Source organism: Heterodontus francisci, chromosome 6, assembly GCF_036365525.1.
Source record: "Heterodontus francisci isolate sHetFra1 chromosome 6, sHetFra1.hap1, whole genome shotgun sequence".
NCBI classification, from domain to species: domain Eukaryota; kingdom Metazoa; phylum Chordata; class Chondrichthyes; order Heterodontiformes; family Heterodontidae; genus Heterodontus; species Heterodontus francisci.
The window spans coordinates 118,271,471-119,279,006 of NC_090376.1; the positions used below are offsets into that span (position 1 = coordinate 118,271,471).

Genomic DNA, 1,007,536 nt, shown 5'->3' on the forward strand with positions numbered 1-1,007,536 from the left:
TGGGAGGGGGGAGGGAGAGAGGGAGGGAGGGGGGAGGGAGAGAGGGAGGGAGGGGGGAGGGAGAGAGGGAGGGAGGGGGGAGAGAGGGAGGGAGGGGGGAGGGAGGGAGGGAGGGGGGAGGGAGAGAGGGAGGGAGGGGGGAGGGGAGAGAGGGAGGGAGGGAGAGAGGGAGAGGTGGAGGGAGAGGTGGAGGGAGAGGTGGAGGGAAAGGTGGAGGGAAAGGTGGAGGGAAAGGTGGAGGGAGAGAGAGAGAGGGGGGGAGGGAGAGAGAGAGAGGGGGGGATGGAGAGAGAGAGAGAGGGGGAGGGAGAGAGAGAGAGGGGCGGAGGGAGAGAGAGAGAGGGGCGGAGGGAGAGAGAGAGAGGGGCGGAGGGAGAGAGAGAGAGGGGCGGAGGGAGAGAGAGAGAGGGGCGGAGGGAGAAAGAGAGAGGGGGGGAGGGAGAGAGAGAGAGGGGGGAGGGAGAGAGAGAGAGAGGGGGGAGGGAGAGAGAGAGAGGGGGGAGGGAGAGAGAGAGAGGGGGGGAGGGAGAGAGAGAGAGGGGGGGAGGGAGAGAGAGAGAGGGGGGGAGGGAGAGAGAGAGAGGGGGGGAGGGAGAGAGAGAGAGGGGGGGAGGGAGAGAGAGAGAGGGGGGGAGGGAGAGAGAGAGAGGGGGGGAGGGAGAGAGAGAGAGGGGGGGAGGGAGAGAGAGAGAGGGGGGGAGGGAGAGAGAGAGGGGGGGAGGGAGAGAGAGAGAGGGGGGAGGGAGAGAGAGAGAGGGGGGGAGGGAGAGAGAGAGAGGGGGGGAGGAGAGAGAGAGAGGGGGGGAGGGAGAGAGAGAGAGGGGGGGAGGGAGAGAGAGAGAGGGGGGGAGGGAGAGAGAGAGAGGGGGGGAGGGAGAGAGAGAGAGGGGGGGAGGGAGAGAGAGAGAGGGGGGGAGGGAGAGAGAGAGAGGGGGGGAGGGAGAGAGAGAGAGGGGGGGAGGGAGAGAGAGAGAGGGGGGGGAGGGAGAGAGAGAGAGGGGGGGAGGGAGAGAGAGAGAGGGGGGGGAGGGAGAGAGAGAGAGGGGGGGAGGGAGAGAGAGAGAGGGGGGGAGGGAGAGAAAGGGGGGGGAGGGAGAGAGAGAGGGGGGAGGGAGAGAGAGGGGGGGAGGGAGAGAGAGGGGGGGAGGGAGAGAGAGGGGGGGAGGGAGAGAGAGGGGGGGGAGGGAGAGAGGGGGGGGGGAGGGAGAGAGGGGGGGGAGGAGAGAGGGGGGGGGGAGGAGAGAGGGGGGGGAGGGAGAGAGGGGGGGGGAGGGAGAGAGAGGGGGGGAGGGAGAGAGAGGGGGGGAGGGAGAGAGAGGGGGGAGGGAGAGAGAGGGGGGAGGGAGAGAGAGGGGGGGGGAGGGAGAGAGAGGGGGGAGGGAGAGAGAGGGGGGGGAGGAGAGAGGGGGGGGGAGGGAGAGAGAGGGGGGGGGAGGAGAGAGAGGGGGGAGGGAGAGAGAGAGGGGGGGAGGGAGAGAGAGAGGGGGGGAGGGAGAGAGAGAGGGGGGGAGGGAGAGAGAGGGGGGGGAGGGAGCGAGAGGGGGGGGGAGGGAGAGAGAGGGGGGGGGGAGGGAGAGAGAGGGGGGGGAGGGAGAGAGAGGGGGGGGAGGGAGAGGGGGGGGAGGGAGAGAGAGGGGGGGGGAGGGAGAGAGGGGGGGGGAGGGAGAGAGAGGGGGGGGAGGGAGAGAGAGGGGGGGGAGGGAGAGAGAGGGGGGGAGGGAGAGAGAGGGGGGGGAGGGAGAGAGAGGGGGGGGAGGGAGAGAGAGGGGGGGGAGGGAGAGAGAGGGGGGGGGAGGGAGAGAGAGAGAGGGGGGGAGGGAGGGAGAGAGAGAGAGGGGAGAGGGAGGGAGAGAGAGGGGAGGCAGGGGGGGGAGGAGAGAGGGGGAGGCAGGGGGGGAGAGAGAGGGGGAGGCAGGGGGGGAGAGAGAGGGGGAGGCAGGGGGGGAGAGAGAGGGGAGGCAGGGGGGGAGAGAGAGGGGGAGGCAGGGAGGGAGGGAATGGGAGAGGGGAGGGAGAGGGAGGCAGAGGGATGCGGAGAGGGAGGCAGAGGGATGCGGAGAGGGAGGCAGAGGGATGCGGAGAGGGAGGCAGAGGGATGCGGAGAGGGGGGGTGGAGGCGGAGGGGGGGGGTGGAGGCGGAGGGGGGGGGTGGAGGCGAAGAGGGGGGGTGGAGGCGGAGAGGGGGGGTGGAGGCGGAGAGGGGGGGTGGAGGCGGAGAGGGGGGGAGGCGGAGGGGTGGAGAGGGAGGGGTGGAGGGAAGAGGGACGGGGGGGGAGGGAAGAGGGACGGGGGGGAGGAAGAGGGACGGGGGGGGAGGGAAGAGGGACGGAGGGAAGAGGGACGGGGGGGGGAGGGAAGAGGGACGGGGGGGGGGAAGAGGGACGGGGGGGGGGGGAAGAGGGACGGGGGGGGGGGAAGAGGGACGGGGGGGGGGAAGAGGGACGGGGGGGGGGGGGAAGAGGGACGGGGGGGGGGGGAAGAGGGACGGGGGGGGGGGGGAAGAGGGACGGGGGGGGGAAGAGGGACGGGGGAGGGGGAAGAGGGACGGGGGGGGAAAGAGGGACAGGGGGGACGAGGAAGAGGGACGGGGGACGAGGAAGAGGGACGGGGGACGAGGAAGAGGGACGGGGGACGGGGGGGAAGAGGGACGGGGGACGGGGGGGGGAAGAGGGACGGGGGACGAGGGACGGGGGACGGAAGAGGACGGGGGGGGGGAAAAGAGGGACGGGGGGGGTGGGAAAGAGGGACGGGGGGGGTGGGAAAGAGGGACGGGGGGGGTGGGAAAGAGGGACGGGGGGGGGTGGGAAAGAGGGACGGGGGGGGGTGGGAAAGAGGGACGGGGGGGGTGGGAAAGAGGGACGGGGGGGGTGGGAAAGAGGGACGGGGGGGGGTGGGAAAGAGGGACGGGGGGGGTGGGAAAGAGGGACGGGGGGGGGGGGTGGGAAAGAGGGACGGGGGGGTGGGAAAGAGGGACGGGGGGGTGGGAAAGAGGGACGGGGGGGTGGGAAAGAGGGACGGGGGGTGGGAAAGAGGGACGGGGGGGTGGGAAAGAGGGACGGGGGGGTGGGAAAGAGGGACGGGGGGGTGGGAAAGAGGGACGGGGGGGGAAAAGAGGGACGGGGGGGAAAAGAGGGACGGGGGGGGGGGGGGGGAAAGAGGGACGGGGGGGGGAAAGAGGGACGGGGGGGGGAAAGAGGGACGGGGGGGGGGAAGAGGGACGGGGGGGAAGAGGGACGGGGGGGGAAGAGGGACGGGGGGGGGAAGAGGGACGGGGGGGGGGAAGAGGGACGGGGGGGGGGGAAGAGGGACGGGGGGGGGGGAAGAGGGACGGGGGGGGGGGAAGAGGGACGGGGGGGGGGGAAGAGGGACGGGGGGGGGGGAAGAGGGACGGGGGGGGGGGAAGAGGGACGGGGGGGGGAAGAGGGACGGGGGGGGGAAGAGGGACGGGGGGGGGAAGAGGGACGGGGGGGGGGGAAGAGGGACGGGGGGGGGGGAAGAGGGACGGGGGGGGGAAGAGGGACGGGGGGGGAAGAGGGACGGGGGGGGAAGAGGGACGGGGGGGGGAAGAGGGACGGAGGGGAAGAGGGACGGAGGGGAAGAGGGACGGAGGGGGGAGAGGGGACGGAGGGGGGAGAGGGAGAGGTGGAGGGGGGAGAGGGAGAGGTGGAGGGGGGAGAGGGAGAGGTGGAGGGGGGAGAGGGAGAGGTGGAGGGGGGAGAGGGAGAGGTGGAGGGGGAGAGGGAGAGAAGGAGGGGGGAGAGGGAGAGGTGGAGGGGGGAGAGGGAGAGGTGGAGGGGGTGAGAGGGAGAGGTGGAGGGGGGAGAGGTGGAGGGGGGAGAGGAGAGGTGGAAGGGGGAGAGGGAGAGGTGGAAGGGGGAGAGGGAGAGGTGGAGGGGGGGAGAGGGAGAGGTGGAGGGGGGGAGAGGGAGAGGTGGAGGGGGGGAGAGGGAGAGGTGGAGGGGGGGAGAGGGAGAGGTGGAGGGGGGGAGAGGGAGAGGTGGAGGGGGGGAGAGGCAGAGGTGGAGGGGGGGAGAGGCAGAGGTGGAGGGGGGGAGAGGCAGAGGTGGAGGGGGGGAGAGGGAGAGGTGGAGGGGGAGAGGTGGAGTGGGGGAGAGGGAGAGGTGGAGTGGGGGAGAGAGAGATGTGGAGGGGGGGAGATGTGGAGGGGGGAGATGTGGAGGGGGGGGAGATGTGGAGGGGGGGAGATGTGGAGGGGGGGAGATGTGGAGGGGGGAGATGTGGAGGGGGGGAGATGTGGAGGGGGGGAGATGTGGAGGGGGGAGATGTGGAGGGGGGAGATGTGGAGGGGGGGAGATGTGGAGGGGGGAGATGTGGAGGGGGGAGATGTGGAGGGGGGGAGATGTGGAGGGGGGAGATGTGGAGGGGGGGAGATGTGGAGGGGGGGAGATGTGGAGGGGGGGAGATGTGGAGGGGGGGGGAGATGTGGAGGGGGGGGAGAGATGTGGAGGGGGGGAGAGATGTGGAGGGGGGAGAGGTGGAGGGGGGAGAGGTGGAGGGGGGAGAGGTGGAGGGGGGAGAGGTGGAGGGGGGGAGAGGTGGAGGGGGTTGTAGTGAATGTCTCCCAAAAACTCCAGCTCATTAAACCGGCGCCAGAGCCTCTCTAAATGTGAATGTATCCAAACCGATTTGTGAATGAGCTGCGAGTGTCTCCAAACCCGGATAAACCGGACCGGATAAATCCTCCCCCTCACCCCCCAAAGGGGAGGGCCACAGACAACGTCAGCTTCACAACCAGGGCAAAAGCCCAAAATGGAGAATAAACAGGGGGTGGGAACGGGGGCGGGGCTGGTTGTCGGGTGCCCGCCCCTCCCGGATTGACGGACCCCCCACCCAGTCAGTACCCGAGCCTCCGAAGGGGCTTAGAAGCAGCCGGATCAATCAAATTGTCGGTCCTTAAGGCGTACAGGATATTAGCATACTAGGCACGGCCTCTCCGCTACTGATTGGCGGCAGAATCGACCTATCAGAAGGAGGGCCCGAAGAACAAGGAAACAAAAGTAACAGCCAATAAGCGTGTAGTGGGGCGGGGATATGCTAATGAGGGACGGCGGCTATAAATGGCGGCTGCAGCGCGGTCGTACTAGAGGTAGATGGAGCCTCCAGCACAGCAACAACTCCAGGATTGTGGCTTCCGGGCCCAGCTACACTGTCACCCGCCCAAACAGTACGCGAGCTGCGGTTCCATTCACTGGGGCTCTTCGTCCGCACCAGCCTCAGCCAGCCCCTTTACCCGGAGCATCCTGTCGCAGCCGGCAAGTCCCGGGCCTCCCTCCCCGCCCGGTTTCGGTGGGAGAGGTTCAGCCTGACTGCCCCCCTGCCCCCACTGTTTGTGTCACTTTAAATAGGCTCCAACATGGGGGAAGCGGGGCAGAGAGAGGGGGTGGTGGTTCCAGTCTCACTAAGGCCGGCCGTGCGGTTGCAATCTGGTCCCAGCCGCTGCCACTGTAGGCAGCTGTCGGAATGCTCTCCCCTGCCCAGTGTACTTCTCAATGGCTGGCTCCTCCTGCTCTCGAAGCCTTTGGATTGAAATGCTGCTCTGGCTCTCCCTCCACTGTTGTCTGCAGGACCTTTATTCCTCTTTCTGTCAAAATGGCTGTGTTATAAAGCTGATCTTTTGTTCCGCCCCAATACTGACGCTGCAGTTCAGTTCTTTCACACACACTCTCTCTCTCTCTCTCACTAAAACAAAAATGAATGATCACCGGGCTTGCAGTGAGGAGGCAGCCCCGGCTCTTTTACCTTGGTATTTTGCATCGATTTCCCTCATCAGAGAAACGTTCCTCTGTAGATCAAAAGGCAAAGACTCGATTGAATCCAGATAGTCTTCCACATAGTTCACAACGTGTATCTGGTCTCCGTTCGCAGGACTCAGCATCTTCGAAGCTACATTTGTTAATTGTTGGGGAAAGAGGAGGAGTGGGACTTTCTCTCTCTCTCTCTGCTACACTGACACAACCGTCAGGACTGGAAAGGGTTCGAGCCTCACCTCTCCCCTTTTCTCTTTTTTTTCAAAAAAAACAATTATTAAAAAAAACACGCAACAGAGAGCGGTAGGTGAATGGGAAGCACCCCCTGGTCCAGTAGCGAGTGGGGGCGCAGGTTCTTCCCCCCCCACCCCCACTCTCTCTCTCTCTCGGCACAGTCCGATCCCAATCCTGGGGCACTTGATCCAACGTGGAAACAGCGAGCCCAGTTTGAAACACTTGGGAAACACTCGGGGCGGACCGCGCATGCGCCACCGCTCGTTTGCATAGTATTGTGGACGTCACCGGCGCTCGCGCCCACTGGAGTGCAGTCGTTCCTTCATTAACTTAGATCATTTTACCTGGATATTTCACACACAGGCTTCATAAAAAGTGCTCATAAAGTGGATTTCACTGTTGTGCTGCTGATTGTTCTTTCTCTGTATGTTCTCCCCTGACTTTCACATATATTAGTGATTGGCGTGGGGGCAGGACCAATCAGACGTTGCGCAGGGAGATATTACGGCCAATCGGCGATGACGGGAGGTGGAACCAGGCCTGGGACCACCCACTATCGGATGGTTGTCAACAGACTGCTGAACGGACCACGCATGCGTCGCCGCGGTGGCCTGTGGGGGTTGCAGTCCGTTGTCCTGCCAACGCGCCCTGGCAACCGTGACCGGAAGGACTACAGTTCCCAGGAGGCAGCGCGGAGGCCGCCTGTCAGATTTAAAATTAGCGGGCAAAAGGCGAGCGGCGTAGTTCAAAGGTCAGCGATAATAGGGCTGTACAAGTCAGGCAGTCACCTTGAGCTGAGCTTTTACCTCCGAGAGCTGGGGAGGGAGGGGGGGCATGGAGGAGAAGGGGCCGCACTGTTGCTATGCAGCCGCCAGTTGCTAGGCTGTTACAAGATTTCCCAGGCGTGAGCTGAGCGATTTCTTTCTAGCTCAGGGGCAGCCTATCCGCACTCCTCAGTCTCGTCGGCCCCCAGACTCGGTTCTGTGCCTCGGTGTCCGCCTGTTGTACAAGTGGAATGCTTTGATGGATGGCGGCTAGGAGGCGGGGAAGGGGGCGGGGCCTCCCTGCGCCCACCAGGCCCCGCCCACCCACCGCTCTTTCTGTGCGGGGCCTAGTTCACAGAGTTCGGCCTCCTGCCAAGTGGAGCCGCTCTCTCAGTTCTCGGGAAGGATGAGGGCGCTGCTGGCTTGTCGGCGCCCGCTTGGCTGGTTGAGCGGGGGAAGGTCCGGGATTCAGCGGCGGGCGGCTGTGGTGCGATGGAGTGGCGGCCCGCCGGGGCGATACGGCAGCAACTGGCAGCAACCGAGGGGCCACCCCGCCGACTTGCGGGTGTACAACAGCCTGTCGCGGAGCAAAGAGCCGCTGGTACTCGCCGAGCCGGCCACTGCCTCCTGGTACAGCGCTTCTCAGACTACTCCCACGCTCTGGGCCCCGGGGCAGACCCACGCTCTCAGCCCCGTCTCAGTGGGCAGCTCCCTCCCATCCTCTCGAGGTTCATCCCAAAATCCGGGCTGGCACTCCTAGTGCAGTACTGAGGGAGTGCTACACTGTCGAAGGTGCCGTCTTTCAGATGAGTTGTTAAACGGATGTCATTTAAAAACAGTATCTGACCATTATCACATTGCTGTTTGTGGGATCTTGCTGTGTGCAAACTTGCTGTTTTGTTTTCTATTTTACAACAGTGACCACTTCAAATATGCTTTTTTTCTGTAAAGTGCTTGGGATGCCTTGAGGTCATAAAAGTCACTGTTGTAAGAAACACAGCAATCAAGTTGTGTACAGCAAAGTCACACAAATAACAATCTGATTATTACTGGGTAATCTGTTTTTAGTGATGTTGGTTGAGGAATAAATATTGGCCAGGACACCAGGGAGAACTCCCTGCTCTTCAAAATAATGCTATAGGTTATTTTACTTCCACCTGAGTGAGCAGACAGGGCCTTAATTTTATGTCTTATCTGAAAGATGGCACTTCTGACAGTGCAGCATTCCCTCAGTACTGTATCTCAGGCAGTGCTGCGCTCACTCCCTGTATTGGGATTGTTAGCCTAGTCTTGAGTCTTTGGTGTGGGCCTTGAACCCATGACCTCCTGACTTAGTTGCGAAGGCTACCACTGAGCCATGATTGGTACCTATCATAAATGTTTTCAGTTGGTTTATATTTTTTTTATTACAATTCATTTAAACTTTTTCAGGATATCTTTTTTGAGATTGAAGCCATTAAATGATTTAGATTGGGGAAGTGGGACAAGGTAGTTTTTGTAAGCTTACAGTGTCAGCAACCAGTGCACAGTTAAGAGGAAACACTTTCTGCTTATAAGTTAAGTTGTGAAGAAGAGGGCGTTGAGTGCCAAGGTTTTTGTTGCTTTTTAGGTATCGCTTCTATTACAGAAGCAGCATAAATGGATTGTGAAAATAGAGTCACTTTCGTATTGGATATTTCTACACTTTGTGTAAGATCAAGCAACTGTCTGCTTTGTCAGTTAGTTTCTGTTTAAATTATTTTGAGTGATTAATTTAATTATTTAACAGTTTTGCCTCAAGGTCAGGGAGTTTTCCACTTGGGTTGGAATGTAGTTAAATGATGAGAGTCAGGGAGAGGAGTGTTAACACAATGTAAAAGGGGATACCTATAATATGGTTTTCTGAGGATAGCAGGCCTTTTATAAGAGCACATTTGAATAAGATTAAAATAATGAAGATGGTTGGCGCTGGGATTATATTGTATTTTGCAAGTTAGGGATAATTAAACTGTTGATACAGTCTGATAAAGCTGTTTTCCAGTCTTATTTTGTGTCTCTTTTGGCAGGTATAGCTGTGGGCCTACAGTATATGACGACGCTCATCTTGGGCATGCAAGGTAAATATGTTAAATTGCTGGTCATTGGACGACATATGATTGAAATTCAAGCATTCCACCGTCAGGGGTATAAGAACTAAGAGCAGGAGTGGGCCTTATGGCCCACCGAGCCTGCGTCACCATTCAGTAAGATCATGGCTGTACATCTACCTCAAATCCACTCACCCCCACTCCCCACCCTCAACCTACCACCCCGCTTTGAAGAATTTGCACTTTTCACATCTTCAAGTCATCACAATCAAATAATTACTTTTAATTGTTATGTAGTCAAATGTGTGTTTGTATTTTATGTGAGGAAGTTAATATGTTTATTGTCTGTAGGGAAGAGCTCCCTGATTTCAGTCCTATATTTCATCCTCTGCTATTGGGAACCTGAGCTTCCTTACCCTACCTTTTTAATACTGATTATGGGCTTGCATTTTAATGCCCAGTTTAGGCACTGACGTGTAAATCCTGTAGCTGCAGGGGCCCCTAATTTGGCAGTGTTCTGATGTGAAGCTGCATAAGCCTTTCCCAGCTGTAGCTTTAATCTTTACAATCTTGCATTATTGTTATTTACTCACCAATCAGCTATTCAGTAGCCCAGGGAGCCAAAAAGCAACTTTCTGGGAGCTTGTGGATGGGAAGATTATGAACGTCTGATTCAGTGGGTGTACAGAGGGTGTGGATTCTGGAGAGTCTAGAGATTTTTGGAATTATGGAAACAGTTGGAGTAATCGTAATTGTAAAATACACAAAAAGGAATAGAGTGACAGACGCAGGGAGGAAATGAGTAAGAGGGAGAGTAAAGTACACGAGTAAAGATGAAAGAGAGAAGACAAAGGCGAGAGCGATATGGAATAAGTAGCAGAAAGGAGAATTAACAGAAGTTCTGAGAGAAAAAAAGTGTATGTGTTGTACTGTTCCTTTGGGATAAAATAAATCGGTAAACATTTTGGGGAAATTGACTAGAAGATTTGTATTTTTTATGTATACACGGTTTTGAATTTACCAGGAGCTGCATATCCCAGACACCTTAAAAGAACAACTCAGTGTTTCAGAGCTTGACCATCACAGGCTGGAGTTGAAGGGGAGTGTGAAGCAGGGACTGTACGATCCAGTTGGGGCAGCCCTGTATCTATCTTCGAGATCCCCTCAGTAACTAATTTTAAAGGATGAATAACCAGATATTCTCCAGTCCTTCAGTACCATGTTTCCACTGCTGGGCATGAGTCTTTTTGGTTATTTCTGTTTACCACCTCCAGGGCTTGAAAATCCTGTTTGTGTCTTGGTGTCCAGAATTGGGCACTTCTGCCATTTGTGGTCTGATAATCCAAGCAACTGCAATGTGGTTTGTCATTTATAAATTAAGTACTGCCTCTGCGAGATCACTATACACAGCTTTTGTGTATATTGGGTATATTGTTTTCAGTCCAGCATGTGCCAATGTTGGTATACCAGACACACACAAAATTGCAATTACTTCATAGCATTATATAGAATATACAGCACAAAAAGGCCATTTGGCCCAACTAGTCTGTACTGGTGCTTAAAAGCCACACAGCCCTGCTCCCATTCCATCTGCCACACCTCATCTTTCTATTACTTTTTGTTTCATTTACTCATCTAGTTTCCTTTTGAAAGCATCTAGGCTATTTGCTTCAACCACTTCCTACTTCACTACTTTTGAATTCTGTACCCCTAGAAATAAATCCCAGAGCTTTGTTCGCATTTTTAATTGCTTTGCTGACCTGCAATGTTTTTAATGATTTGTTTACCTGAATGACTTTGCTTTTCTTAGAAAATGAATGAGGTAGATGTAGATGCTTCTATTTTTCTTACCAAAGTGCATCTCCTCACAATTATCTGTTAAAGTTCATTTGCCATTTAATTGCCCAATCTGCAAGTTTTCTAATGCTGCCTTGTATTTTGATCCATTCCTCCTCAGTGAATTATTTTTTCTCGTTCCAATCTTCATATTCTTGTGCTCAATATATTGAAATCAGTAACAATGAACTTTGTTGGACTGTGATAATTCTTCCTTATAAATGAGGCAATTAAAACATTTCACTGTCTCTGAGCCCAACTAATATAATTTGTTAGAATCATTTCAACAGCCATTAATTTCTCACTCATCCTCTGGTTTTCTCCCTACGTATAAAATTTCTACCTTAACTACATTAAATGATTCACAAATAAATACTCCTGTCATTACAAGCAACATATCCTCCAACTCACTGTGAACAATTCCATTGGTGTTGCACTAAATTGGTTAAAAATATAATTGTTTTACAAAAAACATTTGGAGATTTTCACAAACTGTGTGGAGTTTGCAAGTTCTCCCTGTGTCTGCGTGGGTTTCCTCCGGGTGCTCCGGTTTCCTCCCACATGCCAAAGACTTGCAGGTTGATAGGTAAATTGGCCATTAGCAATTGCCCCTAGTATAGGTAGGTGGTAGGGAAATATAGGGACAATGGGGATGTGGTAGGAATATGGAATTAGTGTAGGATTAGTATAAATGGATGGTTGCTGGTCGGCACAGACTCGGTGGGCTGAAGTGCTTGTTTCAGTGCTGTATCTCTAAACTAAACTTGTGATGCAAAACATAAATCCATTGCAAATGAGCAATGGGGTGTGAATTAATCTAGTGGAATAGGCATAACATAATCTGCAATGTTTATTAATACAGGTTTTGAAGTGTTCTGTAATGCGTGCATTAGAGCTGCATTTATGCTAGAAGTTTAATATCAGTGGGAAGCACTGACTCAAAGCTTGTGTAGTATGAATCGGGTATTAGGGCCCGAACTGACTGTGCAGAGTGAGATTCTCCTCTAGGTGGAGCCCTTAAACCAGATTCCGGCTTCATTCATGCAAACTGCTGTGGTTGTCGTGTAACTGCCCCCTATGATGCATGTGACACACTGTTAACGTGTTGCTTAGGCTAGCAGTGCAGACTGTAAGAAAGTATGACATTCTCTTGAGCTAAGTGTTTTGAGTGAAGTTTTAAGTGAAGTGATAGTCTTCAAAAAGTGGGAAAAGAATATTTTCAGATGTGCAAGTTCTGATCACATGAAAGTAACGGCAGGGGGTGGGAAAAACTCTACAGAACAATGTTCAGCCTATTTTAGGAAAAACTGGAAATACTTTATTCATAAAAATCTGTAAAAAAAAAAAAAAAATACATTACCAAACAGTTTCCAACAGCACCAAGTCAAAAAAAATACAAACAGTGCAAAGGTGATCAGTTTCCTTCAATACAATCATGAGTTGCCTCACAACCCTTCCATTTCATTTGTCATGCCGTATACATTTTACAGCAAACGAAAATTTTCCCGATACAGTTCAAGGGGTTTCCCATGGATCAAGCCCCTCAGTTCAGCTTGGTGGGGGGACCTTACACTGTGCTCTTTCCCCTTTGAGGCTTTGTTGCGGCTGCCCCAAGCTTTAGTGCGTCCCTCAGCACATAGTCCTGGACCTTGAAATGTGCCAGTCTGCAACATTTGGTCGTGGACAACTCTTTGCGCTGGAAGACCAGCAAGTTTCGGGCAGAACAAAGGACGTCTTTCACCGAATTGATGGTCCTCCAGCAGCAGTTGATGTTTGTCTCGGTGTGCGTCCCTGGGAACAGCCCGTAGAGCACAGACTCCTGTGTTACAGAGCTGCTTGGGATGAACCTCGACAAAAACCACTGCATCTCTTTCCACACCTGCTTTGCAAAGACACATTCCAGAAGGAGGTGGGCAACCGTCTGTTCCCCACCACAGCCACATCAGGGGCATTGTGCGGAGGGAGTGAGACTTCGGGCGTGAAGGAAGGATCTGACAGGGAGGGCTCTTCTCACCACCAGCCAAGCTACATCTTGGTGCTTGTTTGAAAGTTCTGGTGATGAGGCATTCCGCCAAATGACTTTGGCAGTCTGCTCGGGGAACCATCCGACAGGATCCACCATCTCATTTTCCCATAGGGCCTTGAGGACATTCCGTGCAGACCACTGCCTGATGGATCGGTGGTCAAAGGTGTTTTCCCGCAGAAACTGCTCCACGAAGGATAGGTGGTACGGCACAGCCCAACTGGATGGAGCGTTCCGCGGCAATGTGACCAGGCCCATCCTTCGCAACACCGGGGACAGTTAGAACCTCAGCACGTAGTGACACTTGGAGTTTGCGTACTGGAGGTCTACACACAGCTTGATGCAGCCGCACACGAAGGTAGTCATCAGGATGAGGGCCACGTTGGGTACATTTTTCCCACCTTTATCCAGAGGTTTGAACATCGTGTCCCTCCGGACCTGGTCCATTTTGGATCCCCAGATGAAGCGGAAAATAGCTCTGGTGACTGCCACAGCGCAGGAGTGGGGTATGGGCCAGACCTGCGCCATGTACAGCAACAAGGTGAGTGCCTCACACCTGATGACCAGGTTCTTACCCACAATGGAGAGAGAGATCGCTGCCCCCCACATGCTCAGCTTGTGTTGTTGGTCCTGACGGTGAAGGGGACAAAGGATCGGTCAGCCCAGTTCCCAAAGAACATGGCCTCACCCCGGCCCTGGTTAACTTTGGCTCCTGAGGCCAGTTCAAACTGGTCGCAGATGCTCATCAGTCTGCGAATGGACAGTGGATCCGAGCAGAAGACGGCAACGTCATCCATGTACAGGGAGACTTTGACCTGAGTGCCTCCACTGCCTGGGATTGTCAGCCCTCTTATGCTCACATCCTTCCTAATAGACTCAGCAAAGGGTTCAATACAGCAAACAAACAAGACCGGAGAGAGAGGACAGCCCTGTCTGACTCCAGATTGGATCGGGAAACTTTCCGATTCCCACCCATTGATTGAGACTGTGCTACTGATGTTTGTGTAGAGCAGTTTGATCCAATTGCAGATTCCCTCCCCAAACCCCATTTTGGAAAGCACGTCCATCATGTCGGTGTGTGATATCCTGTCAAAGGCCTTCTCCTGGTCCAGGCTGATGAGGCAGGTGTCCACCCTCCTGTCCCGTACATAGGCGATCGTATCCCTGAGTAGCGCGCGACTATCGGAGATCTTCCTGCCGGGTACAGTACAGGTCTGATCAGGGTGGATCACCAACTCCAGAGCGGACTTGACTCGACTGGCGATGACTTTGGACAGAATCTTGTAGTCAACACTAAGCAGTGAGATGGGCCGCCAATTTCTGATTTCTGTCCTCTTCCCCCTTCCGCTTGTAGATGAGGGTGATGATGCCTTTCCTCATGGATTCTGACATGCTGCCGGCCAGGAGCATACACTCGTATACTTCCAGCAGGTCCGGGCCGACCCAGTCCCACAGGGCCGAATACAACTCAACCGGTAAGCCATCGCTTCCGGGAGTCTTCCTCGTCTCGAGGGACTCGACGGCCTTTGTCAGCTTGTCCAGAGTTAGCAGCTTGTCCAGTCTCTCCCTCATGCTGTCATCTAAGACCTATGATAGATGACAGGAAGGACTGGGAGCCTCTGCTGTCTGTGGGCTTCGCGTCATACAGCCCAGCATAAAAGGATTTGCTGATCCTTAATATGTCGGACTGCGAAGACGTTACCGAGCCATCCTCTTCCTTCAGGCTGCTGATAACAAAGCTCTGTCTGTGTACCTTTTGGAAGAAGTAACGCGAGCACGTCTCATCCTGCTCAATGGAGCAGACTCTGGACCGGAAGATGATCGTGGAGGCCTCCGTGACAAAGAGCGAGGCCTGCTGGCTCTTCACCTCTTGGAGGTCCTCCTTGACCTCGACCCCCATCGACTGCAGCCGGAGCAGATTTTGCATACTTTTCTGGAGTCGGGACATTCCCCTTTGTCTCTGTCTCACCCTCTGAACACCTTTGAGGATAAAGAACCTCTTGATGTTCTCCTTGATCGCCTCCCACTAGTGAACTGGAGACTCAAAGAGAGGTTTCACGGTCCTCCAACCTTTGTAATCCCTTTTGAGTTCCTCAACGTTCTCTGGGATTAGCAGTGTAGCATTGAGCTTCCATGTCCCCCTGCCAACCCGCTGGTCGTCCTGTAAGTGACAGTCGGCCAGTAAGAGGCAGTGGTCGGAGAAGAACACCGGTTTGACGTCAGTGGATCAGACCGTGACAGCACGGGACACAAACAGGAAGTTGATCCTGGAACGGGCAGACCCGTCCGATCTTGACCATGTGTATCTATGCTGCGCTCCATCTGCAGGTTTTCTGAAGACGTCGTGCAGCTTGGCATCTTTTACTGTTTCTATTAGGAATCTGGACATAGCGTCCAGTTTGCTGTCGTCTCTGCCGGATCGTCCAGCTGCATCAAAGATGCTGTTGAAGTCACCGCCTTGGATGACAGGCCTGGACGTCGCCAGCGGGAGCTGCTGGAAGACGGTCAGCCACTCGCTGCATTGAACCGGGGTGTACACGTTGATCAACCGGAGCGGAGCATTGTTGTACATTACATCTGCTACGAGGAGACGACCGCCCACCACCTCCTTAACTTCGAAGATGGTGAAGTTACCTCCCTGCAGCAGAATACCCAGGCCGGAGGAACGGCAATCATTACCCCCTGACCAGATCGATGGCCCGTGGGACCACCATCGTGACCACTGCCTGTAGGTGCTGAGGTGTGGTATTCCACACTCCTGCAAAACAGTAGGTCGGCTTTGATCTTGACGAGATAATCCAAGGTTGAAACACATCGCATAGTGGATTTAATGCTACGCACATTGATTGAAGCAATCCTTATACCCATTTTTTAAAAGTTAGTTGTTGCTTCCCACACCATTTGTTCTTGCTAGTCCCAGTCCTTCGGGATGTTCCTGCATACCCATAGTGTACACAAGCTGTTTCACGTTCGTTGGGCTCAGAAGCCCCTCCTGGTTTTTCATGCAGGGTTTGTTCTGCTGGGGTGACATCGGCAGGGTGTTGTAGGCAGCAAGGATTGGGCTGTCCTCTGCTGTTCCCCTCTGTTCCTCCTCGAAAACGTCACCGCTTCCGGCTTCCAGGAGCTGAGGTGCGCCAGACGTGTCTTTGCTCTCGGTGTCCCGGAGCTGGGATGCGCTGGCCATGTCGTTAGGTGTGGTGCTTTGGGGTTGGGGCACGCCGGGCCCATCACAGCTTCCAGTGCCCGGAGGCTGGGGGGCTAAATCTTCCAGCTCCTTTGAGTTCTGCCGCCTCTTTTGAAGGGGCCGTCGTTCCAGCACTTCCTCGTCCAGTGAAGAGGAGCTGTTGTAGTCCGTCTCAGACGGTAACCTCCTCTTGCCACTGGTTTGGGTGGTGGCCTGTTCCACTTTTGGAGGTCTTTTCTTTGTGGTTCTCCTTTGTACCACTTGCCACTGACCTGTTTGTCCATCTACTGCCTCCTCCTCCATTGATTCTGTCTGGAGGAGGGGTTTCCAGGTGCAGGGTAGGTGCTGGGTCGCTGGTTTCAACTGCCTCCCCTTTCTTCTCCTTCTCAGGTATACTTTCCTCGCTGTGGAGAAGGTTGCTTGTCTCCTTTCCAGCACCGGACGTCTTCGTCGTACCTTCTCCCGGCCTTTCCTTGGACCTTGCCGCCTGAGCATAACTGAGGCAGCGTTTAGGGCAGGTTTTGTCGAGGTGGCCTGCCTCACTGCACAAGTTGCAACACTTAGTCTGCTTCCAGTCCTTGGTCTGATGGCCTTCCTCCTTTTAAGTTCTTGCAGACAACTGTGCTGCAGTTAGCTGCCATGTGACCAGATTTGCCACAGGTGGGGCAAACTCTGGGCTGCCCAGCGTAGACCAAGAAGCCTCGACTTCCCCCGATAGCGAAGCTGGAGGGAGGGTGGATAATGGCTCCATTCGCATCGACCTTCAAGGTCACCTTGACCTGCCGCTTGCTGGTCCAAATCCCAAAGGGGTCCTTGACTTTGCTGCTGCCGGCCACCTCGACGTACCTGGCGAGAAAGGTGAGTACATCCACCACAGGAACATGGGGGTTGTAGAGGTGAATCGTCACCACCCGGTCCTGTTGTGACGGAAGCGTGAAGTGCGGCTCCGCTGTGAGGATCGACAGTGGCGCCCGGTCCCCTTTCTCCTTGAACGCCTTCAGGAACTTGATGCATCCCGCCACATTCCTGAACGTCACGTCGAAATATCCACTGCTGGGGAAATCCTGCAGGCAGAAGATGTCCTTGGCTTGAAATCCACAGCAATCGATGAGGATTTTCTTGATGAAGAAGGTGCAATCGACCGGTGCATCTCCTTCCTTGTCCTTCACCACCACCTGAACGGTGTTCCGCACTCCCTGGCCTGAAGCTCGAAGATTGGTTATCGCCATTTTACTCAAAGCCACCCAGGATCAAAAGCCACTGATCATGGTTTCTCCTCTGCCAAGTAAGCACTGATAAGACCAGATACTACACTTGATCTTAGCCAAAAGGCCGAGAGAGAGTGAAAGATGGGTTTTGTGAAAAACTGGAAAGTTGCCAGACTCTAAGGCAAGCAAGAGACCATGGCTGCACATGTGTCATGACCAGGTGAACTTGGCCGATCTACACAAAATGCCTCAAGGTCATCCTGACTGGAACATGTCAAGTTCCTTATTAAAGGACTGTAAGTGTACACATTCCTGTTGCAGGCTAATAACGCACTGGGAAAATGCTTCCTGATATCGACCCTGATTAGCTGCATCTGTTTCCACCGTCACTGTCCAAATACACTACATCCAGTCCTCTTTTTTAAAAAAAAAAAATTAAGTCATATCACTGAGCCTATCTTCCTCTATAAAAATAATCCTAAGGTTTGGAGCTGATTCTTGTAAGTAAATGTACAGAAAAATCTAAGTTTAAGGGACATCTTTGTTCTCTTTCGCACCCTCTAGAGCCTCAATGTCAAATTCACAAATCATTAAACATAGCAATGTAAGTCAATAAGGCTATTTATATATTTTTTAAAAAGCCAACAAAGCTCTGGGGTTCATTTTTAAAGGGATAGAATTGAAAAGCAGAGAGGTTGTTAAACTTATAGAACCTTGCTTAGACTACAGCTGGAGTACTGTGCACAGTTCTGATCTCCATATTGTTAAAAGAATATAGAGGCATAGAAGGTGCAAAAAAAAGATTTACAAGAATGATACCAGAACTGAGAGGTTATAACTATGAAGAAAGACTGAACAGGCTGGGACTATTTTCTCTAGAAAAGGGAAGTCTGAGCGGCAACCTGATACAGGTCTTTAAAATTGTGAAAGGGTTCAATAGGGCGTACATAGATAAGATGTTTCCACTGGTAGGTGAGTCCAAGACAAGGGGCCATAAATATAAGACAGTCATTAATAAACCCAATAGGGAATTCAGGAGAAACGTCTTTACCCAGAAAGTGGTGAGATTATGGAACTTGCTACCACATGGAGTAGTTGAAGCGAAAAACGTAGATACATTTAAGGGGAAGCTAAACACTCCTGTCATTACAAGCAACATATCCTCCAACTCACAGCAATTCCATTGGTGGTGTACTAAATTGGTTAAAAATATAATTTTAAAAAAATTATACATTTTATATGTAGGGATAAAAGCAGAGGGATCTGGGTGTCCTAGTGAATGAATTGCAGAAGGTTAGTATGCAGGTACAGCACATAATTAGGAAAGCTAATAGAATGTTATTGTTTATCGCGAGGGGAATTGAACACAAAAGTAGGGAGGTTATGCTTCAGCTATACAGGGCATTGGTGAGACCACATCTGGAGTACTGTATGCAGTACTGGTCTCCTTATTTAAGGAAGGATGTAAGTGTGTTGGAGGCAGTACAGAGAAGGTTTTCTAGACTAATACCTGAAATGGGCGGGCTGTCTTATGAGGAAAGATTAGACAGGCTAAGCTTGTATCTGCTGGAATTTAGAAGAGTAAGAGGCGACTTGATTGAAACATATAAGATCCTGAGGGGTCTTGACAGGGTGGATGTGGAAAGGATGTTTCCTCTTGTGGGAGAATCTAGAACTAGGGGTCACTGTTTAAAAATAAGGAGTCGCCCATTTAAGACCGAGATGAGAAGAAAGTTTTTCTGAGGGTCGTGAGTCTTTGGAGCTCTCTTCCTCAAAAGGCAGTGAAAACAGAGTCTTTGAATATTTTTAAGGCAGAGATAGATAGATTCTTGATGAGCAAGGGGGTGGAAGGTTATCAGGGGTAGGTGGAAATGTGGAATAATCAGTTCAGCCGTGAATTTATTGAATGGCGGAACAGGCTTGAAGGGTCGAGTGGCCTACTCCAGCTCCTAATTCGTATGTTCGTAAGCAGAGGATAGGTGAGAAATTAACTAATGAAACAATTCTAACAAATTATGTCAGACGGATTCAGACAGTGAAGTATTTTGATTGTCAAACTTAGGAGGAAGCTTTACCACAGTTCAAAACTCATTGTTACTGATTTCAATATAGAAACTTAGATACATAAGGGAGAAAGGAATAGAAAGATATTCTGATGAGGTGAGATGAAGAGGGATGGGAGGAGGCTCGAGTAGAGCATAAACACCAGCATAGACCATTCAGAGTTATAGTTTTTGTGCTGTAAAATTGTGTGTAATATCCATGGTCCACATCTGCTTTATACAAGTATAGTGCCTCTAATCTTGTACATTATTGCCTAACAATACTTGGAATCCTATTTATTTTCTCTGTAGTTGCCTCAGCTATTTCTAACCAGTCAGTGAGTACCATTACAAGTAGCCAAGAGAGAAAGAAGTGTAATGGGCATTCATGCATGGAGCAGACTTGCCATGAGTTGCCTGGCTCTGTATGGAAAATGCAGCATTACCTCCACATTCGGTGACATCGGCCTATTCACACAATTTTTCTAAATCTGCTTTGCCACCTACTAATTTCCTTATGGTCAACTTTTACACCTTTGTATCCTGTACAAATATTACACCATTGGAGCATTTAAGATCACTAATATATTGAAAATATGTGGAGCCCTGGGGCACTGTTCACTGACTCTCAATTTCACCCCACACTGCTTTAACCAACCCTTTCAGTTCACTCCTCAATTTACCCAATATCAGCATGGCATCTCTTTTTTTTTCGAAGACCCATTTGTGGAATTACCAAGATGTTAGAAGACAAACTAGATGGACTGTTTTTTTTTTATTCTGTAATTTCTGTGTCCCCTGTGAAACCACACTTTTGCTAGATTTAAATTAGATGCCACTGCCCTGCAGGCTGCCAATGCAGTGACCATCAGTCTCCCACACAAAGTATGTTTTTGTGTGAAACCATTTTGGATCAAATGTGTCAACATTTTGCTCAACTACTCTCAGCTATGTATAGATTAGGTGGTATGCTGTTAATTCTAGGTTGAGAGTTTAGAACCATAGAAAAGTTACGGCACAGAAAGAGGCCATTCAGCCCATGTCTGCACCAGCTGGGAAAAAACTATCCGCCCAATCTAATCCCACCTTCCAGAACCTGGTCCGTAGCCTTGCAGGTTACAGCACTTCAGGTGCATGTCCAGGTACCTTTTAAATGAGTTGACGGTTTCTGCCTCCACCACCGATCAGGGCAGTGAATTCCAGACATCCACTACCCTCTGGGTGGAAAAAAGCTTTTCCTCATGTCTACCTGTGTTGTGAGGCTTGAGTTCCAGGTAATGTTTAGCACTCCATTGGATCTTGGTCTGGATTCACCCTGTGCAGAGGACCTGTTTCAAAATGCAATTTCCCATTATTTCTTTGAGGCAAAGTAATATTTCGTACTTTGATATTTGATTTCATCAAACTCCATGGGGGGTTTCCATCTTAATCAGGCAAAAAAATCTTGAGTCAGTGCTGTGTTTTCAGCTTAATAAGAACAGGAACAGGAGTATGCTGTACGGCCCCTCAAGCCTGAGCTGCCATTCAGTAAGATCATGGCGGCAATAATACATCAACTCCACTTTCCTGCCTTAACCCCATATCCCTTGATTCCCTTAGTGCCCCACCCTGTTTTCCTGTCTAGTGAAATGGAAGGAAAAATTGGAAGAGGTGTCTATCAGATGGTGCCACATTGTACTCTCGCCAACAGTTAAAATTACTCCCATCACCGAATCCAGCCATAACATGCCATGCTGAAAGGCCGATGGAGACGTGAACGTTCATTGCACTTGAAGTTACTGTAACCGACAAGGCTCCAGACTGAGAGCTCAATGTTGGGGTTAGGCTGGGTAGCTCTTTTTCTGTTGGCACAAACATGATGAGCTGAATGATCTCCTTCTGTGCAATGTACTTCTATCATTCTAATCTATCAATCTCTTTCTTGAATATACTCATCGACTGAGGATTCAAAGCGCTCTGGGGTAGCAATTTCCAAAGATTCACAACCCTCTGTGTGAAGAAATTTCTCCTCATTTCAGTTCTATATGGCAGATCCTTGTCCTGAGACTATACCCACTAGTTCTAGACTCTTCAGCCAGGGAAAACATGTTCACAACCTCTACCTCGTCAGTTCCTCTAAGAATTTTATACATTTCAATGAAATCACCTCAATCTTCTAAACTTCAGAGAATATTGACCCATTCTACTCAATCTCTTCTCGTTGGATAGCCCTCTTGTCCCAGGAATCGATCTAGTGAATCTTTATTGCACCACCCCTTGAGGCAAGTATGATCTTCTTTAGGTTAGGAGATCAAAACCATACACACTACTCCAGGTATGGTCTCAGCAAAGCCCTTTATAATTGCAGCAAGACTTCCTTACACTTGGACGCCCTGTCAGTGACTACCTTATTCTTTGAGTGTTGGGGGAGACGTTAATAGGTGATCTAATTGAGGTGTTTAAGATGATTAGAGGAGTTGATAGGGTAGATAGAGAGAAACTATCTCCTCTGGTGGGAGGAGTCCAGAACAAGGGGCCATAATGTTAAAATTAGAGCCAGATTGTTCAGAGGTGATGTCAGGAAGCATTTCTTCACACAAAGGGTAGTGGAAATCTGGAACTCTCTTCCCCCAAAAAGCTGTTGGTGGTGATGAATTGAAAATTGCAAAACTCAGACAGATTTTGTTAAGCAAGGCTCTTAAGGTTACAGAACCAAAGCAGATAGATGGAGTTAAGCTGCAGGCCAGCCATGATCTAATTGAAATAGGCTTGAAGGGCTGAACAGCCTACTCCTGTTCCAGTGCAATACTGAGGAAGTGCTGCACTGTTGGAGGTGCCATCTTTCAGATAAGACGTTAAAGCGAGGCCCATCTGCCTTCGTAGGTGGATGTAGAAGATCCTGTAGTACTATTTGAAGAAGAGTAGGGGAGGTCTCCCTGGTGAGCTGGCCAATATTTATCCATCAAGCAACATTAGTGAAAAAAATAAGATGATCTGATCATTTGTCATTGCTGTTTTTGGAAGCTTGCTGTGTGCAAATTGGCTGCTGCGTTTCCTACATTACAACAGTCGCTACACTTCAGAAATTGGCTGTTAAGCACTTTGAGAGGTCATGAGAGGTGCTATAGAAATGCAAGTCTTTTTGCAAATCTTCCTAAATTTGAATGTAGTGGCCTTCTTATGTTACATTCACTAAGAACATAAGAAATAGGAGCAGGACTAGGCCATTTGACTCCTCGAGCCTGCTTTACCATTCAATAAGATTATGGCTGATCTGTCTCAGTTGCACCTTTCTGCACTATTTCATGTCCCTTGATTCCTTTAGTATCCAAAAATCTGTCGCTCTCTGTCTTGAATTGACTCAATGACCGAGCACCTAAAGTTGCTAAAATGTTACGGGTTATTTGGTGGAGTTTGGCTGTGTTAATTTGGTAGAGAGTAAGAGAGACCCAGTTTCTGATCAGTTGGGACATATTCTGGTGACAAATGTCATTGGGCAGTTTGAGGAATGGGTGCTAGAAAAGACTATACCTAAACAAATGGCAGCAGTTAAAGTGGAATAGATATCGCCTTCTATCTAAAAACACTGTTAAAGGTTGAACTAAGTCATCTGCAGTGATGCCAGGAGCACACAACCAGAATCTGGAAACCATATGAATTGGGAACATGAAACACGAGCAGGAGAAGGAAGAACTTGCATTTATATGCTGCCTTTCATTACCACAGGACATCCTAAAGAGCCTTACAATCAATGAAGTACTTTTGAAGTGTTGTCGCTGTTAATGTACTTTTAATCTGTACAATTTAGAAGTCCTTGAGCTGCTATCTGAAAAGGAGCAGAGTGAAGTGGCAGGAGGCAAGGGGCTAACAATAGTAAAGGTGTGATGAACTTGACAGGGCAGAGAGGGTGATGGTATCTAATAACCAGATGAATGGGGCTGCTGTGAATCCAGCCTGTGATCAGATGCTGCAGATTTGCTATTTCCAACCTGATGCCTAAACGTTGAGGGATGTATGTAGAGGGAATTTGAATTGCCAACAGGCCAAAACACAAGGGAGCAAAGAATATTGGCAGAAAACAGGTACTGTCACTCTGTGAAAACACTGTTTTCTTGTGTAGATTCTGATTACGACCCAGTAAAACATGCAATTTCTGACTGTAATCTAATGCAGTCTCACTTTAAAATTGGTCTGTGTCATGACCGTTTTGAACAAGGTAAAACCCAACCATCTTCCCATTACTTTCAACAACAACACCATCACTATACTTCCTGCCATCAACTGCTCAAGCCACATCAACCCCACAATAGACGATTGTCAGAAGCTGGAAATTCTGCAGCGAGTAACTCACCTGACTCTCCAAAGCCTTAGTCCATCTACAAGTTCAAGTCAGGAGTTTGATGGAACACTTGCCATTCAGGTGGATGGGAGGACCCACGACAACACTTAAGCTCAACACCACCCAGACAGAGACTTATATCTATCCCATCCAATTCACTGTAGCTACAATGCGTACAATCTACAGGATGCACTGCAGGCAAGGTTATTTTGACATCACTTTGGTCCTTTGCAGGTTACCTAACATGAAGGCTTTTGTAAATGAGTATGGGGTTTTAGATACTAATGCATTGACCAGACCAAAGGTGTGTTTTATACCTAAAATAAAAGCAAAATACTGCAGATGCTGGAAATCTGAAATAAAAACAAGAAATGCTGGAAATACTCAGCAGGTCTGGCAGCATCTGTGGAGAGAGAAGCAGAGTTAACGTTTCAGGTCAGTGACCCTTCGCCAGAACTTCCCCTGATGAAGGGTCACTGACCTGAAACGGTAACTCTGCTGCTCTCTCCACAGAGATGCTGCCAGACCTGCTGAGTATTTCCAGCATTTCTTGTTTTTATTTGTGTTTTATACCTACTGTGTTATGATTCTTGGATTGATCTGATTCAGTGTCACTGATTCAGCTGAATTTTTTGTGGATTATATATGTATTAAGTGGAATGCTGTTAAACTTTGAACTAGGCTCTGAGGCTGTCTGCCTATCTGTGAGATGTGGTACCACACAGTGTGAACTCATCTCTCACTGCTGGCGGTGAAAAATAGGGAGTGTTTTCCTGTTATTGTAGGACCAAATAACGTGAACCTTGGAGGTGAGCTCTATCTTCAAAGCATAAAATAATGCTGCATTTCCAGTTTCAGTGACTTCCTGTGGAGCTTGTGGGACAAGCAGAACCTGGAAAAAAAACCCTCTTTAGATTCCCACTAAGGGAAACATCATGAAGGCTGCTGCCTATTGGTTATTTCAGTATGAAGCTTTTGTTATAAAAAGATGCAGATCAATCCATTGCACCTTCTTATGAGCAGATCTTCAGTAGCATTACATATGGTGCAATAAGGGCGTTAGCAACAGAGTTTAATGGGAAAAGTAACGGGACGCAAGAGTGAGTGGCTGGAAATGCTTGTATGCAGGGTTTTAATGTATTGTTCGGAACTCTCCCTTGCTTTTAGTGACAGTGAGTTGGAAAATGCAGTGTTTTATAACCAGGATGTTGTCTGCTGTGTTAAGTACAATACATTAAGACCACTGATTAACAGTACTGAATAATTCAAATAGTGTTTTCATTAAATGGATTTTTATGCTGTAAGGATTTGATTTTGTGATTGTTGTGAAAATAAATTATGTATATTTTTCTAAAAAGTTGCTTTAGGTTTTGTGGGGCTTTTTTCCAAAGAATTGGATTGAAGTGGGATATGGAACTCCTGGAATTAGTTAACTTATTAAGTAAATCAATAGTCAGGAATTAAAAGTGGCTATAAAATAAATATAAACAGGAATCATGAAATAAAGTTGACCATTGCAGATATCTGGTTGTGGTTTTTCATTTTCTTTGTGCTCTTTCCTTGGTGAACAGTGTGAAGTAGGAGGAGTCACGAGCTGATCAACAATTGGACAGGCCAATGTGAATACTCCTTCCATGGCTGCAACCATTTTCATACCAGCCAATAGAGGCTTGTCCTTCATGGTTGGAGGGTTTTATGTGCTTCCACAACTCCGTATGACGCAGTTGGGGCAGGAGGCACCCACAGGTCACGAGTGTCCTGCAGAACGTTACATGGAGCTCCAGTCTCCACTCATTGGGACTGTCTGGATCAGGGTCTTAAACCCTTCACCTTTTGACATGGTGGGGATACTACCTAATCTAAAGGCTCATTCCAGAGAATCTGGTGAAATAAAGTAAATAAACTGCCAGAGCATTGTAAATGTTTGCCAGGAGCTGTTCTACTTCAAAAAAGGTGATGGAATCTTTCATGTCCACCTTAACGGACTGTCAGGGCCTTGATGTAATGTCCATCCAAATGACAGCACCTCTGAAAGGACACTGCTCCTTCAGTACTGACCCTCCGACTGTGCAGCACTCCTTCAGTATTACCCCTTGCCCCTCGCTCAGTGCAGCACTCTGTCAGTGCCAGCCTAGATTATGTGCTTAAGTGTCCGGAGTGAGATCTGAATCTAGGGCCTCCTGATGCAGTTGGTAGAGCCACAGCTGACACACATTTACTAATTAAATAAGGAACCGTTCAATATAATAGCATCTCCAACATTTTAAGTTGAAAAAGAGTGACCATTTAATCCAATGGGTTTTTCCAACATCTGTTAAATAAATGGCGACAGCTGTTATTTTAATTAATGGGTTTCCCCCAAAACTTATTAATTAACACAAAGCAGTTTATGTCAGCCGTAAGGTTGGCCACTTAGAAGCAGTGGAAACAACCTGTGAATCAATTAATGAAATGACAAAATGAAAAATTGCCACTGGGCTCTTTTTATTGTTGAGTAAACAAAAGATCCAACTGGCTGTTTTTTCTGCAGACTGGTTATTGCAATAAAAGTGTTTTTTTACTATTCAGACAAAGTTTTAAAGAATCCTAGAATTGTACAGTTCAGAAGGAGGCCATTTGCCACATCGTGCCTGTGCTGACTCTTTGAAGGTGCTATCCAATTAATCTCGCACGCTGTGCTTTTTCCCCATAGCTCTGCAAATGTTTCCTTTTTAAAGTATTTATCCAGTTCTCTTTTGCAAGTTACTGTTGAATCTTTTTCCACCGCCCTTTTGGGCAGTGCATTCAACATTTTCATAGCTTGCTGCACTTTTAAAGAAAAACTCAGCTTCCCTCTGATTCTTTTGCCAATTATCTAGAATAATGGAATAGTTATAGCACAGATGGAGGTCATTTGGCCCATCGTATCTGTGCTGGCTCTCTGCAAGAGCAATTTAAGTATTCCCACTACCCCACCCTTTCCCTGTAGCCCTGCAATTTTTTTTTCAAGTGCTTATCCAATTCCCTTTTGAAAGCCATGATTGAAACTATCTCCACTATACTCGCAGGTAGTGCATTCCAGATCCTAACCACTCACTGTTTTTAAAAAAAAGGTTTTCTAAATGTCGTCATTCTAAATCTATGTCCTCTGGTTACCAATCCTCCTGCCACTGGAAACAGCATTTCCCAATCTTCTCTATAAAATCCATTCATAAAAAAGGAATGATATCTCGGTAGAATAGACAAATGAGAAGTTACTACAATGGGGTATGGGGGGGCGTGGGGTGGGGGGGGGGAGATGCGGGAGGGGAACTGGCGAAAAGTGTCAAAGGTTGAGGAATGATGTCCTAGGAAAACTCCTGACTCCCATGTAAACAAAATCTGAACACAAGAAGTAGGAAGTGTGTGCAAAACATAAGACTTTTAATCTGTACCAGTTGATCTCCTGTGGTGCTGCACACAAGAATCTGAGACTCGCAGAATTAGAGAATGAAGGATAATTAGATCCAGAAGAGGGTACAGAAGAGAGAGAGAGGTGTAAGATGTGTTATGGGGGAAGAGGGACTTGAGTATGTAAGAGCAAAGGCTGAGACACAATATAACTTGTGTGGGAAATTCCCCTTTCCCTCCATTCAAGCATCGAGCTTCAGTGTAGCAGCAGTTTGGGGAGGGTTACAATGATATCCCTGCAAAGGTGGATTTCCTCCTTCACAGAGAGGAGAGAGGGGGGTGGGTCAACTGCAATGCACCAGACTCAATTTCCTCACAGTGCGAGATGCTGTTGGCACGTTTTGCAGTTGTATACATTGGTATTGGATCATGGGATGCAGTCCTCACTCCAGTACGCACTCACAAATATACAGTCATGAGGGATCCACTTTTAATATATTAACATTCTTACATTGGCCGTGCACGCCATTGAAAATTGCTCTTTATAGGGTATCCCATATTCAGATGCCCACACGTACCTGTTGCATTTCCTTGTGTCACTCAGTAGTGGCACTGTGATTGGCATCTTCATGTTATTTTCTGACTTGGCGTCACATCACACTTCATCCTGGAGCCTTGTGGCTTCTCTCGCATTCCACTTGCTGGCTTCTTGTAATTCATCGTATTTCTTCAAATTTAAATTTTAATAAATTATTTGGGGGTTTTTTCCAACATTTAATTTTTGTTCCTCTTCCTCACAGCTAGCCCTACTTCCTCTGTTATCCAAGTAGTCCTTGCCCTGACCAGCCTAGCTCTGAAACATTTAGACTGAACTATTGGCAATGAATTGGACAAGAGTCCGCCAATTCAGTCATCCTGCAGCGTCGTCCTCAGCAACATCTGTGGGCTGGTGCCAAAATTTGGGAGGGCTGTCCCAGCGACAAGTCTAAACTCTGCATCTGTCACTTCTGGGACCCCCAGCTGTTTCTGCCCCACCAGCTGGCTGACCTTTGACCTGCCAATCCTCCCTAAAAATCCTTTCACCCCCACTTAGCTCCCACTTGAACCCACCAGCCTTCAAATGTGGAGAAACTCCTGCTGCATAATAATTCATTTTTATAGTTGCCACAAAAAGACCCTGTTTTCTTTCATGGCCCACAATAGTGCTGTTTTTTTTGGCCTTTTAAGAAAGCTTCCCCCGTGCACCCCCGCCCCCTGTACTATGTTTTAAATGATCATTGCACATAGACATAGGGTATTTTTCTGAAGATTTTGTTTGTTTCTGGGTATGTGCTTTCTCGCCTTATTTTGTGTTGAACTTCTCTTCCCCAAGAACTATTCTTCATTTCTCTTTTTCTTCACCTCACTTTTTTCCTCATCCACTGACTGACACATTAAGAATCCTGCTCTCCAAATCCCCAACTCTTGACTACAACCTCCCCAAATACTCATTCCGCCATTACTTCCATCACCCCCTCAACTACTCCTTCCCCTTTCAGTACTGTGTTCACACCCCTGCCACATCCACATATCTTCACCTCCCCAACCCATCTTATCCTGCTCCTGCCCATATAATCACCTAATAAACAAAATAACTTTATCCCACGATCGGACCCACAATATTCCTTGCTGCAACACATTCACTTCTTACCAATGGACAAAATCCTCAGGCTCCTCAGCAAAAGCACCATGGGGGTTACACCAGCACGTTCTAAAGTATTACATATATTTCACAGATCATTTGAACTGCCATTCTCTTCAATGCTATATTTGTCTGACTGTACTCTTGCTTTTATGATCAGGATTTGTTCTATTTGCAACATAAAAATAAACTGTTCCGTTAGTACATTCTCAGTTACTCTATATGGTGCTTTCCTTATTAAAGATCACACACAATCATGGAATTAGAGTCCGCAGTCTTCACTAATTATGCCACAGTAATCCAGGATAAAAACACAATTTGACTTACCCCAGCACTATAGAAAGCACTGTGGGAGATGCTGCTGTAATTGCATGTAATCATTAGAGTGCCTGAAATCCTCATCAAAACACTGCAAGGGAATTCATAAGACAAAGATTTTTTATTAAATATATATTTGTTTCAATTTTGAAAACTGATTGTACTTCATGACATTTCAATCATCTTCATGTGTTAGTAACAGGGGACAGGGAGGGCACAAATGTAGTAACAGCACTAGAAGAATAAAGGGGGAGGCTAGCAGGAATTTTTTCATGCAGTGAAGTATTAGGATGTGGTATCTTTTGAGTGGCTATTGGATTTGAGTCAATCATGATATTTAACAAAGAACTTCCATTCATATCGCACCTTTCACAACCCAAGGATGCCTCAAAGCGCTTTACAGCCAATTAATTATTTTTGAAGTCTAGCCACTGTTGTAGGGAAAGGTGTCAGCCAGTTTGTGCACAGCAAGATCCCATAAACAGTAATGCGATAATAGCCAGATAATCTCTCTTGCGTTTTGGTTGAGGGAGATCCCAAAGCCAGAGTGACACCTTGCACCCAGAGCTGAACCCTGGATTGTTTACCCCACATACACTGCGCATCTGTTAAAGTAGAAATATTAACAACCTGTTCACTCCTGCATTTTGTTCTGGTTTCTAGCTCCTATGTTAGATTTGACATCTTAAGAAGAATATTGACCAAGGTCTTTGGCATTGATGTCGTCATGGTGATGGTTATCACAGATATTGATGACAAAATAATTCAAAGAGCCAATGAGGTAAATGATGAGAACTGCTCTCAAGAAGCATTTAATTGAAAACCATGAAATTGAAATTTGATGGCTATTATTTTCCCGATTGCAGTTGAATATTTCACCTGTAGTACTTTCTCGCATGTATGAAGAGGATTTCAAGCAAGACATGGCATGCTTAAAGGTACAACTAATGTTTCCTTGCAAATATACGACAGAAAAGTATGTTTGTGTAGTAATTAACGTTCATAAGCACTTTTAACTTCAACTTCAATTATGTGAAGAGACTGGAGAAGCTGGATTGTTCTCCTTAGAGCAGAGAGGGTTAAGGGGAGATTTAACAGGTAGATGTTCAATATCATGAATGGTTTTGGTCGAGTAAATAAAGAGAAACTGTTTCCACTAGCAAGAGGGTCGTTAACCAGAGGACAAAGGTTTAAGATAATGGGCAAGGAACTGGAGGTGACGTGAGGAATCCTTTTTACACAGCAAGTTGTTGTGATCTGGAATGCACTGTCTGAATAGACAGTGGAAGCAGATTCAATAGTAACTTTCAAAAGGCAATTGGATAAAGTGGAAAAAAATTTCAGGACTATGGGAAAGGGCAGGAGAGTGGAACTAATTCAATAGTTATTTCAAAGAGCTGGCACAGGCACAATGGGCCAAATGGCCTCCTTTGTGCTGTATCATTCTAAAATTCTACATTACATAATTCGAATTTACATTTGGGTTTCAAAAGTTTCTTGTCTGCAGGAGTACTCACATTGAAATGATTACCTGCGATTGTATTATATCAAATACACCAACCCAGCTATGGCAATTGCATATAGGGACTGGAGGAGAGGAGTTGGGGGAGAGGGTGACCATAGAATCGTGCAGTGCAGCTGGAAGCCGTTCGGTGCCTTGAGCCTCTACTGTCATTCAGTTAGATGGTGGCTGATCTGAATCTTAACTCCATCTACCTGCCTTGGTTCTGTATCCCTTAATACCCTTATCCAACAAAAACTGAACAATTTCAATCTTGAAATTTTCAATTGACCCCAGCCTTAAAAAGCTTAGCAGATGGAACATCAACTGAAAAGGGAGGGAAACCAACCAAACCTCGGCTCAGATGGGAGCTTGCAACTGAGGAAAGATTCGTGCTGAGAGGTTTGAAGTGTTGGGTTCCAAAGAAAGAAAGAACTTGCATTTCTATAGCATATAGATGAAGGGTCACTGACCTGAAACGTTAACTCTGCTTCCCTCTCCACAGATGCTGCCAGACCTGCTGAGTATTTCCAGCATTTCTTGATTTTATTTCTGATTTCCAGCATCTGCAGTATTTTGCTTTTACATTTCTATAGCACCTTGCACAACCTCAGGACGCCCAAAATGCTTTACTTTGAAGTGTCGCCGCTGCCCTAATATAGGAAACATAGCAGCCAGTTTGTATATAGCAAGTTCTCTCAAACAGCAATGAGATAATGATCAGATAACCTGAATGCTAAATATTGGCCAGAACAGCATAAGGGACTCCATGGCTCTTTGAAATAGTGACTATGGGATAATTAACGGGCAGACGGGGCCTCGGTTTAACCCCTTTTCCGAAAGACTGCACCTCCAACAGTGCAGCACTTCCTTGGCACTGGCTCCCCAACAATGTGGCACTCCCTCTGCACTGGCCCCCACCTTCCCACCTCCCTGCTCCCTGACAGTTCACTTCCAGTACCACTTGTTGCTTTTACTAACAGCTATAGAATTCAGACTAGGCAAAGCAAAATGCTTTCACTGGACAGGGGCTGTTTTAATCCACTTGTGCTGGAAAATTTGAGATCAAAATCGAAAGTAATTGCTGATAAGTACTGTCCATAGAAATGTATGGGGGTATTCGCTACAGCTGTCTGCAGCAACTGAACTTTTACAGTCACATTTTATAGTCCTTTTTTCACCAATAAATTATTGGTTTCTTTAAAATCTTGCTTTCTCATCAAGCTTTCTACCTTGGAGTTTTTTCTTAAAGTCATAGAATCATAGAACAGTTACAGTAGAGAAGGAGGCCATTTGGCCGGCTGTGTCCTTGCTGGCTCTCTGCAAGAGCAACTAGTCTCATTCCCTGTCGCCCTGGACAAATTTTTTCCTTTCAGGTGCTTATCCAACTCCCTCTCGAAAGCCCCACTTCTGTTGGCTCTACCACACTCTCAGGCAGTGCATTCCAGAGTCTAACTGCTCGCAGCGTAAAAAAGCGTTTCCTCCTGTCATTGTTGGTTCTTTTGCCAGTTACCTTAAATTGGTGTCCTCTTTTTCTCGACCCTTCCGCCAATGGGAACAGTTTTTCTTTATCTACTCTGTCTAGACCCCTCATAATTTTGAACATTCTATCAAATTTCCTCTCAGTCTTCTCTGCTGTAAGGAGAATAAGCTCATCATCCCTGGAACCATTCTCAGGAATCTTTTCGGAACCCTCTCTAAATCCTTCACATCCTTCCGTGAATCCAGTGCCTAGAATTGAACACAATACTCCAGTTGAGGCCAAACCAATGTTTTATAAAGGTTTATCATTACTTCCTTGCTTTTGTACTCATGCCTCTACTTATGAAGCCCAGGATCCCTCCTGCCTTTTTAACCACTTTCTCAACCTGTCCTGCCACCTTCAACGATTTGTGCACATATACCCCCAGGTCTCTCTGTTCCTGCATTCCCTTTAGAATTGTCTCCTTTATTTTATATGGTCTCTCCGTGTTCTTCCTACCAAAATGTATCCCTTCAGACTTCTTTACATCTTCTGACTTCTATTCAATAGATTATTATTCATACATCAGGAAGACCTGTTTTTGTTTCAATTACTTGGACTTTTTTACTTACGGACTTTCTACTGGCGATTCGCTGACACCTGGTTCGCACTATTGCACAAAGTCTGTATCTACCTCGGAGAGCTCAAACAGTTACTTTTATTTTAAACTAAAGCTTGTCAGACTTTTAAATTCAGAGCTAATAGAAGAGGTCTTGCCATGTGCGATTGTAAAGGTTTTATAAATGGGGATTTAATGTAATATGGTCCATTTTTGTGTTTTCAGCTCCAATACCAGTAATATTTAAATACACACCCTGTGCTTCTGTCATATAGACAGGCACAGGAGAGGGCAATAATTTATTGTAAAAGACATAGAAATGGTACTGCAAAGATCTTTCTGAACCTACCCGTGCTTTAGACTATTTAAATCTCTGGAAAAGCTCATTTTAAATTTGAATACTCGATTGATATCTAACTCTTTCCCCCCCAAGTCATTTGTGAGTCAGTGTAGGAACCTGGTTTCATCAAATCCTTAACAATGTTTTCAATGTTGCTTCTGTAGGTTCTTCCACCTACGGTTTACATGCGAGTGACTGATAACATTCCCCAGATTGTGGCATTCATAGAAAGAATCATTCATAATGGCCATGCCTATTCTACTCCCACAGGTGAGTCTGTGCAGCTATAGCTGTCCCATCAGTGCGTTTCAGCTGTGCTTTTATTAATGAACGGAATTCTTAACCTAGTACAGGCAAAATATTAATTGTAGTCCATGTGTGCATACCTCCAATAAACCCACAGCCTGTCCTTAAATTAATCCTGGACCCTCTAAAGTAACTGGCAATAAATATTATTTAATATATGTATTAAAATAAAACTTTGCATGTGACACATTGGTGCATATCTGGTTGGAGTGGGGGTGGAGAAACTTGTTTCAGGTCCATTTCACCATGTCGAAAGGAGTCTGACTTGAAAATAAATACCATTTAAGACTTCTTATAAGGAGATTACTATGTTACTAAGAGAGGTGAAGCCAACTGGGTTTAATTTGTTCCAAATAATATAGTGGAAAATAGTAACAATAATCGCGCGCTCATTTTTGAGGGGAGATTTAATAGAGGTGTTCAAAATAAAGAGGGATTTTGATAGAGTAGCTAGGGAGAAAGTGTTTCCACTGGCAGAGGGTTGGTAACCAGAGGACACAGATTTAAAATAATTGACAAAAGATCCCCAGGGAGGGAATCGGAATTATGTTTTTACACAGTGAGTTATTATGATCTGGCATGTGCTGTGGAAGAAGATTCAATAGTAACTTCCAGAAAGGAATTGGATTTATACTAGAGAAAGGAAAAAAAAATTGCAGTCTATGGGGGAAAGAACAGGGGAGTGGGGCTAATTGAAAAGCTCTTTCAAAGAGCTGGCACACACATGATAGGCCAAATGGCCTCCATATGTGCAGTCATCCTGTGATTCAAGGTGGTTTTAGCAACTGTATGTGTAGCTCTGTATCATTTTGTCTTGTGTAAACGAGGTATTATTCTTATGACATAGAGAAATTCTTATCCAAGCCTGTTGTGATTTCAGAGCACAGTTTTTATTTACTGAGCAAAACATTTCCTTTTTTAAAAATTATTTCAGGAAATGTGTATTTTGACACACAATCTATTGGTGGTCAGTATGGCAAGTTCTTCGGGGTATGTGCTGGCACTGATGGAGAAACAAGTAAGTATTTACAATTGTGTTAATGATACTGTTTGAGTTTTCTATGCTTAACATCTTTCTGGTGCCCATGGGCAGAGTTTCTATGAGCAGACTGGGTCTCGAACTGGAAGCTGTGCCATTATTCCTTGCAGTGCAAGAGTCAATGTCACCCAGGTTAATGGTTGTCCCTGAATCGAAGTAATCTGCAGGATGACCCCTGTCACCTCAGAAAATGGCATAATAATACGTGGCTAAACGACTGAACAGGTTTATTTGAAATATAAGTAATCCATGGATCCACAGTAAAAGAAATCTAACGAGCACTCTGTACAACTTGACTAACTGTTTAAAAAGACAGTGTATATAACTCTTGCTGCTCCTCTGAGCATGTTTTTAGAAAGACAATCTCTAATGGTAAGGCTTATCCTGATGCTGCTATCTCCCTCCATTGTGGTAGAGGCTAGGAGACTGGAGTCTGCGAGACAGGCCCTGGATTATAAGGGTATCTCTTCCCTTGAAGGAATCTGTTTTATAAAAGTGTATCTGACCTGACACCCATTCCAGTAACCAAATTCTGTAGTCTAGGAAACCTGTTTCTTGGCCATGTTCACGCCTTCCCAGTTGGACTGGTTCTTGACAATAACAACAACAACTTACATTGATATAGTTAGTACCTTTTAACATAATGAGACATCTAAAGAGAAAATCTAAGAAATATTAGAACAGCTGACCAAAAGATTGGTCAGTGATGTAAGCTTTACAGAGCAAATTAAAGGAGGGGAGAGAGAGGTGGCCAGTTTTAGGGAGGGAATTCCAGAGCTTAGGGTCCAGGCAGCTGAAGGCTTGGCCGCCAGTGGTGGAGCAATGGAAATCAGAATGTGCAAAGGACCAGAATTGGAGGAAAGCACTAAAGGGTGGGAGTAGGCATTTGGAAGGGCTGGGGCATTGGGTTAAGATAATAAATTAGGACAGACCTCCAATTGAATAAGTTGATCAGGTCTGATTGCATGCGGCCAGCTATGTGTATTGGCCACAGACAGACTACCCTCGTTACTAGAACAAATTAAAAAGTAAAATTCTGTGGATGTTGGAAACCTGAAATAAAAACAGATACTGGAAATACTCAGCAGGCTACCCAGCATCTGTGGAGAGAGAAACAGAGTTAATGTTACAGGCTGATGATTTTTCATCAGAACAGGGATTTGGTCTCATCCACAAGTGGAAACACCTCTTCCCCTCTCCTTGCATGTGACAGGTGGGGTGGGGAGGTAAATCTCACAGGAGAAATCCCCCTGCATAATATGTTAATGTGTTGCACAGAGCAGCAAATATTCATATTCTGAAAATCTGTTGTATTATCTGTTGATCCTTTATTGCTAGGTGCTGGTGAGAAAAGGCATGTCAGAGACTTTGTCCTGTGGAAAGCAACGAAACCACAGGAGCCATCTTGGGTGTCCCCATGGGGTAAGGGCAGGCCTGGCTGGCACATTGAATGTTCAACAGTCGCAAGGTTAGTGGCTCGTGTTTCTTATTGAACCTTACCTTGACAGAAGCTGACTTAGGAGTTGCACTGCTCACAAAGCAGAAGCACATTAATGAGGACCTGTCTAACTATAGTGCTCATTTTCTGATTTGGTTGGGATTTTTAATGATCTAGTGACCATGCATCAACTGCACGGAATTTCCTGGTACTGGAATAAAAGGAGTGAAAATAGAATAACACTGTTGTCACTAAACATAGGGTTGATTTCTGGCCATAATCACCTGTGTTCATTTTCTGTCACTCAACAACAGCATTCGTGTGGCACTTTTAACATAGTAAAATGTCCCAAGACACTTCACAGGAGTGTTAGAGTCTTAGTCAGAGTCATTTATGGCATACAAGCAGGCCATTCAGTCCAAGTCCATGCCAGATCTCCATGGAGTAATCTAGTCAGTCCCACTTCCCTGCTTGATCCCCATAGCCCTGAAAGTTTATTTTCTTCAAGTGCCCATCGAATTTCCTTTTGAAGTCATTGATTGTCTCTGCTTCCACCATCTTCATGGGCAACAAGTTCCAGGTTTTACCACTCGTAAAAAAAGTTCTTCCTCATATTCCCCCTGCATCTCTTGCCCAAAACATTCAATCTGTGTCCCTTAGTCCTTGCACCATCAGTTAAAGGGAACAGTTTTTCCTTGTCTAACTTCTGCTAAGCCTGTCATAATCTTGTACAGCTCTATCAAATCTCCCCTCAATCGCCCATTGTTCCAGGGAGAACAAACCCAGCTTTTCCAACCTAACCTTGCAACTAAAATCCTCCATCCCTGGAACCATTCTGGTAAATCTCCTCTGCACCCTCTCAAAGACCTTCACGTCCTTCCTGAAGTATGATGACCAGAACTGGACGCAATATTCTAGTTAGGGCCTAACCAGAGCTTTATAAAGGTTCAGCCAAACTTTCCTGCTTTTGTACTCAATGCGTTTATTTATGAAGTCCAAGATCCCATATGCTTTGCTAACCACTCTCTCAATATGTCCTGCCACCTTCAAAGATTGATGCACATGCACCCCCAGGTGCCTCTGTTCCTGCACACTCTTCAGAATTGCGGCATTAAGTCTGTATTGTCTCACTCTATCCCTTCTGTCAAAATGCATCACCTCACACTTGTCTGTATTAAATTCCATCTGCCACTTGTCTGCCAATTCTGCAAGTCTATCTATGTCCTATTGCAGGCAGTTCATTTCATCATCACTGTTTGCCACTCCTCTAAAGTTTGGTATCATCGGCAAATTTTGAAATTCTACCCTGCATTCCAAGATCCAAGTCATTTATATATAGCAAAAAAAGCTGTGGTCCCAGCACTGACCCTTGGGGAACACAATTGTCTACCAATCCCCAGTCTGATATCAAACAAAATTTGACATCAAGCCACATAAGGAGATATTAAGACAGGGGACCAAGAGCTCAGTCAGAGAGCTAGGTTTTAATTAGCATTTTAAAGGAGTAGAGCGAGGTGGGGAGGTTTAGGGAGGGAATTCCAGAGCTTGGGACCCAGGCAGTTGAAGGAACGGCCAGGGATGCTCAAGAGGCCGGAATTGGAGGAGTGCTGAGGACTTGGAGGATTATATGACTAATGGAGGTTACAGATATGGGGGAAGTGGGTGGCAAGACCATGGAGGAAGATGAAAGCATAAAGATGAGAATTTTAAAATTGAGGGTTTGCCAGACCAGGAGTCAATATCTCATCCATTTTTAGTTATTACATAATTTATTTTTAGTTGATGCCGTGGTGGGCATTGCTCACTCGGGGCTTGTCCAAGGCCGTTTATATTGCAGTGTACAGATGCGAGTAAGAAAATAATTTTGCACTTTGCGGTGTAACAAATGGTGAGCTTAACTGTGTGGCATTTTCAGCTCCGTGTTTGGAAATAAACTGGACATCCATTCAGGTGGAATAGACCTGGCCTTTCCCCATCACGAGAATGAGATTGCTCAATGTGAGGCCTACCACCAGTGTGAGCAATGGGGCAACTACTTTTTACATTCGGGTATGTATTTGCTGGTCATTGGAGAAAAGGCAGATGGAATACAAAGTAAGACAGTAATCAATGTCTTTTTGATACTCGAGTAAAAATTTAAAAAAAAGACTTGCATTTATTTATCACTTTTCATGACCACCAGATGTCTCAAATCGCTTTACAGCCAATTAAGTACCTTTTTTTGAAATGTAGGCACTGTTGTAATGTAGGTATTGGTAGTTTTAAAAAAAAAAAGGGCATTTTTCCTATCGCACATCTGTGTGTAATTTTCAATTTTAATCATGCAATTTCTTAATGTGTCCTCCAGAGGGAAAGATTCTACACTGGGAGTATGTAATTGGAAAACATATCCATTATGTTTATAAAGGATTCACAAACTAAGACATCATCATAACCAACTGGATAACTGGATCAAAATCCCTGAGCAGTTTGAATGTTTGGGTTTTCAGTTTTTCTCCAAGTCTCTTGGTTGTAAAAGATGAAAGGCCATTTATTAATCTGGCTCATTGCAAAGCAAGCATGCAGCCTTGTGATGAGTGGAATTGTTTTATGGTTTAGTAATGAGCAGACGGAATGTAATAGACTTATCAAGCCCTGCAGCAGTGCATCGTTAAGATGGTGTTATGTTTGAGAGTGTTTCATCAAACAGCAGTGAATTGTTTGCTGGCGAAAGGATCTCTGATTTTGTTTAGATGCTTATACTGTTAACTTGTTGAGTCCCTTGATCTGAAATTGTATTTCCTGAATTTCCATGAAGAGGCTAACAATCCAAGCTTTTTAGTTTTTGATTCATGAAATTGTAATTCTTCGGGCCTAAGGTTCTTGGTGCCAGCACTTCTGCTAACTTGTTGCTCACTAGTGGAATTATAAATATGAAGCTTCAAAAAAACTTTCTTTGCTTAACCAGTTTTACACCACTACTGCCATGTAGTTGTATTTAACCTGGAAACCTAGACATTTTTAACCAATTTGTTCCTTATAACCTGGTTGAGTTTTGGCCCCTCAGGAGCTGATAACACATTGTTCCATTTCGCTGCTTTCTCTCCAAACCCTTCATTCTACTTCCAGTAATTATTCAGTACCTTTGTTAAATGTGGCCATTGATTTTGCTCTAGTCACCATTTGTGGTCACACATTCCACATCACGATAACTTTGCCTGAAAGTGTTTCTTCTGATCTTGCCCTTTTTGTATTATAGAAACATAGAAAAATAGGAGCAGGAGTAGGCCATTCGGCCTTTCGAGCCTGCTCTGCCATTCAATACGATCATGGCTGATCATCCAAACTCAGTAACCTGTTCCTGCTTTCTCCCCATATCCCTTGATCCCATTAGCCCTAAGAACTATATCTAACTCTTTCTTGAATATATTTAATGATTTGGCCTCAACTGCTTTCCGTGGTAGAGAATGATTATAATGTGATCAGGACCGAGGGGTGAGCGCGGCGGTTGTGGTGCAGTGGTGAAATTGGTCTTTGGCAGCAGCAAGAAACAGGTGATATGAAATGTGCTGTCTTGTTTACACCCCACCTGATCATCTTTTCTGTGAAAGTTGATGGTAATGAAAATTGGGTGCAGTGTAAAATGGGCAGCGAATTTGCCATCATGTGTTTCACGCTACTGCCTAAGATCAATTTCAGCCCCGCATGACTTCAGTTCCTTAACAATGGAAAGAACCCATCTTTATCTTGTTTATATTCCTTTTGTTCAGGGCATTTGCATTTGAAAGGAAGTGAAGAAAAGATGTCAAAATCATTGAAAAATTATATTACAATTAAGGTAACTATCCACTCATAATCCCATCTGTTTACCTTTTCCCATGTTTCTTTTTGTCCCTTTTTAAAAAAAAACAAAATTGCTTCCAATGAAAGCTGCCAGGTTGTCATAAAAACCTAACTGGTTCGCTAACATCTTTCAAGGAAGGCATTCTCCGCCCTTACTCAGTCAGATCTTCATCCTTTACTATATGATTGACTCATAATGGCTTCAGAGGAACTAGAGATGGACAATACAAGATGCCTGCATCCCAAGAGCAAAAATTCTTGGAGCCTTGTGTTCTCTAGTCGGATGTCCTTCAGACATTCCCCAATGGAGTTTAATTTTCAGAGCACCTGGAGAGCAAATGAAAAAGTATAAATTTGACTAGGGTCTTCTGCTCAACTGTTAACTGGATGAAGGAAACCAATATTCTTCTTACCTGGGACTGAAACATTACAGGTCAATTTGTACAGTCGGGCTGCAGTTGGAGCCTCACGAGGTGTGAATGAAGTTAGTCCTGATTCTCCAACACACTCCTGCAGCAAGCAAGGAGCGTAGCACAATTACCCCTGTTCAGCTTGATTGGCTGAAGAGCATGCAATAAGGAGAGAGCCGCCTACTATTGCTGACCGATTGAGAGAAGTAAGCAATACTATACCATGAGTAATATTAGGCTAGTAGAAGGAGAGCAGTAACAGTATCATGCTGATGCCATCAAGCTTTGAGTTCAGTCTGACCAATTTGAGAAAAAAAACTTCTTCAGTTTAACGTTGAAGAACGTAATAAATTTTCAGATGACACAAAAGTTGGAAGTATTGTGAACTGTGAGGAGGATAGTGAGAGACTTTAAGAGGACAAAGACAGGCTGGTGGAAAGAGCAGACACGTGGCAGATGAAATTTAATGCAGAGAAGTGTGAAATAGTACATTTTTGTAGGAAGAATGAGGAGAGGCAAAATAAAATAAAGGGTACACTTCTAAAGAGGGTGCAGGAGCAGAGGGATCTGGGGTATATGTACACAAATCATTGAAAGTGGTTAATAAAGAATACAGGATCCTGGGCTTTGTAATTAGAGGCATAGAGTACAAAAGGAAGGAAGTTGTGATGAAATTTTATAAAGTACTGGGTCGGCCTCAACTGGAGTATTGTGTCCAGTTCTGGGCACCACACTTTAGGAAGGATGTGAAGACTTTAGAGAGGGTGCGGTAAAGATTTAAGAGAATGGTTTCAGGGATGAAGGACTTCAGTTACATGGATAGATTGAAGAAGCTAGGATTGTTCTCCGAGAAGGGAAGGTTGAGAGGAGATTTGATAGAAGTGTTCAAAATCATGAGGGGTCTAAACAGAGTAGATAGGAACTGTTCCCATCGATGAAAGGGTAGAGAACCTGAAGACACCGATTTAAGGTGATTGACAAAAGAACCAACAGCAGCATAAGGAAAAACCTTTTTACACAAAGAGTGGTTCGGATCTGGAATGCACTGCCTGAGAGTGTGGTGGAGGTAGATTCAATTGTGGTTTTCAAAAGGGAATTGGATCAGCACCTGACAAGAAAAAATTTGCAGGGCTATGGGAAAAAGGCAGGGGAGTGGGACTAGCTGAGTTGCTCTTGCAGACAGCTGGTTTGGACATGACTGGCCGAATGGCCTCCTTCTGTGCTATAACCATTCTCTGATTCGATGATTGTTAACTTGACTTGCTGTTGCCCTGAAGGTCACAGCAGTGATAAAGGACACTAAAATTCCCAAAGATGATGATTTAGGGCATCATTGTGTAAAATAAATTCCGTGACCCTGGGTGATAATTAATCCTTGGGCTTTTAATAACTGTTCCTACAGTCAGGACTGTACAATAAGAGTTTTGCTGCTGAGAACTGACAAGTGCACTCTGTTCATCCTCCACTGGAAGGAAGGAATAGATGAGGAGAGACTAAATAGGCTAGGGTTCTTCTCTAGAAAAGAGAAGGCTGAGGGCTCACCTGATAGAGGTCTTTAAAATTATGAAGAGGTTTGACAGGGTAGACATGGAGAAGAGGAGACCAGAACTACAGATCCTAAATACAGTGAAACCTGTACTAGTGGACAGCCCAAAAAATGGACACTTGCTGACAGTCCCAAATTATTTGCATTATAATTGATTCAAACTGCCCCTTGAAACCACGGACATTCCCAAATTCCGAATTAATGACAGCCTTTGTTCCAGCAAGTCTGTTTGTAACTGAAAACGCAGGTAAGTGCAAGGTGGCAACAGGTGCAAGAAATGGCTTTTGTGGAATGAGGAGTTCTTTACCCAGCATTTACTATGGTAGGGAAGCCCTTCTATCTCTGGGATTGAATGTTCGCACAACTCTGTCCCATCAATTAAAGGGGTTCTCTGCCACTATGCGTGCTAGGTACAGAACTCCGGCTTATGTGGAATGGGGAGTTCTTTACCCAGCATTTACTATGGTAGGGAAGCCCTTCTATCTCTGGGATTGAATGTTCACACAACTCTGTCCCATCAATTAAAGGGGTTCTCTGCCACTATGCGTGCTAGGTACAGAACTCCCCATTCCACATAAGCCGGGAACTGCACCTGAGCGACTAATACTCTCACAAAATGGCATGTATTGTCATAGTGCTGCCTCTATTTTTTTTTAAATTCATTCATGGGATGTGGGCATCGCTGGCCAGGCCAGCATTTATTGCCCATCCCTAATTGCCCTTGAGAAGGTGGTGGTGAGCTGCCTTCTTGAACCGCTGCAGTCCATGTGGGGTAGGTACACCCACAGTGCTGTTAGGAAGGGAGTTCCAGGATTTTGACCCAGCAACAGTGAAGGAACGGCGATATAGTTCCAAGTCAGGATGGTGTGTGACTTGGAGGGGAACTTGCAGGTGGTGGTGTTCCCATGCATCTACTGCCCTTGTCCTTCTAGTTGGTGGAGGTCGTGGGTTTGGAAGATGCTGTCTAAGGAGTTTTGGTACGTTGCTGCAGTGCATCTTGTAGATGGTACACACTGCTGCCACTGTGCGTCGGTGGTGGAGGGAGTGAATGTTTGTGGATGGTGTGCCAATCAAGCGGGCTGCTTTGTCCTGGATGGTGTCGAGCTTCTTGAGTGTTGTTGGAGCTGCACCCATCCAGGCAAGTGGAGAGTATTCCATCAGACTCCTGACTTGTGCCTTGTAGATGGTGGACAGGCTTTGGGAGGCAAGAGGTGAGTTACTCGCCGCAGGATTCCTAGCCTCTGACCTGCTCTTGTAGCCACGGTATTTATATGGCTACTAATGTCCTATAGAGAAGGAAATCTGCTGTCCTTACCTGGTCTGGCCTACATGTGACTCCAGACCCACACCAATGTGGTTGACTCTTACATGCTCTCTGAAATGGCCTAGCAAGGCACTCAGTTGTATCTAACCGCCTCTATTCATGTGACATATCACCGAATTTAAGTTCCTGATGGAGTGGCCCCCACCCCACTCCATGATGTCACCCCAACCCTGCCACAGAGAGCTGTGACCACATGAAATGTTGTTGGAAGAGGGCTGGAGAGTTGGGAATCGTAGGTGCCGACATTCAGGAGGGGGTCTTGTATGTGGTGGTCTCAGCATTGAAGAGGATGGTGAAATCGGGGGTGGGTTGGATTCTGAAATCAGGCAGAAGAAGAGATTGAGACTGGGGAATTCGGGCTCGAGGGGAGAGATGGAGACTGGTGAATGGAGTTTCAGGGAGCAAAGTAGGAAGGGAAGGAAAGGAGATTGGGCAAAGAGGAACGAGGAATCTGGTGGTGCTCATGCATGATGTGGGAGGGGGAGAGAGGGCGGCACAGTGGCGCAGTGGTTAGCACCGCAGCCTCACAGCTCCAGCGACCCGGGTTCAATTCTGGGTACTGCCTGTGTGGAGTTTGCAAGTTCTCCCTGTGTCTGCGTGGGTTTCCTCCGGGTGCTCCGGTTTCCTCCCACAAGCCAAAAGACTTGCAGGTTGGTAGGTAAATTGGCCATTATAAATTGCCCCTAGTATAGGTAGGTGGTAGGGAAATATAGGGACAGGTGGGGATGTGGTAGGAATATGGGATTAGTGTAGGATTAGTATAAATGGGTGGTTGATGGTCAGCGCAGACTTGGTGGGCCGAAGGGCCTGTTTCAGGGCTGTATCTCTTTAAAAAAAAAAGAAAGGGCCGGTGGTGGGCACCGTCATTGCAGAGCCAGGAACTGCAGCAACTCGGTATGGGAGCAGCAGTGAGAGAGGAGCAGCCAGTTAAGTTGTAGAACCCTGGGGGGTGTTGGAGGGAGAAGGTTCTTAAACCGAGGGCTATTTGACCATGGGATCCTTCACATGTGGATATTGAGATAGAGACTAACATTTAATATGAAAGGGAAGAGGATGAATATCTGAAAAGAATATAAAAGGGTCTTTTAGGCAGGGGGGTGGGGGTGGTGGGAAGGAGGAAACGTTAAAGGAGATAGTGCAAACGCCAGAGTCTGAAAGCCGCCTGAGCTTGAAGTTCTCAGTCTCTGCAATCCCCTTGATCACAAGAGGCTATTCCTTGTTTTCGGACCCTCTCGCACAACAGCTGCTGGCGCAAAATTATGAGCAGAAATACTGCCTCACTAGGCCCAATTGTTGCATGGTAATAACATGCGTAATAGTCATGCAACCAGATGTCACATGATCACGTTGCATGGTCAGATTTCATATGGCCAGAAAATCTCACGATCAAACTTCCAGGATGCACAGTGTGGAAGTGGGCACAGGAGCAGAACTTGGCTCAGACTGCGAGCAATAGTCCTGACGCACGAGCCAAGTGCTGCAAACACAACCCGAAACACGAGCCAGGCACTCCAAACACAACCCGAAACATGAGCCAGCTACTCCAAACGCAACATGAAACACGAGCCAGCTGCTCCAAACATGAGCTGAACACTCCAAACACAACCTAAAACATGAGCCGTGCACGCCAGACACAACCCAAAATGCTCAAGTGGCTGGAAAGCATGGGAAATTGTCCAGCTATGATTGGAGAATCACATCTCGCTTCACCAGTACGTCAGGCACTGATGAGCTGCAAACAGCTCCCTACCCACCCCTACAGCACTTCAAAAATTAACAATCCTAGCACACAGAGGGAGAGGATCCCAGACAGGGGTCTGCAGCAACGTACCCTCTTTTTTTTAATAGTGTGTGGGCCCTTTAAATTTTTTTTTGCGTAGCTGTGCATGCAAGGAAATTAAAGGGGCTTACTTGTACTCAGCCTGCACAGGAACTTTTGGATTACTGTGCAGATTAAGAGGGAAAATGGTCTGCAGGACATTAGTCTTTCCGCTCCAACCAATTTGCTGGGATCTGCCAGGTACTCCACCCCCTACAACAGACACCTTGCCCTGTGCAGACTGCCAAGGTAGCAGCTCTCAGGATCACGACAGCTCTCCCTCGATGGAAAAGGGCCCTGGGATGGCAATGAAGTGGGAAACCCAACAAACAGAAAATAGAACTGAAATCACATCCTGCTGCCAGGGCTCTAGAAATAGGCACGATCCCAGGTGAGAGCGATTTTTGTTGTTGTTGTAAAAAACGAACGCTGCAGGAGGTACAGTCAATCCTGGGGTATTTGGCTCATCTAGTTCACTAATACATACAATGACATTTTTGAAAATAAAGACATTGGCGAATAAAGGACACCTGATTCAAGTCCCTTAGGTTTCCCTAGTTTACAGATGTCACTGGCTAAGGCAGTCAGTAATAAATCCAATAGGGAATTCAGTAGCCACTTCTTTACCCAGAGATTAGTTAGAATGTGGAACCCTCTACCACAAGGAGTTGTTGAGATGAATAGCATCAATGTATTTAAGGGGAAGCTAGATAAATACTTACGGGAGAAAGGAATAGAAGGATATGCTGATGAGGTGAGTGAAGTAGGGAGGGAGGAGGCTCGAGTGGAGCATAAGCACTGACACAAACCAGTTGATCTGAATGGCCTGTTCCTGTGCTGTAAATTCTGTGTAACATATCGACTTAGGAAGTCTTCCTTCAGCCGAGCTCGATTCTAGCCTTGTAGCAAAATCAATGCCTTTCCTGGCTGCAGCCTGGTACCCACACCACATGATTAGATGAATTCTTCAAAAGAGGACAGCAGTGCCTCAGAGTCACACTGTATTTATAATGCTTTCTTTCATTGCTTTGTACTTATAGTGCACAAATGAAAACATTTCAATTTCTCTGATTGTTAATCAGGATTTCTTGGAAAAATTCTCTGCAAATCAGTTTCGAATGTTTTGTCTTCTATCAAAATACAGATCAGGTATGAACTTCAGAGCTTTAAAAGTTTGAAAAAAGAGGTGATGTGTGATGGGAGGACCTTGCTGAATCTGTATTGTATTTCAATTGTAGCAGTGGAATACAGTGATACAAGCATGACAGAAGCCCGAACTCTTCTCCACTCCATTTCAGCTTTTATTAATGATGCATCAGCTTACATGAGAGGGCAATTGATCTGCCCGTCAGTCGATGAAACTTTGTTATGGGAAAGGTATGGTAGAAAAAAAGGAAGATTTGCACTTATTGAAAGCATCGTTGTCTTAATTTTACAACTCAAGGTTCAAGTGCTGTGCTGCAAGGTGGCCTCAAGTAGAAGGAAAGTCAGAACTACATTTATATAGTGCCTTTGACAACCTCAGGATGTCCGAAAGTGCTTCACAACCAATTTAGTACTTTTGAAGTGTCATCTCTGTTTTGGGATATATAGCTGCCAATTTGTGCACAGCAAGCTCCCACAAACAAAAATATTATAATGACCAGATTATCTGTTTTGGTTGAGGGATAAATATTGACCAGGACACCTGTTTGTGTTCCAGTACCAGTCATGGGATCTTTTACATCCACCTGAGAGGGAAGACTGGGTCTCAGTTTAACATCTCGTCTGAAAGACGACAACTCCGACAGTGCAACACTCCCTCAGTACTGCATTAGGAGTGTTAGCTTAGATATTGTGCTCAGGTCCCTGAAATGGGTTTATGAAACCACAACCTTATGACTCAGAGGAAAGAGTGCCAACCCATTGAGCTATGATATTAGTGTGACCTGCAAACGCTGTTGTGTGCTACTGTCACATTGAGATCCCTTAGACTTTTCTCTTTAGGAAATAGGCTCATTAAATGGCTGGAAATTTACCATGCCACTATGCTCTTATATGTTGTACCGTGTCTCACAAAGCTGACCTAATCCAGCAGGTAGAAACATTTCCTAAAAATAATCATCTTTCTGCATTGTCTGCATGCCTTATTACGGAATGATCAGCCAGGGTAAACTGGCTGGCATATGGGAAAAAAAACAAGTAGTGGTGAGGGGTTTGTCTGCGTGATCCAGAGATGCCAAGTGGGGGTGCATGTTCTCTGGGAGCACCCGCGATTTTCCATTTTAATGGAAACAAAAGCCACTGGCTGCAGTCCCCAGCTTTCCTATGAGTATTGTTCCCTGCTGGCAGTAGAAGATCACACAATTATCTCTCTGGTTTCATTCTTTAGGCCACAATCACATCAGATGCTTTCAATAACAATCATTTTATAGTGCCTTCGTTGTCATGGTTAAAAAAAAAAGATTTTTCTCTCTTTATTTTTAAAGTGTAAATTGCGTGCTCTCTGCTTATTTTTGTTTTGCATCCAGGTTAAATGCAACTAAAGTCAATGTACATGCTGCCTTCGCTGATGATTTTAACACCCCAGGGGCTACTGATTCAATTATGAACCTCATTCACCATGGCAACAGACAGCTTCAAGCAGTTACCAAGGTAACCCATTAGGATTTTACAATCCCTATGAAGGTAGTGCATTATTCAGAGTAACGGAGTAACGCCACAATGAGTGTATTAGATTTTTTGAGATCATCATTGGGTTTGTTGAAATGAGGCAGGGGTTTGTACTGTGCTTTGATGGTTAGTGTCTCAGCTCTCTTGGGAAGGAATAGAAAAGATGAGAGACTCAGGAGCTTTAAGTCTTGTTATGTGCACTAATCAGAAACAAGCATTTGTTTTTCAACTTAAGAATTCATTCAGTGTAAATTCACTAAGCTGGCATTAGGGATAGCAAGTTGCAGCATTGGTCTTTTTAAAGCTACCACACGGAGTGGTTGAGGTGAATAGCATAGATGCATTTAAAGGGAAGCCAGACAAACACATGAGGGAGAAACGAATAGAAGGAAATGCTGATAGTGAGATGAAGAAGGGTGGGAGGAGGCTGTTGTGGACCAGGAACACCAGCATTGACCATTCAGGCCGAACTGTCTCTTTCTGTGCTGTAAACTCTATGTAATTCTGTTTTGAAGCTGTGTAATGCACCTGAGGTACTACATGATGTAACCACGGCCTCTGATCACAGAGTGGCAGTTGGCAGATTCCCTGAGGTTGGTCAGTGCTGAGTGGTACTGGAGAAAGGCACCATAGAGGAGTAGGCAAAGGAAGCAGAGGTAGGGAAGTTTGCAGAGAGAGACATGCCAAAGAACTCCATCATTTTGTACAAGGTGAGTTAGCAAGAAACATTAGAGGAAGTGCGACTGCCCCTTCCCCAGGAAACTCATGGTAAATCTTCCCTCCTGGATGGAGAGGAGCTTGTCGGCAGTGTATTGAATGTGGCGACAGATTTAATTTCTCCACTAAGCCACTGTTGAGTGATGCAGGTGGCTGTACACACACTGGCTTCAAATGGGCAACAAGTTTGTTGAAGCTGTGTATTAAATACAAAGTGAAAATCAACTGATTAAATCATAGAATGAGGCAGCACGGAAGGAGGCCATTCAGCCCATTGTACCTGTGCGAACTCTCTGAAAGAGCTATCCAAATTGGTCCCCATTCCCCTATCATTTTTCCCCACCCTACCCTTTTTAAATTTTCCTTCAAATATTTATCAACACCTTTTAAAAGCTTTTCTACACTCTTTCTGGCAAGGCAGTCATGTCCGAATAACCCACTGCATTAAAAAAAAAACATGTTCTTTGTACCTTCTCCTTTGTTTTTTTGGTTGATACCCATCGTCACCAACTCACTGACCAGTGGAAAAGTTTTTTTAAAATTAATTACCTTATCAGAACCTTTCATAATTTTGAACCTCACTATTTTCGAGTGAAAAGCTCTCCAGTTTTCCCTTCACAATTTAAGCTTCCCACACCTGGGATTACTTGAATCCCTCCTGCAGCATCCCCAAGATTTTCCAACAGAAGAGCAGCCAAAACTAGACACAGTATTCTAACTATGCTTCAATCAATGATTTGTGTAGGATTATCATTACCCTAGGTTTATGCTCCTTGGCCTTAATTATAAAAGATAGGCTCCCAATAGCATTTTTGAGGGAGTGTCGCATTGTCGGAGGGGCGGCACGGAGGGAGTGTCGCATTGTCGGAGGGGCGGCACGGAGGGAGTGTCGCATTGTCGGAGGGGCGGCACGGAGGGAGTGTCGCATTGTCGGAGGGGCGGCACGGAGGGAGTGTCGCATTGTCGGAGGGGCGGCACGGAGGGAGTGTCGCATTGTCGGAGGGGCGGCACGGAGGGAGTGTCGCATTGTCGGAGGGGCGGCACGGAGGGAGTGTCGCATTGTCGGAGGGGCGGCACGGAGGGAGTGTCGCATTGTCGGAGGGGCGGCACGGAGGGAGTGTCGCATTGTCGGAGGGGCGGCACGGAGGGAGTGTCGCATTGTCGGAGGGGCGGCACGGAGGGAGTGTCGCATTGTCGGAGGGGCGGCACGGAGGGAGTGTCGCATTGTCGGAGGGGCGGCACGGAGGGAGTGTCGCATTGTCGGAGGGGCGGCACGGAGGGAGTGTCGCATTGTCGGAGGGGCGGCACGGAGGGAGTGTCGCATTGTCGGAGGGGCGGCACGGAGGGAGTGTCGCATTGTCGGAGGGGCGGCACGGAGGGAGTGTCGCATTGTCGGAGGGGCGGCACGGAGGGAGTGTCGCATTGTCGGAGGGGCGGCACGGAGGGAGTGCCGCAGTGTCGGAGGGGCGGCACGGAGGGAGTGCCGCAGTGTCGGAGGGGCGGCACGGAGGGAGTGCCGCAGTGTCGGAGGGGCGGCACGGAGGGAGTGCCGCATTGTCGGAGGGGCGGCACGGAGGGAGTGCCGGAGGGGCGGCACGGAGGGAGTGCTGCATTGTGTGAGCTGCTGTTGGTGGGATGTTAAACCGAGACAGTGTCTGCCCTCTGGTGGGCATAAAATATCCTGTTACACAATTCAATGTAGGGTGATTTTAGGATCTGAGAGGATTGGTGGTAGTTCTGAGATCAGTGAGCACTGAGATTGCACACATTATATATATTCTGTGGCTGCAGTTTGAGCAGTCCAGTGTACCTAATCAGCTATTTATTTTTATGGCAGGAAGGACACTACACCAGGAGTCCTGCTGTATTTGGGGCAATAATCTCTTACATAGAACGATTCTTGGATGTCGTTGGTATTCATCTTGGCGAAAGTCAGGTGAGTAACTGCATAGGATAAAGTCTTTCCAGTTCCCATGTGTTGCAGGGTTGACTTAGTCATTGCATAAAGTATGAGTCGATCAAGATGGTCACTCACCGAGTTCTGCATAATGGTTTACAGGAGAAGGGTACTCCAGCAACAGCTAATCCGAGATGTGCCTGTGGCAGCCTCGTTTTTCATTTCTTTGAGTTGATGAGATTTCTAAATCTCATTTACAGGTGCCTTGTATTCTGCCTATTAGTGGATTGAATCCAGTGGATCATTTTTTACCTTACTCTGTCCACTTCTTAATGTCAGTGTTCTGCACTCATCACTTTCTATTTGCTCATATGGAGGTAAATGCTGGCATGGACTGGATGGATAAAGTGACAGGGGCTCCATTTTGTAGCTTCAGTTTACAAGGTGGCTTGCTTGACTCTGGACCAACAGAAGGGAAGTGATGGAGGAATTAGCAGCGACGAATGATGAATGTTGGAGCAAGCAGTGCTTTGTACAGTTCTCTACATTACAGCAGTGACTACACTTAAAAATGACTTCATTAACTAAAGCACTTTGGGACATCTTGTGGTTGTGAAAGTTACTATAGAAATGCAAGTCTTTATTTTTGAAAACACAATAGCTGAAATTATTAAACCCGATGGGAATTTATGGTATTTTTGTTCATCCATTTGAACTCTGTAATCTTTGATAATGCAGCACTCCTTCAGTACTGCCCCTCCAACTGTGCAGCTCTCCCTCAGTACTGCCCCTCCGACTGTGCAGCTCTCCCTCAGTACTGCCCCTCCGACTGTGCAGCTCTCCCTCAGTACTGCCCCTCCGACTGTGCAGCTCTCCCTCAGTACTGCCCCTCCGACTGTGCAGCTCTCCCTCAGTACTGCCCCTCCGACTGTGCAGCTCTCCCTCAGTACTGCCCCTCCGACTGTGCAGCTCTCCCTCAGTACTGCCCCTACGACTGTGCAGCTCTCCCTCAGTACTGCCCCTCCGACTGTGCAGCTCTCCCTCAGTACTGCCCCTCCGACTGTGCAGCTCTCCCTCAGTACTGCCCCTCCGACTCTGCAGCTGTCCCTCAGTACTGCCCCTCCGACTCTGCAGCTGTCCCTCAGTACTGCCCCTCCGACTGTGCAGCTCTCCCTCAGTACTGACCCTCCGACTGAGCAGCTCTCCTTCAGTACTGCCCCTTCGACTGTGCAGCTCTCCCTCAGTACTGCGCCTCCGACTGTGCAGCTCTCCCTCAGTACTGACCCTCCGACTGTGCTGCGCTCCCTCAGTACTGACCCTCCGACTGTGCAGCGCTCCCTCAGTGCTGGCCCTCCGACAGTGCAGCACTCCCTCAGTACTGGCCCTCCGACAGTGCAGCACTCCCTCTGTACGGATCCTCCGACTGTGCAGCCTCAATGATGGGCTCAATTCCTGGAGCGAGGCTTCAACTCTCAATTTAGTCAGTTATTTGTGTTTTTGATAACCAAGCTTTAGCTAGACACATTCTGGAACAGGAATTAACTAATCGTATAATGGAATGCTACTCAAGTTATACGACATGTTTTATTTATTTAGAGATACAGCACTGCAACAGGCCCTTCGGCCCACCGAGTCTGTGCCCACCAAGAACCACCCATTTATACTAACCCTACAGTAATCCCATATTCCCTACCACCTACCTACACTAGGGGCAATTTACAATGGCCAATTTACCTATCACCTGCAAGTCTTTGGCAGTGGGAGGAAACCGGAGCACCCGGCGAAAACCCATGAGGTCACAGGGAGAACTTGCAAACTCTGCACAGGCAGTACCCAGAATCGAACCCGGGTCCCTGGAGCTGTGAGGCTGCGGTGCTAACCACTGCGCCACTGTGACACAGTACTTTCTCAGCTGAGCACCCAAAGAATCCTGGTATAATTTACAATGGTGTAATTGATGCCCTTTTTGAAAGCATCACAACACAAGGTCCAAGAGCTGTGCTGCAAGGTGGCCTCAAATAGGAGGAAAGTAAGAACTACATTTATATAGTGCCTTTCATGACTTCAGGATCCCCAAAGCGCATTACAGTCCATGAAGTGCTTTTGAAGCATAATCACAGTTGTAATGTAGGAATGATGGCAGCTACTTTGTGCACAGCAATCTCCAGCAAACCGAAGCCTGATAATGGCCACGTAATCTGTTTGACATTTTTTTAATATTCATTCATGGGAAGAGTTTCGCTGGCCAGGCCAACATTTATTACCCTTCCCTAATTGCCCTTGAGAAAGTGGTGGTGAGCTGCCTTCTTGAACCGCTGCAGTCCATGTAGGGTAGGTACACCCACAGTGCTGTTAGGAAGGGAGTTCCAGGATTTTGACCCAGCAACAGTGAAGGAATGGCGATATAGTTCCAAGTCAGGATGGTGTGTGACTTGGAGGGGAACTTGCTGGTGATGGTGTTTCCATGCATCGGCTGCCCTTGTTCTTCTAGGTGGTAGAGGTCGCAGGTTTGGAAGGTACTGTCTAAGGAGCCTTGGTGAGTTGCTGCAGTGCATCTTGTAGATGGTACACACTGCTGCCACTGTGGGTCAGTGGTGGAGGGAGTGAATGTTGAAAGTGGTGGATGGGGTGCCAATCAAGCGGGCTGCTTTGTGCTGGATGGTGTTGAGCTTCTTGAGTGGTGTTGGAGCTGCACCCATCCAGGCAAGTGGAGAGTATTCCATCACATTCCTGACTTGTGCCTTGTAGATGGTGGACAGGCTTTGGGGAGTCAGGAGGTGAGTTACTCACTGCAGGATTCCTAGCCTCTGACCTTGCCTTTGACATTGGCATAGGGATAAATATTGACCAGGACACAGGGGCGAACTCCCCTTCTCTTCAAAATAATGCCATGGGATCGTTTACGTCCACCCGAGTGGGCCTCAGTTTAACATCTAAAGGTAAGGTTTCCTATTCTACTTTGACAACAAGTCAACAGGTCATTTCTAGTTAGAAGTTCAAATCACGTCAAACATGGGCAAGGAAACCTTCTACTGATTACCACCTACCACTGCCACTCGGCTGAAAAATCAGTGCTTCTTCATGTTGACCACCTCTTAGAAGAAGCACTGACCGTGGCAAGGGCACAGAATGTACTCTGGGTGGGGGACTTCACTACACCACTAGTGACCGAGCTGGCCAAGTCCTAAAGGACACAGCTGCTAGACTGGGTCTGCGGAAGGTGGTGAGGGAACCAACAAGAGGGAAAAACCTACTTGACTTCGTCCTCACCAATCTACCTGTCACAGATGCATCTGTCCATGACAGTATTGGTAGGATTGACCACCGCACAGTCCCTGTGGAGATGAAGTCCCATCTTCACATTGAGAATACCCTCCATCGTGTGTGTGGCACTACCACCGTGCTAAATGGGATAGATTTCGAACAGATCTAGCAACTCAAAACTAGGCATCCATGAGGTGCTGTGGGCCATCAGCAGCAGTAGAATTGTATTCAACCACAATCTGTATCCTCACGGCCCAGCATATCCCCCACTCTACCATTACCATCAAGCCAGGGGACCAACCTTGCTTTAAAGAAGAGTGTAGGAGGGCATGCCAGGAGCAGCACCAGGCATACCTCAAAATGAGGTATCAGCCTGCTAATGCTACAACACAGGACTACTTGCGTGCCAAACAGCAGAAGCCGCATGCAATAGACAGAGCTGAGCGAGCCAACAACCAATGGATCAGATCTAAGCTCTGCAGTGCTGCCACATCCAGTTGTGAATGGTGGTGGATAATTAAACAACTAACAGGAGGAGGAGGCCCCACAAATATCCCCATCCTCACCGATGGGGGAGCCCAGCACATTGGTGCAAAAAACAAGGCTGAAGCATTTGCATCCATCTTCAGCCAGAAGTACTGAGTGGATGATCCATCTCTGCCTCCTCATGAGGTCCCCAGCATCACAGATGCCAGTCTTCAGCCAATCCAATTCACTCCACATGATGTCAAGAAACGGCTGAAGGCACTGGATACTGCAAAGGCTATGGGCCCTGACAACATTCGAGCAATAGTACTGACGATTTGTGCTCCAGAACTAGCCGCACCCCTAGCCAAGCTGTCCCAGTACAGCTACATCACTGGCATCTACCCAACAATGTGGAAAACTGCCCAGGTATATCTGGTGCACAAAAAGTAGGACAAATCCAACTTGGCCAATTATAGCCCCATCAATCTATTCCCGATCATCAGCAAAGTGATGGAAGGAGTTGTCGACACTGCTATCAAGCGGCACTTGCTCAGCAATAACCTGCTCAGTGACGCTCAGTTTGGGTTCCACCAGGGCCACACAGCTCCTGACTTTATTACAGCCTTGGTCTAAACATGGACAAAAGAGCTGAATTCCAGAGGTGAGGTGAGAGTGACTGCCCTTGACATCAAGGCAGCATTTGACCAAGTATGGCATCAAGGAGCCCCAGCAAAACTGGAGTCGATGGGAATCGGGGAAACCTGTCTGCTGGTGGGAGTCATACCTAGCGCAAAAGAAGGTGGTTGTGGTTGTTAGAGGTCAATCATCTCAGTCCCAGGACATTGCTGCAGGAGTTCCTCAGGGTAGTGTCCTCGGCCCAAACATCTTCAACTGCTTCACAAATGACCTTCCCTCCATCATAAGGTCAGAAGTGGGGATGTTCGCTGATGATTGCACAATGTTCAGCACCATTCACGACTCTTCAGATACTGAAGCAGTCCTGTCCATATGCAGCAAGATCTGGACAATATCCAGGCTTGGGCTGATAATTGGCAAGTAACATTTGTGCCACACAAGTGCCAGACAATGACCATCTCCAACAAGGGAGAATCAAACCATCTCCCGTTGACATTCGATGACATTACCATTGCTGAATCCCCCACTATCAACATCCTGGGGGTCACCATGGACCAGAAACTGAACTGGACCTGTCTCAAATACTGTGGCTACAAGAGCAGGTCAGAGGCTGGGAATTCTGCGAGTAACTCACCACCTGACTCACCAATGCCTGTCCACCATCTAGAAGGCACAAGTCAAGAGTGTGATGGAATACTCTCCACTTGTCTGGATGAGTGCAGCTCCAACAATACTCGAGAAGCTTGACACCATCCAGGACAAAGCAGCCCCCTTGATTGGCACCCCATCTACCACTTTCAACATTCACTCCCTCCACCACTGACACATCATGACAACAATATGTACTGTCTATAAGATGCATTGCAGCAGCTCACCAAGGCTCCTTCGATAGCACCTTCCAAACCCACGACCTCTACCACCTAGAAGCACAAGGGCAGCAGAAGCATGGGAACACCACCATCTGCAAGCTTCCCTCCAAGCCACACACCATTGTGACTTGGAACAATATCACCATAGCTCAGCACCACCACCTCAAGGACAATTAGGAATGGGCAATATTTGCTGGCATAGCCAGCAATGCCCACATCCCCCAAATGAATAAAAATGATCAGCTGGATGGTTTGGTGTTCCATTGCTCGAGGTCCTGTTGAAATACAGAGAGCTTTCAACTGGATAAACTGACTCCTGGAGCACCTGAATTGACAATTCTGACACAGAATTCTGCCAGAGGGTAGCGCAGCTGAAATATATTTTTGCAAAATATTAGTGTCAACATGTTCTATGTTGCTGGGAGTGGAGTTGAGACAAGTAGGTTAGTTTGCTTTCTCTTTTGTTGGCACAGCTGGCTGATTGCTCCGACTTTGTTCGCTGTCTTTGCACATCCTCCTCTTTGGCATTTTCCTAAACTGCTTTCTGGGCTTTTTAAACAGATATTGTCCTAAGTGTTGATTTATTGCTTTATAAATTTGATACGCGTATCATTGATCTTTGAGGCGATAGTGCAGATGATAATGGGCTTGTTTTCCAGGTTAGAAGCGGCCACACCCAGCTGATTACCTGCCTCATTTCTCTTTGTTTGTGCATTCAGACTTCACAGTGTGATGGCTGCATGCTAGATGTGCTATTTTAATGTTAATTGGTCATGGTGAATCAGAGGTTGAGCTTTTGTTGGGGGCGGGGTGATGGTGTTCGGATGTGGCGGGACGGCAGGGATGCATATGTTCGGTGACAGAACTTGTAAATGTGTCTCCGTTCCGCTTAGAGACAGTGTTGCAATTTTTGTTTGGTTCCTGAAAACGTTACTAAAATGCCCCTTATCTGCCATTGGATAAAGAAGTATTTAGCTGTTCTGCATAAATAAATCTTTGTGAAAAAACATTTTTTTGAATTCTCAGTCTAAAGGAAGTAACATCCAGTTGCTTGAATCACTCCGTTGGTCCCCGTTTGTTGGTCTGTCTCTCACAACCAGCAGTATTCTCTCAATTGAAAAATACGTTTTACATCAGTTTGTGAAGCTCATCCTCCAGCAAGTTTTCAAATCATATGGAGAAACAAACTCATGAATACTATTGTCGCTCAAGCAACAATACTCCACATTCTGCTCTGTGAAAAATAAATAAATCTTTAAACAATGATTGTTCTTGAATTCATTCAGCAAATCTAATTATTTTTTTCTTTTTTAAAATAATAGCCAAATAGTCTTCCTGGGAATATCTTCTGAAATTTATGGTCCTGTTTGCGTTTGTTATTTTGAAACTGAATAAGTGTAAAACTGTTATAGCCTGAGGAAAGACTGGTACAGAACTGAGCAATCCTATTCATGTATAATGGCAATTCTCCCAGCCTCAGACAGAATCACAGAAAGGATAGTTTTCCAAGCATTTAATCTTGCTATTCTGAAACGTGTGATTTTTAATCTCTGGTAGACTGTTAGAAATCTTACTTTGAGCCCAGGATATTTGGGTCTATGCAGTCGAAAAGGCAAACAAAGAGGAGTTTGGAAAAGAAAAATAGTTTTGAGAAATTTTTCTCTTTTGAAGTAGATCTTCATTACTTCTCATAGTTAGTGTTCTGATTTATTGCAGAGGATTTAATGCATCAGAAGCACCAGGATCATGTGCAATAAAGCGCGACGGTAGAATGTGATGAGTTCACGAATAGTCGTACTGTTTATAATTCATTGATGTTTGGTGTATTTTAATCTCCTGTAGCAGGACAATAAGTAGGGAAAAATCGGCTATTCCTGGAATACACTCAGCTCGTCCAGACTCTGATATATTCTTTCTTATTTTCCTTTCCTCTCACTTTTGTCTTTTATCTCTGGGTATGTTTCAGACACCGTTACACTCATCCTGCTGTGTAGTTCTCTGTTGCCCTTTTTGTTTTCTGCTCCCTCTGTGTGGCTGTCCTCCAATTTCCATCTGTCTTGCGGTATTTTTCTCTCTGTATGCCCTTTCCTATCCTGAGTGGTGTGAAACAGGGCTGTGTTCTCGCACCCACACTTTTTGGGATTTTCTTCTCCCTGCTGCTTTCACATGCGTTCAAATCCTCTGAAGAAGGAATTTTCCTCCACACAAGATCAGGGGGCAGGTTGTTCAACCTTGCCCGTCTAAGAGCGAAGTCCAAAGTACGGAAAGTCCTCATCAGAGAACTCCTCTTTGCTGACGATGCTGCTTTAACATCTCACACTGAAGAATGCCTGCAGAGTCTCATCGACAGGTTTGCGTCTGCCTGCAATGAATTTGGCCTAACCATCAGCCTCAAGAAAACGAACATCATGGGGCAGGATGTCAGAAATGCTCCATCCATCAATATTGGCGACCACGCTCTGGAAGTGGTTCAAGAGTTCACCTACCTAGGCTCAACTATCACCAGTAACCTGTCTCTAGATGCAGAAATCAACAAGCGCATGGGTAAGGCTTCCACTGCTATGTTCAGACTGGCCAAGAGAGTGTGGGAAAATGGCGCACTGACACAGAACACAAAAGTCCGAGTGTATCAGGCCTGTGTCCTCAGTACCTTGCCCTACGGCAGCGAGGCCTGGACAACGTATGCCAGCCAAGAGCGACGTCTCAATTCATTCCATCTTCGCTGCCTTCGGAGAATACTTGGCATCAGGTGGCAGGACTATATCTCCAACACAGAAGTCCTTGAAGCGGCCAACATCCCCAGCTTATACACACTACTGAGTCAGCGGCGCTTGAGATGGCTTGGCCATGTGAGCCGCATGGAAGATGGCAGGATCCCCAAAGACACATTGTACAGCGAGCTCGCCACTGGTATCAGACCCACCGGCCGTCCATGTCTCCGTTATAAAGACGTCTGCAAACGCGACATGAAATCGTGTGACATTGATCACAAGTCGTGGGAGTCAGTTGCCAGCATTCGCCAGAGCTGGCGGGCAGCCATAAAGACAGGGCTAAATTGTGGCGAGTCGAAGAGACTTAGTAGTTGGCAGGAAAAAAGACAGAGGCGCAAGGGGAGAGCCAACTGTGCAACAGCCCCAACAAACAAATTTCTCTGCAGCACCTGTGGAAGAGCCTGTTACTCCAGAATTGGCCTTTATAGCCACTCCAGGCGCTGCTTCACAAACCACTGACCACCTCCAGGCGTATCCATTGTCTCTCGAGATAAGGAGGCCCAAAAGAATGTCTTTCATTGTTTCTGTGCTTCTGTTACTGTTTCACCTGTACCCTTTACATTCATCAACAAACGAATAGGATACAGATTGTGGCAAACAATGTGGGGCTTTGGGCAAAGTGCATCATGAACATTGTGTGCTGTCCTGGTAACTAAGGCATTCAGATTTTGATAAAAGTGAGCAAATTGGTTATTAACCAGTAATTTTTTGTTGGGTAATGGAACCAAGGTGGGTCGATGGAGTTAAAATACAGATCAACCAGATTCAGAACCTGTCAACTTGAGCCAGTCAGTATGGTTAGCATAACAGATACAACTTCTTTGACCGTTTTCAGTGTTTATCCTATGGGTGTGTGTGTGAAGCCTCTAATGTCTAATACAACAGATGTGCACCAGATGTCTGGCTTTTTAAACTCTCTATAGCAAGGAACTTTTAAGATAAAATGGATAGATTTATTTGTACATTTAACACAGGTGAGTAAGGGCGTATTGACGTATTAAAGTACATTTGGTTCTTTAACCCTCCCCCCGCACTCAACTTTTATTCATCAATTTTGCCCTGAAGCAATGTGCTAACTTCAATAAATTTCTAGTCTTGTTGCACAAACTCCAGTCTAGGACAGGCGGGATAAACTTAATTCTGTTCACTGAAAATGTGAATGAATAATGGCTGGAGAAAGTGGCACATGTTGATGTCTTCCTGATCTTCAGCCTGCTTTGGTTTCCTTTAGTAGCATCTCTTAGTCATGTGGCATAATTATTAGGCTGCAGGGTGGAATAAAAGTGACCCCTTTAATTGTTGTCACTCTTGGACAATGCTAAAGTTTAGTTGGAGCATCAAATTAGAAGTCTTTTTAAATGTGCAGCAATCACATTCAGCAAAGCTTTGAATAATTTTTGCTCCAGCATGTTTCCAATTTATTACTGAACAATACGCACAGACATCTGTAATCTTATCAGTTAATGTTTTTATAGAAAAACTGGGGGATTAGTTGAGTGTTCCTCATTTTTCCACATATTCATTGTTACCTGAAGTCAAATAAAGTAACAGAAATTTGTCAGCTTTGAGTGCTGAACAGATTTCTAAAAGTGATTATTTTTAAATAGAAAGTTGAATTGCCTCAGTCAAGTTGAGGTCATAAATATCATTGATGGGGTAAGATAAGGAAGGTGGGAGGATGAACGTAAACACTGGCACAAACGAGTCGGGCCAAATGACATTCTATGTAACTCTCAGCCACCCCGGTCTCTCTCTCTCTCTGTGCTCCCTGTACCATCATCCTTCCACTGATCTTCTCATGCTTGCAAGTCTCCTCCTGCTTGCCTTTCTGTGTGCGGCATCTCCCTCCACTGCCCTAAACACAGGGGTGATAGTGATTTTTGGCATTCTTGCCAGAGTGCGAGAAACCACTCCACAAATGGAGCTTTAAAAAACCCACTAAATTGGTTTGCAATTTTCCTTCCAGTTTAATATTAAGTAATTGTGCATTGTGATGTTTGGAGATTTTAACTTCCTCAAATCTGTCCCTTGAAAATTGCAACCACATTGAAAGCTCATTTGGATGATACCAGGAGTAAGAGGTTGTAGTTGGGAAGAAAGTTTGGACAACTGGGGCTTTTTTCCACTGGCGAAGGGATCTAATAGAAAATTATAATAAAATATAATAGAAAATCTAAAAATTTTGAAAGGATAAATAGTGAAGGATGTTTGGTGTTTTCCACTGGTTGGTGAATCATGAACAAGGGAAACTCACTGAAGATCATCTAGATTAACAAACCGGGTAGTTAGAAGTCATATTTTCACATCAATGGTTCCTGGAACATGGAATACAAGGGGCAATTGAGAGACTGTAACATCATTTACAGGGGAATTGAGTCAGTACATTTATTTATTTAGAGATACAGCACTGAAACAGGCCCTTCGGCCCACCAAGTCTGTGCCGACCAGGAACCACCCATTTATACTAATCCTACACTATTTCCATATTCCCTACTACCTACCTACACTAGGGGCAATTTACAATGGCCAATTTACCTAACAAGTCTTTGGCTGTGGGAGGAAACCCACGCGGTCACAGGGAGAACTTGCAAACTCCACACAGGCAGTACCCAGAATCGAACCCGGGTCCCTGGAGCTGTGAGGCTGCGGTGCTAACCACTGCACCACTGTGCCACCCATATGAAAAGGAAGAATATAAAAGGATAAGGAGAGTGGTAATAGTTGACATACTGAGTTGACAGCTAGCTCCGGCATGGGCTCGTTGGGCTGAATGGCTGCCTCCTTTAGATTCTATGGCCAGTTTTTGTTTTTTTCCTTATTCCTCAATGAGCAGTCCTAGCTAATTAATCCCATGTTTATTAATGGTAGCAGTGATTAGAAGTTAAGCTAGCCATGTGTTAAGTATACAGAGCACTGGGTAACCTTGCTATTGCTTTCCCGACTCTGGCATTTTCTTTAGCATATTTATTCTTGTTCTGTTTCCAGGTACCGGCAGCAGACCGATCTTCAGCCACCCTTCGCAGTGTCACTGAGCAGCTGGTGGGTTTTCGGCAGGAAGTAAGGAAGTATGCCCTGGCAGAGAATGACCAGGAGCTGGCGTCAAGTGAAGGCAGAGCGCTGTCCAAGGAAGAGAAAGAGCAGCTGAGGGAAAGACGCAAGCGGCTGCTAAGTGAGCGGCAGCCTCTCCTGCAGGCCTGTGACTCACTTCGGCAGGATCTCAGTGCCATAGGAATAAACATAAAGGTTGGTGGGAGATGCGTGACCACAGGAGAGAAACATCCACAAAAGGACGCATACGCCAACACATTCGCTGCTCCATTGGGCCTGGGGTATATGTCCTGGTGTAACTTCTACACACAGCTGCCCCCAGCGCTTTCCACATTTGCCATCAATGACATCCCTTGAGGAGAGGATGAAACCAGAAATTAAATAACTCCCCCTAAAACTTAAGTTGATAGAATTTAACCCTTTTAGCCCCTTTTCTTTTTGAGAGCAGGTTGCATGGACTCAGCTTGTGTTCCCTAGAGTTTAGAAGATTAAGTGGTGATCTAATTTACGATGTGTTACCACATATAAATACCGTGGCTACAAGAGCAGGTCAGAGGCTAGGAATCCTGCGGTGAGTAACTCACCTCCTGACTCCCCAAAGCCTGTCCACAATCTACAAGGCACAAGTCAGGAGTGTGATGGAATACTCTCCACTTGCCTGGATGGGTGCAGCTCCAACAACACTCAAGAAGCTCGACACCATCCAGGACAAAGCAGCCCATTTGATTGGCACCCCATCTACAAACATTCACTCCCTCCACCACCACCGCACAGTGGTAGCAGTGTGTATCATCTACAAGATGCATTGCAGCAATGCACCAAGGCTCCTTAGACAGCACCTTCCAAACCCACGACCTCTACCAACTAGAAGGACGAGGGCAGCAAATGCATGGGAACACCACCACCTGCAAGTTCCCCTCCAAGTCACACACCATCCTGACTTGGGTTCCTTCACTGTCGCTGGGTCAAAATCCTGGAACTCCCTTCCTAACAGCACTGTGGGTGTACCTACCCCACATGGACTGCAGCGGTTCAAGAAGGCAGCTCACCACCACCTTCTCAAGGGCAATTAGGGATGGGCAATAAATGCTGGCCTGGCCAGCAACGCCCACATTCCATGAATGAATAAAAAAAAAGTGAGCAAGGTGTCTGGGGGTCTTTTGCTGTCTTCACCTGGTCTTATTGTAACAGAGTTAAAGTTTAAACACACTGTATTTTGAGCTCCCTTTTTCGTGAATTTGTGTTCACAGTTTCCAATTATCAGGCAAATAACTGAGCACAAACAGGCTTTCTTTGGTTTAAAGCAGAAAGAGGAAATTTATTAAACCTTAAACTTAACTCTAATACTGTTCACGCCTGCAGATATACGACGTGTTCACGCTAGCATGCACGCGCGATATAAACATGCAGGATAGGGACAGAAAAGAGTAGAAGAAGAGATAAGTAGAACAGTTTGAGGCAATATCTTGTTATTGTTTCTCGAGCTTGCTGTAGTCCTTGATTGAAGTTATATTCTTGCGTATCGTTGGGGCCCAGTAATCATCTTAAAACTTTGTTCACGTGGCAAACCTTTCTCTCGTTGAGTTTCATGTGTCTTCAATGGATCCAGTTCCCTGAGAGTGGCGCAGTGGTTAGCACCGCAGCCTCACAGCTCCAGCGACCCGGGTTCAATTCTGGGTACTGCCTGTGTGGAGTTTGCAAGTTCTCCCTGTGTCTGCGTGGGTTTTCTCCGGGTGCTCCGGTTTCCTCCCACATGCCAAAGACTTGCTGGTTGATAGGTTAATTGGCCTTTATAAATCGCCCCTCGTATAGGTATGTGGTAGGGAAATATAGGGACAGGTGGGGATGTGGTAGGAATGTGGAATTAGTGTAGGATTAGTATAAAATGGGTGGTTGATGGTCGGCACAGACTCGGTGGGCCGAAGGGCCTGTTTCAGTGCTGTATCACTAAAACTAAAAAAAACTAAAAACTAAGATAGGCAGGCAGGATATGTTCTTGCTTCAGTTCCAGGAGCACGGCATTCTGCCTGGTAATTCATTTGGGAGTACAAATTCAAAAAGCTCCCAGGGTGCTCAGCAGGTTAGTCAGTTCCTTATATGGAACAGTCTCTTCACATCCCTTGTTGGAAGCTCAAATTTCTCTGTCACAGCCAGCTAGCCATGTGACTAAAACTAGTCTGACCACTTCTGTATATTGGAGGAACACTGCTGGAACCCCATTGTTTCAACATTGTCCGTTACCATGGAAATGTCTTTCCAGTCAGAGATTGCAATTTTTAAAGTTTTAATGATCATGTGGCGAAATAATGTGAGCCTCAGTCTTGGCAGGTGGGGGTTTGCCTGATAGATGATTAAAGGAGTTGATAGGGTAGATAGAGAGAAACTATTTCCTCTGGTCAGGGGAGTCCAGAACGAGAGGGCATAAACGTAAAATTAGAGCCAGGCTGTTCATGGGTGATGACAGGAAGCACTTCTTCACACAAAGGGGAGTGGAAATCTGGAACTCTCTTCCCCGCCCCCCCACCCAAAACGATATTGAAGCTAGAGGTTAATTGAAAATGTCAAAACTGTGTTGTTAGATTTTTGTTAACCAAAAGTATTAAGGGATATGGGGCAAAGATGGAATTATGGAGTTGGGTCACAGATCAGCCATTAAGTAATTGAATGGAAGAACAGGCTCGAGGGGTTAATGGCCAGCCTCCTCCTGTTTCAGTGTTCCTGTGACAACTTGTGTTAAACAGCTCCTTAAATGAATCAAAATAACTCTAAATCCTTCACACAGGAGGAAGATGTCTGGGAAGTAAAGCCTGGCTCCCTGACCCGAACCCGACTAGACCAGACTACGTTTCGGGTACGGGTCGGGTCGAAATTCCAAGTCCAGCATTCGGGCTCAGCTTGGCTCGGGCTGGACACTGCTTCCAAGAAGTCACGGGATCAGGCTTAGCCGTGATTCCCCACAATTCCAACGGCACGAATAGCCTGCTTCCGGAATGGATGAAGCATATATGTGTCGGATCGGGTCGGGCACGAAAAAATATTAAAGGGCTCGAGCTTGGGTCGGGTTCGGGTTGACTGTGGTCGGGTCGGGCCCAGGTCGGGTTTTAAGTTTATACCCAAGCCAGGCTTTACTGGGAAGTAGAGGAGACAGACAGACAGACAAAATGATTTAAATGAGAGTTTAGTTGTGGCAACGTATGTCAGCCAAGAGCGACGTCTCAATTCATTCCATCTTCGCTGCCTCTGGAGAATCCTTGGAATCAGGTGGCAGGACCATATCTCCAACAGAAGTCCTCGAGGCGGCCAACATCCCCAGCATATACACCCTACTGAGCCAGCGGCGCTTGAGATGGCTTGGCCATGTGAGCTACATGGAAGATTGCAGGATCACCAAGGACACATTGTACAGCGACTGGTATCAGACCCACCGGCCGTCCATGTCTCCACTTTAAAGACGTCTGCAAACGCGATATGAAGTCCTGTGACATTGATCACAAGTCGCCAGAGCTGGTGGGCAGCCATAAAGGCGGGGCTGAAGTGTGGCGAGTCGAACAGACTTAGCAATTGGCAGGAAAAAGACAGAAGCGCAAGGGGAGAGCCAACTGTGTAACAGCCCTGACAACCAATTTTATCTGCAGCACCTGTGGAAGAGCCTGTCACTCTAGAATTGACCTTTATAGCCACTCCAGGTGCTGCTTCACAAACCACTGACCACCTCCAGACGCTTGCCCATTGTCTCTTGAGACAAGGAGGCCAAAGAAGAAGAAGTAGTAGTGGTTGTGCCACAGTGCAATGACATTTTACATGCAGTACAATGTACGAAGTATTCATGGTGTTCAGTAATTAACGGGTCACAGTGTCTTAATACACAATGCACAGGCACTTCCAGCAAGGGACCAACATTGTATGTTGCTCACTGTTTTCGTGTAATACCAAACTTTACATTTCTCACAACTGTTTGTCCCAGAAAGGTCCAACTATTGTAGCCTTGTACTGAACAGGCTGTGTCTGCCCTCTGCTGCCCAAAGTAGGGATTGCACCACTGCAGTGCTACATTGCAACTAGCAGCACCACTGTTCACCAGCAAAAATGTCCTTATTGAAATAGAGCTTTCTAGAGCAACATTCAGTCTTCCTTTGGGCTCCTTGGTCATGGCTGCATTAGATGCTTAGATTTATTTAACTTTAGTGTGACTGGGACTCTTTCAGAAAAGCTTTAATACTCATTGAAAATTGCATTAATTTTGAGAAGGAGATGTCTTTCCATCTTTGTCCATTGTTTCCCTTTAATAATGAAACAAAATGCAGAATACCACATAAAAAGTAATTTTCACACAGTTTGGAGAATAAGTAAATCATTTTTTAAAAGGGCTAATAGAAGCAGTTTTAAACAACTAATGACTTGTGATTGCTATCCGAAAGTTCAATCATAAAAAAAATGAGAGACTTGTATTTCTGTCGTGCCTTTCATCACCTCAGGACATCCCAAAGCACTTTGCAACCAATGAAGTACTTTTGAATTGCAGTCACTCTTGTAATGTTGAAAACGCAGCAGCCAATTTGGTGCACAGCAAGCTCCCATACATAGCAATATGATCAGATAATCTGTTTTTGTGATGTTGGTTGAGGGATAAATATTGGCCTCTTCAAAATATTGCCATGGGATCTTTTACATCTACTTGAGAGGGTAGATGGGGCCTCGGTTTAACGACTCATCCGAAAGGCAGCACCTCTGATTGTGTAGCACTCCCTCAGTACGGCACTGGAGTGTCAGCCTGGATTTTTGTGCTCCAGTCCTGGAGTGAAACTTGAATCCAGAACCTTCTGACTCAGATGAGGTGCTACCCACTGAGCAGTGGCTGATGCACAGAATCAAATTGAACATCAAAGTTTTTCTTTTATCTTGTGCAGAAGTACTTAACTTTTCAATGTCTTTTTAAGAATATGATGCTGTTAAATTTTGTGTTTAAATCTACTGTATCTGAGATATTCACTATATCTCCATGTTAAAGAATTCTGTTTTAAATTTCTAGTGTATTTCAGGCTGATGTTGGAGTGGTTACACAGATATGAAGGTAAAAGTATTAATTCAAGTTTGGCAGGGCTGAGATTTCCAGAGATTCATAACAATAGAGCGGTTTCTCTGGTGCTGATAGTCCTGGGGAGGAACCACTGCCATTTAAAGAGAATACATAACTATGAAACAAGTATCAGTAATGGAGACAATATGACATAATCAATATTGCTCATCAAAATATATATATATTTTTAAAGAACATGAGTGAAATCTGAATAGGCCGTAAAATAGGCTGCATTTTGTTGCCCGATCTATACTTCACTTGGTTCATTGGGGTAATGATGAATCAGTTACCCTTAATCACAACCAGAAACACATCTTTACTCCCTTCAAAATTACAGATATTTACAGCACAGAAACAGACTATTCAGCACAATTGGTCTGTGCAGTGTTTATGCTCCACATGAGCCTCCTCCCTCCCTCTTCATCTCACCCCATCAACATGTCCTTCTATTCCTTTCTCCCTCGTGTGTTTACCTAGCTTCCTCTTAAATGTATCTATACTATTCACCTCAACTACTCCTTGCGGTAGTGAGTTCCACGTTCATAGAGTCATTATGGCACACAAGCTATTCGGCCCAGCTTTCTGTAGAGCATTCCAGTCAGTCCCATTCCCCTGCTCTGTCCCCCATAACCCTACAAGATTATTTCCCTCATCCAATTTCCTTTTGAAATCATTGATCATCTCCACTTCAACCGCTCACATAGGCAGAGTGTTCCAGGTCATTACCACTCACTGCGTAGAAAGGTTCTTCCCCACATCCCCCCTGTATCTCCCATGGAGTATAAAAATAGGGAAGTCTTGCTACAACTGTACAGGGCGTTGGTGAGACTGCACCTGGAGTACTGTGTACAGTTTTGGTCTCCTTATTTAAGGAGGGATATACTTGCATTGGAAGCAGTTCAGATAAGTTTCACTAGGCTGATTCCTGGAATGAGGGGGTTGTCTTATGAGGAAAGGTTGGGCCCTAACTCACTGGAGTTTAGAAGAATGAGAAGTGATCTTATTGAAACATAAAAGTTTCTGAGGGGACTTGACAGGGTAGATGCTGAGAGGATGTTTCCCCTCATGGGGGAATATAGAACTTGGGGCACAGTTTTAAAAATAAGGGGTCTCCCATTTAAGATGGAGATGAAGAGGAATTTCTTTTCTGAGGTTGTTGATCTTTGGAATTCTGTTCCCCAGAGAGCAGTGGAGGCTGGGTCATTGAATATTTTCAAGGCTGAGTTGGACAGATTTTGATCTACAAGGGAGTCGAGGGTTACGTGGGGCAGGAAGGAAAGTGGAGTTAAGGCCACAATCAGATCAGCCATGACCTTATTGAATGGCGGAGCAGGCTCGAGGGGCCGAATGGCCTACTTCTCCTATTTCTTATCTTATTATCTAGTTCACCCCTCAATCTCTTTTCTCAAGAAACGAACCATAGCCTGATAGTTATGATCTCTTAGTTCTGCTATCATTCTAGTAAATCTTTTTTCACACCTCCTTCAAGTGCATCTATAACTTTTTTATCATTATGGAGACCAGAACCGTGCTCCACGTATGGTCTAACCAATGTTCTATACAAGTTTGACTGTAGAAATTAACCCCAGTTTGTTTGCTTTTTTTGTATGGCATTATTAACCTGTGTTTGTACTTTGTATGTCTGGTACACCCAGATTCCTCTGTGCCTGCACCCCATATTGACACTTACTTTCCCAGGAGTACGTGGCCTCCTTATTCTTCCTACAATGTATTACCTCACATTAATTAATTTCTACAAGGGCTTTGTTTGCTGACAGTGCAACCACTAGGTGGTGCAGTACTAGCATATGTGCAAATGCAGCCTCTTCCACTGAAAAGTTACTGTCTGTGATGTTCAGGCAGCTGCCAGGATTAAAGAAGGCACTGCTCAATTTATCACAGAAAAACAAATTCGACCCGAAAGTCCTCCCAATGGCTGCCATCGTTGCCTCCATCCCACTCCCAACAGTCCCCTGCTCCCTCCTGCCATTACGCTCCCCTTTGCCGTTCCCTCCTGCGCCCGTCTTCTCGCCGCTCGCTCATCGCTGCCTTCCCTTAGCCACTTGCTCTGGCCTTGCTGCTCTTCCCCACCCTACCACCCCCCACCCCCCCCCCCGCCGCCTCCGACCAGTCGCTCCCCACTCCTCCATTGCATCCATTGCATTTTCTTTAGCGAACTGTAACATCCAGATATCCTGCAGCTCTGCTACTAATTGTAGGTTCCACACAGCATCTTCTGTTGCTGATTAAATGTTTGCCTGTATGCTTCTGACGTTAAGTCACAAGCTGTAAAAATAACAAAGATTTACAATGAGTTTGTACTATTCAGTCCACTCATGAAAATGCCTTGAGCTAAGGGGTGATGCAAGTAGTTCCAGCCAAGTTCTCTGTTCCACTTATGATAGCAGGCTACTAACATGCACACGCCTAAACTATCGCCCCTGAAAACATCGAGTTTCAGGCTGGCTGTAACAAAATTCTCCTGTGTCAAGTTACAAATTAGAGGAACCTTACCCCCTCTGATTCACCTCGTTCACCATACATTTTTCCCTCCAGGCTGTGCTCCTCTTTCTCCTATCTTGTCTCTTTCCTCCACTACCAACTCGTACCAGCCACAAGTCTCTACTGATGATTTTTCCCATCCTCTACTAATTTCTGATGCTCCCCTTTTTAGTATTCAGCATGAATGACTGCTGCCAAAGTAGGCTTGCATCCCTTGCAAACTAGTGTGTGTCTCTATCCAATATCCAGATAAACTGTGTGAATTCCCCAGTATGCACCAAAGAGAAGGACTTGGTGGATGATGAGTCTAGGGAAGGGAGTGTAGATAGTCTGGTTCATGTCAATATCAAAAAGGAGATGGTGTTGGGCGTCTTGAAAAACTTTAAGGTAGATAAGTCCCCACGGTCTTTTGGGATCTACCCCAGAACACTGAGGGAGGCAAGGGAGGAAATTGCTGGGGCCTTAACAGAAATATTTGTATCCTCATTGGCTACAGGTGAGGTCCCAGAGGACTGGAGAATAGCCAGTGTTGTTCCTTTGTTTAAGAAGGGTAGCAAGGATAATCCAGGAAATTACAGGCTGGTGAGCCTTACGTCAGTGGTAGGGAAATTATTGGAGAGGATTCTTCGGGACAGGATTTACTCCCATTTGGAAACAAATGGACTTATTAGCGAGAGGCAGCATGGTTTTGTGAAGGGGAGGTCGTGTCTCACTAACTTGATTGAGTTTTTTGAGGAAGTGACGAAGATGATTGATGAAGGAAGGGCAGTGGATGTTGTCCACATGGACTTCAGTAAAGCCTTTGACAAGGTCCCTCATGGCAGACTGGTACAAAAGGTGAAGTCACACGGGATCAGAGGTGAGCTGGCAAGATGGATATAGAACTGGCTCGGTCATAGAAGACAGAGGGTAGCAGTGGAAGGGTGCTTTTCTGAATGGAGGGATGTGACTAGTGGTATTCTGCAGAAATCAGTGCTGGGACCTTTGCTGTTTGTAGTATATATAAATGATTTGGAGGAAAATGTAGCTGGTCTGATTAGTAAGTTTGCGGACGACACAAAGGTTGGTGGAGTTGCGGATAGTGATGAGGATTGTCAGAGGATACAGCAGGATATAGATCGGTTGGAGACATGGGTGGAGAAATGGCAGATGGAGTGTAATCCAGACAAATGTGAGGTAATGCATTTTGGAAGATCTAATACAGGTGGGAAGTATACAGTAAATGGCAGAACCCTTAGGAGTATGGACAGGCAGAGAGATCTGGGCGTACTGGTCCACAGATCACTGAAAGTGGCAACGCAAGTGGATAAGGTAGTCAAGAAGGCAGACGGCATGCTTGCCTTCATCGGTCGGGGCATAGAGTGTAAAAATTGGCAAGTCGTGTTGCAGCTGTACAGAACCTTAGTTAGACCACAGTTGGAATATTGCGCACAATTCTGGTCGCCACACTACCAAAAGGACATGGAGGCTTTGCAGAGGGTACAGAGGAGATTTACCAGGATGTTGCCTGGTCTGGAGGGCATTAGTTATGAGGAGAGGTTGGATAAACTCGGATTGTTTTCACTGGAACGACGGAGGTGGAGGAGCGACATGATAGAGGTTTACAATGTTACGAGCGGCATGGACAGAGTGGATAGTCAGAAGCTTTTTCCCATGGTGGAAGAGTCAGTTACTAGGGAACATAGGTTTAAGGTGCGAGGTGCAAAGTTTAGAGGGGATGTGCGAGGCAAGTTCTTTACACAGGTGGTGGTGAGTGTCTGGAACTTTCTGGCGGGGGAGGTGGTGGAAGCAGGTATGATAGCGATGTTTAAGAGGCATCTTGACAAATACATAAATAGGATGGGAAAAGAGGGATACGGACCGCGGAAGTGCAGTAGGTTTTAGTTTAGACAGGCATCAAGATCGGCGCAGGCTTGGAGGGCCGAATGGCCTGTTCCTGTGCTGTACTGTTCTTTGTGCGCTAGCACAGTTAGAGCAAGCTCAGGCTCTGCTCACCTCGAACTAACTCAGGTACATCATTTAACAACCTTTTGAAGATATACTGAAACCGAGCCTTTGACAGCTGCATCTCGCATAACTATATTAGATCAGCAACCATTCACAAGGCAGTTACACTGGATGTTTGTCCCCACTAATAAATGTGTCATTATGACAGTTTAAAACACATCTCAATGTGACCAAATTCAACACATTAACATCTAAAGCAGAAAGACTTCTAAGGAACTATTCATCTCGAGTGACCGTATGATGTATGTCGAAATAAAGGTGTGTCTTTGGTTCAGTGGCTCTGGTTACTCCTTTAAACAGACTCCGCCTGGCTTATTTTGCACAACAGCAACTTGCATTTATACAGCCCCTTTAATGTAGCAAAACGTGCCAAGGCACGTTGCAGGAGCACTACACAAGAACACAACAAATAGGAGCAGAAGTAGACCATGTGGTCCATAGAGCCTGCTCCGCCATTCAATACGATCATGGCTGATCTTGGGCTTCAATTCCACTTTCCTGCCCGCTCCTCATATCCCTTGATTCCCTGCGAGACCAAAAATCTATCTATCCCAGCCTTAAATGTATTCAATAATGGAGCATCCACAACCCTCTGGGGTAGGGAATTCCACAGATTCACAACCCTTTGAGTGAAGTAATTTCTCTTCATCTTAGTCCTGAATGATTGTCCCCTTATCCTGAGACTGTGTCCCCGTGTTCTCGATTTCCAAACAAAATTTGACACCCAGGTGCATAAGACCAGGTGACCAAAAGCTCGGTCAGTGAGCTAGGTTTTAAGGAGTAACTTAAGGAGAGAGAGAGGCAGAAATAGTGATATTTAGAGAGGGAATTTCAAAGCTTAGGACTCTGGCAGCTGAACATTGGAATTTGTGAGTTTGCCTGAACTGCCTAGTTGGTCATTGTGTAACCTGAGCTGTAACAAGGGGACTCCCTTGAGAGCTGAACAACCTATTGCCTCTCCTATATGAGGCCTCACTGCAGTTGTACATTTTTTAAGTAGATGCACAAATCCTGAAGTTGCTTTATTTTACAAACAGCAAGGGAATTTACAAAGGAACAGATATAATCAAATCACACCGTACTCCATTTCAAACCCATTCTTCATCAATTAGAAAAAATAGTACACCACACCACCTTTCCCAGGTCAGCATTTTGGCCAATGGTCCAAATGATACATCCTGTGCAAAGTGGTCATAAATGGTGACGTTTTCCATTGGCTGAATTGACATGCCACAGTGGGATGAAGGGTTAGACCTGGTTCCATCTACCCAGTGCAGCAGAGAATAAAGATGTGTTGGAAAAAAACTGAAGATTTCTAGTGAAGAGTTTGAAACAATGATTTTTGCAGGGTTAATTTTGCATCATTTGATGTGTTACAATTCTTCAAAATCTGTGCAAACCTATATTTTGCTTTTTATAGGATCGAGGGGCGATTTCATCGTGGGAGCAAACAGAGCAATTTACCAAAGAAAACAAACATGAAGCCTGATCATTCAACTTACAGATACCAATATTGGGATATTAGGAAACCCATTGATTAGTCATGGAGAAGTATGTTATCTTTGGGTATAATTGTTTGTCGGTATCACAAATTGAAGGAGTCCAGTATTAGCTACAGTGGAATGCTGGACTGTGAGACAGAGGAGCCAAGTTCAGAGTTCGAGTCCCAGCCTGGACTGGCGCAGCAGATCTCTCTGTGCTAGTGTCTGGCTAGACTATTAGTGATGTGCAGTGCCTGTGCTGCCTCTCCTGTGGGTCATGTCTGTCAATGTCAGTTCCTAGCAGGGAGCACATCGCTTATCAATCACCGTTACACCAAGTACAAGTGAGAAAAACTGAGACACCATTCTAGGCAAAGGATGAATTATGATCAACACGGAGTTAAAAATCATAGTAATCAAAGTGGATTGTAATTAGCTAGATAACACCTTGTTAATTGATCATGCTGTATTTTTTTCTTGTACATCAATTTAAAAAAAATGGATTCTTGGTGTATTTGACAAGTTGTGAAAAGTTTTGAAGGTGAGTTTGCATTTGCATGCAGTAACAACTCAACACATTCTCAGACTTTTCCAGATTGATCCAAAGGCTGCAATTCAAACAGGGCGGCACAGTGGCGCAGTGGTTAGCACTGCAGCCTCACAGCTCCAGGGACCCGGGTTCGATTCCGGGTACTGCCTGTGTGGAGTTTGCAAGTTCTCCCTGTGTCTGCGTGGGTTTTCTCCGGGTGCTCCGGTTTCCTCCCACAAGCCAAAAGACTTGCAGGTTGATAGGTAAATTGGCCATTATAAATTGTCACTAGTATAGGTAGGTGGTAGGGAAATGTAGGGACAGGTGGGGATGTTTGGTAGGAATATGGGATTAGTGTAGGATTAGTATAAATGGGTGGTTGATGTTCGGCACAGACTCGGTGGGCCGAAGGGCCTGTTTCAGTGCTGTATCTCTAATCTAATCTAGTTTGTTTCTGATGCGGAGGAGGGAGAACAGTGAGCATGGGGAGCCTGGGCTCAGACAGCTGAAGAACGTCACTATCTCAAAATAGCACCATCCATAAAATCCTGTGGGATACACTGACCTTTGAACTTGGTTTTCCCAAATGTGCACTGATCTTGCAAAATTCCATGATGGCTGTGCAAGTAAGTAGCACAAAGTCCAGCTCGATTGAAAACTGCTTCCAAAGAGAATTAAACTCGGGGAATTTGGTGAGTGAGGGAATCTTTCTAAAATCTATTCAAGTTTTGCATTTATCATTTAACTTAACTTGCAGTTTCTTTCACCGTGTTCGTGGTAAACAAGCTGCCTGCTGATGGCAACCCCACAGTTAATTAGGTGAGTAGTTAGAACTGGTTACCTGGTCAGCAGGGGCTGATTCAGGTCTTTGGAATTTTTGCTAGTATAAATACAGGAGGCTTTTGCTAACCCACAAAGTAAGTAGCATGGAAGTTCTACAGAGTACTGCTTCTACAGAGTACGTAACATGGGGAATTCGGAACAGTGAGGGAAGAGGAGTTGTTCCTTTATTTTACAAAGCAAAGAGTGGTCCAAGAGGGGGAGCAGGTGACAGCAAAACCCAAGATCTGAAATCTGGGGGCATTAATTAGGTGAGCAGTTAGGTGATTGGTTGCTGAGTTTTAAGGTTATTTTTTATCTAAACTAGGGCAGTAATTTAAACTGGGACTGCAAAAATATAAGTACTGTATTAAATTTATAACTTAACTAATTAATATAACCACAAATAACCTTTAAATAAAGACTAATTAAATAAAAAACGTAAGCCTAGTCTCAGATGTGGCAGAGCAGGTTGTGTGTCTGCACTGCAGAATGTGGGAGTTTGTGGACGGCGAGACTGTCCCGAGCAAACATGTCTACAGGAGATATCTCCATCTCGAAGCTCTCCAGCTCAGAGTCATTGAGCTGCAGCACAAGTTGGAGAGATTCTGATACAAGGGAGGGGGAGGAATTTCTGGACAGTTTTATCCAGAATACAGTTACACCCCAGAGGAAATCACAGGTTCAGGAAAGGAGTGTGTGACTGTGAGAGAGCCAGGTAACAGGGATTTAAGAGAGGTTGAGGAGGTGGTCCCACAGACACTGATCCTGTCCAACAGGTACGATGTACTCTTTACCAGTGAGGACAAGGAAAAAGACTGCAGGAAAGACAAGTATAATGCAGACCAAGTCACCGTGGCTCAAAAAGCTGTTCAGTTGGGAGGGGGGAAGGGGGGGGGGGGGGGAAAGAGCAGAATAGAAATGTGGTTGTAAAAGGGTACTTTATAATTAGGGGGGATAGATAGCATCCTCTGCAGCCAAGAACGAGAATCCGGAAGGATGTGTTACCTACCCTGTACCAGCGGCTGGATAGGAACTTGGGGGTAAATCCAGTTGTTGCAGTGCATGTTGAAACAAACAACATAGGTAGGAACAGGGAGGAGGTCCTGCTGAAATAGTATCAGGAGTTAGGCTCTAAATTAAAACGCAGGAGCTTGAGTGTAATACTGGATTGTTGCCTGAGCCATGTGCATTAGCATAGGAGCATACAGATCAGGAGAATTCACACATCAGTAAAGGGTTGGTGTGGGAAAAGGGGGTTCCTTTTCACGGGACATTCGCACCAGTTATGGGACAGGGAGCAGCTGATGGGAGACCACCACCTCCAGGATGGGACCCGTATCCTTATGGAAAGGGTAAACAGGGAGGTGGAAAAGCCTTTAAACTAGTAAAGAGAGGGGAGGGTTAGTGTCATTTAGGGCACAGAAGGAGGCCATTCGGCCCATCGAGTCCATGCCAGCTCTCCACTGAGTTATTTAGTCAGTCCCAATCCCTGGCTCGATCCTCATGGCCCTGCAAGTCTATTCCTCTCAGGTGGCCATCCAACTTCCTCTTGAAGTCATTGATCGCTTCCACCACCCTTGTGGGCAACGAATTCCAGGTCATTACCACCCGCTGTGTAAAAAAGTTCTTTATAATATTCCTCCTCCATCTTTTGCTCAAAACCTTCAATTTGTGTCCCTTAGTCCTTTGTACCATTTGTTAATGGGAAGTTTTTCTTTGTCTAACTTATCTAAGCCTGTCATAATCTTGTACACTTCTATCAAATCTCCCCTCAATCTCCTTTGTTCTAAGTAGAACAAACCCAGCTTTCCAACCTATCCTTGTATATAAAATCTTCCATCACTGGAATCATTCTGGTAAATCTCCTCTGCACCCTCTCAAGGACCCTCACATCCTTCCTGAGGTGTGGTGACCAGAACTAGATGCAATACTCCACTTGGGGCCCAACCAGAGCTTTATAAAGGTTCAGCATAACTTCTCTGCTTTTGTACTCAATGCCTCTATTTATGAAGGCCAAGATCCCATATGCTTTACTAACCACTCTCTCAATATGTCCTGCCACCTTCAAAGATCGCTGCATATGCATCCCCAGGTCCCTTTGTTCCTGCACACTCTTTAGAAATGTGCCATTAAGTCTGTATTGCCTCACCCTATTCCTTCTGCCAAAGTGCAGCACCTTACACTTCTCTATTAAATTCTATCTGCCATCTCTCTGCCCATTCTGCTAGCCTATCTATGTCGTGTTCTAAGCTGTTCATATCATCCTCACTGTTTGCCGCACCTCCAAGTTTGGTGTCGTCAGCAAATTTTGAGATTCTACTCTATTCCAATTCCAAGTTATTTATTTATAGCAAAAAAAGCAGTGGTTCCAGCAATGACCCTTGGGGAACACCACTGTCTACCATCCTCCAGTCTGAAAAGCAACCATTTACTACGACTCACTGTTTTCTGTCCTTAAGCCAATTTTTTTTTATCCAATTGGACACTGACCCTCCTATTCCATGAGCCTCAGTCTTGTTAACCAGCCTTTTATGTGGTACCTTATCAAATGCTTTCTTAAAATCCATATAAACAACATCCACCGCATTCCCTTCATCAACCTTCTCTGTTACTTCATCAAAAAATTCAATTTGATTAGTCAACCATGATCTGCCTTTTACAAATCCATGCTGGCGCCCCTGAATTAACTTGAACCTCTCTAAGTGTCTGTTGATTTTTATCCCTGATTATTGTTTCTAAAACCTTACCCACCACTGATAAACTAACTGGCCTGTAGTTGTTAGGACTGTCCTTACACCCTTTCTTGAATAAGGGGGTCACATTTGCCACTCTCCAATCCTCTGGCACCTCCCCCATATCCAAGGACAATGTGAAGATTTTGGCAAGCCCTTCTGCTGTTTCCATCCCCACTTTCTTTAGCAACCTGGGATACAAGCCATCCGGACGAGGTGACTTATCCATCTTAAGCATAGGCACCCTTTTTTGTACCCCACCCCCCATCTCAGTTTTTATCTTGTGCATTGCCTCTACTCTCTACAAGAAATGTAAGCAGCCTAACTGTGAACAAAACAGGGAAGGAGAGCATAGGAAAGAATAAGGGAGGGCATTGATGGCAAGAGAATAAATAGTTACAGACAGGAGTCTAAAAAGATGATTAAAAATAAAGTGAGAGGAAATCCTATTTAAAATGAGTTAAAATGTCTGTACAACAAAGCACACAGTGTCTGTAATAAAACATGGGAGCTGGTGGGAATCATGCATTAGGCAGAACCAGACTTGGTAGGGATTACAGAGACATCAGGACATGAAATTAAATATTGCAGGGTATAACACATTCAGGAAAGATAGACATGGAAAAAGACGAGATGGAGTAGCTGTACTTAGGGATTATATAATGGCAGTAGAAAAAAGGGATGCAGCTATCAGCAAGGCAAAAATAGAATCCATATGGATAGAGCTAAAGGATCAATCACGACTAATAGGTGTAGTTTACAGGCCACCGAATAGTGGAAGGGAGGTGGAGGAAGAAATATGCAAATTAGGGAATGGAGTAAAAATCATAGCATAATAATGGTGGATTTCACCTACTCTGATACTAATTGGACAGAAGAGCTAGGTAAAGGGTATAGAGCTCCTACCGTGTGCATAGGACTCCTTTCTAACTCAGTATGTAAAAAGTCCAACAAGGAAAGTTTACTAAAATAAAAGCAAAATACTGCAGATGCTGGAAATACTCAGCAGGTCTGGCAGCATCTGTGGAGAGAGAAGCAGAGTTTACGTTTCAGGTCAGTGACCCTTCATCAGAACTGGCAAATTTTAGAAATGTAAAAGGTTATAAGCACATAAAGTGGGGGTGGGGCAAGAGATAACCAAAGAGAAGGTTTTCATAGGACAAGGTCACAGAATAACTGACCAGAAGGTCGTGGAGCAAAAGCAAATGGTATGTTAATGGTGTGGATGTTAATTGACAGAAAAATGAACAGCCTGGCCCCAAGCACAAACATAAAAAAAAACTGGGTAGGCACAGGAGAAACAAACTAAAACAAAATAAGCCAATAAAAAATAACTAAAAATAGAAAGTAGTGCTTGTCATGCTCTGAAATTATTGAACTCAGTGTTCAGTTCGGCAGACTGTAGCGTGCCTAATCAATAAGTGAGATGCTGTTCCTCGAGCTTGTGTTGATGTTCACTGGAACATTACAGCAATCCCAGGACCAACATGTGGGCATGAGAGCAGGGGGGAGTGTTGAAATCGCCAGCAACTGGAAGCTTGGGGTCATGCTTTTGGACTGAGCGGAGGTGTTCCGCAAAGCGGTCACCCAATCTTCGTTTGTTCTCGCCAATGTACAGAAGACCACATTGTGAGCAGTGAATACAGTATATTACATTGAAAGAAGTACAAGTAAATCGCTGCTTCACCTGAAAGGAGTGTTTGGGGCCTTGAATAGTGAGGACAGAGGAGTTAAATGGACTGGTATTACACCTCCTGTGATTGCATGGGAAGGTGCCAATGGAAGGGCATAAGGTGGTGGGGATAATGGAGGAGTGGACCAGGGTGTCGAGGAAGGAACAATCCCTTCAGAATGCTGATGGGAGGGGAACATGTGTTTGGTAATGGCATCATGCTGGACACGGCAGAGGATGATCCTTTGGATATGGAGGCTTGGGAGGTGGAAAGTGAGGACAAGGGGAACCCTGTCGCGGTTCTGGGAGGGAGGGGAAGGGGTGAGGGTAGAGGTGTGGGAAATGGGCTGGACACAGTTCAGGGCCCTGTCAACCACAGTGGGGGGAATCCTCTGTTGAGGAAAAAGGAAGACATATAAGAAGCACTGTCGTGGAAGGTTGCATCATCAGAGCAGATGCGCGGAAACGGAGACACTGGGAGAATGGAATGGAGTCCTTACAGGAGGCAGGGTGTGAAGAAGTGTAGTCGAGGTAGCTGTGGGAGTCTTATAATGAATATTAGTAGACAGCCTATCCCCACAGATGGAGCAGAGAAGTCGAGGATGGGAAGTGTCAGAGATGGACCATGTAAAGATGAGAGAAGGGCGGAAATAGGAAGCAAAGTTGATAAAGTTTTCCAGTTCGGGGCGGGAGCAGGAAACGGCACTGATACATTGATGACTGTATCAGAAAAAGAGTTGGGAGAGGAGGCCTGAGTAGGACTGGAATTGGATCGAATAATGGAGAATGAACCACAGCAGATAAGAGTTGGGTAACATATAGGCAATAGTGACCATACTATAATATGCTTTAAGATGATAATAGAGAAAGACATACGTATCTCGAAAACCAGGTTAATAGATTGGAGAAAAGCTGATTTTGGGGGGCTGACAATAGAACTTGGGAAAATAAAATGAGCAACAATATTCACTTTGGTATTTAGCAAGGAGATAGAACATACAGACATGGCATTGAATGATGAGATGAGTAATGGGAAGTGCATTTAAAATTTTAAAAAGGGATGTATTGAATAAACAAACCAAACTCAAAGAGGATAAATCCTCTGGTCTGGATGGATTGCATCCACACATTTTAGAAGAATCTAGGGAAGAGATAGCAGAGGCATTACTACACATATTTAATAATTCATTAGAAAAAGGTTAAGTGCCAGAGGACTGGCAAATAGCTAATGTTAACTCCTATATTTAAGAAGGGGGACAGAACATACCCAGGGAACTATAGACCAGTCAGCTTAACATCATGGAGTCTTAGAGTTATAGCACAGAAACAGGCCCTTCGGCCCAATGCGTCTGCGCCGACCAAGCATCCATCCAATCTAATCCCGTTTTCCACACTTGGCCTGTAGCCTTGTAAGCTATGGCATTTCAAGTGCTCATCTAAATACTTCTTAAATGTTGTGAGGGTTCCTGCCTCTACCAATCCTTCAGGCAGTGCGTTCCAGATTCCAACTACCCTCGGTGAAAATGTTTTTCCTCAACTCCCCTCTAAACCTCCTGCTCCTTCCCTTAAATCTATGCCCCCTGGTTATTGACCCCTGCGCTAAGGGAATAAGTTTCTTCCTATCTATCCTATCAATGCCCCTCATACCTCAATCAGGTCCCCCCCCCACCCCCCTCAGCCTTCTCTGCCTCAAGGAAAACAACCCCAGCCTATCCAGTCTCTCTTCATAGCTGAAATGCTCCAGCCCAGGCAACATCCTGGTGAATCTCCTCTGCACCCTCTCCAGTGCAATCACATCCTTCCTATAGTGTGGTGCCCAGAACTGTACACAGTACTCCAGCTGTGGCTTAACTAGCGTTTTATACAGCTCCATCATAACCTCCCTGCTCTTATATTCTATGCCTCGGCTAATAAAGGTAAGTATCCCATATGCCTTCCTAACCACATTATCTATCTGCGCTGCTGCCTTCAGTGATCTATGGACAAGTACACCAAGGTCCCTCTGACCTCTACTTCCTAGGGTCCTACCATCCATTGTATATTCCCTTGCCTTGTTAGTCCTTCCAAAGTGCATCACCTCACAGTTCTCAGGATTAAATTCCATTTGCCACTGCTCTGCCCATCTTACCAGCCCATCAATATCATCCTGTAATCTAAGGCTTTCCTCCTCACTATTTACGACACCACCAATTTTCATGTCATCTGCGAACTTACTGATCGTACTTCCTATATTCATGTCTAAATTATTAATGTACACTACAAACAGCAAGGGTCCCAGGACCGATCCCTCCGGTACACCACAGGACACAGGCTTTCACTCGCCAAAACAGCCCTCGACCATCATCCTCTGCCTCCTTCCACTAAGCCAATTTTGGATCCAATTTGCCAAGGATCCTATGGGCTTTCACCTTCTTAACCAATCTCCCATGTGGGATCTTATCAAAAGCCTTACTGCAGTCCATGTAGACTACTTCAACTGCTTTACCCTCATCCACACATCTAGTCACCTCGGAAAATTCAATCAAGTTTGTTAGACACGATCTCCCCCTGACAAAGCTATGCTGACTATCCCTGATTAATCCCTGCCTCTCCAAGTGTAGATTAATCCTGTCTATCAGAATTTTTTCCAATAGTTTCCCAACCACTGATGTTAGACTCACCGGCCTGTAATTACCAGGTTTATCCCTGCTACCCTTCTTGAATAACAGTACGACATTCGTTGTCCTCCAGTCCTCTGGCACCTCTCCTGTGGCCAGAGAGGATTTGAAAATTTGTGTCAGAGCCCCTGCTATTTCCTCCCTTGCCTCACAACAGCTTGGGATACATCTCATCTGGGCCTGGGGATTTATCCACCATTAAGCCTGCTATGGCAGCGAGGCCTGGACAACGTATACCAGCCAAGAGCAACGTCTCAATTCATTCCATCTTCGCTGCCTCCGGAGAATACTTGGCATCAGGTGGCAGGACCATATCTCCAACACAGAAGTCCTTGAAGCGGCTAACATCCCCAGCTTGTACACACTACTGAGTCAGCGGCGCTTGAGATGGCTTGGCCATGTGAGCCGCATGGAAGATGGCAGGATCCCCAAAGATACATTGTACAGCGAGCTCGCCACTGGTATCAGACCCACCGGCCGTCCATGTCTCCGCTATAAAGACGTCTGCAAACGCGACATGAAATCGTGTGACATTGATCACAAGTTGTGGGAGTCAGTTGCCAGCATTCGCCAGAGCTGGCGGGCAGCCATAAAGACAGGGCTAAATTGTGGCGAGTCGAAGAGACTTAGTAGTTGGCAGGAAAAAAGACAGAGGCGCAAGGGGAGAGCCAACTGTGCAACAGCCCCGACAAACAAATTTCTCTGCAGCACCTGTGGAAGAGCCTGTCACTCCAGAATTGGCCTTTATAGCCATTCCAGGCGCTGCTTCACAAACCACTGACCACCTCCTCTCTCGAGATAAGGAGGCCCAAAAGAAAAGCCTGCTAAAACAGCTAATACTTCCTCCCTTTCAATGCTAATTTGTTCCAGTATTTCACAATCCCCCTCCCTGATCTCTACACCTACATCGTCCTTCTCCATAATGAACACAGATGAAAAGTAATTATTTAAAACCTCACCTATGTCCTCTGGCTCCACACACAGATTGCCACTTTGGTCCTTTCCCTGGTTATCCTCTTGCCCTTAATATACTTATAAAATGCCTTGGGATTTTCCTTTATCTTGTCTGCCAGTGATTTTTCATGTCCCCTTTTCACTCTAATAATTACTTTTTTAAGTATCCCCTACACTTTCTATACTCCTCTAGTACCTCTGCTGTTTTCAGTGCTCTGAATCTGCCATAAGCCTCCTTTTTTTTCCTTATCCAATCTTCTATATCCCTTGACATCCAGGGTTCTCTGGACTTGTTGGTCCTACCCTTCACCTTAACGGGTACATGTTAGCTCTGAACTCTCTCTATTTCCTTTCTGAATGACTCCCACTGCTCTGATATAGACTTTCCTACAAGAAGCTGCTCCCAGTCCACTTTGGCCAGATCCTGTTTTATCATATTGAAATTTGCCTTCCCCCAATTCTGTACTTTTATTTCCGGTCCCTCTATGTCCTTTTCCATAACTACCTTAAATCTTAGAGTTATGGTCACTGTCCCCGAAATGCTCCCCCACTGCCACTTCGACCACTTGTCCGGCTTCATTCCCTAGGATTAGGTCCAGTGCTGCCCCTTCTCTTGTAGGACTTTCTACGTACTGGCCCAAAAAGCTCTCCTGCATGCACTTTAAGAATTCTGCACCCTTTAGGCCTTTTGCACTAATACTATCCCCTCTAATATAGGGGAAGTTGAAATTCCCTACTATTATTACCCTATTATTTTTGCACCTCTCTGAGATTTGCCTGCATATCTGCTCCTCTATCTCTCCCTGACTGTTTGGAGGCCTGTAGTACACTCCCAGTCAAGTAATTGCCCCCTTTTTGTTTTTAAGTTCTACCCATATGGCCTCATTTGAGGAACCTTCTAGGATATCATCCCTCCTTACTGCAGTAATTGACTCCTTAATCTCCTCTTTTACCCCTCCCCTATCACGACTGTAGATTCTATACCCTGGGATATTGAGCTGCCAGTCCTGCCCTTCCCTCAACCATGTCTCTGTGATAGCAATAATATCATATTCCCATGTGTTAATCAATGCCCTCAATTCATCCGCCTTATTGTAAGACTCCTTGCATTCAAATAGATACTATCTAGCCTTGCATTATTCACTTGTGTCATAACAGGTCTATATTTGCTCTGCCCTCCAGACTGACTTTGGTTGTCTTCTATATTTGATTGTACATCACCCCCTACTGTACCTCCACTCTGTATCCCATCCCCCTACCAAATTAGTTTAAACACCCCACCCCCACCAACAGCACTAGCAAACCTCTCAGCAAGGATGTTGGTCCGTTCTGGTTCAGGTGCAACCCGTCCAACTTGTACAGATCCCACCTTCACCAGAAACAGACCCAGTGATCCAGGAAACTAAAGCCCTCCCTCCTGCATCATCTCTTCAGCCACGCATTCATAAACTCTCACCTCCTATTCCTATACTCACTAGCACGTGGCACTGGGAGTAACCCAGAGATTCCAACCTTTGAGGCCCTACTTTTTAATTTGCTACCAAGCTCCCTAAATTCTTTTTACAGGACCTCATCCCTCTTTCTACCTATGTCATTGGTACCAATGTGGACCACGATCTCCGGCTGTACACCCTCACCCTCCAGAATACTTTGTAGCCGCTCAGTGATATCCAGGACCTTTGCACCAGGGAGGCAACATACCATCCTGGAATCACGTCGGCGACCACAGAAACACCCATCTATTCCTCTAACCATAAAATCCCCTACCACTATTGCCCTCTTGTCCCTTTTTCTCCATCCCAGCACAGCTGAGTCCACCATGATATTCCGATTATGACTCTCGGTGCATTCTCCAGAGGAACCCTCTCCCTCATCAGTACTCAGAACTGAATATCGGTTAGAAAGTGGGATGTCCTCTGGGGACTCCTGCACTGACTACTTCATCGTCCAGCAGCCACCCAGTTTCCCCCCCGACTGTGCTCGCCTAGGCACCGGCTTGACTACCTCCTGAAACGTGCCATCCACATAGTCCTCCACCTTGTGGATGCGCCACAGTGACTCCAGCCACTGCTCGAGCTCCGAAACCCGAATCTCAAGCTTCTGCAACCGGAGACACTTTCTGCAGACATGTTCACCAAGGTCACATGGCACTTCCACGACTTCCCACATTGCACAGGAGACACATTCTGCTTGGCCGAGCTGCCCTGCCGTTACTTAAGTTATTACACTAGCAAAATTTCATTATAAAGTTATCAGCTATTTACAATCCGCTTTATACCCTGTACCTTTGAGGCTGAGAAGGCAAAAAAGAAAGAGACCAAAGAGCACCTTCCACTGCCCCCGCCCCCAGCCAGCGAAAATACCCACACAACTTACAGCCTCAGTGGTAGGAAAAATGGAATCCCTACTAAAGGAGAGAATAGAATATCTAGAAATGAAAAATATAATAATGAATAGTCAGCATGGATTTCAAAAGGGAAAGTCTTGTTTGACCAACCCAATTGAATTTTTTTGAGGAGGTAACAGAGAGAGTTGACAATGGTAATGTAGTAGATGTAATCCCTCCCTAACAGCACTGTGGGTGTATTTGTACCAGATGGACTGCAGAGGTTCAAGAAGGCAGCTCACCACCACCTTCTCAAGGGTAATTAAGGATGGGCAACAAATGCTGGCCTTGCCAGCGACACCCAGATCCCATGACAGAATACAAAAAATATTTGTATTTTCTAAAGACCATTGATAAGGTGCCACATAATAGAATAATAAATAAGGTCAGAGAATGTGGAGTCCGGGACGAGTGGCAGAATGGATTGCAAGCTGGCTTCAAGACAGAAAGCAGAGAGTGAGAGTAAAGGGTAGTTATTCAGAGTGGCAGAAGGTGGGAAGTGGTGTTCCACAAGGATCAGTGCTGGGACCACTGCTGTTCACAATTTACATTAACAATTTAGACTTTGGAATCCAAAAGAATTTTTAAATTTACAGATGACATGCAAATTGGGGGGTGGAGGGGGGGGGGGGGGGGGATAGTCAATACTGTGAAGGACTGCTACAACTTACAGGAGGACATGAATAAACTTGCAGAATGGGAAAGTAATTGATAAATGAAGTTCAATGCGGATAAATGTGAGGTAGAACATTTTGGTAGGAAGAATAGGGAGGTTACTTATTACTTAGGAGGTGTGAATCTCAGTGGGGTAGAGGAACAAAGGGATCTCATACACCGATCACTAAAAGTTACAGCACAAGTTAGCAAGACCATAACCAAGCACTAGGCTTTATTTCTATAGAGATAGGATTGTAAAGTAGGGAGGTTCTAAACCTGTATTGAACCTTGTTTAGACCACACTAAAGGCCTGCTACCCGACCCAAACCCAAAGGGACCCAGCGACGTGTCGGGTTCGGGTCAGGTTGGGCCACTCCTCCGGGTTTGGCCTTCGGGCTGGGTTGGGCTCGGGTCAGGTCGGGCTTGGGGGGAAAATGGAGGAACTCTGGTCAGGTTCGGGTCGGGTTTTTTTTGTCACTTGAGCAGGCCTTTAGATCACACTGCGTGCAGTTCTGGTCACCTAATAAAGAGGATTTAAAGGCACTGGAGAGGGTGCAAAAATGATTTAGGATGAGAGCAGCAATGCGTGGGTATATATATCAGGAAAAGATGAACAGGCTCGGTCTCTTTTCTCTTGGAACAAAGACTGATGGGTGACCTCATAGAGGTCAGTAAAATTATAAAAGGTTTTGATCGAGTGGATAGAGAGAGAATGTTTCCACTTTTGGGGAGGAGAAAAACTTGAGGCCATCACTGTAAGAGTCACCAAGAAATCCAATAGGGAATTCAGGAGAAACTTCTTTACTCAGAGAGTGGTGAGAATGTGGAACTCACTACCACAGGGAACAGTTGAGGTGAATAGAATGGATAAATTTCAGGGGAAGCCTATGAGGGAGAAGGGAATAGAGGATGAAAATGATAGACTTAGATGAGGAAAGATGGGAGGAGGCTCGAGTGGAGCATAAATGCCAGCATAGACTGGTTGGGCTGAATGACCTGTTCCTGTGCCGTATATCCTACATATGATATATGTATCATATGGGCGGCACAGTGGCGCAGTGGTTAGCACTGCAGCCTCACAGCTCCAGGGACCCGGGTTCGATTCTGGGCACTGCCTGTGTGGAGTTTGCAAGTTCTCTCTGTGTGGGTTTTCTCCGGGTGCTCTGGTTTCCTCCCACAAGCCAAAAGACTTGCAGGTTGGTAGGTAAATTGGCCATTATAAATTGTCACTAGTAGAGGTAGGTGGTAGGGAAATATAGGGACAGATGGGGATGTTTGGTAGGAATATGGGATTAGTGTAGGATTAGTATAAATGGGTGGTTGATGGTCGGCACAGACTCAGTGGGCCGAAGGGCCTGTTTCAGTGCTGTATCTCTAATCTAATCTAAACTTATGTAAGTTCGTGGAGACCAAGAAAATAATTTTTTTCTGTGTTTTAAGAGATTTATGATTATATGGAGTTGTAGCTTTGTTTGGGATGATGTTTCTAATTGTGGCATATTTTGGTGACATTCTAAAGTGATGCATCGACTGCATTCCCCCCATGGGGGTCAGATGATTCCCTACTCATGATGCCACTGTACAGTTTGCCTGCGATAACAGTTCTGATGAAAAGTCATCGACCTGAAATGTTGGCCTTGATTTTTAGCCCCTGCTGGGATCGGAGGCCACGGGCAAATCCAGCCCGTTAACTGTTTCTCTCCCCACAGATACTGTCTGACCTGCTGAGTGTTTCGAGCAATTTCTGTTTTTATTGCGAGGTGATACCTGCATTTGAAAGGCAGTTCCAGACTGAAATTAACCCTTTATTCACTCAGCAGTTTAGATGAACTTTGTGCTTTTAATTTAGCATTACTGGTGCAAATCCTTCCTTGCAAAACAGCTTAATACTGTTCCTTGGCAGTCAGCAGAATCGAAACAGCTACATTTAGCTGCATATTTCACAATCATTTCTGCTAAGCTGGACATTGAGACAAAACTGAACTTGTCCTATTGTTATTTTAAAAACTTGTAGATCTCCCATGGCAGCTTAGGACCTCGAGTATTTTCTAAATGCCGAGCAGCTTAGAAATATAGAAGAGTAGGAGTAGGCCATTCGGCCCTTCGAACCTGCTCTGCCATTCAATACCATCATTGCTGATCATCCAAACTCAGTACCCTGTTCTCGCTTTCTCCCCGTATCACTTGATCCCTTTAGCCCCAAGAACGATCTCTCTTTATATTTAATGATTTGGCCTCAACTGCTTTCTGTGGTAGAGAATTCCACAGGTTCACCACTCTCTGGGTGAAGAAATCTCTCCTCATTTCATTCCTAAATGGCTCACCCCTGGTCCTGGACTCCCCCACCATTGGGAACATCCTTCCTGCATCTCGTCTGTCCAGTCCTGTTAGAATTTTGTAGCTTTCTATGAGATCCCCTCTCATTCTTCTAAAGTCTAGCAAATACAAGCCTAATCAACCCCAATCTCTCTTCATACATCAGTCCTGCCATCCCAGAAATCAGTCTGGTGAACCTTCGCTGCACTCCCTCCATAGCAAGAACATCCTTCCTCAGATAAGGAGACCAAAACAGCACACAATACTCCAGATATGGTCTCACCAAGGCCCTGTATAATTGCAGCCAGACATCCTTGCTCCTGTACTCTAATCCTCACGCTATGAAGGCCAACATACCATTTGCCTTCTTAACTGCTTGCTGCACCTGCATGCTTACTTTCAGCAACTGGTGCACAAGGACACCCAGGTCTCACTGCACCTCCCCCTTAGGAACTATGGAGAGAGATCTCAGATCCAAGTATAGAATTCACTAAAGGCTGATGGACAGGTACAAAAAAATTAAAGTGGTGAATGGAATGTTGACCTTTATCTCAAGTGGTGATTCCAGTGCCACTAAGCCCAGGTGGTGAGCTGGGCGAAATTCTTCACATCAGCTTTGCTCAATACAGAGGACGCCGATTTGAGATAACTAGGAAAAGAACTAGGTGGGAAGAGATTTTTTTTTTTAAAAACACATGTGAGTTGTTGTGATCTGCAACACGCTGCCTGAAAGGACAGTGGAAGCAGATTCAACAGTAACTTTCAAAAGGGAATACGTGAAGGGGTGAAAATTACAGTGAAAAAGTAGAGGAGTGGGACTAATTGGATAGCTCTTCTGTGCTGTAAGATTCCAAGTGCAGGATCAGTGTTTGCAAGGTAGCTATTGTCCACAAGAGGGTTTAGGGTCACAGCAGCACAGAACTATTCCAGGACAGGAACTCCCTATACCGGACAGTACAAAACTGCTAAAAGCACAAGGTTCTGGCAGGGAAGAGAGAGAAAGCACCATCCAAGTGCCAATTCTGGTCATTCGAAAAATCCCAGTCATTAGCAGGTTTAGGTTATTTACTGGATCACTTCAAGATTGGCAATGCATTGGGGAGCTCAAACAAACCAGTTCTGCAGACACTGATGCGCAGTTAACTGGAAACAGGCAGTTAGCCAGGGGGAACTCCCCTGCTCGTCTTCAAAATAGTTTCATGGGCTCCTTTACCTGAGAGAGCAGATAGGATCTTGGTTTAATGTCTCATCTAAAAGATGGCACATCTGACACTGCAGCGCTCCCTCAGTACCGACCCTCCACCGGTGCAGCGCTCCCTCAGTACTGCACTGGGATATCAGCCTGGATTATGGGCTTGAACCCATAACCTTCTGACTCTGAAGCAACAGTGTGACCCACTGAGCCACAGCTGACTCAAAGATCTATCTATGGTTTAACTAAATGTACCTCATGCCTCCTAATCCCCACAGAGGAGTTACATCCAGGTGAACAGAAATGATCACAATTCTTGTTCTGTGAGCTGAATTTAGCATCGCATACCAATCACTGCATAGATCACAGGGTTACCAACTAAGGCACACTGTTGTCAAATTTGTAAACTGTGCTGTATAAAGCAAGGAGATTTAGATGCCATTATTGAAACAGCAACTCAGTTAATACAAAGCATGAACTTGAGCTAGTTTGTAAATTTATTTCCATCAGGGAGTGAAATTAATTTCAAACAACACTTTAGCAACTCATCCAATGTAAAGGGCTAAAGAATGATAACTTGCAGCAGTGGGGTTTATAACATTGGACTCCTCTCTCTCGTCCCCAAAATGAGCAGTGCCAACCCCAATTACATTTGTCAAAATATTTCCATTCTTTATTCGTGAGATTGGAATGATAGAAATCGGCCCATTGTGACTGTTGGTTCCAGTTCTAACTGAGCTCTCTGGCTGGACTTACACATTTTTGAAAAAAAATCAGAAATATAGCCCAGTTACTTCATGGGAATTGCCTGCAAAGAGCCAGTACAATCAGGCATTTCCCTGCCAACAGCTGATTCTCCCCATTAGCTCTCAAAGAGTTTGTTAAAAGCTGTGCTGATCTCCACTATCATGTCTGAAGTCATCATTGAACGCCGATGTTTCTGAAAAGCCTGGTGGTTGCACTGCCTTGTCAAGGCACAGGCTCCAAACGCAGCTACAAGAGTGGGGTTTAACCTGGAGGGTGAAAACAGAGAGAGTGATGAGCTACTGTGTGAAAGAGCTCAGAGACACCCACATCTTAGAACCATACAGCACAGGAGGCCATTCATCCCACTGTGCCTTTGTAAGCCCTATCCAATTAGTCCCACTCCCTGCTCTTTCCCCCAAAGCCCTGCAAATTTTCTGTTTCAATTATTTATCCAATTCCCTTTTGAAAGTTACTATTGAATCTGGTTCCACAGCCCTTTTTAGGTAGCGTGTTCCAGATCACAACTCACTGTGTTAAAAAAATTCTCATCTCCCCCTCTGGTTCTTTTACCAATTACGTTAAATTTGTGTCCTCTGGTTACTGACCCTCATAGAATCATAGAAAGTTTAAGGCACAGAAAAAGAGGCCACTTGGCCCATCGTGTCTGTGCCGGCCGAAAAACGATCCACCCATTCTAATCCCACCTTCCAGCATTTGGTCTTTAGCCCTACAGATTATGGCACTTGAGGTGCATATCTGGACTCCTTTTGAATGAGTTGAGGGTCTCTGCCTCAACTACCCTTTCCGGCAGTGAGTTCCAGACCCCCACCACCCTCTGGGTGAAAACGTTTTTCCTCATCTCCCCTCTAATTTTTCTACCAATCACTTTAAATTTATGCCCCCTCATCACCAACCTCTCTGCTAAGGTGAACAGACCCTTCACCTCCACTCTATCCAGGCCCCTCACAATTTTGTACATTTCAATCAGATCTCCCCTCAGCCTTCTCTGTTCCAAGGAGAGCAACTCCAGCCTATCCAATCTTTCCTCATAGCTGCATTTTTCCAGTCCTGGCAACATCCTCGTAAATCTCCTCTGTACCCTCTCTGGTGCAATTACATCCTTTCTGTAATGAGGTGGTGACCAGAACTGCATACAGTACTCAAGTTGTGGCCTAACCAATGAGTTATACAGTTCCAGCATAACCTCCCTGCTCTTGTATTCTATACCTCGGCTAATAAAGGAAAGGATTCCATATGCCTTCTTAACCACCTTATCTACCTGTCCTGCTACCTTCAGGGATCTGTGGACATTCACTCCAAGGTCCCTCACTTCCTCTACACTTCTCAGTATTTTACCATTAATCGTGTATTCTTTTGCCTTGTTTGACCTCAAATGCATCACCTCACACTTCTCCAGGTTGGATTCCATTTGCCACTTTTCTGCCCATCGGACCAGATCATCAATATCTTCCTGCAGCCAACAGCTATCCTCCTCGCTATCTACCACACGGCCAATCTTTGTGTCGTCTGCAAACTTCTTGATCATGCCCCCTACATTTTACGTCCAAATCGTTAATAGACACCACAAAAAGCAGGGGACCCAGTATTGAGCCCTGCGGAACGCCACTGGAAACAGCCCTCTAGTCACTAAAACAGCCGTCAACAATTACCCTTTGTTTTCTGCCACTGAGCCAATTTTGTATCCACCTTGCTGCATTTCCCTGGTACCCAGAGGATTTTTTTAAAAAAACAGTCTGCCATGTAGGACCTTGTCAAAGGTCTTGCTAAAATCCATGTGGATCACAGCAACTGCACTACCCTCATCTATCTTCCTTGTTATTTCTTCAAAAAATTCGATCAAGTTGGTCAAACAAGATCTTCCCTTAACAAATTCATGCTGACTACTCTTGATTAACATGTGCCTTTCTACGTGACACTTTATCCTGTCTCTTAGAATAGAGTCCAACAGAGGTATAACTTTAGCAATTCTCCTATCCTCCAGCACCACACCTGTATCCAGTGAGCACTGGAAAACAATGGTCAGACCCTCTGCTATTTCCTCACTTGCTTCTTTTAACAGCCTAGGATACATTTCATCTGGTCCTGGTGATTTATCAACTTTCAAGGATGCTAATCCCATTAATACTTCCCCTCTCCCTATGTTTATCACATCCAATGCTTCACACTCTTCCTCCTTAACTACAATATCTGCATCGTTCCCCTCTTTTGTGAAGACAGATGCAAAGTATTCATTAAGAACCATATCAATATCTTCCGCTCCTACACACAGGTTACCTTTTTGGTTTTTTATGGGCCCTCCTCTCTCCTTAGTTATCCTCTTACTCTTAATGTATTGATAAAACATCTTTGGGTTCACCTTGATTTTGCTTGCCAATATTCTTTCATGCCCTCTCTTTGCTTTCCTAATTTCCTTTTTGATTTCACCCCTCCATTTGCTATACTCCTCTCGGCTTTCTGTAGTATTGAGTTCTCGGTGTCGGACATCAACTTTCCTTTCCTGCCTTATCTTACCCTGTAGGCTCCTTGACATCCATGGGGCTCTAGATTTGGCCACCTCACCCTTTTTCTTTGTGGGAACATGTTTACTCTGAACCCCTTGAATCTGCCCTTTGAATGCCTCCCACTGTTCTGACACTGATTTACCTTCAAGTAGCTGTTCCCAGTCCACTTTCGCTAAATCACTCCCCAGTTTAGTAAAATTGGCCTTGCCCCAATTGAGAACTCTAACTCCTGTTCTATCTCTGTCCTTTTCCATAATTATGTTGAAACTGACTGAATTATGATCACTACCACCAAAATGCTCCCCCACTGCCACTCCTTCCACCTGCCCATCTTCATTTCCTAAAACTAAGTCTCAAACTGCACCCTCTCTTGTTGGACTTGCTACATACTGGGCAAAAACGTTCTCCTGAATGCACCTCAAGAATTCTGCTCCCTCAATTCCTTTCACACTAAAACTATCTGAGTTAATATTGGGGTAATTAAAATCCCCTACTGTTACTGCCCTATTGTTCTTGCACTTCTCAGATTTGCCTTCTATCTCCCTCTGACTGTTTGGGGGTCTATAGTCCACTCCCAGCAGTGCGATTGCATCTTTTTTGTTCCTTCGCTCAATCCATATGGCCTCATTTGATGAAACTTCCAACATATAATCCCTCCTCACAGCTGTAATAGTTTCCTTGACCAAAATTGCCACTCCCCCTCCTTTCCTATCCCCCTCCCTATTGCGTCTAAAAACCCTGTAACCAGGAACGTTGAGCTGCCATTCCTGTCCCTCCTTCAGCCATGTTTCTGTCATAGCTATGATATCATATTGCCACGTGTCTATCTGTGCCGTCAACTCATCTGCTTTATTTGCTATACTCCTTGCACTGAAATAGATCCCCTTGAGTACTGTCAAACTTTTTTTATTTTCGAACCCTCCTTTCCTCTACCAGACTCATCCATTAATTTTCCGCCTTCCATTTTCATTTCTGAATCTGTCCCAGCTGAGTCTAACCTCAGGTCCCCATCCCCCTGCCAAACTAGTTTAAACCCTCCCCAACAGCACTTGCAAAACATCCCGCAAGGAACTCAGTCCCAGCTCTGTACAGTGCAACCCGTCCGGCCCGTACAGATCCCATCTCCCCCAGAGCCAGTCCCAATGTCCCAGGAATCTAATGCCCTCCCTCCTGCACCATCTTTCCAGCCATACATTCATCTGTCATATCCTTCTATTTCTGTATTCACTTGTGCACGGCATTGGGAGTAATCCGGAGATTACTACTTTTGAGGTCTTGCTTTTTTATTTATTTTATTTAGAGATATAGCACTGAAATAGGCCCTTCAGCCCACTGAATCTGTGCCAACCAACAACCACCCATTTATACTAATCCTACATTAACCCCATCCCCACAGTTCCCCTACCACCTACCTACACTAGGGGCAATTTATAATGGCCAATTTACCTATCAACCTGTAAGTCTTTGGCTGTGGGAGGAAACAGGAGCACCCGGCGAAAACCCACACGGTCACAGGGAGAACTTGCAAACTCCACACAGGCAGTACCCAGAATTGAACATGGGTCGCTGGAGCTGTGAGGCTGCGGTGCTAACCACTGTGCTGCCCCACTGCGCTTGCTAATTTCTTACCTAGCTCCCTAAATTCTGACTGCAAGACCACATCCCTCTTTCTACCTATGTTGTTGGTTCCGATGTGGATCACGACTGCTGGCTGTTCACCCTCCCCCTTCAGGCTGCTCTGCAGCCGTTCAGTGACCTCCTTGACCCTGGCACCAAGGAGGCAACACACCATCCTGGATTCACATCTGTGGCCACAGAAACGCCTGTCTGTTCCCCTGACTATTGAATCACATTTCACTATGGCTCTTCCAGTCTTCCCTGTGCAGTTGAGCCACCCGTGGTGCCATGGACTTGGCTCTGGCTGCACTCCCCAGGTGAAGCATCACTTTCCTCAGTATTCAGAACTGAATACCTGTTGGACAGCGAGATGCACTCAGGGGTCTCCTGCACTACCTGCCTGATTCTTTCTGACTGCCTGGTGGTCACCCATTCCCTCTCTCCCTGCATACTCTTAAACTGTCCTGTTCTCCTGCCACTGGGAACAGTTTCCCTTTATTTACTCTATGAAAACCATTCATAATTTTGAACACCTATTAGGGCGGCACAGTGGCGCAGTGGTTAGCACCTCAGCCTCACAGCTCCAGCGACCCGGGTTCAATTCTGGGTACTGCCTGTGTGGAGTTTGCAAGTTCTCCCTGTGTCTGCGTGGGTTTCCTCTGGGTGCTCCGGTTTCCTCCCACATGCCAAAGACTTGCAGGTTGATAGGTAAATTGGCCATTAGCAATTGCCCCTAGTATAGGTAGGTGGTAGGGAAATATAGGGACAGGTGGGGATGTGGTAGGAATATGGAATTAGTGTAGGATTAGTATAAATGGGTGGTTGATGGTCAGCACAGACTCGGTGGGCCGAAGGGCCTGTTTCAGTGCTGTATCTCTAACCTAAACTAAGTCTTCCCCTTCACACAAATCAGTAAAGAAATAATATCCCTTAAAGCATTGCTTGTACATGTTTTGCATCCCCGATTCACGACAAACACGATTAATGAATAGTGCACCACTGCATTAAGGAGTCTGAAAATGCGCCTTCATTTCCCACACAAACTCTCTATTTCAGCCACAGAGGGGCAGTAGGAATCCAGCCAGCATGTTGCACACTGCCAGGGCAAGGGGGAGAGCAGCTCATTCAGCTTGGCCTCACAACCAGTGACAGAGGAATCGGGAGGCATCATCCCAGAGTCTCAGCTGGAAAACTGGTGCAGAGGCTGGGGCAATCCCAACAGGAGAAAGTCACGTCTGCCCAGGATATTGGGTTACAGTTAGATTCACCCTCGACTTGAAACAGACATATCCACATTCTAGAGGGATTTGTTAACTAATTGTCCTATGCATCCACAATGTTGTTCTTGTATCTTTGTAACATTGTGAAGTATTAGAAGACCGGCAAGTTGACTAATAGTTTGACAGGTTGCAGCATGAAGACTCCTTCCATGACCAAAACCATCTTTATAACCAGGTGATGGGGCTTAGTCCTATAGAGTAGGAAGATTTTATGGGCCCCACATCCTCATATAATGTTTTAGTTATTTTTTCTTCCTTTTTTTTGACATTCCTTTTTACATTTTTTACAATCTTTTTTTGCATTTATTTCATTTCATCTTAGTTTGTTCAGTTTGCTTACCCACTGTTTTTTTCAGGTTGTTTTTCTTCAGGTTTGCACTTGCTGCTGTTCTATATTCAGTATATTCACACCTAATCTGTACTAATGCTTTGTCTTTCAAAACACCATTAACATATTGTTTGCCTTTGCTCCGTGACCTTTTGGTCAGCTATGTGGCCTGGTCCAATCTGCACCTTCTCCTTTGTTATCTCTTGCCCAACCCCCACCTCACTTGTTTATAATCTGTGACTTTTCTAATATTTGTCAGTTCCGAAGAAGGGTCGCTGACCCGAAACGTTAACTCTGCTTCTCTTTCCACAGATGCTGCCAGACCTGCTGAGTGATTCCAGCATTTTTTGTTTTTGTTTCCTCATATAATGTAGTGGGTGGGCGGTGGGGGGGGGGGGGGGGGGGGGGGAAAACACCTACACCCACCAGACTCAAGTATTCCACTAAATGTCAGAGACAGAGCTCCCCTCTGCCTGGCACTTTCTGGAGCTTCAGTCTCGAGTCTCCCTAACACTGTCTCGAGTGGGTTTTGATCCCAGAGTTCAGAGTTGGAAGCGCCAGCACTATTTCAGATGAGACTCACTCCTGTGTAAACAGGTACAGGCTTGTTACCATCAGAATTAAAACAACTCCAAACAAGTTTACACTGATCAGAGACACACCATTGGCTATTCTTACCCATCTGTTTTCTCCTTTTCAGCGGCGAATGCCCAGTGGGCCAGAACCCCCAGCGATCCGGATAGCAGGTCTCCCTGACCCCCACACCTCCGACCACTGCCTTGCTGTGAGCATACCAGCACTATACGCAGAGAAACAGGTACGTTAGCAAGCAACCATAACTGTAACTGAGAACACTGAACAGATCGGATTCAATCAGGTCCCTGCTGCTCTCCTGACTGGGCCTCTTTGGATCACAATCTACAAGCAGTAAACTGAGAGACAGAGGGTAGATTACATCAATGGACACAACCACCTGCCCAGGTTCAATAGCTTACTGAAAGTGAGCAAACATCCCATCCACCCCACTCATAGCATCGCACGGTGGACCTCTCCACTGCCAGTGGGGTGCCGAGGGAGTGCGATGTCCCACTGTCCAAGGGGGCAGTGTCGAGGGTGTGGTGCCGAGGGAGTGCCGTGTCCCACTGTCCAAGGGGGCAGTGTCGAGGGAGTGGTGCCGAGGGAGTGCCGTGTCCCATTGCCCAAGGGGGCAGTGGCGAGGGAGCACCACGCCAAAGGGACAGTGTCGAGGGAGTGGTGCCGAGGGAGTCCCATGTCCCGCGGTGCCGAGGGAGCGGTGCCAAGGGTGTGCCGTGTCCCACTGCCCGATCCACTGACTGCATCCGTTACTTCCAAACACACTATAACCCAGCTGACTTGTTCACGAGACAGGAGCTCAGAGGAGTAGGGAACTGTTAGGAAATATCCACAATTAAACCCTTTATACAATTAAAAAGCCGATAACTTGGAGCTCCACGACTGTAAAAAAAAAAGTTAACATTCTCCTGTCATTTTCCAATCAGTTGGATCTCCAAGGTTATTAAACTCACTCACAAAAGGATCTGTCCTGTTCACATTCAGGATTTTGTAAAGTCTCACTGTTGCTTTCCCCCAACAACAACTTGTATTTATAATAGCATCTTTAATATCATAAAATGTCCCAAGGTGCTTCACAGGAGCTATTATGAAACAAAGTCTGACACTGAGCCACATAAGGTGACATTAATACAGGTGACAAAAGGCTTGGTCAAAGAGGTAGGTATTAAGGAGCCTCTTAAAGGAGGAAAGAGCGTTGGAGAGAAGTTCAGGGAGGCAATTCCAGAGCTTAGGGCCCAGGCAGCTGAAAGCACGAATAGTGGAGAGATTAAAATCGGGGAAGTTCAAGAGGGCAAAATCAGAGGAACTGGAGCGACATTGGGTTACTGCACAAAACAACCAACCAGCCGGGAAACCACGGAGCTGCCCAGAATGAAGGACTTCTGTAACAAAGCTTATGTCAGTCAAGCTTACCTGTGGTTCCATCCGAAATGAGATCTTTCTGTCCCTTCTGGACAATAGTGACATTCCCCAGAGCCTGGCTGAGTTGAAGCAGCATGCCTTGGTGATCATTCGTATCCAGAGAACCCTTGAGCTAAGCACAGGGAATTCATGTGACTTCCCGTCAACTCCAAATCCTTATAAAGAAGTGTGCAAAGCATCACAGAATCTGACAACACAGAAGGAGGCTATTCAGCCCATCGTGCCTGTGCTAGCTCTTTGAAAGAACTATTCAATTAGTCCCACTCCGCCTTGCTTTTTCCCCATGGTCCCACAAATATTTCCTTTAAGTATTTCTCCAATTCCCTTTTGAAAGTTACTATTGAATCTGCTTCCACCGCCCTTTCAGGCAGCACATTCCAGATCACAACAACTTGCTGTGTAAAAAAAAAATTCTCATCTCCCTCTGGAGTTTTGCCAATTTCCTTAAATCCGTGTCCACTGATTACCGACCCTCATGCCAGCGAAAACAGTTTCTCAAAGGGACCGGGGCAGTGCCAAGCAGTCTCACATGACTCATGTCCAAGCTGACTAATGCAACTGGCCAGTTCAGATCTAATATCATAACAACTCCTTTATAAGATGTCATCGCTATGCTTCATTCAACCCAATGGGCTGAGATGCCCAACAAGTTGCCACTGGATACAATTACATTTAAAGTCATCCACTACTAATCCTGCTCAAAGACTCACCACTGCATTGTAGAGTCTGGTAAACTCAACGACATTTGGTGTTAGAATGGCTTTCCTGTATCCCTGGATCACAGAGGGTTCTTGGACAATCACCCATAACCCATCCTGAAAAGGAAAAGGATACAGAAAATTAAGCAGACTAATCTAGGAGACTCAAAGTGCCCACAGCATAAGAGGAATGGATGAATAATTCATTTCCTAGCTTCTCAGAAATGAAAAAACACTATTCACCTACACACTAATCAATACGTACGATGCATGGAGACCTGATTTCTTGAATTAAATGTAATGTTTCCAGAAGGATGTGGATTCCTCACTTTTCAGAATATGCGAAGGCTCCAAACACAAAATTAAGCGCAGAATCTAGGCTGACACTCCCAGTGCAGTACCGAGGGAGCGCCTCGCCGAGGGAGCGCCGCACCGCCGGAGGGGCCGCACTGTCAGATGAGAAGTTAAACCGAGGCTTTGTCTGTCCTATCAGGCGGATGTAAAATATCACACAACGTCCATTTCAAAGAACAGCAGGGGAGTTCTCTCCAGTGTCCTGGCTAATATTTATCCCTCAACCAACATCATTACCAACTGTAAAAACAGTTCACATTACTGTTTGTGGGATCCTGCTGTGCGCAAATTGGCTGCCGTGTTTCCTAAATTGAAACAGTGACTACACTTCAAGAGTACTTCATTGGCTGTAATGCATTTGGGACTTTGAGGTCATGAAAGGTGCTGTAGAAATGCAAGTTTGTCCATCATCAGGGCTCAGTAGTGACAGATTTTACAGTTAACATAAAATCCGGAAAGGGAACTGCAACATTTAGAGAGTTTAACGTACAGTGAGATCTGTGTGAATCTGAGCAGAAAGATTTAGATTTACTCACAGCATCAATTACAATGGGCATTCCTCGCTGCTGACACTTTTCCATTATAACCTGTTGTATATATTAAAAAAAAAAAAAAAAAAAAAATCGCTTTCAGTCCCCACATCACTGCCAACAAAAGCAGAATTTAATCCTCCAACTTGTGTTTACCAGGCTAACCACATCACAGAATTTACAGCACAAAAACAGGCCATTCAGCCCATGGTCTATGTGTTTATGAGCCACGCAGGCTTCCTCTCACCCTATCAGGACATATTTCTATTCCTTTCTCCCTCCTGTTTATCCAGCTTCCCCTTAAATGTATCGATACTGTTCACCTCAACCATTCCCTGTGGTAGCGAGTTCCACATTCTCACCACTCTCTGGGTAATGAAGTTTCTCCTGAATTAATGACTACTTTATGCTTATGACATTATGCTTTTTTAATTCATGTTGAATTTTCCATGGAGCGGAAATGCCACAAACAATGAGTGTCAACACTCAGATTTGATTCACCTGAGACACTTTCCAACAGTTATGATGTTCTGTAACCGCATGGTTGTTGCAGCAGCACAGCAGATGGTGAGAGGCCAGAGGAGGCGATAAGTACAACACGAACCATGGCACATTGTGGGACTCACTCCGGCAGGGGAGGAGGCAAATAATGGTGCAACTGTTAACTGTTCATTCAACTGTTAAAGACAGGGGCCTGGATATTCTGGGACACAGGGTACAATGGTGGGGCCTGAGGGTGTCCGCATGTTAGGACTCAGCCTGATATACATGAGGCGGCCAAACTGTGGACAGCGAGAGGCAGCTTTCCTGGCGGGGAGTGTTCGATGATTGGACCCTTCTGGCACTAGCTCCAGCCCCTGGGTCAGTGAGGGACCAGGGCAGCAGGGGCAGAATAACTTATATCTCAACAAGACTGCAATACAAATGGGTTATTATAAAGTTCTGATCAGATTCTATCTGGAGTAACTGTTTTCAGTTCTGGGCACTGCACCTCAGGAAAGATGTATCTGCCTTGGAGAGGGAGCAGCACAGGTTCACCAGAGTGATCCTGAGGCTAATGGGTTAAATTGCAAGGACAGTTGCACAGACTGGGCTTGTATTCCCTCGAGTATAGAAGATTAAGGGGTGATCTAATCGAGGTGTTTAAGATGATTAAAGGAGTTGATCGGGTCGATAGAGAGAAACTATTTCCTCTGGTGGGGGGAGTCCAGAACAAGGGGGCAGAACCTTAAAATTAGAGCCAGGCCGTTCAGGGGTGATGTCAGGAAACACTTCTTCACACAAAGGCTAGTGGAAATCTGGAACTCTCTCCCCTAAAAAGCTCTTGAGGCCGGAGGTCAATTGAAAATTTCAAAACGGAAATTTGATATATTTTTGTTGGATAAGGGGGTTAAGGAACCAAGGCAGGGAGATGGAGTTAAGATACAGATCAGCCATGATCAAATTGAATGGCAGAACAGGTTTGAGGGGCTGAATGGCCTCTTCCTGTTCCTTACAGGAGGAAGCAGCAGCCGGTGGGGGTGCAGGGGGGTTAGAATGTTGGTAGGTGTGTGGGGGGGGGGGGAGGGATGGATGCTGTCAGTGTATTTGAATGTGGTGTTGTGACTCTTGCCCCTCCCAGCTCTACATTCAGGTAAGTAAACACCAAATACTGACCGTGGAGGAACTCCTGTCTGGCTGTGTAACTCGCTGCCTCAGGGTGACCCTGTCTTGCTGTGGGGCCTCAAAGAGGCGTCAGTCAGGCAGTGTGCCTGTCCCTCCCCCACCCCTACCCTGCCCACAGCCCCCCGAACCCACCCCCCCCCATCCAGACTGAAAGTTTAGCTCCCGAAACACTGGCTCTGTGAAGCCTCCCCTCTCTGTAGTGTCGGAGGAACAGACTGGCCACCTGTTTCTAACCAACCAAACCATCTCCTGATTCACGTCAGCACAGGAACTGTTGGCACAGACTTCAATTCTCACCTTTGTATTCTCCAATACTTTCTCATCTCTTCCTAAGCCCGGCCCGATGACCAGTGTATGCAGAGCAGGAAACCACTTCTCCACATCCTCCACACCACTGCAGCTGTCTCTGAGAAAACAAAAGCACATTTCCAAATCAAACACAGTATAACGTCACAGTCGAGTCACGCTTCACTCAAAAGCCATGAACTCCAGATACTGCTCAGTGTTTGGATTGATCTGTATATAGTCCAATCACTCCAGCAATCTACTTCACCCAGTTCATCACTGCTTTCAAACCAACATTTGCCAAACCCGAGCTTCTGGTTTGAGGCCTTGCAAGAGGGGAGATAAATCAGCGGTGACTCAGCAAACAACACAACCCTCCAGCCCTTCCACATCAACATCCCCGTCCCAGCCCTGGAAATGGGTCATTCGGCCCATCCAGTCCATGTTGGCATTTCCCCTCCACAAGAGCAAATAATCACTGTTACCCTGCCCGGTTCCCATTTCCCTCATCCCCCTCTCCAATCTAATCCTCAATGTTGACACCATTTCTGTCTCAAGCACCAACTCTGGCAGTGAATTCCACAACGTCCCCACTCTCCCTGTATGAAGAGGTTTCTCCTGCCCCCATCCCAAATCTCTTACACTTAATCTCCTATCAATGGCCCATCAGTCTTCACCCCTCAACTACTGGAAACAGTCACTTCTATCGACCCTGCCCCAACCTTTCATCCATCTAAACACTCTGTAATTTGGCCCTGTCATCTGCATCGTGTAGACTCGGTGCACCTTGTTCTGCCCTGTTGCACAGGGCCTAAGCTCTCAAAAGTGAACTTACAAGACAGGATGAACAATGACATTCGGGCTATAGGATTTAATAACTGGCGCAGCATCTTTAGTGCAGAACACGTGAGACAAGTCAGCACCCTAGGAAGATTAAACAGAGATTAAAAACACTCCACACACACCTTGACATCTTTGTCACATCCAAACCTACTTTATCCTGTAGGACAAGAAACCACAATCCAAACAGGTGTGGCTTACACTGGCCAGGTCACATTTATGGTCCATTCCTGGTTGCCGAGGGCACCAGGACCAACCATGTGGTGTGGGAATGGAGTCACATGCAGGTCCAGACAGGGTACAGTGGCAGCTTCCCATCCCTGACAGGCATCAGCGAACCAGATGACACGAAAATTGGTGGTGTCGTAAATAGTGAGGAGGAAAGTCTGAGATTACAGGACTATATAGATGGGCTGGTAAGATGGGCAGAGCAGTAGCAAATGGAATTTAATCCTGAAAAGTGTGAGGTGATGCATTTTGGGAGGACTAACAAGGCAAGGGAATATACAATGGATGGTATGACCCTAGGAAGTACAGAGGGACCTTGGTGAGCTTGTCCATAGATCACTGAAGGCAGCAGCACAGGTAGATATGGTGGTTAGGAAGGCATATGGGATACTTATATTCTATGCCTTGGCTAATAAAGACAAGAACAGGGAGGTTATGATGGAGCTGTAAAAAACACTAGTTGGGCCACAGCTGGAGTACTGTGTACAGTTCTGGGCACCACACTATAGGAAGGATGTGATTGCACTGGAGAGGGTGCAGAGGAGATTCACCAGGATGTTGCCTGGGCTGGAGCATTTCAGCTATGAAGAGAGACTGAAAAGGCTAGGGTTGTTTTCCTTAGAGCAGAGAAGGCCGAGGGGGAACATGATTGAGGTATACAAAATTATGAGGGTCATAGATAGGGTAGATAGGAAGAGACTTTTTCCCTTAGTGGAGGGGTCAATAACCAGGGGGCATAGATTTAAGGTGAGGGGATTTGAGGAAAAATATTTTCACCCAGAGGGTGGTTGGAATCTGGAACACACTGCCTGAAGGGGTGGTAGAGGCAGGAACCCTCACAACATTTAAGTAGTATTTAGATGAGCACTTGAAATGCCATAGCATACAAGGCTACGGGCCAAGTGCTGGAAAATGGGATTAGAATAGGTAGGTGCTTGATGGCTGGTACAGACACGATGGGCCGAAGGGCCTGTTTCTGTGCTGTATGACTCTGACAGATGGTTTTTACAACAATCCAACAATTGCTAGGCTCATCTTTCCTGTACAAATGCAAACTGTTCTCTTTCATTTGAATTCCATTATCAGCAGACGCAACACAATGCGTGAAACACAGAGTCACGGAGCAACTTAGCCGACAAAGCAATTCTCTTTACAGCTGCAACTCTGAGCACTGAATATCTGCAGCTTGCAGATCGATGCTCCTGAGAGATTTTGCATTTCAAGAGGTAAATTCGTTAAAGTCACCATGCTGTTCGATCAGTGGTCCAATGGTACTGTTGTAAACTGTCAGTATCGCTTTGCCAGGTGAATAAACCCAACAGAAACTGGGAGCAGTTTTTCAAAATAAAAATATAATTCTTCACTCTCTGGCAAGGACTTACCACCTTGAGACTTGCGATGGCCGCGAAATAGGGGGCACCTGTATATCTGTCAATTAAAAAAACGTGAAATTGGTCAGAATTTATTGAAACACAGCACCTGTGTGACTATTATTATTTCTTTGACCCACTGTGTTTTTAAAGTGAAAATACAAGTGATGAGGGTATATTGCAAGTTGATAGCGAGCTCTTTACACTGAACCCTGTCAGACCCACACAGACCAGTCTCTCCCTCAATCCACTCTTCCCCCCCCCCCCCCCCCCCCCCCCCAAATCCACGGGCCCTCGGCCCCTTCCCTCAAATCCCATGAAACTCTCCCTCCCTCAGATCCCCCCCCCACCCAGATACTGTGCCTCTTCTGAGTCACTTGAGCCATTAGCTGATGTGAAGTGCCTTGGGATGCTTTATTAGGTTAAAGATGCTATATAAATAAAAGTTGTTAGTTTAGTTTAGCGATACAGCACTGAAACAGGCCCTTCGGCCCACCGAGTCTGTGCTGACCAGCAACCATCCATTTATACTAATCCTACACGAATTCCATATTCCTACCACATCCCCACCAGTCCCTATATTTCCCTACCACCTACCTATACTAGGGGCAATTTATAATGGCCAATTTGTTGTTGTAAAAGTGCTGTGTAAATACTTTTTTTTTTTTTACACAGGCCTTACTGTTTGACAGCTTCAGCGAGTCTCGAACACAAACTGCCCGAGACATCTCCCGAAAGTGCCCTAACCTCAATTTGCCGCCATGCCTGATTTCATCAAGTGTCAATAACTTACTTTTAAACAAGCAAAATACAGAATGTGACAGTAATGGGATCTGCACTGCACTCACTCAGTACATCCGCCAATAATACCAATCTTTCCATCTTGCCCTTTATGTTTTTTCTCAGTTAAAGGAGGAACAATATTTCTGACCAGCTGCAGGTTCTTTTCCATACTTCCTGTAGGCCTGTGACTGTGAAATGTAAAGACTCTGTATAGAACTGAAACACAAGAAAAAACAAACTGTAACATAGAATCATAGAACAGTTACAGCACAGGAGGCCATTTGGCCCATTGTGTCCATGCCAGCTCTCTAACAGCAACTCACCTAGTCCCATTCCCCCGCCTTTTCCTGTAACCCTGTACATAGAGAGATACAGCACTGAAACAGGCCCTTCGGCCCACCGAGTCTGTGCTGACCAATCACCCATTTATACTCATCCTACATTAATCCCATATTCTTTACCACATCCCCACCATTCTCCTACCACCTACCTACACTAGGGGCAACTTTACAATGTCCAATTTACCTATCAACCTGCAAGTCTTTGGCTGTGGGAGGAAACCAGAGCACCCGGCGGAAACACACGCGGTTACAGGGAGAACTTGCATACTCCGCACAGGCAGTACCCAGAACCGAACCCGGGTCACTGGAGCTGTGAGGCTGTGGTGCTAACCACTGCGCCGGCAACAGTCTAATTCCCTTTTGAATGTTTCAATTGAATCTGCCTCCACCACACTCTCAGGCAGTGAATTCCAGATCCTAAACACTCACTGCATAAAATTATTTTCCTCAAGTTGCCATTGCTCCTTATTAATCATCTTAAATTGTGTCCTCTGGTCCTGGATCCTTCTGCCAATGGGAACAGTTTCTCTCTATTTACTCTGTCCAAACCACTCGTGATTTTGAACACCTCTATCAAATCTCCTCGCAATCTTCTCTTCTCCAAGGAGAACAGCTGCAACTTCTCCAATCTATCCTGGTAACTGAAGTTCCTCATCCCTGGAACCATTCCCATAAATCTTTTCTGCACCCTCTCCAATGCCTTTGCATCTTTCCTAAAATGTGCTGCCCAGAACTGGATACATTACTCCAGTTGAGGCCGAACCAGTGTTTTAAACAGTTTTATCATAACTTGCTTTTGTACTCTATGTCTCTATTAATAAAGCCCAGGATCCTGTATGCTCTATTAACCACTCTCCCAACCAGCACTCCTACCTTCAATGACTTATGCACAGAGACCCAGGTCCCTCTGCTCCTGCACCCTTGAGAACGGAACCCTTTATTTTATATTGCCTCTCCTTGTTCTTGCTAGCAAAATGTATCAATTCACACTTTTGTGCGTTAAATTTCAACTGCCATATGACTGCCCATTCCACCAGACTGTCTATGTCCTCTGAGGTTTATCACCATCCTCCTCACAGTTCACCAGATTTCCAAGTTTCTTTACAGCCACAAATTTTGAAATTGTGCAGGGATTCTAACACTGACCCCTGGGGAACCTCACGATATACCTTCCAACAGACCGATAAACAATTGTTCACAACTATGCTCTGTTTCCTGACACTCAGCCAAATTTCATAACCGAAACAATGAACATTTAAACATACTCTCATTGCTCACTGGCCTTTTCCAACAGAATTTAGAATCACTGCACTGTCGGGAGGGTCAGCACCGAGGGGGCGCCGCACTGTCGGGAGGGTCAGCACCGAGGGGGCGCCGCACTGTCGGGAGGGTCAGCACCGAGGGGGCGCCGCACTGTCGGGAGGGTCAGCACCGAGGGGGCGCCGCACTGTCGGGAGGGTCAGCACCGAGGGGGCGCCGCACTGTCGGGAGGGTCAGCACCGAGGGGGCGCCGCACTGTCGGGAGGGTCAGCACCGAGGGGGCGCCGCACTGTCGGGAGGGTCAGCACCGAGGGGGCGCCGCACTGTCGGGAGGGTCAGCACCGAGGGGGCGCCGCACTGTCGGGAGGGTCAGCACCGAGGGGGCGCCGCACTGTCGGGAGGGTCAGCACCGAGGGGGCGCCGCACTGTCGGGAGGGTCAGCACCGAGGGGGCGCCGCACTGTCGGGAGGGTCAGCACCGAGGGGGCGCCGCACTGTCGGGAGGGTCAGCACCGAGGGGGCGCCGCACTGTCGGGAGGGTCAGCACCGAGGGGGCGCCGCACTGTCGGGAGGGTCAGCACCGAGGGGGCGCCGCACTGTCGGGAGGGTCAGCACCGAGGGGGCGCCGCACTGTCGGGAGGGTCAGCACCGAGGGGGCGCCGCACTGTCGGGAGGGTCAGCACCGAGGGGGCGCCGCACTGTCGGGAGGGTCAGCACCGAGGGGGCGCCGCACTGTCGGGAGGGTCAGCACCGAGGGGGCGCCGCACTGTCGGGAGGGTCAGCACCGAGGGGGCGCCGCACTGTCGGGAGGGTCAGCACCGAGGGGGCGCCGCACTGTCGGGAGGGTCAGCACCGAGGGGGCGCCGCACTGTCGGGAGGGTCAGCACCGAGGGGGCGCCGCACTGTCGGGAGGGTCAGCACCGAGGGGGCGCCGCACTGTCGGGAGGGTCAGCACCGAGGGGGCGCCGCACTGTCGGGAGGGTCAGCACCGAGGGGGCGCCGCACTGTCGGGAGGGTCAGCACCGAGGGGGCGCCGCACTGTCGGGAGGGTCAGCACCGAGGGGGCGCCGCACTGTCGGGAGGGTCAGCACCGAGGGGGCGCCGCACTGTCGGGAGGGTCAGCACCGAGGGGGCGCCGCACGGTCGGAGGGTCAGCACCGAGGGAGTGTTGACATTCCACAATGAGTATAACCAAATCCCCTATTGTGTGACCCTGGAGCCCGGGCCTGCTCACTCTCTCCCCGGGAGTCAGTGCCTTCAATCCGTAGCAACGCAATGCGGTAAGAATGAGGCCGTTGCAAAGCAAAAGCCCTGGAACCGAGTAACCCCAACTTCCCTCGAGCCCCACTCCCAGTACCGGGTTTACCTCCGGCACGCAGCCCGGCGGCCACCAGCTGTTTACACTGATACATCCGAGCGTGGCAGCCAATCGCAGCCCGGCCCACAGCCAGCCAATCGCAGTCCGGCCCACAGCCAGCCAATCACAGCTCACCCAGCAGCCAGCCAATCACAGCCTCCTCTGCAGCCAGCCAATCACAACGAACGGAATGCCATTGCAACATTGGAGATGTGCAACCGTTGCATTTCTTTAGCGCCTGTCACAACCATGGGACGTCCCAAAGTACAGCCAATGAAGTAGTGTTTGATGTGCAGGAAACAGGTCAACCCGTATGTGTGCATAGCAAGATTCCATAGCAGCAATGTGATAATGAACAGATAATGTGTTTTAGTGAAATAAAAACAGAAAGTGCTGGAAATACTCAGCAGATCTGGCAGCATCTGTGGAGAGAGAAGCAAAGTTAAAGTTTCAGGTCAGTGACCTTTCATCAGAACTGGCAAAGATGAGAAAAGAATTAGGTTTTAAGCAAGTGAAGGGGAGAGGGGGGTGGGAGATAGAACAAAGGGGATTGTGTTTGATAGGGCAGAGGGCAGGAGAGATTAAATAACAAAGCTGTCCTGGGACAAAGGCAAAGAGAGTGTTAATGCTTGTGGTGAAAGACAAAGCATTAGTCCACAGAGAGTGTTAACAGCAGAATAATGAGCAGCTCTGAAAAGCAGGCACATGGTTAAAAAATAAAATATTAAAAAAAGGCCAGTCATGCTCTGAAGTTATTGAATTGAATGTTCAGTCTGCAAGGCTGGAGAGTGCCTGATCAAAAGATCAGGTGCTGTTCCTCGAGCTTGCGTTGATGTTCACTGGAGCAGGCCAACGACAGTAATGTGGGCATGAGAGCAGGGGGGAGTGTTGAAAAGGCAAACAATCGGAAGCTCGGGGTCATGCTTTCAGACTGAGCCGAGATATTCCGCAAAGCAGTCACCCAATCTGCGTTTGATCTCCCCAATGTAGAAGAGGCTGCACTGTGATCAGTGAATTCAGTATACTAAATTGAAAGAAATACGTAAATCGCTGCTTCACCTGAAAAGAGTAATTGGGGCCTTGGATAGTGAGGAGAGAGGAGGTTAAAGGGCAGGTATTACACCTCCTGCAATTGCATGGGAAGGTGACGTGTGAAGGAGACGAGGTGTCGGGGGTAATGGAGGAATGGACCAGGGAGTCGCGGAGGGAACGATCTCTTCAGAATGCTGACAGGGGAGGGGAGGGGAAGATGCGTTTGGTGGTGACATCATGCTAGAGGTGGCGGAAATGGCGAGGATGATCCTTTGGATATGGAGGCTGGTGGGGTGGAAAGTGAGCACAAGGGGAACCCTGTCGCGGGTCTGGGAGGGAGGAGAAGGGGTGAGGGTAGAGGTGCAGGAAACAGGTCGGACACAGTTGAGGGCCCAGTCAGCCACAGTGGGGGGGAATCCTCGGTTGAGGAAAAAGGAAGACATGTCAGAATCAACATAGGAAGATAGGAACAGGAGTAGGCCATTCCGCCCCTCGAGCCTGTCCCGCCACTCAATGAGTTCATGGCTGATCCGAGGCCCAACTCCATATACCTGCCTTTGGCCCATATCACTTAATATCTTTGCTTAACAAAAATCTATCTATCTCAGATTTAAAATTAACAACTGTTCTAGCTTCAACTGCTGTTTGTGGGAGAGAGTTCCAAACCTCTACCACCCTTTGCATGAAGAAGTGCTTCCGAACATCTCTCCTGAACGGTCTGGTCCTAATTTTTAGACTATGCCGCCTAGTTTTAGAATCTCCAACCAGTGGAAATAGTTTATCTTTATCTAGCCTGTCTTTTCCTGTTAATATCTTGGAGACTTCAATCAGATCACCCCTTAAACATCTAAATTCTAGCGAAAACAGGCCTAATTTGTGTAATCTCTCCTCGTAACTTAACCCCTGTAGTCCAGGTATCATTCTTGTAAACCTATGTTGCACTCCCCCTCCAAGGCCAATATATCCTTCCTATGGTGTGGTGCCCAGAACTGCTCACAGTACTCCAAGTGGGGTCTAACCAGGGTTTTGTATAGCTGCAGCATAACCTCTGTGTCTTTATACTCCAGTCCTCTAGAAATAAAGGCTAATATTCCATTAGCCTTTTTGATTATTTTTTGCACTTGCTCGTGGCATTTTAAAGATCTATGCACCTGAACCCCTAAGTCTCTTTGGACATCCACTGTACTCAACCTCTTCCCATTTAGAAAGTATCCTGCTCTATCCTTTTTTGGTCCAAAATGGATAACCTCACACTTGCCCGCATTGAAATCCATCGGCCACAGTTTGGCCCACTCACCTAGTCTGTCACTATCTCTTTGCAATTTTATGCTATCATCTAGACTGTCTACAATGCTGCCTAACTTTGTATCATCAGCAGATTTGGATATATGACTGACTATGCCATCATCCAAGTCGTTAATGAATAATGTGAATAATTGAGGCCCCAACACAGATCCCTGCGGAACACCACTAGTTACATCCTGCCAATCGGAGTACTTACCCATTATCCCCAGTCTCTGTCGCCTATCACTCAACCAACTTTCTAACCATGTTAATTATTTGCCCTCAACTCCATGGGTTCTACCTTAGTTAACAGTCTCTTGTGTGGGACTTTATCAAATGCCTTCTGGAAGTCCATATAAATAACATCCATAGACACTCCCCTGACCACTACCTTAGTCACCTCTTCAAAAAATTCTATGAGATTTGTCAGGCATGACCTTCCCGTCATGAATCCATACTGGCTGTCCCTGATTAACTGAAATTTTTCCAGGTGTTCAGTCACCCTATCCTTGATTATAGACTCCAGCAACTTGCCCACCACAGATGTCAGACTAACTGGTCTGTAATTTCCTTGGTTCCCCCTTTTCACCCTTCTTAAAAAGTGGAGTGGCAAGTGCAACTTTCCAATTCAGAGGGACCACTCCTGAATCTAGGGAACTCTGAAAGACTATAGTTAGGGAATCTACAATGTGCTCCCCTACTTCCTTTAACACCCTCGGATGGAAACCGAGGTCAGGTCCTGGGGATTTCTCACTCTTTAGTTCCATTAATTTCCTTGTTACTGATGTTTTACTTACGTTAATTGTATTAAGTCCCTGTCTGCTATCGGCTATTAATTTTTTTGGGACTTCCGGCAAGTTATCCTGTTTTTCAATTGTAAATACTGAAGCAAAGTAATTGTTCAACATGTCTGCCATTTCCCCATTATCAATGACAATATCTCCAGTTTCAGCTTTTAGTGGGCCCACATTGATCTTGACCACCCGCTTTCCCTTTATGTAACTAGAAAATTTCTTCTTATTGATTTTGATGTGCCTTGCAAGTTTCCTTTCATAATCTCTTATAATAGCTCTTATAAACTGCTTTGTGACCCTTTGCTGGTCTTTGTATCGATTCCATTCGGCTGGATCTGTGCTGCGTTTTGCATTTTTGTAAGCCATTTCTTTTTGTTTTATGCTACCCCTAACCTCTTTAGTTGTCCATGGCTGTTTTTTCTGTGAATTGTCCATGGCTGTTTTTTCTGTGAAGTGGAGCTTTTTCCTCTCGGGGTATATAGTCGCTGTATATTTAGTTAAATGTCTCTTTAAATATTCTCACTGTTGGGAAAGGTTGCATCACCAGAACAAATGTGTCGGAGAAACTCGGAGAATGGGATGGAGTCCTTACAGTTCTGGGCCCTCAACTATCAACGATCAGTCCACACTCAATCATCAGTAAAGTGATGGAAGGTGTCATCAACAGTGCCATCAAGCGGCACTTGGTTAGAAATAACCTGCTCAGTGACGCTCAGTTTGGGTTCCGCCAGGGCCACTCAGCTCCTGACCTCATTACAGCCTTGGTTCAAACATGGACAAAAGAGCTGAACTCAAGAGGTGAGGTGAGAGTGACTGCCCTTGTCATCAAGGCAGCATTTGACCGAGTATGGCATCAAGGAGGCCTAGGAAACCTGAAGTCAATGGGAATCGGGGGAAAACTCTCCACTGGTTGGAGTCACACCTAGCGCAAAGGAAGATGGTTGTTGGAGGTCAATCATCTCATCTCCAGGACATCAATGTAGGAGTGCCTCCGGGTAGTGTCCTAGGCCCAACCATCTTCAGCTGCTTCATCAATGACCTTCCTTCAATCATAAGGTCAGAAGTGGGGATGTTCGCTGATGATTGCACAATGTTCAGCACCATTCGCGACTCCTCAGATACTGAAGCCGTCTGTGTAGAAATGCAGCAAGACCTGGACAATATCCAGGCTTGGGCTGAAAAGTGGCAAATAACATTCGTGCCACACAAGTGCCAGGCAATGACCATCTCCAACAAGAGAAAATCTAACCATCTCCTCTTGACATTCAATGGCATTACTATCACTGAATCCCCCACTATCAACATCCTGGGGGTTACCATTGACCAGAAACTGAACTGGAGTAGCCATATAAATACCGTGGCTACAAGAGCAGGTCAGAGGCTAGGAATCCTGCGGCGAGTAACTCACCTCCTGACTCCCCAAAGCCTGTCCACCATCTACAAGCCACAAGTCAGGAGTATGATGGAATACTCTCCACTTGCCTGGATGGGTGCAGCTCTAACAACACTCAAGAAGCTTGACACCATCCAGGACAAAGCAGCCCGCTTGATTGGCACCCCATCTACAAACATTCACTCCCTCCACAACTGATGCACAGTGGCAGCAGTGTGTACCATCTACAAGATGCACTGCAGCAACGCACCAAGGCTCCTTAGACAACACCTTCCAATCCCCCGACCTCTACCAACTAGAAGGACAAGGGCAGCTGATGCATGGGAACATAACCACCTGCAAGTTTCCCTCCAAGTCACACACCATCCTGACTTGGAACTATTTTGCCATTCTTTCACTGTCGCTGGGTCAAAATCTTGGAACTCCCTTCCGAACAGAACTGTGGGTGTACCCGCACCCCAAGGACTGCAGCGGTTCAAGAAGGCAGCTCACCATCACCTTCTCTAGGGCAATTAGGGATGGGCAATAAATGCTGACCTAGCCAGTGACGCCCACATCCCTTGAATGAATAAAAAAAAATTGCAATCTATATAAATGACTGGATGAGGGCCTAAATGTGTGGTTGCTAAGTTTCCTGATGACACAAAGCTAGGTAGGAAAGTAAGTTGTGAGGAGGACATCAGGAGTCTGCAAAGGGATAGAGATAGGTTAAGTGAGTGGGCAAAAATTTGGCGATGGAGTATAATGTGGGAAAATGTGAACTTGTCCACTTTGGTAGGAAGAATAGAAAAGCAACGTATTATTTAAATGGAGAGAGATTGTTGAGCTCTGCGGTACAGAGGGATCTTGGTGTCCTCGTACATGAATCACAAAATGTTAGTATGCAGGTACAACAAGTGATTAGGAAGGCAAATGGAATGTTGTCATTTATTGAGAGGGGAATGGAATATAAAAGTAATGAAGTTTTACTACAGTTATACAGGGCGTCCTTACTTAAGAAATGATATAATTGCATTAGACGCAGTTCAGAGAAGGTTCACTCAACTGATTCCTGGGATGAAGGGGTTATTTTATGAGGAAAGGTTGGACAGGTTGGGTCTGTATCCATTGGAGTTTAGAAGAATGAGAGGTTATCTTATTGAAACATGTAAGATCTTGGGGGGACTTGACAGGGTAGATGCTGAGAGGATGTTTCCCCTTGTGTAAGACGAGAACCAGGGGACACAGTTTAAAAATAAGGGGTCTCCCATTTAAGACGGAGATGAGGAGAAATGTTTTCTCTCAGAGGGTCATTAGTCTGTGGAATTCTCTATTCCAGAGAGCAGTGGAAGCTGGCTCATTGAATATTTTTAAGGCTGAGTTAGATAGATTCTTGATTGACAAGGGAGTCAAAGGGTATAGGAGGTAGATGGGGGTATGCGGGGAACATAAAAATTGACTGTAAAAGTTTCTATAGGTATGTGAAGAGAAAAAGATTCGTAAAGACAAATGTAGGTCCCTTACAGTCAGAAACAGGGGAATTTATTATGGGGAATAAAGAAATGGCTCACCAACCACATGCATACTTTGGTTCTAGCTTCACAAAGGAGGACACAAATATCATACCAGAAATGTTGGGGAGCACAGGGTTTAGTGAGAGGGAGGAACTGAAGGAAATCAGTATTAGTAGAGAAATGGTGTTGGGGAAATTGATGGGATTGAAAGCCAATAAATCCCCAGTACCTAAGGAAGTGGCCCTAGAAATAGTGGATGCATTGGTGGTCATCTTCCAAGATTCCATAGACTCTGGAACAGTTCCTACAGATTGGAGGGTAGCTAATGTAACCCCACTATTTAAAAAGGGAGGTAGAGAGAAAACAGGGAATTATAGACCAGTCAGCCTGACGTCGGTAGTGGGGAAAATTCTATAGTCCATTATCAAAGATTTTATAGCAGAGCACTTGGAGAACAGTGGTAGAATCAGACAGAGTCAGCATGGATTTACGAAAGGGAAATCATGCTTGACAAATCTACCAGAATTCTTCGAGGATGTAACTAGTAGAGTTGATGAGGGGGAGCCAGTGGATGTGGTTTATTTGGACTTTCAGAAGGCTTTCGACAAAGTCCCACATAAAAGATTAGCATGTAAAATTGCATGGGATTGGGGGTAGTGTATTGCGATGGATAGAAAATTGGTCGGCGGACAGGAAACAAAGAGTAAGGGATAAATGGGTCTTTTTCCGAATGGCAGGCAGTGATTAGTGGGGTGCCGCAGGGATCAATGCTAGGACCCCAGCTATTCACAATTTACATTAATGATTTAGATGAGGGAACTAAATGTAATATCTCCAAATTTGTAGATGACACAAAACTGGGTGGGAGGGTGAGTTGTGAGGAGGATGCAGAGAGGCTTCAGGGTGATTTGGACAAGTTGAGTGAGTGGACAAATGCATGGCAGATGCAGTATAATGTGGATAAATGTGAACTTATCCACTTTGCTAGCAAAAACAGGAAGGCAGATTATTATCTGAACGGCTATAAACTGAGAAAGGGGAATATGCAGTGAGACCTGGGTGTTCTCGTACAACAGTCGCTGAAGGTAAGCATGCAGGTGCAACAGGTGGTAAAAAAGGCAAATGGTATGTTGGCCTTCATAGCGAGAATTCGAATACAGGAGCAGAGATGTCTTACTGCAATTATACAATACCTTGGTGAGGCCACACCTGGAATATTGTGTGCAGTTTTGGTCTCCTTATCTGAGGAAGGATGTTCTTGCTATAGAGGGAGTGCAGCGAAGGTTTACCAGACTGATTCCTGGGATGGCAGGACTGATGTATGAGGAGAGATTGAGTCGGTTAGGATTATATTCTCTGGAGTTCAAAAGAGTGAGGAGGGATCTCATAGAAACCTATAAAATTCTAACAGGACTTGACAGGGTAGATGCAGGAAGGATGTTCCTGATGGTGAGAGAGTCCAGAACCAAGGGTCATAGTCTAAGGATACGGGGTAAACCTTTCAGGACTGAGATGAGGAGAAATTTCTTCACCCAGAGAGTAGTGAGCCTGTGGAATTCGCTACCGCAGAAAACATTGAATGTTTTCAAGAAGGAGTTAGATATAGCTCTTGGGTCTAAAGGGATCAAAGGGTATGGGGTGAAAGCGGGAACAGGTTACTGAGTTGGATGATCAGCCATGATCATAATGAATGGCGGAGCAGACTCGAAGGGCCGAATGGCCTATTCCTGCTCCTATTTTCTATGTTTCTATGAAAGTAGAGCTGAGACCACAGTCAGATCAGCTATGATCTTATCAAATGGCAGAGCAGGGTTGAGGGACCGAATGGCCTACTCCTGCTCCTAATTCATATATATGCTGATGACACCCAGCTCTACCTCACTACCACCTCTCTCTGTAATGAGGTCTTTATGTTGTCTGATGCAACATAAATGAGATTCGTGGGGTCAGTTTGCTGAAGATCTCAAACAGGTTTTATTAACAGCTAAACTATTATATACAGTACAGAGCAAATTATTTTCAAAACGTTCCTCTGGGTGTTAGAGTTGCAGAGTGACTCTGGCTTTGAGTCACATGAGCTACTTAGTTCATTAGCATACTGAGATCTTAAAGGGACATCATTCTTAAAGCAACCATACAACATCCCCTTTCTTTCCAAATATAAGTCTTGTATGCTACAAGCAACAACACATAAAATTCTTCTTCTTTTTCTTTGGCCTCCTTGTCTCGAGAGACAATGGGTAAGCACCTAGAGATGGTCAGTGGTTTGTGGAGCAGCGCCTGGAGTGGCTATAAAGACCAATTCTAGAGTGACAGACTCTTCCACAGGCGCTGCAGATAAAATTGGTTGTCAGGACTGTTACACAGTTGGCTCTCCCCTTGCGCTTCTGTCCTTTTTCCTGCTAACTGCTAAGTCTCTTCGACTCACCACTCTTTAGCCCCGCCTTTATGGCTGCCCGCCAGCTCTGGCGATCACTGGCAACTGACTCTCACAACTTGTGGTCAATGTCACAGGACTTCATGTCGTGTTTGCAGATGTCTTTAAAGCGGAGACATGGACAGCCGGTGGTTCTGATACCAGTGACGAGCTCGCTGTACAATGCGTCCTTGGGGGTCCTGCCATCTTCCATGTGGCTCACATGGCCAAGCCATCCCAAGTGCCGCTGGCTCAGTAGGGTGTATATGCTGGGGATGTTGGCCACCTCGAGGACTTCTGCGTTGGAGATATGGTCCTGTCACCCAATGCCAAGGATTCTCCGGAGGCAGCGAAGATGGAATAAGTTGAGACGTCGCTCTTGGCTGACATACATTGTCCAGGCCTCGCTGCCATAGAGCAAGGTACTGAGGACATAGGCTTGAAACACTCGGACTTTGTGTTCCGTGTCAGTGTGCCATTTTCCCACATCCTCTTGGCTAGTCTGGACATAGCAGCGGACGCCTTTCCCATGCGCTTGCTGATTTCTGCATTGAGAGACAGGTTACTGGTGATAGTTGAGTCTAGGAAGGTGAAATCTTGAACCACTTCCAGAGCGTGGTCGCCGATATTGATGGATGGAACATTTCTGACGTCCTGCCCCATGATGTTGGTTTTCTTGAGGCTGATGGTTAGGCCAAATTTGTTGCAGGCAGTCGCAATCCTGTCGATGAGTCTCTGCAGACACTCTTCAGTGTGAGATGTTAATGCAGCATCGCCAGCAAAGAGGAGTTCCCTGATGAGAACTTTCCGTACTTTGGTCTTTACTCTCAGACGGGCAAGGTTGAACAACCTGCCACCTGATCTTGTGTGGAGGAAAATTCCTTCTTCTGAAGACTTGAACGCATGTGAGAGCAGCAGGGAGAAGATGATCCCAAACAGTATAGGTGCGAGAACACAGCCCTGTTTCACGCCACTCAGGATAGGAAAGGGGTCTGATGAGGCACCACTATGCTGAATTGTGCCTTTCATATTGTCATGGAATGAAGTGATGATACTTAGTAGCTTTGGTGGACATCCGATCTTTGCTAGTAGTCTGAAGAGACCATGTCTGCTGATGAGGTCAAAGGCTTTGGTGAGATCTATGAAAGCAACGTAGAGGGGCATTTGTTGTTTGCAGCATTTCTCTTGTAGCTGGCAAAGGGAGAACAGCATGTGAATGGTGGATCTCTCTGCTCGAAAGCTGAACTGTGCCTCAGGGTAGACACACTCAGCCAGCTTCTGGAGTCTGTTTAAAACGACTCAAGCGAAGACTTTCCCCACTATGCTGAGCAGGGAGATTCCACGGTAGTTGTTGCAGTCACCACGGTCACCCTTGTTTTTATAGAGGGTGATGATATTGGCATCGAGCATGTCCTGTGGTACTGCTCCCTCATGCCAGCACAGGCAAAGCAGTTCATGGAGTGCTGAGAGTATAGCAGGCTTGGCACTCTTGATTATTTCAGGGGTAATGCCATCCTTTGCAGGGGCTTTTCCACTGGCTAGACAATCAATGGCATCACTGAGTTCCGATTTTGTTGGCTGTTCGTCCAGCTCATCCATGACTGGCAGAGACTGGGCTGCATTGAGGGTGGTATTAGTGACATCATTTTCCCTGGAGTACAGTTCTAGGTAGTGCTCCACCCAACGGCCCATTTGCTTATGTTGGTCAGTGATCGTTTCCCCTGATTTAGACTTGAGTCGGGGTGGGGGGCGATCTTCTTGATGGTTGGCCCAAAAGCTCTCTTAATGCCATCATACTTTCTTCTGATGTTTCCGGTGTCGGAGGCCAGCTGAATACGACTGCATAGGTGTTGCCAGTTGTCATTTGCACAGCGCCTGGCTGTTCTTTGTGCAGCGCTTCAGGCTGCTTTAAAGAACAAAGAACAGTACAGCACAGAAACAGGCCATTCGGCCCTCCAATCCTGCACTGATCTTGATGCCTGCCTAAACTAAAACTGACTGCACTTCCGGGGACCGTATCCCTCTATTGCCATCCTATTCATGTATTTGTCAAGATGCCTCTTAAATGTCGCTATCGTACCTACTTCCACCACCTCCCCCGGCAGCAAGTTCCAGGCACTCACCACCCTCTGTGTAAAGAACCTGCCTCGTGCATCCCCTCTAAACTTTGCCCCTCGCACCTTAAACCTATGTCCCCTGGTAACTGACACTTCCACCCTGCGGATGTTAACTCGCTGGGGGCTTTCTTGTAGTTCAACAGTGCAATGCGCTTAGTGGCTATGACAGGTTCCAGCTCTTCAAAGTGAGATTGAAGCCAGTCTGCATTCTGCTTCTCACGTTTGCCATAGGTGGTCATTGCTGAGTCATAGATGGCGTCTCTGATGTGAGCCCACTTGGTCTCTGCATCCCCTGTAGGAGTGTTTTGAAGGGCTTTTTCAAGTGAATTTAGAAACCTATGTAACAGCTGTGGATAAGAAATTCTGTTAGTGTTGATGCACGGGCGGCCCTTCTGCTTGGACTGATGTAGCTTCTTTGGTTTGCGTTTAACTTTGCTGCACACCAGGGAGTGGTCGGTGTCGCAGTCCGCACTGTGGAGGCTGCGTGTGATTTGGACACTATTTATAGAGGCTCGCCTTGTGACGATGAGGTCCAGCTGGTGCCGATAACGTGATCTTGGGTGTCTCCATGAAACCTGGTGACAGGGTTTAGTATGAAAGAACGAGTTGGTGATGCAGAGGTTGTGATAGTTACACAACTCCAGCAGTCTCTGTCCATTCTCATTCATCCTTCCAATGCCATAGCGCCCAAGGCAGGAGGGCCATGTGTCATTGTCGGCCCCAACCCTGGCGTTAAAATCCCCCAGCAGGAACAAACGTTCGGTATTAGGAATGCTACTAATGATATTATGGAGGTCCTCGTAGAACTGGTCTTTAACTTCAGGTCGGGAGCAGAGTGTTGGAGCATAGATGCTGAGTAGGAGTACTGGACCAGAGGCGGTGAACAGTCGGATGGACAGTATGTGTTCCGAGCCATTTGAGGGTGACTCTATCATGCTGAGCAAAGAGTTTCTGATGGCGAAGCCCACACATAAAATTAGATAACATCAAAATTAGTTATACCGGATAGAGATTACAGGTATAAGGATAAAGATTGTGAAATTTACAAGTGCAGAGGCTTATAAGTCCATCTATCATTTCAGTGATTTGACAACTCTGGTTCCGGGCCTTTGTGTCTCATCTGTTGCTGTTATTTCTGCAGTTTCTCCCTCTCTGCATTCAGTTTCTGTTGCTCTGCCTTCAGCCTGCTAATATACTGTGTTGCTTTTCTCAGGATGACCACTGTTAAGGACTTGTCATTCTTGGAAAATTCCGGCACCTCATCTCGAAGAGCCAACAACACTGCTTCAACTCATTCCTCCTCTGCCTCTTCGGGACATTGCATGTCCTTTGTCTCTCCTCATCCTCTGCGTCTGAAGGCCTGGGGCTCAAGGTCAAGGACTTGTTGGGGGAGGAGGACTTGTCCTCATGGAAGTACCTGTCTGTTCTGGCTCATTTTGGTACTGGAGGTTCTCTAGAGAGCAGAAGTGAAGACGCGGCATAGTTGTGCTGTTGCTGGGCTTTCAGACTGCACCGTTTGATGCTGGTCAGAGTCTGTGAGTGGGTTTCGGTCCTTGGAGATTTCCCCTTGGGAATGCTCCCCACTGTCAGCTGTTACGACCAGGTGAGAAAGGGGTCTAGGGTTCCCTCTCAGCCTTCACCCGGTCTTACCGTAACAGGGTTTTATTTTAAACACACTTTTTATTTAGCTCCCCCTTAGTGAATTCTTGCTCACTAACTTCCAATTATAAGGCAAAGAAACCAGCCAAACAGGTTTTCTTAGGTTTAATGATAAAAGGTTGAACTTTATTAAACTTAAACTCTAATTTGGTTAATGCCTTGGGATACGCGACGTGCCCACACATGCAGATAGAGACAGAAAAGAACAAAAGTCATAAAGTGGAAAAGTTTGAGGCAATATCTCAAGATGGTTTCAGTTACTGTTCTTCGAACTTGCTGTAAAGTCCTTGATTGTATGTAGGTCTTGCGTTTCGTTGGGGCCCAGTATTCTTCTTAAACCTTGTTTGACGTAGGAGACTTTTCTCTCATGAAGTTCATGTATCCTCAGTGGATCCAGAGGCTTGTGAGAAAGAAATGGGAGCGAACAGGAGAGGTCTTCTCACTCCAGAAACAGTCTTTTCCTGAGTTCAAACTCTTTGTACAATTCAGAAAAACCCAGGTTACCAAGCAGGTTAGTCATGTGACTAGCTGGTCTGACCATGTCTATTTGTGGATTCTCTTGCCTGAGCCGACCCTGGAATGTCTCTTCTTATACACAATACCTGGTGCTCAATGTCCATTGTGGGTTAAACTTGAGCAGGGAATAGCCCCTTTGTCCCTCCAAGCACTGTCTGTTATAGAGCCATAGAGTTATACAGCACAGAAACAGGCCCTTCGGCCCATTGTGTCTGTGCCGGCCATCCAGCACCCAACTATTCTCATCCCATCTTCCTGCACTTGGCCCGTAGCCTTGTATGCTATGGCATTTCAAGTGCTCATCTAAATACTTCTTAAATGTTGTGAGGGTTCCTGCCTCCACATTCTCTTCAGGCAGTGCATTCCAGATTCCAACCACCCGCTGGGTGAAAATTTTTTTCCTCAAATCCCCCTAAACCTCCTGCGCCTTACCCTAAATCTCTGCCCCCTGGTTCTTGACTCCTCCGCTAAGGGAAAAAGTTTCTTCCTATCTAACCTATCAATGCCCCTCATAATCTTGTACACCTTAATCATGTCTCCCCTCAGCCTTCTCTGCTCCAAGGAAAACAACCCTAGCCTTTTCCATCTTTTCAGAGGAGTTAGGGTCCAAATCGAAAGGCAGAACCTCATGGGTAATAATCGCTGGCTTGTTACCTGAGCCACATGCCAATTGGCATAGGGTCAAGCAGATTAGAGAATTAAACGTGTGGTCAAACAGTGGTGCGGGAAGCAGGGGTTTCAATTCATGGGGCACTGAGAGCTGCTGCATCTGGTGAGAAGGAGTTTTAAGGATTAATTTCTATCTAAAGTCTAGTTTTTTCTTCAATTTAGCAGTTAACTAAATATTACTCCTTAAGTTAACAGAAGTTAAATTTAATCTAGCCTTAAAACAGGGGTATACAATCTCTGGGAGGAGCTGCAGTTAGTTACTTAGGTAGCTGGTTTAAACTGGATTTCAGAAGCTTGAATCAGTTGTATTTCAGAAAGTGTAAAATCAGGGCTTCCTCAGTGGCGCTTTATCTGCACTGAGTGCCGCTTTAAGTGCACAGAGTATAAAGTGGGAGTTTGGTGAGTTAGGGAGTTAGGTGAGGGAGGTGCTCCTTTCTTTTTCTATCTTTTTTCAGCCTCCAGTAGCTGGCTCTTATTTCAGTGCAGGGGAAGAAGCTGTTTGGTGAGTAACGGGTAAGTTATTCTACTTATTCTAATTATAATAAATAGTTTTTAAAGTTACGGTGTGACAGGTCAGCTTGGCCAAGTGGAATGTACATCCTGCGGTATGTGGGAATTCATGGACACACCATGTGGCCTCGATGAACACTTCTGCAGGAAACGTCACCGGCTGCAGAAGCTTGAGCTCCGGGTTTCGGAACTTGTACAGCGGCTGGGGTCACTGTGGTGCATCCACGAGGCAGAAGACTATGTGGTTAGCACGTTTATGGAGGTGGTCACACCACAGGTTAAGAGCATGCGGGCAGAGAGGGAATGGGTGACTGCCAGGTAGTCTAAGGAAACCAGGCAGGTACTGCAGGAGTCCCCTGAGTCTATCTTGCTTTCTCATCAGTTTTCCATTTTGGATTCTGGTGAGAGTGATGGTTCTTTGGGGGAGTGCAGCCAGAGCAAAGTCTGTGGCACCACAGGTGACTCAGCTGCACAGGAGGGGAGGAACAGGAATGGAAGAGCAATAGTGATAGGGGATTCGATAGTCAGAGGATTAGACAGGCATTTCTGTGGCAGTGAACGTGACTCCAGGATGGTGTGTTGCCTCCCAGGTGCCAGGGTCAAGGATCTCACGGAGTGGCTGCAGGACATCCTTTTGGAGGAGGGTGAACAGCCAGAGGTCGTGGTCCACATTGGTACCAATGACATCGGTAGGAAGAGGGATGAGGTCCTGAAAGCAAATTTTAGGGAGTAAGGAAATAAATTAAAAAGCAGGACCTCCAAAGCAGTAATCTCAGGATTACTCCCAATGCCACGTGCTAGTGAGCATAGGAATAGGAGGATTGATCAATTGAACACGTGGCTGGAGAATTGGTGTAGCAGGAAAGCATCAGATTTATGAGGCATTGGGACTGGTTCTGGGGAGGGTGGGACCTGTACAAGATGGACGGGCTACACCTTAACAGGACTGGAACTAATATCCTCGCAGGGAGATTTGCTAGTGCTGTTAGGGAGGGTTTAAACTAACTTGTCAGAGGGATGAGAACCTGAGGGGTAGCTCAAATTGGAAGGAAGTAAAGCTGGTAACAGGAGGTAGAAAAGTAGCAAGAGGCATTAGAAGGCAGGCGAAACAAAGGCGAGCGTCAACTACGCTTAGAAGGCAGAATAATGTCAAGAAGACAAAGTTAAGGGCACTCTACCTGAATGCACACAGTTTTCGCAACAAAGTAGATGATTTAAAGGGACAAATAGAGGTAAATGGGTATGATCAAATAGCCATTACGGAAACATGGCTACAGGGTGACCAAGACTGGGAACTGAATATTCAAGGTTATTCGACATTTAGGAAGGACAGGCAAAAAAGAAAAGGAAGTGATGTTGCACTGATAATAAGGGATGGGATCAGTTCATTAGTAAGGCAGGATCTCATATTGGAAGAACAAAATGTGGAATCTGTTTGGGTGGAGCTAAGAACCAGCAAGGGGCAGCAAACATTAGTAGAAATAAAACCAAGAAATGCTGGAAATACTCAACAGGTCTGGCAGCATCTGTGGAGAGAGAAGCAGAGTTAACGTTTCAGGTCAGTGACCCTTCATCAGAACAGGCAAATATTAGAAATGTGAAAGGTCATAAGCAAGTAAAGCGGGGGTGGGGCAAGAGATAACAAAGGACAAGGTGTAAATAGGACAAGGTCACAGAATAGCTGACCAGAAGGTCGTGGAGCAAAGGCAAACAATATGTTAATGGTGTGTTGAAAGACAAAGCATTAGTACAGATAGGGTGTTAACGGACTGAAAATTGAACAGCCGCAAGTACAAACATGAAAAAAAAGTGGGTAAGCAAACTGAACAAACTAAGATGAAATAAAATAAAATAAACACAAAAAAAAAGAAAAAAGAAAAAAGAAAAAAATAACTAAAAATAAAAGTAAAATGGGGGGCCCGTCATGCTCTGAAATTATTGAACTCAATGTTCAGTTCGGCAGGCTGTAGTGTGCCTAATCGGTAAATGAGATGCTGTTCCTCGAGCTTGAGTTGATGTTCACTGGAACACTGCAGCAAACCCAGGACAGAGATGTGAGCATGAGAGCAGGGGGGAGTGTTGAAATGACAAGCAACCAGAAGCTCGGGGTCCTGCTTGTGGACTGAGCGGAGGTGTTCCACAAAGCGGTCAACCAGTCTGCATTTGGTCTCCCCAATGTAGAGGAGACCATATTGTGAGCAGCGAATACAGTATACTACATTGAAAGAAGTACAAGTAAATTGCAGCTTCACCTGAAAGGAGTGTTTGAGGCCTTTCATATTGAGGAGAGAGGAGTTAAATGGGCAGGTATTACACCTCCTGTGATTGCAGGGGAAGGTGCCGTGGAAAGGGGATGAGGTGGTGGGGGTAATGGAGGAGTGGACCATATCAGAAGCACAGTCATGGAAGGTAGCATCATTTCTAATATTTACCAGTTCTGATGAAAGGTCACTGACCCGAAACATTAACTCTGCTTCTCTCTCCACAGATGCTGCCAGACCTGCTGAGTATTTCCAACATTTCTTGTTTTTATTTCAGATTTCCAGAATCCGTAGTATTTTGATTTTATTAAACATTAGTAGGTGTTGTTTACAGGCCACCAAACAGTCGTGTTAGTGTGGGACATGGTGTTAATCAAGAGATTAGAGAAGCATGTAGCATAATACAGTAATCATGAGTGACTTCAATCTGCATATAGACTGGGTAAACCTAATGAGCACTAATGCTGTGGAGGATGAGTTTCTGGAGTGCGTTAGGGATGGTTTTCTAGAGCAGTATGTTGAGGAACGAACTAGAATACACGCTATTTTAGACCTAGTATTATGTAATGAGAAAGGGTTAATTAATAATCTTGTTGGAAAAGAACCTTTAAGGATGGGTGGCCATAATATGATAGAATTTTACATGATGTTTGAAAGTGAGGTAATTCAATCTGAAGCCAGGGTGTTAAATTTGAACAAAGGAAATTACAAAGGCATGAGCGGCAAATTGGCTGAGGTGGTTTGGCAAATACATTAAAAAGTATGACAGTACATAGGCAAAGGATGATCTTGAAAGAGTTATTATACAGTTTACAGCAACTAATAAAGGGAGTTAAGGATTGTATAAGATTAAAAGAAAAGGCCTATAAAGTTGCCAGAAATAGCAGTAAACCTGAGGATTGGGAGGATTTTAGAATACAGCAAAGGAGGACCAAGAAACTGGTAAAGAAAGGGAGAAAAGAATCTGGATGTAAACCAGCAAAAAACATAAAAATGGACTGTTAGTATGCAAATGTTTTTTCCAGCTATGGCTGATCTGTTTAACAAGTCATTTCCTCACTCCAGCAACAGTTTAAAATCAATGTTCATATGACAAAATTAATATGCCTCATTCTTGGCAGGTGGGGACCTGCATGACACAGTCTTTGAGTCTCAGTAGTTAGACCGTCAATCTCTTCTTCTGAGTCACTGGAGTGCGAAGAGACACTGTCTATTGACAAAGAACTTACACCATCTCTTAGTGTGGCATCTCTGAGAAGAGGCTGATACTCTCCAAACTAGAACCACTGAGATCCTGGAGGAACTGTGACTCAATTCAGACATCAGGGGGCTAGACATGGTGTGCATCCTCTCTGAGATGCAGTACAGCATCGCCTTTGAAGTCTCCCATGGCGTCGAACCTGTCCGGGTACATTTGTTGTAAGTCCTGGACTGACTCAATGCGGGTACCCTTGGTCTCTTCTGCTGCAATTGGTACCTTGGTGACCTCATGGATGGTTATGATGTTGAGGTCCTTACACGCTGGTAGTCCTGCCACTGCTGGTCCACTCATGTCTACCAGGTAAAATATTTGCGGTTTCTATGCCGACTTGCCATAGCTGCATTGGCATTATCAGTGCATCACTGCACGAGATGGGTGACCCAATGTATGCACATAACTTTATAGCTGTCGGTTGTATCACTGATTTCTAACGACTCCGGTACATATCCTTCAGGATTCGGGCTGGGAGGATATTTGCACTGGCTCCCGTGTCAATTGTCAGGAAAACCCTATATGCCAAATGGGAAATATTAATTTCTTAAACTTTTTAATGAAAAAAACCCCACAAATAACTTTTTAAAAAACTAACAGCCAAGAAGGGCTGCTTCCATTTACAGCTGAAGTACCAGGAGATTGAACTGGAGACCCTCCCTATCTGTGTAACCTCCTCCGGTCCCACAGTCTCCGAGATATCTCTGCTCCTCAAATTCTGGCCTCTTGAGCATCCCTGATTTTAATTGCTCCACCACTGGCGACTGTGCCTTCAGCTGTCTGGGCTCTGAGCTCTACAATTCCCTCCCTCAACCTCTCCGCCTCTCTACTTCTCTCTCTCCTCCTTTCTCTCCTCCTTTAAAGAACAAAGAACAGTACAGCACAGGAATAGGCCATTCGGCCCTCCAAGCCTGCGCCGATCTTGATGCCTATCTAAACTAAAACCTTCTGCATTTCCGGGGACCGAATCCCTCTATTCCTGTCCTATTCATGTATTTGTCAAGATGCCTGTTAAATGTCGCTATCGTACCTGCTTCCACCACCTCCCCCGGCAGCAAGTTCCAGGCATCACCACCCTCTGTGTAAAGAACTTGCCTCGCACATCCCCTCGAAACTTTGCCCCTCGCACCTTAAACCTATGTCCCCTAATAACTGACTCTTCCACCCTGGGAAAAAGCTTCTGACTATCCAATCTGTCCATGCCACTCATAACTTTGTAAACCTCTATCATGTCGCCCCTCCACCTCCGGCGTTCCAGTGAAAACAATCTGAGTTTATCCAACCTCTCCTCATAGCTAATGCCTTCCAGACCAGGCAACATCATGGTAAACCTCTTCTGTACCCTCTCCAAAGCCTCCACGTCCTTCTGGTAGTGTGGCGACCAGAATTGCACGCAATATTCTAAGTGTGGCCTAACTAAGGTTCTGTACAGCTGCAGCCTGACTTGCCAATTTTTGTACTCTATGCCTCGTCCGATGAATGCAAGCATGCCGAATGCCTTCTTGACTACCTTATCCACCTGCGTTGCCACTTTCAGTGACCTGTGGACCTGTACGCCCAGATCTCTCTGTCTGTCAATACTCCTAAGGGTTCTGCCATTTACTGTATACTTCCCACCTGTATTAGATCTTCCAAAATGCATTACCTCACATTTGTCCGGATTAAACTCCATCTGCCATTTCTCCGCCCAAGTCTCCAACCGATCCATATCCTGCTGTATCCTCTGACAATCCTCATCACTATCGACAACTCCACCAACCTTTGTGTCGTCCGCAAACTTACTAATCAGACCAGCTACATTTTCCTCCAAATAATTTATATATACTACAAACAGCAAAGGTCCCAGCACTGATCCCTGCGGAACACCACTAGTCACAGCCCTCCATTCAGAAAAGCACCCTTCCACTGCTATCCTCTGTCTTCTATGACTGAGCCAGTTCTGTATCCATCTTGCCAGCTCACCTCTGATCCCGTGTGACTTCACCTTTTGTACCAGTCTGCCATGAGGGACCTTGTCAAAGGCTTTACTGAAGTCCATGTGGACAACATCCACTGCCCTTCCTTCATCAATCATCTTCGTCACTTCCTCAAAAAACTCGATCAAGTTAGTGAGACACGACCTTCCCTTCACAAAACCATGTTGCCTCTCGCTAATAAGTCCATTTGTTTCCAAATGGGAATAAATCCTGTCCCGAAGAATCATCTCTAATAATTTCCCTACCACTGATGTAAGGCTCACCAGCCTATAATTTCCTGGATTATCCTTGCCACCCTTCTTAAACAAAGGAACAACATTGGCTATTCGCCAGTCCTCTGGGACCTCACCTGTAGCCAATGAGGATATAAAGATTTCTGTCAAGGCCCCAGCAATTTCTTCCCTTGCCTCCCTCAGTATTCTGGGGTAGATCCCATCAGACCCTGGGGAATTATCTACCTTAATGCTTTGCAAGACACCCAACACCTCCTCCTTTTTGATAACGACATGACCCAGACTATCTACACTCCCTTCCCTCGACTCATCATCTACCAAGTCCTTCTCTTTGGTGAATACTGATGCAAAGTACTCATTTAGTACCTCGCCCATTTCCTCTGGCTCCACACATAGATTCCCTCCTCTGTCCTTGATTGGGCCAACCCTTTCCCTGGTTACCCTCTTGCTCTTTATATATGTATAAAAAGCCTTGGGATTCTCCTTAATCCTGTTTGCCAATGACTTTTCGTGACCCCTTTTAGCCCTCCTGACTCCTTGCTTAAGTTCCTTCCTACTTTCTTTATATTCCTCAAGGGCTTCGTCTGTTCCCAGCCTTCTAGCCCTTATGAATGCTTCCTTTTTCTTTTTGACTAGGCTCACAATATCCCTTGTTATCCAAGGTTCCCGAAACTTGCCAAACATATCCTTCTTCCTCACAGGAACATGCCGGTCCTGGATTCTAATCAACTGACGTTTGAAAGACTCCCACATGTCAGATGTTGATTTACCCTCAAACAGCCGCCCCCAATCTAAATTCTTCAGTTCCTGCCTAATATTGTTATAATTAGCCTTCCCCCAATTTAGCACCTTCACTTGAGGACGACTCTTATCCTTATCCACAAGTGCCTTAAAACTTACGGAATTATGGTCACTGTTCCTGAAATGCTCCCCTACTGAGACTTCAACCACTTGGCCGGGCTCATTCCCCAACACCAGGTCCAGTACGGCCCCTTCCCTAGTTGGACTATCTACATATTGTTTCAAGAAGCCCTCCTGGATGCTCTTTACAAATTCTGCCCCATCCAAGCCCCTAGCACTAAGTGAGTTCCAGTCAATATAGGGGAAGTTAAATTCTCCCACCACAACAACCCTGTTGCTTATACATCTTTCCAAAATCTGTCTACGTATCTGCTCCTCTACCTCTCGCTGGCTGTTGGGAGGCCTGTAGTAAACCCCCAACATTGTGACTGCACCCTTCCTATTCCTGAGCTCCACCCATATTGCCTTGCTGCATGACCCCTAGGACACTCCTTAATACCTCCCTCTTTCACCAAGCTTTTGGTCACCTGTCCTGATATCTAGTTATGTGGCTTGATGTCAGTTTTTGTTTGATCATGCTCCTGTGAAGCACCCTGGGATGTTTTATTGTGTTAAAGGTGCTATACAAATGCAAGTTGCTATTGTCGAAGGGAGGGAATTGCAGAGCTTCGGGCTCAGGAGTAGTTTTGGGGCAGGAGGAGATAACAGAGATAGGGAGGGGCAACGCCATGAAGGGATTTGAAAACAAAGATGAGAATTTTAAAAATTGAGACGTAATGGGTGAGAAGCACAGAATTACATGGAAAATTTCTAATTTAAGAGACTGCTTTCCAATTAAGGACGGGTAAAAGGAAAAAAGAAAAGCCAAACATTTTTGAAAGGAGGCGTAGATAACACGGAGTGACACAAACCACACAGAGTTTGCTGTGCTGGCTCAAACAAACATTCGCAGATAAGATCTCTGCTCTTTTTGTACTAAATTACACTGCAAGGAGGTCACAGTACAGTAAATCGTGGCTGAAACTAACCTGCAGACACAGTGGTGAGCAAGCAGCCATCAGAGGCACTGTCACAGTCAGCATCTACTTGATTAGGCAGACAGGTCCTCAGTGAATGAGTACTGACCCTCCGACAGTGCGGCACTCCCTCAGTACTGACCCTCCGACAGTGCAGCGCTTCCTCAGTACTGACCCTCCGACAGTGCAGCGCTTCCTCAGTACTGACCCTCCGACAGTGCAGTGCTTCCTCAGTACTGACCCTCTGACAGTGCAGCACTCCCTCAGTACTGACCCTCCGACAGTGCGGCACTCCCTCAGTACTGACCCTCCGACAGTGCGGCACTCCCTCAGTACTGACCCTCCGACAGTGCGGCACTCCCTCAGTACTGACTCTCCGACAGTGCGGCACTCCCTCAGTACTGACTCTCCGAAAGTGCAGCGCTTCCTCAGTACTGACCCTCTGACAGTGCAGCACTCCCTCAGTACTGACCCTCCGACAGTGCAGCACTCCCTCTGTACTGACCCTCCGACAGTGCAGCGCTTCCTCAGTACTGACTCTCCGACAGTGCAGCGCTTCCTCAGTACTGACCCTCCGACAGTGCAGCACTCCCTCAGTACTGACCCTCTGACAGTGCGGGACTCCCTCAGTGCAGACCGTCCGACAGTGCGGCACTCCCTCAGTACTGACCCTCCGACAGTGCAGCACTCCCTCAGTAATGACCCTTCGATAGTGCAGCACTCCCTCAGTACTGACCCTCCCGACAGTGCAGCACTCCCTCAGTACTGACCCTCCGACAGTGCGGCACTCCCTCAGTGCTGACCCTCCAACACTGCAGCACTCCCTCAGTACTCACCCTCCGACAGTGCGGCACTCCCTCAGTACTGACCCTCCGACAGTGCAGCACTCCCTCAGTACTGACCCTGTGACAGTGCGGCACTCCCTCAGTCCTGACCCTCCGACAGTGTAGCACTCCCTCAGTATTGACCCTCCGACAGTGCAGCACTCCCTCAGTACTGACCCTCCGACAGTGCAGCGCTCCCTCAGTACCTCCTGGATTTTGTGCTCATATCTCTGGAGTGGGGCTTGTACCCTCAAGCTTCTGGTTCAGAAGTGAGAGAGAGATACAGTGCTACCCACACCTTATCCACAGTTTCAGAGCAGAGTTGTGAGGGACTGTGCTTGCTTTGCTGCTGAAGATACAGAGATACCGGAGCAGGAGGTGCAGCAATGGCTGTGTGCTGGCAGCATGTCCTGGGGGGACATGCAGGGGACAGTGGAGGCCCCGACTCTCCTGGTGGAGTCCAGCAGAACACTCCCATCCCATCAACCCTTCGTTTGTTTATGTATTCATTCTCAGGATGTGAGCATCACTGCTAATTATTTATCCATCGCTAATTGCCCTTGAGCAGGTGGTGTGGAGCCACTTCTTCGACAGTGATTAAAGGTGAATATTGTTTCAGTGTGCTTTGTATGAGGAAGCAGAGATCAACCATCTTAGGAGCTTTAAAAAAGGGAAGACTTGCATTTCTATAGTGCCTTTCACAGCTTCAGGGTTTCCCAAAGTGCTTTGCAGCCAATGAAGTAATTTTGAAGTGTCTTCACTGTTGATGTACAGTATTTACAGCACAGAAACAGGCCATTCGGCCCAACTGGTCCATGCAGGTGTTTCTGTTCCACACGAGCCTCCTCCCACCCCCTCTTCCTCTCACCCAATCACCATATCCTTCTATTCCTTTCTCCCTCATGTGTTTATCCAGCTTCCCCTTAAATGTATCGATACTATTCACCTCAACCACTCCCTGTGGTAGTGAGGTTTACATGCACCACTCTCTGGGGAAAGATGTTTCTCCTGAATTCCCTATTGGATTTATTAGTGATTGTCTTATATTGATGGCACCTAGTTCTGAACTCCCCCACAAGTGGGAATGTACGACACAGAGGTAAGTTTTAAGCAGCGTCTTAAAGGAGGAAAGTGAGGCAGAAAGGTTTAAGGAGGGAATTCCGGAGCTTAGGGCCCAGGCAGCTGAAGGAACGGCCGCCAATGGTAGAGTGATTAAAATCAAGGATGCTCAAGGGGCCGGAGTTAGGGGAGTGCAGAGATCTCGGAGAGTTGTGGGGCTGGAGGAGATTACAGAGACAGGGAAGGGTGAGGCCATGGAGGGATTTGAAAACAAGGTTGAAAATTTTAAAATCATGACGTTGATAACTGGGAGCCAATGTAGGTTAGGGAACACAAGGGGAATAGGGGAACAGGACGTGGTGAGTTAAGACACAGGCAGCAGTGGTTTGGATGACTTCAAGTTTACAGAGGGTAGGATGTGCGAGACTAGCAAGAATAGTCAAGTCTAAAGGTAACAAAGGCAGGAATGAGGGTTTCAGCAGTAGATGAGCTGAGACAGGGGTGAAATCGGGCGAAGTTACTGAGTTGGAAATAACTGACCTCGATGATGGTGTAAATATGAAGTTGGAAGCTCATCTCTGGGTCAAATGTGACACCAATCTGCAAACAGACTGGCTTAATTTCAGGCTGTTGCCAAAGAGAGGGATGGAGTTGGTAGTTAGGGAATGGAGTTTGGAGCAGGGACAGAAAACAACAGCTTCGGTATTCCCAGTATTTATTTGGAGGAAATTTCTGCTCATCCAGCACTGGATGTCAGATAAACAGTTTGATAAATGAGAGAGAGCGGAGGAGTGGAGAGGTGTGGTGGTGAGGTAGAGCTGAGTGTGGTACAGCATATCTTAAAGTTCAACTCTGCCAGGAAGCTATTAGAAATGGTGTTAGAGAGTCAATAAGACAACATTGGGCTTAAACAGTTGCTGTAGGTCAGTGAGTTTGGAAAGTCTGGTGGAAACCTTTCACTCAGGGAAAGAGGAGAAGAAAGGGGTCCTGGGGGGGGGAAGAATCTCATGGGGAGAGGGTCCCGGGGTTGGAGGGGGGGGAGAATCTCGGGGGAGGGGGTCCGAGAGGGGAAAGAGTCTCGGCGGAGGGAGGGAGGGGGTCCCTGGGGGGGAGAATCTCGGGAGGAGGGAGAGTCTCGGGGAAGGGGTCCCTGGTGGGTGGCAGAGACAGAGAGGGACTGAGGCGGGGAGGGGTCCCGATCCTGATCCTGATTCCGGGAGCGGCCGCTGGAGGCGGGATGCACTGGCGGGCGGGGCGAAGAGCGGAGTCTCCGCCTGTTTCCGCTTCGGATCAGAAGGAAAGTTTTGCAAAGACTACGGAACTAGGAAAACAGCAAGATCCCAGTAAGCGGCCGGAGCCTGTCTCTCGGTACTGGCTGCAGGATGATGAAGCCCGATGTAAAGGTTGTGATTCTGGGCGATATGAATGTGGGGAAAACCTCCCTCCTGCATCGTTACACCGAGCGCCGCTTCCAGGGGACGGTGAGCACAGTCGGCGGAGCTTTCTTCCTGAAATAGTGGGGAGCGCATAGTGTGTCCATCTGGGACACAGCAGGTCAGTCCACCCCGAACCCCGAAACCAACCCCTTACCCCAACCCCTCACCCCTAACCATAGTGTGTCCATCTGAGACACAGCAGGTCAGTCCACCCCTAACCCTAACCCCAACCCCTTACCCCAACCCTAACCCCTAACTGTAGTGTGTCCATCTGGGACATAGCAAGGCAGTCCACCCCTAACCCCTAAACCTAACCGCAACCCCAAACCATAGTGCATCTATCTGGAACACAGCAGGATGGTCCACCCCTAACCCCAACCCTAACCCCTAATCACAGTGTATCCATCTGGGACACAGGTTAGTCCAGCCGTAACCCCAATCCTAACCCCACCAAGGAGTAACTGGTGCAGGAGAGTGAGGGAGCGACTGGAGCTAGAGAGAGAGTTGGGCTTTGAATAGGGGATCACAAAGAACTCGTCCTAGGGTTAGGTGGTTTACAGTCAGCTGACGTGATGAAATTAAGGTTTTTATATGGTATACGTATATTTCTTCTGAGTTTGTATCTTTTTTTGGATTAAGTTTTATCAAAACTTTCTATACAGCAGTTGTTTGGCTGCTTGCTCTGTTGGGTTGTGAGATTTGCTCAATGGGTTTCACACTCCCCTTGGTGAGTCAGCAGTTTGTCGGTTCTAAGTTTGAATGTGTAATCATCGCTGATTCTGTGTCCCAGTACTGAGGGAGTGAGTGCTGCACTGTCACAGGGTCAGTAGTGAGGGAGTGCTGCACTGTCACAGGGTCAGTAGTGAGGGAGTGCTGCACTGTCACAGGGTCAGTAGTGAGGGAGTGCTGCACTGTCACAGGGTCAGTAGTGAGGGAGTGCTGCACTGTCACAGGGTCAGTAGTGAGGGAGTGCTGCACTGTCACAGGGTCAGTAGTGAGGGAGTGCTGCACTGTCACAGGGTCAGTAGTGAGGGAGCGCTGCACTGCCGGAGGGTCAGTAGTGAGGGAGCGCTGCACTGCCGGAGGGTCAGTAGTGAGGGAGCGCTGCACTGCCGGAGGGTCAGTACTGAGGGAGCGCTGCACTGCCGGAGGGTCAGTACTGAGGGAGCGCTGCACTGCCGGAGGGTCAGTACTGAGGGAGCGCTGCACTGCCGGAGGGTCAGTACTGAGGGAGCGCTGCACTGCCGGAGGGTCAGTACTGAGGGAGCGCTGCACTGCCGGAGGGTCAGTACTGAGGGAGCGCTGCACTGTCGGAGTTTGTCTTTCAGGTGAGGTGTTAAACCGAGGCCCCAGCTTCCCTCTCAGGTGAATGTAAATGAAGAAGAGCAGGGGAGTTCTCCCTGGTGTCCGGGTTGACATTTATCCATCAACCAACATGACGAAGAAACAATAATAAAAACAGAAATGCTGGAAATACTCAGCAGGTTTGACAGCATCTGTGGAGAGAGAAACACTGTTAACGTTTCTGATGAAAGGTCACAGACCTGCATTGTTAACTCTGTTTCTTGCTGCACAGACACTGCCAGACCTGCTGAGTATTTCCAACATTTTCGGTTTTTCTTTCAGATTTCCAGTATCTGCAGTATCATCACTAAAAAACCTATCTGGTCATTATCACATTGCTGTTTGTGGGATCTTGCTGTGCGTAAATTGGCTGCCACGTTTCCTGAACTACAACAGTGACTACACTTCCAAAAATACTTCATTATCTGTGATCTGAAGCACTTCGAGATGTCCTGACGTTGTGAAAGGCTCTATATAAATGCACGTCTGTCTTTCCAACTTTTTTTCCTGAAAATTGCTGAATGAAGCACATTAGGAGTAGCAGTAGGCCACTCGGCCCTTCAAGCCTGCTCTGCCATTCCATAAGACCATGGCTGATCTACCTCAGATACACCTGCCTGCTCTATCCCCATACCCCTAGATTCCCTGAGTGTCTAAAAATCTATGAATCTCTGAACATAATTCACTGCATGCTAGGCCAGGTGCTGGAGAGTGGAATCTGCTAACGGGCATGCTTGGTTTGTAACACATTGGCATGAGCTGGAGGACTGCCACAATAATTTAAATTCACCCCTCCCTATGTGTTTCCAGTTGCCTATCCTGCATGTTTAATGGAGTGCTGTGTCCTGCATTTCATAGCTTGTGTTCTGAAGGTGAGCTAACCCTTGGTGCCTACCTACTTTGGATTGCAGGAGAACGATATGTTATTTGTTTACTCACCTTCTCCAACCCCACAATCCTCTGTGAATATTTGCTTGGCCCAGCTCAGCAAACTGTGTGTGTGATTTGTGTCCCTCCCTGTTCTTTACACCTCCTTTCAAAAATTTCTGGCTTCTCTTTTGTCCTTTTGCCCGCCCTTGATCGGAAAGGTGTCTTTTAAATCAGAATTGTTCAATGTAATTCTGTGCTTCTCACCCATTATGTCTCAAATTTAAAATTCTCATCTTTGTTTTCAAAAACACTCCATAGCTCTCACCCCTCCCTATCTCTGTATCTCCTCCAGCCCTACAACCCTTCGAGATAAAAGGAAAATATTGCAGATGCTGGAAATCTGGAATAAAAACAGAAAGTGCTGGAAATACTCAGCAGGTCAGGCATCTGTGGAGAGAGAAACAGAGTTAATGTTTCGGGTATGACCTTTTATCTATTAATCCTGAGATATCTACACGCCTCTAATTCTGGACCTGCAGATCATCCCCGATTTTCATCATTGCACTACTGGCGGCTGTGCCTTCAGCTGTCTGGGCCATAAGCTCTGGAATTCCCTCCCTAAACCTCACCGCCCCTCTCTCCTCCTGTAAGACCCTCCTTAAAATCAACCTGTTTGACTAAGCTTTTGGTCACCTCTCCTAATATCACCTTGTGTGGCTCAGTCAGATTTTGTTTGATTGCTCCTGTGAAGCATCTTGGGATGTTTTCCTGTGTTAAAGGTGCTATATAAATGCAAGGTGGTGGTGTTGTTCACAAAGCTAAAAACTCTCCCTCATCCGACTGTGGAATTCTAGACCCAAGTCAAAGGTGTGGCCATTGTAACCACCTCAAGTCTCCATCCCACAGAAACCATTAAGATGCTGACCTGAAATGTTTAAACAGAGCAGTCTTTTGTTTCAAAAACAAGAAATGCTGGATTCACTCAGCAGGTCTGGCAGCATCTGTGGAAAGAGAAGCAGAGTTAACGTTTCGGGTCAGTGACCCTTCTTCCAGCATCCGCAGTATTTTGCTTTTATTGCAGTCTTTTGTTTGTCTGGTTTCAAATAGTTGCTCTGTCCTTTTAATACACTGACCCAGCAGAGGTAAGCGCAGCAGAGCATCAAGTTACAATGAATTTACTGCACAGAAACAGTACCCCATAATTCCTTACACAATGAAAATTGATTGATTTGAAATATCCAATTGTCCCCCAACAGGCACAGGATCCTTTTGGGAGAGGGAGTTCTGGATTTCCACTGTGTGAAAAAATGCTTCCTGATTCCACTGCTGAATGGCCTATCTCCTATTTTAATGTTATGATACCTGTTTCTGGATTCCTGCACCAGTGGAAATAGTTTCTCTCTATCTACATTCCTAATCCAAAATCGAGGCTAACACTCTCATGCAGTTACTGTTTGTGGGACCTTGCTGTGCACAAGTTGGCTGTTGCATTTGCCGACACAAATAACTGCACTTCAGAAGCACTTGATTGACTGTGAAGCATTTTAGGATGCCTTGAGGAAGTGCAAGGTGCTAGAGAAATGCAAGTTCTTCTCCATTTCCCTTTTTGTGCAGTGATTACACATTCTGCTCTTGTTGGGGAATCACTGATTTCAAACATTGGCCAGACTTGATAATATAAATAACAGGGAGAGAGAACGCTTCACATTCTGCTCATACCCAGTAAAGACCTGTTATATCCAATGCTTTTACACAAATAGAAGGAGATGCTGATTGGGTGAGATGAGGCTCATGTGGAGCATAAACACCAGCATAAACCAGATGGGCCAAATGGCATGTTTCTGGGCTGTACATTCTATGTAAAAACCAAATAGCAGATTAATTTCTTGTGGGCAACACTTGGGTAAATTCCAAATCAATTCCTGTTCCATTGACCTTAAACTGCAGAATGCACGATAAAACAATGGGGATTCTGTAGAATGAATTAAAGGCTTACCCTGCGAAAGCTGTTGTAATAAACTTTCCATTTATTAGTAACAAGAATCTGTGAAGCGTGGTATTGTTCAGATACAAGTTTAGTTACAACTGCAATAATGTGTGATCTTTCTCTATAAACTTGAGGGTTTTGTAATACTTTTCGTTTTCTATTCTGAGTCATGAATAGAGCATTTCTTGCACAATATTGCAGACTGAGTTGAGGCTTCACTGTCACAGCTTGTTTTTAAATCTCTAAGGATCACAAGACCTGAGGTGGAGGGGGGGGGTGCTGATCTAGCCGAGTCTGTCAGGAGCTTGTTTCAATATCTTCATAAGGCTGCTGACTGCCATAGTCTATGTTGCTTGATCCTGTAAAGTTGAATTAGCTGTCCAGTTTGATGTCTTGTCACTAACAGAAGGTGAAAGCTGCTTTTCTGGAATTGTGGAGGAGCAGAGCGATTTCGGGTCCAAGTACAGAAATCACTAAAAGCGAGTGGACAGGTACAAAATATAATTTTAAAAACTACTGGAATGTACATCTTTATCTCAAAGTGACTGGAATACAAAGGGGTGGATGTTATGCTACAGTTATATAAAGCTCTGGTTAGAACCCATCTGGAGTAACTGGGTTCAGTTCTGGGCACTGCACCACAGGAAGGATGTATCGGCCTTGGAGGGGGTGCAGCGTAGATTCACCAGAATGATACTGGGGCTTAAAGGGTTAAATTATGAGGATCGGTTGCACAGACTCTTCCCTCGAACAATAGCAGATTAAGGGGGATCTAATCGAGGTGTTTAAGGTGATTAAAGGATTTGATAGGGTTGATAGAGAGAAACTATTTCCTCTGGTGGGGGGAGTCCAGAACAACGGGGCAGAACCTTAAAATTCTAGCCAGGCCGTTCAGGGGTGATGTCAGGAAGCACTTCTTCACACAAAGGCTAGTGGAAATCTGGAAATGTCTTCCCCAAAAAAGCTGATGAGGCTGGGGGTCAATTGAAAAACTGAGATTAATAGATTTTTGTTGAGTAAAGGGGATTAAGAGATATGGAGTTAAGATACAAATCAGCTATGATCTGATTGGAAGTTGGAACAGACTCAAGGGGGCTGAATGGCCTCCTGCTGTTCCAATGTTCCTTTTGATTAAGGAATACTGATCAGTCTAATGTACTATAAGTTTCTAGTTTCCCAGTTCAAATTGCTGTCTTGAACTTTTGTACTTGATCAAGTTTGCTTTAATTCCCCATACTCTGTTCTAGCACAGTACTTGGCACAGACTTTAATTTAAAGGTAAATCACATTGACATTTTTATTTGGATCTAGAGTTAGTTTTGATGTCTGGGCTATTCCCTGTTTCTATGGCTGAGCCCAGTAAAAGTTGGAGATATAGATGTGATCACTGAAGGGAGTAGTGGTTGTGGTTAGTTCAAAGCCTGCTGCTTTAGACAGTTTAAAAATGAACAGACATGAAGCTGATTTTTTTAGCCATTATTGGCTACAGTTTAAAAACTAAAGAAATTCAAATGCCTCTTCACTTGTATACAAAGATTTTGTTTGCATAGTTCTGAATGTCCCAGTAACACGCAAAATAAACAATATCGAGAGGCATAGAATGCAAAAGCAGTTACACTAAATCTTTATAAAACACTGATTAGGCTCCAACTGGTGTATTGTGGACAATTCTGGGTTCCACACTTTCGGAAAGACGTCGAGGCCTTGGAGAGAGTGCAGAGGAGATTTACTGGAATGGTCCCAGGGATGAGGGTCTTCAGTTATATGGAGAGACTGGAGAAGCTGGGATTGTACTACTTAGAGCAGAGAAGGTCGAGGAGATTTAATAGAGATGCTTAAAATCATGAACAGTTTTGATAGAGTAAATAAGGAGAAACTGTTTCCTCTGGCTGGAGGGTCGGTAACCAGAGGACACAGATTTAAGGTAATTGACAAAAGAACTGGTGAGGCGACATGAGGAGAATGTTTGTTTTTTACACAGTGAGTTGTTGTGATCTGGAATGCACTGCCTGAAAGGGCAGAGGAAGCAGATTCAATAGTAACTTTTCAAAGGGAATTGGATAAATATTAAAAAGGAAAATAATTGCGGGGCTATGGGGAAAGAACGGGAGCGGGACTAATTGTGCAGCTCTTTCAAAGAGCCAGCACAGGCACGATGGGCTGAATGGACTCCTGTGCTGTATGATTTGATGATTCCATGTGGTTTTGTTTCTCTCCATCTTTGGTAAGAAACTGGAACTCATCTGCAGTCAAGAGTATCTTCACATTGAAAAGCTTTTCAGTGTGATACCTAAAACTGTTAGGAGAAAATCTTTTTAAAGGTTTGTGTGAGTCACTTGGCTGTGATTGTATAGGTATCGGGGCAGGGGGAGGGATTGGTATAGCTGCTGGCTTGTGCAATCAGGGCAACCCACCTTGTAACTCCCGAAATAAAACCTGGCAACGCACAGCGGCTCAGTCTGTCCCTCTAACTGGAAAATACAGAAAATGACCTTTCAGGTTATCCTTTCCTTCATGTTTTAAGTTGGTTTCCAGGATGCTGCTATCAATGAGCTGCTGTTTAGGCTATTTTGAAAATCAGTCTTTGTTAACCCACAACAGCTCCCGCAATCCGAACTCAGAGACCAGTTTTGTGAAAGGCTCCACACTAGACTGTGTGTCAGTCTCTTCAGCACATGCCTTTCTACTGAAGAAAGTACAGCAAACTGGGCAATCTGCAGTTGTGGCCTCTTGTGGTTTGGCGGGGGGGGGGGGGATGTGTGGTTTGGCGGGGGGGGGGGAGGATGTGTGGTTTGGCGGGGGGGGGGATGTGTGGTTTGGCGGGGTGGGGGGATGTGTGGTTTGGCGGGGGGGGGGAATGTGTGGTTTGGCGGGGGGGGGGAATGTGTGGTTTGGCGGGGGGGGGGGATGTGTGGTTTGGCGGGGGGGGGGATGTGTGGTTTGGCGGGGGGGGGGATGTGTGGTTTGGCGGGGGGGGGGGAATGTGTGTTTTGGCGGGGGGGGGGGATGTGTGTTTTGGCGGGGGGGGATGTGTGGTTTGGCGGGGGGGGGATGTGTGGTTTGGGGAGGGGGGGGGGATGTGTGGTTGGGGGGGCGGTGGTGGGGAGGGTGGCTCGGTGTTGAAGTTGAATGAACACTGTAGTGAAGCACCTTGGGATGTTTTATGATGTGGAAATAAGAACATAGGAACTAAGAGCAGGAGTAGGCAATTCAGCCCCTCAAGCCTGCTCCGCCATTCAATACGATCATGGCTGATCTCATCTCGGACTCAACTCCACTTTCCTTCCCATTCTCCAAAACCCTTCAACCCATTACTAATTAAAAATCTGTCTATCTCCTCAAATTTACTCAATGTCCCGGCATCCACCGCACTCTTGGGCAGTGAATTCTACAGACTCACGACCCTGTGAGAGAAGTAATTTCTCCTCATCTTGGTTTTAAATCTGCTACCCCTTATCCTAAAACTATGACCTCTTGTTCTAGATTGCCCCACAAGCGGAAACATCCTCTCTACGTCTACTTTGTCAATCCCCTTAATCATCTTATATATCTCAATTAGATCTCCTCTCATTCTTCTAAACTCGAGAGAGTAAAGGCCTAAACTGCTCAATCTCTCTTCATTAGACAAACCCCTCATCTCTGGAATAAGTCTAGTGAACCTCCTCTGAACTGCCTCCATTGAAACTACATCCCTCCTCAAGTAAGTGGACCAAAACTGTATACAATACTCCAGGTGCGGTCTCACCAATGCCTTGTACAGTTGCAGCAACACTTCCCTACTTTTATACTCTGTTCCTTTAGCAATAAATGGCAAAATTCCATTTGCCTTCCTTTATCACCTGCAAACTAGTTTTCTGCGATTCATGCACAAGGACACCCAGATCCCTCTGCACTGAAGCACTCTGAAGTTTCTCTCCATTTAGATAATAATTTGTCTTTCTATTCTTCCGACCAAAATGGATAACCTCACACTTATCCACGTTAAACTCCATCTGCCAAATTTTGGCCCATTCACCTAACTATCCTATCCATATCCATTTGTAAATTTCTTAATTGCAACTTACTATCCCACCTGTTTTAGTGTCATCTGCAAATTTGGCTATAATACCTTCTATCCCTGCATCCAAGTCATTAATATAGATTGTAAATAGTTGGGGCCCGAGGACCGAACCCTGTGGCACCCCACTAGTTAGATCTTGCCAACCAGAAAAAGACCCATTTATCCCGAGACTCTGTTTTCTGTTGGTTAGCCAATCTTCTATCCAAGCTAATAAATTGTCCCTAACCCCATGTGATCTTACCTTGTGTATTAACCTTTTGTGCGGCACCTTATCAAATGCCTTCTGGAAGTCCAGATATACTACATCTACAGGATCCCCATTATCCACTTTACTTGTTACATCTTTGAAGAATTCTAGCAAATTAGTCAAACACGATTTACCCTTCATAAAACCATGCTGACTCTGATGGATTGCGTTTTAACTTTCTAAATGTCCTGTTATTACTTCCTTAATAATGGATTCTAACAATTTCCCAATGACAGATGTTAAACTAACTGGTCTATAGTTTCCTACTTTCTGCCTCCCTTTTTGAATAAGGGCGATAGATTAGCTTTTTTCCAATCCACTGGAACCTTTCTCGCTTCTAGGGAATTTTGGAATATTATAACCAATGGATCCACTATCTCCGCTGCCACTTCCTTTAAGACCCGACATAAGAGCAGGAGTAGGCCATTCAGCCCTCGAGCCTGCCCCGCCATTCAATAAGATCATGGCTGTTCTGTCCCAGGCCTCAACTCCTCTTTCGGGCCTGCTCCTTATAACCCTCAACTCCCCGAGATTTCAAAAATCTATCTACCTCCTCCTTAAATACATTTAGTGACCTAGCCTCCACAACTCTCTGAGGCAGAGAATTCCAGATGGGAGCAGAGGCCATTCTATAAGTGATATCTCTGGTCCCCATCCTGGAAGGATCTTGTGCTGCTTCTGTTCCGAAGAAGGGTCACTGACCTGAAACATTAACTCTGCTTCTCTTTCCACAGATGCTGCCAGGCCTGCTGAGTATTTCCAACATTTCTTGTTTTTATTTCAGATTTCCAGCATCCGCAGTATTTTGCTTTTATATTTTATTGTGCCGCTTCTGTTAGTGACGTTTTCACAAACCTACCTTCTGATCAAATTTTCAGTTTAATCCCCCCTGACCACTTTATTTTTCACTCTGCTTTTATCAACAGTGGTTTAGCTTTCTGTGGAAAGCATTTCCAACAGTTAAGATTTTTTTTAAGCTGCTTTCACTTCACAAAAACTCTTTGGCAAGTTTACTTTTATTTAAAACTTGCACTTTTCCCTATCAATGTTTGATGAAAGTCTTTTTTGGTTACTGGACCTTTCAGGCTTTCATCTGGGTGAAGTTAATGGCGCTAGCTTGCAATGTGTTCCAGCTGCAAATGATCGTTAAGATCATTGCAACTGCTCATCTTTATCCAACCTCCTGAAGAATATTGGGCTAACGCCCAAGTTCTGGGAACAAAGCAGAAGGGCCGTTGGGGGTGGGGTGGGGTAGGCTTGGCAAGAGGAGGCTGTGGGTCGGGGCTGGCCTGCACATATACCAATGAAGAGAAGTTGCAAAAGCTAACGAGAAGCTCTGAAAAAACTGCCAGTTCAGAGAGGCGCTGGCTTTGTGTCAAGTTGCACAAAGGAGAGGTTGGCTGACTTCAAATGAGCTAAAGTTAGACCCAACTGCCCAAATTCTTGCAATGCAGGAAAGTGTATTTTGCTGAGGGGGTGGATTTAGAAACACTTAATAGGAAAGTGGCAGTGGTTAGCACCGCAGCCTCACACTTCCAGTGACCCGGGTTCAATTCTGGGTACTGCCTGTGCGGAGTTTGCAAGTTCACCCTGTGACGCGTGGGTTTTCGCCAGGTGCTCCGGTTTCCTCCCACCTCCAAAGACTTGCACGTTGATAGGTAAATTGGCCGTTGTAAATTGCTACCAGTGTAGGTAGGTGGTAAAAGAATTGAGGGAAGGTGGGGATGTGGTAGGGAATATGGGATTAATGTAGGATTAGTATAAATGGGACGTTGACAGTCAGCACAGACTCGGTGGGCCGAAGGGCCTGTTTCAGTGCTGTATCTCTAAATAAATAAATAAAGCCAGCACTGACACTGAGATTTCATTTCCCACCCCAGAAATTATGTATTTTACTTAATTTGCTGCATTTGGGAGCCAGCTCTTAGTGTCAGCTTGGCCGAGTTGGTAACTTTCTCAGTCCAAAGGTCGTGGGTATCAGCGACATGTCAGAGAGTTGAGCCCATAATCCAGACTGATATTCCAGTACAGTTACCAAGGGAGTGCTTCCCTGCCGGAGGGGCAGTACCGAGGGAGCCCACCGACTCCCACAGCTACCTAGAATACATTTCCTCACACCCTGTTTCCTGTAAGGACTCCATCCCATTCTCCCAGTTTCTCCATCTCCATCCAGTTCTGATGATGCAACTTTCCACAATAGCACTTCTGACATGTCTTCCTTTCTCCTCAACCGAGGTTTCCCTCCATTGTGGTTGACAGAGCCCTCAACCATGTCCAGCCCATTTCCTGCACTCTGCCCTCACCCCTTCCCTCCCTCCCAGAACCGCGACAGGGTTCCCCTTGTCCTTGTTTTCTACCAACCAGCCTCCACATCCAAAGGATCATTCTCCACCATTTCTGCCACCTCCAGCGTGATGCCACTACCAAACACATCTTCCACTCCTTCCCCTTTCAGCATTCCAAAGTGATCATTCTCTCCGCGACATCCTGGTCCACTCCTCCATTACCCCTAACACCTCGTCCCTTTCCCACGGCACCTTCCCCTGCAATCGCAGGAGGTGTAATACCTATCCTTTTCCCTCCTCTCTCCTCACTATCCAAGGCCCCAAACACTCCTTTCAGGTGAAGCAGCGATTTGCTTGTACTTCTTCCAATGTAGTATACTGTATTCGCTGCACACAATGCGGTCTCTACATTGGGGAGAACAAACGCAGACTGGGTGACCGCTTTGCGGAACACTTCTGCTCAGTCCGCAAGCAGGACCCCGAGCTTCTGGTCGCTTGCCATTTCAACAATTCCGCCCCCCCCCCCACCCCCCACCCCCCTCCCTGCTCTCAAGCCAACATTTCTGTCTTTGGCCTGCTGCAGTGTTCCAGTGAACATCAATGCAAACTCGAGGAACAGCATCTCATTTACCGATTAGGCACTCTAGGCCTACAGGACTGAACATTCAGTTCAATAATTTCAGACCATGAACTGGCCCTTTTTTATTATTTTATTTTGTTATATAATTTTTTACCATGTGCCTGCCTTAAACTGGGTTTTTCATGTTTGTGCTTTTGGCTAGGGCTGTTCATTATTTTGTCATTTAACACCCCCTCTGCACTAATGCTTTGTCTTTCACCACATCATTAGCACACTCTCTTTGCCCCATGACCTCCTTGCTAGTTAATCTCTCCTGCCCTATCACACACCAGGGGCGGTACAGTGGCGCAGTAGTTAGCACCGCAGCCTCACAGCTCCAGGGACCCGGGTTCGATTCTGGGTACTGCCTGTGCAGAGTTTGCAAGTTCTCCCTGTGACCGCGTGGGTTTTCACCGGGTGCTCTGGTTTCCTCCCACAGCCAAAGACTTGCAGATGATAGGGAAATTGGCAGTTGTAAATTGCCCCTAGCGTAGGTAGGTGGTGGGGGATATGGGATTGCTGTAGGGTTAATATAAATGGGTGGTTGTTGGTCGGCACAGACTCGGTGGGCCGAAGGGCCTGTTTCAGTGCTGTCTCTCAAAATATATAGAATAACACCTTCCGTTTTGTTCTCTTCCCCACCACCCCTGCTTAGAACCTATTACGTTGCAGAGGGATACGGTCCCCGGAAGTGCAGAAGGTTTTAGTTTAGGCAAGCATCAAGATCGGCGCATGCTTGGAGGGCTGAATGGCCTGTTCCTGTGCTGTACTGTTCTTTGTTTTTTCTTCTATTTCTAACCTTGCCAGTTCTGATGAAGGGTCACTGACCTGAAACATAAACTCTGCTTCTCTCTCCACAGATGCTGCCAGACCTGCTGAGTATTTCCAGCACTTTCTTTCATTTGTTTTGTAGCTTGTGTAAATGACATCACTGCAACTTCCCTGTGACCCCTGTGTGCTGATTTCTTAACCACCTCTTTCCCTTTTTGTCTTGTTTCCTTTTTATAGTCCTACTTTCTGTGACCTCTGTCCATCTGGTGACACTCTTTTCTGGGTGGCCCTCAGCACCCGCCTCCTCTTGCGGGTGGCACTCTACCTGATGGTACTGCTCCCCATTTTCAGTTCCCAGTCACTTGTCCCTGTGGCCTGGAGTTAACCCTTTCCCTTCATTATGACAACATGCGACTGAAGCCGGGACTACCCTCTCACCCTCAATAAATCCTGTGCTTTTATTTCTCCCCAAGTGGCCTTTCAAAAAACACAATCCCTTCCCATAGATTTTTGGTTTCCAATTTTTTGCAACTTTATTGGTTCAATCAAATGCAAATTATCTGTCAGAGAATAATGTTTTGGGTCACAGTCTATGAGTAATTTGAGACAGCACGTGTGTTGAGTGTAGTGTTCTTGGGAGGAGCAGCTGACTTTGAGCCTATGATTCCCAGAGCGTTCCACCACTGGGGATTTTCCTCACTTCATGTCCGGGTCTGTTGGCGACTCATTGATAGAGATTGTTCGCTGTGATTGGTCAATAACTCCATTATTGTTGTATCATGTGACTACCATGATAGGAGAAGGTGAACTCGATGGGTCCTGGTCTTTTAGTGTTCAGTCATTCCTGTGTCCCTATCGATTGTACCAAGCTGTCGTGTATAAACCTTTCTCATAGCTTCTATCGTGTGAACAGACTTCGTCCCACAGAATCATGAACACTTTAGAAAGTTTGTCAAGTTTTTGAGTAAAATGAGACTTCCGCTTTCTGATAAGGAAACTTTGAATTTGGCACTAATGTGCTTTTTGTAACTTTCCTCAATTTTTTTCTGTGTGTAATTTGTACACATCAACCGGCAATGTTTCAACATCAGCATTTCAGAAAATATTTGCCTTTCCTCGCTGGGATTGAATTTTCTTCATGCGAAGCATTGGGTTGTTTTAGAACAAACTGTGTCGAAAGGGAAATGTGTGGCGTGACCCCTTAATCATTCAGGGTGTGCTTGATTGAAACCACACAGTGGAGACAGTCTCTCACCTCTCTGAGCATGTTCCTATTAATCATGTTTTAGATCATTTTTGTCCTTTTTTATTATAAGAAAGAAAATTGTTGCAGTGTGTAATTAGTTTCACTTCCAATGGAACGTGGGAACGGGAGGAGGCCATTCAGTCCCTCCAGCCTATTCCACCAATCACTTAGATCAAGGCTGATGTGTATCTTAACCTCATCTCCCCGCCTTGGTTCTGTAACCCTTAATCCCCTTACCCAACAAAAATCGATCAATCTCAGTTTTGAAATTTTCAATTGACCCTCAGCCTCAACAGCCTTTTTGGGGGAGAGAGTTCCAGATTTCCACTCCCCTTTGTGTGAAGAAGTGCTTCCCAACATCAGCCCTGAACGGCCTGGCTCTAATTTTAAGGTTCTGCCCCCTTGTTCTGGACTCCCCCCACGAGAGGAAATAGTTTCTCTCTATCGACCTTATCAACTCCTTTAATCATCTGAAACACCTCGATTAGATCACTCCTTAGTCTTCTATACTCGAGGGAATAGAAGCCTTACCTTGCCCTGTGCAGGAAAATACATTTTTATGTTTGAAACTGTGAAAGGAGTAAAGGAGATTATGATGCTGATGTAATTGTGATGCTGGGTTGGCAGTTACTAGAAGTGTTTCCTCAAGGTTGTCTGAGGATCGGCACTTGTATCTCCAAAGAGCGATGCCTGCCATGGCTGAATTGCAGAGGGGCAAGCAGCTCCTCCCCTCTGAGTGTGTGTGTCTCTGTGTCTCTTGTTATGAAAGTGCTTCCATTTTTAATATTTTTTGAGGTCTCTTGTTTTAGAATTGTGGAGATGGAGAGATGGATTCATTTGAGACTGAAGGGATTCCGTGGATGTATTCTGTTAAAAAGGTCAATAGAAGGACTTTATGACTTGAAATTTATGTTTAAAAGCAACACTTACTGGAAGTCACATGTCTTCAGCTCAGTAAACAGGTACCTTCTGTCTATGGGAGTTGTTTACAGAAAAATTACATGTCAAGATTTGTGGTGGTTAGGAGGTTTTGACTTTCTGGTTGGTGTGTGGACTGTTTTGAATGTTGTTATGACCCAAGGAGAGAGTTCTTCTTTGGCCTCCTTATCTCGAGAGACAATGGGTAAGCGCCTGGAAGTGGCCAGGCGCTGCTCCACACACCACTGGAGTGGCTATAAAGGCCAATTCCAGAGTGACAGGCTCTTCCACAGGTGCTGCAGAAAAATTTGTTTGTCGGGGCTGTTACACAGTTGGCTATCTCCTTGCGCCTCTGTCTTTTTTCCTGCCAACTGCTAAGTCTCTTCGACTCGTCACACTTTAGCCCCGCCTTTATGGCTGCCCACCAGCTCTGGCGAACGCTGGCAACTGACTCCCACGACTTGTGATCAATGTCACAGGACTTCATGTTGCGTTTGCAGACGTCTTTAAAGTGGAGACATGGACGGCCGGTGGGTCTGATACCAGTGACGAGCTCGCTGTACAATGTGTCCTTGGGGATCCTGCCATCTTCCATGCGGCTCACATAGCCAAGCCATCTCAAGCGCCGCTGACTCGGTAGTGTGTATAAGCTGGGGATGTTGGCTGTCTCGAGGACTTCTGTGTTGGAGATACGGTCCTGCCACCTGATGCCAAGTATTCTCCGGAGGCAGCGAAGACGGAATGAATTGAGACGTCGCTCTTGGCTGGCATACGTTGTCCAGGCCTCGCTGCCATAGAGCAAGGTACTGAGGACACAGGCTTGATACGGAACACAAAAGTCCGAGTGTATCAGTGCGGCATTTTCCCACACTCTCTTGGCCAGTCTGGACATAGCAGTGGAAGCCTTTCCCATGCGCTTGTTGATTTCTGCATCGAGAGACAGGTTACTGGTGATAGTTGAGCCTAGGTAGGTGAACTCTTGAACCACTTCCAGAGCGTGGTCGCCAATATTGATGGATAGAGCATTTCTGACGTCCTGCCCCATGATGTTCGTTTTCTTGAGGCTGATGGTTAGGCCAAATTCATTGCAGGCAGCCGCAAACCTGTCGATGAGACTCTGCAGGCACTCTTCAGTGTGAGATGTTAAAGCAGCATCGTCAGCAAAGAGGAGTTCCCTGACGAGGACTTTCCGTACTTTGGACTTCGCTCTTAGACGGGCAAGGATGAACAACCTGCCCCCTGATCTTGTGTGGAGGAAAATTCCTTCTTCAGAGGACTTGAACGCATGAGAAAGCAGCAGGGAGAAGAAAATCCCAAAAAGTATGGGTGCGAGAACACAGCCCTGTTTCACGCCACTCAGGATAGGAAAGGGGTCTGATGAGGCACCATTATGTTGAATTGTGCCTTTCATATTGTCATGGAATGAGGTGATACTTAGTAGCTTTGGTGGACATCCGATCTTTGCTAGTAGTCTGAAGAGACCATGTCTGCTGATGAGGTCAAAAGGCTTTGGTGAGATCTATGAAAGCAACGTAGAGGTGCATTTGTTGTTTGCAGCATTTCTCTTGTAGCTGGCAAAGGGAGAACAGCATGTCAATGGTGGATCTCTCTGCTCGAAAGCCGAACTGTGCCTCAGGGTGATGATATTGGCATCGAGCATGTCCTGAGGTACTGCTCCCTCGTCCCAGCACAGGCAAAGCAGTTCATGTAGTGCTGAGAGTATAGCAGGCTTGGCACTCTTGATAATTTCAGAAGTAATGCTGTCCTTCCCAGGGGCTTTTCCGCTGGCTAGAGAATCAATGGCATCACTGAGTTCCGATTTTGTTGGCTGTATGTCCAGCTCATCCATGACTGGTCGAGGCTGGGCTGCATTGAGGGCAGTCTCATTGACAAACATTCTCCCTGGAGTACAGTTCTAGGTAGTGCTCAACCCAGCGGTCCATTTGTTTGCGTTGGTCAGTGATTATGTCCCCTGATTTAGATTTGAAGGGGGGCGATCTTCTTGATGGTTGGCCCAAAAGCTCTCTTAATGCCATCATACATTCCTCTGATGTTTCCGATGTTTGAGGCCAGCTGAATATGACTGCATAGGTGTTGCCAGTAGTCATTTGCACAGCGCCTGGCTGTTCTTTGTGCAGTGCTTCTGGCTGCTTTAAGTGCTACGGATGTTAACTCGCTGGGGGCTTTCTTGTAGTTCAACAGTGCAATGCGCTTAGCGGCTATGACAGGTTCCAGCTCTTCATTATGAGATTGAAACCAGTCTGCATTTCTCTTCGCACGTTTGCCGTAGGTGGTCAAAGCTGACTCATAGATGGCGTCTCTGATGTGGGCCCACAGTAATGCGCTGTTAATTCAGTCCCATACTCCACAGTAGAGGTGAGCAAAGGAAACCCAGTGCGAGCCCGAATTCCGGACCCAGAAGTCCGACCCCACCCAACCCAAACCCGACGCATGTCGTCAGGACACGTCGGGGTCGGGTCGGGTGGCAGGCCTTTACATCAGTACATGGGTAAAGGCCTGCTACCCGACCTGACCCCGATGGGATCCGACAGCATGTGTCAGGTTCAGGTCGGATCGAGCTTCCGGGTCCAGCATTTGGACTTGGGTCAGGTTTCCTTTGCACACCTCTACTCCACAGGACACAGCATATCAAGAGAGTTTTCCACCTACCAAAGAATGGCCAAATTAGACACACTATTTGTCCCCCAGAATAAAACACACCAAAACCAGGTTTCTTTAAACAATAACAACATTAACTATTTATTAGAAAAGAAATAATAAGTCTTAACTACCAACAAGATAAATCTATATGTATGAAAAACTCCTTATTTCCTTAACCCTCATGCACACACACACAGATTTTTAAAAAAAATGGTTAACTGGGGAAAAAGGATTTTATGGTTTACAGCTGTTTGCTAGGAATAAAAAGGGAAAAATAAAATGATTGAGTTTATCACATTCTGGTAGGATGTTTTTGGTACGATGAGGTGTCCTAGAGTCGAATAGTCAGATGCCATTCGAAGTCTGTTTAGGCGAGGTTGTTGAACAGTCTGCGATGGGTAGGTATTTAAGGCAATTTGTCTGCAGCAGGCATCACAGAAGTCTTTCAGCCAAGGTGCAGCAACAGGTCTGTTTGGGTTTTGAAGAAGCTGTCAAGCCATAGAAGCTTTCTTGAGATTTCAGGATCTCCCAAAACACAGGAGGCAACAGGAACCACTCTTGAGGCAGAAATTCTTTAAAGACTGGAGATAATAGGAATTTGCTACCTCTGACATATAGGGGTTTCTTCTTTGAAAAGCAGTCTTCTTCTACTGAGTGAAGTAACTTTTTTTTTCCCTGGGTCTTTTTTCTCTCTCCAGGCAGTTCACAGCCACATTTCAAATACAGGATTTCTTTTCAAGAGATGCAAGTCTTCCTTTAGAGAGAGAGGTCGTTTTCTCCAGTCTCCAGGCAGGTCACAGCCAGTTTCAGCTGCCTGCTCCTTGTCCAGCACACTGGTCTTTTAAAGGGTCCAAGTGGAAAAAACCTTTGAGTGTGGTCACATGTCCAGACCCAGAGTGTGCCCTGTCACTCAAAAGCTGCTCTGAAGAAAGGTCAAGCCCCTGTGGTTTCCTTGAAATTGCTGGCTTTCCTGTCCTTGTACAAGTTCAACTTCCTTTCAAAGAACCCGTAAAGTACATCCTTTGTGATGAACTTCCTTTCAAAGCATTGCAAATTTGTTGGTTTCTTCAATGTCCACTGAACATCCTTTTTTCAGTTTTTTACAACACACAAAATTCTAAGTTTTTAATACAGAAACAAAACCTTGTGACAATGTCAGTTGGGGGTCAGCCAGCTAAGAGAAAAACACCCGGCTCATCTTTCTCCACCTCTCTGAGAAACTCTGAAAAATCCAGTGTATGATAGCTAAAACCCCTGATGCCCCATTTCTCCTGAAGCTCCTGGAAAGCCTGTCAGATTAATTTTCAACACTACCTGAAAAAAAATTGATCCCGAAAAGATCCCAGTGACCCGTCTACGTGTACGCAGACATCAGACTCTATGCCATCTAACAGAACATATCTTATCCTTTTTCTTCAAGAATTAACAAGTATTTTGGCCAAAGCATCTTTACTTTTGCTTTAACCTGTGTGTTTCTGTGTGTGTTGGGTATTTAGAAGGGAATATATATATTTACTGTCATATTTCAAACTGTGTGTTGAAGCTTTGTATCTTTATTGACTAACTTGTTTTATAATAAATTAATACTTGTTTATTAAAGAAACCTGGTTGGTGGATCTTATTCTGAAATAAAAAAAGTACAGTCTATGATTGACTGTATCGGTTACTGGGTAAACATTTAAATATATGTTGACTTGTGGGGAAGTGGAGTTAGAGAAAGACAGTGCACTCCTCCCACCTCGGTCGTAACACTCTGTGTCTGTGTGTGTGGGGGGGTGGTTTGGGGTTGGGGGGGGTCTGTGTGTGTGGGGGGGGGTGTATTTGCGGGGATGGTTTCTGTGTGTGTGTGTGTGTGTGTAGATTGGTGGCAGTATCCTCGCACTGTTGTGGTGAGCTCATGTATTTGCTGCTTGCCTCGTGCTGACTTAGACCTGTGTTAGTTGGAATGAAAAGGAAAGACTTGCATTTCTATAGCGCTTTTCACAACCTCAGGATGTCCCAAAGCACTTTACAGCCAATTAAATACTTTTTTGAAGCGTAATCTCTGTTGTAATGTAGGAAACGTGGCATCCAATTTGTACACAGCGAGATCCCACAAACAGCAATGAGATAAATGACCAGATCTCTGATGTTGTTTGAGAGGTAAATATTGGCCTGGATATCAGGGAGAAGGGGAGAACTCCTCGGCTCTTCTTCAAAATAGTGGGCATGGGATATTTTACATTCACCTGAGAGGGCAGACAGGGCCTCAGTTTAGAGTCTCAGCCGAAAGATAGATAGTTCAATTTAGTACCACCCCAGATGTATGATTAGGTTTGGGGATTCTGTGTCTGGAATGGGTTGGCTTTTCTGACGATTTGCCTTATTTTGACAGGACGGGAGCAGTTCCACGGTCTGGGCTCCATGTATTGTCGTGGAGCTGCTGCTGTTATACTCACTTACGATGTGACAAACCGTCAGAGTCTCCAGGAACTGGAAGACCGATTCCTCACACTGACCGACACAGCACAGCCTGACTGTATCTTTGCTGTCGTGGGGAATAAATCGGACTTGACTGATGACTGTGCAGAGATCGACGAAACTGAGGCAGAGGCGCTTGTTCCAGCATCTCCTGCTCCCAGAGCAAGTAAACAGGTCTTCAAAGAGGATGCGATTAACCTCTATAAGCAACTCATTAAATACAAGATGCTGGATGAAAAGGATTTCCCAGTCGCAGAGAAAATGTGTTTTGAAACCAGCGCCAAGACGGGCTACAATGTAGATCAGCTCTTTGAGACCATTTTTGAACTGGTAGTGTCTCGCATTGTGAAGAAGCCGGTCAAACCCTCAGAGACTGTGGACCTGAGGCACAGTCTGAAGTCTCATCGCACTAAATCACACTGCTGTACTTGAGAAAAATGGTTGAATGCTTTTCTGCATTAAACTTCATCTTCAAATGGAGGAGAAATCCCACTCTGCAATACAGTATAAATTCATAAAGGAGTGAGCGTGTGTGCAATTGAGATCCATCGTGAAGAACAAAGGCCCCTCGCTGATCAATGCTATGTTTCCGTTCGAGAATAAATTCAATCTGGAACTACCTTGTGTTAGAATAAACAGAATGTTACACTATCGGTTCTGCAATATGTACTTAACATTGCCCCCCTGGACAGTATTAGAACATTCAGTGCTCCGCTCATGGGCTTGTATAGCTGTGATTAAATGACCAATGACCAGTGTTAAAGGTTAATTTGACAGGTAACTGAGTAAGCTGCTTTGAACTGGTCAGGGCAGTCTTCGGGATGAGGGGAGAGATATGGATTTAATTCCCTCGCAGTGGTGCCTCAGCAGATTCTAGATTATTGGAGGAAATTCCTGCTACAAATTAATGGTTTGAAATCAGATAAAGACCAAGCTGTGATGTAATTTAATGTGACTTCCCTGACAAATTGTGATCAATGGTTTTTTTCTTAGAATTTTTAAGAATGCTACCTGTTAACAGACTTGTGAAAATTAAATTGACTTTTGAACTGTTGAATTTGTGCATGTCTGCAAATCACCATTGCTTGGGCTCCAATAGCTGGCTATAGTATAGTAAATTGTATACATTTCTTTACTGTATATAAAGCTCTGTTAATTTCAAAACCTCCAAATTTTACAGTATCTATTAACTTTTCATTTATTTCTGCCCTTTTCCTGTTGCTAAGAGTCCCAGAGATTGCTAGTGCCCAAGGAGGCCATTTGGCATGTTGTGTCTGTGCTAGCTCTTCTAAGCAGTCCAAACCTAATACATCTACCCTGCTTTCTCCTCGTAGCCAGCCCAGAATCTTCACAAGTAGCAGAGTAGTTATGTTACTAGACTAGTAGTGCAGAGGCCTGGACTACTAATTCACCACAACTTGCATTTATATAGTGCCATTAACGTAATAAATCCTACAGTGGCAGTTTGTAAATTTGAATTCAGCTAGTTCAATAAATCTGTACTAAAAAGCTAGTCTCAGTAATGGTGACCATGAACCATCAGATTGTCGTAAAAATTCATCCAGTTCACTAATGTCCCTTAGGGAAGGAAACCTGCTGTCCTTACCCAGGGCACTGTATGTGACTCCAGACCCACAGCAGTGTAGTTGACATTTAACTGCCCTCTTCAATGGTCAAGCAAAACACTCAGTTGTATCAAACTGCTACAATTAAAAAGCTGCACAGATCACCTGACATGAAGACATCCGATTCAGACATGATAAAGCAAAGTCCTCCTCACTAACATCTGGGGGAATGTGCCAAAAGTAGGAGAGCTGTCCCACAGACTAGTTCTGATATAAATTCCTATGTCCATATTTATAATGAACTGTCCATGTAAACATGTCACGCTGTAATTTCACCTTTGCCCCAGTGGTGGTGCTGCAGATGGTTATAATGGAAAAGTTGACAGGAAGGGTCTGCAGTCACAAGACTATTTATTAATAAATAAAGTGTACTAGAAACACATCAAAGACAGCATCTGGTAAAATACTTTTAATTTGGATAATTACATTGATTTGAGGTTTAATCTGCCATACATTAGAAAAGGGGATAGTATGTACAAGTAATTGCAGTTTTAACAAGTCTAGCTTCTTGTTAAGACCTCCTTGGTCCTGAGTAACGTGATTGATTCAGTTACTGTGCTGATGACCAACATTGCATTCACTCCATTCATAACATAGTTTCTCAAGTTCAGTCCCATCTCACACCCTGGTGGGTGGAAGATGATATATATAGCACCTTTGTTTATCTGTTAAACCTTTTAACTACCAGTGTTATCCATTGCTGTCTGCTGCCAAATTGACAGCAACGTCATTCATCAAATATTCATAAATTAGTGGGAAGATATGTAATAGTGAACACAAAGCAGCAAGCAAACAGCAGTATTAATGTACAAAATGCAGGTTATATGAAAGAGGAACCCTGGGAAAGAATGTGTATTTGTCTAGTACCTTTTGAATTGCCTGATCGTGCTCTATAATCGTTACTTTTGAGTGAGGTCACTGTTATTCTGTAGGCAAAGACAGCAACCAATTTGCACACAGGAAGATCCAACATTGAACCCGGTTTAATGGTATTGGTTGAGGGAGGATGTTGGCCAGCTCACTGGGGAAAACTACTCATATCTCTTTAGATAGCTCCAGGAGATCTTTTAATCACCTGCACTGACAGAAGGGGCCTCGGTTTAATATCTCATCTGAAAGATGGTGCCTCTGACTGTGTGTTGATTGGAACAAACACAATTTGACACTGACTTGATATTGGTGTGAAACTGTTTTATTAAAGCCTTTAAGTATTTGCCCTCTATATATGTTGGGCGGCGCAGTGGTTAGCACCGCAGCCTCACAGCTCCAGCGACCCGGGTTCAATTCTGGGTACTGCCTGTGCGGAGTTTGCAAGTTCTCCCTGTGACCGCATGGGTTTCCGCCGGGTGCTCCGGTTTCCTCCCACAGCCAAAGACTTGCAGGTTGATAGGTAAATTGGCCATTGTAAATTGCCTCCAGTATAGGTAGGTGGTAGGAGAATTGAGGGAAGGTGGGGATATGGTAGGGAATTTGGGATTAATGTGGGATTAGTATAAATGGTGGTTGATGGTCAGCACAGACTTGGTGGGCCAAAGGGCCTGTTTCAGTGCTGTATCGCTCTATGACTATGTTGAATCCTTGATATAATGATTCGAGCTAAAGTGTTCTTTAGTGGTCAAGCAAATCATCCCCTTTCAGGTGGTGGTACCATCATGGTGGGGGTTACAGTCTGAGCTTGTGTTCCCATTGTGGAGCCTCACCCACTGGGAGAGCATATCAAGGATTTGGGTGCACACCCCCAGTTTGCACCTCTGCTTGTTCTGGGATGGAGACCCAGGAATTCCAGGTGTGAGCTGTCTTTTATGTCCACCTGAGAGGTAGATGGGGCCTTGGTTTAACATTTCATCTGAAAGACGGCACCTCTGACAGTGTGACGCTCCCTCAGTACTGCACGAGAAGTGTCAGCCTGGATTATGTGGTCCTGTATCTGAAGTGGGACCTTCTGACAGTGGCAAGAATGCTACCAACTGAGCCATAGCTTACATTTCTGTGACCAAAGTTTAGCTGGTGAACACTGAATTGCATTACATTAGTGATGCCAGCTGATTTAGTGCTGTGCTGTGAACAGAGACAACAAGCTAAATTTAATGTGTTAATGAAGTTAAATGAGTTTGCCAGGATCTCTCTGCTGGAGTGATATATTTACGTGGCTACAGTCGGGTATTATCTGTGTTTCAAGGTAACAAGTTAGAAGACAGCTTGGATTAATAAAAATGTTGTTTCCAAGTTTTTCCTGTCCCATCAGCTTGTTGCCTTTACCTTGTGCAATCCTGAGAGGAGGGCAGTGATTTGTTGTTTATTGCAGGTGGTGTTATAAATTCTTCATGCAGACCTGGCATCGCCCAACGCGTGTCAGAAGCTGTCCTGCTTTCAGAGTGTCAGGCACTGGCTGTTCCTCGAACTGCTGGCTGGGATCGATAGTGGAAAGCCAGAAACTGTACTTGTTGGCAAAGTAATGACATGTGCCACGGGCACCATTGCATTCCACGAATGGGGTAGTGCGGAAATCCTCCAGGCAGCTCCCAGGAGAAACCAAGGACTGACCACCACCTTCACTGCCTGCAGCTGTGTGCTGTAAAGGAAAGTACAGAGTGTTCATGCATGTAAACAGACCAATACCTTCACTTAAAAAAAGCTACGTGACTTCTGTCAACTTACAGACCCTTTACGATAGGGTTTTATCATTTGTTCATGGGATGTGGGCGTCACTGGCTAGGACAGCATTTATTACCCATCCCTAATTGCTGTTGACAAGGTGGTGGTGAGCTGCCTTCCTGAACAGTGGTGCAGTGGTTAGCACTGCAGCCTTACAGCTCCAGCCACCTGGGTTCAGTTCTGGGTACTGACTGTGTGGGGTTTGCAAGTTCTCCCTGTAACCGCGTCTGTTTCCGCCGGGTGCTCCGCTTTCCTCCCACAGCCAAAGACTTGCAGGTTGATAGGTAAATTGGCCATTGTAAATTGCCCCTAGTGTAGGTAGGTGGTAGGAGAATGGTGGGAATATGGGATTAATGTAGAATTAGTATAAATGGGTGGTTGTTGGTCGGCACAGACTCGGTGGGCTGAAGGGCCTGTTTCAGTGCTGTATGACTCTATTGGACAGTCCATGTGGGGTAGGTACACCCACAGTGCTGTTAGGAATGGGGTTCCAGCATTTTGACCCAGCATCAGTGAAGGAACGGCAATATAGTTCCAAGTCAGGATGGTGTGTGACTTGGAGGGGAACTTGCAGGTGGTGGTGTTCCCATGCATCTGCTGCCCTTGTCCTTCGAGGTGGTAGAGGTTGTAGGTTTGGAAGGTGCTGTCGAAGGAGACTTGGTATGTTGCTGCAGTGCATCTTGTAGATGGTACACACTGCTGCCACTGTGCGTCGGTGGTGGAGAGAGTGTTGATCAAGCGGGCTGCTTTGTCCTGGATGGTGTCGAGCTTCTTGAGTGTCATTGGAGCTGCACCCATCCAGGCAAGTGGAGAGTATTCTATTACACTCCTGACTTGTGCCTTGTAGATGGTAGTTAGGCTTTGGGGAGTCAGGCGGTGAGTTACTCGCTGCAAAGTCCCCAGCCTCTGACCTGCTCTTGTAGCCACAGTGTTTATATGGCTACTCCAGTTCAGTTTCTGGTCAATGGTAGCACCCAGGATGTTGATAGTGAGGGATTCAGCGATGGTAATGCCATTGAATGTCAAGGTGAGATGGTTAGATTTTCTCTTGTTTGAGATGGTCATTATCTGGCACTTGTGTGGTGCGAATGTTGCTTGTATGTTGAGCAAAGCACAACCAGTGAGCATAGTGTAAACAGAATGCCAGTCCAAGCTGGCACAGAGGAGTTCATACTGTGTATGTGATCCCAGCTCAGTCTCCTACCAGGAACAGGAAGCAGAAATGGGAATTCCTCAAATTTCTGAAACAATATCTCTGTGATCAAAGCTGCAAGGTCTGAGTGAGCAAAGTAATGCACATCTGGAAAATACATCCTAGAGAACCTTGGAGAGGATGTGGAGTTTTACTAGAATGGGCCCAGGGATGAGGGATTTCAGTTATGTGGAGAGACTGGAGAAGCTGGGATTGTTCTCCTTACAGCAGAGAAGGTTAAGGGGAGATTTAATCGAGGTGTTCAAAATTGAGAGGTTTTGATAGAGTAAATAAGCAGAAAGTGTTTCCAGTGGCAGGAGGGTCGATGACCAGAGGACACAGATTTAAGATAATCAGCAAAAAAAACAGTTGGGGACAGCAGGAGAATTTTTTTTTTTACACAGTGAGTTGTTGTGATCTGGAACGCGCTGCCTGAAAGGGCGGTGGAAGCAGATTCAATAGTAACTTTCAAAAGGGAATTGGACAAATACTTGAAGGTGAAAATTTTGCATGGCTATTGGGAAAGAGCAGGGGAAGTGGGACCAAGTGGATAGATCTTTCAAAGAGCCAGCAAAGACACGATGGGCTGAATGGCCTCCTTCTGTATCATTTTATTTTTCAACAGTGCCCGTTCCATACACTATGAATGGCCTTTACTAATCTGGAGACAGACAGTGGAAGAATTATGACGTAGTGAAATTATACTATTACCATCAGGAAAGAGTAACCAATCCACAGGCTACGCCAGCCAATGGGACACATTGGGATTGTGATGTCCTGGCTGTGAACAGCGACAGCGAGAGAGGGAGCCTCACACACGGAGCAGCGGCTGATGTACGGCTCGATATCTGCATCAGCGACCGGCATCATTGGAATGGGAGCGTTGGTAGACAACCAATAAGACTTGTCATTTCTGCTTGCGTAGTAACAAACTTCATTGATGTTACAGTACACGAAGGGGATTGTACTGAAGCGCGGCATACACGATCCAGCTAAGCCTGGGGAAAAATGAAACATCTGTAAATTAGTGCACTGGGGAAATTCTGCCAGCTTATTCATCACAACCACGGCCACATTGATGACCCCCAATACCTTATTTTACCTATTTCCATTCTGACAATTGAGCTTCCAATGTAGCAGGAACATAATTGTGTTCCTTTTCCCACCCTAATAATGGATACACTTCCACATTACTGGCCTCAGGGATAACGCACCAGTCTCTGAGTCAGAGCATCGTAGGTTCAGGGCCCTTTCCAGAGACTTGAGCACACGATCCAGGCTGACACTTGCATGCAGTACTGAGGGAGTGCTGCACTGTCGGAGGGGCAGTACTGAGGGCGTGCTGCACTGTTGGAGGGCCAGTACCGAGGGAGTGCTGCAGTGTCGGAGGGCCAATACTGAGGGAGCGCTGCACTATCGGAGGGTCAGTACTGAGGGAGCGCTGCACTGTCGGAGGGTCAGTACCGAGGGAGGGCTGTAGTGTCAGAGGATCAGTACTGAGGGGACGCTGCACCGTCGGAAGGCAGTACCGAGGGAGTGCTGCACCGTTAGAGGGTCAATACCGAGGATGTGCTGCAGCTTCGGAGGGTCAGTACCGAGGGAGTGCTGCACCGTCGGAGGGCAGTACTGAGGGAGTGTTGCACTGTTGCAAGTGGCATCATTCAGATGAGACATTAACCCAAAGCCCTGTCTGTTGATTACATTATCAGTGAGAATGGTGATTAAAAATATCTACCTACCCATAGCGCAAATTAAAAAGTGCAAAAAAATCTTAAAACTATATACAGTAACTCGAATGTGATTATTTCAGTCAAGTTTCTAATCTGTAAATCCACACTAGTGAGGGTTGAGAACATGGAGGGATTTGAAAACGATGAAAATTTTTAGACGGTGGACATTTCTTTTGCATCGTACCCAGGTCCTGGTTGTGGGCTTTTTCCTGTCCTTCTACAAATAACAGACTGTATCCGTCCCAGAGCTTGTTCATTCCCAGTGGACACGGTGGGACTTCCTGCGACTGACTGTGCTTGACCAGGAGATAACCCACACTAACACTTCGCCCTGGCATTCCCGTCATCCCTTGCATACCTGTCACTCCAGGAGCACCTGCAAAACAGGATGCCAAGAATAATTTCAGGTTAATCATTTTGGTCTGGAAAAAAAAACTCTCTTCAAAAAATATTGTTGGAATTGTGACAGGATGAATGAAAAAGCATTTATGCCCCAAATCTCTCCAACAATCTTAGCAAGATACTCATCTTCTGCATTGTGATTCTCTTCTCAATCCCGCTTTAAGACTCACATTCACACACACTCGTGCAAACACACACGTGTACACGCACATGCACACAAACAAATACATGCACACAGACGTGCACACACACACTCACGTGTGTATGCTCACACACAGACATGCACACTTGCAGGCCCGCACACACACATACCCACACAAAGGGTTTATACTCTGGAACAGAGCCAAGGGAAAGGGGGAAGGGGAGGAAACGACAAAAGAAAGTCTGTGACAGGATGGAGAGCAGGAGTGATTGAATGACAAATGGGATGATTTTGCAAGGCAAAGGGCGACGGTAATGGGACACACTGACCTCTCTCTCCTCCACTGTTACAACAAAAAGCTTAAAACTTGTTCTCTGCAAAAAATTTTTGTTGTGCAAAGCCAGCTTTCTCAATGCATGGTATTTACTAGGGAACAGGTCTACCGGATTGTACCTTCCAGGCTGCCGGACTGTACCTTCCAGCCTGCTGGACTGTACCTTCCAGCCTGCCGGACCATACCTTCCAGGTTGCCGGACCGTACCTTCCGGCCTGCCGGACCGTACCTTCCAGGCAGCCAGACCGTACCTTCCGGCCTGCCGGACTGTACCTTCCAGCCTGCCGGACTGCACCTTCCAGGCTGCTGCACAACTACACACAGTTTCGTAGGAACAGTGCCAAATACCTCTCTAATTTTTTCCAGTTCTGATGAAAGGTGACCGAGCTGAAACATTCATTCTGTTTCTCTCTCCACAGCTGCTGCCAGACCTGCTGAGCATTTCCAGTATTTTCTGTCTTTATTCCAGATTTCCAGCAGCTACAGTATTTTGCTTTCGTTTTAGAGAGAATCTGAGTCTGGCTGTAGTTCAATGGGCAGTTGTGTAACTTCAGATTGAGAACGAGAACATGGGAGGGGAGGGGAGGGGAGGGGTGTGAGGGGGGATGAAAGTCACCTTGGGTGGAGTGTGAAACAGGCTGGCATTTCACTGTCACACAGGATGAATTTCAGGCCTCTCCCCTCCCCTCCCCTCCCCTCAGTATGTGGTACAGTTGAAGGTTTTTGTACCTTGAAATCCCAATGGTCCTTGTTGACCGACTGGGCCCGGTTCACCTCTGGGGCCTATTGTACCTGAGGTGCTGGTGCGACCAGGGATCCCCGGTTTACCTCGTGGGCCTTTCGGACCTGTGTAGAAAAACACAACACTCAGCACAGAATTCAAGATCTGCTCAGACCTCCGAACTGAGACACAGCAAGGCAGAAGTGGCAACAACGGACAAAACCTATTCTCACACTCTCTCCTCCAACCTGTCTAAAATTAAGCTTTGATATTTAAAGAAAGAAAGACTTGCATTTATACAGGAGAGGCTTTTACCATCTTTTGATGTTGCAAAGTGCTTTACAGCCAACGGAGCACGTTTAAAGTGCAGTCACTGTGGCAATGGACAAAACGCAGCAGCCAATTTGCACACAGCAAGCTCCCACAAACTGCCATGGGCTAATGACCATTCATTGCTCATCCATAGTTACCCCTTGAGAAGCTGGTGAACTGCTGAAGTCCGCATGCTCCCACAGTGCTGTCGGGTAATGAGCTCCACGATGGTTGCATTGTTCTGATTGTTTTGCCCAGACATATAACAGACAGGGAACTGAAAAGATGTTTGCATTCTCACCTACATCCCCAGGAATTCCCTTTGGACCCGGATCCCCTGGAAATCCACGATGTCCGGGACCTCCGGGGAGACCATGAGATCCCTGCGGAGCGAAGAATCGTTGAGGAGGAGGGGCTGGTCCCCGTGGACCTGGGAATCCAAGTAAACCTGTAATCCAATCATATCAAAGACGGATTACTCAACAAACATCTATCACATCCAATGCACACTGAGCTTCCTCCCTCCTATTCCACCTCCCTCCTAGTTGGTGCTATCTGTAAATTTGACCACAGCACTTTGAGTGCAAGTCTTTGCTATAAATCAGAAACAGCAGCAGGTCCCAACACTGAGCCACTCAGCATTTTCAGCCACTCTGATACAACTACTTGTTTTCTACCCTTTAGCCAGAGTCTTATCCACTCCCAGGGTTTTCTCTGCAGTGTCATCACTCTGACTGTAATAGCCTTTCATGTGGAACTTTATCAAATGCCTTCTGGATGTCTAGATGTCTATGTACTGTACAGCTTCCACAGCCTTTGTGGGTTGTAGCTTCCATAAGGATCTGGATCAGACAACAATTTCTGAAACCTACGGGATGCCAACTTGGGATTTGGAAGCAGGAGCTTGTTGGAGAAAGAATAGAATACAGAAATAGCCAGAGGCAATTCAGCCCCTGTTCTACCAAGAGTTGAAGTGTTGCCCAATTTAAAGGCCCGTGGCCTGAATGATTTGAGTGTGTGATACATTTTCAGGTGTAACCATTCAGCTTTGCACCCCAGGAGTTAGCCCATTGAGAAAGTAAATCGGAATTTCCTCTGGCTCTCCCAACCATTATCCTCATTAAATTGTGTACAGTATGTGCTGGAATTTCCGATACATGTCTATAATGGATAAGAAAATCAGCCAAGAGTACAAAGCAAAGAATTGCCCCTTTGATTCCATGACAGAGAGATAATTACACCAGTAGTGTCTACTGAGAGAAGGAGAGAGTGATTGATTGATCCCACACTGCTGGCGAGGGATCGCGAGAAAGAGAGAAACAGTTGAGAATTCAGTGAAGACCCTGAATTTTTCTGGCCACTCCAGTGGGTATTGCTGCAAGTTAAAGGAAATGGGACTGCTGCAATTGGAGGAAAATGCATCCTGGGTTAGGTAATTAAATGACAGTTGTAAATTCTGTCACATCTACAAAGTTACCCCAGGAATGGGACAGTTCCCTCGCATCCCTTTGAGCACCGTCTGAATTTACTTGATGCAGTGTCAGCAGAAGCTCAGTACCAGCTGTAATCAGGAGTGTGAGAGATGAACTGACTCAGTATATATCAGAAAGAGAACACAATTAACTTACCAGCTATGCCGACTGAACCTTTCACTCCAGGAGCTCCCTGATCTCCTTGTGGTCCTTTTCTCCCAGGGTAACCCATCATACCCTGCTCACCTTTTTGACCTTTCAATATATATATAAATAATAATCGGTTACAAATACTTTGAGGATAGAGTAGAACAAAGCTGAGTTAACAGATCTGAGGTATCAACACCAAATTTACTGAAAAACCAGAGGTTAAATCAATCAATTCCAGATGCCCAGTGAGAAGCCTTACGTTGAGGGAATACTGGGTTAGAAAATCAGCAAGGCCCCATCTCTGACCCCATGTTGACCCTTGAACTTGGCTCCTTTCTGGCAGAATATGGAGGTGAAATTGGATTTGGGTCGGACACAAAACAGGGGGAGTTGCATTTACAACCTATTAATCCAGACGCCCAACATTCAGGTTTATTGAAGACAATGGAACTGAATATGGAGTAGGGACGTACAACAGGCGACCAATGAGACACCAGCTGCCCGAGTCCAATAGGCCCCAGTGTCTTGCAAACACTTCATTTCCCTGTGTTTCAATAAAGACCTTAATTTAATATTTAGTTTTGTATAATTTCCCCACAAAACAGCATCAATCTATTTTGAAATTATCTGAGATATCAGACTTGCCTTTAAATCCGGGAATGCCATTGATGCCTGGAAGACCAGGAGCTCCCTTATCACCACTGATTCCCAGGGGTCCGGGGAATCCAGCTTGGCCAGCACCTCCTGTTTCACCCTTGCTTCCAGCTTGGCCCCATCTGCCAGGTGGACCTGGTTGGCCTGGATAACCTGGAAGATAGTCCAGTATAGTGATCTTCGTTGCCTTACCAGTGCAGTCATCATTCACACAAACTCTGTCAAAATGTTGTGCTTTTGAGTCACTCCAGAGTCTTGAACACACACGTTAAGCAGGCATCCTGATGCCAGTAAATGCAGACTGTCTACCCCGGCAGCTTCCCAATACATAAAGCAAGCAGATGAGGCTTCTGGACAAGTCACGGTCACTCAGTGAGACTCCCGACAAATCGTGGTCACTCAGAGAACCAACCCAACCACTGATAGTGAGATATAATGAGATATAATTTACCTTGCGGACCATTGTGTCCTCTTGGCCCAGGATCACCCACTTTTCCTGGTTTGTTTGATGGTATCACGGGTCCTGGGTCACCAGGAGTTCCAATTGCACCAATAGGACCTGGTTCACCTACAGTAAATGATAAAACGTTAGTGAGCATTTGCAGGGGTTTTAGTGAGTCTTATCTGGATATATCCAACAAGTGTCAGTTTTACACAGCATCAAACACAATTTCTGCTGAATGTAAGGTCAAAGTTACAGTGACAGAGCTAAGAATCATCAGATCATATGGCACCTAAACACATGAAGAGTTGAGCTATTTTAACCAACACTCACCTAACTCGCCCCTGGGTCCAGCATTCCCCGACAGCCCATGTTCCCCAGGTTTGGTGCTTGGTATTCCTCGCTCCCCTTTCTCACCTGGGCTACCAGGTTGACCTTGAGGACCTTCCCCACTTAAACCTGTCAGTGAAAGAACAACAATACACGTTACAATCATCGTTTGATGTTAATTGTCCTGAGCTGCTCTGTCTTCAGAGGCAGATGGACACAGGTTTAAGCTTCAGCCCATAATCTCAGGCTGACACTTCAGTGCTGTACCGAGGGAGTGCAGCATTGTTGGAGGTGATGCCAAAGCAAGGCTCTCTTTCCCATAATTGAACAGAAACAATCCCGTGGCACTTTTCATAGAATCACCTAATCATAGAGGTCCATGCACACCACATCAACCATATAACCCTCAGCAACTCTCTCTGTTACCTCATTAAAAAAAAACTCAATCAAGTTAATTAAACATTATTTGCCTTTAACAAATCTATCCTGGCTTTCCTTAATCAATCCACATTTGTCCAAATGACTGTTAATTTTGTCCCAGATTATTGTTTCTAAAAGCTTTCCTGGAACCAAAGTTAAACTGAAGAAGAAGAACAATTAGATTTTTTAGGAGGTTTCATGGGGATAAGAGGAGCAGAAATTCCCAGTCCTCCCTACATGCTGGACCCCCGGACCCCCTGCAGAACCTACCTCAAGCTAGCCCCCAACCGTGACCCCATTCCTGCTGACCGTGACTCCATTCCTGCCAACCGTGACCCCATTCCTGCCAACCGTGACTCCATTCCTGCTGACCGTGACCCCATTCCTGCTGACCGTGACCCCATTCCTGCCAACCGTGACCCCATTCCTGCTGACCGTGACCCCATTCCTGCCAACCGTGACCCCATTCCTGCCGACCGTGACCCCATTCCTGCCCACCGTGACCCCATTCCTGCCCACCGTGACCCCATTCCTGCTGACCGTGACCCCATTCCTGCCCACCGTGACCCCATTCCTGCTGACCGTGACCCCATTCCTGCCCACCGTGACCCCATTCCTGCCCACCGTGACCCCATTCCTGCTGACCATGATTTAATTCCTCGCTGGAAGCTGTCTGGCTGACATTTTTGAAGTTTTGAGCTTTGCTGGTGCTGGTGCTACGGAGCTGAATTTTGCGGCCTATGTGTTTTCAGTCCTGGCACTGAACGTCACTGGACCTTGATCTGAGCTCCCGAGGGTGGGGAGTGTAGGTTGGGGGGGTGGATGGTTAGGGTTTGGTGAAGTTCCACTCCAGGATTGTGAAGTAATCCGAATGACATAATAATCATCAACGACAACAGAGATGGGAAGTGAAAAGGCCATGGAGAGATTTGGAAACAAGGATGAGAAGTTTAAAATGGAGATGTTGCTTGACCTGGAGCCAGTGTAGGTCAGCGAGCACAGGGGTGATCGGGAGAACGGGACTTGGTGCAAGTTAAGACTTGGGCAGCTGAATCTTGGATGACCTCAAGTTTCTGGAGGGTGGAATGTGGGAGACCAGCCAGGAGTGAGTTGCAATAGTCAAGTCTAGAGGTAACAAAGGCATGAATGATACACAAATTATTTGATGTAATTAGAATTTATAAACTCGCTCCCGTCATTCGTACCGATTGAGAAACTAATCAGAGAAAAATCTGGACTGTACCTGGGGATCCTGGGAAACCTTTATTTCCTTTTAACCCATTTAAACCGGGAAGACCATCAGAACCTCGCAAACCTGTCAAAAAATTCAAAATTCAAACTTACCAACATTAAAATACAGAATCCTAAAGTTTCATTGATTTACACTGAAAATCATCTAAGTGTTAAAAATCTCCTCACGGGGGTAAGATCAATATATTGATCAGTGAAAGCAGGTTTGCTTTTGAGTGACATCCTGATCGAGAACTTACCCCCGATCAGAAAATCTTGCAGAGAGATCAATGAGTTTCAAGGAGGGATGTGCAACTTTTCGGAGATGTAGGACAGACCCCAGTGTCACAGCCAGTGTGAGTAGCAGGTGGGAGGGGATTACACAACATCCCCATTGATGAAAGCTCTGAGCCCCCCACCATTCATCAGGAAATGACCACTCCCAATGTTTAGGGGAAGGTTTGGGCCTATGATTCCCAGAGCTCTCCACCAGTTGGATTTTCCACATCTCATGTCCGGTTCTGTTGTAGAATCATTGATAGAGATTGATTGCTGTGATTGGTCAATAACTCCATTATTGATTCACGGCACTAACAGGAGGATAGAAGATGATCTCAGTGGACATTGGTCTGTTTCAGTCTCACAATTCCACTGTTCCCCACATGCTAAAATTCAGATAGCTCAAGCACAAAGCACTGGAATGCAATGTCCACAAAATACAGGCTATCCATGAATAAATAAACCAATCCAACCTCCCAGGACTCTTCTCGGAAGCAGGAACCATCAGAAACTTTAGATTCCCCTCTTTAAACCTTCGGGGTTGGGACCATTATCAAAGGCCGATTGGTGATGGGTTGAAAGATGACTAATCTGTGAGCAGCCAGTGCCCGTCCTCAAGGCCTGGGAAGTTAATAAAAGGCAGAGATGGAGTTGGAAGGAGCTGTGTGAACAGTCGGTGCAAGAGTACAAGGGGGATGTACAGCAGATGTAAAGGAGCGGGCCGGGTTGGATCTGGCCTGCGGGATGTAAGGGAACTGTCCGGGTTGGATCTGGCCTGGGGGATGTAAGGGAACTGTCTGGGTTGGATCTGGCCTGGGGGATGTAAGGGAACTGTTCGGGTTGGATCTGGCCTGGGGGATGTAAGGGAACTGTCCGGGTTGGATCTGGCCTGGGGGATGTAAGGGAACTGTCCGGGTTGGATCTGGCCTGGGGGATGTAAGGGAACTGTCCGGGTTGGATCTGGCCTGGGGGATGTAAGGGAACTGTCCGGGTTGGATCTGGCCTGGGGGATGTAAGGGAACTGTCCGGGTTGGATCTGGCCTGGGGGATGTAAGGGAACTGTCCAGGTTGGATCTGGCCTGGGGGATGTAAGGGAACTGTCCGGGTTGGATCTGGCCTGCGGGATGTAAGGGAACTGTCCGGGTTGGATCTGGCCTGGGGGATGTAAGGGAACTGTCCGGGTTGGATCTGGCCTGCGGGATGTAAGGGAACTGTCCGGGTTGGATCTGGCCTGGGGGATGTAAGGGAACTGTCCGGGTTGGATCTGGCCTGGGGGATGTAAGGGAACTGTCCGGGTTGGATCTGGCCTGGGGGATGTAAGGGAACTGTCCGGGTTGGATCTGGCCTGGGGGATGTAAGGGAACTGTCCGGGTTGGATCTGGCCTGGGGGATGTAAGGGAACTGTCCGGGTTGGATCTGGCCTGCGGGATGTAAGGGAACTGTCCGGGTTGGATCTGGCCTGGGGGATGTAAGGGAACTGTCCGGGTTGGATCTGGCCTGGGGGATGTAAGGGAACTGTCCGGGTTGGATCTGGCCTGGGGGATGTAAGGGAACTGTCCGGGTTGGATCTGGCCTGGGGGATGTAAGGGAACTGTCCGGGTTGGATCTGGCCTGGGGGATGTAAGGGAACTGTCCGGGTTGGATCTGGCCTGGGGGATGTAAGGGAACTGTCCGGGTTGGATCTGGCCTGGGGGATGTAAGGGAACTGTCCGGGTTGGATCTGGCCTGGGGGATGTAAGGGAACTGTCCGGGTTGGATCTGGCCTGCGGGATGTAAGGGAACTGTCCGGGTTGGATCTGGCCTGGGGGATGTAAGGGAACTGTCCGGGTTGGATCTGGCCTGGGGGATGTAAGGGAACTGTCCGGGTTGGATCTGGCCTGGGGGATGTAAGGGAACTGTCCGGGTTGGATCTGGCCTGCGGGATGTAAGGGAACTGTCCGGGTTGGATCTGGCCTGGGGGATGTAAGGGAACTGTCCGGGTTGGATCTGGCCTGGGGGATGTAAGGGAACTGTCCGGGTTGGATCTGGCCTGGGGGATGTAAGGGAACTGTCCGGGTTGGATCTGGCCTGCGGGATGTAAGGGAACTGTCCGGGTTGGATCTGGCCTGGGGGATGTAAGGGAACTGTCCGGGTTGGATCTGGCCTGGGGGATGTAAGGGAACTGTCCGGGTTGGATCTGGCCTGGGGGATGCTTTTTGATTTACAATAATAACTGGGATCTGTTCTCAGATGCCCCAGTCTGAAGAGCCCAGTTCAACCTCCAGGTTTCACTGCAGCAAAGGCCACAACAATAACTTGTATATACTTAGCGCCTTTAACATTGTAAAACATTCCAAAAGGTCTTCATAGGAATGACTATTAGACAAAATATGACACTGAACTACATAAGGAGATATTAGGACAGGTTAGCAAAAGCTTGGTCAAAGAGGTAGGTTTTAAGGAGTTATTTAAAGGAGGAGAGAGAGATAGAGAGACGGAGAGGTTTACAGAGGGAATTCCAGAGCTTAGGGCCTAGGCAGCTGAAGGCACGGCCGCCAATGATGGAGGGATGGAAATTGTGGATGCATAAGAGGCCGGAATTGGAGGAGCACAGAGATCTCGGAGGGTTGTAGGGCAAGTCGAGGAAACAGAGATAGAGAGGGGAGAGGCCTTGGTGGGATTTGAACTTGAGACTCGCAGGAAAGTGATACAGGAGCATTTTGATGTCATTCTAGTGCTGTTGACCTACAGCGCCTGTTTCTGACCCATGCTTTCTCCACATTCTCTGTGGGGGTAATCCCTGCAAGCACAAGGTGGGTGGTGACCTGGTGTAACGGATTCTTCATTCCCCATTTTCTGCTGCTTTGTACTTGGAAAATCAATGCAGAATAAATCAGTTTGAAACCAATCCCGAGTGAAATCAATGCAGGGACAGAGGCAGACTACAACAGCCCAGTGAAAAGCAGCTTAACTCAATTGTGGGGCTGCATTGATTTTCTGACTTTAGTGAATGGAAACTCCTGACACCAACATATTCTTGGCAATAATGGTCCAAAAATGGCCCCAGTTACACCGGGAACTCTGATCACTGCCATCCTTTAAGGAACCTTCCACTGGATAGCTGTAGTGGCCACTTGCTTTGGCTGGCCCTTGTACTATACAGATCTGGAACCTGTGACATGCCAGGACTGTGATTGCAATTCTGAGGGATAAATGAATGGACTGTGGGCCGTACATAGTCCAGTCAGAGGGTCATGGGGGGAATTTTATGCTCTCCCCTACGGCGGGTTTGGAGGTGGGGAGAGCATATAATTGGGTGGGATAGAGGCAGTGGGTGGGATAGAGGCAGTGGGTGGGATAGAGGCAGTGGGGTCCCTGCCACCTTCCCGCCTCTGCCGAAATTAAGTCTGGGGCAGGAAAGCCTGTGAACGGCCTTCCCACTCCGCTGCCAATTGAGGCCCTTAACTGGGCAATTAATACCCACCGCAATTAGCCGAGTGGTAGGTGTGCCTGTCACTGCACGGGAAGCAATGCAAGGAAAACCATTGCTTGCTGGCTCCGGTGGGGAGGGGCGGGGGGGGGGCTCCCTCGTTAAAAGGCATAGTACCTGAATGAGAGACCCAGCATCGGGATGGGGGGGTTGCCCACTGAGAGCCACCCCCTTGCTGCTGACCCCGCAAACCCCCTCCCCCGCAAACCACATCCCACGAGACCCCTCCTGCCCTGACCTACCTGAGGCCTGAGTCCAACGACACTCCTGGGCCTTGGGTAGGTGCTCCACTGCCTCTGAGGTGGCGCTGCTCAGTTAAAGAGCTACCGGCCTCTGATTGGCTGGCAGCCCTCAGAGGGCAGGACTTCTGTCATCAGGGTCCTTGATCCCATGGAAGGCTTGCTGCTGTCCAGTTAAGTGCCAAATTGCCACTGGATTCAGCAGGCCTCCCACAGATGGGGTGATGCAGGGTTCTTGGCAACGCTTTCGCTGGAGGTTGAGACCCCCATTGCCTGGATAAAATCCTGGCCACTGAGTCATTTACTGCACAGAAGGAGGCCATTTGGCCCATCGAGTCCATGCCAGCTCTCCACGGAGCTATGCTGTCAGTCCCACTCCCCGGCTCGATCCCCGTGGCCCTGCAAGTTTATTTCTTTCAAGTGCCCATCCAATTTCCTTTTGAAGTCATTGATCATCTCTGCCTCCACCACCCTCGTGGGCAGTGAGTTCCAGGTCATTACCACTCACTGTGTAAAAAAGTTCTTCCTCATATTCCCCCTGCATCTCTTACCCAAAATCTTCAATCTGTGTCCCCTAGTCCTTGTACCATTAGTTATTGGGAACAGTTTTTCTTTGTCTAACATATCTAAACCTGTCATAATCTTGTACATTTCTATCAAATCTCCCCTCAATCTCCTTTATTCTAAGGAGAACAAACCCAGTTTTTCCAACCTAACCTTGTAACTAAAATCCCCCATCCCTGGAACCATTCTGGTAAATCTCCTCTGCACCCTCTCAAGGACCTTCACATCCTTCCTGAAGAGTGGTGATCAGAACTGGATGCAATACTCCAGTTGGGGCCTAACCAGAGCTTTATAAATGTTCAGCATAACTTCCCTGCTTTTGTACTCAATGCTTCCAAGTCATTAAAAAGGAAAATGTTAAAATGATCTTTGTGGGGCCAGGAGATCAGATCAGCCATGATCTTGTTGAATGGCGGAACAGGCTCAAGGGGCCGAGTGGCCTACTCCTACTCCGAATTCGTATGTACATATGTTCGTAAGTGGGATTAGTCCATGAGCTTCACAACAACAATCTGCTTGTTCGGTACAACTCACAGTTTCACAGACTGGGCTTCTATTCCCTCAAGTATAGAAGTTTAAGGGATGATCTAATCGAGGTGTTTCAGATGATTAAAGGAGTTGATAAGGTCGATAGAGAGAAACTATTTCCTCTGGTGGGGGGAGTTCAGAACAAGGGGGCAGAACCTTAAAATTAGAGCCAGGCCGTTCAGGGGTGATGTCAGAAAGCACTTCTTCACACAAAGGGAGTGGAAATCTGGAACTCTGTCCCCAAAAAGGCTGTTGAGGCTGAGGGTCAATTGATAATTTCATAATTGAGATTGATAAATTTTTGTTGGGTGAGGGGATTAAAGGATATGGAGTAAAGGCCAGTAAATGGATTTAAGGTCTAGGCCAACCATGATCTAATAGAATGAGGGAACAGGCTGGAGGGGCTGAATGGCCTCCTCCTGTTCCTGTGTAACAGGCTGGAGGGGCTGAATGGCCTCCTCCTGTTCCTGTGTAACAGGCTGGAGGGGCTGAATGGCCTCCTCCTGTTCCTGTGACACAGGCTGGAGGGGCTGAATGGCCTCCTCCTGTTCCTGTGTGACTCGTGGTATCAGAGAGTCTGTGTGCAGGAGTGGTCAGCGGTTCTGAGTGTCCAGAGACCTCAGCAGCAGAGTTACTGCTTAACAGTAACAGTGAACCCCGTGACATTTGGCAATCCCACTGAAATTTAACCGGTTGTATAAGTTAAAGTGTAACTTTTTTACAGGATCAGAATTCCGAAGAAGGGTCACTGACCCGAAACGTGAACTCTGCTTCTCTTTCCACAGATGCTGCCAGACCTGCTGAGTGGTTCCAGCATTTCTTGTTTTTATTTCAGAATTCCTTACGCTGGCTGAGCAAAGACAGCTTGATCTGCCAATAACTGACCTGGTGAGAAACTTTCGAGAAAGATGGCCCTTGTCCAGGAATAATTTTGACTAGAACTAAAAATGCTGATTACAAATAATTCTTCAATTATAAGCGATCAGTCTGGGGGCTCGATCTTCTGATTCAGCATAGTGAGTGCAGTTTTCAAGCTTGGAACACATGGGAATATTGGAAATTGCTGCATTTGATCTGCAGTCACTCAGTTTACTCTCCAATTAAAATGAACGCAACTGACTAGATAGTGAGAAACCGTTTCCACTGGCAGGAGGGTCGGTAACCAGAGGGACACAGATTTAAGGAAATTGGCAAAAGAATCAGAGAGGGAGATGAGCAGAATTTCTTTTACACAGTGAGTTGTTGTGAACTGGAATGCGCTGCCTGAAAGGGCGGTGGAAGCAGATTCAATAGTAACTTTCAAAAGGCAAATGGATAACGAGTTGAAAAGGAAAATCTTGCAGGGTTTTGGGGAAATAGCAGAGGAGTGGGGACTAATTGGATAGCTTTTTCAAAGAGCCAGCACTGACACAACGGGCTGAATGGCCTCATTCTGTGCTGGATGAGTCTATTAGAATAATTGGATGGACTGTTAATCGAGTTTGCTGAACATTACACCTGATAATTCCCTTACCACTCCTCCCCTTTCAAGCTTTGTGTAGGGAATGCTGAATCAGAAAAGTCTACCCAGGAGCTGTTGTTTGAGCTGTTAAAACAGCAAAGAGTAAAGATAAGCATTACATCACTATCTGCCTGACTGAGCACGTATGGAGTCGGTTCTGAAAGCCAGCATGATGTCACCACTGGGATACCTCCAGGGATCTTCACAAAGTGCATGTTCTTTAAAGGAAAACGAAACTCAGCTCTGAATTTAACAACAATAACTTTGCGAGTTTGAGGGTAAATGCTGTGAAACTGTTCACTGTGTGGAGTCTTGTTGGACAGGAGCAAGAGATTGGAGAATTCTCCAGGTGAACCTGCACACTCCATTTCTGCTGCTTTTCCAGCCAATAATCTCAAAGGAAAATTGTGAGTTTTGTTTTATTCATTTCCGGGATGTGGACAACCTTTATCACCCATTCCTGATCGATTGTCTTGTTCGGCCACTTCTGGGAGCAGATAAGAGTCAAGCACATTAGTGTGGGTCTGAAGTCACATATAGAGCCAGACTGGTTAAAGACTGCAGGTTTCCCTCCCTAAAGGACATTAGTGAACCGGATGGTTTTTACGACAATCCAACAATTTCACGGTCACTTTTACTGAGACCAGCTTTTTATTTCCATAATTTTAAAAGCTGAATTAAAGTTCTAAAGCTGCCCCATTGGGGTTTGAACTCCTGTTCTCTGGATTACTGATGCAGTCACAGATACCGCTACACTGCTGTACCTGTGCTGGCTCTCTAAACTGCTCTTTTAGTATTCATTCATGGGATGTGGGCATCGCTGGCCAGGCCAGTATTTATTGCCCATCCCTAATTGCCCTTGAGAAGGTGGTGGTGAGCTGCCTTCTTGAGCTGCTGCAGTCCTTGGGATGTAGGTACACCCACAGTGCTGTTAGGAAGGGAGTTCCAGGATTTTGACCCAGCAACAGTGAAGGAATGGTGATATAGTTCCAAGTCAGGATGGTGTGTGACCTTGAGGGGAACTTGCAGGTGGTGGTGTTCCCATGCATCTGCTGCCCTTGTCTTTCTAGTTGGTAGAGGTCGTGGGTTTGGAAGGTGCTGTCGAAGGAGCCTTGGTGAGGCTGCTTCAGTATCTGAGGAGTCGTGAATGGTGCTGAACATTGTGCATTCATCAGTGAACATCCCCACTTCTGACCTAATGATTGAAGGAAGGTCATTGATGAAGCAGCTGAAGATGGTTGGGCCTAAGACACTACCCTGAGGAACTCCTGCAGTGATGTCCTGGAGCTCAGATGATTGACCTCTAACAACCACAACCATCTTCCTTTGTGCTAGGTATGACTCCAACCATCAAGTGAGTCTCTGCACTGGATCAAGATTCACCCCTGTGATTCCATTACTAATATTAGGGTAAACTTTCAGATTGTGCCTTCCCGATGCGCATTCCACACGATGGGAATAACAAACAAGAAATCGTGGCCACACTGCTCACTCCAATTCACCAAACAAACCATTAAAGCTGGATGTTGCATAATTTACTCCCACACATTCTCTTCAGCATGCTCTATATCAGGCAGCTGTGATAGTAGCCACGCCTCTGTGTACTCCTTTACCTTTATTCCCTTGATATCCGGGAAATCCCATGTACCCCGGTTGACCAGCAGGACCGTCAGGGCCTCGTGTTCCTCTGTCACCTGTTATTCCAGGAAATCCAGTGGAGCCTGTGGAAAAGAGAATCCAAAAATCACTCCCATCCTGAAAGGTGCCAGGAGCCAATGCAGGGAATTGTTCTTTGACAGAAGCACTAATGGGTGATAGCAATTCGCCCGCTGGTTTCACAGCCGGTCTGAGGTTATAGAAAGATGGAAAACCAATCGTCTTTCTCTGTGTTCCCTACATCACAACAGTGGCTACATTTCCAAAGTAATTCATGGTTCACTGGGGACACTTTGAGGCCATGAAAGACGCTATGGAAATGCAGATTCTATCTTCGCGTAAACCCTCGACCAGTACTGAACAAATTTGCTTCTTAAAATTCTGGTAATATTGGAGGATGGGGAAGTGTGGAGAGAAGGGGAGGGCGGAAGGGGGGAGGGGTGGTGGGGAGGACGGAGAGCAGGGGGAGGGGTGATGAGGAGGACAGAGAGCAGGGAGAGAGGTGATGGGGGAGGGGTGATGGGGAGGATGGAGAGCAGGGAGAGGGGTGATGGGGAGGACGGAGAGCAGGGAGAGGGGTGGTGGGGAGGACGGAGAGCAGGGAGAGGGGTGATGGGGGAGGGCTGATGAGGAGGACGGAGAGCAGGGAGAGGGGTGATGGGGAGGACGGAGAGCAGGGGGAGGGGTGATGGGGAGGACGGAGAGCAGGGAGAGGGGTGATGGGGAGGACAGAGAACAGGGGGAGGGGTGATGGGGAGGACGGAGAGCAGGGAGAGGGGTGATGGGGAGGACGGAGAGCAGGGAGAGGGGTGATGGGGAGGACAGAGAGCAGGGGGCGGTGTGATGGGGAGGACGGAGAGCAGGGGGAGGGGTGATGGGGAGGACGGAGAGCAGGGAGAGGGGTGGTGGGGAGGACGGAGAGCAGGGAGGGGGGTGATGGGGAGGACGGAGAGCAGGGGGAGGGGTGATGGGGAGGACGGAGAGCAGGGAGAGGGGTGGTGGGGAGGACGGAGAGCAGGGAGAGGGGTGATGGGGAGGACGGAGAGCAGGGGGAGGGGTGATGGGGAGGACGGAGAGCAGGGAGAGGGGTGGTGGGGAGGACGGAGAGCAGGGAGAGGGGTGATGGGGAGGATGGAGAGCAGGGGGAGGGGTGATGGGGAGGACGGAGAGCAGGGAGAGGGGTGATGGGGAGGACAGAGAGCAGGGGGAGGGGTGATGGGGAGGACGGAGAGCAGGGAGAGGGGTGATGGGGAGGATGGAGAGCAGGGAGAGGGGTGATGGGGAGGACGGAGAGCAGGGGGCGGGGTGATGGGGAGGATGGAGAGCAGGGAGAAGGGTGATGGGGAGGACGGAGAGCAGGGGGAGGGGTGATGGGGAGGACGGAGAGCAGGGGGCGGGGTGATGGGGAGGATGGAGAGCAGGGAGAGGGGTGATGGGGAGGACGGAGTGCAGGGGGAGGGGTGATGAGGAGGACGGAGAGCAGGGAGAGGGGTGATGGGGGAGGGGTGATGGGGAGGACGGAGAGCAGGGGGAGCGGTGATAGGGGAGGGGAGTGTGGAGAGCGAGGGAGGGGTGATGGTGGGGTTTGCATTGCATTTTCTGCATGTTACAGCCCCAGCCCAGAAACAGAGGTCCAATGTAATTCACTGTCTGGAAAGAGAGGAGGTGAGGCTGCTGAATGTGGAAATGTGATTCAAAGGCAGAGATAAATCAGCGACATTAATCTCTCTGCACATGGGTCAGAATATTAAAGACTGTATTCAGCGCAGAGAGAAGTCACCCTGATTCCTTCGCCATTGATGGCTTGTTAGCTGTCACTGAGATGATGGCCGAAGGGCCTGTTTCTGTGCTGTATAACTCCATGGATGTGAGCAATGGACATTGCTGATTAACTTCAGGAGGCTCCACTTCACCTAGAGAGTGACCAACACTTGGATGGAATGAAGACCCAAACTCTGGAGCCGTCAGGGGAGGCGGGTGGCGGATTGTTCTGGATGGATGAATTAAAATGAACCAAGTGGTCTTTCTCATCCCTCAGTATCTCGTGTTCTTGTAAAGACAGGTGACCGTGTTATACATGTAAGTCAAGGAGGAATAGCTAACACTAGAGTGGACAGTGGGAACCCAAGGGTTAACCCATGGAGATACAAGGTAGGGTACTTACCCTGTTGACCTGAGAGTCCAGGATCACCTGGTGCTCCTTTCATCCCCTCAATGCCGGGATCTCCTGGTTGCCCAGGTTTACCTGGTATCCCTGGAAGACCTGGTTTTCCTGTAATGTAACACACAGCGTCAATATACAACATTGCAAAAACACAGACACCGTCCGTTTCTGTTACGGCAGTGACAGGCCGCTTACCTTTGAGCCCCTGTTGACCAGTTTCACCCTTGTATCCTGATTGTCCCGGCAGGTTCATTCTTTCCCCTGGTTCCCCTGTCATTAAAGAGTGAAACCCTTTACATTCCACAGTCAAGTTACGCAGTGTAGAGAGTAACACACACTCATTACCATGCTATTACCATACTCATTAGCTTGCAACTCATCTTCAAACACTCCCCAAGTTAAGGGTCTTTTTTTTAATTTGTTCTAGGAGCAGGGCGAGGCCATTCAGCCCTTGGAGCCTGTTCTGCCATTCAATTGGATCATGACTGAACTGTATCATAACTTCAGCTGCCCACCTTGGTTCCATAACCCTAAACCCTTGACCCAACAAAAATCTAGCAAATTCAGTTTTGAAATTTTTAATTCACCCCCAGCCTCAACAGCATTTTTGTGAGGAAAGAGTTCTGAAAAGGTTATCGACCTGAAACTGTGTTTCCCTCTCCATAGACGCTGCCAGATTACTGAGAATTTCCAGCATTTTCTGTTTTTATTACAGATTTCCACTTCCCTTTGTGTGAAGAAATGCTTCCTGGCATCACCCTGAACGGCCTGGCTCTAACTTTTAGGTTCTGCCCCCTTGTTCTGGACTCCCCACACCAGAGGAGATAGTTTCTCTCTATCGACACTATCAACTCCTTTAATAATCTGAAACACCTCAATTAGATCACCCCTTAACCTCTCTCCCAACACTCAAAGAATGAGGTAGTCACAAAAAACTCACTGACTCAGGAATGTTGCCCACTTTGCTCAGGACGAACTGTTTGTGTTCTGGGGACTTGCTTTGCTTTCACTCACCTTTCAGTCCATGCAGGCCTGGGCGTCCCAAGGCTCCAGGCAGGCCAGGGTTACCTGAGACACCCTGTAAAAAAAAAACCTCACTTTAAAACAAGAGACTTGCATTTCTATAGCGCCGTTCACACCCTCAGGATGTCCCAAAACTCTTTACAGCCAATGAAGTATTTTTTGAAGTGTGGTCACTGATGTGATGTAGGAAAAGCAGCAGCCAATTTGTGCACAGCAAGATCCCATAAACAGCAATGTTTTAATGACCGATAAACAGTCGTTTGGTGCTGTAGGCCGAGGGATAAATATGAGCACAGGACACCAGGGAGAACTCCACCTGCCCCGCTCACATTTGCAGGGTGCCGTGGGTAATGTGTCCTCCAAATGCTTTTTGGTTATCCACGGCCTGTTCATTTCAAAGTGCAGTACCTGAGAGGGCAGAAAGGGCCTCGGTTTAGCATTTCATCCAACAGTGCTCCCTCAGTACTGACCATCTGACATTGCAGCACTCCCTCAGTACTGACCCTCTGACAGTGCAGCACTCCCTCAGTACTGACCCTCTGACAGTGCAGCACTCCCTCAGTACTGACCCTCCGACAGTGCAGCACTCCCTCAGTACTGACCCTCTGACAGTGCAGCACTCCCTCAGTACTGACCCTCTGACAGTGCAGCACTCCCTCAGTACTGACCCTCCGACAGTGCAGCACTCCCTCAGTACTGACCCTCTGACAGTGCAGCACTCCCTCAGTACTGACCCTCCGACAGTGTGGCACTCCCTCAGTACTGACCCTCCGACAGTGCAATGCTCCCTCAGTTCTGACCCTCCAACAGTGCGGTGCTCCCTCAGTACTGACCCTCTGACAGTGCAGCACTCCCTCAGTACTGACCCTCCGACAGTGCAGCACTCCCTCAGTACTGACCCTCCGACAGTGCAGCACCCCCGTCAGTACCCTCAGTGTCTGTCTCGATTATTGCTTTGAGTCTGTGAAGTGGAGCTTGAAGCCACAATCTGCTGATTTAGTAGTGCGTGTGCTCCCTATTCAGCTGACACTTCAGGCGAATTCAGTTTGGCGCTCACTCAGAGACTCAGTTCAGATGAAAGGCAATCATTTTCCGTCAAACCTACCTTCACGCCAGGCATCCCAGGGAAGCCACTAATGCCCAGAGGCCCAGGTGGTCCTGGCATTCCTTTGATCCCGGGCTCACCAGAGATTCCTGGCAATCCTGGTCTCCCTTTCAGTTGCCCTGGAACTCCAGGGAAACCAGACTTTCCAGGCTGACCCGGCAATCCAGGCATCCCCTTGGCCCCTGAGTAAAAAAACAACAGAAGTAAATCCAGGGGATTGCTCACACAGACAGTCCGATTCCTTTACTCTCTGATAAGAAGGACACCAATAATAACAACAACTTGCATTGATATAGCACCGTGCCTTTAATGTAGTCAAACATCCCAAGTTTCTTCACAAGAAAATCAGACAAAATTTGACACTGAGTCACATACGGAGATTTTAGGACAGTTTACCAAAATCTTGGTCAAAGAAGTCGGTTTTAAGCAGTGTCTTTAAAAGCAGGGGCAAGAGAGATAGAGAGGGAGAGAGGTTTAGGGAGGGAATGTCAGAGCTTAGGGTCCAGGCAACTGAAGGCATGGCCGCCAATGGTGCAGCGAAGGGAGTGGGAATGGACAAAAAGCCCGAGTTAGATGAGCATAGATAACTCAGAAGGTTGTGACCATGGTAGGGAGTGACAAGGCCATAGAAGGATTTGAAAACAAGTATGAGAATGTTAAATTTGAGGCTTTGCTGGTCTGGAAGCCAGCGTACATCAGGGTTAAAGGGTCAAGTTTAAGAAGGAAGCTAGGTGGGAGCCGGCCAAGGGAGCAGTGGAACAGTTGTATTTATAGGTAACAAGTGTGTGTTTGAGGGTGGGCGGGGAACCATGACGATGAATGTGTCAGGCGACCAATGGTGGGAGTGTGGGAGGGCGGGGCACCATGAGGATGGGCAAGCGAGGCAACCAATGGCGGGAGTGTGCAGGCAGACGGCTGGAGGAAAATGTGATCACAGCTCCAGTGTTTTCAGACTGGACAGTCGACAGTCTCCAGGTGTCATTCGCAGACAAGACAGAAGTAGGGAGTATAGTTAACTGAAAGTGATAGTTAAGTGGGCAGATTGATATTGGGTTAAATGGAATACCGAGAAGTGTGAGGTGACAGATTGTGGATGAACGAATGAGGATCCCAGTCAATTTCAGATATCATCAGCCCTGTGCATCCATGTGTAAGAGGAATGAGTCCATCCTGCAGTCCGAAAAGCAGGTCAGAATAATGAATCTTTCAGCACAGAAGGAGGCCATTCAGCCCATCGTGTTTGTGCTGGCTCTTTGAAAGAGCTATCCAATTAGTCCCACACCCGTGCTCTTTCCCCATAGCCTTAAAAATTTTTCCCTTTAAATATTTCTTCAATTCCCTTTTGAAAATTACTATTGAATCTGCTTCCACCGCCCTTTCAGGCAGCGCGTTCCAGATCACAACAACTCACCTGAGAAGTTGAAGAGGTTTCAGCTAAGCACCAACACAAGCTTGAAAGTGTTCTGAACAACATGGCTTAGATTTAGGATTATCCATTGCACACAAAACCAAACAACAGAATCAAATGTCATTTCTTTCCAGTTTTCACATTCCTGTCGTACAGTACCTCTGGGACCGATGAAACCAGGTTCCCCAGGATAACCATCATCTCCCTTGTCCCCTTTCACCCTCACCATCATGGCAGGCTCGATTGGTGGTGGTGGCCCAGGAGGCCCAGTTTCTCCACGGTCACCTGTGGTCATTAAAAAACATCGTCATTCTGCAATCACCTGTCATTGGCACAAAGCCTTTGCTGTGAGAGTAACATCGTGATTATGTTTCTGAAAGAGTAATCCAGAGGCCCAGACTAATGCTCTGGAGACACGGTTCAAATCCCACCACAGCAGCTGGAGGAATTTAAACTCATTAAATAAATCTGGAATAAAAAGCTAGTCTCAGTAATGGTGACCATGAAACTACCAGATTGTCATAAAAACCCATCTGGTTCACTAATGCCCTTGAGGGAAGGAAATCTGCCATCCTTACCCAGTCTGGCCTGCATGTGACTCCAGCCCACAGCAATGTGGTTGACTCTTAACTGCCCTCTGGAATGGCCGAGCAAGTTGTATCAAACTGCGATAGAAAAGTTGAAAAAGAATAAAACCAGATGGGCCATCCAGCATTGACCTAGGTACTGGAAATGACAAAGGCACAAACTGCCCTGTCGACCCTGCAATCTACTCCTCACTGACATCTGGGGGCTTGTGCCAAAATTGGGAGAACCGTCCCACAGAGTAGGCAAACAACAGCCTGACAATGTCATACTCACAGAAACGTACCGAGAGACAGTGTCCCAGATACCACCATCACCAACTCTGGGTACGTCCTGTCACACCGGCAGGACAAACCCAGCAGAGGTGATGGCTCAGTGGAATACAGTCGGGAAGGAGTGGCCCTGGGAGTCCTCAACATTGACTTCAGACCCCACAAAGTCTCATGACATCAGGTCAAACATGGATACAGAAACCTCCTGCTGATTACCATCTACTGTTCCCCCCCCCCTCAGCTGATGAGTCAGTACTCCTCCATGTTGAACACCAATTGGAAGAAGCACTGAGGGTGGCAAGGGTGCAGAATATACTCTGGGTGGGGGCCTTCAATGTCTTTCACCAAGAGTGGCTCAGTAACACCACTACTGACTAAACCCGCTGAGTCCTGAGGGACATAGCTGCCAGACTGGGTCTGCGGCAGGTGGTGAGTGAGCCAACAAAAGGGAAAAACCTACTTGATCTCGCCCTCATCAATCTACCTGTTGCAGATGCATTTGTCCATTAGAGTATTGCTAGGAGACAGTCCTTGTGGAGACGAAGTCCCATCTTGACACTGAGCACACTGAGGATCTCCATTGTGTTGTATGGCACTACCATCATGATAAATGGGATAGATTCAGAACAGATCTAGTAACTCGAAATTGGACATCCATGAGGCGTTGTGGGTCATCAGCAGCAGCAGAATTGTACTCAACCACAATCTGAAACCTCATGGCCTGGTATATCCCCCACTCTACCATTACCATCATGCCGGAGGACCAATCCTGGTTCAATGAAGAGTGCAGGAGGGCATGCCAGGAGCAACATCAGGCATACCTTAAAATGAGGTGCCAACCTGGTGAAGCTACAACACATGATTACATGCATGCTAAACAGTGGAAGAACTAAGCGATCCCACAACCAGGAGTCGGCAATGTGTCCGTACACAGACACCAGTGTCCGTGGTAAAAACCTTTGACGTCCATGACTAGTAATTTCCCATTGGCTTCTTCTTTCCAAAGAGATTGGCTTTATAACAAATTGCACTGTCTGTTTCACAGCTGAATTGGAATTTCGGAGCTCAGATTTTTATCTAACGCTCTTTAACACACCTTTCCATATTCATCGCTGACAGATGCTGTGAGTGGAACAGTGGTTTCCAAATTTTGGACACATTTGGGGTTTGCCAAAAACTTCCAATTTTTTTTTTGAAAAAGCCTGCTGGAAAACTGCGAAGCTGTCTGAAGTTTGAAAACTACTGTTTCCACTCAGCAAAGGCCAGAGAGAGAGAGAGAGGGGGCTGCAGAGTGTAGGGGTGGACAAAGAGAAAGAGAGGGAGAGGGGCAGAGAGGGGGCAGAGAGAGACAAGTTCAGAGAGAGTGAGAGGAGGACACAGGGAAGGGGGGACACAGAGAGGGAGGGGAGAGACAGACAGAGAGAGAGAGAGAGGAGGGAGAGAGAGAGTGATCAAGATCATTCCTGACAGATGGACATCTATCCGGAATACTTCACATCGTTACAAGAAGTGTGTGGGCAAACATTGACGACTTATGCAAGCAAGAAAAAAATGGCAGGGATCTCACTAAATCAGTGTCCAACACAGTGAAGAGAAAGTAAGTCAATAGTCTTCTCATGTAAAGGTTCTTCACAAAAATGCACATTTGTTGTTGTTTTGAATAACAGTAAGATAATTTTTTAATGCCTTTATCTTTCCAAAATTGTCTCACCAGCTCCCTATGTAAGACAAAAATTGTAATGTCCCCCCCCCCCCCCCACTTGTAAAGGCTGGACAACACTGCTTCAAGCCTTTAATGTTGTGTTTAAAATAATCTACCAGCTAGCTTATTTTAAAATGCAAGTTTAAAGGCTTGTTTTATGTAAACTCATTTTAAATAGCAAAAGTCACGTAGGGAACGTCCGAATTCTACCCTCTGGCACATATTAGTTTCACTTGGGACATAAGCTCAGCGACATGTTGAAAGTTGTTGGACTTTTACGACAATATAAATGTCGCAATTTCACTGCTATCCATTTGGAATCACAATGTTCCAGAATTTGTATTGAGGGCAAAACAGGCAAGAAAATCCGAGGAATTTCCAGCAATGTAAGTTCCCCATGAATACAAGAGGACAGTGTAATGGAGTTGTATGATAATGGCAAAACAGGATGCTGCTGACCCATATACAATAGTTAGTAAATACAAGATAATGGATAGCTTTAATAAACCTTAATCTATGATGAACTGTCTGCGATTCCTTAACAGAATCCATGTTGCATTTGCAGTTTTACAAACTGTCGGAGAAGACAGAGTAAAAATTTATTATGTTTCAATGACCATGTTAGAAACAGTCATTAACTGATTTTTCTCACTGAAAATTGGATTAAAGGACATGATTTACAAGTATATCAAAGATCAGTAACTGCAATGTGCATCATTTATTATCCAGTTTGAGGGCAGACAACCTGAGTAGACAATGTAATTTGAAAGTTGTCTGCATCATATAATTGCATTACATTAAAAGTGCACCTTTGCTAACAGGTAAGAGATTTGGCTTGGACATTAATTGGTTAGTCTGGAGTACAATCTTACAGATAGTGACTGAACATTTTGTAACTGAATAATAGATGCAGTAACAACCATTCAACTTTTTGCAGAAAAGCTTATTGTTAATAATGATCTTTTTCAAGATGAATCAGAATCAACAATGATAGACTGAGATATAGACATGTGAATTTAAAAGAATCACTTTATTGGAGGAACTGAACAATACTCTTTATCTGTAATTGTATTCTTCTAATTTTGTCACTAGCTTTGGTGAGTAAATTATATTTTATTCATGAGCGATGCTGTTGTTTCTGTATTTTAGAATCCAGGACCTAGTTTAACAGCCTGTCAAGATGAATAAACTAGTTTTGGCTACTTACTGTTAATCTCTCTCTCCCTTCCTGTCCCACTCTGCTTTTCTGTTTGACATGATTCTTCTGAAGTACGATCTGCTTCACCCTAGTGTCCTAGGCCCAACCAACTTCAGCTGCTTCATCAATGACCTTCCATCAATCATAAGGTCAGAAGTGGGGATGATCGCTGATGATTGCACAATTTTCAGCACCATTTGTGACTCCTCAGATACTGAAGCAGTCCGTGTAGAAATGCAGCAAGACCTGGACAATATCCAGGCTTGGGCTGATAAGTGGCAAGTAACATTCGCGCCACACAAGTGCCAGGCACTGAACATCTCCAACAAGAGAGAATCGAACCATCTACTAGATGCACTGCAGCAATGCACCAAGGCTCCTTAGACAGCACCTTCCAAACCCGCGACCTCTACCAACTAAAAGGACAAGGGCAGCAAATACATGGGAACACCACCACCTGAAGTTTAACAGGGTAGTGTCCGAGGCCCAAAGATGTTCAGCTGTTTCATCAATGACGTTCCCTCCATCATAATGTCAGAAGTGGGGATGTTCACTGATGATTGCACAGTGTTCAACACCATTCGCAACTCCTCAGATACTGAAGCAGTCTGTGCCTGTATGCAGCAAGACCTGGACAATATCCAGGCTTGGGCTGATAAGTGGCAAGTAACATTCGCACAACACAATTGCCAGGCAATGACCATCTCCAACAAGAGAAAATCTAACCATCTCCCCTTGACAGTCAATGGCATTACCATCGCTGAATCCCCCACTATCAACATCCTGGAGGTTACCATTGACCAGAAACTGAACTGGAGTAGCCATATAAATACCGTGGCTGCAAGAGCAGGTCAGAGGCTAGGAATCCTGCGTCAAGTAACTCACCTCCTGACTCCCCAAAGCCTGTCCACCATCTACAAGGCACAAGTCAGGAGTGTGATGGAATACTCTCCACTTGCCTGGATGGGTGCAGCTCCAACAACACTCAAGAAGCTCAACACCATCCAGGAGAAAGCAGCCCATTTGATTGGCACCCCATCCACAAACATTCACTCCCTCCACCAGTGACTCACAGTGGCTGCAGTGTGTACCATCTACAAGATGCACTGCAGCAACGCACCAAGGCTCCTTCGACAGCACCTTCCAAACCCATGACCTCTACCAACTAGAAGGACATGGACAGCAGATGCATGGGAACACCAACACCTGCAAGTTCCCCTCCAAGTCACACACCATCCTGATTGGAACTATATCGCCGTTCCTTCACTGTCGTTGGCTCAAAATCCTGGAACTCCCTTCCTAACTGCACTGTGGGTGTACCTACCCCACATGGACTGCAGAGGTTCAAGAAGGCAGCTTCTCAAGGGGCAGTTCGGGATGGGCAATAAATGCTGGCATAGCCAGCAACGCCCACATTCCAAGAATGAATAAAAAAAAGATGAGATGTCAATGCTTTGCATGCAGTGAATGTACAGAGTGGGAGAGTGTGGTTCAATCTGGTTCCTTTATTGTGGTGACATGATATGACTGTACAACTCATGCCACACATCAATTACATCCATGTATAACATCTGACAAATCTTTCATCCTCCCCTCTATAACCCGTCTCCGCCTCCTTTCCCACAAACTGCTTGGCCCTCCTTCCACAGACCCAGTTTAGGTCCAGTGCCTCTTCTGCCCTCTAACCCTGCTTGGCCTGATTAAAACTCTTGAAGAGATCAGTGCATCATCGAAGAAAATCTGAAACAAACTGATGTAGAAAATAATCTTGTGCGTGCTAATGATGGGAATGTTGATGCTGTGAATTGTGCACCTGCCTCTTCCCTCTGCATATGGATAACAAGTTAAAAAAGCGTGCAAAAGCCCAGAGTCGGAGATCGGAGACAGAGGCAGAGAGGAGCACGGCGGGAGTGGAGAGAGAGAGAGAGGAGCATGGCGGGAGCGGAGAGAGAGAGAGAAGCACAGCGGGAATGGAGAGAGAGAGAGAGAGAGGAGCATGGCGGGAGTGGAGAGAGAGGAGCATGGCGGGAGTGGAGAGAGAGAGAGAGGAGCATGGCGGGAGTGGAGAGAGAGGAGCATGGCGGGAGTGGAGAGAGAGAGAGAGAGGAGCATGGCGGGAGTGGAGAGAGAGAGAGCAACACGGCGGGAGCGGAGAGAGAGAGAGAAGCACAGTGGGAATGGAGAGAGAGAGAGAGGAGCATGGCGGGAGTGGAGAGAGAGAGAGAGCAACACGGCGGGAGCGGAGAGAGAGAGAGGAGCACAGTGGGAATGGAGAGAGAGAGAGAGGAGCATGTCGGGAGTAGAGAGAGAGAGAGAGAGGTGCATGGTGGGAATGGAGAGAGAGAGAGGAGCACGGCGGGAATGGAAAGAGAGAGAGAGGAGCACAGCAGGAATGGAAAGAGAGAGAGAGGAGCACAGCGGGAGCGGAGAGAGAGAGAGAAGCACAGCGGGAATGGAGAGAGAGAGAGAGAAGCACGGCGGGAATGGAGAGAGAGAGAGGAGCACGGCGGGAGTGGAGAGAGAGAGAAGCACTGCGGGAATGGAGAGAGAGGAGCACTGCAGGAATGGAAAGAGAGAGAGAGGAGCACGGCAGCAGCAGAGAGAGAGAGGGGAGCACAGCGGGAATGGAGAGAGAGGAGCACAGCGGGAATGGAAAGAGAGAGACTGGAGCACGGCGGGAGCGGAGAGAGAGAGAGAAGCACAGCGGGAATGGAGAGAGAGGAGCACAGAGAGAATGGAAGGAGAGAGAGAGGAGCACGGCGGGAATGGAGAGAGAGAGATAGAGAAGCGCGGCGGGAATGGAGAGAGAGAGAGGAGCACGGCGGGAGTAGAGAGAGAGAGAGAAGAGCACGGCGGGAGTGGAGAGAGAGAGAGGAGTACGGCGGGAGCAGAGAGAGAGAGAGGAGCACGGAGGGAGTGGAGAGAGAGAGAGGAGCACGGCAGGAGCGGAGAGAGAGAGAGGAGCACGGCAGGAGTGGAGAGAGAGAGAGGAGCATGGTGGGAATGGAGAGAGAGGCGCACGGGTGGAGCGGAGAGAGAGAGGAGCACAGCGGGAGTGGAGAGAGAGAGAGAGGAGCTCGGCTGGAGTGGAAAGAGAGAGAGAGGAGCACGTCGGGTGTGGAGAGAGAGGAACATGGCAGGAGCGGAGAGAGAGGAGCACGGCGGGAATGGAGAGAGAGAGAGGAACATGGCAGGAGCGGAGAGAGAGAGAGGAGCACGGCGGGAGTGGAGAGAGAGAGAGGAACACAGCGGGAGCGGCGAGAGAGAGAGTGGAGCACGGCGGGAGTGGAGAGAGAGAGAGTAGCACAATGGGAGTGGAGAGAGAGGAGCATGGCGGGAGCGGAGAGAGAGGGAGGAGCACGGCAGGAGCAGAGAGAGAGAGAAGAGAACGGCGGGAGTGGGGAGAGAGACAGGAGCACGGCGGCAGTGGAGAGAGAGGAGCACGGCAGGAGTTGAGAGAGAGAGAGGAGCACGGCAGGAATGGAGAGAGAGGAGCACGGCGGGAGCGGAGAGAGAGAGAGGAGCGCGGCGGGAGTGGAGTGAGAGAGAGAGAGAGGAGCACGGCGTCAGTGGTGAGAGAGAGAGGAGCACGGCGGGAGTGGAGAGAGAGAGAGGAGCACGGTGGGAATGGAGAGAGAGGAGCACGGTGGGAATGGAGAGAGAGAGAGAGGAGCACGGTGGGAGTGGAGAGAGAGCGAGGAGCACAGCGGGAGCGGAGAGAGAGAGAGAGGAGCACGGTGGGAGTGGAGAGAGAGAGAGAGGAGCACGGCGGGAGTTGAGAGAGAGAGAGGAGCACAGCGGGAGTTGAGAGAGAGAGAGGAGCACGGCGGAAATGGAGAGAGAGGAGCATGGCGGGAGCGGAGAGAGAGAGAGGAGCACGGCGGGAGCGGAGAGAGGGAGAGAGGAGCACAGCGGGAGCAGAGAGAGAGAGAGAGAGGAGCACGGCGGGTGCGGACAGAGAGAGAGGAGCACGGGTGGAGCGGAGAGAGAGAGAGGAGCACGGCAGGAGCAGAGAGAGAGAGAAGAGAACGGCGGGAGTGGGGAGAGAGACAGGAGCCCCGCGGGAGTGGAGAGAGAGAGAGGAGCACGGCAGGAGCAGAGAGAGAGAGAGAGAGGAGCACAGCGGGAGCAGAGGACCGGAGCCGGGAAAAATGGAAAAGTGCCATCAGAGTGTCGTCAGAATCGAGAGACAGAGCCAGGAAACAGAGAGCCGCCGGGTTGAGTTTACAGGTAAGCTTTTAATTTAATTTAGCCTTTGCACTTGTCCAACAGGTTTGAGGTTCTTTCAGCTTGTTTGGATGAGAGTGGGGACTGCAGGGTGGATGAGCAATCTGACCATGGTACAGGAAACCATTCATGTGGAGGGAGAAAAAAGGAATGTAGTGGTAGTAGGAGACAGTATAGTTAGGGGGATTGACACTGTTCTCTGCAGCAAAGAGTGAAAGTCCAGATGGCTTGGTTGCCTGCCCGGTGCCAGGGTTCGGGACATCTGTCCAGGGCTGGAGAGGAACTTACAGTGGGAGGGGGAGGATCCAGTCATCATGGTCCATGTAGGTACCACTAACATAGGCAGGACAAGGAAAGAGGTTCTGCAGAAACAGAAAGAAACAGAACCTCAAAGGTAATAATCTCTGGATTATTACCTGAGCCACATGCAAATTGGCTTTGGGCAAGTAAGATTAGAGAAAATTAATGCGTGACTCAAAGACTGGTGTGATAGAAATGGGTTCCGGTTTCTGGGGCACTGGCACCAGTACTGGGGAAAGTGGTGGCTATACCGTTGGGACGGTCTCCACCTGAACCGTGCTGGGGCCGGTGTTCTAGTGAGCTGCATAACTAGGGAAGTAGAGAGGCGTTTAAACTGAATAGTGGGGGCAAGGGATCAAATCTGGGAAGATATGGTAAATCAAGGAGTAGAGACAAAGCAAGAGAGAAAGGTATTAATATGGGAAATGATAGACTGTGACAGGAAAGGACAGAGTGTACAAATCTAAGAGTAAATCAACAGATAAGGCTAGAGGTTACAAAAATAATAAAAGGATAAAACTAAAGGCTCTGTCTTTGAATGCACATAGCATTTGAAACAAAACAGATGAACTGAGAGCACAAATAGAAATAAATAAGTACGATCTAATAGCTATTACAGAGACATGGCTGTAGGATCTCATAGATTGGGGCCTGAATATTGAAGGCTACATGGCATTTAGGAAGTACAGGAAGCTAGGAAAAAGTGGAGGGGTAGGTCTGTTAATTAATGATGGTATTAGCGCAATAGAGAGGGATGACCTAAGTTCAGGAGACCAGGATGTAGAATCAGTTTGGGTAGAGATGAGAAATCATAAAGGCAAGAAGTCACTTGTGGGAGTGGTGTACAGGCCCTCTAACACTAACCACACTGTAGGATGGGATATAAAGGAAGAAATAATGGCAACTTGTCAGAAAGGTACAGTGATAATTATGGGGGATTTTAACCTACATATAGACTGGAAAAATCAGATTGGCAAAGGTAGCCAAGATGAGGAGTACATAGAATGTTTTTGAGATAATTTCTTGGAACAATAAGTTCTGGATCCAACGGGAGAGCAGGCTATACCAGACCTGGTATTGAGCAACGAGATTAATTAATGACTTCATAGTTAAGGCACCCCTAGGTAGCAGCGATCATAATATGATTGAATTTTACATTCAGTTTGAGGGAGAGACGAGTGGGTCTAAGACTAGTATTTTAAACTTAAGTAAGGGCAATTATGAGGGCATGAAAGCAGAGCTAGCTAAAGTGAACTGGAAAATCAGGTTAAGGGATAGGGTCAATAGAGATGCTGTAGTAAACATTTAAGGGGATATTTCAGAATACACAGAATAGATACATTTCAATGAGAAAGAAAAATTCCAAGGGTGGGACCCGCCATCCATGGTTAACCAAAACAGTTAAAGATAGTATCAAACTTAAAGAAAAAGCCTATAATTGTGCAAAGATGGGAGGCAGGTCAGAAGATTGGACAGAATATAAAAAACAGCAAAGAATGACTAAAAGATTAATAAGGAAGGTAAAATTAGAGTATGAGAGAAAGCTAGCTAGAAATGTAAAGACAGATAGTAAGAGTTTCTATAGATATTTTAAAAAGAAGAGTTAACAAAATGAGCGTTGGTCCTGTAGAAACTGAGTCTGGGGAATTAATAATGGATAAGAAGGATATGGCAGATGGATTGAACAGATATTTTTCATCGGTCTTCACTATTGAGGATACAAGTAACTTCCCAGTATTAGCTGTAAGTCAAGAAATGGAAGGGAGGGAGGAACTCAAGAAAATTACAATCACCAGGGAAGTGGTACTGAACAAATTGTTGGAGCTGCGGGCTGACAAGTCCCGTGTCCTGATGGACTTCATCCTAGGGTGTTAAAAGAAGTGGCTAATGAGATAGTTGATGTGTTAGTTTTAATTTTCCAAAATTCCCTGGATTCAGGGAAGGTTCCGTTAGATTGGAAAATAGCGAATGTAATTCCTTTATTCAAAAAGGGAGGGAGACAGAAAGCAGGAAACTACAGGCCAGTTAGCTTAACATCTGTCTTAGGGAAAATGTTAGAAGTTATTATTAAAGACGTTATAGCAGGACATTTAGAAAAATTCAAGGTAATCAGGCAGAATCAACATGGTTTTGTGAAAGGGAAATCATGTTTAACCAATTGAGGGAGTTACATGTGCTGTGGATAAAGGGGAACCGGTGGATGTATTGTACTTAGATTTCCAGAAGGCATTTGATAAGGTGCCACATCAAAAATTATTGCAGAAAATAAAAGCTCATGGTGTAAGGGGTAACATATTGGCATGGATAGAAGATTGGCTAGCTAACAGGAAACAGAGAGTAGGCATAAATGGATCATTTTCGGGTTGGCAAGATGTAACGAGTGGTGTGCCACAGGGATCTGTGCTGGGGCCCCAACTTTGTACAATTTATATAAATGACTTAGATGAAGGGACCGAAGGTATGGTTGCTAAATTTGCTGATGACACAAAGATAGGTAGGAAAGTAACTTGTGAAGTGGACATACGGGGGCTACATAGGAATATAGATAGGTTAAGTGAGTGGGCAAAGACCTGGCAAATGGAGTATAATGTGGGAAAGTGGGAAATTGTCCACTTTGGCAGGAAGAATAAAAAGAAGCACATTATCTAAATGGTGAGAGATTGTAGAGCTCTGAGATGCAGAGGGATCTGGGTGTCCTCGTGCATGAATCGTAAAAGGTTAGTATGCAGGTACAGCACGTAATTAGGAAAGCTAATAGAATGTTATTGTTTATCACAAGGGGAATTGAATACAAAAGTAGTGAGGTTATGCTGCAGTTATACAGGGCATTGGTGAGACTACATCTGGAGTACTGTGTACAGTATTGGTCTCCTTATTTCAGGAAGGATGTAAATGCTTTGGAGGCAGTACAGAGAAGGTTTACTAGACTAATACCTGGAATGGGCAGGCTGTCTTACGAGGAAAGATTGGACAGGCTAGGATTGTATCTGCTGGAGTTTAGAAGAGTAAGAGGGGAATTGATTGAAACATATAAGATCCTGAGGGGTCTTGACAGGGTGGATGTGGAAAGGATGTTTCCCCTTGTGGGAGAATCTAGAACTAGGGGTCACTGTTTAAAAATAAGGGGTCGCCCATTTAAGACAGAGATGAGAATTTTTTTCTCTCAGATGGTCGTGAGTCTTTGGAATTCTCTTCCTCAAAAGGCGGTGGAAGCAGAGTTGTTGAATATTTTTAAGGCAGAGGTAGATAGATTCTTGATAAGTAACGTATGTTCATATGTTCGTAAGTTAAATGTCTAGTGCTTGCACTCCCAGAGTGGAGTTTCGGTCAATGGGCGTGTGGATCAGAGACCTGGAAAAACAATCAATCAATCGAAAATGGGAAGTGCCAGGAATCTGTTGGAAGTCCAGAGTCCAGGAGAGGTGTACACAAGATTACTGACTGTGAAATTATGTTGCAGAACCTCAGACACAACAGACATAAGACCCTGAAAAAATTTGCAGTGGAGAAGCTAAATAGTAATTTTCCAGACAGAGCTTTGCAACATTTTGTTTGAAAGTGACATTATGGTCACTTTGATGTAGGTAGTTTATGATCTGAATAACGGCACCTCTGTCATTGCAGCACTCCCTGAGCTGGATAGCAACCGCTGGGACACATAATACAACAGGCAAATTGGGATCCTGTTTCTTTAATGAATTTTAACTGCGGTGAGATTACTCTTTTGCCAGAAAGGAGTTACTCAAACAGCTCACACACACTAACTGTGAGGAAAGATACTGCAGGTTGACAATTACCTTTGGCACCTTTCCCTCTGGACTGGCCTCTGATCCCTGTAATTCCGGGGATTCCATTATCTCCCTTCAGGCCTATGATGCCAGGTCGACCTTGAGCCCCCTTTAGACCAGGGAATCCCGCCATTCCTGGCGAACCTTTCAAACCTAAAGGAACGAATGCAATGAACACAAATCAGTTAGAGAGCAGCGAACTTAAAACTGGTCCACAACAGACGTGCAATATCACACATCACACATGGTATAAATAGGAAACAGACAGACAGCTAATAAACTGTGCAGGTCAAAATCCAACCCAAAAGCGTTAAACCCCAGTGTGGGTCACAGAGTGGGGGTCGGGTGTTAAACCCCAGTGTGGGTCACAGAGTGGGGGTAGAGTGTTAAACCCTAGTGTGGGTCACAGAGTGGGGGTCGAGTGTTAAACCCCAGTGTGGGTCACAGAGTGGGGGTAGAGTGTTAAACCCCAGTGTGGGTCACAGAGTGGGGGTAGAGTGTTAACCCCCAGTGTGGGTCACAGAGTGGGGGTCGAGTGTTAAACCCCAGTGTGGGTCACAGAGTGGGGGTAGAGTGTTAAACACTAGTGTGGGTCACAGAGTGGGGGTAGAGTGTTAACCCCCAGTGTGGGTCACAGAGTGGGGGCAGAGTGTTAAACCCCAGTTTGGGTCACAGAGTGGGGTATAGAGTGGGGGCAGAGTGTTAAACCCCAGTTTGGGTCACAGAGTGGGGGTATAGGGTTAAACCCCAGTGTGGGTTACAGAGTGGGGTTAGAGTGTTAAACCCCAGTGTGGGTCACAGAGTGGGGGTAGAGTGTTAACCCCCAGTGTGGGTCACAGAGTGGGGGCAGAGTGTTAAACCCCAGTTTGGGTCACAGAGTGGGGTTAGAGTGTTAAACCCCAGTGTGGGTCACAGAGTGGGGGTAGAATGTTAAACCCCAGTGTGGGTCACAGAGTGGGGTTAGAGTGTCAAACCCCAGTGTGGGTCACAGAGTGGGGGTAGAATGTTAAACCCCAGTGTGGGTCACGGAGTGGGGGCAGAGAGTTAAACCCCAGTGTGGGTCACAGAGCGGGGCGTAGAGAGTTAAACCCCAGTGTGGGTCACAGAGCGGGAATAGAGGGTTAAACCCCAGTGTGGGTCACAGAGTGGGAATAGAGGGTTAAACCCCAGTGTGGGTCACGGAGTGGGGGTAGAGAGTTAGACCCCAGTGGAGGTCACAAAGCGGGAATAGAGGGTTAAACCCCAGTGTGGGTCACGGAGTGGGGGTAGAGTGTTGAACCCCAGTGTGGGTCACAGAGTGGGGGTAGACTGTTAAACCCCAGTGTGGGTCACAGAGTGGGGGTAGAATGTTAAACCCCAGTGTGGGTCACAGAGTAGGGGTATAGTGTTAAACCCCAGTGTGGGTCACAGAGTGGGGGTACAGTGTTAAACCCAAGTGTGGGTCACGGAGTGGGGGTAGAGTGTTAAACCCCAGTGTGGGTCACAGAGGAGGGGTAGAGAGTTAAACCCCAGTGTGGGTCACAGAGCGGGAATAGAGTGTTATACCCCAGTTTGGGTCACAGAGTGGAGGTAGAGTGTTATACCCCAGTTGGGGTAGAGTGTTAAACCCCAGTGTGGGTCACGGAGTGGGGGTAGAGTGTTATACCCCAGTTGGGGTAGAGTGTTAAACCCCAGTGTGGGTCACGGAGTGGGGGTAGAGTGTTATACCCCAGTTTGGGTAACAGAGTGGGGGTAGAGTGTTATATCCCAGTTTGGGTCACAGAGTGGGGGTAGAGTGTTAGACCCCAGTGGGGGTAGAGTGTTAAACCCCGGTATGAGTCACAGATGGGGGGTAGAGTGTTAAACCCCAGTGTGGGTCACAGAGTGGGGGTAGAGTGTTAGACCCCAGTGTGCGTCATGGAGTGGGTGTAGATGCTATACCCCAGTGTGGGTCACGGAGTGGGGGTAGATGTTATACCCCAGTGTGGGTCACGGAGTGGGGGTAGAGTGTTATACCCCAGTTTGGGTAACAGAGTGGGGGTAGAGTGTTATATCCCAGTTTGGGTCAGAGTGGGGGTAGAGTGTTAGACCCCAGTGGGGGTCACGGAGTCGGGGTTGAGTGTTATACCCCAGTTGGGGTAGAGTGTTAAACCCCAGTGTGGGTCACGGAGTGGGGGTAGAGTGTTATACCCCAGTTTGGGTAACAGAGTGGGGGTAGAGTGTTATATCCCAGTTTGGGTCACAGAGTGGGGGTAGAGTGTTAGACCCCAGTGGGGGTAGAGTGTTAAAGCCCGGTATGAGTCACAGAGGGGGGGTAGAGTGTTAAACCCCAGTGTGGGTCACAGAGTGGGGGTAGAGTGTTAGACCCCAGTGTGCGTCATGGAGTGGGGGTAGATGTTATACCCTAGTGTGGGTCACAGAGTGGGGGTAAAGTGTTGTACCCCAGTAGGGGTAGAGTGTTATACCCTAGCGTGGGTCTCGGAGTGGGGGTAAAGTGTTATACCCCAGTGGGGGTCACAGAGTAGGGGTAGAGTGTTATACCCCAAAAGGGGTCACAGAGTGGGGGTAGAGTGTTATACCCCAGTAGGGGTCACAGAGTGGGGGTAGAGTGTTCTACCCCAGTGTGGGTCACAGAATGGGGGTCGAGTTTTATACCCCAGTAGGGGTCACAAAATGGGGGTAGAGTGCTATACCCCAGTAGGGGTCACAGAGTGGGGTTAGAGTGTTATACCCCAGTGTGGGTCACAGAGTGGGGGTCGAGTGCTATACCCCAGTAGGGGTCACAGCAGGGTGTGTAGTATTATGGCCCCATCACCAGTCTCAGTGTTGGTGTTACTGGATGATCTATAATCAAAAATAGAGGGTTCAATACATTCATTTGCACTCTCAGCAAGCACACCTCCAATATAGATGGGATAATTTCTGAGAAAGTTACACTGCTCAATTTAAGAAAATCCTTTTTATAGGAATGCTGCTATGTGCATTTACACAGTTTAACTCATTTAAGCGCCCGTTAAATATTATTTTACCTTTTAGTCCATCGATTCCTGGCAGCCCATCCATGCCGTAGGGACCAGGGGTTCCAGGAAATCCACTATCCCCGAACGACCCTTGGATACCAGGAATCCCTGGCAAACCTTTCATTCCAGCTGGACCTGGGGGTCCTCGGTCACCACGGTCTCCTTTGTAACCCTGAGGACCTGCAACCAAACATACCTTCATCAGTAGGAGGAGCAGGAGGGAGAGGAGGTGGTGGTAGAAGAGGAGGAGGAGAAAGAGGAGGAAGGTGGAGTTAGAGGAGGATGTAGAGGAGGAGGTGGAGGTAGAGGAGGCGGGAGAGGAGGATGTGGACCTACAAGGTGCCTGGACTTATTAATGTTGAAAGATTAGGCAATTGGGCCTCTCAATACTGTGCCTGTTGAATCTTGCTTGAAGCACACGGGGCCAATGGACAAACGAAGAGGAGGCCTAGGCTGGAAATAATCGTTTCCCTTCTTATAGACCTTCTCTGACCCCATTTTCTGGACTTCAATATTTGTAAAGGAACCAAATTTGGGATGAACTTTTGCAGTCAAGACCCCTTCTGACCTCTGACCCTCAGGTAAGGCTGACCACAGTTTGACATTTCAAATTAACCCAATTTGCACAACATTGTGATAATATTACTGGACTAATCATCCAGAGACAAGAGTTCAAATCCCAGCACAGCATCTGGGGAATTTAAATTTACTTAAATAAACATGGAATAAAAAGCTCGTCTCAGTAATGGTGATCATATCCTTCACCACCACCTTTTAAAGGACAGTTAGGGATGGACAATAGTTGCTGGTGTGGCTGTGAGGTTCACATGCCGTGTAGGAGTTAAAGAAAAACTCCCTTCAGATTGACAATGTGATGGACAATCTGCTCCCCCTAGTGGGGGAGTGTGGAATGGAGCTAGAAGTAAAAAGAAGGACTTGCCTTTCTGCGGTGTCTCTGACAACCTCAGGATGTCCCAAAATGTTTTACAGACAATGAAATAATTATTGAAGTTAGTCATTGTTGTAACGTAGGAAATATGGCAGCTAATTAGCACACACAGCAAGATCCCACAAAAACCAATATGATAAAGGTCAGATAATCTGTTTTTGTGATGTTGATTGAAGGATAAATATTGGCCAGGACACCGGGGAGAACTCCCCTGCTCTTCTTTGAAATAGTGACCACGGGACCTTTTACATCCACTGGGGGCATGGGGGGCAGACAGGACCTCATTTAATCTCTCATCTGAAAGATGGCACCTCCGACAGTGCAGCACTCCCTCAGTACTGACCCTCCAACAGTGCAGCACTCCCTCAGTACTGACCCTTCGACAGTGCAGCACTCCCTCAGTACTGACCCTCCGACAGTGCAGCACTCCCTCAGTACTGACCCTCCGACAGTGCAGCACTCCCTCAGTACTGACCCTCCGACAGTGCAGCACTCCCTCAGTACTGACCCTCCGACAGTGCAGCACTCCCTCAGTACTGACCCTCCGGCAGTGCAGCGCTCCCTCAGTACTGACCCTCCGACAGTGCAGTACTCCCTCAGTACTGACCCTCTGACAGTGCAGTGCTCCCTCAGTACTGACCCTCCATCGGTGCAGCACTCCCTCAGTACTGACCCTCCAACAGTGCAGCACTCCCTCAGTACTGACCCTCCGACAGTGCAGCACTCCCTCAGTACTGACCCTCCGACAGTGCAGCACTCCCTCAGTACTGACCCTCCAACAGTGCAGCACTCCCTCAGTACTGACCCTCCGACAGTGCAGCACTCCCTCAGTACTGACCCTCCGACAGTGCAGCACTCCCTCAGTACTGACCCTCCGACAGTGCAGCACTCCCTCAGTACTGACCCTCCGGCAGTGCAGCGCTCCCTAAGTACTGACCCTCCGACAGTGCAGTGCTCCCTCAGTACTGACCCTCCATCGGTGCAGCACTCCCTCAGTACTGACCCTCTGACAGTGCAGCACTCCCTCAGTACTGACCCTCTGACAGTGCAGCACTCCCTCAGTACTGACCCTCTGACAGTGCAGTGCTCCCTCAGTACTGACCCTCTGACAGTGCAGCACCCCCTCAGTACTGACCCTCTGACAGTGCAGCACTCCCTCAGTACTGACCCTCTGATGGTGCAGTGCTCCCTCAGTACTGCCCCTCCGATAGTACAGCACTCCCTTAGTAGTGACCCTCTGACAGTGCAGCATTTCCTCAGTACTGACCCTCTGACAGTTCTGCACTGGGAGTGTTAGCCTGGATTTTGTGCTCAAGTCTCTGGAGTGGGGCTTGAACACACAACCTCTGACACCAAGGCGAGTGTGGAACCCACTGAGACCTAGTTGACACCACATTATTGTTGCCATGATTGCTGATCGATGTTCCTTGTTCACTCAACTCCCTGGGAATCGTCCTTTGCTGCCTGTCAGTCACAAACATGGCGATGATGAACGCACTGTGCTTACCTCCATGTCCTGGGAAACCAGGTATCCCTTGTAACCCTGGAAATCCAGGCTGTCCGGGACCCCCATGTGATCCCCTCGGGCCAGGGAACCCTACAATGCCAGGCGGTCCTGGCTCTCCTCGTTCACCTTTGGGAGCTGGCGTTCCCAAAATTCCATCCGCACCTGAGGAAAATAAAAGGGTTTTAATTTTTCCTGTGAGTTGAGAATGCATTTCTCTAAACAACAAAGCTGATAAGTCACGATTGGCGATGACCTCATCTGTCCAGGCCTCTCCGGTGCAATCCATTTCTTGCTAAAGAGACAAATGTTATACTCCCTGCTACGGCCTAGCTCGATCTTAGCGACTGGGTGAAGTGCTCAAACCTACAAGTGCTCCAGGCCCAGCCTCCAGCCTGACACAGTTAGCTGCTGTCATAGGGCTTATTTTCTCTGGGTGAGGGAGATATTCAGTGGGTGGACTTCCTCAGAAATTCTCCTGCTCTGTGGCTGTAACTTCAGTAAACACGAGAAGGAAAGACATTTCCCCGAGCAACCCATTGATTTCAATGGAACAGAAAACCGAGCGCAGTGCGAGACTGGCAGTTGATTTGCTTTTGAGTTGTCTTGTACTCCTGTCAAAAAACAATGTTAACCCCCATAGCTCAACTTAAAATCATAGAATTTTGCAGCATAGCAAAGGGCCATTCAACCCTTCATGCCTCTGCTTGTTCTTTAAAAAAGTTATCCAATTAGTCTCACCCCCCTCCGACCTTGAAAATTAACCCTCTTCCAATAGATGTCCAATTGCCTTTTGAATGTTTCTATGGAATCTGATTACCCCTTTCAGATCATGTGTTCCACATCTTCACAATTCTCTGTGTGAAGAAATCTCTCCTCATCTCCCCTCTGGTCCTTTCACCAGTTATTTTAAATTTGTGGCCCCTGATTATTGACCCACTTGCCAGAGGAAACAGGTTCTCTCTACAAAACGCTCCATAATTTTCAACACCTCCATTAAATTTCCACTTAACCTTCTCTGCTCCAAGGAACAATCCCAGCTTCTCCAGTCTCTCCACATAACTGAAGTCCCTCATCCCTGGGACCCTTCCAGTAAATCTCCTCCGCACCCTCTCCAAGGCCTTGACATCCTTCCTAAAGTGTGGTGCCCAGAACTTGATGAATAATTATTGTAACAGTTGCTTGCCTCTGAGTCCAGTTCTTCCTGCATCTCCTTGAGCTCCTTTGGCTCCTCGCCGTCCTGGCTGTCCTGGTTCACCTTGGTATCCTGGCAATGCACCGATGGCTTCTCCAGGCAAACCTTTTGCACCATATGGCCCTGGTCTCCCCGATAGGCCTGGAAACCCAGCGTTCCCCACCTGCCCAGGTGGGCCTGGGAGTCCTTGATCTCCACGGGGCCCAACAAAACCTACATGAGGGTCGATCACATTACAATCTTTATTTTAACTCTTTTCACTAAAAATTCAACAAAAGAAACTTGCAATTATATAGTACCTTTAACATTGTAAAACGTACCAAGCCACTTCACAAGAGTGGTAGCAGACACTGAGTCACATAAGGAGATATTCGGACAGGTGATCAAAAGCTTGGTCAAAGAGGTAGGTTTTAAAGGAGGAGAGAGAGGTGGAGAAGTCTCGGGAGGGAATTCCAGAGCTCAGGGCCCAGGCAGCTGAAGGCACGGCTGCCATGGTGGAGCGATGGAAATTGGACATGGACAAGAGATCAGAATTGGAGGAGGCAGAGAGCCTGGAGAGATGTGGGGCTGGAGGGGATTACAGAGATCGGGAGGGGAGAGGTCAGGGAGCGATTTGAAAACAAGGATGATAATTCTGAAATTTCATACAGCGAAGAACATTTTGATTAAAGCTTTTGAAATGTAGGGTCTGTTTCACCAGTTCCTATTGTGTCTTTGAGCTATTTAAAGTCCCTTGGTTATTGCAATGGGCTGAGGGAGCTGCCACCTTTATGCTTTAATAGTGTGTCGACTTCAGGGAGACTTGATTGAAGTCTTTAACATGATGAAAGGATGTGGATTGACTTTGATAGGTTAGGGTTAGGGAGAGGATGCATGGATAAGCTACCTAAGTAAAGAGATTAGGATATCTGGAGGTTTTCCTTTTGTAGAGAGTCATTGACTTCTGGGACAAGTTACCAGCTCATGTAGTGACTGAGTATTCACGACAAACAAGAGAGCTGGATGGGTTCCTAACTGAGGCTGATATTACTGCGTATAAGGGGTAGGTGGGATGCTGGGTGATTTACATCATGGTACAGTAGGATAGCAAATATCAGAGAATGATACAGCACAGGGGGCCATTCAGCCCATCATGCCTGTGCCGGCTCTTTGAAAGATCTATCCAATTAGTCCCAGTCCCCTGCTCTTTCCCCATAGCCCTGCAAATTTTCCCCCTTCAAATTTTTATCCAATTCTCTTTTATGATGCTGGACTCGTAATCCAGAATGTGAATTCAAATCTCACCTTTGCAGTAAGAGAGTTGAAATCGAGTTTAAAAAGTAATCTGTAAATATGAAGCAGATCTCAGTAAAGGTAACCATGAAACTATCATTGATTGTTGTAAAAACCCAGCTGGTTCACTAATGTCCTTTTAGGGAAGGAAACCTGCCGTCCTTACCCAGTCTGGCCAATATGTGACTCCAGTCCCACACCAACGTGGTTCTCTGACCCTCTGAAATGACCGATCAAAGCACTCAGTTGTATTAAAACTGCTACCAGTGGTTTAAGGGTAAGGTTAATACAGGTTACAGAAGCAAGGCGGCTATATGGAGCTAGGTCACAGATCAGCCATGATTGAAAAAGGGTTGAGGGCCGAATGGCCTCCTCCTGTTCTGATTCTCCAAACACATCTTTACTTTAGATACAATAGCAATGGCTTCTGGATAACCTGGTGGCCCTGGAATTCCTGGTCCTGGAGCACCGATGAAACCTTTCCTTCCTGGGAATCCTGGTCTGGATAATCCTGGGAATCCCTGCTGACCTTTGACACCTGGAATGTAACATTTTTTTTTCAAGTGAGATGACCGAATAGCTTAATGTTAATTGGTGAAAATTACAACTTATCTGTGGGATCAAGGACAGTACAATATATCTCCACAATACCTTTCTCTCCAGGCAGGCCAGGTGGTCCCCTTTGTCCTGTAGGTCCTGGGGTTCCACAAGGAACCACTGTGAAGTTGAACAAAATAACCAAAATTAACTTCCATAAATTCAATACAAATCTCAATCATCAAAACCCTGTTATAATGGAATTATAATGAATTATACTGAAATGTCTATTGAAAAACTTCATACAGCCTGCATGTGGATGTCTTTATTGCCCATCCCTAATTGCCCTTGAGAAGGTGGTGGTGAGCTGCCTCTTGAACCGCTGCAGTCCATGTGGGGTAGGCACATCTACAGTGCTGTTAGGAAGGGAGTTCTAGGATTTTGACTCAGCAACAGTGAAGGAACGACGATATAGTTCCAAGTTGGGATGGTGCGTGACTTGGATGGGAACTTGCAGGTGGTGATATTCCCATGTATCTGCTGTCCTTGTCCTTCTAGGTGGTAGAGGTTGTGGGTTTGGAAGGTGCTGTCGAAGGAACCTTGGTGAGTTGTTGCAGTGCATCTTGTAGATGGTACACACTGCTGCCACTGTGCATCGGTGGTGGAGGGAGTGAATGCTGAAGGTGGTGGATGGGGTGCTGATCAAGTTGGATGCTTTGTCCTGGATGGTGTCGAGCTTCTTGAGTGTTGTTGGAGCTGCACCCATCCAGGCAAGTGGAGAGCATTCCATCACACTGCTGACTTGTGCCTTGAAGATGATGGACAGGCTTTGGGGAGTCAGAAGGCGAGTTACGCCGCAGAATTCCCAGTCTCTGACCTGCTGTTGTAGCCATAGTATTTACATGGCTGGCTCAATTAATTTGCTGGTCAATGGTAACCTGCCATTGTCACCTGTTACAATGAAATGGTCTGTATAGACTCCTCTGGTTATAATGAAACTTTTCCGAGTAAGCCTACAAGCGAGTTCCACAGTAGAATGAACATCTGAAATGAAGTCGACAATGTACGTATGCAGGCTTCCCCTATCTGGCTCTGACCGTGAGGAGGTTAATTAATGTTAATTAATGATGGTAACGGCGCAATAGAGAGGGATGACCTAAGTTCAGGATACCAGGATGTAGAAGTGATTTGGGTAGAGATGAGAAATGATAAAGGCAAAAAGTCACTTGTGGGAGTGGTGTACAGGCTCCCTAATAGTAACCACACAGTGGGATGTAGTATAAAGGAAGAAATAATGGGTGATTGTCAGAAAGGTACAGTGATAATCATGGGGCATTTTAATCTACATATAGACTGCAAAAATCAAAGGGGCAAAGGTAGCCTAGATGAGGAGTTGATAGAATTTTTTCAGGATCGTTTCTTAGGACAGCACGTTCTGGAGTCAACCAGAGAGCAGGCTATACTAGACCTGGTATTGTGCAACGAGATAGGATTAATTGATGACCTAGGCAGGAGTGATCATAATATGATTGAATTTTACATTCAGTTTGAGGGCAAGAAGAATGGGTCCAAGACGAGTATTTTAAACTTAAATAAGGGCAATTATGAGGGCATGAAAGCAGAGCTAGCTAAAGTGAATTTGAAAATTAGGTTAAAGAATAGGTCAGTAGAGATGCAGTGGCAGACATTTAAGGGGATATTTCAGAATATAAAGAATAGATACATCCCAATGAGAAAGAGAAATTCTAAGGGGAGGACCCATCAGCCGTGGTTAACTAAAAAAGTTAAAGATAGTACCACACTTAACGAAAACGCATATAATTGTGCAAAGATGGGTGGTAGGTCAGAAGATTGGACAGAATATAAAAAACAGCAAAGACTGACTGAAAGATTGATAAGGAAGGTAAAATTAGAGTACGAGAGAAAGCTAGGTAGAAATATAAAAACAGACAGTAAGGGTTTCTATAGATATTTTAAAAAGAAAAGAGTTAACAAAGTGAGCGTTGATCCTATAGAAAGTGAGTCTGGGGAATTAATAAGGGAAAATAAGGAGATGGCAGATGAATTGAACAGATATTTTGCATCGGTCTTCACTTTGAGGATACAAGTAACATCCCACTATTAGCTGTAAGTCAGGAAATGGAAGGGAGGGAGGAACTCAAGAAAATTACAATCACCAGGGAAGTGGCACTGAACAAATTGTTGGAGCTGTGGGCTGACAAGTTCCCGGGTCCTGATGGACTTCATCCTAAGGTCCCAAAAGAAGTAGCTATTGAGATAGTTGATGTGTTGGTTTTAATTTTCCAAAATTCCCTAGATTCAGAGAAGGTTTCATTAGTGAAAAATAGCGAATGTAACTCCTTTATTCAAAAAGGGAGGGAGGCAGAAAGCAGGAAACTACAGGTCAGTTAGCTTAACATCTGTCTTAGGGAAAATGTTAGAAGCTATTATTAAAGATGTTATAGCAGGGCATTTTGAAAAAGTCAAGGTAATCAGGCACAGTCAACTTGGTTTTGTGAAAGGGAAATCATGTTTAACCAATTTATTGGAGTTCTTTGAAGAAGTAACATGTGCTGTGGATAAAGGGAAACCGGTGGATGTATCCAGAAGCATTTGATAAGGTGCCAAATCAAAGGTTATTGTGGAAAATAACAGCTCATGGTATATGGGGTAACATATTGGCATATATACGATTGGCTAGCTAACGGGAAACAGAGAGTAGGCGTAAATGGGTAATTTTCTGGTTGGCAAGATGTAACGAGTGGTGTGCCACAGGGTTCAGTGCTGGGGCCTCAACTTTGTACAATTTATATGAATGACTTGGATGAAGGGGACCGAAGGTATGTTTGCTAAATTTGCTGATGACACAAAGATAGGTAGGAAAGTAAGTTGTGAAGAGGACATAAGGGGGCTACAAAGGGATATAGATAGGTTAAGTGAGTGGGCAAAGATCTGGCAAATGGAGTATAATGTGGGAAAATGTGAAATTGTCCATTTTGGCAGGAAGAATAAAAAAGAAGCATATTATTGAAATGGTGAGAGATTGCAGAGCTGTGAGATGCAGAGGGATCTGGGTGTCCTAGTGCATGAATCGTAAAAGGTTAGTATGCAGGTACAGCACATAATTAGGAAAGCTAATAGAATGTTATCGTTTATCGTGAGGGGAATTGAATACAAAAGTAGGGAGGTTATGCTTCAGTTATACAGTGTATTGGTGAGACCACATCTGGAGTACTGTGTACAGTACTGGTCTCCTTATTTAAGGAAGGATGTAAATGCGTTGGAGGCAGTACAGAGAAGGTTTACTAGACTAATACCTGAAATGGGCTGGTTGTCTTATGAGGAAAGGTTGGAGTTTAGAAGAGTAAGAGGCGACTTGATTAAAACAAATAAGATTCTGAAGGGCCTTGACAGGGTGGATGTGGAAAGGATGTTTCCTCTTGTGGGAGAATCTAGAACTAGGGGTCATTGTTTAAAAATAAGGGGTCACCCATTAGAGACAGAGATGAGAAGAAATTTCTTCTCTCAGAGGGTCATGAGTCTTTGGAACTCTCTTCCTCAAAAGGCGGTGGAAGCAGAGTCTTTGAATATTTTAAATTCAGAGGTAGATAGATTCTTGATAAGCAAGGGGGGGGGTGGTGAAAGGTTATCAGGGGTAGGTCGGAATGTGGAGTCGAGGTTACAATCAGATCAGCCGTAATCTTATTGAATGACGGAGCAGGCTCAAGGAGCCGAGTGGCCTAATCCTGCTCCTAATTGGTATGTTCATATGAGGTGTTCGCACCTTGAGCAGGAGCTGGGAACTCCATCTATGGGCAAATAATCACTGACTGTTGTTCTGAAAGTGCTTCTATTTTTTGTTAAAAATGGATTCATTTTGGAAGGCTGAAGATTTCATAGATGCTGGACTCTGTTTTGTTGTTGAAAGTTCACTGAAAGGACACTGGAGATGTATTTGAAAACAACCTTTACTGGATATCACATGCCTTAAGATAAATATAGAACAGAAACCTTAGTGACTTGAGGGACATGTTTACAGAGAAGTGACATGTCAAGATTTATGAGGGTCAGGAGGTGGATTCGCTTCTGAGATATTGTTTTGGTTCAGTTGGGGTGTGGAAAGTGTTGAAAAGCAGTTGGTTTAGTAGCCTGCTGAAAAGAAACCCCCAAATCATCTTTCCTGCACCTCTCTAAGAGATCCTGAGCAATCCAATGCGTCAGCTCCTCTTTCTCTACCTCTTTGAAAAAACCCTGCGAATTCAGAGTAGGATAACTGAAAACCCTGATGCCACATTTCTGCTGGAAAGCCAACCAGACTATTTCTCAACATCTCCAGAATGAACTGCTTCTGAAAAGATCCCAGTGACCTGCCTCCATATACCTGGACGCCAGACAAAAAAGGTCTACTGACACCCTTCCATATCTTTTCTTTTATTTTCTTCATGAATAAGAAAGTATTTGGCCAAAGTATTCTTTTTTTGTCTTTTTTTTGTAAAAGGCCTCTGCAGAGAGAATTTCTTTATTTCTTTCAGTGTGTGTGTGAGTTTGTGTGTGGGGTATTTAAAAAGGGAACTTCATATTTCAATCTGTGTGTTAATGCTTTGCTTCATTACCAGATAAGTCTTGTTTTATAATAAACTGATAATTTTGTTGTTTAATAAAGAAACTTGGTTGGTGAATTTTATTGTGGGATAAAGAGTAGAGTATATGATTGACCGTATCAGTAACTGGGTAAACATTTAAATATATGTGTGACCTCTGGAGAAGTGGAACTAGAAAAGACAGTGCACTCCTCCCACCTCAGTCATAACACTGTGCACTTGTGATTTCCTGACCTGTCCCCAGTGGTCTAATAGTTGCCATCATGAGATCAGTCATTTAGTAAATCTCTGAGCAGTGATTTAAATACATTAGGAATGTCCTAATAACAACATTGCAATGTACTGGGAATTAAACTTGCTCTGTGTCCTAGCACCAAACTGGATTGGGCACTAATGGATTTGTCAAGTTGTAACTTTATGCCCAGATGTTTAATGAGTCTTTTCAGTTCCAGGCCAGACCCATCTCTGTTGCGACAATCACCTGTAGCCCACATCCCACAGCCCTAAACTGCAGGGAGATACACAAAAGGAGGCTAGCATTAAGGGTATCAGCAGAAAATACCCTTTTACCCAATCAGCTAAGCAAAATGATGTACTTGTCGAGTCGCAGAAATTACAGTGCAGAGGAGGTCACTCAGTCCATTTGCACCAATCTTCAACGCAAGGTGTGCAATCGAATCCCACTTTCGTCCCCTTTCCCCCATGTTTCTACATTCTCCCTTTTAAAATTCGTCTCCAATTCCACTTTCAATGATGTTCCAGTCTCTGCCTCACTATCTCCCTGTGGTTAAACATTCCCTGTTCCAATAACCCCGTGTGAAAACATCTCTTCTCACTCCTCCCTTTCATTCTCGCAGTGAGAATCTTCAGTCTGTGGGTCAACAGTCAGTGGAAACCATTTTTCACTCTCGACTCTCGGAATTTCCTTCAGACTATGCTGATCGATTTCATTATAAAGGGGAAAGGCAAACAGATGAAAGGTGGTTAACTGGAGAAGGTGGAGAAAATCCATTCTATACCTGATTGGAATTGTGTGCCGTCTTCAGCTATTGTCACGATTTCCTGTTCGTCAATGCAGTCACCTACCATTCAAACAGAAACAAGACAGACACAAATTTGGATTATATTGAATGGGAGTTAATGTGTAGTTAAAAATATTCCCTAAAGATGACCAGTTACGTGTTACCGTCACTAGGATTTATCTGGAGAAGTTACTGAAATGTTCCTCAAATGTTTTATAATCTGTTCACCATCCTCTGTTCTGCCCAAAGGGGTATTGATAAATTCACTTGCAAGTTGTGAAATTGAATTCAGTAAATCTGGTACTTTGTGATTAGGGAGTTGGTGGATTTATATCACTAGTTATATCACTAGTTATATCACTAGTTGACAGATGTCCTTCAGACAGACCGAGTCTGCCAGTCTGTTAAAGTTCCAACTCTCTGGGGGCACCTGGAGTTGGGCAACAAATGCTGGTTTTCCAATGACAGCCAATAAGCCAGGAGAAAGATGTGGGATCCAGTGTTGAACTTGAACTCAGGTAGGGCTGATTCTGCAGTCTGGTGCTTAACACCAGCTTTTGGGGGAAAGCACATCTTCTGTTTTGCAGGCCGTTGCCCTGTGATGTTCCCTCCATTAAAACTATTCGAGATGTCATCATGGGCTGTTCAACTGCATTTTCCTGGGATCAGCGATCACAGAATCATCCCTACCGTACATCAGTGATCCATAACAGGAGGCTGCAGCATGCAAATGAGTGAGAGTTACTGCCTAATGCCAACTGAAGGAAGGCATCAAGTGGGTAAGTGTGGATGAAGGAAGCGGGGATTGTGCCCCTCGGAGCAGCCCTGTGGGTGATAGAGCCTTGAGCGTGAATAGTCAACTCATTACCGTGAGGTGCCTTCTATTTAGAGGAAGGTTTCTTAACTCTACAAACTGTCTCTTAGCTAAGATGTGAGAGATGCACACTTACCCGGAGTACCAGGTGGGCCTGGAAGACCTGGAATTCCTGGAACACCATCAGGTCCTAGGTCACCAGGAAACCCAGGCCTTCCTCGGGGGCCTCGAATTCCCACCCCTGGTAGGCCTGGCCTCCCCAGGTATCCTTTACGACCTGGGATGCCTTGGATACCATTGTTGCCAGGGTAACCTTTCCGAGCGTCACCCTGAAATATAAGATATACCATGTGGTCAGACAACTGACCAGACATCTACCATTACAACAGTTCTTCAAAAACAACTAACATTTATAGAACAACTTAAACATAGTAAAACTTCCCAAGGAGCGTTATGAAACAAAATTTGACATAGAAACATAGAAAATAGGAGCAGGAGTAGGCCATTCAGCCCTTTGGGCCTGCTCCGTCATTCAAAAAAGATCATGGCTTTGAGCTGCGAAAGAGATATTAGGACAAGTGACCAAAAACTTGGTCAAAGTGGTCAGTTTTAAGGAGCATCTTAAAGGAGGTGGAGAGGTTTAGGGAGGGAATTCCAGAGCTTGGGGCCTATGCAGCTGAAGACACTGTCCCCAGTGATGGAGAGATGGAAATTGGGGATGCTGGATTTGGAGGGACATCATCAACACTGAGTTAAATAATAATATTGATCTGTGCCCTGCCACTGGACTCAGTATTGATCGCATCAGCCACTGGTGCACTGTAGCTCCAGCACGTAGAGGATGCACTGCAGCAACTCACCTCCCTCCCCTGAAACCTCAACCACTGAGAAGGGAAAAAGCATCAACATTGTGACACACAATCAGCCCCAAGTGGAGGGGCGGATAAAAGGAGAGAGGAGGCAGGAGGAAGGAAGTAAGGGGGCTGGAGAGGGGAGGGGCTGGGAGGGTTAAAACAAAGCAATAAGGGAGGGTGTCCCTGAGGCCAGGAGAACGGAGGATGACTGTGTGCTGCGGATGACCATCAAACAGCAAGGCCTGTGTCAGAGGAGTGTTGGCTGTGAGCAGGGATGTGAAGAAGGTGATTGAGGTGGGAGAGGGTGGGATAACTCAGGCAGATTCCTTTGTTGACTCATGGAATGATACAGCTCAGAAGGAGGCCATTCAGCCCATCATGCCTATGCTGGCTCTTTGAAAGAGCTATCCAATTAGTCCCACTTCCTGCTCTTTGCTTCTGCACTGCAGGTTCCTCCTGGTCCAGTATTTATCCAATTTCCTTTTGAAAGGTCCCAACTGAATCTGCTTCCACTGCACACTAATATGTGAATATTTATCAGCTGTGTAACTTGGATAATGTGACCTGTCAGATTTACAGAGGTGACTATGAACTCAACTTATCAACTTACAGGGGATCCTGGAAAGCCTTGTTTGCCTGGTTTGCCATCTTGTCCTGTAACTCCAGGTTGTCCGTGAGCTCCTGTTAGTCCCGGCTCCCCTCGTTCTCCTTTGGAACCTGAACACACAGACGTCACATTATAGGTTTGTCTTTGTTATTTTTCACCTTGTTTCAGGGAAATTGCAAATCAGCAATTCGAGTATGTAACCAATTTGTGAGTCAATATTTCTCATCCATAAAATGATTGCTCAATGACCTGGGGCCACCTAAACTCCTGGAGCTAGTAATTGGCTGAAGCTTATTTTTGTGTGTGGAGGTCACAATTCGCAAGCTCCCAGCACCATGCAGATTGAGGTGGGGACCACGCAATTTTCAAATCCCCACCTCATCTGCATGATTTCTGTGAGTGACTCCTTTGCTGCTTCTCTGTCCTCCGAGCTGCCTGCTGCCTCTGTGCTCAGCAGGAGGCCCCAGCAGTGTTGTTTGGTGATCGCGTGCTCCAGGCAGCTTGCTCTTTTAAAGGCACTTTGCCCAGTAAAGGGAGGCTGCATTTGTGAAATCATGGCTGATAGAAAATCAGTTTGAAGCATTGGCAGAATGTTTCAGCAGGTAAGGGAGAGGACTCCTTGATTTAGTGACATTGCACTGGATGCTCTTGTCACTGGACTCCAGGAGGGAGGCAATGTTTCCCCGGGTGAGAAAGAAACCTTCCAGACACAGCCCAAAGAGGGAATGGGAGCACGTCACAAAGGGGGTGAATGCCCGAAGTCTGGCATCACAGACATGCCAGCAATGCAACAAAAAATACAATGACCTCACAAGGGTGATCAAGATAAGCGAATGCACCCTCACATTACAGCTCATGTCCACCACACCAACTCTCTGCTCCATGTAACAGCCTCCCGTTAGCCACCCAGCAGCACTCAGCCCTCACACATCTACCAATGTTGCCAGCCTCACACCCACCTCTCCCTGCCTTCACACACCTCCAGCTATTCAGCACAACACCCAAGCACAGTGCCACATAATCTGACACTCTGCCCTCTCTCTTGCAGGAGAAGGTTGCCCATAACACCAGGCAGCAGACTGGAGGAGGGCACGTGACTCCAACCCATAAGCTTCCTCCTCAGCCTGTGGCATCTGGCACAGCAGAGACTGTCCAGGAGGTCGGTTCCTTCCTTGCCCTCATCCTGAGATGTGGCATCAAGTGGAGTCTGACTACAGACCTTCTCCTTTCCTCCCCATCTGCCTTTCCCTCACCCAATCCTCTCCTTCTGCTTGTATGTTTTCATATATGGGCCAGCACTTCATCTGACACTTACAGCCATCAGCTCAGACAGTGACACTGCACTCACCCTGGGGCCTAGTATAGAGTTGGGATCAGCACATGGTGAGTCACCAGGCTCGAGTAGGCTGCAGCCAGGCCAGGGGAAAAGGATGGTTTGTGTGCCAGCTCACCAGAGAGTGAGGTCACAGACGAGTTCTGCTACAGGGGACTCAGATGAGGACCTCAATGGGGCAGCATCCAGGAGAACGCTGATGGGCATACACACTGAGATGCTGGATGTATTGACTGGCCTGCCAGTCAGCCTCCTGTCACTGTCAAGGAGCATGGAGGAGTCCGGCTCCAACTTGGCAGCCTCTGCTCCATCTCCCTGTTGTGCTGCTGACCCAGAGGCACAGACACTGCTCCCCCCTACCTGTGTCTGCCTTTGTATGGACAGGTCACCTACTCCTCTGCCTACCCTGTGAGGACGCAGCAATACTCTCTGCCAAATGAAGGGACACAGCACAACTCCTCCAAGAAAATTCCAGAGTACTTCCAGAGACACTCTGCAATAGAAAACATTCCAAAAATGTAACTTACCTGCAGGCAGATGCTGGCCCTTTAAATAAGACCACTGCAGGGCCCAGCTTGCGGCTTTATGCTTCTTCTTTATGAGTAACTAACAGGCAGGCATTACTGGAACACTCATTGACCTAATTTGGGATCTCGGCATCATCGCATTTGCTGGTTGGACTGTGAGACGTCAGGATAAAGCCCAATCCACACATTCCAGAGCACACAGGGTGTGACCAGCAGCACAACGAATACACGGAGAGTGATGCTAAACGAGGCAGTTTCTCCTCCTGCCTGTGAATCACTGCACCGGATGGACTGATCAGTAGGGTTTATGAGAAAGAAGCAGATGCACTCCTTTTTAGAGAGGTGCCTCATCACTGCCCAGCCCTCCCTTCAATTCATCCCTCTCCTCACATTGATACCTTCGATTGCTATGGTACCTTCCTCACCTCCCTCTGTCATCCTCACCTCTCTCCTCTCCTCCCTCCCTCCCCATCCTCTCCTTCCTCCCTCCCCATCCCCTCCTCCCTCCGTCCCCCATTCTCTCTGCCCTCCCTCTCCTTGGCTTCAGATCTTTTACCCTACTCCTCTGTCCACCACACAATCAGTTCTTTTGCAGCATTATTGAGGCTGATGTTTGTGGATCTGCACGTTGTAAAGGCGGAGCCTCTTTGACCGCTCTGAATCCTGTACCTTTAGTGGTTATGGTGGTGATGAAGATGGAATCGCCTTTCTGTCCCTTCAAACCTTGAGCTCCAACAGCACCAGCTGCTCCCTGTGAGTGTGACATGAACAATATGTCAGTGGGTCTTGTCTGTACCTTGCTGGACATTGACTGTGTCCAGTGACAAACTTGTACATTTGATTTAAAAACATAATGCAGGTGATGTTTTAAGCACATCAGATCATTATCATCATTAACAACACAACAACAACCTGCATTTATATAGCTACTGGGTCAGAGTGCCTCAGTGGCAAGCACTTTCGTCACTGAGTCTGAAGGTTGTGGGTTCACATTCCACTCCAGAGACTTGAGCACAAAATCTAGGCTGACACTCCAGTGCATTACTGAGAGTTCGTGTGGAGGGAGCACCACACTGTCGGAGGGTCAGTACCGAGGGAGTACTGCACTGTCGTAGGGTCAGTACTGAGAGAGTGCTGCACTGTCGTAGGGTCAGTACTGAGGGAGCGCTGCACTGTCGGAGGGTCAGTACTGAGGGAACGCTGCACTGTCAGAGGGTCAGAACTGAGGGAGCGCTGCACTGTCGGAGGGTCAGTACTGAGGGAGCACTGCACCATTGGAGGGTCAGTAGTGAGGGAGTGCTGCACTGTCGTAGGATCAGTACTGAGGGAGCGCTGCACTGTCGGAGGGTCAGTTCCGAGAGAGCACTGCACTGTCGGAGGGTCAGTACTGAGGGAGTGCTGCACTGTCATAGGGTCACTACAGAGGGAGTGTTGCACCATTGGAGGGTCAGTAGTGAGGGAGCACTGCACTGTTGGAGGGTCAGTACTGAGGGAGTGCCGCACTGTCGTAGGGTCAGTACTGAGGGAGCACTGCATTGTCGGAGGGTCTGTAGTGAGGGAGCGCTGCATTGTCGGAGGGTCTGTAGTGAGGGTGCTGCCTTTGGATCAGTCGTTAAACGGAGGCCCTGTTGATCTCTCAGATGAATGTAAAATATCCCGTAGCCAGTCTTTCAATGATGTGCCAGGAGTTCTCCCCATTATCCTTGACTATATTTTTTCCTTAATCAACACAAAAACATTATCTGATTGGGCACTTTCTGCTCGGACATTGGCTGCTTTGTTTCCTGACATTACAGCAGTGGTCACTGTACAAAGCACTTTGAAGGCACTATATAAATGCAAATTCTTTTTTCAAAAAACACCACTTTAATTGCTTTTCCCAAGGTGTCTGCTTGTGTTCCATCACGATCAGGTGGTGAATATTAGGAATTGCAATGAAATTTTAAAACAGCAGACTAATGCCCTCTGAACCTCACTTCAATGGCTGAGTCACATAACGTTATACCCACAGTATTACAGGGGATAAGAGAGAAGCTATGATACTTACTGGAGTCCCAGGTGCTCCGAATGGCCCTGGCGCCCCTTCATCTCCCAGCTGACCAGTCACGCCATATTTCCCAGGATATCCTGGAATTCCTGCAGGTCCCGGAGGTCCAGCAGGAGAAGCTTCCTCCACAATACAAGCGCAATGGCCTGCATCACCTACAGGGGAGATAGAGGGAAGATAAACATCAGGAAAGAGAGGGCTATGCTTCTGAAACTGAGTTACAGCAGCTTCACTGCACGAGTGTCTATATTGGGTTCCTCGATGCACTTTCGATGCAGGAGTTCACTGTAATTTAGACAGGGGTTTAGGGGGAATTTAGGAGGCATGAGGCAGCAGCCCAGTCCTTTCCTGTCCCCTATTCACAGACGCTGTTCTTGTTGGGGCCTCGAAACTGAGCTCATCCAAAACTCTGCTGCCCGTGTCCTAACTCGCACCAAGTCCTGTTCCCCTATCACTCCTGTGCCCACTGACCAACATTGGCTCCCAGTCAAGCAATGTGTTGATTTTAAAATTCTCATCCTTGTTTTCCTATCCCACCATGGTGTAACCCTTCCCTATCTCTGTAACCTCCTCCGAGATCTCTGCACTCCAGCAATTCTGGTCTCTTGCTCATTCCCACCATTGGTGGCTGTGCCTTCAGATGCCCGGCCCTAAGCTCTGGAATTCCCTCCCTAAACCTCTCCCCCTCTCCGCCTCTCTCTCCTCCTTTAAGACGCTCCTTAAGACCTACCTGTTTGACCGAGCTTTTGGTCACCTGTCCCTAATATCTCCTTATGTGACTCGGTGTCAAATCTTTGTCTGGCTACACTCCTGTGAAACACTGTGAGACATTTTGCCATGGTAAAGGCACTATACAAATGCAAGTTGGAAACGAGCAACATTTGCCCATGTGTATCATGGTCCTATGTCATCAGGCGATTCAAATTTTGAAGTATTAATGGGCTGCGTGTTTGCCACGTACTCTCCCACATTGGTACGTGGGTATAAAGCAACCTGACCAGCCGTCCTTAAAGAGCCGCCACAGGCCACTGAAAAAAGTGGAGAGATATAATAAAGCCTTTAAACGATTTAATGCTTCCTCCTGGACCCACCAAAAACTGACCCCTTTCCCACCTGATATGCGTTACTTCCTCATTTTCTGCTCATTGATCAGCAAAGATTTTACCTCATGGAAATAGAACGGATGATGAGTGAGAGAGGAACACAGAAAATCTGGAAGAATAGTGAGAAATGGTGCTGGAGGGGGTGAGAGAAATAAAGGGTAGAGATTGACCTCTCTTGTGACGGAGGGGTTTGGGTTAGAGTGTGATGTTGTATCGAGGCGGCCTCTGTGTTTAGTGAGTCCTGTCCCAGCATTTAAATATCACAATTCCTGCCCTCTGGAGCACAAGGAATCAAGAAGCTATCAGCAACGGGAATATGATTACTAGAAGCTTTTCCAGCCCAATAACCTTTTTAGTGCCCATAAACTTATACAGATCTGATTAATCCCATGTTTGTAGGTATCTGGTTTTAATGAAATTCAATATTAAAGGGACAGTATCTTTATTAAGAAGAAATGCTTGGGTTTCTGAGGTTGGTCCAGAAGAATTCTTTGTCATTGGGATTATAAAGAGTTTTGATAGAGTAAATAGGGAGAAACCGGTTCCACTGGCAGGAGGGTCAGTAACCAGAGGACACTGATTTAATGTAATTGGTAAAATAGCCAGAGTGGAGAGATGGGGAGACTGTTTTTTACACAGTGAGTTGTTGTGATCTGGAATGCACTACCTGAAAGGGCAGTGGAAGCAGATTCAATAGTAACTTTCAGAAGGTAATTGGATAAATACTTGAAGGGGGAAAATTTGCTGGGCTTTGGGGAAACAACAGGGGAATAATTGGATAGAACTATCAAAGAGCCAGCACCGACATGGCCTCATTTTGTGCTGTAAGATTCTACAATTTTATAAATATATGGCAAAATGGTGACACGTTTTCTCACAAAGACATCCCTTTATATAAAACACTGCCTGTTTAAGATGCAGCAGATCAATGCGTGCACAATAAATGTGATCAGTGCCAGATTTAAAAAGCTGATTTGTGTCACTCACTTGCTGCTGTGTTTGTCCTGACCCCGTGTCCATCCAGACCCTGTGTCCTGTCTCTGTGTCCATCCTGGCCCCATGTCCTGATTCCACGTCTGTCCTGAACCTATGTCCGTCCGGACCCCATGTCCTGACTCTGTGTCCGTCCTGACCTTGTGTCCGACCCTGTGTCCTGGCTCCATATCCGGACTCCGTGTTTATTTGAAGCGATTTATGACTTTTAACCCCTTATAGGGACTAAACCAAATCAGGATTACATCCCCATGAATCTCCTTTAATCAAGTTCAAGCCAGACAAATTCTTATAGACACTTATTTGGGGCCAAAGAATTGTACTAGCTGCCCCTCAAAGAAAGAAAACTAACAGAGAATATTACCATCTTTTGGATAGCCTATTTTTAATAATTATGGCTAAGTCATAAATATCCCAGATATTATAAGGGTCTGGAAATCTCTCTTCAATACGTATCTCTCCCCTAAAGAGACACAGAGAGGGGGTTCTTGTAGAATGCTACATGAGATGATTTATTAACTTTTATATATTTATTAAAGAATTTAACATGTAATACTCTTTTAAATGGATAAGTATATCACAGTATCAAATATTACTGAAAGATGTAACACATAATCCTATTTCTAACATAGAATCCAAAAGTTTAACCTTGCTAATGTTTTAGCAAAATATCTTAGAATATCCATCAAAATTTAAAGCAAGCTTTTATTTTAAATTCCCTGAGTAAACCATGGGGTGAGAAGTATTGTTTGAGGAATTCAATACTTCTAATTTTTTACAACAGGTAGCCTTATGTTTATACTGTTTCCAAGGTGTCATATGACCTTTTAGCATATGGGTGTTAACTTTCTGTGTGTGTTTTACTTGTTTTCAAGATCCATATTTGGTAGTATCATTAACTGACATCTCCACTTAATGTTTTACTGGAATTCCCCTGCTCTTGAAGTTGTGAGCATTCATCTGGTCAAAATTTTTATAATTGTGTTTACTTGACTTCTTGTTCCTGTAAGTCCGTTTTATTGTTTTATTATCTATAATTGTGTTTTATAGTAGGTTGAACCCTCTTTGTGGGTTAATCTGCCTGCATTTACCAATACCATCAATTAATTAGATTTATGGCTACCTTTTACTGATGTCACACAGGATATTTCAATGTGTGTGTTTATCTTCCAAGTCCCTGGCAACAGAAATTCTATTCTAACAGGGGCCTTGAAATTTTTAACTCTACCTTCTTAAAGGGGAATGTCAATGAGTCTTGAAAACCTGACCATTTATTCAATCTTTCATTCTAAAAGGTATATATTAACTATATCTAAATGCTACTTAATTAAGCCTATTATTCCATCACAAGTCCTGACCCTGTGTCTATCTAGACCCCGTGTCCATCCGGACCCCGTGTTTGTCCTGACTCCATGTTTGTCCGGACCCTGTGTCCTGACTCCGTGTCCATCCAGACTCTGTGTTTGTCCTGGCCCCATGTCTGTCCTGACCCCTCTGTATTTAACACTGCCGCTTACCTTTGTCTCCTGTTCTCCCTCTCTGACCGGGGTATCCTCTCTGTCCCTGGTGTCCTGGCTCTCCGATAAACTCTATTCAGGTAAAAGCAGAGAACAGATTTTCATTTGAAAGAGGAATGGTTTAGTTTGTGTTTTAAAACAGTCGACAGTTTAGTGGCCGGAATGGGTAACTGACCTTTGGACGCTGCAGGTCCTGGCGGTCCAGGAGGTCCAGGTGGTCCTGATATTCCTGGAAACCCAGTGAATCCAGGCTGGAGAGCTGGCAAGCCTGGATCACCTTTATATCCTTTGGTTCCTGTGACCCCCGGTAAACCTTGTGTTCCTGGGAAGCCTGTGAGTGAGAGGTACAAAAACATTAACATTTAGGTGTTTTTACACAATTGTTTTTCACCCTTGAATTTCACTGTTTGCCCCCATTTCCACCTCCTTCTGTGACCCGAATGATGTTAACTGCTTGCTAGTTCCTCCCATATCACCCACACTTGCCATCTTCTGTATCTGGGTGTGTGAGTGTGTAAGTCTGTGCATTGTGTCTGTATCTGTGTGAGTGTGTGTGCATATCAGAGTGCAAAAAGTGAGTGTACTGATTTTGCTGTATTCTATAAGCTTCAAAAATCTTATTCAGCTTCGCCCATCCTATTTTTAATATATTTAAATTAATGGAAAGTTCAATCTTGAAGCAAAAAGAAAACCTCTATGTCACATGTTGACAGTTAGAAAAAGTTAAAAAAAATCCCACTGGTAACACTTGCATCTGTGAGAAGACAGGAGAATCAGAGCAAGAGAGATAGAGTGAGGACAGAACGAAAGAGACAGAGTGAGAGAGACAGAGAGAGAGACAGAGGAAGAGAGACAGAGTGAGAGAGACAGAGAGAAATGACAGAGAGAAAACAACAGAGCGAGAGAGAGCAAAAATGACAGAGGAAATAACAGAGTGAGACAGACAGAGCGAGAGAGACAGAGCAAGAGAGATAGAGTGAGGACAGAATGAAAGAGACAGAGCAAAAGAGACAGAGCGAGAGAGACAGAGAGAAAATGACAGAGAGAAAACAACAGAGCGAGAGAGACAGAGCGAGAGAGAGCAAAAATGACAGAGGAAATAACAGAGTGAGAGAGACAGCAAAAATGATAGAGAAAATAAGAGTGAGTGAGACAGAGCGAAAACGACAGAGCGAGAGAGACAGAGCGAGGACAGAACGAAAGAGACAGAGTGAGAGAGACAGAGTGAGAGAGACAGAGCGAGAGAGACAGCAAAAATGATAGAGAAAATAAGAGTGAGAGAGACAGAGCGAGAGAGACAGAGCGAGAGAGACAGCAAAAATGATAAGAGAAAAAAACAGAGTGAGAGAGACAGAGCGAAAACGACTGAGTAAAAATGACAGACCAAGAGAGACAGAGCGAGAATGACAGAACGAAAACAGCAGAGCGAAAACGACAGGGCAAGAGAGACAGAGCGAAAATGGGAGAACGACAGAGCGAAAATGAAAGGGCGAAAATGACAGGGAGAGAAAGACAGGGAGAGAGAGAGAGAGCAAGAGCTGCGATTGGAAGAGGCAGACAGTATGGGTGATATTTGTTTCACTGTTGTCAAATTTTTCATGAACAGTTAAAAGATAATAAAATAAAAAATAGACACTTCCTTCCTGCTCGAAGGACATTTTAATAAATAAACTAACAAGCTGACAGCAAAATGAAGTGGTGAAAATCGTTAATACTATCAGCTGACTCTGCAAATGAATGAGTAATGGAGGTAGTTTTTTTCATATGTGTGCTTGAGAACATCTCTGACCATACCTCGATATGGGGCTGTTTCACCGGGAGGACCGGGGGGACCCCGAGGGCCATAGGGACCCACATCCCCTGGGGGTCCACGATCTCCTTCCGGACCCGTACTACCCTTCGAACCTTAATATATCAAAGAAAATATATAGATTACAAAGAAAGGCGATGGGATAGACTTTACTCTTCAGCAGATGGAGGGTAATTCACCTGGATCTAAAACACCGAACAAAGACACCAATTCCCTTCCCGAGCCTGATTCTCATTCTGTTGGAATTGGAAATCAGGTCAATTGTATATATTCTGGATCAGGTAGTGAAGATGAAATTTAGCTGCTTCTCTTTGCTGAGGACCTTTGAATCGGCAGTGAATCAGCAGTGAATGGGCAGTGAATCGGCAGTGAATCAGCAGTGAATGGGCAGTGAATCGGCAGTGAATCAGCAATGAATCGGCAGCGAATCGGCAACGAATCGGCAGTGAATCAGCAGTGAATGGGCAGTGAATCGGCAGTGAATTGGCAGTGAATCAGCAGTGAATGGGCAGTGAATCGGCAGTGAATCAGCAGTGAATGGGCAGTGAATCGGCAGTGAATCAGCAGTGAATGGGCAGTGAATGGGCAGTGAATCAGCAGTGAATGGGCAGTGAATGGGCAGTGAATCAGCAATGAATCGACAGCGAATCAGCAATGAATCGGCAGTGAATCAGCAGTGAATCAGCAGTGAATGGGCAGTGAATCGGCAGTGAATCAGCAGTGAATGGGCAGTGAATCGGCAGTGAATCAGCAGTGAATGGGCAGTGAATCAGCAGTGAATGGGCAGTGAATCGGCAGTGAATCAGCAATGAATCGGCAGCGAATCAGCAGTGAATCAGCAATGAATCGGCAGCGAATCAGCAATGAATCGGCAGCGAATCAGCAGTGAATGGGCAGTGAATCAGCAATGAATCGGCAGTGAATCAGCAGTGAATGGGCAGTGAATCCGCAGTGAATCAGCAGTGAATCAGCAGTAAATCGACAGTGAATCCGCAGTGAATCGGCAGTGAATCAGCAGTAAATCGACAGTGAATCAGCAGTAAATCGACATTGGATCAGCAATGAATCGGCAGTGAATCAGCAGTGAATCGGCAGTGAATCAGCAGTAAATCGACAGTGGATCAGCAATGGATCGGCAGTGAATCAGCAGTGAATGGGCAGTGAATTGGCAGTCAATCAGCAGTGAATCAGCAATGAATCGGCAGTGAATCGGCAGTGAATCAGCAATGAATCGGCAGTGAATCAGCAGTAAATCGACAGTGGATCAGCAATGAATCGGCAGTGAATCAGCAGTGAATGGGCAGTGAATCAGCAATGAATCGACAGTGAATGGGCGGTGAATGGGCAGTGAATGGGCAGTGAATTGGCAGTGAATGGACAGTGAATCCGCAGTGAATCCACAGTGAATCGGCAGTGTTCCAATCTCCCACATTTCCAGTAATTCCAATAATCACAGTACCAAACATTTGATGCCCCCCCCACCCCCACAGCTGTGAGAGTGATGGCAACATGGGGGACCTCTATTACCAGGCACACAGCCCGTCTGCGGCCCTGGCATTGAATGCAGCCTAGAAACTGACTTTGAAGGGCAATGCCCTGCTGGCTTTAAAGGTTATTTTTGATTGACAGCTCTGTAGCCAGTTCTCCATATGGGCACAGCAGGATTTTGCCAGCTTGCTGATGGTATGAACTATCACTGGATGGAGAGGACTGTAGGAGTGTCCTTCCCAAATAAAACTGTTTCATTGAGGATATACATTGTTAAATGTAGCTCAAAGAACTGCAAACATCTTTAATTGCTTTGGGTGATTATATAGCATATTGTAATCTAGTAAATTCTGCTGTGTTAGCTATTGCTTTTGCTTAAATTACTTGTTAATAAAACTGATGAATAGATTCTAGCCTGAGATATATGATCTTCCAGTGTGATGTGTCCTTTACTTGGAGACTAGGATCACACAGGGCATCTCATACTGGTTCATCGTTCACCCCAGACATGCTGCAGAGATAATCAAGCTTCAATTCACTGGAACTAAAGGTTTCCTCTCTCCGTGAACAGCTTTTTGAAATGGGCACATTTGTAAACGAGATCAGGAAGCATTTTTCATAGAAAGGGGAGTGGAAATCTGGAACTTTCTTCCCCAAAAAGGCTATGGATGGGGGAGGCATTCAGAACTGAGATCAATAGATTTTTGTTGGGTAGGAATATCAAGGGATATGCAGCAAAGACAGGAAAATAGAGTCCAGGTGCAGATCAGCCATGATCTAATAGGATGGTAGAACAGTATTGAGGGGCTGAATGGCCTCCTCCAGCTCCTACATGCCTACATACAAGACGGGCGGCTGATTTGCTATTGCCTGGTTTGTGCTGCCTCTGGTACCCCCTGGTATTTTTAGCTCCTTTCTCTATCTGAGGGAAGTTAACGTACCTTTGGGGACCAATCCTGTATAAGTGATGGGCTGGCCAGGGAGGCCTTGGGTACCTCGGTCCCCCTGTGGAAGGAGAGCAAGACATTGGGGAAGATTGTTAGAAGAACTTCATGTTTCTCTCCATTTGTTCAACATTGTCATCACACAGGAAACAGCAACAGGAGTATGGAATTGCTATTCTTCACTCCTCAGGCAGGAGACGTCAGAGTGGATATCACTTCCTCATTATAGAACATTCTATTGAAGCCAGCAGAATGAGAATCGTCCAATTCCATAAAATGCGGTTTATCCACTCTGACAGATCACCTCCCGGGTGCTGAAAGCTAATATTTACCCTCAAGGTGTCACCTACTGTTCCAGGTGGCTCAGCAAAATATACCAAACCTTCTGTTCACAAAGAGGCAGGGTAACAGGATGAGAATTAATAGCTGCGGGTGAAGAGTCAGGCTGATGGGCTGAATGGCCTCCTTCTGTGCTGCAGTAATTGTACAATTCCCAAGGCACACTGAGCTGTGAGCTGAGTGTGGAGGAGCAGCTGCAGGTTAACTCTCTCTGTCTGCTCACTTCCTGCTCTGCACCACACAAGCTGAGGAATAGAAGCGAAGGCAGGGAGCAGGAACGAGCTTGAACCAGGGCAGTCAGCACGGGCTCCCAGAGCCAGGCCCAGGAGTGAAGGAATGGCGGTAGGATGTGCGAATGATCTCGATTCTCGAACTCTCACGCCAATCAGATGGAAGAATAGGGAAGTGTAAATACAAAATACTGATCCAGTTCAGTTATTAAGCTGAGTAAATTAACCAATCCAAGCCACTGACTTTAACTGAAACTAGCTTCGGAAGTCTATTGTCCTGGAAAAGGAGTGTTAAACAGTTGATGAAATGTCCTGAAGAACACAGCTTGTGGTAAATCAGAACAACCTCTGAAAAGAAAACCAGAGTAAATCTGGGATTGGAAAGGCTTTGAAATAATAAAACACAAGCTCAGTTGCTGTGGATGAATGGCCATGTCTCTGCTGTTTACATTTAAGAAAGTTTGGAGCCACTTGAATGTTGATGGACTGAAATCGTGAAACAAGGGGATTGGGATTTGTGGGTAGGTGCTGGAAATCAGTCTGCATTGTGCCTCTTTCCAGGTGTAAAATAAGAAGAAAACCTACCAATTTCTTGCTGCTGGGTCCTGTAGCCACAGCATCACTGCTGCCATGATGGTCCTCCCTGTTTTTAGGTCTCCCTGTTGGCTGCCCGATAGACGCGGCGGCCCAATGTAAATTTGCAAAGATGTGAGACCAGCAGCTATTTCAGGATCTTTCTGTAAAATGCGTTAAAAGCTAGGCAGAGTTGTGCCATGCAAGCTCCACTAGACTTTCCACCAGTGCTGCATAGGGTTGGCCTATATGTGTCTCCACCTCACTCCTACTTTAACTGTGAGACCAAGGACCTATTCCCCCAATCCTTGGCACCAGGATCATTTCCCGGTGCATGTTGGACACCCTAAACCAGACTGACTCTACTTCAATTGCAATGACTGCAAAGAGAGTCAGACTGGGATAGTGAGGGAGAGAAGTAGAGGGGTGGGGGGGCGGCAGAGAGAGAGAGTGATGGAGACAGAGGAGGAAAGTGAGGTAGAGGAGAAGGGGAGAGATAAAGTGAGAGGAGAAAACAGAGTCAGAAAGAGGAAAAGGAGAAAGAGGGAGAAAAAAAGAGAAAGAAAGAAATAGGCCAGGATTTTCCTGGCCCCAGGACAGCATCCTGGGAGACAGTGGGGGCAGTGGGGAGGTGCAGGGAAAATGGGGGGAGTGGAGGGAGGTGCAGGGAAAATGAGGGGAGTGGAGGGAGGGGGGAGGTGCAGGGAAAATGGGGGGAGTGGAGGGAAGTGCAGGGAAAATGGGGGGAATGGAGGGAGGTGCAGGGAAAATGGGGGGAGTGGAGGGAGGGGGGAGGTGCAGGGAAAATGGGCGAGTGGGGTGGAGTCATGTTGGGACATCTCCCTGATGTATTCCTGCAGCTGGTAACGCTTCCAGCAGTGAGTATGGATGTGGATTGGTTGCTGGCATGTGGAAGCTGCCAGCTTCATAGAGGGAGCCTCCCTGCATCAATCTGGGGGCCCATTGCGGCTAGAGGCTCCATCCCCCAATGAGCTCAAACACTCCCTCTGGAGTGCCTTCCGCTCCATTCGTGGGTCCTTCAATAATTTAAAATTATTTTGACTCCTCCGAGGCTGCCTCCATTTCGAGGCACCCTCACTTTCTCTGAGCTGCCTCAGCAGTGCCCGCCTCTGCCCATAGGAGGACTGAGGATTCAGAGCTGCTGGGCTGCTGATTGGCCCTCTGATTGGCCCTCTGATTGGGCCTCTGATTGGGCCTCTGATTGGCCATCTGATTGGGCCCCTAATTGGGCCTCCGATTGGCCCTCTGATTGGCCCTCCGATTGGCCCTCCGATTGGCCCTCCGATTGGCCCTCCGATTGGGCCTCCAATTGGGCCTCCGATTGGCCCTCTGATTGCCCCTCTAATTGGGCCTCCGATTGGGCCTCCAATTGACCCTCTGATTGGACCAGCAGCATCCACATCCCACCCGTTGTCCTTAATAGGATGGCAAGCTTGAAGGCGACCAATTAAGAGGAATCTCGCTGTGCTGGTCTGGCTCCTGGCAAGTGAGGGCTCGAGACCCCCATTTAGTCCCAACGTTGGGATCGCAAAGCCCACAGGAAAATCCTGCCCATAGAGAGAGAGGCCATAAAGGGAATGTGGACAGGCCGGTTTGTGAGCCTTGGGAAACAGTCTTGCCACAGCTAGGAAAGAAAGAAAGGACTGAAGATTGAAAGATAGAAAGACTTGCATTTATATAGCGCCTTTCACAACCTCAGGACGTTCCAAAGCATTTTACAGCTATACTTTTGAAGTGTAGTCACTGTTGCAGTATAAGAAACCGACAGTCAAAGATCCCACAAAACAACACTGAGATATGTGGCCAGGTAATGTGATTTACTGATGTTGGTGAACAGATGAACCTTGACCCTGAACAGCAAGTTTGAAATAAGCAATTTGACATTTGATGATCAGTAATGGAAACTCATGCAAATTACCTTCATTCCTGGTCGACCATCGATCCCTGGGAGACCATGGATTCCTGGGAGACCCTGAAAATGACAAAAACAGTCGCATGACTATATAGCAGGTATATGTAGAGTTTGACGAAACAGATTGATTTCCCCAAGTGTACAAATCACAGCCAGTTTAAAGTAGAGCTGCCTCATTTGTTAACTTAACATCCTCTATCCTTGAGGAGATATCCTCCATGTGCTTAGTGTAACCCGTTTCCCAGAAACTGGGTGGGGGCAGGGGCTCCCGGAGACAGAGGTTCCTGCTCCTAAGCTCTAGTTGGGCCCTACAGTAGTACTGTAATGGGTGCACCAAGTGAGTGAAGGGCTATCACCCTCCACAAAGCTGCTTGTGGGTCCGAGAGATCTAAACCCTAAGACCACCAGCATTCTTTCTTTCCACATCCTTTTGGTGATTGGTCTCCTCTATTCAGAAAGACAACAAGACAGTTGTTAGGAGCAGGAAGGGGGAATCTGGTCAAGTTTCCCTGTCAAAGGGGGAAGCAACACTGAGGTTTCAGTAGGAACCTTCCCCCTATGCTAATGAGCTGTCCAGCCACTGACCCCCACAAACTCCAATAGGGTCACCATGGAGACTACCAGTGGGTGGGGTTTGGCTTAACACTTCACAACCCATCTGCTCCAAATTATCACCTAGAGACTGGGCAGTAAGAAATTTGGAATGATAATAACACAGGCAGCAATTATATATCAGCCCTGTTGGGCTCAGTATTGTGTTCCGGGCCCATTCCTGCTACTGGTTGTGAGGCTTCCTGTCTGTTCAGTCACCCTGACGGATGAATCTTAGCTCCCGATAATCTCAACAGTCTCTTCACTGAACTTGACATCTAGGTAAGATTCTGACAATCTTTCAGACAATTACTTCAGCTTGTGCATCTGTCCCATTCCTCCACAGGAAATGATCTTCTGCCTTTGAATAGCAGTCGGAAACGCCAACATCAGACCGGGGTTTAGGTTTTTAACGATCATGTGAATTTATTGAACAAAAGATGTGCAAAATTGGGAAGTGATAGCTGGAATGAATACAGTGTTGGGGTACGTACATAGGGCAATCAATATTAAGATCAGCCAGACTATTTTCTCCTTGTACAAGACCTTGGTCAGACCTCAGTTGAAATACTGTGTCCAGTTTTGGCCTCCTCACATGGTGGGTGATATTGAGGCTTTGGAAAGGATGCAGGGGAGGGTCATTAGACTAATTCCCAGAATAAAGTATCTTGGTTATCAAGATACGGTAAAAGAATTGGGACTTTACAATTTGGTTTCGACTTAGGGGTTGATCTGATCAAGGTTTGTAAGGTAATGAAGGGAATAGACTGTGTGCCAGTTTATAATTAGTTCCAGTTAAATAGATTAGGGAAGACCAGGGGTCACAATTTTAAGTTGTCTCAGGCTAGATCTAGGTTAGATATCAGGAGGTGTTTTTTTTTTCCTCAGAGAATGGTGGTCCCTGGAACAGTCTGCCATTTCGTGCAGTGGACTCTGATTCATCGAATTCCTTCAAGTGAGAGCTGGACCTGTTTCTGCCGGGAGCAGAGATCACCTCATACAAAAGGGGTACAGCATGGAATTCAGGGCCAGAGGGATCTCCTGGAATAGTTACGATTGCCTAGATGGGTTGGAGAAAAATTGCCCAGATTTCTTCCCCCCGATGGGTTTTTTAATCTGTTTTTTCGTCACTCTCAGGTGATCACATGGTTTCAGGTAGGTGGAGAGTGTATATATTATGATACACAAAGTATGGCAATTGTGTGGGACTTGCTGGGTTGTCCAGATGCTCTGTACCTGTCCATCATCATTGTATATTTGTGATATGTAACAGGGATATAATACATATACTAAATTTAAAAATAGTCACAATCTATATTCTAAAGTATTCTTTAGTAGATAATTTTCTTATATAAATAATATTTCCTTGTAATCTTTTCTGACTGTGTGTCAATCTGTCTCTGAAAATTCCAGACAGTGACAGAGTTAAAGGAGATTCCAGTCCAAACTGAAACAAGACACAAAGGCAGACGTCACAGTGAGGAAGATGTTGGAATGATATAGAATGTGCCAGAACCCAATGGCATTTCCACCTAAATTTTATACTCACTCTGCCTCCATCAGTACCTGGGGATCCATCCAAACCACTCAAACCCTGGAATCACACAAAGGTCATTTTAAGGCAAAGATCAATAACAATTGTATAATTTTGTAGAAAGTATTCCTGTACAAGATAATGCCATACCCTCAATCCGGGAAGACCCATTATTCCCTCTTCTCCTTTCTCTCCCTTTGGGCTGGGGGCTGCCTAAACAAAACAATGATCACAAAAATAATTAGTCCATGTCACTCTGCATGAACCCTAATCTTCCTTCATTGTGAATTCCGCTTTTTAAATGTAAAAAGCCAGTGGTAGTGTTGAAAGTGCCGATCTGGAATGCACAGTATCGTGTTGAACTGAACTCAGGTCCTCGTTGTTAAAACTCACCGGTTTCCCAGGGGACCCTGTTTCTCCCTCAAATCCTTGATCTCCTCTTTCACCCTGAGCAAAGAATTAAAAATGACAAAAATTAACAATAAATGTATACCAATAAACTTCTTGCAATCACTATATATCCATGAACTGGCTTATCTCACAAGGTATTGTACGACAGGGAGTCCGGACCAAGTGCAGACCAGATGAAGTGGGGTTAGTGAATGGCAATAGCTGGACCAGGTGCTCAGATGTAGTTCATTTTAAAGTGACTCATCCCATCCTTATTTTGATGTTTCCATTCGAAAATCCTATGTCAACGTTTATAATGAATTTTTCCCGATGTAAACCTGGCACATTGTAACTGCACCTTCTTGTCAGTGGTAGCACTACAGCACCCCCACTGGCAGAATGTGCCATTACAGTGTGATGTATTTATATAGGACAACTCCATTTTAAATGTTGACATAGGATTTATAATAGAAAAATATTATAGCAAGTACATGTAGATACAAAAGTTTTATATATGAAAGATACAGACCATGAGCATATATCAATAAATATGCAGACAACAAATACATACCATAAGCATATACCAATTTAAATATAACCATGAAACAGATACCAAACATATACCAATATATTAAAAGCAAAATACTGCGGATGCTGGAAATCTGAAACAAAAACAAGAATTGCTGGAATCACTCAGCAGGTCTGGCAGCATCTGTGGAAAGAGAAGCAGAGTTAATGTTTCGGGTCAGTGACCCTTCCGAAGAAGGGTCACTGACCCGAAACGTTAACTCTGTTTCTCTTTCCACAGATGCTGCCAGACCTGCTGAGATATACCAATATATACCTGTCAACATATACTAACAAGTGTACACCAATAAGTATGAACTGGATAAGCTTATTTTAAATCCCATTTGTAGTACAAATTGTGTTTTAACATTTTGAGACATAATCATTGCAATCATTATACATCACAGAGCTTTAATTAGAAATGAAGAGATTTCACTTTAAGCACTAATTTCCAGAATCCCAACTTGTCGGGAGGTAGCATCTGGTGAACTTGGCATTGCATCCCATGTGGACTAAATATTCAGAACTATACCGGACCAAATTAAAACACACACAATGGACCAGTCAGCAATTCACCCCTCCTCAAAACCTGCCTTTATGATGAGGGATAAATATTTGCCAGGACACTGGAGAGACTTGCCTGCTCTTTGAATAGCACCATGGAATCTTTCAGATGCACCTGAGAGGGCGGAGGGGGTCTTGATTCTATGTCTCATCTGAAATATGACACCTCTGACAGTGCAGCACTCCCTCAGTACTGACCCTCCGACAGTGCAGGACTCCCTCAGTACTGCCCCTCTGACAGTGCAGCACTCCCTCAGTACTGACCCTCTGACAGTGCAGGACTCCCTCAGTACTGCCCCTCTGACAGTGCAGCACTCCCTCGGTACTGACCCTCCGACAGTGCAGCACTCCCTCAATACTGACCCTCTGACAGTGCAGCACTCCCTCAGTACTGACCCTCTGACAGTGCAGCACTCCCACAGTACTGACCCTTCGACAGTGCAGCACTCCCTCAGTACTGACCCTCTGACAGTGCAGCACTCCCACAGTACTGCCCCTCCGACAGTGCAGCACTCCCACAGTACTGACCCTTCGACAGTGCAGCACTCCTTCAGTACTGACCCTCTGACAGTGCGGCGCTCCCTCAGTACTGACCCTCCGACAGTGCGGCGCTACCTCAGTACTGCCCCTCCGACAGTGCGGCGCTCCCTCAGTACTGACCCTCCGACAGTGCAGCACTCCCTCAGTACTGACCCTCCGACAGAGCAGCACTCCCTCGGTACTGACCCTCCGACAGTGCAGCACTCCCTCAGTACTGACCCTTCGACAGTGCAGCACTCCCTCAGTACTGACCCTCCGACAGTGCAGCACTCCCTCAGTACTGACCCTCTGACAGAGCAGCACTCCCTCGGTACTGCACTGGTGTGTTACCCTATATTTTGGGGTCAGATGACTGAAGTGGATGCCTAAACCTCTGACCGAGAGACGACTGGACTTTCCCGCTGACACGAAAGGCCTTGTCCTGCCTGAAACACACTCTATGGTAACAGCAAGCTTTTCATTGGCCGTGGTAACTGCTACTTGTTCTTTAAGTGCTTCTATTGCTTTGTTCAGTGAGTTGTTCAGAAACAGTTGGGGTTTTTACCTTTTCTCCCGTCTCTCCTCCTGCTGCAGAAACCTGGCTGATGTCATCTACCGTCTGGGTTCCAGGTGGACCTGGCAAACCTGGCTCACCCTGAGGGGCAACAGTTAAAATAAACAGTTAACAAGAGGAAACGGCAGAACGCTACTGTGCTGCAATCTGCTAAACTGTCAGTATTACAGGAGTAATGACACTGGGTTTGCAGCACAGAAACTAATAAACAGTTGATACGTCTGAAACTGCTTCATATGAAAGACACATTAATTGCGGATCCTTTGTTTCTCTATTGACAAAATCATTCCTCTTCCAACGGATGTGTTTGTGGAAGAGAGAGAAAGAGAGACAGAGGAAGCACAAAGCGGGTGATAGCGAACGACACTCCCCCCAATGAACTTCGTCATTCACTTCCCTCTCTGCAATCTCTTACCGCTCTATGTCTCCATCTGAACCATCCAATCTTTTGAGTCTTGCCTCCAATGCAGTCTTTCCACATGCCTCTATCAGCCCTCCCCTCCCTCACTACTTCCCCCCACCTCACTACCTCCCTTCCCACCTTCAGCCTCCTCAGAACCAACGTCTTTGATCCTGTCTTCAATTTCTGTCCTTAGCCATTGCTTAAAGTCTGACTATTCTCACACCTGTGAAGCCATTTTTATGCTTTATTCTGTAAAAGCAGCTACAGCAGGGTCAGTCATTGTCTTTCTCTGATTTAACCTTTCCGAAAGGGAAAATGTTCCAATTTAGTGCTCCCAGCACAAGAGCTTTGAGCTAAAGGAACCTGCGATCACATTAACAGAAAACTAAGCAGATTAAATAAGACACAATGAGCTCCATCATGCCAATCCTGATGTGAGGCCATTCTGCAAACTTCTACCCCATCAAATGGACTCCACAATGCTGTTCAACAGCAACAGCCCTTTGTACAATGAACAAATCCACAAACCTTATCTCCAGTTCTCCCCTGGAAACTGATTCCATCATTACCCTGTAAATTAACCAGTAATACAGTGTTAAAGATTACGTGAAGACTTGCATTGCTATAGTGCCTTTCACAACCGCAGGATGTCCCAAAGTGCTTTACAGCTAATGCAGTATATATGAACTGCAGTCACATCTGAATATCAGAAACACAACAGCCAACTTGTGCCCTCCCACAATGATTTCAATAATGTCGGTTGAGACATAGATTTTGGCCAGGATACGGGGGAGAACTTCCTCCCATTCTTTCTCAACAAGAGACTGGGACCTTTTATATCCATCTGAGAGGGCAGACTGGGACTCCATTTCACACTTCATCTGAAAAACGGCATCACTGACAGTGCAGCACTCCCACAGTACTGACTGGGGAGTGTCAGCCTGGACTATGTGCTCAAGCCTCTGGAGTGGAACTTGAACCCAAGACGTTCTGACTCGGAGGTGTTTGTGCTGCCCACTGAGACGCGGCTGACGCACTGCAGCGTTTCATAAGACGCAGGGAAAGCACTCATTGTGATAGGGGTTTAATGTAACGTGGAGAATGCAGTGAGATATCCAAAATCTGAATGGACTCCAGCCACCGAGCAAACATATCAAAAAACACTCGGCCTACAATTCTCTGTGAATTGGCAAATTCACCTCCCTATCCTTCATTACTTAAAGTCCTCAGTTGGAATCTTGTGTCCAATTCTGGAAAGCAGACATTAGGAAGGATATCAAGGCCTTGGAGATTCACCAGGATGGCACCAGGGATGAGGGACTTCTGTTACATGGGAAAACTGGAGAAGCTGGGACTGTTCTCCTTTGAGAAGTTTAAGGGGAGATTTCATAGAAGTGTTCAAAATGGTGAGTGATTTTTGAGTAAGTAGATGGGGAAAAACTGTTCCCAGTGCAGGACAGTCAGTAATCAGAGGACACAGGTTTAAACTGATTGGCAAAAGAACCAGAGGGGGGATGAGGAGAAGAGTAGGAGAGCAGAAATCTCTTTCAAAGAGCTGGCACAGGCACGATGGGCTGAATGGCCTCCTTCTGAGCTGTAAGAATTAGGTTCAGTGTAGCAGATGGGACAGATTATTTAATTGTCATTATTTTTACTCCAATTGATGGAGAACCTCTTACCTTTGGTCCTGGAGTTCCTGGGGATCCAGGCCGGCCCTGTGGGAGAGAAGTTTCAACCATGTGAGAATTGGAACAGCAAATTAAAACAAGTAACAACCACAAAACACAACCGATTAAATCCAACAGGAAGGTTTGGCATTCCCAGTGGGATAATTCCCAATACTGATACATACTGGTGGGCCTATTACTCCCGGAGGACCCCTAGAGCCCATTTTTCCAGAGATGCCAGGTAAACCCTGCAAAAGAAAGAAAGACTTGCATTCATATAGTGCCTTTCACAACCTGAGGATGCTCCGAAGTGCTTTGTAACCTAGGAAACACAGCAACTCATTTGTGCACAGCAAGCTCCCACAAATAGCGATGTGATTATGACCAGATCATTTTTTTTAGTGATGTTGATTGAGAGATAAATATTGGCCAGGACACCAGGGAGAACTCCCCTGCTCGACTTCAAAATAGTGCCATGGGATCTTTTACATCGAGCTGAGAGGGCAGGTAGGGCCTCAGTTTAAAGCCTTATCCAAAAATGTTACCACTGCCTTGGGAGTGTCAGCCTAGAACTTTGTACTCAAGTCTCTGGGGTTGGCCTTGAACCCCATGACCTTCTGACTCAGAGGCAAGAGTGCTACCAACTGAATCACAGTTGGCACAAGAATGGAAATTTTTTTTATTGTTTCATGGGATGTGGGTGTTGCTGGCAAGGCCAGCATTTGTTGCCTAACCCCAATTATCCTTGAAAACTGAGTGCCTTGCAGGCCATTTCAGAGGGCAGTTAAGAGTCAACCACATTGCTGTGGGTCTGGAGTCACATAGAGGCCAGAACAGGTAAGGACAGCAGACTTCATTCCTTAAAGGACATTTGGTGGACCAGATGGGTTTTTATGATAATTGATGGTAGTTTCATGGCACCATTACTGAGACTAGCTTACAATGCCAATTTTTAAAAATTAATCCATTGAATTCATTAATTAATTTAATTTCAATTCCACCAGCTGCCATGGTGGGATTTGAACCCATGTCCCCAGAGCATTAGCCTGGGCCTCTAGATTGCTAGTCCAGTGACATTACCACTACACCACAGTCTCCCCAATTGCCCTTGAGATGGTGGTGGTGAGCTGCCTTCTTAAACCGCTGCAGTCCGTGTGGGGTAGGTACACCCACAGTGCTGTTAGGAAGGGAGTTCCAGGATTTTGACCCAGCAACAGTGAAGGAACGGCGATATAGTTCCAAGTCAGGATGGTGTGAGACTTGGAGGGGAACTTGCAGGTGGTGGTGTCTTTGTCCTTCTAGTTGGTAGAGGTCCTGGGTTTGGAAGGTGCTGTCAAAGGAGACTCGGTGAGTTGCTGCAGTGCATTTTGTGTAGATGGTACACACTGCTGCCACTGTGCGTCGGTGGTGGAGGGAGTGAATGTTTGTAGATGGGGTGCCAATCAAGCGGGCTGCTTTGTCCTGGATGGTGTTGAGCTTCTTGAGTGATGTTGGAGCTGCACCCATCCAGGCAAGTGGAGAGTATTCCATCACACTCCTGACGTGCCTTGTAGATGGTGGACAGGCTTTGGGGAGTCAAGAGGTGAGTTACTCACCGCAGGATTCCTAGCCTCTGACCTGCTCTTGTAGCCACGGTATTTATATGGCTACTCCAGCTCAGTTTCTGGTCAATGGTAGCCCCGAGGGTGTTGATAGTGGGGGATTCAGCGATGGTAATGTCATTGAATGTCAAGGGGAGATAGTTAGATTCTCTCTTGTTAGAAATGGTCATTGCCTGGCACTTGTGTGGTGTGAATGTTATTTCATTATTTTAGAGAAACAGAATTTTTTATCCTTGCTTATTTTATTAGATGCGTGTGTTCCCTTTTTGCTTGAGAGGAGAACTAACGATAGTGAGCATAAAATCCAAATCATCACAAATGTAACGACGATGGAGGGAATCATTGTTCAGAGGTCAGGCTTCAGGTGAGGGAACCTCTTCCACTGGGAGTTTCTACTGAAGGTTGGGATGTGAGGCCCTCACTATTTCCTGCTGATTTGATAGGATAACAGCAGGGACCTCTGTCCTCCAGCTGGTCAGATTCCCCACCTAAAGCAGGAATTCTGAAAATCCCCCTCCTACTGCCTCAAAACCCAAACACTTACTGGAAAACCAGGAACACCTGGGAGACCAGGATCGCCCTGCAAACAGAAGGAGAATGATGCACAATTAGAATACAATTATTTTCATTTCGCCCTTGCATTCTCATTCTTAGGTGGTTTTCCCCCTTTCCCTTGTTCTCCAGTGTGTCCCAGAGGAATGATGGTTCGGCTGCTTGGACTTACATCCCCATCTTCTACCCCATGAATGGGATCCCTAGGGTGATGAGGTGTATGGATGGTAAAGGCTCTTATTACTTACCCTGTACTCTGGATGAAAGAGCTGAGATCAGGTGCTCACTATTACTGTAGTATGGTGAACTGCTCACCCCACTAATCAATCAATCAATGATCTGTAGATGTCACTAGCAAGGCCAGCATTTATTGCCTATCCTTAGCTGCCCTCAGAAGGTTGTTGTGGGTCCTTCTTGAACCACGAGGCTTGCTAGGCCATTTCAGAGGGCAGTCAAGGGACTGGAGTCACACATAGGCCCAGACTGAGTAAAGACAGCAGGTTTCCTGTCCTAAGGGACATTAGTGAATCATTTGGGTTTTTACAACAATCTGACAGCATCAGGACCACTTTTACTGAGACCAGCTTTTGATTTCCAGATTTTAAAAAGGGAATTGAAATTCTCAAACTCATGTTCCGTGGATTGCTCCGCCAGTAACACAAACACTGCATCACTGCACCCACACAAACCTGCTGTAACAGATCAATGCCCTATTTTTCAGATCAGTTGCTGTCACCCTGACGCCCGTTAGTCAGGAGTAAATGGTGGGGAAATCTATCGTTAGGAAGCCTCACATACGAGCTACGTACTGTCACACTTGGAATATGTGCCATTTGTACAGTTACGTGAAACTTACCCTAAATCTCTTCCACTCAACTGTGACAAGAAAAGGCTCACCCTTCTGCCCCTTTCTTCCGGGAACTCCCTGTGTACACAGTGAAAAATTAACATGTCAGTGGATCAGAATTCACCTCCTTGTAGCCTTCCAGACTCAATACCGAGTTCATCAATTTCAGATCATAACCACTGATCCCATTATTTCAGACAGCAGCTGTTGGTAATGATTCGGCTTTTCCCATTTACACCTCCTCAAATCAGTCATTAGTTTCTTTACTTGTTCCATTATCATCCCTTTTGCCATTTAATCTCTCCTGCCCTCCACCCTGTCACAAACCTTCCCTTTGATTCTTTCCTCCCCTCCCTCCTTTCTCTGACCCTTAAAATGTTTAAAACCTGGTTTGTTACATCTCGAACTTGTTCCAGTCGAAAGGACATCGACCTGAAACATTAACTCTATTTCTCTCTCCACTGACACTGCCAGACCTGCCGAGTATTTGCAACATTTTCTGTTTTTATTTCAGATTTCCAGTATCCACAGTATTTTGCTTTTCTTTCAGAATTCGTCCTGTTATGTTTTGCATAAAAATGCAGGAAAAAAAGATTTGGGTTTTCATTTTTTGGAATGGAAAACCGTGAGAACGTGAGGATAGATTCCCCGATGCTGCAGCCCTCACAGATCTGCACTCAGTGCCACTGGAGGTCTCAGACAGAACCCTTAATATTACAGGGTTAATTCTGGGATCCATATCACCATCAAATTCGAGGAGAGAATTTCACATGATGTCTCCCACAAATATTCTTTATAAATTCTACGATAGTTTGAAACAAAAATTCTCTTCCCTTGCCCAATTTAACTCTTTAGGAGCCTGAAATATATTTGCATTTTTATTTCATTAATATTGTTATTTTGTAGGATTCTTACATTAAATATTAAAATGATACTGTCCAGGGACAGTTGACAAATGTATTAAAAAAAATATATTAGCTGGCAACGGAGGTTGGTGGGGGGTGGGGAGAAGATTCCAGATATTCAAGTGAAGGCAACACCTAGTGGTTAGAGTTTGCAACTACATCGTGACAGTTGACATTGGAAAATTGAATGGGAAATGTTGAGAGAATAGAATTTCCTCAATGTGGAGAGTTTTTTTAAGCAGTGAGTTGTTGTGATCTGGAATGCGCTGCCTGAAAGGGCGGTGGAAGCAGATTCAATAGTAACTTTCAAAAAGGAATTGGATAAATATTTGAAAAGGAAATATTCGCAGGGCTATGGGGAAATAGCAGGGGAGTGAGACAATTTGGATAGCTCTTTCAAAGAGCCAGCACAGGCACGATGGGCTGAATGGCCTACTTCTGTGCTGTATGATTCTATGATTCTTTGCGTTTATCTTACAATTAGAAAGCAAACACAATTTAAAAGTCGTAATGCAGTCAGCACGCAGGCTGTTTGACCAAGGCTGGCTTTTTCAGTTCTGATAACGTTGTCCACTCTCACCCTGCACGTGATGTATTTCAGTAACTTTTACTTACAGAGAAGCCCAACAAACCAGGGAATCCAGGTTGTCCCATTTCACCGCCATCCCCTCTTGTCCCATTGCATCCATCGAGTCCAGGAGGTCCCCTGGGACCTGGCTGTCCTGGGTGACCCTAAAACAGTGACAGTGACAACACAAGGTCATTCATCCAGCTAAGGGAAGGCAGGTCCACTGTTCCTATAGAATGATAAACTCTAGGAACTAACATCAAATCAATAAAACAACAATCTCCTTACATTAAAACTAGTTTACAGTTCATATAGAGCTCTGAGCAGACTCCACCTGGAGTCACTGTGTTCTGTTCTGGGTAACACACCTCAGGAAGGGTATATTGGCCTTGGAGAGGGTGCAGCGCAGAGTCACCAGAGTGATCCTGGGGTTAAAAGGGTTAAATTATGAGGACAGGTTGCACAGATGAGGTTTGTATTCCCTCGAATGTAGAAGATTAAGGGGTGATCTAATTGAGGGGTTCAGATGATTAAAGGAGTTGATAAGGTCGATAAAGAGAAACTATTTCCTCTGGTGGGGGGAATCCAGAACAAGGGGGCAGAACCTTAAAATTAGAGCCAGGCCGTTCAGGGCTGATGTCAGGAAACACTTCTTCACACAAAGGGGAGTAAAAATCTGGAACTCTCTCCCTTCCCAGGAATCTCTGAATCAAACAATCAGAAAGCTGCCTGTTAGGATAGAAACAGAGAAATTACCTCCTCTGGTGGGGGAATCTCGAATGATAGCAGGGTTTAAAGGGTTAAGTTGCGAGGACAGGTTGCACAGACAAAGCTTGTGTTTCTTTGAGTTTAGATGTTGAAGGAGTGATCTGATCGAGGTGTTTCAACTTATAAACAATCCCACAAGGTAATAGTCATGAGCCCCATCTGAAGAGAAGCCTCACATTCCCCTCAGACTGTACACTAACCGGTATTCCATCATTCCCTGCAAATCCGGGGACTCCCATTGGCCCCTGTGTTAAAACAGAAATGAAAACAGATCAGGTAAGAAAACACATTAGTCAAAGTTAGAAGTCACAATCCTGAGTTATCAGCGATGCAGTTTTAGAGCTGGAGTTTACAAACGGCCACTCCTGCTTCAGAACACTCTATGTGTATGTGTGCTGGGAGTTGTTGGGAATGCCAGAGACAGGCAGCAGCTGGGACAGAAGCCCGGAATGGTGCAGCTCCAGTTCTCCAACCTGCTGACCCTGCCGCCCGGCTCCATGTCGAGATCAGGGACAGTCGGACCATCGAGTTCAGGAGCAATCGATTCTGCACTAGTCACCTTGATGCCCAACTTCCTAATGCCCATTCCCAACATACAAGAGTGGTCAAGAACGTGACCCAGAGATGGGCAGAATGGCCTCACTGAGAGAGGGCAGGAGGCTGGCAAACGGAAAATGCCACCGAGGGCTAAAGACTGACACCAATCATCCTGTCACAGTTCTCCTGAAATCCCACTGTCCTTCTGATGGAAGATCCGAGGACTCATGTCCAGAGGGAGTACATTGCTGGAGAGGCAGGAATCCGCGGAGCTGGGATTTCACCTCTTTAAACAAAGTCTGTTAAATTCTGAGGTGAGGGGCTGTTGTGGAGGGCACAAAACTCCACCTGCCCCTCCTGATCACAAAGGGGTCATTTGGGAATTCCTCCCAGTCTGTCCTTAACAAGCCACAGGTAAACTACACTAGCTGGGAGCGGCCAGGAGTTGCAGTGAGGCCTCAGAGAAGGCTCCAAATCATTGACAGGTGAAGATCTTTGACCTCGGGGGGGGCGTGGGGGGTGTGAGGGTGGCAGTGCTCCTTTAACCCGAACCAGTGACCTCGGTGTGCCCCTTTAATACCATCGACCCTTGTCGTGCCTCTTTAACACAAACCATCGACACTGGTCGTGCCCCTTTAACACAAATCATCAACCCTGGTTGTGCCCCTTTATCACAAATCATCGACCCTGGTCGTGCCCCTTTAACACAACCATCGACCCTGGTCATGCCCGTTTAATACCATCGATCTTAGGCATGCCCCTTTAACACAAACCATTGACCTTGGTCATTCCTCTTTAACACAAACCATCGACCCTGGTCATGCCCCTTTAACACAAACCATCGACCCTGGTTGTGCCCCTTTAACACAAATCATCGACCCTGGTCGTGCCCCTTTAACACAAATCATTGACCCTGGTCGTGCCCTTTTAACACAAACCATTGACCGTGGGTGTGTCCCTTTAACACCATCGACCCTGGTCATGCCCCTTTAATACCATCGGCCTTAGGCATGCCCCTTTAATACCATCGACCTTAGGCATGCCCCTTTAACACAAACCATTAACCTTGGTCATTCCTCTTTAACACAAACCATCGACCCTGGTCATGCCCGTTTAATACCATCGACCCTGGTCATGCCCCTTTAACACAAACCATCGACCCTGGTTGTGCCCCTTTAACACAAATCATCGACCCTGGTCGTGCCCCTTTAACACAAATCATTGACCCTGGTCATGCCCTTTTAACACAAACCATTGACCGTGGGTGTGCCCCTTTAACACCATCGACCCTAGGCATGCCCCTTTAATACCATCGACCATAGGCATAGCCCTTTAACACAAACCATCGACCCAGATGTGCCTCTTTAACTGTTTGACAAGCTGACGAGTAAAACTCCCACCTGTGATCTGCTCCTTCCCAGAGTTGTCTCCTTTCTGCTGAACCATTTCAGCTAGAGCACAACGACAGGAATTTCAGGCTGTGCACCCGGCTCAGGATTTATGGGGTAAATGTTACGAGGTTGTGGACCATTCCGGGCTTCTCTCCCAGTTTCCGCCTATCTCCGGCATTCCCAACAACTGTCAGCACACATCCACATGGAGTGTTCTGAACCAGGAGTACCCGTTTGTAAACTCTAGCTTTAAACCTGCACTGGTCTGCATCTTCAACTTCCCAATGGTTTATTGACAAAGAAAACCCCACCTCACAAACTTTAAATATATCACACTGGAAAACTAGTGGAGGTATTTCTGGCAGTGTTAGCTCCCTAAAAAGTTCAGCAAATAAGTTATTTCTTTCAGAGAATAACATTTTGGGGCCCAGTATCTGAGCAATTGCAGACATGATGTGTTTTGAGTTTAGTGTGCTCGGGAGGAACAGGTGAGTTTGGACCCATGGTTTCCAGAGCTCTCCACCATGTGGGGTTTTGTAAAAGATGAACTCAATGGATCCTGGTCTTTTGTCACCAAAGGAAGTGATATTCCCTCTGTCCCATTCCGTGCAGCCATAGCTAAATTTCAGTACAAACCATTTCAAACCTAGAGGGTAATTTAGACTCATCATTGAACTGGATGTTGAATTAATTCCATTAATGAATGAAAATGAGGAGATGTGCATTTAGTCAATGTACTGATATCACTGGGATCTACATAGAAATGTTGGGCTGCTCCAATTCTTTTGTTTTGATCAGTGTAAATGATTGCTTTGTACGCACCTTGTCTCCGATGTGTCCAGTCAATCCAGCTGTACCTCTATCACCTTTCACTCCCTTATGCCCGGGCACTCCCCACCGCCCCTGAGGGCCAGGCGGACCCTGAGGTCCCTGAACTCCTGGGATTCCTGGCCGACCCTAGAAAGAAAATAAGTCTGTCAACTGACGGGTAACAACACAACGGTAACAATACAGGGTGACACCAGATACTGCGTCACTCCAGGTACAGGCAATTATCACATTGCTGTTTGTGGGAGCTTGCTGTGCACAAATTGCCTGCTACGTTTCATCCATTACAACAGTGACTACACTTCAAAAGTACTTCATTGGCTGTAAAGCACTGTGGAATGTCCTGAGGATCTGAATGGCACTATCGAAATACTCATTCTTTATGTACTTGGCCAGGCACTGAGCTCCTCTTCATCAGAAACATGTTGAAGTTGTGATCCCAGTATCAGGGAGCAATCCTGATTTAACAATGACACTGGAGTATCTGTCTCGGAATGACTGTCTGGGATAATGTCGAATGAACGCTCAGTGCGTTTGTGTGAGTTTACACTGCCTGATAACTGTAAACATTTTGTGCCTTTGTTAAAATATAAGGCAGAGGAACATGTTAAGTATTTGCTCATAATTATCTCCAATAAATTTTATATGAAAATATATTTCATCAGCCCAAATCTCAGTGAAATATTCAAAATCAAATGTCAGCTGGTTTGAGTTTGGGGACAAAAACCTGTCTGTTTGATTTGAAGAGAGTTTCTGGCTCTGATTCGCAGTCCCAAGTGAATCCTCCATTTCCTGTCACACTCAGTCACCCCTACATTTTACATTAAAACCAAATTCTGCTTTGCAACGAAAAATGATTTGTGAACTGAGACAGAAACGTTCTTTATTTTCAAATCCCTCCATGGCTTCGCCCCTCCCTATCTCTGCAACTTCCTCCTGCCCTACAACCCTCTGCAATCTCTGCACTCTTCCAGTTCTGGCCTCTGCAGCATCCCCGATTTTAATCACTTCATCATTGGCGGCTGTGCCTTCAGCTGCCTGGGCCCTGAGCTCTGGAATTCCCTCCCTAAACCTCTCTGCCTCTCTTTCCTCCATTAAGATGTTCCTTAAAATCAACCTCTTTGACCAAGCTTTAAGCCACCTACCCTAATATTGCCTCACATGGTTCAGTGTCACATTTTATTTTTTTTTATTTAGAGATACTGCACTGAAACAGGCCCTTCGGCCCACCGAGTCTGTGCCGACTATCAACCACCCATTTATACTAATCCTACACTAATTCCATATTCCTACCGCATCCCCACCTGTCTCTATATTTTCCCAACCACCTACCGATACTAGTGGCAATTTACAATGGCCAATTTACCTATCAACCTGCAAGTCTTTGGCATGTGGGAGGAAACCGGAGCACCCGGAGGAAACCCACGCAGACACAGGGAGAACTTGCAAACTCCACACAGGCAGTACCCAGATTTGAACCCGGGTCGCTGGAGCTGTGAGGCTGCGGTGCTAACCACTGCGCCACTGTGCCACCACTGTCAGTGCTGCACTCCCTCAGTACTGCACTGGAAGCACCAGCCTGGATTTTGTGCTGGAGTGTCTGGAGCGCGACTTGAACCCTCAACTCTTTGACTTAGTGGTGAGAGTGAGTGGTGAGCAGATTTTGTCTGATTATAGTTTAGTGTCTGGAGACTGAGAGCAAAAGAAGAAAGGAAGTTTTTAGCAAAAGGTGAAAGATTTAAGCAATTAGAAGTGAAATCTTTGAGTTCTTCATTTTGTGCTTTTGAGAAAAGATCACAGGGTGTAATTATTGGTGATTCCAGGAGGTGGCGGCAGAAACCCAGGCGTGAATTAAAGGGGCCCGTAATATATAAGAGATTGTCCAATCACAGGAAATGTTACATAGTGAAGAAAAACTTCTCTTTAGCTTTACTGATTATGTTGTTACTGGAGCCAGGGAGACAACCCGAACTTCCACTGCAATGTTACAAGCTTGGAAAGCTGGTTCAGTGGGTAGCACTCTCACCACTAAGTCTAAGAGTTGAGGGTTCAAGTCCCGCTCCAGACACTCCAGCACAAAATCCAGGCTGGTGCTTCCAGTGCAGTACTGAGGGAGTGCAACACTGACAGTGGGTCAGTACTGAGGGAGTGCTGCACTGTCGGAGGGTCAGTACTGAGGGAGTGCTGTACTGCCGGAGGGTCAGTACTGAGGGAGTGCAGCACTGACAGTGGGTCAGTACAGAGGGAGTGCCGCACTGTCGGAGGGTCAGTACTGAGGGAGTGCTGTACTGCCGGAGGGTCAGTACTGAGGGAGCGCTACACTGTCGGAGGGTCAGTACTGAGGGAGCGCTGCACTGTTGGAGGGGCAGTACTGAGGGAGTGCCGCACTGTCGGAGGGTCCGTACTGAGGGAGCGCCGCACAGTATATACCTTTCAAAATGCATTACCTCACATTTGTCCGGATTAAACTCCATCTGCCATTTCTCCACCCAACTTTCCAACCGATCTATATCCTGCTGTATCCTCTGACAATCCTCATCATTATCCGCAACTCCACCAACCTTTGTGTCGTCCGCAAACTTACTAATCAGACCAGCTACATTTTCCTCCAAATCATTTATATATACTACAAACAGCAAAGGTCCCAGCACAGATCCCTGCGGAACACCACTAGTCACATCCCTCCATTCAGAAAAACACCCATCCACTGTTACCCTCTGTCTTCTATGACCGAGCCAGTTCTGTATCCATCTTGCCAGCTCACCTCTGATCCCGTGTGACTTCACCTTTTGCACCAGTCTGCCATGCGGGACCTTGTCAAAGGCTTTACTAAAGTCCAGATAGACAACATCCACCGCACATCCCTCATCTTCATCACTTCCTCAAAAAACTCAATCAAATTAGTAAGACACGACCTCCCCTTCACAAAACCATGTTGTCTCTCGCTAATAAGTTTGTTTGTTTCCAAATGGGAGTAAATCCTGTCCCCGAAGAATCCTCTCTAATAGTTTCCCTACCACTGATGTAAGGCTCACCGGCCTATAATTTCCTGGATTATCCTTGCCACCCTTCTTAAACAAAGGAACAACATTGGCTATTCTTCAGTCCTCTGGGACCTCACCTGTAGCCAATGAGGATGCAAAGATTTCTGTCAAGGCCCCAGCAATTTCTTCCCTTGCCTCCCTCAGTATTCTGGGGTAGATCCCATCAGGCCCTGGGGACTTATCTACCTTAATGCTTTGCAAGACACCCAACACCTCCTCCTTTTTGATAATGAGATGACTGAGACTATCTACACTCCCTTCCCTCGGCTCATCATCCACCAAGTCCTTCTCTTTGGTGAATACTGATGCAAAGTACTCATTTAGTACCTCGCCCATTTCCTCTGGCTCCACACATAGATTCCCATCTCTGTCCTTGAGTGGGCCAACCCTTTCCCTGGTTACCCTCTTGCTCTTTATATATGTATAAAAAGCCTTGGGATTTTCCTTAATCCTGTTTGCCAATGACTTTTCATGACCCCTTTTAGCCCTCCTAACTCCTTGCTTAAGTTCCTTCCTACTGTCTTTATATTCCCCAAGTGCTTCATCTGTTCCTAGCCTTCCAGCCCTTACAAATGCTTCCTTTTTCTTTTTGACTAGGCTCACAATATCCCATGTTATTCAAGCTTCCCGAAACTTGCCAAACTTGTCTTTCTTCCTCACAGGAACATGCTGGTCCTGGATTCTAATCAGCTGACGTTTGAAAGACTCCCACATGTCAGATGTTGATTTACCCTCAAACAGCCGCCCCCAATCTAAATTCTTCAGTTCCAGCCTAATATTGTTATAATTAGCCTTCCCCCAATTTAGCACCTTCACCCGAGGACTACTCTTATCCTTATCCACACTTACCTTAAAACTTATGGAATTATGGTCATTGTTCCCGAAATGCTCCCCTACTGAAACTTCGACCACCTGGCCGGGCTCATTCCCCAATACCAGGTCCAGTCTGGCCCCATCCCATAGTTGGACTATCTACATATTGTTTCAAGAAGCCCTCCTGGATGCTCCTCACAAATTCTGCCCCATCCAAGCCCCTAGCACTAAGTGAGTCCCAGTCAATATTGGGGAAGTTAAAATCACCCACCACTACAACCCTGTTACCTTTACATCTTTCCAAAATCTGTCTACATATCTGCTCCTCTACCTCCCGCTGGCTGTTGGGAGGCCTGTAGAAAACCCCCAACATCGTGACTGCACCCTTCCTATTCCTGAGCTCTACCCATATTGCCTCCGAGGTGTCCTCCCGCAGTACAGCTGTGATATTCTCCTTAACCAGTAATGCAACTCCCCCACCCCTTTTACATCCCCCTCTATCCCGCCTGTCCTCCTGGCCCCAAAAGGAACCCTTCAGCCACAGCTTCCCTTGGCTTCTCCTCCCCTCCTCCAACCCTCCCACTGATCTGAGAGCCAGGGGATCGTACTCTCCGGCTGCAGGGTCTGCCACTGGTCAGGAATTATTCCAGTCATGTTCCAGTGCAGATCTGACTTATAAACAGGGAAATAAGACCTGGGAGTTAAAATCACATGCTGCGGGGGAGGGGTGAAGTTGGCTGCATGCATAATTCCCACCTGGAATTAAAATCCAGCCTGATGTGTGGAGAGATAACAAATAGTGTCTTATTGCTTTATGCATTCAGCAGAAAGGCCAAGTATATGAATCTGAAGAGAGGGGCATCACACAAGTGCAGAGTAAGAATTTTCTTTATAATTTCTGTGTCTTGTTATCATTGAACTAGATTGGGCAGAAAGGATGCTTTCCGGGTTGTAGGGGCCATGAGGTCCACTCACAGGGGTGGCCAGTGACATTGAGAGGCCGAATATCGAGAGTAAAAATCCAAAACCAAAATACAAGTAAAGCTTCCCCTGGAATGTTCACTGCTTTCGTCTCTCGGTATCCTGAATAATCTTTCCCCCACCTTTCTGGATTTGGAAGTTTTTGTTTTATCGGTGATGTAGTTGGTGGGTGAGGAGGAGATGGAATGGAAAACCTTTCTAGTTTTTCCTATAGAGAGTCTGGTTGGATATTGCAGGAGATTGATGCAGAATACAGCACATCTTACTCTTCTAGCTCAATATCCCCCAACATAAGGGCCTGGACTACATAGGATTACATTACATAGGATATACAACACAGAAACAAGCCATTCGGCCCAACCAGTCTATGCTGGCATTTATGCTCCACTCGAGCCTCCTCCCAGCTTTCCTCATCCACATCCATCATCGTAATCCTCTATTTCCTTCTTCCTCATGTGTTTATCCAGCTTCCCCTTAAATACATCGATACTATTCACCTCAACCACTCCCTGTGGTAGCGAGTTCCACATTCTCACCACTCTCTGGGGAAAGATGTTTCTCCTGGATTCCCTATTGGATTTCTTAGTGACTATATTATATTGATGACCTCTAGTTATGCTCTTACCCATAAGTGGAAACATTCTCTCTGTATGCACTCGATCAAAACCTTTCATAATTTTAAAGACCTCTATTAGGCCACCCTCAGCCTTTTTTTTCAAGAGAAAATAGACCCAACCTGTTCATCCTTTCCTGATATGTATACCCACGCATTTCTGATCTCATCCTTGTAAATCTTCTCCGCACCCTCTCCAATGCCTCTGTAGCCTTTCTATTGTATGGTGACCAGAACTGCACACAGTACTGTAAGTGTGGTCTAACCAAGGTTCGATATAGGTTTAGCACAACTTCCCTGAGCTGGGGAATTATCAATCGTTAACCAGTCTGGGTGGAATACTTTGCTGATTTGGGCAATGGACTCCTTTCACTCAGGGGCCCTGCAGACTGGCAGAGACTCGGCATGAGCCAGGAGCTGTTTCACTTTGGATACGTTCTGTCCACACCCAGTGCTGGGAGCTGCTTTTATTTTAGTCGGAGTAAAAATGTGAATGGAAGTCTGGAATAAGAAGGAAATGCTTCCCACTATTTCGGGGCAGTGGAGCAGCAGGGTGTGGGAGGAAGACTGTTCTCTGCTAAAGATTTTCACTGATGGGGCTGTCTGTACATTTCATGTGGTAATATGAACCATCTGTGCATCCAATTTAAAAAATCGCAGTGGCAGTAAGCTGCAGTGTTAACTTCAGGAAAAAAAGGATATAAATGCCAGGGATTCTAGGAGATGTTCCTTGTGCGAGTACAGTTCCCAAGACTGCATTACTATTAGCCTGTGAATTAACCAATCAATCGTGGTGAGAACTTTGGGAGAACAGAATTGTGCAGCGTAGGTGTGAAGTTAAAATTGGTGAAGAGAATTCCAGGTAAAGTGGCCTCTGCGGGATTTCTGGTAGAAACCCATCCAGTAAATGTTATAAAACCTCTATCTGGATGATTGCCAGTCCATGTTCCTTTTCCAGTCTGTTTTATTGCACACAGCTGTAAGCAGGGAAAGCAGGAGTAAATAAAGCAGCTGGAATTGGGCAGAACACAGTAAGGAGTGTTAATAAACAGAACAACTAGATTGCTGGAACTGTTCAAACCGCCCCTGCTGACACATTGGGCAAAGCACTCACTTTCGAAAGCAAAAAACATTCCAATCAAGTGGAACAAACTCTTTCCCTAATTCCTGACCTTTAAGTAAGTTGGTTTGAACTTGCTACCAGCAAGGACTGCCCCTCAAGAGACCCACACATCACAGAGATCAGCCTGTTCACTGTGCAGGTATGGTGTAGGGGGAGGGAGAGCAGATATCAGGTAAAGCTGAACAATGAGCAGTCAACACCACTCCCCCGTAACACAGTGCCCCTGAAGCCGCTCCCACTGAAGCCGCTCCCCCCGAAGCCGCTCCCCCCGAAACCACTTCCCCCAAACTAACTCCCCCCCCGAACCCACTCCCCCCGAACACACTCCCCCCAAACCCATTGCCCCTGAACACACTCCCCCTGAACCCACTCCCCCCGAACCCACTCCCCCAGAACCCACTCACCCCGAACACACTCACCCCAAACCCACTGCCCCTGAACCCACTCCCCCTGAACCCGCTCCCCCTGAACTCACTCCCCCGAAACCCACTTCCCCTGAACCCACTGCCCCAAAACCCACTTCCCCTGAACACACTCACCCCGAACACACTCACCCCAAACCCACTGCCCCTGAACCCACTCCCCCTGAACCCGCTCCCCCTGAACCCACTCCCCCGAAACCCACTTCCCCTGAACCCACTGCCCCAAAACCCACTTCCCCTGAACCCACTCACCCCGAACACACTCACCCCAAACCCACTTCCCCGAAACCCACTCCCCCTGAACCCACTGCCCCGAAACCCACTTCCCCTAAACACACTCCCCCTGAACCCGCTCCCCGAAACCCAATCCCCCGAAACCCACTCCCCCTGAACCCACTCACCCCGAACACACTCACCCCAAACCCACTTCCCCGAAACCCACTCCTCCTGAACCCACTGCCCCGAAACCCACTTCCCCTAAACACACTCCCCCTGAACCCGCTCCCCCGAACCCACTCCCCCAAACACACTCCCCCTGAACCCAATCCCCCTGAACCCAATCCCCCGGAACCCACTGCCCCTGAACCCGCTCCTCCTGAACCCACTCCCCCCGAACCCACTGCCCCTGAACCCTCTCCCCCTCAATCCACTCCACCCGAACCCACTGCCCCTGAACACGCTCCCCCGAACCCGCTCCCCCTGAACCCACTCCCCCCAAACCCACTCCCCCCAAACCCACTCCCACTGAACCCGCTCCCCCGAACTCCACTCCTCCCAAACCCACTGCCCCTGAACCCGCTCCCCCTGAACCAACTTCCCCCGAACCCACTGCCCCCAAACACACTCCCCCCGAACCCACTCCCACTGAACCCGCTCCCCCGAAACCCGCTCCCCCCGAACCTGCTCCCCCGGAACCGACTCCCCCTGAACCCACTCCCCCCAAACACACTCCCCCCGAACCCACTCCCACTGAACCCGCTCCCCCGAAACCCATTCCCCCTGAACCCACTCCCCCGGAACCCACTCCCACTGAACACGCTCCCCCATAACCCGCTCCCCCATAACCCGCTCCTCCTGAACCCGCTCCCCCTAAACCCGCTCCCCCTGAAGCAGCACCCCCTGAACCCGCTCCCCCATACCCCGCTCCTCCTGAACCCGCTTCCCCATAACCCGCTCCTCCTGAACCCACTCCCCTGGAACCCGCTACCCCTGAACCCACACCCCCCGCAACCCACTTCCCCCGAACCCGCTCCTCCCGAACCCACTCCCCCGGAACCCACTCCCCCGAACCCATTCCCCCTGAACGCGCTCCCCTTGAACCCACTCCCCCTGAACCCGCTCCCCCTGAACCCAATCCCCCGAAACCCACTCCCCCGGAACCCACTCCCCCTAAACCCACTCCACCGGAACCCACTCCCCCTGAACCCACTCCCCCTAAACCCACTCCCCCTGAACCCGCTCCCCCTGAACACACTCCCCCTGAACCCACTCCCCCTAAACCCACTCCACCGGAACCCACTCCCCCTGAACCCACCCGCCCGGAACCCACTCCCCCTGAACCCGCTCCCCCTGAACACACCCCCCCTGAACCAGCTCCCCCTGAACCCGCTCCCCTGAACCCACCCGCCCGGAACCCACTCCCCCTGAACCCGCTCCCCCTGAACACACCCCCCCTGAACCAGCTCCCCCTGAAGCCGCTCCCCCTGAACCCGCTTCCCCTGAACCCGCCCCCTTGAACCCGCTCCTCCTGAACCCGCTCCTCCTGAACCCGCTCCCCCTGAACCCGCTCCCCTGAACCCACTCCCCCGGAACCCGCACCCCCCGTAACCCACTCCCCCTGCACCCGCTCCCCGCGAACCCACTCCCCCGGACCCCACTCCCCCGGAACCCACTCCCCAGGAACCCAATCCCCCTGAACGCGCTCCCCCTAAACCCACTCCCCCGGAACCCGCTCCACATGAACCGGCTCCCCCCGAACCCACTCCCCCTGAACCCACTCCCCCTGAACCCACTCCCCCGGAACCCAATCCCCCTGAATGCACTCCCCCTGAACCCACTCCACCGGAACCCACACCCCCTGAACCCACTCCCCCTGAACCCACTCCCCCTGAACCCACTCCCCCGGAACCAACTCCCCCTGAACCTACTCCCCCTGAACCCACTCCCCCGAAACCCACCTGCCCGGAACCCACTCCCCCTGAACCCGCTCCCCCCGAACCCACTCCCCCTGAACCCGCTCCCCCTGAACCCACTCCCCCTGAACCCGCTCCCCCTGAACTCGCTCCCCCAGAACCCTCTCCCCCTGAATCCACTACCCCTGAACCTACTCCCCCTGAAATCGCTCCCCCGGAGTCCGCTCCCCCAAACCCACTCCCCCGGAATCCGCTCCCCCCAAACCCACTCCCCCGGAACCCACTCCCCCCGAACCCACTCCCCCTGAACTCGCTCCCCCTGAACCCGCTCCCCCTGAACCTTCTCCCCATGAACCCACTCCCCCTGAACCCACTCACCCTGAACCCACTCCCCCGAAACCCACTCCCCCTGAACCCACTCCCACTGAACCCACTCCCCCTGAACCCATACGCCCCAAACACACTCCCCCCAAACACACTCGCCCCGAACCCACTCCCCCTGAACCCACTCCCCCAAAACCCGCTCCCCCTGAACCCACTTCCCCCAAACCCACTGCCCCCGAACCCACTCCACCGGAACCCGCTCCCCCTGAACACACTCCCCCTGAACCCGCTCCCCCTGAACCCACTCCCCCCGAACCCGTTCCCCCCAAACCCACTGCCCCTGAACCTGCTCCCCCTGAACCCACTCCCCCCGAACCCACTCCCCCCAAACACACTCCCCCTGAACCCACTCCCCCTGAACCCACTCCCCCGAAACCCACTCCCCCGAAACCCACTCCCCCAGAACCCAGTCCACCTGAACCCACTCCCCCGGAACCGACTCCCCCTGAACCCGCTCCCCCTGAACCCGCTCCCCCTGATCCCACTCCCCCCGAACCCACTCCACTGGAACCCGCTCCCCCTGAACACACTCCCCCTGAACCCGCTCCCCCGAACCCACTCCCCCCGAACCCACTGCCCCTGAACCCGCTACCCCCAAACCCACTCTCTCTGAACCCATTCCCCCGAAACTCACTCCCCCCAAACCCACTTCCCCGAACCCACTCCCTCTGAACCCACTCCCCCGAAACCCGCTCCCCCTGAACCCACTCCCCTCAAGCTCATTCTCCCCTCTCCCTGAACCCACTCTCCCAGAGCAATCTCTCCCCTCTCCTCGGGCCCCTCACCCTGAACCCCCCTCTCCCTGAAGCCCCTCTGCCTGAGCCGCCCTCCCCAAGCCCAACTCTTCCCAAGCCTCTCCCCCTGAGCCCCTTCTCCCTCAGCTCCCTCTCCTCTCTCCCACTCCCCCTCTCCCTGAACCCATTCTCCCTGAAGTCCCTCCGCATGAGCCCCCTCTCTCCTCTCCCTCTTTTCCTGAGCCCCCCTACCGAGACCCCTCTCCCTGAGCTCCCTCTGCCCTCTCCTCCTCTCTCTTGTCCTCTCTCTCCTCTGTCCGTGACCATTCTTGCCAAGATCAGCTGGGTTATGGGGTGCAAATGCACAGTCTGGCCTAAAACTCACTGTGGTTATCCGCTCTCACTGTGGTATACACTCTCACTGTGGTATATGCTCTGACTGTGGTTATACGCTCTCACTGTGGTATATGCTCTCACCGTGGTATATGCTCTGACTATGGTTATACGCTCTCACTGTGGTATACGCTCTCAGTGTGGTATACACTCTCACTGTGGTATATGCTCTTACTGTGGTTTATGCTCTTGCTATGGTATATGCTTTATGCTTTCTCATGGGTAGACACTCTCATTCTGGTATACGCTTTCACTGTGGTATATGCTCTCAATGTGGTATACACTCTCACTGTGGTTACACTCTCACTGTGGTATATGCTCTCACTGTGGTTATACGCTCTCACTGTGGTATATGCTCTGACTGTGGTATACACTCTCACTGTGGTATATGCTCTGACTGTGGTTATACGCTCTCACTGTGGTATACGCTCTCAGTGTGGTATACACTCTCACTGTGGTATATGCTCTTACTGTGGTTTATGCTCTTGCTATGGTATATGCTTTATGCTTTCTCATGGGTAGACACTCTCATTCTGGTATACGCTTTCACTGTGGTATATGCTCTCAATGTGGTATACACTCTCACTGTGGTTACACTCTCACTGTGGTATATGCTCTGTGGTTATACGCTCTCACTGTGGTATACGCTCTCAGTGTGGTATTCACTCTCACTGTGGTATATGCTCTTACTGTGGTGTACACTCTCATTGTGGTTTATGCTCTCGCTATGGGATATGCTTTATGTTTTCTCATGGGTATACACTCTCATTCTGGTATACACTCTCACTGTGGTATATGCTCTCAATGTGGTATACGCTCTCACTGTGGTTACGCTCTCACTGTGGTATAGACTCTTACTGTGGTATATGCTCTCCCTGTGGTATACACTCTCACTGTGGTAGACGCTCTCACTGTGGTATACGCTCTGACTGTGGTATACGCTCTCACTGTGGTTTACACTCTCATTGTGGTATTTGCTCTCACTGTGGTATATGCTCACACTGTGGTATACACTCTCATTGTGGTATATGCTCTCAAGGTGGTATACGCTCTGACTGTGGCAGACATGCTCACTGTGGTATATGCTCTCCCTGTGGTATACACTCTCACTGTGGTATACGCTCCCACTGTGGTGTACACTCTCACTGTGGTATATGCTCTCACTCTGGTATATGCTCTCACTGTGGTATACGCTCTGACTGTGGTATATGCTCTCACTGTGGTATACACTCTCATTGTGGTTTCTGCTCTCACTGTGGTGTACACTCTCACTGTGGTATATGCTCTCACTCTGGTATATGCTCTCACTGTGGTATACGCTCTCACTGTGGTATACGCTCTGACTGTGGTATATGCTCTCACTGTGGTATACACTCTCATTGTGGTTTCTGCTCTCACTGTGTTGTACACTCTCACTGTGGTATATGCTCTCACTCTGGTATATGCTCTCACTGTGGTATACGCTCTGACTGTGGTATATGCTCTCACTGTGGTATACACTCTCATTGTGGTTTCTGCTCTCACTGTGGTGTACACTCTCACTGTGGTATATGCTCTCACTCTGGTATATGCTCTCACTGTGGTATACACTCTCACTGTGGTATATGCTCTCACTGTGGTATATGCTCTCACTCTGGTATATGCTCTCACTGTGGTATACGCTCTCACTCTGGTATATGCTCTAACTGTGGTATACTTTTTTTTTTATTTCCAAAATATACTTTATTCATAAAAATCTGTAAAAATTACATTGCCAAACAGTTTCCAAACAGCACGGAAAAATACAAACATTGCAAAAGAGATCAGTTTCTTTCAATAATGTCATGAGTTTCTTCCCAACCCTTCCGTTTCACAATTGTCATGTCAATTACAGTTTTACATTTACAGCAATTGAGAATATTAACGATACAGTTCGAGGGGCTTTCCATGGTTCCAGCCCCTCAGTCCAGCTTGGTGGGGGAACCTTACACTGTGGTCTTTCCCCATTGAGCCTTTGCTGCGGCTGCCCCAAGCTTCAGTGCGTCCCTCAGCACGTAGTCCTGGACCTTGGAATGTGCCAGTCTGCAACATTCGGTGGTGGACAACTCTTTGCGCTGGAAGACCAGCAAGTTTCGGGCAGACCAAAGGGCGTCTTTCACCGAATTGATAGTCCTCCAGCAGCAGTTGATGTTTGTCTCGGTGTGCGTCCCTGGGAACAGCCCGTAGAGCACAGACTCCTGTGTTACAGAGCTGCTTGGGATGAACCTTGACAAAAACCACTGCATCTCTTTCCACACCTGCTTTGCAAAGGCACATTCCAGGAGGAGGTGGGCGACCGTCTCTTCCCCACCACAGCCAACGCGGGGGCACTGTGCGGAGGGGGCGAGACTTCGGGTGTGCATGAAGGATCTGACGGGGAGGGCCCTTCTCACCACCAGCCAAGCTACGTCTTGGTGCTTGTTTGAAAGTTCTGGTGATGAGGCATTCCGCCAAATGACTTTGACGGTCTGCTCGGGGAACCATCCGACCGGATCCACCGTTTCCTTTTCCCGTAGGGCCTTGAGGACATTCCGTGCAGACCACTGCCTGATGGACCGGTGGTCAAAGGTGTTTTTCCGCAGAAACTGCTCCACGAAGGATAGGTGGTACGGCGCCGCCCAACTGCATGGTGCGTTCCTAACTGTGGTATACGCTCTCACTGTGGTATACACTCTCATTGTGGTTTATGCTCTCACTATGGGATATGCTTTATGCTTTCTCACGGGTATACACTCTCACTGTGGTGTGCACCCGGCTGTGATGATTTACGATGACTGGTTGCGAGGCAAAATTTCAGTGAACTGTGGCCAAATGGAGAACCCCTTGCTGCATTTGTCCGGATGTATCTGGAGTCAACCTGATTTATTGGTGTTTCTCCTGACATCACAGCTTGCTAATGCTTGTGAATTGCATTGCAAATACCTGATTCTAATTGGTTTTACTCATTGCTGCCGATTCTGCTGAGGTGGCAGCTCCGCATGATTGGTTGCCAGGTTCCTACATTTCACATTGCAACGCAAGGGGCTGCAAAGGGAAACTGATTCTCTTGTTTCACCCTCTCTCCCAGCTTGGCCTGACTCTCAAGCATCTGCCACTTCAGCGCACGTGAATTCAGCCACGATTTTCAAATTCAAACACTGCAGTTGAACAAAACCAAAGGAATGCTCTGGTGAGGGAAATGAATCGGGCTGAGGTTTTACACATTGAGAAACCTCCCTTTGGCTCATTGATGATGGCCAATAACACATTCCATTCATTCTGTTATTGTGAGGGATCGTATCAACTGTGCGACGTTCTTATAAGAGTCAATCACATCTCATTGGTCCACATAAAGAGACGCTCAGTATATGGAGTTCCCTATTATCTGGCAATGTTTTCTCTGGCTGCTGGTTCTGACTGGTGCTTGCTGAGTGTGATACAACAACAAAAACAACTTGCATTTATATAGTGCCTTTAATGTAACAAAACATCTCAAGGTGCTTCATAGTAGGGATTAGCAAACAATATTTGAAACCAAGCCCCATAGAGAATTATTAGGACTGGCGACCAAAAGCTTGGCTAAAGAGGTAAGTTTTAAGGAGCATCTTGAAGGAGGAGAGAGAGAGGCAGAGAGGTTTAGGGAGGGAATTACAGAGCTCAGGGCCCAGGCAGCTGAAGGCACGGCCGCCAATGGTGGAGTGATTAAAATCGGGGAAGTTCACTCATCTGTGTTTGTTGACACACACTGGCTCCCAGTTAAACAACAACTCAAATTTAAACTTATCTTTATTTTCAAATCCATACACGGCCTATCTCGATAATCTCCTCCAGTCCTATAATCCTCCGAGATCTCTGCCCGTCTCTAATTCTGGCCTTTTGCACACCCTTGTTTTTAATCGCTCCAACATTGGCGGTCATGCTGGGCCCTAAGCTCTGAATTCCCTCCCAAAACCTCTCCTCCTCTCGGCCTCTCTCTCTCCTTTAAGACACTCCTTATCACCTACCTCTTTGAACAAGCTTTTGGTCTCCTGGCTGAATATTTACTAATGTAGCTCGATGCCAAATTGTGTCTGATAACGCTCCTGTGAAGCACCTCGGGATGTTTATTACATTAAAGGCACTATATAAATGCAAGATGTTGCTGTGCAGCCGTTGCAAACACTGGCCTTACAAGTTCACACATGAGGAATGGCCATTTAGTTAACGTGCTGGGAAGCTGCAATCCAACATATGAAGAGTTTGAACGAGTACAATTGCTGGAAACAAGTATTAAATAATAAAACATCTGTCTCTGGAAATTCATCTATTTTTAAAAATGCTGCTGATCCCTTCAAACAGCTGCTAAGGAAAACTGCTGCCTTCCACACACACACAGCAGATTTAAAAATGCTGAAATTCTCCTGACACTTCCATTATTTCACTCCCTTGGAATTTTGATCGGGCTTTTTACAGAAGCACACACATTGCTGGTGTTTGCGAGCAGAGGTGAACAGTCGTGTTTTACAAATGGAAACATGTGTAATTTTACCCAACATCACAAGCACATCCAGTTACAAACTGTACTCATCGTCCAAATCTTCCACACATCTCATGCACAAATAGGGGTCTGCTCTCATGGTGTCAGAGGGTCAGTACTGAGGGAGTACTGCACTGTCAGAGGGTCAGTACTGAGGGAGTGCTGCACTGTCAGAGGGTCAGTACTGAGGGAGTGCTGCACTGTCAGAGGGTCAGTACTGAGGGAGTGCTGCACTGTCAGAGGGTCGGTACTGAGGGAGTGCTGCACTGTCGGAGGGTCGGTACTGAGGGAGTGCTGCACTGTCAGAGGCTCAGTACTGAGGGAGTGCTGCACTGTTGGAGGGTCAGTACTGAGGGAATGCTGCACTGTTGGAGGGTCAGTACTGAGGGAGTACTGCTCTGTCAGAGGCTCAGTACTGAGGGAGTGCTGCACTGTTGGAGGGGCAGTACTGAGGGAGTGTTGCACTGTCGGAGGGTCAGTACTGAGGGAGTGCTGCTCTGTCAGAGGCTCAGTATAGAGGGAGTGCTGCACTGTTGGAGGGTCAGTACTGAGGGAGTGCTGCACTGTTGGAGGGTCAGTACTGAGGGAGTGCTGCTCTGTCAGAGGCTCAGTACCGAGGGAGTGCTGCACTGTTGGAGGGTCAGTACTGAGGGAGTGCTACACTGTGGGTACTCTGTGGTTACTCTGTTGGTAAGAGTGTCGCTGCATGAGTCAGAAGATTTGTGGGTTTAGATTGCACTCCAGGCCCAGAGCACAGAATGTAGATACTCCAATGCAGTACAGAGGGAGTGCTGCAATGTTAGAGGTGCTGTCGTTTGGATGAAAAGTTAAGCCAAGACCTCTTTGGTCTGTTCCTGTGGGTATTGAAGATTCCCTGGAATGTTTTGAAGAAGATTAGAGGAGTTCTCACGGTGTTCCAGGCTAACATTCCTCCTTCAAGCAAGGCACTAAACATTGATCACTCATTGAGTCAGCTGTTGGTGGGATTTTTGCTGCCTGTAAATTGGCAGCTCTGCTTGAAGAAGAGATTTTCTCGATGTCCTGCTCAACATTCCTCGTACAACCAACACCACAAAAAAACACATCAACACATCTCATTTGCTGATTGTGGAATCTTGCTATGTACAAGTTGGCTGCTGCCTTTACCATCAGAAAACAACTCCTTGGTTGCAGAATGTTTCAGGATAAGCTGAGTAAACTAGTCTAGAGATCAGCATACGTGTAATTAACATGTAGCTGAAGATCAGCACATGTGTAATTAACATGCAGCTGGAGGTCAGCACATGTGTAATTAACATGTAGCTGGAGGTCAGCACACGTGTAATTAACGTGCAGCTGGAGGTCAGCACACGTGTAATTAACATGTAGCTGGATGTCAGCACACGTGTAATTAACATGCAGCTGGAGGTCAGCAGGCGCATAATTAACATGTAGCTGGAGGTCAGCACATGTGTAATTAATATGTAGCTGGAGGTCAGCACACATGTAATTAACGTGTAGCTGGAGGTCAGCACATGTGTTATTAACGTGCAGCTGAAGGTCGGCAAGCGTATAATTAACATGTAGTTGGAGGTCAGCACACATGTAATTAACTTGTAGCTGGGATCAGCACGCGTGTAATTAACATGTAGCTGGAGGTCAGCACACATGTAATTAACATGTTTTTGGAGATCAGCATGTATGTACTTAGTCCACCTAAGCTGTTCTACATAAGAGTTAAGTTAGAGTTAAGCCCATCTGAATTGTTTATGAGGTTAACAGAAATAAAATATTGGTACTTTACATCCCACCCACGTCATTCCTGATCGTTTCCTCTGGAATCTTTTAACAAAGGCCTTTCATTAATGACAAGCACAGTTGTCTGGGATTATTCTAGATATGTTGATCTTTACCATTCATACATTCTGCTCCCTCCCATCCTTAAAATCTTTTCCCAATGACTGCCCATTAGCTGAGAATTCTCCCTGACTTATGTCAAAAGTTTTAAACACCCACACTCTGAGAAAATCTCACATTCCAGGTCCCTAGACACATTTTTCAGAGAGACGTATTCAGAGGAGGAAAAGTACAAGTGGGTGGAGGCTGAAATTCTAATGTTCCACCAATGTCCCAGGATTTGTCCTTGGCAACACGACTGCATTTCCTCTCCCACAGTCTCAGAGAGTCTTCCCTTCGTGTCTTCCAATAGAGAAGTTTGAAAATCCCAAGCAGAAAATAAAATTCAAATCTTGAAGCATGTTTTACCACAAATTGAGCCGTAACAGAAAATAAATCGAAACATGTTCAAACTCTGGGGAGAAAAAGTCCTATTGCTAAAATATATTGCGCAAACTCACTCATCGTATGTCAATAACTTGTCTCTTAACTTGTCATGTGGAATCAGAAAGTTAAACAACAGGGGTTCTTGTGCTCGAGATTTCAGGCACAATCTGTGGATATGAGAATTCTGGAGTAAGGTTTGATGGTTTGGTGTATCTGATACGGCTAATCAAAGTTCTCACTCTATCTGAATGGTTATCAATCCAACCAATATACACAGGTGTCTAAATAGCTCCATACCCCCAAACCCAAGTCCAGGCAATAGGCAGGTTTACTGGGGTCTGACCATTCACTGTCTCAGCACCACTCACTGAGCTCTCTTCCTGAAGCCCTCCCTCCCCTATGACCTGATCGAGGCCTTTAAAATTATAAAAGGTTTTGATCGAGAGGATAAAGAGAGAATGCAAGAGCAAAACTAGAGGTCATCAATATAAGACAGTCACTAATAAATCCAATAGAGAGTTCAGGAGAAATATCTGCAGCCAGAGAGTGGTGAGAATGTGGAACTCGCTACCACAGGGAGTGGTTGAGGTGAATAGTGTCGATACATTTAAGAGGAAGGTAGAGAAACACATGAGGGAGAAAGGAATAGTGGCTTATGCTGATATGGTGAGATGAAGTAGGGCGAGAGGAGACTTGAGTGGAGCAGAAACACCAACATTCGGTTGGGCCGAATGGCCTGTTTCTATGATGGAAATGCTATGTCATTCTATCCTTCTCATTCAGGGCTTGTCAAGGATGTACAGGGCTATTAGCAAGGTAACTGATGGGAGGGGTTGAAGGGTAGGCTAGACAGGCCTTATGCTTATTGCTTCCCGAAAACATTGCTATTTTCCTATGGTTTGAGTTCCAAGAATGCAAACAGTTTCCCAGTGTGGGTCCGTGTGATTCTTTCAGGCTATTTGAAGAACGTCTTCCTCATATTGTAACACAATTTCTTTGTTTTTTCAAATGATTTGAAAACAGGCCTGTGAAAGATTTCAGAAGCAGTCCTCAAGCTAAAGTTTCCCCTTTCGGCTATTATCAGTTGCTTCATTTCTATTTTAGGGAGAGAGTCTGGTTCAATGAGAGAGGGAAAGTGAGGGGGGGGGGCGGGAATATAGAGTAGGTGCTTTCTTTAATTATTTATAGAATTTTAAAACAATAATTCTTAGTGGGCAATGGTCCTGAAGATGCATGTGACTTCTGGTGAACTCCCGCTGCAAATTCAGCTGGGGTCCAGAATGCCTGGAAAAAGGCTGAGACCTCAGTCTCCCAGGTCCTGGCTTTTGCTGGGAGTGTCTAGGGAAGTGTGGTGGTGGGTGGTTCTTGTCAAAGCCTGTTCAATCAGATCTCAATGTGATGGGTTATGGGCATGAAATGTCCTTGCAACATGACTGTCTGAGACACGTTGATCTTTCTCTCTGCCTTTTAAGTATGTTTGTGTATGGATGAAATTACACAGTATGTCCCACATCACCAATGGGCCAGTGGGGGTGGGGGGTAGTTAACACTAGAAGACACAGGTGGGTGCAATTCACTTGTAAGTTGCAGGATACCATCCCCATGCAAATTTGGACCAATGATTTATCTTTCTCAATGTAAATGTGTCATGTAAAAAAACAAGGGGCAGAATTTTATTCTGCTCTTGGAGCTGGAGCTGGGGGGGGCAAACAAGATGTCAGGAGTTGCCATTCCCAACGTTGCCTGGGCCCCCTGCCATTTTGTCTGGGTCGGGGAAGGCTGCGAGACTTACCTGTCCCGGGCCTTTCTCCTTCTTTGCTACTGCAGAGCCTCCTGCAGAACCAGCAGTCGCCACCACTCCCAGTGGCGCTGCTGATACTGCTGAGCTATTGGCCTTCGGATTGGTCAGCAGCTCTGCAGGCGGGAGATCGTCACTTAAAGGGACAGCAGCCCCGATGTCAGCCAGTTAATTGCCTCCCCGCATGCAGCAGCTTCACCACCACCTTCTCGAGGGCAATTAGGGATGGGCAAAAAATGCCAGCGACGCCCACATCCCATGAAAGATCTGACAAAGGGCCAAGGTGGGGTCTCCCCCCCCACACCTCCCAACCCACTGCCTGGACCCCCGTCACCAGAATAAAATGCAGCCCAATGAGTCAATCTGGAGCCAATCTCAGCAACTCATTGATAGGCAGCAATAACTTCTCAGACACTGTGCTCTCTTCACTGCACCACATGGTGAGGCTGCCTCATTCGAATTGCCACATTTTGCACCTGTTCTGAGTACAATGAAAGCCTCATTATGTTTACTTCTCTTTAAATACACCAGGGAACTAATGCAGCAACACTGCTCTAACTGGAGTTTATGATGATTAAAGGAGTTGATCGGGTCGATGGAGAGAAACTATTTCCTCTGGTGGGGGGAGTCCAGAACAAGGGGGCAGAACCTTAAAATTAGAGCCAGGCCGTTCAGGGGTGATGTCAGGAAGCACTTCTTCACACGAAGGGGAGTGGAAATCTGGAACTCTCTCCCCCAAAAAGGCTGTTGAGGTCGGGGGTCAACTGAAAATTTCATAACTGAGATTGATAAACTTTAAACTTTTGTTGGGTAAGGGGATTAAGAGTTACAGAACCAAGGCTGGGAGATGTAGGTAACATGCAGATCAACCATGATTTAACTGAATGGAGGAACAGGATCAAGGGGCTGAATGGTCTCCTCCTGTTCCTCTGCTCACTCCAACATTGCTCCCTCTCTGTACGCAATGAGTATTCTCCCTATCTTTAAGCTGGATTCATCACAGTCCTGCTAAGCTGCCACAGAAATCTCTTCCAGTCTATTTTGTCCTGCACTGAGGATTGGAGTTGGAACCCATGTCATTTGGGTTATTGAGAGTCCATTTGGAGTTGCTTTAGTGAGCATTAGAGATCTGCACATGCTGTCCCTGTGGACTCTGTGAAAATGTGGCAGCCATTATTCTGTCAAGGGAAACAGCCAGCAGATACTTAGCAGATATTCTCACGGAGGCAACAAACATCTCGATGTTTCAGCAACTTAATGCTCAACTCTACATCCGATTCTCCAACTGTGGCCTCACCACTGTCTCGTACAAATTACACATTGCTTTTACAAGCAGTGCTGCTGTGTACAAACCCAGAGCCCCTTTTGCTTTTTAATGGCCTTTTTCTACCTGTACTCCCACCTTTAAAAATTAATTCCCACCCCTCAGATTACCATCCTCTGTTACATTCCTAAATGTCTTTGTAAAAAAGCTTGCTGTTATAAAACAGCAGGGTAGCAATGCATGCACGTCAGCTGTAACTCGATGAGCGGTACTCTTGTCTCTTTGTCAGAAGGTTCTTGGTTCAAATCCCACTCCAGATAGTTGAGCCCATAAATCCAGGTTAACACTTCAATGCAGTACTAAGGAAGTGCTGCACTGTCAGAGGATCAGTGCTGAGGGAGTGTTGCACTGTCGGAAGGTCAGTACCGAGGGAGTGCTGCACTGTCAGAGGGTCAATACTGAGGGAGCGCTGCACTGTTGGAGGGTCAGTAGTGAGGGAGTGCTGCACTGTCAGAGGGTCAGTACTGAGGGAGTGCTGCACTGTCGGAGGGTCAGTAGTGAGGGAGCGCTGCACTGTCAGAGGGTCAGTCGTGAGGGAGTGCTGCACTGTTGGAGGGTTGGTAGTGAGGGAGCACTGCACTGTCAGAGGTGCAGTCTGTCTGATCAGCTGTCCCACTTGCTCTCTCAGGTGGACGTAGGAAATTCTACGGCACTATGTTGAAGAAGATTAGGGTGTCCTGCCCCTCACTAAGGCAGATTATTGGCTCATTGTCTAATTGATTTTTGTGGGATCTTGCTGTGTGTATAGGCTGCTGTATTTCCTGCATTACAACAGTGACTACACTTCAATAGTATTTCATTTGCTGTGAAGCACTTTGGGACATCCTGAGGTTGTGAAAGGTGCTATATAAATGGAAGTCTTTCTTCATTAAGTGGTTGGATTTACAATGAAGTCCTAGATTCCAAAACTAAATGTTAAATGGATGTGCCAATGAATGGTCTCTGTTTCATTCAGGTGCTTGTGCTGGTCCCATGTTGGATGAAGACCATCAGAGAGATTCATTATCTTTAGCAGATTGTTAATCCTTTACCATAATATTCATCCAGTGTCTCCTTGTGCAAGATAAGGTGTTGTGTCACTCTGCTAAACCCAAATTCCTGAATCAATGCCTGTTGTCTCCAGGTGAAGACTATTTCAAAACAAGCAGAAATGTAAGTGATTTAAAATCTTCCAGATGTCCAAGTCAGCTGCTGTTTCCTCTAATTCCACTGTGAGAACACAATCAACACCTCTAAGGCTGAATCATCCACAGCTGGGAACGCTGAGGGTTTGGCTCGATTGAGGATTCAAGATTACGACGGGCTATAAATAATGACAGATTGTTCTCAGCTCTCTGTGACACATCAGTGGGAGCTGGAATTCAAGATAATTCTAAAAAGTGTACTAGAGGAGGCTAGAAAAAAACTATCAGAGGGGTTTAGAATGGTGAATTCCCTTCTGCAAAGTGTTGTGAGTCAGAAAGCTGTTTGAAACAGGAAAAATATTAAACTAGACTGAGTGGAGTATTAAAGGGTGTGGGGAGTGAGGGAGAGAATGGGATTAGACTGAGTGGAGTATTAAAGGAAGTGAGGGAGAGAGTGGGATTAAACTGGGTGGAGTATTAAAGGAAGTGAGGGAGAGAGTGGGATTAGACTGGGTGGGATATTAAAGGGTGTGGGGAGTGAGGGGGAGAATGGGATTAGACTGGGTGGGATATTAAAGGGTGTGGGGAGTGAGGGGGAGAATGGGATTAGACTGGGTGGGATATTAAAGGGTGTGGGGAGTGAGGGGGAGAATGGGATTAGACTGGGTGGGATATTAAAGGGTGTGGGGAGTGAGGGGGAGAATGGGATTAGACTGGGTGGGATATTAAAGGGTGTGGGGAGTGAGGGGGAGAATGGGATTAGACTGGGTGGGATATTAAAGGGTGTGGGGAGTGAGGGGGAGAATGGGATTAGACTGAGTGGAGTATTAAAGGAAGTGATGGAGAGAGTGGGATTAGACTGGGTGGGATATTAAAGGGTGTGGGGAGTGAGGGGGAGAATGGGATTAGACTGGGTGGGATATTAAAGGGTGTGGGGAGTGAGGGGGAGAATGGGATTAGACTGAGTGGAGTATTAAAGGAAGTGAGGGAGAGAGTGGGATTAGACTGGGTGGGATATTAAAGGGTGTGGGGAGTGAGGGGGAGAATGGGATTAGACTGGGTGGGATATTAAAGGGTGTGGGGAGTGAGGGGGAGAATGGGATTAGACTGGGTGGGATATTAAAGGGTGTGGGGAGTGAGGGGGAGAATGGGATTAGACTGGGTGGGATATTAAAGGGTGTGGGGAGTGAGGGGGAGAATGGGATTAGACTGAGTGGAGTATTAAAGGAAGTGAGGGAGAGAGTGGGATTAGACTGGGTGGGATATTAAAGGGTGTGGGGAGTGAGGGGGAGAATGGGATTAGACTGGGTGGGGTATTAAAGGGTGTGGGGAGTGAGGGGGAGAATGGGATTAGACTGGGTGGGATATTAAAGGGTGTGGGGAGTGAGGGGGAGAATGGGATTAGACTGGGTGGGATATTAAAGGGTGTGGGGAGTGAGGGGGAGAATGGGATTAGACTGAGTGGAGTATTAAAGGAAGTGAGGGAGAGAGTGGGATTAGACTGGGTGGGATATTAAAGGGTGTGGGGAGTGAGGGGGAGAATGGGATTAGACTGGGTGGGATATTAAAGGGTGTGGGGAGTGAGGGGGAGAATGGGATTAGACTGAGTGGAGTATTAAAGGAAGTGAGGGAGAGAGTGGGATTAGACTGGGTGGGATATTAAAGGGTGTGGGGAGTGAGGGGGAGAATGGGATTAGACTGGGTGGGATATTAAAGGGTGTGGGGAGTGAGGGGGAGAATGGGATTAGACTGGGTGGGATATTAAAGGGTGTGGGGAGTGAGGGGGAGAATGGGATTAGACTGGGTGGGATATTAAAGGAAGTGAGGGAGAGAGTGGGATTAGACTGGGTGGGATATTAAAGGGTGTGGGGAGTGAGGGGGAGAATGGGATTAGACTGGGTGGGATATTAAAGGGTGTGGGGAGTGAGGGGGAGAATGGGATTAGACTGGGTGGGATATTAAAGGGTGTGGGGAGTGAGGGGGAGAATGGGATTAGACTGGGTGGGATATTAAAGGGTGTGGGGAGTGAGGGGGAGAATGGGATTAGACTGGGTGGGATATTAAAGGAAGTGAGGGAGAGAGTGGGATTAGACTGGGTGGGATATTAAAGGGTGTGGGGAGTGAGGGGGAGAATGGGATTAGACTGGGTGGGATATTAAAGGGTGTGGGGAGTGAGGGGGAGAATGGGATTAGACTGGGTGGGGTAATAAAGGGTGTGGGGAGTGAGGGGGAGAATGGGATTAGACTGGGTGGGATATTAAAGGGTGTGGGGAGTGAGGGGGAGAATGGGATTAGACTGGGTGGGATATTAAAGGGTGTGGGGAGTGAGGGGGAGAATGGGATTAGACTGAGTGGAGTATTAAAGGAAGTGAGGGAGAGAGTGGGATTAGACTGGGTGGGATATTAAAGGGTGTGGGGAGTGAGGGGGAGAATGGGATTAGACTGGGTGGGGTATTAAAGGGTGTGGGGAGTGAGGGGGAGAATGGGATTAGACTGGGTGGGATATTAAAGGGTGTGGGGAGTGAGGGGGAGAATGGGATTAGACTGGGTGGGATATTAAAGGGTGTGGGGAGTGAGGGGGAGAATGGGATTAGACTGAGTGGAGTATTAAAGGAAGTGAGGGAGAGAGTGGGATTAGACTGGGTGGGATATTAAAGGGTGTGGGGAGTGAGGGGGAGAATGGGATTAGACTGGGTGGGGTATTAAAGGGTGTGGGGAGTGAGGGGGAGAATGGGATTAGACTGGGTGGGATATTAAAGGGTGTGGGGAGTGAGGGGGAGAATGGGATTAGACTGGGTGGGATATTAAAGGGTGTGGGGAGTGAGGGGGAGAATGGGATTAGACTGGGTGGGGTATTAAAGGGTGTGGGGAGTGAGGGGGAGAATGGGATTAGACTGGGTGGGATATTAAAGGGTGTGGGGAGTGAGGGGGAGAATGGGATTAGACTGGGTGGGGTATTAAAGGGTGTGGGGAGTGAGGGGGAGAATGGGATTAGACCGGGTGGGATATTAAAGGGGGTGGGGAGAAAGGGGGAGAATGGGATTAGACTGAATCGGATATTAAAGGGTGTGGGGAGTGAGGGGGAGAGTGGGATTAGACTGGGTTATTTACTTGGAGAAAAATAGCACTGCAGATTTGATGGGCCGAATGGCTTATCAGTCATGGAAAGTTCTGGCATACTATGATTATGCACAGACTCCAGTTAGGGGTAGTATGGTTGAATATTTTTACTTGTTTTACTTGCATCTGTTCTTTGACTTCATGCTTCAGTGCTTATTGCATCACTGAGTCTCCTGATTGCCATGGCGATAGCCAGAATTTCAGACCGCGATCTTAAGAAATGTTTTCACTTCATATCCCAGGGAAAAAATCTGGAAATGTGTTCATTTTCCATTGTTTAAAGCTGCTAACTGCTGGGCTGGGTCTAGATAAGCTGGAATGCTTTCTGACAAAAAACTTCAAAGCACATTTGCTAAGTCCTGGTTCATTATCTCCTTTCTGAACCCAGGATTGGGTTAAATCTTCTGAGGAAAAGAGTTTTCCCGAGCAACGGTCAAGCTCAATTCTTGTTAATAATTCTGTGAAATCACTTGCCCTCTCAGTTACCATGAACAATTCTCTGCCATTATGACCCAACAACAAGCATTTATTGAAGACCTGTAAAGTTTCTCTAGGCTATAAGAGCAGGGGCGTGGGATTGATTGGAAAGCTCAACCAAAGAACCAGCACAGGCATGATGGGCCGAATGGCCTCCTTCTGCGCTGTAAGATTCTATGATTCTATAAAATAAGACACTGCACCTCAGCCATGGAGAGGGTATGGAGATTTACTAGAAAACTCCCAGGGCTGATGGACTTCAGTTATGTGGAGAGACTGCAGAAGTTGGGATTGTTCTCCTTTGGGCAGAGAAGGATCAGGGCAGATTTAATCGAGATGTTCAAAATCATGAAGGGCTTTGTTAGAGGAAATAAGGAGAAAGTGTTTCCACTGGTAGGAGCATCAGTAACCAGAGGACACAGATTTAAAGTAGTTGGCAAGGACCTGGAGGTGATGGGTGGATGCATTTTTTAACGCAGTGAGTAGTTGTGATCTGGAACATGCTGCCTGAAAGGGCGGTGGAAGCAGATTCAATAATAACTTTCAAAAGGGAATTGGATAAATACCTGAAAATTAAAAAATAAAATTATAGGGCTCTGGGGAAAGAGCAGTGGAGTGGAACTCATTTGATAGATCTTTCAAAGAGCCAGCACAGGCATGATGGGCTGGATGGACTCTTCCTGTGCTGCAAGATTCTATGAATATATGATGTTATAATACAGACTCTCACAAATCAGAAGGAGGCTTCAAGGTCCAGGTGAGTCCAATCTGCTTTTCTCTTTGTTTTTTTTTTGATGTGCAAAAATCCTGGAGAAAAATAAATTAAAATAAATTGTGCATTTTTTCATTATTTTTACACCCTTCTGTTTTACTGGTTATAAAAATATTAGAGATGGAGAATATTTGACTGACAATCAAGATCCATCCAATCAGTTAAGCAAGATTCTTCCTGCTTTCCAATTAGATGTGACAAGAAAGGACCTCGTAATGATGGACATACTGGGCAGCCAATCGTGGGAGTGTGGGGGGTGGGGCCACTGGCAGCAGGTGGTCAAGTAATGAAAACTGCAGGAATACATCAACCAGAGTTGGCAACCCCAGTGCTGGTCATGAGCTGCAATGGGAAATTTGTTCTGGGCTGGAGTCCCACTGGAGGCATCTCAACACATGATCAACCCAACAAACCCACTGCTCCATTGTAACAGGGTCAGTACTGAGGGAGTGCAGCACTGTCAGAGAGGCAGTACTGAGGGAGTGCTGCACTGTTGGAGGGTCAGTACTGAGGGAGTGTTGCACTGTCAGATAGTCAGCACTGAGGGAGCGCTGCACTGTCAAGAGGGACAGAACTGAGGGAGTGCCGCACTGTCGGAGAGTCAGTACTGAGGGAGCGCTGCACCATCAGAGGGACAGAACTGAGAGAGTGCCGCACTGTCGGAGGGTCAGTACTGAGGGAGTGCTGCATTGTCAGAAGGTCAGCACTGAGGGAATGCTGCACTGCTGGAGGGTCAGTTCTGAGAAAGTGCTGAGTGAGTGCTGCACTGTCAGAGTGTCAGTACGGCAGTAGTGCTTCACTGTCGGAGGGGCAGTACTGACTGAGTGCCACACTGTCGGAGGGTTAGTACTGAGGGAGTGCTGCACTGTCCGAGGGTCAGTACTGAGGGAGTGCTGCACTGTCGGAGGGTCAATACTGAGGGAGTGCTGTACTGTCGAAGAGGCAGTATTGAGGGAGTGCTGCACTGTCAGAGCGTCAGTACTGAGGGAGTGCTGCACTGTCAGAGGGTCAGTACTGAGGGAGAGCTGCACTGTCAGAGCGTCAGTACTGAGGGAGTGCTGCACTGTCGGGTCAGTACTGAGGGAGTGCTGCACTGTTGGAGGGTCTATACTGACGGAGTGCTGTACTGTCAGAGGGTCAGTACTGAGGGAGTGCTGCACTGTCCGAGGGTCAGTACTGAGGGAGTGCTGTACTGTCGGAGGGTCAGTATTGAGGGAGTGCTGCGCTGGCAGAGGGACAGAACTGAGGGAGTGTTGCACTGTCCGAGGGACAGAACTGAGGGAGTGCTGCACTGTCAGAGCGTCAGTACTGAGGGAGAGCTGTACTGTCAGAGGGTCAGTACTGAGGGAGTGCTGCACTGTTGGAGGGTCTATACTGACGGAGTGCTGTACTGTCAGAGGGACAGAACTGAAGGAGTGCTGCACTATCAGAGGGTCAGAACTGAGGGAGTGCTGCAAAGTCAGAGGGACAGAACTCAGGAAGTGCTGCGCTGTCAGAGGAACAGAACTGAGGGTGTGCTCCACTGTCCGAGGGACAGAACTGAGGGAGTGCTGCAAAGTCAGAGGGACAGAACTGAAGGAGTGCTGCACTATCAGAGGGTCCGTACTGAGGGTGTGCTGCACTGTCAGAGGGTCCGTACTGAGGGTGTGCTGCACTGTCAGAGGGTCCGTACTGAGGGTGTGCTGCACTGACAGAGGGTCAGTACTGAGGGAGTGCTGCACTGTCAGAGGGTCAGCACTGAGGGAGTGCTGCACTGTCAAGAGGGTCAGCACTGAGGGAGTGCTGCACTGTCAGAGGGTCAGCACTTAGGGAGTGCTGCACTGTCAGAGAGTCAGTATTGAGGGAGTGCTGCACTGTCAGAGAGTCAGTACTGAGGGAGTGCTGCACTGTCAGAATGTCAGTACTGAGGGTGTGCTGCACTGTCAGAGGGTCAGTTCTGAGGGAGTGCTGCACTGTCAGAGGGTCAGCACTGAGGGAGCGCTGCACTGTCAAGAGGGTCAGCACTGAGGGAGTGCTGCACTGTCAGAGAGTCAGTACTGAGGGAGTGCTGCACTGTCAGAGAGTCAGCACTGAGGGAGTGCTGCACTGAAAGTGGGTCAGTATTGAGGGAGTGCTGCACTGTCAGAGGGTCAGTATTGAGGGAGTGCTGCACTGTCAGATGGACAGAACTGAGGGAGTGCTGCACTGTCAGAGGGTCAGCACTGAGGGAGCGCTGCACTGTCGAGGGTCAGCACTGAGGGAGCGCTGCACTGTCAGTGGGTCAGTATTGAGGGAGTGCTGCTCTGTCAGAGGGTCAGTATTGAGGGAGTGCTGCACTGTCAGAGGGACAGAACTGAGGGAGTGCTGCAAAGTCAGAGGGACAGAACTGAAGGAGTGCTGCACTGTCAGAGGGTCAGCACTGAGGGAGTGCTGCACTGTCAGAGGGTCAGTACTGAGGGAGTGCTGCACTGTCAGAGGGTCAACACTGAGGGAGCGCTGCACTGTCAAGAGGGTCAGCACTGAGGGAGTGCTGCACTGTCAGAGCGTCAGTACTGAGGGAGTGCTGCACTGTCAGTGGGTCAGTATTGAGGGAGTGCTGCACTGTCAGAGAGTCAGTACTGAGGGAGTGCTGCACTGTCAGAATGTCAGTACTGAGGGTGTGCTGCACTGTCAGAGGGTCAGCACTGAGGGAGTGCTGCACTGTCAAGAGGGTCAGCACTGAGGGAGCACTGCACTGTCAAGAGGGTCAGCACTGAGGGAGTGCTGCACTGTCAAGAGGGTCAGCACTTAGGGAGTGCTGCACTGTCAGAGAGTCAGTACTGAGGGAGTGCTGCACTGTCAGAATGTCAGTACTGAGGGTGTGCTGCACTGTCAGAGGGTCAGCTCTGAGGGAGTGCTGCACTGTCAGAGGGTCAGCACTGAGGGAGTGCTGCACTGTCAGAGAGTCAGTACTGAGGGAGTGCTGCACTGTCAGAGAGTCAGTACTGAGGGAGTGCTGCACTGTCAGTGGGTCAGTATTGAGGGAGTGCTGCACTGTCAGAGGGTCAGTATTGAGGGAGTGCTGCACTGTCAGAGGGACAGAACTGAGGGAGTGCTGCACTGTCAGAGGGTCAGCACTGAGGGAGTGCTGCAAAGTCAGAGGGACAGAACTGAAGGAGTGCTGCACTGTCAGAGGGTCAGCACTGAGGGAGTGCTGCACTGTCAGAGGGTCAGTACAGAGGGAGTGCTGCACTGTCAGAGGGTCAGCACTGAGGGAGCGCTGCACTGTCAAGAGGGTCAGCACTGAGGGAGTGCTGCACTGTCAGAGCGTCAGCACTGAGGGAGTGCTGCACTGTCAGAGGGTCAGTACTGAGGGAGTGCTGCACTGTCAGAGGGACAGAACTGAGGGAGTGCTGCACTGTCAGAGGGTCAGTACAGAGGGAGTGCTGCACTGTCAGAGGGTCAGCACTGAGGGAGCGCTGCACTGTCAAGAGGGTCAGCACTGAGGGAGTGCTGCACTGTCAGAGCGTCAGCACTGAGGGAGTGCTGCACTGTCAGAGGGTCAGTACTGAGGGAGTGCTGCACTGTCAGAGGGACAGAACTGAGGGAGTGCTGCACTGTCAAGAGGGTCAGCACTGAGGGAGTGCTGCACTGTCAGAGGGTCAGCACTGAGGGAGTGCTGCACTGTCAGAGAGTCAGTACTGAGGGAGTGCTGCACTGTCAGAGAGTCAGTACTGAGGGAGTGCTGCACTGTCAGTGGGTCAGTATTGAATGAGTGCTGCACTGTCAGAGAATCAGTATTGAGGGAGTGCTGCACTGTCAGAGGGACAGAACTGAGGGAGTGCTGCACTGTCAGAGGGTCAGTATTGAGGGAGTGCTGCACTGTCAGAGGGACAGAACTGAGGGAGTGCTGCACTGTCAAGAGGGTCAGTACTGAGGGAGTGCTGCACTGTCAGAGAGTCAATATTGAGGGAGTGCTGCACTGTCAGAGAGTCAGTACTGAGGGAGTGCTGCACTGTCAGAGGGTCAGTATTGAGGGAGTGCTGCACTGTCAGAGAGTCAGTACTGAGGGAGTGCTGCACTGTCAGAGGTTCAGTACTGAGGGAGTGCTGCACTGTCAGAGGGTCAGTATTGAGGGAGTGCTGCACTGTCAGAGAGTCAGTACTGAGGGAGTGCTGCACTGTCAGAGAGTCAATATTGAGGGAGTGCTGCACTGTCAGAGAGTCAGTACTGAGGGAGTGCTGCACTGTCAGAGGGTCAGTATTGAGGGAGTGCTGCACTGTCAGAGAGTCAGTACTGAGGGAGTGCTGCACTGTCAGAGGGGCAGCACTGGTGTTAAACCAATATCCCGTCAGCCTCGCAGGTTTGAGTGATCTGCAATCGGAATCTCTGGACTGTTACGTAATCCCACGACCTCCTGACTGAGTGGAGAGACTGCTGCCCACTGAGGCACAGCTGACTCCTGGTGCTGTTGGTGCCACTTCCCAGGATTTCTGTGGCTCTTCTGTGGAATTTCTGGCAGAGATGTGAAAAATCGCTATGGAAATTCACCCTTTTCCTCTCCTGCTCCCCATATCCAGCATTATCTACCTGTTCCATTCTCTTCCCTGTGGGAATGCCAATGTGTTTGCTTTATGCAGAGTCTAAGGGAGATGTTTTGTCAGTCAGCACCTCTGTGTATCTGAATGCTCTCTACTGGGTATAGTTATAACCAAATGTCACTCGAGTGTGGGACTGCACTCTGCCTCCTCTGTGTCTGCATCGAGGGGTCAAAGCCAGAACAGACCGCAGCATCCTAACCCTGCCAAGTTCAATGGTTTCTTCCCTGTTCAATTGTATCTTGTGTTAGGAATGATGGGGATCACTGCTTTTCCCACAGAAAATCTACACTGCACTTGGCAAGCAGCATGGATCAGACGTATTGTCTAACATCCACTGATGTTAAACTGCCAACAGTCTGCATGGAGTTTGCAGAAATTACACACAATCACTCTAATCCAAGCAGGTGTTTTCTCTGGAAAGCCTGTGTCCCTGTAATCTGAACTGAGCCTTTTCTCTGCGAGAGAGATTTCGAACCGATTTGTTGATTTTTACAGGAATTAATTTGCTCTGTAATTCAAAACACATCAAAGGACGTTTCAATCTGCTAACTATCTCACCAGAGTGACTGTCACTTCATGCATGGAGAAGGCAGTGAATGTGGTAACTAATTGGCTGCTGGAGTTTTAACAGAACACTGGCCTTTCCAATAGAACCACACTGGGTACACAATACCCTGACATTAAAGGAGAATGCAAGCAGTTAGTCACAGTCTATCTCGACAGAGCAATAGGAAATTTAAAAGTTAAAATTCTTATCCTTATGTTACAATTACTCCATGGCCTCGCCACTCTCTATCTTTGCAACCTCCTCCAGCCCCACAACCCTCCGAGATCTCAGTGCTCCCCAGGTGAGTGTGTGCATACATGAGTGTGAATACACCAGGGGCAGGTGAGTGTGTGCGTACATGAGTGTGAATACACCAGGGGCAGGTGAGTGTGTGCGTACATGAGTGTGAATACACCAGGGGCAGGTGATTGTGTGCGTACATGAGTGTGAATACACCAGGGGCAGGTGAGTGTGTGCGTACATGAGTGTGAATACACCAGGGGCAGGTGAGTGTGTGCGTACATGAGTGTGAATACACCAGGGGCAGGTGAGTGTGTGCGTTCATGAGTGTGAATACACCAAGGGCAGGTGAGTGTGTGCGTACACAAGTGTGAATACACCAGAGGCAGGTGAGTGTCTGCATATACGAGTATGAATACACCAGAGGCAGGTGAGTGGGTGTGTAGCTGAGTGTGAATACACCAGGGGCAGCTGAGTGTGTGCATACATAATTGTGAATACACCAGGGGCAGATGAGTGTGTGTGTATACGAGTGTGAATACACCAGGGGTAGGTGACTGTGTGCGTACACAAGTGTGAATACACCAGGGGCAGCTGAGTGTGTGCATACATAATTGTGAATACACCAGGGGCAGATGAGTGTGTGTGTATATGAGTGTGAATACACCAGGGGTAGGTGACTGTGTGCGTACACAAGTGTGAATACACCAGGGGCAGGTGAATGTGTGGATACACAAGTGTGAATACACCAGGGGCAGGTGAGTGTGTGCGTACACAAGTATGAATACACAAGAGGCAGGTGAGTGTGTGTGGACACAAGTGTGAATACACCAGAGGCAGGTGAGTGTGTGTGTGTATACGAGTGTGAATACACCAGGGGTAGGTGACTGTGTGCGTACACAAGTGTGAATACACCAGGGGCACGTGAGTGTGTGCGGACACAAGTGTGAATACACCAGAGGCAGGTGAGTGTGTGCGTACACAAGTGTGAATACACCAGGGGCAGGTAAGTGTGTGCGTACACAAGTGTGAATACACCAGGGGCAGGTGAGTGTGTGCGTACACGAGTGTGAATACACCAGAGGCAGGTGAGTGGGTGTGCATACGAGTGTGAGCACTGACTTACTTTTACACTCTGACTCACAACCATATGTCGTGGGATGGCGATGGGGTTGTTTTTCCATAACACACAGGGCTCACTTTCAGCTTCAAGTGCTGGGCAGTGATCTGGTCGAATGGTTTGTCCATTTGTTACAGAAGCAGTTCCAGGGATCAAGGGATATGGGGAGAAAGCGGGAACAGGGTACTGAATTAGACGATCAACCATGATCTTTTTCGAATGGCGGAGCAGGCCCCAAGGGCTGAATGGCCTACTCCTGCTCCTATTTTCTATGTTTCTATGTTCCTGTAGTGGCCAGGGTAGAACTCCACCAGGTTAACATGTGGGCAGGGGCAGGGGTGGGGAAAATGAAAATGCCCCCATATTTCCATTGTACGTGAAAAGTTTTGCATCCAGTGTGACTGCAGCCTGCACTCCGCACCGAGATCTATCCAGTCTGATTGCACTCTGCACCGAGATCTATCCAGTCTGATTGCACTCTGCACCGAGATCTATCCAGTCTGATTGCACTCCAAATCGAGATCTATCCAGTCTGATTGCACTCCAAATCGAGATCTATCCAGTGTGATTGCACCCTGCACTCCGCACCGAGATCTATCCAGTGTGATTGCACCCTGCACTCCGCACCGAGATCTATCCAGTGTGACTGCACCCTGCACTACGCAACGAGATCTATCCAGTGTGATTGCACCCTGCACTCCGCACCGAAATATATCCAGTGTGATTGCACCCTGCACTCCGCACCGAAATCTATCCAGTGTGATTGCACCCTGCACTCTGCACCGAGATCTATCCAGTGTGACTGCACCCTGCACTCCACATCGAGATCTATCCAATGTGACTGCACCCTGCACTCCGCACCGAGATCTATCCAGTGTGATTGCACCCTGCACTCCGCACCGAAATCTATCCAGTGTGATTGCACCCTGCACTCCACATCGAGATCTATCCAATGTGACTGCACCCTGCACTCCACATCGAGATCTATCCAGTGTGATTGCACCCTACACTCTGCATCGAGGTCTATCCAGTGTGATTGCACCCTGCACTCTGCATCGAGATCTATCCAGTGTGATTGCACCCTGCACTCCGCACCGAGATCTATCCAGTGTGTTTGCACCCTGCACTCCGCACCGAGATCTATCCAGTGTGATTGCACCCTGCACTCCACATCGAGATCTATCCAGTGTGACAGCACCCTGCACTCCGCACCGAGGTCTATCCAGTGTGATTGCACCCTGCACTCCGCACCGAGGTCTATCCAGTGTGATTGCACCCTACACTCTGCATCGAGGTCTATCCAGTGTGATTGCACCCTGCACTCTGCATCGAGATCTATCCAGTGTGATTGCACCCTGCACTCTGCACTGAGATCTATCCAGTGTGATTGCACCCTGCACTCCGCATCGAAGTCTATCCAGTGTGATTGCACCCTGCACTCTGCACTGAGATCTATCCAGTGTGATTGCACCCTGCACTCCACATCGAGGTCTAACCAGTGTGACAGCACCCTGCACTCCGCATCGAAGTCTATCCAGTGTGATTGCACCCTGCACTCCGCATCGAGGTCTAACCAGTGTGACGGCACCCTGCACTCCACATCTAGGTCTATGCAGTGTGATTGCACCCTGCACTCCACATCGAGGTCTATCCAGTGTGACTGCACCCTGCACTCCGCATCGAAGTCTATCCAGTGTGACTGCACCCTACACTCCGCATTGAGGTCTATCCAGTGTGATTGCACCCTGCACTCCGCACTGAGGTCTGTCCAGTGTGATTGCACCCTGCACTCTGCATCGAGGTCTATCCAGTGTGATTGCACCCTACACTCTGCATCGAGGTCTATCCAGTGTGATTGCACCCTGCACTCCGCACCGAGGTCTATCCAGTGTGATTGCACCCTACACTCTGCATCGAGGTCTATCCAGTGTGATTGCACCCTGCACTCCGCACCGAGGTCTTTCCAGTGTGACTTCACCCTGCACTCTGCACCAAAGTCTGTCCAGTGTGATTGCACCCTACACTCTGCATCGAGGTCTATGCAGTTTGATTGCACCCTACACTCTGCATCGAGGTCTATCCAGTGTGATTGCACCCTGCACTCCGCACCGAGGTCTATCCAGTTTGATTGCACCCTACACTCTGCATCGAGGTCTATCCAGTGTGACTTCACCCTGCATTCCGCACCGAGGTCTATCCAGTGTGACTTCACCCTGCATTCCGCACCGAGGTCAATCCAGTGTGACTGCACCCTGCACTCCGCATCGAGGTCTATCCAGTGTGACTGCACCCTGCACTCTGCACCGAGGTCTATCCAGTGTGACTGCACCCTGCACTCCGAACCGAGATCTATCCAGTGTGATTGCACCCTGCACTCCACATCGAGGTCTATCCAGTGTGACTGCACCCTGCACTCCGCACCGAGATCTATCCAGTGTGATTGCACCCTGCACTCCGCATCGAAGTCTATCCAGTGTGATTGCACCCTGCACTCTGCACCGAGATCTATCCAGTGTGATTGCACCCTGCACTCCGCACCGAGATCTATCCAGTGTGATTGCACCCTGCACTCCGCACCGAGATCTATCCAGTGTGATTGCACCCTGCACTCCACATCGAGGTCTATCCAGTGTGACTGCACCCTGCATTCCCCACTGAGGTCTATCCAGTGTGATTGCACCCTGCACTCCGCAGCGAGGTCTATCCAGTGTAATTGCACCCTGCACTCAACATCAAGGTCTATCCAGTGTGACTGCACCCTGCGCTCCGCACCGAGGTCAATCCAGTGTGACTGCACCCTGCACTCCACATCGAGGTCTATCCAGTGTGACTGCACCCTGCACTCCGCATCGAGGTCTATCCAGTGTGACTTCACCCTGCAATTCCCCACTGAGGTCTATCCAGTGTGATTGCACCCTGCACTCCACATCGAGGTCCATCCAGTGTGACTGCACCCTGCACTCCGCATCGAAGTCTATCCAGTGTGACTTCACCCTGCATTCCCCACTGAGATCTATCCAGTGTGACTGCACCCTGCGCTCCGCACCGAGGTCAATCCAGTGTGACTGCACCCTGCACTCCACATCGAGGTCTATCCAGTGTGACTGCACCCTGCACTCCGCATCGAGGTCTATCCAATGTGACTTCACCCTGCAATTCCCCACTGAGGTCTATCCAGTGTGATTGCACCCTGCACTCCACATCGAGGTCCATCCAGTGTGACTGCACCCTGCACTCCGCATCGAAGTCTATCCAGTGTGACTTCACCCTGCAATTCCCCACTGAGGTCTATCCAGTGTGATTGCACCCTGCACTCCACATCGAGGTCCATCCAGTGTGACTGCACCCTGCACTCTGCATCGAGGTCTATCCAGTGTGACTGCATCTTGCACTCCGCATCGAGGTCTATCCAGTGTGATTGCATCTTGCACTCCGCATCGAGGTCTATCCAGTGTGACTGCATCTTGCACTCCGCATCGAGGTCTATCCAGTGTGACTGCACCCTGCACTCTGCATCGAGGTCTATCCAGTGTGATTGCAGCTTGCACTCCGCATCTAGGTCTATCCAGTGTGACTGCACCCTGCACTCTACAATGAGGTCTATCCAGTGTGACTGCACCCTGCACTCTGCACCGAGGTCTATCCAGTGTGATTGCACCCGGCACTCTGCATCGAGGTCTATCCAGTGTGACTGCACCTTGCACTCTGCACCGAGGTCTATCCAGTGTGATTGCATCCTGCACTCCGCACCGAAGTCTATCCAGTGTGATTGCATCCTGCACTCCGCACCGAGGTCTATCCAGTGTGACTGCACCCTGCACTCTGCATCGAGGTCTATCCAGTGTGATTGCACCCTGCATTCCACATCGAGGTCTATCCAGTGTGATTGCACCCTGCACTCTGCACCAAGGTCTATCCAGTGTGACTGCACCCTGCACTCTGCACAAAGATCTATCCAGTGTGACTTCACCCTGCACACTGCTTCGAGGTCTATGCAGTGTGATTGCATCTTGCACTCTGCATCGAGGTCTATCCAGTGTGATTGCATCTTGCACTCCGCATCGAGGTCTATCCAGTGTGACTGCACCCTGCACTCTGCATCGAGGTCTATCCAGTGTGATTGCAGCTTGCACTCCGCACCGAGGTCTATCCAGTGTGACTGCACCCTGCGCTCCGCACCGAGGTCAATCCAGTGTGACTGCACCCTGCACTCCACATCGAGGTCTATCCAGTGTGATTGCACGCTGCACTCTGCACCAAGGTCTTTCCAGTGTGACTGCACCCTGCACTCCGCACCAAGGTCTATCCAGTGTGACTTCATCCTGCACTCCGCATCGAGGTCTATCCAGTGTGACTGCACCCTGCACTCTACAACGAGGTCTATCCAGTGTGACTGCACCCTGCACTCTACAACGAGGTCTATCCAGTGTGACTGCACCCTGCACTCGGCACCGAGGTCTATCCAGTGTGATTGCACCCGGCACTCTGCATCGAGGTCTATCCAGTGTGACTGCACCTTGCACTCTGCACCGAGGTCTATCCAGTGTGATTGCATCCTGCACTCCGCACCGAAGTCTATCCAGTGTGACTGCACCCTGCACTCTGCACCAAGATCTATCCAGTGTGACTTCACCCTGCACACTGCTTCGAGGTCTATGCAGTGTGATTGCATCTTGCACTCCACACTGAGGTCTATCCAGTGTGACTGCACCCTGCACTCTGCATCGAGGACTATCCAGTGTGACTGCACCCTGCACTCCGCACCGAGGTCTATCAAGTGTGACTGCACCCTGCACCCTGCATCGAGGTCTATCCAGTGTGACTGCACCTTGCACTCCGCACCAAGGTCTATCCAGTGTGATTGCACCCGGCACTCTGCATCGAGGTCTATCCAGTGTGACTGCACCTTGCACTCCGCACCGAGGTCTATCCAGTGTGACTTCACCCTGCACTCCGCACCGAGGTCTATCCAGTGTGACTGCACCCTGCACTCTGCATCGAGGACTATCCAGTGTGATTGCACCCTGCTCTCCACACTCTTACACTTTATGTGTCACACTTCAGCGCATCCTCTGACTCATTACATACTGCATCATGGGAATTCTGTTTTTGTTCAGCATCTGTGACCTTTCATGGACTTCCTACCGAGCCCCGTCAAGTGGCACAAAACAAGTGTTTAGTGTCATCTTATTTTGCATTAAAATCCAGATATCAGACAGATTATTGATATCCATTGATTCAACTACAACTTCAAAATCGCGAACATATCCCCTTGAAAAATCAGCAACTCAGAAATACACATACACTGAAAAGATCCATGGATAAAATGCCTCTGCCCAAGGCCACTGCTTCTCAGTAACTGAATGAGTTAAATTAAAAGCAAAATACTGCGGATGCTGAAATCTGAAACAAAAACAAAAAATGCTGGAAACACTCAGCAGGTCTGGTGGCATTTGTGGAGAGAGAAATAGAGTTAATGGCCGGAATTTTCCGCTTGTCAGGCGGGAACCATCCACCAACTGAAAAGTCGGTGATGATCCCACTTCCTCCGGGTTTAGTTTAGTTTAGTTTAGAGATACAGCACTGAAACAGGCCCTTCAGCCCACCGAGTCTGTGCCGACCATCAACCACCCATTTATACTAATCCTACACTAATTCCATATTCCTACCACATCCCCACATGTCCCTATATTTCCCTACCACCTACTTACACTAGGGGCAATTGCTAATGGCCAATTAACCTATCAACCTGCAAGTCTTTGGCATGTGGGAGGAAACCGGAGCACCCGGAGGAAACCCACGCAGACACAGGGAGAACTTGCAAACTCCACACAGGCAGTACCCAGAATTGAACCCAGGTCGCTGGAGCTGTGAGGCTGTGGTGCTAACTACTGCGCCACTGTGCCGCCCCTGGGTCTGGGGATCCAGACAGGATTTTACGATCCCCACGCCCAGAATTGGTCTGAGGTGGGCAGCGCACTTCATTGAGACAGGACGTCCCGCCTAATGGAGCTGCTAGCCAATCAGCGGGCCAGTAGCTCTTAGTCCCAGCAGCACCATCGGGAGCGGTGGCCACTGCAGGGACTGCAGTCCAGCTTCATTATCACAGGGTGCCCGATCAGAAGGGCCCTCTCTATCCCAGGCTGTCAGAAGGTCGCCTACTTTTTACAGGCGACTTTTCTCGGGCCTGGGCCGCCCACTTGCCAGCGGTAAAATCCCTATGGCGGCAGGCAAAGGCCCTTAAGTGGCCGTCAATTGCCCACCTAAGTGCCTCAATTGGCCTGGGGCGGGCGTGCCGTTTCTCTCCGCTACCACACCGTGTAAAATGGCGGTGCAGGCGGGAGTGGGTTGGGAAGGGCCCCCCAAGCCTCCCGCTCCATTTTACGCCCTCCCTCGCTACCATCCTGCTCTTTGAGGTTATAAAATTCCAGCCAATGTTTCAGGTCGATGACCCTCCATCAGAATTGGGAGAAGTTAGAGATGTAAAGTTTTAAGTAGATTAAATGGGGGAGGATGAAAACAGAACAAAAGCGAAGGTCTGTCATAGGGCAGAAGATGTGAGACATTAAATGACAAGACTTGGTGGGGCAGGGCCAAAGGGAGTGGTAATGGGAGAAGAAAAGAAACAAAAGATGTGTCCAGAGGAGCTGCCAATGGCAGAATAATGAACAGCAGCTGTCCAAAAGCAAAATCAAGAGAAAAACCAGATTAAGGCCGAAAGCGGCAAAGAAAAGGAAACAGAATGGGGGCAGAGATTACGGTCTGAAATGATCGAACTCAGTGTTGAGTCCAGAAAGCTGTAAAGTGCCTAATCGAAACATGAGGGGCTGTTCCTCAAGCTTGTGATGATCTTCATTGGAACACTGCAGAGAGGTCAGTGTGAGAGCAAGGTGGAAAATTAAAATGAAAGGCGACTGGAAGCTCGGGGTCATGTGGACTGAACAGAGGTGTTCACAAAGCAGTTACCCAGTCTGCACTTAGTCTCCCCACTGTAGAGCAGACTGCATTGTGAGCAGTGATTACAGTATCATAGAGTCATAGAATTATACAGCACAGAAACAGGCCCTTCGGCCCACCATGTCTGTGCCGGCCATCAAGCCTATCTATTCTATTCCCATTTTCCAGCACTTGGTCCATAGCCTTGTATGCTATGGCGTTTCAAGTGCTCATCTAAATACTTCTTAAATGTTGTGAGGGTTCCTGCCTCTACCACCTCTTCAGGCAGTGTGTTCCAGGTTCCAAACACCCTCTGGGTGAAAAGCTTTTTCCTCAAGTCCCCTCTAAACCTCTTGCCCCTTACCTTAAATCTATGCCCTCTGGTTATTGACCCCTCCGCCAAGGGAAAAAGTTTCTTCCTATCTAATATATCAATGCCCCTCATAATTTTGTACACCTGAATCACGTCCCCCCTCAGCCTTCTCCGCTCTAAGGAAAACAACCCTAGCCTATCCAGTCTCTCTTCATAGCTGAAATGCTCCAGCCCAGGCAACGTCCTGGTGAATCTCCTCTTCACCCTTCGAATGCAATCACATCCTTCTTATAGTGTGGTGCCCAGAACTGTACACAGTATTCCAGCTGTGGCCTTACTAATGTTTTATACAGAACACTAAATTGAAAGAAGTACAGGTATATCACTGCTTCACCTGGAAGGAGTGTTTGGGGTCTTGGATAGTGAGGAGAGAGGAGTTAAAAGGGCAGATGTTGCATCTCCTGTGATAGCATAGAAAGGTGCCCTGGGAAGGGGAGGAGGTGTTGGATGTGACTGAGGAGTGGACCAGGGTGTTGCAGAGGGAACGGTCCCTTCAGAATGCTGAGAGGGAAGGAGAGGGGAAGATGTGTTTGGTGGTAGCATCATCCCGGAGGTGGCGGAAATGGCGGAGGATGATCTGTTGAATACGGAGCCTGGTGGGGCGGAAAGTGAGGACAAGGGGAACCTATCATGGTTCTGGGAGGGAGGGGAAGGGGAAGAACAGAAGTGCGGGAAATAGGTCGAACATGGTCGAGGGACCTGACAACCACAGTGGGGGAGAATCCCAAAGTTGAGGAAAAAGAAAGACATATCGGAAGTGCTAGTATGGGAGGTTGCATCATCAGAACAGATGCGATGGAGATGGCCAAACTGGGAAGATGGAAATAAGTCCTTACAGGAAGCAGGGTGTGAGGAAGTGTAGTCCACGTTGCGGTGGGAGTCAGTGGGCTTATAGTGAATATTGGTTGACAGCCTATCCCCAGAGGTGGAGACAAAGAAGTCGAGGAAGGGAAGGGAAGAGTCAGAGATGGGCCATATGAAGGTGAGAGAAGGGTGGAAATTGGAAACAAAGTCAATGAAATTTTCCAGTTCGGGACAAGAGCAGGAAGCAGCACCAATACAGTCATCAAGGTACCGGAAAAGGAGGTGAGGGAGGGGGCCTGAGTAGGACTGGAACAAGGAATGTTCGACATATCCCACATAAAGGCAGGCAAAGTTTAGTTCATGCAGGTACCCACAGCCACACTTCACAGGGGTCACACCACAGTGACATCACATCATATAGGTGTCACACCTCACAGGTGTCACACCAGAGGCATTGCACCTGACAGACAGAGCTTGGTGCATTGAACAGAACCGACCCCTGTGCCCAAATTCAGACTCTGTTTGGGACATCCACACCGTAGTGAACAGACTCCAGCTCCTGTACAGCAATGTAAGCAGTGTTCTGATTGAGTCTTTGAGAAGTGTAGCTCCCATTGCACCCGGCTGCTTCATTCCCAAATTCATAACATGAGCTTGATTTAAGACACCTGGGGTTTGCTTTCTCAGACACAGGATGCAACTTAATCCAAGTTCATTAAAGTCTTGAAATCTCGGTCATTGCCTTCAAAGTAACAAAGTTCATTGGAATTCCTTACAGACAAGCCTTTCAGTAGTGAAGTCTGATCTTGTTTACTGAGTACAATTTATTATGCTCATGCTCATGAGATCCTGCTACCATTCTGTTCATTACGATTTTTGAAACTTGTAAAAAGAAAGACTTACATTTTTATAGCGCCTCTCATGTCCTAACCTGCTTTACAACCAATAAAGTAGTTTTGAAGTGTAGTCACTGCTGTAATATAGGAAACATGGCAATTTGTGCACAGCAAGATCCCACAATGTGAACAATGTGATAATAACCAGATAATCTGTTTTTGTGATGTTGGTTGAGGGATTAATTTTGACCAGGACACCAGCGAGAACTCCCCTGCTCTTCTTCAAATAGTGGCCGTAGGATCCTCTACATTCATCTGAGAGGACAGGCGGGCCTCAGTTCAACACTCAAGATTGAATTTACCTTCTGCTCAGAAATGCACAGAATTGTGTAACACCCCACGTCAATATTGAGCCCTGGCCTGTAAGCTGTTTGTTAAATTTACATTTAGACATCAATTTTTCTTTTTAAAAAATAAAATTAAATTGAAGGGTTAGATCTTTATCAAGTGATACTGTGATTGGGGAGTCACACTCCCAGCAACTCACACCAGCGAGGAAACCCCATGATCAGCAATGGCACTGGGGGGTGGATTCACAGATCCAAGCACGCAGAGAGGATTCCTGAGAAACTGCCGAGACTCCATGTTCAGAGTAAAATCTTCCCATCATCCAGCTGGCTGGACTGCCTTTGTATGATTCCATTCTTATCCATTGAGTCAAGGCCAGAGAAGCACCTGCAATGGCTTCTCTTCCCACTCCTGTATCATTACCTCGAGTTCCCCAAGGATCTATTCTTGACTCCCTCCTATTTCTCATTTACATGCTGCCACTTGGTAACATTATTTGGAACCACAGCATCAAGTTTTACACATATGCTGATGACAGTCAGTCCTATCTCACCACCACCACCTCTCTTGACCTCTCCGCTGACTCTGATTTTTCACACTGCTTGTCTAACATCCAATACTGGATGAGCAGAAATTTCCTCCAAATAAATTTTGGGAAGACTGAAGCCATTGACTGTAGTCTCCACTATAAACCCCATTCCCTCGGCACTGATTCCATCCCTGGTGACTGTCTGAAGCTGAGTAAAGATCATGTCCAACCTTGGCATTGTATTTGACCTCAAGATAAGCTTCCGGCATATACCTGCAATTTTACTAAGACCACCTATTTCCACGTCCGTAATATCATCCAACTCCAACCTGCCTCAATTCATCTGCTGCTGAAACCCTTATCCATGCCTTTGTTACCTCTACACTTGACTGTTCCAATGTTCTCCTGGCCAACCTTCCATCTTCCACCCTGCAGAAACTTCTGCTCAACCAAAACTCTGCTGCCCTAGTCTTAACTTGCACCCAGTCTCATTCAGCCATCACCCCCTGTGCTTGCAGACCTACATTGGCTCCACTTCAACAAGCTTTAATTTTAAATTTCTCACACTTGTTTACAAATCCCTCCATGTCCTCGCCCCTCCCTATCTCTTAATTAATTGCTCCACCATTGGTGACTGTACCAGGTTTAGAGGGGAGCAATAAAGGTTCATGAGATTGATTGCTGGATGAGAAGGCTGTCCCATGAGGAGAGATTGAGTAGAATGGGTTGATATTCTCTAGGGTTTAGGAGAATGAGAGGTAATCTCATCGAAACATATAAGATTCTGAGAGTGTTTGACAGGGTAGATGCTGAGAGGATGTTTTTCCCCTGGCTGGAGAGTCTCGAACACAGGGTCCCCGTCTCTGAATGAAGGGTTGATCATTTAGGACTGAGATGAGGAGGGATTTCTTCACTCAGAGGGTTGTGAATCTTTGGAATTCTCTGCCCAGAGAGCTGTGGATGCTCAATCATCAAGTATATTCAAGGCTATGCTCGATAGATTTTTGGACTCTAAGGGAATCAAGGGATATGGGATAGGGCAGGAAAGTGGAGTTGATATAGAAGATCAGCCATGATCTTGTTGAATGATGGAGCAGGCTTGAGGGGCCGAATGGCCTACTCCTGCTCCTATTTCCTATGTTCTTATTTTTACTGAGCACTGGCCATTTGGCTATTCTGTGGATGTGAAGACATAAAGTAGCCCAGAGGCACCACAGCTTCAAGGTTTAATACACCACACTGCTGACAGGCTCGAACACACATCTCACAAACATTTCTGTGCACAGTGAGGCCTACGACAAGGGCGGTCAGCAAGGACAGGCTCTGTCTCAGAGGGGGTGGGTGAATGGACCAGGGACTTGCTCACCTCACATGGTTATTACTGGGTGGTCTCAAGACCTCAGCTATCTTTCTATACTGACACTACGGGAGAGACATGGGTCACTGTGCAGGTTGTGTACAAGAGTAAAAGCAAATGGGACTTGTTTTCAAAAGACTCATGTTCGTTTTTTTTGCAAGCTCTTTAGGTGTTCAGACCAAATATGGTATTTGGGGGAATTGAGTGTTGAAACTCTTGTTTATTTAAACAGCTCAAATTTAACTGTCCTCATAGGAACAGCAGGAGGCCATTCAGCCCCTCCAGCCTGTTCTGCCATTAAATTAGGTCATTGTTAATCTGTATCTTAACTCCATTTACTCACCTTTGCTTCATATCCCTTGGTTCCTGGCCTCACACAATCTATCTTTCTCAGTATTGAAAACTCCAACTGTGTGTGTACATGTGTGTGTGTACATGTGTGTGTGTACATGTGTGTGTGTACATGTGTGTGTGTACATGTCTGTGTACATGTCTGTGTGTATGTGTACATGTGTATGTACAAATGTGTGTATACATATGTGTGTGAACATGAGTGCACATGTGTGTATGTATGTGTCCATTTTTATGTGTATGTGTGTGTACATGTCTGTGTGTATGTGTACATGTGTGTGTGTTTCCCCTTCCCTTTGTTCTGTTCCTTTTTAAATACAGTGCACATGTAATATCCCTCGTTCTGGTGGACATTTTACACCAGAAACTCCTCCACTTTCTCCGGAACTGCTGAGTGTTTCCAGCATGTTCTGTATGCAACTTTCCATTGGTGTAGCCTGTGATGGTGTAACATTGATTTCTATAAGATTCCTGTTTGAAATATTAGTAGGAACCTGACTCTCACGAACAATCACTTGCTCATTGTGTTTGTGACAAACTACAAATGAATACATCAGTTTCATTCAGGATTAATTTAGGAGCTAAACACAGTTGCAGCTTTGCGACAGCAGCACGTAAGAGAGTCAAATAAGAATACTTTTCAACTGGGACAATTATTTCTCAGTATGTGTCTAAAGCTCAGGGCAGGAGCAGTTTGAGAGAAGCACAGGAGGTCAGTACATGTTTGAGATTTAAAACAAAGTAACTGGTATATTTCACTGAAAGACTCAGTCCAAGCTTTAATGATTTTATGGATGTATATTGACTATCTCCTTAATTCACATCACAGATGAGACGGATGGTCTTTTCTGAACTCTGTCACACAGTTCCACTCCCACCATATTCCCACATTCATCTGAGTGACCTTTAGCTGGGGTCAGTGGAAATCCCATTCAGATACAGACAAGTCAGTCCCAGGAGAGGAATTAAACTGCAAGGATGTTTAGGCTACACTAAAAGTCGTAGCATCACACCTCCAATGCTCATCTACCTCTAACTCACAGACCTGGTGCATGATACAGAAACAGCAGAACTGGAAAAACACCCACACGTTCATTGAGAATTCCATCATTGAGTGCTGGACTCTCCAGAGAGTGACACTGATCTGAAAACTCTTCGCAATATTCCCTCTTTCTCACGGGCTTTGTCCAGACACCTCACATTCTGTTCCTGTTCTCAGCTAAAGACATTCAATTCCAAATGCTTTCTATATTTAGATATACCATTGATAGACTTAATGCAAATACATTGTGTCTCCAGCCCACAGCTCTCACCTCCCATCAGGGAATTCCTCTCTCCATCCTGCACATACTCTAAAGTGAGTTTTATTTTAAATAATTTGAGTTACTAGAAGTTGCTCCCACAAGACACACTCACACTCGCACACTCACATATCACACTCGCACACTCACGCTCACACAATCACACTCGCACTCGCATGCACTCATACAAACTCATATATACACACAAACACACACATTCGCACACTGACACTCACAAACTCACACTCATACACTGACGCACTCACATTCACTCTGCCACATGCACACACACACACACACACATACTTGCACACACACACACACACACATACTTGCACACACACTCTCATGCTTGCAACTCACACTTGCAAGCACACACACTCACTCGCACATACTACACGTACACACACTTGCACACTCACACTTGCACACTTATCCTTGCACACACACTCACTCACAGACTCATACTCATGTGCATGCACACTCACATTCACACACATTCACACATACACTAGCACAAGCACACATGTTTGCTCAGACCTACACTCACACACAAATTATCACATGCATGCACACTTGCACACTCACACATGCACACACACTTACTTGCATGCACACGCACTCGCTTACACACCAATTGTATGCATGCACACTCACACACTCACAATTATGCACACACACCCGCAGACACAGACACACATGTGAACACATATGAACTCATATCTGCACATGTGCACACACACATGCAAAGACACCTCTTTTGACATGGCGATTGAATTGCTGCCAAGTTTTATAGGATTTCCTTGTTATATAAATACAGTTTCATTGTCATACAAGCCAGTCCCATCGTAGAATCATGGATCTCAGTTTTAACCCCAGTGCAGAGCTTCATATGACAGGAACACCTATTGGGAATTTGGGGGGTGGAGTCCAGAGGGAAATTGTGCGGCTGTCAACGCAGATGCAGATGACTACTCTCAGTACCTGGGATCCTGATACATCCTCCTGTCACCCAAAGTGCTAGACTGAGAGTTACCCATTTGTAAAAAGGATCCCTATACGTAATGCTCAGAGACACTGACTGAGGAACAGCCAGTAAGTGACCTGCAGTGGACTGGATGGGGGACATGTAGCTCTGATACTTCTTGGTGGCTGCTTTGATCTCACAATAAAAGGGCAATGTGGACACGATGCTCTGAAAGAAGTCTGTGAAACTGATAAACCTCTTCACTAAATCATCACTCTGCAATCCTGTGACTCTCCTGCAGAAAATCGCTTGCCTGTAAGAAGTCTGTACGTAACTGCAATAAACTGGTTACAGATTCCACTGCTGCTGCAGTCCAAACACCACCTTACACCTGCCTAACAGTTAACAGCTGATAAACACACAAACAAAATTCCCTGGGACGTCGAGCTTTCTCTGCACTTTTCAGTTTGTGATTAAAACTCAATGGAAACAGTGAGGAATAGTTCTAGGAAAAAAGTAGTTTGTTCAGAGATTGTTGGTCAGGGAATGTAACCTGGTTGCAGAGCAAGGCAGGGCCATGACCTGATATTGGTATTGAGGAAACCTGTGACCGGATTGTGGAATGCGAGTTAAAAATGCATTAATATCAGTTAACGTTCACATTTCTTCAGTGAGGTTGGAGATCACAGCAGTTGGGAGACAACCAGACACCATTACTGTAGAATTCAAAAGGCATGTAATCCCAATCAGCCAATGAGATTTACAGAAAGAAACACACAGGATTGGAAAGGTCAAGTCATTTATTATTGGCCAGTAAGATTGGCCCTTCAAGGGCCAGTGGTTAGTCGTGTAAGGACATAGTGATCCTCAACACAGCAGGTCCAAACCCAGCACAGGGCTCCTGAAAGAGCCATTAGATTTTTAGCTAAGTGAGTGACTTTCAAGACAAGGAAGCGATGTTGAAGTATCTGAAATTGGTAAGGCTATATTTGATATTCTGTGGTCAGTTTTGGTCTCCACATTGCAGGAAAACTGTAGAATCATTGGAGAGGAGGGCTGAAGTTATCAGGAATGGTTCTCCACTCTGGACAGGAGAAGAGTATGATAATGAGTATCTGGTAGAGTTTTCATGAGTATGGAGAATTGGGATCTAGGATATTTCCCCCAGGGACAGGAGGATGGGACACAGTTGAATGTCTTTTGGAAATCCAAGTATATTACATCTACTGGTTGCCCTTTATCTACCTTACTAGTCATATCCTCTAAAACTCTTGAATTTGTCAAACACGATTTCCCTTTCATAAAACCATGTTGACTTTGTCTGATCATACGATGATTTTCAAAGTGCATTGTTAAGACTTCCTTTATAATAGATTTCAGCATTTGTCCAACAGCTGACGTCAGGCTAACTGGCCTGTAGTTCCATTTCTCTCCCCCTCCTTTCTTGACTAGTGGTGTTACATCTGCTAACTTCCAATCCACTGGGACCGTTCTAGAATCTAGGGAATTTTGGAAAATCATAATCAGTGCATCCACTATCTCTTTAGCTACTAGGGGGCACAGATTGAAGGTTTTGGGCAAGAGATGCAGTGGGGTGTGAGGAAGAAGTTTTTTACGCAGCGAGTGGTAATGACCTGGAACTCACTGCCCTTGAGGGGAGTGGAAGCAAAGGCAGTCGATGATTTCAAAAGGAATTTGGATGGGCACTTGAAGGAAACAAAGTTGGAGGGCTACGGGGATTCGAGCAGGGGAGTGGGACTGAATTGATTGCTCCGTGAAGAGCCAGCACAGACTCGATGGGCTGAATGGCCTCCTTCTATGCTGTAAATGACTCTATGAATCTAAACTGGTGGATAAATGTTGAATGAAATTTAAAAAAAATTAATTCATGGGATGTGGGTGTCGCTGGCCAGGCCAGCATTTATTGCCCAACCCTAACGCCCTTGAGAAGGTGGTGGTGAGCTGCCTTCTTGAACTGCTGCAGTCCTTGTGGGGTAGGTACACCCACAGTGCTGTAAGCAAGGGAGTTCCAGGATTTTAACCCAGCGACGGTGAAGGAACAGTGATTTAGTTCCAAGTCAGGGTGGTGTATCGCTTGGAGGGAAACTTGCAGGTGGTGATGTTCCCATGTAACTGTTGCTCTTGCCCTTTGAGGTGGTAGAGGTCGTGGGTTTGGAAGGTGCTGTCTAAGGAGCCTTAGTGCATTGCTGCAGTGCATCTTGTAGATGGTACACACTGCTGCCACTGTGCGTCGGTGGTGGAGGGAGTGAATGTTTGTGGATGGGGTAACAATCAAGCGGGCTGCTTTGTCCTGGATGGTGTCGAGCTTCTTGAGTGTTGTTGGAGCTGGACCAATCCAGGCAAGTATTCCATTACACTCCTGACTTGTGCCTTGTAGATGGTGGACAGGCTTTGAGGAGTCAGGAGGTGAGTTACTTGCCGCAGGATTCCTAGCCTCTGACCTGCTCTTGTAGCCATGGTATTTATATGGCTACTCCAGTTCAATTTCTGGTTAATGGCGACCGTCAGGATGTTGATAGTGAGGGATTCAGCGATGGTAATGCCAAGGGGAGATGGTTAGATTCTCTCTTGTTGGAGATGGTCATTGCCTGGCACTTGTGTGGCGCGAATGTTACTTGCCATTTATCAGCCCAAGCCTGGATATTGTCCATACGAACATACGAATTAGGAGCAGGAGTAGGCCACTCGGCCCCTCGGGCCTGCTCCGCCATTCAATAAGATCATGGCTGAACTGATTACTCCACATTTCCACCTACCCCCGATAACCTTCCACCCCCTTGCTTATCAAGAATCTATCTACCTCTCCCTTAAAAATATTCAAAGACTCTGCTTCCACTGCCTTTTGAGGAAGAGAGTTACAAAGACTCATGACCCTCTGAGAGAAAAAAATGTCTCCTCATCTCTGTCTTAAATGGGCCAAACTGAACATCACTGAGCAGATTATTGCTGAACAAGTGCCGCTTGATGGCACTGTCGACGACACCTTCCATCACTTTACTGATGATTGAGAGTAGGCTGATGGGGCGGTAATTGGCCGGGTTGGATTTGTCTTGCTTTTTGTGTACAGGACATACCTGGACAATTTTCCACATTGTCGGGTAGATGTCAGTGTTGTAGCTGTACTGGAACAGCTTGGCTAGGGGCGGGGCAAGTTCTGGAGCACAGGTCTTCAGTACTATTGCCAGAATATTGTCAGGGCCCATAATCTTTGCAGTATCCAGTGCCTTCAGTCGTTCCTTGATATCACGCAGAGTGAATCGAATTGGCTGAAGACTGGCATCTGTGATGCTGGGGACATCAGGAGGAGGCCAAGATGGATCATCAATTCGGCACTTCTGGCTGAAGATTGTTGCAAATGCTTCAGCCTTATCTTTTGCGCTGATGTGCTGGGCTCCCCCATCATTGAGGATGGGGATATTTGTGGAGCCACCTCCATTCACGACTGGATGTGGCAGGACTGCAGAGCTTAGATCTGATCCATTGGTTGCGGGATCGCTTAGCTCTGTCTATCGCATGTTGCTTATGCTGTTTGAAATGCAAGTAGTCCTGAGTTGTAGTTTCACTAGGTTGACATTTTGAGGTATACCTGATGCTGCTCCTGAACTCTTCATTGAACCAGGGTTTGTCCCCCAGCTTGATGGTAATGGTAGAGTGGGGGATAGACCGGGCCATGAGGTTACAGATTGTGGTTGAGTATTATTCAGCTGCAGCTGATGGCCCACAGCGCCTCATGGATGCCCAGTTTTGCATTGCTAGATCTGTTCGAAATCTATCCCATTTAGCACGGTGGTAGTGCCACACAACACAATGGAGGGTATCCTCAATGTGAAGGCAGGACTTCGTCTCCACAAGGACTGTGCAGAGGTCACTACTATCAATACTGTCATCGACAGATGCATCTGCGGCAGGCAGATTGGTGAGGGCGAGGTCAAGTATATTTTTCCCTCACCACCTGCTGCAGGCCCATTCTAGCATTTATGTCCTTGATGACTTGGCCAGTAGTGGTGCTACCAAGCCAATCTTGGTGATGGACACTGAAGTCTCCACCCAAAGTAGATTCTGCACCCTTGCTACCCTCAGTGCTTTCTCCAAGTGCTGTTGAACATAGAGGAATTCTGATTCATCAGCTGAGGGGAGGGGGTGGGGGGGCGACAGTAGGTGGTAATGAGCAGGAGGTTTCCGTGTCCATGTTTGACCTGATGCCATGAGATTTCATGGGGGCCAGAGTGAATGTTGAGGACTCCCAGGGTAACTCCCTCCATACTTGATATCATTGTGCTTCCACCTCTGTCCTGCCGGTGGGACAGGGCATACACAGGGATGGTGATGGCAGTGTCTGGGACATTGCCTGTAAGGTATGATTCTGTGAATATGACTATGTCGGGCTGTTGTTTGACTAGTCAGTGGGACAGCTCTCCCAACTTTAACACCCCCAGATGTTCATCAGGAGGACTTTGCAGGGTCGACAGGGCTGGGTTTGCCAATACCTAGGTTGATACCGGGTGGTCTGTCCAATTGCATTCCTTATTGACTTTGTAGCAGTGAGATTCAACTGAGTGGATTGCTAGGCCATTTCAGAGTCTACCACATTGTCACATGTAGGCCAGACCAGGTAAGGACGGCAGATTTCCTTCTCTGAAGATGGGGTTTCAAATTCCAGATTTATTAATTGAATTCAAATTCCACCTTCTGATGAGATTTGAACCCATATCTCCAGAGCAATGCCCTAGGTCTCTGGGTTACTAGTCCAGTGACAATACCACTACACCACCGCCTCCCCGCAAATATGTGCTCCTCACAGTTAATACATTCACCCAAGTGTAGTGCTTCAATATTCCTCGACCAACCTGATAGTCCACGTAGATCATAGAGTTCCAGTGCATAAAATCATTCCTGTATTTAGAGTCATAAACCCTGACATAATTTCTCGCTGTGCTACTCTGAACCATGATGGGAATCTTTCCTAGCAGTTTGGTGTGTCTGCCAATGCTCAACTTGGCCAGCCTGGCAATGGCCTTTTAATACAGCTTCTTTGTTTAAATCAAGTACATTACTTTAGATTGAGTTATATAATGAGTGATTAAATGGCTTGATTTACAAATATTGCCACTGGATTGCATTAGTTTACTTCAAAACTGCTGCTTGTACATAGCCTGAAGAGCTGCTATGGTACTTGATGGGATCCAGTCGTATCGATGTTGCTCTTGTGACATTTATATGTTCCTAAGTTTTTTCATTTGTTTACAAACACATATTTGCATCACGTTGACTTCTCCATGTGACATCAGCAGGTGACATGATGTTCCGCCTATTGTCCTCTCTCCACACGAGGCAAATGGGCAGAAACAGGTTGGCCATTGAGTGCAGTAACTGACTATTCCCATTCCACTCCTTTCATTGAAATAAACAAGTGCAAATAAAGCCAAACTACTTTCATATATCACACGTCTTGGCAACATCACCCTGTCTTGTGGCAATCAGGGACTCATGGAATTAGTAGTCTTTGGCATAAGGAGACTGCAGGTGTTTAGAGGATGTAATTGAGTGAGATGCTCAGCCAGCGATGGTCTGCTGAGATAAACAACCTTCTCGCCCACTGCTTGTCGAAAAGCAGACAGATGTTTTTCTCAGTGAATGTGGGCCAACTAGGGAAATGGGCCTTGCAAAAACCACAATTTGTTTTATTCGTTCATGGGATGCAAGCATCACTGGCTCGGCCAGCATTTATTGCCCATCCCGAATTGCCCTTGAGAAGGTGGTGGTGAGCTGCCTTCTTGAACCGCTGCAGTCCATGTGGGGTAGCCACAGTGCTGTTAGGAAGAGAGTTCCAGGATTTTGACCCAGCGACAGTGAAGGAACGGCGATATAGTTCCAAGTCAGGATGGTGTGTGGCTTAGAGGGGAATTTGCAGGTGGTGGTGTTCCCATGCAGCTGCTGCCCTTGTCCTTACCATACCATACCATATGAGTTAGGAGCAGAAATAGGCCATTCGGCCTGTCGAGCCTGCTCCACCATTCAATATGATCATGACTCATCTGTTTCTGTCTTGAATTCCACACTCCCATCTACCCCAATAACCTTTGATTCCCTTGCCTAACAAGAATCTAACTACCTCTGCCTTAAAAATATTCAATGACCCTGCCTCCTAGGTGGTGTAGGTTGCCTGTTTGGGAGAGGCTGTGAATCTTGTAGATGGTACACACTGTGCACTGATGGTGGAGGGAGTGAATGTTTGTGGATGGGGTGCTAATCAAGCGGGCTGCTTTGTCCTGGATGGTGTCGAGCTTGAGTGTCATTGGAGCTGCACCCATCCAGGCAAGTGGAGAGTATTCCATCACACTCCTGACTTGTGCCTTGTAGATGGTGGACAGGCTTTGGGGAGTCAGGAGGTGAGTTACTCACTGCAGGATTCCCAGCCTCTGACCTGCTCTTGTAGCCACAACATTTATGTTGAGTATTTCCAGCATTTTATGATTTTATTATGGAGGAGTACTGATTCACTAGTTGAGGGAGGGTGGTAGGTGGTAATCAGCAGAAGGTTTCCTTGGCTTTTTTGACCTGATGCCATGAGACTTCATGGGGTCTGGAGTCGATGTTGAAGACTCCCAGGACCATTCCCTCCCAACTGTAAACCACTGTTCCGCCACCTCTGCTGGGTCTGTCCTGCCGGTGGGACGGCACATATCCAGGGATGGTGATGGCAGTGTCTGGGACATTGACTGTAAGGTATGATTCTGTGAGTATGACTATGTCAGACTGTTGCTTGACTAGTCTGTGGGGCAGCTCTCCCAATTTTGGAACAAGTCTCCAGATGTTAGCGAGGAGGACTTTGCAGGGTCGACTGGGCTGGGTTTGCCTTTGTTGCCTCGGGTGGTCTGTCCAGTTTTATTAGTTGTTATTGTTTTTTCTGTTGCAGTTCAATGCAACTGAGTAGCTTGCTAGGCCATTTCAGAGTCAACCACATTGTCCTACGTCTGGAGGCACATGTAGGCCAGAGTAGGTAAGGACAACAGATTTCCTTCCCTAAAGGACATTAATGAACCAGATGAGTTTTTGCAACAAAATGGTAGTTACATGGTCACCATTAGTGATATTAACTTTTTGTTTCAGATTTATTTAATTAACTGAATTCAAATTCCCCAGCTGCCACTTGAACTGATGTCTCCAGATTATTAACCAGGCCTCTAGATTACTAGTCCCATAACAAAACCACTTTCTCCCATTTCCAAATTACCTGCAGTCAGTGGCAAGAACAAGAAACTAGACCATAAAAAACAAAATGAGGACAAGAGGAGATAAAGTCTGGATTCACAAATAGAGCATCTCTTGCTGTATGATGCTAGTAGCAGCAGGTCTACTCTGTAAAGGAAATGCTGGTCACAAAATATCCCACACTAGGAAAAGAGATGGAAGCTAGCTAGAAACAGTGTGAAAGCTTCTTTAGGTATGTGAAAAGCTAAAGATTAGCAAGGATGAATGTGGGTCCATTGCAGGTGGAGACAGGAGAGTTTACGGTGGAGAACGAGGAAATGGCAGAGAGACTAAACAATTACTTAGTGTCTGTCTTCACAGAGGAAGACACAGAAAATCTCCCAGAAATACTAGGGAACAAAGGGACTTGTAAAAAAGAGGAACTGAAAGTAATTCGTAATAATAAAGAGGTAATACTCAAAAAATTAATTGGATTGAAAGTTGCTAAATCCCCAGGACCAGATGAGCTACATCCCAGAGTATTGAAGGAGGTGGCTATGGAGATTGTGGGTGCATTGATGGCTATCTTTTAAAATTTTATAGATTCTGGAAGGGTTCCTGCAGACTGGAAAGTAGCAAATGTAACCCCACTATTTAATAAGGGAGTGAGAGAGAAAATGGAGAACTACAGACCTGTTAGTTTGACGTCAATGGTAGGGAAAATGTTAGAATCTATTATAAAGGATGACATAACTAGACGCTTGGAAAATAATGATATGATTGGGCAGAGTCAACATGGATCTGTGAAAGGGAAATCATGTTTGACACACCTGTTGGAGTTTTTTGAAGATGTTACTTGTAGCATAGATAAAGGTGAACCAGTGGATGTAGTGTATTTGGATTTTAAGAAGGCTTTTGATAAGGTCCCACACAGGAGGTTAATAAACAAAATTAAAGCACCTGAGATTGGGGATAATATACTGCAATGGATTGAGAATTGGTTAACAGACAGAAAGCAGAGAGTAGGAATAAACGGGTTATTCTCGCTTTGGCAGGCTGTTACTAGTGGGATACCACAAGGATCAGTGCTTGGGCCACAGCTGTTCACAATCTATAGCAATGATTTGGATGCGGGGACCAATTGTAATATTTCCAAATTTGCTGATGACACAAAATTAGGAGGGAATGTAAGTTGTGAGGAGGATGCAAGGAGGCTTCAAGGGGACTTGGACAGGCTGAGTGAATGGGAAAGAACATGGCAGATGGAATATAATGTGAATAAGTGTGAAGTTATCCACTTCGGTAGAAAACACAGAAAGACAGAGTATTTCTTAAATGGTGAGAGATTGGGAAGTGTTGATGTCCAAAGGGACCTGGGTGTCCTTGTTCATGAGTCACTAAAAGTTAGCATGCAGGTGCAGCAAACAATTAAGAAGGCAATTGGTATGTTGGCCTTCATTGCAAGGGGTTTTGAGTACAGGAGTAAAGAAGTATTACTGCAATTGTATAAAGACTCGGTGAGATCGCACCTGGAGTATTGTGTACAGTTTTGGTCTCCTTATCTAAGGAAGGATATACTTGCCATAGAGGGAGTGCAACGGAGGTTCACCAGACTAATCCCTGGGATGGCGGGATTGTCCTATGAGGAGAGATTGCAGAAACTGGGCTTGTATTCTCCAGAGTTTCAAAGAACAAGAGGTGATCTCATTAAAACTTGCAAAATTCTTACAGGGCATGACAGGGTAGATATGGATAGGATTTTTCCTCTGGATGGTGAGTCTAGAACCAGGGGACACTGTCTCAGAATAAGGGGCGGGCCATTTAAGACTGAGATGAGGAGAAATTTCTTTACTCAGAGGGTGGCGAATCTGTGGAATTCTCTACCCCAGAGTAGAGGCCTGCTACCCGACCTGAACCTGATGAGACCCGAAGACATGTGTCGGATTTGGGTCAGGTCGGGCCCATCTTCCAGGGCCAGCTTTCGGGCTCGGGTCGGGTCGGGCCGAGTCCAGATCGAGTAGGGTCAGGTCGGGCCGGCACACACGGTAAGTGCTCTGCTGGCAAGTATTAAAAATATAAAACTTACCTGATCTGGGAGTCTGGGATGAAACTGAGTCTGCGCAGTGAGCGAGTGACGTCACTATGACGTCTCGCACTTGCGCTGCAGCTTCCTGCAGGTTCGGTGTCAGGAAGGTAAGTAAGGGATGGTCGGGTTGGGCTCGGGTCGGGTCGAATCAGGGTCGGGCTGGGGTCAGGTTGGGCTTGGGGCAAAATCGGAGGGACTCGGCCGGGTCTGGCTCGGGTCCGCTGTGGTTCGGTCAAGTTTGGGTCAGGTTCTTTTTGCCGACCTAAAGCAGGCCGCTACTGCAGAGGGCTGTGGAAGGTCAATCATTGAGCATGTTCAAGACAGAAATCGATAAGATTTCTGAATACTAACGACATCAAGGGATATGGGGATAGTGGGGAAAAATGGCGTAGAATAGATGATCAGCCATGATCTAATTGAATGGCACAGCAGGTTCGATGGGCCGAATGGTCTCCTCCTGCTCCTATTTCCTATGATCTATAGTCAGGTTAACACAGAATTCATAAATCCCACTGAGCAATTAGTCACAACCGTGGGGGTTATCATCAAATCCACTGTAGCTTCTTAAAAAAATAATTTTGAAATGGGGGAGAGTGGCTGACCGGCTGGAGACAGAACAGAATAAGGGAGAAACTGAGAGGCTAGAATAAAAATCCAGCAATCTGAGGCTGGTGCAGTGCGACAGAGTGAAATTGTGAATTGTGCATCATCTCCTGGTTTTGGCCTCTTGCATTGTTGCTAATTTGTTGCAGCAAATTCTGATGAACTGCAGCCTCAAAGCAAATACAGAGTGCGATCAAAGGAAAAGCTCCTGCATTCCACACATTTGCAGAAATGTCCACTCCATTGTGAAGCATCAGGATTGACATATTTGGGAACATCCAGTGACATTCCAGGCAGGTTTCAGGACTTTGCCCCGTATTCCTTTCCAAGGCTGAGAGATTTGGGAGTGTGTGACTGCAATGGAGCCACTGTCTCACCTGACTGTTGCTCAAATTATAAATCTTTAATGTCTAACCTGTTGTCTACCTGTGCTTGGCTGCAGGAACGTCCCTCTCACCATTAGACAGCTCTGGGTATTTCAGAAATCCAACAAATGCTGAGTTACAGTCCACTCCCTTTCATTCAAAGTTGTTTCATTTAAATTCTCTGATAAGCCACATTTATTTTGCACTGAATTCAAATCCATCAGCTCGGTTATTCACATTGCTTCATTCGGATTATTGGAGAATTCACATTTTCTCAGCATACAGTTCTCCTCATTTTCAAATCCCTCCATGGCCTCACCCCTCCCTACCCCTGTCACCTCCTCCAGCCCTACAACCCTCCGAGATCTCTATGCTTCTCCAATTCTGCCCTCTTGAGCATCCCAATTTTAATTATCCCTCCATTGGCGGCCGTGTCTGCAGCTGCCTGGGTCCTAAGCTCTGGAATTCCCTCCCTAAACCTCTCCGTCTCTCTCTCTCTCTCCTCCGTTAAGATACTCCTTAAAACCTATCTCTGGAACCACCTGTCCTAATATCTCCTTGTGTGGCTTGGCTTTAAAGCCTGTCTGATTTACGCTCCTGTGATGCACCTTGAGACATTATACAATGTTAGAAATGCTATATAAATGAAAGTTGTTGTTGTAAAAGAAAAGCTGCAGAATTATCAGAAGCAGATTGCAGTATGAGAGCAGGCTAGCTCTCGTGGTTTAAAGAGTTCCTGGGCGTTCAGTGAGGAGCAGTGGTGAATAATCTATTAGATTGGTTTCAGAGGCCCTCCAAATATTCCAGCTACTGGCAGCGTTCCACCAGTAATAATGCTGAATTCTTGAAGATAGGAGTCAGTTCGTTTGCACAGAGCAGGAGGTCAGTAGGGAATTGTTCATGTCTCTACTGCTCCATTAACAGTAGCAAGAAACTCACTGTATTTTGGAGCTGAAAAAAAAATGACCAGATAGGATTATAGAGGTTAGACACACAGAGAGGTTCATCTGTGAAGAAAGGAAGGTGTGCTACATCATCAGAGGGTCAGTACTGAGGGAGTGCTGCACTGTCAGAGGGTCAGTACTGAGGGAATGCTGCACTGTCAGAGGGTCAGCACTGAGGGAGTGCTGCACTGTCAGAGGGTCAGTACTGAGGGAGTGCTGCACTGTCAGAGGGTCAGTACTGAGGGAGTGCTGCACTGTCAGAGGGTCAGCACTGAGGGAGTGCTGCACTGTCAGAGGGTCAGTACTGAGGGAATGCTGCACTGTCAGAGGGTCAGCACTGAGGGAGTGCTGCACTGTCAGAGGGTCAGTACTGAGGGAGTGCTGCACTGTCAGAGGGTCAGCACTGAGGGAGTGCTGCACTGTCAGAGGGTCAGTACTGAGGGAATGCTGCACTGTCAGAGGGTCAGTACTGAGGGAGCCCTGCACTGTTGGAGGGGCAGTACTGAGGGAGCGCCGCACTGTCAGAAGGTCAGTACTGAGGGAGTGCTATACTGTCGGCGGGTCAGTACTGAGGGAGTGCTATACTGTCGGCGGGTCAGTACTGAGGGAGTGCTGCAGTGTCAGAGGGTCAGTATTGAGGGAGTGCTGCACTGTTGGAGGGTCAGTACTGAGGGAGTGCTGCAGTGTGAGGGGTGCTACCTCTCAGATGAGACATTAAACTGAGGCCCTGTCTTCCCTCTCAGGTGGATGTTTAAGATCCCACAGTCACTACTTTGAAGAAGAGCAGGGGAGTTCTCCCTGGTGTCCTGGCCAATATTTATCCCACAACCAATATTACAAAAACCGATTACCTGGTCATTATCACATTGCTGTTCATGGGATCTTGATGTGTGCAAATTGGCTGCAGAGTTTCCTACATTACAACAGTGACTAACTACACTTCAACAGATTTTCGTTGGCTGTAGCACTTCGGGACATCTTGAGGACGTGAAAGATGCTATAGAAATGCAAGCTCTTTCTTTCTCTGGCCTATTTTGCCTGTCTCTGTGCTACTTCTTCAAAGGAACGTGTTCTCTCTAACGCCAATGCACTACCCTTTTCCCCGTGTTTCTACATTCTCCATTTTTAAATTAGTCTCCAATTCCACTTTCAATGATGTTCCTGTCTCCGCCTCAGTATCTCCCTGTGGTTAAACATTCCCTGTTCCAATAACCCCGTGTGAAAACATCTCTTCTCACTCCTCCCTTTCATTCTCGCAGTGAGAATCTTCAGTCTGTGGCCCTCTCGTCACTGAGTCAACAACCAGTGGAAACCATTTTGCAATATTCACCTCGTAAAACTATCCTTAATCTTGGAAATCTTCATGTTAGGGGAGGAAGCCATCAGTTAAATACAACGTAACACAAAAATCACAGAGTCATACAGCACAGAAAGAGGCCATTCAGCCAATTATGCCTGTGCTGGCTCTTTGAAAGAGCTATCCAATTAGTCCCACTCCCTCTCTTTCCTACAGTCCTGCAAGTTTTTCCTATTTATCCAATTCCCTTTTGAAAGTTACTGTTGAATCTGCTTCCACCGCTCTTTCAGGCTTGAAGAGATTTCTTTGATCGCTGTGAATTAACCCCAGTGAGGCTGGACTCCATTGGACACAGAACCACTGGACTCTGTATGGCCCAGGGATAGCCTTCGTGACAGTAGGGCCTGGGGCTAGAACGCCTTCCCACTAAACCCCCGTGCCTGGAAACTCTGTTGGAGCAAATGTCGGAGCCCTCAACAACATTGTAGGAAAGGTTGGAAAGAAATGGTGCCACCCAACCAGCTACAACAGGAGGCAAAAGCAACAACAATCTTTGCTTTCACCCCAACAAACACAACTCTCTAACCTACTTTCATAACACAGAGAAGAGGGATTGTCGCCCAGCTCTCTCTCTCTGGAGCTGCCTTTTGATAAGTTCGGTTTTTATCGTGGTCTTTCTGTGTTCCTGATCAGTTTTCTTGACATTCTGCATTTTTTCTTTATATAGCTCCTCATCTGATTCTTTAACTGACTAAGTAGGTTTTGTCGCTTCTTCTTTCTCCATAATGCCATTCATAACTTTGTTAGTAAGTCAAACTGGTCCCACTTGTTTATTTTGTTCTTAATCTGATTCAGGAAGAAATTCATTTCTGCGTCTTAAAATCTATACCTTTGAAGATGTCCTGCATTTTAGAATTCAAATGCATTCTCTCTCACCCTTAAAATCAGATTTTGAATTTATTTTTAGCTTTTTAATTGGTTCCCATTTGTTTCCTACCCTCATTGTCCGGCCATTTTAGTCATCAAAACCCAAATGTTCCCTTGCTTAAGATTAGATTAGATTAGAGATACAGCACTGAAACAGGCCCTTCGGCCCACCGAGTCTGTGCCGAACATCAACCATCCATTTATACTAATCCTACACGAATCCCATATTCCTACCAACCATCCCCACCTGTCCCTATATTTCCCTACCACCTACCTATACTAGTGACAATTTATAATGGCCAATTTACCTATCAACCTGCAAGTCTTTTGGCTTGTGGGAGGAAACCGGAGCACCCGGAGAAAACCCACGCAGACACAGGGAGAACTTGCAAACTCCACACAGGCAGTACCCGGAATCGAACCCGGGTCCCTGGAGCTGTGAGGCTGCGGTGCTAACCACTGCGCCACTGTGCCGTCCACTTAAACATTACTTATTGTTCCCTCCTCACTGTCATTGTCCAAAAGTAATGTCTGCAGTGCAGAACCTCACACACCCAGTGCAGAGTCTCACAACCCAGTGAAGAAACTCACCCACCCAGTGCAGAACCTTACATACCCAGTGCAGAACCACACACACCCAGTGCAGAACCACACCCACCCAGTGCAGAACCTCATCCACTCAGTGCAGAACCTCACGCACCCAGAGCAGAACCACACACACCCAGTGCAGAACCTCACCCACCCAGTGCAGAACCACACACCCAGTGCAGAACCTCACCCACTCAGTGCAGAACCTCACCCACCCAGTGCAGAGTCACACACACCCAGTGTGTAACCTCACACACCCGGTGCGGAACCTCACATACCCAGTGCGGAACCTCACACACCCAGTGCAGAACCTCACCCACCCAGTGCAGAACCTCACACACCCTGTGCAGAGTCTCACCCACCCAGTGCAGAACCTCACACACCCAGTGCAGAACCTCACACACCCAGTGCAGAACCTCACAGACTCAGTGCAGAACCTCACCCACCCAGTGCAGAACCTCACACACCCAGTGCAGAGTCACACACACCCAGTGCAGAGTCTCACACACCCAGTGCAGAGTCTCACACACCCAGTGTAGAACTACACACACCCAGTGCAGGACCTCATACACCCAGTGCAGAGACTCTCACACCCAGTGCAGAGTCTCACACACATAGTGCAGAGTCTCACACACACAGTGCAGAACCTCACACACCCAGTGCAGAGTCTCATACACCCAGTGCAGAACCTCACGCACCCAGTGCAGAACCTCACGCACCCAGTACAGAACCTCACACTCCCAGTGCAGAACCTCACACAGCCAGTGCAGAGTTTCACACACCCAGTGTAGTGTCTCACCCCCCAGTACAGAATCTCAGCCCTCAGTGTAGAGTCACACACACCCAGTGCAGATTCTCACACACCCAATGCAGAGTCTCACACACACCGTGCAGAACCTCACACATCCAGTGCAGGACCTCACACACCCAGTGCAGAACCTCACACACACCCAGTGCAGAGTCTCACACTCCCAGTGCAGAACCACACACATCCAGTGCAGAACCTCACACACCCAGTGCAGAACCTCACACATCCAGTGCAGAACCTCACACACCCAGTGCAGAACCACACACACCCAGTGCAGAGTCTCACACACCCAGTGCAGAACCACACCCACCCAGTGCAGAACCTTACATACCCAGTGCAGAACCTCACACACCCTGTGCAGAACCACACACACCCAGTGCAGAACCTCACACACCCAGTGCAGAACCACACACACTGAGTGCGGAACCTCACCCACCCAGTGCAGAACTTCACACACCCAGTGCAGAACCACACACACCCAGTGCAGAACCTCACGCAACCAGTGCAGAACCACACACACCCAGTGCAGAACCTCACCCACCCTGTGCATAACCACACACACCCAGTGCAGGACCTCACACACCGAGTGCAGAACCACACACACCGAGTGCAGAACCTCACCCACCCAGTGCAGAACTTCACACACCCAGTGCAGAACCACACACACCCAGTGCAGAACCTCACGCACCCAGTGCAGAGTCTCACACTCGCAATGCAGAACCACACACACCCAGTGCAGAACCTCATACACCCAGTGCAGAGTCTCACACACCCAGTGCAGTCTGACACACCCAGTGCAGTTTCTCACACCCCAGTGCAGAGTCTCAGCTCCCAGTGTAGATTCACACACACCCAGTGCAGTTTCTCACACCCCAGTACAGATCCTCACACCCCAGTGCAGAGTCTCACACACCCAGTGCAGTTTCTCACACCCCAGTGCAGAGTCTCAGCTCCCAGTGTAGATTCACACACACCCAGTGCAGTTTCTCACACCCCAGTGCAGAGTCTCAGCTCCCAGTGTAGATTCACACACACCCAGTGCAGTTTCTCACACCCCAGTGCAGAGTCTCAGCTCCCAGTGTAGATTCACACACACCCAGTCCAGTGCAGTTTCTCACACCCCAGTACAGATCCTCACACCCCCAGTGCAGTTTCTCACATTCTGACAGTTGCAGAATCTCAGATGCCGACAGTGAGCACCAGAAAATCATGTCTTGTGTTACCCACTCTGATTGGACCTATTCCTGGAGATTTAAGAATGTAAGAAGTAGGATCAGGAGTAGGCCATACGGCCCCCCTGAGCCTGCTCCACCTTTCAGTGGGATCACGGATGCACTTTCCTGCCCCATCTCCGTATCCCTCAATTCCCTGAGAGTCCAAAAATCTATCGATCTCGATCTTGAACATACTCAATGACTGAGTATCCACAGCTCCCTCAGGTAGAGAATTCCAAAGAGTGAAAGACTCTGAGTGAAGAAATTTCTCCTCATGTCAGTCTGAAATGATCGACCCCCTTATCCTGAGACTGGGAACCCGTGTTCTAGCCACTCCAGCCAGGGAGAAACGGCCTCTCAGCGCCTACCCTCTGCAATCCTCTAAGAATGTTTTATGTTTCAATGAGATCACCTCTCATTGTTTAAAACTACAGACAAATATAGATATAAATAGATTTAGATAAATATGGGTCTATTCTACTTTATTCTATATTCTATATTTTAGCCAATGCACAAGGACACAGCCACTTTCATCATAAGTAGAACCTTCTCGACTTCTTTGCCTCCCACTGCAAACTAAACCATAGGATCATACAGCACAGGAGGAGGCCATTCAGCCCATCGAGTCTGTGCTGGCTCTTTGAAAGAGCTATCTAATTAGTCTCATTCCCCTTCCTCTTACCCCATTGCCCTGCTGATTTCTCCTCTTCAAGTATTTATCCAATTCTCTTTTGAATGTTACTATTGAATCTGCTTCCACCGCCCTTTCAGGCAGCACATTCCAGATCACAACAACTCACTGTGTCAAAAATTCTCCTCGCCTCTGCCCCCCCACCCCCGGGTTCTTTTGCAGATTATCTTCAATCTGTGTCCCTCTAGTTACCGACTCACTGAACTCCACTGTTGTTCAAACTGCCTGCTCCTGACTTAATTGCCTGTGATCTCTTCAATAGGGAAATAATACAAGTATTTCCAGCACTTGCTCCCACACAGTGTGAGGGAATATTTTAGGAAATCAATGATTAATATTGTACATTCCACACAGCCAACCTTTGGCTGCTTTAGGGAAGGAGGCCCCCAGACTTTCGGATGCCAGGTCCTGTATTTGACCTCTATCAACATTCTACAATGACCCAGTGATAGGGTTTTGTTTACAGACGTGACAAACTGTTTGAACAGTCATCAAAACCATTCCCACATGTGGGGGGTCGTTTTCACTTTGTGTAACAGTGTAAAATGGACGACAGTGAATCAGCAGCTCCTTTCACATCTCCACCCATTTTTATTCCCACTGAAGTCAAAGGAATTGATAATTGGGAAAGACTGAACAGGCTGGAACTCTTTACTCTAGAAAAGAGAGGACTTTAAAATCACAAAGGTGCTCAACAGGGTGGGTGTAGAGAAGACGTTTCCATTCGGGTGGGAGGAGGCTTGTGTGGAGCATAAACACCAGCATGGACCAGTCGGGCCAAACGGCCTGTTTCTACGCTACAAATTCTATGAATTAAAAATCAGGATAGATGTAAAAGGGCTGTTGATTTGCTAATGTCAGTTTTGCACAATTACACAAAGTCACAGTCTACCCTGTTGGGGTAATTTTCCTCTTCACCCTCTGCGGGTAATCTCACTGAAGGAAAGTCTGACATTGTAGAACTTGCACAAATTTCATTGCCGCTCCACCTGGCCAGTTCAGCCTCCTGGTGGTAACAATGAAAATCTGGTTTATTCTATCCCAGAAACTGAAGCGACCATGAAGACACACTTGCTTACATAGAGCGGTGAAGGCTAGGGGTTGCCAACATTCCAGGATTGTTCCAGAGCCTCCAGGAATGGACGATTAATCTTCAACACACTGCTGGGAGCATTCAGCAGGGGAAAAATCATAGGGACTAATTTTTTTGTGTTTTTATAGCTTTCTTCAAACGCTTTTTTTTATTAGATATAAAAATATTTGGGGATGTGGAAAGACATTTGACTGACGGTCAATTAGAAAATGGGTCCAACTGCTTCCCAACTGGCTGTAGGAAGGCAGGACATCTTGAGGATTAACATATTGGATGACCAATAGCAGGGATTTGGGGGAAGGGCAGGGGTTTGGGGGAAGGGCAGTTGGAGGTAGAAGGCCATGTGACTGAAAGCTCCAGGAATATGACCAGCCAGAGTTGGCAACCCTGGAAAAGCTACTTTTTTCTCAAGTAGCACTGACATAGATCAATGATTTGCGATAGACCTTCAGTCTGGATTCTGCAACATTTTCAATATAATGGTCCAGATTTTGCAGTTGTAATGATGGTGAAATTGTTAGCGTTCACCATCATTACAACTGTGAAACTGACAGCAGCTTCTGGAGTCTGCACATGCGCAGTTACGTGCGGAAATCCAGGAGTTGCTGTCAATGATTCCCTGCTTGTCCACACAAAGATAGGTCGGAAAGTAAGTTTTGAAGAGGACATAAGGAGGCTACAAAGGGATATAGATAGGTTAAGTGAGTGGGCAAAGACCTGGCAAATGGAGTATAATGTGGGAAAATGTGAAATTGTCTATTTTGGCAGGAAGAGTAAAAAAGCATATTCTCCAAATGGTGAGAGATTGTAGAGCTCTGAGATACAGAGGGATCTGGGTGTCCTAGTGCATGAATCACAAAAGGTTAGTATGCAGGTACAGCACGTAATTAGGAAAGCTAATAGAATGTTATCGTTTATCACGAGGGGAATTGAATACAAAAGTTATGCAGGGCATTGGTGAGACCACATCTGGAGTACTGTGTTCAGTACTGGTCTCCTTATTTAAGGAAGGATGTAAATGTGTTTGAAGCAGTTCAGAGAAGGTTTACTAGACTAATACCTGGAATGGGCAGGTTTTCTTATGAGGAAAGATTGAACAGGCTAAGCTTGTATCTGCTGGAGTTTAGAAAAGTAAGAGGCGACTTGATTGAAACATATAAGATCCTGAGGGATCTTGACAGGGTGGATGTGGAAAGGATGTTTCCTCTTGTGGGAGAATCTAGAACTAGGGGTCACTGTTTAAAAATAAGGGGACGCCCATTTAATACAGAGATGAGGAGAAATTATTTCTCTCAGAGGGTCGTGAGTCTTTGGAATTCTCTTCCTCAAAAGGCAGTGGAAGCCGAGTCTTTGAATATTTTTAAGGCAGAGGTAGATGGATAAGCAAGAGGGTGAAAGGTTATTGGGGGTAGGTGGGAATGTGGAGTTGAGGTTACAATCAGATCAGCCATGATCTTGTTGAATGGTGGAGCAGGCTCGAGGGGCCGAGTGGCCAACTCCTGCTCTTAATTTGTATGTTCAAATGTTCATATTTGCGCAGTTTAAGCCTGCAGTTGGAAATCTTTAGAAATGACTTGAATTTTGTGTGAACTTCCAGTTTTACACTGCCAGTCTCGCAGAGAAAACCCTTGAAAAGGTTATGCCTTAATGCATGAGCTGTGACTGGGTTTTCAACAGCGTACTAACATCATAATTACTGCGAAACAACCTCATTGGCCCTGAAAAACTAATTCTTTATTTGAGGAATGTCAAATTTTTCCATTATGATAAAAAAATTCCACGTTTTTAAAATAATATTTTTTTCAAATTTATTTCTGATATTTCAGCTTCTACCTTAATCCCATGTCTATGTCACATTCTTTATTTCACTCTCTGTAAAGTGATTAAAAAGTGAAGGATAATAAGTGCTTGTTACTTCCTCATTTGCTGTCTGTGAGAATTCTTCATTGTGGACTCTGGAGATTCCCTTGGCTTGGGAATGGAATGAAATTTACTTTGGGAAAGGGGGAATCTATGCCTCAGAGATTGCTGGATTTTTGTGGGCAGCTTTCTTCAAGGTCAGAGGCGACTTTGCTGCTGACTGCATAATTCAAGCCACAGTTTCAATCAGTGAGTATAGTTTTAACCCCTTCCTGACCATCAATCAGTCAGGTTTTTTTTTTCAAAATATACTTTGTTCATAAAAATCTGTGAAAAATACATTACCAAACAGTTTCAAACAGCACCAAGTCAAAAAATACAAACAGTGCAAGGGAGATCAGTTTCCTTCAATACAATCATGAGTTGCCTCACAACCCTTCCATTTCATTTGTCATGCCAGATACATTTTTACATTTTACAGCAAATGAAAATTTTCCCGATACAGTTCGAGGGGTTTTCCCATGGATCCAGCCCCTCAGTTCAGCTTGGTGGGGGGACCTTACACTGTGCTCTTTCCCCATTGAGCCTTTGCTGCGGCTGCCCCAAGCTTTAGTGCGTCCCTCAGCACGTAGTCCTGGACCTTGGAATGTGCCAGTCTGCAACATTCAGTCGTGGACAACTCTTTGCGTTGGAAGACCAGCAGGTTTCGGGCAGACCAAAGGGCGTCTTTCACTGAATTGATGGTCCTCCAGCAGCAGTTGATGTTTATCTCGGTGTGCGTCCCTGGGAACAGCCCGTAGAGCACAGACTCCTGTGTTACAGAGCTGCTTGGGATGAACCTCGACAAAAACTACTGCATCTCTTTCCACACCTGCTTTGCAAAGACACATTCCAGAAGGAGGGAGCAACCGTCTCTTCCCCCCCCACAGCCACCGCGGGGGCATTGTGCGGAGGGGGCGAGACTTCGGGCGTGCAGGAAGGATCCGATGGGGAGGGCTCTTCTCGCCACCAGCCAAGCTACATCTTGGTGCTTGTTTGAAAGTTCTGGTGATGAGGCATTCCGCCAAATGACTTTGACGGTCTGCTTGGGGAACCATCTGACAGGATCCACCATCTCCTTTTCCCATAGGGCCTTGAGGACATTCCGTGCAGACCACTGCCTGATGGATCAGTGGTCAAAGGTGTTTTTCCGCAGAAACTGCTCCACGAAGGATAGGTGGTACGGCACGGTCCAACTGGATGGAGCGTTCCGCGGCAATGTGACCAGGCCCATCCTTCGCAACACCGGGGACAGATAGAACCTCAGCACGTAGTGACACTTGAAGTTTGCGTACTGGAAGTCTACACACAGCTTGATGCAGCCGCACACGAAGGTAGTCATCAGAATGAGGGCCATGTTGGGTACATTTTTCCAGCCCTTATCCAGAGGTTTGAACATCGTGTCTCTCCGGACCCGGTCCATTTTGGATCCCCAGATGAAGCGGAAAAAGGCTCGGGTGACCGTCATAGCGCAGGAGTGGTGTATGGGCCAGACCTGCGCCACGTACAGCAACAACGTGAGCGCCTCGCACCTGATGACCAGGTTCTTACCCACAATGGAGAGAGATCGCCAATACAAACTGGGTGGTTTTATTTTAATAAAAAAAAGTCAACAGATGAAACTCTCCGCCGAACAGGTTCTTACCCACAATGGAGAGAGATCGCTGGTCCCATATTCTCAGCTTGTGTTGTACCTTGGCTACTCGCTCCTCCCAGGTTTTGGTGCACGCCCCGGCCCTTCCGAACCATAGATTTGCCAGGTTGATTTGTTCACTATGCAAAGTGTTGAATTACACTTGACATTCCTATATCATTGCAATGCAAAGCTGTGTGACAGACATCTCGTCACCATCACAGTGACCCAAATTCAGCCACTCCATGCGGGGTCATAGGAGGTCACATTTCCAATGCTTGCTCGGAAAGTTCAAACACGCACATTTGCATCTTACATTCCTTGCCAGCTTGTATTGGTGACAAATCAACTTGAAAGCTCAGTGGAATGAAATATGGCATGTCTGGTGTCCTTATGGGCACTGGATTCATTATTCTCCTGCTGACTGAATACTATAAACTCAATTCTGAATTACTAACAATGTAGTCTGAAGGCGCTTTGTAGAAATTACAACTGAGGCACATAAGGAGATATTAGGACAGGTGACCAAAAGCTTAGTCAAAGACGTAGGTTTTAAGGAGTGTCTTAAAGGAGCAGAAAGAGAAATAGAGAGGCGGAGAGGCTGAGGGAGGGAATTCCAGAGCTTAGCATCTGGGCAGCTGAAAGCACAGCTGCCAATGGTGGAGCGATTAAAATCGGGGGATGATCAAGAGGCCAGAATTAGAATAGTGCAGAGATCTCGGAGGGTCGTGCAGCAGGAGGAGGTTACCGAGATAGGGAGGGGTGAGGCCATGGAGGGATTTAGAAACAAGGATGAGAATTTTAAACTATCCATTAGATTGATTAACTCTCAGCTCTTTCTGGAGATAGTTTGAATGATTCTCGTGCTCAGTGAAACACTCTCACATCAACCTGTTTACTGCCTGTTTTGCTGCTTCCCAATATTTCAGTGTCAGGAAAGTTCTCTTATTCCCAATTCCCAGTGAAAGTTTGAGAAGAATTCACTGTTTGATGGGACGGTGCTCATCCTTCACAATGTAACACGACCACCCAATAATGTCAACACCACCCATCCATTTATTTTAACAAAACATTTATACTTTCTAAGCTTCGTGGCATCTGACCTTTCCCACATTTCTGTTCTCCGAGCCTTCACCATCTCAGCCCATCTCAGCAGCACTGCACCAAGTAATTAGTCAATCCAGGGAGTACCCTGCTTGGGCCCACAATCATTGAGTGGAAGCAAATGCAGCTCAGAAACACTGAGACTGAGGTATTGATTCAGAAACATACAAGTGGGATTCTAGCTTTTGTACCTAGCAGCATTGAATATAAAAGGAAGTGATTTGTGAATTACCACAGCAGAAGGACTGAACAGGGTGGTGTTTTTTACTCTGGAAAAGAGAAGACTGAGGGGTGACATGATAGAGGTCTGTAAAATTATGAAGAGGTTTGATAGGATGGACATAGAGAAGATGTTTCCACTTGTTGGGGAGACCTAGAGGCCATCAATATAAGACAGTCACTAATAAATCCAATCGGGAATTCAGGAGAAACTTCTTTCCCCAGAGAGTGGTGAGAATGTGGAACTCGTTACCACAGGGAGTGGTTGAGGTGAATAGTATCGATACATTAAAGGGGAAGTTGGATAAACACATACGGGAGTAAGGAATGGAAGGATATGTTGATAGGGTGAGATGAGTAGGGTGGGAGGAGGCTCATGTGGAGCATTCAGCTGGGCTGAGTGGCCTGTTTCTGTGCTGTAAATTTGTGTACAAAACATTTTGTGGGTCATTTTTGTCTGGTGGTTAATGTGGTGAGAGATTTGTCCACTCTTTGTTGAACCCGTCATCCCATTGGAACTAATTGAATGAGAATCAGGCAGGTTCTACAACAGACAGGAAATCCACTACACTAAGCAGTGACGATCAAAGTCACCAACTCGGACACTGTCCGAGTATTGCATGCAGTTCTGGGTACCTTGGGCCTTACCTGGTCTGGCCTACACGTGACTCCAGACGCACAGCAAAGTGGTTGACTCTTAACTGCCCTCTGAAATGGCCTAGCAAGACACCCAGTTGTATCAAATTGCTACGAAGTCTAAGAAAAGGAATGAAATTGGACGGACCACCGGCATCGACCTAGGCACTGGAAACGACAACAGCAAATCCAGCCCTGTCGACCCTGCAAAGTTTTCCTTACTAACATCTGGGAGCTTGTGCCAAAGTTGGGAGAGCTGTCCCACAGACTAGTCAAGCAACAGCCTGACATAGTCATACTCACCGAATCATACCTAACAGACAATGACCGAAACACTGACATCACCATCCCCGGGTATGTCCTGTCCCACCAGCAGGATAGATCCAGCAGAGGTGGTGGCACAGTGGTATACAGTTGGGAGGGAGTTGCCCTGGGAGTCCTCAACATCGACTCTGGACCCCATGAAGTCTCACGGCATCAGGTCAAACATGGGCAAGGAAACCTCCTGCTGATTACCACCTACCCACCCCACCGCACCCGGCCCCGGCTGATGAATCTGTACTTCTCCATGTTGAACACCAATTGAAAGAAGCATTGAGGGTGGCAATGGCACAGAATGTAGTCTAGGTGGGGGACTTCAACGTCCATCACCAGGAGTGGCTCGGTAGTAATACTGTTGGCTGAGTCCTAAAGGACATAGCTGCTAGACTGGGTCTGCGACAGGTGGTTAGGGAACCAACAAGAGGGAAAAACCTACTTGCCCTCGTCCTCATTAATTTACCTGTCACAGATGCATCTGTCCATGACAGTATTGTTAGGAGTGACCACCGCACAGTTCTTGTGGAGACGAAGTCCCGTCTTCACATTGAGGATATCCTTTGTCGTGTTGTGTGGCACCACCACCATGCTAAACGGGATAGATTTTGAACAGATCTAGCAACTCAAAACTAGGCATCCATGAGGCACTGTGGGCCATCAACAGCAACAGAATTATATTGAACCACAATCTGTAACCTCATGGCCTGACATATTACCCACGCTACCATGACCATCAAGCCGAGGGATTAACCCTGGTTCAATGAAGGGTGCAGGAGGGCATGCCAGGAGCAGCACCAGGCTTACCTAAAAATGAAGTGTCAGCCTGCTAATGCTACAACACAGGACTACCTGCATACCAAACAGCAGAAGCCACATGCAAAAGACTGAGCTAAGTGATCCCACAACCAATGGATCAGATTTAAACTCTGCAGTCCTGCCACATTCAGTTGTGAATGGTGGTGGATAATTAAATAACTAACAGGAGGTGGTGGCTCCACAAATATCCCCATCCTCAATGACGGGGGAGCCCAGCACATCAGTGCGAAAGATAAGGTTGAAGCATTTGGATCCATCTTCAGCCAAGAGTGCCGATTCATCTCGGCCTCCTCCTGTGGTCTCCAGCATCACAGATACCAGACTTCAGCTAATCCGATTCTATCCACGTGAGATCAATAAACGGCTGAAGACACTGGATACTGCAAAGGCTATGGGTCCTGACAATATTCCGGCAATAGTACTGAAGACCTGTGCTCCAGAACTTGCCGCACCCCTAGCCAAGCTGTTCCAGTACAGCTACACACTGGCATCTAACCGGCAATGTGGAAAATTGCCCAGGTATGTCCTGTGCACAAAAAGCAGGACAAATTCAACCCAGCCAATCAGTAAAGTGATGGAAGGTGTCATCGACAGTGCTATCAAGCAGCACTTGCTCAGCAATAACCTGCCCACTGGCACTCAATTTGGGTTCCACTAGGGCCACTCAGCCCCTGACTTCATTACAGTCTTGGTCCAAACATGGATAAAAGAGCTGAACTCCAGAGATGAGGTGAGAGTGACTGCCCTTGACATCAAGGCAGCACTTGACTGAGTGTGGCATCAAGGAGCCCGAGCAAAACTGAGGTCAATGGGAATCAGGGGGAAAACCCTTCGCTGGTTGGAGTCATACCTAGCACAAAGGAAGATGGTTGTGGTTGTTGACATCTCAGTCCCAGGACATCACTGCAGGAGTTCCTCAGGGTAGTGTCCTAGGCCCAACCATCTTCAGCTGCTTCATCAATGACCTTCCCTCAATCATAAGGTCAGAAGTGGGGATGTTCACTGATGATTGCACAATGTTCAGCATCATTCATGACTCCTCAGATACTGAAGCAGCACGTGTCCAGATGCAGCAAAACCTGGACAACATCCAGGCTTGGGCTGATAAGTGGCAAGTAACATTCGTGCCACGCAAGTGCCAGGCAATGACCATTTCAAACAAGGGAGAATCTAACCATCTCCCCTTGGTGTTCAATGGCATTACCATCACTGAATCCCCCACCAGCAACATCCTGGGGGTTACCATTGACCAGCAACTGAACTGGAGTAGCCACATAAATAATGTGGCTACTGGAGCAGGTCAGAGGCTAGGAATTCTGCGATGAGTAACTCACCTCCTGACTCCCCAAAGCCTGTCCACCATCTACAAGGCACAAGTCAGGAGTGTGATGGAATACTCTCCACTTGCCTGGATGGGTACAGCCCCAACAACACTCAAGAAGCTCGACACCATCCAGCACAAAGCAGCCTGTTTGACTGGCACCCCATTCACCACCTTCAACATTCTCTCCCTTCACCACTGACCCACAGTGGCAACAGTGTGTACCATCTAAAAGATGCACTGCAGCAACTCACCAAAGCTCCTTCAACAGCACCTTCCAAACCCATGACCTCTGCCACCTCGAAGGACAAGGACAGCAGATGCATGGAAACACCACCACTTGCAAGTTCCCCTCTAAGTCACACACCATCCTGACTTGGAACTATATCGCCGTTCCTTCACTGTCGCTGGGTCAAAATCCTGGAACTCCCTTCCTAAAAGCACTGTGGGTGCACCTGCATCCCAAGGACTGCAGCGGTTCAAGAAAGCAGCTCACCACCACCTTCTCAAGGGCAATTAAGAATGAGTAATAAAAGCTGGCCTGGCCAGCGGTGCTCACAGGTCATGAATGAATAATAAAACAAAGTATAGAAGGATGTTGGAGCAACGGACAGGGGACAGTGAAGCTTCACCAGAAATGGACCAGAAATGAGAGGATACAGTTATGAAGAAAGGCTCAAAAACATTGGGTCCTTTTTTTCTGGAACAGAGAACGTTAAGGGAAGTTAAGGGAAATTTAGAACATTTAGAGAGAGTTAAGAGTGAAAAATTAAGCCACCAACCAGTGGAAACCATGACGAGAGGGCCACAGACTGAAGATTCCCACTGCGAGAATGAAGCGGGGAGTGAGACGAAATGTTTTCACACGGGGTTATTGGAACAGGGAATGTTTAACCACAGGGAGATACTGAGGCAGAGACTGGAACATCATTGAAAGTGGAATTGGAGAAGAATTTGAAAAGATAGAATATAAAAGGGTATGGGGAAATAGAATTAGAGTTGACAACTCCAGTTAATGATCTAGCACTGCCTCATGCACAATGGGCTGAATGGCCTCTTCTGCACTCTAATTCCTTTGAAACTGAGGTCAATCTAAAGTTGCTGCATCCATTACAGCCTCATCGTTCCTCATTTCCTACTTCCCTGTTTGAAGACCAGGAAGGGATGAAAAGAAAATGGTACCTTAAACAAACTTAATGTTTCATGCAAATCAAAACCCACAGAGGGGGTGGGGCTGCTTTCCCAAAGTTCGAGGCGTGGGCAGTCTGTGATTCCCTGAAATTGTGCCTAGCAGGAGAGGCTCCAACCTCATACACCACAAATTCAGGAAGTGACCCAAGGGCAGTAGAAACAGGAGGAAGATTTGAGTGTTTGGGGTGTGTGACTACCTAGTGCACAGTAGCAGACCTCAATACTGTGCGCAGGAAACTGAGCAACATGTTATGATTAGCCTGTAGATCCTGGACAAGCTGAGGACTCTACGTATCCGTGTAGCTGCAGGTCCACTCTGCAGTAATGGCAGTGAAGGTCTGAGTCCCATAATCACCTCACTCACACAAATCTTGGCACCATTCTGTTGTAGTGACACAATAGGCCCATTTTATATCAAAGGGACCTATGTGACTCGAGGCATATCAAGATTATGCCAGAGAAAAGACGAAGAAAGACTTGCATTTATGTAGAAATCATAGAGAACATTGAAATTTTCAGCACAGAAGGAGGCCATTCAGCCCATTGTGTCTGTGCCGGCCAACAAGGAACCATGCAGTCTAATCCCACTTTCCAGTTCTTGGTCTGTAGCCTTGTAGGTTACTGCACTTCAAATGCATGTCCAAGTACTTCTTAGATGTTATGACTGTTTTTGCCTCTACCACTCTTTCGGTCAGTGAATTCCAGATCCCCACCACCCTCTGGGTAAAAATGATTTCCCCTCGAATCCCCTCTGAACCTCCTACCTCTTACCCTAAATCTATGCCCTCCGGTTATAATCCCCTCAACCAAGGGGAATAGTGCCTTCCTATCCACTCTATCTAGACCCCTCATAATTTTATACACTTCAATTAGGTCTCCCCTCAGCCTCCTCTGTTGCAAAGAAAACAACCCAAGTTTAACCAATCTTGCCTAAAATTCTCCAGTCCAGATAACATCCTCGTAAATCTCCTCTGCACCCTCTGTAGTGCAATCACATCTTTTCTATCGTGCAATGACCAGGATTACACACAGTACTCCAGCTGCGGTCAAAACCGTGTTTATACAGTTCCAGCATAAACCTCCCTGCTTTTATATTCTATGCCTCGGCTAATAAAGGTAAGTATCCCGTATGTTTTTTTTTATTTTTTTTTATTTCCAAAATATACTTTATTCATAAAAATCTGTAAAAATTACATTGCCAAACAGTTTCCAAACAGCACGAAAAAATACAAACATTGCAAAAGAGATCAGTTTCTTTCAATAATGTCATGAGTTTCTTCCCAACCCTTCCGTTTCACAATTGTCATGTCAATTACAGTTTTACATTTACAGCAATTGAGAATATTAACGAAACAGTTCGAGGGGCTTTCCATGGTTCCAGCCCCTCAGTCCAGCTTGGTGGGGGAACCTTACACTGTGGACTTTCCCCATTGAGCCTTTGCTGCGGCTGCCCCAAGCTTTAGTGCGTCCCTCAGCACGTAGTCCTGGACCTTGGAATGTGCCAGTCTGCAACATTCGGTGGTGGACAACTCTTTGCGCTGGAAGACCAGCAAGTTTCGGGCAGACCAAAGGGCGTCTTTCACCGAATTGATAGTCCTCCAGCAGCAGTTGATGTTTGTCTCGGTGTGCGTCCCTGGGAACAGCCCGTAGAGCACAGACTCCTGTGTTACAGAGCTGCTTGGGATGAACCTTGACAAAAACCACTGCATCTCTTTCCACACCTGCTTTGCAAAGGCACATTCCAGGAGGAGGTGGGCGACCGTCTCTTCCCCACCACAGCCAACGCGGGGGCACTGTGCGGAGGGGGCGAGACTTCGGGTGTGCATGAAGGATCTGACGGGGAGGGCCCTTCTCACCACCAGCCAAGCTACGTCTTGGTGCTTGTTTGAAAGTTCTGGTGATGAGGCATTCCGCCAAATGACTTTGACGGTCTGCTCGGGGAACCATCCGACAGGATCCACCGTTTCCTTTTCCCGTAGGGCCTTGAGGACATTCCGTGCAGACCACTGCCTGATGGACCGGTGGTCAAAGGTGTTTTTCCGCAGAAACTGCTCCACGAAGGATAGGTGGTACGGCGCCGCCCAACTGCATGGTGCGTTCCGCGGCAATGTGATCAGGCCCATCCTTCGCAACACCGGGGACAGATAGAACCTCAGCACGTAGTGACACTTGGAGTTTGCGTACTGGGGATCTACACATAGCTTGATGCAGCCGCACACGAAGGTGGTCATCAGGATGAGGGCCACGTTGGGTACATTTTTCCCGCCCATGTCCAGAGATTTGAACATCGTGTCCCTCCGGACCCGGTCCATTTTAGATCCCCAGACGAAGCGGAAAATGGCTCGGGTGACTGCCACGGCGCAGGAGTGGGGTATGGGCCTGACCTGCGCCACGTAAGTATCCCGTATGTATTCTTGACCACCTTATCTACCTGTCCAGCCACCTTCAGGGATCTGTGGACATGCATTCCAAGGTCCCTCTGTTCCTCTACACTTCTCAGTATCCGACCATTTATTCTGTATTCCCTTACCTGGTTAGCCTTCTCCAAATACATTAACTCACACTTCTCCAGATTGAACTCCATTTGACATTGTTCCACCCACCTGACCAGTTCATTGATATCTTCCTGCAGTCTACAGCTTTCTTCTTCATTATCAATCACACCCCCAATTTTAGTATCTTCTGCAAACTTCTTAAATGTACCCCCTACATTCAAGTCAAAATCATCGACGTATACCACAAAAAGCGAGGGACCTAGTACTGAGCCCTGTGGAACCCCACTGGAAACAGCCTTCCAGTCACAAAAACACCCATCCAACATTACTCTTTGCTTCCTGTCTCTGAGCCAACTTTGGATCCAACTTGCCACTTTGCCTTAGATCCCGTGGGTTTTTACTTTCATGACGGGACCTTATCAAAAACCTTGCTAAAGTCTGAATAGACTACATCAAATGCACTAAATATCGGCCCCAGGACACCAGGGAGAACTCCCCTACTCTACTGCTAAATAGTGACCTCAGTAACTTTTACCTCCACCTCAGAGAGCAAACGGGGACTTGGTCTAATGTCTAATCTGAAAGACAGCACTTCCAATAGTGCAGCACTCCCTCAGTATTGACCCTCTGACAGTGCAGCGTTCACCCTCCAACAGTGCAGCTCTCCCTCATAACTGACCCTCTGACAGTGCAGCACTTCCTCTGTACTGACCCTCCGACAGTGCAGCACTCCCTCTGTACTGACCCTCCGACAGTGCAGCACTCCCTCAGTACTGACCCTCCGACAGTGCAGACCTCCCTCAGTACTGACCCTCCGACAGTGCAGCACTCCCTCTGTACTGACCCTCCGACAGTGCAGCACTCCCTCAGTACTGACCCTCCGACAGTGCAGACCTCCCTCAGTACTGACCCTCCGACAGTGCAGCACTCCCTCTGTACTGACCCTCCGACAGTGCAGCACTCCCTCAGTACTGACCCTCCGACAGTGCAGACCTCCCTCAGTACTGACCCTCCGACAGTGCAGCACTCCCTCAGTACTGACCCTCCGACAGTGCAGCACTCCCTCAGTACTGTACTGGGAGTGTTGGCTTTGATTATGTGCTTAAGTTTCTGAAGTGGGAATTGAACCCATGACTTTCCAACTCAGAGCTGTAAGTGCAACCTACTGAGCCACAGCTGGCGTCAGGAGGAGACAAGGTCTCCTAGTTTGAGAAAAACAGCTGGGGACTGCTGTCAACTCCTCGCACCTTCCCCGAACGTCTCCATCTCTGAACACTTCTCTCCTCAATCACCCCTGACTGGTGAGCTTGTTTGCTGAACTCATTTGGCCCATTTTACTGTACTGAGGTCAGAGAGTGAAGTTACTCCAGTCCCCAGGCCTCTCTGTTGCGACCTATCGTCCCTGCGTGCTGACAGAATCACGGCCCCTGAGGAACTTTGGCCCCATTGTTTCAGTTGAATTTGGAAGATGGGAAATCAAAGTTTGAGAAAAGGAAAACAATGGTGAAACACAGCACAAGAGGAAAATCTGACTGAAAGGGAAAGAATCATAGAATAACACAATACAGAAGGCCATTCAGCCCATCATGCCTGTGCTGGCTCTTTGAAAGAGCTATCAAATCAGTCCCACTCCCCTGCTCTTTCCCCATAGACTGGCAAATTTCTCCTTTTCAAGTATTTATCGAATTCCCTTTTGAAAGTTACTATTGAATCTGCTTCCACCGCCTTTCAGGCAGCGCGTTCCAGATCACAACAACTCACTGCAGAGGAAAGTGCCCCCTCATCTCCCTCTGGTTCTTTTGCCAATTTCCTTAAATCTGGTTACCAAACATCCCACCACTGGAAACAGTTTCTCCTTATTTACGCCATCAAAACCTTTGATAATCTTGAATATCTCTATTAAATCTCCTCTCTGCCTTCTCTGACCTAAGGAGAATTTAAAGGATAAAATAAACACAAACAAGATTTTTTATTAACAAGTCACAGGATTACAGAGAGAAAACGGGGAAAAGAAGGTGAAAAGGAATAGAGTGACAGGGAGAATAATCCAACACATTGTTAAACTAACTGTGGATCGCTGAAGATTCCCCTCCCCCTCCCAGCTAGAAAAGGTCGAGGGTCACTAAGCAGGCTCATTGTATAAACAGTTCAAAGTGATTCCACTAACCAAGGTTTCTTTGATAACCTTATATGCCCTTATCAGCATGTTTCCTCTGGAGTTAGAGAGAAGGCTTCTCAATGTGAAAGGCCTCGAGATAACCTTCTTCCCAGTACCCATGGCAGTTTCTAGAAGCTCATTAACATTTACAGCTGGACATTTGGGATTCATTTTGACATGACATCTGCTTTGAATCAAATGGCAAAGCGTAAACATTGCCACCAAATTCACACTGATATTAGGCTGCTGTTAGGCTCCAACATTCAGACACCAGTTCCATAGCAGATAGATGAGGATAAAGGGTGGTGCACAAACAAGGATCATCAGCTCCAGATACTGTACGCACTCAGTATCAGAAGCCCACAGACGGCAGAGCCTCCCAGTCCTTCCTGTGATCTATCACAGAGGTCTTAGATGACAGCATGAGGGAGAGACTGGACAAGCCGCTAACTCTGGACGAGCTGACAAAGGCCGTCAAGTCCTTCGAGACGAGTAAAACTCCCGGAAGCGATGGCTTACCGGTTGATTTGTATTCGGCCCTGTGGGACTGGGTTGGCCCAGACCTGCTGGAAGTGTACGAGAGCATGCTCCTGGCCGGCAGCATGTCAGAATCCATGAGGAAAGGTATCATCACCCTCATCTACAAGCAGAAGGGGGAAAGGGCAGAAATTAGAAATTGGCGGCCCATCTCACTGCTTAGTGTTGACTGCAAGATTCTGTCCAAAGTCATCGCCAGTCGAGTCAAGTCTGCTCTGGAGTTGGTGATTCACCCTGACCAGACCTGTACTGTACCCGGCAGGAAGATCTCTGATAGTCTCATGCCACTCAGGGATATGATCGCCTATGTACGGGACAGGATGGTGGACACCTGCCTCAGCAGCCTGGACCAGGAGAAGGCTTTTGACAGGATATTGCACACCTACATGATGGACATGCTCTCCAAAATGGGGTTTAGGGAGGGAACCTGCAATTGGATCAAACTGCTCTACACAAACATCACTAGCACAGTCTCAATCAATGGATGGGAATCGGAAAGTTTCCCAATCCAATCTGGAATCAGACAGGGCTGACCTCTCTCCCCTGTCTTGTTTGTTTGCTGTATTGAACCCTTTGCTGAGTCTATTAGGAAGGATGCGGGCATAAGAGGGGTGACAATCCCAGGCAGTGGAGGCACTCAGGTTGAAACCGCCCTGTCCATGGATGACGTCGCCGTCTTCTGCTCGGACCCGCTGTCCGTTCGCAGACTGATGAGCATCTCGACCGGCTCGACCTGGCCTCGGGAGCCAAAGTTAACCATGGCAAGAGCGAGGCCATGTTCTTTGGGAACTGGGCTGACTGATCCTTTGTGCCCTTCACCGTCAGGTCAGACTACCTGCAGGTGCTGGGGATATGATTCGGAAGGGCCGGGGAGAGGGAGCGAGTAGCCAGGGTACAACAACAACACAAGCTGAGCATTGGGGCGGCACTGTGGCGCAGTGGTTAGCACCGCAGCTTCACAGCTCCAGCAATCCGGGTTCAATTCTGGGTACTGCCTGTGTGGAGTTTGCAAGTTCTCCCTGTGTCTGCGTGGGTTTCCTCCGGGTGCTCCGGTTTCCTCCCACATGCCAAAGACTTGCAGGTTGATAGGTAACTTGGCCATTAGCAATTACCCCTAGTATAGGTAGGTGGTAGGGAAATATAAGGACAGGTGGGGATGTGGTAGGAATATGGAATTAGTGTAGGATTAGTATAAATGGGTGGTTGATGGTCGGCACAGACTCGGTGGGCTGAAGGGCCTGTTTCAGTGCTGTATCTCTAAACTAAACTAAACTAAACATTTGGGAGCAGCAATCTCTCTCCATTGTGGGTAAGAACCTGGTCATCAGGTGCGAGGCACTCACGTTGTTGCTGTACATGGCGCAGGTCTGGCCCATACCCCACTCCTGCGCTGTGGCGGTCACCCGAGCCATTTTCCGCTTCATCTGGGGATCCAAAATGGACCGGGTCCGGAGAGACACGATGTTCAAACCTCTGGATAAGGGCGGGAAAAATGTACCCAACGTCGCCGTCACCTTCGTGTGCGGCTGCATCAAGCTGTGTGTAGACCTCCAGTATGCAAATACCAAATACCTACGTGCTGAGGTTCTATCTGTCCCCGGTGTTGCGAAGGATGGGCCTGGTCACGTTGCTGCAGAACGCTCCATCCAGTTGGACTGTGCCGTACCACCTATCCTTCGTGGACAGGTTTCTGCGGAAAAACACATTTGACCACCAATCCATCAGGCAGTGGTCTGCACGGAATGTCCTCAAGGCCCTATGGGAAAAGGAGATGGTGGATCCTGTTGGATGGTTCCCTGAGCAGACTGCCAAAGTCATTTGGCAGATGCCTCATCACCAGAACTTTCAAACAAGCATCAAGATGTAACTTGGCTGGTGGTGAGGAGAGCCCTCCCTGTCAGATCCTTCCTGCATGCCCGGAGTCTCACCCCCCCGCACAATGCCCTCGAGGTGGCTGTGGTGGGGAAGAGACTGTTACCCACCTCCTTCTGGAATGTGTCTTTGCAGATCAGGTGTGGAAAGGGATGCAGTGGTTTTTGTCGAGGTTCATCCCGGAAAACTCTGTAACACAGGAGTCTGTGCTCTCTGGGCTGTTCCCAGGGATGCACACCAAGATAAACATCAATTGCTGCTGGAGGACTATCAATTCGGTGAAAGACGCTTTTTGGTCTGCCCGAAACTTGCTGGTCTTCCAACGCAAAGAGTTGTCCACGACCGAGTGTTGCAGACTGGCACATTCCAAGGTCCAGGACTACGTGCTGTGGGACGGACTAAAGCTTGGGGCAGCCGCGGCAAAGGCTCAATAGGGAAAGACCACTGTGTAAGGTCCTCCCACCAAGGTGAACTGAGGGGCTGGACCCATGACAAACCCCTCGGGTTGTATCCAGAAAATATGGGTTTGCTGCAAAATGTACATGGCACGTAAAATGAAATGGAAGGGTTGTGAGGCAACTTATGATTGTATTGAAGGAAACTGATCTCCTTTGCACTTTTTGTATTGTCAACTTGGTGCTGTTTTGAACTGTTTTGTAATGTATTTTTTTTTACAGATTTTTATGGATAAAGTATATTTTGGGGGAAAAAACACATTCTTGCTCTGGGAGGAATGAGATTCATTCACATCGAGACTGAACTGTCATCAAGTTGCACCTCCATCATTGTCTTATCCCAAACCAATCCTGTCGCACGGTCTGCTTCTTTCACTCTCTGTCCTTTTCTCCCCGTATCTCTCTCCCTCTCCCTTTTTCTCCCTCTCTCCCATTTGTTTTCTCTCTATCTGACTCTATTTCTAACCCTCTTTCTCTATCTCTCCTGTCTCTGACTCTTTCTCCCTCCTCCTTTTTTAATTACCTTCTGTCTCTTTGTGACTTTATCTCTTTCAGTTTCTGGTGTCTTTATCTCTCTTTGCCCTCCCTGTTTCCTTCTCCCTCTCTGTCCCTTCCTTTTCTCTATCTCCGTATCCTCCCCTTTTCTCTATCTCCCTCTCTCTGTCACTTTTGCCATCCCTATCCCATTTTCTCTTTCTGTCTCTCTTGCCCCCTTTCTCTCTCTCTCTCTGCCTCTGTACCATTTCAAAAGAGGAAACCATCCAATTCCCTCTTAATTCCACAGGTTCTCTGTTTGCTGAGCTTTCGGGTGCTGTTATTCAGTAACTCTCTCCATTAGTGTGACTGTAACATTGTGATTGCCCCTCCCCCCTTTGCTTATGGCTCCTCATGGAGAAATTCTCATTTTCACCAGTCCATCTCTAAAACCAGTCACATCTTCAGAACGTTCTAGATACGTGAGTAACAATACTTTGAACAGATGAGGGAATGTTCCAAACTTGTGACAGAGGCTGCAAGCTTTGCTCACTGGATGGAAAATCAGAGATATCATGTACAGGATTTACTGATTGACAAAATCAGAGTCAACAATCTCTGCCAGCATTAACTCAGAGAGTCCTTAGCAGTCTAGACAGAGATCTAGAACAGTTATAGACCGAGGTCAAAGAGCATGAACGGCTGTATTTTCCTTCACTCTCTAAACGAAAGGTCCTCACTCTGGGTAACATTTACACCAACCAAGTTAATGGAAATGTTAATATCTTTGGGCTCAAAATAAAGTGAGGGTTATTTCCCATTTCGGACAAAAACCTTTGCATCAGGAGTAATATTCCCGCTTCTGAGTCAGATGAATAGAGACTTCTGTATCCTCTCTAAACAGTGACTAACATCCAATAGGAGATTCATGTTCCGATGGGTGTTGGCCTCTTTAATCTTAATTGCAGCTCTTTTAAAAGGGGCTTCTCTGAAAATCAAAGTGATGAGGAAGGCAACAGAAAATCACCTTAGCTACTCTTCCCTGGCCAGTGGTTCAAGAATCTCATGTTTGTGACTTGAATTATGGGCATGCCCTTGGGGCAGAACACAATAACAACAACTTGTACTTAAATAGCACCTCTAACGCAGTAAATCATCCCAAGGTGCTTCACAAGAGCGTTATCAAACAAAATTTGACATTGAGCCACATAAGGAGATATTAGTTCAGGTGACCAAAAACTGGGTCAAAGAGGGAGGTTTTAAGGAGTGTCTTAAAGGAGGAGAGAGCGCTGTAGAGACGGAGAGGTTTAGGGAGGGAATTTCAGAGCTTCGGGTCCATGCAGCTGAAGGCACAATGGTGGAATGATTAAAATCAGGAATGCTCAACCTAGTGGAGCACAAAGATCCTGGAATGTTGTGGGGCTGGAGGAGATTACAGAGATAGGCACAGATGGCAATTCATCTCGTGCCCCTGTCTCTATTTGTATTTACTTTAAGTGGATTAGCTTCTCATTTAAGACATTGGGGAGATGGGACATTAGATGAACATGTTGAGTGTTACTTCAAGGTCTTTGCTGCTGATGTCTTTTGTTTTATTTCTGACACCAACAATCACAAAAGGTTGGTTCAATCACAAAAGATTGGTATGCAGATACAGCAAGTGATTAGGAAGGCAAATAGAATGTTGTCATTTACTGCCAGGGGAATGGAATATAAAAGTAGGGATGTTTTTCTATAGTTGTATAGAGTATTGGTGAGATCAAATCTGGAGTACTGTGTACAGTTTTGGTCTCTTTATTTAAGAATGGATATAAATGCGTTACAGGCAGTTCAGAGAAGGTTCACTCGACTGATACCTGGGATGGCGGGGTTATTTTATGAAGAAAGGTTGGACAGGTTGGGTCTGTATCCATTGGAGTTTAGAAGAATGAGAGGTGATCTTATTGAAATATATAAGATCCTGAGGGGACTTGACAGGATGGATGCTGAGAGGATGTTTCCCCTTGTGAGAGAGACTAGAACAAGGGGTCACTGTTTAAAAAAAGGGGTCTCCCATTTAAGACAGAGATGAGGAGAATTTTTTTCTCTCAGAGGGTTGTGGGTCTGTGGAATTCTTTTCCCCAAGAGAGCAGTGGAGGCAGGGTCATTGAATATTTTTAAAGCAGAGGTAGATAAATCTTGACAATGTTATGGAAGTGCTTCCATTATTTTTAATATTTTTATTTTCGAGGACTTGTGTTAAAACTGAAAAGATTCCATGGATGTCACAGAATCACAGAATCGTTACAGTGCAGAAGGAGGCCTTTCAGCCCATCGTGTCCGCACTGGCTCTCCAAAAGAGTAATTTCCTCAGTTCCATTCCCCCGCCTTCTCCCCATAACCCTGCACATTCTTCCTTTTCATATAACTGTCTAATTCCCTTTTGAATGTTTCAATTGAACCTGCCTCCACCACGTTCTCAGGCAGCGCATTCCAGACCTTAACCACTCTCTGCATGAAAAAGCTTTTCCTCATGTCACTTTTGCTTCTCTTACCAAATACTTTAAATCTGTGCCCTCTCCTTCTCGAGCCTTTCATGAGTGGGAACAGTTTCTCTCTATCTACTCTGTCCAGACCCCTCATGGTTTTGAATACCTCGATCAAATCACCTCTGTCATGCAGGCCCCAACCTGCCAAGAATGAGGCATATTAATTTTGTCATATGAACATTGATTTTAAACATCCTGGGAAGAAGAGAAGGCCTGTTACAAGGGCTGCCAGACACTTAGCTGAAAAACATTTGCATACTAACAGACAGTGCTTGTGGAGACAAAAGGACCATTCCCTGACACATTCAACCCACAATGGATTTTGATCATCAGACGTTGAAGGTGTAAGGAAGAGCATTCCAGAGACTGCTAAGGTGATACAATCCACAAAAGCCAGGACTGGTTAAACTGGCTGATCCCATGACTAACTGGCTGGTCCAGGGTTTTTTGAACTAGCCACAGAGTTTTTGAACTCAGAAAGACTGTTCGCTCCTGGACTGTAAAGACCTCTCCTGTCTGCTCCCATCTCTTTCTCACAAGCCTCTGGACCCACTGAGGACTCATGAACTTCAAGAGAGAAAAGTCTCCCACATCGAACAAAGTTTAAAAAGAATACTGAGCCCCAACGAAAAGTAAGACCTACCTACAATCAAGAATTTTACAGCGAGCTCGAAGAACAGTAAGCAAAACCATCTTCAGATATTGCCTCAAACTTTTCCACTTTTATTTCTTCAGCTTGTTTCTGTCTCTATCTGCATGTGTGTATCGCGTATGCATGCTAGCATGGGTGTGTTGCATATCCGTAGGTGTTAACATAATTAGAGTTTAAGTTTAATAAAGTTCAACCTTTTTTCCTTAAACCTAAGAAAACCAGTTTGTGTTTCTTTGTCTTATAATAGGAAGTTAGTGAACAAGGATTCACTAAGGGGGAGCTAAAAAAACAGTGTGTTTAAAATTAAACCCTGTTACGGGATGATCAGATGAAGGCTGACAGGGAACCCTAGACCCCTTTCCCACCTGGTCGTAACACCTCTCAGCCTTCGGTTCTCCAAGGAAAATAGTCCTAACTTCTCCAATCTATCTTCATAATTGAAATTTCTCATTCCTGGAACCATTCGAGTGAATCTTTTCTGTACTCTCTCCAATGCCCTCATGTCTTTCCTAAAGTGCAGGGCCCAGAACTGGATGCAGTACTCCAGCTGAGGCTGAACTAGTGTCTTATACAAGTTCAACGAAACCTCCTTGCTCTTGTACTCCACGCCTCTAATAATAACGCCCAGGATACTGTATGCTTTATTAACTGCTCTCTCAACCTGTCCTGCCACCTTCAATGACTTATGCACATGTACACCCAGGTCCCTCTGCTCCTGCACCTCCTTTAGAATTGTACCCTTTATTCTATATTGTCTCGCCATGTTCTTCCTGCCAAAATGAATCAATTCACATTTTTCTGCATTGAACTTCATCTGCCACCTGTCTGCCCATTTCACCAACTTGTCGATGTCCTTTTGAAGTTCTACACCATCCTCCTCACAGTTCACAATGCTTCCAAGTTTTGTATCATCTGCAAACTTTGAAATTGTGCCCTGTACACCAAGGTCTAGGTCATTAATATATATCAGGAAAAACAAGGGTCCCAACACTGACCCCTGGGGAACTCCACCACAAAATTTCCTCCAGCCCGAAAAACATCCATTAACCGTACTCTTTTTCTGTCACTCAACCAATTTCATATTCATGTTGCTACCGTCCCTTTTATTCCATGAGCTACAATTTGCTCACAAGTCTGTTGTGTGGCATTGTATCAAACACCTTTTGAAAGTCCATGTACACCACATCAATAGCATTTCCCTCATCAACCCTCTCTGTTACCTACTCAAATAATTCCAGCAAGTTAGTTAAACATGATTTTCCCTCAAGAAATCCATGCTGGCTTGCCTTAATTTTTGTGCTTTGTGTTTTTTTTACCAAGTTCACTGACTGGACAAGATGTTTGAAAACCACCTGTGCTGGAGGCCCCCTGTGGTTTGGGCTCAGAAAACAGCGGAACCCTTGGTGATTTGGGGAAAAATGGTTACAGAGAAGGTGCATGTCAAGGTTTATGGAGGTCAGGAGGTCGACTCTCTCGGGTTTGGACATTGATTTCAGTTAGTTGTGGAATGAACTGTTTGAAGACAGTTGGTGTTTTCCTGTCAAGGAGAAAAGAAATCACCTGACTCACCTCCTTCTCTACCTCCTTGAAGAAATTCTGCTGAGATTTAGTGTGGGAAACAATCCCTGGTGCCATATAGCTCTTGAGGAGCTGAAAAAAAATCCTGTGATTCAAGCGTGTGCTGGCCGAAAAACCTCGATGCCACATTTCTCCTAGAAAGCCAACTACAATAATTCTCGACATCTCCAGAACGGACTGCTTCTGAAACGATCCGAGTGACCCGTCTCCATATACCCAGATGTCAGACCAAATAAAGGACTACTGACTTCCTTCCATATCTTCTTTCTTTGTCAAGAATTAGCAAGTATTGGGCCAAAGTAGTTTTTTTGTCTTTTAATTGTAACAGACCTCTGCAGAGTGAATTTCTGTATTTTTTCCAGTGTGTGTGTGAGTGTAATTGGGGAATTTTTAAAAAGGGAACTTTCATATTTTAATCGGTGTGTTAATGCTTTGCTTCGTTACTGGTTAAATCTTGTTTTATAATAAATTGATAATTTGGTTGTTTATTAAAGAAACCTGGTTGGTGTATTTTATTCTGGGATAAAAAATAGAGTCTATGATTGGCTGTATCGGTAAGCGGGTAAATATTTAAATAGATGTTGTGACCTGTGGAAAAGTGGAACTGAAAAAGACAGTGCACTCCTCCTGTCTCGGTCATTACATCTAACTGGGAGCTCGTTGTCCAGGATACCCAAAGCCGATGACGTGCAATTGTAAGTGGGGTGATACTAATTGAAAAGAGGAAAAGTAAAAAAAAAAGGTTTCGTGTGCATTAAAGTACACTACCAGAATGTCTTTGTCAGTTGTTACAACCTTTCTGGGGAAGGAGGATGTATCCCTGAGTGTTTTGAGAAACTTAACAAAGGTTAGGTTAAAGGAATTGGCAGAAAAGTTGGTGTTAGAGTAAAACCAAGAGCTAAGAAAGCAGATATAATTGCAGTAATAGCACAGCATTTGCAATTAGAAGAAGAAGGTGGCAAACCAGATGGTAGTGCAGTTGAATTAACTAAAATTCAGTTGCAGATGAGGCAGCTTGAACTTGACAAAGAAAAATAAAAAGAAATAGAATTGTAAAAACGTAAGTTTGAACAGGAAAAAGAATTCACAATCAAAAAACTTGAACTTGACAGCAGAAAGGGCAAAAGAGAGAGCATTTCAAAGAGAAAGAGAAGGAAGGGAATTCGAATTAAAAATGATGGAACTAAGACAAAGGGGTGGTCTTGACTCCAGTGAAAATTTTGGTGGGGAAAGATCTGACTCCAGCTCAGGACCCAGTGGAGAGCTGTTTAAATTTGTGCAAGCCCTCCCGAAATTTGAGGAAAAGGAGGTAGAAGCAATTTTCATTTCTTTTGAAAAGATAGCCAAACAGATGAAGTGGCTGAAGAAAAGGTGTGCACTGCTTATGCAAAGTGGGTTGTTGGGCAGAGCTCATGAAGTTTATGTCATACTTTTTGAGGAGGCTTCTGCAGATTATGAGATGACAAAAAAGCCTATTCTTGCTGCTTATGAGTTGGTCCCTGAAGCTTACAGGCAGAAATTTCAGAACCTCCGGAGACAGCCTGGGCAGAATTATATAGAATTTGAGAGGGTAAAGCAAATTAATTTTGATCATTGGATGCAGGTATTAAAGATAGAGGCCACATATGAGAACCGTAGGGAAATAATTCTCCTGGAAGAATGAAAAAATTCACGTCTTCCGTTAGTAAGAACCCATGTAGAGAACCAGAAGGTTTCAACAGTCAGACAGGCTGCAGAAATTGCTGATGATCACAAGCTCGTTTACAAGCCCAAACCCTTTGTCTGTCACCCCCACAAACCCGATCAGGATAGAAGGTGGGAGGGTGAAAGGAAGGCAAGTAACCAGGGACAAAAAGGGAGAGCTGGGAATGCCCCAGGATCTCCTCCTCATGCCATAAAGAAAGGTGCTGTTGGTGGAAGTGAGGTCCAAAAGCCTAAGTGTTACCATTGCCACAAAGTGGGTCACCTTCGTGCAGAATGCTGGAAGTTATGGGGTACACCCATGGGACTTATTGGGGTGCACAAGGCCAATGCATAGGAAGGGGCCCTGACTGAGAGTACAACAGATCAGGCTGTAACTCTTCAGCTGTAAGGCCAAATACATAAACCACTGTGAGTGTGGGGGACGTGAACAAGATACCTGAGAGTTATAGGGAATTCTTGTCAAAAGGAAAAGTAACTCCTTATCCCTCAAGTGAGGCAGGTAAACCGATAGTTATACTTAAAGATACAGGAGCCACCCAAACTGTTTTGCTGGGGAAAGGCATAACTTTTCCACCAGAGAGCGCATTGAATGCCAAGGTTTTAGTGAATGGTATTGGCGGGGAGTATATTCCCATACCTCTATATCAGGTGCATCTGGAGTGTGACCTAATGTCTGGAACAGTAACTGTAGGAGTTGTCCATAGTTTGCCTGTAGACAGGGTTGACCTACTCCTGGGGAATGATTTGGCCAAAGCGAAGGTAGTAGCTTCTCCAGTAGTCATGGGAAAACAAAGTGAAGTTAAAGAGACAGAACAGTTGCAGGAAAAGGTTCCAGGAATTTTTCCTTCATGTGTAGTGACCTGAGCAATGGCTAATCAAGTTCCATTGTCAGAGGTAAAAGTAGCACCACAGACAGATAGTCGAATAGCTGAAACTTTCTTTGGGGATTTGGATAACCCGAAGGAAATGTTCAGTAAGTCTTCTCTGATCAAGACTCAGCAAGCTGATCCAGAGTTAAATAAAGTGGCACAATCTGCTCTAACTGAAGCTGAGGCAAAGGGAGTTCCGGAAGGATACTATATTAAAAATGGGATTCTGATGAGGAAGTGGAGACCTCCTCACAGACCTGCAGACGAAGAATGGATGGTTGTTCATCAGATTGTAGTCCTGCCCAAGTATCGCTGTGAAATATTAAAGATAGCCCATGATTTTCCTATAGCGGGACATGTGAGGATCTGGAAGACCAAATTATGTATAGGTCAACATTTTTACTGGCCAGGTCTTCCCAAGGATGTGGTGCAGTTTTGTAAAACATGCCATATGTGCCAAATTGTGGGAAAACCGCAACCTGCAATAAAACAAGCACCTCTAATTCCCATGTCAGTTATTGAAGAACCATTTCGTCGGGTGTTGGTAGACTGTGTAGGACCTTTACCAAAAACAAAAGTGGGACACCAATATATACTCACCGTCGTGGATATGGCTACTCAGTTCCCAGAGGCCATTCCCTTGAGAACAATTTCTGCTAAGGTAGTGATAGAGAAGTTAACCCAGTTCTTCACTAGATATGGATTACCGATTGAGATTCAGTCGGATCAAGGTTCCAATTTTATGTCCAAACTATTCCAGGAAGTTATGAATAATTTGGGTATAACACAGTTAAAGTCTTCAGCATACCACCCACAGACAGAAGGAGCTTTCGAAAGGTACCATCAGACCCTCAAGACAATTATCAGGGCATACTGTCTTAAATATCCCCATGACTGGGATAAAGGGCTAGAATTTCTTTTGTTTGCCACTAGGGATTCACCTAATGAATCTCCCGGTTTTAGTCCTTTTGAATTAGTTTATAGACATGAGCTAAGACGTCCTCTAAAACTAAATTAAGAAAGGTTTTCAGAACAAAGGGACGAATCTTCTGTGTTAGATTATGTATCTGTGTTCTGGAAGCGACTCATGAGAGCCTGCAAAGTGACTCAGGAACACCTGAAAACAACCATGAAGAAATGGGCAGACCTGAACATTTCAACCAGGGGATGAGACGTTAGTATTACTGCCTTTACAGGGTGAACCACTGAAAGCACAGTTCAAATGGTCCATATAAAGTGGTCAAAAGAATTGGTAAAGTAAATTATGTGACTGACACCCCAGATCGCTGGATAAAGAATTGGTTGTATCATATCAATATATTGAAACAATATCATCGCCGGGAGGCGATAAGCAAGCACAGGTATGTCAGGTAGCAGGGACAATGAAGGATGAAAGGAATAGTGAGGATGAGGCAGGAGGAGGCCTGGACAATTCTCAAATTGAACCTCCTACTATCCGGTTAGCGAATACTGGATTGTTAGGGAGATTGGACACTATGCTTTCATATTTAGATGCAGAACAATGAGAAGAACTAACAAGGCGACTCATAGCATTTAAAAGAGTCTGTAGGGATGAGCCAGGATGTGCAACCTTAACTACACATGATGAGAATGTAGGGGAATCCTTTCCTATAAAACAGCATCCTTATCACATAAGTTCAGGGAAACAGGTCCAGATGAAAACAGAAATGCAATACATGTTGGAAAAATACCTTATTGAACCCAGTCAAAGCAGCTGGAGTGCCCCAGTGGTGTTAATGCCTAAACCTGATGTTTAAACTAGATTTTGCATAGGCTACAGAAAGGTTAATGCAGTAACAAAGGCAGACTCCTTGCTTGGAAGACTGTATTGACAGAGTGGGCAGTGCCACGTTTCTTACAAAAATAGATTTGTTAAAGGGATACTGGCAGGTTCCTTTAACACCCCAAACTCAAGAAATATCAGTCTTTGTTACCCAGGCAGTCTTTTCCAATGCCGAGAGATGCCATTCAGGATAAAAAATTCTCCAGCCACTTTTCAGAGACTAATGATCCAGGTGGTAGCCAGTGTTCCTATCTGTGTGGTTTACCTTGATGATGTGCTGGTATACAGTGACAATTGGACGGACCACTTGTAACAACTCAAAGCTCTGTTTAGAAAATTACAATTGGCTGATTTAGTGATAAACCTTGCCAAAATTGAATTTGCAAAAGCCAGAGTAACCTACCCCAGGCATAGAGTGGGGGAGGGACAAGTGTTGCCAAGAACAGCAAAAGTACAAGCATTGGTAGAGTTCCCTACCATTAAGACTAAGTGAGAAATCACGAGGTTTTTGGGGACGTGTGGTTTCTACCACAATTTTTGGACCAAGTTTTAGTACTAGAGCTGCTCCACTGACAGATTTGCTGCAAAAAAAGAAAACCAAGGTCGTGTGGTCAGTGTAGTGCAAGCATCTTTTAAGAGGCTGAAAGTCATTTTGATTCATGAACCAGTGCTGGCTGCTCCAAATTTCACTAAGCCCTTCAAGGTAGCAATTGATGCTAGTGACCTGGGGGTCAGTGCAGTCCTGTTACAAGACGATGAGTATCCCTCCCAATCTGTATTCATTAAACATTCCTGTAGCCTGATACATGTAGAGATTCCATTGTGTGTACTCACTCTTGCTCCTTTCTCGGGGAAACATTGGCATCCTGCACTGCAGTCTCTCCCATTACAGGGTCCAGAGTAAGATTTTCCACCCTACAGAAGAAAGAGAAAGTGAAAACAGGATGTGACTCAACAGATATTCAAGGAGTTGGTCAGTAATCTCTTCATGTTTGACATAAATTTCACATTATTCATTTGCAATTGTTTAAGGCATTTGCAAAGCACTTTGCATAAACCGGGAGAAGACGTTCTGGTACATTAAACCGGAGGCAGGACGATCACAGGCGGAGTTCAGTGTTATACGGAGTTAGGATAGAGAGAGAGAAATGTGCAGGTTGCAATACAGGCGCAAAGATGTCCAATTTCATGGGGCCAACATCCCGTGACCAAATAGAGTCAGAAATACCTCTGGTACATTTACTCTCCCATTGGAAGCCACCTCTCTAGTTAATTAACTCTCCAATCAAAGCCCATCACTGTGGTACACAGGAACAACAGGAGGACATTCAGCCCCTCCAGCCTGTTCCACCATTCAATTAGATCATGGCTGATTGCCAACTGAACTCCAGCCTTTGCTTCATATCCTTTAATCCCCATTACCCAACAAAAATCTATCGATCTCAGTTTGAAATTTTCAATTGAGCCCCAGCCTCAAAGGCTTTCTGGGGAGAGAGTTCCAGATTTCCACTCCCCTTTGTGTGAAGGAGTGTTTCCTGACATCACCCCTGCATGGCTTGGCTCTAATCCATTGCAATCGTTCCATGTTGAAGTTCGTTTGGGTGCCTTGCTTCTGAGGTTTGTGTGTGACGGTGGATCTGATTATTCGTCGTGACACATTGCTGGTCTCACAACAGCACGATACTGACAAACACATTAGGCGCAATAATTAAATCAGTCACAAGGGAGAGTGTGGAAAACAGAATGCTGCATAATGAATTCGATATGTGTAAACTAAATAATGTGACAGATGAAAACCAGAGATTGGTTGGAGTTACTGTAATGACTTAGCTGAGTGACTGAGTTTATAGAGCATTACAGATATAAGTTATTAATAAGAACAAACACGCCCTCATATGTTTGGCAATGTCCTCCCAATGGCTTGCGATTTATGTCTGCGTCACAGTGAATTGTTGGGGAACATGCAGTTTATACTAATCTGAATGAGGCTCACCATTCAATGTAAAGGAAAATCCTAAGGCATATAAGTATATTAAGGGCAGGAGGATAACCACGGGAAAGAGTAGAGCCCATTCCAGACCAAAGTGTTAATGTGTGTGTGGAGCTGGAGGACGTAGGTGACGTTTTAAATGATTACTTTTCATCTATGTTCACTATGGAGAGGGACGATGTAGGTGTAGTGATCAGGGAGGTGGATTGTGATATATTTGATCAAATTAGCATTGAAAGGGAGGAAGTATTAGCTGTTTTAGCGGGCTTAAAAGTGGATAAAGCCCCAGGCCCAGATGAGATGTATCCCAGGCTGTTATGTAATGCAAGGGAGGAGATAGCAGGGGCTCTGAAACAAATTTTCAAATCCTCTCTGGCCACAGGAGAGGTACCAGAGGACTGGAGGACAGTGAATGTGGTACCATTATTCAAGAAGGGTAGCAGGGATAAACCAGGTAATTACAGGCCTGTGAGTCTAACATCAGTGGTTGGGAGACTATTGGAAAAATTTCTGAGGGACAGGATTAATCTCCACTTGGAGAGGCAGGGATTAATCAGGGATAGTCAGCATGGCTTTGTCAGGGGGCGATCGTGTCTAACAAATTTGATTGAATTTTTCAAGGAGGTGACTATATGTGTAGATGAGGGTAAAGCAGTTGATGTAGTCTACATGGATCTCAGTAAGGCTTTTGATAAAGTCCCACATGAGAGATTGGTTAAGAAAGTAAGAGCCCATGGAATCCAGGGCAATTTGGCAAATTGGATCCAAAATTGGCTTAGTGACAGGAAGCAGAGGCTGATGGTTGAGGGTTGGAATTGCATTTGGAAGCCTGTGACCAGTGGTGTACCGCAGGGATCAGTGCTGGGACCCTTGCTGTTTGTAGTGTACATTAATGATTTAGAGATGAATATAGGAGGTATGATCAGTAAGCTTGCAGATGACATGAAAATTGGCGGTGTTGTAAATAGTGAGGAGGAAAGCCTTAGATTACAGGACGATATAGATAGGCTGGTAAAATGGGCGGAGCAGTGGCAACTGGAATTTAATCCTGAGGAGTGTGAGGTGATGCATTTTGGGAGTACTAACAAGGCAAGGGAATATATAATGGATGGTAGGACCCGAGGAAGTACAGAGGGTCAGAGGGACCTTGGTGTACTTGTCCATAGATCACTGAAGGCAGCAGCACAGGTAGATAAGGTGGTTAGAAAGGCATATGGGATGCTTGCCGTTATTAGCCGAGGCATAGAATATAAGAGCAGGGAGGTTATGATAGAGCTGTATAAAACGCTAGTTAGGCCACAGCTGGAGTATTGTGTACAGTTCTGGGCACCAAACTGTAGGAAGGATGTGATTGCACTGGAGAGGGTGCAGAGGAGATTCACCAGGATGTTGCCTGAGTTGGAGCATTTCAGCTATGAAGAAAGACTGAAAAGGCTAGGGTTGTTTTCCTTAGAGCAGAGAAGGCTGATGGGGGACCTGATTGAGGTATACAAAATTATGAGGGGCATTAATAGGTTAGATAGGAAGAAACTTTTTCCCTTAGCAGAGGTGTCAATAACCAGGGGGCATAGATTTAAGGGAAGGAGCAGAAGGTTTAGAGGGGATTTGAGGAAAACCTTTTCACCCAGAGGGTGGTTGGTATCTGGAATACACTGCCTGAAGAGGTGGTAGAGGCAGGAACCCTCACAACATTTAAGAAGCATTTAGATGAGCACTTGAAACACCATAGCTTACAAGGCTATGGGCCAAGTGCTGGAAAATGGGATTAGAATAGATGGGCGTTTGACGGTTGGTACAGACATGATAGGCAGAAGGGCCTGTTTCAGTGCTGTATAACTCTAAATGGGGCCTCGGGCCCTCCTGTTCTGGTGCCAGATTGATTCTCAGGCTCTGCTCAGGCTGCTCTACACTATCCAATTCCACCCACACTGTTCCCACTTCTGTACCCTAACCTGTGCATTTCACAAATATTGTTATGGACACATCATCAGATTCCACGGTAACTGCTTCCCCAGCAGAAGGCTCAGGGACATTGGAAATTAATCCTTTATCTCGAGAGTCGATGAAACCATTCCATTCCAGAATAAGTGTTGGATTGAGATGATTCTCTCTGACAGGCGGCACCAGTATGAACCTCAGTAAACTTGATAAAACACCTTGGAGAGACCACACTGGGGCTGTAACCAGTACCAGGAGTCACCTAGATGTACTGAATAGAGCACAAGCCACCAGATCTTACTCCATGTAAAGTAATTCATGCTAAATGGTTGTGTTCCCTCTCGCCTCAGAGTCAGAACTGATAAGATCCAGTCTCACTCCAGAGACTTCAGACAATTATGCAAACTGACACTCTCAGTGCAGTACTGAGGGAGCGCTGCACTGTCGGAGGGTCAGTACTGAGGGAGTGCTGCACTGTTGCACTGTTGAGGGGCAGTACTGAGGGAGTGCTGCATTGTCGAGGGTCAGTACTGAGGGAGTGCTGCACTGTCGGAGGGTCAGTACTGACAGAGTGCTGCACTGTCAAAGGGTCAGTACTGAGGGAGTGTTGCACTATGGGAGGGTCAGTACTGAGGGAGTGCTGCACTGTCGGAGGGTCAGTACTGTGGGAGTGCTGCACTGTCGGAGGGTCAGTACTGAGGGAGTGCTGCACTGTCGGAGGGTCAGTACTGAGGGAGTGATGCACTGTCGGAGGGTCAGTACTGAAGGAGTGCTGCAATATCGGAGGGTCAGTACTGAGGGAGTGCTGCACTGTCGGAGGGTCAGTACTGAGGGAGTGCTGCAATATTGGAGGGTCAGTACTGAGGGAGTGCTGCACTGTCGGAGGGTCAGTACTGTGGGAGTGCTGCACTGTCGGAGGGTCAGTACTGAGGGAGTGCTGCACTGTCGGAGGGTCAGTACTGAGGGAGTGATGCACTGTCGGAGGGTCAGTACTGAGGGAGTGCTGCACTGTCGGAGGGTCAGTACTGAGGGAGTGCTGCACTGTCAGAGGGTCAGTACTGAGGGAGCGCTGCACTGTCAGAGGGTCAGTACTGAGGGAGTGCTGCACTGTCGGAGGGTCAGTACTGTGGGAGTGCTGCACTGTCGGAGGGTCAGTACTGAGGGAGTGCTGCACTGTCGGAGGGTCAGTACTGAGGGAGTGCTGCACTGTCGGAGGGTCAGTACTGAGGGAGTGCTGCAATATTGGAGGGTCAGTACTGAGGGAGTGCTGCACTGTCGGAGGGTCAGTACTGAGGGAGTGCTGCACTGTCGGAGGGTCAGTATTGAGGGAGTGCTGCAATGTCAGAGTTTCAGTACTGAGGGAGTGCTGCAGTATCGGAGTGTCAGTACTAAGGGAGTGCTGCAAAGTCGGAGGGTCAGTACTGAGTGAGTGCTGCACAGTCGGAGGGTCAGTACTGAGGGAGCGCTGCACTGTCGGAGGGTCAGTACTGAGGGTGTGCTGCACTGTCGTAGGGTCAGTACTGAGGGTGTGCTGCACTGTCGGAGGGTCTGTGCTGAGGGAGTGCTGCACTGTCGGATGTGCCCTCTTCTGGGTGAGACTTTAAACTGAGGCCCTGTTTGCTCTCTCAGCTGGATGTAAAAGCTGCCACAGCCACTATTTTGAAGAGGAGTAGGGGAATTCTCTCCGGTTTCCTGAGTAATATGTATCCCTCAATCAACGTCATTAACCAATGGATGACGTGGTCATTAACGCATTTCTGTTTGTGGGAGCTTGCTGTGCACAAATTGGCTGCTGCATTACAACAGTGACTACACTTCAAAAATATTTCATTGAATGTGAAGAGCTTTCAGAGGTCCTGAGGTCGTAAAAGACGCTATTGAAATGCAAGTCTTTCTTTCATTGTTATTGTAACCTGACCAATTCTATGCTGTTACCTCGGATACAGTCCCGTGCTGCAAGATTCTCCACCAAAAGACCTAATTCATAAAATTTACTCTTTTGTTTCCAGGGGTATTAAGCAATGTTGTATCACAGCACTGAAATAATTCACCAGGCAGGGATCATTCATTCAAACACAAATAATGTTAGCCTTAGTTTTCAATTGAAAACAGACCACAAAATGACCTGCAGAACAGAGTTTAGGGCACAGCATGGTTGGATTGTGGTTGTGGGTTGTCGAACACAATTCATTCACATCGAGTGGGATAATGATACAGTGCAGCCAGTCTTTTGGGAATTAACCCCAACTTACTCAGTGAAACCACCGTCCACAGAAAAGGAAGCAGTGCAGAATGACAATGGACAAAATAACTTGATTTTCATTTGTAATCCTTTTCCTGATGTTCCAAACAAACATCAGGAAGAGTTAACCCCTGGAATCGAGAACTCCAGAAAGAGTTTTTTTTATTCATTCATGGGACGTGGGTGTTGCTGACAAGGCCAGCATTTGTTGGCCATCCCTAACTGCCCTTGACAACTGAGTGGCCATTTCAGCGTCAACAACATTGCTGTGGGTCTGGAGTCACATGTAGGCCAGACCAGGCAAGGACAGCAGATTTCCTTCTCTAAAGGGCATTAGTAAATTAGAAGGTTTTTACAACAATCGATGATATGGGTGGCACAGTGGCGCAGTGGTTAGCACCGCAGCCTCACAGCTCCAGGGACCCGGGTTCGATTCTGGGTACTCCTGTGCGGAGTTTGCAAGTTCTCCCTGTGTCTGTGTGGGTTTTCGCCGGGTGCTCTGGTTTCCTCCCACATCCAAAGACTTGCAGGTGATAGGTAAATTGGCCATTGTAAATTGCCCCTAGTGTGGGGATGTGGTAGGGAATATGGGATTACTGTAGGGTTAGTATAAATGGGTGGTTGTTGGTCGGCACAGACTCGGTGGGCTGAAGGGCCTGTTTCAGTGCTGTATCTCTAAATAAATAAAAAATAAAAAAAATAAAAATAGTTTCACGGCACCATTACTGACACAAGCTTTCAATTCCAGATTTTCATTAATTAATTGAATTTAAATTCCACCAGTTGCTGTGGTGGGATTTGAACCTGTGTCCCCAGGGCATTAGCCTGGGCCTCTGGGCCTCACTAGTCCAGTGACATTACCACTACGCCACCGTCTCCCCTTGTGAAGCCAGCAAGAGGGAACCTCAGGAAGAATCAAGTTCTACCTTCTCCTTCTTGTCCCATGTGTTCAGACTGTTTTGTGCCCATTTGTGTGGTTTGTGGGTTTCTAACACCTCCTTTAGTAGTTTAACGGGGAAAGTGCCAATTTTGCTCTGTATGTGCGGATCTCAGCTGATCTTGTGATGTTAACACATTCATTTGATGGCGTCTCATTTTTCTGTTATTTTAGTACTGGATATACAATAAGTCTTCAGGGGGAACACTCACTGCAGTGTTTCCTACATTATAAAAGCAACTACACTTCAAAAATACTTCATTGGCTATAAAGCACTTTGGGACATCCTGAGGTCATGCAAGGTGCTATAGAAATGCAAGTACTTTTTGTTTTTCTTCTTTGTAATTAAGGCAAAGCATAGCTCTGTGCCATTGTTCCTCGTGTAGTATTCCTTAACTAATGTGCCACAGGTGGGTGCCCATGCTACTCCTCGCCCCCACCCTGAGAAAGGTGAAGGAGTTGCTCCTCCAATCTTTTTCATAAGGGGACCACTTCAAAGATATTTCAGATCCTGAGGGCTCCACGTTACGATCCTCAGCCTTGAGCCCCCAGTTGAGGCCATTACTGCCAATGTGATCTGGTCTTACCCGGTGTACTATGCAGCTCTCTGTGAGGGTCAGAGGAATTGAAGGGTCCAGTGTTGGGATTCTCTGCCCCTTGTCCTGCCCCTTGCCGCCCCATCTACCCACTAGCCACTCTTGCCCAAGGCACCATGAGTACCACAGACAAGAGGCTCTGGTGCTGCAATAACAGCCAAGGCGCTCTTAAACAGAATGGAACCTCAGAAGCTGCCAGATTGTCAGACAAAAATAACTGGTTCACTGCCACCCACAGCTGCTCTGGATTTCCACTGACTGAACATTCAATTCTTTAACAGTTTGATCCTGTCAATGTGTGGTACAGTCACTAGCACTGTCCTTTTACAGCGTGTCTGAGATTAGCGTTGCAGCTGTATAAACATTGCAGACATTTGTTTTACCATCACAATGTCTGATACAGCTGAAAGTTTGTTACTACCTGAGCACTGACTCTCAAAGTCAGGGAATCTAGGTGTGGAATTCCTTTCAATACTATAGTTGGCACTGTTAGAGCAGAAACCTGTTTGTTCTGACTGAGAAAGATCCCCTTGAATTTTTTTTTAACAAATGCATCAAACTGTTACCGTTTTTTGACTGAAACATGTTTCAGAAAGAGGGGCCAAGTTACAATTTCTTGTCGGCAGCTTCATGTCTGGGCCTCTCACTCTATAGAGTCCACACAGTGAAAGAAAGACTTGCATTTCTATAGCACCTGTCGTGACCTCAGGATGTCCAAAGCACTTTAGAGCCAATGAAATACTTATGAAGTGTAGTCACTGTTGCAATGTAGGAAATGCGACAGCCAACTTGTGCACAGCAAGATCCCACAAACAGCTGTTTCCTGAGGGGAGAATTTGAGTGTAATTATTTTACCAAAAGTACTTGACTCACTGCCCCATTGCACTCATTCCATCGCAAAAAAACACAAGAAGGGCAACAATTCTAAAGCAAATTTGACTCCATCTATTTGTTGCATCAAGAGAAAGGGACAGAGAAATATTTCCAGCTGCAGTGTCAGTTTGATGGACTGACTGCACCCAGACCTGCAGACCAGAAACACAAAGAGTTTCACAATTTGCAGCCCACAGAGCTTACAACATTGACAGACTCAGGAAGTCAGTTTATCTGAAGGGATGGAAGCAGCCTGATCTCCAATCATTATGCTTTTCATCCTCAGTCCTGATTTGCTGAAATATCTTTCTTTCCATTTTTATCTTGCTGTTCTTGTATCGTTCCTCCAAATCTCATTGGCTGAATTTCAAGGAAGTCCAGACTCCAGTGAAAATGATGGAATCATTCGTACAATTGTTAAGGTGTCAGTGGGAATCTGTTTCAGCAATGAAGGTGTGTCTGGCATTGTCAACCCTCCAGGATTATCCCAGAATCTCCGAAAATGAAAGCTTAATCTCCAGGACACTGCTGCCAGCAAACCAAGGAGAAAAATCATAGGGGCACAAAAATAAATGGTGTGTTATTCTTTGAACATATTTTTTAATTAATTATAAAAATAGCAGAGATGGGGGGAAAAAAGGCTGTTTGACCAGGAGGGTGGACGGAAGCAAGAGGTCATGTGATGAAACCTCCAGGAATAAGCCCAAGCAGAGTTGGCAACTGTGGTACAGGTGTCAAGATCCTAACAGACTAAGTGTCACAGAATGCAATGCCCTCCACGGGACAGTCTTGCTCTGAATTAGGTTGAGCCCTGAATCTGGATTTAACCTGCATTTACCTGACAGGCAAAATTTCATTGGAATGATTGGGCTACAAATTGGGAGCTGTGCGCTGCAATTTGTCGATTTGCACCGGCCATGTGTTGTGTCCAATTCTGGGCACCGTACCTTAGGAAGGATGTCGAGGCCTTGGAGAGGGTGCGGAGGAGATTTACTAGAATGGTACCAGGATGAAGGAATTCAGTTATGTGGAGAGACTGGAGAAGCTGGGATTGTTCTCTTTAGAGCAGAGAAGGTTAAGAGGTGATTTAATCGAGGTGTTCAAAATGATGAAGGGTTTTGATAGCGTAGATAAGGAGAAACTGTTTCCACTGGCAGGAGGGTCGGTAATCAAAGGAGACAGATTGAATGTAATTGGCAAAACAACTGGGGATGGGGGAGATGAGGAAGTTTTATTTAATCAGTGAGTTGTTGTGATCTGGAACGTGCTGCCTGAAAGGGAAGTGGAAGCAGATTCAATAGTAACTTTCAAAAGGGAATTGGATAAATACTTGAAAAGGAAAAATTTGCAGGGCTGTGGGGAAAGAACAGGAGAATGGGACTAATTGGATAGATCTTTCAAAGAGCCAGCACAGGCACAATGGGCCGAATGGCTTCCTTTCTATTGCAAGATTTTATGAGAGTGGCACAGAATCTTTGGCGAATTTACCCTTGGCACTGCAGCATCAGTTTGAAGCAAAACCACTTCAGAGTGAGGGCGACAGCTGGAGTATAAATGTTGCTTTAGTTACTGAGTTCTTAGGTAACCCCAATCCAATCATCAGTTTCCAATATCATAGATCTTAAAATTAAACGCTTCAAACAGCAGCTGGGAAATGTTTCAGGAGAATTAAGACGATGGCTCACAGATAGTCTTTCAACACTGAGAAATTAGTTTCAGTTAATTTCATGCTCCCTTATTATACCGGTCGTGGACAGATGTGAAACTGTACACATCTGGTTGGAGTCAGACATCTGAAACAGAATCAAATTGCTTCCACGGTTATTAACTGCACCACGAGTGGAATTTCTCCTGATTTTGTGGTTGTTTTTTTACTGTCCCACTATTGCATAAATACATTCCTGATTGGAAGAAAAATAACTTTTGCAAGTGCGTTGGTTGTGAGCAGGACCGATAATATGAATTGGCAATATTTATCCCTCAATCAACATCTAAAACAGATTATCTCATGGCTGTTTGTGGGATCTTGCTGTGCACAGATTGGCTGCCATGTTTTCTGCATTACTTTTATTTAATTCATTCATGGGACATTGGTGTCGCTGGCCAGGTCAGAATTTATTACCATCCCTAATTGCCCTTGAGAAGGTGGTGGTGAGCTGCCTTCTAGAACCGCTGCAGTCCACGTGGGGTAGGTACACCCACAGTGCAGTTAGGAAGGGAGTTCCAGGATTTTGACCCAGCGACAGTGAAGGAATGATGATATAGTTCCAAATCAGGATGGTGTGTGGCTCGGAGGGGAACTTGCTCCCATGCATCTGCTGACTTTGGCCATCTAGGTGGTAGAGGTCGCAGGTTTGGAAGGTGTCTTGGTGCAGTGCAACTTGTAGATGGTACACACTGCTGCCACTGTGTGTCAGTGGTGGAGGGAGTGAATATTTGTGGATGGGGTGCCAATCAAGCGGGCTGCTTTGTCCTGGATGGTGTTGAGCTTCTTGAGTGTTGTTGGAGCTGCACCCATCCAGGCAAGTGGAGAGTATTCCATCACACTCCTGACTTGTACCTTGTAGATGGTGGACAGGCACTGGGGAGACAGGAGGTGAGTTACTCGCCTCAGTATTTATGTGGCTGGTCCAGTTCAGTTTCTGGTCAATGGTAACCCCCAGGATGTTGCTAGTGCGGGATTCAGCGATAGTAATGCCATTAGATGTCAAGGGGAGATGGTTAGATTCTCTCTTGTTGGAGATGGTCATTGCCTGGCACAAATGTATCTTGCCACTTAACAGCCCAAGTCTGGATGCTGTCCAGATCCTGCTGCATATCTACACGGACTGCTTCATTATCTGAGGAGTCATGAATGGTGCTGAACATTGTGCAATCATCCCCACTTCTGATGGAGGGAAGGTCATTGGTGAAGCAGCTGAAATTGGTTGGGCCTAGGACACTACCCTGAGGAACTCCTGCAGCTGAGATGATTGACCTCCTACAACCACCTTTCTTTGTGCGAAGTATGACTCCAACCAGTGAAGATTTCCCCTGGTTCCCATTGACTCCAGTTTTGCTAGGGACCCTTGATGCCATACTTGGTCAAATACTGCCTTGCTGTCAAGGGCAGCCACTCTCACCTCAACCTCTGAAGTTCAGCTGTTTTGCCCATGTTTGGGCCAAGGCTGTAATGAGGTCAGGAGCTGAGTGGCCCTGGCAGAACCCAAACTGGGTGTCACTGAGCAGGTTATTGTTGAGAGACTGCTGCTTGATAGCACTGTCAACAGCCCCTTCCATCACTTTGCTGATGATCGAGAGTAGACTGATGGGGCGGTAATTGGTCAGGTTGGATTTGTCCTGCGCTTTGTGTACAGGACATACCTGGGCAATTTTCCACATTGTCAGGTAGATGCCAGTGTTGTAGCTGTACTGGAACAGCTTGGCTCGGGGCGCAGCAAGTTCTCATAGAGTCATACAGCACCGAAACAGGCCCTTCGGCCCACCGCGTCCGTGCCAACCATCAACCGCCCATTTATACTAATCCTACATTAATCCCATCTTCCCTCTCACATCCCCACCTTTCCTCAATTCTCTTACCTACACTAGGAGCAATTTTTTTTTTAAACAATGGTCAATTTACCTATCAACCCACAAGTCTTTGGCATGTGGGAGGAAACCAGAGCACCCAGAGGAAACCCACATGGTCACAGGGAGAACTTGCAAACTCCACACAGGCAGTACCCAGAACCGAACCCAGGTCACTGGAGCTGTGAGGCTGCAGTGCTAACCGCTGCGCCACTGGAGCACAGATTTTCAGTACTGAAGCCGGAATATTGTCAGGGCCCAGAGCCTTTGCTTAATTGGCTGTAAAGCGCTTGGGACTTACTGAGGTTGTGAAAGGTGCTATCGAAATGCAAGTTCTCTCTTTTTAGATCTGGTAGTCTCTGTGAGGATGTTCTCCACAGATATTACTGGTAAGAGTCTCAAGTTACCAGCAAGTGATGAAAGCAGAAAGATGAAAGCCTTTTAACTGCTACATTATAGATCAAGAATGTCCAAACTGTAGCCCTAGAGATACATGTTGTTCCTCAACACAATCCTCCAATCTGAAGGAAACTCAATCCTATTTGAGTTTATAGTTATTATTATTGGTTTATACTGAACCTGGAGGTTTAGAAAGGGCTATTCTTTGTGCTGTTGCCTCACTGGAGGATCAATCCGAGATCAGAACACCAGGATCTGTGACTACCCATGGCACGAGATGTATGGGAATTCACGGAAATAGGGACTAAACTGTGACATTGATGATCTACAGTACATACCCATGTGACTCATGAACACAAAAGCATGGACTTGTTATATGGATCACCCATATGCATGCTCTATACACTACACATAGACTTGTCTGATCTCAGATGTCTTGCAATGTCCTTTAAACGAGTACAAAATCATAGGAATTTTGCTTTTTTACGTACAGAACCCAGGTGAAAGGTCAACTATGTGCAGGAGACACACCAAGTTTGGAAAGAATGAAAAGAGGAGATCTTGAGAATGTTTAAGAACTTGCTTTTTCTGTGTTGGTGTTGAGAGTTAGAATGCTACATTCCATGCATGCCAAAAGTCTCCAGATTCCTGAATCACCATACAGTTAGTAGTGAAACACTAACCATGTCTACGTTAATTAACATCGATGCAACTTCTTACTCCTAACATAGCTTGATTACGTCATAGTAAAGTCTATTACTGATGGTGTAAGGATCACGCAGACACTGAACAAAGTAAAATTCCTGCAACCAATTTGCTAACAGCCTACAGCATTTCCATGTTTAAAATGTAATTATTCTTTGAACTTCATTGCACTCATGTTAACTTGCTATCCATTGACTCCTTTCTTGTCAGGACAGTCAGTCTATTGAGTACCAAAGCTCAATGTACAAAGTGCTATTGATAACCAATAAAGACAAAATCGCACAGAACAGACCTTCAGAGCAGATTTTTCTAACTGTGACAGCCTCTTCCTTTCACAAGACAGACTCAATGAGCCTTAATTGGATTATGCTGATACATTACAAGTTTGATACCAAATCAACAGAAGGGAAGGGATTGAGGTTCCACTCCTCCAGATTTCCCCAAGAATCAGATGGTTTCAATGTGTTATTTGTAAAGTACATTGTACCATCAATTATCAATTATTATAGTTTCAAACCAGTGTAAAAAGATATGGAGGCAATGGAGAAGGTGCAAAAAAGATTGATGAGGATCATACCAGAACTGAGAGGTTATATCAGTCAGGAAGACTGAACAGGCTGGGGCTCTTTTCTCTAAAGATGACTGAGGAGGTGACCTAATAGAGGTCTTTAAAATTATGAAGGTGTTTGATCGCGTAGACAGAGAGATGTTTCCACTTGTGAGGGAGGCCAAAACTAGGAACCATAATTATAAGATAGTCACTAATAAATCCAATAGGGAATTCAGGAGAAACCTCTTTCCCCAGAGAGTGGTGAGAATGTGGAACTCGCTACCACTGGGAGTGGTTGAGGTGAATAGTATCGATACATTTAAGGGGAAGCTGGATAAACACATGAGGGAGAAAGGAATAGAATGGAGCATAATCACCAGCATAGACCAGTTGGGCCAAATGGCCTGTGCTCTATACTCTGTGTAATTCTATGTTACCCTGTTCACACCAGGACTTGCTCTGAAAAACATAAATCTGAAGAAAAGAAAGATTTTTTATATACAGATTGAACCTTATTAAATATTTATCAAAGCTTCCCGGATATCCCTTGTCTGTTCACATTGTGAATGAACAAACTCATTGTTTCTTCCTCATTAGTTAAATCCCATGGGATGAAATTGAATACAATTACCCGATATCCTACTCTCCAAGAATGTTAATGTGGGAGCAGCTGGATTGCTGTCTGAAAGAGCCAGTACAGACTCGATGGGCCAAATGGCCTCCTTCTGTATCGCACTATTCTACGATTGTATTTCAATTAAGGAACTGTTCCCCTGATTAATATTAATGAGTTAATTATACCTACTCCCATTAATGTAAGTGGCTGAAGAATTTTAATTGGCTAATTTCTACTTTAGTTTTTCACCATTCATATTGCACCATATTTCTCCCCAATCACAATTATATTTCAAAACAGAATTCAACCAATCATATTTCGCCAAAGCAAAATTCAACCAATCAGCTTCCACAATGATTAAATTCTTCACGAGAGAGCTGCTGTGACAGTTTCTCACCTCCGTCACTACCTTTCCCTAAAAATAGTCCTGGACACCCTGCAGGGTAACTCAGATTATTAACACTGCCGGATTGGCTGGGAGTTTCCTGGATTGAGGCTTGGATCTGCAGCTGCAGCCTGGGAGATCATTTCCCCCATGGCCCTGCCCCCACCCTATAATTTCACCAACTGCCGCTGCAGGGAAGCCTCCTGCTCCGTGCTGTCACTTGCCCCCGACACCACCACCACCCCTTCCCCACCAGCCCTGCCTATCTCTGTAACCTCCTCCTACAACCCTTCGACATCTTGGTCCTCTTTCAACCCTGGCCTCTTGCTCATTCTTGAGTTGCTTCATCCCAGCATTGGTGGCCGTGCCTTCAGCCAGGCCCTACACTCCAGAATTTCCTAAACCTCTCCACCACCTTCTTCTCCTTTAAGACCTTCTTTGCAGCTCACCTCTTTGACCTGGTTTTTGGTCACCCCCTCCCGACATCACCTTCTCAGTCCCAGTGGTTGTTTTTGTCTGATTGTATCTCCATGAAGTGCCCTGGATCATTTTTAAGGTGCTACAGAAATGCAAGTTCCTGTTGTTGTTCGACTCCATCTCGAACTGTTCTCCCCCTGACAGCCAGCTCATAATTCTCTGCTGTCACAGGAGACAATGTCCTTGAATGGTGCCACTAACCAGACTCACTACACCACTACAGGGCAAAATAACTTTGTAATTGCACCATCGTGAGAGGAAATCTGGCACAAGAAGTCTCACTCCACAAGCCTTCCAAACCAGTTTTGCTTCACGGTACATCCATGTCAAAGGTCAGGAGCCACATATTTCATTGATTCATTCTCACTGTCTGGTATCTATTGGACGGTATATTCTGACCATAAAAGGAGATACAAGCATAACATGGATTATTAATATTCGGGAGTTGTGTTGAACTGGGAGCCTTGCCATGGACTGGGACCAATCAGAACACAGGCACCTCCACTAAATATTTACATCTGTTGTGAATTCTTTCCTTACCGGTAGCTTTTGGGCAACAGAATGTTGGGACAGTCCAAAGTAAATACACAGACCAACATGAGCGAGCTTCTGACAGAAGGAATTATTAGCACTGGGCTCTCATTAGTCTGCGTTACTTTGAATCATTGCTGTTTTAGGAGATGTTACTGGAGAGGACCAATTGCCTGATTCAATTTGTGTACAACTGAATCCCTCTTAGTTCACAGTGGAAAAACTTACAAGGGCCACATTATTCACATTTTCATTCATTTCGCAATTAAAGATACAGAGTGTTACATCTTTTTAAAAAACAGATAATCCTCTTCGTCTTAAGACACCCCTCGTTCCTGATACAAAATCCTGTGAAAATGCTCAGTAGCCAGAATGACAGTGGAAAAAAACTCTGACACAGAAATTCTGCTGGAAAACTTTGATAAAAGTAACAGAAGGGAAGCAGTCTGAGCTGAGATTTTCCGGCCCTATGGGGACAGGTTGAGAGGTGGGAGGGACAGCAATATGGTGGGGGACAGCATTGGGAGGGGAGCTTGGCATCTTTCCGCCACCATGGCATATTGTCAGCATGTGGGCACCTCAGCGGCTCGGCCAGGCTGCTTAAGGGCCCAATTAAGGGCCACTTCCTGCCCCTGCAGTCATTTTTCCCATGTCGGGAAGGCGTTCTGCCACGTGGTGAGACTGCCAGATAAATCCTGATGGCCTCCCAGCCAGTTCCAGGCCCGGGGGGGATGGGGGGGGGGAGCGGATTCCCTCCTTTATGGTTGCTTCATGACTCACGGAGGGGCCCCTGGCGGCATCGGCTGCCCCCATGGCAACGGCCCTGCTGGTGCACCACAACCACCCCTCCTCTGATCATTGGGGCCTGCCTGACCGGCTCCAACTTCCCCACAAAAACCTACCGGCTCTTCAAAGGGTGTCTCGCCATTGAGGCGCCCTCATCCTGGAGCTGCAGCCTTCGCAGTGGTACCACTAGCAGTCGTGCTGCCAAGGCTGCTGAGCTGCCAGCCCTCTGATTGGGCCAGCGGCTCTACGGGGAGGACCACAGTCCTCAGTTGGACGTCGGCCCCGGTAGGGGCTTCTTAATTGGCTGCTGCCAGCAAGATGCTGCCCCGGGGTCCCATCACCCACTGGAGCGGGGTTGACTCCTGCTTTCAGCCCTAGCGGTGCGACTTGATCTACCACAGAAAAGTTCAGCCCCATGTGTGTGACTATATATTAAATGAAAAGATTAGTCAAGGATTATATGGAACCTTTAATAACAGATGTGGGGACCATTGCAAATGAAAATAAAGAAATGGCAGACTGGTTGAATAATTATTTTATACCAATCTTCACATTGCAGGAAGAGGGTATAGTACCTGACATTCCAAGGAAACTAATAATGAATCAAGGACTGGAATATTAACATAAGCAAGAAAACAGTATCAAACAATGGCACTAAAGACTGACAAACCCCCAGAACCTGACTGTTTCTACCTCAGGGATTTAAAGGAATTGGCTGAGGAAATTGCAGAGGCTTTAGCAAAAACGAGGGCAGCACAGTGGTGCAGTGGTTAGCACCACAGCCTCACAGCTCCAGTGACCTACAAAATGCACTGCAGCAATGCACCAAGGCTCCTTAGACAGCACCTTCCAAACCCACGACCTCTACCAACTAGAAGGACAAGGGCAGCAAATACATGGGAACACCACCACCTGCAAGTTCCCCTACAAGTCACACACCATCCTGACTTGGAACTATATCACCGTTCCTTCACTGTCGCTGGGTCAAAATCCTGGAATTCCCTTCCTAACAGCACTGTGGGTGTACCTATCCCAAATGGACTGCAGCGGTTCAAGAAGGCAGCTCACCACCACCTTCTCAAGGGCAATTAGGGATGGGCAATAAATGCTGGCCTGGCCAGCGACGCCCACATCCTATGAATGAATAATAAAAAAAAAGTACTGGGTACTGCCTGTGCGGAGTTTGCAAGTTCTCCCTGTGTCTGCGTGGGTTTCCGCCGGGTGCTCCTGTTTCCTCCCACAGCCAAAGACTTGCAGGTTGATAGGTAAATTGGCCATTGTAAATTGCCCCTAGTGTAGGTAGGTGGTAGGGAAATTGAGGGAAGGTGGGGATGTGGTAAGAATATGGGATTAATGTAGGATTAGTATAAATGGGTGGTTGATGGTTAGCACAGACTCGGTGGGCCGAAAGGCCTGTTTCAGTGCTGTATCTCTAAATAAATAAATAAAATAAAATCTTCGAAAGCCTGATTCAGGAATTCTTGCTTTCGAATGGAAAATTGCAAATGTGACTTCTTCATTTAAGCAAGGTGAGAAAGAGAAACCAGGGAATTATAGACTGCTTAGTCTGACATCTGTTGTGGGGAAGTGATTGGAATATATAATTAAAGACAGAGTGACTAAGCACTTAGAGAAATTCAAGCAGATTAGAGACAGGCAACATGGATTTGTAAAGGGTAGGCAATGCCTAATGAACTTAATGGAATTTTTGAGGAAGTAACTAAAGTAAGGGACAAGGGAATGTCTATGGAAGTAGTTTATATGAACTTCCACATTCGATCAGGATCCATATAATTAACTGTTAACTAACATTAAAGTTCATGGATTTGAAGGCAAGTGATTGACCTGGTTAGGAGATTGGTTAGTGGTAGGAGACAGAGAGTGGGGATAATGGATATGTACTCAAATCGGAAGGAAGTGACTAGTGGTGTCCCACAAAGATCAGTGTTGTGACCTCAACTAAATTTATTCATGACTTAAATAACACAATAGAGAGCCACATATCCAAGTTTACTGCAGGCACAAAGATTAATGTTTTAGTAAATAGTGTAGAAGGGGCATACAATTAAAGAAAGACATTGATAGATTAAGTGAATGGGCAAAACTATTGATTTCAATGCTTGTAAATGTAAGGTCATCTGTTTTGGACCAGAAAAGGATAGACCCAAGTATTATGCCAATTGTGGAAAGCTAGGGACATTGGAGTTGCAAAGAGGTTTAGGCATCTATGTATACAGGTAAGTAAAATGTAGATGACAAGTATAAAAAAACTAAAAGGCTAAAGAATGTTATCCTTTATAATCAGAAGGCTAGAATATAGAAAGGAGGAGGTTTTGCTACAGCTATACAAAACCCAGGTTAGACAATATCTGGAGCACTGTGTACAGTTCAGGACACCACACCTTAGAAAGGATATATTGGCCTTGGAACGAGTGCAGTGCAGATTCACCAGAATGTTACCAGGGCTCCAAGGATTAGATTGTGCGGAGAGTTTACATAAACTGGATAAGGGCGAGAAAAATGTATCCAACGTTGCCCTCATCCTGATGACCACCTTCGTGTGCGGCTGCATCAAGCTGTGCGTAGATCCCCAGTACGCAAACACCAAGTGTCACTACGTGTTGAGGTTCTATCTGTCCCCGTTGTTGCGAAGGATGGGCCTGGTCACATTGCCTCGGAACGCTCCATGCAGTTGGACCGTGCCGTACCACCTATCCTTCATGGAAAAGTTTCTGCGGAAAAACACCTTTAACCACCAATCCATCAGGCAGTGGTCTGCACGGAATATCCTCAAGGCCCTATGGGAAAAGGAGATGGTGGATCCTGTCGGATGGTTCCCCGAGCAGACTGCCAAAGTCATTTGGCAGAATGCCTCATCACCAGAACTTTCAAACAAGCACCAAGATGTAGCTTGGCTGGTGGTGAGAAGAGCCCTCCCCGTCAGATCCTTCCTGCACGCCCGGAGTCTCACCCTGTCTGCACACTGCCCTCGAGGGGGCTGTGGTGGGCAAGAGACTGTTACCCACCTCCTTCTGGAATGTGTCTTTGCAAAGCAGGTGTGGAAAGAGATGCAGTGGTTTTTGTCGAGGTTCATCCCAAGCAGCTCTGTAACACAGGAGTCTTGCTCTACGGGTTGTTCCCAGGGACGCACACCGAGATAAACATCAATTGCTGCTGGAAGACTATCAATTCGGTGAAGGACGCCCTTTGGTCTGCCTGAAACTTGCTGGTCTTCCAGCGCAAAGAGTTGTCCACGACCGAGTGTTGCAGACTGGCACATTCCAAGGCCCAGGACTACGTGCTGAGGGACGCACTAAAGCTTGGGGCAGCCGCGGCAAAGGCTCAATGGGGAAAGACCACCGTGTAAGGTCCCTCCCACCAAGGTGAACTGAGGGGCTGGAACCATGGGAAACCCCTCAGGCTGTATCCAGAAAATATGGGTTTGCTGTAAAATGTACATGGCATGTAAAATGAAATGGAAGGGTTGTGAGGCAACTCACTCCTGTGTTGAAGGAAACTGATCTCCTTTGCACTCTTTGTATTGTCAAGTTGGTGCTGTTTTGAACCGTTTTGTAATGTATTTTTTACAGATTTTTATGAATAAGGTACATTTTGGGAAAAAAAAGTTTACTTAAACTCGGATTATTTCAGTTTCTCTTGTATTTCTGCAGGAAGCCTGTTTACCTGAGAGTCAGTTTCCATTGTCCAGCCAGCCCCAGAGGACCTCAGCATTTCAAACTTATGTCAGTTGAGCTGGGAAGTTAGGTCAGATTGATGCTACCACAAGGAAACTTCAGTTAAAGTCTATTTAAAGAGAGAGGGAATGGCATCTTTGATCATTTAATGTACTGAATACAATAATGAAGTGTATGATTGTTTTATATTGTTTACTGTTCATGGGCTGGTAAGGCTTGCTCTGAATTATAGGAAATGTGAGATCCATCTACAAGAGACATTAGTGAACCCAAGAATATACCCAATGCCAAACGGTATCAGTGTTGACCAGTTTAGCAAAATCTCGAAGTCTGGAAAGCTGCAAAAATCATTCAAGCTGTTTTCTTGTGGATATGATGTGATCTGAATTGTCACAGATTTGTAATAAAGTCCCACGTCACCTCTTATTCTGTGCATTTTATTCTTTAGGGTCCCCATGTTATGCAGTTATTTGTAATTATAGGGGAGACTTTGCACTCTCTTTGCAGAGCTGCACACTCTGAGTGCATGTTGGAATATCCAAAGAGGTGGGTCATGAGCAGATCACAGCCTGCCCAATTCTCAGTTGAAATAATGAGCAGAAGATCAGATGAGTTTCAGACAGGAGCAGTATGGTCTCTGCCCAGTCTTCAGATACCTTCTGTTTCCATGTGCTGCTCGACAAGTATCCATAAGTAGGGACTAAGTGTGGAGACCAACCTACTTTATCAATCACTACACAGATTAGGAGAATTGATAAACCTGCTAGTGGATGGCTTGACAATCTTTTGTTTCTGATCACATAAGAAATAGGAGCAGGAGTAGGCCATTCAGCCCCTTGAGCCTGCTCCCCCATTCAATAAAATCATGGCTGATCTTCTACATCAACTTCGCTTTCCTGTCCTATCGCTTGATTCCCTTCGTGTCCAACAATCTACCAATCTCAGTCTTGAATATACTCAATGACTGAGCATCCACTGCTCTCTGGGGTAGAGAATTCCAAAGATTCACAACCCTCTGAGTGAATGCTGCTTCTGCAACTGAATCTCAGGATTGGTGCCTCATACATTCCATGTATCGCATTCATGTCCCGTATTCCACATTCCACATTGAGCATCTTACATTTCACAGTCTACAATCAGCTGCAGATCCCTGACTGTAAGGAGCAGTTTTCCAACGTTGCAATTGTGATGTGGGACTGGGGTACATAAGATATGAAAAATAATCTTACCTCATTTTATTCAAACAAATTAAAACAAAAAGTGCTGGCTGACTGATAAAGAATTGAATCAGTTATTTCAGGTTGTGGCTAACATTGCAGCTTTTAGAACCTGTAATTCACAATGTTCTTCGGCTAAGAGTGGGTGTTATTTATTGGAAAATGGCTGGGAGATCCAACAAGACAGATCTGGGCCCAATTAGTGTTTTATATGCACTTCTGGAAACTTTTTCTCAATCCCAATTGCAGCTTATTGCAAAATTAATATTAAGTTGCAATGATATAATTTTGATATTTATGAAATCTCCTGACATGTATCAATGAATCATAAAATGGTTACAGCATAGGAGGCCATTCAGCCCATTGTGTCCATGCTGACTCTCTACAACAGCAATTCACCTAGTCCCACTCCCCCTTTTCCTAGCATTGCTGCAAATTCTTTCTATTCAGATAATTATATCCAATTCCCTTTTGAAAGCCATGATGGATTCTGCCTCTACCACACTTTCAGGCAGTGCATTCCAGACCCTAACCACTTGCTGCGTAAAAAGGTTTTTTCCTCGTGCCGCCTCTGGTTCTTTTGCCATTCACCTTAAATTGGTGCCCTCTGGTTCTCCACCCTTCCACCAATGGGAACAGTTTCTCCACATCTACTCTGTCCAGACCCCTCTATCAAATCTCCTCCTGAGAGAAAAGAAGATTAAGAGAACAGCCTCAACTTCTCCAATCTATCCTGGTAACTGAAGTTCCTCATCCCTGCAACTATTCGCATAAATCTTTTCTGCATCCTCTCTAATGCCTTCACATCCTTCCTAAAGTGTGGTGCCCAGAATTGGATACAATACTCCAGTTGAGGCCGAGCCAGTGTTTTATTAAAGTTCCACTGTAACTTCTTTGCTTTTGTACTCTATGCCTCTATTTATGAAGCCTACGATCCCGGATGCCTTTATAACCGCTCTCTCAACCTGCCCTGCCACCTTCATATACCCCAAGGTCTCTCTGATCCTGCACCCCTTTTGGAATTGTATCCATTATTTTCTATTGTCTCTCCTCACTCTTCCTACCAAAATGTATCACTTTACACTTCTCTGCATTAAATTTCATCAGCAACATGTCTGCCCATTCCACCAGCCTATCCTGAGGTCTATCACTATCCTCCTCACAGTTCACAATACTTCCAAGTTTTGTGTCACCCCCAATTTTTGAAATTGTGCCCTGCATACCCCAAGACTTGATCATTAATATAGATCAAGAAAACCACTGCATGTTTTCCTGCAGTCCAAAGCACAACTGTTCACCACTAACTCTCTGTTTCCTGTCACTCAGCCAATTCTGTATCCTAGCTGCCACTATCCCTTTAATTCCATGGACTTCACTTTTGCCACAAGCTTGTTATGTGGCACATTATGAAACACCTTTTGGAAATTGATGTATACCACATCAACTGCAGTCCACTCATCAACCCTTTCTGTTACTTTGTCAAAACACTCAAGCAAGTTCGTTAATTTGCCCTTACAAACCTATGCTGGCTTTCCTTAATTAATCCACATTTGTCAAAGTGACTTAATTTTGTCCCGGATTATTGTTTCTAAAATCTTTCCCAGAACTAAGGTTAAACTGACTGGCCTGTAGTTTCTGGGTTTATCTCTGCATCCTTTTTTGAACTAGTAGATTGAACAATAAGATTGCATAATCTTCCAGCCAATGTAAAATGGGCCTGAGATATACTGAGGTTCATTTAAAGAATATTTGATAAGGTATACACAGGCACTTTCCAGTGTCTTTTGCAGTATATGTTGTGCTGCTCCCCTTTCCTCGCCAGATCTACTGGTGCCACAGTGGGTTCCGCTATGGGAAGTCCCCTGTGCCTTTGCATTCCAGGAGAAAGGAACCAAGGACCAATGGAAAGATTTCCGGCAGGCCATGCTGAACCCAGAGGTTCCAATTCCACTGCAGAATCGATAAACTAAGGCACATTTGTCACAGAGCTATTGCATGAGAGGGCCAAACCAGGGGATCAAAGCTTAGACCATTCTGCTTTGCTGATCAATATACAGTAAATGAATGCATTATTTAATGAATAATTATAATGTAATATTCAGTATATATGTTCTGTGCTCCCCCAATTCTGTCCTTTTACCATCGCTCCACCTTTGGCAGCTGGGCCTTCAGCTGCCTAGACCCTAAGCTCTGGAAGTCCCTCCTTAAACTTTCAAACCTCTCCTCCTCTCCACCTCTCTCCTCCCTTAAGATGCTCCTTAAAACCGACCTCTTTGACCAAGCTTTTGGTCACCTCCGATCTCCTTAAGTGGCTCAGGGTCAAATTTTGTTTGTTAACATTTCTGTGAATCAGCTATGTTAAAGAAGTTATATAAATGCAAATTGTTGTATGATGAATTAACTTGAATAACTGATATGAATATATATGAAATAAACATGTATATAAGGTGCTAAATGACACTATTTTGCTGTAATAATAATGACTATGTGGACATCACAGCCTTGTTTACCTGCATTGCTGTTGCTATAAACACTCAGTTAATATAGGGTAAAATTCCTGACTGTACAGTCCTGGGCCAGCATTTTACTGAGTTCCCAATGTCAGGCTCCATGGTGGGGGTGGTGGGGGCGGGGGGGGGGGGTGGTTAGCGGGAAGATCGTTCTGGCAGTGGCTCACCACGGAGCCGGACATCGGGGGTGCCAGGCCCGATCTTCAATAAAATCAACTACGATCCTACCTTTAGGCCACGATCTCCCGAGTGGCGGCCGGAACTCAGGCGCCTTCACTTTGCCGCCCAGGGAAAGCAGGTGCTATCGTGGTGGGGAAAGGGGGGAATTTATGATTTTTAGTGAAGTGAGGTGGGGGGCAGGGGGCTCTAATGCAAATTACTACCAGTGTAGGGGAGGGTGGGAAGGGGAGACCTCTGCACTTTGGTTTGTGGCGGGGAAGGTCAAGTGTTGAAGGTAAGTGTTTTGAGGTGGGGAGAGAGCAAATGTTGAATTTAATTGTTATTGGTGGGGGGGGGAGGGGCGATAGATTTATTGGTGGTAGATTGGGGGGGGGTAGCCTTTAAAAATGGCACCAGCGCCTGCGGACATGCGGCTAACGCCATTTTGGGCGATGGAGAGCCCGCCCGCACCACATGATTGGGGGTGGGGGGGTGGGGGACGGCAGCCTGACTGGCTCATTTATACTGGGCCACCACGCGGTAGATCAGGGCAGCATGGTGGCACGCAGTCTGCACTTGTGGGTCACCATTTCTTTCACCCGCTGCCGCTCCCGGCAGCAGCAGAATATAATTCAGTCCCTGGTGTGTAGCCTCATTTGAAAGGAGTGCATGAAGTGAGCACTGCCCTGTCAGAGGGTCAGTACTGAGGGAGTGCTGCACTGTCGGAGGGTCAGTACTGAGGGAGTGCTGCACTGTCGGAGGGTCAGTTCTGAGAGGGTGCTGCATTGTTGGAGGGTCAATACTGACAGAGTGCCGCACTGTTGGAGGGTTTGTACTGAGGGAATGCTGCACTGAGAGAGGGTCAGTACTGAGGGAATGCTGCACTGTCAGAGGGTCAGTACTGAGAGGGTGCTGCATTGTTGGAGGGTCAGTACTGAGGAAGTGCTGCACTGTCGGAGGGTCAGTACTGAGGGAATGCTGCACGGTCAGAGGGTCAGTACTGAGGGAATGCTGCACTGTCAGAGGGTCAGTACTGAGAGGGTGCTGCATTGTTGGAGGGTCAGTACTGAGGGAGTGCTGCACTGTCGGAGGGTCAGTACTGAGGGAATGCTGCACTGTCAGAGGGTCACTACTGAGGGAATGCTGCACAGTCAGAGGGTCAGTACTGAGGGGGTGCTGCACTGTTAGAGGGTCAGTACTGAGGGAGTGCTGCCCTGTCGGAGGGTCAGTACTGAGGGAGTGCTGCACTGTCGGAGGGTCAGTACTGAGGTAGTGCTGCACTGTCGGAGGGTCAGTACTGAGGTAGTGCTGCACTGTCGGACGTGCATCTTGGGCTGTGTTTATGAAGATTTCCTGATTTATGTCCCCTGTGAGTGAAATGCTGTGTTGACAATCTGAACATTTATTCTTAAACATTTCCTTTAATTAAAGCAGTTTCTGAACCGACAAGAACAACAACAACCTATATTTCTGTAGTACCTTTCATGTCATAAAATGCCCCAAGATTCTTCACAGGAGCGTTATTAAACAAAATGTGACACCGAGCCATATAAGGAGATATTCGGACAGGTGACCAAAAGCTTGGTTAAGGAGGGAGGTTTTAAGGAGCGAGTTAAAGGAGGAGAGCGAGGTGGTGAGGTTTTGAGAGGGAATTCCAGAGCTCGGGGCCCAGGCAGCTGAAGGCACGGCTGCCAATGGAAATCAGGGATGCTCAAGAAGCCAGAATTAGAGGAGCGCAGATATCTCGGAGCGTTGTGGGGCTGGAGGGAGTTACAGAGATAGAGAGGGTCGAGGCCCTGGAGAGATTTGAAAACAAGGATGAGAATTTTAAAATCAAGATGTTGCTTGACCGGGAGCTAACGTAGGTCAGCGAGCATGGGGGGATAGGGAAGCAGGGGTGTGTGTTGAGACACAGGTAGTAGAGTTTTGGATGACCTCAAGTTTACAGAGGGTAGAATGTGGGAGACCAGGCAGGAGTGTGTTGGAATAGTCAATTCTAGAGATAACGAAGGAATGAACAAGGGTTTCAGCAGCAGATGAGCTGAGACAGGGGTGAGGTTGAGTGACGTTATGGAGGTGGAAATAAAATAGGCGGCCTTAGTGATGGCGTGAATATGTGGTTGGAATCTCACCTCAAGGCCAAATGTGACACTAAGGTTGTGAACAGACTGGCTTAATCTCAGACCGTTGCCAGGGACAGGAATGGAGTCGGTAACTAGGGAATGGAGTCTGAAGCAGGGACTGAAAACAATGGCATGGAATTTAAGCAGCCCTTGACATTGTGATCCGTGACAAGTGGGGCCTGAAGGTGATTCCGGATGAGGCCCGCCACAGCTCTTGACACTAGCTGGCAGAGCCGCCACAGCCCTCGACGCTGGCAGGGCCCGGCCCGAACCTCCCAGCGGTGGCGAGGCTCCGTGCAGGACCCCCCAACCACTGATCGACGGGAACAGAATTTGAATATTTAAATCAATAAAGTTAATTAATTTAAATATACTCACCTGCAACCCTCTGGCTTCAGATCCCCATCGGGGGAATTGAGGTGCTACACTTGTGGGGAGGGGGGAGGAGGTAGTTTTATCAGTGCGGGAGGGGGGGGTGGTGGAAAGGGGGTTAGAAATGTAATTATGTAATTCTGGGGGGGGAATATCTCTTTAAATATTTAAATATCCCGGCAGGGCTGACTGCCCTTTAAAAATGGCATCAGTGCCTGTGCACAGCCAGCTGGGGGGTCAGACAGCCCCCCCTCCACGTGATTTGCGGGAGGGTGGGTGCGCACCGGCTATTTAAATGAGCCCCTGCACTTAAGATCGCGACAGCTCTTTGGCGTGCGGACCCATGATCGGTGGCAAGCTCATGGAATCCAGCCCAATGGCTTCAGTCTTCACAATATTTAATTGGAGGAAATTTCTGCTGATCCAGCACTGGATGTCGGATAAACATTCTGAATAATTTAGAGACAGTGAAGGATTGAGAGCAATGGCGGCAAGGTGGAGCTGAGTGTCGTCAGCTACGGGCAGGTTGAGAAGGATGAGGAGGGAGAGTTTACCTTTATCACTGTCACATCGGATGTTATTTGTGACTTTGATGAGGGCCGTTTCGGTCCTGCAGCAGGGGTAGAAACCTGACTGGAGGGATTCACACATGGAGTTCAGGGAAAGATGGGCACGACTTGGAAGACGACAACACACTCAAGGACTTTGGAGAGGAAAGAGAGGTTGGAGACGGGATGTTAGTTTACAAGGGCAGGAGGGAAAACAATAGTTTTTTTCTGGAGAGGGGTGATGACAGCAGATTTAAAGGAGAGAGGGACATCACCTGAAGAGAGAGAACGGTTTACAATATTGGCTAACATGGAGAGTAGGGGGGAAAGTCGGGTGATCAACAGTTTAGTGGGAATAGGATTGAGGGAACGGGAGATGGGTCTCATGGACAAGATGAACTCGGAGAGGGCATGAGGGAAGATTGGAGAGAAACTAGAGACAGATTTGAGTTCAGGCCTAGGGTGGGGGGAGGATTAGAGGAAGCTTGGGCAAAGAAGACAAATGGAAGTTTTATTACTTACAGATAGAACTGTGTCAGCCAATAGCAATAGGACGAGTAATCGCAATAATAGATACCTGCAAAATAAACAGACATGTTTAAACCTCCATTTAAAGAGAACTCACGCATCATAAAGGATTGTCACACAATATTCAACATCTTCAGTAAATGTGCAAGTCTTTTTCTTGTGGCTCTGTGGTGACAGACATCTTCTATTTCAGTAGTTTCCAGTCACCTGGAGAGGCTGCATCCAAACTCATTAAACCTTATTATCTGAAAATAGAGAACAAGAACACTCTTGGGCAGTAGAAGGAGGGTAAAATTAACTGCTGGGTACGGAGTGAGGGAGAACTAGGGAGACACAGGATAGAAATGGGAAGAGAAACATTAATATGGAGGGGGAAGGGTCAGCGGTGACGCAGGGAGTGTGGGGGAGGGATAGGAATTATTGGTGGGGGGGGAAGAATTTTTTGGTGGAGGAGTGTGTTTTGGGGGTAAGAAAGAGTGTCAGCATAACAGAAAGAATTGGAGGGTTAGAGAGTGAAAAGGGAGAAAAAAAGAAACACTTGCATTTCTATTGCGTTTTTCACGACTACCAGACCTCTCAAAGTGCTTTACAACAAATGAAGTACTTTTTGAAGGTAGTCATGTGTTGTAATGTAGGAAATGTGGCAACCAATTTGTGCACAGCAAGATCCCACAAACAGCAATTGGATAATGACCAGATACTCTGGGTGTAATTTAATTCCCCCTCGGGGGAGGGCTGGGAGGCTTGTGGTGGGGGGGGGGGTGGGCGCGTAGGGGAGGGAGTGCGGGGCAGCCGTAGCATTTGGAGGGAAGGTGGGGGCAGAGGACCCGTTGCTTTCCTGACCTCCCCCTACCCCCTGCCCCAATTAAGGCAGGGGAGGGGAATGTCAAAGATGGCCTTCCCGCTCAGGGGCCATGCTTGTCGTCACTGACATTTAACCAGCGATAGGGGGCCCTCTGCCATGTGGGAAGGCCACCCAGTAAAACCAGGTGGCCAGTGAGTGGGCTGGGGTTGAGCAGCCTTTCTGCTTGAGCAATCTGTGGCCTATGGAGGGCCCCCGGTGGTAAGGGCCTCGCTCGCTGAAAGAGCACCCACTGCCCTCCACAACAGCCATCCCTTCACCCTCCCCCATCCCCCAATCGCTGGGGCCTGCCTGACAGGTCCCGGTGAGCCAGCTGCACTCACCTGTCTCCTGGAACTTCATTCATGGCCTCTGCTCTGGACCTGCTCCTTCCTGATGGCACTGCCGGGACTGAAGAGTTGCTGGCCCTCTGATTGGCCAGGAGCTCTTGGAGGCAGGCTCTTAACCTTTAAAGGCACCGGAACCCCGACGACAGGAAGTAAACGTGCTGATGGCATTTAATCATGTCGGGGCTTCCGGCATTGGCCAGGGTGGGGTTGTCACTGGTCGGCGGACGGGGCCACCGCTGTGGCCATTAAATTCAGGGCTCTGCTTTCATGATGTTGATTGAGGGATGAATATTGACCAGGACACTGGGGAGAGCGTCCCTGCCCTTCTTCAAAACAGTGCCATGGGATCTTTTACATCCAGCTGACAGAGCAGGCGGGGCCTCAGTTTAACATCTTATGTGACAGACAGCACCTCGGACAAAGCAGGCCTCCCACAGTACTGCACTCAGAGTGTCAGCCTGGATTTTGGTGTCCAGAACCTGGAGTCAATATCATACCCAGAGAGAGGGAGAGAAGATTCTTTCAATGAGAGGGTGGGGAGTTGAATGGGGTACGGTGTGCGTGAGAGGGTGGGGAGGTGGATGGGGTACAGTGTGTGCGTGAGAGGGTGGGGAGTTGGATGGGGTACAGTGTGCGTGAGAGGGTGGGGAGTTGGACGGGGTACAGTGTGTGTGTGAGAGGGTGGGGAGTTGAATGGGGTACAGTGTGTGTCAGAGATTGTGGGGAGTTGGATGGGGTACAGTGTGTGCGTGAGAGGGTGGGGAGTTGGATGGGGTACAGTGTGTGCGTGAGAGGGTGGGGAGTTGGATGGGGTACAGTGTGTGCGTGAGAGGGTGGGGAGTTGGATGGGGTACAGTGTGTGTGAGAGAGGGTGGGCAGTTGGACGGGGTACAGTGTGTGTGAGATGGTGGGGACTTGGATGGGGTACAGTGTGTGTGAGAGAGGGTGGGGAGTTGGATGGGGTACAGTGTGTGTGAGATGGTGGGGACTTGGATGGGGTACAGTGTGTGTGAGAGAGGGTGGGGACTTGGATGGGGTACAGTGTGTGTGAGAGAGGGTGGGGAGTTGGATGGGGTACAGTGTGTGTGAGATGGTGGGGACTTGGATGGGGTACAGTGTGTGTGAGAGAGGGTGGGGAGTTGGATGGGGTACAGTGTGTGTGAGATGGTGGGACTTGGATGGGGTACTGTGTGTGTGAGATGGTGGGGACTTGGATGGGGTACAGTGTGTGTGAGAGGGTGGGGACTTGGATGGGGTACAGTGTGTGTCAGAGATTGTGGGGAGTTGGATGGGGTACAGTGTGTGTCGGAGAGGGTGGGGAGTGGGATGGGGTACAGTGTGTGTCAGAGATTGTGGGGAGTTGGATGGGGTACAGTGTGTGTATGAGAGGGTGGGGAGTTGGATGGGGTACAGTGTGTGCGTGAGAGGGTGGGGAGTTGGATGGGGTACAGTGTGTGTCGGAGAGGGTGGGGAGTTGGATGGGGTACAGTGTGTGTGAGAGAGGGTGGGGAGTTGAATGGGGTACTGTGTGTGTGAGAGGGTGTGGAGTTGAATGGGGTATAGTGTGTGTCGGAGAGGGTGGGGAGTGGGATGGGGTACAGTGTGTGTCAGAGATTGTGGGGAGTTGGATGGGGTACAGTGTGTGCGTGAGAGGGTGGGGAGTTGGATGGGGTACAGTGTGTGTGAGAGAGGGTGGGCAGTTGGACGGGGTACAGTGTGTGTGAGATGGTGGGGACTTGGATGGGGTACAGTGTGTGTGAGAGAGGGTGGGGAGTTGGATGGGGTACAGTGTGTGTGAGATGGTGGGGACTTGGATGGGGTACAGTGTGTGTGAGAGAGGGTGGGGAGTTGGATGGGGTGCAGTGTGTGTGAGATGGTGGGACTTGGATGGGGTACTGTGTGTGTGAGATGGTGGGGACTTGGATGGGGTACAGTGTGTGTGAGAGGGTGGGGACTTGGATGGGGTACAGTGTGTGTCAGAGATTGTGGGGAGTTGGATGGGGTACAGTGTGTGTCGGAGAGGGTGGGGAGTGGGATGGGGTACAGTGTGTGTCAGAGATTGTGGGGAGTTGGATGGGGTACAGTGTGTGTATGAGAGGGTGGGGAGTTGGATGGGGTACAGTGTGTGCGTGAGAGGGTGGGGAGTTGGATGGGGTACAGTGTGTGTCGGAGAGGGTGGGGAGTTGGATGGGGTACAGTGTGTGTGAGAGAGGGTGGGGAGTTGAATGGGGTACTGTGTGTGTGAGAGGGTGTGGAGTTGAATGGGGTATAGTGTGTGTCGGAGAGGGTGGGGAGTGGGATGGGGTACAGTGTGTGTCAGAGATTGTGGGCAGTTGGATGGGGTACAGTGTGTGTCAGAGATGGTGGGGAGTTGGATGGGGTATAGTGTGTGTCAGAGATGGTGGGGAGTTGGATGGGGTACAGTGTGTGTCGGAGTGGGTGGGGAGTGGGATGGGGTACAGTGTGTGTCAGAGATGGTGGGGAGTTGGATGGGGTACAGTGTGTGTCAGAGATGGTGGGGAGTTGGATGGGGTACAGTGTGTGTCAGAGATTGTGGGGAGTTGGATGGGGTACAGTGTGTGTCGGAGTGGGTGGGGAGTGGGATGGGGTATTGTGTGTGTCAGAGATGGTGGGGAGTTGGATGGGGTACAGTGTGTGTCAGAGATGGTGGGGAGTTGGATGAGGTACAGTGTGTGTCAGAGATTGTGGGGAGTTGGATGGGGTACAGTGTGTGTCAGAGATGGTGGGGAGTTGGATGGGGTACAGTGTGTGTCGGAGAGGGTGGGGAGTTGAATGGGGTATAGTGTGTGTCGGAGAGGGTGGGGAGTTGAATGGGGTATAGTGTGTGTCGGAGAGGGTGGGGAGTGGGATGGGGTACAGTGTGTGTCAGAGATGGTGGGGAGTTGGATGGGGTACAGTGTGTGTCGGAGTGGGTGGGAGTGGGATGGGGTACAGTGTGTGTCGGAGTGGGTGGGGAGTGGGATGGGGTATAGTGTGTGTGTGAGAGGGTGGGGAGTTGGATGGGGTACAGTGTGTGTGTGAGAGGGTGGGGGGTTGGATGGGATACAGTGTGTGCCGGAGTGGCTGCGGAGTGGGATGGGGTACAGTGTGTGTGTGAGAGGGTGGGGAGTTGAATGGGGTACAGTGTGCGTCGGAGAGGGTGAGGAGTTGAATGGGGTATAGTGTGTGCGTGAGAGGGTGGGGAGTTGGATGGGGTACAGTGTGTGCGTGAGAGGGTGGGGAGTTGGATGGGGTACAGTGTGTGTGAGAGAGGGTGGGCAGTTGGACGGGGTACAGTGTGTGTGAGATGGTGGGGACTTGGATGGGGTACAGTGTGTGTGAGAGAGGGTGGGGAGTTGGATGGGGTACAGTGTGTGTGAGATGGTGGGGACTTGGATGGGGTACAGTGTGTGTGAGAGAGGGTGGGGACTTGGATGGGGTACAGTGTGTGTGAGAGAGGGTGGGGAGTTGGATGGGGTACAGTGTGTGTGAGATGGTGGGGACTTGGATGGGGTACAGTGTGTGTGAGAGAGGGTGGGGAGTTGGATGGGGTACAGTGTGTTTGAGATGGTGTGGACTTGGATGGGGTACTGTGTGTGTGAGAGGGTGGGGACTTGGATGGGGTACAGTGTGTGTGAGAGGGTGGGGACTTGGATGGGGTACAGTGTGTGTGAGATGGTGGGGACTTGGATGGGGTACAGTATGTGTGAGAGGGTGGGGAGTTGGATGGGGTACAGTGTGTGAGAGAGGGTGGGGAGTGGGATGGGGTACAGTGTGTGTCGGAGAGGGTGGGGAGTTGGATGGGGTACAGTGTGTCAGAGATTGTTGGGAGTTGGATGGGGTAGAGTGCGTGTGTGAGAGGGTGGGGAGTTGTATGGGGTACAGTGTGTGCGTGAGAGGGTGGGGAGTTGGATGGGGTACAGTGTGTGTCGGAGAGGGTGGGGAGTTGGATGGGGTACAGTGTGTGTGAGAGAGGGTGGGGAGTTGGATGGGGTACTGTGTGTGTGAGAGGGTGTGGAGTTGAATGGGGTATAGTGTGTGTCGGAGAGGGTGGGGAGTGGGATGGGGTACAGTGTGTGTCAGAGATTGTGGGGAGTTGGATGGGGTACAGTGTGTGTCGGAGAGGGTGGGGAATGGGATGGGGTACAGTGTGTGTCAGAGATGGTGGGGAGTTGGATGGAGTACAGTGTGTGTCAGAGATGGTGGGGAGTTGGATGGGGTACAGTGTGTGTCAGAGATGGTGGGGAGTTGGATGGGGTACAGTGTGTGTCGGAGAGGGTGGGGAGTGGGATGGGGTACAATGTGTGTCAGAGATTGTGGGGAGTTGGATGGGGTACAGTGTGTGTATGAGAGGGTGGGGAGTTGGATGGGGTACAGTGTGTGCGTGAGAAGGTGGGGAGTTGGATGGGGTACAGTGTGTGTCGGAGAGGGTGGGGAGTTGGATGGGGTACAGTGTGTGTGAGAGAGGGTGGGGAGTTGAATGGGGTACTGTGTGTGTGAGAGGGTGTGGAGTTGGATGGGGTATAGTGTGTGTCGGAGAGGGTGGGGAGTGGGATGGGGTACAGTGTGTGTCAGAGATTGTGGATAGTTGGATGGGGTACAGTGTGTGTCAGAGATGGTGGGGAGTTGGATGGGGTATAGTGTGTGTCAGAGATGGTGGGGAGTTGGATGGGTTACAGTGTGTGTCAGAGATTGTGGGGAGTTGGATGGGGTACAGTGTGTGTCGGAGTGGGTGGGGAGTGGGATGGGGTACAGTGTGTGTCAGAGATGGTGGGGAGTTGGATGGGGTACAGTGTGTGTCAGAGATGGTGGGGAGTTGGATGGGGTACAGTGTGTGTCAGAGATTGTGGGGAGTGGGATGGGGTACAGTGTGTGTCAGAGATTGTGGGGAGTTGGATGGGGTACAGTGTGTGTCAGAGATGGTGGGGAGTTGGATGGGGTATAGTGTGTGTCAGAGATGGTGGGGAGTTGGATGGGGTACAGTGTGTGTCAGAGATTGTGGGGAGTTGGATGGGGTACAGTGTGTGTCGGAGTGGGTGGGGAGTGGGATGGGGTATAGTGTGTGTCAGAGATGGTGGGGAGTTGGATGGGGTACAGTGTGTGTCAGAGATGGTGGGGAGTTGGATGGGGTACAGTGTGTGTCAGAGATTGTGGGGAGTTGGATGGGGTACAGTGTGTGTCGGAGTGGGTGGGGAGTGGGATGGGGTATAGTGTGTGTCAGAGATGGTGGGGAGTTGGATGGGGTACAGTGTGTGTCGGAGAGGGTGGGGAGTTGAATGGGGTATAGTGTGTGTCGGAGAGGGTGGGGAGTTGAATGGGGTATAGTGTGTGTCGGAGAGGGTGGGGAGTGGGATGGGGTCCAGTGTGTGTCAGAGATGGTGGGGAGTGGGATGGGGTACAGTGTGTGTCGGAGTGGGTGGGGAGTGGAATGGGGTATAGTGTGTGTGTGAGAGGGTGGGGAGTTGGATGGGGTACAGTGTGTGTGTGAGAGGGTGGGGGGTTGGATGGGGTACAGTGTGTGTCAGAGATTGTGGGGAGTTGGATGGGGTACAGTGTGTGTCGGAGTGGGTGGGGAGTGGGATGGGGTATAGTGTGTGTCAGAGATGGTGGGGAGTTGGATGGGGTACAGTGTGTGTCAGAGATGGTGGGGAGTTGGATGGGGTACAGTGTGTGTCAGAGATTGTGGGGAGTTGGATGGGGTACAGTGTGTGTCAGAGATGGTGGGGAGTTGGATGGGGTACAGTGTGTGTCGGAGAGGGTGGGTAGTTGAATGGGGTATAGTGTGTGTCGGAGAGGGTGGGGAGTTGAATGGGGTATAGTGTGTGTCGGAGAGGGTGGGGAGTGGGATGGGGTACAGTGTGCGTCAGAGATGGTGGGGAGTTGGATGGGGTACAGTGTGTGTCGGAGTGGGTGGGAGTGGGATGGGGTACAGTGTGTGTCGGAGTGGGTGGGGAATGGAATGGGGTATAGTGTGTGTGTGAGAGGGTGGGGAGTTGGATGGGGTACAGTGTGTGTGTGAGAGGGTGGGGGGTTGGATGGGATACAGTGTGTGTCGGAGTGGGTGGGGAGTGGGATGGGGTATAGTGTGTGTCAGAGATGGTGGGGAGTTGGATGGGGTACAGTGTGTGTCGGAGAGGGTGGGGAGTTGAATGGGGTATAGTGTGTGTCGGAGAGGGTGGGGAGTTGAATGGGGTATAGTGTGTGTCGGAGAGGGTGGGGAGTGGGATGGGGTACAGTGTGTGTCAGAGATGGTGGGGAGTTGGATGGGGTACAGTGTGTGTCGGAGTGGGATGGGGTACAGTGTGTGTCGGAGTGGGTGGGGAGTGGGATGGGGTATAGTGTGTGTGTGAGAGGGTGGGGAGTTGGATGGGGTACAGTGTGTGTGTGAGAGGGTGGGGGGTTGGATGGGATACAGTGTGTGTCGGAGTGGGTGGGGAGTGGGATGGGGTATAGTGTGTGTGTGAGAGGGTGGGGGGTTGGATGGGGTACAGTGTGTGTGTGAGAGGGTGGGGAGTTGAATGGGGTACAGTGTGTGTCGGAGAGGGTGGGGAGTTGAATGGGGTATAGTGTGTGTCGGAGAGGGTGGGGAGTTGGATGGGGTACAGTGTGTGTAGGAGAGGGTGGGGAGTTGAATGGGGTATAGTGTGTGTCGGAGAGGGTTGGGAGTTGGATGGGGTGCAGTGTGTGTCGGAGAGGGTAGGGAGTTGGATGGGGTACAGTGTGTGTCGGAGTGGGTGGGGAGTTGGATGGGGTACAGTGTGTGTCGGAGAGGGTGGGGAGTTGGATGGGGTATAGTGTGTGTCGGAGTGGGTGGGGAGTGGGCTGGGGTACAGTGTGTGTCAGAGATGGTGGGGAGTTGGATGGGGTACAGTGTGTGTCGGAGAGGGTGGGGAGTTGGATGGGGTACAGTGTGTGTCAGAGATGGGGGGGAGTTGGATGGGGTACAGTGTGTGTGTGAGAGGGTGGGGAGTTGGATGGGGTACAGTGTGTGTCAGAGATGGGGGGGAGTTGGATGGGGTACAGTGTGTGTCGGAGAGGGTGGGGAGTTGGATGGGGTACAGTGTGCGTCGGAGATGGTGGGGAGTTGGATGGGGTACAGTGTGTGTCGGAGGTGGTGGGGAGTTGGATGGGGTACAGTGTGTGTCAGAGATGGGGAGGAGTTGGATGGGGTACAGTGTGTGTCGGAGAGGGTGGGGAGTTGGATGGGGTACAGTGTGCGTCGGAGATGGTGGGGAGTTGGATGGGGTACAGTGTGTGTCGGAGGTGGTGGGGAGTTGGATGGGGTACTGTGTGTGTGTGAGAGGGTGGGGTGTTGGATGGGGTACAGTGTGTGTGTGAGAGGGTGGGGATTTGGATGGGGTATAGTGTTTGTAATTCCCATCATGGTATGATTTTGTTTGTGGCTTTTTCAGGCCCTCAGACAGTTTTGCTGTTATTTCTCTTGTTTATTGTTCGTCCAGATCAGAGCAGAGATGATTGGAAAAACGTACCACATGCTTGTCCTCTGGGAAATTTTCAGTGAATTAATTTTGCTTTTGAATTTCCCTCTGCTCCGCAGCAGGATGTCCAACGTGCAGCAAGCTCGATTCCAGCTAACTCTGAAGGAAATGCTTCATTAAACCTGAGTGAAAATAAAAGCCATAGAAATGTGAATCAATCAAACAACTTTGCAAACTTGACCTGTAAGAAGTTCAAAGTCACATCACATCAAAAACTTCTGAACCCTCCCACACACATCTGTTTGATTTTTGAACCTTGGTTAGAATGAGGCAGATTGTGAGCAAAGTAAAGAAACAGTCAGGGATATCAGACGTACCTCAATATTACTGCTGCTTGCACACATTCCTGCCTTGCACACTCAGTTTTCTTGCCTTATACACTCAGTGTTCCTCCCCCTTACACACAGTGTTCCTGCTCCTTGCACACTCCGTGTTCCTGCCTTATACACTCAGTGTTCCTGCTCCTTGCACACGCAGTGTTCCTGCCTTGCACACTCAGAGTTCCTGCTCCTTACACACTCAGTGCTCCTGCCTCTCACACTCAGTGTTCCTGCTCCTTACACACTCGGTGTTCCTGCTCCTTACACACTCGGTGTTCCTGCCTCTCACACTCAGTGTTCCTGCTCCTTACACACTCAGTGGTCATGCCCTTTATATATTCAGTACCCCTGCTCCTTACACACTCAGTGTTCCTATTCCAAATACACCCCATGTTTGTGGTGTTAGAATCCTAGAATCATAGAATGGTTACAGGACAGAGGGAGGTCATGCGGCCCATCGTGTCCATACTGGCTCTCTGCAAGAACAATTCATCTAGTCCCACTCCCCCGCCTTTTCCCCATAGCCCTACAAATTTTTTCTCTTTGATAATTATCCAATTCTCTTTTGAGGATGTCACCAAGAGGCAGCACTGTCATTGAGGAAGATGAGGAAGCCAATGATAAGTTTTAAGGAACTCTGGAGGTGATAGTGCAAGATGGGATGCCATCATTAGTGATGCTGTTGTTGGCTCTGTCTGGATAGATAGGACTGTGACCCTGTGTGGGAAGTAGCTGGACAATGGGAGAGAGCACAATGGCCATGATCAAACATGCCCAACACTGCACAGTGGTCAAAGAGGACCAGAGGAGATAATGTCCAACAGTCACGCTCATAAGCAGATGTCATTCATGACTTTGGGCCCTCTTTGGCACTGTGAAATGGGTGGAAACCTGATTGGAAAGTTGTGAACTGAGAGTTATGGCACAGATAGGTTAAATATTACAGAGTTCTAACAGAAACAGTGAACAGAATCAACAATGGAAATGCAGTGGATACGATTTATATGCATTTCCAAAAAAACATTTAGAAGGTACCAGATAAGAGACGACAATAACAATGGCACATAAAATCAAAGCAATTGTGGTCATGTGGTTAGAAAGTAAAGATTAAAGGTAAAGTGTTTGTGAAAAATCTAAACAGCACCAATTAGAAACAGTCTTTAAAGTCTTCACTCAGAGAGTGGTGAGAATGTGAAACTCACTACCACAGGGAGTAGTTGAGGTGAATAGTATTGATACATTTAAGGGGAAGCTGGATAAACACATGGGGAAGAAAGGAATAGAAGGATATGGTGATGGGGTAAGACAAAGAGGGCTGGGAGGAGGCTCGTGCGGAACAGAAACACCGCACGGACCGAATGGCCTGTGTCTGTGCTGCAAAAACAATGTAATTCTATGACTCGTTAGCTCCATTTCCTCTAAACTTTGCCCATTGCCTTTGTTCAATACATTTGCATTGATGAAATGTGTTATTTGCAGAACTAGGAAAGATTGTGATCCAGAAACCAGAGCCCCATCTAAAACCATTCCACCCAAAAAACTCTTATTTCCCACATTAACATAGTCTGGTTGAAGTTACCAGAACAAAATGTTCTTTAAGTTAACATTAGCATTTACTGAGCATTCATACAGTTGTGTATAGGAAACTATTGAGGCCAGTATCCTTTTATAGGCAAACATTCTCTTCCTGTGACATCATGCTCTTATGACCCATGTGTAACATTGCAAGTTTCATAGCTTGATCAAAAACGATTTGGTTGCTTGTGATGGAAACAAACATCCATTAACTTCAAAGGCCCTTTCATCTGTTGAACTTCCAGGGCTCTTTTCTCATGCCACTAATTCAAAAACTCTGTTGAGGGCACAAAAATGAGAAGCCCCACACAAAATCCTTTCCAGTTGTATGCCTGATGGATTGAGCAAGTGACCCATACATGCCAGGACGATCCCAGGTCTGACTACCAACCCCCACCCCCCACCCCGCCACAACTCCCACAAGCCCAATCTGTACTTAGCTGACCCTAGCCAAGTTGGGGATTGATGGTCAGGAGCAGGAGAGGGAAAACAGTCAAAGATTCCACTCGTTTTCAATGTCAAATCAGTTCCAGGTTCAGGCTCAGCTGTGATGACACTCATAGTTCACCAAGACTTGGTGAAAGAGATTAGGGCCCCATTCGGGGGGTGCCCAGCACTTATAGAACTGTACCTCCAAATGGAGCCAATATCTTCCATTATGGAGGAGGTCAGGGAAGGGAGTAATTTGATATTGAAGTGAAATAGTACATTCCCTGGAAATTCCACTTGAATGTAACTGTGGTGATGAACAGCCTTGACAATCACCTCCTCCAACTATACACCAAGCTGTGACTGCAATAAAAACTCTTAAATTCAAAAGCAACAAATCAACAATGAGCAAAAATCAAACCAAATTTCCATCCATGAATGAATGCTCAGAAAGTATAATGTAACAGAAGGCCATGTGACCAATCACAAGGTAATTATGGCAGAGAAAGGCCATTCAGCCCATCTTAGTTAATCTACCCAAAACAACCCTACAGCTCCCCAGTGCCCTGTCTCTTTTTAAAAAATAATCCCATGACTCCCTTGCTTTTGTACTCTATGCCTCTGTTAATAAAGTCCTGGATTCTGTGCTTTTTTAAACACCTTCTCAATTTGTCCTGCAACCTTCAAAGAATCACAGAATTGTTACAGAACAGAAGGAGGCCATTTGGCCCATCATGTCTGCACTGGCTCTCCAAACAGCAATTCACCTACTGTCACTCCCCACCTTCTCCCCGTAGCCCTGCACATTCTTCCTTTTCAGATAACAATCCAATTTCCTCTTGAATGCCTCAATTGAATCTGCCTCCACCACACTCTCAGGCAGAGCATTCCAAATACTAACCATTCACTGCGTGAAAAGTTTTTCCTCATGTCGCTTTTGTTGCTTTTGCCAATTACCTTAAATCTGTACCCTTCTGTTTTCTATTCTTCCACCAATGGGAACAGTTTCTCTCTATCTACTCTGTCCAGACCCCTCATGATTTTGAATACCTCTATCAAACCACCTCTCAGCCTTCTCTTCTCCAAGGAAAACAGACCTAACTTCTCCCATCTATCCACATAACTAAAGTTCCTCATCTTTCTCATTAATCTTTACTGCACTCTCTCCAATGCCTTCACATCTGTCCTAAAGTGTGGCACAGAGAATTGGACACATTACTCCCGTTGAGACCAAACCAGTGTTCTCTCCAAGTTTAACATAACCTCCTTGTTCTTGTACTCTATGCCCAGGATACTGTATGCGATATTAACTGCTCTCTCAACCCGTCCTGCCATCTTCAATGATTTGTGCACATATACACCGAGGTCCCTCTGCTTCTGCACCCCCTTTAGAATTGTACCCTTTATTTTATATTGTCTCTCCATGTTCTTCCTACCAAAATGAATCACTTCACATTTCTGTGCATTAAATTTCTTCTGCCACCTGTCTATGTCCTTTTGAAGTTCTACACTATCCTCCTCACAGTTCCAAATAGTTCCCAAGTTTCGTATTATCTGCAAATTTTGAAATTGTGTCCTGTACACCAAGGTCTAGGTCATTAATATATAATCAGGAAGAGCAAGGGTCCCAACACTGACCCCTGGGGAACTCCACTACAAAACTTCCTCCAGCCCAAAAAACATCCATTAGCCACTACTCTCTGTTTCCTGTCACTCAGCCAATTTCGTATCCATGTTGCTACCATCCTTTTTATTCCATGAGCTATAACTTTGCTCACAAGTCTGTTGTATGATCCTGTATCATACATAGAACATACAGCACAGAACAGGCCCTTCGGCCCACAATGTTGTGCCGATCCTTTGTCCTCTGTCAAGGACAATTTAATCTATACCCCATCATTCTCCTTTATCCATATACCTATCCAAAAGCCTTTTGAAAGTCCCTAAAGTTTCTGACTCAACAACTTCCCCGGGCAAGGCATTCCATGCCTCGACCACTCTCTGGGTAAAGAACCTTCCCCTGACATCCCCCTTATATCTCCCACCCTTCACCTTAAATTTATGACCCCTTGTAACGCTTTGCTCCACCCGGGGAAAAAGTTTCTGACTGTCTACCCTATCTATTCCCCTGATCATAAAATCATAAAATCATAGAAAGTTTACAGCACAGAAAGAGTCCACTTGGCCAAATGCCTTTTGGACATCCATGTACACAATGCAGGTACAGCAAGCAATTAAGAAGGCAAATGATATGTTAGCCTTCATTGCAAGAGGATTTGAGTATAGGAGTAAAAATGTATTACTGCAATTATATAGAGCCTTGGTGAGACTGCACATGGAGTATTGTGTGTAGTTTTGTCCTCCTTACCTAAGGAAAGGTATACTTAGCCATCGAGGGAGTGCAACGAAGGTTCACCAGACTGATTCCTGGGATGAAGGGATTGTCCTATGAGGAAAGATTAAATAGACTGGGACTTTGTTCTCTGGAGTTTAGAAGACTATTTACATGCTGGTAGAAGATTTTTGGATTCCCTTTTATGTCGACTGCCATTCTATTCTCATACTCTCTCTTTGCCAGTCTTATTTTCCTCTTCACCTTCCCTCTCAACTTATTGCATTTGGTCTGATTCTCACTTGAAGAATTCAACTGAAGTGCATCATACACACTATTTTTGGTTTCATCCTAATCTCTATCTCCCTCATCATCCAAGGAGCCCTGTCTTGGTTCCCTTACCTTTTGCCCTTGTTGGAATGTTCCCAGACTGTACCTGAAGCACCTCTTCCTCAAAGATAACCCATTGTTCTGTCACAGTTTTTCCTGTCATTCTTTGGTTCCATTCCACCCTTGTTAGATCCCTTTGTATCACATTGAAATGAGCCCTCTTCCAATCTAGTCATTCTACCTTATATTGTTCCTTGCTTTTCTGCATTAAGAGTCCAAACCTTATGATACGATGATCACTCTTACCCAGGTGCTCCCCCACAGACACTTGCCCACCTGGCCCACCTCATTTCTGGATCCAGCAATGCCTCCTTTCGAGTTGGGCTGAGGCCATACTGATCAAGGTGGTTCTCCTAAACACATTTCAAAATTCCTCCCACTCCTGACCCTTCACTCTAAAATTGCACACCTTCCCTTTTGTTCTCTTCCCCCCCCCCCGCCCCCATCCCCACTTTACTTGCTTAAAACCTATTACATTTCTAACCTTTACTAGTTCTGATGAAAGGTCACAGACTTGAAACGTTAACTCTGTTTCTCTGTCCATAGATGCTGCCAGAACTGCTGAGTATTTCTAGCACTTTCTGTTTTTATCCCTGTGGCAGTGCAGCACTCCCTCAGTACTGACCCTCCGACAGTGCAGCACTCCCTCAGTACTGACCCTCTGACAGTGCAGCACTCCCTCACTACTGACCCTCTGACAGTAAAGCACTCCCTCAGTACTTACCCTCTGACAGTGCAGCACTCCCTCAGTACTGACCCTCTGACAGTGCAGCACTCCCTCACTACTGACCCTCTGACAGTAAAGCACTCCCTCAGTACTGACCCTCCGACAGTGCAGTGCTCTCTCAGTACTGACCCTCTGACAGTGCAGCACTCCCTCAGTACTGACCCTCTGACAGTGCAGCACTCCCTCAGTACTGACCCTCTGACAGTGCAGCGCTCCCTCAGTACTGCATTCAAGTGTTAGACTTCATTTCGGTGCTCAATCCCTGCAGTGGGACCTGAACTGAGTCTTACAACTTAAAGGCAAGTGAGCTACCAAAGGAGCCACAGATGGAACACTGAACCATATACGGTCCCGACACCAATCCCTGGGGTGTTCCACTTAACCTCTTCCCTCAATATAATTCCTGTCACAAGAACGCACTCTTTCTTTTACCCCTCAGCTAATTTGTTATCCATTCGTAAAGTTTTCCCCTGAATCCCCCAGTTTGAAGCTAATTTAGTCGCCTTTTATGTGGAACGCTATCTAATCCTTATTGAAAAGTTGATCTTTGAAATTGAAGGTCTCTCCAAAAATCCACTTGAGATGTTTTAGTTTCACCTCTATGGTTTGGAGATAGTTCAGCACAGAACCTGCAGTGTTCTTTGATCTATTGACATAATCGCTTCTTAATGTGGGACAACCTGCTACCGAACCCTTTATTTTACATAACATCAAAGACAAAATAATTCTACACTTTCATGTATTCCAGACGGTTGAGAATTCACAATTCCACTCCAGAGACATGAGCACAGAGTCCAGGCTGACCATCCAGTGCACTACTGAGGGAGTGCAGCACGATCGGAGGCGAAGTACTGAGGGAGTGCAGCACTATTGGACGGGCAGTACTGAGGGAGCTCTGAACTTTTGGAGGGTCAGTACTGAGGGAGTGCTGCACTGTCAGAGGGTCAGTACTGAGGGAGCGTTGCACTGTTGGAGGGTCAGTACTGAGGGAGTGCTGCACTGTCAGAGGGGCAGTACTGAGGGAGCTCTGCACTGTCGGAAGGTCAGTACTGAGGGAGCGCTGCACTGTCGGAGGGGCAGTACTGAGGGAGTGCTGCACTGTCGGAGGGTCAGTACTGAGGGAGTTTTTAAAATATTTGTTCACGCGATATGGGCATCGCTGGCTAGGCCATCGTTTATTGCCCATCCCTAATTGCCCTTGAGAAGGTGATGGTGAGCTGCCCTCTTGAATCGCTGCAGTCCGTGGGGTGTAAGTACACCCCAGTGCTGTTAGGGAGGGAGTTCCAGGATTTTGACCCAGCGACAGTGAAGGAACGGTGATATAGTTCCAAGTCAGGATGGTGTGTGACTTGGAGGGGAACATGCAGGTGGTAGTGTTCCGATGAATTTGCTGCCCTTGTCCTTTTAGGTGGTAGAGGTCACGGGTTTGGAAGGTGCTGTCTAAGGAGTCTTGGTGCATTGCTGCAATGCATCTTGTAGATGGTACACACTGCTGCCACTGTGCCTAGGTGGTAAAGGGAGTGAATGTTTGTGGATGGGGTGTTAATCAAAAGGGCTGTTTTGTCCTGGATGACGTCAAGCTTCTTGAGTGTTGTTGGAGCTGCACCCATCCAGGCAAGTGGAAAGTATTCCAACACACTCCTAATTTGTGCCTTGTAGATAGTGGACAGGCTTTGGGGAGTCAGGAGGTGAGTTACTCACCGCAGGATTCCTAGCCTCTGACCTGCTCTTGTAGCCACGGTATTTATATGGCTGGTCCAGTTCAGTTTCTGGTCAATGGTGACCCCCAGGATGTTGATAGTGGGGATTCTGCAATCGTACTGCCATTGAATGTCAAGGGGAGATGGATAGATTCTCTCTTGTTGGAGATGGTCATTGCCTGGCACTTGTGTGGCACAAATGTTACTTGCCACTTATCAGCCCAAGCCTCAATATTATCCAGGTCTTGCTGCATTTATACACGGACTGCTTCAGGATCTGAGGAGTCGCGAATGGTGCTGAACATTGTGCAATCATCAGCGAACATCCTCACTTCTGACCTTCTGATTGAAGAAGGTCATTGATGAAGCAGCTGAAGATGGTTGGGCCTAGGACACTACCCTGAGGAACTCAAGTAGTGATGTCCTGGGACTGAGATGATTGACGTCCAATAACCACAACCATCTTCCTTTGCACTAGGTATGACTCCAACCAGCGGAGAGCTTTCCCCCTGATTCCTATTGACTCCAGTTTTGCTAGGGCTCCTTGATGCCATACTCGGTCAAATGCTGCCTTGATGTCAAGGGCAGTCACTCTCACCTCACCTCTTGAGTTCAGCTCTTTTATCCATGTTTGAACCAAGGCTGTAATGAGCTCAGGTGCTGAGTGGCCCTGGTGGAAACCAAACTGAGCATCAGTGAGCAGGTTATTGCTAAGCAAGTGCCGCTCGATGGCACTGTTGATGACACCTTCCATCACTTTACTGATGATTGAGAGTAGGCTGATGGGGCGGTAATTGGCCGGGTTGGACTTGGCCTGCTTTTTGTGTACAGGACATACCTGGGCAATTTTCCACATTGCAGGGTAGATGCCAGTGTTGTAGCTGTACTGGAACAGCTTGGCTAGGGGCGCGGCAAGTTCTGGAGCACAGGTCTTCAGTACTATTGCCGGAATGTTGTCAGGGCCCATAGCCTTTGCAGTATCCAGTGTCTTCAGTCGTTTCTGGATATCTCACGGAGTGAATCGAATTAGCTGAAGTCTGGCATCTGTGATGCTGGGGACTTCAGGAGGAGGCCGAGATGGATCATCAACCCGGCACTTCTGGCTGAAGATTGTTGCAAATGCTTCAGCCTTATCTTTCGCACTGTGTGCTGGGCTCCCCCATCATTGAGGATGGGGATATTTGTGGAGACACCTCCTCCAGTGAGTTGTTTAATTGTCGCATTCACACTGGATGTAGCAGGACTGCAGAGCTTAGATCTGATCCATTGGGTGTGGGATTGCTTAGATCTGTCTATTGTATGCTGCTTATGCAGTTTGGCATGCAAGTAGTCCTGGGTTGTAGCTTCACCAGGTTGGCACCTCATTTTGAGGTATGCCTGTTGCTGCTCCTGGCATGCCCTCCTGCACTTTTCATTGAACCAGGGTTGGTCTCCTGGCTTGATGGTAATGGTAGGGTGGGGGATATGCCGGGCCCTGAGGTTACAGATTGTGGTTGAGTACAATTCTGCTGCTGCTGATGGCCCACAGCGCCTCATGGATGCCCAGTTTTGCATTGCCAGATCTGTGCTGCACTGTCAGAGGATCAGTACTGAGCGGGTGCTGCACTGTCAGAGCGGCAGTACTGAGGGAGTGCTGCACTGTCAGAGCGGCAGTACTGAGGGAGTGCTGCACTGTCAGAGCGGCAGTACTGAGGGAGTGCTGCACTGTCGGAGGGTCAGTACTGAGGAAGTGCTGCACTATTGGAGGGTCAGTACTGAGGGAGTGCTGTACTGTCAGACGGTCAATACTGATGGAGTGCTATACTGTTGGAGGGTCAGTACTGAGGGAGTGCTGCACTGTTGGAGGGTCAGTACTGAAGGAGTGCTGAACTGTCAGAGGGTCAGTACTGAGGGAGTGCTGCATTGTCGGAGGGTCAGTACTGAGGGAGTTCTGCACAGATGGAGGGTCAGTACTGAGGGAGTACTGCACTGATGGAGGGTCAGTACTGAGGGAGTGCTGAACTGTCAGAGGGTCAGTACTGATGGAGTTCTGCACTGATGGAGGGTCAGTACTGAGGGAGTGCTGAACTGTCAGAGGGTCAGTACTGAGGGAGTGCTGCATTGTCGGAGGGTCAGTACTGAGGGAGTTCTGCACTGATGGAGGGTCAGTACTGAGGGAGTTCTGCACTGATGGAGGGTCAGTACTGAGGTAGTGCTGTACTGTCAGAGGGTCAGTACTGAGGGAGTGCTGCACTATTGGAGGGTCAGTACTGAGGGAGTGCTGTACTGTCAGAGGGTCAGTACTGAGGGAGTGCTGCACTGTCGGATGGTCAGTACTGAGGGAGTGCTGCACTGTTCGAGGGGCAGTACCGAGGGAGTGCTGCACTGTCGAGGGAATTCCTTCAGTTCGGCAGACAAGTTGGAAGGTCATGGTGGGTTCAGGGCTTTGCTGAGGATTTGTGGATACCGTTCCTGTCGAGGATGGAGGGATGCAGAAAAGTTCGCGATTGTGGTGAAAGGTCAAGGTTGTTTTCTGGTTATAGCAGCAGAAGGAGAAAGAGAACTATTTAACATTGGATCCTTTTCCACCTCCTCACCTCTGGGGCAGATGTCCTTCGCGTGCCTAATTCTAGGAATGTTGATAGTCAAGGAGTCGGAGGGATGGTGTGGAATCCCCTCCCCCGCTATATTCACACACACACCCGCCCTCCCACACCCACAAGGCAGGAATGAGGGGGTTAAAATCCGGGTAGATAAACGTGATAATGTGCGAGCAAGTCCCTTCTTTCCAATCATTTCACCTTCCTCCAGCACAAAGCACCAAAGCTGCAAAGTTCCTTGAGATTGGCCAATGTTACATCACTGCAGGATTAACGGAAGCTCCACTTACATGGGGAACCACAGATTGCGCCAATCTGGCGGCAAAGTTACTCTGGTCATTTGGTCAGTGACCCCTCCTCTGAGGAAATTTGGGGCAATAATCTGACTGCGGAGTTAGAGGGGTAAGTTTAGAACACAGAGCTCCAGTGTGTAGTGTCGCTGGTCAGGAGCAGATCCCAGACTGGGCAATATGCAGTCACCACCTCTTCACCAACTCACACAACCATCCAGCAACACTCCGCTCAGTAACACTCCACTCAGTAACACTCCGCTCAATAACATTCCGCGAAGTAACACTCCGTTCAGTAACACTCCGCTCAGTAACACTCCACTCAGTAACACTTCACTCAATAACAATCCGCAAAGTAACACACCGCTCAACAACACTCCACTCAGGAACACTCCGCTCAGTAACACTCCGCTCAATAACATTCCATGAAGTAACACTTCACTCAATAACATTCCGCGAAGTAACACTCCGCTCAGTAACACTCCACTCAGTAACACTTCACTCAATAACAATCCGCAAAGTAACACACCGCTCAACAACACTCCACTCAGGAACACTCCGCTCAGTAACACTCCGCTCAATAACATTCCATGAAGTAACACTTCACTCAATAACATTCCGCGAAGTAACACTCCGCTCAGTAACACTCCGCTCAGTAACAGTTCCCTCAGTAACACCCCAAACAGTATCACTCTACTCAGTAACACTCCACTCAGTAACACTTCACTCAATAACATTCCGTTTAGTAACACTCCGTTCAGTAACACTCCGCTCAGTAACACTCCGCTCAGTAACAGTTCCCTCAGTAACACCCCAAACAGTATCACTCTACTCAGTAACACTCCACTCAGTAACACTCCACTCAGTAACATTCTGCTCAGTAACATTCCGCTCAGTAACACTCCGTTCAGTAACACTCCGCTCAGTAACAGTTCCCTCAGTAACACTCCAATCTGTAACACTCCGCTCCGTAACACTCTACTCAGTAACACTCCATTCAGTAACACTCCGCTCAATAACATTCCACTCAGTGACACTCCACTCAGGAACACTTCACTCAGTAACACTCCACTCAGTAACACACCGCCCTGTGACACTTCGCTCAGTAACACTCCGCTCAGTAACACTCTGCTCAGCAACACTCCGCTCAGTAACATTCCACTCAGTAACACATCGCCCTGTAACACTCTGCTCAGTAACACTCCGCTCAGTAACACACCGCTCAGTAACACTCTGCTCAACAACCCGCAGCTCGGTAACACTCCGCTCAGTAACACTACACTCAGTAACACTCCACTCAGTAACACGTCGCTCAGTAACACTACACTCAGTAACACTCCGCTCAGTAACACTCCACTCAGTAACACTCGGCTCAGTAACAATCTACTCAGCAACACTCTACTCAGTAACACTCCGCTCAGTAACACTCCACTCAGTAACACTCCACTCAGTAACAGTCCACTCAGTAACACTCCACTCAGTAACACTTCACACCGTAACACTCCGTTCAGTTACACTCCGCTCAGTAACATTTCGTTCAATAACACTCCACTCAGTGACACTCCACTTAGTAACACTCCACTCAGTAACACTTCACTCAGTAACACTCCACTCAGTAACACTCCACTCAGTTACATTCTACTCAGTAACATTCCGCTCAGTAACAGTCCGTTCAGTAACACTCCAATCTGTAACACTCCGCTCCGTAACACTCTACTCAGTAACACTCTGTTCAGTAACACTCTACTCAGTAACACTCCGTTCAGTAACACTCCGCTCAATAACATTCCACTCAGTGACACTCCACTCAGGAACACTCCACTCAGTAACACTCCGCTCAGTAACAGTTCCCTCAGTAACACTCCAATCTGTAACACTCCGCTCCGTAACACTCTACTCAGTAACACTCTGTTCAGTAACACTCTACTCAGTAACACTCCACTCAGTAACAGTCCGTTCAGTAACACTCCAATCTGTAACACTCCGCTCCGTAACACTCTACTCAGTAACACTCCGTTCAGTAACACTCTACTCAGTAACACTCCGTTCAGTAACACTCTGCTCAATAACATTCCACTCAGTGACACTTCACTCAGTAACACTCCACTCAGTAACACTCCACTCAGTAACACTCCACTCAGTAACACTTCACTCAGTAACACTCCACTCAGTAACACTCCACTCAGTAACACTCCACTCAGTAACAGTTCCCTCAGTAACACACCAATCTGTAACACTCCGCTCCGTAACACTCTACTCAGTAACACTCTGTTCAGTAACACTCTACTCAGTAACACTCCGTTCAGTAACACTCCACTCAGGAACACTTCACTCAGTAACACTCCACTCAGTAACACTTCACTCAGTAACATTCCACTCAGTAACATTCCACTCAGGAACACTTCACTCAGTAACACTCCACTCAGTAACACTCCACTCAGTAACACTTCACTCAGTAATAATCCGCTCAGTAACACTTCACTCAGTAACACTCCACTCAGTAACACTTCACTCAGTAATAATCCACTCAGGAACACTTCACTCAGTAACACTCCACTCAGTAACACTTCACTCAGTAACACTTCACTCAGTAACATTCCACTCAGGAACACTCCACTCAGTAACACACCGCTCAGTAACACTCTACGCAGCAACACTCTGCTCAGCAACACTCCGCTCAGTAACACTTCGCTCAGTAACACACCGCTCAGTAACACTCCGCTCAGCAACACTCTACACAGTAACACTCCGCTCTCTAACACTCCGCTCAGTAACACTCCGCTCAGTAACATTTCACTCAGTAACATTCTGCTCAGTAACACTCTAATCAATAACATTCCGCTCAGTAACACTCCACTCAGTAACACTCCACTCAGTAACAGTCCACTCAGTAACACTCCACTCAGTAACACTTCACACCGTAACACTCCGTTCAGTTACACTCCGCTCAGTAACATTTCGTTCAATAACACTCTTCTCAATAACACTCCACTCAGTGACACTCCACTTAGTAACACTCCACTCAGTAACACTTCACTCAATAACAATCCGCAAAGTAACACACCGCTCAACAACACTCCACTCAGGAACACTCCGCTCAGTAACACTCCGCTCAATAACATTCCATGAAGTAACACTTCACTCAATAACATTCCGCGAAGTAACACTCCGTTCAGTAACACTCCGCTCAGTAACAGTTCCCTCAGTAACACCCCAAACAGTATCACTCTACTCAGTAACACTCCACTCAGTAACACTTCACTCAATAACATTCCGTTTAGTAACACTCCGTTCAGTAACACTCCGCTCAGTAACACTCCGCTCAGTAACAGTTCCCTCAGTAACACCCCAAACAGTATCACTCTACTCAGTAACACTCCACTCAGTAACACTCCACTCAGTAACATTCTGCTCAGTAACATTCCGCTCAGTAACACTCCGTTCAGTAACACTCCACTCAGTAACACTCCGCTCAGTAATAGTTCCCTCAGTAACACTCCAATCTGTAACACTCCGCTCCGTAACACTCTACTCAGTAACACTCCATTCAGTAACACTCCGCTCAATAACATTCCACTCAGTGACACTCCACTCAGGAACACTTCACTCAGTAACACTCCACTCAGTAACACACCGCCCTGTAACACTTCGCTCAGTAACACTCCGCTCAGTAACACTCTGCTCAGCAACACTCCGCTCAGTAACATTCCACTCAGTAACACATCGCCCTGTAACACTCTGCTCAGTAACACTCCGCTCAGTAACACACCGCTCAGTAACACTCTGCTCAACAACCCTCAGCTCAGTAACACTCTGCTCAAAAACACGCCGCTCGGTAACACTCCGCTCAGTAACACTACACTCAGTAACACTCCACTCAGTAACACGTCGATCAGTAACACTACACTCAGTAACACTCCGCTCAGTAACACTCGGCTCAGTAACATTCCGCTCAGTAACACTCTACTCAATAACACTCCGCACAGTAACACTCCACTCAGTAACACTCCACTCAGTAACAGTCCACTCAGTAACACTCCACTCAGTAACACTCGGCTCAGTAACAATCTACTCAGCAACACTCTACTCAGCAACACTCTACTCAGTAACACTCCACTCAGGAACACTCCGCTCAGTAACAGTTCCCTCAGTAACACTCCAATCTGTAACACTACGCTCCATAACACCCTGCTCAGTAATATTCCGCTCAGTAACACTTCACTCAGTAACACTTCACACCGTAACACTCCGTTCAGTTACACTCCGCTCAGTAACATTTCGTTCAATAACACTCTTCTCAATAACACTCTACTCAGTGACACTCCACTTAGTAACACTCCACTCAGTAACACTTCACTCAGTAACACTCCACTCAGTAACACTCCACTCAGTTACATTCTACTCAGTAACATTCCGCTCAGTAACATTCCTTCAGTAACACTCCAATCTGTAACACTCCGCTCCGTAACACTCTACTCATTAACACTCTGTTCAGTAACACTCCACTCAGTAACACTCTGTTCAGTAACACTCTACTCAGTAACACTCCGTTCAGTAACACTCCGCTCAATAACATTCCACTCAGTGACACTCCACTCAGGAACACTCCACTCAGTAACACTCCACTCAGTAACAGTTCCCTCAGTAACACTCCAATCTGTAACACTCCGCTCCGTAACACTCTACTCAGTAACACTCTGTTCAGTAACACTCTACTCAGTAACACTCCGTTCAGTAACACTCTACTCAGTAACACTCCGTTCAGTAACACTCTGCTCAATAACATTCCACTCAGTGACACTCCACTCAGGAACACTTCACTCAGTAACACTCCACTCAGTAACACTTCACTCAGTAACACTCCACTCAGTAACACTCCACTCAGTAACACTTCACTCAGTAACACTCCACTCAGTAACACTCCACTCAGTAACACTTCACTCAGTAACACTCCACTCAGTAACACTCCACTCAGTAACACTCCGCTCATTAACACTTTACTCAGCAACACCCTGCTCAGTAATAATCCGCTCAGTAACACTTCACTCAGTAACACTCCACTCAGTTACATTCTACTCAGTAACACTCCACTCAGTAACACTCCACTCAGTAACAGTTCCCTCAGTAACACTCCAATCTGTAACACTCCGCTCCGTAACACTCTACTCAGTAACACTCTGTTCAGTAACACACTACTCAGTAACACTCCGTTCAGTAACACTCCGCTCAATAACATTCCACTCAGTGACATTCCACTCATGAACACTTCACTCAGTAACACTCCACTCAGTAACACTTCACTCAGTAACACTCCACTCAGTAACATTCCACTCAGGAACACTTCACTCAGTAACACTCCACTCAGTAACACTCCACTCAGTAACACTTCACTCAGTAATAATCCGCTCAGTAACACTTCACTCAGTAACATTCCGCACAGTAACACACCGACCTGTAACACTCCGCTCAGTAACACACCGCTCAGTAACACTTCGCTCAGTAACACACCGCTCAGTAACACTTCGCTCAGTAACACATCGCTCAGTAACACTCCGCTCAGTAACACTCTACGCAGCAACACTCTGCTCAGCAACACTCCGCTCAGTAACACTTCGCTCAGTAACACACCGCTCAGTAACACTCCGCTCAGCAACACTCTACACAGTAACACTCCGCTCTCTAACACTCCGCTCAGTAACACTCCACTCAGTAACATTTCACTCAGTAACATTCTGCTCAGTAACACTCTAATCAGTAACATTCCGCTCAGTAACATTCCGCTCAGTAACACTCCGTTCAGTAACACTCCACTCAGTAACACTCCGCTCAGTAACAGTTCCCTCAGTAACACTCCAATCTGTAACACTCCGCTCCGTAACACTCTACTCAGTAACACTCCATTCAGTAACACTCCGCTCAATAACATTCCACTCAGTGACACTCCACTCAGGAACACTTCACTCAGTAACACTCCACTTAGTAACACGTCGCTCAGTAACACTCCGCTCAGTAACATTCCACTCAGTAACACATCGCCCTGTAACACTCCGCTCAGTAACATTCCACTCAGTAACACATCGCCCTGTAACACTCTGCTCAGTAACACTCCGCTCAGTAACACACTGCTCAGTAACACTCTGCTCAACAACCCTCAGCTCAGTAACACTCTGCTCAATAACACGCCGCTCGGTAACACTCCGCTCAGTAACACTACACTCAGTAACACTCCACTCAGTAACACGTCGCTCAGTAACACTCCGCTCAGTAACATTCCACTCAGTAACACATCGCCCTGTAACACTCTGCTCAGTAACACTCCGCTCAGTAACACACCGCTCAGTAACACTCTGCTCAACAACCCGCAGCTCGGTAACACTCCGCTCAGTAACACTACACTCAGTAACACTCCACTCAGTAACACGTCGCTCAGTAACACTACACTCAGTAACACTCCGCTCAGTAACACTCGGCTCAGTAACATTCCGCTCAGTAACACTCTACTCAATAACACTCCGCACAGCAACACTCCACTCAGTAACTCTCCACTCAGTAACAGTCCACTCAGTAACACTCAACTCAGTAACACTTGGCTCAGTACCAATCTACTCAGCAACACTCTACTCAGTAACACTCCGCTCAGTAACACTCCACTCAGTAACAGTCCACTCAGTAACACTCCACTCAGTAACACTTCACACCGTAACACTCCGTTCAGTAACACTCCGCTCAGTAACATTTCGTTCAATAACACTCTTCTCAATAACACTCCACTCAGTGACACTCCACTCAGTAACACTCCACTCAGTAACACTTCACTCAGTAACACTCCACTCAGTAACACTCCACTCAGTAACACTCCGCTCATTAACACTTTACTCAGCAACACCCTGCTCAGTAATAATCCGCTCAGTAACACTTCACTCAGTAACACTCCACTCAGTTACATTCTACTCAGTAACACTCCACTCAGTAACACTCCACTCAGTAACAGTTCCCTCAGTAACACTCCAATCTGTAACACTCCGCTCCGTAACACTCTACTCAGTAACACTCTGTTCAGTAACACACTACTCAGTAACACTCCGTTCAGTAACACTCCGCTCAATAACATTCCACTCAGTGACATTCCACTCATGAACACTTCACTCAGTAACACTCCACTCAGTAACACTTCACTCAGTAACACTCCACTCAGTAACATTCCACTCAGGAACACTTCACTCAGTAACACTCCACTCAGTAACACTCCACTCAGTAACACTCCACTCAGTAACACTTCACTCAGTAATAATCCGCTCAGTAACACTTCACTCAGTAACATTCCGCACAGTAACACACCGACCTGTAACACTCCGCTCAGTAACACACCGCTCAGTAACACTTCGCTCAGTAACACACCGCTCAGTAACACTTCGCTCAGTAACACATCGCTCAGTAACACTCTACGCAGCAACACTCTGCTCAGCAACACTCCGCTCAGTAACACTTCGCTCAGTAACACACCGCTCAGTAACACTCCGCTCAGCAACACTCTACACAGTAACACTCCGCTCTCTAACACTCCGCTCAGTAACACTCCACTCAGTAACATTTCACTCAGTAACATTCTGCTCAGTAACACTCTAATCAGTAACATTCCGCTCAGTAACATTCCGCTCAGTAACACTCCGTTCAGTAACACTCCACTCAGTAACACTCCGCTCAGTAACAGTTCCCTCAGTAACACTCCAATCTGTAACACTCCGCTCCGTAACACTCTACTCAGTAACACTCCATTCAGTAACACTCCGCTCAATAACATTCCACTCAGTGACACTCCACTCAGGAACACTTCACTCAGTAACACTCCACTTAGTAACACGTCGCTCAGTAACACTCCGCTCAGTAACATTCCACTCAGTAACACATCGCCCTGTAACACTCCGCTCAGTAACATTCCACTCAGTAACACATCGCCCTGTAACACTCTGCTCAGTAACACTCCGCTCAGTAACACACTGCTCAGTAACACTCTGCTCAACAACCCTCAGCTCAGTAACACTCTGCTCAATAACACGCCGCTCGGTAACACTCCGCTCAGTAACACTACACTCAGTAACACTCCACTCAGTAACACGTCGCTCAGTAACACTCCGCTCAGTAACATTCCACTCAGTAACACATCGCCCTGTAACACTCTGCTCAGTAACACTCCGCTCAGTAACACACCGCTCAGTAACACTCTGCTCAACAACCCGCAGCTCGGTAACACTCCGCTCAGTAACACTACACTCAGTAACACTCCACTCAGTAACACGTCGCTCAGTAACACTACACTCAGTAACACTCCGCTCAGTAACACTCGGCTCAGTAACATTCCGCTCAGTAACACTCTACTCAATAACACTCCGCACAGCAACACTCCACTCAGTAACTCTCCACTCAGTAACAGTCCACTCAGTAACACTCAACTCAGTAACACTTGGCTCAGTACCAATCTACTCAGCAACACTCTACTCAGTAACACTCCGCTCAGTAACACTCCACTCAGTAACAGTCCACTCAGTAACACTCCACTCAGTAACACTTCACACCGTAACACTCCGTTCAGTAACACTCCGCTCAGTAACATTTCGTTCAATAACACTCTTCTCAATAACACTCCACTCAGTGACACTCCACTTAGTAACACTCCACTCAGTAACACTTCACTCAGTAACACTCCACTCAGTAACACTCCACTCAGTTACATTCTACTCAGTAACATTCCGCTCAGTAACAGTCCGTTCAGTAACACTCCAATCTGTAACAATCCGCTCCGTAACACTCTACTCAGTAACACTCTGTTCAGTAACACTCTACTCAGTAACACTCCGTTCAGTAACACTCTGCTCAATAACATTCCACTCAGTGACACTCCACTCAGGAACACTCCACTCAGTAACACTCCGCTCAGTAACAGTTCCCTCAGTAACATTCCGCACAGTAACACACCGACCTGTAACACTCCGCTCAGTAACACACCGCTCAGTAACACTTCGCTCAGTAACACACCGCTCAGTAACACTCCGCTCAGTAACACATCGCTCAGTAACACTCTACGCAGCAACACTCTGCTCAGCAACACTCCGCTCAGTAACACTTCGCTCAGTAACACACCGCTCAGTAACACTTCGCTCAGTAACACACCGCTCAGTAACACTCTGCTCAGTAACACACCGCTCAGTAACACTCTACGCAGCAACACTCTGCTCAGCAACACTCCGCTCAGTAACACTTCGCTCAGTAACACACCGCTCAGTAACACTCCGCTCAGCAACACTCTACACAGTAACACTCCGCTCTCTAACACTCCGCTCAGTAACACTCCGCTCAGTAACATTTCACTCAGTAACATTCTGCTCAGTAACACTCTAATCAGTAACATTCCGCTCAGTAACATTCCGCTCAGTAACACTCCGTTCAGTAACACTCCAATCTGTAACACTCCGCTCCGTAACACTCTACTCAGTAACACTCCATTCAGTAACACTCCGCTCAATAACATTCCACTCAGTGACACTCCACTCAGGAACACTTCACTCAGTAACACTCCACTCAGTAACACACTGCCCTGTAACACTTCGCTCAGTAACACTCCGCTCAGTAACACACCGCTCAGTAACACTCTGCTCAACAACCCTCAGCTCAGTAACACTCTGCTCAATAACACGCCGCTCGGTAACACTCCGCTCAGTAACACTCCACTCAGTAACACGTCGCTCAGTAACACTCCGCTCAGTAACATTCCACTCAGTAACACATCGCCCTGTAACACTCTGCTCAGTAACACTCCGCTCAGTAACACACCGCTCAGTAACACTCTGCTCAACAACCCGCAGCTCGGTAACACTCCGCTCAGTAACACTACACTCAGTAACACTCCACTCAGTAACACTTCACACCGTAACACTCCGTTCAGTAACACTCCGCTCAGTAACATTTCGTTCAATAACACTCTTCTCAATAACACTCCACTCAGTGACACTCCACTTAGTAACACTCCACTCAGTAACACTTCACTCAGTAACACTCCACTCAGTAACACTCCACTCAGTTACATTCTACTCAGTAACATTCCGCTCAGTAACAGTCCGTTCAGTAACACTCCAATCTGTAACAATCCGCTCCGTAACACTCTACTCAGTAACACTCTGTTCAGTAACACTCTACTCAGTAACACTCCGTTCAGTAACACTCTGCTCAATAACATTCCACTCAGTGACACTCCACTCAGGAACACTCCACTCAGTAACACTCCGCTCAGTAACAGTTCCCTCAGTAACATTCCGCACAGTAACACACCGACCTGTAACACTCCGCTCAGTAACACACCGCTCAGTAACACTTCGCTCAGTAACACACCGCTCAGTAACACTCCGCTCAGTAACACATCGCTCAGTAACACTCTACGCAGCAACACTCTGCTCAGCAACACTCCGCTCAGTAACACTTCGCTCAGTAACACACCGCTCAGTAACACTTCGCTCAGTAACACACCGCTCAGTAACACTCTGCTCAGTAACACACCGCTCAGTAACACTCTACGCAGCAACACTCTGCTCAGCAACACTCCGCTCAGTAACACTTCGCTCAGTAACACACCGCTCAGTAACACTCCGCTCAGCAACACTCTACACAGTAACACTCCGCTCTCTAACACTCCGCTCAGTAACACTCCGCTCAGTAACATTTCACTCAGTAACATTCTGCTCAGTAACACTCTAATCAGTAACATTCCGCTCAGTAACATTCCGCTCAGTAACACTCCGTTCAGTAACACTCCAATCTGTAACACTCCGCTCCGTAACACTCTACTCAGTAACACTCCATTCAGTAACACTCCGCTCAATAACATTCCACTCAGTGACACTCCACTCAGGAACACTTCACTCAGTAACACTCCACTCAGTAACACACTGCCCTGTAACACTTCGCTCAGTAACACTCCGCTCAGTAACACACCGCTCAGTAACACTCTGCTCAACAACCCTCAGCTCAGTAACACTCTGCTCAATAACACGCCGCTCGGTAACACTCCGCTCAGTAACACTCCACTCAGTAACACGTCGCTCAGTAACACTCCGCTCAGTAACATTCCACTCAGTAACACATCGCCCTGTAACACTCTGCTCAGTAACACTCCGCTCAGTAACACACCGCTCAGTAACACTCTGCTCAACAACCCGCAGCTCGGTAACACTCCGCTCAGTAACACTACACTCAGTAACACTCCACTCAGTAACACGTCGCTCAGTAACACTACACTCAGTAACACTCCGCTCAGTAACACTCGGCTCAATAACACTCCGCACAGCAACACTCCACTCAGTAACTCTCCACTCAGTAACAGTCCACTCAGTAACACTCAACTCAGTAACACTCGGCTCAGTACCAATCTACTCAGCAACACTCTACTCAGTAACACTCGGCTCAGTAACACTCCACTCAGTAACAGTCCACTCAGTAACACTCCACTCAGTAACACTTCACACCGTAACACTCCGTTCAGTAACACTCCGCTCAGTAACATTTCGTTCAATAACACTCTTCTCAATAACACTCCACTCAGTGACACTCCACTTAGTAACACTCCACTCAGTAACACTTCACTCAGTAACACTCCACTCAGTAACACTCCACTCAGTTACATTCTACTCAGTAACATTCCGCTCAGTAACAGTCCGTTCAGTAACACTCCAATCTGTAACAATCCGCTCCGTAACACTCTACTCAGTAACACTCTGTTCAGTAACACTCTACTCAGTAACACTCCGTTCAGTAACACTCTGCTCAATAACATTCCACTCAGTGACACTCCACTCAGGAACACTCCACTCAGTAACACTCCGCTCAGTAACAGTTCCCTCAGTAACATTCCGCACAGTAACACACCGACCTGTAACACTCCGCTCAGTAACACACCGCTCAGTAACACTTCGCTCAGTAACACACCGCTCAGTAACACTCCGCTCAGTAACACGTCGCTCAGTAACACTCTACGCAGCAACACTCTGCTCAGCAACACTCCGCTCAGTAACACTTCGCTCAGTAACACACCGCTCAGTAACACTCCGCTCAGTAACACACCGCTCAGTAACACTCTACGCAGCAACACTCTGCTCAGCAACACTCCGCTCAGTAACACTTCGCTCAGTAACACACCGCTCAGTAACACTCCGCTCAGCAACACTCTACACAGTAACACTCCGCTCTCTAACACTCCGCTCAGTAACACTCCGCTCAGTAACATTTCACTCAGTAACATTCTGCTCAGTAACACTCTAATCAGTAACATTCCGCTCAGTAACATTCCGCTCAGTAACACTCCGTTCAGTAACACTCCAATCTGTAACACTCCGCTCCGTAACACTCTACTCAGTAACACTCCATTCAGTAACACTCCGCTCAATAACATTCCACTCAGTGACACTCCACTCAGGAACACTTCACTCAGTAACACTCCACTCAGTAACACACTGCCCTGTAACACTTCGCTCAGTAACACTCCGCTCAGTAACACACCGCTCAGTAACACTCTGCTCAACAACCCTCAGCTCAGTAACACTCTGCTCAATAACACGCCGCTCGGTAACACTCCGCTCAGTAACACTCCGCTCAGTAACACGTCGCTCAGTAACACTACACTCAGTAACACTCCACTCAGTAACACGTCGCTCAGTAACACTACACTCAGTAACACTCCGCTCAGTAACACTCGGCTCAGTAACATTCCGCTCAGTAACACTCTACTCAATAACACTCCGCACAGCAACACTCCACTCAGTAACTCTCCACTCAGTAACAGTCCACTCAGTAACACTCAACTCAGTAACACTCGGCTCAGTAACAATCTACTCAGCAACACTCTACTCAGTAACACTCCGCTCAGTAACACTCCACTCAGTAACACTCCACTCAGTAACAATCCACTCAGTAACACTCCACTCAGTAACACTTCACACCGTAACACTCCGTTCAGTAACACTCCGCTCAGTAACATTTCGTTCAATAACACTCTTCTCAATAACACTCCACTCAGTGACACTCCACTTAGTAACACTCCACTCAGTAACACTTCACTCAGTAACACTCCACTCAGTAACACTCCACTCAGTTACATTCTACTCAGTAACATTCCGCTCAGTAACAGTCCGTTCAGTAACACTCCAATCTGTAACACTCCGCTCCGTAACACTCTACTCAGTAACACTCTGTTCAGTAACACTCTACTCAGTAACACTCCGTTCAGTAACACTCCGCTCAATAACATTCCACTCAGTGACACTCCACTCAGGAACACTCCACTCAGTAACACTCCGCTCAGTAACAGTTCCCTCAGTAACACTCCAATCTGTAACACTCCGCTCCGTAACACTCTACTCAGTGACACTCCGTTCAGTAACACTCTACTCAGTAACACTCCGTTCAGTAACACTCTGCTCAATAACATTCCACTCAGTGACACTCCACTCAGTAACACTTCACTCAGTAACACTCCACTCAGTAACACTTCACTCAGTAACACTCCACTCAGTAACACTTCACTCAGTAACACTCCACTCAGTAACACTCCACTCAGTAACACTCCGCTCAGTAACATTCTGCTCATTAACACTTTACTCAGCAACACTCTGCTCAGTAATAATCCGCTCAGTAACACTTCACTGAGTAACACTCCACTCAGTTACATTCTACTCAGTAACACTCCACTCAGTAACACTCCACTCAGTAACAGTTCCCTCAGTAACACTCCAATCTGTAACACTCCGCTCCGTAACACTCTACTCAGTAACACTCTGTTCAGTAACACTCCACTCAGTAACACTCTATTCAGTAACACTCCACTCAGTAACACTCTGTTCAGTAACACTCTACTCAGTAACACTCTGTTCAGTAACACTCCGCTCAATAACATTCCACTCAGTGACATTCCACTCAGGAACACTTCACTCAGTAACACTCCACTCAGTAACACTTCACTCAGTAACACTCCACTCAGTAACATTCCACTCAGGAACACTTCACTCAGTAACACCTCACTCAGTAACACTCCACTCAGTAACACTTCACTCAGTAATAATCCGCTCAGTAACACTTCACTCAGTAACATTCCGCACAGTAACACACCGACCTGTAACACTCCGCTCAGTAACACACCGCTCAGTAACACTCTACGCAGCAACACTCTGCTCAGCAACACTCCGCTCAGTAACACTTCGCTCAGTAACACACCGCTCAGTAACACACCGCTCAGCAACACTCTACACAGTAACACTCCGCTCTCTAACACTCCGCTCAGTAACACTCCGCTCAGTAACATTTCACTCAGTAACATTCTGCTCAGTAACACTCTAATCAGTAACATTCCGCTCAGTAACACTCCACTCAGTAACACGCCGCTCAGTAATACTCCACTCAGTAACACTCTACTCAGTAACATTCCGCTCAGTAACACTCTACTCAATAACACTCCGCTGAGTAACAGTCTACTCAGTAACACTCTACTCAGTAACACTCCGTTCAGTAACACTCCGCTCAATAACATTCCTCTCAGTGACACTCCACTCAGGAACACTTCACTCAGTAACACTCCACTCAGTAACACTTCACTCAGTAACACTTCACTCAGTAACATTCCACTCAGTAACACTCCACTCAGTAACACTTCACACCGGAACACTCCATTCAGTTACACTCCACTCAGTAACATTTTGTTCAATAACACTCTGCTCAATAACATTCCACTCAGTGACACTCCACTTAGTAACACTCCACTCAGTAACACTTCACTCAGTAACACTCCACTCAGTAACATTCCGATCAGTAACATTCTGCTCATTAACACATTACTCAGCAACACCCTGCTCAGTACTATATCGCTCAGTAACACTCCACTTAGTAACACTTCACTCAGTAACATTCTGTTCAGTAACACTCCACTCAGTAACACTCCACTAAGTAACACTCCACTCAGTAACACTCTGTCAGTAACATTCCATGCAGTAACACTCCGCTCAGTAACACTTCGCTCAGTAACACACCGCTCAGTAACACTCCGCTCAGCAACACTCTACACAGTAACACTCCGCTCTCTAACACTCCGCTCAGTAACACTCCGCTCAGTAACATTTCACTCAGTAACATTCTGCTCAGTAACACTCTAATCAGTAACATTCCGCTCAGTAACACTCCACTCAGTAACACTCCGCTCAGTAACACGCCGCTCAGTAATACTCCACTCAGTAACACTCTACTCAGTAACATTCCGCTCAGTAACACTCTACTCAATAACACTCCGCTGAGTAACAGTCTACTCAGTAACACTCTACTCAGTAACACTCCGTTCAGTAACACTCCGCTCAATAACATTCCTCTCAGTGACACTCCACTCAGGAACACTTCACTCAGTAACACTCCACTCAGTAACACTTCACTCAGTAACACTTCACTCAGTAACATTCCACTCAGTAACACTCCACTCAGTAACACTTCCCACCGGAACACTCCATTCAGTTACACTCCACTCAGTAACATTTTGTTCAATAACACTCTGCTCAATAACATTCCACTCAGTGACACTCCACTTAGTAACACTTCACTCAGTAACACTTCACTCAGTAACACTCCACTCAGTAACATTCCGATCAGTAACATTCTTTTCATTAACACTTTACTCAGCAACACCCTGCTCAGTACTATATCGCTCAGTAACACTCCACTTAGTAACACTTCACTCAGTAACATTCTGTTCAGTAACACTCCACTCAGTAACACTCCACTAAGTAACACTCCACTCAGTAACACTCTGTCAGTAACATTCCATGCAGTAACACTCCGCTCAGTAACACTTCGCTCAGTAACACACCGCTCAGTAACACTCCGCTCAGCAACACTCTACACAGTAACACTCCGCTCTCTAACACTCCGCTCAGTAACACTCCGCTCAGTAACATTTCACTCAGTAACATTCTGCTCAGTAACACTCTAATCAGTAACATTCCGCTCAGTAACACTCCACTCAGTAACACTCCGCTCAGTAACACGCCGCTCAGTAATACTCCACTCAGTAACACTCTACTCAGTAACATTCCGCTCAGTAACACTCTACTCAATAACACTCCGCTGAGTAACAGTCTACTCAGTAACACTCTACTCAGTAACACTCCGTTCAGTAACACTCCGCTCAATAACATTCCTCTCAGTGACACTCCACTCAGGAACACTTCACTCAGTAACACTCCACTCAGTAACACTTCACTCAGTAACACTTCACTCAGTAACATTCCACTCAGTAACACTCCACTCAGTAACACTTCCCACCGGAACACTCCATTCAGTTACACTCCACTCAGTAACATTTTGTTCAATAACACTCTGCTCAATAACATTCCACTCAGTGACACTCCACTTAGTAACACTTCACTCAGTAACACTTCACTCAGTAACACTCCACTCAGTAACATTCCGATCAGTAACATTCTTTTCATTAACACTTTACTCAGCAACACCCTGCTCAGTACTATATCGCTCAGTAACACTCCACTTAGTAACACTTCACTCAGTAACATTCTGTTCAGTAACACTCCACTCAGTAACACTCCACGAAGTAACACTCCACTCAGTAACACTCTGTCAGTAACATTCCACTCAGTAACACTCCACTCAGTAACATTTCACTCAGTAACACTCCGCTCAGTAACACACTGCTCAGCAACACTTCGCTCAGTAACACCCAGCTCAGTAACACACTGCTCAGTAACACTCCGCTCAGTAACACTCCGCTCAGTAACACACCGCTCAGTAACATTCTGCTCAGCAACACTCCGCTCAGTAACATTCCGCTCAGTAACACTCTGCTCAGTAACACTCTACTCTGTAACACTCCACTCAGTAACACTCCACTCAGCAACACGCCGTTCAGTAGAAATCCACTCAGTAACACTCCGCTCAGTAGCATTCCGCTCTGTAACAATCCGTTCAGTAACATTCCGCTTGGTAACACTCTGCTCAGTAACACTCCGTTCAGTAAAACTCCACTCAGTAACACTCTGCTCAGTAACATTCCGCTCAGTAACAATCCGTTCAGTAACATTCCGCTTGGTAACACTCTGCTCAGTAACACTCCGTTCAGTAAAACTCCACTCAGTAACACTCTGCTCAGTAACATTCCGCTCAGTAACAATCCGTTCAGTAACATTCTGCTCAGTAACACTCCACTCAGTAACATTCTGCTCAGTAACACTCCGTTCAGTAAAACTCCACTCAGTAACACTCTGCTCAGTAACATTCTGCTCAGTAACACTCCACTCAGTAACATTCTGCTCAATAACACTCCGTTCAGTAGCATTACGCTCTGTAACACTCCGTTCAGTAAAACTCCACTCAGTAACACTCTGCTCAGTAACATTCTGCTCAGTAACACTCCGTTCAGTAACATTCCACCCAGTAACACTCCACTCAGTAAGACTCCACTCAGTAACACTCCGCTCATTAACATTCCACTCAGTAATACTCCACTCAGTAACATTCCGCACATTAACACTCCATTCAGTAACACTCCACTCAGTAACACTCCAATCAGTCACACTCCACTCAGTAACACTCCGTTCAGTAACACTCCGCTCAATAACATTCCACTCAGTGACACTCCACTCAGGAACACTTCACTCAGTAACACTCCACTCAGTAACACTTCACTCAGTAACACTCCACTCAGTAACATTCCGCTCAGTAACATTCTGCTCATTAACACTTTACTCAGCAACACCCTGCTCAGTAATATTCCGCTCAGTAACACTTCACTCAGTAACATTCCGCTCAGTAACACTCCACTAAGTAACACTCCACTCAGTAAAACTCCGTTCAGTAACACTCCGCTCAATAACATTCCACTCAGTGACACTCCACTCAGGAACACTTCACTCAGTAACACTCCACTCAGTAACACTTCACTCAGTAACACTCCACTCAGTAACATTCCGCTCAGTAACATTCTGCTCATTAACACTTTACACAGCAACACCCTGCTCAGTAATATTCCGCTCAGTAACACTTCACTCAGTAACATTCTGCTCAGTAACATTCTGCTCATTAACACTTTACTCAGCAACACCCTGCTCAGTAATATTCCGCTCAGTAACACTCCACTTAGTAACACTTCACTCAGTAACATTCCGTTCAGTAACACTCCACTCAGTAACACTCCACTAAGTAACACTCCACTCAGTAACACTCTGTCAGTAACATTCCACTCAGTAACACTTCACTCAGTAACACTTCGCTCAGTAACACACCGCTCAGTAACACTCCGCTCAGTAACACTCCGCTCAGTAACACACCGCACAGTAACACTCCGCTCAGTAACATTCCGCTCAGTAACACTCCACTCAGTAACACTCCACTAAGTAACACTCCACTCAGTAACACTCTGTCAGTAACATTCCACTCAGTAACACTCCACTCAGTAACATTTCGCTCAGTAACACTCCGCTCAGTAACACACTGCTCAGCAACACTTCGCTCAGTAACACCCAGCTCAGTAACACACTGCTCAGTAACACTCCGCTCAGTAACATTCTGCTCAGCAACACTCCGCTCAGTAACATTCCGCTCAGTAACACTCTGCTCAGTAACATTCTACTCTGTAACACTCCACTCAGTAACACTCCACTCAGCAACACGCCGTTCAGTAGAGGTCCACTCAGTAACACTCCGCTCAGTAATATTCCGCTCAGTAACACTCCGCTCAGTAGCATTCCGCTCTGTAAAAATCCGTTCAGTAACATTCCGCTTGGTAACACTCTGCTCAGTAACACTCCGTTCAGTAAAACTCCACTCAGTAACACTCTGCTCAGTAACATTCCGCTCAGTAACAATCCGTTCAGTAACATTCCGCTTAGTAACACTCTGCTCAGTAACATTCTGCTCAGTAACACTCCACTCAGTAACATTCTGCTCAGTAACACTCCGTTCAGTAAAACTCCACTCAGTAACACTCTGCTCAGTAACATTCCGCTCAGTAACACACCAAATAGTAACATTCCGCTCAGTAACACTCCGCTCTGTAAAACTCCGCTAAGTAACATTCCGCTCAGTAACACTTCGCTCAGTAACACTTCGCTCAGGAACACGCTGCTCAGTAACACTTCGTTCAGTAACACTTCGCTCAGTAATTCTCCGCTCAGTAACATTCCGCTCAGTAACACGCTGCTCAGTAACACACCGCTCAGTAACACTCCGCTCAGTAACACTCCGCTCAGTAACACTTCGCTCAGTAACACACCGCTCAGTAACACTCCGCTCAGTAACATTCCGCTCAGTAACATTCCGCTCAGTAACACTCCGCTCAGTAACACTCCGCTCAGTAACACACCGCTCAGTAACACTCCGCTCAGTAACACTCCGCTCAGTAACACACCCCTCAGTAACACTCCGCTCAGTCACACTGCGCTCAGTAACATTCCGCTCAGTAACACTCCGCTCAGTAACATTCCGCTCAGTAACACTCCACTCAGTAACATTCTGCTCAGTAACACTCCGCTCAGTAACACACCGCTCAGTAACATTCTGCTCAGCAGCACTCTGCTCAGTAACATTCCATTCAGTAGCACTCTGCTCAGTAACACTCTACTCAGTAACACTCCACTCAGTAAGATTCCGCTCAGTAATACTCCACTCAGCAACACGCCGTTCAGTAGATCTCCACTCAGTAACACTCCGCTCAGTAGCATTCCGCTCTGTAACAATCCGTTCAGTAACATTCCGCTTAGTAACACTCTGCTCACTAACACTCCGTTCAGTAAAACTCCACTCAGTAACACTGTGCTCAGTAACATTCTGCTCAGTAACACTCCGCTCAGTAGCATTCCGCTCTGTAACAATCCGTTCAGTAACATTCCGCTTAGTAACACTCTGCTCACTAACACTCCGTTCAGTAAAACTCCACTCAGTAACACTGTGCTCAGTAACATTCTGCTCAGTAACACTCCGCTCAGTAGCATTCCGCACTGTAACAATCCGTTCAGTAACATTCCGCTTAGTAACACTCTGCTCAGTAACACTCCGTTCAGTAAAACTCCACTCAGTAACACACTGCTCAGTAACATTCCGCTCAGTAAAACTCCGCTCAGTAGCATTCCGCTCTATAACAATCCGTTCAGTAACATTCCGTTTAGTAACACTCTGCTCAGTAACACTCCATTCAGTAAAACTCCACTCAGTAACACTCTGCTCAGTAACATTCCGCTCAGTAACACTCCACTCAGTAAGACTCCACTCAGTAACACTCCGCTCATTAACACTCCATTCAGTAACACTCCACTCAGTAACACTCCAATCAGTAACACTCCACTCAGTAACACTCCGCTCGGTAACATTCTGCTCAGTAACATTCCGTTCGGTAAAATTCCGCTCAGTAACACTCCGCTCAGTAACACTCCGCTCTGTAACACTCCACTCAGTAACACTCCAATCAGTATCACTCTACTCAGTAACATTCCACTCAGTGACACTTCACTCAGTAACACTTCTCTCAATAACACTCCGTTCAGTAACACTCTGCTCAGTAACACTTCACTCAGTAACACCTCGTTTAGTAACACTCCACTCAGTAACATTCCAATCAGTAACACTCCACTCAGTAACACTACACTCAATAACACTCCAATCAGTAAAACTCCGCACAGTGACACTCCAATCAGTATCACTCTACTCAGTAACACTCCAGTCAGTAACACTTCTCTCAGTAACACTTCACTCAGTAACACTCCGTTCAGTAACACTCCGCTCAGTAACACCCCAAACAGTATCACTCTACTCAGTAACACTCCACTCAATAACACTCCACTCAGTAACATTCTACTCAGTAACATTCCGCTCAGTAACACCCCAAACAGTATCACTCTACTCAGTAACACTCCAGTCAGTAACACTTCTCTCAGTAACACTTCACTCAGGAACACTCCGTTCAGTAGCACTCCACTCAGTAACACTCTACTCAGTAACACTCCAATCAGTAACACTCCGCTCATTAACACGTCACTCAGTAACACTCCGTTCAGTAACACTCCGCTCAGTAACACCCCAAACAGTATCACTCTACTCAGTAACACTCTGCTCAGTAACATTCCGCTCAGTAACAATCCGTTCAGTAACATTCCGCTTAGTAACACTCTGCTCAGTAACATTCCGCTCAGTAACACACCAAACAGTAACATTCCGCTCAGTAACACTCCGCTCTGTAACACTCCGCTCAGTAACATTCCGCTCAGTAACACTCCGCTCTGTAACACTCCGCTCAGTAACATTCTGCTCAGTAACACTCCGCTCAGTAGCATTCCGCTCTGTAACAATCCGTTCAGTAACATTCCGCTTAGTAACACTTTGCTCAGTAACACTCCGTTCAGTAAAACTCCACTCAGTAACACACTGCTCAGTAACATTCCGCTCAGTAAAACTCCGCTCAGTAGCATTCCGCTCTATAACAATCCGTTCAGTAACATTCCGTTTAGTAACACTCTGCTCAGTAACACTCCATTCAGTAAAACTCCACTCAGTAACACTCTGCTCAGTAACATTCCGCTCAGTAACACTCCACTCAGTAAGACTCCACTCAGTAACACTCCGCTCATTAACACTCCATTCAGTAACACTCCACTCAGTAACACTCCAATCAGTAACACTCCACTCAGTAACACTCCGCTCGGTAACATTCTGCTCAGTAACATTCCGTTCGGTAAAATTCCACTCAGTAACACTCCGCTCAGTAACACTCCGCTCTGTAACACTCCACTCAGTAACACTCCAATCAGTATCACTCTACTCAGTAACATTCCACTCAGTGACACTTCACTCAGTAACACTTCTCTCAATAACACTCCGTTCAGTAACACTCTGCTCAGTAACACTTCACTCAGTAACACCTCATTTAGTAACACTCCACTCAGTAACATTCCAATCAGTAACACTCCACTCAGTAACACTACACTCAATAACACTCCAATCAGTAAAACTCCGCACAGTGACACTCCAATCAGTATCACTCTACTCAGTAACACTCCAGTCAGTAACACTTCTCTCAGTAACACTTCACTCAGTAACACTCCGTTCAGTAACACTCCGCTCAGTAACACCCCAAACAGTATCACTCTACTCAGTAACACTCCACTCAATAACACTCCACTCAGTAACATTCTACTCAGTAACATTCCGCTCAGTAACACTCCGTTCAGTAACACTCCACTCAGTAACACTCCGCTCAGTAACACTTCACTCAGTAACACTCCGTTCAGTAACACTCCGCTCAGTAACACCCCAAACAGTATCACTCTACTCAGTAACACTCCACTCAGTAACACTCCACTCAGTAACATTCTACTCAGCAACATTCCGCTCAGGAACACTCCGTTCAGTAGCACTCCACTCAGTAACACTCTACTCAGTAACACTCCAATCAGTAACACTCCGCTCAGTAACACGTCACTCAGTAACACTCCGTTCAGTAACACTCCGCTCAGTAACACCCCAAACAGTATCACTCTACTGAGTAACACTCTGCTCAGTAACACTCCAATCAGTATCACTCTACTCAGTAACACTCCACTCAGTAACACTCCACTCTGTAACACGTCACTCAGTAACACTCCGTTCAGTAACACTCCTCTCAGTAATAAACCAAACAGCATCATTCTACACAGTAACACTCCGCTCAATAACATTCCACTCAGTGACACTCCACTCAGGAACACTTCACTCAGTAACACTCCACTCAGTAACACTCCACTCAGTAACACTCCACTCAGTAACATTCCGCTCAGTAACATTCTGCTCATTGACACTTCACTCAGTAACTCTCCGCTCAGTAACATTCCGCTCAGTAACACTCCGCTCAGTAACACACCGCCCTGTAACACTCCGCTCAGTAACACTCCGCTCAGTAACACTCCACTCAGGAACACTCCGCTCAGTAACAGTTCCCTCAGTAACACTCCAATCTGTAACACTCCACTCAGGAACACTCCGCTCAGTAGCAGTTCCCTCATTAACACTCCAATCTGTAACACTCCGCTCCATAACACTCTACTCAGTAACACTCCGTTCAGTAACACTCTACTCAGTAACACTCCGTTCAGTAACACACCGCTCAATAACATTCCACTCAGTGACACTCCACTCAGGAACACTTCACTCAGTAACACTCCACTCAGTAACACTTCACTCAGTAACACTCCACTCAGTAACATTCCGCTCAGTAACATTCTGCTCATTAACACTTTACTCAGCAACACCCTGCTCAGTAATATTCCGCTCAGTAACACTTCACTCAGTAACATTCCGCTCAGTAACACTCCACTCAGTAACACCTCACACCGTAACACTCCATTCAGTTACACTCCACTCAGTAACATTGCGTTCAATAACACTCTGCTCAATAACATTCCACTCAGTAACACTCCACTCAGTAACATTCCACTCAGTAACATTCTGCTCATTAACACTTTACTCAGCAACACCCTGCTCAGTAATATATCGCTCAGTAACACTGCACTTAGTAACACTTCACTCAGTAACATTCTGTTCAGTAACACTCCACTAAGTAACACTCCACTCAGTAACATTCCGTTCAGTAACACTCCACTAAGTAACACTCCACTCAGTAACACTCCACTCAGTAACACTCCATTCAGTTACATTCCACTCAGTAACATTGCGTTCAATAACACTCTGCTCAATAACATTCCACTCAGTAACACTCCACTCAGTGACACTCTGCTCATTAACACTTTACTCAGCAACACCCTGCTCAGTAATATTCCGCTCAGTAACACTCCACTCAGTAACACTTCACTCAGTAACATTCCGTTCAGTAACACTCCACTAAGTAACACTCCACTCAGTAACACTCCACTCAGTAACACTCCATTCAGTTACATTCCACTCAGTAACATTGCGTTCAATAACACTCTGCTCAATAACATTCCACTCAGTAACATTCCGCTCAGTAACATTCTGCTCATTAACACTTTACTCAGCAACACCCTGCTCAGTAATATTCCGCTCAGTAACACTCCACTCAGTAACACTTCACTCAGTAACATTCCGTTCAGTAACACTCCACTAAGTAACACTCCACTCAGTAACACTCCACTCAGTAACACTCCACTCAGTAACACTTCGCAATAACATTCCACTCAGTAACACTCCACATAGTAATACTTCACTCAGTAACATTCCGTTCAGTAACACTCCACTCAGTAACACTCCACTAAGTAACACTCCACTCAGTAACACTCTGTCAGTAACATTCCACTCAGTAACATTCCACTCAGTAACATTCCGCTCAGTAACACTCCGCTCAGTAACACACTGCTCAGCAACACTTCGCTCAGTAACACCCAGCTCAGTAACACACTGCTCAGTAACACTCCGCTCAGTAACACACCGCTCAGTAACATTCTGCTCAGCAACACTCTGCTCAGTAACACTCGACTCTGTAACACTCCACTCAGTAACATTCCACTCAGTAACACTCCGTTCGGTAAGATTCCGCTCAGTAACACTCCACTCAGCAACACACCGTTCAGTAGAAGTCCACTCAGTAACACTCCGCTCAGTAACATTCCGCTCAGTAACACTGCGCTCAGTAGTATTCCGCTCTGTAACAATCCGCTCAGTAACATTCTGCAAAGGAACACTCTGCTCAGTAACATTCCGCTCAGTAACACTCTGCTCAGTAACATTCCGCTCAGTAACAATCCATTCAGTAACATTCCGCTTAGTAACACTCTGCTCAGTAACACTCCGTTCAGTAAAACTCCACTCAGCAACACTCTGCTCAGTAACATTCTGCTCAGTAACACTCCACTCAGTAACATTCTGCTCTGTAACAATCCGTTCAGTAACATTCCGCTTAGTAACACTCTGCTCACTAACACTCCGTTCAGTAAAACTCCACTCAGTAACACCCTGCTCAGTAACATTCTGCTCAGTAACACTCCGTTCAGTAACATTCCGCCCAGTAACACACCACTCAGTAACACACTGCTCAGCAACACTTCGCTCAGTAACACCCAGCTCAGTAACACACTGCTCAGTAACACTCCGCTCAGTAACACTCCGCTCAGTAACACACAGCTCAGTAACATTCTGCTCAGCAACACTCCACTCAGTAACATTCCGCTCAGTAACACTCTGCTCAGTAACACTCTACTCTGTAACACTCCGCTCAGTAACATTCCACTCAATAACACTCCGTTCAGTAAGATTCCGCTCAGTAACACTGCACTCAGCAACACGCCGTTCAGTAGAAGTCCACTCAGTAACACTCCGCTCAGTAACATTCCGCTCAGTAACATTCCACTTAGTAACACTCTGCTCAGTAACACTCCGTTCAGTAAAACGCCACTCAGTAACACTCTGCTCAGTAACATTCCGCTCAGTAACAATCCGTTCAGTAACATTCCGCTTAGTAACACTCCACTCAGTAAGACTCCACTCAGTAAAACTCCACTCAGTAACACTCTGCTCAGTAACATTCTGCTCAGTAACACTCCACTCAGTAACATTCTGCTCAGTAACACTCCACTCAGTAACATTCTGCTCTGTAACAATCCGTTCATTAACATTCCGCTTAGTAACGCTCTGCTCAGTAACACTCCGTTCAGTAAAACTCCACTCAGTAACACTCTGCTCAGTAACATTCTGCTCAGTAACACTCCGTTCAGTAACATTCCGCCCAGTAACACTCCACTCAGTAAGACTCCACTCAGTAACACTCCGCTCATTAACATTCCACTCAGCAAGACTCCACTCAGTAACACTCCGCTCATTAACACTCCATTCAGTAACACTCCACTCAATAACACTCCAATCAGTCACACTCCACTCAGTAACACTCCACTCAGTAATACTCCACTCAGTAACACTCCGTTCAGTAACACTCCGCTCAATAACATTCCACTCAGTGACACTCCACTCAGGAACACTTCACTCAGTAACACTCCACTCAGTAACACTTCACTCAGTAACACTCCACTCAGTAACATTCCGCTCAGTAACATTCTGCACATTAACACTTTACTCAGTAACATTCCGCTCAGTAGCATTCCACTCAGTAAAACTTCACACCGTAACACTCCGTTCAGTTACACTCCACTCAGTAACATTGCGTTCAATAACACTCTGCTCAATAACATTCCACTCAGTGACACTCCACTTAGTAACACTCCACTCAGTAACACTCCACTCAGTAACACTCCGCTCGGTAACATTCTGCTCAGTAACATTCCGTTCAGTAACATTCCGCTCAGTAACACTCTGCTCAGTAACCATCCAATCAGTATCACTCTACTCAGTAACATTCCACTCAGTAACACTCCACTCAGTAACACTCCGTTCAGTAACACTCCGCACAGAAACACTCCAATCAGTATCACTCTACTCAGTAACACTCCACTCAGTAACACTTCACTCAGTAACACTTCACTCAGTAACACTCCGTTCAGTAACACTCCGCTCAGTAACACCCCAAACACTATCACTCTACTCAGTAATACTCCACTCAGTAACACTCCGCTCAGTAACATTCTACTCAGTAACATTCCGTTCAGTAACACTCTGTTCAGTAACACTCCACTCAGTAACACTCCGCTCAGTAACACTTCACTCAGTAACACTCCGTTCAGTAACACTCCGCTCAGTAACACCCCAAACAGTATCACTCTACTCAGTAACTCTCCACTCAGTTACAGTCCACTCAGTTACACTCCAATCAGTAACACTCCACTCAGTAACACTCCACTCAGTAACTCTCCACTCAGTAACACCCCACTCAGTAACACTCCAATCAGTAACACTCCACTCTATAACACTCCACTCGGAACCTTCCGCTCAGTAACAGTCTACTCTGTAACACTCCACTCAGTAACATTCCACTCAGCAACAATCCGTTCAGTAAGATTCCGCTCAGTAACACTCCACTCAGCAACACGCCGTTCAGTAGAAGTCCACTCAGTAACACTCCGCTCAGTAACATTCCGCTCAGTAACACTCCGCTCAGTAGCATTCCGCTCTGTAACAATCCGTTCAGTAACATTCCGCATAGTGACACTCCGCTCATTAACACTCCATTCAGTAACACGTCACTCAGTAACACTCCGTTCAGTAACACTCCGCTCAGTAACACCCCAAACAGTATCACTCTACTGAGTAACACTCTGCACAGTAACACTCCAATCAGTATCACTCTACTCAGTAACACTCCACTCAGTAACACTCCACTCTGTAACACGTCACTCAGTAACACTCCGTTCAGTAACACTCCTCTCAGTAATAAACCAAACAGCATCATTCTACACAGTAACACTCCGCTCAATAACATTCCACTCAGTGACACTCCACTCAGGAACACTTCACTCAGTAACACTCCACTCAGTAACACTCCACTCAGTAACACTCCACTCAGTAACATTCCGCTCAGTAACATTCTGCTCATTGACACTTCACTCAGTAACTCTCCGCTCAGTAACATTCCGCTCAGTAACACTCCGCTCAGTAACACACCGCCCTGTAACACTCCGCTCAGTAACACTCCGCTCAGTAACACTCCACTCAGGAACACTCCGCTCAGTAACAGTTCCCTCAGTAACACTCCAATCTGTAACACTCCACTCAGGAACACTCCGCTCAGTAGCAGTTCCCTCATTAACACTCCAATCTGTAACACTCCGCTCCATAACACTCTACTCAGTAACACTCCGTTCAGTAACACTCTACTCAGTAACACTCCGTTCAGTAACACACCGCTCAATAACATTCCACTCAGTGACACTCCACTCAGGAACACTTCACTCAGTAACACTCCACTCAGTAACACTTCACTCAGTAACACTCCACTCAGTAACATTCCGCTCAGTAACATTCTGCTCATTAACACTTTACTCAGCAACACCCTGCTCAGTAATATTCCGCTCAGTAACACTTCACTCAGTAACATTCCGCTCAGTAACACTCCACTCAGTAACACCTCACACCGTAACACTCCATTCAGTTACACTCCACTCAGTAACATTGCGTTCAATAACACTCTGCTCAATAACATTCCACTCAGTAACATTCCACTCAGTAACATTCTGCTCATTAACACTTTACTCAGCAACACCCTGCTCAGTAATATATCGCTCAGTAACACTGCACTTAGTAACACTTCACTCAGTAACATTCCGTTCAGTAACACTCCTCTAAGTAACACTCCACTCAGTAACATTCCGTTCAGTAACACTCCACTAAGTAACACTCCACTCAGTAACACTCCACTCAGTAACACTCCATTCAGTTACATTCCACTCAGTAACATTGCGTTCAATAACACTCTGCTCAATAACATTCCACTCAGTAACACTCCACTCAGTGACACTCTGCTCATTAACACTTTACTCAGCAACACCCTGCTCAGTAATATTCCGCTCAGTAACACTCCACTCAGTAACACTTCACTCAGTAACATTCCGTTCAGTAACACTCCACTAAGTAACACTCCACTCAGTAACACTCCACTCAGTAACACTCCATTCAGTTACATTCCACTCAGTAACATTGCGTTCAATAACACTCTGCTCAATAACATTCCACTCAGTAACACTCCACTCAGTGACACTCTGCTCATTAACACTTTACTCAGCAACACCCTGCTCAGTAATATTCCGCTCAGTAACACTCCACTCAGTAACACTTCACTCAGTAACATTCCGTTCAGTAACACTCCACTAAGTAACACTCCACTCAGTAACACTCCACTCAGTAACACTCCACTCAGTAACACTTCGCAATAACATTCCACTCAGTAACACTCCACATAGTAATACTTCACTCAGTAACATTCCGTTCAGTAACACTCCACTCAGTAACACTCCACTAAGTAACACTCCACTCAGTAACACTCTGTCAGTAACATTCCACTCAGTAACATTCCACTCAGTAACATTCCGCTCAGTAACACTCCGCTCAGTAACACACTGCTCAGCAACACTTCGCTCAGTAACACCCAGCTCAGTAACACACTGCTCAGTAACACTCCGCTCAGTAACACACCGCTCAGTAACATTCTGCTCAGCAACACTCTGCTCAGTAACACTCGACTCTGTAACACTCCACTCAGTAACATTCCACTCAGTAACACTCCGTTCGGTAAGATTCCGCTCAGTAACACTCCACTCAGCAACACACCGTTCAGTAGAAGTCCACTCAGTAACACTCCGCTCAGTAACATTCCGCTCAGTAACACTGCGCTCAGTAGTATTCCGCTCTGTAACAATCCGCTCAGTAACATTCCGCTTAGTAACACTCTGCTCAGTAACACTCCGTTCAGTAAAACTCCACTCAGCAACACTCTGCTCAGTAACATTCTGCTCAGTAACACTCCACTCAGTAACATTCTGCTCTGTAACAATCCGTTCAGTAACATTCCGCTTAGTAACACTCTGCTCAGTAACACTCCGTTCAGTAAAACTCCACTCAGTAACACCCTGCTCAGTAACATTCTGCTCAGTAACACTCCGTTCAGTAACATTCCGCCCAGTAACACACCACTCAGTAACACACTGCTCAGCAACACTTCGCTCAGTAACACCCAGCTCAGTAACACACTGCTCAGTAACATTCTGCTCAGCAACACTCCACTCAGTAACATTCCGCTCAGTAACACTCTGCTCAGTAACACTCTACTCTGTAACACTCCGCTCAGTAACATTCCACTCAATAACACTCCGTTCAGTAAGATTCCGCTCAGTAACACTGCACTCAGCAACACGCCGTTCAGTAGAAGTCCACTCAGTAACACTCCGCTCAGTAACATTCCGCTCAGTAACATTCCACTTAGTAACACTCTGCTCAGTAACACTCCGTTCAGTAAAACGCCACTCAGTAACACTCTGCTCAGTAACATTCCGCTCAGTAACAATCCGTTCAGTAACATTCCGCTTAGTAACACTCCACTCAGTAAGACTCCACTCAGTAAAACTCCACTCAGTAACACTCTGCTCAGTAACATTCTGCTCAGTAACACTCCACTCAGTAACATTCTGCTCAGTAACACTCCACTCAGTAACTCTCCACTCAGTAACACCCCACTCAGTAACACTCCAATCAGTAACACTCCACTCTATAACACTCCACTCGGAACCTTCCGCTCAGTAACAGTCTACTCTGTAACACTCCACTCAGTAACATTCCACTCAGCAACAATCCGTTCAGTAAGATTCCGCTCAGTAACACTCCACTCAGCAACACGCCGTTCAGTAGAAGTCCACTCAGTAACACTCCGCTCAGTAACATTCCGCTCAGTAACACTCCGCTCAGTAGCATTCCGCTCTGTAACAATCCGTTCAGTAACATTCCGCATAGTGACACTCCGCTCATTAACACTCCATTCAGTAACACGTCACTCAGTAACACTCCGTTCAGTAACACTCCGCTCAGTAACACCCCAAACAGTATCACTCTACTGAGTAACACTCTGCTCAGTAACACTCCAATCAGTATCACTCTACTCAGTAACACTCCACTCAGTAACACTCCACTCTGTAACACGTCACTCAGTAACACTCCGTTCAGTAACACTCCTCTCAGTAATAAACCAAACAGCATCATTCTACACAGTAACACTCCGCTCAATAACATTCCACTCAGTGACACTCCACTCAGGAACACTTCACTCAGTAACACTCCACTCAGTAACACTCCACTCAGTAACACTCCACTCAGTAACATTCCGCTCAGTAACATTCTGCTCATTGACACTTCACTCAGTAACTCTCCGCTCAGTAACATTCCGCTCAGTAACACTCCGCTCAGTAACACACCGCCCTGTAACACTCCGCTCAGTAACACTCCGCTCAGTAACACTCCACTCAGGAACACTCCGCTCAGTAACAGTTCCCTCAGTAACACTCCAATCTGTAACACTCCACTCAGGAACACTCCGCTCAGTAGCAGTTCCCTCATTAACACTCCAATCTGTAACACTCCGCTCCATAACACTCTACTCAGTAACACTCCGTTCAGTAACACTCTACTCAGTAACACTCCGTTCAGTAACACACCGCTCAATAACATTCCACTCAGTGACACTCCACTCAGGAACACTTCACTCAGTAACACTCCACTCAGTAACACTTCACTCAGTAACACTCCACTCAGTAACATTCCGCTCAGTAACATTCTGCTCATTAACACTTTACTCAGCAACACCCTGCTCAGTAATATTCCGCTCAGTAACACTTCACTCAGTAACATTCCGCTCAGTAACACTCCACTCAGTAACACCTCACACCGTAACACTCCATTCAGTTACACTCCACTCAGTAACATTGCGTTCAATAACACTCTGCTCAATAACATTCCACTCAGTAACACTCCACTCAGTAACATTCCACTCAGTAACATTCTGCTCATTAACACTTTACTCAGCAACACCCTGCTCAGTAATATATCGCTCAGTAACACTGCACTTAGTAACACTTCACTCAGTAACATTCCGTTCAGTAACACTCCACTAAGTAACACTCCACTCAGTAACATTCCGTTCAGTAACACTCCACTAAGTAACACTCCACTCAGTAACACTCCACTCAGTAACACTCCATTCAGTTACATTCCACTCAGTAACATTGCGTTCAATAACACTCTGCTCAATAACATTCCACTCAGTAACACTCCACTCAGTGACACTCTGCTCATTAACACTTTACTCAGCAACACCCTGCTCAGTAATATTCCGCTCAGTAACACTCCACTCAGTAACACTTCACTCAGTAACATTCCGTTCAGTAACACTCCACTAAGTAACACTCCACTCAGTAACACTCCACTCAGTAACACTCCACTCAGTAACACTTCGCAATAACATTCCACTCAGTAACACTCCACATAGTAATACTTCACTCAGTAACATTCCGTTCAGTAACACTCCACTCAGTAACACTCCACTAAGTAACACTCCACTCAGTAACACTCTGTCAGTAACATTCCACTCAGTAACATTCCACTCAGTAACATTCCGCTCAGTAACACTCCGCTCAGTAACACACTGCTCAGCAACACTTCGCTCAGTAACACCCAGCTCAGTAACACACTGCTCAGTAACACTCCGCTCAGTAACACACCGCTCAGTAACATTCTGCTCAGCAACACTCTGCTCAGTAACACTCGACTCTGTAACACTCCACTCAGTAACATTCCACTCAGTAACACTCCGTTCGGTAGGATTCCGCTCAGTAACACTCCACTCAGCAACACACCGTTCAGTAGAAGTCCACTCAGTAACACTCCGCTCAGTAACATTCCGCTCAGTAACACTGCGCTCAGTAGTATTCCGCTCTGTAACAATCCGCTCAGTAACATTCTGCAAAGGAACACTCTGCTCAGTAACATTCCGCTCAGTAACACTCTGCTCAGTAACATTCCGCTCAGTAACAATCCATTCAGTAACATTCCGCTTAGTAACACTCTGCTCAGTAACACTCCGTTCAGTAAAACTCCACTCAGCAACACTCTGCTCAGTAACATTCTGCTCAGTAACACTCCACTCAGTAACATTCTGCTCTGTAACAATCCGTTCAGTAACATTCCGCTTAGTAACACTCTGCTCAGTAACACTCCGTTCAGTAAAACTCCACTCAGTAACACCCTGCTCAGTAACATTCTGCTCAGTAACACTCCGTTCAGTAACATTCCGCCCAGTAACACACCACTCAGTAACACACTGCTCAGCAACACTTCGCTCAGTAACACCCAGCTCAGTAACACACTGCTCAGTAACACTCCGCTCAGTAACACTCCGCTCAGTAACACACAGCTCAGTAACATTCTGCTCAGCAACACTCCACTCAGTAACATTCCGCTCAGTAACACTCTGCTCAGTAACACTCTACTCTGTAACACTCCGCTCAGTAACATTCCACTCAATAACACTCCGTTCAGTAAGATTCCGCTCAGTAACACTGCACTCAGCAACACGCCGTTCAGTAGAAGTCCACTCAGTAACACTCCGCTCAGTAACATTCCGCTCAGTAACATTCCACTTAGTAACACTCTGCTCAGTAACACTCCGTTCAGTAAAACGCCACTCAGTAACACTCTGCTCAGTAACATTCCGCTCAGTAACAATCCGTTCAGTAACATTCCGCTTAGTAACACTCCACTCAGTAAGACTCCACTCAGTAAAACTCCACTCAGTAACACTCTGCTCAGTAACATTCTGCTCAGTAACACTCCACTCAGTAACATTCTGCTCAGTAACACTCCACTCAGTAACATTCTGCTCTGTAACAATCCGTTCATTAACATTCCGCTTAGTAACGCTCTGCTCAGTAACACTCCGTTCAGTAAAACTCCACTCAGTAACACTCTGCTCAGTAACATTCTGCTCAGTAACACTCCGTTCAGTAACATTCCGCCCAGTAACACTCCACTCAGTAAGACTCCACTCAGTAACACTCCGCTCATTAACATTCCACTCAGCAAGACTCCACTCAGTAACACTCCGCTCATTAACACTCCATTCAGTAACACTCCACTCAATAACACTCCAATCAGTCACACTCCACTCAGTAACACTCCACTCAGTAATACTCCACTCAGTAACACTCCGTTCAGTAACACTCCGCTCAATAACATTCCACTCAGTGACACTCCACTCAGGAACACTTCACTCAGTAACACTCCACTCAGTAACACTTCACTCAGTAACACTCCACTCAGTAACATTCCGCTCAGTAACATTCTGCTCATTAACACTTTACTCAGTAACATTCCGCTCAGTAGCATTCCACTCAGTAAAACTTCACACCGTAACACTCCGTTCAGTTACACTCCACTCAGTAACATTGCGTTCAATAACACTCTGCTCAATAACATTCCACTCAGTGACACTCCACTTAGTAACACTCCACTCAGTAACACTCCACTCAGTAACACTCCACTCAGTAACATTCTGCTCAGTAACATTCCGTTCAGTAACATTCCGCTCAGTAACACTCTGCTCAGTAACCATCCAATCAGTATCACTCTACTCAGTAACATTCCACTCAGTAACACTCCACTCAGTAACACTCCGTTCAGTAACACTCCGCACAGAAACACTCCAATCAGTATCACTCTACTCAGTAACACTCCACTCAGTAACACTTCACTCAGTAACACTTCACTCAGTAACACTCCGTTCAGTAACACTCCGCTCAGTAACACCCCAAACACTATCACTCTACTCAGTAATACTCCACTCAGTAACACTCCGCTCAGTAACATTCTACTCAGTAACATTCCGTTCAGTAACACTCTGTTCAGTAACACTCCACTCAGTAACACTCCGCTCAGTAACACTTCACTCAGTAACACTCCGTTCAGTAACACTCCGCTCAGTAACACCCCAAACAGTATCACTCTACTCAGTAACTCTCCACTCAGTTACAGTCCACTCAGTTACACTCCAATCAGTAACACTCCACTCAGTAACACTCCACTCAGTAACTCTCCACTCAGTAACACCCCACTCAGTAACACTCCAATCAGTAACACTCCACTCTATAACACTCCACTCGGAACCTTCCGCTCAGTAACAGTCTACTCTGTAACACTCCACTCAGTAACATTCCACTCAGCAACAATCCGTTCAGTAAGATTCCGCTCAGTAACACTCCACTCAGCAACACGCCGTTCAGTAGAAGTCCACTCAGTAACACTCCGCTCAGTAACATTCCGCTCAGTAACACTCCGCTCAGTAGCATTCCGCTCTGTAACAATCCGTTCAGTAACATTCCGCATAGTGACACTCCGCTCATTAACACTCCATTCAGTAACACTCCACTCAGTAACACTCCAATCAGTCACACTCCACTCAGTAACACTCCACTCAGTAATACTCCACTCAGTAACATTTCGTTCAATAACACTCTGCTCAATAACATTCCACTCAGTAACACTTCACTCAGTAACACTCCACTCAGTAACATTCTGCTCAGTAACATTCTGCTCATTAACACTTTACTCAGCAACACCCTGCTCAGTAATATTCCGCTCAGTAACACTTCACTCAGTAACATTCCGCTCAGTAACATTCCACTCAGTAACAATCCGTTCAGTAAGATTCCGCTCAGTAACACTCCACTCAGCAACACGCCGTTCAGTAGAAGTCCACTCGATAACACTCCGCTCAGTAACATTCTGCTCAGTAGCACTCCGCTCAGTAGCATTCCGCTCTGTAACAATCCGTTCAGTAACATTCCGCTTAGTGACACTCCGCTCATTAACACTCCATTCAGTAACACTCCACTCAGTAACACTCCAATCAGTCACACTCCACTCAGTAACACTCCACTCAGTAATACTCCACTCAGTAACATTTCGTTCAATAACACTCTGCTCAATAACATTCCACTCAGTGACACTCCACTCAGGAACACTTCACTCAGGAACACTCCACTCAGTAACACTTCACTCAGTAACACTCCACTCAGTAACATTCCGCTCAGTAACATTCTGCTCATTAACACTTTACTCAGCAACACCCTGCTCAGTAATATTCCGCTCAGTAACACTTCACACCGTAACACTCCATTCAGTTACACTCCACTCAGTAACATTGCGTTCAATAACACTCTGCTCAATAACATTCCACTCAGTGACACTCCACTTAGTAACACTCCACTCAGTAACACTCCACTCAGTAACACTCCGCTCAGTAACCCTCCAATCAGTATCACTCTACTCAGTAACATTCCACTGAGTAACACTCCACTCAGTAACACTCCGTTCAGTAACACTCCGCACAGAAACACTCCAATCAGTATCACTCTACTCAGTAACACTCCACTCAGTAACACTTCACTCAGTAACACTCCGTTCAGTAACACTCCGCTCAGTAACACCCCAAACAATATCACTCTACTCAGTAACACTCCACTCAGTAACACTCCACGCAGTAACATTCTACTCAGTAACATTCCGTTCAGTAACACTCCGTTCAGTAACACTCCACTCAGTAACACTCCGCTCAGTAACACTTCACTCAGTAACACTCCGTTCAGTAACACTCCGCTCAGTAACACCCCAAACAGTATCACTCTACTCAGTAACACTCCACTCAGTAACACTCCACTCAGTAACATTCTACTCAGTAACATTCCGCTCAGGAACACTCCGTTCAGTCACACTCCACTCAGTAACACTCTACTCAGTAACACTCCAATCAGTAACACTCCGCTCAGTAACTCATCTTTCAGTAACACTCCGTTCAGTAACACTCCGCTCAGTAATACCCCAAACAGTATCACTCTACACAGTAACACTCCGCTCAATAACATTCCACTCAGTGACACTCCACTCAGGAACACTTCACTCAGTAACACTCCACTCAGTAACACGCCACTCAGTAACACTCCACTCAGTAACATTCCGCTCAGTAATATTCTGCTCATTGACACTTTACTCAGCAACACCCTGCTCAGTAATATTCCGCTCATTATCACTTCACTCAGTAACACTCCGCTCAGTAACATTCCGCTCAGTAACACTCCGCTCAGTAACACACCGCCCTGTAACACTCCGCTCAGTAACACTCCGCTCATTAACACTCCACTCAGGAACACTCCGCTCAGTAACAGATCCCTCAGTAACAATCCAATCTGTAACACTCCACTCAGGAACACTCCGCTCAGTAACAGTTCCCCCAGTAACACTCCAATCTGTAACACTACGCTCCATAACACCCTGCTCAGTAATATTCCGCTCAGTAACACTTCACTCAGTAACACTTCACACCGTAACACTCCGTTCAGTTACACTCCACTCAGTAACATTTCATTCAATAACACTCTGCTCAATAACATTCCACTCAGTGACACTCCACTTAGTAACAATCCACTCAGTAACATTCCGCTCAGTAACATTCTGCTCATTAACACTTTACTCAGCAATACCCTGCTCAGTAATATTCTGCTCAGTAACACTCCACTAAGTAACACTCCACTCAGTAACACTCTGTCAGTAACATTCCACTCAGTAACACTCCACTCATTAACACTTCACTCGGTAACATTCCGTTCAGTAACACTCCACTCAATAACACTCCACTAAGTAACACTCCACTCAGTAACACTCTGTCAGTAACACTCCACTCAGTAACACTCCGCCCAGTAACACTCCGCTCAGTAACACTCCGCTCAGTAACATTCCGCTCAGTAACATTCCGCTCAGTAACACTCCGCTCAGTAACATTCTGCTCAGCAACACTCCGCTCAGTAACACTCCGCTCAGTAACACTCTGCTCAGTAACACTTTACTCAGCAACACCCTGCTCAGTAATATTCCGCTCATTAACACTTCACTCTGTAACACTCCGCTCAGTAACATTCCGCTCAGTAACACTCCGCTCAGTAACACACCGCCCTGTAACACTCCGCTCAGTAACACTCCGCTCAGTAACACTCCACTCAGGAACACTCCGCTCAGTAACAGATCCCTCAGTAACAATCCAATCTGTAACACTCCACTCAGGAACACTCCGCTCAGTAACAGTTCCCTCAGTAACACTCCAATCTGTAACACTCCGCTCCATAACACCCCGCTCAGTAATATTCCGCTCAGTAACACTTCACTCAGTAACACTTCATACCGTAACACTCCGTTCAGTTACACTCCACTCAGTAACATTTCATTCAATAACACTCTGCTCAATAACATTCCACTCAGTGACACTCCACTTAGTAACAATCCACTCAGTAACACTTCTCTCAGTAACACTCCACTCAGTAACATTCCGCTCAGTAACATTCTGCTCATTAACACTTTACTCAGCAACACCCTGCTCAGTAATATTCTACTCAGTAACACTCCACTCAGTAACACTTCACTCAGTAACATTCTGTTCAGTAACACTCCACTCAGTAACACTCCACTAAGTAACACTCCGCTCAGTAACACTCCGCTCAGTAACATTTCGCTCAGTAACATTCCGCTCAGTAACACTCCGCTCAGTAACATTCTGCTCAGCAACACTCCGCTCAGTAACACTCCGCTCAGTAACACTCTGCTCAGTAACACTTTACTCAGCAACACCCTGCTCAGTAACATTCCGCTCAGTAACACTCTGTCAGTAACACTCCACTCAGTAACACGCTGCTCAGTAACACACCGCTCAGTAACACTCCGCTCAGTAACACCTCGCTCAGTAACATTCTGCTCAGTAACATTCCACTCAGTAACACTCCGCTCAGTAACATTCCGCTCAGTAACACTCCGCTCAGTAGCATTCCGCTCTGTAACAATCCATTCAGTAACATTCCGCTCAGTAACACTCTGCTCTGTAACACTCCATTCAGTAAAACGCCACTCAGTAACACTCTGCTCAGTAACATTCTGCTCAGTAACAATCCGTTCAGTAACATCCCGCTTAGTAACACTCTGCTCAGTAACACTCCGTTCAGCAAAACTCCACTCAGTAACACTCTGCTCAGTCACATTCTGCTCAGTAACACTCCACTCAGTAACATTCTGCTCAGTAACACTCCGTTCAGTAACATTCCACTCAGTAACACTCCGTTCAGTAAGATTCCGCTCAGTAACACTCCACTCAGCAACACACCGTTCAGTAGAAATCCACTCAGTAACACTCCGCTCAGTAACATTCCGCTCAGTAACACTCCGCTCAGTAGCATTCCGCTTTGTAACAATCCGTTCAGTAACATTCCGTTTAGTAACACTCTGCTCAGTAACACTCCGTTCAGTAAAATGCCACTCAGTAAAACTCTGCTCAGTAACATTCCGCTCAGTAACAATCCGTTCAGTAACATTCCGCTTAGTAACACTATGCTCAGTAACACTCCGTTCAGTAAAACTCCACTCAGTAACACTCTGCTCAGTAACATTCTGCTCAGTAACACTCCACTCAGTAACATTCCGCTCTGTAACAATCCGTTCAGTAACATTCCGCTTAGTAACACTCTGCTCAGTAACACTCCGTTCAGTAAAACTCCACTCAGTAACACTCTGCTCCGTATCATTCTGCTCAGTAACACTCCGTTCAGTAACATTCCGCCCAGTAACACTCCACTCAGTAAGATTCCACTCAGTAACACTCCGCTCATTAACATTCCACTCAGTAAGACTCCACTCAGTAACACTCCGCTCATTAACACTCCATTCATTAACACTCCACTCAGTAACACTCCAATCAGTCACACTCCACTCAGTAACACTCCACTCAGTAATACTCCACTCAGTAACACTCCGTTCAGGAACACTTCACTCAGTAACACTCCACTCAGTAACACTCCACTCAGTAACACTCCACTCAGTAACATTCCGCTCAGTAATATTCTGCTCATTGACACTTCACTCAGCAACACCCTGCTCAGTAATATTCCGCTCATTAACACTTTACTCAGCAACACCCTGCTCAGTAATATTCCGCTCAGTAACACTCCGCTCAGTAACACACCGCCCTGTAACACTCCGCTCAGTAACACTCCGCTCAGTAACACTCCACTCAGGAACACTCCGCTCAGTAACAGATCCCTCAGTAACAATCCAATCTGTAACACTCCACTCAGGAACACTCCGCTCAGTAACAGTTCCCTCAGTAACACTCCAATCTGTAACACTCCGCTCCATAACACCCTGCTCAGTAATATTCCGCTCAGTAACACTTCACTCAGTAACACTTCACACCGTAACACTCCGTTCAGTTACACTCCACTCAGTAACATTTCGTTCAATAACACTCTGCTCAATAACATTCCACTCAGTGACACTCCACTTAGTAACACTCCACTCAGTAACACTTCACTCAGTAACACTCCACTCAGTAACATTCCGCTCAGTAACATTCTGCTCATTAACACTTTACTCAGCAACACCCTGCTCAGTAATATTCTGCTCAGTAACACTCCACTCAGTAACACTTCACTCAGTAACATTCCGTTCAGTAACACTCCACTCAGTAACACTCCACTAAGTAACACTCCACTCAGTAACACTCTGTCAGTAACATTCCACTCAGTAACTCCACTCATTAACACTTCACTCAGTAACATTCTGTTCAGTAACACTCCACTCAGTAACACTCCACTAAGTAACACTCCACTCAGTAACACTCTGTCAGTAACACTCCACTCAGTAACACGCTGCTCAGTAACACACCGCTCAGTAACACTCCGCTCAGTAACACTCCGCTCAGTAACATTTCGCTCAGTAACATTCCGCTCAGTAACACTCTGCTCAGTAGCACTTTACTCAGCAACACCCTGCTCAGTAACATTCCGCTCAGTAACACTCTGTCAGTAACACTCCACTCAGTAACACGCTGCTCAGTAACACACCGCTCAGTAACACTCCGCTCAGTAACACTCCGCTCAGTAACATTCCGCTCAGTAACATTCCACTCAGTAACACTCCGCTCAGTAACATTCCGCTCAGTAACACTCCGCTCAGTAGCATTCCGCTCAGTAACACTCCATTCAGTAAAACTCCACTCAGTAACACTCTGCTCAGTAACATTCTGCTCAGTAACAATCCGTTCAGTAACATCCCGCTTAGTAACACTCTGCTCAGTAACACTCCGTTCAGCAAAACTCCACTCAGTAACACTCTGCTCAGTCACATTCTGCTCAGTAACACTCCACTCAGTAACATTCTGCTCAGTGACACTCCTCTCAGTAACATTCCGCTCAGTAACACTCCGCTCAGTAACATTCTGCTCAGCAACACTCCGCTCAGTAACACTCCGCTCAGTAACACTCTGCTCAGTAACACTTTACTCAGCAACACCCTGCTCAGTAACATTCCGCTCAGTAACACTCTGTCAGTAACACTCCACTCAGTAACACGCTGCTCAGTAACACACCGCTCAGTAACACTCCGCTCAGTAACACCTCGCTCAGTAACATTCTGCTCAGTAACATTCCACTCAGTAACACTCCGCTCAGTAACATTCCGCTCAGTAACACTCCGCTCAGTAGCATTCCGCTCTGTAACAATCCATTCAGTAACATTCCGCTCAGTAACACTCTGCTCTGTAACACTCCATTCAGTAAAACGCCACTCAGTAACACTCTGCTCAGTAACATTCTGCTCAGTAACAATCCGTTCAGTAACATCCCGCTTAGTAACACTCTGCTCAGTAACACTCCGTTCAGCAAAACTCCACTCAGTAACACTCTGCTCAGTCACATTCTGCTCAGTAACACTCCACTCAGTAACATTCTGCTCAGTAACACTCCGTTCAGTAACATTCCACTCAGTAACACTCCGTTCAGTAAGATTCCGCTCAGTAACACTCCACTCAGCAACACACCGTTCAGTAGAAATCCACTCAGTAACACTCCGCTCAGTAACATTCCGCTCAGTAACACTCCGCTCAGTAGCATTCCGCTTTGTAACAATCCGTTCAGTAACATTCCGTTTAGTAACACTCTGCTCAGTAACACTCCGTTCAGTAAAATGCCACTCAGTAAAACTCTGCTCAGTAACATTCCGCTCAGTAACAATCCGTTCAGTAACATTCCGCTTAGTAACACTATGCTCAGTAACACTCCGTTCAGTAAAACTCCACTCAGTAACACTCTGCTCAGTAACATTCTGCTCAGTAACACTCCACTCAGTAACATTCCGCTCTGTAACAATCCGTTCAGTAACATTCCGCTTAGTAACACTCTGCTCAGTAACACTCCGTTCAGTAAAACTCCACTCAGTAACACTCTGCTCCGTATCATTCTGCTCATTAACACTCCGTTCAGTAACATTCCGCCCAGTAACACTCCACTCAGTAAGATTCCACTCAGTAACACTCCGCTCATTAACATTCCACTCAGTAAGACTCCACTCAGTAACACTCCGCTCATTAACACTCCATTCATTAACACTCCACTCAGTAACACTCCAATCAGTCACACTCCACTCAGTAACACTCCACTCAGTAATACTCCACTCAGTAACACTCCGTTCAGGAACACTTCACTCAGTAACACTCCACTCAGTAACACTCCACTCAGTAACACTCCACTCAGTAACATTCCGCTCAGTAATATTCTGCTCATTGACACTTCACTCAGCAACACCCTGCTCAGTAATATTCCGCTCATTAACACTTTACTCAGCAACACCCTGCTCAGTAATATTCCGCTCAGTAACACTCCGCTCAGTAACACACCGCCCTGTAACACTCCGCTCAGTAACACTCCGCTCAGTAACACTCCACTCAGGAACACTCCGCTCAGTAACAGATCCCTCAGTAACAATCCAATCTGTAACACTCCACTCAGGAACACTCCGCTCAGTAACAGTTCCCTCAGTAACACTCCAATCTGTAACACTCCGCTCCATAACACCCTGCTCAGTAATATTCCGCTCAGTAACACTTCACTCAGTAACACTTCACACCGTAACACTCCGTTCAGTTACACTCCACTCAGTAACATTTCGTTCAATAACACTCTGCTCAATAACATTCCACTCAGTGACACTCCACTTAGTAACACTCCACTCAGTAACACTTCACTCAGTAACACTCCACTCAGTAACATTCCGCTCAGTAACATTCTGCTCATTAACACTTTACTCAGCAACACCCTGCTCAGTAATATTCTGCTCAGTAACACTCCACTCAGTAACACTTCACTCAGTAACATTCCGTTCAGTAACACTCCACTCAGTAACACTCCACTAAGTAACACTCCACTCAGTAACACTCTGTCAGTAACATTCCACTCAGTAACTCCACTCATTAACACTTCACTCAGTAACATTCTGTTCAGTAACACTCCACTCAGTAACACTCCACTAAGTAACACTCCACTCAGTAACACTCTGTCAGTAACACTCCACTCAGTAACACGCTGCTCAGTAACACACCGCTCAGTAACACTCCGCTCAGTAACACTCCGCTCAGTAACATTTCGCTCAGTAACATTCCGCTCAGTAACACTCTGCTCAGTAGCACTTTACTCAGCAACACCCTGCTCAGTAACATTCCGCTCAGTAACACTCTGTCAGTAACACTCCACTCAGTAACACGCTGCTCAGTAACACACCGCTCAGTAACACTCCGCTCAGTAACACTCCGCTCAGTAACATTCCGCTCAGTAACATTCCACTCAGTAACACTCCGCTCAGTAACATTCCGCTCAGTAACACTCCGCTCAGTAGCATTCCGCTCAGTAACACTCCATTCAGTAAAACTCCACTCAGTAACACTCTGCTCAGTAACATTCTGCTCAGTAACAATCCGTTCAGTAACATCCCGCTTAGTAACACTCTGCTCAGTAACACTCCGTTCAGCAAAACTCCACTCAGTAACACTCTGCTCAGTCACATTCTGCTCAGTAACACTCCACTCAGTAACATTCTGCTCAGTAACACTCCGTTCAGTAACATTCCACTCAGTAACACTCCGTTCAGTAAGATTCCGCTCAGTAACACTCCACTCAGCAACACGCCGTTCAGTAGAAATCCACTCAGTAACACTCCGCTCAGTAACATTCCGCTTAGTAACACTCCGCTCAGTAGCATTCCGCTTTGTAACAATCCGTTCAGTAACATTCCGTTTAGTAACACTCTGCTCAGTAACACTCCGTTCAGTAAAACGCCACTCAGTGACACTCTGCTCAGTAACATTCCGCTTAGTAACACTATGCTCAGTAACAATCCGTTCAGTAAAACTCCTCTCAGTAACACTCCACTCAGTAACACTCCACTCAGTAACACTCCACTCAGTAATACTCCACTCAGTAACACTCCGTTCAGTAACATTCCGCCCAGTAACACTCCACTCAGTAAGACTCCACTCAGTAACACTCCGCTCATTAACATTCCACTCAGTAAGACTCCACTCAGTAACACTCCGCTCATTAACACTCCATTCAGTAACACTCCACTCAGTAACACTCCAATCAGTCACACTCCACTCAGTAACACTCCACTCAGTAATACTCCACTCAGTAACACTCCGTTCAGTAACACTCCGCTCAATAACATTCCACTCAGTGACACTCCACTCAGGAACACTTCACTCAGTAACACTCCACTCAGTAACACTTCACTCAGTAACACTCCACTCAGTAAAATTCCGCTCAGTAACATTCTGCTCATTAACACTTTACTCAGCAACACCCTGCTCAGTAATATTCCGCTCAGTATCACTTCACTCAGTAACATTCCGCTCAGTAACATTCCACTCAGTAAAACTTCACACCGTAACACTCCAATCAGTCACACTCCACTCAGTAACACTCCACTCAGTAATACTCCACTCAGTAACACTCCGTTCAGTAACACTCCGCTCAATAACATTCCACTCAGTGACACTCCACTCAGGAACACTTCACTCAGTAACACTCCACTCAGTAACACTTCACTCAGTAACACTCCACTCAGTAACATTCCGTTCAGTAACATTCTGCTCATTAACACTTTACTCAGCAACACCCTGCTCAATAACATTCCTCTCAGTGACACTCCACTCAGTAACACGCCACTCAGTAACACTCCGCTCAGTAACATTCTGCTCAGTAACATTCCGTTCAGTAACATTCCGCTCAGTAACACTCCGCTCAGTAACCATCCAATCAGTATCACTCTACTCAGTAACATTCCACTCAGTAACACTCCACTCAGTAACACTCCGTTCAGTAACACTCCGCACAGAAACACTTCACTCAGTAACACTCCGTTCAGTAACACTCCGCTCAGTAACACCCCAAACAATATCACTCTACTCAGTAACACTCCACTCAGTAACACTCCACTCAGTAACATTCTACTCAGTAACATTCCGTTCAGTAACACTCCGTTCAGTAACACTCCACTCAGTAACACTTCACTCAGTAACACTCCGTTCAGTAACACTCCGCTCAGTAACACCCCAAACAGTATCACTCTACTCAGTAACACTCTGCTCAGTAACACTCCAATCAGTATCACTCTACTCAGTAACACTCCACTCAGTAACACTCCACTCTGTAACACGTCACTCAGTAACACTCCGTTCAGTAACACTCCGCTCAGTAATACCCCAAACAGTATCACTCTACACAGTAACACTCTGCTCAATAACATTCCACTCAGTGACACTCCACTCAGGAACACTTCACTCAGTAACACTCCACTCAGTAACACTCCACTCAGTAACACTCCACTCAGTAACATTCCGCTCAGTAATATTCTGCTCATTGACACTTCACTCAGTAACACACCACTCAGTAACACTCCGCTCAGTAACATTCTGCTCAGTAACATTCCGTTCAGTAACATTCCGCTCAGTAACACTCCGCTCAGTAACCATCCAATCAGTATCACTCTACTCAGTAACATTCCACTCAGTATCACTCTACTCAGTAACACTCCATTCAGTAACACTTCACTCAGTAACACTTCACTCAGTAACACTCCGTTCAGTAACACTCCGCTCAGTAACACCCCAAACAATATCACTCTACTCAGTAACACTCCACTCAGTAACACTCCACTCAGTAACATTCTACTCAGTAACATTCCGTTCAGTAACACTCCACTCAGTAACACTCCGCTCAGTAACACTCTACTCAGTAACACTCCAATCAGTAACACACCGCTCAGTAACACTTCACTCAGTAACACTCCGTTCAGTAACACTCCGCTCAGTAACACCCCAAACAGTATGACTCTACTCAGTAACACTCTGCTCAGTAACACTCCAATCAGTATCACTCTACTCAGTAACACTCCACTCAGTAACACTCCACTCTGTAACACGTCACTCAGTAACACTCCATTCAGTAACACTCCGCTCAGTAATACCCCAAACAGTATCACCCTACACAGTAACACTCTGCTCAATAACATTCCACTCAGTGACACTCCACTCAGGAACACTTCACTCAGTAACACTCCACTCAGTAACACTCCACTCAGTAACACTCCACTCAGTAACATTCCGCTCAGTAATATTCTGCTCATTGACACTTCACTCAGCAACACCCTGCTCAGTAATATTCCGCTCATTAACACTTCACTCAGTAACACTCCGCTCAGTAACATTCCGCTCAGTAACACTCCGCTCAGTAAACTCCATTCAGTAAAACTCCACTCAGTAACACTCTGCTCAGTAACATTCTGCTCAGTAACAATCCGTTCAGTAACATTCCGCTTAGTAACACTCTGCTCAGTAACACTCCGTTCAGCAAAACTCCACTCAGTAACACTCTGCTCAGTAACACTCCGTTCAGTAACATTCCACTCAGTAACACTCCGTTCAGTAACATTCCGCTTAGTAACACTCTGCTCAGTAACACTCCGTTCAGTAAAACTCCACTCAGTAACACTCTGCTCAGTAACATTCTGCTCAGTAACAATCCGTTCAGTAACATCCCGCTTAGTAACACTCTGCTCAGTAACACTCCGTTCAGCAAAACTCCACTCAGTAACACTCTGCTCAGTCACATTCTGCTCAGTAACACTCCACTCAGTAACATTCTGCTCAGTAACACTCCGTTCAGTAACATTCCACTCAGTAACACTCCGTTCAGTAAGATTCCGCTCAGTAACACTCCACTCAGCAACACACCGTTCAGTAGAAATCCACTCAGTAACACTCCGCTCAGTAACATTCCGCTCAGTAACACTCCGCTCAGTAGCATTCCGCTTTGTAACAATCCGTTCAGTAACATTCCGTTTAGTAACACTCTGCTCAGTAACACTCCGTTCAGTAAAATGCCACTCAGTAAAACTCTGCTCAGTAACATTCCGCTCAGTAACAATCCGTTCAGTAACATTCCGCTTAGTAACACTATGCTCAGTAACACTCCGTTCAGTAAAACTCCACTCAGTAACACTCTGCTCAGTAACATTCTGCTCAGTAACACTCCACTCAGTAACATTCCGCTCTGTAACAATCCGTTCAGTAACATTCCGCTTAGTAACACTCTGCTCAGTAACACTCCGTTCAGTAAAACTCCACTCAGTAACACTCTGCTCCGTATCATTCTGCTCAGTAACACTCCGTTCAGTAACATTCCGCCCAGTAACACTCCACTCAGTAAGATTCCACTCAGTAACACTCCGCTCATTAACATTCCACTCAGTAAGACTCCACTCAGTAACACTCCGCTCATTAACACTCCATTCATTAACACTCCACTCAGTAACACTCCAATCAGTCACACTCCACTCAGTAACACTCCACTCAGTAATACTCCACTCAGTAACACTCCGTTCAGGAACACTTCACTCAGTAACACTCCACTCAGTAACACTCCACTCAGTAACACTCCACTCAGTAACATTCCGCTCAGTAATATTCTGCTCATTGACACTTCACTCAGCAACACCCTGCTCAGTAATATTCCGCTCATTAACACTTTACTCAGCAACACCCTGCTCAGTAATATTCCGCTCAGTAACACTCCGCTCAGTAACACACCGCCCTGTAACACTCCGCTCAGTAACACTCCGCTCAGTAACACTCCACTCAGGAACACTCCGCTCAGTAACAGATCCCTCAGTAACAATCCAATCTGTAACACTCCACTCAGGAACACTCCGCTCAGTAACAGTTCCCTCAGTAACACTCCAATCTGTAACACTCCGCTCCATAACACCCTGCTCAGTAATATTCCGCTCAGTAACACTTCACTCAGTAACACTTCACACCGTAACACTCCGTTCAGTTACACTCCACTCAGTAACATTTCGTTCAATAACACTCTGCTCAATAACATTCCACTCAGTGACACTCCACTTAGTAACACTCCACTCAGTAACACTTCACTCAGTAACACTCCACTCAGTAACATTCCGCTCAGTAACATTCTGCTCATTAACACTTTACTCAGCAACACCCTGCTCAGTAATATTCTGCTCAGTAACACTCCACTCAGTAACACTTCACTCAGTAACATTCCGTTCAGTAACACTCCACTCAGTAACACTCCACTAAGTAACACTCCACTCAGTAACACTCTGTCAGTAACATTCCACTCAGTAACACTCCACTCATTAACACTTCACTCAGTAACATTCTGTTCAGTAACACTCCACTCAGTAACACTCCACTAAGTAACACTCCACTCAGTAACACTCTGTCAGTAACACTCCACTCAGTAACACGCTGCTCAGTAACACACCGCTCAGTAACACTCCGCTCAGTAACACTCCGCTCAGTAACATTTCGCTCAGTAACATTCCGCTCAGTAACACTCTGCTCAGTAGCACTTTACTCAGCAACACCCTGCTCAGTAACATTCCGCTCAGTAACACTCTGTCAGTAACACTCCACTCAGTAACACGCTGCTCAGTAACACACCGCTCAGTAACACTCCGCTCAGTAACACTCCGCTCAGTAACATTCCGCTCAGTAACATTCCACTCAGTAACACTCCGCTCAGTAACATTCCGCTCAGTAACACTCCGCTCAGTAGCATTCCGCTCAGTAACACTCCATTCAGTAAAACTCCACTCAGTAACACTCTGCTCAGTAACATTCTGCTCAGTAACAATCCGTTCAGTAACATCCCGCTTAGTAACACTCTGCTCAGTAACACTCCGTTCAGCAAAACTCCACTCAGTAACACTCTGCTCAGTCACATTCTGCTCAGTAACACTCCACTCAGTAACATTCTGCTCAGTAACACTCCGTTCAGTAACATTCCACTCAGTAACACTCCGTTCAGTAAGATTCCGCTCAGTAACACTCCACTCAGCAACACGCCGTTCAGTAGAAATCCACTCAGTAACACTCCGCTCAGTAACATTCCGCTTAGTAACACTCCGCTCAGTAGCATTCCGCTTTGTAACAATCCGTTCAGTAACATTCCGTTTAGTAACACTCTGCTCAGTAACACTCCGTTCAGTAAAACGCCACTCAGTGACACTCTGCTCAGTAACATTCCGCTCAGTAACAATCCGTTCAGTAACATTCCGCTTAGTAACACTATGCTCAGTAACAATCCGTTCAGTAAAACTCCTCTCAGTAACACTCCACTCAGTAACACTCCACTCAGTAACACTCCACTCAGTAATACTCCACTCAGTAACACTCCGTTCAGTAACATTCCGCCCAGTAACACTCCACTCAGTAAGACTCCACTCAGTAACACTCCGCTCATTAACATTCCACTCAGTAAGACTCCACTCAGTAACACTCCGCTCATTAACACTCCATTCAGTAACACTCCACTCAGTAACACTCCAATCAGTCACACTCCACTCAGTAACACTCCACTCAGTAATACTCCACTCAGTAACACTCCGTTCAGTAACACTCCGCTCAATAACATTCCACTCAGTGACACTCCACTCAGGAACACTTCACTCAGTAACACTCCACTCAGTAACACTTCACTCAGTAACACTCCACTCAGTAAAATTCCGCTCAGTAACATTCTGCTCATTAACACTTTACTCAGCAACACCCTGCTCAGTAATATTCCGCTCAGTATCACTTCACTCAGTAACATTCCGCTCAGTAACATTCCACTCAGTAAAACTTCACACCGTAACACTCCAATCAGTCACACTCCACTCAGTAACACTCCACTCAGTAATACTCCACTCAGTAACACTCCGTTCAGTAACACTCCGCTCAATAACATTCCACTCAGTGACACTCCACTCAGGAACACTTCACTCAGTAACACTCCACTCAGTAACACTTCACTCAGTAACACTCCACTCAGTAACATTCCGTTCAGTAACATTCTGCTCATTAACACTTTACTCAGCAACACCCTGCTCAATAACATTCCTCTCAGTGACACTCCACTCAGTAACACGCCACTCAGTAACACTCCGCTCAGTAACATTCTGCTCAGTAACATTCCGTTCAGTAACATTCCGCTCAGTAACACTCCGCTCAGTAACCATCCAATCAGTATCACTCTACTCAGTAACATTCCACTCAGTAACACTCCACTCAGTAACTCTCCGTTCAGTAACACTCCGCACAGAAACACTTCACTCAGTAACACTCCGTTCAGTAACACTCCGCTCAGTAACACCCCAAACAATATCACTCTACTCAGTAACACTCCACTCAGTAACACTCCACTCAGTAACATTCTACTCAGTAACATTCCGTTCAGTAACACTCCGTTCAGTAACACTCCACTCAGTAACACTTCACTCAGTAACACTCCGTTCAGTAACACTCTGCTCAGTAACACTCCAATCAGTATCACTCTACTCAGTAACACTCCACTCAGTAACACTCCACTCTGTAACACGTCACTCAGTAACACTCCGTTCAGTAACACTCCGCTCAGTAATACCCCAAACAGTATCACTCTACACAGTAACACTCTGCTCAATAACATTCCACTCAGTGACACTCCACTCAGGAACACTTCACTCAGTAACACTCCACTCAGTAACACTCCACTCAGTAACACTCCACTCAGTAACATTCCGCTCAGTAATATTCTGCTCATTGACACTTCACTCAGTAACACACCACTCAGTAACACTCCGCTCAGTAACATTCTGCTCAGTAACATTCCGTTCAGTAACATTCCGCTCAGTAACACTCCGCTCAGTAACCATCCAATCAGTATCACTCTACTCAGTAACATTCCACTCAGTATCACTCTACTCAGTAACACTCCACTCAGTAACACTTCACTCAGTAACACTTCACTCAGTAACACTCCGTTCAGTAACACTCCGCTCAGTAACACCCCAAACAATATCACTCTACTCAGTAACACTCCACTCAGTAACACTCCACTCAGTAACATTCTACTCAGTAACATTCCGTTCAGTAACACTCCACTCAGTAACACTCCGCTCAGTAACACTCTACTCAGTAACACTCCAATCAGTAACACACCGCTCAGTAACACTTCACTCAGTAACACTCCGTTCAGTAACACTCCGCTCAGTAACACCCCAAACAGTATGACTCTACTCAGTAACACTCTGCTCAGTAACACTCCAATCAGTATCACTCTACTCAGTAACACTCCACTCAGTAACACTCCACTCTGTAACACGTCACTCAGTAACACTCCGTTCAGTAACACTCCGCTCAGTAATACCCCAAACAGTATCACCCTACACAGTAACACTCTGCTCAATAACATTCCACTCAGTGACACTCCACTCAGGAACACTTCACTCAGTAACACTCCACTCAGTAACACTCCACTCAGTAACACTCCACTCAGTAACATTCCGCTCAGTAATATTCTGCTCATTGACACTTCACTCAGCAACACCCTGCTCAGTAATATTCCGCTCATTAACACTTCACTCAGTAACACTCCGCTCAGTAACATTCCGCTCAGTAACACTCCGCTCAGTAAACTCCATTCAGTAAAACTCCACTCAGTAACACTCTGCTCAGTAACATTCTGCTCAGTAACAATCCGTTCAGTAACATTCCGCTTAGTAACACTCTGCTCAGTAACACTCCGTTCAGCAAAACTCCACTCAGTAACACTCTGCTCAGTAACACTCCGTTCAGTAACATTCCACTCAGTAACACTCCGTTCAGTAACATTCCGCTTAGTAACACTCTGCTCAGTAACACTCCGTTCAGTAAAACTCCACTCAGTAACACTCCGCTCAGTAACATTCCGCTCAGTAACACTCCGCTCAGTAGCATTCCGCTCTGTAACAATCCATTCAGTAACATTCCGTTTAGTAACACTCTGCTCAGTAACACTCCGTTCAGTAAAATGCCACTCAGTAACACTCTGCTCAGTAACACTCTGCTCAGTAACATTCCGCTCAGTAACAATCCGTTCAGTAACATTCCGCTTCGTAACACTCTGCTCAGTAACATTCCGTTCAGTAAAACTCCACTCAGTAACACTCTGCTCAGTCACATTCTGCTCAGTAACACTCCACTCAGTAACATTCTGCTCAGTGACACTCCTCTCAGTAACATTCCGCTTAGTATCACACTGCTCAGTAACACTCCGTTCAGTAACACTCCACTCAGCAACACTCCGCTCAGTAATATTCCGCACAGTAACATTCCACTCAGTAACACTACACTCAGTAACATTCCACTCGGTAACACTCCACTCAGTAACACTCCACTCAGTAACATTCCGCTCAGTAACACTCCGCTCAGTAACACCCCGCTCAGTAACATTCCAAACAGTAACTCTCTGCTCTGTTACTCTCCACTGAGTAACACTCCACTCAGTAACATTCCACTCAGTAACTTTCTGGTCAGTAACATTCTGCTCAGTAACATTCCGCTCAGTAACACTCCACTCAGTAACACTCCACTCAGCAGTAGAGGCCTTAGGAACTGTCACATGTTAAGCTGGCAAAACTAAACCAGCATTTATAGTCTGTAATTTAATGTGAGAGCATCAGGAACACTCCAATCAGAAACTCTCCACTCCGTAACATTCCGCTCAGTAACCTTCCGGTCAGTAACACTCCACTCAGTAACTCTCCACTCAGTTACAGTCCACTCAGTTACACTCCAATCAGTAACACTCCACTCTGTAACACTCCACTCAGTAACTCTCCACTCAGTAACACCCCACTCAGTAACACTCCAATCAGTAACACTCCACTCAATAACACTCCACTCCGTAACATTCCGCTCAATGACACTCTGCTCAGTAACACTCCTCTCAGTAACACTCCTCTCAGTAACACTCCAATCAGTAACACTCCAGTCAGTAACACTCCAATCAGTAACACTCTGCTCAGTAACACTCCACTCAGTAACACTCCGTTCGGAACATTCCGCTCAGTATCTTTCCCGTCAGTAAAACTCCAATCAGTAACTCTCCGCTCAGTAACCTTCCGGTCAGTAACACTCCACTCAGTAACTTGCCCGTCAATAACACTTCGCACAGTAACACTCCAATCAGTAACACTCCACTCAGTAACTCTCCACTCAGTAACACTCCAATCAGTAACACTCCACTCAATAACACTCTACTCCGTAACATTCCGCTCAGTAACTTTCTGGTCAGTAACACTCCGCTCAGTAACACTCCGTTCGGAACATTCCGCTCAGTATCTTGCCCGTCAGTAACACTCCAATCAGTAACTCTCCGCTCAGTAACACTCCACTCAGTAACACTCCGCTCAGTAACACTCCAATCAGTAACACGCCTATCAGTAACTCTCGCTCAATAACACGCCACTCAGTAACACTCCACTGAGCAACACTCCGCTCAGTAACATTCCGCTCAGTAACACGCCTATCAGTAACTCTCTGCTCAGTAACACGCCACTCAGTAATACTCCACTGAGCAACACTCCGCTCAGTAACATTCCGCTCAGTAACACGTCACTCAGTAACACTCCACTGAGCAACAGTCCGTTCAGTAACATTCCGCTCAGTAATACTCTGCTCAGTTACACTCCAATCAGTAACACTCCACTCAGTAACACTCCAATCAGTAACACTCCGCTCAGTAACACTCCACTCAGTAACACTCCAGTCAGTAACACTCCGTTCAGTAACACTCCAATCAGTAACACTCCAGTCAGTAACACTCCAATCAGTAACACTCCAATCAGTAACACTCTGCTCAGTAACACTCCAGTCAGTAACACACCTCTCAGTATCACTCCACTCAGTATCACTCCGTTCAGTAACATTCCGCTCAGTAACACTCTGCTCAGTAACACACCTCTCAGTAACACTCCAGTCAGTAACACTCCACTCAGTTACACTCCAATCAGTAACACTCCAATCAGTAACACTCCACTCAGTAACACTCCAATCAGTAACACTCTGCTCAGTAAGACCCCACTCAGGAACACTCCAATCAGTAACACTCCGCTCAGTAACACTCCACTCAGTAACACTCCACTCAGTAACACTCCGCTCAGTAACATTCCACTCAGTAACATTCCACTCAGTAACACTCCACTCAGTAACACCACCCTCAGTAACATTCCACTCAGTAACACCCTGCTTAGTAACACTCCACTCAGTAACAGTCCACTCAGTAACACTCTGCTCAGCAATAGAGGCCTCAGGAAATGTCACATGTTAAGCTGGCAAAACGAAACCAGCATTTATTGTCTTAAATTTAATGTGAAAACAACAGTAGTACTCTGCTCAGTAACACTTCAATCAGTAACTCTCTGCTCTGTTACTCTCCACTAAGTAACACTCCACTCAGTAACATTCCGCTCAGTAACTTTCTGGTCAGTAACATTCCGCTCAGTAACACTCCGCTCAGTAACACTCCACTCAGTAACACTCCACTCAGCAGTAGAGGCCTTAGGAACTGTCACATGTTAAGCTGGCAAAACTAAACCAGCATTTATAGTCTGTAATTTAATGTGAGAGCATCAGGAACACTCCAATCAGAAACTCTCCACTCCGTAACATTCCGCTCAGTAACCTTCCGGTCAGAAACACTCCACTCAGTAACTCTCCGCTCAGTTACAGTCCACTCAGTTACACTCCAATCAGTAACACTCCACTCAGTAACACTCCACTCAGTTACACTCCAATCAGTAACACTCCACTCAGTAACACTCCACTCAGTAACACTCCGCTCCGTAACATTCCGCTCAGTAACTTGCCCGTCAATAACACTTCGCACAGTAACACTCCAATCAGTAACACTCCACTCAGTAACACTCCACTCAGTAACTCTCCACTCAGTAACACCCCACTCAGTAACACTCCAATCAGTAACACTCCACTCAGTAACACTCCACTCAGTAACTCTCCACTCAGTAACACTCCAATCAGTAACACTCCACTCACTAACGCTCCACTCCGTAACATTCCGCTCAGTAACTTTCTGGTCAGTAACACTCCGCTCAGTAACACTCCGTTCGGAACATTCCGCTCAGTATCTTGCCCGCCAGTAACACTCCAATCAGTAACTCTCCGCTCAGTAACACTCCACTCAGTAACACTCCGCTCAGTAACATTCCGTTCAGTAACACTCCGCTCAGTAACATTCCGTTTATTAACACTCCACTCAGTAACATTCCGCTCAGTAAAACGCCTATCAGTAACTCTCGCTCAGTAACACGCCACTCAGTAACACTCCACTGAGCAACACTCCGCTCAGTAACATTCCGCTCAGTAACACGCCTATCAGTAACTCTCTGCTCAGTAACACGCCACTCAGTAACACTCCACTGAGCAACACTCCGCTCAGTAACATTCCGCTCAGTAACACGTCACTCAGTAACACTCCACTGAGCAACAGTCCGTTCAGTAACATTCCGCTCAGTAATACTCTGCTCAGTAACACTCCTCTCAGTTACACTCCAGTCAGTAACACTCCACTCAGTAACACTCCAATCAGTAACACTCCAATCAGTAACACTCTGCTCAGTAACACTCCAGTCAGTAACACTCCTCGCAGTATCACTCCACGCAGTATCACTCTGTTCAGTAACATTCCGCTCAGTAACACTCCTCTCAGTAACACTCCAATCAGTAACACTCCAGTCAGTAACACTCCACTCAGTTACACTCCAATCAGTAACACTCCAATCAGTAACACTCAACTCAGTAACACTCCACTCAGTAACACTCCGCTCAGTAACATTCCACTGAGTAACACCACCCTCAGTAACATTCCACTCAGTAACACCCTGCTTAGTAACACTACACTCAGTAACACTCCACTCAGTAACACTCCACTCAGTAATATTCCGCTCAGTAACATTCCGCTCAGTAACACTCCACTCAGTAACACCACCCTCAGTAACATTCCACTCAGTAACACCCTGCTTAGTAACACTACACTCAGTAACACTCCACTCAGTAACACTCCACTCAGTAATATTCCGCTCAGTAACATTCCACTCAGTAACACTCTGCTCAGTAACACTCCACTCAGTAACACTCCACTAGGTAGCATTCCGCTCAGTAACATTCCGCTCAGTAACACCCCGCTCAGTAACATTCCACTCAGTAACACCACCCTCAGTATCATTCCACTCAGTAACACCCTGCTTAGTAACACTACACTCAGTAACACTCCACTCAGTAACACTCCACTCAGTAACACTCCACTCAGCAACACTCCGCTCAGTAATATTCCACACAGTAACATTCCACTCAGTAACACTCCGCTCAGTAACATTCCACTCAGTAACACTCTGCTCAGTAACACTCCACTCAGTAACACTCCACTCAGTAACATTCCACTCAGTAACACTCTGCTCAGTAACACTCCACTCAGTAACACTCCACTCAGTAACATTCCACTCAGTAACACTCCACTCAGTAACACTCCATTCAGTAACACTCCACTCAGTAACACCCCGCTCAGTAACACTCCACTCAGTAACACTCCAATCAGTAAAACTCCTATCTGTTACACTCCACTCAGTAACACACCGCTCAGTAACAATCTGCTCAGCAATAGAGGCCTCAGGAAATGTCACATGTTAAGCTGGCAAAACGAAACCAGCATTTATTGTCTTAAATTTAATGTGAAAGCAACAGTAGCACTCTGCTCAGTAACACTTCAATCAGTAACTCTCTGCTCTGTTACTCTCCACTGAGTAACACTCCACTCAGTAACATTCCGCTCAGTAACTTTCTGTACAGTAACATTCCGCTCAGTAACATTCCGCTCAGTAACACTCTGCTCAGTAACACTCCAGTCAGTAACACACCTCTCAGTATCACTCCACTCAGTAACACTCCGTTCAGCAACATTCCACTCAGTAACACTCTGCTCAGTAACACACCTCTCAGTAACACTCCACTCAGTAACACTCCGCTCAGTAACATTCCGTTCAGTAACACTCCACTCAGTAACATTCCGCTCAGTAACACGCCTATCAGTAACTCTCGCTCAGTAACACACCTCTCAGTAACACTCCACTCAGTAACACTCCGCTCAGTAACATTCCGTTCAGTAACTCTCCACTCAGTAACATTCCGCTCAGTAACACGCCTATCAGTAACATTCCGCTCAGTAACACATCACTCAGTAACACTCCACTGAGCAACAGTCCGTTCAGTAACATTCCGCTCAGTAATACTCTGCTCAGTAACACTCCAATCAGTAACACTCCAGTCAGTAACACTCCAATCAGTAACACTCCAGTCAGTAACACTCCAATCAGTAACACTCTGCTCAGTAACACTCCAGTCAGTAACACACCTCTCAGTATCACTCCACTCAGTAACACGCCGTTCAGTAACATTCCGCTCAGTAACACTCTGCTCAGTAACACGCCTCTCAGTAACACTCCTCTCAGTAACACTCCAATCAGTAACACTCCAGTCAGTAACACTCCACTCAGTTACACTCCAATCAGTAACATTCCACTCAGTAACACTCTGCTCAGTAACACTCCACTCTGTAACACTCTACTCTGTAACATTCCGCTCAGTAACACCCCGCTCAGTAACACTCCACTCAGTAACACTCCAATCAGTAAAACTCCAATCTGTAACACTCCACTCAGTAACATTCCGCTCAGTAACACTCTGCTCAGTAACACGCCTCTCAGTAACACTCCTCTCAGTAACACTCCAATCAGTAACACTCCAGTCAGTAACACTCCACTCACATACACTCCAATCAGTAACATTCCACTCAGTAACATTCCACTCAGTAACACTCCACTCAGTAACATTCCGCTCAGTAACACTCTGCTCAGTAACACGCCTCTCAGTAACACTCCTCTCAGTAACACTCCAGTCAGTAACACTCCACTCACTTACACTCCAATCAGTAACATTCCACTCAGTAACATTCCACTCAGTAACCCTCCAATCAGTAACACTCCAGTCAGTAACACTCCACTCACTTACACTCCAATCAGTAACATTCCACTCAGTAACATTCCACTCAGTAACACTCCACTCAGTAACACTCCACTCAGTAACATTCCGCTCAGTAACTTTCTGGTCAGTAACATTCCGCTCAGTAACATTCCGCTCAGTAAGACTCCACTCAGTAACACTCCACTCAGTAACACTCCAATCAGTAAAACTCCAATCAGTAACACTCCAATCAGTAACACTCTGCTCAGTAACACTACAGTCAGTAACACTCCTCTCAGTATCACTCCACTCAGTATCACTCCGTTCAGTAACATTCCGCTCAGTAACACTCCTCTCAGTAACACTCCTCTCAGTAACACTCCAATCAGTAACACTCCAGTCAGTAACACTACACTCAGTTATACTCCAATCAGTAACACTTCGCACAGCAACACTCCACTCAGTAACACTCCAATCAGTAACACTCCGCTCAGTAACACTCCACTCAGTAACACTCCACTCAGCAGTAGAGGCCTTAGGAACTGTCACATGTTAAGCTGGCAAAACTAAACCAGCATTTACAGTCTGAAATTTAATGTGAGAGCATCAGTAACACTGCAATCAGAAACTCTCCACTCCGTAACATTCCGCTCAGTAACCTTCCGGTCAGTTACACTCCAATCAGTAACACTCCACTCAGTAACACTCCACTCAGTAACTCTCCACTCAGTAACACTCCTCTCAGTGACACTCCAATCAGTAACACTCCAGTCAGTAACACCCCACTCAATAACCCTCCAATCAGTAACACTCCAATCAGTAACACTCTGCTCAGTAACACTCCAGTCAGTAACACACCTCTCAGTATCACTCCACTCAGTAACACTCCGTTCAGTAACATTCCGCTCAGTAACACTCTGCTCAGTAACACTCCACTCAGTAACACTCCGTTCAGTAACATTCCGCTCAGTAACACTCTGCTCAGTAACACGCCTCTCAGTAACACTCCACTCAGTAACACTCCGTTCAGTAACATTCCGCTCAGTAACACTCTGCTCAGTAACACTCCACTCAGTAACCCTCCAATCAGTAACACTCCAATCAGTAACACTCTGCTCAGTAACACTCCACTCAGTAACACTCCGTTCAGTAACATTCCGCTCAGTAACACTCTGCTCAGTAACACACCTCTCAGTAACACTCCTCTCAGTAACACTCCACTCAGTAACATTCCGTTCAGTAACACTCCACTCAGTAACATTCCGCTCAGTAACACGCCTATCAGTAACTCTCGCTCAGTAACACACCGCTCAGTAACATTCCGTTCAGTAATTCTCCACTCAGTAACACTCCACTCAGTAACACTCCACTCAGTAATATTCCGCTCAGTAACATTCCACTCAGTAACACTCTGCTCAGTAACACTCCACTCAGTAACACTCCACTAGGTAGCATTCCGCTCAGTAACATTCCGCTCAGTAACACCCCGCTCAGTAACATTCCACTCAGTAACACCACCCTCAGTATCATTCCACTCAGTAACACCCTGCTTAGTAACACTACACTCAGTAACACTCCACTCAGTAACACTCCACTCAGTAACACTCCACTCAGCAACACTCCGCTCAGTAATATTCCGCACAGTAACATTCCACTCAGTAACACTCCGCTCAGTAACATTCCACTCAGTAACACTCTGCTCAGTAACACTCCACTCAGTAACACTCCACTCAGTAACATTCCACTCAGTAACACTCTGCTCAGTAACACTCCACTCAGTAACACTCCACTCAGTAACATTCCACTCAGTAACACTCCACTCAGTAACACTCCATTCAGTAACACTCCACTCAGTAACACCCCGCTCAGTAACACTCCACTCAGTAACACTCCAATCAGTAAAACTCCTATCTGTTACACTCCACTCAGTAACACACCGCTCAGTAACAATCTGCTCAGCAATAGAGGCCTCAGGAAATGTCACATGTTAAGCTGGCAAAACGAAACCAGCATTTATTGTCTTAAATTTAATGTGAAAGCAACAGTAGTACTCTGCTCAGTAACACTTCAATCAGTAACTCTCTGCTCTGTTACTCTCCACTGAGTAACACTCCACTCAGTAACATTCCGCTCAGTAACTTTCTGTACAGTAACATTCCGCTCAGTAACATTCCGCTCAGTAACACTCTGCTCAGTAACACTCCAGTCAGTAACACACCTCTCAGTATCACTCCACTCAGTAACACTCCGTTCAGCAACATTCCACTCAGTAACACTCTGCTCAGTAACACACCTCTCAGTAACACTCCACTCAGTAACACTCCGCTCAGTAACATTCCGTTCAGTAACACTCCACTCAGTAACATTCCGCTCAGTAACACGCCTATCAGTAACTCTCGCTCAGTAACACACCTCTCAGTAACACTCCACTCAGTAACTCTCCGCTCAGTAACATTCCGTTCAGTAACTCTCCACTCAGTAACATTCCGCTCAGTAACACGCCTATCAGTAACATTCCGCTCAGTAACACATCACTCAGTAACACTCCACTGAGCAACAGTCCGTTCAGTAACATTCCGCTCAGTAATACTCTGCTCAGTAACACTCCAATCAGTAACACTCCAGTCAGTAACACTCCAATCAGTAACACTCCAGTCAGTAACACTCCAATCAGTAACACTCTGCTCAGTAACACTCCAGTCAGTAACACACCTCTCAGTATCACTCCACTCAGTAACACGCCGTTCAGTAACATTCCGCTCAGTAACACTCTGCTCAGTAACACGCCTCTCAGTAACACTCCTCTCAATAACACTCCAATCAGTAACACTCCAGTCAGTAACACTCCACTCAGTTACACTCCAATCAGTAACATTCCACTCAGTAACACTCTGCTCAGTAACACTCCACTCAGTAACACTCCACTCTGTAACATTCCGCTCAGTAACACCCCGCTCAGTAACACTCCACTCAGTAACACTCCAATCAGTAAAACTCCAATCTGTAACACTCCACTCAGTAACATTCCGCTCAGTAACACTCTGCTCAGTAACACGCCTCTCAGTAACACTCCTCTCAGTAACACTCCAATCAGTAACACTCCAGTCAGTAACACTCCACTCACTTACACTCCAATCAGTAACATTCCACTCAGTAACATTCCACTCAGTAACACTCCACTCAGTAACATTCCGCTCAGTAACACTCTGCTCAGTAACACGCCTCTCAGTAACACTCCTCTCAGTAACACTCCGCTCAGTAACACTCCAGTCAGTAACACTCCACTCACTTACACTCCAATCAGTAACATTCCACTCAGTAACATTCCACTCAGTAACCCTCCAATCAGTAACACTCCAGTCAGTAACACTCCATTCACTTACACTCCAATCAGTAACATTCCACTCAGTAACACTCCAATCAGTAACATTCCACTCAGTAACATTCCACTCAGTAACACTCCACTCAGTAACACTCCACTCAGTAACATTCCGCTCAGTAACTTTCTGGTCAGTAACATTCCGCTCAGTAACATTCCGCTCAGTAAGACTCCACTCAGTAACACTCCACTCAGTAACACTCCAATCAGTAAAACTCCAATCAGTAACACTCCAATCAGTAACACTCTGCTCAGTAACACTACAGTCAGTAACACTCCTCTCAGTATCACTCCACTCAGTATCACTCCGTTCAGTAACATTCCGCTCAGTAACACTCCTCTCAGTAACACTCCTCTCAGTAACACTCCAATCAGTAACACTCCAGTCAGTAACACTACACTCAGTTATACTCCAATCAGTAACACTTCGCACAGCAACACTCCACTCAGTAACACTCCAATCAGTAACACTCCGCTCAGTAACACTCCACTCAGTAACACTCCACTCAGCAGTAGAGGCCTTAGGAACTGTCACATGTTAAGCTGGCAAAACTAAACCAGCATTTACAGTCTGAAATTTAATGTGAGAGCATCAGTAACACTCCAATCAGAAACTCTCCACTCCGTAACATTCCGCTCAGTAACCTTCCGGTCAGTTACACTCCAATCAGTAACACTCCACTCAGTAACACTCCACTCAGTAACTCTCCACTCAGTAACACTCCTCTCAGTGACACTCCAATCAGTAACACTCCAGTCAGTAACACCCCACTCAGTAACCCTCCAATCAGTAACACTCCAATCAGTAACACTCTGCTCAGTAACACTCCAGTCAGTAACACACCTCTCAGTATCACTCCACTCAGTAACACTCCGTTCAGTAACATTCCGCTCAGTAACACTCTGCTCAGTAACACGCCTCTCAGTAACACTCCACTCAGTAACACTCCGTTCAGTAACATTCCGCTCAGTAACACTCTGCTCAGTAACACTCCACTCAGTAACATTCCGCTCAGTAACACGCCTATCAGTAACTCTCGCTCAGTAACACACCGCTCAGTAACATTCCGTTCAGTAATTCTCCACTCAGTAACATTCCGCTCAGTAACACTCCACTCAGTAACACTCCGTTCAGTAACATTCCGCTCAGTAACACTCTGCTCAGTAACACACCTCTCAGTAACACTCCTCTCAGTAACACTCCACTCAGTAACATTCCGTTCAGTAACACTCCACTCAGTAACATTCCGCTCAGTAACACGCCTATCAGTAACTCTCGCTCAGTAACACACCTCTCAGTAACACTCCACTCAGTAACTCTCCGCTCAGTAACATTCCGTTCAGTAACTCTCCACTCAGTAACATTCCGCTCAGTAACACGCCTATCAGTAACATTCCGCTCAGTAACACATCACTCAGTAACACTCCACTGAGCAACAGTCCGTTCAGTAACATTCCGCTCAGTAATACTCTGCTCAGTAACACTCCAATCAGTAACACTCCAGTCAGTAACACTCCAATCAGTAACACTCCAGTCAGTAACACTCCAATCAGTAACACTCTGCTCAGTAACACTCCAGTCAGTAACACACCTCTCAGTATCACTCCACTCAGTAACACGCCGTTCAGTAACATTCCGCTCAGTAACACTCTGCTCAGTAACACGCCTCTCAGTAACACTCCTCTCAGTAACACTCCAATCAGTAACACTCCAGTCAGTAACACTCCACTCAGTTACACTCCAATCAGTAACATTCCACTCAGTAACACTCTGCTCAGTAACACTCCACTCAGTAACACTCCACTCTGTAACATTCCGCTCAGTAACACCCCGCTCAGTAACACTCCACTCAGTAACACTCCAATCAGTAAAACTCCAATCTGTAACACTCCACTCAGTAACATTCCGCTCAGTAACACTCTGCTCAGTAACACGCCTCTCAGTAACACTCCTCTCAGTAACACTCCAATCAGTAACACTCCAGTCAGTAACACTCCACTCACTTACACTCCAATCAGTAACATTCCACTCAGTAACATTCCACTCAGTAACACTCCACTCAATAACATTCCGCTCAGTAACACTCTGCTCAGTAACACGCCTCTCAGTAACACTCCTCTCAGTAACACTCCGCTCAGTAACACTCCAGTCAGTAACACTCCACTCACTTACACTCCAATCAGTAACATTCCACTCAGTAACACTCCAATCAGTAACATTCCACTCAGTAACATTCCACTCAGTAACACTCCACTCAGTAACACTCCACTCAGTAACATTCCGCTCAGTAACTTTCTGGTCAGTAACATTCCGCTCAGTAACATTCCGCTCAGTAAGACTCCACTCAGTAACACTCCACTCAGTAACACTCCAATCAGTAAAACTCCAATCAGTAACACTCCAATCAGTAACACTCTGCTCAGTAACACTACAGTCAGTAACACTCCTCTCAGTATCACTCCACTCAGTATCACTCCGTTCAGTAACATTCCGCTCAGTAACACTCCTCTCAGTAACACTCCTCTCAGTAACACTCCAATCAGTAACACTCCAGTCAGTAACACTACACTCAGTTATACTCCAATCAGTAACACTTCGCACAGCAACACTCCACTCAGTAACACTCCAATCAGTAACACTCCGCTCAGTAACACTCCACTCAGTAACACTCCACTCAGCAGTAGAGGCCTTAGGAACTGTCACATGTTAAGCTGGCAAAACTAAACCAGCATTTACAGTCTGAAATTTAATGTGAGAGCATCAGTAACACTCCAATCAGAAACTCTCCACTCCGTAACATTCCGCTCAGTAACCTTCCGGTCAGTTACACTCCAATCAATAACACTCCACTCAGTAACACTCCACTCAGTAACTCTCCACTCAGTAACACTCCTCTCAGTGACACTCCAATCAGTAACACTCCAGTCAGTAACACCCCACTCAGTAACCCTCCAATCAGTAACACTCCAGTCAGTAACACACCTCTCAGTATCACTCCACTCAGTAACACTCCGTTCAGTAACATTCCGCTCAGTAACACTCTGCTCAGTAACACTCCACTCAGTAACACTCCGTTCAGTAACATTCCGCTCAGTAACACTCTGCTCAGTAACACGCCTCTCAGTAACACTCCACTCAGTAACACTCCATTCAGTAACATTCTGCTCAGTAACACTCTGCTCAGTAACACTCCACTCAGTAACCCTCCAATCAGTAACACTCCAATCAGTAACACTCTGCTCAGTAACACTCCACTCAGTAACACTCCGTTCAGTAACATTCCGCTCAGTAACACTCTGCTCAGTAACACACCTCTCAGTAACACTCCTCTCAGTAACACTCCACTCAGTAACATTCCGTTCAGTAACACTCCACTCAGTAACATTCCGCTCAGTAACACGCCTATCAGTAACTCTCGCTCAGTAACACACCGCTCAGTAACATTCCGTTCAGTAATTCTCCACTCAGTAACATTCTGCTCAGTAACACTCCACTCAGTAACACTCTGTTCAGTAACATTCCGCTCAGTAACACTCTGCTCAGTAACACTCCACTCAGTAACCCTCCAATCAGTAACACTCCAATCAGTAACACTCTGCTCAGTAACACTCCACTCAGTAACACTCCGTTCAGTAACATTCCGCTCAGTAACACTCTGCTCAGTAACACACCTCTCAGTAACACTCCTCTCAGTAACACTCCACTCAGTAACATTCCGTTCAGTAACACTCCACTCAGTAACATTCCGCTCAGTAACACGCCTATCAGTAACTCTCGCTCAGTAACACACCGCTCAGTAACATTCCGTTCAGTAATTCTCCACTCAGTAACATTCCGCTTAGTAACACATCACTCAGTAACACTCCACTGAGCAACAGTCCGTTCAGTAACATTCCGCTCAGTAATACTCTGCTCAGTAACACTCCAATCAGTAACACTCCAGTCAGTAACACTCCAATCAGTAACACTCTGCTCAGTAACACTCCAGTCAGTAACACACCTCTCAGTATCACTCCACTCAGTAACACTCCGTTCAGTAACATTCCGCTCCTTAACACTCTGCTCAGTAACACGCCTCTCAGTAACACTCCTCTCAGTAACACTTCAATCAGTAACACTCCAGTCAGTAACACTCCACTCAGTTACACTCCAATCAGTAACACTCCAATCAGTAACACTCTGCTCAGTAACACTCCAATCAGTAACATTCTTCTCAGTAACACCCCACTCAGGAACACTCCACTCAGTAACATTCTGCTCAGTAACACTCCACTCAGTAACACCACCCTCAGTAACATTCCACTCAGTAACACCCTGCTTAGTAACACTACACTCAGTAACACTCCACTCAGTAACACCACCCTCAGTAACATTCCACTCAGTAACACCCTGCTTAGTAACACTACACTCTGTAACACTCCACTCAGTAACACTCCACTCAGTAACACTCCACTCAGCAACACTCCGCACAGTAATATTCCGCTCAGTAACATTCCACTCAGTAACTCTCCGCTCAGTAACACTCCACTCAGTTACACACCGCTCAGTAACATTCCACTCAGTAACACTCTGCTCAGTAACATTCCACTCAGTAACACTCCACTCAGTAACACTCCGCTCAGTAACACCCCGCTCAGTAACATTCCACTCAGTAACACTCCACTCAGTAACACTCCGCTCAGTAACTTTCTGGTCAGTAACACTCTGCTCAGTAACACTCCACTCAGTAACACTCCGCTCAGTAACTTTCTGGTCAGTAACACTCTGCTCAGTAACACTCCACTCAGTAACACTCCGCTCAGTAACTTTCTGGTCAGTAACACTCTGCTCAGTAACACTCCACTCAGTAACACTCCGCTCAGTAATACCCCGCTCAGTAACACTCCGCTCAGTAACACCCTGCTCAGTGACATTCCCCTCAGTAACACTCCACTCAGTAACACTCCGCTCAGTAACATTCCGTTCAACAACACTACACTCAGTATCACCCCGTTCAGTAACACTCTAATCAGTAACACTCCAGTCAGTAACACTCCACTCAGTTACACTCCAATCAGTTACACCCCAATCAGTAACACCCTGCTCAGTAACACCCCACTCAGGAACACTCCAATCAGTAACACTCCGCTCAGTAACACTCCACTCAGTAACACTTCACTCAGTAACACTCCGCTCAGTAACATTCCACTCAGTAACATTCCACTCAGTAACACTCCACTCAGTAACACCACCCTCAGTAACATTCCACTCAGTAACACCCTGCTTAGTAACACTACACTCAGTAACACTCCACTCAGTAACACTCCACTCAGCAACACTCCGCTCAGTAATATTCCGCTCAGTAACATTCCACTCAGTAACACTCTGCTCAGTAACACTACACTCAGTAACACTCCACTCAGTAACATTCCGCTCAGTAACACTCCGCTCAGTAACACTCCGCTCAGTAACACTCCATTCAGTAACACTCTACTCAGTAACACCCCACTCAGTAACACTCCGCTCAGTAACACTCCGCTCAGTAACACTCCGTTCAGCAGTAGGGGCCTTAGGAACTGTCTCATGTTAAGCTGGCAAAAATAAACCAACATTTATTGTCTGAAATTTAATGTGAAAGCATCAAATTTTCAAAGGTTTAATCATGAGAGTAAAATGAGTTACTGCAGACAATTCTCATTCTCTTTTAATTATCAGGGAAAGAAAATGATCGTTACAAAGGACTTTTAAATAATCAAAGATATTGAAACACAGATTGTTGATTCGATATAAATAGAGTTATTTACCTCACCTCGGGAGGGTCCCAATCCCACGTGGGATGAGTGCAATGAAATTACCAGCCTCTGGTCACATGGTCCTCACTATCACTGCACCCAGGGAGACACAGTGCCCATTTCAGGGGGGTAAATGTCTCACAATTAGACCCAGAATATCATTGCCTGAGAGGGAAGGGCAAATGCTTACACCCCCAGGCAGTGTCCAAACCCTCTACACCCACACACAGCTCATACCCACCCCCACCCCAAGACACGCCCCACACCCACCCACACACACCCCATTCACACACTGACACACCCTCTACCCCTCCACCCACAAACCCTCTGCACACACCCACACACCCACACACAGCCCATACCCACACTGAGCCCATACACCCCATAGACACACCCATCCACATCCACGAACACATCCCCTCCACACTCCCTTCCACACACACCCTCCTCCACCCACACACACAGACACACTCCTGCGCGCTCACTGACAGGCATCTCAAACAGAGGACACCCTCCAGAGTCACAGCAACTCAATTAAGAACAGCTCAAACTATCTCCATCATTCAGCAGTCTGTGTTAGGACTCCCAGCGCTGTAACAGGGTTGATTTACTGTTTGTCCTGTGATTGGTGAATTTCTCACCAGGACCATCACTGCCCTGAGGTGTCAGCTTGTGTGTGTGTTCTATTCCGGGAGGCTACTCCACAATCACAGTGCAGTCATTATCTTTACTCAATGACTGTCAGTATGGAGTTACCTAAAGTCACTGCACCTCCCGGAGGGTCAATCTCAGCATCTGACCCTGTCCTCTGGCAGCTCCGCACACTAACACACCGAGCAACACTCACATCCTCCAGTATAACTTCACTCAGTGTCACTCACCGCTGCCTCTAAGCTCTGTGTCTGGGCCAGGAGCAGGACAGCTGGAAGTAGCCAGCAGAACATCAAGCAAAACATCGGCTCGACTCTTCCAGTGTCTGGACTTTACATTGAGACAGTGATCACAGCACCCAGGTGGAGAAGATCGCTGTAGGGAATGTTCTGCCTCTTCTGGCTCCTCCAGCAGCTTTGTTGAAGTAAAGTTACAGAGTGGAGCTGTTCCTCAGTGAGTCGGAGCAGAGATTGCCAGTGCCTGGGAAACTGCTGTCTCTTTCCAGTTTACACTCCGCCCACTCTCAGCTCCTTCCAGCAGCTCCAGCCTTAAAACACATTGCACAGGGAGAAGGGAATCAGCATTAACCCTTCGGGGACTGGCTCCATTTTCAGCACTCACTTCAAAGGTTTTTCGACACATCCTCACTGTTGAAACTGTTACATTACTAATGTCGTTGCACATACGCATTTGCCTCATCTGATACTGTGCTGCTGATAGACAAATCCATATCACTGAGATGTATATAATATATATGCTGGAAGAACCTAACCAGTGTGGAGAACTTTGGTGAGAAAGAATTTAGGAAGAATATTTCTTTTGTTGGAGGAATCAATGCTTTGTCACAGAGGGAGTTTGTATAATGATCAAACACCAGAGCCTCCAATATAAAATCAATAGTGTAACCATTTCAAACACAAGGAGTTTGCTAACTAAAACAGTGTGACTTAAAATATTCTACATTTTTCTACTTTATTTTAATCCTTCGTGAGTCTCAAGGTTTCTATAGTACATTAAAAAATCAAATTGTTATCCCCTGGGTGTTAAACCATCCAAAATACAGGTCAGCAGGGGCTCAGTGGCCAGCAATCTCACCTCGGAAGTATGAGATTGTGGGTTCCAAACCCACTCCAAAGTCTCCAGCACAAAATCCATGTTGGCATTCCCAGTGCAGTAATAAGGGAGTGCCACAGTGTCAGAGGGTCAGTACTGAGGGAGTGCTGCACTGTCGGAGGGTCAGTACTAAGGGAGTGCTGCACTGTCGGAGGGTCAGTACTGAGGGAGTGCTGCACTGTCGGAGGGTCAGTACTAAGGGAGTGCTGCACTGTCGGAGGGTCAGTCCTGAGGGAGTCCTGCACTGTCGGAGGGTCAGTACTGAAGGAGTGCTGCAGTGTCAGAAGGTCAGTACTGAGGGAGTGCTCCACTGTGAGAGGGTCAGTACTGAGGTAGAGCTGCACTGTCAGAGGGTCAGTACTGAGGGAGTGCTGTACTGTCAGAGGATCCGTACTGAGGGAGTGCTGCACTGTTGGAGGGTCAGTACTGAGGGAGTGCTGCACTGGTGGAGGGTCAGTACTGAGGGAGCGCCGCACTGTCAGAGGGTCAGTACTGAGGGAGCGCCGCACTGTCGGAGGGTCAGTACTGAGGGAGCGCCGCACTGTCGGAGGGTCAGTACTGAGGGAGTGCTGCACAGGTGGAGGTGCTGCTGTTCCGATGCGATATTAAATCGAGGGATCTTTCTCAACTCTCACATGAATGCACAAGATCCTATGGCACTATTTGAAAGGTGACTTCTCTCTGGTGTCCTACACAACATCTATCCCTCAACCAAAAATCACCAAAACAAGATTCTTTGGTCATTTTCACATTGCTGTGGGAGCTTGTCATGTACAAATTGGGTGATGTTTCCCACATTAAACAGTGACAATACTTCATTGCCTGGAAAGTGCTTTGAGGTGCCCAGTGGTCATGAAAAGTGCCATATAAATGCAAGTCATTCCTTTGTTGAAAATGGAGCCAGTCCCCGAAGGGTTAATGCTGATTCCCTTCTCCCTGTGCAATGTGTTTTAAGGCTGGAGCTGAGAGTGGGCGGAGTGTAAACTGGAAAGAGACAGCAGTTTCCCAGGCACTGGCAATCTCTGCTCCGACTCACTGAGGAACAGCTCCACTCTGTAACTTTACTTCAACAAAGCTGCTGGAGGAGCCAGAAGAGGCAGAACATTCCCTACAGCGATCTTCTCCACCTGGGTGCTGTGGTCACTATCTCAATGTAAAGTCCAGACACTGGAAGAGTCGAGCCGATGTTTTGCTTGATGTTCTGCTGGCTACTTCCAGCTGTCCTGCTCCTGGCCCAGACACAGAGCTTAGAGGCAGCGGTGAGTGACACTGAGTGAAGTTATACTGGAGGATGTGAGTGTTGCTCGGTGTGTTAGTGTGCGGAGCTGCCAGAGGACAGGGTCAGATGCTGAGATTGACCCTCCGGGAGGTGCAGTGACTTTAGGTAACTCCATACTGACAGTCATTGAGTAAAGATAATGACTGCACTGTGATTGTGGAGTAGCCTCCCGGAATAGAACACACACACAAGCTGACACCTCAGGGCAGTGATGGTCCTGGTGAGAAATTCACCAATCACAGGGCAAACAGTAAATCAACCCTGTTACAGCGCTGGGAGCCCTAACACAGACTGCTGAATGATGGAGATAGTTTGAGCTGTTCTTAATTGAGTTGCTGTGACTCTGGAGGGTGTCCTCTGTTTGAGATGCCTGTCAGTGAGCGCGCAGGAGTGTGTCTGTGTGTGTGGGTGGAGGAGGGTGTGTGTGGGGTGTGGGTGTAGGGGGGGATGTGGAGGGTGTGTGTGGGGTGTGGGTGTGGGGGGGGGGGTGTGGAGGGTGTGTGTGGGGTGTGGGTGTGGGGGGTGTGTGTGGGTGTGGGTGTGTTTGTGGGTTTGTGGGTTTGTGGGTGTGGGTGGGTATGAGGGGTGTGTGTGTGTGTGGGTGTGTGGGGGTGAAGAGGGTATGTGGGTGGAAGATGTGTCAGTGTGTGTCTGGGGTGTGTGTGGGTGGGTGTGGGGCGTGTCTTGGGGTGGGGGTGGGTATGAGCTGTGTGTGGGTGTAGAGGGTTTGGACACTGCCTGGGGGTGTAAGCATTTGCCCTTCCCTCTCAGGCAATGATATTCTGGGTCTAATTGTGAGGCATTTACCCCCCTGAAATGGGCACTGTGTCTCCCTGGGTGCAGTGATAGTGAGGGCCATGTGACCAGAGGCTGGTACTTTCATTGCACTCATCCCACGTGGGATTGGGACCCTCCCGAGGTGAGGTAAATAACCCCATGAATGGCTGGTGGAGCGAGTCTCCACTCTGTAAACACTGAAGAGAGAGCTGGGCCTGTTCCTGACTGGACAACACCAACAACAACTTGTATTTCTATAGCTCCTTTAATGTAATAAAACGTCCCAAGTTGCTTCACAGGAGCTTAGTATAGCAAAATGTGATGCTGAGCCACGTAAGGAGATATTCGGTCAGGTGACCAAAAGCTTGGTCAAAGAGGTAGGTTTTAAGGAGTGTTATAAAGGAGGAGAGAGAGGTGGAGAGGTTTAGGGGGGAATTCCAGAGCTTGGAGCCCAGGCAGCTGAAGACACGGTAGCTGATGGTAGAGTGATTAAAATCAGGAATGCTCAAGAGGCCAGAATTGGAGGAGAGCAGATATCTCGGAGGGTTGTGGGCTGGAGGAGATTACAGAGATAGGGAGAGGGGATGTGACCATGGCTGGGTTTCTGGCTGGACTTGTTCCTGCCTGAATGGGTTTATGTCTGGGGCGCTATCCTGTATGATATAAGGTGTGTAGAATGCCCGTTAAAGACAGGGATGGTCAGGGTAGATTCCATTGCCGAATGGGAATGAAAAGGAACTCTTCCCCTGATTGTCCGTGGGTTTCTATCTGGGTTTTTTGCTTCCACCTGATGGCTGATTGTCAGGATGTTTAACCACATTGCTTCAGGCACCTGTCAGGCAGCCTGGATGGGCTTTTCCTGCCTGTTATACCAGAATGTTGGTAGCTGTGCTGAATCAGGAAGCTGTGCTGAAGTCTCTGTTTATTTGACAGTCTCGTGTTCCTATCTTTCTTTATTAGTGATGATGATCTCTAGTGGGAACCCTAACAATGACTGGAGCTCTGATTTCCCTATACAGTTGGCACTCATGAGTTCTCTAAACCCCGCCAGTGCCTCTGTTGTACCCCTGACAGACCTGTTCTAGCATTCTCCTAACACTCTCTAAGATAGCTGAAGAGCTATTGGAGGACTCGGAGCAGAAAGGGGGTCCCTGGGCGTTCAGAGTGGGCCTCAATTTCCACTCGCTCCAGGATAACCCTATCCCAGGATAAAAGTGTCTCAATCTCCAGCACCAGCACAAGGGTCTGATCTCTGTTCCACAGATCCCTGCTTCACAGTGGTGGCAATCAGACACGCACTGTACGAGGAACTGCAGCAGCAAACTGGCAGTGCATCACCTGCTCACACAGCACACCGAGGCACTCCTCCTTTTCGTGCCTCCTCTGCACTCACTTTTCATTTTTGCTAAACTCATTCAGTCAATGATTTAAAAAAACACAAAAACAGTATTTGGCCTGTTAGAAGCTCCAGAATCCCCTCCCTAAACCACTCCACCTCTCTCCTGTCCGGAATCCCCTCCCTAAACCACTCCACCTCTCTCCTGTCCGGAATCCCTTCCCTAAACCACTCCACCTCTCTCCTGTCCGGAATCCCCTCCCTAAACCACTCCACCTCTCTCCTGTCCGGAATCCCCTCCCTAAACCACTCCACCTCTCTCCTGTCCGGAATCCCTTCCCTAAACCACTCCACCTCTCTCCTGTCCGGAATCCCCTCCCTAAACCACTCCACCTCTCTCCTGTCCGGAATCCCCTCCCTAAACCACTCCACCTCTCTCCTGTCCGGAATCCCCTCCCTAAACCACTCCACCTCTCTCCTGTCCGGAATCCCCTCCCTAAACCACTCCACCTCTCTCCTGTCCAGAATCCCCTCCCTAAACCACTCCACCTCTCTCCTGTCCGGAATCCCTTCCCTAAACCACTCCACCTCTCTCCTGTCCGGAATCCCCTCCCTAAACCACTCCACCTCTCTCCTGTCCGGAATCCCCTCCCTAAACCGCTCCACCTCTCTCCTGTCCGGAATCCCCTCCCTAAACCACTCCACCTCTCTCCTGTCCGGAATCCCCTCCCTAAACCACTCCACCTCTCTCCTGTCCGGAATCCCCTCCCTAAACCACTCCACCTCTCTCCTGTCCGGAATCCCCTCCCTAAACTACTCCACCTCTCTCCTGGTCTCTCCTCCCTGAAGTCACTCTTTAAAATCTACCTCTTTGAAAAAGTGTTTGATCACCTGACCCTAATATTGCCTTAAGTGGCTCGATGTCAAAATCTGTTTGATAATCGCTCCTGTGATGCAACTTGGGGCGGTTTACTATGTTAAACAGCGCTATACAAATGACATTTGTTATTGTTTTTGCCTATTATCATCATAGATGTGTTGGTGTTAGCACTGGGAGTGTGTGTGTGTGAGAGTATGTGAGCGTGTGTGAGAGTGTGTGTGTTTGAGAGTCAGTGTGTGTGTGAGAGTATGTGTGAGTGTGTGTGTGTGAGTGTGAGTGTGAGAATGAGTGTGAGTATGAGTATGAGTATGTGTGTGTGAGTGTGTGTGTAATTGTGAGTATGTGTGTGTGAGTGTGTGTGTAATTGTGAGTGTGTGTGTGTGTGTATGTGAATGTGTGAGTGTGAGTATGTGATCATGTGTGAGTGTGAGTATGTGTGTGAGTGTAAGTGTGCATGTGAGTGTGAGTGTGTGTGATTGTGAGTGTGTGAGTGTATGAGTGAGTGTGTGAGTGTGTGTGTGTGAGTATGAGTGTGTGAGTGTGTGTGAGTGTGAGTGTGTGTGTGAGTATGTGTGTGAGTGTGTGTGTGTGAGTATGTGTGTGAGTGTGTGAGTATGTGTGTGAGTGTGTGTGTGAGTATGTGTGTGTGTGTGTGAGTGTGAGTATGAGTATAAGTGTGCTTGTGAGCGTGTGTGAGTGTGAGTATGAGTGTGAGTATGCGTGTGAATGTGTGTGTGAGTGTGTGTGTGAGTATGAGTGTGAGTGTGTGTGTGAGTGTGTGTGTGTGTGTGAGTATGTGTGTGAGTATGTGTGTGAGTGTGAGTGTGTGTGTGTATGTGTGTGTGTGTGTGTGAGTGTGAGTATGTGTATAAGTGTGCTTGTGAGTGTGTGTGAGTGTGAGTATGAGTGTGTGTGAGTATGAGTGTGAGTATGCGTGTGAGTGTGTGTGTGAGTGTGTGTGTGAGTGTGTGTGTGTGAGTATGTGTATAAGTGTGCTTGTGAGTGTGTGTGAGTGTGAGTATGAGTGTGTGTGAGTATGAGTGTGAGTATGCGTGTGTGTGTGTGTGTGTGTGTGTGTGTGTGAGTGTGTGTGTGAGTGTGTGTGTGTGTGTGAGTGTGAGTATGTGTGTGAGTATGTGTGTGAGTGTGTGTGTGAGTGTGTGTGTGTGAGTGTGTGTGTGTGTGAGTGTGAGTGTGTGAGTATGTGTGTGTGAGTGTGTGTGTGTGTGTGAGTGTGTGAGTATGTGTGTGTGTGTGTGAGTATGTGTGTGAGTGTGTGTGTGTGTGTGTGTGAGTGTGAGTATGAGTATAAGTGTGCTTGTGAGTGTGAGTATGTGTGCGAGCATGTGTGAGAGTGTGTGAGTATGACTATGAGTGTGAGTACGTGTGAGTAAGTATAAGTGTGAGTGTGAGTGAGTGAGTGTGAGAATGTGTGTGAGTATGAGTGTGTGTGTGTGTGTGTGTGTGAGTGTGAGTATGTGTGTGAGTGTGTGAGTATGTGTGTGAGTGTGTGTGTGTGAGTGTGTGTGTGTGTGTGTGTGTGAGTGTGAGTATGTGTGTGAGTGTGTGAGTATGTGTGTGAGTGTGAGTGTGTGTGTGTGAGTGTGTGTGTGTGTGTGTGTGAGCGTGTGTGTGTGAGTGTGTTCAAGATGTGACTGTTGCCTGGTGCTGCATTTTGTTTGACCAATGGAATTGGATAGATTGATCTTTTGGGACAAATAACCTGTTTCTGTTTTGTACTATTCTATATAATCCTATCTGGAGCTTTGCATTGTTGGGGTCTAGTCTTTGGGATTGTAGAGCATTCACTGCCTTTGTACTTTCCATGGTTCGCATAGAGAACTCAGGGTGCGGTGATGGGAGGGCCGGGTTGGTGAGAGAGAGAGAGAAACGGAGATTGAGGGCGTGAGAGAGACAGACAGACAGACAGCGAGAGGAGCAGAGGCAGAGAAAGACAGCCAAACAGACAGAGAAAGAAGCAGAACGAGAGATAGAGACAGACAGAGAAATAGAGAGAAAAAGTGAGATATATATAGAGAGAAAGAGAGATAGAGACAGCCAGAAACAGAGAGACAGACAGACAGACATTGAGAGAGAGAGACAGAGAAACAGAGGAAAAAGATATATGTAGTAAGAAAAAGAAAGAGAGACAGACATAGAGATAGAGAGCAAAAGAGACAGAGATGCAGAAGGAAGGAGAGAGGCAAAGAGAGACAGGGACAGAGACAAAAGGAAGAGAGTGAGAATGTGAGAGACAGTCTGAGTGAGAGACAGACAGACAGAGAGTGTGAGAGAGACAGAGAGAGGGAGTGTGAGAGAGACAGAGAGAGGGAGTGTGAGAGTTCACAATGTTCATGAAAGCATTGTGTAAGGGACAAGAACAGCAATTCCAGAAACTGGAGCAGTCATTGGGCTGAGGCATTTGTTGCCAGAAATCAGCAAGGCCCCTGCTGTAGAGAAATGCTTTTATTCCTGATTAGTTATGGAACTAATTTTACAAACTGGCACCGGAGGCGGGCAGGGATCAGCGCTGGCAGCTCAGTGAGGCTGGTAGGAATGTCTGGAGGACCTCACTGAGTTACGGATCCTGACTCCCAGGGGAAAGGTTCGGTGTGGCAGTTTGCCTCAGTACCGGTCACCAATCAGGCAAATTTTACAAGTTTGCTGCTCCCATTAATCTCAGATGGAAATCATTGGAGGCCACAGGTCAGATATCAACATCTACACCCAATCTCCTGAAATGAGAGCCAAATGGGTTCACCTGAGTAATGAAACACACCCCTTAGTCTCTGCCCTGTCAGCAACAGTGACCGAATGGTGATGCTACTGGCTCCGGGTTCCAGTCCCACTGCAACAACTGAATTCAATAAATCTTGAAATAAAAGCAGAAGTTACTGGAAATGCTCAGCAGGTCTGGCAGCATCTGTGGAGAGAGAAGCAGAGTTAACGTTTCAGGTCAGTGACCCCCTTCATCAGAACTGGCAAAGGTTAGAAATGTAATGGGTTTTAAGCAAGTGAAGGGAAGGGGGTGGGAGAGAGAACAAAGGGGAAGGTGTTTGATAGGGGCAGAGGGAGATTAAATAACAAAGCTGTCCTGGGACAAAGGCAAAGCGTGTGTTAATGCTTGTGCTGAAAGAAATCAATCAATCTTGTTTGTTTGTGACTGGCACCAGAAAAGTTGCTGTTTGTTCCGACATTGCCAGGGGTTGAGCTGCACAATTGAGGATGAGATCCAGGAGTCCTCGCTATAAAGCTGCATGGTCAGATACAATGGAGAGTTCACCTGAACTCCCCCAGGCCTGTGACCAGGTACTGGGGGTCTTTATAATGCTCACAGTCTGTTGAGGACCCCTACCCCAACTCCCTGTGAGGCAGCTCCCAGCAGGTCACCCCACTTCAGAATAGCAGGGACTTAAAAACACACATCACCATGTAACAGAAAACATCGGTGTCTCTGCTCTTTCCCGTCTCTAAACCTTTGTTTGTTTGTCTCTATCTTTTTCTCTCTCTTTCACCCTCTCTCTATGTCTCTTTGCCATCTTTTTTTCTGTCTCTCTATTTCTTGCTCTGCCTCTGTTTCTCTCCCTTTCTCTCTGTCTCTATCTCTTTCTCTCTGTTTCTGTCTCTCTGTTTCTCTCCCTCTTTCTGTGTCTGCATGTGTGTCTCTCTCATTCTCTCTATCTCCATTTCTCCCTCTCTCTCTCTCTTTAAGGAATGTTAAGGGACAGTAGGAGTTAAGGTACATCAACCATGATCTTGTTGAATGCTAGAATAGGCTTGAGGGGCCAAATGGTCTATGCCTGTTCCTATTTCTTATGTTTTTTCTCTATGTCTTTTTGATTGTGTCTGAAGTTAGTTTCCATGTGTACATCGATGACACCCAGCTCTACCTCACCACCATCCCTCTCCACTCCTCCACTGTCTCGAAATTATCAAACTGTTTATCTGACAACTAGTGCTGGATGAGCAGAAATTTCCTCCAAATAAATATTGGGAAGTCTGAAACCATTGTTTTCGGTCCCTGCCCCAAACTCCACTCCCTAGTTACTGATTCCATCCCTCTCCCTGGCATCAGTCTGAGGCTGAACTAGACTGTTCACAACCTTGCTGTCATATAAGATGAGCTTCCAACCACATATCTGGATCATCACTAAGATTGCCTATTTCCACCTCCGTAACATAACCCGACTTCGCCCCTGTCTCAGCTCATCTGCTGCTGAAACCCTCGTTCATGCCTTCGTTACCTCTGGACTTGACTATTCCAACGCACTCCTGGCCAGTCTCCCACATTCTATAAACTTGAGGTCATCTAAAACTCTGTTGCCTGTGTCTTAACTCACAACAAGTCCTGTTCACCTATCACCCCTGTACTTCCTGACCTAATTGGGTCCCGGTCAAGCAATGCCTTGACTTTAAAATTCTCCTTCATCCCTGGAACCATTCTTGTGAATCTTTTCTGCACCCTCTCTAAAGCCTTCACATCCTTCCGAAAGTGTGGTGTCCAGAATTGGACACAATATTCCAGTTGAGGCAGAGCCGGTGTTGTATAGCTTTCTTGCTTTGTACTCTGTGCCTCGATTTATAAAGCCCAGGAACTCACATGCCTTTTGAACCACTTTCTCAATCTACCCTGCCACCTTCCAGTGATTTGTGTACATATACCCCCAGGTGTCTCTGTTCCTGCACCCGCTTTATTTTATATTGCCTCTCCTTGTTCTTCCTATCAAAATGTATCGTTTCACACTTCTTTGCATTCAATTTCAGCTGCTATATGTCCTCCCACAATCCTCCTCATAGTTCACAATACTTCCATGTTTTGTGCCATCTGCAAATTTTGAAATTGTGTCCTGTGCACCCAAGGCTAAGTCATTAATATCGATCAAGAAAAGCTGTGATCCTAACACCCACTGTATACCTTCCTCCTGTCTGAAAAACAACGGTTCACCACTACTCTCTGTTTCCTGTCACTCAGCCGATTTTGTATCCATGCTGCTACTGTTACTTTTATTCCATGTGTTTCAATTTTGCTGACAAGCCTGTTTGTGGCAGTTTATCAAACACTTTTGGAAGTCATAGAGTTATACAGCACGGAAACAGGCCCTTCAGCCCATCGTGTCCGTGCCGGCCATCAAGCACCTAACTTTTCTCATCCCATTTTCCAGCACTTGGCCCATAGCCTTGTATGCTATGGCGTTTCAAGTGCTCATCTAAATACTTCTTAAATGTTGTGAGAGTTCCTGCCTCTACCACCCCTTCAGGCAGTGTGTTCCAGATTTCACTATCTGAGTGAAAAAAAATTTCCTCAAATCCCCTCTAAACCTCCTGTCCCTTACCTTAAATCTATGCCCCCTTGTTATTGGCCCCTCCACTAAGGGAAAAGGTTTCTTCCTATCTAACCTATCAATGCCCCTCATAATTTTGTATACCTCAATCATGTCCCCCCTCAGCCTTCTCTGCTCTAAGGAAAACAATCCCAGCCTATCCAGTGTCTCTTCATAGCTGAAATGCTCCAGCCCAGGCAACATCCTGGTGAATCTCCTCTGCACCCTCTCCAGTGAAATCACATCCTTCCTATAGTGTGGTGCCCAGAACTGTACTCAGTACTCCAGCTGCAGCCTAACTAGTGTTTTATACAGCTCCATCATAACCTCCCTGCTCTTATATTCTATGCCTTAGCTAATGAAGGCAAGTATCCCGTATGCCTTCCTAACCACCTTATCTACCTGTGCTGCTGCCTTCAGTGATCTATGGACAAGTACACCAAGATCCCTCTGACCCTCTGTACTTCCTAGTGTCCTACCATCCATTGTATATTCCCTTGCCTTGTTAGTCCTCCCAAAATGCATCACCTCACACTTCTCAGGATTAAATTCTATTTGCCACTGCTCCGCCCATCTTACCCACCCATCTATAGCGTCCTGTAATGTAAGACTTTCCTCCTCACTATTTACAACACCACCAATTTTCATGTCATCTGTGAACTTACTGATCATACCTCCTATATTCACGTCTAAATCATTAACGTACACTACAAACAGCAAGGGTCCCAGCACCGATCCCTGTGGTACACCACTGGTCACAGGCTTCCAATCGCAAAAACAGCCCTCGACCATTACCCTCTACTTCCTGCCACTAAGCCAATTTTGGATCCAATTTGCCAAATTGCCCTGGATCCCATTGGCTGTTACCTTCTTAACCAATCTCTCATGCAGGACCTTATCAAAAGCCTTACTGAAGTCCATGTAGACTACATCTACTGCTTTACCCTCATCTACACATCTACTCACCGCCTCAAAAAATTCAATCAAGTTAGTTAGACATGATCTCCCCATGACAAAGCCATGCTGACTATTCTTGATTAATCCCTGCCTCTCCAAGTGGAGATTAATCCTGTCCCTCAGAAATTTTTCCAATAGTTTCCCAACCACTGATGTTAGACTCACCGTCCTGTAATTACCTGGTTTATCCCTGCTACCCTTCTTGAATAATGGCATCACATTCACTGTCCTCCAGTCCTCTGGCACCTCCCCCGTGGCCAGAGAGGATTTGAAAATTTGTGTCAAAGCCCCTGTTATCTCCTTCCTTGCCTCACATAACAGCCTGGGATACATCTCATCTGGGCCTGAGGATTTACCCACTTTTAAGCCTGCTAAAACAGCTAATACTTTCTCCCTTTCAATGCTAATATGTTCAAGTATATCAAAATCCCCCTCCCTGATCTCTACACCTACATCATCTTTCTCCATAGTGAACACAGATGAAAAGTAATCATTTAAAACCTCACCTATGTCCTCCGGCTCACAGATTGCCACTTTGGTCCCTAATGGGCCCTACTCTTTCCCTGGTTATCCTCTTGCTCTTAATATACTTATAAAACGCCTTAGGATTTTCCTTTATCTTGCCCACCAGTGTTTTTTCATGTCCCCTCTTTGCTCTCCTGATTACTTTTTTAAGTACCCCCCTACACTTTCTGTACTCCTCTAGTGCCTTCGCTGTTTTCAGAGCTTGGGATCTGCCATAAGCCTCCTTTTTTTTCCTTATCTAATCCTCTATATCCCTTGACATCCAGGGTTCCCTAGACTTGTTGGTCCAACCCTTCACCTTAACGGGTACATGTTGGCTCTGAGCTCTCACTATTTCCTCTTTGAATGACTCCCACTGGTCTGATGTAGACTTTTCTACAAGTAGCTGCTCTCAGTCCACTTTGACCAGATCTTGTTTTATCATATTGAAATCAGCCTTCCCCCAAATTGGTACCTTTATTTCCGGTCCATTTTTGTCCTTTTCCATAACTACTTTAAATCTTAGAGTTATGGTCACTATCCCCGAAATGCTCCCCCACTGACACTTCTACCACTTGTCCGGCTTCATTCCTTAGGATTAGGTCCAGTGCTGCCCCTTCTCTAGTCGGACTTTCTACGTACTGGCTCAAAAAGCTCTCCTGTATGCATTTTAAGAATTCTGCCCCCTTTAAGCCTTTTGCACTAAGACTATCCCAGTTGATATTGGGGAAGTTGAAATCCCCTATTATTATTACCCTAATATTTTTACACCTCTCTGAGATTTGCCTACATATCTGCTCCTCTATCTCTCTCTGACTGTTTGGGAGAGTCTAAAACTAGGGGGCCATAAATATAAGACAGTGACTAATAAATCGAATAGGGAATTCAGCAGAAACTTCTTTACCAAGAGAGTGGTTTGAATGTGGAACTCACTACCACAGGGACTGGTTGAGGTGAATAGTGTAGATACATTTAAGGGGAAGTTGAATATACAATTGAAGGAGAAAGGAACAGAAAGGATATGTTGATTGGGTGAGATGAAGAGGGGGCGGAGGAGGCTTGTGTGGAGCATTAACACTGACACAGATCCGTTGGGCCGAATGGCCTGTTTCTGTGCTGTAAAATTCTATTGCAGAATGTTTGCAGTGGGTGTGACTGCGATTAACAGCACAGAAGTCAGAGCAATGACCCAAACATCTCAAGAATTTCCAGAGAGAGAATGTTGCAGAACACATTTGTATACAAAATACTGTCAGTAATAAGTGGGTGGTTAAAGCATGGACAGATTGGCTGCTGCAGTCCCTATATTACAAGAGTGTCTACACTCCAAATCTAACACATACGAACATACGAATTGGGAGCAGGAGTAGGCCATTCGGCCCCTCAAGCCTGCTCCGCCATTCAACAAGATCATGGCTCATCTCATATTAACTTTGACTCCACATTCCCACCTACCCCCGATAACCTTCCACCCTCTTGCTTATCAAGAATGTATTTACCTCTGCCTTAAAAATATTCAAAGACTCTGCTTCCACCGCCTTTTGAGGAAGAGAATTCCAAAGACTCACAACCCTCTGAGAGAAAATATTTTTCCTCACCTCTGTCTTAAATGGGCAACAAGATTGTCCAACAAGAGGATACATCCTTTCCACCTCCACCCTGTCAAGACCCCTCAGGTTCTCACATGTTTCAATCAAGTCGCCTCTTACTCTTCTAAATTCCAGCGGATACAAGCCTAGCCTGTCCAATCTTTCCTCCTAAGTGTGAGGTTCTTGAGCAGATTGTCATAGGGAGTGAAAAGGTATTGGAGGTATTGGCAGGCTTAAAAGTGGACAAATCTCCAGGTTCGGATGATTTGTGTCCCAGGATGCTGTGGGAGGCGAGGGTGGAGATTGCAGGGGCTCTGACCCAAATTTTTAATTCCTCTCTGGCCACGGGGGAGGTGCCAGAGGACTGGAGAACAGCTAATGTGGTCCCACTATTTAAGAAAGGTTGTAGAGATAAGCCAGGGAACTACAGACCAGTGAGTCTCACGTCAGTGGTAGGGAAACTATTGGAGAAAATTCTGAAGGAGAGAATCTATCACCACTTGGAGAGGCGAAATTTGATTAGGAATAGTCAGCATGGCTTTGTCAGAGGGAGGTCATGCCCAACAAACTTGATTGAATTTTCTGAGCATGTGACCAGGTGTGTAGATGAGGGTAGTGCAGTTGATGTAGTTTACATGGATTTCAGCAAAGCCTTTGACAAGGTCCCACATGGGAGACTTATCAAGAAAGCAAATGTACATGGGATACAGGGTAACTTGATAAGGTGGATTCAAAATTGGCTTAGCTATAGGAGACAGAGAGTGATGACAGATGGCTGTTTTAGTGACTGGAAGCCAGTGTCCAGTGGCATACCACAGGGATCTGTGCTGGGTCCCCTATTGTTTGTCATTTATATAAACAACATAGATGACTATGTGGGGGGTAGGATCAGTAAGTTCGCGGATGACACAAAGATTGGCCGAGTGGTTAACAGTGAGTTTGAGTGTCTTGGGTTACAGGAAGATATAGACTGGATGGTCAAATGGGCAGAAAAGTGGCAGATGGAATTTAACCCTGAAAATTGTGAGGTGATACACTTTGGAAGGAGTAATGTGACACGGAAGTATTCAATGAATGGCCTGACACTGGGAAGTTCCGAGGAACAAAGGGACGTTGGCGTGTTTGTCCATGCATTTCTAAAGGCAGAAGGGCAGGTTAATAGGGTGGTGAAAAAGGCATATGGGACACTTGCCTTTATCAATCGAGGCATAGATTACAAAAGCAGGGAGGTCATGTTGGAGTTGTATAGAACTTTGGTAAGGCCACAGCTGGAGTACTGTGTGCAATTCTGGTCGCCACATTATAGGAAGGATGTGATTGCACTGGAAGGGGTGCAGAGGCGATTCACCGGGATGTTGCCTGGGATGGAATATTTAAGCTATGAAGAGAGGTTGGATAGGCTTGGCTTGTTTTCGCTGGAGCAGAGAAGACTGAGGGGTGACCTGATCGAGGTGTACAAGATTGAAGGGCATGGACAGGGTGGATAGGGAGCAGCTGTTCCCCTTAGTTGAAGGGTCAGTTACGAGGGGTCACAAGTTTAAGGTGAGGGGCAGGAGGCGTAAGGAGGATTTGAGGAAGAACTTTTTTACCCAGAGGGTGGTGACAGTCTGGAATGCACTGCCTGGGAGGGTGATAGAGGCAGGTTGCCTCACATCCTTTAAAAAGTACCTGGATGAGCACTTGGCACGTCATAACATTCAAGGTTATGGGCCAAGTGCTGGCAAATAGGATTAGGTAGACAGGTCAGGTGTCTTTAATGCATCGATGCAGACTCGATGGGCCGAAGGGCCTCTTCTGCACTCTATTATTCTGTGATTCTGTGAACACACACATTCCAGGTATTAGTCTAGTAAACCTTCTCTGTACTGCCTCCAACGCATTTACATCCTTCCTTAAATAAGGAGAACAGTGCTGTACACAGTACTCCAGATGTGGTCTCACCAATGCCCTGTATAACTGTACTTTTGTATTCAATTCTCCTCACGATAAATTGTTTTTTTAGTTAGTTAGTTAGTTAGAGATACAGCACTGAAACAGGCCCTTCGGCCCACCGGCCCACTGTGCCGACCATCAACCACCCATTTATACTAATCCTACACTAATTCCATATTCCTACCACATCCCCACCTGTCCCTATATTTCCCTACCACCTGCCTATACTAGGGGCAATTTATGATGGCCAATTTACCTACCAACCTGCAAGTCTTTTGGCTGTGGGAGGAAACCGGAGCACCCAGAGGAAACCCACGCAGACACAGGGAGAACTTGCAAACTCCACACAGGCAGTACCCAGAATTGAACCCGGGTCACTGGAGCTGTGAGGCTGCGGTGCTAACCACTGCGCCACTGTGCCGCCCTACTGCGCCACTGTGCCGCCCTGATAACATTCTATTAGCTTTCCTAATTATTTGCTGTACCTAAATACTAACCTTTTGTAATAAACATTCGGGCATCCACAACAGTGTGACTTCATTTCAAAAAGTTATATTTGTTCTCAGGATGTGGGTGTTGCTGGCAAGCATTTATTACCCATCCCGAGTTGCCCTTGAGAATCCCATGGGCTCCCTTCTTGAACTACCAGAAGTGGGTTTGATATAACTGTGTGTCTTGATCAGCCACTTAAGAGAGCTGTTCAGATTCAACCACGTTGCTGTGAGTTTGGAGTCACACATAGGCCCAGGTTAGGCAAAGGTGGCAGGTTTCCATCACTGAAGGACATTGGTGAACCAGTTGAGTTTTAATAACAATCTGACAGCTTCATGCTCACTTTTGCTGAGACCAGCTGTTTATTTCCAGATTTTTTTTCATGTCAAATTCTCATAGTGGGATTTCCCTCATATTGACTGGAATTTTAGTCCAGTTACATAATCACTAAACCACTGTATTCCTACACACTGCATAGACTCTCAATAGCAGCCACAATAGCTGTTTATCAGTCCAATAAACACTCAGGACTCTTGCTTTTCCTAATATATTAATGTCCTAGACTTTGGTGTACAGGGCACAATTTCAAATTTGCGGCTGATACAAAACTTGAAAGCATTGTGAACTGTGAGGAGGATAGTGTAGAACTTCAAAAGGACGTAGACAGGTTGGTGGAATGGGCGGAGAGGTAGCAGATGAAATTTAATGTAGAGAAGTGTGAAGTGATACATTTTGGTAGGATGAATGTGGAGAGACAATATAAAATAAAGGGTGCAATTCTAACAGGGGGTGCAGGAGCAGAGGGACATAGGAACATAGGAAATAGGAGCAGGGGTAGGCCATTCAGCCCCTTGGGCCTGCTCCGCCATTCAACCAAATCATGGCTGATCTTCTACCTCACCGCCATTTTCCCGCACTATCCCCATATCCCTTGATATCTTTAATATCTAGAAATCTATCGATCTCTGGCTTGAACATACTCAATAACTGAGCTTCCACAACCCTCTGGGGTAGAGAATTCCAAAGATTCACCAGCCTCTGAGTGAAGATATTCCTCCTCATCTCAGTCCTAAATGGCCTACCACTTATTCTGAGATTGTGTTCCCTGGTCTAGACCCTCAGCCAGGGGAAACATCCTTCCTGCATCTACCCTGTCGAGCCCTATAATGAGATCACCTCTCATTCTTCTAAACTCCAGAGAATACAGGCCCTGTCTCCTCAATCTCTCCTCATAGGACAATCCCACAATCCTGCCATCCCAGGGATCAGGACCTGGGTGTATATGTGCATAAATCATTGAAGGTAACAGGACAGGTTGAGAGAGCAGTTAATAAATCATACAGCACATAGGCTTCATTAATAGAGGTATAGAGTACAAGAGCAAGGTTATCATAAGGTTATATGATCATAAGATCATAAGAACTAGGAGCAGGAGTAGGCCGTCCGGCCCCTCGAGCCTGCTCCGCCATTCAATAAGATCATGGCTGATCTTTTCGTGGACTCAGATCCACTTACCCGCGCTCCCACCGTATCCCTTAATTCCTTTATTGTTCAAAAAGATATCTACCTTAGCTTTAAAGACGTTTACTGAAGAAGAGTCAACTACTTCACTGGGCAAGGAATTCCATAGATTAACAACCCTCTGGGTGAAGAAGTTCCTTCTTAATTCAGTCCTAAATCTGCTCCCTCTAATCTTGAGGCTATGCCCTCTTGTCCTAGCTTCACCTGCCAGTGGAAACATCCTCTCTACTTGTATCTTATCTATTCCCTTCATGATTTTATATGTTTCTATAAGATCCCCCCTCATTCTTCTGAACTCCAATGAATATAATCCCAATCTACTCAGTCTCTCCTCATAAACCAACCCCCTCAACTCCGGAATCAACCTAGTGAACCTCCTCTGCACCCTCTCCAGTGCCAGTATATCCTTTCTCAAGTAAGGAGACCAAAACGGAACACAGTACTCCAGGTGCGGCCTCACCAGTACCTTATACAGCTGCAACATAACCTCTCTGCTTTTAAACTCAATCCCTTTAGCAATGAAGGACAAAATTCCATTTGCCTTCCTAATTACTTGCTGTACCTGCAGACCAACCTTCTGCGATTCATGCACAAGGACACCCAGGTCCCTCTGCATAGCAGCATGCTGTAACTTTTTACCATTCAAGTAATAATCCTTTTTCCTGTTACTCCTACCGAAATGAATGACTTCACATTTATTAACATTGTATTCCATCTGCCAGACCTTTGCCCACTCACTCAATGTATCTATGTTCCTCTGCAAAGTTTCACAGTCATCTGCACACTTTGCTCTGCCACTCATCTTAGTGTCATCTGCAAACTTTGACACCCTACACGTGGTCCCCAACTCCAAATCATCTATATAAATTGTAAATAATTGCGGTCCCAACACCGATCCCTGAGGCACACCACTAGTGACTGATTGCCAACCAGAATAGCACTCATTTATCCCCACTCTCTGCTTCCTGTTAGTCAACCAATCCTCTATCCATGCTAATACTTAACCCCTAACACCATGCATCCTTATCTTATGCAGCAGCCTCTTGTGCGGCACCTTGTCGAAGGCCTTTTGGAAATCTAGGTACACCACATCCACTGGGTCCCCATTGTCCACCTTGCTCGTAATGTCATCATAGAATTCCAAAAGGTTTGTCAAGCATGATCTGCCCTTCATGAACCCATGCTGCGACTGCCCAACGGGACAATTTCTATCGAGATGCCCTGCTATTTCCTCCTTGATAATAGACTCAAGCATCTTCCCCACTACAGAGGTTAAGCTAATCGGTCTATAATTCCCCATCTTTTGTCTACCTCCCTTTTTAAACAGTGGCGTCACATCTGCTGTTTTCCAATCAACTGGGACTACCCCAGAGTCCAGCGAATTTTGGAAAATTACCATCAGTGCACCTGCTATTTCCCCCGCCATCTCTTTTAGTACCCTAGGATGCATTCCATCAGGGCCAGGAGACTTATCAATCCTTAGCTCCATTAGCTTGCCCAACACTACCCCTTCCGTAATAATGATTGTTTCCAGGTCCTCACCTACGTTCGTCTCTTTGTCAATTACTGGCATGTTATTAATGTCCTCCACTGTGAAGACCGATACAAAATACCTGTTCAATGCCTCGGCCATTTCATCATATCCCATAACTAAATTCCCCTTCTCATCCTCTAAAGGACCAATGTTTACTTTAGCCACTCTTTTTCGTTTTATATATTTATAGAAACTTTTGCTATCTGTCTTTATATTCTGTGCTAGTTTTTTCTCCTGTTCCATCTTACTTCTCTTTATAGCTCTTTTTGTAGCTTTCTGCTGACCTTTAAAGTTTTCCCAGTCTTCTAGTTTCATGCTGCTTTTAGCCACTTTGTATGCCTTCTTTTTCAATTTGATAGCCTCTCTTATTTCCTTAGACACCCATAGCAGATTACCCCTTTTCTTCCAGTCCTTCCTTTTCACTGGAATATACTTTTGCTGAGCACTTTGAAAAATTGCTTTGAAAGTCCTCCACTGCTCGTCAACTGTCCCACCGTAAAATCTTTGTTTCCAATCCACTTTAGCCAAGTCCTCCCTCATTCTATTGTAGTCCCCCTTGTTCAAGCACAGGACCCTGGTATTGGATTTTATCTTCACACTCTCCATCTGTATTCTAAATTCAACCATACTGTGATCACTCCTTCCAAGAGGATCCCTAACCATGAGGTCATTAATTATTCCTGTCTCATTACACAGTACTAGATCTAGGATAGCTTGCTCCCTTGTCGGTTCCATTACATTCTGTTCAAGAAAACTATCACGGATACACTCAACAAATTCCTCCTCAAGGCTACCCTGACTGAGCTGGTTCGACCAATCTACATGTAGATTAAAATCCCCCATGATAATTGCCGTACCATTTTTACAGGCATTATGTTAAACTTGTATAAAACACAGGTTCGGCCTCAACTGGAGTATTGTGTCCAGTTCTGGGCACCACACTTTAGGAAAGATGCGAAGGCGTGAGAGAGAGTGCAGAAAAGATTCATGAGAATGGTTCCGGGGATGAGGAACTTCAATTATGAAGATAGATTGGAGAAGTTGGGAATGTTTTTCTCAGATAAGAGAAGGCTGAGAGGAGATTTGATAGAGGTATTCAAAATGAGGGGTCTGTACAGAGTAAATAGGGAAAAACTGTTTGCACTGTTGGAAGGATCAAGAACGAGAGGGCACAGATTTAAAGTAATTGGCAAAAGAAACAATGGTGACATGAGGAAAGACGTTTTCACGTAGTGAGTTGTTAGGGTCTGGAATGCACTGCCTGAGAGTGTGGTGGAGGCAGCTTCAATCGAGGCATCCGAAAGGGAATCGGATTGTTTTTTGAAAAGGAAGAATGTGCAGGGCTACGAGAGAAGATGAGGGAATGGCACTAGTAAATTGCTCCTTTGGAGAACCAGCGCAGACAAGATGGGCCGAACGGCCTCCTTCTGTGCTGTAACAGTTCTGTGATTCTGTGATCACCAAATTCTTGTCGTATCACTTGTCATTCACTGCTTATCTGGATACACTCAGTGTCTGATAGAAATTACCCGGCTGCAGCTGATAGGGTTGAGACAGTGTAGAGCAGACTGTTCATTCACTCTAACAGGAGCTGGTGCTTCAGTTTAATGCAGAGCAGTGCAGTAATCACTGGAAAACCTTTCCTCTGACTCTTCCCTATAGCACTTGCTCATTGATGAGCAACGGAACACATGGTTTTATGAAATCAATCATCTCTTTAGATGGTTAAACGCATCTAATTCCTTATCAGAATTACGTTTAAAATGCAGAGTGGGTTGAATATATTCAGGACAATGTTCCTGAATCTTGTCCACAGGGAATGTGTATCAGGAAATCGTAGATGATTTTCCATCCATTAATTTTAACGGACTAAGATATGTGATGTCTGGACAAGATTTCTTGATACGTGCTCCTGACAGTGACGATCCATGTCTTGAACATTCCATCAAAGTATTCATCCTATTAGTGAGTCGCAAAGGATATGATTGATGGCCCATTTGAGGCTCACTTGTGACTATGTTGTTCAATGAGTTATCAGATCCACTCACATATGGGCTATAAATCAAACCTTTCCGAGTGTATCCTTCAGGTCCCTGTGACTTTTGCCTTTTATAATTTTTCTTGGAATATGAAGCCAGTTCTTTTCTTTCCAGTTCCTCAGTCCTCTGAGGTTCTACAGAACCTGGAAGGGAGGAAATGGTGCACGTTTAGTCTAGTGTGCAAAAGCTCCGATCTTCTGACAGAAACACACCAACCTTTTATTCATCATTTCCAGCAGCATTGTTAAGACTGGACTTCATTCCCAGCGAACACTCCTCCAATGCACAATCCCACACTGCCATCAAAACCATCCATAACTGTCCTCTTTCACTCTACAACAACAACTTGCATTTATATAGCACCTTTAAAGTAGTAAAATGTCTCAAGGACATATGACAAAAAGCTTGGTCAAAGAGGTAGGTTTGAAGCAGTGTCTTACAGGTGGAGAGCGAGAGGTGGAAAGATGGAAAGATTTAGGGAGGGAATTCCAGAGCTCAGGGCCCAGGCAGCTGAAGGCACAGCCGCCAATGGAAGGGTGATTAAATCAGGGATGAGAGGAGATGGAGGAAAAGTGGTAATGGCACTGTATTAGTAATCTAGAGGCCCAGGCTAATGCTCTTGGCCACAGGTTCAAATCCCACCACAGCAACTGGTGAAAGTTACAGTCAATGAATTAATAAATTAAATTAATTAATAAAATCTGGAATTGAAAGTTAGTCTCAGTAATGGTGCCATGAAACTATCATTCATTGTTGTTTTAAAAAACCCATCCGGTTCACTAATGCCCTTTAGGGAAGGAAATCTACTGTCCTTACCCAGTCTGGCCTACATGTGACTCCAGACTCACAGCAATGTGGTTGACTCTTAACTGCCCTCTGAAATGGCCTAGCAAGCCACTCAGTTGTCTGGGGCAATTTGGGATGGGCGACAAATGCTGGCCTTGCCAGCGATACCAACATCCCATGAAAGAAACCAGAGGGCAGAAATGGAGGAATGCGGATATCTCGGAGAGTTGCAGGGCTGGAGCAGATTACAGAGATAGGAAAGGAGCAGCTCATGGAGGGAAGTGAAAGGATGGTCCAGGAGCTAATGTCAGTCAGTAAGCACCGAGGCTGATGGCTTAAAGGAAATTGCAGGTTGATGATTGTGGTGTGATGCATTGTTTAGACTGATGTGTTCCCATTTATTGTACAGAGACAGTGAGTACTGTTCATTCACACACGATGGGATAACTTCAGATGCAATGAATGTTTATTTGAATTTGGATAAAGACTAAACTCAACATGGTTTTAAAAACAAGGACTAAAATCTGCAAATCAGAACCACTTCAAATAGCATTAAAAAAGCCAAAAAACTGAAGGCTTAGCCATTGACTAAATAAACAGTGATATACGTCAGTCCAGTATTAACAGTTTATAACAGCCAAGTGACGCTCACAACAGAGAACAGAGGAATAGTTTAGCAAATACTGTAAGCAGAGCCTTGAGAAACCTGCCAATGTGCTGCTTATTCTTAGTTCTAGGACTGATATTGGATGGAACTTGTCAGAATGAGAGGAATTCCATCGTGCAAACACTGGTCATTGATCACAACAAAACACTGACAATTTCCTGCCATTTATAATTTCACAGAGATTTTCCCAGTTTTATCTTCAGGCTGGGATTGCCCCTCCCCCACACTCACCAACACTCTGTGAGCTGCTGATTGATCTCAAGCATCTTCCTCCTCAAAGCCCACTCACTGCAGCTGCTCCCCATCAGCTACTCTGAGACTGTATCCATCAGAAACAATATTGTGACAGTGTACACAAAACAACAATTATTTTGCAAGCTTGATTTGTGGGTAGAACTCTCACTTCGGAGTCAGAAGGTCCAGGATTTAAGTCCCATTCCAGGGACTTCAACACAAAATGCAAGCTGACACTCCCAGTGCGGTGCTGAGGGCGTGCTGCACTGTCAGAGGATCAGTACTGAAGGAGTGCTGCACTGTCAGCGGATCAGTACTGAGGGAGTGCTGCACTGTCAGAGGGTCAGTACTGAGGGAGTGCGGCACTGTCAGATGGTCAGTTCTGAGGGAGTGCGGCACTGTCAGAGAGTCAGTACTGAGGGAGTGCTGCACTGTCAGAGGGGCAGCACTGAGGGAGTGCTGCACTGAGGAGTGCTGCACTGTCGGAGGGAAAGTACTGAGGGAGTGCTGCACTGTCGGAGGGTCAGTACTGAGTGGAGGGGCAGCTCCGTGGGAGCACTGCACTGTCAGATATGGCGTCTTTCCGATGAGACATTAAACTGAGTCTCCATCTGCCCTCTTGGGTGGATGTAATAAACATCATGGGACTATTTGGAAGAAGAGCAGGGGAATTCTCCTTAGTGTCCCGGCCAATATTTATCCTTCGACCAACATCACTAAAAGAGATTATCTGGTCATTATCACATGGCTGTGTTTGGGATCTTGATGTGTGCAAATATGCTGCCGTGATTCCTACATTACAACCGTGACTGCATTTCAAAAAATACCTCATCGGCTGTGATGCACTTTGGGATGTCCAGAGGTGGGAAAGGCACTATAGAAATGCAACTCTTTCTTGCTTCACCATTCCAGGGCAGTCAAACTTTTGAAGACTCTTTGCAATGACCATGATAGCTGCTTGATGACTTTCCCAATCCTTACAGAATTCTTGTTATTTTCCTCGTCGGCTGAGGATTTCTTGCAGTAAGCCTACACATAGGAATCAGCCTTCTGTGTTTCAGCATGACCTTCACACGCTGATATCCCTTCTTGTCTTTACTGGATTCACAGGTCTGGAATGGCTGTGCGATCCCTTTTACTGTACATCACTGTTTTCATTCTCAGAATGTGGGCTTTGCTGGCACGTATTGTCCTCTCTCCCATTGCCCTCTGAAGGTGGTGGTGAACCTTCTTGATGCAACTGAGTGTCTTGCTCATCCATTTCAGAAGCTATGCGACTGGAGTCACATATAGATCCAGACTGGGTAAAGATGCAGCTTTCCTTCCCGAAAGGGGATTAGTGAACTGGTTGTTTTTTTTTAAATAACAATCTGACACCTTCATTGTCACTTTTACTGAGACCAGCTTTCCCACAGCCTGAATTCAAATTCTTAACCTATCATGAGTGCGATTTGAACTCATGTTTTCTGGATTTTTAAACTGTTAGCAAGGCCACTAACCATTAATGAAGGACTTTTGCTGCATTCACAGTTTCTGCTGCAGAGAATTGTACACATCCGACAGCGTGTTTCAATGAGGCAGATGTCACATCCTTATTGGCCAATGAATAACAAATTGACGAGGACCTCATTTCTCTCCGAGCTTGGACCCATTACATGAGGTTCAAGGCTGCAGTAACATCAGTCATCAGTGAGAGTTTTGGAGCATACCCGGAGCAGACTGTGCATTGCTGCACACCAGAGGCAGAGCTGCCATCTCCCTGGGATTGTCTAGAACAGGGTTTGAACCCTGTACTTACTGACTCAGAGATGGGATGGTTACCACTGAGCTAAAACTTTTGTTGTAATGCGACTGCAGTCCCAATTTTTATTGTGTACCCCTGAAGCAGGTGCTGTCTGACACTAACACCCCCGGATAGAGTTCATTGCCGAGGCAACAGGCACAGTTGAAAAAAACACAATTTTATAAAGGAAAGAAAAGAGAAATAAGCAGATTTATATAGTGCCTTTCCTGATGTTCCAAAGTGCATTACAGCCAAGCAAGTACTTTTGAAATGTAGTCACTGTTGTAATGTAGGAAAATACAGCAGCCTATACGTGCACAGCAAGATCCCACAAACAGCAATGTGATCATGACCACATAATCTGTTTTTGGTAATGTTGGTTGAGGGATAAATATTGACCAGAACATCAGGCAGATAGCCGTACTCCTCTTCAAAATAGCGTCATGGTAACTTTAGCATCCACCCGAACAGGCAGACGGGGGCTCAGTTTAATGCCTCATCCAAAAGACGGCACCTCTGACAGTGTGACAATCCCTCAGTACTGCCCCTCTGACAGAGTAGAACTCCCTCAGTACTGACCCTCCGACAGTGCAGAACTCTCTCAGAACTGCCCCTCCGACAGTGCGGTGCTCCCTCAGTACTGACCCTCCGACAGTGCAGCACTCCCTCAGTACTGACCCTCCGAAGGTGCGGCACTCCCTCAGTACTGACCCTCCGACAGTGTGGCACTCCCTCAGTACTGACCCTCCGACAGTGCAGAACTCTCTCAGTACTGCCCCTGCGACAGTGCAGCACTCCCTTTGTACTGCCTCTCCGACAGTGCGGTGCTCCCTCAGTACTGACCCTCCGACAGTGCAGCACTCCCTCAGTACTGACCCTCCGAAGGTGCGGCACTCCCTCAGTACTGACCCTCCGACAGTGTGGCACTCCCTCAGTACTGACCCTCCGACAGTGCAGCACTCCCTCAGTACTGACCCTCCGAAGGTGCGGCACTCCCTCAGTACTGACCCTCCGAAGGTGCGGCACTCCCTCAGTACTGACCCTCCGACAGTGTGGCACTCCCTCAGTACTGACCCTCCGACAGTGCAGCACTCCCTCAGTACTGCCCCTCCGACAGTGCGGTGCTCCCTCAGTACTGCCCCTGCGACAGTGCAGCACTCCCTTTGTACTGACCCTCCGACAGTGTGGCACTCCCTCAGTACTGACCCTCCGACAGTGTGGCACTCCCTCAGTACTGCACTGGAGTGCCAGCATAGATTTGCAATGCACTGAGCTAAGAGTGTGAAATGTGATTTCACTCAAAGGATTGGTCGCGGTGACCATGTCTGATGCTTATGTCTAATTTGGTTTATGGATTGCAAGTTCTTGAGCTGTTTCACATTCCTGAATTTTCATGCTTCATTCAAAAAACACGAAGGTTTGACAATGGATCTTTCTTCCCCTCTGTAGCAAGCAGTGCCATCAGTTTGATCCCTCAGCTTTTATGATTAAGTGGTTTTCTGTGAACCCCGCCTGTAAGAACAGGAAGTTTTTTTTTGATATCTGATCCAAGCTTTCAAGTTTGAGGTATCACTTTGAAGAAGTTTGATTAAAACCATTTCCAAACCAATCCACTGTGAGAGCTAGGAGAATCCTGATATTGTAAAGATATGTCTGCTTTGAAGAAAGTGAAAGAGACTTCAGGAAGTCCATTTATGAATACGTTTGGGCTGAAGTCTATTACCCACCCCCCCCCACACCACCCCCCCCACCCCCCCCGCCATGTTGCCATGTCAAGCTGAGGTAAGAGGTGCAGAATCTTGGTCTCCTGGTCTACAATAAGTCCTGTATTCTCCTTCAATCCACTCCTTTCCCAAAGCCACTTTCTTCTACCTCTGCAACATTGTCTTTCCCCATCTCTCCCTTTAGTTCATGACTTCATCACCTGAAGGCTTGACTTCTCGGTGGTTAGCACCGCAGCCTCACAGCTCCAGTGACCCGGGTTCAGTTGTGGGTACTGCCTAGTGAAGTTTGCAAGTTCTCCCTGTGTCTGTGTGGGTTTCCGCCGGGTGCTCCGGTTTCCTCCCACAGCCAAAGACTTGCAGGTTGATAGGTAAATTGGCCATTATAAATTGCCCCTAGTGTAGGTAGGAGAATGGTACGGAATATGGGATTAATGTAGGAGGGGATGTGGAAGGGAATATGGGATTAATGAAGGATTAGTATAAATGGGTGGTTGATGGTCGGCACAGACTCGGTGGGCCGAAGGGCCTGTTTCAGTGCTGTATGACTGTATGACCCTCTAGTCAGACTCTCAATATCAGCTATCTGAGTGTCAATTGATCTAAATTTCTGCCAGCCTGTGCCCTGACCCACACTAAATTTCATCACCCCGTCCTCTCCAAGTTCCATCACAAAAAGTGCAACATTCCACTCATTGTATCGGGCCCAGTATCAGAGGGAGAGTCTTTGCTTCAAACACAAATAACTTGTGGGTTTTGTTAATATATGCTATATATAAGTGTTTATATATATGTATTTATACATGCTTTATATACAATGTATATACACATTGGTTGTTCCTTTTGCGTTTTGAAAGACATATATTTAAATTTTGATTGGTTCAGTCACTTAAAAAAAAATTATTTCTCTGCTTGTCTTGTTTCAATTGAATAATCGATCTGAATCCATCAGTGGGAGTTGGGCCAGAGACACTCAATGGAAAGTTTGTACAAACTATTGATTTAATGTAATATTCAGGAACCATGTTTCGGGCTTAGTTTTCACTGCAGCTTAATGCAGGAGGTGTGACTGTTATTGGATTATCTTCAAAAGAGAAATATTTAGTTAATCCCGTATTTACTGTAGATCTACAGAATGTCATTACTCTGGCCCATCACTGGTTAAATCCCTCTGTGGCCTCCACCCTCCCTATATCTGCAATCTCCTCCAGCCCCTACAACCCTCCCTATATCTGTAACCTCCTCCAGCCCCTACAACCCTCCCTATCTCTGTAACCTCCTCCAGCCCCTACAACCCTCCCTATATCTGTAACCTCCTCCAGCCCCACAACCCTCCCTATCTCTGTAACCTCCTCCAGCCCCTACAACCCTCCCTATCTCTGTAACCTCCTCCAGCCCCTACAACCCTCCCTATCTCTGTAACCTCCTCCAGCCCCACAACCCTCCCTATATCTGTAACCTCCTCCAGCCCCACAACCCTCCCTATATCTGTAACCTCCTCCAGCCCCTACAACACTCCCTATATCTGTAACCTCCTCCAGCCCCACAACCCTCCCTATATCTGTAACCTCCTCCAGCCCCTACAACCCTCCCTATCTCTGTAACCTCCTCCAGCCCCACAACCCTCCCTATATATGTAACCCCCTCCAGCCCCTACAACCCTCCCTATATCTGTAACCTCCTCCAGCCCCACAACCCTCCCTATATCTGTAACCTCCTCCAGCCCCTACAACCCTCCCTATCTCTGTAACCTCCTCCAGCCCCTACAACCCTCCCTATCTCTGTAACCTCCTCCAGCCCCACAACCCTCCCTATCTCTGTAACCTCCTACAGCCCCTACAACCCTCCCTATCTCTGTAACCTCCTCCAGCCCCTACAACCCTCCCTATCTCTGTAACCTCCTCCAGCCCCACAACCCTCCCTATCTCTGTAACCTCCTCCAGCCCCTACAACCCTCCCTATATCTGTAACCTCCTCCAGCCCCACAACCTTCCCTATCTCTGTAACCTCCTCCAGCCCCTACAACCCTCCCTATCTCTGTAACGTCCTCCAGCCCCTACAACCCTCCTTATCTCTGAAACCGCCTCCAGTCCAGATCTTGGGATGTAAGCCATGCTGGCAAGGCGACATTTGTTGCCTACCTTTAGTTGCTCTGAGAAGTTCAGGGTGCCATGTCATTAAGATTCAACCACATATTGTGAGACTGGAGTCTCAGGTTGGCCAGACAGTTCACTGCTTGATCAGCACCCCATCTACTACTTTAAACATTCACTCTCTCCACCACTGACGCACAGTGGCAGCAGTGTGTACCATCTACAAGATGCACTGCAGCAACTCACCAAGGCTCCTTCGACAGCACCCTCCAAACCCGCGACCTCTACCACCTTGAAGGACAAGGGCAGCTGATGCATGGGAACACCACCACCTGCAAGTTCCCCTCCAAGTCACACACCATCCTGACTTGGAACTATATCACCGTTCCTTCACTGTTGCTGTGTCACAATCCTGGAACTCCCTTCCTAACAGCACTGTGGGTGTACCTACCCCACATGGACTGCAGCGGTTCAAGCAAACAAATTCAACAAATTTTGCTTGGTTGATTAACCCTTAAACTACTGGTTTTAATAAATTCAATTTCACAAGCAGCCATTGTGGTATTGGAATTGAAATCGTTAGGTTATTAATCCATTGCCCCTTGGATTGTCAGACACCATAATGCACTGTCTAACGGCAATCTCTAGTTCTGACTGTGTGCAGGAGAGTGAGGGAAAAGGCGATGTTGTGAAGCAATGTGAGTGTTTGACCAATTGCAATGGTCTCATCTCTGATAAACTCAAACAATGGCTGCTTCCAGGACAGTGTGGGGGAGAGGTTGGGTATAAGACTGGATAATGATTAATCTTCTATGTAAATCTCTGGGAGCTATATTCAGGATGACGGTTGTGGGTAAACATTGAGTCTTTTACTTTGAAGCACTTTAGTCGGAGTGCTCCCTCCAGGTGTGTTTTTGGGTCATCAGTTCATACTGTTCAGCTAAAAGGAGAATGTTTAGTCTGTGTACGTGAATTGAACATTTGCTGAAAGATATTTGAGGTCAATTCCACAATGTCGTGCTGGTGCGAGACTGTGTGCCAGGAGCATTAAAAACATAACGTCCGACACATGGTGCATTTTGGTCAGTGATGTAATGACACTGGAGGGACTGACGATCCTGAGTCCTGGTAGAGGTGCCTAACTCAGTCTGTGAGTGAATAACTACAGTCAGGGTATTATTGTTGCACCATGAAACAGAAAACCCCTGAGAGGTGGTCTCTGCTGTAGAAACTCTGCTGAGGGGAGGCGGTGGTGTACTGGTATTGTCACTGGACTAGTAACCCAGAGACCCAGGTATTGCTCTGGGGACATGGGTTCGAATTCCACCACAGCAGAAGGTGGAATTTGAATTCAATTAATAAATCTGGAATTTAAAGCTAGTCTAATGATGGCCATGAAACCATTGTTGATTGTTGTAAAAACCCAACTGGTTCACTAATGTCCTTTAGGGAAGGAAATCTGCTGTCCTTACCTGGTCTGGCCTACATGTGACTCCAGATCCACAGCAATGTGGTTGACTCTTACATGCCCTCGAAAATGGCCAAGCAAGCCACTCAGTTCAAGGGCGATTAGGGATGGGCAATACATGCTGGACTGGCCTGCGACGCCCACATCCCATGAAAGAATTTTTAAAAATTGTGAGCACATCGACATAGTCATTAATCCAAAACAAGGCTTCATACTGCCTGAAGATTCCCCAGTGATTGGTAGGTTAAATGAATGGATATGATGTTGAGACGCACAGATCAGAATATACCAGGTTAAGGAGTATTCAATTTATTACATCTCATACAACGCTTGACACAAAGTACTCTTTTTGAACTGGCTGTTAATAGGCCACTTAAGGGCCTCAATTGGCCTCTGGGTGGGAAGGTCGTTGTCGGCCTATCCTACATTGTGGGATTTTTAGCACACGGAGGATAAGACGAAGAGCCTTGGTTGAACATCTCATCTGAGGAGCATCACCTCTGACACCTCCTTTAACACAGTAAAATGCCCCAAGGTGCTTCAGAGGAGCATTATCAAACAAAATTTGACACCGGGCCACATAAGGAGATATTAGAGATGATGACCAACATTAAGGAACATTTTAAAGGAAGAAAGAGAAGTAGAGAGGCAGAGAGGTTTAGGGAGGGAATTTCAGAGTTTAGGGCCCAGGCAACTGGAGGCACAGCCGCCAATGGCGAAATGATCAAAATCGGGGTTGCTCAAGAGGCCAAAATTGAAGGAATGCAGAGATCTCGGCCGGTTGTAGGACAGGAGGAGGTTCCAGAGATAGGGAAGGGTAAGGCCATGGGGGGCTTTGAAGAAAAGGATAGTAATTTTAAATTGAGGTGTTGCTTAACCAAGAGCCACTGTAGATCAGCGGGCACAGGGCTGATGGGTGAACAAGACTTGGCGCGAGTTGTTTTCCTGTGACTATGCTATGTCCTGGATGCCACAGCCATGGTGAGCATTCGGAAGGTGAGCTGCTTCCTATTGAGGCTGATATCCTGACCAGCTGTAACTCTCACTGCCTGGCAACAGGCATCCAGGAAAACCAGCTCATCACTCATTAGCTCTTGAGCTTTGTGGCTGCCTGGAGTTAGTGCTGTCAGCAGATGGTACCTCAATTCATTGCAGCCCGGGTCTCCTGATCAACGTTCTATTAGCAGAGGCAGTAACTGAAGGGTGGGCTCCCACAGATCTTTTAAAAGATTTTAAAAGCGTGGGAACCACACCTTAGGAAGGATATATTGGCCTTGGAGGGAGTGCAATGTAGGTTTACAAGAATGATACCTGGACTACAGGGGTTAAGTTACGAGGAGAGATTACACAAATTAGGCCTGTTTTCACTAGAATTTAGAATGTTAAGGTGTGATCTGATCGAAGTCTTCAAGATATTAACAGGAAAAGACAGGCTAGATAAAGATAAACTATTTCCACTGGTTGGAGATTCTAAAACTAGGCGGCATAGTCTAAAAATTAGGACCAGACCGTTCAGGAGAGATGTTAGGAAGCACTTCTTCAGGCAAAAGGGTGGTAGAGGTTTGGAACTCTCTCCCACAAACAGCAGTTGAAGCTAGAACAGTTGTTAATTTTAAATCTGAGATAGATAGATTTTTGTTAAGCAAAGATATTATGGGAGTTAGGCCACGGATCAGCCACGATCTCATTGAATGGCGGGACAGGCTCGAGGGGCTGAATGGCCTACTCCTGTTCCTATCTTCCTATGATTCTTGTGATGTAGGCCTTGAGGGCAAGGCTGGTATTTATTACCCATCCCTCGTTGCCCTGAGAAGATGGCGATGAGACTTCTTCTTAAAATATTGCAGTCTGTTTGGTGAAGGTGCTCCACAGTGGTTAATCTTTGTAACAGTTTGATACAACTGAGTGACTTGCTTGGCCACAAATTGAGCCAAACTGGGTAAGGACGGCAGGTTTCCTCCCCTAAATGGACATTCGTGAACCAGCTGGGTTTTTACAACAATCTGACCCTCATGGTCACTATTACTGAGACCAGATTTATATACTAGGACATATTGACAGAATGGCTGTTAAAAAATATGGGATCTTGGGCTTCATAAATAGAGGCATTGAGTACAAAAGCAGGGAAGTTATGCTGAACTTTATAAAGCTCTGCTTAGGCCCCAGCTAGTGTATTGTGTCCAGTTCTGGTCACCACACCTCAGGAAGGATGTGAGGGTCCTTGAGAGGGTGCAGAGGAGATTTACCAGAATGGTTCCAGGGATGAGGGATTTTAGTTACAAGGTTAGGTTGGAGAAGCTGGAGTTGTTCTACCAGGAGCAAAGGAGATTGAGGGAAGATTTGATAGAGGTGTACAAGATTATGATGGATTGAGATAAGGTTAGACCAAGAAAAAGCTGATAGTACAAGGAGTAGGGGGCACAGATTTAAGCTGCTGGGGGCAAGAGATATGGGGTGGGGGGATGTGAGGAAGAACATTTTTACACAGTGGGTGGTAATGACCTGGAACTCACTGCCCACGAGGGTAGTGGAAGTGGAGACGATCAAGATTTTGAAAGGAAATTGGATGGACACTTGAGGGAAATAAACTTGCAGAGCTACGGGGATTGATCAGGGGAGTGAGACTGACTGGATTGCTCTGCAGCGTGTCGGCACAGACCTGCTGGGCCGAATGGCCTTTCTCTATGCCCTAATAACTCTATGACTCCACATCTTCAGATCTTCTAAAAATTGAATTCAATTTCTCAAACAGCCCTTGTGTGATTTGAACTCCTATTCTCTGGATTATTTGTCCAATAATATTACCTATAACACTACCATATGCCCATCAGAAAATTCAAGCCTGTACTTTCAGCTTCACCTCAGAGAAAGGGAACATTCCAGAAACAGATTCCAATCAAATTCAAACTGAGGAAATGAGTTTAGTGATTATGTGTGAAGCTGCCAGCTGGAACTGTACTGAATACAGTGATCTGATCATTTGTATGAAATGTAAATCAGCTCGTTATGTTAATACCTGAGGCTCGTGGAATCTCCCAGCATTTCATAGCCTGGAATAGGCGACTATACTGCCGAGCTGCCTATACCATTGCTGTCTAAATAAGGAGCAAAAATACAACTAGGCTACCAATTGCATTTGCCAGAACATTCCATGGAGCTTGCTCATATTGTGATTGCATATACACAGCCTTGTTACAGCCCTGACTAGAAAAGAGCCAGCAAATTCTCAGACAATGGCTGTCGACACGACATGTTTCAGCTATTCTGTTAAGTGGGAAATGTTGTGATGATGTCAAGGGTGCCTGAGAATTTATGTTACCTTCTTATCGACACCTCCACTAAAACCATCTCAACTTTTTTTAAAATGTTTGTTTGTAGGCATCACTGACTGGGCCAACATTTATTGTCCTTGAACTGTGGGATTTTCAGAGAGCATTTAAGAGTCAATCACATTGCTGTGGGTCTGAAGTCACATGTAGCCCAGACAAGAGCAGCAGCTTTCCTTCCCTAAAGGACATTAACGAACCAGATGGGTTTTTTTAAAACAACAATCATTCATGGTTACCATTAGACTAGCCTTTAAGTCCACACTTTTTGATTAATTGAATTCAAATTTCACTATCTACTGTGGTGGGATGTGAACCCATGCCCCCAGAGCATTAGCCTGGGCTCTAAACCACTGACATTACCAGTGCACCATCACGCCAAGCGCACAGTAACTCAGGTGGGACTGAACAGGGATTGTACCATTCATCTCAAAGGGAAGCTTCCCATTAATTTGTAAATTTTGCGGCTAATTAACAGTAACCTGGTAATCTCACTGAGAAAGGTTACAGATTCATTGTTCTAATGCGTCTGGACTGATCCCCTGAGACTCAGACACAGAAAGCATCAGTGATCCATGTTTGTATTGTGTCTCTGGCAATCATATCTTTCATACTTTGCCAGTCAAGCAAACATTGATCGAACAACACAGGCTATTCCTTCACACTCTCATTTTGTCTCACACCTGTTTTATCCTGCTTTATATTTCAGAAATGGAAGAGCAGATTTTCCCCATTCCTGGACATGGGGCTATTAGATCACCTTGGCACAGGCACGTTGGGCTGAATGGCCTCCTTCTGTGCTCAGCCACTCTATGATAATAGAGAGAAATCAAACAATGACTCAATGATCCAATGCAAGTAATAGGCAACTTTGCTCCACAAATAGCACATGACGTTTTATCTATCTCTGGATATAATCAATCAGTGAGGAATAGTTGGCATTAGTTTGGTAGTAACAGCAATGTTCAGGGAAGTCTGTAACTAGAGTAGTGGACAGGGGAATGTCTATTGATGTTATTTATATGGACTTCCAGAAGGCATTTGATAAAGTCCCTCATCAAAGACTGTCAGATTACCTTGAATCCCATGGAATTGAAGGTAAATTATTGACCTGGTTAGGAAATTGGCTGAGGGACAGGAGACAGACAGTAGGTAGAATGAGCAGATACTCTAACTGGAACGATGTCCCACAAGGATCTGTGTTGGGACCTCACGTCTTCACCTTGGAGACAGCATCTGCCAGGAACTGAGTGGCTGACAATAGTCAGTTTCATTTCTCTATCTGCCGCAAATGCACAGTTGGTTTGGTTATTTCAGAGTCTTGCTAACATCAATTGTCTCATGGTGACAATTGGAAGAAGAGCAGGGGAGTTCTCCCTGGTGTCCTAGGGCTGATCTTCTTTGGCCTCCTTACCTCGAGAGACAATGGGTAAGCGCCTGGAGGTGGTCATTGGTGTGTGGAGCAGCGCCTGGAGTGGCTACAAAGGCCAATTCCAGAGTGTCAGGCTCTTCCACAGGTGCTGCAGAAAAATTTGTTTGTCGGGGCTGTTACACAGTTGGCTCTCCCCTTGCGCTTCTGTCTTTTTTCCTGCCATCTGCTAAGTCTCTTCGACTCGCCACACTTTAGCCCTGCCTTTATGGCTGCCCGCCAGCTCTGACGAACGCTGGCAACTGACTCCCACAACTTATGATCAATGTCACAGGACTTCATGTCGCGTTTGCAGACGTCTTTAAAGCGGAGACATGGACGGCCGGTGGGTCTGATACCAGTGGCGAGCTCGCTGTACAATGTGTCTTTGGGAATCCTGCCATCTTCCATGCGGCTCACATGGCCAAGCCATCTCAAGCGCCGCTGACTCAGTAGTGTGTATAAGCTGGGGATGTTGGCCGCCTCGAGGACTTCTGTGTTGGAGATATGGTCCTGCCACCTGATGCCAAGTATTCTCTGGAGGCAGCGAAGATGGAATGAATTGAGACGTTGCTCTTGGCTGACATACGTTGTCCAGGCCTCGCTGCCGTAGAGCAAGGTACTGAGGACACAGGCTTGATACACTCCGACCTTTGTGTCAGTGCGCCATTTTCTCACACTCTCTTGGCCAGTCTGGACATAGCAATGGAAGCCTTTCCCATGCGCTTGTTGATTTCTGCATCTAGAGACAGGTTACTGGTGATAGTTGAGCCTAGGTAGGTGAACTCTTGAACCACTTCCAGAGCGTGGTCGGTGATATTTATGGATGGAGCATTTCTGACGTCCTGCCCCATGGTGTTCGTTTTCTTGAGGCTGATGGTTAGGCCAATATTTATCTGATATTTATAGGCTGATATTTATCCACAAATCAATATAATTAAAACAGCTTATCTGGTCATTGATCACATGCTGTAGGAGGTGCTTTGGGATATCCTGAGGACAAGAAAGGTGCTATATAAATGAATTTTTAATTTTGTTTGTGAGGACAGGAGGGATATGAATGCTCCTGCTGGCCCCACAATAATCTTACGGCCCAAGTGTAAGCTCCTTCCACCACTGCCTCCTTCAGCCCCTCCTTTTATACACATTCTGCTCTTCAGCTGTGCTGCATTCCACCCCCAAACCCCCACCTCCATCCCATTTCAGGATTAGAGAACATGGGAAACCTTCTGTCAGTGTTTACAGTGGGGTAAATGTTGTAACCCTGTGCTCCTGGCATGGAGTTATCCCCTGGGAGCACATATTGGGAAAGAATGAACTGCATATGAATGGGTTCCCAATATGTTCTGTTAACAAAACAAGGCTATGCAGCTGGAACACACAGTAACCTTACACTGTTAACCCTCTAGTGATCAGTGGGAGTCTTCCATGTTACAAAAAAGATATAGAGGCACTGGACAAGGTGCAAAAATATTTACAAGATGATACCAGAACTGCTGAGGTTATTACTATCAGGAAAGGTTGAACAGGCTGGGGCTCTTTCCTCTAGAAAAGGCAAAGCTGAGGGGGTGATCTGAGATTTTAAGATTGTGAAATGGTTTGATAGGGTAAACAGAGAATTTTTCCACTTGTCGGGGAGTCCAAAACTAGGGGCCATAAATATAAGAGAGTCACTAATAAATCCAATAGAGAATTCATGAGAAACTTCTTTACCAGAGAGTGGGGAGAATGTGGAACTCACTACCACAGGGAGTGGTTTGTATCAATAGCACAGATATATTTAAGGGGAAGATGGATAAGTACCTGAGGGGGAAAGGAATAGAAGGATATGCTGATGAGGTGAGTTGAAGTAAGGTGGGAGGAGGCTCATGTGGAGCATAAATACCGGCATGGACCAATTGGGCTGAATGGCCTGTTTCTGTGCTGTAAATTCGAAGTAAGTCTATTGATATAGCACAACATGTGGTTTGTTGGTTCCCATTTTGTGCTCAGGAACTCCACTTAGTGTAAAGAACTTGAACGCTTCCGTCCCTGAGGCTGAATTGTGATTAATGACTTGGGCAGTAATGCTGCCGTCATGCCTTTGACAGAGAGTTCTGTGAACCTTCAGGGCCCCCTTTTGATTTTCATTAGTTGCTCCCCTGAATTTCTACCAGTCCTTCTATGGTATAATGGCCCTGATGGGAATGCAGTGCAGGATAGAGTAACGCTCTGTAGCTTTGGGATTTTAGTACCTGTCATTTTGAGTTAAGGACCAAGCTGAGGCAATGAACAGAAGGACAGAACCTTTTTTAGTCAGTAAGAATATCTGAACCGTTTGTCAATTCAGGGTGCTGCATGCCTCGCCTATTGCTGGGTAAAGGAGACAGAGCTGATGGTCAGAGTTTAAATCGGGGTTCTAACAGCCGGCACAGTGTTTTCCTTTTAATATTTGTAGTTCTGCAGGAGCAACTCTGCTATCTTTTAGAAACGTGCCTGATGTAAAAGAGTTAAATAATGCCAGGCTAGGCTGAGAGAATAAACTGGCACAGCAGAGGACGGTGAAGGGCCTCCACTGGTGAACTGTGTGCTACATTTCTTGACACATTATTGCGATTGTCTACAAAACATTTTAATACCCTTAGTGGCAGCTTGTCTTGGCTGGTCGCACTTGACCTCTGAGACGTAATGTCGTGGCTGTAAGCCCTACATGGGCTCCTGAGCTGAATTGAAGTTGATGTTCCAGTGAAGTACTGGCAGAGTGCAACACTGTTAAAGGTCCCCAACTTTCACATCATGTGTTAAAATGAGATCCTGTTTGGGTGGACAGTGACAGGTCCGACAGTGCTCGTTAAAAAAGAGTAGGCTGTTCTCCTGGTGTTTTTTTTAATTCATTCACATTATGTGAGCAATGGTTTTATTGCCCATCCCTAATTTCTCTTCAGAAGGTGGTGGTGAGCTGACTTCTTGAACCGCTGCAGTCCATGTGGGGTAGGTACACCCACAGCGCTGTTAGGAAGAGAGTTCCAGGATTGTGACCCAGCGCCAGTGAAGGAACGGTGATATAGTTCCAAGTCAGGATGGTGTGTGGCTTGGAGGAGAATTTGCAGGTGGTGGTGTTCCCATGCATCTGCTGCCCTTGTCCTTCTAGGTGGTAGAGGTCGCGGGTTTCTCAGTATCTTGGGATGGATTTTGTGGAGGAGGCAGAGCTCCCGGCACAAGGCCGAAAAAGCGGGGGCGATGCCCGCCTCGGTTTTTTTGCACACCCCGCCCCCCAACCCCGGCACGATCCTCCGTTGTTCCGGAGGCAAAGTTTCCGGCGGCGAAGTTTCCGGCGCCGGATCTCTGTCCCTTTAAAGACAGGGATCCCGCCTCCTAGAGCTGCTGGCCAATTAGAGGACCAGCCGCTCAGCAGCATCAGCAGCACCACTGGGAGTGTTGGCCATTGCCGGTACTGCAGAGATCTCGGATCTAGGCCCAGCGCTGGAACGCCGGACCACAGGTAAGTAAGGCTCAGATGGCCCACGGAGGAGGAACCCCCCAAAGCCCGCAGGCAGGGTGCCTCGTGGCGGAGGTAACCCCACCGCTGAAGAAATCCCAGCAGCCTGGGGAAGAGGTCCTTACCTGGCCATTAATATGCCACTTAAGGCCTCAATTGGCCTCTGGGTGGGAAGGCCGTCGTCGGCCTATCCTGCCCCCGGGAAGATTGCCCTGCGATGGGGCAGTGATGGGCCCACCACTCATCGCGATTCTATGGGCTCCCGCCCACCTCCGACCCTACTGCAGGGGACTCATAAAATCCAGCCCATTGTGTGCAGTATTGATTCTGCTCTGCTTAGAGTAAAATTTCCTCTTCTGCTCTCCTGACTTGGAGTTTTGTCTGTCAGGGGCACCTATCAGGGAGTCTGTGGGCTCTGCACTGGGGTGGGACTGAGGTGTGATGCAGGCCAGTAAGGAGTGCAGTCTCGGGGAAGGGGACCAGTTCATCCTGGCATCATCCAAGCTTTGCATCGGGATTGTGACCATGTAAAACCTCCCTTTGAATGCCAAACCAGGAGAAAGAGGGTTGTGTATTTCTACAGAGCCTTTCATCACCTCAGGAGCCCCAAAACACATCACAGCCGATGAACCACTTTTGAAGTGTAGTCACTATATTATTATAGGAAATGTGGCAGCCAATTTGCACACAGCAAGCTCCCATAAACAGCAATGAGATATCAACCAGATAATCTGTTTTCAAGATGTGGGTTGAGGGTAAATTTTGGCCCTGGATGGAGTTTCAGCTGGATTTGGTGCTTCAAGTGGCTGGAGTGGGGCTTAAACCCACATTCTATTGATTCAGCAGAGGAAGATGCCACCCATCGAACCACAACTGACATGGATATAGAGTTCAGCAACACATAGCAACCATCTGGGTTTGAGACTGACACTCAGCATTTCACAGGAAGAGTCAGTTATCTTTCACTGGGATTAGAAGGTTCAGTAACAACCAATGAACTGAAGGCTGTAAGAACCGATCAGACTTTACTTTCTTCAATGATTAATTATACATAGGTTGAAGCTGAGTTGTTCATTTCTGAGAGTCCTAGGGCTGAATTTTCCCCACGGAGGCGGGAATCAGAAGTCGGGACTGTTTTCGGGTCCCAACCCTGACTCTGGTGGGAAACTGATTAAAGTGAAGATTTTCACGTGGCTGAGCCATTAATTAGCATGGAGACGGGTTCCCTGTGAATTAACCATGGCGAGAACGCTCTCAAGGCTGGAGGTCCAAACAAAGGCCTTCCAAGTCTTTGGCTCTACCCCCACCCAGGCAGGAGGAGAGAGGGCATGTGGGCCTGCCAGGAGAGCTAGCACCTTGGTCTGCTGCTGAGTACCTACCACCAGGCAGTTGATCTGCACACCAACCCCACCCCGCACCTCCCCCCACCCCGGACCCAGCTCCCTGAAGCCTTCCCACCTCTGGGGGACTTTCTCAGTGGCAGGCTGGGAACAGGGTCGCTGCCTTCTCCATGGAGCAGGCAACCAATTAGGGCAATCAGGGCCCCACTCATGGGACATCTTGCAATGGCACCGATATTTGGTTGCCGTAGGAGTGGCCCCTGTTGTGTGCAGCCTCCCAGCGACAGGCCAGGAAGTCATTGGAGCCAGAGGCTCCAAACCTCAATGAAGAGCCCAGAGGAATGAAAGGCTACAACTACATCTGAAACCAATTCTGCAGAAGGGTTTCCCTTCCACGGCAATGGCCCTACCGACTTCGGGACTCTTTATTTGCTGACCTCTCATACGGAAACTGAGGGAGCCTCCATGTTGAGGTGCCCTCACTCTCGCCTGCCTGCCTCAGCAGTGTCCACCTCTCCCAGTGGGGCTATCGGCCAGACATCACTGCGGGCCTTCTGCTTCCTTGGTCTGCTCGCTGAACTTAATTCGACGGGGCTCCCGGAGGCAGCTTCATAATTGGACATCTCCGGGAAGCTGGCACTTAACGTCCAGCACTGCTACTTGTGGGATCCCGACCCAGAATTGAGGCTGATGTTGGGATCGTGACCAAACCAGGAAAATCCAGCCCTGTTGTTCTATGATCTGCTAAAGTGCAGCATTTTAAAAATGTTTCTCTATCCGCAGAGGAACTCTGGGCCATGGCCAGCTGTTGTTTCACGTCAGGAATTATTTCCTTCAAGATTGGGTCAAGACTTTTTTTTGAGATAAAAAGGATATAAATGTTTAAAGTATATATTATATAAATGTTTAAAGTATATATTATATAAATGTTTAAAGTGCCTTTCTTGAGTATTTCTGTCAGGAAAGGCTGCAGTCATCAAGGTTTGGAAAGAAAATGGTTTGGCTTTGGATTAATGACTTAATTTCTGAAAGATGACATTGACATTTTCATTCAGTCAAGCAGTGGGGCCAAAATGTGCAAAACCATATGTTACAAATCACAGGACCCTGAAGGAGGACCCATCCCGTCCCCTTTAGGATTCACATTCTGGCCAAAGATTTCTGTCTTTACCACTGCTGCTAATTTTAGTCTTTGTTTCTCCTGCAATAAAACTGGGCGACCACCTATGGTTGAAGTTATGGGAGATTCCCGTCCCATTGAGCCTTCTAATTCCTTATCTGCATGTTTCCTGAAGCCAATATTGAGAGCTGGGCTTCTCTCAGTGATCAGCTTTTATTGAATCTGTTGATCAACTTTTTCTGGCTTCTAGGTCATCATCCACTTCTGATAAGAATAGTGGATCAACATTAAGGCTGCTGATGATTCCTCTATCTTAATGGATACATTAGCCAAAAAAGAAAGAAGGAATTGCATTTATATAGCACATTTCTCAACTTCAGGATATCCCGCAACACCTTACAGCCATTGAAGTATTTTTTGAAGTGCAGCCACTGTTGTAATGTAGGAAACAGAGGAGCCAATTTGAGCACAGCAAGATCCCACAAAATGAAATGAGCTAAAGGGCAAGATAATCTGTTGCTGAAAGGATAGATTTTGGCTGGGACACTAGGGAGAACTTTCCTACTCTCCTGTTGAATTGTACAGTGGGATCTTTCCTGTTCAGCTGAGAGAGGAGACAGGACCTCGGTTTCACAGAACCAAGACTGAGTAAGAGCAGTCAACAGCAGAACAGCACATGTTCAAGCAACTGCACTTCCAGATTGTGAAGAAATCTTGCAATTGCCTTAGATTTCTAAGTTTTACATTTTTTCTCGGGATATGGGTGTCACCGGCAAGGCCAGCATTTGTTACCCATCTGTAATTACTTTGAGAAGGTAATAGTGAGCTGCCTTCTTAAACCAATATGTAATGTGGAACTGGAGTCACATATAGGCCCAGACCAGGTAAGGTTGGGTCTTAACAACAGCTTCATGCTCACTTGCTATAATTAGCTCACAAATAAGGGTTTTCATTATGTTAGTGGATGTGTAATCCAAGGTGTATGAGTTCACATCCGCCTCACGTCCATTTGAGAATTTGAATTGGGTTTTCAAAATTGGGAAATTAAAAACTGGTCTCAGTTAAAGTAGCAATGAAGCTGTTGGATGGTCATAAAAACCCATCTGATTCACTAATGTCCTTTAGAGAAGGAAATTTAGTTTAGAGATACAGCACTGAAACAGGCCCTTTGGCCCACCGAGTCTGTGCCGACCATCAACCACCCATTTATACTAATCCTACACTAATTCCATATTCTTACCACATCCCCACCTGTCCCTATATTTCCCTACCACCTACCTATACTAGGGGCAATTTATAATGGCCAATTAACCTATCAACCTGCAAGTCTTTGGCATGTGGGAGGAAACCGGAGCACCCAGAGGAAACCCACGCAGACACAGGGAGAACTTGCAAACTCCACACAGGCAGTACCCAGAATTGAACCCGGGTCGCTGGAGCTGTGAGGCTGCGGTGCTAACCACTGTGCCACTGTGCCGCCCCATCCTTACCTGGTCTGGCCGACATGTGACTCCAGACCCACAACAATGTGGTTGACTCTGAAATGGCCCAGCAAGCCACTCAGTTGTCAAGGGCAATTAGGGATGGGCAACAAATGCTGGCCTTGCCAGTGATGCCCACAACTGACGAAAGAATGAAAAAAACCAGCTAAATGACAGTTAATGTGCACCCTCCTCTCTCTCAGCACTTGATTTGCTGCTTTCGGGGTTCCAAAGGGGTGGATAATGTCAGTTATGACTTGCTGCCTCACCTTGTTGTTGTTTGGCAAGTTTCGGAAACCTTGGATAACACGGGATATTGTGAGCCTTGTCAAAAAGAAAAAGGAAGCATTCGTAAGGGCTGGAAGGCTAGAAACAGACGAATCCCTTGAGGAATATAAAGACAGTAGAAAGGAACTTAAGCAAGGAGTCAGGAGGGCTAAAAGGGGTCATGAAAAGTCATTGGCAAACAGGATTAAGGATAATCCCAAGGCTTTTTATATGTTTATAAAGAGCAAGAGGGTAACCAGGGAAAGGGTTGGCCCGCTCAAGGACAAAGAAGGGAATCTACGTGTGGAGCCAGAGGAAATGGGCAAGGTACTAAATGATTACTTTGCATCAGTATTCACCAAAGAGAAGGACTTGGTGGATGATGAGCCCAGGGAAGGGAGTGCAGATAGTCTCAGTCATCTCATTATCAAAAAGGAGGAGGTGTTGGGTGTCTTGCACAGCATTAAGGTAGATAAGTCCCCAGGGCCTGATGAAATCTACCCTAGAATACTGAGGGAGGCAAGGGAAGAAATTGCTGGGGCCTTGACAGAAATCTTTGCATCCTCATTGGCTACAGGTGATGTCCCAGAGGACTGGAGAATAGCCAATGTTGTTCATTTGTTTAAGAAGGGTAGCAAGGATAATCCAGGAAATTATAGGCCGGTGAGCCTTACATCAGTGGTAGGGAAATTATTAGAGAGGATTCTTCGGGACAGGATTTTCTCCCATTTGGAAACAAATAAACTTATTAGCGAGAGGCAGCATGGTTTTGTAAAGGGGAGGTCGTGTCTCACTAACTTGATCGAGTTTTTTGAGGAAGTGACAAAGATGATTGATGAGGGAAGGGCAGTGGATGTTATCTATATGGACTTCAGTAAAGCCTTTGACAAGATCCCGCATGGCAGTCTGGTACAAAAGGTGAAGTCACACGGGATCAAAGGTGAGCTGGCAAGATGGATACAGAACTGGCTCTGTCATAGAAGACAGAGGGTAGCAGTGGAAGGGTGCTTTTCTGAATGGAGGGATGTGACTAGTGGTGTTCCGCAGGGATCAGTGCTGGGACCTTTGCTCTTTGTAGTATATATAAATGATTTGGAGGAAAATGTAGCTGGTCTGATTAGTAAGTTTGTGGACGACACAAAGGTTGGTGGAGTTGCGGATAGTGATGAGGATTGTCAGAGGATATAGCAGGATATAGATCGGTTGGAGACTTGGGCGGAGAAATGGCAGATGGAGTTTAATCCAGACAAATGTGAGGTAATGCATTTTGGAAGATCTAATGCAGGTGTGAAGTATACAGTTAATGGCAGAACCCTTAAGAGTATTGACAGGCAGAGAGATCTGGGCGTACAGGTCCACAGGTCACTGAAAGTGGCAACGCAGGTGGATAAGGTAGTCAAGAAGGCATACGGCATGCTTGCCTTCATTGGTCGGGGCATAGAGTATAAAAATTGGCAAGTCATGCTGCAGCTGTACAGTACTTCAGTTAGGCCACACTTAGAATATTGCGTGCAATTCTGGTCGCCACACTACCAGAAGGACGTGGAGGCTTTGGAGAGGGTACAGAAGAGGTTTACCAGGATGTTGCCTTCTGGAGGGCATTAGCTATGAGGAGAGGTTGGATAAACTCGGATTATTTTCACTGGAACGACGGACGTGGAGGGGTGACATGATAGAGGTTTACAAAGTTATGAGTGGCATGGACAGAGTGGATAGTCAGAAGCTTTTTCCCAGGGTGGAAAAGTCAGTTACTAGGGTACATAGGTTTAAGGTGAGAGGGGCAAAGTTTAGAGGGGATGTGCGAGGCAAGTTCTTGACACAGAGGGTGGTGAGTGCCTGAAACTTGCTGCCGGGGGAGGTGGTGGAAGCAGGTACGATAGCGACATTTAAGAGGCATCTTGACAAATAGATGAATAGGATGGGAATAGAGGGATACGGACCCCGGAAGTGCAGAAGGTTTTAGTTTAGGCAGGCATCAAGATCGGCGCAGGCTTGGAGGGACGAATGGCCTGTTCCTGTGCTGTACTGTTCTTTGTTCTTTGTCCACAACAGCAGAACCAGAGGAAATGGCCTCCACTTGAATGGCATTGAGTTTAAAATGAATCTGTAGAAACATTGAGCCTGATTTTAACCCTGTGCAAGTGGGTGGTTATGAATGAGTTAAAATCGCAGGCAAATTATTTCAGTGAGTGAGTGGGCAATCTATGGGACAGGCTCACTAGGGCTGTGGTTCTCAATCTTTTTTTGTTGAATGGATTAATAAGCACAGACCCTCCATCTAAATTATAATACTAGATATTACTCATAATATGAAGGTGCTGCATATAAAGAATGTTCTAATAATCTTTTTAAGAAAACAGGTATTTTCTTACAGATATCAGTGAGATGGGTGTGCCTGCTTCTCACTGGACAGTATGTAGCACTTATATATTTAAACTAACCCTCCTCTCTTGAACAAGGCTGAACTCACCTGGCACCCACCACCAGCCTTGATAACTATGGGTCTGCCCAGCGATCTTCCTGCCATTCTCAGTGCTCCTCCATTGCGCTCCCATCCAAGCTGTGACCGCCAGCCCACTCTTGCGTTGCACATGTGGTAGCTGCACTCCACTCCTAGCTCCCAGCTTGCACCAAGCCCACTTCAAGCCACTGCTCAATTATTTCGTAGGCTCCCTTGGAAAGTCTGTACAGACCCCCAGGAGGCTATGGACCCCAGTTTGAGAACCAGTGCCCTTAGGAGACAGTGGGAGCGGTTATTATTGATTCATTTGATAGATTTGACAGATTTTTGTCAGATAATAATGTTTTGGGTCACAGTCTGTGAGTAATTTGAGACAGCACGTGTGCTGAGTGTAATGTTCTTGGGAGGAGCAGCTGACTTTGAGCCTATGATTCCCAGAGCGTTCTACCACTGGGGATTTTCTTCATTTCATGTCCGGGTCTGTTGGAGACTCATTGATAGAGATTGATCGCTGTGATTGGTCAATAACTCCATTATCGTTGTATCATGTGACTACCAGGATGGTGGAAGGTGAACGAAATGGACCCTGGTCTTTCTGTGTTTACCAGTTCCTATGTTCCTAACAGACCAGGGGTTCATAGTTGATCACTTATCAAAGATGCAGAGAAGTGTGCAATGACTATAGGGAAGGTAAATAGTGTTTGATGTTGTATTGCCAGAATTATTGAACTAAAGAGAACTGTGCTTAGGCTACATGAAGTGATAGTTCAGCTATACGTCTGAACTTGGACTATTGTGTCCATTAGGCCCCTACACATGGTATAAACCCTACAGAAAATGTGGAGAAGATTGGTCAGGAGGGTATTGGAGCTTAATTACCGGCTCCAAGAGTTAGGAGAAAATGAGGCTTAGAGAGGATACAATTGAGTTTTGTAAACTTTAATTCTTGGGATTAATGCCCATCCTTATTTTCTCGGAGAAGGTTTCAATGGGTTTTCTTGTTGAACTGGTAGACCACTTCAGAGTCATCCACATTGGCATGGGATTGGAGTTAAATATAGGCCTAGACCTGGTAAAGACACTAAGAAGGCCATCAGCGAAACTTTTATGACAATCCAACAGCTTCACAATCATTTTTACAGAGACCAGCCTTTTATTTTCAGTTTTGTTCAACTGAATTCAGATTCTCAAACTTCCATGGTGGGATTTGAACTCATATTTTCTGCATTACTTGTCCAATAATGTAATTACTACTCCACTGTACTCGATTGAACTGGGTCCAGTTGCATAAGTAGTCTGAGATAGATAGGGATTGTGCAACTGGAAGAAATTCCACAAGCAAAAAGTTAGTTTGGAGTCCAAGATGTGAATGTTTTCTCAAACAGTCACCAATCTCTGGACAAAACTGACAAAACATACAGCCCTTTAAAAGGGAATTTGACAAGTTCCTGAGGGGAAGAGATAATCCTACTTATCGAGGACAGACTGTAATTATGAGGAGTTATGGGTTACCCAGGTCACTTGAAGCTTGCTTGATTGCCGTCGGGACTCTGAGAGGAATTTGCCAGAGTTTTTCCTGAATTAGATGCAGGATTTGTTTTGCTGTGTTTTTTATAAACTTCTTGTGGGACACTCTGTGATGAGGGGGGTGGCTGAACTATATGGGGATGGGTGGCAGTTTTACTGTTGAATGGGGCAGGATTGATAGCCTGATGGTCCACCACCCTTGGTGCATTCACATGGTGTGCCCTTTGCCGTTTAATAGACTGACTTCTGTAAACATGAAGGAGTGAAGAAACACCCTAATGGTCACATTTATCAAGGAGTTGCTTGTTCCCACTCATTTTGAAAAGGCTTCTTTAGTTTATTCTGAACGAGAAAACATCATTGACTGGGTGGTGGAAGAAATGAAGGAAAATAACATGTTCTACTTACAAAAGGACCATTTGTTTCCTTTGAATGGAGACATCTGCAGTAGCGTTGGGACCATCACTTGATTGGAAGCCCATCAAGCAGAAAGCCCTGAGTTGGAATTTCCTATCAATAACAATAGCATGATTCAACCATTGATGATCCATAGAAACATAGAAAATAGGAGCAGGAGTAGGCCATTCGGCCCTTTGAGCCTGCTCTGCCATTCATTATGATCATGGCTGATCATCCAACTCAGTAACCTGTTCCCGCTTTCAACCCATATCCTTTGATCCCTTTAAACCCAAGAGCTATATATAACTCTTTCTTGAAAATATACAATGTTTTGGCCTCAACTGCTTTCTGTGGTAGCAAATTCCACAGGTTCATCACTCTCTGGGTGAAGAAATTTCTCCTGAATGGTTTACCCCGTATCCTTAGCCTATGACCCCTGGTTCTGGACTCCTCCACCATCGGGAACATCCTTCCTGCATCTACCCTGTCAATTCCTGTTAGAATTTTATAGTTTTCTATGAGATCCCCTCTCACTCTTCTGAACTCCAGCGAATATAATCCTAACCGACTCAATCTCTCCTCATACGTCAGTCCCGCCATCCCAGGAATCAGTCTGGTAAACCTTCACTGCACTCCCTCTACAGCAAGAACATCCTTCCTCAGATAAGGAGACCAAAACTGCACACAATATTCCAGGTGTGGCCTCATCAAGGCCCTGTATAATTGCAGCAAGACATTCCTGCTCCTGTACTTGAATCCTCTCACTATGAAGGCCAACATATCATTTGCCTTTTTTACCACCTGTTGCACCTGCATCCAGGATCCAGGACTCAATCAAAAGATATGATGGTGTTTGCTGCCAGTAACACTCTCACCTCTGGACCATGTCGGACATGAGTTCAAGCTCCAATCCAGAGACCTAACTACATAATATAGACTGGCTCATGGCTCTGTGTGGTGTCTTTCAGATGACATGTTAAACTAATCTGTCTTCTGCTCTGTCAGGTGGATGTAGAAGATCCCATGGCACTATTTTGAAGAAGAGAAGGGGAGTTCTCCCCAGTGTCCTGGTCAATGTTTATCCCTCAATCAACATCACAAGAAACAGATGATCTGGTCATTTTCTATTTGTGGGATCTTGCTGTGTTCGATCTTCTGACTGAGAGGCGAAATGTTAGCACTGAGTCACAGCTGACCCGTTAATCTGAAATATAACGGAATGCCTTGATAAAAGAAAAAAAGGAAGATGTGCATTTCTATAGTTCCCTTCACTGGTGGACGCTGAACGTCCCAAAGCGCTTTACAGCCAATGAAGTACTTTTGACGTGTAGTCACTGTTGTAATGTAGCAGCCAAGTTGTGCACAGCAAGATCCCACAAACAGCAATGTGATAATGACCAGATCATATGTTTTTAGTGATGTTGATTGAGGGATAAATATTGGTTAGGACACTGGGGGGAATTCACCTGCTCATCTTCAAAATAGTGCCATGGGATCTTTTGCACTCATCTGAGAGGGCAGATGGAGCCTCAGTTTAATGCCTCATCAAAAAAACAGCATCTCTGACAGCGTAGCACTCTATCAGTACTGAACTGGGAGTCAGCCTTGCTTTTTGTGCTCATGTCTCTGGAGTGGGGTGGGGAGGGGGATCTTGAACCTTTGAGTCGGAGATTAGGGTGCTGCACGCTGATCCAAGGCTGACACTCATGGGAGATGGGGTCCAGAAGTGTGGATTTTAATGCATTCTCTTATCTTACATTCTATGGTTTAAAAATAAGTAACAAAATATTTGTAGATTTGATCCTGAGGAGTGTAAGCTCCAGTCCCAGCTCAGACCCACTAGAGCCGCACGTCACAGAGTTCGTAGGAAGGTACACCTGGTGAGAACAGGTGTGTATAGCTGTTCAGGTGTGTATAGCTGTTCAGGTGTGTTCAGGTGTGTGCAGCTGTTCAGGTGTGTTCAGGTGTGTGCAGCTGTTCAGGTCCGTTCAGGTGTGTATAGCTGTTCAGGTGTGTGCAGCTGGTCAGGTGTGTTCAGGTGTGTGCAGCTGTTCAGGTGTATGCAGCTGTTCAGGTGTGTATAGCTGTTCAGGTGTGTATAGTTCAGGTGTGTATAGCTGTTCAGGTGTGTGCAGCTGGTCAGGTGTATGCAGCTTTTCAGGTGTGTATAACTGTTCAGGTGTGTATAGTTCAGGTGTGTATAGTTGTTCAGTGTGTTCAGGTGTGTGCATCTGTTCAGGTTGTTCAGGTATGTACAGGTGTTCAGGTGTGTACAGGTGTTCAAGTATGTACAGCTGAACAGGTGTGTACAGGTGTTCAGGTATGTACAGCTGTTCAGGCGGATGTGCACTGCACTCTGCCACGTTCTGACCAAGGGCCTCTTTAGGTTCATGGTCTGTAGGAGCAGAGGGAAGGTCCCCTCTGGGGTTGCCAAGTCTGATTTGATGTATTGATCACTCACCTCCGCCTATAACCTTCACGCCTGATCAACCACCCTTGTTTACCCCAATATTTTTATTAGTAATGAAGAAAAAAATACATTTTATCTTTTGATCACCACTGTGATTTTTCTCTTGGGCCTAGGAGATTAATTTCTAATTGCTAAAGATTAATCTCTAATTACTGGAGATTAATTTCTAATTGCTGGAGACTGCGGATAACCCTGGCCCCATTTTAAACATGTCCCAGTTCGCTCATGGCCTTTTCAGAAGACTGTCTCCGGACCTGTGGTGTGTGTTCACCATAGCAGCGGGGGGATTTCAGCCCCATTCTATTTAAGAGGGCTAAGATACTGTGAACTGCTCTGGTACAGATTCACACGCCCCTGTCTGATATACATACATTTATTGCTATTTACCCCTGTGGGTTGATATAAATTACATAGAGTGACCTCTTCCCCTGGTGCAGCTGCTGAAGATAATGAGTGTTTATGTAACATCCCTGGAACTAATACAAATGCTGGTGAGTAAACATATTGGATCTGACCCCATGGATAAGCGCACTGCATTCCCAGTCTGCAACTCGTTTCCTTGAAAATATCTTCTAAATGTATCGGGAATATTTCATCCACGCCCTATTGCAGGTGTTTGTATTAATATGAATTGTAAGTGTCAGATTGGTTTGGTAATCAGCACTCCCGCGCCTCAGAGTCAGAACAACATGGTTTCAAGCTCAGTTCCAGGATCTGAGCATATAATCCTGGCTGACGCTTCAGTGAGGTGCTGAGGCACTGTCGGAAGGTCAGTACTGAGGGAGTGCTGCACTGTCGGAAGGTCAGTACTGAGGGAGTGCTGCACTGTCAGAGGGTCAGTACTGAGGGAGTGCTGCACTGCCAGATGGTCAGTATTGAGGGAGTGCTGCACTGCCAGATGGTCAGTATTGAGGGAGTGCTGCAATGTCAGAGGGTCAGTACTGAGGCAGAGCTGCACTGTCGGAGGGTCAGTACTGAGGGAGTGCTGCACTGTCGGAGGATCAGTACTGAGGGAGTGCTGCACTATCAGAGGGTCAGTACTGAGGGAGTGCTGCACTGTCAGAGGGGCAGTACTGAGGGAGTGCTGCACTGTCAGATGGTCAGTACTGAGGGAGTGCTACACTGTCAGAGGGTCAGTACTGAGGGAGTGCTGCACTGTCAGTGGGTCAGTACTGAGGGAGTGCTGAACAGTGGGAGGGGCAGTACTGAGGAAGTGCTGAACAGTGGGAGGGGCAGTTCTGAGGAAGTACTGAACAGTGGGAGGGGCAGTACTGAAGGAGTGTGGCGCTGTCAATGGTGCCATCTTTTGGGTGAGGCATTAAGCCAAGGCCTCGCCTGCCCCCTCAGCTGTATCTGAAAGGTCCTATGACATTATTTGAAGAAGTTCAGGGAAGTTTTCCCCCGTGTCCTGGTCAATATCCTTCAAAAGACATCAGGTTATCTGGTCATTATCCCAATGCTATTTGTGGGAGCTTTGCTGTGCACAAATTGGCTGCCACTTTTCCTACATTACAACAGTGACTACACTTCCAAAGTATTTAATTGGCTGTAAGGTATTGTGAAAACTGCTGTGGAGATGGAGTCCTTTGTTTTTTGTGCTAAAATGCAAATTTTTCTGCAAAAATGCCAAACGTTCTCTATTTGGATTTGGAAAAATATTTCAGATCGAACCTCCTTGGCTGAATTCAGTTGCTGGTGCCAAATCCTTGTTATCAAGGGTTGCTGTTTATTTTCTGGATGAGCAGATAACCTTGTTATCAGGGGTTAGTCACTCAGCTTATCAAAGACCAGGCATTTACACTTCATACAGCTACATTACTGTCACCTGCAGATCACAACTCACAAACAACACGGAAGAAAATTATTCGGAAAATTACACCAGATGTAATGGTGAGTTACAATCAGACGACACATTTTTGCAATGAGTTTTCATAAATCCTAGCACTTTATCCTCATCAATTGGCAATGTTTAAAATGTTGCCTGTTTCTTTAGGTTTGGTGAGGTGGCAATATTTTCTGCTCCGTGTCTGATTTATATGCCGAGCAGTCGCTCCGACACTGGGAAACATTGCCACTTGAACCATTTGATCTTGCTGTGCAGTGTTGAAGTGCATTGGCTGTGGAGTATTTGGGGACAAACTGAGGATGTCAACGGTACTATATAAATGCAGGTCTGGGTGAAACTGGACTGTCTCTGTTTCTGTCCCTGATTTATCACCCTGACTTCACTATCTGAATTGGAAAACACCAACTACCTAGTGCGCAGGACCAGAGACTTCCCAACACAATGGACGTGAGGCTACTTATCGATAACTGCGACAGACTAATATATACTTAACTGTCTTCAGTCTAGGATGGAATATCTTCAATAATTGGCCCATTAATATTTTAATGCTTAGTCTTGCAGTACTTTAAAAAAACTTGTGTGAATGCACTTTGCTTTAAAAACCCAAAATTTAAGTATAACTCTCTGGACAAGTTTTTTTTAATTCATTCATGGGATGTGGGTGTCGCTGGCCAGGCCAGCATTTATTGTCTATCCCTAATTGCCCTTGAGAAGGTGGTGGTGAGCTGCCTTCTTGAACTGCTGCAGTCCATGGGTGCAGGTACACCGACAGTGCTATTAGGAAGGGAGTTCCAGGATTTTGACCCAGTGATAGTGAAGGAACGGCGATATAGTTCCAAGTCAGGATGGCGTGTGGCTTGGAGGGGAACTTGCAGGTGGTGGTGTTCCCATGCATTTGCTGCCCTTGCCCTTCTAGTTGGTAGAGGTCGCGGGTTTGGAAGGTGCTGCCTAAGGAGCCTTGGTGCATTGCTGCAGTGCATCTTGTAGATGGTACACACTGCTGCCACTGTGCGTCGGTGGTGCAGGGAATGAATGTTTGTTGATGGGGTGCCAATCAAGTGGGCTGCTTTGTCCTGGATGGTGTCGATCTTCTTGAGTGATGTTGGAGCTGCACCCATCCAGGCAAGTGGAGAGTATTCCATCACACTCCTCACTTGTGCCTTGTAGATGGTGGACAGGCTTTGGGGAGTCAGGAGGTGAGTTACTCGCCTCAGGATTCCTAGCCTCTGACCTGCTCTTGTAGCCACGGTATTTATATGGCTACTCCAGTTCAGTTTCTGGTCAATAGTAGCCCCCAGGATGTTGATAGTGGGGGATTCAGCGATGGTAATGCCATTGAATGTCAAGGGGAGATGGTTAGATTCTGTCTTGTTGGAGATGGTCATTGCCTGGCACTTGTGTGGCGCGAATGTTACTTGCCACTTATCAGCCCAAGCCTGGATATTGTCCAGGTCTTGCTGCATTTCTACACGGACTGCTTCAGTATCTGAGGAGTCATGAATGGTGCTGAACATTTTGCAATCATCGGTGAACATCCCCACTTCTGACCTTATGATGGAGGGAAGGTCATTGATGAAGCAGCTGAAGATGGTTGGGCCTAGGACACTACCCTGAGGAACTCCTGCAGTGATATCCTGGAGTTCAGATGATTGACTTCCAACAGCACTTTGGGTGTACCGACCCACATGGACTGCAGCAGTTCAAGAAGGCAGCTCACCACCACCTTCTCAAGGGCAATTAGGGATGGCAATAAATGCTGGCCTGGCCAGCGACGCCCACATCCCATGAATGAATTGAAAAAAAACCACAGCCATCTTCCTTTGCGCTAGGTATGACTCCAGCCAGCGGAGGGTTTTCCCCCTGATTCCCATTGACCTCAGTTTTGCTAGGGCTCCTTGATGCCATACTCGTTCAAATACTGCCTTGATGGCAAGGGCAGTCACTCTCACCTCACCTCTTGAGTTTAGCTCTTTTGTCCATGTTTGAACCAAGGCTGTAATGAGGTCAGGAGCTGAGTGGCCCTGGCGGAACCCAAACTCAGTGTCACTGAGCAGGTTATGGCTAAGCAAATGCCGTTTGATAGCACTGTTGATGACACCTTCCATCACTTTACTGATGATTGAGAGTAGACTGATGGGGCGGTAATTGGCCGGGTTGGACTTGTCCTGCTTTTTGTGTACAGGACATACCTGGGCAATTTTCCATATTGCAGGATAGATGCCAGTGTTGTAGCTGTACTGGAACAGCTTGGCTAGGGACACGGCAAGTTCTGGAGCACAGGTCTTCAATACTATTACCGGAATGTTGTCAGGGTCCATAGCCTTTGCAGTATCCAGTGCCTTCAGTCGTTTCTTGATATCACGCGGAGTGAATCGAATTGGCTAAAGTCTGGCATCTGTGATGCTGGGGACGTCAGGACGAGACCGAGACGGATCATCAATTCGGCACCTCTGGCTGAAGATTGTTGCAAATGCTTCTGCCTTATCTTTCGCACTGATGTGCTGGACTCCCCCATCATTGAGGATGGGGATATTTGTGGAGCCACCTCCTCCAGTCAATTGTTTAATTATCCACCACTATTCACGACTGGATGTGGCAGGACTGCAGAGCTTAGATCTGATCTGTTGGTTATGGGATCGCTTCGCTCTGTCTATCGCATGCTGCTTACGCAGTTTGGCATGCAGATAGTCCTGTGTTGTAGCTTCACCAGGTTGACACCTCGTTTTTAGGTAAGCCTGGTGCTGCTCCTGGCATGCCCTCCTGCACTCTTCATTGAACCAGGGTTGGTCTCCTGGCTTGATGGTAATGGTAGAGTGGGAGATATGCCGGGCCATGAGGTTACAGATTGTGGTTGAGTACAATTCTGCTGCTGCTGATGGCCCACAGCACCTCATGGATGCCCAGTTTTGCATTGCTAGATCTGTTCGAAATCTAACCCATTTAGCTCGGTGGTAGTGCCACACAATACGAAGGCAGGTATCCTCAATGTGAAGGCGGGACTTCGTCTCCACAAGGACTGTGCGGTGGTCACTCCTACCAATACAGTCATGGACAGGTGCATCTGCAGCAGGCAGATTGGTGAGGACGAGGTCAAGCATGTTTTTCCCTCTTGTTGGTTCCCTCACTACCTGCCGCATACCCAGTCTAGCAGATATGTCCTTTAGGACTTGGCCAGCTCGGTCAGTAGTGGTGCTACCAAGCCACTCTTGGTGATGGACATTGAAGTCCCCCACCCAGAGTACATTCTGTGCCCTTGCCACCCTCAGTACTTCCTCCAAATGGTGTTCAACATGGAGGAGTACTGACTCATCAGCTGAGGGAGGGTAGTAGGTGGTAATCAGCAGGAGGTTTCCTTGTCCATGTTTAACCTGATACCATGAGACTTCATGGGGTCCAGAGTCGATGTTGAGGATTCCCAGGGCAACTCCCTCCCTACTGTAGACCACTGTGCCACCACCTCTGCTGGGTCTGTCCTGCCGGTGGGACAGGACGTACCCGGGGATGGTGATGGCAGTGTCTGGGACATGGTCTGTCAGGTATGATTCCATGAGTATGACTATGTCAGGCTGTTGCTTGACTAGTCTGTGGGACAACTCTCCCAACTTTGGCACAAGCCCCCAGATGTTAGTAAGGAGGACTTTGCAGGGTCGACAGGGCTGGGTTTGCCGTTGTCGTTTCCGGTGCCTAGGTCCATGCCGGGTGGTCCGTCCGGTTTCATTCCTTTTTATTAACTTCATAGCCGTTAGGTACAACTGAGTGGTTTGCTCGGCCATTTCAGAGGGCATGTAAGAGTTAACCACATTGCTGTGGGTCTGGAGTCACATGTAGGCCAGACCAGGTAAGGACAGCAGACTTCCTTCCCGACAGGACATTCGTGAATCAGATGGATTTTTACAACAATCGACAATGTTTAATAAATACAGAAACATGAATATCGTAAAACATATCCCTCAATCTGCTCTGCAAATAAACTTTCCTCAGCTGCAAAACACATACATTGGATTAAAAAAAAGTCTTTTACATTTCCTTTTGGTGATTTGTAACTTCCCACAAGCAAAATATCACAAGACTATAGGATGTGGAGGCACGTGTTTGATTTGTTCGCTCCAGATTCCTCAGCCTGAAAGACCATCAAAAGCAACCACTGAAGGTGCTTCCCTGTCAGACCTTGGTTGCTGATGGAAAATATCTCGGGGCCATGAATTGGGTGTATTGGCCTCCATGCCTGAATTCCCAATGTGTGCTCCCATTGTGCGGGGCTCAGTACTGGGAGAACCACATTGTAAAACATTCATCCTCTTTGTCTCTGACTCTCTCAGTGGCTGAAGAAGGTGTTGGCTGGGGTTGCCAATTCTGGTTGGGTGTATTCCTGGAGGTTTCATCACATGACCTCCCAACTTGAACCGCCTCACACATTCCCGCCATTGGTCCATCCTGCAGATACACTGCCTTCCCACGACCAATTGGAAAGCAGACAGAGCCTCTGCTATCCAATTGGTTTATTCTTGACTATCAATCAAGCAGCCTTTTCTTCCCATCTCCAATATTTTTATAATTAATAAGGAAAGCGTTCAAAGAAAATGAAAAGAACACTCGATTTTTCAATGCCCCTTTGATTTTTCTCTCGGGTTTTGCTCCCAGCAGTTTCCTGGAGATTAATTTTCAATTCCTGCAGAATTTTGGACAATCCTGGAGCATTGCAGAGGGTTTGCTTTTAGATATTAGACTATATAATTTGCTTCAAGGAATTTGTGCCAGAATTGCAATGAGATTAAACTGGCTACTGCAATGTCTTGCTGGGAAATCATGTTTATGGACTTGCTGAAGGGGTTAGCGGAAGCCCACAAGATTCCAATAGGAAGCGATTCATTCCTATCGATGTAGATGGTTTGTACACGGTATACCATCAAGCAAAGGGGTGTAATTGTTTAAACAAAAGCATGTGTCAGAATGACAGTGGCAATCCTTTCATGTGACAAGTAGTCATGGGTTTCAAATCCAACCAGGAAGCAGAAATAATAATGCTGTCTGCCGTCTTAACGACCTCTTCCCACTTTTTTCTTTATCCAAAATATACTTTATTCATAAAAATCTGTAAAAAAAAAACATTACAAAACAGTTCAAAACAGCACCAAGTCGACAATACTTGGAGATCAGTTCAGTGCAAAGGAGATCAGTTTCCTTCAATACAGGAGTGAGTTGCCTCACAACCCTTCCATTTCATTTTACGTGCAATGTACATTTTGTGGCAAATCCATATTTTCTGGATACAGCCCGAGGGGTTTCCCATGGTTCCAGCCCATCAGTTCACTTTGGTGGGGGGACCTTACACTGTGGTCTTTCCCCATTGAGCCTTTGCCGCGGCTGCCCCAAGCTTTAGTGTGTCCCTCAGCACATAGTCCTGGACCTTGGAATGTGCCAGTCTGCAACACTCGGCCGTGGACAACTCTTTGCACTGGAAGACCAGCAAGTTTCAGGCAGACGAAAGAGCGTCTTTCACCGAATTGATGATCCTCCAGCGTTGATGTTTGTCTCGGTGTGCGTCCCTGGGAACAGCCCGTAGAGCACAGACTCCTGTGTTACAGAGCTGCTTGTGATGAACCTCGACAAAAACCACTGCATCTCTTTCCACACCTGCTTTGCAAAGCCACATTCCAGAAGGAGGTGGGCAACTGTCTTTTCCTCACCACAGCTACCTCGAGGGCATTGTGCGGAGGGGGTGAGACTCCGGGCATGCAGGAAGCATCTGACGGGGAGGGCCCTTCTCACCACCAGCCAAGCTACATCTTGGTGCTTGTTTGAAAACTCTGGTGATGAGGCATCTTCCAAATGACTTTGGCAGTCTGCTCGGGGAACCATCCAACAGGATCCACCATCTCCTTTTCCCATAGGGCCTTGAGGACATTTCGTGCAGACCACTGCCTGATGGATTGTTGGTCAAAGGTATTTTCCCGCAGAAACTTCCCCATTGTAATTGCCCTTGAGAAGGTGGTGGTGAGCTGCCTTCTTGAACTGCTGCAGTCCATGTGGGATAGATACACCCACAGTACTGCTAGGAAGGAAGTTCCAGGATTTTGACCCAGTGACCGTGAAGGAACAGTGATATAGTTCCAAGTCATGATTGTGTGTAGCTTGGAGGGGAACTTGCAGGTGGTGATTCATCCCGCTCAGACCCGTACTTTACCCAGCTACTCAGGGATACGAACGCCTATGTACGGGTCAGGGAGGTGGACACCTGCCTCATCAGCTTGGATCAGGAGGTGTCTTTTGACAGGATATCGTACACATACATGATGGACATGCTCTCCAAAATGGGGTTTGGGGAGGGAATCTGCAATTGGATCAAACTGCTCTACACAAACATCAGTAGCGCAGTCTCAATCAATGGGTGGGAATCAGAAAGTTTCCCGATCAAATCTGGAGTCAGACAGGGCTGTCCTCTCTCTCCGGTCTGGTTTGTTTGCTGTATCGATCCTTTTGCTCAGTCTATTAGGAAGGATGTGGGCAGAGGAGCGGTGACAATCCCAGGCAGCAGAGGCACTCAGGTTAAAACCGCCCTGTACATGGATGACGTCTCCGTCTTCTGCTCGGATCCGCTGTCCGTTCGCAGACTGATGAGCATCTGCGACCAGCTCGACCTGGCCTCGGGAGCCAAAGTTAACCACAGCAAGAGCGAGGCCATGTTCTTTGGGAACTGGGCTGACTGATCCTTTGTCCCCTTCACCGTCAGGGCATGCACCAAAACCTGGGAGGAGTGAGTAGCCAAGGTACAACACCAGCTGAGCGTGTGGGAGCAGTGTTCTCTCTCCATTGTGGGTAAGAACCTGGTCATCAGGTGCGAGGTGCTCACATTGTTGCTGTACATGGCGCAGGTCTGGCCCATACCTCACTCCTGTGGCGGTTGCCCGAACCATTTTCCGTTTTATCTGGAGATTCATTATGGACCGGGTCCGGAGGGACACAATGTTCAAACCTCTGGATAAAGGGGGGGGAGAAAGTACCCAATGTCACCCTCATCCTCATGACCACCTTTGTGTGCGGCTGCATCAAGCTGTGCGTAGATCACCAGTATTCAAACACCAAGTGTCACTACGTGCTGAGGTTCTATCTGTCCCTGGTGTTGCGAAGGATGGGCCTGGTCACATTGCCGCGGAAGGCTCCATCCAGTTGGACTGTGCTGTACCACCTATCCTTTGTGGAAAAGTTTGTGCAGAAAAACATCTTTGACCACCAATGCATCAGGCAGTGGTCTGCACGGAATGTCCTCAAGGCCCTATGGGAAAAGGAGATGGTGGATCCTGTCGGATGGTTCCCCGAGCAGACTGCCAAAGTCATTTGGCAGAGTGCCTCATCACCAGAACTTTCAAACAAGCACCAAGATGTAGCTTGGCTGGTAGTGAGAAGGGCCCTCCCCGTCAGATCCTTCCTGCATGCCCGGAGTCTCACCCCCCCGCACAATGCCCTCGAGGTGGCTGTGGTGAGGAAGAGACTGTTACCCACCTCCTTCCGGAATGTGTCTTTGCAAAGCAGGTGTGGAAAGAGATGCAGTGGTTTTTGTCGAGGTTCATCCCAAGCAGCTCTGTAACACAGGAGTCTGTGCTCTGTTCCCAGGGACGCACACCGAGACAAACATCAACGCTGGAGGATCATCAATTCGGTGAAAGACGCTCTTTCGTCTGCCTGAAACTTGCTGGTCTTCCAGTGCAAAGAGTTGTCCACGACCGAGTATTGCAGACTGGCACATTCCAAGGTCCAGGACTATGTGCTGAGGGACACACTAAAGCTTGGGGCAGCTGCGGCAAAGGCTCAATGGGGAAAGACCACTGTGTAAGGTCCTCCCGCCGTAGTGAACCGAGGGGCTGGAACCTGTGTAAAACCCCTCGGGCTGTATACACCAAAATATGGTTTTGATGTGTAATACGTTGCAGGTAAAATGGAATGGAAGGATTGTGAGGCAACTCACAAACTGATTTCTTTTGCATTTCTGGAATGTCAGCTTGGAGCTGTTTCATAATGTTTTAATAAAGTTGAGCCAGGTTACAGTTCTTAAATATATCATGGAATATTGTTTAATGGAGAAAAACAGTATGATTTTATTCAATTCTGTTGTCTCATTGCACTGATGGATGGGAAATTTTACGTTTGTTTTTATGCAAATGGTTTTTAGCAGAAACTTGAAGCCTAGCCTAGCCAGCACAATTTCAACCACATTTTGGGCGCAATTTCTGATTACACCCAAAGTGGAGAATCTACCCATCTGTGTTCCATCTTCACGAGCCCCACTTTCAGTCTGATGCTCAAAGGAGAATACAGACTATAGGATAATTCTCTATTGTTTCTCTGTCACTTAAGTTCATCATTAGCATTTCCAGTGGGTGTAAGTTTACATGGAAAATGCTCCCAGTGCAGAGTCAGCTGTGCAAGGAGCTAAGGTCAGTAAATTGACATGTGCCTGACGACCCACACAATTTCCCCTTCATTCTGTGAACTCTAAACCTGAAAGGTACACAGAGTAATGTCTTCCCCAGTTTATTGCTGTTTGTCTGAACTTTGGTAATTGTGGAGGGAGTGGCATTGGGTAAAAATGCCAAAAAACCTCCAATCAGACCATGGATCTCGCATAAGTGAATGACCATCAGGTTAATAGGTTCACCAGTGAATACCATACAAAGATTTCCACAAAACGTTACTTTGAGAATAAGAGGAGTCAGGCAGATGGAGTATAATGTGAGAAAATGTGAGGTTATGCACTTTGGTGGGAAGAATAGAAAAGCAGATTATTATTTAAATGGAGAGAGACAGCAGAATGCTGTGGTACAGACGGATCTGGGTGTCCTCATACATGAATCACAAAAAGATAGCTGGCAGATACAGCAAGTACTTAGGAAGGCAAATGGAAAGTTGGTCTTTATTGCAAGGAGGATGAAGTATAGGGAAGTCTTGCTCCAGCTGTACAGGGTGTTGGTCAGATCACACCTGGAGAGTACTGTGTACAGTTTTGGTCTCCTTACTTAAGAAGGGATATACTTGCATTGGAAGCAGTTCAGGTAAGGTTCACTAGGCTGATTCCTGAGATGAAGGGGTTGTTTTATGAGGAAAGGTTGAGCAGGTTGGGCCTATACTCATTGAAGTTTAGAAAAACGAGAGATGATCTCATTGAAACATATAAGATTCTGAGGGGGCTTGACAGAGTAGATGCTGAGAGAAGTTTCCCTTTGTGGGGGAATCTAGAACTAGGGGGCACACTTTCAAAATAAGCAGTCTCCCATTTAAGACAGAGATGAGGAGGAATTTCTTCTCTCAGAAGGTCATTAATCTTTGGAATTCTGTTTCCCAGAGAGCAGTGGAGGCTGGGTCATTGAATATATTCAAGGCTGAGTTAGACAGAATGTGACCTACAAGGGAGTCAAGGGTTATGGGGGTCAGGCAGGAAAGTGGAGTTAAGGCCACAATCAGATCAGCCATGATCTTATTGAATGGCTGAGCAGGCTCGAGGGGTCGAATGGCCTACTCCTGCTCTTATTTCTTATGTTCTTATGTTCAGGTGAAGGGCTGTGTGTGCATAGTAACGTGGGTGAATAGAGTGCTGAGTAAAAGGTCAGGGGGATTTTACACTCTGGTGCTCCCAATGGGGAGCGCTCCTTGGAGGGAGCACAGTTCTCTGGTCAGTAGATGGAGAGAAATGTTTTTCTATATCCAGGCTAGGAGTGGGTAAGACAGATGCTGGGAAAATCTCCACAGATAATGAAACAGTATTCACATCATACAGAATCATACAATGATACAGAAAAGAAGGAGGTCATCGTGCCTGTGCTGGCTCTTTGAAAGAGCTATCCCATTCATCCCACTCCCCATTGCTGGGATTTTCCTTGCAATTTTCCAAGTGAGTGTCTACATGGACAGCTCTGCAGTTTGGAATCAACCCTGGTGGGTGACAAATGGTTTAGTTTAGTTCAGTTTAGAGATACAGCACTGAAACAGGCCCTTCGGCCCACCAAGTCTGTGCCGACCATCAACCACCCATTTATACTAATCCTACACTAATTACATATTCCTACCACATCCCCACCTGTCCCTATATTTCCCTACCACCTACCTATACTAGGGGCAATTTATAATGGCCAATTTACCTGAGATGGTGAAAATTAGATTGATGAATAAATCACCCCTTACTCTGCCTCAAAAACGGAGCTTAACCCTCGTCTCTGAGAGTGAGACTGACAATCTCTCCTGAATTAGAGAGGAGTTATGGAAACAAAATATACTGGTTATGTTACAAGACGAGTAACCTAGAGGCCTGGATGAAACATCCAGAAACATGAGTACAAATCCCACCACAGCAGCTGGGGAATTTAATTAAATAAATGTGGAATAAAAAGCTAGTCTCAGTAATGGTGACCATGAAACCACCGGATTGTCATAAAAACACATCTGGTTTACTAATGCCCTTTAGGGAAGGAAATCCGCAGTCCTTATCTGGTCTGGCCTCCAGACCCACAGCAATGTGGTTGACTCTTAACTGCCCTCTGAAATGGTCGAGCAAGCCATTCAGTTGTATTAAACCTGCTCCAAGAAACCCTAAACCACAAGCTGTGTGGGGGATGGTTCAAAAAGGCAGCTTACAACCACCTTCTCAAAGGCAAGTAGGGGTGAGGAATAAACGGCAGCCTTGCCAGCGACACCCACATCTTGTGAGGATATAAAATAAGGCCGGCTTTGTCATGGGGACATAGCATTTTCCTATTTATTTCTTCTTTTCCCGTCTTTTAACCGTCGAGTAACGACAACTCCATCGCTATTTTGGGAGGAGGTGGCATACTGGTAATGTCACTGGATTAGAAATCCAGAGCCCAGGCTAATGCTCTGGGGGCATGGGTTCGAATCCCACTGCGACAAATAGTAAAGTTTGAATTCAATTAATAAATCTGGAATTAAAATCTAGTCTAATGGCAACCATGAAACCACAGTCGATTGTTGTAAAAACCCATCTGGTTCACTAATGCCCTTTAGGGAAATAAATCTGCCGTTCTTACCAGGTCTGGCCTACATGTGATTCCAGACCCACAGCAATGTGGTTGACTCTGAAATGGCCGAGCAAGACACTCAGTTCAAGGGCAATTAGGGATGGGCAATAAATGTTGGGCTTGCCAGCGACGCCCACATCCTATTAACACAAAAAATAAATTGTAGTGTTAGTCTGCTTATTTTAAATAATTCTGTTCCAATGGCAGAGTGAGGGGATCTTCTACATCCATCTGTGAAGACAGAAGAGACCTCAGTTTCATTCTCATGCAACACCTCCGACAGTGCAGCAATCCCTCAGAACCGCACCTCTGACAGTGTAGCACTCCCTCAGTACTGACCCACCAACAGTGTAGCACTCCCTCAGTACTGACCCACCAACAGTGTAGCACTCCCTCTGTACTGATCCACCAACAGTGCAGCACTCCCTCAGCACTGCACCTCCAACCGTGCAGAACTCTCTCAGTACTGACCCTGTGACAGTGCAGTGCTCCGTCAGTATTGACCCTGTGACAGTTCAGCACTCCCTCAGTACTGAACCTCCAACAGTGCAGCGCTCCCTCAGTACTGACCCTCCGACAGCACAGCAGTCCCTCAATACTGACCCTCCAACAGCGCAGCACTACCTCAGTACTGACCCTCCGACAGTGCAGCACTCCCTCAGTACTGACCCTCCAACAGTGCAGCACTCCCTCAGTACTGACCCTCCGACAGTGCAGCACTCCCTCAGTACTGACCCTCCAACAGTGCAGCACTCCCTCAGTACTGACCCTCCGACAGTGCAGCACTCCCTCAGTACTGACCCTCCGACAGCACAGCCCTCCCTCAGTACTGACCCTCCGACAGTACAGCACACCCTCAGTACTGACCCACCAATAGTGTAGCACTCCCTCAGTACTGACCCACCAACAGTGCAGCACTCCCTCAGCACTGCACCTCCAACAGTGCAGAACTCTCTCAGTACTGACCCTGTGACAGTGCAGGGCTCCCTCAGTACTGACTCTGTGACAGTGCAGTGCTCCGTCAGTATTGACCCTGTGACAGTGCAGCACTCCCTCAGTACTGACCATCCAACAGTTCAGCACTCCCTCAGTACTGACCCTCCAACAGTGCAGCGCTCCTTCAGTACTGACCCTCTGACAGCACAGCAGTCCCTCAATACTGACCCTCCAACAGCGCAGCACTCCCTCAGTACTGACCCTCCGACAGTGCAGCACTCCCTCAGTACTGACCCTCCAACAGTGCAGCACTCCCTCAGTACTGACCCTCCGACAGTGCAGCACTCCCTCAGTACTGACCCTCCGACAGTGCAGCGCTCCTTCAGTACTGACCCTCCGACAGTGCAGCACTCCCTCAGTACTGACCCTCTGCCAGTGCAGCACTCCCTCAGTACTGACCCCCTGCCAGTGCAGCACTCCCTCAGTACTGACCCTCCGACAGTGCAGCAATCCCTCAGAACCGCACCTCTGACAGTGTAGCACTCCCTCAGTACTGACCCACCAACAGTGAAGCACTCCCTCAGTACTGACCCACCAACAGTGCAGCACTCCCTCTGTACTGATCCACCAACAGTGCAGCACTCCCTCAGCACTGCACCTCCAACCGTGCAGAACTCTCTCAGTACTGACCCTGTGACAGTGCAGTGCTCCGTCAGTATTGACCCTGTGACAGTTCAGCACTCCCTCAGTACTGAACCTCCAACAGTGCAGCGCTCCCTCAGTACTGACCCTCCGACAGCACAGCAGTCCCTCAATACTGACCCTCCAACAGCGCAGCACTCGCTCAGTACTGACCCTCCGACAGTGCAGCACTCCCTCAGTACTGACCCTCCAACAGCGCAGCACTCCCTCAGTACTGACCCTCCGACAGTGCAGCACTCCCTCAGTACTGACCCTCCGACAGTACAGCACACCCTCAGTACTGACCCACCAATAGTGTAGCACTCCCTCAGTACTGACCCACCAACAGTGCAGCACTCCCTCAGCACTGCACCTCCAACAGTGCAGAACTCTCTCAGTACTGACCCTGTGACAGTGCAGGGCTCCCTCAGTACTGACCCTGTGACAGTGCAGTGCTCTGTCAGTATTGACCCTGTGACAGTGCAGCACTCCCTCAGTACTGACCCTCCAACAGTTCAGCACTCCCTCAGTACTGACCCTCCAACAGTGCAGCGCTCCTTCAGTACTGACCCTCTGACAGCACAGCAGTCCCTCAATACTGACCCTCCGACAGCGCAGCACTCCCTCAGTACTGACCCTCCGACAGTGCAGTACTCCCTCAGTACTGACCCTCCGACAGTGCAGCACTCCCTCAGTACTGACCCTCTGACAGTGCAGCGCTCCTTCAGTACTGACCCTCCGACAGTGCAGCACTCCCTCAGTACTGACCCTCTGCCAGTGCAGCACTCCCTCAGTACTGACCCCCTGCCAGTGCAGCACTCCCTCAGTACTGACCCTCCGATAGTGCAGCACTCCCTCAGTACTGACACTCTGCCAGTGCAGCACTCCCTCAGTACTGACTCTCCGACAGTGCAGCACTCCCTCAGTACTGACCCTCCGACAGTGCAGCTTGCCCTCAGCACTGACCCTCTGCCAGTGCAGCACTCCCTCAGTACTGTCCCTCCGACAGTGCAGCACTCCATCAGTACTGACCCTCCGACAGTACAGCACTCCCTCAGTACTGACCCTCCGACAGTGCAGCACTCCCTCAGTACTGACCCTCCGACAGTGCAGCATTTCATTAGTGTTGGAGTGTCAGCCTGGATTTTGTATTCGGATTTCTGAAGTCAGCCTTGAATTGACTGGAGTAAATAGGAACTATTTTTGTCCAGTGGGGGGAGTCCAGCACAAGAGGGCCTAATCTTAAAATTAGAGCCAGGCCGTTCAGGGGTGATGTCAGGAAGCACTTCTTCACACAAAGGGGAGTGGAAATCTGGAACTCTCTCCCCCAAAAAGCTGTTGAGTCCCGGGGTCAATTGAAAATATCAAAACTGCGTTTCGTAGATTTTTGTTAGGTAAATGTATTAAAGTTTACAGACTCCTTAGTTGAAATACAGATCAACCATAATGGCAGAATGGCAGAACAGGCTCGAAGGGCTGAATGGACTCCTCCTGTTCCTTTGAGAGGTGATTATGTTTGTGTGCCATGTGTGACAGTGAATTACAGGCCATTGTATGGCTGGTGGTCCCATAATTTGAGCTGTGTTTCCCACTACTTATTGAAGAAGGCTGGGTTCAGCTGTCGCTTTGTAACATGCTTCCTGTAACTTCCAAAATTGCAATTACAGCAGGAGATCTTGGAGACTTCAGCCTGCAGCTAGTTAGTGCAAGGATATAAGACAACTAAAACTCCACACTGAATCGCAGTAAGAATATTACGTTTACCATGACCTGGGAAATTCTCAACTCTGGCAGCAAACGGTGGAAAATAATTCCACGCTTGTTAAGCCTTTTTAAAGATATCCTTCACATAGCTGCAAACAGTAATTCACAACTTCCATAAATGGCTGGGCAAACAGATCACAAATGTAACTACTAGCAATAACATGGAACAAGACAGGTGAATAATGGTTAGCGCAGCACGCTGTGACTCAAAAACTGGTAAAGGCTCAAACACAAAGTATGATTTAGGTCTGAAGTCTGGTTTGGCAAGTTCCCACAGAGCTGTGTAACAACTAAGGAAATATTTCAGCAGTGAGACAGTTGCTGAGTCTAATATTCGAACATTGCAGTACATGCCGTGTAGAGCTGGCAGACTGTACGTACCCTGCTACCATCTCAGAGCAATGGGGTGCAACTGGACCTCATTTTACACATGCAGCCAGCCAGATACATTGTTCTCATCAGCCCTGGCATTCCTGTGTCCTTAGGCACCAGTTAGAGCCTGCAATGTTGTACTGCACATTTTTAGCACTGGTGTGCTCTCACCTTTTAGAAAAAGTAAGACCTGCATTTACATCGCATTTTCACCACCACAGAACGTCCCAAAGTGCTTTACGACCAATGAAATACTTCTGAAATGTAGTCACTGTTGTAATGGAAGAAACGTGGCAATCAAAATTCACACAGCAAGATCCCACAAACAGCAATATAATGACCAGATAACCTGTTTCAGTGATGTTGATTGAGGGATAAATATTGACTCCAGGAGGCTAGAGAGAACTCCCCTGCTCTTCTTCAAAATAGTGACCGCAGGATCCTTTACACCCACCTGAGAGCGCATACAGGGCCTCAGTTTAACTTCTCATCTGAAAGATGGCACCTCTGACAGTGCAGCACTCCCTCAGTATTGACCCTCCAACAGTGCACGGCTCCCTCAGCACTGACTCTCCAAAAGTGCAGCGCTCCCTCATTACTGACCCTCCGACAGTGCAGCGCTCCCTCAGTACTGACCGTCCGACAGTGCAGCACTCCCTCAGTACTGACCGTCCGACAGTGCAGCGCTCCCTCAGTACTGACCGTCCGACAGTGCAGCACTCCCTCAGTACTGACCCTCTGACAGTGTAGCGCTCCCTCAGTACTGACCCTCCGACAGTGCAGCGCTCCCTCAGTACTGACCCTCCGACAGTGCAGCACTCCCTCAGTACTGACCGTCCGACAGTGCAGCGCTCCCTCAGTACTGACCGTCCGACAGTGCAGCACTCCCTCAGTACTGACCCTCTGACAGTGTAGCGCTCCCTCAGTACTGACCCTCCGACAGTGCAGCGCTCCCTCAGTACTGACCCTCCGACAGTGCAGCGCTCCCTCAGTACTGACCGTCCGACAGTGCAGCACTCCCTCAGTACTGACGCTCTGACAGTGCAGCGCTCCCTCAGTACTGACCCTCCGACAGTGCAGCACTCCCTCAGGACTGACCCTCCCACAGTGCAGCACTCCCTCAGGACTGACCCTCCCACAGTGCAGCACTCCCTCAGTACTGACCCTCCGACAGTCCAGCGCTCCTGCAGTACTGACCCTCCGACAGTCCAGCGCTCCTGCAGTACTGACCCTCCGACAATCTAGCGCTCCCTCAGTACTGACCCTCCGACAGTGCAGCACTCCCTCAGTACTGACCCTCCCACAGTGCAGCACTCCCTCAGTACTGACCCTCCCACAGTGCAGCGCTCCTGCAGTACTGACCCTCCGACAATCCAGCGCTCCTGCAGTACTGACCCTCTGCCTGCCTGGATTTTATGCTCAGGTCTCTGGAGTGGGAATTGAACCCACACCTCTGACTTGGAGGCGAGTGTGCTGCCCATTGAACCATAGCTGACGCCACAGCTGATGCTCAGTGTGTACTTGGGCAAAGTTTGCCTCAGTTCACTATTTGTGGCAAAGTATCTCTTTTACACATGGACATAGAAACGAATGTTCCTCAATGACAGGAACACTGTTGGAAGAATTGTGTGTGGCTGTAAATAGTCCCAACCTGCAGTACTCTCGATTCTCTGGTCATTAACTGTAATGCTGCCATGGAGTCTCCGGATATTTACCCCTACTGTGTAAGTCACCTGGATGTAGGCAGCAATGCTCATTTTGTTTTATGAAATGGCAGTTTGTGGAGTGATGCTTTGTTCAAGGTGAATAAACTCCCACACAGTATTCCACAAGTTGTGGGAAATGTATAACTTGTGATTTATCTTCACCAAATCCTTTTGCTGTTAGAGTTTTCCTCGTGACCTGGCTTCACAACAAACACAGTCTCTTTGATCAGCTCAGATCACAACTGGATAAGGTAAAAATATAACATTCCTCAGCACACGGGCATCCTCCTGTTGCAGACTGCATGCGAAGCCTAAAATAAATCAACAATGGTGGAACACAGCACATCAGTGCAAAAGACAAGGCTGAAGCATTTGCATCTATCTTCAGCCAGAAGTGCCGAGTTGATGATCCATCTTGGCCCACTCCTGAGTTTCCCCAGCTTCACAGATGCCAGACTTCAGCCAATTAGATTCACTCCGCGTGATATCAAGAAACGACTGAAGGCACTGGATACTGCAAAGGCTATGGGCCCTGACAACATTCCGGCAATAGTACTGAAGACCTTTGCTCCAGAACTTGACGTGCCCTTCACCAAGCTGTTCCAGTACAGCTACAACACTGGCATCTACCCGGCAATGTGGAAAATTGCCCAGGTATGTCCTGGGACAATCCAACCCAGCCAATTACTGCCCCATCAGTCTACTCTTGGTCATCAGCAAAGTGATGGACGGTGTCATCAACAGTGTTATTCAAGCGGCACTTACTCATCAAAAACCTGCTCACTGATGCTCAGTTTCACTTCTGACAGGGCCAGTCAACTCCTGACCTCACCACAGCCTTGGTCCAAACATGGACAAAAGAACTAAATTCCAGAGGTGAGGTGAAAGTGACTGCCCTTGACATCAAGGCAGCATTTGACCAAGTATAGCATCAAAGAGCCTTAGCAAAACTGGAGTCAATGGGAATCAGGTGGAAAACTCTACGCTGGTTGGAGTCATACCTAGCACAAAGGAAGATGGCTGTGGTTGCTGGAGGCCAATCATCTCAGTCCCAGGACATCACTGCAGGAGTTCCTCACAGTAGTTTCCTAGGTCCAACCATCTTTCAGCTGCTTCATCAATGACCTTCCCTCCATCATAAGGTCAGAAGTGGGGATGTTCACTGATGATTGTATAATGTTCAGCACCATTGGTAACTCCTCAGATACTGAAGCAGTCCGTGTAGAAATGCAGAAAGACTTGGACAACATCCAGACTTGGACTGATAAGTGCCAAGTGACATTCGTGCCACACAAGTGCCAGGCAATTACCATCTTCAACAAGGGAGAATCTAACCATCTCCCCTTGCCATTCAATGACATTACCATTGCTGAATTCCCCACTATCAAAATCCTGGGGCACACCATTGACCAGAGACTGAACTGGACCAGCCACATAAATGCTGTGGCCTCAAGAGCAGGTCAGAGGTTGGGAATTCTGCAATGAATAACTGACCTCCTGACTCCCCAAAGCCTGTCCACCATCTACAAGGCACAAGGCAGAAATGTGATGGAATACTTTCCACTTGCCTGGATGGGTGAAGCTGCAACAACACTGAATTAGCTCGATGCCATCCAGGACAAAGCAGCCCACTTGACTGGCACCCCATCCACCACCCTCAATATTCACTCCCTCCACCACTGACACACAGTGGCAGCAGTGTGTACCATCTACAAGATGCACTGCAGCAACGCACCAAGGCTCCTTAGACAGCACCTTCCAAACCCACGACCTCTACCTTCTGGAAGGACAAGGGCAGCAGATGCATGGGAACACCATCACCTGCAAGTTCCCCTCCAAGTCACACACCAGCTTGACTTGGAACTATATCACCGTTCCTTCACTGTCGCTGGGTCAAAATCCTGGAACTCCCTTCCTAACAGCACTGTGGGTGTACCTACCCCACATGGACTGCAACGGTTCAAGAAGGCAGCTCACCACCACCTTCTCAAGGGCAATTAGGGATGGGCAATAAATGCTGGCCTAACCAGCGACGCCCACATCCCATGAATGAATTAAAAAAAAGATGCTGGAAATCTGAAATAGAAACATAAAAGCCTGGAAATACTCAGCAGGTTTGGCAGTGTCTGTGGAGAGAGAAACAGAGTTAACGTTTCAGGTCATTGATGAAAGGTCATCAACCTGAAATGTTGGGATGAATTTTACTGGCCCCCGGCAGGTGGGCTGGGTAGTGGGGGGCGGTGCATTAAAATCGCGGAGAGGCACGCCGGATGAGCTACCTTATATGGTCCCGCTGTTGGGGCATTTTAACTGACAGTGGTTTCGGAAATGGACAGGCTGCCCATTCCAAGGAGGTAAACAGCCAATTTCCATACTTAAAGTCGCAGTTCGGGGCCAGGTTATGGTGATGTTGGCTGTCATGAGTTTCTTTGTGTTATCTTAAGCAACACAATGAGATACGTGGATTCCAGTTCCTTGAGGATCTTAGAAGGTTTATTAACAGGTAAACTAGTACATACTATACAGAGCAAACTATATACAGAACCTTTATCCAAGGTGTTGCTGTGCAGAGTGACTATGGTTTCTAGTCACATGACCAGATCCTGGTACTTAACTCATTAGAATACTGAGTTCTTAAAGGAACATCACTCTAAAAACGATCATGCAACATCCCCTTTCTTTCCAAAGATAAGTCTCATACTCTACAAGTAAATAGATTCCCAATTAGATATCAAAATTAGCTAAACAGGGATAGAGATGATAAAATTTACAAGTATAAAGGTAAGGATTGTGAAATTTACGCGTGCAGAAGCTTAAGAATCCATGTATCGTTTCAGTGGTTTGACAACTCTTCCCGAATTTGTTACGGTTTAACCTTCTGGGGATGTGGATTTCACCCTTGGCTGATCTGTTGCTTGTTGTCCTATTGTGACTCCTGGCTGCTTCTTTGGAGCCAGATTTATTGCTTAGGCAGGCCCAGTGTCCTTTTGCTACGATCTTGAAATGCAGGACAACTTTGCAGTGAGTGGGACAAACCACACTTACCACACAGCTTGCTTGCTTTTTGTGATCTGGTTACCTTGCCGTTATTGTCGACTGTACCTCATGCTTGCAAATGCTGTTGTCCAGCTACAATGGTTTCGTAATTCCTGCCATTTTCTAGTAATGCATCAATGCTGTGACCTTTCTTTTTCCCAAGAAGTCTTTTTGAAATGCTTCAATAGGTGTTGAGACAACCAGCTCCATTGTTCACTCCAACAGCTCAGTTTCTGAAAAATTACATTTGTTGCCCTTCGTACGGCATCTACTGACGAATTGATCTATTAATACCTGTGGATGTTGCCTGTAGGACATCAATTCCAGGCGATGAATTCTAAATTCCCTCTTACCTGAAGCTGATCTTCTAGCACTTTCCATATCTTTGAAGGATCTTTCTGATCCTCTTCAGATAAGCCAGAGGTATTGATTCGATATAGCCCCTCATTTCCAACTGCTATCAGTACTTTCACAGCCTGCTTCTCTGGTTCTGCAACTGCTTGGTCCATGAAGCATAACTGCATTCTTTGTTTAAAATGTTAAAATTGGATAGGATATCAATGGCCTTCCAGTTCATGCTGGGAAATTTGATATCCATCCTTCTGCTGTTCTTTTGCTTTCTGCTCTGTATTTAACTTTGTTAAGCGCTGTGTGTGCCTTCAGCACTGCACTTATTAAGACTTCTATTTGTGGCTTAATACTTGTTTTATGAACTCTGTGCGCTGTTTCCCCTTTAAGAAATACTTTTCTTCAGGCTAGCTGATTTGACAGAGTGTGACAGGTGTTTAACAGTGTTCTCTGATTTTTCTGTTTCAGCGCTTTGCTTGTATGTGTACACAGCTGTTCGATAGGCAGTTCCAGGGCTTTTCCCCTTGCTTTTATTTGCTAGAGTTTATTTATCTTCTTCATGCTTGACTGGTTTAATGATTTTTTTCAGCTTGACTGCTTTAATGGAGACTCTGTTGTGTTTGAAGGTTTATTGCGCTTTTTTTCACTATTGGACTTCGTTTTTTTTCAGTTCGCATGCTTTTCAGAGTTTTCCCCTTTTTCTCTCTCGCTCACACTGAACCTTTAGAAAATGAATTTTTTAAAATTCTTCAAAGGCTTTATTTTTTTACCGGGACTTCTCGATCGTCAGCATAATGACTCACTCAATCGCTTGCTTTACCATGCTTCTGTTCTATGGAGCTTTTCTCAACCTTCTAAGGTATGTAGCTTTCTTTCACTCTTTTCAGGTACTTGTTTTAAAGTTTCTTCACTTGTTTGCAGTTTTACCCGTGGTCTTCAAGCTTCTATCTTGTCTTTTCACCACCGCTGTCACCATATCATGATTTTCTTTGTGTTATCTTAAGCAACACAGTAAGGTACGTGGATTCCAGTTCCTTGAAGATCTCTAGAAGGTTTATTAACAGCTAAATTAGTATATACAATACACAGCAAACTATATACAAAACCTTTATCCAGGGTGTTGCTGTGCAGAGTAATTATGCCTTCTAGTCACATGACTAGATCTGGTACTTAGTTCATTAGCATACTGAGTTCTTAAAGGGACATCACTCTTAAAGCGATCATACACCATTGGCATCCTGCCAATGGCCGATTGAACCCCCGCCGCGTGAGGACACTGCCAGCTAAATGGATGTGACCTCCCACTGGCAGCAACAAAAAGGGGGCCGTGGACAGGAAGGCAGATCCCTCGGGAAGGGAAGGCAGCCCTGCGGGAAGGCAAGGCAAATCCCACGGGAAGGGAAGGCAGGTCCCGCAGCACCAACGATTTTCCTGGAGGGGTTTCCCCTCTAGCACTCGGCCTTTTGATTATTTAAAAAAATTTCTTCACCTCCCTGCTGTAGGCCCCATCTCACTTGCCTGCCTCAGCAGCAACCATCTCTCCCGATGACGCTGCTGAGCTGCAGCCACTCTGATTGGGCCAGCAGCTCTTGAGGGCGCGCCACTGTCCGTATTAGGACGGCAGCCCTGATGGCAGCCACTTAATTGGCTGTTGCCAGCAAAATGTCACTCCAGATCCCAGCCCCGGGACCTCCTATTGTGTCAGCAAACATCCGACTTTTAACTCTATTTCTCCCTCCCCAGATGCTGCCTGGCCTGCTGAGAATCCAGATGCCTTTGATTTCTTGTAATCCCAGTCAATTCTGCCTGGAGATTTTTTTTAAGTTGGGATCTGCCAGCTGTAATTGCCTGATTTCTTTATAGAGTCATAGAGAGATACAGCACTGAAACAGGCCCTTCGGCCCACCGAGTCTGTGCTGACTATCAACCACCCATTTATACTAATCCTAGATTAATCCCATTTTCTCTCTCATATCCCCACCTTCCCTCAGTTCTCCTACCACTTACCTAAACTAGGGGCAATTTTTTTTACAATGGCTAATTTACCTATCAACCTGCAAGTCTTTGGCATGTGGGAGGAAACCGGAGCACCCGGAGGAAACCCACGCGATCACAGGGAGAACTTGCAAACTCCGCACAGGCAGTACCCAGAACTGAACCCAGGTCGCTGGAGCTGTGAGGCTAGCCACTGCGTCACTGTGCTGCATTTTAAAACTATAGTTTTTTGATTGTTGAATGCAAAGAAATCTTCACTCAGAATGTTTCCTCTCAGGCAGTATTCAATACACGATTTTCATAATTTCAACAACAACCTGTGTCTATACAGTACCTTTAACATGGTTTTAATGTCCCAAGGCTCTTTGCAGGGATGTTACGGAGCAAAATGTGCCACCGAACAAGATAGGAGATATTCAGCTTGGTCAAAGAGGTTGGGTTTAAGGAGCAGCTTAAAGGAGGAGAGAGAGGTTTAGAGAGGGAATTCCAGAGCTCAGGGCTTCGGCTGATGAAGGTACAGCCGCAAATGGTGGAGCGATTAAAATCAGGGATATGCCAGAGGCGGGAGATCAGGGGAGGAGGGAAAGGGAGAAAATACCAAAAAGAAAATTCAAAAAATTGTGCAGCACATCTGCAAGATATGTGATATTTGAATAAACAAACTTTCTTTTATATAAAATAGACCCTTTATCTTTAAGAAGGGCCTGGTTCCTTAATCCTTACTCAGATTTTCCTTTGCAGTGGAACATCTTAAATGCAAAACCCTGTCAAACTCTTCCTCCTCCCTTTTCACACTCACTCCTCTCCAAATGGCCTGAGTCCAACTGAGCAAACAAGAGCAGCTGCCGACTCTGTTCCTGACCCTTTGATACCAGCACCTCTCCATGGGCTAATTACCTTCTCAAGGGCAATTAGAGATGGGCAACAAATGCTGGCCTTGTCAGCAACGCCCACATCGCATGAAAGAATTTAAAAAATCCTCAAGCTGTGAGAGGAATGACCAGTCCCCTCCACCCCAACCTCCTCCCCTGCCCAGAAAGATTGGCCCGAGTAACCCATTGGATAATCTCCCTCCCTGTGGAGTGCGAATGTCTTCCTTCTCCTTGTGTTCTTGCAGGTTTATACTTTCATTACTCAAATGTGACATGATTGTACAAATACTGATATCTAGAACTGGGCAGCGGCTCTTGGCTTGTAGCTGAGGAACATGTGGTCTGTTGGAAAGATTTGGAGGTGTTCTTGTGGGTTGAGTGGTTAATCAGTATTTTTCAAGCTTGCGTTCCTACACCTTGTCTGCAGCAATGAGGTAGCCTCTGGTGTCAGAGCTGGGTTAATAAGTACTCTGCTTATGCCTGCAGAGAATGTCAGCCATAGCTCAGAGGGAAGCATTCTCATTTCAGAGTCAGAAAGTTCTGCCCAGAGACTTGAGCTCGCAGGTTGACACTGAGGGAGTGCTACACCGTTGGAGGAAGGGTTAGTACAGAGGGAGTGCTGCACTGTCAGAGGGAGGGTCAGTACAGAGGGAGTGCTGCACTGTCGGAGGGTCAGTACTGAGGGAGTGCTGCACTGTCAGAGGGTCAGTACAGAGGGAGTGCTGCACTGTCAGAGGGTCAGTACTGAGGGAATGCTGCACTGTCACAGTGTCAGTACAGAGGGAGTGCTGCACTGTCAGAGGGTCAGTACAGAGGGAGTGCTGCACTGTCAGAGGGGGTCATGTTTCAGATGAGATGTCAAACTGAGGCTCTGTCTGCTCTCTCAAGTGGATGTAAAAGATCCCACACCACTATTTTGAAGCAGAGCAGGGGAATTCTCCCCAATGTCCTCATAAGAATCATAGAATGGTTACAGCACAGAAGACGGCCATTCGGCCCGTTGTGTCTGTGCCGACTCTCTGCAAGAGCAACTTACATCGTCCCACTCCCCCGCCTTTTCCCCATAGCCCTGCAAATTTTTTCTCTTCAGATAATTATCCAGTTTTCTTTTGAAAGCCTCGTTTAAATCTGCCTCCACCACCCTTTCAGGCAGTGCATTCCAGATCACAACAACTCGCTGTGTAAAAATGTTTTTCCTTATGTCGCCGTTGCTTCTTTTGCCAATCACCTTAAATTGGTGTCCTCTAGTTCTGGATTCTTCTGCCAATGGAAACAGTTTTTCCCGATCTACTCTGTCCAGACCCTTCATGATTTTGAACACCTCTATCAAATCTCCTCTTAATCTTCTCTTCTTCAAGGAAAACAGCCCTAGCTTCTCCAATCTATCCTTGTAACTGAAGTTCCTCATCCCTGGAACCATTCCCATAAGTCTTTTCTGCACCCTCTCTAAAGCCTTTACATCCTTCCTGAAGTGTGGTGCCCAGAACCAGACGCAATACTGCAGTTGAAGCCGAACCTGAGTTTTGTAAAGATTCATCATAATCTCCTTGCTTTTGTACTCTATGCCCCTTCTTATAAAGCCCAGGATCCCATCTACTTTATTAACCACTTTTTCAACCTGCCCTGCCACCTTCAATGATTTGTGCTCATATACCCCCAGGTCCCTCTGCCCCTGCACCCCCTTTCAAATTGAACCCTTTAATTTATATTGCCTCTCCTCATTCTTCCTACCAAAATGTATCACTTCATACTTTCCTGCATTAAATTGCATCTGCCACGTGTCTGCCCATTCCACCAGGCTGTCTATGTCTTTAAGACTCTTACTATCCTCCTCACAGTTCACAATACTTCCAACTTTTGTGTTATCTGCAAACTTTGAAATTGTACCCTGTACACCCAAGTCTAGGTCATTAACATATATCAAGAAAAACAGGGGTCCCAGCACCGACCCCCGGGGAACCCGACTATATACCTTCCACAAGTTTGAAAAACATAGCTTTCGCAACTACTCTTTGTTTCTTGTCACTCAGCCAATTTTGTAACCATGCTGCTACTGTCCCTTTTATTCCATGGGCTCTAACTTTGCCAACAAGCCTGCTATGTGGCACGTTATCAAATACCTTTTGGAAATCCAGGTACACCTCTATCAAATCTCCTCTTAATCTTCTCTTCTCCAAGGAAAACAGCCCCAGTTTCTCCTTGTAACTGAAGTTCCTCATCCCTGGAACCATTCCATTTGGGCAGCGCAGTGGTTAGCACCGCAGTCTCACAGCTCCAGTGACCCGGGTTCAGTTCTGGGTACTGCCTCTGTGGAGTTTGCAAGTTCTCCCTGTGTCTGCGTGGATTTCTGCCGGGTGCTCCGGTTTCCTCCCACCGCCAAGGACTTGCAGGTTGATAGGTAAATTCGCCATTGTAAATTGCCCCTAGTGTAGGTAGGTGGTAGGGAATATAGGATTAGTACAAATGGATGGTTGTTGGTCAGAACAGACTTGGTGAGGCAAAGGACCTGTTTCACTGTTGTATCTCTCTATGACCATCTCGACCCTCTCTGTTACCTCATCAAAAAACTCAAGCAAGTTAGTTAAATATGATTTTCCCTTAACAAATCCATTCTGGCTTTCCTTAATTATACCGCATTTGTCCAAGTGACTATTAATTTTGACCCAAATTATCGTTCTACCAAGGTTAGACTGACTGGCCTATAGTTGCTGGGCTTATCTTTACACCCTTTTTTGAACAAGGCTGTAACATTTGTAATTCTCCAGTCCTCTGCCACCACACCTGTATCTAAAGGGGATTGGAAGATTATGGCCAGTGCCTCTGCAATTTTCACTCTTACTTCCCTCAGCATCCTTGGATGCATCTCATCCGGTCCTAGTAACTCATCAACTTTACACACAAGTAAGCCTATCTAATACCTCCTCTTTATCAATTTTTAGCTCTTCCACCTTCTTTTTCACTATGACTTGGGCAGCATCTTCTTCCTTATTTATTACTTATTTCGTACCTGAACCATGCCCTCTGCCTCCATATGTAACTCCCCTTTATGGTCCTAATCGGCCCCACTCTTCCTTTTTTCACCCTTTTACTATTTATATGCCCATAGAAGACTTTCAGATTCCCTTTTATGTTTGATGCCAGTCTCTTCTCATACTCTCTCTTCACTTCTCTTATTTGTTTTTTCACTTCTCCTTTGACCCTTCTATATTCAGCCTGGTTCTCAATTGTATTATCCAACTGTCATCTGTATATTTGTGCTTCATCCTACCCCCTATCTCTATCTCTTTTGTCATTCGGGGAGCTTTGGATCTGTTTGCCCTACCTTTGTCCCTTGTGGGAATGTACCTTGACTGTACCTGAGCTATCTCCTCTTTAAAGGCAACCCATTGTTCAGTTGCAGTTTTGACCAATATTTATGCTCCAACCTACATCACAAGAACAGATGATCTGACCATTAGCACATTGCTGTTTGCGGGATCTTGCTGTGTGCAAATTGGGACGTCCTGATGTTTTGAAAGACGCTATAGAAATACAAGATGGCTCCTGGGCTGGAAGCTCCCTAGGAAGCTCCCTTGCTGTTCAACTCTATCCATGGCCATCTGCTCCCATCCCTAACGTTTTCTCCCCCAATCTGCCCTCTTAAACTGTTTAAATTCCCCTGGCTCTTTAAATCAGTTCATTTTAGCCCTATCTAAAAGTTAACAGTTAGTTTAGTGTATGTTACCTGGGCCCACTGCCCTCCCCCAGCCACACCTGCTCTTTGTTTTCTCAATGAAATTGATCCGGATGAAACTGACGAGAACAGCTGCCGATACTTTAATCTCCGATCCTGCTGTCTTCACAGTCCAGAGTGTCTGCAGCCACGGCATGCGGTAAGTCCATTGAGGTGAAGAAGGAGCTGCGGGACCCGAGAGAAGTCCTGTGAAAAGGTGCCCCGAACACCCAAAACATCCACGAACGGCCCCCCCGGCCGCAACTTCAAAGCGCCCGCGGGAGATGGCTCGGAGAGCATCTGCAGCGCACTGTCGGCAATGCTGCATGCCTTTATTTAAACCACTGCAAAAAAAAAACCCTTAGCAAATGTAATCACCTCTAAGTCTGCCAAATGATGCTTCACCTCCCGAAGGACGTGGATGAGCTTTCCGGACGTCGATGGTGGGCACTGAGGAAATGGCTTATTACCTGCACCAGATTCCACCCCCCCCCTCCCCCCCCCTTTACCCCCCTTCCACCCCCCCCCCACCCCCGTCCCCTTCCCTGCTCCACCCTCTCAGCTCACCCCCTCACAACCCCGTCCCAGCCCGCCCCCCCCTCGCACCATCTTCACCCCGCACCCCCTTCCCCTGCACCCCCCCCCACCCCCTCCCTCTACCCCTCCCCCTTGCATCCCCTCCTCCCACCGGCACCATCCTACACCTGTGTAGGGGCCCCAACAACCCCACTGCCTTGTGGGCGTCTCGGGAGAGACCAAGGCTAAGGGAGTAAACCCTAACAGAAAATCCGGAGCGGAACCCCGTAGGCGGTCATGTGTCACCTTTGGCATGTTTCCGGCAGTTCCTGCAGCCATACTGGTGCCAAACGTCGTGTGCTGCACTCCTTTGGACCCCACCAGAAAGGCCGAGAGGGGGGTTTTGACGACTGGGCAACTCTCAACCTCCATAAATTTGCCCAGGCATGCGCCATGGAGAGGTCACTCCATAGTTGCCTCACAGCGACTGAAACAACACGGAAGGCAGCAGTTACGGGTTATAAGTCCAGATAAATTGGCGTAGAAACTGGGCGCCACGGGTTGCCTTTGTCGGTGGGAGAGGTCATTGCACCTCACTGGACAGCTACCGCCCGCCTCAAACCGGGCAGCCCCCGGTCAATAAGGTTCTGTCCTGCCACAGTCTGCCTGCTTCAATGGGTGCTTGGAGCTCAGGGTCATTGCCCGAAAGGTGGACTGATACACCGCACCAAACAACATGAAAAAAGGAAAGAAGGTACCAGCCCTTCGCTTTGCAAGCTGGAACGTCAGAACTATGTGTCCTGGCCTGTCGGAAGACCTTACACAAATCAACGATTCTCGGAAGACCGCCATCATTAACAACGAGCTCAGTAGACTCAATGCGGACATTGCAGCACTTCAGGAGACTCGCCTCCCCGCGAGTGGCTCTCTAGCAGAGCAAGACTACACCTTCTTCTGGCAGGGCAGGGATCCTGAAGAACCAAGACAGCATGGAGTGGGCTTCGCCATCAGAAACTCCTTGCTCAGCATGATAGAGCCTCCCTCAAATGGCTCGGAATGCATACTGTCCATCCGACTGCTCACCACCTCTGGTCCAGTACACCTACTCAGCATCTATGCTCCAACACTCTGTTCCGCACCTGAAGCTAAAGACCAGTTCTATGAACAACTCCATAACATCATTAGCCGCATCCCCAACACCGAACACCTATTCCTGCTGGGGGACTTTAATGCCAGGGTTGGGGCCGACCATGACTCATGGCCCTCCTGCCTTGGGCGCTATGGCGTTGGAAGGATGAATGAGAACGGGCAGAGACTGCTTGAGTTGTGTACCTATCATAACCTCTGCATCACCAACTCGTTCTTTCACACTAAACCCTGTCACCAGGTTTCATGGAGGCACCCAAGATCACGTCGTTGGCACCAGCTAGACCTCATTGTCACAAGGCGAGCCGCCTTAAACAGTGTTCAAATCACACGCAGCTTCCACAGTGCGGACTGCGACACCGACCACTCCCTGGTGTGCAGCAAGGTTAGACTCAGACCAAAGAAGTTGCATCATTCCAAGCAGAAGGGCCACCCGCGCATCAACACGAGCAGAATTTCTCACCCACAGCTGTTACAAAAATTTCTAAATTCACTTGTAACAGCCCTTCAAAACACTCCCACAGGGGATGCTGAGACCAAGTGGGCCCACATCAGAGACGCCATCTATGAGTCAGCTTTGACCACCTACGGCAAAAGTGCGAAGAGAAATGCAGACTGGTTTCAATCTCATAATGAAGAGCTGGAACCTGTCATAGCCGCTAAGCGCATTGCACTTTTGAACTACAAGAAAGCCCCCAGCGATTTAACATCCGCAGCACTTAAAGCAGCCAGAAGTACTGCACAAAGAACAGCTAGGCGTTGCGCAAACGACTACTGGCAACACCTATGCAGTCATATTCAGCTGGCCTCAGACACCGGAAACATCAGAGGAATGTATGATGGCATGAAGAGAGCTCTTGGGCCAACCATCAAGAAGATCACCCCCCTCAAATCTAAATCGGGGGACATAATCACTGACCAACGCAAACAGATGGACCGCTGGGTTGAGCACTACCTAGAACTGTACTCCAGGGAGAATGCTGTCACTGAGACTGCCCTCAATGCAGCCCAGCCTCTACCAGTCATGGATGAGCTGGACATACAGCCAACCAAATCGGAACTCAGTGATGCCATTGATTCCCTAGCCAGCGGAAAAGCCCCTGGGAAGGACAGCATTACCCCTGAAATAATCAAGAGTGCCAAGCCTGCTATACTCTCAGCACTACATGAACTGCTATGCCTGTGCTGGGACGAGGGAGCAGTACCCCAGGACATGCGCGATGCCAACATCATCACCCTCTATAAAAACAAAGGTGACCGCGGTGACTGCAACAACTACCGTGGAATCTCCCTGCTCAGCATAGTGGGGAAAGTCTTTGCTCGAGTCGCTCTGAACAGGCTCCAGAAGCTGGCCGAGCGCGTCTACCCTGAGGCACAGTGTGGCTTTCGTGCAGAGAGATCGACTATTGACATGCTGTTCTCCCTTCGTCAGATACAGGAGAAATGCCGTGAACAACAGATGCCCCTCTACATTGCTTTCATTGATCTCACCAAAGCCTTTGACCTCGTCAGCAGACGTGGTCTCTTCAGACTACTAGAAAAGATCGGATGTCCACCAAAGCTACTAAGTATCATCACCTCATTCCATGACAATATGAAAGGCACAATTCAACATGGTGGCTCCTCATCAGAGCCCTTTCCTATCCTGAGTGGTGTGAAACAGGGCTGTGTTCTCGCACCCACACTTTTTGGGATTTTCTTCTCCCTGCTGCTTTCACATGCGTTCAAATCCTCTGAAGAAGGAATTTTCCTCCACACAAGATCAGGGGGCAGGTTGTTCAACCTTGCCCGTCTAAGAGCGAAGTCCAAAGTACGGAAAGTCCTCATCAGAGAACTCCTCTTTGCTGACGATGCTGCTTTAACATCTCACACTGAAGAATGCCTGCAGAGTCTCATCGACAGGTTTGCGTCTGCCTGCAATGAATTTGGCCTAACCATCAGCCTCAAGAAAACGAACATCATGGGGCAGGATGTCAGAAATGCTCCATCCATCAATATTGGCGACCACGCTCTGGAAGTGGTTCAAGAGTTCACCTACCTAGGCTCAACTATCACCAGTAACCTGTCTCTAGATGCAGAAATCAACAAGCGCATGGGTAAGGCTTCCACTGCTATGTTCAGACTGGCCAAGAGAGTGTGGGAAAATGGCGCACTGACACGGAACACAAAAGTCCGAGTGTATCAGGCCTGTGTCCTCAGTACCTTGCTCTACGGCAGCGAGGCCTGGACAACGTATGCCAGCCAAGAGCGACGTCTCAATTCATTCCATCTTCGCTGCCTTCGGAGAATACTTGGCATCAGGTGGCAGGACTATATCTCCAACACAGAAGTCCTTGAAGCGGCCAACATCCCCAGCTTATACACACTACTGAGTCAGCGGCGCTTGAGATGGCTTGGCCATGTGAGCCGCATGGAAGATGGCAGGATCCCCAAAGACACATTGTACAGCGAGCTCGCCACTGGTATCAGACCCACCGGCCGTCCATGTCTCCGTTATAAAGACGTCTGCAAACGCGACATGAAATCGTGTGACATTGATCACAAGTCGTGGGAGTCAGTTGCCAGCATTCGCCAGAGCTGGCGGGCAGCCATAAAGACAGGGCTAAATTGTGGCGAGTCGAAGAGACTTAGTAGTTGGCAGGAAAAAAGACAGAGGCGCAAGGGGAGAGCCAACTGTGCGACAGCCCCAACAAACAAATTTCTCTGCAGCACCTGTGGAAGAGCCTGTCACTCCAGAATTGGCCTTTATAGCCACTCCAGGCGCTGCTTCACAAACCACTGACCACCTCCAGGCGCGTATCCATTGTCTCTCGAGATAAGGAGGCCCAAAAGAAAAGAATAGAAATACAAGTCTTTTTTCTTTCTAAGATAGGTTTTGCAAAGAGGTCAAAATGATCCTGTGTGATATCAGTTAACAAGCAAACAAATAACACTTTCATTAAAATTACAGACAAAGATTTTAATGCAAACTGGTCAGCACGTTCCTCACTAATATTGCACAGGATACTTTATCGTTGTTCTCAGGATGTAACATTTTCTAACATCACCCCTGTCAACTGCTGCTGCTGAAACGCTCATTACCTCTAGACTTAACTAATCCAATGCACTCCTGACTGGTCTCCCACATTCTACCCTCTGTAAACTTGAGGTCATAAAAAACTCTGATGCCGTGTCTTAACTCGTACCAAATCCCGTTCACCCTGTACTCACTGACCTACATTGACTCCCAGTCAAGCAAAATCTTCATTTTAAAATTCTCAGCCTTGTTTTCAAATCCCTCCAGGGCCTCAACCCTCCCTATCTGTGTAATCCCCTCCAGCTCTACGACCCTCCGAGATCTCTGCGCTCCTTTAATTCTGGCCTCTTGAGCATCCCCAGTTTTAATCGCTCCACCATTGGTGGCCGTGCCTTCAGCTGCCTGGGCCCTGAGCTCTGGAATTCCCTCCCGAAACCTCTCCTCCTTTCTCTCTTCCTTTAAGATGCTCCTTAAAACCTACCTCCATGACCAACCTTTTGGTCACCTGCCCTAACATCTCCTTATGTGATTTGGTGGCAAATTTTGTTTTATCATGCTCCTGTCATAGAGTCATAGAGTTATACAGCACAGAAACAGGCCCTTCGGCCCAAGTGTCTGTGCTGACCATCAAGTACCTAACTATTCTCGTCCCATTTTCCAGCACTTGGCCCGTAGCCTTGTATGCTATGGCGTTTCAAGTGCTCATCTAAATACTTCTTAAATGTTGTGAGGGTTCCTGCCTCTACCACCTCTTCAGGCAGTGTGTTCCAGATTCCAACCACCCTCTGGGTGAAAATTTTTTTCCTCAAATCCCCTCTAAACCTTCTGCCCCTTACCTTAAATCTATGCCCCCTGGTTATTGACCCCTCCGCTAAGGGAAAAAGTCTCTTCCTATCTATCCTATCAATGCCCCTCATAATTTTGTATACCTCAATCAGGTCACCCCTCAGCCTTCTCTGCTCTAAGGAAAACAACCCTAGCCTTTTCAGTCTCTCTTCATAGCTGAAATGCTCCAGCCCAGGAAACATCCTGGTGAATCTCCTCTGCACTCTCTCCAGTGCAATCACATCCTTCCTATTGTGTGGTGCCCAGAACTGTACACAGTACTCCAGCTGTGGCCTAACTAGCGTTTTATACAGCACCATTATAACCTCCCTGCTCTTATATTCTATGCCTCAGCTAATAAAGACAAGTATCCCATATGCCTTCCTAACCACCTTATCTACCTGTGCTGCTGCCTTCAGTGATCTACGGACAAGAACACCAAGGTCCTTCTGACCCTCTGTACTTCCTAGTGTCCTACCATCCATTGTATATTCCCTTGCCTTGTTAGTCCTCCCAAAATGCATCACCTCACACTTTTCAGGATTAAATTCCATTTACCACAGCTCCACCCATCTTACCAACCCATCTATATCGTCCTGTAATCTAAGGCTTTCCTCCTCACTATTTACGACACCACCAATTTTCATGTCATCTGCGAACTTACTTATCATACCTCCTATATTCACATCTAAATCATTAATATACACTGCAAACAGCAAGGGTCCCAGCACCAATCCCTGTGGTACACCACTGGTCACAGGCTTCCAGTTGCAAAAACAACCTTCAACCATCACCCTCTGTTTCCTGCCACTAAGCCAGTTTTGGATCCAATTTGCCACATTGCCCTGAATCCCATGGGCTCTTATCTTCTTAACCAATCTCCCATGCAGGACCTTATCAAAAGCCTTACTGAAGTCCATGTAGACTACATCAACTGCTTTACCCTCATTTACACATCTTGTCACCACCTCAAAAAATTCAATCAAGTTAGTTAGACACAATCTCTCCCTGCATATTCTATTATGTTAAAGGCGCTGTAAAAATATATGTTGTTGTAGGATGTGAATAATGCAGCATGCACATTCATTGTCCATCACTTGTTGCCCTGACAAGATGGTATTCATTCCTGTCTGGTGCAAAAATAAAACCGGAAAGGTGGCTCAACCGTTGCTTACAAAAGAAATTAGGGATAGTATTAGATCCAAAGAGGAGGCATATAAAATTGCCAGAAAAAACAGCAAGTCTGAGGATTGGGAGCAGTTTACAATTCAGCAAAGGAGGACAGAGAGGTTGATTAAGCGGGGGAAAATAGAGTATTAGAGTAAACTTGCGGGGAACGTAAAAACTGACTGTAAAAGCTTCTATAAATATGTGAAGAGAAAAAGATTATTGAAGACAAATGTAGGTCCCATACAGTCAGAAACAGGGGAAATTATAATGGGGAACAAAGAAATGGCAGAACAACTAAACACTTTGGTTCTGAATTCACAAAGGAGGACACAAATAACCTCCCAGAAATGTTAGGGAACCAAGGGTCTAATGAGAGGGAGGAACTGAAGGAAATCAATATTAGTAAAAAAAAAAATAGTGCTAGGAAATTAATGGGGTTAAAGGCTGACAAATCCCCAGGGCCTGATAATCTACATCCCACAGTACTAAAGGAAGTGGCCCTGGAAATAGTGGATGCATTGGTGGTCATCCTCCAAAAATCTATAGTCTCTGGAGCAGTTCCTACAGATTGGAGGGTGGAAAATGTAACCCCACTATTTAAAAAAGGAGGGAGAAAAAAGACAGGGAACTACAGACTAGAAACACTGGAAATACTCAGCAGGTCTGGCAGCATCTGTGGAGAGAGAAGCAGAGTTAACGTTTCAGGTCAGTGACCCTTCATCATGTTGGCCTTCATTGCAAGAGGATTTGAGTACAGGAGCAGGGATGTCTTACTGCAAGTATACAGGGCCTTGGTGAGACCACATCTGGAGTATTGTGTGCAGTTATCTGAGAAAGGATGTTCTTGCCATGGAAGGAGTGCAAAGAAGATTTACGAGGCTGATTCCTGAGATGGCAGGATTAACGTATGAGAAGAGATTGGATCGACTCGGCCTATATTCACTAGAGTTTAGAAGAATGAGAGGGGATCTCATAGAAACATATAAATTTCAAACAGAACTAGACAGGCTAGATGCAGGGAGGATGTTCCCGATGGCTGGGGAGTCCAGAACCAGGGGTAACAGTCTCAGGATATGGGGTATGCCATTTAGAACCGAGATGAGAAGAAATGTCTTCACTCAGAGGTTGGTGAACCTGTGGAATTCTCTACCGCAGAAGGCAGTGGAGGCCAAGTTGTTAAATATATTCAAGAAGAAGATAGATATATTTTTTAATTCCAAAGGAATCAAAGGATATGGGGAGAAAACGGGAACAGGGTACTGAATTAGACGATCAGCCATGATTTTTTTTGAATGGCGGAGAAGGCCCGAAGGGCCGAATGGCCTTCTCCTGCTCCTATTTTCTATGTTACTATGTAATGGATCTTCTGCTTGAAACACTTGAATTAACTTCAGCAGCCATTGATTAGGCTATGCAGTGTAGGACTGGAGTCAGATGTAGGCCAGGGAGTGGGGCTGTCAGGATCCCTCCTGTCAAGTATGTTAGTGAATGGTTTGGATTTTTTTTAAACCATTTTTCCTTTCTGGCGCCAGACCTGAAAATTATCAGATTTATCAAATGCATTTTCACAACTAGCCCCGGAGGGATTAGAATCCAGGACTTCAACCAGGCATAACGGTTCAATATGGCAGGTGCTGCAAGCCCACTCATTCCACACTAGAAGTGCATCACCCCTCATATTGGACCAGGTGCCTCTGTAGTCAACTGGGGCATATAGAACACTCACTATAATATTGAAATGAAGGTTCGACGTTTGTTCTAAGACTCTTTCGGGAAATTCCCTAAATCGGCACTCACTGCAGGATAAACTCCCCTCCTCCCCCTCACCCCCAAGCAAATCATTGCACTAACAGAAAACCAGGACCCTGCAGCAGCACTGTTTAAAGGGCCTATACATTTAGTGGAAGGAATTAGAAGCAAGCTTGGTTGGGAATTGGTTGGAGGGTCGGAGGCAGAGTGCAGAAAAGGGGAAAAGTTCTCTGACTAGCGGGATGTGACAAGTGGTGTTCCCCAGGGATCTGTACTGGGGTCTCAGCTTTTCACCATATATATTAATGACTTGGATGAAGGAATGGGGGTTGTATATCCAAGTTAGCAGATGACACTAAGTTAGGAGGCAGAGTAGGATGAAATATTAATAACCATTAAATGCTTAGCTTTTGTTATATACCCTCCAACAGACCCCAATCTTTACGATCAGGGAGCTAAACTTGGATTTGGGATTTCTGATTGTAATGGAAAAAGTCATAATTCTCTGTTACATGTCCGCCAAACAGTACATTGGAAATCTTGGAAAACGCCAATGGTCCAGATGTTGGAAGGTGCTTCTCCAACTCTAACCTTCGGAGAGGAAATTGCAAAATAGCTGTGTTTAGATGTGCAGGATTTAACTCCTTTAGTTAAACTGGTCACAGGAAAGAGCTGGAAATTTTGATAAGGTGTAGTGTCCCAGAGAGTGAAGATGGATCCTGGAAATCCTCAGTGTGAGGTTAAAGGTTCCTGCCACTTCAAACAACTTGGGATTCCAATCAGAGTATCCCACAGGTTGCAATCGAATCTGGAACAATGGGAGAGAATCTTCAGCCAGAATTCACAGTAAGCATCAATGAAGACTCCTTGGAGTATATCTTGGCTTTGTGCCTTGGTGTAAAAAGGTTGATATCGAGTCAGCAGCTTCTTTCATGTCTCTCCCCATTTACTAGTACACAAATAAAAAACAAGAAGTGCAAAGGAGAAGAGATGGATGAGGAGTTGCTGAGTCCTAGTGAGTCTGTAAGATTGGAAAACCTTCACCCAACAAAATGTCAGCTTCTGTATACCCAAAATAGCTGAGACGAAACTTAAAATAAAACAGGTTATTAATGCTCACTGTGACTACATTAGTTTCATCATACTTTTTAAATTCTTTGCTGAATCCAATTTGAGTGGATTGATTGATATATAAAAGATAATTTCAAACAGAACAAAGTATCCTTTAAAGTTGTCTAACAGAACCCTGTTTACTTGTTGACAGTGGACTTTCCCAAGCAATCGAGAACAGCTCTTCAAAGTGGTTATAGACTTTTTCTCACGCGGATTCACAGTTATTTTATACTTTAAGTGGTTATTTTTGTGCTAAACCTACTGATCTTATGACAGGCACAAGACTTTGAGCTGTTCATTCCTTGGACTTTGCTCAATGTTTTATTCACATCTGGTGAACGATAGTGAACCTACAGTCCAGTCCTGATGCTTTCTCTATCCTGGGAACTAGCTTTACTAAATTCTTCGACATTTGTTCATTTCCTCTTGCCAAGTTTGTAAATGAGTTGATGAATCCCGCTGGAACATTGGGAAATCATGGAGAGCCTCTTCATAGTTTTCCGATATTGTAGAATGTCTGTGATTTTCCAAAAGGTTCCAATGGATGAAAGATTACAGCTAGTGGACCTACAATCCCCTGAGAGGTATATTCTGTGGTCAGGGCATCACACTGAGAGAGCATATTCCTAAAATCCTACTTTGCCTCTGTCTTCACAAATGAAGGGGGACAATGCAGATATTGTAGTTAAGGAAGAGGGGTGTGAAGTATTAGATCTGATAAACATGGGGAGAGGGGAAGTATTAATGGGATTAGCATCCTTGAAAGTTGATAAATCACCAGGGCTGGATGAAATGCACCAGGCTGTTAAAAGAAGCAAGAGAGGAAATAGCGTAAGGTCTGACCATTATTTTCCAGTCCTCACTGGATACAGTTGTGGTGCCGGTGGATTGGAGGACTGCTAACGTTGTAATCTGTTTAAAAAGGGAGTGAGGGATAGACCGAATAATTACAAGCCAGTCAGTCTAATCCCGGTAGTGGGCAAATTATTGGAATCTATTCTGACAGACAGGATTAACTGTCACTTAGAAAGGCACAGGTTAATCAAGGATAGTGAGCATGAATTTGTTAAGGGAAGATCTTGTCTGACCAACATGATCGAATTTTTTGAAGAAGTAACAAGGAAGATAGATGAGGGTAGTGCAGTTGATGTGGTCTACATGGATTTTAGCAAGGCTTTTGACAAGGTTCCACATGGCAGACTGGTTAAAAAAAATAAAATCCCATGGGATCCAGGGAAATGCAGCAAGGTGGATACAAAATTGGCTCAGTGGCAGGAAACAAAGGGTAATTATTCATGGATGTTTTTTGTGACTGGAGGGCTGTTTCTAGTGGCATTCCACAGGGCTTAGTACTGGGTCCCCTGCTTTTGGTGGTATATATTAACGATTTGGACTTAAATGTAGGGGGCATCATCAAGAAGTTTGCAGACGACACAAAGATTGGCTGTGTGGTCGATAGTGAGGAGGATAGCTGTAGGCTGCAGGAAGATATTGATGATCTGGTCAGGTGGGCAGAAAAGTGGCAAATGGAATTCAACCTGGAGAAGTGTGAGGTGATGCATTTGGGGAGGTCAAACAAGGCAAAATAATGCACGATTATTGGGAAAATATTGAGAAGTGTAGAGGAAGTGAGGGACCTTGGAATGAATGTCCACAGATCCCTGAAGATAGCAGGACAGGTCGATATGGTGGTTAAGAAGGCACATGGAATCCTTTCCTTTATTATCCGAGGTACAGAGTATAAGAGCAGGGAGGTTATGCTGGAATTGTATAACTCATCGGTTAGGCCACAACTTGAGTACTGTGTGCAGTTCTGGTCAACTTATTACAGAAAGGATGTAATTGCACTAGAGAGGGTACAGAGGAGATTTACAATGATGTTGCCAGGACTGGAAAAATGCAGCTCTGAGGAAGGATTGGATAGGATGGGGTTGTTCTCCTTGGAACAGAGGAGGCTAAGGGGAGATTAGATTGAAATGTACAAAATTGTGAGGGGTCTGGATAGAGTGGAGGTGAAGGGTCTATTTACCTTAGCAGAGAGGTCAGTGACTAGGGGACATAGATTTAAAGTGATTGGTAGAAATATTAGAAGGGAGATGGGGAAATTTTTTTTAACTCAGAGGGTGGTGATGGTCTGGAACTCACTGCCTGAAAGGGTAGTTGAGGCAGAGACCCTCAACTCATTCAGAACGTGTCCGGATATGCACCTAAAGTGCCGTAAGCTACAGGACTGCGAAGAGGTAAAGGCCTGCTGAGGTCAGGAAAAAGAACCCGACCTGAACCTGACCGATCCACAGCAGACCCGAGCCCGACCCGGCCCGAGTCCCTCCAATTTCGCCTCGAGCCCGACCCGACACGACCCCACCCAACCCGACCATCCCTTTACTTACCTTCCCACTGGGAAGCTCCACGGAGCTGCATAGTGATGTCACTCACTCACTGCGCAGACTCAGTTTTGTCCCAGACTCTGAGCTCAGGTAAGTTTTTTAATTTCAATACTTACCAGCAGAGCACTTACCGTGTGTGTCTGACCCAACCCGACCCGGACCCAACCCGACCACGACCCGGACCCGACCCGACATGACCTGACCCGACCCAACCTGAGCACAACCCGGACCCAGCCCAACCTGACCCGGACCCGGCCCAACGCGACCCGACCCAACCTGAGCACGACCCGGACCCGACCCGACCTGACCACGACCCGGAGCCGGCCCAACCCGACACGTGCCGGACCCGGCCCAACGCGACCCGACCTGAACACGACCTGCACCCGACCCGACCCGCACCCGACCCGACCCCGCCCGACCTGAACACGACCTGCACCCGACCCGACCCGACCCCCACCCGACCTGAACACAACCTGCACCCGACCCGACCCGCACCTGACCTGAACACGACCTGCACCCGACCCAACGCGACCCGACCTGAGCATGACCCGCACCCGACCCACACCCGACCCGAACACGACCTGCACCCGACCCGACCCGACCCCCACCCGACCTGAACACAACCTGCACCCGACCCGACCCGCACCTGACCTGAACACGACCTGCACCCGACCCGGACCCGACCCAACGCGACCCGACCTGAGCATGACCCGCACCCGACCCACACCCGACCCGAACACGACCTGCACCCGACCCGACCCGCACCCGACCTGAACACGACCTGCACCCGACCCGACCCGCACCCGACCTGAGCACAACCCGCACCCGACCTGACCTGCACCCGACCTGAACACCCGACTTGAGCACGACCCGCACCTGACCCGACCTGAACACGACCTGCACCTGACCTGAGCACAACCCACACCCGACTTGAGCACGACCCGCACCCGACCCGACCTGAACACGACCTGCACCCGACCTGAGCACAACCCGCACCCGACTTGAGCACGACCCGCACCCGACCCGGACCCGACCCGACCTGGCCCAACGCGACCTGACCTGAACACGACTTGCACCCGACCCGACCCGCACCCGATCTGACCTGAGCCCGACCCGACCTGAGCCCGACCCGGACCCGGCCCGACCCGACCCAACCTGAGCTGACCCAACCCAACCCGACCTGAGCACGACCCGCACCCGACCCGGACTGACCCGGCCCGGACCCGGCCTGACCCCGACCCCGGCCCAACCCGACCCCGACCCCGGCCCGACCTGGACCCGGCCTGACCCGACCCTGGCCCGACCCGACCCAACCCGACCCGACCCCGAAAGCTGGACCCGGAGGAGGGGTCCGACCCGACCTGAACCTAACACATGTCGCCGGGTCCCGACGGGTTCCGGTCGGGTAGCAGGCCTTTATGGAAAGGTGCCAGAGGACTGGAGGACAGCGAATGTAGTACCATTATTCAAGAAGGGTAGCAGGGATAAACGAGGTAATTACAGGGGCGGCACAGTGGCGCAGTGGTTAGCACCGCAGCCTCACAGCTCCAGGGACCCGGGTTCGATTCCGGGTACTGCCTGTGTGGAGTTTGCAAGTTCTCCCTGTGTCTGCGTGGGTTTTCTCCGGGTGCTCCGGTTTCCTCCCACAAGCCAAAGACTTGCAGGTTGATAGGTAAATTGGCCATTATAAATTGTCACTAGTATCGGTAGGTGGTAGGGAAATATAGGGACAGGTGGGGATGTTTGGTAGGAATATGGGATTAGTGTAGGATTAGTATAAATGGGTGGTTGATGTTCGGCACAGGCTCGGTGGGCCGAAGGGCCTGTTTCAGTGCTGTATCTCTAATCTAATCTAATCAGGACGGTGAGTCTAACATCAGTGGTTGGGAAGCTATTGGAAAAAATGTCTGAGGGACAGGATTAATCTCCATTTGGAGAGGCAGGGATTAATCAAGGATAGTCAGCATGGCTTTATCAGGGGGAGATTGTGTCTAACTAACTTGATTGAATTTTTCGAGGAGGTGGCCAGATGTGAGGGTAAAGCAGTTGATGTAGTCTACATGGACTTCAGTAAGGCTTTTGATAAGGTCCCGCATGGGAGATTGGTCAAGAGGTAAGAGCCCACAGGATCCAGGACAATTTGGCAAATTGGATCCAAAATTGGCTTAGTGGCAGGAAACAGAGGGTGATGGTCGAGAGTTGTTATTGCGAGTGGAAGCCTGTGACCAGTGGTGTACCACAGGGTTCGGTGCTGGGACCCTTGCTGTTTGTAGTGTACGTTAATGATTTAGATGTGAATATAGGAGTGTGATCAGTAAGTTCACAGATGACATGAAAATTGGTGGTGTCGTAAATAGTGAGGAGGAAAGCCTTAGATTACAGGACGATATAGATGGGCTGGTAAGATGGGCGGAGCAGTGGCAAATGGAATTTAATCCTGAAAAGTGTGAGGTGATGTATTTTGGGAGGACTAACAAGGCAAGGGACTATACAATGGATGGTAGGACCCTAGGAAGTACAGAGGGTCAGAAGGACCGTGGTGTACTTGTCCATAGATCACTGAAGGCAGCAGCACAGGTAGATAAAATGGTTAGGAAGGCATATAGGATGCTTGCCTTTATTAGCCGAGGCATAGAATATAAGAGTAGGGAGGTTATGATGAAGCTGTATAAAATACTAGTTAGGCCACAGCTGGAGTACTGTGTACAGTTCTGGGCACCACACTATAGGAAGGATGTGATTGCACTGGAGAGGGTGCAGAGGAGATTCACCTGGATGTTTCCTGGACTGGAGCATTTCAGCTATGAAGAGAGACTGAAAAGGCTAGGGTTGTTTTTCTTAGAGCAGAGAAGGCTGAGGGGGGCACATGATTGAGGTATACAAAATTATGCGGGGCATTAATAGGTTAGATAGGAAGAAACTTTTTCCCTTAGCGGAGGGGTCAATAACCAGGGGGCATAGATTTAAGGTAAGGGGCAGAAGGTTTAGAGGGGATTTGAGGAAAAACTTTTTCACCCAGAGGGTGTATGGAATCTGGAACACACTGCCTGAAGAGGTGGTAGAAGCAGGAACCCTCACAACATTTAAGAAGTATTTAGCTGAGCACTTGAAATGCCATAGCATACAAGGTTACGGGCCAAGTGCTGGAAAATGGGAATAGAATAGATAGGTGCTGGATGGTCGGCATAGACATGATGGGCCGAAGGGCCTGTTTCTGTGCTGTCTAACTCTATGACTCTCAATGCTGGAAGGTGGGATTAGACTGGGTGGCTTGTTATTTGACTGGCACAGACACGAAGACTCTTAAAAGATCTGTGCCGTAAACATTCTGTGATTCTATGAAAATGTATCCTGTGTGATAATTCTAACATAGCAAAGCTTAACGTGGACAGCATTTTGCAAAGCTCAGGATCATATTTATTGTTTAACACCTATGGACCAGAAGTTGCAGTTTCAATATTGTATCTCATACATAAAAATAACTGGACGCCACCAAGCATCAGCTTATCTTAGTGATATTTGGGTGTGTCTCCAGTTCCTGGAGGTTGAATATCAATCAACACTGACAACTCAACTTCCCACTCCATATCTGCGCCTATTTCCACCTCCGTAACATTAGTCTAAGTAATCCTCTTAAATCACCAGACTCAGTCTGCTCCTTCAGATTTAGGCTCGGTTGCCTCAGTGGACAATCAACTGCTCACTCAGTCCCCCTCTCACAGCTGGACAACAGTTGGATTTCATCCTTGCTATCAGTGGAGCAGCTATATAAGATATTGTTGGAAAAGGCTTTTGTAGTTTCCTTTGAATTTCTTCACTTTAGCCAGTTGAATGCTGATAGTCTGCCAAGGCAGGTTTGCTTTGATCAGTGTTTGTTTGAGGATTTCTTATAGACTCAAAGGTTGTACATGAAAATAAAATATTCGGGTCAATGCTTGTTTAATTACTCAGTCAAAAAATGACTGCAAATATATACAAATAAATCATTTTTCGCTGTAAGAAATTTTGAAACATGGGTGTCTACAAGCAGAAACTTTTTTACTTGACCTCAGCAAATTAATCTTCGGCTGATGGTCCCAGTGTAGTACTGAGGGAGTGCCTCATTGTCAGAGGTGCTGCCTTTCAGATAAACGTTAAACCAAGACCCCCATTTACCTGTTCAATTGGATGTAAAAGATGCCATGTCAATCATTAGTGAGCTGTCATAATTTTCTGCTTAACATTTCCCTCAACCGATTCCATCGACATAGATTAACTACTCATCTATTAAATATAGTGGTAGGAGATGACCATTCAGCCCCTCTCAAGCCTGTCCCATCTGTATCTCAGCTCCATTTACCTGCCTTTGCTCCATATTTATGATACCCTTACCCAACAGAAATCTATTGTTGAAAATTTGAACTGTCGCCCAGCATCCTTCCAGATTTCCACTGGCCTTTGAGTGAAAAATTACTTTCTGATTTCACTCTTAAAAGATCAAACTTTAAGACTGACCCCCTGGTTCTGAACTCCCCCCACCAGAGGAAATCGTTTCTCTCTATCTACTTTATTGAATCCTTTTAACATTTTAAAAACCTGATCATATCACCCTTCTATCTTCAAAACTCAAGTGAATACAAGTTTATGTAGCCTGTCTGCAAATTTAACCCTTTTAGTCCCAGTTTCATTCTGGTGAATCTGCACTGCACCCTCTCCAAGGTCAATACATCCTTCCTGTGGTGTAGTGCCCAGAACTGAACACAGTGATTCCAGATGTGGTCTAACCAAGTCTCTGTACAACTGAAGCATAACTTCCTCCCCTTTGAATTCCAACCCCCTTGAGATCTGTGATTCATTTTGTTTATTTTGCAGTATCTTCACATTTGAATGTTTTCCCATCGTGCTTACTCATCCTTCTTTTCAGTGAGATCGTTCTTTAATTTCTAGCCTCTGAGCTGATAGTCAGTTATTTTCCCAGCTCTGTCCAATGCATTTTCTTTGGATATTTTGTCATTGTCTGTCATAGCTCCTTCATTTACTAACTACGTCTATTGGTGGTGTCCATTTTTTTCATATTGCCCAATTCCTCGTTAACACTTTATTTTTCCATGATAGGATTCAAGCACACTTGCTGAACAGTGCAATATCAAACCTTTGTAAGATAATTTCACCGTTAATTTCTGCTCTCTCATTCTCTGAGTCAGTTGCCAGCGTTCGCCAGAGCTGGCGGGCAGCCATAAAGACAGGGCTAAAATGTGGCGAGTCGAAGAGACTTAGTAGTTGGCAGGTAAAAAGACAGAGGCGCAAGGGGAGAGCCAACTGTATAACAGCCCTGACAAACAAATTTCTCTGCAGCACCTGTGGAAGAGGCTGTCACTCTAGAATTGGCCTTTATAGCCACTCCAGGCGCCGCTCCACAAACCACTGACCACCTCCAGGCGCGTATCCATTGTCTCTCGAGATAAGGAGGCCCAAAAGAAGATTTGCCTTACTCAGCAGACAGGATGGGGAACTGTACTGAACAGTTTAAGAAAGGATATTAGCCACAGGGAAAGGAGATGGTGAAGGTTCACTAGAATGAGATCAGGAATGAGATGGTTACACTGTTTGAAATTAGGGCTTGTTACTGTAATGAGAAGCTTTTTATGTTGTCTGATGCATCATAAATGAGATGCGTGGAGTTCAGTTGATTGAAGATCTCAAACAGATTTATTAAACAGCTAAACTATTACACAGTGCTGAGCTACCTATTTACAGGGCTTTCCTCTTGGTGTTACATTAGCAGAGACTGGCATGTAGTTACATGACTGCATCCTGGTACTCAGCTTATTAGCATACTAAAATCTTAAATGGACATCACTCGTATAGGCAATCACACAACTTCCCCCTTCTTTCCAAAGATAAGTCTCGTATGCTAAAAGTAAAAATGCATAAAATTAGATATCAAAATTATTTACACAAGTATAGAGATTATGAACTTTACAAATATAGAAGCTCAAAAGTCAATGTATCGTCTCAGTGGTTTGACAACACTTGTTTGGGAGTTTGTGATTTCCATGCCAACTTGCCATAGCTACATTGCATTGCTAATGTGCCACTGCATGGGATGGGTGACCCGTTGTTTGCAAATAATTTGGCAGTTGTCAGTTGTATCATTGATTTCCAGCAACTCCGTTACATATCTTTGAGGATTCGGACTGTAGGATATTTGCACTAGCTCCAGTGTCAATCTTAACCCGGAGTGTATGTTTACCAGTTTTCTTTGGGCATGTGATGTTGATAGTGGCAAAAGCTTCCAGTTGTTAGACTTCATCAACGTGATGTGTTAGGTTCAAAATGTGGAATGCCTGTTCATCTTCTGTCTGAGAATTACTTCTCTTTGAATCTTGTCTCAAGTCTGTTTTGTCATGGATTTCGTGTATCAGCTTGTGTTTATGTAGGTCTCTGGCACTTTCCTTGCTGCTGTTGGCATGTTGTCTATTGGTTTGTGTCCAACCGTGACTTCTGGCTGCGTCTTTGGAGCCAGAATTGCTGCATAGGCGGGCCCAGTGTCCTTTTGCACCGCATGCCTTGCACAGGTCATGAAATGCAGGGCAGCTTCGCTGTGAGTGGGACAGACTGCACTTAACCACACAGCTTGCTTGCTCTTTTTGACCTGTTTATGGTGCCGATACTGTTGGCTGCACCTAGTGCTTGCAGATGCTATTGTCCCGCTACAATGGCTTTGTATTTCCTGCCATCTTCTAGCAGTGCATCAATGCTGTGACCTTTCTTTTTCCCCAAGAGGTCTTTCTGAAACGCTTCAATGGGTGTCGATACAATCACTAGCTCCATTATTCAGTCTAACAGCTCAGTTTCTGAGAAGTCGCATTCATTGCCCTTACTTCGACATCTGCTGACGAACTGGTCTATTGATTCCTGTGTCTGTTGCCTGTAGGACATCAATTCTAGATGGTGAATTCGAAAATTCACTCCCAATTGGAGCTGATCTTCCAGCACTTTCCATATCTTTGCAGTGTCAGGAAAACACGATAGGCCAAATGATGTATATGAATTCATCGGTTGGAAACTTACATTAAACTTTTATTGGAAAAAATCCTACAGTTAACTTTTAAAAAACTAGCAGCCAGGATGACCACTGCAACTTGAGATTGAACTGGAGACAAAAGTCTAACAAGGAACCCAGCCAGAACAATGCTTTGGCTAACTGAGTCAATTACCCAGATCATCCTCATTAGCGGGACATTCAAAGACATCCTGAGGCATTCATAATGTAATGAGAAGCTTTAAATGTTGTCTGATGCAAAATAAATGAGATGCGTGGAGTTCAGTTGATTGAAGATCTCAGACAGGTTTATTAAACAGCTAAACTATTATACAGTGCAGAGCTAACTATTTACAGGGCTTGCCTCTAGGTGTTACAGTCACAGAAAAAGACTGGCATGTAGTCACATGACTACATCCTGGTACTCAGCTCATTAGCATACTAAGTTCTTAAAGGGACATCACTCTTAAAGGCAATCACACAACAGTTACTGGAACAGTTACTGAATGACATAGAATATACAGATCAGAGACAGGCCATTCAGCCCAACTAGCCGATGCTAATGTTTATACTCCACATGAGTCTCCTCCCATTCCATCTGCCTAATCTCTGCCTTTCAGCATATCTTTCTTTTCCCTCTTCTCTCATTTACATATCTGGTTTTGCTTTGAAAGCTATTTGCCTCAACCACTCCCTGTGGTAGTGAGTTTCACATTTTCACCACTCTCTGGGTAAAGAGTTTTCTCATGAATTCCCGATTGGATTTATTAGTGACTAATAAATCAAAGATAGTTTCTACTGATCAGTAATAAGGACAAATAGACCAAGGATCATCATTGTAAGAATGAAAAGGGAAGTGAGAAGGAATGTTTTAACACACAGGAATATTGCAACAGGGAATGATTAACCACAATCAGCCACTGAGGCAGAGACTGGAACATCATTTGAAGGGGAATTGGAGAAGTATATAAAAAGAGAGAATATAAAAGGATTGGGGAACAAGTAGTGGATGAGATTGGGACTAGTTAACACCACCGAGAACCAACAGAGACACAGGAGCGATGGCCAGAACAGCCACAGCCATCTTCCATACTGCAATTTCTATTACTAAATCAAGGTGCACATCTGCTGCCTCCCCCCCACCCTCCCCCCCCCCCACTACCCCACAAATGTTTCACTGATTTATATGCTAACATAGTAAGTGAAGAGAGAGGGTGAGTACAGTATGGGGTTAGATACAGAGTAAAGCTCCCTCTACACTGTCCCCATCAAACACTCCCAGGACAGGTACAGTATGGGGTTAGATACAGAGTAAAGCTCCCTCTACACTGTCCCCATCAAACACTCCCAGGACAGGTACAGTATGGGGTCAGATACAGAGTAAAGCTCCCTCTACACTATCCCCATCAAAAAAAAAAAAATGGGGGTTAGATACAGAGTAAAGCTCCCTCTACACTGTCCCCATCAAACACTCCCAGGACAGGTACAGTATGGGGGTTAGGTACAGAGTAAAGCTCCCTCTACACTATCCCCCATCAAACACTCCCAGAACAGGTACAGTACGGGGGTTAGATACAGAGTAAAGCCCCCTCTACACTGTCCCCATCAAACACTCCCAGGACAGGTACAGTACGGGGGTTAGATACAGAGTAAAGCTCCCTCTACACTGTCCCCCATCAAACACTCCCAGGACAGGTACAGTACGGGGGTTAGATACAGAGTAAAGCTCCCTCTACACTGTCCCCCATCAAACACTCCCAGAACAGGTACAGTACGGGGGTTAGATACAGAGTAAAGCTCCCTCTACACTGTCCCCCATCAAACACTCCCAGGACAGGTACAGTACGGGGTTAGATACAGAGTAAAGCTCCCTCTACACTGTCCCCCATCAAACACTCCCAGGACAGGTACAGTACGGAGGTTAGATACAGAGTAAAGCTCCCTCGATATTATGATGAGGCAGTGATGACCCTCCCTCTCCTTGCCGGCCTTTGCTCACCCTTGTTGCAGATGTCACAGGTGTGGTTTGGACCCTCACTGTGGACCTTCATGTGATCAGTAATGTAGGCAGCACTCAGCAAAAAAAAAGAGAAAAAAAAAAAAAATGGGGGTTAGATACAGAGTAAAGCTCCCTCTACACTGTCCCCATCAAACACACCCAGGACAGGTAAAGCATGGGGGTTAGATACAGAGTAAAGCTCCCTCTACGCTGTCCCCATCAAACACTCCCAGGGCAGGTACAGCACGGGGTTGGCTGCTGGCTAATTGGAGTATTGACTGCTGATTGCAGCAACGAGCCTCAGCTGAGAGTGCTGGTGGCAGTTGGAGGTTGCAGAGGTGGAGAGAGGAGCTGCACTGAGCAAGGGAGAGCAGCTACCAACAAGCAGTGGAAAACTCCAACAACAGTCTCCATTAAAGAGAAGAAAGGGACATTTTGTGGAAACAAGGCTTTGTCTGGAGGTGGGTGCTGAACACCAGTAATTTACTTTGGACTGTTGGGGGAGGAACAAGTGGCTGGAACAACAAGGGGTGGGGCTGCCAATTCAACAGGAATCTGTGCTGCTGCAAAAGCACACAGGAAAGCTCCCTCCCCACCCCAATTGCCAAGCCTGGGTCAGCTGAAGCTGCCCAGCTAAACAGACGGAAGGGGATAGATAGTGCCTGGGCAGCTTCAGCTGACCCAGGTGAAGACGACTCCCCCAACCAGAAGACCGGAAGACCAACTTCAAAGACTGTTTTAAGTGTACTGTGAGCACCACCTCCAGAAAGCAAGTCATCCCTTCCAGCCTGTCTTTACCTCTCCTCTCTTACCTCAGCCTCTCCACTAACCTGTTGTTTGTTTGTTTGTCTTTTCAAATTTTTCTGTGAATCTGTAATTTAGTGTGCAAGTCCACAATTTGGGGTGGGTTTAGCTCTTGGACCCATGGCAAGCCCTTCATCACCGGTGGCGGGGCCCTCTACTACCTACGCAGCTGCAGCTTCTGTGGCTGCCCACGTGGCCCCGTCACCCTTTAAATTATTGACATGCAGCCATGGGGTGAAGAGCTATCCCCACCCCAACATGTCTATTGAGGCCTGCGTTAAGGCAATGGCCGTGGTTGTCGGCCCCTCGGCCATTGTTGCGGCCTCAAAGATGTATGGGAAGGCTGTGTTCTTTTTGAAGACCGAGCGGGCGGTGTCCCTGGCCCTGAGTAAAGGGCTCACTGTGGGGGGGACCTTCCTGCCAGTGGACCCTCTGGGGGCCACTGCGCATCGGATAATGTTGTCCAACGTCCCACCCTTCATTCCCAGTGAGCTCCTCCTCCCCCACCTGCACCATCTGGGGGAGGTGAGGTCGGGGATCACCCCAGTCCGGCTTGGTCTTCGGGAGCACAGCCTCCAACATGTCTACTCCTTCCGCCGCCAGTTATTTATGCAGCTGGCGCGGGAGGAGGACACGGAGGGCCAATTTAATGTGGAGTTCCAGGGGACGGCCTACCGCGTCTTTTGGACCTCGGACGGGGCGCGGTGCCACGTCTGCAAGGGGGTGGGGCATGTTCGGAAGAACTGCCCCAACCTCCCGGCCGCCAGCTCCACCTCGGCGGCCCAGAGTGGTTCCACAGCACCTCCTCCCACTCCCCCCGCACATCCAACAGACACCGCTCAGTCGGTTCCGGAGGCTGTGGTTTTCACAGCCTCTGGCGGGGAGGGGAGCGTCCGTCCGAGCGGAAGGAAGACGCGGGGAAAAAAGAAACATCGTGAGGCGCGTCCCCTGGACACTTTGACTCAACCCGAGCCTGAGCTCAGCCCAAAGCCCATTCCCATGGAATCCACCTGTCCCAGGGCTGGGCTCAGGCCCAGGGTGACTAAAAAAGGAAAAAAGGGTGCGGAGGCGGAGGCCTCTGATGACATGGAGGTCTCTGAGTCTCCGCGCCCAAGTGCGAAAAAGAGGAGAAGGCACCCCTCCACAGAAATAACACAGGGCCCTGAGGTGCAGGGCCCATCTGTTGGAGGGGAGCTGCCTCCTGTTTCTGGTCCTCAGGTGCCCCCTACCGCCACCACCAAGGCTGCAAAGTCCGGGCAGGTGCTCCCTATTCCTCAGGATGGAGGGGAGGGGATGGCCCCGGTACGTGAGGCCCCTCCTGAAGGAGTAAGTGGGGCCCTGCTTGTGGTGGGGGAGCCTGGGGAAACCGCCCATTCCGCCACTGCTCCTGGGTCGGGTGTCCTGAATGAAGGGGAGGGCGAGGCCCCAGAGGGTCGGGCCTCCCAGCCGGAGTCCACCACCAACCAGGAGACACCCGACCCAGTTATAACTGAGAATGCTGCCCCATCTGCTGGGCCTGTGGGTGCTGGCGGAGCGGGAGATGGCCTCCTCTCGCCGCCTCCAGTCTCGGCTCCGGCTGGTTTCCCGGAGTCCGGAACTTCTGTCTCCCCTGGACCAGTCATTGGCCTGGGGATGGAGGTGGAGGGGGGTCCTGAACCGCTGGTGCCTACAGGCTCCAGTTTCACAATAGAACCCAGAGAGGACTCCTCCGCCATCGATCCTGGGGGTGGGATCGTGACGGAGGCGGGACCAGCTGGCGCGGCCGGGACGTCCGCCCCACAGTGTGTGGTGGATGTGTCGGCCGCTGGCGGTGACGACCCGGAGGAGGATGGGGATTCGGTGCGGGGCACGGAGGATGATCTTGATTCCATCGCCAGTGAGGTGGTGGAGTCCCTCGTGCCTCCCACCGAATCTCCTCTCATCCCCACGGCGGAACTCCGGGATTTCCTCGCGGCTTGCAGAGGTTGCCGCAATAAAGTTCAGCTGGCCCTCGACCGTTGGTCGAATCTGGCGCTGATCATCCAGTCCGTCCGTGCCGCCCTTAAGATAGCGGGCAAGCGCGCGGACGTGAAACTGGTTGAGAGGCGCCGTTTTAATGTGTTCCTCAATGGGTTGCTGGGGGAGTGGAGGGCCAGGTGCACTTCCACTCCCTCCTCACAGTGAGGTGTTGGTGACGGGTTTTAAGTACCTTTGACATGAAGATAACCATAGCCAGCCTCAACATCAACGGCAGCAGAGGGGCTCACCGCAGATTTCACAATCTCTCAGTCCTTAGGGAAGGGAGATACGCGGTGAGCTTTCTGCAGGAAACCCACACCGTTCCGGGAGACGAAGCCACCTGGCTCCTGGAGTGGCAGGGTGGGGTCTACATGAGTCACCTCACCCCTATTTCTAGTGGGGTGGCTATCTTGTTGGCCCCGACTTTTCAGCCGGAGATCTTGGGGGTCAAGGAGCTAGTGCCGGGCCGCTTGCTCCACCTCGCCGTTCGCCTGGGTAGCGTGCCGCTCCACTTTGTTAACGTGTACGCGCCCAGGCCCGGCGCTTTGCAAGCGCGCTTCTTTGAAGAAGTGTCCGCTCTCTTGAGCTCCATCGATAGCGGCGAGTGCATCATCCTCGGGGGGGATTTTAACTGCACCCTCGAGGTGGGGGATCGCTCCGGTCCCCAGCGCGGCCAAGCGTCGGTGGAGAAGTTGAGGGGACTGATCAGCTCCCTTAACTTGGTGGACGTCTGGCGGAATCTCCATCCCGACTCCAGCGCCTTCACGTGGAGGTCTGGAGGAGGGGGGTCGCGAATCGACCGCCTCTACATTTCGCAGGCGTACGTCTCCCGCGTCTCGGCGGCCTCCATGCGGCTGGTGCCGTGCTCGGACCACCGCCTGGTGTGGGCGGAGTTCACTCCGCTCCGCACGCGGGCGGGGTCCGCGTACTGGCACTTTAACAACCGGCTGCTGGAGGACGTGCGATTTCGGGACTCGTTCTGTCGATTCTGGGCCGACTGGAGAAGGAAGCAGGGGGGCTTCCCCTCCTTGAGGCTATGGTGGGATGTGGGCAAGACTCACATCCGCGTCTTCTGTCAGGAGTACGCGAAGGGGTCGACCAAGAGGCGGGAAGCCGAGATCGGGCGCCTTGAGAGGGAGGTGCTCGACTTGGAGTCCCGCCTCGGTCATGCCGTCGTGGACCCGGCTCTGTGGCAGGCGTACAAAGAGAAGAAGGGCGCGCTGAGGGACCTGCAGCTCATAGGGTCCCGAGGCGCGTACGTGAGGTCGCGGATCCAGATCCTGGAAGATTTGGACCGCGCCTCACCCTTCTTCTACTCGCTGGAAAAATGGCGGGGGGTCCGTAAGCAGCTCGTCGAGCTGCTGGCCGACGACGGATCCTCCATCACGGATCCGGAGGGAATGGGCCTCCTGGTCCGGACTTATTACAGTGCGTTGTTCTCTCCGGATCCGTCCAGTGAGGATGCGCGCAGAGTTTTGTGGGAGGACCTGCCGCAGGTCAGCCCGGAGGGCGCCGAAGGATTGGAGGCTCCGCTCACGTTGGCGGAGCTGACTGGCGCCCTCCACCAGCTCTCGAGGGGCAAATCCCCAGGGCTGGATGGGTTGACCGTGGAGTTCCTCAGGGCGTTCTGGGACGTCCTGGGGGACGATTACGCGCGGGTCCTAGGGGAAAGCCTGGCGACCGGGGAGATGCCCCTCTCGTGGCGCAGGGCGGTCATCGTCCTGCTGCCGAAGAGGGGCGATCTCCGCCTGCTTAAAAACTGGCGTCCGGTCTCCCTCCTCAGCACGGATTATAAGATCTTTGCCCGGGCTATGTCTACCCGCCTGGGCTCCGTGCTGGCCCACATGATCCACCCCGACCAGTCCTACACGGTCCCGGGCCGGTCCATCCAGGACAACATCCACCTGGTCCGGGACCTGATCCATCTTTCCCAGAGGACTGGTCAGTCGGTCGCCTTTCTCTCCCTCGATCAGGAGAAGGCGTTCGACAGGGTGGATCACGATTACCTTTTCGGGACTCTGCGCGCTTTCGGACTCGGGCCGCATTTCGTGGCCCGGGTCCGACTTTTATACGCCGCCGCAGAGTGTCTAGTCAAAGTTAACGGGTCCTTGACGGCGCCCCTTCGATTTGGGAGAGGAGTGCGTCAGGGGTGCCCCATGTCCGGCCAATTGTATACCATCTGCGTGGAGCCCTTCCTGTGCCTGCTTCGCAGGAGGTTGACGGGATTGGCTCTGCGCGAGCCGGCCATGCGGGTCGTCCTCTCGGCTTACGCCGACGACGTGCTCCTCGCAATCACAGATCCCGTTGACTTGCGGAGGATGCGCGACTGCCAGCAGACCTTTTCTGCCGCGTCCTCCGCGAGGATCAATTGGGAGAAATGTTCCGGACTCCTGGTTGGTCAGTGGCGGGTGGACTCCCTGCCGGAGGAGATGACACCTTTTGCGTGGAGCACCACGCACCTCCTCTATCTGGGAGTCCACCTTAGCCCCGCTGAGGAAGCCTGGCCGGCAAACTGGCAGGAGTTGGAGGCGAAAGTCACCGCTCGGCTGGGGCGCTGGACAGGACTGCTCCGAGTGCTTTCCTACAGGGGCCGAGCGTTGGTCATAAACCAACTGGTGGCCTCCATGCTGTGGTACCGGTTGGTCACTTTGGCCCCGCCCCCTGTATTTGCCACCAAGATCCAGAAGAAACTCGTCGATTTCTTCTGGGGCAAGAGGAAACACTGGGTCTCTGCCACGGTCCTGAGTCTCCCGATCGAGGAGGGCGGTCAGTCGCTGGTGTGCGTCCGCACCCAGGCTGCGACTCTCCGCCTTCGGACCCTGCAGAGATACCTGTACGTCGAGCGTCCTCCCAGATGGTGTGCGCTGGCGACGTATTTTTTCCGCCAGTGTCACTGCCTTCAAGACGACACGCAGCTCCCGGTGGAGTCCGTTAGCCGCGCCTCTCTGAGGGAGTTGCCTGTCTTTTACCGGGATCTTTTCCGAGTCTGGAACATGGTCGCCTCCAGTCAGGGCGCTCCCCCGCCGGCGGAGGAGAGCGCCTCGGCTGTCCGGGCGGCCGACTCCGGGGACGGTCCGGCGGGCGGAGGAGTAGCCGAAACCCCCGGGACGCCCCTCACTGCGGGTGGCGAGGGGGCTCGGGAGTGCGGAGCGATCCCGGCTGAGCTGACCCCCGCTCGGCCGGAACTGCTCATCGGACCCAGGCCCCGAAACCCTCCTCGGGAGCCGGTCCCGCACAACCCGAGCCGCCTCTCGGAAATGCCCTCCGTGCCATTCCAATCGGCGCGGAGGGGTTTCCTGTACGGGCTGCTCCTGCACACTCTCCACTTCCTCGCCTTCGTCAGCCGGCCGGACACGCCCTGGCGGTCCGCGTTGCCATCTGGCGGCGAGGGGAAACCCCGATGGAGGTCTCTCTACGCGGGAGTCTTCCCCCTTTACATCGGGGACCTGGGGTGGAGGGTGCTGCACAGAGCAGTCCCGTGCAATAGGCTTTTAAGTAGGTTCACGGACTCCCAGGCCAGCTGTACTTTCTGCGGCCTGGACGAGTCCGTGTTCCACATTTATATGGAGTGTGCGAGGTTGCAGCCCCTATTTGAGTATCTGAAGGGGCTGCTCCTCAAATTCTGGCTGCACTTCAGTCCCACGCTCCTGATCTTTGGGCACCCGGTGCGGAGGGGCTCGGGCCGGGAGGAGGATCTCCTCGTCGGTCTGCTCCTGGGCCTGGCCAAGGTGGCAATTCACAGGTCCAGGTTGCGGGCCGTCGGGGGTTCCGTCCTCCCCGATTGCCTGCCCCTCTTCCGCGGTTACGTTCGCGCCCGGGTGTCCCTGGAAAAGGAGCATGCGGTGTCCGCCGGTACGCTTGAGGCCTTCCGCGACCGGTGGGCACCGCAGGGACTGGAGTGCATCGTCGACGCCGAGAATGGCATTTTAATTTGAGTTTTTTTTTTTGTTTATTTATCTGTTTTAATAAAGTTATTTTAAAACTGTAAATATGTACATAAAGGGGGCCTGAGGGATAAAGGCCCCCTCGATGTGGAAAATATAAAAGGGGCCTGGGGTATAAAGGTCACCTTGAGGAAAAAAAAAAAAAAAAAAAAAAAAAAATGGGGTTGGATACAGAGTAAAGCTCCCTCTACAAAAAAAACAGGGTTAGATACAGAGTAAAGCTCCCTCTACACTGTCCCCCATCAAAAAAAATGAAAAAAAAAAACGGGGTTAGATACATGCTTATGTAGGGCATCACAGTTGACCCCGCTCTTTCCCAACAAGTGTATTGATGAGAATCGTGCACCAGCTGTTCCCAAGGTGGCTGCACCCAGCACACAGCAGTGATGGGAGTTTTACCTTAACACATTTATAACCAATGATTGGGTGAGGACTTTAGTAATTTAAAAAGAAAAACACAAGAAAAAATTAAACGGGGTTAGATACAGAAACATAGAAACATAGAAAATAGGAGCAGGAGTAGGCCATTCGGCCCTTCGTGCCTGCTCCACCTTTCTAAAAAAGATCACGGCTGATGGTCTAATTCAGTACCCTTTCTCCCCATATCCCTTGATCTCTTTAGCATTAAGAAATATTTCTATCTCCTTCTTGAATATATTTAATGATTTGGCCTCCACTGCCTTCTGTGGTAGAGAATTCCACAGGTTCACCGCCCTCTGAGTGAAGAAATTTCTCCTCATCTCGGTTCTAAATGGCATACCCCGTATCCTGAGACTGTGACCCCCCGTTCTGGACTCCCCAGCCATCGGGAACATCCTTCCTGCATCTAGCTTATCTAGTCCTGTTAGAATTTTATAGGTTTCTATGAGATCCCCTCTCATTCTTCTAAACTCTAGTGAATATAAGCCTAGTTGACCCAATCTCTCTTCATACATAAATCCTACCATCCCAGGAATCAGCCTAGTAAATCTTCTTTGCACTCCCTTCATGGCAAGAACATCCTTCCTTAGATAAGGAGACCAAAACTGCACACAATAATCCAGATGTGGTCTCACCAAGGCCCTGTATAACTGCAGTAAGACATCCTTGTTCCTGTACTCAAATCCTCTTTCAATGAAGGCCGACATACCATTCACCTTCCTAATTGCTTGCTGCACCTGAATGCTTGCTTTCAGCGACTGGTGTCCAAGGACACCCAGGTCTCGTTGCACCTCCCTCTTTCCCAATCTATCACCATTCAGATAATAATCTGCCTTTCTGTTTTTGCAACCAAAGTGGATAACCTCACATTTATCCACATTATACTGCATCTGTCATGCATTTGGCCACTCACCCAACTTGTCCAAATCACACTGGAGCCTCTTTGCATCCTCCTCACAGCTCACATTCCCCCCCAGCTTTGTGTCGTCTGCAAACTTGGAAATGTTACATTTAGTTCCCTCATCCAAGTCATTAATATATATTGTGAATAGCTGGGGCCCAAGCACCGATCCCTGCGGTACCCCACTAGTCACTGCCTGCCACCCGGAAAAAAACCTGTTTGTTCCTACTCTCTGTTTCCTGTCTGTCAACCAATTCTCAATCCATGCCAGTATATTACCCCCAATCCCATGTGCTTTAATTTTGTATGCTAACCTCTTATGTGGGACCTTATCAAAAGCCTTCTGAAAATCCAAATACACCACATCCACTGGTTCTCCCTTATTTATTCTACTGGTTACATCCTCAAAAAACTCCAGTAGATTTGCTAAGCATGATTTCCCTTTCGTAAACCCATGCTGACTTTGTCCAATCCCATTTAGGCTTTTCAGGTGTTCTGCTATCACATCCTTTATAATAGACTCTAGCATTTTCCCCACTACTGATGTAAGGCTAATTGGTCTGTAGTTCCTTGTTTTTTCTCTCCCTCCTTTTTTAAATAGTGGGGTTACATTTGCCTCCCTCCAATCTGTAGGAAGTGCTCCACAGTCTATAGAATTTTGGAAGATGACCACCAGTGCATCCATTATTTCCAGGGCCACGTCCTTTAGTACTCTGGGATGTAGATTATCAGGCCCTGGGGATTTGTCAGCCTTTAACCCCATTAATTCCCCTAGCACTATTTTTTTACGAATACTGATTTCCTTCAGTTCCTCCTTCTAATTGGGCCTTTGGTTCCCTAACATTTCTGGGAGGTTATTTGTGTCCTCCTTTGTGAAGACAAAGTAAAGCTCCCTCTACACTGTCCCCATCAAACACTCCCAGGACAGGTACAGCACGGGATTAGATACAGAGTGAAGCCCCTAACAAAAACTATAATTTTTTTTAAAAAGGGGTCAGATACAGAGTAAAGCTCCCACTACACTATCACCATCAAACACTCCCAGGACAGGTACAGCACGGGGTTAGATACACTAAGCACTTCTGAAAAGAAAACCATTGTGTATACGTGCACTTCCTGTTGTTATAGTTGTTGGCCATGCTTTTCTGTCACATTTAACATTGAAACTCCCTATGTAAATATTTAGAGTAGGAATTCTGTATGTAAACTGTCACCTGTAACAATATAGCTGCAGATTCTGACCAGGAGGTGGCATTGTGGAGCAAGTCTCTCCCAATCTTGTTACTATTTTATGTATATAAAGCTACATTTACTGCGTGTAGCTCCACAGGCAATTTACTAGTTTAGGAATATTTATTTAAGGCCTTACACTGCATCTGAGAAACACCCCAAACTTCTTCATTTAAGTTACTTTTGAAATACAATCACTGTTGTTACTCGGCTAATGCAACAGCCAATTTCTCAGTAAAATCTTACAAACAGTAAGTGACAGTCCTGTGTTCAGTTCTGGGTACCACACCTCAGGAAGGATATATTGGCCCTAGAGGGGTTTCTGGGTAACCCTTGGGGTGTGGTATGGTTCTGTGGGTCGGAAAGTGAGGAAGCCTGGGGAGACAGAGTCCCGGGGGAAGGACTCCTGTTGGTGAGAGGTTGCAGGTTTCACTGGCCGGAATGACAAATGCTGATCAGCGGAGATTAGCAACACGGCCTTAAAATTGTCACAGAGATGTCTCAACGTGGGAAAAAGAGTTGCCTGATTTTAACTCCCCTTTCTGCTCAGCTTCCCCCAGGGAGAAGGAGTTTAAAATTGCCCTTCAATTGTTTCATTCTTTATTGCCGTTCTTTGTTCCTGACTGGTAAAGTTCAGAACATTTCTCATTTTATGCTCTGCTAGGTGTCTGGGCCAGACAATATTCTCAAATTGCTTTGTTTGAACCTATTTCACACGCTAATGGTTAATTCGGCAAGGGAATGGGGCTGTATTAGAGTTGAGAGTTCCTGCTCTAACTGGGTTATAATATACAGGGGGAGGGGGGTGAGTCATTAGGGCCCCGAGATTATATTACAACTCGCTCCAGTGCCAACCAACTGTATTTTATATTATGTCCAATAATATTATTTCCAGAAGGCTAGAGCAACAAGAAAAACCAGAACAACTTTTAAAGGAACTTCCCACCATTAATTTTGTCTTCCCCAAATCCCGCTCTTTCCTCTCAGTGATTTGGGTGCTTCACAGTCTGATATTCACCAAATATCAACATTTTTACAGTGAAATAGCAGGAAGTGTAACTCTACCAAGTTCCTTGCAAAGGATCAAAGCTCAAATTGGTTCATCATTTCACATTTCTGTACTTACAAAGAGAGGTGTCACATCTAGCCTGAAGCACAGATAGTTATGTCACTGATTTTATTTTTAGACTTTGACGATCCTAATCCAGTGTCACTGACCGTACTACAAATAGTCACAGAACTGCTCTGCACAATAAAGCATTTCGGGAATGACACACAAGTTTCCCAGGCTCCCTTTTCTCCCAGCACCCATCTGAGTCACACTTCATTGTCCCATTAAGTTGCCCTGATTGCCATTACCTTATACACAGGGAAATACAATTACCATTCATTTCTAGGACAAACAGATACATGAAGTATTTCACAGGTGAGAAGCATGGAAGGTCTTCAAAGCAATCTAACACAGTGACTTGGCTACAAAGGCTGCTTTCACTCTCTAGAATTACTCCAACATAATATGGTAGAGAGGTCAGTCCTGAGTATAAATTGTTGATTTGATGCACATCCTGTGGCCACTTATGTAAAAGGACATCAGTCTTGTTAAACCAGTGGGATCTCAGCTTGGCTGTTTCTCACAGGACCAGTAAATGTTAATGCCTTTAGGGTTTTATGAGTCAGGGTGCTCTTGGGCCCTGGACACTGGGCAGATACAGTTGGCCAATTTCCACTATTGCAGCAACGGAATCTGTTTATCTGGAGAACATTCAGCATTTCATAATTTCTTTCCATTTCTCATGGTCTTTCAAAAAAATCTTTTTAAAAATTAAATGTAGTACAAGTTCAAGCAATCGGACAGAAGTTTGTAAGTTTCTATTCATTGACTCCGACAATGGAATGTTGCATGATCCTGGGAGTTGAAAGGGATTTTGAAATCTATGGAACAAGCTGCCTCTTGGTGATGGTATTGAAGAGAATGATCACATTATATGAGAAATGACATTAAAGGACTTGTTACTGAATATTGGATTATATATGAGAGGAGAGTAAAGAAAAGGGTTTTGTGTTCAGAGGACAGAGGCATCATTTGTTTGAAATTAACAGCTTAGGATAAACTTTAAGAGGCATATTGAAATGGTTGAGGAATGGAACTGATTTTCTATTGGTGGATAGAGGCACTGTGCTGGTGTCTGTCCCACTTTAATTGGGATAAGAAAATAATTGTGTCTGTTTCCTTCTTGTGTCTAATGATGCTGCTGGGAAGTGACACCAGCCAATGTGACACAGTCCTGTCACTGTCTGGCTCTGGGGATAGCATGCACTAGAACAGGAGATTGTCATCTGCTGCTTAACCAGCTATTCCCTTACTCTCAATGGTTTCTTTGACTTTTATCAGATATAGAAAAACAAGTACTGTAGTATCAAAGATTAAAGGGTGATCTAATTGAGGTGTTTAAATGATTAAAGGATTCAGTAGGGTCGATAGAGAGAAACTATTTCCTCTGGGTGGGGGGGGCGGGGATGGCTCCAGAACAAGTGGGCAGAACCTTAAAATTAGAGCCAAGCCATTCATGGGTGATGTCAGGAAACACTTCTTTACACAAAGGGGCGTGAAAATCTGGAACTCTCTCCCAGAAAGCTTGTTGAGGCTGAGGGTCAACTGAAAATGTCAAAACTGAGATTGCTAGATTTTTGTTAGGTAATGGAGTTAAGGGTTGCAGAAACAAGGCGGGTAAATGGAGTTCAGATACAGATCAGCCATGACTGAGCTGAATAGCAGAACAGGCTTGAGGGGCTGAATGGCCTCCTCCTGCTCCTATGGAACCCAAGTCATAGGAAGAGTGAACAATGGAAAAAAGCGATAAGTGGAGCACAATTCTTTACCATCTCTCTCTGTTCATCTCTCTTTTCTTCCTGAATGTCACTTCCGTTTGCCTCTTCCTAGTTTAATTAAGACTGTGTGTGGTTGATGGTTTGACAAGCGCTTATATCCTGTTATATAAATCAAGCTGGTTGTGGTCTTTTGGGCAAACATTTCCCAGTTTAGGTGCTTTTCCTTTTCTCTCTTGTTGCTTCCAAGAATGTTACTGTGTTGTCCTGCTGTGGTGTAGAATACAGATCGAAACTTTTCAGTTGTCACTTAAAAGACATCAGCTATCCCAAGCTCTCAGGATTTCAGCCCTAGGAAGAAGAACTCACAACAGCCGAGGGCCTGGGATCTGTTACAACCAATTAGAACTGGTTGTATGTGAATTTTTAGATTTACTTCTCGAACAAAAAGTAATCAGCAGCCACACAATTAGAATACGGAAAAGGGATTTTAGCAAAATCAGAAATAAAATCGGGAGGAGTTATGATACAGGTTTGTGATTCATGGGAGTTAATCCATTCTGGTTTTGAAACAAATCCCTCATTTTGCCTGAGTGTACCCCCCTCTCTTCCTGTAAACTATATCACAGGTCTGCAGTTGAACATGTCCTGCTCTTAGAGCAGTTTTGTAGATATTAGGAGGAGGATTAGGGTTTGGGTTAGGATACAGGTTTAAGGTAATTGGCAAAAAAAAATGGAAGGGGAGATGAGGAGAACTTTTTTACCCAGTGAGTTGTTGTGATCTGGAACGCGCTGCCTGAAAGGGCGGTGGAAGTAGATTCAATAGTAACTTTCAAAAGGGAATTGGATAAATACTTGAAAAAGAGAATTCTGGGTAGCTGATCTAACACAGTTTTTACACCCAAGCTCCAGACTGAATATCTCATCCAATAGACAGTCTCTCCAATAACACAACATTCCCCCAGGACTGTACAGGCACAAGTGGCAGGGTAGGTCACTTAGCTCAGTTTGCAATGGATCTTAAACCCATACCTCTCTCCCTGAGGGGTTGCAGGTGCTATGAGCTGTGCCAAACTGGTAGAGCAGGGTTGAGGGGCTGAATGGTCTTCTCCTGTTCCTATGCTTTTACATGTAAAAGTAACCACAGTGTAATTTATGTACATCAGCCAGCTAATGGGCAATGATCAATACCACAGTCATTTAAGTACCTGGCTATCAAAACATACATAAAAATACATAAAACATACAGTGTGAGTCCTGTCCAGTTATAGTCAAAGAATTCCAGCATAGAGCATCTCATTGCTTCATTGCATCCAGGAACACTCTGAATATTTTACAAGTTACTGGCTAGAAATGGTATAGTGACATCCTATTCATACTCACTGGGAGCAGGGAACAATTCCAGACCAGAGCAGACAGACCCAAGACACACCCAGCAATGAAAAAAGAAAGAACTTGCATTTATATAGCGCCTTTCATTACTCCAGGACATCCCAAAGTTCTTCACAGTTGATGAAGTACATTTGAAGTGTAATGACTGTTGTAATGTAGGAAACCTGGCAGCCAATTTGCAAACAGCAAGATCCCAAAAACAGCAATGAGTTAATGACCAGTTAATCTGTTTTTTAGTAATGTTGATTGGGGGATAAATATTGGCGAGAACACCGGGGAGAACTCCCCTCACCCCCCGGCTCTTCTTCGTAATTTTTTTTTATTTCCAAAATATACTTTATTCATAAAAATCTGTAAAAAAACATGACAAAACCGTTTCAAACAGCACCAAGGCGTGCAGGAAGGATCTGATGGGGCGGGCTCTTCTCACCACCAGCCAAGCTACATCTTGGTGCTTGTTTGAAAGTTCTGGTGATGAGGCATTCTGCCAAATGACTTTGGCGGTCTGCTCTGGGAACCATCTGACAGGATCCACCGTCTCCTTTTCCCGTAGGGCCTTGAAGACATTCCGTGCAGACCACTGCCTGATGGACCGGTGGTCAAAGGTGTTTTTCCACAGAAACTGCTCCACGAAGGATAGGTGGTACGGCACGGTCCAACTGGATGGAGCGTTCCGTGGCAATGTGACCAGGCCCATCATTCGCAACACCGGGGACAGATAGAACCTCAGCACGTAGTGACACTTGGTGTTTGCGTACTGGAGGTGTACACACAGCTTGATGCAGCTGCACATGAAGGTAGTCATCAGGATGAGGGCCATGTTGGGTACATTTTTCCCGCCTTATCCAGAGGTTTGAACATCGTGTCCCTCCGGACCTGGTCCATTTTGGATCCCCAGATGAAGCGGAAAAAGGCTCGGGTGACAGCCACAGCGCAGGAGTGGGGTATGGGCCAGAAATGCGCCACGTACAGCAACAACGTGATCGCCTCGCACCTGATGACCAGGTTCTTACCCATAATGGAGAGAGATCGCTGGTCCCACATTCTCAGCTTGTGTTGCACCTTAGCTACTCGCTCCTCCCAGGTTTTGGTGCATGCCCCGGCCCTTCCAAACCATATCCCCAGCACCTTCAGGTAGTCTGACCTGACGGTGAAGGGGACAAAGGATCGGTCAGTCCAGTTCCCAAAGAACATGGCCTCGTTCTTGCCAAGGTTAACTTTGGCTCCCGAGGCCAGTTTGAACTGGTCGCAGATGCTCATCAGTCTGCGCACAGACAGCAGTCTGAGCAGAAGACAGCGACGTCATCCATGTACAGGGAGGTTTTGACCTGAGTGCCTCCACTGTCTGGGATTGTCAGCCCTCTTGTGCTCGCATCCTTCCTAAAAGACTCAGCAATAGTGGCTGTGGGATCTATTACATCCACCAGAGAGGGCAGATGGGGCCTCGGTTTAACGTCTCATCTGAAAGACGGTCCCTCCTTTCAATAATGGTGACAGACCTCTCACACGGAGGGGGTCTTCAGACCTATGACCCCCTGGCCTTATGCTTAGAATGTGAAGTAAAATCTGAATTTGCAAGAGGGTAGAAATAAAACTAGGACAGTGATAACTATCCTTAATATGCGAAGCTGTGCCTGGGCAATGTTTGTGCTGTTCCTGGAGCTACAGCGAGCTCATCCAGTTCCACATCCTATGCCAGAAACACATCGACTGAAGTGTGTACACTACAGTTGCCAACTCTGGTTGGATGCTTTCCTGGAGATTTCATCACATGACCTTCTAACTTCGACGATACCGCCACTGGTCTCCCAACATGATCATCCTCGCGGAAGCCCTCCTGCCACAGCCAATTGGAAAGCAAACCAATTGGAAAGTTACCCAATTGGACGGTTCTTGACTGCCAGTCAAACACCCTTTTTAGTTTCTCATGCTGCTGTCATTCTGAACAGGTCCTGGGCAGAGTGTCGATACCTTAAAGCTGAAACTTCATCAGCCAATAAACAGAACAGGAAGGAGACTGACCACAGGAGCTTGAGAACAGTCACATTGCCAAGAACTTGGTTTCAGAGTTTGGTGAAACTGTTTCACATGTTTGCAGAGAGATGTAGAGGCCAATTACATCTGCAGCTTCGGCTGCCAAAAAAGAAAGCAATTATTTATATTAACTCAGGAATCAGAGGCACTGCAGTTCTCAGGCACAGTGGGCAAGAAGGCCCACTGCCACCTTGTCAAGGGCAATGAGGGATAGGAAGCCTTGCCAGTGATGCCCACACCCGGAGAGTGAATAAGAAATGAGGAACTGGAAGATAACCCACAGTGTTCACTTGGTGATGAATCAAATGAGAACAAGTGATGCACAGCAAATTGAAAACTTTTTCTCTCTGGTCTTTTCCCCAGGAGCCTCCCAGAGGTCTGTATGCCTGACAGGAGAGAGGTGCACTCCGGATCATTGACCAACCTGGGCACCCTCTCACTGATCACTCCCCAGCATGGCCTTGTGTAATAGAAATAGCAGTGTAATGACCAGTTTAAGAGGCTCTGAAGTCTTCTTTCAGTGATAGATTGAAGACTGTAAATGCCGAAGACAAGGTGTTTCATTGCAAGTTTTCCTCGGGTGCCTCTCTGTGATGGTCCAGTATGGACAGGAGGAGAGGAAGTTGAGGTGGGACACTGGAGCAACCCCTTCCCTCCTTTAATATTGGATCAGGAGCATCATTTTGGGGCTGTTTGTTAACTTCCATGTCGCACTAGGGGGTGAGGAGCTCTACCTCTAGATCCTCTTCACTGTGAAAAGAAGGAAAGACTTGCATTTATATAGTGCCTTTCACAACCTCACGCCATCCCAAAGCACTTCACAGCCAATGAAGTACTTTTGAAGTGTAGTCACTGTAGGGAATACAGCAGTCAATTTGCACACAGCAAGATCCCACAAACAGAAGTGAAATGATGACCAGATAATCTGCTTTTTAGTGATGTTCTTTTGTGTGCACCTCGGCGGGCAGACAGAGTCTCAGTTTGTCTCACCTGAAAGACAGTACCTCTGACAGTGCAGCACTCCCTCATTACTCCCTCAGAAGGACAAGCAGTGCGAGTTCTTACCAGTATCCTGGCCAATAGTAATCCCTCAATCATCATCACTAAAACAAATAATCTGATCATTATCACATTGCCATTTGTGGGAGCTTGCTGTGCACAAATTGGCTGCTGTGTTTCTCTGAAATACAACCTAATTTATGCCAATCTTTATCCTGAGATCTGATCGGGAGCCATCGTGTCCCACACTCTCCAGCATCCTAATAGCCATGGCATTTTCAGAGTATGTAGATATGGAGTTTGTGACTCATTAGAAATAATTAAATGGAGAGATAGGGAAATACACTGAGAGAGAACAGATCTTTTTCCCTATGTGAACTAGTTTACCTTACTTTGAGGAGCCGAAGCTGTTGACAGTTAACCTCAGTGATTGTTCTCCCACCAGACTGAGTCAGTGCAGTTTTTGGGTTGTGAGCTGTCGGGCCGTAGTGTTCGAGCTGTCTGTGTATCTGCTGCCCTCTAGTGCAGAGCCCAAAATACACACACAGAGGGCACGAAACAAAAGAGCAAACTGGGCAAATATTTATCCCTCAACCAACATCACTGAAAAAACTGATTATCTGACCATTATCACATTGTTGTTTGTGGGATCTTGCTGTGCACAAATTGGTTGCTGTGTTTCCTACATTACAACAGTGACGACACTTCACAAATTGCTTCATTGGCTGTGAAGCACTTTGGGACATCCTGACGTTGCAAAAGGCACGATAGAAATGCAAGTTATTCTTCTCTCTCCTCGTTTAAGCTGCTCCGTAATACTCACCTCTTTGACCTTCTTCTTCTTCTTTGGCCTCCTTGTCTCTTGAGACAATGGGTAAGCGCCTGGAGGTGGTCAGTGGTTTGTGAAGCAGCGCCTGGAGTGGCTATAAAGGCCAATTCTAGAGTGACAGACCCTTCCACAGGTGCTGCAGATAAAATTGGTTGTCGGGGCTGTTACACAGTTGGCTCTCCCCTTGCACTTCTGTCTCTTTTCCTGCCAACTGCTAAGTCTCTTCGACTCGCCACTGTTTAGCCCCACCTTTATGGCTGCCCGCCAGCTCTGGCGATCACTGGCAACTGACTCCCACGACTTGTGATCAGTGTCACAGGACTTCATGTTGCGCTTGCAGACGTCTTTAAAGCGGAGAGATGGATGGACGGTGGGTCTGATACCAGTGACAAGCTCGCTGTACAATGTGTCCTTGGGGATCCTGCCATCTTCCATGTGGCTCACCTCTTTGACCAAGCTTTTGGTTACCTCTCCTACTGCCTCCTTCTTTGAGTCATCATCCATTCCTGTGTACAACACTCCTGTGAAACACCTTATGCTGAAAAGCACATTATAAATGCGAGTTTTTGATGTCATTGGAAAGCCTCTGAGGTGAGAGGCGTGGTGAATCTCAGTCGGAGACTGATGCAGGAGCTCAGTAATCTGAATTGCAGGAAACCAGACTGAAAAATGTGGGTGAGGGGGAACTGCTTCTGTAACATTGCACACAGAGCATAACCAGTTAAACTGGATTACAATGAATGTGGTTGCAACAAAGGTCCCATTGAGAGAGATTGTGTCCTGATTCTGGCTCCATTGCCCTTCATGGGAATAACTTTATAGCAATCAGTCATCGATAATAAACAGCCATCGATAACTATCAGCCTTCAATAACGTTATTGCCTCTCTGTGTTACTCCCTGCTGAGGGAGATTTGAGACACTTGGTTGGTGTCTTCAGCAAACAGGAGCAGCATGGAAACCTATAGGACAGGAGGAGGCCATTCAGCCCATTGTGGCTATGTTGGCTCTTTGAAAGAGTTATCCAATTATTCACCAAGGGCACCAGTTTAACGCTGTTTAAAGTATTCACTAGAATTACATAATAGTGAGTATCTGTAATGATTCCGGTACAGTGTAGTGATGTTGCTGACAAACACAAGCACTTCCTTTGGTTTCGTGCCTCAATGTTTTCACCCTTGTCCTCCTCCCTCACCCTCTAACCTACTATCCCTCTGTCACTGATTCCCTTCCTTCACTCCTGGATATTCAGTATCTCCACTTGGCTCATCATTTCCTCAGTCTCCTCTGTTTCTGAATTGTCCCATTCTCATCTCATACCCATCCTCCTTCCCTCTCCTCACTCATTCGCCCCAGTTCTTTCTTTCAGTTTCCTTGCCTTTTCCTGCAAGCCTCTTCTCCCCTTTTCCTCGCTGATTCTCTCTCTCCTTTCCCATTCTTCTTCCCGACTCCCTTATTTAATCCTCTGTAATTCAGTCTACCCCACTTGTGTCCCCCATACTTTGACTCCTTGTCATTGACACATGGGGTAACTGTGAGGAATGAGACTGATGGTTTTGAGTGGGGGATGAACTGTGTCTTCCTGCTGTGTTATATTGACTCTGACGGTGGAGGCTGGGGCAAGTGTAGATAGCTGAAACAGTGGAATTATTATTCAGCTTTTTGAATTTAACTGTGGATGGGTGTGTTCCTGAGCCTTGAGAAACCCAGCAGCTAAACCCAGGTGAGCACAGTCCGATCCAGGAGGTAAGTGTCTTTCCACTTATCTGCTACCTACCTGAGTGAATGAACCTGAGCAATCCCTTCAATTAGACGCCCCTCCATCCAGACCCTACCCATCCCCCCAACCCTCACCATGTCTCCCATGACCCTCTCCATGTCCCCCAGACACTCTCCATGTCTCCCCTGACCCTCTCCATGTCTCCCCTGACCCTCTTCATGTCTCCCCTGAACCTCTCCATGTCTCCCCTGACCCTCTTCATGTCCCTCTGACCCTCTCCATGTATCCCCTGACCCTCTTCATGTCCCTCTGACCCTCTCCATGTCTCCCCTGACCCTCTCCATGTCTCCCCTGACTCTCTCCATGTCTCCCCTGACCCTCTCCATGTCTCCCCTGACCCTCTTCATGTCCCTCTGACCCTCTCCATGTCTCCCCTGACCTTCTTCATGTCCCTCTGACCCTCTCCATGTCTCCCCTGACCCTCTCCATGTCCCCCTGACCCTCTCCATGTCTCCCCCTGACTCTCTCCATGTCTCCCCTGACCCTCTTCATGTCCCCCCTGACCATCTCCATGTCCCTCTGACCCTCTTCATGTCCCTCTGACCCTCTCCATGTCTCCCCTGACCCTCTCCATGTCCCCCTGACTCTCTCCATGTCCCTCTGACCCTCTCCATGTCCCCCAGACCCTCTCCATGTCCCCCAGACCCTCTCAATGTCCCTCTGACCCTCTCCATGTCTCCCCTGACCCTCTCCATGTCCCCCTGACCCTCTCCATGTCCCCCTGACCCTCTCCATGTCCCCCTGACTCTCTCCATGTCCCCCAGACCCTCTCCATGTCCCCCAGACCCTCTCAATGTCCCTCTGACCCTCTCCATGTCTCCCCTGACCCTCTCCATGTCCCCCTGACTCTCTCCATGTCTCCCCTGACCCTCTCCATGTCTCCCCTGACCCTCTTCATGTCCCTCTGACCCTCTCCATGTCCCCCAGACCCTCTCCATGTCCCCCAGACACTCTCAATGTCCCCCTGACCCTCTCCATGTCCCCCCTGACCCCCCGACCCTCTCCATGTCCCCCCTGACACTCTCCATGTCCCCCAACCCTCTCCATGTCCCCGCCGACCCTCTCCATGTCCCCCCTGACCCTCTCCATGTCTCCCCTGACCCTCTCCATCTCCCCCTGACCATCTCCATGGCCCCCCCCCCCGACCCTCTCCATGTCCCCCGACCCTCTCCATGTTCCCCGACCCTCTCCATGTCCCCCTGACCCTCTCCATGTCCCCCGACCCTCTCCATGTCCCCCCTGACACCCCCCCTGACTCTCTCCGTCCCCCTGAACCTCTCCAACTCCCCCTGACCCTCTCCATGTCTCCCATGACCCTCTCCATTTCCCCCTCACCCTCTCCATTTCTGTCTCACCCTCTCCCTTTCTCCCTCACCCTCCCCATGTCCCCCGACCTTTTCCCTTTCTCCCTCACCCTCTCCATGTCCCCCTGTACCTGTCCATGTCCCCCTTGACCCTCTCCATGTATCTCTGACCCCCTCCATATCTCCCTGACCCTCTCCATGTCCCCCTGACCCTCTCCATGTCCCCCCTGACCCTCCCCATGTCTCCTGACCCTCTCCATGTCTCCCTCACCCTCTCCATGTCCCCCCGACCCTCTCCATGTCCCCCGACCCTCTCCATGTTCCCCGACCCTCTCCATGTCCCCCTGACCCTCTCCATGTCCCCCGACCCTCTCCATGTCCCCCCTGACACCCCCCCTGACTCTCTCCGTCCCCCTGAACCTCTCCAACTCCCCCTGACCCTCTCCATGTCTCCCATGACCCTCTCCATTTCCCCCTCACCCTCTCCATTTCTGTCTCACCCTCTCCCTTTCTCCCTCACCCTCCCCATGTCCCCCGACCTTTTCCCTTTCTCCCTCACCCTCTCCATGTCCCCCTGTACCTGTCCATGTCCCCCTTGACCCTCTCCATGTATCTCTGACCCCCTCCATATCTCCCTGACCCTCTCCATGTCCCCCTGACCCTCTCCATGTCCCCCCTGACCCTCCCCATGTCTCCTGACCCTCTCCATGTCTCCCTCACCCTCTCCATGTCCCCCTGACCCTCTCCATGTCCTCCTGACCCCCTCCATATCGCCCTGACCCTCTCCATGTCCCCCCTGACCCTCTCCATGTCTCCTGACCCTCTCCATGTCTCCCCCACCCTCTCCGTCTCCTGACCCTCTCCATGTCTCCCTCACCCTCACCATGTCCCCCTGACCCACTCCATATCCCCCTGACCCTCTCCATGTCCCCCCTGACCCTCTCCATTGTCTCCCGACCCTCACCATGTCCCCCCTGACCCTCTCCATGTCTCCCCTGACCCTCTCCATGTCCCCCTGACTCTCTCCATGTCTCCCTGACTCTCTCCATGTCCCTCTGACCCTCTCCATGTCCCCCAGACCCTCTCCATGTCCCCCAGACCCTCTCAATGTCCCCCTGACCCTCTCCATGTCCCCCCTGACCCCCCCGACCCTCTCCATGTCCCCCGACCCTCTCCATGTCCCCCCTGACCCTCTCCATGTTCCCCCTGACCCTCTCCATGTCCCCCCGACCCTCTCCATGTCTCCCCTGACCCTCTCCATCTCCCCCTGACCCTCTCCATGGCACCCCCCCCGACCCTCTCCATGGCCCCTGACCCTCTCCATGTCCCCCGACCCTCTCCATGTCCCCCCTGACCCCCCCCCCCGACTCTCTCCAAGTCCCCCTGAACCTCTCCATCTCCCCCTGACCCTCTCCATGTCTCCCATGACCCTCTCCATGTCCCCCTGACTCTCTCCATGTCTCCCCTGACCCTCTTCATGTCCCCCCTGACCCTCTCCATCTCCCCCTGACCCTCTCCATGTCTCCCATGACCCTCTCCATGTCCCCCTGACTCTCTCCATGTCTCCCCTGACCCTCTTCATGTCCCCCCTGACCCTCTCCATGTCCCCCTGACTCTCTCCATGTCTCCCCTGACCCTCTCCATGTCCCACCTGACCCTCTCCATCTCCCCCTGACCCTCTCCATGGTGTCTTCTACCTACCTCCCACCCCAGACTTCTGATCACCCCCAACCCTAATCTCAGAAGCCCAGGATTGACACCCCCCGCCCTCCACATTGACCTCTCCCTCCGGATTGACCTCCCCCGCACTTGGGTCATTGACCCACCTGATCCAGTGGCCTCTTCTGGACTGCTCCCTGTCTGACAGGACACCATGCCTGTCAATCAAGCACACACACACATGGTGGAGATAAAACTCCATAGCAGGTAGGGGAGCTCCAACATCCAGTCTCCCCACACCCCTGCACCACTGCGCCCCCATGCCACCGTGCAATCCCCCACCATGCTCCCTTGCGCTCCCCTGTGCTCCCAACAGATCAGGTCAGTTAAAATACAGCCCAGTGTGATTGTACGGTGCACAGTGGGAGGGGATGTCAAATGGTAGAATGTTCCAGCACAGAAAGAGGTCACTTGGCCCTTTGAATCTAACCTCACTTACTGGCCATGACCTTTCATATTCCTCAATTATTCTCTAATGTCCTTTTACACTAATTCATGGATTCTGTTTGTGGAAGACAATTCCACATTCTGTATCAGCCTCTGTGTAATGACATTGGTCCAACTTCTCCTTTCGTTGTTTTAATTGTCTTTAAGTTGTCTCCTCTCGTTACTGTCTCACTGATCACTGGAAATAATCTACCTCCATTTAGTTTATCAAACTTGTGAAGATATCCATTGAATCCTTAACTTCTCGGCTCCAGTGAGTAATTTAGACTCTTTTCAACAGCTGATGAGAGCTCAGGGAGATTTGTGATTCACAACTTGAGGCAGGAAGAGGAGCATGGCTTTATGGCTTTATTATTTTGCGTTTACTTTCTACCAAACATGGATTAATTTGCAGGGTTCAGCTCATTATCCATTTCCATGATGCCTCGATTTTAAAATTCTCATCCTTGTCTTCAAATCCCTCCATGGCCTCGCCCCTCCCTATCTCTGTAATCCCCTGTAGGCCCACAACCCTCCGAGATCTCTGTGCTCCTCTAATTCTGCCCTCTTTAGCATCCCCAATTTTCATCACTGCACCATTGGCGGCCATGCTTTCAGCTGCCTGGGCCCTAAAATCTGGAAATCCCTCTCTAAACCTCTCTACCTCTCTCTCTCATCCTTTAATATGCTCCTTACAACTCTTCTGTTCTGCCCTATTATCTCCTTATGTAGCTCAGTGTCATACTTCACTTTATAATGCTCCTGTGAAGTGCTTTGGGACATTTTATTACATTAAAGGTGCTATATAAGTGCAAGTTGTTGTTGTTGTTGAAGTAACTGTTATATTTCAGACTCTGCTAGGTATGGTGTCGAGATTCCATCAACCCCTCCCTGATAGGCTGGGAGCACGTGTTCCAAAATTACACTTCGCTGATCCCTAATTTTCAACACACAAACTTTACCAGGTGAAAGCTCCAGCACTGGGGGTGCACTATCTTTGCGATATGGGCTCCCTGTATTACAGAGAGTTGTGCATCATGGCTTTTGGCCCTAAGTGTTTGCGTTTTAACTCAGCAATTATTTTAGTTTCTGTTTTCTCTCTTCTCAAGCTCCACATTCGATCAACTGAACATTGATTGTTGGGAAAGTGTAGCTCTATTGAGATATTAAAGATACACACTAAAGATTTCTAACAAAAATGTTTATGCTATTTCCGGGGGATTTTTGTTACAGTTTTCCTGTTTATAAAACAATAATATTTTTGATCCATTTAGCTGGATATAAGCTGTTTTATAGCCTGTGTTACTGTGTTTGCTGAAATGAAAACAGTAGAGGTCTTAATGGAAACTTTTGGAAAGAAAGTTTTGTGGTTTTCAAATATTTGGTTCCATTCCTTTGTGATTCAGCTGAGAGAGAGAGAGCGTGAGAAGGAGACACTGAGATGCTTCATGTACTAGTTCTCTGGGAGGATCATTATATAATCTGCTCGTCAGTCAGCAGGTGGACAGTGAGAAGGGGCTATGATGGGTTTGTAGTTATGTTATGATTCTATGTTTTGGTGTTAATTCACCAGAAAACGTGAGATCCAACCATGGCAGTTTGAGAAATTGAATCCAGGTTTTAAAATAAAATCTGGAAATGAAGAAACGGACACAGTCCCACCACTTCCAATGACCCAGCTTATCCCAAAAAACCACCCTGAGCAGACAAAGAACATCCCCCTTCATCACATGCATCAATCACAAAGTTGCAGCTTAAACCTAATTAAACTCACCCACTATTTTGGGCATTTCAAGGAGAGCTTGCACTTCACGACATCCTGTCAGCTCCCGCCACCATCTAGAGTCACCCCACCCCAACCAGCCTTACCTGGTATGGCCTATATGTGACTCCAGTCCCACACCAACATGCTCATTAAAAGAATGAAAACAGAGGGAGGCAATTTATTAATAGGTAAGTGGACATGGGTTCCATAGAGAGCAAGAAGGCTCCTGGTTTGATGGAAGCTCTGTGTCGACAGGCTGAACAGTGCTGGATTCAGGACTATGATGCACCCTGCAGTCAAATATCCCACTGACACTCATAGTCAAGTCTGATAGTGGGATGATGACCACTTGGATGAGGTCCACGGAAACCCTGCGCCATCCAGGAGTCAATACCTTCCCAAGATTGGGGAAGGGAAGTCAATAAGGCAGGAAACCAAAATTCAGTTCAAATGTATGCGAGTCTCCTAATGATGGGCATGTTCTATCTCCCACAGGCATGTCATGGATGTACTTCCAGCTCCAAGTGTGACTGCAGTGGTGTGAAAGGAGAAAAGGTAGGTGCAACATTTAACCAAGCAGGTACAAGCTGATATACTGTTCTCTCAGCAGGGAAACGACTCCTTCATTATATGACATTGGACTAGATTCCTTGGGGATGGGCCCCAATAGCTCCTCCTGCAGAGTGCAGCTGCCCATAAGATGCTGTAGGTGAAACTCTAGGTCATTGTGATCCTTGCGTAGGGTAAGTTCACCAATCCCGTCTTCCCAGAGGTCCGGCACTGAAAGGCAGAGTGTGTCGATTGATGGTCTGACAGCTTTACAGCCCTTTCCACGCCCCATGCTCCCGCTGGCCTTAACTTCACTGTTTTTTCTCTCCTTCCTTACTTGAAAAGCGGTGTAACATTTGCCAACTTCCAATCTGACGGGACCATTCCCAAATCTAGGAATTTTGGAAAATCATAGCGAGTGTATCCACTATCTCCGGAGCTATCTCTAGGGTGTAGGCTATCAAAGCCCAGGGATTTATCAGATTTTAGTCCCTTAAATTTCTCCAATACTTTTTCTCTGCTGATATGAATTTCCTTCATTTCCTCGCTCTTATTAGCCCCTAGATTATTGTCTACTTCTGGCATGAAACTTGTGTCTTCTACTGTGAAGACAGACACAAAGTCTGGATTTTAAGCGGCTAGTTCAAAAGCCGCCACAATCTCACGCACGGCAGCTCATTTAAATATCCAGGGCGGCCCGCCCCCACGCCCCCAATCTCATAGAGGGGGCGGGCTCTCCGTCCCCACCAATGGCATCAGCTGCCTGTGCGCGGCGCTGGTGCCATTTTTAAAGGGCAACCTGCCAGCTTATTTAAATTTTTAAAGAAATAGCCCCTCAAAATTTAATAAATTAATTTCGAACGCCCCCTTTCCCACCCCGCCAAAATCAATGACCAGAACTATTTGCCCTTCCCCCCCCCAAAACACTTAACTTTCAAATCAGACCTTCCACCCCACCAGACTGTACCCCGTCCCACCATCCCCTACATCCATTTGACCATCTCTCCCCCACCCACACAAAATATTAACTCCTCCCCCCTCCCCGGTCGAGGAATTGAAGGCACAGGAGTGCCGGACACCATGCCGAAGTTTGTGGTGGGACCTCAAGCTTGCAAGTAAGTCCATTTAAATTTATGCACACAATTAATTTAAATATTGAAATCCACGTCCCGTCACCCAGTGGCAGCGTGGCCACCACGGAGCCTTGCCTCCGCCGGGAGGATCGGGCTGGGCCCACTCGACGACAGGCTCGGTGGCGGACCGCTGCCAGCCCCATCTTTTGCCCCTCCCCCACCCCCCCACCATGGAGCCCGACATCGCGTGCTTGGTAAAATCCAGCCCAAAATATTTGTTCAATGCCTCTGCCGTTTCCTCATTCCCCATGATAATTTCTCCGGTCTCTGCTTCTAAGGGACCAATGTTTACTTTAGCTACTCTCTTCCTTTTTATATACCTATAAAAGCTCTTACAATCTGTTTTTATATTATTGGCTAGTTTACACTCATATTCTATTTTTTCCTTTCTTATAAACTTTTTGGTGACCCTTTGCTGGTTTCGAAAACACTCCCTCTTGGGGTGGGATCTTGTCCCTTAAAGGTGGCAGCATCCCTGATGGCGGGAAGTTAATTGCTTGCCCACCATTGAATTCAGCCAGGGGTCCAATAAAGGGCCGAGGCGGGGTTGCCTACCCCTCGCCTTTGGCCTGTTGCCGGGATCCCTATCACCAAAATAAAATACAGCCCACAGTTTGTGATTTGCAATTACCTTCAACATAACTTTGACACTGTATGTGTGAGTTGCATTGCGTCTTCCTTTAATGGGAACCAGATGGAACAACTGAATTCTTTAATGTCATAAGAAATAGGAGCTGGAGTCGGTCATTCAGCCCCTCAAGCCTGCCCCACCATTCAATAAGATCATGGCTGTTCTGCCCCAGACCTCAACTCCTCTTTTGTGCCAGCTCCTCATAGTCCTCAACTCCCCGATATTTCAAAAATCTATCTACCTCCTCTTTAAATACTTTCAGTGATCTAGCCTCCACAACACTCTGGGGCAGATAATTCCAGACATTCACTACCCTCTGAGAGAAGAAATTCCTTCGTATCTCAGTTTTAAATGAGTGTCCTCTTATTCTGTAACTATGTCCCATAGTTCGAGATTCCCCCACTAGTGGAAACATCTTCTCAACATCTACCCTGTCAAACCCCCTCAGAATCTTGTACGTTTCAATAAGATCACCCCTTATTCATCTAAACTCTCATGAATAAAGGCCTAACCTGTTCAACCATTCTTGATAAATCAACCCCTTCATCCCAGGAATCAACCTAGTGAATCTCTTTTGAACTGTCTCCAATGCCACTATATCTTTTCTTAAATACGGGGACCAAAACTGTACATAGTACTCCAGGTGCAGCCTCACCAACACCCTGTACAGTTGTAACAAGACTTCCCTATTTTTAAACTCCAGCCCCCTAGCAATAAAGGCCAAAATTCCATTTGCCTTCTTAATTACTTGCTGCACCTGCATGCTAACTTTTTCTGTTTCATGCACAAGAACACTCAGATCCCTCTGTGCTGCACTTTTTTGGAGTCTCTCTCCATTTATATAATAGTCTGCCTTTTGATTCTTCCTACCAAAGTGCATGACTTCACACTTGCCTATATTAAACTCCATCTGCCAAGTTTTTGCCCACTCACTCAACCTATCTATATCCCCTTGCAGATTCCTTATGTCCTCCAGTGAGTTCTGGAATATTTCGACCAATGCCTCCACTATCTCTGCAGCCACTTCCTTTAAAACCTTTGGGTGCAGGCCAATTTCCCTTACTGTACACAGGGCATTAGTGACTACACAGGGTGACTCCATTGCTATAAAGAGTTGGGCTGGAGGTCTAATAAGATTTGCTACCTCCATCAGCATGAATCTTTACCAGTCTCTAGGGCCTGCATTACCCTCCAATGTGTACTATTTTAACATGTTCTTTAATTGATTTTGAATAAGTTTAAGAGAAATTTTATGTTGTTCCTTGAATTCTTCCAATTCCCCTTTTGCATACCATTTCCTAAAATGATTCCCATCTCCTTTAAAAATCAACATTGTCTCACTGGCATATTTCTAGGAGTTTTAAAAATCTTTTTATTTTGATTATGCAGTAAAAGTAATTCTTAACATTACTGGGAATTTCATGTCAATTTATTGTTTTTAAAAATCTAAGTTGATCTCTTGGGAGTCAGTAGCCAATGCGTGGTTAGTGGTGGAGGATAATTGGACCTGAAATAATTCAATTCCCACCGTACAGTAATTAATTCTGTCCTATAATAGCAGTATAAATTCCTATGTAACATTTATGATAGAAACAGTCTATATAAACTTGTCACGTTACACTTCAGCACCTCCACTTGGTACAGAGTGTAATTACAGTGAAACTCCATCTGCAGCGTGCGCATTTGTAAAATTTACTCAGATTTTCATCATTTGTTGTTTCACTCTAAACTCTTTGCTAGTCATTATTAGTTAATGTACGAATGTATTTATTTATTTTCAGGGTGCCGTAGGTTTACCTGGTTTTGCGGGGCCCATCGGAATGCCCGGATTCCCAGGAGTTGAAGGTCCCGCTGGTTCTGTGGGACTGAAGGTAAGTGCAGTCGGATTATCCAGAGGTTTGTTTTCAAACACTGTTTGACTGCATTTTGTAACAAAACACCTCCTTTCTATTTCAGGGTGACATTGGTGAACTGGGTCTGCCGGGGAAGAAAGGAATCCGGGTATGTATTGCTGACAATCCGTAGTCAGGTCTTGTTGCTGATTCCAGCTTTAGAATCATAGAGTTATACAGCACAGAAACAGGCCCTTCGGCCCATCGTGTCAGTGCCGGCCATCAAGCACCTAATTATTCTAATCCCGTTTTCCAGCACTTGGCTCCAGGTGTAGACAGAGCTGGGAGAAATTGCCAATCAACAGTGTTCAAAAAGGAACAAACAGTGTGAAAAGCTCTTATATGCACAAACACACATGCATGCACACAAAACACGTACCATGGTGATTCTTCCCAATCTCCTACACTGACTTTGGTAGAAAACAATTCATAGAATCATAGGGAAATGCAGCACAAAATTGAGTCTGTTCAGCCCATTGTGCCTGCTCTTTGATAAATCTATCCAATTAGTTCTACTCCCCTGCTCTTTCACCATAGCCCTGTAATTTTTTCCCCTTCATGTCGTTTTCTAATTCCCTTTTTGAAAGTTACTATTGAATCTGCTTCCACCGCCCTTTCAGGCAGCACATTCCAGATCACAACAACTCACTGTGTAAAAACATTTCTCCTCATCTCCCTTCTGGATCTTTTTCCAATTATCTTAAATCTGTGTCCCTCTGGTTACTGACCCTCCTGTCAATGGAAACAGTTTCTCCTTATTTACTCTATCAAAACCATTCATAATTTTGAACACCTCGATTAAATCTCCCCTTAACCTTCTCTGCTCTCAGGAGAACAATCCCAGCTTCTCCAGTCTCTCCACATAACTGAAATCCCTCATCCCTGGGACCATTCTAGTAAAACTCCACATCCTCTCCAAGGCCTTAACATCCTTCCTAAAGCGTGGCCCACAATTGGTCACAATACTCCAGCTGAGGCCTAACCAATGTTTAATAAATTATATCAGGCGTCTCCAGCAATTGTACAGGAGCGTTACAGATGAATGTTGAGGGAATGCCCAGTGATTCTATCCAACTGTCTTGGACAATTAAAAAGAGGACATCAGCTACAATTAAATAAATTTATAAAAAGAAAATCACTGTGATATGTGTCACTGTTGGCAGCACTTTATTAATCAGCTGTTTTATTATAATATTAAAAACACAGGGTCCAGCTGGCTCTCCAGGATTCCCAGGAACCCCAGGCCTGCCTGTAAGTATCATATCCACGGTTACTGAAATAGTCACATTGAAAACAATAAGCTGTTCTGAACAGAAAGAGATCCTTCTGACAATTCTCCTCACTTACAGGGTTTACCAGGACAGGATGGACCATCAGGCCCAGCAGGAATCCCGGGATGTAATGGTACAAAGGTAACCCCTGATATCAGGATTGGTTTAATCTGTGTTTCATGCAACGTTATAGAATGTTCCAGTACAGAACCAGACCATTCAGCCCATCTAATGTATGAAGTCTTTTCTCCACTCTCCCCCTCACTCCCCACACCCTTTAATATCCCACCCACTCTAATCCCACTCTCCCCCTCACTCCCCACCCCCTTCAATATCCCACCCAGTCTAATCCCACTCTCCCCCTCACTCCCCACACCCTTTAATATCCCACCCACTCTAGTTCCACTCCCCCCTCACTCCTCACCCCCTTCAATATCCCACCCAGTCTAATCCACTCTCCCCCTCACTCCCCACACCCTTTAATATCCCACCCACTCTAGTTCCACTGCCCCCTCACTCCCCACCCCCTTCAATATCCCACCCAGTCTAATCCCACTCTCCCCCTCACTCCCCACCCCCTTCAATATCCCACCCAGTCTAATCCCACTCTCCCCCTCACTCCCCACACCCTTTAATATCCCACCCAGTCTAATCCCACTCACCCCCTCACTTCCCACACGCTTTAATATTCCACCCAGTCTAATCCCACTCTCCCCCCTCACCCTTTAATATCCCACCCAGTCGAATCCCACTCTCCCCCTCACTCCCTGCACCCTTTAATATCCCACCTGGTCCAGTTTCTGATCAGTTTCTGCCTGTCAGGAAGAATCGATCATTCATGTTCATGCAATGTGAACCATTCTGTTTTGCTGTAGGGTGAACATGGCCCATTGGGACCCCCGGGATTGCCAGGTCTCCAAGGGTCTCCAGTGAGTATCTGTCATTTAGACATGACTTTTTCGTTTGATAATTGTGGAGCTGTGTGATTATGGAGTATTTGGATGTTATTTTCACACTGCTGTTATGTTGTTTTTCAGGGTCTACCGGGCATTCCAGGAACAAAGGTAAAAAAAAAACTACTTTTCAATTTTTGTTCAAAAGTTCAACAAAGTGAGGAAGAGTTTGAACTGCCATTGTATCCCTGATTCTCTCACTCGTGTTCCCATTGAGCACAGGCTCCGCACTGGGAGCTCAGCATCACAGAGTCAGACAGACAGGATGAGGCCAGTCAGCTCTTCGAGCCTGCTCCACCATTCAGTAAGACCATGGCTGATCTGAACTTCAATCCCATCAACCTACCTTTGCTCCATATCCCTCAATAATCTTACCCAGCAGAAGTCTATCAACCTCAGTCTTGATATCAATTCCTTATTAGCTTACAATCGATTACGACTTGATAAATGTGTGTAGTTGTTAATCCTTCTCAGCTGATGACATCTCTCACATGCTGTATTATTTCACATTTGCTCTCAGGAGTCATGTTACATAGAATTACACAGCATTTATAGCACAGAACAGGCCATTCGGCCCAACAGGTCAATGCCATCATCTATGCTCAACACGAGCCTCCTTCCACACTACTTCATCGCACCCAATCAACATATCCTTCTCTTCCTTTCTCCCTCATGTGTTTATCCAGCTTCCCCTTAAATGTATCGATACTATTCGCCTCAACCACTCCCTGTGGTAGTGAGGTTTACATGCACCACTCTCTGGGGAAAGATGTTTCTCCTGAATTAGTGACTATCTTATATTCATGGCTCCTCGTTCCTGTGTCCCCACAAGTGGAAACATCTTCTCTGCACCTAACCTATCAAAATTTTAGCTTTCACAATTTTAAAGCCCATTATCAGGTCCCCCTTCAGCCTTCTCTCTTCGAGAGAAAAGGGCTGCAGCCTGTTCGATCTTTCTTGATAATTATAACCCCTCAGCCTTGTAAATCGTTTTTGCACCTTATCCAGTCCCTTTAATCCCTTTTGTAATATGGAAGCCAGACCCTGCACAGTGCTCCAAGGGTGGTCGAATCAAGGTACTCTGTAAATTTAACATAACTTCTCTGCTTTTCAATTCTATCCATCCAGAAATGAACCCCAGTGCTTTCTTTGCTTGTTTTATGGCCCTAGTAACCTGCATCTCTAGTTTTAATGATTTCTGATATAAATGTATTTTTTGTTAGGTGGGTGCTATTGTATTTAAGTATTTCCAAACCAAGCTGTGGATAGAATAACACCGGGGCAGTTACTGTTTCCCCAAGATAGAACACACACTCGGTGTCTTGTAAGGATGCACCCATAAATTCCGAGGAGTTGGATACAGGTGAAGTTTAGGGGTGTTAAAGTGTTTTCAAGTGTACTGGAGTTAAACCAGCTCGAACCACATGGTTTACCAGCACCGAGCAATGGGAAAGTTTACCACTGGGATCACCCCACCCGTTAAAGCTTTGGCTTTTGAACCTGGTTTTCATTCATCCTTCCAGAGATAGTTCTGAGTCTTTATATCAAAACACCCCCATGTGTAGCAGCAGGGCTGGCTTGTTTCTGTAAGGGTTGCTGAAGGAATGTTGATCTCATTCTCATTCACTCCATGAAGATTTATCCACCAATTAGGCAACAGCACTAAACAGCCCTTTCCAAATCTCCAGGTTCACATAAACCCGGAAAGGACAAAGATAGGAACAGGAGTAGGCCATTCAGCCCCTCAAGACTGTCCCGCCATTCAATGAGATCATGGCTGATCTCTGACGTAACTCCCTATACAGTTCTGATATCCAAAATCCGGCTGTCCGAAAACTGGAATTGTCCGAAAACAGGGCATTTTTGAAAATTGTCAAAACCTATCTTGTAGAACTGTGCCCTCTAGAAGTGAGACAACCAAGCGGTCAAGTCAATTCATCAGTATCAGAAACTATGGTCACTTTTGCGCTCACTGAACTTACCCTAAGAGCGTTATTTAAATGTTTAAACAATCTGCAGATGATGTTTTTCTATACATTTGCAGCTAGATATGGAGTTTTTTTTTACAACAGTTTAAATTACTGAATAAAAATTCTGAACCATTGAAATTCCTTGGGTCAAGGATACTTTTTTGTGTCAATTCATTCATCAATATATTATTATTTATTCTTTTTTATGCTTTATTTCATGTACCGGTATCTCTTATTCATTGATTTTGCCCTAGGATAGGCTATGATTGTATTGTTGAAAATCCGGAATCTGGCATGGAGTCAGTCCCGAGGGTGCTGGATTTTGGATAACGGACCTGTATCCACCTTTGTACCATATCCCTTAATACCTTTTGTTATCAATTTCAGATTTAATTGGCCCAGCATCCGAATCAGCATCAAACCAGCAAATAGAATATAAGCACAAATCTGACTGAGTTGCGTGGGCTTTGTGGAGTCTACCTCAGGTCCCGGCACTGGGGGACCTTGCTGTAACCCATGAGTTGTCATTGGGAGACCTCTGGGATAGAGGTTGAATAAAACCTATACAGAGCAGAAACCTCTAGAGTTGGACTGTTTGATATTGTGTGTAATAAAGGCTGTGATTACAATCCAAACAATATAACCCTGCATTTGCATTATTACATGGAAGTCATAGAATCATACAGCACAGAAAGAGGCCATTTGGCCCATTGTGCCTCTGAAAGAGCTACCCAGTTAGTCCCACTCCCCTGCCCTTTCCCCATAGCCCTATAAACCTTTCTAGTATTTATCCAATTCCCTTTTGAAAGTTACTATTGAATCTGCTTCCACCATCATTTCAGGCAGCGCATTCCAGATCACAACAACTCACTGTGTAAAAAAAATGTTCTCCTCACCTGCCCCTCTGGATCTTTTGCCAATTACCTTCAATCTGTGTCCTCTGGTTACCGACCCTCCTGCCACTGGAAACAGTTTCTCCTTATTTACTCTATTAGATCTCCCATTAACTTTCTTGGCTCTAAGGAGAACAATCCCAGACTCTCCAGTCTCTTCACAGAACTGGAGTCCCTCATCCCTGGTATAATCCTGGTAAATCTCCTCCGCACCCTCTCTAAGGCCTTGTCCTGCAGATTTATGTTTTATGTTTACATTGAAGGAAGATGTAAGGATTTGTGTCCCACTCCCAGTAAATTAATACTTTGATGATTTTGTTTTAAAACAGGGAGACCCAGGTGAGGTCATTGGCTTCTCAGTATTGAAGGGGGAGCCAGGATACCCTGGACCACCAGGAAAAGAGGTGAGTTTTAGTTTTGGTCTCCGAGGCTTTCGAGGAACATCCACTCTACAAGCCGAGGTCTGAGGATTTTGTTCTGTTCGCTCAGTTCTAAGCCATTCCATCTCTTTTAAACGCAGGGTGTAGCAGGAATACCCGGACCCACTGGACCAATAGGCCCACCAGGCTATCCTGGCCCTTCAGTAAGTCTCTCTATTTTCAATCTCTTACTCAAAAAGGTTTCCAGTTAAAATTGTGTTTTTAGTTTCGAGTGAACATAACTTGGAGCGAGTCAGACGTCGAAGAGCTGGAACGGGTGACACAAAGAGAGAGAGAGAGAGAGAGAGTAGATATTGTCTAACCAAGGCCTCCGATTCCAAATCCTGAAATGGTGAACTGCATGTTCAGTTAACTATGGAGGTGCAGATTGGGTGACATGGCACTGCCAGTGGGGAGCCTCATCAGCCTGGAGTACATATTGACAATGTACTTTGGAAAATCAATCGTGCCCAAGCATTTTGGATTTCTGCTCCTCGCCATCGACACAGGATCTGAAAATTGCTACATGAGTAACGATTACCATTGGACATTGGGGAATGGACAGTGAAGATTTATCTGCATGTGGAAAATCTTTATCTTCAGTCAGATCCCTATTTCTCCTTTGGGTCTTCAATTACTGTCCATCATTGGCCAGCCATGAGATAGTGAAGGTAATCTGCTGTCAGCTCTCTGCCTGAGCCATGGGGGAATGGGCTGTTGAGAGATGCACAGAAGGAAGCCATTATGTCTCTTCCTCCCATTTTCCTTCCCATTTAAAGAGCAATTGCACGTCCTCAACGTGGTGTCTCCTCAAGGATAAGGAACCCACCAGATCGGAAATTATAGATGCAAATCCCTTGTCAAATATCCTCACCACCCCAGCTGTTGCAAGCCTGACAAGGAAACGCAGTAGCCAATTTTCACACAGCAAGATGGGAGGGGATGGGAACCGGAGCCACGGATCAGTGGATGGGGTAGCTGTTAAACAGGCAGAGAGTGCAGACAGTCTGTGAGGAAGGTTAGACAGTTGACAGGGCAAAGTTGCAGCCAGTATGATGGGTTAAAGTGTGTCTATTTTAACGCAAGAAGTGTCAGGAATAAGGGTGATGAACTTAGAGCATGGATCAGTACTTGGAGCTACGATGTTGTGGCCATTATGGAGACGGGGATATCACAAGGGCAGGAATGGATGTTGGATGTTCCGGGGTTTAGATGTTTCAAAAGGAATAGGGAGGGAGGTAAAAGAGGTGGGGGAGTGGCATTGCTAATCAGGGATAGTATCACAGCTGGAGAAAGGGAGGTCGTCGAGGAGGGTTTGTCTACTGAGTCATTATGGGTGGAAGTCAGAAACAGGAAAGGAGCAGTCACTTTGTTGGGAGTTTTCTCGACCCCCCAATAGCAGCAGAGACATGGAGGAACAGATTGGGAGGCAGATTTTGGAAAGGTGCAGAAGTAACAGGGTTGTTGTCATGGGTGACTTCAACTTCCTTACTATTGATTGGAACCTCCTTAGTGCAAATAGTTTGGATGGAGCAGTTTTTGTCAGGTGTGTCCAGGAAGGTTTTCTGACTTAATATGTAGATAGGCCGACTAGAGGGGAGACTATGTTGGACTTGGTGCTTGGCAATGAACCAGGCCAGGTGGCAGATCTCTCGGTGGGAGAGCATTTCGGTGATAGTGATCACAACTCCCTGACCTTTACTATAGTCATGGAGAGGGACAGGAGCAGACGGGATGGGAAAATATTTATAAAAGCAAAATACTGCGGATGCTGGAAATCTGAAATAAAAACAAGAAATGCTGGAATCACTCAGCAGGTCTGGCAGCATCTGTGGAAAGAGAAGCAGAGTTAACGTTTCGGGTCAGTGACCTTTCATCGGAACTGACAAATATTAGAAAGACCGCAATTGTTGACAACGCGATCGGTAGGTGGTGCTGTTTTGGCACATGCGCAGATACAGCATGTGCCACGAAAACGTCACAGCCTGCGACTGTAGCAGCTGCCAGGACTAAAGATGGCGCTGCTCAAAAAATCACAGAGATGAAACCTAGCAAACACGTGGCAGAATACAATGGCCGGAGCGCGGGGAGACCAGCGGTAGCGGTGCCGGGGGGGGGGTGGGGAGAAAGAGGGAGAGGAAGGGGGGGGAGGGAGAGGGAGAGGGAGGGGGGGAGAAAGAGGGAGAGGGAGGGGGGGGAGAAAGAGGGAGAGAGGGGGGAGAAAGAGGGAGGGGGGAGAAAGAGGGAGAGGGAGGGGGGGAGAGAGAGGGAGGGGGGGAGAAAGAGGGAGGGGGGGAGAAGGAGGGGGGGAGAAGGAGGGGGGGAGAAGGAGGGGGGAGAAAGAGGGAGAGGGAGGGGGGGAGAAAGAGGGAGAGGGAGGGGGGGAGGGAGGGGGGAGAAGGAGGGGGGGAGAAGGAGGGGGGGAGAAAGAGGGAGAGGGAGGGGGGGAGAGAGTGGGGGGGGGAGAAGGGGAGTGAGTGGGGGGGGAGAAGGGGAGAGAGTGGGGGGGGGAGAAGGGGAGAGAGTGGGGGGGGAAGGGGAGAGAGTGGGGGGGGGAGAAGGGGAGAGAGTGGGGGGGGAGAAGGGGAGAGAGTGGTGGGGGGGGAGAAGGGGAGAGAGTGGGGGGGGGAAGGGGAGAGAGTGGGGGGGGAGAAGGGGAGAGAGTGGGGGGGGAGAAGGGGAGAGAGTGGGGGGGGGGGAGAAGGGGAGAGAGTGGTGGGGGGGGGGAGCAGCGGAACGGAAGAGAAGTGCCTTTTTCTGTGGATGCGCCATAAACACAACAGCAAAAGACTTACTGGCCAGTCCCTGGACCCGGTGACACCAAGGTCTTCGCACGCTCGCTCCCCGCGGCTCTCTACGGCCTCTCGCTTCCGGCCCTCTCCATTCAGCCGTTCCCTCCAGCTGCGGATGCCCAATCCAGTTGCTTTCTCCCCTACCCAGTTGCTTTCTCTACTTCTCTACAGTACTTCAGGCATTGCAACTGTCTGGTCCCTGCATTTTGCATGCTCCCTCTCCCCACCCCTCCCCGCTCTCCCCAACCCTCCCCCTCTTCACCCACCCCTCCCTCTACCCCCCTACCTCCACCCCTCCACCATAGTTGAATATCTGAAGTGCAGTTGCAAAGTCGGGGAAATAGCATGCAAAACAAAACCTCAACAATTCTGGGTTTAATTATTGAAAAGTTTTATTAAGTTCATTAAGTATCCGAGGAACTGCTGTGCATGGATACATGAGTGTTGTGTCCAGCATTCCCGTTAGACAGACAAGCCGAGTCTCTGCTATGCACAGCTAAAGAGATTGTTCCTGGAGAGCCTTGTGGTGAATGAACGCTTGGCTCTCTATTCCACTACTGTATTGTCCATGTGAAGAAGGCAAAGTCACAAGAGTCTGAGCTCAGTCTATTCTTGGTGAATGTTCCCCAAGCGCATCCCAATGTGCATTCCCAATTCATCCATAAATGCAATGTTCCTTTCCACATCGTGACCAGCTCCGCAGCATGATCCAGTTGCCTTCATTGCTTGAATGCTGACCGTAAGTCTCGAGGATTGTTTTCTCGACGGCATGTTTTACATGAAAAGAAATAAAGCAAATCAGAGTCAGAGCTTGCCTCGCTCCACCCACTGAAATTACTGTTGTGCACACCTTTTTAAGTTCTGCAGTGAAGACACCAATTGATAACGTCGCCAATGAAGCACTTATTACCCACCTCAGATGCAGGAATCATCACATCCTTGCGTCATCTCCTGCACTGCCTCCTTTGCTGGAATGCCGTCCTTAAGTGTCAAGGATTGTTTTCTCAAGGGGACGTTTTACACGAAAGGAAATAATGAAAGAACATCAGTGTCAGAGCTTCCCTCCCTCCAATGAAATTACTGTTGCGCATGCTTTATGCTCTTCAGTATAGGCCAATGAATCACTTAGTACCCACCTCAGCTGTAGGAGTCAGGATGATGTAACTGCCCCTATCTCGTGATGGTTCAATGCTGCTCTCAGGGAAAACATGAATGATGTGAGGGTACTGGAAAAAGAAGCACATTTCTTTTGGACTATGAACATAAAGCAGGCCATTTAGCTCAGCTGTTCCCTGCTAGTGGTTATGCTACTCGTGCGTCTTCCCATCCATTCCCATTTAATCCTGCCTACTACTATCAGCATCATCTTCCATTTCTTTCACTCTTATCTACCTTTGCCTTAAAGCAACACTGAGGATGGAGAATGGTGTGGCTGCACTCCCACCTCACCAGTTGTGTACGCAGCAAGAGCATTCACATTTGTGCTACCACTGGACATGGCATGCTTGTTTCTTTTAGTGCTCAGTCTCTTCTTGCTGAATGTTCCCCAAGTGCTTGACCCCTTTGGATGCCTTCTCTGCTTGACAGGCAGCAGCTGGCAATTGCGGAGTCTCACAAGGCTCTGCATGGTTGTTTCAAGGGCGGATGGGGAAACATGTGGCTGTGTGTCCACGTGCACTGCTTGGATGGGTGCAGGAACAGGCGACTGTGTAACTGAACAGCACGGAGAGGGTACCGCAGGTGAGGGAAGTGGAGCTTTGAACAGGCAGGCGTATGTATGGTCCATCAGATCATTAGGCCAGGGGGTGAAACGCTCAGGATCCATGGATTGTGGCACGCGACTGATGTCCAGCGTGTGGCCACCTCCATCCGAAGGTGCTTCCGGGCAATTGTTGGGCAAATTAATTGGCTCCATCTCATCAGCCAGTCCTTGTGTTTATGGCGCATGCACAGAAAAAGGCACTCCCCTTCCGCTCCGCTGCTCCCCCCTCCCCCCCATCCCTCTCTTCCCCCCTACCTTCCCCCCTACCTTCCCCCCTACCTTCCCCCCACCTTCCCTCCTTCCTTCCCCCCACCTTCCCTCCTTCCTTCTTCCCCCCCTTCCCTCCTCCCTTCCCTCTTCCCCCCTTCTTCCCCCCCCTTCCCCTCCTTCTCCCTCCCTCTCCCCCTCTTGAAATGTATTTTCAGAGCAACTTACCTTGGAACAATCTCCTCTGTCTAATAAAAATGAAGCAAATGTCCAAAATGACTAAATAATTGAGATAAAATGCCCGACGAAACCTCTACTCCTTCCATTTTCAAAAACTCGCGCCGAAGCTTTCGGAAGATTGACGCACATGCGCACACGGGCTCCGGTCATCTGCGCATGCGCTGCGGTCCGGATCGCCAGGACCAGTTTGCGCATGCGCAAAGGCCAACCTGGCGTGTTCCCCGAGGAAGATGACGTTACGCGATGACGTCGTCTGCGCATGCGCAAACTGTTCCTGGCAATCCGGACCGCAGCGCAAGCGCAGAGGGCCCAAGACCGTGTGCGCATTTGCGCACCGCGGCGCATCCTGATGACGTAGCGTTGTCATCAATCACTTTGTATTAGAAAAGTCACAGGTTATAAGCAAGTGAGGTGGGGGTGGGGCAAGAGATAACAAAGGAGGTCTAGATTGGACCAGGCCACATAGCTGACCAAAAGGTCTCGGAGCAAAGGCAAACAATATGTTAATGGTGTGTTGAAAGACAAAGCATTAGTACAGATTAGGTGTTAGTACACTGAATATTGAACAGCAGCAAGTGCAAACCTGAAAAAAAACAGTGGGTAAGCAAACTGAACAAACAAAGATGAAATGAAATAAATGCAAAAAAAAAGATTGTAAAAAATGTAAAAAAGAATGTTAAAAAAAGGAAGAAAAAATAACTAAAAATGAAAGTAAAATGGGGGGCTGTCATGGGGGAGAGGGAATTACAATGCTATTAGGCAGGAACTGGGGAGCATAAATTGGGAACAGATGTTCTCAGGGAAATGCACAACAGAAATGTGGAGGTTGTTTAGGGAGCACTTGCTGCGACTGCTGGATAGGTTTGTCCCGATGAGGCAGGGAAGGGATGGTAGGGTGAAGGAACCTTGGATAACAAGAGATGTGGAACAACTAGTCAAGAGGAAGAAGGAAGCTTACTTAAGGTTGAGGAAGCAAGGATCAGACAGGGCTCTAGAGGGTTACAAGGTAGCCAGGAAGGAACTGAAGAATGGACTTAGAGAGCTAGAAGGGGACATGAAAAAGTCTTGGCGGGTAGGATTAAGGAAAATCCCAAGGCGTTCTACACTTATGTGAGGAACAAGAGGATGGCCAGAGTGAGGGTAGGGCCGATCAGGGATAGTGGAGGGAACTTGTGCCTGGAGTCGGAGGAGGTAGGGGAGGTCCTAAATGAATACTTTGCTTCAGTATTCACTAATGAGAGGGACCTGGTCGTTTGTGAGGACAGCGTGAAACAGGCTGATATGCTCGAACAGGTTGAGGTTAAGAGGGAGGATGTGCTGGAAATTTTGAATGAGATGAGGACAGATAAGTCCCTGGGGCCAGACGGGATATACCCAAGGATATTACGGGAAGCGAGGGAAGAGATTGCCGCGCCTTTGGCGATGATCTTTGCGTCTTCACTGTCCACTGGAGTAGTACCAGATGATTGGAGGGTGGCAAATGTTGTTCCCTTGTTCAAGAAAGGGAATAGGGATAACCCTGGGAACTATAGACCAGTCAGTCTTACGTCGGTAGTGGGCAAATTATTGGAGAGGATTCTGAGAGACAGGATTTATGATTACTTGGAAAAGCATGGTTTGATTAGAGACAGTCAGCATGGCTTTGTGAGGGGCAGGTCATGCCTCACAAACCTTATTGAATTCTTTGAAGATGTGACAAAACACATTGATGAAGGAAGAGCAGTGGATGTTGTGTATATGGATTTTAGCAAGGCGTTTGATAAGGTTCCCCATGGTAGGCTCATTCAGAAAGTAAGGAGGCATGGGATACAGGGAAAGTTGGCTGTCTGGATACAAAATTGGCTGGCCCATAGAAGTCAGAGGGTGGTAGTAGATGGAAAGTATTCAGCATGGAGCTCGGTGACCAGTGGTGTTCCACAAGGATCTGTTCTGGGACCTCTGCTCTTTGTGATTTTTATAAATGACTTGGATGAGGAAGTGGAAGGCTGGGTTAGCAAGTTTGCCGATGACACGAAGGTTGCTGGAGTTGTGGATAGTGTGGAAGGCTGTTGTAGGTTGCAACGGGACATTGACAGGATGCAGAGCTGGGCTGAGAAGTGGCAGATGGAGTTCAACCTGGAAAAGTGTGAAGTGATTCATTTTGGAAGGTCGAATTTGAATGCAGAATACAGGCTTAAAGACAGGATTCTTGGTAGTGTGGAGGAACAGAGGGATCTTGGGGTCAATGTCCATAGATCGCTCAAAGTTGCCACCCAAGTTGATAGGGTTGTTAAGAAGGCGTATGGTGTGTTGGCTTTCATTAACAGGGGGATTGAGTTTAAGAGCCGCCAGTTTATGCTGCAGCTCTATAAGGCCCTGGTTCGACATCACTTGGAATATTATGTTCAGTTCTGGTCGCCTTATTATAGGAAGGATGTGGAAGCTTTAGAGAGGGCTTAGAGGAGATTTACCAGAATGCTGCCTGGACTGGAGGGCGTGTCCTACGAAGAAAGATTATTGAGGGAGCTAGGGCTTTTCTCATTGGAGCGAAGAATGATGAGAGGTGACTTGATAGAGGGGTACAAGATGATGAGAGGCATAGATAGAGTGGGTAGTCAGAGACTTTTTCCCAGGGTGGAAAGGGCTATCACCAGGGGGCATAATTTTAGGGTGATTGGAGGAAGGTTTCGGGGAGATGTCAGAGGTAGGTTCTTTACACAGAGAGTGGTGGGTGCGTGGAATGCGCTGCCAGCGGTGGTAATAGAAGCAGATACGTTAGGGGCATTTAAGCGACTCTTGGATAGGTACATGGATGATAGAAGAATGAAGGGTAGGTAGTTACTTAGATCTTAGAGTAGGTGAAAGGTTCGGCACAACATCGTGGGCCGAAGGGCCTGTACTGTGCTGTACTGTTCTATGTTCTATGTTCTAAGATCCCACAAACAAATGTAATAAATGACCAGATAATCAGATTATTCTTTAAGTGATGTTGGTTGAGGGATAAATATTGGCCAGGACACTGGGGAGAACTCCCCTGCTCTTCAGAATAGTGCCATGGGATCTTTTACCTCCACCCCATGTCTGGTCATTCTGTGCTGCAATACATTGGACCAGCAATGGGCAATTGTCTGCTGCATTTCCTCATGCTCTTTGTAGACTTGTTCCTGATGATCTCTTTGTATTGTGCAGGTGAGTGAAAGGTATTAAACACAACCCAATGGGGCTAGGTTTTTAAGTGGGCTTTTTCCAATATTTCAAATCACAGCATTTCTGCCATCCCATAATTTTCTTTCTCAGGCCTATAATGGTTTGAGCCAAGAAACGGGGGACGTGGTGAGGTGATATCGATGCTGGTGGGGAGCCACAGAACGGGAACTTTGGGAATACTGGGAAGACCTGATGTGTGCCTGTAGTGGGTGAGGCTCTACATTAGCGCTGAGATCTCAAGAGATTAGCCCTAACACTCCAGCAATGAGGTAGAGGAGATGGTAATGATTTATTCTGCTTCACCATTGGCGGCCATGCCTTCAGCTGCCTGGGCCCTAATCTCTGGAATTCCCTCCCTAAACCTCTCCATCTCTCTCTGCTCCTTTAAAACTTACCCCTTTGACTAAGCTTTCGGTCACCTGTCCCAATATCTCCTTATGTGACTCAGTAGCAAATCCTGTTTGAAAACACTCCTGTGAAGTGCCCTGGTATGTTTTACTATGTTAAAGGGGCTATATAAATGCAAGTTGCTGTGTTAACAATCTGCTTTTATCTTGTTGTTGCAGGGTCCCCCAGGTATCCCTGGCTCTCCAGGACCAAAGGTAAATGATTCCATTCAGACACAGGATTAATTTATTGATATTGCTGAGATGATCAAAGCTCATTATTGACCAGATCAAATCATTCTTTCCTTTCTTTTGAAAACAGGGGAATATGGGAGTGCAGTTTTATGGACCAAAGGGTCAGAAGGTGAGGAGTCATAAGTCACAAATGTATTTAGATTCTCTTCGGAAGCAAGCTGATACATCCAATAAAACACAAGCAAATTCATCAACATATTGTTAAACATCTGCCAGTATTTCCTGTTCAACTTTCTGCTGTCACTTTGGAAAGGGGGAGGTACAGGGAGGGGAGAGGTGATTGGAGGAGGAGATGGACGTTTTCTCAAATTCCTGCTATGAGTTTCTGCGTCGGGAGCCGGGCTGCACGTGGATAGAATTAGCTGTTCTGATGTATGTTTTATTTGTATTTTCAAAGGGTGATCAAGGAGTTCAAGGACCCCCAGGTTTGCCTGGTCGGAGAGAGCAGAAGCAAGGCCCAGAATCAGAAATCCTCAAAGGAGAAAAGGTTTGTTTATTTAAACAAGTTGCTTTGTTGGGTCACTTTGCTGCTTTCTGTTCCAGGACGGTTAAATCCAGATCAGGAGCTGGATTTTAAGCAGCCTTCGACATCGTGATCCGTGGCTGGGTGGGGTGAGGGGGTGGAGGCCTGAAGATGGCTCCAGATGAGGACTGCCATGGATCTCGACGCTGGCAGGGCCCGGTCCAATCCTCCCGGCAACAGCGAGGCTTCGTGGCCAATCCACCACCCCACACCGCTGCATTTAAATAAACTTATCTTAGATTTTGAGGGCCCGCCACAATCTTCGGCACCACAGCTGGCACGCCCACACCTACAGATCCCCATCCGGGGAAACGAGGCACCACACTGGTGGGGAGGGGGGAGGAGGTAGGCTTGTCAGTGTGGGGGGGTGGGGGTAACGGGGTCAAATGCATGTAATGGGTGTAGGGGATGGTGGGAAGGGTTGAACTTAAACTTTGTGCAATTTGGTGGGGAAGGGGAAGGTCAGATGTAAAAGGTAAGTGTTTTGGGGGAAGGGCAAATAGTTAATGTAATTGTTATTGGGGGAGGTGGGAAAGGGGCAAAAGAAATGTATATATTTAATTTTGGTATATATTGCTTTAAATATTTAAACAAGCCGGCATTTAAAAATGGGACCAGTGCCTGCGCACAGGCAGCAGACACCATTGCTGGGGGCAGACAGCCCGTCTCCTCCATGTGATTGCAGGTGTAGGCTGCCCCAGCTATTTAAATGGGCTGCTGCGCTTAAGATTGCGGTGGTTCTTTGGCCTGCGCAGACAGGCCACCATTTTTTTTGAGTTCTCCGCCGATCTCGGCGGCGGGCTCATAGAATCCAATACCTTACCTAACTTCATATCTGGGAAGACATCAATTCATTTACAACTCAAGCTGTTTACAGGTAAAGCTTTGCAATGAGCAAATCATTACCATCGTCCACCAAGGTTGCTGGTTCCAGAGATGGAGCACTCACTCACTGAAATATCAGGCCAGAATTTACTGCAACAACAACGATGTGGTTAAGATGCTTGCTTTATTAATGTGTAAATTGTCCAGTGAGTTCAGGGGATAAAGAGACGCAGTGAGTTGTGAATTTCCAGAACTCACTGGTCGATTTATACCACTTTGCTGTTTACTTCACACAAACGGCATCTCGCCCTCAAACTCCCCGTTATGTTTAAGAATTTGCTGGATTGGCACATTCATTGCCTATTAAATTCATCGCAGAAGGTTAGGGCTGGAACTTAACAGCATGAATACCTTCCTAATGATGTGATCATTGTTAATACAATATGCTCAATAAATATCTCCGGCCCAGAAAGGGAACAATTGAAAGTGAGGAGTCTCAATCCTGCAGCTAGTAAATAGTTCCTAGACAGTGGAAAAAAATGTAATTTTTAAAATGTTTTCTTACTTTTCCTTTCTCATTTTTCTCTCTCAATCCAATCTTTCTTTCCCTCTCTTTATTTCTCTTTCTCTACCTGATTTGACTCTCATTCACCCGATTTCCTTTTCTGTCGTTCCTCAGTTTATTTCTTAATCCTTAACTCTCATTGGCTAAGGAGACAGACTGTTGGTCCCGTTCATCACTGAGTGCCCATATTCCCCATTGCACTGTCCACACCATTATCAGTTCACACTCCCAGCAAAATACAGGGAAAAACATTTTCCAACTGAAGAGTGAGAGAATGTCAAACAGGACAGGCACTGCAGCAAGATCTGGGCATTGTTTTCACAGATTAGTTTAGGATTTACTCCTTCCAGTGTAGGCTACTTGCTCGGTTTCTGCTCTTCTGGTAAGTTGAAACAGCTTGACCTGGTCGAATCCTAACAACAACAATCACATCACCTCGCAAATTTCTCTTTCCTAGTGAGAACATACTCAATATATATAGTTACTCCTCATACCCTGTTCTTCCCTGCCTAGTTGGGAAAGAGGGAATGCTGTGAGTATTTGAACTTTCTTAGCTGTCACTTACTCCCAGTTCCTGATCAGTGGAATGTTCATCTCTCTCTTGTCGTCACTCTGAATGCCCTATTCTTTTAGATACGCAAAATGTAATTCGCCAATTATTTCAGGAACGAGAAGAGACATCTTGTATTGCATAGAGGGCTGGGATTATGAGCTGGTACCTTCCAGCGAGAGGGCGCTATCACTGCAGAGAAACTCTGTCCCGTTCACCCGTCACCCTCTGTGCTCGTTGATCTACATTGGCTTCCAGTCTGGCAACACCTCCATTTGAAAATTCTCTTCCTTATTTTCAAATCCATCCATGTCCTCATCCCTCCCTATCTCTGTAACCTCCTCTATCCCTACAACCCTCTGCAATCTCTGCCCCCCACCCCTCCAATTCTGGCCGTTTGAGCATCCCTGATTTTAATCACTCCACCATTGGCGGCCGTGCCTTCAGCTGCCTGGGTCCTAAGCTCTGGAATTCCCTCCCTAAACCTCTCTACATCCCTCTCCTCCTTTAAGACACTCCTTGAAACCAAGTTTTTGGCCATCTGTCTTAAAATCACCTTATGTGACTCGGTGTCAAATGTTGTTTGATAATTGCTCCTGTGTAGAACCTTGGGATGTTTTATTACATAAAAGATGCTATATAAATATAAAATAAATATATTTTATAAGGCACAAATACTGATAACCTCCTTCTGACTGATTTACTTTCAGGGTCAAAAAGGAGACCAGGGGGAAACAGGACCAAAGGGTTTCCCGGGCAGCCCAGTAAGTATTAGGATCAGTCTGCTCGAATAATCTATTATTGTATTCAAACTCTTGTGTATATGTGTAACTCCTGCCAACAAACTTCTCATCCTGTTTTCACAATTCTTGTTCACACTTTTTTGTCAACATCTAGCATTGAAAACATCATTTTTGTATGAATTTTCTATGTAAACAGGTCTCTGTGGCATTGTGGTGCGGGCTGTGACCACTAGGTGGCGGTGTAGCTCCACCGTGTCCTAAACCACTGCATCCGCTGCCAAACTGAGAGCAATGCCAAAGGAGATGTGTTAGTAGAGAGTGAAGATTATTCAATAAGTTATCAACACTCACCCTCCCCTCTCACTTCCTAGTGTTTCCTACAGTCTGAGGAACCTGAAGAAATCCTTGCTATTAAATGTACCCTTTACACGTACAGATCTTCTGGTAATTTTGCCGACAGGTTGAGGCGGTGTTTTGCGAATTTTATGAGACAAGCTGCCAGCCCCTAACATCCTGTGGGATCTTGGAAACGTTCCGAGATGGTTGTGGATGTGGAGTTGGGCGGAGCAGTGAGAGTACAGGCTGTGGCTCTGAATTCTTTAACATTGCCAGTGCCACTGTTCAGCATAGTTTTCACCCCCCTCTCAGTTTGTGTACCGCGAGGTCAATTTTACCCTTGACCCATGAGCAGATTGCACAACTGAATAAAAGTTACTACAATTGTCCAGTCAAGAGCAAAAGAGAGAGAGATGACCGAGCTGCTTGGTGTCAGAGCTGTGTTGGAATCCGTATGAACACTGACAATATGAAAATACTGTGATACCTCATGTATCACAATGGAAACACTCCCCACCCGAATCTATGTGATCTCCTGGGTGAGGTGAAAAAACAAAAACAAAACAGATCAATTTGGGGAAAAGAAATCTTGGAAACTCCTCTCCAACCCCTTTAGGCAATTAAAACTAATCCAGGAGATTCTTCTCCCCTGAATTCCCTGGAGCACACCCCTCCTGTACAAAGTGATCTCCCCCCAGCCAGAAACAGCTCCAGCTCTCGCTTGAAGGCATCAATTAAAACACGTACGAGACAAGTGCATGTTGACCCCCGTCTTGCTAACATCCAACACTTCCCCTTAAGGAAGTATCCTGTTACTGCTCAATAGATTCCCTGAGCAAAGAGACATGACTGGATGAAACCGACCATCCCCACAGTCCAGAACCATGCTATTGATCTGCCTGCAGAATTATTTTGCCTCCATGTCTTAGCAGATGTTCAAAGACATTTGGAACAGCTTTGCAAATGAAATAAAAGCAAAATACTGCGGATGCTGGAAATCTGAAATAAAAACAAGAAATGCTGGAAATACTCAACAGGTCTGGCAGCATCTGTGGAGAGAGAAGCAGAGTTAACGTTTCAGGTCAGTGACCTTTCTTCAGAACTAGCAGATATTAGAAATGTGAAAGGTTTTAAGCAAATAAAGTGGAGGTGAGGCAAGAGATAACAAAGGAGAAGGTGTAGATAGGACAAGGTCACAGAGAATAACTGACCAGAAGGTCATGGAGCAAAGGTAAACAATATGTTAATGGTGTGTTGAAGGACAAAGCATTAGTACAGATAGGGTGTTAATGGACTGAAAACTGAACAGCCACAAGCACAAACATGAAAAAAGTGAGTAGGCAAACTGAATAAACTAAGATAAAATAAAATAAAATAAACACAGAAAAAATAAAAAATAACTAAAATAAAAATAAAATGGGGGGCCCGTCATGCTCTGAAATTATTGAACTCAATGTTCAGTCCGGCAGGCTGTCGTGTGCCTAATCGGTAAATGAGGTGCTGTTCCTCGAGCTTGCGTTGATGTTCGCTGGAACACTGCAGCAATCCCAGGACAGTGATGTGAGCATGAGAGCAGGGGGAAGTGTTGAAATGGCCAGCAACCGGAAGCTCGGGGTCCTGCTTGCGGACTGAGTGGAGATGTTCCACAAAGCGGTCACCCAGTCTGCGTTCGGTCTCCCCAATGTAGAGGAGACCACATTGTGAGCAGCGAATACAGTATACTCCTCTACATTGGGGAGACCAATTGCAGACTGGGTGACCGCTTTGCGGAACACCTCTGCTCAGTCCGCAAGCAGGACCCCGAGCTTCCGGTTGCTGGCCATTTCAACACTCCCCCCTGCTCTCATGCTCACATCTCTGTCCTGGGATTGCTGCTGTGTTCCAGTGAACATCAACGCAAGCTCGAGGAACAGCATCTCATTTACCGATTAGGCACACTGCAGCCTGCCGGACTGAACATTGAGTTCAATCATTTCAGAGCATGACGGGCCCCCCACTTTACTTTTATTTTTAGTTATTTTTTCTTTTTTATATTTGTTTTGTGTTTGTTTTATTTTATTTTATCTTAGTTTGTTCAGTTTGCCTACCCACTGTTTTGTTTCATGTTTGTACTTGTGGCTGTTCAGTTTTCAGTCCATTAACACCCTATCTGTACTAATGCTTTGTCTTTCAACACACCATTAACATATTGTTTACCTTTGCTCTGTGACCTTCTGGTCAGCTATTCTGTCTTTTCTTTTTTTCTTTTGGGCCTCCTTATCTCGAGAGACAATGGATACGCGCCTGGAGGTGGTCAGTGGTTTGTGAAGCAGCGCCTGGAGTGGCTATAAAGGCCAATTCTGGAGTGACAGGCTCTTCCACAGGTGCTGCAGAGAAATTTGTTTGTTGGGGCTGTTGCACAGTTGGCTCTCCCCTTGCGCCTCTGTCTTTTTTCCTGCCAACTACTAAGTCTCTTCGACTCGCCACAATTTAGCCCTGTCTTTATGGCTGCCCGCCAGCTCTGGCGAATGCTGGCAACTGACTCCCACGACTTGTGATCAATGTCACACGATTTCATGTCGCGTTTGCAGACGTCTTTAGAACGGAGACATGGACGGCCGGTGGGTCTGATACCAGTGGCGAGCTCGCTGTACAATGTGTCTTTGGGGATCCTGCCATCTTCCATGCGGCTCACATGGCCAAGCCATCTCAAGCGCCGCTGACTCAGTAGTGTGTATAAGCTGGGGGTGTTGGCCGCTTCAAGGACTTCTGTGTTGGAGATATAGTCCTGCCACCTGATGCCAAGTATTCTCCGAAGGCAGCGAAGATGGAATGAATTGAGACGTCGCTCTTGACTGGCATACGTTGTCCAGGCCTCGCTGCCGTAGAGCAAGGTACTGAGGACACAGGCCTGATACACTTGGACTTTTGTGTTCCGTGTCAGTGCGCCATTTTCCCACACTCTCTTGGCCAGTCTGAACATAGCAGTGGAAGCCTTACCCATGCGCTTGTTGATTTCTGCATCTAGAGACAGGTTACTGGTGATAGTTGAGCCTAGGTAGGTGAACTCTTGAACCACTTCCAGAGCGTGGTCGCCAATATTGATGGATGGAGCATTTCTGACATCCTGCCCCATGATGTTCGTTTTCTTGAGGCTGATGGTTAGGCCAAATTCATTGCAGGCAGACGCAAACCTGTCGATGAGACTCTGCAGGCATTCTTCAGTGTGAGATGTTAAAGCAGCATCGTCAGCAAAGAGGAGTTCTCTGATGAGGACTTTCCGTACTTTGGACTTCGCTCTTAGACGGGCAAGGTTGAACAACCTGCCCCCTGATCTTGTGTGGAGGAAAATTCCTTCTTCAGAGGATTTGAGCGCATGTGAAAGCAGCAGGGAGAAGAAAATCCCAAAAAGTGTGGGTGCGAGAACACAGCCCTGTTTCACACCACTCAGGATAGGAAAGGGCTCTGATGAGGAGCCACCATGTTGAATTGTGCCTTTCATATTGTCATGGAATGAGGTGATGATACTTAGTAGCTTTGGTGGACATCCGATCTTTTCTAGTAGTCTGAAGAGACCACGTCTGCTGACGAGGTCAAAGGCTTTGGTGAGATCAATGAAAGCAATGTAGAGGGGCATCTGTTGTTCACGGCATTTCTCCTGTATCTGACGAAGGGAGAACAGCATGTCAATAGTCGATCTCTCTGCACGAAAGCCACACTGTGCCTCAGGGTAGACGCGCTCGGCCAGCTTCTGGAGCCTGTTCAGAGCGACTCGAGCAAAGACTTTCCCCACTATGCTGAGCAGGGAGATTCCACGGTAGTTGTTGCAGTCACCGCGGTCACCTTTGTTTTTATAGAGGGTGATGATGTTGGCATCGCGCATGTCCTGGGGTACTGCTCCCTCGTCCCAGCACAGGCATAGCAGTTCATGTAGTGCTGAGAGTATAGCAGGCTTGGCACTCTTGATTATTTCAGGGGTAATGCTGTCCTTCCCAGGGGCTTTTCCGCTGGCTAGGGAATCAATGGCATCACTGAGTTCCGATTTGGTTGGCTGTATGTCCAGCTCATCCATGACTGGTAGAGGCTGGGCTGCATTGAGGGCAGTCTCAGTGACAGCATTCTCCCTGGAGTACAGTTCTAGGTAGTGCTCAACCCAGCGGTCCATCTGTTTGCGTTGGTCAGTGATTATGTCCCCCGATTTAGATTTGAGGGGGGTGATCTTCTTGATGGTTGGCCCAAGAGCTCTCTTCATGCCATCATACATTCCTCTGATGTTTCCGGTGTCTGAGGCCAGCTGAATATGACTGCATAGGTGTTGCCAGTAGTCGTTTGCGCAACGCCTAGCTGTTCTTTGTGCAGTACTTCTGGCTGCTTTAAGTGCTGCGGATGTTAAATCGCTGGGGGCTTTCTTGTAGTTCAAAAGTGCAATGCGCTTAGCGGCTATGACAGGTTCCAGCTCTTCATTATGAGATTGAAACCAGTCTGCATTTCTCTTCGCACTTTTGCCGTAGGTGGTCAAAGCTGACTCATAGATGGCGTCTCTGATGTGGGCCCACTTGGTCTCAGCATCCCCTGTGGGAGTGTTTTGAAGGGCTGTTACAAGTGAATTTAGAAATTTTTGTAACAGCTGTGGGTGAGAAATTCTGCTCGTGTTGATGCGCGGGTGGCCCTTCTGCTTGGAATGATGCAACTTCTTTGGTCTGAGTCTAACCTTGCTGCACACCAGGGAGTGGTCGGTGTCGCACTCCGCACTGTGGAAGCTGCGTGTGATTTGAACACTGTTTAAGGCGGCTCGCCTTGTGACAATGAGGTCTAGCTGGTGCCAACGACGTGATCTTGGGTGCCTCCATGAAACCTGTTGACAGGGTTTAGTGTGAAAGAACGAGTTGGTGATGCAGAGGTTATGATAGGTACACAACTCAAGCAGTCAAGTGACCTTGTCCTATCTACACCTTTTCGTTTGTTACCTCTTGCCCCATCCCCTGCTTTACTTGCTTAAAACCTTTCACATTTCTAATATTTGACAGTTCTGATGAAGGGTCATTGACCTGAAATGTTAACTCTGCTTCTCTCTCCACAGATGCTGCCAGACCTGTTGAGTATTTCCAGCATTTCTTGTTATTATTTGCAAATGAAATGATGATCGAGCAAATATATAATTGTCTAGATACAATTAGGGAGTGGGTGCTCCCAGCAGGACAGCTTCAGATGACAGGAGCTTGCATCAGGAATTAAGCCCAGAACAGACCTGTCTGTTACATGTGCAGTGATTTGCACTCTGACCTTGAATATGTTCTCCTGTTATTGCAAAACTTTTCATTGGGAGCCTGCACCCCATGGGGTGGGCTACACATGACAGGAGCTGTTGGATTGAGATGCTTAACCAACTATCTCAACCATTAATAAAAACAGAAAATGCCACAAACACTCAGCAGGTAAGGCAACATCTGTGGAGAGAGAAGCAGAGTTAACGTTTCTGATGAAAGGTCATTGACCTGAAACGTTAACTCTGTTTCTCTCTCCACAGACACTGCCGGACCTGCTGAGTATTTCCAGCATGTTCTGTTTTTATTTCATATTTCCATCATCTGCAGTATTTTGTTTTAGTCTGAACCATTAATCAAGCTTCTTACAAAGTCAGCAGGAAAGAATTCCCCATGCACCGTGACTGCTCAGGTGAGTTCAACGCTAACACAATTCCAGCAAGCACTAGCACTCAAAGGCAGCCAGGGGAGTGGAGAGGTGGGGGGTTGGGGGAGTGTGGGGGTGGGGGTTGGGGGAGTGTGGGGGTGGGGGGTTGGGGAAGTGTGGGGGTGGGGGGTTGAGGGAGTATGGGGGTTGGGGGAGTGGGAGCGGAGAGGTGAGGGATGGGGGAGTGTGGGGGTTAGGGGTTGGGGGAGTGGAGAGGTGGGAGTTTGGGGGAGTGTGGGGGTGGGGGAGTTGGGGGAGTGTGGGGGTGGGGGTTGGGGGATTGGGGGAGTGGGAGTGGAGAGGTGAGGGATGGGGGAGTATGGGGTTAGGGGTTCGGGGAGTGGAGAGGTGGGGGGTTGGGGGAGTGGAGAGGTGGGGGGTTGGGGGAGTGGAGTGGTGGGGGATGGGGGAGTGTGGGGGTTAGGGGTTGGGGGAGTGGAGAGGTGGGGGGTTCGGGGAGTGGAGAGGTGGAGGGTAGAGCGAGTGGGGGGGTTGGGGAAGTGTGGGGGTTGGGGGAGTGGGAGTGGAGTGGTGGGGGATGGGTGAGTGTGGGGTTGGGGGAGTGTGGGAGTGGGGGGTTGGTTGAGTGGAGAGGTGGGGGTTGGGTGAGTGTGGGGGTGGGGGGTTGGGGGAGTGTGGGAGTAAGGGGTTGGTTGAATGGAGAGGTGGGGATGGGTGAGTGTGGGAGTGGGGGGTTGGTTGAGTGGAGAGGTGGGGGATGGGGGAGTGTGGGGGTGAGGGGTTGGGGGAGTTTGGAGGTGGGGAGTGATGGGGTGGGGTCAGAAATTGGTCTCCACAGGGGTCTAGCACTATCTGATTTACATTCCCTTTGACTGAGGTTACCAGCTTGGGATCACCAAATTTGCTGTGTAATTTACAAGTCTGAAAGAATGGGTTAATTCAGTCACAGGCTGTGTGTTTGTTTTTGAAAAGTTTGGGTTGAATTGGCCAGTGCCTTGACTCAAAAAAAAAATTAATCATTCACTTTGAAATAATGTTCATCAACACCATCCCCCTGGCCTGAACTTTTATGTGAAAATGAAATTTGCCACAACAAGCCATTATTTCATGTTATGAGACGTGAACCTGGTCAATCAGCAAACACAGTGACTGAAAACAATGTAATATTTAAAACACTCTTTAAAGTGGCTTGCAAAATGAAACTGCCAGAAGGCTAGGGCGTTTATTGCGAATCTTGCTTGTCCAATTTAGAAATGTTAATGACCTTAAATGACTAATCCTATATCCACAGGGACATTCCAGTATCGGAATGAAGGGCGACAAAGGAGAGCTGGGAGAACCAGGGAAACGAGTGAGTGTGATGAATTGTGTTTATTTATTTTTTAATTCATTCACAGGATGTGGGTGCAACTGGCAAGGCCAGCATTTATTGCCCATCCCTAGTTACCTTGAGAAGGTGGTGGTGATGGTTAGATATGACTGAGTGACTTGCTAGGGCATTTCAGAGGGCAGTTAAGAGTCAACCACATTGCTGTGGGTCTGCAGTCACACGTAGGCCAGACAACACATTTCCTTCCCCGAAGTACATTAGTGAACCAGATGGGTTTTTATGTTCCCTGTGATGTATTCCCTGGGAGCTCTGCCCCACAACAAATTACATAAATAGTCCTTAGGAAAGTTGAGGGTAAGATTGACAAGTTTGTGTTCCAGGCACAGATTCAGGAGTTTGGCCATGAAGTGTGCAAAAGTGTACAGGTGCCTGAACCTGCCTCCCAATCCACAAAACCTCCCCTTTGTTAAAATGCTCCTAAAGTTCTCTCTTTGAAGACTGTTCAATTTTACAAAAGTATTTATTCCCTGTGAATTGGTGCCCAGTTTATTTTTGGTGCCGACCACATGCAGTTTGTATCTAATGCAATCCCATTAAACCAAATTTACAGGGTAAACCCGGCAAAGACGGTGATCCAGGACTCCCAGGACGTGATGTAAGTACCGTTTAACTGTATCCTGAACACGCCTCTCATCAGAAGCAATTCCGAGACTAACCAATAACATTCTACAAACTGTGTTCACTCTAACTGCACCTAATGCCTGTCCATTAAAGCCTTTTAATCTTTGTGCCAAGGGAAATGTTTGTGCTGCAGTTCTGGTTAACATGGACCTTCTCAGTGGCAGGATTTAGTGAGTCGAGACGTTTACATTGATGCCATCACCAGTTGAGTGAGGCACTCAACTCGGGGACCAAGAATGTGAAACCCTCTCTCAAGAGGCATCGCTGTAGCAGTCTTACTCTGCACTGGGCAGCACAGTGTTGGGGGCAGTTTGAGTGAGGTGTGCAGGAGCTGTACTACATCAGCAGGAAGATATGTAACATGTGCTCAAAGGCTTGCAGACTGCTCCTGACAGACACCAACTGCAAGTGATATCTTTGACTGAACTAATCAGTCAAAAGTTCAAGTTCAAGAGGGAATTAGACATCATGAGGAGGAATGGTAGGTTACTGTAGAAGGGTTGTGAATCTTTGGAATTCGTTATGCCAGGAAGCTGTGGATGCTCAATCATTGAATATATTCAAGACTGAGATCGATAGAGTTTTGGGTTCTAAGGGAATTAAGGGATATGGGGATAGTGCGGGAAGTTGGAGTGGAGGTGGACGATCAGCCATGATCTTATTGAATGGCAGAGCAAGTCTGAAGGGCCAAATAACCTGCTGCAGTTCCGATTTCTTATCTTCTACAGGTGGAGGCCTTCTTCTGGACTTTGGGATCTCTTTGGTCACAAGATCAGCTGTTTCAATTCCCAAAGATTGACTGATAACTCAGAAGCCAATGAGAGATTTATGAAACCTTTAAAAGCACTAGCTTCATAATGTTCTGACCTCTATAGATCATATTTAAAAGTTGGCCAAGAAAAAAAAATTCATTTGCTGTTTCTGGAGCTTTGCTGTGCATCAACTGTTAGTGAAAAGGGAAAAACTTATTCTTGGTTTTGTTTACATTTTAGGGTCAATCAGGTTATCCAGGAGGACCTGGGTTCCCAGGTCACGATGGTCCCAAGGTAAAGAGTTTCATTTTAATTTATTTTTCTGTCAAATATTGGTAGAATGGATGGATGGAGGGAGAGAGGGAATGGAGAGGGGTTGGAAGGCAGGGAGGGAGGAAAGGAGGGAATGTAGGGATAGATCGAGGGAGGGAGAAATGAAGGGGTGAGTGGAGGGAGGAAGGGAGGGATGGATGGAATTGAGACGTGGATGGATGGGTGGGTGGAGAGAGGGATGGAATCGAGGGGTGAGTGGGTGGAGGGAGGGAGGGATACGTAGGTCCTTTACGATGAGCATTCAATGCTGTGGAGCATGGGAGAGAATTTCCATGGCAGTTTCCCAATCTCCTGCCATAACATTGGCGTAAGGTTGGTGGAAACCCTGGGAGATTGGCACAATGGGCATTCAGTCTGGTCTCTGGTGTCTCCACTGAGGTTACAATACGAGATCAGAAGAACCCTTGCAGCAACTGTTACCACATTGTCTCCCCTACTTGTCCTTTCCTGGCCTTCGATAACTGCTGGTCCAGGACTCTGACAGTCAGTGCAAGAGGAGTCAAGGTTCTAATATTGGTCACAGACAGAGAAGATTACAACTTAAAACAACCAGTCCCTAAAATCATCTCTTTAATGTCTGTCCCAACTATAAATTAACCTGGATTCCATTGTCCTAGCTTGTGCTGCTTTGAAAGTAATGATCTGATGTTTTTCTCCAGGGAGAGAAAGGCAATCGTGGAATTGATGGTCCTCCAGGTGTTGTAAGTATCTGAAAAATGTCAAATAATGGTGATTCAAATGTGCGTTTACTGAACTTATTGGAACTTGTTATTGATTTCAGTTTGCAAAATAATACGAAGAATCATAAAAGAGAAACTTAACCTCAATTAACGATTGGGTACGGCTCAGGTGGACGTTAAACTGTTCAAAATGAGAATTCTGATACCAGCCTGCCTCCAACATGCTCACTTCTGCTTTTAATGGGGGCGGGACGCTGGGTGGGCAACCAATCAGCTCCCAGGAGGAGGGTTGTCACTTTAAATATGATAATGAGGCTGTGAGCCTCTTGGTTATTCAGCTTTTTCAATTTAACTGTGGGTGTGTTCCTGAGCTTCCAGAAACCCGGCAGATAAACCCAGGTGAGCACAGTCCGATCCAGGAGGTAAATGTCTTTCCACCTACCTGCTAGATCCCGTGAACCAGCCTGAGCAATCCCCTCAATCAGACACCCGCCGTCATCCGGACCCTACCCATACCCCCCCCAACCCTCTCCATGGGTCCTTCTACCTACATCCCCCCCTCACCTCACCCCACTGAGGTCCCTGAAACCCAACCCCTGAGTCCTCTGATTGCCACTGAGACCTCTGACCCTCCCCCACTCCAGGACCCTGGGATCAGACCCCTCTCCCCTCCCTTTCCAGAGACTGCCCTACCCCGACCCCGGATTGACGCCTTCCCCCACTTTCCCATATTGCCTCCCCCATTAATCATGCCCACAGCAGGATCGGGGTTCTCCCTCCCCGCATCCCCTCACAGATGGTCCACCGCCTCCCCCTCGGGGCGCAGACCCTACCTGTCCTGCAGCTTCCTTTGGACTTCTGTCCATCACACTTTAAGCCAAGCCTGTGAAACAGGCAGGGAATCCAGTCAGGGACATTCACACACCTGCCGTGGAGTTACCCCTGTGTTACCTGGGCAGCAATGAGTTACCTTGATAAAGATTGTCTGACCAGACACTGACTCTTCCAGTCATACTGACAGGAATCTGCCGTTCACTAAACATCAGCATTGTTTTCCAGATTATTGATATATACGGACAAGTTATTAATGGGACGCAAGGTGAGCGAGGTGAGCCAGGCCCTACGGGGCCGCAAGGTGAACGAGGCCCTTCAGGTGAGTGCGAGCGTTATTAATCGTCACATTCAACATAAATCAGTTGGAAAATTACCAACATAAATAACATATTCTGCCTTTCCTCTCCCCTCCAGGTCCCCCAGGACTTGCAGGAGTACCAGGCCCCCCAGGTAAAGGAGTGTGAAGCTTCTGTGGTGGAATAGTGTCAGGCACAGAGCTTGATTTAGACTGACCAGCAAGTAAACAAGTCTAATCAATGTAACAGAGAGGCTTTGCAGAGTCATCACGAAGATTCTGGTTTTAGAGATAAGAATAGATTTTTCAAGGCCCATCTCCCAGTGAATTGGCTCACACCTGAAGTACAGGTATACCTGAGGTTACACACCAGGAGAACAAGTATACCTGAGATTACACACCAGGAGTACAAGTATACCTGATATTGCACACTGGGAGTACAGGTATATCTGAGATAACACACCGGGAGTACAGGTATACCTGAGATTACACACCGGGAGTACAGGTATACCTGAGATTACACACCGGGAGAACAGGTATACCTGAGATTACACACCGGGAGTACAGGTATACCTGAGATAACACACCAGGAGAACAGGTATACCTGAGATTACACACCAGGAGTACAAGTATACCTGATATTGCACACTGGGAGTACAGGTATATCTGAGATAACACACCGGGAGAACAGGTATACCTGAGATTACACACCGGGAGTACAGGTATACCTGAGATTACACACCGGGAGAACAGGTATACCTGAGATTACACACCGGGAGAACAGGTATACCTGAGATTACACACCGGGAGTACAGGTATACCTGAGATTACACACCGGGAGAACAGGTATACCTGAGATTACACAAGGGAGTACAGGTATACCTGAGATTACACACCGGGAGAACAGGTATACCTGAGATTACACACCGGGAGAACAGGTATACCTGAGATTACACAAGGGAGTACAGGTATACCTGAGATTACACACCGGGAGTACAGGTATACCTGAGATTACACACCGGGAGAACAGGTATACCTGAGATTACACAAGGGAGTACAGGTATACCTGAGATTACACACCGGGAGAACAGGTATACCTGAGATTACACACCGGGAGAACAAATATACCTGAGATTACACACCGGGTGTACAGGAATACCTGAGATTACACACCTGAATCCAAAAGGGCAATGTATATCATTAGATTGCTAATTAACATTAGTTAAGTATCTGCAGCTGGGTAAGAATCCATCTGTAGTTTAATCATCAGAACCTTTTCTACAAAAGTACAATTCATCTCAAATAATTTGCAATTAAACAAAAAATATGCCAAAAATTGCAGGATCAGAATCAGGATCAGAATCAGGATTGGGTTTTTGATCAGGATCCAAATCAGAATCGGGTTCAGGATTAAGTTCAGGTTTGGAATTGGGATCAGGTTCGGGATCGGTCTCAGGATCAAAATCAGAATCAGGTCCAGGACCAGATTTGGGATTGGGATTGAGCTCAGGTTCAGGATCAGGATTAAGATCAGGTTCCAGACCGCGATGAGGTTTAGGATCAGGATTGGGATCAGGGTCAGAATCAGGATTGGGATCAGATTCAGGACCGGGATCAGATTCAGGACCAGGATTGGGATCAGGTTCAGGATCAGGATCTGTTTCAAGTTCAGGATCCTGTTCAGGATCCAGATCGGGATCAGGATTTGGATTGGGAACAGGATCAGGATCCAGATTGGGATCAGGTTGAGGATCAGGTTCAGGATCAGGACTGGGATCGGTATCAGGATTGGGCTCAATATCATGTTCAGGATCGAGAAGCTGCAGTGGAAATGCAGTGGGAAGGGGGACCAGCTTGAGTCTGGATGGGACTCAGTTCTGGAGAATGTATTTACAAGAATTGCCCGATGTTTGTTATTGATATGGTGGGCGGGAATCAAGATCACATTTTCTTCAGGATGTGTCATCCTGGGTCAGGATGAAAATATTTGTCCTTTATCCAAACCTAAAACAGGCATTATGTCCCTTTGTATATGCAAATAATAGACCGAACGTGCCCTCAAGTTCCCTCTTTGCACCTCTGACCAGTTTCTAGGCCTTCCTCCACTTACTGTTACAGATCTCTCTATCCCTGAGTGTTCTTGCAATCAAATTAATCCATTTTTTTGAACTTACAATCTAGGTTTGCCCCTGCAAGGTGAAAAGGGTCTCCCAGGGTTCACAGGTGAACGAGGCCAAAAAGGTGAGAAGGGAGATCCAGGATTATCACTGTCAGGTTCACCAGGAAGAGATGGTCCAAGAGGGTTACCGGGACCCCCTGGGCCCCCCGGACCTCAAGGTAAGTTACTGGAGCTACTGTCCTGTCTCTGTACCAACCTCTGAGGAGAGATTGCTTCATCATTCAGGAGATAAAACAAACATTTTGCCAATAAGTGCAAAGTGGGAACTGTAACAGTTACAATCCTGTGTTGGCCGAAATTAGGATGTTTCTGAAGTGAGATAAAGCAAACTATTTACCCAACAAGCCCATCCCTCTACATATCAGCCCCAAAACTATAAACACTTACTCCTACTCACAGCTACACAGCTCAGGGAGGGTTTGCAAAGCTGACACCCCCTGACCCAGTCTGTGCCTATATGTGACTCCAGTCCCTCATCAATGTGGTTGACTCTGAACTGTTCCCCAAAGTGGCTGAGCGTTTCACGCAGATCCTTCACCTCATGGCCTGCAGCAGTTCAAGAAGCTGGTTCACCATCTTCTCGAGGACAATAAATGTCTGTATTGCCCACATCTGAAATTGAATAATATACACACTTGCATTTATATAGCACCATTAATTTACAATGGCAAACATTTTAGATGTTTTCTATAATGTTATGGCATAGTCGTGAATATCTTAACAGGGAATGTCTGATAAAGTGGAGAAGTACTGAGGGAGTGCTGCACTGTCAGAGGGTCAGTACTGAGGGAGTGCTGTACGGTCAGAGGGTCAGTACTGAGGGAGTGCTGCACTGTCAGAGGGTCAGTTCTGAGGGAGTGCTGTACGGTCAGAGGGTCAGTACTGAGGGAGTGCTGCACTGTCAGAGGGTCAGTTCTGAGGGAGTGCTGTACGGTCAGAGGGTCAGTACTGAGGGAGTGCTGCACTGTTGGATGGTCAGTACTGAGGGATCGCCACTCTGTTGGATGGGCAGTACTGAGGAAGTGCTGCACTGTCAGAGGGTCAGTTCTGAGGGAGTGCTGTACGGTCAGAGGGTCAGTACTGAGGGAGTGCTGCACTGTCAGAGGGTCAGTACTGAGGGAGTGCTGCACTGTCGGAGGGTCAGTACTGAGGGAGTGCTGCACTGTCGGAAGGACAGTACTGAGGGAGTGCTGCACTGTTGGATGGTCAGTACTGAGGGAGTCCTGCACTGTCAGTGGTGTTGGAAGTGAAATTGGTCTTAGATGGTTGCGCAAATGGAACGATAGAAAGTTGTTTGAAAGTCGGGATTTATTTCTAATTGATTTATCCTGTGTTGTTTCAGAGTCTGCTCTGGATTGTCGAAGTCAGCCTGGGATGCCCGGACCGGCTGGTCCACGAGGATTCCCAGGAGAAACTGGACTGAAAGGTCAGTTGTATTTGGTTCATTCTGATTGACCAGAGGTATGGTGCATTAAACAACAGGAACACGGCAGGAAGCTGCCAGCTTTTACAGTATCTCAGCAAACATATGCGTTTGCATGCTGCCATTGTATGTAGAACCTACTTGGCTTATCTGCCTCTTGTTGAAAACTGGATCAAAGAATGATACAATACAGAAGGAGGCCATTCAACCCATCATGTCTAAGCTGGCTCTTTGAAAGAGCTATCCAATTAGTCCCACTCCCCCTCTGCCTCTTTCCCCATTGCCCTGCAACTTTTTCCTTTTCAAGTATTTATCCAATTCCCTTTTGAAAGTTACTGTTGAATCTGCTTCCACCGCACTTTCAGGCAGTGCATTCCAGATCACAACAACTCATCATCCTCCTAAAGAGGATGAGACAACATAAAACTAAAGGAAATGCATTCAAAAATGAAAAAGATAGCATAGGTTCTGGAGACTGGGAAAGATACAAAGAACGGCAAAGGGTGATAAAACAGATAGTCAGAGCTACAAAAAGTGAGTATGAAAAGAAACATGGAAGGGATATCAAAATCAACACAAAAAAATTAGAATTTCATTAGGAAAAAGCGGACCGTCAGCAGTAGAGAAAGAGGTCAGCATGAATTCTGGACAAGACTCAACAAAATTAACGTAATCATATAACAGTAATGACAATCCCCAGGACCAGATGGTTTTTATCCCAGGATTTTAAAGGAAGTGCATCAGAACATTGCAGGTACACTAAATATAGTCTTCAAAGTTCTTTGAATTCATTATTTAGATTGGAAAATTGCGCATGTCGCTCCACTAGTTAAGGAAGGTGACAGAGGGAAGCCTTGGAATTATAGACCTGTTAGCCTAACATCTGTTGAGAAATTGCTAGAGTCTACATTTAAGGATATGATGACTGAAAACATTGAAAATTTTCAGCTGGTCAGAGAGAGCCCGCATGGGTTTGTAAAGGGAAGGTGATACCTAATGAACCTGACTGAATCTTTTGAATAGAGAGATAGGATAAACTGTCATTTATAAAGGCATGGATTAATCAGGGATAGTCAACATAGATTTGTTAAGGGAAAGTCAAGTTTGACTAACTTAATTGAGTTTTTTGAGGAAGTAACAAGGAGGATTGATGAGGGTAGTGCAGTGGATGTGGTCTACATGGATTTTAGTAAGGCATTTGACAAGGTCCCACATGGCAGACTGGCCAGTAAAATGAAAGCCCATGGGATAGAGGGGAATGTGGCAGGTTGGATACAGAATTGGCTCAGGGACAGAAACAAAGGGTAGTAGTCGATGTTTTTGTGAATGGAAGGCTGTTTCCAGTGGTGTTCCACAGGGCTCAGTGTTGGGTCCCTTGCTAGTTGTGGTATATATTAATGATTTGGAGATAGATATAGGAGGCATGATTGGGAAATTTGCAGAGGACACAAAAATTGGCCGTGTAGTTGATAGTGAAAAAGATAGCCGTAGGCTCCCAGAATGATATCAATGGTTTGGTTGAGTGGGCGGAAAAGTGGCAAATGGAATTCAGTCCAGAGAAGTGCGAGGTAATGCATTTGGGGAGGGCAAATAAATCAAGGGAATATAAAATAAACGGGAGGATATAGAGAGGGGTAGAAGAAGTGAGAGACCTTGGAGAGCATGTCCACAGGTCCCTGAAGGTGGCAGGACAGGTAGATAAAGTGGTGAAGAAGGCATATGGAATGATTTCCTTTGTTGGCTGAGGTATAGAATACAAAAGCAGGGATGTAATGCTGAAACTGTATAAAACGCTGCTTAGGCCACAGCTGGAGTATTGCGTACAGTTCTGATCACCACATTACAGAAAGGACATAATTACTCTGGAGAGAATACAGAGGAGATTTAGTTTAGTTTAGAGATACAGCACTGAAACAGGCCCTTCGGCCCACCGAGTCTGTGCCGACCATCAACCACCCATTTATTCTAATCCTACACTAATCCCATATTCCTACCACATCCCCACCTGTCCCTATATTTCCCTACCACCTACCTATACTAGGGACAATTTATAATGGCCAATTTACCTACCAACCTGCAAGTCTTTTGGCTGTGGGAGGAAACCGGAGCACCCGGGGAAAACCCACGCAAACACAGGGAGAACTCCACACAGGCAGTACCCAGAATTGAACCCGGGTTGCTGGAGCTGTGAGGCTGCGATGCTAACCACTGCGCCACTGTGCCGCCAACATTTACAAGAATGTTGCCAGAGCTTGAAAGTTGCAGCTATGAGGAAAGATTGGATAGGCTAGGGTTGTTTTCCTCAGAACAGAGGAGGCTGAGTGGTGACTTAATTGAGGTGTACAAAATTATGAGGGGCCTAGATAGAGTGGACAGGAAGGATCTGTTTCGCTTAGCGGAGAAGTCAATTACCGAGGGCTCAGATTTAAGGTGATTGGTAGCAGGATTAGAGGGGACATGAGGAAAATATTTTTCACCCAGTGGGTAGTGGGTGTCTGGAACTCACTGCCTGGATCAGTGGTGGAAGCAGAAACCCTCAACTCTTTGAAAAGACACCTGGACATGCACCTGAAGTGCTGTAACCTGCAAGGCTATGGACCAGGTACTGGAAGGTGGGATTAGATTGGACGGCTAGTCTTTTCAGCTGGCGCAGACACGATGTGCTGAATGGCCTCTTTCTGTGCCGTAACTTTTCTATGGTTCGATAGTTCTAGGTGACTGAAGTAGTGGACAGGGGAATGGCTATGGATGATATTTATACGGACTTACAGAAGGCATTTAATAAAGTCCCTCATAAGGAAGTGGATGGCCTCCTCCTGTGCCGTAATGACTTTATGTAACGACCATATGATAAGAGACTGTTAAAGCTGAAGCTCAAGGAATTGAAGTAAATTATTGAGCTGGTTAGGAAATTGGCTGAGCAGGAGGTGACAGAGAGTAAGGATAATGGACAGCTACTCTAATCGACAGGATATGACTAGTGGTGTCCCACAAGGATCTGTGTTGCAGCTTCAACTATTCACTATATTTATTAATGACCTATACGATGGGATAGAAAGCCACCGATCCAAATTTGCCAATGACATAAAGATAGGCAGCATTGTAAGCAGTGCAGATGGAAGCATAAAATTACAAAGAGATATTGATGGATTAAGTGAATGGACAAAACTGTGACAAAGGGATTTCAATGTAAGTAAATGTGAGTTCATCCACCTTAAACCTAAAAAGGATTAAACAGGGTACTTTCTAAATGGGGAAAAGCTCAAAACAGTGGAGGTCCAAAGAGACTTGGGAGTTCCAGGTACACAGATCATTAAAATGTCATGAACAAGTAAAAAATAATTAGAAAGGCTAATGCAATGCTGGCCTTCATATCTACAGGACTAGAATATAAGGCGGTAGAAGTTATGCTTCAGTTATACAAAGCCCTGGTTAGATCACACCTGGAGATACTGTGAACAGTTCTGGGCACCACACCTTAGGAAGGATAGATTAGCCTCGGAGGGAGTGCAGTGTAGATTTACCAGAATGATGCCGCAGCTAAAAGGGTTAACCTATGAGGACAGGTTGCACAGACTAGGCTTGTATTCCCTCGAGTATAGAAGATTAAGGGGTGATGGAATTGACGTGTTTAAGATAATTAAAGGAGTTGATAGGGTTGATGGAGAGAAACTATTTCCTCTGGTGGGGGGAGTCCAGAACAAGGGGGCAGAACCTTAAAATTAGAGCCAAGCCGTTCAGGGGTGATGTCAGGAAGCATTTCTTCACACAAAGGGGAGTGGAAATCTGGAACTCTCTCCCCTCCACCCCACGGAAAGCTGTTGAAGCTGGGGGTCAAATGAAAATTTCAAAACTGAAATTGATGAATTTTTGTTGGGTAAGGGGATTAAGGGTTACAGAACTGAGGCAGGTAGATGGGTTAAGATACAGATCAGCCAAGAGTTAATAGAATGGTGGAACATGGATTCAGTGGGCTGAATGGCCTTCTCTGTTCCTACAAGAGCAGCAATAATCTACAGGGCCTTTAACATTCTGGATTTCCTTCCAGGTTCCAAGGGTGATACGTGTTTCCGTTGTAACTTCACTGCATTACCTGGACCACCAGGACCCCAAGGACCTCCCGGCAGAACAGGTGAGTGAACACACACAGCACAGCGCGAGCCAGTAAAACAATACTTTTCTCAGAACGATTCAAACCCCTAGCCAGAGGCAGACTGAAATGTGTTATTTTTCCAAATTCCCTCTGTCCCCGTGTTTTGCAGGTGATCCCGGAATTCCAGGGCCCAAGGGCGATCGTGGATCACCAGGAAGAGCAGGATTCCCAGGCCAACCTGTAAGTTTTCGGAACGTTGAAACAGCCACAGTAGACTTGTGTTCCTGTACAGACTGTGTCTCGATGCAGCTGAACAGCTGCCTAGTGTCAGAGCCTGTAGCAAAAAACTATTAGAATGATCAACAACTGAGGAGTTATAACTATCAGGAAAGACTGAACAGGTTGGTCAAGAAGGCTGAGGGGTGACCTGATAGAGGTCTTTAAAATAATGATGGGGTTTGATAGGGTCGACATAGAGAAGATGTTTCCACTTGGGTGGGAGGCCAGAACAAGCGGCCGGCCATCAATATAAGACAGTCACTAATAAATTAAGTAGGGAATTCAGGTGAAACTTCTTTACCCAGAGATATATTCCATGGAGAAAGAAAGACTCTACCAGAAGGATGAACCAACTAAGCAAGTCAAGGATGGTATCAAATTGAAAGAAAAGCATTGCTGCAAAGATTAGTGGCAGGCCAGAAGATTGGGGGGAATTTTAGAAATCAGCAAAGGATGACGAAAAAAAAATAAAGAGGGAGAAACTGGAGTATGAGAGAAAACTGTCAAGAAATATAAAAACAAACAGTAAAAGCTTCTACAAATATATAAAAAGGAAGAGTAGCTAAAGTCAGCATTGGTCCCTCAGAGGGTGAGACTGGGGAATTAACAATGGGAAACAAGGAAATGGCAGAGATTTTAAACAAGTATTTTGTGTCTGTCTTCACAGTAGAAAACACAAAAAGCGTCCCAAGAATAGCAGAAAATCAAGAGGCAAAAGGGAGGGAGGAACTTAAAACAATCACTATTACTAAAGAAAAGGTACTGGGAAAACTAAGGCTGACAAGTCCCCTGGACCTGATGGCCTGCACCCTAGGGTCTTAAAGGAAGTGACTGCAGAGATAGTGAATGTATTGAAATAAAAGCAAAATAGCAAAATACTGCGGATGCTGGAAATCTGAAATAAAAACAGAAAGTGCTTGAAATACTCAGCAGGTGGGCGGCACAGTGGCGCAGTGGTTAGCACTGCAGCCTCACAGCTCCAGGGACCCGGGTTCGATTCTGGGTACTGCCTGTGTGGAGTTTGCAAGTTCTCCCTGTGTCTGCGTGGGTTTCCTCCGGGTGCTCCGGTTTTCTCCCACAAGCCAAAAGACTTGCAGGTTGATAGGTAAATTGGCCATTATAAATTGTCACTAGTATAGGTAGGTGGTAGGGAAATATAGGGACAGGTGGGGATGCTTGGTAGGAATATGGGATTAGTGTAGGATTAGTATAAATGGGTGGTTGATGGTCGGCACAGACTCGGTGGGCCGAAGGGCCTGTTTCAGTGCTGTATCTCTAATCTAATCTAATCAGGTCTGGCAGCATCTGTAGAGACAGAAGCAAAGTTAACGTTTCAGGTCAGTGACCCTTCATCAGACCTTACATGGTGTTACGACCAGGTGAGAAATGTGTCTAGGGGTCTTTTGCGGTCTTTACCTGGTCTTATTAGAACAGGGTTTTATTTTTAAACACACTGTGTTTTGAGCTTTCCCCTTTTGTGAATCCTTGTTCACAACTTTTCAATTATAAGGTAAAGAAACCAACACACCAGGTTTTCTCAGGTTTAAAGGAGAAAGATGAAATTTATTAAACCTTAAACTTAAACTTAAATTCTATTACGGTTCATGCCTATGGAGTTACGATGCGCCCAATGTAACATGCACATGCGATACACACATGCAGATAGGGACAGAAAAAAGAGGAAAATATAGTAGAGAGGAGCTTGAGGCAATATCAGAAGAGTCTCTTGTTTACTGTGCTTTGAGCTCACTTGATTGTACATAGTCTTGCTGTTTGTCGGGGCCCAGTGTTCCTTTTAACCTTGCTCATGTAGGAGTCTTTTCTCTCTCTGAGGTTCACATGTTTTCACAAGATTCAGTTCTTTGGGAAAGAGATGGAGGCAGGCAGATAGGAGAGGAGGTAATTCTTTCTTCAGTTCCAGGAGCACACGGTTTTCTGAGTTCAAATTCTGTTTTTCCAATTTAAAACTCACCTAGCAGGTGGTCACGTGACTGACTGGTTTGACCAGGTCTCTTCTGTGTATTGGGGCGGGGACTGGTTCCTTTGTTTCAATACTGTCTGGTACTCTGCAAATGCCTTTCCAGTTAGGGGCTTGCAATTTTAAATTTTAATGTTCATGTGGCGAAATAATGTGTGCCTCAGTCTTGGTAGGTGAGGCCTTGCCTGACAATGGGTTCTGATGAAAGGTCACCGACCTGAAACGTTAACTCTGTTTCTCTCTCCACAGATGCTGCCAGACCTGCTGAGTATTTCCAGCACTTTCTTTTTTCATTTTATATAGTGGGTGCATTGGTTGTAATCTTCCAAAATTCTCCAGATACTGGAAAGGACTCAGCGGTTTGGAAAACCGCAAATTTAACACCTTTATTCAAGAAAGGAGGGAGACAGAAAACTGGAAACTATAGGCCTGTTAGCATAATGTCTGTCGTTGGGAAAATGCTAGAATCCGTTATTAAAGAGGTAGTAACAGGACATCTAGAAAATCACAATATAATCAGGCAGAGTCAACATGGTTTTGTGGAAGGGAAATTGTGTTGGACAAATTTATTGGAGATCTTTGAGAATGTAATGAGCAGGGTGGATAAAGGGGAACCAGTAGATGTAATGTATTGGGATTTCCAAAAGGCATTTGATAAGGTGCAACATAAAAGGTTACTACACAAGATAAGAGCTCATAGTGTTAGGGGTAATATATTAGCATGGATGGAGGACTGGCAAACTAACAGGAAACAGAGTTGGGATAAATGGGGTATTTTCAGGCAGGCAAACTGTAACTAGCAGAGTGCCACACGGATCAGTACTGGGGTCTCAACTATTTATGATCTATATTAATGACTTGCATGAAGAGACCAAGTGTATTGTAGTCAAATTTGCTGACAATACAAAGATAGATAGGAAAAAAAGTTGTGAGGAGGACATCAAGTGCCTGCAAAAGGATATAGATAGGTTCAGTAAGTGGGCAAAAATTTGGCAGATGGGGTATAATGTGGGAAAATGTGATGTTGTCCACTCTGCTGGGAAGAATAGAAAAACAGAATATTATTTAAATAGAGAGAGACTGCAGAATGCTGCAGTACAGAGGGATCTGGGTGTGAATCACAAAACGTTAGCATGCAGGTACAGCAGGTAATTAGGAAGGCAAATGAAATGTTGGCCTTTACTACAAAGATGCTGGAATATAAAAGTAGGGCAGAGCAGCCCAGCAACCAATCGCAGTCTGACTTCTGCATGAGATAGAGATATTTCTGTAGGAGGTGGCCCTCCGTGTCAGTCCATTGTAACAACCCCATTGGTCAGCATTGCCCAAGCCTGGCAGGGGTCCGAGGTAAGGTGAGAGTTCACAGCTGGCCAGTATTGACACTGGCTGTGTCAGCCCTGTGCTGCATGGTAGGTAGAGATTTGAACTCATGATCCAGGCTGACACTTCCAATTCGGTACTCAGGGAGCGCTACACTGTCGGAGGATCAGTACTGAGGGAGTGCTGCACTGTCGGAGAGTCAGTACTGAGGGAGCGCTGCACTGTCGGATGGTCAGTATTGAGGGAGTGCTGCACTGTTGGAGGATCAGTACTGAGGGAGCGCTGCATCGTCAGAGGGTCAGTACTAAGGGAGTGCTGCACTATTGGAGGGTCAGTACTGAGGGAGTGCTGCACTGTCAGAGGGTCAGTACTGAGGGAGTGCTGCTCTGTTGGATGGTCAGTACCGAGGGAGTGCTGCACTGTCGGAGGGTCAGTACTGAGGGAGCGCTACATGTCGGAGGATCAGTTTTGAGGGAGTGCTGCACTGTTGGAGAGTCAGTACTGAGGGAGCGCTGCACTGTCAGAGGGTCAGTACTGAGGGAGTGCTGCACTGTCGGAGGGTCAGTACTGAGGGAGTGCTGCACTGTCAGAGGTTCAGTACTGAGGGAGTGCCACACTGTCAGAGGGTCAGTACTGAGGGAGCGCTACACTGTCGGAGGATCAGTTCTGAGGGAGTGCTGCACTGTCAGAGAGTCAGAACTGAGGGAGCGCTGCACTGTCGGATGGTCAGTATTGAGGGAGTGCTGCACTGTTGGAGGATCAGTACTGAGGGAATGCTGCACTATTGGAGGGTCAGTACTGAGGGAGTGCTGCACTGTCAGAGGGTCAGTACTGAGGGAGTGCTGCACTGTTGGATGGTCAGTATTGAGGGAGTGCTGCACTGTCGGAGAGTCAGTACTGAGGGAGTGCTGCACTGTCAGAGGGTCAGTACTGAGGGAGTGCTGCACTGTCAGAGGGTCAGTACTGAGGGAGTGCTGCACTGTCGGAGGGTCAGTACTGAGTGAGTGCTGCACTGTCAGAGTGTCAGTACTGAGGGAGTGCTGCACTGTCGGAGGGTCAGTACTGAGGGAGTGCTGCACTGTCAGAGGGTCAGTACTGAGGGAGTGCTGCACTGTCGGAGGGGCAGTACTCAGGGAGTGCTGCACTGTCGGAGGGGCAGTACTGAGGGGGTGCTGCACTGACGGAGGGTCAGTACTGAGGGACTGCTGCACTGTCGGAGGGGCAGTACTGAGGGAGTGCTGCACTGTCGGAGGGTCAGTACTGAGCGAGTGCTGCACTGTCGGAGGGTCAGTACTGAGGGAGTGCTGCACTGTCGGATGGCCAGTATTGAGGGAGTGCTGCACTGTTGGAGGATCAGTACTGAGGGAGTGCTGCACTATTGGAGGGTCAGTACTGAGGGAGTGCTGCACTGTCAGAGGGTCAGTATTGAGGGAGTGCTGCACTGTTGGATGGTCAGTACTGAGGGAGAGCTGCACTGTCAGAGGGGCAGTACTGAGGGAGTGCTGCACTGTCAGAGGGTCAGTATTGAGTGAGTGCTGCACTGTTGGATGGTCAGTACTGAGGGAGAGCTGCACTGTCAGAGGGGCAGTACTGAGGGAGTGCTGTACCTTCGGAGGGTCAGTACTGAGGGAGTGCTGCACTGTCAGAGGGTCAGTACTGAGGGAGCGCTGCACTGTCGGATGGTCAGTATTGAGGGAGTGCTGCACTGTTGGAGGATCAGTACTGAGGGAGCGCTGCATCGTCAGAGGGTCAGTACTAAGGGAGTGCTGCACTATTGGAGGGTCAGTACTGAGGGAGTGCTGCACTGTCAGAGGGTCAGTACTGAGGGAGTGCTGCTCTGTTGGATGGTCAGTACTGAGGGAGTGCTGCACTGTCGGAGGGTCAGTACTGAGGGAGCGCTACATGTCGGAGGATCAGTTCTGAGGGAGTGCTGCACTGTTGGAGAGTCAGTACTGAGGGAGCGCTGCACTGTCAGAGCGTCAGTACTGAGGGAGTGCTGCACTGTCGGATGGTCAGTACTGAGGGAGTGCTGCACTGTCAGAGGTTCAGTACTGAGGGAGTGCCACACTGTCAGAGGGTCAGTACTGAGGGAGCGCTACACTGTCGGAGGATCAGTTCTGAGGGAGTGCTGCACTGTCAGAGAGTCAGAACTGAGGGAGCGCTGCACTGTCGGATGGTCAGTATTGAGGGAGTGCTGCACTGTTGGAGGATCAGTACTGAGGGAATGCTGCACTATTGGAGGGTCAGTACTGAGGGAGTGCTGCACTGTCAGAGGGTCAGTACTGAGGGAGTGCTGCACTGTTGGATGGTCAGTATTGAGGGAGTGCTGCACTGTCGGAGAGTCAGTACTGAGGGAGTGCTGCACTGTCAGAGGGTCAGTACTGAGGGAGTGCTGCACTGTCAGAGGGTCAGTACTGAGGGAGTGCTGCACTGTCGGAGGGTCAGTACTGAGGGAGTGCTGCACTGTCAGAGTGTCAGTACTGAGGGAGTGCTGCTCTGTTGGATGGTCAGTACTGAGGGAGTGCTGCACTGTCGGAGGGTCAGTACTGAGGGAGCGCTACATGTCGGAGGATCAGTTCTGAGGGAGTGCTGCACTGTTGGAGAGTCAGTACTGAGGGAGCGCTGCACTGTCAGAGGGTCAGTACTGAGGGTGTGCTGCACTGTCGGAGGGTCAGTACTGAGGGAGTGCTGCACTGTCAGAGGTTCAGTACTGAAGGAGTGCCACACTGTCGGAGGGGCAGTACTGAGGGAGTGCTGCACTGTGGGAGGGTCAGTACTGAGCGAGTGCTGCACTGTCGGAGGGTCAGTACTGAGGGAGTGCTGCACTGTCGGATGGCCAGTATTGAGGGAGTGCTGCACTGTTGGAGGATCAGTACTGAGGGAGTGCTGCACTATTGGAGGGTCAGTACTGAGGGAGTGCTGTACTGTCAGAGGGTCAGTATTGAGGGAGTGCTGCACTGTTGGATGGTCAGTACTGAGGGAGAGCTGCACTGTCAGAGGGGCAGTACTGAGGGAGTGCTGCACTGTCAGAGGGTCAGTATTGAGGGAGTGCTGCACTGTTGGATGGTCAGTACTGAGGGAGAGCTGCACTGTCAGAGGGGCAGTACTGAGGGAGTGCTGTACTGTCGGAGGGTCAGTACTGAGGGAGTGCTGCACTGTCAGAGGGTCAGTACTGAGGGAGTGCTGCACTGTCGGAGGGTCAGTACTGAGGGAGTTCTGCACTGTCGGAGGGTCAGTACTGAAGGAGAGCTGCACTGTCGGAGGGGCAGTATTGAGGGAGTGCTGCACTGTCGGAGATGCAGTACTGAGGGAGTGCTGCACTGTCGGAGGCTCAGTACCGAGGGAGTGCTGCACTGTCGGAGGAGCAGTACTGAAGGAGTGCTGCACTGTTGGAGGGGCAGTACTGAGGGAGTGCTGCACTGTCGGAAGTTCAGTACTGAGGGAGTGCTGCACTATCGGAGGGGCAGTACTGAGGGAGTGCTGCACTGTCGGAGGGTCATTACTGAGGGAGTGCTGCATTGTTGGAGGGTCAGTACTGAGGGAGTGCTGCAATGTCGGAAGTTCAGTACTGAGGGAGTGCTGCACGATCGGAGGGGCAGTACTGAGGGAGTGCTGCACTGTCGGAGGGTCATTACTGAGGGAGTGCTGCACTGTCGGAGGGTCAGTACTGAGGGAGTGCTGCACTGATGGAGTTGACAGGGAGTGAATGAAACATGTTGACAGATTGTTGTTTCTTTTAGGGAGCTAATGGTGTCCCAGGGCCAATGGGAATTCCCGGCCCCAAAGGTGATCCAGGTGATATCCAAACTTTACCTGGAGTGAAAGGGGATCGAGGGGAGCGTGGATTCCCAGGCGCTCCAGGTGTAACAGGTCTGGATGGATTAACTGGCAAAGATGGACCTCCAGGTTTCCCAGGCCCCAAAGGCGAGTCGGTAAGTATTGAGATATGGAACTGTTCAACAAGAGATTCAGAGTGTTCTGCTGGACTCTGATATCAGGAGGTTGTAGAATGTGGATCAGGGCACAGAGAGAGACTGACCGCAGCACAGAGAGAGACTGACTGCAGCACAGAGAGAGACTGACCGCAGCACAGAGAGAGACTGACTGCAGCACAGAGAGAGACTGACCGCAGCACAGAGAGAGACTGACCGCAGCACAGAGAGAGACTGACTGCAGCACAGAGAGAGACTGACCGCAGCACAGAGAGAGACTGACTGCAGCACAGAGAGAGACTGACTGCAGCACAGAGAGAGACTGACCACAGCACAGAGAGAGACTGACCGCAGCACAGAGAGAGACTGACCGCAGCACAGAGAGACTGACCGCAGCACAAAGAGAGACTGACCGCAGCACAGGGAGACTGACTGCAGCACAGGGAGACTGACTGCAGCACAGAGAGACTGACCGCAGCACAGAGAGACTGACCGCAGCACAGAGAGACTGACTGCAGCACAGAGAGAGACTGACCGCAGCACAGAGAGACTGACTGCAGCACAGAGAGAGACTGACTGCAGCACAGAGAGACTGACTGCAGCACAGGGAGACTGACTGCAGCACAGAGAGACTGATCGCAGCACAGAGAGAGACTGACTGCAGCACAGAGAGAGACTGACCGCAGCACAGAGAAACTGACCGCAGCACAGGGAGCCTGACCGCAGCACAGAGAGACTGACCGCAGCACAGAGAGACTGACTGCAGCACAGAGAGAGACTGACCGCAGCACAGAGAAACTGACCGCAGCACAGGGAGACTGACCGCAGCACAGAGAGACTGATCGCAGCACAGAGAGACTGACTGCAGCACAGAGAGAGACTGACCGCAGCACAGAGAAACTGACCGCAGCACAGGGAGACTGACCGCAGCACAGAGAAACTGGCCGCAGCACAGGGAGACTGACCGCAGCACAGAGAGACTGACCGCAGCACAGAGAGACTGACTGCAGCACAGAGAGAGACTGACCGCAGCACAGAGAGACTGACCGCAGCACAGAGAGACTGACTGCAGCACAGAGAGACTGACCGCAGCACAGAGAGAGACTGACCGCAGCACAGAGAGACTGACCACAGCACAGGGAGAGACTGACCGCAGCACAGAGAGAGACTGACTGCAGCACAGAGAGAGACTGACCGCTGCACAGGGAGAGACTGACCGCAGCACAGAGAGACTGACCGCAGCACAGGGAGACTGACCGCAGCACAGAGAGAGACTGACTGCAGCACAGAGAGACTGACCACAGCACAGAGAGAGACTGACTGCAGCACAGAGAGAGACTGACCGCAGCACAGGGAGAGACTGACCGCAGCACAGAGAGAGACTGACTGCAGCACAGGGAGAGACTGACCGCAGCACAGAGAGAGACTGACCGCAGCACAGAGAGACTGACCGCAGCACAGGGAGAGACTGACCGCAGCACAGAGAGACTGACCGCAGCACAGGGAGACTGACCGCAGCACAGAGAGACTGACCGCAGCACAGGGAGACTGACCGCAGCACAGAGAGAGACTGACCGCAGCACAGAGAGACTGACCGCAGCACAGAGAGAGACTGACTGCAGCACAGAGAGACTGACCGCAGCACAGGGAGACTGACTGCAGCACAGAGAGACTGACCACAGCACAGAGAGACTGACTGCAGCACAGAGAGAGAGTGACCGCAGCACAGAGAGACTGACCGCAGCACAGAGAGAGACTGACTGCAGCACAGAGAGACTGACCGCAGCACAGAGAGAGACTGACTGCAGCACAGAGAGAGACTGACCGCAGCACAGAGAGACTGACCGCAGCACACAGAGAGACTGACTGCAGCACAGAGAGACTGACCGCAGCACAGAGAGAGACTGACCGCAGCACAGAGAGACTGACCGCAGCACAGAGAGAGACTGACTGCAGCACAGGGAGACTGACCGCAGCACAGGGAGACTGACTGCAGCACAGAGAGACTGACCGCAGCACAGAGAGAGACTGACCTCAGCACAGAGAGACTGACCGCAGCACAGGGAGACTGACTGCAGCACAGAGAGAGACTGACCGCAGCACAGAGAGACTGACCGCAGCACAGGGAGACTGACTGCAGCACAGAGAGACTGACTGCAGCACAGGGAGACATAGCAAATATCAACATTGAAGGGATTATGGAACTAACATTAATTCTATCAGACAGTAGGTTGCTACAGTAATGATGTAGCATTCCCTGAATTTCCCCAGCTCTTACCTGTCATCTCTAACTGTTTAGGGAAACATTGGCTTCAAAGGTGAACCAGGTTTACCTGGACGCCCAGGTTTAACCGGACCGCCAGGAGACCGAGGACCTCCAGGACTTCCGGGAGTGGGTGAGCCAGGCTTTCTGGGTGAAAAGGGCGCCCAAGGATTTCCAGGACATCCAGGACTACCTGGTACACCAGGTAAGTTCTGGTTAAACACTCAGTCCCTCAGCCCACCTGTAGTGTATTGTGGATTCACCAAGACACTAAAGGCTGGTTTGTCCTTTACGAATCTAGTCTGTTTATGAATGGAACATCCTGCAGGGCTCACAAAGCTGAACCCTTCTATTCTCAATCTACTTTGTACTGGGAATGCATTAAATGGTTGTGGGTTTAGAAACAGAAACACATCTTGTAAAGATGAAACCAGCGGGTCAGTGGCGAACACAAATATTTTGTGACTCTCAATCAACGACTAGGGAAGCACATGATCAGCAAGAGAGTGTGAAAAGTATCCATCTGCTCATGTAGGAGTCTGTTTGAACACAAGATTAGAACGTTCCGCACTGCCCACTGGGCTGGGCATTCCACACTGCCCACTGGGCTGGGCGTTCCACACTGCCCACTGGACTGGACGTTCCACACTGCCCACTGGACTGGACGTTCCACACTGCCCACTGGACTGGAAGTTCCACACTGCCCACTGGACTGGAAGTTCCACACTGCCCACTGGACTGGATGTTTCACACTGCCCACTGGACAGGGCCCACGCTGCCCACTGGACTGGGCGTTCCACACTGCCCACTGGACTGGGCGTTCCACACTGCCCACTGGACTGGATGTTCCACACTGCCCACTGGACTGGATGTTTCACACTGCCCACTGGACTGGGCGTTCCACACTGCCCACTGGACTGGCTGTTTCACACTGCCCACTGGACTGGGCATTCCACACTGCCCACTGGACTGGGCATTCCACACTGCCCACTGGACTGGATGTTTCACACTGCCCATTGGACTGGGCATTCCACACTGCCCACTGGACTGGATGTTCCACACTGCCCACTGGACTGGGCATTCCACACTGCCCACTGGACTGGATGTTCCACACTGTCCACTGGACTGGGCATTCCACACTGCCCACTGGACTGGATGTTCCACACTGTCCACTGGACTGGATGTTCCACACTGCCCACTGGACTGGATGTTTCACACTGCCCACTGGACTGGGCGTTCCACACTGCCCACTGGACTGGATGTTTCACACTGCCCACTGGACTGGGCATTCCACACTGCCCACTGGACTGGGCATTCCACACTGCCCACTGGACTGGATGTTTCACACTGCCCACTGGACTGGATGTTCCACACTGTCAACTGGACTGGGCATTCCACACTGCCCACTGGACTGGATGTTCCACACTGTCCACTGGACTGGGCATTCCACACTGCCCACTGGAGTGGATGTTCCACACTGTCCACTGGACTGGGCATTCCACACTGCCCACTGGACTGGATGTTTCACACTGCCCACTGGACTGGATGTTTCACACTGCCCAGTGAACTGGGCGTTCCACACTGCCCACTGAACTGAATGTTCCACACTGCCCACTGGACTGGATGTTTCACACTGCCCACTGGACTGGATGTTCCACACTGCCCACTGGACTGGTTGTTTCACACTGCCCACTGGACTGGGCATTCCACACTGCCCACTGGACTGGATGTTTCACACTGCCCACTGGACTGGATGTTCCACACTGCCCACTGGACTGTTTGTTCCACACTGCCCACTGGACTGGGCATTCCACACTGCCCACTGGACTGGATGTTCCACACTGCCCACTGGACTGAGCATTCCACACTGCCCACTGGACTGGATGTTTCACACTGCCCACTGGACTGGGCATTCCACACTGCCCACTGGACTGGGCATTCCACACTGCCCACTGGACTGGATGTTCCACACTGCCCACTGGACTGGGCATTCCATACTGCCCACTGGACTGGATGTTTCACACTGCCCACTGGACTGGATGTTCCACACTACTCACTGGACTGGGCATTCCACACTGTCCACTGGACTGGGCATTCCACACTGCCCACTGGACTGGATGTTCCACACTGCCCACTAGACTGGGCATTCCACACTGCCCACTGGACTGGGCATTCCACACTGCCACTGGACTGGATGTTCCACACTACTCACTGGACTGGATGTTCCACACTACTCACTGGACTGGGCATTCCACACTACACTGGACTGGGCATTCCACGCTGCCACTGGACTGGATGTTCCACACTACTCACTGGACTAGATGTTCCACACTGCCCACTGGACTGGGCATTCCACACTGCCACTGGACTGGATGTTCCACACTACTCACTGGACTGGATGTTCCACACTGCCCACTGGACTGGGCATTCCACACTGCCACTGGACTGGGCATTCCACACTGCCCACTGGACTGGATGTTCCACACTGCCCACTGGACTGGGCATTCCACACTGCCCACTGGACTGGATGTTCCACACTACTCACTGGACTGGGCATTCCACACTACACTGGACTGGGCATTCCACGCTGCCACTGGACTGGATGTTCCACACTACTCACTGGACTAGATGTTCCACACTGCCCACTGGACTGGGCATTCCACACTGCCACTGGACTGGATGTTCCACACTACTCACTGGACTGGATGTTCCACACTGCCCACTGGACTGGGCATTCCACACTGCCACTGGACTGGGCATTCCACACTGCCCACTGGACTGGATGTTCCACACTGCCCACTGGACTGGGCATTCCACACTGCCCACTGGACTGGATGTTCCACACTACTCACTGGACTGGATGTTCCACACTGCCCACTGGACTGGGCATTCCACACTGCCACTGGACTGGGCATTCCACACTGCCCACTGGACTGGATGTTCCACACTGCCCACTGGACTGGGCATTCCACACTGCCCACTGGACTGGATGTTTCACACTGCCCACTGGACTGGATGTTCCACACTACTCACTGGACTGGGCATTCCACACTGTCCACTGGACTGGGCATTCCACACTGCCCACTGGACTGGATGTTCCACACTGCCCACTAGACTGGGCATTCCACACTGCCCACTGGACTGGGCATTCCACACTGCCACTGGACTGGATGTTCCACACTACTCACTGGACTGGATGTTCCACACTACTCACTGGACTGGGCATTCCACACTACACTGGACTGGGCATTCCACGCTGCCACTGGACTGGATGTTCCACACTACTCACTGGACTAGATGTTCCACACTGCCCACTGGACTGGGCATTCCACACTGCCACTGGACTGGATGTTCCACACTACTCACTGGACTGGATGTTCCACACTACTCACTGGACTGGATGTTCCACACTGCCCACTGGACTGGGCATTCCACACTGCCACTGGACTGGATGTTCCACACTACTCACTGGACTGGATGTTCCACACTACTCACTGGACTGGATGTTCCACACTGCCCACTGGACTGGGCATTCCACACTGCCACTGGACTGGATGTTCCACACTACTCACTGGACTGGATGTTCCACACTACTCACTGGACTGGGCATTCCACACTGCCCACTGGACTGGGCATTCCACACTGCCCACTGGACTGGGCATTTCACACCGTCCACTGGACTGGATGTTCCACACTGCCCACTGGGCTGTACATAAAGGATATTCCTAGACTTTCCTCTCTGTCTCCCTCTGTCAGGAGATTGGATGAAAGGGGTGAGGGTGATGGTATGCGTAGCATGCTTCCTGTTGGATGGGACAAGGCTTGATATTCGAACTGTTTTTTTCTCTTGTGCCTCTTTATACATTCATAAGAAAATGGAAGAGAGACAAGGACCAGATGACAATAGAATGGGAAGGGCCGATGGTTCCTGTACAGAATGTGTAGACTCTGAGATTCTGGTTACTTATGTCTCACGTTTGCAGTACAGAAAAAAAAATTAATGGCTATCACAACCCAGGAAAATAAATCGCAACCAAAAGCACACCAACTTCCGTTGACTATCTGAGTTTATAATAATCGATAGATTTTAATGAATATATTGATTGCAATCGCTACTTTTTCATAAAACTCTAATTGTTCTGTTGACTGTTTCCATGCAACAGGTCAGAAAGGTGAATCAGGAAACGCCATCAGTAAACCGGGATTCCAAGGTCTTCCTGGGCCTCAAGGGTTAAAAGGCGAGCCCGGGATTCGAGGTAAGTTCACCTGTCCATCTAGCCATCGTCAGGGAATGCAGAAAATATATTGAAAAAATTAATATTGTTAATCTTCGAAATTCTGTTATTCCTCCTCGTTAATTTTCACCATCTTGTTACTTGAGCTTTGCTGCATAAATGTTTGTTGCTTATTTGGCCAACAGGTGACGATGGACTGCCAGGTGCCCCGGGTTTGCAAGGAGCTGTCGGCCCAAAAGGTGATCCAGGTCCCACTGGCATTGGATTTCCAGGTCCAACTGGTGCTAAAGGTAAGTGGACTCACACACCAGCTGAACCATAACTGCACTGTAACCACATCAGAACCACACTCACAAAACCCACATTGTCACCGCACCATAACCGCACACACTCACACCCCCGCACCATAAACGCATTCACACCCCCGCACCGTAACCACACTCACACCCCCGCACGGTAACCGCACTCACTCCCCCGCACCATAACCGCATTCACACCCCCGCACCGTAACCGCGCTCACACCCCCGCACCATAACCGCACTCACACCCCCGCACCATAACCGCACTCACTCCCCCGCACCATAACCGCATTCACACCCCGCACCGTAACCACACTCACACCCCGCACGGTAACCGCACTCACTCCCCCGCACCATAACCGCATTCACACCCCCGCACCGTAACCACACTCACACCCCGCACGGTAACCGCACTCACTCCCCCGCACCATAACCGCATTCACACCCCCGCACCGTAACGCGCTCACACCCCCGCACCTTAACCGCACTCACACCCCCGCACCATAACCGCACTCACTCCCCCACACCATAACCGCATTCACACCCCCGCACCGTAACCGCATGCGCTCCCCCGCAAAGTAACCGCACTCACACCCCCGCACCGTAACCACACTCACACCCCCACACCATAACCGCACTCACTCCCCCACACCATAACCGCACTCACACCCCCACACCATAACCGCACTCACACCCCCGCACCGTAACCAGACTCACACCCCCGCACCATAATCGCACTCACACCCCCACACCATAACCAGACTCACACCCCCACACCATAACCGCACTCACACCCCCGCACCGTAACCAGACTCACACCCCCACACCATAACCGCACTCACACCCCCACACCATAACCGCACTCACACCCCCACACCATAACCAGACTCACACCCCCACACCATAACCGCACTCACACCCCCGCACCGTAACCAGACTCACACCCCCGCACCATAATCGCACTCACACCCCCACACCATAACCAGACTCACACCCCCACACCATAATCGCACTCACACCCCCGCACCGTAACCAGACTCACACCCCCGCACCATAATCGCACTCACACCCCCGCACCGTAACCAGACTCACACCCCCGCACCATAATCGCACTCACACCCCCACACCATAACCAGACTCACACCCCCACACCATAACCGCACTCACTCCCCCGCACCGTAACCAGACTCACACCCCCACACCATAACCGCACTCACTCCCCCGCACCGTAACCAGACTCACACCCCCGCACCATAATCGCACTCACACCCCCACACCATAACCAGACTCACACCCCCACACCATAACCGCACTCACTCCCCCACACCATAACTGCACTCACACCCCCGCACCGTAACCACACTCACACCCCCACACCATAACTGCATTCACACCCCCGCACCGTAACCAGACTCACACCCCCACACCATAATCGCACTCACTCCCCCGCACCGTAACCGCATTCACACCCCCGCACCGTAACCGCACTCACTCCCCCGCACCATAACCGCATTCACACCCCCGCACCGTAACCGCACTCACTCCCCCGCACCATAACCGCACTCACACCCCCGCACCGTAACCAGACTCACACCCCCGCACCATAATCGCACTCACACCCCCACACCATAACCAGACTCACACCCCCACACCATAACCGCATTCACACCCCCGCACCGTAACCACACTCACACCCCCACACCATAACTGCACTCACACCCCCGCACCATAACCGCATTCACACCCCCGCACCGTAACCACACTCACACCCCCACACCATAATCGCACTCACTCCCCCACACCATAACCGCATTCACACCCCCGCACCGTAACCACACTCACACCCCCACACCATAATCGCACTCACTCCCCCACACCATAACCGCATTCACACCCCCGCACCGTAACCACACTCACACCCCCACACCATAATCGCACTCACTCCCCCACACCATAATCGCACTCACTCCCCCACACCATAACCGCATTCACACCCCCGCACCGTAACCGCACTCACACCCCCGCACCGTAACCGCATTCACACCCCCGCACCGTAACCAGACTCACTCCCCCACACCATAATCGCACTCACTCCCCCACACCATAACCGCACTCACTCCCCCGCACGGTAACCACACTCACACCCCCGCACCGTAACCGCATGCGCTCCCCCGCAAAGTAACCGCACTTACACCCCCGCACCGTAACCACACTCACACCCCCACACCATAACCGCACTCACTCCCCCGCTCCATAATCGCACTCACTCCCCCGCTCCATAACCGCACTCACTCCCCCACACCATAACCGCACTCACACCCCCACACCATAATCGCACTCACTCCCCCGCTCCATAACCGCACTCACTCCCCCGCTCCATAACCGCACTCACTCCCCCGCTCCATAACCGCACTCACACCCCCACACCATAACCGCACTCACACCCCCGCACCGTAACCAGACTCACACCCCCACACCATAATCGCACTCACTCCCCCACACCATAACCAGACTCACACCCCCACACCATAATCGCACTCACTCCCCCGCTCCATAACCGCACTCACACCCCCACACCATAATCGCACTCACACCCCCGCACCGTAACCAGACTCACACCCCCACACCATAATCGCACTCACACCCCCGCACCGTAACCAGACTCACACCCCCACACCATAACCGCACTCACTCCCCCGCGCCATAACCGCATTCACACCCCCGCCCCGTAACCGCATTCACACCCCCACACCATAACCGCATTCACACCCCCGCACCGTAACCGCATTCACACCCCCACACCATAACCGCATTCACACCCCCGCACCGTAACCGCACTCACTCCCCCGCACCGTAACCACACTCACACCCCCACACCATAACCGCATTCACACCCCCGCACCGTAACCACACTCACACCCCCACACCATAACTGCACTCACACCCCCGCACCGTAACCACACTCACACCCCCGCACCGTAACTGCACTCACACCCCCGCACCGTAACCACACTCACTCCCCCACACCATAACTGCACTCACACCCCCGCACCGTAACCACACTCACACCCCCACACCATAACTGCACTCACACCCCCGCACCGTAACCACACTCACACCCCCGCACCGTAACTGCACTCACACCCCCGCACCGTAACCGCACTCACTCCCCCACACCATAACTGCACTCACACCCCCGCACCGTAACCGCACTCACTCCCCCACACCATAACTGCACTCACACCCCCGCACCGTAACCACACTCACACCCCCACACCATAACTGCACTCACACCCCCGCACCGTAACCACACTCACACCCCCGCACCGTAACTGCACTCACACCCCCGCACCGTAACCACACTCACACCCCCACACCATAACTGCACTCACACCCCCGCACCATAACCACACTCACTCCCCCACACCATAACCGCAACTCACACCCCCGCACCATAACCGCATTCACTCCCCCGCACCATAACCGCATTCACACCCCCGCACCGTAACCGCACTCACTCCCCCGCACCATAACCGCAACTCACACCCCCGCACCATAACCGCATTCACACCCCCGCACCGTAACCACACTCACTCCCCCGCACCATAACCGCACTCACTCCCCCGCACCATAACCGCATTCACACCCCCACACCATAACTGCACTCACACCCCCGCACCGTAACCACACTCACACCCCCACACCATAACTGCACTCACACCCCCGCCCCGTAACCGCATTCACACCCCCGCACCGTAACCGCACTCACTCCCCCGCACCATAACCGCACTCACTCCCCCGCACCATAACCGCATTCACACCCCCGCACCGTAACCACACTCACACCCCCACACCATAACCGCACTCACTCCCCCGCACCATAACCGCATTCACACCCCCGCACCGTAACCACACTCACACCCCCGCACCGTAACCAGACTCACACCCCCACACCATAACCACACTCACACCCCCGCACCGTAACCAGACTCACACCCCCACACCATAACCGCACTCACTCCCCCACACCATAACCGCACTCACTCCCCCACACCATAACCGCACTCACACCCCCACACCATAAGCGCACTCACACCCCCACACCATAACCGCACTCACTCCCCCACACCATAAGCGCACTCACACCCCCACACCATAAGCGCACTCACACCCCCACACCATAACCGCACTCACTCCCCCACACCATAAGCGCACTCACACCCCCACACCATAACCGCACTCACTCCCCCACACCATAACCACACTCACACCCCCACACCATAACCACACTCACTCCCCCACTCCGTAACCGCACTCACACCCCCGCACCGTAACCGCACTCACTCCCCCACACCATAACCGCACTCACACCCCCGCACCGTAACCGCACTCACTCCCCCACACAATAACCGCACTCACTCCCCCGCACCATAACCGCACTCACTCCCCCACTCCGTAACCGCACTCACACCCCCGCAACGTAACCACACTCACACCCCCTCACCATAACCGCACTCACTCCCCCGCACCGTAACCACACTCACACCCCCACACCATAACCGCTCTCACTCCCCCACACAATAACCGCACTCACACCCCCGCACCATAACCGCACTCACACCCCCGCACCATAACCGCACTCACACCCCCACACCATAACCGCACTCACTCCCCCACACCATAACCGCACTCACTCCCCCGCACCATAACCGCACTCACACCCCCACACCATAACCGCACTCACTCCCCCACACCATAACCGCACTCACACCCCCGCACCATAACCGCACTCACTCCCCCACACCATAACCGCACTCACTCCCCCACACCGTAACCGCACTCACTCCCCCGCACCATAACCGCACTCACTCCCCCACACCGAAATAGGTTTGGAATTTCAGTGAGGTTCTGGTGATTGTGCACTTGAACTTTGACAGAAACCTGGCTGAATCTCCCAGCCCACAACCAAAGAAATTATGGCAACAGCAAAAAGTTACAACACAGAAACAGACCATTCGGTCCATCCACTCTGTGTTAGAGTTTACCCTGCATATGAGCAAATAGTCCCAATCATGTTTATATCCTGTTTCCACATCCCGTCATCCTGCTCTCCGATCTAATGTTGACACAGTTTCTGCCACAACCACTAACTGGGAGTGAATCCCACATCCTCATTACTCCCTCTATTGAGGAATTTTCTCCTGCCATCTGTCCTAAACTCTTATATTTAATCCTGTATCAATGGCTCCTTGTTCTTGAACCCTCAATACTGGAAATAGTCTGTTTCTATTTACCCTTTCACAACCTTTCATCACTTCAGGCACTTGTATTGAATCAGGATGTAATCTGCGTCATGCTATCAAAAAAGACCCAACTTTTCAAGTCTTTCCTCCTATTTGTATTAGCTCACATCACACCAGTGAATCTGTACTGTTCCCTCCCTCAAGCCTCAATATACTTCCTGTAACAAGGAGCCCAATCTTCCACTGAAGACTCAGAAACAGCTACTCTGCCTGCCTCTCCGAACACTGAATGGATGGTTTGAAGGAGACAGGAAAGGCTGTAAGTCATTCACATCCATCCTTTCTATCTCACAGGTTCGCCTGGAATTCCAGGACAGCCAGGCCCTCCTGGTCTTTCAGGACGTCCAGGGAACGATGGCATCCCAGGCCAGCCAGGACCCCCAGGGTCAAAGGTCAGTGATAAACTCCGTGGACTATGCCACTTGACTCCAATACATTACTTTATTTTTTACCTTCTTTGTAATCCTTGTTGCTAATGACCTGGAATTGGGCATCCAGTGGCGTTCCCCAGGCTTCAGTGTTGGGACCACTGCTCTGCTTGATATATATTAATGACCTGGACTTGGCTATCCAGGGCCTAATTTCAATGTTCGTGGATAATACAAAACTCAGAGATGTCATAAACAATGAGGAGATAGTAATAGACTTCGTGATGGCATAGACAGTCTGGTGAAATGTGCAGACACACGGCAGATGAAATTTAATACAGAGATGTTTGAAGTGATACTTATTGCTAGGAAGAATGTGAAGAGGCATTATGAACTAAATGCTACATGATTAAAGTGGGTGCAGGAACAAATACACCCAGGGTTTCACATATACAAATCCTTGAAGGTGGAGGACCAGCTGAGAAGGCTGTTTAAAAGAGCATACAGGATCCTTGGTGTTACTAATATAGGCACCAAATACAAAAGCATGGAAGTTATTCTAAACCTTTATTAAGCACTTGTTAAACTCCAGCTGGAGTATTGTGTCCAATTCTGAGCGCCCAGCTTTAGGAAGGATATCAAGGCTTTGGAGAGGGTACGGAGGAGATTTACTAGAATGGTCCCAGGGATGAGGGACTTCAGTTATGTGGAGAGACTGGCGAAGCTGGGATTGTTCTCCTAAGAGCAGAGAAGGTTAAGGGGAGATTTATTAGAGATATTAAAAACTGTGAAGGGTTTTGAAAGAGTAAATATTCATAGAGTCATTGCAGCATAGGAGGCCTTTCAGCCCATTGAGTCCATGCCAGCTCTCCATACAGCAATCCAATCAGTCCCACTCCCTGTTCCTTTCCAGTAGTCCTGACAGTTTATTTCCTTCAAGTGCCCATCCAATTTCCTTTTAAAGTCATTTATTGTTTCTGCTTCCACCGCCCTCGTGGGCAGTGAATTCCAGGTCATTACCACTCACTGTGTAGAAAAGATCTTTCTCATATTCCCCCTGCATCTTTTGCCCAAAACCTTCAATCTGTGTCCCCTAGTCCTTGTACCATCAGCTAATGGGAGCAGCTTTTCTTTGTACACCAGTCTCCTTTGCTCCAAGGAGAACAACCCCAGCTTCTCCAATCTAACCTTGTAACTAAAATCCCTCATCACTGGAACCATTCTGATAAATCTCCTCTGCACCCTCTCAAGGACCCTCACATCCTTCCTAAAGTGTGGTGACCAGAACTGGACATAATACTCCAGTTGGGGCCTAACCAGAGCTTTATAAAGGTTCAGCATAACTTCCCTGCTTTTGTACTCTGTGCCTCTATTTATGAATCCCAAGATCCCATATGCTTTACTAACCACTCTCTCAACCTGTCCCGTCACCTTCAAAGATCAATGCACATGTACCCCCAGGTCCCTCTGTCCCTGTACATTCTTTAGAGCTGTGCCATTAAGTATATATTGCCTCTCCCTATTCCTTCTGCTACAATGCATCACCTCACACTTCTCTGTATTAAATTCTATCTGCCACTTGTCTGCCCATTCTGCTCAACTATCTCTGTCCTGTTGCATACGATTCACATCATCCTCACTGTTTGCTTCACCTCCAAGTTTGGTATAATCAGCAAATTTTGAAATTTTACTCTGTGTTCCAATATCCATGTCATTTATATATATCACAAAAGCAGTGGTCCTAGCACTGGTCCTTGGGGAACACCACTGTCTGCCATCCTCCAGTCTAAAAAGCAACCATTTACCATGACTCGCTGTTTTTTGTCCTTAAGCCAATTTTTTGTCCAAGCTGACATTGACCCTCCTATTCCATTAGCCTCAATTTTGTTAAGCAGCCTTTTATGTGGTACTTTGTCAAATGCTTTCTTAAAATCCATATAAACAACATCCACCGCATTCCCTTCATCAACCTTCTCTGTTACTTCATCAAAAAATTCAATTAGATTAGTCGAACAATATCTGCACTTCTACTAATATTTTCTCAGCTTCCTCTTCCTTAATAAACACCGATACAAAACACTCATTTAGTACTCTAGTCTTGCTTTGCACCTCTAAGCATTTTTTACCCACTTTGTCCCTAATAGGCCCCACCCCAGCTCTTACTACCTGCTTACTATTTACATGCCGGTAGAAGATTTTTAGGTTCCCTTTTATCTTAACTGTCATTCTATTCTCATACTCTCTCTTTGCCAGTCTTATTTTCCTCTTCACCTCCCCTCTAAACTTATTACATTTGGTCTGATTCTCACTTGAAGAATTCACCAGATGTGCATCATACACCCTCTTTTTTTATTTCATCAACCAAGGATCCGTGGCTTTGGTTCCCTTACCTTTCCCTCTTGTTGCAATGTACCTAGCCTGTACCAGAAACATCTCCTGCTTAAAGGTCAGCCAGTGTTCCCTTACCACTTCCATTTCCAGTGGCAGGAGGATCGGTAACTAAAGGGCACAGATTTAAGGTGATCGGCAAAGGAACAGGAGGTGACATGAGTAGAATTTTTTACACAGTGAGTTGTTGTGATCTGGAACGCGCTGCCTGAAAGGGCGGTGGAAGCAGATTCAATAGTAACTTTCAAAAGGGAAATTGGATAAATACTTGAAAAGGAAAAAGTTGCAGGGCTCTGGAGAAAGAGCAGGGGAGAATGGGACTAACTGGATAACTCTTTCAAAGAGCCATCACAGGCATGATGGGCCAAATGCCCTCCTTCTGTGCTGTATCATTCAATGATTCTAACTAACTAATTCTGTACTGAATTCAGGGACAACCAGGAGTGGGGCTCCCAGGCCCCCAAGGATTTCCAGGTGTCCCAGGAGTTGATGGAATTCCAGGAGATAAAGGTGAACCAGGACTCCCTGGCATACCTGGAGCGTCAGGCCGCCCTGGTTTACCTGGCTTCAAAGGTGATAAAGGTGAGCAAAAGGTCAACTCCAAGAATGTTTCAAAGAATAAACTTCAAATTTACCTTTAAAATGAGTGCTATAAAGGAAAGCTGACTTGTATTTCTATTGAGCATTTCATCGCCTCTGGACGTCCCACAGTGCTACACATCCAATGAGGCACTTCTTAAATTAAAAATTGTAGTCAGTGCTGTAATGGAGGGAACTGTTAGTCACAGTTAGATAACAAAGCACAGATAGATCAAGCAGACACCTCACCAGCTACCATTCTATATTATAAAATAACAACACACTGTCCACAAGTGGCAGTCGACAAATTTCCCCACTTCCCAGGTGCAAAAGTTAGCTCCCCATCAAATTCTTCTTTTAAATCATAAAGCTTGAAAAATATGTTTTGCCAACTGCCGATAGATACTTCATAATTTTTACAGTTTAGGGTTTTAGTAGTTTCCCCAGTTATTATCAGTGATTCCCAGTGGAATTCTGTTCCCTACAATCCAGTAATGTGTTCTCAGCAGAGATAACTACCCCAGGTTCCCCCACTAGCTGTGATCTTGCTCTTTGCAGCCAATGTACTGCACATTGCACTACCAAATAATTTGCATTAATACCTATTAACCAAAACCCTATGAAATCAGATCCCTATTGTGAAGGTTTTCCTGCTGCGAGCACATAGGAAGTTGTGAGCGGCCTGTCCCATGACTTTGTAATGATCTGGAACATGGCTGCAACTCCCAACAGGAGAGGCTGTGAATCAGGGGAGTGCACCTGTGGAAAATCACCCTTACTGTCCCAAGTTCTATTGAAAATGGTAGAGTAATTTGCAATTAAGTAATGATAGGAATCACAAGAGACTTGTCAAATGCTAAACTTACAATGTGTCTCAAGATAGGTGAAAGGAAAAGAGACTGTAATAGGTCAACTGGTCTATTTTAGAATCTGAAAGCAATATAACAATTTTTGATTGCTTCCTGAACATATTTCTGGGAAAGTCACTGCGTCATGTTGTGTTGTATAGTGTAACAGGTTGATCAAAGCCCATAAAGAAATCATCCATTTGATTGAGTACCAGATTTGGAAAGAATTATTAAAGTGAAACCATCTTCAGATTTTATTTTATTTCAGATTTTAATTATTGGTTAAATCTCAGCCTCTTTCAAAATGAAGTTATCAAATGAACTCAACGACCTTTACATTGTTTACTTCCTGTAAGCGCCGTGCTCTTCAGACATCACTTTTCATTGGTTGCTTCAAGGTAACATTGCAACAAATCAGAATTGAAGCAGGGAACATGCAAATTAAAAATTCAGGGACAAAAACAAGAAATGCTGGAATCGCTCAGCAGGTCTGGCAGCATCTGTGGAAAGAGAAGCAGAGTTAACGTTTCGGGTCACTGACCCTTCTTCGGAACTTCGGGTTCCGAAGAAGGGTCACTGACCCGAAACGTTAACTCTGCTTCTCTTTCCACAGATGCTGCCAGACCTGCTGAGCGATTACAGCATTTCTTGTTTTTGTTTCAGATTTCCAGCATCCGCAGTATTTTGCTTTTATTAAAAATTCAGGGAATCGTTTTGAAAAGACAATACATTTTTTTTACATGGCGTGAGAACCTTATAATAAAACTGTGGATCCTACACACATCGAGCGTTGCCCTAGGGAGGAGGGTCTGCTAACACAGGGGAAAATCTCAAATACTACTAATTACATCACTCAAGATTGGAGCTAGACAGAAAGGTTGGTGGAGTTGCGTATAAAGATGAGGATTGTCAGAGGATACAGCAGGATATAGATCGGTTGGAGACTTGGGCGGAGAAATGGCAGATGGAGTTTAATCCAGACAAATGTGAGGTAATGCATTTTGGAAGGTCTAATGCAGGTGGGAAGTATACAGTAAATGGCAGAACCCATAGGGGTATTGACAGGCAGAGAGACCTGGGCGTACAGGTCCACAGGTCACTGAAAGTGGCAACGCAGGTGGATAAGGTAGTCAAGAAGGCATAGGGCATGCTTGCCTTCATCGGTCAGGGCATAGAATATAAAAATTGGCAAGTCATGTTGCAGCTGTACAGAACCTTAGTTAGGCCACACTTAGAATATTGCGTGCAATTCTGGTCGCCATGCTACCAGAAGGACGTGGAGGCTTTGGAGAGGGTACAGAGGAGGTTTACCAGGATGTTGCCTGGTCTGGAGGGCATTAGCTATGAGGAGAGGTTGGAAAAACTCGGATTGTTTTCACTGGAACGACGGAGGTGGAGGGGCGACATGATAGAGGTTTACAAAGTTATGAGTGGCATGGACAGAGTGGATAGTCAGAAGCTTTTTCCCAGGGTGGAAGAGTCAGTTACTAGGGGACATAGGTTTAAGGTGCGAGGGGCAAAGTTTAGAGGGGATGTGCGAGGCAAGTTTTTTACACAGAGGGTGGTGAGTGCCTGGAACTTGCTGCCAGGGGAGGTGGTGGAAGCAGATACGATAGCGACGTTTAAGAGACATCTTGACAAATATATGAATAGGAAGGGAATAGAGGGATATGGGCCCCGGAAGTGCAGAAGTTGTTAGTTTCGGCAGGCATCAAGATCGGCGCAGGCTTGGAGGGCCGAATGGCCTGTTCCTGTGCTGTACTGTTCTTTGTTCTTGTTCTTTGTTCCACTATTCAATACAATCATAGCTGATATTCTGTCTCAACCCAACTCTCCCACCTGCTCTCCATATCCCTTGGTTCCCTGACTGTCTAAAAATCGTTGTTCATAAAAGTTGTTGACATGGTAGTCAATTCAAAATTTGAAAACTGAGATTGATAGATTATTGTTGGGTTAGGGGATTAGTGTTACAGAACCAAGGCAGTTAGATGGAGTTATGATTCAGATCAGCTGTGATCTAATTGCTCAAGGGGCTGAATATCATACTCATGTTCCTGTGGTGCAACGTCACTGAGCAATGAGGTGTTCAAGGCTTCATCCCTTAAAGACTTCTGATAGGCAATCGGGAAGGTGAAGGGTTAGAGTTCCAGTTCATCATTTTGCAGATTCACCGTGGATTTTTAGCAATGGGCTTGAGACAGTTCAGATACACATTTGTCTTTTTTTGTTCTTTTAGGCAGCATTGGCTCTGCCGGTCTACAGGGCCCTCCCGGACTACCTGGATCTGCAGGAATTGGGGCACCAGGACAGCCAGGCAAACCAGGGCCACAGGGCCCACCAGGCCTCCCAGGTACGTTCAATACACTTCCTGGTTGAAAAAAAGGAAGAACTTGCATTTCTATAGCGCCTTTCATGACCACGACATCTCAAAGCACTTTAAACCCAATGAGACATTTTTCAAGTGTAATCACTGTTGTAATGTAGGGAAATGCAGCAGCCAATTTGCACACAGCAAGATCCCACAAACAGCAACTCTATAATGAGCAAATGATCTGTTTTTAGCGGGTTTTTTTTATTCATTCACAGGATGTGGGCATCGCTGGCTAGGCCAGCATTTATTGCCCATCCCTAATTGCCCTTGAGAAGGTGGTGGTGAGCTGCCTTCTTGAACCGTTGCAGTCCATGTGGTGTAGGTACACCCACAGTGCTGTTGGGAAGGGAGTTCCAGGATTTTGACCCAGCAACAGTGAAGGAACGACGATATAGTTCCAAGTTAGGATGGTGTGTGGCTTGGGAACGGAATTTGAACTACTCCGCAACCCCTGCCGCCCGCAACTAGTGGTGTTCCCATTCATCTGCTGCCCTTATCCTTCCAGTTGGTCGAGGTCGCAGGTTTGGAAGGTGCTGTCTAAGGAGGCTTAGTGAATTGCTGCAGTGCATCTTGTAGATGGTACACACTGCTGCCACTTTGCGCTGGTGATGGAGGGAGTGAATGTTGAAGGTGGTGGATGGGGTGCCAATCAAGGGGGCTGCTTTGTCCTGGATGGTGTCGCACTTCTTGAGTGTTGTTGGAGCTGCACCCATCCAGGCAAGTGGAGAGTATTCCAGGCAAGTGGAGAGTATTCCATCACACTCCTGACTTGTGCCTTGTAGATGGTGGACAAGCTTTAGGGAGACAGGAGGTGAGTTACTTGCCACAGGATTCCCAGCCTCTGACTTGCTTTTGTAGCTACAGTATTTATATGTCTGGTCCAGTTCAGTTTCTGGTCACTGGTAACCCCCAGGGTTTTGATAGTGGGGAATTCAGCAATGGTAATGCCATTGAATACCTAGGGGAGATGGTTAGATTCTCTCTTTATTGAAGATGGCCTCTGCCTGCCACTTATGTGTGTGAATTTTACTTGGCACTTATCCAGGTCTTGCTGCATGCTGGTGGGTGTTGGTTGAAAGGGATAATTATTGGCCTCAGGACACCAGAGAGAATTCCCCTGTTCTTCTTCAAAACAGTGCCATGGGATCTCTTACATCCTCCTGTGGGGCAGACATGGCCTTGTTTAATGCCTTGTCCTAAAGATGGCACTTCTGACAGTGCTGCATTCCCTCAGAACTGCACGGGGAGTATCAGGGTGGATTTTGTGTTTAAGTCTCTGGAGTGAGGCTTAAACCCAGGGCCATTTGTCTTAGTGATAGTGCTACTAACTGAGCCACAGCTGACAGAGGAGAAAGCAAAGAAAGAGAGTGAGAAAAAGAAACAGAAAAATTCAAGTTGGAAAGAAGCAGATACAAAGCTAACAACTAAGGAAAAGGAATAAGGGAACCAAGTCAGGAAAATGGGATTAGAGTGAATAGGCACATTGGCACAGCCATAATGGACTTTCATTTCTATGATTTTATTTGTGACAAATTCTAACTTTATCTCTGCTAAAACAGAGATTGTTAATCAGCAATTTAATGTTTCTATATATAATAATTGTTCTTTTCATAATGCAGGATTCCAGGGAACACCAGGAGTGAAGGGTGATCCTGGTTTCCCAGGTCTGGACATCCCGGGTCCAATTGGGGAGAAGGGGAGACAGGGACCCATAGGTCAACCTGGAACCCCAGGTTTTCCAGGGCAAATTGGGCTCCCAGGAAAAGATGGCCCTCCAGGGTTACAAGGTAAGCCATTATCTGCAGAACACCTCTTTGTTCGTCACTTGTATTTGCTTGTGGAGCACTCCCAGGAAGGAATGTTTGAAATCCAAAATCATTAAAACCATGTAATCTTACAGCCCAGAGAGAAACCATTCGGTCCATTCTTCCTGTGCTGGCTCTTTGAATGAGCTATTCAATTAGCCACAGTCCCCCCTGCTCTTTCCCCATAGCCCTGCAAATTCCTCCTTTTCAAGTATTTATCCAATTCCCTTCTGAAAGTTACTATTGAATCTGCTTCCACTGCCCTTTCAGGCAGCACGTTCCCGATCACAACAACTCACTGCAAAAAAAAAATTTCTCCTCATCTCCCATGCTAGTTGTTTTTCCAATTTTCTAAAATCTGTGTCCTCTGGTTACCGACCCGCCTGCCAATAGATTTTCCCCTCTCTAAAACCCTTGATGATTTTGAACACCTCTATTAAATCTCCTCTTAACCGTCTCTGCTCTATGGAGAACAATCCCAATTTCTCCAGTATCTCTGCATAATTAAAGTTCCTCATCCTGGTATCATTCCTGGTAAACCTCCTCCACACCCTCTCCAAAGCCCTGACATCCTTCCTAAAGTGTGTTGCCCAGAATTGACCACAATTCTCCAGCTGAGGCCTAACCAGTGTTTTATAAAGGTTTAACATAAATGGCTTGCTTTTGTACTCTATGCCTCTGTTTATAAAGCCCAGGATCCTGTATGTTTTTTAACAGACTTCTCAAGTTGGTGTCCACCTCCAAAGATTTGTGTAATATGAATCCCTGGGTCTCTCTGTTCCTGTACCCTCTTTAATATTGTACCATTTAGTGTACATTGACTCTCTTTGTTCTTCTTTCCAAAATGATCAGATTTTAAATAGAGTTCTAATGCACTTATCAACCAACTGTTAACTAAAACTATTAAGTTGTGATTGGTGCGTGAGGTGGGAGAATGCCACAAAGACAAACACAGGAATCCACAACAAATCGATCTCTGCTCCTTCTGACCAAACAAGTTGGATGTTTTTGGTCATCTATCATTAGTTACAATGAACAGTGAGCGCTGTAGCAAAGGGATAAAGTTAACAAGTTCACAGTCTGCAACAGGAGTGTGAGTTTGTAAAATGAAGCATTGTACACCTTAGCGTTGATGTGATGGATTCTCGGTTTCACACTGATGTAAAATTGAGTAGTGTGAGTCTAAGATGAATCTGAAACAAAGGGAATCTTAATCCACATCAATCTGGTGTCAGATCTGGCTTTGGCTCTGAATAATACATTGTACCATTGGTGTGAAATAAGACTGCTTCATACTGACACTAAATATATCCTCAGTTGTTGCCTGCTGACTCCTGTAAATATCATCGTTTGACTTCCTGCTGATTGTAAGTTCTAAGATTCTGATCTACCTCCTGCCATTGTAGGTCCCAAAGGAGAAATGGGGGTCATGGGTACCCCTGGAAGCCAAGGTTTCCCGGGTTCCCCAGGGAATGTGGGATATCCAGGTGTAAAAGGTCAGTGCTTATATTCTATTGCAAATGGTTTTTTTTGATTGACAGCTGTGACACCCAGTATGGAAATATTTTGCATGAATTATTGCATTATTTGCATGATGTGGTATTTTGGGGGTTTTGCATATAGTTGTGTAAGTTTGTGTCTCAGGAAACACTTGATTAATAAATATTAAAAAAACTTGCATTAATATGGCACCTTTCACAACCTCAGGACATCCTAAAGCTTCATGGGGGTGGCAGGGATGAGGAGTTTTGCTGTGGTATTTTGTCACAGTATTAGTAGACACATAAATTTCCAGAAACAGAGTCAGTTGTTTTTTTTGAGTCTCCTGCAGTCTTGCAAAGCCATCCTTTAAACTTCATCCTCCCATTGCCCTAGCAGCACTGAATGCCGGGCATCAAAAAGGCCATTGCTAAGTGCCTAATGCAGCAGAAAGGACTATATAATGTCACCCTGCCCTCACTTAATATGTAGTGTAACATACTCAGCTCCTTTTGGCTAGCCTGACCACATTATCATGCTTCACATATGTCCAGCTTCACCTAACCTCTATTCTCAGGATGCGAGCATTGCTGGCCAGGCCAGTATTTGTTCCCCATCCCTAATTGCCCTTGAGAAGGTGGTGGTGAGCCGCCTTCCTGAACTGTTGCAGTCCGTGTGAGGTAGGTACACCCACAGTGCTGTTAGGAAGGGAGTTCCAGGATTTTGACCCAGCGACAGTGAAGGAACGGCAATATAGTTCCAAGTCAGGATGGTGCTTGGCTTGGAGGGGAACTTGCAGGTGGTGATATTCACATGTATCTGCTGTCCTTGGTGAGTGTCAGATGGAATCTTTTGAACTGCGTGCTACTAAAAACAGACAGAGCACAGAAAGATCCCAGGTTTAATCCATGGTCTGGGCTGAATAAAATGGTTTCAATTCAGAATAGGAGACTCTGGCCAGAATTGAAATAATGTGGATTGTGGTGTTAGCAGGATGTACCTGCCCTGCGCTCACCTAAGATTATGTTTATTGACACTCACAAATCCAGCTTCATGAAGACTGCTCATATGCATGAGGTCTCAATGAGTCACCACCCACAGGGGAGCAGGGCGAAGGAGAAAGAGCAAAACTCAAGAGAAACAAAGAACTTTTAACTGCTTTGCTGCACTTTCCAACGCAGGCACAGAAGGAACTGAGCAAGTTTTCTTGACTTCAACAATTTGTGACATATTGAAACATTTTCTCTTGTCAGGTGCACAAGGTCTGCCTGGTTTTCCAGGACCCTCTGGAGTAAAAGGTGAGAAAGGTACAAAAGGGGAAACTGGTCTTGTGGGAAAACCTGGAGAGATGGACAAAAGTGCGATGGAAAAAATGAAAGGGCAGAAAGGACAAACAGGAGATCCAGGTAAAAGAATTCATCCTTTACTTTTCATAATAGATAGTATTGTGTGTGTGTGAATCTGTACGTTTATGCATGCATGTGCAGTGTGTGTATATGTGCATATGTGTGCATGTCTGTGTGTGGCAGTGTCTGTGTGCCCGCATGCGATCCGCATGTATGTGCTTTTGTAATAAATAAATATATAAATTCATATGTATGTGCACCCTTTCTGTCCACTTCCTATTACCAAAGCTCACAATCTGTGGTCATCTTTTGACGTTAGTATTTAATATTGAACCAATCTGCGAAAACATTGAGGGGATGAAATTGGATTTTAGTGGTAACACAAAACAGGTGATAGCAAATCAGCCACCTGTTTTATACCCACCTGATTGGCTTTTCCATTGATAAATAAATTGGGAACCCTGACATGGGACACCCCGAGAAGTTGAGGATATGGTTTGTAATGGGAGCCACTTCAGATCGGAGAGTCTGCGGGGGCCAAAAACGTGCCAACTCGGACCCCATGGGACCAGGTACATTTTAGTGCTTTTCCCTTAGACTCTTCTGGCCTTGAAGCCTCTTCTCCAGCAGCAGGCTGAAAGCCCCATGGGCGATAGCCAAGCCTCCGACTGTGGTAATCCTTCTTCCACCATTTGCTGCCACAAAGCCATGCTAAATGAGTTGGCCGTTCTCCTGGGAAGCTACAGTGTGCTTCACAGCTGGCTTGCCTGCTCAGTGCCTAAGGTGGAGAGAGGAAAGGGGAGGTAGGAACATTTAAATATCAAAGCAGTTATTCAGCAGGCTCTGTGCATTTATTTTTTAGCAGGAGGAACTGGTGCCAACTTTGTAATAGCTGGCTTTTTACCGGAGGGAAAGAGAGATTCGCATTTATATAGCCCCTTTCCCTACCTTATGATTAATCTCCCAGAAAAACCCATGAGGAAAAAAATCATAGGGGCACTAAAAATGTTTCTTTTTCAATTTTCTTTGAACACTTCCATTTATTAGTTCTAACAGTTTTGGAGATGGTAAAAAGCTGGTTGACCGAGTGTGAGGATGAAGCAGAAGCGTGGAAGGTCATGTGATGAAACCTTCAGGAATACAGCCAATAGGATAAAGGGAGGAACAGCACCTAATCTTTCAATTAGGCAATTTACAGCCTCAGGACAACATCGAGTTCAACAATTTCAGACCATGAACTCTGCCTTCATTTTGTTCCCTATTTCTTTGCAGGTTTTGGTTTCACTCTCCTTTTTCTTTTGTTTTTGCTGTTCATCATTCTGCCATTCCCACCTCATCGAGACACATCTGTTTCTTTACTTGTCTCATTACCACCAACGCTTTTGTTATTTAATCCCTCCTGCCGCTCCCCCACCCTATCACAGTCTTTCCCTTTTGTTCTTCCTCCCGCCCATTTCCCTTTCACTCTCTCAAAACCTATTACATTTCTAACTTGTTCCAGTTCTGATGAAAAGTCATTGACCTGAAATGTTAACTCTGTCTCTCTCTCCGTAGCTGCTGCCAGACCTGATGAGATTTCCAACATTTTCTGTTTTTATTTAGGATAAAGGAATATAGGGACAGGACGGGCACACAGGATTAGGATGCTGGTCGTGTGGAGGATAAACAACAACACAGACTGGTTGAAATGATCTGGTTCCGTGTTGAAAGTTCTAAGCTCAAAAATACAAAAATATTATAATGAATAGTCAGCATGGGTTTCAAAAGGGAAAATCTTGCTTGACCAACCTTGCTGAATTTTTTGAAGAGGTAAAAGAGAGAGTGGACAAGAGTATTGCAGTAGATGTAATTTATCTAGATTATCAAAGCCCTTCAATAAAGTACCACATAATAGAATAATGAATAAGGTCAAAGAATGCGCAGTCAGGGGTCAAGTGGCAGAATAGATTGCCAGCTGGCTTCACGACAGAAAGCAGAGAGTGGGAGTAAAGGGTAGTTATTCAGAGTGACAGAAGGTAGGAAGTGGTGTTCCACAAGGATCAGTGCTGGGACCACTGCTGTATACAATTTACATTAACGAATTGGACTTCGGAATCAAAAACACCATTTCTAAATGCAGGCGTGGGGGTGAGGGGCTGGTGTTGTTTGTCAATACTGAGGAGGACTGCAACAAATTACAGGAGGGCATTAATAAACTTGTAGAATGGGCAACTGCATTTCAACACAAATAAATGTGAGGTAGTATATAGTTTGGTAGGGAAAATAAGGAGGTTGCATATTAGAAAATAAGAATGGGGTCAAGCATCAAAGGGATCTGGGAGTATAAATATACCAAGCACTAAAGGTTGTTCCACAGCAAAGCCATAAAAAAGGCAAACCAAGCACTCGGCTTTATTTTTTGGGAGAGAATTGTAAAGAAGTTATGCTAAAGTTGTATCAAACCTCGGCTTGACCATCCCTGGAGAACCGTGTGCAATTCTGGTCACCATATTATAAAACAAATGTAGAGGCACAGGAGAGAGTGCAAATAAGATTTACAAGGATCGCAGCAGGTGTACCCCTGCACTTCTATCAGGAGAGAATGAACAGGCTGGGTCTCTTTTCTCTTGAAAAAAGTAGACGGAGGGGTGACCTAATAGAGGTCTTTAAAATGATAAAATGTTTTGACTGAGTGAATACAGTGATAATATTTCCACTTGTGGGAAGAACATAACTAGAGGCTATCAATATAAGACAGTCACCAAGAAATCCAATAGGGAATTCAGAAGAAACCTCTTCACCCAAAGAATGGTGAACAAATGGTATGTTGGCCTTCATTGCAAGGGAATTTGAGTTCAGGAGTAAAGAAGTCTTGCTGCAATTGTATAGAGCCTTGGTGAGACTGCACCTGGAGTATTGTGTACAGTTTTGGTCTCCTTATCTGAGGAAGGATATACTTGCAGGCGCGTATCCATTGTCTTTCGAGATAAGGAGGCCAAAGAAGAAGGAGAGGGAGTGCAACGGAGGCTCACCAGATTAACCCCTGGGATGGTGGCATTGTCTTATGAGGAGAGATTGCAGAAACTGGGCCTGTATTCTCTAGAGTTTCAATGGTGAGGTGATCTCAATGAAACATTGAAACAGAGAAAAATAGGAGTAGGAGTAGACCATTCGGCCCTTCGAGCCTGCTCCGCCATTCAATACAATCATAGCTGATCATCCAAACTCAGTACCCTGTTCCCTCTTTCTCCCCATATCCCTTGATCCCATTAGCCCTAAGAACTATATCTAAATCTGTCTTGAATATATTTAATGATTTGGTCTCAACTGCTTTCTGTGGTAGAGAATTCCACAGGTTCACCACTCTCCGGGTGAAGAAATCTCTCCTCATCTCAGTCCTAAATGGCTAACCCCTTATCCTTAGACTGTGACCCGTCGTCCTGGACTCCCCCACCATCGGGAACATCCTTCCTGCATCTAGTCTGTCCAGTCCTGTTAGAATTTTGTAGGTTTCTATGAGATCCCCTCTCATTCTTCTAAACTCTAGCGAATACAAGCCTAATCGACCCAATCTCTCTTCATACATCAGTCCTGCCATCCCAGAAATCAGTCTGGTGAACCTTCGCTGCACTCCTTCCATAGCAAGAACATCCTTCCTCAGATAAGGAGATCAAAATTGCACACAATACTCCTATGTGGTCTCACCAAGGCCTTGTATAATTGCAGCAAGACATCCTTGCTCCTGTACTCGAATCCTCTCGCTATGAAGGCCAACATACCATTTGCTTCTCAACTGCCTGCTGCACCTGCATGCTTACTTTCAGCGACTGGTGCACAAGGACACCCAGGTCTCACTGCACCTCCCCCTTTCCCAATCTATCACCGTTCAGATAATAATCTGCCTTTCTGTTTTTGCCACCAAAGTCAATAACCTCACATTTATCCACATTATACTGCATCTGCCATGTATTTGCCCACTCACTCAACCTGTCCAAATCACACTGAAGCTTCTCTGCATCCTCCTCACAGCTCACACTCCCACCCAGCTTTGTGTCATCTGCAAACTTGGATATATTACATTTAATTCCCTCATCTATATCATTAATATATATTGTGAATAGCTGGGGTCCTAGCACTAATCCCTGCAGTACCCCACTAGTCACTGCCTGCCACTCGGAAAAAGACCCATTTATTCCTACTCTTTGTTTCCTGTCTGCCAACCAGTTCTCTGTCCATGTCAGTACCTTAACCCCAATCCTATGTACTTTATTTTTGCACGCTAATCTCTTATGTGGGACGTTATCAAAAGCTTTATGAAAGTCCAAATACACTACATCCACTGGTTCTCCCTTATCTATTCTGCTAGTTACATCCTCAAAAGATTCCAGTAGATTTGTCAAGCCTGATTTCCGTTTCGTAAATCCATGTTGACTTTGTCCGATCATGTCATTGTTTTCCAAGTGCTCTGCTATTACATCTTTTATAATGGACTCTAGCATTTTCCCCACTACTAATGTCAGGCTAACTGGTCTATAATTCCCTGTTTTCTCTCTACCTCTTTTTTTAAATAGTGGGGTTACATTAGCAACCCTCCAATCCGTTGGAACTGTTCCAAAGTCGATAGAATTTTGAAAATGACCAGCAATGCATCTACTATTTCTAGTAGTTCCTTAAGTACTCTGGGATATAGATTATCAGGCCCTGGGGATTTATCGGCCTTCAATCCCATCAATTTCCCTAACACCATTTCCCTACTAATACTGATTTCATACAGTTCCTCCTTCTCACTAGGCCCTATGTTCCCCAACATTTCTGGGAGGTAATTTGTGTCCTCCTTTGTGAAGACAGAACCAAAGTATGTATTTAATTGGTCTGCCATTTCTTTTCTCCCCCATTATAAATTCCCCCGTTTCTGACTGTAAGGGACTCGCATTTGTCTTCACTAATCTTTTTCTCCTCATATATCTATAGAAGCTTTTACAGTCAGTTTTTATGTTCTCTGCAAGCTTACTCTCATACTCTATTTTCCCCTTCTTAATCAATCCCTTTGTCCTCCTTTGCTGAATTCTAAACTGCTCCCAATCCTCAGGTTTGCAGCTTGTTCTGGCCATTTTATATTTCTCTTCTTTGGATCTAATACTATCCCGAATTTCTTTTGTAAGCCAACTTACAAAATTCTTACAGGGTGTGACACGGTGGATGGGGATAGGATGTTTCCTGTGGTTGGTGAGACTAGAACCAGGGACACAGTCTCAGAATAAGGGGCAGGCCATTTAGAACTGAGATGAGGAGGAATTTCTTTACTCAGAGGGCAGTTAATCTGTGGAATTCTCTACCCCAGAGAAACTCAATCATTGAGCATGTTCAAGACAGAAATCGATAGATTTCTGAAGACTAACAGCATCAAGGGATATGGGGATAGTGGGGGGAAATGGCGTAGAGGTAGATGATCAGCCATGGGCGGCACAGTGGCGCAGTAGTTAGCACCGCAGCCTCACAGCTCCAGCGACCCGGGTTCAATTCCGGATAACTGCAGCAAACTGCCTGTGTGGAGTTTGCAAGTTCTCCCTGTGTCTGCGTGGGTTTCCTCCGGGCGCTCCGGTTTCCTCCCACATGCCAAAGGCTTGCAGGTTGATAGGTAAATTGGCCATTAGAAATTGCCCCTAGTATAGGTAGGTGGTAGGGAAATATAGGGACAGGTGGGGATGTGGTAGGAATATGGGATTAGTGTAGGATTAGTATAAGTGGGTGGTTGATGGTCGGCACAGACTCAGTGGGCCGAAGGGCCTGTTTCAGTGCTGTATCTCTAAACGAAACTAAACCTGTTTTGAATGGCGGAGCAGTCTTGATGGGCTGAATGGCCTATGCCTGGTCCTATTTCCTATGATCCTATGTGGAACTCGCTACCACAGGGAGTGGTTGAGGGGAATAGTATAGATACATTTAAGGAGAGTCTAGATAAACACACGAGGGAGAAGGGAATAGAGGGTCATGCTGACGGAGTTAAATAAGGAAAGATGGGAGAAGGCCCAAGTGGAGCAAAAATGCCAGCATGGAGTGGTTGTGCCGAACAGTCTGTTTCTGTGCTGTACATTCCATGTAATTCTATGTAATCCTACACAACAGTTATAATCATAGAAATGTACTGCACAGAAGGAGGCCATTCAGCCCATCATGCCTGTGCTAGCTCTGTGAAAAAGCTATCCAAGTATTCCCTCTCAGCATCGCCTCAACGTTGTCAGGTTTATGAAATACCACCTATGGCTGAGTCCCTCTCAGCTGTTGACAGCAAGGGAATGGTAACGTCGAATCAGGTCACGCAGTAACAAGGCACTCCTCCTCAGCACAGTCTTCTCAAAGTTTGAACATTTCTCCCCAGGAAAGTCAGGCTTTCCAGGAACAAAGGGATATCAAGGCATTACAGGTGACCCAGGGATGGCAGGAAAAGATGGTGAGCCGGGATTACCAGGACAACCAGGTAAGGGACAAAACAGAGCAACAGGTGGAATGTGACAGAAATATACTCAGTAAATAGATGCTGAAATAACTGGCGAAAATACATGATTGATTCATTATTTCCCACTTCTATCTTCAACTGGTAGAACTAAATGTCAGGAATCTTGCAGTCGATGGGCCAAATGGCCTCCTTCAGTGTCGAGTTGACTCTGACACCATATTCTTTGCTTCAGAGTTCCAGCATTGGAGTTTTGAATTTTTTTAAATCAATGCTGTCGACTAGATTGTTATAATCTATCGATTGGTCAGGAGAGAATGGAGCAGAGCCATCATTGAAAGAGAGAGAGAACTTGCATTTATTTCTATAGCACCTTTCACAACTTCAATGTGCGTATAGTCAATGGAGTTACTGTTGTAATGTAGGAAATGCGGCAATTTACGCACAGCAAGCTCCCACAAACAACAATGTGCTAACAATCAGATCATCTGTTTTAGTGAGGTGGGTTGAGGGATTTATATTGTCCAGGACTCCGGGGAGAACCCACCGGCTCTTCTTCAAGTAGTGTCATGGGATCTTTATTGTCCCCTGGAGAGGGCAGATGGGGCCTCAATTTAACATCACATCTAAAAAACAGGTGAAATCCTGATGTGTCCAAAAGTAAATTAACTGAGCTAATTTAACTGATAGACACTCCAGATGTGGAGTCCTGCCTGGTGGGAGCTCTGAGAAAGAACTGCTGTCTCCCCCATGACAATTCTCCACCTGTACCTGTAAAAATGTATAGGTTGAAGATGGCGAGATAGAATATTAGTGAGATGTGACTTCCCAAACGAAAGCCTCCTTTAGCTAATCTCACCTTTCTCAAAAGCAGAAACTTTTTGTTTCCTTAAGAAAGTGGTGGTGTTTATAGGAATGTTTGTGGGGCTGTTTATAGGGGATTTGTGGGGCTGTTTGTAGGACTGTTTGTAGAGTATTTATGGAGGCAGATAATAGGGTGTTTATAGGATTGTTTATGGGGTGTTTGTAGGACTGTTTGTGGGGCTGTTTATGGGGTGTTTATGGGGCTGTTTGTCGTGTGGTGCTGCTGGGCTGCCGTATAACCATGGACAGGAGGCAGCTCAAACAGAGGGCAAACGTAAGAGAGAAAATGGGGAAAATTAATAGAGCAATAAAACTAATAGAAATGTCACTCCTGCTTCCTCTAGGGCAGGTGGGAGACCCAGGAAGACCAGGAAAACCAGGTGCTTCGGGTGTCCCAGGAGATAAAGGATCAATCGGAGAAATGGGTCTACCAGGTAACCTCGCAGGACAATGAAAACTCAATAGAGAGTGAAGCACTTGTCTTAATCATCCAGTGATTTTGCATCTGTTGCTCCATCTGTCCATTGTATCTTGCCCCAGGGCAATGAAAGAATGGACCTGCATTTCAATAGCACCTTTCACAACCTCAGGACATCCCAAAGCACATCACATGCAAAGAAGTACTTTTGTAATGTAGGAAACATGGCAAGCAATTTGCACACAGAAAGATCCCACAAACAGCAATGTGATAATGAGCAGATGCTAAGGGATAAATATTGTCCCTAGAATACCTGAGAGAACTCACCTATTCATCAAAATAGTGCCGTGGGATTTTTAAATCCATCTGAGAGGCCAGACAAATTCTTGATTTGCTGGCTCATCTGAAAGACAGCACCTCCGACAGTCCGGCACTCCCTCAGTATTGCATGTGAGTGTCAGCCTGCATTATGGGCTCAAGTCTGTGGAGTGCGGCTTGAACCCATGACCATCTGACTCAGGCGAGAGTGCTAGCACTGAGCCATGGCTTGGGCAAGTCACAACAGACTCACAGATGAGATTCTTGAATGATTACTGGGAAAGAATAGCTGGGGTGGTTTCCCATTGCCTTCTCACAGGTCCGAGAGTAAACTAGAAAGAGATGTAAAAACAGATTCTAAAAGCTTCAATCATATGTAAAAAGTAAGAGATTAGTGAGAGTAAATGTGGATCCTTTACAGGCAGAAAGAGGAGAAATTATAATGAGGAATAAGGAAATGGCAGAAACATTAAACAAGCACTCCATATCTATCTTCACAATAGAAGCCCACAAAAACATTCTGGAAATAAATGGGGAGCCAAGGCACTAGTGAAAATAAGAAACTTAAAGTAGTTAATATTAGTAAAGAAATAATACAGTAGAAATTAATGGGACTAAAAGCCGACAAATCCCCTGGACGTGACAACTTGTTATCTAAGGTTTTAAAAGAGGTGATGACAGAGATAGTGGATGCATTGGTTTTGATCTTCCAGAATTCCCTAGATTTTAGAACAGTCCCCATGGAATGCAAGGTAGCAAACATAACCCCACTATTCAAGAAAGGAGGGAGAGAGAAAACAGGGATCTCTAGGCCCTTTAGCCTGACATCAGTAGTAGGGATAAGGCTAAAATCTATTATTAGGGATGTGATAACAGGGCACTTAGGAAATCATAATTTGATTGTATAGAGTCAACACAGACTTATGAAAGGGAAATCAAATTTGACAAATCTTAGAGTTTTTTGAGGCAGTAACTTGTGGGGTGAATCAGGGGGAACCAGTGGATGTTGTTTATTTGGATTTTCAAAAAGCAATCAATCAGGTGTCGTATAAGAGGTTATTACACAAAATTAGTACTCTTGGGATTGGTGGTAATATATTAGCACAGACTAAGGATTGATTAAAGGACAGAAAACAGGAAATAGGAATAAATCGGTCATTTTTGGGTTGGCAGGATGTAACTACTGGGGTATCTGAAGAATCAGTGCTTGGGCTCCAGCTACTTACAATCAACATCATTAATTTAGATGAGGGGACCGAGTGTAATTTATCCAAATTTGCTCACATTACAAAGCTAGGTGGGAAAGTAAGCTGTGAGGACACAACAAGGCTGCAAAGTGAAATTAAGTGAATAGGAAAGAACGTTGCAGATGGAATAAAATGTGGAGAAATGTGAAAGTTATCCACTTTGGCAGGAAAAATAGAAAAGCTGAACATTTGTAAATGGCTAGAGACTGTTGGTATGCAGAGGGACCTGGGTGTCCTTTTACATGAATCACAGAAAGTTAACCTGCAGGTACAGCAAGTAATTAAGAAGGCAAATGAGCTTTTACTACAGAGGGTTGGAGTATAATAGTAAAAAAAATATTATTGCAATGGTATAAAGTCTTGGTGAGACCACCATGGAGTACAGTATACAGTTTTGATCTCCGTCGAAGGAAGGATATACTTACCCTAGAGGGAGTGCAATGAAGGTTCACCAGGCTGACTCCTGGAATGAGACAATTGTCCCATGAGGAGTACACTAGGCCTATATTCCCTGGAGTTTAGAAGAATGAGAGGTGACCTCATTGAAACATGCAAAATTCTTAAGGAGCTTGACAGTGTAGATGCTGAGGAAATGTTTACGCCTGGCTGGGGAATCTAAAACATGGCGTCTCAGTCTCAGGGGTCAGACATTTAGGATTGAGATGAGGAGGAATTTCTTCACTTAGAGGGTGGTGAATCTTTGGAATTCTCTACCCTAGAGGGCTGTGGAGGCTCAATCATTGAGTATGTTTTGTTTTATTTGTTTGTGGCATGTGGGCATTGCAGGCTATCCCTAATTGACCTTGAACTGAGCAACTTGCTAGGCCATTTCAGAGGGCATTTTAAGAGTCAACCACATTGTTGTGGGTCTGGAGTCAAATGTCTTTTGGTTTTTCCAAAATATACTTTATTCATAAAATTCTGTAAAAAATACATTACAAAACGGTTCAAAACAGCACCAACTTGACAATACAAAGAGTGCAAAGGAGATCAGTTTCCTTCAACACAGGAGTGAGTTGCCTCACAACCCTTCCATTTCATTTTACATGCCATGTACATTTTACAGCAAACCCATATTTTCTGGATACAGCCTGAGGGGTTTCCCATGGGTCCAGCCCCTCAGTTCACCTTGGTGGGAGGACCTTACACAGTGGTCTTTCCCCATTGAGCCTTTGCCCCAAGCTTTTGTGCGTCCCTCAGCACGTAGTCCTGGACCTTGGAATGTGCCAGTCTGCAACACTCGATCGTGGACAACTCTTTGCGTTGGAAGACCAGCAAGTTTTGGGTAGACCAAAGAGCGTCTTTCACCGACTTGATGATCCTCCAGCAGCAGTTGATGTTTATCTCGGTGTGCGTCCCTGGAAACAGTCCGTAGAGCACAGACTCCTGTGTTACAGAGCTCCTTGGGATGAACCTCGACAAAAACCACTGCATCTCTTTCCACACCTGCTTTGCAAAGACACATTCCAGAAGGAGGTGAGTAACAGTCTCTTCCCCACCACAGCCACCTCGAGGGCATTGTGCGGAGGAGGTGAGACTCCGGGCGTGCAGGAAGGATCTGACGGGGAGGGCCCTTCTCACCACCAGCCAAGCTATATCTTGGTGCTTGTTTGAAAGTTCTGGTGATGAGACATCTGCCAAATGACTTTGGCAGTCTGCTCGGGGAACCATCCAACAGGATCCACCATCTCCTTTTCCCGTAGGGCCTTGAGGACATTCCGTGCAGACCACTGCCTGATGGATAGGTGGTCAAAGGTATTTTTCCACAGAAACTTTTCCACGAAGGATAGGTGGTACGGCATGGTCCAACTGGATGGAGCATTCCACGGCAATGTGACCAGGCCCATCCTTCGCAACACCGGGGACAGATAGAACCTCAGCACGTAGTGACACTTGGAGTTTGCGTACTGGGGGTCTACACACAGCTTGATGCAGCTGCACACTAAGGTGGTCATCAGGATGAGGGTGACGTTGGGTACATTTTTCCCACCCTTATCCAGAGGGTTGAACATCGTGTCCCTCCGGACCTGGTCCATTTTGGATCCCCAGATGAAGCGGAAAATGGCTCGGGTGACCGCCGCAGCGCAGGAGTGGGCTATGGGCCAGACTTGCGCCATGTACAGCACAAAGTGAGTGCCTCGCACCTGATGACCAGGTTCTTACCCACAATGGAGAGAGATCGCTGCTCCCACATGCTCAGCATGTGTTATACCCTGGCTATTTGCTCCCTCCAGGTTTTGGTGCACGCCCCGGCCCTTCCGAACCATATCCCCAGCACCTTCAGGTAGTCTGACCTGACGGTGAAGGGGAGAAAGGATCGGTCAGCCCCGTTCCCATAGAACATGGCCTTGCTCTTGCCGTGGTTAACTTTGGCTCCCGAGGCCTGTTCGAACTGGTCACAGATGCTCATCAGTCTGAGAATGGACAGCGGATCCGAGCAGAAGACAGGGACGTTGTCCATGTACAGGGAGGTTTTAACCTGAGGTCTGGAGTCACATGTAGGCCAGGCCAGGTCAGGACAGCAGATTTCCTTCCCTAAAGGACATTAGTGAACCAGATGGGTTTTTACAACAATCGACAATGGTTTCATGGTCATCACTACCTGGACTGCCATGGTAGGATTCAAACCCATGTCCCCAGAGCATTAGCCTGGACTCTGCATCACTAGTCCAGTGACATTACCACTACACCACCTCTCTCCCTCTGTTCAAGACAGAGATCGATAGATGTTTGGATACTAAGGAGATTAAGGGATAGTGTGAAAAAGTGGTGTTGAGGTAGACGATCAGCCCTGATCATATTGAATGGTGCTCCTATTTCTTATGCTCTTATGCTTTTATGGCTCTATCTTCAGAGATCCTTCCACTAGGTTAAAGGTTTCGAGTCCTGACCTCCTGACCTGTCCTGCAGGTCTGCATGTTCAAATGGGCAAGATGCTGTGGCAGGAACAGGGTGTCTGAAACTCATCTCCATGGGCCATACCCTATAGTTAGCACACCCCATTAGGCTTTAATGGAACAACAAGGTGATTCATTTTGAGATCAAAGGATGCAGTTCGTGAGAGGAACATTTCAGTAACCGTTGAGCTTACAGACTCAGAATGGGTTGAAACACTGAGCCTACGATGAGAAATTCACTATGTTGACATTACCTTCTCAGGTACCACAGGGCCCCAAGGTCCCCCGGGTGAGCCAGGACACACTGGCATCCCTGGTTATACCGGACTGAGCGGTGAGAAAGGTGACAAGGGCAGCCCAGGCGTACCAGGATTTGGAGTTCCGGGTGATCCAGGTCCGAAGGTGAGTTTAGACCTTAAAGAATTGTCCAAATATCCCACTGGAAGTGTTGGGACTTCCAGCTGGATGAGTGAATAAATACCCTGCTTGACGTGCCAGTGAGCCTCACGGAGCAGGAAGATCCCACACTTGCTCAATGATCTCAATCAGTTGACTCAGATTTGTTTCAATGTCCCTGTGATAAAGAGAGAATGACCCCACCCACGGTTCCTGTTCCTGGTCATGATCCAGCTCAACATGCTCAAGTAAACTGCTTCCTCCGTAATGCCCCCCTGAGCCAAATAGCCGCTGACACTCACCCATGAAGAATGGCTATTTGGGTGAGGTGCTATAGAGCTGCAGCATTCTAACTGCCAGTGGGCAAGACTCCACACCTGGAGGACCATTTTGTAAACTCGGCTTCAGTGCAGCATTTAGCATCAGTATGTTAGAGATGCAGGGGAGGGAGTCGGTGCTGAAATTGGACTCGGCTGGTGGACACAAAACAGACAATATCAAATCATCTGCCCGTGATATCCCCATATTTGGTCCCGTTAGCTTGAGTAGACCTGAATATCAGGCGTGTGAAATAAAGGTGGCAAAATACCGGTTATGTTGTGTCCTCACCAAGTCCAATTTTACTCCTTTGATGAATTAAAGAGTTGACCATTCCCTTCAACTCCATGCACCGAGACCCCCACTGCCACCCTCCCGCACCTCCCCCCCCACCTCCCGCACCTCCCCCCCCACCTCCCGCACCTCTCCCCTACCCCTCCCGCACCTCCCCCCTCACCTCCCCACCCCCCCGCCATCAAATTACAGTGTTTCTCATTTCTCCTGGTGCTTGCTTGCTGTCCAGTGCCAATAAACTGGGGTCAATGTCCCTTCACCTGGGGTTAACAGCCTCACTGCCTCAATAATGACATCACAGTGGGTGCTGCCATTTTTAAAGGGGCCTCCCTCTGGCTCTACAAAGCACCCACCTAATTCAGACTCCTTTCCATGGTGATAGAGCCGACAAGGCTCGGCAAAGGTAAATGTCGAATTATACTTATACAAGGCCCCAAAGGAGCAGGAGTGCACCCACACAAGCATCCTGGGCTGCTGCCACACAGAGGCCCCACCTTCCGCAATTGTGACTCTCCGTGACCTCTGGTTCCGGGAATCTAGGGTGATGGGGTGCTGACCAGAGCATTCCCTGATCAGTCTCCCAAAAGTCAAAGTCAAGGGTCATAGAATCATTGAATCAGACAGCACAGAAAGAAACCATTCGGCCCATCCTGCCTGTGCTGGCTCTTTGAAAGAGCTATGCAATTAGTCTCACACTCCCCTCCTCTTTCCCCATAGCCCTGCAAAATTTTCTTTCTCAAGAATTTATCCAATTCCTTTTTGAAAGTTACTATTGAATCTGCTTCCACTGCCCTTTCAGGCAGCGCGTTCCAGATCACAAAAACTAACCCTGTAAAAAAATTCTCCTCATTTCCCCCTCTGGTTCTTTCGCCAATTATCTTAAATCGGTGTCCTCTGGTTACTGACCCTCCTGCCAGTGGAAACAGTTTCTCCTTATTTGCTCCATGAAAACTCTTCAACATTTTAAACACATTTATTAAATCTCCCCTTAACCTTCTCTGCTCTGAGGAGAACAATCCCAGCTTCTCCAGTCTCTCCACATTAACTGAAGTCTCTCATCTGTGTGCCAATGATTGCAATGACTCGATCGGAAAGTTTAGTAAATTGATGTTCCTTACACGATGCAATGGATTGGGGATACCTTGCGATGCGTGTTTGTACTGATTAGATTCTGTTGTGTGTTGATGATTTAGGGAGATCCAGGTCTGACCGGCTTTCCAGGTGACCCTGGACGAACAGGTGAGCCAGGTTTGCCAGGCATCTCAGGTTCGCTGGGGCCGAAAGGACTGAAAGGGAGCACAGGTGTGCCAGGAATTCCAGGTAAGGTCACGAGAGCATCCATGAACCTGAAGCAAATTGATTTGATTCTCTGAATGAAGAGGGGTACTGAATACATTTTTATGATCATTCTCCAGGTAACCCAGGACTTCCAGGAAATAAAGGAAACATCGGACTCCTGGGTGAACCAGGTTTCTCAGGACTCCCAGGACAACCAGGTGCTGATAAGTAGTAATAGAAACTATTCCCCCAAAAATATTGCTTCAATCTTTTTTTTAATGTTGAATTACATTTAACATGATCACAGGTTATTCTGCCCATCCAGTCCAGGTTGGTGTTTCTCCTGCAGACGAGCAGTATTTAATCACATATAACCACCCTGTTCCCATTTCCATTTTTAATTTTTTTTATCAGATGTGGGCGTCGCTGGCAAGGCCAGCATTTGTTGCCCATCACTAATTATCCTTAAGAGGGTGATGGTGAGCCATGTTCTTCAACTGCTGCAGTCCTTGGGGTGCTGCTAGGAAAGGAGTTCCAGGATTTTGACCCAGTGACAGTGAAGGAACGACGATATAGTTCCAAGTCAGGATGGTGTGTGACTTGGTGTTCCATACATCTGCTGCCCTTGTTCTTCTAGGTGGTAGAGGTTGTGGGTTTGGAAGGTGCTATCGAAGGAGCCTTGGTGAGTTGCTGCAGTGCATCTTGTAGTTGGTACATACTGCTGCCACTGTGCGTCGGTGCAGGAAGCAGTGAATTTTTAAGGTGGTGGATGGGATGCCAATCAAGCGAGTTGCTTTGGCCTGGATGGTGTCGAGCTTCTTGAGTGTTGTTAGAAATGCACTCATCCAGGCAAGTGGAGAGTATTCCATCACACTCCTGACTTGTGCCTTGTAGATGGTGGACAGGCTTTGGGGAGTCAGGAGGTGGGTTACTCGCAGCAGAATTCCCAGCCTCTGACCTGCTCTTGTAGCCACAGCATTTATGTGGCTGGTCTAGTTAAATTTCTGGTCGATGATATTTATATGGCTTGGCTCTTTATCCCTCTTTCCCTCAACCACATATCAAACCTATTTGTAAATTTTGACACAGTCTCTGTTTCAATCACTAATGAATCACTAATGACTTCCATTGCCTCACAGTCCTCGGTGAGAGAGATTTTCCTGCTCACTGTCCTAAACATCTCACACGTGACCTTATATCTATGTCCCTTCAGTTTAGACCCCCCCTCCAGCCTCTGGAAACAGTCTTTTTCTATCTGCCCTGCCCCAAATTTTTAATACTTCATTCCTACCAGCCTTGCTCCAGTTCAGAGGCTGCCTGATCTTCCAGCAGATTGTGTTCTGTTTCAGCTGAAGCTCAACAGCCCACTGAAAATGAGAACTCAAAATGTACCCAGCTTCCCAGTGAGACTACCAACTGTCTGGATTCCATTCTGGGGAGCCCCTTCTGCCCCGCCTCCCCATCCCAGCCAAAACTTAAGCTTCTCTCCTCTCCCACTGCTGATCCAGCATCACACACATCCCAAGAGCAAATCAGAAATACTTTAGGGATTGTCTGTAAAGAGATGAATTAAAACACAAACATGGATGATGTTAGAAAAAACATTAAGGGTTAATTCACCAATCCTTTGCACAAGCTATAGAGCCAGTATTGTTGTTGGTCTGTCTCTGACTCATAGTCTCTCTGAGTGTGACTTCCCCACTGGTGGTGTGCAATCAGTGCATTCGCTCTTTAATGAACCATTCAAACTCCAAACCCCTCCTACTCTGCTCTGTGGGTCACTTCTGATCAAATCTGGAACTCTGTCCCTCAAAATGCTGTTGATGTGAGGAATCAGTTGAACTTTACAAGAGATTTTTGTTGGGTAAGGCCATCAAGGGACCTGGTGAAAAGAAGGGCAAATGGAATTGAGGTACAGATCACCCATTATCTCACTGAGTGTCAGAACAGGCTCAAGGGAGTGAATGGCCTCCTCCGGCTGCTAGGTTCTTCAAATACTTTTGCAAAGTAATCTTCCTGAAAGGAAACAGACTGAAAAAGAAGATGGATATAAAAGCAAAATAATGCAGATGCTGGAAATCTGAAATAAAAACAAGAAATGCTGGAAATACTCAGCAGGTCTGGCAGCATCTGTGGAGAGAGAAGCAGAGTTAACATTTCAGGTCAGTGACCCTTCTTCAGAACTGACAAATATTCGAAATGTAGAAGGTTTTAAGCAAGTAAAGCGGGGGTGGGGCAAGACATAACAAAGGTGAAGGTGTTGATAGGACAAGGTCACAGAGAATAGCTGACCAGAAGGTCATGGAGCAAAGGCGAATGGTATTTTAATGGTGTGGTGAAAGACAAAGTGTAAGTACAGAGAGGGTGTGAATGACTGTAAAGCACAGAGCACTCCAAGCACAAACATAAAAAAAGCATTTAAAAAAACCAAGACAGTGGGTAATCACAGTGCTTACAGTCTCTGTAAGGTTGTTCAACCTTGCCCGTCTAAGAGCGAAGTCCAAAGTACAGAAAGTCCTCATCAGGGAACTCCTCTTTGCTGACGATGCTGCTTTAACATCTCACACTGAAGAGTGCCTGCAGAGTCTCATCGACAGGTTTGCGGCTGCCTGCAATGAATTTGGCCTAACCATCAGCCTGAAGAAAACGAACATCATGGGGCAGGATGTCAGAAATGCTCCATCCATCAATATTGGCGACCACGCTCTGGAAGTGGTTCAAGAGTTCACCTGCCTAGGCTCAACTATCACCAGTAACCTGTCTCTAGATGCAGAAATCAACAAGCGCATGGGAAAGGCTTCCACTGCTATGTCCAGACTGGCCAAGAGAGTGTGGGAAAATGGTGCACTGACACGGAATACAAAAGTCCGACTGTATCAAGCCTGTGTCCTCAGTACCTTGCTCTATGGCAGCGAGGCCTGGACAATGTATGTCAGCCAAGAGCGACGTCTCAATTAATTCCATCCTCGCTGCCTCCGAAGAATACTTGGCATCAGGTGGCAGGACTGTATCTCCAACACAGAAGTCCTCGAGGCAGCCAACATCCCCAGCTTATACACACTACTGAGTCAGCGGCGCTTGAGATGGCTTGGCCATGTGAGCCGCATGGAAGATGGCAGGATCCCCAAAGACACATTGTACAGCGAGCTTGCCACTGGTATCAGACCCACCGGCCGTCCATGTCTCTGCTTTAAAGACATCTGCAAATGCGACATGAGGTCCTGTGACATTGATCACAAGTCGTGGGAGTCAGTTGCCAGCGTTCGCCAGAGCTGGCGAGCAGCCATAAAGGCGGGGCTAAAGTGTGGCGAGTCGAAGAGACTTAGCAGTTGGCAGGAAAAAAGACAGAGGCGCAAGGGGAGAGCCAACTGTGTAACAGCCCCGACAAACAAATTTTTCTGCAGCACCTGTGGAAGAGCCTGTCACTCTAGAATTGGCCTTTATAGCCACTCCAGGCGCTGCTCCCCACACCACTGACCACCTCCAGGTGCTTACCCATTGTCTCTCGAGACAAGGAGGCCAAAGAAGACAGTCTCTGTACTAACACTTTCAGCACACCATTAACATACCGTTCGCCTTTGTTCCATGACCTTCTGGTCAGTTATTCTCTGTGACCCTGTCCTATCTACACCTTCACCTTTGTTATCTCTTGCCCCACCCCCGCTTTCCTTGCTTAAAATCTTTTACATTTCTAATATTTATCAGTTCTGAAGGGTATCTGACCTGAAACATTAACTCTGATTCTCTCTGCACAGATGCTGCCAGACCTGCTGAGTATTTCCAGCATTTCTTGATTTTATTTACGAAGATGGATATTGTGTGCATCGTCATATGGCCCTGACATTCCTCATGAATACATCTCACAATTGGTACTGGATCATATAGACCAGTATTGTTCCAGATTTAGTCACAGACGTGTGTTGACTTGGCTGGCCTGACCCCAGCTGCAGAGGGAGTGCCACAGAATTCCTGGGCCAGAGAGGCAGGAAAGAACAAAAATCAAGGAAGATTCCCATACCCTATCACTACCCAACAATGACTTTTTTGGGATTGCATGTATCCTTATTGGATAGCCTATCAGCACTCATGACAAGGAGTCTACAACAAGAATAATCATTGGAGATCTCTGATATTCATGAGGTCTTTCCCTAACACAAGACATGAGAATTACTGAGAAAAGGTTGGAGGAGACAAATTGAAAACTACGAATTTTTAGATCTCATATACAACTTAGCTGCATTACATTTGCCCATAGAACAACAGTGGCTGCTGCTCAGGAAGTCACTGACTGGATGTAAAGCTCTTTGTGGTGTCCTAAGAAAATGATAAGCTGCTCTATAAGTAGGAGATTTTTCTTTCATTGATCTTGTTACTTTTTTTCCACCAGGTCCTCCTGGTCCTCCAGGTACCCTGGGAGCCACTGGAGAGAAAGGTTCAAGAGGTTTTGATGGAATCCCAGGAGCGATTGGTGAAAAGGGCAATCAAGGTATGCGTATCTAGTGCGTACAGATAAACATTTGATATTATGATTCTTAGGGTCCTTCTAAAATTCGTAATATAAGGTAACAATTTGAACGACCAGTCACAAAGGTTTTGAGGGTAGGTCTGCCAGATGGAAACCAGAGAACAGCAGCAATTGTGGCCCAATTTCTCCATGCTGGGCTCGGTGCCTGAATGCCCAGTGAATCACCTCTATATTAGAAACACCAGGTTAAGTGTGGAAACATTGCAGATGATTCTAATTTGTACTCTTGCATCTAATGTCCAATCTGTGCTTTTTGCAAATTGTCTAGGCATCCCAGGAAGAGGTATCCCTGGAACTCCCGGACTTCTAGGAGCAAAAGGTAAGGTCAGCCTTTCCTAAAGAAATGTCTGTCTTTGCCTCTCTACCTCTCTCTCCTCCTTTAAGATGCTCCTTAAAAACTGCCATTGTCAATTGAAACATAATTCTCCCTCTGCCTTCTCTGTTGACATGTAAAGGTTTAATTCCCTCTGCTACTTTCAGCATACTGGTTAACACAGTCACTACCCAGAATATCTTAGCCTAATGTTTAAATCAGATAATGACTGATTAGACACAAAGAATAGTGGCAGCAGTGTGTACCATCTGCAAGATGCACTGCAGCAACTCACCAAGTCTCCTTCGACAGCACCTTCCAAACCCGCGACCTCTACCACCTAGAAGGACAAGGGCAGCAGGCACATGGGAACACCATCACCTGCAAGTTCCCCTCCAAGTCACACACCATCCTGACTTGGAACTATATCACCGTTCCTTCACTGTTGCTGGGTCAAAATCCTGGAACTCCCTTCCTAACAGCACTGTGGGTGTACCTACCCCACATGGACTGCAGTGGTTCAAGAAGGCAGCTCACCGCCACCTTCTCAAGGGCAATTAGGGATAGGCAGTAAATACTGGCCGAGTCAGCGATGCCCACATCCGATGAATGAATTAAAAAAACAAACACAAAAGGGAGTACCCAGGGTGGCTGTTGACATCACTGTGTCAGCTAATGAGTTGGAAGCATTGAGTCATAGAGAGATACAGCACTGAAACAGGCCCTTCGACCCACCAAGTCTGTGCCAACCATCAACCACCCATTTATACTAATCCTACATTAATCCCATATTCCCTACCACATCCCCACCTTCCTTCAATTCTCCTACCACCTACCTACACTAGGGGCAATTTACAATGGCCAATTTACCTATCAACCTGCAAGTCTTTGGCTGTGGGAGGAAACCAGAGCACCTGGCGAAAACCCACACGGTCACAGGGAGAACTTGCAAACTCCACATAGGCAGTACCCAGAACTGAACCTGGGTTGCTGGAGCTGTGAGTCTGTGGTGCTAACCACTGCGCCACTGAGCAGGACCTTTTTTTAAAATTCATTCCTGGGATGTGGACATTTATTGTCCATCCCAAATTTCCCTTGAGAAGGTGGTGGTGAGCTGCCTTCTTGAACCGCTGCAGTCCATGTGAGGTAGGTACACCCACAGTGCTGTTAGGAAGGAAGTTCCAGGATTGTGACCCAGTGACAGTGAAGGAACGGCGATATAGTTTCAAGTCAGGATGGTGTGTGGACTTACGGAAGGACATGTGGTAAACAGTCTATCTTACAGCAAACAAAGTCTATCCACTCAGCAATCAGGGGCTGTTTCGACAGTTTGCTACAGCAAACAGTCTATAAATTCTATTTAAAAAGAGCCTCTACAAACTACAGCAAACAGAACAATTTCTCCAGCAAAATGCAGTGAGTGGAGGATAGTTACATAATATAGAAAATGTGTCTAAGATCAATCCCAGTCACTTTAGCAGTGTGGGCTCCAGGTGTGATTGATCGGGGAATTACCCATTCTGGCTGGGGCTAATGGTGTCACTATATGCAGACGCAATTACCCCCTTACCCAAAGCCAGATTGTCGCTGCCCTTGGGGCAGAACATGACTCAGGTTGTTTCTATCCATGATAACCTGTGGAGTTGGCAGCTACATAATCTACATAGGATTGACAATGTGTTCTTTCAACAGGTCTGAAAGGTGACCCTGGTTTACCAGGATACCCAGGGTCACCTGGAGTTCCAGGTATTAAAGGAGACCAAGGGTTCCCAGGCGCCAAAGGCTACCAGGGCGTTCAAGGCCCCCCGGGCCCACCAAATGTAGCTCTGGAGGGGCCGAAAGGTGAAAAAGGAAATGTGGGCGAACTAGGCCGTCCAGGTAAGACGCCTGGACTGAAGATCGCTGTGGTGATGAATTGCTAGTCATGCTAACTTCCAGCTCCTCATAGAACATTACGGCACAGAAGGAGGCCATTCGACCCATTGTGCCTGTGCTGGCTCTTTGCAAGAGTTATCCAATTTGTTCCACTTCACTGCTCTTTCCCCATAGCCCTGGAATTATCTTCCTTTTTACATATTTATCCAATTCCTTTAAGAAAGTTACTGTTGAAATTTCTTCTGCCACCTTTTCATCAGTGACTTCCAGGGCACAACAACTCATTGTGTAAACAAGATCTCTGCACCTCCCCTCTCGATCCTCTGTCGATGATCTTAAATCTGTGTCCCTCTGGTTACCGATCCTCCGATCACTGGGAGCAATTTATCCTCGCGGTGAAGAGGTTCAGTCATATAACTGGAATGAATTATAACCATATCTATGTCTGTCGTCAGCTTGTTCAGATTGCTGTAAAAGATCCCCTAACAATGTTTGAAGAAGAGTAGTGGAGTTCTGCCTGGTCCTGGCCAATGTTCATCCAACACCATCAAAACATTAATTGGTCATTTTTCTCATTGCTGTCCATGGGATCTTCCTGTGATCAAATTGGCTGCGAGATTTCCTTTAAAAAATTTGCATTTCTGTTGCGTCTTTCATAACCACAGAATGTCCCAAAGTGCTTTGCAGCCAATGAAGTACTTGTGAAGTGTAATCACTGTTGTAATGTAGGAAATGCAGCAGCCAATTTGCACATAGCAATGGCCGATATTCGGTTTTGCAATGCTGTTTGAGGGATAAATAATGTCCAGGCCACCAGGGAGAACTCACATGCTCTTCTTTGAAATAGCGACCACGGAATCTTTTATGTCCACCTGAGAGGGCAGACGGGGCCTCGGTTTAACATCTCATCTGAAATGTGGCACCTCCGACAGTGCAGCACTCCCTCAGTATGGCACTGGAGCATCAACCTTAGATTTTTGTGCCCGGTCTTTGGAATGAGACTTGAACCCACAACCTTCTGACTCAGAGGTAAAGGAGAGTGCTATTCACAGGGCCACAGCTGACCCATGTAATTGGTCCCCTCTGAGGAAGACTTGAAGAGCGAACTAAAGAACGTGACATCATTGGATTTCACCAACATTGAAACTCAAGTCCTCCAGTTTCCCTTGGGACTCAGCCTAGCACTGACACTGGGCTTTCTGGTTACTTTCCACCCTTTCTATTGGCTGGGATGGATGTTTAAATTGGTGGTGCTGCTGCCACACCTACATCTAGAACCTTCTCTCAACTGACACAAATTTTGACACCATAGATGAGAATCTTGCAAACAATTCAAGGGTCAGAGCTTGAATATTCTTTTGCAATCTGAAAATGGTAATGGAGATTTTCAGCTGGAGAGTGACTGACGTCTGAGCACATGGAGTTTGGGGCTGCTTGGAAGGTTATTAGAAAGGATTGATGAGCATCAAAGTCATCCTGTCCACACCTTCCTTTTTACAGGGGTCCCTGGGTTGCAAGGAGAGCCTGGAGCTCCAGGACTGGATGGAACCAAAGGAGACAAGGGAGACACAGGGACAACCGGAGGCCCCGGCTTTCCAGGACCCAAGGGAGATCAAGGAATCCAAGGGTCTCCTGTAAGTTAAATTATTGTGCAGTATAATCAAAGTATTGACTGCTTTTCATTGATGCATTTAAGAGGAAGCTAGATAAACACATGATGGGAATAGAAGGACAGGGTGAGATGAAGTAGAGTGGGAGGAGACTCATGTGAAGCATAAACACCAGCATGGGCCTGTTGGGCCGAATGGCCTGTTTCTCTGCTGTACATTCTATGTAATTTTATCGATTCATTTTATCAGACAGGTAATCAGATGACCTACAAATCAAGTGCAGTGTACCCCTTGGTGAAATCCCCAATTCTGTCCCATGATGTTCTGTAACAAGAGAAAAAACCCTGAAATTATCTTCCTATCTAACTGTGAACACAATGGGGTAATGTTCACCTGCACCTGGGCTGTTAACTGGGATATTTAATCACCCACCTGGTAGAAAATCACCCCAATTAAATATAGCGAGGTAGGTTCTATAATACACTGTCAATCTGCTCGACCAATTTACTGCGTCAGTCAGTGTAGGTGACAATTGCTCTCCCGCAATGTTTTTGGTGAATGTAATTCAGGAAGCTAATTACAGGAGTGAGATGATGGGGTGATTGGCGAGCATTCGCTCTTTGTTTCATTCCAGTACGCTGGAAGGTAATGGGGAGAGTCTAGGATGACAGGGCATAACCTTAAAATTAGAGCCGGGTCATTCAGCAGAAAAGTTGAGAAACACTTCTCCACACAAAAGATGATAGAAGTGTGGAACCCTCTACCACAAAAAGCAGTAGGTGCTGGGGCTTAATTAATCATTTTGAACCTGAGATCAATAGATTTGTGCAACCAAGGGTATTAAGGGATAGGGAACCAAGGAGGGTGAATGAAGTTAGGATATAGATTAACTATGATGTTGTTGAATGGCCTCCTCCTCTTCTAATGTTCCTCGGTGCTGATGGGTCAGTTTGCTGAGTGATGCGGCTTTAATATGTTTATGCCTCAAATGTTGTCCTCAAACTAATTTTGAAGGAGAAGTCATTCCAGTTGTGATGTCAGCCCTGACTACAAAATATGAACAATCCCTGACATAGAGAACATGATCAAGTGTGGGAACAACATCACCTGCTCAATTAGGGATATGAACAATTGGAAGTTATGATACACGATGCATATAAAGAATCTGTAGGAACAGAGATTAAAACATTTGTGTGTTCAATGGTAACTGTCTCCCCGAAAGTATAGAAACTGTGTTCAGTTCTGGGCACATCAGGAAGGATATATAAGCCTTGGAGAGGGTGCAGTGCAGATTCACCAGAGTGATACCGGGGTTAAAAGGGTAAAATGAAGAGGGCAGATTGCACTGACTAGGCTTGTATTCCCTCACGTGTAGAAGATTAAGGGGTGATCGAATTGAGGTGTTTAAGATGATTAGAGGAGTTTTGATAGGGTCAATAGAGAGAAACTATTTCCTCTGGTGGGGGGAGTCCAGAACAAGGGGGCAGAACCTTAAAATTAGAGCCAGGCCGTTCAGGGGTGATGTCAGGAAGCACTTCTTCACACAAAGGGGAGTGGAAATCTGGAACTCTCTCCCCCAAAAAGACTGTGGATGCTGAGGGTCAATTGATAATTTCAAAACTGAGATTGATAAATTTTTGTTGGGTAAGGGGGTTAAGGATTACAAAACCAAGGCGGGGAAATGGAGTTAAGGTACATATCAACCACGATCTAATTTGTTGGTGGAGTAGGTTCCAGGAGCTGAATGTTCCCAGAGTTTCTACAATATAAGGTGTTAACTCTGAACAGTTTGACAAAGATGGTGGCTGATAATTTGAAGCTATAAGGCAGGTGGTGATTAATTTTGTCCAGAATGATAAACATGGATTGTTTTCCCCACAGGGCAATGCTGGTTACCCAGGTGTTCCGGGACTGAAGGGTGAACCAGGACCTCCTGGAGTTCCAGGCTTTGTTGGTTCGTTAATAAACTAATTCAACTAATAAAGCACCAGTCCAGTGCTGTTAAAGTACATATGTTACAATCAATAAAGTTGCTTTATATGAGTGAGCAGACCAACATGTTTAAACACAAATCTTTGACATTGCTACTCTGCATGGTATTCTTATAATGCATGGGATGAGAAGGAATGTAAAACTAGAATGACCTGCATTTCTATAGCACCTTTCATAATGTCAGGGCATCCCAAAGTGCTCTATAAGAGCGTACTAACTGTTGTACTGTAGGAAACATGTCAGCCAATTTGTGCACAGCAAGATCACACAAACAGCATTGTGATAATGATCAGACCATCTGTTTTTTCAGTGATGTTGATTGAGAGATAATATTGGCCAGGAGACCGGGGAGAACTCTTCTGCTCACCTTTTAAATAGTGCCAGGGGATCATTAGCCCTCTGAGAGATCAGACAGTGCCTTGGTTTAACATCTCATCAGGAAGACAGTGCAGTACTCCCTCAGCACTGCCCCTCCGACAGTACAGCACTCCATCAGTACTGACCCTCCGACAGTGCAGCACTCCCTCAGTACTGACCCTCCGACAGTACAGCGCTCCCTCTGTACTGACCCTCCGACAGTGCAGCGCTCCCTCAGTACTGACCCTCCTACAGTGCAGCACTCCCTCAGTACTGACCCTCCGACAGTGCAGCACTCCATCAGTACTGACTCTCCGACAGTGCAGCACTCCCTCAGTACTGACCCTCCGACAGTACAGCGCTCCCTCTGTACTGACCCTCCGACAGTGCAGCGCTCCCTCAGTACTGACCCTCCTACAGTGCAGCACTCCCTCAGTACTGACCCTCCGACAGTGCAGCACTCCCTCAGTACTGACCCTCCGACAGTGCAGCACTCCCTCAGTACTGACCCTCCTACAGTGCAGCACTCCCTCAGTACCGCACTGAAGTTTCAGCCTATAAATTTGTGTTCAAGTCCAGGAGCGGGACCAAAACCCACAACCTTCTGACTCAGAGATGAGAGTGTTACCCACTAAGCCACAGCTGACACTATTCCTAATGCTCTCAGATCTGTGTACTTGGGTAGATTTTGTGCTCCTATTTTGGAATTGCAGGTGCCGAGAGCACATCCTGTGATTCTCTAGTCTGCCCCAGAAGCAAGGTTCTTAGGGAGTGACCCTCAGGAAGTTCTGACTGGCCACTAATACAAACAAACAACAACAAAGAACAGTACAGCACAGGAACAGGCCATTTGGCCCTCCAAGCCTCCGCCGATCTTGATGCCTGCCTAAACTAAAACCTTCTGCACTTCTGGGGACCGTATCCCTCTATTCCCATCCTATTCTTGTATTTGTCAAGATGCCTCTTAAACGTCGCTATTGTACCTGCTTCCACCACCTCCCCCGGCAACAAGTTCCAGACTTCACCACCCTCTGTGTAAAAAACTTGCCTTGCACATCCCTTCTAAACTTTGCCCCTCTCACCTTAAACCTATGTCCCCTAGTAACTGACTCTTCCACCCTAGGAAAAAGCTTCTGACTATCCACTCTGTCCATGCCGCTCATAACTTTGTAAACCTTTATCATGTCACCCCTCCGCCTCCGTCGTTCCAGTGAAAACAATCCGAGTTTATCCAACCTCTCCTCATAGCTAATGCCCTTCAGACCAGGCAACATCCTGGTAAACCTCTTCTGTACCCTCTCCAAAGCCTCCATGTCCTTCTGGTAGTGTGGCGACCAGAATTGCACGCAATATTCTAAGTGTGGCCTAACTAAAGTTCTGTACAGCTGCAGCATGACTTGCCAATTTTTATACTCTATGCCCCGACCAATGAAGGCAAGCATGCCGTATGCCTTATTAACTACCTTATCCACCTGCGTTGCCACTTTCAGTGACCTGTGGACCTGTACGCCCAGATCTCTCTGCCTGTCAATACTCCTAAGGGTTCTGCCATTTACTGTATACTTCCCACCTGCATTAGATCTTCCAAAATACATTACCTCACATTTGTCTGGATTAAACTCCATCTGCCATTTCTCCGCCCAAGTCTCCAACCGATCCATATCCTGCTGTATCCTCTGACAATCCTCATCATTATCCACACCTCCACCAACCTTTATGTCGTCCGCAAACTTACTAATCAGACCAGCTACATTTTCCTCCAAATCATTTGGAGGTTTCATCAGATGCATTCCTGACTGTCAATGGGTGAATCACAGAATTCCCTCATTGGGAATTGGACTTTGGTCAGGCGTGGATCCTGCAGCATTGCCCTCTGACCTCCATGCCAGAATTCCCAGTCTACACCACCAGTGTGTCAAACCTGTCATAACAGGAGCAGCAACAGCTGATAGGCACCCTGCCCCCATCCTCGCTAACCTCCATTTTGTATCAAACTATTGGAGCTAATGGCTTCGCTCTTTATTCGGCACGTTTTAATCTCATCACTCTGACCATTACCATGAGAGCAGAGTTTTCTCTGGAGAGCCTTGCAGGAAGATCACACAGGCTGCATACAGGGTATGTGATGTCCCAGCCTGAGATTCCTCCCCTAAACCCACCCAGCTGCTGTTTTTCATCGAAACACTACAGAGGAAACTCTGCCCCGAAATATTTTAAAGAGCATTTGAGGGATTACAGATTTTATAATTAGTTTTGTGAATACACAGGGCTAATAGTCCAGATTTTAAACTTAAACCCAAACTGGCATTGAGTATTGTTAACGAATAATGTCCTTTAAGAGTACAATTCCAAAATGAAAGTGAGGCAACTGGCACTCCATTCAGATATAGAAGTAAAAATCCCTGATCTATAATCATTTAGTATTAAAGATATTTAGGTAACTCTGTCCAAACATGCCCATGCTTTATTAAAAGCAAAATACTGCAGATGCTGGAAATCTGAAACAGAAACAAAAAGTGCTGGAAATACTCAGCAGGTCAGGCAGCATCTGTGGAGAGAGAAGCAGAGTTTAACGTTTCAGGTCAGTGACCTTTCAGGTCAGTGACCTTTCATCAGAACTGGCAAAGGTTAGAAAATAATTAGTTTTTAAGCAAGTGAAGGGAAGTGGGGGTGGGAGAGAGAACAAAAGGGAAGATGAGTGATGATCCCTTCGGAATGCTGACAGGGGAGGGGAAGATGATGCCACCACCAAACACATCGTTCCCTCCGCAACTCCCTGATCCACACCTCCATTACCTCCACCACCTCGGCCCCTTCCCATGGCACCTTCCCCTACAATCGCAGGAGGTGTAATACCTGCCCTTTTACCACCTCTCTCCTCAATATCCAAGACCCCAAACACTCCTTTCAGGTGAAGCAGTGATTTACTTGTATTTCTTTCAATTTAATATACTGTATTCGCTGCTCACAATGCAGTTGCCTTTATATTGGGGAGACCAAACGCAGATTGGGTCACCGCTTTGCAGAACACCTCCTCTCAGCCCGAAAGCATGACTCCGAGCTTCGGTTGCTTGCCATTTCAACACCCACCCCAGTTTCATGCCAACATTTCTGTCTTTAGCTTGCTCCAGTGTTCCAGTGAACATCCGTGCAAGCTCGAGGAGCAGCACCTGATCTTTTGATCAGGCACTCTCCAGCCTTGCAGACTGAACATTCAATTCAATAACTTCAGAGCATGACTGGCCCTTTTTTAATATTTTATTTTTTAACCATGTGCCTGATTTTCAGACCTGCTCATAATTCTGCTATTAACACTCTCTGTGGACTAATGCTTTGTCTTTCACCACAAGCATTAACACTCTCTTTGCCTTTGTCCCAGGACAGCTTTGTTATTTAATCTCTCCTGCCCGCTGCCCTATCACACATCTTCCCTTTTGTTCTCTCTCCCACCCCTACCCTTCACTTGCTTAAAACCTAATTCTTTTCTAACCTTTACCAGTTCTAAAGAAGGGTCACAGACCTGAAACGTTAACTCTGCTTCTCTCTCCACAGATGCTGCCAGACCTGCTGAGTATTTCCAGCACTTTTTGTTTTTGTTATGTCCATGTTTTATGTCTGGGTCTGTTCAGTCTAATTGATAGAGATTGATCGCTATGACTAGTCAACAACTTCATAATCATTGGAACATGTGACTATCAAGGTAGCAAAAGTTGGATCCTGGTTTTTCATTGTCTAGAAATTCCTCCATTCCAAATAACCCGCTCACTAATATGGGAAAACCAATGTTCCCGCTTCCTCCTCAGATTTCCTCCCGCTGACACCAGGATCTGCTTTAGTTTCCATTCTCAGTGCACTCTTCGAATGCTAGACCGATGTATAGTTTAAAAGAGGAGTGTTACACACATCTAAACATCTATCCTGTTAGCTGTCTCTCATTTTAAATCAGTAATGAGAGCTTGGATTGCGGTTGAAAATTGGAAGGAAACATTGTGGCAGGAACTAAAGACGATGGCTTTGGTCTTTGAAATGAAGAGCAGCAAGTAGCTGAGAAAGAGGAGGGGGTCAAGGATAGATCTTGGGGGATACCAGAGGTAACAGTGTGGGGGCAGGAAGAAAAGCCATTGCAGCTGATTCTCTTACTATGATTGGATAGATAAGAATGTGTAGTGAAATGCATTGTAACACACTTTATATCCATGGTATTGTTTAAATGTTAGATTTCTTTCTAAAACGTGGACAGTTTCAGATTTGAAACCCAGTGTGTGTAATGTCATTCTCACAAATGTCTTTCTAGGAATAAAAGGTAATTCGGGAGCCCCTGGATTTCCAGGCACACAGGGTGAGAGAGGGTCACCTGGACCACCAGGTAAATACTCTTGTTCCTTTTCCATTTCGCTCTCAACACCTACTGGAGAGTCGTGATATTTTATGAATTTAAATAGAGAATCTGCTTCAGACTGTCATCCGCCAGACGTTTCACACATGATGCAATACTTTGTTAACAGGTCCACTAGGTCCTGTCGGGCCACAGGGCCCTCTGCAGATCGTGAAGGGAGATCCCGGCTTACCTGGTCGGCCGGGAGAGGACGGAGCAAAGGGATATCCAGGGTTTCCAGGCATTAAAGGTGACATCGGTAAGCAAATATCCCCGACCATATAATATGGAATTCCGGAAATAATCAGTTGCAATTTTGGTGGTGGCCCTGGTGACCCACCCCACCCCCCCACGCTCCCCCCCCCCCAGTTCAGCCCCAGGTCACAGTTCACAAGCTGCTTCATGAACTGCACATGGCTTACCATGAGCACCTGGATATTTGCTGTGTGCTCCCAATAGATGAGATTCCCTTCCGGGAGCAAAGTCCTTTGCATTGTACCATTAACAACAAATGTTCAGATTCCTCCCAGGCCTTGCCCCTCCCCTGTCTGTGTAACTTCCTCGAGTTAAAAGCTATCTGAGCACTCTGGCCTCCTGTGCATCCCCACAGTGAAGGATAACTGCAGATTAATGGGAATGTTAATTGCCATCTTAATCTATTACTCACACAGGTTCGACAGGCCCAGTTGGGGCTCCTGGTGATCAGGGGGCTCCTGGATTTGATGGGAGACCTGGACTGAAAGGAGAAGTTGGCCCGTCTGGTCCAGCAGGTCAGCATTGCTTTAGAAGTTAGTGTACAGATGGCAGCTGCTTGACCCATGGGAATATTGGTTTCTGTGGTGTCGTCAATGAGTGATACTGAATACCTTGCAATGTCCATTCAGAGTACAAGTTACGTGACTCTGGTCTCAGCTTCGATCTCATATACACTCCTGATTTTCTGGTGGTTTTAGATGAGTGACCAGAAATTCAGACCAGAGATCTGCACACATTACACTCTGTGCCCAGTTCTGCACTCTTGTCAACAAGGCATTCTGTTGGGCTTAGATATTTTCATGGTCTTAAAAAGAACTTGTTTACAGAATCTACACACAGGTCAAAAGGCTTAGCGTGGGTTGATGAAGCATGGACTAAATCCAAGGACAGTCTCTATAGATCACATTCGCTGTCTGCTCTTCTGTTAATGCCCAAGAAGAGTAGAATTGATCAGCCTTTCATCATGCTGCAAAGATGGTGCAGTCAGAAGGAGTTTTGCTTTCCTTTGGCAGCTGCGATCTAATGGAGACTGGCCTTTAAACGGGTGGGGATTCTGGGGACAAAGGCACTCAGTTCTCAGTAAACTTTATTTCTTAAAAACTAAGGACCTCAAAAGTGAACAGACTCCGTTCCAATCAAATTCTGGCAGCGATAACGTGTGAGAAAATAATTTACACTGTTGTTATTTTAACTAAATTTTAGATTTTGAATTCTTCCAGTACTGGATGAGCAGAAATTTCCTCCAACTCTCCGTTGGGAAGTCTGAAGCTATTGTCTTCGGTCCCCACCACAAACTCTGTTCCCTCACCACTGACTCCATCCCTCTCTCAACTTGCAAATGTCTAAGACTGACCTAGACTGTTTGCAAACTCACTGCCCCATTTCACCCTAAGATGAGCTTCTGATTCCAAATTGCTCCATTACTAAGACCGCTTATTTCCACCTCAGTGGCATCACCCGACTCCTCCCCATCTCAGCTCATCTGCTGCTGAAGCCCTCATTCATGCCTTTGTTACCTCTAGACTTGACTATTCCAATGCACTCCAGGCTGCTCTCCCACATTCTACCCTCTGCAAACTTGAGCTCATTCTAACTCTCCACTAAGTCTCACTCACCCTTCCTGCCTGTGTTTGCTGACTTACATTGGATCCAGGTGAAGCAACATCTCAATTTTATGTTTCTCACCCTAGTGTTGAAATCCCTCCATGACCTCCCCCTCCCTATTCCTGTGACCTCCCCCCTCCCTATTCCTGTGACCTCCTCCCTCCCTATTCCTGTGACCTCCCCCCTCCCTATTCCTGTGACCTCCGCCCTCCCTATTCCTGTGACCTCCTCCAGCCCTATTCCTGTGACCTCCTCCCTCCCTATTCCTGTGACCTCCTCCCTCCCTATTCCTGTGACCTCCCCCCTCCCTATTTCTGTGACCTCCTCCAGCCCTATTCCTGTGACCTCCTCCCTCCCTATTCCTGTGACCTCCCCCCTTCCTATTCCTGTGACCTCCCCCCTCCCTATTCCTGTGACCTCCTCCAGCCCTACAACCCTCTGCACTCTTCCAATTCTGGCCTCTTAAGCATCTCTGATTTCCATCGCTCCACCATTGGCGGCCGTGCCTTCAGCTGCCTGGGCCCTAAGCTCTGGAATTCCCTTGCTAAATCTCTACCTCTCTACATCCCTCTCCTCGTTTAAGACACTCTTTAAAACTACTGCTTTATTTTGGTCACATGACCTAACATGGCCTTTCGTGGCTCAGTGTTAAATTTTATGTGACACCCATCCTGCGAAGTGCCCTGGGATGTTTTATAATGTTAAAGGTGCTATATAAATGCAAGCTGTTGTTGTTGTGATTGTTCTAACACACACTGCGATGTTTAATTGCCTCATTTCTGTCCCTGTCTTTAAGGTCCAAGGGGATATCCAGGACCTGCAGGCCCAGAAGGGACCCCTGGTCCTCGAGGATACCCTGGTCCTGCTTCAATAGCACATGGCTTCCTCGTGACCCGACACAGCCAAACAACAGAGGTTCCGACCTGTCCTCATGGGACTTCGAAAATCTATGATGGGTTCTCACTGCTTTATGTCCAGGGCAACGAGAGAGCTCATGGCCAAGACTTGGGTGAGTGATTGAAAGGCCCGGTAATACTTTCCACCTCAGGTATATTTCCTGAACTGCAGTCCCAGGCACAGAGGCCAGGCTTTCCTCAGAGCTCCTCCTGTTATAACTTCACCGGAAATATGGTGCAAATCTTGTTGTGTGGAAATAGGGGCCCCGGCAATGGATCCTGTTTGGATCAGGGAGTAATCCTGGTGCAGCACACGCCTCATCAGGAGGCTCAACAGGAGGAACGTGGCAAACTTGCTCCTCGGCCTGATCGGTTTACTGCCAGCAAGCTGAAAGCAATGACCACTGTTCAAGGTGCAAGTGACCATTGCTGAAGATCAGTCAGCTCTGACACTGACCCAAGAGGGGAGAGTTTGAGACATTCGGGAGGGAGGGGCGAGCAGCAATTGGCAGTGGGAATTCAATATGGAGCCAGGAGGAGCAGGAATTAAAAACTTGCTTTTCTGCTGGCTGTTTCCAGCAGCCCTTTAAGAACTGCTGACTTGGCCGGCAAGCACTTGAGAAAGCTGATCTCAGAACACGTGATCATTCGCTAATGAATTTTGTAAAGGGGGCTTCAAATTGGTGTTAAAATCCCGATTTGCATAAGCAAGGGGTCTAAACCCAGGTTCAGCAGGGGCCCAGGACGTTCTGTACAGGAGTCTTTACCAACATTGCAGGTACTGCACTTCCATAGTGGGACGGCTGCCACAATTAGACCCTTTGGCACCCGTTTCATTGCCTGTAAAATGGGTGCAGCCGAATTTCCTGCCCAGGGTTTCCCCACCACTTTGTGTGGCAGAGTGGGAGAATCACTAAAGAAACATGGGGGCTGGAACACAGACGAGGAATTGGGCTTCGGGACCAGTGGCCATACACATTTCCTGCAGGGTCAGTTTACCTCTGCACACAAAACCCTGTGGCTGGAGTGGGAACTGGTAAACATCTATAGTGTAATATTTATTGCTGGTGCCCAGTCAGCCCTTCCACCCTGGACAATGCTCCGTTATTTTGATCACTGCTGAACACTCAGAGACAAGTCAGCTCGTGACCTGTGCTGCAATTCAGCTAACCTTGTCTTTTCATCATGCAGGCACAGCAGGGAGTTGCTTACGAAGATTCAGCACTATGCCCTTTCTCTTCTGTAACATCAACAATGTCTGCAACTTTGCGTCAAGAAACGACTATTCCTATTGGCTGGCCACACCCGAACCAATGCCGATGAGTATGGCTCCAGTAATTGGTCAAACTATCAAACCATTTATCAGCCGGTGAGACTGCAGATATTGTGGCACTGTGTAACTCTTTAGATGTTGAGAAAGACAGAATATCACAGTAATAAGAGGCTATAAACACAGATTTACTGAATCTGAAGGAGGCCATTCAGCCCATCGTGTCTGTGCTGGCTCTTTGAAAGAGCTATCCAATCAGTCCCCCGCACTTTCCCCATCGCCCCGCTTTCTGTTCAAGTATTTATCCAATTCCCCTTTGAAAGTTACTATTGAATCTGCTTCCACCGCCCTTTCAGGCAGCGCGTTCCAGATCACAACAACTCACTGTGTCAAAAACATTCTCCTCATCTCTCCCTCTGATACTTTTGCCAATCACCTTAAATCTGTGTCATCTGCTTATTTCATTATTACAAGTAGAATAAGGGGTTTAGTTAGCAGAAACATCTTCACACAGCTAGTTATTAAAAGTTGCAATGTTTTACTACAGTAGCTATTCACAAGGATGATACCAGAACTGAGAGGTTATAACCGTCAGGAAAGACTGAACAGACTGGGGCTCTTTATTCCAGAAAAGAGAAGACTGAGGGGTGACCTGATAGAGGTCTTTAATATTATGAAAGGGTTTGATAGGGTAGACGTAGAGAAAGTGCTTTCACTCGTGGAAGAGACCAGAGCTAGGGGGCCGTCAATATAAGGCAGTCACTAATAAATCCATTAGGCAATTCAGGAGAAACCTCTTTACCCAGAGAGTGCTGAGAATGTGGAACTCACTACCACATGGAGTGGTTGAGGTGAATAGTATCAATGCATTTAAGAGGAAGCTGGATAAACACATGAGGGAGAACGGAATAGAAGGATATGCTGATAGGATGAGAGGAAAAGGGGGAGTGGGAGGAGGCTCGTGTGAAGCAGAAACACCAGCAGAGGCCAGTTGGGCCGAATGGCCTGATTCAGTGCTGCAAATTTTAAATAATTCTACTGAGACGACAAGATGATTATACGAGTGTATACAGGAGTTTTGCAGCTTATATGCATCCGGTGTGAAACTGCTGATCTCTCAGGGATAGCTGACCACGCAGTCTGTGAATTCCTGCAACCTGGTCTCCGCTGCAAAGTTAGGATTGTGGAATCTACCCCACAACCATTGTAAGCTCGGGCACCGGCTGCTCTCCATTTTGAGTTCCTTTACATCAGTGAATGGAAATTTACAGAGCGAGCGAGCCTGAATCTCAGAAGTATGTTCCTGGTCAGACCTGACTCCTTTCCAGTACAGTAAGCTTGTAAAATCAGCTGTAGCGGTGAAAGTGTTGTTGAAGTGAGCAGTGGGCATGAGAAAGGAAAGTCTAAAGGACATGCAAAATGCACCCTCACAATTCCTGACCTTCATCGGGAGCTTATAGTCTCTCAGCGCTTGCTGCAGTCTGCGGAAAGTTCACTTTCATTCTCTTTCACATATTCATTATCCACCCCTGGTGGCCCTCAGAAGGACAACTAATGAAATTATGCTAACTATCGGAAGGCGTTTTGCAGGAGTTATGTGTGAGCGAGGCCAGGTAGTGATGACAGGTTAGTGAGCCACTAATTCTAAGGCAATCGGATTTATTTGTTTCCAGGTACTAATTCTGAGATTACCAGATTTATTGACTTCTGTCTGTTGGCCCAGTGATAACACAGTGTTGGAGCTGGAATAATATAAGAACCTGTTGACTGCTTTACAGATGCTCTGTTTGTGAAGCTCCAGCCATGGTGATTGCTGTTCATAGCCAAACAATACAAATTCCGCTGTGCCCCAGTGGTTGGCATTCCCTCTGGATCGGCTATTCCTTCATGATGGTAAGCACCCAACAACCAAACAACACAATAGAGTTTCTGCTTTGGGTACAATGGGGAAATTGTGTACAAAACGCGCACACAATACACAAGGTGGTCTAGGCTTCAAGTTTCTGCTAAAAATCATTTGCATAAAAACAAACGTAAAATTTCCCATCCATCAGTGCAATTAGACAACAGAATTGAATAAAATCGCACTGTTTTTCTCCATTAAGCAATATTTCATGATATATTTAAGAACTGTAACCTGGTGCAGCTTTATTAATACAGATGAAAATGGGGTTATCACCAAAATGAAGCATTTTCAATCAGTGTCCAGTCCTCCACTTGTGAGAAACCTGACTTAAAATATCCAAAAATAATTTAAAATATTTTACTGAACCATTTTCTCATTTTGTCGGTGTGCACTAGTCAGGTTCTTAGTGAATTAAATACTCTTGATGTGAAGAAACTTTTGAAACTTGCTGACTGGTGCCTGTGCACCTGTAAGAGAATGAGTGTAATTTAATGAGCCTTCCCAAGACAGTGTAATCAGCGGATTCTTGCAAAGTCGCTCCTGGGACGCAGCCTATTTTGTGAACGGGGCCTAGTGTGGGAGAATTGAATCTTGAACCAGCGGAAAAGATCATGGAAAATAGGAATGTGAGTGGTCTTGGGCATAACTCACTTCCATTTAAAATTCCCTGATCATTTGAACTGGTTCAGACACTGGGGAGAACTCCCCTACTTCTCTTAAAATAGTGGCTGTGAAATCTGTTACATCCACCTGAGGGGGCAACTGGCCTCTTGGTTTAGCTTCATATCCTAAAAGCAGCCCCTCCAACAGTGCAGCACTCCCTCAGTACTGACCCTCCAATAGTGCAGCACTCCCTCAGTACTGACCCAGTACTGACCCTCCAATAGTGCAGCACTCCCTCATTACTTACCCTCTGACAGTGCAGCACTCCCTCGGTACTGACCCTCCAATAGTGCAGCACTCCCTCAGTACTGACCCAGTACTGACCCTCCAATAGTGCAGCACTCCCTCAGTACTTACCCTCTGACAGTGCAGCACTCCCTCGGTACTGACCCTCCAATAGTGCAGCACTCCCTCAGTACTTACCCTCTGACAGTGCAGCACTCCATCAGTACTGACCCTCTGACAGTGCAGCACTCCCTCAGTACTGACCCTCCGACAGTGCAGCACTCCCTCAGTACTGACCCTCCGACAGTGCAGCACTCCCTCAGTACTGACCCTCCGACAGTGCAGCACTCCCTCAGTACTGACCCTCCGACAGTGCAGCGCTCCCTCAGTACTGACCCTCCGACAGTGCAGCACTCCCTCAGTACTGACCCTCTGACAGTACAGTACTCCCTCAGTACTGACCCTCCGACAGCGCAGCACTCCCTCAGTACTGACCCTCCGACAGTGCAGCACTCCCTCAGTACTGACCCTCCGACAGTGCAGCACTCCCTCAGTACTGACCCTCTGACAGTACAGTACTCCCTCAGTACTGACCCTCCGACAGCGCAGCACTCCCTCAGTACTGACCCTCCGACAGTGCAGCACTCCCTCAGTACTGACCCTCCAACAGTGCAGCACTCCCTCAGTACTGACCCTCTGACAGTACAGTACTCCCTCAGTACTCTACTGGAAGTGTCGGCCTGGATTTTTGTGCACATTTCTCTGGAGTGGGACTTGGTCCCACAACCATGTGACAGAGAGATGCGATGTCCATTAGCCGGAGCAATCCCCAGTGTGAATGTCTGTGTGTTTGTGCTCATAATCCACATGGGCTGAGTTCTCAATGTGAATGGGCCAATGACTGTGGGCTGATTATTTCCTCCTGTAACACAGGGAGTTGAGGACTGTTTCCGAGGCAGTTCCTGTGCATCCACTGGTTTTAGGTGCAAAACAAAGCTTGGCAGCAAGTTGAACATGTAAATGATGTGAAGGGTAAGATAACAAAAGCAAAAATAAAAGAGGCAAAGCTGGGGAAAGCTTGTGGGTAATGAGCTGATTATTTGTGGTGGAGTGAGTTTGGTTTGATCAGCAGAAGCATTTCATCCAATCAATTCTCTCTACGTGCAGCACACCAGTTCTGGAGCTGAGGGGTCGGGACAGGCTTTATCATCGCCCGGGTCATGCCTGGAATCATTCCGGTCTGCCCCCTTCATCGAGTGTCATGGTCGAGGAACCTGCAATTATTATGCCAACTCTTACAGCTTCTGGCTTGCAACCGTCGAGACCACCGAGATGTTCAGGTTAGTGAGGACAACTCCTGGGCACTGCAATCTCTGTGTTTCACTGACTGTCAAGAAGAGATTGCTACTTATAGTGCTAACAGACATTGGAATGTGATGTGCTATTTCCTGTAGAAGAGACATATAGAGAAAGCATCTCACCCTGCACACTAACCTGTGGTATTATTATCATTTTAGCCAATTGCCTTTACCCACATAGAGACTCAGAAACTCTTCCGAGAATTGATCGTTTTGAGTTTTTGCTGCATCTCATAATATGCCAGCATGAGCATTTAAATCTCACACTGGAGGAAAGGTATATAATTGTCTCTGTCTGCCATTTCTACAGGGCCAAGGGCCATTTACAAGCTCAGGAACATCCCAAAGCACTTTACAGCCAATGAGGAATTTTTGAAGTGTAGTCACTGTTGTAATGTAGGAAATACTGCAGCCAATTTGTGCACAGCAAGATCCCACAAACAGCAATGTGATAAACAGCCTCCAACAGTGCAGCATGCCCTCAGTATGGCACTCAGGTCCCAGAGTGCAGCTTGAACCCACAACCTCCTGACTCAAAGGCTGCCTATGACTGAACCCTGGCTGTCACTTGGGGTTGTGCTTACCGGACAGACAGCAACTTCTGGGGTGAGCTTGTTCCTAAAGTTTCCATTCTCTTCCAGAAAACCAGAATCGGAGACGCTGAAGGCAGGTGAGCTGCGAACTCGTATCAGTCGCTGCCAAGTCTGCATGAAGAAGACGTAATGTATTCTGACACTCCCAAGCTTGTCAGCTGTCTGGCAATCCTCTAATAAACTATGGTGCTATTTCTATAATAAAGCAATATGACAATATCGTGTGTACCTCACTCATCTATTGTGACAAAAGAAAAAAATGCATAGCAATAGGAATGGAGATACAAAAGAAAATGCTTTTACTGCAATAATCTGGTGCCAACTGCTCTAAGAAAAACAATATAAGCTTCTTATTATTAGCATACTAAATGGCACTTTGTTTATTAAAGCAATGCACTGAATATTAACAGAAATAAAAATACTTACAGTACAATGAAAAGATGGGAGAGAGTTAAGAGGCTGTAAACAACATCAAGGAGTTTGCAAATGATGGGAGAAACTCACAGCATGGCTAAAGGTTGGGTTATTGAGTAAACTTTGTGTGGTGGCTCTCCTGGCTGGACCCTGACCCCTTCGAAGCGCAGATTGTGGAGAGATTAGAAAACGTAATCTGCATCTAGTAATTGAAATTAGTGATCAGACAATCAGAGTTGGGGGAGCAGGTAGGGGATGGGGATTGCAGGGGGGATGGAGTTTGCAGGGGGGATGGGGTTTGAAGGGGGGGATGGGGATTGCAGGGGGGATGGGGTTTGAAGGGGGGATGGGGATTGCAGGGGGGATGGGGATTGCAGGGGGGATGGGGTTTGAAGGGGGGATGGGGATTGCAGGGGGGATGGGGATTGCAGGGGGGATGGGGTTTGAAGGGGTGATGGGGATTGCAGGGGGGATGGGGTTTGAATGGGGGATGGTGATTGCAGGGGGGATGGGGTTTGAAGGGGGGATGGGATTGCAGGGGGGATGGGGTTTGAAGGGGGGATGGGGATTGCAGGGGGGATGGGGATTGCAGGGGGGATGGGGTTTGAAGGTGGGATGGTGTTTGAAGGGGGGATGGGGTTTGAAGGGGGGATGGGGTTTGAAGGGGGAATGGGGATTGCAGGGGGAATGGGGTTTGAAGGGGTGATGGGGATTGCAGGGGGGATGGGGATTGAAGGGGGATGGGGATTGCAGGGGGGATGGAGATTGCAGGGGGGATGGGGTTTGAAGGGGGGATGGGGATTGAAGGGGGGTGGGGTTTGAAGGGGTGATGGGGATTGCAGGGGGGATGGGGATTGATAGGGGATGGGGATTGAAGGGGGTGGGGTTTGAAGGGGTGATGGGGTTTGCAGGAGGGAAGGGGATTGTAGGGGGGATGGGGTTTGAAGGGGGGATGGGGATTGAAGGGGGGTGGGGTTTGAAGGGGGGATGGGGATTGAAGGGGGGATGGGGATTGAAGGGCGGATGGGGTTTGAAGGGGATATGGAGTTTGAAGGGGGGATGGGGTTTGAAGGGGAGGTGGGGATTGAAGGGGGGTGGGGTTTGAAGGGGGGATGGGGATTGAAGGGCGGATGGGGTTTGAAGGGGATATGGAGTTTGAAGGGGGGATGGGGATTGTAGGGGAGGTGGGGATTGAAGGGGGGTGGGGTTTGAAGGGGGGATGGGGATTGAAGGGCGGATGGGGTTTGAAGGGGATATGGAGTTTGAAGGGGGGATGGGGATTGTAGGGGGGATGGGGATTGAAGGGGGGAGGGTGGGAGTGACACTTCTCTGGCTCTGATCCTCTGAGCTGCATTCCTGTCCCATGGAGCTCCCTCTCGGAGCCTCACCTCAGAAGGTGTTCCAGAAGCTGATTAATTCCCTCCCATCTATTCATCCCAACTATTTAATATATACTAAATAGTTTCTATTTAAAGTTTTGTTTGTTTCCTGACTGTGGGTGTGAGGTTGAATCAAGAAACTGTAAAGACAACAAGATCTTTAATGACATGAAGGCATTGTGGTATTTTACTGTTGTATAAACCAGGGGTTTTCTGGAAGTGGCTCAGCAGTTTATAGTTTATAAATTTATAAATCAACAGGGCTGATTTTATGAAGACCAATCCCAGTGGGGAATCTCCACGTTACGATGTTCACCTGATAAGCACACGCAGCAAATCAAGCTTCCCATTGGCAGCAAGACTTTGTAAAATCAGCCCTATTATTTAGTATATATTATTGGAAATTCTACACCAAGGTGCTATGGATTATACACTGTCATTCCAACTATCTAGCTAACATCTGTTTGGAATTATTATGTCCAATTATATCTCTACTGTCCTTCAATCTTCACTCATGGCTGCTAAGTGCCATTAAACTGCAATACTTTAAACTTTTTTTCAGGAATGTGTACTAATATATGCATGGGCTCCACAATTGCAAGTTACTGTAATCAATTGTTCACCATCAGTGTTTGGTTTGCAATCAATAATCACAAGTCGTGGTGTCCTTTCACCCTCTCTTACCCAACTGCTGCTTTCAGATATAAGCAACCATTCCAGCCTTACACACACTGAAAGGCACCAATTAGAATCATTGATTCTTTTACCAATAGATTATTTACTCTCAGAATAATAGCCATACCTGTATATTTCCACTGTGTGTGCGTGTCTGTGTGTAACTGTGTAAGTGTGTCTGCAGCTAACTTTGTGCCATATATCACACGATTTTTCAATGGGTAAATGTACAAAACCAAACGCCATTTAGGAAATCAAAGCAATTGTTTATCTGGACTGTACAGGGATTTTTCGAACACTTAGCTGACTAAATATAAACCAGAAATCATATTCACCTGGTACATTTTTCCTGCATTTTAGCTGCTGTTTACCGCTATTGTCAACTACAGCACAAGAATATTTGGTGTCTTGCATTACATAGCAAACACATTGTAAATGTGTGAGCTGATGTCCAGACAGTTATATGGCCAAACTCTCCTTGGTATAAAATACTGGAGATGGTGCATGGAGGAGGAGACACAGAAAGCAATGAAGACTGTTACCTGAAAAGTGGTGACACAGCATTAAAGGATAATTGTAGGGTTTTATGTTTCGAGTGGGGAACTTCACCCCCATTGGGGTCCATACTGGGGATTCAAAATTGCCACCCCACTATTCTCCATCTGAGTGGAGTAGGAATTGTCAAATTGAGACAACATAAACAACAATAACTTGCATTTATATAGCGCCTTTAACGTAGTAAAACATCCCAGGTGCTTCACAGGAACAAAATTTGACACCGAGCCACATAAGGAGCTGTTAGGGTCAGGTGACCAAAAGCTCGGTCAAAGAGGTAAGTTTTAAGGAGCATCATAAAGGAGGAGAGAGAGGCGGAGAGGAGGAGGGGTTTAGGGAAGGAATTCCAGAGCTTAGGGCCCAGGCAGCTAAATGTCAAGCCCTGAGTTATTGATTACAGAATGATGTGATCGCCACTCTCTTTATCATTGATGCTCTGTCTCCCTTGATCTGAGTCAGTCTGTTATTATCAGGGTTTTGTAAATTACATATTGTACACTTGAATGACTTGATTCACTGCTCACCTAAGAGGCTTTTATTATTCTGTTTTGTATTTTTATACAGTTTGTATTAAAGTTTAGTAAAATGGTTCAGTAATGGGATATGTATTATGTGGATGTTACATACTGCGATTGCTTGATATGAAACACATTGGTACCCAGATCAGTCCATGTACGACACACATCTCTGTAAGTTCAGCATTTACATGGAAAGATTAAGGCTTTTTATTTTGTGATGCAGTTAACGAAACTGATTCTCCCATTTCTCCAGACCTGTTTGTATATTATTAAGACATGAAGATTAAAATTAATAATTTTGTGTTGTAAAATAAAATGTTTCGCTCTGCTTTATTTCCAACAGAAACAGAAAGTTTTCAGTACAGAAGAAGGCCATTTGTCTGTGCTGGCTGAAAAAAGAGCCATCCAGCCTAATCCCACTTTCCAGCTCTTTGTCCATAGCCCTGTAGGTTACAGCACTTCAAGTGCATATCCAAGTGTTTTTTTTTGATGTGATGAGGGTTTCTGTCTCTACCAAAACATTTTCCCTCAAATTCCTGCTAATCTTTCCACTAATTACTTTCAATCCCTGCCCCCTGGTTATTGATCTCTCTGCTAAGGGAAATAGGTCCTTCCTATCTGGTCCTCTCATAATTTTATACATCTCAATTATATATCCCCTCAGCCTCCTCTGTTCTAAAGAAAACAACCCCAGCCTGTCCAATCTTTCCTCATAAATAAAATTCTCTATTCCTGGCAACATTCTCATCAATCTCCTCTGTCCTCTCTCAAGTGCGATCACATCCTTCCTGTAATGCAGTGATCAGAAGCTACGGCCTAACAAGTGTTTTATACAGTTCCAGCATAAACTCCCTGCTCTTATATTCTATGCCTCAGCTAATAAAGGCAAGTATCCTGTATGCCTTCTTGACCACCTTATCTACCTGTCCAGCCACTTTTATGGATCTGTGGACATGCACTCCAAGGTACCTCTGTTCCTCTACACTTCTCAGTATCCTACCATTTATTATGTATTCCCTTACCTGGTTAGCCTTCCGCAAATACATTACCTCACACTTCTCCAGATTGAACTCCATTTGACATTGTTTTACCCACCTGACCAGTTCATTGATATCTTCCTGCAGTCTACAGCTTTCTTCTTCACTATCAACCACACCCCCAATTTTAGTATCATCTTCAAACTCCTTAATCATGCCTCTACATTTAAGTCTAAAGCATTGATACATACCACAAAAGACAGGAGACCCAGTCCTGAGCCTTGTAGAACCCCACTGGAAGCAGCCTTCCAGTCACAAAAAACACCCGTTGACCATAACCCTTTGCTTCCTGACACTGAGCTAACTTAGGATCCAACTTGCCACTTTCCGTTGGATCCCATGGGCTTTTAGTTTGCTAACCAAACTGCCATCTGGGACTTTATCAAAAGCCTTGCTAAAATCCATGAAGACTACTTAAAATGCACTACTCTCATCGAACCTCCTTGTTAACTCCTCAAAAAATTCAATCAAGTTAGTCAGACGTGACCTTCCCTTAACAAATCCATGCTGACTGTCCTTGATTAATCTGTGCCTTTCTGAATGACAATCTATCCTGTCCCTCAGATTTTTTTCAATCATTTTCCCATCCTTGAAGTTAGGCTGACTGGTCTGTAATTACTCGGTCTATCACTTTCTCCCTTTTTAAACCATCGTACAACTTTAACTGTCCTTCAATCTTCTGTCACTACACATGCAGCTAGAGATGAATGAAAAATGATGGTCAGAGCCTCCTTCATTTCCTTCCTTGCTCCCCTTAGTAGGTTGGGACACATTTGATCCGAGCCTCAAGATCTATCCATTTTCAAAGATGTTAAACCCCTGAATATTTCCTCCCTCACTATGTTTATCCCAACCAATATTTCACACTGCTCCACAAGTACAATGTCTGTATCATCCCCCTCTTTTATGAAAACAGATGTGATGTATTTATTAAGAACAATGTCCACGCATTTGACGGGACTGAGGTGCCCTGCCATTCCTCTAGATATTAGATGAGCATCTAAACTTACAAGAAATAAACCTAAGACTTAAATACTTGACCTAGTTTAAGTTATAGGTAGGTTAAGTTAGATATTTCCCTGTAGCTTACCCACCCGGCTCCTCCGTGTGATCAGACGTCCTCCTCTTTCTCCATGTTTACTTTGGTGTCACGTCCTCAAATTCCTTCAGTGTCTGTTTTCTGCTGAGTCTGCTACCACCGTTTTGTCCCAATCTCCTCCATACCCTCCCGTGGTGCGCTGTATCCGTACACAGAGATCACTGAAGCTTCACCCCTAGACTGCGGGAGTGCTGCACTGTCGGACGGTCAGTACTGAGGGAGTGCTGCACTGTCGGAGGGTCAGTACTGCGGGAGTGCTGCACTGTCGGAGGGTCAGTACTAAGTGAGCACCGCACCGTCGGAGGGCCAGTACTGAGGGAATGCTGCACCATCAGAGGGTCAGTACTGAGGGAGTGCTGCACTGGCGGAGGGTCAGTACTGAGGGAGTGCTGCACTGTCGGAGGGTCAGTGCTGAGGGAGTGCTGCACCGTCAGATGTGTTGCATTTCAGATGGGGCGTTAAACCAATGCACCATCTGCTCTCTCAGGAGGCTGTAAAAGATCCATGACCACTATTGGAGGAAGAGCAGGGGAGCTCCCCCCCCAAGTCCTTTTCACTGTTTGGACTGTTGTTTACAACTAATTTGAGAACGATGTGTTGAAATGCTCATGTCCCGACTGACTGGTGCTAAAGATTGGTTGGTGAGTTCGGGAATGATTTGATGTATGTGGGGTGTAAGCAGGGTCTGGATTCAGGGTGTTCACGCTCCCTACCAGCTCCCTTCCCCCGATATCTCTCTGACGTTTTTAATCCACCTTTCTTTAACTCTCTGGATAGAAACACAGAAATAAGCGAGGTTTTTCCAGAATTGGTCTGCTCCGCAATTCGACCAGTGAAACCCATCAGTTGCACCAAAGCTTCCAAATGTTCCCTGGGATATTGCAGTAAATGGGAGAACAGGAGGAGGCCATTCAGCACCTTGAGCCTGTTCCACCATTCACTGAGATCATAGCATATCTGAACGTGAACACCTCACAATCCCTTAATACCCTTGTCTAGGAAAAAATTGCAGATTTTAAATTAAGCAAGCTAGTATCTACAGCTTTCAGTAGAAGAGCATTCCACACATGTACCACCTTTTAGATGAAGTTTCCCAATTTCTCTTCTGAACGGCCTGACTGATTTTAAGGTTATGTTCCTATGTCCTAGACTCCCTCTGAGGAAAAAGTTTCTCTCTATTTAACCTATCAATTCCTTTCAAACTCCTAAAAGCTTCAATCAGATCACCCCCTAACCTTCTATATTCCAGGGAATACAAGCCTAGTTTATGGAATCTCTCCTCATAATGCAACCCCTGGAGCCCTGCAAACATTCTGCACTACCCTCTTTCCAAAGCCATTTACAGTGTTAGATTAATGAAATGAATGATCTCTTTGAACCTTATTGTGAAATTCTTATTTGAAAAATGGACCTTTTAAAGTTGTTTTGTTTAGTCTGGAAAACTGATATCTAATCATCCCGAGAAAACAATCCTGCACACATCACCGGATGAATGTGATATTCTCAGAACTTGAGTGAGGTTCAGCCGAGTTTGGTATAGGATATGAGGCAAAGACAGAGAGACCAAGACTGCAGCAGCTGAACATAAAGGCTTCTCTTTATATTCTGTCTTAGTTTCACTTTCTCTTTGCTAACATGTAATCTACAGCAGCCTCTGGAGTACACATTGCACATTATAATTGCAATTTCAAACCACAACCACATTGCATTGTTGAGATGATTTAAACATTCATTGCTCTATAACTTACTGTCGCTTGGACAACAAGCAGACACTGACACCTGCTGGTACCAAGTAGTTTCTGCACCAACTGGTTCCATCCAATGTTACAATGAGAAAATCCCTACGATGATACAGCAAAGAAGGTCATTCGGCCCATCAACCCTGTACTGGCTGTTTGAAAGAGCTATCCAATTAGTCCCACTCACCCTCTGTTCTTTCCCTGTAAATTTTTCCTTTTCAAGTATTTCTCCAATTCCCTGTTGAAAGTTACTATTGAATCTGCTTCCACCGCCCTTTCAGGCAGCACGTTCCAGATCACAACAACTCACTGTGTAAAAAAAAAGCTCCTCATTCCCCCTCTGGCTCTTTTTCCAATTACCTTAAATCTGTGTCCTGCCACTGGAAACAGTTTCTCCTTATTTAGTCTATCAAAACCCTTCATAATTTTGAACACCTCGATTTAATCTCCCCTTAACTTTCTCTGCTCTAAGAAGAACAATCCCAGCTTCTCCAGTCCCTCCACATAACTGAAATCCCTCATCCCTGGGACCATTCTAGTAAAACTCCGCATCCTCTCCAATGCCTCAGAAAGTCACAGCACCTTGTAGAAACAGTGAAATGAAGTCAATGCTCCACTCAATATTAATTACAACCCATGTTCCGGAATGGATACCAGTTTATTGCATTTGAATTCCTTACTGTTGTAAACCCATTGCCAAAGAAGATTTTTGCATTTACGTCTCACCTACTCCATCCTCAGGGTGTTTTATTTTGGTGTCCGTTTTGCTTTGAGCCCACAATCGCTTCAGAACATGACCAGGTCATGAGGGGGCCAATGTTGTCAGACTGGATATATAAAGATCACTTGTCACTATTCAAAGGGCAGGGGAGTTCACCCACAGGCTGCTGGTGAGCATCCCATGTCAAATACAGGTTAATAAAAGCAAATTACTGCAGATGCTGGAAATCTGAAATAAAAATAGAAAATGCTGGAAATACTCAGCAGGTGTACTCAGAATGCAACAATCGAGTACAGCAGTTCAAACTAACAGCCCACTCCTTTGACAGGGTTAACAGCAACGCAATGTCAGATACTAAAACGTTTCCTCAGGAAATACACTGTATGACATAGAACCGACAACACAGAAACAGGCCATTCGGCCCAACAGGCCCATGCCGGTGTTTATGCTCCACATGAGCCTCCTCCACACCCTCTTCATCTCACCCCATCAACATATCCTTCTATTCCTTTCTCCTTCACGTGTTTATTCAGATTCCGCTTAAATGCATCTGTGTTATTCACCTCAACCACTCCCTGTGGAAGTGAGTTCCACATTCTCACCACTCTCTGGGTAAAGAAGTTTCTCCTGAATTTCCCGTTGGATTTATTTGTGACTACCTTATATTTATGGCTCCTACCTTTGGTCTCCTGCACAAATGGAAACAATGGCAAGGGTTTTCATCAAAAGGAAACTTTGCAAGTTTTAATTTTGCAATATACATCATAAAATACAATCAGGCTGGCAACGTGAACTCTTCGAAGGCTGTTTGAAAGTGACAGAAAGATTAGCATGGATTTTGTTGGAATAATCCTGAATTGAGGATTTAAAATTCCATCATGTACAAAGAACAAAGAACAGTACAGCACAGGAACAGGCAATTCGGCCCTCCAAGCCTGCGCCGATCTTGATGCCTGCCTAAACTAAAACCTTCGGCACTTCCGGTGACTGTATCCCTCTATTCCCATTCTATTCATGTATTTGTCAAGATGCCTCTTAAAATGTAATATATTTATTCACTCCACTAAACTGAATCTATTTGATCTGCCTGTCTGCTTATGTTGCTAGTGAACATTCAAACTTGTATATTTAGGCCCATGCTCCTGTACGCTGCTCATAGTGACACAACAATTCTCAGCCAGAATGCAGGTGATTGGCTAATTCTCCTGTCAATCATTCCTGGAGCCCGCACTGCTGTAAGTGACTGGGATTGATTTTAGCTCATCTTTGCATCATTGAACTATCCTCCACTCACTGCATTTTGCTGCAGTAATAATCACGCTTTTATTAGGAGAGTTTGCTGTCGTTTGCAGAGATTCTTTTTAAATAGACTCTGTAGACTGTTTGCTGTACTGTGCTGATTAAACAGTCCCTGTTTGCAGAGTAAACAGACTCCACTGTAAAAGAGACTTGTTTGCTGCCTTAAATTCCGCCCTGCCTCCAACACATTGGCTGAAACACTGGCTCTGGCTTTTAAAACAATTCTCAAATTGTCGCACCATCTGTAAAAGGAACAAGTAAAATACATCTGTGTGGAAAGTGCAATCTGCCAGACAAATGTAATTAAAGAACTTCACTGATTCCCTTGTGTAAGGATGAATGAAATGACAGCTGCAGTGAACCAGATCTCACATTCTGGTGTCCGATGGATCTCTGGATTGTTAAAGAATACAAGCAATGCTGACACACACGGCTGGTGATACAAACAGCCACTGGACAGCAAAGTGCAGCTCTTTAGTTTTGGCCTTCATATTCATATCAAACTTTTTGGTCACCCCGCATTTTTCTAGACCCTTTCACATCTTCAGGACATCCCAAACACTTTACAGCCAATGATTACTTTCGAAGTGTAAGAAATATGTGCACTGCAAGATCCCACATTAGCAATGTGAAAAGTGACGAGAGAATCTGCTTTTCTAGCGATGTTAATTGATGGATAAACACTGGTCCAGGACACGGGAGAACAACCCTGCTTCTTCAAAATAGTGGCCATGGATCTGACATGTTTATCTGAGAGGGCCCTCAGTGTAATACCTAAGACAAAGGACAGCATTTCTGACAGTGCAGCGCTCCCTCAGTACTGACCCTCCGACAGTGCAGCGCTCCCTCAGTACTGACCCTCCGACAGTGCAGCGCTCCCTCAGTACTGACCCTCCGACAGTGCAGAGCTCCCTCAGTACTGACCCTCCAACAGTGCAGCACTCCCTCAGTACTGAGCCTCCGACAGTGCAGCACTCCCTCAGTACTGACCCTCCGACAGCGCAGCACTCCCTCAGTACTGACCCTCCGACAGTGCAGCACTCCCTCAGTACTGACCCTCCGACAATGCAGCACTCCCTCAGTACTGACCCTCCGAAAGTGCAGAGCTCCCTCAATACTGACCCTCTGACAGTGCAGAGCTCCCTCAGTACTGACCCTCCGACAGTGCAGATCTCCCTCAATACTGACCCTCTGACAGTGCAGAGCTCCCTCAGTACTGACCCTCCGACAGTGCAGATCTCCCTCAGTACTGACCCTCCGACAGTGCAGAGCTCCCTCAGTACTGACCCTCCGACAGTGCAGCACTCCCTCAGTACTGACCCTCCAACAGTGCAGCACTCACTCAGTACTGACCCACCAACAGTGCAGCACTCCCTCAGTACTAACCCTCTGACAGTGCAGCACTCCCTCAGTACTGACCCTCCGACAGTGCAGCGCTCCCTCAGTACTGACCCTCCGAAAGTGCAGAGCTCCCTCAATACTGACCCTCTGACAGTGCAGAGCTCCCTCAGTACTGACCCTCCGACAGTGCAGATCTCCCTCAATACTGACCCTCTGACAGTGCAGAGCTCCCTCAGTACTGACCCTCCGACAGTGCAGATCTCCCTCAGTACTGACCCTCCGACAGTGCAGAGCTCCCTCAGTACTGACCCTCCGACAGTGCAGCACTCCCTCAGTACTGACCCTCCAACAGTGCAGCACTCACTCAGTACTGACCCTCCAACAGTGCAGCACTCCCTCAGTACTAACCCTCTGACAGTGCAGCACTCCCTCAGTACTGACCCTCCGACAGTGCAGCACTCACTCAGTACTGACCCTCCGACAGTGCAGCACTCCCTCAGTACTGACCCTCTGACAGTGCAGCGCTCCCTCAGTACTGACCCTCCAACAGTGCAGCACTCCCTCAGTACTGACCCTCTGACAGTGCAGCATTCCCTCAGTATTGATCCTCTGACAGTGCAGCACTCCCTCAGTACTGACCCTCCGACAGTGCAGCGCTCACTCAGTACTGACCCTCCAACAGTGCAGCACTCACTCAGTACTGACCCTCCAACAGTGCAGCGCTCCCTCAGTACTGACCCTCCTACAGTGCAGCGCTCCCTCAGTACTGACCCTCCGAAAGTGCAGAGCTCCCTCAGTACTGACCCTCCGACAGTGCAGCGCTCCCTCAGTACTGACCCTCCGAAAGTGCAGAGCTCCCTCAATACTGACCCTGACAGTGCAGAGCTCCCTCATTACTGACCCTCCAACAGTGCAGAGCTCCCTCAGTACTGACCCACCGACAGTGCAGAGCTCCCTCAGTACTGACCCTCCAACAGTGCAGCACTCCCTCAGTACTGACCCTCCAACAGTGCAGCACTCCCTCAGTACTGACCCTCTGACAGTGCAGCACTCCCTCAGTACTGATGCTCCGACAGTGCAGCACTCACTCAGTACTGACCCTCCAACAGTGCAGCACTCCCTCAGTACTGACCCTCTGACAGTGCAGCACTCCCTCAGTATTGATCCTCTGACAGTGCAGCACTCCCTCAGTACTGACCCTCCGACAGTGCAGCGCTCCCTCAGTACTGACCCTCCGAAAGTGCAGAGCTCCCTCAGTACTGACCCTCCGACAGTGTAGCGCTCCCTCAGTATTGATCCTCTGACAGTGCAGCACTCCCTCAGTACTGACCCTCCGACAGTGCAGCACTCACTCAGTACTGACCCTCCAACAGTGCAGCACTCACTCTGTACTGACCCTCCAACAGTGCAGCACTCCCTCAGTACTGACCCTCCGACAGTGCAGCACTCACTCAGCACTCACCCTCCAACAATGCAGCACTCCCTCAGTACTGACCCTCCGACAGTGCAGCGCTCCCTCAGTACTGACCCTCCGAAAGTGCAGAGCTCCCTCAATACTGACCCTGACAGTGCAGAGCTCCCTCATTACTGACCCTCCAACAGTGCAGAGCTCCCTCAGTACTGACCCACCGACAGTGCAGAGCTCCCTCAGTACTGACCCTCCAACAGTGCAGCACTCCCTCAGTACTGACCCTCCAACAGTGCAGCACTCCCTCAGTACTGACCCTCTGACAGTGCAGCACTCCCTCAGTACTGATGCTCCGACAGTGCAGCACTCACTCAGTACTGACCCTCCAACAGTGCAGCACTCCCTCAGTACTGACCCTCTGACAGTGCAGCACTCCCTCAGTATTCATCCTCTGACAGTGCAGCACTCCCTCAGTACTGACCCTCCGACAGTGCAGCACTCACTCTGTACTGACCCTCCAACAGTGCAGCACTCCCTCAGTACTGACCCTCCGACAGTGCAGCACTCACTCAGCACTCACCCTCCAACAATGCAGCATTCCCTCAGTACTGACCCTCTGACAGTGCAGCACTCCCTCAGTATTGATCCTCTGACAGTGCAGCACTCCCTCAGTACTGACCCTCCAACAGTGCAGCACTCGCTCAGTACTGACCCTCTGACAGTGCAGCGCTCCCTCAGTATTGACCCTCCAACAGTGCAGCACTCACTCAGCACTGACCCTCCAACAGTGCAGCACTCCCTCAGTACTGATCCTCTGATAGTACAGCACTCACTCAGCACTGACCCTCCAACAGTGCAGCACTCCCTCAGTACTGATCCTCTGATAGTGCAGCACTCCCTCAGTACTGATCCTCTGATAGTGCAGTACTCCCTCAGTACTATCGCTCTTGCCTCTGTTGCTGGGATAGATTGCGAATAAGCAGAGTACTCTATGATCCTGCCAATGGGAGCTCCGATCCCGAGCTGATGTCCTGGACGTGGCAGCTGTCCTTGTAATGTAAAACCAGAGGGAGCAGCGACTGCTCCAAAGAGTCAGGCCTGGTCACTACTGCAGTAAGAACAAAGAGAAGTTACGGGTTCCAGGCGGATTCTACAGAACCACCGCAGTGAGGCCCAGCAACTGCTCCAATATTGATGCCATTTGAACGGTTTGGCACAGTCAGGGGTCAGAGGGCCAGAAACCCTTCCCTGGTATAATCCTAAACAATGTATCAGGACATTCGGCCAATGGTCACTACTGGATGGTGGGTTTGATCTTTTGCACAGTGATCTACTGGATTATGATCTGCTGTCTGTAATCTTTTAGATTGTGATCTACTGGGTAATGAATTACTGGGATGGTCCACTGAATAGTTATCTGTGAGACGATCCACTCGGTAGCAAACTACTGCACGGCGATCTCCTGCATGGTGATCGACTAGATCGTGATCTGCTGTGTGGTGATCTATTACATTGCGATCCATTGGATCTTGTACTCTGTACTGAGCAGTAAGTTAATCATGAAAGATTTCCCTCTTAAAACTCTGATAATCTCACACATTACGCAGACAAAACCATTTTATGAACAGCACATTTCAGCATCAGTCTTAAAAACTTTGTATTTTAGCTTTTCGTTAGATGCTTTTGTTACGTGAAATATATTTCCATACATTTTAAAATGCCAGTGTTTACAGATGTACAGAATTGATATAACAAAGTATATGTACTGTATTTTGTATAACTGTATTTGAAAAGGGTTAGTATATGATCAGTATATGGAACAGTAAGACAGGCACTTTCTCAGGCCCTCACCATGAAAACCCTGCTGTTCATTGCCAGGGTCGATCTGCCCCTATTTAATCTCGGTTCCCAATTAATTGAATTGTTTTTCTCTGGTTTAAAACTGATTGCAATTGAAAGAGGAGTTCACAGGCTTTAACTGTTGCCAATGTCCCTATTACAAACACCTTGTCATCTTTGTATTTCAGTGTTTCACGAGCCTTCGCTACTGAAGTACCTTGCTTTTGCATCCCTCCCTCAAACTCCCACTCAGTGAGAGAGAACTTCAACTGTTAAAGTTACAGCAAATCAGACACATCAGCTCTTGGAATGAACAGGAAATGGTTTTGGTTGAGCAAGCACGCAGCGTGAAGGCTAAGTGCCACTTTGCTAATCTGCCTCATTCTGTCGAGGGCACGAGTGAGATCTGATATCATCGTGTTTGTAAAAAGCCTCGTCCAGATCGATGTAGTGGTTATTGATATGGACATCCATACAGCCCTGGTAGAACGCTGTCACAGGCATGGAAGTTACTGGAACATCTGTGAATAAAGCATTGATAATGTTAGGTACCTGAATATTAGCAATTGCAAAGTGACTTTACTACTACATTTTTAGACTAGGCATACGGGAGACAACAATTATTAATCACCCATATTACAGGATTATCTAACAGTGAGAGGTAGAATACATCGGATTAGCAGTGCTGGGTCTGATAAAACTTTTCTCTCTTTTCATGTCTTTATCACTAAATGATTACACAACAGTTCAATTACATCCATCCCTTACCCAACCTGTATACCCTTTCAGAAAATTGCCCACTGCCAGTACCAGTGTGTCTACTGTCTACAGCACTGCACCAGTGTGTCTACTGTCTACAGCACTGCACCAGTGTGTCTACAACCTGCAGCACTGCACCAGTGTGTCTACTGTCTACAGCACTGCACCAGTGTGTCTACAACCTGCAGCACTGCACCAGTGTGTCTACTGTCTACAGCACTGCACAGTGTGTCTACAACCTGCAGCACTGCACCAGTGTGTCTACTGTGTACATCACAGGGCCAGTGTGTCTACTGTCTACAGCACTGCACCAGTGTGTCTACAACCTGCAGCACTGCACCAATGTTTCTACTGTCTGAAGCACTGGGCCAGTGTCTCTACAACCTACAGCATTGCACCAGTGTGTCTACTGTGTACATCACAGGGCTAGTGTGTCTACTGTCTGAAGAACTGGGCCAGTGTGTCTACAATCTGCAGCATTACAGCAGTGTGTCTACTGTCTACAGCACTGGGCCAGTGTGTCTACTGTCTGTAACACTGGGCCAGTGTGTCAACAACCTGCAGCATTGCACCCGTGTGTCTACTGTCTACAGCACTGGGCCAGTGTGTCTACTGCATAGCAGTGCACCAGTGTCTCTCCTGGGCCAATGTGTCTACAACCTTGAGCATTGGGCCAGTGTGTCTATTGTTTGCAGCACTGTACCAGAATGTCTACTGTCTACAGCACTGGGCCAGTGTGTCTACAACCTGCAGCATTACAGCAGTGTGTCTACTGTCTACATCACTGGGCCAGTGTGTCTACTGTCTACATCACTGGGCCAGTGTGTCTACAACCTGCAGCATTACAGCAGTGTGTCTACTGTCTACATCACTGGGCCAGTGTGTCTACAACCTGCAGCATTACAGCAGTGTGTCTACTGTCTACATCACTGGGCCAGTGTGTCTACAACCTGCACAGCATTACAGCAGTGTGTCTACTGTCTACATCACTGGGCCAGTGTGTCTACTGTCTGCAGCACTGGGCCAGTGCGTCTACTGTCTGTGGCACTGGGCCAGTGTGTCGACAACCTGCAGCATTGCACCAGCGTGGCTACTGTCTACAGCACTGGGCCAGTGCATCTACTGCCTGCAGCACTGGGGGCCAATGTGTCTACAGCTGCAGCGCTGGGCCAGTGTGTCTACAGCTGCAGCACTGGGCCAGTGTGTCTACGGCTGCAGCACTGGGCCAGTGTGTCTACAGCTGCAGCACTGGGCCAGTGCGTCTACTACCTCCAGCACTGGGCCAGTGCATCTACTGCCTGCAGCACTGGACCAGTGCGTATACTACCTCCAGCACTGGGCCAGTGCATCTACTGCCTGCAGCACTGGACCACTGCATCTACTGCCTGCAGCACTGGACCAGTGCATCTACTGCCTGCAGCAGTGGGCCAGTGCATCTACTACTCCAGCAGTGGGCCAGTGCATCTACCACCTCCAGCAGTGGGCCAATGCATCTACTACCTCCAGCACTGGGCCAGTGCATCTACTGCTGCAGCACTGGGCCAATGCATCTACTGCCTGCAGCACTGGGCCAATGCATCTACTACCTCCAGCAGTGGGTCAGTGCATCTACTACCTCCAGCACTGGGCTAGTGCATCTACTGCCTGCAGCACTGGGCCAGTGCATCTACTGCCTGTAGCACTGGACCAGTGTGTCTACTAACTGCAGCACTGGGCCAGTGCATATACTACCTCCAGCAATGGGCCAGTGCATCTACTGCCTGCAGCACTGGGCCAGTGCATCTACTGCCTGCAGCACTGGACCAGTGTGTCTACAACCTGAAGCACTGGGCCAGTGTGCCTACAACTTGAAGCACTGCATCAGTGTGTCCCCTGTCTTGAGTACTGGGCCAGAGCATCTATTGCCTGTAGCACTAGGCCAGTGTGTCTCCTGTCTGCAGCACTGGGCCAGTGTGTCTACTGCCTGTAGCACTGCAGCAGTGTGTTTGAGAGAGAGACTACACTCCTCGAGTGTGTATCAGAAAATCGCAGACATCTTCCTGACTATTAATCGCAATGAGCTGAACGTCAGACTGGCTGTGTCACGGGAAGACAACCCCTGACCCCATGGCATGCAGAGTCCTGTACCTGTGGCGTTGAAACCCTACGAAACGGAGCGTTTTGAGTCCCGGCATTAAACTTCTCCTGAGAAAGCACCCAGTACAGACCTCACAGCCGTTAATTCCTTTTAAATGTCAGTGAAGCAGGTGATGTGCTTTGAGCCCACTGGGTGCCAGGTGGCAGAGTGAGAATCCAGTGGCAAAGTGCCATTTGGAGGCACAGACCAGGTTTAAGCATAACCACGGAGCTGCAGGAAGGAAACAGGAGTCACCATGCAGCTGGCAGGATTGGGGCTGTTGTGATAACAGGCAACCTGAGCTCTGGGGTGGGGAGTGGAGGGAGGCGAAGCTCATGTTACATCAGGCACTAACAGTTTTCCAATATAATGTCAAAGGAAGAAAATGTGACACTTGTAGGAAGCCTGGGCGATAGGCAAGATTTCTAATTACTAGCTGATCTGCAGTGGCATTGCTCACTGAGCTGGCCAAGAAACAGCATTGCATATTGGTGGAAGATTTGCAATTACAGTGTGACAGGCAAAATGTTGACATAGGATTTTTCCCATTGTAAATGTTGATATCAAAGTGTTACACAAAAGGTCATGAGACAGGAGTTAAAGGTGATGTTGGGAGGAAGTAAGCTCCATACACAGGGCTGTGAATATACTGCAGATGTACAAAATGATTTTTACCTGGAACTCCGCCCAAATAGGTCAGCCCGGATCCGTGCATATATCGGTCCAGTGTGGAGAGACGTTCTACTAGCTGTGCACTTCCCAAAAAGCTGCTGCCAATCACTCCCAAAGACTCTAAGATGATGTGGTTTTTCGTTGCAATGAACTGTATGGACAATCCGTCTCCGGCACACAGCTGTAGGCCTTCCAGTCTGTAAACTATCACATTCTCAATAGCTAGGATGATGCCCTAATGAAACACAATAACAACCTGCATTTATATAGCACCTTTAACATAGTAAAACATCCCAAGGTGCTTCACAGGAACATTGTCAAAATGTGACACTGAGCCACATAAGGAGATTTCAAGACATATTACTAAAAGCTTGGTCAACGAGGTAGGTTTTAAGAAGCACCTCAAAGGATTCTAAGTCTGTGCTAAGTTGAAAGAATGAAAGTGATTCTTTGGGTATTTCCCAGGTGCTTCAGACAGTGTTTTTTTGGGAGATAGATGATGCCAACATCCAATTGTTGGCCTCATTCCTGCTTTTCATTGCCTAATTATTCTGATGCTTGTCATATTGTGAATCCTATCTCGAGGCACTCACTTCCACTTTGAATGAGTTATACAATCATAGAATCATAGAAACTTTAAGGCACAGAAAGAGGCCACTTGGCCCATTGTGTCTGTGCTGGCTGAAAAACGATCCACCTATTCTAATCCCACCTTCCGGCATTTGGTCCGTAGCCCTGCAAATTACAGTACTTGAAATGCATGTCCAGACTCCTTTTAAATGAGTTGAGGGTCTCTGCCTCAACTATCATTTATGGCAGTGAGTTCCAGAGCTCCACCACCCTCTGGGTGAAAAAGTTTTTCCTCATCTCCTCTCTAACTTTTCTACCAATCACTTTAAATTTATGGCCCCTCGTCACCGACCTCTCTGCTAAGGTGAATAGACCCTTCACTTCCACTCTAACCAGGCCCCTCACAATTTTGTACATTTCAAACTAATCTCCCCTCAGCCTCCTCTGTTCCAAGGAGAACAACCCCAGCCTATCCAATCTTTCCTCATAGCTGTATTTTTCCAGTCCCGGCAACATCCTCGTAAATCTCCTCTGTACCCTGCCTAGTGCAATTACATCCTTTCTGTAATGAGGTGACCAGAACTGCACACAGTAATCAAGTTGTGGCCTAACCAATGAGTTATACTGTTCCAGCATAACCTCCCTGCTTTTATATTCTATACCTCAGCTAATAAAGAAAAGAATTCTGTCATGCAGACCCCCACCTGCCAAGAATGAGGCATATTAATTTTACTATATGAACATTGATTTTAAACTGTTGTTGGAGTGAAGAAATGACTTGTTTGAAGATCACCAGACACTGGGCTGGAAGGACATTTGCATACTAAGAGACACTGCTTGTGGAGACAAAGGACTATTCCCTGCTCCAATTAACCCAAATGGATTTTGATCACCAGACATTGAAGGTGTAAGGAAGCGCATTCCAGAAATTGCTAAGGTAATACAATCCACAAACCTCGCAGGAAAGACTGTTCCAAATAAGGAACTAGTCACATGACTAACCTGCTGGGTAACCTGGGGTTTTTTGAATTGTGCCACAGAGAAAGAATCTGAAGGCTGTTTGAACTGGAACCTGGATCAAGAAAGCCTCTCTCTCCTGGGTGGCTCTCTCTCACTTTCTCCCCAGGCCACCAGACCCACGGAAGACATGTAAACCTCAAGAGAGGTAAGATTACTACATCAGAACAAGTTGAAGTGTGAACTGGGCCCCAACAAATTGCAAGACTGACAGGCAACCAAAGACTCCACATTGAACTCAAAGGACTGTAACTCCCAGATATTGCCTCAAACTTTTCCCCTTTATTCCTTCTACTTTTTCTGTCTCTATCTGCGTGTGTGTTTATCGTGTTTGCATGCTAGCGTGGTCGCATCGCATATTTGTAGTAGTTAACCGGATTAGAGTTTAAGATTAATAAACTTCCACCTTTCTTGTTTAAATCTAAGGAAACCTGTTTTATTTCTTTGCCTTACAATTGGAGCAGTGAACAAGGATTCACTGAGGGGGAGCTAAAAACAGTATTTTTAAAATTAAACCCTGTTAAGTTAAACCAGGCAAAGGCTGAGAGGGAACCCCGAGACCCCTTCTCACCTGGTCGTAGCAATTCCATATGCCTTCTCAACCACCTTATCGACCTGTCTTCCTACCTTCAGGGATCTGTGGACATTCACTTCCTCTACACTTCTCAGTATTTTCCCATTAATCGTGTATTCTTTTACTGTGTTTGATCTCCCCAACTGCATCACCTCACACTTCTCCTGGTTGAATTCCATTTGCCACTTTTCTGCCCATCTGACCAGACCATCAAAATCTTCCTGCAGCCGACAGCTATCCTCCTCGCTATCTACCACACGGCCAATCTTTGTGTCGTCTGCAAACTTCCTGATCATGCCCTTTACATTTACATCCAAATTGTTAATATACACCACATAAAGCAGGGGACCCAGTACTGAGCCCTGCGGAACGCCACTGGAAACAGTCCTCCAGTTGCTAAAACACCCGTCAATAATTACCCTTTGTTTCCTGCCACTGAGCCAATTTTGTATCCACCTTGTTGCATTTCCCTGGATCCCAAGGGATTTTACTTTTTTAACCAGTCTGCCATGTGGGACCTTGTCAAAAGCCTTGCTAAAATCCATGTGCAACACATCAACTGCACTATCCTCATCTATCTGCCTGGTTGCTACTGCAAAATAATTAGATCAAGTTGGTCAAAAAAGATCTTTCCTCAACAAATCCATGCTGACTATCCTTAATTAACCTGTGCCTTTCTAAGTGACAGTTTATCCTGTCTCTCAGAATAGATGACAATAATTTTCCAACTACTGAGGTTAGACTGATTGGCCTGTAATTATTCAGTCTATCCTTCACTCCCTTTTTAAACAGCGGTATAACTTTAGCAGTTCTCCAATCCTCCGGCACCACACCTGCATCCAGTGATCACTGGAAAATAATGGTCAGACCCTCTGATATTTCCTCACTTGCTTCTTTTAACAGCCTAGTGTACATTTCATCAGGCCCTGGTGATTTATCAACTTTCAAGGATGCTAATCCCATTAATACTTCCCCTCTCCCCATGTTTATCACATCCAATACTTCACACTCTTCTGCCTTAACTACAATATCTGCATTGTCCCCCTCTTTTGTGAAGAAAGACGCAAAGTATTCATTAAGAACCACACCAATATCTTCCGCCCCTCCACATAGGTTACCTTTTTGGTCTTTTTTGGGCCCTACTCTCTCCTTAGTTATCCTCTTACTCTTAATGTATTGATAAAACATCTTTGGGTTCACCTTGATTTTGCTTGCCAATATTCTTTCATGCCCTCTCTTTGCTTTCCTAATTTCCTTTTTGATTTCACCCCTCCATTTGTTATGCTCCTCTCAGCTTTCTGTAGTATTGAGTTCTGGGTGTCGGACATCAACTTTCCTTTTCTGCCTTATCTTACCCTGTAGACTCCTTGACATCTATGGGACTCTAGATTTGGCCATCTCACCCTTTTTCTTTGTGGGAACATGTTTACTCTGAACCCCTTGAATCTCCCCTTCATTTGCCTCCCACTGTTGTGACACTGATTTACCTTCAAGTAGCTGTTTCCAGTCCATTTTCACTAAATCACTCCTGTTTAGTAAAATTAGCCCTGCCCCAATTGAGAACTCTAACTCCTGTTCTATCTCTGTCCTTTTCCATAATTATGTTAAAACTGACTGAATTATGATCACTACCACCAAAATGCTCTCCCACTGCCACTCCTTCCACCTGCCCATCTTCATTTCCTAAAACTAAGTCTAAAACTGCGCCCTCTCTTGTTGGACTTGCTACATACTGGGCAAAAACGTTCTCCTGAATGCACCTCAAGAATTCTGTTCCCTCACTTCCTTTCACATTAAAACTATCCCAGTTAATAATGGGGTAATTAAAATCCCCGACTATTACTGCCCTATTGTTCTTGCACTTCTCAGAGATTTGCCTACATATCTGCTCTTCTCTCTCCCTCTAACTGTTTGGGGGTCTATAGTACACTCCCAGCAGTGTGATTGCCCCTTTTTGTTCCTCAGCTCAATCCACATGGCCTCATTTGATAAACCTTCTAACATATCAAAGATTATCAGGGTTAGATGGGAGTGTGGAATTCGAGAACAGAAACAGATCAGCCATGATCTTATTGAATGGAGGGGCAGGCTCGACAGGCCGAATGGCCTACTTCTGCTGCTAATACGTATGGTTGTATATAATCCCTCCTCACAGCTGTAATAGTTCCCTTGACCAAAATTGCCATTCCCCTCCTTTCTTATCTCCCTCCCTATCGCATCTGAAAACACTGTAACCAGGAACGTTGAGCTACCATTCCTGTCCCTCCTTAAACCATGTTTCTGTAATAGCTATGATATCATACTGCCACGTGTCTATCTGTGCCCTCAGCTCATCTGCTTTATAGTCATATGTGCATCAGGTGTTGTCAGGTCAGGACAAGTATGGGTTAGATACAGAGTGCCCTCCTACACTGTCCCAGTGATATCCTTGAACACAAACTCAAGAAAGTCCCTCCCTGCACCAGCAAGAATGTTTCCAATTCGAAACCAGCCATCCATTTGATGACACGGCAGTGATAGCACCAACTTGGTGTCAAACGTCAACAAGGATCGTGTTTAATAAAATCAGAAAGTGCAGGAAATACTCAGCAGGTCTGGCAGCATCCGTGGAGAGAGAAACCGAGTTAACGTTTCAGTGACCTTTCATCAGAATGGATGAAGTTTGTTAGTTGGCACTACCATATCCCAAAGGCTTTGGACACAGGACCATGCTGACAGAAGGAAGAATAGCTATCCATCCTATCAGTCCAGAGAGGAACAGTGACAGTGAGCTGGCCTGGCACAGTATCCAGCTACTCTCCCACCTCCTTCTACTGTGCCAGTTTTCTTGACCTTTCTCCCCTAAAGCCCTTTGGCCTTTTCCAGGGTACAGTTCCAAAGGTCCCCTACTACCAGCTATTATTCCTGTATCGGGAATGTTTTATGAAGGCTTTTTCTCAGCATGAAACCTGGCCCACCATGAATCTGTCACTGAGCTCTGCAAAGTGCTCCACCTCCAATTTTATAAACAATCACCAGAAGCCCATAAGTTAGAAGCGCAACCCATCGGGCAAGCTGACCTCTGCTCTCTGACCTCTGCGGCCCAATTCCATCACCTCATCTCATTAGTTACCTGCGTGGCACCATTCGAATCCACGAGGGCCAGGGAGAGTGGGACATTGTTGTCTCTTATTAAAGCGAATAAGACGCCAGTGTCTGCTGAGGGGCGGATTGAAAGTTTCACATTCACTGCCCAGCTGCCATCATCATTACTCGGTCTTGTAGCTGTGTTTTTAAAAATAGTTTCCTTTTTAGTAATATACTTCCAACACATATATTCCAGAATCACTTTTTCAAAGACTATTTTGTTACAGCAACAACTCCTTGCTTTTTGATAAATGAAATCCCACACAGCCTCTCCAAAAGAAATTTATCAGTTCCACTTTGCTGAATTCCACTGCACTCTGCTCAGCATTTGCAGCTGGTGATACATCAGTATCCTGGACCTGGGAGATGCAGAAAGCATCATCCGAAAAAACCTTTTGATAAAGGGAAATTCTGTGCTAAAATAAAATTCCAAGGATCAAGTGATATTGCGCGATGGGTTGTAAACTATCTAAAGGTTTTGAATGGGTGCTTGATTGGTCCAATGACTAGTGGCATGTCCCTGGCTTCAGTCCTGGATCCTCCGCCTGTTCATTAACAATCTGCATCAGGGTACAAACAGCGTATGTGGTTATTAAACTGTGTGGCAAAGTCAGAATCTTAGAACAGGTCACATTTTTTTTTTATTCATTCATGGGATGTGGGCATTGCTGGCTAGGCCAACATTTATTGCCCATCCCTAATTGCCCTTGAGAAGGTGGCGGTGAGCTGCCTTCTTGAACCACTGCAGTCCATGTGGGGTAGGTACACCCACAGTGCTGTTAGGAAGGGAGTTCCAGGATTTTGACCCAGCAACAGTGAAGGAACGGCGATATAGTTCCAAGTCAGGATGGTGTGTGACTTGGAGGGGAACTTGCAGGTGGTGGTGCTCCCATGCATTTGCTGCCCTTGTCCTTCTAGTTGGTAGAGGTCGCGGGTTTGGAAGGTGCTGTCTAAGGAGCCTTGGTGCGTTGCTGCAGTGCATCTTGTAGATGGTACACACTGCTGCCAAAGTGTGTCAGTTGTGGAGGGAGTGAATGTTTATGGATGGGGTGCCAATCAAGCGGGCTACTTTGTCCTGGATGGTGTCGAGCTTCTTGAGTGTTGTTGGGGCTGCATCTATCCAGGCAAGTGGAGAGTATTCCATCACACTCCTGACTTGTGCCTTGTAGATGGTGGACAGGCTTTGGGGAGTCAGGAGATGAGTTACTCGCCGCAGGATTCCTAGCCTCTGACCTGCTCTTGTAGCCACGGTATTTATATGGCTACTCCAGTTCAGTTTCTGGTCAATGGCAGCCCCTAGGATGTTGATCGTGGAGGATTCAGCGATGGCAATGCCATTGAATGTCAAGGGGAGATGGTTAGATTCTCTCTTATTGGAGATGGTCATTGCCTGGCACTTGTGTGGCACGAATGTTACTTGTCTCTTATCAGCCCAAGCCTGGATATTGTCCAGGTCTTGCTGCATTTCTACACAGACTGCTTCAGTATCTGAGGAGTCGTGAACGATGCTGAACATTGTGCAATCATCCCTGAACATCCCCACTTCTGACCTGATGATTGAAGGAAGGTCATTGATGAAGCAGCTGAAGATGGTTGGGCCTAGGACACTACCCAAGACACGACACTATAACTGGAATTGGAGGGACTGAGGAAGTGAACTCAAGACTGGAAAATGTTAGGAAGAGTAAGGATAGTGACATCAAACGAGAGAGTTAGAAACCTTTCCAGTTTCATTGAGCTAAAATTAAAATATTAATGAATATCAGTGGCACGTTCACTATTCTAATACAAAGATTACTTTTGGTACTCAGTTTGCAAATACAAACAAGTCTCACTGGTAACCTTTCTCCATGGTGCTGATGCTAAGGTGCCAAGACCAACCCTCAAGCTCCCAGTCGGTGAGTGGCACACAGAGCTGACTGACCTCTTGAACTCATGAGATTTGGCCAAAGTGAAGCTTTTGCGAATGCCCTGGACAATCTGCCAGTGAGTGACAGAGCTGTCTGAAGCAGAAAGATGTGAGTCTTACCGTACTCTATGTCAAACGAAGCAAAGCCGTATCCGGGGTAGTAGGATCCACTCTCCAAATCAGAGAAACACTGCATCCTTTCGTCATGTTTGACAGTCTCACTTGCTATTGTGTCTTCACCATTCATCCAGTTCCACCCACGCATGCACGCATCCAATCGGGGGTTAATCTGCAGGAGAACCAAGCAGATATCAGGGTTAGTCGACAACTGAGAATCATAGCTGGGATCTTATTCCTTACATGGAATCTCCCTCGTTACACCAGTCACTGAAGGTAAGCATGCAGGTGCAACAAGCGGTAAAAAAGGCGAATGGTATGTTGGCCTTCATAGCGAGAGGATTCGAGTACAGGAGCAGGGATGTCTTGCCGCAATTATTCAGGGCCTTGGTGAGACCATATCTGGAGTATTGTGTGCAGATTTGGTCTCCTTATCTGAGGAAGGATGTTCTTGCTATAGAGGGAGTGCAGCGAAGGTTTACCAGACTGATTCCTGGGATGACAGGACTGACATATGAGGAGAGATTGAGTCAGTTAGGATTATATTTGCTGGAGTTCAGAAGAGTGAGGGGGGACCTCATTGAAACCTACAAAATTCTAACAGGACTTGACAGGGTAGATGCAGGTAGGATGTTCCCGATGGTGGAGGAGTCCAGAACCAAGGGCCATAGTCTAAGGACTGATATGAGGAGAAATTTCTTCACCCAGAGAGTGGTGAGCCTGCGGAATTCACTACCACAGAAAGCAGTTGAGGTCAAAACATGGTATGTTTTCAAAAAGGAGTTAGATATAGCTCTAGGGTCTAAAGGGATCAAAGGGTATGGGACAAAAGCGGGAACAGGTTACTGAGTTGGATGTTCAGCCATGATCATAATGAATGGCGAAGCAGGCTTGAAGGGCCGAATGGCCTACTCCTGCTCCTATTTTCTATGTTTCTATGTTAAATCAACAGGGAATTGCACAACAGGAAACCTTTCGGGGGAAGCTCAACTAAATGTGAAAAAGCAAACACCCCCCATGTAGGTTACATGACTCCCCCATAGAACATATGACTTCCCATAGCATATGTGACTCCCCCCACATACTCTGCAAAATGTCTGCGAAACATGGCCCGACAATTGGAATGTCAGGTTTAATGAGGAAAGTTACCAATTTAACAAGCTGTCCATCATTAAACAGGCCTCCAACAGCAATGTCTATCTGAAAATATCCCAGTGTCTCCCGGAACAGACCCGTGGGGATGTTAATATTCATCACCGCCTCTCGTGCAACTTTCACAATTAAGCTGTTTCTTGATTCTTCGACAGAAACCTGAAACAGAAAATATTTAGCACTTTCAGAAATAGCAGATTGAAACATGGTCCACAAATGGGCACAGCCCGCAGAACATGGGCACGGACCGCACAACACGGGCATGGACCGCACAACACGGGCACGGACCGCACAGCCCGAATAGCAGGGGCATGATACCACAAACAGCAATGTGATAATGATCAGAAAGTCAATTTTATTGATGTTGGTCGAGGGGAAAATATTGGTCAGGAAATCAGGGAGAACTCCCCTTCTCTTCAAAATAGTACCATGGGATCTTTTACATCCATCTGAGAGGGCAGAGATCCAAAATACAGCACAGCTGACAATACAGAACTCCCTCAGTACTGACCCTCCGACAGTGCAGCACTCCCTCAATATTGACCCTCTGACAGTGCAGCACTCCCTCAGGACTGCCCCTCCGACAGTGCAGCATTCCCTCAGTACTGACCCTCCGACAGTGCAGCACTCCATCAGTACTGACTCTCCGACAGTGCAGCGCTCCCTCAGTACTGCCTCTCTGACAGTGCAGCGTTCCCTCAGTACTGACCCTCCTCAGTGCTGCACTCCCTCAGTACTGTTCCTCCGACAGTGCAGCGCTCCCTCAGTACTGCCGCTCCGACAGCGCAGCACTCCTCTCAGTACTGACCCTCCGACAGTACAGCGCTCCCTCAGTACTCACCCTCTGACAGTGCAGCACTCCCTCAGTACTGACCCTCTGACAGTGCAGCACTCCCTCAGTACTGACCCTCTGACAGTGCAGCACTCCCTCAGTATCGACCCTCCTCAGTGCAGTGCTCCCTCAGTACTGACCCTCCTCAGTACAGTGCTCCCTCAGTACTCACCCTGACAGTGCAGCGCTCCCTCAGTACTGACCCTCTGACAGTGCAGCACTCCCTCAGTACTGACCCTCCTCAGTGCAGCGCTCCCTCAGTACTGACCCTTCGACAGTGCAGCGCTCCCTCAGTACTGACCCTCTGACAGTGCAGCACTCCCTCAGTACTGACCCTCTGACAGTGCAGCGCTCCCTCAGTACTGACCCTCCGACAGTACAGCGCTCCCTCAGTACTCACCCTCTGACAGTGCAGCGCTCCCTCAGTGCTGACCCTCTGACAGTGCAGCACTCCCTCAGTACTCACCCTCTGACAGTGCAGCACTCCCTCAGTACTGACCCTCCTCAGTGCAGCGCTCCCTCAGTACTGACCCCCAGAGAGTGCAGCACTCCCTCAGTACTGACCCTCTGACAGTGCAGCACTCCCTCAGTACTGACCCTCCTCAGTGCAGCGCTCCCTCAGTACTGACCCTCCGACAGTACAGCGCTCCCTCAGTACTCACCCTCTGACAGTGCAGCGCTCCCTCAGTACTGACTCTCCGACAGTGCAGCGCTCCCTCAGTACTGACCCTCCGACAGTACAGCGCTCCCTCAGTACTCACCCTCTGACAGTGCAGCACTCCCTCAGTACTGATCCTCCGACAGTGCAGCACTCCCTCAGTACTGCCACTCCGACAGTGCAGCACTCCCTCAGTACTGACCCTCCGACAGTGCAGCACTCCCTCAGTACTGACTCTCTGACAGTGCAGCACTCCCTCAGTACTGACCCTCCTCAGTGCAGCGCTCCCTCAGTACTCACCCTCTGACAGTGCAGCGCTCCCTCAGTACTGACTCTCCAACAGTGCAGCACTCCCTCAGTACTGTCCCTCCGACAGTGCAGCACTCCCTCAGTACTGACCCTCCGACAGTGCAGCACTCCCTCAGTACTGACCCTCCTCAGTGCAGCGCTCCCTCAGTACTCACCCTCTGACAGTGCAGCGCTCCCTCAGTACTGACCCTCCGACAGTGCGGCACTCCCTCAGTAGTGACCCCCCGACAGTGTGGCACTCCCTCAGTACTGCTTTGAACCCAAAATATTTGACTCAGAGGCGAAATGCTTACAACCGAGCCATGGCTGACACCTAACAATTAAACACAAAAGGTTTTCTTCCAGGCTTCCACTCTTTAAAAAGTTGAAGCAAAATGCTATCATGGTTGGCAACGTACCGTGTGCCATTGGCCATCGTTTAGGAATGGGCCTCCACTGGTAACTCCCGCTGTGACCTCGTTGGTGTTGCTATACTGGACCTGGAGCTTCCCATTGTGCAGGCCCAGCATGATCCAGGTGCTGTTTTGCTGGCGTCCAGCCTGGAATATTGTGCCCTCAATGTCAAACGTTCGAATGTCAAATTCCACTGAAAGGCTGTCCATTAAAAAAACAACCAATCATTCCACAAGGATTAACGCTTGCATAGACTGCTGTGTAACACTGTTACAGTTAACATCACAACTCTGGTTGGATGTATTCCCGGAAGTTGCATCACATGACTGCCTACCTCCAACCGCCCTCCCCCACACTCCTGCCATTGGTTGCCTGGCATGTCTATCCTTGTGATGCCCCGCCTTCCTTCCAGCCCATTGGAAAGCCAACATTCTTCATGACCCAATCAGATGATTCTTGACTGTCAGTCAAACAGTCTTTCCCTCCCCATCTCCAATATTTTTATAACTAGCAAGAAAGATCATGCATTTGTATAGCACCTGCAACACAGTAATGCATTCCAAGCCGTTTCACAGGGCTATCAGTCAGAAACTGACATCGAGCCACGAAAGCAGGTATTCGGACAGGTACCAAAAGCTTGGTCAAAGAGGGAGGTTTTAAGGAGCGTCTTCAAGGAGGAGAGAGAGGTGGAGAGGTTTAAGGGGGGAATTCCGGAGCTCAGGGACCAGGCAGCTGAAGGCACGGCCGCCAATGGTGGAGTGATTAAAATCGGGGATGCTCAAGAGGCCGGAATTCAATGAGCACAGAGATCTCAGAGTATCGTGGGAGATTACAGAGTTAGGGAGGAGCGAGGCCATGGAGGAATTTGAAAACTAAGATGAGAATTTTACAATTGAACCTTTGCCAGAGCAGAAGCCAATGGGAGGTCAGTGAGCACAGGGGTGAGGGGTGAACAGGACTTGGTGTGAGTTAGGACACGGGCAGCAGAGTTTTGGATGAGCACAGGTTTATTGGTTCAAGTTGAAGACTGAGATTGATAAACTTTTGTCATTAAGGATATTGAAATGGAGTTGAGGTACAGATCAGCTATGATCTAATTGAATGGTGGAACAAACGCGAGGGGCTGAATGGCCTCCTCCTGCTCCAATGCTCAAATCTTGCATTGCGTTATTTCTGGAGCAGACTGATCATTTGAAAAGATCAAAGACATAAAGTGCTACCAAATATTCTAGAGTCTTGCCCAGTGGGAACTGACCCAGGACTGACAACCGCATACAATTGAGGACCTAGAAGAACCAGCACATGCTTTGGCTACATCTCATTAGTGAGCACTCGGACTCAAGCCCATCCCTGCCCAGTGAAAGGGCAGTATTCTCACTCCATGTGCCAGGAGGGCCCCACACGGGAATTCAAAACAAACTGAAGAACAACATAGTTTAGGAAACAAAATAGTTTCATAACTATTTCAAAAGACTTATTCAACGAGTTTCGATTTTGAATAAGAAAGCAATTTATATACATTTTTCTGTTTGTAATACATTTGCATGTTCTGTTCAAACCTCACAAAACTGGGCTTAACAAATTGCAACACAATTCACTCGACTTTAATGGGAGGAAATTTAGGGGTGATGGAGCACACACCCTAATAAACAGAACAAAAGAATTTGCATTTATATCGCACCTTTCATGACCTCTGCAGTCAATAGAGTTTGGCCTATACTTTCTGTCGCAATCTCTTGGTGCCACAGACAAATTCCACTATCGCCTGCAGACAGCTTTACAATTCTCCCAACAGACACAGTAGGAACGGGCAGAGGCCATTCAGCCCCTCAAATCTGTTCTGCCATTCAGACAGATCATGGCTGGTCTGGACCTCAACTCCAGAATCCTCAATGTCTTTACCTAACAAAAATCAATTTCAGTTTTAAAAGTTGACCTTCAGCCTCAACTGCCTTTTGGGGGAGAGAGTTCCAGATTTCCACTCCCTTTGTGTGAAGAAGTGCTTCCTCACATCACCCCTGAACGGCCTGGCTCTAATTTTAAGGTTTTGCCCCCTTGTTCTGGACTCCCCCCACCAGCGAAATTTCTGATTTAACAATGTCTCACCTGGTTTTCTGTTTTCTTTTGAAGTTAAAATGCATCACAGCAGTCCCTTTGAAGAATCTTCCCAGATACAGGGAACCTTCATTTTTCACAGTGTTCAGTGAGACACAAGGCATAATAGGCTGAAACGTGGAGACACTAAACTGATGCTCTGCTTTAGAGAAAAAGTCTTACGGCAACTTTGATTAAGTAGCAAATATTTTAAACCACTTGTTTTTGTCAAAACATTACAGAATCTGTGTGTTCCAATAAATATCTCTTTACAGTTTTTGTTCCTATAATTTCAAACCCATAACACACAGCACCTACTGTTCTTTGTACCTTTACAGGCTATTTACTGTTGGATAAATATTAAGAATCTGTTTCCCCTCCATGGAGATTTAGCCCTCAAAGGAACATGTACATCAAAGGTCTCACATTCCCCTGTGAGCCTGACCTGCAGCCACAAGAACCCCCCTACTTCCACTCCCATTTGTTTGTCCAAACTACACTACCACACTGTCGAGCTTCTTGAGTGTTGTTGGAGCTGCACCCATCCAGGCAAGTGGAGAGTATTCCATCACACTCCTGACTTGTGCCTTGTAGATGGTGGACAGGCTTTGGGGGGTCAGGAGGTGAGTTACTCGCCACTAGATTCCTAGCCTCTGACCTGCTCTTGTAGCCACATTATTTATATGGCTGGTCCAGTTCAGTTTCTAGTCAATGGTAACCCCCAAGATGTTGGTTGTGGGGGATTCAGTGATGATAATGCCATTAAACATGAAGGGAGGTGCTTAGAGTCTCTCTTGTTGGAGATGGTCATTGCCTGGCACCAGTGTGGCACAAATGTTACTTGTCACTTATCAGCCCAAGCCTGAATATTGTCCAGGTCTTGCTGCATTTCTACACAGACTGCTTCCGTATCTGAGGAGTTGCAAATGGAGCTGAAGATTGCTAAAATACACTTATTAAATATCAACATAATAATGACAAAACACAGCATCAGATGGTCTCATTCACTTCTTGTTACCCTTAAGGAGACTGAGAGCAAACACAGGTGCAAGGGTCTTACTGTACATCTCTGTAAGTCTGCCGCCAGCTTTAAGTCTTGTTTTCCATCACAATAGCAGGTATATCGACCAGGAGTATTAACACAGTCTCCCGCACAGATATTGTCTTCACATTCATCTACATCTGAGCAGCAGAACAAAGATTCAATGTCATCTAAGAAATATTGCAAAATTAAAAATATACACGCAAACCTTGCGTCTCACAAATGTAAAAGACTTGCATTTCTATAGCACCATTCACAAGCACAAGACATCCCAAAGTGCTTTACAGCCAATGAAGTACTTCTGAAGTATAGTCACTGTCATAATGTAGGAAACGTAGCAGCCAATGTGTGCACAGTTAGATTCCACACAAAGCAATGTGATAAATGACCAGATAATCTGTTCTAGTGATGTTGGTTGAGGGATCTCAGCTGGTCTTCTTTGAGATAGTGCCATGGGATCTATTATGTCTACCTGACAGGGTAGATGGAGCCTTGGGTGTAACATTTCATATTAAAGACAGCACCTCTGACAGTGCAACACTCCCTCAGTACTGCACTCGGAGTGTCATTGCACTGAGGGACTTCTGCAGTGATGTCATGGGGCTGAGATGATTGGTTTCCAACAACCACAACAATCTTCCTTTATGCTAGGTATGACTCCAACCAGTGGAGAGCTCTTCTCCAGATCTGTTAGTTGTGGGATCGCTTCGTTCCATCTCTAGCTCCTCATTGAACCAGGGTTTATAACCTACTTTGGTGGTGATGGAGGAGTGAGGGAGATTTTGGGCATTGATTGCGGTTGAATACAATTCTACTGCAGTGCCTCATGGATGCCCATTTTTGAGCTGTTAGATATATATACTTAATCTATTCCACTTCACAGTAGGAGTTTCACAAGACTTGATGGGGAGTGTTCTCAGTGTGACATTTCTTACATACAAAGAGTAGTGGAAATTTGGAACTCACTCCCTCAACAGGTTTATTGAGGGGACTGAGTTGGATAGATTTCCGTTGGGTAAGGTCAGAAGATGAAATTGCAATACAAATCAGTCATGATCTAACTGGAGCAGAACAGGCTCGAGGGGCTGAATGGCCTCCTCCATTGTGTTCAATAATGGTTGCATAATCAGGTCAGGAACCATCAAAGGGGTTCTAACCCCCTCCCCTCAATTAAACCCTCCAACTGCCACAATAAAGTCTGACAAATTAATTACATTTTATGCACTTGGGTTCCCTCCAAGCAGTTCATTTGAGAGTAATTTCCACAACTTGGCAAAGCCCAAGCAGGAGAGAAGCTCTGGGGGATGTTTAAAGGGGGTGAAAGGTTATTGGGGGTAGGCAGGCATGTGGAGTTGAGGTTACAATCAGATCAGCCATGATCTTATCAAATGGCGGAGCAGGCTCGAGGGGCCGAGTGGCCTACTCCTGCTCCTAATTCATATATGCATATGGATGGAAACCCACTGGCTGTTGTACTTGTGGTCCCTAAGGTTCACTAGCTGCAAACATCACATGTAGAAATCACCCCAAAGGCCACTCTCCTTATAGAAATCATACAAAAGAGGCCATTCAGCCCATCGTGTCTGTGCCAGTCAACAAACAGCTACCCAGCTAATTCCCACCTTCTTGCACCAGGTCTACAGCCCGGCAGGTCACGGCTCTTTAAGTAGACACCCAAGTACTTTCTAAATGTGGTGAGAGTTTCTGCTTCTACCACCCTTTCAGGCAGTGAGTTCCAGGTCCCTCCCACCCTCTGGGTGAAAGAATCTTCTTATATTCTATGCCTCAGCTAATAAAGGAAAGCATGCCCATGTGTCTTCTTAACCACCTTATTAACCTGTCCTGCTTCCTTTAAGAATCTGTGGGCACACACTCCAAGGTCCCTCTATTCCTCCAAAGTACTCTGTATCCTCCCATTTACTGTCGATTCCCTTGCCTAGTTGCACCTTCCCAAATGCATTACCTCACACTTCTCCAGATTGAATTCCATTTTCCACTTTTCTGCCCAATTGACCAGACCATCTATATCATCCTGCTTTTATTAAAGCTTTCCTCTTCACTGTCAACTACACAGCCAATTTTTGAATCATTTGCAAACTTCTTAATCATCCCCCCTACATTTGAGTCAATGTCATTAATATAAACTAGAAAAAGCAAGGGACCACGTACTGAGCTCTGCAGAACCCCATTGGAAACAGTCTTCCAGTCACAACAACAATTGTCAATCCTTACCCTTTACTCCCTGACACTGAGCCAATTTTGGATCCAATTTGCCACTTTCCCTTGTATCCCAAGGGTTTTTACTTTTTTGACCAGCCTATCATGTGGGACCTTGCCAAAAGCCTTGCTAAAATCCATGTAGACCACATCCACCGCACTCCCTCATCAACCCTACTTGTCACCTCCTCAAAAAATTCCATGGAGTTAGTCAGACATGCCCTTCCCTTAACAAATCCATGCTAACCTTCTTTGATTAATCTAGGCCTTTCCAAATGAAGGTTTATACTGTCCCTCAGAATGGATATCAATAATTCGCCTAAGTAAAGCTAACTGGCCTATAATTATTCGAATTATTACTTCCTCTCTTTTTGGCAGTCCTCCAATCCTCCGACACCACTCCCGTAGCCTCTGCAATTTCCTCCCTTGTTTCTTTTAACAACCTGGGATATATTTCATCCAGGCCTCGTGATTTATCTACTTTCAAAGATGTCGAACACTTTAATACTGCCTCTCTTACAATGTTTATCCCATCCAATATTTCACACTCTTCCTTCTTAACTTCTTCTTTGGGCCTCCTTATCTCGAGAGACAATGGATATGCGCCTGGAGGTGGTCAGTGGTTTGTGAAGCAGCGCCTGGAGTGGCTATAAAGGTCAATTCTGGAGTGACAGGCTCTTCTACAGGTGCTGCAGCGAAATTTGTTTGTCGGGGCTGTTGCACAGTTGGCTCTCCCCTTGCGCCTCTGTCTTTTTTCCTGCCAACTACTAAGTCTCTTCGACTCGCCACAATTTAGCCCTGTCTTTATGGCTGCCCGCCAGCTCTGGCGAATGCTGGCAACTGACTCCCACGACTTGTGATCAATGTCACACGATTTCATGTCGCGTTTGCAGACGTCTTTATAGCGGAGACACGGACGGCCGGTGGGTCTGATACCAGTGGCGAGCTCGCTGTACAATGTATCTTTGGGGATCCTGCCATCTTCCATGCGGCTCACATGGCCAAGCCACGGCAGCGAGGCCTGGACAACGTATGCCAGCCAAGAGCGACGTCTCAATTCATTCCATCTTCGCTGCCTTCGGAGAATACTTGGCATCAGGTGGCAGGACTTCTTAACTACAACATAATCATTAACCCCCTGCTTTGTGAAGACAGCTGCAAAGTGTTCTTTAAGAATCTTACCCAATCCTCCACCTGCACACATATAGGTTACCTTTTTGGTCCCTAATAGGCCTTACTCTTTCCTTAGTTACCCTCTTGCTCTTTACATACCTATTAAACATCTTTGGATTTTACTTGCTTTCCTAATTCCCCTTTTGTTTTCACCCCGACAGTTTTCTTCCTGCTTCCTGCAGCTCTTAGTGTCTGACATAAGCTTCCCTTTTTTTGCTTTATCATACCCGCTTTGTCATCCAGGGGCTCTAGATTGGGCTGTCCCACCCTTTTACTTTGTGGGAACATGTTTACCCTGAACCCCTTGAATCTCCTTCTTGGATGCCTCCCGTGGCTCTGACACTCTGCTCTGTTTCCACTCCAAGAATCTAAAGCCCTCCCTCTTGTGCTGTCTCGCCAACCACACATTCATCCGCTCTATCTTCCTATTTCTGTACTCATTAGCACGTGGCACTGGGAGTAATCTGGAGATTACTACTTTAGAAGTCATGCTTCATAATCTCTTTCCTAACTCCTTAAAATCAGCCTGCAGGACCTCAACCCTTTTTTTGTCTATGTCACAGGTACCATTATGACCCATGACCTCTGGCTGTTCACCCTCCACCCTTCACAGTGCTCTGTAGCCGCTCGGTGATATTCTTGACCCTGGAACCAGGGAGGCAACATACCATTGTGGAATCATGTCTACTGCCACAGAAACACGTGCCCGCTCCCCGAACTATGGAATCCCCTCCAACTATCTCTCTCTTCACCCGTCCTTGGCTTCTGGCCTCTTAAGCATCCCTGATTTCCATAGTTGCCTAGACCCTAAACTCTGGAATTCCCTCCCAGAGTTTAAAAAGGGTGTGAGGGATAGGCCAAATAATTATAGTCTGATCTATCAGTCTGGGTAAATTATTAGAATCAATTCAGAGGGACAGGATAAACTGTCACTTGGAAAGGCACAGATTAATCAGGGATAGTCAGCATGGATTTGTTAAGGGAAGATCATGTTTTACTAACTTAGTTGAGTTTTTGAAGAAGTAACAAGGAGGATTGATGAGGATACTGCAGTGGATGTGGTCTACATGGATTTTAGTAAGGCATTTGACAAGATCCGACATGGCAGACTGGTCAGTAAAATGAAAACCCATGGGATACAGGGGAATGTGGCAGGTTGGATCCAGTTACAGGAAACAAAGGGTAATAGTTGACAGATGTTTTTGCGAATGAAAAGCGGTTTCCAGTGGTGTTCCACAGGGCTCAGTGTTGGGTTCCTTGCTGTTAGTGATATATATTAATGATTTGGACTTAAATATGGGAGGCATGATTGGGAAATTTGCAAATGACACAAAAATTGGCCGTGCAGTTGATAGTGAGGAGGAAAGCCCTGGACTTCAGAAAGATATCAATGGTTTGGTTGAGTGGGTGGAAAAGTGGCAAATGGAATTCAATCCGGAGAAGTGTGACGTAATGTATTTGGGGAGGGCAAATAAAGTGAGGGAATACACAATAAACGGAGGGATATTGAGAAGGATAGAAGAAGTGAGAGACCTTGGAGTGCATGTCAACAGGTCCCTGAAAGTGGCAGGACAGGTAGATAGAGTGGTGACAAAGGCATATGGAATGATTTCCTTTATTGGCTGAGGTATAGAATACAAAAGCAAGGATGTAATGCTGGAACTGTATAAAATGCTGGTTAGGCCACAGCTGGAGTATTGCGTACAGTTCTGGTCACCACATTACAAAAAGGACATAATTGCAGTGGAGAGAGTACAGAGGAGATTTACAAGAATGTTGCCAGGGCTTGAAAGTTGCAGCTATGAGGAAAGATTGGATCAGCTAAATTGTTTTCCTCAGAACAGAGGAGGCTGACGGGTGACTTAATTGAGGTGTACAAAATTATGAGGGGCCTAGATAAAGTAGACAGGAAGGACCTGTTTCCCCTCGCGGAGAGGTCAATTACCAGGGGCACAGATTTAAGGTGATTGGTAGAAGGATTAGAGGGGAGATGAGGAAAAACTTTTTCACCTAGAGGGTGGTGGGTGTCTGGAATTCACGGCCCATATCGGTGGTGGAGGCAGAAACCCTCAACTCATTGAAAAGGTACCCGGACCTGCAGCTGAAGTGCTGTAACCTGCAAGGCTACGGACCAGGTGCTGGAAGGTGGGATTAGATTGGGCGGCTAGCTTTTTCGGCCAGCGCAGGCACGATGGGCTGAATGGCCTCCTTCTGCGCTGTAATTTTTCTATGGTTCTAAACCTCTCCGTCTCTCTCTCCGCCTTTAAGATGCTCATTAAAACCGACCTCTTTGACCAAGCTTTAGGTCACCTGCCTTAATATCTCCTTTTGTGGTTCGGTGTCAATTTTTTTTTGATAATCACTCCTGTGAAGCACCTTGGGACGTTCTACTACATTAATGGTGCGATATAAATATAAGTTGTTGTTGCTGTTGGAATCCTGCCACTATCTTCATCCCCTACAATGAGAGAATCATTCCAATTGAGACCATTAAGGGTCTCCCAGGCAAAAGGATGGTCAGGTATCAGGTCCTCACGCCAGTGTAGAGATTACCTTGACAAGACTTTGATGAAAAGTTGTATTTGTATCCAAGATCACATGTGCATTTGTAAGAACCCAATGTGTTTTCACACTGCGCTGATCCACAAAGCTCAGGATCCAACGCACATTCATCAATGTCTGGAAATTAAAATTAATTTATTAGATTTACAACTTATAAAGTTATCAATTGAATTGATCTCATTTTTAAAATACATGAAACTGCTAAACTATAAGAATTGACTACGGTTAAAATACAACAGACAGTGATTCTGGTCACCTATCCTAATGTCTCAACACTCAATATCCCAAAGGCATTCCACACTTGTGACAGGTAGGCTCTCCAATAACTTAACGCTGACTGTACACCTTCCAAACACACAAACTCCACCACCTAGAAAGACAAGGGCAGCAGATGCATGGGAGCAGGTGATGTTCCATGCATCTGCTGCCCTTGTCCTTCTAGTTGGTAGAGGTTGCGGGTTTGGAAGGTGCTGTCGAAGGAGCCTTGGTGAGTTGCTGCAGTGCATCTTGTAGATGGTACACACTGCTGCCACTGTGCGTCAGTGGTGGAGGGAGTGAATGTTTGTGGATGGTGTGCCAATCAAGCGGGCTGCTTTGTCCTGGATGGTGTCGAGCTTCTTGAGTGTTGTTGGAGCTGCACCCATCCAGGCAAGTGGAGAGTATGGTAATAGCACTGTGGTAGCACCTTCACCATATGGCCTGCAGCACCATCTTCTCAAGGACAATCAGGTTTGGGCAATAACGCTGGCCTTCTAAGTGACCTCCATATCCCAGGATTGAAGGATAGAAACTCAGGCACACACCAGCTGTGATAGTTTTTGCCCTATTTTGTGTTCACTGCCCAGTTTCCCCATCCAAAAATATTCATGGATCAGAAACCACGGATGTGAACGTCCAAATTGCTGAATCAGCAATGCTGCCCCTCTTCCCCTGGAACACAAACTCGGAGGAATCTGCCCCTTAAGCTCTTGATGCCCATCTCACCTCGGCATCGTCGATTATCTGGCTGCTTGTTGTACCCATTTTTGCACATGCACTGGTAACTCCCCTTCGTGTTTGAGCAGATGTGCTCACAGCCACCATTCCTCAACTGGCACTCATTAATATCTGGAGAGTGGAGAAAGGTCACAGTGATAACTAGCAGAATCAATTGGAGTGCTGGGCTGGTATATACCCCAGTGGGAGGCAGGGGAAGGGCGAGAAGGAGAAGGGATAAGAGGGAGGGGAAGGGGGAGACGAAGGTAAAAGAGGAGTGAGGGGAGGTGGGGAAGAGGAGGGAAGGAGGAGGTAGAGGAGGAGGAAGAGGATGAAAGGGGCAGGGATAGAGGGATGGAGAGGGAGAAAAGTAGAGAGTCACAGAGCTGGATTTTAAGGTCCCCCTTGAGGTGAGGTCGAAGGCCATGGGTGGGGGGGGGGGGGGGGGGGGGAGGCCCATAGAATCGCAACGAGTGGCAGAGAGTCCTTTGCTGCTCCGTCACCAAGCGATCTTGCCGGGGGTGGGATAGGCCAATGAAGGCCTTCCTGTCTGGAGGCCAATTGAAACTCTTAAATGGCCTATTAAGAGCCACTTAAGAGCCTATTCCTGCTGCCGCAGGGATCTAACCAGCAGCGGCGGTGGCCGGGGGGAGGAGGGGTGGGGGCGTGCCTCCGCCACAAGGGGATAGCACCTTTTAAAACAAGCAGCACATCGTGCGGGCTTGGGGAAGGGAGGGCACTGGCCAGGAAACAATGCACTTCCCAGGAACCCCCTCCCCTTGGGCTTTATGACCTCCCCCCAAACCCCCTCTCTGGGGCCTTTCAGACTGGTCTGGTAACCTTGCCACATTTATGTGAGGTCTGAGGTTCCAGCGCTGGGCCTGTAATACTGGCAGTGGCCGCCGCTCTCAGTGGCGCTGCCGATGCTGTAGAGCTGCCAGCCCTGTGATTGGCCGGCAGCTCTTAGAGGCAGAATCCCCGTCTTTAAAGGGCCGGAGATCCCGGTCCGGGATGCTTAACCTGCAAAACCCAGCTTCTTGAACCCAACCTTGTAAATAAAATCCTCCATCCCTGGAGGTCTGGTAAATCTCCCCTGCAATCTCTCAAGGACCCTCACATCCGTCCTAAAGTGTGGGACCAGAACTGGATGCAATACTCATCCTCTATCCTATCCACAACCCAATCCGGTAGCCAACCTCCAGCATATCCAATATCCTATCCTATACCAATCCAGTATCCTATCCTCCAGCCTATCTTTTACCCTATCCAGTATCCTATCCTCGAACTATCCAGTATCCTATCCTCTACCTATCCAGTATTCTATCCTCTACCTATCCAGTATCCTATCCTCAACCTATCCAGTAACCTATCCTATACCTATCCAGTATCCTATCCTCTACCTATCCAGTATCCTATCCTCAACCTATCCAGTATCCTATCCTCAACCTATCCAGTATCCTATCCTCTACCTATCCAGTAACCTATCCTATACCTATCCAGTATCCTATCCTCTACCTATCCAGTATCCTATCCTCAACCTATCCAGTATCCTATCCTCAACCTATCCAGTATCCTATCCTCTACCTATCCAGTATCCTATCCTCAACCTATCCAGTATCCTATCCTCTAACTATCCAGTATCCTATCCTCTACCTATCCAGTATCCTATTCTCTACCTATCCAGTATCCTATCCAGTATCCTATCCTCTATCTATCCAGTATCCTATCCTCTACCTATCCAGTATCCTATTCTCTACCTATCCAGTATCCTATCCAGTATCCTATCCTCTACCTATCCAGTATCCTATCTTCAACCTATCCAGTATCCTATCCTCAACCTATCCAGTATCCTATCCTCCACCTATCCAGTATCCTATCCAGTATCCTATCCTCTACCTATCCAGTATCCTATCCTCTACCTATCCAGTATCCTATCCTCTACCTATCCAGTATCCTATTCTCTACCTATCCAGTATCCTATCCAGTATCCTATCCTCTACCTATCCAGTATCCTATCCTCTACCTATCCAGTATCCTATTCTCAACCTATCCAGTATCCTATCCTCGACCTATCCAGTATCCTATCCTCGACCTATCCAGTATCCTATCCTCTCCCTATCCAGTATCCTATCCTCTCCCTATCAAGTATCCTATTCTCTACCTATGCACTAGCCTATCCAGTATCCTATCCTCTACCTATCCAGTATCCTATCCTCTACCTATCCAGTATCCTATCCTCTAACTATCCAGTATCCTATCCACTAGCCTATCCAGTATCCTATCCTCAACCTATCCAGTATCCTATCCTCTACCTATCCACTAGCCTATCCAGTATCCTATCCTGAACCTATCCGCCAGCCTATCCAGTATCCTATCCTCAACCTATCCAGTATCCTACCCTCAACCTATCCAGTGTCCTATCCTCTACCTATCCAGTATCCAATCCTCAACCTATCCAGTATCCTATCCAGTATCCTATCCTCTACCTATCCAGTATCCTATCTTCAACCTATCCAGTATCCTATCCTCAACCTATCCAGTATCCTATCCTCCACCTATCCAGTATCCTATCCAGTATCCTATCCTCTACCTATCCAGTATCCTATCCTCTACCTATCCAGTATCCTATCCTCTACCTATCCAGTATCCTATTCTCTACCTATCCAGTATCCTATCCAGTATCCTATCCTCTACCTATCCAGTATCCTATCCTCTACCTATCCAGTATCCTATTCTCAACCTATCCAGTATCCTATCCTCGACCTATCCAGTATCCTATCCTCGACCTATCCAGTATCGTATCCTCTCCCTATCCAGTATCCTATCCTCTCCCTATCAAGTATCCTATTCTCTACCTATGCACTAGCCTATCCAGTATCCTATCCTCTACCTATCCAGTATCCTATCCTCTACCTATCCAGTATCCTATCCTCTAACTATCCAGTATCCTATCCACTAGCCTATCCAGTATCCTATCCTCAACCTATCCAGTATCCTATCCTCTACCTATCCACTAGCCTATCCAGTATCCTATCCTGAACCTATCCGCCAGCCTATCCAGTATCCCATCCTCAACCTATCCAGTGTCCTATCCTCTACCTATCCAGTATCCAATCCTCAACCTATCCAGTATCCTATCCGAAACCTATCCAGTATCCTATCCTCGACCTATCCAGTATCCTATCCTCTACCTATCCAGTATCCTATCCAGTATCCTATCCTCTACCTATCCAGTATCCTATCCTATACCTATCCAGTATCCTATCCTCTACCTATCCAGTATCCTATCCAGTATCCTATCCTCTACCTATCCAGTATCCTATCCTCTACCTATCCAGTATCCTATCCTCTACCTATCCAGTATCGTTTCCAGTATCCTATCCACTGCCTATCCAGCATCCTATCCAGTATCCTATCCAATATCCTATCCGATACCTATCCAGTATCCTATCCTCTACTTATCCAGTATCCTATCCTCTACCAATCCAGTATCCTATTCTCTATGTATCCAGTATCCTATCCAATATCCTATCCTATACCTATCCAGTATCCTATCCTCTACCTATCCAGTATCCTATCCTATACCTATCCAGTATACAATCCAATATCCTTTCCTATACCTATCCAGGATCCTATCCTCTACCTATCCAGTATCCTATCCTCTACCTATCCAGTATCCTATCCTCTACCTATCCAGTATCCTTTCCTCTACCTATCCAGTATCCTATCCTCGACCTATCCAGTATCCTATCCTCGACCTATCCAGTATCCTATCCACTAGCCTATCCAGTATCCTATCCAGTAGCCTATCCAGTATCCTATCCTCAACCTATCCAGTATCCCATCCTCAACCTATCCAGTATCCTATCCGCCAGCCTATCCAGTATCCTATCCTCTACCTATCCAGTATCCTATCCACTAGCCAATCCAGTATCCTCTCCTGAACCTATCCAGTATCCTATGCTCAACCTATCCAGTATCCTATCCTCTACCTATCCACTAGCCTATCCAGTATCCTATCGTCTACCTATCCAGTATCCGATCCGCCAGCCTATCCAGTATCCTATCCTCTACCTATCCACTAGCCTATCCAGTATCCTATCATCTACCTATCCAGTATCCGATCCGCCAGCCTATCCAGTATCCTATCCACGAGCCTATCCAGTATCCTACCCTCAACCTATCCAGTGTCCTATCCTCAACCTATATAGTGTCCTTTCCTCGACCTATCCAGTATCCTATCCTCAACCTATCCAGTATCCTATCCTCTAACGATCCAGTATCCTATCCAGTATCCTATCCTCTACCTATCCAGTATCCTATCCCCTACATATCCAGTATCCTATCCAGTATCCTATCCTCTACCTATCCAGTATCCTATCCAGTATCCTATCCTCAACCTATCCAGTATCCTATCCTCTAACGATCCAGTATCCTATCCAGTATCCTATCCTCTACCTATCCAGTATCCTATCCCCTACATATCCAGTATCCTATCCAGTATCCTATCCTCTACCTATCCAGTATCCTATCCAGTATCCTAACCTCTACCTATCCAGTATCCTATCCAGTATCATATCCTCTACCTATCCAGTATCCTATCCAGTATCCTATCCTCTACCTATCCAGTATCCTATCCTCAACCTATCCAGTAACCTATCCTATACCTATCCAGTATCCTATCCTCTACCTATCCAGTATCCTATCCTCAACCTATCCAGTATCCTATCCTCAACCTATCCAGTATCCTATCCTCTACCTATCCAGTAACCTATCCTATACCTATCCAGTATCCTATCCTCTACCTATCCAGTATCCTATCCTCAACCTATCCAGTATCCTATCCTCAACCTATCCAGTATCCTATCCTCTACCTATCCAGTATCCTATCCTCAACCTATCCAGTATCCTATCCTCTAACTATCCAGTATCCTATCCTCTACCTATCCAGTATCCTATTCTCTACCTATCCAGTATCCTATCCAGTATCCTATCCTCTATCTATCCAGTATCCTATCCTCTACCTATCCAGTATCCTATTCTCTACCTATCCAGTATCCTATCCAGTATCCTATCCTCTACCTATCCAGTATCCTATCTTCAACCTATCCAGTATCCTATCCTCAACCTATCCAGTATCCTATCCTCCACCTATCCAGTATCCTATCCAGTATCCTATCCTCTACCTATCCAGTATCCTATCCTCTACCTATCCAGTATCCTATCCTCTACCTATCCAGTATCCTATTCTCTACCTATCCAGTATCCTATCCAGTACCCTATCCTCTACCTATCCAGTATCCTATCCTCTACCTATCCAGTATCCTATTCTCAACCTATCCAGTATCCTATCCTCGACCTATCCAGTATCCTATCCTCGACCTATCCAGTATCCTATCCTCTCCCTATCCAGTATCCTATCCTCTCCCTATCAAGTATCCTATTCTCTACCTATGCACTAGCCTATCCAGTATCCTATCCTCTACCTATCCAGTATCCTATCCTCTACCTATCCAGTATCCTATCCTCTAACTATCCAGTATCCTATCCACTAGCCTATCCAGTATCCTATCCTCAACCTATCCAGTATCCTATCCTCTACCTATCCACTAGCCTATCCAGTATCCTATCCTGAACCTATCCGCCAGCCTATCCAGTATCCTATCCTCAACCTATCCAGTATCCTACCCTCAACCTATCCAGTGTCCTATCCTCTACCTATCCAGTATCCAATCCTCAACCTATCCAGTATCCTATCCAGTATCCTATCCTCTACCTATCCAGTATCCTATCTTCAACCTATCCAGTATCCTATCCTCAACCTATCCAGTATCCTATCCTCCACCTATCCAGTATCCTATCCAGTATCCTATCCTCTACCTATCCAGTATCCTATCCTCTACCTATCCAGTATCCTATCCTCTACCTATCCAGTATCCTATTCTCTACCTATCCAGTATCCTATCCAGTATCCTATCCTCTACCTATCCAGTATCCTATCCTCTACCTATCCAGTATCCTATTCTCAACCTATCCAGTATCCTATCCTCGACCTATCCAGTATCCTATCCTCGACCTATCCAGTATCGTATCCTCTCCCTATCCAGTATCCTATCCTCTCCCTATCAAGTATCCTATTCTCTACCTATGCACTAGCCTATCCAGTATCCTATCCTCTACCTATCCAGTATCCTATCCTCTACCTATCCAGTATCCTATCCTCTAACTATCCAGTATCCTATCCACTAGCCTATCCAGTATCCTATCCTCAACCTATCCAGTATCCTATCCTCTACCTATCCACTAGCCTATCCAGTATCCTATCCTGAACCTATCCGCCAGCCTATCCAGTATCCCATCCTCAACCTATCCAGTGTCCTATCCTCTACCTATCCAGTATCCAATCCTCAACCTATCCAGTATCCTATCCGAAACCTATCCAGTATCCTATCCTCGACCTATCCAGTATCCTATCCTCTACCTATCCAGTATCCTATCCAGTATCCTATCCTCTACCTATCCAGTATCCTATCCTATACCTATCCAGTATCCTATCCTCTACCTATCCAGTATCCTATCCAGTATCCTATCCTCTACCTATCCAGTATCCTATCCTCTACCTATCCAGTATCCTATCCTCTACCTATCCAGTATCGTTTCCAGTATCCTATCCACTGCCTATCCAGCATCCTATCCAGTATCCTATCCAATATCCTATCCGATACCTATCCAGTATCCTATCCTCTACTTATCCAGTATCCTATCCTCTACCAATCCAGTATCCTATTCTCTATGTATCCAGTATCCTATCCAATATCCTATCCTATACCTATCCAGTATCCTATCCTCTACCTATCCAGTATCCTATCCTATACCTATCCAGTATACAATCCAATATCCTTTCCTATACCTATCCAGGATCCTATCCTATACCTATCCAGTATCCTATCCTCTACCTATCCAGTATCCTATCCTCTACCTATCCAGTATCCTATCCTCTACCTATCCAGTATCCTTTCCTCTACCTATCCAGTATCCTATCCTCGACCTATCCAGTATCCTATCCTCGACCTATCCAGTATCCTATCCACTAGCCTATCCAGTATCCTATCCAGTAGCCTATCCAGTATCCTATCCTCAACCTATCCAGTATCCCATCCTCAACCTATCCAGTATCCTATCCGCCAGCCTATCCACTAGCCTATCCAGTATCCTATCCAGTATCCTATCCACTAGCCAATCCAGTATCCTCTCCTGAACCTATCCAGTATCCAATGCTCAACCTATCCAGTATCCTATCCTCTACCTATCCACTAGCCTATCCAGTATCCTATCGTCTACCTATCCAGTATCCGATCCGCCAGCCTATCCAGTATCCTATCCTCTACCTATCCACTAGCCTATCCAGTATCCTATCATCTACCTATCCAGTATCCGATCCGCCAGCCTATCCAGTATCCTATCCACGAGCCTATCCAGTATCCTACCCTCAACCTATCCAGTGTCCTATCCTCAACCTATATAGTGTCCTTTCCTCGACCTATCCAGTATCCTATCCTCAACCTATCCAGTATCCTATCCTCTAACGATCCAGTATCCTATCCAGTATCCTATCCTCTACCTATCCAGTATCCTATCCCCTACATATCCAGTATCCTATCCAGTATCCTATCCTCTACCTATCCAGTATCCTATCCAGTATCCTATCCTCAACCTATCCAGTATCCTATCCTCTAACGATCCAGTATCCTATCCAGTATCCTATCCTCTACCTATCCAGTATCCTATCCCCTACATATCCAGTATCCTATCCAGTATCCTATCCTCTACCTATCCAGTATCCTATCCAGTATCCTAACCTCTACCTATCCAGTATCCTATCCAGTATCATATCCTCTACCTATCCAGTATCCTATCCAGTATCCTATCCTCTACCTATCCAGTGTCCTATCCTCTACCTATCCAGTATCCTATCCTCAACCTATCCAGTGTCCTATCCTCTAGCCTATCCAGTATCCAATCCTCAACCTGTCCAGTATCCTATCCTCTACCTATCCACTAGCCTATCCAGTATCCTATCCTCTACCCATCCAGTATCCTATCCGCCAGCCTATCCAGTATCCTATCCTCTACCTATCCGGTATCCTATCCACTAGCCTATCCAGTATCCCTTCCTCAACCTATCCAGTGTCCTATCCTCTAGCCTATCCAGTATCCAATCCTCAACCTATCCAGTATCCTATCCTCAACCTATCCAGTGTCCTATCCTCTACCTATCCAGTATCTTATCCTCAACCTATCCAGTATCCAATCCTCAACCTATCCAGTATCCTATCCTCGACTTATCCAGTATCCTATCCTCTCCCTATCCAGTATCCTATCCTCTACCTATCCAGTATCCTATCCTATACCAATCCAGTATCCTATCCTCTACTTATCCAGTATCCTATCCTATACCTATCCAGTACCCTATCCAGTATCCTATCCTCTACCTATCCAGTATCCTATCCAGTATCCTATCCTCGACCTATCCAGTATCCTATCCTCTACCTGTCCAGTATCCTATCCAGTCTCCTATCCTCTACCTATCCAGTATCCTATCCAGTATCCTATCCTCTACCTATCCAGTGTCCTATCCTCTACCTATCCAGTATCCTCTCCTCAACCTATCCAGTATCCTATCCTCCACCTATCCAGCATCCTATTCTCGACCTATCCAGTCTCCTATCCTGTACTTATCCAGTATCCTATCCTATACCTATCCAGTATCCTATCCTATACCTATCCTGTATCCTATCCTCTACCTGTCCAGTATCCTATCTTATACCTATCCAGTATCCTATCCAGTATCCTATCCTATACCAATCCAGTATCCTATCCTCTACCTATCCAGTATCCTATCCTCGACTTATCCAGTATCCTATCCAGTATCCTATCCTCTACCTATCCAGTATCCTATCCTCTACATATCCAGTATCCTATCCAGTATCCTATCCTTGACCTATCCAGTATCCTATCCAGTATCCTATCCTCTACCTATCCAGTATCCTATCCTCTACCTATCCAGTATCCTATCCAGTATCCTATCCTCTACCTATCCAGTATCCTATCCTCTACCTATTCAGTTTCCTATCCTCTACCTATCCAGTATCCTATCCTATAGCTATCCAGTATCCTATCCAGTATCCTATCCTCTACCTATCCAGTATCCTATCCAATATCCGATCCTATACCTATCCAGTATCCTATCCTCTACCTATCCAGTATCCTATCCTCTACCTATCCAGTATCCTATCCTCTACATATCCAGTATCCTATCCAGAATCCTATCCTCTACCTATTCAGTATCCTATCCTCTACCTATCCAGTATCCTATCCTCGACATATCCAGTATCCTTTCCTCTACCTATCCAGTATCCTATCCTCTACCTATCCAGTATCCTATCCTGTACCGATCCAGTATCCTATCCTCTACCTATCCAGTATCCTATCCTCTACCTATCCAGTATCCTATCCTCTACCTATGCTGTATCCTATCGTCTACCTATCCAGTATCCTATCCTATACCTATCCAGTATCCTATCCTCTACCTATCAGGTATCCTAACCTCGACCTATCCAGTATCCTATCCTCGACCTATCCAGTATCCTATCCACTAGCCTATCCAGTATCCTATCCACTAGCCTATCCAGTATCCTATCCTCAACCTATCCAGTATCCTATCCTCTACCTATCCACTAGCCTATCCAGTATCCTATCCTGAACCTATCCAGTATCCTATCCGCCAGCCTATCCAGTATCCTATCCTCAACCTATCCAGTATCCTACCCTCAACCTATCCAGTGTCCTATCCTGAACCGATCCAGTATCCTATCCACTAGCCTATCCAGTATCCTATCCTCAAAATATCCAGAGTCCTATCCTCCAGCCTATCCAGTATCCTATCCTCAACCTATCCAGTATCCCATCCTCAACCTATCCAGTGTCCTATCCTCTACCTATCCAGTATCCAATCCTCAACCTATCCAGTATCCTATCCGAAACCTATCCAGTATCCTATCCTCGACCTATCCAGTATCCTATCCTCTACCTATCCAGTATCCTATCCAGTATCCTATCCTCTACCTATCCAGTATCCTATCCTATACCTATCCAGTATCCTATCCTCTACCTATCCAGTATCCTATCCAGTATCCTATCCTCTACCTATCCAGTATCCTATCCTCTACCTATCCAGTATCCTATCCTCTACCTATCCAGTATCGTTTCCAGTATCCTATCCACTGCCTATCCAGCATCCTATCCAGTATCCTATCCAATATCCTATCCGATACCTATCCAGTATCCTATCCTCTACTTATCCAGTATCCTATCCTCTACCAATCCAGTATCCTATTCTCTATGTATCCAGTATCCTATCCAATATCCTATCCTATACCTATCCAGTATCCTATCCTCTACTTATCCAGTATCCTATCCTATACCTATCCAGTATACAATCCAATATCCTTTCCTATACCTATCCAGGATCCTATCCTATACCTATCCAGTATCCTATCCTCTACCTATCCAGTATCCTATCCTCTACCTATCCAGTATCCTATCCTCTACCTATCCAGTATCCTTTCCTCTACCTATCCAGTATCCTATCCTCGACCTATCCAGTATCCTATCCTCGACCTATCCAGTATCCTATCCACTAGCCTATCCAGTATCCTATCCAGTAGCCTATCCAGTATCCTATCCTCAACCTATCCAGTATCCCATCCTCAACCTATCCAGTATCCTATCCGCCAGCCTATCCACTAGCCTATCCAGTATCCTATCGTCTACCTATCCAGTATCCGATCCGCCAGCCTATCCAGTATCCTATCCTCTACCTATCCACTAGCCTATCCAGTATCCTATCATCTACCTATCCAGTATCCGATCCGCCAGCCTATCCAGTATCCTATCCACGTGCCTATCCAGTATCCTACCCTCAACCTATCCAGTGTCCTATCCTCAACCTATATAGTGTCCTTTCCTCGACCTATCCAGTATCCTATCCTCAACCTATCCAGTATCCTATCCTCTAACGATCCAGTATCCTATCCAGTATCCTATCCTCTACCTATCCAGTATCCTATCCCCTACATATCCAGTATCCTATCCAGTATCCTATCCTCTACCTATCCAGTATCCTATCCAGTATCCTATCCTCAACCTATCCAGTATCCTATCCTCTAACGATCCAGTATCCTATCCAGTATCCTATCCTCTACCTATCCAGTATCCTATCCCCTACATATCCAGTATCCTATCCAGTATCCTATCCTCTACCTATCCAGTATCCTATCCAGTATCCTAACCTCTACCTATCCAGTATCCTATCCAGTATCATATCCTCTACCTATCCAGTATCCTATCCAGTATCCTATCCTCTACCTATCCAGTATCCTATCCTCAACCTATCCAGTGTCCTATCCTCTAGCCTATCCAGTATCCAATCCTCAACCTGTCCAGTATCCTATCCTCTACCTATCCACTAGCCTATCCAGTATCCTATCCTCTATCCATCCAGTATCCTATCCGCCAGCCTATCCAGTATCCTATCCTCTACCTATCCGGTATCCTATCCACTAGCCTATCCAATATCCTTTCCTCAACCTATCCAGTGTCCTATCCTCTAGCCTATCCAGTATCCAATCCTCAACCTATCCAGTATCCTATCCTCAACCTATCCAGTGTCCTATCCTCTACCTATCCAGTATCTTATCCTCAACCTATCCAGTATCCAATCCTCAACCTATCCAGTGTCCTATCCTCTACTTATCCAGTATCCTATCCTATACCTATCCAGTACCCTATCCAGTATCCTATCCTCTACCTATCCAGTATCCTATCCAGTATCCTATCCTCGACCTATCCAGTATCCTATCCTCTACCTGTCCAGTATCCTATCCAGTCTCCTATCCTCTACCTATCCAGTATCCTATCCAGTATCCTATCCTCTACCTATCCAGTGTCCTATCCTCTACCTATCCAGTATCCTCTCCTCAACCTATCCAGTATCCTATCCTCCACCTATCCAGCATCCTATTCTCGACCTATCCAGTCTCCTATCCTGTACTTATCCAGTATCCTATCCTATACCGATCCAGTATCCTATCCTATACCTATCCAGTATCCTATCCTCTACCTGTCCAGTATCCTATCTTTTACCTATCCAGTATCCTATCCAGTATCCTATCCTATACCAATCCAGTATCCTATCCTCTACCTATCCAGTATCCTATCCTCGACTTATCCAGTATCCTATCCAGTATCCTATCCTCTACCTATCCAGTATCCTATCCTCTACATATCCAGTATCCTATCCAGTATCCTATCCTTGACCTATCCAGTATCCTATCCGGTATCCTATCCTCTACCTATCCAGTATCCTATCCTCTACCTATCCAGTATCCTATCCAGTATCCTATCCTCTACCTATCCAGTATCCTATCCTCTACCTATTCAGTTTCCTATCCTCTACCTATCCAGTATCCTATCCTATAGCTATCCAGTATCCTATCCAGTATCCTATCCTCTACCTATCCAGTATCCTATCCACTATCCGATCCTATACCTATCCAGTATCCTATCCTCTACCTATCCAGTATCCTATCCTCTACCTATCCAGTATCCTATCCTCTACATATCCAGTATCCTATCCAGAATCCTATCCTCTACCTATTCAGTATCCTATCCTTTGCCTATCCAGTATCCTATCCTCTACCTATCCAGTATCCTTTCCTCTACCTATCCAGTATCCTATCCAGTATCCTATCCTCTACCTATACAGTATCCTATCCTCTACCTATCCAGTATCCTATCCTCTACCTATGCTGTATCCTATCGTCTACCTATCCAGTATCCTATCCTATACCTATCCAGTATCCTATCCTCTACCTATCAGGTATCCTAACCTCGACCTATCCAGTATCCTATCCTCGACCTATCCAGTATCCTATCCACTAGCCTATCCAGTATCCTATCCACTAGCCTATCCAGTATCCTTTCCTCAAGCTATCCAGTGTCATAGCCTCAACCTATCCAGTCTCCTATCCTCAACCTATCCAATGTCCTATCCTCAACCTATCCAGTATCCTATCCACTAGCCAATCCAGCATCCTCTCCTCAAACTATCCAGTATCCTATCCTCAACCTATCCAGTATCCTATCCTCTACCTATCCACGAGCCTATCCAGTATCCTATCGTCTACCTATCCAGTATCCGATCCACAAGCCTATCTAGTATCCTATCCTCTACCTATCCAGTATCCTATCCTCTAGCCTATCCAGTATCCTATCCTCAACCTATCCAGTATCCTATCCTCAACCTATCCAGTATCCTATCCTCAACCTAACCTATACCTATCCAGTATCCTATCCTCTACCTATCCAGTATCCTATCCAGTATCCTATCCTATACCTATCCAGTATTCTATCCAGTATCCTATCCTCTACCTATCCAGTATCCTAACCTATACCTATCCAGTATCCTATCCTCTACCTATCCAGTATCCCATCCAGTGTCCTATCCTCTACCTATCCAGTATCCAATCCAGTATCCTATCCTCTACCAACCCAGTATCCTATCCAGTATCCCATCCTCAACCTATGAAGTATCCATTCCGCTACCTATCCAGTATCCTATCCTCCACCTATCCAGTATCCTATCCTCTACCTATCCAGTATCCTATCCAGTATCCTATCCTCTACCTATCCAGTATCCTATCCAGTATCCTATCCAATACCTATCCAGTATCTTATCCTCTACCTATCCAGTATCCTATCCTCTACCTATCCAGTATCCTATCCTATAGCTTTCCAGTATCCTATCCAGTATCGTATCCTCTACCTATCCAGTATCCTATCCTATACCTGTCCAGTATCCTATCCTCTACCTATCCAGTATCCTATCCTCTAACGATCCAGTATCCTATCCAGTATCCTATCCTCTACCTATCCAGTATCCTATCCTCTACCTATCCAGTATCCTATCCTCTACCTATCCAGTATCCTATCCTCTACATATCCAGTATCCTATCCAGTATCCTATCCTCTACCTATCCAGTATCCTAACCTCTACCCATCCAGTATCCAATCCTCTACCTATCCAGTATCCTATCCAGTATCATATCCTCTATCTATCCAGTATCCTATCCAGTATCCTATCCTCTAGCCTATCCAGTATCCAATCCTCAACCTATCCAGTATCCTATCCTCAACCTGTCCAGTATCCTATCCTCTACCTATCCTCTACCCATCCAGTATCCTATCCGCCAGCCTATCCAGTATCCGATCCTCTACCTATCCAGTATCCTATCCAGTATCATATCCTCTATCTATCCAGTATCCTATCCAGTATCCTATCCTCTAGCCTATCCAGTATCCAATCCTCAACCTATCCAGTATCCTATCCTCAACCTGTCCAGTATCCTATCCTCTACCTATCCTCTACCCATCCAGTATCCTATCCTCAACCTATCCAGTGTCCTATCCTCTAGCCTATCCAGTATCCAATCCTCAACCTATCCTATACCTATCCAATATCCTATCCTCTACTTATCCAGTATCCTATCCAGTATCCTATCCTATACCTATCCAGTATCCTATCCTCTACCTATCCAGTATCCTATCCAGTATCCTATCCTCTACCTATCCAGTATCCTATCCTCGACCTATCCAGTATCCTACCCTCTACCTGTCCAGTATCCTATCCAGTCTCCTATCCTCTACCTATCCAGTATCCTATCCTATACCTATCCAGTATCCTATCCTCTACCTATCCAGTATCCTATCCTCTATCTATCCAGTATCCTATCCAGTATCCTTTCCTCTACCTATCCAGTATCCTATCCTCTAACTATCCAGTATCCTATCTAGTATCCTATCCTCTACCTATCCAGTATCCTATCCAGTATCCTATCCTCTACCTATCCAGTATCCTATCCTATACCTTTCCAGTATCCTATCCTCTGCCTATGCTGTATCCTATCCTCTACCTATCCAGTATCCTATCCTATACCTATCCAGTATCCTATCCTCTACCTATCCAGTATCCTATCCTCTACCTAGCCAGTTTCCTATCCAGTATCCTATCCTCTACCTATCCAGTATCCTATCCTCTAACTATCCAGTATCCTATCTAGAATCCTATCCTCTACCTATCCAGTATCCTATCCAGTATCCTATCCTCTACCTATCCAGTATCCTATCCTATACCTTTCCAGTATCCTATCCTCTGCCTATTCTGTATCCTATCCTCTACCTATCCAGTATCCTATCCTATACCTATCCAGTATCCTATCCTCTACCTATCCAGTATCCTATCCTATACCTATCCAGTATCCTATCCTCTACCTATCCAGTATCCTATCCTCTACCTATCCAGTATCCTATCCTATAGCTATCCAGTATCCTATCCAGTATCCTATCCTCTACCTATCCAGTATCCGATCCTATACCTATCCAGTATCCTATCCTCTACCTATCCAGTATCCTATCCTCTACCTATCCAGTATCCTATCCTCTACATATCCAGTATCCTATCCAGAATCCAATCCTCTACCTATTCAGTATCCTATCCTCTACCTATCCAGTATCCTATCCTCTACCTATCCAGTATCCTTTCCTCTACCTATCCTCTACCTATCCAGTATCCTATCCAGTATCCTATCCTCTACCTATCCAGTATCCTATCCAGTATCCTATCCTATACCGATCCAGTATCCTATCCTCTACCTATCCAGTATCCTATCCTCTACCTATGCTGTATCCTATCGTCTACCTATCCAGTATCCTATCCTATAACTGTCCAGTATCCTATCCTCAACCTATCAGATATCCTAACCTCGACCTATCCAGTATCCTATCCTCGACCTATCCAGTATCCTATCCAGTATCCTATCCTATAGCTATCCAGTATCCTATCCAGTATCCTATCCTCTACCTATCCAGTATCCTATCCACTATCCGATCCTATACCTATCCAGTATCCTATCCTCTACCTATCCAGTATCCTATCCTCTACCTATCCAGTATCCTATCCTCTACATATCCAGTATCCTATCCAGAATCCTATCCTCTACCTATTCAGTATCCTATCCTCTGCCTATCCAGTATCCTATCCTCTACCTATCCAGTATCCTTTCCTCTACCTATCCAGTATCCTATCCAGTATCCTATCCTCTACCTATCCAGTATCCTATCCTCTACCTATCCAGTATCCTATCCTCTACCTATGCTGTATCCTATCGTCTACCTATCCAGTATCCTATCCTATACCTATCCAGTATCCTATCCTCTACCTATCAGGTATCCTAACCTCGACCTATCCAGTATCCTATCCTCGACCTATCCAGTATCCTATCCACTAGCCTATCCAGTATCCTATCCACTAGCCTATCCAGTATCCTTTCCTCAAGCTATACAGTGTCATAGCCTCAACCTATCCAGTATCCTATCCTCAACCTATCCAATGTCCTATCCTCAACCTATCCAGTATCCTATCCACTAGCCAATCCAGCATCCTCTCCTCAAACTATCCAGTATCCTATCCTCAACCTATCCAGTATCCTATCCTCTACCTATCCACGAGCCTATCCAGTATCCTATCGTCTACCTATCCAGTATCCGATCCACAAGCCTATCCAGTATCCTATCCTCTACCTATCCAGTATCCTATCCTCTAGCCTATCCAGTATCCTATCCTCAACCTATCCAGTATCCTATCCTCAACCTATCCTCAACCTAACCTATACCTATCCAGTATCCTATCCTCTACCTATCCAGTATCCTATCCAGTATCCTATCCTATACCTATCCAGTATTCTATCCAGTATCCTATCCTCTACCTATCCAGTATCCTAACCTATACCTATCCAGTATCCTATCCTCTACCTATCCAGTATCCCATCCAGTGTCCTATCCTCTACCTATCCAGTATCCAATCCAGTATCCTATCCTCTACCAACCCAGTATCCTATCCAGTATCCCATCCTCAACCTATGAAGTATCCATTCCGCTACCTATCCAGTATCCTATCCTCCACCTATCCAGTATCCTATCCTCTACCTATCCAGTATCCTATCCAGTATCCTATCCTCTACCTATCCAGTATCCTATCCAGTATCCTATCCAATACCTATCCAGTATCTTATCCTCTACCTATCCAGTATCCTATCCTCTACCTATCCAGTATCCTATCCTATAGCTTTCCAGTATCCTATCCAGTATCGTATCCTCTACCTATCCAGTATCCTATCCTATACCTGTCCAGTATCCTATCCTCTACCTATCCAGTATCCTATCCTCTAACGATCCAGTATCCTATCCAGTATCCTATCCTCTACCTATCCAGTATCCTATCCTCTACCTATCCAGTATCCTATCCTCTACCTATCCAGTATCCTATCCTCTACATATCCAGTATCCTATCCAGTATCCTATCCTCTACCTATCCAGTATCCTAACCTCTACCCATCCAGTATCCGATCCTCTACCTATCCAGTATCCTATCCAGTATCATATCCTCTATCTATCCAGTATCCTATCCAGTATCCTATCCTCTAGCCTATCCAGTATCCAATCCTCAACCTATCCAGTATCCTATCCTCAACCTGTCCAGTATCCTATCCTCTACCTATCCTCTACCCATCCAGTATCCTATCCGCCAGCCTATCCAGTATCCGATCCTCAACCTATCCAGTATCCTATCCAGTATCATATCCTCTATCTATCCAGTATCCTATCCAGTATCCTATCCTCTAGCCTATCCAGTATCCAATCCTCAACCTATCCAGTATCCTATCCTCAACCTGTCCAGTATCCTATCCTCTACCTATCCTCTACCCATCCAGTATCCTATCCTCAACCTATCCAGTGTCCTATCCTCTAGCCTATCCAGTATCCAATCCTCAACCTATCCTATACCTATCCAATATCCTATCCTCTACTTATCCAGTATCCTATCCAGTATCCTATCCTATACCTATCCAGTATCCTATCCTCTACCTATCCAGTATCCTATCCAGTATCCTATCCTCTACCTATCCAGTATCCTATCCTCGACCTATCCAGTATCCTATCCTCTACCTGTCCAGTATCCTATCCAGTCTCCTATCCTCTACCTATCCAGTATCCTATCCTATACCTATCCAGTATCCTATCCTCTACCTATCCAGTATCCTATCCTCTATCTATCCAGTATCCTATCCAGTATCCTTTCCTCTACCTATCCAGTATCCTATCTAGTATCCTATCCTCTACCTATCCAGTATCCTATCCAGTATCCTATCCTCTACCTATCCAGTATCCTATCCTATACCTTTCCAGTATCCTATCCTCTGAATATGCTGTATCCTATCCTCTACCTATCCAGTATCCTATCCTATACCTATCCAGTATCCTATCCTCTACCTATCCAGTATCCTATCCAGTATCCTATCCTCTACCTAGCCAGTTTCCTATCCAGTATCCTATCCTCTACCTATCCAGTATCCTATCCTCTAACTATCCAGTATCCTATCTAGTATCCTATCCTCTACCTATCCAGTATCCTATCCAGTATCCTATCCTCTACCTATCCAGTATCCTATCCTATACCTTTCCAGTATCCTATCCTCTGCCTATGCTGTATCCTATCCTCTACCTATCCAGTATCCTATCCTATACCTATCCAGTATCCTATCCTCTACCTATCCAGTATCCTATCCTATACCTATCCAGTATCCTATCCTCTACCAATCCAGTATCCTATCCTCTACCTATCCAGTATCCTATCCTATAGCTATCCAGTATCCTATCCAGTATCCTATCCTCTACCTATCCAGTATCCTATCCAGTATCCTATCCTCTACCTATCCAGTATCCTATCCTCTACCTATCCAGTATCCTATCCTCTACATATCCAGTATCCTATCCAGAATCCTATCCTCTACCTATTCAGTATCCTATCCTCTACCTATCCAGTATCCTATCCTCTACCTATCCAGTATCCTTTCCTCTACCTATCCTCTACCTATCCAGTATCCTATCCAGTATCCTATCCTCTACCTATCCAGTATCCGATCCAGTATCCTATCCTATACCGATCCAGTATCCTATCCTCTACCTATCCAGTATCCTATCCTCTACCTATCCAGTATCCTATCCTCTACCTATGCTGTATCCTATCGTCTACCTATCCAGTATCCTATCCTATAACTGTCCAGTATGCTATCCTCAACCTATCAGATATCCTAACCTCGACCTATCCAGTATCCTATCCTCGACCTATCCAGTATCCTATCCACTAGCCTATCCAGTATCCTATCCTAGCCTATCCAGTATCCTTTCCTCAACCTATCCAGTATCATAGCCTCAACCTATCCAGTATCCTATCCTCAACCTATCCAATGTCCTATCCTCAACCTATCCAGTATCCTATCCACTAGCCAATCCAGCATCCTCTCCTCAAACTATCCAGTATCCTATCCTCAACCTATCCTGTATCCTATCCTCTACCTATCCACGAGCCTATCCAGTATCCTATCGTCTACCTATCCAGTATCCGATCCACCAGCCTATCCAGTATCCTATCCTCTACCTATCCAGTATCCTATCCTCTAGCCTATCCAGTATCCTATCCTCAACCTATCCAGTATCCTATCCTCAACCTATCCAGTATCCTATCCTCAACCTAACCTATACCTATCCAGTATCCTATCCACTAGCCTATCCAGTATCCTATCCTCTACCTATCCAGTATCCTATCCGCCAGCCTATCCAGTATCCTATCCTCTACCTATCCGGCATCCTATCCACTAGCCTATCCAGTATCCTATCCTCAACCTATCCAGTGTCCTATCCTCCAGCCTATCCAGTATCCAATCCTCAACCTATCCAGTATCCTATCCTCAACCAATCCAGTGTCCTATCCTCTAGCCTATCCAGTATCCAATCCTCAACCTATCCCGTATCCTATCCTCAACCGATCCAGTGTCCTATCCTCAACGTATCCAGTATCCAATCCTCAACCTATCCACAACCTATCCAGTATCCTATCCTCTCCCTATCCAGTATCCTATCCAGCACCCTATCCTCTACCTATCCAGTATCCTATCCAGTATCCTATACTTATCCAGTATCCTATCCTCAACCTATCCAGTATCCTATCCAGTATCCTATCCTCCACCTATCCAGTATCCTATCCAGTATCCTTTCCTATACCTATCCAGTATCCGATCCTCGACCTATGCAGTATCCTATCCAGTATCCTATTCTCTACCTATCCAGTATCCTATCCTCTACCTATGCAGTATCCTATCCAGTATCCTATTCTCTAACTGTCCAGTATCCTATCCTCTACCTATCCAGTATCCTATCCAGTATCCTATCCTCTACCTATCCAGTATCCTATTCACTAGCCTATCCAGTATCCTATGCTCAACCTATCCAGTGTCCTATCCTCTAGCCTATCCAGAATCCTATCCAGTCTCCTATCCTCTACCTATCCAGTATCCTATCCAGTATCCTATCCTCTACCTATCCAGTATCCTATCCTATACCTATCCAGTATCGTATCCTCTACCTATCCAGTATCCTATCCTCTACCTATCCAGTATCCTATCCTCTATCTATCCAGTATCCTATCCAGTATCCTTTCCTCTACCTATCCAGTATCCTATCCTCTACCTATCCAGTATCCTATCTAGTATCCTATCCTCTACCTATCCAGTATCCTATCCAGTATCCTATCCTCTACCTATCCAGTATCCTATCCTATACCTATCCGGTATCCTATCCTCTACCGATGCTGTATCCTATCCTCTACCTATCCAGTATCCTATCCTATACCCATCCAGTATCCTATCCTCTACCTATCCAGTATCCTATCCTATACCTATCCAGTATCCTATCCTCTACCTATCCAGTATCCTATCCTGTATCCTTTCCTCTACCTATCCAGTATCCTATCCTCAACCTATCCAGTATCCTATCCAGTATCCTATCCTCTACCTATCCAGTATCCTATCCAGTATCCTATCCTCTACCTATCCAGTATCCTATCCTATACCTATCCAGTATCCTATCCTCTACCTATCCAGTATCCTATCCAGTATCATATCCTCTACCTATCCAGTATCCTATCCAGTATCCTATCCTCTACCTATCCAGTATCCTATCCTCTACCAATCCAGTATCCTATCCAGTACCCTATCCTCTACCTATCCAGTATCCTATCCAGTATCCTATCCTCTACCTATCCAGTATCCTATCCTCTACCTATCCAGTATCCTATCCAGTATCCTATCCTCCACCTATCCTCTACCTATCCAGTATCCTATCCTCTACCAATCCAGTATCCTATCCACAAGCCTATTAAGTATCCTATCCTCAACCTATCCAGTATCCTATCCGCAACCTAGCCAGTGTCCTATCCTCAACCTATCCAGTATCCTATCCACTAGCCGATCCAGTATCCTCTCCTCAACCTATCCAGTATCCTATCCTCTACCTATCCACTAGTCTATCCAGTATCATATCCTCTACCTATCCGGTATCCTATCCACTAGCCTATCCAGTATCCTATCCTCAACCTATCCATTGTCCTATCCTCCAGCCTATCCAGTATCCAATCCTCAACCTATCCAGTATCCTATCCTCAACCTATCCAGTGTCCTATCCTCAAACTATCCAGTATCCTATCCTCTACCCATCCAGCATCCTATCCGCCAGCCTATCCAGTATCCTATCCTCTACCTATCCGGTATCCTATCCGCCAGCCTATCCAGTATCCGATCCTCAACCTATCCAGTGTCCTATCCTCTAGCCTATCCAGTATCCAATCCTCAACCTATCCAGTATCCTATCCTCAACCTATCCAGTGTCCTATCCTCTACCTATCCAGTATCCTATCCTCAACCTATCCAGTATCCAATCCTCAACCTATCCAGTATCCTATCCTCTACCTATCCAGTATCCTATCCTCAACCTATCCAGTATCCAATCCTCAACCTATCCTATACCTATCCTGTATCCTATCCTCTACCTGTCCAGTATCCTATCCAGTATCCTATCCTCTACCTATCCAGTATCCTATCCTCGACCTATCCAGTATCCTATCCTCTACCTATCCAGTATCCTATCCAGTATCCTATCCTCTACCTATCCAGTATCCTATCATCTACCTATCCAGTATCCTATCCTCTACCTATCCAGTATCCTATCCAGTATCCTATCCTCTACCTATCCAGTATCCTATCCTCGACCTATCCAGTATCCTATCCTCTACCTATCCAGTATCCTATCCAGAATCCTATCCTCTACCTATTCAGTATCCTTTCCTCTACCTATCCAGTATCCTTTCCTCTACCTATCATCTACCTATCCAGTATCCTATCCTCTACCTATCCAGTATCCTATCCAGTATCCTATCCTCTACCTATCCAGTATCCTATCCTATACCTATCCAGTATCCTATCCTCTACCTATCCAGTATCCTATCCTCTACCTATCCAGTATCCTATCCTCTACCTATCCAGTATCCTATCCTCTACCTATGCTGTATCCTATCGTCTACCTATCCAGTATCCTATCCTCTACCTATCCAGTATCCTATCCTCTACCCATCAGGTATCCTATCCTCCAGCTATCCAGTATCCTATCCTATACCTATCCAGTATCCTATCCTCGACCTATCCAGTATCCTATCCTCGACCTATCCAGTATCCTATCCACTAGCCTATCCAGTATCCTTTCCTCAACCTATCCAGTATCATAGCCTCAACCTATCCAGTATCCTATCCTCAACCTGTCCAATGTCCTATCCTCAACCTATCCAGTATCCTATCCACTAGCCAATCCAGCATCCTCTCCTCAAACTATCCAGTATCCTATCCTCAACCTATCCAGTATCCTATCCTCAACCTATCCAGTGTCCTATCCTCTAGCCTATCCAGTATCCTATCCTCAACCTATCCAGTATCATATCCTCTACCTATCCACTAGCCTATCCAGTATCCTATCGTCTACCTATCCGGTATCCTATCCACTAGCCTATCCAGTATCCAATCCTCAACCTATCCAGTATCCTATCCTCAAGCAATCCAGTGTCCTATCCTGTACCTATCCAGTATCCTATCCTCAACCTATCCAGTATCCTATCCTCAACCTAACCTATACTTATCCAGTATCCTATCCTCTACCTATCCAGTATCCTATCCAGTATCCTATCCTATACCTATCCAGTATCTTATCCTCTACCTATCCAGTATCCTATCCAGTATCCTATCCTCTACATATCCAGTATTCTATCCAGTATCCTATCCTCAACCTATCCAGTATCCTATCCTGTATCCTAACCTATACCTATCCAGTATCCTATCCTCTACCTATCCAGTATCCCATCCAGTATCCTATCCTCTACCTATCCAATATCCAATCCAGTATCCTATCCTCTACCAATCCAGTATCCTATCCAGTATCCTATCCTCAACCTATGAAGTATCCTTTCCGCTACCTATCCAGTATCCTATCCTCTACCTATCCAGTATCCTATCCTCTACCTATCCAGTATCCTATCCTATACCTATCCAGTATCCTATCCTCTACCTATCCAGTATCCCATCCTCTACCTATCCAGTATCCCATCCAGTATCCTATCCTCTACCTATCCAGTATCCTATCCTCTACCTATCCAGTATCCTATCCAGTATCCTATCCAATACCTATCCAGTATCGTATCCTCTACCTATCCAGTATCCTATCCTCTACCTATCCAGTATCCTATCCTATAGCTTTCCAGTATCCTATCCAGTATCGTATCCTCTACCTATCCAGTATCCTATCCTATACCTATCCAGTATCCTATCCTCTACCTATCCAGTATCCTATCCTCTAACGATCCAGTATCCTATCCTCTACCTATCCAGTATCCTATCCTCTACATATCCAGTATCCTATCCAGTATCCTATCCTCTACCTATCCAGTATCCTATCCAGTATCCTAACCTCTACCTATCCAGTATCCGATCCTCTACCTATCCAGTATCCTATCCAGTATCATATCCTCTACCTATCCAGTATCCAATCCTCTACCTGTCCAGTATCACATCCTCAACCTATCCAGTGTCCTATCCTCTAGCCTATCCAGTATCCAATCCTCAACCTATCCAGTATCCTCTCCTCAACCTGTCCAGTATCCTATCCTCTACCTATCCTCTAGCCTATCCAGTATCCTATCCTCGACCCATCCAGTATCCTATCCGCCAGCCTATCCAGTACCCTATCCTCTACCTATCCGGTATCCTATCCACTAGCCTATCCAGTATCCTATCCTCAACCTATCCAGTGTCCTATCCTCTAGCCTATCCAGTATCCAATCCTCAACCTATCCAGTATCCTATCCTCAACCTATCCAGTGTCCTATCCTCTACCTATCCAGTGTCCTATCCTCTACCTATCCAGTATCCTATCCTCAACCTATCCAGTATCCAATCCTCAACCTATCCTATACCTATCCAGTACCCTATCCTCTACTTATCCAGTATCCTATCCTATACCTATCCAGTATCCTATCCTCTACCTATCCAGTATCCTATCCAGTATCCTATCCTCTACCTATCCAGTATCCTATCCAGTATCCTATCCTCGACCTATCCAGTATCCTATCCTCTACCTGTCCAGTATCCTTTCCAGTCTCCTATCCTCTACCTATCCAGTATCCTATCCTATACCTGTCCAGTATCCTATCCTCCACCTATCCAGTATCCTATCCTCTACCTATCCAGTATCCTATCCTCTATCCATCCAGTATCCTATCCAGTATCCTTTCCTCCACCTATCCAGTATCCTATCCTCTACCTATCCAGTATCCTATCCAGTATCCTATCCTCTACCTATCCAGTATCCTATCCTCGACCTATCCAGTATCCTATCCTCTACCTGTCCAGTATCCCATCCAGTCTCCTATCCTCTACCTATCCAGTATCCTATCCAGTATCCTATCCTCTACCTATCCAGTATCCTATCCTATACCTATCCAGTATCCTATCCTCCACCTATCCAGTATCCTATCCTCTACCTATCCAGTATCCTATCCTCTATCCATCCAGTATCCTATCCAGTATCCTTTCCTCTACCTATCCAGTAGCCTTTCCTCCACCTATCCAGTATCCTATCCTCTACCTATCCAGTATCCTATCCTCTATCCATCCAGTATCCTATCCAGTATCCTTTCCTCTACCTATCCAGTATCCTCTCCTCTACCTATCCAGTGTCCTATCCAGTATCCTATCCTCTACCTATCCAGTATCCCATCCAGTATCCTATCCTCTACCTATCCAATATCCAATCCAGTATCCTATCCTCTACCAATCCAGTATCCTATCCAGTATCCTATCCTCAACCTATGAAGTATCCTTTCCGCTACCTATCCAGTATCCTATCCTCTACCTATCCAGTATCCTATCCTCTACCTATCCAGTATCCTATCCTATACCTATCCAGTATCCTATCCTCTACCTATCCAGTATCCCATCCTCTACCTATCCAGTATCCCATCCAGTATCCTATCCTCTACCTATCCAGTATCCTATCCTCTACCTATCCAGTATCCTATCCAGTATCCTATCCAATACCTATCCAGTATCTTATCCTCTACCTATCCAGTATCCTATCCTCTACCTATCCAGTATCCTATCCTATAGCTTTCCAGTATCCTATCCAGTATCGTATCCTCTACCTATCCAGTATCCTATCCTATACCTATCCAGTATCCTATCCTCTACCTATCCAGTATCCTATCCTCTAACGATCCAGTATCCTATCCTCTACATATCCAGTATCCTATCCAGTATCCTATCCTCTACCTATCCAGTATCCTATCCAGTATCCTAACCTCTACCTATCCAGTATCCGATCCTCTACCTATCCAGTATCCTATCCAGTATCATATCCTCTACCTATCCAGTATCCAATCCTCTACCTGTCCAGTATCACATCCTCAACCTATCCAGTGTCCTATCCTCTAGCCTATCCAGTATCCAATCCTCAACCTATCCAGTATCCTCTCCTCAACCTGTCCAGTATCCTATCCTCTACCTATCCTCTAGCCTATCCAGTATCCTATCCTCGACCCATCCAGTATCCTATCCGCCAGCCTATCCAGTATCCTATCCTCTACCTATCCGGTATCCTATCCACTAGCCTATCCAGTATCCTATCCTCAACCTATCCAGTGTCCTATCCTCTAGCCTATCCAGTATCCAATCCTCAACCTATCCAGTATCCTATCCTCAACCTATCCAGTGTCCTATCCTCTACCTATCCAGTGTCCTATCCTCTACCTATCCAGTATCCTATCCTCAACCTATCCAGTATCCAATCCTCAACCTATCCTATACCTATCCAGTACCCTATCCTCTACTTATCCAGTATCCTATCCAGTATCCTATCCTATACCTATCCAGTATCCTATCCTCTACCTATCCAGTATCCTATCCAGTATCCTATCCTCTACCTATCCAGTATCCTATCCAGTATCCTATCCACGACCTATCCAGTATCCTATCCTCTACCTGTCCAGTATCCTTTCCAGTCTCCTATCCTCTACCTATCCAGTATCCTATCCGCTACCTATCCAGTATCCTATCCTATACCTGTCCAGTATCCTATCCTCCACCTATCCAGTATCCTATCCTCTACCTATCCAGTATCCTATCCTCTATCCATCCAGTATCCTATCCAGTATCCTTTCCTCCACCTATCCAGTATCCTATCCTCTACCTATCCAGTATCCTATCCTCTACCTATCCAGTATCCTATCCTCGACCTATCCAGTATCCTATCCTCTACCTGTCCAGTATCCCATCCAGTCTCCTATCCTCTACCTATCCAGTATCCTATCCAGTATCCTATCCTCTACCTATCCAGTATCCTATCCTATACCTATCCAGTATCCTATCCTCCACCTATCCAGTATCCTATCCTCTACCTATCCAGTATCCTATCCTCTATCCATCCAGTATCCTTTCCTCTACCTATCCAGTAGCCTTTCCTCTACCTATCCAGTATCCTATCCTCTACCTATCCAGTATCCTATCCTCTATCCATCTAGTATCCTATCCAGTATCCTTTCCTCTACCTATCCAGTATCCTCTCCTCTACCTATCCAGTGTCCTATCCAGTATCCTATCCTCTACCTATCCAGTATCCTAACCTATACCTATCCAGTATCCTATCCTCTACCTATCCAGTATCCTATCCTCTACCTATCCAGTATCCAATCCTCTACCTATGCTGTATCCTATCCTCTACCTATCCAGTATCCTATCCAGTATCCTATCCTCTACCTATCCAGTATCCTATCCAGTATCCGATCCTATACCTATCCAGTATCCTATCCTCTACCTATCCAGTATCCTATCCTCTACCTATCCAGTATCCTATCCTCTACATATCCAGTATCCTATCCAGAATCCTATCCTCTACCTATTCAGTATCCTATCCTCTACCTATCCAGTATCCTATCCTCTACCTATCCAGTATCCTTTCCTCTACCTATCCTCTACCTATCCAGTATCCTATCCAGTATCCTATCCTCTACCTATCCAGTATCCTATCCAGTATCCTATCCTATACCGATCCAGTATCCTATCCTCTACCTATCCAGTATCCTATCCTCTACCTATCCAGTATCCTATCCTCTACCTATGCTGTATCCTATCGTCTACCTATCCAGTATCCTATCCTATACCTATCCAGTATCCTATCCTCAACCTATCAGGTATCCTAACCTCGACCTATCCAGTATCCTATCCTCGACCTATCCAGTATCCTATCCACTAGCCTATCCAGTATCCTATCCACTAGCCTATCCAGTATCCTTTCCTCAACCTATCCAGTATCATAGCCTCAACCTATCCAGTATCCTATCCTCAACCTATCCAATGTCCTATCCTCAACCTATCCAGTATCCTATCCACTAGCCAATCCAGCATCCTCTCCTCAACTATCCAGTATCCTATCCTCAACCTATCCAGTATCCTATCCTCTACCTATCCACGAGCCTATCCAGTATCCTATCGTCTACCTATCCAGTATCCGATCCACCAGCCTATCCAGTATCCTATCCTCTACCTATCCAGTATCCTATCCTCTAGCCTATCCAGTATCCTATCCTCAACCTATCCAGTATCCTATCCTCAACCTATCCAGTATCCTATCCTCAACCTAACCTGTACCTATCCAGTATCCTATCCTCTACCTATCCAGTATCCTATCCAGTATCCTATCCTATACCTATCCAGTATTCTATCCAGTATCCTATCCTCTACCTATCCAGTATCCTATCCAGTATCCTATCCTCAACCTATCCAGTATCCTATCCTCAACCTAACCTGTACCTATCCAGTATCCTATCCTCTACCTATCCAGTATCCAATCCAGTATCCTATCCTCTACCAACCCAGTATCCTATCCAGTATCCCATCCTCAACCTATGAAGTATCCATTCCGCTACCTATCCAGTATCCTATCCTCCACCTATCCAGTATCCAATCCTCTACCTATCCAGTATCCTATCCAGTATCCTATCCTCTACCTATCCAGTATCCTATCCAGTATCCTATCCAATACCTATCCAGTATCTTATCCTCTACCTATCTAGTATCCTATCCCCTACCTATCCAGTATCCTATCCTATAGCTTTCCAGTATCCTATCCAGTATCGTATCCTCTACCTATCCAGTATCCTATCCTATACCTATCCAGTATCCTATCCTCTACCTATCCAGTATCCTATCCTCTAACGATCCACTAGCCTATCCAGTATCCTATCGTCTACCTATCCGGTATCCTATCCACTAGCCTATCCAGTATCCAATCCTCAACCTATCCAGTATCCTATCCTCAAGCAATCCAGTGTCCTATCCTGTACCTATCCAGTATCCTATCCTCAACCTATCCAGTATCCTATCCTCAACCTAACCTATACCTATCCAGTATCCTATCCTCTACCTATCCAGTATCCTATCCAGTATCCTATCCTATACCTATCCAGTATCTTATCCTCTACCTATCCAGTATCCTATCCAGTATCCTATCCTCTACATATCCAGTATTCTATCCAGTATCCTATCCTCAACCTATCCAGTATCCTATCCTGTATCCTAACCTATACCTATCCAGTATCCTATCCTCTACCTATCCAGTATCCAATCCTCTACCTATGCTGTATCCTATCCTCTACCTATCCAGTATCCTATCCAGTATCCTATCCTCTACCTATCCAGTATCCTATCCAGTATCCGATCCTATACCTATCCAGTATCCTATCCTCTACCTATCCAGTATCCTATCCTCTACCTATCCAGTATCCTATCCTCTACATATCCAGTATCCTATCCAGAATCCTATCCTCTACCTATTCAGTATCCTATCCTCTACCTATCCAGTATCCTATCCTCTACCTATCCAGTATCCTTTCCTCTACCTATCCTCTACCTATCCAGTATCCTATCCAGTATCCTATCCTCTACCTATCCAGTATCCTATCCAGTATCCTATCCTATACCGATCCAGTATCCTATCCTCTACCTATCCAGTATCCTATCCTCTACCTATCCAGTATCCTATCCTCTACCTATGCTGTATCCTATCGTCTACCTATCCAGTATCCTATCCTATACCTATCCAGTATCCTATCCTCAACCTATCAGGTATCCTAACCTCGACCTATCCAGTATCCTATCCTCGACCTATCCAGTATCCTATCCACTAGCCTATCCAGTATCCTATCCACTAGCCTATCCAGTATCCTTTCCTCAACCTATCCAGTATCATAGCCTCAACCTATCCAGTATCCTATCCTCAACCTATCCAATGTCCTATCCTCAACCTATCCAGTATCCTATCCACTAGCCAATCCAGCATCCTCTCCTCAACTATCCAGTATCCTATCCTCAACCTATCCAGTATCCTATCCTCAACCTATCCAGTATCCTATCCTCTACCTATCCACGAGCCTATCCAGTATCCTATCGTCTACCTATCCAGTATCCTATCCTCTAGCCTATCCAGTATCCTATCCTCAACCTATCCAGTATCCTATCCTCAACCTATCCAGTATCCTATCCTCAACCTAACCTATACCTATCCAGTATCCTATCCTCTACCTATCCAGTATCCTATCCAGTATCCTATCCTATACCTATCCAGTATTCTATCCAGTATCCTATCCTCTACCTATCCAGTATCCTATCCAGTATCCTAACCTATACCTATCCAGTATCCTATCCTCTACCTATCCAGTCTCCCATCCAGTATCCTATCCTCTACCTATCCAGTATCCAATCCAGTATCCTATCCTCTACCAACCCAGTATCCTATCCAGTATCCCATCCTCAACCTATGAAGTATCCATTCCGCTACCTATCCAGTATCCTATCCTCCACCTATCCAGTATCCAATCCTCTACCTATCCAGTATCCTATCCAGTATCCTATCCTCTACCTATCCAGTATCCTATCCAGTATCCTATCCAATACCTATCCAGTATCTTATCCTCTACCTATCCAGTATCCTATCCCCTACCTATCCAGTATCCTATCCTATAGCTTTCCAGTATCCTATCCAGTATCGTATCCTCTACCTATCCAGTATCCTATCCTACACCTATCCAGTATCCTATCCTCTACCTATCCAGTATCCTATCCTCTAACGATCCACTAGCCTATCCAGTATCCTATCGTCTACCTATCCGGTATCCTATCCACTAGCCTATCCAGTATCCAATCCTCAACCTATCCAGTATCCTATCCTCAAGCAATCCAGTGTCCTATCCTGTACCTATCCAGTATCCTATCCTCAACCTATCCAGTATCCTATCCTCAACCTAACCTATACTTATCCAGTATCCTATCCTCTACCTATCCAGTATCCTATCCAGTATCCTATCCTATACCTATCCAGTATCTTATCCTCTACCTATCCAGTATCCTATCCTCTACATATCCAGTATTCTATCCAGTATCCTATCCTCAACCTATCCAGTATCCTATCCTGTATCCTAACCTATACCTATCCAGTATCCTATCCTCTACCTATCCAGTATCCCATCCAGTATCCTATCCTCTACCTATCCAATATCCAATCCAGTATCCTATCCTCTACCAATCCAGTATCCTATCCAGTATCCTATCCTCAACCTATGAAGTATCCTTTCCGCTACCTATCCAGTATCCTATCCTCTACCTATCCAGTATCCTATCCTCTACCTATCCAGTATCCTATCCTATACCTATCCAGTATCCTATCCTCTACCTATCCAGTATCCCATCCTCTACCTATCCAGTATCCCATCCAGTATCCTATCCTCTACCTATCCAGTATCCTATCCTCTACCTATCCAGTATCCTATCCAGTATCCTATCCAATACCTATCCAGTATCTTATCCTCTACCTATCCAGTATCCTATCCTCTACCTATCCAGTATCCTATCCTATAGCTTTCCAGTATCCTATCCAGTATCGTATCCTCTACCTATCCAGTATCCTATCCTATACCTATCCAGTATCCTATCCTCTACCTATCCAGTATCCTATCCTCTAACGATCCAGTATCCTATCCTCTTTTCTTTCTTTCTTTCTTTTGGGCCTCCTTATCTCGAGAGACAATGGATACGCGCCTGGAGGTGGTCAGTGGTTTGTGAAGCAGCGCCTGGAGTGGCTATAAAGGCCAATTCTGGAGTAACAGGCTCTTCCACAGGTGCTGCAGAGAAATTTGTTTGTTGGGGCTGTTGCACAGTTGGCTCTCCCCTTGCGCCTCTGTCTTTTTTCCTGCCAACTACTAAGTCTCTTCGACTCGCCACAATTTAGCCCTGTCTTTATGGCTGCCCGCCAGCTCTGGCGAATGCTGGCAACTGACTCCCACGACTTGTGATCAATGTCACACGATTTCATGTCGCGTTTGCAGACGTCTTTATAACGGAGACATGGACGGCCGGTGGGTCTGATACCAGTGGCGAGCTCGCTGTACAATGTGTCTTTGGGGATCCTGCCATCTTCCATGCGGCTCACATGGCCAAGCCATCTCAAGCGCCGCTGACTCAGTAGTGTGTATAAGCTGGGGATGTTGGCCGCTTCAAGGACTTCTGTGTTGGAGATATAGTCCTGCCACCTGATGCCAAGTATTCTCCGAAGGCAGCGAAGATGGAATGAATTGAGACGTCGCTCTTGGCTGGCATACGTTGTCCAGGCCTCGCTGCCGTAGAGCAAGGTGCTGAGGACACAGGCCTGATACACTCGGACTTTTGTGTTCCGTGTCAGTGCGCCATTTTCCCACACTCTCTTGGCCAGTCTGAACATAGCAGTGGAAGCCTTACCCATGCGCTTGTTGATTTCTGCATCTAGAGACAGGTTACTGGTGATAGTTGAGCCTAGGTAGGTGAACTCTTGAACCACTTCCAGAGCGTGGTCGCCAATATTGATGGATGGAGCATTTCTGACATCCTGCCCCATGATGTTCGTTTTCTTGAGGCTGATGGTTAGGCCAAATTCATTGCAGGCAGACGCAAACCTGTCGATGAGACTCTGCAGGCATTCTTCAGTGTGAGATGTTAAAGCAGCATCGTCAGCAAAGAGGAGTTCTCTGATGAGGACTTTCCGTACTTTGGACTTCGCTCTTAGACGGGCAAGGTTGAACAACCTGCCCCCTGATCTTGTGTGGAGGAAAATTCCTTCTTCAGAGGATTTGAACGCATGTGAAAGCAGCAGGGAGAAGAAAATCCCAAAAAGTGTGGGTGCGAGAACACAGCCCTGTTTCACACCACTCAGGATAGGAAAGGGCTCTGATGAGGAGCCACCATGTTGAATTGTGCCTTTCATATTGTCATGGAATGAGGTGATGATACTTAGTAGCTTTGGTGGACATCCGATCTTTTCTAGTAGTCTGAAGAGACCACGTCTGCTGACGAGGTCAAAGGCTTTGGTGAGATCAATGAAAGCAATGTAGAGGGGCATCTGTTGTTCACGGCATTTCTCCTGTATCTGACGAAGGGAGAACAGCATGTCAATAGTCGATCTCTCTGCACGAAAGCCACACTGTGCCTCAGGGTAGACGCGCTCGGCCAGCTTCTGGAGCCTGTTCAGAGCGACTCGAGCAAAGACTTTCCCCACTATGCTGAGCAGGGAGATTCCACGGTAGTTGTTACAGTCACCGCGGTCACCTTTGTTTTTATAGAGGGTGATGATGTTGGCATCGCGCATGTCCTGGGGTACTGCTCCCTCGTCCCAGCACAGGCATAGCAGTTCATGTAGTGCTGAGAGTATAGCAGGCTTGGCACTCTTGATTATTTCAGGGGTAATGCTGTCCTTCCCAGGGGCTTTTCCGCTGGCTAGGGAATCAATGGCATCACTGAGTTCCGATTTGGTTGGCTGTATGTCCAGCTCATCCATGACTGGTAGAGGCTGGGCTGCATTGAGGGCAGTCTCAGTGACAGCATTCTCCCTGGAGTACAGTTCTAGGTAGTGCTCAACCCAGCGGTCCATCTGTTTGCGTTGGTCAGTGATTATGTCCCCCGATTTAGATTTGAGGGGGGTGATCTTCTTGATGGTTGGCCCAAGAGCTCTCTTCATGCCATCATACATTCCTCTGATGTTTCCGGTGTCTGAGGCCAGCTGAATATGACTGCATAGGTGTTGCCAGTAGTCGTTTGCGCAACGCCTAGCTGTTCTTTGTGCAGTACTTCTGGCTGCTTTAAGTGCTGCGGATGTTAAATCGCTGGGGGCTTTCTTGTAGTTCAAAAGTGCAATGCGCTTAGCGGCTATGACAGGTTCCAGCTCTTCATTATGAGATTGAAACCAGTCTGCATTTCTCTTCGCACTTTTGCCGTAGGTGGTCAAAGCTGACTCATAGATGGCGTCTCTGATGTGGGCCCACTTGGTCTCAGCATCCCCTGTGGGAGTGTTTTGAAGGGCTGTTACAAGTGAATTTAGAAATTTTTGTAACAGCTGTGGGTGAGAAATTCTGCTCGTGTTGATGCGCGGGTGGCCCTTCTGCTTGGAATGATGCAACTTCTTTGGTCTGAGTCTAACCTTGCTGCACACCAGGGAGTGGTCGGTGTCGCAGTCCGCACTGTGGAAGCTGCGTGTGATTTGAACACTGTTTAAGGCGGCTCGCCTTGTGACAATGAGGTCTAGCTGGTGCCAACGACGTGATCTTGGGTGCCTCCATGAAACCTGGTGACAGGGTTTAGTGTGAAAGAACGAGTTGGTGATGCAGAGGTTATGATAGGTGCACAACTCAAGCAGTCTCTGCCCGTTCTCATTCATCCTTCCAACGCCATAGCGCCCAAGGCAGGAGGGCCATGAGTCATGGTCGGCCCCAACCCTGGCATTAAAGTCCCCCAGCAGGAATAGGTGTTCGGTGTTGGGGATGCTGCTAATGATGTTATGGAGTTGTTCATAGAACTGGTCTTTAGCTTCAGGTGCGGAACAGAGTGTTGGAGCATAGATGCTGAGTAGGTGTACTGGACCAGAGGTGGTGAGCAGTCGGATGGACAGTATGCGTTCCGAGCCATTTGAGGGAGGCTCTATCATGCTGAGCAAGGAGTTTCTGATGGCGAAGCCCACTCCATGCTGTCTTGGTTCTTCAGGATCCCTGCCCTGCCAGAAGAAGGTGTAGTCTTGCTCTGCTAGAGAGCCACTCGCGGGGAGGCGAGTCTCCTGAAGTGCTGCAATGTCCACATTGAGTCTACTGAGCTCGTTGTTAATGATGGCGGTCTTCCGAGAATCGTTGATTTGTGTAAGGTCTTCCGACAGGCCAGGACACATAGTTCTGACGTTCCAGCTTGCAAAGCGAAGGGCTGGTACCTTCTTTCCTTTTTTCATGTTGTTTGGTGCGGTGTATCAGTCCACCTTTCGGGCAATGACCCTGAGCTCCAAGCACCCATTGAAGCAGGCAGACTGTGGCAGGACAGAACCTTATTGACCGGGGGCTGCCCGGTTTGAGGCGGGCGGTAGCTGTCCAGTGAGGTGCAATGACCTCTCCCACCGACAAAGGCAACCCGTGGCGCCCAGTTTCTACGCCAATTTATCTGGACTTATAACCCGTAACTGCTGCCTTCCGTGTTGTTTCAGTCGCTGTGAGGCAACTATGGAGTGACCTCTCCATGGCGCATGCCTGGGCAAATTTATGGAGGTTGAGAGTTGCCCAGTCGTCAAAACCCCCCTCTCGGCCTTTCTGGTGGGGTCCAAAGGAGTGCAGGACACGACGTTTGGCACCAGTATGGCTGCAGGAACTGCCGGAAACATGCCAAAGGTGACACATGACCGCCTACGGGGTTCCGCTCCGGATTTTCTGTTAGGGTTTACTCCCTTAGCCTTGGTCTCTCCCGAGACGCCCACAAGGCAGTGGGGTTGTTGGGGCCCCTACACAGGTGTAGGATGGTGCCGGTGGGAGGAGGGGATGCAAGGGGGAGGGGGAGAGGGAGGGGGTGGGGGGGGGTGCAGGGGAAGGGGGTGCGGGGTGAAGATGGTGCGAGGGGGGGGGCGGGCTGGGACGGGGTTGTGAGGGGGTGAGCTGAGAGGGTGGAGCAGGGAAGGGGACGGGGGTGGGGGGGGGTGGAAGGGGGGTAAAGGGGGGGGGGAGGGGGGGGTGGAATCTGGTGCAGGTAATAAGCCATTTCCTCAGTGCCCACCATCGACGTCCGGAAAGCTCATCCACGTCCTTCGGGACGTGAAGCATCATTTGGCAGACTTAGAGGTGATTACATTTGCTAAGGTTTTTTTTTGCAGTGGTTTAAATAAAGGCATGCAGCATTGCCGACAGTGCGCTGCAGATGCTCTCCGAGCCATCTCCCGCGGGCGCTTTGAAGTTGCGGCCGGGGGGGCCGTTCGTGGATGTTTTGGGTGTTCGGGGCACCTTTTCACAGGACTTCTCTCGGGTCCCGCAGCTCCTTCTTCACCTCAATGGACTTACCGCATGCCGTGGCTGCAGACACTCTGGACTGTGAAGACAGCAGGATCGGAGATTAAAGTATCGGCAGCTGTTCTCGTCAGTTTCATCCGGATCAATTTCATTGAGAAAACAAAGAGCAGGTGTGGCTGGGGGAGGGCAGTGGGCCAAGGAAACATACACTAAACTAACTGTTAGCCTTTAGAGAGGGCTAAAATGAACTGATTTAAAGAGCCAGGGGAATTTAAACAGTTTAAGAGGGCAGATTGGGGGAGAAAACGTTAGGGATGGGAGCAGATGGCCATGGATAGAGTTGAACAGCAAGGGAGCTTCCTAGGGAGCTTCCAGCCCAGGAGCCATCTTGAAACCATCCTATCCTCTACCTATCCAGTATCCTATCTTCTATCCATCCAGTATCCTATCCAGTATCCTTTCCTCTACCTATCCAGTAGCCTTTCCTCTACCTATCCAGTATCCTATCCTCTACCTATCCAGTATCCTATCCTCTATCCATCCAGTATCCTATCCAGTATCCTTTCCTCTACCTATCCAGTATCCTCTCCTCTACCTATCCAGTGTCCTATCCAGTATCCTATCCTCTACCTATCCAGTATCCTATCCAGTATCCTATCCTCTACCTATCCAGTATCCTATCCAGTATCCTATCCTATACCGATCCAGTATCCTATCCTCTACCTATCCAGTATCCTATCCTCTAGCTATCCAGTATCCTAACCTATACCTATCCAGTATCCTATCCTCTACCTATCCAGTATCCTATCCTCTACCTATCCAGTATCCAATCCTCTACCTATGCTGTATCCTATCCTCTACCTATCCAGTATCCTATCCAGTATCCTATCCTCTACCTATCCAGTATCCTATCCAGTATCCGATCCTATACCTATCCAGTATCCTATCCTCTACCTATCCAGTATCCTATCCTCTACCTATCCAGTATCCTATCCTCTACATATCCAGTATCCTATCCAGAATCCTATCCTCTACCTATTCAGTATCCTATCCTCTACCTATCCAGTATCCTATCCTCTACCTATCCAGTATCCTTTCCTCTACCTATCCTGTATCCTATCCAGTATCCTATCCTCTACCTATCCAGTATCCTATCCAGTATCCTATCCTATACCGATCCAGTATCCTATCCTCTACCTATCCAGTATCCTATCCTCTACCTATCCAGTATCCTATCCTCTACCTATGCTGTATCCTATCGTCTACCTATCCAGTATCCTATCCTATACCTATCCAGTATCCTATCCTCAACCTATCAGGTATCCTAACCTCGACCTATCCAGTATCCTATCCTCGACCTATCCAGTATCCTATCCACTAGCCTATCCAGTATCCTATCCACTAGCCTATCCAGTATCCTTTCCTCAACCTATCCAGTATCATAGCCTCAACCTATCCAGTATCCTATCCTCAACCTATCCAATGTCCTATCCTCAACCTATCCAGTATCCTATCCACTAGCCAATCCAGCATCCTCTCCTCAACTATCCAGTATCCTATCCTCAACCTATCCAGTATCCTATCCTCTACTTATCCACGAGCCTATCCAGTATCCTATCGTCTACCTATCCAGTATCCGATCCACCAGCCTATCCAGTATCCTATCCTCTACCTATCCAGTATCCTATCCTCTAGCCTATCCAGTATCCTATCCTCAACCTATCCAGTATCCTATCCTCAACCTATCCAGTATCCTATCCTCAACCTAACCTATACCTATCCAGTATCCTATCCTCTACCTATCCAGTCTCCCATCCAGTATCCTATCCTCTACCTATCCAGTATCCAATCCAGTATCCTATCCTCTACCAACCCAGTATCCTATCCAGTATCCCATCCTCAACCTATGAAGTATCCATTCCGCTACCTATCCAGTATCCTATCCTCCACCTATCCAGTATCCTATCCTCTACCTATCCAGTATCCTATCCAGTATCCTATCCTCTACCTATCCAGTATCCTATCCAGTATCCTATCCAATACCTATCCAGTATCTTATCCTCTACCTATCCAGTATCCTATCCTCTACCTATCCAGTATCCTATCCTATAGCTTTCCAGTATCCTATCCAGTATCGTATCCTCTACCTATCCAGTATCCTATCCTATACCTATCCAGTATCCTATCCTCTAACGATCCAGTATCCTATCCTCTAACGATCCAGTATCCTATCCAGTATCCTATCCTCTACCTGTCCAGTATCCTATCCTCTACATATCCAGTATCCTATACAGTATCCTATCCTCAACCTATCCAGTATCCTAACCTCTCCCTATCCAGTATCCGATCCTCTACCTATCCAGTATCCTATCCAGTATCATATTCTCTACCTATCCAGTATCCTATCCAGTATCCTATCCTCTAGCCGTTCCAGTATCCAATCCTCAACCTATCCAGTATCCTATCCTCAACCTGTCCAGTATCCTATCCTCTACCTATCCTCTACCCATCCAGTATCCTATCCGCCAGCCTATCCAGTATCCTATCCTCTACCTATCCGGTATCCTATCCACTAGCCTATCCAGTATCCTATCCTCAACCTATCCAGTGTCCTATCCTCTAGCCTATCCAGTATCCAATCCTCAACCTATCCTATACCTATCCAATATCCTATCCTCTACTTATCCAGTATCCTATCCAGTATCCTGTCCTATACCTATCCAGTATCCTATCCTCTACCTATCCAGTATCCTATCCAGTATCCTATCCTCTACCTATCCAGTATCCTATCCAGTATCCTATCCTCGACCTATCCAGTATCCTATCCTCTACCTGTCCAGTATCCTATCCAGTCTCCTATCCTCTACCTATCCAGTATCCTATCCTATACCTATCCAGTATCCTATCCTCTACCTATCCAGTATCCTATCCTCTATCTATCCAGTATCCTATCCAGTATCCTTTCCTCTACCTATCCAGTATCCTATCCTCTACCTATCCAATATCCTATCTAGTATCCTATCCTCTACCTATCCAGTATCCTATCCAGTATCCTATCCTCTACCTATCCAGTTTCCTATCCAGTATCCTTTCCTCTACCTATCCAGTATCCTATCCTCTAACTATCCAGTATCCTATCTAGTATCCTATCCTCTACCTATCCAGTATCCTATCCAGTATCCTATCCTCTACCTATCCAGTATCCTATCCTATACCTTTCCAGTATCCTATCCTCTACCTATGCTGTATCCTATCCTCTACCTATCCAGTATCCTATCCTATACCTATCCAGTATCCTATCCTCTACCTATCCAGTATCCTATCCTATACCTATCCAGTATCCTATCCTCTACCTATCCAGTATCCTATCCTCTACCTATCCAGTATCCTATCCTGTATCCTTTCCTCTCCCTATCCAGTATCCTATCCTCTACCTATCCAGTATCCTATCCAGTATCCTATCCTCTACCTATCCAGTATCCTATCATCTACCTATCCAGTATCCATTCCTCTACCTATCCAGTATCATATCCAGTATCCTATCCTCTACCTATCCAGCATCCTATCCAGTATCATATCCTCTACCTATCCAGTATCCTATCCAGTATCCTATCCTCTACCTATCCAGTATCCTATCCTCTACCAATCCAGTATCCTATCCAGTACCCTATCCTCTACCTATCCAGTATCCTATCCTCTACCTATCCAGTATCCTATCCTCTACCTATCCAGTATCCTATCCAGTATCCTATCCTCGACCTATCCAGTATCCTATTCTCTACCTATCCAGTGTCCTATCCTCTACCTATCCAGTATCCTATCCAGTATCCTATCCTCAACCTATCCAGTATCCTATCCTCAACCTAGCCAGTGTCCTATCCTCAACCTATCCAATATCCTATCCACTAGCCGATCCAGTATCCTCTCCTCAAACTATCCAGTATCCTATCCTCTACCTATCCACTAGCCTATCCAGTATCCTATCCTCTACCTATCCAGTATCCTATCCGCCAGCCTATCCAGTATCCTATCCTCTACCTATCCGGTATCCTATCCACTAGCCTATCCAGTATCCTATCCTCAACCTATCCAGTGTCCTATCCTCCAGCCTATCCAGTATCCAATCCTCAACCTATCCAGTATCCTATCCTCAACCAATCCAGTGTCCTATCCTCTAGCCTATCCAGTATCCAATCCTCAACCTATCCAGTATCCTATCCTCAACCGATCCAGTGTCCTATCCTCAACGTATCCAGTATCCAATCCTCAACCTATCCACAACCTATCCAGTATCCTATCCTCTACCTATCCAGTATCCTATCCAGTACCCTATCCTCTACCTATCCAGTATCCTATCCAGTATCCTATACTTATCCAGTATCCTATCCTCTACCTATCCAGTATCCTATCCAGTATCCTATCCTCCACCTATCCAGTATCCTATCCAGTATCCTTTCCTATACCTATCCAGTATCCGATCCTCGACCTATGCAGTATCCTATCCAGTATCCTATTCTCTACCTATCCAGTATCTTATCCTCTACCTATGCAGTATCCTATCCAGTATCCTATTCTCTAACTATCCAGTATCCTATCCTCTACCTATCCAGTATCCTATCCAGTATCCTATCCTCCACCTATCCTCTACCTATCCAGTATCCTATCCAGTATCCTATCCTCTACCAATCCAGTAGCCTGTCCTCTACCTATCCAGTATCCTATCCACTAGCCTATCCAGTATCCTATCAAGTCTCCTATCCTCTACCTATCCAGTATCCTATCCTCTACCTATCCAGTATCCTATTCACTAGCCTATCCAGTATCCTTTGCTCAACCTATCCAGTGTCCTATCCTCTAGCCTATCCAGAATCCTATCCTCGACCTATCCTGTAGCCTATCCTCTACCTGTCCAGTATCCTATACAGTCTCCTATCCTCTACCTATCCAGTATCCTATCCAGTATCCTATCCTCTACCTATCCAGTATCCTATCCTATACCTATCCAGTATCCTATCCTCTACCTATCCAGTATCCTATCCTCTACCTATCCAGTATCCTATCCTCTATCTATCCAGTATCCTATCCAGTATCCTTTCCTCTACCTATCCAGTATCCTATCCTCTACCTATCCAGTATCCTATCTAGTATCCTATCCTCTACCTATCCAGTATCCTATCCAGTATCCTATCCTCTACCTATCCAGTATCCTATCCTATACCTATCCAGTATCCTATCCTCAACCTATCAGGTATCCTAACCTCGACCTATCCAGTATCCTATCCTCGACCTATCCAGTATCCTATCCACTAGCCTATCCAGTATCCTATCCACTAGCCTATCCAGTATCCTTTCCTCAACCTATCCAGTATCATAGCCTCAACCTATCCAGTATCCTATCCTCAACCTATCCAATGTCCTATCCTCAACCTATCCAGTATCCTATCCACTAGCCAATCCAGCATCCTCTCCTCAACTATCCAGTATCCTATCCTCAACCTATCCAGTATCCTATCCTCTACCTATCCACGAGCCTATCCAGTATCCTATCGTCTACCTATTCAGTATCCGATCCACCAGCCTATCCAGTATCCTATCCTCTACCTATCCAGTATCCTATCCTCTAGCCTATCCAGTACCCTATCCTCAACCTATCCAGTATCCTATCCTCAACCTATCCAGTATCCTATCCTCAACCTAACCTATACCTATCCAGTACCCTATCCTCTACCTATCCAGTATCCTATCCAGTATCCTATCCTATACCTATCCAGTATTCTATCCAGTATCCTATCCTCTACCTATCCAGTATCCTATCCAGTATCCTAACCTATACCTATCCAGTATCCTATCCTCTACCTATCCAGTATCCCATCCAGTATCCTATCCTCTACCAACCCAGTATCCTATCCAGTATCCCATCCTCAACCTATGAAGTATCCATTCCGCTACCTATCCAGTATCCTATCATCCACCTATCCAGTATCCTATCCTCTACCTATCCAGTATCCTATCCAGTATCCTATCCTCTACCTATCCAGTATCCTATCCAGTATCCTATCCAATACCTATCCAGTATCTTATCCTCTACCTATCCAGTTTCCTATCCTCTACCTATCCAGTATCCTATCCTATAGCTTTCCAGTATCGTATCCTCTACCTATCCAGTATCCTATCCTATACCTATCCAGTATCCTATCCTCTACCTATCCAGTATCCTATCCTCTAACGATCCAGTATCCTATCCAGTATCCTATCCTCTACCTATCCAGTATCCTATCCTCTACATATCCAGTATCCTATCCAGTATCCTATCCTCTACCTATCCAGTATCCTAACCTCTACCTATCCAGTATCCGATCCTTTACCTATCCAGTATCCTATCCAGTATCATATCCTCTACCTATCCAGTATCCTATCCAGTATCCTATCCTCTAGCCTATCCAGTATCCAATCCTCAACCTATCCAGTATCCTATCCTCAACCTGTCCAGTATCCTATCCTCTACCTATCCTCTACCCATCCAGTATCCTATCCGCCAGCCTATCCAGTATCCTATCCTCTACCTATCCGGTATCCTATCCACTAGCCTATCCAGTATCCTATCCTCAACCTATCCAGTGTCCTATCCTCTACCTATCCAGTATCCTATCCAGTATCCTATCCTCTACCTATGCTGTATCCTATCCTCTACCTATCCAGTATCCTATCCTATACCTATCCAGTATCCTATCCTCTACCTATCCAGTATCCTATCCTATACCTATCCAGTATCCTATCCTCTACCTATCCAGTATCCTATCCTCTACCTATCCAGTATCCTATCCTGTATCCTTTCCTCTCCCTATCCAGTATCCTATCCTCTACCTATCCAGTATCCTATCCAGTATCCTATCCTCTACCTATCCAGTATCCTATCATCTACCTATCCAGTATCCATTCCTCTACCTATCCAGTATCATATCCAGTATCCTATCCTCTACCTATCCAGCATCCTATCCAGTATCATATCCTCTACCTATCCAGTATCCTATCCAGTATCCTATCCTCTACCTATCCAGTATCCTATCCTCTACCAATCCAGTATCCTATCCAGTACCCTATCCTCTACCTATCCAGTATCCTATCCTCTACCTATCCAGTATCCTATCCTCTACCTATCCAGTATCCTATCCAGTATCCTATCCTCGACCTATCCAGTATCCTATTCTCTACCTATCCAGTGTCCTATCCTCTACCTATCCAGTATCCTATCCAGTATCCTATCCTCAACCTATCCAGTATCCTATCCTCAACCTAGCCAGTGTCCTATCCTCAACCTATCCAATATCCTATCCACTAGCCGATCCAGTATCCTCTCCTCAAACTATCCAGTATCCTATCCTCTACCTATCCACTAGCCTATCCAGTATCCTATCCTCTACCTATCCAGTATCCTATCCGCCAGCCTATCCAGTATCCTATCCTCTACCTATCCGGTATCCTATCCACTAGCCTATCCAGTATCCTATCCTCAACCTATCCAGTGTCCTATCCTCCAGCCTATCCAGTATCCAATCCTCAACCTATCCAGTATCCTATCCTCAACCAATCCAGTGTCCTATCCTCTAGCCTATCCAGTATCCAATCCTCAACCTATCCAGTATCCTATCCTCAACCGATCCAGTGTCCTATCCTCAACGTATCCAGTATCCAATCCTCAACCTATCCACAACCTATCCAGTATCCTATCCTCTACCTATCCAGTATCCTATCCAGTACCCTATCCTCTACCTATCCAGTATCCTATCCAGTATCCTATACTTATCCAGTATCCTATCCTCTACCTATCCAGTATCCTATCCAGTATCCTATCCTCCACCTATCCAGTATCCTATCCAGTATCCTTTCCTATACCTATCCAGTATCCGATCCTCGACCTATGCAGTATCCTATCCAGTATCCTATTCTCTACCTATCCAGTATCTTATCCTCTACCTATGCAGTATCCTATCCAGTATCCTATTCTCTAACTATCCAGTATCCTATCCTCTACCTATCCAGTATCCTATCCAGTATCCTATCCTCCACCTATCCTCTACCTATCCAGTATCCTATCCAGTATCCTATCCTCTACCAATCCAGTAGCCTGTCCTCTACCTATCCAGTATCCTATCCACTAGCCTATCCAGTATCCTATCAAGTCTCCTATCCTCTACCTATCCAGTATCCTATCCTCTACCTATCCAGTATCCTATTCACTAGCCTATCCAGTATCCTTTGCTCAACCTATCCAGTGTCCTATCCTCTAGCCTATCCAGAATCCTATCCTCGACCTATCCTGTAGCCTATCCTCTACCTGTCCAGTATCCTATACAGTCTCCTATCCTCTACCTATCCAGTATCCTATCCAGTATCCTATCCTCTACCTATCCAGTATCCTATCCTATACCTATCCAGTATCCTATCCTCTACCTATCCAGTATCCTATCCTCTACCTATCCAGTATCCTATCCTCTATCTATCCAGTATCCTATCCAGTATCCTTTCCTCTACCTATCCAGTATCCTATCCTCTACCTATCCAGTATCCTATCTAGTATCCTATCCTCTACCTATCCAGTATCCTATCCAGTATCCTATCCTCTACCTATCCAGTATCCTATCCTATACCTATCCAGTATCCTATCCTCAACCTATCAGGTATCCTAACCTCGACCTATCCAGTATCCTATCCTCGACCTATCCAGTATCCTATCCACTAGCCTATCCAGTATCCTATCCACTAGCCTATCCAGTATCCTTTCCTCAACCTATCCAGTATCATAGCCTCAACCTATCCAGTATCCTATCCTCAACCTATCCAATGTCCTATCCTCAACCTATCCAGTATCCTATCCACTAGCCAATCCAGCATCCTCTCCTCAACTATCCAGTATCCTATCCTCAACCTATCCAGTATCCTATCCTCTACCTATCCACGAGCCTATCCAGTATCCTATCGTCTACCTATTCAGTATCCGATCCACCAGCCTATCCAGTATCCTATCCTCTACCTATCCAGTATCCTATCCTCTAGCCTATCCAGTACCCTATCCTCAACCTATCCAGTATCCTATCCTCAACCTATCCAGTATCCTATCCTCAACCTAACCTATACCTATCCAGTACCCTATCCTCTACCTATCCAGTATCCTATCCAGTATCCTATCCTATACCTATCCAGTATTCTATCCAGTATCCTATCCTCTACCTATCCAGTATCCTATCCAGTATCCTAACCTATACCTATCCAGTATCCTATCCTCTACCTATCCAGTATCCCATCCAGTATCCTATCCTCTACCAACCCAGTATCCTATCCAGTATCCCATCCTCAACCTATGAAGTATCCATTCCGCTACCTATCCAGTATCCTATCATCCACCTATCCAGTATCCTATCCTCTACCTATCCAGTATCCTATCCAGTATCCTATCCTCTACCTATCCAGTATCCTATCCAGTATCCTATCCAATACCTATCCAGTATCTTATCCTCTACCTATCCAGTTTCCTATCCTCTACCTATCCAGTATCCTATCCTATAGCTTTCCAGTATCGTATCCTCTACCTATCCAGTATCCTATCCTATACCTATCCAGTATCCTATCCTCTACCTATCCAGTATCCTATCCTCTAACGATCCAGTATCCTATCCAGTATCCTATCCTCTACCTATCCAGTATCCTATCCTCTACATATCCAGTATCCTATCCAGTATCCTATCCTCTACCTATCCAGTATCCTAACCTCTACCTATCCAGTATCCGATCCTTTACCTATCCAGTATCCTATCCAGTATCATATCCTCTACCTATCCAGTATCCTATCCAGTATCCTATCCTCTAGCCTATCCAGTATCCAATCCTCAACCTATCCAGTATCCTATCCTCAACCTGTCCAGTATCCTATCCTCTACCTATCCTCTACCCATCCAGTATCCTATCCGCCAGCCTATCCAGTATCCTATCCTCTACCTATCCGGTATCCTATCCACTAGCCTATCCAGTATCCTATCCTCAACCTATCCAGTGTCCTATCCTCTACCTATCCAGTATCCTATCCAGTATCCTATCCTCTACCTATCCAGTATCCTATCCTATACCTATCCAGTATCCTATCCTCAACCTATCAGGTATCCTAACCTCGACCTATCCAGTATCCTATCCTCGACCTATCCAGTATCATATCCACTAGCCTATTCAGTATCCTATCCACTAGCCTATCCAGTATCCTTTCCTCAACCTATCCAGTATCATAGCCTCAACCTATCCAGTATCCTATCCTCAACCTATCCAATGTCCTATCCTCAACCTATCCAGTATCCTATCCACTAGCCAATCCAGCATCCTCTCCTTAACTATCCAGTATCCTATCCTCAACCTATCCAGTATCCTACCCTCTACCTATCCACGAGCCTATCCAGTATCCTATCGTCTACCTATTCAGTATCCGATCCACCAGCCTATCCAGTATCCTATCCTCTACCTATCCAGTATCCTATCCTCTAGCCTATCCAGTACCCTATCCTCAACCTATCCAGTATCCTATCCTCAACCTATCCAGTATCCTATCCTCAACCTAACCTATACCTATCCAGTACCCTATCCTCTACCTATCCAGTATCCTATCCAGTATCCTATCCTATACCTATCCAGTATTCTATCCAGTATCCTATCCTCTACCTATCCAGTATCCTATCCAGTATCCTAACCTATACCTATCCAGTATCCTATCCTCTACCTATCCAGTATCCCATCCAGTATCCTATCCTCTACCAACCCAGTATCCTATCCAGTATCCCATCCTCAACCTATGAAGTATCCATTCCGCTACCTATCCAGTATCATATCCTCCACCTATCCAGTATCCTATCCTCTACCTATCCAGTATCCTATCCAGTATCCTATCCTCTACCTATCCAGTATCCTATCCAGTATCCTATCCAATACCTATCCAGTATCATATCCTCTACCTATCCAGTATCCTATCCTCTACCTATCCAGTATCCTATCCTATAGCTTTCCAGTATCCTATCCAGTATCGTATCCTCTACCTATCCAGTATCCTATCCTATACCTATCCAGTATCCTATCCTCTACCTATCCAGTATCCTATCCTCTAACGATCCAGTATCCTATCCAGTATCCTATCCTCTACCTATCCAGTATCCTATCCTCTACATATCCAGTATCCTATCCAGTATCCTATCCTCTACCTATCCAGTATCCTAACCTCTACCTATCCAGTATCCGATCCTCTACCTATCCAGTATCCTATCCAGTATCATATCCTCTACCTATCCAGTATCCTATCCAGTATCCTATCCTGTAGCCTATCCAGTATCCTATCCTCAACCTATCCAGTATCCTATCCTCAACCTGTCCAGTATCCTATCCTCTACCTATCCTCTACCCATCCAGTATCCTATCCGCCAGCCTATCCAGTATCCTATCCTCTACCTATCCGGTATCCTATCCACTAGCCTATCCAGTATCCTATCCTCAACCTATCCAATGTCCTATCCTCAACCTATCCAGTATCCTATCCACTAGCCAATCCAGCATCCTCTCCTTAACTATCCAGTATCCTATCCTCAACCTATCCAGTATCCTATCCTCTACCTATCCACGAGCCTATCCAGTATCCTATCGTCTACCTATTCAGTATCCGATCCACCAGCCTATCCAGTATCCTATCCTCTACCTATCCAGTATCCTATCCTCTAGCCTATCCAGTACCCTATCCTCAACCTATCCAGTATCCTATCCTCAACCTATCCAGTATCCTATCCTCAACCTAACCTATACCTATCCAGTACCCTATCCTCTACCTATCCAGTATCCTATCCAGTATCCTATCCTATACCTATCCAGTATTCTATCCAGTATCCTATCCTCTACCTATCCAGTATCCTATCCAGTATCCTAACCTATACCTATCCAGTATCCTATCCTCTACCTACCTATCCAGTATCCCATCCAGTATCCTATCCTCTACCAACCCAGTATCCTATCCAGTATCCCATCCTCAACCTATGAAGTATCCATTCCGCTACCTATCCAGTATCATATCCTCCACCTATCCAGTATCCTATCCTCTACCTATCCAGTATCCTATCCAGTATCCTATCCTCTACCTATCCAGTATCCTATCCAGTATCCTATCCAATACCTATCCAGTATCATATCCTCTACCTATCCAGTATCCTATCCTCAACCTATCCAGTATCCTATCCTATAGCTTTCCAGTATCCTATCCAGTATCGTATCCTCTACCTATCCAGTATCCTATCCTATACCTATCCAGTATCCTATCCTCTACCTATCCAGTATCCTATCCTCTAACGATCCAGTATCCTATCCAGTATCCTATCCTCTACCTATCCAGTATCCTATCCTCTACATATCCAGTATCCTATCCAGTATCCTATCCTCTACCTATCCAGTATCCTAACCTCTACCTATCCAGTATCCGATCCTCTACCTATCCAGTATCCTATCCAGTATCATATCCTCTACCTATCCAGTATCCTATCCAGTATCCTATACTGTAGCCTATCCAGTATCCTATCCTCAACCTATCCAGTATCCTATCCTCAACCTGTCCAGTATCCTATCCTCTACCTATCCTCTACCCATCCAGTATCCTATCCGCCAGCCTATCCAGTATCCTATCCTCTACCTATCCGGTATCCTATCCACTAGCCTATCCAGTATCCTATCCTCAACCTATCCAGTGTCCTATCCTCTAGCCTATCCAGTATCCTATCCTCTACCTATCCAGTATCCTATCCTATACCTTTCCAGTATCCTATCCTCTACCTATGCTGTATCCTATCCTCTACCTATCCAGTATCCTATCCTATACCTATCCAGTATCCTATCCTCTACCTATCCAGTATCCTATCCTATACCTATCCAGTATCCTATCCTCTACCTATCCAGTATCCTATCCTCTACCTATCCAGTATCCTATCCTGTATCCTTTCCTCTCCCTATCCAGTATCCTATCCTCTGCCTATCCAGTATCCTATCCAGTATCCTATCCTCTACCTATCCAGTATCCTATCCAGTATCCTATCATCTACCTATCCAGTATCCTATCCTCTACCTATCCAGTATCATATCCAGTATCCTATCCTCTACCTATCCAGCATCCTATCCAGTATCATATCCTCTACCTATCCAGTATCCTATCCAGTATCCTATCCTCTACCTATCCAGTATCCTATCCTCTACATATCCAGTATCCTATCCAGTATCCTAACCTCTACCTATCCAGTATCCGATCCTCTACCTATCCAGTATCCTATCCAGTATCATATCCTCTACCTATCCAGTATCCTATCCAGTATCCTATCCTCTAGCCTATCCAGTATCCAATCCTCAACCTATCCAGTATCCTATCCTCAACCTGTCCAGTATCCTATCCTCTACCTATCCTCTACCCATCCAGTATCCTATCCGCCAGCCTATCCAGTATCCTATCCTCTACCTATCCAGTATCCTATCCACTACCCTATCCAGTATCCTATCCTCAACCTATCCAGTGTCCTATCCTCTACCTATCCAGTATCCTATCCAGTATCCGATCCTCTACCTATCCAGTATCCTATCCTATACCTATCCAGGATCCTATCCTCAACCTATCAGGTATCCTAACCTCGACCTATCCAGTATCCTATCCTCGACCTATCCAGTATCCTATCCACTAGCCTATCCAGTATCCTATCCACTAGCCTATCCAGTATCCTTTCCTCATCCTATCCAGTATCATAGCCTCAACCTATCCAGTATCCTATCCTCAACCTATCCAATGTCCTATCCTCAACCTATCCAGTATCCTATCCACTAGCCAATCCAGCATCCTCTCCTCAACTATCCAGTATCCTATCCTCAACCTATCCAGTATCCTATCCTCTACCTATCCACGAGCCTATCCAGTATCCTATCGTCTACCTATTCAGTATCCGATCCACCAGCCTATCCAGTATCCTATCCTCTACCTATCCAGTATCCTATCCTCTAGCCTATCCAGTACCCTATCCTCAACCTATCCAGTATCCTATCCTCAACCTATCCAGTATCCTATCCTCAACCTAACCTATACCTATCCAGTACCCTATCCTCTACCTATCATGTATCCTATCCAGTATCCTATCCTATACCTATCCAGTATCCTATCCTCTACCTATCCAGTATCCTAACCTATACCTATCCAGTATCCTATCCTCTACCTATCCAGTATCCCATCCAGTATCCTATCCTCTACCAACCCAGTATCCTATCCAGTATCCCATCCTCAACCTATGAAGTATCCATTCCGCTACCTATCCAGTATCCTATCCTCTACCTATCCAGTATCCTATCCAGTATCCTATCCTCTACCTATCCAGTATCCTATCCAGTATCCTATCCAATACCTATCCAGTATCTTATCCTCTACCTATCCAGTATCCTATCCTCTACCTATCCAGTATCCTATCCTATAGCTTTCCAGTATCCTATCCAGTATCGTATCCTCTACCTATCCAGTATCCTATCCTATACCTATCCAGTATCCTATCCTCTACCTATCCAGTATCCTATCCTCTAACGATCCAGTATCCTATCCAGTATCCTATCCTCTACCTATCCAGTATCCTATCCTCTACATATCCAGTATCCTATCCAGTATCCTATCCTCTACCGATCCAGTATCCTAACCTCTACTTATCCAGTATCCGATCCTCTACCTATCCAGTATCCTATCCAGTATCATATCCTCTACCTATCCAGTATCCTATCCAGTATCCTATCCTCTAGCCTATCCAGTATCCAATCCTCAACCTATCCAGTATCCTATCCTCAACCTGTCCAGTATCCTATCCTCTACCTATCCTCTACCCATCCAGTATCCTATCCGCCAGCCTATCCAGTATCCTATCCTCTACCTATCCGGTATCCTATCCACTAGCCTATCCAGTATCCTATCCTCAACCTATCCAGTGTCCTATCCTCTAGCCTATCCAGTATCCAATCCTCAACCTATCCTATACCTATCCAATATCCTATCCTCTACTTATCCAGTATCCTATCCAGTATCCTATCCTATACCTATCCAGTATCCTATCCTCTACCTATCCAGTATCCTATCCAGTATCCTATCCTCTACCTATCCAGTATCCTATCCAGTATCCTATCCTCGACCTATCCAGTATCCTATCCTCTACCTGTCCAGTATCCTATCCAGTCTCCTATCCTCTACCTATCCAGTATCCTATCCTATACCTATCCAGTATCCTATCCTCTACCTATCCAGTATCCTATCCTCTATCTATCCAGTATCCTATCCAGTATCCTTTCCTCTACCTATCCAGTATCCTATCCTCTACCTATCCAATATCCTATCTAGTATCCTATCCTCTACCTATCCAGTATCCTATCCAGTATCCTATCCTCTACCTATCCAGTATCCTTTCCTCTACCTATCCAGTATCCTATCCTCTAACTATCCAGTATCCTATCTAGTATCCTATCCTCTACCTATCCAGTATCCTATCCAGTATCCTATCCTCTACCTATCCAGTATCCTATCCCATACCTTTCCAGTATCCTATCCTCTACCTATGCTGTATCCTATCCTCTACCTATCCAGTATCCTATCCTATAACTATCCAGTATCCTATCCTCTACCTATCCAGTATCCTATCCTATACCTATCCTCTACCTATCCAGTATCCTATCCTCTACCTATCCAGTATCCTATCCTGTATCCTTTCCTCTCCCTATCCAGTATCCTATCCTCTACCTATCCAGTATCCTATCCAGTATCCTATCCTCTACCTATCCAGTATCCTATCCAGTATCCTATCATCTACCTATCCAGTATCCTATCCTCTACCTATCCAGTTTCATATCCAGTATCCTATCCTCTACCTATCCAGCATCCTATCCAGTATCATATTCTCTACCTATCCAGTATCCTATCCAGTATCCTATCCTCTACCTATCCAGTATCCTATCCTCTACCAATCCAGTATCCTATCCAGTACCCTATCCTCTACCTATCCAGTATCCTATCCAGTATCCTATCCTCTACCTATCCAGTATCCTATCCTCTACCTATCCAGTATCCTATCCAGTATCCTATCCTCTACCTATCCAGTATCCTATTCTCTACCTATCCAGTGTCCTATCCTCTACCTATCCAGTATCCTATCCAGTATCCTATCCTCCACCTATCCTCTACCTATCCAGTATCCTATCCTCTACCTATCCAGTATCCTATCCTCTACCAATCCAGTATCCTATCCTCTACCGATGCAGTATCCTATCCACTAGCCTATTAAGTATCCTATCCTCAACCTATCCAGTATCCTATCCTCAACCTAGCCAGTGTCCTATCCTCAACCTATCCAATATCCTATCCACTAGCCGATCCAGTATCCTCTCCTCAAACTATCCAGTATCCTATCCTCTACCTATCCACTAGCCTATCCAGTATCCTATCCTCTACCTATCCAGTATCCTATCCGCCAGCCTATCCAGTATCCTATCCTCTACCTATCCGGTATCCTATCCACTAGCCTATCCAGTATCCTATCCTCAACCTATCCAGTGTCCTATCCTCCAGCCTATCCAGTATCCAATCCTCAACCTATCCAGTATCCTATCCTCAACCAATCCAGTGTCCTATCCTCTAGCCTATCCAGTATCCAATCCTCAACCTATCCAGTATCCTATCCTCAACCGATCCAGTGTCCTATCCTCAACGTATCCAGTATCCAATCCTCAACCTATCCACAACCTATCCAGTATCCTATCCTCTACCTATCCAGTATCCTATCCAGTACCCTATCCTCTACCTATCCAGTATCCTATCCAGTATCCTATACTTATCCAGTATCCTATCCTCTACCTATCCAGTATCCTATCCAGTATCCTATCCTCCACCTATCCAGTATCCTATCCAGTATCCTTTCCTATACCTATCCAGTATCCGATCCTCGACCTATGCAGTATCCTATCCAGTATCCTATTCTCTACCTATCCAGTATCCTATCCTCTACCTATGCAGTATCCTATCCAGTATCCTATTCTCTAACTATCCAGTATCCTATCCTCTACCTATCCAGTATCCTATCCAGTATCCTATCCTCCACCTATCCTCTACCTATCCAGTATCCTATCCTCTACCTATCCAGTATCCTATCCTCTACCAATCCAGTAGCCTGTCCTCTACCTATCCAGTATCCTATCCACTAGCCTATCCAGTATCCTATCAAGTCTCCTATCCTCCACCTATCCAGTATCCTATCCTCTACCTATCCAGTATCCTATTCACTAGCCTATCCAGTATCCTATGCTCAACCTATCCAGTGTCCTATCCTCTAGCCTATCCAGAATCCTATCCTCGACCTATCCTGTAGCCTATCCTCTACCTGTCCAGTATCCTATCCAGTCTCCTATCCTCTACCTATCCAGTATCCTATCCTCTACCTATCCAGTATCCTATCCTATACCTATCCAGTATCCTATCCTCTACCTATCCAGTATCCTATCCTCTACCTATCCAGTATCCTATCCTCTATCTATCCAGTATCCTATCCAGTATCCTTTCCTCTACCTATCCAGTATCCTATCCTCTACCTATCCAGTATCCTATCTAGTATCCTATCCTCTACCTATCCAGTATCCTATCCAGTATCCTATCCTCTACCTATCCAGTATCCTATCCTATACCTATCCAGTATCCTATCCTCTAACTATGCTGTATCCTATCCTCTACCTATCCAGTATCCTATCCTATACCCATCCAGTATCCTATCCTCTACCTATCCAGTATCCTATCCTATACCTATCCAGTAGCCTATCCTCTACCTATCCAGTATCCTATCCTGTATCCTTTCCTCTACCTATCCAGTATCCTATCCTCTACCTATCCAGTATCCTATCCAGTATCCTATCCTCTACCTATCCAGTATCCTATCCAGTATCCTATCCTCTACCTATCCAGTATCCTATCCTATACCTATCCAGTATCCTATCCTCTACCTATCCAGTATCATATCCAGTATCCTATCCTCTACCTATCCAGTATCCTATCCAGTATCCTATCCTCCACCTATCCTCTACCTATCCAGTATCCTATCCTCTACCTATCCAGTATCCTATCCTCTACCAATCCAGTAGCCTATCCTCTACCTATCCAGTATCCTATCCACTAGCCTATCCAGTATCCTATCAAGTCTCCTATCCTCTACCTATCCAGTATCCTATCCTCTACCTATCCAGTATCCTATTCACTAGCCTATCCAGTATCCTATGCTCAACCTATCCAGTGTCCTATCCTCTAGCCTATCCAGAATCCTATCCTCGACCTATCCTGTAGCCTATCCTCTACCTGTCCAGTATCCTATCCAGTCTCCTATCCTCTACCTATTCAGTATCCTATCCAGTATCCTATCCTCTACCTATCCAGTATCCTATCCTATACCTATCCAGTATCCTATCCTCTACCTATCCAGTATCCTATCCTCTATCTATCCAGTATCCTATCCAGTATCCTTTCCTCTACCTATCCAGTATCCTATCCTCTACCTATCCAGTATCCTATCTAGTATCCTATCCTCTACCTATCCAGTATCCTATCCAGTATCCTATCCTCTACCTATCCAGTATCCTATCCTATACCTATCCAGTATCCTATCCTCTACCTATGCTGTATCCTATCCTCTACCTATCCAGTATCCTATCCTATACCCATCCAGTATCCTATCCTCTACCTATCCAGTATCCTATCCTATACCTATCCAGTAGCCTATCCTCTACCTATCCAGTATCCTATCCTGTATCCTTTCCTCTACCTATCCAGTATCCTATCCTCTACCTATCCAGTATCCTATCCAGTATCCTATCCTCTACCTATCCAGTATCCTATCCAGTATCCTATCCTCTACCTATCCAGTATCCTATCCTATACCTATCCAGTATCCTATCCTCAACCTATCCAGTATCATATCCAGTATCCTATCCTCTACCTATCCAGTATCCTATCCAGTATCATATCCTCTACCTATCCAGTATCCTATCCTCTACCTATCCAGTATCCTATCCTCTACCAATCCAGTATCCTATCCAGTACCCTATCCTCTACCTATCCAGTATCCTATCCAGTATCCTATCCTCTACCTATCCAGTATCCTATCCTCTACCTATCCAGTATCCTATCCTCTAACTATCCAGTATCCTATTCTCTACCTATCCAGTGTCCTATCCTCTACCTATCCAGTATCCTATCCTCCACCTATCCTCTACCTATCCAGTATCCTATCCTCTACCAATCCAGTATCCTATCCTCTACCAATCCAGTATCCTATCCTCTACTTATGCAGTATCCGATCCACAAGCCTATTAAGTATCCTTTCCTCAACCTATCCAGTATCCTATCCGCAACCTAGCCAGTGTCCTATCCTCAACCTATCGAGTATCCTATCCACTAGCCGATCCAGTATCCTCTCCTCAACCTATCCAGTATCCTATCTTCTACCTATCCACTAGTCTATCCAGTATCCTATCCTCTACCTATCCGGTATCCTATCCACTAGCCTATCCAGTATCCTATCCTCAACCTATCCAGTGTCCTATCCTCCAGCCTATCCAGTATCCAATCCTCAACCTATCCAGTATCCTATCCTCAACCAATCCAGTGTCCTATCCTCTAGCCTATCCAGTATCCAATCCTCAACCTATCCAGTGTCCTATCCTCAACCTATCCAGTGTCCTATCCTCAAACTATCCAGTATCCTATCCTCAACCTGTCCAGTATCCTATCCTCTACCCATCCAGTATCCTATCCGCCAGCCTATCCAGTATCCTATCCTCTACCTATCCGGTATCCTATCCGCCAGCCTATCCAGTATCCGATCCTCAACCTATCCAGTGTCCTATCCTCTAGCCTATCCAGTATCCAATCCTCAACCTATCCAGTATCCTATCCTCAACCTATCCAGTGTCCTATCCTCTACCTATCCAGTATCCTATCCTCAACCTATCCAGTATCCAATCCTCAACCTATCCAGTGTCCTATCCTCTACCTATCCAGTATCCTATCCTCAACCTATCCAGTATCCAATCCTCAACCTATCCTATACCTATCCAGTATCCTAAACTCTACTTATCCAGTATCCTACCCAGTATCCTATCCTATACCTATCCAGTATCCTATCCTCTAACTATCCAGTATCCGATCCAGTATCCTATCCTCGACCTATCCAGTATCCTATCCTCTACCTGTCCAGTATCCTATCCAGTATCCTATCCTCTACCTATCCAGTGTCCTATCCTCTTCCTATCCAGTATCCTATCCTCAACCTATCCAGTATCCTATCCTCAACCTATCCAGTATCCTATCCTCTACCTATCCAGTATCCTATCCTCTACCTATCCAGTGTCCGATCCTCTTCCTATCCAGTATCCTATCCTCAACCTATCCAGTATCCTATCCTCAACCTATCCAGTATCCTATCCTCAACCTATCCAGTATCCTATCCTCAACCTATCCAGTATCCTATCCTCTACCTATCCAGTATCCTATCCTATACCTATCCAGTATCCTATCCTATACCTATCCTGTATCCTATCCTCTACCTGTCCAGTATCCTATCCAGTATCCTATCCTATACCAATCCAGTATCCTATCCTCGACCTATCCAGTATCCTATCCAGTATCCTATCCTCGACCTATCCAGTATCCTATCCTCGACCTATCCAGTATCCTATCCTATAGCTATCCAGTATCCTATCCTCTACCTATCCAGTATCCTATCCTCGACCTATCCAGTATCCTATCCTATAGCTATCCAGTATCCTATCCTCGACCTATCCAGTATCCTATCCTATAGCTATCCAGTATCCTATCCAGTATCCTATACTCTACCTATCCAGTATCCTATCCTCGACCTATCCAGTATCCTATCCTCGACCTATCCAGTATCCTATCCTATAGCTATCCAGTATCCTATCCAGTATCCTATCCTCTACCTATCCAGTATCCTATCCTCGACCTATCCAGTATCCTATCCTCGACCTATCCAGTATCCTATCCTCTACCTATCCAGTATCCTATCCTCCACATATCCAGTATCCTATCCTATAGCTATCCAGTATCCTATCCTCTACCTATCCAGTATCCTATCCTCGACCTATCCAGTATCCTATCCTATAGCTATCCAGTATCCTATCCAGTATCCTATCGTCTACCTATCCAGTATCCTATCCTCGACCTATCCAGTATCCTATCCTATAGCTATCCAGTATCCTATCCAGGATCCTATCCTCTACCTATCCAGTATCCTATCCTCGACCTATCCAGTATCCTATCCTCTACCTATCCAGTATCCTATCCTCTACCTATCCAGTATCCTATCCTCGACCTATCCAGTATCCTATCCTATAGCTATCCAGTATCCTATCCTCTACCTATCCAGTATCCTATCCTCGACCTATCCAGAATCCTATCCTCTACCTATTCAGTATCCTATCCTCTACCTATCCGGTATCCTTTCCTCTACCTATCCTCTACCTATCCAGTATCCTATCCTCTACCTATCCAGTATCCTATCCAGTATCCTATCCTCTACCTATCCAGTATCCTATCCTATACCTATCCAGTATCCTATCCTCTACCTATCCAGTATCCTATCCTCTACCTATCCAGTATCCTATCCTCTACCTATGCTGTATCCTATCGTCTACCTATCCAGTATCCTATCCTATACCTATCCAGTATCCTATCCTCTACCCATCAGGTATCCTATCCTCCAGCTATCCAGTATCCTATCCTATACCTATCCAGTATCCTATCCTCGACCTATCCAGTATCCTATCCTCGACCTATCCAGTATCCTATCCACTAGCCTATCCAGTATCCTATCCACTAGCCTATCCAGTATCCTTTCCTCAACCTATCCAGTATCATAGCCTCAACCTATCCAGTATCCTATCCTCAACCTATCCAATGTCCTATCCTCAACCTATCCAGTATCCTATCCACTAGCCAATGCAGCATCCTCTCCTCAAACTATCCAGTATCCTATCCTCAACCTATCCAGTATCCTATCCTCAACCTATCCAGTGTCCTATCCTCTAGCCTATCCAGTATCCTATCCTCAACCTATCCAGTATCATATCCTCTACCTATCCACTAGCCTATCCAGTATCCTATCGTCTACCTATCCAGTATCCTATCCACTAGCCTATCCAGTATCCAATCCTCAACCTATCCAGTATCCTATCCTCAAGCAATCCATTGTCCTATCCTGTACCTATCCAGTATCCTATCCTCAACCTATCCAGTATCCTATCCTCAACCTAACCTATACTTATCCAGTATCCTATCCTCTACCTATCCAGTATCCTATCCAGTATCCTATCCTATACCTACCCAGTATCGTATCCTCTACCAATCCAGTATCCTATCCAGTATCCTATCCTCTACACATCCAGTATTCTATCCAGTATCCTATCCTCAACCTATCCAGTATCCTATCCTGTATCCTAACCTATACCTATCCAGTATCCTATCCTCTACCTATCCAGTATCCCATCCAGTATCCTATCCTCTACCTATCCAGTATCCAATCCAGTATCCTATCCTCTACCAATCCAGTATCCTATCCAGTATCCTATCCTCAACCTATGAAGTATCCTTTCCGCTACCTATCCAGTATCCTATCCTCTACCTATCCAGTATCCTATCCTCTACCTATCCAGTATCCTATCCTATACCTATCCAGTATCCTATCCTCTACCTATCCAGTATCCCATCCTCTACCTATCCAGTATCCCATCCAGTATCCTATCCTCTACCTATCCAGTATCCTATCCTCTACCTATCCAGTATCCTATCCAATACCTATCCAGTATCTTATCCTCTACCTATCCAGTATCCTATCCTCTACCTATCCAGTATCCTATCCTATAGCTTTCCAGTATCCTATCCAGTATCGTATCCTCTACCTATCCAGTATCCTATCCTATACCTATCCAGTATCCTATCCTCTACCTATGCAGTATCCTATCCTCTACCTATGCAGTATCCTATCCTCTAACGATCCAGTATTCTATCCTCTACATATCCAGTATCCTATCCAGTATCCTATCCTCTACCTATCCAGTATCCTATCCAGTATCCTAACCTCTACCTATCCAGTATCCGATCCTCTACCTATCCAGTATCCTATCCAGTATCATATCCTCTACCTATCCAGTATCCTATCCTCTACCTATCCAGTATCACATCCTCAACCTATCCAGTGTCCTATCCTCTAGCCTATCCAGTATCCAATCCTCAACCTATCCAGTATCCTATCCTCAACCTGTCCAGTATCCTATCCTCTACCTATCCTCTAGCCTATCCAGTATCCTATCCTCTACCCATCCAGTATCCTATCCGCCAGCCTATTCAGTATCCTATCCTCTACCTATCCGGTATCCTATCCACTAGCCTATCCAGTATCCTATCCTCAACCTATCCAGTGTCCTATCCTCTAGCCTATCCAGTATCCAATCCTCAACCTATCCAGTATCCTATCCTCAAACTATCCAGTGTCCTATCCTCTACCTATCCAGTGTCCTATCCTCTACCTATCCAGTATCCTATCCTCAACCTATCCAGTATCCAATCCACAACCTATCCTATACCTATCCAGTACCCTATCCTCTACTTATCCAGTATCCTATCCAGTATCCTATCCTATACCTATCCAGTATCCTATCCTCTACCTATCCAGTATCCTATCCAGTATCCTATCCTCTACCTATCCAGTATCCTATCCAGTATCCTATCCTCGACCTATCCAGTATCCTATCCTCTACCTGTCCAGTCTCCTTTCCAGTCTCCTATCCTCTACCTATCCAGTATCCTATCCTCTACCTATCCAGTATCCTATCCTCCACCTATCCAGTATCCTATCCTCTACCTATCCAGTATCCTATCCTCTATCCATCCAGTATCCTATCCAGTATCCTTTCCTCCACCTATCCAGTATCCTATCCTCTACCTATCCAGTATCCTATCCAGTATCCTATCCTCTACCTATCCAGTATCCTTTCCAGTATCCTATCCTCGACCTATCCAGTATCCTATCCTCTACCTGTCCAGTATCCCATCCAGTCTCCTATCCTCTACCTATCCAGTATCCTATCCAGTATCCTATCCTCTACCTATCGAGTATCCTTTCCTATACCTATCCAGTATCCTATCCTCCACCTATCCAGTATCCTATCCTCTACCTATCCAGTATCCTATCCTCTATCCATCCAGTATCCTATCCAGTATCCTTTCCTCTACCTATCCAGTAGCCTTTCCTCTACCTATCCAGTATCCTATCCTCTACCTATCCAGTATCCTATCCTCTATCCATCCAGTATCCTATCCAGTATCCTTTCCTCTACCTATCCAGTATCCTCTCCTCTACCTATCCAGTGTCCTATCCAGTATCCTATCCTCTACCTATCCAGTATCCTATCCTCTACCTATCCAGTATCCAATCCTCTACCTATGCTGTATCCTATCCTCTACCTATCCAGTATCATATCCTCTACCTATCCAGTATCCTATCCTCTACCTATCCAGTATCCTATCCTATACCTATCCAGTATCCAATCCTCTACCTATCCAGTATCCTATCCTGTATCCTTTCCTCTACCTATCCAGTATCCTATCCTCTACCTATCCAGTATCCTATCCTCTACCTATCCAGTATCCTATCCAGTATCCTATCCTCTACCTATCCAGTATCCTATCCTATACCTATCCAGTATCCTATCCAGTATCATATCCTCTACCTATCCAGTATCCTATCCTCTACCAATCCAGTATCCTATCCAGTATCCTCTTCTCTACCTATCCAGTATCCTATCCTCAACCTATCCAGTCTCCTATCCTCTAGCCTATCCAGTATCCAATCCTCAAGCTATCCAGTATCCTATCCTCTACCTATCCAGTATCCTATCCTCCACCTATGCATTATCCTATCCAGTATCCTATTCTCTACCTATCCAGTATCCTATCCTCCACCTATCCAGTATCCTATCCAGTATCCTATCATCTACCTATCCAGTATCCTATCCTCTACCAATCCAGTATCCTATCCAGTATCCTATTCTCTACCTATCCAGTATCCTATCCTCAACCTATCCAGTCTCCTATCCTCTAGCCTATCCAGTATCCAATCCTCAACCTATCCAGTATCCTATCCTCTACCTATCCAGTATCCTATCCTCTACCTATGCATTATCCTATCCAGTATCCTATTCTCTACCTATCCAGTATCCAATCCTCTACCTATCCAATATCCTTTCCTCCACCTATCCTCTACCTATCCAGTATCCTATCCTCTACCTATCCAGTATTCTATCCTCGACCTAACCAGTATCCTATCCTCGACCTATCCAGTATCCTATCCACTAGCCTATCCAGTATCCTTTCCACTAGCCTATCCAGTATCCTATCCTCAATCTATCCAGTATCCTATCCTCAACCTATCCAGTATTCTATTATCTAACTATGCAATATCCTATCCAGTATCCTATCCTATACCTATCCAGTATCCTATCCTCCACCTATCCAGTATCCTATCCTCTACCTATCCAGAATCCTATCCTCTATCCATCTAGTATCCTATCCAGTATCCTTTCCTCCACCTATCCAGTATCCTATCCTCTACCTATCCAGTATCCTATCCAGTATCCTATCCTCTACCTATCCAGTATCCTATCCAGTATCCTATCCTCGACCTATCCAGTATCCTATCCTCTACCTGTCCAGTATCCTATCCAGTCTCCTATCCTCTACCTATCCAGTATCCTATCCAGTATCCTATCCTCTACCTATCCAGTATCCTATCCTATACCTATCCAGTATCCTATCCTCCACCTATCCAGTATCCTATCCTCTATCCATCCAGTATCCTATCCAGTATCCTTTCCTCTGCCTATCCAGTAGCCTTTCCTCTACCTATCCAGTATCCTATCCTCTACCTATCCAGTATCCTATCCTCTATCCATCCAGTATCCTATCCAGTATCCTTTCCTCTACCTATCCAGTATCCTCTCCTCTACCTATCCAGTGTCCTATCCAGTATCCTATCCTCTACCTATCCAGTATGCTATCCTATACCTATCCAGTATCCTATCCTCTACCTGTCCAGTATCCTATCCAGTATCCTATCCTCTACCTATCCAGTGTCCTATCCTCTTCCTATCCAGTATCCTATCCTCAACCTATCCAGTATCCTATCCTCAACCTATCCAGTATCCTATCCTCAACCTATCCAGTATCCTATCCTCAACCTATCCAGTATCCTATCCTCTACCTATCCAGTATCCTATCCTATACCTATCCAGTATCCTATCCTATACCTATCCTGTATCCTATCCTCTACCTGTCCAGTATCCTATCCAGTATCCTATCCTATACCAATCCAGTATCCTATCCTCGACCTATCCAGTATCCTATCCAGTATCCTATCCTCGACCTATCCAGTATCCTATCCTCGACCTATCCAGTATCCTATCCTCTACCTATCCAGTATCCTATCCTCCACATATCCAGTATCCTATCCTATAGCTATCCAGTATCCTATCCTCTACCTATCCAGTATCCTATCCTCGACCTATCCAGTATCCTATCCTATAGCTATCCAGTATCCTATCCAGTCTCCTATCCTCTACCTATCCAGTATCCTATCCTCGACCTATCCAGTATCCTATCCTATAGCTATCCAGTATCCTATCCAGTATCCTATCCTCTACCTATCCAGTATCCTATCCTCGACCTATCCAGTATCCTATCCTCTACCTATCCAGTATCCTATCCTCTACCTATCCAGTATCCTATCCTCGACCTATCCAGTATCCTATCCTATAGCTATCCAGTATCCTATCCTCTACCTATCCAGTATCCTATCCTCGACCTATCCAGAATCCTATCCTCTACCTATTCAGTATCCTATCCTCTACCTATCCGGTATCCTTTCCTCTACCTATCCTCTACCTATCCAGTATCCTATCCTCTACCTATCCAGTATCCTATCCAGTATCCTATCCTCTACCTATCCAGTATCCTATCCTATACCTATCCAGTATCCTATCCTCTACCTATCCAGTATCCTATCCTCTACCTATCCAGTATCCTATCCTCTACCTATGCTGTATCCTATCGTCTACCTATCCAGTATCCTATCCTATACCTATCCAGTATCCTATCCTCTACCCATCAGGTATCCTATCCTCCAGCTATCCAGTATCCTATCCTATACCTATCCAGTATCCTATCCTCGACCTATCCAGTATCCTATCCTCGACCTATCCAGTATCCTATCCACTAGCCTATCCAGTATCCTATCCACTAGCCTATCCAGTATCCTTTCCTCAACCTATCCAGTATCATAGCCTCAACCTATCCAGTATCCTATCCTCAACCTATCCAATGTCCTATCCTCAACCTATCCAGTATCCTATCCACTAGCCAATGCAGCATCCTCTCCTCAAACTATCCAGTATCCTATCCTCAACCTATCCAGTATCCTATCCTCAACCTGTCCAGTGTCCTATCCTCTAGCCTATCCAGTATCCTATCCTCAACCTATCCAGTATCATATCCTCTACCTATCCACTAGCCTATCCAGTATCCTATCGTCTACCTATCCGGTATCCTATCCACTAGCCTATCCAGTATCCAATCCTCAACCTATCCAGTATCCTATCCTCAAGCAATCCAGTGTCCTATCCTGTACCTATCCAGTATCCTATCCTCAACCTATCCAGTATCCTATCCTCAACCTAACCTATACTTATCCAGTATCCTATCCTCTACCTATCCAGTATCCTATCCAGTATCCTATCCTATACCTACCCAGTATCGTATCCTCTACCAATCCAGTATCCTATCCAGTATCCTATCCTCTACACATCCAGTATTCTATCCAGTATCCTATCCTCAACCTATCCAGTATCCTATCCTGTATCCTAACCTATACCTATCCAGTATCCTATCCTCTACCTATCCAGTATCCCATCCAGTATCCTATCCTCTACCTATCCAGTATCCAATCAAGTATCCTATCCTCTACCAATCCAGTATCCTATCCAGTATCCTATCCTCAACCTATGAAGTATCCTTTCCGCTACCTATCCAGTATCCTATCCTCTACCTATCCAGTATCCTATCCTCTACCTATCCAGTATCCTATCCTATACCTATCCAGTATCCTATCCTATACCTATCCAGTATCCCATCCTCTACCTATCCAGTATCCCATCCAGTATCCTATCCTCTACCTATCCAGTATCCTATCCTCTACCTATCCAGTATCCTATCCAATACCTATCCAGTATCTTATCCTCTACCTATCCAGTATCCTATCCTCTACCTATCCAGTATCCTATCCTATAGCTTTCCAGTATCCTATCCAGTATCGTATCCTCTACCTATCCAGTATCCTATCCTATACCTATCCAGTATCCTATCCTCTACCTATGCAGTATCCTATCCTCTACCTATGCAGTATCCTATCCTCTAACGATCCAGTATTCTATCCTCTACATATCCAGTATCCTATCCAGTATCCTATCCTCTACCTATCCAGTATCCTATCCAGTATCCTAACCTCTACCTATCCAGTATCCGATCCTCTACCTATCCAGTATCCTATCCAGTATCATATCCTCTACCTATCCAGTATCCTATCCTCTACCTATCCAGTATCACATCCTCAACCTATCCAGTGTCCTATCCTCTAGCCTATCCAGTATCCAATCCTCAACCTATCCAGTATCCTATCCTCAACCTGTCCAGTATCCTATCCTCTACCTATCCTCTAGCCTATCCAGTATCCTATCCTCTACCCATCCAGTATCCTATCCGCCAGCCTATTCAGTATCCTATCCTCTACCTATCCGGTATCCTATCCACTAGCCTATCCAGTATCCTATCCTCAACCTATCCAGTGTCCTATCCTCTAGCCTATCCAGTATCCAATCCTCAACCTATCCAGTATCCTATCCTCAAACTATCCAGTGTCCTATCCTCTACCTATCCAGTGTCCTATCCTCTACCTATCCAGTATCCTATCCTCAACCTATCCAGTATCCAATCCTCAACCTATCCTATACCTATCCAGTACCCTATCCTCTACTTATCCAGTATCCTATCCAGTATCCTATCCTATACCTATCCAGTATCCTATCCTCTACCTATCCAGTATCCTATCCAGTATCCTATCCTCTACCTATCCAGTATCCTATCCAGTATCCTATCCTCGACCTATCCAGTATCCTATCCTCTACCTGTCCAGTATCCTTTCCAGTCTCCTATCCTCTACCTATCCAGTATCCTATCCTCTACCTATCCAGTATCCTATCCTCCACCTATCCAGTATCCTATCCTCTACCTATCCAGTATCCTATCCTCTATCCATCCAGTATCCTATCCAGTATCCTTTCCTCCACCTATCCAGTATCCTATCCTCTACCTATCCAGTATCCTATCCAGTATCCTATCCTCTACCTATCCAGTATCCTTTCCAGTATCCTATCCTCGACCTATCCAGTATCCTATCCTCTACCTGTCCAGTATCCCATCCAGTCTCCTATCCTCTACCTATCCAGTATCCTATCCAGTATCCTATCCTCTACCTATCGAGTATCCTATCCTATACCTATCCAGTATCCTATCCTCCACCTATCCAGTATCCTATCCTCTACCTATCCAGTATCCTATCCTCTATCCATCCAGTATCCTATCCAGTATCCTTTCCTCTACCTATCCAGTAGCCTTTCCTCTACCTATCCAGTATCCTATCCTCTACCTATCCAGTATCCTATCCTCTATCCATCCAGTATCCTATCCAGTATCCTTTCCTCTACCTATCCAGTATCCTCTCCTCTACCTATCCAGTGTCCTATCCAGTATCCTATCCTCTACCTATCCAGTATCCTATCCTCTACCTATCCAGTATCCAATCCTCTACCTATGCTGTATCCTATCCTCTACCTATCCAGTATCATATCCTCTACCTATCCAGTATCCTATCCTCTACCTATCCAGTATCCTATCCTATACCTATCCAGTATCCAATCCTCTACCTATCCAGTATCCTATCCTGTATCCTTTCCTCTACCTATCCAGTATCCTATCCTCTACCTATCCAGTATCCTATCCTCTACCTATCCAGTATCCTATCCAGTATCCTATCCTCTACCTATCCAGTATCCTATCCTATACCTATCCAGTATCCTATCCAGTATCATATCCTCTACCTATCCAGTATCCTATCCTCTACCAATCCAGTATCCTATCCAGTATCCTATTCTCTACCTATCCAGTATCCTATCCTCAACCTATCCAGTCTCCTATCCTCTAGCCTATCCAGTATCCAATCCTCAAGCTATCCAGTATCCTATCCTCTACCTATCCAGTATCCTATCCTCCACCTATGCATTATCCTATCCAGTATCCTATTCTCTACCTATCCAGTATCCTATCCTCCACCTATCCAGTATCCTATCCAGTATCCTATCATCTACCTATCCAGTATCCTATCCTCTACCAATCCAGTATCCTATCCAGTATCCTATTCTCTACCTATCCAGTATCCTATCCTCAACCTATCCAGTCTCTTATCCTCTAGCCTATCCAGTATCCAATCCTCAACCTATCCAGTATCCTATCCTCTACCTATCCAGTATCCTATCCTCTACCTATGCATTATCCTATCCAGTATCCTATTCTCTACCTATCCAGTATCCTATCCTCTACCTATCCAGTATCCTTTCCTCCACCTATCCTCTACCTATCCAGTATCCTATCCTCTACCTATCCAGTATTCTATCCTCGACCTAACCAGTATCCTATCCTCGACCTATCCAGTATCCTATCCACTAGCCTATCCAGTATCCTTTCCACTAGCCTATCCAGTATCCTATCCTCAATCTATCCAGTATCCTATCCTCAACCTATCCAGTATTCTATTATCTAACTATGCAATATCCTATCCAGTATCCTATCCTATACCTATCCAGTATCCTATCCTCCACCTATCCAGTATCCTATCCTCTACCTATCCAGTATCCTATCCTCTATCCATCTAGTATCCTATCCAGTATCCTTTCCTCCACCTATCCAGTATCCTATCCTCTACCTATCCAGTATCCTATCCAGTATCCTATCCTCTACCTATCCAGTATCCTATCCAGTATCCTATCCTCGACCTATCCAGTATCCTATCCTCTACCTGTCCAGTATCCTATCCAGTCTCCTATCCTCTACCTATCCAGTATCCTATCCAGTATCCTATCCTCTACCTATCCAGTATCCTATCCTATACCTATCCAGTATCCTATCCTCCACCTATCCAGTATCCTATCCTCTATCCATCCAGTATCCTATCCAGTATCCTTTCCTCTGCCTATCCAGTAGTCTTTCCTCTACCTATCCAGTATCCTATCCTCTACCTATCCAGTATCCTATCCTCTATCCATCCAGTATCCTATCCAGTATCCTTTCCTCTACCTATCCAGTATCCTCTCCTCTACCTATCCAGTGTCCTATCCAGTATCCTATCCTCTACCTATCCAGTATGCTATCCTATACCTATCCAGTATCCTATCCTCTACCTATCCAGTATCCTATCCTCTACCTATCCAGTATCCAATCCTCTACCTATGCTGTATCCTATCCTCTACCTATCCAGTATCCTATCCTCTACCTAGCCAGTATCCTATCCTCTACCTATCCAGTATCCTATCCTATACCTATCCAGTATCCAATCCTCTACCTATCCAGTATCCTATCCTGTATCCTTTCCTCTACCTATCCAGTATCCTATCCTCTACCTATCCAGTATCCTATCCTCTACCTATCCAGTATCCAATCCTCTACCTATCCAAAATCCTATCCTATACCTATCCAGTATCATATCCTCTACCTATCCAGTATCCTATCCTCTACCAATCCAGTATCCTATCCAGTATCCTATTCTCTACCTATCCAGTATCCTATCCTCAACCTATCCAGTCTCCTATCCTCTAGCCTATCCAGTATCCAATCCTCAACCTATCCAGTATCCTATCCTCTACCTATCCAGTATCCTATCCTCTACCTATCCATTATCCTATCCAGTATCATATCCTCCACCTATCCTCTACCTATCCAGTATCCTATCCTCTACCTATCCAGTATTCTATCCTCGACCTAACCAGTATCCTATCCTCGACCTATCCAGTATCCTATCCACTAGCCTATCCAGTATCCTTTCCACTAGCCTATCCAGTATCCTATCCTCAATCTATCCAGTATCCTATCCTCAACCTATCCAGTATTCTATTATCTAACGATGCAGTATCCTATCCAGTATCCTATCCTCTACCTATCCAGTATCCTATCCTATACCTATCCAGTATCCTATCCTCTACCTATCCAGTATCCTATCCTCTATCTATGCTGTATCCTATCCTCTACCTATCCAGTATCCTATCCTCTACCTATTCAGTATCCTATCCTCTGCCTATCCACTATCCTATCCTCGACCCATCCAGTATCATATCCTCGACCTATCCAGTATCCTATCCTCGACCTATCCAGTATCCTATCCACTAGCCTATCCAGTATCCTATCCACTAGCCTATCCAGTATCGTATCCTCAACCCATCCAGTATCCGATCCTCAGCCTATCCAGTATCCTATCCTCTACCTATCCAGTATCTTTTCCAGTATCCTGTCCTATACCTATCCAGTATTCTATCCTATACCTATCCAGTATCCTATCCAGAATCCTATCCTCTACCTATCCAGTATCCTATCCAGTATCCTATCCAGTATCCTATCCTATACCTATCCAGTATCATATCCAGTATCCTATCCTCAACCTATCCAGTGTCCTATTCTCTAGCCTATACAGTATCCAATCCTCAACCTATCCAGTATCCTATCCTCAACCTATCCAGTGTCCTATCCTCTACCTATCCAGTGTCCTATCCTCTACCTATCCAGTATCCTATCCTCAACCTATCCAGTATCCAATCCTCAACCTATCCTATACCTATCCAGTACCCTATCCTCTACATATCCAGTATCCTATCCTATACCTATCCAGTATCCTATCCTCTACCTATCCAGTATCCTATCCTCTACCTATCCCAGTATCCTATCCAGTATCCTATCCTCGACCTATCCAGTATCCTATCCTCTACCTGTCCAGTATCCTATCCAGTCTCCGATCCTCTACCTATCCAGTATCCTTTCCAGTATCCTATCCTCTACCTATCCAGTATCCTATCCTATACCTATCCAGTATCCTATCCTCCACCTATCCAGTATCCTATCCTCTACCTATCCAGTATCCTATCCTCTATCCATCCAGTATCCTATCCAGTATCCTTTCCTCTACCTATCCAGTATCCTATCCTCTACCTATCCAGTATCCTATCCACTATCCTATCCTCCACCTATCCAGTATCCTATCCAGTATCCTATCCTCGACCTATCCAGTATCCTATCCTCTACCTGTCCAGTATCCTATCCAGTCTCCTATCCTCTACCTATCCAGTATCCTATCCTCTACCTATCCAGTATCCTATCCTATACCTATCCAGTATCCTATCCTCCACCTATCCAGTATCCTATCCTCTACCTATCCAGTATCCTATCCTCTATCCATCCAGTATCCAATCCAGTATCCTTTCCTCTACCTATCCAGTAGCCTTTCCTCTACCTATCCAGTATCCTATCCTCTACCTTTCCAGTATCCTATCCTCTATCCATCCAGTATCCTATCCAGTATCCTTTCCTCTACCTATCCAGTATCCTCTCCTCTACCTATCCAGTGTCCTATCCAGTATCCTATCCTCTACCTATCCAGTATCCTATCCTATACCTATCCAGTATCCTATCCTCTACCTATCCAGTATCCTATCCTCTACCTATCCAGTATCCAATCCTCTACCTATGCTGTATCCTATCCTCTACCTCTCCAGTATCCTATCCTCTACCTATCCAGTATCCTATCGTCTACCTATCCAGTATCCTATCCTATACCTATCCAGTATCCAATCCTCTACCTATCCAGTATCCTATCCTGTATCCTTTCCTCTACCTATCCAGTATCCTATCCTCTACCTATCCAGTATCCTATCCTCTACCTATCCAGTATCCTATCCAGTATCCTATCCTCTACCTATCCAGTATCCTATCCTATACCGATCCAGTATCCTATCCAGTATCATATCCTCTACCTATCCAGTATCCTATCCTCAACCTATCCAGTCTCCTATCCTCTAGCCTATCCATTATCCAATCCTCAACCTATCCAGTATCCTATCCTCTACCTATCCAGTATCCTATCCTCTACCTATGCATTATCCTATCCAGTATCCTATTCTCTACCTATCCAGTATCCTATCCTCTACCTATCCAGTATCCTATCCAGTATCCTATCATCTACCTATCCAGTATCCTATCCTCTACCAATCCAGTATCCTATCAAGTATCCTATTCTCTACCTATCCAGTATCCTATCCTCAACCTATCCAGTCTCCTATCCTCTAGCCTATCCAGTATCCAATCCTCAACCTATCCAGTATCCTATTCTCTACCTATCCAGTATCCTATCCTCTACCTATCCAGTATCCTATCCAGTATCCTATCCTCCACCTATCCTCTACCTATCCAGTATCCTATCCTCTACCTATCCAGTATTCTATCCTCGACCTAACCAGTTTCCTCTCCTCGACCTATCCAGTATCCTATCCACTCGCCTATCCAGTATCCTTTCCACTAGCCTATCCAGTATCCTATCCTCAATCTATCCAGTATCCTATCCTCAACCTATCCAGTATTCTATTATCTAACTATGCAGTATCCTATCCAGTATCCTATCCTCTACCTATCCTATACCTATCCAGTATCCTATCCTCTACCTATCCAGTATCCTATCCTCTACCTATGCTGTATCCTATCCTCTACCTATCCAGTATCCTATCCTCTACCTATCCAGTATCCTATCCTCTGCCTATCCAGTATCCTATCCTCGATCTATCCAGTATCATATCCTCGACCTATCCAGTATCCTATCCTCGACCTATCCAGTATCCTATCCACTAGCCTATCCAGTATCCTATCCACTAGCCTATCCAGTATCGTATCTTCAACCCATCCAGTATCCTATCCTCAGCCTATCCAGTATCCTATCCTCTACCTATCCAGTATCCTATCCAGTATCCTGTCCTATACCTATCCAGTATCCTATCCTCTACCTATGCATTATCCTATCCAGTATCCTATCCTCTACCTATCCAGTATCCTATCCAGTATCCTATCATCTACCTATCCAGTATCCTATCCTCTACCAATCCAGTATCCTATCCAGTATCCTATTCTCTACCTATCCAGTATCCTATCCTCAACCTATCCAGTCTCCTATCCTCTAGCATATCCAGTATCCAATCCTCAACCTATCCAGTATCCTATCCTCTACCTATCCAGTATCCTATCCTCTACCTATGCATTATCCTATCCAGTATCCTATTCTCTACCTATCCAGTATCCTATCCTCTACCTATCCAGTATCCTATCCAGTATCCTATCCTCCACCTATCCTCTACCTATCCAGTATCCTATCCTCTACCTATCCAGTATTCTATCCTCGACCTAACCAGTATCCTATCCTCGACCTATCCAGTATCCTATCCACTAGCCTATCCAGTATCCTTTCCACTAGCCTATCCAGTATCCTATCCTCAATCTATCCAGTATCCTATCCTCAACCTATCCAGTATTCTATTATCTAACTATGCAGTATCCTATCCAGTATCCTATCCTCTACCTATCCAGTATCCTATCCTATACCTATCCAGTATCCTATCCTCTACCTATCCAGTATCCTATCCTCTACCTATGCTGTATCCTATCCTCTACCTATCCAGTATCCTATCCTCTACCTTTCCAGTATCCTATCCTCTGCCTATCCAGTATCCTATCCTCGATCTATCCAGTATCATATCCTCGACCTATCCAGTATCCTATCCTCGACCTATCCAGTATCCTATCCACTAGCCTATCCAGTATCCTATCCACTAGCCTATCCAGTATCGTATCCTCAACTCATCCAGTATCCTATCCTCAGCCTATCCAGTATCCTATCCTCCACCTATCCAGTATCCTATCCAGTATCCTGTCCTATACCTATCCAGTATCCTATCCTATAGCTATCCAGTATCCTATCCAGAATCCTATCCTCTACCTATCCAGTATCCTATCCAGTATCCTATCCTATACCTATCCAGTATCCTATCCTATACCTATCCAGTATCCTATCCTCTCCCTATCCAGTATCCTATCCTATACCTATCCATAATCCTATCCAGTATCCTATCTTCCACCTATCCAGCATCCTGTCCAGTATCCTATCGTATACCTATCCAGTATCCTATCCTCTACCTATCCAGTATCCTATCCTCTACCTATCCAGTATCCTATCCTATAGCTTTCCAGTATCCTATCCAGTATCCTATCCTATACCTATCCAGTATCCTATGCTATACCTATTCAGTATCCTATCCTCTACCTATCCAGTATCCTATCCTCTACCTATCCAGTATCCTATCCTCTACATTTCCAGTATCCTATCCAGTATCCTATCCAGTATCCTATCCTATACCTATTCAGTATCCTATCCTCTACCTATCCAGTATCTTATCCAGTATCGTATCCTCTACCTATCCAGTTTCCTATCCTCTACATTTCCAGTATCCTATCCAGTATCCTATCCTCTACCTATCCAGTATCCTATCCTCTACCTATCCAGTATTCTATCCTCGACCTAACCAGTATCCTATCCTCGACCTATCCAGTATCCTATCCACTAGCCTATCCAGTATCCTTTCCACTAGCCTATCCAGTATCCTATCCTCAATCTATCCAGTATCCTATCCTCAACCTATCCAGTATTCTATTATCTAACGATGCAGTATCCTATCCAGTATCCTATCCTCTACCTATCCAGTATCCTATCCTATACCTATCCAGTATCCTATCCTCTACCTATCCAGTATCCTATCCTCTATCTATGCTGTATCCTATCCTCTACCTATCCAGTATCCTATCCTCTACCTATCCAGTATCCTATCCTCTGCCTATCCACTATCCTATCCTCGACCCATCCAGTACCATATCCTCGACTTATCCAGTATCCTATCCTCGACCTATCCAGTATCCTATCCACTAGCCTATCCAGTATCCTATCCACTAGCCTATCCAGTATCGTATCCTCAACCCATCCAGTATCCGATCCTCAGCCTATCCAGTATCCTATCCTCTACCTATCCAGTATCTTTTCCAGTATCCTGTCCTATACCTATCCAGTATTCTATCCTATACCTATCCAGTATCCTATCCAGAATCCTATCCTCTACCTATCCAGTATCCTATCCAGTATCCTATCCTATACCTATCCAGTATCATATCCAGTATCCTATCCTCAACCTATCCAGTGTCCTATTCTCTAGCCTATACAGTATCCAATCCTCAACCTATCCAGTATCCTATCCTCAACCTATCCAGTGTCCTATCCTCTACCTATCCAGTGTCCTATCCTCTACCTATCCAGTATCCTATCCTCAACCTATCCAGTATCCAATCCTCAACCTATCCTATACCTATCCAGTACCCTATCCTCTACATATCCAGTATCCTATCCTATACCTATCCAGTATCCTATCCTCTACCTATCCAGTATCCTATCCTCTACCTATCCCAGTATCCTATCCAGTATCCTATCCTCGACCTATCCAGTATCCTATCCTCTACCTGTCCAGTATCCTATCCAGTCTCCGATCCTCTACCTATCCAGTATCCTTTCCAGTATCCTATCCTCTACCTATCCAGTATCCTATCCTATACCTATCCAGTATCCTATCCTCCACCTATCCAGTATCCTATCCTCTACCTATCCAGTATCCTATCCTCTATCCATCCAGTATCCTATCCAGTATCCTTTCCTCTACCTATCCAGTATCCTATCCTCTACCTATCCAGTATCCTATCCACTATCCTATCCTCCACCTATCCAGTATCCTATCCAGTATCCTATCCTCGACCTATCCAGTATCCTATCCTCTACCTGTCCAGTATCCTATCCAGTCTCCTATCCTCTACCTATCCAGTATCCTATCCTCTACCTATCCAGTATCCTATCCTATACCTATCCAGTATCCTATCCTCCACCTATCCAGTTTCCTATCCTCTACCTATCCAGTATCCTATCCTCTATCCATCCAGTATCCTATCCAGTATCCTTTCCTCTACCTATCCAGTAGCCTTTCCTCTACCTATCCAGTATCCTATCCTCTACCTTTCCAGTATCCTATCCTCTATCCATCCAGTATCCTATCCAGTATCCTTTCCTCTACCTATCCAGTATCCTCTCCTCTACCTATCCAGTGTCCTATCCAGTATCCTATCCTCTACCTATCCAGTATCCTATCCTATACCTATCCAGTATCCTATCCTCTACCTATCCAGTATCCTATCCTCTACCTATCCAGTATCCAATCCTCTACCTATGCTGTATCCTATCCTCTACCTCTCCAGTATCCTATCCTCTACCTATCCAGTATCCTATCCTATACCGATCCAGTATCCTATCCTCTACCTATCCAGTATCCTATCCTCTACCTATCCAGTATCCAATCCTCTACCTATGCTGTATCCTATCCTCTACCTCTCCAGTATCCTATCCTCAACCTATCCAGTGTCCTATCCTCTACCTATCCAGTGTCCTATCCTCTACCTATCCAGTATCCTATCCTCAACCTATCCAGTATCCAATCCTCAACCTATCCTATACCTATCCAGTACCCTATCCTCTACATATCCAGTATCCTATCCTATACCTATCCAGTATCCTATCCTCTACCTATCCAGTATCCTATCCTCTACCTATCCCAGTATCCTATCCAGTATCCTATCCTCGACCTATCCAGTATCCTATCCTCTACCTGTCCAGTATCCTATCCAGTCTCCGATCCTCTACCTATCCAGTATCCTTTCCAGTATCCTATCCTCTACCTATCCAGTATCCTATCCTATACCTATCCAGTATCCTATCCTCCACCTATCCAGTATCCTATCCTCTACCTATCCAGTATCCTATCCTCTATCCATCCAGTATCCTATCCAGTATCCTTTCCTCTACCTATCCAGTATCCTATCCTCTACCTATCCAGTATCCTATCCACTATCCTATCCTCCACCTATCCAGTATCCTATCCAGTATCCTATCCTCGACCTATCCAGTATCCTATCCTCTACCTGTCCAGTATCCTATCCAGTCTCCTATCCTCTACCTATCCAGTATCCTATCCTCTACCTATCCAGTATCCTATCCTATACCTATCCAGTATCCTATCCTCCACCTATCCAGTATCCTATCCTCTACCTATCCAGTATCCTATCCTCTATCCATCCAGTATCCTATCCAGTATCCTTTCCTCTACCTATCCAGTAGCCTTTCCTCTACCTATCCAGTATCCTATCCTCTACCTTTCCAGTATCCTATCCTCTATCCATCCAGTATCCTATCCAGTATCCTTTCCTCTACCTATCCAGTATCCTCTCCTCTACCTATCCAGTGTCCTATCCAGTATCCTATCCTCTACCTATCCAGTATCCTATCCTATACCTATCCAGTATCCTATCCTCTACCTATCCAGTATCCTATCCTCTACCTATCCAGTATCCAATCCTCTACCTATGCTGTATCCTATCCTCTACCTCTCCAGTATCCTATCCTCTACCTATCCAGTATCCTATCCTATACCTATCCAGTATCCAATCCTCTACCTATCCAGTATCCTATCCTGTATCCTTTCCTCTACCTATCCAGTATCCTATCCTCTACCTATCCAGTATCCTATCCTCTACCTATCCAGTATCCTATCCAGTATCCTATCCTCTACCTATCCAGTATCCTATCCTATACCGATCCAGTATCCTATCCAGTATCATATCCTCTACCTATCCAGTATCCTATCCTCAACCTATCCAGTCTCCTATCCTCTAGCCTATCCATTATCCAATCCTCAACCTATCCAGTATCCTATCCTCTACCTATCCAGTATCCTATCCTCTACCTATGCATTATCCTATCCAGTATCCTATTCTCTACCTATCCAGTATCCTATCCTCTACCTATCCAGTATCCTATCCAGTATCCTATCATCTACCTATCCAGTATCCTATCCTCTACCAATCCAGTATCCTATCAAGTATCCTATTCTCTACCTATCCAGTATCCTATCCTCAACCTATCCAGTCTCCTATCCTCTAGCCTATCCAGTATCCAATCCTCAACCTATCCAGTATCCTATTCTCTACCTATCCAGTATCCTATCCTCTACCTATCCAGTATCCTATCCAGTATCCTATCCTCCACCTATCCTCTACCTATCCAGTATCCTATCCTCTACCTATCCAGTATTCTATCCTCGACCTAACCAGTATCCTCTCCTCGACCTATCCAGTATCCTATCCACTCGCCTATCCAGTATCCTTTCCACTAGCCTATCCAGTATCCTATCCTCAATCTATCCAGTATCCTATCCTCAACCTATCCAGTATTCTATTATCTAACTATGCAGTATCCTATCCAGTATCCTATCCTCTACCTATCCTATACCTATCCAGTATCCTATCCTCTACCTATCCAGTATCCTATCCTCTACCTATGCTGTATCCTATCCTCTACCTATCCAGTATCCTATCCTCTACCTATCCAGTATCCTATCCTCTGCCTATCCAGTATCCTATCCTCGATCTATCCAGTATCATATCCTCGACCTATCCAGTATCCTATCCTCGACCTATCCAGTATCCTATCCACTAGCCTATCCAGTATCCTATCCACTAGCCTATCCAGTATCGTATCTTCAACCCATCCAGTATCCTATCCTCAGCCTATCCAGTATCCTATCCTCTACCTATCCAGTATCCTATCCAGTATCCTGTCCTATACCTATCCAGTATCCTATCCTCTACCTATGCATTATCCTATCCAGTATCCTATCCTCTACCTATCCAGTATCCTATCCAGTATCCTATCATCTACCTATCCAGTATCCTATCCTCTACCAATCCAGTATCCTATCCAGTATCCTATTCTCTACCTATCCAGTATCCTATCCTCAACCTATCCAGTCTCCTATCCTCTAGCATATCCAGTATCCAATCCTCAACCTATCCAGTCTCCTATCCTCTAGCATATCCAGTATCCAATCCTCAACCTATCCAGTATCCTATCCAGTATCCTATCATCTACCTATCCAGTATCCTATCCTCTACCAATCCAGTATCCTATCCAGTATCCTATTCTCTACCTATCCAGTATCCAATCCTCAACCTATCCAGTATCCTATCCTCTACCTATCCAGTATCCAATCCTCTACCTATGCTGTATCCTATCCTCTACCTCTCCAGTATCCTATCCTCTACCTATCCAGTATCCTATCCTATACCTATCCAGTATCCTATCCTCTACCTATCCAGTATCCTATCCTCTACCTATCCAGTATCCAATCCTCTACCTATGCTGTATCCTATCCTCTACCTCTCCAGTATCCTATCCTCAACCTATCCAGTGTCCTATCCTCTACCTATCCAGTGTCCTATCCTCTACCTATCCAGTATCCTATCCTCAACCTATCCAGTATCCAATCCTCAACCTATCCTATACCTATCCAGTACCCTATCCTCTACATATCCAGTATCCTATCCTATACCTATCCAGTATCCTATCCTCTACCTATCCAGTATCCTATCCTCTACCTATCCCAGTATCCTATCCAGTATCCTATCCTCGACCTATCCAGTATCCTATCTTCTACCTGTCCAGTATCCTATCCAGTCTCCGATCCTCTACCTATCCAGTATCCTTTCCAGTATCCTATCCTCTACCTATCCAGTATCCTATCCTATACCTATCCAGTATCCTATCCTCCACCTATCCAGTATCCTATCCTCTACCTATCCAGTATCCTATCCTCTATCCATCCAGTATCCTATCCAGTATCCTTTCCTCTACCTATCCAGTATCCTATCCTCTACCTATCCAGTATCCTATCCACTATCCTATCCTCCACCTATCCAGTATCCTATCCAGTATCCTATCCTCGACCTATCCAGTATCCTATCCTCTACCTGTCCAGTATCCTATCCAGTCTCCTATCCTCTACCTATCCAGTATCCTATCCTCTACCTATCCAGTATCCTATCCTATACCTATCCAGTATCCTATCCTCCACCTATCCAGTATCCTATCCTCTACCTATCCAGTATCCTATCCTCTATCCATCCAGTATCCTATCCAGTATCCTTTCCTCTACCTATCCAGTAGCCTTTCCTCTACCTATCCAGTATCCTATCCTCTACCTTTCCAGTATCCTATCCTCTATCCATCCAGTATCCTATCCAGTATCCTTTCCTCTACCTATCCAGTATCCTCTCCTCTACCTATCCAGTGTCCTATCCAGTATCCTATCCTCTACCTATCCAGTATCCTATCCTATACCTATCCAGTATCCTATCCTCTACCTATCCAGTATCCTATCCTCTACCTATCCAGTATCCAATCCTCTACCTATGCTGTATCCTATCCTCTACCTCTCCAGTATCCTATCCTCTACCTATCCAGTATCCTATCCTATACCTATCCAGTATCCAATCCTCTACCTATCCAGTATCCTATCCTGTATCCTTTCCTCTACCTATCCAGTATCCTATCCTCTACCTATCCAGTATCCTATCCTCTACCTATCCAGTATCCTATCCAGTATCCTATCCTCTACCTATCCAGTATCCTATCCTATACCGATCCAGTATCCTATCCAGTATCATATCCTCTACCTATCCAGTATCCTATCCTCAACCTATCCAGTCTCCTATCCTCTAGCCTATCCATTATCCAATCCTCAACCTATCCAGTATCCTATCCTCTACCTATCCAGTATCCTATCCTCTACCTATGCATTATCCTATCCAGTATCCTATTCTCTACCTATCCAGTATCCTATCCTCTACCTATCCAGTATCCTATCCAGTATCCTATCATCTACCTATCCAGTATCCTATCCTCTACCAATCCAGTATCCTATCAAGTATCCTATTCTCTACCTATCCAGTATCCTATCCTCAACCTATCCAGTCTCCTATCCTCTAGCCTATCCAGTATCCAATCCTCAACCTATCCAGTATCCTATTCTCTACCTATCCAGTATCCTATCCTCTACCTATCCAGTATCCTATCCAGTATCCTATCCTCCACCTATCCTCTACCTATCCAGTATCCTATCCTCTACCTATCCAGTATTCTATCCTCGACCTAACCAGTATCCTCTCCTCGACCTATCCAGTATCCTATCCACTCGCCTATCCAGTATCCTTTCCACTAGCCTATCCAGTATCCTATCCTCAATCTATCCAGTATCCTATCCTCAACCTATCCAGTATTCTATTATCTAACTATGCAGTATCCTATCCAGTATCCTATCCTCTACCTATCCTATACCTATCCAGTATCCTATCCTCTACCTATCCAGTATCCTATCCTCTACCTATGCTGTATCCTATCCTCTACCTATCCAGTATCCTATCCTCTACCTATCCAGTATCCTATCCTCTGCCTATCCAGTATCCTATCCTCGATCTATCCAGTATCATATCCTCGACCTATCCAGTATCCTATCCTCGACCTATCCAGTATCCTATCCACTAGCCTATCCAGTATCCTATCCACTAGCCTATCCAGTATCGTATCTTCAACCCATCCAGTATCCTATCCTCAGCCTATCCAGTATCCTATCCTCTACCTATCCAGTATCCTATCCAGTATCCTGTCCTATACCTATCCAGTATCCTATCCTCTACCTATGCATTATCCTATCCAGTATCCTATCCTCTACCTATCCAGTATCCTATCCAGTATCCTATCATCTACCTATCCAGTATCCTATCCTCTACCAATCCAGTATCCTATCCAGTATCCTATTCTCTACCTATCCAGTATCCTATCCTCAACCTATCCAGTCTCCTATCCTCTAGCATATCCAGTATCCAATCCTCAACCTATCCAGTCTCCTATCCTCTAGCATATCCAGTATCCAATCCTCAACCTATCCAGTATCCTATCCAGTATCCTATCATCTACCTATCCAGTATCCTATCCTCTACCAATCCAGTATCCTATCCAGTATCCTATTCTCTACCTATCCAGTATCCAATCCTCAACCTATCCAGTATCCTATCCTCTACCTATCCAGTATCCTATCCTCTACCTATGCATTATCCTATCCAGTATCCTATTCTCTACCTATCCAGTATCCTATCCTCTACCTATCCAGTATCCTATCCAGTATCCTATCCTCCACCTATCCTCTACCTATCCAGTATCCTATCCTCTACCTATCCAGTATTCTATCCTCGACCTAACCAGTATCCTATCCTCGACCTATCCAGTATCCTATCCACTAGCCTATCCAGTATCCTTTCCACTAGCCTATCCAGTATCCTATCCTCAATCTATCCAGTATCCTATCCTCAACCTATCCAGTATTCTATTATCTAACTATGCAGTATCCTATCCAGTATCCTATCCTCTACCTATCCAGTATCCTATCCTATACCTATCCAGTATCCTATCCTCTACCTATCCAGTATCCTATCCTCTACCTATGCTGTATCCTATCCTCTACCTATCCAGTATCCTATCCTCTACCTTTCCAGTATCCTATCCTCTGCCTATCCAGTATCCTATCCTCGATCTATCCAGTATCATATCCTCGACCTATCCAGTATCCTATCCTCGACCTATCCAGTATCCTATCCACTAGCCTATCCAGTATCCTATCCACTAGCCTATCCAGTATCGTATCCTCAACTCATCCAGTATCCTATCCTCAGCCTATCCAGTATCCTATCCTCCACCTATCCAGTATCCTATCCAGTATCCTGTCCTATACCTATCCAGTATCCTATCCTATAGCTATCCAGTATCCTATCCAGAATCCTATCCTCTACCTATCCAGTATCCTATCCAGTATCCTATCCTATACCTATCCAGTATCCTATCCTATACCTATCCAGTATCCTATCCTCTCCCTATCCAGTATCCTATCCTATACCTATCCATAATCCTATCCAGTATCCTATCTTCCACCTATCCAGCATCCTGTCCAGTATCCTATCGTATACCTATCCAGTATCCTATCCTCTACCTATCCAGTATCCTATCCTCTACCTATCCAGTATCCTATCCTATAGCTTTCCAGTATCCTATCCAGTATCCTATCCTATACCTATCCAGTATCCTATGCTATACCTATTCAGTATCCTATCCTCTACCTATCCAGTATCCTATCCTCTACCTATCCAGTATCCTATCCTCTACATTTCCAGTATCCTATCCAGTATCCTATCCAGTATCCTATCCTATACCTATTCAGTATCCTATCCTCTACCTATCCAGTATCTTATCCAGTATCGTATCCTCTACCTATCCAGTTTCCTATCCTCTACATTTCCAGTATCCTATCCAGTATCCTATCCTCTACCTATCCAGTATCCTATCCTCTACCTATCCAGTATCCTTTCCTCTACCTATCCAGTATCCTATCCAGTATCATATCCTCTACCTATCCAGTATCCTATCCAGTATCCTATCCTCTCCCTATCCAGTATCCTATCCTCTACCTATCCAGTATCCTATCCAGTATCCTATCCTCTACCTATCCAGTATCCTATCCAGTATCCTATCCTCTACCTATCCAGTATCCTATCCTCAACCTATGCAGTATCCTATCCAGTATTCTATCCTCTACCTATCCAGTATCCTATCCTCTACCTATCCAGTATCCTATCCAGTATCCTATTCTCTACCTATCCAGTATCCTATCATCTACCTATCCAGTATCCTATCCTCTACCTATCCAGTATCCTATCCTCTACCAATCCAGTATCCTATCCAATACCTATCCAGTATCCTATCCGATACCTATCCAGTGTCCTATCCAGTATCCTATCCTCTACATATCCAGTATCCTATCCTCTACCTATCCATTATCCTATCCTATACCTATCCAGTATCCTATCCTATACCTATCCAGTATCCAATCCAGTATTCTATCCTCTACCTATCCAATATCCTATCCTATACCTATCCAGTATCCTATCCTCTCCCTATCCAGTATCCTATCCTATACCTATCCGGTATCCTATCCTCTTCCTTTCCAGTATCCTATCCTATACCTATCCAGTATCCTATCCAGTATCCTATCCTATACCTATCCAGTATCCTATCCTATACCTATCCAGTATCCTATCCTCTCCCTATGCAATATCCTATCCTATACCTATCCAGTATCCTTTCCGCTTCCTATCCAGTATCCTATCCTATACCTATCCAGTATCCTATCCTATACCTATCCAGTATCCTATCCTATACCTATCCAGTATCCTATCCTATACCTATCCAGTATCCTATCCTCTCCCTATGCAGTATCCTATCCTATACCTATCCAGTATCCTTTCCTCTTCCTATCCAGTATCCTATCCTATACCTATCCAGTATCCTATCCTATACCTATCCAGTATCCTATCCTATACCTATCCAGTATCCTATCCAGTATCCTATCCTATACCTATCCAGTATCCTATCCTATACCTATCCAGTATCCTATCCTCTCCCTATGCAATATCCTATCCTATACCTATCCAGTATCCTTTCCTCTTCCTATCCAGTATCCTATCCTATACCTATCCAGTATCCTATCCTATACCTATCCAGTATCCTATCCTATACCTATCCAGTATCCTATCCTCTACCTATCCAGTATCCTATCCTCTACCGATCCAGTATCCTATCCTCTACCTATCCAGTATCCTATCCTCTACCTATCCAGTATCCTATCCTATACATATCCAGTATCCTATCCAGTATCCTATCCTCTACCTATCCAGTATCCTATCCACTACCTATCCAGAATCCTATCCTATACCTATCCAGTATCCTATCCTATACCTATCCAGTATCCTATCCAGTATCCTATCCTATACCTATCCAGTATCCTATCCTGTACCTATCCAGTATCCTATCCTCTACCTATCCAGTATCCTATCCTCAACCTATCCAGTATCCTATGCTCTACCTGTCCAATATCCTATCCAGTATCCGATCCTATACCTATCCAGTATCCTATCCTCTACCTATCCAGTATCCCATCCTCTACCTATCCAGTATCCTATCCTATACCTACCCAGTATCCTATCCAGTATCCTATCCGCTACCTATCCAGTATCCTATCATATACCTACCCAGTATCCTATCCAGTATCCTATCCTCAACCTATCCAGTATCCTATCCTATACCTATCCAGTATCCTATCCTCTACCTATCCAGTATCTTATCCTCAACCTATCCAGTATCCAATCCTCTACCTATCCAGTATCCTATCCTATACCTACCCAGTATCCTATCCAGTATCCTCTCCTATACCTATCCAGTATCCTCTCCTCTACCTATCAAGTATCCTATCGTCAACCTATCCAGTATCCTATCCTCTACCTATCCAGTTTCCTATCCTCAACCTATCCAGTATCCTATCCTCAACCTATCCAGTATCCTATCCTATACCTACACAGTCTCCTATCAAGTATCCTATCCTCTACCTATCCAGTATCCTATCCTCTACCTATCCAGTATCCTATCCTCAACCTATCCAGTATCCTATCCTCAACCTATCCAGTATCCTATCCTATACCTACACAGTCTCCTATCCAGTATCCTATCCTATACCTATCCAGTATCCTATCCACTAGCCTATCCAGTATCCTATCCTCAACCTATCCAGTATCCTATCCTCAACCTATCCAGTATCCTATCCTCCAGCCTATCCAATATCCCATCCTCCAGCCTATCCAATATACTATCCTCTACCCTATCCTCCAGCCTATCCAATATCCTATCCTCCAGCCTATCCAATATCCTATCCTCTACCCTATCCTCCAGCCTATCCAATATCCTATCCTCCAGCCTATCCAGTATCCTATCCTCCAGCCTATCCAGTATCCTATCCTCCAGCCTATCCAATATCCTATCCTCCAGCCTATCCAATATCCTACCCTCCAGCCTATCCAATATCCTATCCTCCAGCCTATCCAATATCATATCCTCCAGCCGATCCAGTATCCTATCCTCCAGCCTATCCAATATCCTATCCTCCAGCCTATCCTCGACCCTATCCTCCAGCCTATCCAGTATCCTATCCTCTACCCTATCCTCCAGACTATCCAATATCCTATCCTCCAGCCTATCCAGTATCCTATCCTCTACCTCTCCAGTATCCTATCCAGTATCCTATCCTATACATATCAAGTATCCTATCCAGTATCCTATCCGCTACCTATCCAGTATCCTATCCTCTACCTATCCAGTATCCTATCCTCTACCTATCCAGTCTCCTATCCTATACCTATCCAGTATCCTATTCTCTGCCTATCCAGTATCCTATCCTCTACCTATCCAGTATCCTATCCTATACCTATCAAGTATCATATCCAGTATCCTATCCTCTACCTATCAAGTATCCTATCCTCTACCTATCCAATATCCTATCCTCCAGCCTATCCAGTATCCTATCCTCTACCTATCCTGTATCCTGTCCTCCAGCCTATCCAGTATCCTATCCTCTACCTATCCAGTATCTTATCCTCTACCTATCCAGTATCCTATCCTCTACCTATCCAGTATCCTATCCTCTACCTATCCAGTATCCTATCCTATACCTATCCAGTATCCTATCCTATACCTATGCAGTGTCCTATCCTCGACCCATCCAGTATCCTATCCTCTACCTATCCTGTACCTATCCAGTATCCTATCCTATACCTATCCAGTATCGTATCCTCTACCTATCCAGTATCCTATCCTCTACCTATCCAGTATCCTATCCTCCACCTATCTAGTATCCTATCACTTGCTGTTGTTCAATATTCAGTGTATTCACACCTAATCTGTACTAATGCTTTGTCTTTCAACACACCATTAACATATTGTTTGCCTTTGCTCCGTGACCTTTTGGTCAGCTATGTGGCCTGGTCCAATCTGCACCTTCTCCTTTGTTATCTCTTGCCCCACCCCCACCTCACTTGTTTATGATCTGTGACTTTTCGAATATTTGTCAGTTCCGAAGAAGGGTCACTGACCCGAAACGTAAACTCTGCTTCTCTTTCCACAGATGCTGCCAGACCTGCTGAGTGATTCCAGCATTTCTTGTTTTTGTTTCAGATTTCCAGCATCCGCAGTATTTTGCTTTTATTCCTATCCTATACCTATCCAGTATCCTATCCAGTATCCTATCCTCTACCTATCCAGTATCCTATCCTCAACCTATCCAGTATCGTATCCTCTACCAATCCAGTGTCTTATCCTCTACCTCTCCAGTATCCTGTCCGCTACCTATCCAGTATCCTATCATATACCTACCCAGTATCCTATCCAGTATCCTATCCTCAACCTATCCAGTATCCTATCCTATACCTATCCAGTATCCTATCCTCTACCTATCCAGTATCTTATCCTCAACCTATCCAGTATCCTATCCTCTACTTATCCAGTATCCTATCCTATACCTACCCAGTATCCTATCCAGTATCCTCTCCTATACCTATCCAGTATCCTCTCCTCTACCTATCAAGTATCCTATCGTCAACCTATCCAGTATCCTATCCTCTACCTATCCAGTATCCTATCCTATACCTACCCAGTATCCTATCAAGTATCCTATCCTCTACCTATCCAGTATCCTATCCTCTACCTATCCAGTATCCTATCCTCAACCTATCCAGTATCCTATCCTCAACCTATCCAGTATCCTATCCTATACCTACACAGTCTCCTATCCAGTATCCTATCCTATACCTATCCAGTATCCTATCCACTAGCCTATCCAGTATCCTATCCTCAACCTATCCAGTATCCTATCCTCAACCTATCCAGTATCCTATCCTCCAGCCTATCCAATATCCCATCCTCCAGCCTATCCAATATACTATCCTCTACCCTATCCTCCAGCCTATCCAATATCCTATCCTCCAGCCTATCCAATATCCTATCCTCTACCCTATCCTCCAGCCTATCCAATATCCTATCCTCCAGCCTATCCAGTATCCTATCCTCCAGCCTATCCAGTATCCTATCCTCCAGCCTATCCAATATCCTATCCTCCAGCCTATCCAGTATCCTATCCTCCAGCCTATCCAATATCATATCCTCCAGCCGATCCAGTATCCTATCCTCCAGCCTATCCAATATCCTATCCTCCAGCCTATCCAATATCCTATCCTCTACCCTATCCTCCAGCCTATCCAGTATCCTATCCTCTACCCGATCCTCCAGACTATCCAATATCCTATCCTCCAGCCTATCCAGTATCCTATCCTCTACCTCTCCAGTATCCTATCCAGTATCCTATCCTATACATATCAAGTATCCTATCCAGTATCCTATCCTCTACCTATCCAGTATCCTATCCTCTACCTATCCAGTATCCTATCCTCTACCTATCCAGTCTCCTATCCTATACCTATCCAGTATCCTATTCTCTGCCTATCCAGTATCCTATCCTCTACCTATTCCGTATCCTATCCTATACCTATCCAGTATCATATCCAGTATCCTATCCTCTACCTATCAAGTATCCTGTCCTCTACCTATCCAATATCCTATCCTCCAGCCTATCCAGTATCCTATCCTCTACCTATCCTGTATCCTGTCCTCCAGCCTATCCAGTATCCTATCCTCTACCTATCCAGTATCTTATCCTCTACCTATCCAGTATCCTATCCTCTACCTATCCAGTATCCTATCCTCTACCTATCCAGTATCCTATCCTATACCTATCCAGTATCCTATCCTATACCTATGCAGTGTCCTATCCTCGACCCATCCAGTATCCTATCCTCTACCTATCCTGTACCTATCCAGTATCCTATCCTATACCTATCCAGTATCGTATCCTCTACCTATCCAGTATCCTATCCTCTACCTATCCAGTATCCTATCCTCCACCTATCTAGTATCCTATCACTTGCTGTTGTTCAATATTCAGTGTATTCACACCTAATCTGTACTAATGCTTTGTCTTTCAACACACCATTAACATATTGTTTGCCTTTGCTCCGTGACCTTTTGGTCAGCTATGTGGCCTGGTCCAATCTGCACCTTCTCCTTTGTTATCTCTTGCCCCACCCCCACCTCACTTGTTTATAATCTGTGACTTTTCGAATATTTGTCAGTTCCGAAGAAGGGTCACTGACCCGAAACGTTAACTCTGCTTCTCTTTCCACAGATGCTGCCAGACCTGCTGAGTGATTCCAGCATTTCTTGTTTTTGTTTCAGATTTCCAGCATCCGCAGTATTTTGCTTTTATTCCTATCCTATACCTATCCAGTATCCTATCCAGTATCCTATCCTCTACCTATCCAGTATCCTATCCTCAACCTATCCAGTATCGTATCCTCTACCAATCCAGTGTCCTATCCTCTACCTCTCCAGTATCCTATCCTCTACCTATCCAGTATCCTATCCTCTACCTGTCCAGTATCCTATCCTCTACCTATCCAGTATCCTATCCTCCAGCCTATCCAATATCCTATCCTCCAGCCTATCCTTCCCTACCTATCCTGTATCCTATGCTCCAGCCTATCCAATATCCTATCCTCCAGCCTATCCAATATCCTATCCTCCAGCCTATCCAGTATCCTATCCTCTACCTATCCTGTATCCTGTCCTCCAGCCTATCCAGCATCCTATCCTCAACCTATCCTGTATCCTATCCTCAACCTATCCTGTATCCTATCCCATACCTATCCAGTATCCTATCCTCTACCTATCCAGTATCCAATACTCTACCTATCCAGTATCCTATCATATACCTACCCAGTATCCTATCCAGTATCCTATCCTCAACCTATCCAGTATCCTATCCTATACCTATCCAGTATCCTATCCTCTACCTATCCAGTATCTTATCCTCAACCTATCCAGTATCCTATCCTCTACTTATCCAGTATCCTATCCTATACCTACCCAGTATCCTATCCAGTATCCTCTCCTATACCTATCCAGTATCCTCTCCTCTACCTATCAAGTATCCTATCGTCAACCTATCCAGTATCCTATCCTCTACCTATCCAGTATCCTATCCTATACCTACCCAGTATCCTATCAAGTATCCTATCCTCTACCTATCCAGTATCCTATCCTCTACCTATCCAGTATCCTATCCTCAACCTATCCAGTATCCTATCCTCAACCTATCCAGTATCCTATCCTATACCTACACAGTCTCCTATCCAGTATCCTATCCTATACCTATCCAGTATCCTATCCACTAGCCTATCCAGTATCCTATCCTCAACCTATCCAGTATCCTATCCTCAACCTATCCAGTATCCTATCCTCCAGCCTATCCAATATCCCATCCTCCAGCCTATCCAATATACTATCCTCTACCCTATCCTCCAGCCTATCCAATATCCTATCCTCCAGCCTATCCAATATCCTATCCTCTACCCTATCCTCCAGCCTATCCAATATCCTATCCTCCAGCCTATCCAATATCATATCCTCCAGCCGATCCAGTATCCTATCCTCCAGCCTATCCAATATCCTATCCTCCAGCCTATCCAATATCCTATCCTCTACCCTATCCTCCAGCCTATCCAGTATCCTATCCTCTACCCGATCCTCCAGACTATCCAATATCCTATCCTCCAGCCTATCCAGTATCCTATCCTCTACCTCTCCAGTATCCTATCCAGTATCCTATCCTATACATATCAAGTATCCTATCCAGTATCCTATCCTCTACCTATCCAGTATCCTATCCTCTACCTATCCAGTATCCTATCCTCTACCTATCCAGTCTCCTATCCTATACCTATCCAGTATCCTATTCTCTGCCTATCCAGTATCCTATCCTCTACCTATTCCGTATCCTATCCTATACCTATCCAGTATCATATCCAGTATCCTATCCTCTACCTATCAAGTATCCTGTCCTCTACCTATCCAATATCCTATCCTCCAGCCTATCCAGTATCCTATCCTCTACCTATCCTGTATCCTGTCCTCCAGCCTATCCAGTATCCTATCCTCTACCTATCCAGTATCTTATCCTCTACCTATCCAGTATCCTATCCTCTACCTATCCAGTATCCTATCCTCTACCTATCCAGTATCCTATCCTATACCTATCCAGTATCCTATCCTATACCTATGCAGTGTCCTATCCTCGACCCATCCAGTATCCTATCCTCTACCTATCCTGTACCTATCCAGTATCCTATCCTATACCTATCCAGTATCGTATCCTCTACCTATCCAGTATCCTATCCTCTACCTATCCAGTATCCTATCCTCCACCTATCTAGTATCCTATCACTTGCTGTTGTTCAATATTCAGTGTATTCACACCTAATCTGTACTAATGCTTTGTCTTTCAACACACCATTAACATATTGTTTGCCTTTGCTCCGTGACCTTTTGGTCAGCTATGTGGCCTGGTCCAATCTGCACCTTCTCCTTTGTTATCTCTTGCCCCACCCCCACCTCACTTGTTTATAATCTGTGACTTTTCGAATATTTGTCAGTTCCGAAGAAGGGTCACTGACCCGAAACGTTAACTCTGCTTCTCTTTCCACAGATGCTGCCAGACCTGCTGAGTGATTCCAGCATTTCTTGTTTTTGTTTCAGATTTCCAGCATCCGCAGTATTTTGCTTTTATTCCTATCCTATACCTATCCAGTATCCTATCCAGTATCCTATCCTCTACCTATCCAGTATCCTATCCTCAACCTATCCAGTATCGTATCCTCTACCAATCCAGTGTCCTATCCTCTACCTCTCCAGTATCCTATCCTCTACCTATCCAGTATCCTATCCTCTACCTGTCCAGTATCCTATCCTCTACCTATCCAGTATCCTATCCTCCAGCCTATCCAATATCCTATCCTCCAGCCTATCCTTCCCTACCTATCCTGTATCCTATGCTCCAGCCTATCCAATATCCTATCCTCCAGCCTATCCAGTATCCTATCCTCTACCTATCCTGTATCCTGTCCTCCAGCCTATCCAGCATCCTATCCTCAACCTATCCTGTATCCTATCCTCAACCTATCCTGTATCCTATCCCATACCTATCCAGTATCCTATCCTCTACCTATCCAGTATCCAATACTCTACCTATCCAGTATCCTATCATATACCTACCCAGTATCCTATCCAGTATCCTATCCTCAACCTATCCAGTATCCTATCCTATACCTATCCAGTATCCTATCCTCTACCTATCCAGTATCTTATCCTCAACCTATCCAGTATCCTATCCTCTACTTATCCAGTATCCTATCCTATACCTACCCAGTATCCTATCCAGTATCCTCTCCTATACCTATCCAGTATCCTCTCCTCTACCTATCAAGTATCCTATCGTCAACCTATCCAGTATCCTATCCTCTACCTATCCAGTATCCTATCCTATACCTACCCAGTATCCTATCAAGTATCCTATCCTCTACCTATCCAGTATCCTATCCTCAACCTATCCAGTATCCTATCCTCAACCTATCCAGTATCCTATCCTATACCTACACAGTCTCCTATCCAGTATCCTATCCTATACCTATCCAGTATCCTATCCACTAGCCTATCCAGTATCCTATCCTCAACCTATCCAGTATCCTATCCTCAACCTATCCAGTATCCTATCCTCCAGCCTATCCAATATCCCATCCTCCAGCCTATCCAATATACTATCCTCTACCCTATCCTCCAGCCTATCCAATATCCTATCCTCCAGCCTATCCAATATCCTATCCTCTACCCTATCCTCCAGCCTATCCAATATCCTATCCTCCAGCCTATCCAGTATCCTATCCTCCAGCCTATCCAGTATCCTATCCTCCAGCCTATCCAATATCCTATCCTCCAGCCTATCCAATATCCTACCCTCCAGCCTATCCAATATCCTATCCTCCAGCCTATCCAATATCATATCCTCCAGCCGATCCAGTATCCTATCCTCCAGCCTATCCAATATCCTATCCTCCAGCCTATCCAATATCCTATCCTCTACCCTATCCTCCAGCCTATCCAGTATCCTATCCTCTACCCGATCCTCCAGACTATCCAATATCCTATCCTCCAGCCTATCCAGTATCCTATCCTCTACCTCTCCAGTATCCTATCCAGTATCCTATCCTATACATATCAAGTATCCTATCCAGTATCCTATCCTCTACCTATCCAGTATCCTATCCTCTACCTATCCAGTATCCTATCCTCTACCTATCCAGTCTCCTATCCTATACCTATCCAGTATCCTATTCTCTGCCTATCCAGTATCCTATCCTCTACCTATTCCGTATCCTATCCTATACCTATCCAGTATCATATCCAGTATCCTATCCTCTACCTATCAAGTATCCTGTCCTCTACCTATCCAATATCCTATCCTCCAGCCTATCCAGTATCCTATCCTCTACCTATCCTGTATCCTGTCCTCCAGCCTATCCAGTATCCTATCCTCTACCTATCCAGTATCTTATCCTCTACCTATCCAGTATCCTATCCTCTACCTATCCAGTATCCTATCCTCTACCTATCCAGTATCCTATCCTATACCTATCCAGTATCCTATCCTATACCTATGCAGTGTCCTATCCTCGACCCATCCAGTATCCTATCCTCTACCTATCCTGTACCTATCCAGTATCCTATCCTATACCTATCCAGTATCGTATCCTCTACCTATCCAGTATCCTATCCTCTACCTATCCAGTATCCTATCCTCCACCTATCTAGTATCCTATCACTTGCTGTTGTTCAATATTCAGTGTATTCACACCTAATCTGTACTAATGCTTTGTCTTTCAACACACCATTAACATATTGTTTGCCTTTGCTCCGTGACCTTTTGGTCAGCTATGTGGCCTGGTCCAATCTGCACCTTCTCCTTTGTTATCTCTTGCCCCACCCCCACCTCACTTGTTTATAATCTGTGACTTTTCGAATATTTGTCAGTTCCGAAGAAGGGTCACTGACCCGAAACGTTAACTCTGCTTCTCTTTCCACAGATGCTGCCAGACCTGCTGAGTGATTCCAGCATTTCTTGTTTTTGTTTCAGATTTCCAGCATCCGCAGTATTTTGCTTTTATTCCTATCCTATACCTATCCAGTATCCTATCCAGTATCCTATCCTCTACCTATCCAGTATCCTATCCTCAACCTATCCAGTATCGTATCCTCTACCAATCCAGTGTCCTATCCTCTACCTCTCCAGTATCCTATCCTCTACCTATCCAGTATCCTATCCTCTACCTGTCCAGTATCCTATCCTCTACCTATCCAGTATCCTATCCTCCAGCCTATCCAATATCCTATCCTCCAGCCTATCCTTCCCTACCTATCCTGTATCCTATGCTCCAGCCTATCCAATATCCTATCCTCCAGCCTATCCAATATCCTATCCTCCAGCCTATCCAGTATCCTATCCTCTACCTATCCTGTATCCTGTCCTCCAGCCTATCCAGCATCCTATCCTCAACCTATCCTGTATCCTATCCTCAACCTATCCTGTATCCTATCCCATACCTATCCAGTATCCTATCCTCTACCTATCCAGTATCCAATACTCTACCTATCCAGTATCCTATCCTCTACCTATCCAGTATCCTATCCTCCAGCCTATCCAATATCCTATCCTCCAGCCTATCCTTCCCTACCTATCCTGTATCCTATCCTCCAGCCTATCCAATATCCTATCCTCCAGCCTATCCAATATCCTATCCTCCAGCCTATCCAGTATCCTATCCTCTACCTATCCTGTATCCTGTCCTCCAGCCTATCCAGCATCCTATCCTCAACCTATCCTGTATCCTATCTTCCAGTCTATCCAGTATCCTATCCTCTACCGATCCTGTATCCTATCCCCCAGCCGATCCAATATCCTATCCTCTACCTATCCTGCATCCTATCCTCCAGCCTATCCAATATCATATCCTCTACCTATCCTCCAGCCTATCCTCTACCCTATCCTCCAGCCTATTCAATATCCTATCCTCCAGCCTATCCAGTATCCTATCCTCCAGCCTATCCATTATCCTATCCTCTACCTATCCAGTATCCTATCCTCTACTATCCTCTACCTATCCAGTATCCTATCCTCTACCTATCTAGTATCCTATCCTCTACCTATCCAGTATCCTATCCTATAACTATCCAGTGTCCTATCCAGTATCCTATCCTCTACCTATCCAGTATCCTATCCTCTACCTATCCATTATCCTATCCTATACCTATCCAGTATCCTATCCTATACCTATCCAGTATCCAATCCAGTATCCTAATCTCTACCTATCCAGTATCCTATCCTATACCTATCCAGTATCCTATCCTCTCCCAATCCAGTATCCTATCCTATACCTATCCAGTATCCTATCCTCTTCCTTTCCAGTATCCTATCCTATACCTATTATGTATCCTATCCAGTATCCTATCCTATACCTATCCAGTATCCTATCCTGTACCTATCCAGTATCCTATCCTATACCTATCCAGTATGCTATCCTATACCTATCCAGTATCCTATCCTCTTCCTATCCAGTATCCTATCCTATACCTATCCAGTATCCTATCCTATACCTATCCAGTATCCTATGCAGTATCCTATCCTCCACCTATCCAGTATCCTATCCTCTACCTATCCAGTATCCTATCCTCTACCTATCCAGTATCCTATCCTCTACCTATCCAGTATCCTATTCTCTACCTATCCAATATCCTATCCTCCAGCCTATCCAGTATCCTATCCTCTACCTATCCAGTATCCTGTCCTCCAGCCTATCCAGTATCCTATCCTCTACCTATCCTGTATCCTATCCTCCAGCCTATCTAGTATCCTATCCTCTACCTATCCAGTATCTTATCCTCTACCTATCCAGTATCTTATCCTCTACCTATCCAGTATCCTATCCTATACCTATCCAGTATCCTATCCTCTACCTATCCAGTATCCTATCCTCTACCTATCCAGTATCCTATCCTGTACCTATCCAGTATCCTATCCTATACCTATCCAGTATCCTATCCTCTACCTATCCAGTATCCTATCCTCTACCTATCCAGTATCCTATCCTATACCTATCCAGTATCCTATCCTATACCTATGCGGTGTCCTATCCTCGACCCATCCAGTATCCTATCCTCTACCTATCCAGTATCCTATCCTATACATATTCAGTATCGTATCCTCGACCTATCCAGTATCCTATCCTCTACCTATCCAGTATCCTATCCTCTACCTATCCAGTATCCTATCACTTGCTGCTGTTCAATATTCAGTGTATTTTCACCCAATCTGTACTAATGCTTTGTCTTTCAACACACCATTAACATATTGTTTGCCTTTGCTCCGTGACCTTTTGGTCAGCTATGTGGCCTGGTCCAATCTGCACCTTCTCCTTTGTTATCTCTTGCCCCACCCCCACCTCACTTGTTTATAATCTGTGACTTTTCGAATATTTGTCAGTTCCGAAGAAGGGTCACTGACCCGAAACGTTAACTCTGCTTCTCTTTCCACAGATGCTGCCAGACCTGCTGAGTGATTCCAGCATTTCTTGTTTTTGTTTCAGATTTCCAGCATCCGCAGTATTTTGCTTTAATTCCTATCCTATACCTATCCAGTATCCTATCCAGTATCCTATCCAGTATCCTATCCTCTACCTATCCAGTATCCTATCCTCAACCTATCCAGTATCGTATCCTTTACCAATCCAGTGTCCTATTCTCAACCTCTCCAGTATCCTATCCTCTACCTATCCAGTATCCTATCCTATACCTATCCAGTATCCTATCCTCTCCCTGTCCAGTATCCTATCCAGTATCCTATCCTCTACCTATCCAGTATCCTATCCTATACCCATCCAGTATTCTATCCAATACCTACCCAGTATCCTATTCAGTATCCTATCCTCTACCTATCCAGTATCCTATCCAATACCTACCCAGTATCCTATCCAGTATCCTATCCTCTACCTGTCCAGTATCCTATCCAGTATCCTATCCTCTACCTGTCCAGTATCCTATCCTCTACATATCCAGTATCCTATCCTCTACCTATCCAGTATCCTATCCTATACCTATCCAGTATTCTATCCAATACCTACCCAGTATCCTATCCAGTATCCTATCCTATACCTACCCAGTATCCTATCCAGTATCCTATCCTCTACCTATCCAGTATCCTATCCTCAACCTATCCAGTATCCTATCCTCAACCTATCCAGTATCCTATCCTCTACCTATCCAGTATCCTGTCCTCAACCTATCCAGTATCCTATCCTATACCTATCCAGTATCCTATCCAGTATCCTATCCTATACCTATCCAGTATCCTATCCTATACCTATCCAGTATCCTATCCTCTCCCTATGCAGTATCCTATCCTATACCTATCCAGTATCCTATCCTCTTCCTATCCAGTATCCTATCCTCAACCTATCCAGTATCCTATCCAGTATCCTATCCTCTACCTATCCAGTATCCTATGCAGTATCCTATCCTCCACCTATCCAGTATCCTATCCTCTACCTATCCAGTATCCTATCCGCTACCTATGCAGTATCCTATCCTCTACCTATCCAGTATCCTATCCTCTACCTATCCAGTATCCTATCCTCTACCTATCCAGTATCCTATTCTCTACCTATCCAATATCCTATCCTCCAGCCTATCCAGTATCCTATCCTCTACCTATCCTGTATCCTGTCCTCCAGCCTATCCAGTATCCTATCCTCTACCTATCCAGCATCCTACCCTATGCCTATCCAGTATCCTATCCTCTACCTATCCAGTATCCTATCCTCTACCTATCCAGTATCCTATCCTCTACCTGTCCAGTATCCTATCCTCTACCTATCCAGTATCCTATCCTCCAGCCTATCCAATATCCTATCCTCCAGCCTATCCAATATCCTATCCTCCAGCCTATCCAGTATCCTATCCTCTATCTATCCTGTATCCTGTCCTCCAGCCTATCCAGCATCCTATCCTCAACCTATCCTGTATCCTATCCTCAACCTATCCTGTATCCTATCCTATACCTATCCAGTATCCTATCCTCTACGTATCCAGTATCCAATCCTCTACCTATCCAGTATCCTATCCTCTACCTATCCAGTATCCTATCCTCCAGCCTATCCAATATCCTATCCTCCAGCCTATCCTTCCCTACCTATCCTGTATCCTATCCTCCAGCCTATCAAATATCCTATCCTCCAGCCTATCCAATATCCTATCCTCCAGCCTATCCAGTATCCTATCCTCTACCTATCCTGCATCCTATCCTCCAGCCTATCCAGCATCCTATCCTCAACCTATCCTCCAGCCTATCCTCTCCCCTATCCTCCAGCCTATCCAATATCCTATCCTCCAGCCTATCCATTATCCTATCCTCTACCTATCCAGTATCCTATCCTCCACCTATCCTCTACCTATCCAGTATCCTATCCTCTACCTATCCAGTATCCTATCCTCTACCTATCCAGTATCCTATCCTATAACTATCCAGTGTCCTATCCAGTTTCCTATCCTCTACCTATCCAGTATCCTATCCTCCACCTATCCTCTACCTATCCAGTATCCTATCCTCTACCTATCCAGTATCCTATCCTCTACCTATCCAGTATCCTATCCTATAACTATCCAGTGTCCTATCCAGTTTCCTATCCTCTACCTATCCAGTATCCTATCCTCTACCTATCCATTATCCTGTCCTATACCTATCCAGTATCCTATCCTATACCTATCCAGTATCCAATCCAGTATCCTATCCTCTCCCTATCCAGTATCCTATCCTATACCTATCCAGTATCCTATCCTCTCCCAATCCAGTATCCTATCCTATACCTATCCAGTATCCTATCCTCTTCCTTTCCAGTATCCTATCCTATACCTATCCAGTATCCTATCCAGTATCCTATCCTATACCTATCCAGTATCCTATCCTATAACTATCCAGTATCCTATCCTCTCCCTATGCAGTATCCTATCCTATACCTATCCAGTATCCTATCCTCTTCCTATCCAGTATCCTATCCTATACCTATCCAGTATCCTATCCAGTATCCTATCCTATACCTATCCAGTATCCTATGCAGTATCCTATCCTCCACCTATCCAGTATCCTATCCTCTACCTATCCAGTATCCGATCCGCTACCTATGCAGTATCCTATCCTATACCTATCCAGCATCCTACCCTATGCCTATCCAGTATCCTATCCTCTACCTATCCAGTATCCTATCCTCTACCTATCCAGTATCCTATTCTCTACCTATCCAATATCCTATCCTCCAGCCATTCCAGTATCCTATCCTCTACCTATCCTGTATCCTGTCCTCCAGCCTATCCAGTATCCTATCCTCTACCTATCCTGTATCCTATCCTCCAGCCTATCTAGTATCCTATCCTCTACCTATCCAGTATCTTATCCTCTCCCTATCCAGTATCTTATCCTCTACCTATCCAGCATCCTATCCTATACCTATCCAGTATCCTATCCTCTACCTATCCAGTATCCTATCCTCTACCTATCCAGTATCCTATCCTGTACCTATCCAGTATCCTATCCTCTACCTATCCAGTATCCTATCCTCTACCTATCCAGTATCCTATCCTATACCTATCCAGTATCCTATCCAGTATCCTATCCTATACCTATGCGGTGTCCTATCCTCGACCCATCCAGTATCCTATCCTCTACCTATCCTGTACCTATCCAGTATCCTATCCTATACCTATCCAGTATCCTATCCTCCACCTATCCAGTATCCTATCCAATACCTACCCAGTATCCTATCCAGTATCCTATCCTCTACCTGTCCAGTATCCTATCCAGTATCCTATCCTCTACCTGTACAGTATCCTATCCTCTACCTATCCAGTATCCTATCCTCTACCTATCCAGTATCCTATCCTATACCTATCCAGTATTCTATCCAATACCTACCCAGTATCCTATCCAGTATCCTATCCTATACCTATCCAGTATCCTATCCTCAACCTATCCACTATCCTATCCTATACCTACCCAGTATCCTATCCAGTATCCTATCCTCTACCTATCCAGTATCCTATCCTCAACCTATCCAGTATCCTATCCTCAACCTATCCAGTATCCTATCCTCAACCTATCCAGTATCCTATCCTCTACCTATCCAGTATCCTATCCTCAACCTATCCAGTATCCTATCCTATACCTATCCAGTATCCTATCCAGTATCCTATCCTATACCTATCCAGTAACCTATCCTATACCTATCCAGTATCCTATCCTCTCCCTATGCAGTATCCTATCCTATACCTATCCAGTATCCTATCCTCTTCCTATCCAGTATCCTATCCTATACCTATCCAGTATCCTATCCAGTATCCTATCCTCTACCTATCCAGTATCCTATGCAGTATCCTATCCTCCACCTATCCAGTATCCTATCCTCTACCTATCCAGTATCCTATCCGCTACCTATGCAGTATCCTATCCTATACCTATCCAGCATCCTACCCTATGCCTATCCAGTATCCTATCCTCTCCCTATCCAGTATCCTATCCTCTACCTATCCAGTATCCTATCCTCTACCTATCCAGTATCCTATTCTCTACCTATCCAATATCCTATCCTCCAGCCTATCCAGTATCCTATCCTCTACCTATCCTGTATCTTGTCCTCCAGCCTATCCAGTATCCTATCCGCTACCTATCCTGTATCCTATCCTCCAGCCTATCTAGTATCCTATCCTCTGCCTATCCAGTATCTTATCCTCTACCTATCCAGTATCTTATCCTCTACCTGTCCAGTATCCTATCCTATACCTATCCAGTATCTTATCCTCTACCTATCCAGTATCCTATCCTCTACCTATCCAGTATCCTATACCTATCCAGTATCCTATCCTCTACCTATCCAGTATCCTATCCTCTACCTATCCAGTATCCTATCCAGTATCCTATCCTATACCTATGCGGTGTCCTATCCTCGACCGATCCACTATCCTATCCTCTACCTATCCTGTACCTATCCAGTATCCTATCCTATACCTATCCAGTATCGTATCCTCTACCTATCCAGTATCCTATCCTCTACCTATCCAGTATCCTATCCTCTACCTATCCAGTATCCTATCACTTGCTGCTGTTCAATATTCAGTGTATTCACACCCAATCTGTACTAATGCTTTGTCTTTCAACACACCATTAACATATTGTTTGCCTTTGCTCCGTGAACTTTTGGTCAGCTATGTGGCCTGGTCCAATCTGCACCTTCTCCTTTGTTATCTCTTGCCCCACCCCCACCTCACTTGTTTATAATCTGTGACTTTTCGAATATTTGTCAGTTCCGAAGAAGGGTCACTGACCCGAAACGTTAACTCTGCTTCTCTTTCCACAGATGCTGCCAGACCTGCTGAGTGATTCCAGCATTTCTTGTTTTTGTTTCAGATTTCCAGCATCCGCAGTATTTTGCTTTAATTCCTATCCTATACCTATCCAGTATCCTATCCAGTATCCTATCCTCTACCTATCCAGTATCCTATCCTCAACCTATCCAGTATCGTATCCTCTACCAATCCAGTGTCCTATCCTCAACCTCTCCAGTATCCTATCCTCTACCTATCCAGTATCCTATCCTCGACCTATCCAGTATCCTATCCTCTACCTGTCCAGTATCCTATCCAGTATCCAATCCTTAACCTGTCCAGTATCCTATCCTCTACCTATCCAGTATCCTATCCTCTACCAATCCAGTATCCTATCCTATACCTATCCAGTATTCTATCCAATACCTACCCAGTATCCTATCCAGTATCCTATCCTCTACCTATCCAGTATCCTATCACATACCTACCCAGTATCCTATCCAGTATCCTATCCAATACCTATCCAGTATCCTATCCTCAACCTATCCAGTATCCTATCACATACCTACCCAGTATCCTATCCAGTATCCTATCCTATACCTATCCAGTATCCTATCCTCAACCTATCTAGTATCCTATCACATACCTACCCAGTATCCTATCCAGTATCCTATCCTATACCTATCCAGTATCCTATCCTCAACCTATCCAGTATCCTATCCTCAACCTATCCAGTATCCTATCCTCAACCTATCCAGTATCCTATCCTCTACCTATCCAGTATCCTATCCTCAACCTATCCAGTATCCTATCCTATACATACCCAGTATCCTATCCAGTATCCTATCCTCTACCTATCCAGTATCCTATCCTCTACCTATCCAGTATCCTATCCTATACCTATCCAGTATCCTATCCTATACCTATGCGGTGTCCTATCCTCGACCCACCCAGTATCCTATCCTCTACCTATCCTGTACCTATCCAGTATCCTATCCTCTACCGATCCAGTATCCTATCACTTGCTGCTGTTCAATATTCAGTGTATTCACACCCAATCTGTACTAATGCTTTGTCTTTCAACACACCATTAACATATTGTTTGCCTTTGCTCCGTGACCTTTTGGTCAGCTATGTGGCCTGGTCCAATCTGCACCTTCTCCTTTGTTATCTCTTGCCCCACCCCCACCTCACTTGTTTATAATCTGTGACTTTTCGAATATTTGTCAGTTCCGAAGAAGGGTCACTGACCCGAAACGTTAACTCTGCTTCTCTTTCCACAGATGCTGCCAGACCTGCTGAGTGATTCCAGCATTTCTTGTTTTTGTTTCAGATTTCCAGCATCCGCAGTATTTTGCTTTAATTCCTATCCTCTCCCTATCCAGTATCCTATCCAGTATCCTATCCTCTACCTATCCAGTATCCTATCCTCAACCTATCCAGTATCGTATCCTCTACCAATCCAGTGTCCTATTCTCAACCTCTCCAGTATCCTATCCTCTACCTATCCAGTATCCTATCCTCTACCTATCCAGTATCCTATCCTCTACCTGTCCAGTATCCTATCCAGTATCCTATCCTCTACCTGTCCAGTATCCTATCCTCTACCAGTCCAGTATCCTATCCTCTACCTATCCAGTATCCTATCCTATACCTATCCAGTATTCTATCCAATACCTACCCAGTATCCTATCCAGTATCCTATCCTCTACCTATCCAGTATCCTATCCAATACCTACCCAGTATCCTATCCAGTATCCTATCCTCTACCTGTCCAGTATCCTATCCAGTATCCTATCCTCTACCTGTCCAGTATCCTATCCTCTACCTATCCAGTATCCTATCCTCTACCTATCCAGTATCCTATCCTATACCTATCCAGTATTCTATCCAATACCTACCCAGTATCCTATCCAGTATCCTATCCTATACCTATCCAGTATCCTATCCTCAACCTATCCAGTATCCTATCCTATACCTACCCAGTATCCTATCCAGTATCCTATCCTCTACCTATCCAGTATCCTATCCTCAACCTATCCAGTATCCTATCCTCAACCTATCCAGTATCCTATCCTCTACCTATCCAGTATCCTATCCTATACCTATCCAGTATCCTATCCAGTATCCTATCCTATACCTATCCAGTATCCTATCCTATACCTATCCAGTATCCTATCCTCTCCCTATGCAGTATCCTATCCTATACCTATCCAGTATCCTATCCTCTTCCTATCCAGTATCCTATCCTATACCTATCCAGTATCCTATCCAGTATCCTATCCTCTACCTATCCAGTATCCTATGCAGTATCCTATCCTCCATCTATCCAGTATCCTATCCTCTACCTATCCAGTATCCTATCCGCTACCTGCAGTATCCTATCCAATACCGATCCAGCATCCTACCCTATGCCTATCCAGTATCCTATCCTCTACCTATCCAGTATCCTATCCTCTACCTATCCAGTATCCTATTCTCTACCTATCCAATATCCTATCCTCCAGCCTATCCAGTATCCTATCCTCTACCTATCCTGTATCCTGTCCTCCAGCCTATCCAGTATCCTATCCTCTACCTATCCTGTATCCTATCCTCCAGCCTATCTAGTATCCTATCCTCTACCTATCCAGTATCTTATCCTCTACCTATCCAGTATCCTATCCTCAACCTATCCAGTATCCTATCCTATACCTACCCAGTATCCTATCCAGTATCCTATCCTCTACCTATCCAGTATCCTATCCTCTACCTATCCAGTATCCTATCCTATACCTATCCAGTATCCTATCCTATACCTATGCGGTGTCCTATCCTCGACCCATCCAGTATCCTATCCTCTACCTATCCTGTACCTATCCAGTATCCTATCGTATACCTATCCAGTATCGTATCCTCTACCTATCCAGTATTCTATCCTCTACCTATCCAGTATCCTATCCTCTACCTATCCAGTATCCTATCACTTGCTGCTGTTCAATATTCAGTGTATTCACACCCAATCTGTACTAATGCTTTGTCTTTCAACACACCATTAACATATTGTTTGCCTTTGCTCCGTGACCTTTTGGTCAGCTATGTGGCCTGGTCCAATCTGCACCTTCTCCTTTGTTATCTCTTGCCCCACCCCCACCTCACTTGTTTATAATCTGTGACTTTTCGAATATTTGTCAGTTCCGAAGAAGGGTCACTGACCCGAAACGTTAACTCTGCTTCTCTTTCCACAGATGCTGCCAGACCTGCTGAGTGATTCCAGCATTTCTTGTTTTTGTTTCAGATTTCCAGCATCCGCAGTATTTTGCTTTAATTCCTATCCTATACCTATCCAGTATCCTATCCAGTATCCTATCCTCTACCTATCCAGTATCCTATCCTCAACCTATCCAGTATCGTATCCTCTACCAATCCAGTGTCCTATTCTCAACCTCTCCAGTATCCTATCCTCTACCTATCCAGTATCCTATCCTCTACCTATCCAGTATCCTATCCTCTACCTGTCCAGTATCCTATCCAGTATCCTATCCTCTACCTGTCCAGTATCCTATCCTCTACCTATCCAGTATCCTATCCTCTACCTATCCAGTATCCTATCCTATACCTATCCAGTATTCTATCCAATACCTACCCAGTATCCTATCCAGTATCCTATCCTCTACCTATCCAGTATCCTATCCAATACCTACCCAGTATCCTATCCAGTATCCTATCCTCTACCTGTCCAGTATCCTATCCAGTATCCTATCCTCTACCTGTCCAGTATCCTATCCTCTACCTATCCAGTATCCTATCCTCTACCTATCCAGTATCCTATCCTATACCTATCCAGTATTCTATCCAATACCTACCCAGTATCCTATCCAGTATCCTATCCTATACCTATCCAGTATCCTATCCTCAACCTATCCAGTATCCTATCCTATACCTACCCAGTATCCTATCCTCTACCTATCCAGTATCCTATCCTCAACCTATCCAGTATCCTATCCTCAACCTATCCAGTATCCTATCCTCAACCTATCCAGTATCCTATCCTATACCTATCCAGTATCCTATCCAGTATCCTATCCTATACCTATCCAGTATCCTATCCTATACCTATCCAGTATCCTATCCTCTCCCTATGCAGTATCCTATCCTATACCTATCCAGTATCCTATCCTCTTCCTATCCAGTATCCTATCCTATACCTATCCAGTATCCTATCCAGTATCCTATCCTCCATCTATCCAGTATCCTATCCTCTACCTATCCAGTATCCTATCCGCTACCTGCAGTATCCTATCCTATACCTATCCAGCATCCTACCCTATGCCTATCCAGTATCCTATCCTCTACCTATCCAGTATCCTATCCTCTACCTATCCAGTATCCTATTCTCTACCTATCCAATATCCTATCCTCCAGCCTATCCAGTATCCTATCCTCTACCTATCCTGTATCCTGTCCTCCAGCCTATCCAGTATCCTATCCTCTACCTATCCTGTATCCTATCCTCCAGCCTATCTAGTATCCTATCCTCTACCTATCCAGTATCTTATCCTCTACCTATCCAGTATCTTATCCTCTACCTATCCAGTATCCTATCCTCTACCTATCCAGTATCCTATCCTCTACCTATCCAGTATCCTATCCTATACCTATCCAGTATCCTATCCAGTATCCTATCCTATACCTATGCGGTGTCCTATCCTCGACCCATCCAGTATCCTATCCTCTACCTATCCTGTACCTATCCAGTATCCTATCCTATACCTATCCAGTATCGTATCCTCTACCTATCCAGTATCCTATCCTCTACCTATCCAGTATCCTATCCTCTACCTATCCAGTATCCTATCACTTGCTGCTGTTCAATATTCAGTGTATTCACACCCAATCTGTACTAATGCTTTGTCTTTCAACACACCATTAACATATTGTTTGCCTTTGCTCCGTGACCTTTTGGTCAGCTATGTGGCCTGGTCCAATCTGCACCTTCTCCTTTGTTATCTCTTGCCCCACCCCCACCTCACTTGTTTATAATCTGTGACTTTTCGAATATTTGTCAGTTCCGAAGAAGGGTCACTGACCCGAAACGTTAACTCTGCTTCTCTTTCCACAGATGCTGCCAGACCTGCTGAGTGATTCCAGCATTTCTTGTTTTTGTTTCAGATTTCCAGCATCCGCAGTATTTTGCTTTCATTCCTATCCTATACCTATCCAGTATCCTATCCTCTACCTATCCAGTATCCTATCCTCAACCTATCCAGTATCGTATCCTCTACCAATCCAGTGTCCTATCCTCAACCTCTCCAGTATCCTATCCAGTATCCTATCCTATACCTATCCAGTATCCTATCCTCAACCTATCCAGTATCCTATCACATACCTACCCAGTATCCTATCCAGTATCCTATCCTATACCTATCCAGTATCCTATCCTCAACCTATCTAGTATCCTATCACATAACTACCCAGTATCCATTCCAGTATCCTATCCTATACCTACCCAGTATCCTATCCAGTATCCTATCCAATACCTATCCAGTATCCTATCCTCAACCTATCCAGTATCCTATCCTCAACCTATCCAGTATCCTATCCTCAACCTATCCAGTATCCTATCCTCTACCTATCCAGTATCCTATCCTCAACCTATCCAGTATCCTATCCTATACCTACCCAGTATCCTATCCAGTATCCTATCCTCTACCTATCCAGTATCCTATCCAATACCTACCCAGTATCCTATCCAGTATCCTATCCTCTACCTGTCCAGTATCCTATCCAGTATCCTATCCTCTACCTGTCCAGTATCCTATCCTCTACCTATCCAGTATCCTATTCTCTACCTATCCAGTATCCTATCCTATACCTATCCAGTATTCTATCCAATACCTACCCAGTATCCTATCCAGTATCCTATCCTATACCTATCCAGTATCCTATCCTCAACCTATCCAGTATCCTATCCTATACCTACCCAGTATCCTATCCAGTATCCTATCCTCTACCTATCCAGTATCCTATCCTCAACCTATCCAGTATCCTATCCTCAACCTATCCAGTATCCTATCCTCTACCTATCCAGTATCCTATCCTCAACCTATCCAGTATCCTATCCTATACCTATCCAGTATCCTATCCAGTATCCTATCCTATACCTATCCAGTATCCTATCCTATACCTATCCAGTATCCTATCCTCTCCCTATGCAGTATCCTATCCTATGCCTATCCAGTATCCTATCCTCTTCCTATCCAGTATCCTATCCTATACCTATCCAGTATCCTATCCAGTATCCTATCCTCTACCTATCCAGTATCCTATGCAGTATCCTATCCTCCATCTATCCAGTATCCTATCCTCTACCTATCCAGTATCCTATCCGCTACCTGCAGTATCCTATCCTATACCTATCCAGCATCCTACCCTATGCCTATCCAGTATCTTATCCTCTACCTATCCAGTATCCTATCCTCTACCTATCCAGTATCCTATTCTCTACCTATCCAATATCCTATCCTCCAGCCTATCCAGTATCCTATCCTCTACCTATCCTGTATCCTGTCCTCCAGCCTATCCAGTATCCTATCCTCTACCTATCCTGTATCCTATCCTCCAGCCTATCTAGTATCCTATCCTCTACCTATCCAGTATCTTATCCTCTACCTATCCAGTATCTTATCCTCTACCTATCCAGTATCCTATCCTATACCTATCCAGTATCCTATCCTCTACCTATCCAGTATCCTATCCTATAGCTATCCAGTATCCTATCCTCTACCTATCCAGTATCCTATCCAGTATCCTATCCTATACCTATGCGGTGTCCTATCCTCGACCCATCCAGTATCCTATCCTCTACCTATCCTGTACCTATCCAGTATCCTATCCTATACCTATCCAGTATCGTATCCTCTACCTATCCAGTATCCTATCCTCTACCTATCCAGTATCCTATCCTCTACCTATCCAGTATCCTATCACTTGCTGCTGTTCAATATTCAGTGTATTTACACCCAATCTGTACTAATGCTTTGTCTTTCAACACACCATTAACATATTGTTTGCCTTTGCTCCGTGACCTTTTGGTCAGCTATGTGGCCTGGTCAAATCTGCACCTTCTCCTTTGTTATCTCTTGCCCCACCCCCACCTCACTTGTTTATAATCTGTGACTTTTCGAATATTTGTCAGTTCTGAAGAAGGGTCACTGACCCGAAACGTTAACTCTGCTTCTCTTTCCACAGATGCTGCCAGACCTGCTGAGTGATTCCAGCATTTCTTGTTTTTGTTTCAGATTTCCAGCATCCGCAGTATTTTGCTTTAATTCCTATCCTATACCTATCCAGTATCCTATCCAGTATCCTATCCTCTACCTATCCAGTATCCTATCCTCAACCTATCCAGTATCGTATCCTCTACCAATCCAGTGTCCTATCCTCAACCTCTCCAGTATCCTATCCAGTATCCTATCCTATACCTATCCAGTATCCTATCCTCAACCTATCCAGTATCCTATCACATACCTACCCAGTATCCTATCCAGTATCCTATCCTATACCTATCCAGTATCCTATCCTCAACCTATCTAGTATCCTATCACATACCTACCCAGTATCCTATCCAGTATCCTATCCTATACCTACCCAGTATCCTATCCAGTATCCTATCCAATACCTATCCAGTATCCTATCCTCAACCTATCCAGTATCCTATCCTCAACCTATCCAGTATCCTATCCTCTACCTATCCAGTATCCTATCCTCAACCTATCCAGTATCCTATCCTATACCTACCCAGTATCCTATCCAGTATCCTATCCTCTACCTATCCAGTATCCTATCCTCTACCTATCCAGTATCCGATCCTATACCGACCCAGTAACCTATCCATTATCCTATCCTATACCTATCCAGTATCCTATCCACTAGCCTATCCAGTATCCTATCCTCAACCTATCCAGTATCCTATCCTCAACATATCCAGTATCCTATCCTCTACCCTGTCCTCTAGCCTATCCAATATCCCATCCTCCAGCCTATCCAATATCCTATCCTCTACCGTATCCTCCAGCCTATCCAATATCCTATCCTCCAGCCTATCCAATATCCTATCCTCTACCTATCCAGCATCCTATCCTCAACCTATCCAGTATCCTATCCTATACCAACCCAGTATCCTATCCTATACCTATCCAGTATCCTATCCACTAGCCTATCCAGTATCCTATCCTCAACCTATCCAGTATCCTACCCTCAACCTGTCCAATATCCTATCCTCTACCCTATCCTCCAGCCTATCCAATATCCTATCCTCCAGCCTATCCAATATCCTATCCTCTACCCTATCCTCCAGCCTATCCAATATCCTATCCTCCAGCCTATCCAGTCTCATATCCTCCAGCCTATCCAGTATCCTATCCTCCAGCCTATCCAATATCCTATCCTCCAGCCTATCCAATATCCTATCCTCTACCCTATCCTCCAGCCGATCCAATATTCTATCCTCTACCCTGTCCTCTAGCCTATCCAATATCCTACCCTCCAGCCTATCCAATATCCTATCCTCTACCCTATCCTCCAGCCTATCCAGTATCCTATCCTCCACCATATCCTCCAGCCTATCCAATATCCTATCCTCCAGCCTATCCAATATCCTATCCTCCAGCCTATCCAGTATCCTATCCTCCAGCCTATCCAGTATCCTATCCTCTACCCTATCCTGCAGCCTACCCAGTATCCTATCCTCTACCCTATACTCCAGACTATCCAATATCCTATCCTCCAGCCCATTCAGTATCCTATCGTCCAGCCTATCCAGTATCCTATCCTCTACCCTATCCTCCAGCCTATCCAATATCCTATCCTCCAGCCTATCTAGTATCCTATCCTCTACCTATCCAGTATCCTATCCTATACCTATCCAGTATCCTATCCTCTACCTATCCAGTATCCTATCCTCTACCTATCCAGTATCCTATACTATAGCTTTCCAGTATCCTATCCTCTACCTATCCAGTATCCTATCCTATACCTATCCAGTATCCTATCCTATACCTATCCAGTATCCAATCCAGTATCCTATCCTCTACCTATCCAATGTCCTATCCTCCAGCCTATCCAATATCCTATCCTCCAGCCTATCCTTCCCTACCTATCCTGTATCCTATGCTCCAGCCTATCCAATATCCTATCCTCCAGCCTATCCAGTATCCTATCCTCTACCTATCCTGTATCCTGTCCTCCAGCCTATCCAGCATCCTATCCTCTACCTATCCTGTATCCTATCCTCCAGCCTATCCAGTATCCTATCCTCTACCGATCCTGTATCCTATCCTCCCGCCTATCCAGTATCCTATCCTCTACCTATCCTGTATCCTATCCTCCAGCCTATCCTCTACCTATCCTGTATCCTATCCTCCAGCCTATCCTCTACCCTATCCTCCAGCCTATCCAATATCCTATCCTCCAGCCTATCCAGTATCCTATCCTCCAGCCTAACCATTATCCTGTCCTCTACCTATCCTGTATCCTATCCTCCTGCCTATCCTCTACCCTATCCTCCAGCCGATCCAATATCCTATCCGCCAGCCTATCCAGTATCCTATGCTCCAGCCTATCCAATATCCTATCCTCTACCTATCCTGTATCCTATCCTCCTGCCTATCCAATATCCTATCCTCCAGCCTATCCAATATCCTATCCTCTACCCTATTCTCCAGCCTATCCAATATCCTATCCTCCAGCCTATCCAGTATCCTATCCTCCAGCCTATCCAGTATCCTATCCTCTACCCTATTCTCCAGCCTATCCAATATCCTATCCTCCAGCCTATCCAGTATCCTATCCTCCAGCCTATCCAGTATCCTATCCTCTACCCTATCCTCCAGCCTATCCAGTATCCTATCTTCTAACCTATCCTCCAGCCTATCCAATATCCTATCCTCCAGCCTATGCAGTATCCTATCCTCCAGCCTATCCAATATCCTATCCTCTACCCTATCCTCCAGCCTATCCAGTATCCTATCCTCTACCCTGTCCTCCAGCCCATCCAATATCCTATCCTCCAGCCCATCCAGTATCCTATCCTCCAGCCTATCCAATATCCTATCCTCTACCCTATCCTCCAGCCGATCCAATATCCTATCCTCTACCCTATCCTCCAGCCTATCCAGTATCCTATCTTCTAACCTATCCTCCAGCCTATGCAGTATCCTATCCTCCAGCCTATCCAATATCCTATCCTCTACCCTATCCTCCAGCCTATCCAGTATCCTATCCTCTACCCTGTCCTCCAGCCCATCCAATATCCTATCCTCCAGCCTATCCAATATCCTATCCTCTACCCTGTCCTCTAGCCTATCCAATATCCTATCCTCCAGCCTATCCAATATCCTATCCTCCAGCCTATCCAGTATCCTATCCTCCAGCCTATCCAATATCCTATCCTCCAGCCTATCCAATATCCTATCCTCCAGCCTATCCAATATCCTATCCTCTCCCCTGTCCTCCAGCCTATCCAATATCCTATCCTCCAGTTTATCCAATATCCTATCCTCTACCCTATCTTCCAGCCTATCCATCATCCTATCCTCCATCCTATCCAGTATCCTATCCTCCAGCCGATCCAATATCCTATCCTCTACCCTGTCCTCTAGCCTATCCAATATCCTATCCTCCAGCCTATCCAATATCCTATCCTCTACCTTATCCTCCAGCCTATCCAATATCCTATCCTCCAGCCTATCCAATATCCTATCCTCTACCTTATCCTCCAGCCTATCCAGTATCATATCCTCCAGCCTATCCAATATCCTATCCTCCAGCCTATCCAGTATCCTATCCTCCAGTCTATCCAGTATCCTATCCTCTACCCTATCCTCCAGCCTATCCAATATCCTATCCTCCAGCCTATCCAGTATCCTATCCTCCAGCCTATCCAGTATCCTATCCTCTACCCTATCCTCCAGCCTATCCAATATCCTATCCTCCAGCCTATCCAGTATCATATCCTCCAGCCTATCCAGTATCATATCCTCCAGCCTATCCAATATTCTATCCTCTACCCTATCCTCCAGCATATCCAGTACCCTATCTTGAATCCTATCCTCCAGCCTATCCAATATCCTATCCTCTCCCCTGTCCTCCAGCCTATCCAGTATCCTATCCAGTATCCTATCCTCTACCCTGTCCTCTAGCCTATCCAATATCCTATCTTCTATCCTATCCTCCACCTATCCAGTATCCTATCCGCTACCTAAGCAGTATCCTATCCTATGCCTATCCAGTATCCTACCCTATGCCTATCAAGTATCCTATCCTCTACCTATCCAGTTTCCTATCCTCCACCTATCCAGTATCCTATCCAGTATCCTATCCTCTACCTATCCAGTATCCTGTCCTCAACCTATCCAGTATCGTATCCTCTACCAGTACAGTGTCCTATCCTCTACCTCTCCAGTATCCTATCCTCTACCTATCCAGTATCCTATCCTCAACCTATCCAGTATCCTATCCTCTACCTGTCCAGTATCCTATCCAGTATCCTATCCGATACCTATCCAGTATCCTATCCTCTACCTATCCAGTATCCTATCCTCTACCTGTCCAGTATCCTATCCAGTATCCTATCCTATACCTATCCAGTATCCTATCCTATACCTACCCAGTATCCTATCCTATACCTACCCAGTATCCTATCCAGTATCCTATCCTCTACCTATCCAGTATCCTATCATATACCTACCCAGTATCCTATCCTCAACATATCCAGTATGCTATCCTATACCTATCCAGTATCCTATCCTCAAACTATCCGGTATCCTATCCTATACCTATCCAGTATCCTATCCTCTACCTATCCAGTATCCTATCATATACCTACCCAGTATCCTATCCTCAACATATCCAGTATGCTATCCTATACCTATCCAGTATCCTAAAATCAAACTATCCGGTATCCTATCCTATACCTATCCAGTATCCTATCCTCTACCTATCCAGTATCCTATCCTCAACCTATCCAGTATCCTATCCTCTACCTATCCAGTATCCTATCCTCAACCTATCCAGTATCCTATCCTCTACCTATCCAGTATCCTATCGTCAACCTATCCAGTATCCTATCCTCTACCTATCCAGTATCGTATCCTCTACCTATCCAGTATCGTATCCTCTACCTATCCAGTATCCTATCCTCTACCTATCCAGTATCCTATCCTCCACCTATCCAGTATCCTATCACTTGCTGCTGTTCAATATTCAGTGTATTCACACTCAATCTGTCCTAATGCTTTGTCTTGCAACACACCATTAACATATTGTTTGCCTTTGCTCCGTGACCTTTTGGTCAGCTATGTGGCCTGGTCCAATCTGCACCTTCTCCTTTGTTATCTCTTGCCCCACCCCCACCTCACTTGTTTATAATCTGTGACTTTTCGAATATTTGTCAGTTCCGAAGAAGGGTCACTGACCCGAAACGTTAACTCTGCTTCTCTTTCCACAGATGCTGCCAGACCTGCTGAGTGATTCCAGCATTTCTTGTTTTTGTTTCAGATTTCCAGCATCCACAGTATTTTGCTTTCATTCCTATCCTATACCTATCCAGTATCCTATCCAGTATCCTATCCTCTACCTATCCAGTATCCGATCCTCAACCTATCCAGTATCGTATCCTCTACCAATCCAGTGTCCTATCCTCAACCGATCCAGTATCCTATCCTATACCTATCCAGTATCCTATCCTCTACCTATCCAGTATCCTATCGTCAACCTTTCCAGTATCCTATCCTCTACCTATCCAGTATCCTATCCTATACCTACCCAGTATCCTATCCAGTATCCTATCCTATACCTATCCAGTATCGTATCCTCTACCTATCCAGTATCCTATCCTCTACCTATCCAGTATCCTATCCTCAACCTATCCAGTATCGTATCCTCTGCCAATCCAGTGTCCTATCCTCAACCCCTCCAGTATCCTATCCTCTACCTATCCAGTATCCTATCCTCTACCTATCCAGTCTCCTATCCTCTACCTGTCCAGTATCCTATCCAGTATCCTATCCTCTACCTGTCCAGTATCCTATCCTCTACCTATCCAGTATCCTATCCTCTACTTATCCAGTATCCTATCCAGTATCCGATCCTATACCTATCCAGTATTCTATCCAATACCTACCCAGTATCCTATCCAGTATCCTATCCTCTACCTGTCCAGTATCCTATCACATACCTACCCAGTATCCTATCCAGTATCCTATCCTCAACCTATCCAGTATCCTATCCTATACCTACCCAGTATCCTATCCTCAACCTATCCAGTATCCTATCCTCAACCTATCCAGTATCCTATCCTCTACCTATCCAGTATCCTATCCTCAACCTATCCAGTATCCTATCCTCTACCTATCCAGTATCCTATCCTCTACCTATCCAGTATCCTATCCTCTACCTATCCAGTATCCTATCCTCTACCTATCCAGTATCCTATCCTATACCTCCCCAGTATCCTATCCAGTATCCTATCCTCTACCAATCCAGTATCCTATCCTCAACCTATCCAGTATCCTATCCTATACCTATCCAGTATCCTATCCACTAGCCTATCCAGTATCCTATCCTCAACCTATCCAGTATCCTATCCTCTACCCTGTCCTCTAGCCTATCCAATATCCCATCCTCCAGCCTATTCAATCTCCTATCCTCTACCCTATCCTCCAGCCTATCCAATATCCTATCCTCCAGCCTATCCAGTCTCATATCCTCCAGCCTATCCAGTATCCTATCCTCAAGCCTATCCAATATCCTATCCTCCAGCCTATCCAATATCCTATCCTCTACCCTATCCTCCAGCCGATCCAATATCCTATCCTCTACCCTGTCCTCTAGCCTATCCAATATCCTACCCTCCAGCCTATCCAATATCCTATCCTCCAGCCTATCCAATATCCTATCCTCTACCCTATCCTCCAGCCTATCCAGTATCCTATCCTCTACCCTATCCTCCAGCCTACCCAGTATCCTATCCTCTACCCGATACTCCAGACTATCCAATATCCTATCCTCCAGCCCATCCAGTATCCTATCCTCCAGCCTATCCAGTATCCTATCCAGTATCCTATCCTATACCTATCCAGTATCCTATCCTCTACCTATCCAGTATCCTATCCTCTACCTATCCAGTATCCTAAACTATAGCTTTCCAGTATCCTATCCTCTACCTATCCAGTATCCTATCCTATACCTATCCAGTATCCTATCCTCTACCTATCCAGTATCCTATCCTCTACCTATCCAGTATCCTATCCTATACCTCCCCAGTATCCTATCCAGTATCCTATCCTCTACCAATCCAGTATCCTATCCTCAACCTATCCAGTATCCTATCCTATACCTATCCAGTATCCTATCCACTAGCCTATCCAGTATCCTATCCTCAACCTATCCAGTATCCTATCCTCCAGCCTATTCAATCTCCTATCCTCTACCCTATCCTCCAGCCTATCCAATATCCTATCCTCCAGCCTATCCAGTCTCATATCCTCCAGCCTATCCAGTATCCTATCCTCAAGCCTATCCAATATCCTATCCTCCAGCCTATTCAATCTCCTATCCTCTACCCTATCCTCCAGCCTATCCAATATCCTATCCTCCAGCCTATCCAGTCTCATATCCTCCAGCCTATCCAGTATCCTATCCTCAAGCCTATCCAATATCCTATCCTCCAGCCTATCCAATATCCTATCCTCTACCCTATCCTCCAGCCGATCCAATATCCTATCCTCTACCCTGTCCTCTAGCCTATCCAATATCCTACCCTCCAGTCTATCCAATATCCTATCCTCTACCCTATCCTCCAGCCTATCCAATATCCTATCCTCCAGCCTATCCAATATCCTATCCTCTACCCTATCCTCCAGCCTATCCAGTATCCTATCCTCTACCCTATCCTCCAGCCTACCCAGTATCCTATCCTCTACCCGATACTCCAGACTATCCAATATCCTATCCTCCAGCCCATCCAGTATCCTATCCTCCAGCCTATCCAGTATCCTATCCTCTACCCTATCCTCCAGCCTATCCAATATCCTATCCTCCAGCCTATCCAGTATCCTATCCTCTACCTATCCAGTATCCTATCCAGTATCCTATCCTATACCTATCCAGTATCCTATCCTCTACCTATCCAGTATCCTATCCTCTACCTATCCAGTATCCTAAACTATAGCTTTCCAGTATCCTATCCTCTACCTATCCAGTATCCTATCCTATACCTATCCAGTATCCTATCTTATACCTATCCAGTATCCAATCCAGTATCCTATCCTCTACCTATCCAGTATCCTATCCTCTACCTATCCAGTGTCCTATCCTCCAGCCTATCCAATATCCTATCCTCCAGCCTATCCTTCCCTACCTATCCAGTATCCTATGCTCCAGCCTATCCAATATCCTATCCTCCAGCCTATCAAGTATCCTATCCTCTACCTATCCTGTATCCTGTCCTCCAGCCTATCCAGCATCCTATCCTCTACCTATCCTGTATCCTATCCTCCAGCCTATCCAATATCCTATCCTCCACCTATCCTGTATCCTATCCTCCAGCCTATCCAATATCCTATCCTCTACCTATCCTGTATCCTATCCTCCAGCCTATCCTCTACCCTATCCTCCAGCCTATCCAATATCCTATCCTCTACCTATCCTGTATCCTATCCTCCAGCCTATCCTCTACCCTATCCTCCAGCCTATCCAATATCCTATCCTCTACCTATCCTGTATCCTATCCTCCAGCCTATCCAATATCCTATCTTCTACCTATCCTGTATCCTATCCTCCAGCCTATCCAATATCCTATCCTCCAGCCTATCCAGTATCCTATCCTCCAGCCTATCCATTATCCTGTCCTCTACCTATCCTGTATCCTATCCTCCTGCCTATCCTCTACCCTATCCTCCAGCCGATCCAATATCCTATCCGCCAGCCTATCTAGTATCCTATGCTCCAGCCTATCCAATATCCTATCCTCTACCTATCCTGTATCCTATCCTCCTGCCTATCCTCTACCCTATCCTCCAGCCGATCCAATATCCTATCCGCCAGCCTATCCAATATCCTATCCTCTACCCTATCCTCCAGCCTATCCAGTATCCTATCCTCTACCCTATTCTCCAGCCTATCCAATATCCTGTCCTCCAGCCTATCCAGTATCCTATCCTCTACCCTATCCTCCAGCCTATCCAATATCCTATCCTCTACCCTGTCCTCCAGCCTATCCAATATCCTATCCTCCAGCCTATCCAATATCCTATCCTCCAGCCTTTCCAATATCCTATCCTCCAGCCTTTCCAATATCCTATCCCCCAGCCTATCCAATATCCTATCCTCTACCCTATCCTCCAGCCGATCCAATATCCTATCCTCTACCCTGTCCTCTAGCCTATCCAATATCCTATCCTCCAGCCTATCCAGTATCCTATCCTCCAGCCTATCCAATATCCTATCCTCTACCCTATCCTCCAGCCTATCCAATATCCTATCCTCCAGCCTATCCAATATCCTATCCTCTGCCCTATCCTCCAGCCTATCCAATATCCTATCCTCCAGCCTATCCAGTATCCTATCTTCTATCCTATCCTCCAGCCTATCCAGTATCCTATCCTCTACCCTGTCCTCCAGCCTATCCAGTATCCTATCTTCTATCCTATCCTCTACCCTATCCTCCAGCCTATCCAGTATCCTATCCTCTACCCTATCCTCCAGCCTATCCAGTATCCTATCTTCTATCCTCTCCTCCAGCCTATCCAGTATCCTATCCTCTAGCCTATCCAGTATCCTATCTTCTATCCTATCCTCCAGCCTATCCAGTATCCTATCCTCTACCCTATCCTCCAGCCTATCCAGTATCCTATCTTCTATCCTATCCTCCAGCCTATCCAGTATTCTATCCTCTAGCCTATCCAGTATCCTATCCTCTACCCTATCCTCCAGCCTATCCAGTATCCTATCTTCTATCCTATCCTCCAGCCTATCCAGTATCCTATCCTCCAGCCTATCCAGTATCCTATCCTCTAGCCTATCCAGTATCCTATCTTCTATCCTATCCTCCAGCCTATCCAGTATCCGATCTTCTATCCTATCCTCCAGCCTATCCAGTATCCTATCCTCCAGCCTATCCAGTATCCTATCTTCTATCCTATCCTCTAGCCTATCCAGTATCCTATCCTCTACCCTATCCTCCAGCCTATCCAGTATCCTATCTTCTATCCTATCCTCCAGCCTATCCAGTATCCTATCCTCCAGCCTATCCAGTATCCTATCCTCTGGCCTATCCAGTATCCTATCCTCCAGCCTATCCAATATCCTATCCTCTACCCTGTCCTCCAGCCTATCCAATATCCTATCCTCTACCCTGTCCTCCAGCCTATCCAATATCCTCTCCTCTACCCTGTCCTCCAGCCTATCCAATATCCTATCCTCTACCCTGTCCTCCAGCCTATCCAATATCCTATCCTCCAGCCTATCCAATATCCTATCCTCCAGCCTTTCCAATATCCTATCCTCCAGCCTTTCCAATATCCTATCCCCCAGCCTATCCAATATCCTATCCTCTACCCTATCCTCCAGCCGATCCAATATCCTATCCTCTACCCTGTCCTCTAGCCTATCCAATATCCTATCCTCCAGCCTATCTAGTATCCTATCCTCCAGCCTATCCAATATCCTATCCTCTACCCTATCCTCCAGCCTATCCAATATCCTATCCTCCAGCCTATCCAATATCCTATCCTCCAGCCTATCCAATATCCTATCCTCTGCCCTATCCTCCAGCCTATCCAATATCCTATCCTCCAGCCTATCCAGTATCCTATCTTCTATCCTATCCTCCAGCCTATCCAGTATCCTATCCTCTACCCTGTCCTCCAGCCTATCCAGTATCCTATCTTCTATCCTATCCTCTACCCTATCCTCCAGCCTATCCAGTATCCTATCCTCTACCCTATCCTCCAGCCTATCCAGTATCCTATCTTCTATCCTCTCCTCCAGCCTATCCAGTATCCTATCCTCTAGCCTATCCAGTATCCTATCTTCTATCCTATCCTCCAGCCTATCCAGTATCCTATCCTCTAGCCTATCCAGTATCCTATCCTCTACCCTATCCTCCAGCCTATCCAGTATCCTATCTTCTATCCTATCCTCCAGCCTATCCAGTATTCTATCCTCTAGCCTATCCAGTATCCTATCCTCTACCCTATCCTCCAGCCTATCCAGTATCCTATCTTCTATCCTATCCTCCAGCCTATCCAGTATCCTGTCCTCCAGCCTATCCAGTATCCTATCCTCTAGCCTATCCAGTATCCTATCTTCTATCCTATCCTCCAGCCTATCCAGTATCCTATCTTCTATCCTATCTTCCAGCCTATCCAGTATCCTATCCTCCAGCCTATCCAGTATCCTATCTTCTATCCTATCCTCTAGCCTATCCAGTATCCTATCCTCTACCCTATCCTCCAGCCTATCCAGTATCCTATCTTCTATCCTATCCTCCAGCCTATCCAGTATCCTATCCTCCAGCCTATCCAGTATCCTATCCTCTAGCCTATCCAGTATCCTATCCTCCAGCCTATCCAATATCCTATCCTCTACCCTGTCCTCCAGCCTATCCAATATCCTATCCTCTACCCTGTCCTCCAGCCTATCCAATATCCTCTCCTCTACCCTGTCCTCCAGCCTATCCAATATCCTATCCTCTACCCTGTCCTCCAGCCTATCCAGTATCCTATCCTCTACCCTAAAATCCAGCCTATCCAGTATCCTATCCTCTACCCTAAAATCCAGCCTATCCAATATCCTATCCTCTACCCTGTCCTCCAGCCTATCCAATATCCTATCCTCTACCCTGTCCTCCAGCGTATCCAATATCCTATCCTCTACCATGTCCTCCAGCCTATCCAGTATCCTATCCTCTACCCTGTCCTCCAGCCTATCCAGTATCCTATCCTCTACCCTGTCCTCCAGCCTATCCAATATCCTATCCTCTCTACCTTGTCCTCCAGCCTATCCAGTATCCTATCCTCTACCCTAAAATCCAGCCTATCCAATATCCTATCCTCTACCCTGTCCCCCAGCCTATCCAGTATCCTATCCTCTACCCTGTCCTCCAGCCTATCCAATATCCTATCCTCTACCCTGTCCTCCAGCCTATCCAATATCCTATCCTCTACCCTGTCCTCCACCCTATCCAGTATCATATCCTCCAGCCTATCCAATATCCTATCCTCTACCCTGTCCTCCAGCCTATCCAGTATCCTATCCTCTACCCTGTCCTCCAGCCTATCCAATATCCTATCCTCTACCCTGTCCTCCAGCCTATCCAGTATCCTATCCTCTACCCTGTCTTCCAGCCTATCCAATATCCTATCCTCTACCCTGTCTTCCAGCCTATCCAATATCCTATCCTCTACCCTGTCCTGCAGCCTATCCAATATCCTATCCTCTACCCTGTCCTCCAGCCTATCCAATATCCTATCCTCTACCCTGTCCTCCAGCCTATCCAATATCCTATCCTCTACCCTGTCCTCCAGCCTATCCAATATCCTATCCTCTACCCTATCCTCCAGCCTATCCAATATCCTATCCTCTACCCTGTCCTCCAGCCTATCCAATATCCTCTCCTCTACCCTGTCCTCCAGCCTATCCAATATCCTATCCTCTACCCTGTCCTCCAGCCTATCCAGTATCCTATCCTCTACCCTGTCCTCCAGCCTATCCAGTATCCTATCCTCTACCCTGTCCTCCAGCCTATCCAATATCCTATCCTCTACCCTGTCCTCCAGCCTATCCAATATGCTATCCTCTACCCTGTCCTCCAGCCTATCCTATATCCTCTCCTCTACCCTGTCTTCCAGCCTATCCAATATCCTATGCTCTACCCTGTCCTCCAGCCTATCCAATATCCTATCCTCTACCCTGTCCTCCAGCCTATCCAATATCCTATGCTGTACCCTGTCCTCCAGCCTATCCAATATCCTATCCTCTACCCTGTCCTCCAGCCTATCCAATATCCTATCCTCTACCCTGTCCTCCAGCCTATCCAATATCCTATGCTCTACCCTATCCTCCAGCCTATCCAATATCCTATCCTCTACCCTGTCCTCCAGCCTATCCAATATCCTATCCTCTACCCTGTCCTCCAGCCTATCCAATATCCTATCCTCTACCCTGTCCTCCATCCTATCCAATATCCTATCCTCTACCCTGTCCTCCAGCCTATCCAATATCCTATGCTCTACCCTGTCCTCCAGCCTATCCAATATCCTGTGCTCTACCCTGTCCTCCAGCCTATCCAGTATCCTATCCTCTACCCTGTCCTCCAGCCTATCCAATATCCTATCCTCTACCCTGTCCTCCAGCCTATCCAATATCCTATCCTCTACCCTGTCCTCCAGCCTATCCAATATCCTATCCTCTACCCTGTCCTCCAGCCTATCCAGTATCCTATCCTCTACCCTGTCCTCCAGCCTATCCAATATCCTATCCTCTACCCTGTCCTCCAGCCTATCCAATATGCTATCCTCTACCCTGTCCTCCAGCCTATCCTATATCCTCTCCTCTACCCTGTCTTCCAGCCTATCCAATATCCTATGCTCTACCCTGTCCTCCAGCCTATCCAATATCCTATCCTCTACCCTGTCCTCCAGCCTATCCAATATCCTATGCTGTACCCTGTCCTCCAGCCTATCCAATATCCTATCCTCTACCCTGTCCTCCAGCCTATCCAATATCCTATCCTCTACCCTGTCCTCCAGCCTATCCAATATCCTATGCTCTACCCTATCCTCCAGCCTATCCAATATCCTATCCTCTACCCTGTCCTCCAGCCTATCCAATATCCTATCCTCTACCCTGTCCTCCAGCCTATCCAATATCCTATCCTCTACCCTGTCCTCCATCCTATCCAATATCCTATCCTCTACCCTGTCCTCCAGCCTATCCAATATCCTATGCTCTACCCTGTCCTCCAGCCTATCCAATATCCTGTGCTCTACCCTGTCCTCCAGCCTATCCAGTATCCTATCCTCTACCCTGTCCTCCAGCCTATCCAATATCCTATCCTCTACCCTGTCCTCCAGCCTATCCAATATCCTATCCCATTCAGTGGAATGATCCCTTCATAGAAAATCAAGTGTGACATCACAGGCAATCAGGTACATGATTGGTTGGGGAAGAAGCTAGCTGTGTGGTGAGTATCTGGTAAGTGGTCAAGGTCCATTGTCATCCTAAAGTGTAAAACAGTAAAGGAACTAGTGGCAAGCTTAATAAAATATATTAAAAAAGGAAAATAAAGTAAATAATTGAATAAAATAATTAAGTAGTTAATTGAAACACATTAAGGATGGCAGGAGAGGTGATGTGTCACGGTTGCAGCCTGTGGGAGCTCCTGGATGCTAGTGTGATCCAGGGCAGACACATCTACAGCAAGTGTTTGCGGCTCAAAGACCTTCGGCTCAGAGTCATTGAACTGGAGTCTGAGCTGCAGACACTGCGACGCATCAGAGAGTGGGGATGTAACCTGGACATTTTGTACCAGGAGGCAGTCACACCCCTTAGGATAGGGTCCTCTGATTTGGTCAGTGGTCAGGGACAGGAGAGTGTGGCTGCAGCTGAGGCAGGTAAGGGGTCCCAGAGGGCAGGAGTGCAGGAGCCACAGCCTTTGCGATTGTCCCAACAGGTTTGAGGTTCTTTCAGCTTGTTTGGATGAGAGTGGGGGCTGCAGGGTGGATGAGCAACCTGACAATGGCACCATGGTACAGGAAACCATTCAAGTAGAGGGAGAAAAAAGGAATTTAGTGGTAGTAGGGGACAGTATAGTTAGGGGGATTGACACTGTTCTCTGCAGCAAAGAGCAAGAGTCCAGATGGCTTGGTTGCCTGCCCGGGGCCAGGGTTCAGGACATAAGCCCAGGGCTGGAGAGGAACTTACAGTGGGAGGGGGAGGATCCAGTCATCGTGGTCCATGTAGGTACCAACGACATAGACAGAACAAGGAAAGAGGTTCTGCATAGTCAGTATGAGGAATTGGGCACTAAATTAAGAAACAGAACCTCAAAGGTAATAATCTCTGGATTATTACATGAGCCACATGCAAATTGGCATAGGGCAAATAAGAATAGAGAAAATAATGCATGCCTCAAAGACTGGTGTGGTAGAAGTGGGTTCCGGTTCGTGGGGCACTGGCACCAGTACTGGGGAAAGTGGTGGCTGTATCGTTGGGACGGTCTGCACCTGAACCGTGTTGGGGCTGATGTTCTAGCGAGCCGCATAACTAGGGAAGTGGAGAGGGTATTAAACTGAATAGTGGGGACAAGGGATAAAATTTGGGAAGATATGGTAAATCAAGGTATAGAGACAAGGCAAGAGAGAAAGGTATAAATATGGGAAATGATAAACAGACTGTGACAGGAAGGGACAGAGCGTACAAATCTAAGAGTAAATCAACAGATAAGGTTAGAGGTTACAAAAATAATAAAAGGACAAAACTAAAGGCTCTGTATCTGAATGCACGTAGCATTCGAAACAAAGCAGATAAACTGAGAGCACAAATAGAAATAAATAAGTATGATCTGATAGCCATTACAGAGACATGGCTGTAGGATGACATAGATTGGGATGTGATTATTGAAAGGTACATGGCATTTAGGAAGGACAGGAGGCTAGGAAAAGGTGGAAGGGTCGCTCTGTTAATTAATGATGGTATTAGCGCAATAGAGAGGGATGACCTAAGTTCAGGAAACCAGGATGTCGAAGCGGTTTGGGTAGAGATGAGAAATCATAAAAGCAAGAAGTCACTTGTGGGAGTGGTGTACAGGCCATCTAATGGTAACCACATGGCAGGATGGGATATAAAGTAAGAAATAATGGCAGCCTGTCAGAAAGGTACAGCGATAATTATGGGGGATTTTAACCTACATATAGACTGGAAAAATCAGATGGGCAGAAGTAGCCTAGATGAGGAGTGTATAGAATGTTTTTGGGATAATTTCTTGGAACAGTAGGTTCTGGAGCCAATCAGAGAGCAGGTTATACTAGACCTGGTATTGTGCAACGAGATAGGATTAATTAATGACCTCATAGTTAAGGCACTCCAAGGTAGCAACGATCATAACGTGATTGAATTTTACATTCAGTTTGAGGGAAAGAGTGGCTCCAAGACCAGTATTTTAAACTTAAATAAGGGCAATTATGAGGGCATGAAAGCAGAGCTAGCTAAAGTTCAAATCAGGTTAAGGGATAGGTTAATAGAGATGCAGTGGAAGACATTTCAGGAGATATTTCAGAATACATAGAATAGATACATTCCAATGAGGAAGAAAAACTCCAAGGGTGGGACCCGCCATCCATGGTTAACGAAAACAGTTGAAGATAGTATCAAACTTAACAAAAAAGCATGTAATTGCATAAAGATGGGAGGCAGGTCAGAAGATTGAACAGAATATAAAAAACAGCAAAGAATGACTAAAAGATTGATAAGGAAGGTAAAATTAGAGAACGAGAGAAAGCTAGCTAGAAATATGAAGACAGATAGTAAGAGTTTCTATAGATATTTAGAAAAGAAAAGAGTTAACAAAGTGAAGGTTGGTCCAATATAAACTGAGTCTGGGGAGTTAATAATGGATAATAAGGAGATGGCAGATGAATTGAACAGATATTTTGCATCAGTCTTCATTACTGAGGATACAAGTAACATCTCAGTATTAGCTGTAAGTCAGGAAATGGAAGGGAGGGAGGAACTCAAGAAAATTACAATCACCAGGGAAGTGGTAGTGAACAAATTGTTGGAGCTGCAGGCTGACAAGTCCCTGGGACCTGATGGACTTCATCCTAAAGAAGTGGCTAATGAGATAGTTGATGCATTAGTTTTAATTTTCCAAAATTCCCGAGATTCAGAGAAGGTTCCGCTAGATTGTAAAATAGTGAATGTAACTCCTTTATTCAAAAAGGGAGTCAGAAAGCAGGAAACTGCAGGCCAATTAGCTTAACATCTGTCTTAGGGAAAATGTTAGAAGCTATTATTAAAGATGTTATAACAGGGCACTTGGTAAAATTGAAGGTAATCAGGCAGAATCAACATGGTTTTGTTAAAGGGAGATCATGTTTAATCAATTTATTGGAGTTCTTTGAGAGAGTTACATGTGCTGTGGATAAAGGGGAACTGGTGGATGTATTGTACTTAGATTTCCAGAAGGCATTTGATAAGGTGCTGCATCAAAGGTTATTGTGGAAAATAAAAGCTCATGGTGTAAGGGATAACATATTGGCATGGATAGAAGATTGGCTAGCTAACAGGAAACAGAGAGTAGGCATAAATGGGTAATTTTCTGGTTGGCAAGATGTAACGAGTGGTGTGCCACAGGGATCTGTGTTAGGGCCTCAATTTTTTACAATTTATATAAACGACTTAGAGGAAGTGACCGAAGGTATGGTTGCTAAATTTGCTGATGGCACAAAGATAGGTTGGAAAGTAGGTTGTGAAGAGGACATAAGGAGGCTACAAAGGGATATAGATAGATTATGCGAGTGGGCAAAAATCTAGCAGATGGAGTATAAAGTGGGAAAATGTGAAATTGTCCATTTTGGCAGGAAGAATAAAAAAGAAGCATATTATCTAAATGGTGAGAGATTGCAGAGCTCTGAGATGCAGAGGGATCTGGGTGTCCTAGTGCATGAATCGCAAAAGGTTAGTATGCAGGTACAACATGTAATTAGGAAAGCTAATAGAATGTTATCGTTTATCGCAAGGGGAATTGAATACAAAAGTAGGGAGGTTATGCTTCAGCAATACAGGGCATTGGTGAGACCACATCTGGAGTATTGTGTACAGTACTGGTCTCCTTATTTAAGGAAGAATGTAAATGTGTTGGAAGCAGTACAGAGAAGGTTTACTAGACTAACACCTGGAATGGGTGGGTTGTCTTTTGAGGAAAGATTGGACAGGCTAGGCTTGTATCTGCTGGAGTTTAGAAGAGTAAGAGGCAATTTGATTGAAACATACAAGATTCTGAGGGGCCTTGACAGGGTGGATGTGGAAAGGATGTTTCCTCTTGTGGGAGAATCTCGAACTAGGGGTCACTGTTTAAAAACAAGGAGTCGCCCATTTAAGACAGAGATGAGGAGAATTTTTTTCTCTCAGAGGGTCGTGAGTCTTTGGAATTCTCTTCCTCAAAAGGCGGTGGAAGCAGAGTCTTTGAATATTTTTAAGGCAGAGGTAGATAGATTCTTGATAAGCAAGGGGGTGGAAGGTTATCGGGGGTAGGTGGTAATGTGGAGTAATCAGTTCAGCCACGAACTTATTGAATGGCGGAGCAGGCTCGAAGGGCCGAGTGGCCGCCGCCTCCTCCTAATGTTCGTATGTACTCCAGTTGGGGCCCAACCAGATCTTTATAAAGTTTAAGCATAACCTCCCTGCTTTTGTACTCAATGCCTCTATTTATGAAGCCCAAGATCCCATATGCTTTACTAACCACTCTCTCAATCTGTCCTGATACACAAGAACCCCCAGGTCCCTCTGTTCCTGCACACTCTTTAGAACTATACCATTAAGTATATATTGCCTCACCCTATTTCTTTTTCCAAAATGCATCGCCTTACACTCGTCTGTATTAAATTCCATCTGCCACCTCTCTGCCCATTCCGCTAGCCTATCTATGTCCTGTTGCAGGTGGTTCATATCATCCTCACTGTTTGTCGCACCTCCAAGTTTGGTGTCATCAGCAAATTTTGAGATTGTACTCAGTATTCCAAGATCCAAGTCATTTACAAAAAGCAAAAGAAACAGTGGTCCTAGCACCTAAGAGCAGAGAAAGGAAATAATTGGACAATGATGAGACAGACAACACATCGACTGAAATTTTCCAGACTTGAGATTTTTGTTACAGTCTAAAGTCCATGGAACAACAAATCAGCTGTGATTTAATGAACTGGCAGAATTGACTCGAGGGGCTGAATGGACTCCTTCTGTTCCTGTGTAACAAAATCAAGGGGCCAAATGGCCTCCTCAAGATTCAATGGATTATATTCTTACCATTCTTCCTTTTTTCAAACCAAATCAAGTCAGGAAGGCAACACAGATAAGAGTTATCCCAGGTTGAAATGCCATTGTGCGCTGTCAAGGCAGCGTTCTTAGTGAACCTAAGAATCTTACAGCACAAAAGGTGGCCATTCAGCCCATCGTGCCTGTGCGGGCTCTTTGAAAGAGCTATCCAATTACTCCCACTCCCCCTGCTCTTTCCCCAGAGCCCTACACATTTCTCCTAAATTAATTTCCTGTTGGGACTGCAGTCGAGCTGAGTGACAGGTTCACAATTTTCTGTCAGAATAGGACTCATACTGTACCTTGGTCACAGGTTCTGCCTTTCCAGCCTGAATTACAGATGCACTTAAAAGCACCTTTCTGATCCTCACAGTATTTATGACCTACACGATTGCAAGGCAGTGGGGAACACTGATCCGGGATATCTGCAAACAAATCAGAAAGAGATAAGCTCGGACGCACAATGTTTCCATTTGAACTATTACAGTTCTGGGGGGATCACACTGTCATTGCAAGTTTACAGATCAAAGCAAGTTCAACTAGATTTCAAATTTCAATTACAAAAGCAAAATACTGCAGATGCTGAAAATACTCAGCAGGTCAGGCAGTCACTGTGGGGACAGAAACAGAGAAAAGTCCCTTTTTTTCTTTTTTTGGGTTTACATTGCTGGTTTGATTCCCCCCGTCTCCCACCTTATTTCTTTCTTAATCCCTTTACCATGTGTTTGGACGCCTGCTATCTTCTCATTTACACCTTTTTCAGACACATCTTGTGTTTCTTTACCTGTCCCATTACCACTCGATTTGGCTTTGTACCCTGAAACCTTTTACCATTTAATCTCTCCTGCCCTGCACCCTATCACAGACCTTCTCCATTGCACTTCTTAACACCCTCCCCCCTTTTTACTTGCTGAACACCTCATATACTTCTAACTTTGTCAGTTCTGATGAAAGGTCACAGAGCTGAAAAGTTAACGCTGTTTCTCTCTGCACAAACGCTGCCAGACCTGCTGAGTATTTCAAGCACATTCTGTTTTTGTTACAATTTTCTATTGTTTTCACTGGGCTTTCTGCGTAAATTTCCGAAACACGATCCAATCTAAAGCAGGGTCAGAGTGTGACGGCTGAGACCAAGTGTGTTATGGCTATTGACAGTGAAACTGCACAAAAAGGTCAAAAATGGGCAGGAGTCCATTCACCCTCACCCTGATCCATCAGACTGCACACTGTCCATCCCCGATCCATCAGACTGCACACTGTCCATCCCCGATCCATCAGACTGCACACTGTCCATCCCTGATCCATCAGACTGCACACTGTCCATCCCTGATCCATCAGACTGCACACTGTCCATCCCCGATCCATCAGACTGCACACTGTCCATCCCTGATCCATCAGACTGCACACTGTCCATCCCTGATCCATCAGACTGCACACTGTCCATCCCAGATCCATCAGACTGCACACTGTCCATCCCCGATCCATCAGACTGCACACTGTCCATCCCCGATCCATCAGAGTGCACACTGTCCATCCCTGATACATCAGACTGCACACTGTCCATCCCCGATCCATCAGACTGCACACTGTCCATCCCCGATCCATCAGACTGCACACTGTCCATCCCTGATCCATCAGACTGCACACTGTCCATCCCTGATACATCAGACTGCACACTGTCCATCGCTGATCCATCAGACTGCACACTGTCCATTCCCAGATCCATCAGACTGCACACTGTCCATCCCCGATCCATCAGACTGCACACTGTCCATCCCCGATCCATCAGACTGCACACTGTCCATCCCCGATCCATCAGACTGCACACTGTCCATCCCTGATCCATCAGACTGCACACTGTCCATCCCTGATCCATCAGACTGCACACTATCCATCCCTGATACATCAGACTGCACACTGTCCATCCCCGATCCATCAGACTGCACACTGTCCATCGCTGATCCATCAGACTGCACACTGTCCATCCCCGATCCATCAGACTGCACACTGTCCATCCCCGATCCATCAGACTGCACACTGTCCATCCCCGATCCATCAGACTGCACACTGTCCATCGCTGATCCATCAGACTGCACACTGTCCATCCCTGATCCATCAGACTGCACACTGTCCATCCCTGATCCATCAGACTGCACACTGTCCATCCCTGATCCATCAGACTGCACACTGTCCATCCCCGATCCATCAGAGTGCACACTGTCCATCCCTGATCCATCAGACTGCACACTGTCCATCCCTGATCCATCAGACTGCACACTGTCCATCCCCGATCCATCAGACTGCACACTGTCCATCGCTGATCCATCAGAGTGCACACTGTCCATCCCCGATCCATCAGAGTGCACATTGTCCATCCCTGATACATCAGAGGGCACACTGTCCATCCCTGATCCATCAGACTGCACACTGTCCATCCCTGATCCATCAGACTGCACACTGTCCATCGCTGATCCATCAGACTGCAAACTGTCCATCCCTGATCCATCAGACTGCACACTGTCCATCGCTGATCCATCAGACTGCACACTGTCCATCCCGGATACATCAGACTGCACACTGTCCATCCCTGATCCATCAGACTGCACACTGTCCATCCTGATCCATCAGACTGCACACTGTCCATCCCCGATCCATCAGACTGCACACTGTCCATCCCTGATCCATCAGACTGCACACTGTCCATCCCCGATCCATCAGAGTGCACACTGTCCATCCCCGATCCATCAGACTGCACACTGTCCATCCCCGATCCATCAGACTGCACACTGTCCATCCCTGATCCATCGAACTGCACACTGTCCATCCCTGAGCCATCAGACTGCACACTGTCCATCCCAGATCCATCGGACTGCACACTGTCCATCCCTGATCCATCAGAGTGCACACTGTCCATCCCTGATCCATCAGACTGCACACTGTCCATCCCCGATCCATCAGACTGCACACTGTCCATCGCTGATCCATCAGAGTGCACACTGTCCATCCCCGATCCATCAGAGTGCACACTGTCCATCCCTGATACATCAGAGGGCACACTGTCCATCCCTGATCCATCAGACTGCACACTGTCCATCCCTGATCCATCAGACTGCACACTGTCCATCGCTGATCCATCAGACTGCAAACTGTCCATCCCTGATCCATCAGACTGCACACTGTCCATCGCTGATCCATCAGACTGCACACTGTCCTTCCCTGATCCATCAGACTGCACACTGTCCATCGCTGATCCTTCAGACTGCACACTGTCCATCCCTGATCCATCAGACTGCACACTGTCCATCCCCGATCCATCAGACTGCACACTGTCCATCCCTGATCCATCAGACTGCACACTGTCCATTCCCGATCCATCAGACTGCACACTGTCCATCCCTGATCCATCAGACTGCACACTGTCCATCCCTGATCCATCAGAGTGCACACTGTCCATCCCTGATCCATCAGACTGCACACTGTCCATCCCTGATCCATCAGACTGCACACTGTCCATCGCTGATCCATCAGACTGCACACTGTCCATCCCTGATCCATCAGACTGCACACTGTCCATCCCCGATCCATCAGACTGCACACTGTCCATCCCCGATCCATCAGACTGCACACTGTCCATCCTGATCCATCAGACTGCACACTGTCCATCCCTGATCCATCAGACTGCACACTGTCCATCCCGGATACATCAGACTGCACACTGTCCATCCCTGATCCATCAGACTGCACACTGTCCATCCCTGATCCATCAGACTGCACACTGTCCATCCCTGATCCATCAGACTGCACACTGTCCATCCTGATCCATCAGACTGCACACTGTCCATCCCCGATCCATCAGACTGCACACTGTCCATCCCTGATCCATCAGACTGCACACTGTCCATCCCCGATCCATCAGAGTGCACACTGTCCATCCCCGATCCATCAGACTGCACACTGTCCATCCCCGATCCATCAGACTGCACACTGTCCATCCCTGATCCATCGAACTGCACACTGTCCATCCCTGAGCCATCAGACTGCACACTGTCCATCCCAGATCCATCGAACTGCACACTGTCCATCCCTGATCCATCAGAGTGCACACCGTCCATCCGGATCCATCAGACTGTACACTGTCCATCCCTGATCCATCGAACTGCACACTGTCCATCCCTGATCCATCAGACTGCACACTGTCCATCCCTGATCCATCAGACTGCACACTGTCCATCCCTGATCCATCAGACTGCACACTGTCCATCGCTGATCCATCAGACTGCACACTGTCCATCGCTGATCCATCAGAGTGCACACTGTCCATCCCCGATCCATCAGAGTGCACACTGTCCATCCCTGATACATCAGAGGGCACACTGTCCATCCCTGATCCATCAGACTGCACACTGTCCATCCCTGATCCATCAGACTGCACACTGTCCATCCCTGATCCATCAGACTGCACACTGTCCATCGCTGATCCATCAGAGTGCACACTGTCCATCCCCGATCCATCAGAGTGCACACTGTCCATCCCTGATACATCAGAGGGCACACTGTCCATCCCTGATCCATCAGACTGCACACTGTCCATCCCTGATCCATCAGACTGCACACTGTCCATCGCTGATCCATCAGACTGCACACTGTCCATCCCTGATCCATCAGACTGCACACTGTCCATCGCTGATCCATCAGACTGCACACTGTCCTTCCCTGATCCATCAGACTGCACACTGTCCATCGCTGATCCATCAGACTGCACACTGTCCATCCCTGATCCATCAGACTGCACACTATCCATCCCTGATCCATCAGACTGCACACTGTCCATTCCCGATCCATCAGACTGCACACTGTCCATCCCTGATCCATCAGACTGCACACTATCCATCCCTGATCCATCAGACTGCACACTGTCCATTCCCGATCCATCAGACTGCACACTGTCCATCCCCGATCCATCAGACTGCACACTGTCCATCCCTGATCCATCAGAGTGCACACTGTCCATCCCTGATCCATCAGACTGCACACTGTCCATCCTGATCCATCAGACTGCACACTGTCCATCCCTGATCCATCAGACTGCACACTGTCCATCCCGGATCCATCAGACTGCACACTGTCCATCCCTGATCCATCAGACTGCACACTGTCCATCCCCGATCCATCAGACTGCACACTGTCCATCCCTGATCCATCAGACTGCACACTGTCCATCCTGATCCATCAGACTGCACACTGTCCATCCCCGATCCATCAGACTGCACACTGTCCATCCCTGATCCATCAGACTGCACACTGTCCATCCTGATCCGTCAGACTGCACACTGTCCATCCCCGATCCATCAGACTGCACACTGTCCATCCCCGATCCATCAAACTGCACACTGTCCATCCTGATCCATCAGACTGCACACTGTCCATCCCCGATCCATCAGACTGCACACTGTCCATCCCTGATCCATCAGACTGCACACTGTCCATCCTGATCCGTCAGACTGCACACTGTCCATCCCCGATCCATCAGACTGCACACTGTCCATCCCCGATCCATCAAACTGCACACTGTCCATCCCTGATCCATCAGACTGCACACTGTCCATCCTGATCCATCAGACTGCACACTGTCCATCCCCGATCCATCAGACTGCACACTGTCCATCCCCGATCCATCAAACTGCACACTGTCCATCCCTGATCCATCAGACTGCACACTGTCCATCCCCGATCCATCAGACTGCACACTGTCCATCCCTGATCCATCAGACTGCACACTGTCCATCCCTGATCCATCAGACTGCACACTGTCCATCCCCGATCCATCAGACTGCACACTGTCCATCCCCGATCCATCAGACTGCACACTGTCCATCCCTGAGCCATCAGACTGCACACTGTCCATCCCAGATCCATCGAACTGCACACTGTCCATCCCCGATCCATCAGACTGCACACTGTCCATCCCTGAGCCATCAGACTGCACACTGTCCATCCCTGAGCCATCAGACTGCAAACTGTCCATCCCTGATCCATCAGAGTGCACACTGTCCATCCGGATCCATCAGACTGTACACTGTCCATCCCTGATCCATCGAACTGCACACTGTCCATCCCTGATCCATCAGAGTGCACACTGTCCATCCCTGATCCATCAGACTGCACACTGTCCATCCTGATCCATCAGACTGCACACTGTCCATCCCTGATCCATCAGACTGCACACTATCCATCCCTGATCCATCAGACTGCACACTGTCCATCCCCGATCCATCAGACTGCACACTGTCCATCCCCGATCCATCAGACTGCACACTGTCCATCCCCGATCCATCAGACTGCACACTGTCCATCCCTGATCCATCAGACTGCACACTGTCCATCCCCGATCCATCAGACTGCACACTGTCCATCCCTGATCCATCAGACTGCACACTGTCCATCCCCGATCCATCAGACTGCACACTGTCCATCCCTGATCCATCAGACTGCACACTGTCCATCCCCGATCCATCAGACTGCACACTGTCCATCCCCGATCCATCAGACTGCACACTGTCCATCCCTGATCCATCAGACTGCACACTGTCCATCCCTGATCCATCAGACTGCACACTGTCCATCCCTGATCCATCAGACTGCACACTGTCCATCCCCGATCCATCAGACTGCACACTGTCCATCCCTGATCCATCAGACTGCACACTGTCCATCCCCGATCCATCAGACTGCACACTGTCCATCCCTGATCCATCAGACTGCACACTGTCCATCCCCGATCCATCAGACTGCACACTGTCCATCCCTGATCCATCAGACTGCACACTGTCCATCCCAGATCCATCAGACTGCACACTGTCCATCCCTGATCCATCAGACTGCACACTGTCCATCCCCGATCCATCAGACTGCACACTGTCCATCCCTGATCCATCAGACTGCACACTGTCCATCCCCGATCCATCAGACTGCACAAAGTCCATCCCCGATCCATCGGACTGCACACTGTCCATCCCTGATCCATCAGAGTGCACACTGTCCATCCCTGATCCATCAGAGTGCACACTGTCCATCCCCGATCCATCAGACTGCACACTGTCCATCCCCGATCCATCAGACTGCACACTGTCCATCCCTGATCCATCAGAGTGCACACTGTCCATCCCTGATCCATCAGAATGCACACTGTCCATCCCCGATCCATCAGACTGCACACTGTCCATCCCCGATCCATCAGACTGCACACTGTCCATCCCTGATCCATCAGACTCCACAGTGTCCATCCCCGATCCATCAGACTGCACACTGTCCATCCCTGATCCATCAGACTGCACACTGTCCATCCCCGATCCATCAGACTGCACACTGTCCATCCCTGATCCATCGGACAGCACACTGTCCATCCCCGATCCATCAGACTGCACACTGTCCATCCCCGATCCATCGGACAGCACACTGTCCATCCCCGATCCATCAGACTGCACACTGTCCATCCCCAATCCATCAGACTGCACACTGTCCATCCCTGATCCATCAGACTGCACACTGTCCATCCCTGATCCATCAGACTGCACACTGTCCATCCCCGATCCATCAGACTGCACACTGTCCATCCCTGATCCATCAGACTGCACACTGTCCATCCCTGATCCATCAGACTGCACACTGTCCATCCCCGATCCATCAGACTGCACACTGTCCATCCTGATCCATCAGACTGCACACTGTCCATCCCCGATCCATCAGACTGCACACTGTCCATCCCCGATCCATCAGACTGCACACTGTCCATCCCCGATCCATCAGACTGCACACTGTCCATCCCTGATCCATCAGACTGCACACTGTCCATCCCCGATCCATCAGACTGCACACTGTCCTTCCCTGATCCATCAGACTGCACACTGTCCATCCCCGATCCATCAGACTGCACACTGTCCATCCCCAATACATCAGACTGCACACTGTCCATCCCTGATCCATCAGACTGCACACTGTCCATCCCTGATCCATCAGACTGCACACTGTCCATCCCCGATCCATCAGACTGCACACTGTCCATCCCTGATCCATCAGACTGCACACTGTCCATCCCTGATCCATCAGACTGCACACTGTCCATCCCCGATCCATCAGACTGCACACTGTCCATCCCCGATCCATCAGACTGCACACTGTCCATCCCTGATCCATCAGACTGCACACTGTCCATCCCCGATCCATCAGACTGCACACTGTCCTTCCCTGATCCATCAGACTGCACACTGTCCATCCCCGATCCATCAGACTGCACACTGTCCATCCCCAATACATCAGACTGCACACTGTCCATCCCTGATCCATCAGACTGCACACTGTCCATCCCTGATCCATCAGACTGCACACTGTCCATCCCTGATCCATCAGACTGCACACTGTCCATCCCTGATCCATCAGACTGCACACTGTCCATCCCTGATCCATCAGACTGCACACTGTCCATCCCCGATCCATCAGACTGCACACTGTCCATCCCCAATACATCAGACTGCACACTGTCCATCCCTGATCCATCAGACTGCACACTGTCCATCCCTGATCCATCAGACTGCACACTGTCCATCCCTGATCCATCAGACTGCACACTGTCCATCCCTGATCCATCAGACTGCACACTGTCCATCCCTGATCCATCAGACTCCACACTGTCCATCTCCGATCCATCAGACTGCACACTGTCCATCCCCGATCCATCAGACTGCACACTGTCCATCCCCGATCCATCAGACTGCACACTGTCCATCCCCGATCCATCAGAGTGCACACTGTCCATCCCCGATCCATCAGGCTGCACACTGTCCATCCCCGATCCATCAGACTGCACACTGTCCATCCCTGATCCATCGAACTGCACACTGTCCATCCCTGAGCCATCAGACTGCACACTGTCCATCCCTGATCCATCGAACTGCACACTGTCCATCCCTGATCCATCAGAGTGCACACTGTCCATCCGGATCCATCAGACTGCACACTGTCCTTCCTGATCCATCGAACTGCACACTGTGCATCCCTGATCCATCAGACTGCACACTGTCCATCCCTGATCCATCAGACTGCACACTGTCCATCCCTGATCCATCAGACTGCACACTGTCCATCCGGATCCATCAGACTGCACACTGTCCTTCCTGATCCATCGAACTGCACACTGTGCATCCCTGATCCATCAGATTGCACACTGTCCATCCTGATCCATCAGACTGCACACTGTCCATCCCTGATCCATCAGACTGCACACTGTCCATCCCTGATCCATCAGACTGCACACTGTCCATCCCTGATCCATCAGACTGCACACTGTCCATCCCCGATCCATCAGACTGCACACTGTCCATCCCTGATCCATCAGACTGCACACTGTCCATCCCCGATCCATCAGACTGCACACTGTCCGTCCCTGATCCATCAGACTGCACACTGTCCTTCCCCGATACATCAGACTGCACACTGTCCATCCCCGATCCATCAGACTGCACACTGTCCATCCCTGATCCATCAGACTGCACACTGTCCATCCCCGATCCATCAGACTGCACACTGTCCATCCCCGATCCATCAGACTGCACACTGTCCATCCCCGATCCATCAGACTGCACACTGTCCGTCCCGATCCATCAGACTGCACACTGTCCATCCCCGATCCATCAGACTGCACACTGTCCATCCCCGATCCATCAGACTGCACACTGTCCGTCCCGATCCATCAGACTGCACACTGTCCATCCCCGATACATCAGACTGCACACTGTCCATCCCCGATACATCAGACTGCACACTGTCCATCCCCGATCCATCAGACTGCACACTGTCCATCCCCGATCCATCAGACTGCACACTGTCCTTCCCCGATACATCAGACTGCACACTGTCCATCCCCGATCCATCAGACTGCACACTGTCCATCCCTGATACATCAGACTGCACACTGTCCATCCCCGATCCATCAGACTGCACACTGTCCATCCCCGATCCATCAGACTGCACACTGTCCTTCCCCGATACATCAGACTGCACACTGTCCATCCCCGATACATCAGACTGCACACTGTCCATCCCCGATACATCAGACTGCACACTGTCCATCCCCGATCCATCAGACTGCACACTGTCCATCCCCGATACATCAGACTGCACACTGTCCATCCCCGATCCATCAGACTGCACACTGTCCATCCCCGATCCATCAGACTGCACACTGTCCATCCCTGAGCCATCAGACTGCACACTGTCCATCCCTGATCCATCGAACTGCACACTGTCCATCCCTGATCCATCAGAGTGCACACTGTCCATCCGGATCCATCAGACTGCACACTGTCCTTCCTGATCCATCGAACTGCACACTGTGCATCTCTGATCCATCAGACTGCACACTGTCCATCCCTGATCCATCAGACTGCACACTGTCCTTCCTGATCCATCAGACTGCACACTGTCCATCCCCGATCCATCAGACTGCACACTGTCCATCCTGATCCATCAGACTGCACACTGTCCATCCCTGATCCATCAGACTGCACACTGTCCATCCTGATCCATCAGACTGCACACTGTCCATCCCTGATCCATCAGACTGCACACTGTCCATCCCTGATCCATCAGACTGCACACTGTCCATCCCTGATCCATCAGACTGCACACTGTCCATCCCCGATCCATCAGACTGCACACTGTCCATCCCTGATCCATCAGACTGCACACTGTCCATCCCCGATCCATCAGACTGCACACTGTCCGTCCCGATCCATCAGACTGCACACTGTCCATCCCCGATCCATCAGACTGCACACTGTCCATCCCCGATCCATCAGACTGCACACTGTCCGTCCCGATCCATCAGACTGCACACTGTCCATCCCCGATACATCAGACTGCACACTGTCCATCCCCGATCCATCAGACTGCACACTGTCCATCCCCGATCCATCAGACTGCACACTGTCCATCCCCGATCCATCAGACTGCACACTGTCCATCCCTGATCCATCAGACTGCACACTGTCCATCCCTGATCCATCAGACTGCACACTGTCCATCCCCGATCCATCAGACTGCACACTGTCCATCCCTGATCCATCAGACTGCACACTGTCCATCCCCGATCCATCAGACTGCACACTGTCCATCCCCGATCCATCAGACTGCACACTGTCCATCCTGATCCATCAGACTGCACACTGTCCATCCCCGATACATCAGACTGCACACTGTCCATCCCCGATCCATCAGACTGCACACTGTCCATCCCCGATCCATCAGACTGCACACTGTCCATCCCCGATCCATCAGACTGCACACTGTCCATCCCTGATCCATCAGACTGCACACTGTCCATCCCTGATCCATCAGACTGCACACTGTCCATCCCCGATCCATCAGACTGCACACTGTCCATCCCTGATCCATCAGACTGCACACTGTCCATCCCCGATCCATCAGACTGCACACTGTCCATCCCTGATCCATCAGACTGCACACTGTCCATCCCTGATCCATCAGACTGCACACTGTCCATCCCCGATCCATCAGACTGCACACTGTCCATCCTGATCCATCAGACTGCACACTGTCCATCCCCGATCCATCAGACTGCACACTGTCCATCCCCGATCCATCAGACTGCACACTGTCCTTCCCTGATCCATCAGACTGCACACTGTCCATCCCCGATCCATCAGACTGCACACTGTCCATCCCCAATACATCAGACTGCACACTGTCCATCCCTGATCCATCAGACTGCACACTGTCCATCCCTGATCCATCAGACTGCACACTGTCCATCCCCGATCCATCAGACTGCACACTGTCCATCCCTGATCCATCAGACTGCACACTGTCCATCCCTGATCCATCAGACTGCACACTGTCCATCCCCGATCCATCAGACTGCACACTGTCCATCCCCGATCCATCAGACTGCACACTGTCCATCCCTGATCCATCAGACTGCACACTGTCCATCCCCGATCCATCAGACTGCACACTGTCCTTCCCTGATCCATCAGACTGCACACTGTCCATCCCCGATCCATCAGACTGCACACTGTCCATCCCCAATACATCAGACTGCACACTGTCCATCCCTGATCCATCAGACTGCACACTGTCCATCCCTGATCCATCAGACTGCACACTGTCCATCCCTGATCCATCAGACTGCACACTGTCCATCCCTGATCCATCAGACTGCACACTGTCCATCCCTGATCCATCAGACTGCACACTGTCCATCCCCGATCCATCAGACTGCACACTGTCCATCCCCAATACATCAGACTGCACACTGTCCATCCCTGATCCATCAGACTGCACACTGTCCATCCCTGATCCATCAGACTGCACACTGTCCATCCCTGATCCATCAGACTGCACACTGTCCATCCCTGATCCATCAGACTGCACACTGTCCATCCCTGATCCATCAGACTCCACACTGTCCATCTCCGATCCATCAGACTGCACACTGTCCATCCCCGATCCATCAGACTGCACACTGTCCATCCCCGATCCATCAGACTGCACACTGTCCATCCCCGATCCATCAGAGTGCACACTGTCCATCCCCGATCCATCAGGCTGCACACTGTCCATCCCCGATCCATCAGACTGCACACTGTCCATCCCTGATCCATCGAACTGCACACTGTCCATCCCTGAGCCATCAGACTGCACACTGTCCATCCCTGATCCATCGAACTGCACACTGTCCATCCCTGATCCATCAGAGTGCACACTGTCCATCCGGATCCATCAGACTGCACACTGTCCTTCCTGATCCATCGAACTGCACACTGTGCATCCCTGATCCATCAGACTGCACACTGTCCATCCCTGATCCATCAGACTGCACACTGTCCATCCCTGATCCATCAGACTGCACACTGTCCATCCGGATCCATCAGACTGCACACTGTCCTTCCTGATCCATCGAACTGCACACTGTGCATCCCTGATCCATCAGATTGCACACTGTCCATCCTGATCCATCAGACTGCACACTGTCCATCCCTGATCCATCAGACTGCACACTGTCCATCCCTGATCCATCAGACTGCACACTGTCCATCCCTGATCCATCAGACTGCACACTGTCCATCCCCGATCCATCAGACTGCACACTGTCCATCCCTGATCCATCAGACTGCACACTGTCCATCCCCGATCCATCAGACTGCACACTGTCCGTCCCTGATCCATCAGACTGCACACTGTCCTTCCCCGATACATCAGACTGCACACTGTCCATCCCCGATCCATCAGACTGCACACTGTCCATCCCTGATCCATCAGACTGCACACTGTCCATCCCCGATCCATCAGACTGCACACTGTCCATCCCCGATCCATCAGACTGCACACTGTCCATCCCCGATCCATCAGACTGCACACTGTCCGTCCCGATCCATCAGACTGCACACTGTCCATCCCCGATCCATCAGACTGCACACTGTCCATCCCCGATCCATCAGACTGCACACTGTCCGTCCCGATCCATCAGACTGCACACTGTCCATCCCCGATACATCAGACTGCACACTGTCCATCCCCGATACATCAGACTGCACACTGTCCATCCCCGATCCATCAGACTGCACACTGTCCATCCCCGATCCATCAGACTGCACACTGTCCTTCCCCGATACATCAGACTGCACACTGTCCATCCCCGATCCATCAGACTGCACACTGTCCATCCCTGATACATCAGACTGCACACTGTCCATCCCCGATCCATCAGACTGCACACTGTCCATCCCCGATCCATCAGACTGCACACTGTCCTTCCCCGATACATCAGACTGCACACTGTCCATCCCCGATACATCAGACTGCACACTGTCCATCCCCGATACATCAGACTGCACACTGTCCATCCCCGATCCATCAGACTGCACACTGTCCATCCCCGATACATCAGACTGCACACTGTCCATCCCCGATCCATCAGACTGCACACTGTCCATCCCCGATCCATCAGACTGCACACTGTCCATCCCTGAGCCATCAGACTGCACACTGTCCATCCCTGATCCATCGAACTGCACACTGTCCATCCCTGATCCATCAGAGTGCACACTGTCCATCCGGATCCATCAGACTGCACACTGTCCTTCCTGATCCATCGAACTGCACACTGTGCATCCCTGATCCATCAGACTGCACACTGTCCATCCCTGATCCATCAGACTGCACACTGTCCTTCCTGATCCATCAGACTGCACACTGTCCATCCCCGATCCATCAGACTGCACACTGTCCATCCTGATCCATCAGACTGCACACTGTCCATCCCTGATCCATCAGACTGCACACTGTCCATCCTGATCCATCAGACTGCACACTGTCCATCCCTGATCCATCAGACTGCACACTGTCCATCCCTGATCCATCAGACTGCACACTGTCCATCCCTGATCCATCAGACTGCACACTGTCCATCCCCGATCCATCAGACTGCACACTGTCCATCCCTGATCCATCAGACTGCACACTGTCCATCCCCGATCCATCAGACTGCACACTGTCCGTCCCGATCCATCAGACTGCACACTGTCCATCCCCGATCCATCAGACTGCACACTGTCCATCCCCGATCCATCAGACTGCACACTGTCCGTCCCGATCCATCAGACTGCACACTGTCCATCCCCGATACATCAGACTGCACACTGTCCATCCCCGATCCATCAGACTGCACACTGTCCATCCCCGATCCATCAGACTGCACACTGTCCATCCCCGATCCATCAGACTGCACACTGTCCATCCCTGATCCATCAGACTGCACACTGTCCATCCCTGATCCATCAGACTGCACACTGTCCATCCCCGATACATCAGACTGCACACTGTCCGTCCCGATCCATCAGACTGCACACTGTCCATCCCCGATCCATCAGACTGCACACTGTCCATCCCCGATACATCAGACTGCACACTGTCCATCCCCGATCCATCAGACTGCACACTGTCCATCCCCGATCCATCAGACTGCACACTGTCCATCCCCGATACATCAGACTGCACACTGTCCATCCCTGATCCATCAGACTGCACACTGTCCATCCCCGATCCATCAGACTGCACACTGTCCGTCCCGATCCATCAGACTGCACACTGTCCATCCCTGATCCATCAGAGTGCACACTGTCCGTACCCGATCCATCAGACTGCACACTGTCCATCCCCGATACATCAGACTGCACACTGTCCGTCCCTGATCCATCAGACTGCACACTGGCCATCACCGATACATCAGACTGCACACTGTCCATCCCCGATCCATCAGACTGCACACTGCCCATCCCTGATCCATCAGACTGCACACTGTCCATCCCCGATCCATCAGACTGCACACTGTCCATCCCCGATACATCAGACTGCACACTGTCCATCCCCGATCCATCAGACTGCACACTGTCCATCCCTGATCCATCAGACTGCACACTGTCCATCCCTGATCCATCAGACTGCACACTGTCCATCCCTGATCCATCAGACTGCTCACTGTCCATCCCTGATCCATCAGACTGCACACTGTCCGTCCCTGATCCATCAGACTGCACACTGTCCTTCCTGATCCATCAGAGTGCACACTGTCCATCCCTGATCCATCAGACTGCACACTGTCGGTCCCTGATCCATCAGACTGCACACTGTCCATCCCTGATCCATCAGAGTGCACACTGTCCATCCCCGATACATCAGACTGCACACTGTCCATCCCTGATCCATCAGACTGCACACTGTCCATCCCTGATCCATCAGACTGCACACTGTCCATCCCTGATCCATCAGAGTGCACACTGTCCGTCCTGATCCATCAGACTGCACACTGTCCATCCCCGATACATCAGACTGCACACTGTCCGTCCCTGATCCATCAGACTGCACACTGGCCATCCCCGATACATCAGACTGCACACTGTCCATCCCCGATCCATCAGACTGCACACTGTCCATCCCTGATCCATCAGACTGCACACTGTCCATCCCCGATCCATCGGACTGCACACTGTCCATCCCCGATACATCAGACTGCACACTGTCCATCCCCGATCCATCAGACTGCACACTGTCCATCCCTGATCCATCAGACTGCACACTGTCCATCCCCAATCCATCAGAGTGCACACTGTCCGTCCCTGATCCATCAGACTGCACACTGTCCTTCCTGATCCATCAGAGTGCACACTGTCCATCCCTGATCCATCAGACTGCACACTGTCGGTCCCTGATCCATCAGACTGCACACTGTCCATCCCTGATCCATCAGACTGCACACTGTCCATCCCCAATCCATCAGAGTGCACACTGTCCGTCCCTGATCCATCAGACTGCACACTGTCCTTCCTGATCCATCAGAGCGCACACTGTCCATCCCTGATCCATCAGACTGCACACTGTCCATCCCTGATCCATCAGACTGCACACTGTCCATCCCTGATCCATCAGAGTGCACACTGTCCATCCCCGATACATCAGACTGCACACTGTCCATCCCTGATACATCAGAGTGCACACTGTCCATCCCCGATACATCAGACTGCACACTGTCCATCCCTGATCCATCAGAGTGCACACTGTCCATCCCCGATACATCAGACTGCACACTGTCCATCCCTGATACATCAGAGTGCACACTATCCATCCCCGATCTATCAGACTGCACACTGTCCATCCCTGATCCATCAGACTGCACACTATCCATCCCCGATCTATCAGACTGCACACTGTCCATCCCTGATCCATCAGACTGCACACTGTCCATCCCTGATCCATCAGAGTGCACACTGTCCATCCCTGATCCATCAGACTGCACACTGTCCTTCCTGATCCATCAGAGTGCACCCTGTCCATCCCTGATCCATCAGACTGCACACTGTCCATCCCCGATACATCAGACTGCACACTGTCCATCCCTGATCCATCAGACTGCACACTGTCCATCCCTGATCCATCAGAGTGCACACTGTCCATCCCTGATCCATCAGAGTGCACACTGTCCATCCCTGATCCATCAGACTGCACACTGTCCTTCCTGATCCATCAGAGTGCACCCTGTCCATCCCTGATCCATCAGACTGCACACTGTCCATCCCCGATCCATCAGACTGCACACTGTCCATCCCTGATCCATCAGACTGCACACTGTCCATCCCTGATCCATCAGACTGCACACTGTCCATCCCTGATCCATCAGATTGCACACTGTCCATCCCCGATCCATCAGACTGCACACTGTCCATCCCTGATCCATCAGACTGCACACTGTCCATCCCTGATCCATCAGACTGCACACTGTCCATCCCTGATCCATCAGACTGCACACTGTCCATCCCTGATCCATCAGATTGCACACTGTCCATCCCCGATCCATCAGACTGCACACTGTCCATCCCTGATCCATCAGACTGCACACTGTCCATCCCTGATCCATCAGACTGCACACTGTCCATCCCTGATCCATCAGACTGCACACTGTCCATCCCTGATCCATCAGAGTGCACACTGTCCATCCCCGATCCATCAGACTGCACACTGTCCATCCCTGATCCATCAGACTGCACACTGTCCATCCCTGATCCATCAGACTGCACACTGTCCATCCCTGATACATCAGATTGCACACTGTCCATCCCTGATCCATCAGAGTGCACACTGTCCATCCCCGATCCATCAGACTGCACACTGTCCTTCCTGATCCATCAGAGTGCACACTGTCCATCCCTGATCCATCAGAGTGCACATTGTCCATCCCCGATCCATCAGACTGCACACTGTCCTTCCTGATCCATCAGAGTGCACACTGTCCATCCCTGATCCATCAGACTGCACACTGTCTTTCCTGATCCATCACAGTGCACACTGTCCATCCCTGATCCATCAGACTGCACACTGTCCATCCCTGATCCATCAGACTGCACACTGTCCTTCCTGATCCATCAGACTGCACACTGTCCATCCCTGATCCATCAGATTGCACACTGTCCATCCCTGATCCATCAGAGTGCACACTGTCCATCCCTGATCCATCAGATTGCACACTGTCCATCCCCGATACATCAGACTGCACACTGTCCATCCCTGATCCATCAGACTGCACACTGTCCTTCCTGATCCATCAGACTGCACACTGTCCATCCCTGATCCATCAGACTGCACACTGTCCTTCCTGATCCATCAGACTGCACACTGTCCATCCCTGATCCATCAGATTGCACACTGTCCATCCCTGATCCATCAGAGTGCACACTGTCCATCCCTGATCCATCAGATTGCACACTGTCCATCCCCGATACATCAGACTGCACACTGTCCATCCCTGATCCATCAGACTGCACACTGTCCTTCCTGATCCATCAGACTGCACACTGTCCATCCCTGATCCATCAGATTGCACACTGTCCATCCCTGATCCATCAGAGTGCACACTGTCCATCCCTGATCCATCAGACTGCACACTGTCCATCCCTGATCCATCAGATTGCACACTGTCCATCCCCGATACATCAGACTGCACACTGTCCTTCCTGATCCATCAGACTGCACACTGTCCATCCCTGATCCATCAGACTGCACACTGTCCATCCCCGATACATCAGACTGCACACTGTCCATCCCTGATCCATCAGACTGCACACTGTCCATCCCCGATCCATCAGACTGCACACTGTCCATCCCCGATCCATCAGACTGCACACTGTCCATCCCTGATCCATCAGAGTGCACACTGTCCATCCCTGATCCATCAGACTGCACACTGTCCATCCCCGATCCATCAGACTGCACACTGTCCTTCCTGATCCATCAGAGTGCACACTGTCCATCCCTGATCCATCAGACTGCACACTGTCCTTCCTGATCCATCAGACTGCACACTGTCCTTCCTGATCCATCAGACTGCACACTGTCCATCCCCGATCCATCAGACTGCACACTGTCCATCCCCGATCCATCAGACTGCACACTGTCCATCCCTGATCCATCAGACTGCACACTGTCCTTCCTGATCCATCAGACTGCACACTGTCCATCCCCGATCTATCAGACTGCACACTGTCCATCCCTGATCCATCAGAGTGCACACTGTCCATCCCCGATCCATCAGACTGCACACTGTCCATCCCTGATCCATCAGACTGCACACTGACCATCCCCGATCCATCAGACTGCACACTGTCCATCCCCGATCCATCAGACTGCACACTGTTCTTCCTGATCCATCAGACTGCACACTGTCCATCCCCGATCCATCAGACTGCACACTGTCCATCCCTGATCCATCAGACTGCACACTGTCCATCCCCGATCCATCAGACTGCACACTGTCCATCCCCGATCCATCAGACTGCACACTGTCCTTCCTGATCCATCAGACTGCACACTGTCCATCCCTGATCCATCAGAGTGCACACTGTCCATCCCTGATCCATCAGACTGCACACTGTCCATCCCTGATCCATCAGACTGCACACTGTCCATCCCTGATCCATCAGACTGCACACTGTCCATCCCTGATCCATCAGACTGCACACTGTCCTTCCTGATCCATCAGACTGCACACTGTCCATCCCCGATCCATCAGACTGCACACTGTCCTTCCTGATCCATCAGAGTGCACACTGTCCATCCCTGATCCATCAGACTGCACACTGTCCATCCCTGATCCATCAGACTGCACACTGTCCATCCCTGATCCATCAGACTGCACACTGTCCATCCCTGATACATCAGACTGCACACTGTCCATCCCTGATACATCAGAGTGCACACTGTCCATCCTGATCCATCAGACTGCACACTGTCCATCCCCGATCCATCAGACTGCACACTGTCCATCCCTGATCCATCAGACTGCACACTGTCCATCCCCGATCCATCAGACTGCACACTGTCCCTCCCTGATCCATCAGACTGCACACTGTCCATCCCTGATCCATCAGACTGCACACTGTCCATCCCTGATCCATCAGAGTGCATACTGTCCATCCTGATCCATCAGACTGCACACTGTCCATCCCTGATACATCAGACTGCACACTGTCCATCCCTGATCCATCAGAGTGCATACTGTCCATCCTGATCCATCAGACTGCACACTGTCCATCCCTGATACATCAGAGTGCACACTGTCCATCCCTGATCCATCAGACTGCACACTGTCCTTCCTGATCCATCAGACTGCACACTGTCCATCCCCGATCCATCAGACTGCACACTGTCCATCCTGATCCATCAGACTGCACACTGTCCATCCCTGATACATCAGAGTGCACACTGTCCATCCCTGATCCATCAGACTGCACACTGTCCTTCCTGATCCATCAGACTGCACACTGTCCCTCCCTGATCCATCAGACTGCACACTGTCCATCCCTGATCCATCAGACTGCACACTGTCCATCCCTGATCCATCAGAGTGCATACTGTCCATCCTGATCCATCAGACTGCACACTGTCCATCCCTGATACATCAGAGTGCACACTGTCCATCCCTGATCCATCAGACTGCACACTGTCCTTCCTGATCCATCAGACTGCACACTGTCCATCCCCGATCCATCAGACTGCACACTGTCCTTCCTGATCCATCAGACTGCACACTGTCCTTCCTGATCCATCAGACTGCACACTGTCCATCCCTGATCCATCAGACTGCACACTGTCCATCCCTGATCCATCAGACTGCACACTGTCCATCCCTGATCCATCAGACTGCACACTGTCCATCCCTGATCCATCAGATTGCACACTGTCCATCCCTGATCCATCAGACTGCACACTGTCCATCCTGATCCATCAGACTGCACACTTTCCATCCCTGATACATCAGACTGCACACTGTCCATCCCTGATCCATCAGACTGCACAATGTCCATCCCTGATACATCAGACTGCACACTGTCGATCCTGATCCGTCAGACTGCACACTGTCCATCCCCGATCCATCAGACTGCACACTGTCCTTCCTGATCCATCAGACTGCACACTGTCCATCCCTGATCCATCAGACTGCACACTGTCCATCCCTGATCCATCAGACTGCACACTGTCCATCCCTGATCCATCAGACTGCACACTGTCCTTCCTGATCCATCAGAGTGCACATTGTCCATCCTGATCCATCAGACTGCACACTGTCCATCCCTGATCCATCAGACTGCACACTGTCCATCCCTGATCCATCAGACTGCACACTGTCCATCCCTGATCCATCAGACTGCACACTGTCCATCCCTGATCCATCAGAGTGCACACTGTCCATCCCTGATCCATCAGACTGCACACTGTCCTTCCTGATCCATCAGACTGCACACTGTCCATCCTGATCCATCAGACTGCACACTGTCCATCCCTGATCCATCAGACTGCACACTGTCCATCCCCGATCCATCAGACTGCACACTGTCCTTCCTGATCCATCAGACTGCACACTGTCCTTCCTGATCCATCAGACTGCACACTGTCCATCCCTGATCCATCAGACTGCACACTGTCCATCCTGATCCATCAGACTGCACATTGTCCATCCTGATCCATCAGACTGCACACTGTCCATCCCTGATCCATCAGACTGCACACTGTCCATCCCTGATCCATCAGACTGCACACTGTCCATCCCTGATCCATCAGAGTGCACACTGTCCTTCCTGATCCATCAGAGTGCACACTGTCCATCCTGATCCATCAGACTGCACACTGTCCTTCCTGATCCATCAGACTGCACACTGTCCATCCTTGATCCATCAGACTGCACACTGTCCTTCCTGATCCATCAGAGTGCACACTGTCCATCCTGATCCATCAGACTGCACACTGTCCTTCCTGATCCATCAGACTGCACACTGTCCATCCCTGATCCATCAGACTGCACACTGTCCATCCCTGATCCATCAGACTGCACACTGTCCATCCCTGATCCATCAGACTGCACACTGTCCATCCTGATCCATCAGACTGCACACTGTCCATCCTGATCCATCAGACTGCACACTGTCCATCCCTGATCCATCAGACTGCACACTGTCCATCCCTGATCCATCAGACTGCACACTGTCCATCCCTGATCCATCAGACTGCACACTGTCCATCCCTGATCCATCAGACTGCACACTGTCCTTCCTGATCCATCAGAGTGCACACTGTCCATCCTGATCCATCAGACTGCACACTGTCCTTCCTGATCCATCAGACTGCACACTGTCCATCCCTGATCCATCAGACTGCACACTGTCCATCCTGATCCATCAGACTGCACACTGTCCATCCTGATCCATCAGACTGCACACTGTCCATCCCTGATCCATCAGACTGCACACTGTCCATCCCTGATCCATCAGACTGCACACTGTCCATCCCTGATCCATCAGACTGCACACTGTCCATCCCCGATCCATTAGACTGCACACTGTCCATCCCCGATCCATCAGACTGCACACTGTCCATCCCTGATCCATTAGACTGCACACTGTCCTTCCTGATCCATCAGACTGCACACTGTCCATCCCCGATACATCAGAGAGCACACTGTCCATCCCTGATCCATCAGACTACACACTGTCCATCCCCGATCCATCGTACTGCACACTGTCCATCCCCGATCCATCGGACTGCACACTGTCCGTCCCCGATCCATCAGACTGCACACTGTCCATCCCAGATCCATCGGACTGCACACTGTCCATCCCCGATCCATCAGACTGCACACTGTCCTTCCTGATCCATCAGTCTGCACACTGTCCATCCCTGATCCATCAGACTGCACACTGTCCATCCTGATCCATCAGAGTGCACACTGTCCATCCCTGATCCATCAGAGTGCACACTGTCCATCCCCGATCCATCAGACTGCACACTGTCCTTCCTGATCCATCAGTCTGCACACTGTCCATCCCTGATCCATCAGACTGCACACTGTCCTTCCCTGATCCATCAGACTGCACACTGTCCATCCTGATCCATCAGAGTGCACACTGTCCATCCCTGATCCATCAGAGTGCACACTGTCCATCCCTGATCCATCAGACTGCACACTGTCCATCCCTGATCCATCAGACTGCACACTGTCCATCCCCGATCCATCAGACTGCACACTGTCCATCCCTGATCCATCAGACTGCACACTGTCCTTCCCTGATCCATCAGACTGCACAATGTCCTTCCTGATCCATCAGACTGCACACTGTCCTTCCCTGATCCATCAGACTGCACAATGTCCTTCCTGATCCATCAGACTGCACACTGTCCATCCCTGATCCATCAGAGTGCACACTGTCCATCCCTGATCCATCAGAGTGCACACTGTCCATCCTGATCCATCAGAGTGCACACTGTCCATCCCTGATCCATCAGACTGCACACTGTCCATCCCTGATCCATCAGACTGCACACTGTCCATCCCTGATCCATCAGACTGCACACTGTCCATCCCTGATCCATCAGACTGCACACTGTCCATCCCTGATCCATCAGACTGCACACTGTCCTTCCTGATCCATCAGACTGCACACTGTCCATCCCTGATCCATCAGACTGCACACTGTCCTTCCTGATCCATCAGACTGCACACTGTCCATCCCTGATCCATCAGACTGCACACTGTCCTTCCTGATCCATCAGACTGCACACTGTCCATCCCCGATCCATCAGACTGCACACTGTCCATCCCTGATCCATCAGACTGCACACTGTCCATCCCCGATCCATCAGACTGCACACTGTCCATCCCTGATCCATCAGACTGCACACTGTCCATCCCCGATACATCAGACTGCACACTGTCCTTCCTGATCCATCAGACTGCTCACTGTCCATCCCTGATCCATCAGAGTGCACACTGCCCATCCTGATCCATCAGACTGCACACTGTCCAACCCCGATCCATCAGACTGCACACTGTCCATCCCTGATCCATCAGACTGCACACTGTCCATCCCCGATCCATCAGACTGCACACTGTCCATCCCTGATCCATCAGACTGCACACTGTCCATCCCCGATACATCAGACTGCACACTGTCCTTCCTGATCCATCAGACTGCTCACTGTCCATCCCTGATCCATCAGAGTGCACACTGCCCATCCTGATCCATCAGACTGCACACTGTCCAACCCCGATCCATCAGACTGCTCACTGTCCATCCCTGATCCATCAGACTGCACACTGCCCATCCTGATCCATCAGACTGCACACTGTCCAACCCCGATCCATCAGACTGCACACTGTCCATCCCTGATCCATTAGACTGCACACTGACCATCCCCGATCCATCAGACTGCACACTGTCCAACCCTGATCAATAGGGATGGAAACCCCCAGGGTGGAGAAAATGTATCAAATGTAGGGAATTCAGCACATGATCCAAACTGAAACACCCAGTGCAGTACTGACAGAGTGCTGCACTGTCGGAGGGTCAGAACTGAGGGAGTGCTGCACTGTCGGAGGGTCAGTACTGAGGGAGTGCTGCACTGTCGGAGGGTCAGTACTGAGGGAGTGCTGCACTGTCGGAGGGTCAGTACTGAGATAGTGCTGCACTGTCGGAGGGTCAGTAGTGAGGGAGTGCTGCACTGTCGGTGGGTCAGTAGTGAGGGAGTGCTGCACTGTCGGTGGGTCAGTACTGAGGGAGTGCTGCATTGACAGAGGGTCAGTGCTGAGGGAGTACTGCACTGACAGAGGGTCAGTACTGAGGAAGTGCTGCACTGACAGAGGGTCAGTACTGAGGGAGTACTGCACTGACAGAGGGTCAGTAGTGAGGGAGTGCTGCACTGTCGGTGGGTCAGTACTGAGGGAGTGCTGCATTGACAGAGGGTCAGTGCTGAGGGAGTACTGCACTGACAGAGGGTCAGTACTGAGGAAGTGCTGCACTGACAGAGGGTCAGTACTGAGGAAGTGCTGCACTGACAGAGGGTCAGTACTGAGGGAGTGCTGCACTGTCGGAGGATCAGTACTGAGATAGTGCTGCACTGTCGGAGGGTCAGTAGTGAGGGAGTGCTGCACTGTCGATGGGTCAGTAGTGAGGGAGTGCTGCACTGTCGGTGGGTCAGTACTGAGGGAGTGCTGCATTGACAGAGGGTCAGTGCTGAGGGAGTACTGCACTGACAGAGGGTCAGTACTGAGGAAGTGCTGCACTGACAGAGGGTCAGTACTGAGGGAGTACTGCACTGACAGAGGGTCAGTAGTGAGGGAGTGCTGCACTGTCGGTGGGTCAGTACTGAGGGAGTGCTGCATTGACAGAGGGTCAGTGCTGAGGGAGTACTGCACTGACAGAGGGTCAGTACTGAGGAAGTGCTGCACTGACAGAGGGTCAGTACTGAGGAAGTGCTGCACTGACAGAGGGTCAGTACTGAGGGAGTGCTGCACTGACAGAGGGTCAGTAGTGAGGGAGTACTGCACTGACAGAGGGTCAGTAGTGAGGGAGTGCTGCACTGACAGAGGGTCAGTACTGAGGGAGTGCTGCACTGTCGGAGGCTCAGTACTGAGGGAGTACTGCACTGACAGAGGGTCAGTGCTGAGGAAGTGCTGCACTGACAGAGGGTCAGTAGTGAGGGAGTGCTGCACTGTCAGAGGGTCAGCACTGAGGGAGTGCTGCACTGTCGGAGGGTCAGTACTGAGGGAGTGTTGCACTGACAGAGGGTCAGTACTGAGGAAGTACTGCACTGTCGGAGGGTCAGTACTGAGGGAGTACTGCACTGACAGAGGGTCAGTAGTGAGGGAGTGCTGCACTGTCAGAAGTTGAGATATTTAATTGACGCTTTATCTGCCCAATTGCGTAGTCTAAACGATCCAATGGCAATGATGTGTAGTAGAGCAAGGGAGTTCTCGGCGAAATCCTGGACATTATTTATCCCTCAACTAACAACATTAAAATAGATTATCTGGTCAGTATCACATTTCTGCTTGTGGGATCTTGCAGTGTGTAAGTTGGCTGGCATGTTCTCTACATTCCAACAGTGACTACACTTCAAAAGTACTTCATTGGCTGTAGGGGACTTTGGAACACCTTGAGGTGAGGCGAGACACTATTGAATATTACGTTCTTTCCTTTTACTCACTCAAGTCTCTCTTTGTCTCACTCCGTAATCCAGAAGTGAAACGGCAGGAGCTCAAATTGCTCGACAACCTCCCACTGAAGAGGTCACCTAATTCCAGTGAGATCCCTCTTTCATACTGTTCATTTCTGTTCTGGGTCATGAGAGGTCGCAGAGAATTCCCACTCACATTGTTACTGCGATGACCAACGCTTATTTTACATCCAACTCTTCCAGCCAAAAGATAAAACCCTGTGAGCATTCAAACTGGGGCATTGAGTTCCACTAATGCCCTGTGCCCAAATCTCCAACCTTCCCCACTCTGCAGCATTGGGCAGGATCTTCCCAGAAGGGGCAAGTCCTGACATTGGGGAGTTTTTCGGCGGGCTAGCACACACGGGCGGGAAACCGGATCTCACAGAATTGCTGCGATATTGCCAGGACAGGGCAAACCAGAGCCAGCAGGCGAGGGAAGCGGCCAATTAAGGAAGGTGGGCGGGCCTTCCACTCTGCCGGCCCAATCAGAGGGCCCGCAGCTCTGTCGCCTCTGTCGCTCCACCGAAATAAGATTCCGCTGCTCAGGCTGCAAGGGAAAAGCAAGGACACCTCCATTTTCAGGGCCCTTGCATGCGTGGCAGAGGGTTTTTTTTTCCCAGGGCTGGGCAGCTAGGCCCTGGTGATCGGAAGGGAAACCCCTCCAGTGACATCATCTGTGCCACTGAGGTGGCAGCCCTGTCCTTGGACTATGCAGCCTCCAGCACGGAGGGCCCCCCACAGTAGCTGCAGTGAGGCCGCCACTTTGCGGCCAATAGCCTCCCCACGGTGAAGAGCGGGGTGGCGGGGGGGGGGGGGAGCGGGTGGAGAGGGGGCAGTGCCTCAGCTCTGCCGCGGGAGAGGTGGTGGCGTAGTGGGAACGTCACTCGAGTAGTAATCCAAAGCCCAGGCTAAGGCTCTGGGAACATTGGTTTGAATCTGACCATGGCAGATAGCAACATTTGAATTCAATTAATAAATCTGGAATTAAAAAGCTAGTCTAATGAGAACATGAAACCATTGTCGATTGTTGTAAAAACCCATCTGGTTCATTAATGTCCTTTAGGGAAGGAAATCTACTGTCCTTACCTGGTCTGGCCTACATGTGAGTCCAGACCCACAGCAATGTGGTTAACTCTTAACTGCCCTCTGAAATGGTCTAGCATGCCACGCAGTTCATGGGCAATTAGGGATGGGCAATGAATGCTGGCCGAGCCAGCGATGCCCACATTCCACAAATGAATAAGAAAAACAGCAAAATGCCAGCAGTCAAGGAAAATAGCCCCTAATTGTCTAAAGCCACTGCTGGGAAAATTCTGCTTCAAAAGGACTGCATTGGGATACCATCCCGACATAGCTACCTTGCATTTTACCAGCACCCACCACCCCCATGCCACCTAGCCCACCACATGGACACCAGTAAAATTCCACCCCTCGGGCTGTACTTTATCGGCCCCTCGACGCTGCGGTAAAAGTCTGCAGGGATAGGCCCGCCTCAACTCGCAATGTCGAGAAGGACCCCCGCATATTCTGGCGGTGGGAGGGCCTCGGTGCTGCCCCTCCCCCCCCCCCCCCACCCCGCAGCCTGGAGGCGGGCCCTTCATCTCCATATGCAGATTTCCAATAAATGCATGTAAAATAACTTAACTGCCGTCCCACACCGGTTTTGCGGCCTTTGCGCGCCTTCAGAACTCCACCCAGAGTTCCGAGGCCACAGCCTGGTGGGGAGGGGGGAGGAATAAAATGTTCAGGGCGAGAGAGGTGGAGGAGTGGGGAAATCAATTTTTATTGGATGTGGGGATGGTGGGAAGGGGTTGAAGGGCAAAAGATTGAAGGTTGGGGGGGAAAGTTCGGGTATTTGAAAAATCAATGGATGGTCATTTCAGGAAATGAAATGACCACTGGGGGGGGGGGGTTTGGGAAAGGCCTCCAACACTTATCTTTATATTCAACAAAAATCGATATTTTCCCTTTAAAAATTATAATTATTTGTAAGAGCTTAAAGCCTTTTAAAAATGGCGCTGGCGCCTGTGTGGTGGCACCGGAAGCCGTTGCCGGGGTGCAGCGGCCGCCCGCACATCATCGGGGGGCGGGTGCTCTGCCCCCACTGTTCAAATGAGTCCCCGCGCAAAATATCGCGGGGGCTCCTCGGCAGCCGCTGAATGCGGAAACCCCGCTGAGTTTAAAGAGCCCCACCACGCAGCACCACACCCAAATAAAATTCAGCCCCTTGTGTCTGTAACTCCGATAAAATTGTGTTTGTATTTCTGAATGAAATAAAATACATTCATCAAAATGCGTAGGTATTATTGTTGCATTCTTATGTCAGCCTCACGACACTGAGTGTGGTATGAGTAACTTACTGTGAACACACGTCAGAAGATCAGGATTTCTGTTGGAAATGGGTCCATAGATTCGAAGGCAATCTGTGGGGTAGAGCAGCAAACAGAATTGATTATTGTTAATCAGTTGGAGTCACTACACAGCCGTGATTACAAAAAGCCACATTAAAATAATTTTCCTTCCTGTCATATCATCCAAGCAATCACATAACATTTAAAATTGTGGGTGCTCTCTCTGTCAGGAGATTTTGGGTGCTCTCTCTGTCAGGAAACTGTGGGTGCTCTCTCCGTCAGGCGACTGTGGATGCTCTCTCTGTCAGGCGATTGTGGGTGCTCTCTCTGTCGGGAGACTGTGGGTGCTCTCTCTGTCGGGAAACTGTGGGTGCTTATCTCTGTCAGGCGATTGTGGGTGCTCTCTCTGTCGGGAGACTGTGGGTGCTCTCTCTGTCGGGAGACTGTGGGTGCTTATCTCTGTCAGGCGACTGTGGGTGCTCTCTCTGTCGGGAGACTGTGGGTGCTCTCTCTGTCGGGAAACTGTGGGTGCTTATCTCTGTCAGGCGATTGTGGGTGCTCTCTCTGTCGGGAGACTGTGGGTGCTCTCTCTGTCGGGAAACTGTGGGTGCTTATCTCTGTCAGGCGATTGTGGGTGCTCTCTCTGTCGGGAGACTGTGGGTGCTCTCTCTGTCGGGAGACTGTGGGTGCTTATCTCTGTCAGGCGACTGTGGGTGCTCTCTCTATCGGGAGACTGTGGGTGCTCTCTCTGTCGGGAAACTGTGGGTGCTTATCTCTGTCAGGCGATTGTGGGTGCTCTCTCTGTCGGGAGACTGTGGGTGCTCTCTCTGTCGGGAAACTGTGGGTGCTTATCTCTGTCAGGCGATTGTGGGTGCTCTCTCTGTCGGGAGACTGTGGGTGCTCTCTCTGTCAGGCGATTGTGGGTGCTCTCTCTGTCAGGCGACTGTGGGTGCTCTCTCTGTCGGGAGACTGTGGGTGCTCTCTCTGTCAGGCGATTGTGGGTGCTCTCTCTGTCAGGCGACTGTGGGTGCTCTCTCTGTCGGGAGACTGTGGGTGCTCTCTATGTCGGGAAACTGTGGGTGCTCTCTCTGTCGGGAGATTGTGGGTGCTCTCTCTGTCGGGAGACTGTGGGTGCTCTCGATGTCAGGAGATTTTGGGTGCTCTCTCTGTCAGGCGACTGTGGGTGCTCTCTCTGTCGGGAGACTGTGGGTGCTCTCTCTGTCGGGAAACTGTGGGTGCTCTCTCTGTCAGGAGATTGTGGGTGCTCTCTCTGTCAGGCGACCGTGGGTGCTCTCTCTGTCACGCGACTGTGGGTGCTCTCTCTGTCACGCGACTGTGGGTGCTCTCTCTGTCGGGGGACTGTGGGTGCTCTCTCTGTCAGGCGATTGTGGGTGCTCTCTCTGTCAGACGACCGTGGGTGCTCTCTCTGTCACGCGACTGTGGATGCTCTCTCTGTCGGGAGACTGTGGGTGCTCTCTCTGTCGGGAAACTGTGGGTGCTTTCTCTGTCAGGAGATTGTGGGTGCTCTCTCTGTCAGGCGACCGTGGGTGCTCTCTCTGTCACGCGACTGTGGGTGCTCTCTCTGTCGGGCAACTGTGGGTGCTCTCTCTGTCAGGAGATTGTGGGTGCTCTCTCTGTCAGGCGACCGTGGGTGCTCTCTCTGTCGGGCGACTGTGGGTGCTCTCACTGTCGGGCGACTGTGGGTGCTCTCACTGTCGGGCGACTGTGGGTGCTCTCTCTGTCGGGCGACTGTGGGTGCTCTCTCTGTCGGGGGACTGTGGGTGCTCTCTCTGTCAGGCGACCGTGGGTGCTCTCTCTGTCGGGCGACTGTGGGTGCTCTCTCTGTCGGGCGACTGTGGGTGCTCTCTCTGTCGGGGGACTGTGGGTGCTCTCTCTGTCAGGCGATTGTGGGTGCTCTCTCTGTCAGGCGACTGTGGGTGCTCTCTCTGTCGGGAGACTGTGGGTGCTCTCTCTGTCAGGAGATTGTGGGTGCTCTCTCTGTCGGGAGACTGTGGGAGCTCTCTCTGTCAGGCGATTGTGAGTGCTCTCTCTGTCAGGCGACTGTGGGTGCTCTCTCTGTCGGGAGACTGTGGGTGCTCTCTCTGTTGGGAAACTGTGGGTGCTCTCTCTGTCAGGCGACTGTGGGTGCTCTCTCTGTCGGGAGATTGTGGGTGCTCTCTCTGTCAGGCGATTGTGAGTGCTCTCTCTGTCAGGCGACTGTGGGTGCTCTCTCTGTCAGGCGACTGTGGGTGCTCTCTCTGTCGGGAGACTGTGGGTGCTCTCTCTGTCGGGAGACTGTGGGTGCTCTCTCTGTCAGGCGATTGTGAGTGCTCTCACTGTCAGGCGACCGTGGGTGCTCTCTCTGTCAGGCGACTGTGGGTGCTCTCTCTGTCAGGCGATTGTGGGTGCTCTCTCTGTCGGGTGACTGTGGGTGCTCTCTCTGTCAGGCGACTGTGGGTGCTCTCTCTGTCAGGAGACTGTGGGTGCTCTCTCTGTCAGGCGATTGTGAGTGCTCTCTCTGTCAGGCGACCGTGGGTGCTCTCTCTGTCGGGAGACTGTGGGTGCTCTCTCTGTCAGGCGACTGTGGGTGCTCTCTCTGTCGGGAGACTGTGGGTGCTCTCTCTGTCGGGAGACTGTGGGTGCTCTCTCTGTCAGGCGATTGTGAGTGCTCTCTATGTCAGACGACCGTGGGTGCTCTCTCTGTCGGGAGACTGTGGGTGCTCTCTCTGTCGGGAGACTGTGGGTGCTCTCTCTGTCAGGCAATTGTGGGTGCTCTCTCTGTCGGGAGACTGTGGGTGCTCTCTCTGTCAGGCGATTGTAGGTGCTCTCTCTGTCAGGCGACTGTGGGTGCTCTCTCTGTCGGGAGACTGTGGGTGCTCTCTCTGTCGGGAGACAGTGGGTGCTCTCTCTGTCGGGAGACTGTGGGTGCTCTCTCTGTCAGGCGACCATGGGTGCTCTCTCTGTCAGGCGTTTGTGAGTGCTCTCTCTGTCAGACGACTGTGGGTGCTCTCTCTGTCAGGCGACTGTGGGTGCTCTCTCTGTCGGGCGACTGTGGGTGCTCTCTCTGTCGGGCGACTGTGGGTGCTCTCTCTGTCGGGCGACTGTGGGTGCTCTCACTGTCGGGCGACTGTGGGTGCTCTCTCTGTCGGGCAACTGTGGGTGCTCTCTCTGTCAGGAGATTGTGGGTGCTCTCTCTGTCAGGCGACCGTGGGTGCTCTCTCTGTCGGGCGACTGTGGGTGCTCTCACTGTCGGGCGACTGTGGGTGCTCTCTCTGTCGGGCGACTGTGGGTGCTCTCTCTGTCGGGGGACTGTGGGTGCTCTCTCTGTCAGGCGACCGTGGGTGCTCTCTCTGTCGGGCGACTGTGGGTGCTCTCTCTGTCGGGCGACTGTGGTTGCTCTCTCTGTCGGGGGACTGTGGGTGCTCTCTCTGTCAGGCGATTGTGGGTGCTCTCTCTGTCAGGCGACTGTGGGTGCTCTCTCTGTCGGGAGACTGTGGGTGCTCTCTCTGTCAGGAGATTGTGGGTGCTCTCTCTGTCGGGAGACTGTGGGAGCTCTCTCTGTCAGGCGATTGTGAGTGCTCTCTCTGTCAGGCGACTGTGGGTGCTCTCTCTGTCGGGAGACTGTGGGTGCTCTCTCTGTTGGGAAACTGTGGGTGCTCTCTCTGTCAGGCGACTGTGGGTGCTCTCTCTGTCGGGAGATTGTGGGTGCTCTCTCTGTCAGGCGATTGTGAGTGCTCTCTCTGTCAGGCGACTGTGGGTGCTCTCTCTGTCAGGCGACTGTGGGTGCTCTCTCTGTCGGGAGACTGTGGGTGCTCTCTCTGTCGGGAGACTGTGGGTGCTCTCTCTGTCAGGCGATTGTGAGTGCTCTCACTGTCAGGCGACCGTGGGTGCTCTCTCTGTCAGGCGACTGTGGGTGCTCTCTCTGTCAGGCGATTGTGGGTGCTCTCTCTGTCGGGTGACTGTGGGTGCTCTCTCTGTCAGGCGACTGTGGGTGCTCTCTCTGTCAGGAGACTGTGGGTGCTCTCTCTGTCAGGCGATTGTGAGTGCTCTCTCTGTCAGGCGACCGTGGGTGCTCTCTCTGTCGGGAGACTGTGGGTGCTCTCTCTGTCAGGCGACTGTGGGTGCTCTCTCTGTCGGGAGACTGTGGGTGCTCTCTCTGTCGGGAGACTGTGGGTGCTCTCTCTGTCAGGCGATTGTGAGTGCTCTCTATGTCAGACGACCGTGGGTGCTCTCTCTGTCGGGAGACTGTGGGTGCTCTCTCTGTCGGGAGACTGTGGGTGCTCTCTCTGTCAGGCAATTGTGGGTGCTCTCTCTGTCGGGAGACTGTGGGTGCTCTCTCTGTCAGGCGATTGTAGGTGCTCTCTCTGTCAGGCGACTGTGGGTGCTCTCTCTGTCGGGAGACTGTGGGTGCTCTCTCTGTCGGGAGACAGTGGGTGCTCTCTCTGTCGGGAGACTGTGGGTGCTCTCTCTGTCAGGCGACCATGGGTGCTCTCTCTGTCAGGCGTTTGTGAGTGCTCTCTCTGTCAGACGACTGTGGGTGCTCTCTCTGTCAGGCGACTGTGGGTGCTCTCTCTGTCGGGCGACTGTGGGTGCTCTCTCTGTCGGGCGACTGTGGGTGCTCTCTCTGTCAGGCGATTGTGGGTGCTCTCTCTGTCGGGAGACTGTGGGTGCTCTCTCTGTCAGGCGACTGTGGGTGCTCTCTCTGTCGGGAGACTGTGGGTGCTCTCTCTGTCAGGCGATTGTGGGTGCTCTCTCTGGTGGGAAATTGTGGGTGCTCTCTCTGTCAGATGATTGTGGGTGCTCTCTCTGTCAGGCGACTGTGGGTGCTCACTCTGTCAGGAGATTGTGGGTGCTCTCTCTGTCAGGCGACTGTGGGTGCTCTCTCTGTCGGGAGACTGTGGGTGCTCTCTCTGTCAGGCGACTGTGGGTGCTCTCTCTGTCAGGCTATTGTGGGTGCTCTCTCTGTCAGGCGACTGTGGGTGCTCTCTCTGTCGGGGGACTGTGGGTGCTCTCTCTGTCAGGCGATTGTGGGTGCTCTCTCTGTCAGACGACCGTGGGTGCTCTCTCTGTCACGCGACTGTGGATGCTCTCTCTGTCGGGAGACTGTGGGTGCTCTCTCTGTCGGGAAACTGTGGGTGCTTTCTCTGTCAGGAGATTGTGGGTGCTCTCTCTGTCAGGCGACCGTGGGTGCTCTCTCTGTCACGCGACTGTGGGTGCTCTCTCTGTCGGGCGACTGGGGGTGCTCTCTCTGTCAGGAGATTGTGGGTGCTCTCTCTGTCAGGCGACCGTGGGTGCTCTCTCTGTCAGGCGACTGTGGGTGCTCTCACTGTCGGGCGACTGTGGGTGCTCTCTCTGTCAGGCGACCGTGGGTGCTCTCTCTGTCGGGCGACTGTGGGTGCTCTCTCTGTCGGGCGACTGTGGGTGCTCTCTCTGTCGGGGGACTGTGGGTGCTCTCTCTGTCAGGCGATTGTGGGTGCTCTCTCTGTCAGGCGACTGTGGGTGCTCTCTCTGTCGGGAGACTGTGGGTGCTCTCTCTGTCAGGAGATTGTGGGTGCTCTCTCTGTCGGGAGACTGTGGGAGCTCTCTCTGTCAGGCGATTGTGAGTGCTCTCTCTGTCAGGCGACTGTGGATGCTCTCTCTGTCGGGAGACTGTGGGTGCTCTCTCTGTTGGGAAACTGTGGGTGCTCTCTCTGTCAGGCGACTGTGGGTGCTCTCTCTGTCGGGAGATTGTGGGTGCTCTCTCTGTCAGGCGATTGTGAGTGCTCTCTCTGTCAGGCGACTGTGGGTGCTCTCTCTGTCAGGCGACTGTGGGTGCTCTCTCTGTCGGGAGACTGTGGGTGCTCTCTCTGTCAGGCGATTGTGAGTGCTCTCACTGTCAGGCGACCGTGGGTGCTCTCTCTGTCAGGCGACTGTGGGTGCTCTCTCTGTCAGGCGATTGTGGGTGCTCTCTCTGTCGGGTGACTGTGGGTGCTCTCTCTGTCAGGCGACTGTGGGTGCTCTCTCTGTCAGGAGACTGTGGGTGCTCTCTCTGTCAGGCGATTGTGAGTGCTCTCTCTGTCAGGCGACCGTGGGTGCTCTCTCTGTCGGGAGACTGTGGGTGCTCTCTCTGTCAGGCGACTGTGGGTGCTCTCTCTGTCGGGAGATTGTGGGTGCTCTCTCTGTCGGGAGACTGTGGGTGCTCTCTCTGTCAGGCGATTGTGAGTGCTCTCTCTGTCAGACGACCGTGGGTGCTCTCTCTGTCGGGAGACTGTGGGTGCTCTCTCTGTCGGGAGACTGTGGGTGCTCTCTCTGTCAGGCAATTGTGGGTGCTCTCTCTGTCGGGAGACTGTGGGTGCTCTCTCTGTCAGGCGATTGTAGGTGCTCTCTCTGTCAGGCGACTGTGGGTGCTCTCTCTGTCGGGAGACTGTGGGTGCTCTCTCTGTCGGGAGACAGTGGGTGCTCTCTCTGTCGGGAGACTGTGGGTGCTCTCTCTGTCAGGCGACCATGGGTGCTCTCTCTGTCAGGCGTTTGTGAGTGCTCTCTCTGTCAGACGACTGTGGGTGCTCTCTCTGTCAGGCGACTGTGGGTGCTCTCTCTGTCGGGCGACTGTGGGTGCTCTCTCTGTCGGGCGACTGTGGGTGCTCTGTCAGGCGATTGTGGGTGCTCTCTCTGTCGGGAGACTGTGGGTGCTCTCTCTGTCAGGCGACTGTGGGTGCTCTCTCTGTCGGGAGACTGTGGGTGCTCTCTCTGTCAGGCGATTGTGGGTGCTCTCTCTGGTGGGAAATTGTGGGTGCTCTCTCTGTCAGATGATTGTGGGTGCTCTCTCTGTCAGGCAACTGTGGGTGCTCACTCTGTCAGGAGATTGTGGGTGCTCTCTCTGTCAGGCGACTGTGGGTGCTCTCTCTCTCGGGAGACTGTGGGTGCTCTCTCTGTCAGGCGACTGTGGGTGCTCTCTCTGTCAGGCTATTGTGGGTGCTCTCTCTGTCAGGCGACTGTGGGTGCTCTCTCTGTCAGGCGACTGTGGGTGCTCTCTCTGTCAGGCTATTGTGGGTCCTCTCTCTGTCGGGAGATTGTGGGTGCTCTCTCTGCAGTGAGAATAGCCTGTCAATAATAATCCAGTGAAAAACCAACACAGTTTCAGGATGAATGGAGGAGGCCATTCAGCCCATCGTGTCTGTGCTGGCTCTTTGAAAGAGCTATCTAATTAGTCTCATTCCCCTTCCTCTTTCCCCATTGCCCTGCTGATTTCTCCTTTTCAAGATTTTATCCAATTGTCTTTTGAATGTTACTATTGAATCTGCTTCCACCGCCCTTTCAGGCAGAATGTTCCAGATCACAACAACTCACTGTGTCAAAAATTCTCCTCGTCTCTGCCACCCCCCCCCCCCCCCCCCCCCCGGGTTCTTTTGCAGATTATCTTCAATCTGTGTCCCTCTAGTTACCGACTCACTGAACTCCACTGTTGTTCAAACTGCCTGCTCCTGACTTAATTGCCTGTGATCTCTTCAATAGGGAAATAATACAAGTATTTCCAGCACTTGCTCCCACACAGTGTGAGGGAATATTTTAGGAAATCAATGATTAATATTGTACATTCCACACAGCCAACCTTTGGCTGCTTTAGGGAAGGAGGCCCCCAGACTTTCGGATGCCAGGTCCTGTATTTGACCTCTATCAACATTCTACAATGACCCAGTGATAGGGTTTTGTTTACAGACGTGACAAACTGTTTGAACAGTCATCAAAACCATTCCCACATGTGGGGGGTCGTTTTCACTTTGTGTAACAGTGTAAAATGGACGACAGTGAATCAGCAGCTCCTTTCACATCTCCACCCATTTTTATTCCCACTGAAGTCAAAGGAATTGATAATTGGGAAAGACTGAACAGGCTGGAACTCTTTACTCTAGAAAAGAGAGGACTTTAAAATCACAAAGGTGCTCAACAGGGTGGGTGTAGAGAAGACGTTTCCATTTGTGAGGGAGATGGAAACTAGGAGGCCATAAATATAAGGCAGTCACTCACAAATCCAGGAGGGAATTCAGGAGAAACTTCTTTCCCCAGAGGGTGCGGCATGTTCACCGGCCCACACGCCCCCCAAACAAAAGTACTGTGCTTCATAATGAAGTTTTTTTAAGTTGTATTTTGTTTTTAAAAAAGTCTATTTTCAAAAGGGAACCTTTTATGCTTTGACTCGTGCAAATCAGGAATAAGTTCTGATGTGAGATGTCATTTTGTGCTTGGATTTTTGCAAGTTGTGGATGAAAGCTCTTTGCAGAACCTTTTCCCCTCTCTGTTTATCCAAGTGACTGGAGAGCGAAATGTTAACGAGCGAACTGGCAATTTATGCCTTTTTTGGACATCGCTGAAGTTGGGATATGGATGTAAAATGCAACTTAATTTTTTAACCGGTTGTTTTCTACTCTGCTTTCAGAATAATTAAAATGCAAGATGTTGTTATTTCCAGTAAATTTCCTTCTTACACGTTACCGAATCGGACAGCAGATGCTGGAAGTGTTGAGTTTAAAAACGGCCGGACTCTTGCCAAATTTCACCTATGTAATGCTTTTAATACTTAAAATCGGTAATTTATATGTTTGTACTTTTGTGATAGTTGCAAAAAAATAAAATTGTAATAATTGGTGAGAATGTGGGACTCGCTATCACAGGGAGTGGTTGAGGTGAGTAGTATCGATACATTTAAAGAGAAGCTGGATAAACACACGAGGGAGAAAGGAATAGAAGGATATGCTGATAGAGTGAGATGAAGAGGTGTAGGAGGAGGCTCATGTGAAGCATAAAGACCATCACAGACCAGTTGGGCCGAATGGCCTGTTTCTGTGCTGTAAATGCTGTATAATGGCTGGCCTGGTTATCATTTGTTTCGAAGTAACAACCCCAGCTTTCAGAGGAGGTGACAGTTGTGGCCACTGCACACAGTGTCGCCCAATGCTTAAACCATCACACCTTGGACATACTTTAAACTTACCACCCTGGGTAATGCAGATCAGCCGCATGTTTATAGAAACCACCAGATCTTAATTTCCATGCAATGCAAAACTGAACATTTTTTTTCTATAACATTTGAGACTCTGAGAGCACGTTGAAAATCTATTGCCAAGGGTACAAAATAATATAGCATCACAATAAAAAGTTTGTTCAATACAAAGACTCAACTTACCCTGATATTTTGGATAAAAATAATTCTGCGGAAAGAAAAGACATTCAATGGCATGGAAATATCTGACAATAATAACGCTACAGTAAAACAATTGGATCTTTCCAGTAAAGCCACAAGCAGCATTACAAGAGGGTGGCACATATTGGGTAACCCGGATGAAATTACTTACCCCAGGAGTTCTGTGGGATTCGACAGCTCTCACTCACAGACAGCCACAATCAAAGAAATAAATAACTTGCATTTATATAGCGCCTTTCACAACATCCCCAAAGCACTTTGCAATAAAGCAATTACTTTTGAAGTGTAGTTCCTGTCCTTTTATTTGCTCTCAGGAATGTGAGTATTATTGCCCTTGAGAAGGTGGTGAGCAGCCTTCTTGAACCACTGCAGTCTGTATGGTGCAGGTACACCCACAGTGCAGGTGAGAACTGCAAAGTCAGATGTCAAGTTTTATAACTGCTGACAAGAGACAAAACTTTCCACAAAGCAGACCTTCCCCATCCAAGGGCACCTTAGAACTCATTTGAGATTGACATGGTTTGAAAGCTTTAGCTGAAATAGGCACTTCAAAAGAATTGGAAGAGCCAAAACAATGTCTACTGTTCCATCAGGAGCCCTGGAAGAGACTGATTATGTAAAGGTATGTTTAGAATAATAAAATAAAGTTTAGGGACAGTATATCAACAAATACATAACAAAGGTGTCAGGTAAAGAGGAGAATTTTTTGTGCAAAACTTTAAAGAGAATAGCAGAAAGGGTATTTGGGCAATTTGACAGATACAGGGTGCTGAGGTTTTTTGCAATGTTATTTTCTTATGCAATAAAAAAGGATACAATAAGAATATGGCTGGCGGGCAGCCATAAAGGCGGGGCTAAAGTGTGGCGAGTGGAAGAGACTTAGCAGTTGGCAGGAAAAAAGACAAAAGCGCAAGGGGAGAGCCAACTGTGTAACAGCCCCGACAAACAAATTTTTCTGCAGCATCTGTGGAAGAGCCTGTCACTCTAGAATTGGCCTTTATAGCCACTCCAGGCGCTGCTCCACACACCACTGACCACCTCCAGGCGCTTACCCATTGTCTCTCGAGATAAGGAGGCCAAAGAGAGAATAAGAATGTAGCAATGCAGGGAAACGTGGCAGCCAATTTGCGCACAGCAAGATCCCACAAACAGCATTGTGATAATGACCAGACAATCAATTTTTTAATGATCCAAAAGTAAAGTTTTTTAGTGATGATGGTTGAGGAACACCAGGGCGAACTCCCCTTGCCATCTTTTACCCCAACCTGAGAGGGCTGACAAAGACTCAAAGGTGAGTCACAGCTGACATTCCAATGGGAAGCCTTCATTAAATTAACTCAATCCCTGTGTTAAATTCTCTCAATGACCGTCCTGTGTGCAAGACATGGGAAACCCTGGAGCATATGAAGGAATAGCTCTCTCTACATTGGTTCAAGCCAGTAACACCTTAAGGTGACTTAGCAACATTTCTAAACTTTGACATATTGTGGCCTTGTAACACACTGGTAGCTGTTACCTGTAGCCTGTTACCAAAATTCAGTAAGAAAGATGTTGCTGTTAAACTGGCATTGGCGAACCACAGGATAGCGTGCTGAAAGTAAGGTGCATTTTAGAATCATGGAACAGCTGCAGCACATTCAGCCTTTCGGGAAGAAAACTTGCTGTCCTTACCCAGTCTGGATTATATGTGACTGCTGTCCCACACCAACATCATTGCCTCTTAACTAGCCCAGCAAACCACTCAGTTGTATTAAACCAGGGCAACTCGAGACTTTTAAAGAAATGCCAACCTTCCCAGTTACACCTAATTTGTTGTAAATTTCAGGCCCCAGTTCACAAAGCCCAGGATGAAATGTCAATCTTCTTTCCACTTTTAACAAACCTTGTACTCTCCATCCTGCTGACTCTGGCCTCTTGCACATCCCTTTCCTCCCGTCACACCCCCACTGGCAGCCATGTATTCATCCACCTGGGCCCCAAGATCTGCAATTCCCTCCGTAAACCCTCCGACCTCCCCTTCCTCCTTGAAACCCATCTCTGTGACCAAGCTATTGGTCAGCTCTCCTTACAGCTGCTTCTTGGGCCCAGTCTCTATTTTGTTCTTTTACGCCTCTATGAAGTGCCTTGGGATATTCTCTCTGCATTAAGGGTGCTACATAAATGGAAGTTGTTGTGATACTTTAAAGTGTGCAACGATAAAACAGTGTATTGTCTAACTTACCAGCAGCAGCAGCACGGGAGTTTGCTAATATATTAGCGGGTCCGGGTATCTCCACAGTGTTAATTATAACAGGACAGATGATACATGAACAGATGTATTGTACCACATAATGCACATTCTGCTGAACCTGAGGGTTCCCTTTAAGGAATTAAGGAAACACTTCTTCACACAAAGGGGGTTGAGGGGAGGAGTGTGGAACTCCCTTCCACTAAAATTGTAGGTGCTGGCTCAATTAATAATTTTAAATCTGAAATAGATATTTGGTAGCCAAGGAATATGGTGCCAAGGCAGGTAAATGGAGTTAAGATACAGATCAGCCATGACTTCACTGAATGACAGAACAGGTTCGAGGGGCTGAATGGCCTCCTCCTGTTCCTATGTTCCAAAGTCTAATTGTTATGTTAAAGCAGGCTCAGGTTAATTAAATAGTGCCAAGAATTTTAATTAAAAAGAAAACTGTTATAATGCTTGCTCTCGTAACTGATGTAAGCAACAGAACTACAATCTTTTGCATTTGTGACCTTATTATTACTGTAAATTACTGTTTGTGCTGACATTGCCAGCTACAATTTAGAGAATTGCTGCAAGGAGACAGACAGTTAACTGGGCATCAATCAAACAGTCCTCCACTAAAACTGTTGACATAACCTCTGCAAAACAGCAAAAAGTTTCAAATAAAATAATGATGTTTCCCAAGAAATCTCACTTCTAAATTTTCCTCAATAGGGACCAATCTGTTTAAAAGATGCCTTATTCTATGGCCTTGACTCTGGGAACACACTGCTGACTCGGACAGTGACAAACTAAACTCCACACACTCATTATCTGAAATGTAACTACATTGATCTGGCAGCAACAAAGGCACAATTCTCTTCTGCAAGATTTGTAGAGCAAACTGCAGTTATTTTATGAAACACAAATTTGAAAAAAGCAGAAAGCTTGGAATGTAAGTCAGCAAGCCTTGGAAATAAAGGAGTTCTGTGTCTCACACACCAAGAGGTCGACCCTGTCAGGGGCAGGGAGGTGTTCCCAACATATCCCTGGGCACAGGTCCAGCATCTTCTACTCAGTTTTAAATGTGGAACTAAGAATTAAACCGTTTCCCCTTCTCAGGTCAACCAGGCTGAAAGGCAGGGGTGTTAGTGTCCGATTTACAATTACATCTCTTGCATAAACTTCACTTGATAAACACATTCCAGGGTTAGAGACAAAAGTTAGAGAGGTTCCATCCTAAAAACTGGCCAACTCTTGGCAGCAGGACACAGCAGAGGGAGGGAGAACGAGATTCTCTACCGTCTCTGGGTCGTTTTCGAACACTTCCCTGGCCTCTTCCTTGCTGCAGAATTCCTCCACACATTCTCGCTCCAAGTGTCCCTGTCTGGTCTCCTCAAAGACGTGGTTAGCCCGTTTGATCCGAGTGAGGAAGCTGGAGGCGGTTCTGCGGGACATGACTGTAGAGAGAGAGGGTGAGAGAGTCAGAGAGAGAGAGAGGGAGCGAGAGTGGCAGCCTCTCCCGGTCGAAGAGCTCACTTACACTGCCAGGACTGCGGGCTGGCGAGAAGCAGCAGGAACAGGGTGCCCAGCATCTTGTGTCGGATTGCTGGAATTGCTTAGCTCTGCCTCTCTCAGTCTGCACCAACTGTCAGGCGCTGAGTGCAGAAAACAAACATTACAACATCGACATTCATTCCCACTTTAACTCTTCCCACTGAGAGGTTGCAACACACACTGGGACTGAGTGTGTGGATCAGCTGCCAGTATCCCAGGAACAACAGCCCTGCAGATGTCCAGAGCAGCTGATTGGAAAACACATTCTTCTCCCTTTGTTCTGCAGAGCTGAGCTGGCCAGGAGTTTAATTGTCCTGACAACAGAGAGCCTGCATTCTTCAACCTGGGGGCAGCAATTATCACCCCCTCCCTCTCTCCGACCCCTCCCCCAAAACAAATCAAGTCATCCAGTAAACTGAAAGAAAAATAATTGGCATTTATTCAGCGACTTTCTGAACCTCAAAGTCCCAAAGTGCTTTACAATCAATTAAATGTTTTTTGAAGTGTAGTGACTGTTGTAATGTGGGACAGGGGTTCCCAACCCAGGGTCTGCAGCCCCCAGGAGCCTGCGAGAAGGTTCCAAAAACATCCAAACCTGGGCCCAAAGACTTGGTTCCAGTTTAACCTGAACAGCAGCAACTCTGAAACACGCACAGCAAGAAAGAGACTGCGTTTCAAAATAGAAAGAGAACAAGCTACAGTGCCAGGAGCCAGGGGCACCAAGTGGTGACAGGGGCAGCCAAAAACACTGGAGCCGAGCCCCCGCAGCCATCTCTCCCTGGACTGTGCATATGCAAATGTGGCTGATTATTGCAATCTCAGGCATTTGTCAACATACCTCCCAGCAAAAATACAGTCAGTTTTCAGGCTCTCAATGACAGAGAAGCATGGGGCTGCCTGGCTGCAGGTTAATTATCAAGGTGACTATCCTCAGAGTAGGGGAGAGACAGGCCGCAGAGCCAGTACATGCAAAGCGGAGAGATATTTGTGGGAGTTTGGTGTGGGAATGCACAGAGCTCTCGCCAAAAGCCCACGTGCTACGTTCACTCACTCAAAAGTTCTCAGTCATAGAATCCTGGAAATTTACAGCATGGGAGGAGGCCATTCAGCCCATCACGTCCACTCTGGTTGACAGGAGCCATCCAGCCTAATCCCACTTTGGTCTGTAGCTTTGTAGGCTAGGGCACTTCAAACGCATATCCAAACACTTTTTAACTGTGACGAGGGTTTCTGCCTCTACCACCCTTTCAGTCAGTGAGTTCCAGATCCTGCAACACCCTCTGGGTGAAAAATTCCCCTCAAATCCAGTCTAAACCTCCTACTTCTTACCCTAAATCAATGTCCTCTGGTTATGAACCCCTCAACCAAGGGGAATAGTGCCTTCCTTTCCACTCTATCTGGACCCCTCACAATTTTATACATTCAGAACCAAAAAGATTGAGAACCTCTGGTGTAGGGAATGTGGTAACCAGCTTCCACACAGCAAGATCTCACAAACATCAATGTGTAACGACCAGATCATCTGTTTTAATGATGTTGTTTGAAGGACAGAGGGGAGAACCTCCTGCACTTCTTTTACAGACACCTCAGAAGACGGCACAGTGGTGCAGTGGTTAGCACCGCAGCTTCATAGCTCCAGCAACCCGGGTTCAATTCTGGGTACTGCCTGTGTGGAGTTTGCAAGTTCTCCCTGTGTCTGCGTGGGTTTCCTCCGGGTGCTCCGGTTTCCTCCCACATGCCAAAGACTTGCAGGTTGATAGGTAAATTGGCCATTAGCAATTGCCCCTAGTATCGGTAGGTGGTAGGGAAATATAGGGACAGGTGGGGATGTGGTAGGAATATGGAATTAGTGTCCTTTTGGGCCTCCTTATCTCGAGAGACAATGGATACGCGCCTGGAGGTGGTCAGTGGTTTGTGAAGCAGCGCCTGGAGTGGCTATAAAGGCCAATTCTGGAGTGACAGGCTCTTCCACAGGTGCTGCAGAGAAATTTGTTTGTTGGGGCTGTTGCACAGTTGGCTCTCCCCTTGCGCCTCTGTCTTTTTTCCTGCCAACTACTAAGTCTCTTCGACTCGCCACAATTTAGCCCTGTCTTTATGGCTGCCCGCCAGCTCTGGCGAATGCTGGCAACTGACTCCCACGACTTGTGATCAATGTCACACGATTTCATGTCGCGTTTGCAGACGTCTTTATAACGGAGACATGGACGGCCGGTGGGTCTGATACCAGTGGCGAGCTCGCTGTACAATGTGTCTTTGGGGATCCTGCCATCTTCCATGCGGCTCACATGGCCAAGCCATCTCAAGCGCCGCTGACTCAGTAGTGTGTATAAGCTGGGGATGTTGGCCGCTTCAAGGACTTCTGTGTTGGAGATATAGTCCTGCCACCTGATGCCAAGTATTCTCCGAAGGCAATTAGTGTAGGATTAGTATAAATGGGTGGTTGATGGCCGGCACAGACTCGGTGGGCTGAAGGGCCTGTTTCAGTGCTGTATCTCTAAACTAAACTAAAAAGACAGGGCCTCGGTTTAATATCTGATCTGAAAGTCGGTGCCTCTGACAGTGCAGCACTCCCTCGGTCCTGCCTCTCCGACAGTGCAGCGCTCCCTCAGTACTGACTCTCCGACAGTGCAGCACTCCCTCAGTACTGACCCTCCTGGCCCCGAAGCTCTGGAATTCCCTCCCTACACCTCTCCGCCTCCCTTTCCTCCTTTAAAACACTCCTTAAAACCTACCTCTTTAACCAAGCTTTTGGTCACCTGTTCTAATATCTCCTTACGTGGTTCAGAGTCAGATTTGTCCAATAATGTTCCTGTGAAGTGCTTTGGGATGTTTTACTACATTAAAAACTCTATATAAATGCAAGTTGCTATCATTATAAGTGGCACCTGTGTAATGAATTCTTATGGTAATAGCACCATTTGCCTGATATAGGGGTGTTTGGATTGGCATGGGGGCTGTAAGTGATGGAGACCAGAGCAGGAAACCTCAGCACAGACGTTAAAAAGACAGGGTCAGCTACCAATCTTCAGCAGACTGGGGACAACAGGTAAGAAAGTGAGAGTACTCCTCTCTCATCTTACTCTCCCATAACTTCACCACATATCTCACTGCTATTTTTATTACATTTATATCAAATAATAAATACACAGACAGCCAGAAATGAGCCCAGGCCAGAGCCAAACACACATCTTCACGCATTCAGATCTCTAAGCCCTCCCAGAGGGCACTGAAGGGAGAATGCATGGGTTGCTGGGTGTGGGTTCCACCAAATCTCCCACAATCACCACACGTTCCAGCTGAAAATCCACTTCCTCAGCAGAGTTATTACCCACTGATAACTGTGAGCAGTAAAACCAGAGCAAAGTAACCAAGACGCACACACACATATATACTGGAACTCTCCATTCAGCAACTCCATTTCCTAATTATTAACAATTACACTCAGGTCATCGCACCATAATCAGCTGCAATCAGCTGATTGAAACTTCTCAAAGACCCAGCTTGGGCTGAAATCAGCTGACTCTTTTAAACGGGTAAATCCTTATTGAACTGCCTGAAATAGGCAGTGCCTTTAATATGTTAGAAACAGCACTTTTGTATTTGATGCCTATGGTAATGGTCGGAGTTACTTGTCTGATATGGGTGGTAAGTGTGAACAGTGAGAGTGTAGGGACAGCACTATTTGGATTTGTGAAGCAGCTTGGGATGTTTTACTATGTTCGAGGCACTATGTAAATGCAAGTTATTCTTGAGCAAGGAGTCATAATATGACCATAAGGAAGACACCAAATGAACACCTACCAATATTCTTTAAACAAATATCATTAACAATAACAATCACAGAAAAAATAACTGAAGGTTTGTGGAAATTTGTGGTAGTTTTTTTTTTGAAAAATTGTAAAAATGTTCATGAATTCTTAGTATGTAATTGTGTAGCTGATAAACAGGGGATGTGAAGAACAATAACAAGACACACAGGACTTGCATTTATACAGCCTTTCAACCTCCCACAGGTAGTGAAGTGTTCTTGCAATGTAGGAAGCCAATTTGTGCACAGCAAGATCCCAAAAGCAATGATGTGATAATGGCCTAATCATCTGCTTTTTTAACACGATGTTGGTAGAGGGATAAATATTGGCCAGGACACAAGGTCTTCTTCAAATAGTGGCCGTGGGATCTTTTACATTCACCTGAAAGGGCAGACAGGACCTTGGTTTAATGGCTCATCTGAAGAATGGCACCTCCAACAGTGCAGCACTCCCTCAGTACGGCATTGGGAGTGTCAGCCTGGATTTTGTGCTTTTGTCTGTGGAGTGGGACTTAAACTCACAACCTTCTGATTTCGAGCAGAGAGTGCTACCCATTGAGCCACACGAACACCAAGACAAACTGTTAGTAATCAACAGTGAATAATAGTTTTGTGCTAATATTGGTGTTATTTTTCCAGATTGTATAATCCACACAGTTCAATACAGTTTTAGTTTAATCAAACGCATATATTAAGAGTCTTAGAATTTACACTTCCTTTTTTTCTAATTATTATCTTTTAGCACAATACAAACAATTATTTGTTAAATTCTACATATATTCCAGAGTGTTTTCATAATGTACAGTTCACTGCTGGTGAGCTTTAAAACAGTCTCCACGCAGTAGCACACAATGGTAAGCAATGTTAAGAATATTTACTACACTGATAGAGTGTCTGACAGACTCTAATCCTCTCTCTTCACTGATGGGCATGAGTGAGACTGGATCTCAGGGTCCTTGTGACTGGCTTCATCCAAGTCAATAACCTCATCATTAATCTTTATATCCAGGCATCCAGTGAAGGAGGCTGTGACAGGTGTGGATGTAACTGGAACAACTGCAAACATAAGAATGTGACAGCATTGTTAACAACTAAAGATCACAAATTAAGGCACCTAAATATGGAGCAATATTAATCTATTAAAATACTTACGGATTTTGAGTTTGTCATAATCACCCATACAAATCAATAGATAATTCTCCAGTGCATATGAATGGTGGTGGACAATTAAACAACTAATGGGAGGAGGAGGCAACACAAACATCCCCACTCTCAACGATTGGGAGCCCAGCACATCAGTGCAAAAGACAAGGCTGAAGCATTCGCAATCATCTTCAGCCAGAAATGCCGAGTGGATGATCCATCTCGGCCTCCTCCTGAGGTCCCCAGCATCACAGATGCCAGTCTTCAGCTAATTCAATTCACTCCATGTGCCATAAGGTCATAAGAACTAGGAGCAGGAGTAGGCAATTCAGCCCCTCGAGTCTGCTCCGCCATTCAATACGATCATGGCTGATCTCATCTCAGCCTCAACTCCACTTTCCTGCCCATTCTCCAAAACCCTTCAACCCATTTCTAATTAAAAATCTGTCTATCTCCTCCTTAAATTTCCTCAATGTCCTCAATTAGATCTCCTCTCATTCTTTTAAACTCTAGAGAGTAAAGGCCTAAACTGCTCACTCTCTCTTCATAAGACAAACCCCTCATCCCTGGAATCAGTCTAGTGAACCTCCTCTGAACTGCCTCCAATGCAACTACATCCCTCCTCAAGTAAGGGGACCAAAACTGTACGCAATACTCCAGGTGCGGTCTCACTAATGCCTTGTACAGTTGCAGCAACACTTCCCTACTTTAATACTCTGTTCCTTTAGCAATAAGTGCCAAAATTCCATTTGCCTTCCTTATTACCTGCTGCACCTGCATACTAGTTTTCTGCGATTCTTGCACAAGTACACCTAGATCCCTCTGCACCGAAGCACTCTGAAGTTTCTCTCCATTTAGATCAAGAAACACCTGAAGGCACTGGATACTGCAAAGATTATGGGACCTGACAACATTCCAACAATAGTACTGAAGACTTGTGCTCTAGAACTAGCTGCGCCCCGAGCCAAGCTGTTCCAGTACAGCTACAACACTGGCATCTACCTGGCAATGTGGAAAATTGCCCAGTTATGTCCTGTACACAAAAAGCAGGACAAGTCCAACCTGGACAATTACTACCCTAACAGTCTACTCTCGATCATTAGCAAATGATGGAAGGTGTCATCAACAGTGCCATCAAGCAGCACTTACTCAGCAATAACCTGCTCAGTGATGCATAGTTTGGATTCTGCCAGGGTCACTCAGCTCCTGACCTCATTACAACCTTGGTACAAACATGGACAAAAGAGCTGAGTCCCAGAGGTGAGGTGAGAGTGACTGCCCTTGACATCAAGGCAGCATTTGGCCGAGTATCGCATCAAGGAGCTCTAGCAAAACTGGAGTCAATGGGAATCAGGGGGAAAACTCTCTGCTGGTTGGAGTCATACCTAGCGCAAAGGAAGATGGCTGTGATTATTGAAGGTCAATCATCTCAGTTCCAGGACATCACTGCCCAACCATCTTCAGCTGCTTCATCAATGGCCTTCCCTCCGTCATAAGGTCAGAAGTGGGGATGTTCGCTGATTACTGCACAGTGTTCAATACCATTCACAACTTCTCAGATACTGAAGCAGTCCTTGACCATATGCAGGAAGGTCGACATTCAGGTTTCGTCTGATAAGTGGCAAGTAGCATTCATGCTACACAAGTGCAGGCAAAGGCCATCTCCAACAAGAGAGTCTAGCCAAAATCCCTTGACATTCAACAGCAGAACCCCCACCAACAACATCCTGGGGGGTCACCATTGACCAGAAACTGAACTGGACCAGTCACATAAATGCTGTGGCTACAAGAGCACTGGGAATTCTGCAGTGAGTAACTCACCTCTTGACTTCCAAAGCCTGCCCACCATCTACAAGTCACAAGTCAGGAGTGTGATGGAATACTCTCCACTTACCTGGATGGGTGCAGCTCCAACAACACTGGACACCATCTAGGACAAAGCAGCCCGCTTGATTGGCACCCCATCCACCATCTTAAACATTCACTCCCACCACCACTGGCACACAGTGACAGCAGTGTGTACCATCTACAAGATGCACTGCAGCAACTCACAAAGGCTCCTTCAACAGCACCTTCCAAACCCACGACCTCTACCACCTAGAAGGACAAGCACAGCAGATGCATGGGAACACCATCAACTGCAAGTTCCCCTCCAAGCCACACACCATCCTGACTTGGAACTATATCGCTGTTCCTTCACTGTCACTGGGTCAAAATCCTGGAACTCCCTTCCTAACAGCACTGTGGGTGTACCTACCCCACATGGACTGCAGCGGTTCAAGAAGGCAGCTCATCACCACCTTCTCAAGGGAAATTAGGGATGGGCACTAAATGCTGGCCTTGCCAACAACGCTCACATCCCATGAACGAATAAAAAACAAGTAAACAAGTCTAATCAAATGAATAGATAATCCTCGAGTGCATTCAATTTAATGTGGATGAGTGGGGTAAAACTTTTTTTTTTTACAGAGAGTGGTTAGGATCTGGAACGCACTGCCTGAGAGTGTGGTGGAGGCAGATTCAATCATGGCTTTCAAAAGGGAATTGAATAATTATCTGAAGCAAAAAAAATTGCAGGGCCACTGGGAAAAAGCTGGGGCGTGGGACTGGGTGAGTTGCTCTTCTAGAGAGCTAGCAAGGAGACAAAGGGCTGAATGGCCTCCTTCTATGCTGTAACCATTCTGTGATTTGAAAGGAATGGATTAATTTAAGGTCTTAAAGTGATGGGACTCATGGACTGCAGATCACCATGTCATTGGCACGCTGCTCCCAGTTTTCCCATTCAGCAACATTGGAACTGCTGGAGGCCATTCAGTCCCTCAAGCCTGCTCTGTCATTCAATTAGATTATGGTTGATCTGTATCTAACTCTGTCTCCCCATCTTGGTTCTGTAATCCCTAATCCCCTCATCCAACAAAAATCGATCAATCTCAGTTTCGAAATTTTCAATTGACCCCCGGTATCAACAGCTTTTTGGGGGAGAGAGTTTCAGATTTCCACAAGCCTTTGTGTGAAGAGTTGCTTCCTGACATCACCCCTGAACAGCCTGGCTCTAATTTTAAGGTTCTGTCCCCGTGTTCTGGACTCCCCCCACCAAATCCTTTAATCATCTTAAACCTCAATTAGATCACCCCTTAATCTTCTATACTCGAGGGAATAGAAGCCTGGTCTGTACAACCTGTCCTCGCAATTTAACCCTTTTAGTCCCAGTATCATTCTGGCAAACCTGTACTGCACCTCGTCCAAAGCCAGTGTATAAGAACATGAGCAATAGGAATTGGAGGAGGCCATTTGGCCCCTCGAGCCTGCTCCACCATTCAATAAGATCATGGCTGATCTTCTCCCTTAACTCCACTTTCCCGCACTCTCCCCATATATCTTGATTTTCTTAGTGCTCAAATATGCTCAATGACTGAGTATCCTCAGCTCTCTAGGTAGAGAATTCCAAAAATTCATAGCCCTCTGAGTGAAGAAACTCCTCCCCATCTCAGTCATGGCTGATCCCTTATCGTGAGACTGTGACCCCATGTTCTGGACTTTCCTGATGGGGGCAACATTTGTTTATGTGTTGTCTGTGTGTGAGGTCCCATTAGAAACATGAGTATTGGGATAATGTACCCCCTGGTGTACTGGTAACAGGTTTCATTTTGCTGCTACTTTCTGGTTACCTGGCACTCCTCCCAGTGTGGTATTGACTGTTTCCTGCATCGCCTGGTCCAACATGGCCAGTTGCTTTCTCAGTCTTGAGCTGTTCAAGTGACTCCCTTGAGTAACTCCATCCACCTTCCACAGGATGTCTTTGGCGGTTATGGTGAGATGCATTGAGTGACGCTCTCCATCGCACAGGTACATCCCCTCAGTTCTGTACACCGTCTGGTTCTCTACAGCCAGAATTAAATCCTAATGAAAAATAAAGAAATAAATACAGAAGTGAAGAAATTCCATCTCTCTCCGTGCCTAGATTATGGGGAAATCTTGTGAGCTCCACCGAAGGTGAGCAGAGGTTGGAGAGCGAGGAAGTGAGCAGAAAGTGTTCAAGGAGAGAGGGAGTGAGTGGTGAGGAGAGACCCAGTATTAGAGGAATGAGTGACAGGGTAGGAGGAGGTGTAAGAGGAAGGCAGGAGTGAGGGGATCATAAAGGTAGTAAGGGCTGAGACAAGGAAGAGTTTTGAAATATTAGGATGAGAATTTTGGAATGGACAAGGCGTACGAATGGTCAGGGGATTGGAAACCTTCTATAATATCCAGAACAGTCCTGGGTCTAGAACCGTTTCAGAGTGGCAGAGGGGCAGTAAAGCAGACCAACCTACTCCTCCACCCCCCCCACCCCCTCCCAATTCCACTTTGGGCTTCCCATGGCCCCATCCCAGCTCTGCGAGATGGGCTCATTAGAGTGATCACGCAGCGCCTCAGATCTACAGAGGAGAAACTGAGGCTGCCACTCAGCTGGCAACTGGAAACTCAGAGCTCACACTGCCAACCACTGGCAGGGCTGTGCTGCTGGAGATTAGCTGCTGATCTTTTTGAAGTAGAATGCTCACAGCTTTAAAGGGGCATAGCTCAAGGTCCCAATTAGCCTGAAGTAGGAGTGCTCTGTGGCCCTTCTTTCAATGGTAACTATTCTGCCTGGGATCTTTCTATGTACTTGACATCACAACTCAAGGTCCAGATTGAAGGACCAACCTAACTCAGTCAGAACCCCGAACAAACAAAACTATCGGAGGGGCAGTATTGACCCTCCAACAGTGCAGCACTCCCTCAGTACTGATCCTCCGACAGTGCAGTGCTCGCTCAGTACTGACCCTCTGACAGCGCAGCACTCCCTCAGTACTGACCCTCCAACAGTGCAGCGCTCCCTCAGTACTGACCCTCCGACACTGCAGTGCTCGCTCAGTACTGACCCTCTGACAGCGCAGCACTCCCTCAGTACTGACCCTCCAACAGTGCAGCGCTCCCTCAGTACTGACCCTCCGACACTGCAGCGCTCCCTCAGTACTGACCCTCCGACAGTGCAGCGCTCCCTCAGTACTGACCCTCTGACAGTGCAGCGCTCCCTCACTATTGCACCAGGGAGTGTCAGCCTGGATTTTGTGCTCAAGTCTCTGGAGTGGGTCTTGAACATACGAACATATGAATTAGGAGCAGGAGTAGACCCTTGGGCTTGCTCCGCCATTCAATAAGAGCATGGCTGAACTGATTAGTCCCCATTTCCACCTACCCCCGATAACCTTCCACTCCTTGCTTATAAAGAATCTATCTACCTCTGCCTCAAAAATATTCAAAGACTCTGCTTCCACTGCTTTTGAGGAAGAGAATTCCAAAGACTCACGACCCTCAGAGAAAAATTTCTCCTCATCTCTGTCTTAAATGGGCGACTCCCTATTTTTAAACAGTGACCCCTAGTTCTAGATTCTCCCACAAGGGGAAACATCTTGTCCACATCCACCCTGTCAAGACCCCTCAGGATCTTATATGTTTCAATCAAGTCCCCTCTTATTCTTCTAAATTCCAGCGGACACAAGCCTAGTCTGTCCAATCTTTCCACATAAGACAACCCACCCATTCCAGGTATTAGTCTGGTAAATCTTCTCTGTACTGCCTCCAACACATTTACATCCTTCCTTAAATAAGGAGAGCAGTAATGTACACAGTACTCCAGATGTAGTCTCACCAATGCCCTGTATAGCTGAAGCATAACCTCCCTACTTTTGTATTCAATTCCCCTCTCGATAAACGATAACATTCTATTAGCTTTCCTAATTACGTACTGTACCTGCATACTAACCTTTTGTGATTCGTGCACTGGGACACCCAGATCCCTCTGCATCTCACAGATCTGCAATCTCTCACCATTTAGATAATATGCTTCTTTTTTATTCTTCCTGCTAAAATGGACAATATCACACTTTCCCACATTATACTCCATTTCCCAGGTCTTTGCCCACTCATTTAACCTATCTATATACCTTTGTAACCTCCTTATGTCCTCTTCACAAGTTACTTTCTACCTATCTTTGTGTCATCAGCAAATTTAGCAACCATACCTTCTGTCACTTCCTCTAAGTTATTTATGTAAATTTAAAAAAATTGAGGCCCCAGCACAGATCCCTGTGGCACACCACTCGTTACACCTTGCCAATCAGAAAATTACCCATTTATTCCTACTCTCTGTTTCCTGTTAGCTAGCCAATCTTCTATCCATGCCAATATGTTAGCCCCTACACCATGAACTTTTATTTTCTGCAACAACCTTTGATGTGGCACCTTATCAAATGTCTTCTGGAAATCTAAGTACAGTACATCCACCAGTTCCCCTTCATCCACAGCACATGTAACTCCCTCAAAGAACTCCAATAAATTGGTTAAATATGATTTCTCTTTCACAAAACCATGTTGATTCTGCTTGATTACCGTGAATTTTTCTAAATGCCCTGCCATAACATCTTTAATAATAGATTCTAACATTTTCCCTCAGATCGATGTTAAGCTAACTGGCCTACAGTTTCCTGCTTTCTGTCTCCCTCCCTTTTTGAATAAAGGAGTTACATTCACTATTTTCCAGTCTAACAGAACCTTCCCCGAATCTAGGGAATTTTGGAAAATTAAAACTAACGCATCAGCTATCTCACTAGCCATTTCTTTTAACACCCTAGGATGAAGTCCATCAGGACCCGTGGACTTGAAGCCACAACCTTCTGATTCGCAGGCAGATTTGTTACCTGTTGGGGATTTTTACCAGTCTAATGTCATCAATCTTTTTCTTTATTCATTCTCAGAATGTGGGTGTCGCTGGCAAGACCTGCATTTATTTCCCATTGCTGAGTTATCCTGAGAGGATTGTGGTGAGCCTTATTTGTGAACCACGAGAGGCAGTTTAGATGGAAAGGAGTGGTTTAAAGCCATGTCAGAGGGCAGCAAAGAGTCTCGTTGGTGTGGGAATGGAGTCACATATAGGCCCAGACTGGGTAAGGACAGCAGGGTTCCTTCTCCAAAGAAGATTAGTGAATTAATTGAGCTTCATGCTCAGTTTTACTCAGTGCAGTGTTTTGTTTCTGGATTTTTAAAAACCGAGTTAAGATTCTAACTGGCTGGTCCCAGGAACCATATTGACGAAAGAAAATTACCTGCTTTTTCATTGTCGTTGGTGAGTGGGAGTCAATTAAGGCAAGTGACAAAGGGACTTTCTCTCCATTGACTAAAGCAAGTAACACACCAGTATCCTTTGAGGGACGCATATGAAGATTCAATTTAACCTTCCAACCTCCAACAGTGTTTTCTGTCATACCTTAAAGAGCAGGGAACAGAGAGGCAACATTTTAAAAGAAGAAGTTGCATTGATATTGCTGCTTTGACAATCTCCAATTCCCTTTTGAAAGTTACTATTGAATCTGCTTCCACTGTCCTTTCAGGCAGCACATTCCAGATCACAACAACTCACTGTGTAAAAAAATTCTCATCTCCCCTCTGGTTCTTTTGCTGATTATCGTACATCTGTGTCCTCTGGTTACCGACCCTCCTGCCAGCGTAAACTCTATCAAAATATCTCCAGTAATTCCTAAATGACTAGTCTGGCATTTAGTTATTTGAAAAAATATTTGTTTTGTGCTAAATTCTCAGAGACTCCAGTCAACAGTCATGCAGATCGGAGAACTGGGAATCGATCTGTCGAGCTCTGGATTTTATTTTTAACTTAGAGATACAGCACAGAAACAGGCCCTTCGACCCACCGAGTCTGTGCCGACCAACAACCACCCATTTATACTAACCCTACAGTAATCCCATATTCCCTACCACCTACCTACACTAGGGGCAATTTACAACAGCCAATTTATCTATCAACCTGCAAGTCTTTGGCTGTGGGAGGAAACCGGAGCACCCGGCGAAAACCCACGCGGTCACAGGGAGAACTTGCAAACTCCGCACGGGTAGTACCCAGAATTGTGAGGCTGCAGTGATAACCATTGCGCCACTGTGCCGCCCTAGTCATTCAAATGTTTAAAAGAGAAAAGCAGAAAGAATTTGCATTTACATAGTGCCTTTCACATCCAAAAGACGACCCAAAGCACTTTACAGCCAACAAATTGCCTCAAAATTCAGGAGTATTGAACTGTGACCCAATTTTCCAATCCATCAACTGAAAGTCCACATTGGGAGCAGAGTCACTGAAGTAAAGGCTAAAATATGAAGTAAAGGGTTTGTCATGTCACTTACTATAGTTTAATGGAAACATCACATATCCCCTGCCAGGGAAGAAGGAACCTTTCCCGACGTTCCGATAGCACTGTTTGGTTTTTATATTCTGAATGACATCCTCAATTCCAGCAGATCCTTGATTCATCCAGTTCCACCTACGCATGCACCCATCTAACCGAGGGTTCATCTGGGAGAGAGAACCAGTTTTAGTCCAAAGTTTCAGTCGTTAATGAAGTGAAAAAAACAGAGAAAGATGAATGCTCTCCAACACAATGAGGTGCAGCCTGGGACGTGGTCTGATTAAGGTTCAGGGTTGAGTCTAATTTGATCTTCTCTTAGCCTAAGCAAGTCACAGCTCCACAAACATTTCTTAAAATGCTTTGATCCCATTGGGCCTGATTGTCTTAATGTCAATCCTGAGCAAATACTTCAAAGCATTTTATTTTCTTCCATAAGATCAGTAACAGTTGCAATATTTCCCAACAAGCCTCTCCCAGTGATAAACCCCATCTGGGAGCAGACAATTCACTGGATTTTATCCTGAGATTAATTTGCAAAGATGCTGTGGTTCAAACCTCAATCCAGGAGAGTGCAATCAAGATCACTCTTTGGCCCAGTGAGTGTACTGGTCAGGTGCCCTTGACTTTATTTTGAGATAATTCAACACTTTAAAACAGCTCACACTTTTTATTTGTTCTGGTGTTGCAGGTGACACTGGCAAAGCCATCTTTATTACATGTCACGTGTTGACCCCAGAGTGTGGAATTGGACTCATGTCTAGGCCAGACCAGATGTGATTGGCCGGTTTCCTTCCCTGGAGGATATTGATGGACCGTTCGGATTTTTACATCAATCCCACATTTTCACAGTCACTTTCCAGTGCTAGCCCAGACACTCCCAAATTTATTGAATTGAATTTCACAACTATCCATGGTTGGGATTGAGCTTAGAATCCTTGAGAGTCTCATGCAAAACCCAAAGATCTAGGTTGCTGCATCCAGGAAAACACCAGATTTCATAAAAAGGGCTAAAGTAAATATTTAAAATCTGAGCCTAGTGCAATTCAGTGGAATATATTCCGATAAACATGATTTTTTTTAAAAAAGCCATCAAATTAAAACAGCCATCAGCTATTTTGTGCCACTCAATATCCCAAAAATATTTTATAAATGCAACCTCAATTGCCCAAGTTACATTAAAGACAGATTTGCCTTTATATTGCATCTTATCATCTCCGTACTGACCCTCCAACAGTGCAGCACTCCCTCAGTACTGCACTGAAGCGTGACACTCACATTATGTGCCGAGTCCTTCCACAACTTTCTGACTCAATGGTAAGTGATGCTGAGTGAGCCACACTGACAAAGGGAATCTCTTGTGTTGGGAAGCGGGAACACTAATTGCTTTATATTAAATGAGTAAATCCCCAAGACTCTGAGCCTGTGGTGTTGCATTGCTGGTGGGGAATGTGAATTGGTGAATAGCGACTACAGTAATTCATCACTATATCTCCAATCTGTGCTGGCACGTCCTTGCAAAAGAACCCCTCAAGTCCTCAAAGTCTCGGATAACAAAAACATGAACAAATATAGTGAACAGTTCTATTTATCTCACTACTGTCCGAGAAGGTTTAACATGTTGGTTCCTCTACCTCTTTCATCATTCACAGTTTGAGTGAAAATAGAGCTCTTGAAATTCCTGTGGCCAGACTTTTATTTTTTAAAAAGCCTGGCTGACCTCTCTTCTAACTGACCGCACTGCCTCTATGTTGTTTCACAGAATCATTAGTCGGTTAATTGGAATCTGACCATTTCTCTCCCACACTGAGTAGAGCCAGTGTTCAGAGAGCTATTTTCAACAAAGTGCTGGGATTCATATCCAGCACAGTATACAAAGGCAGGGAGTCAATCTTCAATTTATACCGAACCTGGGTTAGACCACACTCAGAGTTCTGTGCTCAGTTCTGGTCTCCATATTTGAAAAGGATACAAAGGCACTGGAAAACGTTCAAAAATGTTTTATGAGGATGATACCAGAACTGAGAGGTTATAACAATCAGGAAAGATTAAACAGACGGGGGCTCTTTTCTCTAGAAAAGCGAAGGCTGAGATGTGACCTGATAGAGGTTTTTAAAATTCTGAATGGGTTTGATGGGTAGACATAGAGATGATTTTTCCACCCATGGGGGTTTCTGAAACTAGGGGGTCATAAATATAAGACAGTCACTAATAAATCCAATCGGGAATTCAGGAGAAACTGCTACACATAGGGAATGGTGAGAATGTGGAGCTCACTACCACATGGAATGATTGCGGTGAATAGTGTAGATACATTTAAGGGGAAACTAGCTAAATACATGAGGGAGAAAGGAATACAAGGATATGCTGATGGAGAGAGATGAAGAGGGGTGGGAGGATGCGCATGTGGAGCAGAAACGACATAGACCTGATGGGCCGAATGGCCTGTTTGTGTTCTGTAGATTCTAAGACACTATGGAATTAATTTCAGTGTTCCTGGTGCAGGGCTACGCACAACAGCAGCACGGATTGGGAATGTGGGCATGGAAATCAGAAGGAGATACATGCACGAGACCCCGATTTGTGAAACAAAAATTTACCCTGGGGAAAATTTGGGTACAAGGATTAGCTCAAGCTACTGTTGCACCCCAGTGAAGGGGAATTGTGTGTCTCTGTGAACTGGTTGCAGTGACCGCTCGATACTTGGCACTGGTACCTGGTACCTAGAAATTCACAGGGTTTACTCCTTTTAAAGCGTACCGCTTTTTTGAAGAGAATGATTAAGCTCAAATGAGTGGGGGTTTGACAAAGGACAAATCAGAGGCAAGACATATCAATGAAACAACAACTCACACATTTCCTTACAATCCCCTTTCCCACCCTGTAATATAAACATTGGCTGAAGTCTCGCAGTTCACCAACAACAGCCCTGCTTTCAAGTCATTTACAAAACTGGTTTGAAACATTTCAATAAACAGTGATTACAGCTGGAAGGATACGATCCACTTGTCTGGGTAAACCCGCGATAGAAATCTTTATCTCTGTTGTTCCATTATCCAAGGAAAACAGCCGCCCAGGACTGTTGATTTTGATCACGGCCTCTTGGGCATTCTTTACCACCACACTGCCTGGTGTTTCTTCAACAGCGATCTGAAAGATTAACCATTCTGTGACATTCAGCTCGAAACACAACCACAGATGCAATCAGCTACCCAGATCTCACACAGGAGACAAGATTGCTGTTAACATGCACCTCACTCCTGTGAATGCAAAGTGAGCTTTGTTAGTGTGTAAATTTAACCTGTAACTGAGGTGTCTCACTACACTTAGATTGCCACATACTGCAATGAAAGAAATTGAACCGGATTTATGTCATGTCAAATTTGAACTATTATGTAATGTACTTTTACAAATTTTATGAATGAAGTATATTTTCTGAAAAAATGAAACAGGATTTTCAACAATTACCAGACAAATCTCCAAACACTTATGGAACAGGCTGTATTTAACAACAGGCTAGAAATAGAAATTACATTTCTATAGCGCCCTTCATGACCTCAGGATGTCCCAAAGCACTTTACAGCCAATGGAGTACTTTTTGAAGTGTAGTCACTGCTGTAATGGAGGAAATGCTGCAGGCAATTTGTGCACAGCAAGATCCTACAGACAACAATGCAATAATGACCAGTTCATTTATTTTTGGTTGAGTGAGGGATAAACACTGGCCCCAGGATATCGGGGAGAACTGCCCCACTCATGTACAAAATAGTGCCCTGGGATCTTTTACATCATCCTCAGAGGACAGGGCTCTGAAAGGGAGGTGGAAACAGATTTAATAGTAATTTTCAAAAGGGAATTGGATAAATACTCGAAAAGAAGAAATTTTGAAGGACTATGGGGAAAGTGGGACTAATTGGATAGCTCTTTCAAAGAGCCGGCACAGAGACAATGGGCCAAATGGCCTGCTTCTGTGCTGTAAGATTCTAAGATTCTGTGACAACCTACCGAGTGCCAGGTCCCATCACTGATCAGTGGTCCCCCACTGATTGTCACCTTGGGGATTCGCTCATTCTTGAACTGAACCTCAAGTTTCCCATCTCGAACAGCAAACAGGAACCAGGCTCTATTCCCATTGGTCAGAGCGTAGAATATTACCCCTTCAGAGTCATATGTCCGAAGGTCAAATTCTGCCGTAAACCTGCACAACAAGATGACATAATGGCAGTGATTAGCAGTGAGCTAAATTATTTGGCACTCGAAACTTCTAGAAGAGCAGGGAAGCACCAGCTCCCCCCTTTCCCCCACCGCCCCTGCGTCCTGACCAATACCCTCCCTCAACCATCATCACCAAAAATCGATGAACTGGTCACTTATCACATTGCTGTTTGTGGGATCTTGTGCGCAAATTGGTTGCCACGTTTCCTACATTACAACAGTGGCTACATTTCAAACGTACTTTATTTAGTATAAAGCACTTTGGGATTTCCTTGAAAGTGTGAGTGAAGGAAGATAAGGGCATCACAAAAAACAGTTGCAAATGTTAGTATTAAGTTAAATTGCACTCTCAAATGCTTAAATTCATCAGGACTGTAAGGATGGATTAAGATTCCGGTGCAGTGTCTAAACTAGCATGCTTCAGCTAATGAGAGCTTGTTTGGACATTTCAATGATTGCACAAACACATTCTAGATGAGATCATGTTATCCATTTATCAGTGGTAGTTGTCAGGGTGGATTGATGATATTCTGGGATTAGATTTAACAAAGAGGGCGAATATCTCCTGTTCAAAGGCTGTCAGATTTGTAAATAGAAAGGTGTCAAGACAAACTTCTGCCAGACTTAAAATGTTAGAATGCAGAAGAACAGTTACAAGTTAGTTTCCTTAAGTCAACCGAAATGACCCACTGATGCTGGGAAGCAGTGAGTTCATTGTTTTGCATTATTATGTAAGGACAAGTTTATAGAATCTCCCAGTACAGGAGGCCAACTGGCCCATCGTACCTGTGTTCAAACAGCTATCCAATTAGAACCACTCCCTGCTTTACCCCATAGCCCTAAAAATTATTTTTCCCTTTCAAGTATTTATCCAGTTCCCTTTTGAAAGTTACTATTGAATCTGCTTCCACCGCCCTTTCAGGCAGCGCATTCCAGATCACAACAACTCACTGTGTAAAAAACATTCTCCTCAACTCTCCACTCTGGCTCTTTTACCAATTACATTAAATCAGTGTTCTCTGGTTACTGACCCTCCTGCCACTGGAAACAGTTTCTCCTTATTTACTTTATCAAAACTTACAATTTTGAAAAGCTCTATTAAATTTCTCCTTAACCTTCTCTGCTCTAAGGAATGCGGTGTCCAGAATTGGTTACAATTTTCCAGCTGAGGTTCAAGTGCTTTATAATGGTTTAGCACAAGCTAAAGTCAATTGATCTAAGTGAATCTGGTTATAACTCTGTATGTTCACTCACTGTGAAATAAAGCAGCTTAGCAACTTGTATCTGGTCTTGTTTCACCAAGTGTTTTGTTAACCACCCTGGCACATAGGAGCACAAGGATAGAAAATGACCCTATTGAGTATCTAATGGTTTATCTTAAAAGTGAGCTCACCCACTTCAGAGGCAGAAGGTATCCTCACATCAATCCCTCACCCACAGCCTCACCAGAACATCCCATCTTCACAGCTCTTTCCATAGGTTTGTGTTACATCATGAGGACAAAAGCAGGGATAACTAGAGCTCAATTATACAGTGCCAAAGCCTCACCTGCTATATGCGGGAATCTTGAACTTAAGGTAGACGACGGGAATTCCAGCAAACAACTCCCCCAAGTTCAGAAAGTCTGACCTCCTGGTGGTCTGGAGGGCGACACATGTGGGAATTTCCTGGCAGACAACAAATTGCCCGTTAAGAGCTGCAGGAAGTTTCATGCTTGCAAACTTTTAGAAATCAAACTGTCTGCGCCACTTCCACCATCTCCACTTATCCCAACCAGCTCTACATCGCTGGCAAATAGCACTGACCATCTAGCATCACTGCAGGTAACAATCACAAAGGCACTGACTATAACTCAGGGTTTTACATGACCCCTGCCCGTTACCCTTCACCCCGCAGCACTGGCTTGTCAGGCCAGATCTTGTTGGAGTGGGCATCTCGCAACATGCCCCTTTAATTAGACTTGTTCCTGCACTCTACAGCTCGAAAATGTTTTGTTCTGTAACTTGCTGGACGTGTGAGTTGATAATAGCGCAGTGAGGGGCAATGGGGCATCTGGGACCTCAGTAGTGATGGGACCAACAGTCTGTCTCCTTAATCAATGAGATTAAAGGATTGAGAAATAAACAGAGGAATGATGGGGAAGGAAATCAGGTGAATTACAGAGTAAAATCAGGTAGAGAAAGAGAAATAAAGAGAGGGAAAGAAAGATTGGGTTGAGAGAGAACAAAATTGAAAAGTAAAAAAAAAAATAATATTTGACATTTTTTAAATCTCTGAGAACATACTACCTACAGGAATGAGACTCCACAGTTTAATTTTTTAAATTTCTGGGCCAGAGAGATTGAGTAGCATTGCATTAACTATTATCACATTATAAAAAGGGTCCTTATGCTATGAATTACCAGCCCTCATTTTGTGGTGAGTTTAATGTGTAATTAATGTGCAAATCCAGCAAATTCTTAAGAATAACTAGGAGTTTGAGGGTGGAGTGATGTAAAACAACCAGCAAGATCTGGAGATTCACAACTCAATGTCTATCTCTTAATCCCCTCAACTCGCTAGATGATTTATGCATTAATAATGGTATGTGTTGTTAACAATTATTATTATTCCAATAAGATCTTCCTATGTATTTAAATCACCTGTTTATTAAATATTAAATTCAGAAACACTCATCAATGTGACGGCAGCGGTTCCTGGAAATTGATCAGTGCAGTTTGTAGGGCTTTCCCTTCTAAAAAGATGTCATTAAGGACTCCAATGGCTTTAGTTTCTACCATGTTTAGCAGGCAAATCGCTTTAGCACCAACTCAACTGCTACATACTGTGGACACTGTAATAAAAACTAGACGTTTGTGGAGATTGCACATGGAGTAACACCCAGAGTATCCCAGAACACAAACACAGCTCAGTCATGACGTGGCTGCTATCTCGCCAAGGCTACAAGGCTTTGGCCCAATCAGATATGACTTTTCATGAACGTCAGTCAATCAATGTTCAGGTTTTGTGAAGACAGCTCAGTCTTGTTTTCAAACTGTATTTTACACAAGAGGACTATTTATTCATATTGCAAATGGTGTTAACATTATGGGGATTATTGCCTACATCATTCAGCCATACCTTTGCCAATTGCTTGCTTAGTAGGGAACTGGGTGGTACTGTGCGCCAGACGCTGGGACTATACCTCTGGGGGTTTGGGTTAAATCTAGCCGAGGTCGATGAGCTGAGAGTCTCATCTGTCTGCTGCTTATAGGGGTCAAAGTTCAGACCCTAGTGGACTTGAGCACGAAACTGTCCCTCACTGGGAGTGATTAGCAGACCTACTTGTAAAGGTAAATGCCATTCTAGTATGGACACCAGACACTGGGTCTCAGAGTCCAGCTGTGCTCTGCATCTGTGTACTTGATGCTGAAATGGGAAGAGTTCTTCCCGGTGTCCCGGCCAATAATTATCCCTCAACCAACCTCAGTATCTGGTCATTATCACATTGCTATTTGTGGGATCTGGCTGCACATGAATTGCCTGCTGCGTTTCCTATATTACAATAGTGAATACACTTCAAAAATGCTTCATTGGCCATGAAGCACTTTGGGACATCCTGAGGATGTTAAAGGTGCTATAGAAATGCAACTTCTTTCTTCCTGCACCTGACAACTTTTGCCGTCAGCAGATAGCTTCTCCCCTTTCTGCCCGTCACAGAAGCAGATGTAGCTGCCGGGATAATTCACACAGCTGTATGCGCACGTCTTCTCAGCACATTCATCGATATCTATTTGTAGAAGATCAAACTTTAGAAAAGCATATTTTTTGCCTCAACTCGTCTTTCGTAACAAAAGCTCCTGATCAAACAAAGATAAATTCACAGAAATGCTGAAGATTCCAGAAAGTAAATGACAAAACTCCTCAATGAGACATCCAATTCCTGGCCATGTTTTCCTGGCCATGTTAGGACACTGCAATGGGAGCACTGATTTCAGAATGGGAGAATGGGCACCAATGCTGCAAAGGTTGTGTTACAGGATGGGCATCACATGGGCTGGGAGCTCAATTTGCTCCATGCGAACTGGATTCAAAAAATTTGCAGCATTGCAGGCCGGCACCAGAAATAAGCAACCATGAAAATTGCCATCAATAGCCAACTGGTTTCACTAATGTCCTTCAGGGAAGGGAATCTGTCATCATTACCCAGTCTGGGCCCACACGTGACTCCACCCCCACACTACTTTATTTTCATTCATGGTATGTGGGCACAGCTGGCATTTATTGTCTAATAGTTAACTCTTAAAGTCCCTAACGTGGCCTAGCAAGTCACTCAATTATACAAACTTTGGCAACAACAGAATGCCTACCACCATCTCAGGGCAACTCAATCCCACCCGATCTCCTGCCGTAACCTTGGTGGACACCAATTCATAGACTCTAACAGCACAGGAGGAGACCATTCGACCCATCATGCCTGTGCTTGCTCTTTGAAAAGGTTATCCAATTGGTCCCACTCCACTACTCTTTCCCTATAGCCCAGCAAATTTTTCCCCCTCAAGTATTTATCCAATTTCCCTTTTGAAAGTTACTATTGAATCTGCTTCCACTGCCCTTTCAGGCAGCACATTCCAGATCACAACGATTCGCTGTGTGAAAGAAATTTTCATCTCCCCCTCTGTTCTTTTGCCAATTACCTTCAACCTGTGTCCTCTGGTTACCGACTCTCCTGTCAGCAAAAACAGTTTCTCCCCATCTACTCTGTCAAAACGCTTCATAATTTTGAACACCTCCATTAAATTTGCCCTTAACCTTCTCTGCTCTAAGGAGAACAATCCCAGCTTCTCCTGTCTCTCCACATTAACTGAAATCCCTCATCACTGATATCGAGCAATAGACAATAAATGCCAGCCTTGCCCGTCACATCCTTGGAACAAAAGGGGGGGGGGGGTGCGGGGAATAGAACAGACATGTGTATCCCCTTGGTGAGATGGAAAATATAACGAGGTGGACGAACAGCACAAACCTGGCTGCAAAACTCAGGTGGATGGGAAATCGAAGCCCAGTTGTAACCAAGATGTCTGGTTTGCCTTTCCACCAGTCGGTGCTCCTCTGCTCTTAAGGCCAGTTTCCTGTGTGATACCAGGTGAGGCCATGAGCACTGCAGGAAACGATGAGCCCATCACCAACATCGCTTAAAACTAATTTCCCGTCTCACAGAAACACAACACACTTGTGCAACACTAGACCAGGGAATAACTGCACCATGTATCACACCATCATTCAGCTATAACACAAGCCCTGAGTTTAAATTTAGCTCCATACTATTTGAAAGTTGCTGCGGTTTTGAGAAACCTGCCTTCAGCTCTCACCATTGCAGTCTTTACTGGTGGAATTGAAGCTGTATCCTGTGTCACATTTACACTCGTACGCTCCCGGCAGATTGGTGCAGGCTGCTTTTCCACAGATGTTCGGTTGCATTAAACACTCATTCTGATCTGGAACGTCAAAGAGAATAATGCACAAGTCAGAAATTAAGAAAAGAACTTATATTTCTATATCGCCTTTCACAACCTCAGGACATCTCAAAGCACCTTACGACCAATGAAATACTCTGTGAAGGGTAGTCATTGTTATAATGTAGGAAAATCAACAGCTAATTTGTGCACAGCAAGATCCCATAAACATAAATGAGAGACGAGGCTCACCCAGGTAGCGCCAACTCAGAAAATTGCTCCCAGCATCTTGAAGCCCAAATTTGCACATGCTCCAACTGAAGCAGGTAGGGGGCACACTGGCTGTCCTTTCATAGAATCTTACAGCACAAAAGGAGCCCATTCAGCCCATCGCGCCTGTGCCAGCTCTCTGAAAGAGCTACCCAATTAGTCCCACTCCACTCTCTTTCGCCGTTGCCCTGCAAGTATTTCTCCAATTCCCTTTTGAAAGTTACTATTGAATCTGCTTCCACTGTCCTTTCAGGCAGCACGTTCCAGATCACAACAACTCACTGTGTAAAATAAATTCTCCTCATCTCCTCCTCTGGATCTTTTGGCAATTATCTTCAGTCTGTGTCCCTCTGGTTACTGACCCTCCTACCAATGGAAACAGTTTCTCCTTATTTACTCTATCAAAACCATTTATAATTCTGAAAGCCTCTGTTACTTCGCCCCATAACCTTCTTAGCTTCCCCAGTCTCTCGTGGTAACTAAAGTCCTTCTTCCCTTATCCATAATAACAACTTGCATTTATATAGCGCCTTTAACGCAGTAAAATGTCCCAAGGTGCTTCACAAGAGCGATTATCAAACAAAATGTGACATCGAGCCACATAAGGAGATATTCGGACAGGTCACCAAAAGCTTGGTTAAAAAGACAGGTTTTAGAGGAGAGAGAGGTCGAGAGCTTTAGGGAGCTGTCATGCTAGGCCCCCACTAGCCAAGAATGAGGCACACTAATTTTGTCATGAACATTGATTTTAAACTGTTGTTGGAGCGAGGAAATGACTTGTTAAACAGATCAGCCGTGACTGGAAAAGATATTTGCATACTAACAGATGGTGCTTGGAAGGACAAAGGACCATTCCCTGACACATTCAACCCATAATGGATCTTGATCACCAGGTATTGTGTGTAAGAGGAGCCTTCCAGAGACTGCTAAGGTGATACAATGCAAGACGTGACCAAACCAGTTAGTCACATGACTAACCTGCTTGGCAACCTGGGTTTTTCTGAATTGTACAAACAGTTTGAACTGAGAAAGTCTGTTTGCTCCTGGACTGAGAAGATCTCTCCTGTCGGCTCCCATCTCTCTCTCACAAGCCTCTGAATCCACTGAGGACACATGAACCCCAAGAGAGAAAAAGTCTCCTACAGCGAACAAGGTTTAAGAAGAATACTGGGCCCCAACGAAAAACAAGAATTACCTACAATCAAGGACTCTACAGCGAGCTCGAAGAACCATGACAAAAAACTCTTCAGATATTGCCTCAAACTTTTCCACTTTATTTTTCTTCTGCTCTTTTCTGTCTCATTCTGCGTGTGTGAATCACATATGCATGCTTGCGTGGGCACGGTGTGTATCCATACGCATTAACCAAGTTAGAGTTTTAAGTTTAATAAATTTCAACTTTTCTTCTTTATATCTAAGAAAGCCTGTTTGTGCTGGTTTCTTTGCCTTATAATTGGAAAGTGGTGAACAAGGATTCACCAAGGGGGAGCTAAAATACCGCGTGTTTAAAATTAAACCCTGTTACAGTAAGACCAGGTGAAGGCTGAAAGGGAACCCTAGACCTCTTTCTCACCTGGTCGTAACAGAGGGAATTCCAGAGCTTAAGGAATCAAGCAAACCATGACAGGATATGTGCAGAAAATACAAACAAAGGTAACACACACACACACACTTGATCATTCATAGATACATAGAAAATTTAGGGGACAGAAGGGGGCCATTCAGCCCATCATGTCTGTGGCAGCCAATAACAACCTATCCTGCCTAATCCCACTTTCCAGCTCTTGGTCCGTAGCCCTGTAGGTTACGTCACTTCACGTGCATATGCAAGTATTTTTTTTTTTAAAGTGTGTTGAGGATTTCTGCCTCTACGTGTTTCTTACCAATGCAGGTCCGTTTATCTGAATGCATATAGAAACCATCCTCACAGAAGCAGCGATAGCTCCCAGGAACATTGTAGCACGAATGGTTACACGCTTTCTCCTTCAATACTCCACTTTTGCACTCGTCTATATCTAAATAACACAAGTTAAGAAGCTGTAAATTTGTACCTTCCACAATCAGCAAACACTGACAAAATTAGGGTTAAAAAACTGGAAGATTTTAGAGTTCAAAAAGTAAAAATAAACCTGGTAAACAGTTATTACCCAGCTCTGATCATATGAAGAAAATATAATTAAACATTTGATTCATATCTCTGATCACTGAAAATACTAAGTATTTACTGATGTTCAAGATATACATTTTAATGTACAGTGACAGGACAGAATCTTCATTCTCAACCAATGCAGACTTTCATGGGCGACGGGTAAGAAAGAAAAACTTGCATTTACATAGCACCTTCCACAATCTCAGGAACATCTCAAAGTGCTTTACAGCCAATGAAATATTTCTGAAGTGCAGTCACTGTTGTAATGTAGGAAACGTGGCAGCTAATTTGCACACAGCAAGATTCCACAAACAACAATGTGATAATGACCAGATAATCTCTTTTTGTTATCCTGCACGTGAGAGGCAGATGGGACCTCCGTTTAACGTCTTATTTGAAAGACATCACCTCAGACAGTGCAGCACTCCCTCAGTACTGACCCTCCGACAGTGCAGCACTCCCTCAGTACTGACCCTCCGACAGTGCAGCACTCCCTCAGTACTGACCCTCCGACAGTGCAGCACTCCCTCAGTACTGACCCTCCGACAGTGCAGCACTCCCTCAGTACTGACCCTCCGACAGTGCAGCACTCCCTCAGTACTGCACTGGAGAGGCAGCTTAGATTTATGTACTCGAGTCTCTGGAGTGGGACTTGAACCCATTCCCTTCTGACTCAGAGGCCCCATTGAGTCACAGTTGACAGGAGAACTGAATATAAGCTGACAGATAATTGAATGCCCCTTACACACACAGTCCAGTGATAGATAACCTGGGAAAGAAGACGGTTATAGTAGTAATAAAAGAAAGTGAATTGAATCTTTTCTGGGCCATGGTGAATGCCAAGCTGCAGGAGATTGTTGTCTGCTGAGCAATGAGCTGATGTCTCACACAAGATTTGGTCTAATGGAGATTCTGGCAGACAATCAGGGAGGTGGATAATTGGAGGACAGATCAATGGAGGTTTCACTGCAAACCTACGCCCAGTTTCTTATTTGGAAATGTTGAAGTCTCTCACAAAGTATGCAGTAAAGGAAAAGAACAAGAGGTGACATGTGGAGAAATGTTTTACACAGCGAGTTGTTGTGATCTGGAATGCACTGCCTGAAAGGGCGATGGAAGCAGATTCAATAGTAACTTTCATCAGAGAATTGGATAAAATACTTAAAGGGGAAAACTTTGCAAGGCTATGGGGAAAGAGCAGGGGATGTGGGACTAATTGGATAGCTCTTTCAAAGAGCCAGCACAGACACAATGGGCCAAATGGCCTCCTCTCTGCTGTATTATTCTGATTCTAAGTGAAGACTAGCACATCCCTTGGAACAGATGGAATATTTCCTAGCGTGCTGAAGGAGAGTAATCTGGAACTGCCTCTAGTCATGAAGGAATTGAACATTAGACAGATTTGTCAGAAGTGGAGGTGTGTCGACATGTACAGAACTGGAGCTTTGGGCAGACAGCAGAGAGGGTAAAGACAGGGCAAGTGAAGAAAGGAAAACAAAAACGGAAGGGGGAAAAGGATATTGAGGATTACAAACTGTTCCAGCATTTAGATATAAATGTCCAAAGCATATGACGATGGGCCAGAGGCATGAAATAGAACAAAGGGACATGACATCGTCTCCTTGACAGAAACTTGGAATCAGACAGGAATGAAATGTTCCCAGCTATAAAATTTTCAGGAGAGGCAGAGACAGTGAAAGGAGGTTGTGGTGGGTGGGGGGGGGGGGGGGTCACCTTATTAGTGTAAGAAGTTATTAGAGAACAGGCCAGGATGTTTTTCTCAATGGCGAACTCAATCAGACTTGGTCTGGGTTAAGAAATAATAAGGGATCCGTTATCATTTTGGCAACACAATAGAGAGCACAAAGTCGTGATGAGAGTTCGAGACAATTTGGAGAAACTCTGTAACAGTGACAGACTGGAACAATACAGGACTTTAACCATCTGAAGGTAGATTGCGATAAGATAAAGCTTTCTGTTTATAATGGAGAGGTAGTATCAGAATGCATTCAGGACTGTCCCCTTAATCCAGCAAGGAAGGAAGCAGAACAGCATCTGGGTCTGCTTAATGGAGCGGAATAAGTAAATGGTCTGAAGGTAGGAGAACACTTGGGAAATAGTGAATGGAACCCAGTTAGGATCGCATTGAAAATAGAAAACAGAATAGGGAAGCCCGAGAAAAAAGGTCAAAACTGGAAAGTAACTCATATCAGTGGAATGAAAGGGGTCAAACCCAGATTAAATGGGTGGGACACACATGGAGGCTGACTGGCAGATAGAACCTTTACCACAAGTGGCTGTTGAAAGGGCCATTATAGCATAACCTAAAAGGGTACTGGATAAACATTTGAAAAGGAAAATCAAAGGATATGGGGCACAGGGCACAGAAGGTAGGCGCAGTTGAAGAGATAGCATTGACACAGGGCTGATGGGCTGCATGGCCTCATCCTGCGCTGCAATTTCTGTGATTCTGTACTGCCTTTCAAAAGCTGTTAAAAGCAGCAGCTTGACTTTGTAAATGAACAGATTAACAAGCTGTGGTTTCCATTTGGATCTCATCATGGACTAATTCTGCAGCCTGCCTGACAGAGCATCACTGATACAAGCGCTGTAAATGAAATGGTTTTCATATTCTCGGTCTTTTAAGTACCAATAACTTCAGTTTTAGGGAACAGTTTGATACGTACCGTGCTGACATCTGTCCCCTTGCCATCCTTCCTTGCAGAGACAGCTGAAAGCTGCCTCCTCGTCCACACACTGGACTGAGCCTTCAGGGTTGCATGGTGGAGGGGAGCACTGGTCTGGGATTTCTGGGTGAAGCAGAAGACAATAAACCAGGCTGTATCTCCAATTAAATGTCAAAAACACACAAATAAATACTATATAGACAGACATGGAATGAGAGATGCTGATTGGCCCATCTACCCAGTTCCTTCCACCGACGATTTTAAAATTCTCCACCTTATTTTCAAATCCCTCCATGGCCTCACCCCTCCCTATCTCTTAAATCTCCTCCAGCCTCTGAGATCTCTGCGTTCCTCCAATTCTGACCTCTTGGTCATCCCTGATTTTCATCACTCCACCAGTAGCACTCCCTCCTTAATCCTCTCCAACTCTCTCTCCTCCTTTAAAATGCTCCTTAAAACCTACCTCTTTGACCAAGCTTTTGGTCACCTGTTCTACTATCTTTATCTGTCTTTATGCAACTCGGTGCCAGAGTTTGTTTCATAACGCTCCTGTGAAGTGTTTTGGAATGTTTTATGGCATCAAAAGGTGCTATGTAAATTCACACTCTTGTTATTGTTAACCATCCCTAATTTACCCCATCATGGACTCTAGCTAACCCCATTCAATTTCCTGAAGAAAGAACCTGTAGACGATCTCATTTCCAAAGGTAGATTGAGCAATTCTTCCAGAGCTCTGGTTTTATCTTGTATTTTACCTCTTGGAGAATTTAGTTAAACTTTTCTTCGATCATCATGCATGACAAAAGAGAAGTTATTGCAATAAATTCAAAATAATCAATAAGGTTGAACATTAACATTTCACAAGACAAATGAACAGCTTTCAATGTCTTGATTCATTCAGGTGACATTTGCTCAGAGTACAGAAGCAGCAATGTGGGACAGTCCATCTACATTCAGAGCAGTCACTGTCGTTATGTCGATAAACACAGCAGCAAGTTTGCACACAGCAAGAATTCACAACAAATGAGATGAATGACCATTTGATACACTGTTAGTGGTGTTAGATGAGGGATGATTATTGGCCGGGACACTCATCATGGAAACATAAAGAAGTAGGAACATAGGAAGATAGGAACAGGAGTAGGCCATTCAGCCCCTTGAGCCTGTCCCGCCATTCAATGAGATCATGGCTGATCTGTGGCCTAACTCCATATACCTGCCTTTGGCCCATATCCCTTAATATCTTTGCTTAACAAAAATCTATCTCAGATTTAAAATTAGCAACTGTTCTAGCTTCAACTGCTGTTTGTGGGAGAGAGTTCCAAACCTCTACCACCCTTTGCGTGAAGAAGTGCTTCCGAACATCTCTCCTGAACGGTCTGGTCCTAATGTTTAGACTATACCCCCTAGTTTTAGAATCTCCAACCAGTGGAAATAGTTTATCTTTATCTAGCCTGTCTTTTCCTGTTAATATCTTGAAAACTTCTATCAGATTACTCCTTAACCTTCTAAATTCTAATGAAAACAGGCCTAATTTGTGGAATCTGTCCTTGTAACTTAACCCCTGTAGTCCAGGTATCATTCTTGTAAACCTACGTTGCACTCTCTCCAAGGTCAATATATCCTTCCTATGGTGTGGTGCCCAGAACTGCTCACAGTACTCCAAGTGGGGTCTAACCAGGGTTTTGTACAGCTGCAGCATAACTTCTGTGTCTTTATACTCCAATCCTCTAGATATAAAGGTTAGCATTCCATTAGCCTTTTTGATTATTTTCTGCACTTGCTCGTGGCATTTTAAAGATCTATGCACCTGAACCCCTAAGTCTCTTTGAACATCCACTGTACTCAACCTCTTCCCATTTAGAAAGTACCCTGCTCTATCCTTTTTTGGCCCAAAATGGATAACCTCACACTTGCTCGCATTGAAATCCATCTGCCACAGTTTTGCCCACTCACCTAGTCTGTCAATATCTCTTTGCAATTTTATGCTATCATCTAGACTGTCTACAATGCTGCCTAACTTTGTATCATCAGCAGATTTGGATATATGACTGACTATGCCATCATCCAAGTCGTTAATGAATAATGTGAATATTTAAGGCCCCAACACAGATCCCTGCGGGACACCACTAGTTACATCCTGCCAATCGGAGTACTTACCCATTATCCCCAGTCTCTGTCGCCTATCACTCAACCAACTTTCTAACCATGTTAATTATTTGCCCTCAACTCCATGGCTTCTACCTTAGTTAACAGTCTCTTATGTGGGACTTTATCAAATGCCTTCTGGAAGTCCATATAAATAACATCCATAGACACTCCCCTGACCACTACCTTAGTCACCTCTTCAAAAAATTCAATGAGATTTGTCAGGCATGACCTTCCCATCATGAATCCATGCTGGCTGTCCCTGATTAGCTGAAATTTTTCTAGGTGTTCAGTCACCCTATCCTTGATTATAGACTCCAGCAACTTGTCCACCACAGATGTCAGACTAACTGGTCTGTAATTTCCTTGGTTCCCCCTTTCATCCTTCTTAAAAAGTGGAGTGACATGTGCAACTTTCCAATCCAGAGGGACCACTCCTGAATCTAGGGAACTCTGAAAGACTATAGTTAGGGCATCTACAATGTGCTCCCCTACTTCCTTTAACACCCTCGGATGGAAACCGAGGTCAGGTCCTGGGGATTTCTCACTCTTTAGTTCCATTAATTTCCTTGTTACTGATGTTTTACTTACGTTAATTGTATTAAGTCCCTGTCCCCTATTGGCTATTAATTTTTTTCGGGACTGCTGGCAAGTTATCCTCCTTTTCAACTGTAAATACGGAGGCAAAGTAATTGTTCAACATGTCTGCCACTTCCCCATTATCAATGACAATATCTCCAGTTTCAGCTTTTAGTGGGCCGACATTGATCTTGACCACCCGCTTTCCCTTTATGTAACTATACATTTTTGTAAGCCATTTCTTTTTGTTTTATGCTATCCCTAATCTCTTTAGTTGTCCATGGCTGTTTTTTCTGTGAAGTGGAGCTTTTTCCTCTCAGGGGTATATAGTCACAGTGTATTTCGTTAAATGTTTCTTTAAATATTCTCCATTGTTCTTCAGTCGTTTGACCCATTAACAGATCGACCCAGTTTACCGTGGACAGTCTCTGTCTCATCCCAGTAAAATCAGCCTTACCCAAGTCTAAAATTCTAGTAGCTGATTCGTGCTTTTCACTTTCAAACATTACCTTGAATTCAATCATGTTGTGATCACTATTTGATAAATGTTCAAGCACAGTTAGGCTACTAATCAAATTTGGCTCATTGCTCATAACTAAATCTAATATTGCCTGTCCCCTTGTTACATCTAGGACATATTGCTGTAGGAAACTATCCCGGACACATTCCAGAAATTCACTACCTTTCTGACAGGTGCTAGTCTGCCTCTCCCAATCTATGTGTAAGTTAAAATCCCCCATTAATATTACTCTGCCTTTGTTACACACTTGCCTAATTTGTGCATTTATACAATCTAACACCTCAGAACTGCTACCAGGGGGTCTATACACAACATCTATTACAGTTTTAGATCCTTTTCTGTTCCTCAATTCCACCCATAAGGTCTCCACTGGATTCTTTCCCCTTATTATATCCTCCCTCACCAATGAGGTGATATTATTTCTAATCAGTAAGGCTACTCCATCCCCTCTGCCATTTTCCCAGTCCTGACCATCCTGCAGCCACCTCTCCGCAATGACCACCACGTCATAATCTTCCATTTGAATCTGCACCTGCAGCTCATCTAGTTTATTTTTTACACTCCGTGCATTTGTATATAGAACTCCTATTTGGGCTATACACGGTAACCTGTCCCTCAGCACTGATGCTTTATTCGCCTGGTTATTATTTCTCTCTTCTGGTTTAACCAGTATACTTCTTGCAGTTTGGTAACAATCAGCCTCACCACTAACCTGCACTCCTACCTTCTCCTTTAACTTCCTGTTTTTCCATGTAACTGAACCCTCCCCCCCAAACTATTTAGTTTAAATCCCTGTCTACAGCCCTAGTTATACGATTCGCCAGGACTCTGGTCCCAGCAAGATTCAGGTGGAGCCCGTAATCCGGAGATTATTACCTTTTTGGTTCTGCTTTTTAATTTAGCCCTTAGCTGCTCATATTCCCTCAGCAGAACCTATATCCTCGTTCTACCTGTATCATTGGTACCAACGTGGACCACGACAACTGGATCTTTCCCCTCCCACTCCAAGTTCCTCTGCAGCACAGATGAGATTTCCCGAACCCTGGCACCAGGTAGGCAACACAGCCTTTGAGACTCTCGATCCTGGCCACAGAGAACAGTGTCTATGCCCCTAACTATACTATCCCTGATTACAACTACATTTCTCTTTTCTCCCCCCACTTGAATGACTCCCTGTACCACGGTGCTGTGGTCAATTTGCTCATCCTCCCTACAGTCCCTGCTCTCGTCCACACAGGGAGCACGAATCTCGAACCTGTTGGACAAGGACAATGGCTGAGGCTAATGCAACACTACCTCCTGGATCCCTCTACCTGCCTCACTCATAGTCACACCCTCCTGTCCCCGACCACTGGCCGCATTCACGGTAGTTAATCTAAGGGGTGTGACTGTCTCCTGAAACACAGCGTCCGGGTAACTCTCCCACTCCCTGATGTGTCGCAGTGTCTGAAGCTCAGACTCCAGCTCATCAACTCTGAGCCGGAGTTCCTCGAGCAGCCAACACTTGCTACAGATGTGTGCCCCAGGAACCACAATGGGGTCCAACAGCTCCCACATCATGCAGGTACAACACATCGCCTGGCCCTGCATCTCTATTTTATTTAATTAGATTTTAATTTGTTTTTTTAAATTTCCGACTGGTCTTTAGTTTTTAATCTGTAAAATATTTCTCCTATTCACCTTTAAAACAAACACTAGTTCTCTCACAACTTCAGGGTAGGGATTTGCCAGCACTACCTAGTCTGGTCTCCATGTGACACCAGTCTTGCTCTTTGGGGCTGAATCTTGAGTCATGACTTTGCCAGGGTAAATTTGAAAGAAAAATACCCTTTGCAGTTCCTCCATTTACCAATAATTCAGTCGCTGGATATGTGAAGATGGGACACATTCCACAATTCCTTAAAGTCCCGGCTATAAATTTATAACCCATCTATCTGGATATTTCCCGATCTTAACGTACCATTTACACAGGTCCGCAAATTCCCAGGCGAGCGTCTGGAAGAGTGAAGCAGGCTTGCAATGCGTAATTGGTAACGGCTGAGACAATCTGCAGGGGAGACAAGGAGAGAGTGTGACTACTCAGAGCAACAAGAGAGTGTGAGTACTCAGAGCAACAAGGAGAGAGTGTGAGTACTCAGAGCAACAAGGAGAGAGTGTGAGTACTCAGAGCAACAAGGAGAGAGTGTGAGTACTCAGAGCAACAAGGAGAGAGTGTGACTACTCAGAGCAACAAGGAGAGAGTGTGAATATTCAGAGCAACAAGGAGAGAGTGTGAGTACTCAGAGCAACAAGGAGAGAGTGTGAATATTCAGAGCAACAAGGAGAGAGTGTGAATATTCAGAGCAACAAGGAGAGAGTGTGAATATTCAGAGCAACAAGGAGAGAGTGTGAGTACTCAGAGCAACAAGGAGAAAGTGTGAGTATTTAGAACAAAAAGGTGAGAGTGTGAGTATTCAGAGCAACAAGGAGAGAGTGTGAGTACGCAGAGCAACAAGGAGAGAGTGTGAGTACGCAGAGCAACAAGGAGAGAGTGAGTACTCAGAGCAACAAGGAGAGAGTGTGAGTACGCAGAGCAACAAGGAGAGAGTGTGAGCACGCAGAGCAACAAGGAGAGAGTGACAGTACTCAGAGCAACAAGGAGAGAGTGTGAGCATGCAGAGCAACAAAGAGAGAGTGTGAGCACGCAGAGCAACAAAGAGAGTGTGAGCACGCAGAGCAACAAGGAGAGAGTGTGAGTACGCAGAGCAACAAGGAGAGTGTGAGTACGCAGAGCAACAAGGAGAGTGTGAGTACGCAGAGCAACAAGGAGAGAGTGTGAGTACGCAGAGCAACAAGGAGAGTGTGAGTACGCAGAGCAACAAAGAGAGTGTGAGCACGCAGAGCAACAAAGAGAGAGTGTGAGCACGCAGAGCAACAAAGAGAGTGTGAGCACGCAGAGCAACAAGGAGAGAGTGTGAGTACGCAGAGCAACAAGGAGAGTGTGAGTACGCAGAGCAACAAGGAGAGTGTGAGTACGCAGAGCAACAAAGAGAGAGTGTGAGTACGCAGAGCAACAAGGAGAGAGTGTGAGTACGCAGAGCAACAAGGAGTGAGTGTGAGTACGCAGAGCAACAAGGAGTGAGTGTGAGTACGCAGAGCAACAAGGAGAGAGTGAGTGTGAGTACGCAGAGCAACAAGGAGAGAGTGTGAGTACGCAGAGCAACAAAGAGAGAGTGTGAGTACGCAGAGCAACAAGGAGTGAGTGTGAGTACGCAGAGCAACAAGGAGAGAGTGTGAGTACTCAGAGCAACAAGGAGAGAGTGTGAGTACGCAGAGCAACAAGGAGAGAGTGTGAGTACGCAGAGCAACAAGGAGAGAGTGTGAGCACGCAGAGCAACAAGGAGTGAGTGTGAGCACGCAGAGCAACAAGGAGTGTGAGCACGCAGAGCAACAAGGAGAGTGTGTGAGCACGCAGAGCAACAAGGAGAGAGTGTGAGCACGCAGAGCAACAAAGAGAGAGTGTGAGCACGCAAAGCAACAAAGAGAGAGTGTGAGCACTCAGAGCAACAAGGAGAGAGTGTGAGTACTCAGAGCAACAAGGAGAGAGTGTGAGTACTCAGAGCAACAAGGAGAGAGTGTGAGTACTCAGAGCAACAAAGAGAGTGTGTGAGTACTCAGAGCAACAAAGAGAGTGTGTGAGTACTCAGAGCAACAAGGAGAGAGTGTGAGCATGCAGAGCAACAAGGAGTGAGTGTGAGTACGCAGAGCAACAAGGAGAGAGTGTGAGCACGCAGAGCAACAAGGAGAGAGTGTGAGTACGCAGAGCAACAAGGAGAGAGTGTGAGCACGCAGAGCAACAAGGAGAGAGTGTGAGCACGCAGAGCAACAAGGAGAGAGTGTGAGCACGCAGAGCAACAAGGAGAGAGTGTGAGCACGCAGAGCAACAAGGAGAGAGTGTGAGCACGCAGAGCAACAAGGAGAGAGTGTGAGCACGCAGAGCAACAAGGAGAGAGTGTGAACACGCAGAGCAACAAGGAGAGAGTGTGAACACGCAGAGCAACAAGGAGAGAGTGTGAGCACGCAGAGCAACAAGGAGAGAGTGTGAGCACGCAGAGCAACAAGGAGAGAGTGTGAGCACGCAGAGCAACAAGGAGAGTGTGAGCACGCAGAGCAACAAGGAGAGTGTGAGCACGCAGAGCAAGGAGAGAGTGTGAGCACGCAGAGCAACAAGGAGAGAGTGTGAGTACTCAGAGCAACAAGGAGAGAGTGTGAGCACGCAGAGCAACAAGGAGAGAGTGTGAGTACGCAGAGCAACAAGGAGAGAGTGTGAGCACGCAGAGCAACAAGGAGTGAGTGTGAGTACGCAGAGCAACAAGGAGAGTGTGTGAGCACGCAGAGCAACAAGGAGTGAGTGTGAGTACGCAGAGCAACAAGGAGAGAGTGTGAGTACGCAGAGCAACAAGGAGTGAGTGTGAGTACGCAGAGCAACAAGGAGAGAGTGTGAGTACGCAGAGCAACAAGGAGAGAGTGAGTACTCAGAGCAACGAAGAGAGAGTGTGAGTACGCAGAGCAACAAGGAGAGAGTGTGAGCACACAGAGCAACAAGGAGAGAGTGTGATTACTCAGAGCAACAAGGAGAGAGTGTGAGCACGCAGAGCAACAAAGAGAGTGTGAGCACGCAGAGCAACAAGGAGAGAGTATGAGTACTCAGAGCAACAAGGAGAGAGTGTGAGTACTCAGAGCAACAAGGAGAGAGTGTGAGTACTCAGAGCAACAAGGAGAGAGTGTAAGTACTCAGAGCAACAAGGAGAGAGTGAGAGTACGCAGAGCAACTAGGAGAGAGTGTGAGTACGCAGAGCAACAAAGAGAGAGTGAGAGTACTCAGAGCAACAAGGAGAGAGTGTGAGCACGCAGAGCAACAAGGAGAGTGACAGTACTCAGAGCAACAAGGAGAGAGTGTGAGCACGCAGAGCAACAAAGAGAGAGTGTGAGCACGCAGAGCAACAAAGAGAGTGTGAGCACGCAGAGCAACAAGGAGAGAGTGTGAGTACGCAGAGCAACAAGGAGAGTGTGAGTACGCAGAGCAACAAGGAGAGTGTGAGTACGCAAAGCAACAAAGAGAGAGTGTGAGTACGCAGAGCAACAAGGAGAGAGTGTGAGTACGCAGAGCAACAAAGAGAGAGTGTGAGTACGCAGAGCAACAAAGAGAGAGTGAGAGTACGCAGAGCAACAAGGAGAGAGTGTGAGCACGCAGAGCAACAAGGAGAGAGTGTGAGCACGCAGAGCAACAAGGAGAGAGTGTGAGCACGCAGAGCAACAAGGAGACAGTGTGAGTACTCAGAGCAACAAAGAGAGAGTGTGAGTACTCAGAGCAACAAGGAGAGAGTGTGAGCATGCAGAGCAACAAGGAGTGAGTGTGAGTACGCAGAGCAACAAGGAGAGAGTGTGAGCATGCAGAGCAACAAGGAGACAGTGTGAGCACGCAGAGCAACAAGGAGAGAGTGTGAGTACTCAGAGCAACAAGGAGAGAGTGTGAGCACGCAGAGCAACAAGGAGAGAGTGTGAGTACTCAGAGCAACAAGGAGAGAGTGTGAGTACGCAGAGCAACAAGGAGAGAGTGTGAGTACGCAGAGCAACAAGGAGAGAGTGTGAGTACGCAGAGCAACAAGGAGAGAGTGTGAGTACGCAGAGCAACAAGGAGAGAGTGTGAGCACGCAGAGCAACAAGGAGAGAGTGTGAGCACGCAGAGCAACAAGGAGACAGTGTGAGTACTCAGAGCAACAAGGACAGAGTGTGAGCACGCAGAGCAACAAGGAGACAGTGTGAGTACTCAGAGCAACAAGGAGAGAGTGTAAGCACGCAGAGCAACAAGGAGAGAGTGTGAGCACGCAGAGCAACAAGGAGACAGTGTGAGTACTCAGAGCAACAAGGAGAGAGTGTGAGCACGCAGAGCAACAAGGAGAGAGTGTGAGTACTCAGAGCAACAAGGAGAGAGTGTGAGCACGCAGAGCAACAAGGAGAGAGTGTGAGTACTCAGAGCAACAAGGAGAGAGTGTGAGTACGCAGAGCAACAAGGAGAGTGTGAGCACGCAGAGCAACAAGGAGAGAGTGTGAGCACGCAGAGCAAGGAGAGAGTGAGTGTGAGCACGCAGAGCAACAAGGAGAGAGTGTGAGCACGCAGAGCAACAAGGAGAGAGTGTGAGTACTCAGAGCAACAAGGAGAGTGTGAGCACGCAGAGCAACAAGGAGAGAGTGTGAGTACGCAGAGCAACAAGGAGAGAGTGTGAGTACGCAGAGCAACAAGGAGAGAGTGTGAGCACGCAGAGCAAGGAGAGAGTGAGTGCGAGCACGCAGAGCAACAAGGAGTGAGTGTGAGCACGCAGAGCAACAAGGAGTGTGAGCACGCAGAGCAACAAGGAGAGTGTGTGAGCACGCAGAGCAACAAGGAGAGAGTGTGAGCACGCAGATCAACAAAGAGAGAGTGTGAGCACGCAAAGCAACAAAGAGAGAGTGTGAGCACTCAGAGCAACAAGGAGAGAGTGTGAGTACGCAGAGCAACAGAGAGAGTGAGAGTACTCAGAGCAACAAGGAGAGAGTGTGAGCACGCAGAGCAACAAGGAGAGAGTGACAGTACTCAGAGCAACAAGGAGAGAGTGTGAGCACGCAGAGCAACAAAGAGAGAGTGTGAGCACGCAGAGCAACAAAGAGAGTGTGAGCACGCAGAGCAACAAGGAGAGAGTGTGAGTACGCAGAGCAACAAGGAGAGTGTGAGTACGCAGAGCAACAAGGAGAGTGTGAGAACGCAGAGCAACAAAGAGAGAGTGTGAGTACGCAGAGCAACAAGGAGAGAGTGTGAGTACGCAGAGCAACAAGGAGTGAGTGTGAGTACGCAGAGCAACAAGGAGTGAGTGTGAGTACGCAGAGCAACAAGGAGTGAGTGTGAGTACGCAGTACAACAAGGAGAGAGTGTGAGTACTCAGAGCAACAAGGAGAGAGTGTGAGTACGCAGAGCAACAAGGAGAGAGTGAGTACGCAGAGCAACAAGGAGAGAGTGTGAGCACGCAGAGCAACAAGGAGTGAGTGTGAGCACGCAGAGCAACAAGGAGTGTGAGCACGCAGAGCAACAAGGAGAGTGTGTGAGCACGCAGAGCAACAAGGAGAGAGTGTGAGCACGCAGAGCAACAAAGAGAGAGTGTGAGCACGCAAAGCAACAAAGAGAGAGTGTGAGCACTCAGAGCAACAAGGAGAGAGTGTGAGCACTCAGAGCAACAAGGAGAGAGTGTGAGTACTCAGAGCAACAAGGAGAGAGTGTGAGTACTCAGAGCAACAAGGAGAGAGTGTGTGAGTACTCAGAGCAACAAGGAGAGAGTGTGAGCATGCAGAGCAACAAGGAGTGAGTGTGAGTACGCAGAGCAACAAGGAGAGAATGTGAGCACGCAGAGCAACAAGGAGAGAGTGTGAGCACGCAGAGCAACAAGGAGAGAGTGTGAGTACTCAGAGCAACAAGGAGAGAGTGAGTACGCAGAGCAACAAGGAGAGAGTGTGAGTACTCAGAGCAACAAGGAGTGAGTGTGAGTACGCAGAGCAACAAGGAGAGAGTGTGAGTACGCAGAGCAACAAGGAGAGAGTGTGAGCACGCAGAGCAACAAGGAGAGAGTGTGAGCACGCAGAGCAACAAGGAGAGAGTGTGAGCACGCAGAGCAACAAGGAGAGAGTGTGAGCACGCAGAGCAACAAGGAGAGAGTGTGAGCACGCAGAGCAACAAGGAGAGAGTGTGAACACGCAGAGCAACAAGGAGAGAGTGTGAACACGCAGAGCAACAAGGAGAGAGTGTGAACACGCAGAGCAACAAGGAGAGTGTGTGAGCACGCAGAGCAACAAGGAGAGAGTGTGAGCACGCAGAGCAACAAGGAGAGAGTGTGAGCACGCAGAGCAACAAGGAGAGTGTGAGCACGCAGAGCAAGGAGAGAGTGTGAGCACGCAGAGCAACAAGGAGAGAGTGTGAGTACTCAGAGCAACAAGGAGAGAGTGTGAGCACGCAGAGCAACAAGGAGAGAGTGTGAGTACGCAGAGAAACAAGGAGAGAGTGTGAGTACGCAGAGCAACAAGGAGAGTGTCTGAGCACGCAGAGCAACAAGGAGTGAGTGTGAGTACGCAGAGCAACAAGGAGAGAGTGTGAGTACGCAGAGCAACAAGGAGTGAGTGTGAGTACGCAGAGCAACATTGAGAGAGTGTGAGTACGCAGAGCAACAAGGAGAGAGTGTGAGTACGCAGAGCAACAAGGAGAGAGTGTGAGTACTCAGAGCAACGAAGAGAGAGTGTGAGTACGCAGAGCAACAAGGAGAGAGTGTGAGCACACAGAGCAACAAGGACAGAGTGTGATTACTCAGAGCAACAAGGAGAGAGTGTGAGCACGCAGAGCAACAAAGAGAGTGTGAGCACGCAGAGCAACAAGGAGAGAGTATGAGTACTCAGAGCAACAAGGAGAGAGTGTAAGTACTCAGAGCAACAAGGAGAGAGTGAGAGTACGCAGAGCAACTAGGAGAGAGTGTGAGTACGCAGAGCAACAAAGAGAGAGTGAGAGTACTCAGAGCAACAAGGAGAGAGTGTGAGCACGCAGAGCAACAAGGAGAGTGACAGTACTCAGAGCAACAAGGAGAGAGTGTGAGTACTCAGAGCATCAAGGAGAGAGTGTGAGCACGCAGAGCAACAAGGAGTGAGTGTGAGTACGCAGAGCAACAAAGGGAGAGTGTGAGTACTCAGAGCAACAAGGAGAGAGTGTGAGCATGCAGAGCAACAAGGAGAGAGTGTGAGTACGCAGAGCAACAAGGAGAGTGTGTGAGCACGCAGAGCAACAAGGAGTGAGTGTGAGTACGCAGAGCAACAAGGAGAGAGTGTGAGTACGCAGAGCAACAAGGAGAGAGTGTGAGTACTCAGAGCAACGAAGAGAGAGTGTGAGTACGCAGAGCAACAAGGAGAGAGTGTGAGCACACAGAGCAACAAGGAGAGAGTGTGATTACTCAGAGCAACAAGGAGAGAGTGTGAGCACGCAGAGCAACAAAGAGAGTGTGAGCACGCAGAGCAACAAGGAGAGAGTATGAGTACTCAGAGCAACAAGGAGAGAGTGTGAGTACTCAGAGCAACAAGGAGAGAGTGTAAGTACTCAGAGCAACAAGGAGAGAGTGAGAGTACGCAGAGCAACTAGGAGAGAGTGAGAGTACGCAGAGCAACAAAGAGAGAGTGAGAGTACTCAGAGCAACAAGGAGAGAGTGTGAGCACGCAGAGCAACAAGGAGAGAGTGACAGTACTCAGAGCAACAAGGAGAGAGTGTGAGCACGCAGAGCAACAAAGAGAGAGTGTGAGCACGCTGAGCAACAAAGAGAGTGTGAGCACGCAGAGCAACAAGGAGAGAGTGTGAGTACGCAGAGCAACAAGGAGAGTGTGAGTACGCAGAGCAACAAGGAGAGTGTGAGTACGCAGAGCAACAAAGAGAGAGTGTGAGTACGCAGAGCAACAAGGAGAGAGTGTGAGTACGCAGAGCAACAAGGAGAGAGTGTGAGTACGCAGAGCAACAAAGAGAGAGTGAGAGTACGCAGAGCAACAAGGAGAGAGTGTGAGCACGCAGAGCAACAAGGAGAGAGTGTGAGCACGCAGAGCAACAAGGAGAGAGTGTGAGCACGCAGAGCAACAAGGAGAGAGTGTGAGCACGCAGAGCAACAAGGAGAGAGTGTGAGCACGCAGAGCAACAAAGAGAGAGTGTGAGTACTCAGAGCAACAAGGAGAGAGTGTGAGCATGCAGAGCAACAAGGAGTGAGTGTGAGTACTCAGAGCATCAAGGAGAGAGTGTGAGCACGCAGAGCAACAAGGAGTGAGTGTGAGTACGCAGAGCAACAAGGAGAGTGTGAGTACTCAGAGCAACAAGGAGAGAGTGTAAGTACTCAGAGCAACAAGGAGTGAGTGTGAGTACGCAGAGCAACAAGGAGAGAGTGTGAGTACTCAGAGCAACAAGGAGAGAGTGTAAGTACTCAGAGCAACAAGGAGAGAGTGTGAGCACGCTGAGCAACAAGGAGTGAGTGTGAGTACGCAGAGCAACAAGGAGAGAGTGTGAGTACGCAGAGCAACAAGGAGAGAGTGTGAGTACTCAGAGCAACGAAGAGCGAGTGTGAGTACGCAGAGCAACAAGGAGAGAGTGTGAGCACACAGAGCAACAAGGAGAGAGTGTGAGTACTCAGAGCAACAAGGAGAGAGTGTGAGCACGCAGAGCAACAAAGAGAGTGTGAGCACGCAGAGCAACAAGGAGAGAGTATGAGTACTCAGAGCAACAAGGAGAGAGTGTGAGTACTCAGAGCAACAAGGAGAGAGTGTAAGTACTCAGAGCAACAAGGAGAGAGTGAGAGTACGCAGAGCAACTAGGAGAGAGTGTGAGTACGCAGAGCAACAAAGAGAGAGTGAGAGTACTCAGAGCAACGAGAGAGTGAGAGCATGCAGAGCAACAAGGAGTGAGTGTGAGTGCTCAGAGCATCAAGGAGAGAGTGTGAGCACGCAGAGCAACAAGGAGTGAGTGTGAGTACGCAGAGCAACAAAGGGAGAGTGTGAGTACTCAGAGCAACAAGGAGAGAGTGTGAGCACGCAGAGCAACAAGGAGAGAGTGTGAGCACGCAGAGCAACAAGGAGAGAGTGTGAGTACTCAGAGCAACAAGGAGAGAGTGTGAGTACGCAGAGCAACAAGGAGAGAGTGTGAGTACTCAGAGCAACAAGGAGAGAGTGTGAGTACTCAGAGCAACAAGGAGAGAGTGTGAGTACTCAGAGCAACAAGGAGTGTGAGTACGCAGAGCAACAAAGGGAGAGTGAGTACTCAGAGCAACAAGGAGTGTGAGTACGCAGAGCAACAAAGGGAGAGTGTGAGTACTCAGAGCAACAAGGAGAGAGTGTGAGCACGCAGAGCAACAAGGAGAGAGTGTGAGCACGCAGAGCAACAAGGTGAGAGTGTGAGTACTCAGAGCAACAAGGAGAGAGTGTGAGTACTCAGAGCAACAAGGAGAGAGTGTGAGTACTCAGAGCAACAAGGAGAGAGTGTGAGTACTCAGAGCAACAAGGAGAGAGTGTGAGTACTCAGAGCAACAAGGAGAGAGTGTGAGTACTCAGAGCAACAAGGAGAGAGTGTGAGTACTCAGAGCAACAAGGAGAGAGTGTGAGTACTCAGAGCAACAAGGAGAGTGTGAGTACTCAGAGCAACAAGGAGAGAGTGTGAGCACGCAGAGCAACAAGGAGTGAGTGTGAGTACGCAGAGCAACAAGGAGAGTGTGTGAGCACGGAGAGCAACAAGGAGTGAGTGTGAGTACGCAGAGCAACAAGGAGAGAGTGTGAGTACGCAGAGCAACAAGGAGAGAGTGTGAGTACTCAGAGCAACGAAGAGAGAGTGTGAGTACGCAGAGCAACAAGGAGAGAGTGTGAGCACACAGAGCAACAAGGAGAGAGTGTGATTACTCAGAGCAACAAGGAGAGAGTGTGAGCACGCAGAGCAACAAAGAGATTGTGAGCACGCAGAGCAACAAGGAGAGAGTATGAGTACTCAGAGCAACAAGGAGAGAGTGTGAGTACTCAGAGCAACAAGGAGAGAGTGTAAGTACGCAGAGCAACAAGGAGAGAGTGAGAGTACGCAGAGCAACTAGGAGAGAGTGTGAGTACGCAGAGCAACAAAGAGAGAGTGAGAGTACTCAGAGCAACAAGGAGAGAGTGTGAGCACGCAGAGCAACAAGGAGAGAGTGACAGTACTCAGAGCAACAAGGAGAGAGTGTGAGCACGCAGAGCAACAAAGAGAGAGTGTGAGCACGCAGAGCAACAAAGAGAGTGTGAGCACGCAGAGCAACAAGGAGAGAGTGTGAGTACGCAGAGCAACAAGGAGAGAGTGTGAGTACGCAGAGCAACAAGGAGAGAGTGTGAGTACGCAGAGCAACAAGGAGAGTGTGAGTACGCAGAGCAACAAAGAGAGTGTGAGTAAGCAGAGCAACAAGGAGAGAGTGTGAGTACGCAGAGCAACAAAGAGAGAGTGTGAGTACGCAGAGCAACAAGGAGAGAGTGTGAGTACGCAGAGCAACAAGGAGAGTGTGAGTACGCAGAGCAACAAAGAGAGAGTGTGAGTACGCAGAGCAACAAGGAGAGAGTGTGAGTACGCAGAGCAACAAGGAGAGAGTGTGAGTACGCAGAGCAACAAAGAGAGAGTGTGAGTACGCAGAGCAACAAAGAGAGAGTGTGAGTACGCAGAGCAACAAGGAGAGAGTGTGAGTACGCAGAGCAACAAAGAGAGAGTGTGAGTACGCAGAGCAACAAAGAGAGAGTGAGAGTACGCAGAGCAACAAGGAGAGAGTGTGAGCACGCAGAGCAACAAGGAGAGAGTGTGAGCACGCAGAGCAACAAGGAGAGAGTGTGAGCACGCAGAGCAACAAGGAGACAGTGTGAGTACTCAGAGCAACAAAGAGAGAGTGTGAGTACTCAGAGCATCAAGGAGAGAGTGTGAGCACGCAGAGCAACAAGGAGTGAGTGTGAGTACGCAGAGCAACAAAGGGAGAGTGTGAGTACTCAGAGCAACAAGGAGAGAGTGTGAGCATGCAGAGCAACAAGGAGAGAGTGTGAGTACGCAGAGCAACAAGGAGAGTGTGTGAGCACGCAGAGCAACAAGGAGTGAGTGTGAGTACGCAGAGCAACAAGGAGAGAGTGTGAGTACGCAGAGCAACAAGGAGAGAGTGTGAGTACTCAGAGCAACGAAGAGAGAGTGTGAGTACGCAGAGCAACAAGGAGAGAGTGTGAGCACACAGAGCAACAAGGAGAGAGTGTGATTACTCAGAGCAACAAGGAGAGAGTGTGAGCACGCAGAGCAACAAAGAGAGTGTGAGCACGCAGAGCAACAAGGAGAGAGTATGAGTACTCAGAGCAACAAGGAGAGAGTGTGAGTACTCAGAGCAACAAGGAGAGAGTGTAAGTACTCAGAGCAACTAGGAGAGAGTGAGAGTACGCAGAGCAACTAGGAGAGAGTGTGAGTACGCAGAGCAACAAAGAGAGAGTGAGAGTACTCAGAGCAACAAGGAGAGAGTGTGAGCACGCAGAGCAACAAGGAGAGAGTGACAGTACTCAGAGCAACAAGGAGAGAGTGTGAGCACGCAGAGCAACAAGGAGAGAGTGTGAGTACGCAGAGCAACAAGGAGAGTGTGAGTACGCAGAGCAACAGGGAGAGTGTGAGTACGCAGAGCAACAAAGAGAGAGTGTGAGTACGCAGAGCAACAAGGAGAGAGTGTGAGTACGCAGAGCAACAAGGAGAGAGTGTGAGTACGCAGAGCAACAAAGAGAGAGTGAGAGTACGCAGAGCAACAAGGAGAGAGTGTGAGCACGCAGAGCAACAAGGAGAGAGTGTGAGCACGCAGAGCAACAAGGAGAGAGTGTGAGCACGCAGAGCAACAAGGAGAGAGTGTGAGCACGCAGAGCAACAAGGAGAGAGTGTGAGCACGCAGAGCAACAAAGAGAGAGTGTGAGTACTCAGAGCAACAAGGAGAGAGTGTGAGCATGCAGAGCAACAAGGAGTGAGTGTGAGTACTCAGAGCATCAAGGAGAGAGTGTGAGCACGCAGAGCAACAAGGAGTGAGTGTGAGTACGCAGAGCAACAAGGAGAGTGTGAGTACTCAGAGCAACAAGGAGAGAGTGTAAGTACTCAGAGCAACAAGGAGTGAGTGTGAGTACGCAGAGCAACAAGGAGAGAGTGTGAGTACTCAGAGCAACAAGGAGAGAGTGTAAGTACTCAGAGCAACAAGGAGAGAGTGTGAGCACGCTGAGCAACAAGGAGTGAGTGTGAGTACGCAGAGCAACAAGGAGAGAGTGTGAGTACGCAGAGCAACAAGGAGAGAGTGTGAGTACGCAGAGCAACAAGGAGAGAGTGTGAGTACGCAGAGCAACAAGGAGAGAGTGTGAGCACACAGAGCAACAAGGAGAGAGTGTGAGTACTCAGAGCAACAAGGAGAGAGTGTGAGCACGCAGAGCAACAAAGAGAGTGTGAGCACGCAGAGCAACAAGGAGAGAGTATGAGTACTCAGAGCAACAAGGAGAGAGTGTGAGTACTCAGAGCAACAAGGGGAGAGTGTAAGTACTCAGAGCAACAAGGAGAGAGTGAGAGTACGCAGAGCAACTAGGAGAGAGTGTGAGTACGCAGAGCAACAAAGAGAGAGTGAGAGTACTCAGAGCAACGAGAGAGTGAGAGCATGCAGAGCAACAAGGAGTGAGTGTGAGTGCTCAGAGCATCAAGGAGAGAGTGTGAGCACGCAGAGCAACAAGGAGTGAGTGTGAGTACGCAGAGCAACAAAGGGAGAGTGTGAGTACTCAGAGCAACAAGGAGAGAGTGTGAGCACGCAGAGCAACAAGGAGAGAGTGTGAGTACTCAGAGCAACAAGGAGAGAGTGTGAGTACGCAGAGCAACAAGGAGAGAGTGTGAGTACTCAGAGCAACAAGGAGAGAGTGTGAGTACTCAGAGCAACAAGGAGAGAGTGTGAGTACTCAGAGCAACAAGGAGTGTGAGTACGCAGAGCAACAAAGGGAGAGTGAGTACTCAGAGCAACAAGGAGTGTGAGTACGCAGAGCAACAAAGGGAGAGTGTGAGTACTCAGAGCAACAAGGAGAGAGTGTGAGCACGCAGAGCAACAAGGAGAGAGTGTGAGCACGCAGAGCAACAAGGTGAGAGTGTGAGTACTCAGAGCAACAAGGAGAGAGTGTGAGTACTCAGAGCAACAAGGAGAGAGTGTGAGTACTCAGAGCAACAAGGAGAGAGTGTGAGTACTCAGAGCAACAAGGAGAGAGTGTGAGTACTCAGAGCAACAAGGAGAGAGTGTGAGTACTCAGAGCAACAAGGAGAGAGTGTGAGTACTCAGAGCAACAAGGAGAGAGTGTGAGTACTCAGAGCAACAAGGAGAGAGTGTGAGTACTCAGAGCAACAAGGAGAGAGTGTGAGTACTCAGAGCAACAAGGAGAGAGTGTGAGTACTCAGAGCAACAAGGAGAGAGTGTGAGTACTCAGAGCAACAAGGAGAGTGTGAGTACTCAGAGCAACAAGGAGAGAGTGTGAGCACGCAGAGCAACAAGGAGTGAGTGTGAGTACGCAGAGCAACAAGGAGAGTGTGTGAGCACGGAGAGCAACAAGGAGTGAGTGTGAGTACGCAGAGCAACAAGGAGAGAGTGTGAGTACGCAGAGCAACAAGGAGAGAGTGTGAGTACTCAGAGCAACGAAGAGAGAGTGTGAGTACGCAGAGCAACAAGGAGAGAGTGTGAGCACACAGAGCAACAAGGAGAGAGTGTGATTACTCAGAGCAACAAGGAGAGAGTGTGAGCACGCAGAGCAACAAAGAGAGTGTGAGCACGCAGAGCAACAAGGAGAGAGTATGAGTACTCAGAGCAACAAGGAGAGAGTGTGAGTACTCAGAGCAACAAGGAGAGAGTGTAAGTACGCAGAGCAACAAGGAGAGAGTGAGAGTACGCAGAGCAACTAGGAGAGAGTGTGAGTACGCAGAGCAACAAAGAGAGAGTGAGAGTACTCAGAGCAACAAGGAGAGAGTGTGAGTACGCAGAGCAACAAAGGGAGAGTGAGTACTCAGAGCAACAAGGAGTGTGAGTACGCAGAGCAACAAAGGGAGAGTGTGAGTACTCAGAGCAACAAGGAGAGAGTGTGAGCACGCAGAGCAACAAGGAGAGAGTGTGAGCACGCAGAGCAACAAGGTGAGAGTGTGAGTACTCAGAGCAACAAGGAGAGAGTGTGAGTACTCAGAGCAACAAGGAGAGAGTGTGAGTACTCAGAGCAACAAGGAGAGAGTGTGAGTACTCAGAGCAACAAGGAGAGAGTGTGAGTACTCAGAGCAACAAGGAGAGAGTGTGAGTACTCAGAGCAACAAGGAGAGAGTGTGAGTACTCAGAGCAACAAGGAGAGAGTGTGAGTACTCAGAGCAACAAGGAGAGAGTGTGAGTACTCAGAGCAACAAGGAGAGTGTGAGTACTCAGAGCAACAAGGAGAGAGTGTGAGCACGCAGAGCAACAAGGAGTGAGTGTGAGTACGCAGAGCAACAAGGAGAGTGTGTGAGCACGGAGAGCAACAAGGAGTGAGTGTGAGTACGCAGAGCAACAAGGAGAGAGTGTGAGTACGCAGAGCAACAAGGAGAGAGTGTGAGTACTCAGAGCAACGAAGAGAGAGTGTGAGTACGCAGAGCAACAAGGAGAGAGTGTGATTACTCAGAGCAACAAGGAGAGAGTGTGAGCACGCAGAGCAACAAAGAGAGTGTGAGCACGCAGAGCAACAAGGAGAGAGTATGAGTACTCAGAGCAACAAGGAGAGAGTGTGAGTACTCAGAGCAACAAGGAGAGAGTGTAAGTACGCAGAGCAACAAGGAGAGAGTGAGAGTACGCAGAGCAACTAGGAGAGAGTGTGAGTACGCAGAGCAACAAAGAGAGAGTGAGAGTACTCAGAGCAACAAGGAGAGAGTGTGAGCACGCAGAGCAACAAGGAGAGAGTGACAGTACTCAGAGCAACAAGGAGAGAGTGTGAGCACGCAGAGCAACAAAGAGAGAGTGTGAGCACGCAGAGCAACAAAGAGAGTGTGAGCACGCAGAGCAACAAGGAGAGAGTGTGAGTACGCAGAGCAACAAGGAGAGAGTGTGAGTACGCAGAGCAACAAGGAGAGTGTGAGTACGCAGAGCAACAAAGAGAGTGTGAGTACGCAGAGCAACAAGGAGAGAGTGTGAGTACGCAGAGCAACAAGGAGAGTGTGAGAGTACGCAGAGAAACAAGGCCGCAGAGAGAAAGCTTGTGTTAATTGATTTGAGAGTAGGTTCACGCTCAGGCTGAGCTTTATAATTTCCACATAAAAAGGACAATCTGACAAATTTGCACCCCCAGTGCGTAATCGCACTACACTGGATACATATCAGGACGTCAAGTGAGGGAGGGGGGAGACCAAGGTGAGGGTGGGGGGAGACCGAGAGGGGGGAGACTGAGTGGGGTGGGGGAGGGGGGGGGGGGGAGACTGTGGGGGGGGGGGAGGGGGGAGACGGAGACTGAGTGGAGGGGAGTGGGGAGTCTGAGGGGGTGGGGAGACTGAGGGAGTTGGAGTGGCGAGTCTGAGGGGGTGGGGAGACTGAAGGAGGTGGAGTGGGAAGTCTGAGGGGGGTGGAGCCTGAAGGGGGGAATGGGCAGACAGAAGGGCTGAGGAGAGTGGGAAGCCCAGTGGGTGGGGGGGGTGGAATGATTCACCGTGTCTGGGAAATCAGTGAATCATTTTCCCATTCCAGGGCACTCCAGATAGCCTGGTATGTAAGCTACCTTCCTGCTCCACAGGTGGGTATTGTCTACAGGTGGGTATTGTCTACAGGTGGGTATTGCCACTACAAATGCAGGTACCCTTGTCATTTCAACAGTGATGACCCAGAGTCCCAGAGAACACAGAGCAGCAAACCTCACTCACTCACACCAGCAACGCTGTGTAACACACATAACCAAAAGGAGAAAATTAGTTCTGCATTTTTTCTGGGCCCCACACATCAGCCTTGGAGAGGGTGCAGCGTAAATTCACCAGAGTGATACTGGGGCTAAAAGGGTTAAATAACGAGGACAGGTGGCACAGACTGGGCTTGTATTCCCTCGAGTATAGACGATTAAGGGGGTGATCAAATTGAGGGGGTTTAAGATGATTAAAGGAGTTAATAGGATTGATAGAGAGAAACTATTTCCTCTGGTGGGGAGAGTCCAGAACAAGGGGGCAGAATCTTAAAATTAGAGCCAGGCTGTTCAGGGGTGATGTCAGGAAGCATTTCTTCACACAAAGGGGAGTGGAAATCTGGAACTCTCTCCCGCAGAAATCTGTTGAGGCCGGGGGTCAATTGAAAATTTCAAAACTGAGATTGATGGATTTTTATTGGGTAAGGGGATTAAGGGTTGCAGAACCAAGGCGGGGAGACAGAGTTAAGAAACAGATCAGCCATGAACTAATTGAATAGTGGACATGCTCAAGGGGCTGAATGACCTCCTCCTGGGGTCTGATGGCTTGCTCCAGATGACACTGATTATTTCTCAATAGCCATGTCTACAAAAAAGGTCAACTGCACAGTGGCAGCGTTAATACAGAAGTGAAACTCACCGAGATATTTAGGGTAAAAGTATTCCTGTTGAAAGAAGGAAAGACAAGTATCAGACATGAAAAACACTCCTGGTCGCAGAGCCAATATCAGCCAGCAGCTGATGCTGCACATGCCCCACAACAGTGAGAGTGTCACTCACTGCCTGCGTCATTTTAATATTTACCACCCTCTCGCTCCCCTGGATTGGAACGATGCTGCCACTTTCTCCATGAGATTGACTGAAGCAACATGACTGACACAAAGTTAAACACAGCAACACCCCTGACAGTTAGAGCCTCGGAGAGACAACAAAATGCTGCAGCCCCCACGCCTGACAGGAAATGGCTCAACAATTGACCTCTCCATTGCCAATGATGTTGGGGTGAGGGAGAGATAAACTCACTGGAGCGAGGGTCTGACCACTCGGGCACATCGTCAACACCTGCCAAGCTGAGCAGGCTGCAGAATTGCAACATGAGGTGTCAGCACCAGAGAATGTGTCAGGAACACTTTCCCTTCCCCTGGAAACATCCCATCACAAACACCAACAAAAGGAAACATTTCAAAATCTTTAGAGCCCAGAGTCCCCCACACAACATTTCACACCCTCAGGAACATCTCAAAGTGCTTTACAGCCAATGATGTATCTTTTTGAAGTGTAGTCACAGTTGTAATGCAGGAAACTCAGCAGGCAATTTGTACACAGCAAGATCCCACAAACAGCAATGTGATAATGATCAGATAATTTGTTTTTTTGATATTGCTTGAGGGATAAATATCGACCACAGGACAGCGAGGAGAATGCCCCTCCGACAGTGCAGCATTCCCTCAGTACTAATCCTCCAACAGTGCAGCACTCCCTCAGTACTGCCACTCCGACAGTGCAGCACTCCCTCAGTACTGCCACTCCGACAGTGCAGCACTCCCTCCGTACTGACCCTCCGACAGTGCAGTACACCCTCCGTACTGACCCTCCGACAGTGCAGCACTCCCTCAGTACTGACCCTCCGACAGTGCAGCATTCCCTCAGTACTAATCCTCCAACAGTGCAGCACTCCCTCAGTACTGCCCCTCCAACAGTGCAGCATTCCCTCAATATTAATCCTCCAACAGTGCAGCACTCCCTCAGTACTGCCACTCCGACAGTGCAGCACTCCCTCAGTACTGCCACTCCGACAGTGCAGTACTCCCTCCGTACTGACCCTCCGAAAGTGCAGCGCTCCCTCAGTACTGACCCTCCGACAGTGCAGCGCTCCCTCAGTACTGACTCTCCGACAGCGCAGCACTCCCTCAGTACTGACAGTCCGACAGTGCCGTCCTCCCTTTGTACTGACCCTCCGACAGTGCAGCGCTCCCTCAGCACTGACCCTCCAACAGTGCAGCACTCCCTTCGTACCAACCCTCCGACAGTGCAGCATTCCTCAGTACTGACCCTCCGACAGTGCAGCGCTCCCTCAGTACCGATCCTCCGACAGCGCCGCACTCCCTCACTACTGACCCTCTGACAGTGCAGCATTCCTCAGTACTGACCCTCCGACAGTGCAGCGCTCCAACAGTACTGACCCTCTGACAGTGCAGTACTCCCTCAGTACTGACCCTCCGACAGTGCAGCACTCCCTCAGTACTGACCCTCCGACAGTGCAGCACTCCCTCAGTACTGACCCTCCGACAGTGCAGCACTCCCTCAGTACTGACCCTCCGACAGTGCAGCACTCCCTCAGTACTGACCCTCCGACAGTGCAGCACTCCCTCAGTACTGACTGTCCGACAATGCAGCACTCCCTCAGTACTGACCCTCTGACAGTGCAGTACTCCCTCAGTACAGACCCTCTGACAGTGCAGCGCTCCCACAGTACTGATCCTCCGACAGTGCCACACTCCCTCAGTACTGACCCTCCGACAGTGCCGCCCTCCCACAGTACTGACCCTCCGACAGTGCAGCATTCCTCAGTACTGAACCTCTGACAGTGCAGCGCTCCCTCAGCACTGACCCTCCAACAGTGCAGCACTCCATTCGTACTGACCCTCCGACAGTGCAGCACTCCCTTCGTACCGATCCTCCGACAGTGCCGCACTCCCTTCGTACGGACCCTCCGACAGTGCTGCACTCCCTCAGTACTGACCCTCCGACAGTGCCGCACTCCCTCAGTACAGACCCTCCGACAGTGCAGCACACCCTCCGTACTGACCATCCGACAGTGCCGCACTCCCTTCGTACTGACCCTCCGACAGTGCAGCATTCCCTCAGTACTGACCCTCCAACAGTGCCGCCTTCCCTCAATACTGACCCTCCAACAGTGCAGCGCTCCCTCAGTACTGACCCTCCGACAGTGCAGTACTCCCTTCGTACTGACCCTCTGACAGTGCAGCGCTCCATCAGTACTGACCGTCCGACAGTGCAGCACTCCCTCAGTACTGACCCTCTGACAGTGCAGCACACCATCAGTACTGACCCTCCGACAGTGCAGCACTCCCTCAGTACTGATCCTCTGACAGTGCAGCACTCCCTCAGTACTGACCCTCCGACAGTGTCGCCCTCCCTCAATACTGACCCTCCGACAGTGTCGCCCTCCCTCAATACTGACCCTCCGACAGTGCAGCATTCCTCAGTACTGACCCTCCGACAGTGCAGCGCTCCCTCAGTACTGACCGTCCGACAGTGCAGCACTCCCTCAGTACTGACCGTCCGACAGTGCAGAACTCCCTCAGTACTGACCCTCTGACAGTGCAGCAGACCATCAGTACTGACCCTCCGACAGTGTCACCCTCCCTCAATACTGACCCTCCGACAGTGTCACCCTCCCTCAATACTGACCCTCCGACAGTGCAGCATTCCTCAGTACTGACCCTCCGACAGTGCAGCGCTCCCTCAGTACGGACCCTCCGACAGTGCAGCGCTCCGTCAGTACTGACCCTCTGACAGTGCAGTACTCCCTCAGTACTGACCGTCCGACAGTGCAGCGCTCCCTCAGTACTGACCCTCTGACAGTGCAGCACTCCCTCAGTACTGACCCTCTGACAGGGTCGCCCTCCCTCAATACTGACCCTCCGACAGTGTCGCCCTCCCTCAATACTGACCCTCCAACAGTGCAGCACTCCCTCAGTACTGACCCTCCGACAGTGCAGCACTCCCTCAGTACTGACTGTCCGACAATGCAGCACTCCCTCAGTACTGACCCTCCGACAGTGCAGCACTCCCTCAGTACTGACCCTCCGACAGTGCAGCACTCCCTCAGTACTGACTGTCCGACAATGCAGCACTCCCTCAGTACTGACCCTCTGACAGTGCAGTACTCCCTCAGTACAGACCCTCTGACAGTGCAGCGCTCCCACAGTACTGATCCTCCGACAGTGCCACACTCCCTCAGTACTGACCGTCCGACAGTGCCTCACTCCCTCAGTACTGACCCTCCGACAGTGCCGCCCTCCCTCAGTACTGACCCTCCGACAGTGCAGCATTCCTCAGTACTGAACCTCTGACAGTGCAGCGCTCCCTCAGCACTGACCCTCCAACAGTGCAGCACTCCATTCGTACTGACCCTCCGACAGTGCAGCACTCCCTTCGTACCGATCCTCCGACAGTGCCGCACTCCCTCAGTACTGACACTCTGACAGTGCAGCATTCCTCAGTACTGACCCTCCGACAGTGCAGCACTCCCTTCGTACGGACCCTCCGACAGTGCTGCACTCCCTCAGTACTGACCCTCCGACAGTGCCGCACTCCCTCAGTACAGACCCTCCGACAGTGCAGCACACCCTCCGTACTGACCATCCGACAGTGCCGCACTCCCTTCGTACTGACCCTCCGACAGTGCAGCATTCCCTCAGTACTGACCCTCCAACAGTGCCGCCTTCCCTCAATACTGACCCTCCAACAGTGCAGCGCTCCCTCAGTACTGACCCTCCGACAGTGCAGTACTCCCTTCGTACTGACCCTCTGACAGTGCAGCGCTCCATCAGTACTGACCGTCCGACAGTGCAGCACTCCCTCAGTACTGACCCTCTGACAGTGCAGCACACCATCAGTACTGACCCTCCGACAGTGCAGCACTCCCTCAGTACTGATCCTCTGACAGTGCAGCACTCCCTCAGTACTGACCCTCCGACAGTGTCGCCCTCCCTCAATACTGACCCTCCGACAGTGTCGCCCTCCCTCAATACTGACCCTCCGACAGTGCAGCATTCCTCAGTACTGACCCTCCGACAGTGCAGCGCTCCCTCAGTACTGACCGTCCGACAGTGCAGCACTCCCTCAGTACTGACCGTCCGACAGTGCAGAACTCCCTCAGTACTGACCCTCTGACAGTGCAGCAGACCATCAGTACTGACCCTCCGACAGTGTCACCCTCCCTCAATACTGACCCTCCGACAGTGTCACCCTCCCTCAATACTGACCCTCCGACAGTGCAGCATTCCTCAGTACTGACCCTCCGACAGTGCAGCGCTCCCTCAGTACTGACCCTCCGACAGTGCAGCGCTCCCTCAGTTCTGACCCTCTGACAGTGCAGTACTCCCTCAGTACTGACCGTCCGACAGTGCAGCGCTCCCTCAGTACTGACCCTCTGACAGTGCAGCACTCCCTCAGTACTGACCCTCTGACAGGGTCGCCCTCCCTCAATACTGACCCTCCGACAGTGTCGCCCTCCCTCAATACTGACCCTCCAACAGTGCAGCATTCCTCAGTACTGACCCTCCGACAGTGCAGCGCTCCCTCAGTACTGACCCTCCGACAGTGCAGCGCTCCCTCAGTACTGACCGTCCGACAGTGCAGCACTCCCTCAGTACTGACCCTCTGACAGTGCAGCACTCCCTCAGTACTGATCCTCTGACAATGCAGCACTCCCTCAGTACTGACCCTCCGACAGTGTCGCCCTCCCTCAACACTGACCCTCCGACAGTGCAGCATTCCTCAGTACTGACCCTCCGACAGTGCAGCGCTCCCTCAGTACTGACCCTCCGACAGTGCAGCGCTCCCTCAGTACTGACCCTCTGACAGTGCAGTACTCCCTCAGTACTGACCGTCCGACAGTGCAGCGCTCCCTCAGTACTGACCCTCTGACAGTGCAGTACTCCCTCAGTACTGACCCTCTGACAGTGCAGTACTCCCTCAGTACTGACCCTCGGACAGTGCAGTACTCCCTCAGTACTGACCCTCTGACAGTGCCGCCCTCCCTCAGTACTGACCCTCCGACAGTGCCGCACTCCCTCAGTACTGACCCTCCAACAGTGCAGCGCTCCCTCAGTACTGGCCCTCCGACAGTGCAGCGCTCCCTCAGTACTGACCCTCCGACAGTGCAGTACTCCCTCAGTACTGACCCTCCGACAGTGCAGTACTCCCTCAGTACTGACCCTCTAACAGTGCCGCCCTCCCTCAGTACTGACCCTCCGACAGTGCCGCACTCCCTCAGTACTGACCCTCCGACAGTGCAGCGCTCCCTCAGTACTGGCCCTCCGACAGTGCAGCGCTCCCTCAGTACTGACCCTCCGACAGTGCAGCGCGCCCGCAGTACTGACCCTCTGACAGTGCAGTACTCCCTCAGTACTGACCCTCCGACAGTGCAGCATTCCTCAGTACTGACCCTCCGACAGTGCAGCGCTCCCACAGTACTGACCGTCCGACAGTGCAGCACTCCCTCAGTACTGACCCTCCGACAGTGCAGCACACCCTCAGTACTGTCCCTCCGACAGTGCAGCACTCCCTCAGTACTGTCCCTCCGACAGTGCAGCACTCCCTCAGTACTGTCCCTCCGACAGTGCAGCACTCCCTCAGTACTGACCCTCCGACAGTGCAGCGCTCCCTCAGTACCGATCCTCCGACAGCGCCGCACTCCCTCACTACTGACCCTCTGACAGTGCAGCATTCCTCAGTACTGACCCTCCGACAGTGCAGCGCTCCAACAGTACTGACCCTCTGACAGTGCAGTACTCCCTCAGTACTGACCGTCCGACTGTGCAGCACTCCCTCAGTACTGACCCTCCGACAGTGCAGCACTCCCTCAGTACTGACCCTCCGACAGTGCAGCACTCCCTCAGTACTGACCCTCCGACAGTGCAGCACTCCCTCAGTACTGACCCTCCGACAGTGCAGCACTCCCTCAGTACTGACCCTCCGACAGTGCAGCACTCCCTCAGTACTGACTGTCCGACAATGCAGCACTCCCTCAGTACTGACCCTCTGACAGTGCAGTACTCCCTCAGTACAGACCCTCTGACAGTGCAGCGCTCCCACAGTACTGATCCTCCGACAGTGCCACACTCCCTCAGTACTGACCGTCCGACAGTGCCTCACTCCCTCAGTACTGACCCTCCGACAGTGCCGCCCTCCCTCAGTACTGACCCTCCGACAGTGCAGCATTCCTCAGTACTGAACCTCTGACAGTGCAGCGCTCCCTCAGCACTGACCCTCCAACAGTGCAGCACTCCATTCGTACTGACCCTCCGACAGTGCAGCACTCCCTTCGTACCGATCCTCCGACAGTGCCGCACTCCCTCAGTACTGACACTCTGACAGTGCAGCATTCCTCAGTACTGACCCTCCGACAGTGCAGCACTCCCTTCGTACGGACCCTCCGACAGTGCTGCACTCCCTCAGTACTGACCCTCCGACAGTGCCGCACTCCCTCAGTACAGACCCTCCGACAGTGCAGCACACCCTCCGTACTGACCATCCGACAGTGCCGCACTCCCTTCGTACTGACCCTCCGACAGTGCAGCATTCCCTCAGTACTGACCCTCCAACAGTGCCGCCTTCCCTCAATACTGACCCTCCAACAGTGCAGCGCTCCCTCAGTACTGACCCTCCGACAGTGCAGCGCTCCCACAGTACTGACCGTCCGACAGTGCAGCACTCCCTCAGTACTGACCCTCCGACAGTGCAGCACACCCTCAGTACTGTCCCTCCGACAGTGCAGCACTCCCTCAGTACTGTCCCTCCGACAGTGCAGCACTCCCTCAGTACTGTCCCTCCGACAGTGCAGCACTCCCTCAGTACTGACCCTCCGACAGTGCAGCGCTCCCTCAGTACCGATCCTCCGACAGCGCCGCACTCCCTCACTACTGACCCTCTGACAGTGCAGCATTCCTCAGTACTGACCCTCCGACAGTGCAGCGCTCCAACAGTACTGACCCTCTGACAGTGCAGTACTCCCTCAGTACTGACCGTCCGACTGTGCAGCACTCCCTCAGTACTGACCCTCCGACAGTGCAGCACTCCCTCAGTACTGACCCTCCGACAGTGCAGCACTCCCTCAGTACTGACCCTCCGACAGTGCAGCACTCCCTCAGTACTGACCCTCCGACAGTGCAGCACTCCCTCAGTACTGACCCTCCGACAGTGCAGCACTCCCTCAGTACTGACTGTCCGACAATGCAGCACTCCCTCAGTACTGACCCTCTGACAGTGCAGTACTCCCTCAGTACAGACCCTCTGACAGTGCAGCGCTCCCACAGTACTGATCCTCCGACAGTGCCACACTCCCTCAGTACTGACCGTCCGACAGTGCCTCACTCCCTCAGTACTGACCCTCCGACAGTGCCGCCCTCCCTCAGTACTGACCCTCCGACAGTGCAGCATTCCTCAGTACTGAACCTCTGACAGTGCAGCGCTCCCTCAGCACTGACCCTCCAACAGTGCAGCACTCCATTCGTACTGACCCTCCGACAGTGCAGCACTCCCTTCGTACCGATCCTCCGACAGTGCCGCACTCCCTCAGTACTGACACTCTGACAGTGCAGCATTCCTCAGTACTGACCCTCCGACAGTGCAGCACTCCCTTCGTACGGACCCTCCGACAGTGCTGCACTCCCTCAGTACTGACCCTCCGACAGTGCCGCACTCCCTCAGTACAGACCCTCCGACAGTGCAGCACACCCTCCGTACTGACCATCCGACAGTGCCGCACTCCCTTCGTACTGACCCTCCGACAGTGCAGCATTCCCTCAGTACTGACCCTCCAACAGTGCCGCCTTCCCTCAATACTGACCCTCCAACAGTGCAGCGCTCCCTCAGTACTGACCCTCCGACAGTGCAGTACTCCCTTCGTACTGACCCTCTGACAGTGCAGCGCTCCATCAGTACTGACCGTCCGACAGTGCAGCACTCCCTCAGTACTGACCCTCTGACAGTGCAGCACACCATCAGTACTGACCCTCCGACAGTGCAGCACTCCCTCAGTACTGATCCTCTGACAGTGCAGCACTCCCTCAGTACTGACCCTCCGACAGTGTCGCCCTCCCTCAATACTGACCCTCCGACAGTGTCGCCCTCCCTCAATACTGACCCTCCGACAGTGCAGCATTCCTCAGTACTGACCCTCCGACAGTGCAGCGCTCCCTCAGTACTGACCGTCCGACAGTGCAGCACTCCCTCAGTACTGACCGTCCGACAGTGCAGAACTCCCTCAGTACTGACCCTCTGACAGTGCAGCAGACCATCAGTACTGACCCTCCGACAGTGTCACCCTCCCTCAATACTGACCCTCCGACAGTGTCACCCTCCCTCAATACTGACCCTCCGACAGTGCAGCATTCCTCAGTACTGACCCTCCGACAGTGCAGCGCTCCCTCAGTACTGACCCTCCGACAGTGCAGCGCTCCGTCAGTACTGACCCTCTGACAGTGCAGTACTCCCTCAGTACTGACCGTCCGACAGTGCAGCGCTCCCTCAGTACTGACCCTCTGACAGTGCAGCACTCCCTCAGTACTGACCCTCTGACAGGGTCGCCCTCCCTCAATACTGACCCTCCGACAGTGTCGCCCTCCCTCAATACTGACCCTCCAACAGTGCAGCACTCCCTCAGTACTGACCCTCCGACAGTGCAGCACTCCCTCAGTACTGACTGTCCGACAATGCAGCACTCCCTCAGTACTGACCCTCCGACAGTGCAGCACTCCCTCAGTACTGACCCTCCGACAGTGCAGCACTCCCTCAGTACTGACCCTCCGACAGTGCAGCACTCCCTCAGTACTGACCCTCTGACAGTGCAGTACTCCCTCAGTACAGACCCTCTGACAGTGCAGCGCTCCCACAGTACTGATCCTCCGACAGTGCCACACTCCCTCAGTACTGACCGTCCGACAGTGCCTCACTCCCTCAGTACTGACCCTCCGACAGTGCCGCCCTCCCTCAGTACTGACCCTCCGACAGTGCAGCATTCCTCAGTACTGAACCTCTGACAGTGCAGCGCTCCCTCAGCACTGACCCTCCAACAGTGCAGCACTCCATTCGTACTGACCCTCCGACAGTGCAGCACTCCCTTCGTACCGATCCTCCGACAGTGCCGCACTCCCTCAGTACTGACACTCTGACAGTGCAGCATTCCTCAGTACTGACCCTCCGACAGTGCAGCACTCCCTTCGTACGGACCCTCCGACAGTGCTGCACTCCCTCAGTACTGACCCTCCGACAGTGCCGCACTCCCTCAGTACAGACCCTCCGACAGTGCAGCACACCCTCCGTCCTGACCATCCGACAGTGCCGCACTCCCTTCGTACTGACCCTCCGACAGTGCAGCATTCCCTCAGTACTGACCCTCCAACAGTGCCGCCTTCCCTCAATACTGACCCTCCAACAGTGCAGCGCTCCCTCAGTACTGACCCTCCGACAGTGCAGTACTCCCTTCGTACTGACCCTCTGACAGTGCAGCGCTCCATCAGTACTGACCGTCCGACAGTGCAGCACTCCCTCAGTACTGACCCTCTGACAGTGCAGCACACCATCAGTACTGACCCTCCGACAGTGCAGCACTCCCTCAGTACTGATCCTCTGACAGTGCAGCACTCCCTCAGTACTGACCCTCCGACAGTGTCGCCCTCCCTCAATACTGACCCTCCGACAGTGTCGCCCTCCCTCAATACTGACCCTCCGACAGTGCAGCATTCCTCAGTACTGACCCTCCGACAGTGCAGCGCTCCCTCAGTACTGACCGTCCGACAGTGCAGCACTCCCTCAGTACTGACCGTCCGACAGTGCAGAACTCCCTCAGTACTGACCCTCTGACAGTGCAGCAGACCATCAGTACTGACCCTCCGACAGTGTCACCCTCCCTCAATACTGACCCTCCGACAGTGTCACCCTCCCTCAATACTGACCCTCCGACAGTGCAGCATTCCTCAGTACTGACCCTCCGACAGTGCAGCGCTCCCTCAGTACTGACCCTCCGACAGTGCAGCGCTCCCTCAGTTCTGACCCTCTGACAGTGCAGTACTCCCTCAGTACTGACCGTCCGACAGTGCAGCGCTCCCTCAGTACTGACCCTCTGACAGTGCAGCACTCCCTCAGTACTGACCCTCTGACAGGGTCGCCCTCCCTCAATACTGACCCTCCGACAGTGTCGCCCTCCCTCAATACTGACCCTCCAACAGTGCAGCATTCCTCAGTACTGACCCTCCGACAGTGCAGCGCTCCCTCAGTACTGACCCTCCGACAGTGCAGCGCTCCCTCAGTACTGACCGTCCGACAGTGCAGCACTCCCTCAGTACTGACCCTCTGACAGTGCAGCACTCCCTCAGTACTGATCCTCTGACAATGCAGCACTCGCTCAGTACTGACCCTCCGACAGTGTCGCCCTCCCTCAACACTGACCCTCCGACAGTGCAGCATTCCTCAGTACTGACCCTCCGACAGTGCAGCGCTCCCTCAGTACTGACCCTCCGACAGTGCAGCGCTCCCTCAGTACTGACCCTCTGACAGTGCAGTACTCCCTCAGTACTGACCGTCCGACAGTGCAGCGCTCCCTCAGTACTGACCCTCTGACAGTGCAGTACTCCCTCAGTACTGACCCTCTGACAGTGCAGTACTCCCTCAGTACTGACCCTCGGACAGTGCAGTACTCCCTCAGTACTGACCCTCTGACAGTGCCGCCCTCCCTCAGTACTGACCCTCCGACAGTGCCGCACTCCCTCAGTACTGACCCTCCGACAGTGCAGCGCTCCCTCAGTACTGGCCCTCCGACAGTGCAGCGCTCCCTCAGTACTGACCCTCCGACAGTGCAGTACTCCCTCAGTACTGACCCTCCGACAGTGCAGTACTCCCTCAGTACTGACCCTCTAACAGTGCCGCCCTCCCTCAGTACTGACCCTCCGACAGTGCCGCACTCCCTCAGTACTGACCCTCCGACAGTGCAGCGCTCCCTCAGTACTGGCCCTCCGACAGTGCAGCGCTCCCTCAGTACTGACCCTCCGACAGTGCAGCGCGCCCGCAGTACTGACCCTCTGACAGTGCAGTACTCCCTCAGTACTGACCCTCCGACAGTGCAGCATTCCTCAGTACTGACCCTCCGACAGTGCAGCGCTCCCACAGTACTGACCGTCCGACAGTGCAGCACTCCCTCAGTACTGACCCTCCGACAGTGCAGCACACCCTCAGTACTGTCCCTCCGACAGTGCAGCACTCCCTCAGTACTGTCCCTCCGACAGTGCAGCACTCCCTCAGTACTGTCCCTCCGACAGTGCAGCACTCCCTCAGTACTGTCCCTCCGACAGTGCAGCACTCCCTCAGTACTGACCCTCCGACAGTGCAGCACTCCCTCAGTACTGACCCTCTGACAGTGTCGCCCTCCCTCAATACTGACCCTCCGACAGTGTCGCCCTCCCTCAATACTGACCCTCCGACAGTGCAGCATTCCTCAGTACTGACCCTCCGACAGTGCAGCGCTCCCACAGTACTGACCCTCCGACAGTGCAGCACTCCCTCAGTACTGACCGTCCGACAGTGCAGCACTCCCTCAGTACTGACCCTCTGACAGTGCAGCACTCCCTCAGTAGTGATCCTCTGACAATGCAGCACACCATCAGTACTGACCCTCCGACAGTGCAGCACTCCCTCAGTACTGATCCTCCGACAGTTTCGCCCTCCCTCAATACTGACCCTCCGACAGTGTCGCCCTCCCTCAATACTGACCCTCCGACAGTGCAGCATTCCTCAGTACTGACCCTCCGACAGTGCAGCGCTCCCTCAGTACTGACCCTCTGACAGTGCAGTACTCCCTCAGTACTGACCGTCTGACAGTGCAGCGCTCCCTCAGTACTGACCCTCTGACAGTGCAGTACTCCCTCAGTACTGACCGTCCAACAGTGCAGCACTCCCTCAGTACTGACCCTCTGACAGTGTCGCCCTCCCTCAATACTGACCCTCCGAAAGAGTCGCCCTCCCTCAATACTGACCCTCCGACAGTGCAGAATTCCTCAGTACTGACCCTCCGACAGTGCAGCGCTCCCTCAGTACTGACCCTCTGACAGTGCAGCACTCCCTCAGTGCTGACCCTCCGACAGTGCAGCACTCCCTCAGTACTGATCCTCTAACAATGCAGCACTCCCTCAGTACTGACCCTCCAACAGTGTCACCCTCCCTCAATACTGACCGTCCGACAGTGTCGCCCTCCCTCAATGCTGACCCTCCGACAGTGCAGCATTCCTCAGAACTGACCCTCCGACAGTGCAGCGCTCCCTCAGTACTGACCCTCCGACAGTGCAGCGCTCCCTCAGTACTGACCCTCTGACAGTGCAGTACTCCCTCAGTACTGACCGTCCGACAGTGCAGCGCTCCCTCAGTACTGACCCTCTGACAGTGCAGTACTCCCTCAGTACTGACCCTCTGACAGTGCAGTACTCCCTCAGTACTGACCGTCCAACAGTGCAGCACTCCCTCAGTACTGACCCTCTGACAGTGCAGCACTCCCTCAGTACTGACCCTCTGACAGTGCAGCACTCCCTCAGTACTGACCCTCTGACAGTGCAGCACTCCCTCAGTACTGACCCTCTGACAGTGCAGCACTCCCTCAGTACTGACTCTCCGACAGTGCAGCACTCCCTCAGTACTGACCCTCGGACAGTGCAGCACTCCCTCAGTACTGACCCTCTGACAGTGCAGCGCTCCATCAGTACTGACCCTCCGACAGTGCAGTACTCCCTCAGTACTGACCCTCTGACAGTGCCGCCCTCCCTCAGTACTGACCCTCCGACAGTGCCGCACTCCCTCAGTACTGACCCTCCGACAGTGCAGCGCTCCCTCAGTACTGGCCCTCCGACAGTGCAGCGCTCCCTCAGTACTGACCCTCCGACAGTGCAGTACTCCCTCAGTACTGACCCTCCGACAGTGCAGCATTCCTCAGTACTGACCCTCCGACAGTGCAGCGCTCCCACAGCACTGACCGTCCGACAGTGCAGCACTCCCTCAGTACTGACCCTCCGACAGTGCAGCACTCCCTCAGTAATGACCCTCCGACAGTGCAGCACTCCCTCAGTACTGTCCCTCCGACAGTGCAGCACTCCCTCAGTACTGTCCCTCCGACAGTGCAGCACTCCCTCAGTACTGACCCTCCGACAGTGCAGCACTCCCTCAGTACTGACCCTCCGACAGTGCAGCACTCCCTCAGTACTGACCCTCCGACAGTGTCGCCCTCCCTCAATACTGACCCTCCGACAGTGCAGCATTCCTCAGTACTGACCCTCCGACAGTGCAGCGCTCCCTCAGTACTGACCCTCCGACAGTGCAGCGCTCCCTCAGTACTGACCGTCCGACAGTGCAGCACTCCCTCAGTACTGACCGTCTGACAGTGCAGCACTCCCTCAGTACTGACCCTCTGACAATGCAGCACTCCCTCAGTACTGACCCTCCGACAGTGTCGCCCTCCCTCAATACTGACCCTCCGACAGTGTCGCCCTCCCTCAATACTGACCCTCCGACAGTGCAGCATTCCTCAGTACTGACCGTCCGACAGTGCAGCACTCCCTCAGTACTGACCCTCTGACAGTGCAGCACACCATCAGTACTGACCCTCCGACAGTGCAGCACTCCCTCAGTACTGATCCTCTGACAATGCAGCACTCCCTCAGTGCTGATCCTCCGACAGTATCGCCCTCCCTCAATACTGACCCTCCGACAGTGTCGCCCTCCCTCAATACTGACCCTCCGACAGTGCAGCATTCCTCAGTACTGACCCTCTGACAGTGCAGCGCTCCCTCAATACTGACCCTCCGACAGTGCAGCACACCATCAGTACTGACCCTCCGACAGTGCAGCACTCCCTCAGTACTGACCGTCCGACAGTGCAGCGCTCCCTCAGTACTGACCCTCTGACAGTGCAGTACTCCCTCAGTACTGACCCTCCGACAGTGCAGCACTCCCTCAGTACTGACCCTCTGACAGTGCAGCACTCCCTCAGTGCTGACCCTCCGACAGTGCAGCACTCCCTCAGTACTGATCCTCTGACAATGCAGCACTCCCTCAGTACTGACCCTCCGACAGTGTCGCCCTCCCTCAATACTGACCCTCCGACAGTGTCGCCCTCCCTCAATACTGACCCTCCGACAGTGCAGCGCTCCCTCAGTACTGACCCTCCGACAGTGCAACGCTCCCTCAGTACTGACCCTCTGACAGTGCAGTACTCCCTCAGTACTGACCCTCTGACAGTGCAGTACTCCCTCAGTACTGACCCTCTGACAGTGCAGTACTCCCTCAGTACTGACCGTCCAACAGTGCAGCACTCCCTCAGTACTGACCCTCTGACAGTGCAGTACTCCCTCAGTACTGACCGTCCAACAGTGCAGCACTCCCTCAGTACTGACCCTCTGACAGTGCAGCACTCCCTCAGTACTGACCCTCTGACAGTGCAGCACTCCCTCAGTACTGACCCTCTGACAGTGCAGCACTCCCTCAGTACTGACCATCCGACAGTGCAGCACTCCCTCAGTACTGACCCTCCGACAGTGCAGCACTCCCTCAGTACTGACCCTCTGACAGTGCAGCGCTCCATCAGTACTGACCCTCCGACTGTGCAGTACTCCCTCAGTACTGACCCTCTGACTGTGCCGCCCTCCCTCAGTACTGACGCTCCGACAGTGCCGCACTCCCTCAGTACTGAACCTCCGACAGTGCAGCGCTCCCTCAGTACTGGCCCTCCGACAGTGCAGCGCTCCCTCAGTGCTGGCCCTCCGACAGTGCAGTGCTCCCTCAGTACTGACCCTCCGACAGTGCAGCATTCCTCAGTACTGACCCTCCGACAGTGCAGCGCTCCCACAGTACTGACCGTCCGACAGTGCAGCACTCCCTCAGTACTGACCCTCCGACAGTGCAGCACTCCCTCAGTACTGTCCCTCCGACAGTGCAGCACTCCCTCAGTACTGTCCCTCCGACAGTGCAGCACTCCCTCAGTACTGACTCTCCGACAGTGCAGCACACCCTCCGTACTGACCCTCCGACAGTGCAGCACTCCCTTCGTACTGACCATCCGACAGTGCCGCACTCCCTCAGTACTGACCCTCCGACAGTGCCACACTCCCTCAGTACTGACCCTCCGACAGTGCCACACTCCCTCAGTACTGACCCTCTGACAGTGCAGCACTCCCTCAGTACTGACCCTCTGACAGTGCAGCACTCCCTCAGTACTGACCCTCCGACAGTGCAGCACTCCCTCCGTACTGACCCTCCGACAGTGCAGCATTCCCTCAGTACAGACCCTCCGACAGTGCCGCACTCCCTCAGTACTGACCCTCCGACAGTGCAGCTCACCCTCAGTACTGACCCTCCGACAGTGCAGCATTCCTCAGTACTGACCCTCCGACAGTGCAGCACTCCCTCAGTACTGACCCTCCGACAGTGCAGCACTCCCTCAGTAATGACCCTCCGACAGTGCAGCACTCCCTCAGTACTGACCCTCCGACAGTGCAGTACTCCCTTCGTACTGACCCTCCGACAGTGCAGTACTCCCTTCGTACTGACCCTCCGACAGTGCAGCACTCCCTCAGTAATGACCCTCCGACAGGACAGCACTCCCTCAGTAATGACCCTCCGACAGTGCAGTACTCCCTCAGTACTGACCGTCCGACAGTGCAGCACTCTCACAGTACTGACCCTCCAACAGTGCAGTACTCCCTTCGTACTGACCCTCTGACAGTGCAGCACTCCCTCAGTACTGACCCTCTGACAGTGCAGCACTCCCTCAGTACTGACCCTCCGACAGTGCAGCACTCCCTCAGTACTGACCCTCGGACAGTGCAGCGCTCCCTCAGTACTGACCCTCTGACAGTGCAGTACTCCCTCAGTACTGACCGTCCGACCGTGCAGCGCTCCCTCAGTAATGACCCTCCGACAGTGCAGCACTCCCTCAGTACTGTCCCTCCGACAGTGCAGCACTCCCTCAGTACTGTCCCTCCGACAGTGCAGCACTCCCTCAGTACTGTCCCTCCGACAGTGCAGCACTCCCTCAGTACTGACCCTCCGACAGTGCAGCACACCCTCCGTACTGACCCTCCGACAGTGCAGCACTCCCTTCGTACTGACCATCCGACAGTGCCGCACTCCCTCAGTACTGACCCTCCGACAGTGCCACACTCCCTCAGTAATGACCCTCCGACAGTGCCGCACTCCCTCAGTACTGACCCTCTGACAGTTCAGCACTCCCTCAGTACTGACCCTCCGACAGTGCAGCACTCCCTCTGTGCTGACCCTCCGACAGTGCCGCACTCCCTCAGTACTGACCCTCCGACAGTGTCGCACTCCCTCAGTACTGACCCTCCGACAGTGCAGCACTCCCTCAGTACTGACCCTCCGACAGTGCAGCATTCCCTCAGTACTGACCCTCCGACAGTGCCGCACTCCCTCAGTACTGACCCTCCGACAGTGCAGCACTCCCTCAGTAATGACCCTCCGACAGTGCAGCACTCCCTCAGTAATGACCCTCCGACAGTGCAGTACTCCCTTCGTACTGACCCTCCGACAGTGCAGTACTCCTTTCGTACTGACCCTCCGACAGTGCAGCACTCCCTCAGTAATGACCCTCCGACAGGACAGCACTCCCTCAGTACTGACCCTCCGACAGTGCAGTACTCCCTCAGTACTGACCGTCCGACAGTGCAGCAATCTCACAGTACTGACCCTCCAACAGTGCAGTACTCCCTCAGTACTGACCGTCCGACAGTGCAGCAATCTCACAGTACTGACCCTCCAACAGTGCAGTACTCCCTCAGTACTGACCCTCTGACAGTGCAGCACTCCTCAGTACTGACCCTCCGACAGTGCAGCACTCCCCCAGTACTGACCCTCCGACAGTGCAGCACTCCCTCAGTACTGACCCTCCGACAGTGCAGTACTCCCTCAGTACTGACCCTCCGACAGTGCAGTACTCCCTCAGTACTGACCCTCTGACAGTGCCGCCCTCCCTCAGTACTGACCCTCCGACAGTGCCGCACTCCCTCAGTACTGACCCTCCGACAGTGCAGCGCTCCCTCAGTACTGACCCTCCGACAGTGCAGCGCTCCCTCAGTACTGACCCTCCGACAGTGCAGCGCTCCCTCAGTACTGACCCTCCGACAGTGCAGTGCTCCCTCAGTACTGACCCTCCGACAGTGCAGCATTCCTCAGTACTGACCCTCCGACAGTGCAGCGCTCCCACAGTACTCACCATCCGACAGTGCAGCACTCCGTCAGTACAGACCCTCCGACAGTGCAGCACTCCCTCAGTAATGACCCTCCGACAGTGTAGCACTCCCTCAGTACTGTCCCTCCGACAGTGCAGTACTCCCTTCGTACTGACCCTCCGACAGTGCAGCACTCCCTCAGTACTGACCCTCCGACAGTGCAGCACACCCTCCGTACTGACCCTCCGACAGTGCAGCACTCCCTCAGTACTGACCCTCCGACTGTGCCACACTCCCTCAGTACTGACCCTCCGACAGTGCCGCACTCCCTCAGTACTGACCCTCTGACAGTGCAGCACTCCCTCAGTACTGACCCTCCGACAGTGCAGCACTCCCTCAGTACTGACCCTCCGACAGTGCAGCACTCCCTCTGTTCTGACCCTCCGACAGTGCCGCACTCCCTCAGTACTGACCCTCCGACAGTGCAGCACTCCCTTCGTACTGACCCTCCGACAGTGCAGCATTCCTTCAGTACTGACCCTCTGACAGTGCCGCACTCCCTCAGTATTGACCCTCCGACAGTGCAGCGCTCCCTCAGTACTGACCCTCCGACAGTGCAGCGCTCCCTCAGTACTGACCCTCCGACAGTGCAGTGCTCCCTCAGTACTGACCCTCCGACAGTGCAGCATTCCTCAGTCCTGACCCTCCGACAGTGCAGCGCTCCCACAGTACTGACCCTCTGACAGTGCAGCACTCCCTCAGTACTGACCCTCTGACAGTGCAGCACTCCCTCAGTACTGACCCTCCGACAGTGCAGCACTCCCCCAGTACTGACCCTCCGACAGTGCAGCACTCCCTCAGTACTGACCCTCCGACAGTGCAGTACTCCCTCAGTACTGACCCTCCGACAGTGCAGTACTCACTCAGTACTGACCCTCTGACAGTGCCGCCCTCCCTCAGTACTGACCCTCCGACAGTGCCGCACTCCCTCAGTACTGACCCTCCGACAGTGCAGCGCTCCCTCAGTACTGACCCTCCGACAGTGCAGCGCTCCCTCAGTACTGACCCTCCGACAGTGCAGCGCTCCCTCAGTACTGACCCTCCGACAGTGCAGTGCTCCCTCAGTACTGACCCTCCGACAGTGCAGCATTCCTCAGTACTGACCCTCCGACAGTGCAGCGCTCCCACAGTACTCACCATCCGACAGTGCAGCACTCCGTCAGTACAGACCCTCCGACAGTGCAGCACTCCCTCAGTAATGACCCTCCGACAGTGTAGCACTCCCTCAGTACTGTCCCTCCGACAGTGCAGTACTCCCTTCGTACTGACCCTCCGACAGTGCAGCACTCCCTCAGTACTGACCCTCCGACAGTGCAGCACACCCTCCGTACTGACCCTCCGACAGTGCAGCACTCCCTCAGTACTGACCCTCCGACAGTGCCACACTCCCTCAGTACTGACCCTCCGACAGTGCCGCACTCCCTCAGTACTGACCCTCTGACAGTGCAGCACTCCCTCAGTACTGACCCTCCGACAGTGCAGCACTCCCTCAGTACTGACCCTCCGACAGTGCAGCACTCCCTCTGTTCTGACCCTCCGACAGTGCCGCACTCCCTCAGTACTGACCCTCCGACAGTGCAGCACTCCCTTCGTACTGACCCTCCGACAGTGCAGCATTCCTTCAGTACTGACCCTCTGACAGTGCCGCACTCCCTCAGTATTGACCCTCCGACAGTGCAGCGCTCCCTCAGTACTGACCCTCCCACAGTGCAGCGCTCCCTCAGTACTGACCCTCCGACAGTGCAGTGCTCCCTCAGTACTGACCCTCCGACAGTGCAGCATTCCTCAGTCCTGACCCTCCGACAGTGCAGCGCTCCCACAGTACTGACCGTCCGACAGTGCAGCACTCCCTCAGTACTGACCCTCCGACAGTGCAGACTCCCTCAGTACTGACCCTCCGACAGTGCAGCACTCCCTCAGTACTGACCCTCTGACAGTGCAGCGCTCCATCAGTACTGACCCTCCGACTGTGCAGTACTCCCTCAGTACTGACCCTCTGACAGTGCCGCCCTCCCTCAGTACTGACGCTCCGACAGTGCCGCACTCCCTCAGTACTGAACCTCCGACAGTGCAGCGCTCCCTCAGCACTGGCCCTCCGACAGTGCAGCGCTCCCTCAGTGCTGGCCCTCCGACAGTGCAGTACTCCCTCAGTACTGACCCTCCGACAGTGCAGCATTCCTCAGTACTGACCCTCCGACAGTGCAGCGCTCCCACAGTACTGACCGTCCGACAGTGCAGCACTCCCTCAGTACTGACCCTCCGACAGTGCAGCACTCCCTCAGTAATGACCCTCCGACAGTGCAGCACTCCCTCAGTACTGTCCCTCCGACAGTGCAGCACTCCCTCAGTACTGTCCCTCCGACAGTGCAGCACTCCCTCAGTACTGACTCTCCGACAGTGCAGCACACCCTCCGTACTGGCGCTCCGACAGTGCAGCACTCCCTCCGTACTGACCATCCGACAGTGCCACACTCCCTCAGTACTGACCCTCCGACAGTGCCACACTCCCTCAGTACTGACCCTCCGACAGTGCCACACTCCCTCAGTACTGACCCTCCGACAGTGCAGCACTCCCTCAGTACTGACCCTCCGACAGTGCAGCACTCCCTCTGTGCTGACCCTCCGACAGTGCCGCACTCCCTCAGTGCTGACCCTCCGACAGTGTCGCACTCCCTCAGTACTGACCCTCCGACAGTGCAGCACTCCCTTCGTACTGACCCTCCGACAGTGCAGCATTCCCTCAGTACTGACCCTCCGACAGTGCCGCACTCCCTCAGTACTGACCCTCCGACAGTGCAGCTCACCCTCAGTACTGACCCTCCGACAGTGCAGCGCTCCCTCAGTACAGACCCTCCGACAATGCAGTACTCCCTCAGTACTGACCCTCCGACAGTGCAGCATTCCTCAGTACTGACCCTCCGACAGTGCAGCGCTCCCACAGTACTGACCGTCCGACAGTGCAGCACTCCCTCAGTACTGACCCTCCGACAGTGCAGCACTCCCTCAGTAATGACCCTCCGACAGTGCAGCACTCCCTCAGTACTGACCCTCCGACAGTGCAGTACTCCCTTCGTACTGACCCTCCGACAGTGCAGTACTCCCTTCGTACTGACCCTCCGACAGTGCAGCACTCCCTCAGTAATGACCCTCCGACAGGACAGCACTCCCTCAGTACTGACCCTCGGACAGTGCAGCGCTCCCTCAGTACTGACCCTCCGACAGTGCAGCACTCCCTTCGTACTGACCCTCCGACAGTGCAGCACTCCCTCAGTACTGACCCTCCGACAGTGCCACACTCCCTCAGTACTGACCCTCCGACAGTGCCGCACACCCTCAGTACTGACCCTCTGACAGTGCAGCACTCCCTCAGTACTGACCCTCCGACAGTGCAGCACTCACTCTGTTCTGACCCTCCGACAGTGCCGCACTCCCTCAGTACTGACCCTCCGACAGTGTCGCACTCCCTCAGTACTGACCCTCCGACAGTGCAGCACTCCCTTCGTACTGACCCTCCGACAGTGCAGCATTCCTTCAGTACTGACCCTCCGACAGTGCCGCACTCCCTCAGTATTGACCCTCCGACAGTGCAGCGCTCCCTCAGTACTGACCCTCCGACAGTGCAGCGCTCCCTCAGTACTGACCCTCCGACAGTGCAGTGCTCCCTCAGTACTGACCCTCCGACAGTGCAGCATTCCTCAGTCCTGACCCTCCGACAGTGCAGCGCTCCCACAGTACTGACCGTCCGACAGTGCAGCACTCCCTCAGTACTGACCCTCCGACAGTGCAGACTCCCTCAGTACTGACCCTCCGACAGTGCAGCACTCCCTCAGTACTGACCCTCTGACAGTGCAGCGCTCCATCAGTCCTGACCCTCCGACTGTGCAGTACTCCCTCAGTACTGACCCTCTGACAGTGCCGCCCTCCCTCAGTACTGACGCTCCGACAGTGCCGCACTCCCTCAGTACTGAACCTCCGACAGTGCAGCGCTCCCTCAGTGCTTGCCCTCCGACAGTGCAGCGCTCCCTCAGTGCTGGCCCTCCGACAGTGCAGTACTCGCTCAGTACTGACCCTCCGACAGTGCAGTACTCCCTCAGTACTGACCCTCCGACAGTGCAGCGCTCCCACAGTACTGACCGTCCGACAGTGCAGCACTCCCTCAGTACTGACCCTCCGACAGTGCAGCACTCCCTCAGTAATGACCCTCCGACAGTGCAGCACTCCCTCAGTACTGTCCCTCCGACAGTGCAGCACTCCCTCAGTACTGTCCCTCCGACAGTGCAGCACTCCCTCAGTACTGACCCTCCGACAGTGCAGCACACCCTCCGTACTGACCCTCCGACAGTGCAGCACTCCCTTCGTACTGACCATCCGACAGTGCCGCACTCCCTCAGTACTGACCCTCCGACAGTGCCGCACTCCCTCAGTAATGACCCTCCGACAGTGCCGCACTCCATCAGTACTGACCCTCTGACAGTGCAGCACTCCCTCAGTACTGACCCTCCGACAGTGCAGCACTCCCTCTGTGCTGACCCTCCGACAGTGCCGCACTCCCTCAGTGCTGACCCTCCGACAGTGTCGCACTCCCTCAGTACTGACCCTCCGACAGTGCAGCACTCCCTCAGTACTGACCCTCCGACAGTGCAGCATTCCCTCAGTACTGACCCTCCGACAGTGCCGCACTCCCTCAGTACTGACCCTCCGACAGTGCAGCTCACCCTCAGTACTGTCCCTCCGACAGTGCAGCACTCCCTCAGTACTGTCCCTCCGACAGTGCAGCACTCCCTCAGTACTGACTCTCCGACAGTGCAGCACACCCTCCGTACTGACCCTCCGACAGTGCAGCGCTCCCACAGTACTGACCGTCCGACAGTGCAGCACTCCCTCAGTACTGACCCTCCGACAGTGCAGCACTCCCTCAGTAATGACCCTCCGACAGTGCAGCACTCCCTCAGTAATGACCCTCCGACAGTGCAGCACTCCCTCAGTAATGACCCTCCGACAGTGCAGCACTCCCTCAGTACTGACCCTCCGACAGTGCAGTACTCCCTTCGTACTGACCCTCCGACAGTGCAGTACTCCCTTCGTACTGACCCTCCGACAGTGCAGCACTCCCTCAGTAATGACCCTCCGACAGGACAGCACTCCCTCAGTACTGACCCTCCGACAGTGCAGTACTCCCTCAGTACTGACCGTCCGACAGTGCAGCACTCTCACAGTACTGACCCTCCAACAGTGCAGTACTCCCTCAGTACTGACCCTCCGACAGTGCAGCACTCCCTCAGTACTGACCCTCTGACAGTGCAGCACTCCCTCAGTACTGACCCTCCGATAGTGCAGCACTCCCTCAGTACTGACCCTCCGACAGTGCAGTACTCCCTCAGTACTGACCCTCCGACAGTGCAGTACTCCCTCAGTACTGACCCTCTGACAGTGCCGCCCTCCCTCAGTACTGACCCTCCGACAGTGCCGCACTCCCTCAGTACTGACCCTCCGACAGTGCAGCACTCCCTCAGTACTGACCCTCTGACAGTGCAGCGCTCCATCAGTCCTGACCCTCCGACTGTGCAGTACTCCCTCAGTACTGACCCTCTGACAGTGCCGCCCTCCCTCAGTACTGACGCTCCGACAGTGCCGCACTCCCTCAGTACTGAACCTCCGACAGTGCAGCGCTCCCTCAGTGCTGGCCCTCCGACAGTGCAGCGCTCCCTCAGTGCTGGCCCTCCGACAGTGCAGCGCTCCCTCAGTGCTGGCCCTCCGACAGTGCAGTACTCCCTCAGTACTGACCCTCCGACAGTGCAGCATTCCTCAGTACTGACCCTCCGACAGTGCAGCGCTCCCACAGTACTGACCGTCCGACAGTGCAGCACTCCCTCAGTACTGACCCTCCGACAGTGCAGCACTCCCTCAGTAATGACCCTCCGACAGTGCAGCACTCCCTCAGTACTGTCCCTCCGACAGTGCAGCACTCCCTCAGTACTGTCCCTCCGACAGTGCAGCACTCCCTCAGTACTGTCCCTCCGACAGTGCAGCACTCCCTCAGTACTGACCCTCCGACAGTGCAGCACACCCTCCGTACTGACCCTCCGACAGTGCAGCACTCCCTTCGTACTGACCATCCGACAGTGCCGCACTCCCTCAGTACTGACCCTCCGACAGTGCCGCACTCCCTCAGTAATGACCCTCCGACAGTGCCGCACTCCCTCAGTACTGACCCTCTGACAGTGCAGCACTCCCTCAGTACTGACCCTCCGACAGTGCAGCACTCCCTCTGTGCTGACCCTCCGACTGTGCCGCACTCCCTCAGTGCTGACCCTCCGACAGTGTCGCACTCCCTCAGTACTGACCCTCCGACAGTGCAGCACTCCCTTCGTACTGACCCTCCGACAGTGCAGCATTCCCTCAGTACTGACCCTCCGACAGTGCCGCACTCCCTCAGTACTGACCCTCCGACAGTGCAGCTCACCCTCAGTACTGTCCCTCCGACAGTGCAGCACTCCCTCAGTACTGTCCCTCCGACAGTGCAGCACTCCCTCAGTACTGACTCTCCGACAGTGCAGCACACCCTCCGTACTGACCCTCCGACAGTGCAGCGCTCCCACAGTACTGACCGTCCGACAGTGCAGCACTCCCTCAGTACTGACCCTCCGACAGTGCAGCACTCCCTCAGTAATGACCCTCCGACAGTGCAGCACTCCCTCAGTAATGACCCTCCGACAGTGCAGCACTCCCTCAGTAATGACCCTCCGACAGTGCAGCACTCCCTCAGTACTGACCCTCCGACAGTGCAGTACTCCCTTCGTACTGACCCTCCGACAGTGCAGTACTCCCTTCGTACTGACCCTCCGACAGTGCAGCACTCCCTCAGTAATGACCCTCCGACAGGACAGCACTCCCTCAGTACTGACCCTCCGACAGTGCAGTACTCCCTCAGTACTGACCGTCCGACAGTGCAGCACTCTCACAGTACTGACCCTCCAACAGTGCAGTACTCCCTCAGTACTGACCCTCCGACAGTGCAGCACTCCCTCAGTACTGACCCTCCGACAGTGCAGCACTCCCTCAGTACTGACCCTCCGACAGTGCAGCACTCCCTCAGTACTGACCCTCCGACAGTGCAGTACTCCCTCAGTACTGACCCTCCGACAGTGCAGTACTCCCTCAGTACTGACCCTCTGACAGTGCCGCCCTCCCTCAGTACTGACCCTCCGACAGTGCCGCACTCCCTCAGTACTGACCCTCCGACAGTGCAGCGCTCCCTCAGTACTGACCCTCCGACAGTGCAGCGCTCCCTCAGTACTGACCCTCCGACAGTGCAGCGCTCCCTCAGTACTGACCCTCCGACAGTGCAGCGCTCCCTCAGTACTGACCCTCCGACAGTGCAGTGCTCCCTCAGTACTGACCCTCCGACAGTGCAGCATTCCTCAGTACTGACCCTCCGACAGTGCAGCGCTCCCACAGTACTGACCATCCGACAGTGCAGCACTCCGTCAGTACAGACCCTCCGACAGTGCAGCACTCCCTCAGTAATGACCCTCCGACAGTGTAGCACTCCCTCAGTACTGTCCCTCCGACAGTGCAGTACTCCCTCAGTACTGACCCTCCGACAGTGCAGTACTCCCTCAGTACTGACCCTCCGACAGTGCAGCACTCCCTCAATACTGACCCTCTGACAGTGCAGCACTCCCTCAGTACTGACCCTCCGACAGTGCAGCACTCCCTCAGTACTGACCCTCCGACAGTGCAGTACTCCCTCAGTACTGACCCTCCGACAGTGCAGTACTCCCTCAGTACTGACCCTCTGACAGTGCCGCCCTCCCTCAGTACTGACCCTCCGACAGTGCCGCACTCCCTCAGTACTGACCCTCCGACAGTGCAGCGCTCCCTCAGTACTGACCCTCCGACAGTGCAGCGCTCCCTCAGTACTGACCCTCCGACAGTGCAGCGCTCCCTCAGTACTGACCCTCCGACAGTGCAGCGCTCCCTCAGTACTGACCCTCCGACAGTGCAGTGCTCCCTCAGTACTGACCCTCCGACAGTGCAGCATTCCTCAGTACTGACCCTCCGACAGTGCAGCGCTCCCACAGTACTGACCATCCGACAGTGCAGCACTCCGTCAGTACAGACCCTCCGACAGTGCAGCACTCCCTCAGTAATGACCCTCCGACAGTGTAGCACTCCCTCAGTACTGTCCCTCCGACAGTGCAGTACTCCCTTCGTACTGACCCTCCGACAGTGCAGCACTCCCTCAGTACTGACCCTCCGACAGTGCAGCACACCCTCCGTACTGACCCTCCGACAGTGCAGCACTCCCTCAGTACTGACCCTCCGACAGTGCCACACTCCCTCAGTACTGACCCTCCGACAGTGCCGCACTCCCTCAGTACTGACCCTCTGACAGTGCAGCACTCCCTCAGTACTGACCCTCCGACAGTGCAGCACTCCCTCTGTTCTGACCCTCCGACAGTGCCGCACTCCCTCAGTACTGACCCTCCGACAGTGTCGCACTCCCTCAGTACTGACCCTCCGACAGTGCAGCACTCCCTACGTACTGACCCTCCGACAGTGCATCATTCCTTCAGTACTGACCCTCCGACAGTGCCGCACTCCCTCAGTATTGACCCTCCGACAGTGCAGCGCTCCCTCAGTACTGACCCTCCGACAGTGCAGCGCTCCCTCAGTACTGACCCTCCGACAGTGCAGTGCTCCCTCAGTACTGACCCTCCGACAGTGCAGCATTCCTCAGTCCTGACCCTCCGACAGTGCAGCGCTCCCACAGTACTGACCGTCCGACAGTGCAGCACTCCCTCAGTACTGACCCTCCGACAGTGCAGACTCCCTCAGTACTGACCCTCCGACAGTGCAGCACTCCCTCAGTACTGACCCTCTGACAGTGCAGCGCTCCATCAGTACTGACCCTCCGACTGTGCAGTACTCCCTCAGTACTGACCCTCTGACAGTGCCGCCCTCCCTCAGTACTGACGCTCCGACAGTGCCGCACTCCCTCAGTACTGAACCTCCGACAGTGCAGCGCTCCCTCAGCACTGGCCCTCCGACAGTGCAGCGCTCCCTCAGTGCTGGCCCTCCGACAGTGCAGTACTCCCTCAGTACTGACCCTCCGACAGTGCAGCATTCCTCAGTACTGACCCTCCGACAGTGCAGCGCTCCCACAGTACTGACCGTCCGACAGTGCAGCACTCCCTCAGTACTGACCCTCCGACAGTGCAGCACTCCCTCAGTAATGACCCTCCGACAGTGCAGCACTCCCTCAGTACTGTCCCTCCGACAGTGCAGCACTCCCTCAGTACTGTCCCTCCGACAGTGCAGCACTCCCTCAGTACTGACTCTCCGACAGTGCAGCACACCCTCCGTACTGACCCTCCGACAGTGCAGCACTCCCTTCGTACTGACCATCCGACAGTGCCACACTCCCTCAGTACTGACCCTCCGACAGTGCCACACTCCCTCAGTACTGACCCTCCGACAGTGCCGCACTCCCTCAGTACTGACCCTCTGACAGTGCAGCACTCCCTCAGTACTGACCCTCCGACAGTGCAGCACTCCCTCTGTGCTGACCCTCCGACAGTGCCGCACTCCCTCTGTGCTGACCCTCCGACAGTGCCGCACTCCCTCAGTACTGACCCTCCGACAGTGCAGCACTCCCTTCGTACTGACCCTCCGACAGTGCAGCATTCCCTCAGTACTGACCCTCCGACAGTGCCGCACTCCCTCAGTACTGACCCTCCGACAGTGCAGCTCACCCTCAGTACTGACCCTCCGACAGTGCAGCGCTCCCTCAGTACAGACCCTCCGACAATGCAGTACTCCCTCAGTACTGACCCTCCGACAGTGCAGCATTCCTCAGTACTGACCCTCCGACAGTGCAGCGCTCCCACAGTACTGACCGTCCGACAGTGCAGCACTCCCTCAGTACTGACCCTCCGACAGTGCAGCACTCCCTCAGTAATGACCCTCCGACAGTGCAGCACTCCCTCAGTACTGACCCTCCGACAGTGCAGTACTCCCTTCGTACTGACCCTCCGACAGTGCAGTACTCCCTTCGTACTGACCCTCCGACAGTGCAGCACTCCCTCAGTAATGACCCTCCGACAGGACAGCACTCCCTCAGTACTGACCCTCGGACAGTGCAGCGCTCCCTCAGTACTGACCCTCCGACAGTGCAGCACTCCCTTCGTACTGACCCTCCGACAGTGCAGCATTCCTTCAGTACTGACCCTCCGACAGTGCCGCACTCCCTCAGTATTGACCCTCCGACAGTGCAGCGCTCCCTCAGTACTGACCCTCCGACAGTGCAGCGCTCCCTCAGTACTGACCCTCCGACAGTGCAGTGCTCCCTCAGTACTGACCCTCCGACAGTGCAGCATTCCTCAGTCCTGACCCTCCGACAGTGCAGCGCTCCCACAGTACTGACCGTCCGACAGTGCAGCACTCCCTCAGTACTGACCCTCCGACAGTGCAGATTCCCTCAGTACTGACCCTCCGACAGTGCAGCACTCCCTCAGTACTGACCCTCTGACAGTGCCGCCCTCCCTCAGTACTGACGCTCCGACAGTGCCGCACTCCCTCAGTACTGAACCTCCGACAGTGCAGCGCTCCCTCAGTACTGGCCCTCCGACAGTGCAGCGCTCCCTCAGTGCTGGCCCTCCGACAGTGCAGTACTCCCTCAGTACTGACCCTCCGACAGTGCAGCATTCCTCAGTACTGACCCTCCGACAGTGCAGCGCTCCCACAGTACTGACCGTCCGACAGTGCAGCACTCCCTCAGTACTGACCCTCCGACAGTGCAGCACTCCCTCAGTAATGACCCTCCGACAGTGCAGCACTCCCTCAGTACTGTCCCTCCGACAGTGCAGCACTCCCTCAGTACTGTCCCTCCGACAGTGCAGCACTCCCTCAGTACTGACTCTCCGACAGTGCAGCACACCCTCCGTACTGACCCTCCGACAGTGCAGCACTCCCTTCGTACTGACCATCCGACAGTGCCGCACTCCCTCAGTACTGACCCTCCGACAGTGCCACACTCCCTCAGTACTGACCCTCCGACAGTGCCGCACTCCCTCAGTACTGACCCTCTGACAGTGCAGCACTCCCTCAGTACTGACCCTCCGACAGTGCAGCACTCCCTCTGTGCTGACCCTCCGACAGTGCCGCACTCCCTCAGTGCTGACCCTCCGACAGTGTCGCACTCCCTCAGTAGTGACCCTCCGACAGTGCAGCACTCCCTTCGTACTGACCCTCCGACAGTGCAGCATTCCCTCAGTACTGACCCTCCGACAGTGCCGCACTCCCTCAGTACTGACCCTCCGACAGTGCAGCTCACCCTCAGTACTGACCCTCCGACAGTGCAGCGCTCCCTCAGTACAGACCCTCCGACAATGCAGTACTCCCTCAGTACTGACCCTCCGACAGTGCAGCATTCCTCAGTACTGACCCTCCGACAGTGCAGCGCTCCCACAGTACTGACTGTCCGACAGTGCAGCACTCCCTCAGTACTGACCCTCCGACAGTGCAGCACTCCCTCAGTAATGACCCTCCGACAGTGCAGCACTCCCTCAGTACTGACCCTCCGACAGTGCAGTACTCCCTTCGTACTGACCCTCCGACAGTGCAGTACTCCCTTCGTACTGACCCTCCGACAGTGCAGCACTCCCTCAGTACTGACCCTCTGACAGTGCAGCACTCCCTCAGTACTGACCCTCCGACAGTGCAGCACTCCCTCAGTACTGACCCTCCGACAGTGCAGCACTCCCTCAGTACTGACCCTCTGACAGTGCAGCGCTCCATCAGTACTGACCCTCCGACTGTGCAGTACTCCCTCAGTACTGACCCTCTGACAGTGCCGCCCTCCCTCAGTACTGACGCTCCGACAGTGCCGCACTCCCTCAGTACTGAACCTCCGACAGTGCAGCGCTCCCTCAGTACTGGCCCTCCGACAGTGCAGCGCTCCCTCAGTGCTGGCCCTCCGACAGTGCAGCGCTCCCTCAGTACTGACCCTCCGACAGTGCAGCATTCCTCAGTACTGACCCTCCGACAGTGCAGCGCTCCCACAGTACTGACCGTCCGACAGTGCAGCACTACCTCAGTACTGACCCTCCGACAGTGCAGCACTCCCTCAGTAATGACCCTTCGACAGTGCAGCACTCCCTCAGTAATGACCCTTCGACAGTGCAGCACTCCCTTCGTACTGACCCTCCGACAGTGCAGCATTCCCTCAGTACTGACCCTCCGACAGTGCCGCACTCCCTCAGTACTGACCCTCCGACAGTGCAGCTCACCCTCAGTACTGACCCTCCGACAGTGCAGCGCTCCCTCAGTACAGACCCTCCGACAATGCCGCACTCCCTCAGTACTGACCCTCCGACAGTGCCACACTCCCTCAGTACTGACCCTCCGACAGTGCCGCACTCCCTCAGTACTGACCCTCTGACAGTGCAGCACTCCCTCAGTACTGACCCTCCGACAGTGCAGCACTCCCTCTGTGCTGACCCTCCGACAGTGCCGCACTCCCTCTGTGCTGACCCTCCGACAGTGCCGCACTCCCTCAGTACTGACCCTCCGACAGTGCAGCACTCCCTTCGTACTGACCCTCCGACAGTGCAGCATTCCCTCAGTACTGACCCTCCGACAGTGCCGCACTCCCTCAGTACTGACCCTCCGACAGTGCAGCTCACCCTCAGTACTGACCCTCCGACAGTGCAGCGCTCCCTCAGTACAGACCCTCCGACAATGCAGTACTCCCTCAGTACTGACCCTCCGACAGTGCAGCATTCCTCAGTACTGACCCTCCGACAGTGCAGCGCTCCCACAGTACTGACCGTCCGACAGTGCAGCACTCCCTCAGTACTGACCCTCCGACAGTGCAGCACTCCCTCAGTAATGACCCTCCGACAGTGCAGCACTCCCTCAGTACTGACCCTCCGACAGTGCAGTACTCCCTTCGTACTGACCCTCCGACAGTGCAGTACTCCCTTCGTACTGACCCTCCGACAGTGCAGCACTCCCTCAGTAATGACCCTCCGACAGGACAGCACTCCCTCAGTACTGACCCTCGGACAGTGCAGCGCTCCCTCAGTACTGACCCTCCGACAGTGCAGCACTCCCTTCGTACTGACCCTCCGACAGTGCAGCATTCCTTCAGTACTGACCCTCCGACAGTGCCGCACTCCCTCAGTATTGACCCTCCGACAGTGCAGCGCTCCCTCAGTACTGACCCTCCGACAGTGCAGCGCTCCCTCAGTACTGACCCTCCGACAGTGCAGTGCTCCCTCAGTACTGACCCTCCGACAGTGCAGCATTCCTCAGTCCTGACCCTCCGACAGTGCAGCGCTCCCACAGTACTGACCGTCCGACAGTGCAGCACTCCCTCAGTACTGACCCTCCGACAGTGCAGATTCCCTCAGTACTGACCCTCCGACAGTGCAGCACTCCCTCAGTACTGACCCTCTGACAGTGCCGCCCTCCCTCAGTACTGACGCTCCGACAGTGCCGCACTCCCTCAGTACTGAACCTCCGACAGTGCAGCGCTCCCTCAGTACTGGCCCTCCGACAGTGCAGCGCTCCCTCAGTGCTGGCCCTCCGACAGTGCAGTACTCCCTCAGTACTGACCCTCCGACAGTGCAGCATTCCTCAGTACTGACCCTCCGACAGTGCAGCGCTCCCACAGTACTGACCGTCCGACAGTGCAGCACTCCCTCAGTACTGACCCTCCGACAGTGCAGCACTCCCTCAGTAATGACCCTCCGACAGTGCAGCACTCCCTCAGTACTGTCCCTCCGACAGTGCAGCACTCCCTCAGTACTGTCCCTCCGACAGTGCAGCACTCCCTCAGTACTGACTCTCCGACAGTGCAGCACACCCTCCGTACTGACCCTCCGACAGTGCAGCACTCCCTTCGTACTGACCATCCGACAGTGCCGCACTCCCTCAGTACTGACCCTCCGACAGTGCCACACTCCCTCAGTACTGACCCTCCGACAGTGCCGCACTCCCTCAGTACTGACCCTCTGACAGTGCAGCACTCCCTCAGTACTGACCCTCCGACAGTGCAGCACTCCCTCTGTGCTGACCCTCCGACAGTGCCGCACTCCCTCAGTGCTGACCCTCCGACAGTGTCGCACTCCCTCAGTAGTGACCCTCCGACAGTGCAGCACTCCCTTCGTACTGACCCTCCGACAGTGCAGCATTCCCTCAGTACTGACCCTCCGACAGTGCCGCACTCCCTCAGTACTGACCCTCCGACAGTGCAGCTCACCCTCAGTACTGACCCTCCGACAGTGCAGCGCTCCCTCAGTACAGACCCTCCGACAATGCAGTACTCCCTCAGTACTGACCCTCCGACAGTGCAGCATTCCTCAGTACTGACCCTCCGACAGTGCAGCGCTCCCACAGTACTGACTGTCCGACAGTGCAGCACTCCCTCAGTACTGACCCTCCGACAGTGCAGCACTCCCTCAGTAATGACCCTCCGACAGTGCAGCACTCCCTCAGTACTGACCCTCCGACAGTGCAGTACTCCCTTCGTACTGACCCTCCGACAGTGCAGTACTCCCTTCGTACTGACCCTCCGACAGTGCAGCACTCCCTCAGTACTGACCCTCTGACAGTGCAGCACTCCCTCAGTACTGACCCTCCGACAGTGCAGCACTCCCTCAGTACTGACCCTCCGACAGTGCAGCACTCCCTCAGTACTGACCCTCTGACAGTGCAGCGCTCCATCAGTACTGACCCTCCGACTGTGCAGTACTCCCTCAGTACTGACCCTCTGACAGTGCCGCCCTCCCTCAGTACTGACGCTCCGACAGTGCCGCACTCCCTCAGTACTGAACCTCCGACAGTGCAGCGCTCCCTCAGTACTGGCCCTCCGACAGTGCAGCGCTCCCTCAGTGCTGGCCCTCCGACAGTGCAGCGCTCCCTCAGTACTGACCCTCCGACAGTGCAGCATTCCTCAGTACTGACCCTCCGACAGTGCAGCGCTCCCACAGTACTGACCGTCCGACAGTGCAGCACTACCTCAGTACTGACCCTCCGACAGTGCAGCACTCCCTCAGTAATGACCCTTCGACAGTGCAGCACTCCCTCAGTAATGACCCTTCGACAGTGCAGCACTCCCTCAGTACTGTCCCTCCGACAGTGCAGCACTCCCTCAGTACTGTCCCTCCGACAGTGCCGCACTCCCTCAGTACTGAACCTCCGACAGTGCAGCGCTCCCTCAGTACTGGCCCTCCGACAGTGCAGCGCTCCCTCAGTGCTGGCCCTCCGACAGTGCAGTACTCCCTCAGTACTGACCCTCCGACAGTGCAGCATTCCTCAGTACTGACCCTCCGACAGTGCAGCGCTCCCACAGTACTGACCGTCCGACAGTGCAGCACTCCCTCAGTACTGACCCTCCGACAGTGCAGCACTCCCTCAGTAATGACCCTCCGACAGTGCAGCACTCCCTCAATACTGTCCCTCCGACAGTGCAGCACTCCCTCAGTACTGTCCCTCCGACAGTGCAGCACTCCCACAGTACTGACTCTCCGACAGTGCAGCACACCCTCCGTACTGACCCTCCGACAGTGCAGCACTCCCTTCGTACTGACCATCCGACAGTGCCGCACTCCCTCAGTACTGACCCTCCGACAGTGCCACACTCCCTCAGTACTGACCCTCCGACAGTGCCGCACTCCCTCAGTACTGACCCTCTGACAGTGCAGCACTCCCTCAGTACTGACCCTCCGACAGTGCAGCACTCCCTCTGTGCTGACCCTCCGACAGTGCCGCACTCCCTCAGTGCTGACCCTCCGACAGTGTCGCACTCCCTCAGTAGTGACCCTCCGACAGTGCAGCACTCCCTTCGTACTGACCCTCCGACAGTGCAGCATTCCCTCAGTACTGACCCTCCGACAGTGCCGCACTCACTCAGTACTGACCCTCCGACAGTGCAGCTCACCCTCAGTACTGACCCTCCGACAGTGCAGCGCTCCCTCAGTACAGACCCTCCGACAATGCAGTACTCCCTCAGTACTGACCCTCCGACAGTGCAGCATTCCTCAGTACTGACCCTCCGACAGTGCAGCGCTCCCACAGTACTGACCGTCCGACAGTGCAGCACTCCCTCAGTACTGACCCTCCGACAGTGCAGCACTCCCTCAGTAATGACCCTCCGACAGTGCAGCACTCCCTCAGTACTGACCCTCCGACAGTGCAGTACTCCCTTCGTACTGACCCTCCGACAGTGCAGTACTCCCTTCGTACTGACCCTCCGACAGTGCAGCACTCCCTCAGTACTGACCCTCTGACAGTGCAGCACTCCCTCAGTACTGACCCTCCGACAGTGCAGCACTCCCTCAGTACTGACCCTCCGACAGTGCAGCACTCCCTCAGTACTGACCCTCTGACAGTGCAGCGCTCCATCAGTACTGACCCTCCGACTGTGCAGTACTCCCTCAGTACTGACCCTCTGACAGTGCCGCCCTCCCTCAGTACTGACGCTCCGACAGTGCCGCACTCCCTCAGTACTGAACCTCCGACAGTGCAGCGCTCCCTCAGTACTGGCCCTCCGACAGTGCAGCGCTCCCTCAGTGCTGGCCCTCCGACAGTGCAGTACTCCCTCAGTACTGACCCTCCGACAGTGCAGCATTCCTCAGTACTGACCCTCCGACAGTGCAGCGCTCCCACAGTACTGACCGTCCGACAGTGCAGCACTACCTCAGTACTGACCCTCCGACAGTGCAGCACTCCCTCAGTAATGACCCTTCGACAGTGCAGCACTCCCTCAGTAATGACCCTTCGACAGTGCAGCACTCCCTCAGTACTGTCCCTCCGACAGTGCAGCACTCCCTCAGTACTGTCCCTCCGACAGTGCAGCACTCCCTCAGTACTGACCCTCCGACAGTGCAGCACACCCTCCGTACTGACCCTCCGACAGTGCAGCACTCCCTTCGTACTGACCATCCGACAGTGCCGCACTCCCTCAGTACTGACCCTCCGATAGTGCCACACTCCCTCAGTAATGACCCTTCGACAGTGCCGCACTCCCTCAGTACTGACCCTCTGACAGTGCAGCACTCCCTCAGTACTGACCCTCCGACAGTGCAGCACTCCCTCTGTGCTGACCCTCCGACAGTGCCGCACTCCCTCAGTGCTGACCCTCCGACAGTGTCGCACTCCCTCAGTACTGACCCTCCGACAGTGCAGCACTCCCTTCGTACTGACCCTCCGACAGTGCAGCATTCCCTCAGTACTGACCCTCCGACAGTGCCGCACTCCCTCAGTACTGACCCTCCGACAGTGCAGCTCACCCTCAGTACTGACCCTCCGACAGTGCAGCGCTCCCTCAGTACTGACCCTCCGACAATGCAGTACTCCCTCAGTACTGACCCTCCGACAGTGCAGCATTCCTCAGTACTGACCCTCCGACAGTGCAGCGCTCCCACAGTACTGACCGTCCGACAGTGCAGCACTCCCTCAGTACTGACCCTCCGACAGTGCAGCACTCCCTCAGTAATGACCCTCCGACAGTGCAGCACTCCCTCAGTACTGACCGTCCGACAGTGCAGTACTCCCTTCGTACTGACCCTCCGACAGTGCAGTACTCCCTTCGTTCTGCCCCTCCGACAGTGCAGCACTCCCTCAGTAATGACCCTCCGACAGGACAGCACTCCCTCAGTACTGACCCTCCGACAGTGCAGTACTCCCTCAGTACTGACCGTCCGACAGTGCAGCACTCTCACAGTACTGACCCTCCAACAGTGCAGTACTCCCTCAGTACTGACCCTCCGACAGTGCAGCACTCCCTCAGTACTGACCCTCTGACAGTGCAGCACTCCCTCAGTACTGACCCTCCGACAGTGCAGCACTCCCTCAGTACTGACCCTCGGACAGTGCAGTACTCCCTCAGTACTGACCCTCCGACAGTGCAGTACTCCCTCAGTACTGACCCTCTGACAGTGCCGCCCTCCCTCAGTACTGACCCTCCGACAGTGCCGCACTCCCTCAGTACTGACCCTCCGACAGTGCAGCGCTCCCTCAGTAATGACCCTCCGACAGTGCAGCGCTCCCTCAGTACTGACCCTCCGACAGTGCAGCGCTCCCTCAGTACTGACCCTCCGACAGTGCAGTGCTCCCTCAGTACTGACCCTCCGACAGTGCAGCATTCCTCAGTACTGACCCTCCGACAGTGCAGCGCTCCCTCAGTACTGACCCTCCGACAGTGCAGCACTCCCTCTGTTCTGACCCTCCGACAGTGCCGCACTCCCTCAGTACTGACCCTCCGACAGTGTCGCACTCCCTCAGTACTGACCCTCCGACAGTGCAGCACTCCCTTCGTACTGACCCTCCGACAGTGCAGCATTCCTTCAGTACTGACCCTCCGACAGTGCCGCACTCCCTCAGTATTGACCCTCCGACAGTGCAGTGCTCCCTCAGTACTGACCCTCCGACAGTGCAGCGCTCCCTCAGTACTGACCCTCCGACAGTGCAGTGCTCCCTCAGTACTGACCCTCCGACAGTGCAGCATTCCTCAGTCCTGACCCTCCGACAGTGCAGCGCTCCCACAGTACTGACCGTCCGACAGTGCAGCACTCCCTCAGTACTGACCCTCCGACAGTGCAGACTCCCTCAGTACTGACCCTCCGACAGTGCAGCACTCCCTCAGTAATGACCCTCCGACAGTGCAGCACTCCCTCAGTACTGACCCTCCGACAGTGCAGTACACCCTTCGTACTGACCCTCCGACAGTGCAGCACTCCCTCAGTACTGACCCTCCGACAGTGCAGCACACCCTCCGTACTGACCCTCCGACAGTGCAGCACTCCCTTCGTACTGACCATCCGACAGTGCCGCACTCCCTCAGTACTGACCCTCCGACAGTGCCGCACTCCCTCAGTACTGACCCTCCGACAGTGCCGCACTCCCTCAGTACTGACCCTCTGACAGTGCAGCACTCCCTCAGTACTGACCCTCCGACAGTGCAGCACTCCCTCTGTACTGACCCTCCGACAGTGCTGCACTCCCTCTGTACTGACCCTCCGACAGTGCAGCACTCCCTCAGTAATGACCCTCCGACAGTGCAGCACTCCCTCAGTACTGACCCTCCGACAGTGCAGTACTCCCTTCGTACTGACCCTCCGACAGTGCAGCACACCCTCCGTACTGACCCTCCGACAGTGCCGCACTCCCTCAGTACTGACCCTCCGACAGTGCCGCACTCCCTCAGCACTGACCCTCCGACAGTGCAGCACACCCTCAGTACTGACCCTCCGACAGTGCAAAGCTCCCTCAGCACTGATCCTCCGACAGTGCAGCACTCCCTTCGTCCTGACCCTCCGACAGTGCAGCACTCCCTCAGTACTGACCCTCCGACAGTGCCGCCCTCCCTCAGTACTGACCCTCCGACAGTGCCGCCCTCCCTCAGTACTGACCCTCCGACAGTGCAGCACTCCCTCAGTACTGACCCTCCGACAGTGCAGCACTCCCTCTGTACTGACCCTCCGACAGTGCCGCACTCCCACAGTACTGACCCTCCGACAGTGTCGCACTCCCTCAGTACTGACCCTCCGACAGTGCAGTACTCCCTTCGTACTGACCCTCTGACAGTGCAGCGCTCCATCAGTACTGAACCTCTGACAGTGCAGCACTCCCTCAGTACTGAACCTCTGACAGTGCAGCACTCCCTCAGTACTGACCCTCTGACAGTGCAGCACTCCCTCAGTACTGACCCTCTGACAGTGCAGCACTCCCTCAGTACTGACCCTCTGACAGTGCAGCACTCCCTCAGTACTGACCCTCTGACAGTGCAGCACTCCCTCAGTAATGACCCTCTGACAGTGCAGCACTCCCTCAGTACTGACCCTCTGACAGAGCAGCACTCCCTCAGTACTGACCCTCTGACAGTGCAGCACTCCCTCAGTACTGACCGTCCGACAGTGCAGCACTCCCTCAGTACTGACCCTCCGACAGTGCAGCGCTCCATCAGTACTGACCCTCCGACAGTGCAGTACTCCCTCAGTACTGACCCTCTGACAGTGCCGCCCTCCCTCAGTACTGATCCTCCGACAGTGCCGCACTCCCTCAGTACTGACCCTCCGACAGTGCCGCACTCCCTCAGTACTGACCCTCCGACAGTGCAGCGCTCCCTCAGTACTGACCCTCCAACAGTGCAGTGCTCCCTCAGTACTGACCCTATGACAGTGCAGAACTCCCTCAGTACTGACCCTCTGACAGTGCAGCACTCCCTTCGTACTGACCCTCCGACAGTGCAGCACTCCCTTCGTACTGACCCTCCGACAGTGCCGCACTCCCTCAGTACTGACCCTCCGACAGTGCCGCACTCCCTCAGTACTGACCCTCCGACAGTGCAGGACTCCCTTCGTACTGACCCTCCGACAGTGCCGCCCTCCCTCAGTACTGACCCTCTGACAGTGCAGCGCTCCATCAGTACTGAACCTCTGACAGTGCAGCACTCCCTCAGTGCTGAACCTCTGACAGTGCAGCACTCCCTCAGTACTGACCCTCTGACAGTGCAGCACTCCCTCAGTACTGACCCTCTGACAGTGCAGCACTCCCTCAGTACTGACCCTCTGACAGTGCAGCACTCCCTCAGTACTGACCCTCTGACAGTGCAGCACTCCCTCAGTACTGACCGTCCGACAGTGCAGCACTCCCTCAGTACTGACCCTCTGACAGTGCAGCACTCCCACAGTACTGACCCTCTGACAGTGCAGCACTCCCTCAGTACTGACCCTCTGACAGTGCAGCACTCCCTCAGTACTGACCGTCCGACAGTGCAGCACTCCCTCAGTACTGACCCTCTGACAGTGCAGCGCTCCATCAGTACTGACCCTCCAACAGTGCAGCACTCCCTCAGTACTGACCGTCCGACAGTGCAGCACTCCCTCAGTACTGACCCTCTGACAGAGCAGCACTCCCTCAGTACTGACCCTCTGACAGTGCAGCACTCCCTCAGTACTGACCGTCCGACAGTGCAGCACTCCCTCAGTACTGACCCTCTGACAGTGCCGCACTCGCTCAGTACTGACCCTCCGACAGTGTCGCACTCCCTCAGTACTGACCCTCCGACAGTGCAGGACTCCCTTCGTACTGACCCTCCGACAGTGCCGCCCTCCCTCAGTACTGACCCTCTGACAGTGCAGCACGCCCTCAGTACTGACCCTCGGACAGTGCAGCACTCCCTCAGTCCTGACCCTCTGACAGTGCCGCCCTCCCTCAGTACTGACCCTCCGACAGTGCAGCATTCCTCAGTACTGACCCTCCGACAGTGCAGCGCTCCCTCAGTACTGGCCCTCCGACAGTGCAGCGCTCCCTCAGTGCTGGCCCTCCGACAGTGCAGTACTCCCTCAGTACTGACCCTCCGACAGTGCAGCATTCCTCAGTACTGACCCTCCGACAGTGCAGCGCTCCCACAGTACTGACCGTCCGACAGTGCAGCACTACCTCAGTACTGACCCTCCGACAGTGCAGCACTCCCTCAGTAATGACCCTTCGACAGTGCAGCACTCCCTCAGTAATGACCCTTCGACAGTGCAGCACTCCCTCAGTACTGTCCCTCCGACAGTGCAGCACTCCCTCAGTACTGTCCCTCCGACAGTGCAGCACTCCCTCAGTACTGACCCTCCGACAGTGCAGCACACCCTCCGTACTGACCCTCCGACAGTGCAGCACTCCCTTCGTACTGACCATCCGACAGTGCCGCACTCCCTCAGTACTGACCCTCCGATAGTGCCACACTCCCTCAGTAATGACCCTTCGACAGTGCCGCACTCCCTCAGTACTGACCCTCTGACAGTGCAGCACTCCCTCAGTACTGACCCTCCGACAGTGCAGCACTCCCTCTGTGCTGACCCTCCGACAGTGCCGCACTCCCTCAGTGCTGACCCTCCGACAGTGTCGCACTCCCTCAGTACTGACCCTCCGACAGTGCAGCACTCCCTTCGTACTGACCCTCCGACAGTGCAGCATTCCCTCAGTACTGACCCTCCGACAGTGCCGCACTCCCTCAGTACTGACCCTCCGACAGTGCAGCTCACCCTCAGTACTGACCCTCCGACAGTGCAGCGCTCCCTCAGTACTGACCCTCCGACAATGCAGTACTCCCTCAGTACTGACCCTCCGACAGTGCAGCATTCCTCAGTACTGACCCTCCGACAGTGCAGCGCTCCCACAGTACTGACCGTCCGACAGTGCAGCACTCCCTCAGTACTGACCCTCCGACAGTGCAGCACTCCCTCAGTAATGACCCTCCGACAGTGCAGCACTCCCTCAGTACTGACCGTCCGACAGTGCAGTACTCCCTTCGTACTGACCCTCCGACAGTGCAGTACTCCCTTCGTACTGCCCCTCCGACAGTGCAGCACTCCCTCAGTAATGACCCTCCGACAGGACAGCACTCCCTCAGTACTGACCCTCCGACAGTGCAGTACTCCCTCAGTACTGACCGTCCGACAGTGCAGCACTCTCACAGTACTGACCCTCCAACAGTGCAGTACTCCCTCAGTACTGACCCTCCGACAGTGCAGCACTCCCTCAGTACTGACCCTCTGACAGTGCAGCACTCCCTCAGTACTGACCCTCCGACAGTGCAGCACTCCCTCAGTACTGACCCTCGGACAGTGCAGTACTCCCTCAGTACTGACCCTCCGACAGTGCAGTACTCCCTCAGTACTGACCCTCTGACAGTGCCGCCCTCCCTCAGTACTGACCCTCCGACAGTGCCGCACTCCCTCAGTACTGACCCTCCGACAGTGCAGCGCTCCCTCAGTAATGACCCTCCGACAGTGCAGCGCTCCCTCAGTACTGACCCTCCGACAGTGCAGCGCTCCCTCAGTACTGACCCTCCGACAGTGCAGTGCTCCCTCAGTACTGACCCTCCGACAGTGCAGCATTCCTCAGTACTGACCCTCCGACAGTGCAGCGCTCCCTCAGTACTGACCCTCCGACAGTGCAGCACTCCCTCTGTTCTGACCCTCCGACAGTGCCGCACTCCCTCAGTACTGACCCTCCGACAGTGTCGCACTCCCTCAGTACTGACCCTCCGACAGTGCAGCACTCCCTTCGTACTGACCCTCCGACAGTGCAGCATTCCTTCAGTACTGACCCTCCGACAGTGCCGCACTCCCTCAGTATTGACCCTCCGACAGTGCAGTGCTCCCTCAGTACTGACCCTCCGACAGTGCAGCGCTCCCTCAGTACTGACCCTCCGACAGTGCAGTGCTCCCTCAGTACTGACCCTCCGACAGTGCAGCATTCCTCAGTCCTGACCCTCCGACAGTGCAGCGCTCCCACAGTACTGACCGTCCGACAGTGCAGCACTCCCTCAGTACTGACCCTCCGACAGTGCAGACTCCCTCAGTACTGACCCTCCGACAGTGCAGCACTCCCTCAGTAATGACCCTCCGACAGTGCAGCACTCCCTCAGTACTGACCCTCCGACAGTGCAGTACACCCTTCGTACTGACCCTCCGACAGTGCAGCACTCCCTCAGTACTGACCCTCCGACAGTGCAGCACACCCTCCGTACTGACCCTCCGACAGTGCAGCACTCCCTTCGTACTGACCATCCGACAGTGCCGCACTCCCTCAGTACTGACCCTCCGACAGTGCCGCACTCCCTCAGTACTGACCCTCCGACAGTGCCGCACTCCCTCAGTACTGACCCTCTGACAGTGCAGCACTCCCTCAGTACTGACCCTCCGACAGTGCAGCACTCCCTCTGTACTGACCCTCCGACAGTGCTGCACTCCCTCTGTACTGACCCTCCGACAGTGCAGCACTCCCTCAGTAATGACCCTCCGACAGTGCAGCACTCCCTCAGTACTGACCCTCCGACAGTGCAGTACTCCCTTCGTACTGACCCTCCGACAGTGCAGCACACCCTCCGTACTGACCCTCCGACAGTGCCGCACTCCCTCAGTACTGACCCTCCGACAGTGCCGCACTCCCTCAGCACTGACCCTCCGACAGTGCAGCACACCCTCAGTACTGACCCTCCGACAGTGCAAAGCTCCCTCAGCACTGATCCTCCGACAGTGCAGCACTCCCTTCGTCCTGACCCTCCGACAGTGCAGCACTCCCTCAGTACTGACCCTCCGACAGTGCCGCCCTCCCTCAGTACTGACCCTCCGACAGTGCCGCCCTCCCTCAGTACTGACCCTCCGACAGTGCAGCACTCCCTCAGTACTGACCCTCCGACAGTGCAGCACTCCCTCTGTACTGACCCTCCGACAGTGCCGCACTCCCACAGTACTGACCCTCCGACAGTGTCGCACTCCCTCAGTACTGACCCTCCGACAGTGCAGTACTCCCTTCGTACTGACCCTCTGACAGTGCAGCGCTCCATCAGTACTGAACCTCTGACAGTGCAGCACTCCCTCAGTACTGAACCTCTGACAGTGCAGCACTCCCTCAGTACTGACCCTCTGACAGTGCAGCACTCCCTCAGTACTGACCCTCTGACAGTGCAGCACTCCCTCAGTACTGACCCTCTGACAGTGCAGCACTCCCTCAGTACTGACCCTCTGACAGTGCAGCACTCCCTCAGTAATGACCCTCTGACAGTGCAGCACTCCCTCAGTACTGACCCTCTGACAGAGCAGCACTCCCTCAGTACTGACCCTCTGACAGTGCAGCACTCCCTCAGTACTGACCGTCCGACAGTGCAGCACTCCCTCAGTACTGACCCTCCGACAGTGCAGCGCTCCATCAGTACTGACCCTCCGACAGTGCAGTACTCCCTCAGTACTGACCCTCTGACAGTGCCGCCCTCCCTCAGTACTGATCCTCCGACAGTGCCGCACTCCCTCAGTACTGACCCTCCGACAGTGCCGCACTCCCTCAGTACTGACCCTCCGACAGTGCAGCGCTCCCTCAGTACTGACCCTCCAACAGTGCAGTGCTCCCTCAGTACTGACCCTATGACAGTGCAGAACTCCCTCAGTACTGACCCTCTGACAGTGCAGCACTCCCTTCGTACTGACCCTCCGACAGTGCAGCACTCCCTTCGTACTGACCCTCCGACAGTGCCGCACTCCCTCAGTACTGACCCTCCGACAGTGCCGCACTCCCTCAGTACTGACCCTCCGACAGTGCAGGACTCCCTTCGTACTGACCCTCCGACAGTGCCGCCCTCCCTCAGTACTGACCCTCTGACAGTGCAGCGCTCCATCAGTACTGAACCTCTGACAGTGCAGCACTCCCTCAGTGCTGAACCTCTGACAGTGCAGCACTCCCTCAGTACTGACCCTCTGACAGTGCAGCACTCCCTCAGTACTGACCCTCTGACAGTGCAGCACTCCCTCAGTACTGACCCTCTGACAGTGCAGCACTCCCTCAGTACTGACCCTCTGACAGTGCAGCACTCCCTCAGTACTGACCGTCCGACAGTGCAGCACTCCCTCAGTACTGACCCTCTGACAGTGCAGCACTCCCACAGTACTGACCCTCTGACAGTGCAGCACTCCCTCAGTACTGACCCTCTGACAGTGCAGCACTCCCTCAGTACTGACCGTCCGACAGTGCAGCACTCCCTCAGTACTGACCCTCTGACAGTGCAGCGCTCCATCAGTACTGACCCTCCAACAGTGCAGCACTCCCTCAGTACTGACCGTCCGACAGTGCAGCACTCCCTCAGTACTGACCCTCTGACAGAGCAGCACTCCCTCAGTACTGACCCTCTGACAGTGCAGCACTCCCTCAGTACTGACCGTCCGACAGTGCAGCACTCCCTCAGTACTGACCCTCTGACAGTGCCGCACTCGCTCAGTACTGACCCTCCGACAGTGTCGCACTCCCTCAGTACTGACCCTCCGACAGTGCAGGACTCCCTTCGTACTGACCCTCCGACAGTGCCGCCCTCCCTCAGTACTGACCCTCTGACAGTGCAGCACGCCCTCAGTACTGACCCTCGGACAGTGCAGCACTCCCTCAGTCCTGACCCTCTGACAGTGCCGCCCTCCCTCAGTACTGACCCTCCGACAGTGCAGCATTCCTCAGTACTGACCCTCCGACAGTGCAGCGCTCCCTCAGTACTGATCCTCCAACAGTGCCGCACTCCCTCAGTACTGACCCTCCGACAGTGCCGCACTCCCTCAGCACTGACCCTCCGACAGTGCAGCACTCCCTCAGTACTGACCCTCCGACAGTGCAGCACTCCCTCAGTACTGACCCTCTGACAGTGCAGCACTCCCTCAGTACTGACCCTCTGACAGTGCAGCACTCCCTCAGTACTGACCCTCCAACAGTGCAGTACTCCCTTCGTACTGACCCTCTGACAGTGCAGCGCTCCATCAGTACTGACCATCCGACATTGCGGCACTCCTTCAGTACTGACCGTCCGACAGTGCAGTACTCCTCAGTACTGACCCTCCGACAGTGCAGCACTCCCTCAGTACTGACCGTCCGACAGTGTCGCACTCCCTCAGTACTGACCCTCTGACAGTGCAGCACTCCCTCAGTACTGACCGTCCGACAGTGCAGCACTCCCTCAGTACTGACCCTCCAACAGTGCAGCACTCCCTCAGTACTGACCGTCCGACAGTGCAGTACTCCTCAGTACTGACCCTCCGACAGTGCAGCACTCCCTCAGTACTGACCGTCCGACAGTGTCGCACTCCCTCAGTACTGACCCTCTGACAGTGCAGCACTCCCTCAGTACTGACCCTCCGACAGTGCCGCACTCCCTCAGTACTGACCCTCCGACAGTGCAGGACTCCCTTCGTACTGACCCTCCGACAGTGCCGCCCTCCCTCAGTACTGACCCTCTGACAGTGCAGCGCTCCATCAGTACTGAACCTCTGACAGTGCAGCACTCCCTCAGTGCTGAACCTCTGACAGTGCAGCACTCCCTCAGTACTGACCCTCTGACAGTGCAGCACTCCCTCAGTACTGACCCTCTGACAGTGCAGCACTCCCTCAGTACTGACCCTCTGACAGTGCAGCACTCCCTCAGTACTGACCCTCTGACAGTGCAGCACTCCCTCAGTACTGACCGTCCGACAGTGCAGCACTCCCTCAGTACTGACCCTCTGACAGTGCAGCACTCCCTCAGTACTGACCCTCTGACAGTGCAGCACTCCCTCAGTACTGACCCTCTGACAGTGCAGTACTCCCTCAGTACTGACCCTCTGACCGTGCAGTGCCCCCTCAGTACTGACCCAGTACCTTCTGACTTAGGTGAGTGTGCAACCCACTGAGCAGACCCACTGCACTATAAAGAAGATGAAGTACTTACTGTTTCTGGATTGTTCTCAAATACTTCCCTGGCTTCCTCTTTGTTGCAAAATTCTTCAATGCATTCCCGCTCTAACATGCCCTGTTTGTGTTCCTCGAAGATCACGTTTGCTCGCCGTTGTCTGTTGAGAAACTGTGACGCTCGTTGGTGTGACAGGACTGTGTGCATGCAAACACTCTAGGTCAGGCTGTTGCTCACTCACTCAATGCACAATTTCATCATCTACATTAAAAGTTCATCAGTCAAAGGTTCTAAGGGCAGATTTTACCAATTTCCTGGGAGTTTGTGCTGATGATCCAAGTGTAGAGTGTGGATTCTACCAGATATTCTCTTCATTGTCCATCTCGTTCAATTCTACATTACAACAATGACTAGTCTTCAAATGTAAATCATTGGCTGTAAAGCACTTTGGAAGACCTGAGGTTGTGAAAGGCACTATAGAAATGCAGGTTTTTCCTTACCAATTGCTTTTATAACTGAGTGGCCACCAGCAGGCCTTTAGTATCACCAATGACACCTTTCATGGCCATTTGCTTTGGGTACCACCTCACAACTTATATTCCTGAGCCCTGATTGGTTGTACATGGGTACATGGGTATGGAGGTGTAGTCGATAGACAAGAAAAGAAAGTACTCCCAATGATTATCGTGTCATTTGTGATCTCAGGACTTCACAAAGCACTTTACAGATAATGATGTATTTTTGAAATGTAGTCACTGTTGTGAGGTAGATGTTTTGTTACTAATGCAATAATCCAGAGGATGAGATTTCTTATCCCAACAATTTAAATTTTTTTTTAAACTCTGGCAATAAAAAGCTGTTCTCAGTTAATGTGACCCTGAAGCTGTCCGATTGTCTTGAACACCCAGCTGGTTGACTAATGTCCTTCAGCGAAGGAAAGCTGCCGTCCTGACATGGCCCAGCCCGTGTGTGACTCCAGTGGTTGACTCTTACCTTCAATTCGGAAGTGGCCGAGCAAGATACTCAGTGGTATCAAACTGCTACTAGAATTGTAGAGGTTCAGGAAGTAAGTACACAACAAGCTTCATAGGGACCTAGGGATGAGCAATAAATACCAGAGTGCACCCGGGCCATAGCATATTCAGGAGCCAGATGGGTGGGGACAGTGGGGTTTGCCTGTCCTGTGCACAGGCCAGAAAGAGGAGACATACTGGGGTCAATACATGGCCCAGAAATGCCATGCAATTCACCAATATAGCCCTGAGGACAAAAAACTTGCAGACCCTTGAGTACGTGAGAAGGTCAATATGGACTGAAAGTATTCTCTTGCTAATTGTTTGCTTTTTTGATGTCCTTAATTAGCTAACGATGTAGCAACCTCGATACTTCAATAATAATGTAGATAAGAAAACAAAAAAATGCTGGAAACACTCACCATGTCAGGCAGCATCTGCAGGGAGAGTGATGTTAGGCCAGCTTCTCTCTCTGCGGATACTGCCTGACCTGCTGAGTATTTCCATCATTTTCTGTTTTGATTTCCAACTTCCAGCGTCTGGCATATTCTGCTTTTGTGATGATGTAAGGAGCTCATCAGTTATCTAACACGGGTAAGGGGAGTGGGGATTCCAAGGGATATCTTTTGTAACCTGACACTGATTTGTGGAGTTTATTTTCTAATCAAGTAACACATTCACCGTGTGAAATCTATTCTGTTCCGCACATTCCTACAGGGAGGAGTGGGGGGACAGTTACAAGCAGACAGACCTCAGCCCAAAGTGTGGTCTAATTTCTCAATGCCACAATAATGATAGGCAGCATCAATTCAATATCTCTGCCAGGAGGTGCTAACACTGCCTTTAAACGCACAGACATCATAAACATTATGGCTACAAGCAGACCTCCAGTGGCATTGCTCTTTGTGAATAAAATAACATGAGCTGGAATCTGAGATATTTACTCACAGTTTTGTACAATTGGAGATTTCAGTATTGAACAAGAATGGGAAGTTGGGGAGGGCACCATGCACTAGTAGGGGTCAGATTGGGGTTTGGGAGCAGGGGTCATGGGATGTTAGGAGCATCGCGGAGAAAAAGATGTGCAGTTGTGGAATGTGGGAGAGGCAGTCACAGAGTTTGCGAGCACTGCCAACTGAACACCAGGATCTGGTAGGGAGAGCAGGTCAAGGAGAGGGCAAGGTAGAACAGAACTTTCTTCAACTGACCCTATCTTGTGGTCAGTTGCGTCAAGAAACTGTGACTTTGATTTATGTTATTTATGGCTCTCTATTCTGGTGGGAATTTTGTTTCAAGACTCTCGAGGACTGCTGGTTGTACCCAACAAACAAAAACAACTTGCATTTATATTAAAAGCAAAATACTGCGGATGCTGGAAATCTGAAATAAAAACAAGAAATGCTGGAACCACTCAGCAGGTCTGGCAGCATCTGTGATAAGAGAAGCAGAGTTAACGTTTCGGGTCAGTGACCCTTCACGTTAACTCTGCTTCTCTTTTCACAGATGCTGCCAGACCTGCTGAGTGGTTCCAGCATTTCTTGTTTTTATTGCATTTATATTATACTTTTAATGCGGTAAAACATCCCAAGGTGCTTGATAGGAGCGTTATCAAACAAAATTTGGTAAACATGGTCAAAGAGGTAGGTTGTCAGAAGTGTCTTACAGGGGGGAAAGTGAGACAGAGAGGTTTAGGGAGGGAATTCCAGAGCTCAGGGCCCAGGCAGCTGAAGGCACGGCCGCCAATGGTGGAGTGATGGAAATCAGGGATGCTCAAGAGGTGGGAATTCAATGAGAACAGATATCTGGGAGGGTTGTGGGGCTGGAGGAGATTACAGAGACAGGGAGGGGAGAGGCCATGGAGGGACCTGGAAACAAGGATTAGAATTTTAAAGGGCATTTACACTGTGATACTCTGCAAAATACTGGTGGGGATTGTCCTGGGTGAGATGAGCAGCTTTACTGACCTCTGCAATCTGAACTCCCCTTAACATGGTTTCATTTGCAAAGGCTGCTCTTTTAATCTGATTGTCATGTGGGAATATTAAAAAGATGAAATGAAATGTGCAAAACAAAAACACCTCAATCAATTGAACAAGTTCCTATTTCCGGTACAAGACAATGGGCTGAATATTTCAGTCTGTGCTTCAATCAGGAAAAGTGTAACCATTTAATATCAGGACCCACTGCACCTTTCAACATTCAGTGATTTACTTTCTCTCTCTCTCCTGCCCATCTCATTTTACCCTGATTTATCTGAACGGGGTGAGAAATGAGTTGGAATCGGAGATATTTACTCACAGTTTTGTACAATTAGCTAGTCAAACAATTCTTAAAAAGCAGTGAAATGGGACCAGGATTATAGATTGTGGCCTTGGTCTAAATACAAACACTCTGGCAGAAACATAACTGGTTAACAGCAGACACAAACCCTCCTGGGGGAAAGGTTACAGCATTATGTGGACAAAAAATGCATCAAAAACAAGAGAGATTGCTGCTCCTCCAAACCCCTGCGATTTGTCCCTGTGTTCCTGCTGGAGGAGCCAGTGTGTCTCCGGGACACAGCGCAGTAAACAGCAGATACTCACAGGACACTGACTCGCACAGCACAACAAGGCAGAAAAGTCCCGCAAACTGCAGCCCCCCGGGCATGACGAGAGGGAGAGAGGCGGACAGGCACCGGGATCCGCGACCCGTCTCCGGCCGAGGGTCAGCGATCTGCAGCAGCGGTGGGAGGAGCGGGGGCTGGAGCTGGGCGGAGAGTGCCCAAATACTGCTCGAATCAGAGCCCTGCAAAACAGAAAGGATACTTGGGGGGATGTTAGGGGGTGGCCGGTCTGTATGTTTGTGGGGTAAGTATGTTTGTGGGTTTTGTGTTGGAGGGGGAGGGGTCAGTATGGTTGTGGGTGGGGCAGTATGTTTGTGGGGGGCAGTATGTTTGTGGGGTTTGTGTTGGGGTCAGTATGTTTGTGGGGTTTGTGTTGGGGGGGGTCAGTATGTTTGTGGGGTATGTGCTGGGGGGGTCAGTATGTTTGTGGGGTTTGTGTTGGGTGGGTCAGTATGTTTGTGGGGTATGTGCTGGGGGGGTCAGTATGTGGGGGTCTGTGTTGTGGGGTCAGTATGTGAGTGGGGTTCGTGTTGGAGGGCTCAGTATGTTTGTGGGGTTTGTGTTGGGGGGTCTGTATGTTTGTGGAGTTTGTGTTGGGGGGAGTCAGTATGTTTGTGGGTATCTATGTTGGGGGGGTCTCAGTATGTTTGTCGGGGTCTTTGTTGGGGGAGGTCAGTATGTTTGTGGGAATCAATGTTGGGGGGGGGGTCAGTATGTTTGTGGGGTTTGTGTTGGGGGGTCAGTATGTTTGTGTGGTTTGTGTTTGTGGGGTTTGCGTTGGGGGGGTCAGTATGTTTGTGGGTATCTATGTTGGGGGATTAGTATGTATGTGGGGTTTGTGTTCGGGGGATTAGTATGTATGTGGGGTTTGTGTTCGGGGGGTCAGTATGTTTGTGAAGGTCTGTGTTGGGGGGTCAGTATGTTTGTGGGGTTTGTGTTGGGGTGGTCAGTATGTTTGTCTGGTTTGTGTTGGGGGGGTCAGAATGTTTGTGGGTATCTGTGTTGGGGGGGTCAGTATGTATGTGGGGCTTGTTTTGGGTGTTCATTATGTTTGTGGGGTTTGTGTTGGTGGGGTCAGTATGTTTGTGGGGTGTGTGTTGCGTGGGTCAGTATGTTTGTGGGGTTTGTGTTGGGGGGGGGCGTCAGTATATTTGTAGGGTTTGTGTTGGGGGGTTCAGTATGTTTGTGGGGGTCTGTATGTTTGTGGGTATCTGTGTTGGGGTGTCAGTATCTTTTTGGGGTATGTGCTGGGGGGTTCAGTATGTTTGTGGGGTTTGTGTTGCGTGGATCAGTATGTTTGTGGGGTTTGTGTTGGGGGGTTTAGTATGTTTGTGGGGTTTGTGTTGGGGGGGGGCGTCAGTATATTTGTAGGGTTTGTGTTGGGGGGTTCAGTATGTTTGTGGGGGTCTGTATGTTTGTGGGTATCTGTGTTGGGGTGTCAGTATCTTTTTGGGGTATGTGCTGGGGGGTTCAGTATGTTTGTGGGGTTTGTGTTGCGTGGATCAGTATGTTTGTGGGGTTTGTGTTGGGGGGTTTAGTATGTTTGTGGGGTTTGTGTTGGGGGGTTCAGTATGTTTGTGGGGTTCGTGTTGGGGGGTTCAGTATGTTTGTGGGGGATGTGTTGCATTGGTCTGCATGTTTGTGGGGTTTGTGTTGCGGGGGGTCAGTATGTTTGTGGGGTTTGTGTTGGGGGGCGTCAGTATGTTTGTGGGGTTTTTGTTGGGGGGGTCAGTATGTTTGTGGGGTTTGTGTTGGGGGGTTCAGTATGTTTGTGGGGGATGTGTTGCATGGGTCTGCATGTTTGTGGGGTTTGTGTTGGGGGGGTCAGTATGTTTGTGGGGTTTTTGTTGGGGGGGGTCAGTATGTTTGTGGGGTTTGTGTTGGGGGAGAATGTTTGTGGTGTTTGTGTTGGGGTCAGTATGTTTGTGGGTATCTATGTTGGGGGGTCAGTATGTTTGTGGGGGTCTGTGTTGGGGGGTTCAGTATGTTAGTGGGGTTTGTGTTGGGGGGGGGTCAGTATGTTTGTGGGGTTTGTGTTGGGGGGTCAGTATGTTTGTGGGTATCTATGTTGGGGGGGGGTCAGTATGTTTGTGGGGTTTGTGTTGGGGGGGTCAGTATGTTTGTGGGGTTTGTGTTGGGGGGTCAGTATGTTTGTGGGGGTCTGTGTTGGGGGGTTTAGTATGTTTGTGGGGTTTGTGTTGGGGGGGTCAGTATGTTTGTGGGGTTTGTGTTGGGGGGTCAGTATGTTTGTGGGGGTCTGTGTTGGGGGGTTTAGTATGTTTGTGGGGTTTGTTTTGGGGGGGTTAGTATGTTTGTGGGTTTTGTTTTTGGGTGATCAGTATGTTAGTGGGGTTTGTGTTGGGGGGGTCAGTATGTTTGTGGGGTTTGTGTTGGGGGGTCAGTATGTTTGTGGGGGTCTGTGTTGGGGGGTTTAGTATGTTTGTGGGGTTTGTTTTGGGGGGGTTAGTATGTTTGTGGGTTTTGTTTTTGGGTGGTCAGTATGTTAGTGGGGTTTGTGTTGGGGGGGTCAGTATGTTTGTGGGGTATGTGTAGGGGGCGTCAGTAAGTTTGTGGGGTTTGTGTTGGGGGGGGTCAGTATGTTTGTGGGGTTTGTGTTGGGGGGGGTCAGTATGTTTGTGGGGTTTGTGTTGAGGGGGGGTCAGTATGTTTGTGGAGTTTGTGTTGGGTCTCAGTATGTTTGTGGGTATCTATGTTGGGGGGGATCAGTATGTTTGTGGGGTTTGTGTTGGGGGGGTCAGTATGTTTGTGGGGTTTGTGTTGGGGGGTCAGTATGTTTGTGGGGGTCTGTGTTGGGGGGTTCAGTATGTTAGTGGGGTTTGTGTTGGGGGGGGTCAGTATGTTTGTGGGGTATGTGTAGGGGGCGTCAGTAAGTTTGTGGGGTTTGTGTTGGGGGTCATTATGTTTGTGGGGTTTGTGTTGGGGGGGGGGTCAGTATGTTTGTGGGGTTTGTGTTGGGGGGGTCAGTATGTTTGTGGGGTTTGTGTTGGGGGTGGGGTCAGTATGTTTGTGGGGTTTGTGTTGCGGGTGTCAGTATGTTTGTAGGGTTTGTGTTGGGGGTGTCAGTATGTTTGTTGGGGGGTCAGTATGTTTGTGGGTATGTGATGGGGGGGTCAGTATGTTTGTGGGGTTTGTGTTGCGGGTGTCAGTATGTTTGTGGGGTTTGTGTTGGGGGGGTCAGTATGTTTGTGGGGTTTGTGTTGGGGGGGTCAGTATGTTTGTGGGGTTTGTGTTGGGGGGGTCAGTATGTTTGCGGGGTTTATGTTGGGGGGGTCAGTATGTTTGTGGGGTTTGTGTTGGGGGGGTCAGTATGTTTGTGGGAATCTATGTTGGGGGGCGTCAGTATGTCTGTGGGTGTTGTGTTGGGGAGCTCAGTATGTTTGTGGGTTTTGTGTTGGGTGGGTCGGTATGTTTGTGGCGGTCTGTGTTGGGGGGGTCAGTATCTTTGTGGTGTTGGGGGGGTCAGTATGTTTGTGGGTATCTATGTTGTGGGGGTCAGTATGTTTGTGGGGGTCTGTGTTGGGGGGTCAGTATGTAGTGGGGTTCGTGATGGTGGGGTCAGTCTGTTTGTGGGGGTCTGTGTTGGGGTGTCAGTATGTTTGTGGGGTTTGTGTTGGGGGGGGTCAGTATGTTTGTGGGGTTTGTGTTGGGAGGGTCAGTATGTTTGTGGGGTTTATGTTGGGGGGGTCAGTATGTTTGTGGGGTTTGTGTTGGGGGGGTCAGTATGTTTGTGGGTATCTATGTTGTGGGGGTCAGTATGTTTGTGGGGGTCTGTGTTGGGGGGTCAGTATGTAGTGGGGTTCGTGATGGTGGGGTCAGTCTGTTTGTGGGGGTCTGTGTTGGGGTGTCAGGATGTTTGTGGGGTATGTGCTGGGGGGCTCAGTATGCAAGTGGGGTTTGTGTTGGGGGGTGGTCAGTATGTTTGTGGGGTTTATGTTGGATGGGTCAGAATGTTTGTGGGTATCTATGTTTGGGGGGTCAGTATGTTTGTGGGTATCTATGTTGGGGGGGTCAGTAAGTTTTTGGGGGTCTATTGGGGGGGTCAGTATGTTTGTGGGGTTTGTGTTGGGTCAGTATGTTTGTGTGGTTTGTGTTGGGTCAGTATGTTTGTGGGGGTTTGTGTTGGGGGGCTCAGTATGTTTGTGGGGGTTTGTGTTGGGGGGCTCAGTATGTTTGTGTGGTTTGTGTTGGGTCAGTATGTTTGTGTGGTTTGTGTTGGGTCAGTATGTTTGTGGGGGTTTGTGTTGGGGGGCTCAGTATGTTTGTGGGGGTTTGTGTTGGGGGGCTCAGTATGTTTGTGTGGTTTGTGTTGGGTCAGTATGTTTGTGTGGTTTGTGTTGGGTCAGTATGTTTGTGGGGTTTGTGTTGGGGGGCTCAGTATGTTTGTGTGGTTTGTGTTGGGTCAGTATGTTTGTGGGGTTTGTGTTGGGGATCTGTATGTTTGTGGAGTTTGTGTTGGAGGGGTCAGTATGTTTGTGGGTATCCATGTTGGGGGGGGTGTCAGTATGTTTGTGTAGGGAGGTCAGGATGTTTGTGGGGTTTGTGTTGGGGGGGTCAGTATGTTTGTGGGGTTTGTGTTGGGGGGGTCGGTATGTTTGTGGGTATCTATGTTTGGGGGGGTCAGTATGTTTGTGGGGTTTGTGTTGGGGGGGTCGGTATGTTTGTGGGTATCCATGTTGGGGGGGGTGTCAGTATGTTTGTGTAGGGGGGTCAGGATGTTTGTGAGGTTTGTGTTGGGGGGGTCAGTATGTTTGTGGGGTTTGTGTTGGGGGGGTCGGTATGTTTGTGGGTATCTATGTTTGGGGGGGTCAGTATGTTTGTGGGGTTTGTGTTGGGGGAGTTCAGTGTGTTTGTGGGGTTTGTGTTGGGGGGGTCAGTATGTTTGTGGGGTTTGTGTTGGGGGGGGGTCAGTATGTTTGTGGGGTTTGTGTTGGGGGGGTCAGTATGCTTGTGGAGGTTGTGTTGGGGGGGATCAGGATGTTAGTGGGGTTTGTGTTGGGGGGGTCAGTATGTTTGTCTGGTTTGTGTTGGGGGGGTCAGAATGTTTGTGGGGTTTGTGTTGGGGGGGTCAGTATGTTTGTGGGTATCTATGTTGGGGTCACTATGTTTGTGGTGGTCTGTGTTGGGGGGTTTAGTGTGTTTGTGGGGTTTGTGTTGGGGGGGTCAGTATGTTTGTGGGGTTTGTGTTGGGGGTGTCAGCATGTTAGTGGGGTTTGTGTTGGGGGTGTCAGTATGTTTCTGGGGTTTGTGTTGGGGGGGTCAGAATGTTAGTTGGGTTTGTGTGGGGGGGGTCAGTATGTTTGTGGGTATCTATGTTGGGGGGGTCAGTATGTTTGTGGGGGTCTGTGTTGGGGAGTTCAGTATGTTGGTGGGGTTTGTTTTGGGGTGGTATGTTTGTGGGGTTTGTGTTGGGGGGGTCAGTATGTTTGTGGGATTTGTGTTGGGGGGGGGGGTCAGTATGTTTGTGTGGTTTGTGTTGGGTCAGTATGTTTGTGGGGTTTGTGTTGGGGATCTGTATGTTTGTGGAGTTTGTGTTGGGGGGGTCAGTATGTTTGTGGGTATCTATGTTGGGGGGGGTCAGTATGTTTGTGGGGTTTGTGTTGGGGTGGTCAGTATGTTTGTGGAGTTTGTGTTGGGGCTCAGTATGTTTGTGGGTATCTATGTTGGGGTCAGTATGTTTGTGGGGTTTGTGTTGGGGGGGTCAGTATGTTTGTGGGGCTTGTGTTGGGGGGTTCAGTATGTTTGTGGGGTTTGTGTTGGGGTCAGGATGTTTGTGGGGTTTGTGTTGGGGGTGGGGTCAGTATGTTTGTGCGGTTTGTGTTGGGGGTGTCAGTATGTTTGTTGGGGGGGTCAGTATGTTTGTGGGGGTCAGTATGTTTGTGGGTATCTATGTTGGGGGGGTCAGTATGTTTGTGGGGTTTGTGTTGGGGGGGTCAGTATGTTTGTGGGGTTATGTTTTGGGGGGGTCAGTATGTTTCTGGAGTTTGTGTTGGGGCTCAGTATGTTTGTGGGTATCTATGTTGGGGGGGGTCAGTATGTTTGTGGGGTTTGTGTTGGGGGGGTCAGTATGTTTGTGGGGCTTGTGTTGGGGGGGGGGTCAGTATGTTTGTGGGGTTTGTGTTGGGGTCAGGATGTTTGTGGGGTTTGTGTTGGGGGTGGGGTCAGTATGTTTGTGCGGTTTGTGTTGGGGGTATCAGTATGTTTGTTGGGGGGTCAGTATGTTTGTGGGGGTCTGTGTTGAGGGGGTCAGTATGTTTGTGGGGATCTGTGTTGGGGGGTCAGTCTGTTTGTGGGGTATGTGTTGAGGGGTCAGTATGTTTGTTGGGTCTGTGTTGGGGGGTGTCAGTATATTTGTTGGGTTTGTGTTGGGTCAGTATGTTTGTGGGGTTTGTGTTGGGGTGTCCGTATGTTTGTGGGGTTTGTGTTGCGGGTGTCAGTATGTTTGTGGGGTTTGTGTTGGGGGGGGGGTCAGTATGTTTGTGGGGTTTGTGTTGGGGGGTCAGTATGTTTGTGGAGTTTGTGTTGGGGGGGTCAGTATGTTTGTGGGAATCTATGTTGGGGGGCGTCAGTATGTTTGTGGGTGTTGTGTTGGGTCGCTCAGTATGTTTGTGGGTTTTGTGTTGGGTGGGTCGGTATGTTTGTGGGGTTTGTGTTGGGGGGGTCAGTATCTTTGTGGGTATCTATGTTGTGGGGGTCAGTATGTTTGTGGGGGTCTGTGTTGGGGGGTCAGTATGTTTGTGGGGGTCTGGGTTGGGGTGTCAGTATGTTTGTGGGGTATGTGCTGGGGGGGATCAGGATGTTTGTGAGGTATGTGCTGGGGGGGTCAGTATGTTTGTGGGGTTTGTGTTGGGGGGTGGTCAGTATGTTTGTGGGGTTTGTGTTGGGTGGGTCAGAATGTTTGTGGGTATCTATGTTTGGGGGGTCAGTATGTTTGTGGGTATCTATGTTGGAGGGGTCAGTATGTTTTTGGGTGTCTGTGTTGGGGGGTTCAGTATGTTTGTGGGGGTCAGTGTTGGCGGGTCAGTATGTAGTGGGGTTCGTGATGGTGGGGTCAGTATGTTTGTGTGGTTTGTGTTGGGTCAGTATGTTTGTGGGGTTTGTGTTGGGGATCTGTATGTTTGTGGAGTTTGTGTTGGGGCTCAGTATGTTTGTGGGTATCTATGTTGGGGGGGGTCAGTATGTTTGTGGGGTTTGTGTTGGGGGGGTCAGTATGTTTGTGGGGCTTGTGTTGGGGGGGGTGGTCAGTATGTTTGTGGGGTTTGTGTTGGGGTCAGTATGTTTGTGGGGTTTGTGTTGGAGGGGGGGTCAGTATGTTTGTGTGGTTTGTGTTGGGTCAGTATGTTTGTGGGGTTTGTGTTGGAGGGGGGGTCAGTATGTTTGTGTGGTTTGTGTTGGGTCAGTATGTTTGTGGGGTTTGTGTTGGGGATCTGTATGTTTGTGGAGTTTGTGTTGGGGCTCAGTATGTTTGTGGGTATCTATGTTGGGGGGGTCAGTACGTTTGTGGGGTTTGTGTTGGGGGGGTCAGTATGTTTGTGGGGCTTGTGTTGGGGGGGGCAGTATGTTTGTGGGGTTTGTGTTGGGGTCAGGATGTTTGTGGGTATCTATGTTGGGGGGGGTCAGTACGTTTGTGGGGTTTGTGTTGGGGGGTCAGTCTGTTTGTGGGGTATGTGTTGGGGGGGTCAGTATGTTTGTGGGGATCTGTGTTGAGGGGGTCAGTATGTTTGTGGGGATCTGTGTTGGGGGGTCAGTCTGTTTGTGGGGTATGTGTTTGGGGGGGGTCAGTATGTTTGTGGGGTTTGTGTTGGTGGGGTCAGTATGTTTGTGGGGTTTATGTTGGGGGGGTCAGTATGTTTGTGGGTTTTGTGTTGGGTGGGTCGGTATGTTTGTGGCGGTCTGTGTTGGGGGGGTCAGTATCTTTGTGCTGTTGGGGGGGTCAGTATCTTTGTGGGTATCTATGTTGTGGGGGTCAGTATGTTTGTGGGGGTCAGTGTTGGCGGGTCAGTATGTAGTGGGGTTCGTGATGGTGGGGTCAGTATGTTTGTGGGGGTCTGTGTTGGGGAGTCAGTATGTTTGTGGGGTATGTGCTGGGGGGGTCAGTATGTTTGTGGGGTTTGTGTTGGGGGTGGTCAGTATGTTTGTGGGTATCTATGTTTGGGGGGTCAGTATGTTTGTGGGTATCTATGTTGGGGGGGTCAGTATGTTTTTGGGGGTCTGTGTTGGGGGGTTCAGTATGTTTGTGGGGTTTGTTTTGGGGGGGCCAGTATGTATGTGGGGTTTGTTTTGGGGGGGGTCAGTATGTTGGTGGGGTTTGTTTTGGAGGGGGGGGTCAGTATGTTTGTGGGGTTTGTGTTGGGGGTGTCAGTATGTTTGTGGGTATTTATGTTGGGGGGGTCAGTATGTTTGTGGGGTTTGTGTTGGGGGGTCAGTATGTTTGTGGAGTTTGTGTTGGGGCTCAGTATGTTTGTGGGGATCTATGTTGGGGGGGTCAGTATGTTTGTGGGGGGTTAAGTATGTTTGTGGGGTTTGTTTTGGGGGGGTCAGTATGTTTGTGGGGGTTGTTTTGGGGGGGGGTCAGTATGTTGGTGGGGTTTGTTTTGGGGTGGTATGTTTGTGGGGTTTGTGTTGGGGGGGTCAGTATGTTTGTGGGGTTTGTGTTGGGTCAGTATGTTTGTGGGGTTTGTGTTGGGGATCTGTATGTTTGTGGAGTTTGTGTTGGGGCTCAGTATGTTTGTGGGTATCTATGTTGGGGGTGGTCAGTATGTTTGTGGGGCTTGTGTTGGGGGGGTCAGTATGTTTGTGGGGCTTGTGTTGGGGGGGTCAGTATGTTTGTGGGGTTTGTGTTGGGGTCAGGATGTTTGTGGGTATCTATGTTGGGGGGGGTCAGTACGTTTGTGGGGTTTGTGTTGGGGGGTCAGTCTGTTTGTGGGGTATGTGTTGGGGGGGGTCAGTATGTTAGTGGGGATCTGTGTTGAGGGGGTCAGTATGTTTGTGGGGATCTGTGTTGGGGGGTCAGTCTGTTTGTGGGGCTTGTGTTGGGGGGGGTCAGTATGTTTGTGGGGTTTGTGTTGGGGTCAGGATGTTTGTGGGGTTTGTGTTGGGGGTGGGGTCAGTATGTTTGTGCGGTTTGTGTTGGGGGTGTCAGTATGTTTGTTGGGGGTTCAGTATGTTTGTGGGGATCTGTGTTGGGGGGTCAGTCTGTTTGTGGGTTATGTGTTGGGGGGGTCAGTATATTTGTTGGGTATGTGTTGGGGGGTCAGTATGTTTGTGGGGTTTGTGTTGGGGTGTCCGTATGTTTGTGGGGTTTGTGTTGCGGGGGGGGGGGTCAGTATGTTTGTGGGGTTTGTGTTGGGTGGGTCGGTATGTTTGTGGCGGTCTGTGTTGGGGGGGGTCAGTATCTTTGTGCTGTTGGGGGGGTCAGTATCTTTGTGGGTATCGATGTTGTGGGGGTCAGTATGTTTGTGGGGGTCTGTGTTGGGGGGTCAGTATGTAGTGGGGTTCGTGATTGTGGGGTCAGTATGTTTGTGGGGGTCTGTGTTGGGGTGTCAGTATGTTTGTGGGGTATGTGCTGGGGGGGGGGATCAGGAAGTTTGTGAGGTATGTGCTGGGGGGGTCAGTATGTTTGTGGGGTTTGTGTTGGGGGGTGGTCAGTATGTTTGTGGGGTTTGTGTTGGGTGGGTCAGAATGTTTGTGGGTATCTATGTTTGGGGGGTTAGTATGTTTGTGGGGTTTGTTTTGGGGGGGTCAGTATGTTTGTGGGGTTTGTTTTGGGGGGGGGGGTCAGTATGTTGGGGTTTGTTTTGGGGTGTCCGTATGTTTGTGGGGTTTGTGTTGGGGGGGGGGGGGGTCAGTATGTTTGTGGGGTTTGTGTTGGGGGGTCAGTATGTTTGTGGGGTTTGTGTTGGGGGGGTCAGTATGTTTGTGGGAATCTATGTTGGGGGGCGTCAGTATGTTTGTGGGTGTTGTGTCGGGTAGCTCAGTATGTTTGTGGGTTTTGTGTTGGGTGGGTCGGTATGTTTGTGGCGGTCTGTGTTGGGGGGGTCAGTATCTTTGTGCTGTTGGGGGGGTCAGTATCCTTGTGGGTTTCTATGTTGTGGGGGTCAGTAGGTTTGTGGGGGTCTGTGTTGGGGGGTCAGTATGTAGTGGGGTTCGTGATGGTGGGGTCAGTATGTTTGTGGGGGTCTGTGTTGGGGTGTCAGTATGTTTGTGGGGGTATGTGCTGGGGGGGATCAGGATGTTTGTGAGGTATGTGCTGGGGGGGTCAGTATGTTTGTGGGGTTTGTGTTGGGTGGGTCAGAATGTTTGTGGGTATCTATGTTTGGGGGGTTAGTATGTTTGTGGGTATCTATGTTGGGGGGGTCAGTATGTTTTTGGGGGTCTGTTGGGGGGTTCAGTATGTTTGTGGGGTTTGTTTTGGGGGGGTCAGTATGTTTGTGGGGTTTGTTTTGGGGGGGGTCAGTATGTTGGTGGGGTTTGTTTTGGGGTGGTATGTTTGTGGGGTATGTGTTGGGGGGGGTCAGTATGTTTGTGGGGTATGTGTTGGGGGGGGGTCAGTATGTTTGTGGGGTTTGTTTTGGGGGGGGTCAGTATGTTTGTGGGGTTTGTGTTGGCGGGCTCAGTATGTTTGTGGGGTTTGTGTTGGGGGGGGGGGTCAGTATGTTTGTGGGTATCCGTGTTGGGGGGGTCAGTATGTTTGTGTTGGGGGGGTCAGTATGTTTGTGGGGTTTGTGTTGGGGGGTCAGTATGTTTGTGGGGTTTGTGTTGGTGGGGGGTCAGTATGTTTGTGGGTATCCGTGTTGGGGGGGTCAGTATGTTTGTGTTGGGGGGGTCAGTATGTTTGTGGGGTTTGTGTTGGGGGGGTCTGTATGTTTGTGGGTATCTATGTTTTGGGGGGGTCAGTATGTTTGTGGGGTTTGTGTTGGGCGGCTCAGTATGTTTGTGGGGTTTGTGTTGGGGGGTCAGTATGTTTGTGGGGTTTGTGTTGGGGGGGTCAGTATGTTATTGGGGATCTGTGTTGGGGGGTCAGTATGTTTGTGGGTGTTGTGTTGGGTAGCTCAGTATGTTTGTGGGTTTTGTGTTGGGTGGGTCGGTATGTTTGTGGCGGTCTGTGTTGGGGGGGTCAGTATCTTTGTGGTGTTGGGGGGGTCAGTATGTTTGTGGGTATCTATGTTGTGGGGGTCACTATGTTTGTGGGGGTCTGTGTTGGGGGGTCAGTATGTAGTGGGGTTCGTGATTGTGGGGTCAGTATGTTTGTGGGGGTCTGTGTTGGGGTGTCAATATGTTTGTGAGGTATGTGTTGGGTGGGTCAGAATGTTTGTGGGTATCTATGTTTGTGGGGGTCAGTATGTTTGTGGGGGTAGGTGTTGGGGGGTTAAGTATGTTTTAGGGTTTGTGTTGGGGGTCAGTATGTTTGTGGGGTTTGTGTTGGGGGTTATTATGTTTGTGGGGTTTGTGTTGGGGGTTATTATGTTTGTGGGGTTTGTGTTGGGGGGTCAGTATGTTTGTGGGGTTTGTGTTGGGGGGGTCAGTATGTTTGTAGGTATCTATGTTGGGGTCAGTATGTTTGTGGGGTTTGTGTTGGGGAGGTCAGTATGTTTGTGGGGTTTGTGTTGAGGGGGTCAGTATGTTTGTTGGGGTCTGTGTTGGGGGGGGTCAGTATGTTTGTGGGGTTTGTGTTGGGGGGGTCAGTATGTTTGTGGGGTTTGTGTTGGGGGGTGTCAGTATGTTTGTGGAGGTTGTGTTGGGGGGGTCAGGATGTTTGTGGGGTTTGTGTTGGGGGGGTCAGTATGTTTCTGGGAGTCTCTGTTGAGGGGGGGTTAGTATGTTTGTGGGGTTTCTTTTGGGGGGTCATTATGTTTGTGCGGTTTGTGTTTGGGGGGTCAGTATGTTTGTGGGGTATGTGTTGGGGGGGCTCAGTATGTTTGTGGGGTTTGTGTTGGGATCAGTATGTTTGTGGGGTTTGTGTTGGGGGGGTCAGTTTGATTGTGGGGTTTATGTTGGGGGGGTCAGTATGTTTGTTGGGGTCTGTGTTGGGGGGGGTCAGTATGTTTGTGGGGTTTGTGTTGGGGGGGTCAGTATGTTTGTGGGGTTTGTGTTGGGGGGTGTCAGTATGTTTGTGGAGGTTGTGTTGGGGGGGTCAGGATGTTTGTGGGGTTTGTGTTGGGGGGGTCAGTATGTTTCTGGGAGTCTCTGTTGAGGGGGGGTTAGTATGTTTGTGGGGTTTCTTTTGGGGGGTCATTATGTTTGTGCGGTTTGTGTTTGGGGGGTCAGTATGTTTGTGGGGTATGTGTTGGGGGGGCTCAGTATGTTTGTGGGGTTTGTGTTGGGATCAGTATGTTTGTGGGGTTTGTGTTGGGGGGGTCAGTTTGATTGTGGGGTTTATGTTGGGGGGGTTCAGTTTGTTTGTGGGGATCTGTGTTGGGGTCAGTATGTTATTGGGGATCTGTGTTGGGTGGTCAGAATGTTTGTGGGGTTTGTGTTGGGGGGTCAGGATGTTTCTGGGGTTTGTGTTGGGGGTGTAGGTATGTTTGTGGGTATCTATGTTGGGGGGTCAGTATGTTTGTGGGGATTGTGTTGGGGGTGTCAGTATGTTTGTGGGTGTCTATGTTGGGGGGGTCAGTATGTTTGTGGGGTTTGTGTTGGGGGGTCTGTATGTTTGTGGAGTTTGTGTTGGGGGGAGTCATTATGTTTGTGGGTATCTATGTTGGGGGGGTCAGTATGTTTCTGGGGTTTTTGTTGGGGGGTCAGTATGTTTGTGGGGTTTGCTTTGGGGGGGTCAGTATGTTTGTGGGTATCTGTGCTGGGGGGGTCAGTATGATTGTGGGGGTCTGTTTGGGGGGTCAGTATGTTTGTGCGGTTTGTGTTGGGGGGTCAGAATATTTCTGGGGTTTGTGTAGGGGGTGTCGGTATGTTTGTGGGTATCTATGTTGGGTGGTCAGTATGTTTCAGGGGTTTGTGTTGGGGGTGTGGTCAGAATGTTTGTGGGGTTTGTGTTGGGGTCAGTATGTTTGTGGGTATCTATGTTGGGGTCACTATGTTTGGGGGGTCTGTGTTGGGGGGTTCAGTGTGTTTGTGGGGTTTGTGTTGTGGGGGTCAGTATGTTTGTGGGGTTTGTGTTGGGGGGGTCAGTATGTTATTGGGGATCTGTGTTGGGGGGTCAGTATGTTTGTGGGTGTTGTGTTGGGTAGCTCAGTATGTTTGTGGGTTTTGTGTTGGGTGGGTCGGTATGTTTGTGGCGGTCTGTGTTGGGGGGGTCAGTATCTTTGTGGTGTTGGGGGGGTGGTCAGTATGTTTGTGGGTATCGATGTTGTGGGGGTCACTATGTTTGTGGGGGTCTGTTGGGGGGTCAGTATGTAGTGGGGTTCGTGATTGTGGGGTCAGTATGTTTGTGGGGTTTGTGTTGGGGGGGTCAGAATGTTTGTGGGTATCTGTGTTTGTGGGGGTCAGTATGTGTGTGGGGGTCTGTGTTGGGGGGGTCAGAATGTTTGTGGGGTATGTGTTGGGGAGGTCAGTATGTTTGTGGGGTTTGTGTTGGGGGGTTAAGTATGTTTTAGGGTTTGTGTTGGGGGGTCAGTATGTTTGTGGGGTTTGTGTTGGGGGTTATTATGTTTGTGGGGTTTGTGTTGGGGGTTATTATGTTTGTGGGGTTTGTGTTGGGGGGTCAGTATGTTTGTAGGGTTTGTGTTGGGTGGGTCAGTATGTTTGTTGGGGTCTGTGTTGGGGGGGTCAGTATGTTTGTGGGGTTTGTGTTGGGGGGGTCAGTATGTTTGTGGGTGTCTATGTTGGGGGGTCAGTATGTTTGTGGGATTTGTATTGGTGGGGTCAGTATGTTTGTGGGGTTTGTGTTGGGGGGTGTCAGTATGTTTGTGGAGGTTGTGTTGGGGGGGTCAGGATGTTTGTGGGGTTTGTGTTGGGGGGGGTCAGTATGTTTCTGGGGGTCTCTGTTGGGGGGGGGTTAGTATGTTTGTGGGGTTTCTTTTGGGGGGTCATTATGTTTGTGCGGTTTGTGTTTGGGGGGTCAGTATGTTTGTGGGGTATGTGTTGGGGGGGGGTCAGTATGTTTGTTGGGTTTGTGTTGGGCGGCTCAGTATGTTTGTGGGAATGTGTTGGGGGGTCAGTATGTTTCTGGGGTTTGTGTAGGGGGTGTCGGTATGTTTGTGGGTATCTATGTTGGGTGGTCAGTTTGTTTCAGGGGTTTGTGTTGGGGGGGTGGTCAGAATGTTTGTGGGGTTTGTGTTGGGGGGTTCAGTGTGTTTGTGGGGTTTGTGTTGGGGGGGTCAGTATGTTATTGGGGATCTGTGTTGGGGGGTCAGTATGTTTGTGGGTGTTGTGTTGGGTAGCTCAGTATGTTTGTGGGTTTTGTGTTGGGTGGGTCGGTATGTTTGTGGCGGTCTGTGTTGGGGGGGTCAGTATCTTTGTGGTGTTGGGGGGAGTCAGTATGTTTGTGGGTATCTATGTTGTGGGGGTCAGTATGTTTGTGGGGGTCTGTGTTGGGGGGTCAGTATGTAGTGGGGTTCGTGATTGTGGGGTCAGTATGTTTGTGGGGGTCTGTGTTGGGTGGGTCAGAATGTTTGTGGGTATCTATGTTTGTGGGGGTCAGAATGTTTGTGGGGGTCTGTGTTGGGTGGTCAGTATGTTTGTGGGGTTTGTGTTGGGTGGGTCAGAATGTTTGTGGGTATCTATGTTTGTGGGGGTCAGTATGTTTGTGGGGTTTGTGTTGGGTGGGTCAGAATGTTTGTGGGTATCTATGTTTGTGGGGGTCAGTATGTTTGTGGGGTTTGTGTTGGGTGGGTCAGAATGTTCGTGGGTATCTATGTTTGGGGGGTCAGTATGTTTGTGGGGGTCTGTGTTGGGGGGGTCAGTATGTTTGTGGGGTATGTGTTGGGGAGGTCAGTATGTTTGTGGGGTTTGTGTTGGGGTCAGTATGTTTGTGGGGGTCTGTGTTGGGGGCTTAAGTATGTTTTAGGGTTTGTGTTGGGGGGTCAGTATGATTGTGGGGTTTGTGTTGGGGGTTATTATGTTTGTGGGGTTTGTGTTGGGGGGTCAGTATGTTTGTGGGGTTTGTGTTGGGGGGGTCAGTATGTTTGTAGGTATCTATGTTGGGGTCAGTATGTTTGTGGGGTTTATGTTGGGGAGGTCAGTATGTTTGTGGGTGTCTATGTTGGGGGGTCAGTATGTTTGTGGGATTTGTATTGGTGGGGTCAGTATGTTTGTGGGGTTTGTGTTGGGGGTGTCAATATGTTTGTGGAGGTTGTGTTGGGGGGGTCAGGATGTTTGTGGGGTTTGTGTTGGGGGGGGTCAGTATGTTTGTGGGGTATGTGTTGGGGGGGGTTAGTATGTTTGTGGGGTTTCTTTTGGGGGGTCATTATGTTTGTGCGGTTTGTGTTTGGGGGGTCAGTATGTTTGTGGGGTATGTGTTGGGGGGTCAGTTTGATTGTGGGGTTTGTGTTGGGGGGTCAGTATGCTTGTGGGATTTGTGTTGGGGGGGTCAGTATGTTTGTGGGGTTATGCTTTGGGGGGGTCAGTATGTTTGTGGGGTTTGTGTTGGGATCAGTATGTTTGTGGGGTTTGTGTTGGGGGGGTCAGTTTGATTGTGGGGTTTGTGTTGGGGGGGTTCAGTTTGTTTGTGGGGATCTGTGTTGGGGTCAGTATGTTATTGGGATCTGTGTTGGGGGGTCAGGATGTTTGTGGGGTTTGTGTTGGGGGGTCAGGATGTTTCTGGGGTTTGTGTTGGGGGTGTAGGTATGTTTGTGGGTATCTATGTTGGGGGGTCAGTATGTTTGTGGGGATTGTGTTGGGGGTGTCAGTATGTTTGTGGGGTTTGTGTTGGGGGGTGGTCAGTATGTTTGTGGGTGTCTATGTTGGGGGGGTCAGTATGTTTGTGGGGTTTGTGTTGGGGGGTCTGTATGTTTGTGGAGTTTGTGTTGGGGGGAGTCATTATGTTTGTGGGTATCTATGTTGGGGGGGTTAGTATGTTTGTGGGGGTCTTTGTTGGGGGGTCAGTATGTTTCTGGGGTTTTTGTTGGGGGGTCAGTATGTTTGTGGGGTTTGCTTTGGTGGGGTCAGTATGTTTGTGGGTATCTGTGCTGGGGGGTGTCAGTATGATTGTGGGGGTCTGTGTTTGGGGGGTCAGTATATTTGTGGGCTATGTGTTGGGGGGGGTCAGTATGTTTGTTGGGTTTGTGTTGGGGGTCAGTATTATTGTGAGGTTTGTGTTGGGGGGTCACTATGTTTGTGGGGGTCTGTGCTGGGGGGGTCAGTATGTTTGTGGGGGTCTGTATTGGGGGGTTCAGTATGATTGTGGGGGTCTGTGTTTGGGGGGTCAGTATATTTGTGGGGTTTGTGTTGGGGGTCAGTATGTTTGTGTGGTTTGTGTTGGGGGGGTGGTCAGTATGTTTGTGGGGTTTGTGCTGGTGTGGTCAGTATGTTTGTGGGTATCTATGTTGGGGGGGTCAGTATGTTTGTGGGGTTTGTGTTGGGGGTTCAGTATGTTTGTGGGGTTTGTGCTGGGGTGGTCAGTATGTTTGTGGGTATCTATGTTGGGGTGGGTCAGTATGTTTGTGGGGTTTGTGTTGGGGTGGTCAGTATGTTTGTGGGTATCGATGTTGGGGGGTCAGTATGTTTGTGGGGTTTGTGTTGGGGGGGTCAGTATGTTTGTGGGGTTTGTGTTGGGGTCAGGATGTTTGTGGGGTTTGTGTTGGGGGTGTGGTCAGTATGTTTGTGGGTATCGATGTTGGGGGTCAGTATGTTTGTAGGTATCTATGTTGTGGTCAGTATGTTTGTGGGTCTCTATGTTGGGGGGGGTCAGTATGTTTGTGGGGGTCTGTGTTGGGGTGGGTCAGTATGTTTGTAGAGTTTCTGTTGGGGCTCAGTATGTTTGTGGGTATCTGTGTTGGGGGGGGTCAGTATATTTGTGGGGTTTGTGTTGGGGGGGTCAGTATGTTTTTGGGGTTTGTGTTGGGGTGGTCAGTATGTTTGTGGGGTTTGTGTTGGGGTCAGGATGTTTGTGGGGTTTGTGTTGGGGGTGTGGTCAGTATGTTTGTGGGTATCGATGTTGGGGGTCAGTATGTTTGTGGGGTTTGTGCTGGGGTGGTCAGTATGTTTGTGGGTATCTATGTTGGGGGGGGTCAGTATGTTTGTGGGGTTTGTGTTGGGGGTCAGTATTATTGTGAGGTTTGTGTTGGAGGGTCACTATGTTTGTGGGGTTTGTGTTGGGGGGTTCAGTATGTTTGTGGGGTTTGTGTTGGGGGGTTCAGTTTGTTTGTGGGGTTTTTGTTCGGCGGTCAGTATGTTTGTGGGGTTTGTGTTGGGGTGCTCAGTATGTTTGTGGGTATCGATGTTGGGGGGTCAGTATGTTTGTGGGGTTTGTGTTGGGGGGGTCAGTATGTTTGTGGGGTTTGTGTTGGGGGGTCAGGATGTTTCTGGGGTTTGTGTTGGGTGTGTCGGTATGTTTGTGGGTATCTATGTTGGGGGGGTCAGTATGTTTGTGGGGATTGTGTTGGGGGTGTCAGTATGTTTGTGGGGTTTGTGTTGGGGGGGTCAGTATGTTTGTGGGGTTTGTGTTGGGGGGGGTCAGTATCTTTGTGGTGTTGGGGGGGGGTCAGTATGTTTGTGGGTATCTATGTTGTGGGGGTCAGTATGTTTGTGGGGGTCTGTGTTGGGGGGTCAGTATGTAGTGGGGTTCGTGATTGTGGAGTTAGTATGTTTGTGGGGGTCTGTGTTGGGGTGTCAGTATGTTTGTGGGGTATGTGCTGGGGGGGTTCAGGATGTTTGTGGGGTTTGTGTTGGGGTCAGTATGTTTGTGGGGGTCTGTGTTGGGGGGTTCAGTATGTTTGTGGGGTTTGTTTTGGGGGGGTCAGTATGTTTGTGGGGTTTGTTTTGGGGGGGGTCAGTATGTTGGTGGGGTTTGTTTTGGGGTGGTATGTTTGTGGGGTATGTGTTGGGGGGGGTCAGTATGTTTGTGGGGTATGTGTTGGGGGGGGTCAGTATGTTTGTGGGGTTTGTTTTGGGGGGGTCAGTATGTTTGTGGGGTTTGTGTTGGCGGGCTCAGTATGTTTGTGGGGTTTGTGTTGGGGGGGGGGTCAGTATGTTTGTGGGTATCCGTGTTGGGGGGGTCAGTATGTTTGTGTTGGGGGGGTCAGTATGTTTGTGGGGTTTGTGTTGGGGGGTCAGTATGTTTGTGGGGTTTGTGTTGGTGGGGGGTCAGTATGTTTGTGGGTATCCGTGTTGGGGGGGTCAGTATGTTTGTGTTGGGGGGGTCAGTATGTTTGTGGGGTTTGTGTTGGGGGGGTCTGTATGTTTGTGGGTATCTATGTTTTGGGGGGGTCAGTATGTTTGTGGGGTTTGTGTTGGGCGGCTCAGTATGTTTGTGGGGTTTGTGTTGGGGGGTCAGTATGTTTGTGGGGTTTGTGTTGGGGGGGTCAGTATGTTATTGGGGATCTGTGTTGGGGGGTCAGTATGTTTGTGGGTGTTGTGTTGGGTAGCTCAGTATGTTTGTGGGTTTTGTGTTGGGTGGGTCGGTATGTTTGTGGCGGTCTGTGTTGGGGGGGTCAGTATCTTTGTGGTGTTGGGGGGGTCAGTATGTTTGTGGGTATCTATGTTGTGGGGGTCACTATGTTTGTGGGGGTCTGTGTTGGGGGGTCAGTATGTAGTGGGGTTCGTGATTGTGGGGTCAGTATGTTTGTGCGGGTCTGTGTTGGGTGGGTTCAGTATGTTTGTGGGGTTTGTGTTGGGTGGGTCAGAATGTTTGTGGGTATCTATGTTTGTGGGGGTCAGTATGTTTGTGGGGGTAGGTGTTGGGGGGGTCAGTATATTTGTGGGGTTTGTGTTGGGGGGTGGTCAGTATGTTTGTGGGGTTTGTGTTGGGTGGGTCAGAATGTTCGTGGGTATCAATGTTTGGGGGGTCAGTATGTTTGTGGGGGTCTGTGTTGGGGGGGTCAGAATGTTTGTGGGGTATGTGTTGGGGAGGTCAGTATGTTTGTGGGGTTTGTGTTGGGGGGTTAAGTATGTTTTAGGGTTTGTGTTGGGGGGTCAGTATGTTTGTGGGGTTTGTGTTGGGGGTTATTATGTTTGTGGGGTTTGTGTTGGGGGTTATTATGTTTGTGGGGTTTGTGTTGGGGGGGTCAGTATGTTTGTGGGTGTCTATGTTGGGGGGTCAGTATGTTTGTGGGATTTGTATTGGTGGGGTCAGTATGTTTGTGGGGTTTGTGTTGGGGGGTGTCAGTATGTTTGTGGAGGTTGTGTTGGGGGGGTCAGGATGTTTGTGGGGTTTGTGTTGGGGGGGGTCAGTATGTTTCTGGGGGTCTCTGTTGGGGGGGGGTTAGTATGTTTGTGGGGTTTCTTTTGGGGGGTCATTATGTTTGTGCGGTTTGTGTTTGGGGGGTCAGTATGTTTCTGGGGGTCTCTGTTGGGGGGGGGTTAGTATGTTTGTGGGGTTTCTTTTGGGGGGTCATTATGTTTGTGCGGTTTGTGTTTGGGGGGGTCAGTATGTTTGTTGGGTTTGTGTTGGGCGGCTCAGTATGTTTGTGGGAATGTGTTGGGGGGTCAGTATGTTTCTGGGGTTTGTGTAGGGGGTGTCGGTATGTTTGTGGGTATCTATGTTGGGTGGTCAGTATGTTTCAGGGGTTTGTGTTGGGGGGGTGGTCAGAATGTTTGTGGGGTTTGTGTTGGGGGATTCAGTGTGTTTGTGGGGTTTGTGTTGGGGGGGTCAGTATGTTATTGGGGATCTGTGTTGGGGGGTCAGTATGTTTGTGGGTGTTGTGTTGGGTAGCTCAGTATGTTTGTGGGTTTTGTGTTGGGTGGGTCGGTATGTTTGTGGCGGTCTGTGTTGGGGGGGTCAGTATCTTTGTGGTGTTGGGGGGAGTCAGTATGTTTGTGGGTATCTATGTTGTGGGGGTCAGTATGTTTGTGGGGGTCTGTGTTGGGGGGTCAGTATGTAGTGGGGTTCGTGATTGTGGGGTCAGTATGTTTGTGGGGGTCTGTGTTGGGTGGGTCAGAATGTTTGTGGGTATCTATGTTTGTGGGGGTCAGAATGTTTGTGGGGGTCTGTGTTGGGTGGTCAGTATGTTTGTGGGGTTTGTGTTGGGTGGGTCAGAATGTTTGTGGGTATCTATGTTTGTGGGGGTCAGTATGTTTGTGGGGGTCTGTGTTGAGGGGGTCAGTATATTTGTGGGGTTTGTGTTGGGGGGTGGTCAGTATGTTTGTGGGGTTTGTGTTGGGTGGGTCAGAATGTTCGTGGGTATCTATGTTTGTGGGGGTCAGAATGTTTGTGGGGGTCTGTGTTGGGTGGTCAGTATGTTTGTGGGGTTTGTGTTGGGTGGGTCAGAATGTTTGTGGGTATCTATGTTTGGGGGGTCAGTATGTTTGTGGGGGTCTGTGTTGGGGGGGTCAGTATGTTTGTGGGGTATGTGTTGGGGAGGTCAGTATGTTTGTGGGGTTTGTGTTGGGGTCAGTATGTTTGTGGGGGTCTGTGTTGGGGGCTTAAGTATGTTTTAGGGTTTGTGTTGGGGGTCAGTATGTTTGTGGGGTTTGTGTTGGGGGGGTCAGTATGTTTGTAGGTATCTATGTTGGGGTCAGTATGTTTGTGGGGTTTATGTTGGGGAGGTCAGTATGTTTGTGGGTGTCTATGTTGGGGGGTCAGTATGTTTGTGGGATTTGTATTGGTGGGGTCAGTATGTTTGTGGGGTTTGTGTTGGGGGTGTCAATATGTTTGTGGAGGTTGTGTTGGGGGGGTCAGGATGTTTGTGGGGTTTGTGTTGGGGGGGTCAGTATGTTTGTGGGGTATGTGTTGGGGGGGGTTAGTATGTTTGTGGGGTTTCTTTTGGGGGGTCATTATGTTTGTGCGGTTTGTGTTTGGGGGGTCAGTATGTTTGTGGGGTTATGCTTTGGGGGGGTCAGTATGTTTGTGGGGTTTGTGTTGGGATCAGTATGTTTGTGGGGTTTGTGTTGGGGGGGTCAGTTTGATTGTGGGGTTTGTGTTGGGGGGGTTCAGTTTGTTTGTGGGGATCTGTGTTGGGGTCAGTATGTTATTGGGATCTGTGTTGGGGGGTCAGGATGTTTCTGGGGTTTGTGTTGGGGGTGTAGGTATGTTTGTGGGTATCTATGTTGGGGGGTCAGTATGTTTGTGGGGATTGTGTTGGGGGTGTCAGTATATTTGTGGGGTTTGTGTTGGGGGGTGGTCAGTATGTTTGTGGGTGTCTATGTTGGGGGGGTCAGTATGTTTGTGGGGTTTGCTTTGGTGGGGTCAGTATGTTTGTGGGTATCTGTGCTGGGGGGTGTCAGTATGATTGTGGGGGTCTGTGTTTGGGGGGTCAGTATATTTGTGGGCTATGTGTTGGGGGGGGGTCAGTATGTTTGTTGGGTTTGTGTTGGGGGTCAGTATTATTGTGAGGTTTGTGTTGGGGGGTCACTATGTTTGTGGGGGTCTGTGCTGGGGGGGTCAGTATGTTTGTGGGGGTCTGTATTGGGGGATTCAGTATGATTGTGGGGGTCTGTGTTTGGGGGGTCAGTATATTTGTGGGCTATGTGTTGGGGGGGGGGGGGTCAGTATGTCTGTTGGGTTTGTGTTGGGGGTCAGTATGTTTGTGTGGTTTGTGTTGGGGGGGTGGTCAGTATGTTTGTGGGGTTTGTGCTGGTGTGGTCAGTATGTTTGTGGGTATCTATGTTGGGGGGGTCAGTATGTTTGTGGGGTTTGTGTTGGGGTGGTCAGTATGTTTGTGGGTATCGATGTTGGGGGGTCAGTATGTTTGTGGGGTTTGTGTTGGGGGGGTCAGTATGTTTGTGGGGTTTGTGTTGGGGTCAGGATGTTTGTGGGGTTTGTGTTGGGGGTGTGGTCAGTATGTTTGTGGGTATCGATGTTGGGGGTCAGTATGTTTGTAGGTATCTATGTTGTGGTCAGTATGTTTGTGGGTATCTATGTTGGGGGGGGTCAGTCTGTTTGTGGGGGTCTGTGTTGGGGTGGGTCAGTATGTTTGTGGAGTTTCTGTTGGGGCTCAGTATGTTTGTGGGTATCTGTGTTGGGGGGGGTCAGTATATTTGTGGGGTTTGTGTTGGGGGGGTCAGTATGTTTTTGGGGTTTGTGTTGGGGTGGTCAGTATGTTTGTGGGGTTTGTGTTGGGGTCAGGATGTTTGTGGGGTTTGTGTTGGGGGTGTGGTCAGTATGTTTGTGGGTATCGATGTTGGGGGTCAGTATGTTTGTGGGGTTTGTGCTGGGGTGGTCAGTATGTTTGTGGGTATCTATGTTGGGGGGGTCAGTATGTTTGTGGGGTTTGTGTTGGGGGGTTCAGTATGTTTGTGGGGTTTGTGTTGGGGGGTTCAGTATGTTTGTGGGGTTTGTGTTGGGGGGTTCAGTTTGTTTGTGGGGTTTTTGTTCGGCGGTCAGTATGTTTGTGGGGTTTGTGTTGGGGTGCTCAGTATGTTTGTGGGTATCGATGTTGGGGGGTCAGTATGTTTGTGGGGTTTGTGTTGGGGGGGTCAGTATGTTTGTGGGGTTTGTGTTGGGGGGTCAGGATGTTTCTGGGGTTTGTGTTGGGTGTGTCGGTATGTTTGTGGGTATCTATGTTGGGGGGGTCAGTATGTTTGTGGGGATTGTGTTGGGGGTGTCAGTATGTTTGTGGGGTTTGTGTTGGGGGGGTCAGTATGTTTGTGGGGTTTGTGTTGGGGGGGGTCAGTATCTTTGTGGTGTTGGGGGGGGTCAGTATGTTTGTGGGTATCTATGTTATGGGGGTCAGTATGTTTGTGGGGGTCTGTGTTGGGGTGTCAGTATGTTTGTGGGGTATGTGCTGGGGGGGTTCAGGATGTTTGTGGGGTTTGTGTTGGGGTCAGTATGTTTGTGGGGGTCTGTGTTGGGGGGTTAAGTATGTTTGTGGGGTTTGTGTTGGGGGGTCAGTATGTTTGTGGGGTTTGTGTTGGGGGGTCAGTATGTGAGTGGGGTTCGTGTTGGAGGGCTCAGTATGTTTGTGGGGTTTGTGTTGGGGGGGGGGTCAGTATGTTTGTAGCTATCTATGTTGTGGTCAGTATGTTTGTGGGTATCTATGTTGGGGGGGGTCAGTATGTTTGTGGGGGTCTGTGTTGGGGTGGGTCAGTATGTTTGTGGAGTTTCTGTTGGGGCTCAGTATGTTTGTGGGGTTTGTGTTGGGGTCAGGATGTTTGTGGGGTTTGTGTTGGGGGTGTGGTCAGTATGTTTGTGGGTATCGATGTTGGGGGTCAGTATGTTTGTGGGGTTTGTGTTGGGGGATTCAGTATGTTTGTGGGGTTTGTGTTGGGGCGTTCAGTTTGTTTGTGGGGTTTTTGTTCGGCGGTCAGTATGATTGTGGGGTTTGTGTTGGGGTGCTCAGTTTGTTTGTGGGTATCGATGTTTGGGGGGTCAGTATGTTTGTGGGGTTTGTGTTGGGGGGGTCAGTATGTTTGTGGGGTTTGTGTTGGGGGGTCAGGATGTTTCTGGGGTTTGTGTTGGGTGTGTCGGTATGATTGTGGGTATCTATGTTGGGGGGTCAGTATGTTTGTGGGGATTGTGTTGGGGGTGTCAGTATGTTTGTGGGGTTTGTGTTGGGGGGGTCAGTATGTTTGTGGGGTTTGTGTTGGGGGGGTCAGTATCTTTGTGGTGTTGGGGGGGTTCAGTATGTTTGTGGGTATCTATGTTGTGGGGGTCAGTATGTTTGTGGGGGTCTGTGTTGGGGGGTCAGTATGTAGTGGGGTTCGTGATTGTGGAGTTAGTATGTTTGTGGGGGTCTGTGTTGGGGTGTCAGTATGTTTGTGGGGTATGTGCTGGGGGGGTTCAGGATGTTTGTGGGGTTTGTGTTGGGGTCAGTATGTTTGTGGGGGTCTGTGTTGGGGGGTTAAGTATGTTTGTGGGGTTTGTGTTGGGGGGTCAGTATGTTTGTGGGGTTTGTGTTGGGGGGTCAGTATGTGAGTGGGGTTCGTGTTGGAGGGCTCAGTATGTTTGTGGGGTTTGTGTTGGGGGGGTCAGTATGTTTGTAGCTATCTATGTTGTGGTCAGTATGTTTGTGGGTATCTATGTTTGTGGGGGTCAGTATGTTTGTGGGGGTCTATGTTGGGGTGGGTCAGTATGTTTGTGGAGTTTCTGTTGGGGCTCAGTATGTTTGTGGGTATCTGTGTTGGGGGGGGTCAGTATATTTGTGGGGTTTGTGTTGGGGGGGTCAGTATGTTTGTGGGGTTTGTGTTGGGGTGGTCAGTATGTTTGTGGGGTTTGTGTTGGGGTCAGGATGATTGTGGGGTTTGTGTTGGGGGTGTGGTCAGAATGTTTGTGGGTATCGATGTTGGGGGTCAGTATGTTTGTGGGGTTTGTGCTGGGGTGGTCAGTATGTTTGTGGGTATCTATGTTGGGGGGGTCAGTATGTTTGTGGGGTTTGTGTTGGGGGGTTCAGTATGTTTGTGGGGTTTGTGTTGGGGGGTTCAGTTTGTTTGTGGGGTTTTTGTTCGGCGGTCAGTATGTTTGTGGGGTTTGTGTTGGGGTGGTCAGTATGTTTGTGGGTATCGATGTTGGGGGGTCAGTATGTTTGTGGGGTTTGTGTTGGGGGGGTCAGTATGTTTGTGGGGTTTGTGTTGGGGTCAGGATGTTTGTGGGGTTTGTGTTGGGGGTGTGGTCAGTATGTTTGTGGGTATCGATGTTGGGGGTCAGTATGTTTGTGGGGTTTGTGCTGGGGTGGTCAGTATGTTTGTGGGTATCTATGTTGGGGGGGTCAGTATGTTTGTGGGGTTTGTGTTGGGGGGTTCAGTTTGTTTGTGGGGTTTTTGTTCGGCGGTCAGTATGTTTGTGGGGTTTGTGTTGGGGTGCTCAGTATGTTTGTGGGTATCGATGTTGGGGGGTCAGTATGTTTGTGGGGTTTGTGTTGGGGGGGTCAGTATGTTTGTGGGGTTTGAGTTGGGGGGTCAGGATGTTTCTGGGGTTTGTGTTGGGTGTGTCGGTATGTTTGTGGGTATCTATGTTGGGGGGTCAGTATGTTTGTGGGGATTGTGTTGGGGGTGTCAGTATGTTTGTGGGGTTTGTGTTTGGGGGGGGTCAGTATGTTTGTGGGGTTTGTGTTGAGGGGGTCAGTATCTTTGTGGTGTTGGGGGGGGTCAGTATGTTTGTGGGTATCTATGTTGTGGGGGTCAGTATGTTTGTGGGGGTCTGTGTTGGGGGGTCAGTATGTAGTGGGGTCCGTGATTGTGGGGTTAGTATGTTTGTGGGGGTCTGTGTTGGGGTGTCAGTATGTTTGTGGGGGTCTGTGTTGGGGGGTTAAGTATGTTTGTGGGGTTTGTGTTGGGGGGTCAGTATGTTTGTGGGGTTTGTGTTGGGGTCAGGATGTTTGTGGGGTTTGTGTTGGGGGTGTGGTCAGTATGTTTGTGGGTATCTGTGTTGGGGGGGGTCAGTATGTGAGTGGGGTTCGTGTTGGAGGGCTCAGTATGTTTGTGGGGTTTGTGTTGGGGGGGTCAGAATGTTTGTGGGGTTTGTGTTGGGGGGGTCAGTATGTTTGTGGGGTTATGTTTTGGGGGGGTCAGTATGTTTGTGGGGTTTGTGTTGGGGGGGTCAGAATGTTTGTGGGCTTTGTGTTGGGGGGGTCAGTATGTTTGTGGGGTTATGTTTTGGGGGGGTCAGTATGTTTGTGTGGTTTGTGTTGGGGGTGTCGGTATGTTTGTGGGTATCTATGTTGGGTGGTCAGTATGTTTCAGGGGTTTGTGTTGGGGGGATGGTCAGAATGTTTGTGGGGTTTGTGTTGGGGGGTTCAGTGTGTTTGTGGGGTTTGTGTTGGGGGGGTCAGTATGTTTCTGGGGTTTGTGTCGGGGGTGTCGGTATGTTTGTGGGTATCGATGTTGGGTGGTCAGTATGTTTCAGGGGTTTGTGTTGGGGGGGTGGTCAGAATGTTTGTGGGGTTTGTGTTGGGTGGGTCGGTATGTTTGTGGCGGTCTGTGTTGGGGGGGTCAGTATCTTTGTGGGTATCTATGTTTGTGGGGGTCACTATGTTTGTGGGGGTCTGTGTTGGGGTCTGTGTTGGGGGGTCAGTATGTAGTGGGGTTCGTGATTGTGGGGTCAGTATGTTTGTGGGGGTCTGTGTTGGGTGGGTCAGAATGTTTGTGGGTATCTATGTTTGTGGGGGTCAGTATGTTTGTGGGGGTCTGTGTTGGGGGGGTCAGTATATTTGTGGGGTTTGTGTTGGGGGGTGGTCAGTATGTTTGTGGGGTTTGTGTTGGGTGGGTCAGAATGTTCGTGGGTATCTATGTTTGGGGGGTCAGTATGTTTGTGGGGGTCTGTGTTGGGGGGGTCAGTATGTTTGTGGGGTTTGTGTTGGGGTCAGTATGTTTGTGGGGGTCTGTGTTGGGGGTTTAAGTATGTGTTAGGGTTTGTGTTGGGGGGTCAGTATGTTTGTGGGGTTTGTGTTGGGGGTTATTATGTTTGTGGGGTTTGTGTTGGGGGGTCAGTATGTTTGTGGGGTTTGTGTTGGGGGGGTCAGTATGTTTGTAGGTATCTATGTTGGGGTCAGTATGTTTGTGGGGTTTGTGTTGGGGAGGTCAGTATGTTTGTGGGATTTGTATTGGTGGGGTCAGTATGTTTGTGGGGATTGTGTTGGGGGGTGTCAGTATGTTTGTGGAGGTTGTGTTGGGGGGGTCAGGATGTTTGTGGGGTTTGTGTTGGGGGGGTCAGGATGTTGGTGGGGTTTGTGTTGGGGGGGGGTCAGTATGTTTGTGGGGTATGTGTTGGGGGGGGGTTAGTATGTTTGTGGGGTTTCTTTTGGGGGGTCATTATGTTTGTGCGGTTTGTGTTTGGGGGGTCAGTATGTTTGTGGGGTATGTGTTGGGGGGGGTCAGTATGCTTGTGGGATTTGTGTTGGGGGGGTCAGTATGTTTGTGGGGTTATGTTTTGGGGGGGTCAGTATGTTTGTGGGGTTTGTGTTGGGATCAGTATGTTTGTGGGGTTTGTGTTGGGGGGGTCAGTTTGATTGTGGGGTTTGTGTTGGGGGGGTTCAGTTTGTTTGTGGGGATCTGTGTTGGGGGGTCAGGATGTTTCTGGGGTTTGTGTTGGGGGTGTAGGTATGTTTGTGGGTATCTATGTTGGGGGGTCAGTATGTTTGTGGGGATTGTGTTGGGGGTGTCAATATGTTTGTGGGGTTTGTGTTGGGGGGTGGTCAGTATGTTTGTGGGTGTCTATGTTGGGGGGGTCAGTATGTTTGTGGGGTTTGTGTTGGGGGGTCTGTATGTTTGTGGAGTTTGTGTTGGGGGGAGTCATTATGTTTGTGGGGTTTGTGTTGGGGTCAGGATGTTTGTGGGGTTTGTGTTGGGGGTGTGGTCAGTATGTTTGTGGGTATCGATGTTGGGGGTCAGTATGTTTGTGGGGTTTGTGCTGGGGTGGTCAGTATGTTTGTGGGTATCTATGTTGGGGGGGTCAGTATGTTTGTGGGGTTTGTGTTGGGGGGTTCAGTATGTTTGTGGGGTTTATGTTGGGGGGTTCAGTTTGTTTGTGGGGTTTTTGTTCGGCGGTCAGTATGTTTGTGGGGTTTGTGTTGGGGTGGTCAGTATGTTTGTGGGTATCGATGTTGGGGGGTCAGTATGTTTGTGGGGTTTGTGTTGGGGGTGTGGTCAGTATGTTTGTGGGTATCGATGTTGGGGGTCAGTATGTTTGTGGGGTTTGTGCTGGGGTGGTCAGTATGTTTGTGGGTATCTATGTTGGGGGGGTCAGTATGTTTGTGGGGTTTTTGTTGGGGGGTTCAGTTTGTTTGTGGGGTTTTTGTTCGGCGGTCAGTATGTTTGTGGGGTTTGTGTTGGGGGGTCAGGATGTTTCTGGGGTTTGTGTTGGGTGTGTCGGTATGTTTGTGGGTATCTATGTTGGGGGGTCAGTATGTTTGTGGGGTTTGTGTTGGGGGGTCAGGATGTTTCTGGGGTTTGTGTTGGGTGTGTCGGTATGTTTGTGGGTATCTATGTTGGGGGGTCAGTATGTTTGTGGGGATTGTGTTGGGGGTGTCAGTATGTTTGTGGGGTTTGTGTTTGGGGGGGGTCAGTATGTTTGTGGGGTTTGTGTTGGGGGGGTCAGTATCTTTGTGGTGTTGGGGGGGGTCAGTATGTTTGTGGGTATCTATGTTGTGGGGGTCAGTATGTTTGTGGGGGTCTGTGTTGGGGGGTCAGTATGTAGTGGGGTTCGTGATTGTGGGGTTAGTATGTTTGTGGGGGTCTGTGTTGGGGTGTCAGTATGTTTGTGGGGGTCTGTGTTGGGGGGTTAAGTATGTTTGTGGGGTTTGTGTTGGGGGGTCAGTATGTTTGTGGGGTTTGTGTTGGGGTCAGGATGTTTGTGGGGTTTGTGTTGGGGGTGTGGTCAGTATGTTTGTGGGTATCGATGTTGGGGGTCAGTATGTTTGTGGGGTTTGTGCTGGGGTGGTCAGTATGTTTGTAGGTATCTATGTTGGGGTCAGTATGTTTGTGGGTATCTATGTTGGGGGGGGTCAGTATGTGAGTGGGGTTCGTGTTGGAGGGCTCAGTATGTTTGTGGGGTTTGTGTTGGGGGGGTCAGAATGTTTGTGGGGTTTGTGTTGGGGGGGTCAGTATGTTTGTGGGGTTATGTTTTGGGGGGGTCAGTATGTTTGTGGGGTTTGTGTTGGGGTCAGAATGTTTGTGGGCTTTGTGTTGGGGGGGTCAGTATGTTTGTGGGGTTATGTTTTGGGGGGGTCAGTATGTTTGTGTGGTTTGTGTTGGGGGTGTCGGTATGTTTGTGGGTATCTATGTTGGGTGGTCAGTATGTTTCAGGGGTTTGTGTTGGGGGGATGGTCAGAATGTTTGTGGGGTTTGTGTTGGGGGGTTCAGTGTGTTTGTGGGGTTTGTGTTGGGGGGTCAGTATGTTTCTGGGGTTTGTGTCGGGGGTGTCGGTATGTTTGTGGGTATCTATGTTGGGTGGTCAGTATGTTTCAGGGGTTTGTGTTGGGGGGGTGGTCAGAATGTTTGTGGGGTTTGTGTTGGGGGGTTCAGTGTGTTTGTGGGGTTTGTGTTGGGGGGTCAGTATGTTTGTGGGTGTTGTGTTGGGTAGCTCAGTATGTTTGTGGGTTTTGTGTTGGGTGGGTCGGTATGTTTGTGGCGGTCTGTGTTGGGGGGGTCAGTATCTTTGTGGTGTTGGGGGGGGTCAGTATGTTTGTGGGTATCTATGTTTGTGGGGGTCACTATGTTTGTGGGGGTCTGTGTTGGGGGGTCAGTATGTAGTGGGGTTCGTGATTGTGGGGTCAGTATGTTTGTGGGGGTCTGTGTTGGGTGGGTCAGAATGTTTGTGGGTATCTATGTTTGTGGGGGTCAGTATGTTTGTGGGGGTCTGTGTTGGGTGGTCAGTATGTTTGTGGGGTTTGTGTTGGGTGGGTCAGAATGTTTGTGGGTATCTATGTTTGTGGGGGTCAGTATGTTTGTGGGGGTCTGTGTTGGGGGGGTCAGTATATTTGTGGGGTTTGTGTTGGGGGGGGTCAGTATGTTTGTGGGGTTTGTGTTGGGGTCAGTATGTTTGTGGGGGTCTGTGTTGGGGGGGGGTTAGTATGTTTGTGGGGTTTGTATTGGTGGGGTCAGTATGTTTGTGGGGATTGTGTTGGGGGGTGTCAATATGTTTGTGGAGGTTGTGTTGGGGGGGTCAGGATGTTTGTGGGGTTTGTGTTGGGGGGGTCAGTATGTTTGTGGGGTATGTGTTGGGGGGGGTTAGTATGTTTGTGGGGTTTCTTTTGGGGGGTCATTATGTTTGTGCGGTTTGTATTTGGGGGGTCAGTATGTTTGTGGGGTTTGTGTTGGGGCGGTCAGTATGCTTGTGGGATTTGTGTTGGGGGGGTCAGTATGTTTGTGGGGTTATGTTTTGGGGGGGTCAGTATGTTTGTGGGGTTTGTGTTGGGATCAGTATGTTTGTGGGGTTTGTGTTGGGGGGGTCAGTTTGATTGTGGGGTTTGTGTTGGGGGGGTTCAGTTTGTTTGTGGGGATCTGTGTTGGGGGGTCAGTATGTTTGTGGGGTTTGTGTTGGGGGGTCAGGATGTTTCTGGGGTTTGTGTTGGGGGTGTAGGTATGTTTGTGGGTATCTATGTTGGGGGGTCAGTATGTTTGTGGGGATTGTGTTGGGGGTGTCAATATGTTTGTGGGGTTTGTGTTGGGGGGTGGTCAGTATGTTTGTGGGTGTCTATGTTGGGGGGGTCAGTATGTGGGGTTTGTGTTGGGGGGTCTGTATGTTTGTGGAGTTTGTGTTGGGGGGAGTCATTATGTTTGTGGGGTTTGTGTTGGGGTCAGGATGTTTGTGGGGTTTGTGTTGGGGGTGTGGTCAGTATGTTTGTGGGTATCGATGTTGGGGGTCAGTATGTTTGTGGGGTTTGTGCTGGGGTGGTCAGTATGTTTGTGGGTATCTATGTTGGGGGGGTCAGTATGTTTGTGGGGTTTGCGTTGGGGGGTTCAGTTTGTTTGTGGGGTTTTTGTTCGGCGGTCAGTATGTTTGTGGGGTTTGTGTTGGGGTGCTCAGTATGTTTGTGGGTATCGATGTTGGGGGGTCAGTATGTTTGTGGGGTTTGTGTTGGGGGGGTCAGTATGTTTGTGGGGTTTGTGTTGGGGGGTCAGGATGTTTCTGGGGTTTGTGTTGGGTGTGTCGGTATGTTTGTGGGGTTTGTGTTGGGGGGGGTCAGTATGTTTGTGGGGTTTGTGTTGGGGGGGTCAGTATGTTTGTGGTGTTGGGGGGGGTCAGTATGTTTGTGGGTATCTATGTTGTGGGGGTCAGTATGTTTGTGGGGGTCTGTGTTGGGGGGTCAGTATGTAGTGGGGTTCGTGATTGTGGGGTTAGTATGTTTGTGGGGGTCTGTGTTGGGGTGTCAGTATGTTTGTGGGGTATGTGCTGGGGGGGTTCAGGATGTTTGTGAGGTTTGTGTTGGGGTCAGTATGTTTGTGGGGTTTGTGTTGGGGGGTCAGTATGTTTGTGGGGTTTGTGTTGGGGGTGTGGTCAGTATGTTTTTGGGGTTTGTGTTGGGGGTGTGGTCAGTATGTTTGTGGGTATCGATGTTGGGGGTCAGTATGTTTGTGGGGTTTGTGCTGGGGTGGTCAGTATGTTTGTAGGTATCTATGTTGGAGTCAGTATGTTTGTGGGTATCTATGTTGGGGGGGGTCAGTATGTTTGTGGGGTTTGTGTTGGGGGGGTCAGAATGTTTGTGGGGTTTGTGTTGGGGGGGTCAGTATGTTTGTGGGGTTATGTTTTGGGGGGGTCAGTATGTTTGTGTGGTTTGTGTTGGGTCAGTATGTTTGTGGGGTTTGTGTTGGGGGGTCAGAATGTTTCTGGGGTTTGTGTCGGGGGTGTCGGTATGTTTGTGGGTATCTATGTTGGGTGGTCAGTATGTTTCAGGGGTTTGTGTTGGGGGGGTGGTCAGAATGTTTGTGGGTGTTGTGTTGGGGAGCTCAGTATGTTTGTGGGTTTTGTGTTGGGTGGGTAGGTATGTTTGTGGCGGTCTGTGTTGGGGGGGGTCAGTATCTTTGTGGTGTTGGGGGGGGTCAGTATGTTTGTGGGTATCTATGTTGTGGGGGTCACTATGTTTGTGGGGGTCTGTGTTGGGGTCTGTGTTGGGGGGTCAGTATGTAGTGGGGTTCGTGATTGTGGGGTCAGTATGTTTGTGGGGGTCTGTGTTGGGTGGGTCAGAATGTTTGTGGGTATCTATGTTTGTGGGGGTCAGTATGTTTGTGGCGGTCTGTGTTGGGTGGTCAGTATGTTTGTGGGGTTTGTGTTGGGTGGGTCAGAATGTTTGTGGGTATCTATGTTTGTGGGGGTCA

At 47.6% G+C, this 1,007,536-nt stretch overlaps 8 protein-coding genes and 1 pseudogene across 13 annotated transcripts in view; 3 read left to right on the plus strand and 6 right to left on the minus strand.

The window, feature by feature from the left end:
• ing1 (inhibitor of growth family, member 1) overlaps positions 1 to 6,240 on the minus strand; it is a 61,770-nt gene extending 55,530 nt beyond the window's left edge. Inside the window, exon 1 of the mRNA XM_068032920.1 lies at positions 5,761 to 6,240. Coding sequence (XP_067889021.1) covers positions 5,761 to 5,896 — 136 coding nt within the window. The 5' untranslated portion in view covers positions 5,897 to 6,240. The remainder of the gene's footprint in view (positions 1 to 5,760) is intronic.
• Positions 6,241 to 6,898: 658 nt separating this feature from the next.
• cars2 (cysteinyl-tRNA synthetase 2, mitochondrial) lies at positions 6,899 to 72,348 on the plus strand. 4 transcript variants are annotated; one of them, XM_068034174.1, is made up of 16 exons: positions 6,899 to 7,396; positions 8,812 to 8,862; positions 29,475 to 29,592; positions 29,678 to 29,749; positions 32,898 to 33,003; positions 33,974 to 34,057; positions 35,417 to 35,546; positions 37,432 to 37,565; positions 39,266 to 39,333; positions 45,520 to 45,586; positions 45,676 to 45,814; positions 46,948 to 47,071; positions 49,644 to 49,742; positions 60,697 to 60,954; positions 65,789 to 65,830; positions 71,766 to 72,348. In XM_068034174.1, exons 1-15 carry the CDS (start codon positions 7,173 to 7,175, stop codon positions 65,801 to 65,803), a joined length of 1,689 nt encoding a protein of 562 aa, XP_067890275.1. In that variant the 5' UTR covers positions 6,899 to 7,172; the 3' UTR covers positions 65,804 to 65,830; positions 71,766 to 72,348. The 4 variants fall into 4 exon arrangements, with proteins under 4 accessions (XP_067890275.1, XP_067890274.1, XP_067890276.1 ...); XM_068034173.1 differs by lacking the exon at positions 65,789 to 65,830 and having other exon boundaries at positions 6,902 to 7,396; XM_068034175.1 differs by lacking the exons at positions 6,899 to 7,396; positions 65,789 to 65,830 and adding an exon at positions 7,458 to 7,558.
• On the minus strand, positions 17,090 to 17,219 carry LOC137371629 (U2 spliceosomal RNA; annotated as a pseudogene).
• Positions 72,349 to 88,222: 15,874 nt separating the features above from the next.
• Positions 88,223 to 106,051, minus strand: naxd (NAD(P)HX dehydratase). The gene is made up of 10 exons (XM_068034177.1): positions 105,973 to 106,051; positions 103,072 to 103,222; positions 102,236 to 102,281; positions 100,621 to 100,709; positions 99,798 to 99,906; positions 97,842 to 97,892; positions 96,964 to 97,068; positions 96,245 to 96,365; positions 94,916 to 95,036; positions 88,223 to 88,756 (listed from the first exon to the last, which is right to left on the minus strand). Exons 1-10 carry the CDS (start codon positions 106,016 to 106,018, stop codon positions 88,606 to 88,608), a joined length of 990 nt encoding a protein of 329 aa, XP_067890278.1. The 5' UTR covers positions 106,019 to 106,051; the 3' UTR covers positions 88,223 to 88,605.
• A 24,439-nt stretch (positions 106,052 to 130,490) lies between these two features.
• Positions 130,491 to 151,344, plus strand: rab20 (RAB20, member RAS oncogene family). Its single transcript, XM_068034181.1, has 2 exons — positions 130,491 to 130,749; positions 150,087 to 151,344. Exons 1-2 carry the CDS (start codon positions 130,506 to 130,508, stop codon positions 150,602 to 150,604), a joined length of 762 nt encoding a protein of 253 aa, XP_067890282.1. The 5' UTR covers positions 130,491 to 130,505; the 3' UTR covers positions 150,605 to 151,344.
• An 847-nt stretch (positions 151,345 to 152,191) lies between these two features.
• On the minus strand, positions 152,192 to 441,182 carry LOC137371492 (collagen alpha-2(IV) chain-like). Of its 2 annotated transcripts, none has more exons than XM_068034179.1 (48): positions 440,903 to 441,182; positions 362,802 to 362,932; positions 354,115 to 354,169; positions 327,211 to 327,291; positions 235,983 to 236,117; positions 233,433 to 233,477; positions 232,512 to 232,628; positions 231,001 to 231,069; positions 230,137 to 230,172; positions 228,177 to 228,239; positions 228,004 to 228,039; positions 226,853 to 226,894; positions 225,913 to 226,002; positions 223,701 to 223,754; positions 223,458 to 223,520; positions 223,323 to 223,367; positions 221,189 to 221,242; positions 218,105 to 218,168; positions 215,660 to 215,770; positions 214,041 to 214,196; positions 213,866 to 213,937; positions 210,253 to 210,407; positions 208,875 to 208,956; positions 206,349 to 206,455; positions 205,021 to 205,213; positions 204,068 to 204,130; positions 198,562 to 198,627; positions 198,347 to 198,448; positions 196,630 to 196,851; positions 195,447 to 195,608; positions 193,000 to 193,170; positions 190,001 to 190,144; positions 178,079 to 178,204; positions 176,512 to 176,693; positions 175,398 to 175,461; positions 174,579 to 174,653; positions 174,384 to 174,491; positions 172,177 to 172,284; positions 163,997 to 164,068; positions 162,337 to 162,462; positions 162,013 to 162,129; positions 161,553 to 161,714; positions 160,914 to 161,012; positions 159,587 to 159,733; positions 158,982 to 159,098; positions 157,559 to 157,750; positions 156,356 to 156,642; positions 152,192 to 154,369 (listed from the first exon to the last, which is right to left on the minus strand). In XM_068034179.1, the coding sequence occupies exons 2-48, from the start codon at positions 362,804 to 362,806 to the stop codon at positions 154,109 to 154,111; spliced, it is 5,103 nt and encodes a 1,700-aa protein (XP_067890280.1). In that variant the 5' UTR covers positions 362,807 to 362,932; positions 440,903 to 441,182; the 3' UTR covers positions 152,192 to 154,108. The 2 variants fall into 2 exon arrangements, with proteins under 2 accessions (XP_067890280.1, XP_067890281.1); XM_068034180.1 differs by lacking the exon at positions 440,903 to 441,182 and adding an exon at positions 440,034 to 440,169.
• A 1,563-nt stretch (positions 441,183 to 442,745) lies between these two features.
• On the plus strand, positions 442,746 to 673,186 carry LOC137371494 (collagen alpha-1(IV) chain-like). Its single transcript, XM_068034182.1, has 52 exons — positions 442,746 to 443,044; positions 564,077 to 564,136; positions 567,676 to 567,765; positions 567,851 to 567,895; positions 568,993 to 569,037; positions 569,136 to 569,198; positions 569,933 to 569,986; positions 570,095 to 570,121; positions 573,203 to 573,277; positions 573,394 to 573,456; positions 582,046 to 582,081; positions 582,188 to 582,229; positions 582,518 to 582,607; positions 585,294 to 585,347; positions 592,585 to 592,644; positions 593,234 to 593,278; positions 594,297 to 594,350; positions 595,049 to 595,090; positions 596,129 to 596,222; positions 596,318 to 596,353; positions 598,380 to 598,535; positions 599,720 to 599,803; positions 603,849 to 603,932; positions 604,063 to 604,133; positions 611,211 to 611,402; positions 613,702 to 613,870; positions 617,829 to 617,921; positions 618,086 to 618,190; positions 623,797 to 623,894; positions 626,690 to 626,840; positions 629,922 to 630,035; positions 631,676 to 631,843; positions 633,268 to 633,357; positions 634,594 to 634,746; positions 641,045 to 641,143; positions 642,328 to 642,417; positions 647,126 to 647,265; positions 649,065 to 649,191; positions 649,287 to 649,367; positions 653,537 to 653,635; positions 653,943 to 653,993; positions 655,680 to 655,865; positions 657,363 to 657,496; positions 659,354 to 659,426; positions 664,116 to 664,187; positions 664,327 to 664,455; positions 664,868 to 664,966; positions 666,853 to 667,065; positions 668,144 to 668,321; positions 670,001 to 670,115; positions 672,184 to 672,356; positions 673,016 to 673,186. The coding sequence occupies exons 1-52, from the start codon at positions 442,970 to 442,972 to the stop codon at positions 673,095 to 673,097; spliced, it is 5,019 nt and encodes a 1,672-aa protein (XP_067890283.1). The 5' UTR covers positions 442,746 to 442,969; the 3' UTR covers positions 673,098 to 673,186.
• A 13,598-nt stretch (positions 673,187 to 686,784) lies between these two features.
• Positions 686,785 to 878,503, minus strand: LOC137371495 (growth arrest-specific protein 6-like). Of its 2 annotated transcripts, XM_068034183.1 has the most exons (15): positions 878,247 to 878,503; positions 878,006 to 878,163; positions 874,474 to 874,498; positions 865,323 to 865,385; positions 837,153 to 837,275; positions 711,268 to 711,390; positions 710,275 to 710,400; positions 704,350 to 704,471; positions 703,302 to 703,420; positions 701,201 to 701,396; positions 699,001 to 699,162; positions 697,855 to 698,023; positions 695,812 to 695,963; positions 690,542 to 690,773; positions 686,785 to 687,512 (listed from the first exon to the last, which is right to left on the minus strand). In XM_068034183.1, the coding sequence occupies exons 1-15, from the start codon at positions 878,296 to 878,298 to the stop codon at positions 687,361 to 687,363; spliced, it is 1,974 nt and encodes a 657-aa protein (XP_067890284.1). In that variant the 5' UTR covers positions 878,299 to 878,503; the 3' UTR covers positions 686,785 to 687,360. The 2 variants fall into 2 exon arrangements, with proteins under 2 accessions (XP_067890284.1, XP_067890285.1); XM_068034184.1 differs by lacking the exons at positions 878,006 to 878,163; positions 878,247 to 878,503 and adding an exon at positions 877,706 to 877,987.
• A 4,222-nt stretch (positions 878,504 to 882,725) lies between these two features.
• pros1 (protein S) lies at positions 882,726 to 975,899 on the minus strand. The gene is made up of 15 exons (XM_068034189.1): positions 975,759 to 975,899; positions 972,200 to 972,357; positions 927,561 to 927,585; positions 911,385 to 911,471; positions 906,178 to 906,300; positions 903,225 to 903,356; positions 900,988 to 901,113; positions 899,284 to 899,405; positions 897,185 to 897,303; positions 895,427 to 895,619; positions 894,407 to 894,571; positions 891,423 to 891,591; positions 890,336 to 890,496; positions 886,880 to 887,111; positions 882,726 to 883,124 (listed from the first exon to the last, which is right to left on the minus strand). The coding sequence occupies exons 1-15, from the start codon at positions 975,820 to 975,822 to the stop codon at positions 882,973 to 882,975; spliced, it is 2,028 nt and encodes a 675-aa protein (XP_067890290.1). The 5' UTR covers positions 975,823 to 975,899; the 3' UTR covers positions 882,726 to 882,972.
• Between the last annotated feature and the right edge of the window lie 31,637 nt (positions 975,900 to 1,007,536).

Coding starts and splice junctions, on each gene's coding strand:
- LOC137371492 (XM_068034179.1), bottom strand. Junction 157,751..158,981: donor AGGACCATTGGGATTTCAAG/GTACAAAAACCT, acceptor CCTGTTTTGCAG/GTGCTCCTGGAGTGACAGGT. Junction 156,643..157,558: donor AGCCCACAACCAGGACCTGG/GTACGATGCAAA, acceptor ATTTTTCCCCAG/GCTTAGCTGGATCGTGTATG.
- cars2 (XM_068034173.1), top strand. CDS start 7,173: ATGAGGGCGCTGCTGGCTTGTCGGCGCCCGCTTGGCTGGTTGAGCGGG. Junction 35,547..37,431: donor GAATGTTCAACAGTCGCAAG/GTTAGTGGCTCG, acceptor TGGCATTTTCAG/CTCCGTGTTTGGAAATAAAC. Junction 45,815..46,947: donor GAAACTTTGTTATGGGAAAG/GTATGGTAGAAA, acceptor TTTTGCATCCAG/GTTAAATGCAACTAAAGTCA.
- naxd (XM_068034177.1), bottom strand. CDS start 106,018: ATGTATCAGTGTAAACAGCTGGTGGCCGCCGGGCTGCGTGCCGGAG. Junction 100,710..102,235: donor CCATCGCAAGTCTCAAGGTG/GTAAGTCCTTGC, acceptor TAATCTTCCTAG/GGTGCTGACTTGTCTCACGT. Junction 97,893..99,797: donor AAGTATTGGAGAATACAAAG/GTGAGAATTGAA, acceptor TATATACAACAG/GTTATAATGGAAAAGTGTCA.
- LOC137371495 (XM_068034183.1), bottom strand. CDS start 878,298: ATGCTGGGCACCCTGTTCCTGCTGCTTCTCGCCAGCCCGCAGTCCTGG. Junction 837,276..865,322: donor TCTTCTGACGTGTGTTCACA/GTAAGTTACTCA, acceptor ATTTGTTTGCAG/ATATCCCGGATCAGTGTTCC. Junction 690,774..695,811: donor ATTCGAATGGTGCCACGCAG/GTAACTAATGAG, acceptor GTGTTTCATTAG/GGCATCATCCTAGCTATTGA.
- rab20 (XM_068034181.1), top strand. CDS start 130,506: ATGCACTGGCGGGCGGGGCGAAGAGCGGAGTCTCCGCCTGTTTCCGCT. Junction 130,750..150,086: donor AGCGCCGCTTCCAGGGGACG/GTGAGCACAGTC, acceptor TTATTTTGACAG/GACGGGAGCAGTTCCACGGT.
- LOC137371494 (XM_068034182.1), top strand. CDS start 442,970: ATGTTTTGCTTGATGTTCTGCTGGCTACTTCCAGCTGTCCTGCTCCTG. Junction 630,036..631,675: donor GGGCCCACCAGGCCTCCCAG/GTACGTTCAATA, acceptor TTCATAATGCAG/GATTCCAGGGAACACCAGGA. Junction 649,368..653,536: donor AGGACTCCCAGGACAACCAG/GTGCTGATAAGT, acceptor TTTTTCCACCAG/GTCCTCCTGGTCCTCCAGGT.
- pros1 (XM_068034189.1), bottom strand. CDS start 975,822: ATGCCCGGGGGGCTGCAGTTTGCGGGACTTTTCTGCCTTGTTGTGCTG. Junction 927,586..972,199: donor TTGAGAACAATCCAGAAACA/GTAAGTACTTCA, acceptor TTCTTTCAACAG/GAATACTTTTACCCTAAATA. Junction 895,620..897,184: donor AAGATTCCCGCATATAGCAG/GTGAGGCTTTGG, acceptor CTTGTTGTGCAG/GTTTACGGCAGAATTTGACC.